The following is a 1,104,030-nucleotide window of genomic DNA, read 5'->3' as shown; positions in this document are numbered from 1 at the left end:
CCTTCCCCTACCCCCTTCCCCTACCCCCTTCCCCTACCCCCTTCCCCTACCCCCTTCCCCTACCCCCTTCCCCCACCCCCTTCCCCCACCCCTTCCACCTTCCCCCACCCCCTTCCCCCACCCCTACCCCCTTCCCCCACCCCTATCCCCTTCCCCCACCCCTATCCCCCTTCCCCCACCCCTACCCCCTTCTCTACCCCCCTTCTCTACCCCCTTCCCCCCCCCTTCCCCCCCCCCTTCCCCCCCCCCTTCCCCCCCCCTTCCCCCCCCCTTCCCTACCCCCTTCCCTACCCCCTTCCCTACCCCCTTCCCTCACCCCCTTCCCTCACCCCCTTCCCCCACCCCCTTCCCCCACCCTTTCCCCTACCCCCACCCTTTCTGTGGCACCATCATGACAATAAAACTCGATCCCGCGGCCAAGATTTTATCATCTTTAGTCCAGAATTCCTTTGTATTCCATAAAGCACACACTGTCTTCTGAATCATACACCTCAGAAGGAGACCGTTCAGCCCATCGTGCCTGTGCCAGCTCTCTGAAAGAGCTTTCCGATTAGTCCCACTCCGCTGCTTTTTCCCCATAGGCCTGGAATCATTTCCCCTTCAAGTATTTATCCAATTCCCTTTTCAAAGTTACGATTGAGTCTGCCTCCACCACCTTTCAGGCAGTGTATTCCAGATCCTAACCACTCATTGCGTAAAACAGATTCTCCTCATCTTCCCCGCCCCCTCGGTTCTTTTGCAAGTTACCTTAAACCTGCCTCCTCTGGTTAGCGGCCCTCCTGCCAGTGCAAACCGTTTCTTCCTATTTCCTCTATCAAAACCCCTCATTATTTTGAACACTTCTGTGAAGTATCCCTTTAAACTCTCTGCTTTAGTTTGAAAGTCTAATCGCTGTATTTAATGTGGGTTTTTTTTGTCTGCAGGCATAAGTAAAGTTACTTACATGTCAGACAAGTATCGTGACACGCCAGAAATGAAGGCCTCCAAGCTTATGTTGGACATGGCTCGTGTAGAATGCAGGTGAGTAGATGGTGTGCAGGATTATAATTGGGGCCCTCCAGCCAACTTAAAAAATCAAATCAAAGAAGAAATATCCACAAGAATAATTCCTCACTCTGCGAATATTATACATACCCGTTTTCCTAATGAAGTGGTGTCAAGTGACAAGGCTTATTACAGTCATAATATGGGTTGCCATTAGTGATTTTGATGTGGTGATGCCCTATTTCATTGGCTCGCAGTGTGCAGGCTGATCACCTGACTCGGTGAGTTATCAGCTGGTGTGGGCCATCTGTCTTCCTCCCTCTCCCCCCTTCACCCCCCGACGATTTCCCCACACTCCTGAGACCACAAAATAAATCGGCTCGTTCACGCAGCTGCCTCGAGGCATTGCATTCCATGCCAAGCGATTGTATCCTTTTAAAAGTGTCTGGGAGCGTTTCTGTCAAATGATCTCTTGACATTAATTTGACCTCATTCCTTTTTGAACCCGTTGCATTTTCTCCATCAAACCACAATTTCCAAATATCTTCCAGCTGTATGACTCATTCTCTATAGAGCTTTCTGCGGCTTCTGAAGTGTTTTGCCTGTGCGCGTCAGGTGCCGTCGTGAGCGGGGGGCAGACGGGGTGGGTGTGGGGGTTGGGGGAGCCGTGCACATTGTACAGCCTGCAGCTCTCCGTGTGAAAATGCAGTGCTTTATCTCCCAGTGACGGCATCAAGCTTTCAGCCTTTGGCCCACTTGCAAAAAAATTCAAAAGTCCTCAAGAATCCATCTTCGTTTAAAAAATTTTAGGAAAACTGTTCCACACCAGCTGGATCGGTTATACTCTCACCGTGTTCTCCGTCGATTATACTCTCACCTGGTTCTACATAAGAAATAGGAGCAGGAGTAGGCCATTTGGCCCCTCGAGCCTGCTCCGTCATTCAATAACATCATGGCTGATCTGATCATGGACTCAGCTCCACTTCCCTGCCCATTCTCCATAACCCTTTATTCCCCTATCGCTCAAAAATCTGTCTATCTCTGCCTTAAATATATTCAATGATCCAGCCTCCACAGCTCTCTAGAGCAGAGAATTCCATAGATTTACAATTCTGAGAAGAAATTCCTCCTCATCTCAGTTTTAAATGGGCGGCCCCTTAATCTGAGACTATGTCCCCTAGTTTCAGTGTCCCCTATGAGTGGAAATATCCTCTCTGCATCCACCTTGTCGAGCCTCCTCATTATCTTCTTTGTTTCGATAAGATCACCTCTCATTTTTCTGAACTCCAATGAGTATAGGCCCAACTTATTCAATCTATCCTCATAAGTCTACCCCCTCATCTCCGGAATCAACATCAACTTATTGAACCTTCTCTGAACAGCCTCCAATGTAAGTATATCCTTATTTCGGAGATGCGGCAAATGAGGGTTCGGGGCCCAGAAGAGCCGAGGGCCCAGGGGCAGCACGGGCCAGCCTACACTGCGATATGTGTGCACACGAGGTCCATGCAGCAGAGCAGGTCGCCAGTCGTCCTGGTTAACCCTTGCTACTGGATAAAGGTCTAGCTCAGTCAAGCCCATGTGGTGCCTGATGTGCAACAGTCACCACACGTTTAAAAAAAAAAATCCACGCACAGGCATCTTCCACCCCTTTAATTGGAGTTCAGACTGGAACATTGGGTTCTCCGTCGGTTACACTCTCGCCGCGTTCTCCGTCGGTTACGCTCTCGCCGCGTTCTCCGTCGGTTACACTCTCGCCGCGTTCTCCGTCGGTTACACTCTCTCCATCGGTTACACTCGCCGTCGGTTATACTCTCGCCGCGTTCTCCGGTTACTCTCGCCGTCGGTTACACTCTCTCGCCGCGTTCTCCGTCGGTTACACTCTCGCCGCGTTCTCCGTCGGTTACACTCTCGCCGCGATCTCCGTCGGTTACACTCTCGCCGCGTTCTCCGTCGGTTACACTCTCTCCATCGGTTACACTCGCCATCGGTTGCACTCTCGCCGCGTTCTCCGGTTACTCTCGCCGTCGGTTACACTCTCGCCGCGTTCTCCGTCGGTTACACTCTCGCCGCGATTTCCGTCGGTTACACTCTCGCCGCGATCTCCGTCGGTTACACTCTCGCCGTGTTCTCCGTCGGTTACACTCTCTCCATCGGTTACACTCGCCATCGGTTATACTCTCGCCGCGTTCTCCGGTTACTCTCGCCGTCGGTTACACTCTCTCGCCGCGTTCTCCGTCGGTTACACTCTCGCCGTCGGTTACACTCTCTCGCCGCGTTCTCCGTCGGTTACACTCTCGCCGCGTTCTCCGTCGGTTACGCTCTCGCCGCGTTCTCCGTCGGTTACGCTCTCGCCGTGTTCTCCGTCGGTTACACTCTCTCCATTGGTTACACTCGCCGTCGGTTATACTCTCGCCGCGTTCTCCGGTTACTCTCGCCGTCAGTTACACTCTCTCGCCGCGTTCTCCGTCGGTTACACTCTCGCCGCGTTCTCCGGTTACTCTCGCCGTCGGTTACACTCTCGCCGCGTTCTCCGTCGGTTACACTCTCGCCGCGTTCTCCGGTTACTCTCGCCGTCGGTTACACTCTCGCCGCGTTCTCCGTCGGTTACACTCTCGCCGCATTCTCCGTCGGTTACACTCTCGCCGCGTTCTCCGTCGGTTACACTCTCGCCGCGTTCTCCGTCGGTTACACTCTCGCCGCGTTCTCCGTCGGTTACACTCTCGCCGCGTTCTCCATCGGTTACACTCTCGCCGTCGGTTACACTCTCGCCGCGTTCTCCGTCGGTTACACTCTCGCCGCGTTCTCCGTCGGTTACACTCTCGCCGCGTTCTCCGGTTACTCTCGCCGTCGGTTACACTCTCGCCGCGTTCTCCGTCGGTTACACTCTCGCCGCGTTCTCCGGTTACTCTCGCCGTCGGTTACACTCTCGCCGCGTTCTCCGTCGGTTACACTCTCGCCGTCGGTTACACTCTCGCCGCGTTCTCCGTCGGTTACACTCTCGCCGTCGGTTACACTCTCGCCGCGTTCTCCGTCGGTTACACTCTCGCCGTCGGTTACACTCTCGCCGCGTTCTCCGTCGGTTACACTCTCGCCGCGTTCTCCGTCGGTTACACTCTCGCCGCGTTCTCCGGTTACTCTCGCCGTCGGTTACACTCTCGCCGCGTTCTCCGTCGGTTACACTCTCGCCGCGTTCTCCGGTTACTCTCGCCGTCGGTTACACTCTCGCCGCGTTCTCCGTCGGTTACACTCTCGCCGTCGGTTACACTCTCGCCGCGTTCTCCGTCGGTTACACTCTCGCCGTCGGTTACACTCTCGCCGCGTTCTCCGTCGGTTACACTCTCGCCGTCGGTTACACTCTCGCCGCGTTCTCCGTCGGTTACACTCTCGCCGTCGGTTACACTCTCGCCGCGTTCTCCGTCGGTTACACTCTCGCCGCGTTCTCCGGTTACTCTCGCCGTCGGTTACACTCTCGCCGCGTTCTCCGTCGGTTACACTCTCGCCGTCGGTTACACTCTCGCCGCGTTCTCCGTCGGTTACACTCTCGCCGCGTTCTCCGTCGGTTACACTCTCGCCGCGTTCTCCGTCGGTTACACTCTCGCCGCGTTCTCCGGTTACTCTCGCCGTCGGTTACACTCTCGCCGCGTTCTCCGTCGGTTACACTCTCGCCGCGTTCTCCGTCGGTTACACTCTCGCCGTCGGTTACACTCTCGCCGCGTTCTCCGTCGGTTACACTCTCGCCGTCGGTTACACTCTCGCCGCGTTCTCCGTCGGTTACACTCTCGCCGTCGGTTACACTCTCGCCGCGTTCTCCGTCGGTTACACTCTCGCCGTCGGTTACACTCTCGCCGCGTTCTCCGTCGGTTACACTCTCGCCGTCGGTTACACTCTCGCCGCGTTCTCCGTCGGTTACACTCTCGGCCGCGTTCTCCGGTTACTCTCGCCGTCGGTTACATTCTCGCCGCGTTCTCCGTCGGTTACACTCTCGCCGCGTTCTCCGGTTACTCTCTCCGTCGGTTACACTCTCGCCGCGTTCTCCGTCGGTTACACTCTCGCCGTCGGTTACACTCTCGCCGCGTTCTCCGTCGGTTACACTCTCGCCGTCGGTTACACTCTCGCCGCGTTCTCCGTCGGTTACACTCTCGCCGTCGGTTACACTCTCGCCGTCGGTTACACTCTCGCCGCGTTCTCCGTCGGTTACACTCTCGCCGTCGGTTACACTCTCGCCGCGTTCTCCGTCGGTTACACTCTCGCCGCATTCTCCGTCGGTTACACTCTCGCCGCGTTCTCCGGTTACTCTCGCCGTCGGTTACACTCTCGCCACGTTCTCCGTCGGTTACACTCTCGCCGCGTTCTCCGTCGGTTACACTCTCGCCGCGTTCTCCGTCGGTTACACTCTCGCCGCGTTCTCCGTCGGTTACACTCTCGCCGCGTTCTCCGGTTACTCTCGCCGTCGGTTACACTCTCGCCGCGTTCTCCGTCGGTTACACTCTCGCCGTCGGTTACACTCTCGCCGCGTTCTCCGTCGGTTACACTCTCGCCGTCGGTTACACTCTCGCCGCGTTCTCCGTCGGTTACACTCTCGCCGTCGGTTACACTCTCGCCGCGTTCTCCGTCGGTTACACTCTCGCCGCGTTCTCCGTCGGTTACACTCTCGCCGCGTTCGCCGGTTACTCTCGCCGTCGGTTACACTCTCGCCGCGTTCTCCGTCGGTTACACTCTCGCCGTCGGTTACACTCTCGCCGCGTTCTCCGTCGGTTACACTCTCGCCGCGTTCTCCGTCGGTTACACTCTCGCCGCGTTCTCCGTCGGTTACACTCTCGCCGCGTTCTCCGGTTACTCTCGCCGTCGGTTACACTCTCGCCGCGTTCTCCGTCGGTTACACTCTCGCCGCGTTCTCCGGTTACTCTCGCCGTCGGTTACACTCTCGCCGCGTTCTCCGTCGGTTACACTCTCGCCGTCGGTTACACTCTCGCCGCGTTCTCCGTCGGTTACACTCTCGCCGTCGGTTACACTCTCGCCGCGTTCTCCGTCGGTTACACTCTCGCCGTCGGTTACACTCTCGCCGCGTTCTCCGTCGGTTACACTCTCGCCGCGTTCTCCGTCGGTTACACTCTCGCCGCGTTCTCCGTCGGTTACACTCTCGCCGCGTTCTCCGGTTACTCTCGCCGTCGGTTACACTCTCGCCACGTTCTCCGTCGGTTACACTCTCGCCGCGTTCTCCGGTTACTCTCGCCGTCGGTTACACTCTCGCCGCGTTCTCCGTCGGTTACACTCTCGCAGTCGGTTACACTCTCGCCGCGTTCTCCGTCGGTTACACTCTCGCCGTCGGTTACACTCTCGCCGCGTTCTCCGTCGGTTACACTCTCGCCGTCGGTTACACTCTCGCCGCGTTCTCCGTCGGTTACACTCTCGCCGTCGGTTACACTCTCGCCGTGTTCTCCGTCGGTTACACTCTCGCCGTCGGTTACACTCTCGCCGCGTTCTCCGTCGGTTACACTCTCGCCGTCGGTTACACTCTCGCCGCGTTCTCCGTCGGTTACACTCTCGCCGTCGGTTACACTCTCGCCGCGTTCTCCGTCGGTTACACTCTCGCCGTCGGTTACACTCTCGCCGTGTTCTCCGTCGGTTACACTCTCGCCGTCGGTTACACTCTCGCCGCGTTCTCCGTCGGTTACACTCTCGCCGTCGGTTACACTCTCGCCGCGTTCTCCGTCGGTTACACTCTCGCCGTCGGTTACACTCTCGCCGCGTTCTCCGTCGGTTACACTCTCGCCGCGTTCTCCGGTTACTCTCGCCGTTGGTTACACTCTCGCCGCGTTCTCCGTCGGTTACACTCTCGCCGCGTTCTCCGGTTACTCTCGCCGTCGGTTACACTCTCGCCGCGTTCTCCGTCGGTTACACTCTCGCCGCGTTCTCCGGTTACTCTCGCCATCGGTTACACTCTCTCGCCGCGTTCTCCGTCGGTTACACTCTCGCCGCGTTCTCCGTCGGTTACACTCTCGCCGCGTTCTCCGTCGGTTACACTCTCGCCGCGATCTCCGTCGGTTACTCTCGCCGCGTTCTCCGTCGCTTACACTCACCGCGTTCTCCGTCGATGAGTCTTTCTCTCAGTACAAGTGGGCTGTGCTGCTTCCCCTGCCTTGAAACTGCACACAGCTTCCTTATGCTCCTTTATCCTTACATCTACACTGTCTCCTCTCGTCCCTATTCTGCTTGAACTGAGCCTCCTAGTGCTTACTCTGAGCCTCTCTGTGTTTGTGCTGTCAATTTGCAATTCAGGAATGCATTATATCAAAATGCATTTACAGCACAGAAATAGGCCATTTGGCCCAACAGGTCTATGCTGGTGTTTAAGCTCCACATGAGCCTCCTTACCCCCCCCACCCCCACCCCCACCCCCACCCCCAATGTTCCCTGTAAGCTGTGTTTAGTTCTGCACGGCCTGTTGCTTTTAATGCACGGTCCCTTTACATTTCTGTGCATGCGCGGTATTTACAATGTAAAAGCCGGTGAGCGGCTTGCATGGCACCTTTCAGATTACGGCACTGCTGCATGCGCGCGCACCTTAGCGGGGACATTGCTCCCACCCTTTTTCATCCAGCCCAATCAGCATATCCTTCTATTCTTTCTCCCCATGTACTTAACTAGCTTCTCCTGAAATGCATCTATGCTGCACCTCGACCACTCCTGAGCCACATTCTAGCCTCTCTCTGGGTAAAGATGTTTCTCCTGAATCCCTTCTTGGGTCTGACGGTGACTATTTTGGATTCTCCCACAAGTGGAAACATCCTCTTTACATCTACCCTATCGAACACCTTCATAATTTTCAAGACCTCCATCAGATCACCCATCAGCCTTCTCTATTCTAGAGAAAAGACCCCCGGCCTGTTCAGTCTTTCAGTGCGTTGTCCTCTCTCCTCCGCTGACAAATGTGCTTATTTTAGCTCTTGACCCAAGTCTCTGGTAGCCCCCGGCATAATTTACAGTAGAACAGGAAGAACTAACGGGCAGAAATTCCCTTCAGGGTTAGAAATCTGTTCCCGCTTTGACATCCAAAGGCCGATTGACGAAATAGGGAGATTTTGTTTATGCCGTGAGTTGTTGCGATCTGGAATGCACTGCCTGTAAGAGTGTAGAAGATGATTCAGTAGCAACTTTCAAAATGGATTTTAGATAAATACTTGACGGGGAGAAATTTGTAGAACTATGGGGAAAGAGCAGGAGAGTGGAACTAGTTACATATCTCTCTCAAAGAACTGACACAGGCACGATGGGCCGAATGGCCTCCTGCATTGTATGATTCTGTGACAGATCATATACACAAATGGTAGCAGATGTTAGACGTAAATTCATTCATACTTGGTTCCTAGCACCTTTCCTTTGACTGATTTATTTTCAGGACAAAACTAGGGGCCTGTTCCCAAAGGTCTAGCCGGCGCGGACTCAGTGGGCCAAATGGCCTCCTTCTGTGCTGTAACCATTCTATGATCTACAGGAGGGACTTCCTAGCAATGTCCTTAGAATCCCAAAAGATTAGCATATCAGCATGGGTTGTTCCTTCAACTACATTCCAGCAAGGATAAATGTGCAAACATCAGAGTGGCCTGAACACCATCCATGTTTCCAAGACCTTTATGTGGGGGAAAATATAAATTCTATGACATTAAATAGGACATAATTCTGATGAGTCACAGTATTAGCCAACAGATGAGCAGAGCAAGGAATATCCATCTTTACAACAGTGCCTACACTCCATAAGTACTTCACTGGCTGTAAAGTGCTTTGAGACGTCCGGTGGTCGTGGAAGGTGCTATATAAATCCAAGCCTTTTCTTATATAAAAACAGAAAATGCTGGAAATCTCAGCGGGTCTTTCTCTCTCTCTCTCTCTTTCTTTCTCTTTCTCTCTCTCTCTCTCTTTTTCTCGCTCTCTCTCTCTCTCTCTCTCTCTCTCTCTCTCTCTCTCTCTCTCTCTTTATATCTTCTGCACTTTCATCCTTTTCAGTGGGAGCAGGAACTTGCAGTGCGTCCCCCTTTAAGAGGTCATTTGAGAAACCTTGTCCTCAACTTTAAATCTCTTTGTGTTCCGACTGACGCCAACCTGAGCCATTTCTTTCTCCCCGCACCCTTCCCTCTTGAACTGCGAATTAGTCGGCATTCTTTGCTCTCTCTCCTCCACTGTCAGAAACTGAGCTCTCAGTCACATTGCTCTGAATATTCTCTTCCCAAACCATTTTGCCTAAGAACCCGATCTCTTCCACCTCGCTTTAGGCTGCCCCTCTAAATTTACACTCTACACTAAGTGTCAGATGTGTTGTGTGAAGAGCTCTATAAATGCCGGTGGTTATTATAATTACATGATAAATAAGGATTCTGCAGATGCCTCAGCTGTACAAATTCTCTCACTGTGTTAGAAAATTTCTGCCAATCAAGGTGTTTTTAAAATTTTGGGCAGATCACAGGAGGATGCATTTGAACCTCCAGGGACACTGATGGCCCTCTGCCTTATAAACAACATTTCCATCAGTGACCTACTGTTTTACATGTAGGATTTTAAATTTGTTTGATGCTACAAGTGTTGTAGAGTTGTTTTGATCTGGGGCATGCGCCAATGATCAGAAGTAATCTGGTGTAACGCAGTGATCTGCATTTGTATATTACTTTTCATTCTTAAAAAAGCAATGCAATACTAAATTGAGCTGCAGTCGTCTTTAAATCGGAGGCAGAGCTCGCGGCATCAGGAAAATGGCGGTAGCGAGCTTGATGATCAGGAAAAAGCGCCGAGAGTTTGCAGACCCACACAAGCCGAGGGAGGTGGTTTTATTTGCTTGCGGGTGAGATGCATCAAACCAGGCCACAATTTCAAATCAAAATGAGCGCGTTCCATTCCAAATGACTGGGAATTGATGGGCTTCTAAATGATTTGGGCAATTTGCTGCTTTGGATAGGAATCACTGACAACGGAAAGATGTAATTCCTCAACGCTGCTCATCCACAACTAGAAACATAGAAGATAGGTGCAGGAGTAGGCCATTTGGCCCTTTGAGCCTGCACCACCATTCAATAAGATCATGGCTGATCATTCACCTCAGTACCCCTTTCCGGCTTTCTCTCCATACCCCTTGATCCCTTTGGCCGTAAGGGCCATAATCTAACTCCCTTTTGAATATATCTAACGAACTGGCCTCAAGGCGTGTGCTTGAAATGTAACTCGGGGAAAACTATCTGTGCATTAGCCGCTTGCCCATTTGATGGTTCCACAAATCTCTGGAACCCGTCCTTTTTGGTGCGTCCAACACTCAATCTGTGCAGCTTGTTGCTGTCTGATGGACTATATAAGTGGTGCTGCACGTAGTCGTGCAGAAAGATAAAGTGCCCCAAGGATTTGCCCCCGCCCCCCGCAGCACCAACACTGATCCCGTTGATGAGATTAAGCACACAAGCTAACTTCTTGTAAGCAATGTCAGGTGCGATGAGGCTTTTGCCAGATCACAGTTCTCTACTTTAAGGTGCTGCTGCAAGATAAGTCTGTAACATAAATAGCTGCACTGCACAGTAAGCTGATGTGGGCATTTCAGTTTGCTCCCGAGGCCCCTCTCTCTGTGGGGAGAAAACAAAGCACCAAGACAAGTGGTCAAAACATTCGACTGTTACCGCTATTTCGCCTCGTAACTGTTGCAGATATTTTTTCCAAGATACAGACCAAACCGTCCACACTTCATCTGACATAGTCACTCCCCTCCAATCCCTGCTCGTTGAATTGGATGAATACATGTCAGCCGGGTATGGCTTTTAATTGCAGTCGGTGAGTTCACAGTCAGCTTTCACTCAGAAATCAATAGGGAATTTACAAACCCAATAGGGAATTCAGAAGAAAAGTTTTTGCCCAGAGAGTGGTGAGAATGTGGAACTCGCTACCACAGGGAGTGATTGAAGCGCATTGTATAGATGCACTTAAGGGGAGGCTGGATAAGCATATGAGGGAGAAGGGAATAGAGGGTTATGCTGATAGATTTAGATGAGGAAAGATGGGAGGAGGCTCGAGTGGAGTTTAAACGCCGGCAAGGACTGGTTAGGCTGAATGGCCTGCTTCTGTGCTGTATATCGATGTAATTTCTCTCAGGAAGAGCTGCTGGCAAATTTGGCGATTTTAAAAATTAATTATTAAAATGGAGTTGTCGGGCTCTTTGTATGCATTTCCACGTAGCATTTGATTTTTTTTTAAAGTAATTTCATGAAGAGAGTTTTTTTGCGTTGATACTTCTACACCTCGGGTCAGATCTTGAAAGTGATAATTGAGTACACATGGGTTCCACGTTCGAAAGCATTAGAGAGCTGTCCAAGTGGTATAACAAGCAACGATCTGATGCTCCATTCATGTTCCAGCCAGTGGTGTACACAGACTGTCGTGGTCTTTTATTGTCAGAGTTGACTTTTCATTCTAGCCGAGGGCTGAGCTGCCCGTATAGACCAGAGAAGACCGTTCCAACGTTGCTGGTTTTTAGGGCCTCCATATTGTAGTCAGAGAATGGTAAAGTCTCACGCAGCTTTAGACAACCACTTGCAGCTTGGCGAAATCTGTCCTGCAGTGTCGATGCGAGTTTGACAGACTGGAGCCGGATCATATTGCGATACTGCTTCCGCTGGAATGAGTCCCGCAGTGCAAATGGGGTATCAATAGATCCGCAACGGCCATCATTGATTTAGCTAGTCTCACTGAATCACATTGTGAATCCAAAGCCGGGGAATTAAACTCGTTTTCTGTTTCAATACAAATGAGCTCCCCTTAGACTGCGGCAAATCCCTTCTACAAATCACACACCAGTTCAGTGTGTAGGCAGTTTTAAGTTAGCTTTGTTAGCAAAATGGAAGAAACGGGGTTTAATAAGTGACTCATATATGTGTGTGTGGTTTAAAATCTAAAAGCATTTTTATATTAAAATAATGCTTTCTTTTTTTTTTGCAGACAATTTACTCCAAAGAATAAAACGATTATCATTGATTTTGATTCAATAAACAAAAGTGGGAGTTGTCTACAAACGGGCCAAGCTACCTCAACTGCATCGCAATGAAACTGCTAATCATCCATCGTGGAGAGTTTCATTTGCTATCCATGCTTTCCAAGTCTTTCTTTAAAACGAGTATTCTGCCAACACTAATCTGCTGCCAACTATTTTAAGTAGAACATTATTCAATGGCCCCTTTTGTCTGAATTCTAACGGTACAGCTGGACCAGTTGATATATTTCAAATACGTTACAAGAGGTGTTTTTTTTTGTGTGTGTGGTTGCGGTTGACGCTGAGCTGCTATTGTTGTTCAGCTTGTTCTATAAACACATATAGTTTCTACACGCTGTGTGCACAAATAAATCTTTGGTAAGGAATCATAGAATGTTACAGTGCAGGAATAGACATTAGTCACTGGGAACAAAGATCTGCGCGTTTCTGGTGGAAGGGCAGCCAATCAGGACGGGGACTGGATAGGCCGAGTCCCAGCCTTGCCTAGGAGTTCCGGTTGGACGCCCACCCAACCCCGTTAAAAGACTGAGGCTCTGTCTGCACTAAATGAGGTCAGCGGATGTCTGAGAGGGTGTGGCCCGGTGTGGGAGCTCCGAGACCAGGAATTGCCACGGGCCTGGTCCTGGCGGGACAGCGGCTAGCTGGTGCACTGGATGCAGGAAGTGAGGCCCACCTGAGGGTCCAGGCTTGGAATTTTACCCGGACTCCCGAACGCTGAAAAACAATTACTTTCTATCCCCTTTTTTTTTAAACGGGTTGGTGGATTCATTCGCATCCTCTTTCCAGAGGGATGGTGGGGGTGGGGGGAGGGGGTGGTGGCTGGGGGTGGGAGAGAGAGAACTGCATCCCGCCCTGCCCCATCTGCAGTTTGGGGCATCCTGAGGCAGGCAGCTGTTCCAGATGGGCATCCACCCGGAACATATAAACTGTGACCTTCTCACACAACCTACAAACTTTGGTGGAGGGTGTCTGTGTGCTAGAGGTCACGGGTGGGCTGTTTATGCTGTTTCCTTGGGAGGGGTTCCACTGGCTTCCCGCCAAAGTAGTGGCAGGAGACCGGAAGATCCCCTGTGGAATTTCAGGGCTGATATGGTTTACCGACCCTCCTGCCAGTGGAAACAGTTTCTCCTTATCTATTCTATCAAAACTCCTCATCATTTTGAACACTTAATCTCCCTCCCACCCCCGCCCAACCTTCTCTGCTCGAAGGAGAACAATCCCAGCTTCTCGACAGAACTTGTGTTTTTAAAATTGGAACCCGTTTAACAAATTGGTGTCTTGGGTTTACTTGGGCCATTTACACATACCATGGCTTGTATCCAGGACCTTCTGCATGAGGGTGCCCATTGTCCCAGCCTTCTATCAGAGGGGTATTGAGATTCATCAAAATAATTAGACCTCAGTTTATGACATTGGGCATGGATATCTGGATCAGTGTTCCTGTTAATTTTTGTTTTGGGTGCGCAGCCCATTACAAATTCCTATTGGCTGCACTGGAGCTGCAGAGCGCTGCACGGCTGTGTAGCTTGAACATTGGTCTGGATGCCGGCTTACATTATTATTGAACATTTCTTACTGTAGTTTTAAAACAAAATTTTTTATTACGTAATATTCTTGCTCAGTCAGTAGGGTTCAAGCGCTCCAGCAAATCAAACTTAGGCTCACTATGGGAGGTTTTTTTTGAGCAATACTATGGGAGTTATTTTTTTAATTCATTCATGGGATGTGGGTGTTACCAGCAAGGCCAGCATTTATTGCCCATCCCTAATTGCCCTTGAGAAGGTGGTGGTGAGCCGCCGTTTCAGAGAGTAGTTAAGAGTCGACCATATTGCTGTGGGTCTGGAGTCACATATATAGGCCAGACCGGTAAGGACGGCAGATTTTCTTCCGTGAAGGACATTAGTGAACCAGTTGGGTTTTTACGACAATCCAGTAGTTTTGTGGTCACCATTACTGATAATAACTTTTTAATTCCAGATTTAAAAAAAAAAATTAACTGAATTTAAATTCCCCAGCTGCCATGGGATTTGAACTCATGTCTCCGGATTATTAGTCTAGACCTCTGGATTATTAGTCTAGTCTAGTGCCGGCGGGTTGGCGTGTTTGAAGTATACTCTCTATCCGCTGTCACTTCCTCGGAATAACTATTCTCACCATTGTCAGATCGCTTCTATCTGCTATGAACCTCGTGAAAAAGCTGGAAAATGTAAGTGCAGGGAAAAATGGTGTTTAATTGGTTCAGGCTGTTAAGAGAAGCAAAAGAGGAAATGGCAGAGGCTCTGACCATAATTTTCCAGTCCTCCCTGGCTACAGGTGTGGTGCTGGAGGACTGCTAATGTTGTACCTTTGTTTAAAAAGGGAGAAAGGGATAGACCGAATAATTACAGGCCAGTCAGCCTAATCTCAGTGGTGGGAAAATTATTTGAAAAAGTCCTGAGGGACAGGATAAATCTTCATTTGGAAAGACATGGATTAATCAAGGATTGTCAGCATGGATTTGTTACGGGAAGGTCGCATCTGACTAACTTACTGAATTTTTCGAGGAGGTAACCAGGAGGGTCGATGAGGGCAGTGCATATGATGTAGTGTATATGGATTTTAGCAAGGCTTTTGATAAGGTCCCACATGGCAGACTGGTCATGAAAGTAAAAGCCCATGGGATCCAGGGGAAAGTGGCAAACTGGATCCAAAATTGGCTGAGAGGCAGCACACAAAGGGTAATGGTTGATGGGTGTTTTTGTGACTGGAAGGGTGTATCCAGTGGGATTCCACATGGTTCAGTGCTGGATCCCTTGCTTTTTGTTGTATATATCAATGATTTGGACTTGAATGTTGGGGGTATGATTAAGACGTTTGCAGATGACACTAATATAGGCTGTGTGGTTGATAATGAAGAAGAAAGCTGCGGACTGCAGGAAGATATCAATGTACTGGTCAGGTGGGCGGAACAATGGCAAATGGAATTCAATCCGGATAAGTGTGACGTAATGCATTTGGGGAGGTCTAACAAGGCAAGTGAATACACATTAAATAGTATGACACTGAAAAGTGTAGGCAACAAAGGGACCTTGGCGTGCGGGTCCACAGATCCCTGAAGGTAGCAGGCCAGGTAGATAAGGTGGTTAAAAAGGCATATGGAATACTTGCCTTTATTAGTCGAGGCAAGGAATATAAGAGCAAAGAGGTTATGCTTGAACTGTATAAAACACTGGTTAGACTGCAGCTGGAGTACTGTGTGCAGTTCTGGTCACCAGATTACAGGAAAGATGTGATTGCACTGGAAAGGGTGCAACGGAAATTTACAAGAATGTTGCCTGGACTGGAGAATTTTGGCTATGAGGAAAGATTGGAGATGCTGGGTCTTTTTTCTTTGGAACAGAGGAGCTGAGGGGAGATTGAGGGGTATAAAATTATGAGCGGCCTGGATAGAGTGGATAGGAAGGACCTGTTTCCCTTGGCCAACAACCAGGGGCATAGATTTAAAAATAATTGGGGGTGGGGGGGATGGTATAGAAGAGATATGAGGGGAAATTTCTTCATCCAGAGGGCGGTGGGGTCTGGAACTCACTGCCTGAAAGGGTGGTAGAGGCAGAAACCCTCATCACATTTTTAAAATACTTGGATGTGCACTTAAAGTGCCGTAACCTACAGGGCTATGGACCAAGAGCTGGAAAGTGGGATTAGGCTGGCTAGCTCTTGGTTAGTCGGCGCGGACACGATGGGCTGAAATGGCCTCCTTCCATGCTGTAAATTTCTATAACCACTATGCTACTATACCCTTATAGTATAGAGCTGTATGGTCAGAGATGCTGTGACAAGTAGTTGAACAGAGTCTGCTTGTTAAAGATGTAAAAGATTCTGTCCTGTAACACTATGCAAAGAAAAGCAGTGGTGCTCTATCAGTGTCTTGGCCAATATTTATCCCTCTACCAACAACACTAAACTCTGATTAACTGGCCATTGCTGTTTGTGGCATCTTGCTGAGTGCAATTCAGCAGTGACTACGCTTCAAAAGTAATTAATTGCTCGGGAAATGCTTTGGAACATCCTGAAGACAAAAAAGGTGCGTCATCAATGTAAGTGCTTTTTACTTTAAAAGTGCCAATTTTTTTGTGTCTGCAAGTTCTTTATCAGCAACAAAGGTGAGGTCTAGAGGTGCTGCTGAGCGCAACATTTTGCACTTAAATCCTTTTTGAGTAATTTTGTTGACCACGCCAGCTAGATAGATACTAGTTCCATTGTAAATACTTACCTGAAATAATGTTTGGAACAGACTTCCAAAGAAGATAGTTGAGTCTGGTCAAATAACTCCTTTTAAAATGGAACTGAATCGATATATGTTCAGAAGGGCTATTGAGAGTTATGAAATAATCAGACATGAAATCTCTGGATCGATTTCTTGCTCTGAACTTTCTTGCTTAAAATCATAGGGACAGGAGAAGGCCTTTCAATTAGATCATGGCTGATCTGTACCTCAACACCATTTACCCGCCTTTGCTCCAGATCCCTTGATATGCTTACCTAATTAAAAATCTCTCGATCTCCGTCTTGAACGTTTCAATTATCCCAGCATCCACAGCCTTTTGAGGGGACGAGAGTTCCAAATTTCTGCTACCCTTTGTGTGAAGAAGTGCTTCCTGATTTCACTCCTGAATGGGCTGGCTCTAATTTTAAAATGATGCCCCCTTGTCCTGGATCCTTCCACCAGTGGAAATAGTTTCCATCTACCCTATCTAATCCTTTTAACATTTTAAACACCTTGATTAGATCACTCCTTCAATCTTCTATACTGAAGGGGAATACCAGTCAAGTTTGTGCAACCTCACTCCATAATTTATCCCTTTTAAGCCACAGTATCATTCAGAATCTAGTTAAGCTCCTTTCTGTCCAGTTGTTTTAGTTTTTCTCTCTCGGGTTCTCTGAAGATGTCTGTACTCGAGGGAATAAACGGGCATTCCTTGCCCATTGGGCAGGAAAATTGGCATTAATTGAGCGATTTAGTGGTTAATCATCGTCCCCTTTTTACTTTTGTTCTGGATTGTTCTTCAAACTAATTCCAGTTTTAAATGTTTTTAGTTCCTAGACATATGTTGATTTTGGTGTTGACACCTAAACTTTGTTGTTTTGATCACACATCATCCTGACGTGGAAATACATCACCGTTCCTTCATCGTCGTTGGGTCAAAATCCCGGAATTCCCTCCCTAACAGCACTGGGGGAGAACCTTCACCACAAGGACTACAACAGTTCAAGATGACGGCTTACCATCACAAGGGCAATTAGGGATGGGCAATGAATGCCAGCCTTGCCAGCGACGCCCACATCCCAGGAATGAATTTGTAAGAAATTAAGATCACCTCAGTGTGAGGTATAGGAAAAGGGAAATTCAAAATCCTTTCACCTTATCTTTAAAAAAAAAAGCATACTTTCAGTGACCTGTGCAATGAGAACCAGTTAAGTGATCCCCAGTCCACCTGCATTTAATGCAAAAAAGGGCAAGTACTGAGCACTGTCTTGGCTGACTCCAAGCAAGCCAAGTATTAACATCCACATTTGCATTTGTCAATGCACTGCTGTGGAAGGTTCTTAAACTGCTGAGTGGAAAAGCAGCAACATTTGAGGTCGTGTGTAAGGATCCCTGTACTTCAATAATGTAGCTGCCTCCTATTTTACAGGGCCGGTCTATATTGCAAAGGCAAAACGAGCAATTATCAATAGAGGAGATCAATTCTAAATAACCCTTTTGTTTCCGATAAGTATTAAAAAAATCCTCTTAAAGCTTGATAAATAAAGCTAATACATTGAAATAGCATGTATCAATCCAGATAGACGTCATAACCTGACACCCTTGGAAAGGCTAAATGACATGATAATCATTTTATCCTCACCATCAAGCCTAGCCATTAAGATCCTGAAGAAGGAAATTAGCTCTCGAGGGAAATAAACATGTTTCAGTTTTAGCTTTTGTTTACCGTTTCATTATAATCTGAGTGATGCGCGACCAGGGCCAAGTCTTTGCAACTTCAGCAATCTGTTAACAGCGCTGGATAATCATCTCCCTTTTTGTTTTCAATGTAATGAGTGTAGGCGAAATGGAAGCTCTTTGCATATTTTGTCAAATCTGCTCAGATTGGCTTCTGGCCTATTGGGGGCTTTCATTATATACGGCAATTGGCATATGAACTGTTGATAATAGCTTTCATATTCCATCTAATCTGTGGATTGGAAAACAGCTTTCAATTCATTTTTCAGTCTTGGTCTCAAGTGCATTTGTTTTGGACCAATGTCAGCTTATTAATGTGTAAGTGCTCCAGTGGCAGGAATAAAATGCCAGCAAGGATTGGGCTCGCGTAGAGTGCATTTGCTTTTCAATATTTCAATGCATGGAAGGTGTGTTTTTTTAATGCGCAAAATCGCGCTTTTCAACTTTAGAATTCCAATAATTATAGTGCGGTTCTCAAATGTTCAGTGAAGCCCTTTTTTCATGTAGTAATTAGTCTGAATTTAACTTGTCAGTGCTTCTTCACTTAGTATTTTACACTGAGAACGATGTTTATCTTTTTGTAGGTTTTTGAAGCATTGGAGATGTTTTGTGGGCTTTTCTGCACCCAAAGATTCTTGCAAACGTTGACAAATGGTACCTTATCCTTTATATGAACTCTTCCCTTGCTTTCATCGAGGAGTTTTGGTTTTGTCAGATTTCCGATTCAAGTCGGGTGGGGTGCTGCTAGAGGTAACAGGCCTTCTCTGTTAAAATGTAAAGAAAGACTTGGATTTATACAGCGCCTTTCACACCGTCCCAAAGCACTTTACAGCCAATGAAGTACTGTTGAAGTGTAGTCACTGTTGTAATGTAGGAAACGTGGCAGCCAATTTGTACACAGCCAGCTCCCACAAGCAGCAATGGTATAATGATCAGATCAGTTTAATGTCTCATCTGAAAGACAGCGCCTCTGACAACAACGAAATCTTGTATTTATATAGCGCCTTAAACATAGTAAAACATCCCAAGGTGCTTCACAGGAGTGTTTTATATGACCAAAAATATTGACACCGAGCCACATGAGAAATTAGGACAGAAAAGAGGGAAGTTTTAAGGAGTATCTTAAAGGAGGAAAAAGAGGCGGAAAAGTTTAGGCAGGGAGTTCCAGAGCTTGGCAGCTGAAGGCACAGCCACCGATGATTGAGCGATTATAATCAGGGATGCTCACGAGAGCAGAATTAGAGGAGCGCGGATATCTCGGGAGGTTGAGGGCCTGGAGGAGATTACAGAGATAGGGTGGGGCAAGGCCATGGAAGGATTTGAAAACAAGATTCAGAGTTTTAAAATCAAGGCATTGCTTAACTGGGAGCCAGTGTAGGTCAGTGAGCACGGGATGATGGGTGAATGGGACTACTGCTCAGAAATAGCCTAGATTTTGTGTTCACGTCTCTGGACTGGGCCCTGAACCCATGACCTTCTGATTCAAGCGAGAATGTTACCCTTCTAGTACATTCCTGTTGGAGTTATGGAACTTGGGCCTAGAGGGATTAGGTGGAGTGGCCAAAAGCTTGGTCAAGGAGATGGGTTTTGTGAAGGTGGATGTAAAAGATCCCATGGTACTATTTGAAGAAGTGTGTGGGAAATCTGCTGGTATTGGTTAACTCCTATCCCTCAAACAACACCACTAAAAAAAACGATTATTTGGTCGTTTATCTCATTGCTGTATGTGGAACCTTGCTATACACAAATTGGCAGGTTTGTGTATAGCAAGGTTACACTTGAAAATTACTTCACTGTGAAGCTGAGGCATTGTGAGGTTGTGAAAAAGCATTGTGTAACTACAAGTTCTTTCTGATGTGCTTTGTTAATTTGTTTTCTGTACCATTTTGAGTGGGCAAAGTAGTGAGAGTCTTTGCCATAGATGTAGTAACTCGCCCTTTAACGCGTCCTTTGGTTTTATTATGCAAATTATTTAAGTTGATGAAAATGACTTTCTTTAAAAACTAATTTGCCTACAGATTACAGTTTACAAGTGTGACAGTTGGAACTTGCGCTTTTTATGTATTTCAGCAATAATGGAGTAATTTTAACTACTTTAATTTCTGTAAAAGCAATTCTGAATAAGGGGAAAGCTGCTAATAAATGCAAGGCTTAATGAAATATTTTACAAAATTTAAATATTTAAAATCTCCTGTTCCATGATTTAAGAAATAATTATAATTTTTTAACTGCTGTCTATTTTTTTCCCTGATTCCTATATTGTTGGATCAGAGCAGACATGAATATTAAAGGACAAACACTAGCTGAAGCCTACATCATAGAGACAACACAATCAAATGGAATGAATTCACTTTTAAAATGTCTTGCGCTCTATTATCCTTTCATTATATCAGCAGAAGATAGAGGATTGGCTAACGAACAGAAAACAGAGAGTAGGGAAAAATGGTTCATTCTTGGGTTGGCAATCAGTAACTAGTGGGGTGCCGCAGGGATCAGTGCTGGGACCCCAACTATTTACAATCTATATTAACGACTTGGAGGAAGGGACTGAGTGTAACGTAGCCAAGTTTGCCGACGATACAAAGATGGGAGGAAAAACAATGCTTGAGGAGGACACACAAAATCTGCAAAAGGACATGGACAGGCTAAGTAAGTGAAAAAAAAATTGTCAGATGGAGTATAATGTTGGAAAGTGTGAGGTCATGCACTTTGGCAGAAAAAAATCAAAGGGCAAGTTATTATTTAAATGGAGAAAGATTGTAAACTGCTCAGTACAGCGGGACCTGGGGGTATTGTGCATGAAACACAAAAGGTTAGTATGCAGATACAGCAAGTGATCAAGAAGGCCAATGGAATCTTGGCCTTTATTGCAAAGGGGGTGGAGTATAAAAGCAGGGAAGTCTTGCTACAGTTATACAGGGTATTGGTGAGGCCACACCTGGAATACTGCGTGCAATTTTGGTTTCCATATTTACAAAAGGATATACTTGCTTTGGAGGCAGTTCAGAGAAGGTTCACAAGGTTGATTCCAGAGATGAGGGGGTTGACTTATGAGGAAAGGTTGAGTAGGTTGGGCCTCTACTCATTGGACTTCAGAAGAATGAGAGGTGATCTTAACGGAACGTATAAGATTATGAGGGGGCTTGACAAGGTGGATGCAGAGAGGATATTTCTACTGATAGGGGAGTCTAGAACTAGAGGGCATAATCTTAGAATTAAGGAGCTGCCCATTAAAAACAGATGAGAAATTTCTTCTCTGCGGTTGTGGATCTGTGGAATTCGCTGCCTCAGAGAGCTGTGGAAGCTGGGACATTCAATAAATTTAAGACAAAAATAGACAGTTTCTTAAACAATAGGGGGATAAGGGGTTAGGGAGAGCGGGCAGGGAAGAGGACCTGAGTCCATGATTGGATCGGCCATGATTGTATTCAGTGGCGGAGCAGGCTCAAGGGGCCGTATGGCCTTCTTACTGCTCCTATTATGTTCTTATCAGCTGTCCAAAATCCAGAGGAAAGAATAACTGTCTCTTGCGTTGCCTGGTATAAAAGCTGAGGGCCTTTGGTGAGCTTCACTGCCATTGATGGTGAATAGCAAGTAGTTGATTCCATGCAGTTCCCTGGAGGCTAGGTGGGGCACCTCAGTCACAGTCTCTGCTCAGACCGAAACTTTTTTACACAATGAGTAGCTAGGATTTGGAATGCACTGCCTGATCGGGCGGTGGATACAGATTCAATAGTAGCCTCCAAAAGGGAATTGGATAAATGCTTGAAGGAGAAACAATTATGGGGAAAGGACGGGGGAGTGGGACTAATTGGATTGCTCTTCGAAAGAGCTGGCGCAGACTCGATGGGCCGAATGTCCTCCTGTGCTGTACTATTCTATGATTCTAACTTTGCGTACTGTTTTTCCGCCTTGCCCAGGTAGCCGACGAGTGCAGCACACCAGCTAGGTGGGGTCATGCCTGATGAAAGCTTTACAACTGATTGTGCCCTTTGTGCTTCCAGACTGCCCTCTCCTTTGCTGACCTGCGATATACCCACCGACCACCCACCTTTCTCATATGGAAAATAACTGGGCACTATTCCTTTATATGGTGTCATCTGTGGCTCAGTGGATAGCACCCTCGCCTCTGAGTCAGATTGTTGTGGATTCAAGTCCCACTCCAGGGACTTGAGCACATAAATCTAGGCTGACTGTCCCGTGCAGTACTGAGGGAGTGCTGCACTGTCGGACGTGCCGTCTTTTGGCTGAAATGTTGAACCGAGACCCCATCTACTCTCTCGGGCGTAAAAGATCCCATGGCACTATTTTGAAGAAGAGCAGAGGAGTTATCCAATGTGTCCTGACCAAAATTTATCCCTCAATCAACATTAAAAAAAACTGATTATCTGGTCATTATCACATTGCTGTTTGTGGGAGCTTGTTGTGTGCAACTTGGCTGCCTCCCACATTACAACAGTGACTATACTCCAAAAGTACTTCATTGGCTGTAAAGCGTGTTGAGACGTCCGGTGGTCGTGAAAGGTTCTATATAAATGCAAGTCTTTCTATCCTCACTGTTGTGCCAATATTTAGACATTTTCCCCTTCATTATGCCGGGGAGGTTTGACTTTGTGCGATAGTGAATTGACAGGCTGTGTTACATCCCTCCCAATTTTCATTGAAGCCAGTCGAATTAAAACTCGGCATTGGAGGGGGATGGTGTGATCAAAGTGCCTAAAAGCTACACAGATCGAGAAGGGTGAGGAGGGATAGTACACCATGGTTACAGTCACGTAGAATATTACTTATAACTTTTATAAAGACTGTTGCAGTGCTGCAGCAGGGGTGGAAACATGCATCGCAAATTTTATATCGTATAAATTGAAATTGTTCTGTGTATTATTAGTGGCAAACATATTGGCACATTCGGAGGGAATTCCTTTGACAATTATTTTACCAAGTTTATTTTAAATGTGTTAAATCAGTGGACAGAGGATTTTTTGTGTAACCTCATTAAAGTGCTTGTTTCGAAAATTGAACAATTTCAACTCCATTGATCGCCCCATCCTCTCTCCACAAGAGCTTTGCAAAGCTTGATTTGAGCTGTAGCCCGATGATTATTTGAAAACAGTCTAAGCCAAAAGATCCGTTTTTGAAAAATGAGCAAGCCGAAATGTGTCCCGAACTGTTCTTGCTGTTGAGAGCAGCCCTTCTCTGCAAGGCTGCTTTTGGAGCATTTGGTGGTGGTTCATCTCGCCCCATGGGACAGCCAGAGCGTTACCGGAGGTTGTGGCAGGTTGGGGAGTGTGACAGTGAGATGTCCTTCTGTGCCGTACTGTTTCGAGTAAACTATTTTTCGCATCATATCTTCTTTCCTATCTAGAGTTGCAGCGACTGCTGGAAGCTGTGCTTCTCTACACTGCATAATGGAATAGGACAAACATACTGTGCCAGTGTGGCACAACACATAGACTCAAGTATGACAAATGGCTGTTATTACAGTAAGCCACGAGTTCCGAAGGAGTTGGGAAAGGTGATAATAAATATCCTGATTATTAAGACAGCGGAGATACTTCATGTCCTTTGTGAACAGAGTTCCTATCGCCATCTACTGTCAATTTCCCACTTGGTGTCATTCCATGCGCCTCATCCCATCATCAGGAGAAATATATAAATAATGTTGCGTTCCCTCACTCTCCATTAGCCCGTGTTGTCAGATCATTCGTACGCCTGATATTCAGTTCCGCCAGCGGCAAGATACCCCGCAGAAAGTGACATAATTGTCTGAGACAACACATCTGTTATTTCCTGTTTATGAACAAATATGCTGCAGAAAACACTAAGATCATGACAGATACATATGGGGCAATAAAATTCTCCCGCTGCAGCTAAGCTAACATCTTTTCAGTTCATAATGGAGTGCACTATTTATATCCATTGCCAGCAATGGATGTCAGGTTTTTGTGGTTGCCATCTTGAATTCAATAATTCCATCCACAATACAATAACATCACAAATGATATCCAGCCCCTTGCGTTTGATCCCCTGCTCATAGACATTCAATGTTACACGGTCTGCGTGCAAGATTCAATTGAGTGTGCATTACAATCTTTTCCTTGGGGTCATCCTTGTTTTCAAATCCCTCCACGGCCTCACCCCTCCCTATCTTTCTGTAATCTTCTCCAGCCCCACAACCCCCCGAGATGTCTGCGCTCCTCTAATTCTGCCCTCTTGAGCATCCCTGATTATAATCGCTCAACCATTGGTGGCCGTGTCTTCTGTTGCCTAGGCCCTAGGCTCTGGGATTCCTTCCCTAAATGTATCCACTTCTCTACCTCGTTTCCTCCTTCAAGATGCGCTTTCCTGCCCTAATTTCTCCTTATGTAGCTTGGTGTCATTACACTCCTGTGAAGCGCCTTGGGACGGTGCTATATAAATACAAGTTGTTGCATGTGGGTCGAGAGCACGAAGATTTGAACTGTGTTCTGCACCGTTTAACATAATGGCCCAATTAAAACAGTCATGTGCGTTTGCCGGCCCAATTAAATGGAGCGGGTCTGATGGAATGAGTGTAAGGATTCAGCACTCTCACTCAAAAGTTCTTTTCTCCTAGAAACAGCAATTTACAGCACGGAAGGAGGCCATTTCGGCCTGTCGTGTGCGCACGGCCGACAAAGAGTTATCCAGCCTAATCCCACTTTCCAGCTCTTGGTCCGTAGCCCTGCAGGTTACAGTCCTTCAAGTGCACATCCAAGTGAAGGTTTCTGCCTCTACCACCCTTTCAGGCAGTCAGTTCCAGAACTCCACCACCCTCTGGATGAAAAAAATTCCCCTCTAAACCTCCCACCAATTACTTTAAATCTATGTCTCCTGATTGTTGACCCCTCTGCTGAGGGAAATAGGAATCCACTCTACCTAGGCCCCTCATAATTTTATACACCTCAATAAGATCTCCCGCAGCCTCCCCTGTTCCAAAGAAAACAAACCCAGCCTATCCAATCTGTCCTCATTGCTAAAATGCTCCAGTCAGGCAACACCCTCATAAATCTCTGCACCCTCTCTAGTGCAATCACATCTTTCCTGTAATGTAGTGACCAGAACTGCATGCAGTACTCTAGCTGTGGCCTAACTAGTGCTTTATACAGTTCAAGCATAACCTCCCTGCTCTTGTATTCTATGCCTCGGCTAATAAAGGCAAGCATTCCGTATGCCTTCTTAACCACTTTATCTACCTGGCCTGCTACCTTCAGGGATGAGTGGACAAGCACTCCTAGGTCCCTTTGTTCCTCTACACTTCTCAGTGTCCTACCATTTAATTTGTATTCCCTTACCTTGTTAGCCTTCCACAAATGCATTACCTCACACTTCTCCAGATTGAATTCCATTTGCCACTGACCAGTTAATTGATATCTTCCTGCAGTCTACAACGTCTTCATTATCAATCAATCACACAGCCAATTTTTGTATCTTCTGCAAACTTCTTAATCATACTCCCTATATTCATTGCTATATACCACAAAAAGCAAAGGACTAGTACTGAGCCCTGCGGAACCCTACTGGAAACAGCCTTCCAGTCACAAAAACACCCATCAATGATTACCTTTTGCTTCCTGCCTCTGAGCCAATTTTGGATCCCACTTGCCACTTTGCCCTGGATCCCATGGGCTTTTACTTTCGTGACCAGTCTGCCATGTGGGACCTTATTAAAGCCTTGCTAAAGTCCATATATACAACATCGTACGCACTGCCCTCATCGACCCTCCTTATTACCTCCTCAAAAAATTCAATTGTTAGGCAGACACGACCTTCCCTTAACAAATCCACGCTGACTGTCATTGATTAATCCATGTGTCTTTCTAAATGAAGATTTATCCTGTCCATCAGAATTTTTTCCAATAATTTTTCCACCACCGAGGTTAGGATGACTGCCTGTAATTACTCGGTCTATTCCTTTCTCCCTTTTTAAACAAGGGTACAACGTTAGTAGTCCTCCAATCCTCCTGTACACACACCTGTAGCCAGAGAGGACTGGAAAATGATGCTATTTCCTCTTTTGCTTCTGTTAACAGCCTGGGGTTCATTTCATCTGGGCCTGGGGATTCATCCACTTTCAAAGCTGCTAAACCCCTTAATACCTCCTCTCTCACTATGTTTATTTCTTACTCCTCCTCCCTGATTGCAATGTCTGCATTGCCCCTCTCTTTTGTGAAAACAGACGCAAAGTATTCATTAAGAACCATACCCACATCTCTCGCCTCCAAACACAGATTACCTTTATGGTCTCTAATAGACCCTAATCTTTCTTTAGCTATCCTCTTGCTCTTAATGTATTTATAAAATATCTTTGAGTTTTCCTTGATTTTACTTGCCAAAAATGTTTCATGCTCTCTTTTTGCTTTCCTAATTTCCTTTTTAATTTCACCCCTCCATTTTCTATACTCCCTCTAGAGATTCTGCAGTATTGAGCCCTCGGTATCTGTCATAAGCCTCCCTTTTTTTCTTTATCCTACCCTGTATGTCCCTTGACACCGAGGGGGGCTTGAGATTTGTTAGTCTTTTTCTTTAAGGGAACATACTTGCTCTGCACCCTCAGGATCTCCACCTTGAATGCCTCCCACTGCTCTGTCACTTCCAGTAGATGTCTCCAGTCCACTTTGGCTAAATCCATCTCACTTTAGCAAAATTGGCTATTCCCCAATTGAGAACCTTTATTCCTGGTCTATCTTTGTCCTTTTCCATAACTACACTAAATCTGACTGAATTATGGTCACTCGCACCAAAATGCTCTCCCACTGATACCCCTTCCACCTGCCCAGCTTCATTCCTTAAAACTAAGTCCAGAATCGCCCCTCCCTTGGTTAAATAAGTTCTCCTGAATGCATTTTAGGAATTCCACACCCTCTATACTTTTCACACTAATTCTATCCCAGTTAATATTAAGGTAGTTGAAATCTCCTACTATTATTGCCCTGAAGTTTTTGCACTTCTCAGAAATTTTCCTCCATATTTGTTCTTCTATAGTCATCTGACTGTTTTGGGGTCTATAGTACACTCCCAGTAATGTGATCACCTCTTTTTTATTCTTCAATTCAACCCATATGGCTTCATTTGATGATCCTTCAACAGATCATCCATCCTCAGAGTTGTAATTGTTTCTTGAATCAATACTGCGAACGCCCCCCTCCTTTTTTATCCCCCTCACTATCCCGTCTGAAAAACCTGTACCCAGGAATATTGAGGTGCCATGCCTGCCTTTCTTTCAGCTATGTCTCAGTAATAGCTACAATATAAACTCCCAAGTGTCTATCTGTACTCTCAGCTCATTTGCCTTATTCCCTATACTCCTTGCATTGAAATACATGTACTATTTAGCACCGCTAAACTCCCTTGTTGTCTATTTTCTAACCTATGTTTCCTCTGCCTTCCAAATTCAATTTCTACTTTTCTGCTTTCAAATTCCAGCTTTGCATCTCTCCCTTCTGAATCTATTCTCTGGTTCCCATCCCTTTTGCCAAGCTATTTTAAACCCTCCCCAACAGCACTAGCAAACCCCTCCACGAGGATATTGGTCCCGGCTCTGTTGAGGTGCAACCCCACTGGCTTATACAGGTCCCACCTCCCCCAGAAATGGTCCCAATGCCTCAGGAATCTAAAGCCTTCCCTGCTGCACTCTGTCTCCAGCCACGCATTCATCTTCTCTATCCTCTGTACTCACTAGCATGTGGCACCAGAAGTAATCCAGAGATTACTACCTTTGAGGTCCTGTTTTTTAATCTCTCCTAGCTCCCTAAAATCTGCCTGCAGGACCTCATCTCTCTTTCTCCCTATATCATTGGTGCCGATATGTACCACGATCTCTGGCTGTTCACCTTCTTCCCCCAGAATGCCCTGCAGCCACACCAGGGAGGTAACATACCATTCTGGAGTCACGTTGCGGCCGCAGAAACACCTGTCTGCTCCTAGAACTATTGAATCCCCTACCACTATTGCTCTTCCACTCTTCCTCCTCCAGTGCAGCTGAGCCACCGGTGGTGCTGTGGACTTGGCTCTGGCTGCACTCTCCAGAGAAACCATTGCCCCCACCAGTACTCAGAACAGAAATAGAGAGCGAGATGCACTCAGGGGATTCCTGCAGTACCTGCCTGGTACTCCTCTTCTGTCTGCCGATCACCCATTCCCTCTCTGCCTGCGCACTCTTAAGCTATGGGGTGACCACCTCTAGAAACGTGCTAGCCACGAAGTTCTCAGCCTCACGGATGCACCGCAGTGACTCCAGCCACTGTTGAAGCTCCGAAGCCTGGAGCTCGAGTTGCTGTAGTTGGCGACACTTTCTGCACACGTAGTCGTCCAGGTTATGCAAAGCGTTCAGGACTCCCCACGTGGCACAAGATGTGCTCTCCACAGGACTGAGCTGCCTTGCCATGCCTCTATTTATTTGATTATGAACTAAACTATGTACTATGAAATAAACTTAAAACTAGAAGTCAAAAACACTCACCAGCTACTCACCAATCAGCTGTTTCCCTTGAGCCGACATCACTCTGAAGTCACACTTTTAATTTTTGCCTCTGTTGAATTGCTCCCATTCACCACGCTCTTTTATCCCGCTCCTCTGATGCTCTGCTCCGCCTCCGCTCGGGTCCGCCACCTCTTTCCCTCCTTGCAGAAGAGAGTGCACAACAATAGCGAGAGGCAGGGAACTGATGGTGGCTCTGCAGTCTTCAGTAATTTGACACCAGCAGAGGAGCACGCCCTCAAAATATCTGGAGTTGCAGAGTGCTGGTGGTGGGAGACGGAGAGAGGGGGCCCTCCCAGCAACCTTGTGACATAATTAAATCTCATAAAGCCACATGGCATACATCCGTTACTCATATGGTGAGTGATGTCAGCAGCCAGTGAAATGTTATCATGTGCATATTAGTCACGTTACCCATTTTTATCATACCACTTCTAACTCATCTCTTTACTCTCCCACTGGTCCATCAAGTATCACCCCTGCCTTTCCTCCCACTGTCCAGCCGCAAGAGGAAGACGACTCCTCTCTGAGGGAGCACTGTAAGCAGATCCATGCACACCCAGCACCAGCACAGATACACACACCTCAGTGGCTCCTATGCAAGATAGAGTAGTGCTGTCACCTAATGTCTCACACATCACAAGTGAGCAAGAGCAGATGGTGTTGATGGGGACAGCAGTGGAGACTCCTCTCCGGAGGGCGCAGGATGCAAGAATCATGACAGCTGCCAGGGAATTTGGCGCACACATGCATGATCTTTTTATAGTTGCAGACTAGCTGCACATTGAGGGAGTGGAAGCCCTTGCAGTTCACAAGCACTGCTCGGTGATATGGGATTACTTTGATGGCCACATCTGCAGACGATGACCCCCAGCACCTGCAGCAAGCTAGCCAGAACTGCATTCATTAACACTGGCTTCATCAGGGGCAAAGTTTACGTAAGTAGATGACTTGTGAAACATGGCATCAGTCACCTGTGTGATGTATCTGTGGGTGGCCGACTGTGAGATCCTGCAAAGGTCTGCTGCAGATCCCAGGAAGGAGCCTAAGGCAAAGCAGTTGAGGGCGGTGTTGACTTTGAGAGCCACTTGTAGGTCATGTCCACCAGGTCCTCCGGGCAGCAGGTTTTCTTTCAGCAAGCTACAAATATGTGCGGTGACATGGCACAATAGCCTGAGCCTCCCAAAGCACTGCTGCTCAGAAATGTCCAGGAAGCTCCTCCTCTGCCTGTATACCCTGTGTTGGGGATATCGCCTCTGGCACGGTGCGGCCCTGCACTGATCCCATCTCTCTGTGGCGCATCAGGCCATTGAGGAGAAAGCTGCTGCTGGTGTAGCTGGTGTTGTTGGTGCTAGGGCTCATCTTGGTCTGATTCTGAGGTCCAAGGTGCGAGAACATGAGCAGCACCCATGCTGATGTAATAGATGGCAGGTAAAGTGGTGATCAGAGGCACAATCCCTCAATGTTCTGAGAGTGACCAGCAATTTGGTGAGAATGGCTTCCGACGTTGCAGAAATGACCTACAAACTCCTAACAGCTAAATCCCTGCACAAAATGGAGTCAGCAGGAGTCTTTCCATTAGGCAAAGAAGGTGTAATTTTTTTTTATTCATTCATGGGATGTGAGCATCGCTGGCAAGGCCAGCATTTATCACCCATCCCTAATTGCTCTTAGAAGGTGGTGGTGAGCCACCTTAATGAAACATTGCAGTCCGTGTGGTAAAGATAGACCCACAGTGCTGTTAGGGAGAGAGCTGCAGGATTTTGACCCAGTGACATTGAATGAATGGCGATGTATTTGCAAGTCAGGCTGGCATGTGACTTGGAGGGGAACTTGGAGATGATGGCATTCCCATACACCTGCCGCCCTTGTTGTTCTAGGCGGTAGAGGTTGCGGGTTTGGGAGGTGCTGCCAAACAAGCCTTGGTGAGTTGCTGCAGTGCATCTTGTAGATGGTATACACTGCAACCATGGTGCGCCAGGAGTGGAGGGAGTGAATGTTTAAGGTGGTGGATGGGATGCCAATCTCGCAAGCTGCATTGTCCTGGATGATGTTGAGTTTCTTAAGTACTATTGGAGCTGCATTCAATCAGGCAAGTGGAGAGTATTCCATTACACTCCAGAATTGTGCCTTGTAGATGGTGGAAAGGCTTTAGGGAATCAAGAGATGAGACACTCGCCGCAGAACACCCAACTTCTTACCTGCTCTTGTTGCCACAGTATTTATGTGACTGGTCCAGTTATATTTCTGGTCAATGGCAACCTCCAGGATATTGATGGTGGGGGATTCGGCGATGGTTAGACTCTCGCTTGTTGGCAAAAGTCAGTGCCTGGCACTTGTGTGGCGCGAATGTTAATTGCCACTTGTCAGGCCAAGCCTGAATGTTTTCCAGGTCTTGCTGCATGCGGGCATGGACTGATTCATTATCTGAGGAGTTGCGAATGGAACTGAACACTGTGCAGTCATCAACAAACATCTCCACTTCTGACCTTATGATGGAAGGAAGGTCATTGATGAAACTGTTGAAGATGGCTGGGCCTATGACACTGCCCTGAGGAACTCTTGCAGCGGTGTCCTGGGGCTGGATTAACAACTACAGCCATCTTTGAGTACGTGTTTTTCCCAGCTGTCACTTAATGGACTCGTACAATGGCCACTGAGCTTCTGCCTGCCCTTCGCAGGTGAGGTTCCCGAGGTGCTCAAGAAGTTAAAGCCACAACATGATGTTAAAAAGCCTCTCAAGGGTCTCTCAGCAAGGGTTCAATGAGGTCGCCTGCCTCTCCCACGCGGGTCTGAGTGAAATGCAGAAGTTGGCGGGTTCCCGACATGCTGGCAATTTCCATGATGTTTACTGCTGACCCACCCCCAAACCCGCACGCTCGGCCCTGGGAAAATTCCAGGAACACCGAAGACTGAAGTGAAATCGACGCCCAATCCTGATCACATTTACATTTCATTGGGAGAAATTATTTTTAAAACACTTCAGTTATTCTGCATAATCATTCACTCCACCTCATGAAATTAATTATTTGGAATTAGTAACCGTAACACTATTTAATTGTTACCATTAGAACGATGAAAAATAACATGTAAAACATTTCTATGTGATCCACGGGATCACCGAGGAAATGTTAAACCTTGTCTTCACAGTATAGCTGCAGTGAAGGTAGGTTAATGACCACCTTCTCACGGAGGTTTTACAGCTCTTGCCCAAGTTTAACTTGCGCAACTGTACACCAAAATAACACTCTAAAACTAAAGGAAAATACTCTGGATGCTAGAAATCTGATAGAATCATAGAATAGAATCATAGAATGGAATCATCGAATGGTTACAACACAGAAGGAGGCCATTCAGCCCGTGCCGACTCTCTGCAAGAGCACTTCAGCTAGTTCCACTCCCCCGCCCTTTCCCCGTAGTCCTGCAATTTTTTTTTTCCTTTAGGCACTTAGCCAATTCCCTTTTGAAAGCCACGATTGAATTTGCCTCCATCACCCTTTCAGGCAGTGCATTGCAGATCCCAACCACTCGCTGCGTAAAAAAGTGTTTCCTCATGTCGCCTTTGGTTCTTCGACCAATCACCTTAAATCCGCATCCTCTGGTTCTCGACCCTTCCGCCAACAGGATCAGTTTCTCTCCATCTACTCTGTCTAGACCCCTAATTTTCTATCTCATTGCCACTCTCTCTTTCTCTGTCTTCTATCTCTGTGTGTTCCTGACAGAGTGTGGACCTGAGCGGGAGCAGCGGCAGTGGCAGCAGCATAAAGGGGGAGGCAGGGAATGCCCAGGATAGAACCCCGACCTGAGCGGAGGCAGTGGCAGTGGCAGCAGCATAAAGGGGGAGGCAGAGAATGCCCAGGATAGAACCCCGACCTGAGTGGAGGCAGCGGCAGCGGTATAAAGGGAGCTGAGCGGCAATTCGTAAAAAATACACAAGGAGTGATGTCACAGGATAGCTGATAACTGATTGGTTGGTAAAGGTCACACCGTTTTATTTTCTCTTCAAGTGAGAGGCCAGAGTTAAATAACTGGTTAGTGATAGAGCAGAACCTTGGAGATTAGTAACTGTTAATACTATATTAAATTAGTAACTGATAATACCAAATTATATTAATAATTTGAATTAGATGCATCGTAGTCTTAAGTTTCTGTAAAGATAGTTAATAGTCGAATAAATAAAGGCATAGCAGGGCAGCTCAGTACCATGGAATGCACATGTGGGAAATCCAGAACACTTCCCCTGTCCTGAACAACCACATGTGCAGGAAGTGTCATCAGGTGGAGAAGCTCGAGCTCCGGGTTTTGGAGCTTGAGTAGCAGCTGGCAACACTGCTATGTATCCATGAGGCTGAGAGCTACTTGGGTAGCACATTTCTAGAGGTGGTCACCCTGCAGCTTAAGAGTGTGCCAGGCAGAGAGGGAATGGGTGACCACCAGACAGAAGAGGAAGGCCAGGCAGATTGTGCCGGGGTCCCCTGCGTGTATCTCTCTCTCCAACAAGTATTCTGTTCTGAGAATAGAACAGGAATAGGAAAAGGACAAGGAGAAATCTAGAGTAAAAATGCTTAATTGGGGGGAGGCCAATTTCAGTGGGATGAGAACGGATCTGACCCGGGGAAACTGGAATCAAAGATTGGCAGGCAAAACTGTAATGGAAAAACGGGCTGCCTTTAAAGAGGAAATAGTTTGGGTATAGTCGAGGTACATTCCCACAAGGGGGAAAAGGAGAGCAACTAAAGTCAGAGCTCCCTGGATGATGAAACAGATAGAGAATATGATGAAGCAGTTGTCAGGTTGCAAATACATCTGAGACTCAGGCTCTATATAGAAAGGTCAGAGCAGAAGTGCATGAGAAAATTAGAGGGGCAAAGAGACTGTATAAGAATAGAATGGCAGCTAACATAAAAGGTAATCCAAAAGTCTTCTATAGGCATATAAATAGTAAACGGGTATCAAGCGGAGGAGTGGGGCCGATTAGGGACCAAAAAGGAGACCTATGTATGGAGGCAGAGGGTATGGCTGAAGTAGGAAATGCATCTGTCTTCACCAAGAAAGTGGATGCTGCCATAAACATAGTGAAGGAGGAGGTAGTGGAGATAAAAATTGATAAAGAGGTATTAGAAAGGCTGGCTGTACTTAAAGTAGATAAATCACCAGGGGCGGATGGGATGCATCCGAGGATGCTGAGGGAATTGAGGGCGGAAATCGCGGAGGTATTGGCCAGAATATTCCAATCCTCTATAGATACAGGGCTGGTGCCAGAGGACTGGAGAATTGCAAATGTTACACCATTGTTCAAAAAAGGGAGTAAAGATAAACCCAGCAAACACAGACCAGTCAGTTTAATCTTGGTAGGGGGAAAGCTATTACAAACAATCATCAAGGACAAACTTAACAGTTACTTGGATAGGGGTGGATTAATTAAGGAAGCACAGATTTGTTAAACCAACTTGATCGAGTTTTTTTATGAGGTAACAGAGAGGATTGTTGAGGGTAATGCGGTTAACGTAGTGTACATGGATTTCCAAAAGACATTCAACAAAGTGCCACAGGATTGAAGCCCATGGAATAAAATGGACAGTGGGAGCCTGGATATGAAATTGACAGGAAACAGAGAGTAGTGGTGAACGGTTGCTTTTCAGACTGGAGGAAGGTATACAGTGGTGTTCCCCAGGGGTCAGTTCTAGGACCACTGCTTTTCTTGATATATATTAATGACTTGGATGTGGGTGTACAGGGCACAATTTCAAAATTTTCAGCTGACACAAATCTTGGAAGTATAGTGAACAGCGAGGATAGTGATAGACTTCAGGAAGACATAGACAGGCTGGTGGAATAGTTGGGCATGTGGCAGATGAAATTTAACGCAGAGAAGTGTGAAGTGATGCATTTTTGTAGAAAGAATGAGGAGAGGACATATAAACGAAATGGTACAGTCCTAAAGGGGGTGCACAAACAGAGACCTGGGGTTATGTGTGCATAAATTGTTGAATGTGGCAGGGCAGGTTGAGAAAGCAGTTAAAAAGGCTTACGAGATCCTGGGCTTCATAAATAGAGGTATAGAGTACAAAAGTGTGGAAAAAATGATGAACCTGCATAAAACCCAATTGGAGTATTCTGTGCAATTCTGGGCACTACATTTTAGGAAGGCTGTGAAGGCCTTAGCGAGGGTGCAGAAAAGATTTACGATAATGGTTCCAGGAATGAGGGACTTCAGTTTCATGGATAGACTGGAGAAGCTGGGGTTGTTCTCCTTGGAGCAGAGAAGGTTGAGAGATGATTTGATAGACGTGTTCAAAATCACAAGGGGTCTGGACAGAGTAGACAGAGAGAAACTGTTCCCATTGGCAGAAGGGTTGAGAACCAGAGGACACGGATTGAAGGTGATTGTCATAAATCGTTGAAGGTGGCAGGGCAGATTGAGAAAGCACCTGTGGATAGAGAACCAGTGTCAACATTTCAAGTTGATGACCTTTCATCAGAACAGCGTGTACTAAATTATACTACAGTCCTTCGATGCTCTGTTTGTCCCTGAGTTGAACTTTAAACCCCATTTCTGGTTTGTCACCAAGAATTGTTTTCTTCTATCGCCAGAGAAGTGTGCCCACTTAGGCCCCTACTTCGCCCCCTGAGCTGCTACACTCAGCCTTCATCCTCTCAAAGACCAATTTCTTAAATACTGTCCTTCCGAGCCACACCTCGTCAAGGCTTTGCAAGGCAAATTTTCAAGTTGCTGCTTGGGTGTAAAAACTGGCATTTCAGATCAGCCACCCTTTGTGCCGAATTCTCATTTCCCCTCAATGGCTGAGAATTGTAAACATTCCTCCCTCGGAAAAATATTCCTCTCTCCCCACGATCCCACGCTTGCTCACCATGCCCCACAAAATTCATTTCCAGGTCTTTGTCCTCAACCTAAAATCTCGCCTTGGCATCACTCCATTTTATCTGAAGCAATCTTCTCCAGCCGTTCGTCCCCAGACTGCATCCTCCATTCTTCTGGAGCGGGATTACATTTGTTTCCTCGTCCCTCCGCTTCACCATCAGTGGCTGATCTTTCAGCCACGACACTCCTGCCCTTCCAGAGCCACTTAACCCTGTTGTTCCAGTGTAAGTGGTCCATCAGATTGATTTGGATTTTATGTAGACACCTGAAATATAGATGATCTCGAGCCTTGGCTGTCAGGGGAATGGATGCCTGAGATAGACAGATAGCTCTCATAGACCACAAAATGGAAGCAAGCTCCTCAGACAATTACTCTGCTCCAACTTCTAATGAATAGACTGAAGAGACACGTATGCAAGACCATCATGGGAACAGATGCATAGCCAGTAGGCCACTATGTAAATCAGACAGATTGGATGCACACATCAACATAAGTGAAAAAGGAAAAGGAAGAAAAAAAAATCGCACATACCGATCAAGATACTGGGAGCCTGCAAAACATCGAGCCGCGGAAACATTTGTCACATTGCTGCATGGTGTCTTCAACGGACAGATGGGGTAACTGGAAAAATGCCCACTGCTTATGTGACAGCTTTTCTTCTTCAGAAAAAAGAACAAACCTGCACAAATCATTGGCGTTGAACCAAATATTGAGGAGGAAATCTGAACCACCCAACCCGCGTTAATCCAGATTGAGCATGGTGTTGGGAGTTACCTGAAAGTTCAGTTGCAAATGCGCTGATCAGGAGAGAACTGGACCACGTGGAACTGGAAGATACACGCAGACAATTTTAAGTTTAATCGAGAGGCGAAAAAAAACGGGTGATTGCGATTGGCGACCGCGGAAAAGAAAAATCGAGTGAGCTGATTCGCTATCACCCGTATTCTTGGCTGGCGCGAAAGGGTGACACCGACACCTGGGAGTCCCTGGCCAAAGACCGTCCTAATTGGAGAAGAGCATCCGGGAGGGTGCTGAGCTCCTCAAGTCTCGTCGCTAAGAGCATGCAGAAAACAAGTTCAGGCAGCGGAAGGTGCGTGCGGCAAACCTGTCCTACCCTCCCTTTCCTCCAATGACTGTCTGTCCCACCTGTGACAGACTGTAATTCCCGTATTGAACTGTACAGTCATCTGAGAACTCACTTTTGGAGTGGAAGCAAGTCTTCCTCGATTTTGAGGGACTGCCTATGATGATGATGAAAGGCTAAAATGACCCTGATGGTTTGTTCCCCAGTTTGTTCTAAGTTAGCTGATCTCAAACAGAATGGCGGTAAGGAACGCTTCAATTGGCCCCAGTGCCCATGAGTGGGTGAGAGGGCAAAAATGAGCCAGGGTTTGTAATGCTGGTTGCTGTACAATGACCCTGTTGGAACCTACACATGTGGACACTGGGTGAGGAAAAGATTGGGCTCAGCTTTGATGAGCACCCAATCAAATAGCACGAGTCTGTATTCATGCTCCCAGCACAGACCATGACTGGGCGCACTTATCGAGAATTCATGCTCAGAGGACAGTGGGCCCCACACCATTTGCCCTCCATTCATTTTAATCAAAGGACAATGCTGAGGGAACGCCCTGACCTCTGTATCAGATTTACTGACAAGGAGTGGGAATTGGTCAAATTTGCCGTCAGTGCCCAGGGTCACACGTAAAAAGTGGTCACTTAAGTGAGGTATTGGAGGACCTTGTGGAACCAACACAACAACAAAAACTTTTATTAATATAGCGCCTTTAACGGAGTGAAACGTCCCAAGGCGCTTCACAGGAGTGTTACAAGACAACAAATTTGACACCGAGCCACATAAGGAGAAATTAGGGCAGATGATCGAAAGCTTGGTTAAAGAGGTAGGTTTTAAGGAGCGTCTTAAAGGAGGAAAGAGAGGCAGAGAGGCAGAGAGGTTTAGACAGGAAATTCCAGAGCTGAGCGCCTAGGTAGCAGAAGGCACGGCCGCCAATTGTGGAGCAAATAAAATCAGGGATGCTCAAGAGGGCAAAATTATAGGAGCGCAACTATCTCAGGGGGTTGTGGGGCTGGAGGAGATTACAGAGATAGTGAATCAACATCTTAAGGAGAGGTGATGGAAAAATTGAAAAAAATAATTTAAATGGAATTCAATCCTAAAACCTCAATTACAGTGGATGGCCAACTTTAGGTGCACAATTGCTTTGCTGCCTCTGGTTCAAGGGTGACATTTGACCTCTGAAACAGTTTTAAACTCCCTTGAACTACATGGGCAGAGGAGGGAGTTGTTTTTAAATATGTGGGAAGTGAAAGCTCAAGAAATAAGTTAGGTTGGAGGCTTTGGAAAGAAGAAATGCAAAATGGTTTGTCTGGAGTTTGTTTACAATTAGTTAGCAATTCACAGTTGGTGAAATCTTACACTGTGTTTATCTTCTCTGCTGAAATAAATCCTCCATTGTTAATGTATCCCTCTCGCTGGGAGTGCTTTTGCTAAAGATGTGCAACATGCCGTTGAGATAATGGGTAACAAACAGCCAGAGACTGCATCACTCTGTGTTTGTAACTGAAGCAAATTCATTTGTTAACAAACCCACTTAATTACTTATAGTGATGTAGCACCTTGTGAGGCTAAGAGGGACATTAGGAAGGTGAAGCGGGATTAGTGGACTGCATACATTTATAACGGCTCCTAATTATGCAAAAATGATTCGAAGTAATTTATCCGTCAGCTGTAACCTGTCGCCGATCTTAGTTGTAACGGTTCCTGCGAAGTAGTGGCCATGAACTGATAAACTCCTCAAAGGACGTGAGGGGTTTGGAGAACATTTGACCGAGCTGCTATCAGACCCAATGGTTCTGGTTCTGGGGATTGGAAAAGCCAGCAGAGTGCGCTGTGCAACAAAAGGCCTTAATCAAGCGATTGCTCAGAGGATCTACACGCCACACTGCGTCGCCTAGCTAATGGGAGGACAACACGTAGAGGTGGTATTTTGTACTCAATTCCTAAAAGGTGCTTTAGTGAGATGGGGAGATAAACACACAAACTGATAAATGAAAGTTAAATGGGACACTACGACAAAAGCACAAAGACGCTGCTAAAATCTAAAGGTGTAAGTGCAGATCTCAAGTTGTTCATAACATCAGCAGAACTCAGATCAAGAACCAGTGATTAGCTAAGCCTGACCTTTTAAAGCTCTATAGTTGCAGGAAGTAGGAAAGACTGAGGCTACATGGGAGGGAAGAAAGAATAACTTGAACTTAGATAGCACCTTTCATGACCTCAGGATGTCTCAAAGCAGTTTACAGCCAATGACGTATTTTTGAAGTGTAGTCACTGTTGCAATGTAGGAAACGCGGCTGCCAATTTGCGCACAGCAAGCTCCCACCAACATAGAAACATAGAAAATAGGTGCAAGAATAGGCCATTCGGCCATTCGAGCCTGCACCACCATTCAATAAGATCATGGCTGAACATTCACCTCAGTACCCCTTTCCTGCTTTCTCTCCATACCCCTTGATCCCCTTAGCCATAAGGGCCACATCTAACTCCCTCTTGAATATATCCAATGAACTGGCATCAACAACTCTCTGCGGCAGGGAACCCCCTCACAGGTCACACCGCCACCCAATTTAGTGTCATCTGCAAATTTGGAGATATTACACTCAATTCCTTCATTCAAATCATTGATGCATATTGTAAAGAGCTGGAGTCCCAGCATTAAGCACTGCCTGCCATTCTGAAAAGGATCCGTTTATCCCGACTCTCTGCTTCCTGTCTGCCAACCAGTTCTCTATCCACGTCAGTATATTATGCCCAATACCATGTGCTTTGATTTTGCACAGCAATCTCTTGTGTGGGACCTTATCAAAAGCCTTTTGAAAGTCCAAATACACCACATCCACTGGTTCTCCCTTGTCCACTCTACTAATTACATAGAAACATAGAAACATAGAAAATAGGTGCCGGAGTAGGCCATTCGGCCCTTCGAGCCTGCACCGCCATTCAACAAGATCATGGCTGATCACCCACCCCAGCACCTCCCCCCCACGCCCCCTCCACACTCCCCGACCCCCACAGCCGCAAGGACCACATCCAACTCCCTGCCGAACACACCCAATGAACTGATATCAACAACTCTCCGCGGCAGGGAACCCCACAGGCCAACAATTCCCCGAGCGAAGAAGTCTCTCCCCATCCCAGCCCCAAACAGCCCACCCCCCATCCCAAGAGCGCGCCCCCCCCCCCCCCGGCTCCGGACCCACCCAATACTGGGAACACTCCCCTCGCACCCAACCTGCCCCGTCCCGTCAGAATCCTTCCCAAATGCCGAACACCCCCGGTCACCCCGGAGTCACGCCCCCGCGACGCCAACCACACCACATCCACCAACCGCCATCTGCGCAGTCAACCCGTCCACCCCACTCTGAACACTCCCCGCACCGAGGCACAGAGCCCCCAGGCCCGCCCCTCCAACACACCGCCCCCCCAGACCTCCGCTGTAATGTGGCCCCTCCTGTCCCCCGCCCGGGGTTTCTCCGCCCCCCACCTCCACCACTCTCCCCTCCATCCCCTGCTCCCGTCTCCCCTCAACATCCCTCTGCCTCCCCGCATAGGCTCCCATCTTGGTGGCGGTAACCTTCTGGGACAGGGAATTTTAGCCCCCAGCGTGGAAGTCCTGCTCCCGCCGCAGAATTGGCCTTACCCCTCCTCAATGGAAGCAGAGTGCAATTTCCCACACTCCACTTCTTTTGGGGGCAGTTACCGGGGCACGACTGGATGCTCCTGTGACAGTTGGAACTGGTGCTCTCCACTCTCTCTCTGTGACAGTTGGAACTGGTGCTCTCCACTCTCTGTCCTGTGACAGTTTGAACTGGTGCTCTCCACTCTCTGTCCTGTGACAGTGGGAACTGGTGCTCTCCACTCTCTGTCCTGTGACAGTGGGAACTGGTGCTCTCCACTCTCTGTCCTGTGACAGTTGGAACTGGTGCTCTCCACTCTCTGTCCTGTGACAGTGGGAACTGGTGCTCTCCACTCTCTGTCCTGTGACAGTGGAAACTGGTGCTCTCCACTCTCTGTCCTGTGACAGTTGGAACTGGTGCTCTCCACTCTCTGTCCTGTGACAGTTTGAACTGGTGCTCTCCACTCTATGTCCTGTGACAGTGGGAACTGGTGCTCTCCACTCTCTGTCCTGTGACAGTTTGAACTGGTGCTCTCCACTCTCTCTCCTGTGACAGTTTGAACTGGTGCTCTCCACTCTCTCTCCTGTGACAGTTTGAACTGGTGCTCTCCACTCTCTGTCCTGTGACAGTTTGAACTGGTGCTCTCCACTCTCTGTCCTGTGACAGTTGGAACTGGTGCTCTCCACTCTCTGTCCTGTGACAGTCTGAACTGGTGCTCTCCACTCTCTGTCCTGTGACAGTGGGAACTGGTGCTCTCCACTCTCTCTCCTGTGACAGTTTGAACTGGTGCTCTCCACTCTCTGTCCTGTGACAGTGGGAACTGGTGCTCTCCACTCTCTCTCCTGTGACAGTTTGAACTGGTGCTCTCCACTCTCTCTCCTGTGACAGTTTGAACTGGTGCTCTCCACTCTCTGTCCTGTGACAGTTTGAACTGGTGCTCTCCACTCTCTGTCCTGTGACAGTTGGAACTGGTGCTCTCCACTCTCTGTCCTGTGACAGTCTGAACTGGTGCTCTCCACTCTCTGTCCTGTGACAGTGGGAACTGGTGCTCTCCACTCTCTCTCCTGTGACAGTTTGAACTGGTGCTCTCCATCTCTCTCCTGTGACAGTTGGAACTGGTGCTCTCCACTCTCCCATCCTGCGACAGTTGGAACTGGTGCTCTCCACTCTCTGTCCTGTGACAGTTTGAACTGGTGCTCTCCACTCTCTCTCCTGTGACAGTTTGAACTGGTGCTCTCCACTCTCTGTCCTGTGACAGTTTGAACTGGTGCTCTCCACTCTCACATCCTCAAAAAATTCCAGAAGATTTGTCAAGCATAATTTCCCCTTCATAAATCCATGCGAACTTGGACCAATCCTGTCACTGCTTTGCAAATGTGCTGCTATTTCATCCTTAATAATTGATTCCAACATTTTCCCCACCACTGATGTCAGGCTAACCAGTCTATAATTACCCACTTTCTCTCTCCCTCCTTTTTTAAAAAGTGGTGTTACATTAGCTACCCTCCAGTCCAGAGGAACTGATCCCGAGTCGATAGATTGTTGGAAAATGATCACCAATGCATCCACTATTTCTAGGGCCACTTCCTTAAGTACTCTGGGATGCAAACGATCAGGCCCCGGGGATTTATCGGCCTTCAATCCCATCAATTTCCCTAACACAATTTCCCGCCTAATAAGGATATCCTTCAGTTCCTCCTTCTCATTAGAACCTCGGTCCCCGAGAACTTTCGGAAGGTTATTTGTGTCTTCCTTCGTGAAAACAGAACCAAAGTATTTGCTCAATTGGTCTGCCATTTCTTTGTTCCCCATTATAAATTCATCTGAATCTGACTGCAAGGGACCTACATTTTTTCTCTTCACATATCTATAGAAGCTTTTGCAGTCAGTTTTTATGTTCCGGGCAAGCTTCTTCTCATAATCTATTTTCCCCCCTTTTAATTAAACCCTTTGTCCTCCTCTGCTGAATTCTAAATTTCTCCCATTTCTCAGGTTTGCTGCTTTTTCTGGAGAATTTATATGCCTCTTCTTTGGATTTAACACTATCCTTAATTTCCCTTGTTAGCCACAGTTAAGCCACCTTCCCTGTTTTATTTTTACTCCAGACAGGGATGTCCAATTGCTGAAGTTCATCCATGGGATCTTTAAATGTTTGCCATTGCCTATCCACCCGCAACCATTTAAGTATCATTTGCCAGTCTACTCGAGCCAATTCACGCCTCAAATCATCGAAGTTACCTTTCCTTAAGTTCAGGACCCTAGTTTCCGAATTAACTGTGTCACTCTCCATCCTAATAAAGAATGGTCACTCTTCCCCAAGGGGTTTCGCACAAAAGATTGCTAATTAGTCCTTTCTCATTAGTCCTTTCTCATTACACATCACCCAGTCTAGGATGGCCAGCTCCCTGGTTGGTTCCTCGACATATTGGTCGAGAAAACCATCCCTAATACACTCCAGGAAATCCTCCTCCACCGCATTGCTACCAGTTTGGTTAGCCCAATCAATATGTAGATTAAAGTCACCCATGATAACTGCTGTACCTTTATTGCATGCATCCCTTGTTTCTTGTTTGGTGCTGTCCCCAACCTCACTCCTACTGTTTGGTGGTCTGTACACAACTCCCACTAGCGTTTTCTGCCCCTTGGTATTCTGCAGCTCCACCCATACCGATTCCACATCATCCAAGCTAATGTCCTTTCTTACTGTTGCATTAATTTCCTCTTCAACCAGCAATGCCACCGTGCTTCCTTTTCCTTTCTGTCTATCCTTCCTAAATGTTGAATACCCCTGGATGTTGAGTTCCCAGCCTTGGTCACCCTGGAGCCATGTCTCCGTGATGCCAATTACATCATACCCGTTAACTGCTATCTGCGCAGTTAATTCGTCCACCTTATTGCGAATACTTCTCGCATTGAGGCACAGAGCCTTCAGGCTTGTCTTTCTAACACACTTTTCTCCTTTAGAATTTTGCTATAATGTGGCCCTTTTTGCTTTTTGCCTTAGATTTCTCTGTCCTCCACTTTTACTTTTCTTCTTTCTATCTTTTGCTTCTGCTCCCATTCTACTTCCCTCTGTCTCCCTGCATTGGTTCCCATCCCCCTGCCATATTAGTTTAACTCCTCCCCACCAGCAATAGTAAACACTCCCCCTAGGGCATTGGTTCCAGTCCTGCCCAGGTGCAGACCGTCCGGTTTGCACTGGTCCCACCTCCCCCAGAACCGGTTCCAATGTCCTAGGAATTGAATCCATCCCTGCTGCACCACACCTCAAGCCACGTATTCATCTGAGCTATCCTGCGATTCCTACTCTGACTAGCACGTGGCTCTGGTAGCAATCCTGAGATTACTACTTTTGAGGTACTACTTTTTAATTTAGCTCCTAGCTCCCTAAATTCGTCTTGTAGGACCTCATCACTTTTTTTACCTATATCGTTGGTACCTATATGCACCACGATAACTGGCTGTTCACCCTCCCTTTTCTGAATGCCCTGCACCCGCTCCGAGACATCCTTGACCCTTGCACCAGGGAGGCAACATACCATCCTGGAGTCTCGGTTGCGGCCGCAGAAATATCTATCTATTTCCCTTACAATTGAATCCCCTATCACTATCGCTCTCCCACTTTTTGTCCTGCCCTCCTGTGCAGCAGGGCCACCAACAGTGCCATAAACTTGGCTGCTGCTGCCCGCCCCTGGTGAGTCATCCCCCTCAACAGTACCCAAAGCGGTGTATCTGTTTTGCAGGGGGATCATCGTAGGGGACCCCTGCACTACCTTCCTTATACTGTTCTTCCTGTTGGTCATCCATTCCCTATCTGTCTGAGTAACCTTTTCCTGCGGTAAGACCAACTCACAAACGTGATATTCACGTCATTCTCAGCATCGTGCATGCTCCAGAATGAATCCACCCGGCTGCAGTTCCAGTGCCGTAATGCGGTCTGTCAGAAGCTGCAGCCGGATATACTTCCCGCACATGTAGTCGTCAGGGACACCGGAAGCATACCCTGACTTCCCACATAGTACAGGCGGAGCATAACATGTGTCTAAGCTCTCCTGCCATGGCTTAACCCCTAGATAAACTTAAATTGGCAACAAGAATGCTAAAGGTTACTTACTGATATAGAAAAGAAAAAGAAAAACTACTTACCAATCACCAGCCAATCACAGCAATATGTTAATCACCACATAATCTATTTTAGTGTTGATTGAGGGATAATTATTGGACAGGACACCGGGGATAACTCCCCTGCTCTTATTTGAAATAGCACTATGGGATGTTTTATATTCACCTGAGAGAGCAGACGGGGCCTCGGTTTAACGTCTCATCTAAAAGACAGCACTCCCAACAGTCAGCTTCAATTTTTTTGCTTGTCTCTGGAGTGAGACTTTGAACCCTCCACCTTCTGACTCAAGGAGGGTGCTACCAACTGAGCCACAGCTGACAGTAAAGGAATTTCCCAGTTCTGAAGGAGGAAATAATTTAGAGTAGAGGACAGCATGATGAGTTTTGCTCACAACAGTGTCGGGATGTCGGAAAGTGTGTGGAATAGTGTATGTACAGCCTTGCTGGAGGACCATTGACTGCAGAAGTATCGCCAAAATAAAAGAGAAATAAAGAAAAGTTGCACTAGTGAGAGTGAGTGACTTTCTCTTGTAACTTGTCCAGCAGTATGGGAACATAACAACTTAAGAACATAAGAATTAGGAACAGGAGTAGGCCATCTAGCCCCTCGAACCTGCTCCGCCATTCAACAAGACCATGGCTAATCTGGCCGTGGACTCAGCTCCACTTACCCGCCCGCTCCCCGTAACCCTTAATTCCCTTATTGATTAAAAATCTATCTATCTGTGATTTGAATACATTCAATGAGCTAGCCTCAACTGCTTCCTTGGGCAGAGAATTCCACAGATTCACAACCCTCTGGGAGAAGAAATTCCTTCTCAACTCGGTTTTAAATTGGCTACCCCGTATTTTGAGTCTGTGCCCCCTAGTTCGAGTCTCCCCGACCAGTGGAAACAACCTCTCTGCCTCGATCTTGTCTATCCCTTTCATTATTTTAAATGTTTCTATAAGATCACCCCTCATCCTTCTGAACTCCGAGTAAAGACCCAGTCTACTCAATCTATCATCATAAGGTAACCCTCTCATCTCCGGAATCAGCCTAGTGAATCGTCTCTGTACCCCCTCCAAAGCTAGTATATCCTTCCTTAAGTAAGGTGACCAAAACTGTACGCAGTCCTCCAGGTGCGGCCTCACCAATACCCTATACAGTTTCAGCAGGACCTCCCTGCTTTTGTACTCCATCCCTCTCGCAATGAAGACCAATATTCCATTCGCCTTCCTGATTACCTGCTGCACCTGCAAACTAACTTTTTGGGATTCATGCACATGACCCCCAGGTCCCTCTGCACCGCAGCATGTTGTAATTTCTCCTCATTCAAATAATATTCCCTTTTACTGTTTTTTTTCCCCAAGGTGGATGACCTCACATTTTCCGACATTGTATTCCATCTGCCAAACCTTAGCCTATTCGCTTAACCTATCTAAATCTCTTTGCAGCCTCTCTGTATCCTCTACACAACCCGCTTTCCCACTAATCTTTGTGTCATCTGCAAATTTTGTTACACTACACTCTGTCCCCTCTTCCAGGTCATCTATGTATATTGTAAACACTTGTGGTCCCAGCACCGATCCCTGTGGCACACCACTAACCACTGATTTCCAACCCGAAAAGGACCCATTTATCCCGACTCTCTGCTTTCTGTTAGCCAGCTAATTCTCTATCCATGCTAATACATTTCCTCTGACTCCACGTACCTTTATCTTCTGTAGTAACCTTTTGTGTGGCTTTCGAATGCCTTTTGGAAATCTAAATACACCACATCCATCAGTATACCTCTATCCACCACGCTCGTTATATCCTCAAAGAATTCCAGTAAATTAGTTAAACATGATTTCCCCTTCATGAATCCATGTTGCGTCTGCTTGATTGCACTATTCCTATCTAGATGTCCTGCTATTTCTTCCTTCATGATAGCTTCAAGCATTTTCCCCACTACAGATGTTAAACTAACCGCCCTATAGTTACCTGCCTTTTGCCTGCCCCCTTTTTTAAACAGAGGCATTACATTAGCTGCTTTCCAATCCGCTGGTACCTCCCCAGAGTCCAGAGAATTTTGGTAGATTATAACGAATGCATCTGCTATAACTTCCGCCATCTCTTTTAATACCCTGGGATGCATTTCATCAGGACCAGGGGACTTGTCTATCTTGAGTCCCATTAGCCTGTCCAGCACTACCCCCCTAGTGATAGTGATCATCTCAAGGTCCTCCCTTCCCACATTCCCGTGACCAGCAATTTTTGGCATGGTGTTTGTGTCTTCCACTGTGAAGACCGAAGCAAATTAATTGTTTAAGGTCTCAGCAATTTCCACATTTCCCATTATTAAATCCCCTTTCTCATCTTCTAAGGGACCAACATTTACTTTAGTCACTCTTTTCCGTTTTATATATCTGTAAAAGCTTTTACTATCTGTTTTTATGTTTTGCGCAAGTTTACTTTCGTAATCTATCTTTCCTTTCTTTATTGCTTTCTTAGTCATTCTTTGCTGTCGTTTAAAATTTTCCCAATCTTCTAGTTTCCCACTAACCTTGGCCACCTTATACGCATTGGTTTTTAATTTGATACTCTCCTTTATTTCCTTGGTTATCCACGGCTGGTTATCCCTTCTCTTACCGCCCTTCTTTTTCACTGGAATATATTTTTGTTGAGCACTATGAAAGACCTCCTTAAATGTCCTCCACTGTTCCTCAATTGTGCCACCGTTTAGTCTGTGTTAGATCTCTTAATTTCCAATGAAGTACGAACTCCGATGGTAGTTTTAACTTTTTAATCTTGGCAGAGAGTAACAAGCGCTGGCTGATTGCCAGTTTCTTTGTCTTACTGAGACACATGGTCAAAATGGCTGTATTTATGCCTGGATCAATTTACAGAAAAGAACTCGCCTTCTTTGACCTTATTGGCTCACTACCCAAGGTCCGAAAATGTCAAGTTGATTGATGACTTAACGCAATGTGGCTGAAATGCATGTAGCATCTCTGACTTGTCTGTGAATTTTCACAGCCTGTCTAAATGCAGCCTGTTTGAATTCTCTATCAATCCCCCCTTTGATTCTTTCACAAACTGAATCATAAAACATCAGGTATCACTGGTTAAACATTCTACAAAATAATTTCATACATGTTAATAGAGTTTCCTTCGAAAATTTGTTGATGTGTTTCGCCACATGTCAGGACTAGTAGCTTCCACACAAATTTACACCAACCTGAGTTCCATCGTGGCCACAATGGAAGTCTGGTTTTAGTAGGTTAATTAACCTTATTCCAATTTAATCCAAATCAATATCTTAATTCAACCAGTAAACAACCTTTCCTTAAGCATAACATACCCCCGTGCCACGTACAGACGGTCTGCTGGGACCTGCAAGATGTCTCACCTGCAGGACAGCAGCTACACCTGCCTGGTCGCAACAACATTTAATCAACATAAACAAACAATATAAAAGTAAAACAATTACAACAAATAGAATTAAACCTTCCACCAATGAAGTTCCTATTGAACCTAGCCATTCAGTGGCTCCACTCCACAAAGTGAATGATGGGGGTTGCTTAAGTTTTTCTACCTCCTTTTGGATATGCTCAGCTAAGTGGGTAATTTCTTCGGAGCTATCTGGGATATATGTGCAACACTCAGCTCCGAGTAGGCCGCAAGTACCTCCCTTTTCAGCCAGGATGTAATCAAGGGCCTGTCGATTCTGTAGGGCTACTGTGCGGATTGCTACAATTTCTGCATTGATTTTAACTAGGGCCTCTGAGGTATCATTGGCTACTCGTTCCACAGCGGATGCCATGTTAATGGATTCCCTTGCCAGTTTGGCGGTCCCATACCCAGGGATCAGAATGGCAAAGAACCTCTCTGTTTCTGTGATAGCTCTCTTAGGACGGTGTAAATGTTCCGACAGTGACTTTATATGATACATATAAGACACAATGTAGGCTAAATAGCAGGATCCCGTCCAATTCTGGGGCAACCAAGAGTAGGCCTTGTGGCCACACATCCAATAGGTGCCATTATATGCAATGAATGTTAGCTGTTTCTTTGGAACATAGGAACATAGGAATTAGGAACAGGAGTAGCCCCTCGAGCCTGCTCCGCCATTCAATAAGATTATGGCTGATCTGGTCGTGGACTCAGCTCCACTTACCCGCCCTCTCCCCATAACCCTTAATTACCTTATTGCTTAAAAATCTATCTTTGACTTGAAAATATTCAATGAGCCAGCCTCAACTGCTTCCTTGGGCAGAGAATTCCACAGATTCACAACCCTCTGGGAGAAGAAATTCTTTCTCAACTTGGTTTTAAATTGGCTCCTCTGTATTTTGAGGCTGTGCCCCCTAGTTCTAGTCTCCCCCACCAATGGAAACAACCTCTCTGCCTCTATCTTGTCTATCCCTTTCATGATTTTAAATGTTTCTATAAGATCACCCCTCATCCTTCTGAACTCCAAGGAGTAAAGACTCAGTCTACTCAACCTATCATCATAAGGTAACCCCCTCATTTCTCGAATCAGCCTAGTGAATCGTCTCTGTACCCCTTCCAAAGCTAGTATATCCTTCCTTAAGTAAGGTGACCAAAACTGCACGCAGTATTCCAGGTGCGGCCTTACCAATACCTTATACAGTTGCAGCAACACCTCCCTGCTTTGGTACTCCATCCCTTTCGCAATGAAGGCCAACATTCCATTCGCCTTCCTGATTACCTGCTGCACCTGTAAACTAACTTTTTGGGATTCATGCACAAGGACCCCCAGGTCCCTCTGCACCACAGCATGTTGTAATTTCTCCCCATTCAAATAATATTCCCTTTTACTGTTTTTTTTCCCAAGGTGGATGACCTCACACTTTCCGACATTGTATTCCATCTGCCAAACCTTAGCCCATTCGCTTAACCTATCCAAATCTCCTTGTAGCCTCTCTGAGTCCTCTACACAACCCGCTTTCCCACTAATCTTAGTGTCATCTGCAAATTTTGTTGCACTACACTCTGTCCCCTCCTCTAGGACCCATTTATCCCGACTCTCTGCTTTCTGTTCGCCAGCCAATTCTCTATCCATGCTAATACATTTCCTCTAACTCCGCGTACCTTTATCTTCTGCAGTAACCTTTTGTGTGGCACCTTATCGAATGCCTTTTGGAAATCTAAATACACCACATCCATCGGTACACCTCTATCCACCATGCTCGTTATATCCTCAAAGAATTCCAGTAAGTTAGTTAAACATGATTTCCCTTTCATGAATCCATGCTGCGTCTGCTTGATTGCACTATTCCTATCCAGATGTCCCGCTATTTCTTCCTTAATGATAGTTTCAAGCATTTTCCCCACTACAGATGTTAAACTAACCGGCCTATAGTTACCTGCCTTTTGCCTGCCCCCTTTTTTAAACAGAGGTGTTACATTAGCTGCTTTCCAATCCGCTGGTACCTCCCCAAAGTCCAGAGAATTTTGGTAGATTATAACAAATGCATCTGCTATAACTTCCGCCATCTCTTTTAATACCTGGGATGCATTTCATCAGGACCAGGGGACTTGTCTACCTTCAATCCCATTAGTCTGTCCAGCACTACCTCCCTAGTGATAGTGATCATCTCAAGGTCCTCCCTTCCCACATTCCTATGACTAGCAATTTTTGGCATGGTTTTTGTGTCTTCCACTGTGAAGACGGAAGCAAAATAATTGTTTAAGGTCTCAGCCATTTCCACATTTCCCATTATTAAATCCCCCTTTTCATCTTCTAAGGAACCAACATTTACTTTAGTCACTCTTTTCCGTTTTATATATCTGTAAAAGCTTTTACTATCTGTTTTTATGTTTTGCGCAAGTTTACCTTCGTAATCTATCTTCCCTTTCTTTATTGCTTTTTTAGTCATTCTTTGCTGTTGCTTAAAATCTTCCCAATCCTCTAGTTTCCCACTAACCTTGGCCACCTTATACGCATTGGTCTTTGATTTGATACTTTCCTTTATTTCTTTGGTTATCCAAGGCTGGTTATCTCTTCTCTTTTTCACTGGAATATATTTTTGTTGCGCATTTTGAAAGAGCTCCTTAAAAGTCCTCCACTGTTCCTCAATTGTGCCACCATTTAGTCCTTGTTTCCAGTCTACTTTAGCCAACTCTGCCCTCATCCCACTGTAGTCCCCTTTGTTTAAGCATAGTACGCTTGTTTCTGACACAACTTCCTCATCCTCAATCTGTATTACAAATTCAACCATATTGTGATCACTCATTTCGAGAGGATCTTTTACGAGGAGATCGTTTATTTTTCCTGTCTCATTGCACAGGACCAGATCCAAAATGGCTTGCTCCCTTGTAGGCTCTGTTACATACTGTTCTAAGAAACAATCCCGTATGCATTCTATGAATTCCTCCTCCAGGCTACCCCCTGCGATTTGATTTGACCAATCGATATGTAGGTTAAAATCCCCCATAACTACTGCCGTTCCTTTTTCACATGCCTCCATTATTCCCTTGATTATTGCCCGCCCCACCATGAAGTTATTATTTGGTGGCCTATAAACTACGCCGACCAGTGACTTTTTCCCCTTACTATCTCTAATCTCCACCCACAATGATTCAACATTTTGTTAATTGGAGCCAATATCATCCCTCACAACTGCCCGGATATCATCCCTTATTAACAGAGCTACCCCCACCTCCCTTCCCTTCCGAATCGTCAGATACCCCTGTACGTTTAATTCCCAGTCCTGGCCACCTTGCAACCATATCTCTGTAATGGCCACCAAATCATACCCATTTGTAATGATTTGTGCCGTCAACTCATTTACTTTATTTCTAATGCTGCGTGCATTTAGGTAGAGTGTTTTCATCCTACTTTTTAAACCCATGATTTTTAGTTTTTACCCCTCCTGCAGCCCTTTTATGTTCAGTGGCCCTTTTTGTTTCTTGCCTTTGGTTTCTTTGCCCTCCACTTTTACTCATCTCTTTTCTGTCTTTTGTTTTTGTCTCCTTTTTGTTTCCCTCTGTCTCCCTGTATTGGTTCCCATCTCCCTGCCATATTAGTTTAACTCCTCACCAACAGCACTAGCAAACACTCCCCCTAGGACATTGGTTCCATTCCTGCCCAAGTGCAGACCGTCCGGTTTGTACTGGTCCCACCTCCCCCAGAACCTGTTCCAATGCCCCACGAATTTGAATCCCTCCTTGCTGCACCACTGCTCAAGCCACGTATTCATCTGTGCTATCCTGCGATTCCTACTCTGACTAGCACGTGGCACTGGTAGCAATCCCGAGATTACTACTTTTGAGGTCCTACTTTTTAATTTAACTCCTAGCTCCTTAAATTCGTCTCGTAGGACCTTATCCCTTTTTTTACCTATGTCGTTGGTACCAATGTGCACCACGACAACTGGCTGTTCTCCCTCCCATTTCAGAATGTCCTGCACTCGCTCGGAGACATCCTTTACCTTTGCACCAGGGAGGCAACATACCATCCTGGAGTCTCGTTGCGGCCGCAGAAACGCCTATCTATTCCCCTTATGATTGAATCCCCTATCACTATCGCTCTCCCACTCTTTTTCCTGCCCTCCTGTACAACAGAGCCAGCCACAGTGCCATGAACTTGGCTGCTGTTGCTCTCCCCTAATGAGTCATCTCCCTCAACAGCATTCAAAACAGTGTATCTGTTTTGCAGGGGAATGACCAGATGGGACCCCTGCACTACCTTCTTTGTACTACTCTTCCTGCTGGTCTTCCATTCCCTAGCTGGCTGTGGATCCTTCTCATGCGGTAAGATCAACTCACTACACATGCCACTTATGTCATTCTCAGCATCGTGGATGCTCCAGAGTGAATCCACCCTCAGCTCCAATTCCGCAACGCGGTCCATCAGGAGATGGAGGCGGATACACTTCTTACACACGTAGTCGTCAGGGACACCGGAAGCGTCCCTGTGTTCCCACATGGCACAGGAGGAGCATATCACGTGACCGATCTCTCCTGCCATGCCTTAACTCTTAGATACCCTTAAATTGGTAATAACAATGTTACAGTTTACTTACTGATATAAAAAGAAAAAGAAAAGCTACTCACCAATCACCAGCCAATCACTTACCACATTGGCTGTGACATCACCTTTTGATTCCTTTCTACTTCTTTTTTGCTTTCTCTCCCGCTGTAACTGCACAAGTACGCCTTTATAGGCCGCTCCGACACTGCTCCCGCCTCTCACCAACTGCCGCTGACTCTCGAGCTCCCGCTGGGCCTTTATAGGCCGCTCCGACACTGCTCCCGCCTCTCACCAACTGCCGCTGACTCTCGAGCTCCCGCTGGGCCTTTATAGGCCGCTCCAACACTGCTCCCACCTCTCGCCAACTGCCGCTGACTCTCGAGCTCCCGCTGGGCCTTTATAGGCCGCTCCGGCGCTGCTCCCGCCTCTCGCCAACTGCCGCTGACTCTCGAGCTCCCGCTGGGCCTTTATAGGCTGCTCCGACGCTGCTCCCGCCTCTCGCCAACTGCCGCTGACTCTCGAGCTCCCGCTGGGCCTTTATAGGCTGCTCCGACGCTGCTCCCGCCTCTCGCCAACTGCCGCTGACTCTCGAGCTCCCGCTGGGCCTTTATAGGCCGCTCCGACGCTGCTCCCACCTCTCACCAACTGCCGCTGACTCTCGAACTCCCGCTGGGCCTTTATAGGCCGCTCCGACACTGCTCCCACCTCTCGCCAACAAACACTTGTCAGCAACACTCCGGGGCCTGTCCAGGCTTTTCCATCTGTTTTATTCAGAATCTCCGTTACATTAAAAATTCCCACATCGGCCCAGTTTGGACGGTTCCGTGGCTTGATTATATTATAATTCCGGGAGCAGTTACTATACCCCATATTTTGGCCTCCTTTGATGTTTCTAATCAGACAGACCGATTCCCCCGGTCTTCCTATTCCCGTTGTATTAGTGACAACAAAAAATGGGGGCCGTTTGGAATTATTGTAGCATGGTTGGTATCCCCCTTCAAAGGTAGTCAGATTGTAACCTGCTGACTTCCATTTACGTGCCCAGTTTTCCGTATCCTGAAACGCATTGCCTGTTTTGTTTTGATTAATTATCCACTCAGCCATTTCCGAGATATTCAAGGGAACTGGCCTCAAGGGAATCCCTCCCTTTGAGTGAATAGGAATATGCGCACACACCCAACAACTAGAAATGTTACCTTGTTTGGCATAAATGTATGACATATATAAAAAGGTATTTACATGTAATTCCCTTGCTACCCTACTATTTCCCTTTGGTGCAGAGGGTCGGCTAGTAAGAAGTAGGCCTATGCCGATAATACCTACAATCAATAATACAGTAAATTTATACATTTTCGCAAAAGTAATTGTCCTTATTAGATTTCAGCTTCTGTTATGGGTGCTCGTTTAACGTGTGAAGCGTGAATCCAGGCTTTCTTTCCTTGGACTTTAACAGCTGCCTGGGTGGTCAATAACACTTGATAAGGTCCCTCCCACTTGGCACCCAAAGGTTCTTTATGCAACTTTTTCACATACACCCAGACTCCCGGGATGATGTCGTGTTCTCCTTCGGGTGGATTACCCCAAGCTGCCGATACCTGTCGGGAAACAGAACTAATAGCATTGGTTAAGTTCTGACAGTATGATAACAAAGTGTCACTCATTAAGTGAACATCAGCTTTCCGTAAATCGATAGTTCCTGGCAGCGACATAGGTCTTCCTGTTATAATTTCAAATGGGCTTAGACCTGTAGTTCTGTTCGGGGTTGCCCTAATGCTACATAGCACTATTGGTAGTGCCTGGGGCCATGGTGTTCCTTCTTGGTGATTTGTGCTTTGTCGATGCTGGCTTTATGTCCTTTCAGCCGAAGGTGATCCAGAAAAGCTCGTAAATCTTGTTCATGCTGTTCTTCCGTGTTTGAAGCTAGCAGGATATCGTCTACATATTGTTGGGGTAAGCATGTTAATTCCGCCCCTGTGTCTAAAAGACAGTCCACATCCTTATCGCTCACCCTCACAGTTATATATAGCCCATCTCCCCTTTGTTGTATTAGTGCGAGGAGGGGGTCCAGGGTGGGCTCTAATCGTTTTTTGCTATCCCAAGTAACTCCTTCTGTTGTTGTATTGTCAGTTGCTTAAATGCTTCTATGAGGTCGTTATCTTGTGACAAGCCTGGTTTGTTGGCTGAATTGTATCCCTGGCGTCCTCTTCCCCGGCCACGACCTTGCTGTTTTGCCCTGCACGTCTTGGCCCAGTGACCTTCTTTCCCACAATAATGACATTTTCCGGGTAATTTTTCTAATAACTGTTTATCGGAATCCTGGGATTTCCATCCCATAGCCTGTACAGCTCGGACTTTAGCTCCCATATCCCGATCTAATTGGTTACATCGATCCACCAATGCTGCAAAGGTAGTTCCTCTACCTTCCCAGTCTGGTAACACTACCTTAAGCATTTTGGACAGTTCTGGCTTTAGACCTGCCATGAAAGCTGCTTTCAGGGGTCCAAACACTTGTTCATCCATTTCCTTATCCGTATTATTCATACCCGAATGTTCTAGCCACGTGCATCTAAACCGCTCGTCATACTCCAGGAACTCCTCTGTTCCTTTCTGTTGGCAGGCTGCAATTTTTCCCCAGTCTGTCTTAGCTGTACTGAAGGCTTGCAGCCAGTGTTTAATCGCCTCCCATCCTGCATCTAATTCTTGCTCATTCTGCCCCAAAGCTTCATCTACCTTGTCGTGCAATTTTCTTCCCTGTGTTTTTGGCACCATGATGGTCAAAATTTGCACTCCGTCCCAGGGATGAAGTTGATATATATTTCTTAAGCGATCCACTTGGTCCCACATTTTTACTCCCGTTTCTTTGGATTGGGCAATTCCTTGGACCATTTATCAATTTTCTCTGGGTCTGCCGGAGCATGAACTAAGTATTCTTCGTACACCCTTCTCTTTGTTTTTTTGGTTCCGCCCTCATCCGCAGTCTCTTCTGATTTGACTAAAACTCGTCTTTTTTTAAACGGGGCAAAGCGCACCCCTAATTCGTCATCCTCCTCCGATCCTGTATTGTCGGAGGATTCAGAAACCGTATCTATTCCTCGGTCGTGTCTTCGGGTTTGCGCTTTTAATTTATCCAAACATGGGTAACCTGGGAATTGATCAATACATTTTCCTTTTCCTATTACTGTCTCTTGACCTAATGATTTTTTCCATTCTTTAATTTCACCTTTAAGATCTTTAACTTTCGCTTCCAGCTTTTCAAGTTCAAGCTTTTTCTGTTGCAGCTGTGCACAAACAGCTTGCAATTGATCCTTTGTACTGGTCAGTTCTCGATCATGTTGGGAACGCATTATAATTTCATTCCGGTTTCGGATCTGGCCCATAACCGCTAGGGACCATCTAGTTCGCTCTTTATTTTTCATATGGGTCGTTTTTCCCCAGACCCTTTTAATCTCGTCCAAGGACCATTGTCCTTTGGAGGTTCCGTACTTTTGTTCGATCTTAATACAGGTTTTAGATAAGTTGAATTGTTGCTCTCTGTATTCTTTCAACTGTTCGAGAATTAAATCTAGCGAAACTTGAGGTGGTGCCTGCCCACCTTTAACAGTTGTAGGCAATTCTTTGTTCTTGTCTCCTGCTGCTATTTCTTTACTAAGTTCTTTACTGGGGTCTCGAGTCGTAGGCCTGCTAGCCGATCAATAGGTCGGTGATTAATTAACTAACACACCGTCGAAGTTTAGACGTCTATGGGACCTCAAGCCGACTACCAAGCGGAGAGTTCGCAAACCGGAGGCTTTCGGAATCGCGTAGAAGGAGAGGCGAATTTAGACTTTTGACCAAGGACTTTTTTTTAAAAAGAGGAGTCCTTACCTCAATATGTAGGTCCGATGTCCAAAATTCAGTTTCTTTCCTCAGCAACCCTGCTCGCAGTGCCAAAATTGTTAGATCTCTTAATTTCCAATGAAATACGAACTCCGATGGTAGTTTTAACTTTTTAATCTTGGCAGAGAGTAACAAGCTGCTGACTGATTGCCAGTTTCTTTGTCTTACTGAGACACATGGTCAAAATGGCTGTATTTATGCCTGGATCAATTTACAGAAAAGAACTCGCCTTCTTTGACCTTATTGGCTCACTACCCAAGGTCCGAAAATGTCAAGTTGATTGATGACTTAACGCAATGTGGCTGAAATGCATGTAGCATCTCTGACTTGTTGTCTGTGAATTTTCACAGCCTGTCTAAATGCAGCCTGTTTGAATTCTCTATCAGTCTGTGTTTCCAGTCTACTTTAGCCAACTCTGCCCTCATCCCACTGTAGTCCCCTTTGTTTAAGCATTGTACGCTCGTTTGAGACACTACTTCCTTACCCTCAATCTGTATTACAAATTCAACCATACTGTGATCATTCATTCCGAGAGGATCTTTTACTAGGTGATCGTTTATTATTCCTGTCTCATTACCCAGGACCAGATCTAAGATAGCTTGCTCCCTTGTAGGTTCTGTAACATACTGTTCCAGAAAACAATCCCGTATGCATTCTATGAATTCCTCCTCAAGGCTACCCGTCCGATTTGATTTGACCAATCGATATGTGGGTTAAAATCCCCCATGATTACTGCCGTTCCTTTTTCACATGCCTCCATTATTCCCTTGATTATTGCCCGCCCAACCGTGAAGTTATTATTTGGGGGCCTATAAACTACGCCCACCAGTGACTTTTTCCCCTTATTATCTCTAATCTCCACCCACAATGATTCAACATTTTGTTCATTAGAGTCAATATCGTCTCTCACAACTGCCCTGATATCATCCTTTATTAACAGAGCTACCCCACCTCCTTTCCATTCTTGTCTATCTTTCCGAATTGTCAGATACCCCTGTATGTTTAATTCCCAGTCTTGGCCCCCCCTGCAACCATGATTCTGTAATGGCCACCAAATCATACCCATTTGTAATGATTTGTGCCGTCAACTCATTTACTTTATTTCGAATGCTGCGTGCGTTTAGGTAGAGTGTTTTAATACTAGTTTTTAAACCATGATGTTGAGTTTTGACCCCTCCTGCAGCCCCTTTATATTCATACATATTGTCCCTTCCTATCACCTTGTGGTTTACACTTACCCCAGTGCTACTCTGCTCTGTTGCCTCCTGCCTTTTGCATTCTTTCTTGGGATCCTGTTCATCTGAGCTCTCACCCACTCTAACTAGCTCAGAGCCCTCTCCTGGGTTCCGAATACTCCTTGCATTGAGGCACCGAGCTTTCATGCTTGCCTTTTTATTACACTTTGACCCTTTAGAATTTTGCTGTACAGTGGCCCTTTTTGTTTTTTGCCTTGGGTTTCTCTGCCCTCCACTTTTACTCATCTCCTTTCTGTCTTTTGCTTTTGTCTCCATTTTGTTTCCCTCTGTCTCCCTGCATTGGTTCCCATCCCCCTGCCATATTAGTTTAACTCCCCCCCCCAACAGCACTAGCAAACACTCCCCCTAGGACATTGGTTCCGGACCTGCCCAGGTGCAGACCATCCGGTTTGTACTGGTCCCACTTCCCCCAGAACCGGTTCCAATGCCCCAGGAATTTGAATCCCTCCCTGCTGCACCACTGCTCAAGCCACGATCATGAGATAATTACAAATGATGAAGGCCATTTGACTGATCTTAATCCATCAACCCAAAGTATCTTACAGTTCTGCCATTGAAACATTGGGCTAGATTTTACACTTTTTTTGCATGCATGACGCCCAGATATCGCCCATTTAGCCATAAAATGGAAACTGCCGCCCATTTTTCAGTCACTTATCAGCGAGCGTTACTTTCCCCATGTACATAACGTCGGGAAAAAATAATACCGCCCGCCCTCTTTTTTTGGAAGGAATCTACAAATTGTCGTAAAGATCACATTTGCCGAAACTAACGGCCAGGAGATCACCTCGCACACATCTCGCCCACAATATCGCTCGCCCAAAACACCGCTCAGAAAAAGTGGAACTGTTCTGAACGAATCAAAGCGGTGTGGGCGCCATTTTTTAAATCGCAGGTCGCTTCATTCAAAAGGCCGCTTCAACTTCGGGAGAGTTTGGATTGACTCTGGAGTTCTTCTCAGGTGAAGTGACTATTGTGTATGTAGGCACTCTTTTAATGACTCCACGAGGCAGGGGTATGGCACTTGAACTGTACAGACTGTAATCCTTTATTGCAGCTCCTAGAGTGAGGACACCAAGAGGTGAGCTCCCTTTTATACTTGGTTACCTGCAGTATACAGATGACCCTTAGGTCTCCAGCAGCAGCACCCTCTGGTGTACAGATATGGTATACACAGGGTGAAGGTACATTCAGGTCTAGTGTTACAATACATCATTAACAGGCATACATAACAGTGACCATCTCAACAGACATATTTATAGACTCTGCACGATTGGGGTTTACTGTAGGTATATTTTCGTGTGGAAATGATTGCTTCTGATCAATCGCTATTATACCTTCATTGGAATGGGGCCAGCCATTTCGCAGTCTGTATCGATTAATACACAGATGCTGCAGAGTGCAAATGGCTCAACGTCTAATGCACATCATTATGTCCCCAATTTAAGATGTGCCAGAATAAGGAGGAGGTCCACACCATACAAACCCCGTATTTACAGGGAGAAGAGGTCTTACCTCGACGTGTCCGAGCACACCTGCCTTCGGAAACTGCACTTCCACAAGGTGGCAATCAATGAAATATGCAAATTTATCAGGCCAGATATGCAGCCTGCCATCAGTGTCGGTCGAGGTCACGATCACTGCTGCACTGTTTTTCTGCGCGGCCGGTTCCTTTCGGGCCTCCGTGGTCGAGATTTCCCCTCTGTCTCACCATGCCGCCCATCGCTGCATTAGTCAGGTCATGGAGGCCCTGTACGCACGTAGGATGGACTTTATCAGCTTCCCCATGACCACAGAGGCTCAGACTGACAGGGCTGGAGCATTCTACCACATTGTTAAGTTCCCCAGGGTGCAGGGAGCAATACAGTGCATTCGCATCGCCATGCGGGTACCTTCTCAGGACCCAGAGCTTTGTCGTATCAGAAAAGGATTTCACTCCCTGAAGGCCCAACTAGTTGTCGACCACAACCAGATCATAATGGCTGCGTGAGAGCTCTGACATGTTTAAGAGTCAGCCACAAGGACAATGCTAGATGCTTGGTGACAACCGATATGGCCCAGCCACCTGGCTGATGACCCCCCTGCGTGACACCCACGTCGCGGACGAGAAGCAATACAACCACAGCCACAGAGACAAACGCAATGTGGTCCAGAAAACAATAGCTGTGCTCAAGCAGTGCTTTAGATACCTGAGGACTCAGGAAGGGAGCTACAATACAGCCTGCTAAATTCGTGGTCGTGTGCTCCATGCTGCAAAGCCTGGCTATCAGAAGGGGACAAGAATTGCCAGAAGGGACTGATGGTCCACCTCAGGAGAGAGAGAAAGAGGAGGACGAGGGGCTGGACGCTGAGCTCGGCCCAGACAATCAGGCTGTCCACGCCCCCCTCCAGACCACAGGAAAGGGCCCGTGGTGGCTACATAGCTGCAAGACTCTTATGTCAGGAGCTCATAACTGAACGATTTGTCTGAAAGAACGTTGCTGTGAGTGACAACACTGACACACTGCTGTGTGTGTGCAGCTCAGACATCAATGGTGGGCATCATCTTGGTGCCAGTTAAAGTTTAAGTTGATTGAAGTTAAGTTTTATTTAACCCTTTCATGTTAAGCAATCACCAGTGTGTAATGGTCCAGCTATCTGAGACAATGCGCAACAAAGTTATGTTGAATAAAAAACATTTTATACGACCATTGGTCTGAAGTATCACGGGCAAAACACCAACACCCCACCCCCACCTCTCTTTTTCCACCATTGGCATCAATCAAATGATTAACATGTCCAGCAACACAGAATACAAATGCAAAGCAGGAGGTTAACCCCCTCCCCCCATACATTACAACAAATTGCATACACCCAGATGGAGATATAACACAGCCATCACCTGCAGACATGCACCTCACTTTCCTTCCACCCTCCCCTTCTTCTCCCCACCTCTACCCCTTCCCCTCCTCGTTCCACACCACCTGGCCGAAGAGCTCCTCAGGAGGTGCCTCATTGGGGGGATGAAGGCAGAGGCGGTGGTTGGACGGGTACGGGAGCAGGAGGGTGCTAAGGTGGGAACATTCTCGGATCCAGAAGCAGGATCTTGGTCCTGCCTCTCATCTGTCGTTGGCAGTGGTGGTGCGGAACCTAGGGGTGGAGTGCCGCGCTCCGGGACCACTGGGAGGCCTGTGCCAGCAGTGTTCCTGGCTATCGCCAGCAGTGTTCCTGGCTATCGCCTCCAGGGCCTCCGCTATCCATGGAATGTACTCAGTCATGGTGGCCAGCTGTCGGGACATGCCCTCCAATGCATCGAGGATCTGGTCACCAAAGTCTACAGTCCTCCTGGACAACTGTACCATCTCTCCGCTCTCATGTGGCGTTTGTGGAACAGACCTGCCATGTCCACGAATCCTCCACGGGTTCGGTGCCGTCCTGGAGACAAATGGGGTGCCCCGTGGCGAGGTGCTTGTGCCCGGTACCTCCAGAGTGGAGGCGGGAATGGCCGGTGGAGCACTCGATGGCCTTGGGGTGGAATGACTTCTGGATTGTGGCGATGCAGGTTCCTCGAAGTCCGTGCTCTCATCCGTAGAGAACAGACCCAACGGATTGACGGGCAAGAATCGGAGCTCCTCAACACCAGATGTAGGATAGTCCGGCGAGTCCGGCCCCGCGTCCCCACCTTCTGGCCTCTGTGGCCTTGCCTTGGGACGCGCTGTTGGTTGAGCTGCAAAACACAAATGAGGTTATTAGAGGAGATGGGGGTGCTGGGGTCACAAGGTGAGTCCAGCGCTACACACAGCATATGCACGACAAAAGCACCACCGCTCTCAAAATCATCGCAGACATCACATTTCATGACCATCAACACATTCTGCATTGCAATGATTTTCATTAGGCCAGCATTATTTTTAGGACAATTTTAGAAATCATCTATCATAAATGATTGTTCGGATATAAGTGGGTGTGGCATCTATTGACTTTACATCATGCAATGGTCTAAACTTTACTCACGTCGCATCACTTTAGGGTCTGCAGAAGCTTCCGTGGCCGCCCGGGGGTGCTTCCCCATAAGTGCGAGCACCCGCTCCTCCATCTCAGTGATGTCACTGGGGACTGATGGTCGCCACCCGTTCGCCTCTGCTCGAACCTCATCGTCGATAACTTCTTCTGTAAAACGTAACAGGACGACATGGCATGAAATCATTGCATCATATCATTGCTCAGTACTGTCACAGAGACTGATAAAACACATAATCAACAGATGTAATCATGATTATTATGATAATTATCACTCTTTACCTAAAGACGTACACCGTGACCGCAGGCTTTGAGTACAACAATCCCGGTAAAAGTGAAAGACCTCACATGATGATAGTCACTCATGACTCTTACAAATCAACTTATGTAAATACATAAGTACATGTAAATAAATGTAATACTTACTCTTGCGGATCCGATAAGGTCATTTCATCGTTTGCGGCATTGGTTGCCCTCACGCACCTCGTTGGTCGCCGACGAGACCACCTCTGCTATCTCGGCCCATATCTTCTGGTATGCCTTTGGGGTGGGCTTCCCATGCTCTCCCTGGGTCAACTCACTCCAGCGTAACTCGACCTCCTGCAGGAAGGAGGCATTTGCCTTGTCTGTGAACCTCCTCGCTCTTTTGCGTCCTCCAATATGCTCCTCTTCCAGCTCATTGCTCTCGCCAGCATCAGTCTCCACAGCGTGCTGTGTCACCTCCTCCTCTCCCTCCATTATAAGCACCAAAATTGGGAAAATATCTGGCTGGTAACAGCTAATTTTTTTTCCCCAATTTGCTCGAAAGCTCGAAACTCTCCCTCCTTCCTCCCAAAGCAGCCACACTGCACCCACACACGCGTTCCCTCCCTCTCAGCTCCCTCTCTCTCTGTCTCCTCTTATGCGCATGTCATTATGACCCTTGACCTCCTGAATCACGACAATCAAACGTTGCCATGCCGTTGCTAAGAACGGCGACACTTTACAGCAGAAGGTCAGAGAGATTTAACGCTAACGCCCATTTCATATTGCTCGCGGTAACGCCCAATTTCAAAAATGGAGAGGAGGGGCTTTGAGAATGGGCGACAAGCCAACGATCTGAAAACCCATTTTCACCACCCACGCCGGAAATAACGCCTATTTTTGGGCGATCTGCACAAAAGTTTAAAATCTAGCCCATTAACTTGCTTCCAAAATGATGCCAGCACTTTTCCCTCCACTATGATATCCGGAGTTGGTCTTTGTGGAAGAAGAATTGCCTGATATTAGTTTTGTATATGTGCAGCCTTGTCTTAGATTTGCAAATAATTTGAAGTAATATTCCAGATGTAGCTTTGTCATACTCTTAACAATCTTATACATCGCTATAAAATCACCTCAGACATCTCCTTTACAGGCTGAAGAGCTCAATTTTTTCCAGTCCTTCCTCATAACTCAGACCTCTAACTCTTGGGATTGAGATTGGCCTCTGTCACTGGAATGTCTTCCTTGTACCTTGTTGTCGAGAACGTGACACAGTTCTGAGCAGAGCACTGTACAGTTTGATCATGATTTCCTCTGACTTGTGTTCGACTGTTTTTAATGATGCAGTTCAACTTTCCGTTGACTTTGTTGATCCCTGCTCTTCCTTGGTCAGACATCTTTAGCGTTGAGTCCACTAAGACTCCTAGATCTCTTTTGGCTTCATCCTTATATATGCACCATTTATATATGTATGTCACTTACTTTTTCTCCTCATGATATTTTGCATTTATCTGCATCAAATGTCATCTGTTATTATTCTGCTGTAGTTTCCACTGCCCCTCCCAGTTTTATACCATCCGCAAATTTGACCATTTTGCATTAAGCTTCTGGACCCAGCTCATTTGTGTAAATGAAAACCAATAATAGTCCCAGCAATGGAGCCTTGGGACTCTCCCTACACAGCACTTCCTCCGATGCTGACAAAACTCGAATGTTATTGAAAGAGCTCATGGCAGTCTTGGACTGACTTTTTCTTTGTAAAGATTTAAGAGTTGGCAAATAAAATAGAAGGATTTGACATGAAAGGGGGAACAGAGCTTCTCTGGGGCCAGCTTTTGCATTAGAGATATAGAAATATAGAAACATAGAAACCTACACCGTAGGAGGAGACAATTTTGGCCTATCGTGTCTGCGCCAGCTGACAAAGAGCCACACGACCCTCGGTCAGCAGCCTTGAAGGTTACATATAAACCTATGAATAATGAAAAATGGCGGAAAGGTAAAGAGTATCCGGTCCAACCAGTCTGCTCCACACAATTGTGTCAGCCCCTGCACCGGAACAGTCTACACTCCAACCCAACCAGAGCCATGTGATCTCCTGGGAAAGGCAAAAAACATATAAAATCGCAGGCCAATTGGGGGAAAGAATCTGGGAAAATTCCTCTCCGATTCATCCAGGCGATCAAAACTAGTCCAGGAGATCACCCTGGCCGTATTCTATTCCCGGCAGTACTTACCATCACATCTGTGCCAGAAGTTATTCAGTCTAATCCCACTTACCAGCTCTACGTCCATAACCCTACAATGTGGTGAGGGTTTCTGCATCCACCACCCTTCCAGGCAGTGAGTTCCAGACCCCCACAACACTCTGCGTGAAGAAAGTTCCCCTCATATATCCTCTAAACCTTCCACCAACCACCTTAAACCTATGCCCCCTCATATTTGACCCTTCCACCAAGGGAAATAGGCCCTTGCTAGCCACTATATCTAGGCCCCTCAAAATGTTATACACCTCAATGAGGTCTCCTCAGTTCCAAGGAGAAAAAACCCAGCCTATCCAATCTGTCCTCATAGCCAAGATTCTCCATTCCAGGCAGCATCCTAGTAAATCTCCTCTGCACCCTCTCTAGTGTTATCACGTCCTTCCTATAATACGGTGACCAGAACTGCACGCAGTACTCCAGCTGTGACCTAACCAGTGTATTATACAATTTAAGCATAACCTCCCTGCTCTGATATTCTATGCCTCGGTCAATAAAGGCAAGCATTCCGTATGTCTTCTTAACCACCTTATCCACCTGGCCTGCTACTTTTAGGGATCTGTGGACAAACACTCCAAGGTCCCTTTGTTCATCTACACTTCTAAGTGGCCTACCGTTTAATGTGTATACCCTTTCCTTATTAGCCTTCCCCAAGTGATTTACCTCACACTTCTCCGAATTAAATTCCATTTGCCACTGCTCTGCCCACCTGACCAGTAGATTGATATCCTCCTGCAGCCCATGACTTTCCTCTTCATTATCAACCACACACCCAATTTTTGTGTCATCTGCAAACTTCTTAATCATACCCCCTATATTCAAATGTAGATCATTGATGTATACCCCAAAATATATGAGGCAATGGAGATCGTGAGGCTGAGATTGAAGACAGATGAAGGACTAAAGCTGGAGGCATCACACAATAGAATCGTGAAAGAAATAAAAAAAAAATATTCCACACGTTTCACAGCTTTTATTTCCAATAATATATGTGTGCACTCTGTCACTAATCTGGGGACAAGAAACGTTTCCTTATTAATACGAGCTGTGATGAGAGTAACCTTTTCTTTCAATTTTTTTTCCTTCCTCCCCTAAAGGCATTAACTTTAGACCAGGTATGGTTCCATAGATGCTGGCAGCCCTCCACTATGTTGCCCAAGTGGCTGTTCTTCATGTGTGATTAGACAGTGAGTGTTGGCAGGCTATCAAGAATATCGCAGCTGAGTCTAACATCCTCACTTGATGTCCAATACACGGGTCACTGGATAACAACTAGGAGTGGAACCTCGCACTGATTTTCCCCCTCTGCAGCTCTGGGGTTACTGAGGTCAATCATCATATCCCAACTTTCTTTGACAGCAACTCCCAAGCCCGCAACTTCTACCGCCGAGAAGGACAAGGGCAGCAGGCGCATAGGAACACTATCACCTCCAAGTTCCCCTCCAAATCACACACCATCCTGATTTGGAAATATATCGCCGTTTCTTCATCGTCGCTGTGTCAAAATCCTGGAACTCCCTCCATAACAGCACTGTGGGAGTACCTTCACCACACGGACTGCAGCGATTCAAGAAGGCAGCTCATCACCACCTTCTCAAGGGAAATTGGGGGTGGGCAATAAATGCTGGCCTTGCCAGTGACATCCGCATCCTACGAACGAATTAAAAAAAACTTTTACAGAGCACTAGTTCTACACCAACTGATGTATTATGTGCAATTGTGGCCTCAGTCTTACAGTGGTGACATTCTAGCTATGGAGAAAGTACAGAGGGGGAAGGGGGCGGGGGGGGTAATTGATGCTGAGCCACAAGGAGAAACTTAGGAAACTAGGAATGGCGGCTTAGAAGACACATGATTGAGAATGTTCACTATTATATGCAGCATAGATAAACTGAACTGAATAAGCTTTTTGACATAACCACAGACTGAAGCTCAGAAGAGGGAGGGTGAACAGGCAGTTTAGATTTACCTACTCCACACACAGGGTGGTGGTGATACTACTTATGAAGAGAGACTGGAAAAACTGGGTCTCTTTGTATAGAAAAAGAGAAAAAAGACTTGTATTTCTATAGCGCCTTTCACATCTCAGGACGTCCCAAAGTGTTTTACAGCCAATGAAGTAGTATATCACTGTTATAATGTATGAACCGCAGCAGTCAATTTGCACACAGCAAGGTCCCACAAACAGCAATGTGTTAATGACCAGAAAGTCTGTTTTAGTCATGTTGGTTGAGGGATAAATATTGACCAGGACACGGGGGATAACTCCCCAGTGCCATGGGGTCTTTTACCGGTGTAACTTTTCATCCGAAAGAAAACACCTCGGACCGTACAGCACTCCCTCAGTACTTGAACAAAGAATATTAAGAGGAGAACTAATAAAAGATTCTAAATTATGATAATGTTTTGATAAGGTAAATAAGGAAAAACAATTTCCACTGGTTAGTGAGTCAGTAAGTAGAGGGAATACATTTAAGATCATCACCAAGAGCCAGAAACAATACTGGTTCTGGGGCACATGTGCAGCCCTTTTTGTGCAGTCAGTGTATTGATGGGACCTCTCCAGATTTTGGGCTGCCCTCTGGTTACCAAATGGGTGCTGCACTGCCCTCAAACTTCACACAGTGGTATGGGTGCAAAGTCTTAGAAGTGCAGGGCAGCAACTTAAAGCTACACTGGGTGTTTACTGTGGGACGTAATAAAGGGATACTTAGCAGCCTTGGTTCAGAACAAGCTGGAATTTTTGGCGAAAGTGCTGGGAATTGGGTACAAAGCCTGAAAATTCGCCGGGTGCTGGCAGGGCTGCTGGCTTTACTGAGAGGACTTTGGAAGTCATGTTGAAGGAGGGTCAAGGAAGCGGGAGTGCCATCTTTGGGTTAGAGGGGCACACTCCCCAGAAAAATACAATGTACGAAAAAGGTGGTAGAGCTGGTGAGGGTATTCTCTGAAGTAAAGGGGACACTACTCCAGATAGGGAAGGTATGTGAGGCCTCGACTTTATGGTGCTCTGCAATGCCACGCTCATAACACAGTCATACACTTCCACCTTCATCAGCTGCATACACACCTGGAAAGCTTTTGAATCTTAGCACAGCGCTTGCCCCTTCACTAATGGTTCACGAACACCCATTAAAGACTCCCTTCCTTACCCTTTTGACAAGGCAACCTGATCCCAAAATGATTCTGAAGAGCTCAATGACCAGTGAAGTGGTTTTGTTCACCTGATGTCACAGGCATGTTGTTACTCATGGGATGCTCGTCTGTGGCCCCCTTCCTCTGTTGCTGATCATTTTGTCCCATTCTCCAGCTCATGAAGGATTGCCGACTGTGTGGGTCAAGTTGGCTCAGTCAGGAAAGGGATCCAAACTGTCATGTATATATACTTGGGTTTACTAGCCACCAGGTGGCGCCACTGTCGGAGGTCATTGGGCTGTGCGCACGTGTGTGCGGCCCAGGTATAAAAGGCCAGCCATCTTGTAATGTGATCACTTCGACCCCGAATAAAGTAGAGCCAGATTTGTACTTGTTCGGAGTTTACAGTATTCAATCTTTTGAGTTATTGCATACACAACACGAACATTTCAGGGTGAGGAGTTAGGTTCCCAAACAAACGACTACAAACAGCTGCTCCGTTCCATATTAAAAAGAAGTACATAGAAATTCCAAGACAAGTAAAAAAAAGAGCCAAACTGACGTAAGGAGTTACAAGGAACAAGCCCACCAGAGTTGAATACGAGGACAATGATTTCGCATTAAAGAGGTTCCATGGCTGTTGTGCTGGTAGGCCCTGCTCTCTGCTCCAACTCTGGCGAATGGCACAAAGTAGTGCAATTTCCGAAGAATTGCATTGAATCTACAGTCCAGAAGAAACAGGCCATTCGGCTCACCTGGTCTATGCCGGTGTTTATGTTACACACGAGCCTCTTCACGCTCTATTTACTTCATCTCTGCCCTATCGACATATTCTTCTATTCCTTTCTCCCTCATGTACTTATCTAGCTTCCCCTTAAATGCATCTTTGCTATTCGCCTCAACCACTCCATTAATCACAAGAAGTATCTTTCCCACAAGGGTGGCGGAAGCAGATTCAATATTAACTTTCAGGAGGAGATTGGATAAATACTTGAAGGGGAAAAATGTGCAGGGCTATGGGGAAAGAGCGGGGGAGTGGGACTAATTGGGTGGCTCTTTCAAAGAGCCGGCACAGGCAGGACGGGCTAAATCTGTGCTGTATCATTCCATAAGTCTGGACACTTTGAATGCCTCTCATCCATATTTTAATACAAATTTGAATATCTTAATGAGGATTGCCCCTGGGGCAAACCCAGGTAACCTAAGACAGGTGCAGGCCCAGTGCTGGGAGGAACTTTCAGCGTTTCCGCCCCCTCTGCACTGAGCCTGTGTCAGTGCCAGCAGAAAAATTCCAGGCCTTCAGTGTACAAAGGGAAAGATTAGGAAAGATGTTCTTAAGCAGAGAGTATCAGGACATAGACTACCCTACCAGAGACAGTGTTGGAAGCAGATCCCAAAATCACATTTCAAAAGACAAGTGGATAAGTATTTGGGGAAAAAACATGTTTTAAAGGTATGAGGAACGAGCAGAGGACCTGGACCTGATGGCCTACATCCTAGGGTTTTGAAAGAGGTGGCCACTGAGATAGTGGATGCATTGGTTGTCATCTTCCAAAACTCCATAGATTCGAGAATGGTTCCCGCAGATGGGAAAGTATCTAATGTAACCCCGCTATTTAAGAAAAGAGGGAGGGAGAGAAAAAACAGAGAACGACAGATCTGACATCAGTCATCAGGAAAATGCTAGAATCTATTATTAAGGATATGGTAACAGAGCATTTAGTAAATAATAATAGGATTGGGCGGAGTCAACATGAATTTTATTGTATTCCTAACACAGAGGAGACTGCACACAGGGAGGTTAGAGTAACAGTGACCTCAGTCTTTATTAAGACACTCCAGAGTGAGGAACAGGCCTTAGGGACCGGTTTATATAAAGTGCTCCCAAGGGATGCTGGGATCCCTTGGGACTCCAGGGGATGCGCTCCCTGGTGGCAGAACATGGGAGTGCATGCTTTACAGATACACAACATCACTCCCCCTCAAAGTCAAAGTGAAAACTATATACCAAGTGAGGCAGTCGGGAGCCTTTCTTTCCCTGGTGGACTACCTCGGTACAAATGTCTGTTCTGGTGTGTTGGCTGTGCCCTCGCTGGCTTGGCATGTTGTTGGCCCTGCAGGGCTGCTGGGTGAGCCTGGCCTTGCTGGGCTGTTGGGCGTGATGGATTCCATTTCCTGGTCCAGGGTGGTGTTGTTGATCCTTTGGGTGTGTGCTGTGGGCTTGAAAAAGGTGGTGTCTGCTGTGGGTTGTTCAGGGCAGTCTGTGAACCGCAGCCTCGTTTGGTCCAGCTGCTTTCTGCAAATTTGTCCATTGTCTAGTTTGACTACAAACACCCTACTCCCTTCTTCAGCTATCACCGTGCCCGCGATCCACTTGGGACCATGTCCATAGTTTAGCGCATACTCAGGGTCATTCAGATCAATTTCCCGTGACACAGTGGCGCGACCATCGTTTACATTTTGTTGCTGCCGCCTGCTCTCTACCTGATCATGCAGGTTGGGGTGAACCAGCGAGAGTCTGGTTTGAAGTGTCCTTTTCATGAGTAGCTCAATTGGGGGCACCCCTGTGAGCGAGTGGGGTCTCGTGCGGTAGCTGAGCAGTACTTGGGACAGGCGGGTTTGGAGTGAGCCTTCTGTGACTCGTTTAAGGCTGTTTGATTGTTTGTACTGCCCGCTGTGCCTGCCCATTGAAGGTTGGCTTAAACGGGGCCGAGGTGACATTTTTGATCCCATTGCGGGTCATGAATTCTTTAAATTTGGCACTGGTGAAACATGGCCCGTTGTCATTGACCAGTATGTCAGGCAGGCCGTGGGTGGCAAACATGGCCCTCAGGCTTTCAATGGTGGCGGTGGCGGTGCTTCCCGACATTATTTCACATTCAATCCATTTTGAAAAAGCATTCACCACCACTAGGAACATTTTACCGAGAAAGGGGCCCGCATAGTCAACATGGATCCTCGACCAAGGTCTGGAGGGCCAGGACCACAAACTTAGTGGTGCCTCTCTGGGCGCGTTGCTGAACTGAGCACACACGCTGCATTGCCGTACATAGGACTCTAAGTCAGAGTCGATACCGGGCCACCACACGTGGGATCTGGCTATCGCTTTCATCATTACTATACCTGGGTGTGTGCTGTGGAGATCCGAGATGAACGTCTCCCTGCCCTTTTTGGGTAGCACTACGCGATTATCCCACAACAGGCAGTCTGCCTGAACGAACAGCTCGTCCTTTCGCCGCTGGGACGGCTTGAATAGCTCTTGCATTTCAACGGGGATGCTGGCCCAGCGCCCATGCAGTACACAGTTTTTTACTGGGGACAGCAGAGGATCTTGGCTGATCCAAATCCTAATCTGGCAGGCCGTGACAGGTGATTTATCATTTTCAAATTCTTCCATGGACATCAACAAGTCTGCGGGCTGTGCCACCATCAACAAGTTTGCAGGCTGCGCCATTTCCATCCCCGTGGTAGGCAGTGGTAGCCGACTGAGAGCATCCGCACAGTTCTCGGTGCCTGGCCTGTGGCGGATGGTATAGTTATATGCTGATAGCGCGAGTGCCCACCTTTATATGCGGGCTGAGGCATTAGGATTTATCCCCTTGTTTTCAGCGAACAGGGATATGAGGGACTTGTGATCGGTTTCCAGCTCAAATTTGAGGCCAAACAGGTACTGATGCTTTTTCTTTACCCCGAACACATACGCTAATGCCTCTTTCTCAATCATGCTGTAGGCCCTCTCGGCCTTAGATACGCTCCTGGAGGCATAGGCGACAGGTTGCAACTTCCCTGCAACGTTAGCTTGTTGTAATACACACCCGACTCTGTACGATGACACGTCACATGCTAGCACAAGTCTTTTACACGGGTTATACAGTACAAGCAGCTTGTTGGAGCATAAAATGTTTCTGGCTTTCTCAAAAGCAATTACTTGTTTCTTTCCCCATACCCAGTTCTCACCTTTACGCAATAACACATGTAGGGGTTCTAAGAGGGTGCTTAACCCCGGAAGGAAGTTACCAAAATAGTTGAGGAGTCCCAGGAACGACCGCAGTTCCGTGACGTTCTGTGGCCTGGGCGTGTTCCTGATATAGCCTCGGTCTTGGTGTCTGTGGGCCGAATGCCGTCTGCCACGATCTTTCTCCCCGGAAATTCCACTTCTGTTGCCATGAAGATGCATGTTGACCTCTTCAGCCGCAGCCCTACGCAATCCAGTCGCTGGAGGACCACCTCCAGGTTTTGTAGGTGCTCGACGGTGTCCCGACCCGTGACCAATATGTCGTCCTGAAAAACCACCGTGCGTGGTACCGACTTGAGTAGGCTTTCCATGTTTCTCTGGAAGACCGCTGCAGCTGACCGACTTCCAAACGGGCATTTGTTGGAGATGAACAGTCCCTTGTGCGTGCTGATGCAAGTGAGGCCCTTCGAAGACTCTTCCAGCTCCTGCATCATGTAGGCCGAAGTCAGGTCGAGCTTGGTGAACGTCTTGCCTCCTGCCAGCGTCACAAATAGGTCATCTGCCTTAGGTAGAAACATAGAAACATAGAAAATAGGTGCAGGTGTAGGCCATTCGGCCCTTCGAGCCTGCACCACCATTCAATGAGTTCATGGCTGAATATGAAACTTCAGTACCTCATTCCTGCTTTCTCGCCATACCCCTTGATCCCCCTAGTAGTAAGGACTACATCTAACTCCTTTTTGAATATATTTTGTGAATTGGCCTCAACAACTTTCTGTGGTAGAGAATTCCACAGGTTCACCACTCTCTGGGTGAAGAAGGTTCTCCTCATCTCGGTCCTAAATGGCTTACCCCTTATCCTTAGACTGTGACCCCTGGTTCTGGACTTCCCCAACATTGGGAACATTCTTCCTGCATCTAACCTGTCCAAACCCGTCAGAATTTTAAACGTTTCTATGAGATCCCCTCTCATTCTTCTGAACTCCAGTGAATACAAGCCCAGTTGATCCAGTCTTTCTTGATATGTCAGTCCCGCTATCCCGGGAATCAGTCTGGTGAACCTTCGCTGCACTTACTCAATAGCAAGAATGTCCTTCCTCAAGTTAGGAGACCAAAACTTGTACACATTACTCCAGGTGTGGCCTCACCAAGGCCCTGTATAACTGTAGTAACACCTCCCTGCCCCTGTACTCAAATCCCCTCGCTATGAAGGCCAACATGCCATTTGCTTTCTTAACCGCCTGCTGTACCTGCATGCCAACCTTCAATGACTGATGTACCATGACACCCAGGTCTTGTTGCACCTCCCCTTTTCCTAATCTGTCACCATTCAGATAATAGTCTGTCTCTCTGTTTTTACCACCAAAGTGGATAACCTCACATTTATCCACATTATACTTCATCTGCCATCCATTTGCCCACTCACCTAACCTATCCAAGTCACTGCAGCCTCATAGCATCCTCCTCGCAGCTCACACTGCCACCCAACTTAGTGTCATCCGCAAATTTGGAGATACTACATTTAATCCCCTCATCTAAATCATTAATGTACAGTGTAAACAGCTGGGGCCCCAGCACAGAACCTTGCGGTACCCCACTAGTCACTGCCTGCCATTATGAAAAGTACCCATTTACTCCTACTCTTTGCTTCCTGTCTGCCAACCAGTTCTCAATCCAAGTCAGCACACTATCCCCAATCCCATGTGCTTTAACTTTGCACATTAATCTCTTGTGTGGGACCTTGTCGAAAGCCTTCTGAAAGTCCAAATACAACACATCAACTGGTTCTCCCCTGTCCACTCTACTGGAAACATCCTCAAAAAATTCCAGAAGATTTGTCAAGCATGATTTCCCTTTCACAAATCCATGCTGACTTGGACCTATCATGTCACCTCTTTCCAAATGCGCTGCTATGACATCCTTAATAATTGATTCCATCATTTTACCCACTACCGATGGCAAGCTGACCGGTCTATAATTCCCTGTTTTCTCTCTCCCTCCTTTTTTTAAAAGTGGGGTTACATTGGCTACCCTCCACTCCATAGGAACTGATCCAGAGTCTATGGAATGTTGGAAAATGACTGTCAATGCATCCGCTATTTCCAAGGCCACCTCCTTAAGTACTCTGGGATGCAGACCATCAGGCCCAGGGGATTTATCGGGCTTCAATCCCATCAATTTCCCTAACACAATTTCCTGACTAATAAGGATTTCCCTCAGTTCCTCCTTCTTTCTAGACCCTCCGACCCCTTTTATATCCGGAAGGTTGTTTGTGTCCTCCTTAGTGAATACTGAACCAAAGTACTTGTTTAATTGGTCTGCCATTTCTTTGTCCCGCATTATGACTTCCCCTGATTCTGACTGCAGGGGGCCTACGTTTGTAGGAGTCAACATGAATTTTATTGTATTCCTAACACAGAGGAGACTGCACACAGGGAGGTTAGAGTAACAGTGACCTCAGTCTTTATTAAGACACTCCAGAGTGAGGAACAGGCCTTAGGGGCCAGCTTATATACAGTGCTCCCAAGGGATGCTGGGATCCCTTGGGACTTCAGGCGATTCGCTCCCTGGTGGCGGAACATGGGAGTGCATGCTTTACAGATACGCAACAGAGTTATCAAAGGGAAACCATGTTTGACAAATCTGTTAGAGTTGTTTGAAGTTGTGACTAGTAAAGTAAATGAGGGGGAACGAGTGGATGTGATATATTTGGATTTTCAGAAGGCATTCTATAAGGTGCCACATGAGAGGTTATTGAACAAAATTAGGGCTCGTGGGGTTGGGGGTAATACACTAGCATGGTTAATGGACAGAAAGCAGAGAGTAGGAATAAACGGGTCATTTTTGGGTTGGCATGCTGTAACTAGTGGGGTTACGCAAGGATCAGTGCTTGGGCCTCAGCTATTCACAATCTATATCAATGATTTGGATGAAGGGACCAAATGTAATATATCCAAGCTGATGATACAAAGCTAGGTGGGAATGTAAGTGGTGAGGAAGATGCAAAGAGACTTCAAGGGGATATAGACAGGCTAAGTGAGTGGGCAAGAACATGGCAAATGGAACATAATGTGGAGAAATGTGGAGTTAACCACTTTGGTAGGAAAAATAGAAAAGCAGATTTTTTTTTAAATGGTGAGAGATTGGGAAATGTTGGTGTCGAGAGGGACCTGGGCGAAAGACACAATCGAGTAATATAAAAGATAAGAACATAAGAATTACGAGCAGGAGCAGGCCATTTAGCCCCTCGAGCCTGCTCCACCATTCAATAAGATCATGGCTGATCTTCTACCTCAACTCCACTTTCCTGCACTATCCCCATATCCCTTGATTCCCTTAATATCCAAAAATCTATCAATCTCTGCCTTGAATACACTCAACGACTGAGCTTCCACAGCCCTTTAGGGTAGAGAATTCCAAAGATGTACCAGCCTCTGAGTGAAGAAATTTCTCCTCATCTCAGTCGTAAATGGCCAACCCTTATTCTGAGACTGTGACTCCTGGTTCGAAACTCCCCTGTAATAATTTTGTATGTTTCAATGAGATCACCTCTCATTCTTCTAAACTCTAGATAATATAGGCCTAGTCTACTCGATCTCTCCTCATAGGACAATCTCCCCATCCCAGGAATCAGTCTGGTGAATTCTTGTTGCACTCCCTCTATGGCAAGTATATCCTTCCTTAGGTAAGGAGACCAAAACTGTACACAATATTCCAGGTGCAGTCTCACTAGGGTCCTGTATAACTGCAGAAGACATCTTTACTCTTATACTCAAATCCTCTTGTAATAAAGGCCAACATAGCATTTGTTTTTTTAATTGCTTGCTGTACCTGCATGTTAACGTTCGATGATTCGTGTACAAGAATACCAAGGTCCCTCTGAACACCAAGGGGCCAAAATTGCCCTCCGCCCTGTTTGGGGTGGATAATTTGAATTAAAAGATGATTCGCCGCCTGAATTGATGGGGCGGAGAATCGATCAAAATTGCCCTCTTTTTTAAAAAAAAGACATCGCATAGCAACGACCCTCCCCTTCAGTTAAAGGGGAGGGCCGCTGAGAGCTCTGCAGCCACTCAAGTGGCGCTCACTGGGCTACCAGGAAGGACTTCGGCCAAGGGGTGCCGGGCTGCCTGGCTGAACCCTTGGCCGGCTCCGCTCCTGCAGGGCCATTTACCCCACGGGTAGAAAGGGGTCGCTGCCGGGTGGTGAGAGGTCAGCACGTGCCTGACGGGGTGGGAACACGGGGCACGGCGGAAACCTGTTTCCTCTGCCACACCCGGCTCGGGAGCAATTTTGGATGGGTCGGACAATCCACCTGCCCCTGATCAGAAAAGCCTTACTGCCCCATTACCACCTCTGAGAGGCGGTAATGGGCCTCAAAGAGAGGGGCAATTTCGGCCCCCAACATTTCACAATCCCTCGCCATTTAAAAAATACTCTGCTTTACCATTTTTCCTACCAAAGTGGATAACTTCAGATTTCTGCAAATTATATTCAATTTGCCGATGGACTTGGGACTGACCAGGTGAACTTCAACTGCATTTCTGGCAAACTTTAAGAACTACAGTTCCAGCAATTTCAGTTTCTACTTTGTGAATCTTGATCTTGTCTTCATTTCTAACTAGTCAGTAGTAACGTCCAACAGAATACATTTAGTTCCAGTGATTAGATGAATTAAAAATAAAAGATAATTCTTCAAATCTACATTCAGTTTGAAATCTGATTAAACTAATGTTAAATCTGAAGACAAATTCCAGAATGGCAAATGACAATTTAAGAAGTTAAAAAGAATAAATAATTTTACAAGTATAGAAATACTTATGATTCTGTGTGAGTACTGAGCAACTGAGATATTGCGTTAGCATAGCATAGACTGGGAATTAAACCAGTCACGTCTGGTCTATATAGCTCAGGCTGTATGAACAGAATGCCTTTACCATCATCATCATCAGCATCATAGGCAGTCCCTCGGAATCGAGGAAGACTTGCTTCCACTCCTGAAGTGAGTTCTTTGGTGGCTGAACAGTCCAATATGAGAGCCACAGACTCTGTCACAGGTGGGACAGATAGTCATTGAGGGAAGGGATGGGAGGGACTGGCTTGCAGCATGCTCTTTCCGCTGCCTCCGCTTGATTTCTGCCTGCTCTCGGTGTTGCGACTCGAGGTGCTCAGCGCCCTCCTGGATGCACTTCCTCCACTTAGGGCGGTCTTGGGCCAGGGACTCCCAGGTGTCAGTGGGGATGTTGCACTTTATCAGGGAGGCTTTCAGGGTGTCCTCGTAATGTTTCTGCTGCCCACCTTTGGCTCGTTTGCCGTGAAGGAGCTCTGAGTAGAGCACTTGCTTTGGGAGTCTCGTGTCTGGTCTGCCCAGCGGAGCTGATCGAGTGTGGTCAGTGCTTTAATGCTGGGGATGTTGGCCTGGACAAGGATGCCGATGTTGGTGTGTCTGCCCTCCCAGGGGATTTGTAGGATCTTGCGGAGACATCGTTGGTGATATTTCTCCAGTGACTTGATGTGTCTACTGTACATGGCCCATGTCTCTGAGCAATGCAGGAGGGTGGGTATTACTACAGCCCTTTAGACCATGAGCTTGGTGGCAGATTTGAGTGCCTGGTCTTCAAACACTCTTTTCCTCAGGCAGCTGAAGACTGCACTGGCGCACTGGAGACGGTGTTGGATCTTGTCGTCGATGCCTGCTCTTGTTGATAGGAGGCTCCCGAGATATGGTCCACGGTGTCCAGGGCCGCATCGTGGATCTTGATGACTGGGGGGGGGGTGGTGGGGGTGGGGGGGGGTGGCGGAGGTGGGGGAGTGCTGTGTGGTGAGGACAGGCTGGTGGAGGACCTTTGTCTTACGGATGTTTAACGGAAGGCCTATGCTTTCGTACGCCTCAGTAAATACGTCGACTATGTCCTGGAGTTCAGTCTCTGTATGTGCACAGATGCAGGCGTCGTCCGCGTATTGTAGCTTGACGACAGAGATTGGGTTGGTCTTGGACCTGGCCTGGAGATGGCGCAGGTTGAACAGGTTCCCACTGGTTCTGTAGTTTAGTTCCACTCCAGCTTGTTGACAGTGAGGTGGAGCATGGCAGCGAGAAAGATTGAGAAGAGGGTTGGGGCGATGACGCAGCCCTGTTTGACCCCAGTCCGGATGTGGATTGGGTCTGTGATGGATCCGTTGGTAAGTGTTATATATGTGGACTTGTATTTACTCTGTACAGCCACCAGAGGGCTCATTCCCCGGAGTCCCAAGGGATCCCATAATCCCTTGGGAGCACAGATATTTAAGAAGGCTTCTGAGGTTGGAGAGGCACTCTGGAGACCTGCAATAAAAGACTACGGTCGCACTTTACTTTGAGCTCACAGTGTTCAGTCTGACTCTCCATACCCAACAACTGGCGACGAGATACAGATAGCGAACCCAAAGATGCAGAGAACAGTGGGCATCCTGGAGAAATTTTCAGAGGGAGATGATTGGGAAACTTTGCCAACGAGCTAGATGGGGAAGAGAGCACTGCCAAACGTAGAGCGATCCTCCTCACTGTCTGTGGGGCACCAATGTATGTAGCACCATGAAGAATCTGCTCACTCCAGCGAAACCCACGGAGAAATCATACGACGATTTGTGCACACTGGTCCGAGAGCATTTGAACCTGAAGGAAAGCGTTCTGATGGCGAGGTACCGGTTCTACACCAACAAAAGGTCTGAAGGCCAGGAAGTGGCAAGTTATGTTGCCGAGCTGAGACGCCTTGCAGGACATTGCGAATTTGAAGGACATTTGGAGCACATGCTCAGAGACATTTTCGTACTTGGCATTGGCCACGAAACCATACTGCGCAAACTTTTGTCTGTAGAGACCCCAACCTTGAGTAAGGCCATAGCGATAGCCCAGGCATTCATTGCAACCAGTGACAATACTAAGCAAATCTCTCAGCACACAAGTGCTGCAACAAGTACCGTGAACAAAGTGATGTTGTTTTCGAATCGTAACATACAGGGCAGGTCACACATACCTGCAGCTACACGTCCGCAGATGTCTCAGAGTCCACCATCAAGGGTGATGAATACAAGACCATTAACACCTTGGTGGCGCTGCGGGGGCGATCATCGTTTCTGATACGTCCTTACTATACAGTATAAATGCACATGAGGCCCATGCTTGAGAGAAGGTCAGTCTGTGACCTGTCCTTTATTCCTTAGCACTCACGTGATAAAGGTGGGCAGAGCTTCCCCTTTTCTACCCGAAGGTCCAGGTTAGGAGTGTCTCCCACAAGTTCACCACCTAGTGGTCATTGTTCTCACAGTGTACAACTTAGGTCAGATTATACATGGGTTACAATGCTGGTTGAATACATGACATCACCTCCCCCCCCAAAGTCTCATTGGGATCACAGGTTCAGTCTCTCTGGTGGTTTACGCTCTCTTGTAGAGCGCCTGAGTTGGGGCTCCGGTTGTTGGGCGCTGGCCTGAGTGTCTGCTGTTTGCAGTGCCTCAGGCCTATCTGGACTGCCCACAGTGACTGGGCTCTCCTCCCTTTGGTTCCGGTGTTCGGTCACCTGTGGTGGAGTGAACTCTATGTCGTGTTCTTCCTCTGCTTCTTCTACGGGGTTGCTGAACCTCCTTTTTGTTTGATCCACATGTTTGCGGCAGATTTGTCCATTGGTAAGTTTAACTACCAGAATCCTATTTCCCTCTTTGGCAATCACAGTGCCTGTGAGCCATTTGGGCCCTGCAATGTAGTTGAGGACAAAAACAGGGTAATTTACATCAATACATCGCGCCCTCGCATTCCTGTCATTGTAGTCATATTGTGACTGGCGCCTGCTCTCGACAATTTCTTTCATGGTGGGGTGTATAAGGGATAACCGGGTTTTGAGCGTCCTTTTCATTAGCAGCTCTGCGGGTGGAACCCCTGTGAGTGAGTGTGGTCGGGATCTGTAGGCCAACAAGAGGCGTGATAAGTGCCTTTGTAGGGAACCCCCTTGGATTCTAAGCATCCCCTGTTTTATTATCTGCACTGCTCGTTCTGCCTGGCCGTTTGAGGCCGGCTTGAACGGTGCCATTCTGACATGGTTAATTCCATTGCCTGCCATGAAGTCCTGGAACTCAATGCTTGTAAAGCACGGGCCATTGTCACTGACCAAGATGTCCGGTTGACCGTGGGCAGCGAACATTGCCCGTAGACTTTCTACCGTGGCAGAGGATGTGCTTGAATTTAAAATTTCACACTCGATCCATTTGGAGTAGGCGTCTACTACAACCAAAAACATTTTTCCCATGAAAGGACCTGCGTAGTCCACATGGATGCGTGACCAAGGCTTGGCGGGCTATGGCCAGGGGCTAAGGGGGGCTTCCCTGGGTGCGTTGCCCAGCTGGGCACAAGTGTTGCACCTGCGAACACAAAGTTCCAGGTCTGCATCTATCCCTGGCCACCAAACGTGTGACCTGGCAATTGCCTTCATCATAACAATGCCCGGGTGCTCATTGTGGAGTTCTCTGATGAACACCTCTCTGCCCATCTGGGGCATGACTACGCGGTTTCCCCACAGTAGGCAATCGGCCTGAATCGAGAGTTCATCCCTACGCCTGTGAAATGGTTTAAATTCCTCAGGGCATGCCCTGTACGTGGCTGCCCAGTCCCCATTCAGGACACATTTCTTGACGAGAGACAATAGCGGGTCTCTATTTATCCAGACTTTAATCTGACGGGCTGACACGGGTGAGCCTTCGTTTCCGAAAGCTTCAACAGCCATGACCATCTCAGCAGCATGCTCAGTAGTCCCCTCAGTGGTGGCTAGTGGGAGCCTGCTGAGTGCATTGGCGCAGTTTTCGGTGCCCGGTCTGTGCTGAATTGTATAGTCATAGGCAGCTAACGTGAGTACCCACCTCTGTATGCGGGCCGATGCGTTTGCATTTATGGCCCTGTTGTCGGCCAAAAGGGACGTTAGGGATTTGTGATCTGTCTCCAGCTCAAATTTCCTGCCAAACAGGTACTGGTGCATTTTCTTTAGCGCATATACACATACAAGCGCCTCCTTTTCTACCATCTCGTAGCCCCTTTCTGCTTGGGACAGACTCCTGGAGGCATAAGCTGCCGGCTGTAACTGACCCTTGGCATTGACATGCAGCAACACACACCCGACACCATAGGACAAATCATCGCACGTTAACACAAGTTTCTTACATGGGTCATATAGCGTTAACAGATTGTTGGAACATAACAAATTGTGTGCTCTATTAAAAGCCCTTTCCTGGCTGTCCCCCCAGACCCATTCGCGACCTTTGCGTAGGAGCACGTGTAGCGGCTCTAGTAGCGTGCTCAATTTGGGAAGAAAGTTACCAAAATAGTTCAGGAGCCCCAGGAACGAACGCAGCTCCGTCGTGTTACGGGGTCTGGGTGCTCTCTGGATCGCTTCTGTCTTGGACGCAGTAGGGCTGATCCCATCTGCTGCTACCCTCATCCCTAGGAATTCTACCTCTGGAGCTAGGAAGACGCACTTCGTCTTTTTCAGTCGTAGCCCTACCCGGTCCAGTCTGCGTAGCACCTCCGCCAGGTTGTGGAGGTGTTCTTCCGTATCGTAACCCGTGATGAGGATGTCATCCTGAAAAACCACCGTCCCTGGAATCGACTTGAGGAGGATTTCCATATTTCGTTGGAAGATCGCGGCGGCCGAGCGAATCTCGAACAGACATGTGTTGTACTCAAACAACTCCTTGGGTGTCGTGATGGTGGTCAGCTTCTTCGACTCACTCACCAGCTCCTGGGTCATGTAAGCTGAGGTCAGGTCCAATTTTGAAAAAAGTTTGCCACCGGATAGCATCACAAAGAGGTCCTCCGCTCTCGGTAGCGGGTACTGGTCTTGGAGTGACACCCGATTGATGGTGGCCTTGTAATCACCACATATCCTGACCGACCTATCCGCCTTGAGCACCGGCACAATCGGGCTCGCCCAGTCACTGAATTTGACTGGCGAGATGATGCCTTCCCTCAGCAGGTGCTCCAATTCGCCTTCTATCTTTTCCCGCATCACGTACGGCACCGCTCTGGCCTTGTGGTGTACTGGCCTGGCGTCCGGGTTTATGTGAATCACGATCTTGGCCCCCATGAAAGTGCCAATGCCGGGTTGAAATAATGAGTCAAATTTGTCCAGGATCTGTGAGCATGATACTCGCTCCACAGAGGAAATTGCATTGACATCGCCCCATTTCCAGTTCATGACAGCAAGCCAACTCCTCCCCAGCAGTGCGGGACCGTCTCCCGGGACAACCCAGAGTGGCAACCTGTTCTCCGAATCTTTGTGGGTCACGACTACCGTGGCGCTGCCTAGCACCGGAATGATCTCCTTTGTGTATGTCCGTAGCTGTGCGTCAATCGGCGATAATTTTGGCCTCCTGGCCTTGGACGTCCACAACTTTTCAAACTGTTTGATACCCATCAGGGACTGGCTGGCCCCCGTGTCTAGCTCCATTGATACTGGGATGCCATTGAGGAGCATTTTCATCATTATCGGTGGCGTCCTGATGTATGAACTGTATACGTGCTCCACATGAACTCGCTGAACTTCAGCTTCGAGCAATTTCCCCCAGTGTTCATTTCTGCAGGTATTTTGATCATCTCTGCAAACTCCGGCTGAGTGTGTGCCTCCACGCCTCCAACATGAGCTGCTGTTGGAAACAAAAGGTCCCTTGCCAGTCGATCGTCCCTGACTGCCTCTGTTATTGTCCTTGACAGGTGTTGATGGCCCCATTACTGGCCGCATTGTCCTTTGCAATGGTGTGAACCACCGTTCAGCTTGCCATTGTCTCTGTCGAACTCCCCCTCTGGGTTCGACTACATGTTGGGGCATGCCCAATTGCCCTTGTCTGCCTGGAGTACTGTGTGCTGCTTTAACAATGTTGAATCTCTGTTCCAACCATTGCTTATCACAGTACCTCTCGTCTGTTCTGCTAGTGGCCATGCTCGCGTGGGTTAAATCCCAGTTTCTCGTCGCCATTGATACATCCTTATTATACAGTATAAATGCACACGAGGCCCATGCTTAGGAGAAGGTCAGTCTGTGACCTGTCCTTTATTCCTTAGCACTCAAGTGATAAAGGTGGGCGGAGCTTCCCCTTTTCTACCCGAAGATCCAGGTTAGGAGTGTCTCCCACAAGTTCACCACCTAGTGGTCATTGTTCTCACAGTGTACAACTTAGGTCAGATTATACATGGGTTACATTGCTGGTTGAATACATGACATCTTCCATTCATGCCGATTCAAAGAGTACGTTTGCAAGGGCTGTAGAACAATGGGACACCTCCAATGAGTGTTCAGGCCAGCTGCTAAGCCTGTTAAACCTGCAAACCACCACATTGCAGAGGAGGACAGATCCACGGAGGATCACTACGAACCAGAGCCTCAGATAGAGGAGGCAGAGGTACATAGGGTGCACACATTCACCACGAATTGTCCTCCGATAATGCTGAATGTTAAACTAAATGGACTCCCGGTGTCAATGGAGCTGGACACTGGCGCGAGCCAGTCCATCATGGGCAAAAAGACTTTCGAATGGTTGTGCTGCAACAAGGCCTCAAGGCCAGTCTTAACTCCAGTTCGCACAAGACTAAGAACTTACACTAAAGAACTGATTCCTGTAATCGGCAGTGCTACCATAAAGGTCTCCTACGATGGAGCGGTGCACAAGCTACCACTCTGGGTGGTACCGGGCGATGGTCCCACGCTGCTCGGTAGGAGCTGGCTGGGAAAGATACGCGAGAACTGGGACGACGTCCGAGCGCCATTGCCCGCTGACGATACTTCCTGTGCCCAGGTCTTAAACAAATTTCCTTCGCTGTTCAAACCACGCATCGGGAAATTCCAAGGAGCAAAAGTGCAGATCCACCTAATTCCGGGGGAGCGACCCATCCATCACAAGGCGAGAGCAGTACCGTACATGATGAGAGAAAGTGTAGAGATCGAGCTAGACCGGCTGCAACGAGAGGGCATCATTTCACCGATTGTGTTCAGCGAGTGGGTCAGTCCTATTGTCCCAGTCCTCAAGGGAGATGGCAGCATCAGAATCTGTGGCGATTACAAAGTAATTATCAATCGTTTCTCCCTGCAGGACCAATACCCACTACTAAAAGCTGATGACCACTTTGCAACGCTGGCGGGAGGAAAGACGTTCACGAAGCTGGATCTGACTTCAGTCTACATGACACATGAACTGGAGGAATCATCGAAAGCCCTCACCTGCATCAACATGCACAAAGGTCTTTTTGTTTATAACAGATGCCCGTTTGGAATATCGGCGCCGCTGATCGGATTCCAGAGAAACATGGAAAGTTTACTGAAGTCGGTCCCGCACACTGTGGTCTTCCAGGATGACATTTTAGTCACAGGTCGGAACACAGTCGAGCACCTGCAGAACCTGGAGGAGGTTCTTAGTTGACTCAACCGTGTGGGGCTCAGGTTAAAACGCTCGAAGTGCATTTTCCTGGCGCCTGAAGTGGAGTTCCTGGGAAGGAGGATTGCAGCAGACGGCATCGGGCCCACCAACGCGAAGACGGAGAACGCACTGAGGCCACAGAACGTGACGGAGCTGCAATCATTTCTGGGACTCTTGAACTACTTTGGTAACTTCTTACCAGGTCTCAGCACACTGCTAGAACCACTGCATGTCTTACTATGAAAAGAGGGTGAATGGGTTTGGGGCAAAAGCCAAGAAAATGCCTTTGTAAAAGCGAGAAAATTGTTATGCTCAAACAAATTGCTTGTGTTCTATGATCCATGTAAGCGTTTGGTACTAGCATGTGATGCATCGTCATATGGCGTCGGGTGTGTATTGCAACAAGCTAATGATTTCGGGAAACTGCAACCGGTTGCTTTTGCATCTAGCAGTCTGTCTAAGAGTCTAAAGTATGATTGAAAAAGAAGCGTTGGCGTGTGCCTATGGGGTAAAGAAAATGCATCAATACCTGTTTGGGCTAAAATTCGAATTGGAAACTGACATAAGCCACTTATATTCCTGTTTTCCGAGAGTAAAGGGATAAATACCATGCATTGGCCCGCATCCAGAAATGGGTGCTCCACGTTGTCCGCATACAGCTATGCCATCCGCCACAGGCCAGGCACAGAAAACTGCGCCGATGCTCTCAGTCGGCTGCCATTGCCCACCACGGGGATGGAAATGGCACAGCCCGCAGATCTAGCCATGGTTATGGAAGCATTTAAGAGTGAGCAATCACCCGTCACTGCCCGGCAGATCAAAACCTGGACAAGCCAGGACCCCTTATTATCTCTAGTCAAAAGCTGTGTGCTTCATGGGACCTGGTCCAGTGTCTCAGTGGAAATGCAGGAAGAGATAAAGCCGTTCCAGCGGCGCAAAGATGAAATGTCTATTCAGGCAGACTGCCTTCTGTGGGGCAATCGAGTAGTGGTCCCCAAGAAGGGCAAGGCACCTTCATTAATGACCTCCACAGTACCCACCCAGGCATCGTAATGATGAAAGCGATAGCCAGATCCCACATGTGGTGGCCCGGTATCGATGCGGATTTAGAGTCCTGCATTCACAGATGTAATACATGCTCGCAGTTAAGCAATGTACCCAGGGAGGCGCCACTAAGTTTATGGTCTTGGCCCTCCAAACTGTGCTCTAGGGTACACGTCGACTATGCAGGCCCATTCTTGGGTAAAATGTTCCTTGTGGTTGTAGACGCGTACTCCAAGTGGATTGAATGTAAGATAATATCGGCTAGCACGTCCGCTGCCACCACTGAAAGCCTGCGGGCCATGTTTGCCACACACGGCCCACCCGATGTTCTGGTGAGCGACAGCGAGTCATGTTTTACCAGTGCTGAGTTCAAAGAATTCATGACCCGTAACGGGATGAAACATGTCACATCTGCCCCGTTTAAACCAGTGTCCAATGGTCAGGCAGAGAGAGCAGTGCAAACCATCAAGCAAGGCTTGAAGAGAGTAACTGAAGGCTCACTGCAGACTCACCTATCCCGAGTCCTGCTTAGCTACCGCATGAGACCCCACTCGCTCACTGGGATCCCACCTACTGAACTGCTCATGAAAAGAGCACTTAAAACAAGGCTCTCATTAGTTCATCCTGATCTACATGAACAGGTAGAGAGCAGGCGGCTTCAACAAAGTGCATACCATGATAGCGCAAATGTGTACCACAAGATTGCAATCAATGATCCTATATTTGTATTAAATTATGGACAAGGTTCCAAGTGGCTTCCCGGCACTGTCGTGGCCAAAGAGGGGAGCAGAGTGTTTCGGGTCAAACTTTCAAATGGACTCATTTACCAGGAACAATTGGACCAAATCAAACTCAGATTCAGGGATTATCCTGAGCAATCCACCTTGGACCCTACCTTTTTTGATCCCCCAACAGACACACCAGTGGCAACCGGCACCACGGTTGACCACGAAGCAGAACCCATCATCCACAGCAGCCCAGCAAGGCCAGCTGCTCAGCAGCCCAGTGAGGGCCCAACAAATGATTCAACAACACCAGCTTTCACACCGAGACGATCAACCAGGGCAAGAAATGCCCCAGATCAACTCACATTGTATATAGTTACACTATTGACTTTGGCGGGGGAGTGTTGTTGTATATGTGTACTTGTATTTACTCTGTACAGCCATCAGAGGGCTTATCCCCTGGAGTCCCAAGGGATCCCATAATCCCTTGGGAGCACAGGTATTTAAGGAGGCCTCACAGGTTGGAGAGGCACTCTGGAGACTTGCAATAAAAGACTAAGATCACACTTTACTTTGAGCTCACAGTGTTCAGTCTGACTTTTTCTCCATACACAACTTATCTGACTCTGACTGGATAGATGAGAACAGAAAGAAAGACAAACTTTCATTTATATAGCACCTTTCACGACCACCGGTCATCCCCCAAAGCGCTTTACAGCCAATGAAGTACTTTTTGAAGTGTAGTCACTGTTGTTATGTAGGAAACGCGGCAGCCAATGTGCACAGCAAGCTCCCACAAACAGCAACGTGATAATGACCAGATAATCTAGTTTTAGTGATGTTGACTGAGGGATAAATATTGGCCAGGACACTGGGGATAGCTCCCCTGCTCTTCTTCAAAACAGTGCCGTGGGATCATTCACATCCACCTGAGAGAGAGCAGACGGGGCCTCAGTTTAATGTCTCATCTGAAAGATGGATGAGAACCCGACATGGATACGGCTTTATTATGGTGCATGTTTCCAGCAAATTCCAGCACCATGCAGGAGCGAGACTGTGTTCATTCAGACAGATTATTTCAATTAGGGAGGAACAGGGAACATGCGTGGGCACAACTAAGTTCAAATTATCCTTTTCCCAGAGGATAATAGACCCATGGAACAAGTTGTCGACTCGTGCGGTCAGTGTGGATTCATTTCATTCCTTCAAAGAGAGCTGGACCAGTTCCAAGGCTGGGGCAGAGGTACAAAAGTTAGATGCGTTACGAAGTGATATAAAGCATGAGCAACACGGTCTTCTGGTTCGGTTTTGATGGCGTTAGGGGTTTGGAGAAGAATTTTTCAGATTTTATTCTCCCTAAATTGGGTATTTTCTATGTTTTTTATTCAGCCCTGGCCCGGAGTTTACATGGCTGCTGATGATTGGGGATATTGTGAATAAGGCAGCATGACTATGTGGGGCCAGGCTCAATGGACCAACTGGTCTTTTCCTGACCAACATTTCCTTATGTTTCTACGAGGACATTGGATGTGCGAAACTTAGATGCAAACAAACAATGAACATCTAATGGCAGGAAGGTGAGATTTACAGAGAAATGGTCTGCATATTGTGGCATAAACGTACAGTTTAGAGCTACCATTGTCAGAAAGCACAGATAGATAATGTATCATGTACCTATTATATAGTGGGAGCATAATAGGGCTTTAAAAGTCGCTTGAGGGGTTCAAGTGATGTCAGAAACTACTAGATCAAAGCTTGAGCACTTTATGATTATAATCTTGGACACACTCCCAGACATGTTTTCATTTTATATATATCTAATATGCAGTCTTTTTTTGCATTAGTAAGCTATCTTCTTTCAGCTTGAACAGTACTGCTCATTTTTTCTGTTAGCATCATCAGTTTTTCCATATTGCCACTTTTTCATTTTTCTTAATGGCAAAAAGAAAGGCTTTATTGCAAAATTATACACTTTTTTTTACTTGGTCAGGATGTTCATATATCTATAGATATATACACACACATATATATATATAATCTTGCGTTAAATAGGAATGAACCATAATAATCGCTTTCAATTTAAAGCAAATCTTTGCTGCTTCTCCAGGCATGCTCTCCTTTTCTCATTATTAAACTGCCACTGGAGAACTGGAGGTTTGCTGTGACTGCCTAATCTTGTTTTGTTTTACGCAAAATTTGAGCTTTCCAACTTACTGGTTTGATATTTTTGACTGGAGCAATCAATGACGAAGAATGAAGGCTAGCTCCCTTCTGTGCACAATGTGTAACAGAATCATAAACCCATTTATAAAGAGTGGAATTACAATTTCATTGCACATACCATACAGAGGCAATATTCCCTCCAGTTGTTTTTGAAGCTGAACTGCAGAGTTTGTCAGCAAGCAAGCATTTCTTGAGATTTAGAATGTTATTTTTCCTGTCACAGGGATAGGATGAGAGTTAAAATGGGTAAAAATGCAACAAGACAAAGGCCAAAGTCATACAAGTCAGGAAGCTTTGATGACAATCTCAACCTCAGCATAATGTAGTGTCAGCTGTGTAGTGTTCTCACCTCTGAATCAGAAGGTTGTGGGATCAAGTCCCACCAGCACCTGGGAGTCCCTGGCTTTTTTGCCAATGTGGTATAAAGGAGAGAAAATGGAGGAAAATTACAAAATACCAATAATGTGATTCAACATGTGCTGGTTTAGCTTGCAGCTGTACACCTCCATCGACGACGAGGTTCAACACCGCCTCCCAGTGCACCGGCGCAGCCTTCGGCCACCTGAGGAAGAGAGTGTTCGAAGATCAGGCCCTCAAATCTGGCACCAAGCTCATGGTCTACAGGGCAGTAGTGATACCTGCCCACCTGTATGGCTCAGAGACCTGGACCATATACAGTAGACACCTCAAATCGCTGGAGAAATACCACCAACGATGTCTCCGCAAGATCCTGCAAATTACCTGGGAGGACAGACACACCAACATTAGTGTCCTCGATCAGGCCAACTTCCCCAGCATCGAAGCACTGACCACACTCGACCAGCTCCGTTGGGCGGACCACATTGTCCGCATGCCCGACACAAGACTCCCAAAGCAAGCGCTCTACTCGGAACTCATATACAGCAGGTGAGCCCCAGGTGGGCAGAGGAAACGTTTCAAGGACACCCTCAAAGCCTCCTTGATAAAATGCAACAGCCCCACCGACATCTGGGAGTCCCTGGCCAAAGGCCGTACTAAGTGGAGGAAGAGCATCCGGGAGGGCGCTGAGCACCTCAAGTCTTGTCGCCGAGAGCATGCAGAAAGCAAGCGCAGGCAGCGGAAAGAACGTGCGGCAAACCGGTCCCAACCACCCTTTCCTTAAACAACTGTCTGTCCCTCCTGTGACAGAGACTGTAATTCCCGTATTGGGCTGTTCAGTCACCTAAGAACTCACTTTTAGAGTGGAAGCAAGTCTTCCTCGATTTCAAGAGATTGCCTATGAATGAATGAATGTACACCTCAATCACCTGACCCAGAACAGTACTTGGTATGTACGAGTGCAGAGCCACTGACAGCCAGTTGTTGGCAAGAAATGCCCCCATTCTGGATCTTTTGTTGGAAGAGCCATGTATCTGCTCTTTCAAGGAACATTGTGGGGAAGGCACATGAAAAATCAGTTCCACTGGTAGAAAAATATGATGCGACCTCTACTTTATAATTCACAAACAGCCGTCATGTCCAAGGGGACAGCAGCAGCGAATACAATTATAAAGGATTGTGTGGCACTTTGAACCAGGTGTGTATCTGAAATAAAATTTTATTGCACAAATATAACGCCTTCCAAGCTAACAGTCCCTCTGCATTTTTCATATCTTCAAAAATGATTGTGAAAACAGTCCAATGGGTGCAATCATTCCAAGGCACCGGAGAGCTATTTGTGAATTAAAAACCAAACTACCACACAGAGGTAGGTTTAAACTTCATTTTCTTTAAGCTATGGGGCTGGCAGATTTTGCAGGAAGGATCACGGATACAATTTTTGCTAACCTTCCCTGGGGTATCACTTTAATTGCCTTGATTGTAGCATAGTATTTGCAGAGTATGAAAACACTATAAAATCTCCACATAATTACTTCTGTACTATTGGGCTCCTTCACAATTACCATTAAGCTACTGCTGCATTACCATTTAATTACCCAGTTTTGACTATTCATGCTCTAGAAAATTGTTGTGGAATCACTACATAATTACTTTTGGTTCATCATTTACTTTCTTCATAATTGCCAGAGTCAATGATGAATATCTATTCAGTCACCACATTTTCCCCATTCAGCTGCCTTGTTTTACGTGCTTAGAATCTGCTCGGGTTTGTGATGAATCCCAACGTTTGTGGTATTTATAGAACTAAAGGTCATCAAGGCATTCATTTTTTTGACAACAGGCATGAAATTGCTACTGCGATACTCGCGACTCGGTTATACTTAACAACAGTCGCATGTTAAGGGCTGTTGTAGGTGGCTCTTGAGATTCTGCGCTAATTCCCAATACACAGACAGAAGACAAGCAGTGAAGCCTTACACATAATTTCTTTTGCCTGTGGAACTCACCCAAGCAGTATCATTTCCTGGAACTCATGTCACCTGTACGCAGAAATACAGACATGGAGTCAACCATCATCTGATGAACCAGACTTGGGACATGCTTTAGGCTAGATTTCAGCCTTGACACTCCAGCAGAAATTCTCCAGCCATTCTGTGCTAGAACCATCACTGCAATTAATTTCGCACTAAATCTGTCCTTGGTGTAGTTAATTCCAACTGCACCACATTGCTGAAAATAAAGACAGCAGTATAAAGATGATATACTTTGATCACTCCATCAGATATAGATTGGTAAGTTAATGTAAATAATAATAGTTGTCTTTATGAAGTAGGAACACTATTCATAAAATACTCGTCACACTGGAGTCTTTAAAGCTTCTTGGTCACAAAACAGACTCGGAAATCACTGTGAATTTTGGATGCTTTGGACTCCTTAGATAAGGAAAGATATACTTGCCTTGGAGACGATGCAACGAAGATTCACTAGATCGATTCCTGGGATGACAGAGTTGCTGTATGAGGAGAGATTGAGTAGAATGCACCTATGTTCTCAGGATTTTATAGGAATGAGAGGTGATCTCATAGAAATGTGTAAAATTCTTACAGGGCTTGAGAGGGTAAATGCTGAGAGGCTGTTTCCCCTGGCTGGAGAGTTCAGAACGAGGAACCAGCCAGACATATGGGCCCGATTTTAACTCCAGGTGGATTCCCTACCCAGGCCTGAGTTAATATTACAGTCGGGTCTCAAAGATGTCATCAGGTGGCAATTTGCATATGTAAAGAAGGGCTCTGTTGGCTCTGGGTGCATGTCCTTGCTGCCTGCTGAGGTGAGCAGGCTAAAATTGCAGATGTTGTGATCATGACAGCTTTTGGACGGGCAAGAGCCAGGGCGATTTTAACGGTCCATCTGCCAGGTTTCCGCTGAGCGAGTAGGGTTAAAATGGGCCCCATAATCTCAGGATAAGGTGTTGGCCATTTAGGACTGAGATGAGGAGAAATGTCATCATTCAGGGAATTGTGAATCTTCGGAATTCTCTACTCCAGAGTTCGGTGGATGCTCAGCCTTAAGTATATACACTAAGAGAATCAAGGGACACGGGTGTAGGGCAGGAAAGTGGAGGGCGAAGATGAGCCATGATCTTATAGAATGGCGGAGTAGGCTCGAGGGGCCGCATGGCCTACTCCTGCTCCTATTTCTTATGTTTATATCTAAGTCAGAGATTATCATGTACAATTAATCAAAGGTGAGGATTCCTTAGTTGTTACTTGAATAGCTAGAAGCTGGTGATTTTTGTGGTGTCAGGAGCAGTGTTGGTGTGTGTCAATCCCAGAGAGACGTGCTTCAAATGGTCAGTCACCAACGCTAAGCTGGGTTGCTCCTTTTTGTTTGCAATTCCTGTTTGCAAGTCCAAAAAAAGTCCCGTTTGTTGTACAAAGGCAAGTAACCGATGCCGTTTTGCATGGCAGAGTGTGCGTGCTTGAATATATTGCGGGGCTTTAGCACAGTCATGCTCAGTGATATATTTCTAGCACATCACCTTGATTCTTTTACATGGAGTAATATGCATGTATGAGAATAACATAGTCCATGCGCAGCTGCAAACAACTGCTTTGTGTGTAAGGTGAAGTAATGTTGGAGGTAGCTCACACTGGTATCATCTTCTCCCATTAAAACAATAAATGGATTGAGTGCTGATGCAGAAGTCACACTGCCCGTGGCAAGATGCACTCTGTTGTTGCTCGAATGTGTAATAAAACATAAATATGTCATGCACTGTGTCTGATTTTGCTGCTATATTGTTGAAAACGTTGCTTCATGTTTATGGAAACCAGATCTCTGGAGCATTATTCTGCCCACCACTGTTAAATCAGTGCAGCGACCACGGTCCAATGAGACGTAACTTTTCAAACCAAATACTAACCCGCAGTTGGCACCAAAAGACATGTTACTCTCCAGCATTAACACCAAGTAATGAAGCCTGTGTCCTCGTTTGTTAACCAAGCAGCTTAAATGTCAAATGATGTAAGATTCTAGAGCGCTTCAGAGCTTACCTTAATTTTTGTGTCCTCATTACAGGCGCGGAATGACTCTCGGGAGGTATGCTTCTGCAAACTCAGAGTGCTTTGCAGACCATAAAGTAGGCTAAAGATAAAGGAAGACTTCCCTGATGGTTTAAAGGGATCATGTAACATTCCAGTTAACTTCCCTTTCTTTTGCCCTGTTAAGGCAATTAGGACCTTACCCTTTTCAGCTTCTAAATGGACTCTGTACACAAGATGATAAGCTTGCCCTCATTGTTTCATACACTTTTTTCAAATGAGTGGATACCTCATATGGTGCTAGTGTTAAATTATTTGTGTCCTGAGAACAAGTGCAACTTGTTAGCAAACTTCCAATAGTTTGTTCTGATGTTTCATGGAATGTTCAGAGCAGACAAAGCAACTGAGGGATTTCTGTACTGTTCTATCCTGTGGTTGTAAATTCAAGGCTTTTTGCATTTCTTATTCCTGTATTCAGAACTGTTTCCTTCTCTTTATTTTATCTGAAGCTCTGTGCTAGCTTGGCTCAGCTAGTAGCATTCTTGCAGTTGAATCAGAATCAGATCAGCCATGATCTTATTAAACGGCAGAGCAAGTTCGTGGGGCCAAATGGCCTACTCATAAGAAACAGGAAATAGGAGCAGGATTAGGCCATTTGGCCCCTCGAGCCTGCTCCGCCATTCAATAAGATCATGGCTGATCTGATCAAGGACTCAGTTCCACATCCCTGCCCGCTCCCCATAACCCTTTATTCGCTTATCGCTCAAACATCTGTCCATCGCTGCCTTACATATATTCAAAGTCACAGCCTCCACAGCTCCCTGGGGCAGAGAATTCCATAGATTTACAACCCTCTGAGAGAAGAAATTTCTCCTCATCTCAGTTTTAAATGTGCGGCCTCTTATTCTGAGACTATGACTCCTAGTTTTAGTTTCCCCTATGAATGGAAACATCCTCTCTGCATCCACCTTGTCGAGCCCCCTCATGATCTTATATGTTTTGATAAGATCACCTCTCATTCTTCTGAACTCCAGTGTGTTTAGGCCGAACCGACTCAACCTATCTTCATAAGTCGACCCTCTCATCTCCGGAATCAACCTAGTGCACCTTCTCTGAACAGCGTCAAATGCAAGTATATCTTTCATTAAATATGGAGATCAAAAATGTACGCAGTACTCTAGGTGTGGCCTTACCAATATCCTGTTCAGTTGCAGCAGAACTTCTCTGCTTTTATACTCTATCCCCCTTGCAATAAAGGCCACCATTCATAAGAACATAAGAAATAGGAGCAGGAGTAGGGCATACGGCCCCTCCAGCCTGCGCTGTCATTTAATACGATCATGGGTGATCCGATCATGGACTCAGGTCCACTTCGCTGCCCGCTCCCCATAACCCCTTATTCCCTTAACGTTTAAGAAACTGTCTATTTCTGTCTTAAATTTATTCAATGTCCCGGCTTCCACAACTTTCTGAGGCAGCGAATTCCACAGATTTACAACTCTCTGAGAGAAGAAATTTCTCCTCATCTCAGTTTTAAATGGGCAGCCCCTTATTCTCAGATTATGCCCTCTAGTTCTAGTCTCCCTCATCAGTGGAAACATCCTCTCTGCATCCACCTTGTCAAGTCTCCTCATAATCGATAAGATCACCTCTCATTCTTCTGAATTCCAATGAGTAGAGGCCCAACCTACTCAACCTTTTCTCATAAGTCAACCCCTTCATCTCCGAAATCAACTGAGTGAACCTTCTCTGAACTGCCTCCAAAGCAAGTATATTCTTTCGTAAATATGGAAACCAAAACTGCACGCAGTATTCCAGGTGTGTCCTCACCAATACCCTGTATAACCGTAGCAAGACTTCCCTGCTTTTATACTCCATCCCCTTTACAATAAAGACCAAGATTCCATTGGTCTTCCTGATCATTTGCTGTACCTGCATACTATCCTTTTGTGTTTCATGCACAAGTCACCCCCAGGTCCCGCTGTACTGCAGCACTTCGCAATCTTTCTCCATTTAAATAATAACTTGCTCTGTGATTTTTTTCTGCCAAAGTGCATGAACTCACACTTTCCAACATACTTCATCTGCCAAATTTTTGCCCACTCACTTAGCCTGTCTATGTCCTTTTGCAGATTATTTTTGTCCTCCTCACACATTGCTTTTCCTCCCATCTTTGTATCATAAGAACATAAGAATTAGGATTAGGAGTAGGCCATCTAGCCCCTCGAGCCTGCTCCACCAGTCAACAAGATCATGGCTGATCTGGCCATGGACTCAGCTCCACTTACCCGCCCACTCCCCGTAACCCTTAATTCCCTTATTGGTTAAAAATCTATCTATCTGTGATTTGAATACATTCAATGAGCTAGCCTCAACTGCTTCCTTGGGCAGAGAATTCTACAGATTCACAACCCTCTGGGAGATGAAATTCCTTCTCAACTCGGTTTTAAATTGTCTCCCCCGTATTTTGAGGCTGTGCCCCCTAGTTCTAGTCTCCCTGACCAGTGGAAACAACCTCTCTGCCTCTATCTTGTCTATCCCTTTCATTATTTTAAATGTTTCTATAACATCACCCCTCATCCTTCTGAACTCCAATGAGTAAAGACCCAGTCTACTCAATCTATCATCACAAGGTAACTCTCTCATCTCCGGAATCAATCTAGTGAATTGTCTCTGTACCCCCTCCAAAGCTAGTATATCCTTCCTTAAGTAAGGTGACCAAAACTGCACGCAGTACTCCAGGTTGGGGCTTCACTAATACCCTATACAGTTGCAGCAGGACTTCCCTGCTTTTCTACTCCATCCCTCACCAGCAAACTTGGCTTCGTTACACTCAGTCCCTTCTTCCAAGTCGTTAATATAGATTGTAAATAGTTGGGGTCACAGCACTTATCCCTGCAGCACCCCACTAGTTACTCATTGCCAACCCCAAGAATGAACCATTTATCCCGACTCTGTTTTCTGTTAGTTAGCCAATCCTCTATCCATGCTAATCTATTACCCCCAACCCAGTGAACTTTTATCTTGTGTAGTAACCTTTTCTGTGGCACCTTATCAAATGCCTTCTGGAAGTCCAAATACATCACATCCACTGGTTCCCCTTTATCCACCCTGCTCGTTACATCCTCAAAGAATTCCAGCAAATTTGTCAAACATGGCTTCTGTTGTGTTCAGAATAACTCCACAAGACTGTATACTGTAAGCTCAAACTGTTGTGACCATGGTCTCTTTAATGTAACTCCAGAGTGAGGAAGCAGCATGGTGAACTGCCTTTCATACTGCTTGTGTGGGGTGTGCAGGTGACCCTTGGGTCTCTCACAGGTGCACCCTCTGGTGGCAAGTCTTACACACTAGTAAAGTTTACATACATAACATAATTCCCGCTCAAAGTCTTAAATACAAGTTATTTACAAGTTGAGGCAATCCGAGGCTCTACGTTCCCCCATTGATCGCCTGAGTTGAAGTCCTGGCATGGGTGAGTTGGTCAGATCATTGCTGCACTGCAGCGCGGCTGGTCTGATTGGACTGTCCGGCATGGTAGGTTCATCCTCGTGGTTGACTGCGAGGTCGACTGCTGGTTGGATGGGTGTTAGTAGATTAATGATGGTAATGTCCTCTTCAAACTGTTCTTGGTTGTCAGTGAATCGCAGTTTGGTCTGATCCAAATGTTTTCTGCACATTTGTCCATTCAAAAGTTTGACAACACTCTATTGCCCTTCTTGGCTAAAACAGTGCCAGCAACCCATTTGGGACCATGACCGTAATTAAGAACAAACACCGGGTCATTAACCTCAATGTCACGCGATACAGCCGCACGATCGTGGTACACGTTATGCCGGTAACGCCGGGTTTCTACATGATCATTGAGATCCGGGTGGACTAAGGAGAGCCTGGTTTTGAGTGCTCTCTTCATTAACAATTCTGCAGGGGGAACACCAGTAAGCGAGTGGGGTTGCGTCCAGTAACTGAGCAGAACCCGAGATAACCGGGTCTGCAGGGAACCGTCCATCACGCGTTTCAAGCTCTGCTTGATAGTTTGGACTGCCTGTTCCGCGTGTTAAATGGGGCAGACCTGACATGGTTGATGCCATTGCGGGTCATGAACTCGTAGAATTCCGAGCTGGTGAAACATGGTCCATTGTCACTAACAAGGACGTCCGGCAAACCATGGGTGGCGAACATGGCCCGGAGGCTTTCAATGGTGATGTACATGCTGACATTATTATACATTCGATCCATTTAGAGTAAGCGTCCATTGCTACTTGGAACATCTTTCCTAGAAAGGGGCCAGCGAAATCTACGTGGACCCTGGACCACGGTTTGGAGGGCCATGACCACACACTCAGTGGGACTTCCCTTGGTGCATTGCTCAACTGTGAGCAAGTGTTACATTGGTGTATGCATGACTCCAAATCTGAGTAAATGCCGGGCCACCAAACATGCGACCTGGCGATAGCCTTCATCATGACTATACCTGGGTATGTACTGTGTAGGTCGCATTTAAATGTTTCCCTGCCTTTTTTTGGCAAAACTACATGATTCCCTCATAGGAGACAATCTGAATAGATGGACATTTCATCCTCGCATCGGTAAAACGGCTTAATTTCGTCTTGCATTTCCCTGGGAACTGCCGACCAGCTCCCATTAAGAACGCAGCTTTTTTACTAGTTATAGCATAGGGGTCCTGGCTAGTCCAGGTCCTGATCTGGCAAGCCATGATGGGTGACCCCTCGCTCTCAAAAAGCATCCATTACAAGAAGCAAGTCTGTGGGTTACGCCATTTCCACCCCGGTGGTGGGCAATGGTAGCCGACTGAGGGCACCAGCACAGTTCTCAGTGCCTGGTCTGTGGCGGATTACATAATCATACACAGACAATGTTAGTGCCCATCTTTGGATGCGAAAAGAAGCATTGGTGTTAATACCTTTGCTTTCTGAGAACAGCGAAATGAGCGGTTTGTGGTTGCTTTCGAGCTTGAACCGGAGTCCAAATAGGTATTGGTGCATTTTCTTAACCCAGCATACACATGCTATTGCTTCTTTCTCAACCATACTGTAGGCTCTTTCAGTCTTGGATAAACTTCTGATACATATGCAACTGGTTGCAGTTTGCCTGACACATTGGCTTGCTGTAACACACAACCGACGCCATATGAAAATGCATCACAAGCTAGTACTAAACGTTTACACGGGTCATACAATCCAAGTAACTTGTTAGAATTAGCAGATTTCTGGCCTTATTCAAGGCTGTCTTTTGAGATTTACCCCAAACTCAGTCGTCACCCTTGAGTAGCAATAAATGCAAGGGTTCCAACAAAGTGCTCAACCTCGGTAGAAAGTTACCAAAATAGTTGAGGAGTCCCAGGAACGAACGCAGCTCCGTCACATTCTGTGGTCTGGGTGCATTCTTGATGGCCTCCGTCTTGGAGTCCGTGGGTCTGATGCCGTCCGCCACAATTTTTCTCCCCAGAAATTTGACCTCTGGCGCCAGGAAAACACACTTGGAGCGTTTCAGCCTGAGTCCCACTCTGTCCAGTCGCTTTAGAACCTCTTCTAGGTTGTGCACGTGTTCGGTAGTGTTGTAACCCGTGATCAGGATGTCGTCTTACAACACCACGGTGCACGGAACCGATTTCAGCAGACTCTCCATGTCCCTCTGGAAGATGGCCGCAGCCGAGCGAATGCTAAAAAGGCATCTGTGGTATATGAACAGTCCTTTGTGCGTGTTGATGCACGTAAATTTTTTCGAAGGTTCAGCCAGCTCCTGTGTCATGTAAACAGAGGTTAGATCCAGCTTGGTGAACGACTTCCCCCCCTTCTAACTTTGCGAACAGATCATCCGCTTTGGGTAGTGGGTATTGGTCCATAACGAGACTCAGTTGATCGTTACCTTGTAGTCCCCGCAGATTCTGACCGTCCTATCGCTTTTCAACATCGGAACAATTGGACTGGCCCACTCGTTGAACTCGACTGGCGATATGATCCCCTCGCGTTGAAGTCTGTCCAGCCCGATCTCGACTTTCTCTCGCATCATATATGGAACCGCTCGGGCCTTGTGATGAACGGGCCGTGCAACAGGGACTAGATGAATCTGCACTTTGGCGCCTATTAAGTTGCCGATGCCTGGCTCAAATTACGGGAATTTGTTTAGCACTTGGGCGCATGAGGCATCATCCACCAAAGACAGTGCTTTGATGTCGTCCCAGTTCCATTGGTTCTTTCCTAGCCAGCTTCTGCTGAACAGCGTTGGGCCATCGCCTGGTTCAATCCATAGTGATAAAACATGTGCAGCTCCATCATATGATACCTTCACTGGCGCACTGCCAATGACTGGTATGAGCTCTTTGGTGTAAGTGTGCAGCTTGATGTGAACCGGGCTTAGTTTTGGCCTTTGTGTCTTGTTGCCCCACAGTTTCTCAAAAGCCTTCTGGCTCATAATTGACTGACTCGCCGCCGTGTCCAATTCCATGGAAATTGGGATGTCATTTAATTTGACTTTCAACATTATCGGAGGGCTTTTGGTGGTGAAGATGTGTACCTCATACACTTCCTCTTCAGCCTCGGGTTGAGTTGCCTCTCTTACTTGTTCAGCGTGATCCGCGCCGGATCGGTCATCTTCTACCGACTCTGCCACGTGGTGAATCGCAGTACGTTTGCACATTCGCTGGAGGTGCCCCATTAATCTGCAGCCTTTGCACAGGTAGTGCTTGAATCGACATTGATGGGCTCTATGATTACCCCCGCAGCGCCAACACAGTGCTAATGGATTTGCATTCGCGCCCCACAGCAGACTCTGAGTCATCCTAGGTCTGGCCTCTGCAGGCGTGAAGACCCTGCCATGTACAGTTCTGCCTGATGAAGGCGTTATTTTATGCACAGTATTTGCCGGTGCGCTTCGATGCTGCAAAGATATCTATTTCGTGTTATTGTTCGTGGACATGAAAGCCTGGGCTATCATGATAACCTTGCTCAGATCTCGGGATTCAGCAGACAGTAGTTTGCGAAGAATGACCTTGTGGCTGATTCCAAGCACCAAAAAGTCCTGCAACATTTCCCCCCAAAATCCAGCAAATACGCACGGTCCTGCAAGGCATCTTAGGTCGGCGACATAGCTCGCCACGTTCTGGCCCTCGGAGCAATGGAGCATGTAAAAGTGATACCTGGCCATTAAGATGCTCTCCTTTGGCTTGAGGTGTTGCCAAACCAGCGTGCACAACTCTGCATATGTCTTCTCCGTTGGTTTCGTCAGTGGGTTTCATGCACAAGGAACCCTAGGTCCCTCTGTACTGCAACATTTTGCAATTTTTCTCCATTTAAATTGTAGTTTGCTTTTCTATTTTATCTGCCAAAGTGCATGACCTCACACTTTCCCACATTATACTCCATCTGCCAAATTTTTGCCCACTCACTTAGCCTGTCTATATCCCTATGTATATTTTTTGTGTCCTCCTCACAATTTGCTTTCCCACCCATCTTTGTATCATCAGCAAACTTGGCTACATTACACTCGGTCCTTTCATCCAAATCATTAATATAGAATGTAAATAGTTGAGGACCCAGCACCGATCCCTGCGGCACCCCACTAGTTACTGTTTGCCAACCGGAAAATGACCCATTTATCCAGACTCTCTGTTTTCTGTTAGTTAGCCAATCCTCTATCCATGCTAATATATTACCCCCAACCCCGTGAACTTTTATTTTGTGCAGTAACCTCCTGCTCCTATTTCTTATGTTCTTAAGGGTGTGGGTTCAAGTCCAACTGTAGGATTTGACTGCAATACCTTATGCTGCTAAAACCCAAGATTGTGCGGCGTCATTGCTGAAACATTAAAACCACAGCACGGCCTGCATGCTTAGGTGAGCACTTGCTGTGCACAAAATGGCTTCTACATTCACCTACACAACCATAGTAAATAAATTCATTATACTAAATTATTGAAAGAGATGTGATAAAGCGTTGTATAACAGCAAGACATGTTTCTTTTTCGATATTCATCGTTAAAAAAAGCCTAAAACAATCAAAGATTTTTTGACTTTTGACATTGCGATGCCATGCTTTATCATCTATATATCACTGAATTCTAAGTCAGCACTTTTGGGTGCAGTGGAAACTATTTTAGCTCATATCAGGCTGATCCTTGAGAAAATGTCTAAAACAAATGTTCTTGGGCCCTGTAGTGGTAGTATCCGAACCATGGCCCTGGTATTGCTCTTTCGCGCCCAGGGAAGGATCTGAGGGCCCCACGAGTGAGCGGCTGCAGGCTGTTCTAAGTTACCCTGGTGGATTGGGGCTCACGATTCCCTGGGCATCCCCCAAAATGCGGGCAGAGTACTTGCAGCCGGAGAAACTGCAGCCCAGGAGCAGCCATGTAAATAAGTTGGGGGGGTGCCTCACAGGGTCTTGCATCTCATTGTCCCGCAGTGGGCACCAAAAGACAGGATTAGCATTAGAGCCTGTGCGTGGTGCCCTCAGGTCAGAGGATCTAAGAGAGGCTGGCAGCAATGCTAGGGAACCCTAAAAGAATTAAGTGGCAACTACTTTCAAGGTCCAAAATGGGCCCTTAGGATTGGAGGCCTTTTAGACATCCATTTTGCTTGAGAAGTATGCTCTAACATGACAGAATGGATCCCCTTAAAGATGTCTTCTGCAAGATCTCAGAGTCCTGACTAGTGTTCTGTTCTACTGTTTCACCAGATACGAGTGAATCTCCCCAACGTTAAACGCAATGAGTTGGAAGATATGGTGAAAGTTACTCATTAAAGTGGTGAGGGATAATGATGTAAGTGAGTCGTGATAAAGTGTTCTTGATCAGGTCATTGGAAATTTAAACCAAGCAAAAAATTGAAACTTAAAGAAAAATATTACAGACACTGTGTGAAGTGTGCTTTATGGGAGAGTTCTAATTAATGGGCAGATCATGCCTAAATTTCCAATATGTAGCCCTGACAGGTGAGGCTCCCCGCTGGCACTGCCATATCAGAAGATTAGCCCTTCAGTATGTGTGGGATTGAATTTTATGATTTGGTCCTCTTAGCACAAAACTTAGTGCATTGGGATATAAAACAATAATAATTTGCGTTTATATCATGCCTTTATGGGGGAAAACATCCCAAGGCACTTGACAGAAGCGTAGTCACACAAAAATTGACACCGAACCACAGAATGAGATAGTAGGAGGGGCGACTAAATACTTGATCAACGAGGTAGATTTTAAGGAGGGTCTTATAGGAGGAAAGAGAGGTACGGAGGGAATTCCAAACTTCATGGACGAGATAGCGGAAGACACGGCCGCCAATTGTGGGGTGAAGTGAGTGGGGGAAATACATTGGGAATTCGCCTATGGAGACCAGTGCAATTTGTATGATTTTCCAGTTCAGAATCTGAAGCATTTGCACCAGTTTCCACTCTATTATTGTTCCTATCATTTTCTCAATATCTGCTCATAAGGTCGCTTTCAAATTAGGTCTTTGTGCATCAGTATACCATCATCTTTGGCAAGTGAGGGTAAGTTTAACCTAATCCACTAGATGGGAAACTACCTGTATCGGAATCAGGCGCCCGTTTACACCTAATTTTACTTCCCATTGATCTCGTCAGTTTCCCACCGGACAGGTTATGTTAATTTACCCCCAGATGTCACTTGCCATTGTTATCTGTGTGCTCTATTTCTTTCTTCATCCTGGCCTAAACTCTGTATCAGATAAGGAAAATTCTGTACGAGTACACTGATATATACTAAATCCGATATCATTGTGCCATCATGTATAAAATTACACACCAAGTTCCTTACCAAAGTTCTAAAATGTACTCAATGTTACACCAACATAGCAAAACATATACAGAAACAGCCATTAGGAGGATGTCAATGGTTCCAGACAGTAAAAAATCCTACCTGCTGATTCCCCAACCCCACATCCTCTCCACTTCTAATTTCTCGTTACCCTTCCTGTGACTCTAGCTGGGGAATAAATGTTGTCCGCAACCTGCCAATACACACCCAAGTGACCATTCTACATATATGAGCCTGGGCAATGAGATGGAGCAGTCCTCTTGACCTTGGAGCCTGACCTTGTTCATACCTGATGTCCAACAAGGGTATTTGTGGGGTGAAGTGAGTGGGGGAAATACATTGGGCATTCGCCTGAGACATTAAACCGCGGCCCCATCTGCTCTCTCGGGTGGACATAAAAGATCCCATGGCACTATTTTGAAGAAGAGCAGGGGAGTTATGCCCGTTGTCCTGGTCAATATTTACCCCTCAATCAACATAACAAAAACAGATTATCTGGTCATTGTCACATTGCTGTTTGTAGGACCTTGCTGCACACAAATTGGCTGCCTCGTTTCCTACATTACAACAGTGACTACACTTCAAAAGTACTTCATTGGTTGTAAAGCACTTTGTGACGTCCAGTGGTCATGAATGGCACTATATAAAAATAAGCCTTTCTTTATTTCCAGCAGGGGCCACCGATTAGTGATCGGGAGCAGAAACCTTGGCTGATGTTTCCTGTTCCATAACCTGGGAACACAGAAATCCATTAAAGTCCTCCCATTGACAGCCAGCTGAGACTAACTCAGTAAGAAACCAGGGTTGAAACTAGGACCTGCCAAGTCTTTCTGGCTCAGACTCTATGATCAGCAGGGCATGCACCAATGGGTTTTTGCAACACTGTGTTCACTCTCGGAATTATTTTGGAAAGCAATCTTTAGATACAGGTGTCAGCTGTGGCTCAGTGGGTAGCACTCTCGTCCTGAGTCAGAAGGTTGCAGGTTCAAGCCCCAATCCAGAGACATGAGCACATAATCTAGGCTGACTCCTCTGTGCAGTACTGAGGGAGTGATACACGGTTGGTGCTATCTTTCGAATGAAACGTTAAACCACCTTGCCCTGTCAAGTGGATGCAAAAGAGCCCACGACACTATACAAAGAAGAGTAGTGGTGTTTTCTTGGGCGTCCTGGCAAACATTTATCCCTCAACCAGCTTCTAAAAACAGATGATCTGGTCATTTGCGTAACTGTTGTTCATGGAACCTTGCTCTGCGCAAATTGGCTATCGCATTATAACAGTAACTGCACTTCAAAGGTACTTCATTGGCTGTAAAGTTCTTTGGGACATCCTGAGGTTGTGAAAGGTGCTATATAAATGCAAGTTCTTTCTGGGTTTCCTTCTAAGGACCAAGGTAGACTCCCTAAACTCATTTCATCAGTATCCTTAGCTATTAAAGAGAAGGGATATACATCCTATCTGCCTCAGATGGATTGGAATCGATGCTTCGATGCTTCAAATCTAAAAAGGACAAGAAATTCCATTTTTGGTCATAGCGGTATTTTTCCGCTATGATTCCAAGGCCGAACATTCGGGAGAAAATGTGCCCAGCGGTAAAAATCACCGTTGCACGAGGATTCGTGGCGCAAACCGCAAATTTTCTCCGAGGCTGATACTATTGCGAGTTGGGCCCAGGGAGGGGGGAAAACAGCAAAAAAAAATTCCAAAAATTAAAAAAAAAATCAAAAATTCACAAGAACCTTTTCTATCGAATCGCTGCAAAAGAATTAAAAAATAAAAACTTTAACTTATCTTTTTTGCAGGTCTTCATACCTCCCGCTGTTCCAAAGGCTGCAACGCAGGTTTTTCCAGAGCGCCTTTTTTCGTCCTATCTACGGGTGCGCTGTGAGCCAAATATCTGGCGAGTGGTGGCTGGTGTGCAAAAATCCAAGCACAGGCATCTTCCACCCTTCAAGATTTAGTTCGGACCTAGAATTTTAGGTCCATCATTGAAACACCTGTGAACTTTTTGACGTGGAAGCAAGTCATCCTTGGTTCGAGGGACTGCCTGTGATGATGATGATGATATGGCGAAAGTGCGTTTTCGAGCCTTGCACGTTGGCAGTTCTCTCCCCAGCGGCACTTCAAAACCGCCACCGCAAGACTTCTCCGAATTTCCCGGTTCACCGTTTTCCGCCAAAAACGGCGAAATACCGCCGAGGTTGTGGAATTTCCAGCCCATAGTACCTTAAATCAATGATTATGATAATGCCTTCATTCAAGCCTACCGATCTTTGATACAAAAACCTCAGACTGGTTAAAAGTTAAAGAGAAATTATATCTTGGAACATTCAAACTATTCACTGTAAAACACTCTTGCCTTTTTACTTGATAAAGGAGAAGCATAGAGTCACAGAATAATACAGCACAGGAGGCGGCCATTCAGCCCATCGAGCCTGCGCGGGCTCTTCAGAACTCTAATCCAGTTAGTCCCACTCCCCCACTCTTTCCCCATAAAGGTGGTTGGTGGAAGGTTTAGAGGGTATTTAAGGGTGGGGGGGGGGGGGGGGCAGCGCTTCTTCACACAGAGGATTATGGGGATCTGGAACGTGCTGCCTGGAAGAGTGGTGGTTGCAGAAACCCTCACCTGCAGGGTTACGGACCTAGAGCTGGTAATTGGGATTAGACTGGATGACCTTTTGCTGGACGGAGCAGATATAAAGGTAAGTACTGCAGAAAATAGAATACGGCCAGGGTGATCTCCTGGACTAGTTTCGATCGCCTGGATGAGTTGGAGAGGAATTTTCCCAGATTTTTTCTCTCGAAATTGGCCTGGGTTTTTATCTGGTTTTTGTCTCTCCCAGGAGGTCACATGGCTCCGGTTGGGGTGGAGTGTAAAATGTTTCAGTATAAGGGGTGTCACAATTGTGTGAGGCGGACTGGTTAGGCTGGGTGCTCTTTGCCTTTCTGTCATTGTTCATAGGTTTATATGTAGCCTTTAGGGCTGCTGACCAAGGGCCGTGCGGCTCTTTGTCGGCCGGCACGAACATGATGGGCCGAAATGGCCTCCTTCTGTGCTGTAAATTTCTATGTTTCTATCCTTGCAATGTTTTCTCTTTCAAGTATTTATCCAATTTCCCTCTGAAGGCTACGATTGAACCTGTATCCACCACGCTATCAGGTAGTGCATTCCAAATCCTGACCACTTGTTTTTCCTCATGTCGCTTCTGGTTCTTTTGTCAGTCACTAAGTCTGTGCCCTCTGGTTATCGACCCATTAGAAAGAGTTTCTGTCCATCTACAGAGAGCTGCTCACTTTCAATCATTCAGCAGGAAACAACTTTTTGCCTGAAAACTGGAAAACTCGGAGAAAAATCATAATTGTCCTGAGCCGTGAGACATTATTTTGCAACCCTGTCTTCTGGTAAATTCTGAGAATTGGAAAATAGAATACATTGGAGTACAATACGTTAACTGTCATGTATTTCACCATCTTGCAATGACAATAGTTATGTAATTGTAACTCATGCACACTGTACCTGTACCCTTGAAATGCAAACCCTGACCACAGGGGGTGAGCTTACGGGAGACACTCCTCACCTGGGTTTCCAGGTATAAAAAGGGGAGGTCCCACCCAGGGTCAGCACTCCTTGGTCCTGGGAATAAAGTGAAGGTCACAGAGTGACCGTGTCTGATATATACATGCCTCGTGTGAGTTTGTAACAAGGTGCAGAGACACTACACTTGGCGACGAGAAACGGGAATCACCGAACCACGAGGATGGCCACCAGTGGCACAGAGGAACGCTACTGTGTGGGTAAGGACTGGAACGACTTTGTGGAAAGACTCCAGCAGAGCTTTGTCACAAAGGACTGGCTGGAAGAGACAGCGGCTGACAAGCGGAGGGCGCATCTACCGACCAACTGTGGACCACAGACGTATGCGCTGATGAAAGACCTGCTCGCACCCCAAAAGCCAGCGGACAAGTCCTTTGAAGAGCTCAGCCAGCTGATCAGTGAGCATCTCAAGCTGGCAAGTAGTGTACACATGGTCCAGCACCGGTTCTACTCTCACCGACGTCAAGAGGGTCAAAACGTCTCGGACTTCGTGGCGGAACTGTGGCGTTTGGCCAGTCTCTGTAAGTTCTCCGATGCCTGCAGGGGAGAGATGTTAAGGGACTTTTTCATCGCCGGCATTTTCACATTTTCAGGAAGCTCATAAAGACCAAGGACCTGACTTTAGAAGGGGCGGTGTTGATAGCTCAGACCTTTATGGCAGGGGAAGAGGAGACCAAGCTAATTTACGCACGCAGCCCTGGTTTTAACATTGCGATGAACCAGGGAGTTAATGTTGTAAAAGTGATACAGAACCCCACAGGCAGGCAAGGGCAATTCGACACCGTCCAGGCAGGCAGGTAAGGGCAATTCGACACTGCCCAGGCAGCAACAAGCTCCAGAGTGGGCCCACAACAGGGACAATGGAAAGGGGATCGGCAATTCATGCCATCTCGAGGAACAATGCGTCCTGCGATGGGACCATTAACACCCATCATCAGAGTGCTTAGAAACAACCAAATGGGCAGAGAGGAATGCCTGGTAATAGTGCTTTTGTTAACAGCTCTCTCAGCTCATGCTGGAGGTGTGGGGGGTAGACACACTGCCAAAATGCAGGTTCCAGCTTTATATCTGTAGGATTTGTAATGTCAGTGGACACTTGGCCAGGATGTGCAAAAAGGCAGTAGCGAGGCTGGTCTGCAAGACAGAGGAACCAGACGAGGGGTCTGAAATGCAGGATGAGGCCTGGGGAACAACCATGGATGATGAAGTTCAGAGAGTTCATGTGGCTGAAGTCCACAGCTCATACACTAAAACGCCACCCATGATGATGAAAGTCTTACGAATGGCATCCTGGTGCACATGGAGCTGGATACGGAAGCTAGCCAGTCACTCATGAGCGCCCAACAATTTGAGAGACTATGGCCACACAGAGCTAACAGACCCAAACTGGAACACATTGAGACGCAGCTATGTATGTACACCAAAGAGATCATCCCAGTGCTGGGCAGTGCAAACTTGGTGGTAACGCATAATGGATTACAGAACCGGCTGCCACTCTGGATTGTTCCGGGAAATGGCCCCATGCTTTGGGGAGGAGTTGGCTAGCTGAGATGAATTGGAAATGGGGGGATATGCAGGCCATTTCATCCGTGGAGCGAAGTTCATGCTCACAGGTATTGCAAAATTTCGAGTCACTCTTTCAACCCGGTGTCGGAACGTTCAAGGGCACTAAAGTAGTGATACGCCAGACCAGTGCACCACAAAGCCAGAGCGGTGCCGTACGTGATGTGTGAGAAAATTGGAAGTGAATTGGACAGGCTGCTCAGAGAGGGCATAATTTCGGCCGTTGAATTCAGCAACTGGGCAAGTCCCATCGTTCCCGTCCTCAGAGCAGATGGCTCGGTCAGGATTTGTGGCGACTACAAAGCCACCATCAACCGAGTGTCGCTGCAAGACCAATACCCGCTTCCGAGAGCGGAGGACCTCTTTGCCATGCTGGCAGGTGGAAAGCTGTTCACGAAGCTGGACCTCACTTCGGCCTACATGACTCAGGAACTGGCGGAAGATTCCAAGCTTCTGACCACCATCACGACGCACAAAGGATTATTTGTCTACAACAGGTGCCCGTTTGACATTCGTTCTGCAGCGGCTATCTTTCAGCAAAACATGGAAAGCTTGTTCAAGTCCATCCCTGGAACGATCGTATTCCAAGACGACATCCTTTTAACGCGTCGAGACACCGAGGAACACCTCCGCAACCTGGAGGAGGTGCTACGCCGATTGGATCAGATAGACTTGCGGCTGAAAAAGGCCAAGTGCGTGTTTTTGGCCCCAGAGGTCAAGAAGGAGGTACTCGCTTGTGTGTACGGTGTGAAAAAGATGCACCAGTACCTTTTCGGTAGACAGTTCGAGCTAGAAACGAACCACAAGCCGTTAACATCCCTGTTGTCCGACAACAAGGCTGTCAACACTAACACGTCAGCTCGCATACAGCGATGGGCCCTCACGCTAGCTGCGTATGATTACACCATACGGCACCGACCAGGCACCGAAAATTGCACTGACGCACTCAGCAGGCTCCCACTGGCCACCACCGAGGGGGCGTCGGAGCAGAGCACCGAGATGGTCATGGCCGTTGAGGCTTTTGACACTGCGGGCTCCCCCATCACAGCCCGACAGATCAAACTCTGGACCAACAGGGACCCCCTCCTATCCACGATAAAGAAATGTGTCCTGAGTGGGGATTGGGCGCCCACACACGGGGCGTGCCCCAAGGAAGTCATGCCGTTTCAGAGACGGATGGACGAGCTCTCCATCCAAGCCGACTGCCTGCTATGGGGCAGCCGGGTAGTCATGCCCTAAGAAAGGAAGGGAAGCGTTCATCAGGGAACTCCACAGCGAGCACCCTGGCATCGTGTTAATGAAGGCCATTGCCCGGTCACATGTATGGTGGCCGGGGATTGACTCAGACCTGGAACACTAGGTTCACAGGTGCATGACGTGTGCCCAGCTGGACAATGCCCCCAGGGAGGCCCCACTCTACCCGTGGCCCTGGCCCACTAGACCATGGTCACGTATTCACGTAAACTATGCGGGCCCATTCATCTGAAAATGTTCCTGATAGCAGTCAATGCATACTCGAAGTGGATCGAGTGCATCATATTGAACTCGTGCATGACATCCATCACAGTGGAGAATCTGCGTACGGTTTACATGACCCACGGCTTGCCGGACATCCTGGTCAGTGACAATAGCCAGTGTTTTACCAGCCATGAATTCCAGGAGTTTATGTCGGGCAATAGGATCAAGCACGTCCGGACAGCGCCGTTCAAGCCGGCTTCCAATGGCCAGGCGGAACGGGCGGTCTAAGTCATAAAGCAGGGCATGCTACGCATCCAAGGACCCTCCCTTCAGTACCGCCTATCGCGCCCCCTGCTGGCCTACAGGTCCTGGCCGTACTTGCTCACGGGAGTCCCACCAGCGGAACTCCTCATGAAACGCACGCTCAAGACACGGTTGTTCGTCATTCACCCAGACCTGGCAGACATTGTTGAGGACAAGCGCCAGTCCCAAACCGAGCTCCATGATCGAAACTCAAGGGGGAGGTGTATAGAAATAGATGACCCGGTATTTGTTCTTAACCATGCTTTGGGACCCAAATGGCTTGAGGGCACCGTAATTGGCAAAGAAGGAAACAGGATCATGGTGGTCCGACTAAACAATGGGCAGATATGCCGCAAACACTTGGACCAAGTAAAGACAAGGTTCAGCATAGACACGGAGGAACCGGAAGAAGAGCATGATGAGATAGCACCCACACCACTGCTAGCGTACGAGGAACAAAGACAGCCCTCAGCTTGCACAGTCCCTGTGGCCAGCACGGACAGGCCGGAATCACCTCAAGTGACAGAGACGCGTGCCGAGGCTCAGCCACCAGAGCCACAACTGCGGCGCTCCACGAGAGAGCACCGACCAACCGATAGACTTAACCTCTGAAACAAAAAGACTCAAGGGGGGAGGTGATGTCATGTATTTCACCATCTTGCAATGACAATAGTTATGCAACTGTAACTCATGCACACTGTACCTGTACCCTTGAAATGCACACGCTGACCACAGGGGGTGAGCTTACGGGAGACACTCCTCACCTGGGTTTCCAGGTATAAAAGGGGAGGTCCCACCCAGGGTCAGCACTCCTTGGTCCTGGGAATAAAGTGAAGGTCACAGGGTGACTGTGTCTGATATATACATGCCTCGTGTGAGTTTGTAACAAGGTGCAGAGACACTACATTAACCTGTTGTAAATGCCGTTTTAAAAAGGTTTTGCACATTGAGTAATACAAAATAACATACATGCTGCGAACAATCAGTTGCCACTGTAAAGGCCTACTTTAACACCTCACCGTATAAGGTCGCTCGAGCCTCGGAATGAGACACCTTTGTGCACCCACCAGTACTCAAATGAGCCACACGGGGCTCATCTCGACAGAAGTGTTGTGAACATTCTTAAAACACAACATGTGCCCATTTCCCCTGTGTGCTACTTAAGTAGTGGTGCAGCAGGCATATCTGTTATTCTCAAATTGATTTACATAAATAAACTTACACAGCTTTAGGCTACTAATTCTCTGTGGAGCCGAAGCATTGGTAAGCATTCTACCAATGAGCAGAATATTATGAAAGGGAAACAGATGCTTCTGATTGGAGCCCAATTTAATTGAAGCATTGCTGAAGAATGCCAGAACACCGCTCAGGATGATGTCTGTTATCCATCCAACAGCAAATCAGAGAGACTGGATTTGGACAGAAGCACCCCCCCACCCCCCGCCCAACATGTTGTATATTGATGTCCTGAAAATTTGCAATCTGGACAGGTAGGTTGTGATTGTACGACTGGGGTCATGTCAGCCACGTGACTCCATAACTGATGCTGCTGACGTTTGCAGGGGTTAGGTGGAGCCTTCATGAGCAGGCCGTTGGCAGTTGTGGAGGTGCATTTGTGGCAATAACCAGTTTCTTCAACTCTCTCTCATCCCTTCAACTGTGGCTCAGTGGGTAGCACTTTTGCCTCTGAGTCAGAAGTTTGTGGGTTCAAGTCCCACTGCAGGAACTTGAGCACGTAACTCGAGGCTGGCAGTGCTACGTAAGAACATTATAGGAGCAGTAGGCGGCCATCTGGCCCCTCGAGCCTGTTCCGCCATTTAATTGTGTGCAATGCGCGTCTGTGTGATTGGTGCGGAGGGGAGGGGGCAGAGTGAGCGGAAGTCACGATTGCCCGTGTGTGTCTGTGATAGTGATGGGGAGAAGGGGCGAGTGAACGGAAGTAACGGACGCCAGTGGATGTGATGCGCGTGTGATTGGTGGGGAGGGTTAAGGGTCAAGTGGAAGTGGCGGCGGCAGCGGCCATTTTGGACAGGCGGCAGCGAAGACATTTTGTTTACCGGGGCAGCGGCAGAGAGATAAAGGAGGGAAGAGAAAAAACGAAAAGAAAAGCGGGCTGCGGTTACCGGGGCAACCAGTAACCAGAGAGAGAGATAGAACTGACAGATGAGAGAGAAGATCCGATCATGGATTCAGGTCCATTTCCCTGCCCGCTCCCCATAACCCTTTATTCCCTTATTGGTTAAGAAACTGTCTATCTCTGTCTTAAATTTATTCAATGACCCAGCTTCCACAGCTCTCTGAGGCAGCGAATTCCACAGATTTACAACCCTGCTGCACTGTCGGAGGTGCTGTCTTTTGGATGAGACATTAAACCGAGGCCCCGTCTGCTCTCTCAAGTGGGTGTAAAAGATCGCATGACACTATTTCAAAGTAGAGCAGGGGAGTTATCCCCAGTGTCCTGGCCAATATTTATCCCTCAACCATCACAACAAAAACAGATTATCTGGTCATTATCACATTGCTGTTTGTGGGAGCTTGCTGTGTGCAAATTGGCTGCCGCGTTTCCCATATTACCACAGTGACTACACTCCAAAAGTACTTCATTGGCTGTAAAGCGCTTTGAGACATCCGGTGGTCGTGAAAGGCGCTGTATAAATCCAAGTCTTTCTTTCTTTTCTTTCTCTCTTGCCCAGTGTCCCATGCCCAGCATAGGGGATTCTCCGAACATGATCGTGGTGGGGCAAGGTGGCGTGAAACCTTGAGCAGGAAAAGCCAAAGGTCTCCTTTTGCTCTTTGAGGCCCACACGGAAACCTTTAAAAAAAAAATGAAGTTAACTTACCTGGGGAGGCTGAGGCTTTAAACTCACAAAAAGACAATTCGGTGGATACATTTAATCATGTTGAAGAATGTGATTTTTGATTTGTTTGAATTTCTTTCTCTTATTTTAGTGAGTAGAAATTTCATTTACTGAGAATAACTGGCAAATGAAATAAAATACAGAAAGCATTTTGAGTCCAGTAGCCAGACTGTGCAATCACAGGGTGATATAACTATATTACAGCAGTATTGCTGTCACACATTGCTATCTACTGGAGCAACAGGTAATCCAGGGACCGAAAATGGGATGGAAAATTCATTTCAGCCCGTGTTCTGGTCTGAAATAGGAGGTGCGTTGGTGGGGCGCACACCACAAGCCAGAAGCCCAATGCTCATCCGCAATTGGGTCACATCAGCCAGTCAGGAATCCAGAGCTAGCTTGCCAGATCCTTGACAACGAAGTTGGGCTACTTGCCTTCCCTGTAGTGTCCCTCAGGTAAGTCCTAAGAGGGAGGGGGAGGTGATCTGGAGGAGGGTGGGCGATCGGGAGGGAGGGGAGGGGGGACAATCGGGATGGGGCCGAGTGAGAGCTGGCAACAGTCATCGGGACTGCTCCACATTCAGATAAGTTTTTTTTTAATTTTTAAAGTTTTTAAAACTTATCTTTTTGGTGGCAGCCGGTAGCGGTCCCTTTAAGGACAGCTGGTTAGGCCTGATGTAGAAATGGTTTTCCTGAATGCAGCTGGCCTGGCGTGGGCTGTATTTAAGACAGCCCAAATTTGGGAAGAGGGCCTCAAGCAAGCGTGAGTCCCCCATTTCTATGTGCAAAGGGCCTCACTCTTGTTTGATGTAGAATGAGTTTAGGGAGTCCACCTTGGTCTCGAGAAGGAAACCCAGAAAGAAAAACAAGAACCAATATGGCGGGTGGCGCAGTTCCAACTTGGAATGTATGCGCGCACGCCGTTCGCTAATCACCATATTCGACACTAATGCCTGCAAAGTGTTGCATCAATGGATTTCTAGCCCAATGAGTCTTCAGTGAATCTCTGACCCTCGTTCCATTATACACAATAGCTACTCCTGTTCCGATTTCTTATGTTCTTATGTTCTTAGAATCCTTCTCGGCACTATAAGAAAATAAACACACATTGCAAAATATGTTTCTGTTTTCCTGTGAAACTCACTTTATCAGAGGCACAAAGTCTACTTTCCAAGAATTGACATTTAATGCTTATGGAAAGCCCATTAAAATGCAGTGAAAGACAGTCACTAATACCACATCAACAAAGCAAAAACAAAAGAAAATACCTGCAATGAATTATTAACCAGCTTGAAACTGAAGGTTTGCCAATATTGATATCTCATGCAATAGTTATCAGCAAGGTGAATAACAGAGCTCAGTGCAGAAATTGGCAAAAAAGAATCTCAGGCATTTTATTTTGTGTTTGAAAGGAACAACATGAATACAAATGTTCCAATGTGGCAATTTTCCAAGTAACAAACAATGCTCTCGAGTGGCAGTGTGCTGATGAACTAAAATGTTCAAAAGCTGCCTTCTTTTCTTTATACAATCAAGGTTAAATGAGTTGGAAAAGTCTGTGCTGATGGAAATTGTACACAGTCTGCTACAAGTAGCAGGCTCTTTGGGCTAAGTACCCTTGCTTCATGTTTTATTTAATTTACTTGGGTTTGCCTGGGATGTGGGTTCCACCAGCTCCTAATTGGCTTCTCTGGCCGTTTTTCTTCTTTCACCTCCTAAGCCCTGCTCCTCCAATGGGCTATCAATATAACAGAATTGCTGAAATCTGTGTGATGAGGTATATGGATGGGCTGGATCTTCCTACCTTCTCAGTGGAAAGTTTTAAATTGATCAAGAGAGATTTATTTTCCATTGGAACAAAGAAAACTGCAGAGTGATTCGATGGGGCCGTTTAACATTGTTGAGGCATGGGACAGAGTAGATGGAAACAAGACCGTTTCCAGTGGTTCAGGGGTCTCGACCGAGAAGACAGAGACATAAGGTTAAATGTAAGATGTTTAGGGCAGGGAGCAGAAACAATATTTCCACACAGAAGTTTGTGAGGCTGCAGAATGCACAAACCGGAGCGAGTGACTGAAGCAGAAACCATGTCATTAAAAATAGGTTAGATAAGCGGCTGATGGAAAGCAGCGGATAAAGGGATATGGGAACTGAGCAGGCTCATGGGATTAGGACTGCTGCTCGTGGAGGATAAAACAACACCACGGACTAGTTGGGCCAAAAGGCTCGTTTCCACGTTGTAGTCTGTATGTTAATTGTATGGTGTAATTTCCGCTTCCAAAAGCAATGACCCACGCTGGGGTACAGTGGCCATGTATTGGCACCTCACCTGTTTGTCTAAGTGTGATACAAGAAAAATGACCAATGAGTGTTGATGGGCTATTCAACTATGTGGGGCATCAAAGCTACATGGAATCCTGCTGTCACACCATGTGCACAAACAAGCACATTCCAATAGGGGTCACCAGAGAGTGAACACGAGCAGCAACCACAGCTAATATTCCCTGTGGGGAACCGGAAGCTAATTTTCAGCGTGCCTCCATTAGTCTGAGATCAGCAAACTCATCACAGATTAGCCATAAGAATATAAGAAATAGGAGCTGGTGTAGGTCATTTGGTCCTTCAAACCTGCTCCGCCATTCAACAAGATCATGGCTGATCTTCTACCTCAACTCCATCTTCCCACATTATTCCCATATGCCTTCATTCCCTTAGTTCCAAAAAATAAAACTGCGGTGAAGAATCCTCGCACGTCATGGCTGTCGGCCAGCTGCTGGACCTCCTGTGCTTTCTCCACCCATCTATTCTTTAGGTCATGGGTTTTTGTTGGACCTCGGCCTTCAGTCGTCTGTAGAGCTGCTTTGCTGCTCCCAAATTGGGTTGCTGCTTTAGGTTCAGAAATGCTTTGCGCTTGCGGTTTATCAGCTCCTGGATCTCCTGGTCGTTCTCGTCAAACCAGTCCTGGTGTTTCCTGGTTGAGTGACCGAGCGTCTCTTCGCAGGCACTGGTTATGGTGGCCTCGAGGACAGACCAGGCGCTGTGGGAACTCTGCGGCTCGGGGTCACTGAGGGTCGCCAGGTTGGCAGTGAGGTGCTGGCTGTATAGGGCTTTCTTAACTGGGTCTTTGAGTGCCCTGGCATTGATTTTTCTGCAGCATTGCTTATGTTGTCATCATCGCTTTGGGCTATATTAATGTTGATGATGGAACGGATTAGGCGGTAATCCGTCCAGCAGTCGTAGGCTCCTGTCATGAGGCGGGGTAATGCGCATGTCCTTGCGGTCCTTCGCTCGGATGATGACATAGTCGAGCAGTCTTCGTAGTCTTCACCGCAGTTAAGTCCAGCTATGGCCCAAGCACTCAAGGCCCCACCCCGCTGCTGGCAAAGAACGGGGAGACACTCATTAAGGATCCCGAGGCAGTCAGGACCCGCTGGAAGGAGCACTTCAAAGAAGTCCTGGAAGAGTAAATGAAGAAGAAACAAAAATGTCCCAGAGAAAACTCAGTTTGTTCGTGAAATAACAACACAAAAAAAAAAGAAAAGACCCAGAAGGTGAATACCTGAAAGATGATATGACACTTCCCAGGCATGGACAGTTGGGAGTGAGTAAAAGGAGAAAGTTCGAATCTGAGGTTTTATCTTCCAATGAAGATGCTGAGTGTAGCAGAAGGTGGAACTAAAGCATCTGAGAGTAGTGGGCTTTTTTTAATTGCTGGTTTTATCTGTGTGCTCGTAGAATAATCTTCGCAAGTACAAGACAAGTACTATATAAATGCAAGTCGTTTCCTTCCTTTACATACAAAGTGACTGTTTTCCTCGGTCCAACCACCTTGTTTTTATGTTTTAAGGAATTGCCATCCAACCTCCAAAACAATATTTAAAGAGGGTCGTCAGTAGCCTTGTATATTTAAAAATATATATATATAATGTTTTCGTTTTCTGTCTTCTTCTGAAGGCTTTGTGAGTCTTTGTCTGATGTGTACGATCCAGCAGATGTCACTAAATAGTGATCAGAAGTTAGAACATTGGATAAATGTCCTCTTCCCAACCCAGGGAGCTAGGGCCAATTGTAATGACCCTACTGCCAACCCAATTCAGCATTGAACAGAAATCGATCTTTGGAACTTCTCATCACTTTCTCTTTACCAACTGAGACATCAGGGGAGCTCAGTATGTCTAATCAATTTTTTAATGGACCTTTTTGGCCATACTGAAGACCAGTGCATCTACCACTCAAATATTTTGACCATTAGCATAAGATTTCTATATTTGGATGGGATTTATTTGTTTTTTAAATTTACTGATTTGAATTTTTTAACCAGTGGTAAGTATTTTGCCTACATTTGGGATTTGGGGGCTATTATTTTGGGGCGTTACTTAATGTGTAAATGAAATCCCAGGCATAACATTTTTCAAATATGTATATTCTACATGTAGATTAGTTATTTTTGCAATACATACCTTTATGCTTAAAAAAAAATGTATTGCATGCAGTGTGTGTGTGTAATATCATTGCAAACTTCATTGCAGCAAACCTGAGTACTGGGAGAAATTTAGAATTCAGCAGAGGAGAACAAAGGGTTTAATTAGGAGGGGAGAAATAGAGTATGAGAGGAAGCTTGCTGGGAACATAAAAACTGACTGCAAAAGCTTATGTGAAGAGAAAAAGATTAGTGAAGACAAACGTAGGTCCCTTGCAGTCAGAATCAGGTGAATTTATAATGGGGAACAAAGAAATGGCAGACCAATTGAACAAATACTTTGGTCCTGTCTTCACAAAGGAAGACACAAATAACCTTCTGGAAATACTAGAGGACCGAGGGTCTAGCGAGAAGGAGGAACTGAAGGAAATCCTTATTACTCAGGAAATTGTGTTAGGGAAATTGATGGGATTGAAGGCCGATAAATCCCCAAGGCCTGATAGTCTGCATCCCAGAGTACTTAAGGAAGTGGCCCTAGAAATAGTGGATGCATTGGTGATCATTTTCCAACAGTCTATCGACTCTTGAGGGTAGCTGATGTAACATCACTTCTTAAAAAAGGAGGGAGAGAGAAAACGGGGAATTATAGACTGGTTAGCCTGACATCGGTAGTGGGGAAAATGTTGGAATCAATTATTAAAGATGAAATAGCAGCGCATTTGGAAAGCAGTGACAGGATCGGTCCAAGTCAGCATGGATTTATGAAAGGTACATCATGCTTGACAAATCTTCTGGACTTCCCCAACATCGGGAACATTCTTCCTGCATCTAACCTGTCCAGTCCCATCAGAATTTTGTATGTTTCTATGAGATCTCCTCTCATTCTTCTAAACTCCAATGAATACAAGCCCAGTCGATCCAGTCTTTCCTCATATGTCAGTTCTGCCATCCTGGGAATCAGTCTGGTGAACCTTCGCTGCACTCCCTCAATAGCAAGAACATCCTTCCTCAGATTAGGAGACCAAAACTGAGCACAATATTCCAGGTGAGGCCCTGTGCAACAGATTTCGTCCACTAAGGGCGACAAAGGACATGATCTTCACCGAGCAACAACTACAAGAGAAATGCATGGAACAACACCAACCCTTGTACATGGCCTTCTTTGACCTCACAAAGGCCTTTGACATGGTCAACCGAGCGGGACTATAGAGCGTCCTCCTCCATTTCGTCTGCCGCAAAAGTTTGTCACCATTCTCAGCCTGCTCTACGATGACATGCAAGCTGTGATCCTGACAGACCCAATCCACGTATGGACTAGGGTCAAGCTGTGCTGCATCATCGCGTCAACACTCTTCTCGATCTTCTCGCTGCAATGCTCCATCTCACTCTCAACAAACTCACCGCTGGAGTGAAACTAATCTACAGAACCAATGGGGACCTGTTCAACCTTCGTTGTCTCCAGGCTACATATAAGGTCGTCCCATCCTCTGGCATTGAACTACAGTACACAGACAACACTTGCGTCTGCGCACATTCAGAGACCGAACTCCAAGCCATCGTCAACATCTTCACCGAGGCGTACAAAAGCATAGGCCTTATACTAAACATCCGTAAGACAAAGGTCCTACACCAACCTGACCCCGCCACACAGCACTGACCCCCGGCCATCAAGATCCATGACGCGGCCTTGAACAATGTGGACCACTTTCCATACCTCGGGAGTCTACTATCAGCAAGGGCAGACATCGACGACGAGGTCCAACACCGCCTCCAGTGCGCCAGCGCAGCCTTCAGTCGCCTGAGGAAGAGAGTGTTTGAAGACCAGGGCCTCAAATCTGGCACCAAGCTTATGGTCTACTGGGCAGTAGTGACACCCGCCCTCCTATATGGCTCAGAGATGTGCAATATATACAGTAGACACCTCAAAGTGCTGAAGAAGTACCACCAGCGCTGTCTCCGCAAAATCCTGCAAATCCACTGGGAAGATAGATGCAACGTCAGTGTTCTCGATCAGTCTAACATCCCGAGCATCGAAGCACTGACCACATTCGACCAGCTCCGTTGGGTGGGCCACATCGTCCGCATGCCCGACACGAGACTCCTGAAGCAAGCGCTCTGCTCGATACTCCTACACGGCAAGCGAGGCTCAGGTCGGCAGAGGAATCGCTTCAAAGACACCCTCAAAGCCTCCTTGATAAAATGCAACATCCCCACCGGCACCTGGGAATCCCTGGCCCAAGACAGCCCAAAGTGGAGGAAGAGCATCCGGGAGGGCGCTGAGCACCTTGTGTTTCGTAGCTGAGAGCACGCAGAAATCAAGCGCAAAGAGCGTGTGGCAAACCAGGCTCTCCACCCACCCTTTCCTTCATCCACTGTCTGTCCCACCTGTGACAGAGACTGTAATTCCCGTATTGGACTGTACAGTCATCTGAGAACTCACTTTTAGAGTGGAAGCAAATCTTCCTTGATTTTGAGGGATTGCCTATAATGAGTTCCCAAAAATAGTAACTGACCAAAGTCTGCCAGCAAGTCTGAATGTTTGAGCTTTAAGAACAAGCACCTTCTGTTGTAATACTCTGCGCCCCAATAAATATGGGGCTCACTATTGATGCAGGGTAGTCTCCCAAAGGATTCCTGTTGATAGGAGCGAATCCACCAGTGACCGATTGCAAAATCCCAGCAGTTCTGCTGCAGACTGCAGTTGCAGTACTGGAAGAGGAGGCTGGCATTTAAAGGGGCAGCAGAGCCTTGTCAGCTTTGGCCGAGACCGAGACCTACACAGGTAAGATTCACCCAACTTAAAGACAGCAAGCTTGCATTTATATTGGCCTTTCACGACCTCCGGGAGTCCCAAAGCACTTTACAACCATTGAGGTAATTTGTGAAATCACTTTTGTAACGTAGGAAACTCAGCAGCCAATTTGTGAACAACAATATGATAACGACCAGATAATCTGTTTTGGTGGTGTTGGTTGAGAGATGAATATTTGCCAGGACACTGGGGAGAACTATCCTGTTCATCTTTGAATAGTGCTATGGAATCTGAGAGGGCAGCAGCTCTGACAGTACTTTATTGGGAGTGTCAACCTACATTTTTGTGTTCCAGTCTTTGGAGTGGGCCTTGAACCCACAACCTTCTGACTCAGAGGCAAGAATGCTACCCACTGAGTCATGGCTATTATATGCTGATTGGCCAAACTCAATCAGAAAATACATCCTCTCTTGTCTCGTCATTGCTCACACTTTAGGGAAGAGATGCTAACTGTCAGTCAGAATAAAGTATTGGACACATGTAGATCTCTGCAACCGTCAGTCTGCTTTTTGCATGCAGTAAACTGTCAGGGGAACATCTTTATCCTTTTACATGATTCATTGTGGAAAGCTAAATATCTTTACTTAATCTTAGCAAACCTGTCTTCATGGTTAAGAAGCAGCATCAACAAGTATTGGATGCTGCCTTCTCATGAAGTTCCATAGTATGTCAGTTAATTCTGGAAAAATTAATGTTGTCCACCATGGGATTCAGAATGGTAACTGGCATCAGGGCCGAGAAAATCAGACGGGTCCATTTTTTGCGCATGTGGGGAGGGGGTGGGCGCTGGGTAAATGCCCTGTACCTGAATGGTAAGGCCTGAGAAGCACCCAATATTGGGCCTCAGGCCACAAAACAATGGAGCCTGTGAGGTGCAGAAGCCAGCCAGCGAAGAGGAGTGTAAGATCGGGCTGCTAGTGTTGATTGAGCAGACCATTGGTCTTCGCAAGCAGAGGTTCAGTTACTGTGACCATTCGGGAAAGGTTCTGTTCTACAGCTTCCAGCCTCCACATTTGCGGTCAGCTGCTGCATCAATCCATAACTTTGCCCTCCAAGGGAGCCAACTCTTGGAACCATCTGGGGAGGAAGAAGTACAGGCGCCTGAGGAAGATAAGGATGACGAGAAAGAGAGGGGGCGACCAATCGAGCCAGCTGCCAGAGTTGTCAGGCAGCAGTTGATGGAGTGGAGGTGCACCGGAATAATCCCTCCTCTCCTCACTGCAGCAACACTTCTTGCTCCCATCTCACCAAAGTCCTTACAACCACCACATTAATGTTCACAACGTGCAAATCTTCTTCAGCCTCTCATCACCATCAGGACGAAAGTTAAATCGGCAGCACAATTAACAGATGAGCAACAACAGCAAGACGAGTCATTCTTTATTTAATTATTCCGTATCATTGACAATAGACAACTAGAAATGATCCTGGTGCAAAGCCTGACTTCTGTGCTACGATTTGTTACTTCTAGACTTGACTATTCCAACGCACTCCTGCTTGGCCTCCCACATTCTACTCTACTTAAACTAGGCACGTGCTTATTTGTACCGCCCGTGTCTCTGGCCCCCTCTCCCTACCCGTGTCTCTCTCTCTCTCTCCCCCACCCCCAGCCTCTCTCTCTCTCTCTCTCTCTCTCTCTCCCCCACCGCCAGCCTCTCTCTCTCTCTCTCTCTGCCCCTCCAGCCTCTATCTCTCTCTCTCCCCCACCCCCAGCCTCTCTCTCTCTCTCACTCTCTCTCCCTCACCCCCAGCCTCTCTCGCTCTCTCTCTCCGCCTCCCCCCCCAACCTCTCTCTCTCCCCGTCCCCCAGGCTCTCTCTCCCCCCAACCACCCCCCAGCCTCTCTCTCCCCCCACCCACCCCCCAGCCTCTCTCTTCCCCCCACCCACCCCCCAGCCTCTCTCTCTTCCCCCCCACCCACCCCCCAGCCTCTCTCTCCCCCCACCCACCCCCCAGCCTCTCTCTCCCCCACCAACCCCCCCCAGCCTCTCTCTCCCCCCCCCCACGCCCCAGCCTCCCTCTCTCCTCCCACCTCAGCCTCTCTCTCTCCCCACCTCAGCCTCTCTCCCTCCGCCCTCCCAGCCTCTCTCTCTCTCTCTACCCCCCCCAGCCTCTCTCTCTCTCTACCCCCCCAGCCTCTCTCTCTCTCTCTACCCTCCCAGCCTCTCTCTCTCTCTACCCCCCCAGCCTCTCTCTCTCTCTACTCCCCAGCCTCTCTCTCTCTCTCTCTCTCGAACCCCCCCAGCCTCTTACTCTCTACCCCCCCACCCCAGCCTCTCACTCACTCTCCCCCAGAGCCGATCACTCACTCCAACCCACCCCCCCCCAGCCTCCCACTCACTCCCCACCCCCCAGCCTCCCACTCACTCCCCACCCCCAGCCTCTCACTCACTCCCTCCCCCAAGCCTCTCACTCACTCTCCCCCCCACCTACTCACTCACTCTCCCCCCACCCAGCCTCTCACTCACTCTCCCCCCACCCAGCCTCTCACTCACTCGCCCCCCACCCAGCCTCTCACTCACTCGCCCCCCACCCAGCCTCTCACTCACTCTCCCCCCACCCAGCCTCTCACTCACTCTCCCCCCCCACCCAGCCTCTCACTCACTCTCCCCCCACCCAGCCTCTCACTCACTCTCCCCCCACCCAGCCTCTCACTCACTCTCCCCCCACCCAGTCTCTCACTCACTCTCCCCCCCACCCCCCAGCCACCCACTCTCTCTCCCCACCCCCAGCCTCTCACTCTCTCTCTCCCCCCCCCCCCAGCCACTCACTCTCCCCCCACCCCCAGCCACTCACTCACTCTCCTCCCAGCCATTCACTCACTTTCCCCCCCGCCCCCCCCCCCCCCAGCCTCTCACTTAGTTTCTCCCCCAGTCTCTCTGGGCCCCGAGGTGTCAGCAGGCTGACAGGCCCTGAGGTGTTCTAGGTTGAGGGGGCTTCTGCTACTGCTGATCACTTTCTTTCTAGTAAGTGTGTGGATTTTCTATTTAGGTGAATGATTTAATTAAATCATAAAGGAAAGGTTATCACCGTTGTGTTTAAAAAGGGAATGGGAAACCTGGGGAGTTTAGGTCGAGGTTCTGCGCATGCGCCATCCGGTGGCTGGGAATGGTCCCAGACGAGGGGTGGTGCCGGATAAGGGAGTCCCAGATGAGAGAGGTTCAACGTGTACAAATAGTTACATTGGTAAACTAGAGGTGATCCAAAACTCAGTTGCCCATGGCCTAACTCGCACCAAGTCCCACTCACCCATCACCCCTGAGCTCGCTGGCCGACATTGGCTTCCAATTAAACAACACCTCGATTTCAAAATTCTCATCCTTATTTTCAAATCCCTCCATGGCCTCGCCCTCCCTATCTCTGTAATCTCCTCCAGCCTCACAACCCCCACTGAGATGTCTGTGCTCCTCTAATTATGCCCTCTGGACAAATTAGATGCAGGAAGAATGTTCCTGATGTTGGGGAAGTCCAGAACCAGGGGTCACAGTCTAAGGATAAGGGGTAAGCCATTTAGGACCAAGATGAGGAGAAACTTCTTCAGTCAGAGAATTGTGAACCTGTGGAATTCTCTACCACAGAAAGTTGTTGAGGCCAGTTCGTTAGATATATTCAAAAGGGAGTTAGATGTGGCCCTTACGGCTAAAGGGATCAAAGGGTATGGAGAGAAAGCAGGAATGGGGTACTGAAGTTGCATGATCGGCCATGATCATATTGAATGGTGGTGCAGGCTCGAAGGGCCGAATGGCCTACTCCTGCACCTACTTTTTATGTTTCTATGTTTGAGCATCCCTGATTATAATCGCTCAACCATCGGTGGCCGTGCCTTCTGTTGCCCAGGCCCCAAGCTCTGGAACTCCCTCCCTAAACATCTCTGCATCTCTATCCTCCTTCAAGACGCTCCTTAAAACCTACCTCTTGGACCAAGCTCTTGGGTCACCTGCGCTAATTTCTACTTATGCGGCTCGATGTCAAATTTATCATCTCATAATACTCCTGCGAAGCATCTTGGGAAGTTTCACTACGTTACAGGCGCTTTATAAATACAAATGATTGGTGGCGTTGTTTTCCCTAGCCTACAAGGTGGTCCCCCTGCAGCTGGAGCTTGGGAGGGGGAAGGCTGCTGAACAGCCACGGACGGTGATGGAGATGGCCGCAGTGGGCGACTGAGGAGCTCTGTGTTCAGAGGGCTCGGCTGCAGACTGCTGCATCTCTGTGGCGGCCAGGGATGTCTGGGCCAGCTGTCTGCTCGACACCAGCAAGGGCCCTGGCTGCGAGGCTGGCAGGAGAGCAGGCCTGAGATGCGGCAGCACCTGCCCCTCCCTGGGTGCCTCAGCACTCCCCGTTGGTCTGCCTTAGAACAAAGTGCCGGAGTGACGTGAGGCTCTTGAAGCCCCTTTCCATTGTGTTGCTCATGGCCCGAGTGGCAGCAGTCTTAACTCCCAGTAAAGGAGCTGCCAGAGGCTCAACAGGTTCGGGCCCCCGTGCAGTGCTCACAGAGCTGACCATTTGCCCCATTTTCGACTCTTGCCCGGGTCAGGAGCCCACACAGGTTGGAGTTGGACTCCTCCATACTCTGTGCCAGTGCGCGGTGGTTTGCTGACAGGCAACCCAAGTTACTGGCGTGCAGCCTTTAGTCTTCTTCTATAGCCTGAACCCTCAGTCATCTTCTGAGCCTTCTGCAGCAGGGACGGGATGCGAGATCCTCCCTTGGGTGAGATACTTCCTGGGCTGTCTGATAAGAACGTAAGAAATAGGAGCAGGAATAGGCCATTTGGCCCCTTGAGCCTGCTCCGCCATTCAATAAGATCATGGATTCTCTTCCCCTTTCTCCAGCGCATTTAGACAGTTAATGTCAAGGGTAAGCAGTGACTAGCTGCTGAACATGCCTGCACTTGGTCATGCAGGGTATGTAGGGTAATAGTAGAGTGGGAAGGGGAAAAAAAAAATCAAGATGCACATAAACCCCGTGGGACACATCCTCCAGCCTCGCCACTTGACCCTGCGCCCACGATGTCCATGAGCTGCTCCTCGAGTGGGGACGGGACATAGATGTAGGCTCACCCTCCTCCTGTGCCCACCTGTGCCCTTGTATTATGTCCCCTATTCTCCCGCCAATAGGGTGTGTGTTACTGATGGCCTTGTGAGATATTCTGGGCATGTGCATACATGGTCATATAGTGTGGATATAGTGTGAAAGGTGGCAGAGGTATGGGGAAGTGAGGAAAGGTACAGTGTTATATATGTAAACCTGTAAATACCATGTCTAACCACCAGAGGGCTTATCCCCTGGAGTCCCAAGGGAATCCACAATCCCTTGGGAGCACCTGTATATAAGGGGGCCTCTGAGGTCTGTAATAAAGGACTACGGTCACACCGTACTTTGAGCTTGTAGTCTCTAGTCTGACTCTATACAAGACATAACAGTCTGTGGTTCAACCGTTCCCCGTGGCAAAGCATTCTCTGCTCTAACAATCCTCTGTGTGAAGAAATTTCTTCTAATCTCTCCAAGTGACTCCTTGTTACTGACGACCCAAACAGAGGAAATTGTCTTTCTCTATTCGCCATCAAAACTCTTCATTGCTTTAAAAGCCTCGATTGACATTCTAATCTCCAGTAGAAATAGTCCCAGGCTGGATTTTCTATTGGAGGATTCTTCGGGCGCTAATGGTGGCGGGGCGGTAAATTTTGCGCCAGGAAATGGTTTGCGATGACAGCCAACAAATTTGGTTGCTGCGACGTGAGAGCGGAGCGTTAAGTGAGGCGTTCCACACCTCTCTTAGGGCGCTAGGCTGGGTGAGCAGCTCAATATCGAGCTCAAGAGCCACTTCGGAGCGCCCTAAGAGAGGCCTCCCTGGAAAAAGAAAATCGGCACAAAAAACATTCCCAATACCTTGCTCACCCCAAATAAAAATAAATCGCGAAAATAAAACAAAACAAAAACCAATCACACTTACCTTGTGCAGTCATTCCTTCCCTCACCGCCACCGGTGCAGTTCTGCCAGCCTTCTCTGGGGTCAGCACAAAACCACTGTTCATATCGGGACGATAGCGGGGGCGTTGCATGCCGGCACAGTACTGCTCAGTGCCACCGCAGAACCGGCACCAAACTTCCCGGCGGGCTGCTGAAAGCTGGCCGCCCGGGTGCTTCACATTTTGAGACCCATTACCGCCCCTCCAGGGCACTAACAGAGGCATAAGCCAAACGGAAATCCAGTCCCCAGTATCTTAAGTCTCTCCTCATGACTGTAGTTTCCCTGGTATTGTCCTGGTGAATCTACGCTGTGAAATCTTTGGGACTTTATTGTTCTTTCTATATGAAGAACCCAAAACTGCACAAAATACTCGAACTGTGGTCTAACCAATGTATTTTAAATAAATGCATCATTACTTTGTTACTCTTATCTACTCAATGCTTATGTTTATAAAACCCATGTTTTTTTATGGCTTTACCTAACTTGTCCTCACACTTTCAATGAATTATGTATTTGAAATCTCTCTGTTCATCCACACCATTCACCATCTTTCCATTAAGTATATACACCAATTTCTTGTCTTCTCCTCCAAAATTTAGTACCTCCTGCTTATCCACACTAAATCACATTTGTCACCGATCTGCCCATTCTGGTCGCCTGTGTCTTTCCAAGTCTTTTACAGTCCTACTCACTGTTTGCCAAATTTCTTGCTTTTGTGCCGTAAACAAATCTCAGGATTACGTTGCCTATGCCGACGTCCAAATCATTTACATATAGCCCAAGAACAAAAGTGGACCCAGCACTAACTGTTGGGGTACATCACTTCCAACCCTTCTCTAGTCGAAGCAATACCCATTTACCCTCTTTGTTTTCTGCCCGTTACCCAACTTTCTATTAGGCTACTCACTGCTTCATTTCCTCTTATACCACACGAGCAAATTTGCTTCAACAAACCTCTTGTGAAGCTCCTTATTAAATACCTTCTGAAAAATCCTCTTGATTAAAGGCCCTGGTTTTGTGCAAGTCATCTGTAGTCCTAATGTAGTCTGAGGAACTACATCACTTTGTTAATCATCTTACAGTCTTACTTGTCTCGCTTCCTCACCCTTTCCTCATAGCCCTGAAATTTATTTTACTTCAGGTACTTTTCCAATTCCCTTTTGAAAGCTACGATTGAATCTGCCTCCACCACCCTCTCAGGCAGTACATTCCAGATCCTAACCACTCGCTGCATAAAATGTTTTTCCTTATGTCGCCTTTGGTTCTTCTGCCAATCACCTTAAATCTGTGTCCTCTGGTTCTCGACCCTTCCGCCAATGGGAACAATTTCTCTCCATCTACTGTCTAGACTCCTCATGATTTTGAACACCTCTATCAAATCTACTCTCAACCTTCTCTGCTCTAAGGAGAACAACCCCAGCTTCACCAGTCTATCCATGTAACTGAAGTCCTTCATCCCTGGAACTATTCTTGTAAATTTTTTCTGCATCCTCTCTAAGGGCTTCACATCCTTCCTAAAGTGTGGTGCCCAGAATTGGACACAATACTCCAGTTGAGGCTGAACCAGTGTTCTTTAAAGGTTCATCATACCCTCCTTGCTTTTGTACACTATACCTCTATTTATGAAGCCCAGGATCCTAAATGCTTTTTTAACCGCTTTCTCAACCTGCCTTGCGTCATCTTCAACGATTTGTGCACATATACCCCTTGGTCTCTCTATTCATGCACCCACTTTAGAATTGTAGCGTTTAGTTCATATTGCCTCTCCTCATTCTTCCTACCGAAATGTATCACTTTGCACTTTTCTGCGTTAAATTTCATCTGCCACGTGTCTGCCCATTCCACCAATCTATGGCCGCTTGAAGTCTATCACTATCCGCCTCACTGTTCATTATACTTCCAAGTTTTGTGCCATGTGCAAGTTTTGAAATTGTGCCCTGTACACCTAAATCAAAGTCATTAATATGTATCAAGAAAAGCAGTGGTCCTAGTACCGACCCCTGGGGAACACCACTGTATACCTTCCTCCAGTTCGAAAAACAACCGTTCACCACTACTCTCCTGTCACTTAGCCAATTTCATATCTGTGCTGCCACTGTCCCTTTTATTCCATGGGCTTCAACTTTGCTGGCAAGCCTGTTATGTGGTATTTATGAAACACCTTTTGGAAGTCCATGGACACATCAACTGCATTGTCCTCATCAACCCTCTCTGTTACCTCATCAAAAAACGTAATCAAGTTAGTTAAACACGATTTGACTTTAACAAATCCATACTGGTTTTCCTTAATTCCACACTTGTCCAAGTGACTGTTAATTTTGTCCCGGATTATTGTTTCTAAAAGCTTCCCGACTATCGGAGCAGGCTCGAGGGGCCGTATGGCCTACTCCTGCTCCTATTTCTTATGTACCGAGGTTAAACTGCCTGGCCTGTAGTCGCTGGGGTTATCCTTAAACCCTTTTTTGAAAAGGGTGTAACATTTGAAATTCCCCAGTCCTCTAACACCATCCCCGTATCTAAGGAGAATTGGAAGATTATGGCCAGTACCGCCACAATTTCAACCTTTACTTCCCTCAGCATCCTAGGATGTGTCCCATCTGGTCCTGGTGACTTATCTACTTTCAAGTACAGCCAGCTTTTTTTAGTAACTCCTCTTCATCAATTTTTATCCCATCCAGTATCTCAACTACCTCCTCTTTCACTGTGACCCTCATTTTGCTCCATGTTATGCTCTGCGATAGGTGGAATCCCAGAGGATTTTCTATCCTGGAAGCTTAATGGCAAATTGTATTACGGATTATTTGATGCAGCTCAAAACCAGTCTAAAATTATGAAAGTTGTCACCTCGTAAACATCAGTTGCAGACTTTGTAGTTATTCCTCCAAAATAAATAGATAAAAGGGAAGAACCATCCAGGCATAAGTGGTCTCTGCCGCTACCCCTACTGAAGGTCATGGGGGGGGGGTGGGGTGTGAAGAGAACAGCCGAGTAGCGGGCCTTTGCAGAGTTTGGGGTGCTTCAGCAGCAGAAATGGCTGGAAAATTTTGTGGAAGTCTTTTTTGGGTGAGTGGACACAATACTCCAGTTGAAGCGGACATAGGTTGGTGGAATGGTGGACACGTGGCAGATGAAATTTAACGCAGAAAAGTGCGAAGTGATACATTTTGGTAGGAAGAACGAGGAGAGGTAATATAAACTAAATGCTACAATTCTAAAGTGGGTGCATGAATTGAGAGACCTAGGGGTATATGTGCACAAATCGTTGAAGATGACGCAAGGCAGATTGAGAAAGCTGTTAAAAAAAAGCATTTGGGATCCCGAGCTTCATAAATAGAGGTATAGTGTACAAAAGCAAGGAGGGTGCAGAAAAGATTTACAAGAATAATGGGTGAGCGGCGTTTTATGAGTTCACCTTGGGAAATGGGAAAAGACTGCTCCAATCAATGTTTAAGCGGGAACTTTTCTTCATTCATCCACATGGTGTTGCATTCGCACCACTTACAAGAAACAGCAGTTCAACGGCCATGGAGAGATTTGAAAACAGGGACGAGAGTTTTAAAATCGAGCCGTTGCTTAACCGGGAGCCAGAGTTAGGACATGTAATATTTTTAAAATATGTATTCCCGACCTTTGGTGTCCAAGGCCCCAATCCTGGACTGGGACGCTCAGGCGGTCAACCACATCTACCCCATTGGTAAGATACACCTGGTGAGAGCAGGGTCAATCCCGAACCCTACTCCAGAGAACCTGACTGAGGACATCCCTGCCCCCGCCCCCCTTCTGTTGAGGGCCTGGTAGTAACGGTAGTAAGACTGCACCCTCACAAGACCATCCTGTAGAAGCCACCTGGTGGTCGGGACATGATGTATCTGGGTCCTGGCGGATTCAACTGTTTTCTTCATTAAAGGCGCGATATAAATGCAAGTTGCAGTTAGCAGTTGTTCTAGACTCCTGCCAGGATACGGTGGGAGTCCATCGGAATAGCTGTGGATTTTCAACCCAAAGAGGTCCATTTCTAAAGCTCATTCAAGGTTGCAGCTGCCATGTGAGAAAGTTTGTTGTGCCATTTGACCTTACCTTTGGTGTTTTAAGCTCTGCTTTAATACCAGGTACATACGTTGTTTTCTCTTTGTTTTGTACAGAAAGTAATAATGGGTTTTATCATCTTCTTCTTCTTCGCCTTCTTAGGCGATCCCTCGAATCGAGGATGACCTGCTTCCACGCCAAAAAGGGATGAATTCAATGAGTTCACAGGTGTTTCAATGAAGGGCCTAATATTCTAGGATCCCGAACTACATGTTGAAGGGTGGAAGATACCTGTGCGTGGATTTTTTTAACGTGTGGTGGCCGTTGCACACCAGCCACCACGCAGGCTTGACAGAGATAAGTCTTGGTCCAGTGGCAAGGATTAACCAAGACGACTGGAGACCAGCTCTGCTGCACGGACCTAATGCGCACACATATCGCAGTGTGGGCTGGCCTGTGCTGCCCCTGGGCTCTCGCCTCTCCTGGGCCCCGAACTTACGCCTCTCCTGGGTCCCGATCACATTCGCTCTGCAATTATAGTGTAGTAGTCGCTGCTACACCGTGGCCAAAGGGACATTTTCTGTGATTGTTTGGAGGAAAAAATCTTCAGGATAATTTGTCTTTGTCAGTCGAGATCTGATGCTCAAGCTTAAAAAAATTCAAAATCCTTTCAATATATTTTATTGTTGTATATGCTACATGGTTTATTGCCCACTAAAGTAATCAAACTTACGACGAAACCGCCATGCATTTAGGCAGAATAGAAATAAAGAACTAGCATCTTTCACAAACTCAGGATGTCCCACAGTGCTTTACAGCTATAGTACTTTTGAACTGTAGTCACTGTTGTAATGTAGGAAACGTAGCAGCCAATTTGTGCACAGCAAGAGTCCACAAACAGCAATGAGGTGAATGATTAAACAATAACTTGCATTTATATAGCGCCTTTAACTGGTTTAGTGGGGCTGATCAACTAATAAGTATTGGCCAGGACACAAGGAGAACTCCCTGCTCGTCTTGAAAAATTGTGGAATCTTTTACACTCACCTGAGATGGCAGATAGGACCTCAGTTTAACGTCTCTTTCGAAAGACAGCACCTCCGACAGTGCTGCACTCATACCCAGGTGACTTGATGTGGGATGATATATAAAAATGAGTCAGTCACATGATCAGTAATGTATTTACACATGACTTAAAACAGTAGCCGCTATAAATGAAACAAAGGTTCATCCCCCCTCCCCCATATTGACAATAGGCCGCAATTTCTCTGCACAGATTGAGGAAAGATTTCTGCGATTTTAGCCACCATTTTCCACTACACAAGTGCTGCATCATTGCAAGTTCTTTCTCTTTTACTCTAAAACTCGCACTAACTTTTTCACTAACATTAGTGAATGGATGAAAATACACCTCAAAGCACCTTTACAATTTAAAAATGGACTTTCCTCATTCTGCTGAATTTTGTAAATAAATCAGGGTATATATTGGTTTAAAGTAATAAAAGGGGACAAATTTGGACAAGTACTGTACTGAAAAGGATGGTGCCGTGGAATCTCTTTCCCCCCAGCCTGCCAGCTGAAAATCAGGTTCCGAGACAGCCACTGTATTTTAAAGATTTTATTTTCAAGTATAAACTTCTTTGAAACACTTTACATAAATTAACATCTTCTGAGACTAGTATCTGATGAACAGTAAATTGGAATTCATATAAAAACTCCATAAGGTACTGGTCTCACACATTTTACAAAAAGTAAAGGGTTTCCTTCGCTTTGCTGTGAGAGTGATCCTGTATGTCGCGTAACTTCCCAAGGCAAATCCGATGGCGTTGTAAAATCGCTAAGAGTAGCTTTCTGTTGGTGTCACAGTCACACTGCTGTGCACAAAGTGTCATTGTATAAAGCAGCACAATTGAAAGCAGAGGAAGTCCCTCCACTCCACAGTACAGTGATGAAGCAGTGTTGTTCCTTTCTCTGCCACGGGTCCAATGTGTTGCATCACTTACTGTGAGTGAGGAAGGATTAAGACTACTTCTGGTAAGCAAAGGTTACTCATGTAATAATACACAGTTAGTTTCTGTATTGGGACACTGATTCTAATGCTTAATACAGTGTTTCTTAAACAACAGAAAACAGTCGACAGGTTTGGCCAAGTACAAAACAGTTAAGCATTTTTTTTTTTACATATGTTAGTCCAACCATGGGTATGTGTGTAGTGGCATTCAACTGTAAACAATTTTCTTTTTGAAGCAGTTGACAATCCTGTATATCAAGGGTGATTTGGAGTTTTTGTTTGCAGTATCCACCTTTCTTCCCCTTTTGTAGGCTCCAGGTGAGTAGAAAAAGTTGTTCCACCAAGTCCAACAGTGCTAGGAAAGAACTTGTGCTACAGATAGATCTGAGCAGAGGCCTAGCTCCAGCTTCAGTAATATTTCAGTCTCTTCAGATTACCCTGTGGTAACTGAGGGCAGCAAAACTAATATCCTGTTCTCCTAGAAACAGGAGACAGTGTTGAGTTTATCTCTTTGGCAGCCACCAACTAGCCAGTGTGTTACCTCTTTCCTATTTCGTTCTGTCTTAAGAACTGAATATTGCTCGCACTGTCCGCTAGCTCTGGGTATTGCTCCACAGAGAGTACATAGTACCCATCGTATCCTTGCACTTTGGCCGCGCTCAGCAGCTGTCGCTTTTCTCCTTCTGTCCATAGCCTGACCCCTTCCTCGCCGTCTCTCACTCTCTGCTGCTCTCGGGCCCAAGCGCTCGCCAGCGCTCTCTGCCTGGCCTGTTCCAGGATTCGAGCCTTCTCCTCGTCCAGGGTCGTCCCGTAGCGAACGTGGAGCGACAAGGCGCTGTACTGCATTTCCACATCGGCAAACCTTCGAGTCCTGCCATTCACCACAGTGGTGGACTGCGAAACAGTGACGTTGATGCCGTTCTCCAGCGCCTTGCGCCCGCTGGTCAGGCGCAGCGTTGCGAGGTCACTTTCGGGCGAGGCGGTTTTGATGAAGTAGTGAGTGTCTTTGCCCTCGATCGTGTAGTGCAGGTTGTCCAGGTAGTACCCACCGTTCAGCACTGCCGCCACCTTTATGCAGTCCTCGTTTGCGATGTTGAGCACGTTGGTCGTCACTTTCCCTTGACTGACTGCGAGCATGACCCCCTTGCCGACCAGAGACTTCACCGTTCCAAACCAGAGCCATGGCTTCTCTCCGTTGGCCTGGTGTCTGCCAATCTGAATCTCTGGCATTTTGCCCAGGCTCATGAAGGCCTTTGCTTGTCTTGCTACTGTTTGTTGCACTCCAGACAGAAACTAGAAACAAGACCAAAAAAACAAATGCATGAGCGACGAGAGTAAAATTCCCTTTGTGTTCTGAAACAAAGCACAATATACAAACTGCGTTTTTATTTACACATGGCGGGGTAGAAATACATCTTGGGCGATAGCACAAACCGGACGCTACTATATTGGCCGCCCATAATACGCCCCGCCTGATATTCAGTTCCATTGTCCTCTATCAGAGAAGGCGCTTAACAGGCGGCAGATGCGGTAATGCACGCTAACACCTAAGACAGAGTTGTAGCCCAATAGTTCCTGTTTAAATGAATAGGAAAGCATAATGCAGAGATACATTTCCGAATACAAAACAGAGCTAAGGAATCTTCCATGCAATTTGCCATGTAAATCAGGGTGGGCAAGTATGAGGTAATTCACTTTGGACCCAAGAAAGATAGATCAGAGTATTTTCTAAACGGCGAGAAGCTAGGAACTGAGGAGGAGCAGAGATTTAGGGGTCCTTGAACAGAAATCACTCGTGGACAGGTACAAAAAAATTAAAAATGCGAAAGGAATGCTGGAATACAAGGGGATCGAAGTTAAGCTACAATCAGCCATGCCTTTGTGCGATCGAGACTTGGCTGTTCCAACGCACTCCCACATTCTACCCTACATAAACTTCAGGTCATCCAAAACTCAGCTGCCCACGTCCTAACTCGCACCAAGGCTTCCGGTTAAGCAATGCCTCGATTTCAAAATTCTCATCCTTGTTTTCAAATCCCTCCATGGCCTCGCCCCTCCCTATCTCTGTAATCTCCTCCAGTCACACAACCGCACCCCCAGCCCCCCCGCCCGCCCCCAAGATGAGCATCCCTGATTATAATCGCTCTACCATTGGCCATGCCTTCTGTTGCCTAAGCTCTGGAATTTCCTGCCTAAACTTCTCCGGCTCTTTGCCTCTCTTTCCTTCTATCAGACGCTCCTTAAAACCCATCTCTTTGATTAAGCATTTGATCATCTGCTCTAATTTCTCCTTATGCGGCTCGGTGTCAAATTTCTGTCTTATAATACTCCCGTGAAGCACCTGGGGGTGTTTTACTATGTTAAAGATGCTATTTAAATACAAGTTGTTGTTGTTGTATAAAGCTCTGGCTAGACCTCATCTGGAGTATTGTGTTCAGTTCTGGACACTGCAGCTCAGGAAGGATCAATGGGCCTTGGAGGGTGCAGCAGAGATTCACCAGGAGGATAGGCTAAAAACGGTTGAATTATAAGAACAGGTTGTGTAGACTAGGGTCGCAGTATAAAAGATTAAGGGGTGATGAGAGTGATGGAGTACAAAAGCAGGGAGGTCCTGTTGCAACTGTATAAGGGTAGAGTTTTGTGCAGTTTTGGTCACCTTACTTAAGGAAGGATATACTAGCTTTGGAGGGGGTACAGAGACGATTCACGAGGCTGATTCCGGAGATGAGAGGGTTACCTTATGATGATAGATTGAGTAGACTGGGTCTTTACTTGTTGGAGTTCAGAAGGATGAGGGGTGATCTTATAGAAACATTTAAAATAATGAAAGAGATAGACAAGATAGAGGCAGAGAGGTTGTTTCCACTGGTCGGGGAGACTAGAACTAGGGGGCACGGCCTCAAAATACGGGGGAGCCAATTTAAAACCGAGTTGAGAAGGAATTTCTTCTCCCAGAGGGTTGTGAACCTGTAGGTTACGGCACTTGAAGTGCACATCCAAGTAGCTTTTAAATGTGGTGAGGGTTCCTGCCTCTACCACCCTTTCAGGCAGTGAGTTCCAGACCCCTACACCCTCTGGGTGAAGAAATTTCCCTCGTATCTCCTCTAAACCTCCCCTCAATTACTTTAAATCTATGTCCCCTGGTTGTTGACCCCTCTGCCAAGGGAAGCAGGTCCTTCCTGTCCACTCTATCCAGGCCCCTCATCATTTTATACACCTCAATCACATCTCCCCTCAGCCTCCTCTTTTCCAAAGAAAACAGACCCAGCATCTTCAATCTTTCCTCATAGCTAAAATTCTCCAGTCCAGGCAAATTTCTTGTAAACCTCCTCTGCACTCTTTACTGTGCAATCACTTCTTTCCTGTGATGTGGTGACCAGAACGGCACACAGTACTCCAGCTGCGGCCTAACCAGTGTTTTATACAGTTCAAGCATAACCTCCTTGCTCTTATATTCCTTGCCTCGACTTATAAAGGCAAGTATTCCGTATGCCTTCTTAACCACTTTATCTTCCTGGCCTGCTACCTTCAGGGATCTGTGGACCTGCACTCCAAGGTCCCTTTGTTCCTCTACACTTTTCAGTGTCGTACCATTTAATGTGTATTCCCTTGCCTTTGTCCAAACCTTCCCTCATTCTGGGTGGGGTTGTGGATGAGAATACCCCCCTAACTCTATGAAAAAGGGACAGGCTTGATTTATCTAATTGCCTTTTTCTGTTTCTAAAACATACTTCATACTAGCATTTAAAGCTGTGTGTTGCTGATAGTGCATTGCACGATTTTAACGCTGTCCTTTTGTAAGGGAAGGTGTTGGATGACTCAGCTTCTCTATGGAGCTGGGTTATTACTCATCACCTCTGTGAAGTCAAATCTGGCTGCAGAGGTCAAAGGTCTGGTTTGCTCTGCAATACTCACTAGTTTGAGTAGGTTCACGAGGTTGATTTCTGAGATGAAGGGTTTGTCTTATGAAGAAAGGTTGAGCAGGTTGGGCCTATATTCATTGGAGTTTAAAAGAATGAGAGGTGATCTTATTGAAACGTATAAGATTATGAGGGGGCTCGACAAGGTAGATGCAGAGAGGATGTTACCCTCGTGGGGGAATCTAGAACGAGGGGGCATACTTTCAGAATAAGCGATCGCCCATTTAAAACGGAGATGAGGAGGAATTTCTTCTCTCGAAGGGTCATGAATCTTTGGACTTCTCTACCCCAGAGAGCTGTGGAGGCTGGGTCATTGAATATATTTAAGATGGAGATCGACAGATTTTTGAACAATAGGGAAGTCAAGGGTTATGGGGAGCAGGCAGGAAAGTGGATTGAGGCCAAGATCAGATCAGCCATTATCTTTATTGGCCTACTCCTGCTCCTATTTCTTTTGTTCTTTTCCTCAGTCATATGGTTGATAGTGTTGATGAATCTTACCGGTACATCATCCCATTCTTGACTCTTTAAAAGTTCATACGAAGGCTCTTCCAGGCCCTGCCTGGGTACAGGGAAACCAGGAATAACATTGTGGAGTTGGAACCCAAATGTCAGTAGCCAGCTGTTAACATCTGTGGAGACAAGGTAATAATGAGACGGGGAGTACAACGAAGGAGCAGTATACACAACAGTTTAAGAGAGAGAGATTGTCCATGCATTACAAACTGAATGCTTATTTTTATTTTGATACACAGCAAATGGTATGTTGGCCTTTATTACAAGAGGATTTGAGTATAAGAGTAAAAACGTCTTACTGCAATTATATAGGGCCCTCGTGACACCACACCTGGAGTATTGTGCACAGTTTTGGTCTCCTTACCTAAGGAAGGATATACTTGCCATAGAGGGAGTGCAACAAAGGTTCACCAGACTGATTCCTGGGAAGGGGGTACTGTTCAATGAGGAGAGACTGAGTAGACTAGGTGGGAGGGGGGCAGGGGTGGCAGTGTTGGAGAAATTTACAGAGCTAGGGAGGGGAGAGGAGAAGCCATGAGGGGCTTTAAACGCAAGGATGAGAATTTTAAATGAGGTATTTGAGGATCGGGTGCCAATGCTGGTTTACAATGTCACGCAATCTGCCTTTTACATTTATCAATGTTGAGCATGACATGGGGTGGGGCAGGAGAGTTTCAGACAAGCTGAAGATTATAGAGGGTGGAAGATGGCAGGCAGGCCAGCAAGGCATTGGAATAGTCAGGTTTGGACATGACAAAGGCATGGCCGAGAGTTTCAGCAGCAGTTGGGCTGAAGCGCGCGATCTGATGGAGCTGAAATGAAGGAGCCTTTGTGATGGAGAGGATGCGGATGGAATCTCAGCTCGGGGTCAAATAGGATGTTGAGGTTGTGAAGTGTGGTTCAGACTGGGGCGTTGGACGCACAGAGGCAGGAATCATGCCTGTGGCATGGTTAGAAAATTATTCGGGTTGGGGTGGGGTGGCTGCAATCTGTCCTTTGCATTTAACTATAATAATAATCTACCTGAATTTTCTATACAATAGTTAAAGAACTCAACTGGCAAAATATTTCTCAATACACATTTTTTATCCCTGCTCCTGCTGAAACGCCAATACGAGCAGAAGGGAAAATCAAACCTTGAACTGCTTTATAGGTCTCCCCAATCAGTAATGAAGAGCTCTTGCACCATTATACAGCCCCAGTCGTATCTAAACTAATCACACAAGCTCTGCCTGGAATGGAATTACCATCATAATAGCGGATTCTTTTTTCTAGTCATCATCAAGGTGAGCAATATACATTGTCTGGCATACAAATATTGATAACTGAAATTGATACTTAAAGGGTTGACGGTGGACAGGCAATGGCAAACATTTAAAGATCACATGGATGAACTTCAACAATTGTACATCCCTGTCTGGAGTAAAAATAAAACGGAGAAGGTGGCTCAACCGTGGCTAACAATGGAAATTAAGGATAATGTTAAATCTAAGGAAGAGGCATATAAAGTGGCCAGAAAAAGCAGCAAACCTGAAGACTGGGAGAAATTTAGAATTCAGCAGAGGAGGACAAAGGGTTTAGTTAAGGAGGGGGAAAATAGAGTACGAGAAGAAGCTTACCAGGGACAAAAAACTGACTGCAAAAGCTTCTATAGATATGTGAAGAGAAAAAGATTAGTGAAGACAAACGTAGGTCCCTTGCAGTCGGATTCAGGTAAATTTATAATGGGGAACAAAAACATGGCAGACCAACTGAATAAATACTTTGGTTCTGTCTTCACGAAGGAAGACACAAATAACCTTCCGGAAGTACGAGTGAGAAAGAGGAACTGAAGGATATCCTTATTAGTCGGGAAATTGTGTTACGGAAATTGATGGGATTGAAGGCCGATAAATCCCTGGGGCCTGATAGTCTGCATCCCAAAGTACTTAAGGAAGTGGCCCGAGAAATAGTGGATGCATTGGTGATCATTTTCCAACAGTCTATCGACTCGGGATCAGTTCCTATGGACTGGAGGGTAGCTAATGTAACACCACTTTTTAAAAAGGGAGGGAGAGAGAAAGCAGGTAATTATAGACCGGTTAGCCTGACATCAGTAGTGGGGAAAATGTTGGAATCAATTATTAAGGATGAAATAGCAGCGCATTTGGAAAACAGTGACAGGATCGGTCCAAGTCAGCATGGATTTATGAAGGGGAAATCATGCTTGTCAAATCTTCTGGAATTTTTTGAGGATGTAACCAGTAGAGTGGACAAGGGAGAATCAGTGGATGTGGTGTATTTGGACTTTCAAAAGGCTTTTGACAAGGTCCCACACAAGAGATAGGTGTGCAAAATCAAAGCACATGGTATTGGGGGTAATATACTGACGTGGATAGAGAACTGGTTGGCAGACAGGAAGCAGAGAGTCGGGATAAACGGGTCCTTTTCAGAATGGCAGGCAGTGACTAGTGGAGTGCCGCAGGGCTCAGTGCTGGGACCCCAGCTCTTTACAATATACATCAATGATTTGGATGAAGGAATTGAGTGTAATATCTCCAAGTTTGCAGATGACACTAAACTGGGTGGCGGTGTGAGCTGTGAGGGGGATGCTAGGAGGCTGCAGGGTGGCTTGGACAGGTTCAGTGATTGGGCAAATACATGGCAGATGCAGTATAATGTGGATAAATGTGAGGTTATTCACTTTGGGGGCAAAAACACGAAGAGAGAATATTATCTGAATGGTGGCAGATTAGGAAAAGGGGAGGTGCAACGAGACCTGGGTGTCATGGTTCATCAGTCATTGAAAGTTGGCATACAGATACAGCAGGCAGTGAAGAAGGCAAATGGTATGTTGGCCTTCATAGCTAGGGGATTTGAATATAGGAGCAGGGAGGTCTTACTGCAATTGTACAGGGCCTTGGTGAGGCCTCACCTGGAATATTGTGTTCGGGTTTGGTCTCCTAATCTGAGGAAGGACGTTCTTGCTATTGAAGGAGTGCAGCGAAGGTTCACCAGAATGATTCCCGGGATGGCAGGACTGACATATGAGGAGAGACTGGATCAACTGGACCTTTATACATTGGAGTTTAGAAGGATGAGAGGGGATCTCATAGAAATAAATAAGATTCTGACGGGACGGGACAGGTTAGATGCGGGTATAATGTTCCCGATGTTGGGGAAGTCCAGAACCAGGGACAAAGTCTAAGGATAAGGGATAGGCCATTTAGGACTGAGATGAGGACAAACTTCTTCACTCAGAGAGATGTTAACCTGTGGAATTCCCTGCGCAGAGAGTTGTTGATGCCAGTTCATTGGATATATTCAAGAGGGAGTTAGATATGGCCCTTACGGCTAAGGGGATCAAGGGGTATGGAGGGAAAGCAGGAAAGGGGTACTGAGGGAATGATCAGCCATGATTTTATTAGATGGTGCTACAGGCTTGAAGGGCCAAATGGCCTACTCCTGTACCTATTTTCTATGTTTCTATGATTCTAAAACTGGATATCAGTAGGGAAAGAGAAAGTTATATGTTATACACCTTAACTTTACTCCAAAGCAGCAGAATGATAATTTCACTTCTTTTAGCAATTCTTAGGAATAAAACTACAGAGCTGCTTGCTGAATTGTGAGCAGTGTTGTCCCATGGTATCACTGTTAGAGAGAGGAGTATTTTTATCGAGTCAAACACTGTCAACCAGTCCCTTGCAGTCAGCATTATTGTTTTCTCTCCAATTGTCTGCTCATTCCTCCTCTCCTGAAGGCATTGAGACTCTCAGTGTAATGCTGTCACATAAGGGTATTTGTCCAAGAGTTCCTCGCCCAAATGGCCATAATCATGTGGGTGTCTCTGCAGCGTGGCTCCCCAGCACAGCTGAGCCCACTCCTTTCCTCATTTGGTGTGTACATATACACACAAACACATGCAGGAGAATAGATATATATGTGCACACGCATATAAACGCGCGCACGCGCACACACACACACACACATGCATGCACACAGACATACATACGCACACATGCATACATGTACCTACACACGTATACCCACAAGTACGCATACACGTGTACACCCGCACGCACACACATGTACACAAGCACGCGTGCATGCACACAGATATACCCACGTACACATGCACACACATGTATACATGCAAGTATGCACACACATGTATGCCCTCAAGTACGCACACATGTACACCCGTACACCTGTAAACACACTTCCAGCAGCAGGGCCCAGTTGGCTTGCAGCCTGGAGCAGGAACACAGACCAATTACCCTTCCATATTCGACGGCTCTTCAGCCAATTGTCGGTATAGAATTATTTTTAATACATTTTTTACGGTGCAACAAACTGCAGTCAATATTTGGACCTTGTGCTGGCTGATCCATGGTATAAATAAATCCACCACTATAAGTGAATCATCAATAAGTGCTTTAATGCAGTCAATGAACTTTTGAAAATTACCATGCCTGGATGCACAGCACTTATTGAGGTTTTTCTTATGAATAAATTAAAAGACATAGTTTAGGGTGCTCAGAGGCAGCACGACGATATGCCTGGTGATGATAAACTGGAAAGAGGTAATATGATAGGTCCAAGTCAGCATGGATTTGTGAAAGGGAAATCATGCTTGACAAATCTTCTGGAATTTTTTGAGGATGTTTCCAGTACAGTGGACAAGAGAGAACCAGTTGATGTGGTATATTTGGACTTTCAGAAGGCTTTCGACAAGGTCCCACACAAGAGATTAATGTGCAAAGTTAAAGCACATGGGATTGGGGGTAGTGTGCTGACATGGATTGAGAACTGGTTGTCAGACAGGAAGCAAAGAGTAGGAGTAAATGGGGACTTTTCAGAATGGCAGGCAGTGACTAGTGGGGTACCGCAAGGTTCTGTGCTGGGGCCCCAGCTGTTTACACTGTACATTAATGATTTAGACGAGGGGATTAAATGTAGTATCTCCAAATTTGCGGATGACACTAAGTTGGGTGGCAGTGTGAGCTGCGAGGAGGATGCTATGAAGCTGCAGAGCGACTTGGATAGGTTAGGTGAGTGGGCAAATGCATGGCAGATGAAGTATAATGTGGATAAATCTGAGGTTATCTACTTTGGTGGTAAAAACAGAGAGACAGACTATTATCTGAATGGTGACAGATTAGGAAAAGGGGAGGTGCAAAGAGACCTGGGTGTCATGGTACATCAGTCATTGAAGGTTGGCATGCAGGTACAGCAGGCGGTTAAGAAAGAAAATGGCATGTTGGCCTTCGTAGCGAGGGGATTTGAGTACAGGGGCAGGGAGGTGTTGCTACAATTGTACAGGGCCTTGGTGAGGCTACACCTGGAGTGTTGTGTACAGTTTTGGTCTCCTAACCTGAGGAAGGACATTCTTGCTATTGAGGGAGTGCAGCGAAGGTTCACCAGACTGATTCCCGGGATGGCGGGACTGACCTATCAAGAAAGACTGGATCAACTGGGCTTGTATTCACTGGAGTTCAGAAGAATGAGAGGGGATCTCATAGAAACGTTTAAAATTCTGACGGGGTTAGACAGGTTAGATGCAGGAAGAATGTTCCCAATGTTGGGGAAGTCCAGAACCAGGGGACACAGTCTAAGGATAAGGGGGAAGCCATTTAGGACCGAGATGAGGAGGAATTTCTTCACCCAGAGAGTGGTGAACCTGTGGAATTCTCTACCACAGAAAGTTGTTGAGGCCAATTCACTAAATATATTCAAAAAGGAGTTAGATGAAGTCCTTACTACTAGGGGAATCAAGGGGTATGGTGAGAAAGCAGGAATGGGGTACTGAAGTTGCATGTTCAGCCATGAACTCATTGAATGGCGGTGCAGGCTAGAAGGGCCGAATGGCCTACTCCTGCACCTATTTTTTATGTTTCTATGGAACTCGGTGTGGAAGAGTTGATAATCCGCTGACTGTGCCAGGCAGGCCTGCACTAACTCCAAGGCACAGTTGGTGATTAATTTGACAGCCTGGCTCACTAGTGGAACCTGTACAGGCTGCCCTGTCACTTCAGCTTCAAATACCACCACCAGCCAATGCTTCAGTGGGTAGAGTGGCCCTGGCTGGACAAATAACAGAAAGCTGTGTGGTTCCAGCAGTACCTCTGTGTCCCTCAGTCTTAGCTGTGACCAACGTGTGTGTCGGAGCTCTCTAGACTTGGGTAAGCAACACCTTGATTTCAAAATTCTCATACTTGTTTACAAATCCCTCCATGGCTTCACCCTCGCTATCTCTGTAATCTCCTCCAGCCTCACAATTGCCCCCCAAAGATAGCTACATTCCTCAAATTCTGCCCTCTTGAGCATCCCTGATTATAATCGCTCAACCATCGGTGGCCGTGCCTTCAGCTGCCTCGGCCCCAAGCTCTGGAACTCCCTCCCTGAACCTCTCTACCTCTCTACCCTCCTTAAATACAGTCCTTAAAACCTACCTCTTTGATCAAGCTTTTGGTCATCTGTCTTAATTTCTTCTTATGTGGCTCAGTGTCAAATATATTAGTTTTGTCTGACAACACTCCTGTGAAGCGCCTTGGGACATTTTACTACATCAAAGACACTATACAAAAACAAGTTGTTGTTGTTGTACACTCCATCTCAGCAAAGCAAAAAGTCTACTTGTGTGACAGGCACACCTGATCAAAACATAAGGAAATTTCCCCTCACTTTGTTAAGATAATAAGGAGTATTTTGGACAGGAGGTATTTCTCCCAGCCCCTGCCTTTCCTGCTCCAAATACACAAACCATTCATTTCTAAACAATGGTCACCTTAATTCCTGTAGAATTTAGTGGTAAAGGTTCTCCTGATGGATCAGTGACTATCTGTGCTGTGTGGTGTGGTACTGAGCTACACAGTCCAGGAAAAGTCCAACGTTCCTGTTGATCTGAGTCAGTGATACAGCAGAGGTACTATGACTGGTCTTGGTGTTTCTCAACTGGGGAAGTGTTAAAATAATCCATCAGCCTGAGTTCCGACGATACTTCGTGTTTGTGGGTGTGTGTGTGCTATGTAGTGTGTAGCGCGCGAGCGTGCGTGTGTGTATAGCATGTGTGCATAGCGTGTGGTGTGTGGGTATGTGTAGCGTGTGCTGTGTGCTGTGTAGCATGTGGTGTGTGGGGATGGGTGCTATGTCGCGTGTGCTGTGTAGTGTGTGCTGTGTAGCTTGAGTGTGTAGCATGTGTGCTGTGTAGCGTGTGTGCTATGTAGCGTGCGTGTTAAGCGTAGCATGCGTGTGCGTGTTTGTGCATTTGAGCTCACAAGTAGCCATATTTGGTGTGATGTAAGTTATGAGTTATGATGTTGATGGACAGCCGACCATAGTCTGCTCACTTTGAGATAAAACAGAATAAATGGAAATAAAAAAGTTGGTAGTAAAGTGCCAGTTTTTCTGGTTTTATAAATATTTATTGTACTGTAACAAGCATTTAAAATGATGTTGCTGGGAACTAATTTGCCTCAATCACTGTCTGTGCATTTTTGTGCTGATTTGTATCGTTATAACGTCAGTGAAGACTATAATGACACCAAGCCTAAATTCACTGCTATAATCATTCAATTTGTTCTCACCACATGGCAGAGATGTCACATCATTGTATGGTGCAGATTTTGATGGTAACCATGGTAATCTATTCCAAATAAACACTTAAGATCAGGCCCAATTTGTGGTCAACAATTTTCCGTGCACAAGTTGATTTTCGTTGGCCGCATTTACATGTATAATATAGCACATCAATCAAATGTCAATTCCTGCTCCAGAACCAGAGCTGCAGACTGTAATCTCAGCGTCCAGCCATTGAACATGCTTCTTTCTATCTCAGTCTTCCATTTGACCTCACTAGTTCCAATTGTGCAGTGCTCTGCTCCCTCACAATTCTGCTGCCTCACATCAGAGGAACAAAAAAAACCCTTCTCAAAATCCCCAAAAAACCCAACAGTACGTACTGGTCTTTGCGATAATGCAAAGTTGATAATAGAGACATTTTAAAATTAAATAAGACTCGTATGGCTTCTGCAAGCCGCCTGGGAGATATCTCTAGCAGCCCATTCCAAGGAAGAAGAGACGAAGGGTGGAATTCTAGCTTTGGAGTTGTGAGACTCTGCTCCCCACACACAGTCTCACGACGAGGATGCGGGTGGCAGAACTGGTGGTCAGCACAGCTGATTCACGCCGCTCCTAACGCTCCAGGATGTAACGCTCCAGGCGAATGAGGCCATGCAATCAGTCATCCCATTTCAGGCCTTTCGTGTCAGCTGTGGCTCAGTCAGTCAGAAGATCGTGGGTTCAAGTCCCACTCCAGGGACTTGAGCACATAAATCTAGGCTGACATTCCAGTGCTGCGCTGAGGGAGTGCTGCACGGTCGGAGGTGCCGTCTTTCGGATGAGACGTTAAACCGAGGCTCTCTCAGGCGGGCGTAAAAGATCCCGTGGCACTATTTCGAAGAAGAGCAGGGGAGTTAACCCCAGTGTCCTGGCCAATATTTGTCTCTCAATCAACATAAAGAAACAGATTATCTGGTCATTATCACATTGCTGTTTGTGGGAGCTTGCTGTGCGCAAATTGGCTGCCGCGCTTCCTACATTACAACAGTGACTACACTCCAAAAGTACTTAAGTAAAGCGCTTTGAGACATCCGGTGGTCGTGAAAGGCGCTATATAAATCCAAGTCTTTCTTTTTTCTTTCTCTTGACCTTTTTATATTCAAGTTCATAAAGTACCTTTAAATGACATAAGTTGCCTCTGTTGTACTAGCAATATATACCAGGAAGATCAGCACTGCGCCTTATTCCTTTTCCTAATCTGTACGACCTGGTGCCTCCAATCATCATTAAACACTGGGCGGTAGGAGAGAAGTAAAATGTAATGTCGGTGACAACAATGAAGTTAGTGGAGGTTCTCTCTCAATGGGTCAGATGATAAATGTATCATCTGCGGCTGAGCTGAGCTACAAAAATCAGGAAAGTTCCAATCGCTGGTCTGGCTGATCTCAACTGGGGTGCCCTAGTGATGGTGCTAAGATTAGCTTCAACATCTTCAGCTCAGGAAACAAAAATCAGTCAAGGTGCCCACTCCAACCAGTCAGGATTATGCAATGGTACCCACTGAAAAACGTGTCTGTGGGCATCAGAACTGGGCTCGGTTACGATCGCCTATGATTTGATAGCGTGCCAACATTCTTTGCAGGGCTCACATGCAAAGCACAGCGCTGGCATTAAGTAGCGCCTTAGAGCTGTACTCACCATGAGTCATCGACCCTGATTACCTGCGGGCTTTTGATTCGAGTGCAGCGGCTGGGATTGGCCCTCCAGTTACCTCTCTGTTGCTGACCCAAGGAGGGTGGTCAGAGGCTTGTGGAGCGCAATTAAGCACATTACACGTGACAGGCACGTCTTGGGCTGGGAATCGTGGTGTGCCCACTACACTGGCAATGGACGTCCTGGCACCCAACTCCTCCACGCACCCGCCCCCCCCCCCCCCACCCCGCCTACTGAAAGATGCCGCCAGTGCGCTGGGAGCTAATAATGATGACTACATTTTAAATATTTCTGAGGGTCCAGACCTGGAGCTCCAGGCGTGGGGTCTCCTCCGCTGGTCCCTTTCCCTCTGTCATGGAGGACCAGGTTTGAGGCAGACAGATACTGCTGAGGTAGACAAAGGCCCAACCTATTTCAGGTCCACCGCTCTTCAGCCCCACTTATTCGCTGGAAAGGCAGTGGATTTTCAGCCCCACCCAGTGTCTCCAAGAAAGGGGAGGGACAAAAACGAGAAGAAAATAAAAACACTGACGCCATATAAACAGGGCTGTCCGCATCAGGGAAATGTACAACAATGTCTGAACCCACTTACATCACACGGAGCAGATTTTTTTATACTTTCAAATTAGGTTTCATGTGTAAATAACAATGAGAATATCTAATTCCAAAATCTGTACAATTTGATAGTGTGCAAACAAATGGAATGATGCCAACACTGCCAAACTGTGCAGTCTGTCTGTAGAGAAAGGTGGAGGAGTTGACATATTCGTAAGCAGTGACAGCAACTTTGTTTGTTTTTTAATTCAGGCTGGATTATAAACAACAGATGCTTTTATTTCCCCTCAGGATTCCAGCGTCAGATTTTCTACAGAGCTGTTACTCTGTCTGGTAAATTACAACTGATCCTTCGTATGAGGGAAGAAATACCTGCCCTTAAAATATACAGCAACCCCATCTCCCCACCTCCTCAACAACAACAACTTGTTCCATCTCTAAAAACACCTTTTACTTAACTCCAGGCTGACACTCCAGTGCAGTGCTGAGGGAGCGCTGCACGGTCGGAGGTGCCGTCTTTTGCATGAGACGCTAAACCCTGTCTGCCCTCTCAGTTGGACATAAAAGATCCTATGGCACTATTTGGAAGAGCAGGGGAGTTATCCCTGGTGTCCTGGCCAATATGTATCCCTCAGCTAACAGCACTAAAAACAGATTATCTGCTCATTATCCCATTGTTGTTTGTGGGAGCTTGCTGTGCGTAAATTAGCTGCCGCATTTCCTACATTACAACAGTGACCACACTTCAAACTGTAATTCATTGGCTGTAAAGCGCTTTGGGATGCCCTGAGGTTGTGAAAGGCGCTATATAAATGCAATTCTTTCTTTCTTTTACCCATCTATAGCACCTGCTTCTATGATCTTCCCTTGATACTTATTTCCAACTCCATTTCCTTTTGGGTCAAAATAATTCTCCCCGACTTTCTTTCTCACCCAAGTCATTATTAACATCTCTTAGCCACACTGAACAATTGGCTTGGAGTAACTTTGTCAACTCTCTTCATAATCTTGGTAAACGGATGCATGCACTTGGCAGATTCATCTGAATGACTTGGCTTGCTTGCCCTTTCTTACCTGTAATGTAATCCTTGACATTCTGGACTTTGCCCACGGGGTTGTTATTTCTGAACATATACAGGTTGAACGGCGCAGGGTCATTGGCAACTTTGGTCCAAACGGTGATGTCAGGTGTTGTCCATCGGCCGGCCAGGATGTCATAGTCCCTCTCGCCGAAGTGAATCAACTTGGTTAAAGGATCGTAGAGGCCTCCGTGGAACCCTACCACGAGCTGAAAGTCAGGGTTGGAGTCCAGGTATATCTCGCCGTAGGCAGTATATTGCATCTGCTTAATCATCAGACCATTGCTGCTGAACACTGCTAGCGGTGTCCCAGTATTGTCGGAAGCAATGTAGAACTCCTCCCCGCTGCTGATCTCCATGGCGAAGAGATGGCCCTGAAGATCATAATAGAGGGAGGTGATCTCAGAGCTGGAGTGATTGTAGACGTGAGTTATTCGGTTTGGGTAGTTCAGGTCAGCGTAGAAGAATTGAAGGTGCTGGCCAACACTGGTCTTGCTAGAGACGCGGCGGCCGAGGCCGTCATAACGGTACTGTATGTTCCAGCCACCAACTTTGCTGTAGACTCTAGTCAGCAGCCCCTTGGAATTGTATTCAAAAATGTCGCCCCCTCGCTGATGCAGGAAGCCATCTTCATCCAGTCTGTACTGGACATCACCTAAGCGAGTAATTCGGTCTCGCAGGTCAAAGCGTAGTGGGGTCAAGCGGGCACTGCTACCCGGGTTTAGCAAGTGCAAGTTGCCATTCAAGTCATAGTTGTATCGCCACATGATTTTGTCGTTCAGATAGACAGTTTGCAGCTGCCCGTCAACATCGTACTCGTAGCCGTATTTGGTGGTGTTGGCAAAGGGACCAATCTTCATCTCCCGCTTCGTCACTCGCCCCATGTTGTCATACTGAATGGTGATCCAGTACATCAGCGACCGGAATATTTCGTACTGAATCTCCTTGATCCGCCCGTGCGCGTCAAAATGTTTGGTGTAGGTCATCACGGCAGTGGAGATGATCTGGTTGATGTCGTAGTAGATCACGCCAAACTTCCCGAACTGCTCGACCTTGCCCGAGATGTCGTCAAACTGGTAGAGGTCAATGGGCAAGGGGGTCTCGTTGATCACGGCCTGCATGCTGGTCACCCGGAAGTTGTTGTCGTAGCTGTAATCAAAGCGGGCGTTGACCATGCCGTCTTCGCTGAAGCGGAAGATCTGACGGTCGATCAGAGGGCCAATCTGGCGGTAGCGGATGGTGCAGATGAAGCCCTCGCTCTGCAGGTTGACCGTCTTCAGCACCCCGGCCGTCTCGTCGTAGGTGAAGCTGACCCGCGTGCTGTCGTACAGCAGCTCGGACAGCTTCGACACGCGCCTGTACTTGTAGAGCACGCGCCGGCCGGCTCCCAGGTAGGCCGTCTGCAGGAGCAGGCCTTCCTCGCTGTAGTCCACAATCATGGAGGCGTTGCTCTCCGGGGGGTTGTAAATGTTGCGGTAGTAGCCGATGGAGCGAATGGTCTGCATGGTGTGACGGGCGACACTGGGCATCGTGACTGCACACAGACGATCCAGTAAGTCGTACTCAAAAATGTACTGGCGCTGGCTGTGGAGCAGCAGGACCATGGACTGTAAAATAGAACAGAATATAATTGCATACTTAGGAATTAAAATGCAAATGACATGACAAAGGAAATTAGCACTGGGCTCTGAATGATGATGCATTTGTGTAATTAAGTTATCCTTGACCTACAAGTCTTTAGCAAAGCTTAGCATAATCTACTTGGACGTGTAAATCCGAAGCTTATTATTAGTTTCAACCGCATAATGTACAACTACATCATGCCAGGCGATGCTTGATTTAGTGTCAGATGCACTTGAGAGCAACGGCGTGCTGTCAAGCCCTTCTGCACATGGTCAGGTGCTTCCTTGGTCCTCACCTTGTCGAGGTACGTGTAGCTCCAGGTTTTTCCGTCAGTCAGCACGCGGGAGACAATTCTCCCTTGCGCGTCGTACTCGATTCTCTCGCCCAGAGGACCCCGTTGGATGCCGGAGATTTGGCCAGTCGAGGAGTAGGTGATGTTGACGGCTGTGAGGCGGCTGCTCGGCAGCCAGAGCGTGGGGTGGCCCGACTGATCATAGAGGATCCTCAGCTGAAATTTACGGTGGTCGTCGTAGATCTTCTCTGTCCGAGTGGTTCGATCGAAGTCAATGGATAGGAGGTTCCTGCCGTTCACCTTGTATAAAAACACACCCAGAACAAATCAATTAGACGTGCTCCTGCCCCCAGTCACTTATTGCTTTTCTGACAACCGAGTTGTTTTCTGAACAGTATTCAGAGTGATTGATTCTTCCTCGGTGCAAATTAGTTGACAAGACTTCTTCATGTAAATGAAGAATGAGTTTAACTGGCTTTCATGATGTTAAAGGCAGCTTGGCTTCTGTTCAAACCCATTCCGCATTCAACTGCTGCAAGCTTACTTGCCCATTATTAGCAAAACGTCCGAGATTGTCCACTTTCAAATCTTCCCAAGACACCAACCAACCTGCGCTCCACTAATATTTATAAGAGGCTTCTGGATTTTAGAAAAAGAAGCAGGCTTAATCCATTACCCACTATAATCTGCAAAAAATAATGAAGTGCTTGTGCACAGAGTAAAGTCGGTCGTTGCCAATCCTAATGAATGGGGGGAGGCGGGGTGCAATTGGTCAAAGACAATTTCGTTATAATGTAGATGTGATGTTAGTGAAAACCCTGCTAAAACAGGGGAATGATGCTGGTCAATCATAATCCTGCTATAATGGTGTTGCGATGCTAGCGACTTAGAATGTCATTAAGATGGAGATGCGATGTTGATCAGTGATAATGTCATTATAACGGGATGGGGAAGGTGGGGTTGATATCAGTCAGTCACAATCTGCCTATGAGAAGGAGTTGATGTTGATCAGTGACAACCGCTTTTTCTCTCGAGGCTGACGTTAGTGAGTGACACTGGCCCGGCCGAAACCCTCCCCGCTGGCCCAGTGGACCTAACTAAAAGAACCGCAGAGCTTGCACCTTTCAAGTGAAGGGGAGAAATGTGGTGATGCACAAGCGTCATGATGTCATCAGTGCTACGCTGATGACTGACAGCGGTGGAGAGTCCGGCCCGCCTCCACTTCCTCCCCTCCAGTGTGCTCGCCGCCGCACTACCGCCCCCATTATGACCGACTTCCGGTCCGCTCAGAAAAAAATGACAAAGAGCTGAATTTTGCGCAAGAGGCCACCTCATCCACAGCGGTGGTGAAAACACATCAACAGCGACCCATTTCGGGAGACGGTGAATTTCTACCCGCAGGAGTTGTCGCCACAGCAGTTTGCATGAAGATATATTCCGCACCAATTGGGCGCAATGAACAGAGAAACATCAGGTAAGGTGGGAGCGCACATTTGTAAGAGAGCTCGCCCTCTTCTCCAGTCATTTAAATAAATGGGCGAAAAATCAGATGGGTTTTGTTAAGGGCCATGTGTTCCTTGACACCCATTTTTCCTGTCTTTCCTCAGCCCAGGCGGTCCAATCGACCTAGGCACAGGAACAGAAAGATTCCCCGTGCTATATGATTCAATTAGTTTACAATACAAAGACTTTTCTGTTGGTAGCGTCCAACTGATTTCAAAACTAACGAAGGTAGCAGCTAATAATTTATTAACAGCAGGCTGTTTACCCTCAGTTTGCGCCCGAAGACACTGATCTTTCCTCGAGCTTGTTCCTTTCTGAACCGCCATTCCACCAGGTTCAGGCTGTTTTCCACAGGGAGCGTGATGTTGCGCCTGGCTATTATTGGATTCACTGTGCCAGCCAGAATGTGGGGCTCTGTCTGGAAGCTGGTATCCATGCCATTGGCATACATTACCCGGAGGGAGCCATCATAACCAACCTGGTAACTGTTTCTCAACTGATCTAAAATATAATGGAAAATTTTCATCAAAATGCACATGGATATATAAACATTAATATTCATATAGTAAAAGCGCTGCAGATTTAATAAGTCTACCCCACCACAGACCTAAATTTTCATTTCTAAACCAGCACAATTTTTAAAGAATGCAGCCAGAAAATTACTTTTGGTGATGTTATAGCTTAATGTCTCCAGTGGAGGAATTGGATAGAAATGCATTAAACATTTCCATGCTAACAATGCATGACAGTAATTTCTATCCTTATATAAATTTTGGTGCCTCAATGAAAAACAATACTGCACCATGTTCAATTCAAGTCTGGCTCCTACACTATCAAACCTATCATGTAAATGCACTGCAATTACTTTCGAAACACAATGGCTAGTTTCTTGCAGATACACATTTGCAAGTTAAACTGGAATCTCAATGACCCTTTACCACTCCTCATGTATCAATATAATGAAGACCGCGGAGGGGGGAAATTCTCCAGTGCCCCGATTGGGGGCGGTAACTGTCTTGGGGATGTCATTGCTGATTGTGCGGTGGCCTGGAGTGCGAATCGTAGGGCGTGGCGCTGCCATTTCAGCGCCTCCACAAACTCCTGGGCAATTTCCCGAGAGGCAGGAGTGTCCCCCTCACCACCAGCCCCCCGCGAAATGTCTCCTCCGTTAGCGCCTCTGAGGGGGAGGGGGACAGGGGGGGATGCTAACGGCCCTATAAAAAGGGGCAATTTCTCCCCCAGAATAACGGAGAAAAAACAGAAAAGACCGTACACAACATCAGACAGATAGAATACTGGTTGGAAATACAGTCCGGGACTATAAAAGTACCTCACACTGCACCCTGTAGCTGTTGAACGTACCATCATTACACCAATATCGAAGCTGCAGGATAGTAAAAAAGATGCTTTTTGAAGCATCTCGTGATTTAAAAAAAATCCTTTCACCAATGTAGACCTTTTCTTTTCCCATTCCCACCTTATCAGTGACCAAACTTGAGCCAGAGAGAGAGAGAGACAGACAGACAACACACAGCCATGCTTGAACCTCTCATATTGACTTTCAGTTTCCAAAGCATTTCCCTATGGTTGAGCTGCCGTGACTGATGCCGAGTTCTATAGATGCCTGAGTATTGTAACAATTGATTAATCACAATGTTCCTGCTTGACTGACATTCAAAAGAAGGTGGAGGTGTCAAGAGGCTTGATTCAGAGCTGCTTGTTGAATGAACTTCACGCTAACCTGAGGAAGAACTAGGGTTGGTATTCCATTGGGCTCTATTAACACTGGTTAAGATGTTAGCATCAAATTCCTGTGTGGGACATTTTAACAAAGTTGTTGATTCGTTTTAGACAGGTTAATGACTTTGTTAAATAGTATGCACAGGGATTTCAATTATAACCCCTAAACTCCAGGATTTGTACTTTGCTCATTTAGAATATACTCAGTAGTGTTTCACTCTCCTTGATTTCCCCTGCACCCTCAGCTGTTTATTCCTTCAGTCTCCGCTGGTAACATAAGTGAGAGGATGGAAAGATCTTGGGAACCATAGAAGTCTTTATACACCTACGCACTGCCCAAAAGAGTGGTGGAGACAAGCTCAATCACTGCTTTCGAAAGGGAGATGGATAAGTACCTGAAACAAAAAAAATTTGCAGAACTATAGGAAAAGGGCGGGGGAGTGGGCCGAGCTGAAGTGCTCTTGCAGAGAGCCGGCATGGGCTCGATGGGCCAAATGGCCTCCTTTCGTGCTGTAACCATTCTATATTTCTATCTGTCGGTCAACTTCTTTTTTGTTACTCAAGAGCTTCTGCTTATTTATGTGTCAGGGACAGTGAATTCCACTTGGCTCTCCCAAAATAACCTTTGAAGAACCCCGGAGGAATGGAGCAGACAACATAGAAACATAGAAAATAGGTGCAGGAGTCGGCCATTCGGCCCTTCGAGCCTGCACCGCCATTCAATGAGTTCATGGCTGAACAACCATTTTCAGCTGTCCACGCTTTTTCTCTGAGGGTTCTGCTGATCTCACACCAGAGCTGCAGTGAGAGCTCAGGAAACTCCCAGCAAAATTGCAGGGCCTGTGTCGAAATTTTGGACTTGTTACCTAAAACTCCCGCCCTTACTCGAATAGCAATACGTTCCTTTCAGCAATGAAACAAAAATGCCTGCCAAATGAGCCTTGAGTTTTGGAGCCCTAACTGCAAACACCATGGGCCCGAGCATGGTGTTTGGTGAAATGAGGTCGCATTGCACTGAGTAAATACTGTACCTTGAACAAGGGTGTAGAAGGCATCCACTGAAGAAAGGTTGGTGGTAATGGTGACGTCATCTTCCCTGCTGGAGGTTTCAATATTCACGGTGATCGCCTTCTCCATCTCCCCGTGGAGATTGGAGACCACACCAGTGGGGAATGTAACATTCGTCAGTCGACCCTCGCTGTCATAGCTGAAGAAAACAATTTAGAGTCGTGCTTTTAACAAGAGATTTGGAAGCTTTTGTTTCTAAACCCTTTACTTTAAGGCAAATGGCTTCACTGAAAAAAAAATTCTCGTTCATTTTTATTAAGACTTACGAATAAAGTGTAATACTCATTTATTTTTCAAAGATAGGAACCCCAATTTAAAATCACTTCTGATAGAAATACTGTTTACTATACTGCACAACACACTCCATGCACAGATTATTTCCACTGACTGTGACCTAGAATATCAGTTAAGATCAATCCAACAGACCGTGTACAATCTATACTGTCATGGATTCTTCCCAATTTCTTTAATCTCTTGAGGGAGGTAAATAACCACAGGCAACACTTCTCAGAAGTTCAAACCAAAATTTCTCACTGACCTTGAATGTAAAGAGTGGAAAAAAAAATCAAGCTAACACTGCTCAGCTTGTTCTGGTAGTGTATAGGTGCTGGGGGATGAAGACCAAAGACCAATTTCTCATCGATCTCTCTACAGTCTGAATAGGGATGGGATGTGAAGTTTCACAGATGATTTGGCCTTCTATGTCTACATGTTAAAACTTTCACTCCCTTTCACAGCCAAGCACTTATCAAGCTTCTTTAAAATCGACTGCATCAATGAGAATCTAAGCTGCCCATGTAACATTCTAGGCGATGAGCATTTCTGGTGAAAACCAGTCTTGCTTCAGATTTGGCAACTTTGTGCTCATGTCCTCCGTGACTGGTCCAATGGGACAAGGCGGTTCTTCAAATTTCCACATGCATTGGTTGCTCTGACAAACATTGAGAACAGTTTGGAGAATGCCATATACGCAGATGGAAGGGAAAAGATGGTTCTTTTCACAGAGAATAGTAGACCTCTGGAACAAGCTGCCCTCTCATGTGGTGGATGCAGATTTACTGAACTCCTTCAAACAAAAGCTGGATTTGTTTCTGGCTGTGGCAGAGATTAACTCTTACAGAAGGTAGGTGCTGCAGGGAATTTAATGGCGAGAGTGATCTCCTGGACTAGTTTTGATTGCCTAGAAACATAGAAACATAGAAAATGGGTGCAGGAGTAGGCCATTTTGGCCTTCGAGCCTGCACCACCATTCAATAAGATCATGGATGATCATCCACCTCAGTACCCCTTTCCTGCTTTCTCTCCATACCCCTTGATCCCTTTAGCAGTAAGGGCCATATCTAACTCCCTCTTGAATATATCCAATGAACTGGCATCAACAACTCTCTGCGGTAGAGAATTCCACAGGTTAACAATTCTCTGAGTGAAGAAGTTTCTCCTCATCTCAGTCCTAAATGGCTTAACCCTTATCCTTAGACTGTGTCCCCTGGTTCTGGACTTCCCCAACATCGGGAACATTCTTCCTGCATCTAACCTGTCCAGTCCCGTCAGAATTTTATTGAGATCCCCTCTCGTCCTTCTCAACTCCAGTGAATACAGGCCCAGTCAATCCAGTCTCTCCTCATATGTCAGACCAGCCATCCCGGGAATTAGTCTGGTGAACCTTCGCTGCACTCCCTCAATAGCAAGCATGTCCTTCCTCAGATTAGGAGACCAAAACTGAACACAATATTCCAGGTGAGGCCTCACCAAGGCCCTGTACAACTGCAGTAAGACCTCCCTGCTCCTATAGTCAAATCCCCTAGCTATGAAGGTCAGCATACCATTTGCCTTCTTCACCGCCTGCTGTACCTGCATGCCAACTTTCAATGACTGATGAACCATGACACCCAGGTCTCATTGCACCTCCTCTTTTCCTAATCTGCCGCCATTCAGATAATATTCTGCCTTCGTGTTTTTGCCCCCAAAGTGGATACCCTCACATTTATCCACATTATACTGCATCTGCCATGCATTTGCCCATTCACCTAACCTGTCCAAGTCACTCTGCAGCCTCTTAGCGTCCTCCTCACAGCTCACACCGCCACCCAGTTTAGTGTCATCTGCAAACTTGGGAGATATTACACTCAATTCCTTCATCCAAATCATTAATGTATATATATGTATATAGACTAGTTGGAGAGGAATTTACCAGATTTTTCTTTCCCAAATTGGCCTGGGTTTTTTTTTAATCTGTTTTTTTGCCTCTCCCAGGAGATCACAGGGTTTCGGGTGGGGTGGAGTGTATATGTTGTGATACACAAGTTATTGCAATTGTGTGGGACAGGCTCAATGGACCAGATGGTCTTTACCTGTCCGTCATTTTTCATTATGTTCGTAAAACTATAACATTCTGGAAAATCTACTGGATAAAGGATGTACATATGTGGCATGTAACTCAGCAAATATCCCCTTTAACTTACAGAAAATGCGAGTGAAAAGCAAACAAGCTGCATTGGTAATGAGTCTTGTAGCTGAGTAGGGAACCTGCATGCGTGAAAACCAGGGACAAAGACTGCCACATGTCACAGTGGCTATGTTTTAGAAAGCAAAGTCTGCCTTACTAAAGGTAGATCCCAAGCCCTTTGTGTGGGAGAATGCGTGTGGGAATTTGATTCCACCACAAGTCCTGGGAGTGCTGAATGAGGGTAAATCCCCACAATTTTGCAGTGGCCCGATTCACGGCTAATCATAAGGCTTGATGGGTGAAATGGCACATCCCTGTTCCTGTGTGTGTTAACGAGCCACATTAACTAGGAAAATCTCTAGTTCAATCCCTGGTTTGAGTCTCAGGCGAGCTAGGAGTTTGGGTGCTATAATTGACCTCAGTATCACTGGAATAGGGAAGGAAAGCCACTGCTGTCTCGTAAGTTCTGCTGTAAAGGAGGCATGTGTTGAGGTTCAGAGGACACGGAATACAGATCAAGTGCGATTTCCCTGTGCTTGAAGCCCGATGATACTCAAGCCAGGACTTCCTGTGCTTGACAGCCTGTGATTTTCCACCCATTAAAGGGGGAAAATTGGGATCTGGTGAGCGTAAAAGTGGAAAACTGTCCACACTCACACATAAGGAAAGGGCAACTTATTGGATGGCTACCTATGGATCGGGAACTGTGCTCCAGCAAGAGGGTCCACTTTCAGGAGTGTAGGAGAGAGAATGGAGAGGAAACGGGGAAGAAAATGATGGGGGGGGGGGAATATCTCTAACAGAAATCAACATCAAAATCCACTTATAACACGTTAAACTTAGTAACCTCAAAAATTCACGCCAAGGACAAACCTTACAATCTACACATTATATAAAAGACATGCTTTTATGAACAAAAAACAATTCCGTCCTCTACTTATTCTTAGCATTACTAGAAGATAAAGAGAGTCTTACTCAAAGAAAGTAGTCCAGCCAGTCTTGTCGCTTTTTGTTGCCAAGAGCCCACTATAGCTGTGGTAGGTGAGTAAAACTAGCTCTTGACCCTGGGCTGTCATGCCCTTCAATCCTCCATTGGTCCCAATGGTCAGCCAGATCACCTGGTTGTCCGGAGACACGATTCGCACCGGCATGCGATTGGGATCCCTTCGGATACGCAGGGTGTTGCCGTTGTTGTCCGTCACGGCCGTGACGTCGTTTTCGTTGCTGTAGCTGAAGTTGTAGAGATAGTCGTTGGTGATCAGGCTCTTGGTGTACTGGTGCGTGCCGTTGATGTCAAAGATGTACAGTTCCTGCTCCGAAGGGGACGCCACCTTGTACAAGTTCACAGATGTCAACACTGGCTTGTTCTTGGAGGCTGCCCGGATCCGAATATTACCCATGTCGGCAATGTACAGCGTGCCGTCGGGGGAGACGGCCAGGGAGGACGGAGAGTTGAGCTTGGCGTCTTTGGCGTAGCCGTCGCCAGTCTGGTAACAGTCGCAGTTGACGTCGTTCTTGCAGTCGCAGTCCGAGGGGGCGCCCGCGAGGAGCGAGATCTCTCCGTCCGTGGTCACCTGCCGCACGCGGTTTATTTTCTTTTCATCCGTTTCCGCGATGTAGAGGACCCCGCTGTAGGACACCGAGATGGCGCTGGCCGATTCGAGTGCGGTGTGGACCGCCCGTTTCCCCAGTGAGTACTCGACGCCCGGTACCTGGCAGTGCATGGGCCGGCCGGCGGCAATGCGTACCTGATGATTCTCGGTGATCTGCAGCACAATGTTGTTGTCCAGCACATACAGGGAGTTGTCCATCGGGTTGATAGCGAGGTCGGTCGGCCATTCCAAACGGACCTGCCATTGCAAACACACTTGTTTTTAAGACTCTAAACTTCACAGAAATGGGAGGGGGGGGGCGGGGGGGTGAAATCAGAATTCCTCCCGTTGTGTGTAGTAACATCATAAATATAATGCTCATGAGATGATAAAGTGTGTTCTTTTAGCAGGGTTATGGTATTGCGACAGAAAATTTCCATCCGTGTCGCTGGAGGAATTTCTTTTTTAAAAATGTATTCATTGGACGTGGGCATTGCCGGCAAGGACAGCATTTATTGCCCATCCCTGATTGCCCTCGAGAAGGTGGTAGGGAGCCGCTTTCCTGAATAAGTGGCTTGCTAGGCCACTTCAGAGGTTAATAGTCAACCACATTGCTGTGGGTCTGGAGTCACAATAAGGCCAGACTGGGTAAGGACAGCAGATTTCCTTCCCTGAAGGACATTAGTGAACCAGATGGGATTTTACGACAATCTGGTAGTGTCATGGCCACCATTACTGATACTAGATTTTTATTCCAGATTTATTTAATTAACTGAATTTAAATTCCCGAGCTGCTGCAGTGGGATTTGAACTCTCGTCTCCAGATCATTAGTCCTTTCCTCTGGATTAATAGTCCAGTAACATAACCACTGTGCTACCGTTCCCGGTGTTACCCCAATTGTTATCCCAAGGACCCACTTTCCTTTTTGCCTCTCCAGCATGTTCCTGTCACTCCTGAGGCGCGGACTCATGCTGCCTGCAGTTTTACAGGTCCCCATCAATCCTCAGTCACTTTGCCTGCAAGACCGCTTCTGGCACACAATCACAGACAGTGAAAGTCAGCATCAGCGAACTGATATAGTTCTGTGAACAATTTCTTGACCCTGCACTGTCATTTTAATCTGCATGATTCGCGGGAACAGAAGGAAGAAAAATGTTTTCGCCCTCTCCTTTCTAATTTGGAAAATCAAGCACATGAAAGCAAGAGTGTAAAGTTAGCAAATCGTTAATGGCACCGTGAGTGATGGCTATTGGACCGAAAGAGGCATCACAGCCATGCCCAATCCTCTCCTACCTGATGACCCACATACACATTGTGCAACATAGGTCAATAGACAGTGCAGGTTTACTTTAACCACAGTAGAACGGCTGATTTTATTTTATAAATCTATAAATGAAAGTTCTGAATGAATCTGAGCATATACTGGTAAACCCATTGAAGTTTATTAATCTTTACAAGAATTTTTTCTCGATACACAAGCGTACATTTCCCGAAGATATTAAGTGCACCTTAAACCGCAAAAGGAACTCACTTCACTTTTGCAATTTATGATGTACAGTAACCTGAAGCACTGTAGTGCTCTCCAAGGCATGGCGTAAACTTATATCTATCATAGGATCTAAGTGATGCCTTCCTGCAACTCCGGTTACAATCTGGCACTAAACGACTTAAAAAAAAACACAACCTCGTGTCCCAATATTTTGCACTATTAAGCAGTTGATGGGAGAGAAACAAAAACCTGCAATTGTGCAACACTGGAAACAAATGTACCAATGTGTTTGCATCAAACTCCTCTGCCTGCTAATGGATGCAGTTTGATGTCATTGTTAACATATCAGCCAAAGGGAATTTCACATGGACCTTAATGTACTTGTTCCAACCAGCAGAGAGGGTGGGCAAGGTGTGCCTGTAGTGGGGCACCATTAGTAAAAAGATTACATGAAAACAGCTCTCTGTGAATTGCAGCAGCATGTTTTTTTTTTTACGGGGGCGGTTGGGGGGGGAATTTACCTCACCACCACTTGGTAAGTTGTCGTGTCCTGAAGTGAGTGACGATGGGAAGATACAACCACTGCCTGGGATTGTCAGGAGAATCCCAACCAATACAATAATTGGCAATGAGCAAGAGTTCATGGTCAATTATTATTTCAGCAGCAGCCCCCTGTCTCATTTTAAAGCCCCTCCCCCATCCCCTTTTAAAACCCCGCTCCCTTGCTCCTTTTACAGTCACCACCACAGCTCATTTTAAAGCTCTTTACGTCCCTTGTTTTCCCTATATTGCTTCCCTGGTGGCAGCTCAAGCATTGTAGGAAGTCGAAACAAAAATGGTGGAAGAAGAAAGAGGAGGAACGTGGAAAGTGAAAAAGAGAGAGAGAGAATAAAACAAGTGAAGCAGAGAGACAGAGAAAAGGAGAAGAGGATCAAAAGTGGAGGAGTCAAGTGGAAAAGTGATCTAAGTGAGGGAAGAAAGAAGGAAAAGTGAGGGAACGAAGGAGGAGATAGGGAAACAGAAATGAAAGCAGAAAGGAACAGTGGAAATGGAGATAAACCTGAACTGAAGGAAGAGAAAGAGATGTGAAGATTAAGAAAGAGACAAACAGAAATGAAGGACAGAGAGATAAACAGAAGTGAACATAAGAACATTAAGAAATAGGAGCAGAAGGACATTTGGCCCCTCGAGCCTGATCAATAAGATCATGGCTGATCTGATCTGGGCCTCAACTCCACTTCCCTGCCCGATCCCCAGAACCCTTGACTCCCTTATCGTTCAAAAATCTGTCTATCTCCACTTTAAATTTATTCAATGACCCAGCCTCCACAGTTCTCTGGGGGTAGAGAATTCCAAAGATTCATGACCCTCAAGAGAAGAAATTCCATCTCATCTCTGTTTTAAATGGGCAACCCCTTATTCTGAAACCATGATCCTTAGTTCTAGATCCCCCACGAGGGGAAACATCCTCTTCATGTCTACCCTGTCAAGTCCCGTCAGAATCTTACACGTTTCAATAGGATCTCCTCTCATTCGTCTAAACTCAAATGAGTATCGGCCCAACCTGCTCAACCTTTCTTCATAAGACAACCCCTTCAATCTCAGGAATCAGCATGGGTGGAAGAGAAAGGAGGAAGTGAGGGGGGGGCGGGGGGAGAGGTGGAAATGAGAGGGAGCATGAAACAGAAGTGAAGGAGAGGAGAGAAAGATAACAGAAGTGATGGAGAGGGAGAATTCTTTTGCAGATATCAATACAGTAAGCAGCTTTGGCTAAAGGAGACTGACATTATTTTGATGGGGCCTGCCTGAAAAAGTTTGAGAATCACTGAATCAGAGAGTTTTATCTCAAATGCACTGTCATGAATCTTTGGAATTCTCTGTTGAGTATATCCAAGACAGAGATCGATAGATTTTTGGATACTAAGGGACTCCAGGGATTTGGGGATAGTGTGGGAAGGTAGATGATCAGCCATGATTTTATTGAATGACAGAACAGGCTCGAAGGGTCCAATAGCCTACTCCTGCTCCTATTTCTTACGTTCTTATGAATGTCAATTGATTTGAGGGAGCTTTGAATGAAGGCATGTAAGCAGAACATTCAGGTGGCCAGGTGCCCAACCTCTGATCAGAAAACGAGTGGTTTGAGAGACCGTGCGCACAAAACCAGCTTCCATTTTCACAACAGAGCAAAACTTTCCTCTTCTAGCAAAGTAGGAGAGAAATTGTTGGGCGAATCGAATGTATGGCAGGAGTTACATGGATTTACCAGAAGATGGGGCTACAGCTATACATTTGTAAATAAAATTTAAAAAAAGCAGAAAATGCTGCCGATACATAGGACCGAGGGCAGTTTATTGGAAGTACACACATAAGTCCATGACCAGACTTTCTCTTTTCAGATGCTTCCAGACCAAAACAGGCATTTCCAGCATCTACTGTTTTCAATGCAGAATGATAGCATTGACATTTAAAAAAAAATATATGTACATGTCGACTTAATTCAAATGATCTAATAATTAATTCTTTTAGCACCAAGATGTTATGGTATTTACATTGCTTAATTCAAATGATTGAATAATTGAAACTTGTTCAGTGCAAAAAGGTCTTTGAGATATCTGATATTTGGAAATCAGAAAGGATTTGAAGTACCACTAAATAAATAACAAATGATGGGATTCTTTCACTATTCACTTTCATCTCTGTGCACTTAGTGGTCACTTCCATTCCTTTCTTTTCTGACAGAGCAGTTTGGCAGCTTACAATCCAATCATATTCTGCTCTCGCTTTTAAAAGATCTCTGAATACTATAAGGACGCTGCCATTTCTCCTGGAGTACGGTTGCTATGGCGTATTTACAATTTATGATAAGTTAACTCTGGGACTGTTCATGTTTCAACAGTCAACCTAGATTCAGGTTGGTCGCATTCTCACCTCAAGTCAAAAGATTGAGGTGGGTTCAAGCAAAACGGTAAATTTTAACTTTGGGGCAGCCGATTGGTGGAGAGCGCCCATTCTGGCAGTGAAGTGGTCGGTGTCATTTTGAGGCCTGGGCCTCATTTATGTAGAAGCGGCGAGCTAATGGCACAGAATGGGTGTCCTGATGCAGCTTGTTAGATTGGGACGGTGCAGTATGGGGTGACCATACTGGGGGGGGGTGAGGGTGAGTGAGGGGTGGGGGAGAAGGTCATCACAAAGTCGAGGTCATGTTTGTGGTGTCTGGAAGATCATTCCTTCTCCTCCTGGCCCAACAATAATTCAAAACTTAATTTATCCAGGGCTTCTTCAGCTCAATTGCGAGTGAAACTGGTTGGAGACTGCATGCCACATACCCGAGCCAGTTCTATCCTAAAATGGCAATGGGCGGGGGAGGAGTCCTATGTATGTCAGAGGACCCCAAATCTGCATATTAATAAGGGACTCCCACCTGAATCAGGCAAGCGTTTCGGCTGCCCAGCAGTTGGCCCCTGTCAAAATGGTAGCCGGTCAATCGGCGGTGTTAATGGGGCAGTAAGTTGACCAATTCCATTTTGAGGCTGTCAATGCTAATATTGCTAAATTAAAATTGACCCCTAGGACTGAGCACATAATCTAAGATGACACTTCGGTGCACTACTAAGGGAGTGGAGTATTGACTTTCGGATGAAAGGTTAAACAGAGACCCTCCTGAGTTGGAATTTAAAAAAAAAAATCATGCCACTATTTGAAGACCACCAGCAGAGATCTCCCAGTATTTTGGCCAAAATTCATTTCTGAACCAACTCCATCACAAACAGCTTAACTGGTCATTCAAGTCATTTGTTGTTTGCAGGATCTTGCTATGTACTAACTGATATTCAAGACACTATATCGATTTTCATTTCCGTGCAGGATCCTGTTCTTTGGGAAAAGCCTCATCAATCCTCGCAGTATTGGTCAAACATGGTTTTCTGTATTTTTTCCTGTTTAAGTGCTGTTTACTGAAGACCGAGTTGAGAAGCATACCTGGCTTATATGCATGGTGGTGTCACAAGTCAAGGGTCGAGCTGAGGTGAGGTCATTGGAACCTAGCAGTGTGGATATTATGCCATTCTGGTCCACCTTTCTGATCATGGTTCCATCCACAAAGTACATCAAACCGTTCTTGTCGATGGCAATTCCTGTTATCGAGGAAGAAAAATCACTGTGACACTGACAGATCTCAAAACAGGGGCACGGACACTCGACTTTTAGCTGGTTCTCTTATAGTCACGATTTCTATGACTGCTACAGCAAGTATTGACACTGCTAAATTAAGCAAGTGCCTAATGGCAACAGATCTACTCAGGCTGGAGGAGGAACCTTCAATTATCCCCCATACAAGATAGATGAATTGCAGACGTACTGACAAACACAAGTGTTCTAATGTACAGGGTTTTCCCTTGAATTTCCCTGTGTATAGTCTGTTCATTGTCCACTGCTTCTCTCAGAGTTTGCTGGCATCGTACTGAAGGTCTGAGTGCTTATATGAAAATAGTATTCCATCCAATTATAAGACTCGCTTGTGACACTGTGGGTCTCAGAGTGCTAATGTGGAAATACGCAGGGCCCTCATTATAAGGCTCTCATTTATCGCACTGTCTTTGCTATAAGGCTACTCCCACTGTGACTCCTGACTCTTTCATGTTATGGGACATTCACTACAGCATGGACCTCATTATAACACAGCAACATGACTGCTTTGTCTGTTTGAGCTTCCTTCAGCGAGCGCATAAAAACTGGCATTATTCATTTTAGGAATTTAATGCCTCAAAACCTGCTTCTGTTTATAACAAAATCTTCCAAGTTCTGTCACGCTCTGAAATCCATTCAAAATTGCCACACATCATGTTTGTACCAAGGACACCACTGCAGGTCGGGAGTATAAGAGCTGGAGCGAGCCACTGCAGCTTCCAGCGTGAGCTGGCACGATTTTGCGACGGCTTTGAGGTGGGTGACATCATCAGAACCCAGGTTGCAGTTTGGAGCTTGGGCAGGAGCATCGGCAGGGCCCTGGTACAGCGGAGGAGCAGGAAGGTCGCGGCGGACTTGCGATGAGTGATCAGGGCGGAGGAGTGACGAGGGATCGTGCCTGATATTTGGTGGGTGATCGTAGCGGAGGATTGGCGAGAGTTCGTGGCGGAGGAGTGGCGAGGGTTCGTGGCGGAGGAGCGGCGAATGAGGGTAAAGGGCCGAGAAGAGCAGAGGGCCTAGGGGCAGCACCGTCCAGTCCACACTGCGATATGTGTGTGCACGAGGTCCGTGCAGCAGAGCAGGTCTCCAGTTGTCCTGGTTAACCCTCGTCACTGGATAAAGGCCTAGCTCTGTCAAGCCCGTGTAGTGGTTGGTGTGCAACGGTCACTACACGTTAAAAAAATCCAAGCACAGGCATCTTCCACCCTTCAATTGGAGTTCAGGACTGGAACATTGGGTCCTTCATTGAAACATCTGTGAACTCATGTGGAAGCAAGTCATCCTCGTTCGAGGGACCGCCTATGATGATGACCAAGTGATCATAACTCTGGTACCTACCTGGGTACAGTTCAGTTTGAAACAACAGATTATTTCAGCTTGGTTTAAGAATACATAACTTCGTTAGCGAAGGAAGATTTTTACGTGTGTGTATATGGGGTGGGATAGTTCTATTGATATGGATGGAATTACTGCAATAGTGAGAAACGATATTGGATCAAAGGATCAAGATGTTGAAACAGTTTTGGTGGAAATAAGGAACAATAAGGGGGAAAAAGTCACTGGTGGGTGCAGTCTATAGGCCCCCTAACAGTCGCAACTCTGTTGGTTGGAGCATAAACCAGGAAATAGTGAGGGCTTGTAAAAAGGGAACAGCAATAATCATGGGTGATTTTAACCTCCATATTAATTGTACAAATCAAATTGGTCTGGGTAGCCTTGAGGAAGAGTTCATAGAGTGCATAAGGGATGGGTTCCTTGAGCAGTATGTAACGGAACCAATCACGGGGCAGGCTATCTTCGATCTGGTCCTGTGTAATGAGACAGGTTTAGTAAACAATCTCCTAGTAAAGGATCCCCTTGGAATGAGTGATCATAGCATGATTGAATTTCAAATTCAGATGGAGGGTGAGAAAGTTGGATCTCTAACCAGCATACTAAGCTTAACTAAAGGAGACTATGACGGTATGAGGGCAGAGTTGGGTAAAGTGGACTGGGAAAATAGATTAAAGTGTAGGACGGTTGATGAACAGTGGTGTACATTTAAGGAGATATTTCACAACTCTCAAGAAAAATATATTCCAGTGAGGAGGAAAGGGTGTAAGAGAAAAGAGAGCCATCGTGGCTAACTAAAGAAATAAAGGACGGTATCCAATTAAAAACAAGGACATACAAAGTGGCCAAAACTAGTGGGAGGACAGAAGTTTGGGAGGCGTTTAAAAGCCAGCAAAGAATGACTAAAAAATAATTAAGAAAGGGAAGATAGACTATGAAAGTAAACTAGCATGAAATATAAAAACAGATAGCAAGAGTTTCTATAGTTATATAAAAATGAAAAGAGTGGCTAGAATAAATGTTGGTCCCTTAGAGGACGAGACCGGGGAATTAGTAATGGGGAACATGGAGATGGCAGAAATTTTGAACAAATATTTTGTATCACTCTTTATGGTAGCGGACACTAACAATATTCCAACAGTGGATAGTCAAGGGGCTCTCGGAGGGGAAGGAACTTAACACAATCACAATCACTAAGAAGGTGGTACTCAGTAAGATAATGGGACTAAAGACAGATAAATCCCCTGGACCTGATGGTTTGCATCCTTGGATCTTAAAGAGAAGTAACGGCAAGGATTGTGGATGCATTGGTTGTAATTTACCAAAATTCCCTGGATTCTGGGGAGGTCCCAGCAGTTTGGAAAACTGCAAATGTCACGTCACTATTTAAAAAAGGAGGCAGGCAAAAAGGAAACTATAGACCAGTTAGTCTAACATCTGTGGTTGGGAAAATGTTGGAGTCCATTATTAACATAGAAACACAGAAATTAGGTGCAGGAGCAGGCCATTCGGCCCTTCGAGTCTGCACCACCATTCAATAAGATCATGGCTGATCATTCAACCTCAGTACCCCTTTCCTGCTTTCTCTCCATACCTCTTGATCCCTTTGGCCGTAAGGGACATATCTAACTCCCTCTTGAATATATCTAACGAACTGGCTTCAACAACTTTCTGCAGTAGAGAATTCCACAGGTTAACAATTCTCTGAGTGAAGAAGTTTCTCCTCATCTCGGTCCTAAATGGCTTACCCCTTAGTCTTAGACTGTGACCCTTGGTTCTGGAACATCCCAGCAACGGGAACACTCTTCCTGTCTCTAACCTATCCAATCCCGTCATAATTTTATGTTTCTATGAGATCCTCTCTCATTCTTCTAAACTCCAGTGGATACAAGCCCAGATGATCCAGTCTCTCCTCATATGTCAATCCTGCTAATCCAGGAATCAATCTGGTGAGCCTTCGCTGTACTCCCTCAATAGCAAGAATATCCTTCCTCAGATTAGGAGACCAATACTGAACACAATATTCCAGGTGTGGCCTCACCAAGGCTCTGTACAACTGCAGTAAGACTTCCCTGCTCCTATACTCAAATCCTCTAGCTATGAAGGCCAACATGGCATTTGCCTTCTTCACCGCCTGCTGTACCTGCATGTCAAACTTCAATGACTGATGCACAATGACACCCAGGTCTCATGCACCTCCCCTTTTCCTAATCTGTCACCATTCACATAATATTCTGTCTTCCTGTTTTTGCCCTCAAAGTGGATAACCTCATATTTATCCACATTATACTGCATCTGCCATGCATTTGCCCACTTGCCTAACCTGTCCAAGTCACCCTGCAGCCTCTTAGCATCCTCCTCACAGCTCACACCGCCACCCAGCTTACTGTCATCTGCAAACTTGGAGATATTACATTCAATTCCTTCATCTAAATCATTGATATATATTGTAAATAGCTGGGGTCCCAGCACTGAGCCCTGCGGCACCCCACTGGTCACTGGCTGCCATTCTGAAAAGGACCCGTTTATTCCGACTCTCTGCTTTCTGTTTGCCAACCAGTTCTCTATCCACGTCAATATATTACCCCCAATACCATGTGATTTAATTTTGCACACCAATCTCTTGTGTGGGACCTTGTCAAAAGCCTTTTGAAAGTCCGAATACACCACATCCACTGGTTCTCCCTTGTCCACTCTACTAGTTACATCTTCAAAAAATTCAAGAAGATTTGTTAAGCATGATTTTTTTTTTTAAAGTGGTGTTACATTAGCTACTCTCCAGTCCATAGGAACTGATCCAGAGTCAATAGATTGTGGGAAAATGATCACCAATGCAGCCACTATTTCTAGGGCCACTTCCTTAAGTACTCTGGGATGCAGCCTATCAGGCCCTGGGGATTTATTGGCCTTCAATCCCATCAATTTCCCTATCACAATTTCCTGACTAATAAGGATTTCCTTCAGTTCCTCCTTTTCGCTTCACCTCGAACTACCAGTATTTCCGGAAGGTTATTTGTGTCTTCTTTAGTGAAGACAAATCCAAAGTATTTGTTCAATTGGTCTGCCATTTCTTTGTTCCCATTATAAATTCACCTGATTCTGTCTGCAAAGGACCTACATTGGTCTTCACTAATCTTTTTCTCTTCACATATCTATAGAAGCTTTGGCAGTCAGTTTTTATGATCCCTGTGAGCTTCCTCTTATACTTTATTTTCCCCTTCCTAATTCGACCAAAAGAAGCAGTAGCAAGACATTTGGAAAAACAAAATTCGGTCAGGCAGAGTCAGCATGGATTTATGAAGGGGAAGTCATGTTTGACAAATTTGCTGGAATTCTTTGAGGGTGTAACGAGCAGAGTGGATAAAGGGGAACCAGTGGATGTGGTGTATTTGGACTTCGAGAAGGCATTTGACAAGGTGCCACATAAAAGGTTACTGCACAAGATAAAAGTTCACGGGGTTGGGGGTAATATATTAACATGGATAGAGGATTGGCATGGATGGAGAATTGGTTAACAAACAGAAAACAGAGAATTGGGATAAATGGTTCATTCTCGGATTGGCAATCAGTAACCAGTGGTGTGCGCAGGGATCAGTGCTGGGATCCGAACTATTTACAATCTATATTAACGACTTGGAAGAAGGGACTGAGTGTAACGTAGCCAAGTTTGCCAACGATACAAAGATGGGAGGAAAAGCAATGTGTGAGGAAGACGCAAAAAATCTGCAAAAGGACATAGACAGGCTAAGTGAGTGGGCAAAAATTTGGCAGATGGAGTATAATGTTGAAAAGTGTGAGGTCATGCACTTTGGCAGAAAAAAAACAAAGAGCAGGTTATTATTTAAATGGAGAGAGATTGCAAAGTGCTGCAGTACAGCGGGACCTGGGGGTATTTGTGCAAGAAACACAAAAGTTTAGTATGCAGATACAGCAAGTGATCAGGAAGGCCAATGGAATCTTGGCCTTCATCACAAAGGGGATGGAGTATAAAAGCAGGGAGGTCTTGCTACAGTTGTACAGGATATTGGTGAGGATACACACACTTGGAATACTGCGTGCAGTTTTGGTTTCCATATTTACGTAAGGATATACTTGCTTTGGAGGCAGTTCAGAGAAGGTTCACAAGGTTCATTCTAGAGATAAGGGGGTTGACTTATGAGGAAAAGTGAGTAGGTTGAGCCTCTACTCATTGGAATTCAGAAGAATGAGAGGTGATCTTATCGAAACGTCTAAGATTATGAGGGGGCTTGACAAGGTGGATGCAGAGAGGATGTTTCCACTGATGGGGGAGACTAGAACTAGAGCGCATGATCATAGAATGAGGCATCGCCCATTTAAAACTGAGATGAGGAGAAATTTCTTCTCCCAGAGGGTTGTGGATCTGTGGAACGCACTGCCTCAGAGAGTTGTGGAAGCTGGGACATTGAATAAATTTAAGACAGAAATAGACAGTTTCTGACACGATAAGGGAATAAGCGGTTATGGGGAGCGGGCACGGAGGTGGACCCGAGTCCATGATCGGATCAGCCATGATCGTATTGAATGGCGGAGCAGGCTCAAGGGGCCGTATGCCCCAAGCCTGCTGCTGCTATTTCTTATGTTCTTTTATATGTGTATGTGTATATTTGTGTATGTGTGTATGTATCTGTGTGTGTGTGTGTGTGTGTGTATATGTGGAGATGTTTTTGCATGTATGTATGTGTTGGTGTGTGTATGTTTTTATGTGTATCCGTATGTCCGCGTGTGTGTGTGCGCAACATACCTTTAGGACTCATCAGTGAAGCTTCAACAGCTTTGCCTCCATCTCCACATCGAGCTTCATCAAATGGCAGACATTGTTCTCCAGTCCCTGCTACCACTTCAGAGTTAGCTGTCAGATCTTTAGCACCAATCAGGGACTTTGGATGATAGATCCTTCGCGTGTTGGTATCTGAGATGTACAGATCTCCAGTCACTGGGTCGGTTGCCAGGAAATATCTGTGTGCTGGGTTATTGCTGTAAATAGAATATATATATATTTTAAATGTATTATGCATGGTATTGAATTCAAACTGAACAACGAGATCCAGACTGGTATTATTTGCAAGGGCTAAAAATAAAACAGTGGAATCCCTCCATACCAGAGAGTGGATGGTATGAAGTGTCCTTTACAATGGTTCTGTTGAACATTTTAGCATGTTTTTTTTTACTGTAATAGAGGACAGTGAACTAATTAAGAGAGAGGCTACAGCCAGGTGCTTTAATCATCTCAACGGCCACTATTCTAACTGAACACACAGCAGAGTGTTCATTATAACCACACATACATAGGATTACAGCAAGAACCCGTTAATAGTAGCGGTTTGAGAACTGCCACAATTGGTACTCCCACTGAGAAAATTCATTCTACAAATCATTATTTGTCTCCAAATCACCCCGTCCTGTAAATCCGCCCACTCACAGCTTATGTAAACCTTATCGCTGGTCTATTCATTGGGATACATGATGCCTCTTTCACATACCCTTGTTCTTTATGGGATTTTGGCAGAAACAGAAGCCTTCTATGGAGTGACAACCAGAGTCGAATGCTGTCAGAGTTTTACCATTCGGTCATGGCTTGAAATAACTGCAGACTCAACCCACTGGAGAAGGCTGCAGTTATAGCTGCTGTTCCCTGTCTTCTCAGCAGTAATGTTACCCCCCAGGAGAAGGTGATTTTATTCTCCCACATAATTCTGGGGAGAAATGCTGCTCCTTCACTCACACTGAGGAGAAAGATAGTGAAGGCTACTTCAATGGTGTATACTGGTTTAAGAGTCAAATAGGCAGAGGGGGTGAAATTGGTCTTCGCCAGTAGTGCAAACCAGGCTCACAGCGTCCAAATTTATTTTACACTGACACCAATTCGCTATGAGCCCATTTTGAGCTACTGGCATAGACTAACTTCACCCCCATAGTATTAAACCTTGCCAGCAGTGTGGGGCCTTATACAATTTACCCTTCACTCATTCCAATCTTCATATCGGAGAACGTGCTCAGAATTATGAAGGGAATCGACAACATTGCTTGGCTCCAACAATTTGCACCTCAGAGTGATGCAACTTTCTCTGCTATGGCAATTCAGCACATAATGAGCTATTGAATTCAGCCAGGCCGGTGTCAGCAGTTGTGGAGTTGAGGTCACTGCCCCACATGAAAGGGGAAAGCCCTCTAGACGTAACAATAGTTCAGATCATTTTAATAAGAGCATTTTCACCTGCCCTGTGAATACTGGGAAAGGCAAAGATCCACATAGCTTCCTGGCCTTGGCGGCAGGAGGAAGAGACGGAACAGAGAGAAATTCAGTTCCGGTAGCGATTCATGGGTGGCTGAGACAAGAAAGGAGGTACAGCGACATAAGAAGCGACGTGGCCTCCAGGTGAAAGAGATGCCCATTGAACTCCAGGCCTTAATATGGAGTAACACCAGTCCACTGTTTCCTATTACTCTCCAACTAAATGTTACAACAGAAGTGAGGCTTTAAAGCACATTGCAAGAGTCAGACATCAAAGTCAGTCAAAACTCACGAGATAGCTGGCACGATAGCACAATAGCTGTCACAACATCAAAACAAATAAATTGTATTAATGTGGAATGATATACATAAGAACATAAGAAATAGGAGCAGGAGTAGGCCATTTGGCCCGTCGAGCATGCTCCACCATTTAATAAGATCATGGCTGATCTGATCAGCTCCACTTCCCTGCCCACTCCCCACAACCCTTCACTCCCTTATCGCTCAAAAATCTGTCTATCTCCATCTTAAATATATTCAATGACCCAGCCGCCACAGCGCTCTGGGGCAGATAATTTCACAGATTTACGACCCTCTGCGAGAAGACATTCCTCCTCATCTCAGTCCTAAATGGGCGACCCCTTATTCGGAAACTATGCCCCTAGTTCTAGATTTCCCCATGAGGGGAAACATCCTCTCTGCATTTACCTTGTCGAGAGCCCTCAGAATCTTGTACGTTTCAATATGATCATCTCTCATTCTTCTAAACTCCAATATAACTTCTGGAACAAGTGATACATTTTTCTTATCGCCTAAAACATAGCATACTGACTTGAGCCACAGGAATCTGCACAATATAAGTAATCCAAAACTCTGCTGCCTGTGTCCTTGCACCGAGTCCCGTTCACCCATCAGCCCTGTGCTCGCTGACCTACACTGGCTCCCGGTTAAGCAACGCCTCGATTCTTATCCTCGTTTTCAAATCCCTCCATGGCTCGCCCCTCCCTATCGCTAATCTCATCCAGCCCCATAACCCCCTGCGATATCTGCACTTCTCCAATTCTGGCCTCGAGCATCCCTGATTTTCATCACTCCACCATTGGTGGTCGTGCCTTCAGCTGCCTCGGCCCCGAGCTCTGGAATTACCTCCCGAAACCTCTGCGCCTCTCTATCTTTTCTTCTTTAAGAGGCTCCTTAAAGCCTACCTATTTGACCAAGCTTTTGGTCATCTGCCCTAATTTCTCATGATGTGGCTTGGCGTCAAATTTTATTTGATAACGCTCCTTACTATGTTAAAGGTGCTATATAAATACAAGTTGTTGTGGTTTTCAAGTTGAAACTTTCACAACATTTAGTGTTGCATATCGCAACACCTATATTCAATATATTTAAAATGAATTTAGTCACATATGATATGAGTGGCATTGTAGAAATCTGCCATGATGTCGAGAAGCAATCTCCAGGAGGGAGTAGGATCCCTTTTTGCTTACCTACACACGAAGTCATAGAAAAATAGAAAGATTCTCAAGGAGGCTGGCATGACACAATTTTGGTGACAAATAGGATGTAAAAAAAAATGATTGAGTAATAATTAAATGTAGGTATACACTGATGATAGATTCAAATTTATTGAATCTCGTTTACTTCAGTCATTTATCTTTCCAATCACTTTAATATCTTTCGTTGACAACCAAGTGTAATGTATAGTTTAATAGCTGATACTTTGACTATGAAGCACCAAGTTGTTCAAAATTTTATTTTAGCTCTTGTCTTGAGAAAATACAGCAAATTGCAGCATCTGGCAATTGTCAGGCACGTTAAAGATTGCGCTATTTGTCAGATCAGGATTTCCGCAAAGACTCAGGAGAAAAAAAAACAATCATGCAGAATGGCCTGTAAACGGAGGTGTCACTGGGTACCAATCATTTACTGATAAGCAATGAGATATAGGTGTCCTAGGACACAAAAAGGCCACTCTGTGGGGAGGCGGGGCGGTGGGTAAAGAAAAGACTGGACTCAAATCAGTTCATCAAATGCAGACCCACCTCTAGGTCATAGGAACATAGGAACAGAGTAGGCCATTTCACCTCTCGAGCCTGTTCTGCCAATCAATGAGATCATGGCTGATCTGTGACCTAATGCCATATACCTGCCTTTGCCCCCATATCCCTTAATACCTTTGGTTGACAAAAATCCATCAATCTCATACTTAAAGTTAACAACTGACCCAGCATCAATTGCCACTGCGGCAGAGAGTTACAAACTTCTGCCACCCTATGGCCCCAAGTTTCCACATGATTTGCTCCTGATTTTTAGGAGCAACTGGTGTACAACGGAGCATCTTAGAAATCGGAATTCTCGGCATTTAGTTTGCTCCAGTTCTAGTCAGTTAGAACAGTTTCACTTTGGAACAGAATTTTTTTTTCAAAAGGGGGCGTGTCTGGCCACTTACGCCTGATTTCAAAGTTTCGTGAGTGAAAACTTACTCCAAACTAACTTAGAATGGAGTAAGAGAAGATTTTTGTACGCTCGAAAAAACCTTGTCTACACTTTAGAAAATCAGGCATAGGTTACAAATCAGGCGTAGGGAATGGTGGAGGGGCGGGGGGGGGGGGTGTTTAAAGAGAAGTTTACAAACATTAAACACTTCAGTTTTACAAATAAAGAGCCATCATCAATAATAAATGATAAATACATCAATAAATCAACCAATAAATCAATCAAAAAAAATTAATAAGAAATAATTTTTTTTTTAAATCAATAAATAAAACATTTTCTACTTACCGACTGCAGTACTGCCCCGAGCCCTCCAACAGCGTGCTGGGATGCCCCCCTCAGTGTGTCTCTGTCAGAGTCTCTATCTCTCTCTCTGTCTGTGTGTCTCTCATTCTCTGTCTGTCAGTGTCTGTGTTTCTAACAGCGAGGGGAGGGGGAGGAGGTGGGTAGAGGGAGAGAGGGGGGGAGCAGAGGGAGGGAAGGGGAAGAAGGGGGAGGAAAGGGGGAGAAGGGGGAGGAAAGGGGGAGAAGGGGGAGGAAAGGGGGAGAAGGGGGAGGAAAGGGGGAGGGATGTGGGAGAAGGGGGAGGGATGGGGAGAAGGGGGAGGGGGAGAAGGGGATAAAGGGGAGAAGGGGAGAAGGGGGAGGGATGGGTAGAAGGGGGAGGGGGAGAAGGGGATAAAGGGGAGAAGGGGGGGAAAGGAGAAGGGGGAAAGGAGATGGGGGGGAAAGGAGATGGGGGAAAGGAGATGAGGGGGAAAGGAGATGGGGGGAAGGAAATGGGGGGGAAAGGAGATGGGGGGGGAAAGGAGATGCGGGAAAGGAGGTGGGGGGGAAAGGAGGTGGGGGGAAAGGAGATGGGGGGAAAGGAGATGGGGGGGAAAGGAGGTGGGGGGGAAAGGAGATGGGGGGGAAAGGAGATGGGGGGGAAAGGAGATGGGGGGGAAAGGAGATGGGGGGAAAGGAGATGGGGGGAAAGGAGATGGGGGGAAAGGAGATGGGGGAAGGAAATGGGGGGGAAAGGAGATGGGGGTAAAGGAGATGGGGGTAAAGGAGATGGGGGTAAAGGAGATGGGGGTAAAGGAGGTGGGGGGGAAAGGAGGTGGGGGGGAAAGGAGGTGGGGGGGAAAGGAGGTGGGGGGGAAAGGAGGTGGGGGGAAAGGAGGTGGGGGGGAAAGGAGATGGGGGGAAAGGAGATGGGGGGAAAGGAGATGGGGGGAAAGGAGATGGGGGAAAGGAGATGGGGGGGGAAAGGAGATGGGGGGGGAAAGGAGATGGGGGGGAAAGGAGATGGGGGGGGAAAGGAGATGGGGGGGAAAGGAGATGGGGGGGAAAGGAGATGGGGGGAAGGAAGGAGATGGGGGAAAGGAAGGAGCTGGGGGAAAGGAAGGAGATGGGGGAAAGGAAGGAGATGGGGGAAAGGAAGGAGATGGGGGGAGGATGGGAAGGAGATGGGGGGAAAGAGATGGGGGGGAAAAGGAGATGGGGGGGAGGAGATTGGGGGGGGAGGAGTTGGGGGGGGAGGAGATTGGGGGGGGAGGAGATTGGGGGGGGGGGAAGGAGATTGGGGGGGAAGGGAAGGAGATTGGGGGGAAGGAGGAGATTGGGGGGGAAGGAAGGAGATTGGGGGGGAAGGGAGGAGATTGTGGGTCAAGGGCCGGAGATGGGGGAAGGAAGGAGATTGGGGGGGAAGGGAAGGAGATTGGGGGAAGGGAAGAGTGGGGGGAAGGAAGGAGATTGGGGGGGGGCGTGCAAGAGATTGGGGGGAAGGGAAGGAGATTGGGGGGGAAAGGGAAAGAGATTGGGGGGGAGGAAGAGATTGAGGGGCAATTTTCCGGTCCGGGAAGGTGGGGGAGCAGGTGTCGTGCCGTGTGGGTCCGGGGGGGGGGGGAAGAGCGGATGTGTGGGGTCCGGTCCGGGGGTGGGGAGGGGGATGGGGGAGAGCGGGTGTCGGGTCGGGTCCGGAGGCAGGAAGCGGGAGTCGAGTCAGGTCGGGAGGAAGCAGGAGCTGGCCGTGGGAGGAGCCTTATTCACGCAGCCCCAGTGAGGCCATTCGGCCAGGGCGAGGGGCTGCATGCTTCGGGTCCCTCCCACACAGTTTCGGGCGCCTGGAGCTACTGCACTTGCATGTGCAGAGGTCCCGGCACTGTTTTCGGTGCAAGGACCTGGCTCCGCCCCCTACAGCTCCTGCTGCGCTGCGCAGAGGGCCAGAGGACCTGCAGGGAGGTGGAGAATACGGAGGTTTTTTTTAGGCGCACTTTGTGGAGCGAAAAACAGGCGTCCAGGTCGGGACTGCGCCGTTCTAGGCGCGGCTTGAAACTTGGGTCCTATATAGGGCCCAAGTTTCGACTGGAATTGCTCCTATGTTTTTGGAGCAACTAGTTTTTTTTTTGGAGTATCCTAGAAATTGCAATTCTCCACATTTAGTTTGCTCCAGTTTCAGTGAGTTAGTTTAGTTTCGTTTTAGTTCAGTTTTTTCCCCAAAAGGGGGCGTGTCTATCCACTTACGCCTGTTTTGCAAGTTTATGCAGCGAAAAGTTACTCCAAACTAACTGAGAACGGAGTAAGTGTTTACTTTTGTACGTTCAGAAAAACCTTGTGTAGAGTTAAGAAATCAGCACAGCTAGCCAGAGATGGTGGGGGGGGGGGGGAAAGAGAGAGCACTAAACACCTTCATTTAAAAAAAAAGAACCATCATCAATAGTAAATGATAAATCAATCAATAAATAAAAAATAAATCAATAAATAAAAAATTTAAAGTTCCTACCTCACCTACTGCAGCACCTACCCGTTCGGGAGCACCGGGAGCCCTCCAGCAGCACACGCAGCCCTGCCTGATTACATTTTCAAGTAGTCAGATGTGCGGGTAAGCAGCGGCCGGCCTGTGTGGCAGGCCACTCGGCCCGGGCTAGGTACGATGAACATCGTGTTGTCCCTTCGGCCAGGGATAGGGTCACCTGGAGACAGGATGCACTGGGAGGATCAGGAGCTACTGCGCATGCGCGCAGCTGCCGGCAGTCTTTTCGGCGCAGGTCTGTAGCTCCGCCCCCCCCCCCCCCCGCTGGATCTGTTGCGCCGCGCCGAGTGGAATGGAGGACTGGAGACTGTCCAGAATACCGAGGTACTTTTTAGGCGCACTTTTAATTCTACAAACTCGCCGCATCTCTTGGAGGTGTGTTGTTCTAACCAACAGTTGAAACTTGGACCCTTTGTGTGAAGAAGTGTTTTCTAACTCCACTCCTCGAAAGCCTGAAGCCTGTCTCGAATTTTTAGACTCTGCCCTCCAGTTCAAGACTCCCCAGCCAGTGATCAGCCAATGTTACTCTGCAACCAACGGCCATGTTCTGGTCACAGATAACGTGGGGAAGAAAAATTGGTATCTCAGACACAGTTCATGATGTTAAATGTAAGGACTGTAGACCCTGCTGTGTTTAGAATTTACAAACACCAACATGATACAATGAAGATGAGAACTGAAATCACGGGTTGATAATCTACGATAAGGCTCCTCATAATCTCCTCGTCCACTGAGCTAACTATGAACAATGACAGCTGTGGCAATGGGGGATAAATCAAGTAGAAAGGTGAACAATGACAGCTGTGGCAATGGGGGATAAATCAAGTAGAAAGGTGGGTGAGAAAAATGTAACAACTTGTAGCTTTGACAAAGATTTCGTGGGAAGTGATGGAACTTATATAAAATTCTACGGTGCTCATGCCGTCAGCTCCAGATAAATGCAGAACTGATCCAATATACTGAGCAACTTCCACTCAGCCTGGTGGGAAAGAACTGTCAATCCGAAATGAATGGATGGATAAAAAAATAAAACCTTCCCACCTATAAAATATTCACCCAATGACGGGTGTTTAATCCTCAGCACAAGAAGTACAGTCAATCTACCCCGAGATCTCACCGTGAAGCAGCAGCAGGTTTGATCAGATGGATCACAATGCCTTGAAATGGGGATCATTGAATATTTGCGATTTCAATGGAGGAATTGATCAAGTTATTTTAGTATTAAAATGAGGTGACAAAAGAATTTCAAGCAAATGCTAATATTCCATTTTCAATGTGTAAGTCTATAATTTTCATTTATTTAGACTGAAATATAAGAATTGAGTGGGCCGGGATGCAAAGATGGCTGTTGTTTCAGCATTGAACAGCACTGTAATTATCGGCTCAGCGGCCCACTTTGAAAATAATTATTAGTGACATCACGCTCCTAACTACGGCTCACAGGAAGTGCAGGCCGCAGAACTGGGCCTACACATCTGTCACCCTATTTCTGACCTGTGCCCCTTTCAATGTGATGGATCCTCCACTGAGAGTGTGGGATCATGGAATCATTCCCAATTGTTTCATCCAACCATCGTGTGAGAACGAGCTAAGAGAGAGGTTGGGGAAGGAGGGAGGGCATGTACACCTCGTGTCTACTGAGTCAGTGTACAGTATAATGTACTGTACTGTACCATGTAAAGTATAATGAAAGTTGATATAAGTCTCCAGCACTGTCTCCTAAACTGGCATTAACCTTCTAACAAAGGCATAAAGGGATAAAGTGAAGGGGAATAGCAGGGACAATTAAAAACTATTTCCAATAGAGCAGATAGTATGTGATTAAACATATTTAAAATCAGCTAATTAAAAGTAATTAAACATTCAATATAAGCATAATGGGTGCAGGTAAAACCTTGATTTAGGTCCACGGAAACTCCTTCCACTTCCCAGTTCTGCACTTTGGCAAATAATTTGAATTGCCAGCTCAAGCTTTAACTATTCCTGCTTCCATTGCTCGGGCCTGACTCCAGCTGTAGCCTTCTCTATTCCCCTGTTCGAACTCCAACAATGCCACTATCCATTTCCCAGCTCGAACTTGAGCACAGAAATCGAGGTTGACATTCCAGTACAGTACTGAGGGAGTGCTGCACGGTCTTTCGGGTGGGACATTAAACGGAGGGCCCATCTGCTCTCAAAGGTGGTGTAAAGTCCTGACTCTACAGCATGAAACAACACGAGGCACATTCTGAAAACAAGGTCACTCTGTGACCGGAACTCTTTATTCACTGGACTCCAAGTGATGACCCTGCGTGGGATCTCCCTTTTTATACCTGTGTGATTAGGTAAGGAGTGTCTCCCACAAGTTCACCCCTTGTGGTCAAGGTGTGCATCTAGATTCAGTGTATACAGTGGTGTTACATTGTGGTTACATACATGAGATCACCTTCCCCCCCCCATCCCCCAAAGTCTTATTGGGATCATAGGTTGAGTCTTTCAGGTGGTCTACGCTCCCTCGTGGAGCGCCGCAGTTGGGGCTCTGGTTGTTGGACACTGACGTGAGTGTCTGTCACCTGCGGTGATTCCGGCCTGTCCGGGCTGACCGCAGGGACTGTGCATTCTTCTGAATGCTCTTGTTGCTCGTTCACTGGCGGTGTTGTGAGCTCCATCTCATGGTCTTCTTCAGGTTCCTCCGTGTCAATGCTCAACCTTTTTTTTTTTTTAAAACTTGGTCCAGATGCTCATGGCATATCTGACCATTGTTGAGTTTTACCACGATGACCCTATTCCCCTCTTTGTCAATTACAGTACTCTCAAGCCATTTGGGCCCCATGGCATGATTGAGGGCAAATACAGGATAATTTATTTCGATACATCACCACTTCGCATTATGGCCATGGTACTCGTTTTGTGACTTGCGCTTGCCCTTAACTATGTCGGTCAGGACTGGGTGAATGAGGGACAACCTTCCCCAAGGAGAGGCTTCAGCAAAGCTTCGTTACAAAAGAATGGCTGGGGGATGCAGCGGCCGACAAGCGAAGGGCTCATCTTTTGACCAGCTGCGGACCAAAGACTTACGCGTTCATGAAGGACTTACTAGCACCCGAAAAGCCGGCGGACAAAACCTTTGAAGAACTAAGCAAATTGATTGGGGAGCACCTCAAACCGGCGAGTAGTATCCATGTGGTCCGACACAGATTCTACACCACTGACGTCAGGAAGGACAGAGCATACCGGACTTTGTAGCGGACCTCCGGTGTTTGGCCAGCCTCTGTAAGTTCACGGACGCCTGCAGTGGGGAGATGCTAAGGGACTTCTTTATTGAGGGCATCGGTCATGCGTGGATTTTCCGCAAGTTAATTGAGACCAAGGATTTGACCTTGGAAGCGGCGGCGTTGCTTGCTCAAACTTTCATGGCCGGGGAGGAAGAGACGAAAATAATATACGGGCGCAATTCTGCTTCCAACGCGGCGAGGAATCAGGGAGTCAACATCATCAATGCGGCTCAGAGCCCCGCAGGCAGGCAGGGGCAGTTCAACATCCCCCAGGCAGCAATAGACCCCAGAGTAGGACTTCAACAGAGACAGTGGCAGGCTGAACGGACATTCACACCATCACAGTGGACAATGCGGCCCGGGATAGGACCATTGACACCCACTAATAGGGTACTTAAGAGCAGTCAAAGGGACAGTCAGCATGGAATGCCTAGCCATCGTCTCTTTGTCCCCAACAATGGAAACTTTAACTCATGCTGGAGGTGTGGGGGAAAACACCCAGCCAGATCTTGCAGATTTCAACAGTTTGTCTGCAGAAACTGCAATCTCAGTGGCCATTTACCTCGAATGTGCAGGAAGCCTGCAACCAGACTAATATATGAGGCGGATGGACCAGAAGAGAGTCCTCTGAGGCAGAATGACTTTTGGGGTGAATCGATGGACGCCGAGGTTCAGCAGGTCCATACTTGCACCAAAACGCCACCCATGATGATGAAGGTTTTGTTAAATGGTACCCCTGTAAGCATGGAGCTGGACACTGGGGCCAGCCAGTCACTCATGGGTGTTCAGCAATTTGAGAAGCTATGGCCATTTAAAGCCAGCAGCGTAGTAGAGGATAAAGACAGAGTCATTGACATCAATACATCGCGCCCTCGCATTCCCGTCATGGTAGTCACATTGTGACCGGCGCCTGCTCTCAACAATTTCTTTCATGGTGGGGTGTATAAGAGATAACCTGGTTTTCAGCGTCCTTTTCATTAGCAGCTCTGCGGGTGGAAGCCCTTTGAGCGAGTGTGGTCGGGATCGATTGGCCAACAGGATAAGCGGCTTTGTAGGAAACCCCCTTGGATTCTGGGCATCCCCAGTTTGATTATCTGCACTGCTCGTTCCGCCTGACCTTTTGAGACCGGCTTGAACGGTGCCGTTCTGACATGGTTGATACCATTTCCTGCCATGAAGTCCTGGAATTCAATGCTTGTAAAGCACGGGCCATTGTCACTGACCAAGACGTCCGGTAGACCATGGGTGGTGAACATTGCCCGTAGACTTTCTATCGTGGCAGAGGATGTGCTTGAATTGAGAATATCGCACTCGATCTATTTGGAGTAGGCGTCTACGACAACCAAAAACATTTCACCCATGAAAGGACCTGCGTAGTCCACATGGATGCGTGACCATGGCTTGGCGGGCCAGGACCAGAGGCTAAGGGGGGCTTCCCTGGGCGCATTGCCCAGCTGGGCACATGTGTTGCACCTGCTAACAGAAAGTTCCAGGTCTGTATCTATCCCTGGCCACCAAACGTGTGACCTGGCAACTGCCTTGATCATGACAATGCCCGGGTGCTCATTGTGGAGTTCTCGGATGAACGCCTCTCTGCCCATCTGGGGCATGACTACTCGGTTTCCCCATAGTAGGCAATCGGCCTGAATCGAGAGCTCATCCTTGCTACTGTGAAATGGTTTAAATTCCTCAGGCCATGTCCTGTATGTGGCTGCCCAGTCCCCATTCAGGACACACTTCTTGACTAAAGACAGTAGCGGGTCTCTATTTGTCCAGACTTTGATCTGACGGGCTATCACGGGTGAGCCTTTGCTTTCGAAAGCTTCAACAGCCATGACCATCTCAGCAGCATGCTCGGTTGCCCCCTCAGTGGTGGCTAGCGGGAGCCTGCTGAGTGCATCAGCGCAGTTTTCAGTGCCCGATCTGTGCCGAAAGGTTTAGTCATAGGCGGCTCAAGTGAGTGCCCACCTCTGTATGTGGGCCGGCGCATTTGCATTTATGGCCTTGTTGTCAGCCAAAAAGGACGTTAGGGGTTTGTGATCTGTCTCCAGCTCAAATTTCCTGCCAAACAGGTACTGGTGCATTTTTTTTTACTGCATATACACATGCAAGCGCTTCCTTTTCTACCATCCCGTAGCCCCTTTCTGCCTGGGACAGACTTCTGGAGGCATAAGCTACCGGCTGTAACTGGCCCTTGGCATTAACATGCTGCAACACACACCCGACACCATAGGACGACGCATCGCACGTTAAAACAAGTTTCTTACATGGGTCATATAGCGTTAACAGATTGTTAGGAGCAAAAAAAATTACGTGCTCTATCAAAAGCCCTTTCCTTTGTGACAGTTTGAACTGGTGCTCTCCACTCTCTCTCCTGCGACAGTTGGAGCTGGTGCTCTCCACTCTCCCGTCCTGTGACAGTTTGAACTGGTGCTCTCCACTCTCTCTCCTGCGACAGTTGGAACTGGTGCTCTCCACTCTCCCGTTGGTGTAGGAGGGAGGGCTTTAGTTTCCTGAACAATTGGGACCGCTTCTGGGGAAGGTGGGACCTGTACAAGTCTGACAGGTTACACCTCAACAAAGACGGGACCAATGTTCTCGCGGGTGGTTTTGATAGTACGGTTGGGAGGGCTTTAAACTAGCTTGGCAGGGGGATGGGAACCCAGGAGAGGGCTCTGAGCAAGTTAGAGTGGGTGAGAGCTCAGATGAACAGAACCCCAAGAAAGAATGCAAAAGGCAGGAGGCAACAGAACAGAGTAGCACTGGGGTAAGTGTAAACCACAAGGTGATAGGAAGGGACAATATGTATGAATATAAAGGGGCTGCAGGAGGGGTCAAAACAAAAAATCATGGTTTAAAAACTAGTATTAAAACACTTTACCTAAATGCACGCAACATTCGAAATAAAGTAAATGAGTTGACGGCACAAATCATTACAAATGGGTATGATTTGGTGGCCATTACAGAAACGTGGTTGCAGGGTGGCCAAGACGAAGAATTAAACATACAGGGGTATCTGACAATTCGGAAAGATAGACAAGAAGGTAAAGGAGGTGGGGTAGCTCTGTTAATAAAGGATGATATCAGGGTGGTTGTGAGAGACGATATTGGCTCTAATGAACAAAATGTTGAATCATTGTGGGTGCAGATTGGAGAAAATAAGGGGAAAAAGTCACTGGTGGGCGTAGTTTATAGGCCCCCAAATAATAACTTCACGGTGGGGCGGGCAATAATCAAGGGAATAATGGAGGCATGTGAAAAAGGAACGGCAGTAATCATGGGGGATTTTAACCGACATATTAATTGGTCAAATCAAATCGCACGGGGTAGCCTTGAGGAGGAATTCATAGCATGCATACGGGATTGTTTCTTAGAACAGTATGTTACAGAACCTACAAGGGAGCAAGCTATCTTCGATTTGATCCTGTGTAATGAGACAGGAATAATAAACGATCTCCTAGTTAAAAAGATCCTCTCGGAATGAGTGATCACAGTATGGTTGAATTTGTAATACAGATTGAGGGTGAGGAAGTAGTGTCTCAAACGAGCGTACGATGCTTAAAACAAAGGGGACTACAGTGGGATGAGGGCAGAGTTGGCTAAAGTAGACTGGGAACGCAGACTAAACGGTGGCACAATTGAGGAACAGTGGAGGACTTTTAAGGAGCTCTTTCATAGTGCTCAACAAAAATATATTCCAGTGAAAAAGAAGGGCGGTAAGAGAAGGGATAACCAGCCGTGGATAACCAAGAAAATAAAGGAGAGTATCAAATTAAAAACCAATGCGTATAAGGTTAGTGGGAAAATAGAAGATTGGGAAAATTTTAAACGACAGCAAAGAATGACTAAGAAAGCAATAAAGAAAGGAAAGATAGATTACGAATGTAAACTTGCGCAAAACATAAAAACAGATAGTAAAAGCTTTTACCGATATACAAAACGGAAAAAAGTGACTAAAGTAAATGTTGGTCCCTTAGAAGATGAGAAAGGGGATTTAATAATGGGAAATGTGGAAATGGCCGAGACCTTAAACAATTATTTTGCTTCGGTCTTCACAGTGGAAGACACAAAAACCATGCCAAAAATTGCTGGTCACAGGAATGTGGGAACGGAGGACCTTGAGACAATCACTATCACTAGGGGGGTAGTGCTGGAGAGGTTAATGGGACTCAAGGTAGACAAGTCCCCTGGTCCTGATGAAATGCATCCCAGGGTATTAAAAGAGATGGCGGAAGTTATAGCAGATGCATTCGTTATAATCTACCAAAATTCTCTGGACTCTGGGGAGGTGCCATCGGATTGGAAAGCAGCTAATGTAACGCCTCTGTTTAAAAAAGGGGGCAGACAAAAGGCAGGTAACTATAGGCCGGTTAGTTTAACATCTGTAGTGGGGAAAATGCTTGAAGTTATCATTAAGGAAGAAATAGCGGGACATCTGGATAGGAATAGTGCAATCAAGCAGACGCAACATTGATTCATGAAGGGGAAAACATGTGTAACTAATTTACTGTAATTCTTTGAGGATATAACGAGCATGGTGGATAGAGATGTACCGATGGATGTGGTGTATTTAGATTTCCAAAAGGCATTCGATAAGGTGCCACACAAAAGGTTACTGCAGAAGATAAAGGTACGCGGAGTCAGAGGAAATGTAATAGCATGGATCGAGAATTGGCTGGCGAACAGAAAACAGAGAGTCGGGTTAAATGGGTCCTTTTCGAGTTGGAAATCGGTTGTTAGTGGTGTGCCACAGGGATCGGTGCTGTGACCACAAGTGTTTACAATATACATAGATGACCTGGAAGAGGGGACAGAGTGTAGTGCAACAAAATTTGCGGATGACACAAAGGTTAGTGGGAAAGCGGGTTGTGTAGAGGACACAGAGAGGCTGCAAAGAGATTTAGATAGGTTAAGCGAATGGGCTAAGGTTTGGCAGATGGAATACAATGTCGGAAAATGTGAGGTCATCCACCTTGGAAAAAAAAACAGTAAAAGGGAATATTATTTGAATGGGGAGAAATTACAACATGCTGCAGTGCAGAGGGACCTGGGGGTCCTTGTGCATGAATCCCAAAAAGTTAGTTTGCAGGTGCAGCAGATAATCAGGAAGGCGAATGGAATGTTGGCCTTCATTGCGAGAGGGATGGAGTACAAAAGCAGGGAGATCCTGCTGCAACTGTACAGGGTATTGGTGAGGCCGCACCTGGAGTACTGCGTGCAGTTTTGGTCACCTTACTTAAGGAAGGATATACTAGCTTTGGAGGGGGTACAGAGACGATTCACTAAGCTGATTCTGGAGATGAGGGGTTTACCTTATGATGATAGATTGAGTAGACTGGGTCTTTACTCGTTGGAGTTCAGAAGGATGAGGGGTGATCTTACAGAAACATTTAAAATAATGAAGGGAATAGACAGGACAGAGGCAGATAGGTTGTTTCCACTGGTTGGGGAGACTAGAACTAGGGGGCACAGCCTCAAAATACAGGGGAGCCAATTTAAAACCGAGTTGAAAAGGAATTTCTTCTCCCAGAGGGTTGTGAATCTGTGGAATTCTCTGCCCAAGGAAGCAGTTGAGGTAGCTCATTGAATATATTCAAATCACAGATCGATAGATTTTTAACCAATAAGTGAATTAAGGGTTACGGGGAGCGGGCGGGTAAGTGGAGCTGAGTCCACGGCCAGATCGAGGGGCTAGATGGCCTACTCCTGTTCCTAATTCTTATGTTCTTATTAATATTGGGGAAGTCCAGAACCAGGGGTCACAGTCTAAGGATAAGGGGTAAGCCATTTGGGACCGAGATGAGGAGAAACTTCTCACCCAGAGAGTAGTGAACCTGTGGAATTCTCTACCACAGAAATTTGTTGAGGCCAATTCACTAAATATATTCAAAAAGGAATTAGATGTTGTCCTTACTACTAGGGGGATCAAGGGGTATGGCGAGAAAGCAGGAATGGGGTACTGAAGTTGCATGTTCAGCCATGAACAGATTGAATGGTGGTGCAGGCTCGAAGGGCCGAATGGCCTACTCCTGCACCTATTTTCTATGTTTCTATGTTTCTATTTTCCTGGCTGTCCCCCCAGACCCATTCGCGACCTTTGCGTAGGAGCTCGTGTAGCGGCTCTAGTAGCGTGCTCAATTTGGGAAGAAAGTTACCAAAATAGTTCAGGAGCCCCAGGAACGAATGCAGCTCTGTCGCGTTACAGGGCCTGGATGCTCTCTGGATCGCTTCCGTTTTGGATGCGGTAGGTCTGATCCCATCCCCAGGAATTCTACCTCTAGAGCTAGGAAGACTCACTTCGCCTTTTTCAGTCGCAGACTTTCCCGGTCCAGCCTGCGCAGCACCTCCTCCAGATTGTGGAGGTGTTCTTCAGTATCGTAACCCGTGATGAGGATGTCGTCTTGAAAAACCACCGTCCTTGGAATCGACTTGAGGAGACGTTCCATGTTTCGTTGAAAGATCATTGCCGCCGAGCGAATCCCGAACGGACATCTGTTGTACTCAAACAACCCCTTGTGTGTCGTGATGGTGGGCAGCTTCTTCGACTCACTCGCCAGCTCCAGGGTCATGTAAGCTGAGGTCACGTTCAATTTTGAAAAAAGTTTTCCACCGGATAGCGTCGCAAAGAGGTCCTCAGTAGCGGGTACGGGTCTTGGAGTGACACCCGATTGATGGTGGCCTTGAAATCACCACATATCCTGACCGACCTATCCGCCTTGAGCACTGGCACAATCGGGCTCGACCAGTCACTGAATTCGACTGGCGAGATGATGCCTTCCCTCAGCAGGCGGTCCAATTCGCCTTCTATCTTTTCCCGCATCAATTAGGGCACTGCTCTGGCCTTGTGGTGTACTGGCCTGGCGTCCGGGTTTATGTGAATCACAACCTTGGTCCCCATGAAAGTGCCAATGACAGGTTGAAATAATGAGTCAAATTTGTCCAGGACCTGTGAACTTCAGCTTCCAGCGAGTTCCTCAAGTGTGCATTTGGCCTCGTAGGGCTGACATCAGGCCCGTCTTCCTCGTACATCAACCTGGCTGCAGGCTTCCTGCACATACGCGCCAAGTGACCGTTGACGTTGCAGTTTCTGCAGGTATCTTGCTGATACCTGCAAGCTCTGGCTGTGTGTTTGCCTTCAAACCTCCAACATGAGCTGTTGTTGGAAACAAAAGGTCCATTGCCAGTCGATCGTCTCTGAATGTCTCTGTAACTGTCAAATGCACCATTGACAGATGTTGATGGTCCCATTACTGGCGCATTGTCCCATGCGATGGCATGAATCGCCATTCAGCTAGCCATTGTCTCTAGTAAATTCCCCCTTTGGGTTCGGCTACATGCTGGGGCATGTCCGATTGCCCCTGTCTGCCTGGAGAACTGTGTGCCGCGTTAACAATTTTGACTCCTGTCGATTTGCTGCATTTGAACCAAGATTTTTGTCAAACATCATTCTGGTCTCTTCCTCCCGAGATAAATGTCTGGGCCATCAAAGCCGCCGTTTCTAGGGTCAAGTCCTTCGTCTCAATCAGTTTCCTGAAAACCCCAGCGTGCCCGATGCTCTCAATGAAAAAGTCTCGCCAGTTGCCGGAGGTCTGCCACGAAGTCTGGAACACTTTACCCTTCTCGCCGCCGGTGCGTGTAAAACCGGTGTCTCACCATGTGCATGCTGCTCGGCGGTTTAAGGTGTTCCCCGATCAACTTACTGAGCTCTTCAAAAGTCTTGTCCGCCGGCTTCTCTGGCGCTAGAAGGTCCTTCATCAGGGAGTACGTCCTGGATCCACAAACCATCAGGAGATGAGCCCTGCGTTTGTCGGCCGAATCCTGTCCCAGCCATTCCTTAGTGACGAAACTTTGCTGTAGTCTCTCAATAAAATCGTCCCAATCATCACCAACACAGTACCTCTCGTCTGTAATGCTAGTGGCCATGCTCGCGTGGTTTAAATCCCAGTTTCTTGTCGCCAATAATATGTCCTTACTATAGAGTACAAATGCACACGAGGCCCATACTAGAGAGAAAGTCACTCTGTGACCAGTCATCTTTATTCCAGCACTGAAATGATGAAGGTGGGTGGAGCTTCCCCTTTTATACATTAAAGTCCAGTTTAGGAGTGTCTCCCACAAGTTCACCACCTAGTGGTCAGTGTTCTCACGGTGTACAACTTAGGTCAGTTTATACATGGATTACAATGACACTAGAATACATGACAGTGGGAGCTTTGCGTGTGCAAATTGACTGCCGCGTTTTCTACATTACAACAGTGACATTTCAAAAGTACTTCATTGGCTGTAAAGCGCTTTGGGACATCCGGTGGTTGTGAAAAGTGCTATATAAATACATACTTTCTTTCTTTGAGATCAAGTGTAAAATCTTCTTTTTGTTCTGTATGCAACTTAAATTTTATTTCTGGTGTTCTTCAATATCAAAGCACATTAACAAAGCACATGACTAGGCTGGACTGCTGAACATAATTAATCTTATGAATATTCTGACTATTTTGGGCTAGAAGCTAGTTTGGGGACAGAATTGGAAGTTGATGATTGGTGTTAGATGGAAATGAACTCATGCCAGTTTATGTTAATGAAAAACTAATTACTGGGATGCAGGATTAAGGAAAATGCCTCAAATAATTAATCAGTCCAATCTTACCCGTCAACCATTCCATTCACAAGTCTAAGATTAAAAATAAAATCATTGCATTGTTCTAAAACTACTTGACAAAATTCAGTGGTGCCTTGTTCTAATATTACAGCCTCACTTTAACTTCAGGCTGTCTCTCCACTGCTTGCAGTTGCAGCAGTAATCTCAGCAGAAATCATTATGCCGTGGGATTGCTTCACTTTGACACAAGTGCTTAAGATACATGCATGGGGTGCTATCACTGGTGAGCTTTCTATTGATTCAAAAGAGGCGGTGGGAGAGTTGTCTGGTTTTGAATTGGTACAGAACACAAAGCATCCCCTTCTATTCCCATAGGTACACTAACAGCAGCCAACTTCAGCAGTGTCATTCAGCATGACTTGTGTCAACACAATGAACATCTCAGCATTGCACTAATGCCAAAAAAGGACAATTGGGAGGAAAAAATAATCACAATTAAATGAGTAGTTGGTGATGAATCTTTCACATTTGAAGGATTTCCCAAAGCAATTCACAGCCAAATCATTATCTTTGAACTGCAGTCTCTGTTGTTATGTGGGCAAATGTGGACAGTCGCTATGGACACAGTGAGGTCCCAGCAACGAGGTGATTGACCAATTAATCTGCTCTCTTGGCACTGCTTGAGGGAGGAATGTTGGCCAGAACACTGGGAGAACTTCCTGCTCTTCTGCAAAAACAGTGTCATGGGATATTTTACGTCCACCTGAATATGCCTGGCTTTAACATCTCATCCATAACATCGTACCTTGGCAATGCATCACTCCCTCAGTATTGCAGTGAAGTGTCAGCTTACATTGTGTGTTCAAGTCTCTAGTGGGGCTTCAACCCACAACTTTTTGATTTGGAGGAGTGAGTGGCATCACTAGCCAAGCTGACATTTAAAAGATGGTATATAATGATCGCAAGAAACAAAATGATGGAAAACCAAGCACAATTTCTGAACCATGTCTGCCATTTTGATTGCACCAGAGGAAAGGATGAGGTAACGAGAGAAATGAGCTTGTGATTGACACCATTCAGTAACTGACTCTACTCTGCGGAGAAGATGCTACCCAAAGATGGAGGAATGAAGAAAGGAAGGTAAGAGCTCGATTGACACGGAGGCCAAAGAGAAGAGGATAAAAGCGCTCACATATAAAGTGGAAAAGCAGAGCGCAATAAAACAAACAATTTGTGATGCAGGAATTTTCAAAATGCTGGCATGCAAGAATTTGAAATGCTATTCTGTTCAGGAGAGACATACAAAACTGGGATTGTTCTCCTTATAGCAGAGAAACTTCGAGGAGATTTAATAGAGGTTGATATTTACATAAGATTATAAAGGATATACGACACAGAAACAGACCATCCGGCCCAACCAGTCAATGTTTATGCTCCACTCGAGCCTCCTCCCATCTTTCCTCATCTAAATCTATCAGCATAACCCTCTATCCCCTTCTCCCTTATATGCTTGTCTAGCCTCCCCTTAAGTGCATCTATATTATTTGCCTCAACCGCTCCCTGTGGTACTGAGTTCCTATTTCCCACCATTCTTTGGGAAAATAACTTATTTCTGAATTCCCTATTTAATTTCTTGGTGACCGTCTTATATTGATGGCCTCTAGTTATGCTGTTCCCCACAAGTGGAAACATTCACTCTGTATCCACTCTATCAAAACCTTTCATAATTTTAAAGAACTCTATTAGATGATCCCTCAGCCTTCTTTTTTCAAGAGAAAAGAGACCCAGCCTGTTCATCCTTTCCTGATATGTATCCCTTGCATTTCTGGTATCATCCTTGTGAATCTTCTCTGCGCCCGTTCCAGTGCCTCTATATCCTTTTCATAATATGGCGACCAGAACTGTACGCAGAACTCTAAGTGTGGTCTAACCAAGGTTCGCTGCAGGTTTAGCATAATTTCCTTACTTTTCAATTCTATACCTCTAGAAATAAGCCCTCGTGCTTGGTTTGCATTTTTATGGCCTTGCTAACCTGTGTCGCAACATTTAGTGATTTGTGTAAATGTACTCTACCCCACCTAGACTTGCAGCCTCCAATAAATATGTGACCTCCCGATTCTTCCAACCAAAATGTAATACTTCACATTTATCTGTGTTGAACTTCATGAGGGTTTTGATAAAGTAAATAAGGAAAAACTGTTTCCAGTGGTTGGAGGGTCAGTAACCAGAGGACACAGATATAAGATAATTGGCAAAAGAACCAGAGGGAAGATGAGGAGACGTTTTTTTTTATGTAGAAGGTTGTCATGGCGGGTAAGTGGAGCTGAGTCCACGGCCAGATCAGCCACGATCTTGTTGAATGGTGGAGCAGGCTCGAGAGGCTAGATGGCCTACTCCTGTTCCTAATTCTTATGTTCTTATGATTGGGAATGCAGAGGCTGAAAAGAAGGTGGACGCAGACTGAATAGTAACTTCCAAAAGGGAATTGGATATATACTTGAAAAGGAAAAAAAATTGCAGGTCAAGTCATATTGGCTGATGGTAGTTAATTCTTCTGTGATCTTTTCCACGCAGAATCTTAAATGTTAATCTTAAATGGGATGGGAACGATTATTTTCATAACAAAATCAATTGAAAGAATTCTACCAAAGTGTGTGTGTGTATCAAATAAATATATAAAAAATCTGTTTCTGTTAATGATTATGTAGAAAGAGCAAGGGAGCAGGATTAATTGGATAACTCAAAGAGCTGGCACAGACACGATGGGACGAATGGCCACTTTCTGTGCTGTACAATTCTATGATGATGTAGTGAAAATGAATATAATAAAAAAAAAACTCAAATTCAATTCTTTAATATTTCTTGTAAGCAGTAAGGTTTTGTCCCGAGTGAAGCTGTTATGGGTGAAGATGTTAATTTTCATAGATGGGTCCTCAATGGTTTGAAAATATCACTTGTACACTCTCGATCTCACCCCACACCCCCTCCCTCTCTTCCCCTCCCCTCCCCACCCTACCCCACACCCTCTCCTCTCTCTTCCCCCACCTCCCCCCCCCCTCACCCCCACCCACCCCCCTGCCGCCATGCAGCCTCCAATTCAGCACTGAAAGCAAATGCAGATCCAGCAGCCCTGCGACAGATTGGTAAATCTGGGAGTCAGACATTATTATGAAAGGACAGCTTATGTATGAGGAGAAAATTAATTGAAACATACAAGCTGATGTAAAAGTAGCAAAGGACACAACAGTTCTCAAACTTACCTGTGTCTAAAATCTTTATTTCTTAGTAGGTAGCAAGAAGAGAAAAAGAGAAGAAAAGTGTGAATTAGGTGTGCAACATAAACTAAGGGTTGCAGTTTGAATAAAGTGCATCTACATCATCGTGTCAATGTGGTTCAAACTAGTTACATTATATTTGAAGAGGAGCCGTCACATCATTTTAATGTCATGCGTCGAGAACACAGTTTCCAGGCAAATCAGCTTTGCTTCACTACAAGCGCGTGCTAATAGCAATCTGCAACACAGATTGACTTTGACATGTTCACCAGCACGCTGACCAGACACTTGCTCATTTTATCCTTCATAACAAGGCAGATAAATATTTTGAATGCGTAGCGCCTTCATAACAACAGCGCTATGCTAATGGTTGCCAGCAGTAACCCACTCTCATGTCCGAGCAGCCGCAACCTAGATTTCTGACTGCACTGCAAAAATGTTCTTATTACGTCAATGAACTTTCACACATTCTGTGAATTCAAGTAGAAACACAAATTAATGGCAATTTGAACAAAGCTGTACTTAATAATAATTAGCAGATGGATTATTTAAGTTGTACAAATTAATTTGACCTCATTAGTTATGTATTCCTAACTATTGAGTTTGGAAGTATCATATCAGTTCTTAAGAGATTGCATGCCCAATTCTGATCCAATGTCTGCAGTTTAGGAAGTTACAAGATCTTCTCTGGAAAGGGGACTTCAAGCTAATTAAAGCATTTGACAATGTCCTTATGCTTTAAATCAACTCTCTCCCTCTCTGCAGCAGTGAACCATTGCGTTCAAATATTCCTGCCAAATTAACAGAGATAGGCAACATTCAGAGACAGCTTAAAACCAAACAGGACCCAATTCTGTTCTAACGGTTTCTTTAAGACCACATTGGCCGATGGTGGGGTAGTTTGTCTTTCTCTTATGTATTTTCCCCCACGGAATTTCAAATGTTAATCTTAAAAGGGACCAGAATGATTGACTGTTCTCATTTTTTGTACTGATCCAAACAAAATCAATTTAAAGATATCCACCAACGTGTGTATCAATGTTAACTTTAGTCTTCCACAATGGTGGGGAGATGGGTCTCGCACAGGTACAAAGTCTTATCATGTATTTTGAATTGCCTTTCAGACTTTGGTGGGAAAGTAGGGAGAGGGGAGGGCTGGAAGGAAGAGCATCTTCTATTATGCCACAGCTCTAACAGTGCGGGACAGATTTTACCTTAGCTCTAGAATGCTTGTCACGTTCCCTGAAGGAAAGATACGACGGATGTAGTTGAAATCACCGACGTACAAGCTGCCATCGATGCCGCATGCCAAAGCCACAGGTGCCAGGAGCTTGTTACCATCTGATTGACCATTGCAGCTTGGGCACGAGATACTGCGTCTTCGCCCGTTGCCCATGATGCTGTTGATCACCGCTGGCTGCTGAGAGATGAACTGGTTTTCGCCATTTCCCTTGTACAGGATTCCTAATAGGAGGATGATAAGACTAACTTTGTCACTGTCACCAGCAATAAGGCATTTTCCTTGATTGCAAAATCATCATCATAAATCATAAAGCACAATTTAAATTTCACATTAGACCACACCAATCAAAACAATTAATTAAGACAGGTTGTGCCTCCAGCAATTCCGGAAAGAGAATACAAATTAAATCACTGTTAAATGTCAAGCCTGCATCAATCTCTAAAGGCGAAAACCGATTGTTTGATCGGCTATAGTATAAACATCAGGATTAGATCTTAGACATGTTGATCAAGCTCATTGGATGAAGTCAGACTTGTTACTCGGGGGAAGAGGTTAGATGAAAACAATTTTTAAATGATGACTGCGAGTTATAAACATTTATTAGGTTATCATTGTAGGGAGTTTTAAAAGCTATTTATAAACAGTTTACTGCTCGTTCCCCGTGGCCCTAAACAATGCTCCAGCTAATTTTATTTTGGATGCACGGCCTCTTTAAGGGGTTGCGGAGCCCATTCAAATTATCATGCATGCACGTTTTTTGCCATGAGAACGGCATTCAGTGGCTTGCACGGGACCTGCAGATTGTGGCGCAGCTCAACAGGAACATCGGTCCTACATCTTCCTCTGCTTCAAATATTTACTTACTCTTCCCTTAAAAGATACAACGGTCTCTGCCTCAACCTCTGGTTCTTTTAAGTGAAGTACTGTACGTCGCAGAACAGATCGCACCAAAATGAGCATGAGCTAGCAATAAAAGAAGGATCTCCCTTCTATGAGTGCTACAAGTACTGTTTGGCAGATTGTGAAAATGGCATATTTTTCCTCCCAATCTTGCCCCGTTCTACCTGAAGGTCGTGATATGCTAGATTACAGTTCCATGGATATTAGCAGTCCTCTTGGACCTCACTCTTCATGCGAAAGCCGAGAGTGAGAGTGCTGACATGGTCATCACAGCCGAGTCTAATCGTAATCATGCCCTCATCGGGCTTCAAGCAATGAGAAGCATGAACAATGGCTGATTCCACCTGCCCCTCAACCCCGTCTAAAGATGAACACACCAAGGCCAGCTACAATTCCCCCACCATTGCTTGAACTGAGATCAGCTGAATCACCACCGACTGGGAATCAAACCCACCTAATACACTGTGGTAACACTAACCCCACAAGTTAAGAACATAAGAAATAAGAGCAGGAATAGACTATTTGGCTCCCTGAGCCTACTCTACCATTCAATGAGATTGTGGCTAATCTTCTACCTCAATTCCACTTTCCTGCACTATCCCCATATCCCTTGATTCCTTTAATATCCAAAAATCTATCGATTTCTGTCTTCAATTTACTCAACGACTGATCTTCCACAGTCCTCTGGGGTAAAGAATTCCAAAGGTTCACCAACATCTGAGTGAAGAAATTTCTCCTCATCTCTGTCCTAAATCCTGAGACTATGGCCCCTGGTTCTAGACTCCCCAGCCAGGTACAGAAACCGCTGTATCTACTCTGTTAAGTCCTGTAAGAATGCTGTTTGTTTCAATGAGATCACCTCTCAGTCTTCTAAACTCGAGAATTTAGGCCTAATCTACTGACTCAGGGGGAAGGCCCACCACCATCTTCTCAGGGCAACTGAGAATGGGCAATAAACTGCCCACATCCCATGAATGAATGATCTGTAAGGTCCGGTATCACACGTCATGGTAACTTTATCCACTGCAGCTTCAGTGTAACATTGCAGTACGCTCTGAAAAGCTGTTTTACTGCAACAGAGCACCTGGAATGATATACTAATAAGCTATTTCAAAATAGCACTCATTTTATCAGATATCAACCGAGTTAATGGAAATCCAGTACATCATTTTTTTTTTTACAATGCTGAAATACTTCTTAAGGGTCTGTTGAATAAGTCTGCTGTTTATAATTAAAGAATGATGTCTAGAAAACTCTGTTAGTCAGTATTCATTTTGGATCTTAATTTTTGCTCCCATCTTGGGCTTTTGACATTTTAGCAACAATTACAAAACTGATGCTTCATTACACACCTCAGATGAGTTCACGGGTTTGATTCGAAAGAAATAAGTTGTTAATAACAGGTTTCCACTTCTTGTGGTGAATGTGTTTGCGTCTGCGGCTGTGGGCTGCAGCATGCAGCAGGTGTGAGGTACCACACACAGCACTGTACAACCAGCATTCCAGGATTCAAATCAAGTAGGAGTTTTAAACATAAACATATAGGTTAAGATGGAGGATGGGGAAGAACCGAGGGTCACAAGAGACTAAACAGCAATGTTGAAAGTGCGAGCTATTAACTAAAACCAGTATTGAAATATAAACAGTACTTTATGGAAATATTTACTTGGAAATTCTTCTCACAGGGCTTCAGTGTTTCTCAGTGCAAAACATTTTCCAATTATTTCTATATGTATTCATATGAAAAGCATTAAAAAATCTCCTGTGTCTGGAAAGTTAGTTCACCTCCACAGCTGACTTCAGGTGGCCCTTATAAACAAATAGTCTCCTTAAACAGATTGGAATTATTGAGTGACTGAAGGAGGAGTAGGTGGGTTGGAGCACCATTGAGAAAATAGTAATGTGGTGCCATAGGAATCTGCATTCCTGACCTGAAGCAAATCTCAAAATGTTTAAACGGAAGCTGAGAAGGTTTACAGTTCAGTGCATTCACATCTATTAGCTTCCCTAGTGGAAGCAGCTGAGCGTCTGTTTTTTTTTCAGGGGGACGGGGGAGGTTAATGGGGAGTGACAGTGTTCAAGCAAGAAAAGCTCTAACTCGGGAGTTGCAGCCAACTACATCAGCGGCCAAATGTGGGAAGACGTAAGTGAACTGTTCTGGGAGGTGGGAAAAAGAAATCTGAAGGTTGCACCTTGTTCTCATCTTCAAAGGGGAACTTCAAAGTCAGAAATACGCTCCTCACACTGTTAAATAATTCACAGCGAACACGATGTTTGTCTCTCGAACCTGTTTGATATTAGCACCACTTTTTAAAATTACCTACTCTGATCAGGGACTGCACATAGAGTCCTGCTGGGTGGCTGGTCAGTTTAGAATTTAGCACAGTTCGTAGAGAGATGAAAAAAGCCTTTGAGGACAAACCATATAAAGCTAGGGAAAAGAACAGAGTTGCAGCCTGGAGCCTGCACTATACCGCAACCGATAAGAGGAAAAAGAGAGCATATAGAATCACTATCTATATTATGTTATATATAAAAGTCTTCTGTTTGGCACAGGGCAGTCACTCTTGAGATGGTACATTCTGGTCACACTTTAAAAGAGTTGTTATAGATGCAAAGTATTCTTAAAGCACAAATGGACCGTATGGGCCCACTTCCGGACCTATTTCTTACGTTCTTATCGTTGACCAGGAATCCAAAATGAACAAGCACCGTCCCAATTTGCAATTACACCTGCAACCGGCCTCGCCTTCCACTTACCCGACAACCATTAGACATTGTGGCAGGAGGAGGACACTGCTCTGCCTCCGCAGCACACCAATACATTGTGGATTATGTGGACTAAAACCCCTGCTCTTATATATTATCGGATTTACCGGGAGCAATGCCGGGGGAGGTCCGCGAGTTATTTATATATGAAAACATAAATACTGCACATGGAGTAAGGGGAACGGGAACATAGCACTAATGTTACTGGACGAGTAATCTAGAGGTCTGGACTAATGATCCGGAGACGTGAGTTTCAAATCTCATCACAGCAGCTGGGAAATTTAAATTCAGTTAATTAAATAAAACTGGAATGAAAAAAAAAAGCCAGTATCAGTAATGAAGACCATAAAACGATCAGATTATCGTTAAAAACCCATTTGGTTCACTAATGTCCTTTAAGGAAGGGAATCTGCCATCCTTACCCAGTCTGGCCTATATATGGTTCCAGACCCACAGCAATGTGGTTGACTCTGAACTGCCCTCTGAAATAGCAGCTCACCACCAACTTCTCAAGGGCAATTAGGGATGGGCAATAAATGCCAGCCTTACCAGTGACGCCCACATCTCATGAAAAAATAAATTAAAAAAAAAATCTCTTCATCTAATTAAATCAAATTTTTTTAAATTGCATAGTTTCTCAACATGGCAGATAGAGGGTGAACAGTCCAATACGGGAATTATAGTCTCTGTCACAGGTGGGACAGACAGTCATTGAAGGAAAGGGTGGGGAGTCTGGTTTGCCGCACGCTCTTTCCACTGCCTGCACTTGGTTTCTGCATGCTCTCGGCGACGAGACTCGAGGTGCTCAGCGCCCTCCCGGATGCTCTTCCTCCACTTAGGGCGGTCTTTGGCCAGGGATTCCCAGGTGTCAGTGGGGATGTTGCACTTTAACAGAGAGGCTTTGAGGGAACCTCAACAGGAATCCTGGTAAAGTGGCTCAATGCCTGTTTTAGGACGCCTTTCCCAAATTGGTCAAGAACCAAAGAACTACTGTTGCACATGGGATCGTGGGTCAGTGACTTCAGCAGAGAAAACTAAGGGATAAAATCTATAAGCACACCATCAACAGGAAAATCATTGTTGGGTTTTGACTGTTTCACAAAATCATAACTCAAGAATATCTGAAATTTCCATGCTTCACTCAAATCAGGCTTCATAGATTAATCTAGCCCACAAAACAGCTTTAAAACAAGCTATAACAGCTTTAGTGTACATTTACATCACCCAACTGTGACAATTACTTTCCCCAAATAGCTGAGTTCTGTAATTTTCATCAAAGAATCTTTCCGTGTCAGCATGCTTTGTTATTATACCCGATTCATTCAGTCATTAGGATGAAAAATTACTACTTTACAATTCCCCTCCATAAAACACAAAGGGGACGATGAACAATATTTTATCTTCATTAAAATATTTATCGCCGTTTTTCGCGGTGTCCTTACAAACATCTGCCATTGCGCTCCAGAATGAATCTCTCCGGCTTATTCAGCTTGTCGTAACAACTAATCACTGTGTTTATTCAATTAGACACAATTCACTTCAGAAAGTTATTGCCTGTCACCGCACATCCCAGAATAATTTAAAGAATCGATTCGCCTGAACAATGCATTTCTGAGAATCGACTTGTCCAAATTTTCTTCTTTAAATGCACCGTTCCGAATGTTCACTCGGCGACAGTTCACTTAGTCCTTGATTGCAGCAGAACCACCTCTGATGTCTTGCCATAAAAGCTTCAATGTAGGGACATTGGTTGACTTTTAAAAGAAGTGGTTCTACCATGGATTTAATCCACAATAGAATGGAAAGAAATGGATGAATTTTCCATGCTTCACTCAGCTGTGGCTCAGTGGGTAGCACATTCGCCTCTGAGTCAGAAGGTTGTGGGTTCAAATCTCACTCCAGGGACTTGAGCACAAAAATCTAGGCTGACACTCCAGTGCTGCACTGTCGGAAGTGCCGTCTTTTGGATGAGACATTAAACCGAGTGGAAATAAAAGATCCCACGCCGCTATTTCGAAGAAGAGCAGGGGAATTATCCCCGGTGTCCTGGCCAATATTTATCCCTCAATCAGCATGATTAAAACAGAGTATCTGGTCATTATCACATTGCTGTTTGTTGGAGCTTGCTATGCGCAAATTGGCTGTTGCATTTCCCACATAACAGTGACTACACTTCAAAAAGTACTTCATTGGCTGTAAAGCACTATGGGACGTCCGGTGGTCATGAAAGACGCTATATAAATGCAAGTCTTTCTTTTTGTTCCATTCAGGCCATGTTGCATTAATCTATCCCACTAAACAGCTTTAAAAGAAGCTATAACTATGCGACTGTGCATTGGCAGTATCGAACTGTGACAATTACTTCCATTTTTAAGTGTTCAATGTAAACTGTCCAAAAGGTATGATTAGTAAATATAAATCTATATTTTCTCTTTGTTTGCCCTCCAACTTTCTCCCCTCTGCTCTTGGAGACCTGAGTGTCTGGTAGTGCGGGATTCTGCATGTGCCCAACTTGAGGTCCACTGAACCCAGCTGTGTTTCCAGGTTCAGCTAATTGAAATGTCCAAGGTGAGTGCTGGATGGAAACTACCATCGTGCATTCTGTGTGGGGTGTCACCTTTCATGATTTTTGTTAACTTGGCTCAGGAGGAATTTGAGGTTAATTTCTAGTAAGATGTTGCTATTAAGTTAAATTCAGTCTGCAGATATAAGAGTGGGGAGCGAAGCTATTCCTAGAAGTGCTCTGGCTACAATCCTACTCAACTGGACAACAGAGGTCAAGGCAAATGTTGAGCAAAACTCTGCATCGTTTATCCATCTTCATAGCGACACTTTCCAACCTTGGCCTGCTGTCCATTAGAGAATATTTCTCTCTGCCTCAGCTTTGCAGGAGCCATTCTGTTCTGTGCAGTATTTGAACACCTCAATCCATATTTGTCACTGTAGTTAATCAGCCCTGTTCCTATTCCGATAATTTTATCCAGTTGCTTTTAAAGTTAATTGCGTCAGCTTCAAATGATTTCACTGGGAATTTGTCCCACATATCAAAGACTCAGTAGGGGAATGAATAGTTTCTTATAACCTCTAGCCTCACTTGAACGACGCTAATTTTAAACCCGAGTTCTCTAGTTTTGCTCTTATAATCCAAGTTAAATAGCCTCTGCATCAATATCTGCATTAAATTCTGCATCAATCTACTCCTCAACCAACACCACCAAATACAAATTAACCAGTCACTCATCTCATTTACTGTTTGTGGGAACTTCTGCATAAATTGGTTGCTGCAATTCCTTGCATAACAACACTGACCGCACTTGGAAAAAGACAGTTATTGGCTGTGAAGCTCTTTGGTAAATCCTGAGGACATGATAAGGCTATATGTAAATGCATGTTCTTGCTTTCTTCCCATGTATTTTAAAAACCTGGATCGCATCCCTCTTCAAACATTTCAAGAGTGTTACTACTATGGTCAGGCATGGATCAAAAGAGGATGTATTTCAGTAAAATGTTCAGACAAAAATTGTCATACTTGCTATCTAGAACAGTTCATAGGAACATCAACACCTTCAAGTTCCTCTCCAAGTCACACACCATTCTGACTTGGACATATATCGCTGTTCCTTCATCGTGTCCAAGTAAAATTCCCTACCTAACAGCATTGTGGGAATGCTAACACCACAAGGACTGCAGTGTTTCAAGGAGTCCCACCATCACCACCTTCTCAGGACAACGCAGGATGGCCAATAAATACAGCCATTGTCGGCCACATCTCGAGATAAAAGGTAATAGTTTAAAAACTAGGTTTAAAAATCATGGTTTAAAAACTAGTATTAAAACACTCTACCTAAACGCACGCAGCATTCGAAATAAAGTAAATGAGTTGACGGCACAAATCATTACAAATGGGTATGATTTGGTGGCCATTACAGAAACGTGGTTGCAGGGTGGCCAAGACTGGGAATTAAACATACAGTGGTATCTGACGATTTGGAAAGATAGACAAGAAGGGAAAGGAGGTGGGGTAGCTCTGTTAATAAAGGATGATATCAGGGCAGTTGTGAGAGACGATATTGGCTCTAATGAACAAAATGTTGAATCATTGTGGGTGGAGATTAGAGATAGTAAGGGGAAAAAGTCACTGGTGGGCGTAGTTTATAGGCCCCCAAATAATAACTTCACGGTGGGGCGGGCAATAATCAAGGGAATAATGGAGGCATGTGAAAAAGGAACGCAGTAGTCATGGGGGGTTTTAACCTACATATCGATTGGTCAAATCAAATCGCACGGGGTAGCCTGGAGAAGGAATTCATGGAATGCATACAGAATTGTTTTTTAGAACAGTATGTTACAGAACCTACAAGGGAGCAAGCGATCTTAGATCTGGTCCTGTGTAATGAAAGAGGAAAAATAAACGATCTCCTTGTAAAAGATCCTCTCGGAATGAGTGATCACAGTATGGTTGAATTTGTAATACAGATTGAGGGTGAGGAAGTTGTGTCTCAAACGAGCGTACTATGCTTAAACAAAGGGGACTACAGTGGGATGAGGGCAGAGTTGGCTAAAGTAGACTAGAAACACAGACTAAACGGTGGCACAATTGAGGAACAGTGGAGGACTTTTAAGGAGCTCTTTCATAGTGCTCAACAAAAATATATTCCAGTGAAAAAGAAGGGCGGGAAGAGAAGGGATAACCAGCCGTGGATAACCAAGGAAATAAAGGAGAGTATCAAACTAAAGACCAATGAGTATAAGGTGGCCAAGGTTAGTGGGAAACTAGAAGATTGGGAAAATTTTAAACAACAGCAAAGAATGACTAAGAAAGCAATAAAGAAAGGAAAGATAGATTACGAAGGTAAACTTGCGCAAAACATAAAAACAGATAGTAAATGCTTTTACAGATATATAAAACGGAAAAGAGTGACTAAAGTAAATGTTGGTCCCTTAGATGATGAGAAGGGGGATTTAATAATGGGAAATGTGGAAATGGCTGAGACCTTAAACAATTATTTTGCTTCCGTCTTCACAGTGGAAGACACAAAAACCATGCCATAAATTGCTGGTCACAGGAATGTGGGAAGGGAGGACCTTGAGACAATCAGTATCACTAGCGGGGTAGTGCTGGACAGGCTAATGGGACTCAAGGTAGACAAGTCCCCTGGTCCTGATGAAATGCATCCCAGGGTATTAAAAGAGATGGCGGAAGCTATAGCAGATGCATTCGTTATAATCTACCAAAATTCTCTGGACTCTGGGGAGGTACCAGCGGATTGGAAAGCAGCTAATGTAACGCCTCTGTTTAAAAAAGGGGGCAGACAAAAGGCAGGTAACTATAGGCCGGTTAGTTTAACATCTGTAGTGAGGAAAATGCTTGAAGCTATCATTAAGGAAGAAATAGCGGGACACCTAGATAGGGAATAGTGCAATCAAGCAGACGCAGCATGGATTCATGAAGGGGAAATCATGTTTAAATAATTTACTGGAATTCTTTGAGGATATAACGAGCATGGTGGATAGAGGTGTACCGATGGATGTGGTGTATTTAGATTTCCAAAAGGCATTCGATAAGTTGCCACACAAAAGGTTACAGCAGAAGATAAAGGTACGCGGAGTCAGAGGAAATGTATTAGCATGGATAGAGAATTGGCTGGCTAACAGAAAGCAGAGAGTCGGGATAAATGGATCCTTTTCAGGTTGGAAATCGGTGGTTAGTGGTGTGCCACAGGGATCGGTGCTGGGACCACAACTGTTTACAATATACATAGATGACCTGGAAGAGGGGACAGAGTGTAGTGTAACAAAATTTGCAGATGACACAAAGATTAGTGGGAAAGCGGGATGTGTCGAGGACACAGAGAGGCTGCAAAGAGATTTGGATAGGTTAAGCGAATGGGCTAAGGTTTGGCAGATGGAATACAATGTCGGAAAGTGTGAGGTCATCCACCTTGGGAAAAAAAACAGTAAAAGGGAATATTATTTGAATGGGGAGAAATTACAACATGCTGAGGTGCAGAGGGATCTGGGGGTCCTTGTGCATGAATCCCAAAAAGTTAGTTTGCAGGTGCAGCAGGTAATCAGGAAGGCGAATGGAATGTTGACCTTCATTGCGAGAGGGATAGAGTATAAAAGCAGGGAGGTCCTGCTGCAACTGTATAGGGTATTGGTGAGGCCGCACCTGGAGTACTGCGTGCAGTTTTGGTCACTTTACTTAAGGAAGGATATACTGGCTTTGGAAGGGGTACAGAGACGATTCACTCGGCTGATTTCAGAGATGAGGGGGTTACCTTATGATGATAGATTGAGTAGACTGGGTCTTTACTCGTTGGGAGTTCAGAAGGATGAGGGGTGATCTTATAGAAACATTTAAAATAATGAAAGGGATAGACAAGATCGAGGCAGAGAGGTTGTTTCCACTGGTTGGGGAGACTAGAACTAGGGGGCACAGCCTCAAAATACGGGGAGCCAATTTAAAACCGAGTTGAGAAGGAATTTCTTCTCCCAGAGGGTTGTGAATCTGTGGAATTCTCTGCCCAAGGAAGCAGTTGAGGCTAGCTCATCAAATGTATTCAAGTCACAGATAGATTTTTAACCAATAAGGGAATTAAGGGTTATGGGGAGCGGGCGGGTAAGTGGAGCTGAGTCCACGGCCAGATCAGCCATGATCTTGTTGAATGGCGGAGCAGGCTCGAGGGGCTAGATGGCCTACTCCTGTTCCTAATTCTTATGTAATAGATAAAAAGCTGACCAATACAGGGGCGTTCTGGCCAACATCCCCCCCTCAACTAATGGCACCAAAAAAACCCTGATCAACAGGTCCTGCATCCCTTTGCTGTTTGTGAACATTTCCTGCAGCATTCGCGTAAAAAATATTTGTTCAAAAGGAGTGATAAGGTACGACATACACACAATTATGTACAGAAGAAATAGGAGCATTCGGCCATATGGTCCCTCGAGCCTGCTCCGCCATTTAATACGATCATGGCTATCCGATCATGGACTCAGCTCCACTTCCCTGCCCGCTCCCCATAACCCCCAAATCCCTTATCGGTTCAGAAGCTGTCTATCTCTGTCTTAAATTTATTCAATGTCCAGGCTTCCACAGCTCTCTGAGGCAGCGAATTCCACAGATTTACAACCTCAGCGAAGAAATTCCTCCTCATCTCAGTTTTAAATGGGCGGACCCTTATTCCAAGATTATGCCCATGAGTTCTAATCTCCCCCATCACTGCATCCACCTTGTCAAGCCCCCTCATAATCTAATACGTTTCGATAAGATCATCTATCTTTCTTCTGAATTCCAATGAGTAGCGGCCCAACCTCCTCAACCTTTCCTCATAAGTCAACCCCCTCATCTCCGGAATCAACCTACTGAACCTTCTCTGAACTGCCTCCAAAGCAAGTATATCCTTTTGTAAATATGGAAACCAAAAACTGTACGCAGTATTCCAGGTGTGGCCTCACCAATACCCTGTACTGTTACCCATTGATCATTCCTGGTGTTGCTCACACATAAAATGTACAGGCTAATAAAAACGGACCTGAAAAGTTATAAATGAATTATTTCTGACAGAAATAACATTTGTACTTGTTATGAAGAACTGATGTGGAGTTCCAGAATGCATTTAATATAGTGTTTTCAAATTTAGTGAGCAATTTAATTCATTATTTAATTAAATGCAGTCAATAAGTCAATTATTAAATTCAGTGCGTAGCTTCATATCAATTATTAAATGCAGTCTCAGTCATTGATCAATTATTAAATGTAGTTAGTAAATGAATGAATTATGCTAAAATCTGTAGATTTTAAAATGAAGATGATTCACTTTACTGTAGGAAGTCACTGAAGTTTGGATATTTACGGTTTTCAGCATTTACAATGAAATATCACTGAGTTTGAGAGAAATCTAATCACCTAGCTTCTGAGAGATAATAAAAATGTGAAAACACTTGATATAGGCCCTGAATTTTGGTGGCGTTGTTGCAATCTCCTGCTACAACTTTGATGAGGGATCGCTGGAAACCACTGGAAAAGTGCCATAAATACCAGCTTACACCCTTTCTCTGGGAGTTGTACCAATCTCTCAGTGCAGTTATGGCGCAAGACCATGACAACCCCGACAGAAATCCAGAGTAATTGCGTCTTCCCATTAATTAATCAATAATAATAATAGTGTGGTTTACATGGGACAGCAAATAAGCTTGTGCTGACTCTCCAACCATGGTCACACACCAATTCAACTTACTATGCACTTTATTCCATTGGCATAACATTCTGACATATCTTATTGCTTATTTTCTGTTGTCATGCGCTGCAGGAGTAACATTATGAAAAACTACTTGACCCAGAGTGGTGAGAATGTGGAACTTGCTACCACAGGGAGTGGTTGACACAAATAGTATAGATGCATTTAAGGGCAGGCTGGATAAGCATATGAGGGAGAAGGGAATAGAGGGTTATGCTGACAGATTTAGTTGATGAAAGACGGGACGAGGCTCGAGTGCAGCATAAACGCCGGCATGGACTGGTTGGGCCGAATGTCCTGTTTCTGTGCCGTACATCCTATGTACGCTCCACTGCAGCGAATGGGGTCAGAGACAAGGCTGTAACATTATAGCCCCGATTTTCCGACCCATGCTTCGAGAATTAGGTGGGAAGTGAAACCACTGTGCCTCTACACAGAAGTAGATCGATGCTGGGTTTTCCTGAGGCCTGGAGTGGACAGAAATTCCAATCTTTCCATACAAAGCAAGGCTGGCTTAAAGGCTTACCCCATTGGATTTTCTGTAGTTTCTGCCTTCTTAGGGCCCTGTGATTTGGATGTCTGGAAGAAACCAGCATCCAGATCCTTGTCGGAGTGGAAGTAGAGCCTGATGGGGTCTCCAGGCCAGGATCATGGGTCGAGAACCAGAGGATACAGATTTAAGGTGATTGGCAAAAGAACCAAAGGCGACACGAGGAAAAACTTTTTTACGCAGCGACTGGTTAGGATCGGGAATACATTGCCTGAAAGGGCGGTGGAGGCAGATTCAATTGTGGCTTTCAAAAGGCAATTGGAGGGAAAAAATTTGCAGGACTACGAGGAAAGGACTAGCAGAAGCGCAGTTGCAAATAGCCGGCATGGACTCGACGGGCCGAATGGCTTCCTTTAGTGCTGTAACATTTCTGTGATTTTACTGCGTACTTTTCACCATCCAAATTACTTACCATTTTGAACATCTAAAACGTGGTGTTTGTTCAGTGACCAGCCACCCATGTTTGAAGAGTCCAATTCATAGCCCTGCAGAACAGCCGTTCTCTTCTCCCAGAGGATAAGATCCAGACAGGACTCGTACTCATAACCAACAGAAACTGGACGAAGAGAAAACCATCATTACTGACCGGTAGGGATAATTATTTTCCATCCATGTTCATTAGGATGGAAGCCAAACAAGAAGCACTTCTTCACACAAAAGATTGTAGAAATCTGGAATTCTCTCCTCCAAAAGGCAGTGGATGTTAGGTCAACTGAAACTTTAAAGACAGAGATTTTGTTAGGTATTAAGAGATTATGGATCAAAGGCAGGTAAAGAGGGCTGAGATACAGATCAGCCATGATCTAAGTGAATGGTGGAATGGGCTCGAGGGACTGAATGGCCGATTCCTGTGTTCCAATGAGGGAAATTGGACCTAAGTTTCTCCGAACTGGGCAACAGTGCATTTTTAGCCCCTGGTTCTATGGAAAATCAAAAAGAAAAGATGATTTTTCTCAATCTTTTATCTGCCACTGAGCAGCCTTAGTTAAATAAATTATAACGATGCAAATTGTGGCTGTAGACATTTATAACATAGAAGGAGACCATGAGGTACTTTGCATCAAAATCTTGCTGGAACAATCTAAATTTAACTTCACTGCCATACTCTCTCCATGTTGCTCGGCATTTTTCTCTGCTTGCCATATTTATCTACTCTTTCCTTAAAATTTGCAATGGTGTCTAACATAACTACTCCTTGTGTAAAGCACTCTATGCCCCTGTTAGCAAAATTGAAGCCCATGGGATTAAAGGGGTACTAGCTGCATGGAAATGAAATTGGTAAGTGACAGAAAGCAGAAAATAGTGGTGAACGGTTAGTTTTCCGACTGGAGGGAAGTTTACAGTGGTGCTCCCCAGGGGTCAGTACTAGAACCACTGCTCTTTTTGATATATATTAATGACCTGGACTTGGGTATAAAGGGCATCATTTCAAAGTTTGCAGATGACTCAAAGCTCAGAAATGCAATAAATAATGAGGAAGACAGACAAACCTGTGAAATGGGCAGGCACATGGCAGATGCAATTTAAAGCAGAGAAATGTGAAATGAAGAATTTTGGGAGGAAGAATGAGATTTTAATAGGTGTGCAGGAACTAAGGGACCTGGAAATGTATACACACAAATCTTTGAAGGGGGCAGGACAAGTTGAGAAGGCTATTGAAAAAGCGTTAAGCATAAAGAATAGAGTAAAAAAGCAAAGAATTTATGCTAAACCTTTATAAATCACTGGTTAGGCCTCAGCTGGAGTAAAGACACCAAGGCCTTAGAGAGGGTGCAGAAGAGATTTATTAGAATCGTACCAGGCTTGCAGGAATTCTGTTATGTGAGAGACTAGAGAAGCTGGGATGTTCTCCTTAGAGCAGAGATGGTTAAGTGGAGATTTAATAGAGGTGTTCAAAAGCATGAAGGATTTTGATAGTTAACAAGGAGAAACTGTTTCCAGTGGTAGAAGGGTCGGTAACCAGAGGACACAGATTTAAGGAGATTGGCAAAAGAACCAGAAGCGAGATGAGGAGAATAAATTTTTACGCAGAGTTGTTGTGATCTGGAATACGCTTCCTGAAAGCGTGGTGGAAGCAGATTCAATAATAATGTTCAAAAGGGAATTGGATAAATACTTGAAGAGGAAAAATTTGCAGGGCTATGGGGACTAATTGGATAGCTCTATCGAAGAGCTGGCACAGGCACAATAGGCCAAATGGCTTCCTTCTGTGTTGTATCATTCTACGAGTCTAAAAACTCTTTATAAAGAAACTTCTTCTAAGCTCTCACATCAATCTCTTACAGAGACAATTTTAAATTGATGGCTTCTTTTCATTGACCAAAGGTTGGGCCGATTTGGGAAATATTCATGAAGAGGCAGAGGACATGGTTAAACTATTAAATGAGTACTTTGCATTTGTCTTCACAAAGGAAGCGGATGATCGGAAGGTTACACTAACGGAGGAGAGGGATGTTATGGACAGGGTAGTAGATGTTGTATATATGGACTTTAGGAAGGTATTCGACAAAGTGCCACATAGAAGGCTTATAAAGAAGATGGAAGCCATTGGAATTAAGGGGTATGGTTACAAGATTGGCCCAGTGACAAGAAGCAAAGAGTGGTGGTGGGTGGATATTTTTTCAGACTGGGAGGTGGTGTTCTCCTCGGGTCTATTATTCTTTTCAATCTTTATGAACGACCTAGACTCGGGTGTAGGGAGCAGCATTATTTGCATCATTCTGCAAATAAAGTTTGCAGAAACTTGGCAAAGTAGTAGCTAGTGATGAGAATAATTACAGGCTTCAAGATGACATGGACAGAATGGTGTAATGAGCAGAAGCATGTCAGATGGAGTTCAATGCAGACAAGTGTGAAGTGTAATAAACTTTAGGACTAATAGGGAAAGACAGTGTACTATAAATGGCATGATTCTGAAAAGTGCAGATGAACATAGAGATCTTGATGTCCATATACACAAATCCTTATAGGTGGGCAGGGCAGGTTAAAAATACATATCGCTACTTGGATTTATAAATAAAGCTAGAATATTATAAATCATTGGTTAGGCCTCAGCTGGAGTACTGTGGACAATTCTGGGCACCACACTTCAAGAAAGATGTAAAAGGCCTTAGAAAGGGTACAGAGGAGGTTTTCCAGGATGTTATCAGGGACGAGGAACTGCGGTTATGAGGAGAGGTTGGAAAAGTTAGGACCGTTCTCCTTGGAACAGAGAAGGTTAAGAGGTGACCTAATAGAGGTTTTCAAGATGATGGGAGGTTTTGATAGAGTAGCTCGAGAAAAATTATTCCCTTTGGCAAGTGGGTCAGTAACAAGAGGTCATAGATTTAAAATCACTGGCAAAAGAGCTAGAGGGGCGATGAGGAGAAATGTTTTCACTCAGAGAGTTGTTGGGGTCTGGAGTGCTCTACCTGGACAGGTGGTGGAAGCTGATTCTATAAATAGTTTTAAAAGGTGCTTGAGGATGAGGAACCTACAGGGTTACCGACAAAATGCGGGGATGTGAGACTAAGCTCGATTGTTCTTTCAAAGAGCCAGCACAGGCACGACGGGCCAAATGGCCTCATTTTGTGCTAGAAGTTTCTACGATTCTATGACTCCTGAAACAGAGAAAACAGTCTTTTCCGATTCATCCGAGCAAAATCCTGTATGATTTTAAATCTTCAATTGAATCTCCTCTTAGATTTTTCTGGTGCAGTGGAAATAGTCTAATTATCTCACATCACTCCACATAACTATAAATACCACTTAGCATCTCTCCTGGTGAAGAATATGTGGCAAACACGCAGGAAATCATCTTCTCAACACTTTGTGGCGCCCTCCATTGTCAGTTATTAAATCATGATGAACCCACTTACTACTTCATCAAACAAATAAAACCATTAGTGGCCAGTGATCTCCAATAGCCTTCATATTACTTACTACGGCAGAGATACAAAGCAGCCTCCAGCGAACCAATTTCTGTCCTTTGTATTGTACAGCAATATTGGGAGTGGGATTTAACTGGACACTTCCTGTGGCTGATAGTACGAAGCCAAGGAAAATGGCAGCCCTGTGACAAGACTGCTAAAGTGGCAGAAAACTGGACAGGGCATCACATCACAGCAGAGACTTTGAGAAAATATATATTTTTTATATTGGCGTGAGTTCTTTTATGCCGAACTGGACCGTGTGTTTGTTTTTGGAATCTCTGTATATTCTTGCACTCTGTAGTTTAAAATCACTTAATTTGAAAAGACTTACTCGGTTTAAAAATATAAAAATCTCCTTAGAGATCCTGTGTTCTCATTTCATGTAGTTCATGCCATTAATTAATATGAATGATAAAATCAACCTTTTTACTTAGAATTGGGTATTGCTGCAGGGATCTGGGGGCCCTGATTAAAAAAAATGTCTAGTTTGGGCTCCCCTGGCTGTTCTAAGTGGAACTGAGCCAGGCAAACCAAGAGAGGGCAAGCTTTTATTTTCAATCTGTGCTAACTTCGTTGGTTTTTGCCAAGATGCCAGTAGGTGCACTGCAGGTAGGCCCCCGAACTGGTGGGGAGGGGAAATGAGGTGCAGTTAGAATGTGTTCAGTACAAGAGGCCATGGGGATAGTACAGTGATGCTTCGCTAAGATTACATCAGGGGACGATAGGCTTTAGTTATAAGGAGAGATTAGAGAAACTACAAGAGGGTGGGGGCTTGTTTCATTAGAGAATTGGACTCTCGGGGAATCAAGAGATACAGGGATCGGGTGTGAAAGTTGCGCTGAGGTTGAAAATCAGCCATGATCTTATTGAATGGTAGAGCAGGCTCGAGGGGCCATTATGGTCTACACCTGCTCCTATTTCTGATGTTCTGAGAAGGCTAACAGGAGGTGTTCCAAATTATGGGAGGTTTTGATAAGGTGAATAGGGAAAAAATCTTTTCACTGGCCAATGAGTTGGTAACCATCAAAGGACCAACGTGAAAGCTCCGGAGAATTTTTTTTTAAGCATTGCGCTGTTAGGCTGTGGAATGCCTCACCAGGTGGAAGCAGCTTTTAACAAAGAAGCGGATAAGTATTTGAAAAATATAAAAAATTTAAAGGATTAAGGGAAAAAGGCTGGTGTAGTGGATAGTTCGTTCAGTCACAATGGACCAAATGGCCTCCTTCGGTGCTATAAGATTTTATGATAATAGGTTCTTAACTTCCCATTGTTATGAAGGTGATCTCTACTGAAAGGTCATAAGCAGGGATATTGGGTGAGGGCAGAATTGTACAAACTACTACAGTCGAATAATTTGCCAGAAATCACTGGCAACGGGGCCAGACATGAAGAGCAACGACTTGGCTGAGGTACCGTAGTGTGGCTGGGCCCAATGCTTCAGGGACAGAGGAGAGAAAACCGGAGAGACACAAGGGAAGCAAATACGCAAAGGCGAAAGTTCTCTCTTCGACTTACCGACCGCCTCGGACAAGCCGGAGACCTTTTGATTGTAGGCATCGGTTTTGTCCCATATGAAGGTGTACGACAGGTTGGGCGACGCCGGGAACCATTTCTGGAAGAGCCGGCCCACCACTGCCACCATCAGGTGAACCTTCATCAAGTTGAACGGCACTGCGCTCTGGGTCATGGTGATTTTCAGAACCGGCTTGTACCCAGCAGCACGTGAGCTTAGGTAGGTGAGCTTCAGATCAGTGCCAGGGATCTTGGTCTCTTCATGAAGCACCTGGAGGATATATGAGAGAGAGAGAGAGAGAGAGAGAGAGAGAGAATCAGAGACAGAGAGAAGATCGGCATGAGAGAGAGAACGAGAGACTTTGTTTACAGCTGAAGTAAAGGCCATGACAATGCATACAACCACGAGGGAGATTTTAAGCTAAAACCAAAAAAAAAATCTCACTTATTTCATTTTAACTGTGATTTCTCTTGGGCAAGCAGTGCCAACACTCCATTAGACAGTACAGATGGGGCCATCAATATGGAACAGGAAATTTGATTGAAGAATGCAATTACGTCTGTACACAGTGCCATGAAGTTTATATTATCACAGACCCCAGGTGTGTGAACATAAACCTTGCAATAAGATCTTACAATGCTAAGGTGATGCGGTGAAGCTGCATGTTGGAAAATGAACGTGTGGCACCACCGAGCAGAGGCATTTAGCTGGAACCCTCCCTCCATCCCGCTGGCTTCCCCAATCTCCATCGTGTTGGCGAAGGCAGATGGTGAGAGCAGAGGTCAAGTACCTCCCTCGTGCGGGGTTGGTGAGAGAAAGAACAGGAGAGGTAAAAAAAAAAACTCAGAATGGTACGGAGTTTTACAGATTAGGAATCTCCTCAGTTTGATTCCTGGTCTGTGATGAGTTCGCTAATTTCAGCTGGGCAGAATGTTTCCACTTGTTGGGGGTGTCCGAAACCAGGGACCATAAATGTAAATATAATATAAATATAAATCCAAGAAAGAATTCAGGGGAAAGCTTCCACACCCAGAGATTGGTGAGAATGCGGTACCGGTTGGGCTGAATGGCCTGTTTCTGTGCTGTACAACAGTGTCAGCTGTGGCTCAGTGGGAGCACTCTCGCCTCTGAGTCAGTCGGATGAGGGTTCAAGTCCCACTCCAGGGACTTGAGCAGATAAATCTAGGCTGACATCCAGTGCTGCACTGTCGGAGGTGCCGTCTTTCGGATGAGAAGTTAAACCGAGGCCTGACCTACTCTCTCAGGTCAATGTAAAAGATCCCATGGCATTTTTTCAAAAAAGAGCAAGGGAGTTATCCCCTATGTCCTGGCCAATATTTATCCCTCAAATCAACATAACAAAAAAAAAACAGATTATCTGGTCATTATCACATTGCTATTTGTGGGAGCTTGTTGTGCGCAAATTGGCTGCCGTGTTTCCCACATTACACTCCAAAAGTACTTCATTGTCTGTAAAGTGCTGAGAGACATCCAGTGGTCGAGAATAGTGCTACATAAATGCAAGTTTTTCTTTTCTTTGCTGTAATTCTATGTAAACGATTGGGAATGAAATTAGCTACAGGTTTTTTTGTTCCCCATTTTTTGACTCCTCTCCGGTAGTTAGTATTACTAGCGGCGGGGAGCACGATGCATCAGATTGCACTGTTGAGTGCACAGCATGAGTTTCAACGGCCTTTCCTCACCCATCTTTTCACGTGCTCGTAAATCTAATGACCCCATGTGTGACTGTCGGGTGAGGACGGGATCAGGACCTCTGCACCGACTCCCATGGTTCAACAATCCGCGTAAGAAGGTGATCTTACATTTGGGTGTGGTGCCAGGCAGCAGCTGTCACATGTGGCAATGCCTTGAGGAGAGCATATGAAAAAGAACGGACAAAAGGGGGGGGAAATATAACGGCAGACACTCCCGGAGAGGCTGCTGGGAAGCAATGACCGACACCCTGAACGTTCGTCGACGTGCACAGGAAGAATGAGGTGCCAGGCACCATTTACCTGTGTCTCAGGAATAATGGGGCTTTCCGAAGGAGATGACCGGTAAAAGGTGGACAGAGGAGAAGCCAAGATGATGGGATTGGGCCTCACAAATCCACTCAGATCGCAGCTGGGTATCTCGTTCTCTTCCTTCTTCATGACCATGGTGTCCATCACATAAAAAACATTCCAGGGAATCCACACGGTGTGATACTGGGTGATGAAGGGAACACGTTCAAAGCATAGGGTGAGAGAGGCCCCACCGTTTGCCACGAGGTCAAACCTGATCAAAAGAATTACAACAGGAAAATCTATATCAGTCAAGGCATCAAATTACATTATAGAACGAGGTTTTATCTTTAGCATTATTGAGCACAACACTATGCGCCACTCAATCACATTAAATTCATTCACAATTGTTACTGTGGCTTCTAGAATAGTACAACTGAATAGAAAGTGTTACTTTTCTTGATGATAGAATAGATTTCCGGCCTGCAAGCCAGAAAATGCAATTTACAGAAACTATTTATATGATTATGCTACTAATAACAACAGGTAGCACCAAAGAAATTGGGCCTAATGTAATCATTGCATTGCAAAATGGTGTAATTGCTCAGTTCGCAAATGCATCGCTTGGTGTGGAGCTGCACCATGGATACCAAAGGCTCAAGATTCCTTTGCTGGCTTCTGTTGCATTATGCACCTTCAGCAGCATGCTGGTAGGGTAACTAACATTGGCCTCAGCTCCCTTGGGTTAGCAGCGGCGGTGGGGGAGGGGCGGGGCAATCAGCCAAGGTTCCTGGTGACTCCTGCTTGAAAGGCAGTGTCGAGTGAGGACAGTATTGGGCTCAGTGGGTAATGCTCAAGGTCAAAAAGCCTGCCGACACTCACGGTCTCAGCTCTCACATGTACAGTGGCACAGCCTCAAAATACGGGGGAGCCAATTTAAAACCGAGTCGAGAAGGAATTTCTTCTCCCAGAGGGTTGTGAATCTGTGGAATTCTCTGCCCAAGGAAGCAGTTGAGGCTAGCTCATTGAGCGTATTCAAATCACAGACAGATAGATTTTTAACCAATAAGGGAATTACGGGTTATGGGGAGCGGGCGGGTAAGTGGAACTGAGTCCACGGCCAGATCAGCCATGATCTTGTTGAATGGCGGAGCAGGCTCGAGGGGCTAGATGGCCTACTCCTGTTCCTAATTCTTATGTTCTTATGTGTCGAGCGGCTGGGGAACCATATCCATCTCAGAAATGCAACGTTAGGAGAAATGGGGAGAAAATTGAAGGGGGAGGTGGGGTGGGAAGACTGATTTTGCACTATACTGTTCTTTATCCCCCTCATGATCTTGAAAATCACAATTAGTTCAACTTGAGGATTCTTTTTTGAACAGAACAGATCGTGACTGTAACCATCTCATATAATTTAGGCAACCGATGCTTAGAATCATCATGACTGCTCACTTCTGTAACTTCTGAAGGGCAGTAGTTTTCTTTCTGTGATTATAGGTGACCAGAGCTGCGCCTTCTGCAAACGGAACCCAGTACCTATTTTCCCTTTTACTCAAGTTGTAATGTCACAGCTGTGGTACTCTCTATCTTTGACCTTCCTGACCTGGCTGCTGTGTCAGCAGCAAAATTGTTGTGTGTCAACTGACTACCTGGCGGACATTCTGGCTTACAAGCTGAAAATTCCAGATGACACCTGAAGGGTGTGCAGCACTCCAGGCAGGGAGCCACATCTACAGGGAGCCTCACTAGCATACCCTACACTTCGAGTGCACTCCCTGTGAGCACAGTTCCTATGTGGGAACATGGGATCGCAGAATCACCCCTGTAATCTTTACATAATAAGAAATTTTTGTTTTAAATGCATATTAATTTTTGACCTTTTTTCTGCCAACTGTTATACTTTCCCCCCCCCCCCCCCACCCCTTATTTTAAAAAAAATTGCCTTCCAAGATCATCGACAGAACCTCCAGCCCTGCGACCTTAACCATCAAGAAGGACAAAATCTTGGGAACATCATCACCTCCAAATTCCTTTCAAACTCACACAGCTTGGACATATATGACCATTCCTTCAACATCACTAGGTAGGAATTCCAGGAATTGACCGATCATCATACTGGGAGCATCTTCAACACAAGGAATAGAGTGGTTCAAGGAGAAGGCCCGCTGCCACCTTGTCAGCGCAATGAATGCGGCTTTATGATTAACTACCTCACAGCAAAGAGCAGTAAGATCCAGAATCTTGCCCGTCTCCACGGGGCGATAAATAATGGCATGAGCTCACTACGACATCAGGGAAAATTGTATTGGGCATTGGTGAGACCACAGTTCTGGTCTCCTTATTGGAGGCAGTTCAGAGCAGGTTCACTAGGTTGATTCCTGAGATGAAGGGGTTGTCTTATGAAAAAAGGTCGAGCAGGTTGTGCCTCTACTCATTGGAGTTTAGAAGAATGAGAGGTGATCTTATTGAAATATATAAGATTGTGAGGGGGCATTGACAGGGTAGATGCAGAGAGGATGTTCCCCCTCGTGGGGGAATCTAGAACAAGGGGCCATAGTTGCAGAAGAAGGGGCCGCCCATTTAAAACGGAGAAGAGGAGGAATTTCTTCTCTGAGGGGCGGGAATCTTTGGAATTCTCTACCCCAGAGAGCTGTGGAGGCTGGGTCATTGACTATATTTAAGGTGTAGACAGATTTTTGAACTAAATGGGAGTCAAGGGTTATGGGGAACAGGCAGGAAAGCGGAGTTGAGGCCAAGATCAGATCAGCCAAGATCTTATTGAATGGCGGAACAGGCTCGAGAAGCCAAATGGCCTACTCCTGCTCCTATTTCATTTGTTCTTATGCTCTTGAAACCCGATTTTCTTCCTTCTCCAGAAGGCAACCACATCGGTGATCTTTGTTTGGCCATCAAATGTTGTGCAACTGGATCGCGACCCCATTGGGTCTCTCTCCCATTCTCCAGTTAACTGAAAACCCTGTCAGTGGGGAATTCTGAGTACCACTCAGTGTGAGGGACATGAACTGGAATATTTTTTGTTAAGTGTGTCTGATCCTTTGTCCTAACATTTACTTCAGCTACATAAGACACAATTGGGATAAAATCAATACTTCGAGATGAAAAGGAAGCATAACAAATGGGGGAAATCAGAAATAAAAAGAAAACTTCTTGATGAGTTAACATTTCAGGCAGAGACTCTGCTAGAACTCACTAGTTTTCCACCTAAAGTCTTAACTTTTCCTTTTTCTATTCAGAGGCAGATGGACGTTTTCATATGGGCTCAGCACAATTAAAGCACTGTCTGCAATGATAAATGCAATTTTTTTTTAGAAAAAGTAAATAAATTACGCTTTAATATGATTAATGGATTTGATAGGGGAGTCCAGAACAAGGAGGCATAACCTTAAAATTAGAGCTAGACCATTCAGGGGTGATGTCAGGATGCACTTCTTCACACAAAGGGTAGTGGAGATCTGGAGCTCTCTCCCTCAAAAGATGCTGAGACCAGGTCAATTAGATAGATGGATTTCCTTTCGGTAAGGGTATTCAAGGATATGCAGCATAGGGGGGTAAATAACAGGTCAGCCATGATCTAAATGAAGGGCAGAACAGGCTCAAGGGACTGAATGGCCTACTCCTGTTCATATGTTCCAATGTGTAATTACTGGATGTTGCATCAGTGGCCTACCGGTGGACATATTTTGACCATTGTTGGGAACGGAATGGCTGCAGTCTGTATACTATCGAGTCGATTTCCACCGCCTCTGTTAGACAGGAGTGCGGTGAAAATCACGGAGCTGAACTCACTGCCCTGTTCCCACTCGCAGATGAAACACTTGCTCAAACCGTCATCCAAATAACAGTCGGTGGAGTCGCACAATTGGACACAGGAAAGCAGACTTTAAAACACGTCTGGACTATGGAATTAGTCCAAACTGATATTTGAATACGCACGTGAAAGAATTTTTGCAGTTTTGTTTGGGTTAAAACGTTTGATTCCCTGCTGCCACCTCATGGGGTTAAGTCACGCACAAGGTGCATTTTATTTCTATCATCAAAAACTCACATTCCGTCCTGGCGGGTGATGCTGTGGCCATATTGTGGGTAGTGCAGAAAGGACACGTTTACTCCGATGAGGGGCGTCCCATCTGCGGTAAGCACTTGTCCTCTGATAACGGAGCTCAGGCTGTAGATGGGGGGCAGGGGGGAGAAGAGAAAAAAAGAAAAGAAAGGAATCAATTACCGTTTGACAGAATCATTTGTGAGTAGGCTTGTTCTATCGAAATACTGTTGGAAAACACCATTAAAACAAATCTGATCAAATAATACAGGCAAGGACATTCCAAGCTAATTTATCTTGGTGCAACACTAATATTTTCTCAGATATTCTGATTTAATGCAGGCGTTCCCCTGACAGCTTATCCAGATCAATACAATCCATGTCTTACAGTTAGAACATATACAGCTCCTTTTTCCTGTGTTCTTTGATTGCATATGCTATATTTCAACTTAGCATGTAAATGAAGAATGAATTTATTATTAAAACTGACTGGGAGCTGCAAATGGGGTTGGGGAGAGGGTGGGTCATGGAGAGGCAATAGGAAACAGTCATTCAACAAGCTTTCATTAACTGCAGTGGCTAAACTGCATCAGGTCGGTCAGGATAACTGGTGGTATCCAACGTTCTGCCAGACATCAGGAGCTTGTGTATGAGAAGGCACCGGCTTGTTTTGTTCCCACTTTATTTCCAGAACATTACAAATTCATAAAAAGCCCATTAAAAAAATTTGTGCCCCGTTATTGCACTTCGTTGGGGCCTTTATTAAATTTGCGCCTCAACTCATTAGTCTGCTTTGAATTCCTTAACAGACTTTTAAAGAGTTACCCATTTAGCCTGAACCAAGGGAATCTACTGGAGAATTTGTGGATTAGCAAAGGCTTTGCTCCCATCAGCAATATGAATATGACACCAATTTCTCACACAAGGTACTTGTGCAGCTTGCAAGTCAATGCATTAGGGCACTGTTCCTGTAATTCTAACTCTTTAGTTCATTCTGAGGCTATTTATATTTCCTTTCTATTCATTATATCTGGTCTTCATGGAACATATCTTATACTCTGTTACTCTGAGTGCAACCTGCTCGCAGGCCTTTATCATTCTAGCTAAAGACAGTTTCTCAACGTGCATTCTGGATGACTTGCTCCCTTATTTTGCTTCTCACTGTTCTTTGGTAGGGAAGTATCTGACCTCCACATGGTACCTTTCCTTCTGCCGGGGCACACAACATCTTCAAAAGTCAGTCGGAGTGCAAAAATAATGCTTTCTCCCAAAATGGCATAGTTGTGAATAAGCCCTTGTCATCGCGATTTGTTTCATGCAATGTGTGGCCAAGAAAATACATGGCTCTCTCATCTCTCCCTCCAATTACAACCGAGGGGGAACTAGGTTTAAATGTCCGTAGTCACCATGAGATATCTGACCTGATCATCGCATGGTAACAGCAGGTAACAGACAGGATACAAGACTGAAGAAAACAAACTCCATTTTTGTCCACAGCTACAGTGAGATGCGTGACCTGCAAATCGCAGTGAAATGCCAACGTACACAGACCTAGGAGGTGGCCCCTCCTCTCTTCTGAATTCATGAGATGTAAATAAGCAGTTAATTTTTTTTCCATGTGCACACATCACAGGAGAAGCCCAAATCAAATTCAAGTAGGGAACTTACTGAAACGTCTTTCTTAAAGCTGTAAAATGTTGATTTTGGAAAGTGCCTCAATTTAAACTAACCTTTTAAGCTAATTCTAAACTCATTCCTTTGACCTGCACTGATGATGTTTCATGCTATTTAGTAGTTATTATTAAGCAGTTTGCAGATCACTCAATCTATTTTTCAAACGTTGCAATGATCGCCATTCTCTTTCTCCGCCCCCCCCACTCCAGTAATTTTTCCAACCGTACTGAAATACTTGCTTATCTTTTAGTCTTCAGTTCTGATGAAGGGCACACAACTGTCTTTTTCTTCAGAGCTGTTGATGGACCTTATCTGTACTTGCAGTATTTTCTGTTTCTATTTCAGATTTCTAGGATCTGCAGTTTTCTTTGAGCTCATCGTGTGTTTGCCCCTATTAGCTGAGAAATAGCTGGTAAAGGAAATCAGTGCAGCATTGGATATCCTATGTGCATTTGGTGATCAGCTCACTTGATATTGTGCACAGTGTGACACTGAACGTAGAGTAAACCAGAGGTCGGGATTCACAATCATCAATCCCACTCAGGTACTACTTGCCTTTATGTTCGCCATTTTGCCTAAACTCTGTTCATAACCAGTTATAATGTGTGCACCTGAGAGTATGCTCACAGGTTTGTAGAGCTGGCGCGATTCCATCTGAACTGACCCCTGTCCGGACGGAATTCCTCATCGGTGCCAAGCCCCGAAACCTCCCTCAGGAGCCGGTGCCTCACAACTTGAGCCTCCTCTGGGAAATCCCCTCCGGGACTTTCAGTTCTGCGCGGAGGGGATTCCTGTACGGGCTGCTCTTGCACACTCTCCACTTTGCCATCCTTGTCTGCCATCCGGACATGCCATGGCGCACCATCTTGCCGTCTGGAGGTTGCGGGGGTCCCCAATGGAGTGCTCTCTATGCGGGAGCCCTCCCTTTATTTATTGGGGACTTGACCTGGAGGGTGTTGCACGGAGCAGTCCCTCACAATAGGTTTTTAAGTCAGTTCATGGACTCCCAGGCCACCTGCAATTTCTGCGGTCTGGAGTAGTCCATGTTCCATGTCTATGTCAAATGTGCGAGGTTGCAGCCCCTATTCCATTATTTGAAGGGGCTGCTCCTCAAATTCTGGTTGCACTTCAGTCCCACGCTCCTGATCTTTGGGCACCCTGTGCGGAGGGGAGCGGGCAAGTCGGAAGGCCTCCTCGTGGGACTGCTCCTGAGCATGGCCAAGGTGGCCATTAATCGGTCCAGGCAGCGGGCGGTCGTTCAGCCCGACTGCCTGCCTCTCTTCCGCGGTTACATCCGAGCCAGGGTGTCCCTGGAGATGGAGCACGCGGTGTCCATCGGTACGCTCGCAGCCTTCCGCGAGAGGTGGGCGCCGGAGGGACTGGAGTGCATCATCACCCCCTTCAACCAAATTTTCATTTGATTTAAGTTCATGGTAAAAAGTTAATTTGTTTATTTGTCGGTTTTCATGCCCCTCGTTAATAAGGGGACACTTGATTTATAGTTTTGCACTAAAATAGTTGTAGAGCTGGCGCGTTGTGAGTGGCTTAGCCAGTCACGTGATGTCCTCAAGACTCAATAAAACCCCAGTCAGTTGGGTCGCGGTCATCCACGATGAGACATGCAGTTATGAGCCTAGTGGATGAACTGGCTCCATGTCTAGTGTGATTATTAAACCTTTGTTAATAAACCAACGAGGTCTCAATAGCAAAAGCAAAATACTGTGGATGCTGGAATCTGAAATTAAAACAGAAAATGTTTCATTCACTGCCAGTTCTCTTCCAGGAATGTCCACCTTGAAGAAGTTCTGCTTTTCCCTCTGATGGGATTTCCATTTGTCTCTTTTACCTTGTTCATCTTCTTTGCTTTCTGTTTATCTAGAGTAACCTTTTTCTAACTTCTGCCATTACCATCTCAAGTCAACCCATCATCCTTTTTGTCTCTTTAATCTCTCCTGTCTTCCACCCTATCACAGACCTTCCCTTTTGTTCTTTGCTTCCCTCCCACTTTCAGAGCTCCTTAAGAATCTGTTCATTTCGAACACTCTCCAGTTCTGACGAAGGGTCATCGACCTGAAACGTTAACTCTGTTTTTCTCTCCACAGATGCTGCCTGACCCACTGAGATTTTCAGCATTTTCTGTTTTTAGTTCTTAATAGCAATGTGTTGCTATGAATTCTTAAGCAAAGCACCCGCTAAGCAAATACATTACACCATCATCATCATAGGCAGTCCCTCGAAATCGAGGAAGGCTTGCTTCCGCTCTAAAAGTGAGTTCTTAGGTGACTGAACAGTCCAATACGGGAATTAAAGTCTCTGTCACAGGTGGGACAGACAGTGGTTGAAGGAAAGGGTGGGTGGGGAATCTGGTTTGCCGCACGCTCCTTCCACTGCCTGCGCTTGGTTTCTGCATGCTCTTGGCGACGAGACTCGAGGTGCTCCGTGTACATTACACCAGTGTATTGTGGGAACACCCCTCCTCCGACCTCAGAATTTTCAGACAACACAACTGCAACTTAATTAAGTCTGAATCCAGACAGACTGGATTCCAACAGCCGGTTTGGTCTTTGCAAATCTGCAATCAGCAGTAAAACATGTTTTATTTCTGTAAAATGTTTGCACAGAGATTTCCTCCGCACACTGAATTATTTAACAATATCTCTCTTAGGCGGTCTCTCGTATCGAGGATGACTTGCTTCCACACCAAAAAGGGATGAGTTCACAGGTGTTTCAGCGTGGAGGCCCCGACCTGGGAGAAACCACCAACCGCAGTTCTGGGCCATAAAAGGAGCAGAGGCTTGGGAGCAGCATGGAGGCCACTTCAGGGATCAGCGTGAGCTGGTGCAAGAGGGTGATGACCGAGAGAAGGGCGGCTGGATTGGATATCACCAAAATCCAAATCGCTAATTGGATTAACAATATATCGATGCAGCTACACTGAAATCTTTTTGTCTGCACCTGCCCAGCAAACTAAACATTACTTGCCATCAATGTGAATGTGTATTCAACCAGGTGAGGTGCTGCAAGCCATTTAAGGACAGCGTGCGTGAAAAAAAATCGTAATATTAAATAAAAAGGACGACTGATTATCACAATGCTATAGCACAAATTATTCATACTTTTGTTTCTTCTAAAAACCTGGTAATTCTAAACCCAAGTTAGGAGGCGGAAAATCTGTCAGTTCTATTTAAAGCTAGTATTTGTGACCCCATTTTTACAGATCATTAAAACCATTTTTCTCAGATTTAAGCAGACATTAGTTAGCAATTGCATAGTAAATCTTGTTCTGCACCGTGCCTATCCCCAAGAATTTCCAAACAGACTCGGATCAAAACTGACTGAAATGCTTTGGAAATGAGGAAGAAAATCCAGAGTTTTAAAGGAGTATTAATAGGTTTTGGACAGATCTGACTTGCTCCAAATCTAATATATTTTAGCTGCTGTGGTTACTTATTTACCAACAGTGACTGCACCTCAACAATAATTCATTGGCTGCGAAGCGCTTTGGGACGCCCCGAGAATGCGAAAGGCGCTTTATAATGCAAGTTTTTTTCTTTCTCACTGTGAATGAACCTTCTGTGAGATATATTCGGCTGATAGTTCTCCCAATGTCTTGGTGCAGGGGTTAGATCTATGTGACACAACCACTGGGTGGGCCGCAACCAATTAAAACACTTTGGGGTCAGGCAGAATCGTGATTGAACACCATGGCCGATGTAACCACTTCCTTCACAATGAAACATTAGCACACTTAACCAACAAACATAAGAAACAGGAGCCAGACTGGCCATGCGGCCCCTCAAACCTGCTCCGCCATTCAATAAGATCATGGCTGATCTTCTACCCCAATTCCATATCCCTTGATTCCCTTAAATGTCCAAAAATCTATTAATCTCAGTCTTGAATATACTCAACATCTGTAAATTCGAAGCACCTATCCGTAAAAATGTGAGCCCCCCCCCAATTTTCTAAAAATCCCAACACTTTTATTTGTTAAAATTCAGTCACCCCACAACCCCCTCATTATGTACACTAAAACTCTGCACATCATCTACATTTTTGCTCTTCATAGAATCATACAGCACCAGTCATTCAGCCCATCGTGCCCGTGCGGGCTCTTTGAAAGAGCTATCCAATTAATCCCACTTCCCTTCTCTTACCCTATAGCCCAGCATGTGCTTTTCTTTTCAAGTACACATCCAATTCCCTTTTGAAAGATACTATTGAATCTGCTTCGATCATCACCTTTTCAGGCAGTGCATTCCAGATCATAACAATTACGTAAAAAAACATTTCTCCTCATCTTGCCTTGGGTCCTTTTGTCAATTACCTTAAATCTGTGTCCTGTGGTTATCCACCTTCCTGCCAGTGGAAACAATTTCTTATTTATTCTATTAAAACGCTTTGCAATTTTGAACATCGCTATCAAATCTCCTCTTAACCATCTCTGTTCTAAAGAGAACAACCCCAGCTTCTCCAGTGTCAGCTGTGGCTCAGTGGGTAGCACTCTTGCCTCTTCTGAGTCAGAAGGTTGTGGATTCAAGTCCCACTCCAGGGACTTGAGCACAAAAATCCAGGCTGACACACCAGTGCGTTGCTGAGGGAGTGCTGCACCGTCGGAGGTGCCATCTTTCGGGTGAGACGTTAAACCGAGGCCCCGCCTGCTCTCTCAAGTGGACGTAAAAGATCCCATGGCACTATTTTGAAAAAGAGCAGGGGAGTTATCCCCAGTGTCCTGACCACTATTTATCCCTCAATCAACATAATAGATTATCTGGTCATTATCACATTGCTGTTTGTGGGAGCTTGCTTATGCGCAAATTGGCTGCCGCATTTCCCACATTACAACAGTGACTACACTCCAAAAGTACTTCATCGGCTGTAAAGAGCTTTGAGATGTCCGATGGTTGTGAAAGGCGCTATATAAATCCAAGCCTTTTCTTACCTTTCTCTCTACACAACTGACGTCGCTCATCCCAGGTATTCCGTGGCCTGGCCTGTTCTGCTTCCCTGCCACCCAGTATCCTGAACTACTGCCTGCCATGGCTCGCCACCAATTGGTCCCTGTCACTCTCATTGCTGCATTTGGAGGATTTATTTCAGTGCATTGTTTTAGGTTCAATCCCTGGTCTATGCTGAGTTAGTTGATCTTAACCAGAGTAACATTGGGCAGTTTGAATTAGCCTCGGTGCTCTTGGATAGCAAGGTGGGGGGGGGCGCATTGAAATCAGTATCCAAAGATTCCAGCTGAAAAGTAAGGAGACTGAGTGAGCAATGGCTTTGGCTCGGAAGTGATGCTCCTCAGCTCATATTCACTGTCCAGTTTGACATGTGAAGATTGACCACTTACGGGACGTATCAGTGGGTTACTGACTGCATCCCAGCAAGGAGTCAGCGTAAGACTGGAGAATTTTAGCTATGAGCAAAGATTGGATAGGCTGGGTTTTTTATTTCTTTGGAACAGAAGAGGCTGAGGGGAGACCTTGTTGAGCTGTATAAAAGATCCTGCAAATCCATTGGCAGGATAGACGCACCAATGTCAGTGTTCTCGCTCAGGCCAACATCCCCAGCATCGGCTACAATCGATCAGCTCCGCTGGGCGGGCCACATCGGTCCACATACCTGACACGAGACTCCCAAAGCAAGCGCTATACTCGGAGCTTTGACATTGCAAGCGAGCCCCAGGTGGGCCGAGGAAACACTTCAAGGACACCCTCAAAGCCTCCTTGAAAAAGTGCAACATCCCCACCAGCACCTGGGAATCCCTGGCCCAGGACCACCCAAAGTGGAGGAAAAGCATCCGGGAAGGCACTGAACACCTCGAGTCTTCGCCAAGAGCAAGCTGAAGCCAAGCATAAACAGCGGAAGGAGCGCACGGCACCCTACCCACCCGTTCTTTCAACCACCGTCTGCCCCACCTGTGACAGAGACTGTAGGTCCCACATTGGACTCTTCAGTCTCCCGAGAACTCATTTCTAGTGTGGAAGCAAGTCATCCTCGACCCCGAGGGACTGCCTATGATGGTGATGATGATGATGTGTAAAATTATAAGGGGCCTAGATAAGTTGAATAGGAAGAACCTATTTCCCTTAGTAGATAGGTCAATAACTGGTGGAAGGATCAGAAGGGAGTTGAGGAGTGGTGGTGGGGGGTCTGAAAGGATGGTTAAGACAGAAAGTGTCATCGTATTTAAAAGGAACCTGAAGTGCCATAACCTGCAGGGCTACGGACCAAGAGCTGGAAAGTGGGATTCGGTTGGATCGCTCTTCTTCAGCCGGCACAGACACGATGGGCTGAGTGGCCTAATTCTGAGCCGTAAATTTCTATGATTAGTGGAGTATCTGTGGCCTTCTGACACATGTGTGACTGCACCCAGCAATGAGGCAGCATCAGTGGGATAGGAGGCGCGAACAGGGCAGAAAATAATGAACTGCAAAACAAATACAAGAAATACGCTGCCCTGGGCTGCTTCAGTTGAAATGATATCAATACAGGAATGGAATAACTTACGTTTACACTTAACACTTGGAAATCCCAAAGAGCTTAATAGCCAATTGAAGTGTAGTCATGCAGGGTCAGTACGATCGTGCAAACAATGAGATAAATAACCAGTTCGCTTGCTTTTGGTGGTATTGGCTGGAGCGACAAACCTTTCAATGTTTTACACCCACCTGGACAGAGCCTCAGTTTAATGTCTCATCTGAAAGACAGCCCCTCCAATTATTCTGGACCCCCTCTGCACTGCATTGAAGTGTCAACCTAGATTACATGCTCAGGTCCTGGAGTGGGACCCATGGCCGTCTGACTCAGAGACAGGAGTGCCAGCACTGAGCCAATCTGACAGTCTTGCTGAGGGAGCCGGAGGTGTTTCTACGGCTTACAGTCACAATCCGAAATGTGCTTGAGGGATGAAAAATAGTGTGGACAAACTCTCTTATTACATTTTAACAAAGTAGACAACATACTACATCAGTGTGTGATCGGATTTATCTGCGCTCATTTCAGCACTGACAGACTAACCTCCTGTCAAAAGGATTTTCCCCGGCTACGATATGACTGCTGTCTGGTCCAATAAGGAACTTGATTCGATCATGGAAGGACCTGGCAGCTTGCTGAGAGGGTGGTTGCTGGCTTTGACCAATAATGTCCAGTGGGTCAGGCGATCCGCGGCAGTAGGGCTGGTTCTGGCAGGAGCTGTGTAAACAGCAGTCGGGATCCATGCAATCGATCAGACCATCTACGGAATGGAAAAGCAGTCAAGTGAAAAACTGGTTCTTGCCGTTCTTCAACCACGTTTGTAGAGCTTGGACAGTCGTCCTCCTATCTTAACTCAGCAAGTCCCAAAACAGCAGCATACATGGGAACGCATACCGTTATATCAATATTCATTCACAACTTCGGTGTGCGAATGTTAGTGTATGTACATTTAATATTTCAAGAAATTCCTTTGTTTGCTATTTGAACAGCGGCGCAAACGCATTTCGGGTTAACGCCTTGGTTAAGATAACGGAAAAAGGAAAGCATTGCGGACAATAATATTCACATAAAGTAATTGCGAGGTTTTTTGCAGAGGAAGCCAGTCTCTCATTAACATCACTGCGGGATGCAGTCAAGCACACTCCAGAATGTGCAGCACTCCTGAAATATTAATTTGTCTTTTGCTTTCAGAAGCTCATCACCATGGGGGGATTGGGATGGGTGCTTAAATTCCTCCTGTTGATAATTTGGCAAAAAGCAAAAGTCAGGGCGATTACAAAAGAGGAAATCACATTTTGTATTCACGTCAACTCTTTTGTCAAAATGATCACCAATTTCAATCCTCCGCAATGTATTTCTCGCGCCTTCTGTTTTGAACACCAGATTTTGAGCAATTGTGGTTTAACTTTTTACTTTGTTGAAGGTGTGAATCAAGACAGCCTTCAGTTCAAGTGAGGTTGATGCTATGCTCAGCTTTTCTCCCAATTAATCCAGTGGCTTTTGTACAAATTTAAAAAAGTACTACTGACTGAAGTTTGTGTAGTTACAATGGAGTGCCAGATAAAAAGTTCTGCGTCAATTCAATGCAACAGTTTAAATCATTTTCATACAATATGGAGTGAGCTGTGCCTCATCAGGAAGCCTGAAGCCTTTGTAATATTGAGAGTGGAAAATGATATTTGCTTTCTCTGGCCCAGATTCAGATTTGTAACCATTCAACTGTCTTATTCCACGCACAACCTGTATGTCAGTATGGGGGACTTGCTTACCTGGGAAAATACATTAGGTGAGGAGAAAAAGGGGAAATAATGTCAAAATGATCACAGGTTTCCTCAGGGATGATCTGAAGCTGGAACAGGAGCCTTTATCCATGCCGTATTATTTCCTTTTGATGAACTCTTGCATGATGAAGTAGATTTTTAGGTGGTAATTTTCTGAGAAATGCGCTGATGGTAGGGAACCTCATTCTCCCGAGTGCACGCTCGGAAAATTACTCCCGTAGCTTCCCTTTTGTCTCGAGGAATATTTTATTAACTGAATGCTTAATATCACATCAGTGTGGTTATTAAGAAAAATGCCCCCGGTTATTGCTATTTTTTTCTCCAAAGGGAGAAGATGTATGCTGCTGTCAGTTGGCTGCAGAGTAAATCCAATTGCAGCACGGAGAGAGTTAAAGCTCTTTTGCAGTAGCGCTGCTGCACAGCCCTTTCCCTCAGGAAATACAGAAGAGAAGTAGAGAAAGAGGCACTTTCAAATTTAGTCATTCATCTTTGTTAGTTTATGTAAAGCAAATGTACATCTGGCACGTAGTCTGCAGGTCATAAAACAGCAAGAGATTGACACCCGCAGAACTAATCAGCTGGAAATGCATTTTTACAAGCTCCTCCGAAAACATCAATCAGAAACAAGAATCTCATTTTCAGTTACTGGGAAGGAGCCTGAAGAGCTTGGTTATTTTTCGAGGGAGTTTATCAACTACTTGCCCGAGTGAGTGACGGATGACTGTGGAACTGTTTTCCCATGACTTGAGAAGTTATTCTTCATTATTTGATGTGCTCACACAGCCAGCGTTATTTACTGTTGTTTACTTGATTGCACCATTGTTCATTGGAAAGGCTGGCCTCTCCAGCATAACATAGCTCGGGCTCTCCTGGTCTTTGCAAGGCGCACCATGTACTGGATCTGTTTTGAACGATGGGGTCACCCCTGTACCACCACACTGCCACAACCAACAAGACACCTTCACCCCTGAAGCATGTAACCGATATTCTCTTTAAGCTGCGTGGCTGCGCAGTGCTCCGCAGCTCCTGTGCAGCCAGCTCACCAGCTTTTAAGTAGGAGAAACTGCGCGCCATTTTTAATGGGTTGCGCAGTCCCTGAAAGGGGCCATGCAGCCCCCCCCAAAATTAAAGGGAACATTGAATGTAACCCTATGTTACCAATATGTACACCTGTGCCTACCGACTTACTGCATCGCTGTGTCCGCCTACAAATACCGTGCCAGTGTGCAACTGCACCAAGACGTAAAGGCGTTGGTTCACAGCAGAGATGTCCACATCACAGAGCACATTGCGTTGGCAGTAGTGTGTATTCCATTGATTTCAAATGAAACCTATGGCATAAAAGTCATTCTCACGCAGAATTGCACGTAGTTGGTGCCGATTTTGACTTTTGGGCGACCGACCAGTGTTGGCTGGTCAGCAGTTCCTGTGGCGAAGAGGCTGCTGCGATTTAGAGGCCCCAGCCTCGGCCTCATTTGAATTTGTCAGGCGAGCTGCGGACCCCAGACAGGGGTCCTGATGTAATTTGCCGCTCTTCAGCCTCTGGAATGTTGTCCGGCTGGGACAGATAGCTGCTCAGGAAAGGGGCGCATGATGCCAAGGCGGGACAAGGCCGGGCTGACAGCGACCTGCAGTATCTTTGTGGAGCTAGGAGCAGCACTTCTGTTCCTCATGGCTCCACAAAGAAATGTTTTCAATCTTTCTTGCCATTTCCTGATCTCCAGTGCACATGGACGGAGTGTTTGCATCGCAAGCTCCAGCCACGTGCCTGTTAAAATTGCATACGGGGTCGAAACTACATTAGGACCTCGATTTTCATGGGAAAGAGGACAGATGGATTGTTTCAGGAAGGCACTTTGACAGCCCAATGGTAGGCTTCTCTGAAGGACACAGTGGGACGATTGTAGGGGTTGAATAGCAACACCGACAGACCAATATGAGGCACTTCCGGCCCCCTTAACGGCGATTTTCCCCGAGTTAAAATTGGTGCCAGTAAGCCGAGACCAAGTGTTATCTGCAGTTGAAGTGGGGTTAGAGGGCGGGGGAATAATTGAAACAGTGTGTCCAGACATAATTCGGTCCCCATTTTAGAGTTGCATATTTTGTGCTTACTTTGTATAAGACTTTAGTTTTATAGTACCATTTATTGGGAAGTAGAAAAACATATGGTAATTTGGGAAGCAGAACAAAGTTTCCCTGCAGCAGAGATTGAAGAGTTCCGGAGCGGCAAAACTGAGGCACTCCAGCACTCGTGTTGGTGGGAGGGTGTAATTACACCATCGCTAACTTACATGCATGATTTACAGAAATTTATAATAGACAAAGCTGATACAGGAAGTGCACACAGGTGTTAAGTTTCTTTTTAATATAAGCACAGATGTTTGTGTGAAAAGTAACAGACATGGAGATGATTCTTTGAAAAAAAAATTACTCTGCATAAATGTGAATGGTTTTCATTTGAGACGCTGTTTTTTTTGATAACTAAAAGAAACTAGAGAACATTGTCACTATTATCACACAGTTACAATATTACACATTTGTGATATAGTCATTATTGTACTACACTGAAAAAAATATAGCGACTATTACAACCTCAGGATATCTTGACATGCTTTACAACCAATGAAGTACTTTTGAAGTGTAGTTACTGTTGTAATGTAGGAAATGCAGTAGGCAATTTGTGCACAGCAAGGTCCCACAAACAGCAATGTGATAATGATCAGATAATCTATTTTAGTGATGTTGGTTGAGGGATAAATATTGGCCAGGACACCAGGGAGCTCTCTACAGCTCTTCTTCAAAATAGTGCCATGGGATCTTTTACATTCAATTGAGTCGGCCTCAGTTTAATGTCTAATCGGAGATATGACACCTCTGACAGTCCAGCACTCTATCAGTCCTGCACTAGTGTCAGCCTAGATTTTATGCTCAAGTCTCTGGAGTGGGGCTTGAACCGACAACTTTCTGACGCAGAGATGAGAGTGCTACCCACTGAGCCACAGCTAGCAACAATACTTGGCCCATAATAACAAAGGTCAACTAAATTTCAGGCACGTGTCACAAGGCTGCAACACATCAAGAGTGCAACCTGCAACCTTGAAATGCGCTGGAATATTCAAAAGGAACTAAAAACAAGGAGAAAAAAAAAGTTTTTTTGTTAAATGTCATTGACAGCCCCAGCAGTGGGAATCTGGCCGAGAAGCTGAGCTGAGCAGGAATTGACTGGAGGGAGCAAATGCATCAGCTGTCACTGTGTTGTGATAATCCAAGTGAATTGATATGATGTTACTTGACTCCCACTGGGTTAGGATGCATTTTTATTCAAGACCATATCTTGTACACTATTTATAAATGCAACATTTTTTATTTACACAAGTCCTTTTTTTTCTTCGTGCACCTGCTCCTCTCCTCAAGGTGGTTGATTCCTTCATGGGGTATGGTAATAGAGGTCCCATTCACCCTCCAGTACTTTGCTCAATTGGCCATCATTCAGATGCGAGCCTTGACAATCAGTCTCAACAATGAGTGGTGGCAGGTTATTTGACTTGCCCTGATATCTGCACATTTCCAGCACAGGCCACAGGATAGTGATCATAAGAAAGGAAAACTGGGTGATTTTTTTTCCCCTCTCCAAAACCAAGGGGCGAAGTAACCCCCTACGCACCTGCCCTGGCTGAGGTCAGCAAACTCAGCACAGATCGTGAATAAACTTGGGACTTTCCTGGTCTATAGTGCTTGGCTACTCGCTGTATAAGCCCATGAGGTCATCGGGGACGCTTTTTACTTTCATTTAATTAAAATATCAGCATTGAGAGGCTGCCAACATGGAAATAATACTTGTAGAATAAATGCAGCTCCCTCAATTTTTTGTGCATCATTTTCATTCCTAGGCTTCAAAAAAAATCAGGACAGCGGTATTTATGAAGGAAGTTATCAATCATCATAGGGTTCAAAGACCATGGTAGAACTTTTTTGGCATTCCCAGAATTGCAAGATATTTTACAGGAATTAATAGCTATAATGAAAATCGACAAATACCTTGGTGGTGCAGTGAGTATGCACTGTGATTTACCTCAGGACTTTTAGTTCAAATTCAGCCCAGACTAATGAGATCGAAGGCCATTCTCCGACTGCTCTGCTCTGAAGGAAGCCACAAGGATGGTTGATATGGAAAATAGTGATGTTACACTGGTGCAGTACAGGATGCTCCTTTGATTTTGCGATAAAGGCACACTGTTGGGTAATGTACAGGTCGCTTTACTCTGACACCTAACCTGGCATCGATCTACACCTGACCTCGATTGAGGACAGTGGGTGGCAAAAGTGGAAAAATATTCCATTGATCAGCACTGATATTAACTCACTTAGTAAAGTAAAAATTTAGGAAAAAAGCACAAAAAGAACTTGAAAGAAAGACTTGGATTTATATAGCGCCTATCATTACAACCAGACGTCTCAAAGCGCTTTACAGCCAATTAAGTACTTTTGAAGTGTAGTCACTGTTGTAATGTAGGAAACGCGGCAGCCAATTTGCGCTCAGCAAGCTCTCACAAACAGCAATGTGATAATGACCAGATAATCTATTTTTTGGATATGTTGATTGAGGAGTAAATATTAGCCAGGGCACCAGAAATATCTTCTTCGAAATAGTGCCATGGGATTTTTTATGTCCACCTGAGAGATCAGGCAGGGCCTCGGTTTAACGTCTCATCCGAAAGACAGCAGCTCGGATGGTGCAGCACTCCCTCAGCACTGCACTGGAGTGTTAGCCTAGATTTTTTTGTGCTCAAGTACCTGAAGTGGGACTTGAACCCACAACCTTCTGACTCAGAGGTGAGAGTACTACCCACTGAGTCACAGCTGACACTATCCTGAGTAAAAGACTGTGACGATTAATGAAGCTGTTGTTAATGGCGTATTAAATTGTTTGTTTCTTTCTTTCTTGTTACGACACGCATGGGGCGAAAAGCAGATTCAATTGAAGAAATTGCCTAGTCTGGCAGTCTACACAGCTACAGTGACTGCACAATGAAACAAAGAGTGTTTTTAATGGAGTAATGCTTTCGTACAAAGTCAACAATGGCGTTCTGTCTAAAATCATTACGAATATAAATTTGCAGGGTAGTGGGGAAAGAGTGAGGAGGTGGGTGGGATCGGACTAATTGGATAGCTTTGTCTAAGAGTTGTCACAGGCACGATGGGCAGAATGGCCTCCTTCTGTGCTGTAAGATTCGTTATCGCTCTGTTTAGGTGTCGGTGTCCGACATCACAGGTATGAACTTCAGAAGGTAGATAAGTTTACCCTAATCAGAAAGCAGCCTTTGTATTTGGCATCCTGTGGATATTTGTCAGCCTGATGCAATCATAAAAGATAAATAATTGATATGTTTTGTTCCAGGTGGAACTTCAAAGCCATCCTGAAGTATAACTCGGGTAGACGTGCCCTGAGTCAGCAAAGGGAGACAACAGGAGGCTTCGTAGCAGGTTAGCAGTGAATACACACACAAAGTTATGGCCTGGCACCTTGTTCTACTCGGAATTTGAGAGACCATTTCTTTTCTAGATTCTGTTGTTGTAAATAGCTGTCCTACATTACAACAGTGACTACATTTCAAAAAGTACCTCACTAGCTGTAAAGCGCTTTGGGACACCCAGAGGGTATGAAAGGCGTGAAATAAATACAAGTTCTTTATTTCTTTATCTGCTGTTTCCCTTTGTTACTGTTTTGTTTAAAATCAGGACAGTTTGTTTGGTTGGTTTATTCTACAGTCATCTAAGTCAAGGAGAATCATGTGTGGGCACATCCTGGTATGGCAGAGATTACAAAACAAAGGTTCTATTCGCAAACCTTTCACAAAACTGTGAAGGAAACACTGATGGAGAATTGGAAATCCATTCCAATATTACAGATACAAATATGATTCTTAAACTTATGAAAGGGGAAACAGAAATAGTCAGGTGATGCTGACTCAGTGACAGTGAGTCATCGCTGATTCAAACCCACAAATACCTAATTCCTCTAAAGTTGGCAGTTGTATTAATTGTCAGCTGCGAGGAGGATGCTATGAGGCTTCAGAGTGACTTGGATAGGTTAGGTGAGTGGGCAAATGCATGGCAGATGAAGTATAATGTGGATAAATGTGAGGTTATCCACTTTGGTTGTAAAAACAGAGAGACAGATGATTATCTGAATGGTGACAGATGAGGAAAAGGGGAGGTGCAACGAGACCTGGGTGTCATGGTACATCAGTCATTGAAGGTTGGCATGCAGGTACAGCAGGCGGTTAAGAAAGCAAATGGCATGTTGGCCTTCATAGCGAGGGGATTTGAGTACAGGGGCAGGGAGGTGTTACTACAGTTGTACAGGGCCTTGGTGAGGTCACACCTAGAGTATTGTGTACAGTTTTGGTCTCCTAACTTGAGGAAGGACATTCTTGCTATTAAGGGAGTGCAGCAAAGGTTCACCAGACTTATTCCCGGGATGGCGGGACTGACCTATCAAGAAAGACTGAATCAACTGGGCTTGTATTCACTGGAGCTCAGAAGAATGAGAGGGGATCTCATAGAAACGTTTAAAATTCTGAATAGATGCAGGAAGAATGTTCCCAATGTTGGGGAAGTCCAGAAACAGGGGTCACCATCTAAGGATAAGGGGTAAGCCATTTAGGACTGAGATTAGGAGAAACTTCTTCACCCAGAGAGTGGTGAACCTGAGGAATTCTCTACCACAGAAAGTTGTTGAGGCCAATTCACTAAATATATTCAAAAAGGAGTTAGAAACATAGACATAGAAAATAGGTGCAGGAGTAGGCCATTTGGTCCTTCTAGCCTGCACCGCCATTCAATGAGTTCATGGCTGAACATGCAACTTCAGTACCCCATTCCTGCTTTCTCGCCATACCCCTTGATCCCCCTAGTAGATATAGTCCTTACTACTAGGGGGATCAAGGGGTATGGCGAGAAAGCAGGAATGGGGTACTGAAGTTGCATGTTCGGCCATGAACTCATTGAATGGCGGTGCAGGCTCGAAGGGCTGAATGGCCTACTCCTGCACCTATTTTCTATGTTTCTATGTTTCCGCTCAAGCGGAACACTAACCACGTACTAACGGTGGATAAAGTTTGAAATGGTAAACAAACTGCAACCTTTTTTTTCTAAACCTACTTATTAGTGACATATTTAATACTCAATAACACTACATGTGGGCAGCTACGATTAATGTTAATTGCTCGCTCTGGCAGGGAAGAGAACGATTAATGTACAGTACATTCATCATTGTCCGTAACACTGTTATCGACAATGGATTAGGAAGTCAAGATTACCACCCCAACGGGCAAACTGTTCATCTGCTTCTCATTAGTGAAGTACTATTGAACTACTTCTAGAGGTCTTGGCTTGGAAAGTGTGGCGGCACATTGCTGCACTGCAGAATTTGGAATGAAATGATTCCCTGCGTCGACAACAGTGACCTAACTCACTGAACAGAAACAAATGACTAAGGGCACAGGCAGCCCAGGGACTTTTACACAGCTTTATCGTTGGGGGTAGAACACATGTGACTGAGTTACAAGGAGTCTAAGACTGAGTTGTAATGAGTAGGGTGGATAAGGGGGAACCAATGGATGTGGTTTGTTTGGATTTCCAGAAGGCATTCGATATGGTGCCACATAAAAGGTTACTGCACAAGATAAACATTCACGGGGTTGGGGGTAATATATTAGCATGGATAGAGGATTGGCTAACAGAGTGTCGGGATAAACGGGTCATTTTTCGGTTGGTAAACAATAACTAGTGGGGTGCCATAGGGTTCGGTGATTGGGCCGCAACTATTTACAATCTACATTAATGACTTAGATGAAAGGACCAAGTGTAATGTAGCCAAGTGCTGATGATAGAAAGATGGGTGGGAAAACAAATTGAGAGGGGGACACAAAGAATCTGCAAAGAAATATAGTGAGTGGGCTAAAATTTGGCAGATGGAGTAAAATACAGGAAAATGTGAGGTTATCCACTTGGGCAGAAAAAAAAAGCAGATTATAATTTAAATGGAGAAAAATTGCAAAGTGCTTCAGTACAGAGGGACCTGGGGGCCCTTATGCATGAAACACAAAAAGTTAGTATGCAGGTACAGCAAGTAATGAGGAAGGCAAGTGGAATGTTGACCTTTATTGCAAGGGGGATAGAGTATAAAAGCAGAGAAGTCCTGCTACAACTGCGCAGGGTATTGGTGAGGCCACACCTGGAGAACTGCGTGCAGATTTGGTCTCCGTATTTAGGAAAGGATATATTTACATTGGAGGCTGTTCAGAGAAGGTTCACTAGGTTGATTCCAGAGATGAGGGGGTTGACTTATGAAGATAGGTTGAGTCTATACTCATTGGAGTTCAGAAGAATGAGAGGTGATCTTATTGAAACATACAAGATAATGAGAGGGCTCGACAAGGTGGATGCAGAGAGGATATTTCCACTCATCGGGGAAACAAAAACTCGGGGGCATAGTCTCAGAATAAGGGGCCGCCCATTTAAAACTGAGATGAGGAAGAATTTCTTCTCTCAGAGGGTTGTAAATCTGTGGACTTCTGGGTCATTGGGTCAATGGGTCAATGGGTCACTGAATATATTTAAGGCAGAGATAGACAGATTTTTGAGCGATAAGGGAATAAAGGGTGATGGGGAACGGGCAAGGAAGTGGAGCTGAGTCCATGATCAGATCAGCCATGATCTTATTAAATGGCGGAGCAGACTCGAGGGGTCAAATGGCCTACTCCTGCTCCTATTTCTTGTGTTCTTGTGAGTCAATTGGGTCTCCACATTTTACAGTTATCTGAATGCACTATTAAATCTTCGGCACACATGCACACAGATTTCTATGACCTGGATACTTAGGGGGGTATGATTTAGACACAGGTCTTTACCAACTAAGGACTCAGGTGTGACTTTTATAGAAGTGCAACCATTCCTATGATATTTAATGAGTGCACTTATTCTCTCACGTATCACATTTCTCAGTAAATGAGGATGTTTTAAGAGAAAATTTGTCATGGTCAACACCAACAGCCAATTCCCTCCCCACTGCCCCGCCGATTCTAGAGTAGCGAGTTGCTTCCATTTTGCATGGCCCAATGTTTACAAATTGTTCAGTCTGGGATGAGAGGGTTGTCCTATGAGGAGAGATTGAGTAGATTGGGCCTATACCCTCTGGAGTTCAGAAGATTGAGAGATGATCGCATTGAAACATATAAGAATCTGAGAGGGCATGACAGGGTAAATGCTGAGAGACTGTTTCCCCAAGCTGGAGAGTCTAGGAGGCATAGTCGCAGGATAAGGAGTCGGCCATTTAGGACGGGCATGGGGCTAAATTTGTTCACTCAGTGAGTTGTGAATCTGTGGAATTCTCTACCCCAGAAGGCTGTGGATACTCAGTCATTGAGCATATTCAAGGCTGGGATCGATTTTTGGACTCGAGGGGAATCAAGGTATATGGGGATCGGCCGGGAAAGTGGAGTTGAGGTCAAAGATCAGCATGATCTTATTGAGTGACGGAGCAGGTTCGAGGGGCAGTAGGGCCTACTCCTGCTCCTATTTCTTATGCTCTTAGGTTCAATTTTCTTCAGTGATGTTCCTCCACTAGCACCCTTCAGGAATCATGCCATTATTCTATGGGCGGGCAGCTAATGGGAAGAAGGGAGGGTGTGGCGGAATTCCTCTTTTCACAAAAAAGATGGGAGAGTGTCTGTTTTGCTCCATAGTTAAAAATTTGCTGACAAAAATCACTCTCTCAAAAAGTGTACTTTTCAAAGCCTTGCAATGCTGCAGTCTCATTAGTGGGTCGTCAATTTTATGGGAAAAAACAACGACTCTCCCATCTATCGCTATGGTTACAACTCTTTGGGGGGAATTATTCCGAGCACGTTTTGGGAATGGAGGAAGCACGACCTGATAACATCATGTACTGACAAAAGGAGCAAGGTCCCTCCCCGCCCCTAAAACATAGAAAATAGCAGTAGTAGGCCATTCGAGCCTGCACCGCCATTCAATATGATCATGGCTGATCCTCTATCTCAACACCATATTCCCGCTTTCTCCCCATACCCCTTGATGCCTTTTGTGTTTAGAAATCTATCTAGCTCCTTCTTAAACATAGTCAGTGACTTGGCCTCCATAGCCTTCTGTGGTAGAGAATTCCACAGGTTCACCACTCTCTGAGTGAAGAAATTTTTCCGACCCCGTTTCCTGAGACTGTGACCTCTTGTTCCAGACTTCCCAGCCAAGGGAAACATCCTCCCCACATCCAGTCTGTCCAACCCAGTCAGAATTTTATCCGTTTCAGTGAGATCCCCTCTCATTCTTCTAAACTCTAGTGAATACAGGCCTAGTCAACCCAATCTCTCCTCATACGACAATCCTGCCATCCCAGGAGTCAGTCTGGTGAACCTTCGCTGCACTCCCTCAATAGCAAGTATATCCTTTCTGAGATAAGGAGACCAAAACTGCACACAATGCTCCAGGTGTGGTCTCACCAAGGCCCTGTATAGCTGTAGTAAGACATCCTTGCTTCTGGACTCAAATCCTCTTGCAATGAAGGCCAACATACCATTTGCCTTCCTAACTGCTTGCTGGCACCTGCATGTTTGCTTTCAACAACTGGTGTACAAGGACACCTAGGTCCCTCTGTACATCGACATTTCCCAAGCCATCACCATTTAAATAATATGTTGTCTTTATGTTTTTCCTACCAAAGTGGATAACTTCACATTTATCCACGTTATACTGCATCTGCCGTGTGGTTGCCCATTCACTCAACCTATCTAAATTGCCTTGCAGCATCTTTGCATCCTCCTTACAACTCACAATCCCATCTATGTTGTGTCGTCAACAAACTTGGAAATATTACATTTGGTTCCCTCATCCAAATCATTTATATATATAGCTGGGGCCCAAGCACTGATCCCTGTGTTACCCCACTAGTCACTGCCCGCAACCCCAAAAAAGACCCATTTATTCCTACTCTCTGTTTCCTGTCAGTTAACTAATTTTCAATCCATGCCAGTATATTATCCCCAATCCTATGTGCTTTAATTTTGCACACTAACCTCTTATGTGGGACTTCATCAAAGACCTTCTGAAAATCCAAATACACTACATCCACTGGTTCTCCCTTATCTATTCTATCAGTTACATCCTTCAAAAAATTCCAGCAGGTTTGTCAAACACGATCTTCCTTTCATAAATCCATGTTGACTTTGTCTAATCCTGTTGATATTATCTAAGTGTCCCGTTATCACATCCTTTATAATGGACTCCAGCATTTTCCCTACTACTGATGTTAGGCTAACCGGTCTGTCGTTCTTCGTTTTCTCTCTCCCTCCTTTTTTTAAATAGTGGGGTTACATTTGCCACCCTCCAATCAGCAGGAACTGTTCCATAATCTATAGAATTTTGGAAGATGGCAACCAATGCATCCACTATTTCCATGACTACCTCTTTTAGTACTCTGGAATACAGATCATCAGGCCCTGGGGATTTATCTGCCTTCAGTCCCATTAGTTTCTCCCGCACTATTATCTTACTAATAATCATTTCCTTTAACTCCCCTTGCTCAAGAGACACTTGGTTCCCTTGCATTTGTGCGACGTTATTTGTGTTTTCTTCCATGAAGACAGAACCAAAGTATTTATTTAATTGTTCTGCCATTTCCTTGCACCCCATTATAAATTCTCCTGTTTCTGACTGTAAATTGTGCACCACATTTAACACTTAGAACATAAGAACATAAGAAATAGGAGCAGGAGTAGGCCATATAGCCCCTTGAGTCTGCTCCGCCATTTAACGTGATCATGGCTGATCCAATCATGGATTCAGGTCCACTTCCCTGCCTGCTTCCCATAACCCCTTATTCCCTTATCGATTAACACTTGCTGATTAAACATCTGTCGGAGACATTTGCCTGTCTATTTGCTCCCCATCCCTGTTTGGGAGGGCTTTGCCCTTGCCTTCCTCTCATGCCACAGCTGAGGTTGAGAACACAGTGAGGACACGGGGTGCATTTAACCCAAAATATGAACATAATGAGGTTGTCATTGGCTGGAGAGGGGGGTGGGGAAATAATGGGATTTTTAAAGAATGTGACATTGCAGCCTTTCATTCATTTTCGGTTGTTTTATCATCCTTTACCCCTCACTCCTATATTCATCTATACTTTGGGTTGTTCAGTATATTAAATTGCATCTGATGTATTTCCAAAGTAACTGCTATTTCTACTTTTCTTCATGTTTCCCATCAAAGCGCTGAATGCTATATATCAACCCAGTTTAATCACTCCACTAGCACATTGTGTTTAATGAAAAACTCTCAGCATGATACTAAGTTCTGACTGATGTGGAGCTGCGTTTGAAGTTTGTTTTTCCTTATTCATTTTTGAAGGCTTCATTCACTGTGTCTGTTTCATGCGTTCTCTATTCCCAGTCTGCCACGCAGATTCGAAGATTTATTGATTGCACAAAGAAGGAGACTCGCACTGCAAGCCTAAATATAGATTAACACCATCGCGGAGCCAATTTATTAGAGTATATATCTGCTCCATTCACAAAGCCATAAGAGGAAATTGGAATAATGTTGGAGGCTCGGTGCTAAAGGAATGCTAAGGATATTATGAATAATACAGTTTGTTCCACTGTTCATGACACCACTAATATTCTTTCATCTTGCAACCTCCAGAACTATTCTAACCTTCTGTTAGGATGTTGCATCTGGGAATGGAAAATAAATTGGCTGAAAGGTAGGAAGCAGTGGGTACTTGTTAGAGGAGTAATATCAAGGCAGGAATTGCGTTGAGATCTCTACAGTTGTTAATTTGCATCAACGGCTTGGATTTAGAAAACTCAGTGAAAACTGGTCAAATTCGGAGACTATACCAAACTTGGAGAATCAGTTGAAGCTAAAGAGGCAGCAATGGATCTACAAAATAAAAGATGGAATTTATTGTGGACAAGTGTAATATATTCCATGTTGGAAGAAAAAATGGGCAACACATTCACCTCATGAATGGGTTGAAATAACTAAGCGTGAAGTTGAATGAGATCGAGGCATGTTCATTGACTTGGCCCTTAAACATGTCCAGTCACTATGGAGCAGCAATCAAGAAAGCAAATAGAATGCAGAATTTTACAGTCAAGATAGTCAAGAACAAGTTGTAGGATGCCATGTTAAACTGTTATGTTGCTCTGGTCAGGCGATACATTCACCACTGAGTCCAGTTTTGGTCAGGGAAAGGGAAACATTTGAGCAGAGCTGGTGCAGAGGACAGCTAAGGACTGATACCTTTTTAAAAATTCATTTTCAGGATGTGGGCGTCGCTGGCAAGGCCAGCATTTATTGTCCATCCCCAATTGCCCTCGAGAAGGTGGTGGTGAACCGCCTACTGAACCGCTGCAGTCCGTGTGGTGAAGGTACTCCCACAGTGCTGTTAGGAAGGGAGTTCCATGATTTTGATCCAGTGACAAGGAAGGAACGGTGATATATTTCCAAGTCAGAATGTTGTGTGACTTAGAGGGGAACTTGCACATGATGGTGTTCCCATGGGCCTGCTGCCCTTCTCCTCCTATGTAGTAGAGATCACGGGTTTGAGATGTACTGTTGAAGAAGCCTTGGTGAGTTGCTGCAGTGCACCGTATAGACGGTATACACTGTGGGTGGAGATTAGAGATAGTAAGGGGGAAAATTCACTGGTGGGCGTAGTTTATAGGCCCCCAAATAATAACTTCACGGTGGGGCGGGCAATAATCAAGGGAATAATGGAGGCATGTGAAAAAGGAACGGCAGTAATCATGGGGGATTTTAACCTACATATCGATTGGTCAAATCAAATCGCACGGGGTAGCCTTGAGGAGGAATTCATAGAATGCATTCGGGATTGTTTCTTAGAACAGTATGTTACAGAACCTACAAGGGAGCAAGCGATCTTAGATCTGGTCCTGTGTAATGAGACAGGAATAATAAACGATCACCTAGTAAAAGATCCTCTCGGAATGAGTGATCACAGTATGGTTGAATTTGTAATACAGATTGAGGGTGAGGGTGAGGAAGTAGTGTCTCAAACGAGCGTACTATGCTTAAACAAAGGGGACTACAGTGGGATGAGGGCAGAGTTGGCTAAAGTAAACTGGAAACACAGACTAAATGGTGGCACAATTGAGGAACAGTGGAGGACTTTTAAGGAGCTCTTTCATAGTGCTCAACAAAAATATATTCCAGTGAAAAAGAAGGGTGGTAAGAGAAGGGATAACCAGCCGTGGATAACCAAGGAAATAAAGGAGAGTATCAAATTAAAAACCAATGCGTATAAGGTGGCCAAGGTTAGTGGGAAACTAGAAGATTGGGAAAATTTTAAACGACAGCAAAGAATGACTAAGAAAGCAATAAAGAAAAGAAAGATAGATTATGAAAGTAAACTTGCGCAAAACATAAAAACAGATCGCAAAAGCTTTTACAGATATATAAAACGAAAAAGAGTGACTAAAGTAAATGTTGGTCCCTTAAAAGATGAGAAGGGGGATTTAATAATGGGAAATGTGGAAATGGCTGAGACCTTAAACAATTATTTTGCTTCGGTCTTCATAGTGGAAGACACAAAAACCATGCCAAAAATTGCTGGTCACAGGAATGTGGGAAGGGAGGACCTTGAGACAATCACTATCACTAGAGGGGTAGTGCTGGACAGGCTAATGGGACTCAAGGTAGACAAGTCCCCTGGTCCTGATGAAATGCATCCCAGGGTATTAAAAGAGATGGCGGAAGTTATAGCAGATGCATTCGTTATAATCTACCAAAATTCTCTCGACTCTGGGGAGTACCAGCGGATTGGAAAGCAGCTAATGTATCGCCTCTGTGTAAAAAAGGGGGCAGACAAAAGGCAGGTAACTATAGGCCGGTTAGTTTAACATCTGTAGTGGGGAAAATGCTTGAAGCTATCATTAAGGAAGAAATAGCGGGACATCTAGATAGGAATAGTGCAATCAAGCAGACGCAACATGGATTCATGAAGGGGAAATCATGTTTAACTAATTTACTGGAATTCTTTGAGGATATAACGAGCATGGTGGATAGAGGTGTACCAATGGATGTGGTGTATTTAGATTTCCAAAAGGCATTTGATAAGGTGCCACACAAAAGGTTACTGCAGAAGATAAAGGTACGCGGAGTCAGAGGAAATGTATTGGCATGAATAGAGAATTGGCTGGCTAACAGAAAGCAGAGAGTCGGGATAAATGGGTCCTTTTCGGGTTGGAAATCGGTGGTTAGTGGTGTGCCACAGGGATCGGTGCTGAGACCACAACTGTTTCCAATATACATAGATGACCTGGAAGAGGGGACAGAGTGTAATGTAACAAAATTTGCAGATGACACAAAGATTAGTGGGAAAGCGGGTTGTGTAGAGGACACAGAGAGGCTGCAAAGAGATTTAAATAGGTTAAGCGAATGGGCTAAGGTTTGGCAGATGGAATACAATGTCGGAAAGTGTGAGGTCATCCACCTTGGAAAAAAAACACAGTAAAATGGATTATTATTTGAATGGGGAGAAATTACAACATGCTGCGGTGCAGAGGGACCTGGGGGTCCTTGTGCATGAAACCCAAAAAGTTAGTTTGCAGGTGCAGCAGGCAATCTGGAAGGCGAATGGAATGTTGGCCTTCATTGCGAGAGGGATGGAGTACAAAAGCAGGGAGGTCCTGCTGCAACTGTACAGGGTATTGATGAGGCCGCACCTGGAGTACTGCGTGCAGTTTTGGTCACCTTACTTAAGGAAGGATAGACTAAGCTTTGGAAGGGGTACAGAGACGATTCACGAGGCTGATTCCGGAGATGAGGGGGTTACCTTATGATAATAGATTGAGTAGACTGGGTCTTTACTCGTTGGAGTTCAGAAGGATGAGGGGTGATCTTATAGAAACATTTAAAATAATGAAAGGGATAGAGAAGATAGAGGCAGAGAGGTTGTTTCCACTGGTCGGGGAGACTAGAACTAGGGGGCACAGCCTCAAAATACGGGGGAGCCGATTTAAAACCGAGTTGAGAAGGAATTTCTTCTCCCAGAGGGTTGTGAATCTGTGGAATTCTCTGCCCAAGGAAGCAGTTGAGGCTAGCTCATTGAATGTATTCAAATCACAGATAGATAGATTTTTAACCAATAAGGGAATTAAGGGTTACGGGGAGCGGGCGGGTAAGCGGAGCTGAGTCCACGGCCAGATCAGCCGTGATTTTGTTGAATGGCGGAGCAGGCTCGAGGGGCTAGATGGCCTACTCCTGTTCCTAATTCTTATGTTCTTATGTGCCAATCAAGAGGTCTGCTTTGTCCTGGATGGTGTCGAGATTGTCAAGTGTCAGTGCATTGAGTTGTGAGGAAACTGGTGAAACTTGAAAGGAGATGATGTAAAACAGCCTCATATATATCTAAAAGATAGTCAGGAATGAATAAAAGATAAACGAGGAACACTATTTCAAAGTAAACCATGATAGTGAGACAAGAGGACGTGCAAGCTAGTTTCGCTCTCCCCCACACAAAGAGTGATCAAAGCATTGAATGACCTCTCAGTTGCATCGTGGAGACAGTGGGGGTGAGGGGGGGGGGGGCGGGGGGCGGAAAGAAGAGAGAATTTTAACCCCCAAAAACGGATGGGTTGGGGTCGAGTGAAATATTAAAATTAAATCAATCTCAAACCTAACCCCAGGCGGGACAGGGGGCAGGCGGGTTGCCCATTTAAAATATTACAATGAGGCCGGGAGCCTCACATTTAACCTGCTTTGCAGGTTTAACCCTGGCCGCCGGGTTTTCCAAGCCTCGGGAAATCCAGCAGCTGAAGGGAGGCGAGGACAGCCTCGAGAAAAAGCTAAGTGTGCCAGGAGGAGCAGGAGTCCTTTCCCCCCGCCAGGCCCTCCATGCTTACCTCCTTCACTGGGATCAGACCCCTTCGCCCCCGCCACCAGGATCAGGGCTCAGAACCCCCCATCCCCACGCTCCCACTATCAGCTACACACTCCTTCCTGTGGCTGTGACCGGAGTGCTCCATGCCCAACTGGACACCCAGCCGATCACTCAGGCCGACTTCTGGGTGGGAAACCTGTTTTAAAAAAAAATAGTCGCATGTTGTGGAGTTAAAATTCCACAGCACGCGGGGAAACTTGGACTTCTGGGTTTCCCGATCGAAGCTCCACCCCCACCTCCCGCTTACCAAACCCACCCTCGTCAATATCGGGGACAGAAACTGCAGAATCATATAATGAACCGTTTCTACATCAACAACCGCCTTTAGCTCTACAATGACGCCGCCCTCCCGAACCCCCAAATTCTATTTCTCTGACCTTGTCCTCGTGTTCATCTAGTTCTCCCTTTACCCAGCATTCCTAGCCGTGCCTTCAGCCACCTAGGTCCCACTCTCTGGAAATCGCTTCTTAAATTCCTCTGCCTCGCCACCTCCCTCTCTCCCTTGAAGACCTTCCTCAAAACCCACCTGTCTGATCAAGCTTCCTAATCTCTTTTTCTTTAGCCTGACATCCCTTTTACTCGTGCCTCTGTGAAACTCCTGAAGATATTTCTCTATGTTAAAGGTGCTTATGTTACCAGTTGTTTAATACTTATGGGTGAAGGAGCTAGCAGGCTGCATGTCTTTCCTCATCTGTATGAACCTTGTGAACTAGGGTTAGATATATTAGAGAATCTGTGCCAAGTTAGCAGCACCTATATGTTCTGGACATCTAACTACTAGCAAATGGCCTGAGGCTGCCTAAACACACAAGAACCTCAGGAGCGTTTGGCTGGCAGAGACACAGGCCAGCAATTTCCTCAAGGATTCTCCCAATCAGACACCGTTTATCCAAAGCGCCCGTCGACCTTCTGCCGCAGTTATGGTCGAGGGAACCTCTGAGGAAATCCCGGCAGTACTTTCTTTCCATTGGTCTGGTCTTATCTCAAACACAACCTCCAGAAACTTTAGGCGAAATATTTTTCTACAATGCAACAGTGACTGCACTTTAAAAGTACTTCATTGGCTGTGATGCACTTTGGGGATGTCCTGAGGTTGTGAATGGCGCTATATAAATACTATACAAGTTCTTTCCTTCATTCATTCTTTCTTTAACATATAGATCAGGCTTTCAAGAGTATATCCAATATTTGTAAAAAAGAAATGCTTCAGAGTGCAATAATTCTAACAAAACTGCAAAAAAGAATGACCAACTTAGCAGCAACTCAAACCAGCTATTACGGAAACCTGCATTAATAATTGGGAGTCGGGCAGTTGTTGACACACGTCACAAGTACAGATTGCATTTGTTGGGTTCCAAATTAACGTTGCAGTCAAGTGCATTACTTTAAACAATGTGTACCACCTGGGATCATCTGTGCTGGAAAACCCGTCCACAACGAAGCCAGCAGGGGAACCACAAAATGACACAACTCGTGTGGAGAAAAGAAATGCAATAACACAAGTCTAATTTCTTCACATCAGAGAGGTCGAGCTCATTTTCCAGTAGATTGAGTTTGTGAAAACTCTTGAGATTGACTAATTTTAAAGAGAGTAAATCGGATAGAATGATTCAACATTTCTACTCTATTGAACAGTTGACATTATTAAGACATCATCTTATTTGAAAAGTTAATCTTAAATGCTTTGGTGTCTTCAAATACTAATGTATTCGCTTATGCAATTTCTTCCAAGCCGAGTTAAGAACATAAGAGGAGCAGGAGTAGGCAATTTCGAGCCTTCTCCACCATTTAATAAGATCATGGATAATCTGATTCTGGGCTCAGCTCCACTTCCCTGCCCACTCCCCATAACCCTTTATTTCCATAATCGCTCAAAAATCTGTCTATATCTGCCTTAAATATATTCAATGACCCAGCCTCCACAGCTCTCTGGGGCAGAGAATTTCATAGATTTACAACCCTCTGAGAGAAGAAATTCCTCCTCATCTCAGTTTTAAATGTGCGGCCCCTTATTCTGAGACTATGCCCCCTCGTTTTAGTTTCCCCTATGAGGGGAAATATCCTCTCTGAGTTATGCTGACACATTAAAAAGTATATTATTAGAGCTCCCCCAAGACTCAGAAAATTTCCCAGTCAGCAGGTGGGCAATGGTGAACGGGGGTGGGGTGATCCCAACTTACGTGAGTCAGTCATGGCTCAGTGGGTAGCACCCTCATCTCTGAATCAGAAGACTGAGAATTCAAGTCCCACTCCAGGGTCTTGAACACAAAAATCTAGACTGACTCTCCAGTGCAGAGCTGAGGGAGTGCTGCACTGTCGGAGGTGCCGTCTTTCGGATGCAACGTTAAACCGAGATCCCGTCTGTTCTCTCGGGCCAATGGCACTATTTCGAAGAAGAGCACGGGAGTTATCCCTGGTGTCCTGGCCAATATTTATCCCTCAATCGACATCACTAAAACAGATTATCTGGTCATGATCACATTGCTGTTTGTGGGAGCTTGCTGTACGTAAATTCGCTGCTACGTTTCCTGCATTTCAACAGTGACTACACTTCAAAAAGTACTTCATTGGCTGTAAAGCCCTTTGCGGCAGCTAGTTGTCGTGAAAGGCGCTATATAAATGCAAGTCTTTCTTGTTTTTTTCAATTCCTGTTTTGAGCTGATCTCAGCCATGCTGGTGGTTCGGGTATTATATGTGGCTTCAGTATATCTGAGTGAGGGAATCAGACGTCCCCGCTCCTCATCGTTGTTGAGCGAATGTATTGGAAACACATGTGTGGATGGCAGATGAGGACAGGATGAGGCTTGAACTGCCTCCTAATACCCAATGTCAATTGATACAAGAATAATGGCCACTTGGGTACAGTATTGATTGGTGACCAGTGCTATGGGAACTGAACCTAACGAAGGATATGCCTGCTGGAATAAAGAGATTTTTTTTTTTACATGAAGTACGTTTTCACATGAAATTAAGCATTTAAATACAGCTGCTCACTGGAAAGTGATGACTGGGTGGAACAAGAAGGGGAGGACTGGATTGGATTAGACGGGACCAGAATAGGACTGGATTCGATGGGGAGGTCTGGAATAAACAGCGAGAACTGCATTCGACTCGAAGTTTGGGACTGAACATGACTTGAAAGTGTAAACTGGACTGCAGTGGAAGGCAAGGCCGACATCTTCGATTCATTTGATCCTTACCCTCAACATAACATATCTACAAGTCCAAAAGATTTTGCTGCATTTCTGCAAAACCCGTTATTCACTTTTTGCTGTGAAATTGTTTTTGCATTGCAATTTGCTTAACTCACTGATTGATTTTATTCACATCTGTTTAACACGCATGGTATTAGCAAGTCTCCAAAGAATAATAAACATTATACCAAAGAATGAATCAGTCGGCAGTAAATCTGTATAAATGTTTTATGTCATTCATGTTAACCTGTGCTCAGGTACGTGCAGCTGCAAAGGTTGAATATCTGTGCTCCTACCTCCTTCGTTGTCCTTGCTATCCGAGCACGCAGTCTCCATGGCAACGTCACACCCTGCTCCTCTCCACCCCATTTGGCAAACGCAGTGCCAGCCATTTTGGTCAAGGGTACACCTTCCATTACTATTGCAAAGACCAGGGCAACCCTCTGAGAAAAGAATACAGATAATAAATACTAAATACGACGCTCTGTTGCTTTGCTATGCAAATAAACACTAATGAAAGACCACGAGCTACAAGCCTTTGTTGAAGCACAGATACCATAATTTCACTTGGATAAACTGTACCCTTCTGCAGTAGAAACTGAATATTTGTTGCTCTTTGAAAGGGACAACTAACTTGCCGTTCCAAAGAAAAGCAGAATCATTGATTTTGAGTGGTAATTGCAATATTATATCCAAATGTGTAATATATACATATATAATTGGTTGAAGGAGTATGGCGAAGTCAGATCTTGATAAAAAATGATGTTACAAATAGGGAACTTATAAGGAATTTCAAATTATCCATAATTCTTACGAATAATATTGTGGTTACCAAGGAAACCAGATATGTGAATATGGAGTACCCTGGTTAAGAATGGAGATATAATAGAGAAACAGCACAGGAAATAATGGAAAGATGTCTGAATTATGCATGAAAAGGCATTAGTCTGTCCTTTTACAATCGTCTCACCCTGCTGAACTTTCATGTTAGGTTTAGTAAAGACCAGTTCGGAGAAAGTGATCCACTGAATTAAAATTCATTGGGATTTCCTCAGAATTTCCCCGCTCTGTGGCCATAACTTTGGCAAAAGGGCATCTGTTGCTCTTCCAGCGAAGTTATGGCGGTTGTGATGTACAGGTTGTCCCTCTCCAGTCCGGCACCCTTGGGACCTGACCGGTGCCGGACCAGAGAATTTCCTGGACCACGGGAGGTCATGCCGACCCTAGCATTGTCAGCAGTACCCGAGACTTACCGGGTACTACTGACAATGAGCCGGCCGTGTTCTGCGCATGCGCAGAAGCCTACTGCACAGCATTTCTCAGGCCCAGCTTTGGCACCTCAAGTCAGCCGCCATGCTCCTTTGCTCCCTCTCCGCGCCGACCCGACCTTGGAGGGAACACCGGAGGCAGCGGGGAGAAGAGGAGCAGCCAACCCCAGGACACAGCACGGGTCGCTACACCCACCGCCGGGAATAATGACAGACCAGGAATGTTGCCGGACCAAAGAGTCCCGGACTGGAGAGGTGCAACTGTATTTGCTTCATGGGTTCTTTGCTTAAGAATTCACATTGCTATTAAGAAATAGTTGGTTTATTAACAAAGGTTTAGCAATCATATTACCAGTTCATCCACTAGGCTCACAAACTTACACCTCATCGTGGATGACCTAGACTCAACTGACTGGGGTTTTATTGAGTCTTATGAACATCATGTGATTGGCTAAGCCACTCACAATGCAACAGCTCTACAAAGCTGTGAGCATACTCACAGGTGCATACATTACAGCGGTGGAGCGGGAGCAGCTCCGAGGAAATTCCGAGACAGGGTGCCTCTGGGCTACTCTGTGCTAGTACTCAGTACTATCCCTTTTTAACCTTTCAGAACTGGATTCAAGTATAGCCAAGGCAGAGGAGATGGAGATTCATTCACTCTGTTGTGTTAAGAAAGGCGAAGCAGATTGCGGTTCAATGCACTTCCCAGTTCACAGTAAAGAGATGACCCAAATTCACCATGACTCTCTGGTTCTGAGGCATTGCAAGGGCAGACAGACCAACTACTGGGGTGAGTCGTGACCTGCTGGGGCTGATGATATGGTACTGTGTTCAGGTCATGTGTGTAGTGCACCGGATGCATGATGCACTTGGCCTGGGAATTTTGGCTGCTGCTGAGGAGAGGGAAGACATTCTGTTCTTTTACTAATTCTAACATGGAAGCCCTGCCTGTCTACTGAACATGATCACTTATGCATTTTAAAATTTGGTTGCTCCAACTTTAGCTATCAAATTTTGAAAAAGGCATTAAAAGCCTTGTGACACAGTCAATCGCACATATTAGTGTAGGGATCTGTATCAGAGGAACTGAACATTGGCTCCAGCCTAAAGATTCCCTAGTGAGCGAGTTTCTTGAGTTTGATCTCATCTGAGGGCATCTGGGGAGGCTAAATCGAGGGAAATTTGTTTGACTTGTCCTGCATCTCTGTTGGAGGCATGGGAACAGGTTCTCATTGTCAGGGATGTGCAATGTGGCATCAGAGGATCACAGAGCAGGGGAAGAAAATAAAGAGTGGTTCGGGCGTGGGAGTTGGGGGTGGGGAGGAAGAGGAGAAGAATCAAGTAGGAGCAAAAAATAACGAAGAACAACAAATGGTTGATCAATGGTGTCGAATGTGCTTGTCCAACCTTCTCAAGCTAGACACACGATCGGTTTGTGTAGCTACAGGCTTTGTATGTGATCTGCTTCAGTTGGACTTAACCTGAAGGATCCTGTAAGTAAATACAGGGTGAATACTTATAACTTCAAAATATTTCCAATGTGTTTGGATGTTCTTGCTTTCCTCATGTACCGGGAATATATAGCCTTGGGTAAGCAACTTTTGAACGTTCATACAGCAGCAGTACAACTTGCTGAACATTATTTCCCATTCCCTCCCACCAATTTTCTCTCTTCCTCTTCTGAAGGCACTTTTCTCCAGCTGGGATGTGGTTCCACAGGTAGTGCCAGTCACCCACTAATGCCTTACTCGGGCCATTCTTCATGTGTAAGGCTAGACAGTTAACCCTGACTTGAAGGGCATCACATTGGAGCCCTAGTCTCACCAAAATGCATTTTGCAGGAAGAATCACTGGATTGTAACATAATCCCTCGAGTATAGACGAATAAGGGATGATCTAATTGTTTTTTTTAAGATGACTAATGGATTTGATAGGCTAGATAGAGAGAAACTATTTCCTCTGGCAGTGGGTCCAGAAAAAGGGGACATAACCTTAAAATTAGAGCTAGGCCATTCAGGGGTGCTGTCAAGAAGCACTTCTTCACACAAAGTGTAGTGGAAATCAGGAACTCTGTCCAGCCAAAAAGCAATCGAGGCGAGGTTGACTGAAAATTTCAAAACTGAGATGGGTAAGATTTTTGTCAGGCAAGTGTATTAAGGGTTAAGGAACTGAGGCAGGTAGATGGGAGTTAAGATACAGATAAGCCATGATCTAACTGAATGGCTGAACAGGCTCCAGGGCCAAAGGGCCTACTCCTGTTTCTATGTGCCTATAGCAATCAGAAACGAGAACCACAGCTGATTTTCCCTTTGGGATGCTGAGGCCATTTGCAGCCTCCAATTGGTGGTCTTGCCAAGATCAGGGAATGGAGAACAGATTTGGAATTCAATCTGGCTCCATGTGGATTAGAATACACAAGGTGGCACTTTTACTCATCAGCACCATCAGGCTAAGCGTCTGAAGTAATTTAATTTTAAGATTTGTGTTCAAAGAACTAGTAGATCTTGCATGCATTGTCTAAGATTTTCTCTCCATTTTCCTGTGTTTCTCCTCTTGTAGGTAGTTCCTCAGCACAGGAGACTGGGACAATGTGGCTTGACACACATCCCCCGCATATGAAGAACAGCACACCAATTTCGGCATGAGTCACGCAAGGGCAAGAACTCTGTTTGTTTCTGTCTCCTGCCCCCATCCCACCCACCAAACTGCAGATAGGATCTCTCACCATCGTGGGGCTTTCAAGTTGATGCTTATTCATGTGAAATTATGGCAACTGGAATAGATGAACAAAGTATAGGTAAGGTATTTATAACTATACTTTATTAATAAAGAAAAAAAAACTTGTAAGCTTTAAAAACTCTCATTCCTTTCAAAGGGTAAGCAAAGGCCAGGAAACAAGTGAGAGAGCTGAGCACCTAATCAAGACTGCAGATGGACTGTCCCGTCGGGCAAGATTTTCAACAGAACAGCAGCTTGGCATGTTGAACGACTTAAGACGGACAGAACGTAATAACCATAAGAACCACAATGAACACAGACCAAAAGCCTGAACAGAAAAAAATAAAAGAACAAAAAAAAACGTAAAAATAAAAAATCACGCTAAATGACGTGCTTGAAGACAGAGAGCAGAGAGGGATTGTTCGTAACAATCTCCCTGGGGCTTTTGTCTTTACCTTTATATCCTATCTTGTCTGCTATTATGGACAAGGAGGGAAATTGTGGAAACATAATTAAAAGTAATGGCATATTCAGAATCTGTATTTATACAAACGGAAGAAAAAATGATGCTTGCAATTACAAAAATGTGAGTGAGTTGAACAAAAGCTCCTACTGCTGCTCTTAATAATGAAGACTCGTTTTACTGTCGAAGCTATCAGCTTAAATAAGGCACGTCTGGCAGTGCAGCTACAGAAACATTTCTGCAAACTAAATAACATATTTCAGAAACGCTGTTAAAATACATAAATACTATTAATGAAAGATGAGGTGCCTTGATCATTAAATCTACTCCAAGCCATTTAACAATTTCACAAATGCTCAACATTGTTACAATTGATTTCTTCTTGCATGATGAAATTACTCTTCAAAAATTCTGCATTGGGCGACTCATTTTTTTTTTCCTGCATCAACTATTAACACATAACAGGAATGAACTGTTCTACGTTACATTTGAGCAATTTTGCTGTGCCACAGTAGGTGAGTTAGCCACCAGCTACAATGTGCAAGAGAGTACAAATAAATCTGAAGTAAATCTATTCCAGCTATCGAGATTTTCAGGTACTAATTGCTGTAAAAATATTGTAGACATGACTCAATATAAATGCTTCATTTATGCATTAACTGTCAAAAGCTTGAATAATGAAACCATGATGCAAATAAGGTGGTAAAAGAGTCAGTTGCTTAGTTACTGTACATACAGAGACAGCAAAACACAAAAAAAACATGCAGTACCTTTAACTATCTTATCCAGAAAGTGTGCTTGAGAAATAAAACATACAAACGTTTAAGAATCATGCAGAACAGGGAAATCTCTGCATTCTTGGCTTTCACATGCAAATTCCCAGAGCTGTTATCGTTTTTTGAATAGCAATTGTTTCTTAGGTACAACACATTGCCATACATTGCACACAGTGTACAAGATTCTCGAGGCATGAATCCCTTTAAGGGCATAACCTTAAAATGAGAACTACGCTGCTCAGATGATGATGTCAGGAAGCACATCTTCACACAAAGGGTAGTGGAGATCTGGAACTCTCTCCCCCAAAAAGGGAGGCTGGGGGTCAGTTGAAAATTTCAAACAGACGACTGATTAAGATTCTTGTTAAGCAAGTGTTTTAAGCGTTGCGGAACCAAGGCGGGTAGATGGAGTTAAGGTACAGATCATGAGCTGATTGAATGGTGGAACAGGCTCGATGGACTAAATGGCTTACCCCTGCTCCTATAGCATTCAGGAAAGAGAACCGGGGCTGATTTTTCCTTCCCTAATGGAGGGACGCTGAAGCCAACTGCAGCCTCCAATTGGTGGTCTTGCTGAGATCAGAGAATGGAGAATAGTTCGTTTCTATGTTCCTGAGAGTGAGTCTTTGAAAGTGACCCTGGTGGCTTATTCTGGGGAGTGACAGCAACAGAGCTGGCTTGTTCATCAGGACCAGTTGACAAGAGGTAATACAGATGTGACCCACGACAGGAAGAACTCAATCTCAAATCAAATGCAACATGGCTTTTTGATTTTGTATTGTTTTATGGGTTTAATTTAGGTACAAACAACCTGTTTTCATGAAGCAGGAGGGAGTAAGCGACTGTCAGCTGTAAAAGACTTGGCAGGTACATCAAATAATTGCATTGGAAAAAAACCTGGGAGTTGAGAACAGTCTGTGGAAGGTTTCCTCTGATTGCCAAGTGTTCGTGGCATCATTAACATAGCTGGAAGATTCCCTCCAGTCACCAATTCTAGCAAAATGTATTTTAAATCGCAGGGGAAGAACTGCTCTGGTCACCATGTATAAAATCATCATAAATACATTCAAAAAGAACATGTTTAAATAACAATGATTAACCTTCAAACGGAATTCAATATATGTGAAGCAGGTTGGGATCTGATAAGGCACTATATAAAATGCAAGTTCTTTGCCTATGATGCTGCTGCACATCACAATCAATTCATTCTCACATTATGTTATTACAGAGCAACTGGAGAAGAAATGCTCCTAATTTCTCAATACTCAGCTGGAGTATTGTGGACAATTTCGAGAACCACACTTCAGAGAAGATGAAAGATGCCGTAGAAAGGGTGCTGAGAAGGTTTATCACGATGTTACCAGGGATGAGGGACTTGGGTTATGAGGAGAGGTTGGAAAAGTTAGGACTGTTCTCCGTGGAACAGAGAAGTTGAAGAGGTGACCTAATAAGAGTTTTCAGGATGATGAGCGTTTTTGATGGAGCAGAGAGAGAAAAACAACCCCCTCTGGCAAGTGGGCCAATAACCAGAAGTACACAGATTCAAAATCATTGGCAAAAGATCTAGAGGGCAGATGAGGAGAAATGTTTTCACTCAGAAAGTTATCGGGATGTGGAACGCTCGACCTGAAAAAGTGGTGGAAGTTGATTCCAGAAATAGTTTTAAAATGGAGTTGGGCAGGTACTTGACCATGAGGAACTTGCAGGGTTATGGACAAAGAGTGGGGATGTGGGACTAAACGTGACTGATCTTTCAAAGAGCCAGCACAGGCCCGACAGGCCGAATGGCCTCCTTCTGTGCTATAAGTTTCTATGATTCTATGATTCTTTATCGAGCACATCACCAAAAAAATGTCTTGCTTGTTTTGATATAAAAGTAGCATAATCTTTGCATTTCTTTTTCAAATGTAATCGAAACCTACTTATTATTTTGTAACAAAATTAGAATGGGTCAATGCAACTGTGACCTTTGGACTCATACACATTTTACTCCGTTCTTCTTTTTAAATTGCACGGAGACTATAATGTACCAAATCGTAGAATTTGACTGCACAAATCCCCGCTTGCGGGAGACCAGTGCTAGGGGCCGTAAGTATAAGATTGTCACTAATGAATCCAATGGGGGATTCAGGAGAAACTTCTTTACCCAGAGAGTGGTTAGAATGTGGAACTCACTGCCACAAGGAATAGTTGAGGCAACTAGCATAGTTGCATTTAAGGGAAGCTAGATAAGCATATGAGGGAGAAAGGAATAGAAGGATATGTTTGATGGGGTTCGATGAAGAGGGTGGGAAAAGGCTTGTGTGGAGCATAAACCCGGCATAAACCTTTTGAGCCAAGTGGCCCGTTTCTGTGCTATAAATACTATGCAATACTATGTACTACTGTGTAAAAGGAGGCCATTCAGCTCATCATACCTGTGCTGACTCCCTGAAAGAGCCATTCACTCTCTTCGATTCACCTGCTCTTGCCCCAACCCTTGAAAAAAATGTTTTTTTCACATATTTATCCACTTCCCTTTAACACCGGTTATAAATTCTGCCTCCACCACTGTTTCTTGTCAGGCATTTGTGTCCCAGCAACCGTTTGTGTAAAACATTTTTTTTTACAATTTGTTGCTGACAACAGAATTCATTTTTTATGATGGTGCACTTTTCATAACTATTGTACTGTGTACTACAGCATGTAGAATTCGAATACTGATGGGATTCATATTAAAAAAGGAATTATGGTTACTGCTACCCAAACCTCACAAAACACCAAGTGTCTTCAGTGGCTATTCATCGCCATGGTCTTCAGCCCCCTCACTGAGCACTGTCTCAGTGTTGGAAACCTGGGGGTCTGACTCAATGCCCGGCTGAACTTCTGACCTCACATGCCCTCAGTCACAAAGACTGCCTACTTCTGCCTCTGTAACATCGCTCGGCTCCACCACAACTGCAGTCCACCTGCCACTCAAACCCTCCTCTACGCACCATCTCTGTTGTTTATGGGAAGTGTTCATACCTTTGCCAGCGTCACTGCCCAACAGATTCAGGCTTTCCCACCTTCATTGCTATGAAAGATCTGATGGAGCAATATTCAGGGAGAGGCCATTTGTTCCAAATCTGGGACAGGTTGACTCGACAAGGGCCTATCAAGTGATTTCCTTATAAGAACATAAGAAATAGGAGCAGGAGTAGGCCATTTGGCCCCTCGCGCCTGCTCCGCCATTTAATAAGAGAATGGCTGATCTGATCATGGACTCAGCTCCACTTCCCTGCCCGGTCCCCATAACCCTTTATTCCCATCGCTCAAAAATCTGTCTCTATCCACCTTAAATATATTTAATATAAGAGAGGTATTATTTGTGGTAACACCCACCCCCACAACCAAAGTCAGTATTTCTTTTTAACCCTAACCCAGTTCCTTAGTTCCGACATTATATTTGTTTATTTTAATCCTGAACTTTGTAATTCACTCCAGTGGTTTGTTTATTAGGACGATCTCTTAGATTACAAACTGCACATGCAATCAGTTGAATAATAATGGAATTAAAAACCTGTTCATGAGGTGGAAATTAAGATCCTGTTCAGCAGGCTTACCTCAGTGACTCTTAAGATCCTTAACTAACTTTGACAGCCCCTCCCTGAATCAACAAAATGGCCAAACTGGTGTAAGAGCATTGTTGTCTCAATCTTAAGAAATATTCCCGGGAAGGCTCGCAAAAAACCAGGAGTGAAGCCCTCAGTAGAAGGTCCTTAGAGATTAAAAACTCAAGGTGAATCTTACACCTATAGTCCAACAGTCATCCCATCAATGAGGATCAGCCATTACAATATTCAAATGACGTGGCAGAGCAAGATACTGAGTCCCCTGGCTTCAGTACCAAGTCAAGTGCTGAAGTATAGGAAAATGTTAAGAATGCACTCCCCTCCAGCAGATGATTCCCTTCAGGAGGGTAGTATATCATTATAAGAGCATTTTATTTTCGTTCAGCTCCAAAGTCGGGGGATCTCAGTATCTATCACTCCAGTGTCAATATTCTAGCACCTGGTGTAAGAATAAAAAAAAATAAAACAACAAACAGTGTTAAGACTTGAATTCGGGTTTTACTTAAGGATCTTAAGAGTCACTGAGGTAAGCCTGCTGAACAGGATCTTAATTTCCACCTCATGAACAGGTTTTTAATTCCATTATTATTTAACTGATTGCATGTGCAGTTTGCAATCTAAGAGTTCGTCCCAATAAATGCATCAAACAAACCACTGGAATGAATTACAAATTTTGTGCGCTTTCCCTGGAGTATTCCATTGTCATTTCAAGGCATTTTTCGCAGCACTGCAGTTTTGCATCTACATACAAATCAGGGTGCAGCAGATCTAAACTCAAAATTTATTGCCATGCTATTTTTAGTGTGTAGTCACTGTGAATTACGGAGAAATTACAACATGGAAATAGCCTGTTCGGTCCAAACCAGTCTATGTTGTCATTTCTCCGCCACACGAGAAGCAGTCTGAATCCCATTCCCATATCCCCTTACTTTTAACAACCTATCAAGTCTATTTGTAAATGTTGACATGACTTCTATCAGTAACTGTGCTAATGCATTCCACAGCCTCACAATCTTCAGCTTCCCCTGCTTTCTGGTTTAAATCTCTTGCACTTGATCTTATATATATGTCTGTCCTTTTGTTCCAGAGGACAATCAATGAAAACAGTCTCTTCCTATCCACTCTGTTCCAACCCTTCATCATTTTAAACCATTCTATCAAATCACACTGTAATCTCCGAGATTCTAACCAAACAGCCCTCATTTTTCAAGTCTTTCCTGGTATTACCTCAAAACAGGCAGCATCCTCGTGAATCAGTACTGCATCTTTTCTATTGTGCGAGATCAATTGTTAGTTTTAAATTGGAGATTGATAGCTTTCTGTTAACCAAAGTTATTAAGGGATATGGCCAAAGGCGGGTATATAGAGTTAGGTCGCAGATCAACCACGATGTAATTGAATGGCGGAGCAGGCTTGAGGGGCTGAATAGCCTCCTCCTGGTCCTAAGTTCCTATGGCCTCAACATTTTTCCTATAGTTTGTAGTTCCAAACTGCACACTGTACTCCAACTGTGGTTTTAGAAAGGTTTTATATAGATTCTCCATTGCATCTCAAATTTCAGATTCTACCCTGCTTGCCATAAAACTAGTATTTCAGTAGATGTTTTTATGGCCTTAATCACTTGGGATGCAGCAATCAATATCTTGTGAACCTAAACCATCAAAACCCTTGCTCTTCCACATTCCCCAGCTTTCCCTCATTCAAAGTATAATTTTGACATTTCTTTAACCAAAATGTACCACCTCCCATTTATTGACATTGATTTTCATTGGCCACTTTTATGCTCATTCTACCAGCTTATTGTTATTCCCTTGCAGCTTCCTTTGGTCCTCAGTATTATTTACTGGACCACCTATTTTAGTATTGCCTGCAAATCTGGACACCAGTCCCTCAAGCACTATATCCAAATCACTGATGTACAGTGAATAGAGGCAGTCCCATAAAAAATGTTCCCTTTCAATTTTTTTTGGGTGCATGGCCCCTTTAATGGGCTGTGCAGCCCATTCAAATTTCATATTGTAAAGCCGGCAAGCAGCCTGTGCGGGACCTCCAGACAGCTGCGTGACCACAGGAACATTGCCCAAAACAAAACCCTGTGGGACCTCACTCTCAGAAACTGACCTTAACTCTTAATCTTTCCTTTCTCCTAACCAGTTTTTAATTCAATGTTCTACCCTACACCTATAGCTCTATTCCTTATTATCCAATAGTCTCCTGTATGGTAGCTTGCCAAAGGCTTTTTGAAAGTCCATGTGCAACGCATCCACTGCATTTCTCTTCCATCCACCATGTCTGTCACCTCCTTAAAAAACTGACAGGTTTGTCAAACATGACCTTCCTTTCTGAAATCACTGTTGGCTGCATCTAATTATTTTCTCTTCATCTAGCTGTTTAGTAATTTCCCCTTTAAAGATTCCAGACTTTTGGCTAACAGTAACTAGCCTATAATTACCTTTTAGAGAAGGGCTTTACAGCAGCCACTTTCCAGTTCTTTGGCAAATATCCAACAGAACCCTGAAATTTGAGCTAGACTTTTACCTTACTACCTATGTGTAAAACCATATGGATTAGAAATTAAGGATTTTAGAAACCATCCAATATTCTTTTATATTGATATCAATGATTGCCAGGCAACATAGTGAAGATTAGTAGCAATGTTCAAAATGCATGTGGGGCTAAAAAGGGAAACTTCAGATATTCGGGGGATACAGTTCAATGGATGGAATGGTCCTTTCTCAATCTTGACATTTTTATTCTTTTTGGTCATACTTGAAGTAAAGAAAGCGTTCTTCTGATTTATTTACATTAAATTTCTATTCATTCATTTCCATTTCTCTGTTCCTACATGTCTAACTTACTTTTAAGTAATGATCGGAGTGTGCCTTCTCTATAACATTTATTAATAATAATATTTGATGTACCTCACTGAAACCGCTCCACCGTAACGACCTTCTTTCTAGATTGTGGAGCCCAAATGCCTCTGATCTCTTCCCTCAGGTTTAATCACTTTCACATGGGAGCAGTCTAGCGATTCTTTTCTGTACCCTTTCCAATGTATGTATGTTTGTTTTGTGGTGTGGAGATCGACAGTGAATAAAATAGAGGCAACTTACCACTTGGAATTTTTACCAGTGATTTATCAAATATTGTTTCCCGTTCAAATATGCACAGTCTCTGAAAGCCAGCCTCTAGTTAATTATCGTCTTGAATAGCCAGTAAAGGCTCTTCATTAACAATTAACCTCACTTTTACAGCAATCTTTGCAATGAATAGTAACCACTGTCATTAATGCTCCATTAAGGAAATAAATAGACGGAACTCATCATCAGACCCAGATTATTCACTGTCAGATATTAATAGGTATGATGAAACGGTAATAATGTGCAAGTGGGTATATATTAACTGTGTTCACTTCAATCATTGAGCCCTAAATCTGACTAAATTGTTTCTTCATTACTCAATTGTTATTCATCACACATTTTTGCCACTTCATATAACCAGATACATTGTAATAAATGATTTTTATTTGGCATATATTGGTCAATTTTGTTACCTGAAAATTATCAGCTAATCTTATTAGACTTCTTTTCAAGTTCAGCTCTTTCCAGTATATATACATGGTTGTACCCTGCGTTATGACCAACATCAGCCCAGATTCATCTATGACAATCATGTTATCTGAATCTTTTTATCACCGTCCCAGCACCAGTTCTGGCTTACTGCTTGAAGCCTACAATGTTGTTTTCCCTCATTTAAAAAAATGACACCAATAATCAAATGCTGAATTGCTGCTTTAGTATGACAGATGCTGCAATATTTTAAGATATAACAGGTTCTTTAATATGAAAGACACTGTAACGTAATAAGTTCTATACTATGAATGATACTGTAATAAGACAGGCACTAGAATACTATTGTGTAATAGATGCTGTACTATGAAAGGTACTGTAATGTGTAATAGATTCTGTACTATGAGAGATATTGTAGTATGTAATATAAAGTAAATGGCAGATGCTGGAATACTGTAATAGATACTGCTATATGTAATAAATTCGGCAAAGGGAGTGACGCTTTAGTGAGTTCAAATCCCATTGTGGCAGTTTGACCATTTGAATTCAGTTTTTAAAAATCTGGAAATAAAAAACACTCATATCAGTAAAAACTGACCATGAAGCTGTCGCATTGTCGTTAAAAAGCCAACTAGTTCACTAATGTCTTTTAGGGAAAGAATCCAGTCTGGCCTGTATGTGGCTCCAGCCCATGCGTGGCTAACTCTAATCTGCCCGCTGGTGGCCTAGTGAGCAGAGCCCACCACAACCTCCACAAGGCAACTAGGGATGGGCAAGCAACTTCCACATCATAACAATACATCTTTAAAACCTGTAAAAGTTTATATATACTATAAATGATACAATAGACATATGTAATAAATATGAGATAATGCATAATATGCTACAGTATGCAAGATAATTCAGTATCTGTAGTATAGCAAATACTGTAAAACTAAAACTAACACAGTAACATGTCTGTGGAGAGAGAAAGAGTTAACGTTTCAGGTCGATCACCTTTTGTCACAACCTGAAACGTTAACTCCCATTTCTTTCTCCACGGACGCTGCCTGACCTGCTGAGCATTCCCAGCATTTTCTGTTTTTATTTCTGATTTTCAGCATCCGTAGTATTTTGCTTTTGTACTATAACATATCTGTTCCATATTACCAGCCAGATTAAAATATTTTGTATTTATACAGGTGCAGAATCCCGAATCCGAGGCCTTTCCAGATTTTGCCTTTTTCCGGACTTTGGAACGTCTGTCTGACGTCACGAATCCGGAAACACCCGAGCCCAGGTTCGGGTATTTCCGGATTTCAGAACATCAGAAAGGGAGGTGGGGGCGGGGGGGGTTGGTCGCCGAGGAGCTGTTCAGGCCGTCGGGTGGACCTCTCCGCCGAGGAAGTGTTCGGGCGAGCCCCACCACCAAGGAGCTGGTCGGGCGGCCCCGTCGCGGAAGTGGTGTTTGGACGGGCCGGCGAGGAGGCCTCGAGGTAAGGGCAGCGGTAGTGAGGTGAGGCCCGAGGTCGGGCAGCAGCGTGGCGAGGGGCGGTGAGGCGAGGCCCGGGGTCGGGCAGCAGCGGCGATGAGGCGAGGTCGGGCAGCGGCGAGGCGCAGTGAGGTGAGGCCCGAGATTCGGGCAGCAGCGTGGCGAGGGGCGGTGAGGCGAGGCCCGGGGTCGGGCAGCGGCGATGAGGCGAGGTCGGGCAGCGGCGAGGCGCAGTGAGGTGAGGCCCGAGGTCGGGCAGCGGCGAGGCGCAGTGAGGTGAGGCCCGAGGTCGGGCAGCGGCGAGGCGCAGTGAGGTGAGGCCCGAGATTCGGGCAGCAGCGTGGCGAGGGGCGGTGAGGCGAGGCCCGGGGTCGGGCAGCGGCGATGAGGCGAGGTCGGGCAGCGGCGAGGCGCAGTGAGGTGAGGCCCGAGGTCGGGCAGCGGCGAGGCGCAGTGAGGTGAGGCCCGAGATTCGGGCAGCGGCGTGGCGAGGGGCGGTGAGGCGAGGCCTGAGGTCGGGCAGCAGTGAGGCGAAGTCCGAGGTTGGGCAGCGGCGGGACCTCGAGGTCGACGGGTCTGGATTCCGGAACATTTTACAGATTCCGGACAATCCTACCACCAATCGGTCCGGAGTCCGGAACATTCCGGAACTCCGGATTTTGGATGCTGCACCTGTACGTTTATCTCCAATGTAATATCTCCAAGTTTGCAGATGACACTAAGCTGGGTGGCAGTGTGAGCTGTGAGGAAGACGCTAAGAGGCTGCAGGGTGACTTGGACAGGCTAGTTGCGTGGTCAAATGCATGACAGATGCAGTATACTGTAGATAAATGTGAGGTTATCCACTTTGGTGGCAAAAACTGGAAGCCATATTATTATCGGAATGGTGACAGATTAGTAAATGGGGAGGTGCAACGAGACTTGGGTGTCATGGTACATCAGTCACTGAAAGCTGGCATACAGGTACAGCAGGCGGTGAAGGCGGCAAATGGCATGTTGGCCTTCATAGCGAGAGGATTTGAGTATAGCAGCGGGGAGGTCTTACTACAGATGTACAGGGTCTTGATGAAGCCACACCTTGAATATTGTGTACAGTTTTGGTCTCCTAATCTGAGGAAGGACATTTTTGCTGTTGAGGGAGTGAAGCGAAGGTTCACCAGACTGATGCCCGGGATGACAGGACTGACATATGAAGAAAGACTCGATCGATTGGGCTGAAATTTACTGGAATTTAGATGAATGAGAGGGGATCTCATAGAAACATATAAAATTCTGACGGGATTTGACAGGTTAGATGCAGGAAGAATGTTCCCGATGTTGGGGAAGTCCAGAACCAGGGGTCACAGTCTAAGGATAAGGGACCGAGATGAGGCGAAACTTCTTCACTCAGAGTTGTGAGCATGTAGAATTCTCTACCACAGAAAGTTGTTGAGGCCAGTTCGTCAGCTAAATTCAAAAGGGAGTGAGATGTGGCCCTTACGGCTAAAGGGATTGAGGGGTATGGAGAGAAAGCAGGAATGGGGTACAAAAGTTGCATGATTAGCCATGATCATATTGAATGGTGGTGCAAGCTCGAAGGGCCGAATGGCCTACTCCTGCACCTATTTTCTATGTTACTTGCCTAAACCATCTGAGGAGGAGGAGCATCTAGCCGATGGCACAAGAAGTTTCTTTCCTGTGTTACTCAAGTGCAGCTCCTCAGAGATCAACCAAGGAACGCAATCGACAGTCCCAGGCATCTCCAGAGACTGGTCTATCCTGACCACTGATCCTGGCAGCAGCGAGATTAAAATACATAGAAATACACAGAAAGCCAACTCGGAAACAGGCCAGTTGTCCAACCAGTCCATGCATGGACTGCTTGGGCCAAATAGCCTGTTTCTGTGCCGTATACCCTTTGTAATCCAATGTAATTCACAAGATCACAGGATACATACAGATAAGGAAGGTCATTCATAGACTCATAAAATGGTTCCAGCACAGGAGGCAGCCATTCAGCCCGTCCCGGTTCTTTGCAAGAGCACTTCAGCTAGTCTCACTCTGTCGCCCTTTCCCTGTAGCCCGACAAATTGTTTTTCTTCAGGTACTTATCCAACTCCCTTTTGAAAGCCATGTAACAGTCTGCCTCCATTACCCTTTCAGGCAGTGCATTCCAGATCCTAACCACTTGCCACATAAAATAGTTTTTCCTCATGACATCTTTGGTTCTTCTGCCTATCACCTTAAATCTGTGTAATCTGATTCTCACCCCTTCCGCCAACTGGAACAGTCTCTCTCTATCTGCTCTGTCCAAACCACTCATGATTTTGAACACCTTTATCACATCTCCTCACAATCTTATCTGCCCCAAGGAGAACAACCTCATCTTCTCCAGTCCATACACGTAAAAATTCGCTCATCCCTGGAACCATTGTAGTAAATCGTTTCTGCACTCTCTCCTATCTTAATTTATCCATCCTGAACAACCCTACATTCCCCCGCTCCCAAACCCCACCGCCATCACAGCATCAAATTGTTTCTTAAACTGTTCTGGGGTTTTCACTTCCATCCCTGCCTTTCACGTATATTTCCACCCCTACCTTAGAGAATCTGCTGCTGAAACCCTCATCCACGCCTTTGTGACCTCCAGATTATTCCAATGCTTTCTTGGCTGGCCTACCATTCTCTACCCTCGATAATCTTCACCTCATCCAAAACTCTGCTGACTGTAGCCTATCTGGCTCATCCATCACCTCTGTGCTCGCTGACCTACAATGGCTCCCTGAACTCCAACACGTCAAATTTAGAATTCTCATCCTTACACTTAACTTCTTTAATGGCTTCATCGCTCCCCAACTCTTCAACTTCCTCCAACCCGATAACTTCGCCCTCCATGATCTCTCTCTGTTGCTCTGACTTTGGCATCTTGTGCATGCCCTCTTCCTTTGTCCCACCACTGGCGGCCAGCTGCCGAGGCCCCATACTCTGGAATACCCTCCCTAAATCCCGTTGCCTCTCCGCATTCCTCTCCTCCTTTAAGACCCCCCCCTTAAATCCCACCTCTTTGACTAAACATTTGATCATTACTCCTAATAGTTCCTTCTTTGGCTTGGCATCCATATTTTTTTGATTACGTCTCTTGTTTAGTGCTCGAGGACGTTTTTGGACACCAGGTGCTATAGAAATTCAAATTGTTGTTAAAAATGGGGCAGGGAGGAGCACATTCGATTTTCAGATGGAAAAATAAATGGGCTTCTTGCCAGCCAATTTTCCTCTATTCAGTGTCCCCTGTTTGACCTCATATGCCCAGGCAAAGAAACAAGAAAATCTACCTCCATAAATTTTAATCTCCAGCACTTTGACAACCGCCTGAGAAAATAAAAGGGCGTAGGAATGATCATGTGTTTCAACAGCTTTAATTACAGTTAATCTAACAAGCTGAGAATGATGGCAAAATCTTACAAGTACCAGATCTGAGGGAGCCATTGTCAGTACCGATGTTTCTACACTGAGAAAGTTCTCTTTTAATCCAGCAATAAATTCAAAAAGCAGGTGTTGTAACTCGGCTTGGCTCTCTCCGAACAGCTGCAACAACTGCGAAGTGCCAGGCCAATTTGCGTGGACTGGAGCCAGCAATCTTTTCCCTTTCCCATGTCGTTGCTACCTTGAAGGTGATGCTGAGGGAATTTCTTGTAAGTTCTGGGCTCGGTGAAACTACTTGTGGGATCTGCTGTTGACATCTTTTTGAAAATTTCCTAAACAGATATTTAAGCTTGTGCTGAATTGCAGGCTCCTCTCTGAGGGCAGTAACGCTCACGTTAAATTCATGGCTTAAAAAGGAAGAGATCCCCACTGGTGCAGTCCTGTTTCATCGCTATCATCTAGTAACTATTTTGTTCAAACCAAAGTGCTTTCTGAAGCAACAACTGAACTGAAGCTGACACAAGCTCAAACCAATAAGCATCTTCGGGGGATGTAACATAAATTGCAGCAAATCTTCTATTAGTGCTCAGAATATAGAGGAAAATGAGAAGTTTAAACACTGCTAAACTTTTGCCTCCATTTGCCATAGGGGGATTAATTAATAAACACAAGACTGACATTTATCTACAGTTATGGGTTTCGTATTTAACAATCATTTTTATATGCACATATACATGTGTGGGTCTAAATATTAATTCTAGTCATGGCCACTTTTTTTCTGAAGACTAACAATTAAAGAGTCGCAGTTTGTATCTCACAGCATGAGTAAAAAGCTCCAGGCAAATAATACAAACAGATGGTATCAACCACCCATGTTTGATGTTAAAGACTTTTATTTTAAAGCAACGTTGACAGGCCAGAACAGAAATGCATAGACTTCATGCAAATTGACCAATTTACATGAAAAATTAGTCTAAGATATGTTGACACTCAGGCAAAGAATGTTACGCCATACTGGAGAATAGATTAATTTTAGTAGTCAATTAGGCCAAATCATTGGAACATAGTGATTAATATTGACATCACTCCACCCCCCACCCCCCCCCTCCCCTACAATCACTGAAATTCCCGTTCCATTAGAAATCAGCAAAGGAAAAAAGAGTCAAGGAAACAGCAGGGATTTTATTATCTACAGCTCCTTATGACGTCTGTTTCCTATGCGATTTCAAAAACATGTCTCAAAGATTCGTGCGTGAAAAAAGGATGATCTGTCAACCCAGAAAAATACAAGCCAGTTGTTTGTTTCTCCATTTGGAGAAGTGCTGTGCACAAAAGCAGGAAATTTAATAACAATTTACACAAGGCACTTACTTGGAGGTCATGATTTGCAGCAAGAACTGAAGGATTTGAGGTACACAGCAACAAATTGCAATTCCCCTCAACAGCTATCATAAATTGGGTTGAAGGCTAACAGACAATGGCTGTTCCCTTTGCAACATCCTGGTCCCCCTCCCCTTCCTATGGCATCTTCCCCTGCAAGCGCAGGAGATGTAACACCTGCCCTTTTACCTCCTCTCCTCCCTCTGTCCAGGGCCCCAAACATTCCTTCCAGCTGAAATAGCGATTTACTTGTACTTCTTTCAATTTACTTGTACTTCTTTCAATTTAGTATATTGTATCCGCTGCTCATGATGCAGTCTCCTTGAAGAGACCAAATGCAGACTGGGTGACTGCTTTGCAGAACACCTCTGTTCAGTCCGCTTGCATGACCCTGAGCTTCTGGTCGCTTGCCATTTGAATTTGCTGCCCCACTCCCACTCTGACCTCTGGGTCCTCGGCCTCCTACACTATTCCAATGAAGCTCAAGCTCGAAGAACAGCACCTCATCTTTTGATTGGGCACTTCACAATCTTCTGGACTCATTGAGTTCAGCAATTTCAGATCATAAACACTGCTCCCATTTTTTTGGACACCAGGTGCTGGTAATGATTCTGCTCTTTATTAAATCACTCCTGCCTTCTGCCCTATCACAGTCTTTCTCTTCTCTTCTTTCCTCCCCTTCCACCTTTCCCTGCACTTGTGCTTGCTTGAAACCTGTTACAGGTGTAACGTCTTCGAGTTCGGACGAAAGGTCACGTGAAACGTTTACTCGGTTCCTCGCTCCACAGATGCTGCCTGGCCTGTTGAGTATTTCCAGCATTTTCTGTTTATATTATTAGACAATGTAAAGTTTTGGAAAGTTGGGACTTCCAATGACAAAATCGAGCCGTTGTTGCTTTCCTGTGTTTGGGTAAATCCTATGGATCCACCTGAAAATGTTGAACAAAAGTTGCTGGTGGCACGACGCGAGTCCCAGTCTGACTTTTAATCCAAAGTCAATCTGAAATGGATTTACCCAAAAATGTATTATCAATATTTTGGAGGAGGACTTGTGGAATATCTCTGTTCCACGGATTCTTGTTAGATTCAGGTAAATGTTCTGAGAAATACCACTAAAATCTTCTGGCGTTATTTTCCAAACAATTGTTGGGGAACTATCTGATTCTTACAAGAAAATATCAAATATTTTTGAGAACAGAATATTCATCATCAATGATCAACTATATGTTTTTAAATTCTCCTTCCCTGAATGCTGTGGCCATGAAGCTTGCCAATATCATTTATAATCGTTGTTCCAATACCATTTCTGTTAATGTAATAAAAAATAGCCCCAACTCTGATGGCACAGTGGATTTGCTGAGTCTTATGGACTTCAGTCTGTCCTGCGTTAGGTGATCTCAGTTGACCAGCTGTAGGAGTGCTACCATTGACCTCAGCATCCCTGGGTTAATGAGATGAAAAGTGGCTGGGATTCCCCTGTCTCAATCACGGTCAAACACCCCAGCTGGAAATATGCGTGGGGGAGTTTGAGTGAGAACTGCATCTAGCTTGGTGAACAGCCTATGAACAAATGAATAATGGCCTTTCGGTGGGCAATTGGTGCCTGTGGAACTTTTCTTCCACAGAATGCAGTCAATGCCTCCAGGAGAGGAGGGAAGGGGAAGGGAAAAAATTGCTATGAAAATTGCCCATTTTTCCATCACTTCACAATATGCACAGCAGATAGCCCATCTCCAGGATGAACTCACCAACTGTCAAGTGAAAAATCAACCAGCAGTGAATGAAAGCTCCAATAGCAGTCATTCCTCGCCCTTGTGAGTTATACACTATGTGTTTCAAAATCATTCAGTAAACATCCAATAAAAACAAAGAGTCCAAACCATACCTTCGACTCAACTGCCTGTGCACAACATTAATGTCACTGATTGAGTACTAATTGAGAGAAGGCAAGCGATGCTTCAAGGAGACAGTTTCTCATTGACCAATTGACTCAATCATACTTCAACTGGTGTGGAGGGGATCTGCTTCATGAGAGTCTCTGTTAAATGAGGAAATTCATCCAAACCAGGATATCCCAATTAAGGGCTTTTGACTACACTGTCAGCTTCTCCTGGTGACATAGGAAATGTCAAGGTAACCGAACAGCAATCTCAAGCGTTGAAGAGAAATAAGGAGACAATGCGACAATTAAAGAAAAATTAAGTACACCTCCGGCAGATCATTTTAAAACATGCGGGATGCAGCATCTCTGTGAATGCTAATGTGTTACTGATGGATCATTCAGCACTGCCGGCTGTATTTTGGTGGATGAAAACAAATCACCCCTTTGCATTTGATAATGATTCCGTTCCCCACTGTATCGCAGCAGTAGAATGAAAACAGATTGCTGCTTGTATTCCCTGTCCCCTCCCCCACTTCCAGCCATCCCAGCATCACCTTTGGGCACAGTTTAAAGGAATTAGAATTTCCCTGAGGCAAGTGCCTGTTTGAATTGCCTAAATGCACGTACATGAAAATCAATGTCGTTCGATAAACATGCCAGTGTTGAAGGCATTACGGGAAGTGAACTCTAGAACAAGATTATTAAATCAAAACATCATTTTTTTTTAAAAAAGCATCGATGGTATGTTGGTTGGCTTTCCCAACATTCAATTGGCTTAAGTACAGGACATGCTGCTCACCAGAGGAGTTGATAGGTAATGCAAGAGCACATACGCATTCAGAGGTCATTCAGGTATACTTGCCTGTTTCCTGCGACACAGCAATATGGATTGGATTGTACTGCTCAGAAACTGATAGTACTTTCAGTAGTCTTACAACTGAAATTTCAATTTCCATTCATTCTTTCAGTAACCTTCTAATGTTTTGGGTAGGAGCGGACCATTGGTCCATCTGGTCTACTCCTCTAAATCTCCCATTAGTTTCCTTACCATGATTCTGGAACTAATAGCCTTGCATTCCCTTCCCCAATAGGAATTCCATGAAATTGAAACATCCATTTTCTTTCTTTCACAACTAACCCAGCAAAGTGATCTTCTACAAATGTTATATTATTGAGATTTTCCCCAATGGGTAATGGCTATCCAGTAGCACAAGAGGGTCCTAGGTTTGATCACCTGTCCTATGCAGACATCAGCTGATCTCAGTACAACTGACTTGAGCGTCCCCTGGATTTGCGAGAGGAAATTTGATCCGGGTACCTGCTCTTGCTCAGTATCCAACCTCTGAAAGTGTGCATATGTGGACATCAAGTGAAGACAAGACCTGGCTCAGATTTGTGTCCTTCCTCCCCCGAATCAAACAATCTGACAATATTTAGCCTCAAGGCTCACACATGAACAATGGCTGGTAAGGCATGCATCAGGAAGCACCAGTACCCGTGAAACAATACCCAACAACTTGCATTTATATAGTGCCTTTAATGTAGTTAAACATCACAAGGTGCATCACAGGAGAGTTATCAAACAAAATTTGACACTGAGCCACATAAGGAGATATTAAGGCAGAGCTTGGGCAAAGAGGTAGGTTTGAAGGAGCGTTTTAAAGTTAGAAAAAGAGGTAGGGAGCGGAGGGGTTTAGGGAGGGAATTCCAGAGCTTAGGGCCTCGGCAGCTGAAGGCTGCAGCCAATGGTGGAATGACAAAAATCAGGGATACATTAGAGCCCAGAATGGAGGAGCACAGATATCTCAGAGGGTTGTAAGGCTGGAGGAGGTTACAGAGATAGGGAGGGGCGGGGCCATGGAGGGATTTGAAATCAATGATGAGAATTTTGAAATTGAGGCGTAGCTGAACCAGGAGACAATGTAGGTCAGTGAGCACAGGGGTGATGGATGAATGGGACTTTGTGCGAATTTGGATATGGGCAGAGTTTTGGATGAGCTTAAGTTTATGGAAGATGGAAGATGGGAGGCCATCCAAGCTCGGAGTGAACATCTTTAGCAGGTAGTGGGTGGGGCGGGGGGGGGGCGCGCGGAGGAGAAAAATAAAATGTTACTCTTATATGTGATGGTATCAAATAGGCAGTGGGATGATACAGTGGTGTTGCATGTTGGACTTTCAATATGTAGAGCAGGGGATTCAAACAGCTGAAAGTCATGGAGTGGTAGGACACAGATGGTTTGAGTGCCAGCAACCCACACAGGGCAAGTGGCATAGGGAAATTAATTTAGGGGCTTAAAAAGCAATATATATGAAGATTGGCACAAAATGCAAACTTAAGAGAATACAAAGTGTTTGTCTGTACATAACATAAGAAATAGGAACAGGAGTAGGCCATATGGCCCCTCGAGCCTGCTCCCCCATTCAATAAGATCATGGCTGATCTGATCATGGACTCAGCTCCACTTCCTGCCTGCTCCTTCTAACCCCTGATCCCCTTATCGTTTAAGAAACTGTCGATTTCTGTTTTAAATTTATTCACTATCCCAGCTTCCACAGCTCTCTGAGGCAGTGAATTCCACAGATTTACAACCCTCAGAGAAGAAATTTCTCCTCATCTCTGTTTTAAATGGGCGGCCCCTTATTCTAAGATCATGTCCTCGAGTTCTAGTCTCTCCTATCAGTGGAAACATCCTCTCTGCATCCACCTTGTCAAGCCCCCTCATAATCTTATACGTTTCGATAAGATCGTCTCTCATTCTTCTGAACTCCAATGAGTAGAGGCCCAACCTACTCAAACTTTCCTTGTAAGTCAACCCCCTCATCTCCGGAATCAACCTAGTGAACCTTCTCTGAACTGCCTCCAAAGCAAGTATATCCTTTCGTAAATATGGAAACCAAAACTGCACGCAGTATTCCAGGTGTGGCCTCACCAATACCTTGTATAGCTGTAGCAAGACTTCCCTGCTTTTATACTCCATCCCCTTTGCAATAAAGGCCAAGATATCATTGGCCTTCCTTATCACTTGCTGTATCTGCATACTATCCTTTTGTGTTTCATGCACAAGTGCCCCCAGGTCCCGCTGTACTGCGGCACTTTGCAATCTTTCTCCATTTAAATAATAACTTGCTCTTTGATTTTTTTTCTGCCAAAGTGCATGCCCTCCCACTTCCCAACATTATACTCCATCTGCCAATTTTTTGCCCACTCACTTAGCCTGTCTATGTCCTTTTGCAGATTGTTTGTGTCCTCCTCACACACTGCTTTTCCTCCCATCTTTGTATCAGCAGCAAACTTGGCTAGGATACACTCAGTTCCTTCGTGAATATAGATTGTAAATAGTTGGGGTCCCAGCACTAATCCCTGCGGCACTCCACTAGTTACTGGTTGCCAACCAGAGCTTGAACCATTTATCCCGACTCTCTGTTCTCTGTTAGTTAGCCAATCCTCTATCCATGCTAATATATTACCCCCAACCCAGTGAACTTTTATCTTGTGCAGTAACCTTTTATGTGGCACCTTGCCAAATGCCTTCTGGAAGTCCAAATACACCACATCCACTGGTTCCCCTTTATCCACCCTGTTCGTTACATCCTCAAAGAACTCCAGCAAATTTGTCAAACATGACTTCCCCTTCATAAATCTACGCTGACTCTGCCTGACCGAATTTTGCTTATCCAAATGTCCTGCTACTGCTTCTTTAATAATGGACTCCAACATTTTCCCAACCACAGATGTTAGACTAACTGGTCTATAGTTTCCTGCTTTTTGTCTGCCTCCTTTTTTAAATAGGGGCATTACATTTGTAGTTTTCCAGTCTGCTGGGACCTCCCCAGAATCCAGGGAATTTTGGTAAATTACAACCAATGCATCCACAATCCCTGCTGCTACTTCTCTTAAGAGCCTAGGATGTCGATGTTGAGTGCAATTGGGCTCAGCTACTCAATGAACAACATTTCTGGGCTATTGTGTGAGCTGAAATGGAAGATTTAACCATCTTGATTGAATCACAATTCTCTAGCACTCTTTGCCAAGGATTTTTCCCATTATTCACAGACTCAAAAATGAATAACTTTTCAAAGAATGTGTGCAATTTGAAGAAAACATTCCAGTGCAAGCTTCTCAGGACATAACCGTCTCAAAAGGCATTAACAGGTATAATTTTCAGCACCTTTACAAAATTATTAAAACCGTCACTCTTTGAATTCCCTTTGACATAACCTGTCAGCCATCACATTTTCCCTTTATTTTTGTTTTTGCTACTTACCTTACTAGTTTATTGAAAGATTGCCTGCTTAAAAAAAAAATGATGAATAATGCTGGGGCAATGGAAACGAATATCAAGTCAGTGAGACAAAAATACCCAAGTTTTCTTTCGCTCCTGGGATGTGGGCGTCGCTGGCAAGTCCAGCATTTATTGCCCGTCCCTAATTGCCCCCGAGAAAGTGATGGTGAGCCGCCTTCTTGAACCGCTGCAGTCCGTGTGGTGAAGGTATTGCCACAGTGCTGTTAGGGAGTACCAGGATTTTGACCCAGTGACGGTGAAGGAACGGCCGATATATTTCCAAGTCAGAATGGTGTGTGACTTGGGGGAACTTGCAGGTGGTGGTGCTCCCATGCGCCTGCTGCCCTTGTCCTTCTAGGTGGCAGAGGTCATTATTTTGGGAGGTGCTGTCAAAGAAGTCTTGATATAGCGAGTTCCAAGGAGGACTGGCTAAAAGTTTGACGTGTCAAGACTTCCAATATATGGAGATTTCTGCTCGAGATCCAGTCCCACCCTCCTGGACCTTCCACCACTGGTCTCATACTCCCTCAGCCTGCCTTTATTTACTCCAGGTACACCACAAAACCTATACTACCAAACCTGTCCTGGCATCAATGTTGTGGTAGCCTCCTACAATACTCTGTCTTCCGTGCTAGCCTCCTCTTTCTGCCTTCTGGTTAATAAGTGCAACAGGCAGCATTACCTCAACACTGCCAGGTTTGTCTGCATTTGGCAGGTCCAGTGGCACAAGAAAAATCTATTTTCAGCTTAGTCCAAACATTGATCACCCTTTGAATAAAGAAACGTTTGCTTATATAGCTATTGAATTTACTTACCACTCGTTTTTATTTATTTTGTGAGCACTGACCTTCTTTGAATAATAATCCGAACGTACCTTCTCAGAGGTTAAAGGTCACTTTCACAACCAAAGGAAGAATTACTGAGAGTCTATCGTGTAGAATACAGATACTATATGCAGATTAGACATCTGAATACCTGATTTTACAGGAACACGGGGAGAAAATCCACCCAGCAATAGTCTTACTTAAATTCCATCTTGTAGCTTTGATGAGTTTTTCCATGAAAATTAGCAAGAAAAATGTCACCTTGCCCCCCCCCCTCCCCGAGCCCGACCCCACCATCCAATTCTCTTAGAAAACAAATCACATTATGTACACGTATCAGAAACCGTATGAGTGTTACCACTAGGTATTCTCATTACTGCACCACAGGCATCTCTGCAGTACAAGACGCATCATTCATATTATCTTCTGCCTAGGGCCTACCTATGGTGCAGTGTTCACCGAACCAGCCCTGGTTGCATTCGCATTTGCCCTCTTTGCAGGTTCCATGCTCCAAGCAGCGCGGGTGGCATGCTCGCTGGTCACAAGCTGCGCCCGACCAGCCTTCCTCACAGCGGCAGGCGCCCGCAAGGCATACGCCGTGTGTTCCGCACTCCACGGCACAGATTTCTGTGGAACAGAAACAGACCCAGCATAGTCAGCAACACGCTCAAATTTCCTCAACGCACAATTACAATTTGTGCAAGTATGATGATCAAAGTACTGCATTAGAACAGTGTCAGCTTCCCTAAATCAGGCTTTTAATAACCTACTATTCAAGCTCGTGTGGCACGACTGAACGTGTATGAGTAAACTGCACTCAATGTTCTTCTGTCAACAGCACCCAATTATTTCACTGTAAAAATACTCCTGTTTCATAATAGACACGGTAATTGTTTCGTACCAATTATAAGCTTACATTTACAGATTTTGTAAATAACAGGCATAAACGCACAGCAGGTTCTACGACTACTTTCTACGCACCAGCGACTGTTCGAGGCACTGGATAGCCTGCCTGGGAGCTGCCGCACTATGTCTGAGAGTACGGAGAAGTCCGCGATGCGCAAGGCACTTAGCACTCTACCATGGAGCGGGTAGTCGCCGCTATGGACGCTGCAGGTAGGCCAATTGTACGGCAATCAGTCCCACCATCTCTTGCACGAAGCTTAAATTGACACGACTCAGGCTCTGAGCTCAACCTCATCCACTACCTTCATAAGGCCGGGGAAGCACACTGACGGGTCCTTCAATCGCATCACAGATCTCCCACAGACTGCCCTCCTGTGGATCAGTGGGAATGCTGAGCCGCAGCTCCGTGGAGTCAGAGTAGCACACATGGCGTAAAAATAAAAAAGGGAAGGTGGCTCAACCGTGGCTATCTAGGGAAATCAGGGATAGTATTAAAGCCAAGGAAGTGGCATACAAATTGGCCAGAAATAGCAGCGAACCTGGGGACTGGGAGAAATTTAGAACTCAGCAGAGGAGGACAAAGGGTTTGATTAGGGCAGGGAAAATGGAGTACGAGAAGAAGCTTGCAGGGAACATCAAGGCGGATTGCAAAAGTTTCTATAGGTATGTAAAGAGAAAAAGTTAGTAAAGACAAACGTAGGTCCCCTGCAGTCAGAATCAGGGGAAGTCATAACGGGGAACAAAGAAATGGCAGACCAATTGAACAAGTACTTTGGTTCAGTATTCACTAAGGAGGACACAAACAACCTTCCGGATATAAAAGGGGTCAGAGGGTCTAGTAGGGAGGAGGAACTGAGGGAAATCTTTATTAGTCGGGAAATTGTGTTGGGGAAATTGATGGGATTGAAGGCCGATAAATCCCCAGGGCCTGATGGACTGCATCCCAGAGTACTTAAGGAGGTGGCCTTGGAAATAGCGGATGCATTGACAGTCATTTTCCAACATTCCATTGACTCTGGATCAGTTCCTATCGAGTGGAGGGTAGCCAATGTAACCCCACTTTTTAAAAAAGGAGGGAGAGAGAAAACAGGGAATTATAGACCAGTCAGCCTGACCTCAGTAGTGGGTAAAATGATGGAATCAATTATTAAGGATGTCATAGCAGCGCATTTGGAAAATGGTGACATGATAGGTCCAAGTCAGCATGGATTTGTGAAGGGGAAATCATGCTTGACAAATCTTCTGGAATTTTTTGAGGATGTTTCCAGTAAAGTGGACAAAGGAGAACCAGTTGATGTGGTATATTTGGACTTTCAGAAGGCTTTCGACAAGGTCCCACACAAGAGATTAATGTGCAAAGTTAAAGCACATGGGATTGGGGGTAGTGTGCTGACGTGGATTGAGAACTGGTTGTCAGACAGGAAGCAAAGAGTAGGAGTAAATGGGGACTTTTCAGAATGGCAGGCAGTGACTAGTGGGGTACCGCAAGGTTCTGTGCTGGGGCCCCAGCTGTTTACATTGTACATTAATGATTTAGACGAGGGGATTAAATGTAGTATCTCCAAATTTGCGGATGACACTAAGTTGGGTGGCAGTGTGAGCTGCGAGGAGGATGCTATGAGGCTGCAGAGTGACTTGGATAGGTTAGGTGAGTGGACAAATGCATGGCAGATGAAGTATAATGTGGATAAATGTGAGGTTATCCACTTTGGTGGTAAAAACAGAGAGACAGACTATTATCTGATTGGTGACAGATTAGGAAAAGGGAAGGTGCAACGAGACCTGGGTGTCATGGTACATCAGTCATTGAAGGTTGACATGCAGGTACAGCAGGCGGTTAAGAAAGCAAATGGCATGTTGGCCTTCATAGCGAGGGGATTTGAGTACAGGGGCAGGGAGGTGTTGCTACAGTTGTACAGGGCCTTGGTGAGGCCACACCTGGAGTATTGTGTACAATTTTGGTCTCCTAACTTGAGGAAGGACATTCTTGCTATTGAGGGAGTGCAGCGAAGATTCACCAGACTGATTCCCGGGATGGTGGGACTGACCTATCAAGAAAGACTGGATCAACTGAGCTTGTATTCACTGGAGTTCAGAAGAATGAGAGGGGACCTCATAGAAACGTTTAAAATTCTGACGGGTTTAGACAGGTTAGATGCAGGAAGAATGTTCCCAATGTTGGGGAAGTCCAGAACCAGGGGTCACAGTCTGAGGATAAGGGGTAAGCCATTTAGGACCGAGATGAGGAGAGACTTCTTCACCCAGAGAGTGGTGAACCTGTGGAATTCTCTGCCACAGAAAGTGGTTGGGGCCAATTCACTAAATATATTCAAAAGGGAGTTAGATGAAGTCCTTACTACTCGGGGGATGGCGAGAAAGCAGGAAGGGGGTACTGAAGTTTCATGTTCAGCCGTGAACTCATTGAATGGCGGTGCAGGCTAGAAGGGCTGAATGGCCTGCTCCTGCAACTATTTTCTATGTTTCTATGTTGCTCTCTCTCTCAGGATGACAGCACGTCTTCGCCCTCGCCACTCCCTTCAACCAGCGCCCATCAGGTTGCCAGGAAGCCAGCAGGGCCAGACTGCCCCGGCTGAAATGCTGCGGTCTGTAGCCGGGCCCTCTGTAGTTCGCCGACCATGAGCGTGTAAATGCCCCATTACCTGAGCATTAGTAGCTTTCCATCACCCACGATGAAGCCACTGGACGAGCACTGCAGCAGCAAAAAGGTCACTTAAGAAAGGCATTATGGGCCAACATAGTGGATAATAATGTTGTTTTATGGTCGATATCTAAGCCATTAAAAAGTTACACTGTTGGAAATTGTGACTTTGTCTGCAAGGTGGTTCTGCTGAACCTTGCAATGTCAGGAGTTTTGAATATCAATGTTAGTCGGTGATTGGAAGCACTTGATTGCAGGTAAGACTGACTGGTAAGAGATGGTGCTCAGGACTGCTAATGCAATGAGCGGGGAAGAGGTACTTCAGTTGAAGCGACAGTTGATCGACTGTTACCAAAGAGATATGGCTGCAGGTTTGCCGTTGCTGCTCCATCCTCACCATCAATGGGGTCTTTCTCATCAAATGGAGGAGGGTCTTCTTGCTGTGCAGGCTTCATTTGCTGTCCTCGTTGCACTGCGAAGTTGTGTAGAATGCAGTAGCTGACCACAATGTGTGACACTATGGCTGTACTGCAGGTAGCCCCCAGGTCAGTCCTGGCAGCGGAGGTGTTGTTTGAGCAGTCCAGTGATCTGCTTGTTGATGGCGCGAGTGGTCCAATGTCTCTGGTGGTTTTTCCTTGCACCTGGCGAGCTTGCGATTGGGAGAAGTGTTCACGAGCCATGTATAAAGAGGGTACATCAGCATCAGCAACCTCCCTCTGATTGCTGGGCTGGATCAAAGAGTAAGGGGGTGGAGGACTGGTGCAGTACATGGGCGTCTGGGCATCTACCAGGAAAACGGGCATGAACCTGCATGATGTGCTGATGATGGTTAGTCTCCAGCTGAACATTAAGCAAGTGGAAGCCTTTGCAGTTCATAAAGGCTGCTGGCTCATTGAGAGGTGCACTGACAGCTGCACGGGTGCAGTCAATGACACCCTGATCGGTCATCAAGGATGCCAACTGAAAACAGGCATTAGGCCCCTTAAGTATGGGTAACGAGGTCCGAGGCCGCTTGCAGGAGGCTGAGTGCAAAATTCAAGAGCAAATGGGCGGAGCTAGTGCGGCGCACGCAACACCTGACCAACAAGCCTTTCAGGGTTCGCTGGAGACCGTTCAGGAAATGGACAGCTTTTATTTTTGTGCAGCCAGAGGAACCAGGAACATTCCTCCAGGGCCCACAAAAAAAAACTGCGGCTCACAGCCAATCGCATTGGAGGCCTCCCCCCACCACAAGACCCGGCCACCTGAGTGTTTAAGCTGGATGATTTCCCGCCCTCCCCAGCAGCTCGCAGCTCAACACTGGCACTTAACCGTGAGCCGAAGCCGAGGGGCCGTGTGGCCTAACTCCTGCTCCCAATACTTGTGTTCTCCTAATTCTTATGTATTTTCCGAGGGCCGACATGAAGCTGTTTTGGGGCGCTAGTCAATTTTCTTGGCATGTGTTTGAAAACACAGCTTTAGTGCTACCATTTTTTTAAAGATAAAACCCATACTTTGTGCAGCTGCCTACTGCTTCTTACCATGTCTGAACTCTTGAACCTAAACCTAACCTAGTGCCCCTCCCAGGTGTTGCCTGAATGACAGAAGTATGTAGGTGGCTGGTGGCCGTGCCAGTACTACTAGGTGGGCCCAGCAATCCGCGTTACTTCCGCTTTTTGGTACAACAATTACACCAGGGTCCTACTGAGGGCATAGGAACCCGACTTGAATACCACAATGAGGCTCCTGTCTGGGTTGCTCTTCTGAAGGCCCACAAAAATGGTGGTGGGTAGATTGGAGCGCTAGTTACTGCCCTATTCCCACCTGGTGGAGACAGTTAAAATCGTTCCAGGTCTCTCCACTACAATCTTTTTCAGAGAGAAGTCTTGGGGAGCATTTGAATAGTTTGGCCTTCTAGATTTTGGAGTGCCTGTTGGATGCTTTGTTTGTGATCGGAGGGCTGGTATTTTTTCAATCTGCAAAAGAATGTGTAATCTTCTGCGAGAGCCTTTCATTATTGTGTAGGCCTCTTACCCTATTACGGGACGTTAAACTCGCGGATTTGGGGATCCTACTGTAAACGGACACTGAGCTGTGTGCAAACCAATGACACTACAGTCATTTGGAAGTTGCTGGGTGAAAAGCACAGCACAATAACCAGATCAGCTCCACCGTGCTGGATAAAGTGTAGTATAACATGCAGCAGTCAGGGGGCAATAAAAGCAAAGTCAAGTGTCTAACTGAATGATTAAAAAAATAGTTTCAATATAAACTGGCTGCATTCCCTTACTGCTGCAAACAATGACCAGAAAAATCTATCCAACACAAGTGGGATTAGTCACAGCTTCATCAGTTGCTGTCTGCTGCGGAGCTCAGGGAACACACTGCCTGTTCAGTGTACTCCTTTCAATGATTTCTTTATACATACACTCCCCTCTCTTCTGAATCAAGCTTTCAATTAAAGTACCTTGGATAGGCTGATTAACCTCAGTATAGCAAAATATTAACTCGGCTTTGCTAGGGAAAGTTTTTTTTTTTAAATATCCTGAGCCTTGTTTCTCCTGTGAATCAATCTAATCAATTTTTCATTAGCACCAAGGTGTTTATCAGCCTTTAGCACACCATCTTAAAGCACGGTTGTGTCAATCTTTGCTGCAAACTTATTAATTGAAGTTCATTTAATTCAAGTGAAACTGTGCAACTAATTAATAGCCAGCTTTTTGTGCAAAGATCAAATAATGTTTTGGCAGCTTCAATTGCATCACGGAAGACTGAAGCGTCACACAAGTGCCAGAGTGGAGCTACTGACGGAACTGGTCTGCGCCGAACTGGTGGGCTTAAATAGACAATCATTTGTTGTCTGAGGTGCGCAGAGTCCAACAAGCACTCGAATACCAAATGCACAGACTTAACACAAACCAGCGACTCCTCCCGTGGCAACAGCACATTCTCTTTTAAACTGTAACGTGAAAAATGGGATTGAAGATAATTGATGGCTATATTGGTTCAGAATAATGCATCCATTAACTTGCTCCCGTCATTGCTTTCCTGGTGCATTCAAAAAGGAGCCTCAATGAAGATATTACTGGCAAAATGACTGTCAATTAGTCAAGTGCTTGTAATTGTTCACATTTGATTGGTGGTGTAATCTCCAGGAGTGCATCTGTCCTTTCATTTTACTACCATTACTGTTGCATTGTCACTAAATACTGTGCTAACATCTATTGGTCCGTTTGTTGGGTTTTTCACTCGCTAAGTGAATAGTTTCTAATTCCAACCTTGGAATATAACTATGTCAAAGCCCAAGAAAAGCCCATTCGGCCCATCTCTGGTCATTCGGGTGCACATCCAGGGCTCTGCTCAGTTTACTTCCCTCCTGCCTTGGCACTCAGCTCTCACAGACTGTGTTGACTCAGGGCCCTGTCCTTTTGTTTTCTCCATCCAATGTCTCATTTATAAATCAATGTTAAGTTACTCTTTAAATTGATCCATACCTCATGACACACTTCACCCCATTCAGCTCATTAGATAAAGCTGGGAAAAGAAAGCCAACAAACTTAGTTGACATTTAAGCAAATCATGTGATGGGAACTCAGTAACCAACTCAGCACAAATTTACCTTTCAGAGTAGGTTTGCTTTTGGCTGATGTATTTAATTCAGAATCTTACCTGACATTAAATTATGTCAGCGGTTCTCAGACTTTTTTGGTTGAAGGATCCCTTTTCAATAGGATTAATAATCATGCACCCTCATCTAAATTATACTATCTAATACTCAATCATATATACTCAATTCCTATATTACAACAGTGACCACACTCCAAAAGTACTTCATTGGCTGGAAAGCGCTTTGAGACGTCCGGTGGTCGTGACAGGCGCTATATAAATCCAAGACTTTCTTCATAATAGGAAAGAGGTGCATGTACAGTGTGTTTTAATAATGCTTTTAAGAAAATGGATATTTACGTACAGATATCAGTGAGATGGGTGTTCCTGCTTCTCACACCAATTCTGCGTACTCCGCAACAATAGATGGCCACTATTAGCCACTTAGTGTTGGACAATTTTTAAAGCCGTCAGCATGCTGGTCAAGAAGAGTGAGTGCACGAGCACCCCTGCACCTGCTGGGATGCTGCTGGAAGCGCGACTCACCACCATCCTGTCCCACTGGCATGTTCTGTAACAACTGCGCCGTGGGATGGTACGTGATTTGGGTGAACACCAGTTTGAAGGGCCCTGCAAGCGCTCTGATCATGTGTCGGGAGGATGGTGCAGGGTCGCGGCGCCATGGAGAGGAATTGGCTCGACTGGCAGGGGAGTGTTCGTTGCAATTGAGCGAGAGCTGTGGGATCTCTGTGAGGAGCAGGCCCAGCAGTTGAGAATTATTTGCAAGTACTGAAACAGGCTTGAAATGACCTCTGCTTGTAGACCCCCTAGAAAGTCTCTACTGACACCCAGGGGTCTGCAGACCTCAGTTTGAGAACCACTTAATTATGTCACCTAATTTACCAACTCCTAAACTTCTATTTACTATCAGTGCACACAGGAAACTCTGTAAATTGGACAGTTAAAACCTGGAATTAAGCAACAACCAATTCGATACAAAGAGAAACATTGGGGTCAAGTTTCGGCCTGAGTTGCTCCTATTTTTTTGGAGCAACTAGTTTAGAATGGAGCATCTTAGAAATTGCAATTCTCGGCCTTTAGTTTGCTCCAGTTCTAGTGAGTTAGAACAGTTTCATTATAGAACAGATTTTTTTTTTCAAAAGGGGGCGTGTCTGGCCACTTCCACCTGTTTTGCAAGCTTAGGCAGCGAAAACTTACTCCAAACTAACTTAGAATGGAATAAGTGTAGATTTTTGTACACTCAGAAAAACCTTGCCAACACTTGGAAATCAGGCGTAGGGAACAAGAGATGGGGGGGGGGGGGGGTTTTACAAACATTAAACACTTCACTTTTACAAATAAAGAGCCATCATCCATAATAAGTGATAAATAAATCAATCCAAATAAATTAAAAAATTAAAAATTAAAGAACAATTAAAAATCAGTCAATAAATAAAAAATTATTTCTACTCACCTACTGCAGCACCAGGGAGAAGAGGGGGGCAGGAGGAGATGATGATGAGGGGGGGGGGGGGAAGAAGAGAAGAAGATGGGGGGGGGGTGAGAAGTGAAGAAGATGGGGGGGGAAGAGAAGAGATGATGATGGGGGGAAGAGAAGAGAAGAAGATGGGGGGAGAAGAGAAGAAGATGGGGGGAAAAGAGAAGAAGATGGGGGGAGAAGAGAAGAAGATGGGGGGAGAAGAGAAGAAGATGGGGGCAGAAGAGAAGAAGATGGGGGCAGAAGAGAAGAAGATGGGGGGAGAAGAGAAGAAGATGGGGGGAGAAGAGAAGAAGATGGGGGGAGAAGAGAAGAAGATGGGGGGAGAAGAGAAGAAGATGGGGGGAGAAGAGAAGAAGATGGGGGGAGAAGAGAAGAAGATGGGGGGAGAAGAGAAGAAGATGGGGGGAGAAGAGAAGAAGATGGGGGGAGAAGAGAAGAAGATGGGGGGAGAAGAGAAGAAGATGGGGGGAGAAGAGAAGAAGATGGGGGGAGAAGAGAAGAAGATGGGGGGAGAAGAGAAGAAGATGGGGGGAGAAGAGAAGAAGATGGGGGGAGAAGAGAAGAAGATGGGGGGAGAAGAGAAGAAGATGGGGGGAGAAGAGAAGAAGATGGGGGGAGAAGAGAAGAAGATGGGGGGAGAAGAGAAGAAGATGGGGGGAGAAGAGAAGAAGATGGGGGGAGAAGAGAAGAAGATGGGGGGGGGAGAAGAGAAGAGAAGATGGGGGGGAGAAAAGAAGAAGATGGGGGAGGAGAAGAGAAGAAGATGGAGGGGGAAGAAGAGAAGATGGGGGGGGGGAAGAAGAGAAGAGAAGATGGGGGGGAGGGGAGAGGGAAAGATGATGGCGGGGGGGGGAAAGAAGAGAAGAAGATGGGGGGGAGAGGAGAAGAGAAGAAGATGGGGGGGGAGAAGAGAAGAGAAGAAGATGGGGGGTGAGAAGAGAAGAGAAGAAGATGGGGGGGGGAGAAGAGAAGAAGATGGGGGGGGGGAAGAAGAAAAGAGAAGATGATGGGGGGGAGAGGAGAAGAGAAGAAGATGGGGGGTGAGAAGAGAAGAGAAGAAGATGGGGGGGGAGAAGAGAAGAAGATGGGGGGGGGAAAGAAGAGAAGAGAAGATGATGGGGGGGAGAAGAGAAGAGAAGATGGGGGGGAGAAGAGAAGAGAAGAAGGTGGGGGGGAGAAGAGAAGAGAAGAAGATGGGGGGGGAGAAGAGAAGAAGATGGGGGGGGAGAAGAGAAGAGAAGATGATGGGGGGGGGAGAAGAGAAGAGAAGATCGGGGGGAGAAGAGAAGAGAAGAAGATGGGGGGGGGGGAAGAAGAGAAGAGAAGATGATGGGGAGGAGAAGAGAAGAGAAAATGGGGGGGGGGGGAGAAGAGAAGAGAAAATGGGGGGGAGAAGAGAAGAGAAGAAGATGGGGGGGGGAAGAAGAGAAGATGGGGGGAGGGGGTGGGAAGGGAGGAGAGAGGAAGATGGAGGAGGGAGAGAGAAGACGACGAAAAAGAAGCCGGGCCCCGTCAAGGACTTCGGGCAGGGCCTGCCCCCAGCGAGAGGCCGGGCGGGCGGGCCCCACCGCCGAGCTAGGATGCGCAGACCACTCGACAGGGGATAGGGATGACGTCCCTTCGGCCTGGGATAGCGTCGTCGCCCTGGAGACAGGACGCCGGCAGCCACTGCGTACGCGCCCAGCTGCCGGCACTGTTTTTGGCGCAGGGCTGTAGCTCCACCCCCAGCAGCTCCTGCTGCACAGCGCCCAGGTGGAAATGGGCCTACAGCTATCGGAGAATCGCGAGGTAAGTATTCGGCGCAATTTTTCTTCTATAAATTAGGCGGGCCTCTCCGATGTGCACCGTTCTAGCGGCCGGCCGAAACTTGACCCCAAGATGTGAGCAGGAACCAGCATGAAGAATACCATGGCAACCATAGAAATCACCAATCACAATCCATGTTGCTCAGAGGTTCTTCCAAAATTCCACTGCACAAAGGGATGTGAAAGTTTCATATTTTATATTATAACTGAGGATCACTTATTTTACATGTTTACTTTTTGCCTTTCATTCAAACCCCCACTTAATTTCCTCACAGCTGAAGCCTCATCATGTAGACACCTGCATGAGCACCATGATGATTAATTGATATTTCTTCCATTAATTAAGTGTGTTGGGATCAACTAAACTTTCTTGCGCCCAGTAATTGGCTTTTGTTGTACTGGTTTCCCTTCACCATTTTTTTTTGTGTCTGTGTGTTTTTTTTTAAAAAGGTTCATATCTGACAGTGGAGATAAATTTTTAAAGCATATTATTTTAAAATTCAGCGCATTTCAAAGCAGCTGTTTTTTTTTTCTGTTGCTTCTACTGACTAGTAAAGATTCCAGCAGCAAGCATGACCTGAAAGCAGATTCCTTCCAGTACGATTAGCAAACAGCTTCGAGGGAGGCAGGGTTATTCCGTTTTATCTTGCAAATGGCTGTGAGGAATTTTACTGGATGTCTTTCTCTAGAAAATGTCATATCTACATTGTGGTACGTGGGAACGTGTTGAGTATGTTATGGTGAAATGCAGGCGCAGAAATGAAGGAAAGGCGACATCAGGACATCCCAAAGCGCTTTACAGCCAATGAAGTACTTTTGAAGTGCAGTCACTGTTGTAATGTAGGAAACGTGGCAGCCAATTTGCACACAGCAAGGCTCCACAAACAGCAATGTGATAATGACCAGATAAACTGTTTTAATGATGATGGTTGAGGGATGAATGTTGGTCCAGGACATTGGGGAGAATTCCCCTTCTCTTCTTCGAAATAGGGCCATGGGCAGACGGGGGCTTGGTTTGACGTTCCTTTCAAAAGACTGTACACCCCCGATACTGCAATGATGCAGTGCTGAGGGAGTGCTGCACTATCAGCCTATGTGCTGAAGTCTCTGGAGTGGGGCTTGAACCCACAACCTTCTGACTCGGAGGCAAGAATGCTACTCACTGAGCCATGGCTGACAATTAACATGACACAGCACCTTTGAAGAATGCATCTAAATGGAAACTTTATGAAGCATGTTGAACAAAAAGGAATTGCTGGTAAAAATAAATATTCCAGTCGCCTCTTAGTTTACCGGCATCTACTGAAATTGAATGAGAGAAAGCTGCTTTGAAATAACACAGAATTGGGGTTAGACTCAAGATTTTTTTTCCTGTAATGGCATTTTGATAGATTCAGCGGCATGAGGAGACTTGAAAACAGTGGCTCCGAAGTAACTTAAGGTGACATTGTCAGGGACACCTAGTTTGCAAGCCAGAAATCTCTACATACAAGAAGTTGCCAGAATAGAGGATTAATGTTAATAAGGAGAAAAGAACCAGTGTTGTTTTCACAATAAAGACTCCCCCCTCCGCCCAAAGAATCATGCTGGTGTACAGTTCCATGGGCAGGAGCTATTCTTCAGTATCATGGCAAATAGTCATTTGTAAAGTACGGACCTTGACCCCGAGTAACAGGAGAATGTTCAACCACAGAGGGTATTGCACCTGAGGTCAGTCCTTTCCAAAATTCCCTTTAAGCTGCAAACCTGTCCGCCCGCCTCTCTGGACATCCCACGCAGCCAACTTTCCAATAGTAAAAACCGTGCATCAGCGGTATTTTGAATGGGCGGTGTAGCCCCTTAAAGGGGCAGCGCACCCCCCAAAAAAAAATTAATGGGAACATTGCTTTTGTCCTCATCCCGTCTCTCTCACATCCATTTCAGCAAGGCTGGACAGTGATTAGGAACAGGAAACCAAGCTGAATAATTTCTCTCTCTCACTAACCCAGAGACACGAGGCCAATTGTCCCAGCTAAGATCTGTAGGCTTAACAGAAGAGAGCTGTGTCGTCTGCGTGATTCAGTCGCACATCAGGTGGTGAATTTACCCACGAAGCCACAGGATTTTGGAAGGCTGTGTGACCATTTTCCAAAAGGTGTGTTATTATTATCACAACAAAAAATTACACAGTTGAAAAAATCCAAAGGTCTTTATCGTGAGCCCCACACTTTGAAAGAATATCAATTGTACTGTTTACAGGCTGCTGTTTCTATTAAAAAGATTCTCCCCTGCATTGCCTAGCAAAAGGCAGAATTTCCTCATCAGCTCAGACCGTTAAAATTAAAGCTAGATTTTCTGAGGTAACTATCCATTGATGATAGACATCACCAGATTATCGTGTAACTCAGTAAGTATGCTGCTGTTACTGCGGCATTTGACCCTTGGGGAATAAGGCTCTCAACATTTCACCACTTAGGGGATGATTTGCAAGGTATCCTCTGTCTACTAACCCACTGAGCAGTCTGTGCCTGTCCAATTTGGATCACAAGTGCAGGAACCACTCTCCTGAAGGTAGGTCCCATGGCCAGAGCACTGATCGGGGCACATGGTTTTCGAATTCTCACACTTTGCACCGCCCCATCCCGGAGTGCAGTGGCATTCCCCGTGGATACAGACTCCATGGTTCGAACAGGTCGGGTCGAAACAGTCCGCTGGAAGAAAAAAAGAAATCATCCTTTGGCCTAAGAGATGAGAAATAACAGAACCTGGTCCTCTAATTCACTTTAATGTGCTTTAGATGATGAGATCTAATTTAACAATTTGACTCGATAAAAGTTTACACTTTTAGGGTCAATGACCTGAAAATTTAATCTCTTCAGCCCTAATTGCGTTACTGTATGAACAAAGATCAATAAAATCAATATATCTGAGGTAGGGAAATTGGATTTTGCACTTGAAAAATGAACTGATCTTTCATAACATCCTCCTCAATACCATGATTATGACAGAAGAACTAAAAAAGAGTGACCATTTGTCATCACAATCTACCAGAATCAGCTACCTTGTCAGTTCTTCCTCCTGACTGAGTGACTACAGTCCATGATAGTAGAGTATCAATATACTTGACTGACGCAATTCTTTACTCTGTGAGCTGGAAAAACATCGATGTATTCTCATTGTTTTATTATCTCAAAGTGACGATCATTACTCAGCGAGTGCAGACTTCCTTCAGTACCTGTTTTAGCAGCCAGGGCAGTGAGGCAAACCTTTTCTATTATTTGGAAACCTTACATTTTGAAAGAAATAAGCACAATGTCACAACAGCAGCTTTCATGACAACTGTCGTTCCATGCCCATTTAGTTCAGGCAAATCACTGTGAGCCAAATCTGAGTCTGACTTCTGGAAATCAACGATTTGAAGCAAATTCTTGCTCTTGATTATGAAATTGCTCCGTACCATTGTAAAAAAGCACCTCTTACGGGGGAGATTTTCAACTTACTGCCCAGGGGTAAAACTGCTGTTGCGGATCGGTGACCCGTTCGAGAAACCGCTCGACTTTCAGTTTCAAGCTATCCAGCATCCATCAATTTTACTGTGCACAGAACTGCTGGAGAGTCTAGAACCAGAGGTCACAGTCTTAGAATATGGGGGTCGGCCATTTAGGACTGAGATGAGGAAACATTTCTTCACTCAGAAGGCCGTGAACCTTTGGAATTCTCGACCTCAGAGGGCTGTGGGTGCTCAGTCGATGAATATATTCAAGGCTGAGAGACAGATCTTTGGACTCCAAGGGATATGGGGATCGGGCGGGAAAGTGGAGCGGAGGTTGAAGATCAGCCATGATCTTACAGAATGGCAGAGCAGGCTCGAGGGGCCGTCTCACCTACTGCTCCCAATTCTTATTTCTTATGGTTTGTGAATACCCATTCATTCCAATTACCCATCGCTCTCCATTCCCAACCCCTGTTCACACAGATATCTCTACCCTCTCAATTTTTGAATGACATCCTACCGCTTACAAGAGCGACATTTTAGGGCAAAGCTGTCTTTTGGTTGCTTTCATTGATAAAAACATAACTCCGACAGTCAATTGGTCATGTCGTTTCTTCCTCCAGGGAGTCACGCTCGACATGGCCACTAAATCGGAGTAGAAGCTCTATTCTGCCTCATTCAAGTTAAGTAAAATACCAGCAAGTGTTTGGGCGGGATTGGTGTGTTGCACTCAAGCACGAATTAGCCTCTCTTATGGAGAGCATTAACTACCTCAACATGGATAACGGAGCACTCCATAGAGGAACTGAGTCTACTGACTGAAGACTAAAAGGAAGAAGCACCACTCCAGTTATTGAACATAAAATCTGCAAATTCTGGAAACACACCGCATGGTCTGTCAGCACCAGTAAAGGGAAAGGTTCACCTTTTAGGTATAAACCCGATGTCTGCATCAAAAATGTTAACTTGTCTTTTCTCTTTGCAGATAAGAACATAAGAAATAAGAGCAGGAGTAGGCCATTTGACCCCTCGAGCCTTCTCCCCCATTTAATAAGATCATGGCTGATCTAATCCTGGACTCAGCTCCACTTCCCTGCCCACTCCCCAAAACCCTTTACTCCCTTAAAAATCTGTCCATCTCTGCCTTAAATATATTTAATGACCAAGCCTCTACAGCTCTCTAGGCAGAGAATTCCACAGATTTACAACCGTTGGAGAAGAAATTCCTCCTCATCTCAGTTTCAAATGGGCGGCCCCTGATTCTGAGACGATGTCCTCGAGTTTTAGTTTCCCTTCTGTGGAAAAATCCTCCCTGCATCCACCTTGTCGAGCCCCCTCATTATCTTATATGTTTCAATAAGATGCTGGTGGACCTTCTGTCTACTGCCAGCATTTCAGGTTGTCACCATTTCCAGTTTCTTTATCTTCACTGTAGCTGCTGTTAATCCATTAGTTTGCCTGTTCATTACTGACGCCAAGCTGCAGAGTTTCAATGGTTTCCAACCTCATCCAGCTGGAAGTTTCGGCTGAAATCTCTAGTAATCAGGAAGGCCACTGCCTATTCTTACAATTTTTGCAAACATTTAATCGGAATTTTCTTTTTATTTAAAAGGCTAATTGCTTTTTTAATTCTGATTATTAACAGTGCTGCTACCGGGAGAGATATAGAGATATGTGTATATAAGAGATCACCGAATGGTTTACTTTGAACTTATCAAAATGACAAGCAGCAAAGATTAAAATGGCTGGCATTTTCTGGCTGATGCATGATCTTAAACATGATTCACCCTCATTATCAGGACTGCAGAACCTTACATGTTACATTTCTTCACAAAATTGCAGCCGCTGTGTGTGTTCATAACCATAACCGTCGAGCAAAATTTTGGAAAGCCAAATTGAGAGGAGGAAATTTTTCACATCACTAAACAAACGATTGGAAAAGGGATATTCTTTACTTTAGACTTCAAACCCAGTGCTCATTATATCTTGGATATTAGTCACAGAATTTCCCAGTAATCAACTGTAAGTTATTGTTCGACAAATTAGTAGCTATAATGTTACACTTGTTAACCATTGCTTTGGTATTTGATCAATGACACAGTTTAGCAGCAGTCTGCAGCTTTACTGACGGTCACAGTTGCAAAGAAATGGACATCACAGAGAGAAAAAAAAAATAGCTGCTCTATAAAATTTACAGTGTGCCATGCAAGAAAATAACCAGGACCCTGGAGTAATCACAAGGCAGGAATCCTGAGGTTCAGACAACAATTAAAAAATCGCTTGAGCTTTGGTTTATGACAATATCTGAACTTCCTGATTACATTACTGCGTTGTAATCACTCTCTGCTAGCTACCCATTAATCTTTCTATAATAATCAGCCCAATAATTCATATATACGAGTGCCTGGACTAAACAGGTGAACACGTAGCTTTGGAATGAAAGAAACACTGAACACATGATTTTGGAGAAAGGCTAAAAGATTTCTGCTCAGCAATCAGTCCTGGGGACATTATTTTCCAGCTTTTAGCAAACTGGAAACAAAAGCAGCTTAGTTAGCTAAGGTTAGGATGCTTGTCCATCAATCTTCAACCCTTCATTGTCTTCTGCTTTCATGCTAACACTGAACCTTTGAGACCTGCTGTAGTTTTTCTACTCCACTGACGTGCTCCTCAGTCGAAATAATGGCGCGTCTCATTTCTTAATGGGATTAGTTGTGTTGAGGATGAAGAGACGGTGGAAATGTCCGACTCATCTATCTGTGAGTGATGTTAAATAATCTGCCTTACAGATGGGTTTTCCTCATTCCTTGAATGTGGCCCGTCATCCACATGCAAATAACTCAAAGTCATCGGCCTGAAACGTTAACCCTAATTCCTTCTCTCCACAGATGCTGCCTTAACCTGCCGAGTATTTCCGGCATCTTCTGCTTTCTGTTGCGATCTCCAGCATCTGCAGTATTTGGCTTTTTTTTGTACCTTTTTGACTTCTCACTTGCAGCAGTCCAAAAGCCACAATAATCTCACTGGCGAGCACTGATTGTACGGCCTCACCGCGAGTTCCCTCCTTAGCTCTTCTGATAGAAGTAGCAGGCACTAAGTGAATACACTGATGGTAATTACACACATAATAATGAGACACAAAGTGCTAAGTGGGAAGGAGCTTTGCAGGTGGAGGATGAATTACGTTCAAAGAATGAGGAAGCCGATACTCAATATTGGGAATCTAACTCTGTTCCTTATTTAGTCATCCTCGTCCTGCAGTTGAATTATACCTAATTGGTACAACAACAGGTTTGAATAACTACAAAGTCATTCTCAGGCCAGCCTGCACACAGAAACACCAACGTGTGCATCAGCCGCAGCACACAGATCAAGAAAATAACAATTTGTAAATTCACGCTGTCGTTTACCGCAGCTGAATGTCTTCCCAATTAGGGAGCTGCCAAAAAAAACACAGCACAGACCAGAAATGCTGATAGTAAACGCCGATTTGATCTTTGTCTTGCCTGGAGGTTAATGGTCAGCTGTGGGATAACACCAAGAATTTTAGCACCTGCTGCATGGTGATGGGTTTACCTCAGCTTTGTTACTGAGTGAAACAAATGCTTCCACTGGGGAACATTCATGGTGATGCCTGTGCAGAAAGCCAAGCTGTACAAACGTCAATTAATATTTCCTTTCCAGACAGGAAGAGCATGATAGTGGTAGACCAGTCAAACTTTGGCACCATAGTTTCTGGAGACCGATAAAGCAATTTCTGGAGGAAATCCTCGAAGCTCAGGACTGCACCAACAGTGCCAGCGCCCAAAAAGGCACTCTATTCACCAGGTGCAAGACTTTGCCAGCCTCTTTCCTTGAAAAAGTGACCAACAATCTATCTCTGGGAGGCCCCAGGAAACTTGTTTGGCATTTGGAAATAAGAGTGACAATTATACAAGTGAAAACTTCTAGGCATCTCTGACAAGCCTGGAAACCATTAAATGTTTGTCCTCGAGGCAATAATAATTTTCCATCCGGCAGCAATTGCACTTTAACAAATTAAGTGACAGACCTCGAAAAAGCGAGGGTTACTAATAAAGACCAGCTGAAATATCTCAATCTGCCACCAAAACATGAAGCTTGTCTGTTTGAGGATGAAGGTTTGTCTGCATGTTCTCAGTGTATTCATTACCAAAAAGTGTTAAGAAGGCATTGCTCTCAAGAGCTAAGCTAATTAAATGGAGATTCTAAGGGCAGTTGGACACATTTGACCTTTCTGGTCCAACAACAGATTCTGTCTATTGAGGACATTTACGGCCAGTTGGTGCACATCTGCAGCAGTTTTGAGAACTTGCTCTCCTTTGGCCAGGAGGGATTTACACCTGGATCATGGTTGCTCCCTCCAATAGGATCTCGTAGATGAACATTGAGATGAAGGGAACAAGTTAAGTGTTTTTCTTTTTAAACTTATCTTGATGTGGATAACAGGGGAATTGAGAGTATTCCTCATGGCTCTGTGAGTCTCTTGTCAGCCTAAATTCACCCTGATGTCCCCCACCACCCCCAGGATCTACCAGAGAATCACTACCGGCAATAAATTGGTCCAGGAAGACAGACCTGCACCCACAGCTCGCCAGAATTATCCTGATGGGACCCAAGGCCCAACTTCGGTTAAGTATTGGGCCTCTGAATTATGATGTGTGTTGACCATTTCAGGTTTGAAAGGAAAATTTCCTCACCGACACCGCTGGATCAGAGCAGATGAAGTACCAACCAGCTAGGAGGATATTACCTCGGTTGTTAGATTGGATTTGTAAAGCTTTGTCATCCATTTGGGTTCCTGCCAGATTGTCTTGTATGATGTGCCTTTAAGCTTCCACTTAAAACCCTTAAAAACTTTCACCAAAAGCTCCTCTTTAAAATGAATCATTCGAAGCTTATCCCATAGGTCAAAGAGAAACCGCAGTGCATGCAGAGCAAGATAGACAGACCACACCCCTACCTCTCGGGTTTTCATGATGGGTTGTCCCAATGGCCTAAGAGTGCATCTCACATTATTAACGTTTGAAAGTAAGTTGCCCCTGACTCAGTGGATGAACTCAGTCCAACAGGCTGGGTGAACCAACATCCTCGTTTGTAGGTTAACCTACAAATATCCTACACAAGTGTCCAATCTTGTGGACTCTTCCTCAAGGGCAATATATGTCTCAGGTGATCAACAGCACCCAAGAGAGTCAATAGCTGTGAGTATATGGGCCGATCAACCTTGATATCAAAGTCCATGACCAAACCCACAGAGGAACAGGGTCAACTTTAGGCCGGTGCTGCATACACATCCATAATGGACATCGTGGTCGCTATGGTAGTTTCTTCATAGCTCAATCCATAAGAAGCTGCAGCTGTTTGGCACTGGCAGATGCCGTGAGTTAAGTCAATGGACTCACACACAAAGTGTGTTTAATAAAGTTTATTGCAGGAGATTGCCTCAGGTAGAACAGTGGATGGGCAGGAGTTGCAATGGATCAGTCAGAGTGGCTGGCTGAGCCTGGAGAGCTGGACAGCAGCCGAGCGCATCCTACCTATTGACCAACAGAATACTTAGCCAACAGAGAGCCAATGAATACTCAACAACAGGAAGCACAGCCCCTTCAGTAAGTAAGCAGCCAAGAGGCCATGAAGTGTGAACTCCAATAACTGTGGTATTGGGAAGCTGTGTGAGGCAGCCTGGGTTATGGTATGGTCATGGTACAGGTACTGAACAATTGGTTCTGGAAAACTTCAACCACCGTTTCTAATTTGAGTTCAAGTGCACTGAGGACGTACGAGGTGGTGAGTGAATTGAGATCAAGGGAGGTGTCCATTATCGGTTAAATAATGTCTTAATGCGACAGCAATATACAATTATTGAGTTCAAAATTATATAATATAGGTTTCAGATCCGAATAATTTGTCCAAAAAGTTGTGGCAATTACACATGAAGATATTATAATTACCGATCGATGTTTAAGGGGCCCCAAAACATCTGTGCTTAAAGCCTCAAAGTGCAAGCCAAGGTTGAGCTAAATCCTTTATCACTGCAGTGACTAATTTAGCCCGAGTATCTTAGTCTCAGATTAGATCAGTGTTGATCAAGCTCGCTCTGGCAAGTTGCAGGATTCACCACTGTGAACGGACTTAGAGTCTGACTGCCAGTACTTTAAACCAGCATGATCCAAAATGCTATTCTAGACGCTTTATGGCCTAGAGTGCCTGCGCTTGAACTAGACTTAGGCATGAAGGACTGAGAATTGCCATCATTCTTCCAGGATCATTTTACAGTGTTTCAGATGTTAGTGTGGAGTCCTGTTCAAAAGCTGAGAATAGGCATCACGGCACAAGAAGTTGATATACGTGGAAAGATAATGCGGACAACATTGGCGACCATTAGTTTCTGGAAAGACCCAATGGCAGGCTGTGCAGTATTTGAATCCAACCACCTCCTTGGTCTTTGAGACAAGCCAAGTAATACCAGAGATGGACACACATTTTCACCAAAGAACAGAAACTGGTAAAAATAAAAACAGAGTAAGAACTTTGCAGGAATTTGCAAAGTTGAAATCAGATTATTTTAATGACCGAAAATAGGACTAATCGAGGAAAGAACGACAGTAGGATATTGCTGTTGGGCAAAAAGAGGAACTAAATGGGAGTGGACAGTAAGTAAAGTTCACAGGGTTTGTGAGGTTGCTGCTAGAGTAATGCTGTAAAGGGGCTGCACCTCATTTGTGCCATGGCCTGTTCAGGAAGGTTTTCTCTAGCATTGTATTCTGGTGCACACAAAGCAGACATTCACTGATGGATGAGCAGAAACAGATATATGATGTATGGGTCAATGAAACAATGGAAAAAGATCAAATGTTGGATATGCAGAATGCATGAGATGCAGAATGCAGGACAACAAAATAGAGAATCTGAAGTTAGAACATGCAAATAAACATACGAAAGTGACGGGCAGGAAAAGACCAGCTGGTCCATTAAGCCTGCCCCACATTCATGATGGCTGGAGCATCAGGACTAAACACTTCCTACCCACTCATGGTCATGTAATCTCCTGAGAGAGGCAAAACAGAGAAAGATCCAGGACAAATAAAGGAAATAATACATTGGAAAATACCTCTCCAACTCCCTCTGATGATGGAAACCAGTCCAGGTTATCATGTTTCTGTCAATCCACTTACCTTCCATAAGATGTAAAATTTAACTGTTCCACCTCTGACAATGGAAAGGGTGAAATCCCCATGTATTTCATTGTGTTAAATCATAGAATGATACAGCACAGAAAGAGGCCATTCGGCCCATCGTCCCTGTGCCGGCTCTTGGGTAGTGCCATCCAATTAATCCCACTCCCCTGCTCTTTCTCCATAGCCCAATAATTGTTTTCCCTTCAAGTATTGATCCAGTTCTCTTTTGAATGTTACTATTGAATCTGCTTCCACCACCCTTTCAGGCAGTGCATTCCAGTTCATAACTCGCTATGTAAAGAAAAATGTTTCCTCATGTCGCCCCTGGTACTTTTGTTAATTCTCTTAAATCTGTGTCCATTGGTTGCTGACCCTTCTGCAACTGGAAACAGTTTCTCCCTGTTTACTCTATCAAAACCATTCGTGATTCTGAACACCTCTATCAAATCTCCTCTTAACTTTCTTTGCTCTGAGAACAACTCCATCTTCTCCAGTCTCTCCACTTAATTGAAGTCCCTCACCCCTCGTACCATTCGAGTAAATGTCTCGTCTAGTTCTAGTACTAGAACTGTCTAGTTCTAGACATCCTTCCTAAAGTGTGGTGCCCAGAATTGAACACAATACTCCAGCTGAGGCCTAACTGGTGTTTTATAAAGATTTAGCATAGCTTCCTTGCTTTTGTACTCTATTAATTAAGCCAAGGATTCCATATGCCTTTTTAACAGCCTTCTCAATGTACCCTGCCACCTTCAAAGATTTGTGTACGAACACCCTCAGGTCTCCCTGTTCCTGAATCTCCTTTAAAATAATACCATTTAGTTCATATTGCCTCTCCTCAATTTTCCTACCAAAATTGACTTGATACTTCTCTATGTGAAATTTCATCTGCCATCTGTCTGTCTATGTCCTCCTAAAGTTACTGACTCTCGTATCATCGGCAAACTTTGAAATTATGGCCTGTATATCCAAGTCCAGGTCATTAATGTATATCAAAAAGAGCAGTGGTCCTAACACTGACTCCTGGGAACACCACTGTATACTTCCCTCCAGTCTGAAAAATAACCATTCACTACTGCTCTCTGCCTTCTACCCGTAGCCAATTTTGTATCCATGCTGCCACTGTCCCTTTAATCCCATGAGCTTTAACTTTGCTAACAATTCCACGATGTGGTACTTAATCAAACACCTTTTCAATGTCAATATACATATCAACCACACTACCCTCATCAAGGAAAGACTTAAAAAATAATTCTTGCATTTATATAGCACCTATCACGACCACCAGATGTTCCAAAGCACTTTACAGCCAATTAAGTACTTTTTGAAGTGTAGTCACTGTTGTAATGTAGGAAACGCAGCAGCCAATTTGCACACAGCAAGCTCCCACAAACAGCAATGTGTTAATGACCAGATCATCTGTTTTTAGCAATGTTGATTGAGGGATAAATATTGGCCAGAACACTGGGGATAACCCCTGCTCTTCTTCAAAAGAGTGCCACAGGATCTTTTATGTCCACCTGAGAGAGTAGATAGGGCCTCAGATTAACGTCTCATCCAACAATGCAGCACTCCCTGAGTATTGCACTGGAATGCCAACCTAGACTTTTGTGCTCAAGTCCCTGGAGTGGCATTTGAACCCACAACCTTCTGACTCAGAGGTGCGTGTGTTACCATCTGAGCCACTGGCTGACAGACCCTCTCTGTTACTTCATCAAAGAACGCGATCAATTAGTCAAACACAATTTGCCATTAATAGATCCATGCTGACTTTCATTTATTAGCCCATACTTTTCCAAATGCCAATTAATTTTGTCCCAGATTATTGTCTCAAGGTTTCCCCAACACTGACCTTTGGCTGACTGGCTTGTAGTTTCCAGGTTTATATCTCTCCCCTTTGTGAAACAAGGTTGTAACATTTGCAGTCCTCCAGTTTTCTGGCACCAGCCCCATATCTAAGGAAGATTGGAAGATTGTGGCCAGGGACTCTGCAATTTCCACCCTTACTTCCCTCAGTAATCGAAGATGCATTTCATTCCAACCCTTGAAGTACCTCCTCTTTATTTATTTTTATCCTATCCAATATCACCACAGCCTACTCTGTTACTGCTACATTAGTAGCATCCTCTTCTCTAGTAAAGCCAGATGCAAACTATTCATTTAGTACCTCAGCCATGCCCTCTGCCTCCACAAGATGACCTTGCACATTCAAGTAATGTGCGAGAAGGACACAAAAAATCTACAAAAGGGCATAGACAGGCTAAGCGAGTGGGCAAAAATTTAGCAGATGGAGCACAATGTTGGAAAGTGTAAGGTCATGCACTTTGGCAGAAAAACTCAAAGAGCAAGTTGTTACTTAAATAGAGAAAGATTGCAAAGTGCCGCAGTACAGCGGGATCTGGGGATATTGTGCATGAAACGCAAAAGGATCGTATGCAGGTACAGCAAGTGATCAGGAAGGCCAATGGTATCTTGGCCTTTATTGCAAAGGGGATGGAGTATAAAAGCAGGGAAGTCTTGCGACAGCTATATAATGTATTGGTGAGGCCACACCTGGAATACTACGTGCAGTTTTGGTTTCCATATTTACGAAAGGATATACTTGCTTTGGAGGCAGTTCAGAGAAGGTTCACGAAGTTGATTCCGGGGATGAGGGGGTGACGTATGAGGAAAGGTTGAGTAGGTTGGGCCTCTACTCATTCGAATTCAGAAGAATGAGAGGTGATCTTATCGAAACGTATAAGATTATGAGGGGGCTTGACAAGGTGGATGTTTCCACTGGTGGGGGAGACTAGAACTAGAGGGCACGATCTTCGAATAAGGGGCCGCCCATTTAAAACAGAGATGAGGAGAAATTTCTTCTGTGTTACATAAGAACATAAGAATTAGGAACAGGAGTAGGCCATCAAGCCTCTCAAGCCTGCTCCGCCATTCAACAAGATCATGGCTGATCTGGCCGTGGACTCAGCTCCACTTACCCGCCCGCTACCCTTAATTCCCTTTTTGGTTAAAAATCTATCTGTGATTTGAATACATTCAATGAGCTAGCCTCAACTGCTTCCTTGGGCAGAGAATTCCACAGATTCACAACCCTCTGGGAGAAGAAATTCCTTCACAACTCGGTTTTAAATTGGCTCCCCCGTATTTTGAGGCTGTGCCCCCTAGTTCTAGTCTCCTCGACCAGTAGAAACAACCTCTCTGCCTCTATCTTGTCTATCCCTTTCATTATTTTAAATGTTTAAATAAGATCACCCCTCATCCTTCTGAACTCCCATGAGTAAAGACCCAGTCTACTCAATCTATCATCATAAGGTAACCCTCTCATCTCCGGAATCAGCCTAGTGAATCGTCTCTGTACCCCCTCCAAAGCTAGTATATCCTTCCTTAAGTAAGGTGACTAAAACTGTATGCAGTACTCCAGGTGCGGCCTCACCAATACCCTGTACAGTTGCAGCAGGACCTCCCTGCTTTTGTACTCCATCCCTCTCACAATGAAGGCCAACATTCCATTCGCCTTCCTGATTACCTGCTGCACCTGCAAACTAACTTTTTGGGATTCATGCACAAGGACCCCCAGGTCCCTCTGCAGCGCAGCATGTTGTAATTTCTCCCCATTCAAATAATATTCCCTTTTACTGTTTTCTTTCCCCAAGGTGGATGATCTCACATTTTCCGACATTGTTTTCCATCTGCTTAATCTCAGACCATTCGCTTAACCTATCTAAATCTCTTTGCAGCCTCTCTGTGTCCTCGACACAACCCGCTTTCCCACTAATCTTTGTGTCATCTGCAAATTTTGTTACAATACACTCTGTCCCCTCTTCCAGGTCATCTATGTATATTGTAAACAGTTGTGGTCCCAGCACCGATCCCTGTGGCACACCACTAACCACCAATTTCCAACCCGAAAAGGACCCATTTATCCCGACTCTCTGCTTTCTGTTAACCAGCCAATTCTCTATCCATGCTAATACATTTCCTCTGACTCTGCGTATCTTTATCTTCTGCAGTAACCTTTTGTGTGGCACCTTATCGAATGCCTTTTGGAAATCTAAATACACCACATCCATCGGTACACCTCTATCCACCATGCTCGTTATAACCTCAAAGAATTCCAGTAAATTAGTTAGAGAATAACTGAAGTCCCCATTATCTCTACTCTGTAGTTCCTGCATCTTTCTGTAATTTGCCTGCAAATTTGCTCCTGTCATCTCCTTCCCACTATTTGGTGGCCTACAGTATACATCCAGCAGTGCAATAGCCCCTCTACTGTTCTGATGCAGTATAGACTTCTTAAAGGGAAAATCCAGTCATTGTATAAAACTAGCCTGTCATTTATTATGTGAGATCGCACTGTCTTTGTGCCACAAATTAAAAAATCGACTTTATTTAGCCAAACTCAACTATGTCATCACCGACAAAAACCAGAGGCTAATTATAAAATGGCTGCTTCCATTATGGGGCCAAGAAATTGCTTGTGACAACTGTAAATAATGAGGTTTGCATTAAAATATGTGAGCGGACTTTCATTTTACTCTCAGAATTGCAGAGGATTGTCGGTGAACTTTAGTCAGGTTTTTATTGCGGCGGGGGGGGGAAAGTTAATTTATGCAGCTTCCCTTTAAAAAAACAAGCTCGCTTGTTTGCCAAAATGCAACATCCCCACGTGCTCAAGTAAACATCTCAGTGACAATGCCTATGAACCTTCTGCAGTCGATATACAGACAAATATATATTATTTTGGGGTGGCTCAGACAAGATCTTCATTGGCTGCAATCTAGCACACTATACAAGTTATTTAAATACAGCAGGGTAGAACTTACAAATCAGAGAAGTCCATATTTGACCACAACACACTTGTACTACCTTGTGGTGTGCACTATTGTTAGAAAGGTGTTCAAATGAAACAGGTTAACGCCTGCATAAAAATAGCATGCACAGGAATGCAATATTAACGTATTAAGCAGTCATTCATGAATTTTACTGATCAGAGGCTCTACCGTAGTATGTACCTCAGTGTTTCATTTCCACTTCTACACTTTGAATTCATTTCCAACAGGACAGTGCCTGTGACTTTACTGCACTTCAATTTTGCCGTACCTTGCTCACATATTTCTCCTTTGTAGCCCGAGTTGCAAACACAGGAGCCCATGATGCAGATGCCGTGTGCTCCGCACAGAGGGTCGACACACTGGGTCGAGGGCACGTCGCACTCGGTTCCCTTCCAGCCACTGTAACAAAGGCAGCGTCCCTTGGAATACTGGCCATTGCCGCTACATAATATTGGACATGTTGCTGTACAATAGAAATGAGAGAAGGTTTGCACCAGGATGGGAATAACACAACAATGACATGTGCAAATAAACAGATTTCAAATCTTCTTTCAATCAAATGACTCCACAATGTTTTTTCTGTAACACTGCAGCATCTCTCAATGAACTTCAATTGGTTGGAGCCTCAAAAATGAAGATCGTTACCAACAAGCCAAAAAAAATAAGGATTACTGTTGCTATGTGGGCTAGTACCATAATTAATAGCAATATCTCAGGTTATCCTACACCATTCCCAGAATCGCTCCACTTCCCAGTGTGTGCATAATCTCCTGTTCTTGTGGATAACAAACAAAAGGTTTGGAATTCTAAACAGCTCATTCTACGTACCTCTCGCACAATCAGGTCCAAAAAATCCAGGAAAACAGTGACAAGCTCCAGAAACGCATTCTCCATTTCCATGACAATTTCGTGGACATTCCACCACAGACTCTGCAAACAACCCAACCGTCACAATTACACCAGATTTTCATTTTGAGAACGCACATTGTTAGGTCAGGTAAACCTTACTTTGGTGGAAACTTCATTATGGAAGGGATTGCCCCTCTGGGATAGTAGAAATTGGCAGGTCATGAAAGCTCACCAGATTTTGGTATAGTGGAGCTGAAGGTATAAAAACGTAGACAAGCACTGCACAAATAACAAACAGAATTCAATCTTTAAAGAAAGAAAGAACTTGCATTTATATCACAGCCTTCCTGACCTCAGGACATCCCAAAACACTTTACAGTCAATGAAGTATTTTTGCAGTGTAGTCACTGTTGTAATGTAGGAAACGCAGCAGCCAATTTGCACACAGCAAGGTCCCACAACAGCAATGAGACAATGACCAGATCATCTGTTTTAGTCATGTTGATTGAGGGATAAATGCTGGCCAGGACACCAGGGAACTGCCCTGCTCTTCTACATACAGTGCTTGAACGTAATTTGTTTTATATAACTTATTTAAAGAAGTTGTGTAGCTTGATTAACACTTTTGGGAGCAGAATTGACATTATTGCGACTTTATCTCTAATATTTTTAAGAACATTCTTTAAATTTGTTTAAAGCAGAATATTATCCCTCCTCCCATCCATCACTCCTACTCCAGGTGTGGGGTTATGAATGTGAATCAATTAACCAGGCTTATTATCCGCCCCTTGACCGTTGCTTGTCACTCACGGCAACAGGGAAGAGATGACTAACTGCTCCATCTTACAATCTGGCCAATTTAGAAGGAGGCAGGATTGGCTGGATAATGGGTGTTCTTTTTAAATCTAAAGATGAAAGGGATGAAAGTACTTTATCTTTTTATTTTAAATGAAGACCTAACAAGTGGTGCAATGACACACTGCATTGAATTGGCAGGATGCAACTTTGACGCCACAGTCCCCAAGTGCAACGCATTCCCAATCTCAGCTGTGCTTCTGTGAGGAAGTGCCGAGTGGAAGCCAGATCTCGGCACAGGAAGGAAATAAATATGGAAGGAGAGTCACGGGAGACCTTTAGCCTGGTACTTCCTATTGTCCTCTCACAGTAACATTGGAAAAGGCCTGAGGGAGAATCACCTGCAATCTCTATCATAGGAAGGAAGAACCTTGTGTTTATAATACCTCATCGCGTCTCTCAGAAACATCCCATACAATGAATTACTTCGAAATACAATAGCTGTTGTAATGTAAGTAAAACATGGCAGACATTTTTGGCACAGGAAGGCTGCACAAAAAGCACCAGGATGAATGACCAACAATGCCCAGTACCCAGTCTTTCTGGGTACTGGGCATAGTGAAACTGAAAGGAAGCTACGCTAACACCTTCAAGGATGGATTGGTCTCGTCTAAATGAGTGCGACTGAATTGGAACATACCAGTAATTGCTAGAAGACATAATTATAATCATTGTGACGTTCATAAAATATATCAAATGTCTAGTGGTTCTCTGCACGCTCAATACACGAAACTGATTATGGCCAAATTTATCAGAAAATTCTTAACAGTATAAAATATCGTTCGTGGCTTGAGGATGAAAGCGTGTGTTAGTCAGTCACCACTCGAGTCAGAAGCCTTCTTCAATCAAGCCACATGCACGAGGGTCAATGCCTACCTATGACAATGGTATTAAAGGACACGTGCTCAGCCGTTTTCCCGTCATTGTAAAATGCCAGGTGCCAGACTCCGGAATCAAGGTACTGGACGAAACCGGCTTCCTGGAGGCTCACCGCCCTGATGTGCCGTCTTCCATGCTCCGAACCAGCCAGGCTGCGCTTTTCTCTGGTGATCAATCTGCTGCCATCGAGTAGCTCCACAAAATCATACTGAGGGGCAGAGGCACAAAAGAGCGAATCAGACATGGCTGTGGAGGCAATGCCACAGGCACGCTTCAGGTACAGTCAGGCCCCCCAAGTCTCAAATGCTTGAAAGTAAACGTAGCTCATTTACAGGCTGCCCATAAAAAAATTAAAACAATTTGTACAGATCTGTCAGCCTAAAAATGATGGTCAGGTTATGGTTATATTTTTCATCAGTTAGCTTTACTTTTGTTTTTGCAAGTGCATCATAAAGTCATATAAAGAAAACAGATTTATTTAGAGCTGCATTCGCCAGCCGACATGCACTGAAACATATAAAAAGGAAGCATACACTTGTTGCACAAAATTCCCTTTGTTCACTGCGTCTAGCATTAAAATGAACATGAATGCAACGGATACGACCGAAAGCGGTGAAGATTGAGATTTTAAAAAATTTCCCCACAGACCAAATTCCACAGTTTGCTGAGACTTCTGGAGATGGACCAGCACTGACTGATACAAATTATATGATATGAATGGTATGAATCATAACTTCCTTGACTTTATAAATAGATGCAAAAGCCAGGACGATATGCTTAAATCTATATAAAACACTAGTTCGGCCCCAGCTAGAGTCTTGTGTCCAATTCTGGGCAGTACACTTTAGGAAGGATGTGAAGGCTTTGGAGAGGGTACAGAAGAGATTTACTAGAATGGTTCCAGGGATGAGGGATTACAGTTACATGGAGAGACTGGAGAAGCTGAGGTTGTTCTCTTTCAGGCAGAGAAAGTTAAGAATTGATTTGATAGAGGTGTTAAAATCATGAAGGGTTTAGATGGACTAAATAGAGAGAAGCAGTTTCCAATGGATGAAGGGTTGTTAAGCAGAGGGCATGGATTTAAGGTGATTGGCAAAAGAACCAGAGGCATTATGAGGAAAAATATTTTTACCCAACAAGTAGTTAAGATTTGGAATGCGCTGTCTGATAGGGTGGTGGATACATATACAATTGTTGCTTTAAATAGTTGAAGGAGATAAAATTGCAGGGGTAGTGGGACTAACTGGATTGTCCTTCGAAAGATTCGGCACAGACTCGATGGGCCAAATGGCTTGCATTGGTGTTGTACTATTCTATGATTCTGTAATGCAAAGAAGTCTATTTTTATACATCAGTCAAGACTAATATTTTCAACAGCTAATAAAGTGGAGGCGGTTTCATTTTTTTAGTTTTTCAAACGTAGTCCTTTACGATATTAATTTTGAATAGAATTTCTCTTTGATCGGAATTAAAAGTGCAATATGTTTAGTGTTGACGGAAAATGGAAGAAAAAATTGAAAGATCCAAAAGGACTCTTGGGCTCTGAATAAGATCACAACCAAAAATGGGCAAACATTTCTCACTGAGCTCCAATTAGCCACACCCCAGGGATTAAAATCACTATCGGGCTGCAGATCTAACACACGGAAAACAGGCATGATGTGGCAGAAGAGCAGGGTTGTTATCAAGCACATCAAGTAGTGCGTATCAACAGGATTCAAAAAGAGATCAGTCAAACTGAGGATTGACGTGTGTTGAGGTACAGCTGATGCCGCGAGTCTCTGGCTGAGTTTTTTGTTTTTCTTCCAATTGTCTCCCTTTCTCCATTGATAAACCAGACTTTTGCTGAGGCGCAGCTCCATTGGTACGAGCTGCCCTCCAGTAGTCTGTCCAAATGGCCACTCTTTTTGTGAATGGCCCTGACAGTGACTGTCTACGGGAGGCATTGCAGCCGAGTTTGATCCCACCCTCGATCATTATCCGCAAGGCTTTCCAGCCTGTGCCGCTAGACAGCGGGAGCGGGAATCCCCGGTTGATATTTCCTGCAGGACTTGGCCATTAATATGGTGGCCCAGATGCCTCCCTCCCTCCCCATCTCCAATTTTCAATTGCCGGTCTCCCGTTGCTCAAACAAGAATCAGGTGACTGACTGGTCGTTGAAAATCACCTCTGAGATTTCCACAGCAGCAAAATGCACTTGGATCGTACTGAGAGGGGCAATGCTTTGCTGCTGCTAAAGAATTTTTGATGATAACGCTCCCTCAATGTGAACTTTGAAATGGCGAGAGGTTCAGTTATCTTCTCTCTCTTACCCTTCAAAATGTAAAAACAGAGTGACTTAACTAATCTTACTATCGTAAACATACACAAGCACATAGTTTTAAAGCTATTACCCCCAAACTCTTATGTTCATGGTTAAGATTCACTTCTGGTCCTAATGAAAATACAAGACAGTTCAATTTTTAATTTTCATTGTGAATTGCCAGTGGAAATGTGTGGATCCTTGCACAATATTGTTCAGACGGCAAGAGCAGTAACAGCTACAACATAAATAAATCAGAATTTCAGCAACACAGCTTTTCCGCTATACTATATAATTGGAACCCTCTGCTTGCACAGTGTTTAATGTAACAGTGTATTAAAGATACATGAAGGCGACAGAACGCTACCTGATGATCAGTGACACAGCACAGCTAGGGTTTGATGGAACATATGCAAAGTACTCTAAACTGCTCCCTTCCTCCCCCTACATCATGCTCATCACTGCAGCCTGCCGCAGACTTTCGACAAATTGTTTCTTACCTCCTCACTCTTGACTGGGATTTTTCATCCAAAGACAAATTTCAGATTGAGCTATGATTTACCCAAATCTCTCAAAGCAACAGATAATTGTATAGTTTTAATACGATGCTTTTGTCCAAAGCAATTGAATTCAGACAGATTTTCCCAATGGCTCAATATATTGAGAAGGACATTGCCCAGTGTGGACCTTTCTTCATAACTATAACTACTCATTCCTGCAACCATTCTAGTGAGTCTTTGTTATAGAAGAACCATAGACATTTACAACTCAGAAGGGGGCCATTTGACCCATTGTGTCAGTGCTGAACAATCCAAAACTAACCGCACGCTCGCACTTAGTCTTGTATTTTCCTCTGCTTCAAATATTGATCTAGTTTTCTTTTAAAAGATGCAATGAACTCTTCTTATCTTTTCACAAAACTCTACTAAATTTGTCAGACATGACTTACCTTTAATAAAGTCATGCTGGTTGCCCTTAATGACATAGAATTTACAGCACTGAAACAGGTTTTATGGACCTCGTGGTCAATGTCGATGTTTATGCTCCACACAAGCCTCCTCCCACTCCAACAGCATATCCTTCTATTCCTTTATCCGTTGTGTACTCATCCAGCTTCCCCATAAATGCATCTATGCTATTTGCTTCAACAACTTGTGGTAGCAAGTTCCAGATTCTAACCACTCTCTGGGTAAAGAAGTTGCTCCTGAACTCCTTATTGGATTTATTAGTGACTAACATATATGTATGGCCCCTAGTTTTGGACTTCCCATAAGTGGAAACAACATCTCTATGTCTATTCTATAAAACCCTTTCATAACTTTAAAGAGCTCTATTAGGTTGTCCCCAGCTTTCTCATTTCTCGAGAAAAGAGTCCCAGTCTGTTCAATCTTTCCTGATTAACCCATGCAGCTCGAAGTGCTCACTTATTTTATCCCCAATTGTTGTTTGGCCACAACTGACGTTGACGAACTGGTCTATAGTTACCCAGTTACCAACAACTTGTATTTATATAGAAGTAAAACATCCTAAGGCGCTTCACAGGTATGTTATAACACAAAAATTTGACACCGTCAAGTTTGACACATAAGAAGAAATTACAGCAGATGACCAAAAGCTTGGTCAAAGAGGTAGGTTTTAAGGAGTGTCTTAAAGGAGGAAAGAGAAGTAGTGAGGCGTGTTTAGGGAGGAAGTTCCAGTTAATCCTATAGTTACATAGTTTAACATTCTCTCCCTTCTTCTAACAAAGATGCGACATTGGTCACTCATCAGTTCCATGGCACATTCTGCAAATTTAATATTTATTATAGAATCATAGAATGGTTACAGTATAGGAGGAGGCCTTTTGGTAAAAGCAGTTCAGCTAGTCCCACTCCGCTGCCCTTTCCCCGTAGCTCTGCAAATGTTTTTCCTTCAGGTACTTATCCAACTCCCTTTTGAAAGGCACAATTGAATCTGCCTCCATCAACCTCTCAGGCAGTGCATTCCAGATCCAAACCACTTGCTGCGGCAAAAAGTTTCTCCTCATGTCACCTTTGGTCTTTCTGCCAATCATCTTAAACATCTTAACTCTGTGTCCTCTGGTCCTCAGTCATTCTGCCAATGGGAACAGTTATATGAGCTCACGCATGAAATATAGTCCCTGGGGCAAGTTAGTGGGCAACAGTCCACACCTGTAGATCCATAACCCTGCGGGAGTTCGCACTTTCAGGAAAGGAAGATAACTTAGATTATTTTTGGTGCTTTTTTTTTTACATTGTGGCATTCATTTCCAGGCATTGAAAAAGGCAACACTTTATTGGGTGACCATGATGGAAAACAAATTGGTCAAATAAAGTGCACGCTGGTACATGTTGCAAGTGTGACCTTTATATCATTGAGGAATGTATTGAGTTGGCTCTGATAAAAACAGATCAAATCATACCACATGGTACAAGTAGCCAGCATGGATTCTCATTAAGAATTTAGGTAAGTTCTCAATAGTTTGTGTTGCTCCTTTTACTCTAAACAAAGGGATGTATTGATCTGCTGGTTACAATCAAACAGACATTTTCAGAAAGTGGTGTGCAACAGTTTCAGGCAGCTATTGATCCTCCTTATATCAGCCTTCATTACCAGCTACATTGACCTAATTTATTTAACAAAGCTTAAAGCAATCCCAGGTGACAAGGGAGTGGTGTTTTCTCGAAAGTGTAAATGAGATATTCTCATTTCCTGAATTAATTAAGTGGGGCAATCGAAAGTTTGGAGATGTGCATTTGGCACTCAGGTTGGAGGTAGGCATCCAGCATTCTGCAGCCCTGAGGAGGGCAGGTGGATCATGGGGTTTAGCACTGGACATGGTTCTTCGGTTTGTCAGAGAAGGAACAGAGTGCTGACATTTGAAGGGACTGGTGAGGGTGTCATCTTTAGGTTTTACTGAACTGGCGGGAGAACCTGTGGTTTGGCAACATTGCCGAGAGGAGTGCTCTGAAGTCTAGACGGTACTTGAAGGAGATTCCCAGGATCTGACAGCACTGGGGTTAGGGTCTGGGGTTTAACAGCACTAACAGGTTGTTCCTGTTGCTTTGGCAGCATTGGGGTGGTGGGGTCCTGGGGTTTGACAAATTTGTGGATGGGGTAATTGAGGCTGGTAGCAATGGGGCACTGATGGTCTTGGGGCTGGCAGTAATAGAAAGTCTTGAAGAAAGGAGGATTTATATAGCGCCTTTCACGACCATCGGACGTCTCAAAGCGTTTTACAGCCAATGAAGTACTTTTGGAGTGTAGTCACTGTTGTAATGCGGGAAGCGCAGCAGCCAATTTGTGCAATAGTAATGTGATAATGATCAGATAATGTGTTTTTTTGTTATGTTGATTGATGGATAAATATTGACCAGGACACCAGGGATAACTCCCCTGCTCTTTTTCGGAATAGTGCCATGGGATATTTTACGTTCACTTGAGAGAGCAGTCGGGGCCTCGGTTTAATGTCTCATCAAGAGGTGTAAAAGTAATAAGGGTACAATGTGGGGGTTTGACCTCACGGGGGAAATTCTGTGGGTGGGGGAACCTGGGTCTGGCAGGCCTGTGGGTGAGGCAACCTGGGTGTGGCAGCAATGGGATGATGGTCACAGGGTCTGATAGCAATGGAGGAAAGGCTCCAGGGACAAGCGTTGATGGGTGGGGATCCTGGGGACTGACAGGATGAAAAGGGGAGGGGAGCAAAGCAATTTGATCAAAGATGTAATCTCATCTTTATGGAAATAAAATGAGCAATTTAAATACTGCCAGAGGCTTGATACCCCTTTTCAGCTCCTAAATATCTTTAGGTTTTTATCATTAATTTATTTAGGAGTTCTATTTCAAAATAGATAGAGAATTGTGTTCTTTTTAAAGTAAAGGTACTCTGCCCTGTATAATTCTGATGCAAGCAGGAACGCTTGTTGAATTCATTATGCGTTTATCAGGATTCGACTGCAATGCTGATTAATAAAATGAGAATAAAGTCCAATAATTTTCTTGTCACACAGATCTGAGAAACCGAGAAAATGATCTTTTATTACTATGACTAGGTGACGCAGGGACACTCTTGCAATCCTCAGGGGTTTATAGTGTGTGAAACAAATATTTTACAGAATCCAAAGCAGGGCTTTTAAAGCAGACTGCTCAATAATATTCGGAATGGGTTGGAGAATTTCAATCAGTTCAGTTCGGCGGTCAATTTTTGAGAACTGCAAATAAAATCTAGAGAATGGAAAACAAACAAATCTTTCTCTAAATAAAGGAAGTGTGAAGATCAACCAAAAAAGAATAAAACACAGGCCCCCCTTCTCACAGTTAATGACTGGCAGGGTGCGAATAGTGATGCGCAATCCTCTGAGAGAGCTTCATGTGTTCTCAACTGAGCATTCAGAAACAAAAGTGAAGACGACAATTCCTGCAACTGGCAAATACCATGCTGTATTTAATCAGCGAGGCTACGAAAAATAGTCGAGGCACTGAGGTTTTTTTTTTAAATGGGTTGCGTGAGGCGGTTCTTTCAATGGAGTTCGACATTGGGGGGTTGTTGGTGGAGGACAGGCTGGACAGAAGTGAAAATGAAATGGGATTGAGGGAACAGAGGTAATTGTCATGTCCATTGTGAAGATGGCAATAACTAGTTATGGAGAGACTAGTATATAGTGGCTGCAAAAAATGGTGGGGTTCAAAAAGGAGAGAGAGATGAATGTGAGCAAGCATGGAGACAGTATAAAGCATGTCATAGAACTTGTACCTCACAGATTCACCAGGCTACTATAGGGATGGGGAGTTATAGTTATGAGGAGAGACATGAGCCACTGGCATTATATCCAATGGAGCAGAGAAGGTTAATTGGACATTTAACAGAGGTTATTTTTTCAAATTATGAAGTGTTTTGATCGAGTGATTAGGGAAAGAATATTTCCTGTTTGGGGACTCAGTGGTTGAGGGAGTGCCCATCACATCCTTTAACGGAAGACAGGATAAATATTTGAAGCAGAAGCTAAATCAGGACAATAGGACAGATCAGGGAAATGGGATTAGTTCTGGGTTAGCAAGGACCCGGCACAGGAAGGATGGACTGAATGGCATCCTTCTGTGTCCTAAATTTGCATCGTTCGTTGGCCGCGGAGGCTTCAGAAATTGCACAGGGCTCTGCCGACAGTCGAAAGAGCTACAATGGAGCAAGGACAGGAGGTTTGAGCAGAGAATGGGAGACAGGGAAATAAAAATGGCAGATAATGGCGAGTTAATCTATATTTCAGGGCATAGCTTTGATGCACACAGACACTAAAGGCGTCAGAAAATACAAAATTCAGGACTTAGTTGAGGAGCAACCTGGGGAAGGAACAAATGTATGAAATGGTTTATTCAGTCTGCGAAAAAACTCCAGTAGTTTAACTGTTCAGTTGATGGAAAACACGATACTCTGCAGCCACGTTCAAATGCAAGACACCTTTCTTACGAGACATACCTGAGTGTGTGAAGGAGGTAGCCCTTTCCTGCCATATACTCCAATCAGCGCATCCTTCGGAAGGGATATGTTGAACTTCAGGAACTGGGGCTGATCAATAAAAAGTTGAGCTCTCCAGAAGACCCCAGGAGGCACCTCCTGTATCGTCCGCCGGCCCAGGTCAACCTCACCTGAATCTATGGTGTTGTTTTCTTGATAACTGATGCCCAATTTGCCTTGAAATAAAGAAAAGACTTTCAGAATGCAAGACTCCAAGTCACGGGCTCCCTGCAGTTGATATCCGTGGCATTCTTTAGGTCACGAGTCCGGAGGTGAGGTTTCACTCATGACTATCCTCCTCCAGGCTTCTTCCCCTTCAGTAACAGCCATATTGATACAAGCAATGCACTTATGGGTACGGTAATGCAATGCGGATGGTACTGGACGATGAATCCTAAGTCATGAGGTCAAATCCCACCACAAAATTAAATTCACTTGTAATATGTGGATTAGCACCAGGAAAAATGATGATGAAAGCGGTTAGATTGTTTCAAATCCCAACCAGTGCACTAATGTGACTCAGGGAAGGGAATCTTTCTGATCTGCAGATGACTCCAGTCTTACACTATGTGGTTAACTTACAATGCCTTGTGAAGTGACCTAGCAAGTCGCTCGGTTGAGCAAACAATTGCTTTAGAAAGGTGACCCACGACCACCTTTCTCAAGGCAACTTGGACAGACAATAAATGGAGGTCTTGCCACCATCACCGACATCCCAAGAACAAACGAAAAACAAACAACACAGCGGCTTGGACTGTACCGCTAATGAATCTTGACTTCTTAAGATGCTTTCTGATGTTGTTGGGTTTGCAATTTCAATCATGCTGCTAGAACGTGACAGCAAGTGAAGGTGATATTTACCATTCTTGGCCGAGTCATCGAAAGTAGGAAAATTGTCCCGGATACTGTCTTTTCTAAAGGCAATGACTGGAATGAAAAGACCATTTCCCCTGCACCCCCCCCCACCACCAGCCTACTCGTTCCATAGGCTATGTTCAGTCTTGCCAATCATGGACTCTACCTCATATATTTAAGGGTAAATTCACCCAGCCCATGCTCCTGGTGGGGAGCTAAGTTTGAAGGGAACCCGGGTTTAAGAGAGGATGCGGCACTGAAGCCCGGATGCCCCGAGGCACATTCCTTCCAGCATCGGCTCAGTGAATTTACCCTTTAATCTCTGGAGGGCTAATTCTGCACCAATAACTCCTCATTCCCACAGGCTGTGAACTAGAATGTATCCTACTATTCAAGCCTGGCCGTCTATCCTCCAGACAACATTCCACACTCCCCTCAACAGAACGGGTCTCATCATACATTGGGAATGGCCATCACGTTGCGTTGCTCTTTTACTTATATTACGCAGATAACCTGAAGCACTTACCCGTGAACATAGCTGTTTTACAAACTAATGATAGGGCATCTACTGCTAGGTCTCTTGAGGGATGCTGGATTAGGTTTTAATACCATTATATGATTAGAATAGAGTAGCAGACATTTCCAAACAGTGTGAGAGATTCATTTCGCACAGTAACTATAATATTTACAGTGGAATTCCAGTGATTATTCATTGCGCCAATAATCAGTCAACCATCAGGGCCCAAACAGCATAACATTAAACATGGAATTTTAGGGTAAACATGGCAGGAGATTTGTTTAGTTTAAAGTCAATTGACTGAAACTTTTGTCTGAATTGTTGTAAAATTAAATGTGTACTTTTTACTAGATTTCACTGGCATGGCTCTAAAACAAGCAAACATGGAATGATCGTATAATCTGATATCTTTGTGAAAGCGAGAGTGTAGTAAATTCCTATGATCCCTTTTCCAGACACTGTTTCCATTATAGAAAATTGGAAAAAAAAATCTTGTGTAAAATCCTTAAATATTGAGGTCACTTCAATTTCACCAGCTTTATTTTCTTACCTTTGCTCGAGGTACTTCCTAGCCTGGCAGACATACGCTCTGGGACCAGTGTGTGTGGTGTCGATAATGCACACAATCAGCTCTCATTCATGCATGTATCCGTCACCTCTGACTCAACAAATGTTGTAAATTATATTCCACAATATGGAATAAATGAGCAACATGTGGGACATCTTGATTATGTGAAATGTAATATTATTTCTCGGCCAAGCACAGTTTGAAAAACTTGAATCCCATAATGCTCTCAGCTATGCTTTTTGTGCCTTACTCTCCAATCCCAAAACAGACCTTTTTTTCCCCCAGACGCTTTGCCGTGACTGTTGTCTGGCACACTACATACATTTGTTGGGTGTCATTTTCTCCTGGATCACCTGCTTCTGCCCAGAATCAGAATCCGGAGCAAGAGACAATTAATTTATAAATGTTTGCCTCGGCCACAGTGACACTTGCAATGGGCCAGGAGGCAGGACTATATTTTGGAATGGCTTGGGGTATACTCTTCGGGCTTACCTCATCAAGCAACAACCTGCTACTTTCCTCTTCCTGGCTGAGGATTTTGTCTATGATTATTATTGCACCCCACAACACATCCGTGAATGAGAAGTCAGGAGTTGGAAAGTCTAAAGGGCCGACTGGAATACTGTGGCAGCCTCGACTGGTGTCATGCGCTCTTCCCTCTCCAATCCCTGTACATTTACTGCACCTGGGCAATCGAATAGCCCGAGGTGCAGAAGTGGGAAAATTTGCGCCCCCTGTAGTTCAGGACAGCACGCGAGAAAGGTGGTGCATTCTCTGCAATTCTGCCAGAGGCAAACTAACACTGCCGAACTTCGCCCATGCAATAAAAAGCAACCAAAAATTTCTGATTAATGATTTCAGTGTTAATAATGAAATATTCAGGGTAAGATTCCCCTAAATCAAAAAAAAACATTTTAAATGCTGATCTGAAAACTAGTGAGGCTGAAGGGTTTTTCACTGACTCCAAGTGATTTGAGCGTTTTAAATGTTAGCACGATAAGTGACACTAATTAACATGCCAGGAAGCAGAATAAGCATTCTTCTACTTAATCAATATAAATGGAACTTCACATTCAATGGAATAGGAGTACCTCTGACCCACCCACTGTGAGCTGACAGCAGAAATTGTTACCCATAAAAAAATGCCGTCCAGTAAAATCTCACAAAGCTTGCTAATCAATCATTCACAACCTTAAGTTTCGCTATATTTCCCCCCCAATTGACCTTTAATCGAACCATGCTTGACCTCGCCACCTAAGGTTTTATGATGATACTAATATAAAGGACAATCTTAACTGCACTTATTAATAGCACTTAATTATGAAAATCCACAGGATGTCTGCAAAACTCTGCCATTTTGCTGATTTTAAACAGTATTTAAAATGAAATTAGATTCCTTTCTGCACTTATGATTATAATGAAATGGACTATTACTTTCAATAAAGGTTCAAATGACAAAGAAAATGACAACTGAAGTTGATTTGCTCATGGAATAAAGGCCTGGAATTTCCTGGAGTGCTTCCATGTAACTATGGCGTAACGCCAACTTTGTTTTCCCGATGTAATTCGTATGTCACTGTTTTTTTAACTTGAAACATCGTTAAGTACAAATTTCCTCGACCGTTCACCACTTCCGAGACACATTTGTCGGAAGCCTCTGCCCACTCCCTATTAGCCCAATTGGTGGCATTACATTTGCACTTGTTTTATCCTGGTTTTTAAGTTTCACAGGAAATTTAAGCATAAGTTTCCGTCAGCAACATTGATGCAGAAACTAGCATAGATTTTGGTGTCACTTCTGCGCAAGTCTGACCCAGGAACTTTCGATCCCAAGTATCGTCCCCTTAAACCGAGTGCTGTAAGAACCAGAGATATGGGTAAGTGCACCAGGTGCGAATAAATGAGATACAATGTCTTATTGGCTTCCAATAAGCAAGATGGGACAACCTCTGATGGCTCAGTTGGCAATGCCACCTCACAGTGTGCAACACTTTAAGTTTGTTTTTTGGGATGTAGGAGACACTGGTACGGCAGTATTTATTGCCCATCCACAGATGTCCTGAGGGTCAACCAGATAGTCATCATCATAGGCGGTCCCTCGAACGAGGATGACGTGCTTCCACGAGTTCACAAGTGTTTCGATGAAGGACCCGATGTTCCAGTCCTGAACTCCAATTGAGGGGGTGGAAGATGCCTGTGCATGAATTTTTTTTAACGTGTGACCGTTGCACACCAACCACCACACAGACTCGTCAGAGCTAGGCCTTTTTTCAGCGGCAAGGGTTAACCAGGACGACTGGAGACCTGCTCTGCTGCACGGACCTAGCGCACACATATCGCAGTGTGGGCTGGCCCGTGCTGCCCCTGGGCCCTCAGCTCTTCTGGGCCCAGTACCCTCATCTGTCGCACCTCCGCCATGATCTCTCACTGCTCCTCCGCCAGAAACATTCACCGCATCTCGCCACAAACACTCGCCGCTCATCCTCCCCGACCTTCCCAGTCCTCTGTACCGGGGCCCTGCCGATGTTCCTGCCCACGCTCCAAAACGGCGACCAGGGTTTTGATCCAGTCACCCATCTCAAACTCATCGCACACTTGGAGCAGCTCACGCTGGAGGTTGAAGTGGTCCGCCGCTCCAGGTCTTTTATAGCCTGACCTGCGGAGCTGTTCTCTCGCAGGTTGGAGGGCTACGATGTCCCAGGCCCACTGCTCCAGCTCTTTCAATACAGTGTGGAACTAGTCACATACAAGCCAGATCAGACAGGAGTGGCAGTTCCCTCCTCTGAAGGACATTTGTGAACCACTTGGATTTTGACAACAATCCAACAGTTCGTATAATAATTTCTTTGCTGTGAGCCCACAATATACCAGATTTATTGAATTCAAACTTCCAACTTGCTATGGTGGGAATTTAAACTCATGACTTCGCTAGTCCAACAACTAGGCACCCCCTAGGTCATATAAACATTCAAAGTTCCAGCTTTGATTCACAGACCTAGAAACTGGTTGATACCATCACCATCAGCTCATGAAGGTGACTCCTCCCGCAGACCATGTACTTTCATGGATTCTATATCAACCTTTTTAATTCCCGAGGAATTTATCTTACCCATTTGTCACTCCCCGATCCCAAAAGGTGATCAAACAAAAGAGCAATTATCCATCCCCACATGTCTACCATTTAACCTTTTCTCCTTTACAAACAAAACAGCCCATCACCTGGCCCAGTATCAATTCCTTTGCAGCATTTGTTTATCACACAGAATCACAGAATAGTACAGCACAGGAAGCCACCAATTGGCCCATCGAGTCTGTGCCGGCTCTTTCATGATCATGTTGAATGGTGGTGCAGGCTCGAAGGGCCGAATGGCCTGCTCCTGCACCTATTTTCTATATTTCTATGTTTCGAAGAACAATCCAGTTAGTTCCGCTCTCCTGCTCCTTTCCCATACTTTGCAATTTTTTTCAAGTATTTATTCAATTCCCTTTTGAAGGCCACTATTGATTCCTTTTCCACCACCCTATGAGGCAGTGCATTCCAAATCCTAACCACTCGTTGTGCATAAAAGGTTTTCCTCATGTCACCTCTGGTTCTTCTGCCAATCACCTTATTGTAACTGAATTGATACTAATCCAGTTAATAGGCTGTTGTGTTTGTAGAGGGTAAACGGTTAAATGGTAGACATGTGGGGATGGATAATCATAATCTATATCTTTCCCTATAATCTCCAGCTCTGTTCCCAGCTAGATATTTAGCCAACTTCTTTTTAAAAAGGGTTTACCTGACATGACATGAATTGCTTTTGTGCAGCGTCTGCTTATTGGCCCTGAAATTCCGACCTTGCTGGGTCCGTACGGAGTGTGTACTGACCCGGGAAGGCATCGGAAAAGCCGGTTTTCAGCGCACAATGCACATGTGCTGAAAACCGACTTCTCTGATCTGTCAAGTTTCAGGCTTGACAGATCGCACGGATATCGGGAGCTATTTGCCCATCTCTTGCCCAGCGAATGTCCTTAAAACTCTTGCACCTGGTAAAAGCAGGCGCATAGCCTACTTTTACCAGCGAAAGACTTTAAAACATATCAAACACATAAAAATAAAATTTAAAAATATGCATGTTAAAAACCCTGCCCCCACAGGTAATTTAATTTTAAACCATAAGTAAATCTTTAAAAAAAAAGCAAATATATATTTTTTCAAAAACATTTCTATCAACTTTAATTTCTATAGCGTATTTACGTGAGTTTTTTTTAATGTTTTATGCAGTGTTTGGTGGTGTTTCTCATTCATAGTAATAGGAGTTTCAGACTTGCGAAAGTCCTATTACTATGAATGAGAAAATACTTTACCGTGATTGGGTATCCAGGCCCACATGACTCCTACGGACGTCCCAACGTGCATGCGCTCCGTTGCGCAAGAAGAGGCGGCCTCAGGACCGGGATCTCTGGCGCGCGTTCGACCAAAAGGTAAGTGTGCATCTTCTGTCCTATTTTTAGTCGAACGCCCGTGGGAAGAAGAAACCGGGATTTCAAGGCCATTATTTTATCAAGTGTTAGATTTTGACAAAGGCAGAAGCCTGGTCATCTCCAGCTTGTGCTATTATAACGTGTAGTTAATAACAACAGTGATCTTTCCACAAATCTGAGGTTGATAGCTGGAACTGTTACTTATTATTTTTTGGTGAAGCCCAAATTCTTTGGAGTGTTTCACACGACAGCAACGTAACACAAGTGAGCGGTGATGGTATCTTTCCCAGAATGCACTGTAATCGATGGGGCGAGGAAATAATGGTAGCTCTTCAGTACTGAATAAATGCAGAGCGAGAAGCTGCACTGCTTCACAACCCAGAGCTGAGAATACATCACAGCAGTTGATGGTTTTGCTCACGGGTTAGCTACCATCCCGATCCTGACATTTCCAACTCGTACATAATATTGTGATTGCGATGGTTTTGCTGTTTCACAAACGCTGTTCATGTCAACTCTAATGGCCAGAATACTCTTGGCCACCTAAGAATGTTGTTCATGCTGAACGAGCGATGACGGTCACTGCAAACTAACCCAGAAAAAATCTGCAGCTAATTAGTAGGAATTTCTACGGTGAGTAAAATATCAAAACAGTAAATCAAAAATAATTCTTTACTTTCAAACCCCTAAAATAATTTGATAAAAATAATTAAAAGGGAAGTACTTTTTGCTCCAAATGCTCAATCCTTTAACAAAATAAAATATGTCTCATCATATAATTTCTTGGGATCTTTTCTAATTATCGTCAATTTTTGTGCCAATAAAGAGCCCCTCGTGTCAGGTTTCCCCCTCCCTTATCGGCCCAGTGTTGTATATCTGAGCATCCTGGAATGGCGCCATGGGAACCAGCAAGAATCATGGCTTGAAACCACTCTGAGGTTTGGCTGTTCTGGAGTAGCCCAACCCTGGGAAACCACATCTCAAACTGAGATCTGGTTTACTGTTGGGAGCCAGGCAGCTCGGACATAACTCATCGGGGTGGGGGGAGGGGGAAGAGATCGACTTGAGACTCTCCAAATTTAAAATAAAATGTCAGAGGAAATTAACGGATTATTTTCTCCCATAAATTGGAGAAGCACTTTTAACAAAAAATTGCTGCCCTGCATTTCCTTTCTTATATGTTTGCAAATGTTCAGACAGGAGGTTTTGAGTGACGGTGAAAGCATCATTTGAAAGTCATTATCTCCGCCAACGATCAGGGCAAAGCTGGATTGAAGTTTGTAAGTGTGGAGACAGGGCAGAACTGCGAGAACTGCGAGGAAATCCTTGTGCAAGGAGCCATAAAACATACCTAACAGCTCGCAAAATGACGGTCTTGAATGACTGCACAAAAGACCCGTTCTAAATCGAATGACCTGGCAGACAAAACATCTCTGTTGACTTCTGTGTCATAAGGACCTTGGAATTCAGAGATACTTAAATCACCACCAGATACAGCACAGTTACTGTCTCAGACTAAAAAGGATTCATTTTTATTAATGAGTCTCAAGTGAAGTCTGTTTCGAAATTTAAACAACAACAGGGCTCGCTTTCGTTCTCTCGCTTTTATACTTTCAACACTTTGAAGAGCAGGGCTGGATTTCCTTCTTTCCAACATGGGCTTTTGCCCTAGCCATAACGCGACCTAGTTTCCTGGGTTGGGGTTACTTCGTCGTGGGAGGCGGGCAACAGGGTGCTGCAAATAAGGGAAATCGGGATAGGACAAAAATGGCTGCCGTTTTTATAGGCTTCAGCCAAAACTGAGATCTACAAAGGGCAAGTTCTGCGGGCCACTTTCATGGACAGGAAGTTTCTATTTGGCCCACTCCCCTCCGTCAGGAAACTTCTGGGCCTCGGCCACTGCCACCCCGGCCTAAGCACACCTTTCACCAGGCAGTCGAGTGAGCAGAGGTTAGGAGATGGCTGGGAGGGGAATCTGTCGGGAAGCCTCTCAGTCAGCATTTGCATGCGGCAGCAGAGGAAAGGACAGACAGTGGCATTCCCAGGAGGCGGCAGTGGGTGAAAGGACGCGGCAGGTGCTACTGTCCCATTTGCCCGCCAAATGTGTCCCTATCAAGATTCCCTCTATCAATCCAGAGGTCCCGCGCAGGCTGCTCACAAGCTGCGGCGGTTGAAAGAGGTACCCTGCACAGCAAATTTAAAGGGTCTGCACACGGGGAAAAAAAAATTACATGCAACATTGGTTGTCATTCCACCCAATTTAGAGCAGAATGGCAGAGAAAAATGCAGCCTGTGCTGTCTGAAGTGGCATGGTTGTACTTTAGAATAAGATTTTTATACACACATACATGTGCGTCAAGCTGCCTTAATTTTTGATGTACAATTATTTTACAATTCTTCATAAAATACAACCAACTGAGCATCAAATTTTACATTCGCTATTAGTGCAAATAACATTCCATTACACAGTAGGCTTTTAGCATAATAAAATGTCAACAAGGCGAATACTTCAGACTGATGAGCAAAATATCACTGATGTCAAAGTGTTCAGCTTAACAGCAGTTAATTTAGAGCTACCGCCATTTTTTTGACTCAGATGAACTGGTTTGTTTTGGGCCAGTTTGCTGAGTTCAAAATGTATTCAGGCTGATTTATAAATGTGGGGTTAGACAATTGACACCATTCATAAAAACTAACAGATGGAGGAAAATACCAAGGATCAAATGGAACAATGAAGCAGAGTAATCAGAGATTGATTTTAAGATGGAATCTCACAAATCACTCTTACAACGGTCATAAACAGAGGAGGAGATGATGATGACACGTCCCGCGAGCCAAATGCCTTATTTACATTCCTGGCTTTAATTTCTAAATTTAAAAAGCATCAAAACCATTCATGCTACAGCAAATATAGCACCGATTGACATTTCAACTTTCCCTGGCCTCCAAAATGGTGGCTTTGCAGCACAGTTTGTGCAGTCGACAAATCCAGAGTCATATTGCGCAGAAGGAGGCCATTCAGTCCACCATGGCTGTGCCAGCTCTTTGCCAGAGCTATCCAATTAGTCCTACTCCCCTGCTCTTTCTCTATAGCCCTGCAGATTGAGCACCTGAATACTACCCAATATGATAATATCCACTTAAAGTAACTGCTGGAAAATCTCACTGCCATTCCTCTCCTCCCCAATAAAAAGAACATCAGTCACAAAGTTGTATGTAGCGTATTGTGGTCTGAGCCTGCAGCCAGTTCTTTCCCTTCCCCTTCCAGAAGTGCTGGCTGACACTGTGTAGAGTGCCATGGATGCTAGTCATCCTCACCCAAGGAAACGGTCTTTATGGGTGAGCCGAGACAGCAGGTTCAATTGTGTTTGGAATCACTGTCAATAATGTCCCCACCTAACTTCCACATGCATCCAAGAGGACTCAGTCGATCATGATCAGGAGTGGAATGCTTAGCTATTTATTCCCTTTCCTTAACCCAGAGGAACTAGATAAAACTGGCGCAGTTGGTAGCATTCTTGCCATGAGGCGGCAAAAGTTGTGGGTTCAAGCTCCATCAGAGCTTGAGTACGTCGTCAAGACTGGGACTCTAGTGCAGTACTAAGAGAGTGCTGCATTACCAGAGGTGCAGTCCTTTGGATGGGTTATCGAAACTAGGCTACGCCAGCCTGTGCAAGGGGATGTTAAAAGTGGAATGGGAATATGGTGGGGGTTGGTATTCTGGGGAGATGAAATCAGATGGGCTGTAAGTTTTTTCTGAGAAAATCTTTTCAGAGCCGGACATAGGCTGACTAATCTACCCCTGTTCCTATGTACTGATCTCCCATCCACTGTGATCATCCAACTCAGTATAGATTGGAAATCAATAATGGGTCATTCCTGGGTTGCATGATTCACCATCACAATGGACAATACCAACTGAGCCACGAGGGGAGCAGGAAGTACATGTTTCTAAATATCTATTGTATTCTATCCAATTATTCTTTTACGAGTTAGTTTCGCCTCCCTCTCAATGCAGCTGAAATGTATATATTTTTTCTATCCTTTACATTTTGCTTATTATGGACCTTGCTTACCACTATCGCCTGAAGTTGATATCACTGCGTTGGTCGGTGAGGTCTCTGCCTTCACTTTCCCATTTTCAAACGTGTAATTTTCGATCTGCTGCAGCTGCCAGTTCAGGCCGAGTAGGTGCATTGCTGATTCAGAAGAAAAAGTGCAAATCAAAACAAAAAGGTCAGGGTCCGGCACGATCTCACAAAGCAAAAAATCATTTGGCTTGGACAAAATCGACATTGTGTGAAATCTGTGTGATTTTCTGCCAGGGACAAAAGCGCTCCCGACAAGACTCCCAAATGAGTAACAAACCTGCAGCAGCAAAAGAAAAGTTCAGCTGTCTCTGCCATTGCCTCCCTGGCCACACCTCAAGAAAATGAACCGTCCCAAGGTTTTCCCAATAGATCAGGAATATTCGACCGCACTGATTCAGCCCAGGCACAGCTGAATAGGGAAAAATGTCTCTTTTCCGCTTCATCAAGCATATATGGTCTTCCTGAGAGGTGTCAAATATATCTACCTATCCTGAGAGAAGCATTTGGTCATAATACTGTAATGTAAGTCCATGAGGGAAAGAACATTCTGCAACTAAAGAAATGTATTGTGTATCTGAAGTACAGTAATGGCTTTATCATTAAATGTATACTTCACATTTCACATTCCCATGATTTCAAGAACAATGCCATTAAAATTTCTCATATGGCACTCTGTTTTGTTTGGACATAAACAAATAAGAAAATGAAGCATTTTCTAGGATTCAGAATGGTAAATTCCACATAAGCTATTCTTAACGGGCAAATTTAGATCTGTTTTAATCGCCCGGTGACTTACCCGCCCACACCCCGCTTTCTTCCTGCAGTCTTCCATTTTACCCTGAGCAGGCAGGAGGGAAGACCGCTGGAAACTGCCGAGGGTCCTTCTTTAAATCACCGGGGCTCAACTGCTTTTTTGACTGAGGGCCTGACCGAGGAAGCAGTTGTGGGACTCCCGCCGGGGGTCAACCGAGCGGGAAGAGGAGCCCGGGCCACAAGCGGCCGAGAGGCGCAAGCCTTTTAAACTGTGCTCCTCCGGGCCCCACACGGAAAGTTTAGACCTCCCCTGCACCTTGGGCTTCACCCCTCTTCCCCCATAGTGATCGCAAAGCTTTCCTAAAACCTCATGCCTGCAACTTACCGGAGTGCCAGGGACCGATCCTTCGGCCCCCAGTAGCGGCCTCCTGCCACCCAACACTTGCCCTCCCAACTGCTGGCTACTTCCCACTGGTTTCAGTTGGCAACTGGACCAGGGCATGGGTGTGAGGCCCGGGAGTTAAAATGGCCGGGGCCTCAAGCTGCCGCAGTCAGCATGGTTTGCCTTCTCCTCAGCCCTGTCCACCCAATTCCCGCCTTGAGTTGAAAACAGGGGCTTTACTCTTTAGTTCGGTTACAACACAAGAAAAAAAACTTTTTTTACTTTGTTAATACCTGATTGCTGATCACAAACAATATTGAGTTGGTTCCACCTTGTGCTGTAATGTCCTTGTGCAACAATGAGTTCTGACTGACCTTGTTTGAACATACTGATTATTGGAGAAAGAATCCAAAGCAATCACTAATTCACACCAAACCCTTTTAAATATGACTTATTCTGACCAGCACGGAACTTTATTGAAGAAGTAAAGAATAACTGATTGTGTTGGGACTGTGAAGAAGTCTACTTCGGTTAAGGCCACAACTGGTTAATCAAAAATGAAAAGGCCTTGATTTCACGATGGTTTATATAGCCATTGTCTCATTATTCAAGCATTCACAAAATCACAAGACGGGTTTGGATGAAGCAGCCCATTTGATCTGATTCCACCAGAGTATCAGCTCCTTCTCACGACAGCAGCTCGCTGTATCTGAAATAAGCCCTGGGCTCCAGCACCCTTCCTAGCAACCCATTCCAGGTCGCGAACTCCACTTATGTAAAGGACATACTTTCTGACAGCGAGGTATTCTTGAGGGTGGTGATTTTCATCTTGTTCTCTCAAAATAAAATATCAGCCACCTTCTGACCTTTCCTAACCACAAACAGCCAATTATAGACACGTCATAGGTAAAAAAAAGGGATGAGGTCCTACGAAACGAATTTAAGGAGCTAAATTAAAAAGTAGGACCTCAAAAGTAGTAATCTCGGGATTGCTACCAGTGCCACGTGCTAGTCAGAGTAGGAATCGTAGGATAGCGCAGATGAATACGTGGCTTGAGCAGTGGTGCAGCAGGGAGGGATTCAAATTCCTGGGGCATTGGAACCGGTTCTGGGGGAGGTGAGATGGTCTGCACCTGGGCAGGACCGGAACCAATGTCCTCGGGGGAGTGTTTGCTAGTGCTGTTGGGGAGGAGTTAAACTAATATGGCAGGGGGATGGGAACCAATGCAGAGAGACAGAGGGAAACAAAAAGGAGGCAAAAGCAAAAGACAGAAAGGAGATGAGGAAAAGTGGAGGGCAGAGAAACTCAAGGCAAAGAACAAAAATGGCCATTGTACAGCAAAATTCTACAAGGACAAAGGGTGTTAAAAAAAACAAGCCTGAAGGCTTTGTGTCTTAATGCAAGGAGTATCCGCAATAAGGTGGATGAATTAATTGTGCAAATAGATGTTAACAAATATGATGTGATTGGGATTACGGAGACGTGGCTCCAGGATGATCAGGGCTGGGAACTCAACATCCAGGGGTATTCAACATTCAGGAAGGATAGAATAAAAGGAAAAGGAGGCGGGGTAGTATTGCTGGTTAAGGAGGAGATTAAGGCAATAGTTAGGAAGGACATTAAGCTTGGATGATGTGGAATCTATATGGGTAGAGCTGCAGAACACCAAAGGGCAAAAAACGTTAGTGGGAGTTGTGTACAGACCTCCAAACAGTAGTAGTGATGTTGGGGAGGGCATCAAACAGGAAATTAGGGGTGCATGCAATAAAGGTGCAGCAGTTATAATGGGTGACTTTAATATGAACATAGATTGGGCTAACCAAACTGGAAGCAATACGGTGGAGGAGGATTTCCTGGAGTGCATAAGGGATGGTTTTTTAGACCAATATGTCGAGGAACCAACTAGGGGGGAGGCCATCTTAGACTGGGTGTTGTGTAATGAGAGAAGATTAATTAGCAATCTCGTTGTGCGAGGCCCCTTGGGGAAGAGTGACCATAATATGGTGGAATTCTGCATTAGGGTGGAGAATGAAACAGTTAATTCAGAGACCATGGTCCAGAACTTAAAGGCGGCTAACTTTGAAGGTATGAGGCGTGAATTGGCTAGAATAGATTGGCGAATGATACTTAAGGGGTTGACTGTGGATGGGCAATGGTAGACATTTAGAGACCGCATGGATGAACTACAACAATTGTACATTCCTGTCTGGCGTAAAAATAAAAAAGGGAAGGTGGCTCAACCGTGGCTATCAAGGGAAATAAGGGATAGTATTAAAGCCAAGGAAGTGGCATACAAATTGGCCAGAAATAGCAGCGAACCCGGGGACTGGGAGAAATTTAGAACTCAGCAGAGGAGGACAAAGGGTTTGATTAGGGCAGGGAAAATGGAGTACGAGAAGAAGCTTGCAGGGAACGTTAAGACGGATTGCAAAAGTTTCTATAGATATCTAAAGAGAAAAAGGTTAGTAAAGACAAATGTAGGTCCCCTGCAGTCAGAATCAGGGGAAGTCATAACGGGGAACAAAGAAATGGCGGACCAATTGAACAAGTACTTTGGTTCGGTATTCACTAAGGAGGACACAAACAACCTTCCGGATATAAAAGGGGTCGGAGGATCTAGTAAGGAGGAGGAACTGAGGGAAATCCTTATTAGTCAGGAAATTGTGTTGGGGAAATTGATGGGATTGAAGGCCGATAAATCCCCAGGGCCTGATGGACTGCATCCCAGAGTACTTAAGGAGGTGACCTTGGAAATAGTGGATGCATTGACAGTCATTTTCCAACATTCCATTGACTCTGGATCAGTTCCTATGGAGTGGAGGGTAACCAATGTAACCCCACTTTTTAAAAAAGGAGGGAGAGAGATAACAGGGAATTATAGACCGGTCAGCCTGACATCGGTCGTGGGTAAAATGATGGAATCAATTATTAAGGATGTCATAGCAGTGCATTTGGAAAGAGGTGGCATGATAGGTCCAAGTCAGCATGGATTTGTGAAAGGGAAATCATGCTTGACAAATCTTCTGGAATTTTTTGAGGATGTTTCCAGTAGAGTGGACAAGGGAGAACCAGTTGATGTGGTATATTTGGACTTTCAGAAGGCTTTCGACAAGGTCCCACACAAGAGATTAATGTGCAAAGTTAAAGCACATGGGATTGGGGGTAGTGTGCTGACGTGGATTGAGAACTGGTTGTCAGACAGGAAGCAAAGAGTAGGAGTAAATGGATACTATTCAGAATGGCAGGCAGTGACTAGTGGGGTACCGCAAGGTTCTGTGCTGGGGCCCCAGCTGTTTACACTGTACATTAATGATTTAGACGAGGGGATTAAATGTAGTATCTCCAAATTTGCGGATGACACTAAGTTGGGTGGCAGTGTGAGCTGCGAGGAGGATGCTATGAGGCTGCAGAGTGACTTGGATAGGTTAGGTGAGTGGGCAAATGCATGGCAGATGAAGTATAATGTGGATAAATGTGAGTTTATCCACTTTGGTGGTAAAAACAGAGAGACAGACTATTATCTGAATGGTGACAGATTAGGAAAAGGGGAGGTGCAAAGAGACCTGGGTGTCATGGTACATCAGTCATTGAAGGTTTGCATGCAGGTACAGCAGGCGGTTAAGAAAGCAAATGGCATGTTGGCCTTCATAGCGAGGGGATTTGAGTACAGGGGCAGGGAGGTGTTGCTACAGTTGTACAGGGCCTTGGTGAGGCCACACCTGGAGTATTGTGTACAGTTTTGGTCTCCTAACCTGAGGAAGGACATTCTTGCTATTGAGGGAGTGCAGCGAAGGTTCACCAGACTGATTCCCGGGATGGCGGGACTGACCTATCAAGAAAGACTGGATCAACTGGGCTTGTATTCACTGGAGTTCAGAAGAATGAGAGGGGACCTCATAGAAACATTTAAAATTCTGACGGGGTTAGACAGGTTAGATGCAGGAAGTCCAGAACCAGGGGACACAGTCTAAGGATAAGGGGTAAGCCATTTAGGACCGAGATGAGGAGGAACTTCTTCACCCAGAGAGTGGTGAACTTGTGGAATTCTCTACCCCAGAAAGTTGTTGAGGTCAATTCACTAAATATATTCAAAAAGGAGTTAGATGTAGTCCTTACTACTAGGGGGATCAAGGGGTATGGCAAGAAAGCAGGAATGGGGTACTGAAGTTGCATGTTCAGCCATGAACTCATTGAATGGCGGTGCAGGCTCATTATATTTCTCTGCATAAAAAAATATCTTGGGGAGGGGGGAAAAGATGTAAATCAATCACATTCCAGTGTCTGAAAAAGACAGACAACGCGCAGCCAGAGTAAACGCGCCAAATGGCGCATTGCCAAGTGATCTTCAGCCAAGTCATTTGCATGTTGATGACAGATAAACGCGGCATCTGATGAAAAGATTTAATATCAAGCACAAAAGGGTCAAATTAATTGAATGCTAAATGACACACTAGGCTGTTGATTTCTTTTTTTGTTGTCGTACAACAGTCTGTGTGCATATTTGGAGCTCATGCATAACTAACATACAGTTACTGGTTTACTTTCATGTCCCATATTAAATCTGACAGGATTTCATACAAAGCACAACGTGTGGCTTATAAAGCTTTGAGCAAAGCAGGAAGCGAGATTTCAAAATACTCGGAATACTATAATCAAAACAAGAAATGAAGATGAAGCACACAGAAGGGAAGATGCATAGTCATGTTCGGCCCTTCTGGGGTTTCTGTGTGATTATGCATGCATAATTCTCCATAAATTAGCCTTTATCTCAAGCCTCCTGCTGAGTTCATATGCTTCCTGACTGATAGCAAGTGAGTCGTGGAGTAAGTTTTTAAGATTATTGCTTGTTGTGCTGTTTCCAATAACAGGGACCTCGCACGAACCAACTGAGTTTGAACCACAAATAAAGGGGCTTCTTTGCTATGTGCAGTGCATTATGGATCTGCTTTGAATATATTGTCTTCGAAAAATGTGGCACAAGAGATTTCAAGTTAAAAAAAATCTTTACCTTATTCGTATTGCACCCTGAGGAAATTTAAACTCAGAGAAACGTTAGAGATCTTTAAACCAGTCCAGAGAATAGGAAGAAAAAGACAAAGATTGAGAGCTGTCAGTTCTGTCACAATGATTGTTATTAATGCTGCACTATCAATTAGTGCAGTTGGGAGCAAGAAAAAAACCATCACTCGGCTTGCAAGGAAAAATGCTCTCTTAACCTAGGGCCTGGGCAGTTACCAAGCTTCGTGTGTCCCGGGAATAATCGTGGGCAGTAAGTTACCCACTTCAGTTAATCAGCATCATTCTCAGGCTCTGCCGCCAAGTGGCAAGATTCATCAAAATACTCAGTGAGAGAAACAGCCGAGAGGTTTCAAAAAGCAGCAACTTTCTGCTCCCAGCTGTTTCATTTAGAAATGTTTTTCATTATCAATCCACATCAACTCCCCCCACCCCCCCCGCTTCAATTTAAGTTCCCTGCTGCTCGCTTCCTCATTCCAGGCAGGAATATTTATAGCATTCAATCTTTTGACAATTTCAGCCCGTTTGTGCATTTCGATGTTCAAACCATAAGACATTTCATAACACATGGTGGGTATGGGCACTGCTCTTCCTTGTTGGGTATTCTCTCAGATCCCTCCCCCACCCCTACCCCCACGGTGCAATTCATGACCAAGCATTGCTCCCCCTACTGGCTGGGAGGAGAACGGCCATTTGACAGCAGGCAAATTCAAACACTGGTCAAGACTTGGGATTTCAAATTGGCAATGCCGTGGTAGAGAGTGGCTTTAACATACCGGTGTACATAGATGCTGTCATTGGTTTATGAACGAATCGTTCCCCAATTGAAGTCAGACCCAGAAACAAACGTGAGCAGCTTCCTCTCTGGGCACCTGAACAAACCAAGGTTCACTTGGATAAAGAGAAATAATGGAGGCCGAAATTGCCCTCCGACCAAAATGGGGCACACTTACCTGTACTCATCGGGGCGGTGTCTGGAGCGATTTTGTCTCTTTTATTTTTCTTTTGGCGGGGCGGTGAAACCGGGCTGCGGCGGGCGGATGTTGGTGGGGAGCGGGGCGGAAGGCAGGAGAATTAATGAACGCCGTGCTGACCATGTCAGCATGATGCTTCTGACATCAGCGTGACACGGACATGCCGCATTGCACTGACGCATCACAACGTCCCTCCCCCTTCAGTTAAAGGAGAGGGCCGCTGCGAGCTCTGCATAAACTTTAGTGGCACCCACTGGGCCACCATAAGAACATAAGAATTGGGAACAGGAGTAGGCCATTTAGCCCCTCGAGCCTGCTCCACCATTCAAAAAGATCATGGCTGATCTGGCCGTGGACTCAGCTCCACTTACCCGCCCGCTCCCCGTAACCCTTAATTCCCTTATTGGTTAAAAATCTGTCCATCTGTGATTTGAATACATTCAGTGAGCTAGCCTCAACTGCTTCCTTGGGCAGAGAATTCCACAGATTCACAACCCCAAGGGAGCTTTTGGCCGGGCCAATGGTCCGGTTCTCATGAGGGGGTGTCGGGTTCTCTGTTGGCGGCCCGGCTGAACCCGTGGTCGCCATCGCAGGGCCGACTTTGGAGTCGGCCGACTATTAAAATAAAACAGGCGGCAGCAGCAGTGCGCAGTTTCCCATGAGGGAAAGCTGTTGGGAGCACCGAACGGCGGCCAATCCGCTCCCATGGGGCAATTTCCCACACGGGGCGGAAAGGGGGTCACCACCAATTGGTAAGGTGTCGCCGTTTGTCCGATGGGTGGGAACGTGGGTGGAGCAGTAGCGTGCACAGCCACAAGCATAAAGAAGGGCAATTTCTCCAATGTTGGCATCTCCGCCCCGACCCGTTACCGCTGGCTCTTAAAAAATGGGCAATTAATTTCAGCCCATCGAATCTTAGAAAAATTACGACACAGAAGGAGGCCATTCGGCCCACAGTGTCAGTGTCAATCGAAAAAGAGCAACCCAGTCTAATCCCACCTTCCAGCACAAAGTCCGTAGCCCTGTAAATTGCAGCTCTTCGGGCTAAAATTTGGCCCTTCGGTTAAAACGGCGCCGAAAATGTAGCTCCGTATTCTCCCCGCTCTGTGGACTGTCGTCAGCCTTGGCATAGTGTGGCAAAAGCAGAGGGGGGCGGAGCCAGGTCCCTGCGCTGAAAACAGTGCCGGGACCTCTGCACAAGCGTGCTCGAGTGTGCGCGCATGCGTAGTGGCTCCTCGCCCCCAGAATCCTAGAGTGTGCTCTGCAGGCTGTGTGGGAGGGGCCCGAAGCACGCTGCCCCGATCCATGGCCAAAGGGACTTCCGCACCGGCTGGGGCGGGCCCGCTGTGGATCTCTCTCCCCGCCCCCACCCCCTTCACCGATGCCGCATTCAGCCTCTCCCTTCCTCCCCTGTTCACAGATATCGCGTTGAGCCTCGCCTCCCGGTGTGCATCTTACCTCCCCTATCCCAGGCCAAACAGCATCCCGCACAGGCCGGCCGCTGCAGAGTTTAGTTGAAGGTAGCATTTATTTCAGTTCTTTATTTGTTAATTGAATTATTTACTTCATTTCTTCATTTTTTATTGAATGCTTATTACTTTTTGTACTTTGTTTAGAGCTTTGTCAGTCTTGGTGCTCGGTGCTTGGTGTTCTCCGCTTCCTTCTATTTTTTATTTGTTATTGAATGCTTATTTTTGTGCTTTGTTTAGTGCTTGGTGCTTTAAATGTACTTACCTGCGCTGATTTCTTAACTCTCCGCAAGGGTTTTATGTGTGGGCCACAAGTGGCCACATACGCTGGCCTAAGTTAGTTTGAAGCAACTATTAGCTTTCCAAACTGGCTTACATGGCCAAAACAGGCGTAGGTGGCTGATAACACCCCCTTTTGAAAAAAAAAACGAAATGAAAAAAAATCCTAACTAACTCACTTACACTGGCGCAAATTAAATGTGCAGAATGGGGATTTTTAAGATACTCCAAAAAAATCAAGTTGCTCAAAAAATAATGGAGCAACTCCTGGGCAAATTTGGGCCCTTTAAGTGCACATCCAAGTACTTTTTAAATGTGGTGAGGGTTTCTGCCTCTACCACCCTTTCAGGCAGTGAATTCCAGACTCCCACCACCCTCTGGGGGAAGAAATGTTTCTTTCTCTTCCTTCTAAACCTTCTACCAACTACTTTAAATCTATGCCCCCTGGTTATTGACCCCTCTGCAAAGGAAAATAGGTCCTTCCTGTCCATTCTATCTCGGCCCCTCATAATTTTATACACCTCAATTAAATCTTCCCTCAGCTTCCCCGGTTCCAAGGAAAACAACCCAGCCTATCCAATCTTTCCTCATCGATGAAGTTTTCCAGTTCTGTCAACATCCTCGTAAATCTCCTCTGCATCCGCTACAATGCAATCACATCCTTCCGATAATGTGGTGACCAGAACTGCAATCAGTACTCAAGCTGTACCTAGCTAGTTTTGTATGCAGTTCTAGCAATACTCCCTGCTCTTGTATTGGGATGTTGGGCACAAGAGTAAATAAAAATTGGAGTGGGCAAAGAACAATCTACACCAGGCACAGTAAAGCAGCCTCCATTATATTGCTATCAGGGAGAAGGAGTGTGAAATATTAGATGAAATAAACATAGTGAGATAGGAAGTATTAAGGGGTTTAGCAGTTTTGAAAGTGGATAAATCCTCAGGCTCGGATGAAATGTATCCCAGTCTGTTAAGTGAAGCAAAAGAGGAAATAGCAGCGGCCCTGACCACCATTTTCTAATCCTTTCTGGCTTCAGGTGTGGTGCCGGAGGACTGGAGGATTGCTAACATTCTACCTTTGTTTAAAAAAGGAGAAAAGGATTGACTACAGGTCAGTCAGCCTAACCTCAGTAGTGGGAAAATTATTGGAAAGAATTCTGAGGAACAGGGTAAATCTTAATTTAGAAGATTAATCAAGGATAGCCAGCACGGATTTGTTAAGAGAAGGTTGTGTCTAACAAACTTGATTGAATTTTTTGAGGAGGTAATAAGGAGGGTAGTACGTTTGATGTAGTGCAAATGGATTTTAGCAAAGGTTTTGATAAGGTCCCACATGGCAGACTGGTCACGAAAGTAGAAGCCCATGGGATCCAGGGCAAAGTGGCAAGTTGAATCCAAAATTGGCTCAGGAAGCAGAAGGTAATGGTTGATGGGTGTTTTTGTGACTAGAAGGCTGTTTCCAGTGGGGTTCCACAGGGCTCAGTACTAGATCCCTTGCTTTTTGTGGTGTACATCAATGATCTAGACTTAAATATAGAGGGTATAATTAAGAAGTTTGCAGATGATACTAAAATCAGCTGCGTGGTTAATAATGAAGAAGAAAGCTGTAGACTGCAGGAAGATATCAATAAACTAACTGGTCAGGTGGGCAGAACAGTGGCAAATGGAATTCAATCCAGAGAAGTGAGAGGTAATGTATTTGGGGAGGGCTAACAAAGCAAGGGAATAGACATTAAATAGTAGGACACTGAAAAGAGTAGAGGAACAATGGGATCTTGGAGTGCAGGTCCACAGATCCCTGAAGATAGTCCACGTAGATAAGAAGGCTTGCCTTTATTAGCCGAGGCATAGAATACAAGAGTAGGGGGGTTATGCTTGAACTGTATAAAACACTAGTTAGGCCACAGCTAGAGTACTGCGTGCAGTTCTGGTCATCACATTACAGGAAAGATGTGATTGCACGAGAGAGGGTACAGAGGAGATTTACGAGATGTTGCTGGGAGTAGAGAATCTTAGCTATGAGGAAAGATTGGACAGGCTGGGTTTGTTTTCCTTGGAACAGAGGAGGCTGAAGGAAGACCGTATAAGAACATAAGAAATAGGAGCAGGAGTAGGCCATTTGGCCCCTCGAGCCTGCTCCGCCATTCAATAAGATCATGGCTATCTGATCATGGACTCAGCTCCACTTCCCTGCCTGCTCCCCAGAACCCTTTACTCCCTTATCACTCAAATATCTGTCTATCTCCGCATTAAATATATCCAGCCTCCACAGCTCTCTGGGGCAGAGAATTCCATAGATTTACAACCCTGCAATGAAATTCCTTCTTTCAGTTTTAAATGGGCGGCTGCTTATTCTGAGAGTATGACCCTTAGTTTTAGTTTCCCCTAGGAATGGAAATAACCTCTCTGCATCCACTTTGTTGAGCCCCCTCATTATCTTATATGTTTCGAAAAGATCACCTCTCATTCTTCTGATCTTCAATGTATATAGGCCCAACCTACTCAACCTAGCTTCATAAGTCAACCCCGTCATCTCTGGAATCAACCTAGTGAACCTTCTCTGAACAACCTCCAATGCAAGTATAACCTTCCTTAAATACATAGACCAAAACTGTATGCAGTACTCCAGGTGTGGCCTCACCAATACCCTATACAGTTCTGGCAGGACTTCTCTGCTTTTATACTCTATCCCCCTTGCAATAAAGGACAACATTCCATTTGCCTTCCTGATTACTTGCTGTACCTGCATACTAACATTTTGTGTTTCATGCACAAGGACCCCCAGGTCCCTCTGTACTGCAGCACTTTGCAATTTTTCTCCATTTAAATTATAATTTGCTTTTACATTTTTCCTGCCAAAGTGGATAACGTCACATTTACCCACATTAGGTCTTACTGCAGTTGCACAGGGCCTTGGTGAGGCCTCACCTGGAATATTGTGTTCATTTTTGGTCTCCCAATCTGAGGAAGGACGTTCTTGCTATTGAGGGAGTGCAGCGAGGGTTCACCAGACTGATTCCCGGGATGGCAGGACTGACATACGAGGAGAGACTGGATTGACTGGGCCTGTATTCACTGGAGTTTAGAAGAATGAGAGGGGATCTCATAGAAACATATAAAATTCTGACGGGACAGGACAGGTTAGATGCAGGAAGAATGTTCCCGATGTTGGGGAAGTCCAGAACCAGGGATCACAGTCTAAGGATAAGGGGTAAGCCATTTAGGACCGAGATGAGGAGAAACTTCTTCACTCAGAGTTGTTAACCTGTGGAATTCCCTGCCGCAGAGAGTTGTTGATGCCAGCTCGTTAGATATATTCAAGAGGGAGTTAGATATGGCCCTTACAGCTAAAGGGATCAAGGGGTATGGAGAGAAAGCAGGAAAGCCTGGATGGGTCGGAGAGGAATTTTCCCAGATTTTTTCTCCCTAAATTGGCCTGGGTTTTTAATCTGGTTTTCACCTCTCCCAGAAGATCACATGGCTCCGGTTGGGGTGGAGTGTAGAATGTTTTAGTATAAGGGATGACGCAGTTGTGGTGAGGCGGATTGGTTGGGCTGGGTGCTCTTTGCCTTTCCGTCATTGTTCATAGGTTTATATGTAACTTTTAGGGCTGCTGACCAAGGGCCGTGTGGCTCTTTGCCGACCGGCGCGGACACGATGGTTCGGAAGGCTTTCCTTCTGCGCTGTAAATTTCTATGTTTCTATACTCCATCTGCCAAATTTTTGCCCACTGACTCAGCCTGTCTATATCCCTTTGTAGATTTTTTGCGTCCTCCTCACAATTTGCTTTCCCACCCATCTTTGCATCATCAGCAAACTTGCCTACATTACACTCGGCCCCTTCATCCAAGTCATTAATATAGATTGTAAATAGTTGAGGACTCAGCACCGATCCTTGCGGCACCCGACTAGTCACTGTTTGCCAACCAGAAAATGACCCATTTCTCCCAACTCTCTGTTTTCTGTTAGTTAGCCAATCTTGAGGTGTATAAAATTATGAGGGGCCTAAATAAAGTGGATAGAAAGGAATATTTCCCTTAGCAGAGGGGACAAAAACCAGGGGGCATAGATTTAAAGTCATTGGTAGAAGGTTTAAAGGGGAAATTTCTTCACCCAGAGGGTTGTCAGAGTCTGGAACGCACTGCCTAAAAGGATGGTGGAGGCAGATACCCTCACCACATTTTAAAAGTACTTAGATGTGCACTTGAAGTGCCGTAACCGACAGGGCTATGGACCAAGAGCTGGAAAGTGGGATTAGGCTGGATAGCTCTTTTTTTGGCCAGCACGGACACGATGGGCCGAAATGGCCTCCTTCCGTGCTGTAAATTTCTATGATTCTATGATTTCCAGTTAAGCAATGACAGTTGGGGTATCTGGACATTTTCAACACTGCAGCTTAGACAGAGTGCAGGGCTGCACCTGATTGTTGCAGACCAGTTATACTGCACGTCTGACAGGTACCAAGATGCAGTTATACATGCGCAATACTGCATTCTCCAAGCAGCTCATTGTAAAAGTAAAAGAAGAAAAAATAAAGAACTTGCATTTCTATAGCGCCTTTGATACACTCAGGACGTTCCAAAGTAATTTGCAGCCAATGAAGTACTTTTGAAATGTAGTTGCTGTTGCCATGTAGAGTTGGAAAGAGTGGGGGAATTGTGAAGCTTGCCCCAACTTTAAAAATATTTGAAAGTTCTTGGGGAGGGGGACCAACATTTGAAATGCAGGCTCGCATTGGACTGAAGTTATACCACAGTCAGTGCAAACTAGAAGTGATGTGAGGCATCCTCATGGAAAGCATCTAACGCGGCTTATGCTTAGTGCACTTGGGTGTTAAGTCAGAACTTGACACCCAAGTTATGCCGCTACTTTTTGCATCAAAGCACAGCGGAAATCGTTTCACATTGACATGATCATGGAATGTTTCAAAGTCTCAGAATCTCCAGATGAATGGATTTGGCAGGCAGCTTGAGCACTGCTTTGAAACCCTCCGATAATGAGGTATCCTGGATGATCTGCTAACTTCCAGCATATTGCACTGATGCCGCTGCGAATCTACTGCCCACCTGTACCACATCTGACTAGGTACTTTTCTTCTAAAATCCACTCGGCCTCATTACACACAAAGGGGTAGATTTTGACTTTGTGCGATTGTGTAAAACGGATGATAGCAAATCAGCAGCCCGCTTTACATCTCGCCAGATTTGAGAAGTCAATGGAAATCACGAGAGATTTACAAGCTCAAATGAGAATAAACATAAGAACATAAGAATTAGGAGCAGTAGGCCATTGGGTCCCTCGAGCCTGATCCACCATTCAAAGAGATCATGGCTGATCTTCTACCTCAACTCCACTTTCCTGCACTGTCCCCATATCCTGTGATTCCCTTAAAATCCAAAAATCTATCGATCTCGGTCTTGAATATACTCAAAGACTGAGCTGCCACAGCCCTCTGGGGTAGAGCATTCCAAAGATTCACCACCCTCGGTGTTGTGTATAGAAGAAATCCACGAGGCTGAGTACTGTGAGCTAAACTTAGTGTGACCGTAGTCTTCTTTATTACAATTCCAGAGCGCCTAACAGCCAACCTTTTATACTGGCCCTGAAAGTGTGCGCAGGTGACCATTAGGACTCCACCAGTCGCGCCCTCTGGTGGCAAGTATTACATAGTTACATACATAACATCACTCCCCACCCCACCCCCCCAAAGTCTTCGCTACAAATTATTAACAAGTTGAGGCGATCCGGAGCCCTTCGCTCCCTGGTTGATCGTCGAAATTCAAACCCTGGCTTGTGTGAGTTGGCCAGACTATTGCTGCACTGCACTGGGGCTGGTCTGACCGGACTGTCAGGAACGGTGGGTTCATCCTCGTGATTGACAGCGAAGTCGATTGCTGTTTGGGTGTGTGTTGGTGGATCATCAATGGTGAAATCCTCTTCAAGTCGTTCCTGGTTGTCAGTAAATCGCAATTTGGTCTGATCTAAATGCTTTCTGCACATCTGGCCATTTAACAGATTGATTATAAACACCCAATTCCCTTCCTTGGCCAAAACCGTGCCAGCAACCCACTTAGAACCATGACCATACTTCAGGACAAACACAGGGCCGTTAACATCAATGCCACGTGAAACAGCCACGCGGTCGTGGTACATGTTCTGCTGGTGCCGCCGTGTTTTTACGTGATCCTTAAGATCATGGTGGACTAAGGAGAGCCTAGTTTTGAGGGCTCTCTTCATTAACAATTCTGTCGGGGGCACCTCGGTGAGCGAGTGGGGTCGCGTCCGGTAACTGAGCAGAATGCGAGACAAGCGGGTCTGCAGGGAGCCTTCCGTCACGCGTTTCATGCTCTGCTTGATTGTTTGGACTGCCCACTCTGCTTGACCGCTAGACACGGGCTTAAACGGAGCAGACCTGACATGCTTGATGCCATTGCGGGTCATAAACTCGTTGAATTCCGAGCTGGTGAAACATGGTCCGTTGTCGCTGACAAGGATGTCAGACAAGCCATGGGTGGCGAACATGGCCAGGAGGCTTTTAATGGTGGCTGGATGGACATGCTGGATGACATGATTATGCATTCAATCCATTTGGAGTAAGCATCCACAACTACTAAAAACACGTTTCCTATAAAGGGGACGGCAAAATCTACGTGGATCCTGGACCACGGTTTGGAGGGCCATGACCACAGACTCAGTGGAGCCTCCCTTGGTGCATTGCTCAGTTGCAAGCAAATGTGCACTGATGCATGCATGGTTCCAAGTCCGAGTCAATGACGGGCCACCAAACATGCAACCTGGCAATTGCCTTCATCATGACAATGCCTGGGTGGGTACTGTGTAGGTCGCGCATAAACGTTTCCCTGCCTTTTTTTTTGGCAAAACCACACGTTTACCCCATAAGAGATAATCCGACTGGATGGACATTTCATCTTTTTGTCAGTGAAACGGCTTAATTTCATCTTGCATTTCCCCAGGTACGGCCGACTAGTTCCCATTTAGGACGCAACTCTTTACGAATGATAGCACAGGATCCTGGTTGGTACAGGTCCTGATCTGGTGAGCTGTAAGAGGTGACCCCTCGCTCTCAAAAGCATCCATGACCAGTAGCAAGTCTGCGGACTGTGCCATTTCAACCCCAGTGGTGGGTAATGGTAGCCAGCTGAGAGCACTGGCACAGTTTTCTGTGCCTGGTCTGTGGTGGATAACATAGTCATAAGCGAATAATGTTAGCGCCCATCTTTGGATGCGGGACAAAGCACTGGTATTTATAACGTTGCTCTCTGAAAACAGCGAAATGAGCAGCTTGTGGTCAGTTTCAAGCTCAAACCGAAGTCCAAATAGGTATTGGTGCATTTTCTTAATCCCATATACACATGCTAATGCCTCTTTCTTGACCATACTATAGGCGCTCTCAGCCTTAGACAGACTTCTAGAGGTGTATGCAACTGGTTGGAGGTTGCCCGATACATTGGTTTGCTGTAACACACATCCGACCACGTACGATAAGGTGTCACAAGCTAGCACGAAACATTTACATGGGTCATAGTGTACAAGTAACTTATTTGAACATAACAGGTTCCTGGCCTTCTCAAAGGCTGTGTTTTGAGGTTTGCCCCAAACCCAGTCGTCACCCTTCCGGAGCAACATGTGCAAAGGCTAACAACGTGCTCAACCCAGGTAGAAAGTTACTGAAATTGTTGAGGAGTCCCAGGATCGAACGCAACTCCATCACATTCTGTGGTCTGGGTGCATTCTTGATGGCCTCTGTCTTTGAGTCCATGGACCAGATGCCATCTGCTGCAATCTTTCTCTCCAAAAATTCGACTTCTGGCGCCAGGAAAACACACTTGGAGCGTTTCAGCCTGAGTCCCACTCTGTGTCGGCAACTTAGAACCTCTTCCAGGTTGTGTAGATCTTCGATGGTGTCACAACCAGTGATCAGGATGTCGTCTTGAAATACAACGGTGCACGGAACAGATTTCAGCAAACTCTCCATGTTTCTCTGGAAAATGGCTGCAGCCAAGCGAATCCCGAAAGAGCACCTGTGGTATATAAACAGCCCTTTGTGCATGTTGATGCACATCAGTCTTTTCGAAGATTCAGCCAGCTCCTGTGTCATGTAGGCGGAGGTTAAGTCCAACTTGGTGAACCACTTCCCCCCCGCTAACGTTGCGAACAGTTCATCCGCCTTAGGCAGCAGGTACTGGTCCTGTAGTGAGACTCGGTTAATCGTTGCCTTGTAGTCTCCGCAGATTCTGACCGTGTCATCGCTTTTCAACACCGGAACAACAGGACTGGCCCGCTCGTTGAACTCGATTGGTGACATGATTCCTTCGCGGTGGAGTCTGTCCAGTTCGATCTCAACTTTCTCCCTCATCATGTACGGAACCGCCCGAGCCTTGTGATGGAAGGGCCGTGCATCGGGGCCAAGATGGACCTGTACCTTGACGCCTGTGTTGCCGATGCCTGGTTTGAATAGCGAGGGAAACTTGCTCAGCACTTGAGCACACAAGGTCTCATCCGCTGAAGATAGTGCTTTGATGTCGTTCCAATTCCATCTAACCTTTTCTAGCCAGCTTCTGCCGAGTAGAAATTCACAATGATAGGCCATGCACAGCTCCATCATACGATACCTTCACTGCCGGACTTCCAATGACTGGTATGAGCTCCTTGGTGTAGGTATGCAGCTTTGCATTAATCGGGCTCAGTTTGGGCCTTTGTACCTTATTGCCCCACAGTTTCTCGAAAGCTTTCTGGCTCATAATTTTCTGACTCGCACCTGTGTCCAACTCCATGGATACTGGAACTCCATTTAATTTGACTTTCAGGATTACAGGAGGGCTCTTGGTGGTGAAGGTATGTACCCCATACACTTCTTCCTCAGGTTGAGTAGCCTGTGCTGCGTGATCCACGCCAGATCGATCATCCTCTGCCACGTGGTATGTCGCAGCACTTTTGCACATTTCCTGGAGGTGCCCCATCATTGCGCAGCCTTTGCACACGTTGTGCTTGAATCGATATTGATGGCCCAATGATTACCCCCGCAGTGCCAACACGATGCTAATGGATTCACATTCACCCCCAATGGCAGACTCTGAGTCATCACAAGTCTTGCAGCCGCGGACGTAGAGGCCCTGCCATATGCAGTTTGGCCTGCTAGCGACGTTCTTTTATGCACAGTACTTGCCGGTGAGCTTCGATGTTGAGAAGATAGCTGTTTGATGTTATCGTCCGTGGCCTTGCATGCCTGGGTGATCGCAATGGCCCTGCTCAGGTTTAGGATTTCGGCAGCCAGCAGCTTTCGAAGAATGACCTCGTGGCTGATGCCCAGCACGAAAATGTCCCGCAGCATTTGCCCCAACGCAGCTCGAAAATCACAAGGTCCCACGAGGCATCTCAGGTCGGCGACATAATCCGCCACATCCTGGTCCCCGGAGCGATGTTGTGTGTAAAAACATCTGGCCGTGAGGATACTCGCCTTCGGCTTGAGGTGGTCCCGAACCAGGGTGCACAACTCTGTATATTCCTTCTCCGTTGGTTTTGTCGGTGCGAGCAGATTTTTGATGAGGCCGTATATTTTAGGTCCACAGACGGTGAGGAGAACTGCCCTGAGCTTGGCCACGTTAGTGTCTCCTTCCAGCTTGTTGGCCACGAAGTACTGGTCGAGACGCTCGACGAAGGCTTCCCCATCATCATCCTCTACGAATCTCTCTAATATTCCGATGGCAGCCATGGTTGCGTGAAAGTTCCTATTCTGTTACTCGTCGCCAATTGTTGTGTATCGAAGAACTCCACAAGGCTGAGTACTGTGAGCTAAACTTAGTGTGATCTTAGTTTTCTTTATTACAACTCCAGAGTGCCTAAACAACATGGCAGGCAACCTTTTATACTGGCCCTGCACGTGTGTGCAGATGACCATTAGCACTCCAACAGTCACGCCCTCTGATGGCAAGTATTACATAGTTACAAACATAAAACTCAGTGAAAATGTTTCTCCTCATCTTCTTCTCAAAACGAATGACTATGTCCGGAGTGCTTCCTTGAAGCTGCTCCCACTCCGTTGCTATAACTATGTGCATCAACATGGTTCCTGCCGCACTTCCGGTGAAGTCACGGTGCGGATGCAGCTCCCAGAAAATTCCCAGACAATGTCTGCTTTGCAAATGTTTAAGCACTATTGCTGCAAAAACGCTGCGTTTTAACACACAACAAAAGAAATAACATTAAGCAAGCCAACACCGAAAAATTCAGAGCGCTAAGTTTCTCAGGACATTGAGTACAGTGCTCCCTCTGTCGTTCCTTCTGCCCTTCAGTCTGAAAACCTGCGGCCTGTAACATTAAGTAGCGACAGAAGTGCAAGAAATACCTTGTGCAATATACCGGAAGCTGGAACTTCACAGAGAGGTTAAATGAGGCACCGCAGCCCAAGTTCAAACAAAGTTCAACACCTCATCGTCAGTCTTAGGTTGTATTTTTGGGTGTGGGGGGCAAAGAATTGACAGAATAAATACAAACACGATTAGTTTTGCCATGTGGTGTAATCCAATGAAGCTGAGGATGTCAAAGTAGACGCAGCATGGCAACATTCTCAAAATGCAAATAGGCCCAGACATGACAGTTTTTTCCTGAGAAATAATAATTGGTTAGATGTCTAACGCTCGCTTGTTAGAGGTAGGTTCAGCTGGGTCATGTTCCTGGGTAACTGAACGATGTTTTTATGCTAATGGCGAGCCATTTTGCAAATGTCAAACATGACATAAATGGCAGAAGATGAGGCACTGGAGATCTGAGAGGCAACTGCAGGTTGCGCTCGGCAGAGCAGTAAAGTGAACAGTCCCATTTAGAGGGAGAAAAACGACCATGTATCCAAGACCAGCAGTTCAGCCAAGTACACTGCAGCGGAGATAATGCAAGCACAGATTGCAGATTATGGCGAGCAGTCACTGAATTGCACCCCCTGCTCCTCTCTCAAAATTGAAATTGTGAGCACAATGAAAGAATTAATGCGTGTTCCGATCGCCCCCTTGCATCCTGGCTCCATTAAGGAGTGAGCTGGACCACCTCCGTTGCCATTTGCTGCTTCAGTTTGAAGATTACTTTGCAAGTTGTTGCAAGCAGCGAGTAAAAAAAGCTCTGAGAGATGAATCTGACTCACCGGCTGAGTTGTGGTCCCTCTGGCTGCTTTCTGTTAACAAGCAGAAGATGGCTTTCCCAATGCTTTTGCTGGCAGTAATAAGCTGGCACCACCAAGGGGGAGAACGCAGATCAGGAATGGCTGGTTTGAGTTAGAAGTTCGGGCGGCTACAGAAAAAGGTTTCAATGACCTTGATCTAAATGTAGGGTGGGGAAAGGAATCAACAAGATTTCCCACTCCATTTAGGTGCTCGGTGGGTAGCACTCTCGCCTCCGAGTCAGAAGGCTGCGGGTTCATGTCCCATTCCAGAGACAACAATCTAAGCTGACACTCCTAGAATCATAGAATGGTTACAGCGTGGAAGGCGGCCATTCGGTGCAGTACTGAGGGAGTGCTACACTGTCGGAGGTGCTGTCCTTTGGATCAGACATTAAATCAAGGCCAAATCTGCCCTCTCAGGTGGACCTAAAAGATCCTATGGAACTATTCCAAAGAAGAACAGGAGAATTCTTCGCTGAGTTCGGGCTGATATTCATTCCTCAACCAACATCACTCAAACAGATTATCTGGTCATTAACGCATTGCAGTTTGTGGGACCTTGCTGTGCGCTAATTGACTTCTGCATTTCCGACCACAGTTTACGTCCTGGAAACTTTCAGAAAGTTCTGGCCCAAATGCAAATAAGTGGTAACCATAGATCTTCCTCCCCCACCACTGTCAACAGTGACTACATCTCAAAAGTATTTAACTGACTTTAAAGTGCTTTGGGATGCCTGAGGTTGGGAAAGTTTCTATATAAATGCAAGTTCTTTCTTTTTTCCATTCAGCACACTGGAAACTATACACGCGTGGGGATCAGCGGAGGATAGCAGTGATGCTGCTATAGATGACTCCTCTTTCCAAGTCCAAATCTGGATCGGAGGTGGAATATGGACAGAGGAGGTGTGGGTTTGTGGCTTGAGTTTTTATATTTGCATTGTTGATTATTTAAAAAAATCAAGAAACACTAATAACTAATAGTAAGTAATGGCTTCATATCCTGAGACACAGAAATAAGTGGAACATGTGGGTTTATCTTCTAAACACTAAACTTTCTTGCTTGGTTTACCTTCTGGAAACTTTTAGAATGCCTGATCCAAACCCAAAACAAGTGGTAACATTAGATGTTCCACCGCTCCGCCCCCCCCTCCAACCTGCCCATTCCCACCACCACCCCCTCCGCCCCACTCCCCCACCACTCTGTCAAACTGCTTGCCAACATTCAATGCCTAGCGTTTGCACATTGCCACTTTGGTACCGAAGAGCATCCAATGACTTTGGAACCATTCTCCAGAACGGGGAGGGGGTGGGGTCAGGGGGGAGTCGGGAAGAAGACGATAACGGCGGTGAAAGAAGGCTAAACCGCAAGCCTGACTTTAAAAGTGATCTCGGGGTGAAACGGCAGCGCTTTTGTGACTCGGGAGGAATGTTCAAAGGATTTTAGAAAGTTCACATACAATCAGTTTCCAGGATGTGTTGTGACTCTTGCTTCTTTTGACCACACTCCAGTGGAACACATGCCCTTTGAAGAGCGAGGAGTGCAAGCATCAAGGAGAGCTGACACACAGCCAGAGGCGCGCAATTAAAATCAGCATCACATTTTCCATCACCTCGTCAGCTCCCTGGCACCATTACAAAATTTGAAGTCTCAGTTTTTAACGGAGGGATTTTGACTCCCAGGCCTGTTAAATATTCAGGCTCAGACTCCCGCCTAAACCCGACTGGAATCACTGCAAGGCTGGAGCGGGAATTTGAACGGCAGTAGGCTGCAGCCAAGGACCTGCGGGAAAGGCCCTGGCATTCAGATGCAGAGGTCATCGCATTGGGGGAAGGTGGAGTGGGGCAAGGCGGAGGAGGCCCAAGGTTTCCTTATGGGGTCCGGAGGAAAACTTTTTGGAGAAAAATGTTAAAACATATCTTGCTGGCCCTCGATCCAGCTCATGGCTGCTTTGGTTTGGTGAGGAAGCTGCGATTGCGCTCCCGCTCAGATCACAGGTTGAAAAGATAGAGCAGGCCCAATGGCATTATCGGAGCCTGACCTTGATATTTAAAGAGGACCCAGCTCGAGGGCGGCTGTCCTTGCCGCCTGCAATTTTAAATTGCAACCAGTCATTTTGGGTCAGGAAGAGAGAGGTTAAATCCCCCCCACTCCATTTTAACAGCATCCCGGCTTGGGGAGAGAGAGTTAAACTTGTGGCCTTACTCAAACTCCATTTTTCAAATTTCTGTGCCTTTCTAGAAAAAAGATTTCCCCTGTTCTCCAATTGCAGCAAAAGTGTAAATGAGAAAAAAGAAATGCACGTGTGATTTTGGCAGTGAAGAGATGAAACCTGCCCTCCCACTCTGCTGAATGATTCAGAAAACGCACAAGCAACTTCCTAAGTGACACTGGGCAGTGAACAAGCACTGAAGCTGGTAGCCTGCTCTAAAGAAGCAGTACAGCACTGTATTCCAGTCGGACTACTGGTTAATGAGCAGGTACCTGATGCACACCTGACAACCGTCCAATATTAGGACTTCATTCTGCTTAATTCTGCCCAATCTCAACAGAAATTGGAGCTGAAGCTGACTGTGACTCGAATAACATTTTACCCGACCTACGTGACGCAGAGAGGAAATAAACCAGTACTTAAGCGACATGACGTTAGTTAAATATGCCTAAAAACAGCAAGCTACTGTATTGAGGCAGATGGTTAGAGAGTGTACATTTTAGCCTCTTTTGGCCATGTTGATCAAACTGACCAGGTGCAGGAAGGCACCTAATACAAATCTAAAGGACCACCTTCCGATGCCTTTCAGCAGCAACACGAGCCACTGGGCAAGACTGCACTTCTACAAATCACTTTGGCACCAACACTGAGGTTAATGCCAAGCTCCAGTAACGCTATTATTTTTCTTGGCAACAATAAGCATTTTAAAAAATTTAAATGAACTTCCCTCACTCAATATACAAGTGCCGGCTTGGCTCAGTGGTCGCACTATTTCCTCGGAGTCAGAAGGTCATAGGTTCAAGCCTCACTACAGGAGTTGAGCATGTAATCAAGACCGACCCTTCAGTGCAATGCTGACCACGGGGGCTGCATTGTTGGACGGTTGGGATGAGCTTTTAAACTGAGGCCCTGCCTGCCCTCTCAGATGGATGCAAGAGATCCCATGGCACTATGTGAAGAGTAGGGATGGTGCCTTGCCCAACATTTATTCTCCAGCAAAATAGATTAGCTGGTCACTTAGCTCATTGCCCTTTGTGGGACCTTGCTGTGCACAGATTGACTGCTATGTTGGGCCATATAGCAACCGTGACTGCACTTCAAAACTAGTTCCATGTCTGAGCATATGAAAGATGCGATATAACTGCAATTGTTTTTGTTTACATGTTAAAAGACTTACTAAAATATCTGCAATAAGACTTGCATTTATATAGCAACTTTCACAACCACCGGACGTCCCAAATCACCTTACAGCCAATGAAGTACTTTTTGAACTGTAGTCGCTGTTGTGATCGACGAAACGTGGTAGCCAATTTTCTCACAGCAAGCTCCCACAAACAGCAAAGTGATAATGACCAGATAATCGTTGTTTGGCGATGCCGATTGAGGAATAAGTATTGGCCAGGACACCGGGGATAACCCCCTGCTCGTCTTTGAAATAGTGTCACGGGATCTTTTATGTCCACCTGAGAAAGCAGAGGGGGCCTCGGTTTAAGGTCTCATCCGAAAGACAGCACCTCTGACAGTGCAGCACTCCCTCAGCACTGCACTGGAGTGTCAGCCTAGATTTTTGTGCCCAAGTGTCTGGAGTGGGACTTGAACCTTCTGATTCAGAGGTGTGGGTGCTACCCACTGAGCCATGGCTGACACTATATTAATTCAAAATAAAATTGAAAAGATATAAAATCAATTCAACTAGTGCAAAGCAAAACATGGTAACCTACAAACGTAGGTCCCCTGTAGTCAGAATCAGGGGAAGTCATAACGGGGAATAAAGAAATGGCAGACCAATTGAACAAGTACTTTGGTTTGGTATTCACTAAGGAGGACACAAACAACCTTCCGGATATAAAAGGGGTCAGAGGGTCTAGTAAGGAGAAGGAACTGAGGGAAATCCTTATTAGTCGGGAAATTGTGTTGGGGAAATTGATGGGATTGAAGGCCGATAAATCCCCAGGGCCTGATGGACTGCATCCCAGAGTACTTAAGGAGGTGGCCTTGGAAATAGCGGATGCATTGACAGTCATTTTCCAACATTCCTTAGACTCTGGATCAGTTCCTATCGAGTGGAGGGTAGCCAATGTAACACCACTTTTTAAAAAAGGAGGGAGAGAGAAAACAGGGAATTATAGACCGGTCAACCTGACCTCAATAGTGGGTAAAATGATGGAATCAATTATTAAGGATGTCATAGCAGCGCATTTGGAAAGAGGTGACATGATAGGTCCAAGTCAGCATGGATTTGTGAAAGGGAAATCATGCTTGACAAATCTTCTGGAATTCTTTGAGGATGTTTCCAGTAGAGTGGACAAGGGAGAACCAGTTGATGTGGTATATTTGGACTTTCAGAAGGCTTTCGACAAGGTCCCACACAAGAGATTAATGTGCAAAGTTAAAGCACATGGGATTGGGGGTAGTGTGCTGACATGGATTGAGAACTGGTTGTCAGACAGAAAGCAAGGAGTAGGAGTAAATGTGTACTTTTCAGAATGGCAGGCAGTGACTAGTGGGGTACCGCAAGGTTCTGTGCTGGGGCCCCAGCTGTTTACACTGTACATTAATGATTTAGACGAGGGGATTAAATGTAGTATCTCCAAATTTGCAGATGACACTAAGTTGGGTGGCAGTGTGAGCTGCGAGGAGGATGCTATGAGGCTGCAGAGTGACTTGGATAGGTTAGGTGAGTGGGCAAATGCATGGCAGATGAAGTATAATGTGGATAAATGTGAGGTTATCCACTTTGGTGGTAAAAACAGAGAGACAGACTATTACCTGAATGGTGACAGATTAGGAAAAGGGGAGGTGCAACGAGACCTGGGTGTCATGGTACATCAGTCATTGAAGGTTGGCATGCAGGTACAGCAGGCGGTTAAGAAAGCAAATGGCATGTTGGCCTTCATAGTGAGGGGATTTGAGTACAGGAGCAGGGAGGTGTTGCTACAGTTGTACAGGGCCTTGCTGAGGCCACACCTGGAGTATTGTGTACAGTTTTGGTCTCCTAACTTGAGGAAGGACATTCTTGCTATTGAGGGAGTGCAGCGAAGGTTCACCAGACTGATTCCCGGGATGGCGGGATTGACATATCAAGAAAGACTGGATCAACTGGGCTTGTATTCACTGGAGTTCAGAAGAATGAGAGGGGACCTCATAGAAACGTTTAAAATTCTGATGGGTTCAGACAGGTTAGATGCAGGAAGAATGTTCCCAATGTTGGGGAAGTCCAGAACCAGGGGTCACAGTCTAAGGATAAGGGTAAGCCATTTAGGACCGAGATGAGGAGAAACTTCTTCACCCAGAGAGTGGTGAACCTGTGGAATTCTCTACCACAGAAAGTTGTTGAGGCCAGTTCATTGGAGATATTCAAGAGTGAGTTAGATATGGCCCTTACGGCTAAAGGGATCAAGGGGTATGGAGAGAAAGCAGGAAAGAGGTACTGAGGGACTGATCAGCCATGATCTTATTGAATGGTGGTGCAGGCTCGAAGGGCCGAATGGCCTACTCCTGCATCTATTTTCTATGTTTCTATGTTGCTGTAAATTTTACAGAAGTGGGATGAAAAGCCCACATTTCTGGTGAAATTACGGCAGCGGAGTTGGAGCAATTCTGAGGAAACTCCTGGCCCGTAGTATTCCCACCGTTAAGGCCCTCCATAATGTAAAGCACTTGCCTTCCAGAGAAAGGCACTGTGGGATCGGAGACCCACATTTTGGTGGGTCTTAAAATTGCCAAGGCTTAAGAGTTGAATCCTCAGGTCAGGATTCACTCTCTTTCAGTTATGGACACCAAGGGGTCTCTGGCCTGGGATTATGGCTGTTCGGATCAGCGAAAACAAATGGGGAAGGGTGGCGCACGGACAAGGTGAATCTCTGCTAAATATTGGGACTCAAGTGACCCAAGTGACAATAGGTAAATGCCATGATGGATGATAACTCCATGGCTACTAATGAAATGCGGCCAGCTATAAAATACATTCATCAGTGGAATGTGGTGTCTGCCACTCTTTGCAGACCGTGGGGGAGGTGCTGTACCCCACTTGGAAAATGCTAAAACCAAGTGTTCAAATCACTTACGTCAAATCTCTACAAACATTAACACAGACATAAATAGTGCTTGAAACAGGGAGTATAAATGTGAAATCAAGGCCATAAGTGGATGTAAAAAATCCTATAGCCTAATTTGATGAAGAGCAGTGGAGCTCTCAGTGTCCGGGCCAACATTCATCTCTCGATCAACAACACCAAAAAGGGAGGAATTGTTCATTTATCTGAATGCCGTTTGTGGGACCCATCTGTGCTTTGTGTTTGCCTGGACAACAGCGCCTATGCATTAAAAGCATTTTTCTAGTGTTTTATAAATGAAAATTCATTTTTTGTTATCCCTTTAGATCTTTACACAAACTCGTTTAACCAAAGCTGGCTTCACAAATGTCAGCCAAATCACATGGTAATTACTTACAAAATGTCTCTTTCCACTGGGGAGCTGGGCAGTGCTTGCAAAGATGGAAGAAAATTGATTTTTCTATTTCACATGTTCATGGATTTTTATTTCACACTCGGGGTGGCAGACTGTCAGCTTTAGTAATGGGTTTCTGGGGATATTTTCCTCTTTAATAACATCTTGTAATTGAACTAAATCTGTGAATCTGCATCCTGAGAGAATGTGTTCAGGCCAGAATAACCAACTGGAATTGAATATGATCCCTCAGTGGGGAGGAGGGGGAAAAAAAAGTGAGGCTGTAATATAAACTGGGCATATAACAGGAGTTTGACAAGGAATACTTAAGAATTTACCTCCTGAAATATCCACTCCTCCCGTTCTGAAGGGGCTGACTAATCTTGGAGTGTGATCCACGGGAGCCAGCTGTTCTCTGGTACCCCACCCAAGTGGCCATTCTGGATGTGTGAGATGAGACCGTAAGTGGAGGGCATTCATCCATGGGGGTCATGAGCTAAGCTTGATCTGTTCTTCACTGGATGGCCACATATGAACATTGTCCAGCATGCATCACTGGCCAGCAATCAGGAGCAAGAACGTGGCCTTGTTTTGGCCAACCCGAGTTAGAGGCGGTGAGGCCATTTGTTGCTACCATACTGCCCGAGTTGTAAAGCAAACACTGTATTGTCCTTATATAACAACTTGTATTTATATAGCGCCTTCAACGCAGCGAAACGTCCCCAAGAGCTTCACAGGAGTATTATGAGATTTTAAAAATTGACACCGAGTCAAAAAGTATAAATTAGCGCAGGTGAAAGAGGTAGGTTTTAAGGAGCGTCTCGAAGGAGGAAAGAGAGGTAGAGAAGTGGGGAGGTTTAGGCAGGGAGTTCCACAGCGTGGGGCCGAGGCAACAGAAGGCACGGCCACCAATGGTTGAGCGATTATAATCAGGGATGCTCAAGAGGGCAGAATAAGAGGAGCACAGATATCTCGGGAGGTTGTGGGGCTGGAGGAGATTACAGAGATAGGGAGAGTGAGGCCATGGAGGGATGTGAAAACAAGGATGAGAATTTTGAAATCGAGGCGCTGCTTAACCGGGAGCCAGAGTAGGTCAGCAAGCACTGGGGTGATGGGTGAGCGGGACTTACGACACGGGCAGCCGAGTTTTGGATCACCTCTAGCTTATGTATGGTAGAATGTGGGAAGCCAGCCAGGAGTGCATTGGAATCGTCAAATCTAGAGGTAACAAAGCCATGGATGAGGGCTTCAGCAGCGGATGTGCTGAGGCAGGGGCGGAGATGCATATAAAATGCACATTGTTAAAGCTTTTACACATGGATGGGGTTATCAGTGCAAGAATATATCCACCATTTCCATTTCAAATGCTTTTTTTTCTTTAAAAATGTACAACAATAGCAACAAATATATTTTGATCTGGCCATGATTTATTTATTTGGTATTCTCGTTGGGATTTGTACTGCAGCCAGTTTATTTTGATGTAAAATTTCAAATTCTTCAGAGAGCTAGAGATCGAAAATTCGGTTCATTCCAGCATCAAATGTTAAACTACACTGGGACTCCTTTTGTTTCAAAACATGAGAAAACTTTTTCTCCCTTTTCTATCAGAGCTGCTATAAGTTCACCAACTCACTAAGTGACTGGGTCTTGCACTTATAAAAACAAACTTCAAAAACATCTAAAGTTCATGAGGGACCCCAACAAAATGAAACAGCAGCAGTGAGCAACCTCCCCAAACAGGGAAAGAGGCTTCCCATCAGATCGCTGATGTCAAACCATTTGGAAACAAAGCATCTTCTTCTCCCTTATTATCGTGACCTTTAGCTATTACCAGCGCAATAAATCATTCAGAGATCACGGGCGCATCCAACAGAGGCAATGGAAAAACATAGCCGAGCTAATGATGTGCGGCTAAACACCTACCAATGAAATAAGACAGCAGTACTGCCAGTATGACTGACACGCCGACTGCACACAGGGCTGTGCACTTCCAGCTGCAGTATTTGGATGACTTCTTGAACTTAAAAGCACTTCTGGAAAGAGTGTTCCGAGGCAGCGGGCGTGGCGGCGGTGAATAGACGGCACTCGAGGCCATCGTGTAACCAGGCGAGGCTGTGCTGAATAATGGCGTCGTCCCTGTGCCGGTCTTGAAGAGGAAATGCCTGAAAAGAAAGGGAGAACAAAATTGGGAAGGTGTGCGAGTGAGCCCGGATGAGGCGAGACACATAGCAACAGACACGGGGCTTGGAGATAAATGCACAAACATCAGGGTTTCCCACAATCGGTTTGAGCGCACAGACATGCTGCAGTGCATGGGATGAATAAGGCAGCTCAAGATGGTTGAAGGCAATTGGAAATGGCATCGAAAAATAATTCCAGGTTTATGGGGCTATTGCAGTAAAAACCATGTGATTCGACAGACTGAAATACTCCATAAAGCATCTCCTGGGCTGAGTTAAAGGAAATATTTTCTCAACACATTGACTGTGCTTAAGGATGGTGGGAAAAGCAATCGTGCATTACCCAGGGGCTGATCCCTTTGAAGCTCTTGTACTGTATTAAGAGTCCGTAACCATTTACTTCACTTCTACACAATAGTTCCAAGTAATTGTTTAACTGCTCATATTTTATAGGTTTAAAAAAAAAAAGAAAATTCCTACAGGCTATGACTAACTTTCGTGAAAAAGTTAAAGCAGAGTCCTGATGAGATTAACTATTTTTGTTAAATTAGTTTGCAAGAATTATCAATTTACAACTATTTCATTCTGAGATTACAAAATGTTCAGGGTTGAAGCTACAGAGAAAAGTTCAGTCCTGAGTGAAACTACTCAATTCGCAAGGGCTCGATGTCATTTGCAACAGGATTCAGGTGCACAGCCATGCACCATCAGCGCCAGGCTGATGTCCCCATAGCGCAGCATGGGTCTGCAACTGAGACAAGCGCTCGCTTAGTCAGCCTAAAATCAAAGGCCAACTTAGAGATAATATCAACCTCTATCATCAGCCTGGGGCAGGAGAGTGCAATTCCTGCAGACTTGGTTAGGGGGTCATGTTGGTCTTTTCGCACTGGATTTCCCAACAATGCTGAGTGACATTTAGCAGTTGATATACTGGAGCCTTTCTAAGGTGAGTCAGCTGCTGAAGATTGCACACGTTGAGGCATTTTGAAGCTATGAGGATTCAAACTCAGGTGCTGGTTGAAAACCCAATATTAAACCACTGGGCCACACACAACCTCAGTTACTATCTAGACTCATCTTTTGTTTCCTAACTTGCTCCATTATCATCTCCTTTTATCGCTTATTCTCTTCTGCCTCCCACCCTATCACATAAGAACATAAGAAATAGGAGCAGGTGTAGTCCATTAGGCCCATCGAGCCTGCTCCGCCATAGAAACATACAAAATAGGTGCAGGAGTAGGCCATTCGGCCCTTCGAGCCTGCACCACCATTCAATATGATCATGGCTGATCATGCAACTTCAGTACCCCATTCCTGATTTCTCTCCATACCCCTTGATCCCTTTAGTAGTAAGGGCCACATCTAACTCCCTTTTGAATATATCTAATGAACTGGCTTCCAACAACTTTCTGTGGTAGAGAATTCCACAGATTCACAATTCTCTGAGTGAAGAAGTTTCTCCTCATCTCGGTCCTAAATGGCTTACCCCTTATCCTTCGACTGTGACCCCTAGTTCTAGTCTTCCCCAACATCGGGAAAATTCTTCCTGCATCTAACCTGTCCAATCCCATCAGGATTTTATATATTTCTATGAGATCCCCTCTCATTCTTCTAAATTCCAGTGAATATAAGCCTAGTAGATCCAGTCTTTCTTCATATGTCAGTCCTGCCATCCCGGGAATCAGTCTGGTGAACCTTTGCTGCACTCCCTCAATAGCAAGAATGTCATTCCTCAGAACTGTATGCAATATTCAAGGTGTGCCCTCACCAAGGCCCTGTACAACTGCAGTAAGACCTCCCTGCTCCGAAACTCAAATCCTCTCGTTATGAAGGCCAATTTGCCATTTGCCTTCTTCACTGCCTGCTGTACCTGCATGCCAACTTTCAATGACTGATGTATCATGACACCCAGGTCTTGTTGCACCTCCCCTTTTCCTAATCTGTCACCATTCAGATAATATTCTGCCTTCCTGTTTTTGCCACCAAAGTGGATGACCTCACATTTATCCACATTATACTGCATCTGCCATGCATTTGCCCACTCACTTAACCTGTCCAAGTCACCCTGCAGCCTCTTAGCATTCTCCTCACAGCTCACACTGCCACCCAGCTTAGTGTCATCTGCAAACTTGAAGATATTACATTCAATTCCTTTGTCTAAATCATTAATGTATATTGTAAATAGCTGGGATTCCAGCACTGAACCTTGCTGTACCCCACGAATCACTGCCTGCCATTCTGAAAAGGACCCATTTATTCCTACTCTTGGCTTCCTGTCTGTCAACCAGTTCTCTATCCATGACAATACATTACACCCAATACCATGTGCTTTAATTTTGCACACTAATCTCTTGTGTGGGACCTTTTCAAAAGCCTTTTCAAAATCCAAATACACCACATCCACTGGTTCTCACTTGTCCACTGTACTAGTTACATCCTCAAAAAATTCCAGAAGTTTTGTCAAGCATGATTTCCCTTTCATAAATCCATGCTGACTTGGACCGATCCCGTCACTGCTTTCCAAATGTGCTGCTATTACATCTTTAATAACTGATTCCAACATTTTTCCACTATCGATGTCAGGCTAACCGGTCTATAATTCCCTGTTTTCTCTCTCCCTCTTTTTTTTTTTTAAATTGGGGTTACATAAACTACCCTCCAATCCATAGGAATTGATCCAGAGTCTATAGAATGTTGTAAAATGACCACCAATGCATCCACTATTTCCAGGGCCACTTCCTTAAGCACTCTGGGATGCAGACCATCAGGCCCTGGGGATTTATCAGCCTTCAATCCCAATAATTTCCCTCACACAATTTCCTGACTAATAAGGATTTCCTTCAGTTTCTCCTTCTGGCTTGACCCTCGGTCCCCTAGTATTTCCGGAAGGTTATTTGTGTATTCCTTAGTGAAGACAGATCCAAAGTATTTGTTCAATTGGTCTGCCATTTCTTTGTTCCCCATTATAAATTCACCTGATTCTAACTGCAAGGGACCTACATTTGTCTTCACTAATCTTTTTCTCTTCACATATCTATAGAAGCTTTTGCAGTCAGTTTTGAATGTTCCCTGCAAGCTTACTCTCATACTCTATTTTCCCCCTGCTAATTTATCCCTTTGTCCTCCTCTGCTGAATTCTAAATTTCTCCCAGTCCTCAGGTTTGCTACTTTTTCTGGCCAATTTATATGCCTCTTCCTTGGATTTAACACTCTCCCTAATTTCCCTTGTTAGCCACGGTTGAGCCACCTTCCCCGTTTTATTTTTACACCAGACACAGATGTACAATTGTTGAAGTTCACTCATGTGATCTTTAAATGTCTGCCATTGCCTATCTACCGTCAACCTTTTAAGTATCATTTGCCAGTATATCCTAGCCAATTCACGTCTCATACCATCGAAGTTACCTTTCCTTAAGTTGAGGACCCTAGTCTCTGAATAAACTGTGTCATTCTCCATCTTAATGAAGAATTCTACCATATTATGGCCACTGTTCCCCAAGAGGCCTCGCACAACAAGATTGCTCATTAAATCCTCTCTCATTACACAACACTCAGTCTAGGATGGCCAGCTCTCGAGTGGATTCCTCGACATATTGGTCTAGAAAACCATCCATTATCCACTCCAGGAAATCCTCCTCCACCATATTGCTACCAGTTTGGTTAGCCCAATCTATATGTAGATTAAAGTCACCCATGATAATTGCTGTACCTTTATTGAAAGCATCCCTAATTTCCTGTTTGATGCCATCCCCAACCTCACTACTACTGTTTGGTGGTCTGTACGCACCTCCCACTAGCGTTTTCCGCCCTTTGGTGTTCCGCAGCTCTACCCATACCGATTCCACATCATCCAAGTTAATGTCCTTCCTTATTCCTCGTTAATCTCCTCTTTAACCAGCAACACTACCCTCACCTCCTTTTTCTTTCTGAATATTGAATACCCCTGGATGTTGAGTTCCCAGCCTTGGTCACCCTGGAGCCATGTCTCCGTAATCCCAATTACTTCATATCCCGTTAACAGCTATCTGCGCAGTTAATTCATCCACCTTATTATGAATGCTCCTCGCATTGAGACACAGAACCCTCAGGCTTGTTTTTTTAACACTCTTTGTTCTTTTAGAATTATGTTGTAATGTGGCCCTTTTTGATTTTTGCCTTTGATTTCTCTGCCCTCCACTTTTCCTCATCTCCTTCCTACCTTTTGCTTCTGCCCCTATTTTACTTCCCTCTGTCTCCCTGCATAGATTCCCAACCCCCTGCCATATTAGTTTAAACCCTCCCCAACAGCACTAGCAAACACTAGGACACCGGTTCCGGTCCTGCCCAGGTACAGGCCGTCCGGTTTGTACTGGTCCCACCTCCCCCAGAACAGGTTCCAATGTCCCAGGAATTTGAATCCCTCCCTCCCTTGAATTCCTCAAGCCAGGTATTCATCTTAACTATCCTGGCTATTTCTTCTCTGACTAGCACGTGGCACTGGTATCAATCCTGAGATTACTACCTTTGAGGTCCTACTTTTTAAATTTAACTCCTAGCTCCCTAAATTCAGCTTGCAGGACCTCATCCTGTTTTTTTACTTATATTGTTGGTACCTATATGCACCATGACAACTGGCTGTTCACCCTCCCCCTCCAGAATGCCCTGCAGCCGCTCCGAGACATCCTTGACCCTTGTACCAGGGAGGCAATATATCATCCTGGAGTCTCGATTGCGGCTGCAGAAACACCTATCTATTCACCTTACAATAGAACCCCCTACCATTATAGTTCTCCCACTCTTTTTCCTGCCCTCTAGTGCAGCAGAGCCACCACGGTGCCATGAACTTGGCTGCTGCTGCCTTCCCCTGATGAGCCATCTCTCCCAACAGTATCCAAAGTGGTATATCTGTTTTGGAGGGAGATGACCGCAGGGGACTCCTGCACTGCCTCATGGTCACCCATTCCCTATCTGCCTTTGTAACCTTTACCTGCGGTGTGACTAACTCACTAAATGTGCTATTCACGACATCCTCAGCATCGCGGATGCTCCAGAGTGAATCCATGCGCAGCGCCAGTGGTTGATCTGAATATGGGCTCAGCTCCATTTCCCTGCTCGCTCCCCATAACCCTTCACCTGTCTTATCATTCAAAATCTGTCTATCTCCATCTGAAATATATTCAATGACCCAGCCTCCACAGCTCTCTGGAGCAGAAAATTCCACAGATTTACCATTCAGAGAGAAGAAATTCTTCTTCATTTCCTTTTTATATGGGCGACCCCTTATTCTTAAACTATGCCCCTTGGTCTAGATTCCCCGACGAGTGGAAATATCCTCTTTGCATCTATCTTGTTGAGCCCCCTCAGTTCTTTCCTCCCCTCCGCCATTTTCCTGCCCTACACTTGCCACAGAACTCTGTTTCTCTCTCCACAGATGCTGCCTGACCTGAGTATTTCCAACGTTTTCTGTTTTTTTTTAAACCTCAGTTACTATCCATTCTCAAATCTGCTTTTCACACACAAACCTTTTTGTTTCCCGCTCTCGCCTGTCCTATTTCGCCAGGTCATTCTTCAACAGTATTTCCCGTGACAATTAACATTTTAAGGCCGTGTATGCAGTAGAATTAAAACTTTTTTTAATAACATCAGTGCGTGGCACATTTTATTAGCAATGACATGGGTACAGACTTGACAGTGGGCTAATATTAATGAAGGAATATACTGAATGATAAAACGTCTGAGACAAGCACCAGTTCTCACACCGCTGCAATCCATGCCCAGGAAATCGTGATGAGTGAACCGTGCCAAAAATTCTTGTCCGGAAAAGTGTTGGACAACGCCAAACTACACTATGCTTCACTCATTGACATTTCCTCATTGCACCCACCAATGTTCCCCCTAAGGTGCACCAATTGGGAGGTCCCATGCAGGCCGCTTACAAGCTGCTGCCGCTGGAAGAGATACCGCGTATGGGAGGCCACTGCAGCAAGTTAAATGGCCCGCTCGGTCAAAAAAAATTAAAGTGAACAGTGGCACTCACCCTCCCCTTCCCCCAGTAGATAAATGCACTGCCCACTGTGTTGACCAAATGTTTCCCGCTCAATCCTTTGTCCCTTCTGTGTTCCTGTATCTCAGCCAGGTAGCGGTGGGAACACTTTAATTAACCTCTCGGTGCACCCGGGTTAGGGATGAGAGGTAGAATCATTCAGTCTCCTCTGTATCGCTATCATAAAAACATAAGAAATATGAGCAGGAGTAGGCTATATGGCCCCACGAGCCTGCTCCTATCCAGTGACCCAGGGCTAGAAAATGTGCATGTTGGGTGAGAACGAGATTGAACTCGGGTGTGCTGTTTCCACAGTCAAATATTCTGCCAGAACTCACTGCCTTTGTTTAGACATGTATAGGGAGAAATTCAACTATGGCAAGGGCGCAAAATGGGCGGTAGTAGATCAGCTACACACCGTCTGATTTTCTTTTCCAATTAAGTAAATGGAAAGGAAAACCAGGCGGGGTGTAAAATGGCGGTCAAAAAGCTACTGGCTGTTTTGTGCCCCCAGCGTAGTTTTTATCTCCTACAGAATGGTCACTTGGATGAGGTGAAAATTGGTGCTCATGCCAGTGGAACCACGGCCCAGAAAGAGTCACTAAATTTGAGTAGTGGAGAGAAACCAGGGGATGAGGAAGAGTGAAGGAACCAAAAGCTTTCATTACACAGGAGGAAATTATTTTTGGTGACAGCTAACAGTTTCTTGTGGTGTAGTGAGACCGTCAGCATTCTAAAAGGTTACTGCTGACTGGTAAAGTGCCTGGTCAGACATTTGATCAGATTTGGAAGCGGGACAGCCCATACTATGGCAAAGGAAATAATCTCATCAGGTCATGAATTGCGTCTGCCTCTAAAACATGTTACATCCGTATACAATGTGCAGCTAAAGACTGGAACAGAAATCCGAAAAAGCACAGAATGCGGGGCTCATTCCGTGATTGCACATTTGAGCAGAGTTAATTTTATGGTACCCTGTTACTGGAACGGAAACTGCTTACGACACTTGGGCATTCTGTGCAGAGTTCTGGTCTCCACACTACTAAAAAGGATAAAGAAGCACGAGAGAAGGTGCAAAGCAGATTTACAAGGGTGATACCAGGACTGAGGGGTTATAACCAGCAGTAAATATTAAACAGGCTGGGGCTGTTTTCTCTAGGAAAGAGAAGTTTGAGAAGGGACCTGATAGGGTTCGACAGGGTAGAAGAAGAGAAGATGGGGCCAAAATTCACCGTCCCCGAAGGGACGGCGACCGCGGAGTTTCGGCGGTCGACCGAAAAAAATCGATGGGTCGCCGCGGTCGGGTACTTTTCTCTCCCAGAGCCATATTCAGCTCAGGGGGCGGGAGGGGGGGATTTGAGCAGTGTTCACTTCCGCCGAAAACGGCGCGGTGAAGTCGTTGTAAAGGGAGGTTTCCAGCAGTGAGCTTTGCAGTGTGCAGGCCGCTGGAAAGGGACTACCACAGCAAAATTCACCGAGGAAAAGGCAGAACTTTTCCCGGCAGTGTCCCCGGGAGGTTTTCAATGCGGTGCTTGAACGCGACACTGCTGGAGCCCTTCGGTAGGTAAAAAGTTTTATGACTTATTATTGTTATTTCATTTTTCAGCATGCATCCGCAGTATTTATCTTTCAATATAGTTTTATTCATTGTTAGTGTTTTTATTTCATTTTCCATGGTCCGCAGTCTTTATCTCTTGATATAGTTTTAATTGTTTTGGCTGCATTAAACCTGCTGAGTGCTGCTCAGAGGTTTGCACATACCCCTGTACTTTTGTACAACGTTCAGGTCTGACTCTTTAGTGGAGGCCTTTGGGCTGCAGAGACCTGCTTGGCAGGGTTCACCCTGAGGATGGGAGGAGTGTTGGGAGAACAACACCTGGTCAGAAGTAGAGCAGCACCAAGGAGAAGGCATCGTCGTCAGCACCGTGCAGACAGGCAGCGGGCAAGGGAGGCAGCAGCCATGAGTTGTTCATTCTGTGCCAGACCAGTATGCCCGCCGTCTTCACCGGCCCGAATCAGGATTGCGGTTGGCTGCTTGGGGACAAGGGATCTCCCCTGTCCACTTGGCTGCTCACTCCACTGCGGAAACCCCAGAACAAAGCATGCATACAATGATGCTGATTGTGCCACCAGGTACATCATTGAGCAGTTCATAGGCATCCTTAAGCAGAGATTCCGGTGCCTGGATCATTCTGGTGGCACCCTGAAGTACTCTTCTCAACGGGTCTCCATAATCGTTGTGGTCTGCTGCTTGGCCATCATGAGGGGACAGCCGCTGGAGGTCGAGCCAGCAGTACCACAGGAGAAGGAGGAGGAGGAGGTAGATCCCTGTCGCCCCACAGCTAGGAGGCGTCGACCCATCGCCACAATGGAAGGGCCGGGTGCAGACTGGCCAGCACCCTCCTGGGAGGGTGCGTCCTCACATTTATGGAGGTGCCCGACACCTCCTCTGCAATCTCTCTCCATGCATTTACTGCCTGTCTGCAGGTATCCCCACGTCAGGAAACAATATTCTTCTTCTGTCCTCCACACCGGCCATCAGTGTCTCCAGCTCCATATCAGTGAACCAGTTGGCTCTCTCTGCACCCACCCCCCCCCTCAGGGCCTTGCCTTTAAAAAGGCCAGGGAGCAGCTGGCTCGTTCGAAACCCTGACCTGCATGTTGAATTTCTCAGTGGTGATAACGCTCAAATTAAGACAACCTCACCGCTGAAAAATCCACTTTGGAAGGGTTCATTGGCACTGGAACTCATTTGTTCACTTTTGGAGCTGAATATGGGGTGGCCCAGCTACTCAAAAATGTCAGCGCTAATGGCCACAAAAAGGTGGGGGGAGCACCCGCTTTCCAGCGGCACTGAACTTCGGGACCGATGTTTCCACTTATTGGACAGACCAAAACGATAAGATTGTCACCAATACATCCAATTGGGAATTCAGGCAAAACTTCTTTACTCAAGAGTGGTTAGAATGTGGAATTACATCGGATATATAGTACAGAAACAGGCCATTCGGCCCAACCAGTCCATGCCAGTGTTTATGCTCCACTCGAGCCTCCTTCCATCTTTCCTCATCGAAAGCTATCAGCATAACCTATTCCCTTCTCCCTCATATGCTTGTCCAGCCTCCCCTTTAATACTATTCGCTTCAACCACTCCCTGTGGTAGCGAGCCCCACATTCTCACTAATCTTTCGGTAAAGAAGTTTCTTCTGAATTCCCTATTGGATTTCTTGGCCACTATCTTATTTGAGGGCCTTTAGTTATGCTCTTCCCCACAAGTAGAAACATTCTCTCTGTGTCCACTCTATCAAAACCTTTCATGATTTTAAACACTTCTATTAGGTCACCCCTCAAGAGAAAAAAGACCCAGCCTGTTCATCCTTTCCTGATATGTATACCCTCGCATTTCTGGAACTTGCGACCACAGGGAGTAGTTGCAGTGAAGAGCATAGATGAATTTAAGGGGAAGCTAGGTCAGTACGTGAGGGTGAAAGGAATAGAAGGATGTGTTGACAGGGTGAGATGAAGGAAGGCACGAGACGAGGCTTGCATGGAGCATAAACACAGGCATAGATCTGTTGGGTCGAATGGCCTATTTCAGTGCTGTAAATTCTATGTATATGTAAAAATCTCCCTAATGCAGCAACATCTTCTGAAATTATTGGTTTCATCCTCTTGATATGCAGGTTGATGTCAGTAATATCATCTCACTGACGAGAATACCTGTCCAACCTCCATTCAAGAGGTCTTGTCATTAACCATAAACGATTACAATATTTATGCCACAGCAGTGCCTGGGGACTGAGGAGCTATTACTCACATCGCCAAGCTTGTGATGCCATCAAAACAAATTTGCTTAAAAATGATTGCATTATATTTGTGCGGCTTAAACAGAACGCTTGATGGACAGTGGTGAAGTATGATAAATATCTCTACTCATGAGGCAGTCCAGAGCTCACTTGTTACCTCCGTGCTTGTGAACAATCCAGACAGCTTCACATTAAGATATTTATGAGGTCCCACAGCTTACCCAAGCAGGTTCTCTCTATACCTTCCTCTTTCAAATTTCCTGGCTTCCAGATTTCTCCTCGCTAATCCTGAAGATGCTTTCATCCATGGGTGCCTTACTCAAGCCTCCATTCTTCAAGTGTAAACACAGACAGTGAGTGTCCGTGGGCACGCTGTATCCCGTCAGCGAGAATCCAAACAGAAAGCCACGAGAATACCTTTTCCCCTTCGTAGCCCATGGGCACTGAGGCCTATTCCAGCTCCTCGACCGCCATCATTACTGGGATTGATCCCTTGGAGGAGAGGGTTGTCCTATGAGGAAAGATTGAATGGACTGGGCCTGTACTCTCTGCAGTTTAGAAGAATGAAAGGTGATCTCATTGAAACATGTAAGATTCTGAGGGGGATTGACAGGGTAGATGCTGAGAGGTTATTTTCCCTGGCTGGGGAGTCTAGAACTAGGGGGATAGTCTCAGGATAAGGGGTTGGCCATTTAAGACTGAGATGAGAAGGAATTTCTTCACTCAGAGGGCTTTGAATCTTTGGAATTCTCTACTCAAAAGGGCTGTGGATGCTGAGTCATTGAGTATATTCAAAGCGGAGATTGATAGATTTTTGGACTCTAGGGATATATGGATCGGGCTGGAAGGTGGAGTTGAGATCAAAGATCAGTCATGATCGTAATGAATGGTGGAGCAGACTCGCAGGGTTCTTCTGTGCTTATCACCGAGGCCAATGAACATAACAAACCTAAGTGGGATGGGGTCAAATCTGCAACTTCCTGATCTATGGCTCATTTTTATTCTAAGTTGTGCAGCTATTAACTCAATTACGAGGGGAGCTCCATTTTAAGCAAGTGCTACATAGAAGCTGACAGATTTTCTCAATATAAAGTTAACAATTTATATGAATAATGAGATTTAAAACACAAGGCACAGCAATTATATCTGAGACAGCAGCAGAGAAGATAACCACGAAAAGCATTTATAACCTTCATGCAGATGGTACATGAGAGAGTACAACATATAATGTCAGGGTTCATTTGCGGCCTCATCTGCAAATTAACTAATCTTAAGGCCAGCTTGCTGTTGCAAATTAAAAGTAACAGACGAAAGAACAAAAAAATTAGCAAAGTTAAGCAATTCTCAACTGCACTTTTCTTTAAGACATTAATGCAAACAAATATTACATTCAGGACAGGGAATTAAAAAGAAACAGATAGAACATGATGCAAGCTGTGACACGAGCTATCAGCAAGGTAAAGATCAAATCCACTTCAGGGCAAAATCAGGCTGCAATTTAACAAATTGTATTCATTTCTAAAGGAAGTGCGTTGGTATATATTCCAATTAATTTTTTACTGCAACCTCCAATGTAATCAGTCTATGTCCTTGAAATTGCTTTGCCATTATAATGCTAATGTCTGGGCACTTTTAATGAATACACCATCCGAGTCCCAAAATCACTTGTCTGCTAGCCTAGGTAATGGGATTTTAGGTAAATATGTGATTCTGGCAACTTCGGGCTCTTTGGTGTGTGGGTTTCTGAGGTCATTATAAGTTACTGTTGCTTTTTCCTGTTAGGACCTGCACTCAGTAGGCTGAGTTTTAAATAGTGGCATTGCATAAACACTGCTTTGCCATCGGGGGCAGATCTTTCCGTTCCCGTACCCTCGAATTCTGTTCCCAAACCCCCTTTTTTCTTGTCCCCTTTCAAAAGCCTCTTCGATTATGCCTACAGTCACCTCTGCCATCCCTTCTACCTCCTCCTATAACAATAACCACTTGCATTTTATAGTGGCTTTAACACAGAAAAGCATCCACTGGTTAGTCACAGTGGCATGAGGAACATGGATGATGAGCCAAAAAAAACAATGAGTTAGGTGGGGGAATGATTAAAAATGTAGTTAGAGATGTGTTTTAAAGGGGGTCTTAAAGGAGGAGAGGGAGTTGAAGAAGTGGATGGGTTTAGTAAGTGTTTTATCCGAGCCTGGCCTCCCATTCAGAGATGCACCTTGAGATGTTTTCTATGTTAAAAGTGCTTTTATTATGTGCTTAGCACGCAGTGACATATTAAGAACAGTGGCACTATTTTCTGTGAAGCTATGTTAGTAAATGCCTCAGAATATTCATCTGGTTGGATGAGTGGCCAAAAGAAAAAGACTAGTTTCAGCTTGGTTCAGCACTCTTAGCCCTGAATTAGAAAACTGTGGGTTCAAGCTCCATTCCAGGACTTGTGTGCATAATCTAGGTTAAGACCAGTGCAGAACTGAGGGATTGCCACATTGTCCCAGCTGTCCTTCACATGAAACATTAAAATGAGGACTCTTTGGCCTGTTCAGGTGGATGTAAAGAAACTCATGGAGAAAGGACAGAAGAGTGTTCTTTTGATGTCCTATCCAACATTTTCATCCAGAGAATTGTGAACCTGTGGAATTCTCTACCACAGAAAGTTGTTGAGTCCAGTTCATTGGATATATTCAAAAGGGAGTTAGATATGGCCCTTACGGCCAAAGAGATCAGGGGGTATGGAGAGAATGCAGGAGTGGGGTAGTGAAGTTGCATGACCAGCCATCATCATATTGAGTGGTGGTGCAGGCTCGAAGGGCCGAATGGCCTGCTCCTCACCTATTTTCTATGCCTCCTCTAAGCCATTCACCTCAATTTCTGCTTGTGAGACCTCAAATTGGCTGCCATATTTGTTTACGCAACAACAATGACTGCACCTCAGTGTGTTGACTTGTCCTGAGGTCATAAAAAGCACTACATAAATGTAAGTTTCTTTCACCTTTTCCCATCAGGAGATACAAAAATATTCTGATGCCACAGTTTGCTGACGAGACAGGCAAAAAAGAGCAGCTTCCGCAATGGCTCACTGCACTGCCTATTGTGAAACTGGGACATATATAGATCAGGAAAATTGCAGGTTCTATGTTCAGCGAACTGATCTAAATTGGGCCAGCCATAGGGACAAAATAATTCGGCTTCAGTGGTTCTAAACTATGGAGAGAAAAATCAGCAAAGGGTTCTGCTTCCGGTCACTGTACAGACTTGTGTTGGAAGATGTGTGTCTGAACCTCAGGTACGGGCAGGGTCAGACTTGGCTGTGATGCAGGAGATGTAATAACATTTCATTACCTCTTCAATAAACTCAGGGCCATCAGTGTCTAATCAGTGCAGATGCAGAACATGTTTCAGCTGGAACTCCAGCTAACTTCTCAGCGCTATTCCGTTGACTGCAGCCCACTTTTGGTGAGCCCATTGCCCAAGGGAATCATTCACCCGAGAACTTAATGATGGGGAGGAGAATTTGAACCATGATCCCTTGGTTGAAAACCCTATAATTTAACACGGGACCAGACAAGCCCTCCCAAATATAGAACCAGCAAGTGGACTTTTGAAATTCCCTCTCTGTTGGGAGCTTCGAACATCCCCTCATTTTCTTTCAGATTGTTTGGTTGTTACTGGAAATTAGCAGTGAAGTAGCACCAATATGACCCCACCATTTAAATTCAGTTAATTAAATAAATCTGGAACTGAAAGTTACTGTCAGTAATGGTGACCATGAAACTACCGGATCATCATAAAAACCCACCTGGTTCACTAATGTCCTTCAGGGAAGAAAATCTGCCGTCCTTACCCGATCTGGCCTATCTGTGACTCCAGACCCACAGCAATGTGGTTGACTCTTAACTGCCCTGTGACATGGCCTAGCAAGCCACTCAGATGTACCAAATCGCTCGAAAGTGTACAGCAGTATGGGAGTAGCTTCACTACATGGACTGCAGCAGTTCAAGAAGACGGCTTACCTCCACCTTCTCAAGGGCAATTGGGGATGGGCAATCAATGCCGGCCTTGCCAGTGACAACCACATCCCATGAACGAATAAAAAAAACCTCAGACACATGAAAAAATTCCTCCACTAATGATGGTTGTGCTTCTTCCACCAAAAGAATGTCGTTTTGGAGAATCAATCCCAATTGTGTTAGGACTGAATGTGAATGCAACATGGATACTTACAAAAGCTGGGGCCTGCCCTACTTAGCTGGTTTTAAAAAGATCTATTCACAGAAAAAAATCCAAGGACGACTTCATTTTGCAGACTGAACATTTACCAAATAAATCACAAACAGAAAAAAAAGCATTTCAGTTGGAAATTAGATGCTTTGAAAGCTAATGATAATAATTAAAATGAAAAGACTTATCTAAACAGCTTCAATTATTATTGCACAATAGCAGACTGGCTGGTCTGAATGGAAAATGCGTTGTTGCTAGGCTGTCAGGCGAGTGATTTTGCTTTATTGCCACATAAGAGAGTGTTGCTCCGTTTAGAAATTTAGCTTGGTTGTAAAGAGAAATCAGAGAAAGAGTCGCTGGCCTCGAAATGTCATCAAAAAGAAAATGAAAAGGTGGTTTGACAGAGAATGATTGTTTGTACTCTCCTTACAGTGCAGGATTCTATGCTGCCAGCTCGCATCACTTTTTGCTTTAGTTTTTCAGAATGACATACCCGTCCCCGTAACTCCCATCGTGACACGGTGGAGTAAAAACATCCATCTCTATAAGGTTGTCATGCCCATTTTCAAGAACTGCCTGCTTTGCTAATTTTCTATGTGCAGAAATGAGATATAAAAACGTTAAAGGAGTCAGGGGAAGCATTTACCATCAGCATCGTAAACAGCAATCAGGGAACATTATATATGTATATACACAAAAAACCAGAAACACATAGTGCATTTGAATGATGTGCTTTCTATTTTTTTTTAATGCCAGTAAAGGTGTAACCTTGTGTAACTCAAGTAAAAAAAAAAAATACAAGCACCCTATTGCAACACTCTGTGCGGTTCGAGAGGAACAGAGAGACCTGGGTATTGAAGGAGGTGACAGGACAATTTGAGAAGACTATTAAAAAAACATACGGGATCCTTGACTTTATAAACAGAGGCATAGAGTACAAAAGCAAGGGAGTTGTGCTAAACCTTTATAAATCACCGGTCAGGCCCTAGCAGGAGTATTGTGTCCAATTCTGCTCACCACACTTTAGGAAGGATGTCAAGCCCTGAGACAAGGTGCAGAGGAGATTCACCAGAATGGTACGGTACCAAGGATGTGGGACATCAGCTACGTGGAGAGACAAGAGAAGCTGTGGTTGTTCACTTTCGAGGAGAGGTGGTTAAGGGGGGGAACTTAATAGAGATGTTCAAAATCCCATGAAGGATCTTAATAGAGTTAATAAGGAGAAACTGTTTCCAATAGCTGAAGGGTTGGCAACCAGAGGACACAGATTTAAGGTAGTTGGCAAAAGAATCAGAGGAGAGGGGGAAACATTTTTTTTTAAACGCACCGAGTTGTTATGAACTGGAATGCATGGCCTGAAAGAATAGTGTAAGCAGATTCAAAACTAACTTTCAGAAGTGAATTGAATACAAAATTCAAGGAGAAAAAAATGACAGGGCTACGGGACTAATTGGATGGATCTTTCAGAGAGCCGGCACAAGCACGATGGGCTGAAAGGCCTCCTTCTGTGCTGTATCATTCGGTGATAATTAATGACTTCACTGACTTTCCCCTTCTTTCTCAGAGCTTACTCACATGCCGAGTGAGAGTAAACACAATGGGGTAGAGTTTCCGCTTTAGGCACAATCAAGAAATGACACCCAAATGTGCTTGAATTTGCTGTTCCCATGTCTAGGTACATCATCTGGGTGTGGTACAGAGAAGAAAACATAGGAACAGGAGTAGGCCATTCAGCTCCTTAAGCCTGTTGCATATTTCTATTAAATCATGGCTGATCTGTATCTTCACTCATTTCATCCATCTTGGATCCGAACCTTTAATATCCTCACATAACAAAATCTATCAATCTAATTTTCCAATTGACTCAGCTGCAACAACTTTTTGGGGAAGAGAGTACCAGATTCCCACTACCCTTTGTGGGAAGAAGTACTCCCTGACAGCAACTCTGAATGCCCTAGCGCTAATTTTAAGGTAATTCCCCCCCTCCCCCCTATTCTGAACTCCCCCACCAGAGGAAATAGTTTCTATCTAGTCTATCAGATCCTTTAATCATCTTAAACCCCCTCATTAGATCACTCCTTAATCTTCCATACTCAAGGGAATACAAGCCTAGTCTAGTCAACCTGTCCTCATAATTTTACCCCTTTAGCCCCAGCATCATTCTGGTGAATCTGCGCTGCACCCGCTTCCCAAGGCCAATGTATCTTTCCTGACGTGCAATACCCAGTTCATGTTCATGATCTGGACCACTTGATCAAATCATGACCTTCTAATGTCCCTTGGGCATCCACTTTCCCCTTTAAAATGTAACCAAGTGTATTTTAATACGACCCGAGGTGATTTTTCAGGTGACCAAGAGTTCTTTTGCAATGAATAGTCTTTATAGATCAGCTAAAAAATGGAACTGCACTTTTAATGGCTGCTTGCAATGCTTGATCAGGTTTGTGTTTAAGCACTACACTATGTGTGTGTGTGGTTCATGCTTCATGAGTTTTATGACGCTTTATGAAAACAAGCCACTGTCATTTTTATAAAGCTATTGGTTAGAGGTGACCCTATCAAATTCATTCATTATATTAAACACCTCAATTAGATCACCCCTTAATTTTCTATTTGAAGGGAATACCAGCCTAGTCTATGCAACTTGTCCTCATAATTTAACCCTTTTAGCCCTCTATCATTCTGGTGAATCTGCACTGCCAAGACCAGTATAGCCATGTTCAGGTGCCGTGTCCAGAACTGAACGCAGTTCTCCAGATGCAGTGTAACCAGAGTTTCATACAACTTTAGCATAACTTCTGTCCCTTTGTAGTCCAGCATCCTTGGGATAAAGGCGAACAGTCCATTCGTTATTTTCTGTGCCCATCCGCTAGCTTTGACTGATTTCTGTACATGAATGCCTAAAGCTCTCTACTCCCCTACAGATCCTAAAGTTTTACCATTTACAATATACTCCGATCTGATCTTTCTTCGGCCCAAAGTGGATGACCTCACAATTCCCCACATTGAACACCCTCTGCCACAGTGTTGGCCATCGAATGAACACCCCTTCATTATTCTTGCTTGCTGCTACCACTTAAGTTGGGCAAGGACAATCGCCCATCCCCAAGGGAACAGCCCGATTTTAGGTTAATTAATTTATGTTAGCCTCTCTTCTTTCTCTTTGAACATCAACAAAACTTTACTTGTGTCTCATCGCTGTGAAGAAGCAGAAATGGAGAAGTTTCCAAGTAACACTTTCATTCATTATTCTTGCGTGCTGCCGCCATTTAAATTGCACCATAGATAACTGTGAGGAACAACACATTGCTGGGAATTCCAAATGTACTGTGTGATTTAGCTGGGGAAGGGGAGTTCACGAGGTGGGGCTGCCAAAGAAAGATGCAATGACATCGAAATTTTTATTACACAGAAGGAGCCCATGTGACCCATCATGTCTGAGCCAGCTCCCTGAAAGAGCTAAACACTTTGAAAAAGAAACATTTTAATGGTGTGAGGAAAGCGCAGGGAAATGGTTCTGCTCTTAACCTTCTCTATTCCAGTGAAAAAAGCTAACTGGAGCTTTTTGTGCCTGCTATAATGTGAGTCATTCTCTTTTACGGCCTCTTCATGGTTTTAGCATCCTTTGTAAAGTGGATGATCAAAACCAGACACCACAGATTCAAAATTCTGGGGGTGCAATTGTGCCATGATCTCATCCCAAATCTGGGTAATGGGTCCATTAATAAATATGGGTAGGTGCCTATGCCAGTAGCAGTGCTACAGAGAAACTAACAAATGGAAGTGGTGGGAATTTGGAGTGGCAACTTGCTGCTCTATGGGAGGGATCCACAAGTAAGTCTGACCAATCATTTTTAACAATTTAAATGACCATCTTAACTGATCCTTTAGGCGGGCCCTTGTAATCGAGTTGCTTCATGAGTTCTTTGCTTAAGAATTCATAGCAACACATGGACCCATTCCCCAGATTTGGGATGAGAGGTCCTTCTGCAACTGTATAGGGTATTGGTGAGGCCGCACCTGGAGTATTGCGTGCAGTTTTGGTCACCTTACTTAAGGAAGGATATACTAGCTTTGGAGGGGGTACAGAGACGATTCACGAGGCTGATTCCGGAGATGAGGGGGTTACCTTATGATGATAGATTAAGTAGACTGGGTCTTTACTCGTTGGAGTTCAGAAGGATGAGGGGTGATCTTACAGAAACATTTAAAATAATGAAAGGGATAGACAAGATAGAGGCAGAGAGGTTGTTTCCACTGGTCGGGGAGACTAGAACTAGAGGGCACAACCTCAAAATATAGGGGAGCCAATTTAAAACTGAGTTGAGAAGGAATTTCTTCTCCCAGAGGGTTGTGAATCTGTGGAATTCTCTGCCCAAGGAAGCAGTTGAGGCTAGCTCATTGAATGTATTCAAGTCACAGATAGATAGATTTTTAACCAATAAGGGAATTAAGGGTTACGGGGAGCAGGCGGGTAAGTGGAGCTGAGTCCACGGCCAGATCAGCCATGATCTTGTTGAATGGCGGAGCAGGCTCGAGGGGCTCCTGTTCCTAATTCTTATGTTCTTATGTTCTTAACACATTGCCGTTAAGAACTAGTTGGTTTATTAGCAAAGGTTTAACAATCAGACTACACATTACCAGTTCATCCACCAGGCTCACAACCACCTACCTCATCGTGGATCCCCTGAATGAACCCAACTGACTGTCGTTTTATTGAGTCTTGTGAACATCTTGTGAACTGGCTAAGCCACTCCTAACTCAACAGCTCTACAACTATTTTGTGTAGGAACATTAATACAAGTGCCCCTAATTAAAGGGAGGTCACACTCCAGAAACTTTCAATCAAGTGCCCCCTTGTTTTTTTTTTAGGGTACCAAAAACACAAATTAACAATTCAACATTAAGGGAACCTTTGTCAAATCAAATAAAATTAAATCAAATTAAAATTCTATTCCCGGTTGAAATGATGCACTCCAGTCCCTCGGTGCCCACCTCTTGCGGAAGGCCGCGAGTGTACCGATGGACACCGCGTGCTCCATCTCCAGGGGCATCCTGGCTCAGATGTAACCGTGGAAGGGAGGCAGGCAGTTGGGCTGAACGACCCCCTCGACCGCCCGCTGCCTGGACCGGTTGATGCCAAGGAGCAGTCCTATGAGGAGGCCTTCCAACCTGCCCGCTCCCCTCCGCACAGGGTGCCCAAAGATCAGGAGTGTGGGACTGAAGTGCAACCAGAATTTGAGGAGCAGCCCCTTCAGATATTGGAAGAGGGGCTGCAACCTCGCACATTACACATAAATGTGGAACACGGACTCCTCTAGAGCGCAGAAATTACAGGTGGCCCTGAAGCCCGTGAACTGACTTAAAAACTTATTGCTTGGGACTGCTCCGTGCAACACCCTTCAAACCTGTGAGCATACTCATAGGTGCATACAGTACAGCCCTAGATTCAAACACAGAACTACATAGTAATTACAATATTGAAACAGGCCATTAGGCCCAACCAGTCTATGTTGGCGTTCATCCTCCACACAAGCAGTAGTCCCAATCCCAATCTAGTCCTAATGTCTCTCATCTGGAGGGAGGAGAGCATGCCGGGTGATTTCAGAGCTGCAGTAATCGTGACCATCTTTAAAAAAGGGGACAAGTCTGACTGCGGCAACTACAGAGGAATCTCCCTATCAGCCACTGGGAAAGTCGTTGCTCGAGTCCTCCTCAACCGTCTTCTTCCCATGGCCGAGGAGCTCCTCCCAGAGTCACAGAGTGGAATTCGTCCCCTTCAGGATACAACGGACATGATCTTTGCAGCGCGACAGCTACAGGAAAAATGCAGGGAACAGCGCCAGCCCTGATACATGGCCTTCTTCGACCTTACAAAGGCCTTCGACACTGTCAACCTCACGGGTCCATGGAGTGTCCTCCTCCATTTCGGATGCCCCCAAAACTTCGTCACCATCCTCCGCCTGCTCCACGACGACATGCAGGCCGTGATCCTTACCAATGGATCCATTACAGACCCAATCCACGTCCGTCCGGGGTCAAACAGGGCTGCGTCATCGCCCCAGCCCTCTTCTCAATCTTTCTCGCTGCCATGTTCTACCTCACAGTCAACAAGCTCCCCACTGGAGTGGAACTAAACTACAGAACCAGTGGGAACCTGTTCAACCTGCCCCGTCTCCAGGCCAGATCCAAGACCACCCCAACCTCTGTCGTCGAGCTACAGTACACGGATGACGCCTGCGTCTGCGCACATACAGAGGCTGCACTCCTAGTAAGTCGATGTATTTACTAGGGCGTACGAAAGCATGGGCCTTACACTAAACATCCGTAAGACAAAGGTCCTCCCCACCAGCCTGTCCTCACCGCAAAGCACTGCTCCCCAGTCATCAAGATCCACGGCATGGCCCTGGACACTGTGGACCACTTCCCATATCTCAGGAGCCTCCTATCAACAAGAGCACGCATCAACGACAAGATCCAACAACGCCTTCAGTGCGCCAGTGCAGCCTTCGGTCGCCTGAGGAAAAGTGTGTTGAAGGCCAGGCCCATCTATCCTGCCACCACTGTCTATAGGGCTGTAGTAATACCTGCCCTCCTGTATGGCTCAGAGACAAGGACCATGTACAGTAGACACCTCAAGTTGCTGGAGAAATACCACCAACGATGTCTTCGCAAGATCCTACAAATCCCCTGGGAGGACAGACGCACCAACATCAGCGTTCTCATTCAGGCTAACATCCCCAGCATTAAAACACTGACCACACTCGATCAGCTCCGCTAGCAAGGCCACATAGTCCGCATGCCAGACACGAGACTCCCAAAGCAAGTGCTCTACTCGGAACTCCTTCATGGCAAACGAGCCAAAGGTGGGCAGCAGAAATGCTACAAGGACACCCTCAAAGCCTCCCTGATAAAGTGCAACATCCCCACTGACATCTAGGAGTCCCTGGCACAAGACCGCCCTACGTGGAGGAAGTGCATCCGAGAGAGTGCTGAGCACCTCGAGTCTCAACGCTGAGAGCATGCAGAAATCAAGCGCAGGCAATGGAAAGAGCGTGCGGCAAACCTGTCCCACCCACCCCTTCCCTCAGTGACTATCTGTCCCATCTGTGACAGAGTCTGTGGCTCTCGTATTGGACTGTTCAGCCACCAAAGAACTCACTTTAGGAGTGGAAGCAAGTGTTCCTCGATTCCGAGGGACTGCCTATGATGATGAGTCCTAATCCCATTTACTTGTCTTGTTCCCATATCCCTTTACCTTCCTTTCCTTCAACCACTTATCTAACCTATTTTTAAATGTTGACACTGTCTCTGCTTCAATCACTAACTCCGGTAGTGCATTCCACCTCACAACCTATGTGGCACCTTATCAAATTCCTTTTGAAAATCTACACACAACATTCATTGTGCTGGATTTATTTCCTTTCTTATTCAGTGTTAATGTTAGTAGATTGAGTTGGTACATTCTGCCAACTTTTAAATATGTGACAGCAAAATCACTCCACCTAAATGATTCCCTTGTGAAACAAGGAAGTGGCCGCAATGTTTTAGTGATTAAGTAGCCCTCAACTTCCTTGCACTGTGTATGAGTGCTCTAAACAATATCCATTGCATTTCCCATTATTTCCTCAAAAACGATTACATTTGTCAAATCATGTTGAAACATAGAAATTTACAGCGCAGAAGGAGGCCATTTCGGCCCATCGTGTCCGCGCCGGCCAACAAAGAGCCACATGGCCCTCGGTCAGCAGCCCTGAAGGTTGCATATAAACCAGTGAACAATGAACAATGGCGGACAAGTAAAGAGCACCCAGCCCAACCAGTCCGCCCCACACAACTGTGACACCCCTTACACTGAAACATTCTACATTCCACCCCAACCGGAGCCATGTGATCTCCTGGGAGAGGCAAAACCCAGATAAAAACCCAGGCCAATTGGGGGGAAAAAAAAGTGAAAATTCCTCTCCGACCCATCCAGGCGATCGGAACTAGTCCAGATCATCACCCTGGCCGTAATCGATTCCGTGCAATATTTATCATTGTATCTGCGCCGGCCAACAAGAGGTTATCCAGTCTAATCCCAATTACCAGCTCTAGGTCCGTAACCCTGCAGGTCACAACACTTTAAAGTGCCCATCCAAGCACCTTTTAAATGTGATGAGGGCTTCTACATTCACCACCCTTCCAGGCAGCGAGTTCCAGATCCCCACAACCCTCTGCATGAAGAAGCCGCCCCCCCTCAAATCCTCTCTAAACCTTCCACCAACCACCTTAAAACTATGCCCCCCTCGTAATTGACCCCTCCACCAATGGAAATAGGCCCTTGCTATCGACTATATCCAGGCACCTCAAAATTTTGTACACCTCAATGAGGTCTCCTCTCAACCTCCTCTGTTCCAATGAGAACAAAGCCAGCCTATCCAATCAATCCTCATAGCTAAGATTTTCCATTCCAGGCAACATTCTAATAAATCTCCTCTGCACCCTCTCTAGTGCAATCACGTCCTTCCAATAATATGGTGAGCAGAATTGCACGCAGTACTCCAGCTGTGGCCTAACGAGAGTATTATACAATTTAAGCATAACCTCCCTGCTCTTGTATTCTATGCCTCGGCCAATAAAGGCAAGCATTCCGTATGCCTTCTTAACCACCTTATCCACCTGGCCTGCTACTTTCAAGGATCTGTGGACAAGCACTCCAAGAGTCCTTTGTTCATCTACACTATTAAGTGGCCTACCGCTTAATGTGTATACCCTTTCCTTATTAGCCCTCCCAAAGCATTACCTCACACGTCTCCGAATTAAATTCCATTTGCCACTGCTCTGCCCACCTAACCAGTGGATTGATATCCTCCTGCAGTCCATGACTTTATTCTTCATTATTAACCACACAGCCAATTTTAGTGTCATCGACAAACTTCTTAATCATACTCCCTATATTCAAATCTAAATCATTGCTATATACCACAAAAAGCAAGGGACCCAGTACTGAGCCCTGCGGAAGCCCACTGGAAACATCGTTCCACTCACAAAAACATCCATCAACCATTATCCTTTGCTTCCTACCTCTAAGCCAATTTTGGATCCAACTTGCCACTTTGCCCTGGATCCCATGGGCCTTAACCTTCTTTACGAGTTTACCATGTGGGACCTTATCAAAAGCTTTGCTATAGTCCATATGCACAACCCTCGTCCTACCCTCTTAGTTACCTCCTCAAAAAATTCAATCAGGTTAGTCAAACACGATCTTCCCTTAACAAATGCGTGCTGACTGTCCCCAATTAATCCTTGCCTTTCCAAATGTAGATTTATCCTGTCTTTCAGGATTTCTTCCAATAATTTTCCCACCACTGAGGTTAGGTTGTCAGGCCTGTAATTACTCGGCCTATCCCTTTCTCCCTTCTTAAACAAGGGTACCACACTCCAGCACCATGCCAAAATCCAAAGAGGACTGGAAAATGATGGTCAATGCCTCTGCTATTTCCTCTTTTACTCTGTTCAACAGTCTAGGATGTATTTCATCCTTAATAAATCTATTTGTGGACTCAGCTTTTGCTCATTGGGTAGCGTTGTCGCCTGTGAGTCAGAAGGTCGTGGGTTCAAGTCCTACCCTGGAGACTTGAGCACAATAATCTAAACCGACACTATAGTGCACTACTGCGGGAGTGCTGCACTGTCAGAGTCCTGTCTTCAAGATGAGATGTTAAACCAAAGCCCATTCTGCCCTCTCAGGTGGACACAAAACATGCCGTGGGAAGCAGGTGAATTCTCCTCGGTGTCCTGGCCAATATTTATCCCTCAACTAATATCACTAAAACAGATCATCTGGTAATTTTCACATTGTTGTTCGTGGGATCTTGCGTTATAAATGCAAGCCTTTCTTTCTTTATGTCTAAGTTGAGCATTAATTTTATCACATTTATGGCCTCTAGAAGCTTACCCGCTATTGATTTTAGGCTAATTGGTCTACAGTCTACAGATACCCAATTTATCCTATTCTCCCCCTCTGAACAGAGATGTTAAAATGTTTGCCCTCTAGTTTTCTCAAACAACTTCCATATACAAGAATTATTTAAAGCACTTCACGTGATTCTTCAGAGAAAGACCTTAATTCCTCAACTCTGGACTATATTTAACCCAGGTACCAAAACTATGAAGCATTTTTCCAACATAACAATAACTCACTTTTTTCTTAATATGCAAAGCTAAAAAGATTAAATCCTTCAGTGTCGTCATTTCTTCAGCTTCACTTCAGAAGGGAGGAAAAAAAATCTAATAGTCTTATGTCAGAATTTATAATTATATCGGTCAAGAGCAATTTTGTAGGACTCTTGAGAAACTTCAGTCGGAACCCGCTGTAAAATGTAACATTTCCATCTTCAGACACCTTAAATTCTGCATATCTGACTCTGAAATAGGTACAGTCAAATAACAGGACGGGATAGGAGAAAGGGGGGAGGGGGAGGGGGGAGGCGAGGGTGATTCTAACCCTACCCATTCCGAGATACTTACCCATCCTGGGCCATCAGGATTCCACTGTCTCAGTGCCCACAGGTTGGAAAGCGAAAGATGAGCCACGGTTCAGCTATCCACTGAACCCTGCTGGAAATGGTCAGGAGTGGACATCAAGTGAAGAGACGTCAGTTTAGATGTGATGCCCTCCATGGGGAGGAGCGGGGGGGGGGGGAATTAGTCTGCCGACATGCATTATAAAGGCTCACAAATGTGTAATGGCCACTTGTCTGATGCAAACAAGGTTGGCTGATGCTGTGGGATTGTACCCCAACAGAAACTCAATAAGCTCAGGAGAGGAGAAATGGGGAGGCGATAAAATGGAAATAAATGTAGAACAAGAAAGTTCCATGTTTTAAAATCTCAAATTAGATCACCTCGGATACAAAATATGTGCAAGAACAATTGATGTCCTTCAATTCAGCGAAGCTATATAACTGTTGACTGACAACGAGCAACAGGAGTGGTCATAAATAGAAGGCAATTATCTTCCTTCATTGAACTAAACTTGGACTGAAGTTTCCACAGATGAAAGCCAGAGGCTATGTGCAATGATAAGCCATGCTACCTAGAATCTGGTGGTGCTCCCAGGGTATACATCTTATAAGTCATGCAGTAACTGCTCTGTAAAACACTACATACAGTCGCCTTTGTGGGACATGTGATCAAACAGCTCAGTCACTTGCTGAGCTTGAATGTCTTGTCACATGCAAACTGGGGAGTGGAAAACATAGTGTCTGGATTTCAAATAGCCAATTTGAACTGGATTTTACTTGAATATTCAATGGTGCACACTGCATATTGACCTACGGAGCAGTAGAGTATGGAGCTTACCTCCTAATACACTTGTACAATGTATATTGTGTGGCAGGGAGGGGAGTACAGGTACAATGCCTCAAATCCGGCTGGCCGAAAATCAGAATTGTCCAAAAACTGGACATTTTTGAGGGGGCCAAGATGGTGACATCGGGCGGCAAGGGACAAGGAAACCGGTAAAAAAACGCAGGCGGGGTGGGGGGCCATGTACGGCGAGGATCGGTGGATCGGCGAGGAGCGCCAACAGCAAGTTCCGAAATCCGGAAAAATCCAAAAAGTGGCCCGGTCTCGGTCCCAAAGTTTTCAGATTTCAGACATTGTACCTGTATGTGCTTTGTGCTTATCAAAAGGATGTCAAATTTTTGCTGAAAGAGTTAAATTATTTGAGGGTCGAAGAGCATTTTCTCACCATTGACTGTTCTTATGTTCAGTAGGTCTTAGGGAATGGAACCCTTTTGTACTTTGTACCAGCCTCGAGCACTCTGATACAGTTCAGGAAGAGATTCCTTCAACTTCCCCCAACTGTGCCCTAACCCCAAAGTCAAACAAACAACTTTGCCCATTTTCATTTGTCACACCAAACCCTCTCTGTTGCCCATCTCAGTGAGACTGCCAACTTAGTGCCAAATTATGGTGAGATTGACACTGGACTCATCTCCACTAGGTTGTGTCAAACTCTTATCATTGGTAAAGAGAAGATTTTCAATCAAGCCTGGTCATGGTAGTTAAAAAAAAAACTATGATAAACTCCATTGTACCACACAGCTCCCATGCATTCCTAGGCATACAGTAAACCTGGCGTCAAGCTACTAAAGATTGCCGCAGAACAGAAAGGTGCAATTTCCTGGTTACAAACCACCAAAAGACAAACCAATGCAATTGCTCTACGACAAAGTAAAGCACATTTAAGTGCCTCAAGTATGTTAGCATCCATCCCGTAAAGAAGATTTCCGAATAAGTGCTGTCAAAATAAGTTTGAACCTTGGCTCAGAAAGATCTGTCAACTGAGGAACTTGAATACAACAGCAAGTTCCGAAACAGAAAAAGAAATCAATGATAATTGAGGCTGTCTCACCACCCACAGGAACCTCCAGCCAACTGCGGCGATTACAGCAGTAACTAAACAGCAAGAGCTTTGTGTGATGTCTTCTTCAATACAGGAGTACTGTAAAACAGCTCATATTAACAAGTATTTGAAAACAGATCAGTTGCCCTGTGCAGTCAATCTGTCAAAAATACTAAAAGAAAAATTGTGGCTGAATAATTTCCCCTTTAAAACTGCAGTCGGTGTCCAATCATCTACCTGTCAAGTTCATCAAAGATGAAGTAGATGGAAACCTCGGTGAACTCGGGCTGATTTAGAAGCAGGAATGATTAGTGAAGCATGAAAAAAAACCGCAAGCTTGTTTATTGAAAGGGATTCGCTTCATTTCCTTTTACTCCTTCCCAGCATGGAAAAAGCTAGTTTAGATTCTGGTCTCAGGATGCATTTATTTATTGCCCATCTCGAGTTGCCCTGAGAAGGTGGTGGTGAGAAGAAAGTTAAAGTTTGTTTAAATACATGGTCCAGGTCTGCAATGTGGTGGCACATTGATGTGAAAGGACAAGGGTCTGTCTGGCGGATGTCACATGAATTATTCAGAATTGGTCACGCTGACAGGAGGAAGCAGACGGGAAAATACCTATAGACAGGCATCAAGGGAAGAATCAGAAGGGCTCCACTTGGGCATGACTCATACCAACAAGAAAGCCTTGTATTTATATAGCGTTTTTCACGAATGCAGGGGATATCGTTAAGTGCTTTACAGCCAATTTTGTACTTTAAAAAAAAAAAGTGTAGTCACTGTTGTAATGTCAGAAACACGGCAGCCAAATTGCACGCAGCAATGTCCCACAAACAACAATAAGGTAAATGACCAGGATCATCTGTGGTGTTGGCTGAGGGATAAATATTGGCCAGGACACTGGGGAGAGCTTGCCTGCTCCTCTTCAAATTAATGCCATGGGATCTTCTCTGCCCACATAAGAGGATAGACTTGGTTTAACATTTGATCCAAAAGACAGATTATAGATTGGCACTGGAATTGTTGAAATGTTGGCCACCTGCTTACCCCCATAACAATAACCTACATTAAATTGCATTTATATGGCGCTTTTAAAGTAGTGAAATGTCCCGAGGTGCTTCACAGGAGTGTTATCAAATAAATTTGCCATCGAGCCACATATTGGGACAGAAGAGAGGTAGATTTTAAAGGAGCGTCTTAAAGGAGGAGAGGTAGGAAGGCCGAGAGGCTGCGGGAGGGAATTCCAAAGTTTAGGGCCTCAGTAGCTGAAGGCACGGCCGCCAATGGTGGACGACTAAAAGTGGGGATGTACAAATGGGCAAAATTTTAGGAGCCGAGAAATCTGAGAGTTGCAGGATGTTACAGCGATAGTAGGGGGGGGTGAAATTGCCCTGCACCCCAATTGGGGTCAGTAACCATCTGGGGCCGAGAATTGCCCTCATCACCCCTCAAAGGAAGCAGAGCGCAATCTCGTATGCTCCACTTCCTTTGGAGGCAGTTACTGGGGTGCTGAGGGAAGCGTTACGCGGATGCTCTGTGTCGTGCTGACGCAACTCAACACCCCTCCCCTTCACTTAAAGGGGAGGGACCCGGCTCTCTGCAAGGCCTCTGATGGCCTTCATGAGGGGAGCGTGCGACCAGGCCAAAATGAAGTGCCTGGCTTCACAATGGTGGCCGGGACCACGCTTGGGCGCCATCGTAGAGCTGACCCACGAGTCGGCAGGCAAAAAAATATGGCGGCCTGGGACGCTGGCGCCTTCCCCTTTAAGGAGCGCCCCGAGAACAGAGGGCGGCCAGCTTCTCTACCCGTGAAGGTAGTGGTGACATTCCCTCGCGCCAGCTTGCGGCCCATGGGGCAATTTGCCCCGCGGTGCGTTAAGGGGATGGCACGGGGCAGTGAAGTGTCGGCGTGCATGACGATAACATCATCGGCGGTTGTGCGGCGTCCCGGGGCGCTAACGCGAACTTCCGGGCAATATCCCAGGAGGCGGTAGTGGCCCCCTCCCCCGGGTGTAAAGTCTCCTCTGCCCCGTTAATGCCCCCGGAGGCGCTAAGTGGGCTATAAAAAGGGGCAATTTCGCCCCCAAGGAGCGGTGAGGCCAGGGATTCAAAAACAAAAATTCGATTTTTTAAATTTTGAAAGGCAGGGAATGGTTGCAAGAACGACAAGAGAACAACTTGCTCTGTAATATCTTTTAAATTCCAAGAGTAGCATGGGTATGGGACAATGAGGAAGCGCAATCTCGCGTGCTCCACTTCCTTTGGAGGCAGTTATTGGGGTGCTGAGGGAAGCGTTACGCGGATGCTCTGTGTAGTGCTGATGCACTTCAACACCCCTCCCCTTCACTTAAAGGGGAGGGACCCAGCGCCCTCTGCAAGGCCTCTGATGGAAGATAAAATGAGTGACCATACTGCCCATTCATCTCTGGCGCTTAGCTTCAAAGTTGCTCAGAACTAAGGATCCTCTCTGAAGACATGAGTTTGTTGGACAAAACTACTCATGATTTGGCAGTGAATTGTCAATTTTAAAATCCAAGAGACCATAAGGATAACTAGTAAATTACCATAATGACAAGGTAGTGGCTACAGACAGCAGCTAGGATCCATCAGGTTTTTGACGAGACAGTCCGGTTTGCAAGTGGATTTCCCGCACATTTCTAAAATGTAAACCTGTCGTCGATTGTGTGTCTCATAATTTGGAAGCATCAATAATTTAAGGTAATTAGTAGATAAACTATCATACACAAAGTTAATCTCATTAGTCAAGCAATGACCCCCATCCCATCATGCTCCCATGTGGGACTGGTCTAAAGTCAATATCTCTGACAGCAGCTCAAAATAAAATATACTCCCCTCCCTGTTTCTTTATGTGAAGGGATCACTAATAAAAACAGCAGGAGGGTCAGATATTACAACTTGAATCCCATATCCTTGACACTTTTCTCGCAACATATGGATGACCAGCATAGCAATGGATACTGCTGCAACAACCAGTTCCCCAAAGTTACAAAAACATCCCAGGATAATGAGATTTACTGTTTAATACAAAATTTGCTTTGTGATATTACCACATGGACATTAGGTGCTTGCATTTGTAAAACAAAATATTTTCAACGTCCCAAAACTAGACATTCACTATTCTAGACTGAAAAGCTTTTGTCGCTGATTCTCCTTGCTGGTCACCTCTAACCAATGGCTTTATAAAAATGAAAGTGGCTTACTTTCATAAAGCTTCATATAACTCATGAAGCATGACCCACAAAAAAGACACACACATACAATGCGGTGCTTAAACAAAAAATTGGTCAAGCACTGTAAGCAGCCATTAAAAGTTTAGCTGACTTATAAAGATTTTTCATTGCACAAGAATTCTTGGTCATCTGAACAGTGCCCAAAGATCATTGTGTTAAAAAAACACTTGAGCGTGGAAAGTGAATATCCGAGAGAGATTGTAAGAGACTGATCAATTAGTTCAGATGATGAACGTGAATTTTTTTAATGATTATATACTGTGGAGTTGCTTGATTAATTATACTTGGCTTTTATCCTGGGCTTTTATTTTGCAGACCCTGAAGGATTAATAATTGCAATTTAAGTTTAGAGTTGATAAAGGGAGAATAGTTAGTAAAAACGATGACAATTTTCGCTCCCCTTTTGGGGATCGATGCACTCTGCTCTGTAGCCCAGATTACTTGTTATCAGGTTACTGTGAATTCAGGTGTTTGAAAGGTAAGCTGAAGGTATAGGAAAACGACCGAGACTGATTTGCGCTTTCGCTCGCCTTCTTTTAGAGGAAGTGCTCTCAGAAACCTTCCCCAGACATCCGTGTGATAATCAGTAGCTCTTCCTGTTGTGATTCAAGATTGAGAAACTAAGGCCGACCCCATCTTGGTGGCCCTACCACCAGCCTTTCTTTATGTTCATTGTCCTCCCCCGCTCCGCCCCCCTGATTGTCTACCGATGTCTGTTGAAACTAATGAATTACACTGGAATGCAGTCCCACAACTGCCAATTGACTATCCTTCGTGTGGGAGTCTTATTCGTGCTGACACGTTATTAGATTTTAGGAGGTTTTCCTTCTCCAATGATCACAGAGGCACACTTTCCAACAGGTGAGATGAGGAGAAATGTTTTTATAGCAAGTTGCGGTGATCTGGAATACATTACCTAAATAGGAGGGGGGAGCAGATTCAATAATAATGTTCAAAAGGGAATTGGATGAAGGAAAAACATTTGCAGGGATTTGGGGGCAAGAGCAGGCGAGTGACACTAATTGTAGAGCTCTTTCCAAGAGCTGGCACAGGCACGATGGGCCGAATGGCCTCCTTCTGTGCTGTATTATTCTATGCGTGGAGAGAGTCGGGAGGTGCGTCGCGGAGGCCTATAAAAAGGCCCAACGCGTCAGAGAGGCTCGGGAGTTCCAGGTGCGTGGAGCGAGTCGGGAGATGCGCCGCTGAGGCGTGCTTGTGCAGCTACAAGGAGAAGGCAAAAAAGTAGAAAGAAATCGAAAGGTGATGTCACAGCCAAGGGGGTAAGTGATTGGTGAGTAGCTTTTCTTTTTCCTTCTTTATCAGTAAGTAACATTTAGCATTGTTGTTGCCAATTTAAGTGTATCTAAGGGTTATGTCATGGCAGGAGAGCTCGGACACGTGTTATGCTCCTCCTGTACTATGTGAGAAGTCAGGGACGCTTCCGGTGTCCTTGACGACTACGTGTGCGGGAAGTGTATCCACCTCCAGCTCCTGACAGACCGCATTGCGGCGCTGGAGCTGCAGGTGGATTCACTCTGGAGCATCCACGATGCTGAGAATGACGTGAATAGCACGTTTAGCGAGTTGCTCTCACCGCAGGTCAAGGATACTCAGCCAGATAGTAAATGGGTGACCAACAGGAAGAGCAGTGTAAGGAAGGTAGTGCAGGGGTCCCCTGCGGTGATCCCCTTGCAAAACAGATACACCGCTTTGGGTACTGTTGAGGGGGATGACTCATCAGGGAAGGGCAGCAGCAGCCAAGTTCATGGCACCGTGGGTGGCTCTGCTGCACAGGAGGGCAGGAAAAAGAGTGGGAGAGCAATAGTGATAGGGGATTCGATTGTAAGGGGAATAGATAGGCGTTTCTGCGACCGCAACCGAGACTCCAGGATGGTATGTTGCCTCCCTGGTGCAATGTCAAGGATGTCTTGGAGCGGGTGCAGGAAATTCTAAGGAAATTCTAAAAAGGGAGGGTGAACAGCCAGTTGTCGTGGTACACATTGGTACCAACGATATAAGTAGAAAACGGGATGAGGTCCTCCGAGACGAATTTTGGGAGCTAGGAGCGAAATTAAAAAGTAGGACTTCAAAAGTAGTAATCTCAGGATTGCTACCAGTGCCACGTGCTAGGCAGAGTAGGAATCGCAGGATAGCTCAGATGAATACGTGGCTTGAGGAGTGGTGCAGAAGGGAGCAATTCAAATTCCTGGGCCATTGGAACCGGTTCTGGGGGAGGTGGGACCAGTACAAACCGGATGGTCTACACCTGGGCAGGGCCGGAACCAATGTCCTAGAGGGAGTGTTTGCTAGTGCTGTTGGGGAGGAGTTAAGCTAATATGGCAGAGGGATGGGAACCTATGCAGGGAGGAAGAAGGAAATAAAAGAGAGACAGAGGCAAAAGATAGAAAGGAGAATAGTAAAAGTGGAGGGCTGAGAATCCCAAGGCAAATAACAAAAAGGGACACATTACAGCAAAATTCTAAAGGGGCAAAGTGTGTTAAAAAGACAAGCCTGAAGGCTCTGTGCCTCAATGCGATAAGTATTCGGAATAAGATGGACGAATTAACTGCGCAGATAGCAGTTAACAGATACGATGTAATTGGCATCACAGAAACAGGCTCCAAGGTGATCAAGGCTGGGAACTCAACATCCAGGGGTATTCAGGAAGGATAGACAGAAAGGAAAATGAGACGGGGTGGCGTTGCTGGTCAAAGAAGAAATTCATGCAATTGTAAGCAAGGACATTAGCCTGGATGATGTGGAATCGGTATGGGTGGAGCTACGGAATACCAAAGGGCAGAAAACACTGGTGGGAGTTGTGTACAGGCCACCAAACAGTAGTAGTGAGGTTGGGGAAAGCATAAAACAAGAAATAAGGGATGTGTGCAATAAAGGTACAGCAGTTATCATGAGCGACTTTAATTTACATATAGATTGGGTAAACCAAACTGGCAGCAATGTGGTAGAGGAGGATTTCCTGGAGTGTATTAGGGATGGTTATCTTGACCAATATGTGGAGGAACTGACTAGAGAGCTGGCCATCCTAGACTGGGTGATGTGTAATGAGAAGGGACTAATTAACAATCTTGTTGTGCGAGGCCCCTTGGGGAAGAGTGACCATAATATGGTAGAATTCTTTATTAAGATTGAGAGCGACATTTAATTCAGAAACTAGGGTCCTAAACTTAAGGAAAGCTAACTTCGATGGCATGAGGCGTGAATTGGCTAGAATAGACTGGCAAATGATATTTAAAGGGTTGATGGTGGATAGGCAATGGCAAACATTTATTGATCACATGGATGAACTTCAACAGTTGTACCTGTCTGGAGTAAAAATAAAACAGTGAAAGTGGTTCAACCATGGCTGACAAGGGAAAATAAGGATAGTGTTAGATCCAAGGAAGAGGCATATAAATTGGCCAGAAAAAGTAGCAAACCTGAGGACTGGGAGAAATTTAGAATTCAGCAGAGGAGGACAAAGGGTTTAATTAGGAGGGGGAAAATAGAGTACGTGAGGAAGCTTGCCGGGAATATAAAAACTGTTTGCAAAAGCTTCTATAGATATGTGAAGAGAAAAAGATTGGTGAAAACAAACATAGGTCCCTTGCAGTCGGACGCAGGTGAATTAATAATGGGGAACAAAGAAATGGCAGACCAATTGAACAAATACTTTGGTTCTGTCTTCACGAAGGAAGACACAGATGACCTTCCGGATGTACTAGGGGACCGAGGGTCTCGTAGAAGGAGGATCAGAAGGATATCCTTATTAGGCGGGAAATTGTGTTGGGGAAATTGATGGGATTGAAGGCCGCTAAATCCCCAGGGCCTGATAGTCTGCATCCCAGAGTACTTAAGGAGCTGGCCCGAGAAATAGTGGATGCATTGGTAATCATTTTCCAACAGTCTATCGACGCTGGATCAGTTCCTATGGACTGGAGGGTAGCTAATGTAACACCACTTTTTAAAAAAGGAGGGAGAGAGAAAATGGGTAATTATAGACTGGTTAGCCTGACATCAGTAGTGGGGAAAATGTTGGAGTCTATTATTAAGGATGAAATTGCAGCGCATTTGGAAAGCGGTGACAGGATCGGTCCAAGTCAGCATGGATTTATGAAAGGGAAATCATGCTTGACCAATCTTCTGGAATTTTTTGAGGATGTAATTAGTAGAGTGTCAAGGGAGAACCAGTGGATGTGGTGTATTTGGACTTTCAAAAGGCCTTTGACAAGGTACCACATAAGAGATTGGTGTACAAGATCAAGGCACATGGTATGGGGGGTAATGTACTGGCGTGGCTGGAGAACTGGTTGGAAGGCAGGAAGCAGAGAGTCGGGATAAACGGGTCCTTTTCGGAATGGGAGGCAGTAACTAGTGGAGTACCGCAGGGCTCAGTGCTAGGACCCCAGCTCTTCACAATATACATTAATGATTTGGATGAAGGAATTGAGGGTAATATCTCCAAGTTTGCAGATGATACTAAACTGGGTGGTGGTGTGAGCTGTGAGGAGGATGCTAAGAGGCTGCAGGGTGATTTGGACAGATTAGGAAAGTGGGCAAATGCATGGCAGATGCAGTATAATGTGGATAAATGTGAGGTTATCCACTTTGGTGGGAAAAACACAAATACAGAATATTATCTGAATGGTGGCAAGTTAGGAAAAGGGGAGGTGCAACGAGACCTGGGTGTTATGGTTCATCAGATATTGAAAGTTGGCATGCGGGTACAGCAGGCGGTGAAGAAGGCAAATGGCATGTTGGCCTTCATAGCTAGGGGATTTGAGTTTTGGAGCAGGGAGGTATTACTGCAATTATACAGGGCCTTGGTGAGGCCTCAACTGGAATATTGTGTTCGGTTTTGGTCTCCTAATCTGAGGAAGGACGTTCTTGCTGTTGAGGGAGTGCAGCGAAGGTTCAGGACTGATTCCAGGGATGGCTGGACTGACATATGAGGAGAGACTGGATCAACTGGGCCTTTATACACTGGAGTTTAGAAGGATGAGAAGGGATCTCATAGAAACGTATAAGATTCTGACGGGACTGGACAGGTTAGATGTGGGAAGAATGTTCCCGATGTTGGGGAAGTCCAGAACCAGGGGACACAATCTTAGGATAAGGGTAGGCCATTTAGGACTGAGATGAGGAGAAACTTCTTCACTCAGAGAGTTGTTAACCTGTGGAATTCCCTGCCGCAGAGAGTTGTTGATGCCAGTTCATTGGATATATTCAAGAGGGAGTTAGATGTGGCCCTTACGGCTAAAGGGATCAAGGGGTATGGAGAGAAAGCAGGAAAGGGGTACTGAGGTGAATGATCAGCCATGATCTTATTGAATGATGGTGCAGGCTCGAAGGGCCGAATGGCCTACTCCTGCACCTATTTTTTATGTTTCTATGATAACAATCAGTGCACCCCAGCTGATTTTTTTTTGTTTGCCCTTCCCTAATGCAAGGTTATTATAGAATATTCAGCATTTCCCCAACTTTGGTCAGATGGGCAACAATGATTTCCTCCAGTCCTGTACATTTCCCAGTTCCAAATGTGTCCCAGGGTTCACCCAGGTCAATTATTGCACAACCCCTCCTGCTCCAGCCGAGACTGACGTAACTCAAGGGCGAATTAATCTGGGATCGCCCTTATCTGAATAGCTCAGTACCCACACCACATGACAGGAATAGATGCCAGGATTTCAGAGGGAGATTTCATGGAAGGTGAAACAATTTTTGAAAGTGATGAAAATCGAGTTTATGAAAGCAGTGTGCCAATGCAATGGAAGGCCATGGATTTGCCTCTGCGATTTTCTAGAGTATATTTTCTAATTGTTGAATTCACATATGAATGCTTGTTGACATATTTCATTCCTCTGTCTTATTTTTAAGAGGCATTAACCTCTGCCGAAAACTAGCATATAGATGAATGTACCACAAGCACTTTGGGGTAAATTTTAGCTTTTACTGCCCGGGCTGTAATCTGGGTTCAGTGGATCGCCGACCACTGTAGAATTCGTCTGCTATTCGGAATGAAAGTCGAATAGGTTCTATCAAGATCCGCCGCCAGACCAACGCCCAAGCAGTGAGGAGGAGGATTTACCGGAGTAAATGTTCATACGTGAACTTTGCCAATCTGAAAATATACCCCTCTCTGTGATAAGTCAGAGATGACTTCTTAATTCAGAGAGTGGTGAGAATATGGAACTCGCTACCACAGGGAGTAGTTGAGGTGAATAGCATAGATGCATTTAAGGGGAAGCGAGATAAGTACATGAGGGAGAAGGGAATAGAAGGATATGCTGATCGAGTGAGATGAAGTAAGGTGGGAGGAGCCTTGTGTGCAGCATAATCACCGGCACAGACCAGTTGGGATGAGTGGCCTGTTTCTGTGCTGTAAAATTCCATGTAATTCTTTCATGTTAGTCACTTGCAGAGTGAAGGAGCCTCCAGTATTTCATTTCATCTCGTAATGATCATTTTCAGTTGCACTGAAAGAGTCTTTGGAACAGGGCAGCAGGTCTGACTGAGCATGACGTGGTCTGTTCACGGAGGGGGAATGGAATCAAAAGGTAGAGACTAATTTAAAATAGGAGTGAAAAATAAAACAAAACAAAATCTCTTCCGCGAAATGATAGGATACCTGCAGGAATAAACTCTGTTGGCTCGACTGGCTTCTTCATTGGCTACTGTATGAAAATTCCAGCTAATTGCTTTTTTAATGCACACGGCAAAGAAACAATATGTACATATGATATATTTTAATTTCCCTGTAATTTTGTTTTGGAACTGCTAAATAATTACCTTACAATAAATGCAAGGCTCTTAATTCCCCTATAATCGTCCTTGAGAACTGCTAAATAATTCTACTATTCCCTCCTGTGAATCCTATTAAGCCGTAATGTCATCACAAAAGACTCTAAATAGTCTGCAATCAATGTAATTTTGGCCATATTAATGTGGGTTTGCTTTCATCGAGCGCAAAGCATATATTTAAATATGCATCTTTAAAACAAATTGACATGAGAGATAGACAACCCTGCCATTTAATCCTGGGGTTCGGGTGATGCCCATAAACCAGGCGACCTTTGCTCTCACTGTTTAGAATGCCGTCGAAAGCTCAGAGATTGAATTACCCCCATACTGCTCACTCCCAGCCACTCATAATTACATGTGTCAAATGTGATGGGTGCAGCCAGCATGGGACTGTTTGAACAAGCGATCCACTGGAAGAGGAATGCAGCAGCTTTGTGCACAAGCACTGTGCACCGCAGTCTGCTCGCCAGCTCCTTTGTAAATTTGAGAAGCTGAGGTGAAGGGTCAAAGCCCATAGTGTAGGAGACCAGCGAGTCGAAAAGTGTGGAAGAGATGGGGTAGAAGCAGCAGTGGTTCAGTGAGGGTGCAGGTTTGTAGGAAGTAGAAGACCCTGGGTGGGTTGGGTGCGGGGTGGGGAGGGGGGGAGAAGAGGGGGAAGCAAGGAAGCTTTGTAGCATTGGAGGTCTGGAAAAAATTGAATGAGACTCAGAGACTCAGTGAATTGTGATTTTAACACAGAGAGACTGCCAGGTGTTGGAGGAATGTGCAGGATACCATATTTGGAGTTTAGGACGAACAAAACTCCAGTGGAGCACTGAGTACTGATAAAATAGAGAGACAGTAACAAAGAGGTTGGAGGCTAGAGGTGAATGAAGGATCACCAATCAGAGGCCAAGCTTTAATGAATGCTAGCAACAAGCAAAAGGATGAAAAGTGGAAGCTTGCTTTAAAGGCATTCACTGCCTCCATCATCGCTCTTATGTCTTGTGCATTCCACGTGTCAGGGCAGATTTTTCCCTTTTTATACTTGGCCATTAAATAATCACCTGGGTGGAGCACACAGGGGAAAATTGGATGGGGACGATTGCATGCTCTTAAATTAATGGACAGCTAATCAAGTGGGTTCAGCTGTAGATTCAAAATCCTCCCCGAATGATTTTGCTCTCTGTGTTCAGCCCTGGGGATTATTTAATGGTGAGGCAATAAATTGAAAAATCTGCTCTGACATTTATCTTTAAGGCCTTTTACAGGAAATCAATTATTCTCACATTAACTCATTAGTGTTCAAAATGTACCTTCAGAAAAACAAATAGCAGAGGCTACCCAAAGGATCAGCAGGTAAGCCTTGTACCTGCTGTGGTCCTCGATTGCCCCCGGGGTATGTTGTGAATTGGCTGATCTTAAATGGGTGGCAGTAGGAATGCCACAATTGGTGACGGGGTGCCCTGGGCAGACAGCGGGGAAAATCAATGTATCGAGGTTTGCGTGACCGATTGCTTCCCCTTGACTTGTACTGGAAAGTGCACGAGTGTGTGCGCACGTGCTTGTGTATGTGTGCGCATGCATGAGTGTGTGCTCGCTTGTCTGTGATGTCCCTTCCACGGGTAACAAGTCCTGTTGACATACACTGGCTGGGGACAGTGTGCGAGGTACCCAAATCTGTTGAATCCTGGAGAGCAGTATCCCATCATGAGCCACTTCGGGAAGTGGGAGAGCAGAAAAGGAGGGGGGGGGGGGGGGGGAGGGAGAACATGAACCAAAAAATAATCTTTTAGCAACGTAAAAAGCAATGCATCCCATAATTTTAGCTCTTGTACTGGAATATTAAATGAGATCACCTTCATCCTGTCAGCCAAATAACAACACTCCATTGTGAGAAATGTATTTATAAAGATTTCCATGCCTTAATTGTTTTGTATTCATTCATGGGATGTGGGCATCTCTGGCAAGGCCAGCATTTATTGTCCATCCTTGATTGCCCTCAAGAAGGTTCAACTGAGTGGCTTGCGAGGCCATTTCAGAGGGCAGTTAAGAGTGAACCACATTGCTGTGGGTCTGGAGTCACATACAGGCCAGACTGGGACAGGCAGATTTCCTTCCCTAAAACACATTAGTGAACAAGATGGGTTTTTACGACAATTCGATAGTTACATGGCCACCAACACTGTCATTGTGGGATGTGAGCGCATGTCTCCGGATTATTAGTCCAGATTATAACCACAATGCTACCATCCCCATAGGACGGGAATTAAATGGCTTTACTCTTATCGTCAGCTGGGCAGAACTTCAGCCACCCGGACTGATGGCAGTCAGTCAGGTTGGTAGGGTAAGGGGCCTTATTTACTGCTCAAAATTACATCCAGCCCAATATTCACTGGTGGCCCAGAGAATTATGCGCTGAAACCCAGATAAAATCAGTGAGAAACTAGATTATTCAAAACAGCTCCTTTTGTGCAGATGCTGAGTAGGCCGTGACTGAATTCTGCCGTTGCTAAGAAGCCCTGCTCTATGGCAATTTCACTGTTAAGTGCCTCAACTTCCAAAAAAATAGAAGGGATTACCACCAGCTTTAGAGACACTTGAAAATCAGAACGGTTCGTTGCAGATTGACCTTCCCATCTCCTTGTTTTTCATGACCTATCTCAATGTGTGTAATCAGTAAGATACGTCTTGCAAAGACTGATGAGATAGGACAAGCAACCAAGAATATGTAATTGTTGAACAGTACTCAGCAGAATTGAAATTATAAAAAAATCCCAACCTTGTCATTTTCTGTGTAATTATGTGACTATAATGTTCACTGAGGTCCATAAATGGCTATAATACAAATGAGTGCCGTTGCTGGAATCTATCCCTTGTGCCATGAGAGAATAATGCCATGATACAAACTTAATCAAAGCAGCAATGACATTTTTGTTAGGCAAGTGTATTAAGGGCTCTTGGAACCAAAGCAGATAAATGGAGTTAAGATACAGATCAGCCGCGATCTAACTGAATGGTGGAACAGACTTGAGGGGCTGAATGGCCTACCCCTGTTCCTATGTATTTTCTACACTGTAGAAAAGTGTAAATAGTACATCATTTCACAAAGATGTCGATTCTTTTAACAAAGCCGTGTTGCCCTTATGCTGGCACTTGTTTAATTTTGAGAGATCGGAGCCTGTGAGCAGCCCGCCAACCCCACCATGTTAACAAATTAAATCCAATTCTCCCGGCCCAGCAGCAAAATTGCAATCAAGTAAAGAAACTGGATCTGCCATCCTGCCACTGTGACGAAGGGGAGCTAGGTCAGGTTAACAGCAGAAGAACCTGGTGGCACCCCTGGAATCCCAGATAAATGTGTGCCGGCATTGAAAAAAGTGTTGGCTTGTGCACGTCGATCCATGGATTCAGCGCTCATCAGAATGTTACATTTTTGCCGCCTTTAACCCAGTTCGAAATGGCAGGCTCCCTTGTCTGGTAGCGAGGGAGTGCAACAAAGGTTCACCAGACTGATTCCTGGGATGGGGGGATTGTCCAATGAGGAAAGATTGAGTAGACTAGGCCTATATTCTCTCGAGTTTAGAAGAATGAGAGATGATCTCAGTGAAACATACAAAATTCTTCCAGGGCTTGACAGGGTAGATGCAGGGAGGATATTTCCCCTGGTTGGGGAGTGTAGAACCAGGGGTCACAGTCTCAGAATAAGGGGTCGGCCATTTAGAAACCTCTTTGCACGGAGGATGGTGAATCTTTGGAATTCTCTACCCCATAGGGCTGTGGATGCTCAGTCTTTGAGTATATTCAAGACAGAGATCAATAGATTTTTGGATTATTAAGGGAATCAAGGGATAGGGGGATTGTGCAGGAGGTAGACGATCAGGCCACGATCTTATTGAATGGCGACGGAGGCTCAAGGGGCCGAATGGCCTACTCTTAATTCTTATGTCCGTATGTCCTTTCCGCTGGGTTTGCGCGGTTACCTGGTCTCCAGTGGCACATTGCTGCCAAGAACCCAGCTGTCCTGCAGCTGAACAGATTCCGGCGTGGTGGGCAGCTCGCTGGGCAGGACGGCCGCAGGGGCTGGGCTCTGGTTCCTCCGGTGACTCAGCGAGTTCCTGTTGAGCGAGGTGATGGAAGGGTGCTGCTGGTTCAGGTGCGGCTTGTGCACAGGGGGGAGCGGCTGTAACGTCGACTGGCTCTGGTGGTTGGGCGGTTGCTCTAAAAAGGGAGGGGAAGGCAAAGAAATCGTCAGTTTGTTTCAAGCATCTGTCTGCTGGAATCTTGGGATGAACGAGGGAGCACAACCCAGATCGACTCACTTGTTCATCCCCAGTTGCACCCGGGTGAGCATACATTCTAGTTAGGAGCCGTAAAGATATGTCAAGAGTCAACTTGATCTGTTGAACTGCACTGGTTAATGAATGAATGGTGGCATATTTACAGTATGAGACAATTGAATGCAAAGTTAGCTCACTTTTCGAATAATATAGCACAGGAGGCCATTCGGCCCATCGTGACTTTGCCAGCTCTTTGAAACAGTTGTCCAATTAATCCCACCTCTCTTTCCCCATAACCCTGCAAATGTTTCCTTTTCGAGTATATATCCAATAGCCTTTTGAAAGTTGCTATTGAATCTGCTTCCACCAGCCGTTCAGGCTTGTTGTACAGAGCCAGTGACCCTACTTGTTGCAGAGAGCACATACGATCTTTCTGTCTGAATGCAGTGTCATCGCATGGGACAAAGTAAATAACACTTCAAAGCGGCTAGTCCTCGCTCCATTCGGGAAGACCTCCCTACCAAAGGTAAGAATCTCCAAGTCAAGTGACTCTGTAGCTTTAAAACATAAGAAGAATATTCCAGATCTTAACAACTCACTACATAAAAAACATTCTCAGCTCTTCCTGGTTCTCTTAAATTTGTGACCTCTCTGGTATCCACTTAGATGGCCTCTGTGATATCCACCATGATGTGCTGTGCTGTATCGGCTCCATTCTCTGGTTCTCCTGTCTTTGGCTACACTTAGTAAGGTGAAAGGCCCAAATCACCTCATTCTAATGACTGCAGAGACCCATTGTTTGTGTTTGTGTGCGTGTGCGTGTGCGTGTGCGCGTGCGCGTGTTTGTGCGCGCGGGGGGCGGTCTGGGAGAAAGGCTGTCGGGCTCACCGGCTGTGATTCTCCCCAGCACGGAGAATGGAAATGGAAACAGGAGAACGCAGTGGCACAAGACTTGCACAGCTACAGCGCTTTTTGGAGGAGATGTAGAGCCCCGGCCTTTGGGGTGGTGACTGAACTCACAACTGCAATGAAAGACTCTGCGTCTTTACCCTGATCTTAATTAAATTCTTTGGCACAGTTGGGCTTTACATCGCTTGTCAGCCACTTCCCTCAAATCTGGTTCATTAGGTGTGACTGTTGGGAAAAAAAAGTAAAAAAGGGATATTAAAACTTAAAATCATGGACCCTGATGGCTCAATGGGTAAACTCACTACCTGGTGTGGTACTGAGCCAAGCACAGGAACATAAAAATGGGAGCAGCCCTTCGAGCCTACTCTGCCATTCAATAAGATCATGGCTGAACTTCTACCTCAACTCCAGCTTCCTGCACTATTCCCATACCCCTTGGTACCCTTAGTATCCAAAACACTATCGATCTCTGCCTTGAATATATTCATCGACCAAGCATCCACAGCATTCTGGGGTAGAGAATTCCAAAGATTCACAACCCTTTCAGCGATGTTTCTCCTCATCTCAGTCCTAAATGACCGGTCCCTTATTCTGAGATTGTGACCCCTGGTTCTAGACTCTCCAGCTGGGGAAACATTTTTTCGGCATTAATCCTTATACCTGTACATTTCAATTAGATCACCTCTCATTCTAAACTCTAGGAAATATAGGCCTAGTCTACTCAATCTCTCTTCATATGGCAATATCCCAATCCTCGGAACCAATCTCGTGAACCTTCGTTCCACTCCCTTCAAGGCAAGTATATGTTAAAAAGCCCAACAAGGGAGGTCTTGCTATTGGATCGAGTAATGGGGAATGAACCAGAGCAGATAAGAGAAATAAAAGTAGGGGAACATCTAGGCAATAGTGACCATAATATAATACACTTTAAGATGATAATTGATAAAGGACATATGTATGATGAAAACCAGGATAATAGATTGGAGAAAAGCTTATTTTAAGGGGCTAAGAGTAAAACTTGGGAAAATAAAATGGGCAACAATATTGGCAAAAAATGATGGAGAACAACAATGGGAAACATTTAAAATGATGTTCAATAGAGTGCAGGAACAATACATTCCACTAAAAGGAAAGAACAAACTAAACACTAATGAAACTCCATAGATGAATAAAGCCATAAAGAAATAATTGAAGGTAAGGAAAGAGGAATGCATGAAGTACATAGACAGCAGGGAAGTGCATGATATGGAAGAATACAAAAAAATTAGAAGAGAAGTCAAAGAGGAACTAGGAAATTAAATTATCAAGGAACATAAAATAAAATAGTAGGGATGTTACGCTAAACCTGTATTGAACCTTGGTTAGACCACACGTAGGGGCTGAAATTGGCTCTTTTTGAAAGAGCTGAGGCGGTAACGGGGCAGAAAGGAGTTACCGCTCAGTCTGGATGGAATGGCCGACATTCGGAACATTGCCCTCATCCCTTGTTCTGGCAAAGAAGATTACCGCCCTGTCCATGTACCAGCCACGTCGGCCACGCGCCGACCGCTTACTGCCTGGCGGCAACTCCTTTCCGCCCCGCGAGGGAAATTGCCTCGCAGCAGCAGAGCCGCCGCTGCTCAGTGGCCCCCGACAGCTTTTCCCTGCGGGAAGCTGCCTGCGGTTGCGTGGCGCGTCTGTCATTAAAGGGGAGGCCGCTCTGCCTCGGCCGCCATTTTATTTTATTTGTTGGTCAACTCTGAAGTCGGCTGACAATGGTGGCCACAGGTTCGGCCGGGCCGCCAACAAGCAGCCCAGCACCCCTTCTTGTGTGATGGACCGCTGGCCTGGCCAAAGCCCTCCCTGGTGGCCCAGTGGGCGCCGCTAAAGTGGACGCAGAGCCCGCAGTGGCCCTCCCTTTTAACTGAAGGGGAGGGACATTGGTACGTGTCAGCACGACGCGGCACTTAATCAGCGCACACGGATGACACCGCCTGCCTTCCGCCCCGCTCCCGGCCCACTTCTGCCCGAAACACCGCCCCGATGGAATCACTCAGAGAAAGAGGGCAAAATCCCTCTAATCAGTGCCCCATCAATAAATCAACAATAAAATCGGTAGGTGCTCCCTGTTTGGGGTGGAGGGCAATAACGGCCCCTTCGAGCACTGCGCACAGTTCTGTTCGCCATATTATAAAAAGGATATCGAGGCACTGGAGAGGATGCAGAGAAGATTTACAAGCATGATATCTGAAATGCGAGGGCACACATAGCACAAAAGGATGAACAGGATGGGTCTCTTTTCCCTTGAAAACAAAAGGCTGAGGGATGACCTTAAAGAGGTCCTTAAAATTATGAAAAGTTTTGGCAGAGCGCATAGAGAGAGAATGTTTCTACTTGTGGGGAAGAGCATAACTGGAGGCTATCAATAAAAGATAGTCACCAAGAAATCCAATAGGGAATTCAGGAGAAACTTCTTTACCCAGAGAGTGGTGAGAATGTGGAACTCGCTGCCACAAAGAGAGGTTGAAGTGAATAGTATAGATGCATTTAAGGGGAGGACTCCATCGTCGCACCAACGCTTTTCTCGATCTTCCTCGCTGCAATGCTCCATCTCCCTCTCAACACACTGCCCACTGGAGTGGAACTAAACTATAGAACCAATGGGAACCTCTTCAACCTTCGCCGCCTCCAGACTAGATTCCCGGTCATCCCATTCTCTGTCATCGAACTACAGTATGTGGACGATGCTTGCGTCTGCGCACAGAGGCCGAACTCCAAGCCATCGTCAACATCTTCACCGAGGCGTACGAAAGCATAGGCCTTACGCTAAACATCCACAAGACAAAGGTCCTCCACCAACCTGACCCCACCACACAGCACTGCCCCCTGGTCATCAAAATCTATGATGCGGCCTTGGACAACATGGACCATTTTCCATACCACAGGAGCCTACCATCAGCAAGGGCAGACATCGATGACGCGGTCCAACACCGCCTCCAATGTGCCAGCGCAGCCTTTGGTAGCCTGAGGAAAAGTGTTCGAAGACCAGGACCTCAAATCTGGCACCAGGCTTATGGTCTACAGGGCAGTAGTGATACCTAGCCTCCTCTATTGCTCAGAGACGTGGACCATATACAGCAGACATCTCAAAGTGCTGGAGAAGTACCACCAACACTGCCTCCGCAAGATCCTGCAAATCCACTGGGAGGATAGACGCACCAACGTTCTTGCTCAGGCCAACATCGACGCACTAACCATGCTCAACCAGCTCCGTTGGGCAGGCTACATCATCCACATGCCCGACACGAGACTCCCGAAGCAAGCGCTCTACTCGGAACTCCTACACAGCAAGCGAGCTGCAGGTGGGCAGAGGAAACGTTTCAAGAACACTCTCAAAGACTCCTTGATAAAGTGCAACATCCCCACCGCCACCTGGGAATCCCTGGCCCAAGACCACCCAAAATGGATTAAGAGCATCCAGGAGGGCGTTGAGCACCTCGAGTCTCATCGCCGAGAGCATCCAGAAATCAAGCATAGACAGCGGAAGGAGCGTGCGGCAAACCAGGCTCCCCACCTACACTTGCCTTCAATCACTGTCTGTCCCACCTGTGACAGAGACTGTAATTCCCGTATTGGACTGTACAGTCACCTGAGAACTCACTTTTAGAGTGGAAGCAAGTCTTCCTCGATTTCGAGGGACTGCCTGTGATGATGATGAAACAAGCATATGAGGGAGAAGGGAATAGAGGGTTATGCTGATAGATTTAGATGAGGAAAGATGGGAAGAGGCTCGAGTGGATCATAAATGCTGGCATGGACTGGTTGGGCCAAATGGCCTGTTTGTGTGCCATATATCCTATGTAATCTTCCCTTAGGTACGGAGACCAAAACTCGACAGGTTTGGTTTCACCAAGGCCCTATACAATTGCAGGAAGACGTCTTTACTCTTGTACGCCAATCCTGTTGTAATAAAAGCTAAAATACCAGTTACTTAGCTAAATGCTTGCTGTACCTGAATGTTAACTTTCTGTTAACAGGCAGGGCAGGAAGGCCACAGATTTGATTCTCTAATATGTGCTGAGTAAAAAGAAAGTCTTGCATTTATATAGCGTTGGCAACTTGTGGGACACTCACTTGTTGAGTGCATGAGCATGCTCCCTGCAGTATGTCGATAATGCGACATGTTCCACTGAGCAAGCGGAAGTATTCCACACACACACACACACACTCTGCTTGGCAGATACCCATTCTGTGGAGCAGATGTTCCTTCGTGCCCATTTTACAGATTGTAGCACAGCTGATTATAGCATGCGAAACATTATGTACCTAATGACCATTAAATCCATTAGGCTGCCCATTTCCTCGACTCACGCTGCACATTTTTCCGACTTTACAGGAGGCACACGCTGGGACACCCGTCCTGGAGCTGGGGAACCTCCTCTGAGCAGTTGGTACCGGCTCCATTACTCACACGGCTGACTCCTGATTAATATGCTACCAGCCTGCCAAGAGAGGCTGCACGTGGGCTCTGATTTCTGCACATACAGCTTCAAAGGGCATTACCACCTCAATTAGGGAGCTTGTACATTGGCTCACATCCTGAAATAGCTGACTCTGAACCTTCCGTTGCCACGCTAAGTTTGCCATGCATTACAAACTGTTTCCGCCTGCAGTAGCAGCCTTGTACAATCCAAACATTCTCAGCTTTACTCATAGTTTAACAAATGCCAAGGCCAAAATAACAGATCTCCAGCACCAGAAATTACTGCATTATTTTATCTTATAATACAATATACATAATTGCATTTATACAGTGAGGGTGAATCCATATTAGGCAGCGGTACAGAACGGGCGATTACGAGTAGGCAGCCTGTATTACACCCCGCCTAGAGGGGGGAGGAGTGTGAAAGGGGCGGTCAATCCGCCAACACTCGATTTGCATTACCGCCTGGAATGTGTGCACTTGAGTATAATCACAGGTTTGTAGAGCTGTTGCATTGTGAGTGGCTTAGCCAGTCGCGTGATGGTCACAAGACTCAATAAAACCCCAGTCAGCTGGGTCTCGGTCATGCACAATGAGGTATGCAGTTGTGAGCCGAGTAGATGAACTGGTAATGTGTAGTGTGATTGTTAAACCTTTGTTAATAAACCAACTAGTTCTGAATAGCAATGAGTTGCTATTAATTCTTAAGCAAAGAACACATGGAGCAAATACATTACACCACCCAAGACAAATGACACCCTCTCGGTGTCTTGCCATGACACACAATAGAGCACAGTCACTGCTGATATGTAGACTACAACTAACCTGGTAAAATTGTCTAAAGATAAATTTACCAGATCTGAAGATCTGTTTAAGAAAAGATCAGCTTTTGGATAATAAACATGCTGCATAAACACAAGTTGTTGAGTGCATTTTGATTCCTTGCCAGCACGTTTTAAAGGTGCCAGTGGGGTTCACCATGCCCCATCGATACTGTACACCGAACTTGTTGAAGCAGAAATCTGTAGGATGTACAGTGAAGATCATTGCAACCAGTTCAAATGCCTTGGGGACTCGTAGGTAAACAGTCCACCAATACATTGCGGCACATTAAGTCCTTTACACCCACAGATGGAGCCATATGCATGTTCAGGCTGCTAACGCAAATCTGAAAATGATCCTTTTTCTATAACTAATTAGTTTTACACAGTAACAGTCCATAATTTGCTGGAGCAGGTTATGCTAACTGTTCTCTCTGTGAGCTGGTAACGTCACAGCGAGGGGGACAGGGCATCTGGGACCTGAGTGAATGGGACAAGCAACTGTGTATGCCCTTAACCAAGTAGATTAAAGGATTGTGAAATAAACAGCGCAAGGACTGAGAAGGAAATGCATGTTAGAGTGGGTGAAGTCAATGTCAAATCAGGTACAGAAAGAGAAAGAGAGGGGGAAAAGGTTACATTAAGAGCAGAGAAGAGAAACAGAAAAGACATAAAAATATATATATCTTTTACATTTTAAAATCTCCAATAACGATTAAAACCTGAAGGAACGAGACTCCATACTTGCAAGTGATAATTTTCAGTGCCAGAAAGGTTGACTGGCAGTAATTAACACTTCTCACTTCGTTAAAATTGCATTTAGACTGAAATGGACAGGACTTCATTTTCTGTGGCAAGTTTAGTTTGCATCTACCACACAAATACAGCAACTTCACGCCATATGATGCATTTCAATATGTTGAATGCTTCTTGATCCTAGAACCCAATCCCTCTGTACTGTAATGGCTGCTGGGTGGAAGTATATGATCAGAGCATGATTCGTATCATGGAGGACCAAAACAATGAGTTCGATGGACACAAAGGTCCTGTCACAGATGTCCTGTCATCGAGGCGGCACTCACTATAAACTTTCCTTGTGGGGCGGAGAGCAACTTTTCACTGAAAATTGGGCAAATGCCCCCTTTGACCTGCTATGAGCATAATCTTCAAATGTTTCTTTTTCAAACTTATGAATCAAGAAGTAGGAATAACAAAAGATATTTTTGGAGACAAGGTCATGAGTGGGAGGTGCGAAATGCAAGGACATTGAGAGTACATTCCCCCAACATATTGACAACAGGTTATATCATTCAATGCTATCACTTGGCATCCTGGTGAGAAGCAGCAAAAGCATGCTATTACTTTGTGTCCTGCGGTAAGCCCTGGGGAGAGACAGCTAAAGTTCAGAGGAGGTAAGAGGCATGTCAACCACATAAAAAGAGCAATTTATTAGGTAGAGAAGAGCTGCTTTTTTAACTGCGCAATCCTGCACAATCTCAGCATGGAGTTCAATGACCACAGCTAAGGGGAGGACTGGGAACGAGCGGGTCTGCGATTGATTATGTTCTACTCGGCTACTTAATGCATTAGGTACAGATGCCAAAATATAGAGCAAACCATAGCACGAGCCGTAAGGATTACAAAGTAAAATTTATGGAGCAGCTAACAGATTTCAGCTTTCCATGGACAGCAGAACTCTGATTACAAAGCATGCATTTTGCTCGCTATTTTTCAATGTCACAGTGTCGTGCGGTGCCCATCGGTGGCCTGTTACTTCGAACGCTTTTGATTAATATTGCATGGAAGAACTGAAATTACATCCTTTATAGTTTGCTCCTTTAATGTGGCTGAGTGATATCTAGCAAATATCTTTTACTAGATATGCCTGGTTTAATTTGAGGCTATTTCCACAAATGGCACTTGGTTTATGGAAGGGCTGTTCAAGCTTTGCTGTAAACATGACAGATGCTGTAAAGGTGAGTTGGTGCATGGCAAAAAGGTTTAACAATCACACTACACATTATCAGTTCATCCACTAGGCTCGCAATTACATACCTCATCGTGGATGACCTAGACCCAACTGACTGGGGTTTTATTGAGTCTTGTGAACAACACATGACTGGCTAAGCCACTCAATGCAATAGCTCTACAAACCTGTAAGCATGTTCACATGTGCATACATTACAGTAACCTAAATCCAGCTTCTAAAATGAATAAAAATTAAAATTTCTTTGGCTTATTCTCATGACCAGCAATCGACAAGAGAAACATGAAGTATAGTGTGTGACCATATCACATCTTAGGGGCAATTTTAATCCTGCCCACCTGGCAGAAGCTTGGTGGGCCAGCAGTTAAAATCGGCCATGAATGGAGCTGCCAATGTCCCACTCTGATCCCACTATCTGGAATTTCAACCTGCTCTTCTGAGCAGGCGACAATGTCACGCTCCTGAAAATATGCAGATCGATGTCATCGGGCCTCGGCTGTAATTTTAACCGGTGGCCTGAGCGGAGAAGCCATTGTAGCTTTTCCACCAGGAGAAGGAAGCGGGCAGAGGAGCCAGAGCCAGAAGTACATTCTTTTAAAAAATGCTTTGAAACTTTCCTTGTGGGGCCAGAAGGAGCAGGAATGGTGTTCCAAACCCAATGAGGAAGGTTCAAGCCTCCCATGCTACATATACCTCCCATTCGCGAACGCGAGACCCTCCTGAAGCCCCTCCCCGAGACTTTCCCGCGGGCCGCCGACTGTTCAGTTGGTCCTGGGCGGCAAAGTCCTGCCGCCTGACGTCATGATCCAGCTTGCCGGCCAGTTTCCACTTCCCACCTGTCCCAGGCGGGCAGTTGATAGGTGGCATGCATATCAGGCCCGGAGTTAAAATGGTCCACGCCTCATGCTGCCAAGGTCAGGGGGCTTTGCCGTTTACCGCGGCCCCTCCACCTGCCCGATTCCCGCTCCAGGTTATAATCAAGGCTCTTGATTATTCTAATTGAATCGAATTGTAGCTTGAAAGTGTCTTGCAGAGTTTTGGGACAAGTTAAAAAAACATGGCCAGGGATCAGGAAAGAACAATAGTGTAAATGTACTGCTGGGTCCACTCTAGGCATTGGAGCTTCAGCCACTAACAGCGCATATCAGGAAATTATGGGTGCACAGTCCATCATTTTCTGCCTATTAAAATGAAGAGTGTGAAATTCATGGGTCGTGTGCGTGCAATGTTTCCAATTTGCTCTACTGGCCGGGAGGCTCAGCATGAAGTGGAAGATTGAACCCAGGAATTAGCGGATGAACTGATAGCTTGTGCGACATTTCTCTGTCTGCTATTTCACCGACTGCTTTGATCCCTGTATTAAAACAGATATAGAGAAATGGGGTTTAAACATGTTGGGGGTAATTTTGACTTTGGACGACTGTATAAAACATCTGGAAATAAAACTGGGGGGGGGGGGGGAGCGGGTGGAGAATGTATAACGGGTTGATCCAAAATCGTCCGTTTTACACTATCAGCCAAAGTCACAATTACCCTCGTTAAGTGAGCATCATTAATGGCAGCTTCAGAAATTTCTAAGTTCCTAAGACCAGGAAAGTCCACCTGACTTCAAGTGGGGCAGCTTTAGGATTACTTTCTTTAACCTCAGTGTCACTTGAGGTGGTGGTGGGAGGGGGGGCGGATGTGGGGGGGCAGGGGGGGGGGGGGGAACAAAGTCAGCCAGGGTACCATTCCTGAATGCTGTCTGGTTACGTGTGGTTGGAAAGCCTGTGGTGTATGTGTGTGGTGGAGGACAGGATCAGGCTCGACTGTTATGCCCCGGCTGATTGAATAGACTCACTGAACCAGGGTCAACATTTTTGGAAGAGGAGAGAGAAATGGGGAGAAAAATTGAACGCGGCTGGGGAAAGAGGAAGAGTTTTGATTTTATTATGAAGAAAGAAATGCTTCCTGTTACAAAAAGAAGACAATGTTTGGATTAATGTCTCCATTAAGATGGTGGAGAGAGGTATTTGATACAAGCATTTTCAGGATTTGTAGCTCATTGCCCTGTTTTCAAAATGAATCAAGTTTTCTGAGTGTTAGTAGACCACACCCTTTGCATTAACCCAGTAAAGATTCTCTGCAGATATTACCACAGGCACACTTAACCCCTCTTTGACCAAGCTTTTGGTCACCTGCTTTAATTTCTACTTACGTGGCTCAGTATCAATTTAAAAAAAATCTAAAATCTTATAATACTCCTGTGAAGCGCCTTGGGACGTTTCACTATTTTAAAGGCACTATATAAATACAAAATGTTGTTGTTGTTCAAAGGAAATGGATTAACAATTTATGTTGAAGTAGGAAGCAAAGAGAATAGCATGGAAAAAATGTTAAGCATTTTCATGGTAATGTTTACATTGGACTAACATCTCCGTTCAAACAGAGCACTTATATGCTTGTATTCACAGAGTAATTGAAGGTCGTGGTGCATTCATAAGTTGTCAGGAGAATTTGGTGCCTAAAGGGTTAATGTTCCTCAATGCTGTTGTTGAAGTTGCCAGCTGCTCTGATTTCAGTTCCCGCTATATTAAATTCTCCCAGTTTGATGTAAAATGCAGTGTTTCTCCATGTTGTGGTTATACTGCGTAACTCCAAGATGAAAAATCTCTGCGTATCTCCTCACACGGCGGTGACTTTGCAGTCAATTGGTGGCATTAGCAGCTTTATAGGTTAACTTTCCTTTTTTGGGGGTGGTGGGGGCAAGAAGGGTGTCTGTTGATTTATCACTTTAAGCAAGTACTTGAGAGACATTTAGTTAACGTCAGTGTGCGCTACATCAGTGTTACAATCTGAAAAATCCACCTTGACTGAGTTAATCTGCAGAAGAAGTTTGTAAGCGAGCACAAGTGCTCGATGTAACATAGTTTTAAACTTTAAGAATAAATCTATTCCTTTCATCATTCAGTCCGGGCTTATAATGAACACTAAAACAAGTACACCACAGGGATGGGCTTTACAAGTTCACAGAGTTTGGTGTGGTGTGACTGCGCATCAGGAACTTGGTACAGAGGTGTGTATACATCACAGGATTTAGAACCTATTAGTTTGTAAAATCTAGTTACACACGGTGCAAAATAAGAAATATTTATGTTTCCCTCCAGCAATTCAGAAGTGCAGAGTTTCCTCTTTTATATTAATTGTGCTTCGCTCAGATACAGACTCCTCCCTTCTTCATCTCATATGTTTCTATCGTGTCTGAAAGGAAAGTACACCGCTGTGTCAAATGCATAATTAAACGGAACAAGGTGAGTGGAATAAATCACTTCGAAACCACGGCAGGATTGCAGGAGAAATGTGCCACTGGAATTTGACCTCAATTCACTAAAAACAACTTCAAAAGCATCACTGCACATTCTGATAGGGCTGATCTGTGCGCTGTGCCAACGCCATTTCCTGAGAGATAATGCCCATTTATTGTCTGGACCCTCAAAGTCTTTCAATAATTCTCTATTTATTATTCCTCCTTAATTTTCTGCCCTTTTTCTCCTCTCCTGTCCTAAAGGCACAGGTGTACCTTTCCCCAAAGACTTGCATTTATATAGAGTCTTTCACGACCACCGGACATCTCAAAGCACTTTACAGCCAATGAAGTACTTTTGGAGTGTAGTCACTGTTGTAATGTGGGAAATGCAGCAGCCAATTTGCAGACAGAAAGCTCCCACAAACAGCAATGTGATGATGGCCAGATAATCTGTTTTTGTTATGTTAATTGTGGGATAAATATTGGCCAGGACAACTCCCCTATTCTTCTTCGAAATAGTGAATAGTGCCATGGAATCTTTTACGTCCACTTGAAAGAGCAGACGGGCCTCGGTTTATCATCTCATCCGAAAGACGGCACCTCCGACAGTGCAGCACTAGATTTTTGTCAGTCTAGATTTTTGTACTCAAGTCTCTGGAGTGGGACTTGAACCCACAACCTTCTGACTCAGAGGCGAGTGCCACCCACTGAGCCCCAGGTGCAAGCCACTCAGCAACATCGCATCCCAATGGCTATTCCTCATGTGACAGACAGCATTAGTGGGCACCGTGACCACGGAGGGCAGCACAGTCACGTCAATCCTGCCGTCAACTGATGTCTATGCATATTGACACACTTTGCAGTAGCGGTCAGTGGAAAGCTATCAAGGTTAAGGACACTTGCTGGGCCTCCCTAGCCTAGGCTAATTCTGAGGCCAATTGTATATATATTCCACTGGCACCCTCATTGAGATAAGCCAATTTGGCACAAATAAGGAACTACTGATCTACAAGGTTCAGTGCACTTGGTGCATTGAGCAATCAGGTGAGCTGATAGTTGCATATTTCACGCAACCCAATGCTAACAAAGTTCTCAGTTTATGTTTAGGATTCATCCTTTCCGAGAACAACAACAAGGCTAACCTGTTTTTCTTACCTGAACAACTCTGCTGATGACCTTCAAAGGTTTACACATACACACGAGGCAGGCAAAGAATGAGCTGCCCCAAAGTGCTAAGCATCAATCCTCACATCTACTAACCAGGTTACTGGAGACTAGGTCAAGGCAAAATGCATTTAAGGACAATTGCTCCATAAAATATTCTTGCAATTCTGGGAATTGCTTCGTGCCAAAAGATGAGCACCGTGATCGAACGGCAAACGTCCAGATGCGCAGCCTTGGAACAGGGTCCAACAGACTTTCTGCTGTTGTGCTGCCATAACTTCATCGAGAGTGCGGTGTAAACAGGGTTTCCGGGAGAGCAGCGGCAGGAAGTCTGGGCAAGTTTAGTCCATTTATAGACAGCATTTGTTTCTCTCCTTTAAGAACTCCCAACAGATCTTTGCTCAAGCCATATTTAAAAACACAATGCAACAAAGCTGTTCTTCAAATTCCCCAACACGCAAGTCTCAGCAAATTCTTCACAGGCGTTCTGCTTGTTACTAAGAATTCTAACAATTAAAGAAAAAGACATGGCCATGGCCCTTCTCCGACCCTTCACGCATCTAGGATTTCTGCAACTTAATCAGACAGGGAGCAAAAAATGTTAACAATACTATTAATGGATTATTTGTCTGCATAAATGTGCATAGAAAATCTGCCCGACATTTAAGAAACTTGTATAGCGCCTTTCACATCCTCAGGGCACGCCAGAGTCAATGAAGTACTTGTTTTGAAGTGTAATCACTTTTATAATGCAGGATAACACTGCTATTTTGGGAAAACGGGTTTGAAATGGCAGAACAGACCCAAAATGGAATCTCGGCCATGGCTGAGCTGATTACCCAGCCATTTTCAGATTGTGTTTTTTTGCTCTCACCTGGGTTGGCAGTTGTGGTTATTTAACAGAGGGACGGCACAGGGCCTCATGAGGGAAGAATAGACAAATCGCCTCAGGGCCCACAAATAGAAGCCTGATCTCTTTGTGCTTCCACTTTAGAAACGGTGCAAGTCTCATGTCTGCATTTTTGACCATCCAAATTCAGAAATATATGAATTAGGTTGTCTTTGGATCAACTAACCTCAATGAAGAAAGTGACCCATTTGCTCTGGATGAGCATTTACGGCTCATCATTCACCCTCCTAGTCAAAGAGGAATGTTGAATCTGGGAGGGGCAGTGTGAGGAAGGGGAGATGTTAAAATAAAGTAACGGGAACACTTATGAATACGAGTGAGCCTTTGTTGTGCACACCTGGTGGAAGACTGTCCGAGTGCGTGGAGGAAGGCCCGCGATTAGGCTGGGGCCTGGACTTGCTGGGATTGCAGACTTGCGAATGTTGAGGCCCATAATAAACATAGCAACATAGAAACATACAATACTGCAATGTGAAGAGGACTTTTCCTGAGCAGATCCTCACTTCCTCTCCAAGGATCTCCCCATCTGATCCAAAGCCTTTGAATGAGCCGTCACAACCTAGCTCATTGTTCACCTCTCCCATAATTCTTGTCTTGAATTTCTCCAGCCTTGCTTCCATTCTTCCAACAGCCCTGGTCAAACTCACCAAACAGAGCCGCTTTGTCCCCCTCAACCTCTCTCTGAATTTTGACACACTTGACCACTAACTTTCTTCAGCCCCCTCTGCTTCTGGGTCCTCCTCAACATGTTCACTTCTACCTACAACAACTTGCAGTTATATAGAGCATTTAACGCAGCACCAGTCCCACCAATAATGGCATATCTCTAATAATGGTTTCTCTTCCAGTACCTCAAGGTTCTATCCTTGGCTCCTCCTTTTCCTCGATAGGCATGGGGTCAGCTTTTATTAGCCTTATGGATACTGATGATACCCAGCTCTATCACTCCTCCAACATCCTCAACTCTATGTCCATCATATAATCGTAGAAACTTGCAGCACAGAAGGAGGCCATTCGACCCATCGTGCCTGTGCTGGCTCTGAGAAAGAGCAGTCGGGCCTGGTCCCACATCCCCGTTTCTTGTCCATAACTTATCAAGTACCTGCCCAAATCTCGTTTAAAATTATTTATGGAATCAGCTTCCGCCACCTTTTCAAGTAGTGTTCAAGATCCCGACAACTCTCGAGTGGAAAAAATGTCTCCTCTCTCGATAATTTGCCAATGATTTCGAATCTATGACCTCTGGTTATTGGGCCACTTGCCAGAGGGACTAGTTTTTCTCGATCTATTCCATCAAAACCTCTCATCACCTTGAAACCCTCTATTTGGTCACCCTTCCCTGTTCCAAGGAAAACAGTCCTAACTTTTCCAAGTTCTCCTCATAACTGAAGTCTCTCATCCCTGGAAACATCAATAAACTCCTCTGTACCCTTTCTAAGGCCTTTCCATCTTTCCTGAAATGTGGTGCCCAGAACTGTCCACAATATTCCAGCAGAGGCCAAACCAGTGATTTATAAAGTTCCAGCATGATTTCTTGACCAGCTCTGCATTGTCAAACTGCCTGGTCAAGTTATGGATGAACCACAACTTCTTTCACTTGAACATCACAAAGACCAAGGCCATGCCATTGAGTGGTCCCGTCAAAAAAAATCCATACAATTAACCCTAATTCAATCCCACATCCCAGCTATTCTCTCAGGCTGAGCCAGATGGTTCAAAATCTTGGTGTCGTATTCGATCCTCAGCTGAGCTTCAAATTCGAATTCCAATCATCAAGACCCCACACTGCAACCTCGACAACATGACCTGTCTCTTCTGTTGCTGAGGCCATCATCTACCATCCTGCTACTTTCAGACCTGATATATCCATTGGTCCTCCTCCTTGGCTTTGCAAGATCCGTCCTTCACAAATGTCAACCTATGCAAAGCCCTGCCAGTGCCAATGCTTGCCAACATTCATTGGCTTCTTGTTTCTCACCTCATCAAATTAAAAATCCTCACCTTCATTAATAAATCTCTTTATTGACTTGCTGCTCCTCCAACAATAGTCTCCTGTGTAGTCAATCATCCTGTGTAGTCAGGATAGGTTGAGTAGGTTGGGTCAAGACACACTTGGAGTTCAGAAGAATGAGAGGTGATCTTATTGAAACTTATAAGGTAATGAGGGGGCTTGACAAGGTGGATGGAGAGGATATTTCCACTTTTCGGGGAAACTAAAACTAGGGGACATAGTCTTAGAATAAGGGGCCGCTCATTTAAAACTGAGATGAGGAGAAATTTATTCTCTCAGAGGGTGTAAATCTATGGAATTCTTTGCCCCAGAGAGCTGTGGAGGCTGGGTCATTGAATATATTTAAGGCGGATAGATTTTTGAGTGATAAGGGGGTCAAGGATTCTGGGGAGCGGACAGGGAAGTGGAGCTGAGTCCATGATCAGATCAGTCATGATCTTATTAAATGGGGGAGCAGGCTCAAAGGGCTAAATGGCCTACTCCTGCTTCTATTTCTTCTGTTCTTATGTATGTTCTCTCAACCCCACCGCTGGTGGTACAGCGTTCAGGCCAGCTTGGCCTTCCTCCCTAGACCTCTCCACCTTACCACCTCTGTGCTTTTAGAAGAGTCCTAAAAATCTACCTTCTCAACCACATTTTCAGACACCATTTCTGACTTCACTTTTACTGCATGGCCCTCATTCCTCTACGAAGCACCTTAAGACATGTAATTACAGTAACGGTGTTCTATAATCTTAAGTTGCAGCAATTTTCTTTTAATTTATGAACATTTGTCAAACCTACATTGAACTCAAATTATCTAGGTGTCTGTCTTTGATTCCAAAGCTCAAGTACAATTCAATCTACAATAGAAATCCCTGAATGCAATGTTTTCTGAAAACTTGCTCTTTAACTAACAGTCTGCACTATTAATAAAGGGTTAACATCAGCATACACACATTAAAGTCAAATTTTCTTTGTGATATTAAGTAATCTCCGAACAATACCCTGAACCTTGTACAGTACACACTCTCACACACACACACAATCAACGTTGAGATATTCAGAAGGATTCCACTGATTTAAAAAAAAAATTGCATTTATAAAGCACCTTTCGCAAAATCAGGTCGTTCCGAAGCACTTTACAACCAATGAAGTCTTTGTGGGAGCTCGCTGTGCACAAATTGGCTGCTGTGTTTCCAACATTACAACAGTGACTAATGTAGGAAACACAGCAGCCAATTTGCGCTCAGCAAGCTCCCACGAAGAGCAATGTGATCATGACCAGATCATCTGTTTTTAGGTGTGGGTTGAAGGATAAATGTTGGCCAAAACATTGGGGAGAACTGACAATCCCTTTATTGTTACCAGACTGATTCCCGGGATGGCGGGACTGACCTATCAAGAAAGACTGGATCAACTGGGCTTGTATTCACTGGAGTTCAGAAGAATGAGAGGGGACCTCATAGAAACGTTTAAAATTCTGACGGGGTTAGACAGGTTAGATGCAGGAAGAATGTTCCCAATGTTGGGGAAGTCCAAAACCAGGGGACACAGTCTAAGGATAAGGGGGAAGCCATTTAGGACCGAGATGAGGAGGAATTTCTTCACCCAGAGAGTGGTGAACCTGTGGAATTCTCTACCACAGAAAGTTGTTGAGGCCAATTCACTAAATATATTCAAAAAGGAGTTAGATGAAGTCCTTACTACTAGGGGAATCAAGGGGTATGGTGAGAAAGCAGGAATGGGGTACTGAAGTTGCATGTTCAGCCATGAACTCATTGAATGGCGGTGCAGGCTGGAAGGGCAGAATGGCCTACTCCTGCACCTATTTTCTATGTTTCTATGTTTCTATGTTACTGCCTTCAGACAGTTGCTTATTTTCCTCTGAAGTCTTGCCTTATTTCAATAGATTCTCATTTTACTTTCTGCTTTTGCCAGTTGCTGTGTGACTGAGTGGCCAGAAATACTCAAACCTGAATGCGAAGAAGAACACAGCTATTGCGAATGCAGCCCTCCACGGTTATAGCGCACTTCCTTTGGAAAACAATACTGCTCTGTTGGCACATTTTATTGAAACTAATTTTAACACTGGAGGATAAATGTGACAATACATTTAGAGCAGAAATGTCGAAATAGGCTCGCTGCCTACAATAGTTGAAAGGGCATCAAATGCCTGAGTGAGGAGTTTTCAGGCAGGCTTAATAAACTTTATAGTGATGTGGACATTTTGACCATTGGAGACAGCTGACAATGCAAGCTCTGCAGGGGAAGATCTCAACTGTTTAATATGAGCAGCAAAACTGTGCAGTTGATAATGAAGAAGAAAGCTGTAGATTGCAGGAAGATACCAATGAACTGGACAGGTGGGCAGAACAGTGGCAAATGGAATTCAATTCGAAGAAGTGTGAGGTAATGCTAACAAGGCATGGGGATACACTATAAATGGTAGGACACTGAGAAGTGTAAAGGAACAAAGGGACCTTGGAGTGCATGTCCACAGATCCCTGAAGGTAGACAAGGCGGTTAAGAAGGCACACAGAATACTTGCCTTTATTAGCTGAGGCATAGAAAATAAGAGTCGGGAGGTTATGCTTGAACTGTATAAAACGTTAGTTAGGTCACAGCTAGAGTACTGCGTGCAGTTCTGGTTATCACTTTACAGGAAAGATGTGATTGCACGAGAGATGATAGAGATTTACGAGAATGTTGCCTGGACTGGAGAATTTTAGCTATGAGGAAAGATTGGATAGGCCGAGTTTGTTTTCTTTGGAACAGAGGAAGCTGAGGGAAGATCTTATTGAGGTGCATTCAATTTTGAGGGGTCTAGATAGAGTGGATAGGAAGGATATATTTCCCTTAGCAGAAGGGTCAACAACCAGGGGGCATAGATTTAAAGTAATTGGTAGGAGGTTTAGAGGGGATTTGAGGGGAAATGCTTTTGCTTAGAGGGTGGTGGTGGTCTGGAACTCACTGCCTGAAAGCGGGGTAGAGGCAGAAACCCTCACATTGAAAAAGTACTTGGATGTGCACTTGACGCACTGAAACCCACAGGACGACAGACCAAAGAGCTGGAAAGTGGAATTAGGCTGGATGGCTCTTTGTCGGCTGGCGCGGACACGATGAACCGAAATGGCCTCCTTCCGTGCTGTAAATTTCAATGATTTTATGAATTGCGCATTTGAGGTCATACTACAAATAATATGTATTTGCTGCAATTCAAATTTTCATTTCCGTTATGTACATGTTACTAGGGCTGGTTTTAATATAAATGACAGCCGTTATTGGAAGCTGACACGGCTGTCAGTGCAATGATGACATTCTGTCGCCAACTGCATTTCCCTGCTTTGCTCTATTAACCTATTAATTGTCTTTCAGAACCAGCTATCAGACAATGAGGCCCTTTCAAGTGTGACGCTTCTGTACGAAGCAAATCTTGCTGGCTGCTCAGTCACAGTAACGGAGCGAGCACTCGGACTACCTGATGACTTTGTTCCTGAAGTGAACAGAAGCAGCTGGTGACAGTCATTTCCTTTTTCTTTTTAATATTTCATCTTGTCCCTTCCTTTTCTGAAAGTGGCAATCAGGGCCATCGGCAGCAAATTGAGAACCGCACCCATTCCTCCCAAACACTTTGGCGCTTAAAAATGGTGCATTCGTGTTCAATTTCAACACTTTTTACTTCATTATCTTTTTAATCTAAAAAAAAAAATCGTAAAATTAATTGCCATTTGGGTTCATCTATATTCAACAGGCCAACTGAACCATAATTTCCCAAAAATCCCACCAAGGTAAGTGCATCTGAGAGTCACCATTTGGCTCATCTTTCCATAGAAACGTATGATTCCCCCATCACAGTAGTTAATTGCTGCTTGAATGACGAACAGTCACTCTCCCCTTCACAGAGGAATCCGCCCCCTGCCACCGCCACACGCCGTTATCACTCCAATTCACAGAGGCACTCTTCTCTACCAACACCTCCATCTGTTCAGAGGTGTTTTCCCCCCTCGAATCCTTCCAATTTCTCTGATACAGTGCTCGCTTGTGTCTTGCTCTCTTGGGAGAGGGATCTGTGCTGTGGGTGCTAATTCCTGACCTATCGGAAGGCCAGAAGTGCCAACTTGCAGCCCAGAGTGGCAGAGCCATCTCAGGAGTCAGGACCAGCTATGAGAAGATGGACGAGGAGAGGGGCAGCCATGATTGCCTGGTCACTTCCCCTGGTACAATACGTCAGCTGATGCACAAGCTCAATGACATGGGGATAAAAAGTATGCACAGACTCCACAAGCCTAGCTTCATCCTGCTGATGTGTCCTCGCTGGTACTTCGATGAGTGGCAGGCGCCCTGCAGCATCTCACTCATGTGGCATTCCTCAACAGGGAGCTCAGACAGTCAAGTGTCGGTAGGGTATTTGGAAGTGGTGGATATCAAAGCTGAGCTCCGCGTATCCGGTCCTCACCGGACATCCAGACCTATGAACATTCCAGCAGGGGTCAGTGGATAGTGTTCAGTAACAGAACCATAGCTGGTTTTCCCCTCCCTTAGCCCAGACCAGTTTCAACTATCCCTAGCACTATCCTGATTGAAATTACATAGGATACAGGCACAAAAACAGGCCATTCGGCCCAACCAGTCTATGCCGCCATTTATGCTCCACTCGAACCTCCTCCCGTCTTTTCTCATCTAAATCTATCAGCATAATATATCTATTCCCTTCTCCCTCATATTCTTGTCTGGCCTCCCCTTAAATGCATCTATACTATTGGCCTCAACCACTCCCTGTGGTAGCGAGTTCCACATCTTCACCACAGATCAGTGATCAAACTTGGGATCTTCTGAGTCAATAAGGTTCAAGAGGCGCAATGCGATACATTTACTCATTGAGTCACCAAAGCAGCTGATAGCTATTTATTGCAGAGTCCTTTCACCCTGTACATTATGTCCTGGGAGGGAAGATGCATTAGACTGCAGTAATTCCTTGCTGATATTCTCTGGGGGCTGCCAAGCTGAAAGGACAACAGAATTTCCCACTTTATTCATCGCCGCAACCTGGCATTGCAGGGTGTGGAGAAGGGAAGACTGGCAAACTGACTCAGGGGATCCTTCGAGCCAGTCTGCAGAATATATAAACGAGAGTACCATGGGAACGAAGTGCAGCTGAATGCTATGAGCAGCTTCTGAGTAGTGCACGTCATTCATCATCAAACAGCTGCAAAAATTATAATTTTGTAAATAAACATTACAACAACGCATCTCCCTCGCTGCTTTAGCTGCTGGCGTTAGTTGAGTTCAGATTCAAGAAGACTGGCATCCGTGAACCAACTCCCAAAGGCTACAATGCTAAATCATTTTATCTCAATGTTACAATCGGTTTGAATTTTATGGGCCGATGATTCTGCCACTGGGAGGGAGCACCAGCCCTTATTCATGGCCGCCTTCAACCTTACAAAGGCCTTTGACACGGTCAACCACGAGGGTCTATGGAGAGTCCTCCTCCGTTTCGGATGACCCCAAAAGTACGTCGCCATCCTCCGCGATGACATGCAGGCCGTGATCCTTACCAACGGATCCATTACAGACCCAATCCACGTCCGGACCGGGGTCAAACAGGGCTGAGTCATCGCCCCAACCCTCTTCTCAATCTTCCTCGCTGCCATGCTCCACCTCACAGTTGACAAGCTCCCCGCTGGAGTGGAACTAAACTACAGAACCAGTGGGAACCTGTTCAACCTTCGCCATCTTCAGGCCAGGTCTAAGACCACCCCAACCTCTGTTATCGAGCTACAGTACGCGGACGGCGCCTGCGTCTGTGCACATACAGAGGCTGCACTCCAGGACAGAGTTGAAGTATTTACTGAGGCATATGAAAGCATGGGCCTTACTCTAAACATCAGTAAGACTAAGGTCCTCCACCAGCCTGTCTTCGCCGCACAGCACTGTCCCCCAGTTATCAAGATCTACGGCGCGGCCCTGGACACCGTGGACCACTTCCCTTATCTCATGAACCTCAGCCTCCAACACCGCCTCCAGTGTGCCAGTGCAACCTTTGGCCGCCTGAGGAAAAGTGTATTTGAAGACTGGGACCTCAAAACTGTCACCAAGCTCACGGTCGACAGGGCTGCAGTAATACCAGCCCCCTTGTATGGCTCAGAAAATTGGACCATGTACAGCAGACACCTCAAGTTGCTGGAGAAATACCACCAACGATGTCTTCGCAAGATCCTACAAATCCCCTGGGAGGACAGACGCACCAACGTCGGCGTCCTCATCCAGGCCAACATCTCCAGCATTGAAGCACTGACCACACTTGATCAGCTCCACTGGGCAGGCCATATCGTTTGAGACTCCCAAAGCAAGCGCTCTGCTCGGAACTCCTTCACGGCAAAAGAGCCAAAGGTGGGCAGCGGAAATGCTACAAGGACACCCTCAAAGCCTCCCTGATAAAGTGCGACATCCCCACTGACACCTGGGAGTCCCTGGCCAAAGACCACCCTAAGTGGAGGAAATGCATCCGGGAGGGCGCTGAGCTACTCGAGTCTCGTCGTAGAGAGCATGCAGAAATCAAGCGCAGGCAACGGAAAGAGCGTGCGGCAAACCAGTCCCACCCAGCCCTTCTCTCAATGACTATCTGTCCCATCTGTGAGAGAGACTGTGGTTCTCGTATTGGACTGTTCAGCCACCCAAAGACTCATTTTAAGAGTGGAAGCAAGTCTTCCTCGATTCCGAGGGACTGCCTATGATGATAATAGGAGGGAGCCTGGTGTAGCAGTGTAAACACAGAGAATTGACTCACATGTCGAACTTTCGGAATCCAAACAACGGGGGGGCGGGGGCGCCAGTTTAAATGCAGTTTTAGATGTTACTGATGTCCCCTCTTTTCGTCATTACTGCTCAATATCAAAATATATATATTTTTTATAATTGTGATTCTTGTTTGTGCTCATCCTGCTAAGCTTTTAAAAGACAATTCGCATTCCCTGGGTCAGGCACATCATGGGTCAAAAATACAGTGAGGCTTCTTCTCCTCCACTGACCCTGCCTCTGGTAGGGACATTATAAATGTGCTCATGAAGGTTTCCTTTGGCTGGTATTATTAGTGAAGTTTTGACCATTCACTAGAAATACTTAGAAATACTAGAAATAGAAGCAGAAATCTTAATGAATGCACTCATGGTATCATTCCGGAGATGAGGGGGCTGACTTATGAAGATAGGTTGAGTAGGTTGGGCCTATACTCATTGGCGTTCAGAAGAATGAGAGGTGATCTTATCGAAACATATAAGATAATGAGGGGGCTTGACAAGGTGGATGCAGAGAGGATATTTCCACTCATCGGGGAAACTAAAACAAGGGGGCATCGTCTCAGAATAAGGGGCCAGCAATTTAAAACTGAGAGGAGGAGGAATTTCTTCTCCCTGAGGGTTTTAAATCTGAGGAATTCTCTGCCCCAGAGAGCTGTGAAGGCTGGGTCATTGAATATCTTTAAGGCGGAGATCGACAGTTTTTTGAGGAGCGGGCAGGGAAGTGGAGCTGAGTCCATGATCAGATCAGCTATGATCTTATTAAATGGCAGAGCACGTTTGAGCAGCCACGTGGCCAACTCCTGCTCCTATTTCTTGTGTTCTTATGCTCTTTGAGTTTAGAAATTTCTCCTCCTCTTAGTCCTTTAATGGCCTAGCCCTTTTCCTGTGACTGTGACCTTGTGTTCTAGATTCCTCAGCCTCAAGCTGTCGCTATCACTCTACTAGGGGTAGAATTTCCTTTTTGGGTGCAAACAGCAATCCAGTTGCAAATTGTGCCAGTTTTGAACAATGTCTTCTGCTCTTCCTTGAGTTTCTGCTCACTCATTTGCATATCGTCAAACACAATTATCGGTTATGGACCAGCCAATCGGGCAGCGTATTAAAACACAACTTTAAAAAAAAAATGTTGCTTTAAAAAAAAGTCTGCAATATATTTATTGATTTTCGGCAGGTTTTGGCTGCAATTTGACCCTCCGCGACAAAAACCCGGTCGGCGGGATCCTCGGGATACCTGCTTGCAGCGGCGCTTCCACATACTGCCGGGGAGAGGTGCGCCGACGCAGATTGCATTTGTGTCCTACTTTCGGCACTCTCCCGACCCGGAGGCCGCGCCCAGAATACCAACAAAGTCAAACCTGTAGTGCCGCCCTGCCAGCAGCAATAAGTGTGAAGACCTGCGAAAAGGTCAGTTAGTTTTTATTTTTAAATTATTTTTCAGCGATTTAGTAGGCAAGGGTTTTTTGAATGTTTTTTCAATTTTTTTTTTTGGTTTGTTTTTCCCCGATCCCAAAGCCTCTCTCGCAGCGCTGCCGGCCCCGGACTAAAGTTGCCGAAACTCGCGGTTTGTGCCGCGAATCCTCGTGCAGCGCAACTTTACAGACGGAAATGCTGAAAGTTAGGCTTAAAAACGGTAACGTAGCAACAATGGTAATTTTGCCGTAAAACTACTGTTTTTGCCAAAAACCGAAAATCTAGCCCAAATAGTACCTAGGTGCAGTTTAATGAATACAGCCGAAAATGGGTTTATCACAAAAAAATAAGCAATTTTAATCAGTGTCAATTCACCACTTCTGAGGAACCTGCTTTTAAATGACTGAAAATGACTTAAAAATATACAGAACCATTTGCTAGTTATATTGGGGTACAGTAATTTCTTAGTCAATTAAAAAAGTATATATTCAAAAGCTTTTAAAATGTGCCTGTTAGTGTCTTTACACCCAAAAGTTCCAGCTTAATTTTTAGAGCCTTCACGAAAGCCCACAAACGAGCGCAATTAGTGGAAACTCGCCAAGGCGGTTAATTTACCTTGGGGCGTGGCCAGTTTTGTGGGTGGGACTTGCTTATATCGCGATGTCTTTTTAAACTCGCGCAAAGTTTGCGGAAACTTGAGTTGCACTGAATGTAATTTGCCCTTAAAATTCCGCGATCGCTGACACGGATTACACCGAATCCGGCCAAATTACGTCAAAAAAACAGCAGAACCGAGCAGAAACTCCAGGCCTCAGTGTCTTTTTTTTCCTGTCAAATCGAAGGTGCTGTTGACTCACGATTATTAGTACTGGATTAGGACTGTTCAAACATTTAATTTAGCACTTTCACAACTAATGGACCCAAGATGATTTCACTCAATTAGTTTAGATTGGATTCTAACCCAAGAGGATCGGGCTTGACTAGTCCAATGCTCTCTCCTGGCCAGCCTCCCATCATCCACCCTCAGCTCATACAAATCTTTTTAGACTGTACCCTATCCCGCACTACGTCCCCTCACCCATCACCCTGTCCTTGCTGATTGACATTGGCTCCTGGTCATCCAATGTTTCAAATTCAAAATTTGCGTCTTTGTGTTTAAACCCTTTGTGGCCTCGCTCCTCTCTATCGCTGTAACCTACTCCAGCCCTACAATCCCACCGCGCCCCACCCAACTCTTCTTTCCTGACTCTGGCCCACTGACGCTGCATTGGGTTCCCTCCACGTGCGCCCCCACCACCCCCCCGCCTGCCCCGGCAAGATTGGACTCGCCCCAACTTAGCTGTTCGCAGGCCTGCAGTGCCCCCAATTGCAGTGTCCGGAGCCTGCTGGTGGTCCCGAGGAGCTTGCTTGATGCCCGCCGGCTGTATGTTAACGAGGCCCATGCCTCGTGATGGGCCAGACACTCTGCCGGTCTGCCACTCGAATACCGCATGGAGGGAAGGTCTCCCATGCAGTGGGCTAACCCACTGTACCACCTAATGCCCCAGATTACTACTTCCTGACTGTTGCCAAAATTCCAGCATTCTCCAAGTCAAATGCCAAGCACATGGTGTCAGAAGAGCATGCTCTGCCACTTAATAAGATCATGACTGATCTGATCATGGACACTTCCTTGCCCGCTCCCCAGTTGATTGGCGTTTGCAAAGAAATCGGATCTCAATACAAAAAGGGGATCATAACCATAGAAACAAAGCACGATCCACTTGGGGTCGGCATGACAACTTTTCAGACAATCTCTTAAGAGGCTTTAGTAGAAGCAGCCTAAAGGATTACAAGCCCGTTGTAATCCTGCTTGGCTGATTTTTATTTTGGTGCTGAAATGTGATTCAGGGTTTAAAGACCATGCTAATTAATTTTTAAATATCACCGCCGCATAAATTTATAATTGTTTAGACACCGCTTCAAACTGGCACTCGTATATAGTTATGTTTAGATGATGTTACATTGCAGATTGCAACAATTGGCCATCCCATTATCAGGCACAGGGTTCCTATTGCTTTACTGCAATACCAATTTGCAGGAAGCAGTACTTATACAGTCCATATCACATTTAAAGCTGGAGTATGCCACCGACTTCACCTTTCCTTTCCCTTAACTGCAAACAGTATGTGAAGTTTTAAAGCTTTATTTGCCAAAGATCTTGGGCGAGAGATTTGGTTGGAGGGTTCCTGAAGCGCTAATCTCAGGCTGCCGCTAAATGTAGCGGCGGGAAATTTTCTGCAACGTGGACAGGAAAATTCAGTGGTTGCGCACTGAGAATGGAGCGGTAAGGGAAGTGTTCTACACTCCTGAGGGCGCTAGGCTGGATACGCAACTGAATATCCCATGCTAATGAGCCGGCTTCGTAGCAACCGAAGAGAGGCCTCCCTGCAACAAAAAAATTCCAAACAAAAAACATTCCTGATACATAACTCACCCCAAATAAAGTTAAATCGCAAAAAATATATATATACACATCAATCACACTTACCTCATGCAGCCGTTCCTTTGCTAAGCACCTGGGACCGCTCTGCAGGCCAGCTTTCTCTGACGGTGCCACTACGTGGCGATGCCTCTGTGTCGTTACCGGGACCTGTCCACCCCGGCGCTATGCTCCTCAGCACCACAGGTACACTGAAGCTGCTGAGCGGCGCGGAATGTCGACACTCGCAGCTGCAAACCCTTTGGCGACCCTGTAGCGCTCCTCGTGAGGGGCGCTATCCAAACAAATTTCTCCCCCCAAGGCTTTAGCAGTGTTAGTGTGCAAGGTAATTTGGTTTTCCTTTTCTAGACTGCTGGCTTGGGCTAGGAATGAAGAACATTGGGATGCATTTAGACTTCAAATTGTGCCCACCTAAAATTTAGTGTGTCTAAATCCATATAAATACCCAGATTCATTTTCCTGGTACATTGAAGAGCCTGACAGCCCTTGAACCCTTTCAGGCTAGTTAGTAGAGAACCATGCATAAAAACCTCTCATATTACTAACCTCCGACATTACTGCCACAGAATGGCAACACAGTCTCATTTCTAGAGTGAGCGATCAAGAACACAGACCTCCATGAGGTAATGGGAATTTAGACTCGTGCCAGGTGTATGAACACAGGCTAGTCCCAGGAAGCAGGCCCACAGACCAATGGCAGGAAGCAGACCCACAGACCAACGCCAGCAAACAGGCCCACAGACCAATGCTAGAGAACACAAGCTAAGGGCAAGGAACAGGAACCATGAACACAGATCAACGCCAGGGAACAAGAACTTAGATCAATGCCAGGGAACATGAAGGCAAACCAATGTTAGGGAGACAGACCAATGCCAGGGAACAGGAATACAGACCAACTGTGAATGGGGAAAGTGTACGTTTCATGCAAACTAACAGAGATAGACAGGCAAATGTAGTTGCCCAATATGCCCCATCAGCCTTGCTGTGCGCAAATTGGCTGCTGTGTTTACCTAAATAACTATTAATTGGCTGTCTTTGGGATGTCTTGAGGACATTGAAGGAACTTTATAAATGCAGGCTCTTCCTTCCTTTACTTCATGGCTACCAGTCAGTTCCCCGAGTGATCTGGGAATGGCACTGTGCTTTGGGTTTTCCTGCTCACCCGTTATACCTTGTATGACCTCCCAATAGCTTGGGAAGACTAAAATCTTTAAGTTCTTGCTTGGCTCCATTATGCAATCATCAGGCAGACATATTCAGCTCATGAGTGTGTCAGTCACTGCAGCTGATCTGCAGGGAGCTTGAACCAGCTGGGTTACAGGTGCACCAAAACAAATCCAGCAAAAAACAAATAATGATAATGGCTTGAAACGGTATTCTCCAGAGGGATCAGGGTACAACATACCCTCATTAAAAAATCAATGTAAAGTAAAGCTCCTTTCACATCATTAATTCCCCTTTTTCAACACTGAATTTAATATTGAAGGAAACAACTTGTACTCATAGTGTCTTCAGGTCATTCCAAAGTACCTCACGGGCAATGGAGTACTTTTGAAGAGCAGTCACCTAGACAAACTTGGCAGCCAATTTGTGTCCAACAAAGTCCTACAAATGACAGAAGCAATGGAAAGAGAAATGCTGGCCAGGACATTGGGAGAACTCCCCGGTCGTCTTTGAAAAGTGCCACGGTATCCTGTATGGTCTCTTAAGCCAGAAGATTGGGCTAGAGGTTAACATCTCATGTGAAAGACATCACCTCCAAAAATGCAGCACTGCCAGCCTAGATTATGTACTCAAGTCTGTCACAAAACTTGAATCTACAACCTGAAATAAATCAGCATTTTGACTGTGGTGTCCACTTGTCGATGTGGAAGATCACTGGAGCAGGTATGCCATTCTAGAGACCAATGAAATATGGGTTTCGTTTTAAAGAGTGAAATTGGGGATGGTGAAAGAAAAAGTAGGAAGGCTGGACCTGAACCAGAAAGGACAGGGAAGGGTAGGTTTGATCTAAACCATTGAAGGTCAAGGCAGGGTGAAGCAGCTATGTTTGTGCAGAAAGCATGGGCTGGTGCTGGTGCAAATTAGCCATTCACAGGAGCCAGGACGCAGGCTTGAGCAGGACCTAATAGAGGTAAATGATGTTTATAATTTAACCATTCCAGCTGACACAGCAGACATAATCTTAAATGGTTGTTTCGTATTGTAGTGTGTGGAAATACATGCGTCTTTCTCCCACAAAGACATAGCATGATATTTTCAATGCGGAGTACTTTCCATTACAGTATTTTCCCATGGTAGGGATTGCAGTGAGTGCTCATTCAATACGTAAACAATGCATGGAGTTTTATTATAAACAACTTAGTGGGTCTCTTGTGGCATTTCTCAGGGTGACTTGAAGGATAGAGTTCTGATGAAAGATCATCGCCCTGAAATGTTAACCCACGGTTTCTCCCCCCGCCAATACTGCTTGATCTGGCTCAGTAGTAGCAGTCTCGTCTGAGTCAGAAGATTGTGGGTTCAAGTCCCACTCCAGCGACTTGAGCATGTAATCTAGGCCGACACTCCAGTGACTCTTCCGATCAAAATCACCAAACGCAAGGATTCGAAAGTTGCGATTTCTCGGATGTAATTTTGTTAGTGGGTCTGCTATGGAAAATCAATCAGCTTTTCAGATTGGCTCAGTGGTAACACATGCACCTCTGCATCAGGGAGCTGTGGTTTCTTGCCCCACTGCAGGACTTTTGCTTATAATCTACACTGACATTTCAGTGCAGTAGTGAGGACTTCTTTTGGTTAAAGTGTGGCCCTGCCTGTCTCCTCAGGGGGATGTACGATGGCATCATGTGAAGAGCAAGGGAATTCTCCTGGTGTGCTGGCCAGTATTTATCCCTCGACCAATACCACCAATAACAGATGACCTGGTCATTTAATTCATTTGCTGTTTATGGGATTTTGCTGAGTGCAAATTTAGCTGCTGTGATTGCCGACACAACACCAGTGACTACACTTCAATGGCTCTAAAGCAGTTTAGCACGGCCAGGGCACATAAAAGGAGCTATATAAATGCATATTATTTTTTTCTTTTATTCTTCCTTTTTTTAAAATGAAAGGGTCATTACAAGCTCGAGTGAAGAGGCAGAGGGACTGAAATCATATTAGTACCAAACACATTAACACATTTGTATAAGATTCTTAAAGCATTTCTTTTAAATAGGTTAATGCTGTCATTAGAATACCAGACAATGCACTTCCTAAGAAAGCAGTAACACGTGACAAATTTTACATCTTGCGATTTCAATCCCAGAGAATTTAATAATACAAGAGAGAGGCTAACCATACTACAATTATAACTACAAGTACTATTACAATTACAACCATTACAAGTACTGCAACCACTATGATGGCAAGTACTACTGTAACTTTTTTTTAAATATTCGTTCATAAGATGTGGGCGCCACTGGCAAGACCAACATTTATTGCCCATCAGTAACTGCCCTCGAGAAGGTGGTAGTGAGCCATCTGCTCGAACCGATGCAGTCTGTGTGGTGAAGGTACTCACACAGTGCTGTTAGGGAGGGAGTTCCAAGATTTTGACCCAGTGACAATGAAGGAATGGCGATATTTTTCCAAATCAGGATGGTGTGTGACTTGGAGGGAAACTTGGAGGTGATGATGTTCCCATGTACCTGCTACCCTTGTCCTTCTAGGTGGTAGAGGTCGCGGGTTTGGGAGGTGCTGTCGAAGAAGCCTAGGCAAGTTGCTGCAGTGCATCTTGTAGATGATACACGCTGCAGCCACGGTGCGCCGGTGGCGGAGGGAGTGAATGTTGAAGGTACTACAACTACAACTATTACCACTACTATTAACTTATGCTATGCTATGTTGTGAGGATTCACACCACAAGCCTCCACACTGTGAGCTCCAAGAGTTGTAATGTGCTCTCAGGGGAAGCAGGCACTAGGCACTACCCTCACAGTAGGAGAAAGAGACTAAATTTATGAGTGAGTCATCGTGCTGCAGCAAGTCAAAGTGGATACATCCCATCCCGCAAGGTTGAACAATTTGTGCAGCTGAAGCAGAGAAACCTGTAAAACACGAGTCCCTTTCTGACCTGAAAAGAAAACTGTTACTTGCTGGCTGACAGTTAGACACCTCATTTAGAAAATGACAATCTACATGACTGAAGTTAGAGGACATATTATCTTGTTCTCACCTTGAATCAATTGACTATTAACACATCCGTAGACATTTTTATGTAACCATAATGGTTGTGTAATGGTGCAACCTTCATGACTAAAAATATCCAAGGTTACTAGGTGTCAACACATAAGGAAGGCCATTAGAAATCTGTGGAAATCTCAGTCAAAATCCTTGCAAACTTTGTCACAAACTCCGCAACAATCGATAGAACTGCAGAGATGCTTGGGGCGAGGGAAAGCATCAATGATTCCTCCCCTGCACTCGGCACTTTTGCACAAGCTTTGCTCCCTCTGTCCTCTCCTCCCCACTGATATGATGACACTGTCCCAAGTTGTAACACGGGCAGTGGGTTTGAAAGTGCATCCAGCACCACTTCCCAAACCCCAATGGGTGTAGTTGCTTCAGTCAGGGCACACCTTCAGGCTCTCTCAAACCCTCCACATTTACCTCAGTGTTGCTGCTTCTCTCCAGTGTTGCTTTACTCATAGCACCCAGCTCTTGACAGGGAAGCATGTGGGCTTTGTGGGAATTTGCTATCAGCGTGCGTCATTCCCCTCCCTCCCGTGGCGTGCTGCTGAGTTGTGACTCCTCGGAACTCTCATTGGGGTAGAAAATGGCATGCGTTGTGCCAGTTCTTCAGACATACAATGGGTGCAAAGGAAACCAAGTTGTGCCCAATCAGAGCAAGCCCACTGCTAAATTTACAGGGCCCATTTTTTACATAAGCGTTCGATGCCTTGAATATGTAAATTAGGAGTCTAACACATGTGAAAGGATCCTTTTACAAAAGTAATTATCAAAGAACGGGGCAGGAACCAGGCTCAGAATTCTTCTGTGGCTGCCATTTTCGACTCTACCCCGAGCCCGCTCCAAGCCCCCTTCCCTCCACTGGCCTGAATGCTGCTGCTGAGGCAGGAGGCCCTAAATTGTTTTTCCTTATCGGGTGAGCTGGATGTGGAGTGGAAACCAGCACCAGCAGTCCGCCCCAAGAATGTAGCTGACGACTGATTTTTATTAATCCTCAGGCCTCGTCTAAACTATTTCATTCCCACTTACCAAAAAGGGCATTAAACCTCATCATCATTGGCAGTCCCTTGGAATCAAGGAAGACTTGCTTCCACTCTAAAAATGAGTCCTGAGGTGACTGAACAGTCCAATACGAGAGCCACTGTCCCTGGTGGGATATAGAGTCATTGAGGAAAAGAGTGGTGGTACTGGTTAGCCGCACACTCTCTCCGCTGCCTGCGCTTGGTTTCTGCATGCTCTCGGTGACGAGATTCAAGGAGCTCAGCGCCCTCCCAGATGCACTTCTTCCATTGAGGGTGGTCTTTGGCCAGGGGCTCCCAGGTATCAGTGAGGGTGTTGCATTTTATCAGGGAGGCTTTGAGGGTGTCCTTGTAATGTTTCCTCTGCCCACCTTTGGCTCGTTTGCCATGAAGGAGTTCTGAGTAGAGCGTTTGCTTTGGGAGTCTTGTGTCTGGCATGCGGACAATGTGGCCTGCCCAGCGGAGCTGATCAAGTGAAGTCAGTGCATCAATGCTGGGGATGTTGGCCTGGTCGATACTGAGATTGCATGGGTGCCCGAAGTCCTCCAGCTTAAGACAACGGGCAGGCTATTGAACTCTGGAGAACATCACAGCTGAGCTCGAGACTGATGCTGACCTCACTTAATGTCCACACATGTCCACTTGTTGGTAGGAGCCGGGAAGGGGTGGGTGGAGGGTGCATTATCTTTGGATAGCAATCAGTAATCTCCAACTTCTGTATTGCACCCAAGATCTTTTGAGCATTTTGAAATCAGTGCAGCAGAGGTAGTTGAGAGATTAAGGATCTGACGGAGACAAAGGGTTAGGGTTAGGGTTCGGGAGGATATTTTATTTCTTTAAGGAATAACCAGGCACTGATGAGGTTCCGGAGGAATGAAAGGAAACAAATGGAAGGGGAGATTTTCTGCCTTTGGTGCTCTCGGTGTTTTGCAGAAAGTGGAAACTTGCGCATCCGTAGCTCATGATTTTCCCTTTGTTTTATTGGGTGGGCTGGGAGTGTGCAATTGCCCGGTATATGCATGTGACAAGGTGGAAAATCTCCCCTGTAGTGTCTATGTCCGAAAAGGACAACAAACCTACCCAGGTAACTACCGCCTTGCAAACCTCACATCAAAACAGGTAAGCTGCAAGAGTGCCTCAGTTGTGCAGCAATACCACAACAACAAACAGATGCATGGAATGAATAGGGAAAGAACCTGATTAACAAGCTTCTTTTGACCTCATCACAGACATGGAATTTCCTTGTTGATGCACATTTGGACTTTCAGAAAATGTTTGGCAACACTATTCATCAAAGAATTCGAATGAAATAAAAGTGTGCTTGTAAATTGTTTGTTGGGTCCTGGGAGATTGATCCAAGTGCACACTTTGCTGTGTTAGCATTTCAACAGTGCAGCACAACAGGTCCGAGTGTAAAATGGCTGCCGACTTGCTCCTAATATTCAGTGCATGTGCAGACTTGCTGTGGCTGTTCGGTCAGTGCATGTGCGATGTGCTGACATCATCATTTCGACCAATGATGAGCCAAGAAAACAGCGCATTCGACTGGATACATAAGCTTGCACCATCTTGAACATCCAGGCTAGAACATGGGATTGGTTAGGAGGTTGATAGAATATGAGGCTGGATAGAAAGTGGGCTACAATAATGGGAAACGGAGCACTCACCAGAGGTGAAAGATCAGAGTGCGGTGAGGTGTTGAGAATGGAATTGGAGCATAGAATTTTGTTGTTTCTAATCTACATTAATGAGCTGGATACCAAAAGTAAATGCAGCTTGCCTGGTTTCCTAACAACATTAAACTAGGGAAACCAGCAGAGACAGGATGTAACACAAACATCTGCAGATGGGTTTAGATCATTTATGCAATTGGTCAAGTGGCAAATTAAATTTCACATTGTAAAACGTAAAGCACTGCACAAAGGTTACAAAATGAGGAACACAAGTAGACAATAATCAGTACTGAATTAACACAAGGAAATTTGAAAAGGGAATAATCACCAAGATACGTCACTTTCAATCTCTCAACAATGAGATAATGTGATTAAAAATGCTAATAGAATGCTGAAATATATGGCTAGAACAGTACAGTGCAAGCATACGCTGGCCATGCTAAAACTTCACAATACACGGGAACGATCACGTTATGGTGTCCAGTTCTCACCATACGCGACAAAAAAGATTTACCTACATTGAGAAGTGTTCAAATAAGGCCGAGTCTAAAGGGGATAAGCTGTGAGGAAAGATCAGAGATACTTGAGCTCTCGACTTTAGGGAGAAGATGGATAAGGGGATGGGATCTTGCTGAGGTACCTATAAATATTAAATGGCATATAGTTGGATAAGGTAAATTTAAAAGATTATTTCTAAGTAAATGAAGAAAGCAGAAGCAGGGGACTTTGTTGAGATGTATAAAATATTAAATAGTGTCGAAAGACGACATATACTCAGAATATTACTTCAAAGTATATCAGGAAAATAGATTCAGGGGACATTAAATCAAATTAGTGAAGAGTAAATTTAAAGCACACACGAGAGAAAACTTCGTACGGTCAATTTTCTTCAATCCCCACCATCCCCGCTCCCCACCCCTCCTCCACTCTATGCTATTCAGAAGGAGCACGTCCTAAGTGACATGTCATGAACCTGGCTGTATTTCCACATTTTGAATCAGTACTCCTCCATGTTGAACATGCTTAGCGGAAGCACTGAGGGCAGCCAGGGAGCAAATGCACTCTTGAGTAGGTGACTTACAGAAGTACAGAAGTAGGTGCAGGAGTATGCCATTTGGCTCCTCGAGCCTGCTCCACCATTCAATAAGATCATGGCTGATCTGATCTGATCTTGGCCTCAATTCCACTTTCCCGCCTGCTCCCCATAACCCTTGTCTCTCTTATCATTCAAAAATCTGTCTATCTCCATCTTAAATATATTCTAAGACCAGCCAGATTTCAATGTTCATCACCAAGAGGGGCTCAGCAGCATCACCACGATCAAAGTGGCTGGGTCCCGATGGACTTAACTAACAAACTGGGCTCAGGGCAAATGGTGAGAAAACCAACATGAGGGAATAGTCTATCGGACCTCGTCCTCACCTCGAACTCAAAGGTTGACTGCTGCAGTGATCGTGACCTTAATAGTACCATTCCTGTGGAGGAGGCCGTCTGCAGGTCAGATTGGAGTAGACAGCCTCCCTCGTGAATGTAGCATGTAAAGGCAGTTTTGCCCAAGCAGGTGTACCTACGACTGTAGGTATAGCGAAGACTTGGTGCAAACAAACCTCTGTCTCGTAAGGCTCTTTCCATTACCTCCACTTTCAAATGACATGAAAGTAGAGAAATGCCAAAAGGGATTTCCAGATCCAGATTTTTCATAGTAGCAATGAAAAGTCTTGCTGCGGAATATCTGGGACAAATACCTCCAAAAATAAACAAGCTGTACAAATTGAGCCCTCATAAACCCAAAAGGTAAAATTAATTTTCATAAATGCGCCAAATCAAAATAGAGCTGCACCCTCTTTAACCTCTGACTTTCTGTCACCTCAGATTGACCTCGAGACTCACTGCCTGTTTGATATGGGTGTTCTGAGTGCACAGCACATCACCCATGAGAACATTGGGGAATCATGCCGACATTCATTTACATTCAATTGCACCACATTATAATATTAAACCGTTCAATTTGCTGGAATTCTTTGAGGATGTAACGAGCACGGTGGATAAGGGAGAACCAGTGGATGTGGTGTATTTGGATTTCCAGAAGGACATTCGATACAGTGCCACATAAAAGGTTACTGCACAAGATAAAAGTTCACGGGGTTGAGGGTAATATATTTGTTGTGTATCTGTAAAGCATGCACTCCCATGTTCCACCACCAGGGAGCTCATCCCCTCAAGTCCCAAGGGAGCACTGTATATAAGCCGGCCCCTAAGGCCTGTTCCTTACTCTGAAGTGTCTTTTTAAGGACTGAGGTCACTGTTATTTAACCTCCCCTGTGTGCAGCCTCATCTGTGTTAGGAACACAATAACTGGCGATGAGAATACGAATCCAAAGCAAAGATGCAGCAAACTGTGGGCATCCTGGAGAAGTTCTCGGAGGGTAAGGACTGGGAAGCCTATGTCAAACGGCTAGACCAGTACTTTGTAGCCAACGAGCTGGACGGAGAAGGAAGCGCTGCAAAAAGGAGAGCGGTCCTCCTCACAGTCTGCGGGGCACCGACCTACAGCCTCATGAAGAATCTTCTGGCTCCGGTGAAACCCACAGATAAGTCGTATGTGGAGCTGTGTACACTGGTTCGGGAGTATTTTAACCCGAGGGAGAGCGTGCTGATGGCGAGGTATCGGCTCAACACGTGCCAGCGATCTGAAGGTCAAGAAGTGGCGAGCTACGTCGCCGAGCTAAGGCGACTTGCAGGACAATGTGAGTTTGATGGCTACCTGGAGCAAATGCTCAGAGACTTTTTTGTACTGAGCATTGGCCACGAGACCATCCTATGAAAACTTCTGACTGTAGAGACACCGACCCTCAGTAAGGCCATTGCGATAGCACAGGCGCTTATGTCCACCAGTGATAACACCAAACAAATCTCTCAGCACACAAGTGCTAGCAATGTTCACAAATTAACTGGAACTGTGTTTGCGAGCAGAAATGTACAGGGCAGAACCCACAAGTCTGCAACTGCCAGCGGGCCTCAGGTGACCCAGGTGACTCAGAGTCCGCAACAAAAGATGAATGTAAGGCAATTCACACCTTGTTGGCGTTGTGGAGGCTTCCATTCAGCCTATTCATGCCGCTTCAAAGGGTGTTTGCAAGACCTGTGGAACAATGGGGCACCTGCAACAAGCTTGCAGATGAGCTGCAAGCCCTGCAAAACCTGCTAACCACCACGTGGCAGAGGAAGATCAGTCCATGGTGGGTGAAACAAATTTCGAGCCTCAGAGAGAGGAGGCAGATGCTGAAGTTCACGGGGTGCACACATTTTCAATGAAATGTCCACCTATAATGCTAAACGTAAATATGAATGGCTTATCCATAGCCATGGAACTGGACACTGGCGCTAGCCAATCCATCATGAGTAAAAAGATGTTTGAGAGACTGTGCTGCAACAAGGCATTCAGACCAGCCCTGAGCCCCATCCACACGAAACTGAGAATGTACACCCAAGAGCTTATCAGTGTCCTGGGCAGCGCCATGGTCAAGGTCACCTATGAGGGCACGGTGCACGAACTGCCACTCTGGATTGTCCTGGTAGATGGCCCAACACTGCTTGGAAGGAGCTGGCTGGGCAAAATCTACTGGATTCCCAGCACTATCACATGTCGATGAGGCCTCGTGTACACAGGTTTTTAACAAATTTCCTTCCCTTTTTGAGCCAGGCATTGGAAACTTTTCCGAGGCGAAGGTCCGGATCCACTTGGTCCCAGAGGCATGACCCATTCACCACAAAGCACGAGCGTTACCTCACATGATGAGGGAGAGAGTAGAAATCGAGCTGGACAGGCTGCAACACGAGGGCATCATCTCCTCAGTGGAATTCAGCGAGTGGGCCAGCCCGATTGTTCCAGTACTCAAAAGTGATGGCACAGTCAGGATTTGCGGCGATTATAAAGTAACGTATTAATCGTTTCTCGCTACAGGACCAATACCCGCTACCTAAGGCAGACGACCTATTTGCGACGCTGGCAGGAGGCAAGACGTTCACCAAGCTCGACCTGACTTTGGCGTACATGACACAGGAGCTGGAGGAGTCTTCGAAGAGCCTCACCTGCATCAACACGCACACGGGACTGCTCATCTACAACAGATGCCCGTTTAGAATTCGGTCGGCTGCAGCGATCTTCCAAGAAACATGGAGAGCCTACTCAAGTCAGTACCACACACGGTGGTCTTTCAGAACGACATATTGGTCACGGGTCGGGACACTGCCGAGCACCTACAAAACCTGGAGGAAGTCCTCCAGCGACTGGATCGCGTAGGGCTGCGGCTGAAGAGGTCGAAATGAGTCTTCATGGCAACAGAAGTGGAGTTTTTGGGGAGAAAGATCACGGCGGACGGCATTTGGCCCACAGACGCCAAGACAGAGGCTATTAGGAACATGCCCAGGCCACAGAACGTCATGGAGCTGCGGTCGTTCCTGGGACTCCTCAACTATTTTGGTAACTTCCTACCGGGGTTAAGCACCCTTTTACAGCCCCTACATGTGTTATTGCACAAAGGTGAGAACTAGGTATGGGGGAAAAAAACAAGTAATTGCTTTTGAGAAAGCCAGAAACATTTTATGTTCCAACAAGCTGCTTGTATTGTATAACCCGTGTAAAAGACTTGTGCTCGCATGTGACGCATCGTCGTAAGGAGTCGGGTGTGTATTACAACAAGCTAACGTTGCGGGGAAGTTGCAACCTGTCGCCTATGCTTCCAGGAGCTTGTCTAAGGCCGAGATGGCCTACAGCATGATTGAGAAAGAGGCATTAGCGTGTGTGTTCGGGGTAAAGAAAATGCATCACGGTCTGTTTGGCCTCAAATTTGAGCTGGAAACCGATCACAAGCCCCTCATATCCCTGTTCGCTGAAAACAAGGGGATAAATACTAATGCCTCAGCCCGCATACAAAGGTGGGCACTCGTGCTATCAATGTATGACTATACCATCCGCCACAGGCCAAGCACCGAGAACTGTGCAAATGCTCTCAGTCGGCTACCATTGCCCACCACGGGGGTGGAAATGGCACAGCATGCAAACTTGTTGATGGTGGCGCAGCCCGCAGACTTGTTGATGGTCATGGAAGCGTTTGAAATTGATAAATCACCTGTCACGCCCGCAAGATTAGGACTTGGACCAGCCAAGATCCTCTGCTGTCCCTAGTAAAAATCTGTGTACTGCATGGGAGCTGGGCCAGCATCCCCATTGAAATGCAAGAGCCAATCAAGCCGTTCCAGCGGCGAAAGGACGAGCTGTCCATTCAGGCAGACTGCCTGTTGTGGGGTAACCGCGTAGTGCTACCAAAAAAAGGGCAGGGAGACGTTCATCTCGGATCTCCACAGCACACACCTGGGTATAGTAATGATGAAAGCGATAGCCAGATCCCATGTGTGGTGGCCCGGTATCGACTCTAAGTCAGAGTCCTGTGTACGGCAATGCAGCGTATGTGCTCAGTTGAGCAACGCACCCAAAGAGGCACCACGAAGTTTGTGGTCCTGGCCCTCCAGACCATGGTCGAGGATCCATGTCGATTATGCGGGCCCGTTTCTCGGTAAAATGTTCCTGGATGCTTTTTCAAAATGGATTGAATGTGAAATAATCTCGGGAAGCACCGCCACCGCCACCATTGAAAGCCTGAAAACCATGTTTGCCACCCACGGCCTGCCTGACATACTGGTCAGTGACAACGGGCCATGTTTCACCAGTGCCGAATTTAAAGAATTCATGACCCGCAATGGGATCAAACATGTCACCTCGGCCCCGTTTAAACCAGCCTCCAATGGGCAGGCACAGCGGGCAGTACAATCAAATAGAGCCTTAAACGAGTCACAGAAGGCTCACTCCAAACCCGCCTGTCCCGAGTACTGCTCAGCTACCTCTTGAGACCCCAGTCGCTCACAGGGGTGCCTCTGGTTGAGCTACTCATGAAAAGGACACTTAAAACCAGGCTCTCGCTGGTTCACCCCAACCTGCATAATCAGGTGGAGAGCAGGTGGCAGCAACAAAATGTAAACGATGGTCACGCCACTGTGTCACGGGAAATTGATTTCAATGACCCTGTGTATGTGCTAAACTATGGATATGGTCCCAAGCGGATCACGGGCACGGTGATAGCTAAAGAAGGGAGTAGGGTGTTTGTAGTCAAACTAGACAATGGAAAAATTTGCAGAAAGAGCCTGGACCAAACGAGGCTGCGGTTCACAGACTGCCCTGAACAACCCACAGCAGACACCACCTTTTTCGAGCCCACAAAACACACCCAAAGGATCAACGACACCACGCCGGACCAGGAAATCGAACCCATCACGCCCAACAGCCCAGCAAGGCCAGGCTCACCCAGCAGCCCTGTAGGGCCAACAACATGCCAGCCCAGCGAGGGTACAGCCAACACACCAGAACAGACATCTGTGAGGCGGTCCACCAGGGAAAGAAAGGCTCCCAACCGCCTCACCTTGTAAATAGTTTTCACTTTGAATTTGGCGAGGCAAGGGGGGGGGGGGCAGGGGAGTGATGTTGTGTATCTGTAAAGCATGCACTCCTATATTGCACTACCAGGGAGCTCATCCCCTGAAGTTCCAAGGGATCCCAGCATCCCTTGGAAGCACTGTATATTAGCCGACCCCAAAGGCCTGTTCCTCACTCTGGAGTGTCTTATTAAAGACTGAGGTCGCTGTTACTTTAACCTCCCTGTGCGCAGCCTCATCTGTGTTAGGAACACAATAATATTAGCATGGATAGAGGATTGGCTAACAGAGTCGGGATAAATGGGTCATTTTCCGGTTGGCAAACAGTGCCGCAGGGATCAGTGCTGAGTCCTCAACTATTTACAATCTATATTAATGACTTGGATGAAGGGACAGAGTGTAATGTAGCCAAGTTTGCTGATGATACAAAGATAGGTGGGGGAAAGCAAATTGTGAGGAGGACACAAAAAATCTGCAAAGGGATATAGACAGATGGAGTATAATGTGGTAAAATGTGAGGTTATCCACTTTGGCAGAAATCACAAAAGCAAATTATAATTTAAATGGATAAAAATTGTAAAGTGCTGCAGTACAGAGGGATCTGAGGGTCCTTGTGCATGAAACACAAAAAGTTAGTAAGCAGGTACAGCTCGTGATGAGGAAAGCAAATGGAATGTTGTCCTTTATTGCAAGGGGGATAGAGTATAACAGCAGAGAAGTCCTGCTACAACTGTACAGGGTGTTGGTGAGACCACATCTGGAGTACTGCGAATAGTTTTGGTCTCCGTATTTAAGGAAGGATACATTCGCATTGGAGGCTGCTCAGAGAAGGTTCACAAGGTTGATTCCGGAGGTGAGGGGGTTGACTTATGAAGATAGGTTGAGTAGGTTGGACCTATACTCATTGGAGTTCAGAAGAATCAGATAATCTTATCGAAACATATAAGATAATAAGGGGGCTCAACAAAGTGGATGCAGAGAGGATATTTCCACTCATAGGGGAAACAAAATCTAGAGGACATAGTCTCAGAATAAGGGACTACCCATTTAAAACTGAGATGAGGAGGAATTTCTTCTTCTCAGAGGGTTATAAATCGATGGAATGCTCTGCCCCTGAAAGCTGTGGAGGCTCGGTCATTGAATATATTTAAGGTGCAAATAGACAAGATTTTTGAGCAATAAAGGAATAAAGGGTTCTGGGGAGCGGGCAGGAAAGTGGAGCTGAGTCCATGATCTTATTGAATGGCGGAACAGGCTCGAGGAGCCAAGTGGCCTACTCCTGCTCTTATTTCTTATGTTCTGATGTGGTGATCTGCTGAGAACGATTTCAGCCCCTTTTGCCCATTCCATACCGGTGACATCTACCATGCAGAACAGGAGACCTGCCCTCTTTATACTCCCTACTAAAAAAAAAATCTTTGATATTACAGTACAGGTGCAGCGCCTAAAATCCAGAACACTCGGGACCGAGGCTATTCCAGATTACGGGCTTTTCCGGACTTTCGATTTGTTTTCCGATGTCACAAATCCTGATACACCCGAACCCAGGTTCGAGTATTTTGAGTACTTCGGAACATCAGGAAGGGGGCGGGCGGGGGGGCGATTCCCGCTGAAGAGCTCTTCGGGGCGTCTGGCCCCGCCAAGGAAGATATCGTCGGGTGGGCTCCGTCAAGGAGGTCATCCGGCCGACCCTGCCGAGGATGTTGTCGGGCGGGCCGGCGCGGAGGCTCCGAGGTAAGGGCAGCGGCGGTGGGGTGAGGCGAGCGCCGGCGAGGAGATGCCTGAGGTCGGGCAGCGGCAGGGCCCCGAGGTCAGCAGGGTTGTCGGGTCCGGACGACCCTGCCACCGATTGGTCCGGAGTCCGGAACTCCGGATTTTCGACGCTGCTAGCACTTACCATTTGGAAAGTAATCCACCCTCAGCCTCAAGGACAAAGTTCTCAGAGACATTCTTGTTAAATTGCCAACGGTAGCACTCTCGCCTCGAAGTCAGAAGGTTGTGGGTTCAAGTCCCACCCGAGACTTGAGCACATAATCCAGCCTGACACTTAAGTGTAATACTGAGGGACAGCTGCACTGAGAGGTGCCATCTTTCAGATGAGACATTAAACCAAGGCCCTGTCTGCCCTCTCAGGTGGATGTAAAAGATACCATGGTACTATTTGAAGAGGAGCGCAAGCTCCTCCAATGTTCTGGCCAATATTTATCTTGCTGTGCGACACTTGACTATCGCGCTTCCCGACATTAAAACAGTGATTACACTGCAAAAGTTCTGATGAAGGGTCATCGACCTGAAACGTTAACTCTGCTTTTTCTCCACAGATGCTGCCTGACCCGCTGAGATTTCCAACATTTTCTGTTTTTATTCAGATTCTAGCATCCGCAGTATTTTGCTTCTACAAAAGTACTTAATTGGCTGTAAAAGCACTTTGAAACATCCTGAGGACATGAAAGACGTTATGTAAATGCACATTATTTCTTTCGGTCTATATTATGGGACACATGTATAGCCATCACTGATTCCCAATATTAGCCCTGTGTCCTAATTGGTATATCTGTGCATGGAGGAATTTCCGGCTTGCAAGCAGCAATTTCTAATGGCAATGTCCCGTGAAATCATATCTTACAAATGGAAATGAAAAGACAGGCAGGATAAAAGGAATGTGCCGGGCAAGACCTTCCCAACTCCCAACAGCGTCAGGCTCAGGGTCTCTTCATGATTTTAGATTTGAAACTGGCTGCCGACGGTAAACGCACAAGTTGCCGCACTGCCAGCTGCAGTTAATAGAGTCAGGGAAGATCCGGTCATCAGAAACAGAAAGGAACATACTTAAACAACACCAACAAAGTATCGAGAACCAATGTTCACCGTAGGCTGACCTTTGTTCTGCACAACCTGTTGCTTTTCATGCGCGGTCCCTTTAAATTTCTGCGCATGCGGAGTGTAAAAATCGGTGAGTGGCCTGCGCGGGGCCTTGCAGATTACTGCACGGCCGTGCGCACCTTAGCGGGAATAATGCATGTAACATTTCCCTGTAGTCCAACAGCAAAGTAAGCTAACCCAAAGGTATAGTCAAAACATTGAATCGTCTGCAGCAAGTGAAGCAAAACCCGAAGAAAAGTACAAAGCTCTTCATTTGTTAGTGTGCCTTTCGCTTTCTTTCCAAACAACTGAGAAAAATAATACAGAACCAAAATCCCGCCGAGCTCCCAGCGCTGTGGTTAAACAAAATAATCATACACTAAAATATGTAATCACTGCCTTCCCGGAAGAGAAAACAACCAAGAGAGCCCCGACTGGGGTTATTATTGTGTGCTCCATTCAGATCGAATACATCCTACAAGTGACGCATTAAAGCATGCTTCGATGGTTTGTTTCCCCAAACAGCAAGCCAATAGCCGTATAAGAACTTCTTGATTTTTGAAGCACGTTGTTTAAATGCAATAGCTGGCAAACTGCCAATGGAGCTGCTGCTTTAGCACAAGGCTCCGATCGAACAATCCCAGCATGTGTTCCCATCGCCACCCGCTGAGGGAATGTTATTGGAATTCCTATTGCATGCCGGAGAATTGCCGCTTCAGCGCCCACTGTATCCGACAGCGGCAATCCTCAGTCAAACAGCAAGCCAAGAGGGTGACTTGACTTGCCTGCAACTCGGATCTGAATGTGCTTTTACAAAATGGGGTTAGTACTTGACTCAGCTCTTAATGGCTAAGTGACAAAAAGTTGTTTGTCAGTCGCGCACTCAAGAGAGAGAAAAGAGGCGTGCCGTGCAATAAAGCTTCTTGTTAGGAGCAAGTGCAGAGAAGAGCGGTTTAGTAAGAGGCTGGGAAGTAACCTGTCATGTAGACCGACACTCCCAAACCTCTTCCAGCGAAAGGAATTGCTCAGAAGTTAGAAAATGCCAAGAGACAGGAGGAGTTGATAGATGCAGGCAATTTCTTACCATTACTGGGCACACAAGCTGTGCCTGAACTGGCCTGAGCTAGATATGAATTTGCACTGTATTCCTCATCATCTGTGTCAGAATCATGAACTGGCTGCGTGCCGCTGTTGCCAAGCAACCGCCTTTGGTTGCCATTGGCATTGGGCGATGAAAGCGGGGAACCGGCCTGCTCAATGGCTGATGGACTGGACGAGGAGGAGGAGGATGGCATGGGAGGACCTGAGGAAAGATAAAATGAGGGTTTTGGTGTGTGATGGTAAAATCAAAGCATTATTTTCCACTGTCAAAAAAAAAGCTGCACAAGTGAAGACATTCAAAAGCAAAATGGATAGAAATAGATTCAAGCGTGGCCAGACAAAGAAACCAATTTGCTGCTATTGTCTTGAGTCATGTAGAGTAAAATTAAGAGTTGAGCAGATTGATGCTTTCTGCATGTTAATCCTTTCCACAAAGTGTGTTTGGATTCCTTAATACTATGAGCAAAACATTAGCTAACTTCAATATCAGTACGTGGCTGCTAACGAGCACAGGAAGAGACCACAATATTCTCTACAGCCTCTCTGGACACGGTCATGCTCAAGCTAGTTAAAGAATGTCATAGGAGCTTTAAGGTTTTTTTTTCCCTTTTTGCTTTTTGTTCCCAGTTCAGGAGTGTGATTGCTGTAAGCTTCTCTTTACATTAGTCTTTGGGGCTCTGTCTCCATGCACTGTGGGGCTCTGATGCTGAATGCAGAGACCTGATCGCCAAACAGCGCAGACACACAGGCTAATCCCATGCATGCAACTTGCTGCCACAGCCCTCTTAATCCGACAGCAGGTGAACCGTCCAGCTTTCCCGTGGGTATATGATGCAGTCAGTTCCCCTACTGGTCGAGCCATTTACACTATGGAATAATGCAGCCGACAGCGGCTGTACCTCTGCTAGGTAAAGGCATTTAGATGCTGCATTATCAGGGAGCAATCCTTCACTGCATCATTTCGGAACCCAATACTTCGGAGTGTTACTGAGGCTGCGATTGAGCATCCTTTCCCTGCTCACTTCCTGGCATCAGGACTAATTAGTGCAAATCAATAAGTTATTAAAAACCAACAAATATTGCCTCCGTCAACTGTGTAAGGTGGTTATACTTCTGTAGGCTGCTTGGATGTGATACTTTCTTTCAAAGGGAGCTTTCATTCGTAATTCTTTCCATAAACATCTTTTAAATCGTTGCCCCGTTCCCAGCTCTCGCACAACGGTGTCAGAACCCAACGGCTGTTTCAGCCACATTTGCTTGCAGATATCCCTTTCGGAGCCCAGTGTCTTCACACTTCTCTCTGTTCGGCTGCCCACATATTCATAACATTTAAATTATATGTAACATTTAACCCAAGATGACAACTGTAGAAATCTGCCACGGTCTAAAGCAGCATCAAAGCTAAAATAACAGAAGCTGCGCTGTGCTAATAGAGAAGACAAGGTTTGGTAAAAAAGGATTTTGACAGGTTTGATTCAGATCCATTCAAAAGGGATCTTGTCCCTGGAGTAACCAGCAGTCAGTACGGATGAACACGAAATCCAAACATGTCACTCCCCTTTAACCCAGTCAGTTTGGCATTTTCACACCAAGAGCAATCTTTTCAGCTTCATAAATAATATTCAAACAGAAGTAAATTTATAAATAAATTTAAATGTAAATAGTGCAATTCGAGCTAAAATGACACAACCGACACATCCACAACACAAAAGGGCTCACTGACTGCCCTTTATATATGAAGTGAAAAATGAAGTACTTTGGCTTTGTCCCATTCGTCAAACCCTTCATCAGCTACTTTTCCCAAAACAATAGACTAAAAGGGATTTTTGTTTTTTATCCCTACAGACAGTGGGTTCAGTGGGAGTTTTACAGATGCAGTAAAAGGCTTTCCATTTGTTTTGCGAATTAATTATTTCCGAGTTGGAATTGATTACCCCTGTGGCTAATTATTGCGTCACCTCACTCTGTGATGTTAAACTGTGGATTTGCCACGTATGCGGTGTCGTCCGCTGTTCCACCTGGAGCACCTAAAAATCAGCTCGGATTTCTGAGGGACCCTCCAATCGTCTCTGATTACCTCTGTGGGAACGATTCCTACGGGTGGTGGAAAACCTTCTGATAGCTTGTTCACGTGACCATTTATTAAAATGTGAGAGCGCTGAGACTGAAGCCCTGATTTTAACCTCCTCCCCCACCCCACGGAGAATTCAGAGTTCGGCTATTTTAACTCCTGGGTGGGCCGCATTTAAATAGCGCTGAACTGTCTCCCACCTGAAGCTAGCAGGAATGACGTCAATGCCGGCAGTCAGGAGCGGGAATCAGGGCGGGAGCGTGATGCCGTTGGTGACCATGGAAACGGACTCAGGCAAGGCAAGTCAACAAGGAGGAGCTAGTCTGGACTGATCACGGCCAGAAATGGGGGGGGGCGGGGGAAGAGAAGAGCGGGGAATAGGAGACCCAAGGTTTTCCTGTTGGGTCAGGAGGAGTATGAAAAGTAGTCACAAGCCGTAACGCGCCAGATGAAGCTCAGGTGAGTATTCATTTTTTTCAAATTTTGCTAAGGTTCCTTGTGGCCCAGTCGCATTCCTGCTCCCCACTCCCAGGCCACAAGGAAGCCTGCCAAAATTTGAAAAAAAATGACTACTCGCCTGAGACTCTTCTGGTGTGCTGATGCTCACGACTACCTTTCGGTGGTGGTGACCCCGAGTGAATCGCACATTTCATAGTTAAAATTAAATTCTGGCCTGACATTTCACTATTTCTGAGGCCCCTGCCTCTATGCTCCTGAACACCCAGGACGGTAAAATAGGTAACGCCATGGGAAACAGAGTGGGTTGCACCAGGCCACTATTTTAACGCATCGTTTCCGCCGGGTAGGCGGGGTTTTAAAAAAAAAAAAATCGGGGCTTCCGCAGTGCCGGCGTGCAATTCAACAGCAGGTGGCATTACAGCAAAGTCCAACGCTTTTCTGGCCTGATATTCACACAGGAGTACTTTGCAGCAGAAGTCAGTGGATAATGATTCGGTCTGCGAACGTCGGCTGATTTCTCGCCGCTCCTCACCAACCTCCCCCACCACGGCGGCTAACTGTAGCGCCAACCCCCCCAGCATGACCCACGCCAACGCCAACCCCATCAGCACAGGCCGCAGATTGCAGCTGCGTCCATCTCCTGGCTTGCTTCCCCAATAACCTGGGCCATTATCTACTGACACATCTGATTTTAACTTCAGGTGAACTCCCCGCTCAGGCCAGAGTTAAAATTACAGTCGGGTCTCTATGACGTCATCGGGCCGCAACATGCATATGTAAAGAAGGGGCCTGTTGGCTCCGGGCTCAGGAGAGCAGGTTAAAATTTCAGCTGTTGTGATCATGCCGGTTTTTAGACAGGCAAGAGCCGGGGCAATTTTAACTGCCCACCCACCAATTCTGCTGAGCGAGTAGAGTTAAAATCACTGCTGCTTTAGAAATCCTATTTTTTTTTTAAATAACTACTAGAAAGGGAAGAGTTAAAAACAAAATCCAGCTACAAGTCTGATGTGATCGTCTGTACGGCAAGTGATTAGTCATGGTGCAATATCCTGTGAATTGTCACACCTTTTTCTGAGAATTCGTTCTCGGGCCGTGGGCCAAACTAGTACGGCTGCATTTATTGCCCGCCCCTCATTGCCCCTCTGAGAAGGCGCCGTGATTTTCCGCCTGTATCCCCGCAGTGTTACATTAAGAAGTGGTGAGCATACTGTTTCCAGAACAGATGGCAATGGTAACAAATCATTTGCCATAATCATCTGCCATTCTCATTTTTACAAGTACTTCCTTTGCAAAAAGTGATTTTTGTTTAGCATTACATTTTACGCCACAGTTTATTGCCCCTGACGGCAGTATTTAAATAGTATTATTTTAATCGAAATATATTCAGCTGTCAAACTGACTGCCATTTCATCATATAACCTGAGCTGTCATTTCTCATCCACAATTAGTGTACAGAATTATAGCAGTCAATCCAGGATGATTGTTTTTTCCCTTTGATTTCGTAAATACTATCCCAAGTTATAATAATTACTTCTTCCCATATGAAATTCAACACTGATGTAACACAGACAAAAGGGGCCAGAGACAAACTGCCATTCTGCTTTAATTAATTTGCATTTTTATTAATTACTGAAATAGGTTTTTGTTCCAACTGCGGAAAACTAAAATGGTTTGAAAAGAAAAAAAAAGCACAAAAATGGCAGTCTGCCTAAAAAATAAAGCAATTTATCTGGCATTAATCCGCAATAATGAATGCACAGTGAAAGACACACAGGAAAAAGAAGTGCTTAATCTCTTCATAATGAATACTTCATGAGTGTACTTCAATCGAACAATATTCAGACGCAAATAATGCCGAGGTGATTTTACACCTGTTTCTTATTCTGAGCCAGTGAGTGTACAGCTGTAATTCTCCACCTCTGCTTGAAGGGGCAAACAGTGGATCTTGAGTGCATGTCCCTAAAATGAGGGAGAGTGTGTCATAGAATCATAGAAATTTAAGGCATAGAAGGCGGCCATTCGTGTCTGTGCTGAACACTGCCCAGCTGCAGTCACTGGATAGTGATCGGAAGCAAGAACCCTGGATGACTATTTATTCATAGAATCATAGAAGTTTACAGCACAGGAGGCGGCCATTTGGCCCATTGTTTTCTGTACCGGCTGAAAAACAGCTATTCAGCCTAATGCCACTTTCCAGCTCTTGGCCCGTAGCTTTACAGGGCACTTCAAGTGTGTCACATATGTGGACTTGTATTTACCCTGTACAGCCACTGGAGGACTCATCCCCCGGAGTCACAAGGGATCCCATAATCCCTTGGGAGCACAGGTACTGAAGAAGGCTTCAGAGGTTGGGGAGGCTCCCTGGAGACCTGCAATAAAAGACTAAGATCACTTTACTTTGAGCTCAGTCTGACTCTTTCTCTATACACAACTGGCGACGAGATACAGATAGCGAACCCAAAGATGCAGAGAACAGTGGGCATCCTGGAGAAATTTTCGGAGGGAGATGATTGGGAAACTTTTGTGCAGCGACTTGACCAATACTTCGTGGCCAACGAGCTAGGTGGGGAAGAGAGCGCTGCCAAACGAAGGGTGATCCTCCTCACCATCTGTCGGGCACCAACGTATGGCCTCATGAAGAATCTGCTCACTCCAGCGAAACCCATGGAGAAATCGGACGATGATTTGTGCACACTGGTCCAAGAGCATTTGAACCCGAAGAAAAGCATTCTGATGGCAAGGTACCGGTTCTACACCTACAAAAGGTTTGAAGCTTTGAAGGTCAGGAAGTGGCGAGTTATGTCACTGAGCTAAGACGCCTTGCAGGACATTGCAAATTTGAAGGACATTTGGAGCACATGCTCAGAGACTTTTTCGTACTTGGCATTGGCCACAAAACCATACTTCGCAAACTTTTGACTGTAGAGACCCCAACCTTGAGTAAGGCCATAGCGATAGCCCAGGCATTCATAGTCACCAGTGCCAATATGAAGCAAATCTCTCAGCCCACAAGTGCTGCTACAAGTACTGTGAACAAAGTGACGTTGTTTTCGAATCGTAACGTACAGGGCAAGTCACACATACCTGCAGCTGCACGTCCACAGATGTCTCAGAGTCCACCATCAAGGGTGATGAATGCAAGGCCATTAACACCTTGTTGGCGCTGCGGGGGTGATCATCATTTCCATTCATGCCGATTCAAAGGGTATGTTTGCAAGGGCTGTGGAACAATGGGACACCTCCAACGAGTGTGCAAGCTGCTAAGCCTGTTAAACCTGAAAACCACCATGTTGCAGAGGAGGATCACGACGAAACAGAGCCTCAGATCGAGGAGGCAGAGGTACATGGGATACACACATTCACCACGAATTGTCCCCCGATAATACTGAATGTTGAACTAAATGGACTCCTGGTGTCAATGGAGCTGGACACGGACGCGAGCCAGTCCATCATGGGCAAAAAGACCTTTGAAAGGTTGTGGTGCAACAAGGCCTCAAGGCCAGTCTTAACTCCAATTCGCATGAAACTAAGAACTTGCACAAAAGAACTGATTCCTGTAATCGGCAGTGCTACCGTAAAGGTTTCCTACGATGCAGCATTGTACAAGCTACCACTCTGGGTGGTACCGGGCGATGGTCCCACGCTGCTCGGCAGGAGCTGGCTGGGAAAGATACGCTGGAACTGGGGCGACATCCGAGCGCCATCACCCGCTGACGACACTTCGTGTACCCAGGTCTTAAACAAATTTCCTTCGCTGTTCGAACCAGGCATCGGGAAATTCCAAGGAGTAAAAGTGCAGATCCACCTAATTCCGGGGGCGCGACCCATCCATCACAAGGTGAGAGCAGTACCGTACATGATGAGAGAAAGGGTGGAGATCAAGCTAGACCGGCTACAAAGAGAGGGCATCATGTCACCGATCGAGTTCAGCGAGTGGGCCAGTCCTATTGTCCCAGTCCTCAAGGGAGACGGCACCGTCAGAATCTGTGGCAATTACAAAGTAACTATCAATCATTTCTCCCTGCAGGACCAAAAGCCGACAACCTCTTTGCAATGCTGGCAGGTGGACAGACGTTCACGAAGCTGGATCTGACTTCAGCCTACATGACGCAGGAACTGGAGGAATCATCGAAGGCCCTCATCCACATCAACACGCACAAGGGTCTTTTTGTTTATAACAGATGCCTGTTTGGAATCCGATCAGCGGCGGCGATATTCCAGAGAAACATGGAAAGTTTACTGAAGTCGGTCCCGCACACCGTGGTCTTCCAGGACGACATCATGGTCACAGGTCGGAACACAGTCGAGCACCTGCAGAACCTGGAGGAGGTTCTGAGTCGACTCAACCGTGTGGGGCTTCGGTTAAAACGCTCGAAGTGCGTTTTCCTGTTGCCTGAAGTGGAGTTCCTGGGAAGGAGGGTTGCAGCAGACGGCATCAGGCCCAACAACGCGAAGACGGAGGCAATCGAGAACGCACTGAGGTCACAAACGTGACGGAGCTGCGGTCGTTTCTGGGACTCTTGAACTACTTTGGTAACTTTTTACCAGGTCTCTCAGCACACTGTTAGAACCACTACATGTCTTACTATGAAAAGGAGGTGAATGGGTTTGGGGCAAAAGCCAAGAAAATGCCTTTGTAAAAGCGAGAAAATTGTTATGCTCAAACAAATTGCTTGTGTTGTATGATCCATGTAAGCGTTTGGTACTAGCATGTGATACATCGTCATATGGCGTCGGGTGTGTATTGCAACAAGCTAATGATTTCAGGAAACTGCAACCGGTTGCTTATGCATCCAAGAGTCTGTCTAAGGCCGAGAGAGCCGACAGCATGATTGAAAAAGAAGCGTTTGGGTGTGTCTATGGGGTAAAGAAAATGCATCAATACCTGTTTGGGCTAAAATTAAAATTGGAAACTGACCATAAGCCACTTATATCCCTGTTTTCCAAGAGTAAAGGGATGAATACCAAAGCATCAGACCCGCATCCAGAGATGGGCACTCACGTTGTCCGCATACAACTATGCCATTCGCCACAGGTCAGGCACAAAACTGCACCAAAGCTCTCAGTAGGCTGCCATTTCCCACCACGGGGGTGGAAATGGCGCAGCCCGCAAATCTAGCCATGGTTATGGAAGCATTTGAGAGTGAGCAATCACCCGTCACTGCCCGGCAGATCAAAACCTGGACAAGCCAAGACCCCTTATTATCTCTAGGCAAAAGCTGTGTGCTTCACGGGAACTGGTCCAGTGTCCCATTGGAAATGCAGGAAGAGATAAAGCCATTCCAGCGGCGCAAAGATGAAATGTCTATACAGGCAGACTGCCTTCTGTGGGGCAATCGAGTAGTGGTCCCCAAGAAGGGCAAAGACATCTTCATCAATGATCTCCACGCTACCCACCCAGGCATCGTAATGATGAAAGCGATAGCCAGATCCCACGTGTGGTGGCCCGGTATCGATGCGGAATTAAAGTCCTGCATTCACAGATGTAATACATGCTCGCTGTTAAGCAATGTACCTAGGGAAGCACCGCTAAGTTTATGGTCTTGTCCCTCCAACCATGGTCTAGGGTGCACGTCGACTATGCAGGCCCATTCTTGGCTAAAATGTTCCTTGTGGTTGTAGACACGTACTCCAAATGGATTGAATATGAGATAATGTCAGCTAGCACGTCCGCTGCCACGACTGAAAGACTGCAGGCCATGTTTGCAACTCACGGCTTACCCGATGTCCTGGTGAGCGACAACGGGCCATGTTTTACCAGTGCCCCGTTTAAACCAGCATCCAATGGTCAGGCAGAGAGAGCAGTGCAAACCATCAAGCAAGGCTTGAAGAGGGTAACTGCAGACTCGCCTATCCCGAGTCCGACTTAGCCACCGCACGAGACCCCACTCACTCACTGGGATCCCACCTGCTGAACTTCTCATGAAAAGAGCATTTAAGACAAGGCTCTCGTTAGTTCACCCTGATCTACGTGAAAGGTAGAGAGCAGTGGCTTCAATAAAGTGCATACTATGATAGTGCAAATGTATCACGCGAGATTGAAGTCAATGATCCTGTATTTGTATTAAGTTATGGACAAGGTCCCAAGTGGCTTCCCGGCACTGTCGTGGCCAAAGAGGGGAGTAGGGTGTTTCGGGTCAAACTTTCAAATGGACTCATTCACCAGAAACACTTGGACCAAATCAAACTCAGATTTACGGACCATTCTGAGCAACCCACCTCCTTCGGACTATCCTGAGCAACCCACCTTGGACCCCACCTTTTCTGATCCCCCAACATACACACCAGTGGCACCACGGTTGACCACGAAGCAGAACCCATCATCCACAGTAGCCCTGCAGGGCCCAACACACCAGGCAGCCCAGCAAGGCCAGCTGCACAGCAGCCCAGCGAGGGCCCAATAAATGATTCAACAACACCAGCTTTCACACTGAGACGATCAACTAGTGCAAGAAGGGCCGCAGATCGACTCACATTGTAAATAGTTACACTGTTGACTTTGGGGGGGGGAATGTTGTTATATATGTGGACTTGTATTTACTCTGTACAGCCACCAGAGGGCTAATTCCCCAGAGTCCCAAGGGATCCCATAATCCCTTGGGAGCACAGCTACTTAAGAAGGCATCACAGGTTGGAGAGGCACTCTGGAGACCTGCAATAAAAGACTGCGGTCACACTTTACTTTGAGCTCACAGTGTTCAGTCTGACTCTTTCTCTATACACAACAAAGTGCATATCCTCGTACTTTGTAAATGCAATGAGTGTTTCTGCCTCTACTGCCATCTCAGGTAATGAGTTGCAGACCTCCACCACCCTCAGAGTAAAAAAATTTCTCCTCAACTCCCCTCTAATCCTTCTACCGGATACTTTAAATCTATGCATCCCGGTTATTGACCTTCCTAGGCCCTCCTGTCCACTCTATCTAAGCCCCTCATAATTTTATACACCTCAATTGTGTCTCCCCTCAGCCTCCTCGGTTCCAAAGAAAACAATCTCAGCATATCCAATCTTTGCTCATGGGTAAAATTCTCCAGTCCTGGCAACATCCTCGTAAATCTCTTCTGTACCCTCTCTAGTGCAATCACATCATTTCTGTAATGTGGTGATCGGAACTGTACACAGTACTCTAGCTGTGGCCTAACCAGTGTTTTATAAAGTTCTAGCATAACCTCCTGCTCTTACATTCTATGCCTTGGCTAATAAAGGAAATATCCCTTGTGCCTTCTTACTTGCCTTATCTACCTTCAGGGATCTGTGGACCTGCACTCCAAGGTCCCTTTGTTCCTCTACACTTCTCAGTATCCTACCACTTAATGTGTATAAAAGAAGGGAAAGAGTGTCTGTGAATTGTGCTGATGGGGGAAAAGCATGGGTGTCGCAAAATTATCTTATTACCAATATGAAAAGGCTTGTGAAGCCCTGATGTATGGAAACCAACAATATTTCACAAATCAAGTTAAATTATACAGTGTTGTCATCAACCTAATTTTATGGGTTGGTACAATAGACAAGATGAAAATTCACTCAAGAATGCACACTTGAAACCTGGACCAATACACTGCTTGTGCGATCACTTCAAGTTACTCCCATCACCAGTGACAGACTCGGAACCAACAATACTTCACCCTGACTCAAAATTCTCTCAACCCATGATTGGAAGGATATGGACCGCAGTTTAACAGTAGAACTTGGTGCTTTTTCCGTAGCCTCAGTATGAATACGTCACCCATCCACCATTGCACTTTGCTAAAACCCTGTAATAGTAAACAAAGTTAACTCATTCAGCCTCACCAGATAAGGCAGCAGCTTTAAAGGGGAAGAGGTGCTTTGCAAGGGGATGCGCAGCCAGGTTCGGGATTGCAGAAAGCTTCCATGTTCAAGCCTCCATGCCAGTCACTGGGGAATTGTTTTTCTTGTTGGAAAGCAACCTTCTGCGGCACAAGCTTTTCCCCGGTGGTTTCATCACACAAACATCTGCATTTTATTTATAGTTTCAAAAGGGACAAGCCGAACTGTGCAGTGAGCATGTCATTCTGTGCTCAACAATCGGTAAACATCGTGAAGTGCCTCAAGACTCTCCTGCTGTGGGTTTATCGCCAACAGCGTGCTTTACTGTTGATGGTCAGCCCGCTATGTAACAGAAGCTGATGGCAGAGATGGTGAGCTCCAACAAAAACAGATTAGAGGGTACAGTAGCACAGTGGTTATGTTACCGGACTAGTGATCCAGAGGCCTGGACTCATAATCCTGAGACTGGAGTTCAAATCCCACCTCAGCAGCTGGGGGAATTTAAATTCAGTTAATTAAATAAATCTGGAATTAAAAAGCTAGTGCCAGTAATGGTGGCCATGAAACTGTCAGGTTGTTGTAAAAACCCAACTGGGAAGGAAATACATAAGAAATAGGAGCAGGAGTCGGCCATACGGTCCCTCGAGCCTGCTCCGCCATTTAATATGATCATAGCTGATCCGATCATGGACTCGGGTTCACTTCCCTGCCTGCTCCCCATAAACCCCTTATTCCCTTACCCGGTCTGGCCTGTATGTGACTTCAGACCCACAGCGATGTGGTTGACTCTTAACTGCCCGAGCAAGCCACTCAGTTGCACCAAACCGCTACGACAAAGTCAGCACTGTAGGAGTACTTTCAATACCACCTTCTCAAGGGAAATTAGGGATGGGCAATAAATGCTGGCCTTGCCAGCACCACCACATCCCACGAATGAATACATTGAATATACAAGGAGGCGGGGGAGTGATGAGTGCCTATTAATTGCTGACGGCAGACTGATGCAGAGAACTGAACCCCAACAAAACAAATTACATACACCTCAACCACTTCCTGCAGTAGCGAACTCCAAATTCTAACCACTCTGACCAAATTTCTCCTTATTTTCCTATTGGACTTATTAATGACGATATTGTATTTATGGCCAAAAGGAAAATACTGCAGATGCTGGAAATCCGAAATAAAAATATAAAATGCTGAAAATATTCAGCAGTCAGGCAGTATCTGTGGAGAGAGAAAGTGAGTTAACGTTTCACGTTGATAATCTTTCATCAGCCGAAAGGTCATCGACCTGAAACGTCAACTCTGTTTCTCTTTCCAGATACTGCCCAGCCTGCTGAGTATTTCCAGCATTTTCTGTTTTTACTTTGTATTTATGGCCCCTAGTTTTGGAGCCACTTTTGACTTGTATTTATATAGCACCTTTCATAACCACCAGATGTCTCAAAGCACTTTCCAACCAATGAAGTACTATTGGAGTGTAATCACTGTTGTAATGTGGGAAACGCAGCAGCCAATTTGCACACAAGCTCTCAAAACAGCAAAATGATAATGACCAGATTCATCTGTTTTTTGTTATGTTGGTTGAGGGATAAATATTGGCCAGGATACCAGGGATAACTCTCCTGCACTTCTTTGAAATAGTGCCCTGGGATTTTTTTACATCCACCTGAGGGAGCAAACGGGGCCTCGGTTTAACATCTCATCTGAAAGACGGCACCTGCGACAGTGCAGCAATCCCTCAGTTCTGCACTGGAGTGTCAGCCTAGATATATGTGCTGAAGTCCCTGGAGTGAAAATTTAACCCACAACCTTCTGACTCAGAGGCGACAGTGCTACCCACTGAGACACAGCTGACACATGCCACATAAAGACCAAAGTCATTGTCTTCTGTCCCCGCTACAAACTCCATTCCCTAGCCACTGACTCCATTTGTCTACCTGCCAACTGTCTGAGGCCGAACCAGTCTGCTTGCAACCATGGTGCCGTATTTGACACCGAGATGAGTTTCCGACCACATATTCGCACCATCACTAAGACTGTCTATTTCCACCTCCGTAACATCGCCCAACTCTGCCCCTGCCTCAGCTCATCTGCTGCTGAAATCCTCATCCATGTCTATGTTACCTTAGACTCTTGTCCGGCCTCCCATCTTCCACCCTCTGTGAACCTGAGGTCCTCCAAATCTCTGCTGCCCGTGTCCTAACTTGCACCAAGTCCCGTTCACCCATCACCCTGTCCTCACTAACCTACAGTGACTCCTGGTTAATCAACGCCCCGATTTTAAAATTATCATCCTTGTTTTCAAATCCCTCCATTTCCTCACCCCTCCTTATCTTTGTAATCTCTTCCAGCCCTGCAATCCCCTCAGATCTCAGTTTTCTGCCAATTCCGGCCTCTTGAACAACCCCGATTTTAATCGCTCCACAATTGGTAGCTGCGCCTTCAGCTAGCAAGGCCTAAGATCAGAAATGCCCTCCTTAAACCTCCTCACCTCTCTACCTCTCTCCCCTTCTTAAAACCGACTTCTTTGATCAAGTATCTGCCCCAATATCTCCTATGTGGCTCGGTGTCAAATTTGGATTGAACGTGAATGTCTGAGATTTAAAAGGTTATTCTCGCAGCACATTTTAATGGCATCATTCGGCGTTCTAAATACATTAATATTTTTTTTAAATATGCAAAGCTGAAGTGCTTCCTCTATATTAAAAGTAGGGGTTGTTCACAATACAGTAGTTATTCCAAAGCTTTGAGCAAGGAAATAATTAAGTTGCCGCATACAATTTATCTGCGGCAGGAGACCCCTTTAGCTGTCACATCCGAGTCTTGACCCAGTCAGTTAACTGCACAATTTGCCTCAGTGTGTGGCGAGTTCTGCCTCACGCTCACTGTACCTCAGATAAAAAGTTACCTGAAATGAACAGCATGAACCAGCTGCTGGAAGCAAGGCATCACGACAGTACAGAAGCTCCATGAGGAACATAAGAACATAACTCCATTAGAAAGGGCTACTTTATAAATGCGATTTTTAGTTACCTATCGAAAAGAGCATTGCAATTAAAACTCAAATTGAACCCTCTACTTGTTAAAAGCTCATAGATACTAACCCATACCAACAAGACTGATCTCACAAACTCCAGTTTTCTTCAATTACAGTGAGGAGCAGGTCAGAAGTCGCCACTATTTCTAATCACTTTGGGTAACAGTATAAGATGTCGGAAATGGTAGCATAGTGGCAATGTTACTGGACTAGTAATTGGACTAATGATCCAGAGACATGAGTTCAAATCCCACCACGGCAGCTGGTGAATTTAAATTCAGTTAATTAAATAAATCTGGAATAAAAGGCTAATACCATCATCATCATCATAGGCAGTCCCTCGGAATCGAGTTCTTTGGTGGCTGAATAGTCCAATACAAGAGCCACAGACCCTGTCACAGGTGGGACAGGCATTCGTCGGGGGAAGGAGGGGGTGGGACTGAATTGTTGCATGCTCCTTCTGCTGCCTGCACCTGACCTCTTCACGCTCGCAGCGTTGAGATTCGAAGAGCTCAACGCCCTCCCGGATGCACTTTCTCCACCAAGGGCGGTCTTCATCCAGGAACTCCCAGGTGTCAGTGGTGATGTCGCACTTTACCAGGGAGGCCTGGAGGGTGTCCTTGTAACATTTTCGCTGCTCACCTTTGGCTCGTTTGCCGTGAAGGAGCTCCGCATAGAGCAATTGCTTAGGGAATCTCATGTCTGGCATGCGAACTATGTGGACTGCCCAGCGAAGTTGATCGAGTGTGGTCAATGCTTCAATGCTGAAGATGTTAGCCTGGGTGAGGACACTGATGTTGCGCCTGTCCTCCCAGGGGATTTGCAGGATCTTGCGGACACATCATTGGTGATATATCTCCAGCGACTTGAGGTGTCTTCTGTACATCATCCATGCCTCTGATCCATACAGGAGGGTAGGTATTATTACAGCCCTGTTAACCAGGAGCTTGGTGGTAGATTTGAGGGCCTGATCTTCGAACACTCTTTTCTTCAGGCGGCCAAAGGCTGCACTGGAGGCGGTGTTGAATCTCCGCATCAATGTCTGCCTTTGTTGATAAGAGGCTTCCGAGGTATGGGAAATGGTCCACGTTATCATTAACGATGACCATGAAACTACCAGATTGTTGGAAAAACCCAATTGGTTCACTACTGTCCTTTAGGGAAGAAAATCTGCCATCTTTACCTGGTCTGACCTATATGATTGACTCTTAACAGCCCTCTGAAATGGCCGAGCAAGCCACTCAGTTGTAAGAAACGCCTACGAGAACTGCAGCGGTTCAAGACGGCGGCTCACCACCATCTTCTCAAAGGCAATTAGGGATGGGCAATAAATGCTGGCCTGAGCAGCAACGCCCAAATCCCAAGAACGAATTTAAAAAAAATATATTGATTTAATTTCATTCATAAGTGCTTGAATTCAATTTCAAATCAGAATAGACTTGTTCCCTTTCATATATTTCCCCCATCTATATATACACTTTTTAAATAGTGTTTGAATTTTCCTGACTTTGAACAGCACGTCTCCATGTCACGTGACTCACAGCTAGAAATTTAAATCCAACCTGCCGCTGTACGAAAATGCTGCGAGCATCCCAAAAATGTAGTCCCATTCAATCGCGGTGTTGCTTTGCACCAAGTTGGATAAGTTTGCAGTTCACCACTGACTGCATCTACCGGGCACTGCTCTGGGTTCAGTGGCACCCTTGGACACTGCGATGCTGTTTGCTTGTTAGGTTTGTTCTTTATTTCTATCGCGCTCTTGCTTGCTTGACCTGCATGTAGCAGACCCTGCCAGGCACTCAAGGGGAGGCGAACGCACAGCCTGTGGCGACAGCCAAGCCGAAAGCAGCCAATCCGGATTCCAGCTCTGCTCTCAGTGCATGTTAACCACTCATGTTCCAAGGCTCAGATTATGGGGAACGATATCTCAATATTACAGGATAACCAAACTCCTGACTGATCTTTCGGGGATTCAGTTACAAAATACTCCGGAATCCTCTTTAAAATGTTGTGGGAAGCTCAGTACTCAAAAAAAAACTAGTTGAGAAACATGCCATTTTCCTCTCTCCTTTTTCGAGCATAACCAAAAAAAAAATCATAATTTCCACAACATTGAGGGGATAATTTCATTTCACTTGCTTACCGGACGGAGGGACAGAGTTCATGGTTGTCACACTTGCCCCTATCTAACGCCGACTTAACCAGCCACTGAATTCCACATCACAACTTTGTGTTTTATTCGTTCAATCTCTTTTCATTGCCATCCTCAAAGTGAGTGTTTATGACGGGTCATAAACAACTCGCATCAGTTCTTTCGGTGAAAAGAGGAAAGCTATTTTCATAAAAGACAAAGCACGGGGGAGCAACAGCCGGATCTGCTGCGGGGAAGTACCGCTGAACAAAAGGTCTGCAACAAGCCACGGAAAGTCAAAACAAATAAATGCCTGGATTTGATGAGCTATCACAAAAGCGGGAGCATCCCATTCCCAATTCAGAGTTTTCGTCCCCTGAAAAATTACTCGGAGACCCCTATTTTTCAGCTGAGTTAAAACACAACAGGGCAATGTGTGTATTTTTACTTCTGTCATTTGTGATGGAAAGCAATTGCGCTCATCTGCAAACACAATCCCCTTTTGCAATATTCTGTTGGTCGTGACACAAATTAAAAGGACCCCAGCCTCCCTATCTTAGCACGGAACTGAGATGGTTATAACCGTCACTGCGGGGTTATAAACGATCACTCTAGCTCAGGACCATTTAGCTGAAGTTAACAGTCCAACTTGGGACTGAGCAATCAGAGGCAGTCCCTGGAATCAAGAATGACTTGCTTCCACGCTAAAAAGTTCACAGGTGTTTCAATGAAGGACCCAACATTCCCGGTCCCAAACTACATGTTGAAGGGTGGAGGATGCCCGTGCATGGATTTTTTCTTTTTAAAACATGTGGTGGCCGTTGAACACCAGCCACCACACGGGTTTGACAGAGCTAGGTCTTGATCCAGTGGCAAGGATTGACCAAGTCGACTGGAGACCAGCTCTGCTGCACGGACCTAGTGCACACACATATTGCATATGATAGTCAGTACCGGTGGAATGGCACACAATTTCACACACACACAGTTCAATCCCACACCCTGACCCCTCCATCCCAATTGTGGGAATGTCCAATTTTTGCTGAAACTGCGCTAACGCAGGACGCTGCCACAGTGCAAAGAGCGTGCAGAAATCAAGCGCAAGCAGCGGAAAGAGCGTACAGCAAATCTGACCCTTGCTCCCTTACCCTCAACGACTATCTGTCCCACCTGTGACAGGGACTGTGGCTCTCGTATTGGACTGTTCAGCCAGGTTAGATGCAGGAAGAATGTTCCCGATGTTGGGGAAGTCAAGGACCAGGGATCACAGTCTGAGGATAAGGGGTAAGCCATTTAAGACTGCGATGAGGAGGAACTTCTTCACTCAGAGTTGTGAACCTGTGGAATTCTCTACCACAGAAAATTGTTGAGGCCAGTTCGTCAGATATATTCAAAAAGGGAGTTAGATGTGACCCTTACAGCTAAAAGGGATCAAGGGGTATGGAGAGAAAGCAGGAAAGGGGTACTGAGGTGAATGATCAGCCATGATCTTATTGAATGGTGGTGCAGGGCTCGAAGGGCCGAATGGCCTACTCCTGCACCTATTTTCTATGTTTCTAAGGACTTATTTTAAGCAAGTCTTCCTCGATTCTGAGGGACTGCCTATGATGATGATGCAAAGGGAGAGAGTCAGAGGGGAAAAGAAGGGAAGCTCTTATAGAGCGGCTTGTATGTCGAAGTTTCAGAGGGGCTGAGTCGCGGCAAAATTGACAGTCGCGGAAGAAATAATTCAAATGAAACCAGCGCGGAAGTAGGCGCAGCGTTGGAATGGGCGGCGCAGCAGCTGGTGGAGATGAGAATGACGGGCAACTTGCAGCGTGGACAGGGCAGCAGAGCCGCGCGGGTTAGCGCGGAGATCGGCGGCTGGGAGAGACAGGGGGGCACATCAACAACTGAGAGAGCGGGAGGGGAACAGTCTCCGCAACTCACCGGGCTGACAGTCCATTGCCTCGTCACCGCCGACATCCGTGGAGAAAATGAGAGAGAAAGTTTGGTGCGTGGAGTTTGTTGCTCGTCTGTCCCCGTCATGCCTCCAGGGGACTGTTGCCGAGAAGTATTCAGAGTTTGACTCCCCGCCGCCTGATACCGAGCTCTCTCTCTCTCCCCTCCCTGTCCCTTCTCTCAGTGAACCTACAGGCGACTGCAATACTCAGCCCCTTCTCTCTGTGAACCTACAGGCGACTGCAATACTCAGCCCCTTCTCTCTGTGAACCTACAGGCGACTGCAATACTCAACCCCTTCTCTCTGTGAACCTACAGGCGACTGCAATACTCAACCCCTTCTCTCTGTGAACCTACAGGCGACTGCAATACTCAACCCCTTCTCTCTGTGAACCTACAGGCGACTGCAATACTCAGCCCCTTCTCTCTGTGAACCTACAGGCGACTGCAATACTCAGCCCCTTCTCTCTGTGAACCTACAGGCGACTGCAATACTCAGCCCCTTCAGTGAACCTACAGGCGACTGCAATACTCAGCCCCTTCAGTGAACCTACAGGCGACTGCAATACTCAACCCCTTCAGTGAACCTACAGGCGACTGCAATACTCAGCCCCTTCAGTGAACCTACAGGCGACTGCAATACTCAGCCCCTTCAGTGAACCTACAGGCGACTGCAATACTCAGCCCCTTCAGTGAACCTACAGGCGACTGCAATACTCAGCCCCTTCTCTCTGTGAACCTACAGGCGACTGCAATACTCAGCCCCTTCTCTCTGTGAACCTACAGGCGACTGCAATACTCAACCCCTTCTCTCTGTGAACCTACAGGCGACTGCAATACTCAACCCCTTCTCTCTGTGAACCTACAGGCGACTGCAATACTCAACCCCTTCAGTGAACCTACAGGCGACTGCAATACTCAGCCCCTTCCCCAAACTCGCACCACACCTCGAGCCGGCTCGGCATCGCACCGGCAAGGCAAGGGCCAAGGTGAGGAGCAGCCCAGTGACAGCGGGAGCGGCGGCTGCGAGAGATCATTGTCTGCAAAACCATCCGGCCATTACAATGGGCTTTAAACACTGCCACTTGCAGCCAGCCACATACCCTTCGGCGATCTGAAAAGTGCGCACTTTAAAAAAAAAAGAGCGCTTTTTTTTTCATCTTTCGCCTTCGTCAATTAAGTTGTGTCCTTAAAAAGAGAGAGAGCGAGCGAGAGCTGAAACCGCTCTGCCCCTGCCGACTACAAGGCCTGTCATAATTCATTAATAACAGTGCTTCGCTCAGGCTTCCATTCAAGCGAGCAGCTTCCCCAACAAAACTGCTGAGTGGAACAGCAGCCTCTCCCGAGACATTGGGAGCGCTCTGCTGTGACTTAGCAGCATCTGTGCAGCCAATTGTGACTGGATGGACAGCATCAGTGACCTCTGACACAAGCCTGAAGTGGTGGTTGGTGGGTGGGTGACAATAACAAGAGGAGGAGATAAAGAAGAATGCTGCACACTGCTTTTGCCCACAAAACCCACTGCTGTACCTGATTTGCTGCCTCGACTGCCTGCTAGAGGTTGCAGTGACAAGTTGTATCCCATTCCCCCTCCCATGCTTCCATGAAGCCAACTTCTTAAAAAAAAATTGTTGACACTGAAGCCCACTTTCAGCAGTAAACAGTTCGGAGAGACAGCAAGTGGCTTAGATTCCGAGACCTGTCCAAATATCACTGCTATTACTTCACTTGAGATTCAGACTTCACAGTCAGATGAATAGACGGTGATACATGCTCATAGTTGTTTAAACTGCTGCCAACTGAGTCACAATCTCAGACTGCCGAGAATACCCAACACACAGTGTTGATCAAGTGTCTCCAGGACGGCATTTTATTCTCCCTATAAAAGGGGTAATAGCTGTCCTACAGGGCAGGTGAGTAATTACAGTAATATCCAGAAGGTGGTGGGGGTCTGGAACTCAAAGGGTGGTAGAATCTCGTCGCCGAGAGCATGCAGAAAGCAAACGCAGGCAGCGGAAGGAGTGTGCAGCAAACCAGACTCCCCACCCACCCTTTCCTTCAACGACTGTCTGTCCCACCTGTGACAGAGACTAATTCCTGTATTGGACTGTTCAGTCATCTAAGAACTCACTTTTAGAGTGGAAGCCAGTCTTCCTCGATTTTGAGGGACTACCTATGATGATGAGAGGCAGAAACCCTCACCACATTTAAAAAGGTACTTACATGTGCACTTAGAGCTGTAAGCTACAAGGCTACAGATCTAGTGCTGGAAGGTGTGATTAGACTGGGTAGCTCTTTTTCAACCACCACGGACACGCTGGGCCGAATGGCCTCCTCCTGTGTCGTTATTTTTCTATGATCTGAAACTTGCCTAGGCTGTTACCAGTAGCGATCGAGGCCTGTAAGCCTCTCTCGTTGCTTTCAAGGAAGCTATTTCAAGAGTTGTGCTGTTTTTTCTTTCCCTCCCCCTCCAACCCTGAAGGCCCAACCTCTTGTGTGGTACAGTTCAATGACTTCCACTATTCTTTCCTTTCCCCAGCAGGATGGCCAATTCTGTCCTTAATCGATGCTTACACGCTTAAAACTTCCCAGCGCAGTCACTGGATAGCGATCAGAAGCAGGAACCCTGGATGAGTATTTAGTCATAGAAATTTTCAGCACAGAAGGAGGCTATTCGGCCCATCGTGTCTGTGCCGGCTAAAGAAGTGCTATCCAGCCTAATCCCACTTTCCAGCTCTTGGTCCGTAGCCTTGTATATTACGGCACAAAGTGCATATCCAGGCACTTTTTAAATACGATGAGGATTTCTGCCTCTACCATTCTTACAGGTAGTGTGTTCCAGACCCCCAATGCCCTCTGGGTGAAAAAGGTTCTCCTCAACTTCCCTCTAATTCTTCTACCAATTACTTTAAATCTATGCCCCCTGGTTATTGACCCCTCTGCTAAGGGAAATAGGTCCTTCCTATCCACTCTAAGCTCCTCATAATTTTATACACCTCATAAGTCTACCTTCAACCTCCCCTGTTCCATTACTCCCTCACCCCCTGCCTCCCACTAGCACGGAGATGCTAAAGCCAGTTATAGCACCTTTTACAAGCACCAGGGATGAGGTCAGCTACCTCAGCACAGGCCAACTTTTCTAACCTGGAACCTTCTCGATTTGTATGGCCTTCCTGGGACCATATTGGACTGTGGCTATACTCACAGAGCCATCGAAGGAGTGGGTTCTGATTTTCTGGTTTAAACTGGTTGAAACTCTTGGCGAACAGCATTAATTAAAAGGTGACAAGACGAGCGGCCTGCAGGCATTGTGGAGCCTGCTGAACGAGCAGCTTATTTATAGCAAGAATTTCTATCCTGCAACCCAGAAATTGGTGACCTTTGCCCTCTGAACTTGCCCCTCAATTTCTGATGCATCATTGCCAGAGCATCTCGTGCACATAGAGCTCTTTGAGTGAACTACTTCCGAAACTGAATACATTTAATTAAAAATATATATTTTCTTTAAGTATAAATGCTAGTGTATCTGCTGCAGTGTTGCTCGTAGCTCGGCAGGCGATGTCCTATTTTACATCACTAGGCTATGTGAGGTACTGCTGCAGTGGGGGAGGGAGTCTTCAAATGAAATATCTACAACACACTTCAAATAAATTCTGATTTTTCAAATGAAACTGAACTGCATGGTATATAATCCCAAAGGCCAACCTCCACATATCACTAATGAATATTCAAACTCTAGTTCTGAATTGATGCTCCAAGTTCAGGAATTCCCTGCATAAACCTCCCCGCCTCTCTACTTCTCGTTCCTCCTTCCAAGACACTCCTTAAAACCTACCTCTTTGACCAAGCTTTTGGTCACCTGCACTAATTTCTACTTATGCGACTCATGTCAATTTTTTAATCTCCTAATACTCTTGTGAAGCGCCTTGGGACGTTTCACTATGTTAAAGGCGCTATATAAATACAAGTTATTGTATGATGATGTATGTTGTTGATGATGCTAGGACAACAAGATTAACTTTAGGTGCAAATTTCATTCCAGGGCTCATCAAAATGGCTTGGCAATATCCACCACTACACTGCGCATCGCACTTTCAACCTATCGGTCTCAAAACACTATTAAAACTCTCCCTTCCTCACTTGTCAAAACACCCAGTTTGCATCGTTTGAGAAGGATGGTTCAGAGAAGAACATTAGAAATAATTGACAGAGAGAGTAGATAGAAGAAGAGAACAGGAAGTTTCTGCCAGAGAAGCAATTTCTCTATAAACTAAAAAGATTGTCATTGAGTAAGCTACAAAAAAGTACAATGTTCTCACTGTCATCCAGAAAGAATTAAAGCTGAGATGTTTCATAAATAAATGCATCCAAGTGTGTAGAAAATTACCATTAAGTATTTTTGAAAGGGAAAGAAACCTCCAGGACTCTGGAACTGTGAATCACTTTCCTTTCATCAGCCCCATGGATTTAACCCTTCCCAAAAAGTTTCTCTGAAAAGAATCACAACTTAAAAGGACAAGAAAATGCATTCCTCTCAACCTTCCTTTAAAGAAAAGATATCACCTTGATACCTCTAACTTCTGAGGAAACAACATAATTTAAACAATATTTTAATTATTGGCACGGCCTGTATATTGTTGCCCATCCCTAATCGCCCTGAGATAGCGGTTTGATAGATGAGTGGCTTCCACATTGGACCCAGGATTCTTTCCCCAGAGGATACGAGTGAACCTGATGAGTATTTACAACAATCCAACAGCTTAATGGCCACTTATTCCTAAATTTCTTTGAACTGAATTCAAATTGTCAAATTGCTGTAGTGGGATTTGAACTCCGATTCCCTGGATTATTCGACCAGGCCCCTGGTTTACTGGTCCACTAATGTAACCAAATACACTATTGTGCCCAGTTACCTCTGGTGCCCCCAAAGATCTATCTTTGGCCCCCTCCTATTTCTCATCTACATGTTGCCCCTTGGCGACATCATCCGAAAACACGTCAGTTTCGACATGTACGCTGAGGACATCCAGCTCTAACTCGCCACTACTTTTCTCGACCCCTTCTCGGTCTCTAAATTGTCAGACTGCTTGTCCGACATCCAGTTCTGGATGAGCAGAAATTTTCTCCAATTCAATATTGGGAAGACCAAAGCCATTATTTTCGATCGCCGCCACAAACTCCGTTCCCCAGCCACTGACGACATCCCTCTCTCCAACTTCAGCCTGAGACTGAACCAGACTGTTCACAACCTTGATGTCATACTTGACCCTGAAATGACCTTTTGGCCACATATCCACAGCATAACTAAGACCGCCTATTTCCACCTCCGTAACATCGCCCGTCTCTGCCTCTGCCTCAGCTCATCTGCTGCTGAAGCCCTCATCCATGCCTTTGTTACCTCTAGACTGGACTATTCCAACACACTCCTGGCTGGCCTCCTACATAAGCTAAAGGTGATCCAAAACTCGTCTGCCCGTGTCTTAACTCGCACCAAGTCCTGCTCACCCATCATCCCTGGACTCACTGACCTACATTGGCTCCCGGTTAAGCAACATCTCGATTTCAAAATTTTCAACCTTGTTTTCAAATCCCTCCCGATCGCTGTAATCTCCTCCAGCCCCACAACATCACCCCCACCCCCCTCCCCACCTGTGATGTCTGCGCTCCTCTAATTCTGTCTGCTTGAGTATCCCTGATTATAATCGCTCAACGATTGGTGGCCGTGCCTTCTGTTGCCTCGGCCCCCAAGTTCTGTAACTCCCTGCCTAAACCTCTCCGCCTCTCTTTCCTTCTTTAAGACGCTCCTTAAAATATACCTCTTTGACCAAACTTTTGGTCACCTGCCCTAATTTCTCCTTATGCAGCTCGGTGTCAAATTTTTTATCTCATAATACTCCTGTGAAGTGCCTTGGGATGTTTCACTACGTTAAAGATGTTATATAAATACAAGTTGTTGTTGAGTTTACTTGTGGGTTCCCAAGCCACCCTGGTGATGTCGGTTACAGATTGGCCTGTAATGGTGCCATTAATGCTAGTCAAAGGGAGTCAAGGGTTATGGGGAGCGGGCAGGATCAGATCAGCCATGATCTTAGTGAATGGCGGAGGAGGCTCGAGGGGTCAAATGACCTCTCCTGTTCCTATTTCTTATGTATGTTAGTCAGAGCAAGTACTTCAGAGCAGTCTAAGGATTGAAGCAAAGGTGCTCCACCTGGAGAAACTATGACCAACTGAACGTGAAGCGATACCCAGGTGGTTAATGATTAATCCCCAGTCTGTGGGCCGACCTCAGCCAGGGTTATCAGTTGGACAGTTACAAACTAGCCTGAGCACCTCTGGGCTAGGGAGAGAAAAAGTCTTGCTTGCATTCCAGTAACCCTTGCTGCAAACTGCCTGTGTGTGGTTTATGTGCAGATGAGGATTATGTGTCTACATACATATTATTTATTTATACATTATATAGAAGAAAGACTTGCATATATACAGTGGCTTTCACAACCCCGGGACATCGCAAAGCGCTTTGCAGCCACTGAAGTGCAGTCACTGTTGTAAACAGTGCAGCATTTCCTCAGTACTGCTCGAGTCAGCCGAGATTTTATTTTACACTCAAGTCTCTGGGGTGGGACTTGAACCCACAACTTTCTGACTCAGAGGCAAGAGTGCTAGCCACTGAGCCATGGTTGACAAATATATACATGTGTGTGCGTATACACATTCGGTTGCCAGTATTCCGGCTCAAGTGCAAAGCCCTCCACAGTTAAATAGTCTGCTCCTGTGCTCACGTTAAGAGTGGACAGCAACTGTAAAATCATGCCCCAGCTTGACTCGACAGTGTCACTGTGATTGTAAAAAATACACAGACTCCAGGTAAAGAGATATCGGATCGTATAACACAGTTCCAAAGCACCGCGCCAGAATCAATTCACTCCCATTTTCTGGAATTCTTAATCCGCGTATAACTGTTATATACAGCGGAAACCCTGACCCAAGCAGAAAATCCTCCCCAATTATCTGCTTTTCAATGCTCAGCACACCAACAATGAATCTGCTGCCAAATCTCACCTAGAGACATTATTGCATTTTAAAAGTCTAATCACTTTTTGTGTTAAATGTTTTTTTTTTAAAGTGATCTCTGCAGACCCTGTGCTGACTGACTTGCTGAATGAATGATTAAATGGGCCGCACTACAAAGCTTTTCCAAACCGGTTTTTAAAAGATTATTCTGTTAATTTTCTTCCCTCTCCTGGTCAGCTCATCCTTGCTGGAATAAGGCCAACGGGTGCCAGTTGCTCTTCAGTTACTTATTGTCCGCTTATCTCTGTAACCTCGTACAGCCCCACATCCCTCCGAGATACCGGCGCTCCTCCAATTCTGGCCTCCTGAGCATCCCCGATTTTAATCGCTCAACCACTGGCAGCCGTGCCTTCAGCTGCCAAGCTCTGGAATTCCCTCCCGAAACCTCTCTGCAAATCTTTCCTCCTTTAAGATGCTCCTTAAAACCTACCCTTTGGTCATCTGTCCCAGTATCTCCTGATGTGACTCGGTGTCAAATGTTGTTTGAGAATGCTCTGGTGAAGCGCCTTGGGATGGTTTACTACATTAAAGGCGCTATATAAATACAGTTTGTTGTTGTGGCTCAGTGGTAGCGCTCTCGCCTCTAAGCCAGAAGGTTCAAGCCCCACTTCAAGACTTCCTCACACAATCTAGGCCAACAATTTAGAGTCTATTTCTGTCTTAAATTTATTCAATGTCCCAGCTTCCACAGCTCACTGGGGCAGCGAATTCCACAGATTTACAACCCTCAAAGAAATTTCTCCTCATCTCTCTTTTAAATGGGCGGCCCCTTATTCTAAGATTATGCCCCCTAGTTCTAGTCTCCCCCATCAGTGGAAACATCCTCTCTGCATCCATCTTGTCAAGCCCCCTCGAGCCTGCTCCGCCATTCAATATGATCATGGCTGATCCGATCATGGACTCAGGTCCACCTCCGTGCCCGCTCCCCATAACCCCTTATCCCCTTATTGTTTAAGAAACTGAATAAATTTAAGACAGAAATAGACAATGTCCCAGCTTCCACAGCTCTCTGAGGCAGCGAATTCCACAGATCCACAACCCTCAGAGAAGAAATTTCTCCTCATCTCAGTTTTAAATGGGCGGCTCCTTATTCTAAGATCATGCCCGCTAGTTCTAGTCTCCCCCATCAGTGGAAACATCCTCTCTGCATCCACCTTGTCAAGCCCCCTCATAATCTTATACGTTTCGATAAGATCATCTCTCATTCTTCTGAATTCCAATGAGGAGAGGCCCAACCTACTCAACCTTTCCTTATAAGTCAACCCCCTTATCCCCGGAATCAACCTAGTGAACCTTCGCTGAACTGCCTCCAAAGCAAGTATATCCTTTCGTAAATATGGAAACCAAAACTGCACGCAGTATTCCAGGTGCGGCCCCGCCAATACCCTGTACAACTGTAGCAAGATTTCCCTGCTTTTATACTCCATCCCCTTTGCAATAAAGGCCAAGATACCATTGGCCTTCCTGATCACTTGCTGTAGCTGCAATGCATAGAAACATAGAAAATAGGTGCAGGAGTAGGCCATTCGGCCCTTCGAGCCTGCACCATCATTCAATAAGATCGTGGCTGATCATTTACCTCAGTACCCCTTTCCTGCTTTCTCCCCATACCCCTTGATCCCTTAATGCATTTATTAAATCTCCCCTTAAACCTTTTCTGCTCTAGGGAGAACAACCCAGCTTCTCTTGGCTCTCCACATAAAAATCTTTCTGGTCCTATAAAAATCTTAAAAGGAAACGTGCCTTTTAGGAATTGACCCCTTAAGACCTGTCAACACCTGGAGAAAGTGGGACCGATATGCACCATAGCTCCTTTGCCTACTTCTCTGTGAAAGCTGTAATCGGTGTCATACAACAAGTGTAAGACCATGATTTGCATATTTAAACGGCCTCCTGCCAAAGTTTCCCCTCATTTTTTGGGGGATGTGCGACCCTTTTAAGGGGCTTTGCGGCCCATTCACAGTTTCGCATTGTGCGAAATTTAACACTGGAAAAGCCAGTCCTGGGTTGAGCCGGACCAGCCGCACAGCTTAGAGGGAACGTTGCCTCTTCCCTGTTTTGGGCGGGAGTGCTGGCCGCCCAGTTAAAGGCCTGCCTGAAAGTTGATTCAGACGGACAAATGGGGGCACAAAGACTTCACCAGATTTTTAACTCCAGTCATCCATTTTTCAGGAGAGAAGCAAGCAAACATCAGTCGAGAGTCTCTTCCTTTGTTGACGAAGATCAATGGGAAATTGATCCACACACAAATAAACTCTCAGTAGTTAAGAGAAAGTATTTAAGTATTAGTGCAGCTAAGACTGACAATCCAATAAATCACTCTTGCTTTCTCATTCAGGCCAACTTCATTCAGATGGCCAAAATAATAAGAGGGTTAAAGCCCGGCTTACACCAGGAAATGATCCTCGTAGCAAAGGTCTCACGATGCATTCCAATGAAGGAGTGTACAGGGCAGTTTACCATTAACCTTTCAGCCCAAGCTGGTCATTGTCTGCATCGCAGATACCAATACACTTGTACGGCTAAAGAAGTCAGAATGATCGGAAGGATGAGTCAGCAGTTTATCCCCTTTTAAGGAAAGAAGACCTTTGATCCGATTCCTTTCTTTTCTTCGGTTTTGAATTTGTTAGAAGCTCTGCAGGACAGATGCGCTACTTTCTTTCTCGGGGATGACTTGCCTTCACGTGAACAACAAATCCAGAAGAAACATATTGCAGGACGCTTTCTTTGGGGCCGCAAGCAATTATTTCCACTTTAAAGAAAGAAACAGAAAAAGAACCCAGCTCCATTCACGAACATCCTTTAAAGGGCTGCGTCGAAAGCAAACTCGTCAATTGATCAAATGCTTCTTTTTCTCCCCCCACCAATTCCGCCTCCTCCAGCCCTCAATCCGGCTCCTGTTCTGATCTGTTGCAAACACCTCTGAAAGGAATCCATCCGTGGCAATTTCTCCTCCCTACGTCAGCCGCATAGAATGGATGTATTTAAGGGACAGCTCGTTGAGGGAGAAAGCAACAGAAGGATATGCCAATAGGGTTGAAGTGAGGAGAAAGGAGACTCATGTGGAGCATAAACACCGGCATGGACGCCCTGTTGGGACGAATGGCCTGTTTCTGTGCTGTAATTTCCATACAACTCAAAGCAACATTAGCAAATGTGTTCACTGCTCCCTCGCCCTTGAATATTGATTTATTAACTCACGATCTCGTTAATCTCGATTCCTCCTCTGTGCAATGGCGCCAGATCTTAGCTGAGGCTGTAATTGGGGTGCTAGAACTGGCCTAAGACCTTCAGGGTTAGGGAGGGATGTGGGAGGTAAGACTCAAGTCAGTGTCTCCTGCTCCTCAGTGCTACCCGGCGACAACTGCTGTAATTAGGATTGTCAACCTTCCCACGGAGGCTCCAGGGATTGAAGATTGATCTCCCGCACACTGCCAGGAAGAACCCAAGAGAAACATCATATGGACATTTAAAAACATTGTATTATCTGTTTTCATTTACTGTGAACCCTTTTTTTTTTTAGATAAGTTGTAAGGATATTGGAGAAGGAAAAGGGCTGTTTGATTGACAGTCAATAATCAGTCAATTGGGTATTGAAGAATTTGATCGCTTTCCAACTGGCATGGGAAGGCATGTTGGCCGGCCAATGGGAAATAGCGTGGAGGAGCGGGCAGTTGACGGTGGGAGGTCATGTGATGAAACCTCCAGGAACACATCCAAGGCGTGTTGGCTGGAGTACAGGGTTGGGCTTTTCTGTGCTACCTTCAGGGGCCAGCACTTTCATCTCGGCTTCCAAATGCAGATACCAGTGAGCTGCGACCATCTATGGAATACACTCCAGCACAGACCGAGAGAAGAGGAGGGGAGAAACAAGAGCGAAAATTGTCGAAGTAAACCACCTTCTCCACTAACATCACTTTCTTTTAATACTGCGCTCTCTCAGGCTCCCAAAGTCTGTAATTACTGCTGTGCTCTACAAATTGCAGTCTTTGTCTTATCATCTCCTCCAATTTGCTTCCAATCTCCTTTTTTTGCCTCCTTTCTTGGAGAAACCAATTCATGCTGGATTGTGACTGCACATGTGGCATAATTGCACCCAGACAGTTAGAGGTCAATTTGATGAAATTCTGCCCCCAGGAGCGAAGGTCTCCCATGATACAATATCATAAAATACGCCCTTTAGTGTCAGTAGGTTGGTTGACTGTAGGAAGGCCATTACAGTTGAGCTTGATACTGCCCTCGCCCTCTAGGATGAGACTCCCTAGGCTGATACTCCAGTGCACTACTGAGGGAGCACTGCACTGTCCAAAGTGCTGTCTTTCGGATGAGATGTTAAACTGAGGCCCTGTCTGTTCTCTCTCAGGTGGATGTAAAAGATCCCATGGCACTATTTTGAAGGAGAGCAGGGGAGTTATCCCCGGTATCCTGGCCAATATTTATCCCTCAATCAACATAATAAAAACAGTTAATCTGGTCATTATCACATTGCTGTTTGTGGGAGCTTGCTGTGCACAAGTTGGCTGCCACGTTTCCCACATTACAACAGTGACTACACTCCAAAAGTACTTAATTGGCTGTAAAGTGCTTTGAGGCGTCTGGTGGTCGTGAAAGGCGGTATATAAATGCAAGTCTTTCTTTCCACCCAATTTCCACACACACGCCTTCCCATGAGGACTGCTGGATGATAATCAAGAATAGGAAATTTGGCTGATTTGTTTTCACTCCGAGCCAACTGTGTGCCATGCTAGCTAAGTGACATGTAACACACTTATTGGGAGAGCTAAGCTGGAAGGATCTATCAACATCCCAAATGTCTCTGTAAAACCAGAATGCAGAGTCAGTGAAATGTGTAGAGCTCTCTTGACTTGATAGTCGGAATAAATAAGTAATGAGGTTAACTTCCATTAAAGCGTGCTGTAATTATGTTGCAGTGTAGCCACTGGATGCAGCCCCGATTCTCGCGCCGTGCTATTATTTAAAGCAGGTGACTCCAGTGTCTCCAATGGCCTAGAGGTCCACATTACTGTTGAATGCCATCTCTTTGTTCGAAGCTATCAGTCCCCCTGTACAGCAATGGGGTTCTTCCAGTGTAGGAAGAGTAACTATTGGGACAGGCTCCTTGCACTGGCACTATGACTTGCTTGTACAATCCATGCTTGCTGTTAGACCAGATTTCCAGCAAGTGCTCTGCAAGTGTCAGCTGGGGCTCAGTTGGTAGCACACACATCTCTGATTTAGAGATTGTGGGTTAGAGTCACACTCCAGAGACTTGAGTACAAAAAAATCTAGTGTGACACTCCGGTGCAGTACTGAGGGAGTGCTGCACTGTCAGAGGTGCCGTCTTTCGGATGAGATGATAAACCGAGGCCCTGTCTGCTCTCTCAGATGGATGTAAAAGATCCTATTCGTACTATTTCGAAGAAGAGCAGGGAAGTTGTCCAGCCAATATTTATTCAACATCACTAATTAACATAATTGATTATCTGATCATTATAACATTGCTGTTTGTGGGAGCTTGCTGTGTGTAAATTGGCTGCCACGTTTCCCACATTACAACAGTGACTCAAAAACACTTAATTGGTTCTAAAGCACTTTGGGGCGTCCAGTGGTCGTAAACGGTGCTAGATAAATGCAAGTCTTTCTTTATCTTGTATGAAATCAGCTGACTCAAGAAAATTAACTTGGGAGATATTGCTGGCAAATAATTCAGCTGAGAAAAATTAGCACTTCGAAAATGAAAACCTGGCAAATTACTGATGGCAATGTTATGCTAAGAATGCTTAATGTGCTCATATTGAATTCCTGTCTCTGCTATTTCATAAGGGGCACTAACCTGTTGATATGATTGCGTTGACAGGATTTCATTCAAATGTTCACCCTGAGTGTGCAAGTTAAATAGATACCCAAGATAGATAAACGTGAGCAAAATCAACAGTCTCCAAAATGGATGAGAAGGGCAATTAAATTGGTAGCAAAAAAGGAAGACACATTGTGCAAAGTCTCCAGGGGAGAAGTGTAGGAGTTTACAAAAGCATATTAAAAGAAGTAAAAGGACCCTATGGATGGATAAGTATAGCAAAAGATGCTTAGCACAATACTAAAATAAAGGAGCAATTCGAGAGGAAGTTAAAACTCTAAAAATAATTAGAGCGCCATTGGAGAAGATGTATTTGAATATTTTCTAGATGTATTGACGAGAAACGATAATGCAATACTCTCTCATTTCAGTGTCCTTCAGGATTTTAATTCAATGTAGCAGTGCTGTTGGATACATTAAAAGGGACTTAAAACTAAAAGATCTCCGGGGCATGTTGGGAGATCTATTAAGGCTCTAAAAGAAACCGGGCGGGGGGAATTTGTGGGTCACTGGCTGCTATCATGAGGAAATCCTTGGAGCGTTGATGTGATTACACAGGACTGGAACCAAGCAAACATAAGGCCCACATTGAACAAACCTGACCGAGGTAATGACAGGGCCTTGAGCCGAGAATCAGAAACAGATCCTGGAATTGAAGCTATTCAAAGGGGATAGGTTGGAGGAGCAGCTGTACGGCAATAACTTAATAAGAAACAGGTTAGATGGGAAATAACCTGCCCGACAAACCTTTTTAATTGCTTTCAGGATACAGGTTGAACCTCCCTTATCCAGAACTCCCTAATCCAGAACCATCCCTCGTCCAGAACCATTCCCGGCCACCGGGTGGCTCATGCGCAGAACTCCGACATGAACAAATTGAAGTCCTTCCTCGCTGCTGACTCCCGCAATCGCTGGCCTGACCCCGCGATCCACCGCAACCCGCCACCCACCCCCCCATGATCTCTCTGCCACATTCCCAGCCCCAAGCCAGCCAGCCCCGATATCCCCTTGCTCAGTACCTGTACCATCCAATTTAATGTGACCACCCCTCGTCTGGCAAAATCCCTTATCCAGAACAGGCCAGGTCCCGAGGGTTCCGGATAAAGGAGGTTCAACTGCATTACAGTTATAAAGTAGGTGGTGGAACTCCGTGATATATTTTTTTTAAACTATTAGAAAGCTTTGAATAAAGTTCCACAAGACTTCAAATTAAACCTGCCCTCCTCCCCCCCACCAGTCTCCCTTTCTTGGTGACAGACTCACAGATCTGTCATCTGGATTTCACAGCAGAAGTGACGCAAGCCAGCACAATGGTACCCGTCTCCCAGAATATGAACTAAAGCAGGAATAAACAACAGCAGGCGCATCGAAAAACATTCCGGCAAATTTTACAGTGAAGGAGTCAAATAGTAAATTAAATACTGACAATTGTAAATGGCTTTTAGTGGCTGGACATTGGAGTAAATGAACTGTTGCAACCTCCCTCACTCCCCTGGAACTATACCGTTTGCCAGATTGGAAGCCTGTCACCGGCATTAGGCGTCTTTCATATTCAAATTGGGGTCCCAGCGCCTGTTGTGGGACCACTGTGAAAATTGGCCAAGAAATGGGCGGAGCAAGTGCCACAGCTGCTCAGCCCAGTTGTTGCAGTTTTCGAGTAATCTAACCAGCATAACCCTCTATTCCCTTCTCCCTCATGTGCTTGTCGAGCCTCCCCTTAAATGCATCGATACTATTCGCTTCAACCACTCCATGTGGTAACGAATTCCACATTCTCACTACTCTTTAGGTGAAGAAGTTTCTTCTGAATTCCCTACTGGATTTCTTGGTGACAATCTTATATCGATGGCCTCTGTGCTCTTCCCCACAAGTAGAAACATTCTATCTGTATTCACCCAATCAAAAGCTTTCATAATTTTAAAGACCTCCAATAGGTGATCCCTCAGTAGCCTTCTATTTTCAAGAGGAAAGAGACCCAACCTGTTCATCCTTTCCTGATATATATATCCTCGCATTTCAGATATCATCCTTGAAAACCTTCTCTGCACCTTCTCCAGTGCCTCTATATCCTTTTTATAATATGGCGACCAAAACTGTACGCACTAACTCTAAGTGTGGTCTAATCAAGGTTCGAGACAGGTTTAGCAAAACTTCCCTACTTTTCAATTCTATCCCTCTAGAAATAAACCCGAGTGCTTGGTTTGCCTTTTTTATGTCCTTGCTAACCTGTGTCACAACTTTTAGCGATTTGTGTATTTGTACTCCTAGATCTCTTTGTTCCTCTATCCCACCTAGACTCGCACCCACCAAGTAATATGTGACCTCCCCACTCATCCTACCAATATGTAAGACCTCGACCGGCTCCCTGCGTCAGGTTGCCCGATTGGCATCTGCAGCTTGCTGCTTTCATGCAGATGAGGCCTGAAGCCCCAGTTCAATGGGGCCTCAGGCTGACGACAGATTCTCTATGGAAACTGGCATAAGTTGAACAACTTAAGAGGAACTACCCATTTCGCAATGGAAACTGACGAGAGTTGAAATTCTTCCTCAAAAAAATCGTAGAATATGCTATGCAGTGTAGCCGACACAGTTGAGCAGGGGGTAGATTTTCATCTTTACTGCCAGGCCGGTAATCTGGCGGAGCAAATGTCCCACCCGTTATTGAATCTGCTCGGTTCCCAATCCATTTTGGTGAAGGCAAAAAATCTACCCCGACAAGTCTTCAGAATTTGTGGCATGGCTTCACAGTGCACTGGCCAGTTGACATTTGGAGAACTGGGTTCAGTTACGGTCATCACACCACACCACAAAACACAGACACATACATTGGAGTGTATGTAGAGCAGAGTAAGACATTTCATCCCAAGAGTAATGGGAAGGGATGAACAATGAGCAAAGATGAGATAAACTCGAGCTGCAGTCTAGAAAGAAAGCACTTCAGGGAGGGATAAGAAACATCAAGAACATTACTTCAAAGTTAGACCAGAAGACATAAAAATTAAATGGGTGAAAAGTAATTTAAAACACATATTAGAAAGAATGTATTTGTTGAAAAACAGCTAAATGTTCAGGATAATCTGTCAGACAGCGTAGTGAAGATAAAAACATTGGAAATGTTTAAAATATAGTTTGATACGATAATTGGAGAGTCGGGACACCAGAGGGATGAGCTTCAATGCATCAAATAGCTTTTTCTTAATCTTTACTTTTCCTACATATATTTATGTTCAAATGTCTGACACTGAGATCTGTAAACAAAAAAACCCCAAAAGGCACCCTTTGATTTTCATAAACCAAGAAAGGAGTGAGCAAGTAAATATTCACTTTTCTTTCTCACCAGCTCCAGAGTTCACTCACTTCATCGCATTAGCAATGTCTTGGTCATTGTTAAAAACATTATTATGACACATTTAAAATTCAGATTCCATTAGAGATCTAAAAATGATGGGTTTGATTTTCCGAGCATTTGCAGAGTTCCATCCCCACATTTGTGTCGCAGCTCCAATCTGCAACAGAGATCTATCTGGCTGTGACCCATTTTCAGTGGAAATGTTTCACAGTCACTAGGGACACATCAAAAAAAACAAGTCTCTCAAGTTTAGACGTGTTCCCTTACAAAACGTTCCTAAACCTACCTTTGTGTTTATTTTCAGAATAATTGCCTGCTTCAAAGCACATCTCAAAATATGATGAATTCCACGTATTTGAAAATGTTCTGTCAGAGGGGACTCAGGAGTCTTAGACCAGGCTGTGCAGTAGGACAACACAGGTTCGGTACGATGACACAGAAGTCTCCCTGAATGCCTAATATCTGCAGAAACTGCAGCAGAGGAAAGGAAGATGATGTTGAGGAGTGTGAAATTGGAGAAGGACAAGTGAGTGAAAGATAAGAAGTGCGATGAGGAGTCCTCAGTCGAACGAAAGGGATCTATCATTCAAATAACCAACCAGACTTGGCCCCAAGACAGGTACCACCTCAAACAATCAACCATATCTGACTACGTTAATAGCCACATCAAGGGCCATGATGGCAACTGATGCCCACACCATCTTCGGCATTGGGACCCTGTTGAGATTATCGGTCTGCAGTGCCCGAATCTATTAGCCAGACATCTGCAGCAATAACAGAACAAGTAGCAGTTGACTATGCTGAACAAGGTTTCTTAACGCCCGGGGACCAATATACTGCATGCACAAATGCATTCACGCATGATCAGAGATGGATTATATCTCTTGGAATTGAAAACACTTTCCAACCGGCCAGGTTGTTTGCATTACCAAGGGCAGGATCACTAGTGCTTAAAGTAACAAGCCAGTGTATTTCTGGCCTGCGAGTCAGCAATCAACTTTCTCTATTATGCTCTGCGACAACTTACACCCTCACAATTCTTCCCAAACTCAGCACATGGTTTATCAGCTCCACAGATAAAATCATGTGTGCAGATCAAAGTGCAAGCCGGACCTTTACATCACTCAGAGGCCCGCGCTTTTGCAAGACAGACAGTCAACATCCGTGCGAGGAATGCTTGGCTGCCTGAGCCCAGCTGGTCCACAGTGCCCAATTTTGCTGGGTTAGCTAGTTTGAATCATTGGCGCAAGCTCTCTGCACACTTTTGATCTTGCACTGGAAATAACCTAACGGGGAATATGAGAAATCTGGGATGCAGCTCAAATTTAAAGGCAAGTGACTGCATATGGAGGCAAATATAATTGGAGCCTTTAGAAAGATTCAAAATGAACTTTGTCAACCTTTGCCAAAAGCTGTGGGGAGGCAAAAAAGTGAAGTGAAAAGAAACTCAATGTAAAAGGCACAAAATGGAGTCTGCAGAAAAGTAGCAGAGGGGATCACAATGGAAAGGAAAGTCAGATCAGGTGTAGAGTGGGTAGCCGAACTGCTCTCACTAGTTTTCCATCCAAAGTGAAAGGGGAAGTGTAGCTGCACGTGACCCCCTCTCTGATGGCTGGTGAAGTAGATGTGCTGCCACGTGAGGTGGGCGTGAGGAAGCTTTCCCTGAAGTGACCCGGGGGCCACAGTGCATCTTGCCAGTCAGCAAGTGGCGGGGGATGGTTCTAAATTTTAAAATGGCTTGCAATCATATTGGTGGGTGAGAATTATAGATGGAACTGTGATCCCACTATCCAAACAAAACAAGTAACAAATAAAAACAAAGAAATAGGAGCAGGAGTAGGCCATTCGGCCCCTCGAGCCTGCTCCGCCATTCAATAAGATCATAGCTGATCTTCTACATCAACTCCACCTTCCAGCACTATCTGCATATCCCTTGATTCCCTTAATATCAAAAATCTATCCATATCTCTGCCTTGAATATACTCAACGAGTGAGCATTCACAGCCTAGGGTAGAGCATTCCAAAGATTCACCACCATCTGAGTGAAGAAATTTCTCCTCAACTCAGTCCGAAATGGCCGACCCATTCTGAGACTGTAACCCCTGGTTCTAGACTCCCTAGATATATACCCTATCAAGCCCTTTAAGAATGTTGTATGTTTCAATGAGATCACCTCTCATTCTTCTAAACTGTAGAGAATATAGGTCTAATCTACTCAATCTCTCCTCATAGGACAATCACCCCATCTCAGGAATCAGTCTGGTGAACCTTCGTTGTCCTCCCTCTATGGCAAATATATCCTTCCTTAGGTAAGGAGACCAAAACTGTACACAATACTCCAGGTGTGGTGTCACCAGGGCCGCTATTTAATTGCAGGAAGATGTCTTTACTCTTATACTCAAATCCTCTTGTAATAAAAGCCAACATACCATTTGCTTTCTTAATTGCTTGCTGTACCTGCATATTAACTTTCAGTGATTCATATACAAGGACACCCAGGTCAACAATTGTATTTGGCCAACTTGCCAAAATTTATAATTTCCAAAAAAAGGGCTGCCTTGTTCGGCTTCCTTGAGCCAACTGGTCGCATGTCATAGCCACAGACATGCAAGGCCGATGATTTCATTTGAGAGTTATTTTTCTCTTGCCTCCTTGTGGTTTTTTTCTCTCTCTCGCTCTCTTATTCCCCTCTCCCCAATGCTATACAGATCAAACTGCTGAGAGATACATGAGACAAGACTTTGTCAGGATCAGGATTGTCTCACCCTTACCATTCCACCAGCATATTTACACAAATACATGCCTGTGCAGGCAAATGTAAAAGATCATATTCAAAGAGGTAGAAGGGAGTGTCCTGAGCACCTGAATTTTAAAGTTGCCATCAGCATATTAACTGGTCAATCATTCACTTGGTGTTTGTGTGTGAACTGACTGCCACATTTGTCCCTATAACAACGACAATATTTCAAAATGAATTCACTGGCTGTGAAACACCTTCCGAGTCCATGAAAGGTGCTATATGAATGCAAGTTCTTTTGGTTATGTGTGTCCTCAATCATCTACTTCAAGAAGTTGGTGCAATGACATCCCCACCGACTCATGGGAATCCTTGGTCCAAGACCGTTCAAAGTGGAGGAGAAGCATTCACGAAGGCGTCGAACACTGCGAGTCTCTTCGTCAGGAGCACACGGAAGCCAAGTACAAACAGCGGAAGGAGCGTACGACAACGCACCTGTCTCTTCAACCATGCCCCATCTGTGACAGACTGTCTAGATCCCACATAGGACTCATGAGTCACCTTAGAACTCATATTAGTGTGGAAACAAGTCATCCTCGACTCCAGGGGACTGCCTAAGACAACGACTTCAAGAAGTCACCGATATAGGGAAAATTCCTAAGATTTTTGAAACTGATTTCCAAGCTCTTAATCTTTTTTTCTGAAAAAAACCCATTTCACAGTATTTCAGACTCTGTCCCAAAGCACAATCAATTCACTAAGAAAACATAAAGTTTTCTTTGCTTTGCTCTATTGATCACACTAATGATCCAAATAGGTTTAATGCCAGGACATCGTGTAGCAGGGTCTGTGTATCAAATTCCAATTTGTACATTTTCTCCTTTTGAGTCCATAACAATCATTACTAGAAGGTGGATTAAATTTCAAACAGTTTCGCAATTGATCATAAATTGGTCAGATTTAAATGTCCTGTTGCTGTTCAATGACTGACCAGGCAATTGGATTTCAGTAACTCATAGCTTGATGGTTACAGGCCTTTCAATGGCGGCTGACAACCACCACTTAGTCACGATGACTGATGTGTATCCCATTTCTCCTCAGTTCCTGTTATCATCCAAAGCTTTTTCCTCATCTACACTGATTCTGCGAGTGCGTCATTCAGAGGAAATGGAGTTGTCTCCTGCCTCCAGTTACAGAAGTGATTAAGCTTCACTCTCCGCACAATCTGGTTCACGTTGGCTCGGACAGCATGGACACATGGGCCACTGCAATGCATGATGGGAAGGATGTGGATGGACTGACCACAGCTACACCACCGATCATTATATATTACCACAAAATGAAGAAGGACAGGAAGTGAAGAAAGCAAACTTTTCTACTGTCCATTAAACACTGATCGCCCTGGAAACGGCAAATGTTCCAGTTAACAAAGGATTGTATAAGTGAAGATTAAACCTCTTACCCCCCTTTCCCTCCCATTGTTCCCCAGTCTCCACACCCGTGTCTTTCATAACACTGCATGATCTCTAAATGTTCCCCCTTTTGATAGTAATTTCTACAAATCCCTGCACTTGGTTGTCATTTTCAAAGGACTTTGTGCTATTATCCATTGCCTCTCAGCCGTGAGGGCAGGATCTTTTCATGTTTTCTGCAATCAGTCAGCAGCCAGAGGCAATACAATTCCTCTCTCTCTCTCTCTCCCTCCCCCACAACACAACACAGATGGAATGCCATGCTCCAGTGGCCCTGGAGCAAAGTGCTGAAAATGAGCCACCCAAAAATCAAAGCAACTTCAAGTGACAAACAGCCCTGGGAGTCAGTCCCGCATCCCAACCTTCCGCTCTCTGCGCTTCCAAGGGTGCGATGTGCAACTTTGCTTGGGAAACAGCACACACAAATTCCTTTGGATTTGGACAGCTGAGAGGAGAATAGCGCAAACTGATAGCAAGATTTCTGCTGACCTACCTCTTTAACCAAGCTTTTGGTCATCTGCCGTAAGTTCATCTTATGTGGCTTGGTGTTGAATTTATCTGTTTTGTCTTGTAACACTCCGGTGAAGCGCCGTGGGACGTTTTACTATGTTAAAGACGCCATATAAATAAAAGTTGTTGTTGTTGGGGAGCTAAATAGAGGCTGGCAGCAAAAGACACACCACCTCAACCAAATCAACGTGCTTTTCATCTTCCAGAACAGCGTCCACAGCATCACACATTTCCGTGCTTCTTGTTTACATTGTTCCCGATATTCCACTATTGTATAAATTCCTGGAAAGCTTGCCATGCTGGTTGCATTATTGATTTTCAGAGCAAATTGAGAAACAATGGCTAAAATGTGACTAATTGAATAATAATCGATTTGATCTCAAAACCAATCAATCAGTGAAATAAATAACCTTCACACCCTTAATGGATTACACTGTGCTCTGAGGAACACAACAGCAGATAATGCTGACGGTAAGTCTCTTGCATTGGTTTCAGGTTTCATGTAAGTGCCTGCTAATATGTTTTTTCGGGAAAAATTATTCTCAAATGATATTTCAGAAGATGTCATACTCGTGAGAGGAAATAAAAAAAGCCATCAAATACATTTCTATTTCTCGGGTGGATCGAGCAGAAAAATGAATCAACAGGTGCCCACTGTGTAAAAGAGAGGCATGCAGTTGATTACATAAGCCTGAAAACGCTTTACACACATTCTGCGATACTTTTAATCGTAATGATTGCTATTATGTAGGCAAAAAGTGGCAGCCATTTTGCACGAAGCAGGATTCCACAAATAACATTGAGATGAATGACCAGTTGAACTGTTTCTGGTTGAGGGAGGAATGTTGACCAAGGCACTTGGAAAGCTACCTGGTCTTCTGCAAACACACCATGGGTCCTTCGATAGCCTCATCTGAACAGGCAGATGGAGGTCAGCTTAACATCTCATCTTAAGAACGGCACATCTGACAACGCCAAGTACTGCATCAGAGCGCTTAGATTATAGTAGTGAATCAGCGACTCTGTGCTCCCAGCGGGGAAGACGTACTCAAAGGAAACATGGGTCGGAGAGCAAAAGATTCCAGCGCACAATTCTCCGACCGTACTCAATGGTAGCACAGTTCTCTGCTGGGAGCACAGGATCATGAGAGCATGAAAATCACAAGCTCAGGTACTGAAGTGCAGCTTGAACCCACAACCTTCTCATTTAAGTGAGTGCTGTTCAACATAACAATGCTGCATTCTGTTAACTGCTAAAGCCACAAATATATATATTTTTAAAAGCAATGCAAAATGCATTTAAAAAAAATTATTTGGCATTGAGCTTTAAAAGCATAACTGTGCAGATGAGGTGACGTATTGTGCTAAAGCACAGTGTGATATAATGATAAAACACGGCTTCATTCTTCCTAAAACACGTCTCCCCCAGATCACTGTGGATACATGCTGCACAGATGATAAGATGCTCCCCATGAGGTAGGATGGAGAGTCACAGATAGGGTCTTTTTTAATGAGTTACACAGATTGTGAAAAGTTGAGCAATATCTATGAAAATCATGTTTAAAAAATATCAATAGAAAGTAAGCAGAAATTCACTGCTAAAATTGCCTGCAAAAAACCACCCAATTCCATACCAGCAGTATCTACACTGTGCAGATAGCTGTTAACGGGTATGATGTAATTGGGATTATGGAGACATGGCTCCAGAGTAACCAAGACTGGGAACTCAACATCCAGGGGTATTCAATATTCAGGAAGGACAGACAGGAAGGAAAAGGAGGTGGGGTAGCGTTGCTGGTTAAAGAGGAGATTAACGCAATAGTAAGGAAGGTCATTAGCGTGGAGGATGTGGAATCTATTGATAGTCATTTTCCAACATTCCATTGACTCTGGATCAGTTCCTATAGAGTGGAGGGTAGCCAATGTAACCCCACTTTTTAAAAAAGGAGGGAGAGAGAAAACAGGGAATTATAGACCGGTCAGCCTGACATCGGTAGTGGGTAAAATGATGGGATCAATTATTAAGGATGTCATAGCAGTGCATTTGGAAAGAGGTGACATGATAGGTCCAAGTCAGCATGGATTTGTGAAAGGGAAATCATGCTTGACAAATCTTCTGGAATTTTTTGAGGATGTTTCCAGTAGAGTGGACAAGGGAGAACCAGTTGATGTGGTATATTTGGACTTTCAGAAGGCGTTCGACAAGGTCCCACACGAGAGATTGATGTGCAAAGTTAGAGCACATGGGATTGGGGGTAGTGTGCTGACGTGGATTGAGAACTGGTTGTCAGACAGGAAGCAAAGAGTAGGAGTAAATGGGTACTTTTCAGAATGGCAGGCAGTGACTAGTGAGGTACTGCAAGGTTCTGTGCTGGGGCCCCAGCTGTTTACATTGTACATTAATGATTTAGATGAGGGGATTAAATGTAGTATCTCCAAATTTGCGGATGACACTAAGTTGGGTGGCAGTGTGAGCTGCGAGGAGGATGCTGTGAGGCTGCAGAGCGACTTGGATAGGTTAGGTGAGTGGGCAAATGCATGGCAGATGAAGTATAATGTGGATAAATGTGAGGTTATCCACTTTGGTGGTAAAAACAGAGAGACAGACTATTATCTGAATGGTGACAGATTAGGAAAAGGGGAGGTGCAAAGAGACCTGGGTGTCGTGGTACATCAGTCATTGAAGGTTGGCATGCAGGTGCAGCAGGCGGTTAAGAAAGCAAATGGCATGTTGGCCTTCATAGCGAGGGGATTTGAGTACAGGGGCAGGGAGGTGTTGCTACAGTTGTACAGGGCATTGGTGAGGCCACACCTGGAGTATTGTGTACAGTTTTGGTCTCCTAACCTGAGGAAGGACATTCTTGCTATTGAGGGAGTGCAGCGAAGGTTCACCAGACTGATTCCCGGGATGGCGGGACTGACCTATCAAGAAAGACTGGATCAACTGGGCTTGTATTCACTGGAGTTCAGAAGAATGAGAGGGGACCTCATAGAAACATTTAAAATTCTGACGGGGTTAGACAGGTTAGATGCAGGAAGAATGTTCCCAATGTTGGGGAAGTCCAGAACCAGAGGTCACAGTCTAAGGATAAGGGGTAAGCCATTTAGGACCGAGATGCGGAGGAACTTCTTCACCCAGAGAGTGGTGAACCTGTGGAATCCTCTACCACAGAAAATTGTTGAGGCCAATTCACTAAATATATTCAAAAAGGAGTTAGATGAGGTCCTTACTACTAGGGGGATCAAGGGGTATGGCGAGAAAGCAGGAATGGGGTACTGAAGTTGAATGTTCAGCCATGAACTCATTGAATGGCGGTGCAGGCTAGAAGGGCCGAATGGCCTACTCCTACACCTATTTTCTATGTTTCTATGTTTCTATATGGGTAGAGCTGCAAAACACCAAATGGCAGAAAACGTTAGTGGGAGTTGTGTACAGACTATCAAACAGTAGTAGGGAGGTTGGGGATGGCATCAAACAAGAAAGTAGGGACGCATGCAAGAAGGGTACAGCAGTTATCATGGGTGACTTAAATGTACATATTGATTGGGCTAACCAAACTGGTAGCAATACTTTGGAGGAGGATTTCCTGGAGTGTATAAGGGATGGTTTTCTAGACCATCATGTCGAGAAACCAACTAGAGAGTAGGCCATCCTAGACTGGGTCTTGTGTAACGAGAGAGAATTAATTAGCAATCTGGTCGTGCGGGGTCCCTTTGGGAAGAGTGACCACAATATAGTAGAATTCTTCATTAAGATGGAGAGTGACACAATTAATTCAGAGACTAGAGTCCTGAACTTAAAGAAAGGAAACTTCGATGGTATGAGACGTGAATTGGATAGGATAGACTGGCGAATAATACTTGAAGGGTTGACGATAGATAGGCAATGGCAGACATTTAAATATCACATGGATGAACTACAACAATTGTACATCCCTGTCTGGCATAAAAATAAAACGGGGAAGGTGGCTTAACTGTGGCTAACAAGGGAAATTAGGGAAATCCAAGGAAGAGGCATATAAATTGGACAGAAAAAGCAGCAAACCTGAGGACTGGGAGAAATTTAGAATTCAGCAGAGGAGGATTAAGGGTTTAATTAGGAGGGGGAAAATACGAGCATGAGAGGAAGCTTGCTGGGAACATAAAATCTGACTGCAAAAGTTTCTATCGATATGTGAAGAGAAAAAGATTAGTGAAATATAGGTCCCTTGCAGTCAGAATCAGGTGAATTCACTAAGGAAGACACGAATAACCTCCCAAAAATACTAGGGGACTGAGGGTCTAGCAAGAAGGGGGAACTGAGGGAAATCCTTATCAGTCAGGAAATGGTGTTAGGGAAATTGAAGGGACTGAAGGCCGATAAATCCCCAGGGCCTGATAGTCTGCATCCCAAAGTACTTAAGGAAATGGCCCTAGAAATAGTAGATGCATTGGTGGTCATTTTCCAACATTCTATGGACTCTAGATCAGTTCCTATGGATTGGAGGGTAGCTAATGTAACACCACTTTTCAAAAAAAGGGAGAGAGAAAACAGGGAATTACAGACCGGTTAGCCCGACATCGGTGGTGGGGAAAATGCTGGAATCAATTATTAAAGGTGTAATAGCAGCGCATCTGGAAAGCAGTGACATGATCGGTCCAAGTCAGCATGGATTTATGAAAGGGAAATCATGCTTGACAAATCTAGAGTTTTTTGAGGATGTAACTAGTAGAGTGGATAAGGGAGAACCAGTAGATGTGGTGTATTTGGACTTTCAAAAGGCTTTTGTTAAGGTCCCACACAAGAGATTAGTGTGCAAAATTAAAGCACATGGTATTGGGGGTAATGTATTGACGTGGATAGAGAATGGGTTGGCAGACAGTAAGCAAAGAGTGGGAATAAAGGGATCCTTTTCAGAATGGCAGGCTGTGCCGCAGGGGTCAGTGCTGGGACCCCAGCTATTTACAATATACATTAATGATTTAGACGAAGGAATTGAAGCTAATAGCTCCAAGTTTGCCGATGACACTAAGCTGGGTGGCAGTGCAAGCTGCGAGGAGGATGCTAAGAGGCTGCAGGGTGACTTGGACAGGTTAGGTGAATGGGCAAATGCATGGCAGATGCAGTATAATGTGGATAAATGTGAGGTTATCCACTTTGGTGGCAAAAACAGGAAGGCAGATTATTATCCGAATGGTGACAGATTAGTAAAAGGGGAGATGCAAAGAGATCTGGGTGTCATGGTACATCAGTCATTGAAGGTAGGCATGCAGGTACAGCAGGCAGTAAAGAAAGCAAATGGCATGTTGGGCTTCATAGCAAGGGATTCAAATATAGGAGCAGGGAGGTCTTACTGCAGTTGTACAAGGCCTTGGTGAGGTCACACCTTGAGTATTGTGTGCAGTTTTGTCCTAATCTGAGGAAGGTAGTGCTTGCTATTGAGGGAGTGCAGTGAAGGTTTACCAGACTGATTCCCGGGATGGCAGGACTGACATATGAGGAAAGACTGGATTGACTAGGCTTACACTCACTGGAATTTAGAAGAATGAGGGGATCTCATAGAAACTTATAAAATTCTGACAGGACTGGACAGGTTAGATGCAGGTGGAATGTTCCCGATGTTGGGGAAGTCTAGAACCAGGGGTCACAGTCTAAAGATAAGGGTTAAGTCATATAGGACCGAGATGAGGAAAAACTTTAACACCCAGAGAGTTGTGAACCTGTGGAATTCTCTGCCACAGAAAGCTGTTGAGTCCAGTTCGTTGGACATATTCAAAATGGCTAAAGGGATCAGGGGATATAGAGAGAAGGCAGAGGTGGGGTACTGAGGTTGCATGATCAGCCAAAGGGCCGAATGGCCTGCTCCTGCACCTATTTTCTATGTTTCTATGTAAACACCAAGGTGTGTGTGCTCTTGTGTTACATGTCATTCAGATTTTGCATTTCATTTTAGATGTTAAATTTTAATTTTCTATCCGTGTGGGTAAATGTCTGGCTCCATTCTTGCAATTCTTTGATCATCTTATTACAAAAATCAAATCGTAACAATTTAAGAATGTGAATGGTGAAATGTTGCTAATTTAAAAGTGGAGTCTGCCATACTTTTGTACTTTATTTCCCTTTCTTCATGAATAAAACAACCTCATGATTCTTATATTATGTGTAGTATTATGGGAAATTATAGACTAGTTAGCCTAACATCTGTGGTTGGAAAAATGTTGGAGTACATTATTAAAGAACCAGTAGGAGGACATTTGGAAAAGCAAAATTCGGTTAGGCAGAGTCAGCATGGATTTATGAAGGGGAAGTCATGTTTGGTAAATTTGCTGGAGTTCTTTGAGGATGTAACGAACAGGGTGGATAAAGGGGAACCAATGGATGTGGTGTATTTGGACTTCCAGAAGGCATTTGACAAGGTGCCACATAAAAGGTTACTGCACAAGATAAAAGTTCACGGGGGTAATATATTAGCATGGATAGAGGATTGGCAAACTAACAGAGAACAGAGAGTCGGGATAAATGGTTCATTCTCTGGTTGGCAACCAGAAACTAGTGGGGTGCCGCAGGGATCAGTGCTGGGACCCCAACTATTTACAATCTATATTAACGACTTGGAAGAAGGGACCGAGTGTAATGTAGCCAAGTCTGCTGACGATACAAAGATGGGAGGAAAACAACGTGTGAGGAGGACACAAAAAATCTGCAAAAGGACATTGACAGGCTAAGTGAGTGGGCAAAAATTTGGCAGATGGAGTATAATGTTGTAAAGTGTGAGGTCATGCACTTTGGCAGTAAAAAAACCAAAGAGCAAGTTATTATTTAAATGGAGAAAGATTGCAAAGTGCCGCAGTACAGCGGGACCTGGGGTAATTGTGCATGAAACACAAAAGGATATTATGCAGGTATAGCAAGTGATCAGGAAGGCTAATGGTATCTTGGTCTTTATTGCAAAGGGGCTGGAGTATAAAAACAGGGAAGTCTTGCTACAGCTATACAAGGTATTGGTGAGGCCGTACCTGGAATATGCGTGCAACTTTGGTTTCCATATTTACGAAAGGATATACTTGCTTTGGAGGTAGTTCAGTGAAGGTTCACTAGGTTGATTCCGGGGATGACAGGGTTGACTTATGAGGAAAGGTTGAGTAGTTTGGGCCTGTACTCATTGGAGTTCAGAAGAATGAGAGGTGATCTTATCGAATCTTATAAGATTATGAGGGGGCTTGACAAGGTGGATGCAGAGAGGATGTTTCCACTGATGGGGGAAACTAGAACTAGAGGGCATGATCTTAGAATAAGGGGCCGCCCATTTAAAACAGAGATGAGGAGGAATTTCTGCTCTCAGAGGATTGTAAATATGTGGAATTTGCTGCTTTGGAGAGCTGTGGAAGCTGGGACATTGAATACATTTAAGACAGAAATAGACAGTTTCTTGAGCGATAAGGGGATAAAGGGTTATGGGGAGTGGGCAGGGAAGTGGAGCTGAGTCCATGATCAGATCAGCAGGCTCAAGGGGCCGTATAGCCTACTCCTGCTCCTATTATGTTCTTATGTAAAGTGTTTGTCTTTAAAACTGTGGAGTTGGGCCTCACGTAACCTGTGAAATTTGTCCTTTTGGATCATGAAATCTGTCCAAAAATTCCATGGGACAAAGAATAACATAGTCAAAGCCAGACCGGTCTGGCACATCCAGTTCAGAGTGGCAGTAGTGAAGGCCCCAGGATCAGTCCTCAACCCATCGCCACGTGACCTAGAGAGCAAAATAGCTTACTCCAAAATTTAAATGAAAAAGAATGTACAGTGCAACCTCCATTATCCACGTTCCTGTTGCAGGATGAAACCTGTGAGAGACACTGGGGCCGAAATTCAGGGTCTCAAAGAGACCCGTTAATGCCAGTTTGCGGCGGCCATTCCTAAAAATCGAATGGCTGCCGCTTTGGGGTCAACAGGCCCACGCGATCAAAATTCAGGTTGGGGATTTTTCAGCCTGGACCCCATCCCTCCCAAGTAGATGCACCGCAAAATTAAAAGAATAAAATACTTATCAGCCATTTTCAGCTCCATCTGTCGACCCCGCCCCCCCCCCCCCCCCCCCGTCGCGCAGTGCCCCCTTCAGGTTTTTCTGCCGGTGCACCCTCTGAAGACTGTGTGCGGCCGCCAAGAGTTCCAGCAGCTAAAAACTCACAAGTGCGGCAGCTTTCTGGTGCACCTGAATTTTGGCCCCACTGCCTCATTGCACAGCTTCTTTGATTATGTCGAATACAGTTCCTTTTCTTTAAAAATTAAACAAAATCATATTCCTTTAGTTTGTGTGTATTGTACTCGTCTTCATCCCTGGGCTCACACAGAACGCAAACACATGGGGACGTTACTGGGGAAGGAGGAAGGGGGAAGGAGCAGTGCCCTCCATTATGCCAGAGTGGGGGAATTTCCACTGCAGTTAGGCTTGTGCCAGTAGACATCAGCTCATCACAAAGCATTACTATGAACAGTGCAATTGTGTTGCTCCTAATTCTATCTTTTCACTCATGCCATCCATGTCGGAGGTGACATCTTTTGGATGAGATGTTAAACCGAGGCCCCATCTGCTCTGTCAGGTGGACGTAAAAAAATCCTGTGGGGAGTTTTCCCTGGTGTCCTGGCCAATATTTATCCCACAATCAACATGACAAAAACAGAATTTCTGACCACTATCACACAGCTGTTGGTGGGATCTTGCTGTGCGCAATTTGGCTGCCGCGTTTCCCACGTGACAACAGTGACTACACTCCAAAAGTACTTCGTTGGCTGTATATAAATGCAAGTCTTTCTTTTTTAACAAACGTCGGCAAGAAAAATCATTTTATACACTACTCCAAAACCCTGACAACGGGAAAGCAAATCATACAAAACTGACAAGACACTGGTTAAATTATTCGGCGTATGATGTTAAGATTGGTTTGGTTAATGCAAGCTGGACTGATTTACTTATTGACAGTTATTGAACACCGAAACAGCGTAAAACTGCTGCAGTCATTTGGTTCCTAAAATTAAGTTATGCATTGCAGTTTAATCCGAGCATGCTTCACAGAGATGACTCAGTAGATTATTAAACAGATGAAAATAAAAACCCTGTGAATAAAAAAAGTTCTGATCACATAACAGCGACTGCACTTCAAAAAGTCATTCAATGGATGTGAGGTACTTTGGAGTGGCCAAAGAGATGTGATAAGACCCTCTTTAAATGCGAGTGCTTTCTGTTTTTCCCTTTATTTAGTCAGTGACTTCTAAGGGATCGTGAATAACTGCTTCACTGTCCTCAGCTTGCAGAATATGCACACAGAAATATGTGTGCGTTGGGCGGGAGGGCGAGGAAGAATGGAGGGGGGGGGGAGGAAGAATGGAGGGGGGGAGGAAGAATGGAGGGGGGGAGGAAGAATGGAGGGGGGGGGGAGGAAGAATGGAGGGGGGGAGGAAGAATGGAGGGGGGGAGGAAGAATGGAGGGGGGGAGAGGAAGAATGGAGGAGGAGGGAGGAAGAATGGAGGGGGGGAGGAAGAATGGAGGGGGGGAGGAAGAATGGAGGGGGGGAGGAAGAATGGAGGGGGGGAGGAAGAATGGAGGGGGGGGAGGAAGAATGGAGGGGGGGGAGGAAGAATGGAGGGGGGGGAGGAAGAATGGAGGGGGGAGGAAGAATGGAGGAGGAGGGAGGAAGAATGGAGGGGGAGGGAGGAAGAATGGAGGGGGAGGGAGGAAGAATGGAGGGGGGGGAAGAAGAATGGAGGGGGGGAGGAAGAATGGAGGGGGAGGGAGGAAGAATGGAGGGGGGAGGAAGAATGGAGGGGGGGAGGAAGAATGGAGGGGGGGAGGAAGAATGGAGGGGGGGAGGAAGAATGGAGGGGGGGAGGAAGAATGGAGGGGGGGAGGAAGAATGGAGGGGGGGAGGAAGAATGGAGGGGGAGGGAGGAAGAATGGAGGGGGAGGGAGGAAGAATGGAGGGGGAGGGAGGAAGAATGGAGGAGGAGGGAGGAAGAATGGAGGGGGAGGGAGGAAGAATGGAGGGGGAGGGAGGAAGAATGGAGGGGGGGAGGAAGAATGGAGGGGAGGAGGAAGAATGGAGGGGGGGAGGAAGAATGGAGGGGGGAGGAAGAATGGAGGGGGGGAGGAAGAATGGAGGGGGGGAGGAAGAATGGAGGGGGGGAGGAAGAATGGAGGGGGGGAGGAAGAATGGAGGGGGGGAGGAAGAATGGAGGGGGGGGAGGAAGAATGGAGGGGGGGGAGGAAGAATGGAGGGGGGGGAGGAAGAATGGAGGGGGGGGAAGAATGGAGGGGGGGAGGAAGAATGGAGGGGGGGAGGAAGAATGGAGGGGGGGAGGAAGAATGGTGGGGGGGAAGAAGAATGGAGGGGGAGGGAGGAAGAATGGAGGGGGAGGGAGGAAGAATGGAGGAGGAGGGAGGAAGAATGGAGGGGGAGGGAGGAAGAATGGAGGGGGAGGGAGGAAGAATGGAGGGGGGGAAGAAGAATGGAGGGGGGGAGGAAGAATGGAGGGGGAGGGAGGAAGAATGGAGGGGGGAGGAAGAATGGAGGGGGGGAGGAAGAATGGAGGGGGGGAGGAAGAATGGAGGGGGGGAGGAAGAATGGAGGGGGAGGGAGGAAGAATGGAGGGGGAGGGAGGAAGAATGGAGGGGGAGGGAGGAAGAATGGAGGAGGAGGGAGGAAGAATGGAGGAGGAGGGAGGAAGAATGGAGGGGGAGGGAGGAAGAATGGAGGGGGAGGGAGGAAGAATGGAGGGGGGGAGGAAGAATGGAGGGGGGGAGGAAGAATGGAGGGGGGGAGGAAGAATGGAGGGGGGAGGAAGAATGGAGGGGGGGAGGAAGAATGGAGGGGGGGAGGAAGAATTGAGGGGGGGAGGAAGAATTGAGGGGGGGAGGAAGAATTGAGGGGGGGAGGAAGAATTGAGGGGGGGGGGAGGTAGAATGGAGGGGGAGGGAGGAAGAATGGAGGGGGGGGGGAGGTAGAATGGAGGGGGAGGGAGGAAGAATGGAGGGGGAGGGAGGAAGAATGGAGGGGGGGGGAAGAAGAATGGAGGGGGAGGGAGGAAGAATGGAGGGGGGGGAGGAAGAATGGAGGGAGGGAGGAAGAATGGAGGGGGGGAGGAAGAATGGAGGGGGGAGGAAGAAGAATGGAGGGGGGAGGAAGAAGAATGGAGGGGGGAGGAAGAAGAATGGAAGGGGGGAGGAAGAATGGAGGGGGGGGAGGAAGAATGGAGGGGGGGAGGAAGAATGGAGGGGGTGGCCCACCAGCCAGGGGATAGATGGTGACAGGAATATAAATTCCAACAGGAATACAGAAACCAGCAATGTCATTCTAAACAATATGCCAAGGCATTTACATCGAGCAAAATACTTGAGTGCCTTTCTTACACAGCGCCCATTATTGTAGTTTGCTGTACCTCATTCTGGTCACTGAACCAAGAGAGACATTCAAGCCCGGGAGGCAGTGAAGAGAGAGGCAGGAGGAGTTTGGGCTTTTCAGCCTCGATGAGGTGACGGAGAGGTGAACTCATATAGGCATATCTAAGATATTCAACGGTATGCAAAATGTAAGAATGGAACACTACTTCATACGAAACCTTGACAGTAAGACAAGAGGGCACAAGTTCAAACCAGCAAAAGGAAAATTTAGGACTGATGTCAGAAAGTTCATCTTCACATAAGTAACTGGAATGGATTCCGGGAGGTCAGGCATTGGAGGCAAAAACCCTGGAATCTTTCAAGGAGCAGTTGAGAGGCTGTAGTGAGGGCAAGTGTAGTTTCTTTCGAGATGGATAAGTGAAAGTGGGCTCTCTCATCTCTATCTATCTTGTGATATGTGAACAATAAAGTTATTATCTTGCAACTGATTGCTGATGTCCCATTTACATTACAGCATTGCATCTGACGGCAACCTGACTGCTTCTGGAGACTCCAAGAGAGATGTTTTTTTTGCTGGTGTTTAAGGAGGAGGCACTGCCAATCTGCTGGCTGGTATAAATGTTGCCACGGGGAGGCAGAAGCTATCATCTTTTCTTGCCAATGGCAGTCTCAGGGTAGCGATACCAGTGTTGTAATTCTGGGCCTGCATGTACCTTCTAGATAACCCGCTGGCCAAAAACAAAGGCTCAAATAATTTCTCCACAGTATTGGCTACCACTAGTACTGGGAGCTGGCGGTACTAATGCAGAACTGTTTCCAGAAGTTTTTGGGCAATACAAATAGGGGTCCAGTTGTGAGGGTAAACTGTGCAAACCCACACACTGACCAAAAAGTTGGAAATCAATATTTATTCATTCAGAGCGGAAAAAAACTAAAACTCTGTCCATGAGTTTTGACATAGTCTTATCATAGTTTGGTACAGTTCCTCCACCTCCCCGTCCCCACCACTCCCACCACCACTACCTCTCACTGTTTCTTAAATGATTCCAGGGTTTTGGTATGTGAAGGGTCAGTAGAACAAAAGTTAAGTTCTCAACTCAGAAATAAAGTTAAGAGCTTCCGCCTGACTCTCTGCTCTACCGTCTTCCCCGATGTCTTGCTCCCTTCTTGTCCTCAGCTCTCTAGTCCATGATCTTCACGGCCTTTCCTAACTTTGTTCCTCGGCCTTTCCTGGTTTCAATGTTTGCTCTGTATGGCTGATAATTAAGACTGAAAGTGTGCAGTGCAAAACCAAAGTACATGAGTTTAAAGGGGTAATATCTCGGAAATTCCTTGAAACCCATTTAATTTTGTATTTCTCAGTAATTCTTCGCTCCAATATTTTAGCAGAAAAAAACGGCACGGATTTGCAAGAAATATCCCTTGGGCATCATTTCTGTTTTGTTTTTACTCTGAATTTTGCTTTTCTTTTTCCAACAGCCTGATGACTAGTACCTAAAATCATTACTTTTTTAGATGCAAGCTGATAGAGAGGTAAAATTAGATGACAGAACTAGTCAACAGAAAATAAAATTGGTTCTGTTCACATGTAATGAAGATTCAGTGGCATACCAACAGAGGCTGTGTGAAGCACCGTGTGGGGTGAGATTGCAATGTTCTGTGCATTATTATTTGCTAGCAGCCCTAAGCTTCCTGTCTCAGCTTGATGTTGGAAAATATCCAGATTACAAACAAACTCGAGCCAAATCATAAGAACATAAGAAATAGGAGCAGGATTAGGTCATTAAGGCCCTTTGATAAGATCATGGTTGATCTTCAACCTCAACTCCATGTTCCCGCCCGATCTTCATAACACTCGGTTCCCTTAGTGTCCAAAAATCTGTCGACCTCTGTCTTGAATATATTTAACAACTGAGCATCCACAGCCCTTTGGGATAGAGAATTCCAAAGATTCACATCCATTGAGTGAAGAAATTGCTCCTCATCTCAGTCCTATATGGCCGACCCCTTATTCTGAGACTGTGACCCGCTAGTTCGGGACTGTCCAACCAGGGGAAACCTTCTCTCAGCATCTATCCTGTCAAGCACTTAAGAATATTATATGTTTCAATGAGATCACCTCTCATTCTTCTAAACTCCAGGGAATATAGGTCTAGTCTACTCAATCTCTCCTCATGGGACCATCCCTTCATCCCAAGAATCAGAAGTGAATCTTTGTTGCACTCCCTGTAAGACAAGCATACCTTCCTTAGGTTCAGAGACCAAAACTGTGCAGAGTAATCACAGACTGAGGTTTTTGCCGGTCAATTGGTCAATAAATGTAAATGAGCTGAACAAGAGCAAATTTCACTCAAAGAGGCTCAACTTGACAAATTAGATACCTGTGATGTGTCTATGAGGAGTGTTCACCGACAATCCACTATTAATTTCCATGGGAAGGAGGGTGGGGGAGGGGGAAATTATCCTGATCCTTCGCCATCGCGGCGTTTCCACCAATCTTCTGCTGACGCTATAGTGGACGATCGGGAGAATCCCCGTGGAAATTCTACCCCATCGCCCTGTGACACGATCAAATATAAATGCTCCACAGCAGAGATTTTCCTGTGCTTACACCCTGTGGTGTAAACCATAGAACTCTGCACCATGTCAGCAAAATGCACGCATCTTCATTGCTCGGGCTGGATCACTTCAGTCAGCCAATTATATGATGGCCTGTTGAGGACCTAGTAAACGATTTTACTGCTCGTTAAAATTGCCGCAGGAACCTATCTTGCAAATGAATGTGTGCTTTGTAGATTTGAGTAGAAAATGGATGAACCGAGGAAAACAGAACCGTCCGTGTAAATTCCCAAAGAAACCCTGAATGGACAGGTGTGGAACATTCATCTATCAACACTCCAGATTTACCCAAGAATTCTTCAATCCCTGGTGTAGATGTTGCAGAATCTATACATAGTCTGTCAAGCAGACTAGAAAGACGAGACACAACATGTTGTACAAAATGAGGATGGAAACCAACTTCAGTTTCGGCAAAAAGGAGTTTTATATTGAAGAATTTAAACAAATCACATTTCATATATTTTTTTTTAAGTCAAATGGCAAATTGCTGTTGTTTCTTCTGTATTTGTAATGCACTCTGTAATCAGATATTGCTTACATGTGGTGACGGTTAGGTAAGTCCCCCCCACCCCCACCCCCATCCCATCACTCACAATATGAGGTAGGTCAGGGCCTGACGGATTTGGTTTCTTTCAGTATCATGGGGAAATATACTTTTCTTTCCCCCCCGCCCCCATCCCATCATCAACTGGAGATGGTGTCTTGAGCTGGGATCTAGTTCCATAAGTTAACAGCCCTCCAGTAACTCTTCGGGTCTGAAGCTGGACAATGAGTGCCAGAGGGCATTAATACCAAAAGTAAAAAAGCGAGCAATGAGGAGAAATGACTTTATGCAGAGCAACAAAGGAAGGCTCAGGACTGGAAACGATCATTTCAGTCCATCTGGCCAGCCCCAGAGTTCAAAAATAGAATGCACAGTTCACTAACTGCATCCATCAATTGATCTTATTGCCAAATACCTGTCCGACTCGACTGTCTTCAAATTACTGATGTTATCAGTCGCGACCGCATCCCTAGCATTCCATTTCAAACGTGCAGCATCCCATGAGTGAAATTGTTGTATCTGATCTGTCCGTTCACCTTCCCTCTTCCAACCTTTGTCCCAGGGTACACCTTGCTGAGACCCCGAAGGATCTTCAAAACGAGAATAAGATCCGCGTCCAAGCTTTCTCTGCTTTAATTTCTGTACTCTCCAGCTCGGGTGCCTGATTCTAGGTATCAGATTGGTCGCCCTTTGTGGCACCTTTAGCTGTACTATCGAGTCCATCCTGTAATGTAGTCACCAAAACTGCATACAGAACTCCAGCTGGAGATAAACCAATGCTCTGAATACGTTCAGTATCTCACCCTGTAGTTAGCATTCATAGAATCATAGAAATTTACAGCACGGAAAGAGGCCATTTTGGCCCAGTGTGGCCGTGCCGGCCAACAAAGAGCTAGCCAGCCTAATCCCACTTCCAAGCTCTTAGGCCGTAGCGCTGTAGGTTACGGCACTTCATGTGCATATTCAAGTAATTTTTAAATGTGGTGAGGCTTTCAGAGAGTGAGTTCCAGAACCCCACCATCTTCTGGATGAAGAATTCTCCTCTAAACCTTCTACCAATTACTTTAAATCTATGCCCCCTCTGTTGACCCTTTTGCTAAAGGAAATAGGTGCTTCCTATCCAATCTATCTAGGCCCCTTATAATTTTATACACCTCAATAAGTTCTCCCCTCAGCCTCCTCTGTTCCAAAGAAAACAAACCCAGCCAATCCAATCTTTCCTCATAGCTAAAATTCTCCAGTCCTGGCAACACCCTCGTAAATCTCCTCTGTATCCTCTTTAGTGCAATCATATCTTTCCTGTAATGTTTTACTCCATGAGCTATGCAACTTGAGACCAATAGTGCTGCACACTAAAGATGGTTTCAACAAACTATATAGTGCTCTGGTTAGATCACACCTGGTGCTTTGCATCCAGTTCTGATCACCAAGAAACAAGGGGAAGACATTCATGCCTAAAAACAATACGGAGCAGAACTATGAGGTTGATCGCTAGAGCCAGGGATCTAAGGTATGAGGGAATGACTGGGCTTTTCAGCCTGGAAAGGAGATGTCTGGTAGGAGATCTTCGAGGTGTACAAGAGAGATAAGGTGATTCCCAGAATATTACTTTAGGTATAATCGTGAGAGTAGGACAAGGGGATGTTAATTCAAATGGTTAGAAGGTAAATTTAGATCTGCTATCAGGAAATCACTATATTTACAGAAAGAGTAATCAATGTATGGAAGACTTCCAGGAAGTGTGGTGGAGCTGGAAACTCTGGAATCTTGCAGGAAACAGTTGGATGTTGATAAGAGGGACTTTAGGACCTTTCAGTGTGGATGAACGAAGATGGGTCGAATGGCCTTCCTCATCCAAAACGATCTTGTCATGTGCTCACTAATACCCACAAATCTTTTTCTTGTGTTGTATCCTGTGACTTGGCACCATTTGGCTAAGAGTACCTGTTGTGTATCTGTAAAGCATGCACTCCCATATTCCGCCACCAGAGAGCGCATCCCCTGAAGTCCCAAGGGATCCCTTGGGAGCACTGTATATAAGCCGGCCCCCTAAGGCCTGTTCCTCACTCTGGAGTGTCTTATTAAAGACTGAGGTCACTGTTACTTTAACCTCCCTGTGTGCAGTCTCATCTGTGTTCCGAATACAATAGTTTCCACAACTGATGGCTTTGCATTTATCGATGCAGAGCTGGGCTTTTTTCAACCAAACTTGATCTAAATCTCTTGTCCCGGCATATGTGCCCGACCACCTGGGAGAAATCGGCAAGTTTTGATAGTTTTGTTGAGGACATGGAATGCCCTACCAGAAACCGTGCTGGAAGCAGAATCGACAATGGCTTTGAAAAGGGGAATAGATGATTATTTGGAAAAGAACATTTTGAAAGAATGTGGAGAAAAAAAAATGAGGGAAGGGGACTGGATGGCAGCACTTTCAGAGAGCTGGCACAATTGTGAAGAACTGAATGACCTTCTGTGCTAGAAATAGATTTAAACATGGAGAGAATCACAGATTTGCTGAATATTATGCTCAGATAACGTCCACAAATACATACTTTCCAGCAGAGGCTACTGGATAATGATCAGGAGCAGGAATCCTAGCTGATTTATTTCTCATTTCTTCCTGTTGCAGTTGTACTGCGGCCACAGCATCCCTACTGAGATTATGAGATCAGTTAACTCAACAAAATATGGGAGCATCCTGGTCCGTACGGTTCTGCAACGCTCCATGCTACACCTCATTGCACAGGAGAGATTTTCTTCTTCCCTCTGTGCCTGGGGACACGCCATTCCCCAGATGTAGGGAAGAGGAGACAGGACAGAGTCCCACTGAATCATATCCCCCCCCACTCCCCCTCATTGAGTAGTCCTGGCATCTCCTGGGGCTTCCCACTTCACGTAACTAGGCCTGCAGCTGATATAGGTGCAGGCGCAACATTGCCATTATAATTAAGCACGAAAGGCATTCCAGGGAGCCCACTTCAGTTTTGTGCAACAGCCGTAGCTCAATAGGTAGCACTCTCGCCTCCGTCTGCTCTCTCAGGTAGACGTGAAAGATCCCATGGCACTATTTTGAAGAACAGGAGAATTATCCCCGGTGTCCTGACCAACATTTAGCCCTCAAACAACATCACTAAAAAAAAAACACAGATTATCTGGCCATTACCACATTGCTGTTTGTGGGAGCTTGCTGTGTGCAAATTAGATGTCGCGTTTCCTGCATTACGACAGTGACTACACTTCAAAAACAAATTCATTGGCTGCGAAGTGTGTTGGAACATCCTGAGGTCGTGAAAGGCGCGATATAAATGCCAAGTCTTTCTTTTCTTTCCTCCAGGCACTCACATTGGGCACCCTAGTAGAGGGGAGCCTGAAGAACACTGGCACAATGCCCTGCCCTGGAGCCCCTGCAAGGAGCAGGCGGATCACTGGGGGTCCTGCGAGAGGGGAATGTTAATTGCCACCCCTTCCCGCAGGATGGTCTCACCGGCTCGAAGCCTCCGACTGGCTGCTCTCCAGACAGCCAGCTGCATTTTATCTTCACCGCCGATACTTCGGTGCTAGGCCTAGACAGAGAATGCCTAAGATTGCACCTGGGCCCTGCAAATGGCTTGGGGAGCAAGAACATGGACTGCTGTCTCATTTCAGATTCCAATAGAGGAACCTAAATCCATTGATCCCTCACAAAAATACTCATCAGAACATCTTCGGAATTGTAGACCATATCTACTCAAATATTATTCTCAGCAGAAATGTAGCAAGGCCACTGATCTGAGGGGAAGGAATGTCTCCATGCCATCTCAGTTAAGCAAGGCTATCATATTGTAGAACAGAATTTCACACACTGAACCCAGTGAAGCAGCTATCCAGACACTTCACCATCTGTGAAGGAGAGCTAGTGGAATAAATGGTAACTTTACCCATAGCAAAACAATAGATCAAAATGATTTGAAATGAGGCTTTTGGAAGCTACCCCCCTAATTCTGAGAGTTCTGTTCTTCTTTACAAGAATATACTAAAAAAAAATTTATTTGGTCCGGGATGTGGGCGTCGCTGGCAAGGCCAGCATTTATTGCCCATCCCTAATTGCTCTTGAGAAGGTGATGGTAAGCCGCCTTCTTGAACCGCTGCAATCCGTGTGGTGAAGGTACTCCCACAGTGCTGTTAGCGAGGGAATTCCAGGATTTTGACCCAGCGACAATGAAGGATGGTATGTAACTTGGAAGGGAACTTGCAAGTGATGGTGCTCCCATGTGCCTGCTGCCCTTGTCCTTCGAGGTTGTAGAGGTCGCAGATTTGGGAGATACTGCCGAAGAAGCCCTTGCAAGTTGCTGCAGTGTATCTTGTAGATGGTACACGTTGCAGCCACGGTGCGCCGGTGGTGGAGGGAGTGAATGTTGAAGGTGGTGGATTGTGGCAATCAAGCGTACTACTTTGTTCTGGATAGTGTCGAGCTTCTTGAGTGTCGTTGGATCTGCACACATCCAGGCAAGTGGAGAGTATTCCATCACACTCCTGACCTGTGTCTTGCAGATGATGGAAAGGCTTTTAAGAGTCAGGAGGTGAGACACTCGCCGCAGAATACCCAGCCTCTGACCTGCTCTTGTTGCCACAGAATTCAACTTTGCAAACCCTGCTTCGGAGGTATGCTGCTGGAAACTGTGGAAATGTATTTTTATCTAGCCAACTGGACAGGGTCCTGTTACTTAGGATATGTGGTACCCCTTATCAGATCAGTAAAGACTCTAAGGGAGGCCTATGGAAGTCACAGATTTAAACGGGATTTGAAATGGCTAAACGGAATATTCAAGGTAATGGTGCCACCCTATGGAATAGCATCGACCGAATGGCAGTTATGGGAACTGGCTAACTTAGTCGAATCAGTAGCCACCGCAACTTCCCAAGCCTTTGAAGGGATAAATGACGAAATGGTAGCTATTTGAACAGTGGCTCTCCAAAATCGTATGGCCTTAGATTATCTCCTAGCCAAGGAGGGAGGGACGTGCGCATTAATAGGTGAAGAATGCTGTACGAATATCCCAGATAAATCAGAAGATATCGTCAGTCTAGCTGAAAACATCAGGAAAAAGGTAATAGAGTATAAACAGACAGTTGGCCAGGACGGTATCACCTTGTGGGGTTGGGCATCAGGATGGTTGGGAGCCCTGGGGAAATCTGTGGTACAGGGTTTGATCATATTCCTGCTGATAGCCTTCGCCCTGTATCTATTATTTGTCGTCATTAAGTGTTGCTGTGCCAGGGTGGGAGAAACTATGTTACCTACCGAGACCACGGCTAGAGTTATGGTAGCAACAACTGCTGAAGGCTCTTGTGTGGAAATGGAAATGGAGAGACTGCACAAGATCAGAATGGATTGAGTTGTCCTTGTGAAGGATAAAATGGGGGAATGTGGAAATGTATTTTTATCTAAGCTGATACCATACAGTATTTGTGTGCCCTTTGCAATATATATATATCAAAATGGAGTCCTGGTCTTTCCAGAACTTTCTGCATTTTAGCAGTCAGCTTGCATAAACAGCTAAACCTGGTTTGAGATGGCTGATAGCCAATAGACAGCTAGGAGACAAGTCATGCTAAGACAAGTACCCCCCATGGTGCTCTCCTATTGTCTACACGACACCAGTTCCATGTCACCCCACCCTTTCCTATGTACTCCATTCCACCAGCCACTATCTCTTGTAGAGACCTCATCCTTTTGATGTAAACGATAAACTGACCAGGAAATTGAACAATCCTGACACAATACAAGACAGGTGATAGCCCATTACCTATGACTCATGGAGTAATGGCCGGCTGGCCAATTGATATCCCTGACAAAAGGAAATATCTGTAAACCATGTCAGGACCAGGATATAGTAATTAACTCTTTATCTGTATTCACTGACTGTGAGACAGAGCAATACACAGGGAGAGGCCATAACTTGGGTTTTACTGTATAAATATCTTGTGAAACTGTACCATTGCGAAGGTGTTCACTTAGCCCTTGACTGAGAGTGACCTACCCCTTGCTAGCAAGTAAATTAAAGAAACTTCTGCCGGAGCTGAAAGTGTCGGAATCATTCTTTTCGGAGGTCGAGATTTCGACAAAACCTTGTTCAAAATACTTGAAGTTAGCTCTCCATCCATCAAGGTCAGGCTGAATCAGAAACAAAATCTTTGTTTACCACAATGTACGATTTATAAAATTGTTGTGAGCTAGAGCGCTAGACATTTGGGGAAACTCAAGGAGAAACCTTGAGGGTTAAAGCAAGATTTGGGATACAAGAATGAGTGAAGTAAGAAGTATGCGGCATGTGCATGAGCCTGAATACCTTTTCCTATCACAACATAACATAGGAATTTCATATACTCGACTGCTGAACAGCAGCACATTCAGAGCCATCGTTAAGACCTTCACCAAGGTGTAGGAAAGCATGGACCTTTCACTAAACATCGGTAAGACAAAGGTCTTCCACCAACCTGACCCTGCCACACAGCACTGCCCCCCAGTCATCAAAATCCACGGCGCAGCCTTAGACAACGTGGACCATTTTCCATACCTCGTGAGCCTATTATCAGCAAGGGCAGACATCGAAGATGAGGTCCAACTATGCCTCCAGTACGCCAGCGTAGCCTTCGGCTGCCTGAGGAAGAGAGTGTTCGAAGACCAGGACCTCAAATCTGGCACCAAACTAATGGTCTGCAGGGCTGTTGTGATACCCGCCCTTCTATATCGCTCAGAGACGTGGACCAGATACAGTAGTCACTTCAAAGCGCTGGAGAAATACAAAATACTGCAAATCCACTGGGAAGATAAGACGTACCAACGTCAGTGTTCTTGCTCAGGCCCACATCCCCAGCATCGAAGCACTGACCACACTCGACCAGCTCCGTTGGGCGGGCCACATCGTCTGTATGCCCAACACGAGACTCCCAAAGCAAGCGCTCTATTCAGAACTCCTACATGGCAAGCAAGCCCCAGGTGGGCAGAGGAAACGTTTCAAGGACACCCTCAAAGTCTCCTTAATAAAGTGCAATATCGCCACCGTCACCTGGGAATCCCTGGCCCAAGACCGCCCGAAGTGGAGGAAGAGCATCCGGGAGGGCGTTGAGCACCTCGAGTCTCGTCGCCGAGAGCACGCAGAAATCAAGCGGAGACAGCAGAAGGAGCGTGCAGCAACCCAGACTCCCCACTCACCCTTTCCTTCAACGACTGTCTGTCCCACCTGCGACAGAGACTGTAATTCCCGTATTGGACTGTACAGCCACCTGAGAACTCACTTTTAGAATGGGCCTTACGCTAAACATCTGTAAGACAAAGGTCCTCCACCAGCCTGTCCTCGCCGCACAGCACTGCCCCCCAGCCATCAAGATCCACGGCGCGGCCCTGGACAACGTGGACCATTTCCCATACCTCGGGAGCCTCTTATCAACAAAGCAGACATTGATGAGGAGATTCAACACCACCTCCAGTGCGCCAGCGCAGCCTTCGGCCGCCTGAGGAAAAGAGTGTTCGAAGACCAGGCCCTCCAAACTCATGGTCTACAGGGCTGTAGTAATACCCGCCCTCCTGTATAGCTCAGAGACATGGACCATGTACAGTAGACACCTCAAGTCTCTGGAGAAATACCATCAACGATGCCTCCGCAAGATCCTACAAAGCCCCTGGGAGGACAGACGCACCAACATTAGCGTCCTCGACCAGGCCAACATCCCCAGCATTGAAGTACTGACCACACTTGAGCAGCTCCGCTGGGCAGGCCTCATTGTCCGCATGCCAGACACAACACTCTACTCGGAGCTCCTACATGGCAAACGAGCCAAAGGTGGGCAGAGGAAACGTTACAAGGACACCCTCAAAGCCTCCCTGATAAAGTGCGGCATCCCCACCGACACCTGGAAGTCCCTGGCCAAAGACCGCCCGAAGTGGAGGAAGTGCACCCGGGAGGGCACGGAGCGCCTCGAGTCTCATCATCGAGTGCATGCAGAAAACAAGCGCAGGCAGCGGAAGGAGCGTGCGGCAAACCCGTCCCACCCACCCTTTCCCTCAACAACTATCTGACCCACCTGTGGCAGAGACTGTGGATCTCGTATTGAATTGTTCAGCCACCTAAGGACTCATTCTAAGAGTGGAAGCAAGTCTTCCTCGATTCCGAGGGACTACCTATGATGATGATGATGATGACGATGATGACGAAGTATTTCCAACATAATATATCCAACAAATCAGACTATTTTATTTGTTCATTTGCTGGTCAATGGCTCAATGCTATGTGCAGACTATCTGACAGATCAGCCGCCTGTTATACAACCTGCCTGATTTTCATTTCCATTAAAGTCAGTAGAAAGGAAAATAGGGTGAGGTATATCATGGGTGGTCCGAGAATTTGTTAACCATCTTGCGCCTTCACCGAGGCTGACTTCTACCTCGAAAAAGACCTGTGCATTACTGTACAGTCAAGCACCTGACTCAAAAGCATAAGCATGGGTAAAATCTGCTCAGGTGTTTGGAAACTTAGGTTTGAGCTTTCAGTCGACTAATTACGACCTTAATCTCGATTATTTGATTGGATGATTTAAATCTCTAAACAGAGGGACCTGACCACCTCCATTGCACAGTGGAATATTCTTGGCTGTTTTAATGGGGGTCTCCAAGAACACATTGGTGCGCTGGTCATCACATTTCAAAGGAAAATCGTCTGACTTTGAAAAGGTTGGTTGACTGTAACTGATAGTCTGTCCACAACACATTCATATTCCTGATCCTTTAAGACCAGACCTTTTCTCTTCTGTTGGATGACACACTCCGTGCAATCACCATGTATTTGCTGTAAGTTACTCTTCGGCTCACTTTTTCCTTGTTAATGCACAGGGGGCAGCTCACTCAAGATGCTCAAGTGCAGTGGTTGTTGCCCAAGAGGCTGAGCAGAATACACGAACGCTGCAAGGCCAAGTTAATGTTGCTGGTCCTTTGTGTAAGTGAAAGAAGACTGCACTCAACCACCGAGGGTGAAGTCTCGTTGTTGTGCAGACCATTCTGACGGAGTGCATTAGGGGTAAAAATAGCCTCAGAGTTGGTGTTTGGAGTTCCACATCTTAAGTGCAATGAGCTTGTTTGGACAATCACTTGTGCCCTCAGACAACAATTTGCCTTCATGCAGGACTTTTAATATAGAAAGACCCATTGCACTACACAAAGGATGAAAACAAGCCATGATACTCTGTCAGAGAGGTAATTCCGGGCACAATTGAATACATAGGTTTTTAAAAAGGTATGGAGAGAGGAAGTCAGGCCATGATGTTTAGAGAGAGAGCTTCAGAAGCTTTCCCCTCAAGACTACACAAAAGATTTTTTAAAAATAAGCTTTGAAGCAAAGGGCAAGACAACCTCAAAATGATCGTATCTGTCACAAACCATTAATGCTAAATCTGATAATATTTCCAATTAATTTGGCAATTAATCAAAAGTATACTATGAGTAGGCAGGAGCCATTAAAATGAGATTGAAAAGTCTCCAGTGTTGCTTGATGGAAAAGCATTTTCTTTGATTAATAATAGAAACACGTATATAAAATGAATAATTTCGTTTCAGTTCTTTTGACCTCAGATAATAATCCTGTCTTATATTTAAATAATGTTGGTTCATGCTTTGCCAGTCTGACTTAATTCAGATCATGTTTTATGAATATGTTTTTTGCCCTGTCATTCCTGCACTTTGGGATCTTGGTTGAACAATATGGGAGCGAAATTGGCGCTTTTTATAGTCTCTGGGGGCGCTAATGGGGCACAAGGCAGTATTCGTCCGGGGGAGGGGGGGTGCTACCCCCTCCCGGGAAATTGCCCCAGGAGGTTTGGGGAAGTACTGTCCCGGGTCGGCGTGCAACCAGTGATGACGTCATCGCCGTGCCTGGCAAACCCTCGCCGACCCCTTAATGCCCCAAGGGCCGCGAGGCTGGCGGACATCCGCTCCCGGGGCGCTGTTTAAAGGGGAGGTCTGCAGCATCCCGGGCCGCCATCTTTGTTAGTTGTCGACTCTCTGGTCAGCCCAATCACGGCGGCCCTAGCATTGACAGGGCCGCCATCGTGCAGCCCGGCACTCTGTCTTGGGTGGAGTCTCACGTGTCCCTGGTGGCGCAGTGCCAGCCACCAAAGGGCCATGGAGAGTGCGCAGCGGCCCTGCCCTTTAATGGGACGGGAGGGGCGTTGCAGCACGTCAGCGCTATACGGTGCATCCGCATAGAGCTCGACTCAGCGCCCCGCGACCACTCTGTCACCGCCCCCAAAGGAAGCGGAGCACCGCAGATAGCGCTCCACTTCCTTTGGGGGTCATAAGACTCAATTCCACGTCAAGGAACGGGACATCCTGGTCGGGCGATAAAACCCCCAGCAGGTTACCGCCCCAATCGGGGCGCGGGGCAATTTCACCCCTCTGTATTTTGTCTATCTGGCTGAGTGTCAATAAAGAGAAACTCTTTCAATAGAGATAGATCTTCTGCTTTGTGTCACAGAGTTTAAAAAAGTCAGGAATGAACAGAGTATCGTCGGTTTCATTTTTAGTTTAATTAAGCAAAAACGTCCAACCCCTCCCCGCTCCCACCATCAAATGTAAAGGTGGCCAGGAGCACTGAGGTTCTTGTGTAAAATAAATGCTCGAGGTAAAACTGCTCAGCTTCAAGTCATTTGAAGACTTCCCAGTTGTAATGTCCTGAAAACAGTCAAAACTGTCCAACAGGCCGCTGTGTGGGGCTTTCACAGCAAGGCCACAGGGTGTGATTCTCCCGATTCTGATTCCGTACCTACAGTGCAAGAGGTCGAGGACATGAGGTCAGAGTGGAAGTGGAGTGGAGAATTGAAGTGACAACTGAAGTTCAATCCTGGCTTTCAAAAGGGAATTGGATAAGTAGCCGAAGGAATAAAACGATGCAAGGCTCCGGGGAAAGGGCGGGCGAGTGGGACGAGCTCTTGCAGCGAGCTGACACCAGCTCAATGGGCCGAATGGCCTCCTTCTGTGCTGTTACCATGCTATGATTCTATGATTGGCTATGTAATGCCAAACTGGGGGAAGGGCGATGGGAATTGGGAGACTTCAATCTGGGTCAAATGCACGAATACTGTAAGGGCCAATAATGGGGTGCCACCGCAGAACCAGTGCTCATTGTGGTGGCAGTGGTGCTGCCTGCGGTCCATTCAGCTGGCCTTGTGTGACAGTGGGAGGTCAATTAATTTGTTCAGTATTGCTCTTGGCACGCAGTGTATGACCCACTGGGAGCCCCACGCCTCCAGGATCAGTGCACTGGGCGGCAGCAGCCAGTGAAGGTGCTGCTGGCCATCTGTGAAGCATCACTATATGTTGCCGTGTCTAGCCGCGGGGCACCCCACCCCCATTGACGGATTGGCCAGTGGAAGCCTTCTCAGAGCTGAGTAACACAATAAGGATAGGCCCTCCAACAAGGCCTGAGCCCAGCCCAGAGTGAAATGTACTATTTTTGAGGCGATCTGACCTGAAGTGCCCAGCCGGATTCTGCAAACAACAACTTGCATTTACACAGTGCTTCTGATGTAGTCAAATCTCGAAAGACGCTTCATTTCATTAAATTTGCAGGCCTGAGTGAGTCAATGCACAGGCCTCTAGCATGCCAGGTGCTCCCTGCCCACAGTTCCCCGAACTCCGTAAATCAGACACATAGTTAGCCATAGGCCACCATGCCCAACAATATGGGGTCCCAGTGCCTGACGTGCTTTGGCCACCGCTGGCCATACTTTCAGCCTCATAGTGGTCGCAGGCAGCGGGCTGCAATTTGCAGCTTCTATGAAAAATCCAAGAGATGCAAACTACTTAATGCTGCGATCCTAAATAAAATGTCAACAAATCAACACAAGTGGTTTACAGTGAGATTTGGAGTGTGTTTGAGAGCACAACAGCGATTTAAAATATCTAAGTCTTACACTTAAAAGCATGAGACTTGACAGGCCTGCATCAACTCTTCAGTTTTGGTATGAATTATCAGGGATACAGCTGATTTAATGCGAAAGCTCACAGCAGGGTTCTTAACAATTATAAGATGAAACATTCATTGCTGGTTTTGTTACATACACTTGGCCGACAGTCCACGCTGGAATATAATTTCTGAAACTTTGGTCACAACACAGAACACAAGTGAATGGAAAGGCTAACAGATAGCATCAGAAGTCCCAGCGGGACTTTGCAAAGCTCCTTGTCACCAAATCATCAAATCTCACTGGATCTTCTCCAGCTCAAGAAGTCAATTTCAGCTGTGCCATTATGGGCATGATTTCCCACTTCACTGGTCCCTCAAATCTTCATTCACAGAGGCATGCTCTGTGGGGCATATTTTCTTGTTTTCAATTCTGGCCCCTTGCACATCCTCTATTTCCTTCGTTCCTCTATTGATAGCTATGCCTCCAGCTGCATAGTTCCTAAATTCTGGAATTACCTCCCTAAACCTCTCAGCCTCTCTCTCCTTTAAGTCACTTCTTAAAACATACCTCGCTGACCAAGCTTTTGGATACCTGTCCTAATATCACTTTATGTGGCTCGGTGTCAAATTGTTTCTGCTAACACTCCACTGAAGCGTCTTGGGACGTTTTACTACATTAAAAGGTGCGATATAAATGCAAATAATTGTTGTAGTTCTTGCACCTGGGTAAACTAGATCGGCTGAGCACAGCACATACAGGAAGATTGGACAGGGAGGAGTACAGTCTTGTAGGGGAACCCACTCAACTTCCCATCCATTTAATGTGTGTGAGATCCTCTCCACCCAATTTCTCTCTATTTGCTGCTTCCAACCATAGCTGGCTATATTTCTCTTGATGTGAGTGCCATTTGTAAACATGATCTGCATAGAATTTATTCTCTAACAAAAAGAAAACCCATTTTAAAAAAATGGCCCTCAGTGATATTTTGTAATTGAATTAATTTGCTACTTTGTCAAAACTGCAAAAAGCATTGATGAGGCAATGAGATAAAGCAGATACAAAGAGTACAGTCTGGAGTTCCATATAAAAGTACTAAAGGGCCTTTTGCTTTCAAGCAAATCTATTAGAAACCTTTCTCACTCCCTAATGGATCAGGTGATTACAAAGCAAATTGCCCTACAGTTCAAACACGGGTTCCCAACTTCTTTCATTTCAAATGATCAAACTTCTGAGACAGAAGTCCTCAAAGAATTGATGGTTCTTTTTGCAACAGCTTATTATCCAGCCTTTTCTGAGGACTCCCATCTTTGTCGCAGAATTGATCATCCACCCTGTGGTGCACCATTTTGCTCCAAATGTCACCATGAGGATTGGCTGGGAAATAACATGTCGACCATACTCCGACATGGTGTCATTTTCAATCTTGAAACTGATGTCCAATTAGATCTAACAGCTCAATAGCTGGTCAGGGGACTGATTCTCAGATCACCTGAAAGCACTCAACAAAGCATCGGTTGTTACATCAGACCATCACTTAGTCCCTATCAAAGCAGCCTTTTGTTGGTATCTTGAAAGGATCACCACCATGGTTTGGTCTGTAAGAAGGATAAGTGGAATGGTCTCAAGCAGAAAATTACAACTTCCCATCTGCCAGTCAAGTCCCAAGTGTATCTATCTGTTGCTGTACAGTGTAACATCTCATCCAAGCAGTGTATACATTGACTCATGACCCTTGCTCAGTGAAAGATCCGCTTCAGTTCTGTTCTCCTAATTAAAATATTTGATAAAATAGACAAGTAAAAAGACTTGTATCTCTGCACCAAAGCTCTTGGACATTGAGAAGATTTATTAGCTTGACTGAAGTATGTTTCAGATCGAATTCCAACTGCGATTGTCAAACAAGATCCAACAGCTGGCGAATAACAAAACTGGTTGCTGCACCTGACTGAATTACATCATCACTCTTTGTGAGACGGTCAGAGCTATGTGTTAATCCTCTGTAGATACAGCAAGAGTTATGGAACACCGTTGCGGAGAGGGGGGAGGGGCTGGGGAGCTTTCTCCTGTGTTAAATGCAGTGAAATTGTTCTTTTAGATGAATCTGTCACGCATAGCACACAGAGGAAATCTTTCCATCATATTTGGTAGACAAATATTCATCTGAAACTAAGTTCAATCTCAAACGATTCACTCGTGCAACAACCCAATCAACACAATCAAGATCTGACACAAGAAAGTTGAATCTATAAACTTGATCCCCCCCCACAAACAAATTGGCCTTGATAGCACAGGTACACAGATTTTTCAAAACAAGCAGCCTCCCAAGCTCATCTCTTCTAATTGTCCCCATCAATCTGGTGTTGTACCAGTTTACTAGATTGCAGTGAATGCTAAAAGAAGCAAGCTGGCATCAAAGTCAAATCCAGACATCGACAGGCCAGCAGTTACAGCCTATGATGTAAAAGTTCTTGGAAGTCACAGTAACTCAGAAATTGTTACAACATGTGAGCTTCAGCAGCTTACAACCTGGTTTCCAATTTAGCTTAAGAGTGGTTCTCTCAATGCCCAATCATGAGCGCCTATATTTAACCGCCTGACTGAGTGAAAAGCTGTGCTACATCTGGTGAGCTGTTGAACTGGTTGGCTATTTGTTTTTCAAAGGCGGCACAAACACTGGTTTATGTTCAAAGCCCATTCATCTCCTTATCACAAGATCTGCAAAGGAGCCCCCTGGACCACCATACTTGTCCCAACTTTGTTCCTTCTCTTCACCAGTAGGATGATGGGGGTCATCAGCAGTGATATTGGCCCAAATTTTGCTGGAGCAGAGCATCCACCGGCAGTTAGACTTGCCCCTGCATGTTTGGGTTTTTATATTTGTTGCGCGGCAAGTTTCTGAATGTGTGAACTGATAACGTCGCAGTGAGGGGGACAAGGCATCTGGGATCTGAGTGAATAGGCCAAGTAACTTCGTATCTCCTTAACCAATCAGATTGAAAGTTTGTGAAATTACAGCTCAAGGACGGAGAAGAAAGTGTGAATTTGAGTGGGTGAATTCAATGTCAAATTAGCTACAGAAAGTGAGAGAGAGAGAGAGAGGGAAAGAAAGATTGCATTAGGAGAGAGAGAGAAAGAAAAGAGACAGAATGAACATTTAAAAAACAATAAAACTTGACGGAATGAGACTCCACACTTGTCATGGTTAATTTTCAGTGAAGAGTGGTTGATTGGCAGTAATTAACACTTATTATGTTGTTAAAAGGCTTGAAATTATTTTACTTAACTTTGGTGATTTTAGTTTGTATCCATCACGCAAATACAGCAACTTCACGCCATTCAGTGTTGAGGCATACAGAGATGCCCTTTTCCCAAAGCTAACAATGAAATGGCGAAACTTAGTGAGCAACTTTTGGATATCCTCATTTACTCTCACATCTGCCCCTCGCCCGAAGGTGCTGGACCATTTGAGCATAAATAACGGTGAGCGCTCTTAGCCTCTACAGCAGATCAATATTCTGTGTAAAAGAAAAAGCACAAGCCAATCACTGCAGACAGACATAGAAGAATTGGACAATTGGTGAGAATACGATGAATCATCTCCAAGCGGACAACCTGGACTAAAAAGATGGACGACCAACACTTGCTCACTTGTCTCTGTCCTACGGGCAGATCAATCTTTTGAATTCTAAACTTTTTGCTCCTAGTCTTACTAGTTACATCTGAAGTATATGCAGGATAAACAAGTGACAGACATGGTGGGGAAAGCTGGTAGCAGAATGCTAATTCTGGAGAAAGCTTGCCTTACTTGTTGCTGTCAGCAACCCGAATTGGCTGGTGATTGGTGAGTAGTTTTTCTTTTTCTTTTCTATTTCAGTAAGTAACATTTAGCATTGTTGTTTCCAAATTAAGTTAATCTAGGGGTTAAGTCATGGCAGGACAGCTCGGACACGTGTTATGCTCCTCCTGTACTATGTGGGAAATCAGAGATGCTTCCGGTGTCCCTGACGACTACGTGTGCGGGAAGTGTGTCCGCCTCCAGCTCCTGACGGACCGCATTGCGGCACTGGAGCGGAGGGTGAATTCACTCTGGAGCATCCACGATGCTGACAATGACGTAAATAGCAGGTTTAGCGAGTTTGTCTTACCGCAGGTAAAGGGTACACAGCCAAATAGGGAATGGAAGACCAACAGGAAGAGCAGTGCAAGGAAGATAGTGCAAGGGTCCCCTGAGGTCACCCCCCTGCAAGACAGATACACCGCTTTGGGTACTGTTGAGGGGGATGACTCATCAGGGGAGAGCAGCAGCAGCCAAGTTCATGGCACCGTGGGTGGCTCTGCTGCATAGGAGGGCAGGAAAAAGTGTGGGAGAGCTATAGTGATAGGGGATTCGATTGTAAGGGGAATAGATAGGCGTTTCTGCGGCCGCAACCGAGACTCCAGGATGGTATGTTGCCTCCCTGGTGCAAGGGTCAAGGATGTCTCGGAGTGGGTGCAGGACATTCTGAAAAGGGAGGGTGAACAGCCAGTTGTCGTGGTGCATATAGGTACCAACGATATAGGTAAAAAACGGGATGAGGTCCTACGAGACGAATTTAAGGAGCTGGGAGCTAAATTAAAAAGTAGTAATCTCGGGATAGCTACCAGTGCCACGTGCTAGTCAGAGTAGGAATCGCAGGATAGCTCAGATGAATATGTAGCTTGAGCAGTGGTGCAGTAGGGAGAGATTCAAATTCCTGGGGCATTGGAACCGGTTCTGGGGGAGGTGGGACCGGTACAAACCGGACGGTCTGCACCTGAGCAGGACCGGAACCAATGTCCGAGGGGGAGTGTTTGCTCGTGCTGTTGGGGAGGAGTTAAACTAACATGGCAGGGGGATGGGAACCAATGCAGGGAGACAGAGGGAAACAAAAAGGAGACAAAAGCAAAAGACAGAAAGGAGAGGAGTAAAAGTGGAGGGCAGAGAAACCCAAGGCAAAAAACAAAAAGGGCCACTGTACAGCAAAATTCTAAAGGGTCAAAGTGTAATAAAAAGGCAAGCCTCAATGCGAGGAGTAGTCGGAACCCAGGAGAGGGCTCTGAGCTAGTAAGAGTGGGTGAGAGCTCAAATGAACAGGACCCCAAGAAAGAATGCAAAAGGCAGGAGGCAACAGGGCAGAGGTAGCACTGGGGTAAGGGTAAACCACAAGGTGATAGGTAGGGACAATATGTATGAATATAAGGGGGCTGCAGGAGGGGTCAAAACTAAAAATCATGGTTTCAAAACTAGAATTAAAACACTCTACCTAAACGCACGCAGCATTCGAAATAAAGTAAATGAGTTGACGGCACAAATCATTACAAATGGGTATGATTTGGTGGCCATTACAGAAACATGGTTGCAGGGTGGCCAAGACTGGGAATTAAACATACAGGGGTATCTGACAATTCGGAAGGATAGACAAGAAGGGAAAGGAGGTGGGGTAGCTCTATTAATAAAGGATGATATCAGGGTAGTTGTGAGAGATGATATTGGCTCTAATGAACAAAATGTTGAATCATTGTGGGTGGAGATTAGAGATAGTAAGGGGAAAAAGTCACTGGTGGGGCGTAGATTATAGGCCCCCAAATAATAACTTTATTGTGGGGCAGACAATAATCAAGGGAATAATGGAGGCATGTAAAAAAGGAACGGCAGTAATCATGGGGGATTTTAACCTACATAGCGATTGGTCAAATCAAATCGCACGGGGTAGCCTGGAGGAGGAATTCATAGAATGCATACGGGATTGTTTCTTAGAACAGTATGTTACAGAACCTACAAGGGAGCAAGCTATCTTAGATCTGGTCCTGTGTAATGAGTCAGGAATAATAAACGATCTCCTAGTAAAAGATCCTCTCAGAATGAGTGATCACAGTATGGTTGAATTTGTAATACAGATTGAGAGTGAGGAAGTAGTGTCTCAAACGAGCATACTATGCTTAAACAAAGGGGACTACAGTGGGATGAGGGCAGAGTTGGCTAAAGTAGACTGGGAACACAGACTAAACAGTGGCACAATTGAGGAACAGTGGAGGACATTTAAGGAGCTCTTTCATAGTGCTCAACAAAAATATATTCCAGTGAAAAAGAAGGGTTGTAACAGAAGGGATAACCAGCCGTGAATAACCAAGGAAATAAAGGAGAGTATCAAATTAAAAACCGTATAAGGTGGCCAAGGTTAGTGGGAAACTAGAAGATTGGGAAAATTTTAAACGACAGCAAAGAATGACTAAAAAAGCAATAAAGAAAGGAAAGATAGATGACGAAAGTAAACTTGCGCAAAACATAAAAACACATAGTAAAAGCTTTTACCGATATATAAAACGGAAAAGAGTGACTAAAGTAATTGCTGGTCCCTTAGAAGATGAGAAGGGGGATTTAATAATGGGAAATGTGGAAATGGCTGAGACCTTAAACAATTATTTTGCTTCCGTCTTCACAGTGGAAGACACAAAAACCATGCCAAAAATTGCTGGTCAAGGGAATGTGGGAAGGGAGGACCTTGAGACAATCACTATCACTGGGGAGGTAGTGCTGGACAAGCTAAAGGGACTCAAGATAGACAAGTCCCCTGGTCCTGATGAAATGCATCCCAGGGTATTAAAAGAGATGGCGGAAGTTAAAGCAGATGCATTCGTTATAATCTACCAAAATTCTCTGGACTCTGCGGAGGTACCAGCGGATTGGAAAGCAGCTAATGTAACGCCTCTGTTTAAAAAAGGGGGCAGACAAAAGGCAGGTAACTATAGGCCGGTTAGTTTAACATCTGTAGTGGGGAAAATGCTTGAAGCTATCATTAAGGAAGAAATAGTGGGACATCGAGATAGGAATAGTGCAATCAAGCAGACGCAACATGGATTCATGAAGGGGAAATCATGTTTAACTAATTTACTGGAATTCTTTGAGGATATAACGAGCATGGTGGATAGAGGTGTACCGATGGATGTGGTGTATTTAGATTTCCAAAAGGCATTCGATAAGGTGCCACACAAAAGGTTACTGCAGAAGATAAAGGTACGCGGAGTCAGAGGAAATATATTAGCATGGATAGAGAATTGGCTGGCTAACAGAAAGCAGAGAGTCGGGATAAATGGGTGCTTTTCGGGTTGGAAATTGGTGGTTAGTGGTGTGCCACAGGGATCGGTGCTGGAACCATAACTGTTTACAATATACATAGATGACCTGGAAGAGGGGGCAGAGTGTAGTGTAACAAAATTTGCAGATGACACAAAGATTAGTGGGAAAGCGGGTTGTGTAGAGGACACAGAGAGGCTGCAATGAGATTTGGATAGGTTAAGCAAATGGGCTAAGGTTTGGCAGATGGAATACAATGTCAGAAAATGTGAGGTCATCCACCTTGGAGAAAAAAAAAACAGTAAAAGGGAATATTATTTGAATGGGGAGAAATTGCAATATGCTGCGGTGCAGAGGGACCTGGGGGTCCTTGTGCATGAAACCCAAAAAGTTAGTTTGCAGGTGCAGCAGGTAATCAGGAAGGCGAATGGAATGTTGGCCTTCATTGCGAGAGGGATGGAGTACAAAAGCAGGGAGGTCCTGCTGCAACTGTACAGGGTATTGGTGAGGCCGCACCTGGAGTACTGCGTGCAGTTTTGGTCACCTTACTTAAGGAAGGATATACTGGCTTTGGAGGGGGTACAGAGACGATTCACTAGGCTGATTCCGGAGATGAGGGGGCTAACTTATGATGACAGATTGAGTAGACTGGGTCTTTACTCGTTGGAGTTCAGAAGGATGAGGGGTGATCTTATAGAAACGTTTAAAATAATGAAAGAGATAGACAAGATAGAAGCAGAGAGATTGTTTCCACTGGTCGGGGAGACTAGAACTAGGGGGCACAGCCTCAAAATACGGGGGAGCCAATTTAAAACCGAGTTGAGAAGGAATTTCTTCTCCCAGAGGGTTGTGAATCTGTGGAATTCTCTGCCCAAGGAAGCAGTTGAGGCTAGCTCATTGAATGTATTTAACCAATAAGGCAATTAAGGGTTATGGGGAGCGGGCGGGTAAGTGGAGCTGAACCCACGGCTAGATCAGCCATGGTCTTGTTGAATGGCGGAGCTGGCTCGAGGGGCTAGATGGCCTACTCCTGTTCCTAATTCTTATGTTCTTATGAACAAGTCTCCACCTGCCAGGAATATGGTGTTAAGATAGAGGATCAGCCATGATCATATTGAATGGCGGTGCAGGCTTGAAGGGCCCAATGGCCTACTACTGCTCCTATTTTCTATGCCCGATGATGAAATATTGTAACCCTGTCATGCAGGTTAAAGGGCAGTGTTATCCAATAGAAATTGGTTGCTAGCCAAAGCTGTGACGAAGGTGACACTATTTTAGCCATATGCCCTAATATTAGTAGAAAGCACCTTCTAAACACTCAAAGTTGCACAAACATCTATCTCCAAATTTGCGGATGACACTAAGTTGGGTGGCAGTGTGAGCTGCAAGGAGGATTCTATGAGGCTGCAGAGCGACTTGGATAGGTTAGGTGAGTGGGCAAATGCATGGCAGATGAAGTATAATGTGGATAAATGTGAGGTTATCCACTTTGGTGGTAAAAACAGAGAGACAGACTATTATCTGAATGGTGACAGATTAGGAAAAGGGCAGGTGCAAAGAGACCTGGGTATCATGGTACATCAGTCATTGAAGGTTGGCATGCAGGTACAGCAGGCGGTTAAGAAAGCAAATGGCATGTTGGCCTTCATAGCGAGGGGATTTGAGTACAAGGGCAGGGAGGTGTTGCTACAATTGTACAGGGCCTTGGTGAGGCCACACCTGGAGTATTGTGTACAGTTTTGGTCTCCTAACCTGAGGAAGGACATTCTTGCTATTGAGGGAGTGCAGCGAAGGTTCACCAGACTGATTCCCGGGATGGTGGGACTGACCTATCAAGAAAGACTGGATCAACTGGGCTTGTATTCACTGGAGTTCAGAAGAATGAGAGGGGACCTCATAGAAACGTTTAAAATTCTGACGGGGTTAGACAGGTTAGATGCAGGAAGAATGTTCCCAATGTTGGGGAAGTCCAGAACCAGGGGACACAGTCTAAGGATAAGGGGGAAGCCATTTAGGACCGAGATGAGGAGGAATTTCTTCACCCAGAGAGTGGTGAACCTGTGGAATTCTCTACCACAGAAAGTTGTTGAGGCCAATTCACTAAATATATTCAAAAAGGAGTTAGATGAAGTCCTTACTACTAGGGGAATCAAGGGGTATGGTGAGAAAGCAGGAATGGGGTACTGAAGTTGCATGTTCAGCCATGAACTCATTGAATGGCAGTGCAGGCTAGAAGGGCCGAATGGCCTACTCCTGCACCTATTTTCTATGTTTCTATGTTTCTATTCAGTAAGCAAGGAACTAAAGCATTCAACAATTACAAAACACTTGCACAATCCGCTTTCCATCTTATCATTTTACCAACAAAAGCATTAAAGTACACGTGCATACACTGTGTGAATATGTGTATTGTGATCACATGCTTAATGACAGTGTCCATGACTCATTTTTTATTTACTCATCAGAAATGTAATTAGCCACATTTGGATTCTCAATTATCCACATGTGGCTTGTGGCTAACGTACTGGACAACACGGTTATAGAGCAAACCAAACTCTTTCCCCTGGTCTCAATATAGTCTAGAACCAATTAAACCCCTGAACTGGATGGAGACAACCCGCTCTATGTTAAGGTTCATCACCCAAAAAGTGGAGACATGCAGCTTTGCTGATAGTGTCAGGTTCTCCTGTGAAAGTCAGGCTTATAAGATCAAAAGCTGTGTAAACTCACCTCCACATTCATGTCAGGAAAACACGAGTTACTTCAATCCCAAACATCGAAATTGAATACTTATTGCCAAAGACTCACAAACTAATTCTGCCTGTGACACTCTCACCCAGACAGTGCCACTGCCTGTCACTAGTTGAGATGCAATTCTATATACACTTAGTGCGACACAAAATCTCTGACATCCTTGCTAACATTTTAGCACCATTTTCGGTGTTCTGAAGAACTGTCAGGAACAAATTTGTGAGATGTCAGTCTGGCTCTGGATACCTCCACGGCACCTTGTTGTAATGCTTCTTAGACAAAGGGAGAAATTCAAAATTCCTGCCACTGGCTTACTTAAAAGGTAAACATGATTTAGCCCAAGTTATCACGCAGAAGTAATAGTGATGAGTAGCCTCCACTTTGATACAAGGCACTATCTGATGATTAAAGCACTCAAGTTGGCAAATACGAAGGTTGACCAAGCCTAGGATTTAAATTCATAAACCTTAGCCAGAGCTATGAGGCTTCCTTTGCAGAGTGTCAGCTGTGGCTCAGTTGGTAGCACATGCGTCTCTGAGCCAGAAGGTTGTGGGTTCAAGCAGGGACTTGAGCACGAAAAAAAATCTAGGCTGACACTCGAGTGCAGTGCTGAGGGAGCGCTGTACTGTCAGAGGTGCTGTCTTTTGGATGAGACGTTAAACCGAGGTCCTGTCTGCTCTCTCAAGTGGACGTAAAAGATCCCACGGCACTATTTCGGTGTCCCCGGTGTCCTTGCCAATATTTATCCCTCAATCAACAAAACAAAAAACAGATTATTTGGTCATTATCACATTGCTGTTTGTGGGAGCTTGCTGTGCGCAAATTGGCTGCCGCGTTTCCCACATTACAACAGTGACTACACTCCAAAAGTACTGCATTGGCTGTAAAGCACATTGAGACATCCGGTGGTCATGAAAGGCGCTATGTAAGTCTTTCTTTTTCTTCTGCTTTAAAGCATTGAGCCACTGTTATCACTGAAGTTAACAGCCCACGTTGTTCTAAGTAGATTATACTTTCTCACCATTCCCCAACCCCCCAACTCCGCAACTCTTCCAGCAGGATGACATTGCACCTTTAATGAACAGAATTCCAAATTGTTAGCATGTCAAATGCTTTAAGGGTTACTAATACACTGGCCAAAGTGACCACAAATTCCCAGACTCATTAAATGGTAATGTCAGCCCGGCTTGTGGACCCCAGGGCCTTTCAGCTGAGGAAGTAATCGGTAAACTAAACTGCAAATAGCTGCCTGTCCGTGTGCCTGAAACCTCATTCTGAGAACCATCTTGGGGCTTGAAAGCATCAAAGCCATAGTATCATTTTAAATGAACTAGTTGTCAATTACAGGTCAATTTTGTGCATTCAGTATCCCGCACCCCCCCCCCCCTGCCCCCCCCTGCCCCCCCCCCGCCCCTTCCCACCCATCCCATTCCATCGCCTGTGCAGCATCACAGGAGTAGAAATGGAACCATCAATAAAAATAAAGATGCAACTTCAACAATGAAATAACCCTTCCAGGGGGATCTGCAAGCTGTAGAATTGAATCATTTCGGCAATTTAATGGACACACGCGCTGTGATATTTTTTATGGAATTCAGTTCAAGAGTCCCAAGAAAAAGAAAGATTCTGAAACTCTTAATTTTCAGCACAGAATGTTTGTCTCACAGTAGAACAAAACAATTTTAATTTGTTGAGATCAATCATCTTGATTTGTCTTATACTGTGAGCAAGAGAGTTTTGTCAATTTCAAAGGGAAAGATACCACTTTGGGAACTGCCTGGAACTCGACACAGCAGGAAATGTCTGTCCCAATTGTTTTTTATTTATACAGGAGTCCCTGCTCAATGACTGATGGACTTTCTTCAGGGATTCAGCTGTTCCGAAACATAATTTGTTCCCCTGGGAATGCTTTAAGCAGGATTTTAAATGTTTCACTGCTGCAGTTAAAGAAGCCTCTTGTTAAAAGCCATCAGCTCTTTACCTAGGGTTGGTAATCACTGCTCAAAAGAAAGGCATTTTCTTTTTCCAATCAAAATGCAATGGTTCTTAAAGCCTGCACCATCTGTTTATTATAGTCAGGTCGGGCATCAGATGGGGTAGTTTACTTCAGAGCTCATTCTTGACTGCTTTAACCCCAGCCCTATACTTCAATACATTCCATTTCCTCCACCAGCTATCCTCAAGAGTCTCCCTTGAGCAAGATTGCCCAATTAGTGCTGAATCACAGATAGATTGGTGCAGTCGCACACTTGTCCACCCAGCAATTTGCTGAGGCCGACCAACATCATTTCACCGAATAGCCATCAAGAGAGAAGTTTATCATCCCATTAGTCTGGACTGGATTCAACTCAGATCCACGACTTGAAAGTTTCATTCCAGCCCATAATAACACCTAGATTCTGCTCTTCACCCCTACGTAGATGAATAAAAGTATTTCATCTTTGAGAAATGGTATAAAATGTTTAGCAAATTGACTCTTAAATGACATCATGAATGAGGATACGAGATACTTCCAATTCATGTCATGACTCGATAGGGCTGTGAGGAGTGTCTGACCAGTACAACAAAAGCACAGAACACAGAATGCAGGACTGAAAGGCAGGGTGAAGGTTGCAGTGGTCATGATTAATGACACCTAATAGTAATTCACACAGTTGAGTGTCCTCCTTAAGAGAGCACATATTGAACATCTAACTTAATATTTATAAAGTGTTTCAAAACAACTCTCTTTAGGATTGACCCAAGGATCAAGGATAGATGAAGTTACAATGGGGCCGAAATTGCCCACCGCTGGAAACTTGGTGCACCTACCGTGTTTTGAGTGATTTTACCAGCGCGGTAGATGAGGTGGCCTCGAGTGAAATTCCTTGTTTTTCCTTTTTTTTTTGCAGCGGACCAGAAGTCGATCATAATGGGGGCGATGTGCGACAGTAAGCAGACGTTCACAGTCTCGAGGGGCGAAAGTTGGGGGCAGGTGTCGTGTCCGCCGCTGTTGGTCATCAGCGCTGATGATGTCATCACGGCACCACGACTCTCTCCTTCACTTAAAAGGGGAGAGCCTGCCATTCTTTACGTTCGGTCCACTGGGCCACCAGGGAGGGTTTCGGCCAGGCCGGGCCGACATAGCAGTCAGCTAACAAAAAGAAACATGGCGGCAGGAGCAGTAGGTCCTTCCCTTTAATGGGAGCCACACCGCCATTTTAGAAGGACTCCCAGCACAGTGCACCGTCAGAAAAAGCTGATTTCAGCACCGCGAGGCGGGAGCCAGATCTTTTGGGTGGAATTGCGCCATCGGCGGGGGGGTGGGGTGCAGAACATTGGCGGTGCGCGCTCTGATGACGCACTTAGCATGCATTGGCAGCAGCGGAGGGCAGCGGGTCACCGCTGGAATACCACAGGAGTTGAATATTCAAAATGGCGGCCATTCCACGAAAAATCGGCGGTCATTGCACTCCGCAGCGAGGCCGCCGATTTCCGGCGGCAACAGGTCTTAAGGGAAGGGGCAATTTTTAATGTTCCCTCGGGTTTTCGCAGTAATGCCTTTTCTCCATTTTAGCTAGCGATTGCTCACGTCTTTTAAGCTCCCATTCCTATCCCACATAAAGCCCCACTGCCATTCAAAAGAATTGCAAGATGACCTACAAAGAAGCAAGAAGCCCACAAAGAGCTGTGAAAAAATAACATGGGCTACCATAGTGTCTAACTTTCCCTTCTATCCTGCAGAGAGATACCCAACCTCAGCTCACTACTTCCTCCAGTCGGGGAAACAATGAGCCAAATAAAGTCTCCGAGCGCCTTGTGTTACAGTGCATTAATTCCTCCCCTTCCACTAATTGACAAATGTAATGTTGAGCAACTGACAGCCAGCGATTCATTCAGTTGGGAGGTGTTTGCACTGAATGGCAGAGTTTAATATTAATTAATTTGCTTGAGTGAGTTTTGAAATTTATTTCTGGGTGGTATTGGCCCAGTTGTTTTATTAATAATTTATATTGACTAAGCATGTTTCCAATAGATGCGGTCCAATAAAATGAAAGGTAATATCATTAGATTTTCTGAAACCAAAAAGGTCTCGGGGAGATTCAAGCAAAATCTAGGACTACTTAACATAACTCAGATGAATTCAAATAGCTGGTGAAACCAAAATAATGTGAATGCCCAATGGGAAACCAAGCAGGAACTCAGCCTCTGTGGGTGTGATTTGATTTGGCAGCATTCCTTCTCACGAGACCAACAAGGACAACAGACTCAAAGCTGCTAAAAAATCAACAATGAATGTGAAAACTTGGCTCAATTCTCAAGGTTCCCTCAACATTCTACAATTCCTTCTTTTACTCAAAATCTTAAGTCTTGAATGAATAAAGAGTGGTTTTAGGCGCATCAAGCTGACCATCTCTTCATCCCTGGCAGAAACTTTCAATGTAATGCCCCAAATCCCATCACGTTAAATAACTGACCTGAAACGAGTCCAAATTGAAGTCCGACCATTCTTGCCATTTGATAGCAAATCTAAAATCTTGATTCAGTTTTTTTTGATCACTTTCGGTTCAGATTTATGGGGGATTGGAGAAGTCAAAATATTTTTGCAGAAGTTAAAATCCAAAGAAAGCAAATCAAACAAAGTAGTTTGGGTTTAAGTTAACAATGTTGTCTTTAAACTGCGCGGTCGGGCGACCAGTCCCGCGCTGCCGGTGAACCGGCTATAAAATAGAAAAACCGCGCAAGTGCCAAATTTTAAAATGGCCCACGCAAGCCCTTAAAGAGCAAAAAAAAGAGAAGGTTGGTTGCCAACCCACCCAGATTTCCTGGAAATCTCCCAGAAGAGACCATCAGTGAGTTATTCTATTACTGTTGCTTATGAGGGGAATTTGAGTGTTACCAGCATTAGGTATTGGTGCAATTGCAGTGAGTTACTATTAGTTACTGGTAGAATCCAAAGTTTCTCCCACCTCTGGCTTCCCCCTCCCCTGCAAATCCCACCCCACCTTCCCTGCCCCTGGTTTTTCATCTTCGCCTCCTGGTTCTCGGAACCTCTCGCACCACAGGTGCTGGCGCGAAACCCCAAGCAAAGATACTCAACTACAAGGAACCCAACCTTTAGAAGGAATTCCCTGCTTAAACCTCTCTTTCCCCTTTAAGGCACTCCTTAAAACCTACCTCTTTGACCAAGCTTTTGATCACCTGCTCTAATTCCTCCTTCGGTCGCTTGGTGTCAAATTTTGCGTCTTACAACACTCCTGTGAAGCACCTTGGGACATTTAACTACGTTAAAGGCGCTATATAAATACAAGTTGTTCTTACTGTTGTTGTAAATATAACATTTGCAGATGTCACGTGATCATACATCGCATGGTTAGACATCACTGGATCGGAGGTCACATGGTCAGAAACTGCACGATCAAATCAGAGGAACACCTCCAACCAGATTTGGCAACTCTAAGTTTAAACGGACTGTCTCAGTGTCACTCAGCCGAACAACACTTTCATTGTACAGTTTCGGTTTTCACAATATTACTTTCTCCAAATTTACATCTTTAACATTTTTCCGATGGCTTTTCCCGTGAAGGGCTCTTGCTCCTATTAGGCAGGGGAAGGAGTAAGCTGTGGCCTTCTCGGTGACACTGGCAAATGAACATTATGGCAGGACTGGATGACATAAAAATACTCGTGGTACGTGTTCTCAAGGGAGACCGAGATCATTTAAACATTCTGGAAAACAACATTGTTCCAGGCCTCGGGATTTTTGGAAAATATCATCGGTGGAGAACAAGTGTTCAAGGCCGGGTAGTGTGAAATGGCACGTTGACTTGTTAGCCGAGAGTTTTCATTTGATTACCAGTGGTAACCAGTGAGGGAGTTGAAAGTTTCACCTTCAACAGTTTACCTATAGTTACGCAGTCCCTCATGAGATTAAGGAAAGTTGCGAGGAATCCATGAGAGACTGTGCATGGGCTAATTTAAAGGAGTTGGCTTGATGGTCTTAATGGCCTTCTGTTTCATTCCATACTTTCCTATGATTATCTTGCTTTTTCACTTGAACGTTCAGATATATACCAACCAAGCAGACTTTATAATTTTCAATGACAGCAGAACAATTACACCAGTTTGGCAACTCAATTAGCTCAGCTCGTCAAATACACAGAAAGAAAGCAATAATTGACATTTTAGTTGACAAGATAAAAATCCCTAAAGTATATGACGTTGAAACTGTTCTCCACAACCTTTTAACTGCATCAAAGTGCATGGAAATTCACGTTGTGACAAAACTGTACAGACAAATAAGACACTATAGTCCAGCACCCAAAGCAATTATGTTCATACTGAAACCCCTGTCAGTCTCTCCTAGGAGAGACATTTCTGCAATCTATCTCTGTGCGGTTATATACTAGGACTAAACCAATCAAACAGCAACCACGGACCAGAACTCAAGTGCTTCAGTGCACTGTTAGTGAGATTTGGGAATATATTACTCATGAATCAGCCTATTGTGTGTGTAAACACACCCCAGGTCATGTTAAAATAAATGAAAGAACAGAATAAACTCTTGTGTTTTATTTTACATCGGTGCTCTTCTTTCACTGTTAGTCCAACAGTAATATTGGCACGACTGATGTTTTTCAAAGCACAATTCATCTATTGTGACTTTCCAGTCACGCTTGTGATAAACAAACTTGTGGAAAAATATTGCTGTCAATTTCGTGTAATTCTTCCTTTTTCTCTTGCTCGGTCTCTTAGAGATGGATATTTTCAAGGTTTTCTTTTCACTGTAACCCATTTTGCTCTCTTTCTGATAATAATGTCCAGCTCTCAGCACAGCAAGTAATGCAAAATTTTCCTTTATCCAATTCATTTTTCCTCTTAGATAAGAACATAAGAAATAAGAAATATCCATACGGCCCTTTGAGCCTGCTCCGCCATTCAATAAGATCACGGCTGATCTGATCATGGACTCAGCTCCACTTCCCTGCCCGCTCCCCATCACCCCTTATCACTCAAGAAACTGTTTATTTCTGTCTTAAATTTATTCAATGTCCCAGTTTCCACAGCTCTCCGAGATAGCAAATTCCATAGATTTACAACTCAGAGAAGAAATTCCTCCTCATCTCTGTTTTAAATGGGCGGCCCCTGATTCTAAGATCATGCCCTCTAGTTCTAGTCTGTTCCATCAGTGGAAACATCCTCTCTGCATCCACCTTGTCAAGCCCCCTCATAATCTTATACGTTTCAAGAAGATCACCTCTCATTCTTCTGAACTCCAATGAGGAGAGGCCCAACCTACTCTGGAATAATGAGTGCAGTTTTGGTTTCCATATTTACGAAAGGATATACTTGCTTTGGAGGCAGTTCAGAGAAGGTTCACTAGGTTGATTCCGGGTGTGAGGGGGTTGACATATGTTCATTCTACATCTCCCTGCAAAGTTTTAAAGGCTAACCTGGGCATCACTGAATCATTACTGATATACCACCCTTTCCATTCTTACCAGAAAGAAGACTTAAGAACATAAGAATTAGGAGCACGACTAAGCCATACGGTCCTTCAAGCCTGCTCCACCATTCAATAGGATCATGGCTGATCGTCGACCTCAATTCCACTTTCCCACCCAATCCCCATATTCCTTGATATCATGAGAGTCCAGAAATTTATTTACCTATCTCAGCCTTGAAGATACTCAATGGGCACATGATTCGGCTGGGGTTGCTCCTATTTTTTTGGAGCAACTAGTTTAGTTTGGAGTATCTTAGAAATCGCAATTCTCAGCATTTAGTTTGCTCCAGTTCTAGTGAGTTAGTCTAGTTTAGTTTTAGTTCAGTTTTTTTTTTCAAAAGGGGACGTTACCAGCCACTTACGCCTGTTTTGCAAGTTTAGGCAGTGAAAAGTTACTCCAAACTAACTTACAATGGAGTAAGTGTCAACTTTTGTACGCTCAGAAAAACCTTGCATACACTTTAGAAATTAGGCGCAGGTAGCCAGAGATGGGGGCGGGCGGGGGGAAGGGAAGTTAGAGGGAAGTTAGGAGATTTTCCACAGCATTAAACACTTCACTATTAGCAATAAAGAGCCATCATCAATAATAAATGATAAATAAATCAATAAATCAATCAAAAAATTAAAAACATTAAAAAAAATCAATATATCAATAAATAAAAAATTTAAAGTTTCTACTCACCTACTGCAGCACCTATCCGTTCGGGAGCCCTCCAACAGCACACGCAGCTCTGCCTGCCGAAGAGCTGGTCGTGCGGGCCCCGCTGCCGAGGTGGTGTTCGGGCGGGCCCCGTCGCCGAGGAGGTAAGGGCAGTGGCGACGAGGCGAGGTGAGGGATAGTGAGGCAGGCAGGCCACTTGGCCCGGGATAGGGGCGGCGAACATCGCGACGTCCCTTCGGCCAGGGATAGGGTCGCCCGGAGACAGGACGTGCTGGGAGGGCCAGGAGCTACTGCGCACGCGCGCAGCTGCCGGCAGTCTTTTCGGCGCAGGGCTGTGGCTCCTTCCCCAGCTGCTTGTGGTGAGCCAAGCCGACTGCGAAACAGGCCTGCTAAACACCCAGAATTGCGAGGCAAGTTTTAGGAGCACTTTTAATTCTACAAAATAGGCGGGCCTCTCGGAAGTGCACGACAGCCGAAACTTGGGCCCAATGATTCAGCATCCACAGCCCTTTGGGGTCGAGAAGTTCAAAGATTCACAACCCTGTGAGTGAAGAAATTCCTCTTCATCTCAGACTTGCATTTATACAGTGCCTTTCAGGACGTCCCAAAGGACTTTGCGGCCAATGAAATACTTTTGAAGTGCAGTCACTATCAAAATGTAAGAATAGCATCAAAGTTGTTGCTGTACTGCATAATGGGATTGGGCTTGTACATGGTTTTCTCAATTTAAAAAAAATTGCTATCAATCATCCCCAGTTAAAAAAAAACACATTTCTTCTCCTGTCCCTCTTCATCTCAAACATAGGGAGGCCTAAACTTTCCCTTTTGTGCCTGGAGGGAGACTGCTGCTCCTACTGGCCACACAAGGGAAGCCAAATAAAGTTAAAAAAAGATCTTGCCTTTTAGGGTCTCTTCTGTCCCAACTCGCGAGTCTGACCTGCCGGGAAAGCCACAACGCCTTCCCCGTGTCGGCCTCTGGTTAAAAGAGGAGTCGGGGCCCGAAGGTGTCATTGGAGCCTGATCTGCATATTTAAACAAGGATCATAGAAATCATAGAAGTTTACAGCACGGAAGGAGGCCATTTCAGCCCATCATGTCCATGCCGGCCAACAAGAGACTATCCAGCCTAATGCCACTTTCCAGCTCTAGGTCCGTAGCCTTGTAAGTTACGCCACTTCAAGTGCACACCCAAGTACTCTTTAAAATGTGGTGAGGGTTTCTGCCTCATCCTGCTGGTTTCTGGCAGGTATCCCTCTCGCTGGCGCAGAAGAGCAGGTCTAAGTCAGAACCCGAGGGATCGGTGTCGGACGTTGACGGGCGAGTCCCACGGGGGATTTTAACTACCTGCCCACCTGGGTTCTGCTGAGAGGGCAAGGTTAAAATTGCCCCTCGAGTGTCAGCAGGATACTTGATTCTGGGGATGTCACAGTCAAGTCTGACCCTGGCCTCATGTGACATGAAGACCTGCAAATTGTTGTTGTTGTTTAAATTTATTGTTGGGTGAGGGGGGGGGGGGTGGGGGGGCGGGGGGTGTGCGGATGTTACAGTTCCAAAAAAGTTACATTGTTAAATTAATAAAACATTTTATTGAATTTTACAATTTTTGTGCAGTCTCTTCTAATAACATACGGTAAGGTAAAACATGAATACAATTGTTGGAAAACAATGGCCAGGTCAGGCAAGGATGAAACATTACGCAACTGCAAGTGTTGTCTTTCCATAACTGTAACTGTCAGCAATGTAAGTTCATGCATAGCGTTCATTTATGAGCTGCTGACACACGAGTTTTGTGGCTGCGTAGCTCCCACGGAGTTTTTCCAGTCTTCGGGGGGGGGGAAAGAGGGGTGGCATGGGTTCATCGTCTTCATGGGCTGATTGTCTTCCCCAAGATCCTCATCCTCCTCCTCCTCATCATCTGCCTCTTCTGCCTCCACTCTTTCATGGACCAGCAGCCCCATCTGGCAATTGTTGTCCTCTCCTTATAGCTAGGTTATGCAACATGCAGCACACCACAATAAACTCAGCAACCTGGTCAGGGTGATATTGTAGGCTGCCTCCAGAGTGGTCCAGGCATCTGAAGCGCTGCTTCAGCACTCCAATTGTCTTTTTGCCGATATTGCGTGTAGCTATATGGCTTTCGTTGTAACGCTTCTCGGCTTCCGTCTAGGGATTACGCAGGGGGGGTCATGAGCCAGCTGGGAAGGCCATATCTTTTATCCCTCAGCATCCAACCGTGACCTTGTGGGTGACTGGTAAACAGGTCAGATACAGTGCTCTCACGCAGGATGTGCGCATTATGGACGCTGCCTGGAAAATTAGCATTTACTGCCATGATTATTTGGTTGTGGTCGACAACGAGCTGCACATTCAGGGAGTGGAATCCCTTTTGGTTCCGAAACTCCTTCGCATCCTGTAAAGGTGCTCTCATGGCGATGTACATACAGTCGATTGCTTCCTGCACCTTGGAGAAATTTGCTATTCTCGAGAAACCCAAAGCCCTCAATGTCTATGCCCCCCTGGTCATAGGGAAGTTTAGAAAGTCCATCCTGCGTGCGTAAAGGGCTTTAGTTACCTGTCGAATGGAGCAATGTGTGGTGAGCTGAGAGATACCACAGGTGTCGCCAGCTGAGGCCTGAAAGGAGCCCAATGCGTAGAAGGATAGTGCCGCAGTAACCTTTATCTCAACGGGCAGTGCGGTCATGATGGTGCTGGTAGGCTGCAGATCCCTCTTGATGAACTGGCATATCTCAGCGATGACCTCCTTTCAGAAGCGCAGCCTCCTAAAACACGTTATCAGACAAGTTCAGGTATGTTTGCTTTTCCCTGTATGTTCGTCGGGTGTACGGTCTCCTCCACCGCATTAGTCTGCCACCTTTTTGATTGGGCTCGTCACTAAATCCAGCTTTAGTCTCCAGCATGTGAGCTTTTACAAATAATGGTAGAGAAGTTACAGACCCCATAACTGTTGCTTTAAATGCCTTTTGTCCTCAATAAATATAAATATAAATGTGAGGTCAGTAAATAAGGCCTCTCACTTCCTCCGATGTTCAAAATGGCGTCCGTAGTGCCGAGTCCTGTGGATCAGGAAGCTCCTAGGTTCAAGGTGGGAGCAGCTTTTCTCCAGCGATCTTCTCGGTGAACAATCAGCCCGGCGATGTGTGGGCGATGTGGCGAAAGTTGTGGTGAGCGATCACCTCGGCGATGTAAAATTCTTGTGTGCCGAAAATTGGGCCGGCGATCTTTGGGCGATGTCCCGGCCCAACTTTCCACTTTTCAGGTAAAATGGCCGATAGCCTGCCTATTTGGGCGATAGATGGGCAATAGATGGGCGATAGCCCAGCGATCATCAGTGGAAAGTCCAGCCCAAGGAACCTTGAGTCTTTCTATTCCTAGCCTGGGAGATACAAAGCCTTGTTATAGACCCCATTGCTGAACAGTTAACTTGGGTGCAGACTGTAGTTTGAACCTGGGAGCTTCCTGATCCACAGGTGCATTTATCCACTGAGAGTCACAAATAGTCATGTTTAAACCTTCAAATGATGCTGAGTGAGTTGAAAAGTGGGCAGTAATTCAAATGTTAGCAGTGTAGGCAGAAAACTCTTCTCCAAATCTCATGAGCAAGTCAGAATTGTGCTGTAAAGCTTTGTTCAGTACAGAGAGCCGGCCTGAAGCCATAATGTCTTTATGACTATGACCTTTTAACAATTCCACACACAAAATGACCACATCAAGAGTTTATTGTACTGAGACCAAAAGAATTAGCAGGAGTTGACCATACCGCCCCTCGAGCCTGCTCCGCCATTCAATATCATGGCTTAACTTCACCCTCAATTCCACGTTCCTGTCCGATCTCCATATCACTTGATTGCCCTGGAGTCTAAAAATCTATCCATCTCAGCCTTGAATGTACTCAACGATTGAGCATCTACAGCCCTTTGGGGTAAAGAATTCCAACGATTCACAGCCCTTTGAGTGAAGAAATTCCTCCTCATCTCAGTCCTAAATGGCTGACCCCTTATCCCGAGACTGTGCCCCCTATGGCTGATTGACAATAACAGTGAAAACCCTTTGACAAAACAGAGAAAAGCAAGAAGTTGGGATTCTTGAAACGGATTGTCTACAGATAGTGTAACCATTCACCCTGGAGCTGTCCTGAACTACGACTGAAATTGGGTCTGGCAGACTCACGACTTTATTGGGTTGTGAGACTGTCCAGACGTTGATCATGTACTTAAAACACAAATGTGTTTCCGAGACAGACATTCCTGCAGTTACAAAGGTACAGAAGCTTTTAAAAGTTGCAATTAACCGATTCAAGCACTGACCAGATTCCAATTGGGATCTGGCATTGGTTTCCACACAGCACAGCTAAAAAATACAAGTTGGTGCTTTCTCTCTTCTTCGTCAAGCAGCAGCCAGGTGCTGGCCGCATTCAGATCTCCCGTGTAAGTGGGTAGTAATGTTACCACAACAGGAGCGCCACCCTATTTTGTTACATGCCAAATTGAAACTTTTCCCATTGTAATAAGCAGCTCTGCTGTATCGAGTGCACTGCAAACAGGCTCCTCTTCTGCTCAAACCCTATTCAAACGTGCACGTTGCTTTATACAGAAGTCCGTCAGTCTAATGAATGATCCACTCCAAAATCGCCAAATACAGCACCAAGTATTGGATGTTGCAAAGTCAGGTTTGAATTTTACTGCAGTTACTCAAAGAAGAAATATTAATTGCTACTGGCTGAGGTCCATGGGAAATTAGGATTTGTGTACAGTACTTTTAAACTGATGAATGTGTTTCCCAGCAGAGTTCAGGACACCATTACTATCCAGGATTCAGAAAGAAAGAAAGGGATTTATAGGGCCCTGCTATGCAGATATTCCTAGTATTTCATGCGGTTATTAGTAGCAGTTGCCAGCTCAATATCTTGTGACACAAAATGATACTAATGACCTTTCTGTATTCATTGCTTTCTTTTCTTGTTTTAACTTGTCAATACCACTGAGATGTGGCTCTGCATCGGTTCCCCCCCAGCCCACACACTGGCCTTCCACATTCACTGTCATGACCCTAACGCTCATTGCTGGCACCAGGCTAATGTTGGCCCAACAGCTCCAGACCCGTCCATATGATTTGGCAGGTGAGTTTACACACCCGTCTACATGGATCACCATGTGGGTAAATATTGTCCCTGTTTCAAGGACACCCTCAAAGTGCAACATCCCTACAGATACCTGGGAGTCCCCGGCCAAAGACCGCCCGAAGTGGAGGAAGTGCATCCAGGAGGGCGCTGAGCACCTCGAGTCTCGTCGCTGAGAGCATGCAGAAAACAAGTGCAGGCAGCGGAAGGAGCGTGCGGGAAACCTGTCCCACCCACCCTTTCCTTCAACCACTGTCTGCCCCACCTGTGACAGAGACTGTTCAGTCACCTGAGAACTCACTTTTAGAGTGGAAGCAAGTCTTCCTCGATTTTGAGGGACTGCCTATGATGATGATTGTCCCTGCGCAAGTGAAAAAGGAATTGGTTGGTGCTGCAATGGCTTGGGTTAGTGACTGGGTCTGCTGCAAAAGTGCTTGGGGGGGGCAGGGGGGAAAATCAGGTAGGATTCTCACCCACCCCACCCCAATTGCTGCCCAACAGCCTACTGCCTGTGTGCAGATAGCAGGCAGGGATAGTGGGGATGTGATGACAAGCCCTGACAACGCCACCGGCCTCACAGTCCCCCTGCCACGCTCCCCCAGCACCCCCCTCCCCACACTGCACAAGAGGAGAGAAAATGATACGGTGTGAAGAGTGACGAGAGGAGAAATCTGGGCTACTCTTGCCAATTCAACGTTACTTTTTGCACTGAAAGATTCAAATTATCCAGTTAGTTTAAAAAAAAAGCAAAGTAAACAACAGAGCAAAGGAGGAATTAAGTTCCAATAAAAAAAATTCAAATGATCAGAGAATTCGCATCAAGTGACTTTGAATTGAGAGTAGATTGTTTCTCGGCGTTCTCTGTGAATTCAGTTTGCGCAGTGCCGAGACCGGACCTTGTCGGTTCACTTCAGTCCAGACAGCGATGCTGCTGGAGCAGAAGTCAATGTATTATTAATAAGCTTGTGTAGTTTTCATAATTGCTGCGAATAAAGTGATATCCAAGCACTGCACAAACATTCAGTACGAAATCCGCATCTCATTACCACTTCAACAAGGTACCCGATCCTGGAAGACTTAAAAAAAAAATGATTGAAGAAAAACTGTTTTCAGACCAGGCACCATCATAAGTGCCATTTTAGAGGCACTGTGTTAATGGGTGCATTCAGTTTGAGGGGGGGGTGGTAGGGCGAGGTGGAGGGGCAGTGGAAGAGGTCGGGTAAGGATCCTGAGGCAGCTCAGTGGGGGACCCAGGCAGTAATGTGAGATGGCTATGTTTATTGATGCTGCCGGGAACTCTTGCTGTTGCCAATTGTTTCAGAAATCCTAACAGATTATGAATAAAAGAAGTGTAACTGAAGTAGTGCGGCTCGCATTTCACACGGCTGCTTGAGATCCCACAGGGGCCCTCAGACAGCAGGGAAAAGAAAGGAGGAGAAAAAGGAGCATTACAAAATATTAAAACAATCCTTTCAAAAATAATATAACTGAATACCTGTATCAATATTGAACATTCCAGTTATACAATATGTCGTAAGAGAGGACAAAGTACTTTCATTTAAGAGACTGCATTCTAGCATAAAAAGTCTCGCTTTAACATGGTATTTTAATATGCCTCTCAGAAATGTCTCAAAGCACTTCACCAAACCATGAATTTACTGTGGAGTGACCGCTGCTAAAGAGACAAATGAGGCAGTCATTCTGTGCACAGTGCAGAACAGCAAGAAAGATAGACAGACTTGCATTTATATAGTGTCTTTCACGACCTAGGGATGTCGCAACGTCCTTTACAGCCAATGAAGTATTTTTGAGATGTAGCCACTGGTGTAGTATCCGCTGTGGCTCAGTGGTAGCACTCTCGCCGCTGAGTCAGAACGTTGTGGGGGGGGGGTCCCACTTCAAGATCTTGAGCACAAAATATAGGCTGGCACGCCAGTGCAGTACTGAGGGAGCGCTTCACTGTGGGAGGTGCTGTCTTTCAAATAATATGTTAAACTGAGGCCCCCCCTGGCGCTTTTTTGAAGAACAGCAGACAAGTTCTTCCCTGGACAATATTTATCCCTCATCCAACATCACTAAAACAAAATAATATTGGCTGCTGCTACATTACAACAATGACTACACTTCAAAAACACCTCGTCGGCTGGGGAGATCTTCTGCTTCAGACAGGGTCTTGGTTTAATGTCTCATCCAAAAGACGGCAACTCCAACAGTGCAGTCCTCCTGCAGAGAGCAGAGAGAAGGGGGGGCAGTTCAAACTGTTTTTGGTGGAGGGAGGAATGTTCCCCAGGACTCCCTGATCTTTGAATAATGTCATGGATTCTTTTAATGTCAAGAGGAACAGGAAATCTCTGCTTTACATGCCATCTGAAGGACAATCCAACACTGCAGCAATGCCTCAGTACTGCACTGGAGTGCCAGCCTTCATTTGACCTGCGAGAGACCATCAGCAGCATGTCTGGGCTATAAAAGGAGCGGCGAGCAGCGGCCTGGAGCAGCGTGGCGGCAAGGTAAAGCGTGAGCTGGTGCAGGAAGGTGCCGGCAGTGAAGAGGACGACTGGACTGGACGACATCAAGGTCCAGGTTGGTGATTGGAGTGTGGGCAGGTACAGCAGGAGCGGCGAGATTGGGGGCACAGGAGCGGCAAGTGATCGTGGAGCGACGTGATCGGGGCCCAGGAGAGGCGTGAGTTTGGGGCCAGAAGAGGCGTGGGCCCAGGGGCAGCATGGGCCAGCCCACACTGTGATATGTGTGCGCACTAGGTCTGTGCAGCAGTGGTGGTCTCCAGTCGTCTTGGTTAATCCTTGCCACTGGGCCAATACCTCGCTCTGTCAAGCCCGTGTGGTGGCTGGTGTGCAACGGCCACCCCGCGTTATAAAAATCCACGCACAGGCATCTTCCACCCTTCAGGGTGTAGTTCAGGACGTGGAATATTAGGTCCTTCACTGAAACACCTGTGAACTCATCCCTTGAAGCAAGTCATCCTCGATACGAGGGACCGCCGATGATGATGATGATGATGATGATAATGTACAAATCGCGAAACATTCATTCTCTGCTTTTGATCCTTGGGGCTAAATATATTTCTCCAGGCAAAGAGCTATTAGAATATGCAATGCATCATCACAAGTGGCTATTGAGGCCAAGTCAGTCATGGCATCTCAAAGAGAATTAGATAAATATTTAAAGAGAGAAAAATATTAAAGCGTAGAGGAAAAGCACAGGGAAATTAAATTGTGAGTAGATAGCTCCGATGTGGAATTGGCCCTGGAAGTGGCATGCTGGGTCAAATGGCAGAAGGTTCGGTGGTTCTAAAAATAAGTGGAATGAATAACTTGTGATTATTATAAAATAAATTGCAACAATACCATACTTGGCAATGCAGTACTTTATCAGCCTCTGCTCTCCTTCTAGATAAGAATTTAAACCATTTTTTCACAATACAAATGGATAAGTTCCAGAAACTGGGAATTTCCATTTTGCCAAGTACATTTAGCAGGGACTTGTAGGGCGAGATTTTCAGTCTCCTGCCACCCATGATGGCGTTCCGGAAGGGTGGCAATGGCGGCGGGAAGCACTTCCAGGTGAGTGACCAGCTTCTAGTGTGCTGCCGGGACTTTCGTGCTAGTTTCGATGGCATTAACACCCGGAAGAGGCGAGACGGTGTCCAACGACCCTGGTTACGACACCGGCTCGATTTTCGGCTGCTGCCCAATCTGCAGCACTCCGTCGAGCCCGTGAAAGCGGGTGGTCATAGAAACATAGAAAATAGGTGCAGGAGTAGGCCATTCGGCCCTTCGAGCCTGCACCGCCATTCAACGAGTTCATGGCTGAACGTGAACATGGTCCAAGCTGTAGCGGCTGCAGTGAGGTAAGTAATGTCCACCTTCGGTAAGTGTGATTGTTTTTTTATAATTTATGTTGTGGTGGCGTGAGTTATTTATTGGGAATGTTTTTGATCGTTTCTTTTCAGTTTTTTCCCCCCAGGTCTCTCAGAATGCTCTCAGGCCGGCTCTTTAGCTCGGGATATTCAGTTGCTCAGCCAGCCTAGTGCCCCAAGAAATGAATGAAATGCCTCCCTTGGCGCTCCGCCCCACACTCCGAGCCCAGCTGATGAATTTTGATAACTGAGGCGCAAACTGTTCCTGGGAGCAAACTTTACCGCCCGACCGCCATTACCGACCATGCAGGACAAAGCAGCCCGCTTGATTAGCACCCCATCCACCACCAGCGTACCGTGGCTGCAGTGTGTACCATCCACAAGACGCACTGCAGCAACTCGCCAAAGCTTCTTCAACAGCCCCTCCCAAACCCGCGACCTCTACCACCTCGAAGGACGTGGGCAGCAGGCGCAAGGAAACACCATCACCTCCAAGTGACACATCATCCTGACTTGGAAAGATAGCGCCGTTCTTTCATCGTCGCTGGGTCAAAATCCTGGAATTCCCTCCCTAAGAGCACTGTGGGAGTACCTTCACCACAGGGGCTGCAGCGGTTCAAAAAGCCTGCTCACCACCACCTTCTCAAGGGCAGTCAATGATGAGCAATAAAATCTGGCCTTGCCAGCGACACCCGCATCTCAGGAATAAAATATATAAATACGTTATTTTTCTTGTTATTCACGAAGCATAGATTTTTCAAAAGCTTTTTTTATTTTTTTGCATGCAAGAAAACAATTGGTTCTTAGACTGCATTTTGTCTGGAGGCCTACAGTAACTAATGGCTAGGAGTTCCTATATATATTACATTTAACCCACAGATAAAGTCATAGTGACTATTTGCCTATAGGGTGAATGTAACTCATGCAGGCATTTTTACCCGTAAACCTTTAAAAGTTAGCCTTTTATTTTCTATAGAGAAACATTTCAGAAAACAGCTAAGGATGTCAAAGCAATAAAATGGATGCAGGTCCTTTTCATCTGTTTTTTTTCCGGTAACAGTATAAATTGTTACGAGTCTGTTGTCTGCATAGCCCAAGCAGTGTCGCCAGTATTCAGGCACACTTACGCAGCACATTCCACTCATAACAGTTGGTTGTTTACAATATATATTGTACAAGGACTAGTATGGTATGAAGCTTATTGCCCGAGATGTAAACAATTAAAAAAATCATTAAATCAAAGGGTGGGATACAAGCAGTGGGTTCGCACACGACCCTTTTAGCCCGAGGCTTTGGGATTTGTCCACTTTGTTGACTGTAAGAGTCCTGCGCAAAATATAGTAGGGTAGGCCTTGTGGCTCTGGGACTGGGCTTGCAACCTAGAGCTCCTGGGTTCAAATCCCACCACGGCAAGATGTAAAACTGAATTCAATAAATCTGATCATTTGTGGGATTGAACCAGATAGGCACCCTATAAGTACACGTTGTTGTTCTGAAGATTATGGAGGCTGACACTGATGCCAATCTAAATAAGCTACAGGAGTCAGATGAGCTTGTTTACTCTGCTATCCTGGTTTCCCTTGATATGATCATCTGGAGGCACCTTCTCTGCAGCATTTAATATACTTCACGGGAACTGATCCGGTAACCTGCTACAGCACAAGGGGAAATCGTGAAGATGACTGGGAATTCACTTCCGCTGCAAGTGCTTTGGGAGAACCCTGCGGCCTAAAGGTTGAGGGAATTGGCAATCTTCACTACCACTGGTTGTCCATACCAGCCCCAGTAGCTCTCCTTGGACCAGATGGTACACCTCGGTCACTGCCCCACCGCCCCACCCACCCGCCTCCACAAGCTTCAATCTGAGGAGCCCCACTCTCTTCAGCCCTCCCTCATAACTCAGTTATTTGAAACTAGGGATAAGCCATGCGGCTCTTCTCTGCACAGCCTCAATGGCTTGAATATTTCTCATTTCCAGAGAGTCTGAATTGCATTGCCACACCGACTGAAGTGTTATCAGATATAACATTGGTAACCAAATAGTGGTCAGGGCCGTTTTAGCATGGCATCTACAGACTAACAATTAAGTGACTCAGACAAGGAGGCCAGGCAAAAATTGGAAATAATTTGCGGAACAGTTGGATCCTTCAAAGAAGGATGGTAGGGTCTTGTTGGGTCGATTTTATTTTATTCGTTCCTGTGATGTGGGCATCGCTGGCAAGGCCAGCATTTATTGCCCATCCCTTATTGCCCTCGCGAGGGTGGTGGTGAGCAGCCGCCTTGAACTGCTGAAGTCCGTGTGGTGAAGGTACTCCCACAGTGCTATTCGGGAGGGAGTTCCAGGATTTTGACCCAGTGACGATAAAGGAACGGCAATATATTTCAAAGTCAGGGTGGTGCGTAACTTGGAGGAGAACTTGCAGGTGATGGTGTTCCCATGCGCCTGCTGCCCTTGTCCTCCTAGGTGGTAAAGTACCTAACATAACCTGGTATTTACAGCACAGAAACAAGCCAACAGGCCTTTGTCAGTGTTTATGCTCCACACGCACCTCCTCCCAACTTTACTTCATCTCATATATCATTTAAGATTATTCAACTATATCTATCTTTTAAAGAGCCATCTGACTTGCTATGCTTGAGTTGTACCCGTTAGTGGGGTGGCGAGATCTGGGCAGTGGTGCAGCTGTCTGCGACCCAGGCTTCCGCTGCTGTCCTCCCACAAGGGGTTAAAAATAAAATAAAAGCTAAGTCGAGGAGAAACAGACCACGATTACATTTCAGTGCACTCCACTCCAAAGTATCCACAGAGATAAAAATCACCGGCTAATAGAAAACAAAGGGCACCTGTGCTACGGACTGACACCAGAAAATTGATCTCTGACACAACCAGCATTATTTAGTCAGCAAATGTTTCCAAGCTGTCTCAAAGCCTGCTGGGATAGAGATCTCAGCTTCAGACTGGCATTTCAAAAGCCCATCGAGCCTCCACAAAGACACAAGTCTTGACATGAACCAAGAGTGAAAAGATCTGACACCATTTACAACACCAATGTCATTCTGGAGTGAAGTCATACTGGACCCAGTCTCGTATGAAACATAAAGTATACACACTGATACTGGCATCAAAAGGACAGTAATGAATATCAGCACACAAACTCAAAGCGGTACATCCAAATTCGGTATCGCCCGCTGAGGCCCCACCTTTAGTGCCAGGTGATGTCTACCGCCTCAAAGTGTGATATTCAGTTGTATTGCCCCAAGAGGAAAGTGGAGCACTGAGAGAAGCGTTCCACACTACTCTTAGGGCATTAACTGAGCGATAGCGCAGGAGGCCTACTCAATTTTGTTGCCGCAAGGATGTCGGCATCCTAGCGCCTGAAGATGGAACTAAAACCCCGTTGAAAAATTCAATAAACCTTACCCACACTTCCTCACTGCTGCAACAAATAAATAAAAGTTGAAAGAGTGAAATTTCCACACTTGCCTTGCACTTTGAATGATATCGCCCCAGGATCGTCGTTGGAATGACTGCTTTCCCCTGCCGGTCTCTGCGCCAGGCGCTAGTCAATTAGCAGGCGAAAGTCAATTTTGGCAACACGGGGCTACGGAGGCATTGCACAGTGACCGCCTAGCGAACACCACGGCAAACTGTCAGTGCTGCTGCTAAACCTTCTGAAGTTCGCGGCAGGCACCGACAGCGCGGCGCTTAGCGCCCCGTTAACAGGTGGCGCTAACCAACCGAATTTCTCTCCCTTTGTCGATACTCTTAGAGGTGGCATTAACCCATGCTCATTTGCAGTTATTTTGTTTGGTAGTTTGAGGTTCAGGCTTCCACAAAAATAGCGGGCAAAGCAATTGCATTTGCAGGCTAATATTGGCACAGCATAACTTCAAGGCCACTGTGCTTTGGACACTTGTCCTGTCAGCACTTACCAAACGAATGTTTGGAATGTATCCAGACTTGGCTCCCTCAGAATATTTCAGAAAATTCCTGCCCTTACAAATTGTGTTTTTTTTGTTCAAATTTGCTGCTAATTCAGATTCATTCTGAATTACTAGTTTCTGTACAAATAAGACCTTTGGATCCTCCATTTCATTTTCAAGAGCATCAAGAGTGGCATGCAGCCCCAGAAGACTTTCTATTCTTTCCCTTAGATTTAGGACACATCAAAGTCAAGCTCTCAAGCATGGATTTGACTCTTTAAGGAAGGTTTTCTCCAATAACTTGCTGTCCTGGCATCTTTCTTTTCGTGCCTCCACTGAGTTAATTGTTGCATGCCTGAATGTCACTGTCTCCTTTTTAAAATAATGAATTACAATGTTAAAAACGGTCTTGTGTTATGTCTCATATACCACATCATGGAGCTGGAGAATGCTGAAGGGTGCCCAGGGTTTATGGTGAACTGAACTCCCAATCCCAGCCAGATTAATAGACAGGAACATAGGAACAGGAGAAGGCCATTCAGCCCCTCGATCCTGTTCTGCCATTCAATTAGATTATGGCTGATCTGTACCTTAACTCCATCTACCCGGCTTGGTTCCGTAACCCTTAATATCTTTGCCTAACAAAAATATATCAATCTCAGTTTTGAAATTTTCAATTGAGCTAGTCTCTTAGCTTTTTATGGGAGAGCGTTTAGTTTTCCACTACTCTTTGCATAAAGAGTCGGATGTTTTATGGGAGGCTCAAGGGGGTACGGTAGCACAGTGGTTATGTTACTGGACTGGTGAACCAGGCGCCTGGACTAATAATCTGGAGTCGCAAGTTCAGATCCTATCATGGAAGCTGGGGAATTTAAAATTCAATGAATTAAATAAATCTAGAATAAAAGGCTTGCATCAGTAATATTCACTATGAAACTACCGGCTTGTCGTAAAAACCCATCTGGTTCACTAATGTCCTTTCGCGAAGGAAATCTGCTGTCCTTATCTGGTCTGGCCTATATGTGACTCCTGACCAACAGCAATGTGGTTGACTCTAAACTGCCTCTGAAATGGCCTAGCAAGCCACTCAGTTGTATTCAAGAAGGCAGCTCATCACCACCTTCCAAAGGGCAATTAGAGATGGGCAATAAATGCTGGCCTTGCCAGCAACGTCCACAACCCGTGAATGAATTTTTAAAAAGTGTTTCCTGCAATTACCCCTGAATGGACTAGCTCTAAATTTAAGATGGAGGGAAAACTTTGGTAATCAGCTCAAGAGTGGTTACAGTGACAGATATGGACTGAGATGGTTAAAATCCTCCATTAGACATCATGGTTCCTGTGGTGTTGTATACAAGCCGATTGTCAACATTCAATGCGAGCAGTCGGATGTTCTATGGGAGCCTCAACAGCGTGTCAGCATTTACTGTCAAAAGCCTTGCAACCAGGCCCCCTCCATCAACAGTGACACTTTGCACAAGTCCGGTGTCTAATTTACTGGATGGGACTGGCTTCTCCTCTGACTGTTTCCACATACCGATAACCAGAGGCAGCAAACTTTTATTAGCGCTTGATGCACCGACAGAGAGGCAGAACCTGCCTGATGCAGTAGCTACTGGACTCAGGTACGAGCACATGGAGGGGGGGGGGGGGGGGGGGGGGGGGGGTGGTGGAATGCATGATGGGGGGTGGGGGGGAAATGGATGAGGAGGAGCGAGGGGACAGGGGAAACTTAATTGGAAAGAGCGAGGGGAGAGGAGACATGCATGGCGGTGAGAGAGAGGGGGAAAATGAAGGGGAGAAAGGGGAATCAATGTCAAGGAAGGAGACAGTAAATGAATGGCGACAAAGGGAAATGGAAGGCAATATGGTGGCAAGGTCAAGAGCCATAAGCTGTTAGCAGAGCTTTAAGGAAGAAGAGGGGAAAGTTCTCATGGAAAGTGCGAGCATGAACTGGGAGGGAGCAAAAAGAGCCAGCATGAACTCAGGGGGTTGGGGGAAAGTACCATCTTGAGCTGGGATGAGTGGGAAAAGAGTTCCAGCTTAACTGGGTTGGAGCGGGAGATGCGTGTCAGGCTGAATTGACGAGGGAGAGAAGAGTGACAGGATGGACTGGGAGGGTTAGGGAAGAAAGTGCCTCAGTGGATGGAAGGGGATTTGGGTGGGGTACAGCATCGCTGTGATCTGGATCTAGCGGGGATACAGTAACTTCAGACTGGTATTCATCATTTCATTAAAGGCTGCCAGTGTCGTGGGATGACTTCAGGATCGGCTTCAGCACTACAGTGCCACATAACCCTTGTGCTTGAACTGTCAGCTTGGCTCAGTGAATGCATTCTCACCTCTGCTCAGCCCACAGAAGGTCGTGGGTTCAAGTCCTCCTGCAGGACATGATCACATAATTGAGACTGACACTTTATTGCAGTACTGAGGGAGTTGCTGCATTGTCAGAGGTGCCACCTTTCTGACAGCACATTGAGCCAAAGTGCCTCATCTGTCGGTTCAGATGAATGTGAAAGATCGCGTTGTGTTATTCGGAAAAAGCGCAAAGAATTGTCCTGGTCGCCATTTAGCCCTCAACCAACACCACCGAAGAAGATTATTAGAAGAAGATTAGCTCGTCATTCATTTCACTGCTGTTTATTTCTTGTAATAACTGAGTGTGTTCTGGAACGCAAAGATAAAACGTCTCTACCAAGTATATCTGCATGCTGCAATTGCAGCCGATTCCCCATAGACAGTAAAAGCTGGTCAAAAGTCACCGATGGCTACATCAGACAGTCTCTGACAGACAAAACCCTGGTGTACACATCAGTCCATTATAAATGGCTAACACTGCACTTTCAAATTGGAAAAAAAACTTGCAGCAGATGTATCATCAAAGTAAACGACCCAGCCTGATCATTAATGAAACTGAAGAACAAATAATTCAAACATTAAGACTAACACTTCCTCTCCTCGCTGACTCCAATTGTTCTTCGTGCCTCGCTTGACCGACGGGTCACATTTTCCGCAGATAGATGTGACCCAATAACCACGGATCCCTTCAATTACTGGACCTCAAACTTCCTGCCAGTATCCTTCAGGGAACCTTTGTCGATATTAGAAGACGTTTAAGAATTACTGTCGCGCGCCACCACAAATCTTTTGCCATAATTCCAGAAACGGAGCGTAGCAGTCAGAAAGACAAGAGCCGACGGGGGGATTAAGGTCGGCAAACAAGTTCTGCACCAAACAGAAAAATGTTCCAGAGGCGATTTAAACTGCAACATTTTATTTTCACAAGGCGGGGTGCAGTGACAAACAAAATGTCAATCAGAAGATGCAACACTAATGGGATCACTGAGCAGAGAGAGATTGCACCACTGCCCCGCCCGCACTCTGATTGCTACACTAAATACATTTGAAGTCTCTTCATGGGCCCTGCCCCATGGTATCCTCTTTAGTTTCACTCGACAATTTAGTGAGATAGATCGATTCTTCAGTAAATCTAGCCCCCTTGAAACAAATGCTCCTATCGGCTGTTATGTTCAACCCTGGACAGTTATGTACTTGTGTGTGTGACCCAGCCTTATCGCGGGTATAGAATTTAGCATTACACGTACGCTTAAGATATACAAAGCCAATGGAACACATCTCACCTGAAGCCATTGGAAATGTTTTCTAATAATTCACTCACAGGGGCTAGGTATTTTCAGCCAGCCTGTTGCAAACGTTGATAGATAGAATGATTGAGACATCAGAGCTTTTTTTCCCACTGCAACAGACGAGCATTCTTTTGCAACCTTATTTTCATCTTTTTGATCCATTAAGCACTATTGATGGATGGCCTGACCTTTTAAGCTCTTTGAAGGCCGCAAGCGTGAGCTACCCCCACCCCGGCCACCGGCCAAAAATAAGGCGACTGGAATATTTCATTTTCTTTTGGCATCTAAGGTAGGTGCCCTCAATCACTTCTGTGCCAACGGTCAGGGAAAGCATTTAAATCCAATATATTGCTTCTTCACCCTCCTCTCTTGAAGGCACTGACCTGTGCTGACCTTGGATTCCACAGGCAGAACTCCAGTGACTCATCCAAGAGGCCATTCTTCATGTGTGTTCCTGGACTGTCCCAGGACAGGGCTGGGCTGCGACACCTGCTGCAGTTCAACAGCCTGCCCAAACTGACTGTATAGGTTCATACTTGAAGAATAGCCACCATGGGCAAGTTAAAGGATGTCTCAATATTCCCAACAGGTGTTGACACCTATAGATGGCGGCGAAAACATAAAATAAAAAAATAAAAAAATAAATAAATGCACGTGTAAATAAACAAATTTAACAGCAGACATAATCGACAGTACGCTGGCATTATTCCATTACTAATATTGTTGTGCATTGGTTCACCTGATTTAGTGCCAGGCTGGCTTAGTTGGCAGCACTCTCACCAACGAGTCATAAGATTGTGGATTCAAATCCTCCTTCAGGACTTAAGCATATAAACTAGGCTCGACTCTTCAGTGCAGTACTGAAAGAGTGCTCCTTCGCTGGAGGTGCAGTCTTTCAGATAACATGTTAAACCAAGACTCTGGCTGCTTGTTTATCTGGAACATAAAAGATCCCATGGCACTCTCAACAATCAGGGTTTTTCTTCTGGTGTTTCCTGGCCATCATTTCTGACTCAAAATATCATAATTACAAACAGGTTTAAGTGGTGAACTACCTCGTCTGCTGCTTCTGGGACCTTGCTGTGTGAGCCGAAATAACAACAGTGACTGCACTTCAAAAGTAGTCAATTGGCAGTGAAATGCTTCAAGACATCCTGAGAACTTAGAGGATATTTAATTGCAAGTTTGTTTTTTCCAATATGATTTACAAGACAGAAAATGCCACATTCAAGAATTAAGTGACAACATTTTACCAAATGACAACAATTATGTGCATTGTGTAAATGTTGCACAAAATGATCTTCCTCGGTGTTCCAGTTAAACATCGTAGGTAATGCAACAAACACACGGTGTTACCACATACCCCCTTCTCTGCTCTCCCATTAACCACAGGCAGACATTGGCTAGTTTTACCGAGCTATTCTTCCTGCCTTTACTCAGCCGCATTCATTCCACGGGACAGCTTTGCTTGGCTCAATTTTTGCTTGGGGATTTGATTGTTGAACAAATCCCACAAAATCAAGTAAGACGTGTTGTTTCATAGGTTCCAATGTAATCCCCTACCACAGCTTTGAAACCCTATAGGAATTCTGGCAAGGGGCCGGCCCAGCAAATGCAACTTTGCTCAATAGTTTTCTGTATTGATCCTTGAAATTATCGAGATTCATCAATGCTTGGGGAATTCCTCAATTTGGCAAGTGCAAGCTGGCTTTAAAAGTGGTAGTGATGACACTTTGGGTAGGTACGTAAGACGAGTTGTGTTTTTGAGTCCAAATCGGAATTCTTTCAGATTTAAGGACTGAATTTCAAATGATCCATTGAGTTATCCTCCACCAGCCCACACATGTCAGCCGTAGATATTGGGCCTCATTCATCTCATCCCCTCCAGAGACTGGGCTGGACCACTGGTGATGGAACCTGAGCTTCAGCATCAAACTGGACCAGCCCGAGATCAGATTGGCACAAACTGGACGACCAGAGAAAGGGCCAGCCATGTCTTCCCATTAGGAACAACAACAACAACAACTTGCATTAGTGCAGCAGCTTTAACATCGAAAAACAGCACAAGGTGCTTCGCAAGAGGCTCTCAAAACCGATTGCCTCACTCCCGAAAGAGGCCACAGTATTCCCTCCTGAAGGTTATCATCCCCATCCGAAATAATATACTGTCAGAATTTGGCTGCTATTCCCCTGACTGCCTCATTCGCGGAAACTGCCAAGTATTAGATCCTATTCCCATGACCACCGTTACTGCTCGATGTTATTCTCTCCTTCAGCGAGATGATTCAGGTTAGGAGAGCACACCTTTCATTCTACACAAGGCACAATCTACATAAATAACCTACAGACAACTTAATCACCGACAGCAAGAAAAAAAAAACGCATACGCACCAAGAAATGCATAAAAAAATATTGTGACGAACCCAACCCCAAATAAAACGCCCTTCAAATGACTGAAGGAGCAGCCACAAAAACAATTAAACCATGCAAAGAATACTGGCAGGCTGCTAAATCATCAAAGGACACATTGGCGAACTGCCAATTGATGCACAAAAATGTTTTTCTTTTAAAATGTTACAAAGGGCCACAGGACAGTGACCCACCTTTGAAAGGTGAAGCCCACTGGTGGCAGAAATAATGGCACTGCTTGCTGTTGAACAGACATTTCATCCGTTGTTTCATGAAGGCCATCATTTTATTTGTGGACAGGCTGGCCATTCCAAGTCCATCTGAATCAAAATGAATCCGAGCTATCGCAACTTTGGGTCTAAGTTTGAATCGGTACCTCAAGGTACAGTGCTCAGCCCCCATCATTGGATCCTCTTGTTTCGTCAAATCAGGAGCATGTGCGAGCCATTATCAGCAACAAACTCAAAGACACCTTTATTCTGCACTTTCTGCATGTTCTGTACCACCCGGTCCAGATGTGAAAGAGTCAATGCTGATTGAGAAAGCTCCCCTGCCTCAACAGTCCCAATACAGTACACACCTTCTGAATAAAGGATTCAGGGGAAATGTTAAAGGCTGGAGAGTATGCTGTAAAACACTTGCAGTACCCAGAGGAGTACCGACATAAAACAGATCACATTGCACTGCAATATCTACTTGTGACTAGAGACACGAATAGACATGTTCTCCACGGCAGTGGCTGCAGCTCAAAGCTCCAAGGCGGTATCGGTGCGTTATTATTCTATAACAGCTACATTTAATTCTATTACATTGTGCGCAGATTCTGAACAATAAATCAGTGAATTGATGCAGTAATTAGTTAGCCCATGTAAAACTAGACTGCATTCTTGAATTCATTTCCCCGCCCTCAACTTTCACACCTCTCCTAAAGGTGTTGATTCCCTCCACTGTGTACAGCTCCACAGGCTGCAGTCACCATTCGCTACTTTGACATTTTTCTTGTGCGAGTCTCAACAGCGAGTGTCGGCAGGCTATGTGACTGCAGAGAGCACCACATGCCGTGAGAAAATACTATGCTCACCTGGTGTCCACACACCTTTCCTGTAAGGGGCGCTGGATAGGGATCGGGAATGGGAGCGCTTATCTCATTTTGTTCCCTAAGCCAGAGGTTGTTGCGGCCCTACCATTACATGTACACAGGTCAACTTCAAAGTAATACATAGAAATTGCAAGACGGAAACAGGCTGGTCAGCCCAACCAGTCCATCTTGGTGCTTATCCTCCACATGAGCAGCAGTCCCAAATCCATTTCACCACCCCGGTTCCCATATCCCTTTATCCTCCTTTCCTGCAACCTATCTCACCTATTCTTAGAGGTCTCTGCTTCAATCATTAACTCCAGTAGTGCAATCCACAGCCTCACAACCCTGTGTAAAAAAGTTTCTCCTTACATTTAATTGTATATCTATGCCCCCTCATTCTAGACCGCTTAATCACGGCACACAGGCTGTTTCTATCTGCTCTGTCCCATCCTTTCATAATTAAAAAATACCTCAACAGATCACTGCTTAATTGTGTCAGCTGTAGCTCAGTGGGTAGAAATCTCGCCTCTGAATCAGCAGGTTGTGGGTTTAAGTCCCACTCCAGAGATTTGAGCACAAAAATCTAGGCTGACACTCCAGTGCAGTGCTGAGGGAGCGCTGCACTGTCGGAGGTGCTGTCTTTTGGATGAGTTGTTAAACCGAGGCCCCGACTGCTCTCTCAGGTGGATGTAAAATATCCCGTGGCACTATTTTGAAGAGCAGGGGAGTTATCCCCGGTATCCTGGCCAATATTTATCTCTCAATCAACATCACTAAAATTGTTTATCTGGTCATCATCACAGTGCTGTTTGTGGGAGCTTGCTGTGTGCAAATTGGCTGCCACGTTTCCTACATTACAACAGTACCTACACTTCAAAAAGTACTTCATTTGCTGTAAAGCGCTTTGAGATGTCCAGTGGTTGTGAAAGGTGCTATATAAATGCAAGTCTTTGTTTTTTCCTCTGGTCTAACAATCCCTGCTCCAATTTGACTTTGTATTTCCTCATACCAGGCGAAATCCCAGTGAACTAAGGAGTCAATTCTTGCAGGGTCTTTGCTGCACTTTGGGAACATTTATATTTAAGGAGTTCCACTGAAGGCAGATACAGTTCTCCCGCCATCAACTGCTTTCAACAATGGGAATCTCCAGAGACCCGCTCGCATTGGAAGCTGTCCGATGAGCTGCCATAGAGTCAAGTTAATTCTAAATGTGCGGAGCTGGGTGCTGCTTGGTGCGCAAGGGCATTCATGCCACGATGCAAAAAAAATGCACAGCGATTGACACAATTCTGCAATTGAATCTTCCTCATTACATCTTAACATGAGCATTCTCCGTGCTTCACGACGAAGTGGTTTAGATGAAGGAATTGAGTGCAATATCTCCAAGTTTGCAGACGACACTAAGCTGGGTGGCAGAGTGAGCTGTGAGGAGGATGCTAAGAGGCTGCAGGGTGACTTGGAGAGGTTAGGTGGGTGGGCAAATGCATGGCAGATGCAGTATAATGTGGATAAATGTGAGGTTATCCACTTTGGGAGCAAAAACACGATGGCAGAATATTATCTGAATTTGGAAAAGGGGAGGTGCAACGAGACCTGGGTGTCATAGTTCATCAGTCATTGAAAGTTGGCATGCAGGTACAGCAGGTGGTGAAGGCGGCAAATGGTATGTTGGCCTTCATAGCTAGGGGATTTGAGTATAGGAGCAGGGAGGTCTTACTGCAGTTGTACAGGGCCTTAGTAAGGCCTCACCTGGAATATTGTGTACAGTTTTGGTCTCCTAATCTGAGGAAGGACATTCTTGGTATTGAGGGAGTGCAGCGAAGGTTCGCCAGACTGATTCCCGGGATGGCAGGACTGACATATGAGGAGAGACTGGATCGACTGGGACTGTATTCACTGGAGTTTAGAAGAATGAAAGGGGATCTCATAGAAACATAAAATTCTGATGGAACTGGACAGGTTAGATGCAGGAAGAATGTTCCCCATGTTAGGGAAATCCAGAACCAGGGGACACAGTCTTAGGATAAGGGGTAGGCCATTTAGGACTGAGATGAGGGGAAGTTTCTTCTCTCAGAGTTGTTAACCTGTGGAATTCCCTGCCGCAGAGAGTTGTTGATGCCAGTTCATTGGATATATTCAAAAGGGAGTTAGATATGACCCTTACGGATCAAGGGGTATGGAGAGAAAGCAGGAAAGGGGTACTGAGGTGAATGATCAGCCATGATCTTATTGAATGGTGGTGCAGGCTCGAAGGGGCGAATAGCCTACTCCTGCACCTATTTTCTATGTTTCTGCTGTGCTGTGAAATGTGACATATTTTTAAACGTCTCTCAAATGTGTCATGATCCTCGATTGCACGCGAGCAGCTGCGAAAAGCATGGGCCGGCACAAAATGCGGGGCTCAGTGGAAAAATAAACAGCCTCCAACCGGCCTTAATTAGGAGTGGCGGGACAGCATTAACCTGAGCTAAACAACGGAGAGTGGCACACAAAGGTCACGGGCCTCTGACTGGGCAACATTCTTTCAACCCTCCGTTAAATATAAAACTACCTTTTGTCCAGTCCCAAACCCGAAGTACCAGCTTCCGCCGCCCCCCCCCCTCCTGCCCCTCCCCCACCCAGTCAGTGCCAGCTCTGACAGATCACAAAATCTTGGGTCACTAAAATCAGCAGCCTTCTCTCAACACCACCTCTGCAATACCACTGAGTGCAATGTGCAAACCTCAGTGATTATCTGGCGTCAGGCAAACTCCAGCTGATCTATTCATGTATGCTGTTCAAATGGAAAAAAATAGGATTTGGCAAATCTGGTTTAAAAAACATAAGGTAAACCGCATTGATGCAGCACCACATCACTTGCATGTGGTATCAATCTATCAAAAATAACAGGATTACTTTCCTTCTCCAAAATATAATTGCATTACATTTACTGCAACAACATAATATGTCTGTGCATTTTTGATGCATATGTATAAACACAGCTACGCGCGCACATTTTATATATACGTATATGTAATGCACGCAAACTTTTAAGCACTTCTCAAAAGTAGAGTGCAGGTCCCTTCACACGAGCTAATTGGCTCCAGCTTGGATCAGGCCGGTGGGATCTAAATGTAACCTTGCAGCCTCTGTCGCTCAGCTGGACAGTATCAAATGACTGCCCTGACCCACGTGTCACCAACCAGAGCTCTGAATCATGACTGCCAACACTATCAGGACACCAATTCTTATTACTTTGCAGAGAGCTCTCGGGATGGAGCAGAGCTTCCGTTGAAGACGGAGCAGTGCAACAAACTGCACCATTTCCCAAATGCTCATTTCCAGCTACACTATCCACACATCTGTGGCCGGCCACGGAGGGTTAACAAGTGAAAGGAAGCCTTGCCCCTTCCCAAAGCCCAGTGGTGGGCAACCTCCGAGATAGCCCTTCCCATTATTATTCAAAAATAATGTGCTCACTGCTCGTTCAGCACTAATAGAATAATGACAGAATGAAAATGCAGTGACTGCGAGTGAATACATACAGCAGTGTGAAATCTCTACGCTCAATAAGGTGCAATATTTACATTTATACCTTTCATTATTTTCACCAAATTAAAAAAAAGAGTTCTGGGTGTGGTTTACCGTGAGTATGAATAATGTGACATACAGAATGAGAAGACACTATTGGTACAGGTATGGTTTCAGCTCTAATTATAGTCTGTAATAAGATGACAATGTATGAATGTGAGGAGTCCGGGGCCATGAATACACAATTCTTTTACATGACAAGTTAAAAGCACGGCCTCTTCATCACCTAAAGAATGGATAAAAAGAGATAACGTTTAAAGGTTGGGCATCTGGTAACCTGACATCGCATCAAACATCCAGCAAACTCTTTGTGCAAGCTACAACACACAACCTAAAGCTCCTTTTGATTCCGGAAATCATAACTCGCGACCAGACACAATCTGCTCCTGCTCTGATATGATTCTTTTCTATAATTACCTGAGAATTTACTGGCTGGGGCTTTAGCTCCTGAAATCATGCTTTTGTTGCCGAGAAGCAGGGGAGCAAAAATTCATTGTGCTGCGAAAAGACTCCTGCACTGTCTCCTGTTCAAAACCGAGCTGGCGGAGGTCCTTGCGAGAATATTCCCATAATTTGCTTCTTCCACTTAAAAGTAAAATGAAGAGAACCACAGAAAAGCTGAGGAATGGCCAATCGACTGGCAAGCAGAAATACTCTGCTACCAAGAGATTTTCCACTGCAGTATTATAAGGGCTGAAGCACGTGATCACAGCTACTGGATGTGAAGCTATTAACTTTCAAGTTTTTGTTTCAGTAAGATTGTTTTTTTAAAAAAGCCTGACAGAAACGAACTGCAGATATCCTTATTGATCGTGCCGGCACAGTTTCCAGATGTTTCTGACTCGGGGGTTACTACTTGTTCCGACACTTCTCTCACACTGACCGGAGCAGCGGAAAAACTGTCAATTCAGCTGCTTCATTCAAAGATACAACCCCTGCTGTGCTATCAGGAGACCTCACAAATAATTAACACTACCTTCTGCCTGCTCAGACCGAGCCACAATGGCACACCAGCACTCCTTCATTTAAATCTGCACAGACAATTTAACCTCCCTTCATTTTATGATTGGAGGCATTTAAAGAAAGAATGTGAAAGGAAGACTCAAAGCGTTGACATCTATCTTCTGAGAAATATTAACTTCGGTCTAATTTCTCGAGCGGAGTAGTGGTGCTTCTTTCAATATAAAATTTCAAATGCTTCCAGCCGTTTTTAAAATTCCAGTAATTGTACAATTCTACTCAAGTTTATATAATCTCATTTTTTTTCAAAAAGCCCAGCATGGAGAATATCACACTAGTTTTAAATTGCGGTATTTAACCCTCTGAGTGCCAAAATTCCTGCCAAATTTTCAAAACACGCTTTGCGTGGGTAGTGGTGGCTGTCATTTTAACTTTGTACTGTAGTGTAAAATGACCGTATTATACTTTTTCTCCCATTTTCATTTAGACATAGAAACATAGAAAATAGGTGCAGGAGTAGGCCATTCGGCCCTTCTAGCCTGCACCGCCATTCAATGAGTTCATGGCTGAACATGCAACTTCAGTACCCCATTCCTGCTTTCTCACCATACCCCTTGATTCCCCGAGTAGTAAGGACTTCATCTAACTCCTTTTTGAATATATTTAGTGAATTGGCCTCAACAACTTTCTGTAGTAGAGAATTCCACAGGTTCACCACTCTCTGGGTGAAGAAATTCCTCCTCATCTCGGTCCTAAATGGCTTCCCCCTTATCCTTAGACTGTGTCCCCTGGTTCTGGACTTCCCCAACATTGGGAACATTCTTCCTGCATCTAACCTGTCTAACCCCGTCAGAATTTTAAACGTTTCTATAAGTTTACGAAAGTGAAAATGGGGAGATACGTTAGACAGACTGCCAATTCACTGTCGCCAGTTTGGCACTATTGCACAAAGTCAAAATGACCCCCTCTAGTTTTTACACAAATCATGCTCGATAAATCGTGAATACTGTAAGGAATCATTCGGAAGCCAAGCACTTGTAAAGATACCACCAGGGATTATTTGGAGCAGAATTTCCATGTCATCGCCTCATGGACATGTCTGTTTTTTGAATTGAATTTCCATGTTATCCTATTAGCCCTGCAGTGAACTGGCAATTTGACTTGGGAAAATCGGCAAAGGAAAGAGCAGGGGTTCATGCAGGGGCTGAGGTGAAAAGACAAAATAAAGAGTGAATTTATCATAAGAAATCCACTTCAGATCAATATGGATTTTGGTGGTCATAGAATAGCACAGAACGAGACCATTTAACCCACCAAGTCTGCGTCAGCTCTTGCGAAGAGCAATCCAGTTAGTCCCACTCCTCCGCTCTTGCACCAAATCCCTGCAATTTTTTCTCCTTCGAGTATGTATCCAACTCTCTTTTGAAAGCCACTGTCGAATCTGTAACCATCAACCGACCATCAACATTCCAAATCCTAACCACTCGCTGTGTAAAAAGGTTTTCCCTCATATCACCTCTGGTTCTTTTGCCTATCACCTTAAATCTGTGCCCTCTGGTTATCGACCTTTCAGTAATTGGAGACAGTTCCTCTTTATTTACTCTATCTAAACCCTTCATGATTTTAAACACCTCGATCAAACCCCCCTCGAAGGAGAATAACCCCAGCTTAGAATCATAGAACCATGGAAACTTCCGGCACGGAAGGAGGCCATTGCAGCCCATTGTGTCTGCGCCGGCCGACCAAGAGCTATCCAGCCTAATCCCACTTTCCAGCTCTTGGTCCGTAGCCCTGTAGGTTACGGCACTTTAAGCTTCTCCAGTCTATCCATGCAACTATAATCCGTCATCCCTGGAACCATTCTAGTAAATCTCTTGTGTACCCGCTCCAAAGCCTTCACATCCTTCCTATCCTTCCTAAAATGTGGTGCATAATACTTCAGTTTGGGGCTGAACTAGTATTTTAACTCGTACTTCATTGGCTGGAAAGCGCTTTGAGATGTCTGGTGGTCGTGAAAGGCGCTATATAAATCCAAGTCTTTCTTTCTTATAGCTTTAGTATAACTTCCTGGCTTTTGTACTCTATGCCTCTATTTATAAAGTCCAGGATCCCATCTGCTTTATTAATTGCTTTGTTAACCTATCCGACCACCTTGAAAGATTTGTACAAAAACCCTCAGGTCTCTCTCTTCTTACATCCCCTTTAAAGTCAGGCCATTTAGCATGTATTGTCTCGCCTCATTCTTCCTACCAAAACATATCACCTCACACTATTCTGTGTTGAATTTCATCTGCCATATGTCCAAGCTTCTGACATCTCTCGACTGCTGACCTGCTTGTACAGCCTTGGCAGATTAACCGGGGGCTTTTGTCCAATCTGTGTTTTTACATTCCAGTGTTCCATAACAAGTTCAAACATCGTACCATCAAAAACGCATTTACATCAGGAAACTCTTGATTGTTTACGTGGTCTATCAGTTTGATTCCACCAGTTCAAGATGTTAAATCTATAACATTTCTAATTTTAATAAGGCATTAATACTTGAGAATTTTTAAAATTCCTATTAGTAACAGGTTGAGGATACAATGTCCGCCATGGCTCAGTGGTAGGTGGCACTCTCGCCGCTGAGTCACAAGGCTGTGGGTTGCAGGTCCCGTCTTTTGGATGGGATGTAGAACTGAGGCCTTTCTGCCCTCTCACGGGGATGTAAACGAGCCCATGGCATTATTTGAAGAAGAGCAGGGCTGTTCCCCCAGCGATGAAGCCAACAGTTATCTCTCAACCAATCACAGTAAAACAGATTGTCTGGTCATTTATCTCATTGCTATTTGTGGGTGCTGGCTGTGCACAAATTGGTCGCTACAGCTACCCATGTTACAACGCTTCAAACGTACTTTATTGGCTGTGAAGTGCTTTGAGAGGTCCTGATGTTATGAAAGGTGCTTTCTTCCTGACATATTTTAGGAGCTAATACAAAAGCAAAATACTGCAGATGCTGGAATCTGAAATGAAAAAAGGAAATGCTGGAAATCTCAGCGGGTCAGACAGCTTCTGTGGAGAGAGAAACAGATCGATGACCCTTTGTCAGATGACCCAGTTCTGACGAAGGGTCATCGACCTGATACGTTAACAGTTTCTCTCTTCACAGCTGCTGCCTGACCCAGAGATTGCCTGCCGTTTTCTGTTTTCATTTTATATTTTAGCAGCTGTTGATTTTGGAATGGGGTAGGACGATAATCTTACTCAACAGATAAATGCAATCCAGGAGGCACTTTGTTACGTTTTAAAAGTATAAAGGTTTCTGCTGAGAAAGACTTAGAGATACAGGGAAGTGGGATAGCATGTTGAGAGTTCTGAACTCTCAATGAGGCCCCTCATTCTCCAGGAATAAGTTACCAAGGAAGCCCATTGAAATGGGCAGCATAAATGGGTGCATGAAGTAATTAGATGTTTCTGGAGAGAGAGAGAGATTTGGTGAAAAGGTTGCTAAATTGTCAAAACGAATTGGGCTCATTAGTCCGAATGCTCTTTTTGTGTTCCTATTAGTTTTTTTAGCTATTATTATTTTCACTCAGTTTTCCCACTGGGATGAGCTGGGCTGTTTCAGTGCATTGCTTTTGGGGGACTGCGGGACTGAGGATGTAAGTCGAGGACAGAGAGCACAAACTTTGGGACGTACTCTGGTTGACATCTCTGGGAGGCACTAAAGAGCAGCATTTTTGGCATTTGTCTCCCTGTGGCAGATGTCGAAAGTGGTCGTCATATCCTGCTGGTAAACGTGAAGTTAGAACTTGAGGCGAGGAAGTGAAAAAATATCGCAGAAGTGAAAAGAGTGCAATGTGCTTCGATGGGTTTTGAGGGCATCAAATCAAGGGGCAGGCTAGAAGAAATACCGTTGTGCAGAGAGCTATTAGAATATGGAGTGTTTGCATGAGTGGCTGTTGAAACGGAGTCCTTCAGGATGCCCGAGAGAGAATTAGAGCATTTAAAGAAGAAAAATCTTAAAAGGGTTTGAGGAATGATCAGGGAAATGGGATTAGAATAGATTGCTCTGCTATGGAGCAAGCACCAGAACAAGCAAGATGGCCTGAATGACCTCCTTCTCTGCTGAAAGTTCGATGATTGACCATTTGAGAACTGCAGTAAATTTTCAGTCAAAGGGACAAGAAGTTTGTTTGCCAAGAACTATTCATTGTGGGTCAGAATTTCTATAAACTCCAGCTAACAACAGCCACTTGGCAACTGTTCCTACCACAGGGCACTGAAGCATCAATGTAGCAACTCAGTCATAACACAAACAAGACAAACATTGACCTGACTCGGATAATTTTACACCGCTGATTATGTCTCTGGTGCTGAGGTGCTGGTGGGGACTGTATCCAGTCGAAAGAGGGCTGTAAGAGAGATATTTTGGCAGACACTTTATCTGTAATCAAACGTGTGCTACTGCTCCACATGGGCAACAACGCACTACATCAATAGAAGCACACAAACAACAGAACACATCAGGCTAGCCCGAAGTTATGGCAGTATACTGGCCAGGACAGTGCCAATGGGGCCATTCTGTACTGTACTTTACACGCCAGGGGATATGAAGCTGGTGAACAAATGGGTCGAGTGTGATCCTTCAATCGAGTAAAATATCCTGCAGAGCTATAATGTCACACACTAATTTTATACCATTCTTTAATTGCAAAAAAAAAATCAATGCCATACAGTGCCTCAAACCTTTTTTTTTCCAAAATTAGATGAATTCAGAAATACTCAAATGTGATTCCTCCAACTGTTCTTCCAAATTAACCGTTCAAATTGAAGCTAGTTTCTGTAGCAGTTAAAGGCTGAGATTTTAAAATATCAAGGACATTCATATTTCACATCAATGGATTTTTAGATTATTCACGAATTAGACCATTTGTTTTAATATTTATTTAAACCTCATTCAATCCCTTTATTGAGCAATGCTAAAGTCTCCTTCTCACAGAGGCTTGGCAAAATGATGTGGGAGAGAACCAGAGGTTTATCGCAAAGGAGATCATTTTCCTGTGCCAGCTCTTTGCTAGAGCATTCAAAAACTCATCCCACGGCTTTGCTTTCTCCCCATAGGCTTGAGTCATCCTCTGCTTCAAAAGGGTAACCAATTGTCCCTTTAAAAGAGGCAATGGTCTCTGCCTCCATCACTCCTTGCAAGAAAAGCATTTCACGCACCCAACAGACATTTCTCCCAACTTCTTTCCTCACTCTCATAGTGGTATTTTTAAATTGATGACAACCAGAGGAAATAGTTCCCCCACTCACTCTATCAAAACCATTCATCATTTTAAAAACCTCTATTAAATCTGAGTGATACCAGGAAGGCCCGACATTTGATCCACTGGCTGCCTTGAGTTAGCTGATCTGACCCAGGCGGCAGAAGCGGTCGACAACTTGCTTCGACAACCCTGGGCTCAGGATGTGAAAAATAAGTAATGATTTACATCCCCCCTCCCCCCGCCCCTTCTAATGGGTTATCAATAACTTGTCGGGAAGGATGTGTGTGTATATGTGCGCATATGTGAAGACAGGATATGCCTGAGCCACAGTTCTCCCAAGTTGGCTAACCTTCTTGTCAAAAGATCACACATGACGAATGACTACTTGAGCAAGGAATGGGAAGGCCGCAAGCATCTGTGGAATTGTAAGCCCAGCGAGAGTCAGTGGCCTAGGTTTTCCAGATGTAACCCTGACAGTAAGCCATTAAAGTGAATGAGTTACCATTGGAATGATGATCAGAAATCCTGGGCTATCGTCTTTGAGAACAAGGGGAGAACATTTTGGGTGCTGGTGCTGGGGGGGGGGGGGGGGGGGGGAGGGGGAGAGAAAGAGAGCAAATAAGAAAAAGATCTTCTGGATGTCATGTGCACTAATATAAAACCCAGCTCTTAATAAGCAGCTACAACAATTCCATTTCATTTATAATGAAATGTTTATTTTAAAAATCTTGTACTCTAACTCTGCAGATCATTAACTGAAGATGGATACAATAAAAAGGGCACTGACTGACGCCAAGCAAGAGTGATTCTCAGGCTGGGCAGATCTTGTCCCCCAAGAGAATGTTTTGGAGCAGTGCCCAAAGTCTTACACACACAGCACTTAGAGAAACAGGATCCCTTTCGGCAGCACCGACAAGAGCACAGACCGCACCGGCTAACACTTAACAACAGCAATTCCAGTCACAAACACCGCAACACTCAAGCTTGCACACAGGGTTGTTTTAACAAACTCATGCTGCCTTTTCTGTCAATTTATAAAAGTCAGAGTAAACAAAGGCTGGCAGCGCCGTTACAGACAGACATATCGATTATGAGGCCCACGTAACGCTTTCGCATCCTGCCTTTTTTTCGGGTTTTATTTCTGATTTTTTTTTTTGCGTTCAAAATCATTTTTGTTCCAACGGTGATTGGTGGTGGTATCACTCGGAGAACATTCTTGGAAGTTATTGAGCTCAACACTGTGCCAGAGGTGAATTTAAGTGGCCGAAGCCATTGAGGTTAATCTAGCTCCCTTTTAGTCAGACTCACTGACTCCTCCAAGCCGGTTCTCCACAGTCAGAGCCAGTTCTTATAGTTATGAATGTAACATAATGAGCAAGACATTTAGGAACGATCTATGAGGTGGCTTTGTGATTCTGACGACAAAGACTTTACCTGGTGTCAGCTGTGACTCAGAGTCTCTGAGTCAAAAGATTGCGAGTTCAAGTCCCACTCCAGAGTCCAAAGCACAAAATTTAGGCTGACTCTTCCCTTAGTGCAGTACTGACAGAGATGCCATCTTTTGGATGAGACCTTGTCTGCCCTCTCAGGTGGATACAAAAGATTCCATGGCTTCTTCTTCTTCGGCAGTCTCTCGAAGTCGAGGATGACGTACTTCGACACTAAAGACAAGTCCTCAGGTGACTGAAGAGTCCAATGCGGGACCTACAGGCTCTGTCACAGGTGGGCAGACGGCGGTTGGAGGAACGGGAGGTTGAGGTGCCTGGGTTGCCGTGCGCTCCTTCCACTGTCGACGCTTGGCTTCAGCTTGCTCTTGGCGAAGAGACTAGAGAGGTTTCCCAGATGCTTGTCCTCCACTTTGGACGGTCTTGGGCCAGGGATTCCCAGGTGTCGATGGGGATGTTGCAATTTTTCAAGGATGCTTTGAGGGTGTCCTTGAAGCGTTTCCTCTGCCCACCTGGGGCTCGCTTGCCATGTTGGAGCTCTGAGTAGAGAGCTTGCTTTGGGAGTCTCGTGTCAGGCATGCGGACAATATAGCAGAGCTGATCGAGCGTGGTCAGTGCTTCGATGCTAGGGATGTTGGGCTGAGCGAAAATACTGATGTTGGTGCGCCTATCCTGCCAATGGATTTGCAGGAACTTGAGGCAACTTTGGTGGTACTTTGCCAGTGTTTTGAAGTGCCTGCTGTACATGGTCCAAGTCTCTGAGCCATATAGGAGGGCGGGTATCACTACTACTCTGTAGACCATGAGTTTGGTGCCCGGTTTGAGGTCCTGGTTTTCAAACACCCTCTTCCTCAGGTGACTGAAGGCTGCACTGGCACACTGAAGGTGGCGTTGGACCTCATCGTTGATGGCTGCCCTTGCTGATTGTAGGCTCTCGAGGTATGGAAAATGGTCCACGTTGTCCAAGGCCTCGTCATGGATTTTAATAACCGGGGGGCAGTACTGTGTGGTGGGGTCAGGTTAGTGGAGGATCTTTGTTTTACAGATGTTTAGCGCAAGGCCCATGCTCTCCTACACCTCGGTGAAGGTGTTGATGATGGCATGTAGTTCGGCTATTTTGAAGAAGGGCAGGGGAGTTCTCCTCGGGGTCCTCGTCAATATTTATCCCTCAACCAACAACATGAAAACAGATTATCTAGTCATTATTACATTGCTGTTTGTGGGATCTTGCTGTGCACAAATTGGCTACTGCATTTCCTACATTACAAGTGACTACACTTCAAAAGTACTTTATTGGCTGTAAAGCGCTTTTGGACAACCTGAGGCCATGAAAGGCCCTTTATAAATGCAAGTACTTTCTTTTCTTCTTGCTGCTTCTGATACCATCTGCAGACCTGCCAATAATGTATTTGGACGGGCAGGTATTGGGGGGGGGCGGGGCAGGAGATCAGACCAGGTTGATTTATGATGGGAGTCTGGGCAAGAAATGAATGGAATGGAATGGAGCAGGATTATGATCGGCAAGGTCAGGGGGTTACGGAGGGTGTGACATGATGCCAAGGAAAGATTCCTCCGGGGGGGGGGGGCGGGTGCGGTGGAGGGGGGAGAATGACCAAGGCCCATTGGCTCAGCAGTGAATTGTTGCAGCCTATCGGGACTCGTCAGAGTGAAATCGGGACTCATGACAAGAATAAAAAAATCAAGACTGTCAGGGGAAATTAAATCATGTCAGTTGACAAGTATGTATCTGAACGGCTCAGTGAGTCACTGCCTTGAAGCGCACTCCTACCAACATGGAGCCGAGAAGATTTGAGGCTCAATGTGACAGGTGTGCAAAGTGGATCAGCAATTGCGAAGGGGCAGCCCGCAGCACAGGAGAGAACTTGCTTAAAATGCTGCTGACGAGAAAGAGAACTCGACTTATTGAAGAGCTAGTTCAGCCACATTTTTACAGGCACACGTTAAAGTAACATTAATATCACAACGCGAATGCAAGGGACGCAATCATTACGAGTAGAGTGGCAGCAGAGTAAAACATCCCAAGGCGTTTCACAACAATGTTATAAGACAACAACAAAAAAAATTGATACCGAGCCACACAAGAAAAAATTACGGCAGGTGAACAAAAGCTTGGACAGAGAGGTAGGTTTTAAGGAGCGTCTTAAAAGGAGAAAAGAGAGGTGGAGAGGTTTCGGCAGGAAATTCCAGAGCTTAGGGCCAAGGCAACAGAAGGCACGGCCACCAATGGTTGAGCAATTAAAATCAGGGATGCTCAAGAGGGCAGAATTTAAGGAGCGCAGTCATCTCAGGGGTGATGGGTTAAGAGGCTGAAGGAGAGAAAGGGATGGGTGAGGCCATCATTAACACTTGCATAATAAGTTAATGAAACTCCTCAGGTTACATGGCCCTCTACATTCAGGCAGATTCTCTCTGTATTCGTTTACATATGTATTTGTAAGAATTGTTTATTATTTTAAAATTACCTCAAAAAAAGAGCAATAGCTATCTGAGACGGGACCGGCTAAGGGAAGACTAACTGGTACTATGAGCATAGTCATGAAGAGCATGAGAAATTAAACTTGTGCAGAGAAGCAGATGGGTACTCCTCAAGGACCGTCAGCATCTTGGAACTTGCAGTGGGCTAAGGACAATCCAGCTGTGCAGCCCCGTCTCCTACCAGCTGAGATGCATTTACCAACTGAAGCAGTGGGGGAGTAGATCCTGTCGACGTGTTGCAAGTGGCTCAAGAGACTTGAAATGGGCAACGCCATCAGAATGTTCTGCCTTGAGAAAAAAGCAGTGACACAACTGAAGATTGTGTGTCTGCAATTTCGGAAAAGATACCAGCCTAGAAATGATTGTTGACTGTTGTGTATGTATAATATACAAACATAGAAAATAAGTGCAGGAGTAGGCCATTCGGCCCTTCGAGCCTGCACCACCATTCAATAAGATCATGGCTGATCATCACCTCAGTACCCCTTTCCTGCTTTCTCTCCATACTCCTTGATCCCTTTAGTCGTAAGGGCCATATCTAACTCGCTCTTGAATATATCCAACGGACTGGCATCAACAGCTCTCTGCGGCAGAGAATTCCACAGGTTCACAACTCTCTGGGTGAAAACGTTTCTCCTCAACTCGGTCCTAAATGGCTTACCTCTCATCCTTAGACTGTTTCTCCTGGTTCTGGACTTCCCAAACATCGGGAACATTCCTCCTGCATCTAGCCTGTCCAGTCCCGTCAGTATTTTATATGTTTCTATGTCCCGTCAGTATTTTATATGTCTTCTAAACTCCAGTGAATACAGGCCCAGTCGATCCAGTCTCTCCTCATATGTCAGTCCTGCCATCCCGGGAATCAGTCTGGTGAACCTTCGCTGCAAGAAGCAAGAACGTCCTTCCTCAGATTAGGAGACCAAAACTGAACACAATATTCCAGGTGAGACCTCACCAAGGCCCTGTACAACTGCAGTAAGACCTCCCTGCTCCTTTACTCAAATCCCCTAGCTATGAAGGCCAACATGTCATTTGTTTTCTTCACCGCCTGCTGTACCTGCATGCCAAATTTCAACGACTGATGTACCATGACACCTCATTGCAGCTCCCCTTTTCCTAGTCTGCCGCCATTCAGATAATATTCTGCCTTGTTTTTGCCACCAAAATGGATAACCTCACATTTATCTACATTATACTGCATCTGCCATGCATTTGCCCACTCACCTAACCTGTCCAAGTCACCCTGCAGCCTCTTAGCATCCTCCTTGCAGCTCACACCACCACCCAGCTTATTGTCATCTGCAAACTTGGAAATATTACATTCAATTCCTCATCTAAATTATTGATGTAAATTGTAAAGAGCTGGGCTCCCAGCACTGAGCCCTGCGGCACCCCACTAGTCACTGCCTGTCATTCTGAAAAAGGACCCGTTTATCCCGACTCTCTGCTTCCTGTCTGCCAACCAGTTCTCTATCCACTTCAATACATTACCCCCAATTCCATGTGCTTTAATTTTGCACACCAATCTCTTGTGTGGGACCTTGTCAAAAGCCTTTTGAAAGTCCAAATACACACATCTACTGGTTCTCCCCTGTCCATTCTATTCGTTATATCCTCAAAAAATTCGAAGATTTGTCAAGCATGATTTCCCTTTCATAAATCCATGCTGACTTGGACCAATCCTGTCACTGCTTTCCAAATGCACTGTTATTTCATCTTTAATAATTGATTCCAACATTTTCTCCACCACTGATGTCAGGCTAACCGGTCTATAATGCCATGTTTTCCCTCTCTCTCCTTTTTTGAAAAGTGGTGTTACATTAGCTACCCTCCAGTCCATAGGAACTGATCCAGAGTCGATAGACTGTTGGAAAATGATTACCAATGCATCCACCATTTCTAGGGCCACTTCCTTAAGTACTCAGGGATTCAGACTATCAGGCCCTGGGGATTTATCGGCCTTCAATCCCATCAATTTCCCTAACACAATTTCCTGACTAATAAGGATTTCCTTCGGTTCCTCCTTCTCCCTGGACCCTCTATCCCCTAATATTTCCGGAAGGTTATTTGTATCTTCCTTCGTGAAGGAATTTGTTCAATTGGTCTGCCATTTCTTTGTTCTCCATTATAAATTCATCTGATTCTGACTGCAAGGGATCTATGTTTGTCTTCACAAATCTTTTTCTCTTCATATATCTATAGAAGTTTTTGCAGTCAGTTTTTATGTTCCCAGCAAGCTTCCTCTCATACTTTATTTTCCCCCTCCTAATTAAACCCTTTGTCCTCCTCTGCTGAATTCTAAATTTCTCCCAGTCGTCAGGTTTGCTGCTTTTTCTGGCCAATTTATATCCCTCTTCCTTGGATTTAACATGATCCTTAATTTCCCTTGTTAGCCACGGTTGAGCCACCTGCCTAGTTTTATTTTTACTCCAGACCGGAATGTACAATTGTTGAAGTTCATCCATGTGATCCTTAAATGGTTGCCATTGCCTTTCCACCGTCAACCCTTTCAAGTATCACTCGGCAGTCCATTCTAGCCAATTCACGTCTCATACCATCGAAGTTAACTTTCCCTAAGTTCAGGACCCAAGTCTCTGAATTAACTGTGTCACTTTCCATCTTAATAAAAATTTTTACCATATTATGGTCACTCTTTCCCAAGGGGCCTCGCACAACAAGATTGCTAATTAGTCCTTTTGCATTATAATAAGTATATACCCTGTACACTCAATGTACAGTTACATAAGACTACTGGATGTATCTTCACACTGTATACACTATGCTTCTATCACCAGAGGGTGCAACTGCTGGAGACCGAGGGGTCACCTGTACACGACAGGTAACCAGGTATAAAAGGGAGCTCACTATGCTGTACTAAATGGACTACAGTCACCACAGTTCAAGTACAATACCTTGCCTCATGGAGTCATTACTAGAGTGCTTACAGACACAACAACTGGCGACGAGATTACAAATTTCCATGTGAAAAATGGCTAACCTTGGCACCTTTCAACAATTTACCGATGGGAAGATTGGGAGGCTTTTGTGGAAAGGCTCAAACACAGTTTCATTGCCAACGACTTGGCGGGAGACACACTGACCTCGCTGGCTGATAAGCGCAGAGCTATCCTGCTCAGAAGTTGTGGGCCCACCGTCTATGGCCTCATCAGGGATTTGCTAGCCCCAGAGAAAACAACCACCAAACATGTGGGGAGCTCGTAACGATGATACAGGAACAGCTCAAACCTAACATCCTCACAGCCAGACACTGGTTCGACACCCACCGGTGGCCCGAAGGCCAAGAAATCGCAAAATATGCTGCAGACCTCAGACGATTGGCTGCACCACCTCACCGAAGCACTGCGGGACACCTTCTTTATTGCAATCAGCCACGAGGGCCTTCTCCACAGGCTGCTTTCTGCGGACACCATGGCCACCCAGCAAAAGGCAATTCACGTGAGCCAGGAATTCATGGCCTTGGCCTGCGATTCCAAGCGGATGACTCACCCCCAGGACTCTAAGCCGGCAAATACTGTGAACTGACTGGCACCTTTGAGAGGCAAGGCTGCTGCAAGCAGTCTCTCTCAGGTTAGAGAGAACAGAACCCAGAGTCCCGCAACCCTGAGTCCTCTACATGGGGCCAATCGGCCAACCCCATGCTGGCGCTGTGGATGAAATCACAGAGCCCACCAGTGCCGCTACAAAGACTATACATGCAAAGGCTGTAACACGAAGGGCCGCCTCCAGCGAACGTGCAAGAGAAATTTTACTCACTGAGTCGATGAAGAGTTGGCCGATCATCCAGACTCCAGTGACGATGAAGAGAGAGTCCATGAGGCAGCTCAGCCCCACGCTGAGGTGTACGGTGTGTTTACCTGCTCCACCGAGAGTTCTCCGTTGAAAATGGAAGTCGAAATCAACGATGTCCCAGTCACGATGGAGGTGGACACAGGGGCGAGCCAGTCACTGATGAATCAAGTGGCCTTTGAGAAACTCTGGGACAACCCAATCGAATGACCTACAATGATCCCGATTCAAGTGAAGCTGCTCACCTACACAAACACCACCATCCCAGTCGTTGGCAGCGTGGATGTCCAGGTGTCCCATGGCGGCGCGATGCACAAGTTACCTTTGTGGATCATTGCAGTTGATGGCCCAACGCTGCTAGGAAGAAGATGGATGAAACAAATCCGTTGGAGCTGGGAAAACCTCCAGCCTCCGGTGATCGACGTCCTATGCGGTCCCAAATTTGGATCCAGCACAACACCTGAGAAATCAGCCGCTCAACTCGACTGCGTGGAGACGACCCAGACCGCTCAACCCAACAGCGAGACGATCCAGCCCAAATGACCCAACCTCACCATCCAGGCGCCAGTGGCAGGACTCCGGAGGAAGAAAATCGGTGCAGAGGTAACTTCCCTGCTTCCGTGGCAGAACCTGGAGAGAAAAGGATCACCGCAGCCTACCTCATGGAGAGAAAGGAGATGGGCCCGCACTACGAGGTGAAGCGCTGAAGTAAAGATGGCGATGGCCAGACCATGAGGGGCAGTGTTGAGGGAGCAACACGTGATGCCGAGCAGCGAACCGGATTGGGGTAAAGATTGCAAGGCCCTCTTAAAGGAAACCAGCAACCCATCATAATTAAAGGGACAGTTCCACTCTTTGTACTGCGATGCCGGTAATACACATGTAAAAGATGTAATTGACAAATGCATGTAAGTGTGTAAATGTAACTAAACGTGTTGAGTCGGGCAATTGCAGTCAGAGCTAATGTATTATAACAGTAAATGAGAAATGATGTGCGATGCCGGGTTCTACATGTACGCCGACAAAACCAAGGGCAACCTCCCGTCGGAAGCACCCAGGTCCAGCGGGCTACCCGATCACATAGGCTGTGCCTCCGGGACCAATGTGATGCCCCAGGGAGCGTGGCCACACACAGAGAGAGCATACCAGCTGCAGGGCCAGTAATCAGCGGACGGCAAAGGCACCACTACTGGTACCCTGCCCCAGATCGGCTCTACCTCTCTGGCCACCATGCCAGTACTGGGAGCAAGAGGCGAGCACCCTCCAGCCCTCCCAACGGGACCTAGGATGACCAGGCTTCCACTACCGCTGAAGGGCAGCAGGGAGACACTGCAGCCATGAAAGGAGGACAGGGAGGCCACATACTCCTGTAGCTTTGCCCACCACTACGCAACAGCAAAGGCCGAGACTCAGCCAGGTGAGCAATCCGAGCCCACCCAGCTGGCAGGGGGCGCAGTGCCGCCATCAGACAACCTGGACACAGTCCGGTCACTCTGGAACTAGCATCCTCACCTACACAATCCAGGGGCAAGACTGTGGTACCACGTATATACCTTACCTGTAAAATGTACGTGTTCCACTACTGCAGAACCCAAACAGTGATGTAATTAATCCTATGTTTCTTTTTTGTTCTTTCCTTCTGTACATGTATGCATATGCAGGTGTTGAGCCACACACATGATCTATGTATGGAGGGGGGGGGGCGGAAATGGATCTATGTAGCCATGGACACACATGGATCACACCCAGAACCCACTCAACCCCCCACTGCAACCTCAAACTGTCCACTGCTGACCATTTCCCAATGTTGTGGCAATAAGGACTTGGGGGTCAACAGGGAGAGAGCCAAGCCAAAGCATAGACAAGGTGCAAGGGCTTTGGGCACTCAAGTCGAGGGCCAGAGAACACAATACAAAGGCCAGTGACTTCGGGGAGAGTAATGTTGTGTATATATAATATAAGTATATACCCTGTACACTCAATGTACAGTTACATAATACTATTAGATGTATCTTCACTGTATATACTATGCTTGTACCACCAGAGGAGGCAACTGGTGGAGACCTAGGGGTCACCTGCACACGACAGGTAACCAGATATAAAAGGGAGCTCACCATGCTGTACCCTCATTCAGCAGCTGCAATAGAAACATAGAAAATAGGTGGAGGAGTAAGCCATTCGGCCCGTCGAGCCTGTACCGCCATTCAATAAGATCATGGCTGATCATTCCCTCAGTCCCCCTTTCCTGCTTTCCCTCCATACCCCTTGATCCCCTTAGCCATAAAGGGCCAGATCTAACTCCCTCTTGAATATATCCAATGAATTAGCATCAACAACTCTCTGTGGCAGGGAATTCCACAGGTTAACAACTCTCTGAGTGAAGAAGCTTCTCCTCATCTCAGTCCTAAACGGCTTACCCCTTATCCTAAGACTATGTCCCCTGGTTCTGGACTTCCTCAACATGGGGAACATTCTTCCCGCATCTAACCTGTCCAGTCCCGTCAGAATCTTATACGTTTCTATGAGATCCCCTCTCATCCTTCTAAACGCCAGTGAATAAAGGTCCAGTTGATCTAGTCTCTCCTCATATGACACTCCAGCCATCCCTGGAATTAGTCTGGTGAACCATTGCTGCACTCCCTCAATAGCAAGAATGTACTTCCTCAGATTAGGAGATCAAAACTGAACACAATATTCCAGGTGAGGCCTCACTAAGGCCCTGTACAACTGCAGTAAGACTCCTGCTCCTATACTCAAATCCTCTTGCTATGAAGGCCAACATACCATTTGCCTTCTTCACCGCCTGCTGTACCTGCATGCCAATTTTCAATGACTGATGTACCATGACTCCCAGGTCTCGTAGCACCTCCCCTTTTCCTAATCTGCCGCCATTCAGATAATATTCTGCCTTCGTGTTTTTGCCCCCAAAATGGATAACCTCACATTCATCCACATTATACTGCATCTGCCCACTCACCTAAACTGTCCAAGTCACCCTGCAGCCTCTTAGCATCCCCCTCACAGCTCACACCGCCACCCAGTTTAGTGTCATCTGCAAACTTGGAGACATTACACTCAATTCCTTCATCCAAATCGTTAATGTATATATAATAAATGGACTAAGGTCACCACAGTTCAAGTACAATACCTTGCCTCATGGAGTCATCACTAGAGTGGTTACAGACACAACAGTTGACAATATCAGTGCCATCAACAACCCACCCCACCACGGGTTAATGCCTCAGTTAAAACAGCAGACAGAGACTCCTGATCCAAATTCATTAAAACACCCATGTGCTACGGTCGCAAACGGTAATTACTAGCGATACAGAAATACGCGTGAAATACATGATGTTTAACCAAATTAAAAACAGAATATACTGGAACGGCAGGTTAGCGATTCAGAGCTGCAAACCTTGCCTCTTTTTTCTCGTTCTTGTACTTCCGACGTGATGTTGAAGTTCAGCCATGATCTTATTGAATGGCGGCGCAGACTTGTGGGACTGAATGGCCTACTCCTGCTCCTATTCACTCAGAGGCTGGTGAACCTTTGGAATTCTCTACCTCAGTGGGCTATGGAGGTGCATTCATTGCGTATATTCAAGACGGAGATCGCTAGATTTTTGTATATTAAGGGAAACAAGGGATATGGGGATAGTGCAGAAAAGTGGAGTTGAGGTAGAGGATCAGCCATCATCATTGGCAGTCCCTCGGAATCGAGGAAGACTTGCTTCCAGTCCTGAAGGGAGTTCTTTGGTGGCTGAACAGTCCAATACGAGAGCCACAGACTCTGTCACAGGTGGGACAGATAGTCGTTGAGGGAAGGGGTGGGCGGGACTGGTTTGCCGCACGCTCTTTCCGCTGTCTGCGCTTGATTTCTGCATGCTCTCGGCGTTGAGACGCGAGGTGCTCAGCGCCCTCTCGGATGCACCTCCTCCACTTAGGGCAGTCCTGGGCCTGATCTCATTGAATGGCGGAGCAGGCTCGAAGGGCTGAATGGCCTACTCCTGCTCCTAATTCTTATGTTCTTATTTCTTATGTTGACTGTTATTTCTGAAGGTGCACAACGGGCATGTTTTCACCACAAGCTGCTTCACCAAGGAAATAAATCTTCAGCCACAGCGGAAAGCTGGCCAGGCCTGGTCTGCCAATGTTGCCGAAGTTGTTGGATGACGTTACAGCCACTTGACTCAGTCACCAGTACAGCAATCCCCGTTTAAAACCCACAAACACCCAGGGAAAAAAAACAATGATCGATTTCAAGCAGACAATCAGATCTTACGATCAAAAAAATCCTGACAAGTGGTGCTTGTAGAACCCAAGAACCATCTTTCTTCATCACTAGCTCCAAATACCGAGCCTTGCTGCTGATGCGAGATGAACGCGCCCCCTTAGCTGTCCGGCTAGAAAATGCGTGCATGTATGGACATTGGGTAAGGATTGCATCAGGATCTACGGTCAGGCTGTGAGGCCACTTGTAGTCAAATAGCCTGCCATTACTCAAGTGTGGATGGTCAGACATGAAGGATGGTCACTTTGGCGAGTGGATGATTGGCCCCCGTTGAACTTGGCTATGACGCCATCTCCTCCCCGCTGCGGTCAAACAGTTTTCTAACACTGTGTGAGCTCAGCTGCGAGAGAAACGGAGTCTCGGCCGAAGCAGCACAAGGGCAGCTAATGGCCGTGAAACCCAGGCTGCAGCACCAGCCGCTGTCTGCAGGAGATATGGGAGACAAGTGAGAGTGAAAAACACACACACACACACAAACACAACACCCACAGGAGCTCAACGCTTCGTTTGCTTTCAACATCCCTGCGCCGCACACACACACGGACAAATTACAGGGCACTTTGTGACTGGCAGCATTTGCTAAGTACCTGCAATAGATTTTCAGATGGGGCCTGAAAACTCCCTGTTCTGGTGTCGGGACTTCTCCTCAGCTCTTGATTAATGGCAATTATGCAGAAGTTAGTGGAAGAAAGCTGCTAGGGAGACTGCAATCAGTAATGTTTGACAGTCCCTCTCCTGTGATAAAGAAGAGAGCTTTGCGCTGTCATAAAGTAACCAAATGGCTTTTCCCACCCAAAGCAAGGTCAGGTCCCACTTCTGATGATTGCGCTCAACAGGAACGAAACATTTAAATGCTTTCCCAGCTCCAGCCCTCAACCTTATCATTAATCCAAATGGTCTTGTTTAAATAAGCCTGCCTTTTAGTACATCCCTAAACAAAGATTGTAGTTATTGTTATTGTTATTGTTAGAGACTTGCCCCCTCCCTGCTGCCCCCACCCGCCATCAGCACAACACTCCCTCAAGGTCAATAAACTGCTGATTAAAACAGCACCAGAATGCCCCCCACCCCCTCCCATTGGATGGTGAATTGTGATAATATATTCGAGTCGGGGGGAGAGGGGGGCGGTGGACATCTGGGATGTAACTGTTAACACATCATTCCTGCACTATCAACGCCTAATGAATCATTTGGCTGGCATTTGGGATGAGAATGGGAAAGGTCACCGAGTTGCAGTTTCAAGGGAAAATGGATGGAATAATTGAATTCAAACCCCTTTCTTCCAAATCGCTGCTACAACTCTTACATAATAATAATTTGGGGGGGCTCATTCAGTTATGGCAAATCAGTGGCTCTGAATATGGTGTAAAACACACATCCATCAAAATCAGGGCAAATGCTCTGCACAAACCCAGCACAGGTGCACCGCCTAGGTTAATGCTCGCTGAACCACTGAGAGTGATTTACACTATTCGCGCTAAACTGGTTTTCACCAACTTCTGCTTAGTTCTTATAATATCTCGTCCCAGTCATTAAACATCACAAGTGAAGTTGCATGGAATGACCCACTCTCAACTGTTTTGCCTGTTCTGAAGACAATGAATCATAGTCTTACAGCACTGAAGGAGGTCATTAAGCCCATCGTCTCTGAGCAAGAGCTAGCCAATTAGTCCCACTCCACTGCTCGTTCCCCATAGACCTGCAAATTTCTCTTTTTTTAGTATTTATCCAATTCCCTTTAGAAAGTTACTATTGAATCTGCAATCTCTGCAGGTCAAAAGTTATTAGAAAGCAATTATATATACAGGAACTGCATGGCAGGCCAGCCATATTAATGAAGATAGACTTGCATTTATATAGCGCCTTTCTCAACCTCAGGATGTCACAAAATGCTTCACAATTAATTAAGTAATTACTTTTTGAAGTGTAGTCACTGTTGTAATATAGGAAAGACAGCAGCCAGGTCCCACAAACAGCAACGAGATGGTCATTTTTTAGGTGCTGGTTGAGGGATAAATATTATCCAGGCACCACGGAGAACTCCACGACTCTGCTTCAAATAGTGCCATGGAATCTTTTACATCCACCTGAGAGAGCGCTTGGTTTAACATCTCATCTGAGAGACGGCATCTCCAACAGCGCAGCACTCCCTCAGCACTGCACTGGAGTGTCAGGTTACATTTTGTGCCCAAGTCACTGGAGTGGGACTTGAACCCACAATCTCCTCAAACCAGGAGGCCAGAGTGCTACTCACCGAGCCACGGCTGACACAAAGCTTGATGTAGGTCCAAAGTGTCACACCCGAAAAATCAATCCTTCTTTTCCGGTAACAGATCGAATCGCTGCGCATTTCTGCAGTTTCCTCTTTTCATCTGTAATCCGGCGCGGGTTGTCCAGATTCAGAGAGGCATCAAAAGGTAGCCAGCCGCCTTTAGCATTCTGACTCGCTGCTGCTGAGAGATACGATCAATTTTCTGGTGACCTTTTCCTGAACAGTATATTTCTTTTTGAAATTTCTGATCCCAGTGCAGCTATTTCCTGCAGTGGTGAGGAGTTGGATTGATCCTAAGAAATGAGTACCACAGAGCCTCGGGGGGATCTTTGCGGGCATGTTGCTAGCAGTTTCAAAAAGAAAATGAGTGAAGAAAATGATCAACTGTGGAACCCGATAAGGTCTATTTCTGCTACCCAACTCCCACTGCACTGAAACTAGCCCTGGACTCCATATCAAGTGCTGGAACAGAGGAACAGAGGAATACTGACACAGGCACCGACTTCCAGGAAGATATGGTGCCCTGCAAAATGCTGCCTTGTATATTTAAATGGGTTATTATGGTCTGAAGCCTCTTGCATCTCCAGGCTGACTATGGTCAGGTGAGCTGATCTTCCATCTTTAGCTTGGAGCTGGTCGCTAAGTAATGCAATGCACTTCATCAGTTTAAAGAAAGACTTACATTTATATGGCGCCTTTCACAACCTCAGGACGTCCAAAAGCATTTTAAACCTAATGAAGTACAGTCACTGGGTTGTAATGTCAGAATCATGGCAGCCAATTTGCACACAGCAAGGTCCCACAAACAGCAATGTGTCCATGACCAGATAATATGTTTCTCAGGTGAGGGATAAATATTGGCCAGAGCACAGAAGATAACTCCTCTGCTTTCCTTCAAGTAGTGTCACTGGGTAACTGTGGGGAGGTGGCCAAAGTACGTCACTTTCCCGTGACCACGGGTATGGAAGCACCTTGTGCTCTCTGATTGCATCTCGATCTTCCATGGTGTTGGCACTCTTTGCAGTCATGTAAACGCAAGAGAAAGTAGCCAGCCTTGCTCGGAGTCTCACCTGCTGACAGTTGTGCTGATGCCTGGTTAGCGGAGAATGACTTTGATCTGAATAATTCATCCCGAGTTAGGAAATGCACAAATAATGCAGGTAATGTTTTCCAGAATAATCGAAGTCTCAGTCCATGTAATCACAAGCTGCCAGGTTGCCTTTCTTCAGATGGAATGGCAGCCAGACAAGAAACCAGCTGCTGACCCTAGAATAATCTCAGAGGGTGACGGGTCACCATCACCATCACATCTCTTCATTTTCACCCGTGATCATACTGGAGTACATTTTCACAGAGGTTACCAGGTCCCTGGTACCTCACCCAATGGCCATCTATAGTTACGGCCTTAAGACAGTGACTGTGGGCACATTATTCAGCCATAATGGCCATCAGAGCCAAGTCTGACGTTGCCCAACATTGACGCACATGCAGCCCCCGCCAGAAGTAACTGGTTTCCCGAAAGCATCTCCTCAGAACTGTCAGCCCGCCTTTCTGAAGCTCTACCTGCATCTCAGCCCTGTGGAGAACGCAGGCTCCCAGGGGGGAAGCTGACTGAGCCACTTAGCGTGCTGAAATATTAAATAACTAGTCCCATGTGTGGGTCCCGCTCAGCTTTGATTCCCAATGGAAAGTCACAGGGGATTGACACAGTGCATTTGTGCTAGGCAGCTGCCAATCCCTTGGTGGGAGATTAGGACTCTCGGGTAAAATAACACCATCTAAATAACTCACTATCAGTTGCATCAACGGCTGAAATGGCAAATTGCACAAGCAGAGTTGCTACCTTATGTCTCGGACAACGACTGAGAAGGGCGCATGCATCAAAAAATAATCCAAGCTTCCCAATTCCATGGACAGGTCAGGTAATCCTGCCCCTTATCCTCAGTGGGTAAGTAGGTCATGCACTGCATTACTGAGCAACACAGGGCTGACATGTAAATGGTTTGCTGCTTGGTCTGTGCTGATTCAGACGATCACAGCCAGGTTGCTACTTTTTGTCATGGTGGTGAGGCGTGGGGAACTGGCCACTTATGCCAAAGTCAGAGAAGGACAGAATCTTCTTCAGCCGTGGTTGCCCCCATAAGTGAATAGCCCGACTCTCACTGTTCAGGATCACCCATGATGAATGGCCACCTGGGCGAGTTATTGGGAGGTAGGGTTGCCCATGGAGCCGTACCCCAGTAGGAACCACCAACTTCAGGCGACCAGGGCCATGGACAAAGGGACCAACTGGAGAAGAAATATTGGCCTTAGTAATGTGAAGGGGTGGCTGAAACAGAGAAAGGAAAATCTGACATCAAAACAGAAAAGGCTGGAAACGCTCAGTACCTCAAGCAGCATCTGTGATGAGGTAGGTAGGGTTCGCGTTTCAGGTCAATGAACTTTCGTCAGATGGGATAGCAGGCTGGTGTGCAACGGCCACCACACGTTAAAAAAATCCACGCACAGGCATCTTCCACCCTTCAACATGTAATTCGGGATCTGGAATATTAGGTCCTTCATTGAAACACCTGTGAACTCATCCCTTTTCGGCGTGGAAGCAAGTCATACTCGATGCGAGGGATCGCCTAAGTAGTAGTAGTGCAGATAACTAGTCTTAATACCCTGTTGGGTAGGGGGATAGATCAGCCAGAATCACTGCTCCTGACTGCAAGTGCAAGATGACAAATTGATTCGGCTTGCCCGTGATTCCCCTCCTGGCCAAATGGCCGACTCCTGCACCTATTTTCTATATTCCTTCCCTAAAGGACATTAGTGAACCAGATAGGTTTTTACAACAATCTGGTAGTTACATGATTACTGATGCTAGCTTTTTATTCCAACTTTAATTAACTGTATTTAAATTCCATGTTGGGATTTGAACTAATGTCTTAGTCCAGGCCTCTGGATTACTAGACCAGTAACATAACCACTATGCTACGTAGCCACAATTTAATCTGAATAGCCATCTGCACTATAACTGCCCACTTCGCCACACGCTGTAACGTAAATGAAAAGCTTCTCCTCCAACAGGATGTCTTGTCACTTTTGTTGATGTATCTGCCGTGTTCCCCTTCACACACAATTATTATTCTTTGGAGTTAGCACGTGTTGAGCCACAGAGACTCCTGCATCTCAGTGTTGGGGATCTGTACAATGCAGCCCACGCAATTTGTCTTACTGACAGAAACCACAATAACGAAGTCCTGCCAAGAGCAGTTGCACAGCTGATGAAACATTGGTCTTGGTAAGAGTGCACTCGTTCATAATTAAACATGTGGGGGGAAGATTTTCCGTCAGTTACATCAGTGCAATCCGGGCGGATTCGGCCGAACCAGCGCAAACGATTGAGGGATTTTAAAGGCAAGCGGGTTACGCCGAAACCCACGAAGGCTCATGTTTTCCGTGAACTTTTGCGCTGGTTCAAAATTCAATTCCCGGCCATAGAACTGGCCACGCAACCAGGCCGGAATTGCCAGATTGCGCTGGTTCGGGAGCGCTCTTCAAATTGCGCTCATTTGCTTAGGCGCACAGGCACTAGTCGACACGTTTTAAAAGACTTTTCATATCAAAAAATATTTAATCTACGAAGAAACTGACGAGTGCACGCTAAATGAAACTATTAAATGGTTCAGTATAGATTTTTAAAGTCATTTGCAGTGATTTAAAATCTGGTTACTCACAGTTGAAGGATTGGATACTGTTATTAAAAATGCTTATTTTTGGAGATAACCTCATTTTCAGCTTACATTAACAGGCTACCACTCTTAAATACACCAAGGAATGCCTTTCAATGGAAAAGAGAAACAATCACTGTATTACGCAGCCCGATTGCTCTGGTTGATGGAAGATTTTACATCTGTGATCGTGCAAATAATTCTTATCGGAAACTTGAACCGCAACAACTTTCAGGCGCAATTTCAAGCACATTTGGGGCGCAATTACCCGATTGTGCCCAAAGCAGAAACTCTACCATGTGGTCTTTTTTAAAAAAATTCACCGGCATTATTAATCATCTGCTTCCTGGCTGAGCCACTCGGGCTGGAAGGACAAGCAGACATCTATCTCCATGACCTCCGCCACTCCGACCTGCCAGCAGGGGGAGCTGAAGTACAACAGCCGGGAGACACAAACACAACCCAATTTCTGTCCCCCCTCAGCTGAACAATAATTCTCTCTGTACCCCGGGGGCTGCACCCCGGACACCGTTGCCAACTTCCCCACCTGGAATCAAAGCAGGATCTGCAGTACTTCAAGCCCTTGATATTGCAGCTCCCAGCAGTGAGCGAGGTATATTTATTAAGTGGCAGATTATGAGCAGCACATGTTTTTATTTAATGTACTATGCACTGTCTGGATACTGATTCAGGAGAGAGGTGGACCAATAGGCAGTCAGGCCAGCTCACTCATCCGCTAAGTGGTAGCAACAACTTAAAAATACTCTTACATAGAGAATATAAAAAATATCAAAGTATAAAATTACAGTGAGTCAGCATTGCCTTTAAGCAGCACAGCTTTTACAAGGGATATTGCCAGCAGTAGTCTCTAACAGTCTTATTTGGCAGCTGATATATTTCCCTTGCTTGCTAACTTGGGCAGAAAAGTAGATTAATAAAATAAACAAAGCCGCTTTCACTTTAAGTCCACTTATTTGCCAAACATATCAAAATATACTGGTGATTCTGCTACCAAGTTCTGAGAACAGACCCCTCATGAATTCCACGACCATACCTTCAAGCAGGTACCACCGATTACAACACAACTTAACTGCACACACAAGTCAACAAGCAGCCACAGATATTAAGCTTCATTTCCTACTTTATCAGCAAGTTGAGCTGTTCCAAAAAGAAATAGATAAAGTCATTAAACTTCAACTCAGGTTTAAAAATGATTTTTTTTGCTCCAAATCGTGTTGTGACACAGACTGCATGTCTCGCTATGATTTTTTTTTAATGTCCAATTTCTTTCCAGATCAACTCTAACGCCAAAGATCACTTTGCGCCAATATATTTGATCTTAGGCCAAAAGGCCGAGAGGCGAAGTTGCACCGTTCCTGGAAATATTGCAATACCAGGTCGGTGCATGGAGTGGACGGGGCAAGCCCCGGTTCCAGCTCCCTGTCCAAAAAACAATTTAATATCAGGTCCCCATAGGGGATATTAAACTGATAACAGATACTACACTTGATATTAGCCAAAAGGCCGAGAATCATGTCTCCCTCCCGCCCCAGGGGCTCCCATTACCAAAACGTTAAGTCCTGGTGCAAGGTTGTAGGGATCTTGGACTCGACTTTTCTTTCAGGTTATGCTGGTTCTGGAACTTACATCAGAGTAGCCGCTTAGTTACAATAAGCAAAAAAAAATGAATCTCCCTTAGCTGCATATTCTAATGAGGGCGCTGTCCAATACCTACAGCTGCTAAACCACTTTATAACTACATTTAATCAATCACTTCATAACATACACTTATGTAAAGGCAAAAGAAAATCACACACACTGCTCCAACTTCTCTGGAAATAATTAGGAAGCGATCACAAGCTGAACACGAGTCTTTATATTGTACCGTCTTGAAAGCTTTGTGTGTTAAATTTATGCAAACAACTTCACATGTAACATGTGCCCAATCTTTAATTTATTCCAAATGGGTTAAAGCAATAGAAAACCTCCTTGTACTTTACATGATAATATAAAAGTCGATTCTGATTCAGATTACTTTTGCACTCCTCCTCCTCCCCCCACCCGCCCACCAACACACACACACCACACACACTCCCTCCCTGCAAAGCACTCCCCGGGCGGGATAACATGCGCTGGCAACAAGAGATATTAATGACTCTACACACTGCCAAGAATCACTGTTTATCCTGGCCTGCCTACCGGGTCAAACCGCTAAGCAGCTGGTCACCCACCTTTCTCCGCCGATTCTTCTCTCACTGTGTGAGCAGAACAGAGAGGCTCGCACACTGTCTGTGGCTTTGCCCAACACTATCCTGGATCACATTACACAGGCCGGCTCCGGGGGAGCGGGGGGACCTGCAGTCAGTCAGGATAGGCTGAAGCTCCCAGCTGTTTATCCCAGTCACGAAGAGAGAGAGAGAGAGGGTTGGGCTAAACTACCTTTAACCTTTTTTTAAAAAAAAGACGAGGTTAAAATAATATCAAGGAGCAGGCAATTCACAATCTCCTTTAACCCCGGTGACTATTGTGGGATGGTGGCGAGGAGGGAGGGGGAGGATCCGCAGCAGGAGTGAAAGATCAGCAGTGGATCACTTTGTGCTGGAGGGGGATAGGGTGACAGTTTGCTTGGGACGAGCTGCATGCGTGCCTGGACTGCTCTGGATCAGTCCCCCGCCCCGTTTATTCAAGACAGTTGGGTTTTCCAACAGGTCCATTTCAATTTTGTTCTACATGTCTGAATCCAACTAAATTAGTTTTGTCTGCACGCTCAAGCAGTAGATCAATTGCATCTGTTTGCTCTCTGGGACTGAATTAATAAAATATGAGACAGAATTAGACTGTAGGTACAGTATGCTCAAATCTGTCTCCATCAGTCTATAATAAACCAGTTTATATTCAAAACTCTTCTCTGTGATCCAGCATTTTCTCAATCTGACTGCTGAGAATTAGATTTCAGCTTCAGATGCTACATTGAAAACAATCTCGCTGATTATTTTCTCCCCGTTCCCTCATAATGTGCATTGTTACTGGCCATTCCACTTACATTCCAGCTTTAACGTGAGGCATTGTGCAACCCTACTTTTTGCTCTCGCACCATGTTTAAATTGACCTCACAGGATACACTTCAGTGTGAAGTGGTGGATCCTGCTCCATGTTTTGGAAAGAATGGGGCTGCCATCATATAGATTTGAACTTGGGACTGTCCAGCTTTTGAAGCAAACTGCGTGGAAATTGTCACCAGATGCCCAGTTTTTAAATTGGAAGTCTGTCGTTCTAATTCCTTCTGGGTCTCGCGATGTAGGCCAGGGTATCCAAACTGGACCATTTCTGGGCTGCACGCCCCAACAATCTGGCACACTCAACAAAAACAACAGCTACTTGCATTTATATAGAATCACAGAACGACACAGCACAGAAGGCAGGCATTCGGCCCATCGTGCCCGTGCCACCCTTTTGGTAGAGCTCTCCAATTAATCCCACTCTCCTGCCCTTTCCCCATAACCCTGTAAATGTTTCCCTTCAAGTATTTATCCCATTCCCTTCTGAAAGTTATGATTGAATCTGCTTCCTCCACCCTTTCAGGCAGTGCACTCCAGATCATCACAACTCACTGTGTGAATAAAAATCCTCATGTCACCTCTGGTTCTTTTGTCAATCATCTTAAATCTGTGTCCTCTGGTTACTGATCCTTCTGCCACAGGAAACAGTTTTCCTTCTCAAAACCATTCAAGATTTTGAACAGTTATCAAGTCTCCTCTTAACCTTCTCTGCTCGAAGGAGAACAGCCCCAGCTTCTCCAGTCTATCCACATAACTTTGCTCCCTCATCATTGGTACAATTCTAGTAAATCTTTTCTCCACCCTGTCTAAGGTCTTGACAGCTTTTAAAATGTGCTGCCCAGAATTGAACACAATATTCCAGCTGAGGCCTAACCAGTGTTTTATAAAGGTTTAGCATCATTTCCTTGATTTTGTACTCTATTCCTCTATTAATAAAGCCAAGGATCCTATCTGCTTTTTTTAAATACCGCCTTCTCAACTTGTCCTGCCCTTTCAAAGGTTTGTGTACATACACCTCCAGGTTTCTCTGTTCCTGCATACCCTTTAAAACTGTACCATTTAGTTCATATTGCCTCTCCTCATTCTTCCGATCAAAGCGTTTCACTTCAAACATCTCTGCGTTAAATTTCATCTGCCACGTGTCTGCCCATTTTTACCAGTCTGTGTCCTCCTGCTCAATTCCTTATTGTTTATGACATTTCCAAGTTTTGTATTATCTGCAAACTTTGAAATGATGCCCTGTATACTCAAGTCCACGTCATTAATATATATCAAAATGAGCAGTGGTCCCAACACCGACCCCTGGATACCTCCCTCTAGTCTGAAAAACAAGCGTTCACCACTGCTCTCTGCTCTCTGTCCATTGGCTAATTTTTTATCCATGCTGCGATTGTCCCTTTAACCCTATGAGCCTCAATTTTGCTAACAAATCTATTATGTGGTACTTTGTCAAATGCCTTTTTAAAGTCCAACTGGACTACCCACTGTCAAGTGTTATGGGGAGCGGGCAGGGAAATGGAGCTGAGGCCAAGATCAGATCAGCCATGATCTTATTGAATGGCAGAGCAGGCTCGAGGGGCCAAATGGCCTACTCCAGATCCTATTTCTTATGTTCTTATGTTCCCATCAACCCACTCGGTTACTTCATCAAAGAACTCAATCAAGTTAGTCAAACACTATTTGCCTTTAATAAATCCGGGTTGACTTATTTATTAGCCCATACTTTTCCAAATCCCAATTAATTTTGTCCCGGATTATTGTCTCTAAAAGTTTTCCCGCCACTGATGTTAGGCTGACTGGCCTGTAATTACCAGGTTTATCCGTCTCTCCTTTTTGAACACGGGAGTAATATTTGTAATCCTCCAGTCCTTTGGCACCACCCCCATATCTAAAGAGGATTGTAAGATTGTGGCCAGAGCCTCCGCAATTTCCACCCTTACTTCCCTCAGTGACCGAGGATGCATCTCATCTGCGCCAGGCGACTTTTCTACTTTGAGGACTGTCAACCAGTTAAGTACCTCCACTTTATGTATTTTTATCCTATCCAATATCACTACTGCCTCCTCCTTTACTGCTGCATTAGTAGCATCCTCTTCTCTCGTGAAGATGGATGCAAAATACTCATTTAGTGCCTCAGCCATGCCCTCTGACTCCACAAGATGATTTCTTTTTTGATTCCTAATTGACCCCAGCCTTCCTTTGACTACCCTTTTACTATTTATGTGATTATAAAAGACTTTTCGGTTCCCTTTTATGTTAGCTGCTAATCTATTCTCACTCTCCCTCTTTGGCCCACTTATTCCCTTTTTTAGATCTTCTCTGTACTTGTTATATTCAGCTTGGTTCTCGACTGTATTATTAACCATACAATTTTCATAAGCCTCCTTTTTCTGTTGCTGATGGGCTAGAATTTCCAAACAACCCGCCAGCGCCTGATTGCCGCCCAAAAGACCACTGATTATCACTGAAAAATTCCCCCCAAAAAAGAAAAAAATTCGCCCAGCGAACAAAATGGGCGTTGCACCCCAATTCTTGGTGAAAAAATGGAATCTTGGGCCGATTGGACGATTCTTAAAGAAAATGGGCGATAATTAATAAATTTACTAAAAATGTACACCGAGGCTGCGAGTTGGAGGAGAAAAACACAAAAAATATTTTTTCAAAAAACATAAAATAAAAAAATAAAAATCATAAAAACATTCTCAGGACCCTTTTCACTTAAATCGCTACAAGAGAACTTTAAAATGATGAGTAAAAAAACAATTATTTACCTTTTTCTTGCAGGGCTACTCACCTGCCGCCCAGCTCCGCTGATCCTTGTGGGCGTTTAACAAAAATATTTACCTACGGGTTACCGCTGAGCCCAAAATCGCACCATGACAATCTGTGGACGGTGCACGCCGGCGGTTCGCTCCCCAGCGACACTTCAAAACCGCCGGCGTAACTCAGCTGGGCAATTTCTTGCCAACCCGGTTATCGCCCAAAACGGCCAATACCGCCGAGAAACCGGGCGGTGAACCAATGTAAATTCGAGCCCCATATCATCCAGAGAACTCTAGCTATGGATGCCTTTCTTTTCCCCCTCCTGGTAATGTGTGCACTCTATACCCGAACCATCTCCTCTTTGAAGGCCTCCCATTGTACAATTACTGTTTTGCCTCCCAACTTTTGATTCCAATCCACCTGGGCCAGATCCCTTTTCAACTCGCTGAAGTTAACCCTCCTCCAGTTAACAATTTTTATACTTGATTGTGTCATGTCCTTTTCCATAACTATTCTAAACCTGATGATATTACAGCTCGTTTAATGTAGTCAAATATCCCAAGGCACTTCACTGGAGCGTTATCAGACAAGATTTGACACTGAGCCACATAGGGAGATATTTGGACAGGTAGGTTGTAAGAAGGGTTTTAAAGGAGGACGGAGAGGGTAGAGAGACAGAGAGAATTAGAGAGGGAATTCCAGAAATCAGTTCTATTTGTCTTTATATTTCTCACTGGCTGGCCTAGCCGGTTCTAATGTCAAGAGCCTGGGGTTTGGACAGGGCTGTTCTTCGTACTTCTCATTTGTTCTGATGATAGGTCATCGACCTGAAACGTTAACTATGTCTCTCTCTCCGCAGAGGCTGCCTGACTCGCGCAGCTTTCCAGCATTTTCTGTTTTTATTTCCGATTCCAGCATCCGCAGTATCCTGTATTTTGCTTTTGTGTTCTGAGTACTGTTGCCTCCTGAGTGGATGCATCCTAAATCACAACACCGAGACCTGTAAGAATCATCAGCTTGTGATATATGCAAACGAATGGGAACGTTCACTTAAACTTTAAAAGGGCTGACTGTCCCAATGCATACTGGAGCGCGAGATACACATTTGGAGAATGGATATGCACCGAAGTGATCCGTAAAGATAGGTGCATCTGATGTGCCTATGATAGCATTTTCCGAATGTGTACCTCGGATAGAGACATCAGTAAGTTAAGGTTTTCAATTAAAACATTAGGCTTCAGTGCCTTGAGCGTATACTCTACCATCTCAGGCTTGTAGAGAACATAAGGTGGCAACCTGAGTGGCCAAGAGTGGGGCTGAACTTGTGGGATCACAGACGGACTCCCTGGCCATCCTGAATATCCTCCCATACAATGATTGCGGATCTATCATTCCATTGTAATCCTCGGTGATACATTCCTACCAAACCCAATCAAACTTTTCAAAAATCCCTAAAATTCCACATACTTTTAAAAAAGAACCTGTGCGTTCAACACTTTTGTTACTTAAGAAATAATTGTGTGAGGCTCCACTGCTGTGGGGAAGTCTCACTAAACAGAAGCGTTCATCAGAGCTGAGACCATAGCAACCACTGGGCCCGATTCTGACTGTACTATGAAATCCGCTGTGCCCATGAATGCATATGGATGTACAATAGATGGCATGTGAAAGGCCTGTTGCCCTGGTTACACCATTTTGTAATGCTGCCTTATTACTTCCTTCTTCCTTTTTTTTTGAACGATGGTTGACAGTAGTTCAACACTATTGAATGAAACAAGGCCAGCAAGGTGATGAGCATAACTAAATGGGTTTTTCACTTGGTTGAGTGCAGCCAACGGAGGGAGGCCTGTTGGAAGACGATTTTAATCAAGTAATTGCAGTGATCAAGTCTTTCTTTCTGTGGGATCCTGTATAACACATAGAAATTTACAACGCAGAAGGAGGCCATTCTGGCCCATTGTGTCCGCGCCGGCCAACAAAGAGCCACACATATAAACCTATGAACAATGACGGAAAGGCAAAAAGTACCCAGCCCAACCAGTCCGCCTCACACAACTGCGACACCCCTGATACTGAAACATTCTACACACCATCCCAACCGGAGCCACGTGATCTCCTGGGAGAGGCAAAAGTCAGATAAAAACCCAGGCCAAGTTAGGGAGAAAAAAATCTGGGAAAATTCTTCTCCGACCCATCCAGGCGATCGAAACTAGTCCAGGAGATTAGCCTGGCCATATTCTATTCCCTGCAGTACTTAGCATTATATCTGCTTTGTCCAACAAAAGTTCATCCAGTCTAATCCCAATTACCAGCTCTAGGTCCGTTTCACCCGGGGCCAGGGCGCCTGGAAACCAGTACCCCAGTTCACATCGGAAAGCTGCAGGTGGAGGGCACTGTCCCAAAACTAATACAGTTCTACTTGTAAATTTAAAAAAATGCCTCGACGTTTCGACACCTTTACATCTCACAAGTGTTAATGGGGCCGAAATTGCCCTCCACGGAAAATTGGGGAAGGCAATTCGAATAATCCCAAAATTTTCCGTCCGGCGGGAGTCACAGAGAAGAGCCGGCAAATTCAGCTCTTTAACTCTAACACCGCCTCCCAGCGCTTTAGGGCGTTATTTGAGGCGCTGTAGGGGCGGGTTCTGGTCAGGAGCGGGGCGTTGTCCATCAGCACGGTGCTGACTGTGTCAGTACGCACGGTAATGACGTCAGGCAATGTGGACGTGCCGCGTTGCGCTGACGCATCGCAACATCCCTCCCCTTCACTTAAAGGGGAGGGACGCAGTGAGGCCTACGTCAAGCCCACTGGGCCACCAGGGAGGGTTTCGGCCAGTCCAGTGGCCCGGCACCCAAGTGGGTGTGCCGAGCTGCCTGCTGGCCGCCCGGCCAAACCAGCAGCCACCATTGTTGGGCCGGTAAGGCCTTTCCGCTCGGGGGCAGGCGGCGGGGCCAACCCATCCGGAATTGCCCCTGGGCCGGGGGCGCTGGGAACAGGTTTCTGCTGCACCCCATGTTTCTGCCCCGCCCAGCGCTCTGACCCCTTACTGGCTGCGCGCCATCCCCTTACTACCCGGCGGCAACCCCTTATCTGCCCTGTGGGGGAAATTGCCTCGCGGTAGCACCAAGGCCGCCGGTTGGTGCCCCCAACAGCTTCAAGATTCAGGAAGCTGCCACTGGCTGGGCGGTGTGGCCGCCCGTAAAGGGTAGGTAACGCACCGCTGGGCCGCCATTTTGTTTCATTTGTTAATGTAGAGGGCAATTTCCCCCACCCATATATGTTAACAAATTCTACTGCAATCCACCTGCATTTAAATGCTGTATAATGTTCCAGTCAGACAACAGCGACTATTTAGATACGCGACCATTTAGCTATGCCAGCCCCCTAAAACAAATGTGTAGCTGATTCAGCCGTGAATATAAAACACAGTTTTCACTATGCGCTTAAAATATATTTTGGCCCCACATGTCATAGATAACATTTTACACGGCCCAAATGTGCTGTTATTACCTGCCTCTTTCCTGCTACTGTAATACATCAAGATAATACATCAATTTCATTCCAATTGCTGTGGAATTTACCCATGCTCCTTAGCTACAGAGAAACTGCTCCATAATCATTGGGGATTATGGAGTTTTTTCACTCTTCGCAAAATTGGTCAGCTGTGCCTCCAATTAGTATGAAACATCAAAGGTGGGTGAGGAATTTCAGTGAAAGAAAATAAAGATTTGCATTTATATAGCACCTTTCACGACCACCGGATATTCCAACGTGCTTTACAGCCAATGAAGAACTTTTGAAGTGTAGTCACTGTTGTAATGTAGGAAACACGGCAGCCAATTTGCGCACAGCAAGCTCCCACAAACAGCAATGTGATGATAACCAAATAGTCTGTTTTAATGATGCTGATTGAGGGATAAATATTGGTCGGAACACAAGGGATAATTCCTCTACTTTTCTACGAATAGTGCAATGGGTTCTTTTACGTACACCCGAGAGAGCAGAGCTGGCCTCGGTTTAACGTCTCATCCAAAAGACGGCATCTCTGAAAGTGAAGGACTCCCTCAGTGTTGCGCTGGTGTGTAAGACTACATATTTGTGCTCAAGTCTCTGGAGAGGGTCTTGAATCCACAACCTTCTGACTCAGAGGCAAGGATGCTGCCAACTGAGCCACAGCTGACACTCAAAAAGAACTGAGAAGGCAAAAGTGAAAACTCTGGAATTATTTGCAAAACAATTAGATGCCACAATGGGAGACTTTGAGTCATTCTGGATGGATAAACTAAAATGAGCTGAGTTGTCTTTCTCATCCGTTTGTAACAAAATCATGACCCCCTCGTGCTCGTGCTGACTGCCAGCACTTTGCCAAACTCATAGTGGCAACGGTGGATTCCAGCAGAGCTGCTGATTGTTTACAGATGGATACAAATCATTGGTCAGGCTGCAGTTCGACTGTGGTGGCCAATTTCCAGTTCCCGACTTGAGAAAAGATGCAAAAGTGCAGAGTTTTGAGTTATAAGCAGAGAAGAGAGAAACTGACTTTCTTTGCATTTGATCAAAGGTTAAGAGTAGATTTGATAGAGGCATTCAAAATTATGGCGCTGTGAATCAGGAAAAACAACTTTCACTGGTTGGAGAATTAGTAACTGAAGGCCATCAATTTAAGATCATCGCCGAAAGAACAAAGGAACAAGTTCGAAGACAAAGAGGGTTATTAGGCCGTGGAATCTCCTACCAGAATAGCGTTGAAGAGGAAAGTGGATAAATATTTGAGAAATAAGTAAGGGGGAAAGGGACTAAGTAGCTCTGACTTTCAAAGAAAGATGGGAACACATGCACCACCATCTGCAAGTTCCCGTCCAAGTCACACAGCATCCTGACTTGGAAATATATTGCCGTTCCTTCATCGTCGCTGGGTCAAAATCCTGAAATTCCCCCCTTAACAGCACGATGGGGGTACATTCACCACACGGACTGCACCGGTTCAAGAAGGTGACTTGAGGAAGGACATTCTTGCTATTGAGGGAGTGCAGCGAAGGTTCACCAGACTGATTCCCGGGATGGTGGAACTGACATATCAAGAAAGATTGGATCAACTGAGCTTGTATTCACTGGAGTTCAGAAGAATGAGAGGGGACCTCATAGAAACGTTTAAAATTCTGATGGGTTCAGACAGTTTAGATGCAGGAAGAATGTTCCCAATGTTGGGGAAGTCCAGAACCAGAGGTCACAGTCTAAGGATAAGGGGTAAGCCATTTAGGACCGAGATGAGGAAAAACGTCTTCACCCAGAGAGTGGTGAATCTGTGGAATTCTCTACCACAGAAAGTTGTTAAGGCCAATTCACTAAACATATACAAAAAGGAGTTAGATGTAGTTCTTACTACTAGGGGGATCAAGGGGTATGGCGAGAAAGCATGAATGGGGTACTGAAGTTGCATGTTCAGCCATGAACTCATTGAATGGCGGTGCAGGCTCGAAGGGCCGAATGGCCTACTCCTGCACCTATTTTCTATGTTTCTATGTTCTATGTTTCTCATGGGCAATTTGGGATGGGCAATAAATGCTGGCTTTGCAAGCGACACCCACATCCAGTGAATGAATAAAACATAGAGCTAGCACAGGGTTGGTGGACTGAATGGCCTCCTGTGCTGCAAAGTATTATGATTCTATAAAACTAGATGGCCATTCGAGTCTACCTGATTTAATTAAGCACAGCTTGCCTGAGTTGCTAGTATTTCCACCTGAGTCAAATGGTTATGGGTTCAGGCCCCAATCCACGTCTTGAGGACACAATCTAACCGGACACAGCAGTGCTATGCTGAGTGAGTGCTACATTTTTGGAGCTGCCATCTTTCAGATGGGAGATGAAATCTCGGTGTCAGCCGTGGAACAGTGGGTAGCACTCTCACTTCTTGAGCACATAAATCTAGGCTGACACTCCAGTGCAGTGCTGAGGGAGCGCTGCAATGTCAGAGGTGCTGTCTTTCGGATGAGATCTTAAACCGAGGCCTGTCTGCCCTCTCAGGTGGATGTTGAAGATCCCGTAACACAATTTTGAAGAAGAGCAGGGGAGTTCTCCCCGGTGTCCGATTTATCCCTCAATCAACATAATGAAAACAGATTATCTGGTCATTATCACATTGCTGTTTGTGGGAGCTTGCTGTGCGCAAATTGGTTGCCGCGTTTCCCACATTACAACAGTGACTAACACTTCAAAAAGTACTTCATTGGCTGTGAAGCGCTTTGTGTCATCATGAGTCATGAAAGGCGTTATATAAATGTAAGTCTACTGATCTTATTGAATGGCGGAGCAGGCTGTAGTGGGGAAAATGCTTGAAACTATCATTAAGGAAGAAATAGCGGGACATCTAGATAGGAATAGTGCAATCAAGCAGACGCAGCATGGATTCATGAAGGGGAAATCATGTTTAACTAATTTACTGGAATTCTTTGAGGATATAACGAGCATGGTGGATAGAGGTGTACCGATGGATGTGGTGTATTTAGATTTCCAAAAGGCATTCAATAAGGTGTCACACAAAAGGTTACTGCAGAAGATAGAGGTACGCGGAGTCAGAGGAAATGTATTAGCATGGATAGAGAATTGGCTGGCGAACAGAAAGCAGAGAGTCGGGATAAATGGGTCCTTTTCGGGTTGGAAATCGGTGGTTAGTGGTGTGCCACAGGGATCGGTGCTGGGACCACAACTGTTTACAATATACATAGATGACCTGGAAGAGGGGACAGAGTGTAGTGCAACAAAATTTTCAGATGACACAAAGATTAGTGCAAAAGTGGGTTGTGTAGAGGACTCAGAGAGGCTGCAAAGAGATTTAGATAGGTGAAGCGAATGGGCTACGGTTTGGCAGATGGAATACAATGTCGGAAAGTGTGAGGTCATCCACCTTGGGGAAAAAAAAACAGTAAAAGGGAATATTATTTGAATGGGGAGAAATTACAACATGCTGAGGTGCAGAGGGACTTGGGGGTCCTTGTGCATGAATCCCAAAAAGTTAGTTTGCAGGTGCAGCAGGTAATCAGGAAGGCGAATGGAATGTTGGCCTTCATTGCGAGAGGGATGGAGTACAAAAGCAGGGAGGTCCTGCTGCAACTGTATAAGGTATTGGTGAGGCCGCACCTGGAGTACTGCGTGCAGTTTTGGTCACCTTACTTAAGGAAGGATATACTGGCTTTGGAGGGGGTACAGAGACGATTCACTAGGCTGATTCCGGAGATGAGGGGGTTACCTTATGATGATAGATTAAGTAGACTGGGTCTTTACTCGTTGGAGTTCAGAAGGATGAGAGGTGATCTTATAGAAACATTTAAAATAATGAAAGGGATAGACAAGATAGAGGCAGAGAGGTTGTTTCCACTGGTAGGGGAGACTAGAACTAGGGGGCACAGCCTCAAAATACGGGGGAGCCAATTTAAAACCGAGTTGAGAAGGAATTTCTTCTCCCAGAGGGTTGTGAATCTGTGGAATTCTCTGCCCAAGGAAGCAGTTGAGGCTAGCTCATTGAATGTATTCAAGTCACAGATAGATAGATTTTTAACCAATAAGGGAATTAAGGGTACGGGTAAGTGGAGCTGAGTCCACGGCCAGATCAGCCATGATCTTATTGAATGGCGGAGCAGGCTCAAGGGGTTAGATGGCCTATTCCTGTTCTGAATTCTTATGTTCTTATGTTCTTATGTAGGTGGCCAAATGGCCTACTCCTGCTCCTATTTCTCATGTTCTTAAGTCCTTTCTTTCTCTATTCCAGTGGCTCAGGTGGGTGTCATGGCACTGCCTTCTGGCATCCTCGTTAACACTGCAACAAAACAAATGGATTGGTCTTTATTTAGGCAATCTCCTGTATGAAGTGGCTGCCGATACACAAAGAAGTTATTGCACTTCAAAGCAATTCATTGCATACGAGGAGTTTTGGGTGTTTCCGAGAGATGCGGCGAAGGAGCTGTACAAACATAAATCTTTTATTGCTGCACATTGCGAGGTGATGTTGCAGACCTGCTGCTTTCATGTTTCTCTTGTGCGAGCCAAGGTTTGGCTGACGAGACCAAGGTATGACCGTGAATGACGTGGAGACAGGGTTATGACTTCGGCTCGGTCTGCCTTGGCGCCCCTAGCCCCACTGCGACACCCACCCACCCTTTCCTTCTGCGCCGAGCACTCAGAGAGAAGGTTGATCCAAATTAATTAGACGCTCACTCGAATTGGACAAGGTAGTCACACATGAAAGTCTCCCGAGAACATAAACAATAGCTTTATTCAGCAAAATTCCCTTCTGCTCTGCTGCTCCCCTCATGGAAAGCTTGGATAATTGTCATCTCTGTGCCTGGCCATCAAACACATTTTTTTTTAATAAAAAAAGGCTGCATTTTGATCGCTGTCAAACTTCCAGCCAGCCTAAACAATAATAAGATTTTTTTTTAAAAAGAGGGCTAGCAGTAATCAAGCCCAATTGAAGTTAATAAGAGGCGCTGCTGTTTTATGCAAAGGTCTAACAGTGGGGAGCCAGGGCCTGTTAGAGAGCCTTTTAGCAACACATATACAGAGCAGGTGCTCTTGCCTGTCCTACGCTGGCCTAAACAGAAAATGCAATTGATAAAAGCAGGTAAAGAGCGGCATGTGGAACAGCAACCCCATTCATTTTTGCCACCTTTCTCCTGATGGACCGCAGCTAATACAACTGCCGGCTTCTTGGTGCTGTCGGCGGCACTTAGAAATACAGCTAACGTGGTGGAGAGACCCGCTTACAACCCGTGACTGGAAGTGACAGCTTCGCGTTTGCCTGGGACCGTTTGACTGACACTCGGTGGAAACCATCATCATAAGCAGTCCCTCGAAATCGAGGAAGACTTGCTTCCACTCTAAAAGTGAATTCTCAGCTGGCTGTACAGTGCAATATGAGAATTACAGTCTCTGTCACAGGTGGGGCAGACAGTAGTTGGAGGAAAGGGTGGGTGGGGAGCCTGGTTTGCCGCATGCTCCTTCCGCGGCCTGCGCTTGTTTTCTGCATGCTCTCGGCGACGGAACCTCTGGTGCAAACAGACTGCTGTTCGGCTCGCTCTCCTCAAACCAGCCCTGCGATGGAAAAGGGGCTTAAACCTTCCACCAGAGCCTCAGGTTTACTAAAAAGCTGATTTTCATTTTAAACAATATAATTTTTGTACTGGTCATTTAGCACAAAGCATTGCACCTCACACCTCAATTTACTACATTCAGATTAGTAACCAGGCCAGTCAATCTGTGCATTAACTGCATACGCACCTCTGATCACCTCTAAAAAAATAAGCACATTGGTCTGGATAATTGGCTGGGCGTTAACAGCACACAATGTGCTCGGCTGGAATTGCTTTGTCCGTTATTTGAGTGGAAATGTGTTAACTCACTTAACAATAAATGAACAGTTCAGCATGTTCACCAGGAGAGTGGATAACAGGGATGACACGGTTAACTGTTCAACATTCTGGGCTGTGCTTTTCAACAACAACAATAATAGTTTGCATTTACATAGCAAGTGCCTTTAAGTGATTACCTCACTAAAATGTTTTAATATTTGTTCTGCACGGGTTCGGTACAATTTCCTACGGAGAAGTCGCGAACCCCGAAACACATTTAGTTCCATTCGCTTGCTTCTCGGATCGATTGCTGGAAGCTGTTCTTCCGGGCAGAATCACTTCCGTGGACTTCGACCGCTGATCTCCCGCTGTAACATTTGGCGGAAGATCGGCGGAACCCTCGGCGAAACCGGAGTGAAGACCCATTTGCTTGGAGGTTGCCACGGGAGATCGAGAGGACCCTGGTGGAAATTCTATCCCCCACCCCCAAAAAAAATCTCCCAGTCACAACAGTCCTGAAGCAGAAAATAAACCATCAAAAATAGTTTTAGATCGATCATTTCTTTTTAAATGTACTCTTAGTTTCTCCCACAGTGCTTCACGTGTGGATAAAATCAATGGGCAACTCCGACTCAGATTTTCTCCCTTTTACACGTCTCTTCTGTGGGCTTCCTATTCACAAAGTTCCAATGGTAACTTGTGAGTCTGGACAATGTCAGTAGCTAATTCTTTTACCCCCTCTCTTCGCCCGGTGATCTGCAACACATCTCGCTGCCAACATACAGAGAATAGCTGACTCAGGAGAACCTGGGGATTGAACCCATCTCCTTCCTAGTCTGCACTGCTCAATGTCACACTGTACAGTACATCTACTCATTAACCACTGCTGGAGAGGGCTGCTTCAAGCTGTGTTATGCTCAGTAGGTGGGCTGCAATAATATGATAGGTTTTAGTCCCTTTTCCCTGCAGTCTCTACCTGGTTGTTAATGTGATGACTTCAAGATTTTTGACCCCGAGGACACCCCGGCCCCTTCTCGAATTTGGTGCAAACACTTTTTATCTGCATGAAATATTTATAGAACAAGCTGACTTGCATCAGATAGTCGGGGTCAGGACAAGGCTAAATATATTTCATAAATATTAAAGAGTTCGGCTCCATTCAGTTCCATTATTGTTGACTGTATCCTCCTGCTGTTCGGCCCTCTGTTTTCTGTTCTTAGAAGCATCTCAGAGCTAGAAATCACTTTCTTGCAACATTTTTTATTGAAAAACAAGTGCAGCAGCAAATTGAGTCTCAATCACCTCAATGCCAAATATTTGTTGAAATGAAATAAAAACAAAATTCTCAGGAGGTGATAACTGATGGGTGACCTTACGGTTAACAATGTCGAAGAAGTAAATGCAGAACACTGTCTCATATTAAGTAAGCCATGACAGGATGACAAGGAACATGGGTTGAAACTGATGAAAGGCAAATTTAGGACGGATGTCAGGAAATTCTTCACACAGCATGATCGGTATATGGAATGGTCTTTCAGGAAACCTGGTCGAGACAGAAACCCTGGAAATGTTTAAGAAGAAGCTGGATGCTGTGATGGGAGGTGGGGGGTCGTGGGGAGGCTGTAGGGGCTTTCTTGATGGATGAGATAGGGACAGTCATTCCTTGATCTTATGGCAAGAGTCTGACGATAACTGTTCATTCTTTTTAAACCCTTGGGTCGATCAATAGCTTAAGTGTTTTGGTGTACTAGGAATGGTTCTGATAGTTTCTGATTCTGGTTCAGGTGATTGTGAGAGGCAACAGGCAGAGGTTGGGCATCACAACAGGGTGGGTAGAAGGAGTGTGAGGATTTGAGGGAAGGGCAGAAAGAAAGAGGATGGAGAGAGAGAGAGAGGAAAGGGAGATGGAAATGGAGAGAGAGAAAGAGGAGGGAGAGAGTGGAAAGGGAGATGGAAAGAGAGAAAGGGGAGGGAGAGAGAGGGAGGGGAGATGGAGAGAGGTAGGGAGGAATTCGCGGCGATTTCCCGAATGGCTCAGTGAGTGCACCATTGGCACTCCCCCCCCCCGCCCCCCGCGAGAATCCCATGCCTTTTCAAGGCTGCCCGTCCACGCCTGGAGGGTGGGGAAAGACATGAGAAAGAAAGACTTGCATTTATATAGCACCTTTCACAACCACCGGACATCTCAAAGCGCTTTACAGAAGGGGCAAAGGACAGAGACAGAGTGTGGGAGAACATAACAACTAGGAGCTGGAGTAGGCCATTTGGCCCTTTGAGCCTGCTCCACCATTCAAAAAGATCATGGCTGATCTTCTACCTCAACTCTACCTTCCCGCTCCATTCCCATTTCCCTTAATTCCCTTTGTTCCCAAAAATCTATCGATCTCGGTCTTGAATATCCTCAACGACTGAACATCCACAGCTCTCTGGGGTAGAGAATTCCAAAGATTCAAAACCTTTTCAGTGAAGAAATTTCTCCTCATTTTAGTCCTAAATGGCCGACCCCCTTACATTGAGACTGTGACCTAATGTTCTAGATTCCCCAGCCAGAGGAAACATCTTCTTGGCATTAACCCTGTCAAGCCCCTTAAAAATTTTATATGTTTCAATTAGATGACCTCTCATTCTTCTAAACTCGAGGGAATAGAGGCCTAAAGGGAGGGAGAGACCGAGAAGGAGAGAGTTAGAAAGAGAGGGAGAGTCAACAGAAGAGAGGAGTAAAAGAGTAAGTAGAGAGTGGAAAAGGAGGAGAGAGAGCAATCTCAAACCAGTGATACCGGCTAGAAAGTGTGTGTGTGTGTGTGTGTGTGTGTGAGTGAGAGGGAGAGGGAGAAAGAGTGTGTGTAGCCAGAACATTGCCGAAGGTCAGCACCGAGTTGGCCCTCTACAGTCTAAATATCCTGCTGACACGCACATCGGCTTGAACATTGTTACTTGAGCCAGGTAACAAAGAATTGTGAGGCTTTGCAACCACACTCCAGTGCTTATTATCTTTGAAAATGCAAAATACTGGGGTACAGTTCCATGTGCAACCTCACCCAATTGGCCACAACTGATGTGCAGTGCAAGTGATAGATACACCATTACGTGTAAGTGCTTAAAACACAAATCATTCCTTGCAGCGCTGCTTCCCTCAGCCCTCAAAGGGAGTTAAGCTAAAATCCCTGGTTACTTGTCCATTTAGAAAAGGAAGCGCTGTTTGGTTCAGCTCCTTGCATCTTCTTTTCCTAATTACACGCGGCTTTGCAAATTCTGGCTTGGCTACTTAAAACAAAAATAACTACATAACAGAAAACAATGATGTACTGAAAGCTGGCCATGAGGAATTGTACACGGTACATTTATTACGTGCAGCCCTTAACAAGAGGTACAAATTCAATCTGCTCTGTCCCTTGAAAACCAAGATGAACGTATGTTTTTTAAAAAAAGGGTTCCCACTTTGTGTAATAATTACATTAGCTCCACAGCTATAAACAGGGCCAGATTAAGGGCCTGATGGGCCTGGGGCAAACGGATCCAAATGGGCATATAGTTATGTTTGTTCATGTTCATTACATTATGTATATGATTCTGATTCTGAGTATGAAAACATAGGCCAGTATAATCAACAATGAAAGTGTATATTCTGTATCAAGTAAGTATATATTCTGGTTCTGGTAACATTGCAACACTAGATTCCTATACATATATGCAAATTTCTCTCAATAACATGTGAAATAAAACAGGCTAGTACATATTGTGTTCTGTATATAGGTACATTAGTGTATATAGGTACACATTAGGCCAATAAACAATATTTTCCTCGGTCTTGTTTTCCCTCTATTATTGTCTATTCTATTCAGCCTATTTGGGAGGCCTTATTTTTTTTCCTACATTTATTTGGTGGGCCTCTGTTCTTTGGTGGACCTGGGGCTGCAGCCCCATCTGCCCCATGGTTAATCCACCCTGGCCATAAATTCTCCTCACTCGAGCAGCTAATTCTCTGAAAATCCAGATGGACCAGCCAACTTTAGAGACACTTACTCTAAAGAAAAGGCTCACACAGGACCTCCTCTTTCCTCCCTCCCCCAACCCACTTCACCATTTCCCTGCACCATCAGTCAATCAATCTATGACATTGCTTCTGCACCAGGCCAAAGTGTGTGTGCTGACTTAAAGCGGCCAGCATTGTTTGCACAACAGGCGTTGCCCGCTTCTAAAGAAATCTTAACAGTTACCTACCCAGTACAAGTAATACATTCCTCGAGGTTGCTGCTTTTCTATGGATGTTGATGGCCTTTGGTTCCTGAAGCATGGGGCTGACGCAGCATCAAGCAACCACGCCCCCCACCCACAATGTAAACCCGCTGGGCTCCCGACAAGGGAAGACCAGTTTTTTTCTTTTTAACCTCGCACTGGCCAATCTGACAAGTTTAAATACTGATGTGAGATGTGATGTGAAGCAGGGACCCAACGCCCCACCGACACCAATTCAGTTACTGATTTTAATTTGCTCTCGGCGACGTAGGTTCATTTTGTAATGATAATGGCTGAAAGCAGGTCCTGAGCTTGCACCACAACCCGGAGCAAATGCTGCTTCTGGCAGCTCTCGACATGTTTTCAAGTAATGCTGCGAAAGGGAAATGAAATGTGCAGCCTTGACAACCACGGGCAATTCGCTCCTGAATTCGGTGAGTTGCAGAATCTGATTTTGTGCTGATGATTCACGTGGAAAACCTAAACAGGACTTTCATGAATCAGGAGCAATGGAGTGACCAAACCCCCACAGCAGAGCCTGGTACACTACTTGTAATGAGGTTACAGCGCTGAACATTTCCTTCAGTGCGTAATTAAGCAACCCAAAAACAGCATTTTCTCCACAGCCAAACTCAGAAAAGCTGTTTTCAGTCATTATTACACAAAAGTAAAAATAGCAAGCTGACTGAGGGCTTTTTCTCCAGCTCCAGCCCAGATGCTATTTTCATCTGCCTGGGGAGCTTGAATTTGGAGCTAATGTTTTGGGCTGAATGGTGTGTCTGAAAATTTTATACTAGGCTCCAAGCCTGGTTTTTTTTGTAATAGGTAAGTCCATTTATAAGAATATAAGAATATAAGAATTAGGAACAGGAGTAAGCCATGGCTGATCTACAACTTCAACTCCATTTTCCTGTCCGATCCCCACATCTCTTGATTCCCCCGGAGTCCAAAGATCTATCTATCTCAGCCTTGAATATATTAACGGTTCGGCATCCACAGCCCTCTGGGGTAGAGAATTCCAAAGGTTCACAAGCCTCTGAGTGAAGAAATTCCTCCTCAGCTCAGTCTTAAATGGCCGACCCCTTATCCTGAGACTGTGACCCCTGTTTCTAGACTCTCCAACCAGGGCAAACAGCCTCTCAGCATCAACCCTGTAAATCCACCTCAGAATCTATTGGGCCTGAAATTACGGTGCTTTTGACAGTGCATGCACAGCAGACACTATCAGAAGCCTTCAGAAAGGCCTCGCATATTCCGGGTTCCGTATGCGCTGCTTATGCGCGAAAACCTGGAACTTGCGATCTGTCAAGTTCCGCATTGACAGATCCTTCGTTCTTGCTGCAAAAAACACTTTCGCTGATACAGAGTTAGTCTATTTGCCCAACTACTGCCCATGAAACCCTTACACCTGGTAAAAGTGTACGGCCTGCTTTTACCAGCGTACGGGTTAAAATAAATGCTAAAATAAATTTTTATAAATGATTAAAACACACACGTACTTTTAAAATTAGTTTCGATAAATTTTGGCACATTTAAAAATGTTTAAATTTATTTATCCAAAAAAGTACATTTTAATTTTAAAAGGTGAATTAAAGCGTCTTTTAATTAAATTTTGAACCTGAGATCATTTATTTTGATTTAAGCAGTGTGAATTTTTATTTATTTGGGGATTTTTCATATGCTTATGAATATTCCATACATAAATGGAATCCCCATAAGCATCATAGGTTTTGATTGGTTGGCCTGGCCCATGTGATCCCAGGGATGCTTGCGAACTGCATGCGCCCCTGGTATCTGTGGGCCTTTATGCAGGCGTAGGCCTCAGGCCCAGGACCCGAAGCTCCAGAGACACCAGGTACGTTTTGATTTTGTTTCGGTTCGGAGTCGTATTCTTCTGCTCCCCCTCTGACCGCAAATTCAGGGCTTTTATGTTTCAATGAGATCACCTCTCAATTTTCTAAACTCCAGAGAGTATAGGAACAATCTCTCCTCATAAGACAAACCTCTAATCCCTAATAATTCTTGTTATTCAGATTTTTCAGTGAATTTACATTAGCAGCATAGGAAACATCAGAACTCATAGTCCCCCACCCCGGTCTGGTTTGAAATGTTGCACCGGATCTGAGTGGTGGGTTTTCAACAGCCAACCTTCTGCAAGCATTTTCCCTCGACTTCAACAACCAAAACACTGGCTGCACCCAATAAGAGCGAATATTGGGGAAGCTCAATGACAGAGGAACAAACATTTGACAAAACTCTGACAGAGATTCTGGGTGATTTCTTTTCTTTGGTGGTTTTTGTATACTTTTTTTTTTAAAGTCTCAGAAGGAGCACATCAAACAGCCTAACCTCTCCCTGGAACTGCCTCCAGCATGATCAGGTCCCACTCTACATGTCCGTTGTTATGTTTAGAATAACTCCACAAGACTGTATATCTTAAGCTCAAACTGTTGTGACTTTGGTCTCTTTTTTTTTTGAAATTCGTAGCCAATCGTTCCAATTCTTTGTCAAATCACAAACGCCAGAGGTCACCTTGCACACGCCAAGGATCACTCTGCGCCAATGCTCTTAGCCAAAAGGCCTAGAGCCACTGCACCGTTCCTGGAAGTACTGCAATACCAGGTTCGTGCCATGGAGGTGGATGGGTCAGGTCCCCCACACACCTCCGTGGAGGTGGATGGGTCAAGCCACCCCACCCACCTCCTGTTTCCAAAAAAGCAAGCATATACCTTCCTGATATTGTAACTTCAGAGTGAGGAGGCAGCCTGGTCAACTGCCTTTTATACCTGCTTACCCAGGGTGTGCAGGTGACCCTTGGGTCTCCCACAGGTGCGGCCCCTGGTGGCAAGTCTTACACTTTGGTAATGTTTACATACATAACATCCGTCACATTAGAAAACACTAAAAATGCTGGCCATCACTGGACGAAGGAATAAAACCCTGTTTCTGTGCCACCTCTTTTCCCCAGCAAGGCAAATTTGCACATCGAACCAACCTTTAATACAAAAGCAAAATACTGCGGATGCTGAAATCTGAAATAAAAACAGAAAATGCTGGAAATCTCAGCAGGTCAGGCAGCGTCTGTGGAGAAAAACAGAGTTAATGTTTCAGATCGATGACCCTTCGTCAGAACTGGCAAAAGTTTGAAATGTAAAAGAGACAAACGGAAATCCCGCTTGAGGGAAGAGCAGAACTTCTTCAAGATGGGCATTTCTACCAAACTTTAACCTGGGTGTTAGAGAAGTGAAAAGTTCTGCTCGACCACTTAAAACAATGTCACATGCGAGGATTGGGAACTCTGACTTCAGTGCACTTTGCAATGACATGGCTAACTTTAACTTGCTATTTTCTCCATCAGCATGAACAGGGAACCAGATGTTTGATGCACTCTGATTCAGCAGTAGCACGGTGAATGGACCAAGGATTCATTACCATCAAATCAATCAATTAATTTCACAGCCTGAGTTTCACTCTGACGAGAGTGAGATTTGAACAGGAAGATCCCCATGGTCATGATTATACAGTCTTGAATGATTTTAACATCAATCTCATTGGGTGGTGTCTGACGGTTAATGTGGCCTGTGTGTTATTGAAGGAATACTGCATGGATTCATCCTCAAGAACATTTATGAATAAATAAGATTCATCATCATCATTATCATCATCACAGGCAGTCCCTCAGAATCGAGGAAGGCTTGCTTCCACTCCTAAAGTGAGTTCTTTGGTGGCTAAACAGTCCAACACGAGAGCCACAGACTCTGTCACAGGTGGGACAGATATTCGTTGGGGGGGGGGGGGGGGGGGGGTCTGATTTTACCGCATGCTCCTTCCGCTGCCTGCGCCTGACCTCTTCACGCTGGCAGCGTTGAGATTCAAAGAGCTCAACACCCTCCTGGATTGATATCATTATAATGACAGTTAAAGAAAGACTTGCATTTACATAGCGCCTTGCACGACCCCGAACATCCTAAAGTGCTTCACCGCCGACGAAGTGCAGTCACTCTTTGTAATGTAGGAAACACGGCAGCCAATTTGTGCACAGCATTGTGCCACAAAGAGCAGTACGATAATGACCAGATAATCAGTTTTTAGTTGCTGGTTGAGAGATGGATAATGGCAAGGACACTGGGGAGAACTTCCCTACTCTTTGAAATAGTGCCATGGGATCGTTTACATCCATTCGAGAAGGCAGTCACTTCATCTGAAAGATGGCACTTCCGGCAGTGCAGTGCTCCCTAAGAGCAACACTGGAGTGTTACCTGCCTAGATTTTGTGCTCAAGTCTCTGGAGTGGGATTTAAACCCACAATGCTCTGACTCAAGAGGCAAGAGTGCTACGAACTGAGCCACAGCAGCCCCAACTTTACCAGTGATGTTGTTGTCAAAGGTGCCGAGACCAAACTTGAAATGAGTTTTCACTGTTCTGTCTGGAGGAGAAGCCCCACGCTTCCCCCAGAGTCATATATAGTTGATGCCACCAGACAAAGAGACTGCCATCATCTTCAAGACTGAGCACTTGGTTTTCTCTCTAGCCTGTGCAAACCGCTTCGAGACATCAGGGAAGATCAGGCAACCAGAAAAGAAAATACTAACTGTGTCTTTCGACAAGCGCAGCATATAGACGGGTCGTGCTCTGCAATGTAACTCGTTAAAATATTTGAGCTCTTGGGTACCTTCGAGCGAGATGTGTGAGGATGCTCACAGCTCCACACCTCCTTCTAATGGTCTCACCAGAGAACATTAGAAATAGGAGCAGGAGTAGGCCATATGGCCCCTCGAGCCTGCTCCGCCAATCAATAAGATCATGGCTGATCTGATCATGGACTCAGCTCGACTTCCCCGCCCGCTCCCCATAACCCCTTATCACTCAAGAAACTGTCTATTTCTGTCTTAAATTTATTCAATGTCCCAGCTTCCACAGCTCTCATGTGGCAACGAATTCCACAGATTTACAACCCTCTGAAAGAAGACATTTCTCCTCATCTCTGTTTTAAATGGGTGGCCCCTGATTCTAAGATCATGCCCTCCAGTTCTATTCTCCCCTATCAGTGGAAACATCCTCTCTGCATCCATTTTGTCAAGCTCCCTCATAATCTTATACGTTTCGATAAGATCGCTTCTCATTCTTCTGAAATCCAATGAGTAGAGGCCCAACCTACTCAACCTTTCCTCATAAGTCAACCCCCTCATCCCCGGAATCAACCTAGTGAACCTACTATGAACTGCCTCCAAAGCAAGTATATCCTTTCGTAAATATGTAAACCAAAACTGCACGCAGTATTCTAGGTGTGGCCTCACCAATACCTTGTATAGCTGCAACAAGCCTTCCCTGCTTTTATACTCCATCCACTTTGCAATAAAGACCAAGATACCATTGGTCTTCCTGATCACTTGCTGTACCTACATACTATCTTTTTGTGTTTCATGCACAAGTATCCCTAGGTCCCGCTGTATTGCAGCACTTTGTAATCTTTCTCCATTTAAATAATAACTTGCTCTTTAATTTTTTTCTGCCAAATGCACACTTTCCAACATTATACTCCATCTGCCAAAATTTTGCCCACTCACTTAGCCTGTCTATGTCCTTTTGCAGATTTTTTGTGTCCTCCTCACACATTGCTTTTCCTCCCATCTTTGTATCGTCAGCAAACTTGGCTACATTGCACTCAGTCCCTTCTTCCAAGTCGTTAATATAGATTGTAAATAGTTGGGGTCCCAGCACTGATCCCTGCGGCACCACACTAGTTACTGGTTGCCAACCAGAGAATGAACCATTTATCCCGACACTCTGGTTTCTGTTAGATAGCCAATCCTCTATCCATGCTAATATATTACCCCCAACCCTGTGAACTTTTATCTTGAATAACCTTTTATGTGGCACCTTGTCAAATGCCTTCTGAAAGTCCAAATACACCACATCCACTGGTTCCCCTTTACCCACCCTGTTTGTTACATCCTCAAAGAACTCCAGCAAATTTGTCAAACATGACTTCCCCTTCAAAAAGCCATGCTGACTCTGCCTGACCAAATTTTGCTTATCCAAATGTCCTGCTACTGCTTCTTTAATAATTGACTCCAACATTTCCCCAACCACAGATGTTAGGCTAACTGGTTTATAGTTTCCTGTTTTTTGTCTGCCTCCTTTTTTAAATAGAGAAGGCCGTATTAACAGTCAAAAGGCATCCAGAGCACCTTGAGCAGGAAGTCCCTCAAAGGCTTCAGCTATGGCTGTGAAGTAAGCGGCACACTGCCCACATGGCTGGCTCCTGATGCATCGGGCCCTGCACGGCTGCCCTCCAATGCATAGGGCCCTGCACGGCTGCCCTCCAATGCATAGGGCCCTGCATGTCTGCCCTCCAATGCATGGGACCTTGCATGGTTGGCTGCACACTGAAGGTAAAGCAAACGTATTTGCTGACAGAAAGACCCAGTCAGAAATGGCCTCAATGGCTCCTGGCTGCGTGGGACCTGTGCGTCAGGAACCCGGGGTGTGAGCAGGGTCTCACATGTATAAAAGCAGCCACTAGGCCGAGCGCAGGGAGCAGGATGGTGTGGCCCTGTTGGACTCCATTGTTTAAAATCAAGGCCCCTTATTTACTTCAAATAAACCTTGCTCGCTTTGATCTGATGAAACCTTTGCAGACCCGTGAGCCCAACCGTGGCAGCTTTACACCATAGAATGCAACCAAATGAGGGAGAAATGGCACTCCGAGGGGCATATTTGACTGGGCAATCGCGTTAAACAACCGATATCATATCAGCTGCTCCCGATTTTCGCCTCCATCGATGACTTTACACCATTGGGAACGGTTATGTTACTGGATTAGTAATCCAGAGGTCTGGACTAATGATCCAGGGATATGTGTTCAAATCCCACCACGGCAGCTGGGGAATTTAAATTCAGTTAATTAAATAAATCTGGAATAAAAGCTAATATAAGTAATAGCGAACATGAAACTGCCGGATTAGCGTTAAAAATCCATCTGGCTCACTAATGTCCTGTAGGGAAGGAAATCTGCCATCCTTACTTGGTCTGGCCTATATGTGACTCCAGACCCACAGCGATTTGGTTGACTCTTAACTGCCCTCTGAAATGGCCTCGCAAACCACTCAGTTGTACCAAATCGTTACAAAGAACAACGGTTCAAGAAGGTGGCTCACCACCACCTTCTCAAAGGCAATTAAGGATGGGCAATAAATGCTGGCTTTGCCAGTGACGTCACATCCCATGAACGAATAAATAAAAAAATACTATCACCCAAAGTCAAAATAATCCCCGTATAGTGCAGAAGCACATTTAAAAAGGCATCAAAAATAAACCCATCTTTTATTGTACTGCCCAGATTAATGCCTGTCAGGTTCATTCTCTTCCAATCTGTTTCCCAATTTCAAGCTTTCCGTTTATTTTCTCCATTTCCCAACTCCACTTTCTTCGCTTTCTATGTCTTCAGACTTATATTTATGAATCTTAGTGACCCGTTAATAATTTGAATCAAATAAAACGTCCCAAGCAGATTAATTCCCATCTCCCCCACTCCTTGTCTGAATCGTTTGTCAGTACACCGGTCCGGTTGAATTTTCATCACCCTGGAGGTTAGCCGATGCTAATATCAAAGAGTGTATTTCAAAATGAATTCCTCCCCTCCCTCCATCCCTGGCAGGTCCTCCACTCAGCCTCAGCTGCTGAAGCCATCATCACTCTGCCAGGGACAGCTCACCCTTCCCCTCTCTCCCGCACCGACACATTCTCTCTTACTGATTTGCCAATTACTGAGATTCAGACAGTGGTCGAGGAGTCAGTCACAGCAAATAGTCATGAATGCTCTGAAACTGTCAGGTTAAAGGTTGATATTTCTATCGAAGACAGTGCTTTAAATATTTAATCAATGGCATTTTTGATTCATTTAAGTTGCACGGCAGATTCGGTTTGTGCCCTTTTCACATGTAAGTCAGAAAAATGGTGGACTGAGGCCTGGAGGAGAAACAAGGCATTTCGTGGCCTGGTTATTTCACCTTTACAGACTTCAATGGACGCTTGAAGCTGAATTGGATGAATGTGTAGAATGATTCAATATTTTCCACGGGCGGGTGTCCTCAATCCCTCTGTTAAATAGAAAGTGAATGATGGTTGAACTATCCATTATTTCTGGAAGCTGGTTTTCGATGGTGTCTGGTGTACACAGGCAGACATAGAAACATAGAAACATAGAAAATAGGTGCAGGAGTAGGCCATTCGGCCCTTCGAGCCTGCACCGCCATTCAATGAGTTCATGGCTGAACATGCAACTTCAGTACCCCATTCCTGCTTTCTCACCATACCCCTTGATTCCCCTAGTAGTAAGGACTACATCTAACTCCTTTTTGAATATATTTAGTGAATTGGCCTCAACAACTTTCTGTGGTAGAGAATTCCACAGGTTCACCACTCTCTGGGTGAAGAAATTCCTCCTCATCTCAGTCCTAAATGGCTTCCCCCTTATCCTTAGACTGTGTCCCCTGGTTCTGGACTTCCCCAACATTGGGAACATTCTTCCTGCATCTAACCTGTCTAACCCCGTCAGAATTTTAAACGTTTCTATGAGGTCCCCTCTCATTCTTCTGAACTCCAGTGAATACAAGCCCAGTTGATCCAGTCTTTCTTGATAGGTCAGTCCCGCCATCCCGGGAATCAGTCTGGTGAACCTTTGCTGCACTCCCTCAATAGCAAGAATGTCCTTCCTCAGGTTAGGAGACCAAAACTGTACACAATACTCCAGGTGTGGCCTCACCAAGGCCCTGTACAATTGTAGCAACACATCCCTGCCCCTGTACTCAAATCCCCTCGCTACGAAGGCCAACATGCCATTTGCTTTCTTAACCGCCTGCTGTACCTGCATGCCAACCTTCAATGACTGATGTACCATGACACCCAGGTAGGTCTCTTTGCATCTCCCCTTTTCCTAATCTGTCACCATTCAGATAATAGTCTGTCTCTCTGTTTTTACCACCAAAGTGGATAACCTCACATTTATCCACATTATACTTCATCTGCCATGCATTTGCCCACTCACCTAACCTATCCAAGTCGCTCTGCAGCCTCATAGCATTCTCCTCGCAGCTCACACTGCCACCCAACTTAGTGTCATCCGCAAATTTGGAGATACTACATTTAATCCCCTCGTCTAAATCATTAATGTACAGTGTAAACAGCTGGGGCCCCAGCACAGAACCTTGCGGTACCCCACTTGTCACTGCCTGCCATTCTGAAAAGTCCCCATTTACTCCTACTCTTTGCTTCCTGTCTGACAACCAGTTCTCAATCCATGTCAGCACACTACCCCCAATCCCATGTGCTTTAACTTTGCACATTAATCTCTTGTGTGGGACCTTGTCGAAAGCCTTCTGAAAGTCCAAATATACCACATCAACTGGTTCTCCCTTGTCCACTCTACTGGAAACATCCTCAAAAAATTCCAGAAGATTTGTCAAACATGATTTCCCTTTCACAAATCCATGCTGACTTGGACCTATCATATTACCTCTTTCCAAATGCACTGCTATGACATCCTTAATAATTGATTCCATCATTTTACCCACTACCGATGTCAGGCTGACCGGTCTATAATTCCCTGTTTTCTCTCTCCCTCCTTTTTTAAAAAGTGGGGTTACATTGGCTACCCTCCACTCCATAGGAACTGATCCAGAGTCAATGGAATGTTGGAAAATGACTGTCAATGCATCCTCTATTTCCAAGGCCACCTCCTTAAGTACTCTGGAATGCAGTCCATCAGGCCCTGGGAATTTATCGGCCTTCAATCCCATCAATTTCCCCAACACAATTTCCCGACTAATAAGGATTTCCCTCAGTTCCTCCTCCTTACTAGACCCTCCGACCCCTTTTATATCCGGAAGGTTGTTTGTGTCCTCCTCAGTGAATACCGAACCAAAGTACTTGTTCAATTGGTCCGCCATTTCTTTGTTCCCCGTTATGACTTCCCCTGATTCTGACTGCAGGGGACCTACGTTTGTCTTTACTAACCTTTTTCTCTTTACATATCTATAGAAACTTTTGCAATCCGTCTTAATGTTCCCTGCAAGCTTCTTCTCGTACTCCATTTTCCCTGCCCTAATCAAACCCTTTGTCCTCCTCTGCTGAGTTCTAAATTTCTCCCAGTCCCCGGGTTCGCTGCTATTTCTGGCCAATTTGTATGCAACTTCCTTGGCTTTAATGCTATCCCTGATTTCCCTTGATAGCCACGGTTGAGCCACCTTCCCTTTTTTATTTTTACGCCAGACAGGAATGTACAATTGTTGTAGTTCATCCATGCGGTCTCTAAATGTCTGCCACTGCCCATCCACAGTCAACCCCTTCAGTATCATTCGCCAATCTATCCTAGCCAATTCACGCCTCATACCTTCAAAGTTACCCTTCTTTAAGTTCTGGACCATGGTCTCTGAATTAACTGTTTCATTCTCCATCCTAATGCAGAATTCCACCATATTATGGTCACTCTTCCCCAAGGGGCCTCGCACAACGAGATTGCTAATTAATCCTCTCTCATTACACAACACCCAGTCTAAGATGGCCTCCCCCCTAGTTGGTTCCTCGACATATTGGTCTAAAAAACCATCCCTTATGCACTCCAGGAAATCCTCCTCCACCGTATTGCTTCCAGTTTGGTTAACCCAATCTATGTGCATATTAAAGTCACCCATTATAACTGCTGCACCCTTATTGCACGCACCCCTAATTTCCTGTTTGATGCCCTCCCCAACATCACTACTACTGTTTGGAGGTCTGTACACAACTCCCACTAACGTTTTTTGCCCTTTGGTATTCTGCAGCTCTACCCAGATAGATTCCACATCATCCAAGCTAATGTCCTTCCGAACTATTACCTTAATTTGCTCCTCAACCAGCAATGCTACCCCACCTCCTTTTCCTTTTATTCTATCTTTCCTGAAGCTCCTGACTCTCACTTACTGTTCGCCATCAGTATGCCCACTTCTTTCTCAGTTATGTTTCTCCCCTTATTTAAGTTCACCTCTTTCCTTTGCATACACGCCCCCGCAACAATGTCACCCCCCAGCACTTTCACCCCAATACATTCCCTCCCCAACACTGACCCCCAACACATTCCGTCCCACAACACTGCCCTCCAACACTGCCCCCCCAACAATGTCACCCCCCAACACTTTCAACCCAACATTGTCACCCCCCCCAACACTGTCATCCCCCAACACTGACCCCCAACACTGACCCCCCCCAACAATGTCACCCCCCAACACTGACCCCCCCCAACAATGTCACCCCCCAACACTGCCCCGCAACACTGCCCCCCCAACACTGCCCCGCAACACTGCCCCCCCAACACTGACCCCCAACACATTCCGTCCCACAACACTGCCCCCCCAACACTGACCCCCAACACATTCCATCCCACAACACTGACCCCCAACACTGACCCCCCCAACAATGTCACCCCAACACTGCCCCGCAATACTGCCCCCCCAACACTGACCCCCAACACATTCCGTCCCCCAACACTGCCCCCCCCAACGTCACCCCCCAACACTTTCAACCCAACATTGTAACCCCCCCCAACACTTTCACCCCAACAATGTCACCACCCTAACACTGCCCCCCAACACACTGCCCCCCAACATTGCCCCCTCAACACTGCCCATCCCAACACTGCCCCCCCAAATACTGCCCCCCTCCACAACTGCCCACCCTAACACTGCCCCCAACACTGCCCCACCCAAACACTGCCCCACCCCAACACTGCCCCCCCAACACTGCCCCCTCCACAACTGCCCCCCCAACACTGCCCCACCCAAACACTGCCCCACCCCAACACTGCCCACCCCAACACTGCCCCCCCCAACATTGCCCCAACACTGTCCCCCCCAACACTGCCTCCCGAACACTGCCCTCCCCAACACTGCCCCCCCAAACACTGCCCTCCCCCAACACTGCCCTCCCCCAACACTGCCCCCCCAACACTGCCCTCCAACACCGCCCCCCCAACACTGCTCCCACAACACTGCCACCCCCCTCCCCCCGCCCCCTCACACTGTCACACACCATTCCCCCATCCTCTCCTCACCAAAACAAACCATTCCCCACTCCCCTTTCCAAATTGTGCCTCGGTCTCTGCCACAACTGTTCTAAAGCCAGCCCCTGGGTTTTATGAGAGAGAGGCCAAAAACCTCTAACCCAATGTGTGAGGAATCACCTGGGTTCTCCCGTGAGCCCAACTAATATTTGATGGAGGAGAATTGGGATGCTTACGGGGAAGGGGGAGCGTACTGAGAATCATTGATGAATTATGAGTCAGAAGACACTTCTCGGACCGAGTCCCTGAATAAACAAATAACCTGAGGGTAAGTGCATGTAAATCACAACTGTCCTGGAAGAACCACTGGTACTTAGCAAGGATGCACTTTATAAGGATTCCTCCTGAGAATATACTCCAGGCAGGTGCAGAAAAGAAGGTGGTAGATAATCAGTTGCACACAGCAGAGAGTACTGAGTCCAATGTTGCTGAATAGCAAACCGTGTCCTTGTGCTAATTACAAACTTCCGCAACTCACAGAGCTGCCCGCCGCCCCTTCCCTTTTTTTTGTTGCTGCCTGTTGTGGCTTCACATATTTTCGTGGCTAACAAATCATTGGGCGGATTAACCAGAGTGGTTAAAAAGATTTTCCTTCTCGCTTTCACCAAAGAAATCAATCGGCTCCCAGTGTGTGAAGATGACACGATAATACATTCAAGTTGGAGGCTTAAGATCTCTGAAGCTTTGTGCGTGATTAATCAGCAATCAATGATTAGATCATGGCTAATAAACATCCCTGTTTTGACTGATCTTCAGTTCTGGAGGAAAGCTTTATTACTTGTTTCTGGAATAGCATCAAAAGATTTCAGCTTGCATTGTGCTTACATTTTGGAATCCCATTGCAAGTTAAAAGATCATTATTCCCCATCATTCTCCTCAGTTTCATTATGAAAACGTCTAAAGCTTGTTAATTTCATAATTGTTTTTCCTGCCTCAACCTATGTAACTGTTATGTTCAGTCAGCGAATCACTGGTTAGCAGATTTAACATTTCTCACGTAGAATCTACAACACGGAAATAGGCCATACGGTTTCCTGCCGCTTGAATGGCCTCTTCCCACCCGACCTTCATCTCTTCCCACCCTGCCCTCATCTCTTCCCACCCTGCCCTCATCTCTTCCCACCCTGCCCTCATCTCTCCCTATTTCCTTCTTCCCCATATATGCATGAGACAGCGAGATCCACAATCTCGCCACTCTCTCTGTAAAATAATTCTCCCTATATTCTTTATTTATTCTGTTTGCAGCTCTCTGAAATCTTGCCTCTGTGTTCTGGACTCACCCACAAGTATATGGGTGGTGCTCCGAATGTGATGTGAATTAAAATTTACTGGAAACAATTGCTTTACATAGCTGTTATGTGCATGGCATGCTGGGGTAAAGTACTGGACTCCAGCATCGCTGTTAACATTGTTGATACCTGTGTCCCCATCTTCAAAAATCTGATTGGTAAGAATGTCATGGCGCAAAACATACTTGAGACAATTGGGAATCGGTATGAGGTCATCAGAACCTCGCTTACCAGTTTTGGATCAGTTCGACTCTCTGTCTCTTGTCTTTCCCCCCCATCCACCTCATTATCAACTCAGTTTTGCCTTCTACCTCTTGCCGTGCTCCACCACTGACCCTATTATCGCCTCATGGTTCTTGCTACCCCTTATCCCACCGCTCCATTCCCCTTGTTATCTTCAAAAACAGGGGGCTTCCCACTTTAGTGAGTCAGCCGTCGGCTTGCAACCAGCGGCCAGAGACCCACACTTCCCTGAACCGGGGGCACAAGTGTGGATTGTGAACAATGTCAAGTTTTTTTTGTGTGCCACCTGCCAAGTCTTGGGAGAGTGACCCAAGAGTGCTGCTTTACTGATTTTATGCTGCATTTGGACCGCTGGTTTCCCTCTGACCTGCCAGCAAATTTCATTCTGGGGTTGTGCATCTGCAGAGCGGCCATGTCAGATTGGCCTGTGCGCACTGCAGTGTGATTGTGTCACTACGTCATCAACACATGATACTGGAACATCATAGAATGACAGAGAATTTACAGTACAGGACACGAGCCACCTTACTTCATCTCACACTATCAACATATCCTTCTATTCCTTTCTCCCTTATATATTTATCTCATCATCATCATAGGCAGTCCCTCGGAATCGAGGAAGACTTGCTTCCACTCTTAACATGAGTTCTTAGGTGGCTGTACAGTCCAATACGAGAGCCACAGTCTCTGTCACAGGTGGGACAGATAGTCGTTGAGGGAAAGGGTGGGCAGGGAGCCTGGTTTGCCGCACGTTCCTTCCGTTGCCTGTGCTTGATTTCGGCGACGATACTCGAGGAGCTCAGCGCCCTCCCGAATGCTTCCCTTTGAAATGCTAGTCCTGAATTTCTTATTGGATTTATTTGTGACGATCTTATATTCATGGCTCCTAGTTTTGGGCTCCCGCACAAGTAGAAACGTCTTTTCTACATCTACCCTGTTAAGCCCTTTCATAGTTTTAAAGACCTCTAGCAGGTCACCTACTTTGTGAAAAACCTTGCTGGCTGTGCTGCCACTAGGTCCAGTTCTTTTAGTGGCTGAAGTCAGGCCAAAAACAGCATTACGACCTAGTGAAATATATGCCTTCCTGGCCATGGTACAACAAAATCCAACGGTTGACCTTTATCTGGTCACTCTCTACGGGAGGTCCGACTATCATAGAATCATAGAATGATTACGGCACAGAAGGAGGCCATTTGGCCTGTCAAGCCCGTGCCGGCTCTCTGCAAGAGCACTTCAGCCAGTCCAACACCCCCGTCCTTTCTCCGTAGCCCTGCCAATTTTTTTCCTTCAGGTACTTATCCAATTCCCTTTTGAGAGCCATGATTGCGTCTGCCTCCACCACCCTTTCAGGCAGTGCATTCCAGATCATAACCACTCACTGTGTAAAAAAGTCTTTCCTCATGGTGCCTTTGGTTCATCTGCCAATCACCTTAAATCTGTGTCCTTTGGTTCTTGACCCTACCGCCAATGGGAACAGTTTCTCTCTATCTTCTCTGTCCAAAGCCCTCATGATTTTGAACACCTCTATCAAATCTTCTCTCAACCTTCTCTGCTCGAAGGAGAACAACCCGAGCTTCTCCAGTCCATCCACGGAACTGATGTCCCTCATCCCTGGAACCATTCTTGTAAATCTGTTCTGCATCGTCGCCAAGGCCTTCTTCACATCCTTCCGAAAGTATGGTGCCCAGAATTGAACACAATACTCCAGTTGAGGTCGAACCAATGTTTTATAAAAGGTTCACCATGCCTTCCTTGCTTTTGTACTCTATGCCTCTATTTATGAAACCCAGGATCCCGTATTTTTTTTAACCACTCTCTCACCCTGCCCTGCCACTTTCAAAGATTAGTGCACATATACCCCCAGGTCTCTCTGTTCCCTTTAGAATTGTATCCTTTACTTCATATTGCCTCTCCTTGATCTTCCTACCAAAATGTATCACTTTGCACTTTTCTGCGTTAATTTCATCTGCCACGTGTCCGTCCGTTCCACCAGCCTGTCTGTCTTAAAGTCTATCACTATCCTCATCACTGTTCTGGCAAAACGATCAATACAGAAGCTTTATGGCAACTATTACCTGGGGAAACTCTTTTAAGGTGGGCTGTTTTATTTTTGCCAAGTGAGTTTAGCTTTCAGCTGTAAAAGGGAACACATCACAGGGGTGGAGGGGAGGGGAGCTCTCCAGTGTTAATGACTCCCACTGCTCCGAGCTTATTCACTCACAAGAATGACACATGGAAAGATGAACCTTCCATCGAAAAAAATAAAATCCGTCAGCCTTTTACGGTAACTGACAAGTCAATTTTAAGTCAGTTGCGTCCATTTAAAAGCGACTAACAGGCCATCGCTACATGAAAGGGGTTGACTTTGGACCAGAGAAAGAAAGACTTGCATTTGGAAGGCTTGTAGAAGCAGTCATAAAAAGATTACTTTGAAACCTTCTCCCCCACCCCGCTATCCATTCCATGAAACAACAAACCATCTGAAACAGGCAACACTATCTTTTAAAAGGGAAACTTAAACAAGAATAAATGGGTACTTTTCGGAATGGCAGGCAGTGACTAGTGGGGTACCGCAGGGTTCTGTGCTGGGGCCCCAGCTGTTTACATTATACATTAATGATTTAGACGAAGGGATTAAATGTAGTATCTCCAAATTTGCGGATGACACTAAGTTGGGTGGCAGTGTGAGCTGCGAGGAGGATGCTATGAGGCTACAGAGTGACTTGGATAGGTTAGGTGAGTGGGCAAATGCGTGGCAGATGAAGTATAATGTGGATAAATGTGAGGTTATCCACTTTGGTGGTAAAAACAGAGAGACAGACTATTATCTGAATGGTGACAGATTAGGAAAAGGGAAGGTGCAACGAGACCTGGGTGTCATGGTACATCAGTCATTGAAGGTTGGCATGCAGGTACAGCAGGCGGTTAAGAAAGCAAATGGCATGTTGGCCTTCATAGCGAGGGGATTTGAGTACAGGGGCAGGGAGGTGTTGCTACAGTTGTACAGGGCCTTGGTGAGGCCACACCTGGAGTATTGTGTACAGTTTTGGTCTCCTAACTTGAGGAAGGACATACTTGCTGTTGAGGGAGTGCAGCGAAGATTCACCAGACTGATTCCCGGGATGGTGGGACTGACCTATCAAGAAAGACTGAATCAACTGGGCTTGTATTCACTGGAGTTCAGAAGAGTGAGAGGGGACCTCATAGAAACGTTTAAAATTCTGACGGGTTTGGACAGGTTGGATGCAGGAAGAATGTTCCCAATGTTGGGGAAGTCCAGAACCAGGGGTCACAGTCTAAGGATAAGGGGTAAGCCATTTAGGACCGAGATAAGGAGAAACTTCTTCACCCAGAGAGTGGTGAACCTGTGGAATTCTCTACCACAGGAAGTAGTTGAGGCCAATTCACTAAATATATTCAAAAGGGAGTTAGATGAAGTCCTTAGTACTCGGGGGATCAAGGGGTATGGCGTGAAAGCAGGAAGTGGGTGCTGAAGTTTCATGTTCAGCCATGAACTCGTTGAATGGCGGTGCAGGCTAGAAGGGCTGAATGGCCTGCTCCTGCACCTATTTTCTATGTTTCTATGTTTCTATGAAGCCTAGGTCTAGCCAAATGACCAGATTTTATTAACATTAACATAAGAAATAGGATCCAGGAGTCGTCCATTCGGCCCTTCAAGCCTGCTCTGCCAATCAATAAAACCATGGCTGATCTTCTATCTCAATTCCACCTTCCCACACTATCCTCAGATCCCTTGATTCCAATATCTCTTATTCTGTGACTGAAACGTGCCTCCACTGACCCAGAGCAAACATAACCTGATTTTTTTTTAATTCATTCATGAGATCGAGGTGTCGCTGGTCAGCATTTCTTGTCCATCCCTAATTGCCCTTGTGGTGGTGACAACTGAAAAGCTTGCGGGGCCATTTCAGAGGGCAGTTAAGAGTGAATCACATTGCTGTGGGTCTGGAGTCACAGATAAGCCAGACTGGGTAAGGTCAGCAGATTTCTTTCCCTAAAGTGAACCAGATGGGTTTTTACGACAATCCGGTTGTTTCATAAAATCATCGAAATTTACAGCACGGAAGCAGGTCATTTTGGCCCATTGTGTCCACGCCAGCCGACCAAGAGCTATCCAGCTCAATCCCACTTTCCAACTCTTGGTCCGTAGCCTTGTAGGTTACGGTACTTTAAGTGCACATCCAAGTATCTTTTAAATGTAGTGAGGTTTTCTGCGTCTACCACCCTTTCGGGCAGTGAGCTCCAGACCCACACCTGGGTGAAGAAATGTTCCCTCATATCTCCTCTAAATCTCCTCCCAATTACTTTAAATCTATGCACCTCAGTTGTTGACCCCTCTGCCAAGGGAAGCAGATCCTTCCTATCCACTCTATCTAGGCTCCTCATAATTTTATACACCTCAATCAGGTCTCCCCTCTTCCTCCTCTGTTCCAAAGAAAACAGACCCAGCATCTCCAATCTTTCCTCATAGCCAAAATTCTCCAGCCCTGGCAACATTTTTGTAAATCTCCTCTGCACCCTTTCCAGTGCAATCACGTCCTTCCTGTAATGCAGTGACCAGAGTGGCACACAGTACTCCAGCTGCGGCCTAACCAGTGTTTTATACAGTTCAAGCATAACCTCCCTGCTCTTTTATTCCATGCCTCGATTAATAAAGGCAACTATTCCATGTGCCTCCTCAACCACCTTATCTACCTGGCCTGCTACCTTCAGGGATCTGTGGACCCGCACTCCAAGGTCCCTTTGTTCCTCCTACACTTTTCAATGTCATACCATTTAATGTGTATTCCCTTGCCTTGTTAGACCTCCCCAAATGCATTACCTCACACTTCTCTCTGCCCACCTGACCAGTACATTGATATCTTCCTGCAGTCCGCAGCTTTCTTCTTCATTAGCAACCACACAGTCTAATTTAATCTCATCTGCAAATTTCTTAATCATACCCAAAACATTTAAGTCCAAGTCATTGATAAATGACAAAAAGCAAGGGTCCCAGCACTGAGCCCTGCGGAACCCCACTGGATGCAGCCTCCCGGTCACAAAAACACCAATCAACCATTACCCTTTGCTTCCTGCCTCCGAGCCAATTTTGGATCCAACTTGCCACTTTGCCCTGGATCCCATGGGCTTTTACTTTCGTGACCAGTCTGCCATGTGGGACCTTATCAAAAGGTCACCATTACTGACACTAACTTTTTATTCTAATTTTCTGAAATTGTGTGCAGAAATATTGGGCCCAAGTTTCCACATGAGTTGCGCTGATTTTTAGGAGCAACTGGTGGAGAACGGACTATCTTAGAAATCGCAATTCTCCACATTTTTTTTTCTGCAGTTCTAGTCAGGTAGAACAGTTCTACTTTGGAACAGAATTTTTTCTTCAAAAGGGGGCGTGTCCGGCCACTGACGCCTGATTTGAAAGTTTCCACAGTGAAAATGTACTCCAAACTAAAGTAGAATGGAGCAAGTGAAGATTTTTGTAGAACTGAAAAAACCTGTTCTACACATTAAAAAAATCAGGCGCAGGTTACAAATTAGGCGTCCAGAACGAGGTGGGGGGGTGAAGGGAAGTCATTAAATTCTATAATAAATCCTTATTTATACTTATACAAATAAATCCAACCTGAATAAACATTTATAAGCAAAGAAAAGATTAAATAAACCGTCTTCCTACCTGTGTGAAAGTGCTTCAGGCAGGCCTTTCGGGACCGAAGGCTGAATGGGCCGGCCCGAGACTTCAGGCAGGGCCCGTCCCCAGCACCAGATTTACAGGTAGGTGGCGTTGGGTTGGGTTGGGTCGGGGAGGTTCGGTTCGGTTCGGGTCGGGGGGGGAGAGAGAGGGAGAGGGGGGGGAGAGAGGGGGGGGGAGAGAGAGGGGGGGTAGAGAGAGGGAGGGAGAGAGAGAGGGGGGGGAGAGAGAGGGAGGGAGAGAGAGGGAGGGAGAGAGAGGGGAGAGAGAGAGAGAGGGAGGGAGGTCGGTCAGGTCGGATCCAGTCCGGGAGCGGGAGTCGGGTCGGGTCCAGTGGGGGGGAGGGTCGGGTCGGGTCGGGGGGCGGGAGCGCGGGTTGGGTTGGGTCCAGTCGGGGGGGTGGGGAGCAGGAACAGGAGCGCGGGTAGGGTCGGGTCAGGTCCAGTCGGGGGGGGGAGCGGGTGTCGGGTCTGGTCTGGAGGCGGGGGGGGGGGGGGGGGGGAGCAGGGAGCGAGTGTCGGGTCTGGTCGGGGGGGGGAGCAGGAGCTGGCCGTGGGAGGAGCCTTATTCACGCAGCCCCAGTGAGGCCATTCAGCCAGAGCTAGGGGCTGCGTGCTTCGGGCCCCTCCCACACAGTTCGGCGCCTGGAGCTACTGCACTTGCGTGCCCACTGTAGCGCGCATGTGCAGAGGTCCCGGCACTGTTTTCAGCGCAGGGACCTGGCTCCGCCCCCCCACAGCTCGTGCTGGCTGCGCCGAGGGCCAGAGGACCTGCAAGTAGGTGGAGAATACCGAGGATTTTTTTAGGCGCACTTTGTGGCGCGAAAAACGGGCATCCAGGTCGGGACTGCGCCGTTCTAGGCGCGTGTGGAAACTTGGGCCCATTTCCTCACTTTTCAGCCTTTGTGGCAATTACCTCTTTTATCGAACTCTTTTTCTCCCTTTTATTTTCTGAAGACACTCATTGATGTACAGGTACCTGCTATCTGTCAGACCCTTTCTAGAATGGCCATTCTTCAAGTTGAACCTTTATATCCCATTGTCCTACCCGAGATCAGCAAAGAGATTAGATTGACGATTGACCCTGGGATCATCTTGGTTCTTATGGCTCTGTAATGCTGAGGTGTCCAACCTATAACCCTAGAGGCATGTCCTGGTGATCCAGCTCTTGAAGCCCAGGCACCTCAATCCTGTTTGGTTTATATTTCTTATTTGCTAGTTAATTATGTTTGAAACATGTTGACCATGAGGTTTGGAAAGCGCTGTTAATTAGCCCTGTTGACTCATTAGGATAAATCCTGATCAGAGCACCAAGATATATTAGCATCAGCAACTTGAGATGACTGTAAATGAATCAAAGCATGGATTTAAACTTTACATGTGGCCCTCAGGCTCCTTGGTACAAACCTATGTTGTCGACAGAGGCATAAAAATGGACAGACCTGCAAGGCTCAGGTGCCTGGGCTTCAAAAGTTGGATTACCAGGACCAGCCTCTAGGGTTGCAGGTCAGATACCTCAGTATTACAGTCATACAGACCAGAAGATCCCAGGTTCAATGCCTAATCTAATCTCACTGCTGATCTCGGGTAGGGCAATGGTGTTTAAAGGTTCACACTTGAAGAATGGCAGGTACACAAACACAAAGTTAATACAGTAATTAGCTTTCTTTACCAGCTCCTTCATTCACCCACTGAGCCCCTGGAAGGAGCTTATAAAAAAAAGTCAATCAAAATAAGTAGCTTTTTGTCAGTGTACTTCTGAGTGGTACGGTAGAAACATAGAAACATAAAAACATAGAAAATAGGTGCAGGAGTAGGCCATTCGGCCCTTCTAGCCTGCACCACCATTCAATGAGTTCATGGCTGAACATGCAACTTCAGTACCCCATTTCTGCTTTCTCACCATACCCCTTGATTCCCCGAGTAGTAAGGACTTCATCTAACTCCTTTTTGAATATATTTAGTGAATTGGCCTCAACAACTTTCTGTGGTAGAGAATTCCACAGGTTCACCACTCTCTGGGTGAAGAAATTCCTCCTCATCTCGGTCCTAAATGGCTTCCCCCTTATCCTTAGACTGTGTCCCCTGGTTCTGGACTTCCCCAACATTGGGAACATTCTTCCTGCATCTAACCTGTCTAACCCCGTCAGAATTTTAAACGTAGGGTAGGGTAGCATATTGTATATTTTACTGGCCGAGTAATCCAAAGGCCTGTACAAATGATCCGGATTCAAATCCCACCACGGCAGCTGGGGAATTTAAATTCAGTTAATTAAATAAATCTGACATAAAAAGCTAGTGTCAGTAATGGTGACCATGTAACTACCGAATCGTCATAAAAAAACATCTGGTTCACTAATGTCGTTGAGGGAAGTAAGTCTGCCGTCCTATCCTGGTCTGTCCCAATACTTGACTCCAGACCCACAGCAATATGGTTGACACTTAACTGCCCTCCGAAATGGCTGAGCAAGCCACTCAGTTAAGGGCAATTAGGGATGGGCAATAAATGCTGGCCTTGCCAGCGATGCCCACGTCCCATGAATGAATTAAAAAAATTAATAATTTCCTAACTGCTCTGTGGACAGACACCATCGCAAAACCACAGGCTCTTCAAACAAGGGCTGTTCATGCTGTCGCCACTGCCAAATGTCACTGAATTCAGCGACATTTCTATATATTAAGACCAGAATCTTAAACGATTAGCGACAAATAAAAAAATAATACAAGCCGTTGTGAATCCCACTTGTGCAGCTGTATCACATTGTTTTTTTTCTAATCTGATGCTTTTACTGGTAATTCTTGCAAGTTACTTGGCATCAGCAAAGAAAGTGATCAATGCGCCTGTCAGCAATAAAGCAAGAGGACATGTTTGACTGAAACAATCGTGCTCCAAACAATAGGCATCACTGTACAGTGCTGCAGCCACTCCGATTAAAAAGGATCCTGTATCCGAGAGAGTGTAGCTGATGGTAGATTCTCATGCCTCCCTCAGTTTGTTGCAAACAAAGCACTACTCAGGCAATGGATAAAGCTGTGGCTCTACTTCCTGCATTACAACAGTGATTACACTTCAAAAAGTACTTCATTGGCTGTAAAGCACTTTGGGACGTCCGGTGGTCGTGAAAGTTGTTATATAAATGCAAGTCTTTTTTTTTGTTATGAATCCGCCATCGGGCTAAGCTCTCCTGCTTCAGTAAATGAAGGGAGCCAGTCCCACACTTTGGTTCTCTAACTCTTCATGTTACATGCTGGAGCCCACACCACACCTACAGAGATTTGTTTCAGACACCGAGTGAAAAGATGAGAGAGTGACACACAAAGATCGCATCCCCAAATTGGCTTGACCAGCCCAATCAGAAATCTTGAGATAAAAGTCACTAGAAAAAAGCAGAAACTCCTTGCATTATCAGGAGAGTGTATCTACACAACTAAGTACTTGTAAACTCTATCTAATCGACCTATTGGGCTTTAAACATGGGAGGCATTGAAGATGGATGCTGGGTGATGAAGTTGGAAACTGCCTTCAATTACTATGTTGAAATTTTTATTTAGTATTTATTCCATATACTTAAAAATTGTGGTTGATGAGAGTTCAGCATCCTATTCTGAAACTGCGCAACATTGTTCATTTACACGTACCATGGGATTATCAGTGATCAATTGTGTGGAAACCAGGGCAACCTGATTTTATTAGGTGGAGCCTCAAATGTCTTTGTTATCATTTAGTGATTTATGGCAACTAAAGGTTTAATATTATTGACTTCTTATTAAATAAACCTGCCCGTGTTATTTTATTGCAAAAACTTGAGTATTGAGAGATTCAATAAAACTATTTGGTCCCAAGTTAGTTCCAAGGTGGCACCTTCATGTAAGTAGAAGCCAACCTCAACTGCAGTACTGGGCCTGGATTGAAAAGTCATCATCAGAGGCAGTCCCTCGAATCGAGGATGACTTGCTTCCACTTCAAGAAGTTCACAGGTGTTTCAATGAAGGACATAAAATTCCAGGTCCCGAACTAAATCTTGAAGGGTGGAAAATGCCTGTGCGTGGATTTTTTAACATGTGTTGGCCGTTGCACACCAGCCACCACACGGGCTTGACAGAGCTAAGTCTTGGTCCTTGTATTGAAAAGTATCTGCACAGAGACACCACTTGATTAAGCAGCATGACCCCTGTTTGACAGCTAGAGTAATGGTAGCTCTGGAGATTATAGTCCAGATCATTCAATCCCTCAAGGTGATGCATCAAACTTCTCACAGTAATGATCTTCAGGCCTCTCTAGCTTTGGGAAAGGGGCTAAACTGCTGCTCGAGCAGTCTGTAAATTGAGTGCAAATTGACTTGCATTTATATAGTGCCTTTCATGACCTCAGGACGTCGCAAAACGCTTTTGAAGTGTAGTCACTGTTGTAATGTAGGAACTTCAGCAGCCAATTTGCACACAGCAAGCTCCCACAAACAGAAATGTTGGCCAGGACACCAGGAGAAGCTCCCCTGCTCTTTTTCGAACAGTGCCATAGGAGCTTTTACATACACCTGGGAGGTCAGACAGTACCTCAGTTTAACGTCTCATCCAAAATATGGCCCCCTTGACAGTGCAGTGCTCCCATAGTACTGCACTGGAGTGTCAGCCTAGATTTTGTGCTCAAATTTCTGGTGTGGGACTTGAACTCACAACCTTCTGACTCAGAGGCGAGAGGGCTACCCACTGAGCCAAGGCTAACAATTCGGATCAGCTCCACGTGATTCAGGTTCTTCCCCTGAATTTTGGATTGCCATATCTGCCTCCGTAGACTATAAACTTGTCTAGTCGATACTAGACTCCCAAAACGAGCGCTCTAGTCAGAGTTCCCACACAGCAAGCAAGCCCCAGGTGGGCAGAGGAAACGCTTCGAGGACACCCTCAAAGCCTTCTTGAAAACGTGCAACATCCCCACTGACACCTGGGAATCCCTGGCCCAAGACTGCTCAAATTGGAGGAGAAGCATCCGGGGAAGGCAGCGATCACCGTGAGTCTCTTCGCTGGGAGCAAGCGGAAGCCAAGCGCAAACAACCCAAGCACCCCACCCACCCATCCCTTCAACCACCATCTGCCCCACCTGTGACAGTCACCTGAGAACTCACTTTTAGTGTGGAAGCAAGTCACCGTTGACTCCAAGGAACTGCTGAAGAAGAGAAGGGACTATAAACTCCTCCACTGTGCTACACAGGTTCAGTAGAAAGATGTTATAAATGTCACCATAGAAAGTTTAATATTTTCTGCAGAGGTTATTGTTGTTGTACCTCACCGGGAAGGTACCGGAAGCGGTGTGACTGATGGATGCCATTTACAAACTAATTTGCTTGTTTAAATCAAGTGGTGCCTGATGGACATAAACAACCTGCGTGTGTTTCAGCCAAAGGGATCCTGTCTTACTGAAACCCTCCAAGCATCTTGTTGCATAACAACAAGGTTGCTGCTGCAAAAAGAGTGCAGACGAGTGTGCTGAAAATAAACTCTTTGCAAAAAAAAAAAAGAAACGTCACAGGAATGTACAGGCTGAGCGGGCATTTTTCAACAGAAGGCAAGACAGGCAAAAACTCATTCATGGACTGAGCAGCAGACAGATGCTCCCTCCTCTCCCTTCCACCCCAGCTCAAGGCTTCACAGACGATGCTGCTGAATTCTTGTCAAAGTTGATTAAAAGATTCTGACCATATTTGAAAACATTCTTGACTCAGACCTCTCCATTCTTTGCTACCCGCAGCAGTAACCTCTTTCCCAGCTTCGCAAAGCAGACGGGTCTGTACCATCAGCAAAACCTTTTACTAAATTGGTATTTTATGTTCCCAATGGAATTAATGTTTGCTTTCAGCACATAACAGCAAAGACGGAGTGACAACCATGAAGGTCTGTGCTTTATAACCCTGGTTACTAAGTGGTCATGGTTCCAGTCATAGAACACATGGGCGTTTGATACAATTACGGTGGCACTTTGGCTTCAACACGAATTGAAGACTGCGATCACCGGCTCCCTTGCCATTTGGGAACCAGCAGCTCCTGGGGGTGAGCAATTGGGCTATCTCGTATTCAAATAGCTCAACTCTTTGCAAAGGCTGAAATGAAGCCCCATCGCCTACAGATCGCACCCCACCCACCCACCCCAGCAGCCCCCACACTCCCCGCCCCCACAGTGAATGCCTGCTAACCACAAAAAAAGAGTCAATAGGATTAGCTTAACATATATACAAGGAAACAAAACATTGTTGATCTTTAGACTCATACATTTGCGGATTGAGTAATAGAAGCTAAAAGCAAACAATAAGCAAGGTTAATGGTGGAAACCAGTAAGTCGAATCAAAAGAATGTTTTTCTCAGCTATATTGAATGAAGAAGATGGAGTGTTAAGGATCAGATAGGTCTTTTAATGGCTAAATTTGGCAGGATATGATTAGGAAAATATCAGGAAATGGCAGATGTGTTCAGTTAACTCTTCACAAATGTCAGCGATGGACAAATTCCAGAGACGTTTAAACTGGCTCAGGAATTTATAATATTTGTAGCAGTTAATAAAGCATAAGGGGCATGAAACCTTATCACTTCAAGAAAGAAATCTGGGCTATTTTTCATGTTGTGCAATAACCTTTTCGGTCAAACTCACCACGATTGGGAGTCAAGAATTTCTGCATGAAATCAAGCTTTTGGCCTTTTGGTCATCTCTCTATCCATGCCTTGGCATCCATCCTTTCCTAACACATCTTGGGACATCTTTTTAAATATTAATATGGAAGTTCTTGTGTTGATATTTGTCCCAGTAGGCACTGATTCAATGCGGGGATGCATACTGCATTGATGCTGATGTAATCTTGCATCTGCAGTCAAACACAGGAAGATCGTTGACTGTTCCTTGCAACATATAGGTTTTTGAATGATTGACAGTTGAAAGCATGTTTGTTGCGAAAGGGGGAGCAGCTGAACTGAAATGATCTGAATTGGAACAGATTCAAATCCTGGCGAAATAACTCACATTAGCCCAATTTAGGCCAAATTTGCATTCAGTTGGGTCTGGCATTTATTCATAGCACAGTCAGGCTCTGTGATATGAGATGTATTGTTTATTGCTCTTTCATTAATAGAAAAACTGTATAAAGCCCTCACTGTGTACACCGTCTGATAAACAGAGGCTGCCGTAATTCTGTCAGAGACAGCTTTAAGTGCCGGGATTCATTTTTCATGGGTTACATCTAATTCAAATGGCAGACACTCACGGGGGAAGTCTTTCTGACAGACTTGAGGAGGGGGCGGGGGGCAGTTCTTGGGACTACAACAGATTATGTTAATTTCCCTGGCGGTTAGCTAATGGCAGAAATAAATCTTCAAACAAAACAAGCCATTGTTCTTGCCAGTGTCCCGGCGTTTACCCGGGACACGATGGTGGAAATAAATCTGGAACCGACACCGTGCACTTACTCAGGCACGCTCGGTGCCGTGCACCCGTGGCAGGGACACTCAGCACACATCATGAATCAGGCGGTGTGCAAGTGACGCTGTACCAGCGAAAGACAACATTCATGCAGAGAGCAGTTCAGACGATGCACAGACCGAAACCCTTCAAAGCTGAGAAATACACACGGTGGCTTCGGGTGCTGAGCGATCAGGAAGTTGTAGCAGCAACTCGGATTTCCAATTCAGCGAGAATTAAGAGAGGAGGAAGAACATTGAAAACGTTCTGCATTTCACCGATCAGTCTATCTCCTGCGGAGTTGCACACAAGGCTGTCAAGATTAAGGGCAGCTTTCAGGTGAAGTGGGTTTGAGGTGAAGGGGCAGGGGATAATTGGACCAGGGCGCGCAGAAGTAATTCACTTCAAAATCCTGCATTCTGTCATTATTTTGTACAATACTTCAGATATTATTTGCAGTTGAATGACAACGTTTATGGCAATTTGTGATCAGTGAAGCAGAATTGGCTGCAGCCTAGAGGAGGTTCACTGCAGCACAGCTCAAAGAGTTGGGAGACGCAAAACCGAGGCACGACACCACCGCCAAAAGTGGGAGAATGTAAACGTGACAATTTATATAGGCAGTTTCTATTGTACGTGTGGACATAGACATTTATAATGGGAAAAGTGCACACTGATATCAGACTTTTTAGGTATCTAAAAAAAATGTCTAAAAAATAGCAGGCAGATATAACACAATTTGGTGCAGACACAATCGGGCTAACGTTCCTCTCCCAGGTAAGCTTATTTCCCAGTACAAAGCAGGGACAAAGGGGTGGCGATCTGCCACACTGGGAATTTGCCTATTTTGCATTTCACCTCATTTCTGGAGGTATCCCACAAACAGAGGCAGAGAGCGACCACCCGAAACAGTCAAACGTCATGTTAATGAGGTGGAAGTTAAATCAAAATGCCTCTCGCCTCTTTCTCACGACTTTGTTTTCATCCCCGGTGGACATCGGGATTCCAGCTCTCACAGTGAAAGGCGGCTTAGAGGCTGTCCAGTTTGCTGAGATTGGGGGATCTGCAAAGGTGCGATCAGCAAATTCCACCCACCCCCACACAGGTCGGTCTATCTTTCTCGAGCCAACACGCACCATCAACAGGGCGGGATGTCCTCTGGCCGCTATTTTAGGACCTTGCAGAAGTGGTCAACTTTCCTCCCCCCGATTTTACTGCAGGCCCATTCCAAGGAGCACTCCAACACTGAACGTTGTCAGGGTGAGGCAATGACCTAAACACTGGAATACAGGCCTATTCAGCTCTATTCTCTGTTGTGTTTTCGTGAAGGGTTGCGAGGAAAACCCACCCCAATATAAATTCTGGGAAGGGCGAAACAAAGGGAACTTTTACCTGTAGCACTTGCAATTCAGGTCACAGGAATGTGAAGTACCTGCAACACAAAAATATGGATCTACAATTCTGCCATCCTGATAAGGGAGCTGGCTTGAGCGATGTAAATGCACCGCCTTGGCACAGGGACATCACTGAACTACCAACTGTTAAAGGGCCTACAAATGGCTGTGAACTACTGGAGAGGAGGTCAGGCTTTAGAAGCTTTTTACTTTCCTCCTTCTGAAAGATTTTCCTGAGGCTGGCCGTAAATAGAGACACCAACCGTTCTTTGTCATCAAACATCTAGCTCACATAAGCACAAAATGCTGTTCGGGTAAATAGTGAACTTCAAGTTAAAAAATGACCACTGGTTTTCTGTTGGTTCGCCCACTCCTGTGAAAGGTACTCAGACTCTGCGAGCGTTTTCTCGAACTTAAAAAAATACCTGGAGATACTTAAGCAAGGAGAGCTGGTTGAATTGACATATTTCACTGACACTTGAGCCCTGAGGGAAACATAAACACTCTTTCAAGGGAAAATATTTGCCTTGATGCTGGAGCTATCATTATTCTTTGACAAAGGACAGATGCATGGGACTTGCAATGACATCTCAAAATACATACTGGTCAATGTGACTTCTCAGTGACTAATCACAAAGCTGTGAAACCTCCAGCAAGAACATGGGTACAAGCAGGCATACCCCAAGTACAGTTTGATTCTGCAGTGGGCCCTAGTGGATGCAAATAAATTGTGGACAGACTCAGCAATCCCTTGGCATCTTTTATTTTACTAACCAATCAGTATTGAGTGTCATTAATATTATTAAAATATTATCACATATCAACAACCTCAGCAAATATCTCCAACAGCCAATGTAAGCATAAAAGCAGACCAAAAACTTAAAGCACCTCAAACTTACAGTATAAAACCTACACCAAGATATCAAGGCTGTAGTCCAATCAGGTCTCATCACAACCTGAATCCCAAGCTTAGACAACTCTCGGGTGTCTCCAATGGTTCTCACTGTACTGCGATGTCAAAAGAAAGACTTGCATTTACGTAGCGCCTTTCATTACCACCGAACATCCCAAAGCTTTTCAGCTAATGAAGTACTTTTTGAAGTGTAGGAAACGCAGCAGCCAACTTGTTCACAGCAAGCTCCCACAAACAGCAATGTGATAATTAACAGATAATCTGTTTTAGTGATAAATATTGGCCAGGACTCCAGAGGTAACTCCCCTGCTCTTCTTTAAAATAGTGTAATGTTGGCCTTTATTGCAAGGGGGAAGGATTTAAAAGCAGAAAAGTCCTGCCACAACTGTACAGGGTATTGGTGAGGCCATACCTAGAGTACTGCGTACAGTTTTGGTCTCCGTATTTAAGGAAGAATATACTTGCATTGGAGGCAGTTCAGAGAAGGTTCACTAGGTTGATTCCGGAGACGAGGGGGTTGACTTATGAAAATAGGTTGAGTAGGTTGGGCATATATTCATTGGAGTTCAGAAGAATGAGAGGTGATTTTATCGATAAAAATATAAGATAATGAGGGGGCTCGACAATGTGGATGCAGAGTGGATATTTCCACCAATACCCTATACAGTTGTAGCAGGACTTCTCTGCTTTTATACTCCATCCCCCTTGCAATAAAGGCCAACATTCCATTTGCCTTCCTGATTACTTGCTGTACCTGCATACTAACTTTTTGTGTTTTATGCACAAGGACCCCTAGATCCCTCTGTACTGCAGCATTTTGCAAATTTTCTCCATTTAAATTATAATTTGCTTTTCTATTATTTCTGCCAAAGTGGATAACCTCACATTTGCCCACATTATACTCCATCTGCCAAATGTTTGCCCACTCACTTAGTCTATATCCCTTTGCAGATTTTTTGTGTCTTCACAATTTGCTTTCCCACCCGTCTTTGTATCATCAGCAAACTTGGCTACATTACACTCGGTCCCTTCATCCAAGTCATTAATATAGATTGTAAATAACCACTCTCTGGGTAAATAAATTTCTCCTGAATTCCCTATTGGATTTAGTAATGACTAGCTTATATATATGGCCTCTAGTTTGGTCGCCCCCACAAAAGCAAACATTTTCTCCATATCTCCTTGTTTAAGAAGGGAGAAAGGGATAGGCTGAGTAATTACAGGCCTGTCAGCCTAACCTCAGTGGTGGAAAAATTATTTTTTTAAATCCTGAAGGACAGGATAAATCTATATTTAGAAAGGCAAGGATTAATCAGGGACAGTCAGCATGGATTTGTTAAGGGAAGATGGTGTTTGACTAATCTAATTGAATTTTTCAAGGAGGCAACCAGGAGGGTTGATGAGGGTAGTGCATAGGACGTAGTGTATATGGACTTCAGCAAAGCTTTCAATAAGGTCCCACATGGCAGATTGGTCATGAAGGTAAAAGCGCATAAAATCCAGGGCAAAGTGGCAAGTTGGATCCAAAATTGGCTTTGAGGTAGGAAGCAAAGGGTAATGGTTGATGGATGTTTTTATGACTGGAAGGATGTTTCCAGTGGGGTTCCGCAGGGCTCAGTACTGGGTCCCTTACTTTTTGCGGTATACATTAATGATCTAGATTTGAATATCGGGGGTATGATTAAGAAGTTTGCAGATGACACTAAAATTAGCTGTGAGGTTGATAATGAAGAGGAAAGTCATGGATTGCAGGAGGATATCAATCTACTGGTCAGATGGGTAGAACAGTGGCACATGGAATTTAATTCGGAGTAGTGTGAGATAATGCACTTTGGGAGGGCTAATAAGAAAAGGGTATACACATTAAATGGTAGGCCAAAGTGTAAATGAATAAAGGGACCTTGGAGTGCTTGTCCACAGATCCCTGAAAGTAGCAGGCCAGGTGGATAAGGTGGTTAAGAAAGCATACGGAATGCTTGCCTTTATTGGCCGAGGCATAGAATACAAGAGCAGGGAGGTTATGCTTAAATTGTATAATACACTGGTTAGGCCTCAGCTGGAATACTACATGCAGTTCTGTCGCTGTATTGTAGGAAGGATGTGATTGCACTGGAGAGGGTGCAGAGGAGATTTACGAGGATGCTGCCTGGAATGGAGAATCTTAGCTATGAGGACAGATTGGATGGGCTGGGTTTGTTCTTGGAACAGAGGAGGCTGAGAGGAGACCTCATTAAGGTGTATAAAATTTTGAAGGGCCTGGATATAGTGGTTGGCAAGGGCCTATTTCCCTTGGTGGAAGGGACAATTGAGAGGGGGCATAGGTTAAAGGTGGTTGGTGGAAGGTTTCGAGGGGATTTGCGGGGAAGTTTCTTCACGCAGAGGGTTGTGGGGGTCTGGAATTCACTGCCTGGAAGGGTGGTGGATGCAGAAACCCTCACCACATTTAAAAGGTGCTTGGATGGGCACTTGAAGAGCCGTAACCTGCAGAGTTAAGGACCTAGATCTGGGAAGTGGGATTAGACTGGATAATGTCTTGTTCGCTGGCGCAGATATGATGGTAAGTACTTCAGGGAATCTAATACGACCAGAGTGGTCTCCTGAATTAGTTTTGTTTCCCTGGATGGGTCGGAGAGGAGTTTTCCCAGATTTTTTTCCCCAATTGGCCTGGGTTTTTATCTGTTTTTTTGCCTCTTCCAGGAGATCGCATGGCTCCAGGTGGGGTGGAGTGCAAAATGTTGCAATACATGTGGTATCGCAGTTGTGTGGGGTGGATTGGTTGGGCAGGATGCTCTTTACCTTTCCGCCATTGTTCAATAGTTTATATGTAACCTTCAGGGCTGCTGACCGAGGGCCATGTGGCTCTTTGTCAACCGGCGCGGGCACGAAGGGCCGAAGTGGCCTCCTTCTGCGCTGTAGATTTCTGTGTTTCTTTCTATCCTATCAAACCTTTTGATAAGAAAGAAAGATTTGCATTTTATAGCGCCTTTCTCGACCACCGGATATCTCAAAGCGCTTTACAGCCAATGAAGTACTTTTGGAGTGTAACCACTGTTGTAATGTGGGAAACGTAATCTTAAAGACATCTATTAAGTCACCCTTCAGCCTTCTCTTTTCGAGAGAAAAGAGCCCCAGCCTGATCAATTTTTCCTGGTACTTGTAACCTCTCGCGTGTGTTCTCACTTAAGATTGCTCAACATGACATATTCAAGCGACACAAATGTACAGAATCGTGTTATGTAACTGCAGCTATTAGAGGAAACCTTACACCAACAAAAATGCTGTTATCAGCTCTGCTTCCCATTATTCCTCCTCCTCTGTCTCGGAGTAAAAATAATTTCCTTTGAGTAATGGGATTCAAAGTAGCTCTCGTTCTGAATATGTATGGCCTGCTTAAAGACAATTTGCAGTGTTGAGATTTGTGCAGCGAGTGTCAGTATGCACTATCAATGTGTACTCCAATGTAGTAATACCCGCCCTCCTGTATGGCTCAGAAACATGGACCATGTACAGTAGGCACCTCAAGTCGCTGGAGAAATACCACCAACGATGTCTCCGCAAAATCCTACAAATCTCCTCGGAGGACAGACGCACCAACCTTAGCGTCCTCGACTAGGCCAACATCTCCAGCACTGAAGCACTGACCACATTTGATCAGCTGTGCTGGGCAGGCCACATAGTTCGCATGCCAGACACAAGACTTCCAAAGCAAGCGCTCTACTTGGAACTCCTTCATGGCAAACGAGCCAAAGGTGGGCAATGGAAACGTTACAAAGACACCCTCAAAGCATCCCTGATAAAGTGCAACACCACACTGACACCTGGGAGTCCTTGGCCAAAGACTGCCCTAAGTGGAGGAAGTGCATTTGGGAGGGCGCTGAGCACTTCGAATCTCGTCGCCGAGAGAGTGCAGAAATCAAGTGTAGGCAGCGGAAACAGCATGCGGCAAACCAGTCCCACCCACTCCTTCCCTCAATGACTATCTGTCCCACCTGTGACAGAGACTATGGTTCTCGTATTGGACTGTTCAGCCACCTAAGGACTCATTTTAAGAGTGGAAGCAAGTCTTCCTCGATTCTGAGGGACTGCCGATGATGATGATGTACTCCATGCGCTGTGTGCTAAGTATGTTCATTTTGAAGCAACAGTGTCAATGAGAAACAGGATAATAGTGTGAGCTATGACTGGACAGCAAACCAAGACACAGCAACATAACCCAGATCAAGTTTGGGGCCTGGGACTGAATTACACTGCACTTTTATATTTATATATGGACCTTGGGAGACCTGTGTTCAAACAGAGACCTGCGCTATTACCTGTGCCACTCTCTCCCGTTTACGTTAGCTGGTCCCACCATCTCTTAATCAAGGCTTATTGGAAGCTGTAGACTCCCAATTTCTGCAGCTAAAAGAGATTGTAACGTATCATGTTTACAGTTAAGTGGAGATGTTTTCGCAGTTCACAGGAAAGTGTGCAATCCCAATTCAGTCGGGTCTCCATAGGTCAAGCCCTTAGCATTACAGATGGCAATCGATGCCAGGATCATCACATATTTACTCTTCAGCGCACTGTTTTAATGAAATTGTTTCTTAAAATGCATCCTCTCTATTCCTTGCTGTTGTTTCAGCAAGGGAGGCTTTGATAGCTGGACCTAATGTTGTTCCACAGGCAACTTTTTTTTCTAACTTCCTGCCAGGATATGGGCGACACTGGCAAGTTCACATTTTCTGTCCTGAGAAGGTGATGGTGGGTCATCTTCTTCCTGAACTGCTGAGGTCCTTGTGGTGATGGGGTGCCCGTGTTCCTGTTAGGTCGGGAAATCCTGGAGTTTGAGTCAGCAGCATGAAGGATTGCTGATGTGTGTCCTAATCAGGACAGTGTGCGACTCAGCGTTCCCACAACACTACTGTGTTCAGGATCCCATAGGAAGCTCATTTGTGTAGGGACAGGAATAGCTGCTGTTAGGTAGCAGCGGCCCAATGAAGCCAGGATCAGTGCAGCTCCAACAACACTCGAAGCTCAACATCTTCCAGGACAAAGAAATCAACATAATCGGTACCCCATCCACCACTTTCAACATTCACTCCCTCCACCACCGGCGAACCGTAACTGCAGTGTGTACCATCTACAAGATGCACTGCAGCAACTCGCTATGGTTTCTTCAGCAGCACCTCCCAAACCTGCAACCTCTACCACCTAGAAGGACATGGGCAGCAGACGCAGGGGAATACCATCACCTGCAAGTTCCTCTCCATCCTGACTTGGAAATATATCGGCCATTCCTTCATCGTCGCTGGGTCAAAATCCTGGAACTCCCTCCCTAACAACACTGTGGGAATACCTTCACCACACAGACTGCAGCGGTTCAAGAAGGCGGCTTACCACCACCTTCTCAAGGGCAATTAGGGATGGGCAATAAATGCTGCCCTTGCCCGCGACGTCCATATCCCGGAACAAATAAAAAAAAGCATCTCACAAGGCAGAGAAAAGTCCTCCACACTCAATACATTCTCAGCCGTTTTCCCAAAAATACATGGTAAATTAGAGATATAATTGCAATCACATCACGCCCATGTAAATGCTAATACTTCATAAATGCGCAACAAACCGCTGCACTCAAGATCAGCCGTAGAAATTAGCAAACAGTTTAGATCATTGTTGTCACGGTTAGAACACTATAAATTGGATCTAAAAGGAGAAAACCTGTTTGAATGGGCTGACACTCTGCTCTATGGATCTTGCTGGGCTGAGAAGTGCAATCAGAATATCTACCCCATACAGAGCAGGAACTCCCAGATCTGCTCAGTTGGGACAGCAGTTAGGATGTCACAATTGCCCTCAGTGCACCCAGCAAAGAACCAGGGGAGAGATGAGGAGAATTTACTTTTACGCAGCGACTGGTTATGTCCTGCCTGAAAGGGTGGTGCAAGTCGATTCAATAGTAACTTTCAAAAGGGAATTGGATAAATACTTGAAATGGAAAATTTTGCAGGGCAATTGGGAACGAGCAGGGGAGAGGGACGGGCATGATAGGCCAAATGGCCTTCTTCTGCACAATATGATTCTGATCAATTGCCAGTTATCTGCTGTTGGAATTGTCACATTGGACATCAGATGAGGACAGGGTTGGCTAGGCTGGCCTCCACTGTTTAGGATCACATATCAAGATGGGCCACTTGGACAAAATGCTGGAAGAGCAGCTTTGTGATGGCACAACCTAACCACAGCAAGAGTCAGCGGCTTGAGGAGGGAAAGGTAGCAGATTGAAAGGGAAAGGTCCACCATTCTAACTTCATTGAATTTTTCGAGGACATAACCAGGAGGGTCGATGAAGGCAAAGTATATGATGCAGTGTATATGGATTTTAGCAAAACTTTTGATAAGGTCCCACATGGTAGACTGGTCACAAAAGTAAAAGCCCATGAGATCCAGGGCAAAATGGCAAGTTGGATCCAAAATTGGCTCAGAGGCAGGAAGCAAAGGGTAATGGTTGATGAGTGTTTTTAAACTGGAAGGATGTTTCCAGTGGGGTTCCGCAGGGCTCACTGCTAGGTCCTTTGCTTTTTGTGATATATATCAATGATCTAGACTTGACGATAGCGGGTATGATTAAGAAGTTTGCAGATGATACTAAAATCGGCTGTGTGGTTGATAATGAAGCAGAAAGCTGCGGACTGCAGGAAGATATCAATCAACTGGTCAGGTGGGCAGAACAGTGGCAAATGGAATTTAATCCGGAGAAGTGTGAGGTAATGCATTTTGGGAGGGCTAACAAGGAAAGGGAATACACACTAACATAGAAACATCGGAAATAGGTGCAGGAGTAGGCCATTCGGCCCTTCTAGCCTGCACTGCCATTCAATGAGTTCATGGCTGAACATGCAACTTCAGTACCCCATTCCTGCTTTCTCGCCATACCCCTTGATCCCCCTAGTAGTAAGGACTACATCTAACTCCTTTTTGAATATATTTAGTGAATTGGCCGCAACAACTTTCTGTGGTAGAGAATTCCACAGGTTCACCACTCTCTGGGTGAAGAGGTTTCTCCTCATCTCGGTCCTAAATGGCTTACCCCTTATCCTTAGACTGTGACCCCCGGTTCTGGACTTCCCCAACATTGGGAACATTCTTCCTGCATCTAACCTGTCTAAACCCGTCAGAATTTTAAAAGTTTCTATGAGATCCCCTCTCATTCTTCTGAACTCCAGTGAATACAAGCCCAGTTGATCCAGTCTTTCTTGATATGTCAGTCCCGCCATCCCGGGAATCAGTCTGGTGAATGGTAGAATACTAAGAATTGTAGAGGAACAAAGGGACCATGGAGTGCATGTCCACAGATCCCTGAAGATAGCAGGCCAGGTGGATAAGGTAGTTAAGAAGGCATACGGAATGCTTGTCTTTATTAGCCGAGGCATAGAATACAAGAGCAGGGGGCTATGCTTGAACTGTATAAATCACTGGTTAGGCCACAGCTAGAGTACTGCATGCAGTTCTGGTCACCACATTACAGGAAGGACGTGATTGCATGGAGAGGGTACAGAGGAGATTTACGAGGATGTTGCCGGGAGTGGAGAATTTTAGCTATGAGGAAAGATTAGATAGGCTGGATTTGTTTTCGTTGGAACAGAGGAGGCTGAGGGGAGATCTCATTGAGGTGTATAAAATTATGAGGGGCCTAGATATAGTGGATAGAAAGTGCCTATTTCTCTTAGCAGAGGGGACAACAACCAGGGGGCATAAATTTAAAATTATTGGTAGAAGGTTTAGAGGGGATTTGAGGGAAAATTTCTTCATGCAGAGGGTTGTGGGGGTCTGGAACTCACTACCTGAAAGGGTGGTAGAGGCAGAGACCCTCACCACATTTAAAAATACTTGGATGTGCACCTGAAGTGCCACCTAGAGCTGGAAAGTGGGATTAGGTTGGATAGCCTCTTGTTGGCCGGCGCAGACACGATGGGCTGAAATGGCCTCCTTCCGTGCCATAAATGTCTATGATTCTATGATTCACTCAGCTTTGTAAAGGTGTTTCTGGCTGCAAAGAAGTCAAAGAGATGTTTTGAACGCTGGCAAATGACGGACTGGATGGTAGTTTAAATAATTAATTGTTTTTTAAGGAACAATTCTGTCAGTGAATCTGTGTGGTCAGCGAAGAGAACAATTGTGGTAATTTGATCATTACATTCATATATTATCTCATCAGATTGCAAATCCATTACTGCAAAGTTTCATAGATTTTATGACAATCGCAATGGCCATGTTGGTTGATTGATCCATTAGACATCATGCATTACTGTTACCACTCACTCTGACAATGACAAATGGCTCAAAAATCTGATGGATTCAGGTGACAATCGTGTGAAAATAAGGGTAAGGATCTCCACGGATGTTTCATAAATCTCTCTTTTATTTTACAGCTCAGCATCAGACACACCAAAAATAGGAGTCATTTTCATTTTATCAAGGTAATGTAATCATTTCTTGAGATAGTATGTGGCAGAATTTTCTCTGCTTCTCGGGCGAGACTTATTCCATCCAACAAGACAGGAGCACGACTTAACTGGTGTAAGGCTTCTGCACAACAGATACTACTGTAACGATACAAGAGTGAGCCTTGTTTTCACTGCTTTCACACAAGGACAGCTCTCCCTGATTAGTGTAGTGACTAGATAATGTGATGCCCACAACACTGTTGTATCTTCATCGTGATGAAAATATTTAACATCTTCGGGGAGCTTCCACAAGGCAGAATTCCATTATTGCTTTCACACCACACAAGCCTTCACCTTGGGGATGTAAAATGCGGTGTGCTGTGAAATTTATGGTCCCAGAGAAGTTTCCGAATAGAGTTGTCTGGATAGAGTGCTGACATTGCAAATAGTTGTCAGAGTGGCCTCCACACTGAGGGGGTAGATTTTGACTTTGTGTGATGGTGTAAAATGGGTCATAGCAAAACTGCAGCCTGTTTTATATCTCTCCCCATTCTTATTTCCATTGACTTCAATGGGAATAAAATTCAGGAAAGATGTTGATATATTATCGCCCATTTTACATCATCACACAAAATCAAAGCCTACCCCTGGATGTCTAAAGCTGGATGACGAAATGGTGCTGCACAGTGACTAAATAGTACTATGGTATGTTTATGGCTAGGTGGCACTGCTGAATAACAGACTGCTCCCATTTGCTGCCTCACATGCTGAGACATGGAAATGAACTCGTAAAGTTATGGAGGGGCTTTACGAGTTTTAAAAACAGAAAACATGAAAGGAACAAAAAGGGCTGAAGTTATTCCTTTGATTGCATCACCGGTTCTTCTTTACAGTTAGTTGCTGTGTGGTTGTCTCGGACATTTCTCACTCCAATGCTCACACCACTCTGCGCTCTCTTACTTTGGCCAGCTGGTCGGACAAAAGACATATTTTTCCTGGATGACTGATGAGGATTTCTCTCAAGCATGGATTATTTTGATCAGTTAAACAAAAGGTGTGTGAATTCTTGTCAAATGGGTCGGTTACAGAGTTACTTCACAGCAACTTTGTATGATATGTCTGGCCGAGTCCATTCTTTGGGGCAGCTAGCTGTGAGTTAAGCTTTGTTTTGTTTTTGCTCCTTGCAATTCTGTACAGTATTTTCCCAAGAGACAGAGCTTTGTAAAGTTGTTCTGTCAGCGAAGACAGTTTCTTTTCTGAAAGTGTAATTTGCAAACAATTTTTTTATATAATTGCAGACTACGTTAAATAATTTCTTCTGATTTATTTGCTGCAAGAATGCAATTCCTTAGCATGTTAAAGGGTGATTAATCAACAACTTCAATGTTCACTTTTATTTTGCCCCATTTTTAATGTGTCCTCTTTCCTCGCTGCCCCTGTACCACTGCCCAAACTGTGAGCTGCATTAGTGAAGTTCAAGGGCTCAGGAAGAAATGTTTGAGGGCACACAAAGGTGTATCAAAAACACTGAGGTGATTGCCATTCCAGCTTCCAGCTCAGCCCTGCCCAGCCCTGAATCCTCCGGGGCAGCATACGTTTGGTGTGTACATGCAATCTTGGCTGAATATCAAATGTGAGCTGAGCTGGAAAATATTAGGAGCAATCCAAATGAACTGGGAACTTCATGAAGTAGACAATTCCTTCTGTCTGGTTTGGCGCTTTCCTCCAGCACTTCTGTGGAGTTCATCACAGGGAGATCCCGCTCCTCCTTCAGCCACACCCCCCATCTGTGTTAGTGGCCTTGTGAGGGATGGGCGAAGAAAATCCCAGCGCCGCCTACAACCGGCGTATCTCCAATATACAACGTGGACCATTTCCCATATCTCGGGAACCTCGACGAGATTCAACACCGCCTCCAGTGTGCTAGTGCAGCCTTTGGCTGCCTGAGGAAAAGAGGGTTTGAAGACCAGACCCTCAAATCTGCCACCAAGCTCATGATCTACAGGGCTGTAGTAATACCCGCCCTCCTATATGGCTCAAAGACATGGGCCATGTACAGTAGACACATAGAAACATAGAAACATAGAAAATAGGTGCAGGAGTAGGCCATTCAGCCCTTCTAGCCTGCACCGCCATTCAATGAGTTCATGGCTGAACATGAAACTTCAGTACCCCCTTCCTGCTTTCTCGCCATAACCCTTGATCCCCCGAGTAGTAAGGACTTCATCTAACTCCCTTTTGAATATATTTAGTGAATTGGCCTCAACTACTTTCTGTGGTAGAGAATTCCACAGGTTCACCACTCTCTGGGTGAAGAAGTTTCTCCTCATCTCGGTCCTAAATGGCTTACCCCTTATCCTCAGACTGTGACCCCTGGTTCTGGACTTCCCCAACATTGGGAACATTCTTTCTGCATCTAACCTGTCTAAACCCGTCAGAATTTTAAACGTTTCTATGAGGTCCCCTCTCATTCTTCTGAACTCCAGTGAATACAAGCCCAGTTGATCCAGTCTTTCTTGATAGGTCAGTCCCGCCATCCCGGGAATCAGTCTGGTGAACCTTCGCTGCACTCCCTCAATAGCAAGAATGTCCTTCCTCAAGTTAGGAGACCAAAACTGTACACAATACTCCAGGTGTGGCCTCACCAAGGCCCTGTACAACTGTAGCAACACCTCCCTGCTCCTGTACTCAAATCCCCTCACTATGAAGGCCAACATGCCATTTGCTTTCTTAACCGCCTGCTGTACCTGCATGCTAACCTTCAATGACTGATGTACCATGACACCCAGGTCTCGTTGCACCTTCCCTTTTCCTAATCTGTCACCATTCAGATAATAGTCTGTCTCTCTGTTTTTACCACCAAAGTGGATAACCTCACATTTATCCACATTATACTTCATCTGCCATGCATTTGCCCACTGACCTAACCTATCCAAGTCACTCTGCAGCCTAATAGCATCCTCCTCGCAGCTCACACTGCCACCCAACTTAGTATCATCCGCAAATTTGGAGATACTGCATTTAATCCCCTCGTCTAAATCATTAATGTACAATGTAAACAGCTGGGGCCCCAGCACAGAACCTTGCGGCACTCCACTAGTCACTGCCTGCCATTCTGAAAAGTACCCGTTTACTCCTACTCTTTGCTTCCTGTCTGACAACCAGTTCTCAATCCACGTCAGCACACTACCCCCAATCCCATGTGCTTTAACTTTGCACATTAATCTCTTGTGTGGGACCTTGTCAAAAGCCTTCTGAAAGTCCAAATATACCACATCAACTGGTTCTCCTTTGTCCACTTTACTGGAAACATCCTCAAAAAATTCCAGAAGATTTGTCAAGCATGATTTCCCTTTCACAAATCCATGCTGACTTGGACCTATCATATTACCTCTTTCCAAATGCACTGCTATGACATCCTTAATAATTGATTCCATCATTTTACCCACTACTGAGGTCAGGCTGACCGGTCTATAATTCCCTGTTTTCTCTCTCCCTCCTTTTTTAAAAAGTGGGGTTACATTGGCTACCCTCCACTCCACAGGAACTGATCCAGAGTCAATGGAATGTTGGAAAATGACTGTCAATGCATCCGCTATTTCCAAGGCCACCTCCTTAAGTACTCTAGGATGCAGTCCATCAGGCCCTGGGGATTTATCGGCCTTCAATCCCATCAATTTCCCCAACACAATTTCCCGACTGATAAAGATTTCCCTCAGTTCCCCCTCCTTACTAGACCCTCTGACCCCTTTTATATCCGGAAAGTTGTTTGTATCCTCCTTAGTGAATACCGAACCAAAGTACTTGTTCAATTGGTCTGCCATTTCTTTGTTCCCCGTTATGACTTCCCCTGATTCTGACTGCAGGGGACCTACGTTTGTCTTCACCAACCTTTTTCTCTTTACATACCTATAGAAACTTTTGCAATCCGCCTTCATGTTCCCTGCAAGCTTCTTCTCGTACTCCATTTTCCCTGCCCTAATCAAACCCTTTGTCCTCCTCTGCTGAGTTCTAAATTTCTCCCAGTCCCCAGGTTCGCTGCTATTTCTGGCCAATTTGTATGCCACTTCCTTGGCTTTAATACTATCCCTGATTTCCCTAGATAGCCACGGTTGAGCCACCTTCCCTTTTTTATTTTTACGCCAGACAGGAATGTACAATTGTTGTAATTCATCCATGCGGTCTCTAAATGTCTGCAATTGCCCATCCACAGTCAACCCCCTAAGTATCATTCGCCAATCTATCCTAGCCAATTCACGCCTCATACCTTCAAAGTTACCCTTCTTTAAGTTCTGGACCATGGTCTCTGAAATTACTGTTTCATTCTCCATCCTAATGCAGAATTCCACCATATTATGGTCACTCTTCCCCAAGGGGCCTCGCACAATGAGATTGCTAATTAATCCTCTCTCATTACACAACACCCAGTCTAAGATGGCCTCCCCCCTAGTTGGTTCCTCAACATATTGGTCAAGAAAACCATCCCTTATGCACTCCAGGAAATCCTCCTCCACCGTATTGCTTCCAGTTTGGCTAGCCCAATGTATGTGTATATTAAAGTCACCCATTATAACTGCTGCACCTTTATTGCATGCACTCCTAATTTCCTGTTTGATGCCCTCCCCAACATCACTACTACTGTTTGGAGGTCTGTACACAACTCCCACTAACGTTTTTTGCCCTTTGGTGTTCTGCAGCTCTACCCATATAGATTCCACATCATCCAAGCTAATGTCTTTCCTAACTATTGCATTAATCTCCTCTTTAACCAGCAATGCTACCCCACCTCCTTTTCCTTTTATTCTATCCTTCCTGAATGTTGAATACCCCTGAATGTTGAGTTCCCAGCCCTGATCATCCTGGAGCCACGTCTCCGTAATCCCAATCACATCATATTTGTTAACATCTATTTGCACAATTAATTCATCCACCTTATTGCGGATACTCCTTGCATTAAGACACAAAGCCTTCAGGCTTGTTTTATTAACACCCTTTGTCCTTTTAGAATTTTGCTGTACAGTGGCCCTTTTTGTTCTTTGCCTTGGGTTTCTCTGCCCTCCACTTTTCCTCATCTCCTTTCTGTCTTTTGCTTTTGTCTCCTTTTTGTTTCCCTCTGTCTCCCTGCATTGGTTCCCATCCCCCTGCCATATTAGTTTAAATCCTCCCCAACAGCACTAGCAAACACTCCCCCTAGGACATTGGTTCCGGTCCTGCCCAGGTGCAGACCGTCCGGTTTGTACTGGTCCCACCTCCCCCAGAACCGGTCCCAATGCCCCAGGAATTTGAATCCCTCCCTGCTGCACCACTGCTCAAGCCACGTATTCATCTGCGCTATCCTGCGATTCCTACTCTGACTATCACGTGGCACTGGTAGCAATCCCGAGATTACTACTTTTGAGGTCCTACTTTTTAATTTAGTTCCTAGCTCCTTAAATTCGTTTCGTAGGACCTCATCCCTTTTTTTACCTATGTCGTTGGTACCAATGTGCACCACGACAACTGGCTGTTCTCCCTCCCATTTCAGAATGTCCTGCACCCGCTCCGAGACATCCTTGACCCTTGCACCAGGGAGGCAACATACCATCCTGGAGTCTCGGTTGCGGCCGCAGAAACGCCTATCTATTCCCCTCACAATTGAATCCCCTATCACTATCGCTCTCCCACTCTTTTTCTTGCCCTCCTGTGCAGCAGAGCCAGCCACGGTGCCATGAACTTGGCTGCTGCTGCCCTCCCCTGATGAGTCATTCCCCTCAACAGTACCCAAAGCGGTGTATCTGTTTTGCAGGGGGATGACCACAGGGGACCCCTGCACTACCTTCCTTGCACTACTCTTCCTGCTGGTCTTCCATTCCCTATCTGGCTGTGGACCCTTTCCCTGCGGTAAGACCAACTCACTACACGTGATACTCACGTCATTCTCAGCATCGTGGATGCTCCAGAGTAAATCCACCCTCAGCTCCAATTCCGCAACGCGGACCGTCAGGAGCCGGAGGTGGACACACTTCCCGCACACGTAGTCGTCAGGGACACCGGAAGTGTCCCTGAGTTCCCACATGGTACAGGAGGAGCATAACACCCGACCGAGCTCTCCTGCCATGTCTTAACCCTTAGATACACTTAAACTGGTAATAACAATGTTAAAAGTTACTGATCAATATAAGAAGAAAAAGAAAAACTACTCACCAATCACCAGCCAATCACTTACCCCCTAGGCTGTGACGTCACCTTTGTATCTTTGCTTTCTCCCTGTAGCTGCATCGGTACGCCTCTCGCCGACCCCGGACTCGCGCTGCTCCGAGCTCCCGCCTCCTCGACTGACTGCTCGAACTGCTCGACTCCCGCTGGCCTTTATAGGCCTCTCGCCGACCCCGGACTCGCGCTGCTCCGAGCTCCCGCCTCCTCGACTGACTGCTCGAACTGCTCGACTCCCACTGGCCTTTATAGGCTTCTCGCCGACCCCGGACTCACGCTGCTCCGAGCTCCCTCAAGTCGCTGGAGAAATACCACCAACAATGTCTCCGCAAGATCCTACAAATCCCCTGGGAGGACAGGCGCACCAACATTCGACCAGGCCAACATCCCTCAGCATTGAAGCACTGACCACACTTGATCAGCTCCGCTGGGCAGGCCACATTATCCGCATGCCAGACACGAGACTCCCAAAGCAAGCGCTCTACTCGGAACTCCTTCATGGCAAACGAGCCAAAGGTGGGCAGAAGAAACGTTACAAGGACACACTCAAAGCCTCCCTGATGAAATGCAACATCCCCACTGACACCTGGGAGTCCCTGGCCAAAGACTGCCCTAAATGGAGGAAGTGCATCCGGGAGGGCGCTGAGCACCTCGAGTCTCATCGCCGAGAGCATGCAGGAATCAAGCACAGGCAGCGAAAAGAGCGTGCGGCAAATCTGTCCTACCCTCCCTTATCCTCAACGACTATCTATCCCACCTGTGACAGAGACTGTGGTTCTCGTATTGGACTGTTCAGCCACCTAAGGACTCATTTTAAGAGTGGAAGCAAGTCTTCCTCGATTCCGAGGGACTGCCTATGATGAATATTGCTCATGCCTCATCCTCATTCCATTTGGGATTCTTCTTTGTGTTCTTCTTTGCGCTCTTCCAAGTGAAGGGTGATAATGATCAGAAGTGTACAAAGTACAGCAAGTCTGGTCAACCAAGTGTGCGATCCACCTCGTCAATAGGTTTTCACATTTTTTTCAGATAGGAGGACAGCGGCCAAAAGGGATTCTCCATGTTACAAATATGAAGATTTTAATATTTGCAGGTGACACATTGATGCAGTGTGAATTCCAAATGCTTTGTGATGGATTTTCCCCTTACCCACCCTACAGACTCGGGATGCGACTTCTGCCTACTACTCTGGCCTCGCCGCGATCCCAGGCCTGGCTTCCCGGTCTGCGGTTTGATCATCTCACTGCCTGATTTTCCCCACTGTTACCACAACTCAATTTGAGGCTTGAAAGCAGAGGAAAATCCAGGTCTTTTAACTCACTTTTCCAGTTGTGAATAGCTTTTAATTGCACGCATCGTGCACACCCCAGTCAGTCCGTACATCCAACTGCACTCAAGGCACCTTTCCTCGAGTTCCCCAAATTCAATTCCCACACACACGCTGTGCTAATGAAATGCCGGCAGTTTCTGTTTTACCTTGTATTAATGGCCCAAAGTCCCACTGTTCTAACAGAAGTTAAAGCAATTTATTTTTCCTTGGAAGGAATGTAAGTTTACATCTCATTCAGCCTGTGTAAGTAAGCAATGCAATGTGATTCTCTTTTATTTCTTCTTTTGCACTACCCATCTGATGCTCTTAAAGTGGCACACAATAATTCCTTCAGGCTGTTGGTTTTATTCCAGTTCTAAATTGGTTTTGCATTGGATTCTACCTGTATAAATTGGCGATTCAAAGTGAATTCACTTGCTTTCACACAATTCATCATGTTTGATGCACTAAAGGTCAGCAGACATATGCTTGAGTGTGACACGAGCTGCGGCAAGCATCATGTTCACAATACTTCAATCAAACCTTGTTCTGTCTGGCAGAGTCAGGAAGCAAGCTCTGTCACTTGGGAAAATACTGCGCAGAACTGCAGGAGTGCAAAAAAAAACAAAGCTTAACTCACAACCAGCTACCCAAAGGTTTGCAAAAAAAAACAAAGCTTAACTCACAACCAGCTACCCAAAGGTTTGCAAAAAAAAACAAAGCTTAACTCACAACCAGCTACCCAAAGGTTTGCAAAAAAAAACAAAGCTTAACTCACAACCAGCTACCCAAAGGTTTGGACTCAGCGAAGCTTTTCCAGAAACCGCACTGTTTTTGCTTTTCTCTTTTCAGGTGTTTTACCGTAGTGACCAACTACAAGGGATCTGATGATGCATTCAAGGGGAGGCTGGATAAGTACATAAGGGAGAAAGGAACAGAAGGATATGGTGATAGGGTTAGACATGCTTTAGGGAAGGAAACCTGCCATTCCTACCCAGTCTTGGCTATATGTGACTCCAGACCCACAGCAATGTGGTTGACTCTTAACTGTCCTCTGAAATGGCCCAGCGAACCACTCAGTTATAACAACTCGGCACTGTGGGATTACCTTCACCACACGGACCATAGCGCTTGAAGAAGACGGCTCACCACCACCTTTTCAAGGGCAATTAGGGATGGGCAATAAATGCCGGCCTTGCCAGCGAAGCCCATATGCTGTAAGCAAATAAAAAAAATAAAAATGAAGTCAGGGCAGGTGTGGAGCATCAACACTGAACTGACCTGACTAAAGCCAGGCTATGCTTTGACCAGAGCAAGCAGATCCAGCTGGATTGGGAAAGAAGACTTGCCCACTCGCTGGAGCACTGCATTCATCCTTAAAAAAAAAACTTTGGGATATGCTTAATAATAATTACCAGCAGTGAAATAAAACCTGTTATTTAACTATGCTTGTGTATAATTTGAGGCCATGATTCTACATTACCATTTGGTGATGCCTGTACAAGTACATTTTATTTAAAGTATTATCAAATATAAAGACTAAAATTGATCATTTTATACTGAAGCAGATAGCTGTCCGTTTCAACTCTTCAGCCACAATATACTATCACCAGTTTTTTTCAGGAACAAATTGGCAGGAAGCATGTTAATCTAGCACATCGACTCTATTCTTATGAAAGGTAGGACTTCCTGTGCATTGCAGTAATTGGCAAATGCAGTCCCGCTGATGGCCACTATGTTTCTTTGGCCCACAACCATTTGATTTTTCAGTAGCAACACTTTATAATGGGGCAGGGGCGGGGAGAAATTCAAGTCAATAACATTTCCCTTTACCCCTGAGCTTTCAAAATCATCCAAAAAATGCAAGCTTTATTTAAAGGAAAGGCTTTGTATTTAGACAGAACCTTTCATGACCTCAGGACTTCCCAAAGCACATTACAGCCAATGAAGTATTTTTGAAGCAGAGTCACGGTTGCAATGCAGGAAAACGTAGCAGACAACTTGCAGCAGCAAGGTCCCACAAACAGCAATGGGATATATGGCCAGATAATCGGTTTTTAGTGACGTTAGTTGAGGGATAAATATTAAAAGCTTTTTTTGGTTATTACAGTACATTATGACGCCAAATGCAGGCAAATTAATGGAACAGTTTCATTCACTTAGATACTATTTGCTGCTAATAAGTGTGAGAACCAATTCAGTACCAAAAGAAAACTCAATTCTTGATAATTACGAGTGTATTCTAACAACAAGGCTTTTGATTAAGAACTGCACTCTATCTTAAGATTAACTGACTGCACCATAAGCCATTTAATTATGTAGTAATAAACAAGGGTACTGATATGATTCATGAACAGAATTCATCAAGTAATGTCCAAAGACTTCTGCCATTAAAGCCACATTATTTTTGCATAGGTCTCTTTCCCTAAATTGATTATTTTACCACACATAAACTAGCTTCTTGAGTGCTGCTGTGAAGATAATTCAACTTGCCTGTGCCCACACCTCAAGCCACCCAAGTTACCACGATCAGAATGCCCAAAGTCCCTTGTGAAGACTCAACATAACACTGACCCGATCATCAATGTGGCAAACTACTTCAATTTTAACATCCCGAGACCTGATTGGCTGCAAAACTGCCCTTTGAAGACAGTTTTTGACAAATCAGGGGCCACATTTTGTCAATGTAAGTCCCATCTTGGGGATGGAGGTTGGGTCGATAGATGGGCTGCAAAAATGCCAAAAAATAGATGTGAAAGTAGGTAGAATTATGCAAAAGATGAACAGGGAAAAAGATTAGTAAAGTGAATAAAACAGATGAGGAGCAAAGCAGTTAAGGTTATTTATTTTAGTACAAGGACCTGAATATTATAATAATTAAGCTACAGTTGGCATCGAAGCTTCATTATTACTCTGAATATTTGAAGATTTTACAGTGCCACAAAGCATGCGCTAAAATTTTAAAATCCAGTTGACTGAACATAAAACCCAGCACATCGAATTCCCTGGAACTGTCGGCCGTCTAAATGGAGAAATTAAAAAAAAATACTCTATGTAATTCTTTATTGCCGCAGGGTCAAGTGACACCATTACCCTTCCCTTCGTGAGGCTTCATTTCCACAGCGTTCTATTTTTAGCCCACTACTTGATACGTTTCTGTCAAATCCCTCTGTGCACTTTTAACACAACCAAACAGTACAAGCAGCAATTTGACAGAAAGGCACAGAGCAGTCTGTTAAAAGCAGCACAGAGGCAAGGACTGCCTGGCACTGTACGTGCATTCAGGAGCATACCTCTGTTCGATTTCTCGATGACATCAATAAAAGGGTTTAAGATTTTGCTTGAAAAATCAGAGGGAACCTTCACCACTCACTGGGCTGGATTTTGGGCTGTGCCGTTTTCGTGGCAAAAACGGAGGCGGGGTGGGAAAGTTACCACCCGATTAACGTCTGCGCTGTGTGGAGTAATTTTTGTCATCTGGGCCCTGCGCCAGGCCGCAGCACAAAGGGAGGCGCTGTACGACTTTCGTGGCACAAAAACGGGAACCTCGCCACTAAGGTGCGGGGCCGGGAGCGCTCTGAGAGAACCCTTGGGAGGGGAAAGCTCGTCCCCACAAAGACAAATCACAAAAACATTCAAACAACATTTCCCACACCATTACAACACAAATCACTACTAAAAAAATAAAAGAATAAACACTGGAACTTATCTTTAGTGTAGCTTATCTACCTCACCATCGCCGGCAGGGCTGGACCACTGTGTTTTCCCTGGCGGTCATCGCGGGGCGCGTTTTGGGGCGTACAGGTCAGGCGCGAGTCGAAACTTCTGCCGGTGTCGCAAGGACAGGCGTTGCACACCCGTGGCAGTGCTTCTAAGCGTCACCGCAAAACCCGACCAGAGGATCGCGCCCGGACACAAAAGAGCTCACCGCCCCATTTTCCGCCGCAGAGCGTCAAAACCTGGCAAAACCCGGAGTGCAAACGACCCGAGAATCCAGCCCAGTACTTTGCCCCTGCACACAGTGACTAGAGGAATCCTCACCTCCTTCCCACAACCCCATCCCATGTCACAAAATTAATCAGCAAGCATTTCCCCATCACTCGGGACATGAAGTGTGATTTAAATCCACACACTGGGGCAATAAGTTGCAGCCGGTACACTGTAGTTCAGCCTGTGATGTTAATCGAGCGTGATTCGGAGTAGAAAGGGCAACCTCTGATGTCTATACACTGCCCGGCTAAATTGCCAGTAAAGAACATCAGCTGAGAAGCCAGGCAGGTGCTGCAAGCTGACACCTCGCTTGCTTGTGCGCGCTCTCAGTTTTTGTTGATCATTAACCCAGCGATCCATCCATGTCTGGCCCTTATGCCTGTCTGCAAGGTGAGAACTCCAGCTCCCCCGGGAGCACAACCCAGCCACATAAATTAACCTGGTTTCTGTGAATAAGGCTGTCAGTCAATGGAAAAACAAGTTGCCCGCTGCTGTCACACTCTTTCTAGATGTAAAAACCGCGTGTTATACCCTTTTGAATGGCCTCAGCACTGCTACCAGAGCTGGATTAAGAAACCTCAGGGCCCTGGGCACCAAGGACATTCAGGGGACCCCACCAAATGAAGCTTTGCAGGAATACAGTGTTCCTTTCTGACGCAAATATCTGCACCACCACAACTGAATAGGTACATAAGAACATAAGAAATAGGAGCAGGGTGAGGACATATGACCCCTTAAGCCTGTTCCACCATTCCATAAGTTCATGGCTGATATTCTATCGTGTCAGCTGTGGCTCAGTGAGTAGCACACGTGCCTCTGAGTCAGAAGGTTGTGGGTTCAAGTCTCGCTCCAGATACTTGAACACAGAAATCTAGGCCGACACTCCAGTGCAGTGCTGAGGGAGTGCTGCATTATCGGAGGTGCTGCCTTTTGGATGAGACATTAAACTGAGGCCCCGTCTGCTCCCTCAAGTGGATGTAAATGATCCCATGGCACTATTTCGAAGAAGAGCAACACAGTTATTCCTGGTGTCCTGGCCACTATTTATCCCTCAATCAACATAACAAAAACAAATGATCTGGTCATTGTACGATTGCTATTCGTGAGAGTTTGCTGTGTGCAAGTTGGCTGCCGTGTTTCCCACATTACAACAGTGACTACATGCCAAAAGTACTTCATTGGCTGTAAAACGCTTTGAGATGTCCGGTGAACGTGAAAGACGCTATCGAAATGCAAGTCTTTCTTTTCTTTTTTTTTCAAATCCATTTTCCCGTCCTCTCCCCATATTCCTTGATTCTATATGGTGTCCTATGTTCATTTTAGGGATATAACCATTCCCCTAGTTTGCAAAAGGGATGCTTGGTTCCCTGTATTCACCCATCACCCTTGTGCATGCTGACCTACATTGGCTCCCGGTCCGGCAATGCCTTGATTTTACAATTCTCATCTTGGTTTTCAAATCCCTCCATGGCCTCACCCCTCTCTATCTCTCTAACCTACTTCAGCCCTACAACCCCCTGCGATCTCTGCACTCCTTCAATTCTGGCCCTATGCGCATCCCCAATTTAGTCGCTCCACCATTGACAGCTGTGCCTTCAGCTGTCTGGGTCCGAAGCTCAGAAATTCCCTCTCTAAACCTCTCCTCCACGCTTTTCTTCTTTAAGACGCTCATTAAAACCTATCTCTCACAAGTCTCCTCACTTAGCTCGGCATCAAATTTTGTTTGATAACCCTCCCTTGAGGCACCTTGGGACATTTGAACATGTTATAGGTGCTATATAAATGCAAGTTGTTGTTGTATCTGTCTTAGGATTGTACGGCCAGCGGTGAACAGTTACTCACGGCTCATCTGTCAACATCTCTTCAGTCCATGTCAGGAATGCATGGCTACGTTGGGAGGGATTCTATTTTAGGGAATCATTGCTCATTCATTTATCGATTTGTTTTATGGATGCGTGGTCCCAGCTACATATGTTGGGATTGCACTGCTCTCGTGTCAGAATGCACACAGAAGATACCCCTGTACATGCTTGTGATGCACAGATTCCTTCTATTCATATTAAGGACGCACTGTATGTGATTTATTTTAGAGATGCACCGTTTGGAGATCATTTTAACTTTGTGCACCGGTATAAAATGTGTGATAGTGAATCGGCAGCCATTTTACATCTACTATGATTTTTATTTCCATAGACTTCAATTGGAAAAGATACCAGTTGGGCTGCCAATTCGTCATCACCCGGTATACACCCTCGCACAGCTCCTTCTATATGTATTAGGGACGCGCTGTTTGTTTGATTTATTGATGCATTGCTCCCTTTGGTTTATGTTAAGAATGCATGCTTCCCTCTTGTCCTGTCAGCATTGTACAACTCTCTCCATTCACGTTAGAGGCACCGTGTGCGAGCAGAGAAGCGAGTTTTCCTTATTTATGATTTGATTTGTTTCACAAGAGAGGTAAATGTAGATGAGGAGCATTTGGTTCTTCAATCTAGAAAAACCGACAGCATCCAACTGCCTTTCAGAAGATTCCAAGGTTTTCACCTTCATTGTCCAATTCAAGTGTTCAGGCTTTCATAAAATGGGACTTCCTGACATCAGTCCTACATTTCAAAAACAAAAATTCTATTCTTTATTCCAGCATCAAGAACTCCGAGTTCAAGTACACTGCTGATTAGATGAGACACTGAGACAAAGAGGCCAAGCTAACCTAACTCGCCGGGCAGGGAACACAAGGGATCCTAACCTTAATCGCCTTAAACCTGTGCCCTTTGGTTTTCGACCCTTCTGCCAATGGGAACAGTTTCTCTCTAGCTACTCTGTCCAGACACCTCATGATTTTGAACACCTCCATCAAATCTCCTCTCAATCTTCTCTGCTCAAAGGAGAACAATCCCAACATCTCCAATCTATTCACATAACTGGCATCCCTCATCTCTGGAGCCGTTCTTGCAAATCCATTCTGCACCCTCTCTCAGGCCTTCACATCCTTGCTACTGAAATACTTGTGAAGTGTAGTCTCAGCTTTTCAGCAATAGTAGCAATCTTAACCACTTTCCCTGCAAAAGTCAATTCTTATATTTGATTTCTTATATGCTTAGCAACATTACTGTGGATTTGTGACACTCCTATGACATTTGTGCTGAGCACATTATTCTCGTAACATGAAACAGAAAATTTGTTGAAACTTAATTATATTGTGAACTTATATCTCCTGGGGTCAATTAACATATTTCTGAACAAGGAACAACTTTCCTTTGGAGTGGAACTAAAATCTTTGGAAACGATTTAACAATATTCCAATACCTGTACTTCATTTCTACCGGTACATTAATCCAGGGTCATTATTCAAATTGGTATTAAGGGGGTTCATGTGGAGGTTTCACAGTTATGCTGCAATTAGAATATTGTGTTCATTTGGTCACGGCATTACAAAAAAAGATATATTAGAAATGAGACCGGGAAAAAGCAACAAAACCTGTCTCACGTGTAAAGGGAATGTTCTGTGAGATAAGATTGTAGAAGCTTAAGTTCTATAAACCAGGGGAAAAAACTAGAAATCAGAGAGGGATCTTGCTGTAGTACATCAAATAATATATGGTGTAGGTAGGGCCAGAATTTTACATCAAAGTAAATCAAGAAAGTAAGACGAGAGGAATTAAATTGAAACTAGTGGAGAGTAAATTTAGAGCAGATTATAGGACAAACTTCTTTACTCAAACAGTGATAAATATTTGGAATGAGCTACCAAGCAAGGGAAGAGAGTAAAAGTATTAGGGCTATTTAAAACATAACTAGAAGTGTGGTGGGATAGTTAATGGAGGGATGAGATTCGATGTGATAAAAGGCCTTTTCTCAGTCCTGACTTTCTTCCCGTTCTTATGTTGCATGGCTGTCCCTCGGCAGAACATTGTGCCACAAGCATTGTTTTTATCTCCACTTTTCAAATGGAGATACTGTCAAAATTCACAGCCTCAGTTATCGGATTTGCTGACGCCAAGATGTCAGACACCATGTGGGCGTGTTCACTCAGCGGTTGCCCCGACATTGGCGTTCTGCCATCCCCGTTTCCCAAAACAGAGGCAGCACAAAACCCATCGGTGATTTTAGTTTACGCCAGGGCTTGTTTCTGGAGTGCAGTGTTTAGCACTGAGACGTGGAACTGAAAGTTCGGATTCATGTGCAGTCTTAACTCCAACGTTTAAAAAAAAAAATCAGTCTCGGGATGTGGGCGCCTCTGGCAAGGCCGGCATTTATTGCCCATCACTAGTTGCCCTTGAGAAGGTGATGGTGGTGGGCCTCATTCGTGAACGGCTGCAGTCTGGGTGGTGATGGTGCTCCCATGATACTGTTAGGCAAGGTATTCCAGGAGTTTGACCCAGCAGCAGGAAGGAATTGCGACATGTGTCCTAATCAGGGATAGAGTGTGACTCGGTGTTCCCACAACACTACTGCGTTTGGGAGCCCGCAGCACTGTGAGGGAGGGAGTTACAGGATTTTGACCCAGCAACGATGAAGGAGCAGCGATATATCAACTTGCAGCGTGATTGTGCTACCAGACACCATACTGCCGGTGCACCGTACAGATCACAACTTGCAAATACCGTTCATTACAAATGTGCCTTTGGATCAGACCACAATTTTCAACTACTCTGAATATGAACTGCGACATTTAGAATTTGGAATTTAAGTCTTGCCATTGAAGGAGGAGATCTGCATTGGCCTAAATATCTTGATATATTTCATCCTGGAATAATACAGCACAGAAGGAGGCCATTCGGCCCATCGTGCCTGTGCCGGCTCTTTGAAAGAGCTATGCAATTTGTCCAACTCTCCAGCCCTTTCCCAATAGCCTGCTAAATTTTCCCCTTCAAGTATTTATCCAATTCCCTTTTGAAAGTTACTATTGAATCTGCTTCAACAACAACAACTTTTATTTATATAGCGCCTTTAACATAGCAAAACATCCCAAGGTGCTTCACAGCAGTGTTACAAGGCAGATAAATTTGACACATAAATTTCTACCATCCTATCAGGCTGCGCATTTCAGATCATCACAACTTGGTGCATACATACATTTCCGTTTTCTCCTGTCGCCTCTGGTTCTTTTGCTAATTTTAGCTCTTTATTGCAAGAAAAGTATCAATCCATGTGATGGACTAATAATTTGATAGCACCGGTCCTTCTGAATGCCAGCCACAGCACAGCAGGCAAACTGTCTTTAGCAACCCGAGGTTTACCGCTGAAATTAATGCAATCTCTGCAGTCACTACACACTAGGCGGTGTGCGTACCAAATAAGCCGGCCAACTGAGCCACTGAGAACATCTATGTTCCCTGTATGCTCTGAATAAAATACAATCTGCAAACATCTTACATTTTTATTTCTATAGTTGAAATGTGACTGTCGTCTTCAAATGGACAAGAGTTGTTTTAAAATCTCTGTCCTTGTCAGATCAGCTATGGCTCAGTGGGTAGCACTCTGGGCTCTGAGTCAGAGGTAGTGGGGTCGGTTCCCACTTCCGAGACTTGACCACAAGCATCTCGGCTGCCACTCCAGTGCAGTGCTGAGGGTGGACTGCACTGTCGGAGGTGCCATCTTTTGGATGAGGTGTTAAACCGAGGCCCCGTCTTCCCTCTCAGGTAGACTGAAAAGATCCCATGCATGGCATCCTATTTCGAAGAAGAGCAGGGGAGTTCTCCCCGGTGTCCTGTCCAGTATTTGTCCCTCAATCAACATTACTAAAACAAATTAACTGGTCATTATCACATTGCTGTTTGTGGGAGCTTGCTGTGTGCAAATTGGCTGCCACTTTTCCTATGTTACAACAGTGACTACACACCAAAAGTACTTCATTGGCTCTAAAGCGGTTTGGGATGTCCTGAGGTTGTGAAAGGCACTATATAAATGCAATGCGAGTCTTTCTAGTACACAGAGGATTTTGTATATCTTCTATTTCTCCTAATTAACAGCTCCAAACAGGGGCCTGAAATCCCCTTTGCACCTTCTGCCGTTGCACTGCAGTATGATGGAATCTCTGCATAAATGGCATTTCTGTCCGATGCACTGCAAAGTTACGCTGGCACCACGGCAGAAATTCCAAGGCATTTCAGGGCCAGTATTTTTGAACACTGTCTGAGTCAAAATTTCAGAAGCAAAATATCTCAGTGGAGCACAATGTCTAATTTGACACCATGGCACCAAAGTTATATATATTTTAAATAATCATTTCAATTCCATAAATGCACGCACTTTGAGTTGTCTTGGCTTTTGTTGCAGCAAGCTGTTGCAATCAAACTAAACCATGATTGAGCATTTACACTGTAATTGCAGAATTAATGAAGCATTACATTGTAGATTGCTTGTATTCTGCCCATCTTCCATACCGTCTGCTTAACTTTACTGCCTGAATATAAGGCCTTCAAAGCAACAAGCAGCTGATCGCACATTCATTTAGTCACATTATGCTGCACTGTACATCGTCCACAATTTGTGTTAATTAGCGGGGGGAGAATTATCGGCAAGGTTAATGGCAAATCGCATTTCTTCAGTCAAGTACAAGTTGCACATTTGAAGAGAGCATCTGTCATACATCAAGCAGGATACTTACATTTTTTTTGATTAACTCTTCCAAGTACTGAATTTCTCCTCGGAGATTGCTATTACAATTGCACATCACAAAAAATCCACAAGCTTGGAATTCTGAACACTGGAGTGTGAAGGCCAATTGTCATGCCCCTACCGTCACTTGATTCAGCTCAGCGAACTCAGCACGCTCAGGGGATTGAACCTGTACCTCCTTGGTTTGTAAGGCTCAGCTACACACTGGGCAGTGGCCCTACCAAATAAACCTTCAGAGCAACTGAGCCACTGAGCACTTCTATGCTCCCTGTATGCTCCAAATAAAATACAATCCACAATCATGTGACAATTTTATTGTGGCTTATCATCTTCAAATGGACGCGTTGTTGTTAAATCGAGTTGAGGCAGGATATATCGAGCCTTTAAGGATATCAGTTGCCGGCTTCAATCCTTACTTTCTTGATTTGGCATTTACACTTGCAGCTGGAATGAAATTACTGTGGCTGTCTCTAGATGCTAAGGTCGACACTAAACTAACAGAGTCTGAAGAATAATAATAATCATTTTAAAAAAGCAAATGGTTCAACTTGCGCTTGTTCTGAAAATAGATGAATGCGTTGACAGCATTGCTGGGAAGCTAACGCACTCCTAGGGGATGATTTTAACAAACATCCCTGGAGCACATTCTCTTTTGCTACTCATACACTATACAATGCACCAGAAAAGGAAACAAAGAGAATGCAATAGTTCCCATTCTCTAGTACCCACAATTGGCAACACGTCCAAACCATTCTCAATAATTACCATTCACAATATCTCCCCCTCACAACAAAATACACCCATTCAAATTAATTATCATTCACATACAACTAGCACAAAATATAAAAACAGATAGCAAGAGTTTCTACAGGTATATAAAAAGGAAAAGAACGGCTAAAGTAAATGGTGGTCCCTTAGAGGACGAGACCAGGAAATTAGTGATGGGAAACGTGGAGATGGCAGAAACTCTGAACAAATATTTTGTATCAGTCTTTACGGTAGAGGACACTAAAAATATCCCAACAGTGGATAGACAAGGAGCTATGGCGGGGGAGGAACTTAACACAATCACAATCACTAAGGAGGTGGTACTCAGTAAGATAATGGGACTAAAGGCAGATAAATCCCCTGGACCTGACGGCTTGCATCCTAGGGTCTTAAGAGAAGTAGCGGCAGGGATTGTGGATGCATTGGTTGTAATTTACCAAAATTGCCTGGATTCTGGGGAGGCCCCAGCAGATTGGAAAACTGCAAACGTAATGCCCCTATTTAAAAAAGGAGGCAGACAAAAAGCAGGAAACTATAGACCAGTTAGCCTAACATCTGTGGTTGGGAAAATGTTGGAGTCCATTATTAAAGAAACAATAGCAGGACATTTGGAAAAACATAATTCAGTCAGGCAGAGTCAGCATGGATTTATGAAGGGGAAGTCATGTTTGACAAACTTGCTGGAATTCTTTGAGGATGTAACGAACAGAGTGGATAAAGGGGAACCAGTGGATCTGGTGTATTTGGACTTCCACAAGGCATCTGACAAGGTGCTATATAAAAGGTTACTGCACAAGATAAAAGTTCACGGGGTTAGGGGTAATATATTAGCATGGACAAAGGATTGGCTAACTAACAGAAAAGAGAGTCAGGATAAATGGTTCATCCTCATGTTGGCAATCAGTAACTAGTGGGGTGCCACAGGGATCAGTGCTGGGACCCCAACTATTTACAATCTATATTAATGGCTTGGAAGAAGGGACTGAGTGTAACATAGCCAAGTTTGCTGATGATACAAAGATGGGAGGAAAAGCATTGTGTGAGGAGGACACAAAAAACCTGCAAAAGGACACAGACAGGCTAAGTGAGTGGCCAGAAATTTGGCAGATGGAGTATAATAAGATCATAAGGAATAGGAGCAGGAGTAGACCATATGGCCCCTCAAGCCTGCTCCGCCATTTAATACGATCATGGCTGATCTGATCATGGACTCAGGGTCCACTTCCCTGCCTGCTCCCCATAACCCCTGAATCCCTTGTTGGAAAGTGTGAGGTTATGCACTTTGGCAGAAAAAAAATCAAAGAGCAAGTTATTATTTAAATGGCGAAAAATTGAAAAGTGCTGCAAGTACAGCGTGACCTGGGGGTCCTGGTGCATGAAACACAAAAGGTTAGTATGCAGGTACAGCAAGTAATCAGGAAGGCCAATGGAATCTTGGCCTTTATTGCAAGGGGATGGAGTATAAAAGCAGTAAAGTCTTGCTGCAGTTATACAGGGTATTGGTGAGGCCACACCTGGAATACTGCGTGCAGTTTTGGTTTCCATATTTACGAAAGGATATACTTGCTTTGGAGGCAGTTCAGGGAAGGTTCACTGGGTTGATTCCGGAGATAAGAGGTTGACTTATGAAGAAAGGTTGAGTAGGTTGGGCCTCTACTCATTGGATTTCAGAAGAATGAGAGGTGATCTTATCAAAACGTATAAGATTATGAGGGGGCTTGACAAGGTGGTTGCAGAGAGGATGTTTCCACTGATAGGGGAGACTAGAACTAGGGAGCATAATCTTAGAATAAGGGACTACCCATTTAAAACTGAGATGAGGAGGAATTTATTTGCTCAGAGGGTTGTAAATCTGTGGAATTAGCTGCCTCAGAGAGCTGTGGAAGCTGGGACATTGAATAAATTTAAGACAGAGATAGACAGTTTCTTAACCGATAAGGGAATAAGGGATTATGGGGAGCGGGCAGGAGTGGAGCTGAGTCCAGGATCGGATCAGCCAATGTCGTATTAAATGGCCGAGCAGGCTCGGGGGGCCCTATGGCTGACTCCTGCTCCTATTTCTTATGTTCTTATGTTCATATATTTCCAAACCGTTCACAATATTTACCATTACTGGCTCTTCAAAGCACTTCCCACTCATAAACTTACCCACTATTCATAGTATCCATCACTAATAAACCTTCATAATGCTCATTGCTCACAAGCCATTTATGGTAACTCACTAACTATCCCCAGCACCTCCCAACCAGAGCCTATCGATCATTCATTCTTACCTTTGAATCACAGGGTCATGGGTTCAAGTCCCACCCCAAGCCTGAAAATAGGCCCGGATATTGCAGACAGCGGCGAACAAATAGCGCCCGACGTTCATTCTACTTGCCCACAGACTTTCGATGGGCTTTTGCACTGGAACTTGCAGTAATTTAAGAGGCAAAACAGTGCGGCGCCCTCTAGAGGGGATCTGGGACCTCTGTGCGCAGAAAAAGCAACAGTGTGTTCCCTTAACCAACCAGACTGAAGAATCCTTACTGAGACATGCAGTCTAAACCAGGAAGTCTAAGCTGGGACAGAAAGCAAAATAAAGAGAGGGAAAGAAAAAGAGAGAGAGATAAAAGAGAAAGAAAGAAAAAGTAAAAGTAAAATTTAGTTTTGTTTGTATCTCCAATAATTAAAATCTGAAGGAATAAGGATCCACTTGTAAAAGTTATTTTTCATTACCAGAGATGTTTGGCTGTAATTAAGATTTACCGTGCCATTAAAAATTCCTTTACACTTTGCCTGGCGTGTTTAGTGGGTATCTATCATTGCAACTTGACGTCATTCCATGTGCTTCAATGCTGAGTCTCCCGGCCAGGTAGTGGTGTAGCGAAGCTTCAGGAGAAGCACGGCAACTTGGACAGCAACTTCCTGATTTGCGCCTTTAACAAGCCATGTATGAATGCTGGCAGTTGCTGTCTGATTTACTCCTGAATCAGGTAAGTGCTGATAGCCTCACTGTTATTCCTACTGCAAAAATCTGAGCCATAATCTAGGCTGTCACTTCAGTGCAGTATTGAGAGTGTTGCATTGTCAGTGGTGCTATCTTTCAGATGAGACGTTAAACAAAGACAATGTCTGCCTCTTTAAGTGGATGAAAAAGATTCCATGGTATTATCTGAAGAAGTCGGTGAGTTTTCTTGTGTCCTGACCAATGTTTATCCCTCAACAACACCAACAAACGAGATGAACTGGTCATTTATCTCTCTTGCTGTTGGTGGGACTGCTTAAATTGTCACATACAACAGTGACTACACACTTCTATCAGTAATTCATTGGTCGACGGGCTGAATAGCCGATTCCTGGTCCTATGTTGTGAAGCACTTGGGAATGACACGTTGTAAATGCAAGGCTTTTCATTCTTTGCAATACCGACCGAGCATTCAGTCAATGCTGTTCAGAGCTTCTACCTTTATAGTTACTTCATTTAAGCAGATCAATCCTCAAATTGGAAACTCACCATCAGGCCTTCATTTAAAAATCAAATCACAGTTGTACATCACAGAAAATGTATAAAGCTTTCAATTCTGAATACTGAGGGGGGGGGGGAGGATCTTAAATGGGAGCAGTATCAAGAGTGTGGGGGGGGAGGCAAGGAGTCAAACCTGGCGACATCATCAGTTTGAAGCCCATGGGGGCTATTTTAACTTCTGGTCTTCTTTTACATTTTGCTTGAGTCACCGAACCGAAAAGAGCAGAAAGAGACAGCTGGCCAGTGGCCGGATGGTTAAAATCACGTAGCTCAGTGGCTGCCCGTTGACTTGAAGGTAAGTGGTGGGGAGGGGGAGTCAGCAGGGTCTTATGGTTGAGAAGGTGTGGGGAGACCTCGGGGCACTCCTGCTCCTCCTGGTCTCAATAAGGTAAGTTTAAGACTTACCTTTTGTGGCCTCTTCGGTCTTCAGCGCAGATTTTGCTAAAAATGGAGGAAGATACTGGGAGCCTCACTCATACTGGTTAAAAAGGCTTTAGGGTCGTGTTGAAGTAATAGGACCCCTATTTCCATACATGGGGCGGGGAAAATGGACTTGCCCCCTGTGCCAAGTAGCCATGAGTTCGGTTTTAGGCCTCGATTAAATGGCGCTGGCAAGTTGCAGGCGCCAAAAAGCATCCTGCTGCAGCTCACCATTTGGGAAGGCTGGGAAATCAATTGGCTTTCACGTAGGGCTGGCTGACAGATCTGGTCTCAGGGAAAAGGTCAGTCCCGGGGCAGGAGTGGGTGGGGGGGGGGGAAATGAGGGGAGGCCTCTAATTAACCGACTCCAAAGCATCACTGGATATTTTCTGTGATCATCTCCTTCCTTCCCATCTCTGTTGCCTGCATCCAATTCCACAAGATGTTGATCTGCTCAAGTGTGAAGTTCCTTGACGAATGATTATTTTTCAAAGGAAGGAGTCTGTTCATCCTGGAGTACTCGTCGCCACTGAAAAGATTTCCCGACATCAAACACCCAGTTAATTTGAAATGGCTTTAATGGTTTTTCTTTGCTCTGAAGGAGATAGTTTTCAATACATCTAAACACAGCAATTATTCCCATCAGAGAGCCCGGCAGTTTCTGTCTCAGTAATCCACTGATGCAGAATGGATACAAATGGGAAATAATTGATGTATCTTGCACAATTTGGAACCATGTTATACAAACTGTGTTTCTACAGATTAACATTTTCAATATTCTCACTCAATATTTCACATTAATGATAATACTTGTCAACTCAATACCGTCAGCCACACGCAGTGATGCTCTGACAACCAATAGCTCAATTATTCCAAAAGGCGTAACATGAAAATATCTTACATTGAGCGTCAAAATGATCAGTTTGCTTCATGAGCAATTATTCTAAATCATTACAGTAGTCCTAAATTTGCCAAATTTTGCAACGCAAAACAATCCCTTTTCTCTCAACCGAGAGACAGAAATATTGCTTAATAACAGAAACATCATAATCCACAATCATGACAATGATATGCCTCAGATGTGATCATTTACCGCATTAAATTAATAACTGATCACTTAACCGTCTGACTGCCCACGCTGATCCAGAATCTGATCAAGCTCAGTGGGAGCTCTGTTAAAGGCCAACGCCCTTCGGGATTTTTGGCTTGCTATAAATAGTTTCTGTTCGGGAGTTTCCAAGATGGTGGCTAACACTGCACGATGTACAGTAAAGATGAAATAAAGGAAGATTTTCAATGTCTGTACTTTGAATATCTTGTCACACATTGGGATGTCCACGGATAGTGATGTCGGGAAATCTTTTCCATGGCGACGAGTACTCCAGGATGAACAGACTCCTTCCTTTGAAAAATAATAATTCGTCAAGAAACTTCACACCTGAGCAGATCAACATCTTGTGGAATTGGATACAGGGACTGGAGGCTTGCAAGCCAGCAATGTTTGATGACCATGCTCATTTTAGCCATTTTCTTGCAAGCACGGCCAAGTGGTGTATTCTTTTCTTGGAATCGCTCTCCTCAGTTGAAGGAAGTGACTCATGCTGACCTGCAGCTTGCAAGTGCCAGTAGCCCTGTGATACTGTGCCAAGCAGCCATTACGGAATCCTAGATTGAAAATCAGCAGGCCGTGGAAGACCATCACGGGTGAGCCGGTCCTCGCATCGTCCAACATCCCCACACATGCCATTCCCGCAAGGGTCACTGATGGTGATCAGGAAAAGGAGCTCTGCCTCCTAACTCAGGGAAGATATTGAGAGTACTACCGCCTCCTCCTCCTATAATGGACTGCATCCCAGAGTACTTAAGGAGGTGGCCTTGGAAATAGTGGATGCGTTGACAGTCATTTTCCAACATTCCATTGACTCTGGATCAGTTCCTATGGAGTGGAGGGTAGCCAATGTAACCCCACTTTTTAAAAAAGGAGGGAGAGAGAAAACAGGGAATTATAGACCGGTCAGCCTGACATCGGTAGTGGGTAAAATGATGGAATCAATTATTAAGGATGTCATAGCAGTGCATTTGGAAAGAGGTGACATGATAGGTCCAAGTCAGCATGGATTTGTGAAAGGGAAATCGTGCTTGACAAATCTTCTGGAATTTTTTGAGGATGTTTCCAGTAGAGTGGATAAGGGAGAACCAGTTGATGTGGTATATTTGGACTTTCAGAAGGCGTTCGACAAGGTCCCACACAAGAGATTGATGTGCAAAGTTAGAGCACATGGGATTGGGGGTAGTGTACTGACATGGATTGAGAACTGGTTGTCAGACAGGAAGCAAAGAGTAGGAGTAAATGGGTACTTTTCAGAATGGCAGGCAGTGACTAGTGGGGTACCGCAAGGTTCTGTGCTGGGGCCCCAGCTGTTTACACTGTACATTAATGATTTAGATGAGGGGATTAAATGTAGTATCTCCAAATTTGCGGATGACACTAAGTTGGGTGGCAGTGTGAGCTGCGAGGAGGATGTTGTGAGGCTGCAGAGCGACTTGGATAGGTTAGGTGAGTGGGCAAATGCATGGCAGATGAAGTATAATGTGGATAAATGTGAGGTTATCCACTTTGGTGGTAAAAACAGAGAGACAGACTATTATCTGAATGGTGACAGATTAGGAAAAGGGGAGGTGCAAAGAGACCTGGGTGTCATGGTACATCAGTCATTGAAGGTTGGCATGCAGGTGCAGCAGGCGGTTAAGAAAGCAAATGGCATGTTGGCCTTCATAGCAAGGGGATTTGAGTACAGGGGCAGGGAGGTGTTGCTACAGTTGTACAGGGCATTGGTGAGGCCACACCTGGAGTATTGTGTACAGTTTTGGTCTCCTAACCTGAGGAAGGACATTCTTGCTATTGAGGGAGTGCAGCGAAGGTTCACCAGACTGATTCCCGGGATGGCGGGACTGACCTATCAAGAAAGACTGGATCAACTGGGCTTGTATTCACTGGAGTTCAGAAGAATGAGAGGGGACCTCATAGAAACATATAAAATTCTGACGGGGTTAGACAGGTTAGATGCAGGAAGAATGTTCCCAATGTTGGGGAAGTCCAGAACCAGGGGTCACAGTCTAAGGATAAGGGGTAAGCCATTTAGGACCGAGATGCGGAGGAACTTCTTCACCCAGAGAGTGGTGAACCTGTGGAATTCTCTACCACAGAAAGTTGTTGAGGCCAATTCACTAAATATATTCAAAAAGGAGTTAGATGAGGTCCTTACTGCTAGGGGGATCAAGGGGTATGGCGAGAAAGCAGGAATGGGGTACTGAAGTTGAATGTTCAGCCATGAACTCATTGAATGGCGGTGCAGGCTAGAAGGGCCGAATGGCCTACTCCTGCACCTATTTTCTATGTTTCTATGTTTCTATAACCACCAGCAAACTCAGCAGATGTCAACGATTAAAGCTGGGCCTTTCTTGGTCCAGAACACAGAGGCATAACCTTAAAATTAGAGCAAGGCCATTCAGGGATGATGGCAGGAAGCACTTCTTCACTAAAAGGGTAATGGAAATCTCAAACTCTCTCCCCCAAAAAGCTGTTGAGGCTGGAGGTCAATTGAAAATGTCAAGATTGAGAATGATAGATTTTTCTTAAGTAAGGGTATCAAGGTTTAGAGAACCAAGGCAGGTAAATGGAAGAGAGGTACAGATCAGCCATGATCTAATCGAGTGGCGGAGCAGGCTCGTGAGGCTGAATAGCCTCCTCCTGTTCCGACAGTCTATAACAACTCAACCTGAATAACTTTATTTTTTATGGAAAGAAGAACAGGTTGTTGAGAGGCAGAAGACGCTGACGAACCTGGTACTGAAGAAAACAGGTTTCTCAATGGAACGCATACCCTGGGAAACCTGGCTTAGCAAGTGATAGTTAAACTCTGAATTTGTGTGTACAAGGGGCAGGCTTGCAGGCAACACGATTGTCTGCGAGAGTGTTCCACAGGCAGGAGGCAGCAGCGTGTGAAGATTGCCCCTGGTATCTTGTGCAGACCTTTTGGATTGATACAAAATGAAGTGCAGCTGCAGCAGCTCTCGGGTTCCTGGCAGAGATGGAAGTCTGCCTTTTAAGCATTAGCAACTCCTGTGGTGCTGCCCCAGTCATGATCCTGCAGAGGACTGACAGCCTAGCTACAGCTCTCCGCTACAAAATTAAATTCAAGATGTGCAAACATGCAAAGAGGATCTATGTTTATCTGTTTCTGTGTAACACGCTGCAGTCTAGGAATGGAAAAAGTAGCATTACTGTAACCATTTGCACATTTTCATCAATAATGAATGCAAGAAAAACTCCCAAAGCGCTTCACAGAAGTGTAATCAGACAAAAACTGACACCGGGCCAAAGATAGAAATATTCGGAGGGGGGAATTAAACGCTTGGTCAAAGAGGTAGGTTTCAAGGAAGATCTTAAAGGAGGAGAGTTGCAGAAGTTTAGAGAGTGAATTCCAGAGATTAGGATCGAGACAGCTGAAGGCCCAGCCGTCAATGGTGGGGCAAAGGGAGTGGGGGAAGCCCAAGAGGCCAGAGTTGGAGGTATGCAGAGTTCTCGGAGGTTTATCGGGCTGGAGGAGGTTACAGAGTTAGGGAGGGGGCAAGGCCATGGAGGGATTTGAACATGAAGAAGAGAGTTTTAAATCTGAGGCTTTGGTGGACCGATAGCCAATGTTGGTCAGCGAGGGGTGATAGTGAGCAGAACTTGGTGGGAATAATATGTTTGACACATACACTTACAAATTACAAAAAGACAGGCTTTTCCTTGTAGCTCAACATTTGTAAGCCTTCTCTTTATGGAAAACATATTATTACACTATGCTGATTAGCCATAATTTTCATATACAACTGATCAACTTGTTATGGTCTCATATATAACTGGAAGAGGGAAAAAATCCTTTAATAAAAAAATGAAATTTATGGTTAAGTCAGAGCATAAACTTGCCCGATGGCTAAGAGGGGAAAGGGACTATGTGTGGATGTATTAACCCATGCAGACCCTTGGTCTGTGCTGATTTTGACAACGTAAAGTGCTACAATTGGCCTCAGTGCCACCATGCAAGGGGTGGGAGGACATCAGCCTGGATTCCTACTCCTGACAGCGAGCAAGGACCACTGCTGGGAAGTGCTTGTGTGTGAGGGTCAGGTGAGGCATAATCAGGGTCAACTGTGATGCTTCCCCCAAACCTCCCTTCTATGGTTGAACAGCCCGTTGACACTTTGTCGAGGTCTACACACAAAAATGGCTACTTGGTTGAGATACTGGGGATTCATACCCATATGGAACCATACCCCAGCTTGAGATATTGCCTCCAAGTTAAGCCTCATTGAACTCTTTAATGTGCAGACCAGACTAATTACTTATCAGTTTCCCAATGCTGTGAATGGCAACTATGCAAACCTTGTTGCAGAAAGAAATGGCATTGGATCCGCCAAGTGTGTATGAACCAAAGATGATAAACAGGTCCCCATGGAAATCATTGTCAACTATACCCATACTGTTCTACGATTGTACGTTCTTCCTTTCCAAGAAAGAAAGATCAATAATGTCCTCATTGCTGTGTTATACGGTAGTCAAGTCACAAACCTCTGGTACTCAACATATGGGGCGTCAGAGAAATAAGCAACATTTTGTTGGACTTCACCAGCAAAATAATTCCCCCATACATAAGACTTGAATGTTGGGGGTATGATTAAGACGTTCGCTTGGACTTGAATGTTGGGGGTATGATTAAAAAGTTTGCAGATGATACTAAAATCGGCTATGTGGTTGATAATGAAGAGGAAAGCTGCGGACTGCAGGAAGATATCAATGTACTGGTCAGGTGGGCGGAAGAGTGGCAAATGGAATTAAATGTGAGATAATGCATTTGGGGAGGTCCAATAAGGCAAGAGAGTACACATTAAATGGGCCATTTGGATGAGAGTGGTTACCATTTAAGAACATTATAAATAGGAGCAGGAGTAGGCCATACGGCCCCTCGAGCTCGCTCCGTCATTCCCCGAGAGTCCGGAAATCTATCAATCTCTGCCTTGGGTACGCTCGGCGACTGAGCGTCCACAACCTTTTGGGGGTAGAGAATTCCAAAGATTCACATTGTGGAGTTACACCCCAGCATGAGTTAACACCTTGAGGGCTGGAGCTGGACAGATATGTACAGATCTCATCTCAAATACTCGGGTATATGGAGTTAGGTCGCAGATCAGCCTCACTGAATGACAGAACAGGCTCGAGTGGCTAAATGGCCCGTTCCACTGACCACTGCTCAATGTTGCTCAGTAGGGCAACGTCGTGGGCCGCCACGACCTGTGTGAGAACACCACTGCACCACCGCAGGTCGGGGCGAAAGAGCTGGAACGCCGGGCCCTGGAACATCGTGGGCGAAGGTGCGGCAAATGAGGATATGGGGCCCAGAAGATCCGAGGGCCCAGGGGTAGCACGGGCCAGCCCACATTGCAATATGTGTGCGCACTAGGTCCATGCAGCAGAGCAGGTCTCCAGTTGTCCTGGTTAACCCTTCCCACTGGATAAAGACCTAGCTCTGTCGAGCCCGTGTGATGGCTGACGTGCAATGGTCACCACATGTTAAAAACATCCACCCACAGGCATCTTCCACCCCCTCAATTGGAGTTCAGGACTGGAACATTGGGTCCTTCAATGAAACACCTGTGAATTTTTGTGGAAGCAAGTTATCCTCGTTCGAGGGACCGCCGATGATGTTGATGAGAGGAACAAAGGCACCTTGGAGTGCAGGCCCACAGATCCCTAAAGGTAGCAGGCAGGGTAGATAAGGTGGTTAAGAAGGCTTTATTAGTCGAGGCATGGAATACATGGAATAAAGAGGTTATGCTTGAACTGTATAAAACACTAGTTCGGCTGCAGCTGGAGTACTGATTGCAGTTCTGGTGACCACATTACAGGAAAGATGTGATTGCACTAGAAAGGGTGCAGAGGGGATTTACAAGAATGTTGCCTGGACTGGAGAATTTTGGCTTTGCGGAAAGATTGGAGATGCTGGGTCTGTTTTCTATGGAACAGAGGAGGCTGAGAGGAGACCTGATTGAGGTGTATAAAGTAATGAGGAGCCTGGATAGAGTGGATAGGAAGGACCTGTTTCCCTTGCTAGAGGGGTCAACAACCAGGGACCATAGATTTAAAGTAACTGGGGGGAGATTAAGAGGAGATATGAGGGGAAATTTCTTCACGCAGATGATAGTGGGGATCTGGAACTCACTGCCAGAAAGGATGGTAGAGGCAGAAACCCTCACCACATCTAAAAAGTACTCGGATGTTCACTTAAAGTGCCGTAACTTACAGGGCTATGGAATTAGAGCTGGAAAGTGGGATTAGGCTGGATAGCTCTTGGTCGGCCATCGCGGACACGATGGGCCAAAATGGCCTCCTTCCGTGCTGTAAATTTCTGTGATTCTATGATAAGAGTTGCCACATGCTCAGGTTCCCCACCCTCCCCCCAGAATTTGGCAATCAGGCCCTCAAAGCCCATGCAACTCAGGCCTGCTTGCATTTGTTTTTCTTACTCACTGATTCGGGCTGTTTGAATTTTGTGGATGTGATGGAGTTTGGAAAGGGCTATTTTTCGCATTGGTGGATAAATCTCAAAAATAAGAACTCTAAGGTCGGTTAGTATTACAACTTGAGCAAACACAGGTTTGAAATTTTATTAAGTGAAGACAAAACCTGAAGCACATCTGAACCAGGACATCGCCATCTTTTGAAACCCACCATCCTTTCACAAACTATACGCACTCTGAGGTTTTGTGACCACTGATGCAGCACATCTCTGGATCCCTGACGAATAAAAAAAATGAGTAAACCCCCCCTCTATAATGCATCAGATTACTTGTTTTTCCCAGCTTACAAAGATAGCATGATCGGAAGAGGTTGCCGTGCACTGCGCTATATGCCTTGCTAATAGGTATGCCATGACCCCCGATTTCACTTTTGCTCTTAAAATATTATTTGTCTGTAAGAAGGAGAATTCATTAAAATGCAGGCCTTCTGGCTCATCTTGGGAACTTGTCCTTAAAAGCAATTCTTGTTTATGGATACCTATGGCATGCATTGATTGACACACTTTGTGTCATGCTGTCAAAACTGTATCACAGTAAAATGTTACGCTGACATTTCAAATTCAAGCTGAGGAAAATGACGGCTGGACCTAATAAAGAGATAGAGTTGAACAAAAAAAAAGGCTGAACTGGAGTTGTGCATTCACAAATGACCTTTATATTCATGGAAAGCTCAAGTCTCCGCAGAGCTCCCCCGCAAGTTACATCTGAACATATCTCTAATTTATCATGAGAGGCAAACTAACCTGACAGCATAAGCCAGTAATCTATTTTAAGTTCTCGGCAACAGAAAGTGCCAAGTGCAATAATGGTCCCCATCACAGAAGCGGGCTGGCTGTCTTGAGACACAAACAGTACTTAGCACTCACTCTGTCTAACTCTTCATTGATATTGGTCAACACTTTGGACTTAGTATCAACAAAGGCAAGTCATACGAAACAGGGATAAAAAAAGATGATGAGCAATGTAACTCGGTTTCCTGGGCAATAACAACATTTGCTTCGTGTTATGAAGGCCACAGCGCAAGACGGCAGGCCGCTCCCATAGGTGAAGGAAACGGCACTTAACGTTCTACCGAAAATCAGCTTTTCCAGTTTCGATTCCTGGCACTCCCCAGCAGGTGTGGGCCCGTGGCACTAAATTACACACAACAAATTCTGAAGCAGAGAGGCTGTTCGAATGCTGGTAGAACAGCAGTTTATCTGTATATTTGTATATCTGTATATCCACGGACAGGAGGGTCGGTAACCAGAAGTCACAGATTTAAGATACTTGGCAAAAGAACCAAGGAGGAGATAGAATTATTTTTATGCAGCGAGTTGCTATGATCTTTAATGCTCTGTCTGAAAGGGCAGTGGAAGCTGATTCAATAGTAATGTTCAAAAGGAAATTGGATAAATACTTGAAAAAGAAACATTTGCAGGGCTATGAGGAAAGAGCGTGGTGGAGGTGGGGGGGGGGTGGGGGGGACTAATAGGACAGATCTAGCACAGGCACAATAGACTGAGTGGCCTCCCTCCGTGCTGTATTATTCTATGATTTGATTGTATATAACTCATCTGACATTCTCTCACTTGGGGTGAAATTCGCCACATTTAGAAATAGGAGGATGATCATCGTTTTGAAGGCCAAAAATGAGTAAATGATCCATTCCTCAACAATAACACCCCTCGCCTTGAAGAACATCACTGGATAACTGACTTTCCAGGAATAAACTCCAAAATCTTGGAACTGATTGATGTTTGATGAGGTTGGATTTATCCTATAAGTGGCATCTCTCCAGTTTGGATCAAGTTCAACTTCAGACTCTGCTGTTGCCAACTCTGTTTATGTACGGTAATCGGTGTTGGGGCTGAGAATCAAAAAGCTACAATATGGAACCGATCTCAATATTTGGAAACCGGGAGAGAACCGCTGCTTGCATTCTGTAATGTATGCACCTCTGAGCATGCTCACAGGTTTGTCGAGCTGTTGCATTGTGAGTGGCTTAGCCAGTCACGTGATGTTCACAAGACTCAATAAAATCCCAGTCAGTTGCATTTAGGTCATCCTCAATGAGGTATGCAGTTGTGAGCCTCGTGGATGAACTGGTAATGTGTCGTGTGATTGTTAAACCTTTGTTATTAAACCCAACTAGTTCTTAATAGCAATGTGTTGCAATGAATTCTTAAGCAAAGAACCCATGAAGCAAATACATCACACAATCCAAATCTCAAATTGCCTGAATTCTGGTGGTTTAAAAATCTGCAACTGTACCCCTGACACACACCAGGTTCCCATATTTTGAAATTGCCCATCATTTTCCATCCATTGAAATGAATGGGCAGAAAACTACGTGACAGGAGTTGGGAGTGTAGAAGTGGAATTCTTGCCATCCTTATCACTAAGGCAATTAGCATTACATTAGCGTTTATATCCTTTGTGGATGAACATGGTGAAGATTGCACGCAAGAATGGATGGCCTTTAGGAGATCAATGGACGGAAAGTCCTGAGGATGTGCCCACCTCCATGCAAAGCACTGCGCCAGGAGTGCACAGCTGTAAAGTTGACCCATTTCCTTTACTACAACAATCCTCAGGGAGAAGATCATTAGCAGTCCGATAAAGCAATTATAAATCCAAGGGTTTTGCCTTTTAAAGAGGGTCATGGAAACAATTCATGGAGACAGTTTTTACTTCCTGCTTTAAATTTAAACATTAAAAGTGACAGACTAATGTAATTTTATTATGCTGTTTTGATTAACTTCTTCAAAAAGAGACAAGTAGAATCACAGAAATTACTGCAGAGATAGGCCCATTATGGCCCATTACGCCAATACTGGTGACAGCTCTTCAACTGTCAGCCCAATTTTCTACCATTCATTTAGGAATGGGATTGCTGGTTGTAGGTAAGATTATTTTGTGCCTTTCATGGAAAAATAACCTTGACATAATAACGAGAGAATTGTATTTATTCAGTCACCCCAATTAGTGGACTTGATTAAAGACAATCACAGCTTTGAATATTACAGATAAAGCCACAAATCTGCCATTTGCATGGAAAGATGCAGAAACTCAGAATCCAATTGCCAAAACACCAATAAAAATCCAGGAATTCCATAAAACTGAACTGGATATATTCATTCGCTGTAAACCAGTGCCCTTGGTTATAAGAAATTTATGAAGTTAAGTCATCAAGATGATGATGATGATGAACTTAGGTACGCCACAGACCGTGATCACTGTGCTGCTGCACCTTGGAAGACAGTACCCGTGCAAAGCAGCTGGTCATATGTGAATAATGGAGGTGCAAGTGTAAATAAGGTGTTTTTGAGTTTTGCTCAACAATCTGTGAGGATAAAATTTAGCAGAACAATTTTACTGGAGATTAATTAAGGAATCCAGTTTCATGATAGTGTTGATTTTATACATTCTGTGGAGGGAACAGGCTTCAGGCTTGATGGGCTGAATGGCCTATTCACTCACATTCAACGTCCTGGCCAATATTTATCCCTCAACCAGCATCACTAAAAATGGATTATCAGGTCATTATGACATTGCTGTTTGTGGGATCTTGCTGTGCGCAAATTGGCTGCTGTGTTTCCTACATTACAACAGTGGCTACACTTCAAAAGTAATTAATTGGCTGTAAAGTACTTTGGGACATTCTGAGGGAATGAAAGGTGCTATATAAATGCAAGTCGTTCTTTCATGCTTTCTAATACCCACATCTGGTTCTAGTTGATAAGTGGTAGGGCACAGTAGTTAGTAGCCACTCTCCTGCTTGAGGGCACAGGTCACAATTACCTAGGAGCACTTGAAGAGTGAAAGAAAGAGAGAAAGAGAGAAAGAAAGAGAGAAAGAGAGAAAAAAGAGAGAAAGAGAGAGAGAGAGAAAGAAGGAGAGAAAGAGAGAGAGAGAGAAAGGAGAGAAAAAGAGAGAGAGAAAAAGAGAGAAAAAGAAAGAAAGAGAGAAAGAGAGAGAGAAAGAGAGAGAGAGAGAGAAAGAGAGAAAGAAAGAAAGAAAGTAAGAAAGAAAGAAAGGCTTGCATTTATATAATGCCTTTCACAGCCACCAGACGTCTCAAAGCGCTTTACAGCCAATGAAGTACTTTCGGATTGTCATCGCTGTTGTAATGCGGGAACGTGCAGTTATATAGTGCCTTTCAACGCCTCAGGCTGCCCCAAAGACTTTCACAACCACTTGGGAAGAGTTGTCACTGCTGTAATGTAGGGAAACGCGATAGCCAAAGTGTGCACAGCAAGGTCCTGCAAACAGCATCGAGAAAAATGACCAGATAATCTGTTTTGATGATTGGTGTTATTGATTGAGAGATAAATGATGGCCAGAACTCGGGCAGAATTCATCTGCTCTTCTTCAAATAGTATCATGGGATCTTTGATGTCCGCCTGTGCTAGCGGACGGGGCTTCGCTTTAACGCCTCAGCCAAAAGACGGCACCCTCCAGCAGTGTACTGAACTAAACTGACAGTCTGGGTCATGTGCTCAAATCCTTCTGACTCAGAAGCGACAGTGCTACCACTGAGCCACGTCTGACACCGAAAGAGTAACAAATCTGTTGCACATTAGTAAGTGCAAGAAGATTGGAAGAGACTGATTAGATTGGTTGATTGCAATATTTCAGGACATGATCTTAAGTAAAAGTATGACAGAGCAGCGAGATTATTCTGCAGCTACACATATCACACAAAGGTCATTGGGCTGGAATTTGATCACCATTTCCGCCCGGTTTCTCGGTGGATTTCTGTTTTTTGCTTGAAAAGCACCCGGTGCAAGTTTGGTCACAGTCTTTCGCCGGCGGTTTCGAAATACCGCTGGGGAGCTGCCCCCCGGCGTAGAAAACTGAAAAATCTGCTACCGCCCGAGTTTGGTGGTCGCGGTGTAACGTAGCTGAGGGAAAAAATACCTCCCACGAGAAACGAGCCGGAGGATCCCTTTGATCAGCGGGAGGTAAGAAACACTGTAAAAAAGGGAACGTTTTTTAAAAATTCTTTTGCAGCAATTCAGTGCAGAAGGGTCCTGTGAAGGTTTTCTGATTTTTGTTTTTTTGAAAAATATTTTTTGTGTCTCTCCCCCCTCCCAACTCGCAGCCTCGGATGGAATTTTGAGTAAGTACCACCCAGTTTGACCAGGATCGCGTTTTCTGCCGAGAATACGGGTGTACCACCGATCTTTCCTGCCGGGTGGACTTTTTTCCATTTTTTGATCAATTTTCCGCCGACCTTAATTGAATGATCTTAATGTTTTTTTGGGTGGCAATCCGGCGGTGGCGGTTTGGATCAAATTCTATCCTATCTTCCCGAGAAGTGATATTTTCGTTCTTGTCTGTCCTCATCCTGTGCTTATTTTTTCTGTTTTATAATTCACAACGACTAGGATAACATTGCTGAATCAATCACTTAGCACAGACCTGTACACTGGCATTGCTGAGCTGTCTAAATTGGCCCCTAAATATTCTTAAATTATTACATAATACTTCTAAATGTTATAGTGGGATACTTTTTAATATCATTATTGAAATGATCTGCTTGCATTTTCCTGACTCTGTGATGGAAAAAAAAACTCCTAATGCGGCAGTTTAGATAAATTAGGCCAGTGAAAAATTGCCCGATAACTTTGTTGTGAGATTAATTCTGCAGGATATATTAGCAACACGATTACCTTTGGCATCCCTTGTGCCGAGAACTCATTTCTGTACATGCAGAGCCTACTAATGCTACAGTATCAGGGGCCAGATATTGAATGATCTGTCACTATTCGATATTTAATCCAGCAATTGATGCCACTAAAAGGATGCAGGAACGCATCAAGATGAATGAATTTTGACCTCAAAACTCACGAAAAGACAACATGAACAATTTATCTCTCTGACCTTTGCTTCAGCTGCCTGTACGCTGTTGCAACTGGTGGCAGATATTAAAATTAGTCTTCCTTAAATTTGGATTTGTAGATTGATCAATGCCACATTAGCAAAATACCAAGGACACAGCCTGGGGACTCGTGCAACCTACCGCATATGCTTAAGACCCGCTCTTGAGATAATTCTGCTTAATCCACATTGAGAGATAAATTGCTCTCACTTGCTATTAAGTGGAAAATTCATCTGTTTTTAATATCAAGAAACAGGAGCCCATATTTCCTGAACTTCAACGAATTGTGAAAAGACAGGAAAATCAGACGAGCGCCCCCCCCCCCCCCCACCCCCGCACCCACTCCTACCCAAGCTGCAAACAATACAATACCGTGCATTGTCCTCTGGGGTGATGATGCTGAGCACCATCACTCTCTGATCTGATGTGCATTCACTGAAGTGCTAAATACCACGTGGGCCCACAGACCATATTTGCAAATGTCAATCTGACAGAGCAGGAATCCCTTAAAATCAGGATCATGTACATTAAGCCTCATCTAGATGAACCAACAGAGAACCTCAGAGGACTAGAAGGTAGCTTGTGTACAAAGGGACCATTAAAAGTTTCTGTAGATGACTACCTGCGTGAACATCATGCATTTTACAACTTGGCGATTCACTGTGGCATTGCAGATAACGCCCGTAGGGACCGTAGCAGATAATAAATTATTAAACAGCTCTTCCCAAGTACATCAGCATTGGGCACTACAAAGGCTTGGCATGTTCTGTCAAATGCAAAAGCATCTGTGATTCTTGGAAGAGTCACTAGAGCTGAGGAACAGCTGGCTGTGCACTTTCCAGTGTCACCTGGGATACGCTCAGCACTGTCTGTCATTTGCAAGTACGATGCCAATGTTGTCTGTAAAACAGTTGAGGGACATAGTTCATCGTCCTCCTTGGAGATCTTTCAGCTGTTTTATAAACTGACCTCTCAGGCTCAGGAAATTTACATGCGGGGGAAAAACACGAACAGCCGTCAAAAAACAGCCAACTTCAGCAATCGAAAAGGTCCCTTTATTCATTTGGGCTTTCTGTCCAGTTAGGTTTTCACTAGTTTTAGAATGACACAGAACTACAATTTTATTACTCCGAGCTTTGTGATAAGTGGATATTGTGTAAAACCAAAGGAGTTTTTTTTTTATCTTCAAAGGGATTGACCTGCACAGTGATTTGGTGACAAATGACCCTATCCCATGAAATACTTCATTTTTTTTTCTCTTTTTGAAGTTTTTCTTACTGGTGTGCATCCATGCATAAAAAACAGCTTCAGCACCAATCAGTCCACACCAACTTGGGATCAACTGCAGTGTCTTTGAGCAATAAATACAACCCTCCCTCTCGCCAAATCAGAAGAAGAGGCCATTTGAGAATTAGTGGATCAATCCCATTGACCGGGCATGATCAATGACCAGCATCTCACAAAAGGCAGAGTTCTCTCTGTAATGTACACCGGTACTTAACAGTAAAACAATGCTGTAAATCTACCTGGGGTGGTTGGGGGGCTCCTTAATAGGAAATATTGGGCCCAAGTTTGCGCCCCCGCCCCCCCCCCCCCCCCCCGCCCGCTTAGAACGGTGCACCTCTGTGAGGTGTGCTGATTTTGTAGAAGAAAAACCACGTCTAAAACTTACCGAGGAATTTTCCCTGCTTCTCAGGATATTTTCGGCCTCGGCGTAGTGCACCACATCCAGTGGGGGGGGGGAGGGGACGGAGACAAATCTTGGCGCTGAAAAGTGCCGGGACCTCTGCACATGCGCGCTAGAGTGTGCGCGCATGTGCAGTAGCTCCTGGCAGCCCGAATCTCTGCGACGCTCTGCAGGCTGTGTGGGAGGGGCCCAAAGCACGCTGCCCCTAGCCCTGGCCGAATGAGCTCCCTCATCGGCGGCCCGCTGCGTTGCCTAAGGTAGGACTTCTATTTTTTATTTGTTATTTATTGATTTATTGATTGCTTATTACTTTGGTCTTGGTGCTTTAGGTGCAGGGTTCCTTCTATTTTTTTATTTGTTAATTAATTGCTTATTACTTTTTGTGCTTTGTTTAGTGCTTTGTAAATCTTGGTGCTCGGTGTAGGTCCTCTCAGCTTCCTTGTATTTTTTATTTGTTATTGAATGCTTATTTTTGTGCTTTGTTTAGAGTTTGGTGCTTTCAATGTATTTATGCTTCTTTAATGTTGTTGTGTTTGGTGCTTTGCAAGGTCCTCTCACATCCCTCCCCACCCCCCGCGCCCCCCACCCCCGCCTATCTCTGGCTACCTGCGCTGATTTCTTAGCTCACTGCAAAGCTTTTCTGTGTGGACACAAGTGGCCACATACATTGGCCCAAGTTTGTTTGGAGTAACTTTTAGCTGTCTAAACTTGCTTAAATGGCCAAAACAGGCATAAGTGGCAGGTAACGCCCCCTTTTGAAAAAAAAACTAAACTTAAAAAAAACCCTAACTAACTCACTTATAATGGGCAGAATTGCGATTTATAAGATACTCTAAAAAAATCGAGTTGCTCCAAAAAAATGGGAGCAACTCCTGGGCAAACTTGGGCCCATTGTATGTGTAGGAAGCTCATACAATGAATTAAAGTGAAGGTAAAAGACATTTTGCTATACTGTGGAGAGAAAAATATATCAATAACAACTATGATTGGTAATTCCTCAGTAATATTTCTGAACGACTGACAGGGAAATTGTGATGTGTGAAAAATGAAAATATAATATGGGCCTTGGCGGGACTACCATTGTCTGAGACTCCACCAGTGCTGTAAACAAATTCTTTTCACTTTCGTCTGAATCAAACTTGGGTTACATTTCGGATAGCTAACGCTGTGTTTAGCCTGCCTTACACTTCATCAGGTCGAGTGAGCTGGTCGGTCCGAGTCTGAGGAAAAATTATTGGTAATAACAGGGCAGCATTTGATGCTCATTTGGAGGAACCCAGATTTGAACTGCAGACTCAAACTTGACAGTGCTAAATAAGGACAAGTCTGGCAAGTTCTCAGCTGAGCTAATGGGGCAGTTGTCCATTTTGCTGAGGGCACATGGAGTAAGGGGAGGGGAAGAACAAGACATCAGAGAAGATCTATTCTCCTTTATTGGCTAAACTAGGAGAAGTACTTGCAGCAAGGTAGCAATTATTGCTTGATTATCATTAAGACCAAAAGGCTCCACAATGTGAGTAATTGCTTTGTGAACTTTGCTGGTGCAGTGCTTTGAGGTCCACACTACATCGATCTCAGGACAATGTGATGCTGACTCAATTCTGACAGCTATTCCTTTTTGTTATGTCAGTGTTGTTCACTCTGTCAATCCAACTGACACCCACGAGCTGCCTTTGCATGAACTTTTCCAGAAATGTCTACCCTCTGCTTTTGTGACTTTAGTCAACTCGGCACTACACATCTTTCCTCCTGTGGAATAACCTGCATAACCATCAAAATTATTTTCAGCAAAAAAATGCATCTCTTTGTCCATTTTTCCTAATCTTCTCCAGCTGATGTACAACTGCTGTAAAGAACACACCAGATATACATCCTGGGAAAGTCCAACACACCATAGGCTTAACCTTCATTCCTCCAGCACCCAGCATGGTGCAAGTATGGTAATTCTGATCATTTCAAACTATATTTTAACTCATAAGGCAGTGATCACATCTATGAATTCCATTTTTGACAATGCAAACCTCTCTAATTTTTCTCTCCTCCCCTCCTTTCCTGAAGGCTCTGACTCCATAGGTACCGAGGTGCCTCTTTGGTAATTCACCCAAATTGCTGTTATTCACATGACCTCTGACTGGAAGCCTACTGAACTTAGAATCATATGAATCATAGAATGGTTACAGCACAGAAGGAAGCCATTCGACCAGTCAAGCCTGAGCCAGCTCTCTGCAAAAGCACTTCAGCTAGTCCATCTCCCCCGCCATCAACATCCTAGGGTCACCATTGACCAGAAACTTAACTGGACCAGCCACATTACTGTGGTAACAAGAGCAGGTCAGAGGCTGGGTATTCTGTGACGACTGTCTCACCTCCTGATTCCCCAAAGTCTTTCCACCATCTGCAGGGCACAAGTCAGGAGTTCGGCTGGGCCGCCAACAGGCAGCCTTGCACTAGGCCTTTAAGTGAAGGGGAGGGATGTTGCAACGCGTCAGCGCGAAGCGGCATGTCCGCATCGTGCTGATGTCATCACCGCCGCACTGACATGGTCAGCGGTGCACTGATGGACACCTCCCTGCTCCTGACCCATTCCCGATACCGCCTCCAACAGCGCTCCAAAGCGCTGGGAGGCAGTGTCAGAGTTAATGAGCCAAATTGTCTGGCTCATCCTTCCGATTCCCGCAGGGTGGTAATAATTCGCAAAAAGGGGCAGAGGGCAATTTCCCCCCCTCTAAATCTCAAAGACCTAAGGCTAGACTTTCCACTTTGCTGGCTTGGGCGATGTTCCAGCGATGTACGATTTCTCAGCCTTACTGATCGCTGGAACATCGCCCATTTTTTTGGAGCGATTTTCCACTCGGTGATAGTCCAGCGATGTGAAATGGGCGATCCGAAATGTCGGCGGTGTGACATTCGCAAACCGAACAGCCAGTGATGTAGAAGGCAAAGGCTTCCCTAGCAACGGGCTTCTGTGCAGGTGTGGGTTTTTTTTCAGCCGATTGTTTTTTCCCGCGTTTCGGGAGGCCAGGGGTCATCCACACATGCGCAGAAGGCACAGGGAGGGGCAGAGAGAGAGAGAGAGAGCGAGAGGAGGAAGGCAGAGACAGAGAGGAGAGAAGAGAGATCATTGTTCATTGTATGTTAAATTGTTTAAAACGTTCGTTCATAGTTGGGGGGGAGGGGGTGAGGGTGAGGGGGTGGGGAAGAGGGTGTTTGAAAAGAATTCTGTTGGCAAGACATTTTGTTAATGACTTTAACAATTGTTGTGCATTCTCTGATAAGGTTAGTTAACTGAGGCATTTTGAATAATTTATCGTTTTTATTCTCTTGTAACAACATTACTTAAGTTAAGCATTAATGCAAATGCTGCACTACAAAGGCCAGGCCAGTGCAGGCAAGGCTAAAACGTAACTCAACGCAAATGCAACTTTTGTATAAACGGAATTGTTCATCTGAATGTAAATGTGACCATCCCCAATGTAAGTTCATGCAAAGCGTTCCTTTATCAGCTGCTGACGCAACAGTTTTGCAGCCACATAACTCCCACGGGGTACTATTCTTCTGGGGGTGGCTGGTAGGACCATGGCTACATCGCCAGGCTGGTCCTCCCGAGGTCCTCACCAGCCTCCTCTTACTCCTGCACTTCCTCCTCCTCCTCTTGCTCCTGGTCGCTGGCTCTCCCCTCCTTCTGGAAGTGGACCTGCAGCCCCATCAGGCATTTGCTGTCCTCTCCTTATTGCTAGGTTATGTGGCATGCAACACACCACAATAAACTCAGCGATCTTGTCAGGGTGGTACTGCAAGCTGCCACCAGAGTGGTACAGGCATCTGAAGCGCTGCTATAGGACTCCAATTGTCTTCTCGACAATGCTCCATGTCGCAATGTGGCTTTCGTTGTAATGTTTCTCTGCTTCAGTGACGGGATTACGCAGTGGGGTCATCAGACAGCTGACAAGGCCATATCCTTTATCCCCCAGCATCCAACCGTGACCATCTGGCTGATTGACAAACTAGTCAGGAATAGCACTCTCACGTGGGAAGTGCGCATCATGGATGCTGCCAGGAAATATAGCATTAACATCGAAGCATAGAAAATAGGTGCAGGAGTAGGCCATTCGGCCCTTTGAGCCTGCACCACCATTCGATAAGATCATGGCTGATCATTCCCTCAGTACCCCTTTCCTGCTTTCTCTCCATACCCCTTGATCCCTTTAGTCGTAAGGGCCATATCTAACTCCCTCTTGAATATATCCAATGAACTGGCATCAACAACTCTCTGCGGCAGGGAATTCCACAGGTGAACAACTCTCCGAGTGAAGAAATTTCTCCTCATCTCAGTCCTAAATGGCCGACCCCTTATCCTAAGACTGTGTCCCCTGGTTCTGGACTTCCCCAACATCGGGAACAATCTACTCGCATCTAACCTGACCCATCCCGTCAGAATCTTGTATGTTTCTGAGATCCCCTCTCATCCTTCTAAACTCCAATGTATAAAGGCCCAGTTGATCCAGTCTCTCCTCATATGTCAGTACGACCATCCTGGGAATCAGTCTGGTGAACCTTCGCTGCACTCCCTCAATAGCAAGAAGGTCCTTTTCCTAATCTGCCACTATTCAGATAATATTTTGTCTTTGCATTTTTGCCCCCAAAGTGGATAACCTCACATTTATCCACATTATACTGCATCTGCCATGCATTTGCCCACTCACCTAACCTGTCTAAGTCACCCTGCAGCCTCTTAGCGTCTGCCTCACGGCTCACACCGCCAGCCAGTTTAGTGTCATCTGCAAACTTGGAGATATTACACTCAATTACTTCATTCAAATCATTGATGTATATTGTAAAGAGCTGGGGTCCCAGCACTGAGCCCTGCGGCACTCCACTAGTCATTGCCTGCCATTCTGAAAAGGACCCATTTATCCCGACTCTCTGCTTCCTGTCTGCCAACCAGTTCTCGATCCATGTCAGTATATTATCCCCAATACCATGTGCTTTGATTTTGCACACCAATCTCTTGTGTGGGACCTTGTCAAAAGCCTTTTGAAAGTCCAAATACACCACATCAACTGGTTCTCCCTTGTCCATTCTACTTGTTACATCCTCAAAAAATTCCAGAAGATTTGTCAAGCATGATTTCCCCATCATAAATCCATGCTGACTTGGACCGATCCTGTCACTGCTTTCCAAATGCGCTGCTATTTCATCCTTAATAATTGATTCCAACATTTTCTCCACCACTGATGTCAGGCTAACCAGTCTATAATTACCCGCTTTCTCTCTCCCTCCCTTTTTAAAAAGTGGTGTTACATTAGCTACCCTCCAGTTCATAGGAACTGATCCCGAGTCGATAGACTGTTGGAAAATGATCATCAATGCATCCACCATTTCTAGGGCCACTTCCATAAGTACTCCGGGATGCAGACTATTAGGCCCCGGGGTTAACTGTCAGAATGAATTGGCTGTGGTCAACAACAAGCTGCACATTTAGGGAGTGGAATCCCTTTCTATTACGAAACACCTCCACTTTCTGTAAAGACGCTTTCAGGGTAATGTGCGTGCAGTCTATTGCTCCTTGTACTTTGGGGAAGTTTGCTATACTGGAGAAACCCAAAGCTCTCCCGGTCTGTGCCTCCCTGGTCATAGGGAAGCTTAGAAAGTTCATTCTGTGAGCATAATGGCTTCAGTCAGCTGCTGAATGCAGCAGTGTGTGGCGTGCTGAGAGATACGACCGATGTCACCAGCTGAAGTCTGAAAGGACCCCGATGCGTAGAAGCCTAGTGCTGCAGTAACCTTTACCTCAACGGACAGTGTGGTTCTGATGGTGCTGGAAGGCTGCAAATCCCCCTTGATGAGCGCAAATCTCATCGATGACCTCCTTCCAGAAGCGCAGCCTTCTAAGACACGTGTTTTCAGACAAGTTGAGGTAAGATTGCTTTTCCAAGTACCTTCGTTGGCTGTATGCTCGTCTCCTTTGTCTCCTCTGTCTTTGTCTATGCATTAGTCTGCCACCTCTTCGATTGATCCTTTCAGAAACCAGCGTGTGAGCAGTTAACAGTAATGGCACAGAAAGCATAAGCCCCATCACTCACAATAATTTTTTTCACTTGTTATAAATGCACTTTGCAGTTAAAAAATGCCTAATGTACTAAGCTACAATTGTACAATGAAATATAAGTATAAATCTGAGTTGATCTATCTGTAAAATAGCCTTAAGTAACTAACAAACATCTCAGCTGCAGTTTTTTTGCTGCCACCTCCCTTCCACCGAAATTCAAAATAGCATCCATAGTGCCCATTTCGATGAGGAAGGCCTGGGAAAAGCAACTATTATCCAGCGATGTTCTCGGCGAGTGATCAGCCCGGCGAAATGCTGGTGATGTGCCGAAAGTTGGGATGGGCGATGTGCGGGCAATCACCTCAGCGATCAGTTTGACGAAGTGACCTGAAACTTGGGGGCTTAATTTTCTGCCGATGTTTCCACTTTTTGGTCAAAATGGGCGATAGAGGTCAGTTTTGGGCTGCATATGGGCGATGTGAAGTGGAAGGTCTAGCCATTGTGAAATCTCCTGCATGGATACTAAACATGACATCAGGATTCAGACTTTGTTAATGTCTCCAGCTGAATTCAAACTGAGGTTGACACTTGACACACATTGCACACCCATCACCATGGTCACCCGTGACTATAAAAATAGCTACGCCTGGCATGACTCCGTGATGCCCAGAGAACACGCGCAAATCCTTTAGAATAAAAGGAAAAGGAGGTGGGGTAGCATTTCGGGTTAAAGAGGAGATTAATGCAATAGTTAGGAAGGACATTAGCTTGGATGATGTGGAATCTATATGGGTAGAGCTGCAGGACACCAAAGGGCAAAAAACGTTAGTGGAAGTTGTGTACACACCTCCAAACAGCAGTAGTGATGTTGGGGAGGACATCAAACAGGAAATTAGGGGTGCATGCAATAAAGGTGCAGCAGTTATCATGGATGACTTTAATATGCATATAGATTGGACGAACCAAACTGGAAGCAATACGGTGGAGGAGGATTTCCTGGAGTGCATAAGGGATGGTTTTCGAGACCAATATGTCGAGGAACCAACTAGGGGGGAGGCCATTTTAGACTGGGTGTTGTGTAATGGGAGAGGATTAATTAGCAATCTCGTTGAGCGAGGCCCCTTGGGGAAGAGTGACCATAATATGGTGGAATTCTACACTAGGATGGAGAATGAAACAGTTAATTCAGAGACCATGGTCCAGAACTTAAAGAAGGGTAACTTTGAAGGTATGAGGCGTGAATTGGCTAGGATAGATTGGCGAATGATACTTAAGGGGTTGACTGTGGATGGGCAATGGCAGACATTTAGAGACCGTATGAATGAACTACAACAATTGTACATCCCTGTCTGGCATAAAAATAAAAAAGGGAAGGTGGCTCAACCGTGGCTATCAAGGGAAATCAGGGATAGTATTAAAGCCAAGGAAGTGGCATACAAATTGGTCAGAAATAGCAACGAACCCGGGGACTGGGAGAAATTTAGAACTCAGCAGAGGAGGACAAAGGGTTTGATTAGGGCAGGGAAAATAGAGTACGAGAGGAAGCTTGCATCGAACATTAAGACGGACTGCAAAAGCTTCGATAGATATGTAAAAAGAAAAAGGTTAGTAAAGACAAACGTAGGTCCCCTGCAGTCAGAATCAGGGGAAGCCATAACGGGGAACAAAGAAATGGCAGACCAATTGAACAAGTACTTTGGTTCGGTATTCGCTAAGGAGGACACAAACAACCTTCCGGATATAAAAGGGGTCAGAGGGTCTAGTCAGAAGGAGGAACTGAGGGAAATCCTTATTAGTCGGGAAATTGTATTGGAGAAATTGATGGGATTGAAAGTCGATAAATCCCCAGGGCCTGATGGACTGCATCCCAGGGTACTTAAAGAGGTGGTCCTGGAAATAGCGGATGCATTGACAGTCATTTTCCAACATTCCATAGACTCTGGATCAGTTCCTATGGAGTGGAGGGTATGGATTTCCCTTGTGAAAGGGAAATCATGCTTGACAAATCTTCTAGAATTTTTTGAGGATGTTTCCAGTCGAGTGGACAATGGAGAACCAGTTGATGTGGTGTATTTGGACTTTCAGAAGGCTTTCAACAAGGTCCCACACAAGAGATTAATGTTCAAAGTTAAAGCACATGGGATTGGGGGTAGTGTGCTGACGTGGATAGAGAACTGGTTGGCAGACAGGAAGCAAAGAGTGGGGGTAAATGGGTACTTTTCAGAATGGCAGGCAGTGACTAGTGGGGTACCACAAGGTTCTGTGCTGGGGCCCCAGCTGTTTACATTGTACATTAATGATTTAGACGAGGGGATTAAATGTAGTATCTCCAAATTTGCGGATGACACTAAGTTGGGTGGCAGTGTGAGCTGCGAGGAGGATGCTATGAGGCTGCAGAGTGACTTGGACAGGTTAGGTGAGTGGGCAAATGCATGGCAGATGAAGTATAATGTGGAATAATGTGAGGTTATCCACTTTGGTGGTAAAAACAGAGAGACAGACTATTAGCTGAATGGTGACAGATTAGGAAAAGGGGAGGTGCAATGAGACCTGGGTGTCATGGTACATCAGTCATTGAAGGTTGGCATGCAGGTACAGCAGGTGGTTAAGAAAGCAAATGGTATGTTGGCCTTCATAGCGAGGGGATTTGAGTACAGGATAAGGGAGGTGTTACTACAGTTGTACAGGGCCTTGGTGAGGCCACACCTGGAGTATTGTGTACAGTTTTGGTCTCCTAACTTGAGGAAGGACATTCTTGCTCTTGAGGGAGTGCAGCGAAGGTTCACCAGACTGATTCCCGGTATGATGGGACTGACATATCAAGAAAGACTGGATCAACTGGGCTTGTATTCACTGGAGTTCAGAAGAATGAGAGGGGACCTCATAGAAACGTTTAAAATTCTGACGGGTCTAGACAGGTTAGATGCAGGAAGAATGTTCCCAATGTTGGGGAAGTCCAGAACCAGGGGTCACAGTCTAAGGATAAAGGGTAAGCCATTTAGGACCGAGATGAGGAGTAACTTCTTCACCCAGAGAGTGGTGAACCTGTGGAATTCTCTACCACAGAAAGTTGTTGAGGCCAATTCACTAAATATATTCAAAAAGGAGTTAGATGTAGTCCTTACTACTCGGGGGATCAAGGGGTATGTCAAGAAAGCAGGAATGGGGTACTGAAGTTGCATGTTCAGCCATGAACTCATTGAATGGCGGTGCAGGCACGAAGGGCCGAATGGCCTACTCCTGCACCTATTTTCTATGTTTCTATGTTTCCTGCTCAGTCTGTCGGCATTCGCAAGGTTCATGACAGGAAGCCGAGTGATCGAGTTAAGATTCAGCGGGTCCAAATCTATTGGACTAAGGCTGCGAAACATTCTGTTATATATATAAAAAAAAATAAATTGCAGTGAAGAGAAAAAGAATCTGAAAAGCTGAATAGCTTCTGAGTAAATATTTGTAGTAATATAATGATCTCAACCTATTGCACTGTACTAAGGGAAACCGATTTTCAAGTGAGGAAATGATTTTCAGCAATGTTGAAATGAGACATATTTTAGCTTTCCAGGAAAACGCTGACTTTTGAAAAAAGAACTCTGCTGCTGTGACAAAAGCTGTAAGCATATGGTAAATATTGCTGGAAGTTTATTTGTCAATGAGCAAAATGAAAGCAATGTAAACAGTCTAATTTTTATTGAGTGCACAAAATGTAGCTTTCAGCAAAATTGAGGAAGTGTCAATATATTTTTCAAAAGTAAAACAGTTCAGTATGATTCTCTCTAAATTGCTAATCATGGTGCATTATATTTCCATAACTATCACCTTTCTGCAGTCCCAGAGTCAACTCTTGACAGACACCAGCCAGACAGACATCAAACAATCTCCCAGCTTTGTTCTTGTTTCCGATGATGTTAAGTAGGGTTGCTACTCTAGTTGGCCGTATTTCGTACAGCGCAGAAACCTCTTCAAACCTCCACCACCGAGAAGGACAAGGGCAGCAGATGCATGGGAACCCCACCACCTCCAAGTCACCCACCTTCCAGATTTGGACATATATTGCCGTTCTGTCATCGTCGCTGGGTCAAAATCCTCAAACTCTCTCCCTAACAGCACACGACTGCAGAAGCGGCTCACCACCACCTTCTCAAGATTAACGAGTGATGGGCAACAAATGCTGACCTTGCCAGTGACCTCCACATTCCGGTCATTTTTTATAAAAAAAGAGGCCATTTGGCCAATCATGCCTGTGCTGGCTTTTTCAAACAGCTATCCAATTAGATCCACTCCCCCGCTCCTTCCCCATAGCCCTGGAAATGTTTCCTTTCAAGTATATCCAATTCCTCATCACCTCCCATCTCCAACTATTACATCCAGTCACAACAGGCTTTCCTCATCATCTCCAATATTTTTATTACTAATAAACAAAAGTATTCAACAAATCTTTTTAAAAAACATTGTTTTTTTAATACCTCGATAATCTTTCACAGCTGTATCGACGAGATTAATCTTTAATTCCTACAGATTCCAGCGCAATCCAGGGTACGGTAGTATAGTGGTTATGTTACTGAACCAATAATCCAGAGATGTGAGTTGAAATCCCACCATGGCAGCTGGAGGAATTAAATCCAGTGAATTAAATACATTTAGAATTAAAAAGCTACTATCAGTAATGGTGAATATGAAACGGATTGTCGGAAAAACCCAACTAATTCCCCTCAGGCAAGGAAATCTGCCGCCCTTACCCGATCTGGTCTATATGTAACTCCAGACTCACAGCAATGTGGTTGACTCTAAACTACCCTCTGAAATAGCCCAGCAAGTCACTCAAGTTGTACCAAACCGCTACTCCGAAGTCAGCACTGTGGGAGTACCTTCAGCACATGGACTGCGGCGGTTGAAGAAAGTGGCTCAGTACCATCTTCTCAAGGGCAATTAGAAATGGGCAATAAATGCCGACCTTGCCAGCAACGTCCACATCCCTTGAGCGAATAAATTCAAAATTAAATAATCCTCGAGGGTTGGTAATCCTCGATGCAAGGGAACAGTCTACAGCTGAGGACAGTGCACCCAAGCTGCATTATAGTATTGCTTTTTCCTCTGGTCTTTCTATCCCACGTGAAGAAGAGCCACCGAACAATCATGAAGGCAATCCTCTCATGAAGGCCAGTACCTCATCCAGGTGGCTGTTTTTCTTGTGCGAGCTGAGGTAACAAGTGGTTGCAAGATGTCTGTGGCGGGTGGCTATCACATTTATACTCCAATCTTGTCCTCGTCCAACATTCACACAAGCACTTTCCTTTCAGCAGCCTCACTGGGTACAGCAATCAGGATTGGCAAGACAGTTTCTTCACTCCCTCGTCTAAGGATACTGTGACACAGTTTAGTGCCCCATTCCTACCCTGCTAAGATCAGCTAATTCGGCACAGAATTTGTCTCCATTCAGGGCAGACCAATTTCATATGGGGTGGGGATGGCGGCCTCAAACAAGCGTTGAGCCCCCTGTTTACATATGCAATGGGCCTAATCCCTGTTTCTGGTATGGCCTCTGGATGTTTCATTTTCTGCCATTACCAATATGGGGGATGGCAAACGTCTGGCGTGTAATGAGCCCCAGCCGCCCTATTAGATGTTTTGGTGCCTCCCAGAAGAATGAGAGGTGATCTTATCGAAACGTATAAGATTATGAGGGGGCTTGACAAGGTGGATGCAGAGATGACGTACCCGCTGATAGGGGAGACTAGAACTAGAGGACATGATCTTCGAATAAGGGGCCGCCCATTTAAAACTGAGATGAGAAGGAATTTCTTCTCTCAGATTCCACAGTGAATCTGTGGAATTCGCTGCCTCAGAGAGCTGTGGAAGCTGGGACATTGAATAAATTTAAGACAGAGATAGATAGTTTCTTAACCAATAAGGGAATAAGAGGTTATGGGGAGCAGGCAGGGAAGTGGACCTGAGTCCATGATTGGATCAGCCATGATCGTATTGAATGGTGGAACAGGCTCAAGGAGCTGTATGGCCTACTCCTGTTCCTATTTCTTATGTTCTTCTGTTTTAGTCTTGAAAAATGGGTGCAATGCCTTCGATGTGCTTGGCCAAAAGCCAGATCATCAGACCTTCAGCTGGGCAGCTGTTTTCAAGAGGACTGAAATGTACTGGCACATGGGAGCGATAAGCGGTTTCATAAAGCTAATTTCAGACGAAATCCATTCTTTGCCAAAAGTAAGCTGATTAACTTTTGCACAAAATCGATGAGTTTGATAGAGCCAGAAAGAATAATTAACTATGAGAAAATATCCTGTTTGTTTTCACTGGAAGTTCAATGAAAGCTGTGAGGATGGAGATAAAGGATTGATTCCAATACCGATTCAGCACCAATCAATGAGCCCACAGCAGGTACCAACTACACTAAGAACAAAGGAACCTCAACAGGAGTTTGGAAACCCATCCCACATTCGGGTTTATGATGAGCCGTGCAGTTGAAAATGACACCTTAAAGTTACATAATATCTTTCAATATGTGCTGCTCTTCGGTTCATCTTATATATTAGATCACTCTCATATGTAAATCATAACTCCCCATATCTTCCAAAGCATTTATCCTTGCTTGTAAAATGAGCAGCAAATCCTATAGATTTTTACAAGGTTTTCAAACGATCTCAATCCACTCTTTGAAAGTGGTAGAGCCTCACCGCAGACCTGCTTTTAAGTTTAACATTTTAGATGTAATATTTTACAAAAGATGAACAAGCCATTGCGTAACACTCATATAATATAGTTAGATATTTACAATTGACATCCTTCCGCCTAACTCCTCAAGAGGACAAAATAATAGCAAAAAGTGATCTCTACTTTCAGCACTAAACTAGCCCTTTGTAAATAACTTACAAACAATACGCCGGGCTTTGTTTCGAACTTCTTGTCCCTGTGGGGTGCCAGAATCATCCAAGCTGCTTATTGGAAATTTCAAACCAATTTTTCTCTCAAATGAACTGGCTCCTTCTTTCAATGAAATTCCACGTCGAATCCCAACTTAAACAGAATATCCCTTTCTTGTAGCCCAAAAAAGAGAGTTACCAAGGTTTTGAATATCTGAACACTCAAATTTGAAAAGGAACTTTCAGTCATATACAACCTGAGCCAATCACACGGCACTCTTCAATTTTTAATTATTCCTCCCACCATTCTGTAATGATGGGAACTTGCGACACTGCAGTAGGGTCGGGTTGGGACAGAAATCTGAACAGCAGTCTTTTTTAAAGCTACAAATGGATTATGACTATATTTGAAGGTACAGGTACCAGATCAAAAGTGGACAAAAGTACTATTTTGTCACACTTACTCTTCAGGAAGTATAGACCTACAATGGCAGCAATGAAGACTGATAAACGAATGCCCATGTAATCCCTTTGACCACATTCAGTTTGGAGGAACCTTTTTCTAAATCAAACTGAATGCAATCTCTCTGATATGTGGTGATGGCTCGGGGTCAGTTCACATGTGGGTAGTAATAAGTTTCCTGTCTCACGCTGGCACTATTTCCTTCGTTTACATCCAGTTGGCAATTCCTATGAATTCATTTAGTTGTCAATTTGCAGAAGGCAAGATGCCACAAGCTTCAGATGAGATAAAAGACCAGTTAGCCTGTTTTTGGTGGTGTTGGTTGGAGTCAGGAATGTTGGGTTTTGCGACTTTGGCGTTATTAGTACCACACTCTAACCAACAAAGCTAACTGGCCTTAAAGACTTATCTGGAGCGGGTTCGAGTCCGTGTTGGGTGGTGTGTACTTTAAAACCTGGCTAGCTCAGTCAGTAGAACATCAGACTTTTAACCTGAGTGCCCAGGGTTCAAGTCCCTGTTTGGGCACTGCTTTCCTGGCACAGACTTGATGAGCTGAATGGCCTCCTGTAAATTTCTGTGATTGTATGACACCAATGAGAATTCCTTGGCTTTGAACAACAACATAGGAAGTCGATTAAAGAGTGCTGTGTGATTGGCTCAGGTTGTAAATTGCTGAAAGTTCCTTTTCAAATTTGAAGGTTCAGATATTCAAAACCTTGATAACTCTCTTTGGGATACAAGAAAGGGGTATTCTTCACAACTGGGCGGAAATTTGGTGGAGTGAATCATCCGTCAGTTATTGTGCCCGCCCGACTTTCGTTCCAAAGATTTTTTATATCCACTTCAATAGGCAGGCGGTCCATCGCTTTAAGGCTCATCCAAACGATACGGCAGTGCTTCCTCAATAGTGCACTAAAGTGTCAGGAGTGGAAATTCGGTGCTGCCCGCATAGAGCGCCAGCCTCAAAGTACAAAATTCAGTTGTTTTGCTCAAAGAAACATAGTAACACAGACATAGAAAATAGGTGCAGGAGTAGGCCATTCGACCCTTCGAGCCTGCACCGCCATTCAATGAGTTCATGGCTGAACATGCAACTTCAGTACCCCATTCCTGCTTTCTCGCCATACCCCTTGATCCCCTTCCCCCTCTCCCCTGTAATTAAAGTCCCTCTCTCGCTCCCTCCCCAGGGAGGGTCCCTCCCTCCCCTCCCCAGACCCACCCCCGGGGAGGGTAAGAGAAAGTGTTCCAAACCTCCTCCTCGGGCGCTAACGGAGTGGTAGCGCAGGACGCCTACTCAATTTGTTGCCGCTAGGATGCTGGCATCCCGGCGCCTAAAGATGAGAAAAAAATCTTGCTGAAAATTTCCATAACCTGCATCCACACTTCCCCACTACTGCCGGAAAAAAATAGAAGTTAAATAAATTAAATATCACCACTTACCTTGCTCTCCGGTCGATACTGCCCCGGGATCACCGATGTACCCACTGCTTTCCCTGTCGGAGGAAGCGCCAGGCACTACGGCACGCGAGAGCAATCAAGTTCGCGACCGGAGCACTACGGGGGTGTTGCACACTCGGTGACGTCACCACATGGATGGCGCAAACTGTCAGCCCCGCCGCTAAACCTTCACTGCAGGAAGAATGTTCCCAATGTTGGGGAAGTCCAGAACTAGGGGACATAGTCTAAGGATAAGGGGTCGGCCATTTAGGGCTGAGATGAGGGGAAACTTCTTCACTCAGAGAGTTGTTAACCTGTGGAATTCCCTACCGCAGAGAGTTGTTGATACCAGTTCACTGGATATATTCAAAAGGGAGTTAGATATGGCCCTTACGGCTAAAGGGATCAAGGGATATGGAGAGAAAGCAGGAAAGGGGTACTGAGGTGAATGATCAGCCATGATCTTATTGAATGGCGGTGCAGGTTCGAAGGGCCAAATGGCCTACTCCTGCACCTATTTTCTATGTTTCTATGTTTCTATGTTCGTGGCAGTCACTGACAGTGCAGCACTCAGGTGGGAGGTGCTTAGCGTCCCATTAGCACCCCTCTGGGGCACTAACAGGTGGTGCTAACCCAACAAATTTCGACCCCTCAGCCTAGATTAACTGACCAAGTCCAGAAGGGGAGCTTGAACTTACAATCCTTCTTCTGCGAGCGAACACACCACTTAATGGGATTTTGAACACGGAATGGACTGGTTATTTCAAACTGTTCCCCAGTTTCACTAAAACCTGGCAACTATTTGAGCAAAGCAGGCAGACTAATCACCGGCATGACCAAAAATCCAACAATGCTTTGTTATTCGATAGTAAGGGAGGAGAAAAGTTTAAAGGAGAACTTCAGCCACACTTTCCAATTGCAACAAATAGCACTGAGAGGCATTTCGGAATCGCCTGCCACATCATCTTTCGTGGGGCTCTCTGCGTCTCAGTGCAAAGCATGACTTTGTAATGTGGACCGTGTTTTAATCGCGGATGAGCTGAAGGCTGCCATTAATTGTTTCTTCTGGCAGCTCCCCCAATGGCTTTCAACAAAACTGTGCTGTCTGGGTTTGGAACTGAGCCGTGCACACAAGGGAGGGCCTTCCCGGTTCAAACCTCGCTGAGTTAACTAGCCTCTTTTCATCTTCCTCCCCTGAAGGCAGTGACTGATCTTGGGGGGATAGCCGGACAGCCTGCAGCAATTGTCCCGTACCTTGCCCAAGTGACCATTATTTATTTTGGAGCGCTGACAGTGCCTCTGAACTAATTCACCACAGGGAGCCATCTCCAAGAAGCCTGCTGACATGTGGGGCACTTGCTGCAAGGTGCAATGAATAGTAATCAGCAGTGGGAACATAAGAACGTAAGAAATAGGAGCAGGAGTAGGCCATTTGGCCTCGAGCCTGCTCCGCCATTCAATAAGATCATGGCTGATCTGATCATGGACTCAGCTCCACTTCCATGCCTGTTCCCCATAACCCTTTACTCCCTTATCGCTCAAATATCTGTCTATCTCTGCCTTAAATGTATTCAATGACCCAGCCTCCACAGCTCTCTGGGGCAGAGAATTCCATAGATTTACAACCCTCGAAGAGAAGAAATGCCTCCTCATCTCGGTTTTAAATGGGCGGCCCCTTATTCTGAGACTATGTCCCCTATTTTCAGTTTCCCCTCTGAGTGGAAATATCCTCTCTGTATCCACCTTGTCGAGCCCCCTCATTATCTTACATGTTTCAATAAGATCACCTCTCATTCTTCTGAACTCCAATGAGTAGAGGCCCAACCTACTCAACTTCTCCTCATAAGTCAACCCCTTTATCTCCGGAATCAACCTCATGAACCTTCTCTGAACAGCCTCCAATGCAAGTATATCCTTCCTTAAATACGGAGACCAAAACTGTGCGCAGTACTCTAGGTAGCTTGGCCAATCTTGCCCTTTGCTGCGCAGGAGCCCTGAGACAATTGTAACATCTTCAATGCCGCCCAGACTGAGATCGACTCGCTCGGCATTAGGAACCAGGGATTAAGTCTGCTTGATCTACATTGCTCAGTTCGACAAATGATGAGTCACTCGGCCATCAGGGGAGTTCAACAATCAACAATTCTGTAACCATTGCCGATCACACAGCTGCATGCCCTCTGTGCAGGAACACGGTGATGTGGGGAGCGCTACCCATACCGCGCGTGAGTGTGACTATGCTGCAAATTACCAGTCCGCTGTAGATATTCACTTTCAGGGGGATTAAGGGGTGATCTCATTGAGGTACTTAAGATGATTAAAGGGGTTCATAGGTAGATGGAGAGAAACTATTTCCTCTGGTAGTGGGAGTCCAGAACAAAGGGGCATCACCTTAAAATTAGAGCTAGCCCGTTCAGGAGTGATGTAAGGAAGCACTAAAGAAAGACTTACATTAGTATAATGCCTTTCACAACCACTGTATGTCTCAAAGTGCTTTACGTCCAATGAAGCATTTTTGGAGTGCAGTCAACTGTTGTGCTGTGGGAAGCACAGCAGCCAACTCCCAAAATGCAGCTCCCACAAACGGCAATGTGATAATGACCAGATAATCTGTTTTTGTTATGTTGATTGAGGGATAAATATTGGCCAGGACACTGGGGATAACTCCCCTGCTCTTCTTCAAAATAGTGCCATGGGATCTTTTACATCTAGCTGAGGGAGCAGACAGGGCCTCAGTTTAATGACGACACCTCCAACAGTGCAGCACTCCCTCAGCACTGCACTGGAGAGTCAGCCTAGCCAAAGGGCAATATTCCCTTTAAGCTGCGCAGCCACAGTCGAGATCCTGTGCAGCTGGTCAGCCAGCTCTTAAATAGGAAAACAGCGGATGCTTGGAATTTTGAATGTTAAAGGGACTGCGCGGGCCAAAATAAAATTAGAGGGAACATTGACAAAGGGTAGTGCAAATCTTGAACTTTCTTCCCCAAAAAGCTGTTGAGGCTGGAGTCAACTGAATATTTCAAAAGTGAGATTGATAGATTTTCGTTCGGTAAGGGCATTAAGGGTTATGGAGCAAAGGTGGGTTAATGGAGTTGAGCTGCAGACCAGCCTTGATCTAACTGAATGGTGGAACAGGCTCGAGGGGCTGAATGGCCTGTGCCTATTCCTGTGGGCACAGTGGCACTGGCCACTACTGTAAGCAGTCTGGGCATCAGACTGGGAAAAATAATCAGCAGGAAAGAAATCAAAGTGAGACTCAACCGTGAGTATTTGTGGAATGATAAATACAGATTGCCATTAAAGGTTTAAAAGCAATATAGATAATGAAGACTCCAAAAACACGGGCTAAGGGCTTGACTTGCCTTCCTCTTTTATTTTGTACGTTAAGAGGGAAATAAAATGTCTGCATCAGCACACTTGTCCCTCTTCAAATCATTAATTAAAGATTTTACAGGTGCTGGAAGCATCATCAAGGATTGCAAAGTGGCATTTGAAATCGAAAGAGCAACCTCATCACTTTGAGAGATTTGCAACACACTTCAATCCCGATAAACCTAGGTACGCCTTTCAAGTATGCCTCAAGAAACAAGAAAAGTGTTCACTGTTTCCAAAAAGAGACTCTCTTTCCCTTAACGGAGAACTGGGGATATTTGAACTGGATAAATAAAATGGAGCATATAGATCTTTGGCAGCGAAGCATGGCCAATCAAAAGCGGGGCTTGTAACCTTAGAAACATAGAAACATAGAAATTAGGTGCAGGAGCAGGCCATTCAGCCCTTCAAGCCTGCACCGCCATTCAATAAGATCATGGCTGATCATTCAACCTCAGTACCCCTTTCCTGCTTTCTCTCCATACCCCTTGATCCCTTTGGCCATAAAGGCCATATCTAACTCCCTTTTGAATATATCTAACGAACTGGCCTCAACAACTTTCTGCAGTAGAGAATTCCACAGGTTAACCACTCTCTGAGTGAAGAAGTTTCTCCTCATCTTGGTCCAAAATGGCTTACCCCTTACTCTTGGACTGTGACCCCTGGTTCTGGAATTCCCCAGCAATGGGAACATTCTTCCTGCCTCTAACCTGTCCAATCCCGTCAGAATTTTATATGTTTCTATGAGATCCCCTCTCATTCTTCTAAACTCCAGTGGATACAAGCCCAGTTGATCCAGTCTCTCCTCATATGTCAGTCCTGCCATCCCGGGAATCAATCTGGTGAACCTTTGCTGTACTCCCTCAATAGCAAGAATGTCCTTCCTCAGATTAGGACACCAAAACTGAACACAATATTCCAGGTGTGACCTCACCAAGGCTCTGTACAACTGCAGTAAAACCTCCCTGCTCCTATACTCAAATCCTCTAGCTATGAAGGCCAAAATGCCATTTGCCTTCTTCACCGCCTGCTGTAACTGCATGCCAAACTTCAATGACTGATGTACTGTGACACCCAGGTCTCGTTGCACCTCCCCTTTTCCTAATCTGTCACCATTCAGATAATATTCTGACTTTGCGTTTTTGCCACCAAAGTGGATAACCTCACATTTATCCACATTATACTGCATCTGCCATGCATTTGCCCACTCACCTAACCTGTCCAAGTCACCCTGCAGCCTGTTAGCATCCTCCTCACAGCCACCCAGCTTAGTGTCATCTGCAAACTTGGAGATATTACATTCAATTCCTTCATCTAAATCATTGATGAATATTGTAAATAGCTGGGGTCCCAGCACTGAACCCTGCGGCACCCCACTGGTCACTGTTTGCCATTCTGAAAAGGACCCGTTTATTCCGACTCTCTGTTTCCTGTCTGCCAACCAGTTCTCTATCCACATCAGTGCATTACCCCCAATACCATGTGCTTTAATTTTGCAACTAATCTCTTGTGTGGGACCTTGTCAAAAGCCATTTGAAAGGCCAAATACACCGCATCTACTGGTTCTCCCTTGTCCACCCTATTAGTTATATCCTCAAAAAATTCGAGAAGATTTGTCAAGCATGATTTCCCTTTCATAAATCCATGCTGGCTTGGACCGATCCTGTCACTGCTTTCCAAATGCGCTGCTATTTCAACTTTAATAATTGATTCCAACATTTTCCCCACCACCGATGTCAGGCTAACCGGTCTATAATTACCCGCTTTCTCTCGCCCTCCTTTTTTAATAAGTGGTGTTACATTAGCTACCCTCCAGTCCATAGGAACTGATCCAGAGTCAATAGAATGTTGGAAAATGATCACCAATGCATCCACTATTTCTAGGGCCACTTCCTTAAGTACTCTGGGATGCAGCATATCAGGCCCTGGGGATTTATTGGCCTTCGATCCCATCATTTTCCCGAACACAATTTCCTGACTAATAAGGATTTCCTTCAGTTCCTCCTTTTCGGTAGACCCGCGAACCCTGAGTATTTTCGGAAGGTCATTTGTGTCTTCCTTAGTGAAGACAGATCCGAAGTATTTGTTCAATTGGTCTGCCATTTCTTTGTTCCACATTATAAATTCACCTGATTCTGACTGCAACGGACCTTCATTGGTCTTCACTAATCTTTTTCTCTTCACATATCTCCACATAACCTTCTCCTCACTTTACACAAAACTGGAGCGTTACAGGAAGATTGCTTCTCACAGCAAATGATCAGTTATCTTCTGTAAACTATGTATTTTCTATTACTACTGACTTCGTCCACAGCAATACCTCTGATTTCACACAAGATTATACTGTCAGACACTGATTATAGTAAGTGGTTTGAAAATAGGACCCTCACTCCACGCCCCGTCATTGGTGTTCTTCAAAAAGACATAGATTTTTGGTTGATTGCTGGATTCGTGCTGTTACAAGGCTGTGAAATCTTATATGAGGAAGTAGAAAGAAATAACATGGTAAGAAAAAAATATAGTGGGGCCTATTTTTCCCCAGAACAGATGTGTATGAATGTGATTAGTACCAGGGGGGCAAACAAAGGCCTTTGGCTATTCAGAGTGCGAGGTACACCATTTAAGGCCCCTTGCAGTTTTACTTTACATTATATTCAGGGGCAAGGTTGAGAATAAAAAGCAAAAATAAAATAATGCAGTAAGTACTGGAAATCTGACAGAGAAACAGAAAATGGGGGAAACACACAAGCTGTCCGTCAGCATTGGTGGGGAGAGCAGGTGGGGCAATGTTTCGAGCCAGGCCTCTCGTCAGAACCTAGGCCCGAAGGATCACTGGCTCATCTGTTCATTGTCGTCGGAGCTGCTATGCGGTTCCAATAATAAAAGGTTACGGTTCAAATGGTTTTTTCAAAGTAAAGGAATAATGGATTTTAAAAAAATGTTAAATCGAGGCCAACATTCAGGAGCAATTTCCATGTCCTGGTGTGCGACAATCCAGCCGAATGCTGGAAAAGATTTTTAATAAAGAAGCCACCTCTGGATCAGTGCAGGCTTGGAACCTGTTGGGTGCAAGTAGAACCCTGAGAAAAGGGGAAAGAAACATTGAGGCAGGGAGCTAGAAATTCAAGTGGCAGATTTTAGTTTAAAAATTCAAGCAACACAGAATAGCATAGCAGATACGCCACAATTTAAATTCAATTCCATGAAAGCAGCAGATGAAGCAGTGCCTCCAGACACGACCAAATTGCCCTGGGCCGGGGGATGGGGGGTGGGGGGGGCGGGTGTGGGGGTCGGACGGGGTTGAGGGGATCAAAAGGCGTCCAAATGCAAAACGTGCACGAGGAGAGAGGCCCAGCATTACAGCATTGATCGAAAGCCATTATTGTCCATTTGAAATGTCTGCTCTGTATTACTCAGTCCCAGACAATGTTAATTCTACGCAGAGAGCGGCTGTTCGGGGTGGCTGAAACTAATAGCATTTATTACAACAGGTTCGGGTGTGAGAAATGCTTCAGAGCATTGTAGTGACACGTTCAGATACAGAGAAATACTTCCACCACCTGTTTTAAGCACTCTGAACTGCTGCTCTCGACGTAGAGTGAGAATGTCTGGGATTGAGTAATGCACAGCACATTGGATACCTGGGAGCAATTACAGAACTGTACTCTAATCAAGGGGGTTAAAATGAAGTGTAAAAATCACAAAAATTCAATTTATAACTAGCATCTGAATGCTGAGATTCGATGGTTTTTAACATTATATACATAGTCCTGGAACTAACTATCCCGTAATTACCACACAGAATCATAGAATCATAGATGGTTACAGCAGGGAAGAAGGCCATTCGGCCCGTCGAGCCCGTGCCTGCTCTCTGCAAAAGCACTTCAGCTAGTCCCACTCCCCCACCCTTTTCCCGTAGCCCTGCAAAAATGTTTTCTTTCAGGTACATATCCCCATCATAGGCGGTGGCCAACTCCCGTTTGAAAGCAGTGATTGAGTCTGCCTCCCCCACCCTTTCAGGCAGTGCATTCCAGATCCTAACCGCTCGCTGTGTGAAAGTTCTTTTCTTATGTTGTCTTTGGTTCATTTGCCAATTACTTTGAATCAGTGTCCTCTGGTTCTCTACCCTTCCGCCAATGGGAACAGTTTCTCTCTATCTACTCTGTCCAGACCCCTCATGATTTTGAATATCTCGATCAAATCTTGTCTCACTCTTCTCTGCTTTAGGAGAACAACCCCAGCTTCTTCAGTTTATCCATGTGATTGAAGTCCCTCATCCCTGGAATCATTCTCGTAAATCTTTTCTGCACCCTCTCTCAGGAATTCGCATCCTTCCCAATACTCCAATTGAGGCCGAACCAATGTTTTATACAGGTTCATCATAATCTCCACGCTTTTGTACTCTATATCACTATTCATGAAGCCCAGAATCCCATAAGCTTTTTTAACTGCTTTCTCAACCTGTCCTGCCCACCTTCAACGGTTTGTGCACACATACCCCCAGGTCTCTCTGTTCATGCACCCACTTTAGACATTTACCCTTCAGTTTATATTGCCTCTCCTCATTCTTTCTACCAAAATTTATCACTTAATACTTTCCTGTGTTAAATTTCATCTGCCACGTGTCCTGCCATTCCACCAGCCTGTCTATGTCTTCTTGAAGTTGATCACTACTCTCCTCTCTGTTCACTATACTTCCAAGTTCTGTGTCATTTGCAAATTTTGAAATTGTGCCCCTTACACCCACATTCAAGCCAATGACTGACATTTTTTGTTTTTCCCCTTTACTTGCATTTTGTCAACACGGACTCTTGCTGTGCAGTTCCACGGGTGCCACTGACAACCCTCTGGTATCTTGTCAAAGATGCAATTCTTCATGTGCGCATCAAAATGAAGGGATGTGGGGCCCACATACAGTCTCTGAGCGCTGCTAATTCCAGCCCTCAAAATCCAGGCAATGCATTCCTATTTGCACTTATATTTAGTCTCAGCCATAGCTCAGTGGGTAGCACCCTTGCCTCTGAGTCAGAAGGTTGTGGATTCAAGTTCCACTCCAGAGACTTGAGCACATAAAATCTAGGCTGACACTCCAGTGCAGTGCTGAGGGAGTGCTGCACTGTCGGAGGTGCCGTCTTTCGGATGAGACATTGAACGAAGGTCTACTCTCTCAGGTGGGTGTAAAAGATACCCTAGCACTATTTCGAAGAAAAGCAGGGGGGGTTATCCCTGATGTCCTGCCCAATATTTATCCCTCAGTCAGCATCACTAAAACAGATTATCTGGCCATTATCACAGTGATGTTTGTGGGAGTTTGTTGTGCGCAAATTGGCTGCTGCGTGTCCCACATTACAACAGTCTCTATTGGCTGTAAAAGGCTTTGGGTCGTGAAAGGCGCTATATAAATCCAAGTCCTTCCTTCTTATATTTCTAACTGTTGGGTTGTCCCGCTTGCACCTTGAGAGTTAGAAAGGACTCTTCTTAGTGCAACTGTCTCATTGGTGGATAAATCCTAAATCACAATATGTGTTCTGTCAAGGAGAGCAGCTTGAGATTATATACATATTAACAGGAATGCAGATTTAGGCCGGAATTTTCCAAGCTGTGCTCCGTCAGATTTTTCAGGTGGGCAGGGGTGGAGAGTTGATTGGTTACCTGTTTGGCTGGGTTCCCACCCACTCTTATGGCTGTCTGATTTCCTGCCAGAACAGACGGGGTGATGTTTCTGTCGTCTACTCGAATATGGGCGGGCATATTGTAAAGATATACAAAGGATGGATATATGTAACTGCAAATGTAATGCCGCTATTTAAAAAAGGAGGCAGACAAAAAGCAGGAAACTATAGACCAGTTAGCCTAGCATCTATGGTTGGGAAAATGTTGGAGTCCATTATTAAAGAAGCAGTAGCAGGACATTTGGAAAAGCAAAATTCGGTCGGGCAGAGTCAGCATGGATTTATGAAGGGAAAGTCATGTTTGACAAATTTGCTGGAGTTCTTTGAGGATGTAACAAACAGGGTGGATAAAGGGGAACCAGTGGATGAGGTATATTTGGACTTCCAGAAGGCATTGGACAAGGTGCCACATAAAAGGTTACTGCACAAGATAAAAGTTCACGGGTTTGGGGGTAATATATTAGCATGGACAGAGGATTGGCTAACTAACAGAGAACAGAAAGTCGGGATAAATGGTTCATTCTCTGGTTGGCAACCAGTAACTCGTGGGGTGCGCAGGGATCAGTGCTGGGACCTCAACTATTTACAATCTATATTAACGACTTGAAAGAGGGGACTGAGTGTAACGCAGCCAAGTTTGCTGATGATACAAAGATGGGAGGAAAAGCAATATGTGAGGAGGACACAAAAAAATCTGCAAAAGAAAATAGACAGGCTAAGTGAGTGGGCAAAAATTTGGCAGATGGAGTATAATGTGGGAAAGTGTGAGATCATACACTTAGGCAGAAAAAAATCGAAGAGCAAGTTATTATTTAAATGGAGAAAGATTGCAAAGTGCTGCAGTACAGCAGGACCTGGGGGTACTTGTGCATGAAACACGAAAGGATAGTATGCAGGTACAGCAAATGATCAGGAAGGCCAATGGTATCTTGGCCTTTATTGCAAAGGGGATGGAGTATAAAAGCAGGGAAGTCTTGCGACAGTTGTACAGGGTATTGGTGAGGCCACACCTGGAATACTGCGTGCAGTTTTGGTTTCCATATTTAAGAAAGGATATACTTGCTTTGGAGCCAGTTCAGAGAAGGTTCATTAAGTTGATTCCGGGGATGAGGGGGTTTACTTATGAGGAAAGGTTGAGTAGGTTGGGCCTCTACTCATTGGAATTCAGAAGAATGAGAGGTGATTTTATCGAGACATATAAGATTATGAGGGAGCTTGACAGGGTGGATGCAGAGAGGATGTTTCCACTGAATGGGGAGACTAGAACTAGAGAGCACGATCTTAGAATAAGGACCTGCCCATTTAAAACAGATGAGGAGAAATTTCTTCTCTCAAAGGGCTGTGAATCTGTAGAATTCGCTGCCTCAGAGAGCTATGAAAGCTGGGACATTGAATAAATTTAAGACAGAAATAGATGGTTTCTTAATCGATAAGGGGTTAAGGGGTTTTGGGGAGTGGGCAGGGAAGTGGAGCTGAGTCCATGATCAGATCAGCCATGATCTTATTGAATGGCGGAGCAGGCTCGAGGGGTCGTATGGCGTACTCCTGCTCCTATTTCTTATGTTCTTATGTGCTCACTCTTGAGACCTGAGCACGTAATGTAGGCTTCAGTGCAACACTGAGGGACTACCACATGGTAGGAGGTGCTGTCTTTCGGATGAGATGTTAAACTGAGACCCACATTACTGTTTGTGGGACAGAGCTGGCTATGTGCAGACTACATTACAAAACAGTGACTATACATCAAAAATACGTCGTTCACTGTATGCAGTCTGTTGGGGATCTGTGAAAGGTACTCGAGGAATGCACGTTCTTTCTTGACTGATTCAGCAATTGGGGTAGCTCTTTGTTCAAATATAATCAGCATATAACTACTGTTAACTTTAATGGCCAGGCTGTAAAGCAATTGACTGGTTTGGAATTAGACATAAATTTTGAGAGGGAAAATTAAGTGTGGATATCATCTGAGCTGAGGATTAAAGGACATCCTTTTGATAAAAATGATCAGAGGGAAATCGGTGATCTGCAACTTTCATGTATCACGCACTTTAGATCTTTCTGCCACTGCCTGGGCTGAGATGCATGATTCACACCGCTGAAAGGGAGGGAATCTGGCTCCAAGCTTTTGCATTTAATTGAAGACCCGAAGGCAGCAACCAAGCCCCATGGAAGTCTTGGTCTCTGTAATGTATTTGCTCCATGGGTTCTTTGCTTAAGAATTCATAGCAACACATTGCTTTTAAGAACTAGTTGGTCATGGATGACCTAGACCCAACTGACTGGGGTTTTATTGAGTCTTGTGAACATCACGCGACTGGCTAAGCCACTCACAATGCATACTCACAGGTGCATACATTACTGTTTCCAATCTCACGGCTCCAGTGGCCAGAGGCCAGGTCCTTTCGATGACAGAATGTAATGCACATCTCCCATCAGCAGCTATCCATAAAGTAAAACTTGCCCTGAGAGAAGGGGACAAAGGAGCAAAACTGGGAGAGAGGAAAGAAGTTCAAACAACCCTCCATCCCCGTCTACTCCTTGGGTTTTTTTGAAATTTCAGTTTAAGTGGTGAATATTAATGATAGCAAGGGAACTGGCAGGAATTACATAGCCCAACAGAGTAAGGGAGCTGAATTAATATCAGTAGAGACTCCATCATTAATCTAAGGCACTTTATTGATTCTGTCATTTCAACTGTGTGTGTTATTAATCCAACTCCCTCACCCTGTCATAGATTGTCAGGGGCAGTAACTCCCTCACCAGTTCACCCAATTAAGTCATTAGTATTCAGCAGTTAAACATATTCAACAGAACAGAGAAGAAAAAACTTGTTCAACTGAAACCTAATTTTTATTCATTTTGATCTTCAATTTTGCAATAATCTGTTTTCTCTGTCATAAAATGAAGTGCAGCAGCAGAGAGAAAAGAGAAGAATTTCCTGACCCCCTCCTCGCCCGCCCCCCTTCCCCTTCGCAAGAAAATCATCTTCTCTCCTCTCCTGAAGGTATTGACTGACCTGTTGTACATGTCCACAGGTGTCAGTAGCCTTACCTTACCTGAGTGGCTATTCTTCACTCATGTTGCACTGTTCATGTGCTGCATGTGTGAATCTTTAATGAACTGATGTAAATTAAATAGAGCAGTATTATAATTCTAGGAGGGTTAAAATGCCTCCCCTGGCCATCTGAGAAAAAAATCTTATTCAGATCAACATTATTGGAACCTTAATGAGCCTGGAAGCAGAAAATAGAGGCCTGCTACATTTTCGTGCTTGGGCCTTTTTATAATAGAATCGGCGAGCTGGTTATATTTGAAATAAACAGCTACACCAATTGTTAAGTGCGGAAAGGAAGAACTTGTATTTCTATAGCGTCTTTCACAACTTCAGGATTCTCGAAGCACTACACAATGAATAAAGTACTTTTGAAGTGTATTGTGCATTCCAGATTTCCTTCTCTCCACCATTGGTGGCCGTGCCTTCAGCTGCCTCGGCCCTAAGCTCTGGAATTCCTTCCCTAAAGCTCTCTGCATCTCCATCTGTTTCCTCCTTTAACTTGCACCTCAAAATCTACCTCTTTGACCAAGCTTTTGATCATATGTCCCAATATCTGCTTGTGTGGCTCAGTGTCAAATGTTATCTGATAATGCTCCTGTGAAGTGCCTTGGGATGTTTTACTACGTTAAAGGTGCTACATAAATACAAGTTGTTGTTGTTGTTTTAGGCAATTGGGAAACTGAACCAACCAATATTTTGGCAACGGTATCACAGAAACCTTGGCGTTAACTTTAAACTGAAGACATTGGGGCGATTTTCATCTCAGTAGCAATGGCGCAATAGCGACAGAAAAATAGACTAAAAAACCCACGACCCAATTGCTGTCCAATTTGCTGCGATTTCAGTGTAGGCTTCGATTTCGGCGGGAGTCTTATTAAAATCTTATTTAAATTGGGTCTTGGGGCGCATTTACTCAGGTCAATTTTTCTCTCCTATATGCCAGGGAAACATTCAGTTCACGGGAGTAAGGGAAAAGAAAAGGGCATAGACCTGCAAGACCAGGGGTTCACCCTCATTACATTGCCGAGGTCCCTGGGGAAGGAGGGCGGAGAGCAATATTTTCTTTCATTTTTTATTGGGTGGGTGGTCCCTTTAAGGGGTTGTGTGTGCCATTCAAAATACCAGGCATGCACGTTTTTTCCTATTGAAAAGCCTGCAGCAGTCCCAAGTGAATAGTGAAAATGTTAATGAGGTGGGAGGGGCATAATAGACCCTCAGGCATCACTTTCCTCCCCCGGTGCTGGAAGGACACCAGAAGCGGTCGGATTTTGGTCTCGTTAGCAGCTCCTGACAGTCTGCAAAGCTTTTGGTGCCAGAATAAGGAGATGCGAAGACATTTGTTCTACACAGCGAGTTGTTCCGATCTGAAATGCACTGCCTGAAAGGGTGGTGGAAGCAGATTCAATGACAACTTTCAAAGGGAATTGAGTACTTGAAAAGGAAAAAGTTGCAAGGCTATGGAGGAAGAGCGGAGGTGTGGGACTAATTGCATCGCTCGTTCAAAGACACGATGGGTCGCATGGCCTCTTTCTGTGCTGTAACATTCTGCGCTGTTATTCTTTCAGGAAGAGTGAGCCAGGAATTAGAAGTGGAAACCTTTTACTTTCTGCTTGTGGATAGGCAGCAGCCAGAGGCCATTGCTGCTGCTGCAAGTCTTTCAAGCCTGCAGCAGTGATTTCACTTCCACTGATGGTGTTTCCAAGCACAAGGCCTGGGGTACATCAGGACTAATCATAGAATCATTGAAGTTTATGGCACAGAAGGAGGCCATTTGGCCCATATAGCGCCTTTCATGACCACCAGACGTCTCAAAGCGCTTTAGAACCAATGAAGTACTTTTGGAGTGTAGTCACTGTTGTAATGTGGGAAATGCAGCAGCCAATATGTGCACAAGCAAGCTCCCACAAGCAGTAATGTGATAATGACCAGATGACCAGGTTTCCACTTCTAATTCCTGACTCACTCTTCCTGAAAGAATAACAGCGCAGAATGTTACAGCACAGAAAGAGGCCATGCGACCCATCGTGTCTTTGAACGAGCGATGCAATTAGTTCCACTCCTCTGCTCTTCCTCCATAGCCTTGCAATTTTTTCCTTTTCAAGTACTCAATTCCCTTTGAAAGTTGTCATTGAATCTGCTTCCACCACCCTTTCAGGCAGTGCATTTCAGATCGGAACAACTCGCTGTGTAGAACAAATGTCTTCTCATCTCCTTATTCTGGCACCAAAAGCTTTGCAGACTGTCAGGAGCTGGTTACAAGACCAAAATCGTGTCAAGCTGGATGAAAAAAGCAATCCAGCTTAATCCCATCCCAGCTCTTGGTCCATAACCTTGTAGGTTAGGGCACTTCAAGTGCATATCCAAGTACTTGTTAAATGTGGTGAGCGTTTTTGCTTTGACCACTCTTTCAGGCAGTGAGTTCCTGATGCCCACCATCCTCTGGGTGAAAAATATTCTCCCCAACTCCCCTCTAATCCTTCTACCAATTACTTCATAAATCTATGCCTCCTGGTTATTCACTTTTCTGCAAAAGGAAATAGGTCCTTCCTATCCACTCGATCTCGACCCCTCAATTAAATCTCCTCTCAGCCGCCTCTGTTCCAAAGAAAACAACCCCAGCCAATTTTTCCTCATAGCTAAAATTCTCCAGCCAAGCAACATTCTCATAAATCTCCTCTGTACCCTCTCTCGCGCAATCACATCTTTCCTGTAATGTGGTGACCAGAACTGCATGACCTGAACCCACAAACAACGGCAGGTTCAGGTCAGGTCAAGCTTTAGAAGTTAAGGCTTCAGTGACGGCCTTTGAAGCGACTACTATTAGTGGGAAAGGTTTGCATCTATTCAAGATCTGAGTTGTATTTAAGTTGATTTGGAATGAACTGCAATATCATCTCCCTCAAAAAAAATTAAAATTAAGTTAGTTACTGGAGGGAGGGGAGGGAGAAAAATCAATTTTTGAATAGTTTTATCAGGAACAGAGAGGAATAAAATACAAGCGACCATCTATTATGTCCAATCTCGACATGCCTCAGCAGCGACACAGTACACCTGTTATTAATACCGGATTTATAGTGGCAAATATCCGCTGAACTAACACATGATTTGGCTCCTGTTACCATGATGAACGATACAACCTTCAATAAAAATCCAAATCAAACAAAACCCATGATAGAAATCAGTTGGATAAGATAAGGCTCTTCACTTTTCCCCTCCACTCTCAACTGCGCCAGCAGTGACAGCAAAGCCCCAATGACATGGCTAACTCCATGCTGACTGCCCATGCCTGTCAAAAGCACGACCTTCGATGGAATAGAAGTGGCTTTTGGATCACGCATTGGTATTACAAATCTAACTGGATAAACCAGTGCAACTGAAAATTAATTACAGTGTCTGTCACTGTACTCTAATGCAGAATGCTAATCATTCTTTAACAAAGATATGGATTTTTTTTTACTGTGGGGAGCAGCTCCGCCCCCGCATTGTTAAACAGTTGGGTACATGAGTAGAGGCACTCAAGTGTGGTTCAGAAGTCCTATAATTGTAGTAAAGGCCAGAGAGGTGAGATTTGGGCTGATGGTGGCCATGATTTTGAAGTCATGTTTTCTCCCTCCTGGTAATAAAACTGCCCATTATTATAGGTTTTTATTCCCCACCCCCCACCAACCCCTCACCCCTCCCGTGCATGGCGAGAATGGGGCTTTTGGGGATCACTATCTTGCCTTCCAGCTTGGCACTGCACTCTCAGCGTCGATTGGCTAGATTTTAACGGGCAGTCGTGCTTTTGCCCGGGTGTGGGCCTCGCCAGGGAAGCCGAGCACCAGGTGGCAGCATTCCGCGCGAGGTTGGGCTACGAGTCAGTTCAGGAGCTAAAATGGCCCGGGGCTTCACACCAGCCCCTCACTCGCCTCTCGCCCCAGGCTAAAAGCTGGGCTTATAAAAAGAAGAGAAAGACTTGCATTTCTATAGCGCCTTTCACAAACACCGGACGTCTCAAAGCGCTTTACAACCAATGAAGTACTTTTGGAGTGTAGTCACTGTTGTAATGTGGGAAATGCGGCAGCCAATATGCGCACAAGCAAGCTCCCACAAAGAGCAATGTGATAATGACCAGATAATCTGTTTTTATGTTGATTGAGGATAAATATTGGCCAGGATACCGGGAATAATTCCCTGGATCTTCTTCGAAATAGTATCATGGGATCTTTTACATCCATCTGAGAGGGCAGACAGGGCCTCGGTTTAACATCTCATCCAAAATACTGCACCTCTGACAATGCAGCGCTCCGTCAGCAGTGCACTGGAGTGTCAGCCTAGATTCATATACTCAAAGTTCCTGGAATGGGACTCGAACCAACAACCTTCTGACTCAGACGTGAGTGTGCGACCCACTGAGCCGCTGGCTGATGTTATAAATTGGACCGTTGTCGGCTGGGGGCGGTGAGGCAGTGCAGCTCTGTAAGCGCGGCACTGCTGTTGATGGTGGTTCTGTACTGAACACCCTCTACTGCTGTCGCACTTTGAAAATATATGCCGTTCGCATGGCACACCTGGTGTGAGACTGCAGCCTCTGCATCAAGCACTGCTACAACAAGGCAGAGAGCAAGCCATGCTTAACTGGTCACGGTAAATGCTTCTTCATGTATGCACAAATCTGCATCCGGTTTGTAAAAATGACCAGTCAAACAATTTAACATTGCACTGCACGCTGTGTCTCGAATGTTGAAATGCCTTCAGTGTGTTGGTCACTGCAAAAAGCTGCCAGGAGACTATTGTTGGTTTTGTAACACCTGCCTATGTTACAGGAGCGACAGCATTCCGGCTGGTCTGTAGCTAGAATTGTTCGGTGGGCAGGGGTTTGCTCAGTGAATGTTATGCCAGCGTGGCATCCAAACCCTACTGTTTGTGCGGAGTCAATAAACATGGTGCTATCATCACCGAACAACATCGAATCTCGATTTACCTCAAAGCACCCCCTCCACCTGTTAACATAAGATCAGAAGAAATAGGAGCAGGAGTAGGCCATTTGGTCCCTCGAGTCTGCTCCGCCATTCAATAAGATCATAGCTGATTCTGATCTTGGCCTCAACTCCACTTTCCTGCCCGCTCCCTGTCACCCTCGACTCCCTTATCGTTCAAAAATTAGTTAATTAGCGGCATGGCTTCGAACTTGACCTGGGCGCGGATCTTTGGAAAGTGGACGATGTGTCCCACTCTCATGGTTTTCTGCAGTGAAGTGGACCCGGCTTTGGTCTTGGGTAATTCCCAAAATGAACCCGCCACACACCCTTGCTCCAGTCAATGGCAGCGAGAGCTCCGGAGCTCAAACTCTGGTGCTGAGTGGAGCCCTGTGCGTCTGCATGCTTGTCCCTTTCGGGGCGAAAGCGTGCTGATATCAACAAACTGGCTCAGTGTGTTGACAGGGCTGCCGGTGGGGGGGGGGGTGGGCGCTTGAACAACCAGGAAAGACACTGCTGCCGGTGGACAAATTACACGTTCACTTTGGTGCTGTTGTGAACCGCACACAGGCCCCTACAGCAGAAGATCGCAGCACCACTCTAATGTTAAAGCTCCTTCACAGGTGAAAACACAAGGCTCCTTTTTGTACCTTTGAATCAAAGCACGAACTGCGTTCTATGAACTCCAGAAGCTGATCTAACATCTGCACTTCATCGTCCCCAGGACACATCTTGTAAACTGCTTTCAGTCCCTAATTGAGCACCACTTCAATTGCTTGACTTACCTTTGCTTTTTAAGCATGATAAATTTGCAACTCCAACTTCCAATCACCCTCTCCCGCCCACATCTCCCCCCCCCTCCCCTAGCATCATTAATAAACTATCCTCCGGGGCTACTCATCCATTCACAAGAATCTATACATTGCTGCCGAGTTTCCCTGATGAAAAATGTGCAAAAACACCTTTGATTTGAGGAGGGCCCAGGGGATAATTTTATCACCACGAGCTGCACATCGCTACTGAGAAAACGCAGGTGGCACGGCGGATATAAATCTTTCTTTCTTCTTCCCCCCCAGCCTCCGCCGCCACTCTAACACTGAACCCATCAAATGCTCATTAATCTCCCAACAGTTCCTGCTTGTTCAGCCCAGACTGTCAGCAACTCCATCAGACAACTCGCGAGGCAAATTAATCATGATTTAGACAATGCTCCATCTCAAAGATGTATCCAAGAGCACGACAGAAGTCCCTGGCATCATGCAGCCCGTCCGACGCTACATATTGATTTTGTGCAATTACAGTACTCAAGGACATGACACCTACGAAAAATATGGAAAAGGGGACATTTTCCTGCGATGGTGGCGAAAGAGAGAAAGAGAGAGAGAAAAAGAGAGAAAACTGCGAGCGAGAGTACTCGGAATTGCAAAAGAAGCTTCTCAACTCACCGTTCTCACTGTCTGACTTGTTGTTTTCGTGCTCTGTGTCGGTCAGCGTGAGGGCCGAGTTGGAACGACTGGATAGGCAGGAGCTGCGTCCGGATTTGACCCCCCTGCCCCACAGCCTCATGGCGTGCTCCGGGGACATCACTCCTTCGTTTTCCGTGTCGGCGTCCGACCCTGCGTTCACGGAGTATCCTCGGTGGGGCAGCCCCATCTCCGAGCAGAACGCCAGCCCTCGTCGAGTGGCAGGCTCACAGATTCCCAATTCCCTCAGGGAGAAATTTGCCCCTGTTGTGGGAATAATAGTGGAAGTGAGCTTTGGTTTTTTGTCTCCCCCCCGCCCCACTCCTGTCCTTTTTTTTAAAAAAGCAAGCTAAAGCAAATAAACGCACTCACACACACACACACACACACACACACACACAGAGGTTTTTGATTCAGTCAGGCATCACAGAGAGGTGTCTTGTTAAGCTTCTGGTGTGAGGTGGTCAAGTCCTCTCCTTTTGTCTGCTGCATTCCAGCTCCTCGGCCCTGCTTTGTCATCTCAAGCCCCTGTCACCAACAAAAACAAGCTGGCAGGTATAGGAGAAGTTGGGGGCTGGGAGAATGCCTTCCGGAGAGCTCAGGGACAATGGAGGGAGAATTGGATGGGCACAAAATGTGTGAAAGCCGATAGCAGCCCTTTGTCTCAACTCCTCTAAGCTTGAACGTCCAAACAATGGTTCAGGGCCTTACCCAGACTGCATTACTGGTGACACCTGTCATGAAGGAGCAGGGGAGAGGATTGAAAGCTGAGATTGCTGTCGTCAACATCTGACCATTTTAAAGAATGTTCTGTCCTCATAGCGTTCCAGACCATTACAGTGATGATAAAACAACTAGAAGCAGTTTGTCAGAAACTCTTTTAATTCTGCTTACAGAATTTTTTTACTTAAAAAACAAAGTTTTCTCCTTTCTGGGTCCTTCCTCTCTATTCCAGCACATTGCTCCAGCAGCCTGCATCAAGGCTTCTATCAACGTCGTTTTGTATCTGAACACCTAACATAATGGTGCAGTAGCTGTTCATGGGATCCATGTGCCCGGGCAGGAATGACTCAACCTAGTCCAACAGGACCAGGTCAATAGTTTCAATCATTTTCTCAAGTTCCGATTCTCACCTCTTGCACATCCCCGAATTTCATTGCTCCACCATTGGTGGCCGTGCCTTCAGCTGCCTCGGTCCTAAGTTCTGGAATTGCCTCCCGAAACCTCTCCGCCTCTCTCTACTCCGTTAAGATGCTCCTTAAAATTTACCTCTTTGACCAAACTTTAAGTCACCCATTCTAATTGGTCATATGTCCTAATATCTCCTTAGGTGGCATGGTGTCAAACTGTGTCAGATAACACATCTTGGGACGTTTTACAGCATTAAAGGTATTATTTAAATGCGAGTTATTGCAGTTGTTCTGGGCCCATCACCCATGATGTAATGGGAGCACCAGGCCCAGAATTTTGGACACCAGCAGACAGTGACTGACTGCCCTTTCAGCGCCAGGAGGATTTTCTGGTATGAGGGGAAGGTGAGCTAGGCACTCGGCAGAATAGGTACATGGCAGGAAGTAACCTAGTTTTGGACGTTGGGATATATTTTTAAAATCAGTACATGACTTCCCCTACAGTATGCATTCCAAATGGGCACTGCACAGCTGGAGTGTTGGCTCAAGTGTTGCCCGTCACATTATCGAGCATCCGATAAATCTGAACATTTTTTGGGGGGGGTCTTCCATACCGGACTGGACAACTGCAATCCATCTGACCAATGTGCAAGGTCCCAGTGGCATTCAGGTTGACCACCCACATAGTGGGCACACTGGGCTCCATGGACACAGTGCCTAACAATTTTCATGGACGCCAGTCATCAGTTTGTCAGCATCTAAGAATTGTGCGCATGTGGCCCCACCTGGGCCATCATCTTTCCAAGAGAAATAACAATCACTGTTCCCGCTCACCCATCACCCCTGTGCTCGCTGACCTACACTGGCTTTCAGTTAAGCAACGCCTCGATTTCAAAATTCTCATCCTTGTTTTCAAATCCGCCATTGCCTCGCCCCTCTTTATCTCTGTATTCTCCTCCAGCCCCATAACCCCCCCGCCCTCCAAGATGTCTGCACTCCTCTAATTCTGCCCTCTTGAGCATTCCTGATTATAATCAGGGGAAGTCATAACAGTCAGAATTAGGGGAAGTCATAATGGGGAACAAAGAAACGGCAGACCAATTGAACAAGTACTTTGGTTCGGTATTCACTAAGGAGGACACAAACAACCTTCCGGATATAAAAGGGGTCAGAGGATCTAGTAAGAAGGAGGAACTGAGGGAAATCCTAATTAGTCGGGAAATTGTGTTGGGGAAATTGATGGGATTGAAGGCCGATAAATCCCCAGGGCCTGATGGACTGCATTCCAGAGTACTTAAGGAGGTGGCCTTGGAAATAGCGGATGCATTGACAGTCATTTTCCAACATTCCATTGACTCTGGATCAGTTCCTATGGAGTGGAGGATAGCCAATGTAACCCCACTTTTTAAAAAAGGAGGGAGAGAGAAAACAGGGAATTATAGACCGGTCAACCTGACATCGGTAGTGGGTAAAATGATGGAATCAATTATTAAGGATGTCATAGCAGCGCATTTGGAAAGAGGTGACATGATAGGTCCAAGTCAGCATGGATTTGTGAAAGGGAAATCATGCTTGACAAATCTTATGGAATTTTTTGAGGATGTTTCCAGTAGAGTGGACAAGGGAGAACCAGTTGATGTGGTGTATTTGGAATTTCAGAAGGCTTTCAACAAGGTCCCACACAAGAGATTAATGTGCAAAGTTAAAGCACATGGGATTGCGGGTAGTGTGCTGACGTGGATTGAGAACTGGTTGTCAGACAGGAGGCAAAGAGTAGGAGTAAATGGGTACTTTTCAGAATGGCAGGCAGTGACTAGTGGGGTACTGCAAGGTTCTGTGCTGGGGCCCCAGCTGTTTACATTGTACATTAATGATTTAGACGAGGGGATTAAATGTAGTATCTCCAAATTTGCGGATGACACTAAGTTGGGTGGCAGTGTGAGCTGCGAGGAGGATGCTATGAGGCTGCAGAGTGACTTGGATAGGTTAGGTGAGTGGGCAAATGCATGGCAGATGAAGTATAATGTGGATAAATGTGAGGTTATCCACTTTGGTGGTAAAAACAGAGAGACAGACTATTATCTGAATGGTGACAGATTAGGAAAAGGGGAGGTGCAACGAGACCTGGGTGTCATGGTGCATCAGTCACTGAAGGTTGGCATGCAGATACAGCAGGCGGTTAAGAAAGCAAATGGTATGTTGGCCTTCATAGCGAGGGGATTTGAGTACAGGGGCAGGGAGGTGTTACTACAGTTGTACAGGGCCTTGGTGAGGCCACACCTGGAGTATTGTGTACAGTTTAGGCCTCCTAACTTGAGGAAGGACATTCTTGCTGTTGAAGGAGTGCAGCGAAGGTTCACCAGACTGATTCCTGGGATGGCGGGACTGACATATCAAGAAAGACTGGATCAACTGGGCTTGTATTCACTGGAGTTCAGAAGAATGAGAGGGGATCTCAGAAACGTTTAAAATTCTGACGGGTTTAGACAGGTTAGATGCAGGAAGAATGTTCCCAATGTTGGGGAAGTCCAGAACCAGGGGTCACCTTCTAAGGATAAGGGATAAGCCATTTAGGACCGAGATAAGGAGAAACTTCTTCACCCAGAGAGTGGTGAACCTGTGGAATTCTCTACCACAGAAAGTTGTTGAGTGCAATTCACTAAATATATTCAAAAAGGAGTTAGATGTAGTCCTTACTACTCGGGGGATCAAGGGGTATGGCGAGAAAGCAGGAATGGGGTACTGAAGATGTATGTTCAGCCATGAACTCATTGAATGGTGGTGCAGGCTAGAAGTGCCGAATGGCCTACTCCTGCACCTATTTTCTATGTCTATGTTTCTATAATCGCTCAACCATTGATGGCCGTGCCTTCTGTTGCCCAGGCCCAAGCTCTGGAACTCCCTCCCTAAATCGCTCTACCTCTCTTTCCTCCTTCAAGATGCACTTAAAACCTACTTCTTTGACCAAGCTTTTGGTCACCTGTGCTCATTTCGACTTATGAGGCTCAGTGTCAAATTTAAAAAAAAAATCTCATAACACTCCTTGGGACGTTTCACGACATTAAAGACGCTATATAAATACAAGTTGTTGTTGGCATTGTTGTTTACCCAACTGAGCTCAGCACGGCGGGGTAGGGGGAGGGGGGGTGGTGGTCTTCACAGGTATAAATTCATGAATTGGCACTCCCTCTTGCAGCCCTCTTGGTTGTTAGAGCAACCATTTTCAGTGGCAAATTACATAAAATTTACAGCACAGGAACAGACCATTCAGCCCAACTGGTGTGTGCCAGTGTTTATGCTCCACATGAACCTTCTCCCACCCCACTTCATCTCACCCCTCAGCAGCTCCTTCTATTCCTTTCTCCGTCATATACTTATGTGACTTCCACTTAAATGCATCTGTGCTATTCACCCCAACCACTCCATGTGGTAGCGAGTTCCACATTCAACCCGCTCCCTGGGTCAAGGGGTTTCTCCTGAATTCCCCATTGCATTTACATCATCATGTGTGCAGTCGGTCTTTCAAAATGGATTCGAAGGGTTGTTTAGACATATAATGCTCCAACCAATTTGTTAGAAAAAAGAATCAGCATTCATTCCCTACTTGATTGTCATTAAATTTTCAGGACAGGAATTAATTATTTGGCCCTCAAGTCAATGCCAGTGTTTTTCTCAATAGGAACCATCTTGTCTAATCCCTTTTTCTATTGCTTTTCTATCCTTTCTATAATGCAGTGTCTAAAACTGTACAAAATGCTCCAATTGCAGACTACGGTCTTGAACAAGCTGGCCTACCTCCTAGCTTTTGAATTCTATGCCTCGATATATAAAAGCAAGGATTCCATTTGCCTTTTTATCGCCTTGTGTTGCTACATTTAGTGATCTATGTATCTGCACATCTAGTTCCCTTTGCTACTCTACTCTAGTTAAAAACTTAAGGCTGGATTTTCAGACTTCTGCCACACCTGTTAGCGCCCCAGAGGGGTGGCAATAAGCACTTCTGGGCAGATGGGCAACTTCCAGCGACCCGCCGGGACTTTTGGTGCTGGTTCCGACGGGGCGCGGAGCATTATCGGGCAGAAGAGACGAGCTGGCGTGCAACACCCCTGGTTGTGACACCGGCTCGATTTTTGGCTGCCGCCCGATCCGTAGTGCTCCGTCGAGTGCCGTGCTGGGATCGCTGTGAAAGCGGGTGGTCTGAGCTGTAGTGGCTGCAGTGCGGTAAGTAATGTTCATCTCAGGTAAGTGTGATTGTTTTTTTTTGTGATCTATGTTGTGGTGGTGTGAGTTATTTATTGGAAATGTTGGTGGTTTTTTTGTCCCTCAGACCTCTCACAGCACTCTGAGGCCGGCTGATTAGCTCAGGATTTTTGCTTGCTCAGCCAGCCTAGCGCTCTAAGAGAGGTGTGGAATGCCTCCCTTAGCACTCTGCCCCACACTCAGGGCCCAACCGATGAATTTTGATGACTGAGGCGCAAACTGTTCCTGGGCACAAACTTTACCACCCCACTGCCATTACCGCCCTGAAATGAGCAGAACCGTAAATCCAGCCCTTACTTTGTAGGTTGTATTTACTTCCTCTAATCTTAATATTCAATTTTTAACATTGAACTTGTCCATCAATCCTTGGTAGTCCAGGGGAGGAATAGGTAGGCTATTTCTGGTCTAGTGTGATATGTATCTGTCTCTGACAGAATGTGTTGGGACACCCTGACAGTATGTAGCTCTAGAGTCTCTGATAGCTTGTGCCTGTGGGTCCCTGATAGTATGTTACGAGGTCGATGACAGAGCTTGCTGAATTCCCTGACAGTACACTTCTCTGAGCCCCCACAGTATGTGACCAAATCGCTAAGCAGCATGTGCCTGAGTCCCTGGCAGCGCATGCCCAGCCCTTGGCATTCTCTGCCCAATTCTCCGACGACAGGTTCCCTGACTCTCTGGCGCTATGTGCCCGAGGCACTGCCAGCTGCAAAAGGGGTGGCCCTCAGTGTTCAGAATTAACAATTGAGAGAGAATTCAATTTCTAAACCTCCTGAATCGAAAGTCGATTTAATGCTCGTTAGTTGAGGCCAGTTCTTTAGATATATTCAAAAGGGAGTTAGATGTGGCCCTGACGGCTAAAGGGATCAAGGGGTATGGAGAGAAAGCAGGAATCGGGTACTGAAGTTGCATGATCAGCCATGATCATATTGAATGGTGGTGCAAGCTTGAAGGGCCAAATGGCCTACTCCTGCACCTATTTTCTATGTTTCTATTCCTGGAAATAAGTAAAATGTAGATTTTAGCGATCATGTGCGAGAGTCAGCATCGGAGTTGAGAGAAGGAGGTGGGTGGATGAGAATGTTGGAAACGCCTATAAACTCGTTCAATCTCTCATTCCCACACAGAAATATTCCTCAACAGAACTTGGTTCCAGCAGGCTCTTGGCTGACTTAACATTAACTCTGTTTGTTAATTGGTTCATTGCCCTGGTCATATCACCCTACACCACTCAGCATTATCTGGAGCCTGAATGCTAAATAGGGTCTGATAGCAAGACTCATAAATTATGAAAATCAACTGCTATAATTAACTGCAAATCAAACATCAACTGTCACAGATTTTCAATGCAGGAATACCTTAACTGATTGCTTGGGCGATCTAATGAAGTGAAACAAATAGAAAACAGCCAAATATCAGTCTCCAGCGCAATGTCATGCTTCCAACAATGACGCTGCCCTGCTCAGGGGGGACTTTTAACTGGTATGTTATTTTTCCCTGGGATTTGCTGCAGTTCGGAAATATTTGTCACAGTAAGTTGCGACAGTTTCTGGTTTATTTTGCTAACCATTTCGGCACCAAAACATCTTTTCCTCCAAAAAAAATGTTCTCCTCAATTTTCTTCCATCTCTTCTCTCCTGAATTGCAAATCCGTGATTTTCTTCATTCCACTGTTGGCAGCCGTGCCTTCAGCTGCCGAGGTCCCAAGCTCTGGAATTCCCTTCCTAAACCTCTCCGCATCGCAACCTCTCTCCTCCTCTGAGAGGCTTGTGGCCTGCCCCAATATCTTCTCGGTCTCAGATCTTGCCTGATCACGCTCCTGTGAAGCGACTTGGGACGTTTTACTACGTTCACGGCGCGATATAAATTCAAGTTATTGTTGCATATGTTGACCCCCGCTTTGCTGGGGGGCTTAGCTTCTGTCACTGGGCAGCGTTTGGGTAGCTCACACACGTGTGGGCGTTATTCAAACATGAACCGCAAAAACGAACATCGGCGGGCGAAGTGACCATGGGGAAGGAGGAGGGAGTCATAGTCAAGCGCGGTCCTGTCATGTTGAACAACCTAACACGTGCACTTATAACGCAGCTCACTCAACAGCGATCAGGACTAGCACCTCTGGCTGAGTTCCCTCTGCCATTGCTTTTTGTGGGAGCCTGCTGTGCACAAATTGGCACTTGCTACATTACAACAGTAACTGGTTTCATTGGCTGTGAAATGCTTTGGGACATCCTGAGCTAGTGAAAGGCTCTAAATACATGTGAGTCTTCCTTTCTTTCCTGATCTTAGAGGAAGAAAGACTTTCTATCTTAGAGGCACTGAAGCTGATTGTAGTGGTCCCCTACTGCCGCACTGACTGAGATCAACGAATGCAGCATAGATTGAAGCAACATGAAACATCTTCTTAACTTTTGAAATTGACACGTACGCACATCAGTAGAAATCGATTTTTTGAAAACTGTTAGAAGAAAGATATTCTGGAAGGTCTCAGGGCTGATTCCTGCTCTCTGCTGAGTGTTATCCGGGGCAGCCACTGGGGTGATGCAATTAGCCTTGGTGCCTGTGGACTGCTGAGAGCAAAATCCCTTGATCCCTATTTCATGACCCCTTTACTACAAGGGAGAACAGGAGCTGTCAGCTGTAGCTCAGTTGGTAACACTCCGCTCCTAAATCAGAAGGTTGTGGGTTCAAGTCCCACGCCAGGAACTATAAGCACAAAATCTAAGCCGACACTCTAATGCAGTACTGCAGGAGTGCTGCACTCGTGGAGGTGCCTTCTTACGGATGAGATGTTAATCCAAGGCGGACGTAAAAATCCCATGACACTATTTTGAAGAAGAGCAAGGGAGTTTTCCCCGGCGTCCTGGGTCAATATATTTATCCCTCAACCAACATCACGAAAACAGATTATCTGGTCATTTATCTCACTGCTGTTTGTGGGATCTTGCTGTGTGCATTTGGCTGAAGCATTTACTACATTACAAAAGTGATTACACATCAAAAGTGCTTCACTGGCTGTAAAGCACCGTGGAACATCCCGAGGTCGTGAAAGGCTATATTTATGTCAGGCATCAGGTCAGGTCAGGATCAGGCTTGTCTGTTCTGCCCTTATGGTGGAAGAGTCTGCTGACAATCACGCTCTAGACTCAAAAATGCAGCATTGTATCTTCAGCAATGTGCTATTGTACTGCCAGTCCCCTTCAAAGGTACAGCTCCTTGAAGAGCCGATGAGATGGGAGAAGAGAACATTGACGAAAACAATTATTGCAAGACGTTTCACGATGTTTCAGAGGGCTACTCACAATGGCACATTGCAAACGTTTATACAAGTCTGGACTGTAAACCTACGGCCAAAATTTGGCACTGTTCAGTCGAACATCCACCAGCAACTCTTCACCTGCGGGCTCCTAGGAACCCAGCTGTCATGTATTCAACTATCATTGTAACCCATGTATAAGCTGACCTAAGTCGTACACCTTGAGAACATTGACCACAGGGGGCGAACTTGTGGGAGACACTCCTAACCTGGACTTTCCGGTATAAAAGGAGAAGCTCCACCCACCTTCAGTCTCTTGAGGTCTTGGCAATAAAGGTAACAGGTCCCGTAGTGACTTTCTCTCAAGTATGGGCCAAGTGTGCATTTATACTGTATAGTAAGGACATATTATTGGCAACGAGAAACTGGCATTTAAACTACGCGAGCATGGCCACTAGCAGCACAGAAGAGAGGTACTATGTTGATGATGATTGGGATGACTTTATTGAGAGACTACAGCAAAGTTTTGTCACTAAGGAATGGTTGGGACAGGATTCGGCCGACAAACACAGGACTCATCTCCTGACGGTTTGTGGATCCAGAACGTACTCCCTGATGAAGGACCTTCTAGTGCCAGAGAAGCCGGCGGACAAGACGTTCGAAGAGCTCAGTAAGTTGATTGGAAAACACCTTAAACCTGCGAGCAGCATGCACATGGCGAGACGCCGGTTTTACACGTACCAGCGGCGAGAAGGGCAAAGCGTTCCAGACTTCGTGGCAGATCTCTGGCGACTGATGAGCCTATGTACGTTCCCAGATGCATGCAGAGCGGAGATGCTGCGAGACTTTTTTTATTGAGGGCATTGAGCACGCTGGGGGTTTCACGAAACTGATTGAGAGCAAAGACTTGACCTTGGAAGTGGTGGCTCTGATGGCCCAGACAATTATCTCAGGGGAGGAAGAGACCAGAATGATTTATGGCAAAAATCTTGGCTCAAATGCGGCAAACGACCAGGGAGTCAACATTGTTAACGCGGCACACAGTTCTCTAGGCAGATAAGGGCAATCGGACATGCCCCAGCATGCAGTCGAACCCAAAGGGGAAATTCAACAGAGACAATGGCTAGCTGAACGACGATTCATGCCATCGCAATGGACAATGCGGCCAGTAATGGGGCAATCAACACCTGTTAATGGGTGCGCTTAAGGACAGTTATAGAGACAGTCAGAGACGATCGACTGGTAATGGACCTTTTGTTTCCAACAATGGGGCCTCCAGCTCATGCTGGAGGTGTGGAGGCAAACACCCAGCCAGAGCTTGCAGGTATCAGCAATATACCTACAGAAACTGCAACGTCAGCGGTCACTTGGCGCATATGTGCAGGAAGCCTGCAGCCAGGTTGATGTACGAGGAGGACGGGCCCGATGTAAGCCCGACGAGGCCAAATGAATACTGGGGGAAATCGCTGGAAACTGAAGTTCAGCGAGTTCATGTGGAGCACATATACAGTTCATACACCAGGACGTCACCGATAATGATGAAAGTGCTCCTCAATGGCATCCCAGTATTAATGGAGCTAGACACGGGGGCCAGCCAATCCCTGATGAGTATCAAACAGTTCGAAAGGTTGTGAGTGTCCAAAGCCAGGAGGCCAAAATTATTGCCGATTGACGCACAGCTACGGACATATACAAAAGAGATCATTCCGGTGCTAGGCAGCGCCACGGTAGTCGTGACCTACAAAGATTCGGAGAACAGGTTGCCACTCTGGATTGTCCCGGGGGATGGTCCCGCACTAGGGAGGAGTTGGTTTGCTGTCATGAACTGGAAATGGGGCGATGTCAATGCAATTTCTTCTGTGGAGCGAGTATCATTCTCACAGGTCCTGGACAAATTTGACTCATTATTTCAACCCAGCATCGGCACTTTCATGGGGACCAAGGTAGTGATTCACATAAACCCGGACACCAGGCCAGTACACCACAAGGCCAGAGCGGTGCCGTACGTGATGCATGAAAAGATAGAATGCGAATTGGACCGCCTGCTGAGGGAAGGCATCATCTCGCCAGTCGAATTCAGTGACTGGGCGAGCCCGATCGTGCCGGTGCTCAAGGCGAATGGGTCGGTCAGGATATGCGGCGATTACAAGGCCACCATCAATCGGGTGTCACTCCAAGACCAGTGCCCGCTACCGAGAGCGGAGGACCTCTTTGCGATGCTATCCGGTGGCAAACTTTTTTCAAAATTGGACCCTGACCTCAGCTTATATGACCCAGGAGCTGGCGAGTGAGTCGAAGAAGCGGACCACCATCACGACACACAAGGGGTTGTTTGAGTATAACAGATGTCCGTTCGGGATTCGTTCAGCTGCTGTGATCTTTCAGCGAAATATGGGAAGCCTCCTCAAGTCGATTCCAAGGACGGTGGTTTTTCAAGACGACATCCTCATCACGGGTTACGATACTGAAGAACATCTCCACAACCTGGAGAAGGTGCTACGCAAACTGGACCGGGTAGGGCTGCGACTGAAAAAGGCGAAGTGCTCCAGAGGTCGAATTCCTGGGGAGGAGGGTAGTAGCAGACGGGATCAGACCTACTGCGTCCAAAACGGAAGCGATCCAGAGAGCACCCAGACCCGTAACACGACAGAGCTGCGTTCGTTCCTGGGGCTCCTGAACTATTTTGGTAACTTTCTTCACAAATTGAGCACGGTTAGAGCCGCTACACGTGCTCCTATGCAAATGTCGCAATTGCGGGGGACAGCCAGGAAAGGGCTTTTGATAGAGCGCGCAATTTGTTATGCTCCAACAAACTCTTAACTTTATGTGACCCGTGTAAGAAATTAGTTTTAACGTGCGATGCGTCGTCCTATGGGGTCGGGTGTGTGTTGCAGCATGTGAATGCCAATGGTCAGTTACAGCCGGTAGTTCATGCCTCCAGAAGTCTGTCACAGGCAGAAAGGGGATACGGGACGAAAGAAAAAGAAGCGCTAGCAGTAAAAAAAATGCACCAGTACCTGTTTGGCAGGAAATTTGAGCTGGAAACAGATCACAAACCCCTAACGTCCCTTTTGGCCGACAACAAGGGCCATAAATGCGAATGCATCGGCCCGCATACAGAGGTGGGCATTTACGCTAGCCGCCTATGACTACACAATTCGGCACAGACCGGGCACTGAAAACTGCGTCGATGCACTCAGCAGGCTCCCACTAGCCACCACTGAGGAGGCAGCTGATCATGATGCTGAGATGGTCATGGTTGTTGAAGCTTTCGAAAGCGAAGACTCACCTGTGACAGCCCATCAGATTAAAGTCTGGACAAATAAAGACCCGCTACTGTCTGTAGTTGTGTCCTGAGTGGGGACTGGGCAGCCACATAAGGGGCATGCCCTGAGGAGTTTAAACCGTTTCATGGGCGCAAGGATGAACTCTCGATTCAGGCCAATTGCCTACTGTGGGGAAACCGAGTAGTCATTCCCAGAAGGGCAGAGAGGTGTTTATCAGAGAACTTCACAATGAGCACCCGGACATTGTCATGATGAAGGCAATTGCCAGGTCACACGTTTGGTGGCCAGGGATAGATGCAGACCTAGAACTATGTGTTCGCAGGTGCAACATGTGTGCTCAGCTGGGCAACGCACCCAGGGAAGCCTCCCTTAGCCCCTGGTCCTGGCCCGCCAAGCCATGGTCACGCATCCATGTGGACTACGCAGGTCCTTTCATGGGAAAAATGATTTTTGTTGTAGTAGATGCCTACTCCAAATGGATTGAGTGTGCCATTTTAAATTCAAGCACATCCTCTGCCACGGTAGAAAGTCTACGGGCAATGTTCGCCGCCCATGGTCTACCGGACGTCTTGGTCAGCGACAATGGCCTGTGTTTCACAAGCATTGAATTCCAGGACTTCATGGCAGGCAATGGAATTAACCATGTCAGAACGGCACTGTTCAAGCCGGCCTCAAATGGCCAGGCAGAATGAGCAGTGCAGATAATCAAACAGGGGATACTCAGAATCCAAGGGGGTTCCCTACAAAGCCGCTTATCACGCCTCCTGTTGGCCAATAGATCCCGACCACACTCGCTCACAGGGGTTCCACCCGCAGAGCTGCGAATGAAAAGGATGCTCAAAACCAGGTTATCCCTTATACACCCTACTATGAAAGAAATTGTTGAGAGCAGGCGTCAGTCACAATGTGACGACCATTACAGGAATGCAAGGACGCGATGTATTGATGTCAATTACCCTGTTTTTGTTCTTAATTACGCTGCATGACCCAAATGGCTTGCAGGCACTGTGATTGCCAAAGTGGGGAATAGGGTTTTGGTTGTTAAACTTACCAATGGACAAATCTGCCGCAAACACGTGGATCAAACGAAAAGGAGGTTCATCAACCCCATAGAAGAAGCAGAGCAAGAACACAACGTAGAGTTTACTCCACCACAGGTGACCGAACACTGGAACCAAGTGGAGGAGAGCCAAGTCACTGTGGGCAATCCAGACAGGCCTGAGGCACTGCAAACAGTAGACACTCAGGCCAGTGCCCAACAACCGGAGCCCCACCTCAGGCACTCTACAAGGGAGCGTAAACCACCAGAGAGACTTAACCTGTGATCCCAATAAGACTTTGGGGGGGAAGGTGATGTCATGTATTCAACTATCATTGTAACCCATGTATAAGCTGACCTAAGTTGTACACCTTGAGAACATTGACCACAAGGGGACGAACTTGTGGGAGACGCTCCTAACCTGGACTTTCTGGTATAAAAGGGGAAGCCCCACCCACCTTCATCACTTGAGATCTTGGCAATAAAGATAATGACTTTCTCCCAAGTATGGGCCTCGTGTGCATTTACAGACAGCGTTGTTTTGATCCTGATGCAGAAACGCGACTGCGGGCCTCAAGGGGTTAAGGATCTGACAGCAAGAAGTACAAATCGCCTGCTCAGTTACACATGTGTAACATGGAACTGAAACATCTTTAAAACCAACAGTCAGATCACTGACAGCTTTGTTCTCCTTGTTCGAGCTGCCTGTTTTTCCATGTCCTGAAGCTTATTGAAATATGGCAAGGGTGGGGTGGGGTGGGGGGAAGGGTGTTGGGTCGGGGAGTAGGGCAACATAGTTCACAGAATCATTCTAGATGCTGTGCAAAATATCTGCAGGAAATATATCTGGTCCCCCGACTCCTAGGAAAACATTTGGGGCAGAAATTCTGGCCTCTCTGGGTCCGTACGGAGCGTGTACGGACACGGGAAGGCATCGCAAAAGCCGGTTTTCAGCGCGCAATGCACATGCGCAGAAACTGGCTTTTCTGATCTGTCAAACTCTGGCTTGACAGATCCTCCATATCCCCACAGCCAGGACATTCGCATGGGCAAGATTGCGGTATTTACACATCTCTTGCCCAGCGAGTGTCCTGAAAACTCTTGCACCTGGTAAAAGCAGGTACATAGCCTACCTTTACCAGCGTAAGAGTTTTAAAACATACAAAAACATATAAAAATAAAATTTAAAAAACATTATTTTAATGTTAAAAACCCTGCTCACTAAGGTAAGTTTAGTTTTAACGCCAATTACAAAACTTTTTTAAAAATCGGAAAAATATATATTTTTTCCCATGACATTTATTAACTATAATTTCAATTAATTTTAATTATGTGAGGTGTGTTTTTTTTATTATGCTGTTTAGTGTGTTTTTGTTGAATGGCGGTGCAGGCTCGAAAGGCCGAATGGCCTACTCCTGCAACTATTTTCGGTGTTTCTATGTTTCTCATTAATAGCAATGAGAATTCGTAGATACGGAGTTTTCTCATTGCTATTAATAATACTGTGGAATACTGTACCTGATTGACTGCATCTTCTGCATCCGAACCTTGAGGACGGGAGCGCGCTTCACAGCGCGGGAAGAGAAGGCCTCCCCACCGGGACCACCAGGTACATTCGTAAAAATCCTCCAGTCGGAGGCATTCGTTCAAAAGAAGCCTCCGACTGGAATTTCATGGGCCAATCTAATTTGTAAGAACGTGCAGCCACCAGCCCGCCACCCCGCCACTGTCCCCGCCCCTCCTCCTTGCTGCAGTGAGCAAATCAACAAGTGTAATCGAAGCTGGTTTCAGCCTCTGGGCAGTGTCGCATTTAAAGAGTCTCGTCCCCCGTTTAATCAGCAAACAGCGTCAGCATTGCTTTCAAATCAAACCCACTTTGTGCTTGCTGATTCCGAAACTCACCGCATGGAGTCCCCTGGCCTCCCCAGTTTCGGCTTTCCCCCCCCCCGCGGCCATCGCGGTGGAACTCCTGCCCTCCCCACCTCCGATCATGGCTGTGACCCCCATCACCCTCCCCCACCCGATCGCCTCTAGACCCCTCCCACCACGAACAGCCGGCTGTCAAATTCCCGCCCCTGCTCCCGCCCGCCGGCCAGGTAGTGGATCTGGCTGAGTTTGGACGGTACTCCGGGAACCTTTATGTGAATGAGGACCGGCTATTAAGATCAGCTGAGCCGTCATGCCCTGGAATCTCCACTGCCGGCTTTGGGCCCCCCTCGAAAATCGGGGCCACAGTGTCTGTACTATAGGTGGCTTAAGTGTGAGCAGAGATCACTGCCGCCTCCCCAGGAACTTTCTACCCAGCCCCAGCCCCAGCCCATTTTGCATTCCCATGCCAATGGGTTTTCCTCACTGAAGATAGTTGAAGTTTATTTAAAAGGTTATTTTAAAAACAATCACTGTGCCTTGCTTCAGGATTGTGTGCGCGCATATACAAATGCTGCAAGTTAGCCTAAAGTGACAATCCTGGGCTGGTTCAGATGGTGTATACGGATAACTTGAAAAACACAACTTCAATTGAAAAGCTCCACCCTAAATAATTATTTTGTGACTTGACGAGAACTGAAAACAGTGTTACCACACCGAAGCCAGATTCTTGGGATGTGGTGTCGCTGACAAGGCTGCATTTATTGCCCATCCCTCCTTGCCTTCTCCTTGAACTGCTGCAATTATTCTTTGTAGCAATTTGATACAATAGATTGGCTCGCTTGGCCACAGAGCAGAGCAGTTAAGAGTCAACTACATTGGTGTGGGACTGGAGTCACTGATACAGATGTAAAGAGGGCAGATTTCCTTCCCTAAAAGACGTTAGTTAGCTAGTTACGTTTTTACAACAATCTGACAGTTTCATGCTCACTTTTACTGGTTCCAATTTGTTTTTAGTTCTAGGTTTTTAAAACTGAATGCAAATTCTCAAACTGCCATGATGGGATTTGAACTCGTATTCTCTGGATTACTAGTACAGTAACAGCCATTGTGCCACTATACCCAATAGTATGTTATGATTAACTGAAAGATTTTTGGGAGTTCCAGTGTCAAAGCTAAACACAACTTGCCCAATTTCAACACCGTTCCAACCAGCTCACCCACTCTGGCCACTAGTGACGCATCAGATGGAGGATGTGCAGACTCACCAACTGTATGAGACGGCTCAGTCAGACCCCGCGCACATCCAATGTCCGTCCAAGCAACACACAGTTTCAACACAGGTCCTGGATAGCAATCGGCAACAGAAACCTGTCCAATGACCCTTTCCCTTGGCCAGAGACACTGGGGCAGATCTTGACTTTGTGCGATAGTGGAAAGCGGGTGATAGCGAACTGACTAACGTCTTATATCACTGTAAATGACATCATTGACTTCAATGGAAATAAAAATGGGGAGAAATGTAAGACGGACTGCGACTTGCTGTCGGTTACACTATCGGACAACGTCAGGATCTGCCCACGAGTCAAATTGTAGCACTGTTAATGCTGCCCTGGCTGGGACCAGAGAACTCAGTGGAAACCCAGGGAGCAAAACCTGGAGACTTCCAGATACCACATCCCATATTATATTTACCCACCGAGTCTCCAGTTTCCAATTATTTTCAATGTGTTTCCAACCAATCTCAAAGTGGTAACTCCCTTCCATTTATTTTTCCTCTCATGGAATCACACAGACGCCAATGGCCAGTACAGCAAATGAGGTCGCAGACCTCACTGCACAACCATCTCACAGCAGCAACAAACTAAATCCAGGTTTATTTCAAAAACCCATGCCAAATGCAGTCAACCACTGCTCTATGTCCACTGCCTGAACATACAGCTCAAGAGGCAACCGGGGGCTGAGCGCTCCTCAGTGGATCTGGTGTTTGGCCTGACTTGCTGGTAGATTAAAATCAAAACAAAAGGACTTGAAGTGTTGCCCAAGCCCTCCCACATTCCCATGTTGTAGTTATTTCCCACTTACGTCACCGCTTGGTACCGTGTGGGTGTGATTGGGAAGCAGCCATCAGATTCAGACTCAGCCACAACAGTCATTGAGTATATTCAAGACAGAGATCGATAGGTTTTTGGATATTAAGGGAATCAAGGGATATGGGGATAGTGCCGGAAAGTGGAGATGAGGTAGAAGATCAGCCATGATCTTATTCAATGGCGGAGCAGGCTCGAGGGGCCGAATGGCCTACACCTGCTCCTAATACTTATGTTATGTTCTTATGTTCTTATGTTCAATGTCAGCATTGGCGTCAGCCATGGCTCAGTAGTAGCACTTTCACCTCTGAGCCGGGAAGGTTGTGGGTTCAAGGCCCACTCCAGAGATTTGAGCATATGATCTAGGTTTGCACTTCAGTTGAGGGAGTGCTGACACTCCAGTGCAGTACTGAGGGAGTGCTGCACTATAAGAGGTGCCATCTTTCAGATGAGACGTTAAACCCAGCTCCATCTGCTCCATCGTGTACGGAAAAGATCCCATGGCACCATTTTGAACAAGAGCAGGGGAGTTCTCTCTGGTGCCCTGGCCAATATTTCATCATCATAGGCAGTCCCTCGGAATCGAGGAAGACTTGTTTCCATTCCTGAAGTGAGTTCTTTGGTGGCTGAACAGTCCAATACGAGAGCCACAGACTCTGTCACAGGTGGGACAGATAGTCGTTGAGGGAAGGGGTGGGTGGGACTGGTTTGCCGCACGCTCTTTCCGCTGCCTGCGCTTGATTTCTGCACGCTAGCCTGCAAGCAACATCAGAAACGACAGATTATCTGGACTTTATCACATTGCTGTTTGTGAGAACTTGCTGTGCCCAAATTGGCTGTAGTGTTTCCTACATTACAACAGTGACTACACTTCTAAAAGTACTTCACTGGTTGTAAAGCGCTTTGGGATATCCTGAGGTTGTGATAGACGCTTTGTAAGATGCAAGTTTTTTTTCTTCTTTCTCCTCCCTGTCCCCACCTTGCTGGTGCATTCAAAGCAAGGTAACAGCACTTGGCAGACGTGAGCAGTGAGTGGGAGGGCAGCAATAAGCTCATATTTTTCTGGTCTTTTTACTTATTTAATAAAGAACAGACTTGATTGAATTCATAATGTGTTTTTGACTTGTTTTATATGGTTTAAGTATTTCGAAGTCTTTGGAGAGCAGAATTAGTAAAAGTTAATATTAGTGTGAAACCCTTTAGTTTCAAGGGATTTAAATTTTATGGTTTTAGGAACACCGACACGCTAATTGCATTTTAATTCTCTTGTCTTCAAGCTGAAAGGTGCATTATTAATGGCTGACATTTCATTTCACTGCAATTTCATCTTAATATGTTTCTTCCCCCCTCCATCATTCCCACCCACCCCCCCTCCTCTCATAAAGGAAGGGAACGCTTTGCATGAAAGGCTACACTTTCAGCTCAAAGCAGAGTAAAACCGGGGCTTTGGATAAGAAACTGGCGAAGGGTGGGAAGCCACGGATACTTTGTGACGCTGCTTTAATATGGCTCAAGATCCGCGCTAGGCACAGAAGGTGGCCATTCGGCCCATCGTGCCCGTGCCGGCCGAAAAAGAGCTACCCAGCCGAATCCCACGTTCCAGCTCTAGGCCTGTAGCCTTCGAGGTTATGGCACTTCAAGTGCATATCCGGAAAAAAAAAACAGCCCTGTAACCTCCTCTGGAAATGTGTGATAACCCCCATGGCTGAATAGCTTTCTAACACGAACAAGGTTCACCTATGATGGTTAGTCACTTGGGTCGGAGGCTGGCGGTGTCTGTGGAACAATTCCTAAAATTTAGTCCGTGCACTCAGGAAGTGAGGGGAAGATGGAAAAAACGGAGAAGATTAGGTGGGGAAGCGTGTCTGTTGGGATTTGCTAAGACTGTCTGATCGGAAGGCCTGTTTTGAAGCCTCTTGTTCTTGAAGTGGCTGCTGGGAGGTACACAAGGGCAGTGTGTTTTTTGATATTCCTTTCATCTCTCCCATATGTCGGACGGGGCGCAGAGGGTCTATCTCCCTGACTATATGGCTGAGAAAATTAGGAATATAAACAGATACTAGAATGGTTCCAGAAATGAGGGAAAACAGTTACGTGGATCGACTAGACAAGCTGGGGTTGTTCTCCTTCGAGCAGAGAACACTGAGAGGAGAGGTGTTCAAAATCATGAAGAGTTCAGATAGAGTAGATAAAGAGAAACTGTTTTCAATGGCTGAAGGGTCTAAATGAGAGGGCACAGATTTAAGAACAAGAGACGACATGAGAAAATACTTTTTTACTCAACGATCGGTTAGGATTTGGAATGAACTGCCTGGTAGGCTGGTGGAAACCGATTCAATAATAGCCTTCAAAAGGGAATTGGATAAATATTTGAAAGAGAAAAAATTGCAGTGGTATGGGGAAAGAGCGGGAGCGTGGGATGAACTGGCTTGCTCTTCGAAAGAGCCAGCGCAGACTCGCTGGGCCGAATGGCCTCCTTCTGTGATTCCAGGAGATCGCAAACTTGTGCCAGGACAGGTGTGAGTCTGCCAACTTCCACAACATGCTGCAGCATCGGGGCAGGGCACCACTGTGCCAACCTATGCAACAGATCGTTTACACAACGCTTTTACTGAAAGCAAATCACAATCCCGCTGACTTTCTGCTTGATCTGTGCTTTAATGTGAACGTTCAGTTTCCAGAGCGCCCCTGAGTGCGCAGCGGGTCAGAGTAGTGTTTCATGTGGAACCCTACAGATAAATGAGATGTTATGCCATGCAATATTGAAGAACTTTTTTAGTTGTTGAAAAAACCCAACCCAAGTCTTAGTTCCGAACCATTTCTAAGCGTCAACTTGTCCACGTTCTGGTCAGTTAGAGCATCTTTAAAGGAGCTGGTTTAAAGTTGTCAAAAGTAAAAGTGCAAAGACGCTGATGGAGAGCAGTTACCTGTGGGAAATGGCTCACCAAACAATACCTGCATATTAATTTCAAAGTCTATCGGGCGAATGAGCTGCAAATGTTCCCAGTTTTACACGCAAAATTTACTTGCATATTACTTTTAAAAACACTTAGACCTGTGTGGCACAAAAGATCCCACGGCACTATTTACGAAACAGCAGGGTAATTCTCACCCGTTGTCCTGGACAATATTTATCCTTGTTTGTGGGAGCTTGTTGTGCATAAATTGGCTGCCACATTTCCTATATCACAACGGTGCCCACACTACAAAAGTACTTTGTTGACCGTAAAGCACGTTGAGACACCTTGAGATCGTGTAATGTGCTATATAAGTGGAAGTCTTCGGGGCGAAATTGCCCTTTTTTTGCATCCCGTTAGCACCTCCCGTGGGCACTAACGGAACACAAGGCAGTTTTCACCCAGGGGAGGGAGGCACTAACGCCTCCCAGGAAATTGCCCCGGAGGTTTGGGAGATGCTGTCCTAGCAGCGCCGGCCCCTTACCGTCCCGCAGGGGAAATTGCCCTGCAGGCCAGGCATCCTCTCCCGGGGTGCTGTTTAAAGGGCAGGCCTGCGGCGGCCCGGGCTGCCAACTTTGTTGGTCGGCCGCCTCTTGGGTCTGCCTGACCGTGGTCGCCCTAGAGTGGACGGGGCCGCCATCATGCAGCCCGGCCACCCAGTCTTGGGAGCCGGGCTGCTGGCCCAGTCTTACACATCCCCGGTGGCCCAGTGGTGGCTATCAAAGGGCCTGCAGAATGCGCAGCGGCCCTCCCCTTTAATTGAAGGGGAGGGGCATTGTAGCGCATCAGCGCCATGCAGAGCATCCGCGTAGCGCTGGACTCAGCAGTGTGCTACCTCTCCGGAATTGGCCAGCAAGGAAGCAGAGCACTGGTGACATACATGGCAAGGCCTCATTCTGCGTCGGGGTGGGATTTCCAGGCCGGGCAATAAAAGTCCGGCCCTGGAAAGTTACCGCCCCAATTGCCCAATCACAATTTCGCCCCTTTTCCTTTTAAATAATAGAATGTACAGATGCAATGAAGATAGAGCCATAACTATCTGACCTGGGGTCAAATGGCATCACTGGTTTTACTTCCAGGTTACAAAAGGAAGACTGCCACAGACATCGCATTAAATGTTATTGTCAGTTATTCTGCTGTGGATGACGATGAAAATAAACAAAGATAATTTTGCCCTCTTTCAACTTTCGTTGCTCCTCTTCTGAAGACAGTACCGGTTGCCTGTGTACAGTTCCATGCCTGCTGGCAGCTGCTTCCTCTCCCAAGTATCTATTCTTCGTTTGTGAGCTTAAGACAGTATTAGGACATCACGGCCAATGCAGGTCCTGTCATTCGTTGAAATACACATTTCCAAAGACAGTCACTGGGTAACAGTTCGCAGCAGAAACCGATGGGAGGAAGTAACAGCGGAGGTCCATGCCGAGGAGGAAGGATAGGATAGTGGAAGGCAAGATTGCATAACTAGTTCTGCTGTAGAGGAGTCAGATGTGGACTTTGATGGCCCAGGCTACAGAAGGCGGCTGATGGGTCCACATAATCACATGCTTGGCGCACTGGAAAACCTGCCAGAAAGCATGGTGGACTCCAACTCCAACTTGGCACGGGACCTTGCGCAGAGCTTGGAGCTGATCCTAAGTTGTCTCAGGCACTGGTCTTCGCTGAAGTTAAGGGAAGAGAGTTGCGCTCTGGAGACCACCAGCAGATATGACCTCCTGCTGGCTGCACTGCTCCCCCTTCATCTCCTCCCTCTTCTTGCAGCATGTCCTGCTCTGCATGGCCTCTCTTCATTCTCCAGTCATGTGCAATTCCCAGAGGAAGTCGTAGCAGGACACTCATGTCTGGAATCAACTTGTTTCAGCACAATATTTTAAATTACAGAAAACGTACGCCCAGTAGAGTACTAAGGGCAGGATATTGGTGGCCTGACCGCCCACTGCCGCCTGCTGTCACCGACTGCCACTGAGTTTTGCCTCCGGTTTACTCTCTCTCCCAGTTTTCACTTGGGGCTGCAGCCGGCGGGAAGGGAGTACCGCCAGGAACTGCCCACTGACGTCCTCTGGTGACCAAGTAGCATAAGTGGCCTCCCCCCCGCCAAGCTGCCAGATCGGCACCAGCAGGGGGAAGGACCCCTGCGTGGAGGCTGTTCTAACCCTGACGGTAGGTATGAAGAACGTAAAAAAAAGGTTAGTGAACATAATTTAAAACATTTTTTCACAGCGACTTACCTGGATGGGGTGCCCTGAAGGTGTTCCGTTGTTTTTTTTCTGTAATGCTTTTTATTTCTAGCTCTTCCATCCTCCCTGGGCCCGACTCGATCCTCGGCGGCACTTGGGAGTAAAATTCATTTGCCGCCGAGTTTGAGAGCTCCCGCCCGCTGCCGCCCAGATTGACGGCGTAAGGCATTATTTTGCCGCCAGTCGGTACCGCCACCTCTTTTAGAGGAATCTTACTGGCAAAGTACCGTCCGGTCTCTCAGCGGCCATCGGCGGTACTTTTGGCGACACTTGGGCTGGCCTTGAACTTCCATCAATTTCAGGCCCTAAAACTTAAGCCAAGTATATGAAACCTCCAAAAACACGTACAAATGCACCAGCAGCCAGAAGAAATAATCCAGCAACTAACCTGCATGTACTTCATGATCCCTTTAAATAGAGCTGGTGGTGGGGGGGCAGGGGTCCTTCATGCCATTTAATGTTGTGTTCAGCTGTACGAGGTTAAGACGGGTTGTTGGCAGGAACAGGGAATTGCAAAATAGTGGTGGCTTCAAATCAGCGACGCACACTGATTCACATCATGATCTTGCTGCTCTGCATGCTGCTGGCAGTCTTTAGGCACACATGCGCAAAACCCTTTACCAAGATGGTGTCCTGTGCACTTCCGGTTGGAAGTTGTTGGGCACCATTTTGAAACCTTAGGTGGCTGACTAGTGCCTAAAAAATGGGCACTACACAGTGCAATGTAACCCCCTTGATTTATTTATTCTTATGGGGAGCTATTGACAACTAAGTTGCGATTTACCACTGTTGATACAATTCCCAAATATAAAGGAGGTTACCTCTGGGTTTTATGATGTCATTGCCTGCACAGATATTTAGATCTGACTCCATAATCATCTCCATCACGAAAACCACCTACTTCCACCTCCATACTATCGCCCGCCTCCGCCCCTGCCTCAACGCATCTGCTTCTGAAATTCTCATCCATGTGTTTGTTGTCTCCATACTCGACTATTCCAACGCTCACCTGGCCGGCCTCCCATCTTACACCCTCCATAAACTTAAGCTCATCCAAACCTCTGCCCTCGTAGCTTATCTCCCGTTCACCCTTTACCCCTGTGCTTGCTGACCTACATTGGCTCCTGGTCTACCAATGCCTCCAATTAAAAATGCTCATCCGGATGTTCAGATCCCCCCCAGGGCCTCAGCCATCCCCATTTCTGTAACCTCCGCCAGCCCTACACCTTCCTCTAATTCTGGCCTCTGGTGCATTCTTGACTTCTTTCACCTTACCACTGACAACCGTGCCTTCAGTTGTCTAGGCCCTAAACTCTGGAATTCCTCCCTTAAACATCTCCAGCTCTCTCTCGCTTCCTTTAAAAAGCTCCTTAAAAATGGCCTTTTTGAGCAAGCTTCTGGTCACCGATCCTATTGTCTCCTTCTTTGGCTCGGTGTCAAATTCTTTGTCTGATTGCACTCTTGTGATGGGATATTCTGCTATGTTAAATGCGCTATATAGATGCAAGTTGTTATTGTTATCCAATAAGTAGATGAGCCATGTACACCAAGACGGTCTGAAGTTTGATCCCTGGTCTGTGCTGAATTAGCTGCTATCAGTTTGTGTGGCAATAGGGGTGCGACAATCGACTTCAGTACCTATACGCTGGGAAAGGAAAAGAATGACAACAATTTCTGCTCCTGATCGGTATCTAGCAGCTTCAACTAAAAAAATGCCTGCATGGACATTGGGTGAGGACATGATTGGTTGTGAATAACCCATCATCCCTCTCTGTTAGATCTTGCGCATGCTGTATGGCCACTTGGGAAAAGTACCGAAGGCCATCCAAGTGCACATGAAACAGGAATCAGAAAAAATGCCCTATATCCATAGGAGAGGAAGGGGGAAAATATTGGAAGAATAGAAAGACATTATTAAAAAGACACAAGAAATTAAGATGCAGCACTAGATGTACCTCAGTAACATTAATGCAAGCTATAAATAACACGCCATCTACAGATTAATGCCCCAGCACTCAACTTCCAGGGTACTTAACAAACCAGAAGCTTTTTCAATAATTCAAAAAATGTATTTTCTACAGAATTCTAATACTGAAACAATCAACAGAAAAACTAATTATATTTAAGCACCAAATCCATTTTCCCCATTGTCATTACGATCTTGATTTTTTTTTACAAATGTTCTACCCTTCCCTGGTTCCGATCACTGTTAAACATTGGATCTAGCCATTTTCCATTTTGTCTTGACTTGCTTTAACGGGTTTTTGACCACTTCACACCACAGCGGACCAGATACAACTCACAATTCACCCAAACAGGAGGGCGAATGTGAAAAATTGAACTGTGGACTTGCTTTTTTAATTGGTTAAAAAAACAATTCCAGAAAATAACTAATTTGCACAACCACTGTCCCAGTTCTACTCCTATAGAAGACCAGAAATATAGGTCACAGTATTGGGATTGAAAGTCGAGCAAGTGTGTATGGTGGGGGGACATCACACTATAGGTGAATCACTGTGGTGGATTGTACTGTACTTCACTCTGGGGAGTGCACTTACCCCATACCTCAGCCTGGATCTGCTCTCCGGTCTATTCTGGACTCTTTGGAATCACATGCCTTTTGACAGTTAACAGTCTCCCACTCACCTCCCTCCAGCTTCCAGTCATCCATCACCTTGTTTCCAAACCCCTTTCTCACACTCCCTGCATGTGCATGTGGAACAGTCAGTGCACATTAGAATTATCTCACTTTCTGGGGAGCTGTCGAGACATGGGGTGTTTTATATATAGTTCGTAAATTGTTTTGCTTTTAAATGGCTGGAACGTGTGAGGAGCACCTTAATATTGTGGTTCTTTAAAGGCTGGTATATATAACATTTAGTGATCCATCATCCCCATAAGAAGAAAGTACATCTCATTGGAGTTTAGAAGAATGAGAGGTGATCTTATTGAAACATATAAGATTCTGAGGGGGCTTGACAAGGTAGATGCAGAGAGGATGTTTCCCCTCGTGGGGGAATCTAGAACTAGGGGGCACAGTTTCAGAATAAGGGGTTGCCCATTTAAAATTAAGATGAGGAGGAATTTCTTCACTGGGGGTCGTGAATATTTGGAATTCTCTACCCCAGAGAGCTGTGGGGGCTGGGTCATTGAATATATTTAAGGTGGAGATAGACAGATTTTTGAACTACAGGGAAGTCAAGGGTTATGGGGAGCGGGCAGGAAAGTGGAGTTAAGGCCAAGATCAGATCACCCATGATCTTATTGAATGGCAGAGCAGGTTCGAGGGGCCAAATGGCCTACTCCTGCTTCTATTTCTTATGTTCTTATCAATGGAATACTTTAACATGATCTTTTTTTGCTCTTAGTAAGTGGGTGGCACTCACACCCAGTATTATTGACCATCTCATTGGCCTGAGGACTCGAAGAGTCAATCGCACAGTGTGGCCTTGGAGTCACATATAGGCTGGGCCAGGTAGCAGTGGCAGGTTCCCTTCTCTGAAGATCGTCAGTGAACCAGTTGGATTTTTATGACAATTCTGCAGCTTCCATGCTTCTTTTCTCCAGTGCTCAGTGACAAGTTACCAGTTTGATTCATTACAATTCTCAAAATTGGGATCTAAACTCATGACCGTCTCAAGGTCCCGCGCAGCCAGTGAGCCGACTTCACAACGCAATAAACTCCGCGTGTGCGGAAGTTTGAATGGCCCACGCGGCCCCGCCCAAGAATTAAGAGGAACATTGCTCATGAGCTCTGCCTTGCTCGGCCAGTACCATAACCAGTAGTCGACCATAACATATAGAAATAAACAGTTATGAAATATAAAGTGAAGTGTTTTTTTTTACCTGGTCTTGTGTACTCATCAGCCTCCCTGTGAACCAAGTCTTTAACCCTGTTTCCATACAGGAGTCTTGTGTCGTGATCATAGGCTTTAAGAGTTTCGCTGGAGCTGTAGGATTTCTGAGTGGGCACTCGACACTCGTCGTTGTCGACTGACGAGCTTGTGTAGCGTCGCTCTTTATCGCGCCTGTTTTTCGTGAGGGAGCAGTAAGGCCTACGTTCTTTCACATCCATACTTCAGGCATTATGTGTCCAACCTTCCACTGTCTCACTCTAATCTCCTCTCGAAGCTCGGCTCAGCAGGACCTGGACAAGACAAAAATGAGGAGTGGTCACATAGAGCATGTACCTAATGCCCATGGCCGTCACTCGCTTTCACGTGATTCCTTTTCCATGTTGTGAAGAGCCCACATTTTTTTCCAGCAGACATGTGGAGCAGGAATCATTTCACAAAGTGACTTGTTGAAATGCAAAAAATGTGCATCTACGTTTTTAAACATTTGAATTTCCCCCATGACTGCAGTATCACCTGCAAAGCCCATCCCTCAGGTAGTTAACACATCAACTGACAGTGTCCACTCTCTTCATGTTCACATCGGTAGCAGCTGAGAAAACAATGAAACAAGGGGACCTTGAGGCAGGTAAAAGGATTAACAAATGAGACAGAATGCGTGCATTTATCTGGAGACCGCAATGGAGAGGCAAAGACGGGCCTCAGCTCCCTGTGTTGGCTCGGTTCCAATATGGCAGGTTTAGCACCGTTTCCAGTGACTATCACTAAAGAAGTAGTACTCGGTAAAATAATGGGACTAAAGGTGGACAAGTCCCCTGGACCTGATGGCTTACATCCTAGGGTCTTAAAAGAAGTGGCTGCAGAGATAGTGGATGCATTGGTTGTAATCTACCAAAATTCCTTGGATTCTGGGGAGGATTGGAAAACTGCAAATTTTTTAACGCCCCTATTTAAAAAAGCAGACATCAAAAAGCAGGAAACTATAGACCAGTTATCCTTATATCTGTCATTAGTAAAATGCTGCAGTCCATTATTAAGGAAGCAGAAGCGGGACATTTGGAAAAGCATGATTCAATCAAGCAGCATCAGCATGGTTTTATGAAAGGGAAATAAAGTTTGACAAATTTGTCGGAGTACCTTGAGGATGTAATGAGCAGGGTGGAAAAGGGGGAACCAGTGGATGTGGTGTATTTGGATTTCCAGAAGGCATTCGATAAGGTGCCACATAAAAGGTTACTGCATATGATAAAAGTTCACGGGGTTGGGGGTAATATGGATAAAGGATTGGCTAACTAACAGAAAACAGAGAGTCGGGATAAATGGGTCATTTTCCGGTTGGCAAACAGTAACTAGAGGGCTGCCGCAGGGATCGATGCTGGAGCCTCAACTATTTACAATCTATATTAATGACTTGGATGAAGGGACCAAGTGTAATGTAGCCAAGTTTGCTGATGATACAAAGATGGGTGGGAAAGCAAATTGTGAGGAGGGTACAAAAAATCTGCAAAGGGATATAGACAGGTTAAGTGAGTGGCCAAAAACTTGGCAGATGGAGTATAATGTGGGAAAATGTGAGGTTATCCACTTCGGCAGAAAAAATAGAAAAGCAAATTACAATTTAAATGGAGAAAATTTGCTAAGTGCTGCAGTACAGAGGGACCTGGGGTTAGGGTGAAACACAAAAAGTTAGTATGCAGATACAGCAATAATGAGGAAGGCAAATGGAATGTTGGCCTTTATTGCAAGGGGGGTGGAGTATAAAAGCAGAGAAGTCCTGCTACAACTGTACAGGGTATTGGGTGAGGTCACACCTAGAGTACTGCGTACAGTTTTGGTCTCGTATTTAAGGAAGGATATACTTGTATTAGATGCAGTTCAGAGAAGGTTCACTAGGTTGATTCCAGAGATGAGGGGGTTGACTTATGAAGATAGGTTGAGTAGGTTGGGCCTATACACACTGCAGTTCGGAAAAATGAGAGGTGATCTTATTGAAACATATAAGATAATGAGGGGTCTCGACAAGGTGGATGCAGAGAGTATATTTCCACTCATGGGGAAACTAAAACTAGGGGACATAGTCTCAGAATAAGGAGCCGTCCATTTAAAACTGAGATGAGGAGGAATTTCTTCTCTCAGAAGGTTGTAATTCTGTGGAATTCTCTGTCTCAGAAAGCTGTAGAGGCTGGGTCATTGAATATATTTAAGACGGAGATCGACAGATTTTTGAGCGATAAGGGAATAAAGAGTTATGGGAAGCGGGCAGGGAAGTGGAGCTGAGTCCATGACCAGATCAGCCATGATCTTATTAAATGGCGGAGCAGGCTCGAGGGGCCAAATGTCCTACACTTGCTCCTATTTCTTATGTTCTTATGACAGCGATTGTCAAATTAATTTTGGGTCCACGGTTGTCATTCAAAAAACCAGTACCAATATAAAAGATGTGTTCACCTTTATGCCACCATAACGTATCTATGGTGGCATGAATGTGAACACCCGCTCCCCATAACCCCTTATCCCTTTATCGTTATGGGGAGCGGGCGGGGAAGTGGAGCTGAGTCATTGATCAGATCAGCCATGATCTTATTGAATGGCGGAGCAGGCTCAAGGGGCCATATGGCCTACTCCTGTTCCTATTTCTTGTGTTCTTATGTCTCTGCGATTGTGATTCATGAATTGTGGGGCAGTCTTGGAATTTGATTTACAAAGCCCAGTTCCAATGCAAAGTTGATGTGAATTAATTTAACCGAAATTACCTATTCTCTCCACATTTCAGGTGTCCCACAATTGCAGCTCGAAGTAGCATCCTTTCGGATAATGGAGGGGGGGACGCAGGAGGGGGATTAAACTAGTATGCGAGTCTGTAGATGGGTGTGATGACAGTGCTGGTGACCTGGTGACCTGATGATGTGCATATCTGGATGGTAACCCTACACGTGAAAAGACAAATTGTGTTGGAAACTGCTTGAGCAAGCTTGCTGATATAAGGAACTGATGCCACACATTTAGTGTTCCAGAAAAGACGGCTCCTAATCTGACAGATGATCATATAACCCTTGAAAACCTTGATTGACAGTGCTGTCGTTGTTGGCGATGAAGGCATTCGTTTACCATTGACATCACCGACCTATTGTAAAACGACCCTGTATGGATCACCAGAAATGAGTCCCAGAGGTGGCCACTATCACCAGGATTCACAGCCACTGATCTCTACTTCATTGACCACGTGATGAATAACTACATGCTTTTATGAAATAAATAGAAATTGAAAATTTGAACAATTTTTTATGTAAATTGTTAGCACTGACTTTCATCCACTTGTTTTCTTTGGTCTAATTACATAGTCACTTTCTGTATATCATAACCGTAGTCATATCCATCCAATTAAAATACAGTTGGATTTTCAGAAAACTTTTAGTAAAGTTTCACATTAGCAAATAACAGATAGTCATAGAAAAGCGGGCAGTGCAGATTTGAAAATAATCTGGAAAACAGCTGACAGGAGCCATGAATGGGCACTCATGATAATAATTATTTTGACATTTCAGGTATTGGGCCAATAGATGGCAGATGCAGATCATTATTAATAACTGTAAAGTAATTAGTATGGGAGTGAAGAACCAGACGCGAAAGCAACATGTAGAATTTCCTAAAATGTATTAACATAGGGCTTAAACTGAGTTATAAAAACATTCCATTAGACATACTGCCTTGGAGTTCAATCTCTGGTTGAAAAACATTTGTGCTCAATTTTTCATCCACTGGGCAGCATCAGGATTTCCAGTGGAAACACCAGAGGAAAAATTCTGCTCCCAAGATTTCTTTCATCTGCCTCTTCCCAGTAAAAGCCACCAGATTTGGATGAGAGAGAGATAGCGAGAAAGAGGTGGGAAGAAAGGGAGGAAAGAAGGAAAAGAAGGAAAGATAGCAGAAAGAAGAGGAAAGAAAGAAGAGGAAAGAAAGAAAAGGAAAGAAAGAAAAAAAGAAGAAAAGAAAGAAAGAAAGAAAGAAAGAAAGAAAGAAAGAAAAAAAGAAAGAAAGAAAGAAAGAAAGAAAGAAAGAACTTGGCAGCTGCTGGGAACGGTTAGGCGATGAAAGTTGTAGTTCAAGAACAGTGCCCTACAACAACTGGTAGACTACTGGACAGTGACAATATTCTGCATGGACATGAAGTGAATAGATGAATAGAACTCCACAAAGCCAGTTCTGTTTTAAGTCATTTCGTTGCCAGCATTTCATCTTTCTTGGAGACTTAATTACAGCCAATGCTTGGCGTCTTTGAGAATTAATTATAGCTGTGATGAAGCCTTCAAGTGAGACAAAACATTGATAATAAAATTCACTAAGAAAATGCATAGAGAACAGTTTACTGCACCAGCATGTATGAAAGAGGTCGATTCGCCATTGACTTAAATCTGCATCTAATGACACTTACAAGTGAGCTACCTGCCTTCTCCTGGTATCAGACCGATTGGTTCGATTTACTGAATGAAGTACTCGTACCCCAAAGTGCAAATGGCTCATTTAAATGTCTATTAAAAGCTAAAATGTCTCCTTATTCATTTCTATGTCAGCCTATTCTAACAAGTAATAATGATCAGATGAACAATTAACAGACTTTTATTAATGAAGAACACAGTCAAAACACTGTGGTTTCAGAGCTTATTTCAGTAATATATCCTTGAGGACGCAACTAAGTAAATAGCCTGTGGAGGGAAGTACCGACGAATGGAAGATGGGAGGATATCAGCGCAAACTACTCTCAGAGATGTCTGAAAGCAGATTGTCTCCTGCATTTCTTGTCAAGGAACAGAATTTGATAAAGGGATTGGAATACAAGGGTAGAATAAAGCCGATAGAGGAGCCCAGTTTTTCCTGCTCCCAAACCCAACCCCAGACCCAACTCTAACTCCAGCCCCGGGAACAGCAACATCAGCAACCAATGTTACCCCTAATATTGTTTGGGTGTGCGGCCCTTTAAGAGGCTGCATGGTCCATTCACAGTTTCACGCATGCTCGAAAATTAACATTGAAAAAGCTGGTTCCAGGATGCAGGGAACCGGCATAGAGCTGCGCAGCTTAGAGGGAATGTTGCCAGTAATGTGGTGAATTCGAGCATCCCATCTTGCCCGCCCCTCGGTTTCCCCTCTTCCTCTGCTCACGGATGGTCTTCTGGTTCTCGGAACATCTCCCGTAACAGCCGTTGGTGCAAAACTAGGAACAAAGATACTGAACGACAGGAGACCCAAGCTTTCATCATCATCATCATTATAGGCTGTCCCTCGGAATCGAGGAAGACTTGCTTCCACTTTTAAAATGAGTCCTTAGGTGGCTGAACAGTCCAATACGAGAACCACAGTCTCTGTCACAGGTGGGACTGAGGAAAAGGGTGGGTGGGATAGGTTTGCCGCAAGCTCTTTCCGCTGCCTGCAACATCCCCACCGACACCTGGGAGTCTCTGGCCAAAGATCGCCCTAAGTAGAGGAAGTGCATTCGGGGGGGGGGTGCTGAGCACCTCGAGTCTCATCGCCGAGAGCATGCAGAAATCAAGCGCAAGCTTTAGAAGATAATTTTAATAACATTTACAGACATCACATGATCAGACGTCAAGTGGTCAAACCTCCAGGATTACGTTCAACCAGAATTGGCAAGCCTACCTTGTTGTGAGCAAATTGTTTGCCGTGCTTGTCTACGTAACAGTAACTGCACCAAAGCGTAATTAATTATATGCAACCCGCTTTAAGATGCTTGAGAAATGTGGTAAAGTGCCATATGATGTCTTTCAAGTGTTTAAAATATATTTATAAAAGTTTTGTATTCAGTCATTTTCCAAAGGGTGTGATAAAATCTTCGTTGTACTGTATGGTACAAAACATTACGATTGCTTCCAGGAAACCAATCAAAAAGCAGTTAAATACTGCCTCACGTTCTCTAAGCCCATCACTGATAAAAATTGTTTCCAAGTCCTTGCAGCAGCCATGTTACATTATCACTCCCATCATTAAAGATGGATTTATATAGTGCCTTTCACAACCACCAGATGTCTCAAAGCACTTTACAGCCAATGAAGTATTTTTGGATTGTAGTCACTGTTGTAATGTAAGAAACACGGCAGCCAATTTGCGCACAAGCAAGTTCCCACAAACAGCAATGTGAATATGACCAGATAATCTGTTTTTGTGATGTTGATTGAGAGATAAATATTGGCCAGGACACCGGGGATAACTTTCCTGCTCTTATTCAAAATTGTGCCACGGGATCTTTTACGTCCACTTGAGAGAGCAGACGGGGCCTCAGTTTAACTTGTCCTCCGAAAGACAGCACTCCAACAGTGCAGCACTCCCTCAGCACTGCACCGGAGTGTCAGCCTAGATTTTTCGTGCTCGAGTCCCTGGAGTGGGACTTAAACAGACAACCTTCTGACTCAGAGGTGAGTGTGCTGCCCACTGAGCCACAGCTGACATTAGATAATATACGTATTTGACGATGTGATTCCTGGATCTCCAGTTTTCTACCTTGCTCCTTCCCCAAAGATTTCCTATCTCCGGCACATGCAGGATTTTTGTGTCCCTTGGTGGATGTTTTGGGGCATCTGGGCGCGTGCGGGACTCTACCTCTTCGCACCCCTTTCTGTGTGCGTGTGTGTGTGCCTGGATTCTACAGATGCATCCATCCCTCCCAACCAATTCTCAGTAACTCTTCCGAGAGATCACAAACCCACTGAAGCAGGAGCCTTTGACTGCTCCCGCCCACTGTCATTCTCTGATTGCACTCCCATCCACACAATGAACCATTTTTCCCAATTCCCAGCTTCATCTTAAAGTTGACGGCATTCTCTATTCTTTTCCCGTCTGAGACTCTGATTATCTTGTGCCAGTCCAAACATACTGGAAGTTACCACCTAGTGCTTATGAATCATTGCAAAGATTTTGAACAACAACAGCAACTTGTATTTATATAGTGCCTTTGATGTACAGAATGCCCTTCGGTGCTTTAGAGGGGTCATGGTGGGGAGAACAAAATAAATGTGAATGCATAAGGGAACAAAATCTGAGCCACGGTGGGGGGGAGGGCGACCAAAAAACTTGAAAAAACGTTGGGTTTTGTGAACATTTTTAAAGGAGAAGTGGGGAGATGGAGGACTTTCAGGAGAGCGTTTCAAAATGAGTGGGCTTTTAACAGGCTGGCTCTGTCATGACTGGAGCAATGAAGGGTGGGGATGTGCAGAAATATCCAGAACTGGATGAACGAAGGGCGGAAGTGGGGAGAATGAAAGACTGGATGAAGTTGCAGAGATTGGGTGATGTGAGCCCTAGAAAGGATTTGAAGATAAGGATGAGCATTTAAGTTTTCACATGTTGGAAAACTGGGAGCCAATATAGATCAGGAGGGTGATAGGAGAATGAGACCGAATGTGGGAATGGACACGTGGCTGCATTTTCGATCAGGAGTGAGCTTATGGAGGGTGGAGGATGGGAGGCCAGTAATGAGGGCATTGGAGAAATTGAGTCTAAAGGTGGGTACCAGTTTTAGTGATGGACGAGCTAAAACAAGGATAAAGGCTGGCAGTGACTAATGGAATAGTGAATCTGACATCCAACCCATCTCCCCCTGAAAGTCTCTTGGGCCCTAACTCCTCCCAATTTATACAGAATATCTTGCAGATTATCTGGTCATTGTCACATTGTTGTGAGTGGGAGCTTGCTGTGCACAGACTGGCTGCCGCATTTCCTACATTACAACAGTGACTGCACTTCAAAAGTAATTAATTGGCTGTAAAGCGCTTTGGGACGTCCGGTGGTCGTGAAAGGTGCTATAGAAATGCAAGTCTTTCTTTCTTGCATCCCAGACCACTCTCCTCTGCAACACTGTAACCTCTGTCTCGCTGTCAGAAATGCCACAGTAGATCCACGATATATAAATCAGATCGCTGCACATAAGAAATAGGAGCTGGAGTAGGTCATTTGGCCCTTGGAGCCTGCTGATTAGCCATTAAGTCAGCACTCGATAATCCACTGTCCCCATGTGAAAAGCTCGGAATGATAGCACATAATGATGAAATAGAGCTCATCTGGTCTCAATTGTTTCCCGCTCTTTACACAAACAACACGACACTCGAGCTAACTAGCCATCCGCAAAACCCATTTAAAACCCCAAAACATTGAAACAATGCCAAGAACTCTTGCCTGAAGCAAGCGACAAACAAAGTAAACGCGACATTCGACGGAAAATTTCCACATCAAAAATTGATACTTTGTCAGCAATATCTCTGGAATGAACTCAACCGTAAAATGACACTTGGGGGAAGAATGGTTACCGTGAATTGGCACCCAGATCCGCCATCAGTCATAATAATAAAACCCACCCGCCCGTTGGAAATCCTCAGCGCCTGCATCTCACCGCTCGGAAGAGTCTGACTGACGATCTTTTCAACTCAAGAGCTGTGAATATATGTTAGCGAGTTGCCATTTGCTCATCAACAAACTGACCTGCCAGACGGTTGCTGGAGTAGGGACACTCAATCCTGAACCACTTAAGCCGTCCACTTGCAGCCATTAAGTTCATCCTTCAGGGACAGACAAAGCCCAGAGTGAGAGAACTCAGCGTGGGGTGCCATGAAATCCTTTCAAATGAACAATGCCTCGTGCATCAGGTTACCGTCACAGGTATTGTGCGGCAGAGAGCAGGTTCTTAACTATAGTAATTGTTGCCTTCACAAAACAGTGAAAGAGGAACAGGTAATTGAAAGGTACTGAATAGAATTGCAGCCTGCAATTGTGAAGCTGTTGTATCAACCACTTTTCTATCTGAGAAGCCAAATCAGTGCTGCCTGGACGCTTGCCACAAAAATAATTTCACATTAAATTATAATTCACATTGCATTAACTGATAGTTGTGTTATGGAAACTGGAATTCTTTACAAAGGAACCAGTATTTCCAACTTGCGCTTTGTTTTTCCTTCTTATTATAGTTTACAGCAGCCCTCCTGGGCTTATTTAGTCTTCATCAAGGTTTCATGACTTTTTTTAAATGAAAAATCCCGGCCTCAGTTGCATTCTTTCTATTTGCTGAACGAAGCATCTGTCAAAGAGTTTGTTTGTTTTCTTAATTCAGAAGCATGTAACACTGTTAAAGGGCCAGTCCTGCTCACCTCCGGGATCAAAGGTCAGGTACACATTGCGGACGTGCTCAGCTTTAAGACTCGAAACCATATATTATTTTTGAATCAAATGCGGACATGATTTATACCTTCTGCATTTGTCTCTCCGATTTCATTTCCTCATCACCTTGAGGTAGTGATTCATTCCTCGCACAGTTACACAAGTGATGGCAGCCCTCCAGCATCTCACCATCTGGTCATCATTAAGATGTAGTCCTAAAAGGTGTTGCTCAGCTATTTCCTTGTTGAAGCCATCATAGCTGACCTTGATCCTGTCTCTCACCCCACATCCATACGTGCAAAGCTCCAGCACTCCGCTCGTGGGGCGAATGTTAAAAGGGAGGTGCGCTTCCATTTCTTTATATCTGACTCACCGGGCGGGCCGCTGTCTGCTGATTCCGCGGGTTCCGTGCTGCGCTGGTGCAACCCGGCACCATTTTATTGCCGGGCTGCGACCACCCGCATCCCTGTTGGCCGAGGGAGGCCCATCAAAAGGCCTGCAGAGTTCGCAGCGTCCCTCCCCTTTAACGGAAGGGGAGGGAGGGCCCATGGAATGCGCAGCGCTCCGACCTTCGCCGGGTAGCACTCCCGATTTCGCCTGAGAGAAAATGGAACCCGCGACATTGCGTCCACCTCCTGCCGGGGGGTAAGCCCAATTTCGCTTCCGGGGTGGGACGTCTGCGCCGGGGGCAGAATACCCAACTTCGAAAACGTTACCGCCCCCAACCGGGGCGATACGCAATTTCAGCCCCTTAATCTCTAAGATCGTCCTATTCTGATATTTCACATTCCTCCTCCTTAACTACAATGTCTGCAGCGTCCCTCTCTTTTGTGAAGACAGCAGCAAAGTATTGATGAAGAACCAAACCCACCACATCTTTCACATCAACATGCAAGTTACCTTAAATAATAGAAGCAAAAAATGCTGGAGACACCCAGCAGGTCAGGCAGCATCTGTGGAGAGAGAAACAGGTTAATGTTTCGTCAGAACGGGAAAAAGTGACGAAAGGTCATTGACCTGAAACATTAATCTCGCTCCACAGATGCTCCCTGACCTGCTGATTTTTTCCCCAGCATTTTCTATTTTGATTCCAGCAAGAATGATGGGACAATCATCATGAAATGAGCCAAGACCAATGACCTCCTCCCCATTGGGTTAAGGAAAGGAAAAGATTCCAAGTTCCTGTTCCTCACGGCTATACAGTGACCTCTCGTGCAATTGACCATGTGTGCATGGGTATGTACTTCTGATGAGGAGGCTTGACTGCGATGGCCCCCATGAGAGAACAGCTTGTCGACACTCACTTTCAAGCTTCACACATGAATAATGGCCCATTGGCTGAAATACTGGAGAACAACCTCAGGACGTGGAACACGACTCCAGCAAGGAGCAAAAATCTTCAGGACAGGAGGGAGTGTGGAAAACCAGAGGGAAAATACAACATAAATAAATATTGAAACCCGAGAGTGTGGAAAAAGATAAGAGACTGAAAATTCCTAATGGGAGGTAGGGCGCAAATAGAATGGTTCACCCCTGGAGGATGTAGGATGTGGGATGTGGCGGGGAGGGGGGAGGTTGCTGAGCATCAGGCATGGGGGTGCTGGAATTTGGAGCAGAATTTAGATCGCTTGGGTTAGAATCATGGAATCATAGAAATTTATGGCACAGAAAGAGGCTATTCAGCCTATTTTGTCTGTGCCGGCCGAAAAAGAGCTATCCAAACTAATCCCACTTTCCAGCTATTGGTCCGTAGCCTTGTAGTGCATATCCAAGTACTTTTTAAATGTGATTAGGGTCTCTACCTCTCGGCAGTGAGTTCCAGACCCCCACCACTCTCTAGGTGAAAAAAGTTCTCCTCAACTCCCCTCTAATCCTTCTACCAATTACTTTAAATCTATACCCCCTGGATATTAACCTCTCTGCTAAGGGAAATCCACTCTATCCAGGCCCCTCATAATTTTATACACCTCAATCAAATCTCCGCTCAGCCTCCTCTGTTCCAAAGAAAACAACCTCAGCCTATCCAATCTTTCCCCATCGCTAAAGTCTCCAGTCCTGGCAACATCCTTGTAATCCTGTCAACACCCTCGTAAATCTCCTCTCGACCATCTCTGTGGTTCTACCTCATTTCCCCTGCTTCCAAATCCTGGTGGTGAGTGTGTGCCTATCTTCCTGCATGCCCCTGGAAAACGTTAACGGCTTATCCTGGGTGTTCCGAGGTGACCCCGGGAATTCACTACAACAATCCACTTTGAGACCCAGCAAAGCCCATGCCTGCTGAGTGCAGGTGTGGATTCCAATTTGGGCCCAGACACCGGGGAGAATGTCTCTGCTCTTAGAATCATAGACTGCTCCAGCACAGAAGGAGGCCATTTGGCTCATCGTGCCTGTTGCTGGCACAGAACAGTGCCTCGGGATCTTTTATGGCCACCCGAGCGGCAGACGGTGGCTCGGTTTTAATATCTCATCTGAAAGACAGCACCTCCGACAGTGCAGCACTCCCTCGGTACTGCACTGGAGTGTCTGCCTGGATTGGTGTGCTCAGGTCTCTGGAATGGGGCCTGAACCCACAACCTTCTGATTCAGAGGCAATCCCCACCACTCAGCACTGTATTTAAGAAAATTACAACTGTTCATTTGCAACGCAGACAGGCAGTATGCTAACATTACTGCTGTATTTACTTGGCTTTGCACTGAGACTGTGGCAAGAGGTGGTTGTGGAATGAATAATCAAACTGGTATTACAATGTTGGGGAGGATTCCACTGTAATTTGGATGAGGTCTTTCATTTGCCTCACTGTATCTATTTGTTTCTTCATCCTGACTCTACATTGGAGTTTAGTGCCAACTGCGGTGTGTTGGATCATTATAAATTGGCATAAAATGCCTGCTGAGTGATGCTGGCATTGTGATGGGGAAATAACTGAATATAGAATTATCCTCTGATAAGCTGGCTGGCAGACATTGGAAAGTGAAGGTGGTAGTCTAACAGTTAATAACATGGGAGGAAATCCATTCACAGTTCTGCTTAGGAAGGGATTAGATTTGGTACAAAAGGTTGTCCTGACAATTCCTGTGCTGATCCTGAGGCCTGGAGTAATATAGGCCCCAAGTTTGCACACGCGGTGAAAAAGGCGCACCTCAGAGCTGGGCGCTTGTTTTTCGCGCTGAAAACGGCGCCGGAAAAAAAGTGCGGTATTCTCGAGCTCCTTGGAGCTCGATGTCTGCTTGGCACAGCGCACGGGGGACGGAGCCTACCATTCGCGCTGATTTTGTAAGTAGGAGGGGGCGGGTACAATTGAAATGAGTCTTCTTGGTGCCGGCAACCTTGCGCGTGCACGTTGGAGCGTTCGCGCATGCGCATTGGCACTCGGCCATTTTTAAAAGTACTGCAGAAAAAGTGAAGATTTGTTTCTTGGACCCCTGCAAAGGCTTGTATTTTAATTTTCTTGATATTTCTGTGTGTGAGGGAGTGCTTTTAGCAGCACTGCTGAATAAATCACCTGCTGAAATCAGTGAGTTCAGCTTTTCACTGCTAAACTTGCAGAACCGGTGCCTGCAAATTAAGGACTGCGTGTTTGGAGAAATAAAAGTGGCAATTCAACTTTGCAATGGATCAACATCCACCAAGAACAAAGAATTTCTTGCATGAGGAAGCAAACCATTGCATAATATGTGGTGCATCCATTCTTCAAATTTAAATATAAAGATGTCGATGTGGCTGCCTCTCCCTGTCCAAATGGCCTCAGTCAGTCCCCCTCACAGCTCGAAGGCTGCTGCTGTTCTTTCTTCGGCTCCCGGCCAGCCACTGACGCCGCTGCAATCCCATGGCCGAATGGCATCACGTCCGCTCCTGATTCTTCGGCTGCCTTCGAGCCACTGACGCCGCCCCATAAGCGTGGCCGAACGGCCTAAAGAATTTTAAATCTGCAGCTGCGTGTGTCCTGTGTTCATTCTTCGGCTCCCGGCCAGCCACTGACGCCGCTGCAATCCCATGGCCGAATGGCCTCAAGTCCGTCCGGGTGCTGCATCTTCGCGGGGAATGAAGGCCTGCCTCAAGCACCGCAGCTCAGCTCGAAGGCTGCTTGCTGCCTGCCGCTGCCTTCGAGACGAGACACTGACGCCACACCCCTGCCTGTCTCCAACATGAAAGGCCTGCCTGAAGCACAGCAACTGCTGCTGTTTCACACAGGTAGGAAGATGGTTTATTTAATATTTTCTTTGCTTATACATTTTTATTCAGGTTTGATTTATTTGTATAATATTTGTATAAGTATAACTAAGGATTGATTGTACAATTTAATGACTTCCCTTCCCCCCCTCCCCCCCCACCTCGTTCCCTACGCCTAATTTGTAACCTACGCCTGATTTTCTAAAGTGTAGACAAGGTTGTTTCCAGCGTACAACAATCTTCACTTACTCCATTCTAAGTTAGTTTGGAGTAAGTTTTCACTGTGGAAACTTTGAAAACAGGCGTAAGTGGTCGGACACGTCCCCTTTTGAAAAAAAAATTCTGTTCAAAAGTGAAACTGTTCTAACTGACTAGAACTGGAGCACACTCAATGTGGAGAATACCGATTTCTAAGATACTCCGTTCTACACCAGTTGCTCCTAAAAATCAGGAGCAAATCATGTGGAAACTTGGGGCCAATGAGTTGGGTGACATACCCAGCTCCTTGACATTTTCAGTGAGCTGGAGAACTTGGGACAGATTAGAGCCTGGCAGTCAATGCCAGTGATGTTATCCTGTGAACCCCTAACATGCCTGTATCAAATTTCTCTCTCCGCTATTATAAATCGATTAACTAACACCTCTGTTAAAATAGCGGAGGACTTTGACCTGAGTGCATTAATTCTACATTAATATTGCACATTTTAATTTGCAGGTTCATACAAGCAATACTTCACCATTCCTATCGAGTGGAGGGTAGCCAATGTAACCCCACTTTTTAAAAAAGGAGGGAGAGAGAAAACAGGGAATTATAGACCGGTCAGCCTGACCTCAGTAGTGGGTAAAATGATGGAATCAATTATTAAGGATGTCATAGCAGCGCATTTGGAAAGAGGTGACATGATAGGTCCAAGTCAGCATGGATTTGTGAAAGGGCAATCATGCTTGACAAATCTTCTGGAATTTTTTGAGGATGTTTCCAGTAGAGTGGACAAGGGAGAACCAGTTGATGTGGTATATTTGGACTTTCAGAAGGCTTTCGACAAGGTCCCACACAAGAGATTAATGTGCGAAGTTAAAGCACATGGGATTGGGGGTAGTGTGTTGACGTGGATTGAGAACTGGTTGTCAGACAGGAGGTAAAGAGTAGGAGTAAATGGGTACTTTTCAGAATGGCAGGCAGTGACTAGTGGGGTACCGCAAGGTTCTGTGCTGGGGCCCCAGCTGTTTACACTGTACATTAATGATTTAGACGAGGGGATTAAATGTAGTATCTCCAAATTTGCGGATGACACTAAGTTGGGTGGCAGTGTGAACTGCGAGGAGGATGCTATGAGGCTGCAGAGTGACTTGGATAGGTTAGGTGAGTGGGTAAATGCATGGCAGATGAAGTATAATGTGGATAAATGTGAGGTTATCCACTTTGGTGGTAAAAACAGAGAGACAGACTATTATCTGAATGGTGACAGATTAGGAAAAGGGGAGGTGCAATGAGACCTGGGTGTCATGGTACATCAGTCATTGAAGGTTGGCATGCAGGTACAGCAGGCAGTTAAGAAAGCAAATGGCATGTTGGCCTTCATAGCGAGGGGATTTGAGTACAGGGGCAGGGAGGTGTTGCTACAGTTGTACAGGGCCTTGGTGAGGCCACACCTGGAGTATTGTGTACAGATTTGGTCTCCTAACTTGAGGAAGGACATTCTTGCTATTGAGGGAGTGCAGCGAAGGTTCACCAGACTGATTCCCGGGATGGCGGGACTGACATAACAAAAAAGACTGGATCAACTGGGCTTGTATTCACTGAGTTCAGAAGAATGAGAGAGGACCTCATAAAAACGTTTAAAATTCTGACGGGTTTAGACAGGTTAGATGCAGGAAGAATGTTCCCAATGTTGGGGAAGTCCAGAACCAGGGGTCACAGTCTAAGGATAAGGGGTAAGTCATTTAGGACCGAGATGAGGAGAAACTTCTTCACCCAGAGAGTGGTGAACCTGTGGAATTCTCTACCACAGAAAGTTGTTGAGGCCAATTCACTAAATATATTCAAAAGGGAGTTAGATGAAGTCCTTACTACTAGGGGGATCAAGGGGTATGGCGAGAAAGCAGGAATGGGGTACTGAAGTTGCATGTTCAGCCATGAACTCATTCAATGGCAGTGCAGGCTAGAAGGGCCGGATGGCCTACTCCTGCACCTATTTTCTATGTTTCTATGTTTCTATGTCTTAGATATTCCTGCCAGAAGAACATAGGCATGGGGGTAGGCCATTCAACCCCCTCCAGCCTGTTCTGCCATTGTATTAGATCATGGCTGATCTCTGATTGAACGCCATTTACCCGCCTTTGATCCATATCCCTTACTTGACAAAGATGTATCAATGAAGAAAGAAGACTGGCGTTCTTCTCACTGAGCTGCAGAGGAGTTGGTTGGTCGTAGCTGGACAAGCAGTGAGAAGCTCAGCTCTGGTAGGCTGCTTGGATTTAGCTGGTTAAACTCCAGCAGTATCCCAGCATGCACCTGCGGGAGGGCGGCCGGGCGAGTAGGGTGCCTCTAAACCTTGCCTGGTGCCGACCTGCACCTAAGCTTTCTGGACTGGTGGGGTTGCGTGGAGAGCGTGTGCATTCCCATATTGGGAAAACGGAAGCTGGACCCAAGTGGATTGCCATGTACGAGCAACTTGCATGAGGTGACAGGTTTCTCTGTGCCACAGATAACTGGCTGACCAGAGGAACAAGGAAGAGATTGTTGTCTTTCACCACTGGGTTTTATTGTTTATTTTAGAAAAGGTAGGCATTGGGGCATGAATGTGTAAAAGACAAGCAGTGACAGGACGTGGCTTGCAACTCTTAGGCCCCGAAGTTGCCATGCGCCCCGATTGGGGGCGGCAACCTTCCGGGGGCGGGACTTCTGTGCTCGGCCCAGAAGTTCCACCCCCAACGCGGAATTGGGGCCGTGCGCCCCTCAAAGGAAGCGGATTGCTGTCTCCGGCCTCCAATTGTCGAGCGATTATAACCAAGGATGCTCAAGGGGGCAGAATTAGAGGAGAGCAGACATCTCGGGGGGTTGTGAGGTTGAAGGAGATTACAGAGACAGGGAGGGGCGAAGCCATGGTGGGATTTGAAAACATGCGAATTTTGAAATCGATAAGTTGAAACATCTCGATGTCAACCCTATCAAATTCCTTCATCATTTTAAAGACCTCCATTAGGTCACCCCTCTGCTTCTCTTTTTTAGAGAAAAGAGCCCCAGCCATAGATATATATATGTATATATTTAAAAGAAAGGAAAAAATTAAAGAGAAATATAACTACATTTCCAATAAAGTACAGCGGTAGATATAGTTGCATTCCAGAGGTCAGCAGTCCTGTCTGTTGAGAAGATTTAACCTTCACACTGTAATGAATACAGAAAGCTTTGATTGGTTGCCATTGGGTATTCTGCGAGTCCTTTGCTTGCGTGCTTCAATGAGGCAGTCACAATGAATGTGAACACAGAAGTACAGCTAGCAGGAGAGATTACAATCTAAATCAATCCAATGTTTCTGTAGTCAACAGATATTGTTAGTGAATCAGGACGGCCACTCTGCCTTTGGCATATTATCATTTAATATTCTGATTTTTCAGTATATTTGTTCTACTCCTCCTCTCCTGAAGGCACTAACTCACCCTGTTGTATAGTCCAGGTGCATTGGCAGCTCTCTGGTACCCTGCCGAAGTGTCCATCCTTCACGTGTGATTCTGTAACAATTATCAGCACTCTGTGCAAGGCATCACAACTGGCCATGGTGCCATTCTCATTGGACAGCCATGCACATACACTTCCCACTGGGGGTGGGGGGCGGGGGCAGGCAGCACTGAATAGCAACCAGGGGTGTGAAACCTGGTTGCTGCTCCCGCTCTTTCTGGTTAGGGGCACTGAGCACAATTGTAGAACCTCCTGTCTTTGCCATTGGTTGAGATGAGCTAACTCAGCCCAACCAAGGGTTGAGCCTGGCACCCTTGTTTTGAAACCCTCCATGGCTTTGCCCCTCACTATCTCTGTAATGTCCTCCAGCCCCACAACCTCCCGAGATGTCTGCGCTCCTCTAATTCTGGCCTCTTGCGAATCCCTGATTTTAATCGCTCTACCATTGGCGGCCATTTCTTCAGCTCTAAGCTCTGGAATACACTCCCGAAACCGCACCACCTCTCTTTCCACATTTAAGATGCTCCTTAAAACCTACCTTTTTGACCATGTTTTTGGTCATCTGTCCTAACATCATCTTATGTGGCTCGGTGTCAAATTTTGTTTTAAAATGCTCTTGTGAAGCGCCTTGGGATGTTTTACTATGTTAAAGGCACTATACAAATGCAAGTTGTTCTTCCTGTGGTTCAGTTCCACACTAGGTGGCGGACTGAGCTATTGATGGGAAACTTTTACTTTAAATTGGTAATTTAAGGTACACATTGATCTTCAATCATGCCAGGACCGATTCGTGAACTGGCCTTGCGAAGCAGCCAGAACATCCTCAATTAGGACGTTTTGGCCATGCAGGTTGTCGTGGTGCTGAAGTTGTATTGTGCACAGCAAAAACCTCTAGATAGTAGGTCGGCAAAACATAAGTTCTGTCGGATGGAAATACTCCTTTTGAAAAATGTACTTTTCCCACAGGACCATATGAAAAAGCCAGACAGAAAAAGACCACCTGGTCCTTGCAGTCTGTCTCATTCAGCCGTGTTGCAACTAAGCAACCTCAATGCTTCCCATCCACCAGTGGCCGTGTCAGTTCCTGGGAGAGGCACAAAAGCAGACACAGTGGGTAAAAAATTCAGCGAAATTCCTTCGACCTCCAAAGGCGATCAAAAATGAGTCCTAGGAGATAACAGCAGCCACCTTGCGTGTTTCACAGATACGTTTCAATGTCTTGAGTGAAGGACTCTGCCACAAGCTCCTTGAAAGCAGCCCTTCAACCACCTGATACAACTTTCCAAGCAACCCCTTTTCTATTTGCCTTGGCTCAGGGTAGCACTCTCCCCTCTTGATTTTGAAGGTTGTGGGTTCAAGTCCCACTCCAGAGACTTGACCACCTAATCTAGGCTGGCAATCCAGTGCAGTACTGAGGAAGCGCTGCACTGTTGGAGGTATGTCTTTCAGATGAGACATTAGATCTACTTAAGTAGGCATAAAAAATCCAATGGTACTATTCTACCGAAGGGTGAGGGAGTTCTCCCAAGTATCCTGGCCATGATATATCCCTCAACCAAACTCAGGAAAAACAGTTTGGGGTAGAAATTGCTCTTCATTGCAAATAGTTTTCTCCGAGCCTTTACTAATGAAGGGCCTAACGCCTGCTTTAGGATCCCCTCAGGAAATTTGGGCTGCCTCGAGCGGAGAGCAGGCACCCGGCAACTCCGCTGACGTCTTGCTGGCATAAATGCGGCCCAACAAAGGGCCGCCACCAAAAAGGTAAGTAAAAGATTCTCTTTAGTTTTAATAGGGAGCCAGCAGTGTTCCTCCTGGCTCCACTGCACTTCTGTTGGCCGCAGTCAGCCACCCTCAACACCTGCCCCTCCCCCTGCCCCCATCCCTCACTCCCGGGACTAACCTCAAGCCGGCTGCAGCGAGACAAACAGCCCAAAACTGATTCTTCCGGCAGGGAGATGGGCACCGTCAAATATTTAGATAAGGCCAGATTGCCCAATTTCAGGCCGGGCCTTGTGCCTGTTGGTTCGGGCGCGCGCTACTGCTGTAGCACCGAGTCTGGGCTGGGCCCAAAAACAGACACAAACTAATTTCTACCCATTATCGGGTCGTGTAACCCATCGCTGTTTGTGGGACCTTGCTGTGTGCAGAGTGGCAGCTGCGTTTCCATACATTACAACAGCGTCTACACCAAAAACATACTGAATTGGCTGGAAAGCGCTTGGAACATCCCGAGGTCGTGAAAGGCAGGAGGTAAATGCAAGTCCCTTCCTTCACTCAACACAGGTTCATTTTCTATTCATGGATAATCGCAGCAATTAATTCAACAAACGTGCAGAGCCATGAAACGCTCCATTTACTAAGTTCTCTGAATTTATTTTGGTGTTAGTGCACACAGACTTTCCCCATTCCGACAGCTCGGAGGGTTTGTTTGATTTAACTCCAGCAACACCACAGAGATTTTGCGCTTCGCTCTGAAAATCCAGGCACGTCTCCGAGTCAGGCATAAATTCACAGCTCTGACGGAAAGAGCTGGCAGTGAAGCTATAGGCCGAGGAGAGGGAGATAGTTCTGCGGATGAGGGGAAGATATGGAGATGAGTGAGTGAGTCTCTGATTTAGATAGACAGCACCATTCTTATGTGGAAGTTTGAGTTGCCCCCAGCTGTACATTTCCATTTTTAAAATGATGGGACAAAATATATTTATGACCAGCCATCGTCATCATAGGCAGTCCCTCGAAATCGAGGAAGACCTGCTTCCACTCCAAAAGTGAGTTCTCAGGTGACTGTACAGTCCAATACGGGAATTACAGTCTCCGTCACAGGTGGGACAGACAGTGGTTGAAAGAAAGGGTGGGTGGGGAGTCTGGTTTGCCGCACGCTCTTTCCGCTGCCTGTGCTTGATTTCTGCATGCTCTCGGCGAGGAGACTCGAGGTGCTCAGCGCCCTCCCGGATGCTCTTTCTCCACTTAGGGCAGTCTCTAGCCAGGGATTCGCAGGTGTCAGTGGGGATGTTGCACTTTATCAGGGAGGCTTTGAGGGTGTCCTTGAAACATTTCCTCTGCCCACCTGGGGCTCGCCTGCCGTGTAGGAGTTCCGAGTAGAGCGCTTGCTTTGAGAGTCTTGTGTCGGGCATGTGGACAATGTGGCCCACCCAATGGAGCTGGTTGAGTGTGGTCAGTGCTTCAATGTTGGCCTGATTGAGAACACTAACGTTGGTGTCTGTCCTCCCAGTGGGTTTGCAGGATCTTGCGCAAGCAGCGTTGGGTGGTATTTCTCCAGCACTTTGAGGTGTCTACTGTATATGGTCCATGTCTCTGAGCCATATAGGAGGGTGGCCAACACTACAGTCCTGTAGACCATAGGCTTGGTGCCAGATTTACGGTCCTTGTCTTCGAACACTCTCTTCCTCAGGCAACCGAAGGCTATGCTAGCGCACTGGAGGCAGTGTTGGATCTCGTCCTCGATGTCTGCCCTTGCTGATAGTAGGCTCCCGAGGTATGAATAGTGGTCCACGTTGTCCATGGCCGCGCCGTGGATTTTGATGACCGGGGGGCAGTACTGTGTGGCGGGGTCAGGTTAGTGGAGGATCTTTGTCTTACGGCTGTTTAACGTAAGGCCCATGCTTTGATACACCTCGTTGAACGTGTTGACGATGGCTTGGAGTTCAGCCTCTGATTGTGCACAGATGCAAGCATTGTCCGAGTACTGTAGTTCGATGACAGAGGATGGGACGACCTTGGATCTAGCCTGCCCTCAGTCAGGAGCTGAAACCTGTGAGAGAGAAGCATTACCTCAAATCTCTCACCTCACTTTTCAGGTCTCGGATCTCTCACCACCTCACCGAAGGGCGCTGCTCAGCGCCGAGCTTACGGCTCATATCCCGCCATAGGTAACTGGGCTCATACAGCAGTGCCTGGCCTCCAGTCATCTTGGACCCCAATGCCACTGGACTAAGACCTTGCTCTGCCAAGCCCATGTGGCAATGGCCACCCCACGGTAAAAGAACTCACACACAGGCATTTTCCACTCCTCAAAATGAAGTTCAGGACCTGGAATGTCAGGACCCTCATGGACAACCCCAACAGTGACAGATCGGGAACTCAGACGCTTCGATGTCAACATCGCCGTCCTAAGCGAGACCCAGTGGGCAGGGGAAGGCCAGCTCAAAGAACAAGGTGGAGGTTACACCTTTTTTTGGAAAGGAAGAACGCTACCTCCATGGAGCTGGCTTCGCCATCAAGAACGAGCTGGTCAGCCACCTCAGAGACTCCCCTGCGGAATTAGCGAACGCCTCATGATTCTCTGGTTCACCCTATCCCAGAACCAGTGCGCCACAGTCATCAGTGCGTACACCCCAATACTCGTCACAACAGATGAGGCCTGTTATGTATGCAGCCCTATGTAACCAGTATTTTACCGCCATCAGAGGGCGTACCCATTGGCATCCCAAGGGATCCCAGCATCCCTTGGGAACACTGTATATAAGCAGGCCTCCCATGCTGTACCAGCAATCTGGAGTTAGAATGAAGGAATGAAGGTCACACTTACTCACGTCTGCAGTACTCAGTTACATTACTCTATCATGAACATAACAAGGCCAAAGAGGAATTCTACTCCAGCCTCGAACAATCCCTATCCCGAGTCCCTACGGACGACAACCTGACCCTCCTCGGCAACTTCAATGCCAGAGTCGGTAAGGACACAGGAACTTTGGGGAGACGTGATCGGCAGAGGGGGTAGGGAAGACCAACTCCAGAGGTACCCTGCTCCTGACAAAATGCCTAGAACATGACCTTGTCATCACCAACACCTTGTTCCGCCAGAGGGACAAGTACAAGGCAATATTGGCAACACCCTCGCTCCAAACACTGGCACCTGCTCGACTTGTGACCAGCCATTCGGAGAGCATCACCAGTCAGCCACAGAGTGTGAAATTAGAGTCAGCTGAAGGCCAGGCGAGGAAGAAGTGGCAGATTCCTTTTCTAAATTAAAAAGTAGGACCTCAAAAGTAGTAATCTCGGGATTGCTACCAGTGCCACGTGATAGTCAGAGTAGGAATCGCAGGATAGCGCAGATGAATACGTGGCTTGAGCAGTGGTGCAGCAGGGAGGGATTCAAATTCCTGGGGCATTGGGACCGGTTCTGGGGGAGGTGGGACCAGTACAAACCGGACGGTCTGCACCTGGGCAGGACCGGAACCAATGTCCTAGGGGGAGTGTTTGCTAGTGCTGTTGGGGAGGATTTAAACTAATATGGCAGGGGGATGGGAACCAATGCAGGGAGACAGAGGGAAACAAAAAGGAGACAAAAGCAAAAGACAGAAAGGAGATGAGGAAAAGTGGAGGGCAGAGAAACCCAAGGCAAAGAACAAAAAGGGCCACTGTACAGCAAAATTCTAAAAGGACAAAGGGTGTTAATAAAACAAGCCTGAAGGCTTTGTGTCTTAATGCAAGGAGTATCCGCAATAAGGTGGATGAATTAATTGTGCAAATAGATGTTAACAAATATGATGTGATTGGGATTACGGAGACGTGGCTCCAGGATGATCAGGGCTGGGAACTCAACATTCAGGGGTATTCAACATTCAGGAAGGATAGAATAAAAGGAAAAGGAGGTGGGGTAGCATTGCTGGTTAAAGAGGAGATTAATGCAATAGTTAGGAAAGACATTAGCTTGGATGATGTGGAATCTATATGGGTAGAGCTGCAGAACACCAAAGGGCAAAAAACGTTAGTAGGAATTGTGTACAGACCTCCAAACACTAATAGGGATGTTGGGGAGGGCATCAAACAGGAAATTAGGGGTGCATGCAATAAAGGTGTAGCAGTTATAATGGGTGACTTTAATATGCACATAGATTGGGCTAGCCAAACTGGAAGCAATACGGTGGAGGAGGATTTCCTGGAGTGCATAAGGGATGGTTTTCTAGACCAATATGTTGAGGAACCAACTAGGGGGGAGGCCATCTTAGACTGGGTGTTGTGTAATGAGAGAGGATTAATTAGCAATCTCATTGTGCGAGGCCCCTTGGGGAAGAGTGACCATAATATGGTGGAATTCTGCATTAGGATGGAGAATGAAACAGTAATTTCAAAGACCATGGTCCAGAACTTAAAGAAGGGTAACTTTGAAGGTATGAGGCGTGAATTGGCTAGGATAGATTGGCGAATGATACTTAGGGGGTTGACTGTGGATGGGCAATGGCAGACATTTAGAGACCGCATGGATGAATTACAACAATTGTACATTCCTGTCTGGCGTAAAAATAAAAAAGGGAAGGTGGCTCAACCGTGGCTATCTAGGGAAATCAGGGATAGTATTAAAGCCAAGGAAGTGGCATACAAATTGGCCAGAAATAGCAGCGAACCTGGGGACTGGGAGAAATTTAGAACTCAGCAGAGGAGGACAAAGGGTTTGATTAGGGCAGGGAAAATGGAGTACGAGAAGAAGCTTGCAGGGAACATTAAGGCGGATTGCAAAAGTTTCTATAGGTATGTAAAGAGAAAAAGGTTGGTGAAGACAAACGTAGGTCCCCTGCAGTCAGAATCAGGGGAAGTCATAACGGGGAACAAAGAAATGGCAGACCAATTGAACAAGTACTTTGGTTCGGTATTCACTAAGGAGGATACAAACAACCTTCCGGATATAAAAGGGGTCAGAGGGTCTAGTAAGGAGGGGGAACTGAGGGAAATCTTTATTAGTCGGGAAATTGTGTTGGGGAAATTGATGGGATTGAAGGCCGATAAATCCCCAGGGCCTGATGGACTGCATCCTAGAGTACTTAAGGAGGTGGCCTTGGAAATAGCGGATGCATTGACAGTCATTTTCCAACATTCCATTGACTCTGGATCAGTTCCTATGGAGTGGAGGGTAGCCAATGTAACCCCACTTTTTAAAAAAGGAGGGAGAGAGAAAACAGGGAATTATAGACCGGTCAGCCTGACCTCAGTAGTGGGTAAAATGATGGAATCAATTATTAAGGATGTCATAGCAGTGCATCTGACATGATAGGTCCAAGTCAGCATGGATTTGTGAAAGGGAAATCATGCTTGACAAATCTTCTGGAATCTTTTGAGGATGTTTCCAGTAGAGTGGACAAAGGAGAACCAGTTGATGTGGTATATTTGGATTTTCAGAAGGCTTTCGACAAGGTCCCACACAAGAGATTAATGTGCAAAGTTAAAGCACATGGGATTGGGGGTAGTGTGCTGACGTGGATTGAGAACTGGTTGTCAGACAGGAAGCAAAGAGTAGGAGTAAACGGGTACTTTTCAGAATGGCAGGCAGTGACTAGTGGAGTGCCGCAAGGTTCTGTGCTGGGGCCCCAGCTGTTTACATTGTACATTAATGATTTAGACGAGGGGATTAAATGCAGTATCTCCAAATTTGCGGATGATACTAAGTTGGGTGGCAGTGTGAGCTGCGAGGAGGATGCTATTAGGCTGCAGAGTGACTTGGATAGGTTAGGTGAGTGGGCAAATGCATGGCAGATGAAGTATAATGTGGATAAATGTGAGGTTATCCACTTTGGTGGTAAAAACAGAGAGACAGACTATTATCTGAATGGTGACAGATTAGGAAAAGGGAAGATGCAACGAGACCTGGGTGTCATGGTACATCAGTCATTGAAGGTTAGCATGCAGGTACAGCAGGCGGTTAAGAAAGCAAATGGCATGTTGGCCTTCATAGCGAGGGGATTTGAATACAGGGGCAGGGAGGTGTTGCTACAGTTGTACAGGGCCTTGGTGAGGCCACACCTGGAGTATTGTGTACAGTTTTGGTCTCCTAACTTGAGGAAGGACATTCTTGCTATTGAGGGAGTGCAGCGAAGGTTCACCAGACTGATTCCCGGGATGGCGGGACTGACCTATCAAGAAAGATTGGATCAACTGGGCTTGTATTCACTGGAGTTCAGAAGAATGAGAGGGGACCTCATAGAAACGTTTAAAATTCTGACGGGTTTAGACAGGTTAGATGCAGAAAGAATGTTCCCAATGTTGGGGAAGTCCAGAACCAGGGGTCACAGTCTGAGGATAAGGGGTAAGCCATTTAGGACCGAGATGCGGAGAAACTTCTTCACCCAGAGAGTGGTGAACCTGTGGAATTCTCTACCACAGAAAGTAGTTGAGGCCAATTCACTAAATATATTCAAAAGGGAGTTAGATGAAGTCCTTACTACTCTGGGGATCAAGGGTTATGGCGAGAAAGCAGGAAGCGGGTACTGAAGTTTCATGTTCAGCCATGAACTCATTGAATGGCGGTGCAGGCTAGAAGGGCTGAATGGCCTGCTCCTGCACCTATTTTCTATGTTTCTATGTTTCTATGACATTTACTGATTCTGTTATTCTCCCTCCTCCTGCCCCACCCAACCCCCACCACATTTATTCAAATTCAATGTCATAATTTGAACTCACCGCCTTTGGATTACAGGCCCACAACCACAACCACAACCATCGCCACCCGCGCTGTCCATTAACTGTTTTAATCTGCAGCTCTCTAATTTTACACCAGTTCTCCCTTGGCTGCGTCTCTTGTGTGCCTGTGCAATTGGGTGGCTTCTCCTGTCCAGCTAATGTTTCTCTGCTCTGCCTTGCCTTCCGCTTCGTTCGCTGAAGCGTCTTTCTGTTTTATATCACCATGCTTCAATGGCTGCCGAGCCTTCTTTTGTTTTTGAGGACCGCTCCCTCTTCTCTCATGGCCAGCTTCACAGCCTTCCCCGAGCCGGCAGTCTGTTGGGAAAACTTTTTCCAAAGTCGCAAAATAAGTCTTCTGAAGCCTTTCGTGCACACGGGCCTGGATCATGATAATCAGAAAAGCCCCAGGGTATGATCCATGTTCTAGTGCCATGTTAGCTGATCTGTGTTCTGGGCAATGGTGGATACTTTTTTTTAAATTTCAAAATGTACTTTATTCATAAAAAAATCTGTACAGTACATTCAAAGGCATTTCAATACTTTTAGCTGTGGTCAGCATTCCCATACACTATTATTTGAGTGCTAACAGCAGTTCCGTTCGTTACATTTCCTTGTTTTCCAGTTCAAGTGCAACTCGGTCCAATACGGGATACCTTGCAGTACATGCAAACAAATTACATTTCATGTGTCACTAAACAGTACACGGAATGGGTGACGGTACATTTACATTTTTTTTTCTTTTTCTTTTCAACATGCATTTCGCAACAGACCTTGCATTGTACATGGCACTACATAGGTGTTTACAGATCATGGTGGATACACTACAACCGTGGTCCAGAGCAGGGGGATAAAATAGATTTGCCTCCCTTCATCTCTGTGACAGCTTCCTGAAAAGTTGTGCATGGATCTCAGATTGGACCTGAATCGGGTTCAACTGTGATATCTCGCATTCGAAAGGCTCACACATGAAGAGTGGCCACTTGAGTTACCAGAGGATTGCTGACATTCATGGAACTATATCTGGCATAAATCAGTATCTTCAAGAGAAGAGGAGATGACGAAAAGACCTCCCTTTGCCCTAGTTCCAGAGCTCCCTCATTCTCAGTACTGGATATAGAGTTCTTGCTGTGGCAATCCCTTGGTGCCGCTACTCTTGAGAAACTGGCCTGTGTTTTAAAGTACAGGCAACGGAAATATCATCTCATACGAGTGCAAAAAGATTAAATGGATTCTTTCGGATTATTTTCAGTAGTCACGCTCGAATTAAATATTGGGAAGCCCGCAGCCCATTGTTTTGGTCCCCGCCACAAACTCCATTCCCCAGGCACCAACTCCATCCCTCTTCCTGCCAACGTCTGAGGCTGAACCAGACTGTTCGCAACCTTGGTGCTATATTTGACCCCGAGATGAGCTTCCGACCACATATCTGCGCCATCACTAAGACTGCCTATTTCCACCTCTGACACATCACCCAATCCCACCCCTGCCTCAGCTCATCCGCTGCTGAAACCCTCATCCATGCCTTTGTTACCTCGAGACTTGACTATTCCAATGCACTCCTGGTCAGCCTCCCACATTCTACCCTCCATAAACTTGAGGTCATCCAATATTCTGCTGCCCATGTCCTAACTCGCAGCAAGTGCTGCTCACCCAAGTTTGGACCCCACCTTCTTCATTCAAGGACCGAGGTGGAGAACATGGCTAGAACAAGGCCCTCCTTTACAACTGAAGGACCTTTACTACTACACCAACTTGACTGCTGTATGTTACACTGAGTGTCTGACACAGACCCCCTGAAAGGTCCTTAAGATTCTTTAGTCCTTTTCATCTCATCCTTTAAAAGAAATGCAGGAGTTTTTTTTTATGAAACGGCAGCTTTCCACGAGATTTAATCTAAAGCTGCACAGGCTATTAGCATTTTTACACTGATTGATCTAGAGCAGGCCTTAACGCACACACATACCTGATGCATTAACTGAAGTAGACCAATTTGAAACCAGAGTTCAGGTCAATGGATTGGTTACATTTACCATTTGTGGGAAATAGCAGCGGGCTTCAGTGGTACACAAAAGGTTTTAATTCCGCAGTTTCCAGCTTATCTGGCTCTAAGTTCATTTCGGAGCGCACACTAAATTGGATATGTTCCTTGCCTGACCTTTGACATCTCTGCTCTAATGCTAGGGTTCCAAGTCCCATACTATCAGCTTCAGCAAATCTTTGCAGCAGTGCACACATTTCTATCCCACTTGAGCAGATTATTTAAATTGAAAGCCAAACCAAATTAACTTCTGCTTTTATGCACAGATACAACACAGACAAATCAGGAGGCAAAGCTTGGACTCATTTTTTGAGGGACACGGTAACATCGTTGTATCTGAGAAATAAAACAAGTTCAGTTATATCAATCAAGTGCTCACAGGACCACCAGGTAGATTTAGTAGAGGAAGGCTGTTCAACCTATCTTTTATCATCCATCCGAAAAAACCCGATGGTCTCCCTACAATGCCATCCGACTGCAGGCTTATCCCCTGGGAGGACATACACATGAACATCAGCATCCTCGATCAGGCCAACATCCCCAGCATTGAAGCACTGACCACACTTGATCAGCTTCGCTGGGCAGGCCACATTGTCTGCATGCCAGACACGAGACTCCCAAAGCAAGCACTCTACTCGGAACTCCTTCATGGCAAACGAGGTGGGCAGAGGAAACGTGACAGGACACCCTCAAAGCCTCCCTGATAAAGTGCGACATCCCCACTAACATCTGGGAGTCCCTGGCCAAAGACTGCCCTAAGTGGAGGAAGTGCATCCAGGAGGGCGTTGAGCACCTCGAGTCTCATCGCCGAGAGCATGCAGAAATAAAGTGCAGGCAGCGGAAAGAGCGTGCGGCAAACCAGTCCCACCCACCCTTACCCTTAACGACTATCTGTCCCACCTGTGACAGTGACTGTGGTTCTCGTATTGGACTGTTCAGCCACCTAAGGACTCATTTTAACAGTGGAAGCAAGTCTTCCTCGATTCCGAGGGATTGCCTATGATGATTCTTAGAACATAAGAAATAGGAGCAAGAGTAGGTCATTTGGCTCCTCGGGCCTGCTCCACCATTTAATAAGATCATGGCTGATCTGATCTTGGCCTCAACTCCACTTCCCTGCCCGCTCTCCATAACCCTTGACTCTCTTATCGTTCAAAAATCTGTCTATATCCACCTTAAATATATTCAATGACCCAGCCTCCACAGCTCTCTGGGGCAGAGAATTCCAAAGATTCACAATCCTCTGAGAGAAGAAATTCCTCCTTATTTCTGTTTTAAATGGGCGACCCCTTATTCTGAAACTATGCCCCCTAATCCTAGATTCCCCTACGAGGAGAAACATCCTCTCTGCATCTACCCTGTCATGCCCCCTCAGAATCTTCTTTAGTTTTGAGTCACAGAAGGCAGTTAGAACACATAGAAATCAGGAGGCAAAGCTTACATTAATTTTTGAGGGACACTCGAGCATCTTTGTATCTTTGCATCGGCTACCCCGGGTTCACACTGCTAAAATTGGGCTCCCTCATCCCTGCAGCACAATTACTTTTTTCTTTATTCATTCACGGGATGTGGATGTCGCTGGCGAGGTTAGCATTTATTGCCCATCCCTTTGCCCTTAAATGAGTGGCTTGCGAGGGCATTTCAGAGGTCAATTAAGAGTCAACCACATTGTTGTGGCTCTGGAGCCACATATAGGGCAGACCGGGTAAGGACGGCATATTTCCTTCACTAAAGGACATCAGTGAACCAGATGGGTTTTTAACGACAATAAGTTCATGGTCACCATTACTGATACTAGCTTTTTTTATTCCAGAGTTATTTAATTCACTGAATTTAAATTTCCCAGCTGCCATGGCGAGATTTGAACTCACATCCCCAGTTCGTTTAGCCACAAACTCTGGATTCTTAGTCCTGTGACATAACCACTATGCTGCTGTTCCCGTTAGCAGTCTTGAAATGTGACTTTATCTGCATGGGGTGTGCTTCAGCAGAATTGAACTCAGTCTGAGGTCGAGACTTGCACAGCCTTAGCAGTGGGTTCCAGCGACAAAATCTAAACCTGGAGTGAGACAAGTTTGCACTTTGTCACATCGCTGCCAGTTTTCAAGGATTAGATTTGTCTCAGATTCATCTTGGATTCAACAGCAGTCTTTCCTCAACAACGTGCATTTATATAGCTTCTTTAACATAATGAACCATCTCCAGGCACTTCACAAATAGATGCCAAGTCAGGAAATAAGGGATCATTGTAGACCCACAATTCTGCAGCTGGGATAAGGGAGCTCAATTTACCAGGGAAGGTAACATGGGAAGGTTGTTCACATGCTCCGAAGTGAACAAACACAAGTGCAAAAGCACTTTTCAACGTATTCAAAGCTTATTGTCCCCATCGCCCTACCTAGAAGTCCACTGCATGCGCTGATCATTTTTTAGGGTGAAAAAAATAATCTTCGGCGGTATCACATGGGCTGTCTGATCCACTCCCCACCGCGTACTGAAGTCAATGGAACTGACAATCGAGTGTGGTGTATCACGGGCGTCTGATGCGATACTGCCCATTTTGATTTACTGCCGAACCAAATTTGTACCCCTTTGTTTGAAGAACCTCTTGAGAGAGGTCAGCTCTTCATGAGCTTTTACTAGTTCAAGTCTGCGGTCTTTCTCCAACTGACACAGTTCAGTTTGAAAGAAGTATTCTGAATTTCGATCCAATGCTATTTGAAAAAAGTGAATGGATTTCATAAATAGCAATTTCTTTCACTTTTGAAAGATTTAGCTCTCTGGGCTCACCCTGCCCTGTCCTCATTCCCTCTCACTCACTGCTTGTTTAACCTCTCCAGATTTCCCTCTTGTGGCCACTAATATGAACCAACAGGACGGGTATTATTTTTAAGGTTGGACCTGCCTGAGGCATGAAATTTTAATTGACGCCTTGACTCATCATAAGATAAAAACACCCAAAGCAGAACATCTGGACCACATACCAAGACAGATGATTTAAAAGGATAAGGGGGAGAGGGTATGATTGTGAAGAAAAACACTCGTTGAAATCTAGGACAACATACCCAATAATTAGCTCTAATTAACTGAAGTGTAAAAAGTGCATCAGTTAATTAGACATGTATTTTAAGAATAAGTGTCGCTGCAGGCTTGAAATGTGACTTTATCTGCATGGAGTATGCTTCAGTTGAATTGAACTCAGTCTGAGGTCTCGACTTGCACAGCCTTAACAGTGGGTTCCAGTGACAAAATCTAAACCTGGAGTGAGACTTTGCCACTTGGCTGCCAATTTTCAAGGATTAGATTTGTCTCAGATTCATCCTTGGATTCAACAGCAGTCTTTCCTCAATAACGTGCATTTATATAGCTTGTTTCACACAGTGAAACATCCCCAGGACTTGGTATTGGATAGCAGTTTGACAGAACAAAGGAAATTGAGGGCTTGAGAGCAGTGCTGCAGAGGTAGGACTGAGTGTCATCAACAGAGATGTGAAATCTGACTCCATGTCTGCAGATAATGGTCACTGAGGGGCCGACTGTAGATAAGGAGGACGAGGCCACGGACAGAGGATGTTCGAAGCATTTTGGTCACAGTCACAGAGGATGTCCTTTTACCCTAAGTGTCTCCCCCAACCTATATCTTAAAACAAATATTTCAGTGTAACAGTTAGTGTTTTTACTGGACTTAGTTAACATATTGTTACGAATACACTATATTAAAATATCATAGTTAAGCCAGTAAGTTTCAGTGTTTTTCTCACCTTACACCTCTAAGAGCCTTGGGTCATTTTTCTACATTAAATGCGCGATATAAATTGCTGTTGCTGTTTATAGTTGTTGTGCAAAATTCCAGTTTGGCACTAGCACTTGTAGCTCTGAGTCAAAATCCAGGACATCAACACATAGTCGAAGCTGACCCTTCAGTGCAGTACTGAGGGAGTGCTGCATTGTCTGATGTGCCATCATTTGGATGAAAAGCTAAAATCAAGGCTCCATCTGTCTATCCCAGTGGGAGCACTAGTTGAAGTGGAGCAGGGCTTCTGGACCAACACTTTCCCCCTCAGCCAACTCAATCAAAAACAGACCGTCTGATCATTCGTCGCACTGTGTGCAAAATGGCTGCTGCTTTCTTTCAAGAAACCAACAGTTGCTACCTTCAAAGTATTTCATTGTATATATACACTGCATTTTGAGAAGTTATTGAACAAGGTGATGAGGTGCTGGATGGCTGCAAGATTTTTCACTCTTGTTCCTCCCACTGCCAGAACCAGTGACAAGACTTATAACCCAAGTGCGTCCCAGCTCAAAATGCTGCCTCCAGAATTAAGGCAAGTTTGCGAAGTTAAAAATCTACGCCTGTACCCATGGGTGTTTTTTGTGGTTTAAGCAAACCTAGTATGAAAAGTTCACACGCTCGCCACAGCACCTCATTGAGATCCAAGTAACGACACTGATAATCCATTCCCCCCCGCCACCCCCACCCCCACCTCAAGTAGTTTTTTTGGGTTGGTTTAGAAAGCCAGTCAAGTGTAGAGAGAAACAGATACAGCCTCACTGCGCCGAGGGTTTCACTTTCGGTGGCATTATCAATTTTTTTCGTGAAAATAAATCGCAAGAGACTTAGTGAAGGAAGGAATCCCCCTGCCAGCAACCCCCTCTCAACTTCCCACTGGTCAGAAGGCTTTTGTTCTGGCGGAGGCCGGAGTGGTATTACTAAAAAAAAACAGTAGCTCACTGTGGTCATTCTCTCCGTGAATTAGTCCCACCGGAGAGGTTCCTGTGTCAAGTTTCATCCAGCATGTAATTTAAGCCGCTTGTCCAGTACGCTGTCTAAAGCCTGACCAGCCCCCCCAGAGCGTACTTGCAACTATATATGACTGCTTCTGATTTTCTCTCTGTGCCGCGGAGTATTCAGGGAATGAAACACAAACTCGCTCCAGATGGTCAGAGGAAGGCACGCCCAACAGCTGCGGAGCTGCCAGTTAAACCCATTCTCTCGGCTCACAACAAATGGTTAAGTTTCTATTCTTTTCTTAAACTCCCCTTCGAGCTGGGGAAGCTGAGCCCCCCCGCCGTGTCTGATCGAACCACACTAGCTAGCTCTGTTCGGATTCGGCAGGGGAGGCCAGAGCCAAAGATCAGAGGGCAGGACCAGCAGTAAGGGGTTGCCCTCACTTTTCAGGCGATAACCGACCAAAAAAGAAATATTATTACGCGCATCAAAGCCGTGATGCCTTCACCATTTCGCAGTTTTTGTAAATCTGCTTATGTGGTGTGACGGAAACGCTCAATTCTACTACCAAATCAGTAAGTGGACATTTTAACTGTCCTTTTTTTACAACTTTAATTTAAGGAGAGGAAGCACTTGGTGGGTGGCTGTGAGGAGAACAGGACTAGCTGCATCATGAGTCCCAGTGAGAGACCCTCTCACATCAGAGGAACACAAACTCTGGAAGCATCAGCTTGTTACTTGGTTAACACCCCCACCTTCAAGGTACAATGAAAGAGGGTGTGCAAAAGGGCGCAGGTTGTGCACAGTGCTTCAAATGGCCTCTCTCAGTTGGCGCAAGTGTTCCTCATTGAGGTTGGCGCCTCGGGTTGATGGTGCCACACAAGGAAGGTTTGCAAATGTGAGCAGTGGACTTTGCTTTGCTCTGAATACATGCTGGACAGACATAATCAGAAAAACAATGCAGCGTTGATTGGTTCAGTTTGTACATGACAGCCGGTTCGTTTTTCTAGCTTAGAAAACAATTACAGGCACTGGATTTTGAATATCACACTGTTTGGATTAAAGAAAGAACTGCCAATAATATACAAACTGAACCAATCACACAACATCGTGCAAGCTTGCATTATTTCTCCTTAGCCTGCAAGCAATAAAACATGCAATACTGTATCAAAGTAAGGTTGCTACAAGGATCTGAATTGCAGTTGGTTTATAAGAAAGACTTGCATTTATATAGTGCCTTTCACAACCTCAGGATGTCCCAAAGCACTTTACAGCCAACAAAGTACTTTAAAATTGCAGTTATTGTCATAATGTAGCAGCAAATTTGCAAGGTCCAAGAAACAGATATGAGATAATGACCAAATAATCCGTTTTATTGATGTTGGTTGTGGGATTAATATTGGCTATTACACTGGGAAGAACTCCCTTGCTCTTCTTCAAATAGCAGAATGGAATCTTTTAGGTCCGCCTGAGAGGGCAGGTTAATGTCTCATCTGAAAGGCAGCACCTCTGCCAGTGCAGCACTCCCTCCTCAAGGTTGTACCCAAGTGTCAAAGTGGATTATGCTCTCAAGTCTCTGGGTTGGGATTTGAACCTACAACCTTCTGATTCAGAGACAAGTGTGCAACCCACTGAGCCACAGCTGACACCAGTAAAGTCTGAAACCTATTTATGTGAGTGGAGTGATCATAATCCATTAACAAAACAAGAAGGGCCAGGAAGAGGGCTTTTTAATATTTTGGCTTTTACAGCTATTCCCAAGGTACTAGTTATGCTGCTACAAGGTGCCACAGCTAAATCTGTCCCCTCGCCTCTGAGGTGGGCATCCCATTGGCGTCAATGGCGACCCGCAATATGTAAATTGCCCTGACCTTGGGAGAGAGGTCACAATTAGGAATACATTCATGGTGTGACCCTGAGCCAGATCTATCCCCAAAAGGCCTCCTTCAGAATTTCTGGTTGCCATTTCTTACGGAGTCTTCCTGAGCTTTCTGTGGGTTTATGATAGCCCCCAGGATAAGACAGCCAGATATAGCTGGGTCACGAATGCTCGGACCTGAACTGAACGAGTGCCAATAGAAACGTGAATTGTGACAGTACCTGCTCTCCTCCATACCATCTGTGAACTGCTTGCCATTGCACGCTAAAGCCAGCAAAAGCACCCAGGAGATGACAGATTGCTGACTTCAAAATTTTGCCCCACAATTTCAGGCATGACAATAAGAACATAAGAAATAGGAACAGGAGTAGGCCATACGGCCCCTCAAGCCTGCTCCGCCGTTTAACAAGATCATGGCTGATCTGATCATGGACTCAGCTCCACTTCCCCACCCGCTCTCCATAACCCCTTATCACCTTATCGATTAAGAAACTGTCTATCTCTGTCTTAAATTTATTCAACGTCCCAGCTTCCACAGCTCTCTGAGGCAGCGAATTCCACAGATTTACAACCCTCTGAGAGAAGAAATTCCTGTTTTAAATGGGTGGCCCCTTATTCTAAGATCATGCCCCTTCGTTCTAGTCTCCCCCATCATTGGAAACATCCTCTCTGCATCCACCTTGTCGAGCCCCCTCATAATATACATTTCGATAAGATCACCTCTCATTCTTCTGAATTCCAATGAGTAGAAGATCAACCTACTCAACCTTTCTTCATAAGTCAACCCCGTCATCCCCGGAATCAACCTAGTGAGCCTTCTCTGAACTGCCTCCAAAGTAAGTATATCCTTTCTTAAATATGGAAACCAAAACTGCACGCAGTATTCCAGGTGTGGCCTCACTGATACCTTATATAGTTGTAGTAAGACTTTCCTGCTTTTATACTCCTTTCCTTTTGCAATAAAGGGCAAGATGCCATTGGTCTTCCTGATCACTTGCTGTACCTGCATACTATCCTTTCGTGTTTCATGCACAAGTACCCCCAGGTCCCACTGTACTGCGGCACTTTGCAATCTTTCTCTATTTAAATAATAACTTGCTCTTTGATTTTTTCTTGATTTTGAAAGTGCATGATCTCACACTTTCCAACATTATATTCCATCTGCCAAATCTTTGCCTGTCTATGTCCTTTTGCAGATTGTTTGTGTCCTCCTCACACATTGCTTTTTCTCCCATCTTTGTCTCGTCAGCAAACTTGGCTACGTTACACTCAGTCGCTCTTCCATGTCGTTAATGTAGATTGTAAATAGTTGGGGTGCCAGCACTGATCCCTGCGGAACCCCACTAGTTACTGGTTGCCAACCAGAGAATGAACCATTTATTCCGACTCTCTGTTTTCTGTTAGTTAGCCAATCCTCTATCCATGCTAATATATTACCCCCAACCCCGTGAACTTTTATCATGTGCAGTAACCTTTCATGTGGCACCTTGTCAAATGCCTTCTGGAAGTCCAAATACAGCATATCTACTGGTTCCCCTTTATCCACTCTGTTCGTTACATCCTCAAAGAACTCCAGCAAATTTGTCAAGCATGACTTTCCCTTCATAAATCCATGCTGACTCTGTCTGACTGAATTTTGCTTAAGATGGCACATTTTAAACAGCCTTTAACACTTCAAGTGGTGGACACTCTCGGGTGCTTTCTCACATACTCGCACTTTCTGTGCTGTGTGACTGCTAGATTTTCTAATGCTGAATATTGTAATGTGAAGTTAAGGAGCCACTCCTGATTTTCACAAGACTGCATGGAGCTACCATAACACCTCCAAATGCACTGTTTACACAATCAGTCTACATTATTTTCATACACTGTACTTTTGGGGATTAGGAACATAGGAACAGGAGGAGGCCATTCAGTCCCTCGAGCCTGTTCCGCCAATTCAATGAGATCATGGCTGATCTGTAGCTCAACTCTATTTAGTCGCCTTGGTTCCATATCCCTTGACACCCTTACCTCGCAAAAATTTATCAATCTCAGTGTTGAAAGTTTCAATTGGTCCCCAGCCTCAACAGCTTTTTGGCAGCGGGAGTTCAGATTCCCATTACCCTTTGTGTGAAGAAGTGCTTCCCGACATCAACAATGGCTGAGCAGCTGAATGCCCTGAATGGTGCGGAATGTCCAGGGCAGACCAGGACGGTGCAGGCTCAGCCAGGGCGGTGGAATCGGGCGTCTTCTTGAATTCTTGCGTGTTGTCGAGCCAGATTTATTTTCCTCCAATTACTTTTCCATTTTGATTCTTGTGAAAAAAAAAATCTCTCACAAAATTAAATTCCAAGTGAAAACACATGCAAGGGCACATGTCACTGTCTGGCAAACAAAGGAGAAACATCATTTGCCAATATTTTGAAAACCACAATTTTAAATGCCACAAAATGAAAGGGTTTCAGTGAACAAGGGCAACAGGACAATTTTGTGGCTAGTGTGGGATTCAACAGTTTTAAAATGTGATGTAGTTTACATAGAGGCGCTTCCCTATAATTAACTTTCAAGGATATAAATGAGAAAGCTGGGAAAAGGAACAAGAGGAGGATAAAGACGAACTTCGCACGTCAATTCAGCTATGTATAACAGTGGTTAAACTCCGAGCACAATATGCACACAGAGACTCACTGAAACAATGCTCAGTGTTCATGGTCATCCTTCCTCTGTTAACAGAAAACTGATTATAGTTCTTCTGTGTAATGTTCCCCTCACTAGAAGACGCTCACTGAAACATTCTCTTTGTGTGGCTCCCAAAGACAGTGTTTGCTTATACAATGGTTCCATTGTATAATAAATACTAATAACAAATGTTTTTGCTTGGAAGAACCTCAACTGTAGAAAAAACAACTCGACATTTATAAACTCTCGTTAAAACAACTTGCATTTATATTGCATCTTTAACACTTCACAGGAGCATTATCAATCAAAATTTGTCACTGAGCTACATAGGGAGATATTGGGGGCGGAAGAGATAGGTTTTAAGGAGCGTCTTAAAGGAGGAAAGAGAAGTAGCGAGGTGGCGAGGTTTAGGGAGGGAATTCCAGAGCTTGGGGCCTCAGCAGCTGAAGGAACGGCTGTCAATGGTGGAGCGATTCAAATCGGGAATGTGCAAGGGGTCAGAACTGGAGGAGCAGTAGGGGGGTTGTAGGGCTGGAGGAGGTTACAGAGATAGAGTGGGATTTGAAAACAAGGATGAGAATTTTTAAATCGAGGCGTTGTTCAACTAGGACACTGACACCTGAGAGTCCCTGGCCATAGACCGCCCTAAATGGAGGCAGTGCATTCGAGAGGGCACTGAGCTCCTCGAGTATCGTCGCCGAGAGCATGCAGAAATCAAGAGCAGGCAGCGGAAGGAGTGTGCAGCAAACTAGGCTCCCTGCCCACCCTTTCCCTCAACGACTGTCTGTCCCACCAGTGACAGAGACTGCGGTTCTCGAATTGGACTGTTCAGCCACCGAAGAATTCATGCTAAGAGTGGAAGCAAGTCATCCTCGATTCCGAGGGACTGCCTATGATGATGAATGTAAGTCAGCGAGCACAGGGGTGATGGGTGAACGGGACTTGGTGCGAGTTAGGATACAGGCAGCAGAGTTTTTTATGAGTTTAAGTTTATGGAGGGTGGTAGATGGGAGGTCTGCCAGAAATGTTTTGGAATAGTCAAGTCTCGAGGTCATTATAGGCAGTCACTCGAAATCGAGGAAGACTTGCTTCCACTCTAAAAGTGAGTTCTCAGGTGACTGTACAGTCCAATATGGGAATTACAGTCTCTGTCGCAGGTGGGACAGACAGTGATTGAAGGCAAGTGTAGGTGGGGAGCCTGGTTTGCTGCACACTCCTTCCGCTGTCTGCGCTTGATTTCTGCGTGCTCTCGGCGATGAGACTCGAGGTGCTCAACGCCCTCCCGGATGCTCTTCCTCCACTTAGGGTGGTCTTGGGCCAGGGATTCCCAGGTGCCGGTGGGGATGATGCATTTTATCAAGGAGGTTTTGAGGGTGTCCTTGAAACAATTCCTCTGCCCACTTGGGACTCGCTTGCCGTGTAGGAGTTTCGAGCAGAGCGCTTGCTTTGGGAGTCCCGTGTTGGACATGCGGGCGATGTGGCCCGCCCAACGGAGCTGGTCGAGTGTGGTCAGTGCTTCGAGGCTGGGGATGTTGGCCTGACCGAGAACACTGACATTGGTGTGTCTATCCTTCCAGTGGATTTGCAGGATCTTGAGGAAGCAATGCTGGTGGTACTTCTCCAGCGCTTTGAGGTGTCTACTGTATATGGTCTACATCTCTGAGCCTTATAGGAGGGCAGGTATCACTACAGCCCTGAAGACCATTAGTTTGGTGCCAGATTTGAGGTCCTGATCCTCAAACACTCTCTTCCTCAGGCGACCAAAGGCTGCACTGGCGCACTGGAGGCATTGTTGGACCTCGTCATCAATGTCTGCCCTTGCTGATGGTAGGCTCCACGTTGTCCAAATCCGCGCCGTGGATTTTGATGACTGGGGGGCAGTGCTGTGTGGCGGGGTCAGGTTGGTAGAGGACCTTTGTGTGACAGATGTTTAGTGCAAGGCCCATGCTTTCATATACCTCAGTGAAGATGTTGACGATGGCTTGGAGTTCGGCCTCCGGGTGTGCGCAGATGCAAGCATCATCCACGTACTTTAGTTCGATGACCTTCATCATTGAGCGCCGGACTTACCTTCCAGCTCGACCTTCCTGCTGCCAAGCCTTTCGCTCCCCAATGGATGTGGTCAACTCAGTTGCTTCACCCGATCCTTGATGGCGTCCGGTGAGCCTCCGACCAGCTCCGATTACAGGTTTGGGCCCTACCTTCTCTCTCCGTCCTCACGTTTGGGCCTCCGTCCCTTCGACGACATTCCGGCCTCCATCCCCCCGGCGACGTTCGGGCCTCCATCCCCCCGGCGACGTTCCGGCCTCCTTCCCACCGGCAACGTTCTGGCCTCCATCCCCCTGCGACCTTCCGGCCTCCATCCCTCCGATGACATTCCGGCCTCCATCCCTCCGACGACGTTCAGGCCTCCTTCCCACCAGCAACGTTCCGGCCTCCTTCCCACTGGCGACATTCCGGCCTCCTTCCCCCCGGCGACGTTCAGGCCTCCATCCCTCCGGCAACGTTCCAGCCTCCATCCCTCTGGCAACGTTCCGGCTTCCTTCCCATCGGCAACGTTCGGGCCTCCTTCCCACCGGCAACGTTCCGGCCTCCTTCCCACCGGCAACGTTCCGACCTCCTTCCCACCGGCAACGTTCCGGCCTCCTTCCCCCCAGCGATGTTCGGGCCTCCATCCCTCCGAAAATGTCCTGGCCTTCCTCCCTCCCTCTCTCTGGTGTTGATTGGGCTTCCCCCAAGCCCCTGGCCCCACTCAACTGCAGAGTCCCTGGTGAGCACGTGGTGCACACAATATCTGCTGCTACTCTGACCTCTCAGGCGAGAGGTTACAAAGGCTTGGATGAGTGTTTTACCAGTGAGATGAGACAGGGCAGACTCTGATGATATTATGGAGGTGGAAGAGCTTGGTGATGGAGCAGATATGTGGTCGGAAGCTCGTCTCTGTTTCGAGTACGACAGCAATTTTGCGAACAGTTTGCTTTCGCCTCAGGAGTGGGATGGAGTCAGTGGCTAAGCAACAGAGACTGGCGGCGACAGAACCAATAACTTTGGTTTTCCCGATATTTAGTTGGAGGACATTTCTGCTCATCCAGAACAAGCAGTCAGATAATTTAGAGACAGTGGAGGGGTCGAGTGAAGTGGTGGGTGGTGGTGAGGTCGAGCTGGGTGCCATCAGCGTACATGTGGAACCTGATGTTGTGTTTTGGATGATGTCACCAAGGGGCAACATGTCGATGAGAAATAGGAGGGGGCCAAGGATAGATTAACTCCCAGAATATTAACAGTTTGAAAGCCCACAGTGCAACAGGTTGAATTTATAGTTTTAAGGGTAGAGTTACCGCTTTGGGCGCAATTGGTAATCTGGGTGCAAATTGAGCTAGTTTTCCAAATCGATTTTATGGTTCACGTTTCTGCTCAAGCTCATTTGCATATTGCCAACACAAAATCTTCCAGGAACCAGCACAATTGGATAGTGTTTTAGAATGTTATTGTTTATTTACTATTTCTTCCATTAAAAAATATTCTTTGATATATTTAAGAATGGTAACCTGGCACAGTTTGATTACTACAGCTGAAAATGGGTTTATCACAAAAAAGCATTTTTAATCAGAGTGTCTAGTTCACCACCTGTGAGAGTACTTTCACCACACGGACTGCAGTGGTTCAAGAAGGCGGCTCACCACCACCTTCTCAAGGGCAATTAGGGATGGGCAATAAATGCTGGCCTTGCCAGCGACGCGAATGAATTTTTAAAAAAGTATTCTGATTTTAAATAGCCGAAAATGACTTTAAAAAAACAATATAGGACCATTTACTATTTTCATTGGTGTACAGAAGTCAGTTTCTTAGTAAATTAAATATTTTTGAAATATTTAAAAGCTTTTAAAAGGTTAGTCTCTTTGCGCCTAAAAAAAGCAGCTTAATTTTAAGAGCCTTCTCGAAGGTCCACAAACAGGCACAATTAGCAAAAACTCTCCATGTAAAAATGTCAATAGAGCATTTTAAACAGAATTGATTGTCTATGTGTTTTGTTTCTCCTCTCTCTCAGTTGACTTCACTTTGTGGGACAGCCTGAGTTGCTATTTTTCTGAGTATCCACTGGCTCAACTAAAGTTTTCTTTCCCCTGAGGTTTATAATAAAGATCAGATCAGTGGGCTTCAGTACTGCAAATGGGTCTGAACTTAGAATCGAGGCTCACTCGGTCATCTCAATGAATGTATATTTGTCTTTTTTAGGGACGCAAGCCAACCAAAAATCACTCATCTCCGAAATCTTTTAACAATCAATGTCCGGCACCAGGAGATGGGACATTTTGGTTTCCGCTCAATTTTGTAAAAATTCAACCTCCAGGTACAAATTGTAGCCTCAGTTATGATGTGATCTATTGTGGCAATGGAGAAGTGAACTGCGTTTGAATGATAATACTGACACACTGAAAATAACAATGTATTGATTTTATGAAATGTGTTTGGTGGTCCTGATTTTTGCAGCAAGCAGCAAAAAATGTAAACTAAAAAAGTAGTTAAAAAAAAAACATTCTTATCAGAGAACTAAAGTTGACACAAGATTCTATGGAAGAGATCCTGCTTACGATAATACATGTATTTTATAAGAATATAAGAACATTAGAAATAGGAGCTGGAGTAGGCCACTTGCTCCTCGAGCCTGCTCCGCCATTCAATGAGATCACGGCTGATCTACCCCAACTGTACTTGCCTGTACTCTCCCCATATCCCTTGATTCCCTTAATATCGAAAAATCTATCGATCTCTGTCTTGAATATGCTCTCAACAACTGAGCTTCCACAGCCCTCTGGGGTAGAGAATTCCAAAGACTCACCACCCTCCGAGTGAAAATATTTCTCCTCATCTCAGTCCTAAATGGAAGGATATTGAGAGGTGCGGAGGTGCGGAGGAACAGAGGGACCTTGGAGTATATGTCCACAGATCCTTAAAGGTAGCAGAACAGGTTGATAATATAGTTAGAAGGCATACGGAATGCTTTCCTTTATTAGCCGAGGCACAGAATACAAGATCAGGGAAGTTAAGCTAGAACTGTACACAATACTAGTTTGGCACAGCTGGAGTACTGCGTGCAGTTCTGGTCACCACATTACAGAAAGGATGTGATTGCACTGGAAAGGATGCAGAGGAGATTTATGAGGATGTTGCCAGGACTGGAAAACTTTAGCTATGAGGAAAGATTGGATAGGCTGGAGTTGTTTTCCTTGAAACAGAGGCTGCTGAGGGGAGATTTAATTGAGGTGTATAAAATTAGATAGCGTGGACAGCAAGGGCTTGTTTCCCTGAGCAGAGGGGTCAATAACCAGGGATTTACAGAAGTTGGTAGCAGGATTAGAGGGGAGATGAGGAAACATTTCTTCACCGAGAAGGTGGTGGGAGTCTGGAACTCACTGCCTGAAAGGGTAGTAGAGGCAGAAGCCCTCATCACATTTAAAAGGTACTTGGATGTGCACTTACCAAGTGACGTAACCTACAGGGCTATGGATCTAGGGCTGGATTTTCCAGTCCTTTGCGCTCTGGGTTTCGTCCTGGAGCGAGGTAAAATGGGGCAGCGAGGTCTCCTGCGTCTGGTCACGATCCTCGGGTCGGGTTTTGTGGCGGTGCTGCTGCGTCGGGTGTGCAACGCCTCTCGTTGCGACACCGTCCGAGTTTTGACTTGATCCCGACCCGTACGCCTAGAATCGCGCTTCGCAATGACCGCTTGATAAACTAGAACCGTCCAGCCATGCCGGCGGCGGTGAAGAAGCTAAAGTACTGTAAAGGTAAGCACGAGTGTTTGATCTTTTAATTTTTTTAGCGATTTGTGTTGTGGTGGCGCAGGCATTGTTTTGGGAATGTTTTGTGTTATTTTCAAAGTTTCCCCCCATCTCTCGGTGCGCAAACGGCCCGGCACTTTAGTTTGCGAGTTTCTCGTTTTTGCCCCTCGAAAGTTGTACAACGCCTCCCTGGTGAACCTTTGTTGCACTCCCTCTATGGTAAGTATATCCTTCCTTGGGTAAGGAGACCAAAACTGTACGCAATACGCCAGGTGTGGTCTCACCTGGGCCCTATATAATTGCAGAAGACGTCTTTACTCTGATACTCAAATCCTCTTGTAATAAAGGCCAACATACCATTTTATCTCTTAATTGCTTGCTGAAACTGCAGGTTAATTTTCAGTGATTCTTATGAAGCAGGTAATCTCTTGTGGCACTGCTCATGGCTGGATTGGCAGCATGTTAGCGATGTGAGTGACTTTAGGTGCCTCACTGTCCAATGAAAACCTTGGCTTAGCCTCTACTTGCCATCGCCCTAGATTACCTGCCGAGCACTTGATAGCTGGCAACATGAAACGCATGACAGGTGTCTGACCCCCTCCATGGTACAGCCTTCTGATGCTGGAGCTCAGTGTTTCAAAAGGTTTAGGCTGAAAACACAGTGGCAGCTGTGGCTCAGTGGGTAGCACTTCTGCCTTTGAGTCAGAAGGCTGTAGGTTTAAGTCCCACTCCAGAGATTTGAGCCCAAAAATCTAGGCTGATGCTCCAGTGCAGTGCTGAGAGAGTGCTGCACTCTCGGAGGTGCCGTCCTTCGGATGGGACAATGAACCAAGTTGCTGTCTCAGGCGGATGTAAAAGGTCCCATGGCACTATTCGAAGAAGAGCAGGGACGTTATCCTCATTGTACTGGCCAATATTTATCCTTCAATCGACATCACTAAAAAAGACAGATTATCTGGTCATTATCACATTGCTGTTTGTGGGAGCTTACTGTGCGTAAAATGGCTGCTGCGTTTCCCACATTACAACAGTGACGACACTTCAAAAGGTACCTCATCGGCTGTAAAGCGCATTGGGACGTCCTGATGTCGTGAAAGGCGCTATATAAATGCCAGTCATTTTTCTTTGAAAAAAAAATTTAAATAATTTTCTTTACATTTGGGAGGGGGCATGCAAAAATCAGAAGAACCAGATTGGAGAAAAACAACAAGGTTTAGCCTGAGCACAGAATGTAAGCATGTAGGTAAGAGTAGAAAAATGAGGGAGAGCAAGTTAAGACAGCTCTTCCAAAAGATTGCTGGCAGATGAAGTGTAACTGAACTGCACCAAATGATGGAGATTAAGTGTGTGGGATGGAACCAGCAGAAATGGGCAGATTTCATATCATTAATGACATGACTGAAACAATCATTTTCTTTTTACAACGATTACATTTGGAAAATAAATTCCTGATAACCGTCACTTATACCTGACAAGTAGCATTCAGTCGTAATGTTAGGAGTGCCATCTAATCACTATATTATCAAGTACACCTATTAATTGCTTTGAAATATGCAGTTCAATGTTATGGCATCTTAATGCCTATTGACAGTGAGGAAGTGCAGACATTTACAAAGGGCATATTGATCAGTTCGTGTGCTCCATTTACAAAAATAATAACTGTCTGCAAACTTAAAATCTTGGACATTTTTCCGGCAATAAAAGCGATTCTTTGGAAAAACAATAAAGGAAAACAAGATGGTGTCTCTTTGCTGGGTTGCACCCTGCTACCTAAGTGAATTTAACCCGTGGCTGGCTGGCTGAGCAGTAACCTTGGGGTGCTGCACAAGTCTCTCATTGCTCTTCAGGGGTTATTTGAAGCACTTTACTCAGTGAACTGTGCAGGGCGCAAAGATGAGATCAATGCTGCCGAGCTCAAGGCTACAGTGTTAAAGTGCACTTGGCAATGAAAAGAACAAGTGGTACATAGTGTGCAAAAGTGCTGCGAGACAGTAGCGTGTGTGACAATGGAGGCCCCTTCACAGTGCCTGCCATTCACTCTAATTGCTCCATTATCATGTGCTGCTCACATTAAAAATACAATGGGGTAGATCCTAACTTGCCGATGGTGCAAAACGGCTCACAGCCAATCGGCAGCCTGTTCTCCATGTCCGCTGACTCCGCTGTGGCTGAAAACGGTGAGGTGTGTGACGTGGACAGCCTGCTCGCTTTTACCCGTTTTCCGCACACCCCTAACACTTCCAAGTGCTTTCCAAAATGCTTTAACTCATGTCTCTATAAAGAGAAGTTGCCTTTAAAGCTGACATGCGTTTATGGAAACGTGAGCTTCTGTCACATGCAGGAATTGGAGACATTGAGCGCCACTGAAGCAGGAGGTAGGGGATCCTTATTCTGGTCCTCACTCAGCTCTGAAGATTTCGATGAAAGCCTTTTGTTGGGCTTTCCACTCATGTGCACATTCTTTTTATAAACTCACCACCACCTCAAGCAGCAGAAAACATTACGATTGTTCCTTAAAATGTATTTCCGTCCTTCGACTGATCATTTTGCTGCCTTTAAAACGCTCGCTAATGGATAGTGCAGTAATATTACCGCAAGGTAAAACTACTGTGAACCGTGGACAGACTCAGGAGCCAATAATGCCATGCTTGCCGATGGCAGACCTGCTGTGCCTTTAGATACGGTTGACCTGTATTATTCATGCTGAGGTTTGCTCTACATCGATCATTAAAGCCCCTCAAACAATGCTAATGGAAGTGATAACCCCATTGAAAACCTAAAGAATAAAGCACAGGCAGCTATCAGACTCTTGGTGGAGCAGACCAAGATGAGGTGAACTCCCCACCCTTTGGTACGTTTTATGTGCCTGTTATGTGCAGCTTACTCCTAACAAGGAGATAGAAAGGGACCTATGTTAGAATGGGGCATATATAAAAATGCATGTCAGCCAAGAGCTCAGCCCAGCAGCCACCTGCTGTGAGTCTATGAACGTGCAGTACCTTGCGTTGGTCGAATGCCTGGTATTGGTTGCTTGCAACATTTAAAGGGTCACGGGTCAAAGGCATTGGTATAGCAGCAAAAAAGACTGCCCTGGCATTACCAAGGGTACACCTGTGCATTGAGAAAATTGGAGTACACTGGTGTGCGCTCTTCCTCTGAAATACTCTACCATGCAAAGTGCTGTCAAGGTGCATCGTAAGATGGCATATCAAAACCTGCCGAAGTTTGGATACACCGTCACAAACCTGCAGACATCGTTAATTTCTTCCTCATGTAGTCATTGTGTTCATGCCAGTTTACTCTTTCAGCCAACTCCATTCAGGCTGCTAATCACTGGAGGATAGCCCTCTGCACCAACAGGAATCACTATTGTCTTGCAGTAGGGCCTCCAAGATGGCATCCTGGATGAAGCCGGGCTGCTTTCTCGACTTAATCCAATGCTTTTCCAGCCCCTCAATAGCACACGCTGGGAATTCAAGGAGGGCGGTCGGTCAAAGCCCACATCTTCCATGCCCGAATTTCCAATTTGCATTCCAGTCACACAAATCTCGGCCTAGTGTATGTTTAGTCATAACCGTTACTCCTTCCTGCTTTTCATGAGAGAAATTCTGCTCCCCAATCTGTGTTGTAAATTTAAAAAAAGAAAGTTGATTTTCATGTTAAATAATCAGGTGGCTCCCAGATCTATAAATGCCCCCTATCCCTCTGCCATGAATATTCTGCCCAGGATGATAACAATCACAGGTGGACCCTAAGATGAGTCACACTTGACCTATGTTGGTAATGTATGACTTCTGAGGTCTTAGATGAATGTCCACTTATTCTACACATGTACTTGGCTGGTCTCCCTCATTCTACACTACGTAAACCTGAGGTCATCCAAAACTCGGCTGCCCGTGTCCTAACTCGCACCAAGTTCCACTCACCGATAATCATCATCATAGGCAGTCCCTCGGAGTCGAGGAAGACTTGGTTCCACTCTAAAAGTGAGTTCTTAGGTGACTGAAGAGTCCAACGTGAGAATTACATTCCCTGTCACAGGTGGGACAGACAGTGGTTGAAGGGAAGGGCAGTCGGGGAGCCTGGGTTGCTGTCTATGGCGATGGGACTCAAGGCGCTCAACGCCCTCCTGGATGCTCTTCCTCCAGTTTGGGCGGTCGTGGGCCAGTGATTCCCAGGAGTTGGTGGGGATGTTGCACTTTATTAAGGAGGCGTTGAGGGTATCCTTGAAGCATTTCCTCTGCCCAAACGGGGATCGCTTGCCGTGTCGAAGCTCCACGTACAGCTCTCACTTTGGGAGTCTCGTGTTGGACATGCGGACAATATGGCCCGCCCAACGGAGCTGATTGAGTGTAGTCAATGCTTTGATGCTGGGGATGTTGGCCTGAGCGAGAACACTGACGTTGGTGCATCTATGCAGGATCTTGCAGAAGCAGTGCTGGTGGTACATCTCCAGCGTTTTAAGGTGCCTGCTGTATAAAGTCCACGTCTCTGGGCCATATAGGAGGGCGGGTATCACTACTGCTTGCTGGTGGATTTGAGGTCCTGGTCTTCAAATACTCTCTTTCTCAGGCGACAGAAGGCTGCACTAGTGCACTGAAGGCAGTGTTAGATCTCGTCGTCAATGTCTGTCCTTGTTGACAGTAGACTCCCGAGGTATGCAAAATGGTCCACGTTGTCCAAAGCCTCGTCGTGGATTTTGATAACCGGGGGAGGGGGCAGTGCTGTGTGGCAGGGGCAGGTTGGTAGAGGATTTTTGTCTTATGGATGTTTAGTGTAAGGCCCATGCTCTTGTACACCTCGGTGAAGGTGTTGACGATGGCTTGGAGTTCGGCCTTGGAGTGTGCGCAGACGCAAGCATCATCTGCGTACAGTAGTCCAACGGCAGAGGATGGGACGACCTTGGATCTGGTCTGGAGGTGGCGGAGGTTGAACAGGTTCCCATCTGTTCTATAATTTAGCTCCACTCCAGCGGGGAGCTTGCTAAGGATGAGATGAAGGATTGCAGCAAGGAAGAGCGAAAAGAGCGTTGGTGCGATGACGCAGCCTTGCTTGACCCCGGTCCGGACGTGGATTGGGCCTGTGGTGGATCCATTGGTCAAGATCATGGCTTGCATGTCATCGTGGAGCAGTCGGAGGAAGGTGACAAACATTTGAGGGCAGCCGAAACGCTCCATAATCCCTCACAGTTGACAGTGGCAATGGCCTTTGTGAGGGCCTGTGCTCGCTGACCGACATTGGCTTCCGGTTAAGCAACGCCTCGATTTCAAAATTCTCATCCTTGTTTTCAAATCCCTCCATGCCCTCACCCTCTCTATCGCTGTAATCTCCTCCAAACCCAAAATACTCACTCCCCCCCACCCCACCCCCACCATCCCAAGTTATCTGCGTTCCTCGAATTCTGCCCTCTTGTGCATCCCTGATTATAATTGCTCAACCATCGGTGGCCGTGCCTTCTGTTGCCTAGGCCCTAAGCACCGAAATTCCGTGTCTAAACCTCTCCGTCTCTCTAACCTTCTTTAAGCCGCTCCTTAAAACCTATCTCTTTGACCACGTTTTTGGTCACCTGTCCTAATTTCTCTTTCTGTGGCTCGGTGTCAAATTTTTGTCTTATAATACTCCTGTGAAGCACCTTGGGACATTTTACGACGTTAAAGACGTTATATAAATATGAGTCTCATCGCCGAGAGCATGCAGAAAACAAGTGCAGGCAGCGGAAGGAGCATGCGGAAAACCAGACTCCCCACCCAACCTTTCCTTCAACAACTGTCTGTCTCACCTGTGACAGAGACTGTAATTCCCATATTGGACTGTTCAGTCACCTGAAAACTCACTTTTAGAGTGGAAGCAAGTCTTCCTCGATTTCGAGAGATTGCCTATGATGATGATGATGAAGCACCTTGGGACGTTTTACTATATTAAAGGCGCTATATAAATACAAGTTGTTGTTGTTGTACCCCATCAGGATTGGGCTCACGATTCAGTATATTTTAGCTCTGGTTTATAACCGGTCTAGCTACAGACGAGTGTGCTTCATTCCCTCTCCCTGACCGGCAAGGGCAAGGCAGCTTACAGTACCTTTTGCGAGTGCATACATTACTAAAATTGAGTTTCAGTGCACTGAACAAAGAACAAACACAGCAGAGAGAGTGATATTCTGTCAAGTGGAAGCATTTGTCGGAGCATGTTTCAGCTTTGCAGGCACGCTAGAGAACTCGCCTTTAGGTCTCAGTCCTGCTTTGTCTCTGGGGTTCATCCATTGCACCCTGGTGTATTGGAGCGGCATTAACTGGCATTGTGTGGCACTTGTTGACAACGACAGGAATGTCTCAGCCTAGCTGATCCTGCCACAGTCAAGAGCGATTGAAAATGCAAACTGTGGGCTTGGGATTTGCAATTTGCAGATGCAAATTGAATTCTGATTAAATTTGTCGCAAATAGCAGCAAAGAGCAAATGGGCGAATTAAACTGAAATTAAGTTACTTCACACTGTTTGCAGGATATATTTAATCTGAACACTGGACCAATTTGAATTGGTGTACTTGAGTTCAATGGAAACATGTTACATAGGCAAGTACTTGAGGACGAACCACAAAGGAAGGAGTTCACTGCCCCAGGGCTCCCGCTCACTAATGGTTGGTGTGGGAAATCAACACAAATGCCATTCCAGTGTAGCAGGGGGGCCCCTTTAAGTTAGGACTGAGGCACATTCTGCCAGAGTGAACCTTGCATTTATGAATGACTTGATCTCTGACCAAAACACTTTGACTGACCAAACATAACAGCAAAAATGAACAGATTGCATTGCTGGTATTTGGCATTGACTGTTGGCTGGCAGCAGATTTCAGAACCTTTCAGTCTCATCTTCGGTTATCTCTCCTAACTCTTCTCCCAAACCCTGCTAGTTCATGATGAAGAAATAAAGTGAATGATCAAAGTTCAATGAAAAAAAAAACATGTTTCTTAATTCCAATTAATGAGTACACTCAACAGCTCCGAAGAAGGGATTATTTTGAGAGAAACTAACTGACCTGCTGTGCCTTTCCAGTATTTCATATTTTTGTTTCAGTTATGCAGCTTTTGCTTTTTCTTTATACTCATAACAGCAGTCGACATCAAAAACTGCATCAAAATGTTCTTTTCAAACATGCAGGACTTCAATAACACATTCATTACCCACAGAAATAATTTTGAACCAAGTACCACAGGGGCACAGGGTAATGGAGAGAGAGAGAAATAGGAAAGAAAATAGAGTCAAAGAAAGATCACAGAAACTCGAGAATGTGAGAAAAGACTGTTAATTATACTTCAATATGTTTATAGTCTCCTCATGCTTTGCACCTACCCAGTTAGAGTGTACAATGTATTTGCTCCATGGGGTCTTTGCTTAAGAATTCATAGCAACACATTATTCTTAAGAACTCGTTGGTTTATTAACAAAGGTTTAACAATCATACTACACACTACCAGTTTATCCATTAGGCTCACAACTGCATACCTCACCATGGGTGCTGTAGACCCAACCGACTGGGGTTTTATTGAATCTTGTGAACTGAAGTTGCATGTTCAGCCATGAACTCATTGAATGGCGGTGCAGGCTAGAAAGGCCGAATGGCCTACTCCTGCACCTATTTTCTATGTTTCTATGTTTCTATGTTTCTAACATCACTCACAATGCAACAGCTCTACACTATTTTGAATAGAACTTTTAAATCAAGTACACCTTTTTAGTAAGGGCACTAGAACCCACAAATTTGGTAATTAACTGGGAACTTTACCAAATGAAATTAATAGTCTGTTCCCGGGGGTGATGATGCACTCCAGTCCCTCCGGTGCTCACCTCTCAAGGAAGGCTGCATGCTCCATCTCCAGGGACACCCTGGTGTGAATGTAGCCGCGGAAGAGAGGCAGGCAGTCGTGCTGAAAGACCCCCTCGACCACCCTCTGCCTGGACTTGTTAATGGCTGCCTTGGCCAGGCGCAGGAGCAGTCCGATGAAGAGGCCCCACCGACCTGTCCACTCCCCTCCGCACAGGATGCCCAAAGATCAGGAGTGTGGGACTGAAGTGCAGCCAAAAATTGAGGAGCAGTCCCTTCAAATAATGAAAGAAGCAACAGCTCTGCAAACCTGTGAGCATCCTCTCAGGTGCATACATTACAGAGTGCAGCCAGGTGCCTGCTGTTCTGCTCTATAATAATGGAGAGTCTTGCATTTATCATGTGTATCTGAAACACCCCAAAGAGTTGAACGTACAATGAATTTCTGTGCAGTACAGTTGTTGCTCTATCGACCGCAGCCATTTTGAACACGGTAAGATCTCACAAACGGTAAGGAGATGCGTCATCAGTTAATTTATTTTTTTGGCAGTTTTGGTTGAGGAAGGAACATTGGCCAGGATAGCAGAAGAGGAAAAGAGTCTCCTTTATTTCCATTTTTCCATGGGCTTTGCTTCGTGGTTCTGTGTATTGATCTGGGCTATCCCCTTCTCCTTCCCAGCAATCATCACATCAAACCAGCACTCGCAAAAACGCAGCATTTCTAACTCAGCTCTTCCATTTGGGCAAGTCATACATGTTTTTAAAAAAATTAAATTGAGCAAAAAACTTTTTTTAAAAAACAGAAAGTTAACCTCAAGTAAATGTTATTGGGGTGAGAATTTGTTTGCTTTTCCAAGTTTTAATCCTTCTGTACCTTTCTAAAATCAGGAGCCTTGTACGTTATTATTTTAGGAACACGAGACGAGTTAGAAAGCTTTTAGTTTGCTTTTCAAAAAAATTCTGAACCAAATAAAACAATATTTTTTCTGATTAGAAATTTAAATTGAGAGACTTAAATTTAAAAAACACAGGAAAATGAAACCGAATGCATCTGTAGTACACCAAGCTAAAACTGGTCTGAATTAGACTGAGCTCGATCTAATGTGATGCTCGACGCAGGAGGGGGCTGCAGAACTGTTTCAGACCCAAAAATGCTCGCTAGATTAAGGAAAGACTTGGAAAGGAGAATGTGGAAAGAAATTGACTGCAAGATCAGCAAAAAAGATTGTCCAAAGTACCAAAAAAGATTGAAGACGGAAAAAAAAATTGCATTCATATATATTTTGACACGTTTTGGGAAGAAGAATGATGAGACACAATACATGCTAATTGGCACAATTTTAAAGGGGGTGCAAGAACAGAGAGACCTGGAGGTGTTCATGCACAAATCTTTGAAGGTGGCAGGTCAGGTTAATAAAGCAGTTAATAAAGCACACGAGATCCGGGGCTTTAGAAATAGAGGCACAGAATACAAAAAACAGGAAGTTATGCTAAACCGATATAAAACATGAGTTCGGCCCCAACTGGAGTATTGTGTCCAATTCTGGGCATCATACTTTAGGAAGGATGTGAAGGCTTTGGAGTGGGTACATTAGAGATTTAGGAGACTGTTTCAGGGATGAGGGATTACAGCTATGTGGATAGACTGGAGGAGCTAGGATTGTTCTCCTTGGAACAGAGATGGCTAAGAGCAGATTTAATACGAGGTGTTTAAAATCATGAAGGATTTGGGCAGAGTCAATAAAGAGAAACTATTTCCAGTGGCTGACAGGTCAATAACCAGATTTAAGGTGATTGGCAAAAGAATCAGGGGCGACATGAGGAATAACGTTTTTCGCAACGAGTGGTTAGGATTTGGAATGCACTGCCTGATAGCGTGGTGGATACAGATTCAATCATAGCCTTCAAAAAGGAATTGGATAAATACTTGAAGGAGAAAAAATGTCAGGGCTATGGGGGAAGAGCGGGGGAGTGGGACTAACTGGATTGCTCTACGAAACAGCCGGTGCAGACTCGCTGGGCCGAATGGCTGTAACTATTTTATGATTCTATATAGCGCCTTTAACAAACCCAGGATGTCTCACAGCGCTTTACAGCCAATAAATTACTTTTGCAATGTGGTCGCTGTTGCAATGCAGGAAACGCAGCAGCCAAATTTGCGCACAGCATTTGCTGAGATCAATGAACGATTGTGGAGAGAAAGACTGTGGGGATCTAAGGAAGACCAGTGAGCAAGCATCAGTGCTGGAAAAACAAACTACACATTTGGTTAGAAATAATTTCCCAACAGTTATTTCAAAATAATTTAAAGCTAAACATAATAACAGGGCCTGCACTTACTTGGGTGTCCTTGATACACATGATCACTTATTGAGACCAGATGATTAAAGACCATCCCTGCTGCACGTTGCAGTGCAGAACTAAACCCCAGCTAACATACACCAACGTGCATTTCACAAGCTGTGAGAATGAAATTCTGGACCAGTCTCATGAACACGATCCTGAGCAGGTAATTCTGTCTGTGCATGCCTGGTACGTCCTGTACAGCATCACTCTACCCGGGTGTCTCACTTTGTGCCGGCATGCCAAGAGCCGATGCATCATACTAGATCATTCTGCCCCACTTTAACTCCTGTGTGAGCCTGCAGATTGCTGGCAGCCAAAAGAACTGTGAAAAGCATCACTGTTGAGTCCAATCCTGTCCTTACTTGATGTCCACACTGGTGTCCTTTCCAATATAGTTCGTGGAGAGTTATCTGATAGAAGAGTTTACCCTTCTCAGCCAGAAGTCACTGCAGTTAACTGAGATCGCCTTTTCCCAGCACAGACTGCCAATCAAACATGTGACCTCCTGATCAGTATGGGCTTCGTACAACGCAGAGTAATGATGTCTTTAGCCACTAGGTAATGAAGCTAAATATCAATGTTAAAGAACAAAATTGAAACTCTGCACAGATAACCAACATAGTTTTTCTTCTACCAATTGGCGGTGCAGAGCTTCAGCAGCAGCTGCTTGCTTCTGCATAGCTCATTCATGGCAGCCCCAAGCCCTGGCTATATGATCACGTCTTCTCATACCCGACTTCCAGATAACATCACTCAGCAATTGTTATCCCAGGTCTCAGAATTTCCTGATTTGCTGCATGACAGGCATCTGCCTTCAGCGTGGTGGAACGACCTACACAGGGGCAGCTTGCACTCTGACAGTCACTTTAGTGTTCTACATACCCAAGTCCACCAGACTTACTCATTAATCACTTAATCATGTGAGGGGCTTTGGGAAAGAGCATGCCCAGCGTGATTACATTCCTGTGTCAGTGTAGTCATTGACACGGTCGAGTAGTCCTTCCCTGCAAAAATCCTTTCTTTTTTCATCAATCCACCTCACAAACATAAGAACTTAAGAAATAGGAGCAGGCGTAGGCCATTTGGCCCTTTGTGTCTGCTCCGTCATTCAATAAGATCATGGCTGATCTGATCATGGACTCAGTTCCACTTCCCTGCCCGCTCCCCATAATCCTTTACTCCCTGATCGCTCAAAAATCTGTCTACCTTCCCCTTAAATATATTCAATAACCCAACCTCTGCAGCTCTCTGGGGCAGAGAATTCCATAGATTTACAACCCTCAGAGAAGAAATTCCTCTTCATCTCAGTGTTAAATGGGTGGCCCCCTATTCTAAGACTATGTCCCCTAGTTTTAGTTTCCCCTATGAGTGGAAATATCCTTTCTGCATCCACCTTGTCGAGCCCCCTCATTATCTTATACGTTTCGATAAGATCACCTCTCATTCTTCTGAACTCCAATGTGTATAGGCCCAACCTACTCAACCTATCCTCAAAAGTCAACCCCCTCATCTCCGAAATCAACCTCGTGAACCTTCTCTGAACAGCCACCAATGCAAGTATATCCTTCCTTAAATACGGAGACCAAAACTGCATGCAGTACTCCAGGTGTGGCCTCACCAATACCCTTTACAGTTGAAAGGCTGCATTAGAGGGAGCAGGGTGCGGCGGCCTGGCCCGGCCCGGAAATCGGCACGGTCCTGGCCTGCAAGACCATCAGCAGGCCGGGGCCATCAGAAGGAGCAGCATGCAATGGCATACCACTGCAGGAGGGCGAAGGCTGTGAAGCCAGGTCACTGATTGCAGTGCGGGCAGGCACAGCAGGAGGGGCGAAGGAGTGGCAAGAGTTTCTAGAAGGAAGTGACCGGGGCCCAGGAGAGGCGTGAGTCTGGGGCCCAGAAGAGGTGAGGGCCCAGGGGCAACACGGGCCAGCCCACATGCTATATGTGTGCACGCTCGATCGTGCAGCAGAGCTGGTCTCCAGTCGTCTTGGTTAATCCTTGCCACTGGACCAAGACCTATCTCTGTCAAGCCCGTGTGGTGGCTGGTGTGCAATGGCCATCACACGTTAAAAAAATCCACGCACAGGCATCTTCCACCCTCCAAGATGTAGCTCGGATTCTGGCATATTAGGTCCTTCATTGAAACACCTGTGAACTCATCCTTTTTTGGCGTGGAAGCAAGTCATCCTCGCTTCGAGGGACTGCCTATGATGATGGTACAGTTGTTGCAGCACTTCTTTGCTTTTATACCTGGAGTATTGTGTACAGTTTTGGTCTCCTAACTTGAGGATGGACATTCTTGCTATTGAGGGAGTGCAGCGAAGGTTCACCAGACTGATTCCCAGGATGGCGGGACTGACATATCAAGAAAGACTGGACCAACTGGACTTGTATTCACTGGAGTTCAGAAGAATGAGAGGGGATCTCATAGAAACGTTTAAAATTCTGACGGGTTTAGACAGGGTAGATGCAGGAAGAATGTTCCCAATGTTGGGGAAGTCCAGAACCAGGGGTCACAGTCTCAGGATAAGGGGTAAGCCATTTAGGACCGAGATGAGGAGAAACTTCTTTACCCAGAGAGTGGTGAACCTGTGGAATTGTCTACCACAGAAAGTTGTTGAGGGCAATTCACTAAATATATTCAAAAAGGAGTTAGATGTAGTCCTTACTACTAGGGGGATCAAGGGGTATGACGAGAAAGCAGGAATGGGATACTGAAGTTGCATGTTCAGCCATGAACTCATTGAATGGCGGTGCAGGCTCGAAGGGCCAAATGGCCTACTCCTGCACCTATTTTCTATGTTTCTATGTTTCTATACCCTATCCCCCACACAACTGACCATTCAATCTCTCACAAGGGTGGGAGGAAGACCCTACAGTAAATGTTTAGAATTCCTAAACCTGGTCTCAGTTGAGAACTTACTCCAGGTGAGTGGCCATTTTTTTGTTGATTTTTTTTTTGAGGAAATCAGCATATGGACAAATATTAGAAACGGGCATATATACACAGGGGTGTTTGTGCACGGATCATTGAAGGCAGCAGGACAGGTTAACAACAGGTTAATAAAGCACATGGAATCCTGAGTTTTATAAATAGAGGCAAAGAGTACAAAAGCCAGGAAGTTATGCCAAACCGATACAACACACTAGTTCGGCCCCAACTGGTGTATTGTGTATAATTCTGGGCACCACACTTTAGGAAGGATGTGAAAGCTTTGGAGCAGGTACAGAAGATATTTACTGGAATGGTTCCAGCGATGAGAGATTACAGTTAAGTGGATAGACTGGAGAAGCTGGGGTGGTTCTCCTTACAGCAGAGAAAGCCAAGACGAGATTTGATCGAGGTGTTTAAAATCATGAAAGGTTTAGATAGAATCAATAAAGAGAAACTGTTTCCAATGGATGAAGGGTCCATAACCAGAGGGAAGAGATTGAAGGTATTGGCAAAAGAACAAGAGGCGACATGAGAAAAAACTTTCTCACACAATGCGCGATTAGGATTTGGAATTTACCGCCCGATAGCATGGTGGATAGATTCAATAGTAGCCTTCAAAAAGGAATTGGATAAATACATGTTGAAGAAAAAATTGCAGAGATTTGGGGAAAGAGCAGGGGAGAGGGACTAACTAGATTGCTGTACAAAAGAGCCAGCGCAGACTTGATAGGTTGAATGGCCTCCTCCTACACTGTACTATTCTATGATTCTATTTTTCCGGTTCAATTCATACCATAGTAGTTAAGGTTACTGGGCTAACGACCCTGCGGTTGTCAGTTGAAATACACTAGGGCAAGTTGTATAATGGAATTAAATAAATCTTGTGATTTTTGTTGGCTGGCACCAGAAATATAAATGGCCATGAAAGTTGCTGGATTGTTTTTAAAAACCCAACTGGGGCTCACCAATACAAAAGTTCACTAACATCCTTTATTCCTTCTGTACCTTCCACTCCTATCCAATCTGGCCGAAATGGGACTCCAATCCCACATGATGTGGTTGACTCCGAGCAAGGCTCAGTTGTCAACACAATCACAATACAAAGAAGTCCAGTGCCCTTTCAGGGCAACTTGGGGTGGGCAATAAATCTGGCCTTGTCAGTAGCACCCACCTATTGAGAATGAATGCAAACAGCATCACTATGCTGCACCATAGTGTGGCAGTGTTGGAATTTAGTAGAAACCTAACATGCCTTATTTGCTCCCATCGTTAGTCCTGAATAGCATTTAATTGTTTTCCATTGCTGTTAATTGACAGCGCCACACACCATTTCTTTCAAGTCTCAGCATCTTTGCTACATGTAGGAGACCAGCTGTCTTGCTTCACGTATGCATCAGTCGTCAAGTTTTCCTCTCTGTTTATGCGCCTTAGACGCACTATTGGACAAGATGGAGGTGGTAGGCGGAGACCCATTATGATCGGCCTCCACCCCACTTTCTGCCAGAAGTGACATGAACCCTCGAAGCTCCCGCCCAAATATGGGTACGCATTTTTTTTATTATTCATTCACAGGATGTGGCCGTCGTTGGCAAGGCAGCATTTATTGCCCGTCCTCATCACATGCCTGCGTTTTACTGGCATCTGTTGATGCCCGGGCTGGCAGAGAGGGTTTAAAATTGAAAGATCCCTTCCCAATTGATTGCAGACCAATGGATGCATTCTCCTCCACTGGCAAATTGATTAAATAGGCTCAGGGACCCAAACTTTTTGTTGCCTAAGTGGTTGCCAACTGCTTTAAGATTCCTGCAACAGCAGTACTTTCCTTCCCCCTTCCATATGGTCAGCCATAGGCTGGACAGGTCACTGCAAAGTCAATCCAACTAACTTTACAGCAGCTAGTCCGGCAAAGAGGGGAATTCCATTCAATGAGTGCATTGTCAATTATTTCCATTGGCGCTCTTCCCATTGTGGGCTAATCTTTAGCAGACGACCTGAGGAAACCCAGGAAAATGGCATTAATGGTGCTTTTGACATTTCTGCAGGGGTTTCCAGGGGGGTCCCATCAAAGTTAAGACAGACGATTGGGGGTATCCCCACTGAAATTTAACCCCAGCGTCTTTCATAAAAATATGCTGAGACTGGACCACAGAGGCTGCAAGTTGTAGAAGATTGAACTATTAGTTTGTGCTTCTCCTGATCGTCTACTCCATATAGCCACTAGTCTTATCAGCAAAAAGAAATCAGTGGTAAATTACTACAGGCACCACCACTCCGGCATAGCAATGTGACCAAAAACAAAATAAAAGTTGGAACACAGCAATTCAGAAAAAAGGGGAGTCTTGTACAGTTGACTCCAGCTAATGATAATGTATGACCCTTTGCAATCCCTCAGGAATCAAGTGAGAGATAAATGGGATACGTTTCTTTTATCCAAAGTTGGGTTGCAGGGCTGTCGGGAAATGCTGCCGCCATCCTCAAAAGGGGTAGCCGTGAATTAATTACATTTTTAATTGTTTCTCCGGCTTGACTCTTCTGTCTTGTACGCAACTTGTTTTCAACCACACTGAGAGGAAAGGGCCTGTCGAAACCTGCTCAATGTCTCTAACTCACACCTAACACCGCCAAGGAAGTCAGGGTAGAGTAAAATTAATCAAGTCCTTGTAAGAATTAACTAATCTTTGTTGACAAGCTGTGAATTAACAGGCGGCGAGCAGCTGGCACTTTATGAAGAGCTGGAGGAGCGATACTTAAACCTGTAGTCTTTCATTAGTCTAATAACACAGTAGCTTATTCCTTTTTTTCCCCCTTGACCGAAGGAGCAGGGGAAAAAAAGGGTTTAGAGCATAAGAGTTGCCAAGAAAATGAGACAGCCAATCGGTTCTCTCCTAATAACCGAAGATGTGCAGATGCTGGCAATGTTGCCAACAGATCTGATTATAAGAACATTTCTTATGCTCTTATAACAAAGGGTATTAAGAGATATGGGAATAGTGCGGGAAGGTGGAGTTGAGGTAGAAGATCAGCCATGATCTTGTTGAATGGCGGCGCAGGCTCGAAGGACCAAATGGCCTACTCCTGCCCCTATCTCTTATGTTCTTATGATTGTACAGATAGCGGCAGTGACCTTGTGTTTAATGGTTAGTTCCTCATCTTTGGAAGAGCCTGAAGTTATTTTTTTAGGTTAATCAAAGGGAACCAATAGTTTACAACAAAATAGTAGTTGCTTCCAGTATAACTGGGATAGAAGATGGAACAGCTTGTCAGAGGTGGACAGCGCTGATTAAGGTTTGGATTCAAAGGACAAGAAAGTACCGCTGAAACATTGACGTGTTAAAGGGAGATAGAGTTTAGGGCCAGCTGCGGTGGTTCAATCCTGCAATGCCTCCATTCCTGATTTTGGAGTAGAGGGTGGTACAAGAGCAGTACTCTCCACAAGGGGGTGATTTATTTTTAAATAGGTCGGAAAGTCAATCCCCCCACCCCATGTTACTTTCACATAACCGCCCGCCCCCACCTCCCCGCCCCTGCCTCCGACTCCCTCTATCCCCGAGAGGAATAAAACCAGAAAATACTACAAATACACAGCAAGTCAAATGGTAATCGGATTAATGTTTCAGGTGTCAACTTTGCACTCACAGATCTGACATGCACTTAGAGCAATTCCTACTTTTTATTTCATTTACTAGCTCTTCCAGTTTAAAAAAAACTCTTGCAAAGACTTGCTGGTAGATATCCTGTCCCCTCCCCCCCAGAGCAAGGCAATGACATACGGTAAATGGTGGTGGTGGTGGGGGAGGTAGCAATTAAACAGAAGGGAGTATAATACGTGGAAAATGGGGAAATATTCTGGTAAAAAGCATCAGTTACATTACAAATGAAACAAGAATTCTTTGTACTGATGGCCTGATTACTGCAACCTTACATTATTAATGACAAGACCTTCTGCAGACTTGCTTATGTTACGAATAACGGCAGAAATGACCAAAAGAGATCGGAAAACATTTTTCAAAATGTGAATGTCTAAAATAAATCAAGTGGCACCAAAAATCACATCACTGGTTCTGCATTGAATCAAGAAAAATGCAAACTAATCGAGACTTCTGAGCAATAATCCCTTTAACTGGCTTTCAGTTGGGCACTTTTATTTATAGTACTTCTGCAGTTTGGGTTGCCAACCCTCCAGGATTGTCCTGGCGTCTCTAGGAATTTAAGATGAATCTCCTGGACCCGGCTGCGAGCAACCTGGGAGAAATATGAGAAGGGCAGTAAAGAAAATGTAGATTTGCTTCATTTTCTTTGAACACTTTCATTTGTGGTTAGTTATTAGTTATAGAAATATTGGAGATGGAACAAAAAAGCCTGTTTGACTAGCTGGGGTGGTTGCAGGCGGGACAGCCATGTGATGCAACCTATCGGAATACACCCAACCAGAGTTGGCAACCCTAGTTGCAAGAGATTGATGTCCAGAATTCTGCCTTTAGGACAGGGAAGGTAGCTTAAACACTGTAAACGCAGGGAACTGATGTGCATTCTCCTGCAATCTGAACTACTGAAATTCAGACAGGAAAAGGAGTTTGTCGGCCGGCACTGAAATTGCCAACAATTACCCAATTCCTGAATCCCTTGATGCACTTTATGTTCATTCTGAGGTTACAGCTCTGATTGCCGCCAGCCCTGGTGCACAGTTCACTCTGAATTCATGACTAATGCATGCGGTAGATCGTTTGGATAAGGGAAACGTGGAGACTGTAATGATGCAGGGCTGGAACTGAATTGGGGTCTCGCAGCTGTTCAAGAAGAGAACTTTATGATGCCCCCACTTTCCGTTCTGATTTCAGGAGAAAGAAAGAAATACTTGCATTTATATAGCGCCTTTCACGACCACCGGACTTCTCAAAGCATTTTACAGCCAACAAAGTACTTTTAGAGTGGAGTCATTGTTGTAATGTGGGAAACGTGGCAGCCAATTTGCACATAGCAAACTCCCACAAACAGCAATGTGATAATTACCAGATAATCTGTTTTTGTTATGTTGATTGAGGGATAAATATTGGCCAGGACACCGAGAATAACTCCCCTGCTCTTCTTCAAAATAGTGCCATGGGATCTCTTACGTCCACCTGAGAGAGCAGTTTAACGTCTCATCCGAAAGACAGCACACCTCCGACAGTGCAGTGCTCCCTCAGTACTGCACTGGAGTGTCAGCCTAGATTTATGTGCTCAAGTTCCTGGAGTGGGACTTGAACCCTCAGCTTACTGACTCAGAGGCGAGTGTGCTACCTACTGAGCCACAGCTGAGCAGCATGACACCCAGCCTCTCGGTGCTGCTTTGCCCTACTCATCATAGGCAGTCCCTTGAAACGAGGATGACTTGCTTCCACGCCAAAACAGGATGAGTTCACAGGTGTTTCAATGAAGGACCTAATATTCCAGGTCTTGAACTACATAGTGCAGGGTGGAAGATGTCTGTGCGTGGATTTTTTTAACGTGTGGTGGCCGTTGTACACCAGCCACCACACGGGTTTGACAGAGCTCGGTCTCGGTCCAGTGGCAAGGATTAACCAAAACGACTGGAGACCAGCCAGCTCTGCTGCATGGGCCTTGTGCACACACATATTGCAGTGTGGGCTGGCCCATGCTGCCCCTCGGCCCACGCCTCTTCTGGCCCCGATCACGCCCCTCTACAATCTCTCGCTGCTCCTTCGCTTCACTCTCCTGCGAGAGACCATCAGCGGCAGGCGCCCGACTACAATGCCGCCCATTCTCTATCAGTCGATGCAGCCAGAAGGCCATCTGCTGAACGCAGTCAGAGATCATGAGAAAAAATGGCTCTCTTGGCGGGTTGGCCGTTTCATATTTCAGGCTCGGGCCAATGGCTGGAGAATGGCGCCTGTGCCACTTGCTGAGGTTTCGGCATATGAAAACAACTTCAGCCCAGGGCGGTGTATTGCACATGGTAAGCACTTGTGTTAAATGTTGTTTCTACTCACAGTGACTGGAATCCACTTACTTCAAAAACCTGTTATTTTTGTAAATGCGAACCAGAAATACCGGAATATAAAGGTCACCTGTGACTTTGTATGTCAAGAGATTAACAGGTCCAGGATTTGAGCACATAATCCAGGCTGAGACGTCAATGCAGTACTGGTGGGGGGGGGGGGGGCAGTGGGGAAGCGGCAAAGAACGAAAGAGCTTGCATGGTATTAGGTGGCATCTTTTGAATGAACTGAGACCCCGTCTCCCTGTTCAGGGAGACTTAAAAAATCCCATGGCGCTATTTGAAAAAGGCCAAGGAGTTCTGGCCAACATTTTTCCCTCAACTAACACCACCAATCACTAATGACTGATCATTTATGTCACATGCAAATTAGTTCTGCATTGCATAGTCACTAATAGTAATAGTGCGAAGAGCTCTGGGAGGCACTGAGGTCACGAAAGAGTGTAAGTTGTTTATTTTTGAAACATTGCAGATTAAAAATAAGAAATCTGCAATTATTAGAAATCTGAAAGTATGTGCAAGATCCTATGCTGGGATCCCTTACAAACCAACCGTCCAACAAGGAGGATTTTCAGCAAACATTTTTTTTGAAGAAAAGTTGTAATTTTAACCTATTCGACCATTCTGAAAAATAATTACAGAATGAAAAATGGATGAATGTCGATCTTTGCTCCACAATTAATGAGCTAGAAATGAAATTACATTCTCCCAGACCACAATTCAATGTCATGCACTCCTGTGATCTCAATAGGGGACAGTCAAATACATACAAAATGAGAAATTTTCCATTCAAAGAGGACCCCGATCATCATCATCATTAGAGACAGTCCCTCGAAGCGAGGGTGACTTGCTTCCACGCCAAAAAGGGATGGGTAAAATGATGGAATCAATTATTAAGGATGTCATAGCAGCGCATTTGGAAAGAGGTGACATGATAGGTCCAAGTCAGCATGGATTTGTGAAAGGGAAATCATACTTGACAAATCTTATGGAATTTTTTGAGGATGTTTCTAGTAGAGTGGACAAGGGAGAACCAGTTGATGTGGTATATTTGGACTTTCAGAAGGCTTTCGACAAGGTCCCACACAAGAGATTAATGTGCAAAGTTAAAGCATATGGGATTGGAGGTAGTGTGCTGACGTGGATTGAGAACTGGTTGTCAGACAGGAAGCAAAGAGTAGGAGTAAATGGGTACTTTTCAGAATAGCAGGCAGTGACTAGTGGGGTACCGCAAGGTTCTGTGCTGGGGCCCCAGCTGTTTACACTGTACATTAATGATTTAGACGAGGGGATTAAATGTAGTATCTCCAAATTTGCAGATGACACTAAGTTGGGTGGCAGTGTGAGCTGCGAGGAGGATGCTATGAGGCTGCAGAGTGACTTGGATAGGTTAGGCGAGTGGGCAAATGCATGGCAGATGAAGTATAATGTGGATAAATGTGGGGTTATCCACTTTGGTGGTAAAAACAGAGAGACAGTCTATTATCTGAATGGTGACAGATTCGGAAAAGGGGAAGTGCAACGAGACCTGGGTGTCATGGTACATCCGTCATTGAAGGTTGGCATGCAGGTACAGCAGGCGGTTAAGAAAGCAAATGGCATGTTGGCCTTCATAGCGAGGGGATTTGAGTACAGGGGCAGGGAGGTGTTGCTACAGTTGTCCAGGGCCTTGGTGAGGCCACACCTGTAGTATTGTGTACAGTTTTGGTCTCCTAACCTGAGGAAGGACATTCTTGCTATTGAGGGAGTGCAGCAAAGGTTCACCAGACTGATTCCCGGGATGGCGGGACTGACCTATCAAGAAAGACTGGATCAACTGGGCTTGTATTCACTGGAGTTCAGAAGAATGAGAGGGGACCTCATAGAAACGTTTAAAATTCTGATGGGTTTAGACAGGTTAGATGCAAGAAGAATGTTCCCAATGTTGGGGAAGTCCAGAACCAGGGGTCACAGTCTAAGGATAAGGGGTAAGCCATTTTGGACCGAGATGAGGAGAAACCTCTTCACCCAGAGAGTGGTGAACCTGTGGAATTCTCTACCACAGAAAGTTGTTGAGGCCAATTCACTAAATATATTCAAAAGGGAGTTAGATGAAGTCCTTACTACTAGGGGGATCAAGAGGTATGGCGAGAAAGCGAGAAAGGGGTACTGAAGTTGCATGTTCAGCCATGAACTCATTGAATGGCGGTGCAGGATAGAAGGCCGAATGGCCTACTCCTGCACCTATTTTCTATGTTTCTATGTTTCTATGAGTTCACAGATGTTTCAATGAAGGACCTAATATTCCAGATCCCGAACTACATTGTGAAGCATGGAAGATGCTTGTGCGTGGATTTTTTTAACGTGTGGTGGCCGTTGCACACCAGCCATCACACGGGCTTGACAGAGCGAGGTCTTGGTCCAGTGGCAAGGATTACCCAAAGGCTAACTGGAGACCAGTTCTGCTGCACAGACCGAGCGCGCACACATATCGCAGTGTGGGCTGGTCCGTGCTGCCCCTGGGCCCTCGTCTCTTCTGGGCCCCAGATTCACGCCTCTTTTGGGCCCCGGTCACTTCCCTCTACGGACTCTTGCCGCTCCTTCGCCCCTCCTGCTGTGCCTGCCCGCACTGCAATCAGCGACCTGGTTTCGTAGCCATCGCCCTCCTGCAGCAGCACGCGCTGCTCCCTGCAGTGATATGCCGCTGCAAGCTGCTCCCTCCAATGGCCCCGGCCTGCTGATGGTCTTGCAGGCCGAGACCGCGCCGATTTCTGGGCCGGGCCGCTGCTCCCTCCAATGGCCCCGGCCTGTCCCCTATACCGACATTATACAGATCACACAGACAGGTCTGTGTTATTCATACACCACACTATGGGGATGAATTTCTGTGGGGGGGTTTCTGACCTGTCGTACCTTCGGTGGAGACCCCATTAATGCGAGTGCACGGGGTCTCTGCTGAACCTTTTGCAAATTTACTGTGCTGGATTTTAATCACTCCACCCAATTGATGGCCGTGCCTTCAGCTACCAAGGCCCTAAGCTCTGGGACTCCCTCCCTTAACCTCTCTACCTCTCTTTCCTCCTTTAAGATGCTCCTTAAAACCTACCTCTTTGACCTGCCCATATATCTCCTTATGTGGCTTGGTGTCAAATTTTCCTGTGAAGCTCCCTGGGACATTTTACTGCATTAAAGGCGCTATATAAATACAAGTTGTTGTTGTTGCAGTGGGAGAGAAGCCCCGAGAAAATTTACCATCCATATTTTGGAGAATATTACTGGCAGAGGCATGAACTTTGTAGTTATTGCAGAATATAACAGTCAAACTGTCAACTCCTTGCCTGACAACACTGTGGGAGCATCTTCACCACACGGACTGCAGCAGTTCAAGAAGGCGGCTCACCACCGCCTTTCTCAAGGGCAACTGGGCAATAAATGCTGGCCTTGCCAGCAACATCCAAATCCCGAGAAGGAATAAAAATAAAATAGCAGTATTGTCCCCTGATAGCTTCGTTTGATCCAGTGAGTAGCTGGGCCATTCAGAACAGAGAACTCTTGTAACGTGTTGATACCTGGCCTGTTCTAAGTCAGCTGATATCAGTCAGGGTCGTGGCGAGTGCATTACAATTAGCCACAGCACTCTCGCGATAGAGAGTGAGCAACAAGAAATTTTAATCAGTTAGGGTTTCCTGCCCCTGACTGTAATCCAGTGATTCCTCTATTGAAGTGTGGTTATAAGGACATCAGGTGAGAATGGGATTTTTTTCTATTCGTTCACGGGATGTGGGCATCGCTGGCAAGGCCAGCATTTATTGCCCATCCCTGATTGCCCTTGAGAAGGTGGTGGTGAGCCACCTTCTTGAACCGCTGCAGTCCCTGAGATGAAGGTACTCCCACAGTGGTGTTAAGGAGGGTGTTCCAGGATTTTGACCCAGTGATGATGAAGGAATGGTGATATATTTCCAATTCAGAATGGTGTGTGATTTGGAGGGGAACTTGCAAGTGGTGTTGTTCTCATGCGCCTGCTGCTCTCGTTCTTCTAGGTGGTAGAGGTGCTGGGTTTGGGTGGTGCTATCGAAGAAGCCTTGCCGATTTGCTCAGGCTCAGCTTTGAGGCTTCCCCATTGCCAATAGTCATACGTGGAATAGTTAACACCTTTGCAAGTAAAGGCCAGAGTCTAAGGAACTGGAGCCCAGTAAGAAAGTTAGTGCATTTATGAGAGAATGTGAGGAAATCCCAAACATAAGGGCTTCCATTTGCTCAGTCAATGAGTGTACTACCCCCATTTGCAGAAGCATTATAGATCAGCCAGGTGCCTGTTTCAATCCCGAGCCTGCATTGAATCAGATGATTCAGGTGAGGTAGCATTGCGAGCACTACAATTGGTACTCACTGTTCCTGGACCAGCTGATTGCTCCCCAGTGATCCCTGCACGTATATAGATGTCAGATGAAGACAGGCAGGTTTAGCCGCGAGGCCTTCCACAGTCAAGTAGTCTCACGAGATGGCTATTTGCGAGAGGTTCTAGTGTGCTGCCAGAACCTGCCCAGCATGAGTCATTATCCTCAGGAGAAGCAAGGAGGAGAGTGAATAAAAACAAAAGTGACAGCGCGTTTATGCAGCGTTGAAGCCTTAAAATTTGGCAAGCAATTTATATTCCTTCAGAAAAAATATTAAGCAAAATGCATAATATAGTCTGTGTAATGTCTCACTCCTCCTCAAGGGAGAAGATATGCAGCTCACTTTGATTTTGTTATCTCCGAGTTAACTGTTTCCCACTTAGGGAAGGCTCACAAATGTTTCGCACTATTTACCCGGCTGTGTCTGAGGGAGGCTGGGAGTGCAGATTTGCAAAGTGCTGATAAACTAAGAATGGCTCATGCAGCTGAAGTTCGAGAAATTTCTTTCCCTATTTTTTTTGCAGGGGGAAGCGGGAAGACTTTTTTTCTAAAATGTGCAGCGTTCAAATATTCAGCACGATGTGTGAGAGCCGCAGTTGTTACCGGAAGATAAGCAGAGAAGGATGTGAGGGATGCTCTCTTTATAAGAACCTGGAGAACCTATGTATGAACCTAGATAGGCCAAACGGACTTCTCTCATCCTTTACTGTTTTTAATGTTGTTCTCGCTCCTAATCGACTATCAACAACAACAACTTGCATTTATCTGCCACATTTAACATATTAAAACATCCCAAGGCGCTTCACAGGAGCTGTTAATGATGTGAATGCGATTGTGTGTGGATTGTCTGTAACCCTGTAAATACAGCTGAGTTGAGGAGTCATGCTTGCCAGCTGAAGTTCCTTAGTAAAGGCATGTAATTACTGTAAATCATTTTTATCAGTAGGTCTCATATCCGGGGGAGATGACGGCTGGTACATTATGTTGATAAATGTCACTTTACAGATAGGAGTGGTATTTAAACTCTTTGCATCATTAAAGAAAAATCTGCAGTTTCTTATGGAAAGGAATGACATTACAATTCAATGACCCTGCTCTCCCAGTGGGAGCCACACTTGAAAGGAGTGCGGGTCAGGGAATCAGGCTACAACATCCCTTCAGGCTCTGAATAAACAAGGCAAAGCTGTATACAAGCACAGGCCCTGAAACAATGACAAGCAATATATTAAATTTAATATTGCATGAAACTTGATACCCGCTCTTAAAATATCCAAATATTAAGCTCTTTTCAGTCTGTTAGGAAGGACTGCTGCACTAATCGGCTTTGTCTCTCTGAGATTTGACGTGGTGTTTGTGGTACGCAGTAAGACAATCGAATAATGCCAAAAACATGAAGGACTATGCTCAGAAGGGCCATCACTGACTCCCTCCGTTATGGGGAATGGTCAAGAATCCACTCTTCAAATAACTTCTGTCGTGTGATCCAGTATACCTCCAGGTTCCGACATCAGAAATCCAATAGACTTCAGACATTGGGTCATAAAATCAGCCAGCCATTCTCTTATTCTTACACTCTGTGGCATTACTTTCATCTTCAAACAGTATTGGAAAACCTTCACATTAAACAAATGGACCGCACTGTTACATTAACATGAACCATTTTCAGGCAAAACTCGTGCTGCCCGCGGTATAGTTGGAGGATATGCTGTTCTATAAAGAAAGAAGCATTTTGCCATCTGCTGCACAATGTATTATTTTGATTCTCAAGAGAGGCTGGGTGCATCCTGGCCTGTCCCTTTAAGACTATAAGGTTTGATTGCTGTAAAGAGACACATCTTGAGAGGTCATTTTATTTTTGCTGGGGAAGTTTCTCTAAAGCCAGCATAAAATCACTGGTTTTCTTTTTTTAACCTATGGGACCGAAATTGGTGGAAGTTGCGCCCGCAGCTGCCGAGGTTCTGCCGGAAATGTAGTTTTTCCGGCCGATTCCTCCGGAACTGTCCATCTGCCATCCTGGTTCCGTCCGGCGTTAGATTGGTCACGGAGGGTTCCGCCAGCCCATGCCGGATGCTGCAAATCGGCCATTGTGGTGAGGGATGCTGGCCTCAGATTGACCTGCCGCCCGCCAGAAGGACCGCTCGCAAAAAGCAGGCCGTGAGTCGGGCGACAGGGAGAAGGGCTCCGAGTGCTGCAGCTCTGCACATCGCGGCTATGGTGCAGATGCTGGTCCATTATGAGTGGGACTGCTGGAAAAAAGTTAGATGGATGTTGCTTTACTTTATTGATCGTGCTCATGTTGAATTGGTATGTGATAAAAGTGTTTGAGCTGATGGAAACTATTTTTTCTAACCTTGCTGAAACACCTTCATTTACAACCACAATGGCCAAGGCCAAAAAATTATCAATAACTGAAAAGAATGCAGCATGCTCATTAATGAATTCTGTGAATCAGTCCTGCTAAAAGCTCTCACTGAAACACTAGATGTAACATAGGTCAGAGGCACAGACTTGCTGCCTTGGATGCATTTTTCTTCTGCACAAAGAAATGTTGCAGCCTTTATCCCCATTGCTGATGACCCATCGCCCCCGCCCTCCACACACACAAACATCTGGCGCACAACCCTTTTGGCGTTGGACAGCAGGGGGCACTAAATATTTACTCTCTCTTGCTGCCGCCATCAAATCGTTCCAACTTTTCCGACATTGGTCCCCATCCCGCGCAACATTGCCCATTTCAGACACAATCTCAGCGATCTCCCTCCAAATGCGTCGCCGGTATTGGGGTGGTGTAGGCTCACCACGACCATCTGCGCTCCACCTCCATTACTGGCTCCTCCAATTCCTCTTCATTAAACCAGAGAGCTCACGGCCTGGTTTTGACAGTCTACATTGCAGGTTTCTGGCCACTCATCCTCAATGATTAAAGGAATGGCTAATCAAGACTTTGAGGCTCTCGATTTGCAAGATTCTCCCCTCTCCGACACGGGCTCTCCCCTCTCCGACACGGGCTCTCCCCTCTCCGACATCGAGGCAGAGAGGTTGTTTCCACTGGTCGGGGAGACTAGAACTAGGGGGCACAGCCTCAAAATACGGGGGAGCCAATTTAAAACCGAGTTGAGAAGGAATTTCTTCTCCCAGAGGGTTGTGAATCTGTAGAATTCTCTGCCCAAGGAAGCAGTTGAGGCTAACTCATTGAATGTATTCAAATCACAGCTAGATAGATTTTTAACCAATAAGGGAATTACGGGTTATGGGGAGTGGAGCTGAGTCCACGGCCAGATCATCCATGATCTTGTTGAATGGTGGAGCAGGCTCGAGGGGCTAGATGGCCTACTCCTGTTCCTAATTCTTATGTTCTTATGACACGGACTCTGCCCTCTCCGACACGGACTCTGCCCTCTCCCCTCTCCCACTCAAGAGGGTGGTGCGCAGATGTCCCATCAGTCTCAAACACGGCTGAAATGACGTCAGTTGAGTGAAAAGACTCCAAACCACACCCCCCCACCGCCCACCCCAAATCTTGCGCACTCGCCGTGCAGGGCCTCTGAATTTCTCTGATTGGAGAGGCCTGAACCTGCCGCCCACTGATGCCACCGCCCGCTGACTCCCACTGTCTGTCGCTGCCGCTGCCGCTCACACAAGCTCGCCGAAAATGGCTCCCCACGGGACCTGGTGGCAGCGGGCGCCAAAAAGGCAGGTGTCGCCTGGGGACTGCTGAAAAATGGGTGGGCCTTACCGGACATCAATTTTGGAGCCGATCTTTTTTTTTTTAAATGAGGTGACAGAGTTTGCCAGGTGTAACAAAGTGTGATCTCACAAATCAAGAAGGTTGCAGATTCAGTACTCAGCTTTTCTGAACTACCTGATCTGAGTTGGAGGAGAGCAGAGTTGGAGGAGGAACTGCAGCACGCTGCACTAGGGAGGGGTGGTTCCCCACTCTTGATTGGTGCGTGCGTGTAAATAAGCCATTTTAACTTGGGGGGATAGTTAAAAATGAACGATATCGGTTTGTGCACCCATTATATTCCCTGTTCCATTTTCCCTTCCAGTGACTTCAAAAGCATGGAAAATCAGGCGTGGTGAATAATGAGCAGTTAATTCGAATTCGCCTATTTTACGCCATCAGCCAAAGTTATAATTATCTGCATGTGTGCGTCTGACATGCTACTAGGACTCATCAGTTAAAGTTTCTACAGCTTTTCCTCCATCTCCACAATGAGCTTCATCAAATATATGTTTGTATGTGTGTATGAGACAGGATTAGGCTTGGCTATGTTGAATCGCCTGCCAACCCTCACTTACAACAGCAAAATCGTGCATTTATAGAACGCCTTTAACATAGTAAAACATCCCAAGGCACTTCACAGGAGCGATTGTCAAACAAAATTTGACATCAAGCGATATAAGAAGATATTAGGACAGATGACCAAAAGCTCAGGCAAAGAGGTAGGTGTTAAGGAGCGCCACTGGAAAAGTGGCTAGTTGAGCAAGATTTCAGAAGGTGACAAATGCCTGTAGAACAATACGCTATCATGCATCAACAAGGGCTACGGTAACATAGTGGTTATGTTACTGGATGAGTAATTCAGAGGCCTGGAGTAATAATCCGGAAACACGAGTTCAAATCCCACCACGACAGCTGGGGAATTTAAATTCTGTCAAATAAAAAAAAATCTGGAATTTAAAAGCTAGTATCCGTAATGCTGACCATGAAACTACCGGATTGGTGTAAAAACCCATCTGGTTCACCAATGTACATTAGGGAAGGAAATCTGCTGTCCTTACCCGGTCTGGCCTATACACAGCAATGTGGTTGACTCTTAAATGGCCAAGCAAACCACCCAGTTATCCCAAACCGCTGTGACAAAGTCAGCATAGTGGGAGCACCTTCACCACATGGACAGCAGTGGTTCAAGGTGGCGGCTCACTACCAACTTCTCAAGGGCAATTCAGGATGGGCAATAAATGCCGGACATGCCAGCGACGCCCACATCCTGTAAACGAATAAAAAAATGAAGAGAAAACGGGAGAACATTTGGAAGGGTGGCAAGGGGAGGAAACATACGGCTGCTGATATTCACATGGTGGCAGCGATTCATAGAAACCAATGGCTGAAAAGGCAAATTTGTTATGTGGCAGTCATTAGTTTGCAGCTTGATGTGGGCACCCTCGCATCACTTACATTTTAAATTTACCTCACACAACACAAAATTGGTTAGCAAATAATCAGCTGCTTGTCAACTGGACAAATACTGACTTCTCAACTTTGTGACATGATCTAATTGAGCAGCAGCTTCTATTTTATGTTAACTGGGCCTAATAAACTGTTTGGACAGTTGACCTACCATTTATACAGTAACGCCGAGTGCAGTTGTGTAAATGAGTGTAATATGGTTTGGCAGAATGTCACAGAACGCGAAGCAGCCGTTGTTCTGACAGTGTTTTACAATTTTCTATTCTAAATCTTCCTGAATCTTCCAAAGTTCTCTAGTTTCAGGAACTGTTCCTTCAGATTAGAAAATGTGCATGTCACTCTGTTATTTAAGAATGACGAGAGAGAGAAACCAGGGAATTATGGACCAGTTAGCCGAACATCTGTGGTCGGGAAATTACCGGAATCTATAATTAAGGATCGGGTGACTGAACACCTCAAAATATTTTAGCTGATCAGAGAGAGCCAGCATGTATTTTTGAAAGGTAGGTAATGCCTGACAAACCTGATTGAATTTTTTGAGGAGGTCACTAAAGTAGTTTACAGGGAAATGTCTATGGATGTTGTTTATACGGACTTCCAGAAGGCATTTGATAAAGTCCCTCATAAGCGACTGTTAACTAAGATGGAAGCCTAAGAAATTGAGGGAAAATTATTGACCTGATTAGGAAACTGGCTGATCAGCAGGAGACAGAGAGCAGGGATAATGGGCAGGTACTCTAATTGGCAGGATGTGACTAGTGATGTCCCGCAGGGATCTGTGTTGGGGCCTCAGCTATTCACAATATTTATTAATGACTTAGATGATGGGATAGAAAACCACATATCCAAATTTGCCGATGACACAAAGATATTCAGCATTGTAGGCATTGCAGATTTAAACATAAAATTACAAAGGGATATCGATAGATTAAGTGAATGGGCAAAATTGTGGCAAATGGATTTCAATGTAGGCAAATGTGAGGTCTTCCACTTTGCACCAAAAAAGCATAGAACAGGGTACTTTCTGAATCGAGAAAAGGTAAAAAGAATGGCGGTCCAGAGATACTGGTACATAGATCATTAAAATATCATGAACAGGTACAGAAAATAATCAAAAAGGCTAATGGAATGCTAGCCTTTATATCTAGAGGACTAGACACAAAGCCCTGTTTAGAACCAGGAGTACTGTGAGCAGTTCTGAGCACCACACCTTTGGAAGCATGTATTGATTGGCCTTGGAGGGATTGCAGCGTAGGTTTACCAGAATGACTCGAAGGGTTAAATTATGAGGAGAGATTACACAAATTAGGGTTGTAGTCCCTCGAATTTAGAAGATTAAGTGCTGATTTGATCAAAAGTTTTCAAGGTATTAAGAAGAACAGATAGAGTAGATAGAGAGAGAAACTATTTCCGTTGGTTGTGGAGTATAGGACGAGGGGGCATCGTTTAAAAATTAGAGCCAGACCTTTCAGGAGTGAAATTAGGAAACACTTGTACAGACAAGATGGGTAGAAGTTTGGAACTCTTTTCCACAAATAGCAATTGATGCTGGATCAATTGTTAATTTTAAATCTGAGATTGATAGATTTTTGTTAACCAAAGGTATTAAGGTATATGGGCCAAAGGGATATGTGGAGTTAGATCGCAGATCAGTCATGATCTCATGGAATGGTGGAACAGGCTTGAGGGGCTGAATGGCCTATTCATGTTCCTATGTTATTTTGAAAGTACCCTGCTCTATCCTTTTTAGGTCCAAAGTGGATGACCTCACATTTGCCTGCATTGAAATCATATCACAATATAAAACACTAAAATAAAACTGATTCAGTGGTTGTATTCAGTTTTTCTGTGCTGTGGTGAATTTGACTGGGGCCCCCTATTTAGCGCCCCTCAGCTCACGCGTTAACCCAATTCCTTTGGTCAACTTGCTGCCCCCGTTACTATCGTGATTAACAGATGAAGAACAGCTATTCTGGTGGTCTATCAAAGGTTGCCCGTGAGAGTCAGCTCCTTCAGGAGGGGAGGAAGGAAACATGGAGGACAAGAAAAGGAAATAAAAAGGTTGGAATATATACATTTAACAGAGAGAAAAATATATAATCCAGAAAATTATCATTTACTCGCAGATTTACAAGGATTACAACTAATCACATCCAGTAAACAGAAATAAATACTGCAGGGAGGAAGAGAGAAGGTTTTTGCTTTTTAATTTGGATTTACTTAATTAAAGTGGTAATGCCCCATAATCAATTTACGTGGCATTATAGTAAATAATTAAAATACTCTACTCACCAAAATAAACTGAGCTTGCAGCGAGAGCTGAAGCAGAGACATTGAAATTTTTTCCATGAGCGATGGAGATTACACACATGCAAAGTGTTTACAAATTACATGGATGTCGATACATGCTGTCTTGATTGGCAGGAGTTAATGTCACAGAATCAATGCTGCCATCATTTGCAAACACCAAACTCAGCTCTGAAGAATAAATGAATGGCTGGGATCCGAATATGGACTGGGAGACCACCCGACGTCGCTCCAGCCATACAAACTGCTGAGGTGCCGGCCTCAATCAAACTGCAGACCTGCATTCCTCCCTTTGCACAACATCCTTGTGGGCTCACAATTCAGGCCCATTAGTTTGATCACAGGCTTTCACACGACAAGGTTTCTGAACGCACATTCGTGAAGGCAATCTGGCCGGATTTCGAGATCATCCTCCTGAAAGACGGCTCCAATCCGGACAGAAGATTTCACCAATCACTCCTTCAGCATGTCAGTAACAGTGAAGAGTTGAACATGTGTTTTAGAGCCCTGGCCAGAAATGTTTAAAGTTGCCTAGCACCAAAACCAGCTTGATAACCACTCCAAGAGCAGCAGGCAATAATTGAACAGTCCTCGATTCTCTAGTTCAGGCAATCGTCCAATACTACTGAAATGCTTCCTACATTGCAACAGCGACTACACTTACTTCATTGGCTGTAAAATGCTTTGGGACATGCGGCTCTTGTGAAAGATGCTATATGAATGTAAGTTCTTTCTAACTGACCTACTTTCTCCTCCACACTTGTCAGGGCTATTACCCTGGGAAGGACTGTACGTTGTTATATCAAAATTCATCTTTGGAAACATTTTATGGTGACACAAGTTCAGAATTGTAATATTCAGACTGACGCATAATCAATTACTATTTCCAGAGAGATGGTGGGGTTGGGGTGGAAGGAGGGGGTGGCAGAGATATTAAATTGAATAAAATGAACTTCTGCAGAAAGGAAAAGAGGGAACATCTGGGTTCCAAAATAAGTTTGGCACTCAATCCTGTTGATACTCGATGAGCACTCAGTTTGTAGAAATTAAGAGATGTTAAGTACAGGGACACCCCCCGCCCCCCACACAACAGTTCCATGAAATCTTAGGACCAACGAAAGCTCCAACTTAGAATTACTGGCCCAGAAATTCCGGCCTCCCTGGGTCCGTACGGAGTGTGTATGGACCCGGGAAGGCATCGCAAAAGCCGGTTTTCAGCGCACTATGCGACAGATCCAATGCATCTTGGGAGCGAGGACATTTGCAAGGGTAAAGTTGTGGGATTTACCCATATCTTGCCCAGCAAATGTCCTCAAAACTCTTGCGCCTGATAAAAGCAGGTGCATAGCCTACTTATACAGGCGTAAGAGTCTTAAAATACACATGATACATATTTTATTTTTAAACCATAATTTTAAAAACTTTTTAAAAACTCAGAAAAAATGTTTTCTCTAAGATATTTATTAACTTTAATTTCAATTAATTTTAATTACGTGAGGTGTGTTTTTAATTTTTTATTTGGTGTTATTGTGTTCGTTTTTTTTCTCAATTAATAGCAATTAGAACTCATAGATACGGAGCTCCCATTGCTATTAATTGAGAATACTTTACCTGATTGGTTGAGCGGTCACACGTGACTGCATCTTCTGCATGGGAACCTGGAGGATGGGAGCGCACTTCACAGCGCGGGAAGAGAAGGCCTCCCCAACGGAATCACATGCTCCTCCTGGACCACGAGGTAATTTTGTAGAAATGTTTCAGGTCAGAGGCAATTGCCCACGGGAAGCCTCTGGCTGGAATTTCAGGGCCATTGAGATCAGTAATTCCTCCACATGATGCCAGAAACTGAAAAGTGTTCTGTGCTGTATTATTGATGGCTCTGTTTGTTTTTGCCCAAAGATATCAGAGTTTTACACAAATTATTCCCGGGGTCTAAAGTGTAAATGCAAATGTTTCTACTGGCATAACGTTGACACTGAACCCACTGCCACCTTTGTGACAAATTGCTATTTTCTGTGTCACGGAGCAATCGACATTCTAATGTGACTTCTGGTATCACAGATGGCTACGCTGCCATTGTGTACGGAGTACTGGGGAGGAAATGTTTCTGGCGCACTGGAAAATTTAACAGATCCATTTGGTCCAGAACGGCCCCCAAAAATTACGTGTCATTCTTGAGAGTTAGAAACATCAAGGCTTTAGCCATTTGACATGAATCTTTAATGAACCTTCCCCCGATGAATATCTGTCCCACCTGTGACAGGGTCTGTGGCTCTCGTGTTGGACTGTTCAGCCACCAAAGAACTCACTTTAGTAGTGGAAGCAAGTCTTCCTCGATTCCGAGGGACTGCCTATGATGATGACGATGATGATGATGAATGGATAATAAAATCTTTGCGTTACCTGATTTCAAAAGCATCTACTTCGATGTTCTCCACACATAAGATTGAATGTTTAACTTTCAGGTCCATTCGCACTAAGTATTCATCGACCATGAGCTCCATATCTTAGTGAGCCAGAAGCAGCTAGTTCCGAACCCAGTGCCTCATTGCCGTTCAAACTTCTTCATAAACATAAAGGCTGAAATCGTCTCTGGCCATGGACCCCATGATTCTGTTGTGTGTTGGAACGTTAGCGTATGGCATAATAGAGGGGAGGGGCTTAGACTTGATTCACCATATTCTGCATTCCTGATCTGAGCCTTGCTGCTTGACAAGATGCTGAGTTGAGGCCAGAAGTCCCCTGCTGGGGTAGGAACAGATGGTATGTCTCCACCTGGCTGCTCTAACTCTCCCAATGTTGCCAGCACTCACCATTTCATTGGAGTACCTGTTGTTAGAATGTGTGCGATTCCTGGGGATAGAATTGAGCGATAGAATAACTTTTCTCTCACACCTTAAAATAATAATCCTAAAACTAAATAAATTGTTCACGAGTGACCTCCCGATAACCAGCAGGAAAGCAACTGAGAGCAGCCCTCTCCCCAGCTCCCTGCCGTGACGAGAACGAGGTGCAGGGACAGAGGCAACAGGGGGAGCAAATCCATGCCCTCACAAGAATCGGGCAACAGAATATAAAAAAGAGTTGAAACATATTGAACAATCCCACATCCATTTTATGTACACCAGTGCCATATGCAATGCACTGTGGGATGCAAACACCTCAACTTACTTCGTATTGCAGGCTTAATTTGAATAAGCATTATTGTCAAGTCTAATGGCTCAAGGTGTGATTTTTAAAATCTGGATTCAATCCAAATTTAATCCAAGCTTGGTCAACTTCACCAGGTTCTGAAGCATGGAGGCAAAACCAGGCTTTGCACTCAAGAGCTCTTCTGGAATGCTCATAGAATGGATCAGCCATGATCTTATTGAATGGCGGAGCAGGTTCGAGGGGCCAAATGGCTTACTCCTGCTCCTATTTCTTACGAAAGTAAGACCTGAATACTTTGCCTTTCAATTGTGAAAGGAAATAAGTGACTGAGCTGTGGCTTGGGTTTTAATCAGGCTTGTAATAGGTTTGACGGAGGGAAACCACTCACTCATCCTGACTCCAAAATGACTCTTTCGCCCCCTGTGTTATCAGACTCACACTGACCGCTGACTTGGTTTTGATTTGAATCTCCCGCACCAACGTAAAAAGGCCAAAGTCAACCTTCTGACAGGGACTTTTCAAACCTCTCAGACTCATTGTCAAACGTCAGTAATCACTTTCTCAGCATCATGTAAAATGGCTTCATTACTATTTAGGCGAGTTATGACTGATCTATTTCCTCCTTGGCAATCTGTCATTGTGCCAAGAACCAGCTCTGAAATACAGTTCAAGTGTAAATTGCAAGTGGGTGCTCCAGAGCAACAGGAAGGGACTATCACTAGCACTACCCAGCAGACAATATATTTCTCCCTCCAACAACAGGGAATGCTTCACAACAGTTTTAAACAAACAACATCCCAAGGAAATCTAAACCAAGGTTGTGATAAGCAAAGTCATCCTTTTACTTGTGACAGAACAATGACCTCAGGGTGTTCTTATTGAATTACGTAGGATTACATCGGATATATGGCACAGAAACATATTTGGCCCAACCAGTTTATGCCAGCGTTTATGCTCCACTTGAGCCTCCTCCCATCTTTCTTTATTGAACTCTATCAGCAGAACCCTCTATTCCCTTCTCCCCCATGTGCTTATCTAGCCTCCTCCTAAATGCGTCTATACTATTTGTCTCAACTATTCCCTGCGGTAATGAGTTCCACATTCTCATCACTCTCTATGCAAAGAAGTTTCTTCTGAATTCCTTATTTGATTTCTTGGTGACTATCTTATATTGATGGCCTCTAATTATGCTCTTCCCCACAAGTAGAAACACTCTCTATATCTACTCTATTAAAGCCTTTCACAATCTTAAAGAACTCTATTAGATCACCCCTTAGCCTTATTTTTCAAGAGAAAAGAGACTCAGCCTGTTCATCCTTTCCTGAATATATCTTACTTGTATCTAACTTGAACTCTTGATATGACATGGGTTCTGTATGGGTCCCTAAATCTTGTGGTGATATTGAAGAAAGCAAGAAAGAATTTGCATGGATATAGCACCTTTCATGACCTCAAGACATCCCAAAGTGCTTTACAGCCAATGAAGTACTTTTGAGGTGTAGTCACAGTGGTAATGTAGGAAGTTCCTAATGTAGGGAGCTCCTAATTGCTTCACCTTTATCCTTGGAAATCTGCTGTCATCCTTTGCCCTTTCTCTCCCAAATGTTCTCACTTCGACTGTTCAAGTTTCCCTGGTTCCATTAATTGGTGCCTTTTAGCTCCAACTATAAGTTAGCTGCTAATTTAACCCCCGTTACCCATCCCCCACATCTATGTCTGTTCTCTGCTTTTCTCACGGAGCTGTTGGATTTCTTCTCAAATTTTGTTTCTTAATTCCTGGACTTGTCTGGGCATCAAGACTGCGATTCTGCACCCTAAGAATCCTCTGCTGTGTCTCTGATTTGCTGCTAAAATGTTAAAGTACATTTGGATATGCCGCGATGGGCTAATGCGTAGCAATGTCCATCTCCTTAATTTACAGAGAAGAGATGCTACGAGGCCTAGTGAGGCTTCCTTGGCGCCCACTGGGCTACCAGAGAAGGGTTTGGCTGGGCCAGCAACCCGACACCCAAGAGGGGGCCCGGCTGAACCCATGGTCGCCATTGTCAGACCAACTGCAGAGTCGGCCGACAATTAAAACAAAATGGCGACCGCGGCGAACACGCCGCCCAGCCACTGGCAGCTTCCCGCCATGCGGAACTGTCGGGGGCACCAGCCAGTGGTGGCTGTGCTTCCATGGGGCAATTCCCTTTGCTGGGCGGAAAGGGGTCGCCGCCGGGCGGTAAAGGGTCGGCGCGTGCCCGCCAGGCGAGGCGGAAACACGGGCGGGGAGGAAACCCATTTCCGCCACACCCCCACCCGGGGGCAATTCCGCATGGGACGGACCATCCGCCTGCCATCCGGTCGGAAAGGCCTTACCGCCCCATTACCACTTCTTAGAGGCGGTAATGGGCCTTAACGGGGGCAATTTCTCCCCCATATCTTTCAATGAGATATTACCTTGGAGCAGTCCTATAATATCAGCTCAGGTAAAAAGCACCCCATTTATATTGTGAGCCAGGGACCAGCACTGAACAATATCAAATAACTGCTTTACGTAAATCAGTGATTAATGTCAATCCGGAGGAATCAAAAGCAGTAGTTGCCATGGTGAGGTGCAGTGCTCAGAATCGCATCAATCTACGTTGACTGAACACTTTTCACACCTTCTTCCCTGCCTCCCCACCCTCACTGAAAGGTGAAGCACCATGGAATCGCTGGCTGCATGGTGATGTGCAACGGAAACTGCAAACTCCTCGTTGCCGCTGATTATTTCTTCCAACAAATTTTTAATATGTTGCATCAGAGGGCGTTCTCTCAGTTTTCAGTGAAGTCTAGAATCTAGAATTGCTCAGCATCCGGAGGTGCCACACTCTGACATCTAACAGAGTTCCCTCCAAGGTACGTCAGCGACGTCTATGAAGAAATTTTAGGTGCTGCCACTTCTTAGCATAAACTGTAAAGGTGGCATTTTTCAGCTCCACTGCATGTCAGATGAGCCGATCTTAAAACACTGACTAAAGCAAGTAAGCCAACATGTATATCAGCTGCCTTGAGATAAGGCTGTCAGCAGTGGAGCCTTTCTGCATTTAGAAACTGCACAGCAAAGCACCCGCTACTTTGATCCCAGTGGAGATTTCCTGAACAGTGGGGTCAGTTAATGATATAGCTGTCAGAGGCCTGAACAATTCAACATTCCCTGACTTCAAGCCAGTAAAGTTGTCACTGCTGCTGAAAGGATGTTCTGAGACATCAGTGTCCTGCTTTAGAGATGGTTTTTACCAGTCTACGTTTACCAGTTTCACGGAGGAAGAGACAGTAGAAATACAAGTCACGTTTAACAAAACTCATCACATGAATTGGCAATTACACTTTGTTTTTTTTTATTGCTCTAATAGTCCAATAGATTTAATTGCAATCACGCTAGCTGCCTCTGTTTCTAGTTTACTGCCAACTAGGATGCAGATTGTCATGAGTGTTTGAATTCCAATGTATCTCATCAAAGCCCAAATAAACTAACCCAAAATAATCAAAAAGTATATTGGATCGAACTGTTCTTTAAGTTGGCACGGTAAAGGTTCTGGCGCACGGTGGCATGGAATTAGTGGGCAAGCGGAAGAATTTAGGCTGGTGCCCATATCCAGCAGGTTCCTTTCTTTTCCTACCATTCTTCTCTTGAAACCAATGGGATACAGTCCCATGGACAGCAGCCCGATGGTGCTTCACGCAAGCAACTATTTTGCATGCTTGAGCTTAGAGTTTGAGTACAGCTGGGCAACTGAGCTAGAGGATCATCCCAGCAATGTCAACCCCAAGCCCATCAATAATAGGGAATGCTTCACAACAGTTTAAAACAAACAACATTCCAAGGAAAGAGTGTTGCCCTGGGCCGCCAACAGTAAAACATGGCGGCTCAGGGCACAAAAGCCCTCCCTTTAAGGGGCTGCCTAGGCGGAGGTCAGCGCCCCGCAAAGAGGGTGCGGACATCGGCCCGCTACCGCCTGGCGTCCCGTGGGGCAATTTCCTCCCTCGGGATGCAAAACAGTCGGGGTGGTGAGGGGTCGGTGCGCACAGCGATTATGTCATCACCGTGTGCGCCCTGACCCGAGGGGCAAAATGTGGGGCACAGCGCAAACTGCCAATCGGCCCCAAAATCTCGGGGGCAATTTCTGTCGAGGTGCCACCGCTGCCTGCCCCTGGGCAAAACAGGGTTTGCACCCCATTAGTGCCTACCGGCGGCACTAACAGGGTGCAAGAAAGGGGCAATTTCGGCCCCTTTGGGAAGTCCTGAAGTCATGGAAGGCGCTATAAAAATGCAAGTTCTTTTTTTGCTTTAAAACAGTTTTTCAATCTCAACACAAGATTAGGGACCCATACAGAACCCATGTCAAGAGCTACAGCTAGATACGGCTAAGATATGTTCCAAAGGAACATTCTGAGGTTATTGTTCTGTCAAAGGTAAAACGATGACTTAGCTTATCACAACCTCGCCTTGAGTCAGAAGGTTGTGGGGTTCAAATCCCACTCCAGGGACTTGAGCACATAAATCTAGGCTGACACTCCAGTGCAGTGCTGAGGGAGTGCTGCACTGTCGGAGGTGCCATTTTTCGGATGAGGTGTTAAACCGAAGCCCCGTCTGCTCTCTCAGGTGGACGTAAAAGATCCCATGACACTATTTTGAAGAAGAGCAGGGGAGTTATCCCCAGTGTGCTGGCCAATATTTATCCCTCAATCAACATAAAAAAACAGATTATCAGGCCATTATAACATTGCTGTCTGTGGGAGCTTGCTGTGCGCAAATTGGCTGCCATGTTTCCCACATTACAACAGTGAATACACTCCAAAAGTACTTCATTGGCTGTAAAATGCTTTGAGACATCCAGTGTTCGTGAAAGGCATTATATAAATAGAAACATAGAAATATAGAAAATAGGTGCAGGAGTAGGCCATTCGGCCCTTCGAGCCTGCACCACCATTCAATAAGATCATGGCTGATCATTCACCTCAGTACCCCTTTCCTGCTTTCTCTCCATATCTCTTAATCCCTTTAGCCATAAGGGCCATATCTAACTCCCTCTTGAATATATCCAATGAACTGGCATCAACAACTCTCTGCGGTAGGGAATTCCACAGGTTAACAACTCTCTGAGTGAAGAAGTTTCTCCTCATCTCAGTCCTAAATGGCTTACCCCTTATCCTTAGACTGTGTCCTCTGCTTCTGGACTTCCCCAACATTGGGAACATTCTTCCTGCATCTAACCTGTCCAGTCCGGTCAGAATTTTATATGTTTCTATGAGATCCCCTCTCATCCTTCTAAACTCCAGTGAACACAGGCCCAGTCGATCCAGTCTCTCCTCATATGTCAGTCCTGCCATCCCGGGAATCAGTCCGGTGAACCTTCGCTGCACTCCCTCAATAGCAAGAATGTCCTTCCTCAGATTAGGGGACCAAAACTGAACACAATATTCCAGGTGAGGCCTCACTAAGGCCCTGTACAACTGCAGTAAGACCTCTCTGCTCTTGTACTCAAATCCCCTCACTATGAAGGCTAACATACCATTTGCCTTCTTCACTGCCTGCAGTACCTGCATACTAACTTTCAATGACTGATGACCCATGACACCCAGGTCTCGTTGCAGCTCCCCTTTTCCTAATTTGCTGCCATTCAGATAATATTCTGCCTTTGTGTTTTTGCCTCCAAAATGGATAACCTCACATTTATCCACATTATATTGCATCTGCCATGCATTTGCCCACTCACCTAACCTGTCCAAGTCACCCTGCAGCCTCTTAACGTCCTCCTCACAGCTCACACCACCACCCAGCTTAGTGTCATCTGCAAACGTGGAGATATTACACTCAATTCCTTCATTTAAATTATTAATGTGTATTGAAAAGAGCTGGGGTCCCAGCACTGAGCCTTGTGGCACCCCACTAGTCACTGCCTGCCATTCTGAAAAGGACCCATTTATCCCGACTCTCTGCTTCCTGTCTGCCAACCAGTTCTCTATCCACGTCAGTACATGACCCCCAATACCATGTGCTTTAATTTTGCATACCAATCTCTTGTGCGGGACCTTGTCAAAAGCCTTTTGAAAGTCCAAACACACCACATCCAGGGGCGCTGTGGCGGGTCAGTGCTACGCGGAGCAGCTGTGTATCGCTGACCTGTTCAATGCGGCGATGAACTCAGCACCATACTATCGCTCTGGGAGCTCCCCGGAAATGAGTCGGAGCGCTCGAGACAGTGCTCCGCCTCGTTTCCGGGTCACAAAGGGGTAATGTCACGCGGGAGAGGAACTTCCTCCCCAGGCATTAACTGACCCGGGCCAGGAAGATTAGTCTCCCCGGATGGGCCAAGCGGCAATTTCTAGTGTTTTAGAGCCAATGAAGTACTTTTGAAGTGTAGTCACTGTTGCATCATTAAATCGTGGCAGCGAAATTTTCATACAGCTAGGTCCCACAAACAGCAATCTGATAATGACCATAAGAGCACATGAAATCGAAGCAGGAGTAGGCCACAAAGCCCCTCCAGCCTCCATTAAATAAGATGGCTGAAATTCTACATCAGCTCCACCTTTTGTACACACCCACCCACTCACATATTTTCATCAGGGGATGCTGGAACCCAGGCTGTTCACCAACTCTCCCCACCATCTCCTCCAACCACGCCCCAACCCACCCCACCCCTCCACACGAAGGCCAATTGTAGGTTGCCGACTACTGCAGCTAAGAGCAGCTAATTCACTGCAGAAGAAGGATAGAGCTTCATAGCCTCTATGGGAATTGGTATCGCACCACATTGTGTGTTACATAGCTACAGACTGCTCAGCCCCACTTCTTATTTTAAACTATGGCCCCAGTGAGTTAACAGAGATGTTAAAGCACTCAATTTGCTGTTGTCATATTAAATGATCGAATGAGTGCTTGGAGAATTGTAGTATCAGTGATTCTGATGCTTGAAGAATTGAAATATTAGTAATTCTGTTGCCAAGGGCACCAGTGTAAAATACACAGTTCCTTTTAAATTAAAAGAACCGTTTGAACCCAAATGATGCACCTGGATATCATTGAAGGTCCAAGTTTTTTCCAGTTATTTTAACTGATGGAACAGTAAGACTATCAGATGTTCCCATTAGCAGAACAGAAAGCATTTTTGAGCTCTTCCTGTTCATTTTGCTTTCAAAAGCACAACAAAGGGCGTTACACAGACATCATTGTTCTGACTTCTGATAGTTTAAGTTGGTCGGCGAGAGCCCTGCGTGAAAGGCAAGGCTTGTTCGAATTCTGATGTGTGCTGAACTGAGGAGAGAGAAAGGTGGACCTGCCCATCATTGACTGGAAACCTGGCCGCCCCGCTCCGTTGCCGGTATGGAAATCTTGTCGCTGTGCCCAGTTCCAATGCTGGGTGCAACTGCACTGGCTCACTTCTGAATAACAAAAATTGTCACGGAGCCGTATGGTGGCTAAAATCCACAGGGGTGATGGAATGCCGAGGCAGATGAAAACCGTCATTCTCCTGCAGCTTTCCCGTCACCAGGAGCAGAAGACCACAGACAACAGTGCTCAAAGTTTACTCTCCTTGCCAACACGTGGTGCGTACCTCGAAAGGCACAAAGGTCACAGCCAATAGGATATCCCTGCAGTGCATCGTACAATGCTTGTGTCGCAGCAATGGAACAACTGATAACGTAATTAATTGGCAAACGAGCCAGAGGAGAGAGATGAAGAGGATTTTATTTTACGCAGCGAGCTGTTATGGTCTAGAATGCGCTGCCTGCAAGGGTGGCGGAAACAGATTCAACAGTAACTTTCGAAAGGGAATTGGATAAATACTTGAAAAGGAGAAATTCGTGGGGCTATGGGGAAAGAGCAGGGGAGCAGGACTAATTGGACAGCTCTTTCAAAGAGCCAACACAGGCAGGGTGAGTCAAATGGCCTCCTGTGCTGTATTATTCTATAAGATGATCAAACTTCCTGCTTATTCATGAATTAGGCTTTGGGGAAAAAATGTACAGTTGCAGGAGATCTGTCAGGGGCTGCGTCACAAGTCCTTAGGCCTGAGTGACAAACTGGCTGCCTTTCAATTAAAGAATGGGGGAAATTGGAAAAACAAGTGACACAGTGTGGCATAGTTACATCGTATTTACAGCAGAGAAACAAACAGGTCCATGCTGGTGTTCATGTTCCACATCAGCCTCCTGCTACCCCTCTTCATCTAACCACATCAACACATCCTCTATCGTGTTTATCCAGCTGCCCCTTAAATGCATCTATACTGGTCACCTCAACTCCTCCTTGTGACAGCGAGTTCCACATTCTCACCACTCTCTGGGTGACGAAGTTTCTCCCCAATTCCCTGTTGGATTTATTAGTGACTATTTTATATTTATGGTCCCGAGTTATGGTCTCCCCGCAAATAGAAACATCTTCTTTACGTCTCCCCTTGTCAAACTCTTTCATAATCATATAAGACCTCGATCAGATCACCCCTCTGAGCCTTCTCTTTTCTTGGTGAAAAAGGCCCCCCCCCGCTCAGCCTGTTCAATCTTTCCTGACAGGTACAATCAAAATAAAACCCGTCGGCTCGCACCTCAAAGAGTCAGATTTGTTCATTGGCGTTAAGTCCCAATCCGCTTACCTCGGAAAGTGCTCGCTCCGAGCGCTCCTCCCCAGTGCTGCTGAGCAAACATGCAGAGGCATCAGCTGCATGCATGTGGCTTCGCCGGGCACCTCTCTGCGGTGCCAGCTATGAAAAACCTCATCTTGGTGCCCGGCCACACTGATCGGGAATCAGACCTCCGCTCTGCTGACGCTTTTTGAACTCTTTGTGAACCAGCACTTCCACTCACAGCAGCAGAGCATATTTTGCCAAATGATCCCTTTGTTCAGGTGCCACAGCTCAGTGGGGGTGCCTGGAATGAATCTGCTGATCGTTGTACTGACGACCATGATTGCTTAATGGTGCAGTAGTGTACATACTAATAATAACATTACAGTGGTTTACGCTCACATTTAGAATGGCATCCTATTGTTTAGCATAAGGACTCGATTTGTAATTCGATTTTCTCTGATGTGCAGTGAGCACGTGCACAGGTGTTAGTATTGGTCGTCCATAGGCATTTGATGCACGTCGCTGTTTTTATGCCTCAGAAATGTACTCAGGTTATTACCAACCAGGACTTTTCCATCATATTTTATGGGCAAATTCTGGATGCTGATTAAGCCAGATCCGAAAGGAAAATAATTGCCATTTTTGAAAAGGAAAATTTAAATCGTTAAGTTCAAAAAGAACTGCGCACTGCTTTTAGCATTGCATGTTACTATAACGTCACATAGAGGCAGTATAATGGTGGTTTAGGCCCACATGAACGATGTTTTGTTTCACTGCATGTTTGCATGTAGGCAGTGTTGCTTTATAGGCAATTGCAGCAAACACACGTTCACAGAGCCAGGTCCCACAAACAGGAAATGGCCACTTAATCGGTGTCATGTATTTAACTGTCATTGTATAAACTGACCTAAGTTGTACACTGTGAGAACATTGACCACGAGGTGGTGAACTTGTGGGAGACACTCCTAACTTGGACTTTCAGGTATAAAAGGGGAAGCTCCACCCACTTCCAGCACTTGAGTGCTATGAAATAAAGGACAGGTCACCGACTGACCACCTCTCAAGCATGGGCCTCATGTGCATTTATACTGTATAGTAAGGGCATATTATTGGCGACGAGAAACTGGGATTTAAACCACGCGAGCATGGCCACTAGCAGCACAGACGAGAGGTACTGTGTTGGTGATGATTGGGATGATTTTATTGGGAGACGACAGCAAAGTTTTGTCACTAAGGAATGGCTGGGACAGGATTTGGCTGACAACAAGGCCATAAATGCAAATGCATCGGCCCGCATACAGAGGTGGGCACTCACGTTAGCCGTCTATGACTATTCAATTCGGCAGACCAGGCACTGAAAACTGTGCCGATGCACTCGGCAGGCTCCCACTAGCCACCACCAAGGGGGCAACCGAGCATGCTGCTGAGATGGTCATGGCTGTTGAAGCTTTTGAAAGCGAAGGCTCACCCGTGACAGTCCGTCAGATTAAAGTCTGGACAAATAGAGACCTGCTACTGTCTTTAGTCAAGAAATGTGTCCTGAATGGAGACTGGGCAGCCACGTACGGGGCATGCCCTGAGGAATTCAAACCATTTCACAGGCGCAAGGATGAACTCTCGATTCAGGCCGATTGCCTACTATGGGGTAACCGAGTAGTCATGCCCCAGATCGGCAGAGAGATATTCATCAGAGAACTCCACAAAGAGCACCCAGGCATTGTCACGATGAAGGCAATTGCCAGGTCACGCGTTTGGTGGCCAGGGATAGGTGCAGACCTGAAACTTTGTGTTCGCAGGTGCAACACATGTGCCCAGCTGGGCAATGCGCTCAGGGAAGCCCCCTTTAGCCCCTGGTCCATGGTCACACATCCATGTGGACTACGCAGGTCCTTTCATGTGAAAAATGTTTTTGGTTTAGTAGATGCCTACTCCAAATGGATCGAGTGTGACATTCTCAATTCAAGCACATCCTCTGCCGCGGTAGAAAGTCTACGGGCAATGTTCACCGCCCATGGTCTATCGATATCTTGGTCAGCGACAATGGCCCATGCTTTACAAGCATTGAGTTCCATGACGTCATGGCAGGAAATGGTATCAACCATGTCAGAACGGCTCCGGTCAAGCCCGCCTCAAACGGCCAGGCGGAACGAGCAGTGCAGATAATCAAACAGGGGATGTTCAGAATCCAAGGGGGTTCCCTACAAAGCCGCTCATCACGCCTCCTGTTGGCCAATAGATCCCGACCATACTCGTTCACAGGGGTCCCACCCGCAGAGCTGCTAATAAAAAGGACGCTCAAAACCAGGTTATCCCTTATACACCCCACCATGAAAGAAATTGTTGAGAGCAGGCACCATGAATGGAGTGCGAGGGCGCGATGTATTGATGTCAATGACCCTGTCTTTGTCCTCAACTACGCTGCAGGGCCTAAATGGCTTGCAGGCACTGTGATTGCCAAAGAGGGGAATAGGATTCTGGTAGTTAAACTGGCCAATGGACAAATCTGCCGCAAACACGTGGATCAAACAAAAAGGAGGTTCAGCAACCCCATAGAAGAAGCAGAGGAAGAACACAATGTAGAGTTCACTCCTCCACAGGTGACCGAACACCGGAACCAAGCGGAGGAGAGCCCAGTCACTGTGGGCAGTCCGGACAGGCCTGAGGCACCGCAAACAGCAGACACTCAGGCCAGTGCCCAACAACCGGAGCCCCAACCCAGGAGCTCTACAAGGGAGCGTAAACCACTAGAGAGACTTAACCTGTGATCCCAATAAGACTTTGGGGGGGAGGTAATGTCATGTATTCAACCAGCATTGTAACCCATGTATAAACTGACTTAAGCTGTACACTGGGAGAACATTGACCACGAGGTGGTGAACTTGTGGGAGACACTCCTAACCTGGACTTTCAAGTATAAAAGGGGAAACTCGACCCACCTTCATCACTTCAGTGCTGGAATAAAGGTTGCTGGTCACAGAGTGACCTTCTCTCAAGTATGGGCCTCGTGTGCATTTATACTGCATAGTAAGGGCATATTACTTTGATAGTGTTGGCTGTGGAATGAATGTTGGCCAGGATAGCAGAAACTCCCCACCCCACTCTTCTTCAGAAAGTCATGGGATCTTTCATGGCTCGGTGTGAAATCTTTTCTCTCATAATACTCCTGTGAAGCGCCTTGGGACGTTTCACTACGTTAAAGGCGCTGTCTAAATACAAGTTGTTGTTGTTGTTGAAAAGGCAGACAAGGCCTGGTTTTACTGTCTTGTCAAGACAACACCTCTGGCGACGCAACATAGAATATGGACTGGGTTTTAAGGAGGAAGGCGGGTTGGGGGCGGGAGGCTCCGAGGTGGTCAGGACCAGGTTTCCCGCCCGCAGCCAGCCAGATTGAGAAGCTGGCTGGCTGTGGGTGGGTAGACCTGCGGCACCAGGCTGCACAGAGGAGGGAGAGTGGGTTGGCGTGGGGGCCAGGCTGTGAAAAAGATCAAGTGGGTGTGGTGTCGGGCAGAGGATCGATGGGGAGCGCGGTTGGGCGGAGGGGGGATGGGGAGAAGAGAGGATCGTGGCCGGCCTCAGCCTCATTTGTGGGGGGGGGGGGGCGGGGGGGGTTCTGGGAATGCAATTGGAGACCTTGTGTGAGGGGGGTCTCCGATCACGGGGGGTGGGTCAGGCAGGGGCCTTGGATCCAGGAGCTATGTATAAAGGCATTTATTTCCTGGATCTAGCTGTCTCCACCTTGCTGTCACTGACGGGTTTTGCAAAGTGTGTAAAACTCGTCCGCTTGCGGTTAAAAACAAAATGGAGGTTAAAAACGAGGCTTCCAGCCTCACTGTAATATTTAAATTGATGTCCTGCCTCCTGGGAGTGGGTTGGCGGCCCGCCTGTGTCCTGCTTTCTGCCCCACCCTAGTTAAAATCAGAAGTGGGCGGGTTAGGGGCAGGATCAAGTTGGTCATCCAATTTTTAACAATTTAACTATCCCCATGCTCCAAATCCATTGGGTTTTTAAGGTTAAAATTCTCCCCTTTATGTTCGAGAGATTTGCCTAACAACTTTACAGGGACAAAAAAATGTATTTGATTGATAAGATGCATGGGAAGAAAGACAAAGTAGGACAGGAAGTGTAATATGTGCCGATTTTATACTCCCATTTTGGCTAATGGTTGAATTATATAAAGCAATTCTATCATTACTATATTAAACCTACAGAATCATTTAAAATGAACAATGATTTGTATACATTTAGATCAATCAGGAGTACATGAGCGAACTACCGATATTCATCATAGGGAACCAAGGGAAGAGGAAGCCACTGTGTTAACAATGAAGTATTTGGGCCCAAAATTGCCCAGGCGTTGCTCCGTTTTTTTTGGAACAACTTGATTTTTCTGGAGTATCTTAAAAATCTACATTTTGCACATTCAAGTGAGATGGTTGCGATTTTTTTTTAGTTTAGTTTTGTTCAAAAGGGGGCGTTACCAGCCACCTACGCTAATTTTGGCCATTTAAACCACTTTGGACAGCTAATAATTGCTCCAAACTAACTTAGGCCAATGTATGTGGCACTTGTGGTCGCACAGAAAACCTTTGCGGCGAGTTAAGAAATCAGCGCAGGTAAGTACTTAATGACTTGACTAAAGAATGTGAATAGGATCAAACAGCTATACAGGACACCATATGACAAACTTCGCAAAGTTAATTTACTATACAACAGAAGCATTCATGGAAGCTTAAACTACAAAAATAAAAGAAGTATAGAGACAAAACATATTAACATAATTTTTTTCAAAATATCCAAAATAAAAAATAGAAGTACCTTCTGCTCGTAATTCTTATGTAGGAAAATATTTTCATCAACAGGGTTAAGGAAAGTAATGAGTAAGTTCATTAAAATTACTTGCTGCACAGTTATCACCCACCCCGCCACCCCACCCGGATCAAACCGCCCCCCCTCCCGGGATCAAAATTCCCCCCCGCCTCCCCCCGATCAAACTTTTCAGATGGATTTCAAAATAGACAATGTCCTCAAGTCTTCAAGTTGTGTGTAGAATATAATGCAGGCAGTCAACAAAAGAACCAAGTGCTTTAGAAGAAGGCAGGCTTCTCTCATTACTGTGCGGCAGGCCACTCGGCCCGGGATAAAGGCGGGACGCATCAGGTCCCACATTGCAGCACGCAGCATCATCATCATCATCGGCAGGAGCTACTGCCCATGCGCAAACTCTCGAATGCGCATGCGGACAGCTGCCGGCATTCTTTCGCGCGCAGGGCTCTAGCTCCGCCCCCAATGGAATCGCCACGCTGCGCCAAGCCCCGGGAGAGTCAACAGAACGGCCAGAATCCAGGGACATCTTTTTGGCGCCATTTTGAGCCGAGGAAGTCGGAGCATCTCACGTGAGTGCGCCGAAAAAAACGGGTGGGCCAAATTTGGGCCCTATATGTCTATGATGTATCACAGAATGATTTTCTTTCTTTCTGTCATGGTACATTTGTGGTTAAAAGAGAAGTTCACGCAAAGATAATGGCAGAGCATGTTTTGCTACACAAAAGTACAGAATAGATGTTAGTTCTGATCCAAAGATCTGAGGGAGAGGCCATGCCAATCAATTCAAATACAAGCATCTTGTGAATTTTATTTTATGCTTGATTGGCAGCTCTTCCTTTACACGTCCTTGGGATCTCCCAGAGGACTTCCTAGCCAATGAATTATTTGTTTTTAAAGTGCATTCACTGTTGTTCTGCAGGCAAACATGACAGGAGGAAGGAGAGCTACCACTGAGCCAAGCTGACACTTAGGCAATGCATAATTTAAAGTTACTTTGTCCTGATCAGTTTTTCTCACCTGCCTTTTCAAATTGCTTAGTCATTGTGAAGCAATCGGGGAGAGATGGCCGGGCCAGAGAGACTGTATGGATTATTTTCTGATGAAAGGTCATCGAGCGGAAACGTGAACTCTGCTTCTCTCGCTACAGACGCTGCCTGACCTGCTGAGCATTTCCAGCATTTTCTGTTTTTAGCTCGGAGCTCCAGAAAACAGCAGTATTTTGCTTTTGTGTTGTGCGAATGCTCAAACCACCAGATAAAGGTTTGTATGCAGAGACCCTGGCCGGGAATTTCCCCAGAGACGCTGACCTTCTGTCGTTACATCACCGCACCACAGGCAAAGTGACCCCAAGCAGCTGTAAGAAAATACTGGGCAATTGCGTTCAGTCCAGTTTACATTGCAGTTTAGTACGGCAGATGCGACTGTTTGTTATTTTCCACTTTCCAAACAGAGATAGTTAAGGCAGTAATTACTGAAAACCAACAGTGTGTCATTGCTTTTGTTCGCTCATCCGTTTGCTCTTTAATAAATCGCCTTGGCAGTTTATAGCCTCAGCCATGGTCTAATGGAGTGTTTATAATACCTCCTTCTGAAGTCAAAGAAGATCACGGAGAGCACTAACCTGACCGACAGTAATGAGGCTTTTCTGCTCGAACCCTGGGCTTGCTACCAATGATGTAGAGATTGTGGGTAAAGTAACACTGAATTCAAGAAAAACATCCAGAGTTAAAACCCCCTGAAACAGTCTGCCGCTTGCTCAGAAGGGCAGTTTAAAATAGATTATGAAAGAAAAGAAAATACTTGCCTTTCATGGCCACCAGAGATTTCAAAGCGCTTTATAGCCAATGAAATACTTTTTAAAGTGCAGTCACTGTTGTAATGTAGGAAATGTGGCAGCCAATTTTGTGCACAGCAAGCTCCCACAAACAGCAATGTGATAATGACCAGATAATCTATTTTAGTTATGTTGATTGAGGGACAAATATTGGCCAGTTTACTGGGGATAACTCCCACTGCTCTTCTTCAAAACAGTGCCATGGGATCTTTTACATCCAACTGAAAGAGCAGACTTAGTTTAATGCCTCATCCGAAAGACGGCACCTTCGACAGTGTTGCGCTCCCTCAGCACAGGACTGCACTGCAGTGGCAGGACGCTGGCCGATAAATCACCCGGCCGAATTTAATTTTGCTGTGCTGCAGGGTAGAGAGGTTTTATTTAAAGATTTTTTTCTTCCCTAGTTTACTCCCTTCCTCTTCTTTCCTGAAGACATTACGGCTGATTCGCTCTCGGTCCATCAGGCGGGAAGTGGGACGTGATTAGCCTTAATACTGGAGTGCTGCACTGACTGTCCTGTTCCCATTCCAATTCTGTCCACAGCCATATTCCCCAGGGCCCTTACCATGGCAGCCCAGATGCCCGATTGCAGCATCAAGGTACGAATGGGCAGAGAGTGCGTTGTGTCAACGCCAGCCATTTGTACCAGGTGAGGGACTTAAAGGGACTGCTGCCGGTCTCACAAATCTCTCTCTTTTTTCTGGTAGGGCCTAGAGGAGCAGGAGTGCTTCTTCTGGTCCACAAATAAAGTGTGGCAGCCAGGCAATTTTCCGCCCTCCCAGAGCAGTGGAATGCTTGTTTGGTGCTCGCTGGTGGAACAGAACTGCGGAAATGGCTCGGGCCTCCCACCGACAGGGGCGGGCGGGCGGGCAGTAGCTGTTTTTTCTTCCCCTCCCCCTTTCAGTGCTCGTTAAGAATCTGTTCTTTTTGAACACTCTCCAGTTCTGACGAAGGGGCATCAACCCGAAACATTAACTCTGCTTCCTCTCCACGAATACTGCCTGACCTGCTGAGATTTCCAGCATTTTCTGTTTTTATTCCAGATTCCAGCATCCGCAGTATTTTGCTTTTGTGTTTGTGGTAGTTGCACTCTGCCCATTCTCCACCAGTAGTTAAAATGGAGCCGACTGACTCCTTGCTGGGACACAGTTTTGTGGGTGTAGCTCATCCTCTTGTACCATGCCCACGCAATCCCTGACGGCAAGCTGCTGCAGGCTATTCGACTGGGGGAGAGAGAAAAAACACTGCAACTCATCTTGTCCTCACCCAAAGCCTGTATGCACCAGAGCTTTGAGCAGGAACCTGGTCAACTTTACCTTCCTTAATCCAGGGGAATTAAGGCAATTTATACCATCCCTTTAGACCTGAGTAAAAACACACAGCCAAAATATAGCATCTTGTCTTTGATCTTCATAGATGGTTGCTGACCTGTTGTGTATTTCCAGCATTTTCTGTTTTTGTATCACCGCTAACTTGGGAGATTAAACATAGGAGCATGAGGAGGCCATTCAGCCCCTTGAGCCTGGTCTGCCATTCAACTGCATCATGGCTGATCTGTATCTTAACTCCATTTATCTGTCCAGGTGCCATATCCCAGAATACCCTTTCCTGACACGAGTCAATCGAATTTTTCAACTGACCCAGACTGAACAGCTTTTTGTGTGTGTGTGTGTGTGTGTGTGGGGAGGGGGGGGTGGGTGGCGGGGTTGGAGCAATTCCCAGATTTCCACGACCCTTTGAATGAAGAAATGCTTCCTGACATCACTCCTCAATGGCCTGGCTCGAATTTTAGGCATTAAACCTGGGACTTTGCTGGTCTGTGGCTGAGCTGTTCATCACTGAGCTGTCAAGAGGCAAGAGATATGAAACATTGCTGGAACAAGATCACAGATACTCTTCAGGTTAGTAATGACATCTATTGGCGCTATCTCAACTCCCTCACACAGTGGGAATCAGTAAATGCTGCTTGCCAGCTCTTCGAAGAGATCAGCAAAATTCTTGTGATGCTGGAAGTCTCAAAGAGGAGCTGATAGCAAGACATCCCTTTTTAAAAGAAATTGACTCTACTACAGTAAGTTCTATTAAGCCCCACAAGGCTGAAAGTTTCAAATCACCTGGTGAGAATTCACTGCCTTTCCCCAGAATCATAGAATGGTTACAGTCGGGAAGAAGGCCATTCGGCCCATCAAGCCCATGCCAGCTCTCTGCAAGAGCATTTCAGCTCGCCTCACAACCCCTTTCCCCTTAGCCCTGCAAATGTTTTTCCTTCAGGTAGTTATGAGTGAGGTACTAGAATGGGTAGGCCTTTATCAAAGTAGGAAGCAGGTTCGACACAGTTATATCTGTGCATTGAAATTTCAACATGGCTTTGAGTTCAAATAAATAAGAAATAAAGCTTCATAATTCCTGTTGTGCTGACAACTCAGAGAATGGGACTGAAGGGTCAAAATCACCACTTTCCTTACAGGACTCAAAAAGACTCCGCAGTTCACGTGGCCAGTCCCAATACACTAATGTTCAATCACACACACTTTCTGTTATATATGCAGACTATAGATATACTCTCTGTGTAGTCACTGTATGGTTGCATAAGATGGACTGATCTGTTTATCTGATGTACTATCAATAAGGTTTACACTGTGTATATACTATGCTGGCACCACTAGAGGGTGCAACTGGTGGAGGCCGGGGTTTCCTGCCCTAGTGGCAGGGGCTATTTCAAAGGGGAGCCAACATGCGGCTGCCTCACTCTGGAGTTACGAATAAAGGACCAAGGTCACTACAGTTTGAGTACAACACATTGCCTCGTGAAGTCATTCATAGGTACATTACAGACATAACACTTTCAAATAGCTATCCAATTCTGCTTTAAGTTTCTCTGCGTTAACTGCCTTCCTGGGCAGACTGTTTCAAACCCTCCCCCATGTGCAGTATGTTTTCCTTTAGTGGTCTTGCATACTTCAACAATATCTCCCCTGAAATTTCTCTTCTCTATTGTAAACCATCCCAGACTTTTCAACCTCTCCTCAGAGCTCAGGTGCCTTGAGGTATCAGTTTGGCTGCGTTTTCTGCATTCCCTCCAATGCCTGGCTATCTTTGCTGTATTACAGCAATTAGAATTGCACACAACACTCCGGGTGAGCCCGGCCCATTGCTTTGTACAGACATCATTTATGAGGCCACTCCAACTACATTTCGGCCCTCTGAAGTGGACTAATACTGTACTGTAGTGGACTGCTGTCATTTTGCAAATATTGTCCCTCTTCAGCTTTCTTGGCTTTGCCGTGTGATTTGAGTCTTAATAAATGTTCTGATTTTTCAAGGAAAAATGTGACAGGCATCAATGCATGTGCTGATGGAAGTTTGTTTTAGTATTTATAAACTATTAAAAAAGTAAAATACTGTGGATGCTGGAAATCTGAAAATGAATACAGAAAATGCTGGCGAAAGGTCATCGACCTGAAACGTGAACTCAGTTTCTCTCTCCACAGATGCTGCCTGACCTGCTGAATATTTCCAGCATTTTCTGTTTTTATTATTTATAAACTATGTTGCAACAGTAGCATATTCATACAGTGCAGATTTGGTAATTTGCCAAACTGCATCTCCGAGACTTCATCACATGCAATATTTATAATTGGTGTACATTGGACGATGTCATTATCTAATATTATTACCTTTAGGGGGCGCTATTGTCCATTTCATCAACACAAAATATACCTTGGGGGAGGGCACTGCAGTGGACCTTGAATTTCAACGCATTGCATTTGAAGTTCTGGCAAATGCTTCAAGAAGCAGTATGTTCATGAAAAATTGTTTTGCAAATCTTCTGTCAATTATATGAATGGTGTTAATACGTTTCTTCTTGTTTCTTGTGTGGAATGTCACCTGGAGTAAAATAATGCACCCAGGCTCCACTGATGTCAATGAGTAGCTGAGCTGAGCTGACCAGGAGGGTCCCAGGCTCGGACTCTGGCCCGGGCTGAGTTAGCTGATCACAGCTGGGGCAACAGTTAGTCATAGAGGTTTATGGCACAAAAGGAGGCCATTTGGCCCATCATGTTTGTGCCGGCCGAAAAAGAGCTATCCAGCCTAAGCCCACTTTCCAGCTCTTGGCCCGTAGCCATCTGTGTTATGGCACTTCAAGTGCATATCTGAGAAAAACAGCCCTGTAACCTCCGCTGGAAAATGCGTGAGGGCTTCAGCTGTGATAACCCCCATGGTTGAATAGCTTTCTAACACGAACAAGGTTCACCTATGATGGCTAGTCACTTGGGTCGGAGGCTAGCGGTACCTGTGGAACAATTCCTAAAATTTAGTCCGTGCACTCAGGAAGTGGGGGGAAGATGGGAAAAATAGAGACGATTAGGTGGGGAAGCTTAAAAGAAAATGATGTTTGGCTTCTCTTACATTTTTTCCTCCACTTCTCCAAATAAAACCTTTCCAGGAAGACTCTGCCCCTTTAGTGCAAATAGGAGAATAAAAATTGGACAAACCGGAAACCTAAACATCAATATTTAGGATTTAGTTTTTTTTTACAAATTAGAGCTGCCAGCACAGGAAATAGTGAGAAATCGGGTGTTGAGATCAGTGCGCCCCACAGGGATTTCCATACAATTATTATATTGGAATACCATACAGGATGTGCTAACTTCAGCAATCGAGTTCCAACATGCACTCCAGTTGTGCAAAGCCCGAGATGGGGAGTGTTAAGTTGTGAAATCTGTCCCTTTGTGTATAACCTGACTGGGATGAATAAAACATTGAGTGTGGCTACCTGACATCATTTCTAACGCTGCTACAAAAATACTTGATAACGTACGTTTGAGGCAACTCCAACAGCAATAAGGAAAAAATATCTGAACGCTATCCAGCTGGCAGTTAAATATAAAAAGGGAAGAAAAAAAAGCAGTAAAACTGCAGATGCTGGAAATCTGAAACAAAAGCAGAACATGTGGGAAACACTCAGGCAGCATCTGTGGACGGAGGGTCCACACCCAAATCATTAACTCCTCGCTTCCTCTCCACAGATGCTGCCTGACCTGCTGAGCGGATCCAGCATTTCCCATTTTTGCCTTAGGACATTTATGCGAGTTGTGTTATGAAGTGGTACAACATGGGGCCACAGTTTGAGGAAGGTTTCTGCCCAGCTAAAATTGATCGATAGTCATCACGTTTGTAGGTCTTGGCACAGGCTCTCACTGACCTTTATCTCTGGGCCACAGTTTATTCAATCCTGAGCAGGGAGCCAGAATCGAGAGCAATGATTTGCTTGAATATTGCTCTCACAGGCCGAATATAAACGACCCTATGAGCTCGTTATTTAAAAAAAATAAACATTGTTTTCCTCTCTTTGATCCTGGGTCTAGTAATATCCCAGAACTGGTGGGCTCTAAACTCAGGTCCATAAACACATAGAGTAGAAGGCCTGATGAATACTACAGCTGACAGGGAAGTGGGAGCTGCAAGTGGCCCTGGGCAGAGATATGAGTACTCAGTGCTCTAGGATGCAGTCCCACCTTCTGGCACCACATCTAACACTCAACCAACTATGTGGGTCTCCCCATTAGGTGGGCCACTGAGAGTGGTGGGGTATTCTCTCTCAATGAGTGCAAGTCAAGATCCAACTGCTGCTGTGCCTATTTTAATCACATTAAGTGCCATTGGCAGAAGTCACAGAGAATTCTGAAGGCTAAGTACCCTGCCTTCTCAGCAGGCAGAGGCCAATTGAAGGTTAGGGGGTGGGAAAGGAAAAAAAATATTTGAATTAAAATATTACTATTTTTACAACCAAAACATGTTGTGATTTGTTTTCCTGATTTAACATACTTCCACGTCCATGTTTGGCCTATTCATACATCGATATACAAATGATAAGAACATAAGAATTAGGAACAGGAGTATGCCATTTGGCCCCTCGAGTCTGCTCCGCCATTCAATAAGATCATGGCTGATCTTCTACCTCAACTCCACTTTCCTGCTCGATCCCCATATCCCTTGATTCCCTCAATATCCAAAAATCTAGCGATCTCTGTCCGTAATATACTCAATGACTGAGTATCCACAGCTCTCTGAGGTAGCGAATTCCAACGATTCACCACCCACTGTGTGAAGAAATTGCTCCTCAACTCAGTCCTAAATGGCCGACCCCTTATTCTGAGATTGTGATCCCTGGTTCTAGATTCCCCAGCCAGGGGAAGCATCCTCATCAACCCAACCAAGCCCCTTAAGAATTATTTATGTTTCAATGAGATCACCTCTCATTCTTCTAAACTCTAGAGAATATACGCCGAATCTACTCAATCTCCTGCTTTCCAAATTCAAGGGAACATTTTCCTAGAGTGGGGGTGGAATGGGAGGTGGAAAAGGTGTTTGGGAGAAAAGGTGAATAAAACAGGTGCCATTTTGTATTTGCTCCCAGCTGAGGAAGGGAAATGTGTTTGTAAATCACAACATTTAGATTGGTTTATATATTGATAAATAACTTGCAAGTGGTGAGTTTCAACCATTGAACGATTTCACCATTATTCACAAATAATTTGTTAACTATAGCAACTATTCCATTTAGCATGTGAATTTGTAGGAATGTCCACCTATTCAATTTACCTATAGGGATGAACCTGACCTCTGACATGAACCAACCAATTAGAAGTAAGGTCAGCTTTGAAGAAATGACCTACGTTCTTAAATTATTACTGATTTTATCTTCAAAGATTTCATAAATGCACAGTAAAATATTCTGAAGGGGTTTGGTTTTTGTCTATTGTAATCTGTAAACCTATGGGTTCTTTTCCTATACGAGATTAACAAGTGTAGCCCCAGGTTGGATGTGCTCTGGTCTTATCAGCTGTCCTGGCCTAATTCAATCACAATGGACTCGAGCTGCTCACACATATTTTATTGAGTGTCATTCACAGGGCAAGCAAAGCTCTTTCATGACATTTGTGCTCAAATGTCAACGGCACTGGCCCTAAATCTTTGTCAGTCAAAAAGATTGGCGACTTTCTGAAATAAGACTGTGACAGCCTCGGCCTCTTCAACTACCGCATAGTTGACAGCGGGTTTACAGCAGTCAGAAACGTTCATTTACACCAAAGTACCCCTTTATTGTTTGTGTTGATATCCCAATAAATGCATCATAATGCCACAAGGTCCCTCCACTCTATAATCATAACAAATGGGCCTTGCAGTGCCCTCACTCATCTCTGACAACAATGGCCTTTATGCTTAAGGTCTCTCTCATTTATCGCTTCTTAAGAAGTTCTCCAATGTCCCATGCTGTGTTGAGGAGTTTTCCGTGTGATACGATGGTCAAAGCCAGCTTGAAATGAGGGGCCATGATAAGTACTGTCGCGGACAATTCATCTCAAGGACAATAACTCCATTTGCCACAATTGTGGAGCAACAGTTCTGTTAAATGGATTACAATACAATTTGTAACATAAATCATTGTCTTCAGACAGGAAGTGCCCTGGCAAGTGCACAAACAACAGTAACTTACATAAACTTGACATAATGGAAATGTCTCTGATAATTACATCACAATTCCTACCAATTGGCTTCTTCCAACTTTTGAAAAATAATGGGCCAAAAATGGCGGTCTGTACGGGTGTGTACGATGTGCGCAGGCTCCCGTCGAGGCCCCGCCAGTGCTGGATCTTAGCGCGCGATGCGCATGTGGCAAAATCCAGCACTTGCGAACTGTCAAATTTTCTTTTGTTCCAATGCATCTGTGGGAGAAGTGCCTTTGCGGGCAGAGATTTGGGCTATTTCAGAGGAATCATAGAAATTTACAGCGCGGAAGGAGGCCATTTCGGCTCGTATGTGAAGTGTTTTTCTTATTTATTTAAAATGTTTGTGTTTTGGGGGGGGGGGGGTATCCCCATTCATAGAAATGGCGATCTCCGTACAACTGTGAATGGGAAAATGAAATCTTCATTGGTTGGTCCAGCCCACATGATCCCAGACTGAACATACACTCCTGGAATACATGGGCCACGACGCTGGACTGTGCTGCTAGGCCTCGGATTGCAGGTCCACGTTCCTCCGGGAACACCAGGTACTTTCGTAAAAAAAATTTGGTCAGAGGCATCCGCCCGCAGGAAGCTTCCGACTGCAATTTCTGGGCCAATATGCCAGTGCCGATAGCAGAGGAACATTTTCTTTATCCCATCATTGCCACGAGGAGTAAACAGAGCCCACCTGGAACTACAGAGCTATCAATTAATACTTTTGCAATCCGCCACACTGCCTAGTATGGGAGGAGTGTCCAGTTCCTTGTTGCACAAGCTGCTTGGGCATTAGATCCCTTTTATAACAAATTCACCCATAAGGAATGGATATGTGTTACCACAATTGTAGCTTGAATACCGTGGCCTAAAATTCAACTTGTCACTGAGTGGAAGCCTTTTCTTTCGAGCTTGTTAGAAGGATTCGCTTTGAGCTCACGTCAAAATGGCTCGGCCTCACGGTTCAGTGAAAGTGTCAGCAAGAGTACCGATACATTGTAACATAGTAATGGTCTGAGCAACAGAGACATGTCTTAATCCACCATCTATTTTCTTACTAAGTCTGGAACTAATAGCCCTGTATCCCATATCCTTCACAAGAATTCATCCAGTTCTTTTTTAAAAAGTCACTGCCTGCCATTCTGAAAAGGACCCATTTATCCCGACTCTCTGCTTCCTGTCTGCCAACCAGTTCTCTATCCACGTCAGTACACTACCCCCAATACCATGTGATTGATTTTGCACACCAACCTTTTGTGTGGGACCTTGTCAAAAGCCTTTTGAAAGTCCAAATACACCACATCCACTGGTTTTACCTTGTCCACTCTACAAGTTATATTCTCAAAAATTCCAGAAGATTTGTCAAGCATGATTTCCCTTTCATTAATCCAGGCTGAATTGGACCAATCCTGTCACTACTTTCCAAATGTGCTGCTATTTCATCTTTAATAATTGATTCCAACATTTTCCCCACTACTGATGTCAGGCTAACCGGTCTATAATTACCCGTTTTCTCTCTCCCTCCTTTTTTTACCAGTGGTGTTACATTAGCTACCCTCCAGTCCATAGGAACTGAACCACAGTCGACAGACTGTTGGAAAATGATCACCAATGCATCCACTATTTCTATGGCCACTTCCTTAAGTACTCTGGGATGCAGTCTATCAGGCCCCGGGGATTTATCGGCCTTCAATCCCAACAATTTCCCTAACACAATTTCCCACTTTATAAGGATATCCTTCAGTTCCTCCTTCTCACTAGACCCTCGATCCCCTAGTATTTCCGTAAGGTTATTTGTGTCTTCCTTTGTAAAAACAGAACCAAAGTATTTGTTTAACTGGTCCGCCATTTCTTTGTTCCCCATTATAAATTCACCTGAATCTGACTGCAAGGGACCTACGTTTGTTTTCACTAATCTTTTTCTCTTCACATATCTAAAGAAACTTTTGCAGTCAGTTTTTATGTTCCTAGCAAGCTTCCTCTCATACTCTATTTGCCCCCTCCTAATTAAACCCTTTGTCCTCCTCTGCTGTATTACAAAATTCTCCTAGTCCTCAGGTTTGCTGCTTTTTTCTGGCCAATTTATATGCCTCTTCCTTGGATTTAACACTATCCTTAATTTCCCTTGTTAGCCACAGTTGAGCCACCTTCCCCATTTTATTTTTACTCCAGACAGGGATGTACAATTGTTGAAGTTTATCCATGTGATCTTTAAATGTTTGCCATTGCCTACCCACCGTCAACCCTTCAAGTATCACTCGTCAGTCTATTCTAGCCAAGTCACGTTTCATACCATCGAAGTTACCTTTCCCCAAGTTCAGGACCCTAGTCTCTGAATTAACTTTGTCACTCTCCATCTTAATAAAGAATTCTACCATATTATGGTCACTCTTCTCAAGAGACCTCGCACAACAAGATTGTTAATTAGTCCTTTCTCATTACACATCACCCAGTCTAGGATGACCAGCCCTCGAGTTGGTTCCTCGACATATTGGTCTAGAAAACCATCCCTAATACACTCCAGGAAATCCTCCTCCACCGCACTGCAACCAGTTTGGTTAGTCCAGTCAATATGCAGATTAAAGTCACCCATGATAACTGTTGTACCTTTATTGCACGCATCCCTAATTACTTGTTTGATGCTGTCCCCATCCTCATTACTACTGTTTGGTGGTCTGTACACAACTCCCACTAGCGTTTTCTGCCCTTTGGTATTCCGTAGCTCCACCCATACAGATTTCACATCATCCAAGCTAATATCCTTCCTTACTATTGCATTAATTTCCTCTTTAACTAGCAACGCCACCCCACCTCCTTTTCCTTTCTGTCTATCCTTCCTAAATATTGAATAGCCCTGGATGTTGAGTTCCCAGCCTTGGTCACCCTGGAGCCATGTCTCCAGTTAACATCATATCTATTAACTGCTATCTGCGCAGTTAATTCATCCACCTTATTCCGAATACTCCTCGCACTGAGGCACAGAGCCTTCAGGCTTGTCTTTTTAACACCCTTTGCCCCTTTAGGATTTTGCTATAATGTGGCCCTTTTTGCTTTTTGCCTTGGGTTTCTCTGCCCTCCACTTTTACTTTTCTTCTTTCTATCTTTTGCTTCTACCCCCATTCTTCTTCCCTCTGTCTCCCTGCATTGGTTCCCATCCCCCTGCCATATTAGTTTAAACCCTCCCCAACAGAACTAGCAAACACTCCCCCGAGGACTTTGGTTCCGGTCCTGTCCAGGTGCAGTCCACTGTCCAGACCTGTGGTACTTTTAATATGGCCCTGGTCCAACTTGTAGCCCACTGATTCCTTGCCTATGGCCGCAATATGGGCTGTTATTTCTTGTTTCTGTCGGCCTTCAGTCAGGCCTGCTTTGGAGGGGTCGGTTTTCATCGTCAGCGCACATCAGGAAGTCAGCAGTAAGTAGTTTTTTGGGGTCATTTTTGGTGTCACTAATGTCCCATTTCCCCCTGAAAAATAGGGCAGTAGCGAGCCCAGAATGGTGCCTGTGTGCCGGTATGGGTTGGTAATTTCTGTAACGAAAGTTGTCAAAAACAATCAAAGATGAATTGGTCGTTTACCTACGGCTATTTGTGGGACAGTGCTGGTGCAGAATGGTGGCCATGTTTGCTGAGCTGCATTTGTCAAAAAAAAGTAGCGCATTGTGTGAAACATTTGTCATGAGTGTCATGAGTTATGACAGTGTGTTCCAAAACTGTATCTATTATCTTTCACTTACTATTACTCTATTAATTAGATTTGAATATCCTCGCCCTTGTTTACAAATCTTCCACAACATCTGCAAACTCCTCCATCCTTATGCCCCAGTTCAGCCCTTCCACTCATCGGGCTGTAACTTCTTGTGCATCCCCCAATCTCTTAATTGTGGCTGAGCATTTTGCCACCTCAGCTCTACGCCCGAGAGCTCCCTCCCCAAACCATTCCCTTTGTTGCATCTCCTGCCAAGTTCAACAGCTTCCTCAAGACCTGCCTCTTTGGCCATTCCTTCAGTCATCTACTCAAAGTCTTCACCTACTATTGTACAGTGTCATTTTGTGAAGTGCTTTGGGACGTTGATTATGTTAAAGGCACGGTATAAACGTAAGCTGTGGTCGTAGTTGGACTGGAACCAGCTGACCTTTTCTTGGCCCCAATTTTTCCCAAGCAGAATAAAGGCACGCACTGACCTGTACGCACGTTACCTTGTGTACCGTCTGTGCTGGAAAAAAAAATCCCAAGTTTCCGGCAACCAGAATCATCCTGTTGCGCCGGTGCTACCCGAGTCAATTTCAGGGGGGGCGGTGCTTAGAGTGTGCGCCTAAAACACACAGTGCGTGCACTAAAAAAAAAATGACCAACTCATTGCGCATGCGCACAAAAAAAAATTAAAAAGCACTTCGGCCGGGGAAGTAGTGGGTCGAGTCGGTTGCGTGGAGGATTTGGAGAAGGCTGCCCTTGATGTTTTTCGGTTGAAGACTCCTATTCATCTGATGAGTTTGCCTGCCATGTGGATTTAGAAGGCTTCCCTGGACGTCAGGAACATCTTTGAAAATTTTGGGCCACTTGGGATAAAGGTTGTTCGGATTTATGTTTCATTTGAATGCTTACAGTTCTCTCATTGAAGGAGTAGCATTCATGGTAAGTTTTCTTTTATCAGTTTTATTTTTTAGAGTTTCATAAATTTATGTAAAATAGCCAGGGAGTCCCTTTGACCGGGGATAGGAGCGGGCCAGCGCGGATTTCTTTAACTCCGGTAAGGCGTTTTCCTGTGGTGTTTTGAGTGTCTGTGCGCCGATTTAAAAAATATCGTTAAGGAGGAAAGTTGGTCTGAAAGCCCGAAATGGGGCGTATGCTACTTTTCAACATACACCAGCGCCAGAATGCATGGCAGCAAACATTCTGCCGCTGGTAGTCACCGCCGGCGCTCCAACATTGTGGAATCTTTAAACTAAGCTTCAGCGCCAGAAATATCGCTGGACGCCGGTGTCCAGTGCTCGTCAAAATTGGGGCCCTAGTTTATGCAGCTATTATGAAGTATTTGACAGAATCCCAAACCCTCCACAGCAAAAGTCGAATCAGGCTATCGTCGGACTGGCCTCTATAAATAGCCCATTGGGAGTGTTCGGATTGCCAATGAAGGAAACCAAACACTATTGTGAATTCATTCAGCTGGTGTGTCCACACAAATAAATCCAGGCGAAATGTGCTGGAAGATGGTAAAGCATGAAAATTTCACACCCAGGTCATTGCAATGCACTGCCGCACACGGAGGTAGCCTTCCGTCAGCTTCTGCAACACCAATAGTTATTGACTGTTTCAAAGCAACATTCTTGTTATTCACAGACTTTGCTCCCATCACAATGCAACGTAACATTTACAAGTAACTTGGCGGCGACTCACAGAGCACGGCCTCTGTGGGAAAGAAATGGAGGAAATGACACTTCCTGCAAGTACCTGTAACATGTCTGGAAAGGTGGAAAGCGTGTAACATGAGTTGAAGAGAGGTACTGCTTAATTGAGGTGTTGATTATTTTTGCAAAAAAAAAACATGCAATATAGATAGATGTGGATTACTTCTTTTAAAACTGACAATTTATTTTGCTTTGAAGCGCGTGGAATTTGATCCCTGACCCCCGCTGGTCACACCTTCCTGTATAATGCTATCTGTTGGGCAATTTATCGAGCCGATGCAGACTGGCTCCATGTTAGACTGAGAGAGGCATTCAGTGAAGTAAATATTCCCCGAGTTCTCTGATCGTTTTAGTCCCTAAACAGCACTCAGTGTCAGAAGCAGGGTATCGGAATTGTGACAGAAAATGGTGCGGCTGAAACCAGCTGGACCTTCAAGGCGGGAAGACATGAAGTGAAAACTGATGAGGATGGAAGCCGCATTTCCAGCTGTACTTGACTGCTGCTAGAGCTGAGAAAAAGATGAGAACCTATCATTTTTCCCTGATCTTAAACACTGTTGGACAAGATGTTTTTTGATGTCTTCTTACGGAACGCCCTAAATGCTAACCTGTATTTTCTCTATTCAGCTGCTGATGAACCTGCAGTGTATTGACAATCTATTCTCTTTTTATAGTTGAAGCATTTGCACTTTTCTTTCTTTTTAAAAGGATAAATGTGACATATTTGATTCATGTTTAGGCCACATAAGAAGATGAGGGGCTGAAATTGGGCTCCCTTGTGCTTCCTGTCCGCACCTCCGGGGGCACCAACGGGGCACAAATAGGTTTGCAACCGGGCGCGGCAAGATCAGTGACTCCCGCTGAATTCAGCGGGAATTTTGTGTCGGCGGTACAGCATTGCACTTCAATTTCCTTCGCCCGAAGATCGTAATTTTGTTGCTGTGTGCGTCGCCCCGGACCCAAAATGGTGTTCTGTCCCCTGCAGCATCGCTGGGCGAAAACACCAACAGCTGCAGGAGGCGTGCATCAGGCGGGCGGCCGCTTCGGGGGTGGGGCTTAAAGGCGAGGTGGCCGAGGTAAGTAAAAAAAAACTTACCTTCTCTCTTTCAGGTTTTTTCGCAGGTTCCTGCCCACAATCGATCAGCCCGGCTCTGCTTGAGTGCCGGGCTGATCGGGCGGCATTGCGGCTTCTTTTGCAGAGTCTGCAGCGATGGCCCTTCCCTTTAAGGGAGGGAAGGAGCCTTTCAATGCGACAGCGCTGCACGGCCCAGTGTGCAACGCTGACCCACTCACTGCCCCGCCTGCTGCCGATTGCGCTCCAGGAAGGAAGTGGAGAGCTTGAGTTAGTGCTCTACTTCCTTCTTGGAGCGCAAACACTGAATTTTTTTAAAGTATGAAATCATTAGTGCCTGGCGCTAACCGTTCAAACTTTTAAAAGTTGGCGCCCCATCGGGGCGCTTCCTAATTTCGCCCCCATAATGTTTAAGGATGAGTTCAGTACGAGGGTCCAGTTAAGAGTCAACCACATCAGTGTGGGACTGGACTGGAGTCACGCATAGGCCAGATCAAATAAGGGCATTTATGAACCAGTTGGGTTTTTACAACAATCTTACAGCTTCGTGGTCACTGAAGTTAGGTTTTTATTTCCATTTTATTTCCAGACTTGTTAAATGGAATTTAAGTTCCCAAACTGCCATGGTGGGAATTAAACTCACATTCTCTGGATTATTATTCGAAACCTCTGGTCCATTAACATAACCACTACGCTGTTGTACCCACTGAGTTTGGGTTATTGGCTCCATTAAGATAACACAGGAATGTATACCAATGTGTTAACACTGCAATAAAAATAGTGCGGAGAGGAAATTAAACCTGCAGCTGGTTGAATGAAAAAGGTGAATGTCGTGACAGTAAACTAGACAAGCATGGCTAATGTTTTTATAAACACACTTCCATCCCTGCTGTGCACAAGGAAACAACTGTGAAGAAATGTAGGAAGCATAATGATTTGCCTGTACTTAAACAACCTCCAGTCTCACGAATATTTCAAATCTGCAGAAAGCGATTCAACCTTTTGGTAATGAGGAAGTGCAATATTTTTTCCATGATTACAGTGGATGAAGTTCGCAGCACCACAAATGATTTCTGGAGAGCAAAACTGAGACCCACTTCAATTAAAGTGGGAGCATTTTTTGGCCGTGACCTATCAATAATAAAAAAACACAGGAATGTAATGCATTATTTACTGTTAGCTATACTGGTCTCCAATCTATACTTGGTCTCCAGGAATGGGAATGAATGTGGTGGTGAATTAATTGTTCTCTGCAGATGTCCTTGAGATACTTTGGATGCGAGTGCGGGGTGGGTGGGGCGGGGGGAATGGTTGAGAAACTTTAGCTTCTAGTGATTTGTTTAAAGGTCTTGTTTGTTTTCCTGCAGAGCATAGCATCAAATTTTCAGACCATGCACAGCCAATAGCTGAACCTTGTACATTATTCTTTGCTCTGAGTACTAAACTGGAAACAAAACTCGTACATGGAATCACTTGGCTACAACACGGGTTGTGTTGGTTCTTTGACCAATGCTCACATTTTTCCAATCATATGGTTCAGAATGAAACGGTTTTAATAATTTATTTTCTAAAGTTTGTTTGATATCTCAGCTTCTACCTTAATCCTATGTGTGTGTCCCAATTTTTATTTTGCTCTGTAAAATTTAAAAATGTAAATTAGAATCTGTGCATTTTACTTCCTGGTTTGCTGTCTGTGAGAATTCTTCAATGTGACTGACGGCTCAGCCTGCTTGATGGCATCACTGTTGCTGGATGCTGGATGTTGGCGCCAGATTTAAACCAAGGTTGGAAGAGCTGAAATTCGCGCCACAGAGATCACTAGGGTTGGCAAACTGTAACTAGTTGGGTGCCACAGGGGTCAGTGCTGAGGCCTCAACTATTTACAATTTATATTAATAAGAACATAAGAAATACGAGCAGGAGTAGGTCATATGACCCCTCGAGCCTGCTCCGCCATTCAATAAGATCATGGCTGATCTGATCATGGACTCAGCTCCACATCCCTGCCCACTCCCCAAAACCCTTTATCCACATATCGTTTCAGAAATTGTCTATTTCTGTCTTAAATTTATTCAATGTCCCAGCTTCCACAGCTCTCTAAGGCAGCGAATTCCACAGATTTACAATCATCAGAGAAGCAATTTCTCCTCATCTCTGTTTTAAATGGGCGGCCCCTTATTCTAAGATCATGCCCTCTAGTGGAAACACCCTTTCCACATCCACCTTGTCAAGCCCCCTCATAATCTTATATGTTTCAATAAGATCACCTCTCATTCTTCTGAATTCTAATGAGTAGAGGCCCAACCTACTCAACCTTTCCTCATCCTTGTGAATCAACCTAGTGAACCTTCTCTGAACTGCCTCCAAAGTAAGTACAGCTTTTTGTAAATATGGAAACCAAAACTGCACGCAGTATTCACGGTGTGGCCTCACCAATACCTTACATAGCTGTCGCAAGACTTCCCTGCTTTTATATTCCATCTCCTTTGCAATAAAGGCCAAGATTCCATTGGCCTTTCTGATCACTTGCTGTACCTGCATACTATCCTTTTGTGTTTCACGCACAAGTACACCCAGGTCCCTCTGTACTGCAGCACTTTGCAATGTTTCTCCATTTAAATAATAACTTGCTCTTTGATTTTTTTCTGCCAAAGTGCATGACCTCACACTTTCCAACATTATAATCCATCTCCATCTCCATCTCACTTAGCCTGTCTATGTCCTTTTGCAGATTTTTTGTGTCTTCCTCACACATTGCTTTTCCTACTTGGATGAAGATGTCTTGGACTTGGATGAAGATACAGAGTGTAATGTAGCCAAATTTGCTGGTGATACAAAGATAGGTGGGAAAGCAAGTTGTGAGGAGGACGCAAAGAATCTACAAAGGGATATAGATCGGCTCAATGAGTGGGCAAAAATTTGACAGATGGAGTATAATGCGGGAAAATGTGAGGTTATCCATTTTTGTAGGAAAAATAAAAAAGCAAATTACTATTTAAATGGGGAGAGATTGCAAAATGCTGCAGTACAGAGGGATCTGGGGTTCTTGTACATGAAACACAAATAGTTAGAAAGTAATCATGAAGGCAAATGGAACGTTGGCATTTATTGCAAAGGGGATGGCGTATTAAAGCAGCGAAGTCCTGCTCAAACTGTACAGAGTGTTGGTAAGACCACACTTGGAGTGCTGCATACAATTTTGGTTTCCTTCTTTAAGGAAGAATATACAGGTACTTGCATTGGAGGCAGTTCAGAGAAGGTTCCTGAGATGAAGGGGTCATATGAAGAAAGGTTGAGCAGGTTGGGACTATACTTATTGGAGTTTAGAAGAATGAGAGGTGATCTTATTGAAACATATGATTCTGAGGGAGCTTGACAGGGTAGATGCAGAGAGGATGTTTCCCTCATGGGGGAATCTAGAACTAGGGGGCATAATTTCAGAATAAGGGGTCGCCCATTTAAAACAGAAATGAGGTGGAATTCCTTCTCTCAGAGGGTCATGAATCTTTGGAATTCTCTACCCCAGGGAGCTGTGGAGGTTGGGTCATTGAATATATTCAAGGTGGTGATAGACAGAGTATTGAATGATAAGGCAGTCAAGGGTTATGGGGAGCAAGCGGGGAAGTGGAATTGAGGCCAGGATCAGATCAGCCATGATCTTATTGAATGACGGAGCAGGCTTGCAGGGCCAAATGGCCTTCTCCTGCTCCTATTTCTTATGTTCTTATGTTCTAGATCTTTGTGGGCAGATTTCGCCGCTGACCGCAAGTCTGGACCACGGTTTCAGCACATTGATGGCGTTGACACACAGCATCATGGTTTGGAATCCACTCAGCACTGATTCACACTTGAACGTGTGTGAGAAAGAGTGAGGAAGAACAGTCTGAAGTCCTACAAAGGCATGGGTGTGCCCTGTGTAAACAAGCTTACTTTCACAGAAGACAGCCTCACAGAAACCTGACAGTAAGTTGAGGGAATAATTAACATAGACAGAGCCACCACAAAAAAGATACCACAATGATTTCTTGGAATGGCAAATTACTAAGGAGATACATTCCACACACTCAATAATTATGGAGACGTGAGCAGGAAAAATTATGCTAAAAGTTCAAAGAATTTATATTGCAAGCACCGATGGTTACTGTCTGAAAAAGCATGTGCAAGCCAGGGAGCTGTATAGCTCAAGAAAAATGATGACTGGAAAGCAATAGGGAGTGCATGCATTCAATGACAGACATTGATCACAGCTATCTCTCTCTATAATTATCCTATATATGGCATGCAAGTCCTGTTCACAAACCTTACTTCTTGTGTTACAATTCTCAGTCACGCTTTTTATGTCAACATTTATGATGAAAAATCCTATATCAACATTCACAATTAGAAAACCCTATCGAAACAATTAAGCTTTTCCCATGTAGAGAGTGACCTGTCACAATGTAGTAGCAGGCACCAGCCACTTGGTGGCACTGTGAACATGTCTCTCAACTCCCTCTGCTCCAACCCCAGCAGCCATGTTATTTTTCATTTGATTGTTGGTTGAATGCTTTTATTCACTGTATGTACTAATTCACTTTATTTTTCTTGTTTTTTCAGCCTATTTCCACCACCAGTGATCTATCAAATCGTAGCCACTGAATCGTTACCTCTGGGGTCCCCCAAGGATCTATCTTGGTGGCATCATCTGAAAACACAGCATCAGTTTCCACATGTACGCTGACGACACCCAGCTCTATCTCACCACAACTTCTCTCAACCCCTCCAAGATTTCTAAATTGTCAGACTGATTGCCCAACATCCAGTTCTGAATGAGCAAAATATTCCATCGAATTAAATCATCATTATCATCATCATAGGCAGTCCCTCGTATCGAGGATGACTTGCTTCCATGCCAAAAAGGGATGAGTTCACAGGTGTTTCTATGAAGGACCTAATATTCCCGGTCCCAAACTACATGCTGAAGGATGGAAGATGCCTGTGTGTGGATCTTTTTAAAGTCTGGTGGCCGTTGCACACCAGCCACCACAATTAAATATTGGGAAGACTGAAGCCATTTTTTTTCGGTCCCCAACACAAACTCCGTTTCCCAGCCACAGACTCCATCCCTCTCCCGAACATTTGTCTGAGGCGGAACAGATTGTTCGCAATCTCGCTGTCATATTTGACCCTGAAATGAGCTTTCGACCACTTATCTGCAGCATAACTAAGAGCACCTATTTCCTCCTCCGTAATATCGCCCGTCCCCACCCTGACTCAGCTCATCTGCTGCTGAAACCCTCATCAATGCCTTTCTTACATCTAGACTTGACTATTCCAATGCTCTCCTGGCTAGCCTTCCACATTCTACCCGACGTTACCTTGAGGTCATCCAAAACTAGGCTGCCCATGTCCTAACTCGCATCAAGTCCCGCTCACTCATCACCCCTGTGCTCACTGACCTACATTAGCTTCTGGTTAAGCAAAGCCTCAATTTCAAAATTCAAATCCCTCCATGGCCTTGCCCCACCCTTATCTCTTTAATCTCCTCCAGTCCCGCAATGCTCCCCCCTCTCCCCCCCCACACCAAGATATCTGCGCTCCTCTAATTCTGCCCTCTTGAGCATCCCTGATTATAATCGCTCAACCAGTGATGACTGTGCCTTCTGTTGCCTAGGCCCCATGCTCTGGAATTCCCTGCCTAAACCTCTCCGCCTCTCTATCTCCCATTCTTCCTTTAAGATGCTCCTTAAAACCTACCTCTTTGAGCAAGCTTTTGGTCATCAACCCTAATTTCCCTTTCTGTGGCTCGGGGTCAAGTTTTTTTCTCATAATACTGTGAAGCGCCTTGGGAAGTTTCACTATGTTAAAGGCGCTATATAAATATAAGTTGTTGTTGTGTTACCCACGGCCAGCCCTCCTCAGCCATCTTGCTTCTCTTTCCCCTGCTGACAGTCTGCTCCTGCAACTTTGCTGGGCTGCCTCTTTCTGATCTCAGGCCTGCGCCTTCCAGATCTGTCCAAGGCAGGCCTGCTATGAATCTTACAAGCCTGATAGCCCCTCCATGATGTCTGCTCCCCTTCTTCTGCCTCTTCCTCTCCCAGACTGCAATCAAAAAGCTGGTTTCTGGAAACAAGCTTTCGAATTGCTCAGGATTCCCCAAAGGTCCTACTCAAGACCTTAGGAGACTCCCTGTTACTTAACGCAGTTCCAGTTTTAAATAACAGAGTCTTCCCCAAAATTGTCGGGGAAGTACATTTAGGTAATCTTGCTCCTCCCACGTCAAACACCAGTGTCTGGTCAAGACCAAGAACAGGCTTCGAATTACAAGAGAGACAGTTCTGTCAAGGCTTACCCTTCATTTTGGGGAAAGCCACTCTTGTTTAAAGTAGAAAAGCTTTCGATAGCAGAGGCTTCCCTAAATCTGTGGATGTGAGGGGAACTGCATGTTCCTATTCCTCCTTCCACGCTGAGGGTCTATTTCTTCCGATTACTTTCCCTTTCACTGGCCCCGCTACTGCCTTCTGTCTGAAGCGACTGATCATCACCCTCTCCACTCCAGGGACCTGAGCACAAAAATCTAGGCTGACACCCCAGTGCAGTCCTGAGGGAGTGCTCCACTGTCAGAGTTACAATCTTTCGGATAGGACATTAAACCGAGGCGCCGTCTACTCTCTCAAATGGACGTAAAAGATCCCATGACATTATTTTGAAGAAGAGCAGGGGAGTCATTCCCGATGTCCTGGCCAATATTTATCCCTCAATCAACGTAATAAAAACAGATTATCTGGTCATTGTCATATTGCTGTTTGTGGGAGCTTGCTGCGCGCAAATTGGCTGCCGCGTTACAACAGTGACATACATCCAAAAGTACTTCAGTGGCTGTAAAGGGCTTTGAGACATCCAGTGGTCGTGAAAGGCGCTATATAAATGCAAGTCTTTATTTTTCTTCCTCTGACAAAGCCCCATTTCGTTCCACCCCTTGCTCTTTCCATCTCCTGCCCAAATACTCGGGAGTACCCATTCGTTCCTACCCCTCGTCCTTTCCCGCTCCCGCCTCTTGCCATCTGTCACCTCGTGCTTACCACCAGGATACCACGCCTGCGGCCTTCCAGCTGAGAAGGCACGCATGATCTGCCATCGTGCACCACTGGCTGAATGCCTCCTTCACCTTGCTGCCCTATAATCACTAACACTGACTTCCCTGCCATACCAGCCACTATCTTTCCCCAAAAGGGAATTGGATAAATACTTTAAAGAGAAAGAAAGACTGCAGTGATATGGGGAAAGAGCGGGGGAGTGGGAATAACAGGATTGCTGTATGAATGGCTTCCTTCTGTGCTGTACTATTCTATGACTTCTGGTGATCGTGAAAGGTGCCATATAAATGCGAATCTTTCTTTTTGTATGACACAAGAGAGAGAAGAGCCTGAAAATTACAGATCAGTACAAAAAGAGAAAGAGAGAGAGAGAACTAGAAAGAGAGCGAGAGGGGCAAAAACCAAAAAAACAAATTCAAACTGAAGAGGAGAGAACGAGAGAAGTTGCAGAGCAGCGTTAGGTAAAAGAAAGAATGCATTCTCTGATTTAGTCTGAGCAATGTCACAAGAGATCCCTTGGTGATATAATAAAGTTGCATGTACCATGCATTTCTGTAGCCGTCACACAGAATTTCTGACTCACTCTGAGCAACACGACCGGCATATATCTGGCTCAAAGTCGATCGCAAGTCGCTATTTTTTTTAAAAAATCACTCCACGATTGTTCATAAAGAATAGAAAATTACAGAAATAGGAACTAGATGTGACGTATACTTCTGGAAAATGAATGCATGCAGCTGATAGCTTGGTGAGACCCTGGTAAAGATTGTCAGAATGCCAGTGATGATAAAGTAACAGCATATGTGCACAGCTTGATAGCATCAGTCCCAGTGACTGAACAGAGATTTGAGCAAATTAGGCAGGAGAGTACCGAGGACAAAGTTACGCGGATTCTCCGAGCGACTAAGGAAAATGGATGGCTGGAGTGAAAGCAGTGAAACAGTGGCTGGTTACAAGTACAGAGACGAGCTATCAGGGATCAAATATTTCGCTTTCAGAGGTAGTCGAGCAGTAATTCCTCGCAGCCTGCGTTTTAAGAAAAGTTCCTGTGGGGAGATTTGGCATTGAGACCTGCAAGCAGATCCCAGGAGGTTCAATATTGGCCAGGACTAGATCAGGATATAAGCAATCTAATACTTCATGTCTCATTTATCAACAACGGGAACAGGCCTGTGTCCAGTTAACATCAGACCACGGCAAAATGTTGCTTCAGTTCCCTTGGATTGCAAAAAATTATGAACTCAGTAGTCATGGACTGTTACTCCAATTATCCAGTAGTCTGCTCTTTGACAAATGCCAGTCAGAAACAATTAATTCAAGCAATTAAATCAAAGTTCTGGAAAAAAAATGTCAAAACAGAAATTCTAAGTTCTAAATTGATAACATGACATTTTCTACTTTTGTGGAAGAATTGAAATAGTTTCTCTCTATCTACCCTATCAAATCCTTTAATCATCTTAAACACCTCAATCAGACTACCCTTTAATCTGCTACATTCAAGGGAATACAAGCCTGGTCTGTGCAACCTGTTCTCATAACTTAACCCTGTCAGCCCCAGTATCATTCTGGTGAATCTGCATTGCACCCACTCCAAGGCCAATATATCCTTCCCAAGCTGCGGTGCCTAGAACTGAACCCAGTACTCCAGATGTGGTCTAACCAGAGCTTTATGCAATTGTAGCATAACTTCCACCTCTTTGTATTCCAGTCCCTTTGAGATAAAGGCTAGCATTCCATTAGCCATTTTGATTATTTTATGTACCTGCCCACTAGTTTTTAGTGATTTCTGTACACAGACTCCTAAATCTCTCTGCTCCTCCACAGTTATTAGCTTCTCACAGTTTAGGAAATAGCCTGACCTATAAAGCACAATACAATGACTTCTCATTCACAAAAGTGAAAGGCCTCAGTATGTCACAGTTCAACACTGACAAGAATCCTACCTTTTTTCTGTTTAAAACTTCTGGACGCAACTTATTTTCACCCTGCTGTTGCCAGCATCAGAGGAGTCAGTAAAACCTGGAATGTAAAAGAAAGGATATCAGAACGATATCAACATCAGATACAGCAACTTGAATCCGGACATTTGTGAGAAAATCCCATTTGATAGGCAGTAAAATAAAATCCAGAATTATTGTCCAACAACCAGCGGGCCGGACTAGTTATCAGCTTCGCAGCTATGTTTTAAATGGCGTGCGATTGGTCCAAGCCTTGCTGAGAGCCTTGCCAAATGACCCTCGACACAGCCCAACCTGAACTGACCTACGCCACCATTAGTATGTTGTCTGTCTCGGTAGCTTATGCACGCTCTTGATTTCCTTGTCCGAAATCTGGAAAAATCGAAAAGATTAGCACAGTCTCGGTCCTGAGGTTACTGGATTTGAGACGTTGTACCTGTACACTCCTCACCGTACAAGTCACAGAACACTTTTGAAAGGGATGCAGAAAGCCACATGACCTATTAAACTGATGTTTTTAAAAGTGATATCTTCCATTAAGCATATCTCACTATTCCAACTGTGTAGAATATGCAGTACTTCTTTAACATGATATAAGAACACTTTGTCAGAAGTTTCACGATATTAGAGCCAGGTGACTGAGCCTCTCTGACTGACATGTTGATGGAATGGAGATGGCAGTGAGCACACGTAAAGTTACAACAAAAAGCACGGCTTAGAATATCCCGGCCCTGTCTCTGCAGGTTGTGAGGTGGACCTGAAATGGAGTGGGTATGTTGCGAACAAGACTGCAAGCTCCAGAATCAAAGGAGCGCATTTTAAAAGTGTAGTTTAGGGAGTCAGTCAGTGAGAAGACACAGGTCAAGCACCTTACCAGTGCTGGGTGTACTGTTTCTCGTCGAACATTTGACTCCTGATGGACCAAGCACTGAAAGGTCAGTGCTGGAATATTTCACTGATCTATCGTTGACATGTTCTTTCACATAACAAGAGTGTTCTATTCAGTTACATTACAACTGAAGGGGGAACATGAGAACATGTACGCTGTTGACACCCAGCACTACCTCTCCACCACTTCTCTCGACCCCTGCTTGGTATCTAAATTGTCAGACTGCTTGTCTGACATCCAGTACTGGATGAGCAGAAATTTTCTCCAATTAAATATTGGAGAGACTAAAGCCATTATCTTTGGTCCCCGCCACAAGCTGCGTTCCCTAATTGCCATCCCTCTCCCTAGCATCAACCTGAGGGTGAACAACCTCGGTATCATATTTGACCCTGAAATAAGGTACCGGCCACATATCCGTGGCATAACTAAAACCGCCTTTTTCCACCTCAGTCACATAGCCCGCCTCTGCCCCTGCCTCAGCTCTTCTGCTGCTGAAACCCTCATGCTTGCCTTTGTTACCTCTAGACTTGACTACTCCAACTCACTCCTGGCTGGCCTCCCACATTCTGCACTACGTAAACTTGAGGTTATCCAAAACTCAGCAGCCGTGTCCTAACTCGTACCAAGTCACGATCACCCATCACCCCTGTGCTTTCTAACCTACATTGGCTCCTGGTTAAACAACGCATCGATTTCAAAGTTCTTAACCTCGTTTACAAATCACTTCATGGTCTTGCCCCTTCCTGTCTCTAATCTTTTTCAGCCTCACAACCCCACAAAATGTCTGCACTCCTCAAATTCTGCCCTCTTGAACATCCCTCATTATAACGGTGGCTGCACCTTCAGTTGCCTGGGCCCTAAGCTCAGGAACTCCCTCCGTAAACCTTTCAGCCTCTCTACCTGTCTTTCCACCTTTAAGACGCTCATTAAAACCTCCCTCTTTAAACTAAGCTTTTGATCATGTGCCTTAATTTCTTCTTTTGTGGCTCGGTGTCAAATTTATCTGTTTTGTCTTGTTAACACTGCTGTGAAGCGCCTTGGGACATTTTACTACGTTAAAGGCGCTAAAAAATAAAAGTTATTATTCTTTATTATTATAAGAAAATAAGAAATAGGAGCAGGAGCATGGCTGATCTGATCTTGGCCTCAACTCCACTTTCTTGCCCGTTCCCCATAACCCTTGATTCCCCTATGGTTCAAGAATCTGTCTATCTCAGCCTTGAATATATTCAATGACCCAGCCTCCACAGCTCCCTGGAGTAGAGAATTCCATCGATTCATGACCCTCTGAGAGAAGAAATTCCTTCAATCTCAGTTTTAAATGGACAACCCCTTATTCTGAAACTATGCCCCCTAGTTCTAGATTCTCCCATGAGGGGAAACATCCTCTTAGAATTTGCCCTGTCAAGCCCCCTCAGAATCTTATATGTTTCAATAAGATCACCTCTCATTCTTCTAAACTCCAATGAGTACGGGCCCAACCTGCTCAACCTTTGAAACTGAAATCCTTTCTCTACCTGCAGGCTGTCGACTGTGCTGTTTAAACAATTCCTTGTAATACAAATGCAAATGTAGTGCTGTACCCTGAGGACTCATTTCCTGTTCCAGGTATTGGTCATTATATTGAGAAATAAAATGCACCATCTCTGCGCGTGAGAAATTAGAGCAATTCCCCCATCTCCTAAAGCTCAGTAAAAAGACACAGATGCTTTGCCTTTCTTGCTAGTGACATGCTCTAGGCCAGACATCGCACAGCACAGACTAGCTGGAGCCTCCAATTGCTATTCTGATCCCAGTAAGTGGCGCAAAATATTATTTTTGTGATCCACGAACCCCAGCAGTTGTGGGCACAATGGCCTGTGTTGTTCTGAGCACTGGCATTCTCGTCGTTATTCCAATCGGCAGGGTTAAAAACAATCTAAACAAGCACACTTCTTTCATTGGTAATCGCCCCACGTCTCTAGATTTCTGATCGTTTTGGCTGTGAATTGACACATAAACCTGTCGAAATCGAGAATTAAGTGTCAGGTAAAACACCAACTCCCTCTGAATTGTAATGAGCACAAGTGTCAGCTTGGCTCAGTGGTAGCATTCTCACCTCCGAGTCAGACGAGCACAAGTTCAAGCCGCACCCCCAGGATTTAAGCACATAATCTAGGCTAACAATTCAGTGTGGTACTGAGGCTGTGCAGGACTGTCAAGAGTGCCCGTCTTTTGACTAAACCGAGACTCCATCTGCCTGTTCAGGTGGATGCAAAAGATCCAATGGCACTATTTGAAGAAGAATAGAGGAGTTCTGCCGATGTCCTGGCCAACATTTATCCTTCAACCAACATCACCAAAAAAAACCAGATTAACTGGCAATTTATCTCAATGCTGTTTGTGTGAATTAGCTACTGCATCTGCCTACATAACAGTAACTACACTTCAAAAAGTCATTCATTGGCTGTAAAGTGTCAGGAGATGTCCTGAGGATGTGAAAGGCACTACATAAATACAAGTTCTTCTTGTTCACAAACCATCACCAGGACTGCTATTACAATTAGCCCCGAGGTGTTCAAATCTGTTCCTAACATTTTGACTCAAAGAATTGCATTTATCTGATCAACTATTAAGTAGTTGCACACTGTAAGCCACAACAGCTTAAATTTGCTGATCTTGCTTACCCAGTGGAGTCCCGAGGTAGATTGTAGTGCAAGCTGGAAAATAGTCACTACTGTATTAGAGCCCTATTTCTGATCGGCATGGCCCTTCTGGGAGCACGGGATTGGAGAATTTGTCCTGTAGTTTTATATACAAGGTTAAAATATTGTAATGGAGCTAAATACCGAATCAAAGTGAAAATTCAAACCATGTAGCTCAATATCCTAAAAGACAAAAAAGAAGGAAGGAAGAAAGGAAGAAAGACTTGTATTTATATAGCGGCTTTCACGATCATCGGACGTCACAGAGCGCTTGACAGCCAATGTACTTTTGGAGTGTAGTCACTATTGTAATGTAGGAATGGCGGCAGCCAATTTGCGCACAAGCAAGCTCCCACAAACAGCGATGTGATAATAGAAACATAGAACATAGAAATTTACAGCGCAGGAGGAAGCCATTTTGGCCCATCGTGACCGCGCCGACCGACAAAGGGCCACACGGCCCTCGGTCAGCAGCCCTGAAGGTTACATATTAACCTATGAACAATGAACAAGGGCGGAAAGGTAAAGAGCACCCAGCCCAACCAGTCCGCCCCACACAACTGCGACACCCCATATACTGAAACATTCTAATGACCAGATAATCTGTTTATTTGTTATGTTGATTGAGCGATAAATATTGGCCAGGGCACCGGGGATAACTCCCCTGCTCTTCTTCGAAATAGTGCCATGGGAACTTTTACGCCCACTTGAGAGAGCAGATGGGACCTCAGTTTAAGTTCTCATCCGAAAGACGGCACCTCCGACAGTGCATCATCATAGGCAGTCCCTCGAAATCGAGGAAGGCTTGCTTCCACTCTAAAAGTGAGTTCTTAGGTGACTGAACAGTCCAATACGGGAATTACAGTCTCTGTCACAGGTGGGACAGACAGTGGTTGAAGGAAAGGGTGGGTGGGGAGTCTGGTTTGACCCATTCTCCTTCTGCTGCCTGCACTTGATTTCTGCATGTTCTCGGTGACGAGACTTGAGGTGCTCAGCACCCTCCCGGATGCACTTCCTCCACTTAGGGCAATCTTTGGCCAGGGACTCCCAGCTGTCGGTGGGGATATTGCATTTTATCAAAGAGGCTTTAAAGGTGTCCTTGAAACGTTTCCTCTGCCCACCTTGGACTCGCTTGCCGTGTAGTAGTTCCGAGTAGAGCGCTTGCTTTGGGAGTCTTGTGTCAAGCGAACAATGTGATCCGCCCAACGGAACTGGTGGAATGTGGTCAGTGCTTCGATGCTGCCCTGATCGAGGGTGCTAACGTTGGTGCGTCTGTCCTCCAGGGGAATTGCACTCCCTCAGTACTGCTAGTGTCAGTCTAGATATTTTTGTGCTCAAGTCCCTGGAGTAGAGGACAATTCTATTTTAGTCTTCCAAAGGGCTTTAAGCATTAATGCAAGCAGGTATAAGTGATGAGCTGCAACAGAAGTGACGGATGCAAATACCAGGGTTTTAATGCTGTTCCCTCTGCTCACAGTGCAGTTACGTCTATGCTTCACAAAGCTTCAAGTCACAGTGTACGACTTGAGCATCGATGCACAGCAAAGGGCTTAAATATGGCCTTACATTTCCAATTGTAACATCCTAACAATACTTGAATAAAGTGTATTTAGTGCAGGTTTAATTACCTCAAGCAATCTTGATTGAAGTCATAGACACACCAAATCTTTAGTGTAGTCTATGCCCTTTGGCAAGTGACTAGATTTAGAATAATGAAAGCTCTTACATGCAGGTTCTTCAAATATTTATCCTGCAGCCAAGTCAGTGAAGACAAAACAGACACCACATCCTGCAGGTGTGGCACACTGAGTTCATGATTATGAGCCAGCATTGTTATTTCTTGGGTTACGTGTTCACACGTGTCTTACAAAGCTTTCCTTTGTAATGCAACACAATGACAGCTCTATCTTGAATATTCGACTGCGGAAACAAAGCCAAATACCTGCTAGAAATCATTTTTAGCGTTTAGGGCATGAAAGCAATTGGTGGACAGATGAATGACTTCCATTGTTAATAAGTACTCGCCGGGCAATGTGGGAGCTAAGCAACAGGCCAGGCCTGCATTGCCCTGCCGTTCTGCCATCCACAGAAAGTGAATGCTCATGAAACATTCAACATCCTTCAACACAATGACATATCGGGAGGCTTTGAAGGAATAAAAGGCAGCAATGGGATGCATCGAACAGTCGCACCAATCATTGCCATCTACCACTTTATAGAAACAAGTACAAAAAATAATCTAATTTCTTTAACTGATATAAATAGTTAAACATGTCAAGATTCGGCAGCATATTTATGGATTCGGAGATTAGCACATCTATTTGTTTGGTGGAATGTGTCAATTTGCCCGAATAACAACCTGAAAATCAGCCTTTTCGATAAAATGCATCCACTGACTTATAACTGAAGGTGTCGGAGATTGAGGATACACTCTACTATAGAAGCTGTTACGAATTCAGTGACAGAATAAATATAGTCCCTTACAGAAAATGCACAAGTGATTTCAGTGGAATATGAAGTCAGGCCCTGATTTTTAATATGCTGCTGCCACTAGTTTCTGGGCTAATCTTGTAAATGTAACCTACAAATATTATCACATTATGTGCAGTGAACCACATCATAAATTGCAGGCTTTTTCCTACTTTGATAACACTCAGCTTTAATAAGGGTGCTTAAGACACAATAAACAGATTCAGAAGGCCATAACAAAAAAGCCCTTTTAACCGGGAAGTGACATTACTAAGGAAAATACAGGATTAATATGATTCTTAAAAAGATCACACTAAGATGTCCTTAATCTTGATCCACATAGAGTACTGACCAGATAACAAATTTCTTGTCTATTCAGCTCTGTAATTATCAGGGTATCTCTACAATAGAACTCCTGTATGATCACACTGGAAGCCACATATCAACAGACATTTATCAAAATTGTTACTTTGGATTATCAAGAAGGATGTGAAAATGCAAACCCATTGTGATCTGTACACTGGCTCCCAGTCCAGGAATGCCTCAAATGTAAAATTTTCAACTTTGTGTTTAAAACCCTCCTATCCGTAATCTCCTCCAGCACTACAACCTGCTGAGAACTCTGTGCTCCTCCAATTCTGGCCTCTTATGCACTTTCACCCCACCATTGCTGGCCATGCCTTCAGCCGTCGAGGCCCTAGGCTCTGGAATTTCCTCCATAAACCTCTCCACATTACCTCAAGACATTGCATAAAACCTACCTCTCTGGCCAAGCTTTTGATCACCTGTCCTAAGGTCCCTTTTTTAGTTCTAAACTCACATCAGCTTCTCTCCGATCTCCACCCCTGACCTCTCTGTGCTCAGCTTGTCCATGAGACCCACTTCCTGCTCCCTTGACCCTATTGCCACTAAACTGCTGACCACCGATTTCCTTTTCTGGTTCCCATGTGAGCTGATATTGTTAACGGTTCTCCCTCCTCAGATACTGTACCTTTTCCCTCAAATCTGCTGTCATCAATCCCTCTCCTCAAAAATACCAATCCTTAACCTCCTCCATCCTCGCAAAACTATCGCCCCATCTCCAACCTCCCTTTCCTCTCCAAAGTCCTTGAACACATTGTCGCCTCCCAAATCCGTGCCCATCTTTCATGGAATTCTATGCTTGAATCCATCCAATCAGATTTCCGCCCCTGTCAAAGTATCAAAACAGCTCTTACCAAAGTCACAAATGACATCCGATGTGACTGTGACAAAGGCAAACATCCCACCTGGTCCTTCTCGCCCTGTCTGCAGCCATTGGCACGGTTGACCACTCCATCCATCTCCAACGCCTCTCCACCGTCAACCAGCTGGGTGGGACTGCACTCGCCTGGTTCAATTCTTATATATCTAATCGTAGTCAGAGAATCACCTGCAACAGCTTCCCTTCCCGTTCCCGCATTGTTACCTCTGGTGTCCCCCAAGGATCTATCCTTGGTTCCCTCCTATTTCTTATCTACATGTTGCCCCTTGGCGCCATCATCTAAAAACACAGCGTCAGTTTCCACATGTGCGCTGATGACACCCAGCTCTACCTCACTACCACTTCTCTCGACCCCTCCATTGTCTCTAAATTGTCAGACTGCTTATCTGACATCCAGTTATAGATGAGCAGAAATTTCCTCCAATTAAATATTGGGAAGACTGAAGCCATTGTTTTCGGTCCCCACCACAAACTCCGTTCCCTAGTCACCAACTTCATCCATCTCTCTCTCTCTCGCTCATCTGTCTGAGGCTGACCCAAATTGTTCGCAACCTTGGTGTCATATTTGACACTGAAATAAGTTTTCGACCACATATCAGCAGCATAACTAAGACCGCCTATTTCCACCACAGTAATATTGCCTGTCTCTGCCCCTAACTCAGCTCATCCGCTGCCGAAACCCTCATCCATGCCTTTATTATCGCTAGACTTGACTATTCCAATGCACTCCTGGGTAGTCTCCCCTGTTCTATCCTATGTAAACTTGTCATTCAAAACTGAGCTGCCCGTGTCCTAACTCACACCAAGTCCCGTTCATTCTTCACCACTGTGCTCGCTGACCTACTTTGGCTCCCAGTTCGGCAATGCCTCAATTTTAAAATTCTCATCCTTGTTTCTAAATCCCCCCATGGCCTCGCCCCTCCCTAGCTCTGTAATCTCCTCCAGCCCCACAACCCCCAAGATATCTATGCTCCTCCAATTCCGGCCTCGTGCGCATCCCCAAGTTTTAATTGCTCCATCACTGGTAGCCATGCCTTCAGCTGCCCAGGCCCTAAGCTCTGGAATTCCCTCCCTAAACTCTGCACCTCTCTTTCCTCCTTTAAGACACTCCTTAAAACCTACCTCTTTGATCAACCAATCTGCCCTAATAACTCGGCATCAAATTTGTTTTACGAGACTCCTGTGAAGTGCCATGGGAGGATTAACTATGTTAAAAGCGCTATATAAATACAAGTTGTTGTTATTTGGCTTGGTATGAATTTATTTGCCTGATTATGCTCCTGTGTAGTGCCTTGCGGCATTTCACTGTGTTACAGGTGTTATAAAAATGCAAGATGTTCTTGTTTTTCAGAAATTGCCCCACGCTGGGTTTGGGGCGCATAATTTGAAATATAGGGAAGCGACGTCACTGGTGCAGAATTGGCCTCTTAGCAGCAAAATAATGTTTGGGGCGGTAACCGGGCATTCGCGGTACGCTTGTGGCGCGACTTCCAGTGTGGCGCTGATGTGCCACGTCACACTGATGCGTCACAATGTCTCACCCCTTCTTTTAAAGGAGAGGACCGCTGCGAATTCTGCAGCCTCATTCCTAGTGCCCTCTGTGTCACCAGGGAGGTTGTCGGCTGGGCGAGTGGGCCGGCAACCAAGAGGGGACGGCGGTTTGCATTTTGCCGGCCCGGTGACACCGGTCGCCTCCACTGTCGGGCTGCCTGAAAAGGCGGCTGGCAGAAAAAAAGATGGTGCCCTCGGAGCTACCACCTCCCCTTTAAGGGCAGCCGGGGTGGCCCAACCACCACAGCTTCTCGCCCCGAGGAGTGCAAAGGGGTCGGCGCAGGGCAATAAGTGGTCAACGAGCATGCCGATGATGTCATCGCCGTGTATGCGCCATGCTGCTGCGCTAATCGCGGAGCGCGGTGCAAATCACTTTTTGTCGCTGGAGCCCTGGGGGCAATTCTGGAGGGGGTGGGGGGGCGCGCTCTGGCAGCCGTGCCCGGGCGAAAACCCCTTAACCTCCAAGAGTTGCTAACGGGCCTTTCCCGGAGGGGCAATTTCAGCCCCTAACTCTTTTCCATCACTTAACAGCCCTCCAGTTTTCATATCGGGACCAAAGATACCAGTGCCAAAAAAAATAGATTTATGGTAAGAAAAAGATACGAAGTTTGATTCACATCTCTGCTGTTACCCTTCATTCAACTGAGTCAATGCTGTTGCTATGGTAACAGCAGAAGCTGCTCCAAGCCCTTATTGACCCCATTCGATTCCATCCCTGCAGAATGACTTTGCTCCTTAAGTACCAATATTTTTATTTACTCAACTCCCTTCCCATTTTTTACAGTTCTTTGCCACTGGAGGTCACGGCTGATGCAAAGGTCATTGGGATACAGTAGTCGAGTGGACTAGCCACCCAGAGGTAGGTGAGTTCAGAATCCTACCATGCCAAGTTGTGACATTTAATTCAATTAATGCAGTAATTTGTGAGCTAGCACCAGAAAATGATGGTGAAATGTGTCGGACTGTTGTAAAAACCCAACTGGTTCACTAATGTCCCTCAGGAAAGGGAATCGGCCACCTCTGTCCAGACCTACAAGTCACTCCAGTCCCGCACCATGTGGTTGACTCTTAATCCTCTCAGGGCAACTAGGAACGGGCAAAAAAAACGCCTTGACAGCATCGTGAACACATTTTAAGAAGGTTTTGCATTGACACAATCTATAATAGGCACATACTTACACTAACGAATTGGGTGTTGAGTTATTCCCACCCAAACCGCACCCCACCACCCCTCTCGCCCATTTTGCAAGTTCAGGGAATCTTACGCAGCCCCCTGTAACATCGACCATTCCCTGTCCAAGAGGACAAGCAAGTGACCGTTTTTGCATATTTTAATCATCGTAAACCTGATACTTTTCCATTCGGAGATCTTTTCAATTAAGCTACCGAACAGAAGTTATTCATTTCAATACCATTTGCATTTATGGATACATTTTTTCCAAACATGTTGGGCATCAATATTAATAAAATATTCTCAAAGTTAATAAAAAAATATTTAATAATGAGGAGTCCTGCAGATTTCCTGGACCTTGGGAGCACTGCATTTGCAGCTCAAATAATCATCAACTGTGGAACCATTTAATTTGCCCCACTGCTTTCTTATATTAAAGTGCTTAATGATTTGAACAGCTGGCCTGAACTACACACACACACATCGAGCACTCCATTTATCAGTTGATGTGGCAAATATTTTTCAATTACTGGTCCCACACCTTCAATTTGCAATTGCCCTGGTGACAACCTTGAATTCAAGAGACTATGGGGACTTGTTAACATGCCACCCATAAGTGACCTTTTATGTGCAGCATTCTTGGCTTTCAAGCAGGTTCACAAAGCTGTGTCACTGCAGTAGTCCTGTGAAGCACAGTCACTAACAGCATTGATGTCAGAGGAATGTGTTTAACGATGAAACAATCATCGGTCTCATTTAAAAAAAATGAAATGGTTACTTTTAAAGATGGTCTCACAAAACAACAGGTGCAGGAGGTTTGCTGACGCGATAGTTTTTAAAAAAATGTTCTGTTCATCTGTTAGGTAACAGTTTTGTTTCATAGTATGGTGCTGAAAGTTGTGTTGTTTCAAGAGAGATCAACTCATCCGTTCTCCTGTACCCTGTAGCAGCTTAAGCTGAGGCTGACTTAAATTATCCAATTTAGGTAGAACCACAAATCTAACTTTAAGAATTTGCATTTCGATAGCGCCTTTCACAACCTCAGGACTCCCAAAGAGCTTTGTATCCGATGAAGGACCTGTGAAGTATAGTTGCTGTTGTCGGGAAAGCTGGCAGCCAAATTGGACACAGCAAAGCTCCCACAAACAGCAACAAGTTAATGAACAGATAAGCTGTTTTAGTGATGTTGGTTGAGAGAGAAATATTGGCCAGGAGGGTGATGGGGAAAGAGCGTGAGAGTGGGACTAATTGGATCCCACATGATATGCTGCTTCCTTTCAATTCAGATGTATTCAAAATGAAGAATTTATATTTAATAAAAATTTAAATAAAAACTTTGATTGTATCTGATGAAACAGTGCACTTGAGACAAGTGGCGGGGGTGGGGTGAATTCATGCTGCCTGCTGATTTAAATTATTTCTGCATGCGCTACCCACGCTATTTGTTGACTGCACGCATCAGCAGGGGACCTGATATCATGGGTGGCGAATGCTACTTAAAGGCAGCCTGCACCTCTTAAATGGGAGATGCATTGTGGCTGCAAGAAGTGGAGGGAGTTTTTTGAAAAGTAAATTTGTTCTGTGATACTTTGAGGAATAAATAAAGAAAAACCTGCATTTATACAGCGCCTTTCATGACCACCGGACATCCCCTAGTGCTTTACAGCCAATGAAGTTTTTTTTAAGTGCAGTCACTGTTGTAATGTAGGAAATGTAGAATGACTGAAAATGCGAGAGGACGAATACCAAGGTTTTCAGACAATGCACTTGAGGTTTTGATGGAAGAGGTGGAAAGAAGGAGCGGCATCCTGTATCTGCAGAGGGACAGGAAGCCCTCCAGACATATGCTCAGGAGGCAGTGGGAAAAAGTAGCAGCGGAGGCCAATGCCAGGAGTGTTGCTCCAAGAATATGGACGCAGTGCAGGAAGAAGTTCAATGATCTGACACGTGTCGCCAAGGTGAGTGAGTTCCTCTTCAAATGTCATATGCTACCAACTGCACCACTCGCCTCATCCACTGCTCAATTCACGACACCATTACTCACCTACCAAACAGTATCTATCAATTAGCACTTAACCCTTCAATTAATATGCTTTACCTCATCCTCACACACTTAGTACTGTTGCATGCCTCACACCCACACTCAAAGCTTGCACACACTGGCAGCCACATTCAATGCTGCCCTTGCCCTGCTTCGCGGTTGCAAGCATGGCAGACTTCAGTCACAACCTCATTTGTGAAGCAAATATGCCTCATGCATTAGTCCTCACTGAAGTTCAAGTTAGAGAATTGCTCCCGAAAGACCCTCGGCGGATATGGACTTCTGCTGAGAGCCCTTCTCTTCCCTCTTCTAGCTTTCTCAATCCCCAGAGGAAAGCTTGCCAGCCCACCCATGTCTGGAAGCTACTTGTTTCAGAACAAGCTTTGAACTGAAGAACAGTACTTCAGCACCAGCCAGACCACTCGCTGTAGTCTAGTAAAACTTTAAGCAAGCATAGGAAAGCTCCAAAAACATGTCCAATTGCAAGATGAAATAATCCAGCCACTAATCTGTAAGTAGCTCATGATCACTTTAAGTAGCGCTGGTGTGGGGTCCCTTATTCCATTTAACATGATGTTCAGCAGCATGGAGCTGGAGCATGGAGTTCAAAAATGAAAGTGCTGGCTGACATTGCAATCTGCCTGCACTGCACGCTACCAGCGGTCGTTCAATGTGCGCGCACAAACTCTTGTACTAAGATGGTGTCCAATGCACTGCCCGTTGGAAATGCACGCCACATGTTGGACCCCATTTTCGAGCATTAGCTTGCGGCCTAGCTGCTAAAAAACGGATGCTAGAGAGCCTAGTTTAGCCCCCAGTTGTCAGAAGATTTAAAAAAAAACATCTTTTCACCATCTGAGATTTTTCTCCCCCGAACACTGAATTCAAGTTGTCACGCCCTCTCTTCCCTCATTTCATGCTGCCATCCTATCCCCTCTTCCCAGTTCATGCAGGTATTCTTCTCCTCTCAAGATCTTGATGGCACTATTCCATCACCTCTCAGTTTATGCGGAAAATTCTACCCTACAGATCAGTTCATGCAGGCACGCTTTCCACTACTCCGTTCACAGTGGCATTCTTCTCCCTATCTCTGTAATCTCCTCCAGCCCCCGAGATATCTGTGCTCCTCAAATTCTGCCCTCTTGAGCATCCCTGATTATAACTGTTCAACCATTGGTGGCTGTGCCTTCTTTTGCCTAGGCCCCAAGCTCTGGAGTTCCCTGCCTCAACCTCTCCGCCTCTCTACCTCTTTCCTCCTTCAAGACGCTTCTTAAAACCTACCTCTTTGACCAAGCTTTTGGTCACCTGCTCTAATTTCTACTTATGCAGCTCGGTGTCAACTATTTTATCTCATCACAATCCTGTAAAGCATCTTGGGATGTTTCACTACGTTAAAGGTGTTATATAAATACAAGTTGTTGTTGTTGTTGTTGTAGATAGCAATCAAGATTTGGTACCCTGACTGGTTATTCCTTTCACGAGTGAAACTAAGGTCAACTGCAGTGCTCTCATTTCTGGTCTCGTTGAGGGTGACTAACAGAGCAGAGAATTTAATCTGAGATCTTGTTGATTTTTATGGTTGCGTACCACATATGAAATGTTATTATTTTCATAAAAATGCAAGTAGTAAGTTTTCACCCAGGTTGGTAGCTCCACTGTCATGTCTCTTACACGCATTAAGAAGGTAGAAATTGGGGAGTCTTGTAAAGGCAGCAGACAAACTCTGGACATGGCCCTCTCTGTGCCACCCGCTCCTTCTTTTTTTACCTCAACATCACCTGCAAACAGTGAAGGAGGCCGGAATTCGACATCCCCATCCCTAAACCTAAGCCTCACCCAGCTCCCTGCACTCCCAAAAAACGAAGGACGAACGGCTGAATTACTGCTGCCAGTAATGTTTCTCTCAGCCTGGGCACACATTTAGTTCCAGCTTGGCTGGCCTTATGCCCATTCTTGTGATGGTGCTTGGGTATTGAGGAACTGCACCCATGAGCTTATAACGAAAACATCGAGGGAACGGTTCACACAAGAAATTGAAGCTGATCACATGGTTTATTATGAAAAACCATTAAAAAAAAAAGTCAGTCTGCTGGTTCACAGGAGGTCAAAGGAAATATTTGCAGGGCTCTGAGGGAAGAGCAGGGGAATGGGAGTAATTGGAAAGCTGTTTTTAACGGTGGACCGAATAGCCTCTATGCTGATTCTATGATCATTAAAACAATGAGCTCCACCACTCAATGGAACGGGACTGCCCAAGGAGAAGGACCACTGGGATCAAACATTTCCTGAGGAACTGGGAGTTCGAAGGTAGCATCTCGCTCTCTCTCTCAGGTTTGCCTATAGCTCACATGTTCCAGATCTTAAGAAAGTGCTTGTTACAGTTCAGTTGAAAAGTAATGAGTCCAAAGTTACCAAGTCCCACATCAGTATAAGCACAGAGCAGACTCTGTGCTCTGTCCTCACTTTTCCAAATACACTGGATTACATTCACAATTTTATACTAAACGTTATAGTTGGTTTTTACAGAATTTAAAATAAGCCATTAATCATTCAGCCTGAGTAATCACTTCATCAGAAGCTGTCAAATCCAAGCCTTTCATTGGTTTCTTGTGCTCCATCACTACCCATGTGACGTTTGGCATCTCTCAAGCTCCAACTTAGTCCATGACCACAATGGGTTATGGATTTCATCAGTTGTGTTGTAATAGCGATTTGTAATGGTTCGGTTAGTGACGGCCCCCCCCCTCGACAACTGTAGCTTTCGTGTGAGTAACATTTCTTCCCACCAAGCGATGGCTAACCTTGGACTTCAGACGCAGAGGAGTCCGCAGCCTGCTTAGTGGGGGGGCAATCGTGTGATGGTTGGTGAATAGGTAGTGGAATGAGAGACGACATGAAAGAACACAGAAACTGCTCGCAGAGGCAGAGAATTTTATTTTTACTTCTTAACATAAATTTCAGGATACCTTGGATATTAAGACGTTCCAAAATATCCCAAGGAATAGTCCAGGAAGCCAATTTTTTAAGTAATCATTTCCACTTTATAAAATGTCTAATGGAGGCTGAGACAATGCGAACCTGTATTTTGAAGGATTTTTTTTTTAAACCAGGAACATTTACATGTAATTTGCTGCCCAGCTGGCAAGTCTTCAATATGTCTTTATTGTGATGTGTTTTCGTAAACTTGGCTACACTGTGGGTTTGCAGGTTAGCTATGTGACCCTTCCAGCATGCAGTCTGCATTAAAAGCTGTCACGTTGCTCTCCTCAGACCATATCTCTTTCATGGAACAATTTAGTGATGCATTCCATTCCCTTGTCAGACTACAATCAGACAGAAACATGTCAGTAAAAAGAGACCTTTAACCTTTGTCTTTTCTCTTGTCTAAACCAGGCTCTTCTCCGCCATTTCATACACTTCCAATCACACAAGCAGAAGTTTCATTTGAACCATCATTGAATTTGCAACCACCCCCGCCTCCAACCAAAACAAAATTGCCATCCACATGAAGAAGAATAGCGGATAGTTTGAAAAAATAATTTCACCGCGGAGCTTTATTTCCCTTAATAGCTAGAAAATGCGCTGTTGGTGTTGCAGCTTTTGAAGTAATCATGGAATTATTTTAATAAAAGGGTCAGTTACCCTCATTATTAGGAAAAAGTAAAATCCTGTCAATTACTTAGGGAAAGGAGCAGCGATATAAAGTCAAGACAGGGAAGCAAGCCTATTATGTTTCTCAATGTACCTGACATTATAAAGAAATGGGCTCCGGTTGTTAGATGAAGGCACTATCCTATGATTAGGCGAATAGATGCAGTATTAGACAGATTGTTACAGCCAGCTTTGTGCCATAAAATGAGTCTTTCAAATTGCTAACGTATGAGTTGAGCAATTCAGATCCATTGGAGTACCCGAGTACAATGCTTCTGTCGCTGGTGACCATCACGTGGAATCTCCACCCAACTGCCACCAACTCAACAGTACAAACTTGTCCACATCTTGGCAATATCTGTAAAATCTTACTTCTTCGTGCATGTAGTCCTTTAAGACGCTCCTTAAAACCTACCTCTTTAATCAAGCTTTTGGTCACCTGTCCCAATATCTCCTCATGTGGCTCGGTGTCAAACTTGCTCTGTTAATTGCTCCTGTGAAGAATGTATTACTACGTGAAAAAGTGCTATATAAATGCAAGTTGTTGTTGTTGTGGTTACATGCTTTAAATATCAGGAATGCCCAGTATGATTTTTTTTAAACTGGGTTTTGCAGTAATAAAAATAGATTTGATTCAGAATAGTAACTTTGGAACAAATAAGAATTTTCATTTCAACTGCAGTGCTAGGTTACCAGAGCATCCAGTATAAAGACCCCATCAATAAACCTATATGGAGAAGGAATTGAGAGATGTGTCCAGAATCGTTCTGATAAAATGAGGCCTTCTTTCAGGATTCCAGGATAAAGGAAAAAGAGTTGTACATGTTAAAATTTGGTTTAATATACAATGTAACTCACCAAACTAATTGCTCAGTTTTAAATGTAAAAACCACAGCTGACATAAAATGTTGACAGCTTTGTTCGACTAATGCCATTTACTAGAAAATACATTTACTGAGCATGCATTTGTACAAATAAAGATTTTCTTGTCAAAATGATTTCATGCCATTTGTCAGCTGAACTGAATTTCCTCTGTTGCAGTTTGATGGTAATTGAGAAATATAAAGACTCGATGAAATACTTCACAGATTCATCTATATTCAGCAGTAGAGGGTGAAAGGGAGCTTGGGACTTACTTTGCATCACCAATTTTCTCCCCACTCTTCCTTCCTCTACCTACCCTTATCTCCAGAAGGCGCTGAAACCTTTACTGGGGCACGGCACCCAAGTGGGCAATTTTCATGTGTGAGCTCTGACACTGTGGGGACAGTTTTCTGAATTCATGCTCCAGAACCAGAGCCTCTTCCACCGGCAGTGCCGATCAAAAATTCGGGCAGGACTTGTCCTCGATTTTCCATCCATTAAAATGAATGGGAGTGCACAGCCATCGAGTGGCAGAGTGAGCCAGTGGACGTATCTCTGAATTCTTTCCCCAAGAGTTAGGATGGTTTATTGGAGCTTCATACCCTGATACTTTGAATGCCCAGCACTGCAGCTGGAATAAGAATTTATATTTGTTCCAAAGTTACTCATCAAAATCAAAAGTTAAAAGATGTTAAATGACAAAAGTAGGCCATTTAGCCCCAAGAGCCAGTTCCTCCATTCAGTTAGAACACACCTGATTTGTAACTCAACGCCATTTACCAGTCTTAGTTTCCTGTCCCTTGATAGACAGACAGAGCTAAGTGCATGATACCTTCACTATGCTACTCGGAACTCCTACATGGCAAGCGAGCCCCAGGAGGGCAGAGGAAACATTTCAAGGACACCCTCAAAGCCTCCTTGATAAAATGCAACATCCCCACCGACACCTGGGAGTCCCTGGCCAAAGACCACTCTAAGTGGAGGAAGAGCAGAGGGCGCTGAGCACCTTGAGTCTCGTCGCCGAGAGCATGCAGAAAACAAGCGCAGGCAGCGGAAGGAGCGTGCGGAAAATCAGACACCCCACCCACCCTTTCCCGCAACCATCTGTGACAGAGACTGTAATTCCCGCATTGGACTGTACTTTTACTCACTTTTAGAGTGGAAGCAAGTCTTCCTCGATTTCGAGGGACTGCCTATTATGATGATTCTGAACCATTGGTTTTCATTTTTAAATCTTTTTCCAATGACAAATAACAATTATATCGCTGCAATTAGCACAAACTCCTTTTGGGGATGCATGTTCAGATTAAATTAAGACTTTGGCCTAAAAATTCGCCAACCCTGCGCTCGGTTTTTTAGTGATATTTCGCCATTTTTGGCAAAAGACGGTGCGGCAGGAAATTCGGATAAGTCTTGCGGCGGTGATTTTCAAACACTGCTGGAGAGAGGAGCGCCGCCGTGCAAGATTCGAAATATCGCTTTCGCCAAAAATTTGGCTCTGTGCGCATCCATATTTAGGATGAAAAAAACTGCCAAGGGAAAAGCTGTGTTGCAGCCCTTAGATCAGAGGTAAGTATGATGACCTGCAAAAAAGTAAGTTACATTTTTTATTTTTTAATTCTTTTGCAGCAATTCGCTAGTTAAGTGTCTTGTGAATGTTTTGTGATTTTTAATTTTTTTTTTGTGTTTTCCCACCTCCCTCGGCCCAACTCGCAGCGGTATTGGCCTCGGAGAAAAGTTGCAGACAATTCACGGTTTGCACCCCGAATCCTCGTGCAATGCCGATTTTTACCACTGTGCAAATTAAATCTTGAATTTATGGCCACATAGTGATTGCGTTGCCAAAACAATAATTTGGGCGAAAAAATACAATTATCGCCGAGAGCTGAATTTCTAACCCAAAAGATTTTCTAAAATTCAACGCCTTGACTAGACGTTTCAATTAACATTGGTGCGAGTTGTGGCTCGGTGGGAGCGCACTCACTGCTTTGCCAAAAGATTGTGGGTTCAGCCCCACTCCATGGACTTGACCACAAAATCTAGTCTCTGGATCCAGACTAGGGCGTCGATCTTGGGGAGAGAGAGAGAACAAAGAAGCTTCTCCTGCTATTTTGAGCTTCTTGCAAAGGTACAATTTAATCATGGGGGCAATACTGACAATGCCATACCTTGTGCAAGCCTTTTGCATGATGGTGCTGCAGAGAAGACAATTGATTCAACGTCATCGCATGAGGAACCTCAGAGCACGTAGGATGATGGGCAGGAGGCCTTACCCACGTCAGGTATATCGAGTCAGGCATTCATATCTGCACCTGAGTGATGCAGACTGAGAGAAGGCTGCGTTTACACAGAGATCCTTGAGTTAGTAAAAGCAGACCTGCAACCTAAAAGTGTCAGGAGGACTGCTTTGTCAGTTGAAATGAAGGTTACAGCTGCACTTTCATTCTATGCATCTGGATCATTTTGACACTGCAGTGCAGTGCTGAGAGAGTGCTGCATTGTCACAGAGATGCTGTCTTTCAGAGACTTTGTCTGCCCTCTCAGGTGGATGTAAAAAAATCCCATGGCACTATTTTGAAGAGCAAGAGAGTTATCCTCAGTGCCCTGGCCAATATTTATCTCTCAATCAACATCACTAAAACAGGTTATCTGGTCATTAACACATTGCTGTTTGTGGGAGCTTGCTGAGTGCAAATTGGCTGCTGCTTTTTCTACATTACAACAGTCACTACATTTGAAAAGCACTTCATTGGCTGAAAAGCACTTTTAAACATCTGGTGGTCATGAAAGGTGCCATAGAAATGGTAGTGAAAGGCGTTATGCAAATGTGAATCTTTCTTCTTTCTTTAACATTTGGTGCTTCAGAAAAAAAGAGAGGGAACTGATTGATACTATTGGTTAGAAATGAGCTTTCATTGTCTCCTTTTGTCTTCTGACTGTAAAGGTCCGATGTGAAATAAAGGAAGGAAGGAAGGATAAGGGAGGAAGGGAAAGGGAAGAAGGGAAGAAGGACAGAAGGAAGGAATGAAGGAAGGAAGAAGGAAGGAAAGAAAGAAAGAAAAAAACTTGCATTTATGGCCCTTCATGACCACCGGATGTCTCAAAGCGTTTTACAGCCAATGAAGTACATTTGGCACGTAGTCACTGTTGTAATGTGGGAAACACAGCAGCACATTTGCGCACATCAAGCTCCCACAAACAGCAATGTGATAATGACCAGATAATCTGTTTTTGTTAATAGAGGGATAAATATTTATCAGGACACCGGGGATAACTCCCTTACTCTTCTTCAAAATAGTGCCATGGGATCTTTCCACCTGAGAGGGCAGACGGGGCCTTGGTTTAACATCTTATCTGAAAGACAGCAACCTCTGACAATGCAGCACTCCGTCAGTATCGCACTGGAGTGTCAGCCTAGATTTATGTGCTCAAGTCCCTGGAGTGGGCCTATGAACCCACAACCTTCTGATTCAGAGGCGAGGGTGCTACCCACTGAGTCACAGCTGAAAGTAGGACCCAGGAGGCTGAAGGTATACTACAAATAGTAGGGTGAAGGGAGGGGAGATAAACAAAAGAATAGATTCATAGAAAAGGAGAGTTCAGGGAGATATGGGGTTGCGGGAGCCTGAAGAGATTGCATGGAGCAAAGCCATGGATGAATTTAAAGAGCAGGATGGGGATTTTGAATTTAATATATGGGGAGACGGGGAGCCACTGTAGATCAGCAAGGATATGGGTGATGGGTGAGCGTTACTTTGCTTCGGTCTTCCTAATGTTCAGATGGAGGAAATTATGACTCATCCAAGACTGGATGTCAGACAAACAATGTGACACAACACAGGAATTGGAGTGGTCAATAGAAGTGGTGGAGAGGTAAAGCTGGGCGTCAATGGTATAGAACTAAATGCTGACCCCATATCTGTGGAAGCTCTCTCATCATTAACTGGTAACATCAATCAGGCAAGAGTAAGGGTGGCTTGTGTGGTAAATAGGAAAAATGCCACAATGGTATAATAGGGGGCACTCTTATGAGGATGGAGCTGAGGCATGTTTTTATGAAGAGTGAAGGCTACCTTGCTTGGATTCAACTGTGACAGATCTGATCGATGTGTGCTTGATGCAGACACTTGACGTCTGAAGTGAAACATGCTACATTCACCAGTAATGGCACCGGTCGCCTAATGAGTGCGCACACACAAAAATGGACTCTATGGAAGGCAGATATATTTCATGCTATGCCTTGACAGCAAATGTCACCAAGCTCTTGAAACATGGGAAGTGTTACCGCTCAACTACATCCTCATCCAACTTTCAACCACAGCAGTAATACTGCAAAGTGACCAGAGTAGAGACAGCGGCTAATATCCCTGCAGGTGTCAGCCGTGGCTCAGTTGGTGGCCACCTCTGAGCCAGAAGGTTGTCGGTTCAAGTCCCACTCCAGAGACTTGAGCACAAAAATCTAGGCAGACGCTGCAGTGCACCGTCTTTCGGATGAGCCGTGAATGTAAAAGATCCCATGATGCTATTTCAAAAAAGAGCAGGGGAGCTATCCCCAACCCTAACCCTAACCCTGGCCAATATTTATTCTTCAATCAACATAACAAAACAGATTATCTGGTCATTATCACGTTGCTGTTTGTGGGACCTTGCTGCGTGCAAATTGGCTGCTATTATTCGACATTACAACAGTGACTACACTTTTTTTAAAAAAGTACATCATTGGATGTAAAGCACTTTGAGACATCCTGAAGCCGTGAAAGGCGCTATACAAAATGCATTCTTTTCGCCCAGACCTGAATTGAATCACCGACACCCTATTACGACCACAGCCGAGACCAGTTCACTCAGTGTAGAGCATGGGATGAACAGTGGATGCTTCAAGTCCGCACGGCTCAATAATACACCACATTGTGTAGATAACTACTGGTAGGCAGGGGTTCCACACCTTGCTTTTTGCTGGTGATTTTATGCTTCCGTTCACTTCAGTGAGACTGCTGATTTTACCAAACTGAAACTAATTTGAACAATCAAAACTGCAGAAGATTTCAACTTTTTCAATGATAAATGTTGAGAAGACTCAAACCTCCTTTGAACATGGAATGTTTTTTAAAGCCTTCCAAACATACATCTTGTTGCCAAATACAGCGACAGGAAAAAAAACATTATTCTGCAAATTTCTACCAGTTTGATACCACAAATGTCAGTCAGAAAGAGCTGCACTGGAATAAAGCAGATGGTAATTAATATTTGTGGAACAAACTAACATTCTTAATTTGTTCTTTCTTATCCCCCTTTCGGGCAGAATTATGATTCCAATCCCGGAAGAGTTGTTAAAGTCGGGCTGCGATAAATCTGCCCTTTTAAGCTCCGCAGCTTCAGGTGTTTTTAACGAGCTGCGGCTGGCATTGTGGCTGGCGGGGGGACGTTAAAAGGGCCCCCCCCGCCAAGCGCAGCCTTGATCATGCCAGCTATGGTGGCCAAGATCGTAGAAGTAGAGTCCACGGTCAGCGGGACTGAACTGCAAAAAAGAAAATCTTCAAAGATGCCCTTGATGGCGTCCTGATGCTTCAAATCTCTGAAGCTTCATCACAACCCAAGCTAACTGCTGCAGCCAAATTATTTTTTTTGTTATTGCCGTCTTCAATTTGGCAATCGTCTCGATTCAAAATCAACCAGGCGTTGACCTAAATGAGGCCTAGTAAGAAATAGATATCATTCATGAATCCAAGCACTCACTGAAGGACATGTAAACTCAAATTCAACTCCGCCCACCCCCGCCTCCCTCCTCAATCCCCTCCCCACGCAAAAATTACAATTAATTTGCACTAGTGAGAGGAATGTTGTATATCAATTACAATATTAAGCTGGGCCAAAAGCTCTGGCAATAGCCTTGTGGCTCTTAGTCTAGCAGGTTAGAATCACAGCACAGTTGGAGGCAATTTGGCCCATTGTGACAGTGCCGGCTCTTTGAAAGAGCTGTCCAATTAAGAACATAAGAACACAAGAACTAGGAGCAGGAGTAGGCCATTTGGCCCCTCGAGCCTGCTCTGCCATTCAATAAGATCATGGCTGACCTGATCATGGACTCAGTTGCACTTCCCTGCCCGCTCCCCATAACCCTTTATTCCTTGTCACTCAAAAATCTGTCTATCTCTGCCTTAAATATATTCAATGACCCAGCCTCCACAGCTCTCTGGAGTGGAGAATTCCATAGATTTACAACCCTCAGAGAAGAAATTCCTCCTCATCTCAGTTTTAAATGGGCGGCCCCTTATTCTGAGACTATGTCCTCGAGTTTTAGTTTCCCTCTATGAGTGGAAATATCCTCTCTGCATCCACCTTGTCGAGCCTCCTCATTATCTTACAAGTTTCAGTAAAATCACCTCTCATTCTTCTGAACTCCAATGAGTATAGGCCCAAGTTACTCAACCTATCTTCATAAGTCAACCCCCTCATCTCCGGAATCAACCTAATGAACCTTCTCTGAACAGCCTCCAATGCAAGTATATCCTTCTTTAAATATGGAGACCAAAACTGTACGCAGTACTCGAGGTGTGACATCACCAATACCCTGTACAGTTGTAGCAGGACTTCTCTGCTTTTATACTCTATGCCCCTTGCAATAAAGGCCAACATTCCATTTGCCTTCCTGATTACTTGCTGTACCTGCATACTAACCTTTTGTGTTTTATGCACAAGGACGCCCAGGTCTCTCTGTACTGCAGCACTTTGCAATTTTTCTCCATTTAAATTATAATTTGCTTTTCTATTTTTTCTGCCAACATCCAATTAGTCTCACTCACTTGCCCTTTCCCCAAAGCACAGTAAAATGTTTCTCTTCAACTGTTTAAGAATTTCCCCTTTGAAAGTTACTATTGAATCTCCTTCTTCCAGCCTTTCAGGCAGCGCATTCCAGATAACGTTTCGCTGCATAAATAAAATTCTCCTCTCAGCTCGCTTCTGGTTCCTTTGCCATTCATATTAAATCTGTGTCCTCTGGTTGTGCATAATTCACACTCAACTGCATCATAGTTGGCAGGGAGAGGACAGGGCATTTACAACAAGCTCCCAGGTGGAATACTAAGGAGTGAAGCATTCCAGCTGGCTTTCCTGATGGCCTAAGGTAGGCTGACCATACATCCCCGTTTTCCAGGGACAGTGCCTGGATTAGGTACTGTGTCCCCAGGCAAACAATGTCTCTGGAAGAGTCCCGGTTCTGAAAACTCGTCCCTGCATAGAGCATTTGCTGTTTTAAATGCGAATGTGCAGAAACTCCAGGAAGGGCAGGGGGGAGGGGGGTGGCGGGAGAGCGAGTGGGGAGATTCTTGGCTCATTCCCGCATGGTTTGAGCTCAGGATGGGATTTCAGGAGCTGGTTGAATGGAGGTGACGATGGCGGCTCCGCCTTCCCACAATGCAGAGCGGCGGAGGAAAGACCCCACTGATCACTTGAGCCATACTGCACTGCATGCTGTGCTGGCCATTTTGCTGTACTCCCACCTTGTGTGGATTCGGTTTGGAAAATATGGTCACCCGACCCAAGGGTTGACTGCATTCTGTGCGGTGATGCTAACATGGCAGTTGCCGGCTTCAATCCATAATTTATGGTGCATTAGGTGGTCTAGGCTGGTCACGTGATGGTGGTGACATTGCAATACCCTGAGTTACGAAAGGAAAGACAAATCAGCGATGGTTCCTGTTATATATGTGGACTTGTATTTACTCTGTACAGCCACCAGAGGGCTTATCCCCTGGAGTCCCAAGGGATCCCATAATCCCTTGGGAGCACAAGTATTTAAGGAGGCTTCACATGTTGGAGAGGCACTCTGGAGACCTGCAATAAAAGACTAAGGCCACACTTCACTTTGAGCTCAGTGTTCAGTCTGACTCTTTCTCCATACCCAACAGTTCCCACTTCTCATTGCAAAGTGTTGAGGTCTATGAGCATTAATGGGGATATTTGTGTGAGGACAGGATCTGACTTGGTTGTAATGCTCCCCAGAGTCCACTAGCCTGTTGACATCTATACGTCCAGTCTGATACATGAAAAAATGTCTGTTGAGGTGAGAGATTGAATGGCTGCCATCGTCTACAGGTGGCCTTAAAAGATCCCACGGCACTATTTCAAAGAAGAGCAGGGGAATTCACCCCAGTGTCCTGGTCAATATTTATCCCTCAATCAATATTACTAAAACGGATCATTATTTCATTGCTGTTTGTGGAAGCTTGCTGTGCACAAATTGGCAGCCTCCTTTCCTACAGTACACCAGTAACTGCACTTCAAAAGTACTTCATTGGCTGTAAAACACTTTGGGACTCCCTGAGGTGAGGAAAGGCACTATATAAATGCAAGTTCTTTCTTTAATGTTCTTCAAATTTAAAATTAGGTAGCAGGTTTAGAGGGGATTTGAAGGGAAATGTTTTCACCCCGAGGTTGGTGGGGGTCTGGAACTCACTGCCTGAAAGGGTGGTAGAGGCAGAAACCCTCACCACATTTAAAATGTACTTGGATATGCACTTGAAGTGCTGTAACTTGCAGGGTTATGGACCTAGAGATGGAAAATAGGATTAGGCTGGATAGCCGCTTCTTGGCCGGCACGGTCACGATGGGCCGAAATGGCCTCCTTCCGTGCTGTAAACGTCTCTGATTCTCTGATTCTTTCGATACGCATAGCATGAATCACCAGTACCTTCAGGAGTGAAAGGGGAAAAGCACAGGATATAAAATGAAACCAGACAACTCAATTCTCATGGAAAGGTGCTGCACATACCCTTGTTACCAGCTCCCACTTTGGATTTAGCACTGACATAGCCGTGCTGAGATTTACAGCCTCTTCATCCGTCCCAACCTACTGCAAAGAACAGATTGCACTGTGCTTGCAAGAGCTTTATGGGCATCTGTTAACAATTATGCTTCACAGAGTGAACTGCAAAACGCTAACTCGTCTCATGCACTATTTAAAGACTGGAAACAGATAAGGTGATTTGGATTGCAAATGGTTCACAAAGTGCTACTCACGCTGCAGGAACTTGTTCGGACTTTTATGGGTCAAGAATCAAAACAAAGACGGTGTATCTCTTTAATCAAGCTAACACATCAAGAGTTGGCACCAGCGCTCAGGACATGAATGCGGCTCAAATTCAATCACAATCTGGAGGTCCTGGTGTGTTTATGTGAGAAAAGGATTGTAGCTGTCTGTGTCAGGTCAAATGTGATAACTTCATGGCCTTGAGTACTACCATACGGATTGAACTGAACGGACCTGCAGGAATCAATAGGTGTAAAGATTGTAAAGCAATAGTGGAGGCCACATTCCTGTACCTATTGTCGAAAGGGACTGTCAGCTTGAGCGGTAGAACTGGAACAAAGGTTTCTCTGCTTTGATGCTCTTCAGTATATAATTGGCGCTGGGGAGTAGGATACACAACTGCAAATTCAAGGTTTAATTAAGTCATGGGTCTCAGAAATCTTCCTCCAAGTTTTTCACCCATAGCCTTCACCGTGCATCGGTCTTTTGTAACTAAATACAAAAGTCTTTGTTAAATGCGAAACAAGTGCAAGGCAGCTGCCAGGGAATGAAGTTAGTCTTTGATAGCTGCCATCGAGACCTTGGAATGATCAAATTGTTTCTCTGCACCTGTCAATCGGAGTATAATCTCACACCATGTAAACTAGTGCTGAACAATTGCTCGAGTATGTAAAACTAAATATTCCTGAATGCATGCAGTAAATAATTCTCTTTAAAGTCTTCAGTCTCAGCGGACTAATTGTCACTTCCAATCGGAGTTTGTGTTTAGTAGTTTGAGGAAGAATAAATCAAGACTGCAAGGCGTGCAAATCCACTTCATTTTTGGAGACCATTCTGCTACCTGGAGAACAAAAAAATACTTGTCCCAGGAGCACTTGCACGTATTCGCGTGGATTGGGAGTGAATTCCTCCGGACATGCTGAATCCCATTTTCAGTGTCCCAATGAAACGATATGCATGAGCAGAGGGACTAAATGCCCATCTGTGCGGGCAGAATGGCACTTTTAGTTTCTGTCGCCGTGCCAGCTGGCAGCAAAGTTTCTGTATCTGGAACCACAGCAACAAATGGAGAGGCTGAGTTTGTTTTAAAGCATTTATCCCATTTGATGTGTGTTGTGTGTGTGGTGGGGAAGGAAGAATATCTATCCAGCTACTCACAATAATTTGGGGTGTGTGCCAGTCCTCTTTGGCAATCGAGTCGGGGAAGTGGGTACATCCAGCTGCCTTGTTGGTCTAGGGAGGTTTGTGTGCCAACCGTAGATTTGGGCATCACACTTTGAATGCTTTTCTCCACCAATGACAATGTGTTCATTTTCGACTGAAGCTCTCACTTTGAATGTGGAACAACAGTAAGAGCTTGCATGTTTATGAAGCACTTTTAACAGAATAGTCAGAATGAGAACAGTCAAACTTTCCAAGGTGCTTCACAGGAGTGTAATCAGCCACATTGTGAGTGAAGGATACCCTTTATGTAAAGTTCAAGAAGCCTTCAACAAAAAAAGAGTATATATGCCCTCTACTAGAATAGAGCTATTGAAAAGTGTTTGAGAATAGCTAACAAATCCTAGCCCCAATTGATAATAGAATTCCGTCGTTTGCTCTGGCTTCCTAGGAAAAGCCACAGTTGCAAATTAATTCAAGTGACAGTAACCGCTCCACAATATATAAGCAAGTTGTGCTTTTTTTTTCATCATTAATAACTGACTTAACAAAAACTTGCATTTTGGACTTGAAGGGAATCAAGGGATATCACCATCACTAATGAACTTGCACTAGGTGAAATAATGGGACTAAAGGTGGACAAGTCCCCTAGACCTGATGACTTACAGGGAAGGGAAGGTGGCTCAACCGTGGCTAATAAGGGAAATTAGGGAAAGTGTTAAATCCAAGGAAGAGGCATATAAATTGGCCAGAAAAAGCAGCAAACCTGAGGACTGGGAGAAATTTAGAATTCAGCAGAGGAAGACTAAGGGTTTAATTAGGAGGGGGAAAATAGAGTATAAAAACTGACTGCAAAAGCTTCTATAGATATGTGAAGAGAAAAAGATGAGTGAAGACTAATGTAGGTCTCTTGCAGTCAGAATCAGGGGAATTCATAATGGGGAACAAGGAAATGGCAGACCAATTGAACAAATACTTTGGTTCTGTCTTCACTAAGGAAGACACGAATAACCTCCCGAAAATACTAGGGGACCGAGGGTCTAGCGAGAAGGGGGAACTGAGGGAAATCCTTATTAGTCAGGAAATGGTGTTAAGGAAATTGAAGGGACTAAAGGCCGACAAATCCCCAGGGCCTGATAGTCTGCATCCCAGAGTACTTAAGGAAGTGGCCCTAGAAATAGTAAATGCATTGGTGGTCATTTTCCAACATTCCATGGACTCTGGTTCAGTTCCTATGGATTGGAGGGTAACTAATGTAACCCCACTTTTTAAAAAAGGAGAGAGAAAACAGGGAATTATAGACCGGTTAGCCTGACATCAGTGGTGGGGAAAATGTTGCAATCAATTATTAAAGATGAAATAGCAGCGCATTTGGAAAGCAGTGACAGGATCGGTCCAAGTCAGCATGGATTTATGAAAGGGAAATTATACTTGACAAACCTGCTAGAGTTTTTTTGAGGATGAAACTAGCAGAGTGGATAAGGGAGAACCAGCGGATGTGGTGTATTTGGACTTTTAAAAGGTTTTTGACAAGGTCCCACACAAGAGATTCGTGTGCAAAATTAAGGCACATGGTATTGGGGGTTATGTATTGACGTGAATAGAGAACTGGTTGGCAGACAGGAAGCAAAGAGTGGGAATAAACGGGTCCTTTTCAGAATGTCAGACAGTGACTAGTGGGGTGCCGCAGGGTTCAATGCTGGGACCCCAGCTATTTACAATATACATTGATGATTTAGACGAAGGAATTGAATGTAATATCTTCAAGTTTGCAGATGATATTAAGCTGGGTGGCAGTGCGAACTGCAAGGAGGATGCTTGGAGGCTGCAGGGGACCTGGACAGGTTAGGTGAATGGGCAAATGCATGGCAGATGCAGTAAAATGTTGATAAGTGTGAGGTTATCCACTTTGGTGGCAAAAACAGGAAGGCAGATTATTATCTGAATAGTGACAGATTAGTAAAAGGGGAGGTGCAACGAGACCTGGGTGTCATGGTATATCAGTCATTGAAGGTATGGATGCAGGTACAGCAGGCAGTAAAGAAAGCAAATGGCATGCTGGCCCCATAGCGAGGGGATTTGAGTATAGCAGCAGGGAGGTCTTACTGCAATTGTACAGAGCCTTGGTGAGACCACACCTTGAGTATTATGTGCAGTTTTGGTTTCCTAATCTGAGGATGGACATTCTTGCTATTGAGGGAGTGCAGCGAAGGTTCACCAGACTGATTCCCGGGATGGCAGGACTGACATATGAAGAAAGATTGGATCGACTAGGCTTACATTCACTGGAATTTAGAAGAATGAGAAGGAATCTCAGCGAAACATGTAAAATTCTGATGGGATTGGACAGGTTAGATGCAAGAAGAATATTTCCAATGTTGGGGAAATCCAGAACCAGGGGTCACAGTCTAAGGATAAGGGGTAAGCCATTTAGGACCGAGATGAGAAGAAACTTCTTCACTCAGAGAATTGTGAATCTGTGGAATTCTCTACCATAGAAAGTTGTTGAGGCCAGTTCATTAGATATATTCAAAAGAGAGTTAGATGTGACCCTTACGGCTAAAGGGATCAAGGAGTATGGCGAGAAAGCAGGAATGGGGTACTGAGGTGAATGATCAGCAATGATCATATTGAATGGTGGTGCCGGCTCGAAGGGCCGAATGGCCTACTCCTGCACCTACTTTCTATGTTTCTATGTTTCGATATTTCTAGGGTCTTAAGAGAAGTGGTTGCAGAGACACTGGATGCATTGGCTGTAATCTACCAAAATTACCTGGATTCTGGGGTGGTCCCAACGGATTGGAAAACCGCAAATGTAATGCTCCTATTTAAAACAGGAGGCAGACAGAAAGGAGGAAACTATAGACCAGTTAGCCTAACATCTGTCGTTGGGAAATTGCTGGAGTCCATTATTGAGGAAGCAGTAGCGGGACATTTGGAAAAGCATGATTCAATCAAGCAGAATCAGCATGGTTTTATGAAAGGGAAATCAGGTTTGACAAATTTGCTGGGTTTCCTTTGAGGATGTAACGAGCACGGTGGATAAGAGGGAACCAGTGGTTGTGGTGTATTTGGATTTCCAGAAGGCATTCGATAAGGTGCCACATAAGAGGTTACTGCACAAGATAAAAGTTCACGGGGTTGGGGGTAATATGTTAGCATGGATAGAGGATTGGCAAACTAAAAAAAGAGTCGGGATAAATGGGTCATTTTCCGGTTGGCAAACAGTAACTAGTGGAGTGCCGCAGGGATCAGTGCTGGGATCTCAATTATTTACAATCTATATTAATAACTTGGATGAAGGGACCGAGTGTAATGTAGCCAAGTTTGCTGATGATAGAAAGATGGGTGGGAAAGCAAATTGTGAGGACACAAAAATATCTGCAAATGGATATCGACAGGCTAAGTGAGTGGGCAAAAAATTGGCAGATGGAGTATAATGTGGGAAAATGTGAGGTATCCACTTTGGCAGCAATAATAGAAAAACAAATTATAATTTAAATGGAGAAAAATTGCAAAGTGTTGCAGTATAGAGAGACCTGGGGGTCCTTGTGCATGAAACACAAAAAGTTAGTATGCAGGTACAGCAGGTAATCAGGAAGGCAAATGAAATTTTGGCCTTTATTGCAAAGAGGATGGAGTATAAAAGCAGAGAAGTCCTGCTACAACTGTACAGGGTATTGGTGAGGCCACACCTGGAGTACTGCGTTCAGTTTTGATCTCCATATGTAAGGAAGGATATATTTGCATTGGAGGCTGTTCAGAGAGGATTCACTTGGTTGATTCCGGAGATGAAGGGGTTGACTTATGAGGATAGGTTGAGTAGGTTGGGTCTATGTACATTGGAGTTCAGAAGAATGAGAGGTGATCTTATCGAAACATATAAGATAATAAGGGGGCTCGACAAGGTGGATGCAGAGAGGATATTTCCACTCAAGGGGAAACTCAAACTAGGAGTCATAGTCTTAGAATAAGTGGATGCCCATTTAAAATTAAGATGAGGAGAAATTTCCTCTCAGAGGATTGCAAATCTATGGAATTCTCTGCCTCAGAGAGCTGTGGAGGCTGGTTCATTGAATATATTTATGGCGGATATTGACAGATTTTTGAGTGATAAGGGATTAAAGGGTTATGGGGAGCGGGCAGGGAAGTGGAGCTGAGTCCAGGATCAGATCAGCCATGATCTTATTGAATGGTGAGGCCGTATGGCCTACTCCTGCTCCTATTTCTTATGTTCTTATGTTCTTATTGATACAGAATGTTTACTGTGGAAAAATATCACAACTACTTCACAATGGTATGAGAAATCGATGCTGAGGCAAAGCAGGAAATATTAGGAGGAGTGATCAAAAGCTTGGACAAAGAAATGGGTTTTAAGAAAGTTCGTAATGGAGGTAAGAGCAGTGGAGAGGCAGAGGAGTTCAGCGAGGTAATTCCAGAGTGTGGGAAAATGGTGGCAGAATGCACAAGCCCCCCAATGTTGGAATGAATTATGGGGGCAGGGAGGAGGGGGATGGGGAAAGAACAAGCGGTTAGAGTCAGCAGAACAGGGAGCTTATGGGCAAGGATTGCCAACCCTACAGGATTGTCCTTGAGTTTCCAGGAATTAAAGATTAATCTGCTGGCCAATACTGGGAGCAACCCAGAAGTAAAATGATTGAGTTTTAAAAAATACATTGTGTTGTTTTTTGGGAGTTTTCTTGGAACACTTGGGTTTATTGTAAAAATATCAGAAATGGAAAAGTGTTAATATTGCCTTATTGCCCCCAAATAATTTTAAAATAGAACCAGATTTTTTTGTTTTATCCTGGGGAGGGGGAGGGGTGGAGCTGAGCACCTTGAGGTGCGTTATTCTCCTGACAAATCTGAAAAAGCTTTTTGGCAGACTACTGCAAATTACGGATGGAATTCTCCATTCTCTGCCTTCAACTGAACACTGTGTAATCATTATCTTTTCAATCAATCATATAACTGGGACTCATTCTCCTGTCATTTTAGTAATATACTGTTAGTGTTGTAATGCCATGGGACTACATCACTTAAATCAAACACATGTCTAGCATCAATGAGATTACAATAGTACTGTTGTGCATTTTTTAACAATGTGTAACAAGCATTACAATATTGATTTGACTGATAACGAATTAAGCATTATAATTAATTGCAGGGTTTCCTTTCAAAACCGCATTCGGCCACAATTAATTTCTTTAAATCAATAGCAGTCTCCTAAATCCATAGCTCATTACAAAATTTACATTTTAAACCCATTTGTAGTTCAAACTCTATCCTGCCTGGTAAAGAGTCTTGCAAGAACCATGAATAGTACTTTCAGATGGGCCAGCAAACCAGGACAAGAGGGCAAGGGTTCTGTTTTGAGAAGGGCAAATTTATGATAAGCGTCAGGAAGTATGTCTTAAAGGCAATCAACAACTGGAATGGGTTGCTAGGGACGATGATTGAGGTGAGGACACTGGACTCATTTAAGAAACAACTACATACGGTCATGGGAAGTAACCCTTGTATTCTGAAAGGATAAGATCAGTAGTCTTGGAGGTCTTTATTTTTAACCCAAGTGTCACCTGTGGCTCAGTGGATAGCAAACTCGCCTCTGAATCAGAAGGTTGTGAGCACATAAATTTAGGCTGACACTCCAGTGCCGCGCTGAGGGAGCGCTGCACTGTTGGAGGTGCCATCTTTTGGGTGAGATGTTAAACTGAGGCCCCGTCTGCCTTCTCAGGTGGACGTAAAAGATCCCATGGCACTATTTCAAAGAAGCGCGGGTGAGTTATCCCCGGTGTCCTGGCCAATATTTGTCCCTCAATCAACATAACAAAACAGATTATCTGGTCATTATCACATTACTGTTTGTGGGAGCTTGCTGTGCACAAATTGGCTGTCATGTGTCCCACTTTAAAGTACTGTAAAGCGCTTTGAAACGTCAGGCAGTCGTGAAAGGTGCAATATAAATGCAAGACTTTAATTACCGTTTCCGACATTCTCCACCTGCGATCCTACCCAAAATCAGGCAGAATCACAGTGGAGAATCCCAGCCATCAGATCACATGCCCTTATGCTTCTGGTTAGCGCGTCTCAATTTTATGTTGCCGATTCAAATCTTTCCAAAAAAGGTTATTAAAAATACTGAGCAAATGGCAGATCACTTCGCCTAGATTTCCTCTTTTTTGATCTCAGTTGTGTTGCTGTGGGAAGATGCTAAATAACAGCAAGCCGTGTTCTCCACCCCCTGACTCAGAGGGCAGGGTATCAGACGGAGACTTGTTGCCTGGCTCCTGAAGAGTGGCGTTTACAGAGACCTGGGTGCAGGTGATCTTCTTGGCTGCAGAATGTGGATAGTCCAGGGAGACCAGGGAATAGAAGACAAAACAGTGGGAGTCATACCCTCAAAAATGAAAACAGGATGATTTTAGACATAAAGGACTGTTACTTTAATTGAGTGATACATAGAAATTACAATATGGAAACAAGCCATGCCGTCCAACTAGTCCACGTGGTATTTGTCCTTCACATGAGCAGAAAGTCCTACTCCCATGTCTCCATCCTGATCCCATATCCCTTTATTTCCTTCTCCTCAAACCACCTATCTAACCTAGTCTTAAAAAGTTGACGTGAGCCCTGAGTTTTCTAGGGGCCTGCTCCTACTCCTCCGCCGTAATGCAAGTAAATGGTGTTTCTGCCACGTTTCCGGCGAGGTTAGGGGTCAAAGCGGGAGCAGCTCCAAGGAGATTGCTGACAATGATCTCTGCTTCAATAACTAATTCCAGTAGTGCGTGCCACAGACTTACAGCCCTCTGTGTAAATGAAGGCCCGACCTCCGGCAGTCAAAACTGTTGCCAGATCTCGTATCATTAAACACGTTGAGGTAGTTCCATGCAAAGACTCAGTTCAGGCCGCAAAATAAATCCTTTTAAATGAAGCACACATTTGGATGCAGTCCCGACTAGAAATCAACGCCACTACTCTTTTAACATCAGGTCCCTCGCTTCCAGGCATCTAATGATTTTGGCCCATTCGAATACACAGTTAACTGGTCTTCTTTCACGGCTTCCAGAGCAGACAGAATCATGATGCACCATTGTATTATGATGTGTTGATTCCTCAGCGCAAATCCACACTGCCGCGCCCGCCCTCCCTGCTCCCCAAGCAGTCCCCTAATGGCCTGCAGGGGCAAGTTCTACATCCAAACAGGAGGCTGCTCTCCAAAAATAAAAACGGATGTACAAATGCCTCCAAACAATGAGAAAAGGTTGTGTAGGAATGTGGTTCAGAAATTCTTTGTCGTTCACTTCTAATTATATTTGCATGGATCATTTGCTTCCGGGAAGCTATCCTTTTCCCCGAGAGCTCTTACGGTGTACAATGGTTATACCCTGACAACATGGTTCTAAAGGAACCGAGCGAGACATGGTTAAACCTGATGGGCGGTGTGTCATGGTGCAGTTCTGCTGAAATCACATCCAACAGATGCAACACAAATTTGCTCTCTGCGGTTTAAACGTTTGCCCAAAAAAACTCCGTAATGAGTGAGTGAGTAAATATCTATTGCCGCATATGTTTTCAAAAATAAAAGATCCGAAAACTCTTGCACACCAAGGCTATGGCACTGTTCGACGTTTAATTTTGAGGAAAATAAATGACAGGAACCTATCCTTCACAAAAGTGGCATTTTACATCGTCAAATACATACAGCAAATGCTCTATGCGGAGCTTCTTCACGGCAAACGAGCCAAAGGTGGGCAGCGGAAACGTTACAAGGACACCCTCAAAGCCTCCCTGATAAAGTGCGACATCATCACTGACACCTGGGAGTCCCTGGCCGAAGACCGCCCTAATTGGAGAAAGTGCATCCGGGAGGGCGTTTAGCTCTTCGAATCTCAACACCGAGAGCGTGAAGAGGTCAAGCGCAGGCAGCGGAAGGAGCGTGCGGCAAACCAGTCCCACCCAGCCCTTCCCTCAATGAATGTTTGTTCCACCTGTGACTTTGGTGGCAAAAACAGGAAGGCAGAATATTATCTGAATAGTGACAGATTAGGAAAAGGGAAGGTGCAACGAGACCTGGGTATCATGGTACATCAGTCATTGAAAGTTGGCATGCAGGTATAGCAGGCGGTGAAGAAGGCAAATGGTATGTTGGTCTTCATAGCGAGAAGATTTGAGTATAGGAGCAAGGAGGTCTTATGCAGTTATACAGTGCCTTGGTGAGGCCACACCTTAAATATTGTGTACAGTTTTTGTCTCCTCATCTGAGGAAGGACATTCTTGCTATTGAGGGAGTGCAGCAAAGGTTCACCAGACTGATTCCCGGGATGGCAGGACTGACATATAAAGAAAGACTGGATCGACTAGGCTTATATTCACTGGAATTTAGAAGAATGAGAGGGGATCTTCTCGAAACATATAAAATTCTGACGGGATTGGACAGGTTACATGCAGGAAGAATGTTCCCGATGTTGGGGAAGTCCAGAACCAGGGGTCACAGTCTAAGGATAAGGGGTAAGCCATTTAGGACCGAGATGAGGAGAAACTTCTTCACCCAGAGAGTTGTTAACCTGTGGAATTCTCTACCACAGAAAGTTGTTGAGGTCAGTTCATTAGATATATTCAAAAGGGAGTTAGATGTGCCTCTTATGGCTAAAGGGACCAAGGGGTATGGAGAGAAAGCAAGAATGGGGTACTGAGGTGAATGATCAGCCATGATCATATTGAATGGTGGTGCAGGCTCAAAGGGCCGAATGGCTTACTCCTGCACCACCATTCAATATTCTATTTTCTATGTTTCTATGTGACAGAGTCTGTGGTTCTCATATTGGACTGTTCAGCCACCAAAGAACACACTTCAGGAGTGGAAGCAAGTCTTCCACGATTCCAAGGGACTGCCTATGAGGATATACAGTGCCTTGTAGGCAGCTGACTACTGACAGAGATGTTTTTAGAAACAACTCGGGCTGATAAAATGACAGAAGTAGGCCCAAACAACTAGTGAGGTAACACGGGTACACCCACAGCTCATTAGAATGTTCTCTTCAGAAACAAAGCATTGACAACTTATAACAAGGTACACACACTTGCATTGTTGGGTCTAGAATACAGCAACATGTTGAAAAGTTCAAGTAATCTTGCAACGATATGAGAGCGCCTCATAGATTGTGGGTGTCGGACATGTTTCCATTGTCTTATTAAGTCCAATTGAATATTGGAACCACTGAAGCCATTGTTTTCGGTCCCCGCCACAAACTCTGTTCCCTATCCATTAACTCCATCCCTCTCCCCAACTTCTGTCTGAGGCTGAACCTGACTGTCCGCAACCTTGGTGTCATATTTGATCCTGAAATGAGCTTTCATCCACATATCCGCAGCATAACTAAGACCGCCTATTTCCACCTCCGTAACATCACCCGTCAGCTCATCCGCTGCTGAAGCCCTCATCCATGCCTTTGTTACCTCGAGACTTGACTATTCCAACGCACTCCTGGCTGGCCTCCCACATTCTACCCTATGTAAACTTGAGGTGATCCAAAACTCGGTTGCCCGAGTCCTAACTCGCACCAAGTCCTGCTCGCTGACCTACATTGGCTCCCGGTTAAGCAATGCCTTGATTTCAAAATTCTCAACCTTGTTTTCAAATCCCTCCAAGGCCTCGCCCCTCCCTATCTGTGTAATCTCCTCCAGCTCCACAACCCTCCTCTAATTCTGTCCTCTTGAGCATCCCTGATTAGAATCGCTCAACCATTGATGCCCGTGCCTTCTGTTGCCGAGGCCCTAAGCTCTGGAATTCCCTCCCAAACCTCGCCGCCTCTCTTTCTTCCTTTAAGATGCTCCTTAAAGCCTACCTCTATGACTAAGCTTTTGGTCACCTGTCCTAATTTCTCCTTATGTGGCTTGGTGTCAAATTTTTTGTCTCATAATTCTCCTGTGAAACGCCTTAAAGATGTTATATAATACACATTGTTGTTGTTGTAAATCAAAAAGTTTAAATCTGCATAATTCCTCATTTCTGTGGATCACTGGTCTAGTCATTATTTTTGGCCTTCTCTTTGCTCTTCAAATTTAGACCATGCAGGGTGCAGACAGCATTTTCACAGAGCAAACTCATTCATTAACATGGTTAAACAGTGCTGTGCATCGCAGAATTATACTTCCTGCAGCATTACAACTGAAAGGGATGTTTAAAAAGGATCAGTAGTGAAGATTAAAAGAAAACATGATGAAGGAATTTACGATTCACTGGATCAAACTGCTTTACCTACCCAAACTCAGGATTCAGTTTTATACAAAATGAATCCCAGGAGGACTGAGCTATTGATCGTTTTGGACTGTGAGCTAAGTTTAGTCAATAACATTCCAACCCTCTGCACCATTCTGGGAATTAAACACACAGAAAACAAATGGTATTCAATAGGAAACTTGACTAAACTATTAGAGCTCGCAATAAGCAAAAGAGGAAAGGAACTGTAAGTATCAGAGTGAAAGTTTCTGGTGATTCAGCACCCGCCCATACACAGGGAAGGGAAAACTGCAGAAGACATGGTGTAAATAACACCAGAGTAGAAGAAAGAAAGGAAGACTTGCCTTCACAACCTCAGGATGTCCCAAAGCATTTTCCAGCCAATGATGTACCCTTGAAGTGTAGTCAATGTATTTTCAAAATTTGCCGATGATACCAAACTTGGAGGTGTGGCAAACAGCAAGGATGATACCAATCACTGCAACAGGACATAGATAGGCTAGCAGAATGGGCAGACAAGTGGCAGATGGAATTTAATGCAGAGAAGTGTGAGGTGATGCATTTTGGCAGAAGGGATACGGAGAGGCAATATAGACTTAATGGCACAGTTCTAAAGAGTGTACAGGGACAGAGGGACCCGGGGGGTCATGTGCATAGATCTTTGAAGGTGGCAGGACATATTGATAGAGAAGTTAGCAAAGCATATGGGATCTTGGGCTTCATAAATAGAGGTATTGAGTACAAAAGCAGGGAAGTTATGTTAAACTTTATAAAGCTCTGGTTCGGCCACAGCTAGAATATAGCGTCCAGTTCTGGTCACCACACTTGAGGAAGGATGTGAAGATCCTCAAGAGGGTGCAGAGGAGATTTACCAGAATAGTTCCAGGGATGAGGGATTTTAGGTACAAGGTTAGGTTGTCGAAGCTGGAACACGCTGCCGGCGAGGGTGGTGGAGGCGGAGACGATCAATAATTTCAAGAGGAAATTCAATGGGTACTTGAGGGAGGTAAACTTGCTGGGCTATGGGGATAGAGTGGGGGAGTGGGACTGACTGCTTTGCTCTACAGAGAGCCGGCATGGACTCGATGGGCCTCCTGCTGTGCCTCTAGGACTCTATGAATAGGAAATGTGGAAGCGAACTTGTGCACAGCAAGCTCCCACAAACAGCAATGTGACAATGATCAGATAACCATGTGTTTAGCTATTGGGTGAGGGTTAAAGATTGGCTGTGACACCAGGGAGAACTCCGCTGCTCTTCTTCAAAATAGTGCCCTGGGATGGTTTACATCCACCTGAAAGAGCAGACAGGGTCTCGATTTAACATCTCACCCGAACAGTGGCACCTCCGACTGGAGTGTTGGGATGTTTGTGCTCAAGTTCCTGGAGTTAGACTTGAACCCATAACCTTCTGCTTCAGAGGAGAGAGTGCCACCAACTGAGCCACAGCTGACATTATGCAGGTAGTTACAATTTGAGAAACAGATGATTGTGTACAAATTAATACAATGTATGACTACAAGCCAAATTCTATTTTTGTCTTGCATCAGTGTTGATGCTGCTTTGCCTTGCAGACCTTCCAGGAACTATTTTTGTTTATTCTATTTGGCAGCATGAAGCATCACTTGTGCTGCCAAACAAACAATAAAAATCTCATTCAGTTTATGTCTTGTTTTTTTTGGAGAAACATCCTTGTACACTACAACACAAAGGCTGAGGTCATTTCTTCCTCGACAAACAAATCTGAAATAAAATAACAAAAGGTGCCTTTTTCCAACACCACAGGCACGAGAGCAAGATGCTTTTCTGGTGAGGGTACATGATCCCCTATTTTATTTCTATCTTCTCATTGCTCCGCATCTCACATGTACTTAGAGAGTGCTGCACTATTGGAGATGCGTCCTTTTGGATGAGACATTAAATCTTCTCAGGTGGACCTGCAAGAACCTATGTTACTCGTTCAAAGAAGAGCAGGGGAGTTCTTCTACCCGACACTACCAGCTGGCCACCAAGAGAGATACAAAACTAGACAGGTTGAACCTCCCTTATCCAGAACTCCCTCATCCAGTTGTGTACAGACCTCCAATCAGTAGTAGTGATGTTGGGGAGGGCATCAAACAGGAAATTAGGGGTGCATGCAATAAAGGTGCAGCAGTTATAATGGGTGACTTTAATATGCACATAGATTGGGCTAACCAAACTGGAAGCAATACGGTGGAGGAGGATTTCCTGGTGTGCATAAGGGATGGTTTTCTACGCCAATATGTCGAGGAACTAACTAGGGGGGAGGCCATCTTAGACTGGGTATTGTGTAATGACAGAGGATTAATTAGCACTCTCGTTGTGCGAGGCCCCTTGGGGAAGAGTGACCATAATATGATGGAATTCTACATTAGGATGGAGAATGAAACAGTTAATTCAGAGAGCATGGTCCAGAACTTAAAGAAGGGTAACTTTGAAGGTATGAGGTGTGAATTGGCTAGGATAGATTGGCGAATGATACTTAAGGGGTTGACAGTGGATGGGCAATGGCAGACATTTAGAGACTGCATGGATGAACTACAACAATTGTACATCCCTATCTGGTGTAAAAATAAAAAAGGGAAGGTGGTTCAACCATGGCTACCAAGGGAAATCAGGGATAGTATTAAAGTCAAGGAAGTGGCATACAAATTGGCCAGAAATAGCAAAGAACCTGGGGACTGGGAGAAATTTAGAACTCAGCAGAGGAGGACAAAGGGTTTGATTAGGGCAGGGAAAATAGAGTACGAGAGGAAGCTTGCAAGGAACATTAAAATGGACTACAAAAGTTTCTATAGATATGTAAAGAGAAAATGGTTAGTAAAGACAAATGTAGGAACCCTGCAGTCAGAATCAGGGGAAGTCATAACGGGGAACAAAGAAATGGCAGACCAATTGAACAAGTACTTTGGTTCGGTATTCACTAAGGAGGACACAAACAACCTTCTGGATATAAAAGGGGTCAGAGGGTCTAGTAAGAAGGAGGAACTGAGAGAAATCCTTATTAGTCTGGAAATTGTGTTGGGGAAATTGATGGGATTGAAGGCCGATAAATCCCCAGGGCCTGATGGTCTGCATCCCAGAGTACTTAAGGAGGTGGCCTTGGAAATAGCGGATGCATTGACAGTCATTTTCCAACAATCCATAGACTCTGGATCAGTTCCTATGGAGTGGAGGGTAGCCAATGTAACCCCACTTTTTAAAAAAGGAGGGAGAGAGAAAACAGGGAATTATAGACCGGTCAGCCTGACATCGGTAGTGGGTAAAATGATGGAATCAATTATTAAGGATGTCATAGCAGTGCATTTGGAAAGAGGTGACATGATAGGTCCAAGTCAGCGTGGATTTGTGAAAGGGAAATCATGCTTGACAAATCTTCTGGAATTTTTTGAGGATGTTTCCAGTAGAGCGGACAAGGGAGAACCAGTTGATGTGGTGTATTTGGACTTTCAGAAGGCTTGAGACAAGGTCCCACACAAGAGATTAATGTGCAAAGTTAAAGCACATGGGATTGGGGGTAGTGTGCTGACGTGGATAGAGAACTGGTTGGCAGATAGGAAGCAAAGAGTAGGAGTAAATGGGTACTTTTCAGAATGGCAGGCAGTGACTAGTGGGGTACCGCAAAGTTCTGTGCTGGGGCCCCAGCTGTTTACATTGTACATTAATGATTTAGATGAGGGGATTAAATGTAGTATCTCCAAATTTGCGGATGACACTAAGTTGGGTGGCAGTGTGAGCTGTGAGGAGGATGATATGAGGCTGCAGAGTAAGTTGGATAGGTTAGGTGAGTGGGCAAATGCATGGCAGATGAAGTATAATGTGGATAAATGTGAGGTTATCCACTTTGGTGGTAAAAACAGAGAGACAGACTATTATCTGAATGGTGACAGATTAGGAAAAGGGGAGGTGCAAGGAGACCTGGGTGTCATGGTACATCAGTCATTGAAGGTTGGCATGCAGGTACAGCAGGCAGTTAAGAAAGCAAATGGCATGTTGGCCTTCATAGCGAGGGGATTTGAGTACAGGGGCAGGGAAGTGTTACTACAGTTGTACAGGGCCTTGGTGAGACCACGCCTGGAGTATTGTATACAGTTTTGGTCTCCTAACTTGAGGAAGGACATTCTTGCTATTGAGGGAGTGCAGCGAAGGTTCACCAGACTGATTCCCAGGATGGCGGGACTGACATATCAAGAAAGATTGGATCAACTGGGCTTGTATTCACTGGAGATCAGAAGAATGAGAGGGGATCTCATAGAAACGTTTAAAATTCTGACGGGTTTAGACAGGTTAGATACAGGAAGAATGTTCCCAATGTTGGGGAAGTCCAGAACCAGGGGTTACAGTCTAAGGATAAGGGGTAAGCCATTTAGGTCCGAGATGAGGAGAAACTTCTTCATCCAGAGAGTGGTGAACCTGTGGAATTCTCTACCACAGAAAGTTGTTGAGGCCAATTCACTAAATATATTCAAAAGGGAGTTAGATGTAGTCCTTACTACTTGGGGGATCAAGGGGTGTGGCGAGAAAGCAGGAATGGGGTACTGAAGTTGCATATTCAGCCATGAACTCATTGAATGGCGGTGCAGGCTCGAAGGGCAGAATGGCCTACTCCTGCACCTATTTTCTATGTTTCTATGTTTCTAACCACCCCTTGTCCGGAACCATTCCCGGCCACCGGGTGGCACATGCGCAAAACTCCGACACAAACAAATTGAAGTCCTTCCTTGATGCCGACTCCGCAATCGCTGGCCTGACCCCGTGATTCACCACCCTGTCCCCACCACCCTGCCTTGATCTCTCTGCCGCACTCCTAGCCCCAAGCCAGCCAGCCCCGATATCCCCTTGCTCAGTACCTGTACCATCCAATTGAACGTGACCACCCCTCATCCAGAAAAATCCCTTATCCAGAACAGGCCAGGTCCCGAGGGTTCCGGATAATAATAATAATAACTTTTATTTATATAGCGCCTTTAATGTAGTAAGACATCCCAAGATGCTTCACAACAATTTTACAACACGTTCGATGTTAACCATTGAGGAAAGAGGGAAAAAGCGTGAGAAGGAAGTATAAAAAGAGGTTGAAGGCTTGGGTCCGAAGGATAAGGGAGGTTCAACCTGTATCGATAATGAAGCTCCTTCCAATTGTCCTTCTGCTTGCCGTCTCTCCCACAACTGACATTGCTAGTTCTGCTGAGTGAGGGGTGGCTTGCAAAGAAACTCGCTCTCACTATCCCATTTTATGAGAAGAACATTCTGGCATAGATCACAAGGACATATCATGTCAGGAAAACCGTGGGGAGGTGCATGCATGAATTGTCGTTACATGCTCCCAGGTGCCAGGTGCTGGTTCCTGAATTTCATTCAATTACCCCGATAGTGTCTGTCCATTTGCTCCCCACACAAGAAAAAGCCAATTGTGGAATATTTTGGTGCTGAATATTCTAAATTAAAAAAGTCCTATCTCGATATCATTATTCAAATATTGTTGAAGCTCTCTATTGTTAACGGTATGGTGTGAACAGAAGGATACATTTGAACCAGTTGGCCTTTTGAATACCAGCTCGTTATTGCTGCATTTGATGGTGCACTTATCGCATGATATGGGACGGGGAGGACGGGATATACTTCAAATGATCCAAAGACATGAATTCAACTCTCACCCCACAACAGCTGGGGAATTTCAATTCAGGTCATTGAATAAAATCTGGAATAAAAAGCTCGTATCAGTCATGGTGACCGTAAACTACTGGATTGTTGTAAAAACCCATCTGGTTCACCAACGTCCTTTAGGGAACAAAATCAGCTGTCCCTTACCCGATCTGACCTATATGTGACTCCAGACCCACAGCAATGTGTTTATGACTCTCAGCTGCCCTCTGAAATGGCCTGCTCACCGCCACCATCTCCAGGGCAATTAGGGATGGACAATAAATGCTGGCCTTGCCAGCGACGCCCACATCCCAGAAATGAATAAATAAAAAATGATCAATTGGATTAGGTATGTTGCCATGTTGCTAAAAGGGATTCTAGAATCATCTGAAGAGGGGGGAAGGGTGTTAAGGTCATTCTTCAATGCATCCCTCCCTCCTCAAACACACACTCAAAGAATTGGATTTGTGAGTGCTTCCTTCTTTATCAGCAATCAAACAACAAATACAATTTTGCACACCACTAGTTTAGCAGTTAGATAATCATTACCCTAGTAAAGAACATTATATGAGGGTGGTCAAGGCAATGGTAGAAAGGTCTAGGAAACAATTAACCAGCAGACTTTAACACTGCAATATGATCACGTCTACAGGTTCGGTGGTGGTGAGGCTCCTTGTGCTGATCATGAAGCCAGCAACAAGAAACTCAGAATCAATGTCACACCACTGTGACAACATGATTCACGATACAGCTTGCACTGTCGCGGGGAAAAATTTAAATATTGTAGCAAACAATCACATTGCAAATGTGATTTTTGGTGCATGAAACAGTTTAAACACAATTTTTCAAAACTACTTTAAACGCATTTCTGGAATTTTGCAGTTTTCGTACAAGTGTAATTTATTTTCAATTGTGTAGAATCATTCCACAGATAGGCACTGGAATTTTCTTTTATTTTATATCATACTTAAAGATAAGTGGGGAAGAAAAAATGTCGTCCGATTGGCTCCAGTTTAGTCCACTTCACTCCACACTGACTTCCTTCTTTCCAAGGATGATGCTTCCAGGCATCATCGGACATTAGCAAAGCCATTGCTTGGTGGAGTTGCCAGATGAAAGCTTTCCATGCCCCGTGATGACCTGGCCGAGACCATCAACTTGTCCCTTGGAAGGTAAACTTCAGTGCAAAGATGGCTCATAAAAACATACAAAACTGGCAGACAGGTAAAAGACTGGTTGGTCCATTGACGTAAAAAAAAAGAGAAAATTCCCTTGGTCAATTCAAGGTGGGAAAACATCTGGGAAACTCCTCTCCGACCTCGAAGTTCCAGAAGACCAATGACCATGAGACACATTGCCCAATACCCTATCTGCCTTTTGTAAGCTGCAACATTGTCCATAGTTAGGAACTGGTCCAGTTCCCTTTTGAATACTTGCAACGAATCCGTACTCACTGTATGAGCCAGCAACTTGTTCCCGAGTTTGATAATCCTCTGCAAAAAGTAAAAGCTCCAGATACCTAACCTAATTCTATGCTCATGTAACCTATATGCATGTCCCCTGATCCTCCCGAACCTATATAACTCAAATAGTACACATGTACACAGACTAATCCATTATTTTCTCGCAGTCCATGATTTTCTAAAGTAAAAAGTCCCAAGTCTCTATTGCTTCCTGTGGAAACTAAAGACCTTTAAATTAAGTATCAGTCTTGTGGCCCTCCAATGAACATTTTCCAGGGCTAGTACATCACCTGCCATCTGAGGGGAACAAAACTGGACACAGTAATCTAACCGAAGTTTTATACAAAGACAGGATAGTGTTTTTGTTTTGAATTGGATCACCCCAGCAATGCGTCCTAAATCTCTACTTGCTTTTGCTTTCATCTCATGGCAATGATCATGAACTTTGAGAGATTCATGTACTATAACACCTTGGTCCCTTTCCTGCTCCCCAATCTGAACCCTGCATGGCAAACACTTGTTTGGCATTTGTCCTACCCACGTGCATAACACTACATTTGCCCATATTAAATGACATCTGACAGAGAAGGGCCCATTCCCCCATCGCCTCCCGATCAGATTGTCATTTTTTTCATCAACATTGTGGACATGTTTCCCCAAAGCCTTTGCCTAAATCAAAAACTTGCCTCCTCACTGTGAGCCCGACTTATGTACATTGTATTTACCGGGCCACTTCATGAAACACAGATAGCATTTACTTCCCCATTTCCCATTATTTCAGACCAAATGGATGGAGCCCTTTTACTGCATTCTATTACATTAAAAATGTTAATAGCAAAAGACAGTGGGAGTGAAATTGCCCCTTCTTATAGCTCCACTTGAGCCTCCAGGGGGCGTAATGGCATTTTTGTCTGGGGAGGGAATGCTACCGCCTCATGGGAAATTGCCCTGGAGATTTGGGGCGCGGTGTACCAATAGCGCGGTGGCCCGTGGTTAGTGTCCCGGGCCGGCACGCAATCGCCGATCACGGTATCGCCGTGTGCGGCAACCCTTCGCTGACTCCTTTCCGCCCCGCGGTTAAAATTGCCCCGGGGCGTCCCTTAATGGGAAGGGCTTTAGCGCCCCAGACTGCCATTTTCATTTGTCGGCTGACTCTTGGGTCGGTCCGACAATGACGGCCCTTGCATTGACCAGACCACCATTGTGCAGGCCGGCACTCCAGTTTTGGATGCCAAATTGCTGGCCCGGTCGATTGTGTCCCTGGTGGCAGCCACCAAAGGGCCTGCAGAGTGCACAGTGCACCTCCCCTTTAATGGAAGGGTAGGGGCGTTGTAGCACCGTGCTACCGCTCCGGGAGCGCCCCTCTAAGGGAGCGGAGCACCGGAAACTGCGGTCAGCTTCCTTTGTGGTGTATACGGCCCAATTATGCGTTGGGGGCGGGACTTGTGGTCCGGGTACAGGAAGTCCCGCCCTGGAAGGTTACTGACCTCCAGTATTTTGTTCCTGTCCTCCTCTTCCAGTTTACAATTGATGGCTATTTCAGAAAGTGTGGAGTCCATCATATTACCACAGGTACTGGGAGCCTAATACACCGTGGAGACGTCAAAACGTGCATTGATGGTATTACTACTGACAGAATTATTGTCGCTCATAATTATGAGGAGCATAATCGTGGAATATCCTGCAATAAATGTTAAGAATTCTTTTGCCGTACTAAGAATCCAAGTGTGCGGACTCTTTAAAACCTCCCAGCGTAGATGGAGCTCACCTTCTATAAAGGAGAGACTTTGTGTTTTCACATCCTTTGATCAAGCACATGTCCCAGCTACACAATGAGTTCATTGTAAGAGCTGTTTCTGTTCAAACACAGTAAGTGTTTAGAAAGACTGGCAAGTTTGCTCTTAGATACCACAAACTCAATAAAAATTCATTCAGCTTGTGATCAGATGTCACAGACAGGCACCACTTTAAATAGACAGGACATGCTGGGCGCGGGAACATACAATAAAACAAGACAAAAGTAAGTGTAACCGAGGCAGTCCAGTCCCAGAGATGAAACGCCATCATCTCGTCCAATCTAATAATTCTGACACATTGACTAATAGTTCTTTTGTCAACAAACAACAAAAGTATGCAATGATTAAGATGTAGGGGTTTCCATAAGTATCCAAACGACAATCAATCAGTCTTAGGCAGCCTACACTTTCTATTATTCAAAAGCGTTCTTCTCATAACCTTCATTTTCATTTTTTTACATTTTTTTTGTCTCAATTTCCCCCTCCTGCTCCTCTCCTGAAGGCATCGACTCCTATTTATTATTTGTTGCCAACAGTTTCATAGCTTCTAGCTATGGTTACCTCACCCAAGTGGCCACTGCTCATATATGAGCTTATTGAGTAAAAGTCGGCAGGATATTCGAGTCAGGAGACTGGGCGAGCATCGGAGCTGAACCCGACACTGTCCTCACCCGACATCCACACGCGTGAAAATCACGGAGGAGCGCACGGAGGCCGGCTGTAGTGCCCCTCTAGCCACTCCTGCTGAGGTCAACGAGCACAGCATTCATCAAGGGTAAATCGTGAGATCTTCCTTCGCTGTGTGGCTCAGTTCCTCATTGGATAAACTCACTGAGCCCCATTCTAAGGTTAAATATTATGGAATATAAACAACAGGAGCAATCTACAACAGGCGTCCAATGAAACTAAGCAGATTCGAATTGGAAAGACACAGGCCTAGAAATTTGTCTCGGACTGTGGTGCATAACAGATGGTATCGGATCAGCCGCCTGTTACATGCAGGGCCCAATAGTCAGCACTGACCATTTTACGCCACTGAGCAAGACGAATTTCTCGGCCATGGTGTACTCCAGAGGGCAGTTGAGAATTACAAATGAAGAAAAAGATTCAAAGTGCATGAATCGTTTACAGTCATGGGGATAGAACTTCCTCTCCTTACCGACACTCTGTAATATCATGAAATGGCAATAAAATGGTGGCTGTCGCTCTTTTGCCAGCTGGTGGCGGGCCCCATGGAGGCCGCCATATTGCTCTCCACCTTTGCGCTGCCGGCAGCTGGCAACACACTTGCAAAAAAATGACGGCGTGGTGATGGCAATCAGCGAGCAATGACGACTTAACGTCACCAATACGAACTTCGACCCTAGCGCTGCTGGGTCCTAAGCAAGCCGAGTTAACACATCACTCAGGTAAGTTTCAATTTAAGGGTTGGGACTGGGTTTATCTGATTTTATTTTATTAGATGTGAAAATATTTTTAAGCATGTAGGGAGTGCTGCTGGACCCTTGCAAGGGCTCAAATGGTAAATGAAGGCCTTTGAGAAGACCTAACATGCCGTGAATACTCAGCAGGTCACGCAACATCCGTGGAGAGAAAAGACAGAGTTCACGTCTCAGGTCGACATGTTACCTGACCAACTGAATATTTCCAGCATTTTACGTTGTTATTTCACATTTACAGCATCTGCTTGCAGAGGGAAGAGGAAGATGTAGAAGAGGATGATGCAGAAGAGGAGAAAGCCGAAGGGGAGGAATCAGATGGAAGGATGCATCCAAGTCAGCCACTTTGGGGCTGGGATATCCAGTATGGAATCCTCTGCCTGTGATCCCACTGGCTGGACAGGCTGCATTTCTTGGGAGTGTGAAACGAGGAAGGCACAAGGATGGAGTGTGCTGACGGGGGATGGCGGGAAAGCATGACCTGCATATCAGGAGGAGGATAACGTACGAGGATACCAGTACCTTTGAGTCTGCTGCTGACTAAGGGCTCAACCATGCCTCTGTCAAGAATGGCCTGCACCGTCTCCTCCAAGGGGGTGAGGTGAGGCTAGGAATGGGAGATGTGCCTCGTCATTGGTGCAGATTATTGGTAGGTGAGTGGTTGGGTGTCATGTATTGAGCAGTGTGTGAGGCTAGTGTTGCAGTCGGTAGGATACAGCTTTTGAAGATGCATTCAATGACCTTGACCAGTGGTCTGAGGTCATGAAGCTCCTTTGGGCACTGGAGCCAGATGGTAGGGAGTGACACTGCTGGCAGCGACGGCCTGAGTGATGTACTCTCACATTGTTCTTTCAGGAGGGCCTCCTTGCCCCTGTGGGTAGAGGGCCGTTCTTGCAGTGCTGACCCCCTGCACAAAGCTGGAGTGCTGCATGTGAGACTCTCGGTGCCCATTCCCTGGCTTGCTGTGCCATTTGTGTTGGTGCTGAGGCAGCGTTCCCATTTGTTGGGGTTAGGAAGGTAATTCAGATTTAACAGCTCAATATTCACATTTGGAACTTAGTTTAGATGGTGAATATTTTTTAAAAGGCAGAAATGGCTGAAAAATGAAATGATTCACTGCATTTTATTTAGTATTGCTTCGGTGTGCATGACCTATTTAATTCTCAGACCTCTTTATTGCCCACAATTCCTTGCAAGTTCCACAGTTTTGCTCACAGAGGCTGTGAGAAGCTGCAACTCCCCACCTATCCCGTATCCCTCCAGCAATGCCACCAGGATGGGTTTCATGGAAGGTGTGCGCTGCGCCACCTATCTTCATGCCACCCTACCAATTTGACTCAGTTAGTGTTGCGGCCATTTTCAGTGGCCGTTAACTGCTCGCAGGCAACTTTGCTAGCGAACACGAATTTTTCCCCCCATGATGCTTTATTAAACATGGCTTCTAAACTAATAAATTTGAAGCATGGAATAGAAATAAGCTCAGTGTAAAATATGCTACGTCATACCTGGCACTAGCTCAGCAGTCGGCCAATTCACCAAAATGTTTCCCTTTGATCCTTTTGATCCTGCATACTCTTCGAATGTGTTCCCTTTAATTGAAAAGGTATTTCCCTGACCATCTTTGCAAAGAGTTGAATGAATGAAACCTTTGCCATTGGCAGTTCAGAACTGCTGAGTGGACAAACACCTTCTCCTCATTCATTACATAAGATAAGAACATAAGAAATAAAGAAAGAAAAGAAAGACTTGCATTTATAGAGCGCCTTTCACGGCCAATGGACATCCCAAAGTGCTTTACAGCCAATGAAGTGTACTCACTGTTGTAATGTGGGAAACGTGGCAGCCAATTTGTGCTCAGCAAACTCCCACAAACAGCAATGTGATAATGACCAGATAATCTGCTTTTGTTCGGTTGATTGAGGTATAAATATTTGCACGCTGGGCCACTGCACGCTGCGTGCGGTGGCCCAGCCCGGCCTGGAAATTGGCGCGGTCCCAGCCTGCAAGACCATCAGCAGGCCGGGGCCATCAGAGGGAGCAGCATGCGGCGGCATACCACTGCAGGAGGGCGATGGCTGCGAAGTCAGGTCGCTCATTGCAGTGCGAGCAGGCACAGCAGGAAGGGGGAAGGAGCGGCAAGAGTTGGTCGAAGGAAGTGACTGGGGCCCAGGAGAAGCGTGAGTCTGGGGCCCAGAAGAGGCGAGGGCCCAGGGGCAGCACGGGCCAGCCCACACTGCTATATGCGTGCACGCTCGATCCGTGCAGCAGAGCTGGTTTCCAGTCGCCTTGGGTAATCCTTGCCACTGGACCAAGACCGAGATCTGTCAAGCCCGTGTGGTGGCTGGTGTGCAACGGTCACCATACGTTAAAAAAAATCCAAGCACAGGCATCTTCCACCCTTCCTCCAAGATGTAGTTTGGGATCTGGAATATTAGGTCCTTCATTGAAACACCTGTGAACTCATTCCTTTTTGGCATGGAAGCAAGTCATCCTCGCTTTGAGGGACTGCCTATGATGATGATGAAGAAATATTTGCACACTCTTTTGTACTTTGAATGCTTCTATGCTTCACTGAGAAAATAATTTACATCATCTAACAGTCCCCCTGCTCTTTGACCAAAGAGTTTGCAGGTCATTCAACTCATTAACTTCTTCCATTACAAAAGACAAAATATTGCGAACGCTGGAAATACAGAAAATGCTGGAAATACTGCATGGGACAAGCGGCACCTGTGGAGTGAGAAACAAAGAGTTAACGTTTCAGGCCTGCGACCGTTCTGTGATCACAGCCCTGAAACGTTAACTCTTTCTCTCTCCACAGATACCTGCTGAGTACCGCCAGCATTTTCTGCTCATGACTTCTTCTGTTATTTCAGTATCTGCTGATTCTTTCCAGCTCTAACAAAGAAACTTGCTTATCTTTCAGTTTTCATATCTGACGAAGGGCCCCGCCCAAAACATCAGCTTTTTCCTTTCTGTTTACAGATGCTGATGGCGCTGCTGTGTATTTCCAGCATTTTTATATTGGCATAGAATATCTGTTGGAGGAAGAACCGACAGCCAGAAAAATGTTCTTAAAATGTTGCTTTGTGAGGATTTTCAGACAACAGCAACAACTTGTATCTCTATAGCACCTTTAACGTAGTGAAATGTCCCAAGGCGCTTCACAGGAGTATTATGCGATAAAAATTTGACACCGAGCACAGAAGTAGAAATTAGCACAGGTAACCAAGAGGAGCGTCTTGAAGGAGGAAAGAGAGGTAGAGAGGCGGAGAGGTTTGAGCAGGGAGTTCCAGAGTTTGGAGCCTCGGCAACAGAAGGCACAGCCACCAATGGTTGAGCGATTATAATCAGACGGCCAATGAAATATGATGAGATTTGTTTTGGCGAGTTCATCAGTTGGGGTGAGGGGCTACGAATAATCTTTCAGAAAATTGGCACACCATGAGGACTGCAAAGGTTCAAGGAAGCTCACCATCGCTTTCTATGGGCCACTAAGGATGGACATAAGAACATAAGAATTAGGAACAGGAGCAGGTCATCTAGCCCCTCGAGCCTGCTCCGCCATTCAATAAGATCATGGCTGATCTGGCCATGGACTCAGCTCCACTTACCCGCCCTCTCCCCGTAACCCTTAATTCCCTTATTGGTTAAAAATCTATCTATCTGTGACATTCAATGAGCTCGCCTCAACTGCTTCCTTGGACAACATATGCAGCCCCCTACATTACAACAATGATTGCGCTGTAAAAGTATGTCATTGGCTGTGAAAAAAGACTTACATTTATATAGCGCCTTTCATGACTTCAGAGTCTCCCAAAGCAATTTACAGCCAATGAAGTACTTTTGAAGTGTAGTCACTGATGTATTGTAGGAAAGGCGGCAGCCAATTTGCACACAGCAAGATCCCACAAACAGCAATGTGATAATGAGCAGACACCTGGGACTCCCTGGCCAAAGACCATCCTAAGTGGAGGAAGTGCATCCGGGATGGCGCAGAGCACCTCGAGTCTCGTCGCCGAGAGCATGCAGAAATCAAGCGCAGGCAGTGAAGTGTGCAGCAAACCAGTCCCACCCACCCTTACCCTCAACGACTGTCTGTCCCATCTGTGGCAGGGACTGTGGTTCTTGGATTGGATTGTTCAGCCACCTAAGGACTCATTTTAAGAGTGGAAGCATTTCTTCCTCGATTGCGAGGGACTGCCTAAGATGATGAATGAGCAGATAATATGATTTAGTGATATTGATTAAGGGATAAATATTGACCAGGGTTAAGTCCCTGGCTCCTCTTCAAAATAGTGCCATGGGATCTTTTACGTCCACCTGAGAGGGCAGACAGAGCCTCGGCTTAACGTTTCATCCAAAAGGCAGCCGCTCCAACAGTGCAGCACTCCCTCAGTACTAGATTGTCATCCTAGATTTTTGTGCTCACGTCTCTGGAGTGGGACTTAAACTCAAAATCTTCGGACTCCGAGGCGAGAGTGCTACCCTTTGAACCGCAGTTGACACAATAAGCGCTTTGGGACATCCAGAGATTATGAAAGGTGCTACGTAAATGCAAGTATTTCTTTCTTTCATGCCAGCATCACCCACATTCTGCCACTGATTGCATTAAGCACACAAGGGTCGAGCACTGCACAGGTCAGGTGCAAGGTGATAAATCTTAAGTGTTCTTTAAAGTCAATCTATCCCTCACATAAAAATGGTTACGCGTTCTGATTGCTTCTCTATACATCTGACTTCCCGCTCATTCATGGGATGTGGGCATCGCTGGCAAGGCCGGCATTTATTGCCCATTCCTAATTGCCCTTGAGAAGGTGGTGGTGAGCCGCCTTCTTGAACTGCTGAAGGTACTCCCACAGTGCTGTTAGATCGGGAGGTCCAGGATTTTGGCCCAGTGACGATGATATATGTCCAAGTCAGGATGGTGTGTGGCTTTTGGTTTCCACTTAAATACTCCTCAGCAATTCTGGTGCTCAGTTAAATTAAATCGGCAACTATATTTCGCATACAAATGTTGCCACACGCTCAATCTTATCTATGGCACTGGTCAGAGTTTGCCTCCACTTTACAAAAGTAAGCTAAGGAATGTTGTTTATTATACTATAATGTCATACATAATAAAATCATGTTGTTTATTATGCTCATCATGGCGGGAGTGTTAATCTTTTAGAGAGAAAACACAGTTGATTAATTTATTACCACTATATTTCTGGTTGACTAGGATATCTCTCAAGAGCTTTGATTGTAAGATTCACCAGTTATTCTACCCTTACATATTGTGTGCAGTCTGAGAACCCTATCTTCAAAAGGGCATTGAGTCATTCTATGAAGGTTCAGAGAGGAGTGACAAGGCTGATTCCAGGATTAGCACTAAGTTAGGAGGATAGATTACAGAACTGAATTTATTTTCGGGGAATCAGAGAATGTGATTCAAGTGTTTAAAATGCAGACATTAGCGGAGGCGGTTCCACACTGTGGAGCAGGCCGGCAACAAAACCAGCTGCTGCACGTCTATTAACTCCTTCAAGACCTGAAAAGTTATGGTGTTAAGAATAAATGGAGATGATTAACTACGAATGGACATGGGCCGTCCTGTGCTCTGGGCTATTGGAGGAAGGCGGAGTGCAGAAAGGCATAGAACATAAGAACATAAGAATTGGAACAGGAGTAGGCCATCTAGCCCCTTGAGCCTGCTCCGCCATTCAACAAGATCATGGCTGATCTGGCCGTGGACTCAGCTCCACTTACCCGCCCGCTCCCCATAACCCTTAATTCCCTTATTGGTTAAAAATCTACCTATCTGTGACTTGAATACATTCAATGAGCTAGCCTCAACTGCTTCCTTGGGCAGAGAATTCCACAGATTCACAACCCTCTGGGAGAAGAAATTCCTTCTCAACTCGGTTTTAAATTGGCTCCCCCGTATTTTGAGGCTGTGCCCCCTAGTTCTAGTCTCCCCGACCAGTGGAAACAACCTCTCTGCCTCTAACTTGTCTATCCCTTTCATTATTTTAAATGTTTCTATAAGATCACCCCTCATCCTTCTGAACTCCAACGAGTAACGACCCAGTCTACTCAATCTATCTTCATAAGGTAACCCCCTCATCTCCGGAATCAGCCTAGTGAATCGTCTCTGTACCCCCTCCAAAGCTAGTATATCCTTCCTTAAGTAAGGTGACCAAAACTGCATGCAATACTCCAGGTGCGGCCTTACCAATACCCTATACAGTTGCAGCAGGACCTCCCTGCTTTTGTACTTCATCCCTCTCGCAATGAAGGCCAACATTCCATTCGCCTTCCTGATTACCTGTTGCACCTGCAAACTAACTTTTTGGGATTCATGCACAAGGACTCAAAAAGAGTTTCATGCACAAGGACCCCCAGGTCCCTCTGCACCACAGCATGTTGTAATTTCTCCCCATTCAAATAATATTCCCTTTTACTGTTTTTTTTCCCCAAGGTGGATGACCTCACACTTTCCGACATTGTATTCCATCTGCCAAACCTTAGCCCATTTGCTTAACCTATCTAAATCTCTTTGCAGCCTCTCTGTGTCCTCTACACAACCAGCTTTCCCACTAATCTTTGTGTCATCTGCAAATTTTATTCCACTACACTCTGTCCCCTCTTCCAGGTCATCTATGTATATTGTAAACAGTTGTGGTCCCAGCACCGATCCCTGTGGCACACCACTAACCACCGATTTCCAACCCGAAAAGGACCTATTTATCCCGACTCTCTGCTTTCTGTTAGCCAGCCAATTCTCTATCCAGGCTAATACATTTCCACTGACTCCACGTACCTTTATCTTCTGCAGTAACCTTTTGTGTGGCACCTTATCGAATGCCTTTTGAAAATCTAAATACACCACATCCATCGGTACACCTCTATCCACCATGCTCGTTATATCCTCAAAGAATTCCAGTAAATTAGTTAAACATGATTTCCCCTTCATGAATCCATGTTGCATCTGCTTGATTGCACTATTCCTATCTAGATGTCCCGCTATTTCTTCCTTAATGATAGTTTCAAACATTTTCCCCACTACAGATGTTAAACTAACCGGCCTATAGTTACCTGCCTTTTGTCTGCCCCCTTTTTTAAACAGAGGCGTTACATTAGCTGCTTTCCAATCTGCTGGTATCTCCCCAGAGTCCAGAGAATTTTGGTAGATTATAACGAATGCATCTGCTATAACTTCCCCCATCTCTTTTAATACCCTGGGATGCATTTCATCAGGACCAGGGGACTTGTCTACCTTGAGTCCCATTAGCCTGTCCAAAACTACCCCCCCTCGTGATAGTAATTGTCTCCAGGTCCTCCCTTCCCACATTCCTGTGACCAGCAATTTCCGGCATGGTTTCTGTGTCTTCCACTGTGAAGACCGTAGCAAAATAATTGTTTAAGGTCTCAGCCATTTCCACATTTCCCATTATTAAATCCCTCTTCTCATCTTCGAAGGGACCAACATTTACTTTAGTCACTCTTTTCCGTTTTATATATCTGTAAAAGCTTTTACTATCCGTTTTATGTTTTGCGCAAGTTTACCTTCGTAATCTATCTTTCCTTTCTTTATTGCTTTCTTAGTCATTCTTTGCTGTCGTTTAAAATTTTCCCAATCTTCTAGTTTCCCACGCATTGGTTTTTAATTTGATACTCTCCTTTATTTCCTTGGCTATCCACGGCTGGTTATCCCTTCTCTTACCGTCCTTCTTTTTCACTGGAATATATTTTTGTTGAGCACTATGAAAGAGCTCCTTAAAAGTCCTCCACTCTTCCTCAATTGTGCCACCGTTTAGTCTGTGTTCCCAGTCTACTTTAGCCAATTCTGCCCTCATCCCACTGTAGTCCCCTTTGTTTAAGCATAGTATGCTCGTTTGAGACACTACTTCCTCACCCTCAATCTGTATTACAAATTCAACCATACTGTGATCACTCATTCCGAGAGGATCTTTTACGAGGAGATCGTTTATTATTCCCGTCTCATTACACAGGACCAGATCTAAGATAGCTTGCTCCCTTGTAGATTCTGTAACATACTGTTCTAAGAAACAATCCCGTATGCATTCTATGAATTCCTCCTCCAGGCTACCCTGTGCGATTTGATTTGACCAATCGATATGTAGGTTAAAATCCCCCATGATTACTGCCATTCCTTTTTCACATGCCTCCATTATTCTCTTGATTATTGCCCGCCCCACCGTGAAGTTATTATTTAGGGGCCTATAAACTACGCCCACCAATGACTTTTTCCCCTTACTATCTCTAATCTCCACCCACAATGATTCAACATTTTGTTCATTAGAGCCAATATCTCACAACTGCCCTGATATCATCCTTTATTAACAGAGCTACCCCACCTCCTTTCCCTTCTTGTCTATCTTTCCGAATCGTCAGATACCCCTGTATGTTTAATTCCCAGTCTTGCCCCCGCTGCAACCATGTTTCTGTAACGGCCACCAAATCATACCCATTTGTAATGATTTGTGCCGTCAACTCATTTACTTTATTTCGAATGCTGCGTGCGTTTATGTCGAGTGTTTTAATACTCGTTTTTAAACCATGATTTTTAGTTTTGACACCTCCTGCAGCCCCTTTACATTCAGTGGCCCTTTTTGTGTTTTGCCTTGGGTTTCTCTGTCCTCCACTTTTACTCATCTCCTTTCTGTCTTTTGCTTTTGTCTCCTTTTTGTTTCTCTCTGTCTCCCTGCATTGGTTCCCATCTCCCTGCCGTATTAGTTTAACTCCTCCCCAACAGCACGAGCAAACACTCCCCCTAGGACATTGGTTCCGGTCCTGTTTAGGTGCAGAAATGGATAGTAAAGGTACAGGAACAGACTTGACTACCTTTGGGGATCAAGGAATATTTATCCAGAATTGTCCCTTAAGGAGACTAAATAGATGGGGTAGAGGTGGAATTGGGTGGTACAATACGTTAACGGGCTAGTCTTTTACTCCAGGGATCTGGGTTTGAACCGAGTCGAGAATTAAGAGGTAGAAATCTCCTCTGAATGTTTGTTAATACAGGTGCAGTGTCGAGAGACCGGAACCCTTGGGACCGAGGCTGTTCCGGATTCTGGGCTTTTCCGGACTTTCGATTGTCTTTCTGACGTCATGAATCCGGAAATATCCAAGCCCAGGTTCAGATATTTACAGATTTCGGAACATCAGAAAGGGGTGCGGGGGAGGAGTTGGGAAGAGGTCCCCGCCGAGGAGCTATATGAGGTGCCGACCCCATCGATGAGGTCGTCGGGCGGGCCCCGCCATGGAGCTGTTTGGCCTGCCGGGCCCCGCCGAGGAGGTGCTCAGACGGGCCCTGCCGAGGAGGAGGTGCTCGGGCGGGCCCCGCCATGGAGCTGTTCGGGCCGGCAGGCCCCACCGAGGAGCTGTTCGGGTGGGCCCCGTCGAGGAGGAGCTGCTTGGGCAGTTCCCGCTGATGAGAAGCTGTTTGGATGGGCCAGCGAGGAGGCCCTGAGGTAAGGGCAACGGTGGCGAGCAGGGCCGGATTCCAGAACATTTTACGGATTCCGGACGACCCTGCCACCAATCGGTCCGGAGTCCGGATTACGGAAATTCTGGAACTCCGGATTTTTGACGCTGCACCTGTACTCCATGTGAAATTAATTTGGACAGTCAACAATTTAGAGTGGATGCAGATATAAGGCACAAAGCCAAACCTAAATTGGCAACCTCATTCAGAGAGGCCACAAGGATAAATGTTGCAGGAAACAACATTTATCTTGTAAAGTTGGGGCTGAGGGACATCATTACTGTCGGAGAAGCAGCTTTGATTCCATTTGGAAACTAACTAATTGCCAAAAGTACAAAGGAACTGAAATAGCATTTAAGCTTCAGTTCCAATCTCGCCTCCCGACTTAATGACCATCTCTGCTGAGGTGATTTCAACACTCTCGCACTGTCGCACTTAGTAGCTCTTAGAATGTCGTCAGAGCGCTTTGTGTCAACTTAGATATTTTCCCCCAAAAGTCAAAAGAAAAATAGAAGCAAACAAAAGGATCTCAAAATCAATCAGAAATCAATCAAGTGTTTGATTTTTTTTAAAGGGATGACACATTCATTCTTTCTGGTAAAGAATAGCCAGCATTCGAGATCAGCATGTTAATATCCAGTGATAGCATCTAAGACCCCCTGCGAGAGTACAACACAAACCAGATGCAATGCCAGGATATCTACATTAATTATCTTGACAGCCCCTATTGCCCTGACAGGGCTTCTCCATTTCAAAATGGCTTAACCTTACGAGTGATATTTCTGAATGTGTACCATTTCTGCCACATTTTGATTCACCTGGACTCAGGTAGCACAATCGCTTCACTGAGAACCCTTTGAAGTTGGTGGTGGAAAGATTATTTTACTGAATCAGTCTGGGCGAGATTTAAACCTGTGACCCAAAGATGACATGGACAGCATTCTAAGAGACTGCAGCAACTTGCCAAAGAACAGCTGGGGAGGGGAGGGCAGAAATAAAGCCGACTGTTCAACTCAGCCGATGCATTCCAGCTCACACCACCCATATGCCAAGGCATTTTACGAGTCTCCTTCCCCTTTCTCGGATGAAAAGTTGACAGGCTGGGGCGTGTTGCAATGGGCAGCAGCAGTTCACCAGCATGTATGAGCCTAGGCAGTGAGCGTTAGCCGATTTTTCTACTGTAGGGGCGTCACAGCCTACTCATATCCTGCCTTCCTCAAGCATCCACACACACAGTCCAGCTGAGGTCACTGGAGGAGTGATAAGCAGTGATATTTAGCTGAGACACTGTCTTCGACGCGAGTGTCCTCGACTCCATCCCACAGCATGCTACCCGCCACCATCTCAGCACAACCACAGCCTGGCACGAGGTAGAAAAGGCCATCCGTCAGCTGAAGAATAACAAGACATCAGGAGCAGATGGAATTCCCGCCGAAGCACTAAAGCATGACGGAGAAGCACTTTTGACACGAATACATGACCCCATTTCTCTTATCTGGAAGGAGGAGAACATGCCGGGAGATCTCAGGGACGCTGTAATCGTGACCATCTTCAAAAAAGGGGACAAATCCGACTGCGGTAACTACAGAGGAATCTCCCTGCTGTCGGCTACAGGGAAAGTCATCGCAAGAATCTTCCTCCATCGTCTTCTCCCTGTGGCTGAAGAGCTCCTCCCAGAGTCACAATGCGGATTCCGTCCACGAAGGACATGATCGTCACCGTGCGACAACTACAAGAGAAATGTAGGAAACAGCACCAACCCTTGTACATAGCCTTCTTTGACCTCACAAAGGCCTTTGACACTGTCAATCATGAGGGATTATGGAGCGTCCTCCTCCATTTCGGCTGCCCTCAAATGTTTATCACCATCCTCCATCTGCTCCACAATGATATGCAAGCCGTGATCCTGACCAATGGATCCACCATAGACCCAATCCACGTCCGGATCGGGGTCAAGCAAGGCTGCGTCATCGCACCAACACTCTTTTTGATCTTCCTTGCTGCAATGCTTCATCTCACCCTTAGCAAGCTCCCCGCTGGAGTGGAGCTAAATTATAGAACAGATGGGAATCTGTTCAACCTCTGCCACCTCCAGACCAGATCCAAGGTTGCCCCATCCTTGGTCATCGAACTACAGTACGCGGACAACACTTGCATCTGCACACACTCAGAAGCTGAACTCCAAGCCATCGTCAACACCTTCACCGAGGCGTATGAGAGCATGGGCCTTACGCTAAACATCCGTAAGGCAAAGGTCCTCTACCAACCTGCCCCCGCCACACAGCACTGCCCCCCGGTTACCAAAATCCACGATAAGGCCTTGGACAACGTGGACCATTTTGCCTACCTCGGGAGCCTACCGTCAATAAGATAAGACATCGACGACGAGGTCCAACACCGCCTTCAGTGCACCAGCGCAGCACTTCGGCCACCTGAGGAAGAGAGTGTTTGTAAACTAGGACCTCAAATCCGGCACCAAGCTTACGGCCTACAGGGCAATAGTGATATCTGCCACCCAATGTGGCTCAGAAACGTGGACTATGTACAGCAGACACTTCAAAACACTGGAGAAGTACCACCAGCGATTCCTCTGCAAGATCCTGCAAATCTATTGGCAGGATAGATGCACCAATATCAGTGTTCTCGCTCTGGCCAACATCCCCAGCATCGAAGCCCTGACCATGCTCGATCAGCTCCGTTGGACGGGCCACATCGTCCGCATGCCCGACACGAGACTCCCAAAGCAAGCACTCTATGCGGAGCTTCGACATGGCAAGCGAGTCCCAGGTGGGCAGAGGAAACACTTCAAGGACACCCTCAAAGCCTCCTTGATAAAGTGCAACATCCCCACCGACGCCTGGGAATTCCTGGCCCACGACCACCCAAAGTGGAGGAAGAGCATCCGGGAGGCGCTTAACACCTCGAGTCCCATTGCCAAGAACAAGCAGAAACCAAGGGTAGACAGCGGAAGGAATGTGTGTCAACCCAGGCTCCCCACCCACCCTTTCCTTCAACCACTGTTTGCCCCACCTGTGACAGAGATGGTAGGTCCCGCATTGGAGTCCTGTGTCACCTGAGAACTCACTTTTAGAGTGGAAGCAACTTCGAGGGACTGCCAATGATGATGATGAACAGTGGGAAGCCCGAGCTGATTTGTTTCCCTTCTCCAGCCCCCGAGGCAGTCAGAAAGATTATTCCCCCTGCCCGCCTCCCCCCCGACCCCGAAAATCAGCTAAACATGCGCAAACCAGGCATCGAGCCATGGATATTCCTGATCTGGGTGATCGAATACACAGCGAGCCACAAGCATTAGGATCATTGGGCTGAATGCCAATGTACTTTGTGTAGGCCCAGTGTAGGAAGAGAGGAAATTTGGTGCAGTATCTTTGAATGCTGTCCAGGTCATCGCTGCGTCATCGGTTTGATTGGGGGTGATTTTTGCCTTGGGCAGGAATGGCGGAGTGCATTGCTCACCTGTACAGAACCCGCCCAATTTTAATTTTGATGATCTGCTCTGCCAGTTTACCACCCAAGTAACGAAAGTGAAAACTACCCCCTTTTTTTCACTGTTTTAACAAACTGTTAATGGAATATCTCCATTTATTTTTGGTGCTCCACATCCTGTTATTGTCAGGGAGTAGATGCAGTTTTCAGGAACTCAATATACAGGTTTTGCACCTTCTTATTGCTGAATGCCAATGTACCATTTGATATGGGTGAATGGGGCCCACCTGTGCTGGTCTGACTGACCTCACTGGGGCAATGGTACAGACACTGCGATTGGCTGAAACGGCCCAGTGTAGAGAGAGAAGGGAATAAACACAAGTCAGAATTTCCACCCTCGACCACGATCCAGCACCCCACGCTGCAAAATGCTTATAGGTGGACATGTGGCGAGATGATTGGGCCTTAGCTGTGATGCTCAACGTGACTGAATAGCTGTCAACACTTACTTTCCTACATTACAACAGTGACCACACTTCTAAAGTACTTCGCTGGCTGAAAAGCGCTTGTGACGTCCGGTGATTGTGAAGGGCGCTATATAAAAACATAAGAAATAGGAGCAGGAGTAGGCCATATGGCCCCTCGGGCCTGCTCCACCATTCAATAAGATCACAGCTGATCCGATCATGGACTCAGGTCCACTTCCCTGCCCGCTCCCCATAAACCCTTATTCCCTTATTGGTTAAGAAACTCTGACTTAAATTTATTCGATGGGCTCAAATTTCTCCAACCCCCTTTTCTGGCACCCTCACCCAAGGTGCACCGCTTTTGTCCACCTCCAAGCGCGCAGAAAAGCTGCCTCCCGATTCTGGCCGCTCCCCAGTCTCTCCTCGGTGATGGCGCAGCGTGGCCCAGTGGATTGGGGGTGGAGCCAGGTCCCAGCGCTGAAAACAGTGCCAGGACCTCTGCACATGCACACTAGAGTCTGCGCACATGTGCAGTAGCTCCTGGCAGGCCGAATCTGAGAGTGCGTGCTGCAGGCTGTGTGGGAGGGGCCCGAAGCACGCCGTCCCTAGCCCTGGCCGAATGGGCTCCCTCATCAGCGGCCCGCTGCGTTCCCTAAGGTAAGACTTCTATTTTTTATTTGTTATTTACTGATTGATTGATTGCTTATTACTTTGGACTTGGTGCTTTAGGTGCAGGGTTCCTTCTATTTTTTATTTGTTAATTAATTGCTTATTACTTTTAGTGCTTGGTGCAAATGTACCGCTTTGTTCAGTGCTTGGTGCTTTCAATGTATTTATGCTTCTTGAATGTTGTTGTGAAGGTGTTTAGTGCTTTGCAAGGTTCCCTTCCCCCTCTATCTCTGGCTGCCTGCGCTAATTTCTTAAGTCAACGCAAAGTTTTTCTGAATGTATAAGAGTGCCCACTTACGCTGGCCTAAGTTAGTTTGAAGTAACTTTTAGCTGGCTAAACTTGCTTAAATGGCCAAAACAGGCTTGGAACGCTCCCTGATGAAAAAAAACTAAACGAAAAAAAAACCTAACTAACTCACTTACACTGGCGCAAATTAAATGGCCAGAATTGCAACTTAAAAGATACTCCAAAAAAATCAAGTTGTTCCAAAAAGAACGGAGCAACTCCTGGGGAAATTTGGGCCCAATGTCCCAGCTTCCACAGCTCGCTGAGGCAGCGAATTCCACAGATTTACAACCCTCAGAGAAGAAATTCCTCCTCATCTCAGTTTTAAATGGGAAGCCCTTTATTCTATGCCCCCTAGTTCTAGTCTCCCCTATCAATGGAAACATCCTCTCTGCATCCACCTTGTCAAGCCCCCTAATAATCTTCCACGTTTTGTTAAGATCACCTCTCATTCTTCTGAATTCCAATGAGTAGAGGCCCAACCTTCTCAATCTTTCTTCATATATAAATGCAAGTCTTTTTCTTTCTTGGGCCATACATGAAGAACGGGCACCTAAATCCGATACTTGGGCCAGTGCCCGAAGCTCTGTCACCCAGTAGGAATCAGCACTTTTGGGTAACGGAACAATTGAAGAAAGACAAGACACAGGTTAATGGCTTTTTATTTTAAGCATCGATACAGGACATGTTATCATCAAATAAGATCAATGCTCAACTTCATTTTTATGCAAAGTAAGTGATACTGCCTGATACTGCATTCCCTCTCTCTCTTTCTCTCTCACACACAGACAATGAACAAAAGAGACAAGTTCTTATTAATAAAGGCTGACTGACTGAGCTTCATCTCTCATCTAAACTTACATGTGTAATATGCAGTACACACGACTCTGTGCTGCTCTGTACTCCCCAACCTGAATCCTCTGCTGATGGCTGCCTTTTATTTCCCCTAATTATCATCTAATTATTAAAACTGAAACTCCGCACTCGTGAGATTAGAATGCTCGGCTTAACACATACATACCACTTAAATGATGTAATCATTCTTTAATTGCTGGTAAATTTTTAATGTTGATTTCTCAATGCAAGCTAGTACAGACCTTTAATATTCGAATGTGGGAAGACATCGGCTGAACCAATATTGAGAAAATGAAGTGTTTGCGGTAGCAATAAGCAGATGGTGTTGATTAACAACAAAATTATGCGTGATGTCATCCAAAAAAAAATGTGTGAACATAATTGCTTTAATATCAAAAGGTAGCTTGGTATTTGTACAGGATCGAGAGGCATTGTGACTCGTCATCTGATTTTAATTAAAATCAAGAACCCAAAGAAATGAATCCTCAGGGTCCATATTTAGGAAAAGCTTCTCAGACAATTTTCAAATGTTGAAGTGCAAGAGTCCTGGATAGTCCAGCACATTGCACAATGTTTACTTTTCTATAATATGCTGATGGTGATAATTATCTCCTTTCGGATGAGACGTTAAACCGAGACCCCATCTGCTCTCTCAGGTGGACGTAAAAGATCCCATGGCACTATTTTGAAGAAGGGGAGTTATCCCCGGTATCCTGGCCAATATTTATCCCTCAATCAACATAACAAAACAGATGATCTGGTCATTATCACATTGGTGTTTGTGGGAGATCGTTGTGCGTAAACTGGCTGCCGCGTTTCCAATATTACAACAGTGACTACACTTCAAGAGTGGACTTTGAGAGTGGCCGTGCTTTTTTATATGGTTTTGTGATTAATGAGGGGACCCATAAACAATGTGCACTTCATCAGATTGTGTTGGATCAGAGTGTCAAACTGAGGCTAAGGATGCTGCATTTCCAGGGAGTCATTTAACGCCTCGCTGATAACAGCCACTTTGTCAGTATTTTCATCTAACGTGTCCGGTTTCAAACAGTTTGCCACAAAAACACTTCAGGAAAATCATCAGCTCCTTCACCTACAGTGTTTCCAATTAAACGAACTTCGTTCTTCACACAATTGAATATTGTACTAATTATTCAAACAAATGTTCAGGCACATTAAACCAGCAAAGAAAGCTGTCCCAGTGCCTTGCTGAATAAATGCACTGTTCAGAATAGTACTGAGGCGCAGAGATCAGCTCGATGCAGGCTTCGGTTCACAGTCTGCGTTCAGTTAGCCGCTCTCAATTTTGAGGTAATGCAACAGGCTTCAGCAACCCTGGGTTAGTACGAACAAATCAAAATCAATCATCAGCCAATGCTCCTGGTTCCTGATAACTATCCAGTGATTTCTATTGGACAAGTGCACGTGATATCATCATAAGCAGTCTCTCGAAATGAGGATGATTTGCTTCCACACCAAAAAAGGATGAGTTCACAGGTGTTTCAATGAAGGACCTAATATTCCAGGTCCTGAACTACATCCTGAAGGTGGAAGATGCCTGTGCGTGCAATTTTTTAACGTGTGGTGACCGTTGCACACCAGCCACCACACGGGCTTGACAGAGCTAGGTCTTGGTCCAGTGGCAAAGGTTATCCAAGACGACTGGAAACCTGCTCAGCTGCACGGACCCTAGTGCGCGCACATTTCGCAGTGTGGGCTGGCCCGTGCTGCACTTGGGCCCCTGGCTCCGAACTCACGCCTCTCCTGGGTCCCGATCACATCCCTCCTCAGTCTCTTGCCGCTCCTGCTGTATCTGCTGACGCTCCAATCACCGACCTGGACCATGATGACGTCACTCTTCGCTGCCGTCGCCCTCCTGCACCAGCTCGCGGTGTTCTCCAAAGTGGTACACCTCCACGCTGCTCCCAGGCGCCGCACCTCGGCTCCTTTTATGGCCCCGACCTGCCGCTGGTGTCCTCACGCAGGTCGGGACCTCCATACTGCTCCCGAGCCGCCACACTATGCTCCTTTTATGGCCCCGACCTGCCGCTGGTGTCCTCACGCAGGTCGGGACCTCCATACTGCTCCCGAGCCGCCACACTATGCTCCTTTTATGGCCCCGACCTGCCGCTGGTGTGTGCACATGTGGACTTGTGATGAGGACAGGAACTGACATGGGAGCGAATGCCCTCCACTGGTAAACAAGCCAGTAACACTCACTATCTCGGCTCGCGCAAGATGAGTGGCCACTTGCTTGGGATTCAGGGGCCCGGGGAACAGTCAAATCCTTCAGGATGGGGGGAATGAAGAAAGGAGGGGTGGAAAACTGAAAAAGAAGTTCTAGTTAAAGAGGTATTGGATCTTTTGCACAGTTAACATCACACTGAATGCAGCTCAGTGTCAGCTGTGGCTCAGTGGGTAGCACACTTGCCTCTAGGTCAGAAAGTTGAGGGTTCAAGACTCACTCCAGAGACTTGAACAGAAAAATCTAGGCTGACACTGCAGTGCAGTGCCGAGGGAGTGCTGTATTGTCAGAGGTGCCTGCTTTCGGCCGAGTCATTAAACTGAGGCCCCGTCTGCTCTCTCAGGTGGACGTAAAAGATCCCATGGTACTATTTTGAAGAAGAGCAGGGGAGTTCTCCCTTGTGTACTGGCCAATATTTATCCCTCACCCAACATCACTAAAAGAGATTATCTGGTCATTATCACATTGCTGTTTGTGGGAGCTTGCTGTGCGCAAACTGGCTGCTGCATTTCGTACATTGACTACATTTCAAAAAGTACTTAATTGGCTATAAAGCGCTTTGGCACATCCGGTGGTCATGAAAAGTGCTATATAAATGCAAGTCTTTCTTTCTTTCATTCTAATCACACTATTGAGTCAGTGTATGTCTGTTACCAAGTTAATAAATTGAAACCCCGAAATAAATCGCAGTGGTTGACTTTATTTACAACAATACAGACAGTCCTTTGACGAACAGGATGTCAACAACCGGATCAAAAATGTGTCTGGTTCTGTCACTTTACCATTACCATGCTCAGTGACAAGTCCATTCATCAGCATATCTGTACATGTTAACTCTTTGCTGCAAAGCTGGATTGTCTCTCTCGTTTTTACATTGTCCAGCATTTATTTTCGAGCACAAAGTACAATGTGTGGAACTGATTGCTTTTAATAGAACAAGACACATTCTCACCATTTGCTGTCAAAAAGAAGTAATTCTTAAATAAACACCTCCCAAGTAAATCCATTTTGTCTGCTTTGATAATTGATTGTGCACAGTCAAATATCAATATCTGAAAAGTCCAATTTCAAGGATCTAATGTAAATGTAAATGTAACCAATTTTCATGACCCTTGTAACAGCCCATGCTACTGTCAGATATACCACACTGCCAATATTCAAAATATATGTTACATTAAGAAGGCATCATTTGATAAACACACGACCTCCAGCCAAGTACGACTTGTAGCAGTTGTTTGAGAAAGCCCTGCTGGCAAGACATTTTAGAATCACAAAAATTTGAGCAGAGGAGAAGGCTGTTTCGCTTATCGGGCCTGTGGCAGCAATACTTCTCTAATCCCATTTCCCTGCTCTTTCCCGAAATCCTTCCATTTTTTTTTTTCTTTTAGTGTTTATCCAATTGCCCCTTAAATGCTGTGATACAGCGGTTACTTCTGGAGGTGAAGTAATCCACAGCAGATTTATTTTTGTAGTCATTCAGGACTCCACAACAAACCAAATAAAATAAATCTGGGAGAGCACAGAAATTGGCATCGGCCATCTATCCCATCCAGCCTTTCCCTCGATTTTTGTTAACATTAACAGCACTAACTTTTTAAATCCCAATTCTCCGCCTATTGTTCCTGGCCCTTAATTTACTTCGAAGTAAGTTTCCATCTCTTTTATTAAATACCTTAATTAAATTTGCATCTGTGGCCTTCCGTGGCAGTCATTTCACCTTCTCATCACCTTTTATGTGAAAAGCTTTTTCCTGGAGTTGCTTTTAACTGGTATAATTTGAATTCGAAGATCTTATACTTTGTTCTGGAATACCCTAGTAGACAGGAATAGTCGTTCCCTATCTGCCCTCCTAATGGTTCAGTGAATAAATGTTGTACTGAACCATTTGGCTCAGATTTTGACTCCGAGTCTAATCTGAAATCTGCTAGGTTCCTATTCCTAATCTCAGTCTACTGCTGGGAAGTTGCTGGTCTCAGCGTTTTCTATTTCCACCTCCGCAACATCGCCCAACTCCGACCCAGCCTCAGCTCATCTGCTGCTGAAATCCTCAACGATGCCTTTGTTAAACCGAGACTAGAGTATTCCAATGCTCTCTGGCAGGCCTCCCATCTTCCACCCAACATAAACTTGTGCTCATCCAAAACTTTGCTGCCCGTAGCTTAACTCGCTCCAAGTCTCGTTCGTCCATCACCCCTGCGCTTGCTGATCTACACTGGCTGCCGGTCCACAACGTCTCAATTTTTAAATCCTCATCATTGTTTTCAATTCCCTCCACGGCCTCGCCCCTCCCTATCTCTGTAAACTCTTCCAGCCCGACAAGCCTCCGCGATCTCTGCGTTCCTCCAATTCTGGCCTCGTGCGCAGTCCTGATGTTAATCGCTCCACTAATGGCAGCCGGGCTTTCAACTGCCTTAGCCCTAAGCTCTGAAATTCCCTCCCTCAACCTCTCAGCCTCTTTACCTCTCTCTCCTCCTTTAAGATTCTCCTTAAAACCTACCTCTTTGACAAGCTTTTGGTCATCTGTCCTAATATATCCTTTGGCAGCTCGGTGTCAAAAATATTTTTCTTGATATTGCTATAATAAGCGCCTTAGGACATAGAAATATAGAAACATAGAAAATAGGTGCAGGAGTAGGCCATCCGGCCCTTCAAGCCTGCACCACCATTCAATAAGATCATGGCTGATCATTCCTTCAGTACCCCTTTCCTGCTTTCTCTCCATACGGATTCCGGAGATGAGGGGGTTACCTTATGATGATAGATTGAGTAGACTGGGTCTTTACTCGTTGGAGTTCAGAAGGATGAGGGGGGATCTTATAGAAACATTTAAAATAATGAAAGGGATAGACAAGATAGAGCCAGAGAGGTTGTTTCCACTGTTCGGGGAGACTAGAACTAGGGGGCACAGCCTCAAAATACGGGGGAGCCAATTTAAAACCGAGTTGAGAAGGAATTTCTTCTCCCAGAGGGTCGTGAATCTGTGGAATTTTCTGCCCAAGGAAGCAGTTGAGGCTAGCTCATTGAATGTATTCAATTCACAGATCGATAGATTTTAACCAATAAGGGAATTAAGGGTTACGGGGAGCGGGCGAGTAAGTGGAGCTGAGTCCACGGCCAGATCAGCCATGATCTTGTTGAATGGCGGAGCAGGCTCGAGGGGCTAGATGGCGTACTCCTGTTCTTATGTTCTTATGTTCTTATGTATATCCCTTGATCCCTTTAGCCGCAAGGGCCATATCTAAATCCGTCTTGAATATATCCAATGAACCGGCATCAACAACTCTCTGCAGTAGGAAATTCCACAGGTTAACAACTCTCTGAATGAAGAAGCTCCTCCTTATCTCAGTCCTAACTGGCTTACCCCTTATCCTATGTCCCCTGGTTCTGGACTTCCCCAACATCGGGAACATTCTTCCCGCATCTAACTTGTCCAGTCCCGTCAGAATTTTATATGTTTCAATGAGATCCCCTCTCATCCTTCTAAACTCCAGTGAATACAGGCGCAGTCAATCTAGTCTTTCTTCATATGTCAGTCCTGCCATCCCGGGAATCAGTCTGGTGAACGTCCGCTGCACTCCCTCAATAGCAAGAATGTCCTTCCTCAGATTAGGAGACTAAAACTGAACACAATATTCCAGGTGGGGCCTCACCAAGGCCCTGTACAACTGCAGTAAGACTTCCCTGCTCCGATACTCAAATCCCCTTGCTATGAAGGCCAACATACCATTTGCCTTCTTCACCGCCTGCTGTACCTGCAAGCCAACCTTCAATGACTGATGAATCATGACACCCAGGTCTCGCTGCACCTCCCCTTTTCCTAATCTGCCACCATTCAGGTAATATTCTGCCTTCGTGTTTTTGCCCCCAAAGTGGATAACCTCACATTTATCCACATTATATTGCATCTGCCATGTATTTGCCCACTCGCCTAACCTGTCCAAATCACCCTGCAGCCTCTTAGCTATTTCATCCTTAATGATTGATTCCAACATTTTCCCCACTACTGATGTCAGGCCAACTGGTCTATAATTACCCGTTTACCCGTTTTCTCTCTCCCTCCTTTTTTAAAAAGTGGTGTAACATTAGCAACCCTCCAGTCCATAGGAACTGATCCAGAGTCGATAGACTGTTGGAAAATTATCACCAATGCATCCACTATTTCTAGGGCCACTTCCTTAAGTACTCTGGGAAGTAGACGATCAGGCCCCGGGGATTTATCGGCCTTCAATCCCGTCAATTTCCTGAACACAATTTCCCGCCTAATAAGGATATCCTTCAGTTCCTCCTTCTCACTAGACCTACGGACCCCAAGTACATCGGGAAGGTTATTTGTGTCTTCCTTTGTGAAGACAGAACTAAAGTACTTGTTCAAGGTTCTGCCATTTCTTTGTTCCCCATTATAAAATCACCTGAATCCGACTGCAAGGGACCAACATTTGTCTTCACTAATCTTTTTCTCTTCACATATCTATAGAAGCTTTTTCAGTCAGTTTTTATGTTTCTGGCAAGCTTCCTCTCGTACTCTATTTTCCCCTTCTTAATTAAACCCTTTGTCCTCCTCTGCTGTATTCTAAATTTCTCCCAGTCCTCTGGCTTGCTACTTTTTCTGGCTAATTTGTATGCCTCTTCCTTGGATTTAACACTGTCCTTAATTTCCCTTGTTAGCCACGGTTGAACCATCTTCCCCGTTTTATTTTTACTCCAGGCAGGGATGTACAATTGCTGAAGTTCATCCATGTGATCTTTAAAGGTTTGCCATTGCCTATCCACCGTCAACCCTTTCAGTATCATTTGCCAGTCTACTCTAGCTAATTCGTGCCTCATACCATCAAAGTTACCTTTCCTTAAGTTCGGGACCCTAGTTTCTGAATTAACTTAATAAGGAATTCTACCATATTATGGTCAGTCTTCCCCAAGGGGCCTCGCACAACAAGATTGCTAATTAGTCCCTTCTCATTACACATTACCCAGTCTAGGATGGTCAGCTCTCTGGTTGGTTCCTCGACATATTGGTCTAGAAAACCATCCTTAATACACTCGAGGAAATCCTCCTCCACCGCATTGCTACCAGTTTGGTTAGCCCAATCAATATGTAGAATAAAGTCGCCCATGATTACTGCTGTACCTTTATTGCACGCATCCCTTATTTCTTGTTTGATGCTGTCCCCAACCTCACTACTACTATTTGGTGGCCTGTACACAACTCCCACTAGCGTTTTCTGCCCTTTGGTATTCCGTAGCTCCACCCATACCGATTCCACATCATCCAAGCTAATGTCCTTCCTTAGAATTGCATTAATTTCCTCTTTAACCAGCAACGCCACCCACCTCCTTTTCCTTTCTGTCTATCCTTCCTAAATGCTGAATACCCCTGGATGTAGAGTTCCCAGCCTTGGTCACCCTGGAGCCATGTCTCCGTGATGCCAATCACATCATACACGTTAACTGCTATCTGCGCAGTTAGTTCGTCCACCTAATTCTGAATACTCCTCGCATTGAGGCACAGAGCCTTCAGGCTTGTCTTTTTAACACCCTTTGACCCTTTAGAATTCTGCTGTAAAGTGGCTCTTTTTGTTTTTTGCCTTGGGTTTCTCTGCCCTCCACTTTTACTATTCTCCTTTCTATCTTTTGTTTCTGTCTCCATTTTATTCCCCTCTGTCTCCCTGTATAGGTTCCCATCCCCCTGCAATATTAGTTTAACTCCTCCCAAACAGCACTAGCCACACTCCTCCTAGGATATTGGTTCCAGTCCTGCCCAGGTGCAGACCATCCAGTTTGTACTGGTCTCACCTCCCTCAGAACTGGTTCCAATGTCCCAGGAATTTGAATCCCTCCCCACTGCACCACTGCTCAAGCCACGTATTCATCTGATCTATCCTGCGATTTCTACTCTAGCACGTGGCACTGGTAGCAATCCTGAGATTACTACTTTTGAGATCCTACTTTTTAATTTAACTCCGAGCTCCCTAAATTCGTCTCGTAGGACCTCATCCCCTTTTTTACGTATATCGTTGGTACCTATATGCACCACGACAACTGGCTGTTCACCCTCCCTTTTCAGAATGTCCTGCACCCGCTCTGAGACATCCTTGACCCTTGCACCAGGGAGGCAACATACCATCCTGGAGTCTCGGTTGCGGCCGCAGAAACGCCGATCTATTCCCCTTACAATCGAATCCCCTATCACTATTGCTCTCCCACACTTTTTTTTGCCCTCCTGTGGAGCAGGTCCATCCACGGTGCCATGAACTTGGCTGCTGCTGCCCTCCCCTGATGAGTCATCCCCCTCAACAGTACCCAAAGCAGTGTATCTGTTTTGCAAGGGGATGACCGCAGGGGACCCCTGCACTACCTTCCTTGCACTGTTCTTCCTGTTGGTCTTCCATTCCCTATCTAGCTGTGGACCCTTTACCTGCGGTAAGACCAACTCACTAAATGTGCTATTCACATCATTCTCAGCATCGTGGATGTTCCAGAGTGAATCCACCCGCAGCTCCAGTTCTGCAATGCACTTCGTCAGGAGCTGGAGGTGGATATACTTCCTGCACACGTAGTCGTCAGGGACACCAGAGGTGTCCCTGTTTCCCACATGGTACAGGAGGGGCATAACATGTGTCCGAGCTCTCCTGCCATGACTTAACCCCTAGATTAACCTAATTTGGCAACAACAATGCTAAAGATTCCTTTCTGAAATAGAAGAGAAAAAGAAAAACTACTTACCAATCACCAGCCAATCACTTACCCTCTTGACTGTGACGTCACCTTTCGATTTCTTTCTACTTCTTTTTTGCCTTCTGTCCCTGCTGCAGCTGCACAAGCTGGGCCTTTTATAGGCCGCTCCATGCATCCCGGACTCGCGCTGCTCGAACTGTCGCTCCTGCTCCGACATTGGGCCTTTTATAGGCCTCTCCATGCATCCCGGACTTGCGCTGCTCGAACTGTCGCTCCTCCTCCGACGTTGGGCCTTTTATAGGCCGCTCCATGCATCCCGGACTCGCGCTGCTCGAACTGTCGCTCCTGCTCCGACGTTGGGCCTTTTATAGGCCGCTCCATGCATCCCGGACTCGCGCTGCTCGAACTGTCGCTCCTGCTCCGACGTTAGGCCTTTTATAGGCCGCTCCATGCATCCCGGACTCGCGCTGCTCGAACTGTCGCTCCTGCTCCGACGTTGGGCCTTTTATAGGCCGCTCCACGCACCCCGGACTCGCACTGCTCGATGTTTGGCTATGTTAAAGGCGATATAAGAACATAAGAAATACGAACAGTAGTAGGCCATACGGCCCCTCGAGCCTGCTCCGCCATTCAATAAGATCATGGCTGATCTGATCATGGACTCAGCTCCACTTCCCCGCCCGCTCCCCATAACCCCTGATCGTTTAAGAAACTGTCTATTTCTGTCTTAAATTTATTCACTGTCCCAACTTCCACAGTTCTCTGAGGCAGCGAATTCCATAGACTTACAACCCTCAGAGAAGAAATTTCTCCTCACCTCTGTTTTAAATGGGCGGCCCCTTATTCAAAGATTTACAAATTAGTTCTCGTCTCGTCCAGCAGTGGAAACATCCTCTCTGCATGCACCTTGTCAAGCCCCCTCATAACCTGATACATTTTGATAAGATCACCTCTCATTTTTCTGAATTCCAATGAGTAGAGGCCCAACCTACTCAACCTTTCCTCATAAATCAAACCCCTCATCCCCGGAAACAACCTAGTGAACCTTCTCTGAACTGCCTCCAAAGCAAGTATATTCATTTGTAAATATGGAAACCAAAACTGCACGCAGTATTCCAGGTTTGGCCTCACCAATACCCTATACAACTGTAGCAAGACTTCCCTGCTTTTATACTCCATCCCTTTTGCAATAAAGGCCAAGATACCATTAGCCTTCCTGATCACTTGCTGTACCTGCATACTATCCTTTTGTGTTTCATGCTCAAGTACCTCCAGTACCGCTGTACTGCGGCACTTTGCAATCTTTCTCCATTTAAATAATAACTTGCTCTTGATTTTTTTCTGCTAAAGTGCATGACCTCACACTTTCCGACATTATACCCCATCTGCCAAATATTTGCCCACTCACTTAGCCTGTCTATGTCCTTTTGCAGATTTTGTGTGTCCTCCTCACACATTGCTTTTCCTCCCATTGGCTACGTTACACTCAGTCCCTTCTTCCAAGTCGTTAATGTAGATTGTAAACAGTTGGGGTGCCAGCACTAATCCCTGCGGCACCCCACTAGTTACTTGTTGCCAACCAGAGAATGAACCATTTATCCCGACTCTCTGTTTTCTATTAGTTAGCCAATCCTCTATCCATGCTAATACATTACCCACAACCCCATGAACTTTTATCTTGTGCAGTAACATTTTATGTGGCACCTTGTCAAATGCCTTCTGGAAGTCCAAATACATCACATTCACTGGTTCCACTTTATCCACCCTGTTCATTACATCCTCAAAGAACTCCAGCAAATTTGTCAAACATGACTTCCCCTTCATAAATCCATGCTGACTCTGCTATATAAATGCAAGTTATTGTTGTCGAGTGTGGCCAAAGTCTGGGTTCCCTCCAAAGTTGAATTGTCAAGGCTCATGCATGGATAGATGATATTTGTAAGTTTTAATCAAGCTTGCCTTGAAAAAAAATGAGGTGCTTAATTTAGAAGTAAATCGAGCATGGAGCCAGAAAAACGAGCCGTCACAATCGACAGAAAACTACCAGGCACTTGCCCTGCAAATGAGAACCAGTGTTCGGGCAGTACCCACAAGATAAGCAGACAATCATCCTGTGCTCTGGCTGCCGAATAACATCAACTACTATGTGATGGCAGTTCAAACAGAGGTTCTACATCTGAAATGTTTACGCGTCCATTCTTTCCACACATGCTGACTTACCGTTTGCGTGTTTCGAGCATTTTTATGCTTTTGTTTCAGATTTCCAGCATCTCCAGGTTTTTGTTTTTCGCTTTTTGTTTACAGCATCAGCCATCAATGATTTTCATACAAACCCACGCAGATGTTTGTCGGTTTGTATCTGGAGGGATGTAATGTACATCACTTTTCTGTGTGAAGACTTTCAGAGGGTTACAATCAACCCACGCAGATCGACTTACCTGACTTGAAGAGGTTCTAAAGTAATCTTTCTTCCTGTTCAATCCTGTGTCTTTTGTTGTTCAACTAGCTCACTCCCCTCACAGCTCCTCTGGGTTTGGTTCATCAACCTCAGCCTGCCTGTTGGGTGCATTAAAAATTAAAATTGACTACCAACGCTAAATTGTTAAGTTTCCCTTTTCGGGTATTCTCTTCTTAATAATTCATGTTGTTCAAATTCATAAAGCAGCCAAAATAATTGGGAAGATCATTGTCACTGTATAACTTAAAATTTTACTTATCAGAAATCGAACAACACAGAAGGAAACCTGTGCCACGGCTCCTGAATCTCGTCCCACTTCCCTCCTCTTTCCCCTGTGACTTTTTATATTCTTCTTTTCAATATACTTACACAGTTCCCTTTGAAATACTGCAGCAGTTTCTGCCTCAGTAGCCACTTGTGGTAAAGCATAACTCCGTGTGAAAAGAAAATTATTCACGTTTCCTTGTGGCTCCACTTGCACAAAAACTTGCAAGGTTTTGAGGTTTACTGATCGAAGCAACTTTGAGAAATCTGTACTGTGCTGACTCCATGCAGGGTAAAGCAATGACATTTAATGTGCAGTTATTAACTTTATTTTCTACCAATACCTATGAATTTTTATTTTACAGAAAGGTATCAGAGAATGCCAGATTGCTGAGGCACACTTAATGCCAGGGGATCTGGGAAAATGATGGAGAGAGAGAGAGAAAGAAAGAAAGAGAGAAAGAGAGAAAGAAAGAGAAAAAGAAAGAAAGAGAAAGAGAAAGAGAGAGAAAGAAAAAAAAGAAAAAAAGAAAGGATTATTTTGATAGAAACTAAACTGACCTTCTGTGCCTCTCCAGTATTTTTTATTGTTGTTTCAGTTATGCAGCTTTTTCTTTTTATTTATACTCAACAGCAGCCAACATCAAAAACTGCATCAAAATGTACTTTTCAAACATGCAGGAATTCAATAACACATTCATTACCCACAGAACTAATTTCAAACCAAGTACCACAGAGGCACTGGATAATGGACAGAGAGAAATAGGAAAGAAAATAAGAGTGAAAGAAAGATGACAGAAATACGAGTGTGTGAGAAAAGACTGTTAATTTATATTTCAATATGTTTATAGTCTCCTCATGCTCTAGGAAAGGAAGGAAGGAAAGGGAAGGGAAGGGAAAGGAAGGAAGGAAGTATTTTGCAGACTATAAAGTACTTTTGAAGTGTAGGCACTGTTGCACACATTACAACAGTACTTCATTGGCTGTAAAGCACTTTGGGATGTCCAGTGGTCATGAAATACTTGCTTTCTTTCTTGTAATGGAGGAAACATGGCAGCCAATGTATGCACAGCAAGATACCACAAACAGCAATGAGATAATGACCAGTAAATCGGTTTTGGTGCTGTTGGTTAAGAGTTAAATATTGGCCAGGATATCAAGGCGAACCCCCATAGGAGATCTATTTGATAGGGCAGACAGTTTTATGTCTCATCCAAATCCTCTCCTGTAGGCAACTCTTGACGGTGTATGATTCCAAGGCTTTCAATAATCTCTATATCCATCTCAACCTGGTTTCGAAATCCGTGCTTTTTGTCTGATATTGATGCCGAGTGTCAGTCGGCTATTCAACTCTAGGGGGCATTACAACCGCCGGATAACATTCAGTAGCAGCTGCTAATGCTAGGGGCAGTGCCCCTTCTGCTGTCCTCGCTGAAATCAGTGAAGTCAGCACAAATCAGGGACTCAATCTGGGACCCTCCAGGTCTGCAATGGGGGATGCAATAGTATGAGTAGGAAGCAGTGCGTGATAGGGAAGGAGTCAATCAAAGGACGTATTTTTAACACCGTTGCAGATGTCCCTCCGAACTCTGGTCCATTTACTCACTCAGGGCTACAAATTCGAGGACACCCACTTTGAGGTGGTGATTGCGTGGGGCACTACCTTTAGCGCAGGCAATGTCTACCGCCTTGAAGTGGTATATTTAGTTGTATCACCCCAAGAGAAGATTGGAGCACAAAGGGAAGTGTGGCACAATCCTCTTAGGGTGCGAAAGGCCCTTTGCGGGGCAGCAGCCCTTCTCAACTTGAGATACGAAGATACCGGCATCCTAGCACCGAAAGAGGAGATGAGGTCAACCATGTGAAACCTGCAAAAAAAATGGAAGGGACGCGACCAACTGCCCTCCACAGATAAAATTGTTCAAAATTTGATTCTCGACACTTCCCTTTTCATTCCCTGCGATGTCGCCCCAGGATCCTCTGCGCACTGTCTGCTTCTCCCTGTTGGGAGTAGTGACAAGCGCTACGGCAGGCGAAAGCAGTCAATCTCGGAAACGCGTCGCAAAGGGGGCGTTGCACACTCGGTGACATCACCAAGTGGGCAGCGCTAGAGTGCGCAGCGCTAAATGACAGCGCCGCTAAACCACCAGTGAAGCTCGCGGCAGGCTGACAGAGTGTGGCACTCAGGCAGTAGGTGTTTGTCGGCCCCTTAGCAACCCTCTCTGGCGCTAATCAAAAATATTTCTCCCCCTTAATATTTGGGGAACTCTCTTAGTGTTGGACTCTTCATGGAAAGTGTATTTTTTTTCTCCTATATTTACCTATTAATATAGGAGAAGACCTTCTTATGAAGTGCATCGCATTTTAAATTTGTCCATAGCTTTTCTGTGGTTCAAATATCCCAGCAGTCAATCTATAAAAAAACACGTATTTCAACACCCTTTGCGGTAAAATAAACTTACAAGCTAAGAATTTCCCTATGCTTTAACACACTGTGAATAATGCTGAAAGAGATACATTATACATAATAGTTTGTATATATAAAATAATTATGTATACAGATCATATTTAACCCATTTAAAAATATGATCCAACAAAATCCGTATCTTTTCAACTATCAACTACTTTATATCAACTGTTTACATTATACATTAATGATTTAGACGAAGGGATTAAATGTAGTATCTCCAAATTTGCGGATGACACTAAGTTGGGTGGCAGTGTGAGCTGCGAGGAGGATGCTATGAGGCTACAGAGTGACTTGGATAGGTTAGGTGAGTGGGCAAATGCGTGGCAGATGAAGTATAATGTGGATAAATGTGAGGTTATCCACTTTGGTGGTAAAAACAGAGAGACAGACTATTATCTGAATGGTGACAGATTAGGAAAAGGGAAGGTGCAACGAGACCTGGGTGTCATGGTACATCAGTCATTGAAGGTTGGCATGCAGGTACAGCAGGCGGTTAAGAAAGCAAATGGCATGTTGGCCTTCATAGCGAGGGGATTTGAGTACAGGGGCAGGGAGGTGTTGCTACAGTTGTACAGGGCCTTGGTGAGGCCACACCTGGAGTATTGTGTACAGTTTTGGTCTCCTAACTTGAGGAAGGACATACTTGCTGTTGAGGGAGTGCAGCGAAGATTCACCAGACTGATTCCCGGGATGGTGGGACTGACCTATCAAGAAAGACTGAATCAACTGGGCTTGTATTCACTGGAGTTCAGAAGAGTGAGAGGGGACCTCATAGAAACGTTTAAAATTCTGACGGGTTTGGACAGGTTGGATGCAGGAAGAATGTTCCCAATGTTGGGGAAGTCCAGAACCAGGGGTCACAGTCTAAGGATAAGGGGTAAGCCATTTAGGACCGAGATAAGGAGAAACTTCTTCACCCAGAGAGTGGTGAACCTGTGGAATTCTCTACCACGGGAAGTAGTTGAGGCCAATTCACTAAATATATTCAAAAGGGAGTTAGATGAAGTCCTTACTACTCGGGGGATCAAGGGGTATGGCGTGAAAGCAGGAAGTGGGTACTGAAGTTTCATGTTCAGCCATGAACTCGTTGAATGGCGGTGCAGGCTAGAAGGGCTGAATGGCCTGCTCCTGCACCTATTTTCTATGTTTCTATGTTTCTATAAGCTCTACATCACAGTGAAGCCTTTTTGGTTTTTCAAGCAAAATAGCTTTGTGGCTGAAGACACATTTTACTGGTAATTCAAAATAACCGATGGAAAGTTCAGGAGTAAGAAATAATGTCATCAGCTGCCCACCTTACTGGCACATCCATCATTAGGATTATATCTGCATTTGACAAATATGGGCTGTGCAAGTTTTCTCAGCTGTGGGTTTGAAATTACTATTTGAAATGGTCTGGAACTGGAATTTTCATTGCGAAGGCGATTCTCATTTGCTGTGCCACGGTGCTGACTTTCTGACTAGCTGCTGCCAATTGTGTGGTAACTGCCTTGTGCTCAAACAAAGCTATTTGGTAAAGCTAATGAGCTTCTTGATGCAGAAAACCGAGATTGTTTTTTTCGAACGGATTCAAAAGCTCGGCTCCGAACAATTTCAACTGCCTGTGAAGTTCAGAAAAGCCCCAAGACACCCTTCTTAAAATAAACCTTTTTAAAAAAAATAAATGCAAGGAGTGCGGTGATCTGAGATGATGCTCAGCCGGCACACTGCTGAGGATAGCACTGATTTTCAGGTGAAATTCAAGATGGTCGTTCTGCCCTGTTAATCTAGATCCTTACTTTCACGATTCATCATCAGTTTCCATGCCCAATATAGAAGTTGGGAAGATAGGCTATTGAGGGAGTGCAGCGAAGGTTCACCAGACTGATTCCCGGGATGGCAGGACTGACATATGAGGAGAGACTGGATTGACTGGGCCTGTACTCACTGGAGTTTAGAAGGATGAGAGGGGATCTCATAGAAACATATAAGATTCTGACGGGACTGGGCAGGTTAGATGCAGGAAGAATGTTCCCAATGTTGGGGAAGTCCAGAACCAGGGGTCACAGTCTAAGGATAAAGGGTAAGCTATTTAGGACCGAGATGAGAAGAAACTTCTTCACTCAGAGAGTGGTGAACCTGTGGAATTCTCTACCGCAGAAAGTTGTTGAGGCCAGTTCATTAGATAAATTCAAAAGGGAGTTGGATATGGCCCTTATGGCTAAAGGGATCAAGGGGTATGGAGAGAAAGCAGGAAAGGGGTACTGAGGTGAATGATCAGCCATGATCTTATTGAATGATGATGCAGGTTCGAAGGGCCGAATGGCCTACTCCTGCACCTATTTTCGATGTTTCTATAATAGTGCAGGGAAAAAAAAGACGACAGCAAAAGTTTGTACAGTTAGAAGACGTTTTAACTTGCCCATTTTGAACTTCTGAATTTTCCTGACTGTGATTCCAAAACTATACCTGGTAGATTACTTCAAACATTATCGACCTTTCAGTGAAGACATTTTTTTGGGGGGGAAATCCAGAACAATGGGCCATAATCTTAAAAATAGAGCTGGATCATTTAGGCGTGAAATCAGGAAGCACTTTTTCCACACAAAGGGTAGTGGAAATCTGGAACTCGTTCCCTCGTAAGGCTGTGGTTGCTAGGTCAATTGAAATGTTCAACACTGTGATCAACGGATTTTTATTAGATAATGGTATCAAGGGAAATGGAGCAACGGCAGGCAGAGTTGAGGTACAGATCAGCCATGATCGAACTGAATGGCAAAATAGGCATGAGAGGCTGAATGGTCCACTCCTGTTTCCTAATATGTCTGCTCTAAATTTACTTTTCATTAATTTAAATTTTTGGTCCTGACTTGTTCTGAATTTACCTTATCATAATCATTCAAAACTAAATGAGATCCCTCCTTGCCGCCCCCACCCCCCCCCCACCCCCGCTCCCCCCATCCGCACATCGCGGGTACAACACAAAAACAGGCCCTAACTGGTCTATGCACCACACGCACCTCCTTCCACCCCTCTTCATCTAACCCTATCAGCACATTCTTCTATTACTTTCTCCCTGGTGTGTTTATCTAGCTTCTATGCTATTTGCCTCAAATACTCCTTGTGGTAGTGAATTCCACATTTTTACCACTCTTTTAGGTAAATAAGTTTCTCCTGAATTCCCCACTGGATTTATAAGTGACCACCTTATATTTAGGGCCTCTAGTTGTGGACGTCTCACAAGTGGAAACTTTTTCTCTACATCTAGCCTATCAAACCCTTTCACTATCTTAAAGACCTCTATTTTCTCTACATCGAACCTATCAAACCCTTTTACTATTTTAAACACCTTTATCAGGTCACCCCTCGGCCTTCTCCTTTCTAGAGAAAGGAGCCCCAGCCTGTTCAGCCTTTCCTGAAAAGTGTATCCTCTCAGTTATGGTATCATCCTTGTGAATCGTTTTTTGAACCGTCTCCAATGCCTCTATCCTTTTTATAATATGGAGTCCAGGACTGTGCCCAAGACTCCAAGTGTGATCTAAACAAGATTTGATACAAGTTCGACATAAGTTCTCTGCTTTTCAATTCTATCCCTCTAGAAAAGAACACCAGTGCTTTGTTTGCTTTTTTATGACTTTATTTGACTGGGTCGCTACCTTTAGTGATTTGTGTATCTGTACCCCGAGATCCATTTGTTCCTCTAACCCATTCATGCGCTTATTTTTCAAGGAGTATGTGGCCTCCTTATTCTTCCTGCCAAAATGCTCCAGTTCACGCTCATCTATATTGAAATTCATTTGCTAATTACATGTCCATTCTGCAAGTTTATTAATGCTTTCCTGTATTTTGTTGCATTCTTCCTACACCTCGCAATTTGGAGTCGTCCGCTTATTTTGAAATTGTACTACTGATTCCCGAGTCCAAATCATTAATGTAAATTGTGAACAACAGGGATTGAGCACAATATCTTGGTTGATACTCCAGTGCACTACTGAGCACTGTTGGAGGTGCTGCCTTTTGGATGAGACCTTAAACTGGGGTCACGTCTGCCCACTCAGGTGGATGTAAAAGATCCCATGGCACTATTTTGTAGGAGAGCATGGGAGTTATCCTCAGTGTCCTGGCCAACATTGGTCCCTCTATCAACAGTTAAAATTGATTAATCATTATCACATTGCTGTTCATGGAAGCTTGCTGTGCGCAAATTGGCTGCCACATTTCCCACATTACAACAGTAACTATACTTCAAAAGTACTTCACTGGCTATAAAGCACTTTGGGACATACTGAGGTCACGAAAGGCAGTATATCAATGCAGGTTCTTTCTTTTTTTGGTCGCGGCCTATCAAGAAATTGATAATTAGCAATTCCAGACATTTACATGTTAGACACCTAAGTCTGGACCCAACTTTTACATTTCTTTCTACATATCTCATGCTGAAAATGTATGTCTATGTGGGTAACATAGAAACATAGAAAATAGGTGCAGGAGTAGGCCATTTGGTCCTTCGAGCCTGCACCACCATTCAATATGATCATGGCTGGTAATTTTTGCAACTTTAGTACCCCATTCCTGCTTTCTCTCCATACCCCTTGATCTCTTTAGCCTAAGGGCCACATCCAACTCCCTTTTGAATATATCTAACGAACTGGCCTCGACAACTCTCTGTGGTAGAGAATTCCACAGGTTCACAATTCTCTGAGTGAAGAAGTTTCTCCTCATCTCGGTCCTAAATGGCTTACCCCTTATCCTTAGACTGTGACCCCTGGTTCTGGACTTCCCCAACATCAGGAACATTCTTCCTGCATCGAACCTGTCCAGTCCCGTCAGAATTTTATATGTTTCGATGAGGTCCGCTCTCATCCTTCTAAATTCCAGAGAATATAAGCCCAGTCGATCCAGTCTTTCTTCATATGTCAGTCCTGCCATCCCGGGAATCAGTCTGGTGAACCATCGCTGCATTCCCTCAACAGTAAGAATGTCCTTCCTCAGATTAGGAGACCAAACCTGTACACAATATTCAAGGTGTGGCCTCACCAAGGCCCTGTACAACTGCAGTAAGACCTCACTGCTCCTGTACTCAAATCCTCTCGCTATGAAGGCCAACATGCTATTTGCCTTCTTCACCGCCTGCTGTACCTGCATGCCAACTTTCAATGACTGATGTACCATGACACCCAGGTCTCGTTGCACCTCCCCTTTTCCTAATCTGTCACCATTCAGATAGTATTCTGCCTTCCTGTTTTTGCCACCAAAGTGGATTTATCTACATTATACTGCATCTGCCATGCATTTGCCCACTCACCTCACCTGTCCAAGTCACTCTGCAGCCTCTTAGCATCCTCCTCACAGCTCACACTGCCACCCAGCTTAGTGTCATCTGCAAACTTGGAGATATTACATTCAATTCCTTCGTCTAAATCATTAATGTATATTGTAAATAGCTGGGGTCCCAGCACTGAACCTTGCGGTACCCCACTAGTCACTGCCTGCCTATACAGTACTTACTGAGGGCTAGAATTTCCCCAGCCTAACACATGTTTTAACACGATTTTTTCGCGTTAGAAGTGTTTTTTGTCCTTAAAAGGAAGTGCACAAAATTCCCCAAACTTTAAGAATGCCGTTTTCAAAATATTGCCAAAAAGCGGATTGCCAATGCGCAACACGAGAAAACACCGCACCACCTAAGTTTGGCGATTCGGCGAACCCATTTTGGGATTAAAAAAAACGTACAAGAAAAGCCTGTATTTTTGGCGTTGATAGGCCTCGGGCTAAAGTTGGCGAGATCGCGGTTTTTAATGCCAATAGTCATGCAACGCTGTTTTTTAATGACAGGCGTATTTTACAGCCAAATTTACCCCCTTAAAAAATGGTGACATTTTTATTCTTATTTCTTCACTAAAATGACGTCATTTATCCAATAACGACAAGCCGGGGAATTTCTAGGCCTCAGTCTCCTGCAGTCAAGCCTCTGAAAGAACATGTACCATTGAGTGTGAGGCACACAATGACAAAGGACGCAGCTCCCCGCCTCCCACAAAACCCCAGACCTCCCAAATAGGGCCAAATTAAGCACAGCAAGTTTGTATTGGATGCTTATGCAAAGACAGTGGCACGGCCCTTCCTAAAAGGGTTAATAATGAAGGTATGTTCTAATTTTGATAACGTGCAGTTTCAAAGTATCAGCCGTCAGCCTCACCTTCCCACAAACACTGAGCCCATTGACTGCCGGCTCCTACGGACAGAGCGATGTGGTATAAGATTTCACTGCAGAGTAGAAGAAACATTTTTGTTTTTAAGAGAACCTTTAATGGGTCAAGTTCACGAAGAATGAACTGATCCAGAAATGATTAGGGTGCAGTAAGCCCCATCAATCTTCCCCTCAGTTTTTGCCACACTTTTCAGAGGGTTTTTGTTGTAAAGATGCCAACCGTTATCATCAAATCATTCCATTGTAAAGTGAAACAGTGCTGTATTTAACAGAATAGACGGCGCCTCTAACCTAGATTCCCAAGCATTTTGACTTGTATACCGATGCAGCAATGACAATGAGGCTAATGAGAGCTGATTCTGACCTAGCCGGTCTGCCTCGCCAATGAATCATCCTCGGCAAGCGCCCGCCTTTAATTTGGAAGATCGTTTTTTTTCCCCTTTCATTTTGTTTCACGTCTGGCTCTTGTCTGAAAACTAATTTCTTACTTTTGCGGCACCAGCCTGAGGTCTGCTGCTTTTTGTTGTTAAAAAGAAAGGTTGAACGTTTGTTTCAAAAAAAAATTGGCTTCATTTTCCAGCTCATGAGTGGCAGAATCCCATCATGAGATACTGTTAACATGCAGTGCCCAAGGCATCCTGTTCTTTTTTAAGTGTTTATTGAGGAAGAGTGATTTTTGAGCGTGGCGAGGGAACACACATGTACATTGGGTTCTGGATAGGGTTACACTGAGAATAATTCTGTACTATTATATATGAAAGAAAAAGAACTTGCATTTATATAGCGCTTTTCATGACCAATTAAGTACCTTTGCAGTGTAGTCACTGTTGTAATGTGAGAAACACAGCAGCCAACTTGCGCACAGCAAACTCCGACAAACAGCAATGTGATAATGACCAGATAATCAGTTTTTTGTTGCGTTGATTGAGGGATAATTATTGGCCAGGACACCGGGGATAACTCCTCTGCTCCTCTTCGAAATAGTGCCACGAGATCTACAACGTCCACCTCATCTCATCCAAAAGACGGATATACATACGCACACACACAGGTACATATATGCACCCACACACACACCCCCCACACATTGCATTCCACGCGACATAAACTGGCTTCAATCTTCAGCTGGCCCATTTTACGAGGCAGAAGGTTCTGGTGAACTTCAAGCCAGTTAAACTTCTTTTCACAGCTTGATGATCCTCCTCCATGTATGCAAGCAAGTCTCATCAAAAACACAAACGTCCAATAAACATGCAGCATCTTGATTGTAAAGCTCCCTTCTAATCGCTATTTAATAGAATACCATTTGCTTTGCAGGAGAGTGTTTTCCGAACCGGAAAAAAAAACTTTCAAAGAAAAATGCGCAAGCCAAGTGGGCTGTCATCGGTGAGAATTTTTATACTTTGCACTGACCAATGGCTTGTCCCTTTGAAGACTACGTTAGTTGTTTTCCTTGCATTCCCACACACACTGCCGTTTGCTCTGTTACACCTCATAAAATCCAAAATGAAATTGCAATACTACTTCCTCTTAACCTATTCCCCTTGGCAGAGGGGTCAACAACCAGGGGGCATAGATTTAAAGTAATTGGTCGGAGGTTTAGAGGGGATTTGAGGAGAAATGTTTTCACCCAGAGGGTGGGGGACTGGAACTCACTGCCTGAAAGGATGGTAGAAGCAGAAATCCTCATCATATTTAAAAAATACTTGGACGTGCCGTAACCTACAAGGCTACGGACCAAGAGCTGGAACGTGGGATTAGGCTGGATAGCTCTTTGTTGGCCGGCGCGGACACGATGGGCCGGAATGGCCTCCTGCCGTGCTGTAAATTTCTATGATTTAACTTCTACCCTGGTCATGTTATGAAAGGAAGGTTAGGGCTCTCCCTTCTCCTCCCGCCCACACGCTCACCAGATCTTTGAACAAGAAACAATCAAGATCTAACTACTGTACAAAAGAAATGAATGTGGGTGGAAGTTTAATCTGTTGTGCCATTGTTGGAAAAAACTGCAGCCGCAGGTTGTTGAGTCACTGTGGTAGGGCAGAGTGGTGGATTCTATGTGCTGCTTTTATTTAGTGTCAGTAGGATGTTTGCATGGCCAGCTGCTGAGGAGCAGGTCTTGCCCAGGCAGTGGCCTCCCCAATGTAAAGCTGCTGGATAGGCCTGCTGGCACAACTCGTTTTATATTGCCACCAGCCACTGAAGACTTTTGTCTCAGGAGGCAGTGCAAGCACTCCACTGAAGCCAGTATAGAAGTAGCTTGTAACATGAAGTCTTTATTGGCAGGTTTTTTCCCTACCTTACAACAGTGACGACACTTCAAAAGTACTTTGTTGGCTGTAAAACACTTTGGGACATCCTGAGGTCATGGAAGGTGCTTGATAAATGCAAGTGCTTTCTTCTTCCTTTGCCCAGGAGCCATGTTATTTTGATCAAGTTTTTAGTCAAACTTGAGCTCATCCAAAACTTTGCTGCCTGTATTCTAACTCTCACCAAGTGCCATCCACCCATCACCCCTTTGCTCCCAGTTCAGCAACACCTCAGTTTTAAAATTCTCATCTATGTTTTGAAATCCCTCCATGGCCTCCCTCGTCCCTTCTCCGTAATCTCCTCCAGCCCCACAAACCTCAAAGACCTCTACATTCCTTCAATTCTGGCCTCTTGTGCATCCTCATCTTAGGCTTTTCCCCACCACTGGCGGCCAGGCCTTCAGCTGTCCAAACCTGAAGCTGGACTGCCCGATCTAAACCTCTCCGCCTCTCTCTCTTCCTTAAAACTTACCTCTTTGACCAAGCTTTTGGTCACCTGTTCTAATATCACCTTATGTTGCTCGGTGTCAAATTTTGTTTGATTATCCTCTTGTGAAGGGACGTTTTTGCAACATTATAGGTGCTATTTAAATGCAAGTTGTTGTTATTGTAGTCATCACATTCAAGAAAGGAGAGACAGAAACAAACTTGCGGGACTTTTTTTTGATGCAAATGTCCTTCACATTGTTCAGTGTTGAATGGTGTGGCACCATACTAACTGGGGCAACATTCATTGTAAGTCCAATGAAAGCGGGTTTTAAAAAAAGAATACGTTGTGACTTCAATATTTAGAAGTTGCACTGATGATCAAAGTGACTTTCACACTCGTTCTCTCTTGCAAATCGGGCAGAATATGGGGAGGGAGGGACACATTTTACTCCCGAGTCCTCAAATGGTGACGAGGTGAACTGAACCTCATCGAGAGCTTGATTTGCAAACTAAACTATGCGCACTGCTCTGTGCCCACTTACACAGCTCAGTTTGATTCAAATCAGCTGCAAATGCAGAGGCTGAATTAACCGGCTCAATGCAAATCAGCAGCCTGACAGAGCAACAGTTTGCTGCTAATCCAATGCCTGCAGAGTTTGAAAGAAGGCAAGGAGCAAACTGGAGACAATCCCCAGCACCTGGCTTTCAGGGACCACCGGGGGAATACGTGAGGTCACTGAAAGCAGTCAGAACATTAAACCGGATTTAGGTGCAGGGCCTTATCATAACCATATCTGTGCTCTGAAGCTTTGGGAAAGTTTGTTTTAGTTAAAATCTGATACTGAAGTTAGTGCAGTTCACAGACATGTAAACGTAGACGGTATTCTTTTTAAAAGGATCCTGCAGATTCCTCTGTGCTAAGGTCTCCATTCTGTGCCTCGGGGCTACAAGAAAGCTTCCTAACAACATTTGTTGTCACATTATACCCAATGTACTTCACCTATTTTCTACCGCAGATTCTCCCTTGTTTCTGCAGGCCAGTGAGAGTAACGCTAATGAACAGTGTAATAAAGCTATCCTTAACTGATGGGCCAACTTCAACAAAAAACAGACATTTCCAGAAATAACAGTGTTTCAGGTATGGACCCTTCACCAGAAAAGATCAAGTCAACGGAAGTGACATTCAGGAGAGTTATTACCAGCGGCCGAATCGATATCTCTCGTTTTACTCTATTACCCAGAGCCAAATTACCATCAGTCAGTGTCACTTATTATTTAAATGGAGAAAGATTGCAAAGTGCTGCAGTACAGCGGGACCTGGGGGTACTTGTGCATGAAACACAAAAGGTTAGTATGCAGGTACAGCAAGTGATCAGAAAGGCCAATGGAATCTTGGCCTTTATTGCAAAGGGATTGGAGGACAAAAGCAGGAATATTGGTGATAAAGTGCGACATCCCCACTGACACCTGGGAGTCCCTGGCCAAAGGCCACCCTAAGTGGAGGAATTGCATCTGGGAGGGCGCTGAGTAGCTCGAGTCTCAACGCCGAGAGCATGCAGAAATCAAGCGCAGGCAGCGGAAAGAGCGTGCGGCAAACCGGTCCCACCCACCCCTTCCATCAACGACTATCTGTCCCACCTGTGACAAAGTATGTGGCTCTCGTTTTGGATTGTTCAGCCACCAAAGAACTCACTTCAGGAGTGGAAGCAAGTCTTCCTTGATTCCGAGGGACTGCCTATGATGATGATGATTGGTGAGGCCACACCTGGAATATTGCATATTTCCATATTTCCATATTTACGAAAGGATATACTTACTTTGGAGGCAGTTCAGAGAAGGTTCACTAGGTTGATTCCGGAGATATTAGGCCAGGTCACCAAAAGCTTGGTCAAAGAGGTAGGTTTTAAGGAGCGAATTAAAGGAGGAGAGAGAGGTAGAGAGGGGTTTAGGGAGGGAATTCCAGAACTGTGGGCCTTGGCAGCTGAAGGCACGGCCACCAATGGTGGAGTGAGTAAAATCGGGGATGCACGAGAAATTAGAATTGGAGGAGCGCTGCCATCTCGGAGGGTTGTAAGAGAGGAGATTACAGAGATAGGATAGAACGAGGCCATGCATGGATTTGAAAATGAGGATGAGAATTTTTAAATCGAGGCGTTCCTTAACCGGATGTCACTGGATGGGTGATGGGCGAGCGGGACTTGGTGCCAGTTAGGACATGGGCTGCCGAGTATTCGATGGCCTCAAATTTACACAGTGCATGAAGAGGTTAAATGACCTCAGAAGGATGGACAAAGGAATTGAAAGCAACGTTGGGCCTCCACTCATTGGAATTCAGAAGAATAAGAAGCGATCTTATCAAAACATATAAGATTATGAGGGGGCTTGACAAGGTGGATGCAGAGAGGATGTTTCCACTGATGGGGAAGATTAGAACTAGAGGGCATAATCTTAGAATAAGGGGCTGCCCATTTAAAACTGAGATGAGGAGGAATTTTTTCTCTCAGAGGATTGTGGATCTGTGGAACTCGCTGCCTCAGAGAGCTGTGGAAGCTGGGACATTGAATACATTTTTAAGACAGAAACAGATGGTTTCTTAACCGATAAGGGATTAAGGGGTTATGTGGAGTGGACAGGGAAGTCCATGATCGGATCAGCCATGATTGTATTAAATGGCAGAGCAGGCTCGAGGGGCCGTATGGCCTACTCCTGCTCCTATTTCTTATGTTCTTATGTTCTCCTACACTACACAGTAGTGCTGCTACAACAACAATTTGTATTTATATAGCGCCTTTAGTGTAGTAAAATGTCCCAAAGCGTTACATTGAGCCACATAAGGAGATATTAGGCCAGGTCACCAAAAGCTTGGTCAAAGAGGTAGGTTTTAAGGAGCAAATTAAAGGAGGAGAGAGAGGTAGAGAGGGGTTTAGGGAGGGAATTCCAGAACTGAGGGCCTTGGCAGCTGAAGGCATGGACACCAATGGTGGAGTGAGTAAAATCGGGGATGCGCGAGAAATTAGAATTGGAGGAGCGCAGACATCTCGGAGGGTTGTAAGAGAGGAGATTACAGAGATAGGATAGAGCGAGGCCATGCAGGGATTTGAAAATGAGGATGAGAATTTTAAAATCAAGGCGTTCCTTAACCGGATGTCAATATAGATCAGGGTGATGGGTGAGCGGGACTTGGTGCCAGTTAGGACACACGCGCTGCCGAGTTTTAGATGACCTCAAATTTACACAGTGCATGAAGAGGTTAAATTACCTCAGAAGGATGGACAAAGGAATTGAAAGCAACGTTCCCCATACACAGTCTGTCATACTTTCTCGGGCATGACTCTCCCCCTGACCTCATAGAATCACACAGAAAGTACACTGCAGAAACAGGCCGTTCAGCCCAACCAGTCTGCATTGGTGTTTACCTTTGACATGAAAGAAAGTCTTGCATTTATATAGCACCTTTCACGACAGCAGGATGTCCCAATGACGTTCCTAATCCCGTGTGCCCGTTCAGTTCCCTTTATCTCGTTTTCTTTCAACCATCTAAATGTTGACATGGTCACTACTGCAATTACTAACTCTGATACTGCATTTCACAGCCTGCCTAAAAAGGTTACTGCTGTCCTCAATCGCTTTGATTTACTCTTATATCTATGCCCCCTTGTTCCAGACCTCTGAAAAATGGATGCAATGCCACAATCCAAACACTGAGTACTGATGAGGATGAGCTTATCTCTAGGGTCATTTCATGGGTGAAGGAAACATGCACTCTTCACATGAAATCTCTTTCATCAATACTGCTCCTTGATGACTCCACACCATTGTCTGATCTCACATTGCCCACCATCAGGGGGTAGTGGCATTCTGGAAGGTGGGGTGTTTAAAGGGAGCCACAGGTTCAAGCATTAGAATGCTGGCTATTCAGAGAAGGTACACCAGGTTGATTCTGGAGATGTGGGGGTTGCCTTATGAAGATAAGTTGAGTAAGTTGGGGCCAAATTCATTGGAGTTCAGAAGAATGAGGTGTGATCTTATTGAAACTTATAAGATAATGAGGGGGCTCGACAAGGTGGATGCAGAGAAGATATTTCCACTCATAGGGGGAACTAAAACTAGGGGACATAGGGCTCAAAACTGGCCCACCCCTTTTTACGGTGCACTCACCAGAGATGCATTGACTGTGTGGGCTGAAAATGGTGCCGAAACAATGTCCCCCGATTCTGGCCGCTGTGTTGCCTCTCCCGGGGATTGGCACGGTGTGGCCAGTCGATTGGGGGGCGGAGCTAGGGCCCTGCACGAGAATTAAGGGGCCACCCATTTAAAACTGAGATGAGGAGAAATTTCTTCTCTCAGAGAGTTGTCAATCTATGGAATTCTCTGTTCCAGAGAGCTGTGGAGACTGAGTCATTGAATATCATCATCATAGGCAGTCCCTTGGAATCGAGGAAGACTTGCTTCCACTCTTAAAATGAGTCCTTAGGTGGCTGAACAGTCCAATACACCTGTCACAGGTGGGACAGATAGTCGTTGAGGGTAAGGGAGGGTGGGACAGATTTGCCGCACGCTCTTTCTGCAGCCTGCGATTGATTTCTGTTGCTCTCGGCGATGAGACTCGAGGTGCTCAGCGCCCTCTCGGATGCACTTCCTCCACTTAGGGCGGTCTTTGGCCAGGGACTCCCAGGTGTCAGTGGGAATGTTGCACTTTATCAGGGAGGCTTTGACGGTGTCCTTGTAACGTTTCCTCTGCCCACCTTTGGCTCGTTTGCCATGAAGGATTTCAGAGTAGAGTGCTTGCTTTGGGAGTCTCGTGTCTGGCATGCGGACAATGTGGCCTGCCCAGCAGAGCTGATCAAGTGTGGTCAGTGCTTCAATGCTGCGGATGTTGGCCTGGTCGAGGACGCTAATGTTGGTGCGTCTGTCCTCCCAGGGGATTTGTAGGATCTTGCGGAGACATAGTTGATGGTATTTCTCCAGCGACTTGAGGTGACTACTGTACGTGGTCCATGTCTTAAGGCGGAGATAGGCAGATTTTTGAGCGATAAGGGAATAAAGGGTTATGGGGAGCGGGCAGGGAAGTGGAGCCGAGTCCATGATCAGATCAGCCATGATCTTATTGAATGGGGGAGCAGGCTCGAGGGGCCAAATGGCCTAGTCCTGCTCCTATTTCTTATGTTCTGATGGGATGGAGGCAGACACCGATGCGAAAGGAAGTGTGGGTGGTTATCTAGAGTCCTCTTACACGGTGATCTCTCTTCGCAAAGGCAAGCGTAGCTCGAACCAGCGCCAGCAAACCTGCAACTGGGGGAGGAACAGCAATCTCAAAAACCTTTGAGGACGCAGAAGAATGAAGCATTGCAGCTTGTAGGCAGATGAAGTGGAAAGGCTGCAGGAGTTGAGGAAGTAGAAGGCGAGGTGCTAAGAGTAAATTGGTAAAGACAGTGCGAGGGCAAACGCAGCTTGTTCAGTATGGTGCAGTTGTCCAAGTGCAGCAATGGCCATGCACTCAGCTGTTATTTCTTCCAGGAATCAACAAAGTACTTACACACCTCAAGAAGCTTTTGTGTTTTACGGACATTCTAGGCCAATTTTTGGAGTGGGAATGTGACAGTATTCACATAGGATTAAATAGGATATACGGTACAGAAACAGGCCACTCGGCCAACCAGTCTATGCCGGTGTTTCTGCTCCACTCGAGCCTCCTCCCGTTTTTCCTTATCTAAATCTATCTGAATAACCCTCTATTTCCCTCTCCCTCATATGCTTGTCTAGCCTCCCCTTAAATACGATTCACTTCAACCACTCCCTGTGGTAGCGAGTTCCACATTCTCACCATTCTCTGGGTAAAGAAGTTTTTTCTGAATTCCCGATTGGATTTCTTGATGACTGTCTTATATTGATGGCCTCGAGTTATGCTCTTCCCCCCCAAGTGGAAACATTCTCTGTATCCACTCTATCAAAACCTTTCATAATTTTAAAGACCTCCATTATGTCACCCCTCAGCCTTCTTTTTTCAAGAGAAAAGAGACCCGCCCTGTTCATCCTTTCCAGTACGCCATAGCCCCATGTTTTAAGCCTCAACATGACCCAAAGCCGGGCAATTTTTCACCTGAAAATCCACCCCAGCATGTTGCAGTTCTACCTTCGCTTCCATTCATAAAACAGATGCAATATTGGCTCATTAAGGTTGCACAAGGGAGTTCTTAAACAGCAACTTTAGTTTGCTATGAACAAAATGCAATAGATTTTTGATCCATCGGAGCGGGGATTTGTTATTTGGATGTGCAGATCTGGTACAGTTTACTATCCATGCGGCTATGATATTTTGCTTCATAACAGAAGCTAACACTTGCTGTGTAAGACAAAGTATTCAATTACCCATAAATTTCAATCATGGGGGAATCCCTCCAATACGGTTGAAAATTGAGGTTCCACCTTACTGTTTTTGAATTCTAATCGACGCACTCTTTGTTCGGGACACGCGGGACAGGCACACACCAAGGTTAGAAAAGCCGGAGTAGAGCTTGGCTCTGTGCCATCGTACAACTGGTTTTAACTGCAGCAGTTCAACAGGAGTTTGTTTTTAAATGTAAACCCAACTTTTTTTCTAAGCTCATTCTGAGACAGAAAGAACAACATTGCACGGTTACCGATCTGAGCTCTCGAATGCTTTCTCAATTTGTTGCATTGCTGCCGAGGCTGCTCACCCGCTGGCACTCTCCCGCTAAGCCTGCAGGGGTGAAAAGTATCAAGACTATCCGATGCGGTCCGTGAGCTGCAGACGCACATCCCCAGGGAGGGACGGTGAATAGAAAGCCACTGGAATTCTCCGCATGAGCAGATGCACAACCCGATTGTCACTTTGAACAGGGACCAAGCAAGGAATGTTCTTCAGCCTGAGAGAACGCGGGGGTGAAATTAGAGTTGGAGTTGTGGAAACGAATAACGGGCGGAGTGTAAAGCGGGCTGACAATTTGCGATTGCCCGTTTTGCACCGTCGGCCAAACAATTTCACCCCTTCCGCTTCGCTTCTTTTGGCTGTTTTGATATCATGGGGTAGAAATTCACCCCTGCTGGAAGCCTGATGCACCGACCGTTTTCAAAGTGTTTTTACCGTCGCATCAGACGAGGTCTTGCGTCTTGGTCGATTTGCAGCTCTTTGGCAATTTTTTTTAAAGAGCGGACTGGAAGTCGGTCGCAATGGGGGCGGTAGTGCGGCGGTGAGCACACTGGAGGGGCAGAAGTGGAGGCGGGACAGAGTCTCCGCCACCGTCAGTCAGCGGTGCTGATATCAGTGCGCGTGTGTGTCTCCACGTCTCTCCCCTCATTTAAAGTGGAGAGAACCAGCAATTATTTCGCTTCGGCCCACTGGGCCACTGGGGAGGGCTTCGGTTGGGCCAGTGGCCCGGCACCCAAGAGGGGTCTGAACCCGGGGCCATAATTGTCCGGCCGATCGGGAAGTCGGCCGGTAAAAAAAACTTGCCGGCCGCGGCAATGCGCCCTCCCCTGGAAGGGCTGCTGCGCTGTCGTGGCTCACAGAGTGAAAGGAAGGTGCACCGATATAAAAAGCTGTCAAAGGCACCGCACAGCGGATCTATGATTCTTCCAGCTAAATTTTGCGGGAGGTGCCATGGAGGTGCGGGAGATCGGCAGCGAGTCCTTTGATGACAGTCGGCAGCAGTGGGGTGGAAGTGGGGACCGCCAAAAAAACTCCAGAGCTGAATTTCGCTGGCTGCAGCCATTAGACTGGAAGCCGGCGGCCACTCGACTCCACCGCTGTCTGGTGGTAATGGGCCTTTTTGGGAGGCTGAATTTCGGCCCCCATCAGTTTAGTTTGTTGAATACAGTGTGTAAGAACATCTGTGGTTGATAAATCACTTCCGAGTTTTGTGTTTCGGGGGATGATTTGTTCATCGACAAAAACTAAAGCTCTTTTATTCCAAAAATGATCGGTTTAGCTTGGCAGAAGTTCCTTTTATTCAGCGACTAGTCACAAGCAATTTTAAAACAAACTCAGCTGTAGCCAATAGCTCAGACCAAGCTTAACTTAGTCCAAATGTTGCAATGTGCCACAATATAATGACATTTTTGTCCCTCTTTTTTTTTTCTCGGCCAAATTTCACCCATGCCCTGTGCATGGACTCCTTGCCATTCCATGGGCACAGGGCGCTCTCTGGTACCTTGGCTATCTGGCTGTTAGTCATGTATGAGCCTTGTGTATCACAGATGATTCCACCACCCATGGGTATCATGGCTAATCTCAATCATGTCCACACAAGCGTACGCTTCCAGGAGGGATTGGCAAGGAGTATACCAGAAATGTGAGGGTGTACAATTCAGGAAAGGATGAACAGACTGGGTCTCTTTACTCCTCAAAAGGGGTGACCTAATAGGTCTTTATAAATATGAAAGGTTTTGATAGAGTGGACACAGGGAGAACGCTTCCACTTGTGGGGAAGAGCATAACTAGAGGCCATCAATATAAGATAGTCACCAAGAAATCCAATAGGAAATCCACAAGAAACTTGTTTACCCAAAGAGTGGTGAGACTGTGGAACGCGCCATCACAGGGAGTGGTTGAAGTAAATAGTATAGATGCATTTAAGGGAGGCTAGACAAACGTATGAGGGAGAAGGGAATAGGGGGGTATGCTGATAGATTTCGATGAGGATAGAGGGGAGGAGGCTCGAGTAGAGCATAAACGCCGGCATGGACTGGTTGGGCCGAGTGGCCTGTTTCTGTGCAGTATATACTATGTAATCCGATGTCATTCACAGCCTCACTCCCTAAACAATATTCCCACCAGGCTGCAGGCGCACACGGCCACACAGTCTTCTGCAAGAACGTAACAACATAAGAAATAGGAGCAGGAGTCGGCCTTTTGGCCCCTCGAGCCTGCTCCACCATTCAATGTGATCATGGCTGAACATAGACCTCAATACTTTCCCGCCTGATCCCCATATCCTTTGACTCCCCTAGACTCCAAAATTCTCCGCTCACGAGCTTGTATGTTGTAAATACCACACATGCATAGAAATTTAATGGGACTGTACATTAAAAGAACCATGCCGCGCAGAACCAAGCATAGCTAACAGGGAACATTGCCTGTTACCCAGCGAACTTTGGCGGGGTCAGTGGCACACGCCACCGGGGGGGGGGGGGGGGGGGGCGACCCAACACTTTATGACAAGATGTGTTCCATGCGCTGACGTTTGGGGTCACTTTGGGGCCGAAATTACCCCCCACATCCATAAGTTCCATTACTGCCGCTAGGAGGCAGGAATGAAGCGGAGAAGCCTTCGCGACCGAGGGCGGATGGATGGGCCGATCTGTCCACAATGGCCCCCGGCCCGGAAGCGGTGGGAATGGGTTACTGCCCCGCCCATTTTCCTGCCGCGTCGGGCACACGCCGACCCCTTACCGACCGGTGGCGACCCCTTTCGGTCCCCCTCGGGAAATTGCCCCGCGGGAATTGGCAACGCCGCCGGTCGCTGCCACTGACAGCTTTCCCCTTAAAGGGGAGGTAGCGCTGCCGCCGACTCCATTTTCTTTTTTAGTCGGCCGACTGCCCCCTTGGGTGCCAGGCTGCTGGCCCGGCCGAAACCCTCCCTGGTGGCCCAGTAGACCGAACTAAAAACTTTGCAGAGCTCACAGCGGCCCTCCCCTTTAACTGAAGAGGAGGAGCGTGTGACACATCAGCGTGGCGCTGATGACTGGTCGGGGTGACAGGAAAGGGCACTCCTGCCCCGCAGCCGCCACAACATCCTCCCCGACCAAAAACATTGTTCCACGTACTGAATCTCTCCGGATTCCCTGCCCCATGGATTGGGGCGGAGATTAACATTACAAAACGGTAGGTGCGCCCCCTTTGGGGCAGGGCTCAATTTTGTCCCCTCCCCTTTCTCTTTAGATTATGGTTGCAAATCTTTGAAAAACCCAGTGCTTCTTCATAAATACCAGGAACAGCAAGTCAGAATTTGTACTGCACCACATGTGTTGCATGTGGATTTATGAATTGAACCCTGTTGTCACCGTAGAGGAGACAGGGAGTTCAGCCAAATCACACAACAATCAATAGGATTCCTCCAGCAATTTTAAAACCCTACTGATTTTATTTTGCTAAAAGCGGCGCCGCTGATGAACATGTCCAGGAAACAATCTGAGGTATGGACAGGTGCGTCCCACTTGGGACATCCTTGGCACTGCTTTGGCTTCGACTAGGAGCCCAGCTGGATGCAGCACACCAGGGACTAGCGCTCACAACCACGAAATACAACGCTGGCAAAGCTCACGGCATTCAGCTGCATGAATATTTATTATCTTATGTCTTGCTTGATTAACAAAAAAGGGGGGGTAGCGTTGTTTTTACTCAAAACATGTAAAGAAAGAAATTTCCAAAAGCCGCAAACCAAACCACCAACGTGGAAAATCGGAGATAAACATCATGCCACTTTGTTGAAATGGCGGAAGTGAATACAAGCACTCGTGAACACATTTTTTCATGCGTTAATTGCCAAAGCTATCCCTCTCTCCATTACATTGCTTTCCACAGAATAGAACACACTGTTTTATATCTGAGAATGGATATTAACCCTTCTGCCATCAGGAATGCAATGGTTTCCCCACAGCTCACAGAACACAGGTCTACATGCAGCATCGAAACTCAACGGTTCACCAACAAATCAACCAGGCCGGGTGGTTCCTCTTTGGGCGCAACCCGGAAGTCAGAGTCCAAAATGCAGCCAATGTTATGTCCAAGTATTTTCCCAATCTCACTCGAATATGCCTGACCTTATTCTGGGCACAAATGCGAAGGAAACTCCAAGCTCCAACTTATCTAACTTCAGGTGGAAAACCCCAACGTTTAATTGAAATGATTTCATTGGGCCTGCAACTATTGCAAGCCTGTTGTCTGAGGACCCCTTTTGGTGGCTCAGCCTTCTGAGGAAAACCCCCAGGAATCCCAGAGCAACTAAAACAGGATGGAGCCCTGGCAGCTTCTCCCTGGTCTTTGGACCCAGGAATTAGCTTTTTCTCAGGGCAAAGGTCAAGGAAATCGAACCTTGTGCCAGAAGACCAAAGGAAACCCTTTGCCTTTGTTGCAGAACTTGTTTTATTTGTGTACGTCAACTCGAGTAACAGGCTAATAAGTCAAGAAGTACAGGCAAATAATGACTGACTGTCAGAAATCTGATGATCTCACAGTAGGGTGACCATATTTTTGAAACCGAGCCAGGGACACACAGGGTGCGAGCACAGCAAAGTAGCCAGCAAGCGTTACATGAAAACTGGCATGATGACTTTGTTGCTTGTGCTAATGGAATCATCATCATAGGCAGTCCCTCGAAATCGAGGAAGACTTGCTTCCACTCTAAAAGTGAGTTCTCAGGTGACTGAGCCAGTCCAATATGGGAATTACGGTCTCTGTCACAGGTGGGTCAGACAGTGGTTGAAGGAAAGGGTGGGTGGGGAGTCTGGTTTGCCGCATGCTCCTTCCGCTGTCTGCACTTGGTTTCTGCATGCTCTTGGCGACAAGACTCGAGGTGCTCAGCACCCTCCTGGATGCTCTTCCTCCACTTTGGGTAGTCTTGAGCCAGGGATTTCCAGGTGCCGGTGGGGATGTTGCACTTTATCAAGGAGGCTTTGAGGGTGGACTTGAAATGTTTCTTCTGCCCACCTGGGGCTAGCCTGCCGTGTAGGAGTTCCGAATAGAGTGCTTGCTTTGGGAGTCTCATGTTGGGCATGCAGACAATGTGGCCCGCCCAATGGAGCTGGTCGAGTGTAGTCTGTGCTTCGATGCTGGGGATGTTGGCCTGAGCGAGAACACTGACGTTGGTGCGTCTATCCTCCCAATGGATTTACAGGATCTTGCGGAGGCAGCGTTAGTGGTATTTCTCCAGCACTTTGAGGTGTCTACTGTATATGGTCCACGTCTCTGCGCCATATTGGAGGGCGGGTATCACTACAGCGCTGTAGACCATAAGCTTGGTGTCAGATTTGAGGTCCTGGTCTTCGGACACTCTCTTCCTCAGGCGGCCAAAGGCTGCTCTGGTGCACTGGAGGTGGTGTTGGATCTCGGCGTCGATGTCTGCCCTTGCTGAGAGTAGGCTCCCGAGGTTTGGAAAATGGTCCACGTTGTCCAAGGCCGCGCCGTGGAGTTTGATGACCGGGGGGCAGTGCTGTGTGGCGGGGTCAGGTTTGTCTTACGGATGTTTAGTGTGAGACCCATGTTTCCGTACGCCTCGGTGAAGGTGCTGACGATGGCTTGGAGTTCAGTCTCTGAATGTGTGCAGACTCAAGCGTCGTCCACGTACTGTAGCTCGATGACACTATTGGCTAAAACAAGGGGTCAGGTGACCAAACCTCCCAGAGTGCAGTGCGGCCCAAGCTATTGATGGGGCCTTTTCTCCACCGCAATGCACTGTGGGAAGGCAGGGCCGCCGTCGTCACCTCTGTTCAACCGGCTTGTTGAGTCTGTTCCAGAGCTCAAACTGGGTGGGAACAGGCTGATAATCTCCCCCGGACTTTCTGTACCTTGTGTTTAAAAAAACAATGACTCTATATGGGGATGAGTTTTCTGAACCGGGGCCTCTTCCGAAGACAGTGTTTGCTCGGGGGAGGGTACAGTACCTAATCCGGGGACTGTCCCCGGAAAATGGGGACATATGGCCAGCCTATCCCCTTGGGATCCTTTAGCGCACTTCCCAGTGCTCAGAGACCTCTGCATGAAATCCCGTTGTGTCTGATACTCATGAAGAATGGGCATTTGGGGATGGAGGGATGGGAAGGCGGACCTCTGATGTCTTGAGAAGAGTACCACAGCACAAGTCAGTGCCTTAAGTAAAGGAGGGGGGAGCGGGTTAATGGGATGGGGGTGGGGAAAGGGCGGTGGGAGGGAAGCCAACAAAGGTGGATTACCTTTACCAAACACCAGTTCAGGTAACCACTCTATAACATTGCTTTCCTTTATCAATTAATAACAGCCAAAGCTCAACCGAGCCATCTCTTCTGCAGCCCACAGATTTGTCAACATTATCAATAACTCAATGATAAACCACTGCTGAGGGGCTTTGTAGAACCCGCCGTTCCTTAACATGGATCTCATACAACATCTCCTGCAGATTCTGGAATATCCTGGCTGAAGGCCATTGATGGTATTTTTCCACCCGGAGCGTAGAGCAGAGTAAGCTGGCTGTAATTGCATTTACTCTAAGGGAGACAGATCATATTAAGTTATGATATCTTCAATTTTTAATTTCCTATTTTAGTCCAAGAGATCGACATCAACTTACCCCCCTTAAGCATTCCCAACTCAAACGTGTGTTTAACATCAGCTATGCTGCATTACTTTCTGACAGGGTTGGGGCAGCGGGGGGCGGGTGGGGGGATAAACTTGAACTGCCACAGGAACGCTGAGGGTCTTATACAAGTGAAACCCTGTAACCAGGACTGCCAATAAAAAGAAAGACTTGCATTTCGATAGCGCTTTTCATGAAAACCGGATGTCCCAAAGCGCTTTACAGCCAATGAAGTATATTTTGGAGTGGAGTCATTGTTGTAATGTAGGAAACGCCGCAGCCAATTTGCACACAGCAAGCTCCCACAAACAACAATGTGATAATAACCAGATAATCTGTTTCTGTGATGCTGTTTGAGGGATAAATATTGGCCAGGACACCGGGGATAACTCCCCTGCTCTTCTTCGAAATAGTAGGATCTTTTACGGCCACCTGAGAGAGCAGACGGGGCCTCGGTTTAACGCCTCAGCCGAAAGATGGCACCTCCGACAGTGAAGTGCTCCCTTAGCACTGCACTGGAGTGTCAGCGCAGAGCTGGTCTCCAGTCGTCTTGATTAATCCTTGCCACTGGACCAAGACCCAGCTCTGTCAAGCCCGTGTGGTGGCTGGTGTGCAACGGCCACCATAGCTTAAAAAAAAAACCACTCTCGGGCATCTTCCACCCTTCAATATATAGTTCACGACCTGGAATATCAGGTCATTCATTGAAGCACCTGTGAACTCATCCCTTTTTGGTGTGGAAGCAAGTCATCCTCGATACGAGGGACCGCCGAAGAAGAAGGAGGAATGTCAGCCTAGATTTTTGTGCTCATGTCTCTGTAGTGGGACTTGAACCCACAAACTTCTGACTCAGAGGTGAGCCACAGCAGATACTACCTACTCACAATTTCATGGAATTACATATAATGTACAGCACCGAAACAGGCCATTCGGCCCCACAGGTTGACGCTAGTATTTATGCTCAACACTCGCTTCCTCCCACCTGACTGCACCTAACCTGATTAGCATATCTTTCTATTCCTTTCTCCTCCTTGTACCGATCAAGCTTCCACTTTGTCCTCGTTATGTTTCAGGATTTGAGATTCTCCCTCCTTTCTCTAAATTTTAAAATGACTGGTGCCAAACATGGATAGACGGACTTTCGATCATCTGCTCTCCAATCTTTCTCCTCTCCCCATCTCTACTTGGGCGCCTGCATTTCAACATCAGGAGCTCATCATGATTGATCCAATTGGATTAATAACCAGAGGTCATAAGATTTAAAATCATTGGCAGAAGGTCTATTGGGGCCGATGAGGTGAAATGTTATCACACAGTGAGTTGTTGGGATTTGGGAAGCTCCAACTGAAAAGTTGGTGGAAGCTAATTTCATAAATAATTTTAAAGAGAGTTGTGCGGATGAGGAACTTACAGGCTCACGGACAAAAAGTGGGGATGTGGGACTAAGCACAACTGCTCTTGCAAAGAGCCAGCACAGGCCCGACGGGCCGAATGGCCTTCTTCTGTGCAGTAAGTTTCTATGATTCTATGAGCCATGACAGCAAGAAACTATGGATGAAATTCCCCAGGTTGTGGGGTGGGCAACGCAGCCAAACTTATCCTGCCTTGGCCCGGTGCTCACAGACGTACTTGGTGCTTGCTGGATAGCGACCGGGAGCAAGGATCTGCAGCTGACTTGCATCTCTGCCGTGGTAAATTTGTCCTCTTTCAATTAAAAATAAAATCAAACATATTACCGATGTTTCAGTTTTGTAAGCACAGTGCTTCCTGCGGAACTGGGCCAAATGGACCATGACGGTCTCGAGTGCAATCTCGGGTCTGTTTGGAGTTAACTTGATTTCAGCCGGAGGAACAGCAGGGGCACGACAATTGGCCTCAGTTTGCCTGAAGCTAACGAGGACCCGTTTCAGCTTGGGCTCCTGACTGCTGTCAGGCCAGACAATGTGTATGTGGACCAAGTGAGGCCACGATTGGGGTTGGCCGAGATGCAAACCGCCTCTCACACACACCCCACCCCATTGTTAAATAATCTGCCAATATTTACAGTTTAGGCTCACACGTGATTTACTGAGCCCGTAGCATCTCAGTCGTAATATGAGCTAATGCCTTAAAGGGGGGCGGGGGGGGAGGAATGATGGATAATTTAGAAACAGAAGGGGAAAGCAAACATAAAAACATGAGGCTAAAAAACGGCACACATTGGCGTACACACTTTATCCCACTACTTGTTCCAAGCTTTTGGAACCTGCTCTTTCATTGACTTAATATGCCTGCGAAACCCCCCAGTATCACGGCAGAAACACCTTTTAGATACATTCAATTATTAGTCGGAATTACATAAACTCTAATCAAGGAAACATAGGTCTTAAAGATAGACTTCCCAATACCCTCACAATCACCATTAAAAGATAGTAAACGCATCCAAAAATCCCTATTTGCGTACAGTTTATCTCATTTAATTTCACCCTTCGGAAGGTAGGATCTGAAGTGTAAAGTCAAGACGAAATGAGTCATATCAGTCGTTTAAACTGGCAGGTTGCAGGGAGTCAGAAGTGCAGTCTGAGCACTGGATGGGCCCTCAGGTCCAGTCTCGTCTCCGAGAGCATGCAGAAAACAAGCGCAGGCAGCGGAAGGAGCATGCGGCAAACCAGACTCCCCATCCTTCATCCACTGCCTGTCCCACCTGTAACAAGAGCCTGCAATTCCAGTATTGGATTGTACAGTCACCTGAGACTCAGTCACTCACTTTTAGAGTGGAAGCAAGTCTTCCTCGATTTCGAGGGACTGCCTAGGATAATGATGATGGACCCTCAGGTCCAGTATCTGGGTTAAAGTGAAGCTGGCGAACCCTATCAATGCATCATCCATCAGCTTCTGTTTGCTAGAAATTGCGCAATCTTCCACGGTGCGAGATTTCGATGGGATTCGAAGAGCTGGAGATGGGAATACAAGATCTGGACTTTCCAAACACCGCCAAAATTAGCAGCGCCAGAAGCAAACGACAGCGGTATCCAAAACATATTCCCCCCTCCTTCCCCAAGGTATAAGGTCCACGAATTCTCTTCCTTTTTCCTCCTAATGTTCATTCTTCTCCTGAAGACAGAAGCCCCCAAAAATTCCTCAGCATTGGAGGTCCAAAGCCACCATTACCTGGGCTGGACGGGGTGGAACTTACATAGAATTTGAAGCAGAGTAACAGGCCATTCAGCCGGTGTTTATGCTCCACACGAGCCTCCTCCCAAGTCTATTTACAGCATCTCGCCCCATCGACAAATCAATTTGCGGCAAGACCCAGTTACATGGAGTCCCAGCCCCTTTTTGCCTCTGATTATAGAGCGGGTGCATAATGCCCAGCCATGAATGGGAGGACACATAACAATGCTATGCAAATAAGAGAGGTGCATCATTTCCTGCATTTGCACCTTTAGCGATGATGGCTGCAAGGAATGTTATTGTTGAATGCCTTTGCGCCCATGGTGTCTCATGTCACTAGGGCAGCAGAGACACTTGCATGTTAAAAAGGCCAAGGTTTCCGAGACTGCAAAACCGGCCTTAAAAATCTGGGTCATCTACTTTTTGACATTTCTTCAGGAAGGTGCTATTTAAAATCCCAAAATCTTCTTTCGAATGGGAATGATATGGACAAAGCCGACATTTATTGCCCTTCCCTAATTGCCCCGAGATGGTGATGGTGGGCCTTGTCCTTGAAAAAAACACCATAGTATTGGCAGTGCTGGTGCTCCCAAATTGGTCTCAGGTAGGGTCAAGTCCCATGATGCATTTCCTGAGGCTGGTCCCCCACAGAGATGGGTGCAGGCACCTGCCCAAACGTTTCATACGGCCGAGAGCCGAGAAAGAGGGACCATGTCAAGGGTGCAACGCGCGACCAGGTGGACGGATGCTCTGCCCTCCCCAGATCCACCTCCAAAAGCTCTCCCAGAGATTTTCAGGGCTGCTAACTCTTGCTGCGTTAGAGTTCCTTGCATGCCAGTAACCTTCTAATGCCTTGCCCGAGGGCCGTTGCTCAGTTATTGAGCATCTGCAGCGTATCCGAACCAAGCCAGATTCCCCATAGCAGAGTCAAGTTTGATCCACATATTGACAATAGTGGTTTGGTCTCCCCTCCACGCCCACCAGGGCGGTTCTTCTTTGGTGATTGGAGAATTTTTTGGAAGAGGGGCTTCAAAAAGAGCGCGGACATGGAGCTTGCACAGCATCTTTGGTATGTGAAGGATTGCCATTGCTTCTTATTTCTGCAGAACATTTCCCTTCTTGAAGTACAGTGCTGTTGAGAGCGAACAAAACTGCTGGAGTCAGTTCGTGGGAGTGGAAGGGGTTTGGCCAGTCAGACTGGCAGTGTTTTGCCGACCACTTCCAACTTCCTGCTGATAAAAAACCATGCCGTTTCTAACCCTGGAAGAAAGAGTGAAGCAACTTCAGGAACAGGACAGACCAGAATCTTTCTGTTGTGAATGGCTCAGTAGAGAACATCTCACTGAACCATTCGAGAGGGCTAACAATTTTTCGTAAATGGTTAATTGACCTGCGCGTGCTCGTTTGTTGCCTCCCGGTCCCCAGTATTCTCCAAGTAATTCCCTGCTCAAAGGTTCCCCCCACTTTCCCTAATTGCTCAGCTTCTTCCCCCCCCCCCCACCCTGACCAATGTCAGCTGTGGCTCAGTGGGTAGCAGGCTTCTGAGTCAGAAGGTTGTGGGTTCAAGTCCCACTCCAGAGACTCAAGCACATAAATCTAGGCTGACAATCCTGTTTAGTACTGAGGGAGTGCTGCACTGTCAGCGGTGCTGTCTTATGGATGAGCCATTAAACCAAGGTACTGTTTGCTCCTATAGCACTATTTCAAAGAAGAGCAGGGGAGTTAGCCCTGGTGTCCTAGCCAACATCCTTCAAACAACATCGCTAAAGCAGATTATCTGGTCATTATCACATTGATGTTTGTGGAAGCTTGCTGTGCACAAATTGGCTCCTGCAATCTCCTACATTACAACAGTGACTACACTTCAAAAAGTACTTCGTTGGCTGTAAAGCGGTTTGGGAGGTCTGGTGATTGTGAAAGGTGCTATATAAATGCAAGTCTTTCCTTCTTTTACCCTTGAGAGTCACTGCACCCATCTTTCACAGCAGATTGTAATGCTCTTCAGCCACAGTCAAATCTTGGTTTGTACCGAGTCAAAAAAGTAATATAATCCAGTGTTCTTTAATAAATGCTGCATAATATTGTTTTGCTTTGCCTCAGTAAAAGCTTGACCTCAGCAACAACCCAGCCTGGGGCCTTCCTGATGTGTACAGCTCAGAGCCGTGCCACACCATTCACTCACACACCGAGGTTCCGGGGAACCTTTCACTTTTCTAATTTAAAAAACAGAGTGTCTTGATGCATTTCATTTTCAGAGAGGAAAAAAAGGACGCAAATCCGGCCTTAAATCAGCCCTGAAAGTAATTACAAATCACTCCTTTGAATGAAAACAGCCAACACACTCGGAACATAATACTGAATGGCAGCCGCTGTAACACTATTTTTCTATGCACCTGTGAGTCGGGTCATAACTCATTTGTCAAGGGTGAGACCATTTAACATCGGCTGCCATTCTGTACCAGCCCTCCATCTTCTACAGTGTGCTGATTAACAAAGGGCTCTTTTTGTGTGCTCAGTCTGCTCCCTTCGTCTCCTTCAAACATCAGCCCTCCAGTGTGTTGCAAAAGGAGCCAGTTTTCGTCTGTGAGCCCACGCACCACGTTATTTGACTGTGGGGGGCATCACAGCAGCATCCAATCTGATCCTCGCCTGGCCTTCAGACCTCCAGCAGGTATCACTGGCTACTGACCGAGGAGCCCCGGAAACAGCTCATTCAGCACAGCCCAGGCATTGATCCAGGGACCTAACTCAGTACCAGGCCGGAGAGTGGCTCCCTTGCATCTGGCAAGGGAGCCATTGAGCTCCTAATAAAAGCTCTCATGTTCCACTAATACAGTTCAGTTCCCTTGGACACCCACCTCCTTCTCAATTCCAGTCCCTGAGTCACCTTACAAATCCCACACACCTGCGTGTCAGAGTGCAGATCATCGGACGGAGTAATGCCCATTAATCTGAAGCATTGGTAGAAGCTTTCGTCTTAAATAAAGCTCGACTCACAAACATTAAGTCTTCTGCTTTCCCAGTCTCGGGACTATTGTTTATTTTCATCCAGATGGCAAGATCGAATTACACAGACCGTCAGGAGCTGAAATCCTCTGCCGTATTACCTTTCCCCCACCCCGCTAAAGAAGCTCCTGAACAGAAACGATACTTTCGCCACTGATGTGCTGCAACAGCTGGATGCAACCTGACTGGGAGAGCAAGTGCTGTATTTAAGGCATGAAGTACTTGTAACCTACTGACTGCCTGTGCCAGGGACTTTCGCTGATGCTCAGCTGAGGTTGTGTACACCAGAAATTAGTGATAATAGAGGAAGGCGTCTCATTATAGTGCTGCCAGCTAAATAAACCTTCAAAACAATTAATCCCTTTCAAGAATCTGACAAAAACAATGATGGATGAAGGTGGGTACCACATGAAACACACCAGAGTAACAAGGCAAATCCAAATGCTGGAGAAAGGAGTTGTTTGTTCAGAACAGTGCCTACCCTTTCTCTCTTTGCCACACGCAGACAGCCAGACTGGATGACGGCAAAACAGCTACAATAATTTTACTTCAATGTCAACCTCGTCTGAGCGTACTACTTTTAAGTATCATTCCAACACTCAGTGTTGTTTCTGGAGACATTACCTCCAATTAATACTGGGGTATGGTGGCACAGAGGTAGCTATGGTTACTGGACCAATTACCCAGAAGCCATAGAGTCATACAGCGCAGAAGGCAGCCGTTTGGCCCATCTTTGAAAAAGCTGTCCAAGTCATGAGTTCAAATCCCACCATGACATGTTCTTAAGTTGAATTCAGTTAAATCCGCCAATTTGTGGATAGGTAGCTGCTGGATTGCCACGTAAAAAAAATACTGATTCACTAATGTGCAGAGAAAATACCCTACCCTAGTCTGGCCGACATGGCCACCAGTCTCTCTTGACATGGTTAGCTTTGAATGCCCCCTGAGGTGGCCCATCAATTCACTGAGTAAAAATGGTTAGAGAGCAAAAAGGCTGACCACCACTCTCTGGGCAATCAGGGTATGCAATAAATGCAGCATTGCCCGAACAAATTCTTCAGAAACAAATTAGACAAGGCAGCACCTTTAGGTTCCTCCAGGGCACCGAGACCAGCCATATAGTTTTTTTCAAGGAGACTCCAGAAGCACAGGGCCGATGGTCATCCAAAGAGATCGACAGTCTGGCTTTTACACTGCTGGCACGTGCCGACCTTCCTTGCTCCCGGCACTTTCAGAAACAGTGTGTGCATAATCTGGCACGCTCACAAGCGCTTCAATACTGGCACTGGAGCTGGGAATCCGTCCCACAGTGTAAAAAGGGATCATTCACAGCAGTACCGGTTTTCCCGCAGATTCTAAAGCTGGTTTCACATAATATAAATGGGGTAGAGCAAACTTCTGTGTGGGCAGTTATACTCCTCAGCTTTATCCTGTTTGGCCTATTGCAATACTCTCTTCCCACCTACTTACATAAAGAGTCATTCAGACAGACGGAATGAAATGCCTTGCTTTGCGCACACAGATACAGTCTGAGACTTCTGCTGCCGAGACCCTAAGCTCTGGAATTCCCTCCCTAAACCTCTCTTCTTTTAAGACGCTCCTTAAAATCTGCTTCTTTGACCAAACTTTTGCTCACCTGCGCTAATTTCTCCTTATGTGGCTCGGTGTCAAATTTTTGGTCTCATAACACTCCTGTGAAGAGCCTTGGGATGTTTTGCTACATTAAAGGCGCTATATAAATATAAATTGTTGTTGTTGAGACAATGGTGGTTTGGTGAGCTCGGCCCAACCCAGAAACAAAGAGATTTCCCTGCCATAGAGGTTTCCATCTCAGGTGAATGCACGGCTCGCTGAGGTACTGAGCTACACGCTGATCTCCAAGATGATGGCTCCAGTATCCCGAGACTAGCAAAGAGCAAAATATAACCAGCCAAGATTCCCACTGCTAATGGGCAAGTGCAGGTTTGTTTGTCAGCTGAGGTCGGTGGGGTGCTGGACAACCTGCCAACATTCACTGTCCACTTTCACCAGCAGCCTGGCCTGGGCCTGACTCAAACCCAGCTTGGTAAACCTGGAGTGGTATTTTCACCCAAGAGGTAAAAGAAAAAAAAGACTTGCATTTATATAGCACCTTTCACAACCTCAGAAGGCCCCAAAGAGCTTTACAGCCAATGAAGTACTTTTGAAGTGCAGTCTCTGTTGTAATGTGGGAAGCCAACATCCCCAGCATCGAAGCACTGACCACGCTCAGCCAGCTCCGTTGGGCGGGCCACGTTGTTCGCATTCCTGACACAAGACTCCGAAAGCAAGCGCTCTACTCGGAACTCCTATGCGACAAGTGATCCCCAGGTGGGCAGAGGAAATGTTTCAAGGACACCCTCAAAGCCTCCTTGATAAAGTGCAACATCCCCACTGACACCTGGGGATCCCTGGCCAAAGACCGCCCTAAGTGGAGGAAGAGCATCCGGGAGGGTGCTGAGTACCTCGAGTCTCGTCGCCGAGAGCATGCAGAAACCAAGTGCAGACAGCAGAAGGAGCGTGCGGCAAACCAGGCTCCCCACCCACCCTTTCCTCCAACCACTGTCTGTCCCAGCTGTGACAGAGACTGTAATTCCCTATTGGACTGTACAGTCACCCGAGAACTCACTTTGAGAGTGGAAGCAAGTCTTCCTTGATTTCGAGGGACTTGCCTATGATGATGAATGTAGGAAACGTGGCAGCCCATTTTGCACAGCAGGCTCCCACAAACAGCAATGTGATAATGACTAGGTAATCTGTTTTAGTGATGTTGGTTGAGGGATAAATACTGGGAGAACTCCCCCGCTCTTCGAAATCATGCCGTGGGAAGTTTTATGTCCACCTGAGAGAGCAGTCATACCATTATTTTGCAGTACAAACATCGTACCATCCCATTGTGAAGGGAGCTTTTGCGCCCTCTTGGTTTATGTTTCAATGCATATGTTCCCCTCCTTCCCCAATTACTGCAAAACTCAGAGATTCCAATGTGACATGTTCGCTACGACTCTTTCAGTGTGGCTTTTGCCGTTTCTATGCCCTTGATGCTGTACCAATCTTTTACATCTGGTTCACCAGCTTCGGGGCTGTGTAAAACTGTTTCCTCCAACCATTCAAAGTGTTCAGCTGTAAAACTAGACTGTGAATAGGGAGCACCTGAACTCTCAAACAGATTGTTCTAAATCTACAGGATGGATTTCTTTGAGTGTAAGTTGCCGGCAGCAATTTCCCTCATTAAGGCAAACATTGAAAGGTTCTAATAGATAAGAAGACAAAGGCTTTGTTCTGACGTGTCAAAGAAACGCACAGAATAAGTCAGGAGAAATTGTTTGAGACCTCAGCGTTTCTTTATTGGCTTTTAATGATGTATCACAAATTAAAATGTTCGCATAACATGGGCTTAAGGTTTCTGCTCATCACAAAAGGCGAAGAATGAATTTCTTCACTATGTATAGTAACATCATTAATGCATTCAAAGAGAATAGGCAGACTATGAATTCACACCCCAGACTTGGTGCTTCACCCACGCAATGCAGAGCCCTTTGAATTAAGGCATGGAATTCAATGGGCTCCACAGGATTTTGTGTCCAAATAGATGGAAGGGCCTGGAGGAACCCTCGTGATGTTTTCATCATCATAGGCAGTCCTTTGAAATCGAGGAAGACTTGCTTCCACTCCAAAAGTGAGTTCTCAGCTGGCTGTACAGTCCAATACAGGAATTACAGTCTCTGTCACAGGTGGGACAGACAGTCCAGTCGTTGGAGGAAAGGGTGGGTGGAGAGTCTGGTTTGCCGCACGCTCCGTCCACTGCCTGCGCTTGTTTTCTGCATGCTCTCGGCGACGAGACTCGAGGTGTTCAGCGCCCTCCCGGATGCTCTTCCTCCACTTAGGGCAGTCTTTGGCCAGGGATTCCCAGGCGTCAGTGGGGATGTTGCACTTTATTAAGGAGGCTTTGAGGGTGTCCTTGAAACATTTCCTCTGCCCACCTGGGGCTCGCTTGCCGTGTAGGAGTTCCGAGTAGAGCTCTTGCTTTGGGAGTCTTGTGTCAGGCATGCGAAAAATGTGGCCTACCCAACGGAGCTGGTCGAGTGTGGTCAGTGCTTTGATGTTGGCCTGATCGAGAACACTAACGTTGGTACGTTTGTCCTCCCGGGGGATTTGCAGGATCTTGTGGAGACATTGTTGGTGGTATTTCTGGCAAACCTGGCACCAAGCTTTTGGTCTACAGGGCTGTAGTGATACCCGCCCTCCTGTATGGCTCAGAGACGTGGACCATATACGGCAGACATACTCGGTTAATGACGCTATATTAAGGCAAGTTGTTGTCCAGCCTACTGATCTCCAGACTTGAATTCCTGACAAGTACTTCTATTGGAGCAGGGCCTGACTTTATGTAGATAGTGTAAAGCGGGTGTTAGCCAGGTGGCTGCATTTTTATATCTCTCCTAAAATCCGGCGGGCGTAAAAGATCCCGTGGCATTATTTTGAAGAGCAGGCTAGTTCTCCCTGGTGACCTGGCCGATATTGATCCATCAACCAACATCACTAAAACAGATTGGGGCCAAAATTGAGCCCTGCCCCAAACGGGGCTCACCGACCAGATGTGGACGTTTTTCTCTGCCCCAGTCCATGGGGCGAAAATACCGGAGAGATTTAGGACTCAGAAATGTTTTTTGTCTCGGTGCCGTGTTCTGGTTGGGTGCGAGGCGGAAGTGCCCTTGTAGCGGGGCCACCACCCCGACCAGTCGTCAGCGCCGCACTGATGACGTCAGTGCACAACGGATATGCCGCAACGCGCTGACGCGTTCCAACGTCTCACCCCTGCAATTAAAGGGGAGAACCGCTGCGAGCTTGGCGTACGTTTAAGTTAGGTCCACTGGGCCACCGGGGAGGGTTTCGGCCGGGCCAGTGGCCTGGCACCCAAGAAGGGGACCTATGCTGCCTGTTGGCGGCCCGGCCGACCCCGGGGGCAGTATTGTCGGGCTGACCTGGCCGTCGGCCGACAAAAAAAAATTAAGATGCGGCTGTAGCAGTGCGCCCTCCCCTTCAAGGGCGGCCAGGCAGCCATGCTACAGAGTATGTACTGACAGCAAAAGTTGTCGGGGGCACCGACCTGCAGCGGGACCACTCCCGCGGGGCAACTTTGGAAACGGACAATTTCGTGAGGGGATCCCCGTCAGTCGGTAAGGGGTCGGCGCGTGCATGCCGTGGCGGGAGAACGGGCGGAGCAGTCCCAGGCACTGCTCCACACCTGAGGTAGGGCAATGTACAAAATGGTGGCCCCTTCACGGAGAGTCAGCGGTCATTCCGCGCTGCCCCGTGGCCGCTGCTTTGAGGCAGTCAGAGGCCTTCTCGGGGGGGGGGCAATTTTGACCCCATTTTCTGGTCATTACCACATTGTTGTTTGTGGGAGCTGGCTGTGTGCAAATCGACTGCTGTGTTTCCTACATTACAGCAGTGACTACACTTCAGAAAGTACGTCATTGGCTGCAAAACACTTTGGGTCATCCTGAGGCCGTGAAAGGCGCTGTATAAATGCAAGTTCATTCTTCTGTGAATCTGTGGTACATTTTTTTTAAATATGATACACACAAGAGTGGTAGCAGAGGGTCAAGAATGCTGCTTCAGGAAGAAAAGGAAAACTGCTGTAACAAACATTATACCGGGGCTTCCAATGAAAATACTTTGCCATTATTAAAACTTAGAAGGAGGTGAATGAAACCATGATATTTATTGAAGCCAGATGTAGACTTTGTGCCGGATGCTGCAACATGTCAAAATTAATACAGAAAAATGCAAAGAGAACAAACTGGAATGTGGAGTTGTAACCTCCAAGATATAACTCACTGCTACAGAGCGACCTGAAGAGCTAACGCTCACAGGAAGTGACAGAGTGGGTGCTGGAGAGCTGCTCGAGATTGCTTTGTGCTCGCAGTTTCCCATACACAGAGGATTTAAAAAATATATATATATGTATCTCGGCCCTGGCAAGAACGGGCACTGATGCCAGGGGTGCCCCACGGGGTGGTGGCGCCCTCAGTGACTCGCACGTGCCTCCTGGTAGCTGAAGTGGCAAAGACAGAATGGTGACAGAACGGGCTGCTCCTTGGGTGGAACGTGATCCAAAATTAGAGACAGGATGAATTCAACGACATAGACAGATAAATATTAACCAATAGATAATGATCAAATGAACAGCAATCCATGTGGTTGTTTTTTTTAAATGAGGAAGGGCCTTGGTATACTGTCAAAAAATATGGGAAAGTCCTAAACTACTGTGAAACAGGAATATTTTGATATTCTTTATTCTGTGACACTGGGAATTTTGACATGTAAAGAAATGCTTGCGTTACAGGTTCAGAACTCGTAGGACTCAGTCCCGATGATGCTGCCTGCTTCTGCCCCAAGTCCCAGGATTGCCACCTCTGACTGCTGACTGTTGAAGTCATCGGCTTAGTTATAGTTTCAGCTTTCTGAAAGAGTACCTATTCCCAGTCCTCTGCTGTTGCTGTTCCTGAATCGGGAAGATGGACAGGGAAAGTAGATTGACTTGTCCTTCACAATGACCACCCTCTATCTCTCAGTCAATCTGCTAAGACTGGATAGATACAATTTGAGGAATTTCACTTTCAGAGCCGTTGCACTCTATTATTGAAAGACACAAGGTGCTGGATATCAGCCCGAACTACTGACCCATACTCTAAACATCATTGATTTTTTATCATCACGAATGCATTCCATTCACCAGTTTGAAAATAACGAGCTTAAGATATTTATGAGGTAGGCATAGTTCTGGTGTGACATTCGTCCAACTTGGTCGAACCTGGCGAGGTGGAGTCCAGCATAATTGACTGACAGCTCATCCCATTTTCTGCATGATGGTGCCTGTGTATCCATGAGCAATGGACGTAAATGAGTTGAAATCACTGTGCTGCACTTGTGTTGCTGCTGGCGTACATTGAAATTGGGAGATACCATTCCCCAAAATCCAGGCTACAGTCTCCAATGCTGTAACATGCGGTGGAGCTGAGTGACTACGTGGTCAGAACAGAATGAAGTACCTCAAGGGTTACAAGCAATTTCGAACTTAACTTTTACGAATGATCCAATAAGCTAACTGCATTGTGACAGTATGACAGTGTGTATTAATACCTGTTGGCACCCAGCTTCCAATAGATCAGCCCACTACCAATGGTACCTCTGGAGCTGAACATGGGCATATTATCTAAATCCGCTACTGATGACCTGCAGTTCAGGAGCTCCATTAAGGTCACCATTAAAACAGCCCTAAGCACTGACTGGAGCATTTAAACTTCATGTAAACAGCCAGACCTGTCCCCTTTTTCTCATAGTGGAATAGGACTCCAGGGTTGTACCCTTCCCATAATCATTGACTATTATAGGGGCGATTGTAACCTAACCCACCCATCAGCAAAAGAGTGGGATTGGGTGCAATGATGGTTTTGCACCTGCCTGATATGACTCTCCATGTGGGACGGGGTGTGAAACCAGCGTTGCACCCAAACTAATCATTCCCCCGACAAGTAGTTCAAGTTAAAATTGCCCTCACCATATATATTAAATGGAGCCTCCGTTTATTTCTCCAGCCATTCAGCCCAGCCTGCAACTCCCTGGTCAAGTGGCTCCAACTTGCTGAGCATACCCCATTTCAGCACTGGAGGCCAATCCTTAGGTCACTATGCCCATGGGCGTCTCACCCGAAGCCACTTTGCCTGTCATCAAAAGTCGAATAACAGCCTTTCACTTTGATCATACATTTGCCCCCATCGTATTTCCCTACATGTTGGGAACTTTACAAATGAAAATAGCTGCTTTTGTTGTTAAATACCTGGGCTGATCCTCACCATTCCCCTTCACTATCAGCAGCAATGGCAAATGCAAACTTGAGATCAACCTAATGATGCCAACAGTAAATTAAAATATTTAAATCAAGATTTAATGCCTGAACCAGAAAATAATTGGTTTCACAAGCTTGTTTCTATGGCAATAACGCCTATACTTCTCAAATCAAGCTCATCTCGGGGTCAAATATGACACCAAGATTACGACTAGCCTGGTTCAGCCTCAGACAGTTGCCAGGGAGATGGATGGAGTCAGTAGCTAGGGAACGGAGTTTGTGACATAGAAACATAGAAACAGAGAAAATAGGTGCAGGAGTAGGCCATTCGGCCCTTCGAGCCTGCACTGCCATTCAATGAGTTCATGGCTGAACATGCAACTTCAGTACCCCATTCCTGCCGGGGACCGAAAACAATGGCTTCGGCCTTCCCAATGTTTCGTTGGAAGAAATTTCTGCTCATCCAGTACTGGATGTCGGACAAGCAGTCTGACAATTTAGAGACAGTGGAGGGGTCGAGAGAAGTGGTGGTAAGGTAGAGTTAGGTGTCGTCAGAATACATGTGGGGCCTGATGTTCCCCTGTTCATCGCTCCACAGTACATTAAAGGCAGATCCCACTGTGGTTGGGAAAATGTTGGAGTCCATTATTAAAGAAGCAGTAGCAGGACATTTGGAAAAGCAAAATTCGGTCAGGCAGAGTCAGCATGGATTTATGAAGGGGAAGTCATGTTTGACAAATTTGCTGGAATTTTTTGAGGGTGTAACGAACAGGGTGGATAAAGGGGAACCAGTGGATGTGGTGCATTTGGACTTCCAGAAGGCATTTGACAAGGTGCCATATAAAAGGTTACTGCACAAGATAAAAGTTCACGGGATTGGGGATAATATATTAGCATGGATATGGGGATGTTGCAAAGGGGATGGAGTATAACTAACAGAAAACAGAGAGTCGGGATAAATGGTTCAATCTCTGGTTGGCAATCAGTAATTCATGCAGGGATCAGTGCTGGGATCCCAACTATTTGCAAGCTACATTAACGACTTGTAAGGAGGGACTGAGTGTAACGTAGCCAAGTTTTGCTGATGATACAAAGATGGGAGGAAAAGCAATGTGTGAGGAGGACACAAAAAATCTGCAAAAGGTCATAGACAGGCTCAGTGAGTGGGCAAAAATTTGGCAGATGGAGTATAATGTTGGAAAGTGTGAGGTCATGTACTTTGGCAGAAAAAAAATCAAAGAGCAAGTTATTATTTAAATGGAGAAAGATTGCAAAGTGCTGCAGTACAGCGGGACCTGGGGGAACTTGTGCATGAAACACAAAAAGATAGTATGCAGGTACAGCAAGTGATCAGGAAAGCTAATGGAATCTTGGCCTTTATTACAAAGGGGATGGAGTATAAAAGCAGGGAAGTCTTGCTATAGTTATACAGGGTATTGGTGAGGCCACACTTGGAATACTGCATGCAGTTTTGGTTTCCATATTTATGAAAGGATATACTTGCTTTGGAGGCAGTTCAGAGAAGGTTCACTAGGTTGATTCCGGAGATGAGTGGGTTGACTTATGAGGAAAGATTGAATAGGTTGGGCCTCTACTCACTGGAATTCAGAAGAATGAGAGGTAATCTTATCGAAACGTATAAGATTATGAGGGGGCTTGACAAGGTGGATGCAGAGAGGATGTTTCCACTGATAGGGGAGACAAGAACTAGAGGGCATAATCTCAGAATAAGGGGCCGCCCATTTAAAACTGAGATGAGGAGAAATTTCTTCTCTCAGAGGGTTGTAAAACTGTAGAATTTGCTGCCTGAGAGAGCTGTAGAAGCTGGGACATTACATAAATTTAAGACAGAAATAGACAGTTTCTTAAACGATAAGGGAATACAGGGTTATGGGGAGCGGGCAGGGAAGTGGACCTGAGTCCATGATCGGATCAGACCTGATCGTATTAAATGGCGGAGCAGGCTCAAGTGGCCGTATGGCCTACTCCTGCTCCTATTTCTTATGTTCTTTCTTATGTTCTAAAGGTTATTAGTGCCACTCCATCGAGCTCCTTGCTGACAAATCCTGTTTACCCATCGCTGACATACATTGGCTCCCAGTTCACCCATGCCTCAATATTAACATTCTCATCCTCTTGTTCGAATTCCCCCCATGGCTTCACTGCAACCTATCCCTGTAACCTCCTCCAGCAGTACAACTCTCTGAGAACTTTGCATTCCTCCAACACTGGCCACTTGTGCATTCCCCACTTCCTGCGCCCCGCCATTGGCGGCCGTTTCTTAAGTCGACTTGGCCCCAAGGACTTACCTCCCCAAACCGCTCCGCCTCTCTTTGTTCCTTCAAGAAGCTACCACTTTGACCAAGCTTTTGGTCACCTGTTCTAATGTTCCCATTGGTTCGGTGTCAATTGTGGTCTGATCACGCTGCCGTGAAGTGCCTTGGAATGTTTTACTGCATGGTATGCACTATATAAATGAATGTTGTTGTTGTACATCACTGCACCTAAACAAACAGGTATGGACAACTCTCAGCTGCCAGTGTCACTCCAAAAGCCCATGATTGTTGAAACACGGATATGTGTTTGAGCACCTGATGCGGGGGTGGGAGGGGGTGGGGCGGGGTAGGCACCTTCAATGGGGGCATAACCACCATGGGGGACTTGGGGTATGAGGAGATCGATACAACATGTCAGAAAAATAAACTGTGAGCAGCTATCACAACTGAGCATTATCTCAACAATGGAAATTCACAGTGCTTGAAAAGCAAAGTATTATTTTATTTGGCTTTGATTCGTTTTCAGCTAACTTTTATTACATTTTTCACAAACCATGGTGGTGGGCAGAGGGCTCATGTTCCAGTTGGCCTGAATTACTGGAATGCTCACCACGCCCAGTATGTTTTATGTCCCCCCACCTCGACTTCCTTCTGTATTTCAATCAAATGCATTTTCTTTCTCTCCACAGACCCTCGCTGCATGGCTCTTCAGAGGAATGCCAATTACTGAAAATAAATAGCACTTTTAGATTAACTAAATTGCTGGTAAATGGGATGTTTCGAGATGGATCATAACTTTTCACTTCAAGCCCAGTGCAGATGGACAGAGCGTGCTGCAGCCATATGTGCACTGAATTGGCCCATGGATTTTGGTCAGGGAACGAAACCCTTCCCTTCCCTGCTGCTAGGTCCCTCATTTGTCATGCCATGTTGAACCCCTTTGAAACAAAATGAGAGCCATTTTCCTTCAGGAAACAGATGTTTACACGAAATGTGGCAACAGAATGGAAGCTCAGCTGGAATGGTTCAGTTTTAAAACTCGGGCTGCCTACAGCGGCGAATCTACAATTTTAAACACCAACGCCATCCCATGTGTGTCTGGAATTACCTTCAGCCAAATTGCTATTGTGCGGGCCCCACTGACTTCAGTGCTGCATGTTTCTGTCACTACAAAATGATTATTTGAACTTGTCTGTCTGATTTAATCAGTGTAGAATTCATATGATATGTATCTAAATGTAAAAAAAAACCCGACAGAAGTGGGAAGCTGTCGATATAATAGCTGATAACCTGAGCATGGGGTTCTGTCAAATCTCCGTCCCCTCTCCTGGATCATGGCTTAAACTTGCTTGGCTTCTGCAGAAGGTTATGGAAACTAAAGGTTGTAAAAGTGTTGAATTCATACCTAACAGCATATTCTTTCCACTTTCTCCCCACATGGCAGTCGTTTATCCCGAAGATATTGGAGAAACATTGTATTATTTAACCATTTCTTTCTTTGTGTCAGCTGCGGCTCAGTGGGTAGCACACTCGCCTGAGTCATGGTGGTTGTGGGGTTCAAATCCCACTCCAGGGACTTGAGCACATAAATCTAGGCTGACACTCCAGTGCAGTGCTGAGGGAGTGCTGCACTGTCGGAGGTGCTGTTTTTCGGATGAGACATTAAACTGAGGCCCCGTTTGCTCTCTTAGGTGGATGTAAAAGATCCCATGGCACTGTTTCGAAGAAGGGCAGGGGAATTATCCCCGGTGTCCTGGCCAATATTTATCCCTCAATCAACATGACAAGAATAAATTATCTGGTCATTATCATATTGCTGTTTGTGGGGAGCTGCCGCGTTTCCCACATTACAACAGTGACGACACTTCAAAAGTACTTCCTTGGCTGTAAAGCGCGTTGAGACATTCGGTGGTCGTGAAAGGCGCTATATAAATGCAAGTCTTTCCTTTCTTTTTTCATTCCATCTCTCGGTTCCTCTCCTCCTGCCCTGAAGGTGGTGACCCATGCTCGGGTATGGTTCCAAGTGGCTCAGCCTGACATGTGATTTTTGGCAATTTATTCAACTGGAAGAAGGCACCACCACGGAGTCTAATCCTGCCTTCATTCTCATGGTAAGATCTGCACACTTTCCCTCAAGCCTCACTGAAAGAGTTATCAAGAGCTGGAAACCTTGCAGTTATTGCCATCCCCTTTCCCCAAGAGCATTGGGACCAAATCTGACTGCCTATCTGTTGCACCCATGGAGATCAGCTAACTTGGCCCAGGCCAATGGATGAACTTGGACTGAGATCAATAGATTTTTGGACACTAAGAGAATCAAGAGGTATGGGGAATAGGGTGGAGTTGAGGGAGAAGATCAGCCATGATCTTATTGAATGGTGGAGCAGGCTCGAGGGACAGTATGGCTTACTGCTGCTCCTATTTCTTCTGTTCTTATTGTGATTTTCTGGTCTGTATGATTCAATATGCATTTGTCCACTAAGCTGCAGCACTTCCCCAGAAGTTTTTCTTCCCCCATCCCACCTCCAATTACATTTAATTATGTATGGCCTCCTCCTCTGCTGTACCCGTCTATGATTCTATGTCTTTCACTTCTTGACCCCCCTCTCTCTCACCATCCTCAGCATACGGATGCCCAACTCCCATCAGCCAGCTAATGGGCTCATGGATAATATGAAAATAGGCTGATTGCTTGTGTGGTGCACAGGCACAGCCTGGGTTCCCACTCCCTTTCTTTATCTAGCGACCCTGCTGACTGGTTGGCTGGGCAGATTCAGGTGGGATGATCCGTTCGGTCCAATAACCTCCTGACATCTCCCACATGAAGGATAGTCACCCTGACTTACTGAATGAAGGACCACTGGCACTCACAGGATCATGCACCTACAGGAGAGGCAGGGAGAACATTGGAGGGAAAAGAAAAGCGTATTAAGAACAATTTTGTGTCTACATTTCTCCAATCTCAGGGCACCAGTCGCAGAGACAAGCATTAGCAGGTTCCAGACTTTTCGATATGACTCTTCCCCTTTATTGATGGACCCTGGCCATTCCAGACTCAAGTCTGAAAAGTAATTATGTAATGGCACACAAATCTCACAACCACCGGACCACATGTGGAGCCACGATTTGTTCGAACATGATTTACAGATGTCAAGGGTAACTTTTTGAGGCTTGTTTTCGGTCAGTGTAAATCAGTAAAATCACTGCGACGGTTAAAAGGTACGAGGGCAATGTGCCTGCCTGATCCAATCTGCCACCAGTCAGAACCTGCCATCAAGGTTTCAGACATCCCTCCCCCGAACCCTATTTTACTGCAAACACAATAATATTGATTTGAGATATTTTTGTACTGTATCTGAGTATAGCTCAGTGGGGAGATCTGGTTCCACCCCCTCCACCACTTGGGCACATAGTAGTCATCCTCATTCTATCCTGAGTGGTTGAAGTGAATAGCATAGATGCATTTAAGGGGAGGCGAGACAAGCATATGAGGAAGAAGGGAATAGAGGGTTATGGTGATAGATTTAGATGAGGAAAGACGGGAGGAGGCTCGAGTGGAGCATAAACACCGGCATGGACTAGTTGGGCCGAATGGCCTGCTTCTGTGCTGTATTTCTTATGTAAGTCCTGCTCTCCCATCACTTCTATCATTGCTAGGTTCGTCTTCCAATGCGCTGAATTCAAAAAAACCTTGATCTCATTCACAAATCCCTTCACAGTCTCCCCCATTCTATCTCTGCAATCTCCACAATCCAATGGAATACACGGTCCATTCCATCCAATATCATGTAGTATGTTTTCATACATTATGGGCCCGATAAAATGCAAGTGGTAGTCGTAAACAAGCATGGCTCCCTTATCCTGACACCATCATTGGCCCACAAAAATAAGGGTCTATGATTCTGCCATCATACTAAGGGAGCGGGGTTTAATAAAGTACTTGTGGAGAGCCTGTCACATGTGTATAAGAGAAGAGCTTCCCAGTCCAAATATAAAAGTGAGAGATTAGCCATCTTGTTCACAAACACCTTTCCACCTGTTTTTAAAAAGTTAATTGAAAGGAAGCCTGTGAGAAAAAAGCATTTCTGAAGCTTGCCTCAGCTATCTTGATTAAACCACCAACCAAGACTCATCAGAAGAACGCACTAGCTGGTGTGCTATTGAGCATGAAGATTAGGAAGGTCCCAGGTTAGGTCGCGAACTCAGCAGATCTTAGTCAGGATGATGGTGTGTGGACTGAAATTATCTTCATTGCTGCTTAGCGAGAGTTGAAGGAAAGCAAAGCGACAAGAGTTCCCATTCCTGATCATTAGCCAGTGACCCCGTTCACAGAAACACTGGGTGACAACAGAACAGTTGCCATGTCTCTCCATGGTCAAATGTGGACACGAACTGCTTAAGCTCACGTGAATCATCATCATCATAGGCAGTCCCTCGGAATCGAGGAAGACTTGCTTCCACTCTAAAAATGAGTCCTTAGGTGGCTGAACAGTCCAATACGAGAGCCACAGTCCCTGTCACAAGTGGGACAGATAGACATTGAGGGAAAGTGTGGGGGTGGGACTGCTTTGTCGCACGCTCTTTCCGCTGCCTGCGCTTGATTTCTGCGTGCTCTCGGCGATGAGACTCGAGGTGCTCAGCGCCCTCTCGGATGCACTTCCTCCACTTAGGGCGGTCTTTGGCCAGGGACTCCCAGGTGTCAGTGGGGATGTTGCACTTTATCAGGAAGGCTTTGAGTGTATCCTTGTAACCTTTCCTCTGCCCACCTTTGGCTTGTTTGCCGTGAAGGAGTTCAGAGTAGAGTGCTTGCTTTGGGAGTCTCGTGTCTGGCATGCGAACAATGTGGCCTGCCCAGCGGAGCTGATTGAGTGTGGTCAATGCTTCAATGCTGGGGATGTTGGCCTGGTCGAGGACATTAATATTGGTGCGTCTGTCCTCCCAGGATCTTGCGGAGACAACGTTGGTGGTATTTCTCCAGCGACTTGAGGTGTCAACTGTACATGGTCCGTGCCTCTGAGCCATACAGGAGGGCAGGTATTACTACAGCCCTGTAGACCATGAGCTTGGTAGCAGATTTGAGGGCCTGGTCTTCGAACACTCTTTTCCTCAGACGGCCAAAGACTGCACTGGCGCATTGGAGGTGGTGTTGAATCTCATCATCAATGTCTGCTCTTGTTGATATGAGGCTCCCGAGGTATGGGAAATGGTCCACGTTGTCCAGGGCCGTGCTGTGGATCTGGATGATTGGGGGGCAGTGCTGTGTGGTGGGGACAGGTTGGTGGAGGACCTTTGTCTTACGGATGTTTAGCATAAGGCCTATGCTTTCATTCGTCTCAGTAAACACGTTGACTATGACTTGGAGTTCAGCCTCTGTATGTGCGCAGTCTCAGGCGTCGTCCGCGTACTGTAGCTCGACGACAGAAGTTCGGGTGGTCTTGGACCTGGCCTGGAGATGACGAAGGTTGAACAGGCCTCTTGGATGAGGTACCAGAAGGCCAAAAACAGCCATAGAACCATACCTCTGAACTGTTTTCAAAAAGAAAGACTTGCATTCATATAGCGCTTTTCACGACCACTGTACATCTCAAAGTGGTTGCAGCCAATTAAGTACTTTATGAGTTTAATCACTGTTGTAATGTAAAAACGCAGCAGCCAATTTGCACACAGCAAGCTCCACAAACAAAAATGTGACCAGATAAACTGTTTTTGTTATGTTGGATTGAGGAATAGATATTGGCCAGGACACCAGGGAAAACTCCCCTGCTCTTCTTCAAAATAGTGCCATGGGATTTTTACATCCACCTGAGAGAACAGACGACTCTCAGTGTTAAAAAGCAAATTCTTTTGTCGTACAAAAGTTTAACAACTAATTTGAAAGACGGCACCTCTGACAGTGCAGCACTCCCTCAGTACTGCACTGGAGTGTTAGCCGAGGTTTTTGTACTCAAGTGCCTGGAGTGGGACTTGAACCAACAACCTACTAACTCAGAGGCGAATGTGCTACCCACTGAGCCATGGCTGACAGGATAGGAGTACAGGAGAAAAATTGGCAGGGGAGGAAAAAAAGGATCAATATTTTAAATAGAAGAATGAGATTTTCCACTTACTGACAATGTCTTTTGAATAAATTAAAATGACTAGTGTTATGCACTAGTTTTTTCCATTATTTAAAAAATATATATATATAGGTTGAACCTCCCTTATCTGGAACCCTCGTGACCTGGCCTGTGCCGGATAAGGGATTTTTTCCGGACGAGGGGTGGTTACATTAAATTGGATGGTACAGGTACTGAGCATGAGGATATTGGGGCTGGCTGGCTTGGGGCTGGGTGTGCGGCAGAGAGATCATGGGGCGCTGGGGTTGCGGTAGATCGCGGGGTCAGGCCAGTGATTGCGGGAGTCGGCAGCGAGGAAGGACTTCAATTTGTTCATGTCGGAGTTTTGCACATGCGCCACCTGGTGGCTGGGAATGGTTCTGGACGAGGGATGGTTCCAGATAAGGGAGTTCTGGATAAGGGAGGTTCAACCTGTAGTAGCACCAGAACAGTGGAAAGTATCTATTTTAAACAGAGCCAATACTGATGAGTATACTGGGAGGTGTGACGCTGCTGAGATGTGACTGATCACTCAGATATGATACGAGATAGAAGTCAATAGACTGGAATTTTCTTTCCATCACTACAGGCGACGAATCATGCACAGCACTGAATGCACAGGTCACCAGGGGCAAGAATGATGAGGAAAAAATCCTCTCATTTCTCCTCAGTGTACTGTGCAGTTGCGTTGTTTGTATTACAATCATGATATTTTGACATAAAAAAAGATTGCTTCTGGACAGTGAGCTCTCTTTCCTGACTTGGGATTGCGCTGTTGAAAATCAATTCAGATTACTATTAGATAAAAATCAGACGAAACAGGATGTATAATGAGGCCTCAACTGACATGGACTTGATTTTGAAAACTATCCACTGCCGAACCCATACTTAAAATATGTATTCGCACATAGGGCACAGGAATACACTGCAACAGAAACTCTACTTCCTAGAAGATCCGTCTTTTGGATGAGACACTAAATCGAGGCCCTGTATGCACTCTCAGGAGGCCGTAAAAGATCCCAAGGCATTATTCGGAAGAAGAGCAGGCGAGTTCTTCCCGGCGTCCTGACCGATATTTATCCTCCAACCAAGATCCCATGGCACTATTTTGGAGAAGAGCAGGGGAGTTATCCCCGGTGTCTTGGCCAATATTTATTCCTCAATCAACATCGAAACAGTTTATCTGGGCATAATTACATTGCTGTTTGTGGGAGCTTGCTCTGCGCAAATTGGCTGCCACATTTCCCACATTACAACAGTGACTACATTCCAAAAGCACTTCATTTGTTGTAAAGCACGTCGGTGCATCCAGAGGTCATGAAAGGCGCTCTATACATGCAAGTCTTTTTTTCTTTCCTTTTGCAACAATGGACATTTCTTTGTCTGCTATTTCAGTGAAGGGGTTAATCCATTCAAAATAAACCAGGTTAATGCCCAAGTCAAAATAATGGGGAGAGGAGTATCCAATGTTCCTGTCAAGCTGCGCAGCCGGGCTCTGGAGGTACCGCGCAGGCCACTTGCCGACTTTACAATGGAGAAACCACCTTTGAAATTTGAATAGGCTGCACAGCCCGCTAAAGGGGTCGCGCACCCCAAAATAAAGTAGGGGAACATTGGTAGTGTCGTACAAACGCAGTAAGCCTCCATCCATTAATATCATTAACAGTCGTTTCTAGGCTCGTCACATTGCAGATCAAATCGAAAGAGCAGTGCAACTCAGCCCGATGCCTGTCCGGAAACCCTGTCAAAAGGAAATAGATTAAGACCAAATCCCACAAACTCCCCCTGTTCGTTCATTCACATCCAATACACACCAACAAGATGAACGTTTTCTTTACCTATTTCTGCAACGTTCCTAAGTAAAATGAATTGTGGCAGGTGTATCAAATAACACAGACCAGAACATGTCTCAAGGGATAGAGATAATGCGGATTTGCCCGCTTTGCTCTTGCAGTTTTATCATTTGAACCCCTCGGTGGCTTATGACCTTGTCACATTGGGACCGGTGCGATATACTTCAGGTTGTATGCTATCCCATACATCCCACATAAATGTTGCAGTTACGACTGAGAAAATAAATGTTGATGGCATCTGTCCCATGAAAATCAGCTGCTACTTTTGATGGCTCAAACACATTTCCATTGCCATGACAAGATTTGATGAGAGCAGCACGAGTCTGCCTGAAATCAATAGTATGTACGTGAGTGCCCATCAATGTGAGAAATAGAAGGGCGAGGGAATAGAACACTTTTCTACTTTTGGAAACCCACAAGGAAGAATTGGTTTAGTCACTCGGTGTAATGGAGTCATAAACATCTTAATTCTGAATGCATTTACAATTCTGCAACATGTAGAAAACAGATCAATTCCTTAACCGCCCTCGCCCCTCCACCCACTCCCCAACAAAGTTTGTCTGGAACAGATCATGTCGATCTTAACACAGAACGGGAGTGCGATGTGCGAGGGCCTGGTGAGAAGTTCCCATGAAGTTTGTCAGCGCGAGGCCCAGGCCATTTTAACTTCCGGGCTTCATTACCGTCTTCCGGGATAGACTTCCGTCCAAACCCGGCTGGAATGACGAGGAGGCCAGCAGTCTGGAGCAGGAGTTTGGATGGCAGGAGGCCACGACTGGGGTCCAATGGAATGGTTCGGAGTTGGGGTAGGGGGGTTTCCAGAAGCGATAGCAATTGGAGGAGGCAGGGGCGGCCCATAGTTTCCTTGTGGGGCCCAGAGGAGCAACCCTGCCCTCCCTGGTCCGCCCATAACATGTAGAAATCATAGAAGTTGACAGCACGGAAGGAGGCCATTTCAGCCTATTGTGTCCGCGTCAGCCAACAAAGAGCTATCCAGCCTAATCCCACTTTCCAGCTCTTGGTCCGTAGCCCTGTAAGTTACAGCACTCCAAGTGCACATCCAAGTGCCCTTTAAATGTGGTAAGGGTTTCTGCCTCTACCACCCTTTCAGGCAGTGAGTTCCAGATCCCCACCACCCTCTGGGTGAAGAAATTTTCCTTAAATCCCCTCTAAACCTACTACCAATTACTTTAAATCTATGCCTCTGGTTGTTGACCCCTCTGCCAAGGAAAACAGGTCCTTCCGATCCATTCTATCCAAGCCCCTCGTAATTTTATACACCTCAATAAGGTTCCCCCTCAGCCTCCGCTGTTCCAAAGAAAACAAACCCAGCCTATACAATCTTTCCTCATCGCTAAAATTCTCCATTTAAGCATTTAAATTGACCTGAATCCAGCATTGGATGTCACTACTGTGATCGACAATTAAAATCACATCAGGGCCCAAATGTTGTCATCAAACCCCCAACCGTTTAATATTAGTTACACCCTTGCCTGCCAGCTGACACTGCTCAAAACCTGGCAGTTAAAATGGCGGCAGGCGGGAACGCAGTGGGAAATGTCTGACCGTCATTATTACTACCGACCAGCCGCGTTCTGGACTGGCAAGGTTTAAAGAGGGAATCGAGGAGATGCCGGACTGGAAGCCAATGTAGGTCAGCGAGCACAGGGGTGATGGGTGAATGGGACTTGGCGCGAGTTAGGATATGGGCAGCAGCATTTTGGAAGAGCTCAAGTTTACGGAGGGTGGAAGGTGGAAAGCAGACCAGGAGAGCTTTGGAGTAATCAAGACTAGAGGCAACAAAGGCACGGGTAAGTGTTTCAGCAGCAGATGAGCTGAGGCAGGGCCGGAATCAGAAGATGTTATACTAGGGAGCACAAGTTGTCCTTTGTGTCCAGCATGCTTACAGGTGAAATGATGGAAAATATGCAGTACTAGATGAAGAAATAGGAGCAAGAGTAGGCCATTCGGGCCCTCAAGCCTGGAACTAAATGTCAGCAGTAGGATGACCTGGGAGTATTAATGAACTCAGCCCTACGTATACAGAGGAGATTCAGGACCTTAGGAATCAAGTATTGTGGGGATGTTGCACTTTATCAGGGAGACTTTGAGGGTGTCCTTGTAACATTTCCTCTGCCCACCTTTGGCTCGTTTGCCGTGAAGGAGTTCCGAGTAGAGTGCTTGACCAAAGACCGCCCTAAATGGAGGAAGTGTATCCGGGAGGACGCTGAGCACCTCGAGTCTCATCGCCGAGTGCATGCAGAAATCAAGCGCAGGCAGCGGAAAGAGCATGCAGTAAACCAGTCCCACCCACCCCTTCCTTGAACGACTATCTGTCCCACTTGTGACAGGGACTGTGGTTCTCGCATTGGACTGCACAGCCACCTAAGAATTCATGTTAAGAGTGGAAGCAAGTCTTCCTCGATTCTGAGGGACTGCCGATGATGATGAATCAAGTATTATAATATTCATTCATATAGTTTACAGTTTAACACTGCTTTTATGTAGGTCAGCAGACTGAGTTTGTACAGTTTCAGGTTTGATCTTTGACTACTGTTTCCAAAGCCCCACTGTTATATTAAATGCCAGTGTATGACACATGGTGGGAACGACAGTGCGGGGTTTAGCTCTGTACACGACCCTCGTTTCAGTCTGTGCGATATCAAACAATGCCATTCTCTGATCTCTAAAACTGGGATCAATTTGCCCTCCATTTGACAAAACAACGCTGTTCCTGTGAACATTAGCTTCCTGCCAATGCAGCAAGTTGAATCAGATCCTATTATTTTTACTGTCTCTGAGGTAAGCTATCGGGGAACAAAGAACCAATAATTCTCATCACCAACAGTCATTTTCGTTTTTTGGCTCTAAAACACGGCCAAGGTTCCTGCAGTTCTGCAAACTTGTTTCTAAAAACAAATTAAAGTTTACCAGCAGGGGGTACAGACTCTTCTAAAAGTACATTTTCATGGAACACAGAAGTCAATTTAGATATGAATTAATAGCAACTATCTTTGCAGTTCAGTCCCACATTTATTTTCTTGAAGCTGCCAATGTTTTCCATTTCAAACACATTTCTGGCTGATCAAACCCAAATCAACTGCTTCACTGCACGTTACTGTGGCGAGGCACAAATGAGATCAATTTTGCCACAATATCCATGTAAGATTTGGACCATTTATATTCTGTAAGTGAGCCAGAATGAGGGGTGTGGGTGGGTGGGGGGGGGGGGGTTTGCATAACAACGTCTTTTACTGATATCTGAGGTATCAAAACTGAATTAACATGGCGGACAGTTCATTCCCCAATGGCTTAGTTGATAACAACAACAACTTGTATTTATATAGTGCCTTTAATGTAGTAAAACGTCCCAAAGCGCTTCACAGGAGCGTTATTAAACAAAATTTGACACCGAGCCACATAAGATGATGTTAGGGCAGACTTGCTCAAACAGGTAGATTTTAAGGAACATCTTAAAGGAGGAAAGACAGACAGAGAGGTTTAGGGAGTGAATTCCAGAGCTTAGGGCCTTCGCATCTGAAGATGTTATGTATGCAACAATGTAATACTTGCCACTAGAGGGCACGACTGTGGGAGTCCTAATGGTCACCTGCACACACATGCAAGGCCAGTATAAAAGGTTGGCTGCCATGTTGTTTAGGCACTCTGGAATTGTAATAAAACAGACTAAGATCACACTAAGTTTAGCTCACAGTACTCAGCCTCGTGGAGTCCTTGTATACACAATAATTGCCGACTAGTAACAGAATATGAATCTTCACGCAACCAGAGCTGTCATTGGAATATTAGAGAGATTCGTAGAGGTTGATGATTGGGAAGCCTTAATCGAGTGTCTCGACCAGTACTTCGTGGCCAACGAGCTGGAAGGCGACACTAATACGGTCAAGCGCAGGGCGGTTCTCTTCACCGTCTGTGGGTCTAAAATATATGGCCTCATCAAGAATCTGCTCGCACCGATAAAACTAACGGAGAAGGAATATACAGAGTTGTGCACACTGGTTCGGGACCACCTCAAGCCGAAGGAGAGTATCCTCATGGTATCGTTTTTACACGCACCATCGTTCCGGGGGCCAGCACGTGGCGAATTATGTCGCCGACCTGAGACGCCTCGCGGGACCTTGCGATTTTGGAGCTGCGTTGGGGGAAATGCTGCGGGACTTTTTTGTGCTGGGCATCAGCCACGAGGTCATTCTTCGAAAGCTGTTGGCTGCTGAAACCCTAGACCTGAGCAGGGCCATCGCGAACGCCTGGGCATGCATGGTCACGGACAATAACACCAAACAGATATCTTCTCAACATTGAAGTTCATCAGCAAGTACTGTGCATAAAATGATGTCGTTAGCAGGCCGAACTATATATGGCAGGGCCTACACATCTGCGGCTGCAAGACCTGTGATGACTCAGAATCCGCCATCGGAGGTGAATGTGAATCCGTTAGCACCGTGTTGGCACTGCAGGGGTAATCATCGGGCCCATCAATGTCGATTCAAGCACTACGTGTGCAAAGGCTGTGCGACAATGGGGCACCTCCAGCGAATGTGCAAACGTGTTGCGACATACCACGTGGCAGAGGATGATTGATCCGGCGCGGATTACACAGCACAGGCAACTCAACCTGGGGAAGAAGTGTATGGGGTACATACCTTCACCACCAAGAGCCCTCCTATAATACTGAAAGTCAAATTAAATGGAGTTCCAGTATCCAGGGAGTTGGACACGGGTGCAAGTCAGTCAGTAATGAGCCAGAAGGTTTGAGAAACTGTGGGGCAATAAGGCACAAAGGTCCAAACTGAACCCGATCAATGCAAAGCTGCGTACCGACACCAAGGAGCTCATACCAGTCACTGGCAGTGCGGCAGTGAAGGTATCGTATGATGGAGCTGTGCATGACCTATCATTGTGGATTGTTTCAGGCAATGGTCGGCAGAAGCTGGCTCGAAAAGATGAGATGGAATTGAAACGACATCAAAGTACTATCTTCAGTGGATGACGCCTCATGTGCTCAAGTGCTGAGCAAGTTTCCCTCGCTATTCGAACCAGGCATCGGCAACTTCACAGGCGCCAAAGTAGATCCATCTCGGCCCCGATGCACGGCCCGTACATTACAAGGTTTGGGTCGTTCTGTACACGGTGAGGGAGAAAGTCGAGATCGAACTGGACAGACTCCAACATGAAGGAATCATATCGCCAGTCGAGTTCAATGAGTGGGCCAGTCCAATTGTTCCAGTGTTGAAAAGCAATGGTACGGTCAGAATCTGCGGAGACTACAACGTAACGATTAACCGAGTCTCGCTACAGGACCAGTACCCGCTGCCCAAGGTGGGTGACCTGTTCGCAACGTGAGCGGGGGGGAGAAGTCGTTCACCAAGTTGGACCTAACCTCCGTCTACATGACACTAGAGCTGGCTGAATCTTCGAAAAGACTGATGTGCTTCAACACACACAAAGGGCTGTTTAGATACCACAGATGTCTTTTCGGGATTCGCTCGGCTGCAGCCATTTTCCAGAGAAACATGGAGAGTTTGCTGAAATCTGTTCCGCGCACCGTTGTGTTTCAAGACGACATCCTGATCACTGGTCGTGACACCATCGAACACCAACACAACCTGGAAGAGGTTCGAAGTCGCCGAAACTGAGTGGGACTCAGGCTGAAACGATCCAAGTGTGATTTCCTGGCACCAGTAGTCGAATTTTTGGGGAGAAAGGTTGCAGCAGACGGCATCAGGCCCACAGACTCAAAAACAGGGGCCATCAAGATTGCACCCAGACCACAGAATGTGATGGAGCTGCATTCGTTCCTGAGACTCCTCAACTATTTCGGTAACTTTCTACCCGGGTTGAGCACGTTGTTAGAGCCTTTGAACATGTTGCTACGTAAGGATGATGACTGGGTTTGGGGCAAATCTCAAGACACAGCCTTTGAGAAGTCCAGGAACCTGCTATGTTCAAATAAGTTACTTGTACACTATGACCCATGTAAACATTTAGTGCTAGCTTGTGACGCCTCATCATACGGGGTCAGCTGTGTGTTACAGCAAGTCTTTGTATCGGGCAATCTCCAACCGGTTGCATACACATCTAGAAGTCTGTCTAAGACTGAGAGAGCCGAAAGTATGGTCGAGAAAGAGGCGTTAGCATGTGTATATGGGGTTAAGAAAATGAACCAATACCTATTTGGACTTCGGTTTGAGCTTGAAACTGACCTCAAGCCGCTCATTTCGCAGTTTTCAGAGAGCAAAGGTATAAACACCAATGCTTCGTTCCGCATCCAAAGATGGGCACTAACATTATCCGCTTATGACTATGTTATCCGCCACAGACCAGGCACTGAAGAAAACTGTGCCGATGCTCTCAGCCGGCTACTATTACCCACCACTGGGGTTGAAATGGCGCAGCCCGCAGACTGGTCATGGATGCTTTTGAGAGCGAGGGGATCACCTGTCACGGCTCGCCAGATCAGAACCTGGACCAGCCAGGATCCTGTGCTATCATTAGTATAAAGTTGTGTCTTAAATGGGAACTGGTCGGCCGTTCCCGGAGAAATGCAAGATGAAATTAAGCTGTTTCATCGACGCAAAGATGAAATGTCCATCCAGTCGGATTGTCTCTGATGGTGTAATCGCGTGATTTTGCCAAAAAAAGGCAGGGAAACGTTTATACGCGACCGACACAGTACCCACCCAGGCATTGTCATGATGAAGGAAATTGCCAGGTCGCATGTTTGGTGGCCTGGCATTGATTCGGACTTGGGAGTCATGCGTGCATCAGTGCACACTTGCTCGCAACTGAGCAATGCACCAAGGGAGGCTCCACTGAGTCTGTGGTCATGGCCCTCCAAACCGTGGTCCAGGATCCACATAGATTTTGCCGGCCCTTTTCTAGGAAAGATGTTTTTAGTAGTAGTGGACGCTTACTCCAAATGGATTGAATGCGTAATCATGTCATCCAGCACGTCCACAGCCACCATTGAAAGCCTCCATGTTCGCCACCCATGGTTTGCCCAACATCCTTGTCAGTGACAATGGACCGTGTTTCACCAGCTCGGAATTCAACGAGTTTATGACCCGCAATGGCATCAAGCATGTCAGGTCTGCTCCGTTTAAGCCCGCGTCTAACAATCAAGTGGAGTGGGCAGTCCAAACAATCAAGCAGAGCATGAAACGCGTGACGGACGGCTCCCTGCAGACCCGCTTGTCTCGCATTCTGCTCAGTTACTGGACGCGGCCTCACTCACTCACCAGGGTTCCCCCGGCAGAATTGTAAATGAAGAGAGCCCTCAAAACCAGGCTCTCCCTTGTCCACCCGGATCTTAATGATCACGTGAAAACCCGCTGACACCGGCAGAACATATACCACGATCGCGTGGCTGTTTCACGTGACATTGATGTTAACGACCCTGTATTTGTCCTGAATTACGGTCATGGTCCCAAGTGGGTTACTGTCACTGTTTTGGCCAAGGAAGGGAATAGGGTGTTTATAATCAAACGTGCAGAAAGCAGTTCGATCAGACCAAATTGCGACTTACTGAAACTAGGAACGACTTGAAGAGGACATCACCATCGACGATCCACCAACACACACCCAACCAGCAATCAACCTCACTGGCAATCACAAGGATGAACCCATTGTTCCTGACAGTCCTGTCAGACCAGCCGCAGTGCATTGCAGCAATGGTCCGACCAACTCACACACGTCAGGGTTTGAACTTAGACGATCAACCAGGGAGCGAAGGGCTCCGGATCACCTCAACTTGTACCGAAGACTATGGGTGGGTTGGGGGGGGGGGGGGGGCGCGGTGGGGGGAGTGATGTTATGTATGCAGCTATGTAATATTTGCCACCAGAGGGCGCGACTGTGGGAGTCCTAATGGTCACCTGCACACACGTGCAGGGCCAGTATAAAAGGTTGGCTGCCACGTTGTTTAGGCACTCTGCAATTGTAATAAAAGACTAAGGTCACACTAAGTTTAACTCACAGTACTCAGCCTCGTGGAGTTCTTGTATATATAATAGAAGTCAAGGCCACTAATGGTGGAGCGATTAAAATCGGGGATGCGCTAGAGGCCAGAATTGGAGGAGCGCACATATCTCCGAGAGTTGTAGGGCTGGAGGAGAATGCAGAGATAGGCAGAAGCAAGGCCATGGAGTGCTTTGAAAACAAGGATTAATGTTTTACAATCGAGCCGTTGCTTAACCGGGAGCCAAAGTAGGTCAGCGAGCACAGGGATGATGGGTGAACGGGACTTGGTGCAAGCTCGGACACGTACAGTCGAGTTTTGGATGACCTCAAGTTTATGGAGGGTAACCGCACCATGCGATATGCTTCACTGTGCCATGCAGTCTAGGAAAGACCCAGTTATGATCCTTGGATATCCAGCCATGGGAGTGCTGCAATTGTGTACATAGAATCTGACAGCACAGAAACAGGTCATTCAGTCCAACAGGTCTGTGCCGCTGTTGATGCTCCACACGAGCCTCCTCCCACCTTACTTCATCTCAGCCTATCAACAAATCCTATTCTTTTCTCCCTCATGTACTTATCAAGCTTCCCCTTAAATATGTGCACATAAAAAGGGATCATACATCAAAAGCAATTCATTGAATGTGAAACAGACTGGGACACCTTGAGGCCATGAAAAGGTGTTATACAAATGCAAGTTCTTTCTTTACTTTGTAATTGGTCTTAGCATTGCTAGGCACAGGAACTCTGGCCAGTGTTTCTCCTCCCTAGGGTGAGAGATGTAAAATTGTCCTGGCCAAGATCAATTCAGCTCAGATGAGGGATTGAACAGGGAATCTTCATGGTCTGTGTGCCTCAGTGTGCAAGATAACAAAGACATTTGAAATAAGAACATAAGAACAGAAGAAATAGGAGCAGGAATAGGCCATCTAGCCCCTCGAGCCTGCTCCGCCATTCAACAAGATCATGGCTGATCTGGCCGTGGACTCAGCTCCACTTACCCGCCCGCTCCCCGTAACCCTTAATTCCCTCATTGGTTAAAAATCTATCTATCTGTGATTTGAATACATTCAATGAGCTAGCCTCAACTGCTTCCTTGGGCAGAGAATTCCACAGATTCACAACCCTCTGGGAGAAGAAATTCCTTCTCAACTCGGTTTTAAATTGGCTCCCTCGTATTTTGAGGCTGTGCCCCCTCGTTCTAGTCTTCCCAACCGGTGGAAACAACCTCTCTGCCTCGATCTTGTCTATCCCTTTCATTATTTTAAATGTTTCTATAAGATCACCCCTCATCCTTCTGAACTCCAACGAGTAAAGACCCAGTCTGCTCAATCTATCATCATAGATGAGGTAACCCCCTCATCTCCAGAATCAGCCTAGTGAATCGTCTCTGTACCTCCTCCAAAGCTAGTATATCCTTCCTTAAGTAAGGTGACCAAAACTGCACGCAGTACTCCAGGTGCGGCCTCACTAATACCTTATACAGTTGCAGCAGGACCTCCCTGCTTTTGTACTCCATCCCTCTCGCAAATTGGGAGTTTGTTGCCAAGAGAAGTCTTGCCAGTGGCAAATTCCTAAATATGGTATTTGTGTTTAGCTTGCAGGTCACCTGCGATGACAAGTACATTGTTGAAGACATCCGATAAATATGCCACAGTGCTGACAAAGGAGCAAGACTCTCCTCAGGAGGCCATTTCAGAGTCACCTCTATAGTCAAGGTGGCAATTGGGTCAATAACTCCAACCATAAAGTGTTCATTATTCGGGCCCCAAACGACCAACTAAACCCTCAATATGGCGGGCAGGAAACATGTGGTCATTTCTGGCCAGAAGTGCACTGCGCCAATTTGGTGAAAGAAAAAAATATATTGTAAGGGACCTACGGAAACAGGCATTAAGTGCTTTGCATATGCAAATAAGGGGCCTGTTTGAGGGGCCCAACATGCAAGATTGGTTTGTCCTGAGGCAGCTGCCGGTAGGCTGAGCTACAGCCTTGACTTTAACATTGTCGGCTGATATGGAGCTGCCCCTAACACGGGGAAAGGTCTGTTCAGAGAAGGTTCACTCGGTTGATTCCAGAGATGAGGGGGTTGACTTATGAGGATAGGTTGAGTAGGTTGGGCCTCTACGCACTGGAGTTCAGAAGAATGAGAGGTGATCTTATTAAAACATAGAAAATAATGAGGGGACTCGACAACGTGGATGCAGAGAGGATACTTCCACATAGGGGGAACTAAACTAATCTTAAAATATGGGGCCGCCTATTTAAAACTGAGATGAGGAGGAATTTCTTCTCTCAGAGGGTTGGAAATCTGTGGAATTTTCTGCCTTAGGGAGCTGTGGAAGCTGGGTCATTGAGTATATTTAAAACGGAGATAGACAGATTTTTGAGCGATAAGGGAGTAAAGGGTTATGGGGAGCGGGCGGGGAAGTGGAGCTGATTCCATGATCAGATCAGCCATGATCTTATTGAATGGCGGAGCAGGCTCGAGGGGCCGTATGGCCTACTCCGGTTTGTATTTCTTTATTTCTTATGTTCTTTTGATCGAGTCCTGGACCTGAATTTGTGGCTGTGATAACTGCACGTGTGCCAGATTGCAGTCCTGCTGTCGCCAAATTCGGCACCATAATACCCGTATCGCAGATCTGTAAAATATACAGCGAATAAATGTATCACTTTAGACCTGACAAGAGCAAGTGGCTTTACTTGAATCTTTTTTTTTTAGCTGGAGTTTACTCTTCGGTGATCTTTGGTGACCTTGCAGTTTTGTTCTGTCATCTGCTAATTACTCAACCGTGAGCTCATAAGTTTTAAAACATGTTAGTAGCCTCTTTACATCAAGGAAGATTATGCTGAGGTGGCGATTTCTAACAGCACATGTGGCAAAGACAATAGGATTTTCCTCCCGTAGGGGTCAAGTTTCGGCCTGAGTTGCTCCTATTTTCTTGGAGCAACTAGTCTAGAATGGAGTATCTTAGAAATTGCAATTCTTGGCATTTAGTTTGCTCCAGTTCTCGTCAGTCAGAACGGTTTCATTTTAGAACAGATTTTTTTTTTCAAAGGGGGCGTGTCCGGCCACTTACGCCTGTTTTGCAAGTTTAGGCAGCGAAAACTTACTTCAAACTAACTTAGAATGGAGTAAGTGTAGATTTTTGTACGCCCAGAAAAACCTTGACTACACTGAGAAAATCAGGCGTAAGGAAGAGAGATTGTGGGGGGGGGCGCGAAGGGAAGTTTACAAACATGAAACACTTCACTTTTATAAATAAAGAGCCATCATCAATAATAAATGTTAAATACATCAATAAATCAACCAATAAATCAATCAAAATAAATAAAAAATAAATAAAAACAAATTAAAAATCAATAAATAAAAAATTCAGTTTCTACTCACTGACTGCAGCACCAGGAGCCCTCCAATAGTGTGCTGGGACAGCCCCCCCACAGTGTGTCTCTCTGTCTCTGTCAGTGCCTCTCTCTCTCTGTCTGTCTGTGTGCTCTCTCTCTCTCTCTCTGTCAGTATCTCTGTGTTTCTGACAGCGAGGGGAGGGGAGGAGTGGGGGGGAGAGGAGAAGGAAGGGGGGGAGGGGGGAGAGGTGGGGGAGAGTGAGGGAGAAAAAGGGGAGGGAATGAGAGGAGAGGGGGGAGGAGAGGGGGGAGGAGGGGGGGGAAGAGAGGGGGGGCTGAGAGAGGGGGAGAGAAGTGGGGGAGAGAGAGGGAGGGAGAGAGAGGGAGAGGGGGGAGAGAGAGAGGGAGGGAGGGAGATGGAGGGGAGGGGAGGGAAGAGGGGGGGGAGTGGAGAGAGGTGGGGGAGAGGGAGGGAGAGAGAAGGAGAGAGAAGGAGAGGAGAGAGGGGGCGAGAGAGGGGGGAGAGAGGGAAACAAGAGCGCGAGGGAGAGAGGGGAGGGAGAGAGGTGGGAAAGAGAGAGAGGGAGGGTGGGGAGGGGGAGAGGAGAGGGAGGGAAAGAAGGAGGAGGGAGGGAGGGAGGAGTGAGAGGGATGGGGAGGGAGAGAGGGAGGGGGGAGAGGAGAGGGAGGGGGAAGAGGAGAGGAGAGGGAGGGGAGAGGAGAGGGAGGGCAGAGGAAAGGGAGGGAGGGGGAGGGGAGGGGGGAGAGAGGAGAGGGAGGGAGGGGGGAGAGAGGAGAGGGAGGGAGGAGAGGAGAGGGAGGAGAGGAGAGGGGGGGGAGAGGGAGGAGAGGAGAGGGAGGGAGGGAGAGGGAGGGGGGGAGAGGGAGGGAGGGGGGGAGAGGGAGGAGACGGGGGAGGCTGAACGGGCTCGCCGACGAGAAGAAGCTGTGCCGAAGACTTCGGGTGGGGCTCGCCCCCAGCAAGATGTCGGGCAGGCAGGCCCCGCCGAAGATGTGAAGAGGGAGCGGACCGGACCTGAAGGGGTGGGGGGGGTGGAGCCGGAGCGGAGCGGGAGCTGGAGCTTGGGGGGGGCGGGCAGCAGGCAGTGCAGCGGGAGCTGGGGGTAGGTGGGGAGAGCGGGAGCTCGGGGGGGGGGTGGGGGGGAGCGGTGGAGTGGACGCGGGAGAGAGCCAGAGGGAGCGTGAGCTGAATGGGGGGGGAGCCGGAGCCAGAGCCAGAGCAGGAGCTGGAGGAGGGAGGTGCAGTCTGATGTTCACCGCCCCAGTAAGCCCACTCGGCCAGGGCTGGGGCGGCGGGCTTCGGGCCCCTTCCACACAGTTTCGGGCGCCTGGAGCGACTGCACATGCGTGCCCACTGTAGCGCGCATGTGCAGAGGTCCCGGCACTGTTTTCAGCGCAGGGACCTGGCTCCGCCCCCCCCCCCACAGCTTGTGCTGCGCTGCGCCGAGGGCCTGGATCGACCTGAGGGAGGGGAGAATACCGAGGTAAATTTTCGGCGTGGTTTTGAGCACGGAAATCAGGCGCGGCTCGCGGGGCTGTGCCGTTCTAGGCACGGCCCGAAACTTGACCCCGCAGTGTCTCAGTTGAATAATAAAAGTTTGGTTTGTTTAAACAAACAGACCACTTCGCACTTCAGCGTTTCTGAAAATGGCAAGCTTCCCACATAGAATCATCAAATGGTTAGAGCACGGAAGGCGGCCATTTGGCCCGTCAAATTTCAGATGTTCAGATTTCCTCCAGTCTTTTATATTGGATTTTTCTCAAATCAGATTCCAAGAGTCCATGTCTGTGGCCAGTCGACAGAAACCAGATTCAGCAACAAGAAGCTGACTCTCAGACGCTGGGTTACGAGAACCCAACTGAAAACAAGACCAATATAAAAAACAGCTAAAATCACACAGAGGAGCTGTTTTTTTGTTATAGCAGGGGTATATTTCCCGTTCCAGAGCATGGATAATACCGTGGCACCTTTCAACACGATTTATACCAACATGCAAGCAACAAAATTTATCAACCATGTTTTCACTTACAAACACAGTGCATCTTTAAAACAAGCTCTGATTACGGTCTTACATAAGAACATAATAAATAGGAGCAGGAGCAGGCCATTTGGCCGCTCGAGCCTGCTCCACCATTGAATAAGATCATGGTTGATCTTTTAACTGAAGGGGACAGGCGGTAGCTCACCTTGCGGCAGACTGCCTGCTTGATGCTCTGAAAAAAACACTAAATTTAAAAGCAAAACTTGAGGTTTGAAACTAGTTAAATTGCAAAACCCGCCTCCAATATCTAAATCCCAACATGAATTAATTGATTTATGCAATTGATTTACAAAATTGAAAAGTTTCCAAGTGGATAATTTTACCATTCAAAGAAAATCTAATGATGGACATGGATGGACTGCAATCAGACTTTAAACTGCTTTCATATTGTTCTCTGGCCAACAGCTTGGATCACCGGGATCTCTCCTGGGCAATGAGCAAGATATGCATAGGTGTCAGCCATGGCTCAGTCGGCAGTATTCTTACTTCCAAGTCAGAAGGTTGTGGGTTCAAATCTCACTCCGCATTACCTGGTCATTTATCTCAATGCAGTTTGTAGGACCTTGCTGTCTGCAAATTAGCTGCTGCATTTCCTACATTACAACAATGACTGGACTTCAAAAAGAAGCAGTTCGTCATTGTTTACAAAGCCCTTTGACACCCTGAGGTTGTAAAAGGCGCTAAAAAAATGCAAGTTCTTCCTTCCTTTATGAAACTATCGGATTTTGTTGGATCAGTAGCCAGGAAGACCCTTCACTCACTGGGCATGAGACGTGAATTGGCTAGAATAGACTGGCAAATGATATTTGAAAGGTTGACAGTGGATAGGCAATGGCAAACATTTAAAGATCACATGGATGAACTTTAACAATTGTACATCCCTGTCTGGAGTAAAAATAAAACGGGGAAGATGGCTCAACCGTGGCTAACAAGGGAAATTAAGGATAGTGTTAAATCCAAGGAAGAGGCATATAAATTGGCCAGATAAAGCAGTAAACCTGAGGACTGGGAGAAATTTAGAATTCAGCAGAGGAGGACAAAAGGCTTAATTAGAAGGGGAGAAATAGAGTATGAGAGGAAGCTTGCTGGGAACATAAAAACTGACTGCAAAAGCTTCTATAGATATGGGAAGAGAAAAAGATTAGTGAAGACAAATGTAGGTCCCTTGCAGTCAGATTCAGGTGAATTTATAATGGGGAACAAAGAAATGGCAGACCAGTTGAACAAATACTTTGGTTCTGTCTTCACGAAGGAAGACACAAATAACCTTCCGGATGTACTAGGGGACCGAGGGTCTAGTGAGAAGGAGGAACTGAAGGATATCCTTATTAGGTGGGAAATTGTGTGAGGGAAATTGATGGGATTGAAGGCCGATAAATCCCCGGGGCCTGATAGTCTGCATCCCAAGTACTTAAGGAAGTGACCTTAGAAATAGTGGATGCATTGGTGATCATTTTCCAACAATCTATCAACTCTGGATCAGTTCCTATGGATTGGAGGGGAGCTAATGTAACACCACTTTTTAAAAAAGGAGGGAGAGAGAAAACAGGGAATTATAAACTGGTTAGCCTGACATCAGTCGTGGGGAAAATCGTGACATCAATTATTAAAGATGAAATAGAAGCGCATTTGGAAAGCAGTGTCAGGATCGGTCCAACTAAGCATGGATTTATGAAAGGGAAATCATGCTTGACAAATCTTCTGGAATTTTTTGAGGATGTATCTAGTAGAGTGGACAAGGGAGAACCAGTGGATGTGGTGTATTTTGACTTTCAAAAGGGTTTTGACAAGGTCCTACACAAGAGATTGGTGTGTAAAATTAAAGCACTTGGTAATGGGGGTAATATCCTGACGTGGATAGAGAACTGGTTGGCAGACAGGCAGCAGAGAGTCGGGATAAACGGGTCCTTTTCAGAATGACAGGCAGTGACTAGTGGGTTGCCACAGGGCTCAGTGCTGGGACCCCAGCTAATTACAATATACATTAATGATTTAGATGAAAGGATTGAGTGTAATATCTCCAAGTTTGCAGATGACACTAAGCTGGGTGGTGGTGTGTGCTGTGAGGAGGACGCAAAGAGGCTGCAGAGTGACTTGGACAGGTTAGGTGAGTGGGCAAATGCATGGCAGATGCAGTATAATGTGGATAAATGTGAGGTTATCCACTTTGGGGGCAAAAACTCGAAGGCAAACTATTATCTGAATGGCGGCAGATTAGGAAAAGGGGAGGTGCAACGAGACCTGGGTGTCATGGTTCATCAGTCATTGAAAGTTGGCATGCAGGTACAGCAAGCGGTGAAGGCGGCAAATGGTATGTTGGCCTTTTTGTATATTGAGTTTGGATTTGAGTATAGGAGCAGGGAGGTCTTACTGCAGTTGTACAGGGCCTTGGTGAGGTCTCACCTGGAATATTGTGTTCACTTTTGGTCTCCTAATCTGAGAAAGGACATTCTTGCTATTAAGGGAGTGCAGCGAACGTTCACCAGACTGATTCCTGGGATGGCAGGACTGACATATGAGGCAAGACTGGATTGACTGGGCCTGTGTTCACTGGAGTTCAGAAGGATGAGAGGGAATCTCATAGTAACATATAAAATTATGACGGGACTGGACAGGTTAGATGCAGGAAGAAAGTTCCCGATGTTGGGGAAGTCCAGAACCAGGGGACACAGTCTAAGGATAAGGGGTAAGCCATTTCGGACTGAGATGAGGAGAAACTTCTTCACTCAGAGTTGTTAACCTGTGGAATTCCCTACTGCAGAGAGTTGTTGATGCCAGTTCATTGGATATATTCAAGAGGGAGTTAGATATGGCCCTTCCGGCTAAAGGGATCAAGGGTGTCATGTTTGTAACCTTTATGTAACAACACTGTACACTGTATACACATGAGAAATGCGCACCTTGACCACAGGGGGTGAACTTGTGGGAGACACTCCTCACCTGGTCCTCCAGGTATATAAAGGGAGGTCCCACGCAGGGTCATCACTCTTTGGTCCTGTGAATAAAGGTACAGGTCAGAGAGTGACCTTGTCTCCAGTATGTGCCTCGTGTTGATTTGCTGTAGTGTGTAAGCACACAACAAAGGGGTATGGAGAGAAAGCAGGAAAGGGGTACTGAGGCGAATGATCAGCCATGATCTTATTGAATGGTGGTGCAGGCTCAAAAGGCCGAATGGCCTACTCCTGCACCTATTTTCTATGTTTCGATGTTTCTATGTCACAGCGTAGTAACATTTCCTACATTACAACAGTGACTACACTTCGAAAGTACTTCATTGGCTATAAAGCATTTTGAGAAGTCCTGAAGACGTGAAAGGTCCTATACAAATACAAGCCTTTCTTTAGTAAGCTGCAAGTGTACAGTAGCTGGTTTGTCACAGCCTCTAAGTGTAATCCCTTAAAACACAATTTCTCCCATTCAGAGGAAGACCAGTGGTACCCCAACTGAGATGTGACTTCAGTGGCACCGCACTGTCAGTCTGCTGCCTAAAGACCCAGTTTGTGATATAAAAGTGCTTCAATCAACATCTCTAAAAACAGATTATCTGGTCATTATCACATTGCAGTTTGTGGAATCTTACTGTGCATAAATTGGCTGCTGCGTTTCCCACATTACAACAGTGAATGCACTTCAAAAGTATTTCATTGGCTCTGAGCGCTTTGAGACGTCCGGAAGGCACTATATAATTGCAAGTCTTTCTTTCTTTGAATTGCCTGCCCCTGATATCATCATCATCATAGGCAGTCCTTCGAAATCGAGGAGGACTTGCTTCCACTCCCAAAGTGAGTTCTTTGATGGCTGAACAGTCCGATACAAGAGTCACAGACCCTGTTACAGGTGGGACAGACATTCGTCAAGGGAAGGGGTCGGTGGGGCTGGTTTGCCACGCGCTCCTTCCGCTGCCTGCGTTTGGCCTCTTCATGCTCTTTGCATTGAGACTCGAAAAGCTTAACGCCCTCCCCGATGGACTTTCTCCACCTCGGGCAGTCTGCGGCCAGGGATTCCCAGGTGTCAGTAGTGATGCCGCACTTTACCAGGGAGGCTTTGAGGGTGTCCTTATAACGATTCCGCTGTCCTCCTTTGGCTCGTTTACCATAAAGGAGCTCCGCATAAAGCATTTGCTTCGGGAGTCTCGTATCTGGCATGCGTACTATGTGGCCTGCCCAGCGAAGCTGATCGAGTGTGGTCAGTGGTTCAATAATGAGGATGTTAGCTTGGTCGAGGACACTGATGTCGGTGTGCCTGTCCTCCCTGGAGATTTGCAGGATCTTACGGAGGCATCGTTGGTGATATATTTCCAGCGACTTGAGGTGCCTTCCATACATCGTCCATGCCTCTGAGCCATACAGGAGGGCAGGTATTACTACAGCCCTGTAGACCATGAGTTTGGTGGTAGATTTGAGGGCCTGGTCTTCAAACACTCTTTTCCTCAGACGGCCGAAGGCTGCACTGGCGCACTGGAGGTGATGCTGAATCTCCGCATCAATGTTTGCCTTTGTTGATAGGAGGCTCCCGAGATATGGGAAATAGTCCACGTTGTCGAGGTCCACGCCGTGGATCTTGATGATTGGAAGGCAGTGCTGTGCGGCGGTGACAGGCTGGTGGAGGACCTTTGTCTTATGGATATTTAGCGTAAGACCCATGCTTTACTATGCCTCAGTAAATACATTGACTACACGCTGGAGTTCAGCCTCTGAATGTGCACAGAGGCAGGCGTCGTCCGCATACTGCAGCTCAACGACAGAGGTTGCAGTGATCTTGGACCTGGCCTGGAGGCGGCGTAGGTTAAACAGCTTCCCACTGGTTCTGTAGTTTAATTCCACTCCAGCGGGGAGCTTGTTGATTGTGAGGTGGAGCATGGCGGTGAGGAAGATTGAGAAGAGGGTTGGAGCGATAACGCAGCCGTGTTTGACCCTGGTCCAGACGTGGATTGGGTCCGTAATGGATCCATTGGTAAGGATCACAGCCTGCATGTCATCGTGAAGCAGGCGAAGGATGTTGACAAACTTTTGAGGGCATTCAAAACGGAGGAGGACGCTCCATAGACCCTCACGGTTGACAGTGTCAAATGCCTTTGTAACATCGAAAAAGGCCATGTATAAGGGCTGGCGCTGCTCCCTGCATTTTTCCTGCAACTGGCGCGCTGCAAAGGTCATGTCTGTTTGCCCCAGAGGGGACAAAATCCACATTGTGATTCCGGGAGGAGCTCTTCGGCCACAGGGAGAAGACGATTGAGGAGAACTCGAGCGGCAACTTTCCCACTGGCTGAAAGCAGGGAGATTCCCCTGTAGTTGCCGCAGTCGGACTTGCCACCTTTATAAAAATGATCACAATCACTGCATCTCTCAGGTCTCCCAGCATGCTCTCCTCCCTCCAGATGAGTGAGATGAGGTCATGTATCCGTGCCAACAGCGCCGCTCCGCCATATTTTAGCACCTCAGCAGGGATTCCATCCGCACCCATAGCCTTGTTATCACTCTGATATCACTCCCCTTACAGCTAACTGAAACTACAATGACATTTTGAGAGCTGTCGTTATATCTATTATTTTTTCATCAGATTACAAGGCAGCCATTAACACACAAATTAGTCTTTTCTCTTAATTAAGCAGCATTTTAAAAAAAAATGTTGCCGCAGTCTCTCAGTTTTAAAATAAAACTTTCATTCAGCGACTGCTGCAGTTTTTCTCGGTATTTAAACCATCAATGGGACATCATAAAGTGGTGAGAAAAGGCCACTAATGAACTCCCCTCAGCAATCAGTGCCTGCAATCACTCAGCCACTTGGAATATTGTTTCCGGTGTGTCAATAGAACGGTAAAAATGAATTGGTGCAGGAGATCATATTCCGTGAGCTGATCGGCTGTTGACCAAGGCCAGTAGTGAGCAATAAGCCACTAAAGTTTCCATTGAGCAAGCTGTGGGAGACACGTCAATAGATTTCCAGTATCCCCGCATCTAGAAGTGAAGCACGAGCAATAGGCTGTTATTCAGGATCTGTGGCCAACATCAGCGTAAAAAAGCTGTAAAATACCACCAACGAAGTCTCCGCAATATCCTGCAAATCCCCTGGGAGGACAGACGCATCAACGTCAGTGTTCTCGATCATGCCAACATCCCCAGCATCGAAGCACTGACCACACTCGACCAGCTCCGTTGAGCGGGCCACATTGTTCGCATGCCGGACACAAGACTCCCAAAGCAAGCACTCCACTCGGAACTCCTACACGGCAAGCGAGCCCCAGGTGGGCAGAGGAAACGTTTCAAGAACACTCCCAAAGCCTCCTTGATAAAGTGCAACATCCCCACCGACACCTCGGAATCCCTGGCCAAAGACCGCCCTAAGTGGAGGAAGAGCATCTAGGAGGGCGCTGAGCACCTCGAGTCTCGTCGCCGAAAACATGCAGAAAACAAGCGCAGGCAGCAGAAGGAGCGTGAGGCAAACCAGGCTCTGCACCCTCCCTTTCCTTCAACAACTGTCTATCCCACCTGAGACAGAGACTGTAATTCCCGTATTGGACTGTTCAGTCACCTGAGAACTCACTTTTAGAGTGGAAGCAAGTCTTCCTTGATTTCGAGGGACTGCCTATGATGACGATCATGATGATGAAGAAAAAAACACCCGAGGAGAAAATCCGGTGTTGTCCACTTTCTATGATGTGTAATGAGATAATGTCCCTTGACAAACAGCCTGCCATGAATTTCAAACTGGGGCCATTGCCTGCTCAGGTTGGGCGCAGGCTGTCCCACTGCTAAATTAGTACACTTTGCGTCCGTCTTATGCCCAAAAAAACAACACATTTGTGCAGCACATTCCAATTTCTAACCCGGTGTAATAAAAACCAAAGTGAACTCAATGCCTCTGACAGCACGTGGGACTTAACTTCCTCTCAAGATCCGTAGAAAAGCAAGAGTTGGAAAACAGATCCCTCACCCAATTGGGATTCCAAAAGGGATGATGGCACACTGGTGCACTAAAAAAAGAGGAAACATTGCTTGGGTGCTGCAGGTCTACTGCTGTCCCAGAGTCCCAGCACTCGCACAAAAGTGCATAGCACATCAACTGGTGCATCATCAGGGGAATATAACCCATCAGGATAAACATAGGGACCAACAGTGGAGGCTGGGTCATTGAATACATTTAAGGCGGAGATCGTCAGATTTTTGAGCGATAAGGATTATGGGGAGCGGGTAGGGAAGTGGAGCTGAGTCCATGATCAGATCAACCATGATCTTATTAGACGTGAGGGGCCAAATGGCCTACTCCTATTTCTTATGTTCAGAGCTGCTAAGCCTCGTTTAACGCCAGAGATTAACAGTTCTTTCACTGAGAGAAAAATAACCTCTTTTCAGCCGCTTTCGTACGGACAATCGTTCACATCGTACTCTGGGAGACCGACCAGTGTGTGTGAGCTGGCCCCCACTGATGGCACTCTTAAATCAGTCCCTGCCATCCACCAGCAGGATCATAGGTGCAGAACAAGTCTATTGGCTGGATGAGGAAGCTGGATATTGTATTTGCCGGGAGCTGGCTCGTGGACACCAGTCTCCTAGAATGGGAACTAAATCAGTGCCAGGATAAAAGTGGCTATTGTTAGCCTCACTGTATCAGAAGATAACCCCAGCTCCACTCATCTCAATGGGTTCGTAATCTGTATCTCAGATTTTTTCCCCTTATGAAAATTGCAGTCGATACAACCGTCTGACCTTGAGAATATTATTAGTAATGGAGTAATGCACTCCTAGTATTATTGAAAAAATCATTGTGATGTGATCGTGACCATCTTTAAAAAAGGGGACAAGTCCGACTGCGGCAACTACAAGGGAATCTCCCTGCTGTCAGCCACTGGGAAAGTTGTCGCTAGAGTTCTCCTCAACCGTCTTCTCCCTGTGGCCGAGGAGCTTCTCCCGGAGTCACAGTGCGGATTTCGTCCCCTACGGGGCACAACGGACATGATCTTTGCAGTGCGACAGCTGCAGGAGAAATGAAGGGAGCAGCGCCAGCCTTACACATGGCCTTTTTCGACCTTACAAAGGCCTTTGACACTGTCAACCTCGAGGGTCTATGGAGCGTCCTCCTCCGTTTCGGATGCCCCTAGAAGTTCGTCAACATCCTTCGCCTGCTCCACGACGACATGCAGGCTGTGATTCTGACCAACGGATCCATTACAGATCCAATCCACATCCGGATCGGGGTCAAACAGGGCTGCGTCATTGCCCCAACCCTCTTCTCAATCTTCCTCGCTGCCATGCTCCACCTTGCAGTCAACAAGCTCCCCACTGGAGTGGAACTAAACTACAAAACCAGTGGGAAGCTGTTTAACCTACGCCGCCTCCAGGCCAGGTCCAAAATCACCCCAATCTCTGTCGTTGAGCTACAGTACGCGGACGACGCCTGCGTCTGCGCACATTCTGAGGCTGAACTCCAGGACATAGTCAATGTGTTTACTGAGACATATGAAAGCATGGGCCTTATGCTAAATATCCGTAAGTCAAAGGTCCTCCACCAGCCTGTCCACGCCGTAGAGCACTGCCCCCACAGTCATCAAGATCCATGGCGTGGCCCTGGACAAAGTGAACCATTTCCCATATCTCGGGAGCCTCTTATCAACAAAAGCCAACATTGATGCGGAGATTCAGCACCGCCTCCAGTGCGCCAGTGCAGCCTTCAACCGCCTGAGGAAAAGAGTGTTCGAATACCAGGCCCTCAAATCTACCACCAAGCTCATGGTCTACAGAGCTGCAGTAATATCCGCCCTCCTGTATGGCTCAGAGGCATGGATGACGTACAGAAGACAACTCAAGTCGTTGGAGACAGATCACCAATGATGTCCCCGCACAATCCTGTAAATCCCCTGAGAGGACAGATGCACCAACATCAGTGTCCTTGTCCAGGTTAACATCCCCAGCATTGAAGCACGAACCACACTCGATCAGCTTCGCTGGGCAGGCGACATAGTTTGCATGCCAGACATGAGACTCCCAAAGCAAGTGCTCTATCCGGAGCTCCTTCATGGAAACGAGCCAAAGATGGGCAATGGAAATGTTACAAGGATACCCTCAAAGCCTCTCTGATAAAGTGCGACATCACCACTGACACCTGGGAGTCCTTGGCCAAAGACCGCCCTAAATGGAGAAAGTGCATCCGGGAGGGCGTTGAGCTCTTCGAGTCTCAACGCCGAGAGCGTGAAGAGGTCAAGCGAAGACAGCGGAAGGAATATGTGGCAAACCAGTCCCACCCATTCCTTCCCTCGGCGACTGTCTGCCCCACCTGTGACAGAGTCTGTGGCTCTCGTATTGGACTGTTCAGCCATCAAAGAACTCACTTCAGGAGTGGAAGCAAGTCTTCCTTGATTTCGAGGGACTGCCTACGATGATGATGATTCCCCAGTTATTACATTTTGAGCAAAGCTGGAACAGGGAGCTTTTGATTTCAAAGGCGTCTATCAAGATACCTGAGGATATTGAAGTGACACTCTTCTCTTCTTGTTACAGAATCTTCCAAATCAGCTCTTTACAGATGCCAACACATCATTTCAAATTAACAGCTTTGCTGATGCAAAACATGTATTCTTCCTTTGTGTGTCACTCTTTCAGATCACAGAAAATACTCTGACAAAATGTAGTGTTACCACAACAAAGCTAACGTTAATGGAACACCAGGGCAAATCCCGTAAGGCTCTGTTCCTGGTGCGGGATCTCACTGAACAGGAACGCAGGTAGCAGAATCGTCCCTCTTGTATGAAGTGGGCTATCGACGACCCCCACCCTAATCCTGCAAGGTTCTGCGCTGATAGCAAAGCCTCTCAAAATTCATCCCGATATTTTATGGACATATGAAATTGACAGGGCAGGAAAAGGCCAGCTGGTCCATCAAGCCTGCCCCACTCCATGACGGCTGATGCATCATGACTAGACACGTCCCCACTGCACTCCCCCCACCCTCCAACCCTTCCCTCTGGTCACCCTCCACACCCAACCCTTCCTTCTGGTCACCCTCCCCACACCCCAACCCTTCCTTCTGGCCACACCCCAACCCTTCCCTCTGGTCACCCTCCACACCCAACCCTTCCTTCTGGCCACACCCCAACCCTTCCCTCTGGTCACCCTCTCCACACCCCAACCCTTCCTTCTGGCCACACCCCAACCTTTCCCTCTGGTCACCCTCCACACCCCAACCCTTCCCTCTGGTCACCCTCCACACCCCAACCCTTCCCTCTGGCCACCCTCCACACCCCAACCCTTCCCTCTGGTCACCCTCTCCACACCCCAACCCTTCCTTCTGGCCACACCCCAACCCTTCCCTCTGGTCACCCTCCACACCCCAACCCTTCCTTCTGGTCACCCTCCACACCCCAACCCTTCCCTCTGGTCACCCTCCACACCCCAACCCTTCCCTCTGGTCACCCTCTCCACACCCCAACCCTTCCTTCTGGCCACACCCCAACCCTTCCCTCTGGTCACCCTCCACACCCCAACCCTTCCTTCTGGTCACCCTCCACACCCCAACCCTTCCCTCTGGTCACCCTCCACACCCCAACCCTTCCTTCTGGTCACCCTCCCCACACCCCAACCCTTCCTTCTGGCCACACCCCAACCCTTCCCTCTGGTCACCCTCCACACCCCAACCCTTCATTCTGGCCACCCTCCACATCCCAACCCTTCCCTTCTGGCTACCCTCCACACCCCAACCCTCCACATCCCAACCCTTCCCTCTGGCCACCCCGCACACCCCAATCCTTCCCTTCTGGCCAACCCTCCACACCACAACCATGTAATCTCCTGGGAGAGGCAAAAAATCCCAGAGCGAATAAGTTAAAAATTCTCTGTTGAATTCCACTCTGAACTCCTCAGGTGATCAGAACCAATCCGGGAAGTCACGTGGATTAAGTTTCAATGGAAGAATTCTTCCCGATGGTTCTATCTTTTTTTTTTAAAGTTCACTGATGTCCAGATGGATTGAGGCAGTCCTCCATCAATCTAGCACTGTTTCCTCTCCACACCCATTCAGTTCTTCCAGGCAGGCACGGAGAGACATGCAGCAAGTGATCCGACTGTGTCGGTCCCTGCACCATATCTCCGATGCCTGGGCTCAGGCTGCTGCAGGTAGGTGGGACCATAGACACAGTCACAGACATTGCCAGAACTGTCAACACTGGGGAAATGTTAGGAATGAGATTTATGATCAGCAAGAGGAAGACAGATTGCAGATCCTTTTGAACATATGAAGCCCTGTTTGTTTTTCAGTGACATATGTTAAAATAGGATACACATTTAAATCAAAATAAGTAATTGTCACTGTCAGTGACTGACACTTTTGCGGAGTTACCCTCTATGTTAAAAAGGAGAAAGATTTATTTTCTATTTTCTCCCCTTTTTTCCCGACAATGTTGACATGCTAGTAGAGGGAGCTTTACGTGCTGGTTGTCCTGTGTTATTGCACACAAGTGCTCATCCGTCATGTGTGGCCCTGGATCACAGCGAGTGCCATTAGGCTGTTTAAACCAAGGAGGCAAGGCATTGCATGGAGCCTTGATCCATTCCTCAGACAATCTCCGCCCATTCACCTACTTGAGGGGTAACTGTACAGATTTCAAGAGCAACAAGCCTGGCTGATTTTTTTTGTATCCTTCCCACTCGCTAGCTCAGAGGCTTGGAGACAAACTGCCTAGTTCCAACTGGGATAAACTAACTCAGCACAAACTGAGGATCAAACCCAGTCTATCTGTTCCATTGCCACACTGGGCAGTGCATTTACCCACCACTCCATTGGGACAACAGACAACAGCATTTTAAAGTTTTCTATTTGAAATACTGTAATTAAAATATATCGTCGCTGCTTTAATGCTGCGGGTCTGTATATTTATATTTTAACACATTGGGCCGCTGGAGCATTACAATTTAGTTTGCTTCCACTTAAAAAAATATATTTTTTAGGTTGTCCCCTGCGCCATTCAAAGAAAGAAGGAACTTACAATTTAAAAAATGCCTTTCATGACCTCGGGTTGTTCCAAGGTACTTCACAGCCAATTAAGTACATTTGAAATGTGTTCTAGTGATGTTAGTTGAAGAATAAATATTGGCCAGAACACCAGGAGCACTCCCCTGATCTTCAAATCTTCTTCAAAGATCTATGCGATCTTTTGTATCAGGCTTGGTTTAACATCTCATTCGAAAGAAAGCACCTCTGACAATGTCGCACTTCCTCAGTGCTGCACTTGAGACTCAGCTTAGATTATGTGCACAATCTGGAGTGGGGTTTAAACCCACAATCTAAGAGCAATACCACTGACTTGCCAAGGCTTACACCTAATCATTCCGTAACCAAAAGGATGGGCAAGTGAGCTGTTCCCATGTAGTTGACACTTTAACCAGTTATTCAGAGGTTGTGTGAATCAGGAACACATTCACACTCCTTCACTCCATCCCTCCCCCCACCCCAGGAAAACCCATTCTTCACTCAGCATCTACCTCCCATCAGTGCAGTTGAGATCAGGAAATTGAACTGTGTGAATCATGGAGAAGAACCTTGTGCAGAGCAGCTGCCACATTTGCCTATGTACCAACAGTCACTGTACATCACAACATTAATGCATTGCCTAGTGCACTTTGAGATGTTTTGACGTGGAAAGTTCTATATTTATTTATTTATTCGTTCACGGAATGTGGGTGTTGCTGGCAAGGTCAGCATTTATTGCCTATCCCTAATTGCCCGTGAGAAGGCGGTGGTGAGCTGCCTTCTTGAACCACTGCAGTCCATGTTTCTTTGTAGCGGTTTGTATAGCTGAGTGGCTTGCGAGGTCATTTCAGAGGGCAGTTGAGAGTCAACCACATTGCTGTGGGTCTGGAGTCACATATAGGCCAGACCGGGTAAGAATGGCAGATTTCCTTCCCTAATGGCCATTAGTGAACCAGATGGGTTTTTAATGATAATCCGGCAGTTTCATGGTCACCATTGCAGATACTAGCTTTTTATTTCAGATTTATTTAATTAACTGAATTTAAATTCCCCAGCTGCCGGATCTCTGGATTACCACTATGCTACCATACCCCCATATATAAATATAACTGCCCTGAACACCAACATGCATTCATCTGAAACTTCTCTCTAGGCCATATTAATGGGGGCCATAATCTGTTTATTGCAGTGGGGTTAAAGCTCCACTGAAATAACAGAGTGGAATTTCAGATGATCATGTCAAGCCCCCATGTATTAGAATCCCCTGGAGTAACTTTGGAGTTACTTTCCCATCTCATTTCAGAGCACTGCTTTGAAAAATGTGACTGCAAACTGTAAGGAGCTCCAGTTCTTATTGGAACCTTCCCACCCTCAAGCAGCTGTCACCCCATGGACCAATTCCTGACTGACAGAAAGCTGGAACCCACTCTCAGTTTTCATCAACGCTGCGATGTAACCAGCTATGGGCAGGAATGTGGAGGAGATGCTTATTGATTAATGCTTTTGTTTTTCTTCGCCTTCCTGTGAGGAGACTTCCCTCAGCTCAGGTCTCAGGAACCCTCTATGGCGGGGGTTGGGTGGCGGGGGGGTGATAAGATTCGCTGTCGTCACAATGTAGAACCAACAACACGAATGCATTAAAAAAAACAAGTTTATGATTGTGTGTTATACACAGTAAATAGAACAATTCTTCCCCCACACAATACCCTCCTCAGGTAAAGTTACATTTTACAAGACTTATTAAGAAAGAGAGTAAGGAGGAAGTAAAACGGTAAAGATACAGCCTATAAATATATTGTTTCTCAGTCTCCCTGACAATAAATGTTCAATTAGCCAAGCCAAGATTTTATTTTTCTATTTTGTTTCTTCCTCTTCAGTTTCTCCTCTCGTCTCTACAAGTGAGCGTGTGCTGGGATCATTCCACAAGCACCTTCCAGAACCTTGCCCAAGTAGTCACTTTTCATATGTGAGTCTGAACAGCCAAAGTCTGATCCAGTGCTCATCCAAAGTTCTCTCTCACACACAGACCAGGTTGGCGATGGTGGGGAAAGGCCGGGGGCAGTTGGAGTTCACTGGATTGCAGCAAGGGTATTGAGTCACCTGTAGCTCCCTGGTTGACATCAGCTAAAGCTACTTTGACACCGTTATAACGTAAGTTTAAACTTGGAGAGGTTAATGTCGATAAGCTGATGACCAGTGTTTAAAGAAAGAACTTGCATTTATACAGAGTCTTACACAACATTAGGACACCCCAAAGCACGCTACAGTACTTTTGAAGTGTAGTCACTGTTGTAATGTAAGAAACACAGACAATTTGCACACAGCAAGCTCCCACAAATGGCAATGTGATAATTTTTTAAAAATGTATTCATTTACGGGATGTGGGTGGCGTTGGCAAGACTGGCATTTATTGCCCATCATTAATTGCCGTTGAGAAGGTGGTGGTGAGCCGCCTTCTTGATCTGCTGCAGTCCTTGTGGTGAAGGTACTCCCACAGTGCTGACTTTGTCCTAGTGGTTTTTTTACAACTGAATGGCTTGCAAGGGCACTTCAGAGGGCAGTTAAGAATCAACCACATTGATGTGGGTCTGGAGTCAGATGTCGGCCAGACCGAGTAAGGACAGCAGGTTTACTTCTCTAAAGGACATTAGTGAACCAGATGGGTTTTTAATGGTGCCAGTAGTTTTCATGGTCTGATTTACTTGATACTAGATTTATTTAATTAACTGAATTTAAATTCCCCAGCTGTTGTGGTGGGATTTGAACTCACGTCTCTGGATTTTTAGTCCCGGCCTCTGGATTACTAGTCCAGTAACATAACCACTATGTCTTAGTGATATTGGTTGAGGGATAAATATTGGCCAGGACACCAGGGATAACGCCTCTGCTCTTCCTTGATGTAGTGAAATAGGATTTTTCTGAAAGGAAAGACGAGGCCTCGGTTTGACATCTCATCTAAAAGATGGCACCTCCAACAGTGCAGCACTCCCTCAGTATATTCACCTATATTCGGGCTCAAATCATTTGAGTGAGATGAGAACTCACGACCTTTTGATTCAGAGGCAAGAGTGCTACTTACTGAGCCATGGCTGACATTCTGCTAAATGTATCTCCTTTATCCAGGTGATAGGTAGGATTACCAGTTCTGGTCAGACCGTATTCCAGAAAGCTTTATCATATGGCCTCCAACCACCCCACCCCCACACCACTGGTTGCTCAATAGGTCAATCGGTTAATAATGGCAGCTACAATACCCACAATCCTATGTGCTCCAGAAACCGCTCAGCCATCACATGGTTTTAGCAGAGTGTGCCAGGTTCGCTTTGCACCCAGTGCATTTTGCAGCCCTGCTCTTTGTTGCGAGTCTGGGCGGAACAAAACAGCACAAAAAAATGTCCCTATAATTTTTTTCCTGGTAATTTTCAATTACTCCAAACCTAACACGAACTAGGAAGATAATTAGCTTGAAGACGACAAAGGAAGGTCCAAACATTAATTATCAAGCAAGCAAAATTTACTAGATTCTTTTTATAATTCAGTGTGCTCATTATTAGTTGTTATATTGGGCCCAAGTTTCCACACGATAAAAAACGGGCGCCCCTCCGAGCTGGGCGCCCGTTTTTCGCGCCTAAAACGGCGCCTAAAAAAAAACTTGCGATTCTGGAGCACCCTGCAGCTCCTTGTCTGACTGGCCCGGCGCCCAGGGGGGCGGAGCCTACACTCGCACTGATTTTGTAAGTGGGAGGGGGCGGGTACTATTTAAATTAGTTTTTTCCTGCCGGCAACGCTGCGCGTGCGCGTTGGAGCGTTCGCGCATGCGCAGTGTGAAAAGAACATTGGCACTCGGCTATTTTTGTAGTTCTTTGTAGCTGTTTAATTTTTGAACATTTTTTTAATAAAAGCACATTGTCATCAGCACATCAGCACTTGCAGCCTTCTCACTGTCTCCTTCCCGCCCCCCCCGCAGGAAGAACGGGCGCCTCTTCCCCCCCCCCCGCGGGAAGAACGGGCGCCTCCCCCCCCCGCCCCGCGGGAAAGAACGGGCACCTCCTCCCCCCCCCCCCGCGGGAAGAACGGGCGCCTCAGGCTGACTGCAGCATTCTCCGTGCCTTCACACAGGTAGGGAGATGGTTTATTTAATCTTTTCTTTGCTTATAAATGTTTATTCAGGTTGGATTTATTTGTATAATATTTGTAGAAGTATAAATAAGGATTTATTGTAGAATTTAATGACTTCCCTTCCGCCCCCCCCTCCCCCCCCACCTCGTTCTGGACGCCTAATTTGTAACCTGCGCCTGAATTTTTAATGTGTAGAACATGTTTTTTCAGTTCTACAAAAATCTTCACTTGCTCCATTCTAAGTTAGTTTGGAGTACGTTTTCACTGTGGAAACTTTGAAATCAGGCGTCAGTGGCTGGATACGCCCCCTTTTGAAGAAAAAATTCTGTTCCAAAGTAGAACTGTTCTACCTGACTAGAACTGCAGAAAAAAAAATGTGGAGAATTGCGATTTCTAAGATAGTCCGTTCTCCACCAGTTGCTCCTAAAAATCAGGCGCAAATCATGTGGAAACTTGGGCCCATTGTGTGCAAGCCATGCTTGTGGGGTCGGCTAAAGCACAAGACTTGTACATCAGGAGCTGATGCCACTAGCACTGGTCCTAAGGAGCATAAAGCAACTATTAATCCGGCCTGCTGGGCTGGATACTAACCCTCAATCAAACCATAAATAAAAGAATCTATTGAATAAGGTACCCAAGTGTTTTTATACAGCAGTATAGGCTACTACAATTCAACTTCTCTGACAACAGATTTCTATTAATTAGCAGTGTAATTATTCAATTATTCATTCCACAGCAAGATATTATCCTATTCCAATTATATACTGTAATAGTTTAATTATCACCTGATTGCAGAAATGTTCCACAAAACCATTCTCTCTTGGTGCAAAATAAATTCTGTTCGCGTTGCTCCATTACCTTTCATGTCAGCTGTGACTCAGTGGGTAGCATCCTCACCTCTGAGTCATAGAAACAGAGAAAATAGGTGCAGGAGTAGGCCATTCGCCCGTTGAGCCTGCACCATCATTCAATATGATCATGGCTGATCATGCAACTTCAGTACCCCATTCCTGCTTTCTCTCAGAAGGTTGTGTGGTCCAGGGACTTGAGCACAAAAAGAAAACTAGGCTGGCACTCTAGTGCAGTGCTGAGGGAGCGCTGCACTGTCGGACGTGTTGTCTTTCGGATGAGATGTTAAACCGAGGCCCTGTCTGCTCTCAAGTAAAAGATCCCATGGCACTATTTTGAAAAAGAGCAGGGGTGTTATCCCCGGTGTCTTGGCCAATATTTAGACCTCAATCAACATAACAAAAAAACAGATTATCTGGTCATTATCACATTGCTGTTTGTGGGACCTTGCTTGTGCGCAAATTGGCTGCCACGTTTCTGACATTACAACAGTGACTACACTCCAAAAGTACTTAATTGGCTGTAAAGCGCTTTGGGGCGTCCGGTGGTTGTGATAAAATGAAACATCCCCACCGACACCTGGGAGTCCCTGGCCAAAGACCGCCCGAAGTGGAGGAAGTGCATTCGGGATGGCGCTGAACACCTTGAGTCTCGTCACCGAGAGCATGCAGAAACCAAGCGCAGGCAGCGGAAGGAGCGTGCAGCAAACCAATCCCACCCACCCTTTCCTTCAACGACTGTCTCTCCCACTTGTGACAGAGACTGTAATTCCCATGTTGGACTGTACAGTCACCTAAGAACTCACTTTTAGAGTGGAAGCAAGTCTTCCTCGATTTTGAGGGACTGCCTATGATGATGATGGTTGTGAAAAGCACTATATAAATCCAAGTCTTTCTTTCTTTCAAGGTTGCAGCACCTGAGGCTAGCCACATCTAAGCTCAGTTTATACCACACAGATAAGGTTCTTCACACCTAATGCAGGTGTCAGCGATCATTCAATTAGCCCCACGTGTCTCACTTTGTGACAGGCTGACCTTTGAACTGCTCGCTTAATCCCTTCACATCTGGTTTGTGACACTTCTAATCCCTCTCGTCTCTTGCACCCCATTTTGTCTGATTGCGGTGCACTCGCGTGGTTTCTCTTCTCAGTTTCTGTGACTGCTTTCCAATTTCCATTCATTTCATTCTTGCTTCTGCCTTGAACCTTTCGTTCACTTCTGGGAATCAGCAGATTTGGCTGGAGAAGTATGCCAATAAAAACTGCGCGCTGTCCTTACGGGGCTGATAACATGAAGGAGTGCCGCATTCTTGTCCCAATAAGTGTAAGAAACGGGGAGATGATTCACTGGGCCTCACAGTGGCAGGGGGCAGGTTTGTTTCTCCAATCCTGCAAAAGGACATAGAAACATAGAAAATAGGTGCAGGAATAGGCCATTCGGCCCTTCGAGCCTGCACCACCATTCAATATGGTCATGGCTGATCATCAGGATGATTATTCCACCCAGCTGTAGCATTGTGGGGAAGTTCTGGAGCCTAACCTTGTTCCCAAAGGTCACTGCAAGCTGTTCTCATGCACCTTCGAAAGCAATTTTATACAGGCAGATTGCTATCGATAGCACCGTGTAAAGGAACTGACTTTTGAAGACCCAAAAATGGAGACCCAGTTTCATGACCTGCCATTGCCAACTCTGGTTAGACGTAATCCTGGAGGCTCCATCACCATAACCACCCACCTCCAACCACCCCATCCAGCCAAATAGACTTTTTGCCCATCTCCAATAATTTTATTGCTACAATAAATGAAAGAAAATGAAATAAAAAACAATTAAAAAAAATTCCCCCATGATATTTACCTGGCTGTTCATTACTCTTTCATTCCTGGAATCTCCAGGAAAATCCTGGAGGGTTGGCAACCCCAACTGTCATCAAGTCTCCATTTAAAACTGAATTCACAAACCTCTCTTTCTGTTCAGGCCATCGGGGACCTCCAGCCTCCAACAGAACCGAATTAGGAATCAAGGGATATAGAGACAGTGCAGGAAAGTAGAGTTGAGGTCGAAGATCAGCCATGATCTCATTGAATGGAAGAGCAGGCTCGAGGGGCCGAATGGCCTACTCCTGCTCATAATTCTTATATTGTTATTAAGAGCAGGGGCACCAGTTAGAAGTACACAAGGTACAGAGATTACGACCTTGATATTAAGCAACCCACGGCGGGTGGGGGTTGGGTCGGGGGTTAAAAACGGAAAAAACAGGGAACATGTCCGCAGCCACCATTTCACAGCGTCGTGTTTCGTGGCCTGTGATTGTCCTGCCACAACGTCACGTTAAAATATTTGAATAAGGCTCCCACCGTGCAATTTATATTGAACAATGGCCAGCCGGGTGTCCCAGGGCTCGGGAAACCCGGCAGCAAAAAGGGAGGTGGGAACGGCTGCTTCAAGAAGGTGCCTTTCACAGCGCTCTTTGTGGGCGTGGAGGAGCAGGAATGCCTCCCTGGCCCCTCAAGGAAGCCTTCAGCCTCCCCACTGATGATCGTGGACTATCTTTACCCTCCGTTCCCAGGCACCGATCTCTGGCCTGCCCGCCGCCCCCCCCCCCCCCCCCCGCCTCCCGATTGCCGGGGACCGTTCCCAAGGCTGTGGTTCCCTCTTGGTTGTCCCACCCGGCAGCCAGTTAAATTCAGCAGGACCTCCGCATCCCCGGCATTGACACGTTCGCTGGCCGTTCCTGTCCACTCCCACACCCTTCCCGCCTCCCCCCAAATATTGGGGCCTCTGCTTCTTTAAGTGCCGCTCGCACACATTAATCAAGTAATTGACTCCAGTGGCTGGAGGTTGCTCATCCTCTCGGACTGACAATGATCAACAGAGGTCAAGCAAAGGATGAAGGGAAAGAACGCTAGCTCTGAACAACAGATTCAATAGTATTTTTGCCAATGTGCAGGTAACTGTTATATACATGACAATGGTTCATTGTCGAGCTCTCAGGTCAAGTGTAGCATAGAGGTACAGAGCAAAGATCAGTTCATCTCATTTAACCTCAGAAGAAAGCCTCCCACTGCTCCCAGTGTGAAATCACTATTTCTCACGTCAGTTATCTTTCCTGAAAGTGAGCACCAATTTCGTGACAACCATGGGCTCAATCACACAAGAACTGAAGAGAATATATTGTCAAAACAGTTGCACGTGGAGAAGCAGTTCAACAAAGTGCCACATAATAGGCTTGCCAGCAAAATTGAAGCTCATGGAATAAAAGGGACAGTGGCAGCCTGGTTACGAAATTGGTTAAGTTACAGGAAACAGAGAGTAGTGGTGAACGGTTGTTTTTCGGACTGGAGGAAGGTAGATAGAGTGGTGTTCCCCTCGATACTAGGACCACTGCTTTTCTTGATATATATTAATGACGTGAATGTGGGTGTACAGGGCACAATTTCAAAATTTACAGATGACACAAAACTTATATAGTGAACAGTGAGGAGAGTGATAGACTTCAGGAAGACATGGACACATGGCAGATGACATTTAATGCAAAAAAGTGTGAACTGATGCATTTTAGTAGAAAGAATAAGGAGAGGACATATAAACAAAATGGTGCAATCCTAAAGGGGATGCATGAACAGAGAGACCTGGGGGTATATGTGCATAAATCATTGAAGGTGGCAAGGCAGGTTGAGAAAGCAGTTAAATAGGCTTACGAGATCCTGGGCTTCATAAACAGAGGTATAGAGTAGAAAAGTGTGGAAATTATGATGAACCTGTATAAAACACTGGTTCGGCCCCAACTGGAGTACTGTGTCCAATTCTGGAAGGATGTGAAGGCCTTAAAGAAGGTGCAGAAAAGATATTCGAGAATTATTCCAGGAATGAGGGATTTTGATAGACTGGAGAAGCTGGGGTTGTTCTCCCTGAAGCAGAGTTTGAGAGGAGATTTGATAGAGGTGTTCAAAATCACGAGGGTTCTGGACAGAGTAGATAGAGAGAAACTGTTCCCATTGGCAGAAGGGTCTAGAGCCAGAGGACACAGATTTAAGGTGATTGGCAAAAGAACCAAAGGCGACGTAAGAAAAGAACATTTTACACAGCGAGTGATTAAGATCTGGAATGCACTGCCTGAAAGGGTGGCAGAGGCAGACTGAATCTTATCTTTCAAAAAGGAGTTCGATAAGTATTTGAAGGAAAGAAAATTGCAGGTCTACGAGGAAAGGGCAGGGGAGTGGGACTAGCTGAGAGTAGGTGTGAGCTCAACAGGCCGAATGGCCTCCTTCCCTGCTGTAACCATTCTATGATTCTACGATTCTAAGCAACTCATCAATTGTCGACATTGCTATATAAATCATGCAGAAACCTCACGTTCCATGTTAAAGACCATTTCACATTCTGTTTTCCCCCGCCATGTGTAAGCAGGAAGAAGTTTCACCTTGTGCATTTTTCCCAATGCAAGCACCTTGTGCATAAGTTAGAGAATATCTGAAAAATTCCCATCCTCACCCAGAGTGTTATTGCTTCCCATTTTGGTTGGCTGATTAATTGTCATTCCCTTTTCATTTGCAGTTTGTGTGTTTAAGAAAAAAACTAAACCTGGAGTTAAGGTCGAGCTCTAAGGTCAAGTATAGTGTAGTGGGAGAGAATCAAGCTCCCTTTATTGAATTCAACCTCAGAAGATAACTCTTGTGACATTACTATTTCTCACATCAGCTCTTCTTAGACTGAGAATGATAGATCTTTGTTAGGTCAGGGTATTAAGGGGTATGGAGCTAAGGCGGGTAAATGGAGCTTAGGGATAGATCGGCCATGATCTAACTGAATGGCAGAGCAGGCTCGAAGGGCTTGCTCCTGTTCCCATCAGTTATCCTCTCTGAAGGTGAGTGCCAATTTACGTTTTGTACTGTGGGCTCAATCTCACAAGAACAGGAATGGAGCAGTCCAAAGATACTTCACAAAGTAGCCTTGCAGCTGACCAAGAAAGACAAGTCTCATCCTATTTGCCTGGGTTACATTTAAACCCAGGCTCTACCAACAAAAGGGCCGTGTTTGAATCTGCTGCACTCTCCTGTTCTCGAACAGGTCTCGAGTCATATCTGGTGAAATAAAAGCATCAGTGATAGGAATCTATACAAGGTAATTTTTTAAAACTTCAATGATAGGAGTGCTGGCAAGGATTTATTTATTGCCCCTAGTAGCAACTGTTTTTACAACCTAGCATGGGATGGGAGTCACAATTAGGCCAGAGGAAGCGGGGTGGTACGTTCCCTCCCCTGCACCAGCCGAGTTCTTAAAACAATCCAGTCATTTTATCCAATGCCAGCTCATAAATTAGCCAATTAATTAAAATCAATTTTACAACTTCTCATGGTGAGATTTAGAACTCATCACCTCTGGGTTGCCACTGCAGTATTACAACTATCCTACCATACTAGCAAGTAAATGACACTCACTTCATTATGTATACTGTGGATTTGCTGTATCGGTATTTGTGTTTTTGGCATTTTGTTACAAGAAGACACCGTGAACAATAATTTTAAAATGGGTTACTTACTACATAAGTAAGGTGCTACTGATAGGAGATCACAATCAGATCAAACAAGATTAAAAAAAAAACATAATTATCAGATCCAGGGTTGACAAATTTGTGCCAGATAATCCAGGACTTGACACGGGAAACATCCTCCTTGTAGATGCAAGGAGGATGTTTCCCCTGGCTGGAGAGTCTAGAACCAAGGATTCAGTCGCAGAATAAGGGGTTGGCCATTTTGGACTGAGGAGATGAGAAGAAATGTCTGCACTCAAAGGGTTATGAATTTTTGAAATTCTCCACTTCAGAGGGCTGTGGAGGCTCAATTGTTGAGTATATTCAATACAGAGATTGATAGACTTTTTTTTTGATATTAAGAGAATCAAGGGCTATGGGGATAGTGTGGGAAGGTGGAGTTGATGTAGAAGTTCAGCCATGATCTTGTTGCACAGAACAGGCTCGAAGGGCTAAATGGCCGACTCTTGCTCCTATTTCTTATATTCATGTGTTCGAGTTTCTAAGAAAATCAGACACAAAAAGTCTTGCTTCTGGCGTAAAAGTTTATTCATTCCTCGTTTGTGTCTCACGCTCTGCTCTTCTTAATCTTCTTCCCATCCCTTGTACTCATCTATGTTGCCATCGATGGCAGAGCCTTCACCCATCATGCCCCTATACGGCAGACATGTTCCTAACCCTCTTCACCTTCCTTCCTCTCTCGCATCAAAAGCCTCCTCAAAACTTATCTTGTTGACCGCTAGAAGCTTACTCATCTGCTTCCTGTTCACAATGCATCACTCTCGCCTGCAAGCTACCTGGGGACATTTTGTCATGTGACGGACACAGGGTTGATTTTTAACTGTTCACAACAGGCAGGGCCACAAGTGGCAACAGGCCAACTGCTTGATTTAAATCTGCTGATTTTACTTTCCATTGAAGTCCGTGGAAGGAAAATTCGGGTGGTGTGTAAAACGAGCAGCCACTCAGCCGATAGGAACAGTTAAAATCGACCTCGCTGTATAACTGTAAGCGGCCGTTTATAATTTTGTATTATAAACAATAGTTATTGAGACGAAAATGATTTTCAAATGCATTTTCATCAGCAACCAAGCAAATCTCAGAACATAAGTCATGATAATAACCCCAATCCTCCTGCAGGTCCACTCCTATCCAATTACAGACTTAACAACAGGAAGCTGCATTTGGGACGGGATTGAGAACTGTTGAGATGCTCTTCTCAACTCTTGCACAAGATGCTTGCAATGTTGCAATGGGGGAAGTGCAGCTTTCTGTAACATGTACTGAAACTATCCAAGTAGAGGTGATGTTAGGTTTACACTAATAGAGAAATGAATATGGTTTGAATAATGTAATAAAATTACTTTTTAGATGCTGCAATTCTAAGTGTATGCATGTTTAATTTGTAGGCTGCTGCATGAACACGTTCTTCACATCCACTCAAGCCACACGGAGACGAGCTACCAATTACCTGTAATCCTTTTCTTTCCCACTAGATCCCAGTGGGCCACACAAACAGCTCTTTATCTGACATTGCAATAGGTCAGCAGAAACCATTCGGAATTAGGGACGTTAACAATGTTTGGTTATCAAAATGTAAAGTGTATGCTGCAGATTTCCGACACCCATGAAAAACACATTTCCAAATCTTAAACCGAATTATCCATTAACACATACACACTGTTCATTTTGAAGGCAAAACAGACTGTGGTTGTTGAAAAGTAAACCAGACATTTCCAAATTATTCAGAGCAAAGATGTAGGATGGTGAATATGTTCTTCAGCCACTCACATTTTTTTAAAAATATGTGAAACCAAGGCAAAAGGCCGAAGGCCTATCGTACAGGATGAAAAGAACATAAGAATTAGGAGCAGGAGAAGGCCACACAGCCCCTCGAGCCTGTTCCGTCATTCACTAAGATCTCAGCTGATCTTTGACCTCAAATCCATTTTCCCACTCGATTCCCATATCCCTTGATTCCCTTAGGGGATTGAAATTGGCCTGGTTTGCGCCACCCGTTAGCGTCCGGGAGCGATAACGGGGCGCGAAGGGGTGACTGACCGGGCGTGGCGAATTCACTGATGCCCGCGAACTTACCTGCCGGTTTTGCGCTGGTGTTAACGCTCACCGCTTCGCTTTGCAGCGGCCCCGTAGATCATGATGCCATCCGGTGCGCGGCGTCTAATTGCCGCCCCGGATGCGATATTCGCTTCCGCCCCCTGCCACATTGCCGGGCGTCGACAATGGCAGCTGCAGGAGGCGTTGTCACCTCGGCCGGCTGCTTGGGGAGCGATATTTAAAGGCAGTGAATGGTCAGGTAGGGCAAAAATTAATCATCTTCCCAGTCTGGAGTCTTCTGTTTTTTTTGGATCCTGCGATGCGTCAGCCCTGCAATCTCTTCGAGTGCTTGGGCTATTGTGCACCTAGCGCAGGCCCCGTTGCCCCACAGAGGTATGAAAAAGATTGAATGAAATCAACATTAGCACTTCCCTTTAAGGAACATCGTTCAGCGCTCTACCACTACCGCTCCTCTCACTCCCTTTAGCGCTTTAAGCGAAGTGATTGTGCTCGATTTAGTGCTCCATTGCCCTCTTGGAGCACTGAAGTAGAAGTTTCTGGTAGCTGCAAATCTATTTCGTCTGGCGATACTTTAGCGCTCACACAAAAGTTATCGCTCCAAACGGGACGCTACGCAATTTCTAGCCCAAGAGTCCAAAAATTTATCTCTCTCAGCCTTGAAAAAACTCAATGATTCAGCACCCAAAGCCCCTTTGGGATAGAGAATTCCAAAGATTCACAACCTTCTGAGTGAAGAAATTTCTCCTCATTTCAGTTTTAAATGGCCGACCCTTTATCCTGAGTAAAAGAGAAGCGGTACATTAGGAAAGAATGATCATGTGTTGCCAAGCTTGCCTTTAGAAGTCTGAAGAATGTGAGAGGGAGGAAAGATTGAGGGAGTTGTCTCACCTCATCCCTCATTCACCCACAAGCTGATCCATTCCTGTGGGATATCTAGACCCATGCCTTTCTGGATCATCAATTTGGACAGTACTCCTCTGTACTCAGTGGTGAATTCTTTCTCTGTTTCAATTTTCTTCCCCTTGGACCTGGGAATGGGGGGAACTACATTTTGAGATGCCGATCTGAAGTCACAAAGGAATGACAAATGGAGATACAGAAGATGTACGAATGCTTGTTTTGTGGCCAACTGTTCGAACAGCATGTGTGTCAAAGGTCAGTCTCACCAGCACTGGGCATGTCAGTGAACTCATTGCACTATGGCACTCCAAAGAAATAGGGTCATTTGGCTGGGAGGTTTGAACTCAGAGGCATTTGTCACTCCACTTCCAAGACTACACTATAGGGACAAATGGCACTCACCATTTCTGGGCAAATGTAAACTTTTTTTTTCCACCTGAGTGAGGTAAGCAAGTGTTTTTGTAGTGTGTAGTTTTGTAAATGGTTTCCAACAGAAACCATCTTGGAATCAGTAATGGAATCTGAGGAATTTTTCCTGGGATACCAACCGACAAGTGCAACACTTTAAATATCACCACACAATTTACCACTCCTTTTTGTATTCTTCCCGCATAATCACCTGTCATCACACATCGCTGACCGACCGACATTGACTCCCGTTTATGCAACGCCTCAATTTTAAAATTCTCATCCTCATTTTCAAATCGCTCCAAGGCCTCACTCCTCCCCATCTCTGTAATCTCCTCCAGCCCCACAACCCGCCCGAGATATCTGCGCTCCGACAATTCCAGCCTCTTAAGCATCTCCGATTTTAATTGCTCAACCATTTGGCTGCCAAGGCCCTAAGCTCTGGAATTCCCTCCCTAAATCTCTGCGCCTCTCTTTCTTCCTGTCAAATGCTCCTTAAAACCTACCTCCTTGACCAAGCTTTTGGTCATCTGCTCCAATTTCTCCTTATTTGGCTCAGTGTCAAATTTTGTTGTGTAACACTCCTGTGAAGTGCCTTGGGACATTTTATTACGTTAAAGGTAAAACCACGTTGTTGTAGTAATTAAATTATTTAGCTGCAAGGCTGACTTAAACTGCTCATCGATCAGTTCAAAAAATATGTATTTATTTGTCCATATAACTCCCTTTCTTGGACTAAGATTTATATTTCTTTAAACAGAATACAACCCTTTCTTAATAAAAGAACATAAGAACACAAGAAATAGGAGCAGGAATAGGCCATACAGCCCCTCGAGCCTGCTCCACCATTCAATACGATCATGCTGATCATTAACCTCAACTCCACTTTCCTGCCCAATCTCCATATCCCGTGATTCCCCTTGACAACAAAAATCTATCTCAGCCGCAAATATATTCAGGGACTCAGTGTGACTCAGAGAAAAGCTCTCAGTTGCAGCACTATCCTTGCTGTGAGACCATTGGGCCCACCTCCCAATTTTCTCATTAGATTGTATACTGTGCTGTGGGACGTTCACAATAGCAAGCACCTTGTTGTAACACACCAAATACTTGGCTCTCAAAGCCTGCACTATAATGAGGGTGGCGAGCATGTTAGCATTTTAATTATGATGCTATATATCCATGGTGATTACGCAAGTCACTTTAAAGATCAGCGTATTATCTAAATTGCTAACCAAATAACGGAGAAACAACCCATTAATTAAAACATGTAACTGTAACAGCTTGGATGAATTTGGCTGAGGAATTCCTTTAAAGCATTTCTTTTATTACTGGAAGGCAAAGTTGAACTCCTGCCCAGGAAAATCAAATGAGGGCCTGCTCACAGTGATGACTGCAGAGGGTAATGGAGGATTTCCAGTGGTCTAACACATGAACTCTGTACATGAATCCATGACAACAAGCAAAGACACTTCTTCCATTGATATTGTGCCTTTGATACAACAGCAACTTGCATTTGTACAATGCCTTTAACATAGTAAAAAGTCCCAAGGCGCTTCACAGGAGTGTTATCAAACAAAATTTGACACCGAGCCACATAAGGAGATATTAGGACAGATGGTAGGTTTTAAGGAGCGTCTTAAAGGAGGAAAACGAAGTGGAGAGTTGGAGAGATTTAGGGAGGGAATTCCAGAGAGCCTTGGCAGCTGAAAGCACGTCGGCCAATGGTGGAGCAATTAAAATCGGAGATGCTCAAGAGGCCAGAACTGCTTTGTACAATCATACCTTTTGTTACTTAACTACTCCTGCCTTCCACCCTATGACAGACCTTCCCTTTTTGTTTTGGCTCCCCTCCACACATTCCCTCCCCCTGCACTTGCTTAACATCTGCTACAGCTCTAACTTTTTCCAGTTCTGATGAAAGGTTATCGACAGATGCTGCCTGACCTGCTGATAATTTCCAGCATTTTCTATTTTTAATTTCAGAATTAGAGGAGCACAGATATCAAGGAGGAGATTACAGAGATACGGAGGGGTGAGGCTATGGAGGGATTTGGAAACAAGGATGAGAATTTTAAAATCAAGGCGTTGCTTAATCGGGAGCCAATGTAGGTCAGGGAACACAAGAGTGATGGGTGAGTGGGACTTGATTCGAGTAAGGGCACGGGCAGCCGAGTTTTGGATGACCTCAAGTTTACGGAGGGTAGAACGTGGGAGGCCAGCCAGAAGTGCGTTGGAATTGTCAAGTCTAGAGTTAACAAAGGTACAAGGAGCAAGTTACTCTCATCGGTGGCCAATGACATAATATAACATCTACAAATTCTATGCCACAGACAGTGACTGGGCCTCAAATGTTCAGAGGTCCCGAGAGCGAAGGTCAGAAAAAGAAAATAATCAACCTCTCCAACAAGCGGGAGAGGATCACAACACAGGAACAAATGGGAGTGTGGAGTTCAGAGGTCAGATGTCCCTGCCCCAACGCCACTTCCCCAGAGCCTCAGTAGCAATGCGAAATGTTAGAATCGTAGAATGGTTACAGCACGCAAGAAGGCCATTCGGCCCGTCGAGCCTGTACCGATTTTCAGCGAATCCTACTCCCCTGCCCTTTCCCCGTAGCTCTGCAGTTTTTTTCCTTCAGGTACTTATCCAACTCGCTTTTGAAAGATAAGATTGAGTCTGCCTCCACCACCCTTTCTGACAGTGCATTCCAGATCTTAACCACTCGCTGCGTAAAAAGTTTTTTCTGACGTCGCCTTTGGTTCTTTTGCCAATCACCTCAAATCTGTGTCCTCTGGATCTCGACCCTTCTGCCAATGGGAACAGTTTCTCTCTATCGACAGTGTCCAAATCCCTCATGATCCTCCCAATCTTTCTGCTCAAAGGAGAACAACCCCAGCTTATCCAGTCTATCAACGTAACTGAAGTTCCTCATTCCTGGAATCATCCTCGTAATCTTTTCTGCACCTCGTCTAAGGCCGTCACATCCTTCCTAAAGTGCGGTGCCCAGAATTGAACATAATATTTCAGTTGGAGCCAAACCAGTGTTTTATACAGGTTTATCATAATTTCCACACTTTTGTAATCTATACCTCTATTTATGAAGCACAGGATCGCGTAAGCCTTTTTAACTGCTTTCTCAACCTGCCCTGCCACCTTCAATGATTGATGCACACATACCCACTAGTCTCTCTGTTCATGCACCCCCTTTAGGATTGTACCATTTAGTTTATATGCACTCTCCGAATTCTTTCGACAAAATGCATCACTTCACACTTTTCTGCATTAGATTTCATTTGCCATGTGCCTGCCCATTTCACCAGCCTGTCCATGTTTTCCTGAAGTCTATCACTCTCCTCCTCGCTGTTCACTATACTTCCAAGTTTTGTGTCATCTGCCAATTTTGAAATTGTGCCCTGTACACCCACATCCAAGTCATTAATATATATCAAGAAAAGCAGTGAACCCAGAACCAACCCCTGGGGAACACCACGGTATACCTTCCTCCAGTCTGACCAACAACCGTTCACCACTAAAGGAAAACATAGAGACATAGAAAATAGGTGCAGGAGTGGGCCATTCGGCCCTTCAAGCCTGCACCGCCATTCAATAAGATCATGTCTGATCATTCCCACAGTACCCCTTTCCTGCTTTCTCCCTTTAGCCGTAAGGGCTATATCTAACTCCCTCTTGAATATATCCAATGAACTGGCATCAACAACTCTCTGCGGCAGGGAATTCCATAGGTTAACAACTCTCTGAGTAAAGAAGTTTCTGCTCATTTAAGTCCTAAATGGCTTACTCCTTATACTTAGATATGTCCCCTGGACTTTCCCAACATCGGGAACATGCTTCCTTCATCTAACCTGTCCAGTCCCGTTAGAATCTTGTAAGTTTCCATGAGATCCCCTCTCATCCTTCTAAACTACAGTGTATAAAGGCCCAGTTGATCCAGTCTCTCCTCATATGTCAGTCCCGCCATCCTGGGAATCAGTCTGTTGAATCTTTGCTGCACTCCCTCAATAGCAATAACATCCTTCCTCAGATTAAGAGACCAAAACTGAACACAATATTCCAGGTGAGGCCTCACTAAGGCCCTGTACAACTGCATTAAGATGTCCCTGCTCCTATACTCAAATCCCCTAGCTATGAAGGCCAACATACCATTTGCCGCCTTCACCGCCTGCTGTACCTGCATACCAACTTTCAATGACTGATGAACATGACACCCAGGTCTCGCTGCACCTCCCCATTTCCTAATCTGCTGCCATTCAGATAATATTCTGCCTTCGTGTTTTTGCCCCCAAAGTGGATAACCTCACATTTATCTACATTATACTGCATCTGCCACGCATTTACCCACTCACCTAACCTGTCCAAGTCACCCTGCAGCGTTTTAGCGTCCTCCTCACAGCTCACACCACCACCTAGTTTAGTGTCATCTGGAAACTTGGAGATATTATACTCAATTCCTTCATCTAAATCATTAATGTATATTGTAAATAACTGGGGTCCCAGCACTGAGCCCTGTGGCACCCCACTAGTCACTGCCTGCCATTCGGAAAAGGACCCGTTTATCCCGACTCTCTGCTTCCCGTCTGCCAACCAGTTCTCTATTCACGTCAGTACATTGCCCCCAATACCATGTGCTTTGATTTTGCACACTAATCTCTTGTGTGGGACCTTGTCAAAAGCCTTTTGAAAGTCCAAATACACCACATCCACTGGTTCTCCCTTGTCCACTCGACTAGTTACATCCTCAAAAAATTCCAGAAGATTTGTCAAGCATGATTTCACTTTCATAAATCCATGCTGACTTGGACCGATCCTGTCACCGCTTTCCAAATGCGCTGCTATTTCATCTTTAATAATTGATTCTAACATTTTCGTCACTACTGATGTCAGGCTAACCGGTCTATAATTCCCTGTTTGCTCTCTCCCTCCTTTTTTAAACAGTAGTGTTAGATTAGCTACCCTCCAATCCATAGGAACTGATCCAGAGTCGATAGATTGTTGGAAAATGATCACCAATGCATCCACTATTTCTAGGGTCACTTCCTTAATTACTCTGAGATGCAGACTATCAGGCCCTGGGGATTTATCGGCCTTCAATCCCATCAATTTCCCTTACACAATTTCCGGCTTTATAAGGATATCCTTCAGTTCCTCCTTCTCACGAGACCTTCGGTCCCCTAGTATTTTCGGAAGGTTATTTGTGTCTTCCTTCGTGAAAGCAGAACCAAATTATTTGTTTAACTGGTCTGCCATTTCTTTGTTCCCCATTATAAATTCACCTGAATCTGACTGCAAGGGACCTACATCTGTTTTCCCTAATTTTTTTCTCTTCACATATGTACAGAAGCTTTTGCAGTTAGTTTTTATGTTCCCAGCAAGCTTCCTCTCATACTCTATTTTCCCCCTCCAAATTAAACCCTTTGCCCTCCTCTGCTGTATTACAAAATTCTCCCAGTCCTCAGGTTTGCGGCTTTTTCTGGCCAATTTATATGCCTCTTCCTTGGATTTAACACTATCCTTAATTTTCCTTGTTAGCCACGGTTGAGCCACCTTTCCCGTTTTATTTTTACTCCAGACAGGGATGTACAATTGTTGAAGTTCATACATGTGATCTTTAAATGTTTGCCATTGGCTATCCACCATCAACCCTTTGTGGCCATCCGTGGCTAACTAAAGAAGTAAAGGACGGTATCAAATTTAAAACAAGGGCATACAGAATGGCCAAAACTAGTGGGAGGACAGAAGATTGGGACGCGTTTAAAAGTCAACAAAGAATGACTAAAAAAATGATTAAGAAAGGGGAGATAGACTATGAAAGTATACGAGCACAAAATATAAAAACAGATAGCAAGAGTTTCTATAGGTATATAAGAAGGAAAAGAGTGGCTCGAGGATATGTTGGTCCCTTGGAGGACGAGACCGGGGAATTAGCAATGGGGAACATGGAGATAGCAGAAACTCTGAACAAATATTTTGTATCAGTCTTTACGGTAGAGGACACTCACAATATTCCAACAGTGCATAGTCAAGGGGCTGGAGGGGGTGGGCGGGGGGGGGGAGGGGGGGGGGGCGGGGGGGGGGCGGGGAAGAACTTAACACAATCACAATCACTAAGGAGGTGGTACTCAGTAAGATAATGGGACTAAAGGCAGATAAATCCCCTGAACCTGAGGCTTGCATCCTCGGGTCTTGAGAAGTAACGAGAGAGATAGTGGATGCATTGGTTGTAAATTACCAAAATTCCCTGGATTCTGAGGAGGTCCCAGCAGATTGTAAAACTGCAAATGTGATGCTCCTATTTAAAAAAGGAGGCAGACAAAAAGCAGGAAAGTATAGACCAGTTCGCCTAACATCTGTGGTTCGGAAAATGTTGGAGTCCATTATTAAAGAAGCAGTAGCAGGGCATTTGGAAAAGCAACATTTGGTCAGGCAGAGCCAGCATGGATTTAAGAAGGGGAAGTCATGTTTGACAAATTTGCGAGAATTCTTTGAGGATGTCATGAACAGAGTGGATGAAGGGAAACCAGTGGATGTGGTGTATTTGGACTTCCAGAAGGCATTTGACAATGTGCCACATAAAAGGTTACTGCACAAGATAAAGGGGTTGGGGGTAATATATTAGCATGGATACAGATTGGCTAATGAACAGAAAACAGAGAGTAGGGATAAATGGTTCATTCGCTGGTTGGCAATCAGTAACCAGTGGGGTGCCGCAGGGATCAGTGCTGGGACCCCAACTATTTACAATCTATATTAACGACTTGGAAGAAGGGACCGAGTGTAACGTAGCCAAGTTTGCTGACGATACAAAGATGGGAGGAAAAACAAAGTGTGAGGAGGACACAAAAAATCTGCAAAGGGACATAGACAGGCTAAGTGAATGGGCAAATATTTGGCAGATGGAGTATAATGTTGGAAAGTGGGAAGTCATGCACTTTGGCAGAAAAAAATCAAAGAGCAAGTTATTATTTAAATGGAGAAAGATTGCAAAGTGCTGCAGTACAGCGGGACCTGGGGGGTACTTGTGCATGAAACACAAAAGGATAGTATGCAGGTACAGCAAGTGCTCAGGAAGGCCAATGGAATCTTGGCCTTTGTTGCAAAGGGGATGGAGGATAAAAGCAGGGAAGTCTTGCTACAGTTGTACAGGGTATTGGTGAGGCCACACCTGGAATACTGCGTGCAGTTTTGGTTTCCATATTTCCGAAAGGATATACTTGCTTTGGAGGCAGTTCAGAGAAGGTTCACTAGGTTGATTCCGAAGAGGAGGGGGTTGACTTATGAGGAAAGGATGAGTAGGTTGGGCCTCTACTCATTGGAATTCAGAAGAATGAGAGGTAATCTTATCGAAACGTATAAGATTATGAGGGGGCTTGACAAGGTGGATGCAGAGAGGATGTTTCCACTGATAGGGGAGAATAGAACTAAAGGGCATGATCTTAGAATAAGGGGCCACCCATTTAAAACAGAGATGAGAAATTTCTTCTCTCTGAGGGTTGTAAATCTGTGGAATTCGCTGCCTCAGAGAGCTGTGGAAGCTGGGACATTGAATAAATTTAAGACAGAAATGGACAGTTTGTTAAACGATAAGGGAATAAGGAGTTATGGAGAGCGGGCGGGGAAGTGGACCTGAGTCCACGATCAGATCAGCCATGATCATATTAAATGGCGGAGCAGGCTCGAGGGGCCGTATGGCCTACTCCTGCTCCTATTTCTTATGTTCTTATGTACTCTGTTTCTCGTCACTTACCCACTGGCCCTTTTATTCCATAGGCTTCAATTTTACTGACAAGCCGATTATGTGGCACTTTGTTGAATGCCTTTTGGAAATCCACGTACACCACATCAACTGCATTGACCTCATCAACCCTCTCTGTTACCTCATCAAAAAACTCGATCAAGTTGGTTAAACACGATTTGCTTTTAATTTATTTTATATGCCTTAATTAATCCACCCCTATCCAAGTGACTGTTAATTTTGTCCCTGATTACTGTTTCTAAAAGCTTCCCCACAGCTGAGGCTAAACTGACTGGTCTGTAGTTGCTGGGTTTATCTTTACTCCCTTTTTTGAACAAAGGGTGCAATTTTGGCAATTCTCCAGTCCTCCATTACCACTCCTGTATCTATGGAGGATTGGAATATTATGGCCAGTACCTCAGAGATTTCTGCCCACAATTCCCTCAGCATCCTAGGATGCATCCCATCCGCTTCTGGTGATTTACTTACTTGAAGTATAGCCAGCCTTTCTAACACCGCTTCGTGATCAATTTCTATCCAATCAAATGTATCCCCCTCCTTCACTATTGTAGCAGCATCCTCTTGTTGAAGACAGATGCAAAGTACTAATTTACTACCTCAGCCATACCCTCTGCCTCCATGTATAGTCTCCTAATCGGCCATCATCATCATCATAGGCCGTCCCTCGGAATCGAGGAAGACTTGCTTCCACTCTTAACATGAGTTCTTATGTGGCTGTACAGACCAATATGAGAACCACAGTCTCTGTCACAGGTGGGGCAGATAGTCATTGAGGGAAGGGATGGGTGGGACTGGTTTGCCGCACGCTCTTTCCGCTGCCTGTGCTTGATTTCTGTACGTTCTCGGCGACAAGACTCGAGGTGCTCAGCGCCCTCCCAGATGCGCTTCCTCCACTTAGGGCGGTCTTTGGCCAGGGTCTCCCAGGTATCAGTGCGGATGCTGCACTTTATCAGGCAGGCTTTGAAGGTGTCCTTGTAGCGTTTCCGCTGCCCACCTTTGGCTCGTTTTATATGAAGGAGTTCCGAGTAGAGCGCTTGCTTTGGGAGTTTCGTGTCTGGCATGCGAACTATGTGGCCTGCCCAGCGGAGCTGATCAAGTGTGGTCAGTGCTTTGATGCTGGGAATGTTGGTCTGGTCGAGGACACTAATGTTGGTGCGCCTGTCCTCCCAAGGGATTTGCGGAGTCACCGTTGGTGTTATTTCTCCAGCGACGAGGAGAAGAAAAAAATCGGCCATACCCATCCTCTTACTACCTTTTTACTATTTTATATGCCTATAGAATATTTTGGGATTACCTTTTATGTTCTATTCTCATAGCCTCTATTTGACCCTCTTAATTACTTCTTCACTTCTCCTCTGACCCTTCTCTATATAGCCTGATTCTCAGATGCATTTGCAACCTGACATCTGTCATACGTGTTCCTCCATATCTTTCCAACTATTTGGTGGTCTATAGAAGACACCTAGTAGTGTAATGGCGCCTCTATTATTTCTTAACTCTAGCCATATAGATTCTGTCCTTAACCCCTCCAGGACATCCTCCTTCTCCGGCAGTGTAACCTTCTCCTTAACCAATACTGCCACACCTAATCCTATCTTTCCTTCCCTATCTTTCCTCAACACCTTATAACCAAGACTATTTCATACCCATTCCTGCACTTTGTTGAGCCAGGTCTCAGTTATTACCACAACATCATATTCCCATGTGGCTATTTGTGCCTGCAGCTCACATACATCCATTCTCTCTTAGTTGGACCCCACCTAATACCTCACTATTTCTTACTTTAATGCTCTCTGGCTCTCCCAATCCTTTGTGCACTTTATTTCCCCTTTCTAATGTTACATCCTGGTGCCCATCCCCCTGCCAAATTAGTTTAAACCCTCCCCAACAGCACACGCAAACCTCCCCATGAGCATATTGGTTCCAGCCCTGTTGAAGTGCAACCCATCTCCCAGAAGTGGTTCCAATGCCCCAGGAATCTGAAGCCCTCCCTCATGCACCATCTCTTCAGCCATGCATTCATCTGCTCTATTCTCCTAGTTCTATACTCACTTGCACATGGCACCGGGAGTAATCCAGAGATGGCTACCTTTGAGGTCCTGCTTTTTAATCTCTTTCCGAGCTCCCTAAAATCTACCTGCAGGACCTCATCCGTCTTTCTACCTATGTCGTTGGTACCAATACGGACCACGACCTCTGGCTATTCCCTCTCCCCCCTCAGAATGTTCTGCAGCCGCTCAGTGATACCCTTGACCCTGGCACCAGTCAGGTAACATACCATCGTGGAGTCACGCCTGTGGCTGCAGAAATGCCTAACTGCTCCCTTAACTATCGAATTCCCTCTTCTTCCTTCCCCCCTGTACAGCTGAGCCACCTGTGGTGCCACAGACTTGGCTCTGGCTGTACTCCCCAGGGGAACCATTGCCCTCACCAGTACTCAGAACGGAATACTGGTTGGAGAGTGGGATGCACTCTGGGGACTCCTGCACTCCCTGCCTGGTCCTCCTTTACTGTCTGGCGGCCATTCCCCCTCTGCCTGCATACTCCTTATCTGGGAGGTGACCACCTCCTGAAACGTGCTATCTACGAAGTTCTCAAGTGTTGCGGATGTACCGCAGTGACTGCTGTTCAAGCTCCAAAACCCGGAGCCTGAGCTCCTCCAGCTGATGACACTTCCTGCACAAGTGGTTGTCCAGGACACAGGAAGGGTCCTGGATTTCCCACATGGCACAGGAAGTGCACTCCGCTGGACCGAGCTGCCCTGCAATGCCTTTATTTATTCGACTAATAACTAACTTTATAGAAACTTAAGACCATGATGTATCGAATTCAAGTTATTAATAATATAGTATTAGTTACTAATTCAATATAGTATTAAGTTATTAATATAATTTAGTGTTAACAGTTATTAATTGAATATAGTATTGAGTTGCTTATCTCCAAGTGTGTGCTTTATTGCTAACCAGCTATTTAACCCCGGCCCCTAACTAAGTAAAAATCAACGGTGTGACCTTTACCAACCAACCAGTTACCAGCTATCCTGTGACATCACTGCTTGTGCATTTTTTTCGAATCGCTGCTCAGCACTCTTTATGCTGCTGCTGCTGCCGCTGCCTCTGCTCCTGCTCAGTTCCGGGCTCCTTTCTGAAATAGTTGTCATTCAAAATCCACAGATTTAAAAAAAACACTTGACGACATCAATTGGGGTGATCTTTTATGATGAATTGCAGCAATGTAATGTGTAATGTGGGTTTTGCACAGCACTTTTAATGGCCCACATCAGTCTGTGGCTACATAAAGAAAAATGGGCGGGTCGCCAACATTAATACTCCATTTTAATGTACACCAGGAGCATTCTATGTACACAGAACAACACACCCGTATTACATAAGTACTCAAGATTCCCACCCAAATGGATATAATGCACTGGAATTCTGTCAAGTGAAGAAGAGGCTATCTTGGGAATATTCCCTGTGAATTTGTTAAGAATGTAATCCTGGAACTGGATGTTCAAGAATATGTTGGAAGATACATCCATCTGTTCCAATTGAGAACTGCTGTTCCATTAGTTTTCACAAAGTTCCCTTAAACATATTATCTACCTCAACCCTACAGACAAAGACATAATGTTAAGGGTAAGGTAGCACAGTGGTTATGTTACTGGACTACTAATCCAGAGGTATGGATTAATAATCCCGAAACATGAGTTCAAATCCCATCATGGCTACTGGGGAATTTATATTCAGTTAATTAAATAAATCTGGAATAACGAAACTATCGGATTGTCGTAAAAACCCATCTGTTTCACACATGTCCTTTAGGTAAGGAAATTTGCTGGCCTATATGTAACTCCAGACCCATGTGGTTGACTATTAACTGCCCTCTGTGGTTCATGAAGGCGGCTCACCACCACCTTCTTAAGAGATAGGCAATAAATGGGAGCCTTGCCAGCGACGCCCACATCCCATGAACTAATTTTTTTTTAAATCAGACAAAGAGCCATGCCAAAATTGTAATACATAGAAAAACAATCCACATTGACCCAATGGAAATAAATTCAGATCCTGATATGGCCAATCCTTAAAAAATACATGAAACATGTAGAACACCTATGATGACAGCATAAGCATGCACGACTGAACCTTATTGGCCAACAAAAGACTGAAAAATGGTTTTACAGTATTCTCTCAGGACATATCAATGGCGTTACTTTTTGAAGTGCAATCACTGGCCTAGAAATTGGTTGATGCCAGTGCAAAGCGAGTGCCAAAGCCTCCAATCTGGCGTGCACACGCATTCTGCGCCCTCTCCGATATTGGTGAAGGCAGGAAGAGGCGACCAGGGCCCTTGGGGGAAGTCCTATCGAGGGGCCATAAAAATGACAGGCACAAATAAATCCAATGAAGAATTCAGGATAAACTAATCCATCCAGAAAGTGGTTACAATGTGGAACATGCTACCGCATGGAATAGTTGAGGAGCATAGATGCATTTAAGAGGAAGGTAGGTAAGTGCATGAGGGAGTAAGGAATAGAAGGATATGCAGATAGGATTAGTTAGATGAAATAGGGTGGGAGGAGGCTCATGTAGAGTATTAGCACCAGCATCGACCAGTTGAGCCGAATGACCGGTTTCTTTGATGTAAATTTTATATAATTCTATGCAACTCAATATTTCCACACATCGTGGTGAGGGAGAGGAAGGGAAGCATCTGTGCTCCCTGATGGTGGTGTGAGTGAGGGATTGGAACGGAATGTGCCTGATGGTCCATGGCGAAGGGAACAATGGATACAAGTTCTGTCCCAGTCTAGGGAGGACCTCCTCACCCACAGAATCTCACTTATCTTAATTTTGAGAGCGAAAATTTCTGTAAATCCACATTCCTAACCTTCTGCTATTTTTTTTCAATGTGAAAACATTTATTCTACACGTCTGAGCCAAGAAAATAAATGATCACAAAATTCCAGCGAAACTTGGATCAGAACACAATGACATCTGTGCCAAGGACATAAAGCAGCAAAGTGGCCAGTTCGACATTTAATCTGGGCTCAACGCAAGTGGGATGTCTGACAAGCTAAAATGAATAACGAGTATATCAGGATTGTTATGATAAAACTTGATGGTTTGGGCACAAACATGCAAGCTCCAAACGTCTAAACTTTTCACTGACACCGAGGGGCAATTTCATGGACTAATCCCACGTCTAAAGGACAGCTGAAAGTCTTCTGACCCAATATTGGGTAGGGCGATTTTTCAAGCGTCCCTGAGGATCACAGGCATAAGGATGTAAATGAGGAGCTTCACACCTGTTTTAGGCCCACTGCCAATATTCGATGTCACAGGCCTGCTCAAAAATGCAGGAAAAAAAACCATTGCTCTGGAGCTCCCCATACTCCACAGTATACAGATTGCTGCCCCCCACCTCCCCACCCGTCTCCCACCACTTTTCCGCTCTATCCCTGCTCCAGGGACTTACCTTTTGGCCGCTGCTGGAGAGTCAAGCAGCCTGAAATTCGTTCCTTCAAATGGGTGAACTGGCTTGCCCAATAAATAATAATGAAGCTCGAGGCCCAATCTTGGGCCAGCCTCCGGTCTCCCGGTTCGGGTACTCATTGTAGTTGCCTCCACTCCCTTCATGCCCCAAAACCAGGCGCCATCAAATTTATACCCCTATAATCGTTTGCGTCATTCAAGGTTTTTTGAAGAATGATCAGAGGCATGCAGTGAGTACAGATTTAATAAAAGGAGGCGCTCAGGGAGGAAATGTGGCAGAGGGTGGTGGCCCCGTTTGGCAATGCAGTGCACCGTCCACAGAGGAGAGTGGGTCAAAGTGCATGGGAGGAGGTGGCACTTTATGCAAGTGTTATTTCAAACACCCAGAGCAAATAGCTGAAAATGAGGAAACAATTCAGAGACCTCACCGATACAGGAAATAACTTGTATTCATATAGTGCCTTTCACTACGTCAGGATGTCCCAAAGTGCTTTACAGCCAATGAAGTACTTTTGAAGTGCAGTCACTGTTGTAATGTAGGGTTCACGTCTAAAAATCAGTGACTACACTTCAAAAGACTTTCACTGGATATGAAGCTCTTTGAGATGAACATCACAAGGCAGTATAGACATGCAAGTTTTTTTCTTTCTCACACCTGACACCAAATAGCTCGCAAAAAATATGCATGTCATAAAGTGAGGTTGAATCTGGAGATGAAGGGGTTGTCTTATAAAGAAAAGTTGAGCATGGTGGGCCGATACTCATTGGAGTTTAGAAGAATGAGAGCTAATCTCATTGAAACATAAGATTCTGAGGGGGCTTGACAAGGTAGATGCAGAGAGGATGTTTCCCCTCATGGGGGAATCTAGAACTAGGGGGCATAGTTTCAGAATAAGGGGTCACCCATTTAAAATGGAAATGAGGAGGAATTTCTTCTCTCAGAGCGTCGTGAATCTTTGGGATTCTCTACCCCAGAGAGCTGTGGAGGCTGGGTCATTGGATATATTTAAGGTGGAGATAGACAGATTTTTGAACGACACGGGTCTCAAGGGTTATGGGGGGCGGGGAGGGAAGTGGAGTTGAGGCCAAGTTCAGATCTTATTAAATGGCGGAGCAGGCTCGAGGGGCCAAATGGCCTACTCCTGCTTCTATTTCTTATGCTCTTATGTTCCATATCTTCAGAGTATCCTGGAGCCTTTTTGAATGCTTACTTGTGCATACCCATTCTGTAGCAGGCTACATTTTGGAGCAACAACTTATAGCTGTAACTCTTTCCACACGTTTATTCTCACAGGGCTTCATCCAAAAATTCTCCGAACCGAATCCTAACAGCTGCATGGTGCATGCACATGTCCTTACACCCATGATTGGCTGCAGGATGTGTCACTCTATGCGCTTCTGACACTTGTAATCTGTCGACTCGTATTCTCTACTTGCAGGACAAGGCAACACACAACAGAAGAAAAAGAGACAAAGAGGCAGCCCATGCTCTGAAGCCCTTGGGTTTCAATGAAGAGGTCACAGTGAAAATCACAGGCACAGAGGGAAGAGAGAGAGTGGAGGAAGAATCTTTCCAGGCAAAGTAGTGAAAAATTAAACTCTGTTTATTCCCCCACGAGTGCTTAATGGATCAGTGTGCGCCTAATGAATGTGAGAAAGATGATGCCACCCATTAAAATTAATGGCCACAAAACCGTGACGAATGCATTCATAAAAGTGTTTCTCTGCTCTTCTTCATGGAATTTCCTCTTGAACTAAACTTTTGGGAAGCGAGTTTATTGCAATGATTTCTTGGTGTTATTGCAACTATTACTGCCTCTTAACAGAACAATTCCTCCAAGGTCTGCTCTGGAAAGCCCAGGACAAATCTATGTGAAACAAAATGTAAGTAAGAAAGTAACTTTGGCTTATCCTTGCAATTTATCTTGAATTGGCAGAAGTAACATAAGATGTTTTTTCTGCTCAACTTTAAAGAGATTCACTGAGAAATCCAAGGTCCTTCATTGTCATGCAACAGACACACTAAATGAGCCTATCGCTCAGAATGAGTGGGAGTAAATAATGCGGGCGGACAGTCAGTCAGGAAAACTTAACTGGGGGTGTGTGGGGGGGTGGGGGAGGCGGGGGGAGAAGTGGGTGTGTTCAACTGCTTCCTTTCATGTTTTTCAGACCGGGAGGCCGCTTTCGGGCATTGGGCCATCTTCGTGATGACATGAGCTTCAAGTTCTCTGTGAACTAGCATGCACAGGGAGACCACGTATTAGTAAGCATCAACTGCCACAGGTGTCAGTGCATGCACTGACCTTGCCTCACGACTACGTGTGCGGGAAGTGTATCCGCCTCCAACTCCTGACGGTCCGCATTGTGGAATTGGAGCTGAGGGTGGATTTACTCTGGAGCATCCACGATGCTGAGAATGATGTGAGTAGCATGTGCAGCGAGTTAAGATAGGGAATGGAAGACCAGTAGGAAGAGCAGTGCAAAGAAGGTAGTGCAGGGGTCCCCTATGGTCAAATACACCGCTTTGAGTACTGTTGAGGGGGATGACTCATCAGGAGAGGGCAGCAGCAGCCAAGTTCATGGCACCGTGGCTAGCTCTGCTGCACAGGAGGGCAGGAAAAAGAATGGGAGAGCGATAGTGATAGGGGATTCAATGGTAAGGGGAATAGATAGGCGTTTCTGCGGCAGCAACCGAGACTCCAGGATGGTATGTTGCCTCCCTGGTGCAAGGGTCAAGGATGTCTCGGAGCGGGTGCAGGACATTCTGAAAAGGGAGGGTGAACAGCCAGTTGTCGTGGTGCACATTGGCACCAAAGATATAGGTAAAAAAAGGGATGAGGTCCTATGAGACGAATTTAAGGAGCTAGGAGCTAAATTAAAACGTCGGACCTCAAAATTAGTAATCTCAGGATTGCGACCAATCCAACAAGCTAGTCAGAGTAGGAATCGCAGGATAGCTCAGATGAATACGTGGCTTGAGCAGTGGTGCAGCAGGGAGGGATTCAAATTCCTGGGGCATTGGAACCGGTTCTGGGGGAGATGGGACCAGTACAGGACCGGATGGTCTGCACCTGGGCAGGACCGGAACCAATGTCCTCGGGGGGAGTGTTTGCTCGTGCTGTTGGGGAGGAGTTAAACTAATATGGCAGGGGGATGGGAACCAATGCAGGGAGACAGAGGGAAACAAAATGGAGACAAAAGCAAAAGACAGAAAGGAGATGAGTAAAAGTGGAGGGCAGAGAAACCCAAGGCAAAAAACAAAAAGGGCCACTGTACAGCAAAATTCTAAAGGGTCAAAGTGCAATAAAAAGGCAAGCATGAAAGCTCGGTGCCTCAATGCAAGGAGTATTCGAAACCCAGGAGAGGGCTCTGAGCTAGTTAGAGTGGGTGAGAGCTCAGATGAACATGACCCCAATAAAGAATGCAAAAGGCAGGAGGCAACAGAGCAGAGTAGCACTGGGGTAAGTGTAAACCACAAGGTGATAGGAAGGGACAATATGTATGAATATAAAGGGGCTACAGGAGGGGTCAAATCTAAAAATCATGGTTTAAAAACTAGTATTAAAACACTCGACATAAACGCACGCAGCATTCGAAATAAAGTAAATGAGTTGACGGAACATCATTACAAATGGGTATGATTTGGTGGCCATTACAAAAACATGGTTGCAGGGGGGAGGCCAAGATTGGGAATTAAACATACAGGGGTATCTGACAATTCGGAAAGATAGACAAGAAGGGAAAGGAGGTGGGGTAGCTCTATTAATAAAGGATGATATCAGGGCAGTTGTGAGAGACGATATTGGCTCTAATGAACAAAATGTTGAATCATTGTGGGTGGAGATTAGAGATAGTAAGGGGAAAATGTCACTGGTGGGCGTAGTTTATAGGCTCCCAAATAATAACTTCATGGTGGGGCGGGCAATAATCAAGGGAATAATGGAGGCATGTGAAAAAGGAACGGCAGTAAGCATGGGAGATTTTAACCTACATATCGATTGGTCAAATCAAATCGCACGGGGTAGCCTTGAGGAGGAATTCATAGAATGCATACGGGATTGTTTCTTAGAACAGTATGTTACAGAACCTACAAGGGAGCAAGCGATCTTAGATCTGGTCCTGTGTAATGAGACAGGAAAAATAAACGATCTCCTAGTAAAAGATGCTCTCGGAATGAGTGATCACAGTATGGTTGAATTTGTAATACAGATAGAGAGTGAGGAAGTAGTGTCTCAAACAAGCGTACTATGCTTAAACAAAGGGGACTACAGTGGGATGAGGGCAGAATTGGCTAAAGTAGACTGGAAACACAGACTAAACGGTGGCACAATTGAGGAACAGTGGAGGACTTTTAAGGAGCTCTTTCATAGTGCTCAACAAAAATATATTCCAGTGAAAAAGGGCGGGAAGAGAAGGGATAACCAGCCGTGGATAACCAAGGAAATAAAGGAGTATCAAATTAAAAACCAATGCGTATAAGGTGGCCAAGGTTAGTGGGAAACTAGAAGATTGGGAAAATTTTAAACGACAGCAAAGAATGACTAAGAAAGCAATAAAGAAAGGAAAGATAGATTATGAAAGTAAACTTGCGCAAAACATAAAAACAGATAGTAAAAGCTTCTACAGATATATAAAACGGAAAAGAGTGACTAAAGTAAATGTTGGTCCCTTAGAAGATGAGAAGGGGGATTGAATAATGGGAAATGTGGAAATGGCTGAGACCTTAAACAATTATTTTGCTTCAGTCTTCACAGTGGAAGACACAAAAACCATGCCAAAAATTGCTGGTCACGGGAATGTGGGAAGGGAGGACCTTGAGATAATCACTATCACTAGCGGGGTAGTGCTGGACAGGCTAATGGGACTCAAGGTAGACAAGTCCCCTGGTCCGGATGAAATGCATCCCAGGGTATTAAAAGAGATGGCGGAAGTTATAGCAGATGCATTCGTTATAATCTACCAAAAGTCTCTGGACTCTGGGGAGGTACCAGCGGATTGGAAAGCAACTAATGCAACGCCTCTGTTTAAAAAAGGGGGCAGACAAAAGGCAGGTAACTATAGGCCGGTTAGTTTAACATCTGTAGTGGGGAAAATGCTTGAAGTATCATTAAGGAAGAAATAGCGGGACATCTAGATAGGAATAATGCAATCAAGCAAACGCAACATGGATTCATGAAGGGGAAATCATGTTTAACTAATTTACTGGAATTCTTTGAGGATATAACGAGCATGGTGGATACAGGTGTACCGATGGATGTGGTGTATTTAGATTTCCAAAAGGCATTCGATAAGGTGCCACACAAAAGGTTACTGCAGAACATGAAGGTACGCGGAGTCAGAGGCATGGATAGAGAATTGGCTGGCTTACAGAAAGCAGAGAATCGGGATAAATGGGTCCTTTTCGGGTTGGAAATCGGTGGTTAGTGGTGTGCCACAGGGATCGGTGCTGGGACCACAACTGTTTACAATATACATAGATGACCTGGAAGAGGGGACAGAGTGTAGTGTAACAAAATTTGCAGATGACACAAAGATTAGTGGAAAAGTGGGTTGTGTAGAGGACACAGAGAGGCTGCAAAGAGATTTGGATAGGTTAAGCGAATGGGCTAAGGTTTGGCAGATGGAACACAATGTCGGAAAATGTGAGGTCATCCACCTTGGAAAAAAAAACAGTAAAAGGGAATATTATTTGAATGGGAAGAAATTACAACATGCTGCGGTGCAGAGGGACCTGGGGGTCCTTGTGCACGAATCCCAAAAAGTTAGTTTGCAGGTGCAGCAGGTAATCAGGAAGGCGAATGGAATGTTGGCCTTCATTGCGAGAGGAATGGAGTACAAAAGCAGGGAGGTCCTGCTGCAACTGTATAGGGTATTGGTGAGGCCGCATCTGGAGTACTGCGTGCAGTTTTGGTCACCTTACTTAAGGAAGGATATACTAGCTTTGGAGGGGGTACAGAGACAATTCACTCGGCTGATTCCGGAGATGAGGGGATTACCTTATGATGATAGATTGAGTAGACTGGGTCTTTACTCATTGGAGTTCAGAAGGATGAGGGGTGATCTTATAGAAACATTTAAAATAATGAAAGGGATAGGCAAGATAGAGGCAGAGAGGTTGTTTCCACTGGTCGAGGAGACTAGAACTAAAGGGCACAGCCTCAAAATACAGGGGAGCCAATTTAAAACCGAGTTGAGAAGGAATTTCTTCTCCCAGAGGGTTGTGAATCTGTGGAATTCTCTGCCTAAGGAAGCAGTTGAGGCTAGCTCATTGAATGTATTCAAATCACAGATAGATAGATTTTTAACCAATAAGGGAATTAAGGGTTACGGGGAGCGGGCGGGTAAGTGGAGCTGAGTCCACGGCCAGATCAGCCATGATCTTGTTGAATGGCGGAGCAGGCTCGAGGGGCTAGATGGCCTACTCCTGTTCCTAATTCTTATGTTCTTATGTTCTTATAACATCTATTCAGCGGACATGCCCTGCACCAAACCGTGGACGTTCACATATGCCGCTGATATGAAATGGAGACCATGAAACTACTGAATTCTCGTAAACGAACCCACCTGGTGCACGAATGTCCTTTCTAAAAGAAAATCTACCACCCTTCCCTGGTCTGGCCTGGCTCCAGGCCCACAGCAATGTGGTTGACTCTTAACTGCCCTCTGAAATGGGAAGCCATTCAGTTAAGGGCAATTCGGGATGGGCAATAAATGCTGGCCTTGCCAGCGATGCCCACATCCCGTGAATGAATTAAAAAAAAACAGAGCACTGTTGACACAGGCACCAATGCTACAAGAAGCAAGGAGGAAGTCAACAAGTGACTTGTGCCAACTGGAATGCTACTTTCGGACCTGGTGCCTCCGTCTCAATCCAGAGAAAACAGTTGTGTACCGGTGCTCCATCTGAACAACAACGCCGCTGGGAATGAACTCAATGTTTCATTCTGCAGAAGGCAACTTACCCATGGACCACACCCAAAATACCTGGGCGTCACCTGGGACAGGCTTCTCACCTATCGGCCTCATCTCAGCGACACCGGGCAAAAGGCTAAAAACCAGGTTGAACCGAGCCTGGAAACTCGCTGGAACATCTGGGGGGGAGGCACAGCTATAACACTTCGCACCCCAACAGTGGCCCTCGTCTACTCTGCTGCAGAATACTGCTCTGCCTCATGGTCCTGCAGTCACCACACACACAGATTGTGGACGTGCAGCTAAACGGCGCCATGACGACGGTTTCAGGGACACTTATGTCCACTCCAACCGAGTGGCTCCCAGTGCTGTCCCACATTGCCCTGTCTGCCATTCGCCACGACGCCACCGTGTTCCGTGAGATGGAAAAAATCAAGAGCAACATCGACCTCCCCATTCTCGAAGACTTACGAAAGCCCACCACTAAAGTGCTTAAAATGGCACCGGCCATTCTGGGAATCAGCTGGTTTCGACCCACTGTCCAGGTGGACGGAATGTTGAGACGCATGCAACATAAAGAACCAACACCTCATCGCTGACCCAGCAGCAGTGGTCCCTGGCTCCGACCTCCCTCGAAGACAGTGGACAGTCCCTGAACCGAAGCTGCACAGGGCACGGACGATGTGGCCACCTCCTCCACAAGTGGAAGGTGAGGGACGACCCGAAGTGCGACTGTGGCTATGAGTCCCAGACCATGGAACACGTCACCTCAGCCTGCCCACTGAGATCTGTCACGGGAGGCACCTCATTTCTCCACTCGGCATCAAATGGAGGCCATCGCACGGACAGCCAAACTAGACATTCCATTGTAAGCTTTTCCTCCGTCATATGAAACGACAACCGCTTAACTCCGCATATACCCAATATTGCTGGGTTGGAACGTTTTGTTTGAGGTTTTTCAAATGGCTGATTGTCTCCCTCCCAGCACCTGCACCCCTCCCCCGCAATAACAGAACTTGAAGGCAAATAACAGAACACCACAGGAGAAAAGCGTTCAAAATGGCCGAGGCTATCTCTATGTAGCAGAATGGGAGAAAAGGATGAGATTATTTTATGGAAACGGTAGGTGGTCCTGTGAAATGCCTCGAGACACTGCTGAGAGACGTGATAAGGCATTTTTTTCCTTTCATACATCAGGAATGGCAAACACACCCATTTTGCGGAGCCATCGCCAGCTGCCTAATCCACCCAGACTGCAATAAATGGTCACAAGTGACAACTGGGAAGAATATGAAACAGTAATCATGTTCAAAGTCGTCCTTTTACATGGAGTTTTAAGAAAACAGCTTAAAACCGACAGACAACAAGACTTTGAAAGATAGTTTGTTCATTAAGACGCAGGAAACTTTTGCTGCTGTTGTCGTTGCTTTTCAAACATTTATAGCATTCGCGTCAGCTGATGCTGCCAATCTCACGTAGAATTAAGGAGAATTCTAATTGCGTTTAAGGAGAGATGCACGACATCGCTGTTAATAAGGATTTAGAACAAGAACATAACCGTTAACCCCTTTGAGGGTTCTGACGCTACTTTGAACTCTGTGAAAATGCAAAATGGTGACCGTGCAAATAAAAAAAAATTGTCGTTTCAGATATCTTTAACTGTTTGCAAGCCTGTCCCAACAATATACGGCCTACTGTGTGTGTGTGTTTATCAGTCAGTTACCAAATACTAGGTCGGATGCTAAACACCTTTTTATACTCATTTACCCCTCCATCCTGCGATGTGGAACAGCAAACATTTGTTTTTACTCCTTAACTTTACATTTGGTCCTGGAAATGCAAATTCACTGTGGCCAATTACCCCCGGCGACCAGCTCTATCCACACAAATGTCAGCAATCACTCGGATGTTTTTTTTTGCTGAAGCAGTGTCATCTTGGTGAACCGCGACGTTAAATGCTCGTTTTATTGCCACAGCAAGTACACTGACCTCCAGAGGATTGCAACAGCATCAGGACACCATGTCCAAAATGCATTACACTGTTTAAAAGGTTCCAGTTTGTTAAGCTTGTACAGAGGAACTTGTGCTAATGGTCGGTTGCACTGAACTGCAACCTGTCATGAATGAGCCAGCTCTATCGGCAGAGATGGGCTGTCACCCTAAAGCCTGGGGCCTAGAAATTCAATTGCGCCCGAAAGCATGCGTGGAAGGGGCCGGATGCGCACTGGACTTGGGCGCAGGGTCAAATCCATGATGGCAGCTCATTATAATGAGTCAGGCGAGCAGGCTTCCATTGACACGAATAATCCCTTCAAGTACCCTCAATTGTCAACCAAACATTCAACTGAGTGCACCAGAAGAGCCGTGCTGATAGGACACCATACAAAATAAATGCTGGGGACCAATTAAATAGTCACTGGGGCTGTTCAACGTCTGCGTTGCTGTAAGTCACCCCTGGAGATAACATAGAAATACCAAACAATAAAGTGCGTGAAGAAATGTAACAAAAGATAGGAAGAACAAACGTCATAAAATGACGTGCCCTGTAGCCCAATGCGATGTGAACAAGACTACCACACACAGGGCAGCTGTGCGTTGTGGCTGTGGAGATACACTCTTGAGCTGACAGCTTCTGCAACTTGGCCAATAGGATTTTCGCAGAAGATGTCCCCTGCAGGCTAGCTGAATTGCTCCAAACCACAAAGATGGTCTTTGTGGACATTGTTGGTAACTATAGACCATGAATGTACTTGCACATCCACAAAGCTTCATGGAGATTAGCTTTCTAGTCATGTCATACAGGTGCAACGTCCCAAATCCGGAACTCCGAAAACCGGAATTCTCCAAAAACCGGACATTTTTGAGGCAAAACCCAAAATCCAGCACGGATGTGCTGGAGGATTCCAGATTTCAGACAAGAAAAATAAAGTCTGAAATCCGGAATCCTCACTAAATCCGTGCCAGATTTCACATTTTGCCAGAATGCGGACCTGAAAACCCGGATTTGGTCGAGAATTTCTATTAATTTTCTTGTCTGAAATCCGGAAAAATCCAAAAACCGGAACGGGCTCAGTCCTGAGAATTCCGGTAGTTGTACCTGTACTCTGTCATGCAAAAGAGGAATGGCAATTGTGGCTGATTCCTTACCTGGTGGCAGGACCTGAACTCCAAGGGCCCGAAATTAGTGGACATGCCACCGCATATCGCCCGCGGACTACCGACATACCCCCAAAATCGCAAAATTGATCGAAAAATACCAACATACTGCCCACATACCGCCCGGCGGGAAATTCATCAGCGACATACCGACGGGTGAAATGCATACCGTCCGCCCATGCATACTGCCGACATACCACCCAAAATTGCCAAATTGATGACTTACCACCGACATACCGCCGACCCTGCGGACCGCCCTGGAAAAGGTGGTTTTAAGTCGATCTTCAGTCGGCGGAATGCATCTTCACCTGTGAAATAATTTTATCTGTCACCCCCCCCAGTCTCTCTCATCCCCCAGTCTCTCCCACTGTCCCCTTCACAGTGATCTGTTACCCCCCCCCCCCCCCCCCAAGTAGCGATCACGCCCCCAAGTAGCAATCTCAAGCCAAAGAGCAATTGCTCCTCCAGAAGCAATCTCCCTCACAAATAGCTATTTCCCCCCAAGAAGCAATCTACCCCCCCAAGAAGCGACCCCCTCCCCACCACTTACCTGCACAGCGCTCTCAGGCGGCCAGTCTCTGTGGATTCTGGTCTGTGTCTCTCGGGGGGGCGGAGCCACGCAGCAGCATGCGCGTGCGCAGAACTCGGGACCTGAAGATTCCCGAGTGAAAAGGACTCACCGCCCGCACACAGCCGGCTGCACTCCGCTCCGTCTGCTGCACTCCGCTCGGCATACCGCCGAGAAAAAACTGATCAAAATCACGCACACTCCGCCCCAGCAGTACCCGGCATACTGCTGAGAAACTGGCGGACAAGAAGTTTCGGCCCCCAAGACAGCACAGGTAACATTTACTGAATGTCAATTGGATTAGCAAATTCTGGTTTCTCCAAATTAAAGTGAGCTTGGTGAAACTCTTGTTAATCATTTTTATTAATGGCTTGGTGAAATGAAAGATTGACGTGTCTGCAGATAACAATACTATTACATCGAATTTACAGCACAGAAACAGACCATTCGGTCCAATTGGTCTGTGCTGGGGTTTATGCTTCAAAGAGCCTCCTCCACCCCAATTGCATATCCTTCTATTCCTTTTGCCCTCATATACTTGTCCAGCTGCCCCATGAAGGCAACAATGATACTTGTCTCAACTGCTCTCTGTGGTCGCAAGTTCTACATTCCAATCGCTTTCTGGATAAAGACATTTCTCCTAAATTATTTATTGGATTTATACTATACACCAATATGTCCCAAGCCAAGTACAACATTTACAAGTTTTGAGCAACTTTAGAGATGAGAAAAAACTTGTTTAGTCCACAAGCTACAAACTCCCAAAGTGGATGGTCCATCCAATGATAATTGACACCTTTAAAAAGGAGCTGGATTGATATTTGTTGAGAAGGGGGGTTATAGGCTATTAAGATTATTATTAGCACTCTTGTTTATTCAGGGAACAAACTTGCTGCTCCTTCAAGTAGGAGTTCTACAGGTAGTGATGTAGGAGCTGGTAGTGCTAGTGGTTGTAGGGGTGGAAAGTCCCTGGTAATATATCCAGATGAAGAGGACTTGATGGGCTGAATGACCTAATCTCAAGTAAACTTTATGTTCTTATGAATGAGTTAATGTCACCCTACAATTCATTCCTAGTCCAGAGGTATTGTATGTTGGTCATTAAAATCACCAACTGGCTAGGCGTCCGGCTCCCCTGCTGCACAAAATATTTACATAGGATTACACAGGATATAAGGCACAGAAACAGGCCATTCAGCCCAAACAGTCCATGCCAGAGTTTATGCTCCACTCGAGCCCGGAGATGAGGGGGTTGACTTATGAAGATGGGTTGAGCAGGTTGGGCCTCGACACATTGGCGTTCAGAAGAATGAGAGGTGATCTTATTGAAATATATAAGATAATGAGGGGGCTCAACAAGATGGATGCAGAAAGGATATTTCCACTGATAGGGGAAACTAAAACGAGGGGATACAGTCTCAAAATAAGGGGCCACCCATTTAAAACTGAGATAAGGAGGAATTTCTTCTCTCAGAGGGTTGTAAATCTATGGAATTCTCTGCTCCAGAGCTGTGGAGGCTGGGTCACTTAAGGTGGAGATGGACAGATTTGAGCGATAAGGGAGTCAAGGGTTATGGGGAGCGGGCAGGGAAGTGGAACTGAGTCCATGATCATATGAGCCATGATCATATTGAAAGGCGGAGCAGGCTCGATGGGCCGAATGGCCTAATCCTGCTACTATTTCTTATGTTCTTATGAGCCTTCTCCCGTCTTTCCTCATCTAAATCTATCCACATAACCCTCTATTCCCTTCTCCCTCATATGCTTATCCAGCCTCCCCTTAAATGTATCTATGCTATTCACTTCAACCACTCCCTGTGGTAGCGAGTTCCACATTCTCACCACTCTTTGGATGAAGAATTTTCTTCTGAATTCCGTATTAGATTTCTTGGTGACTGTCTCACATTGCTGGCCTCTAGTTATGCTCTTCCCCACAAGTGGAAACATTCTCTCTTTATCCACTCTGTCACAACCTTTCATAATTTTAAAGACCTCAATTCGTTCACCCCTCAACCTTAAATCAGTGGCGGTAAGGTTCATTGGGTTCCTGAGCATTAAACACAAGCTCATGCGGTGGCCAATTCTCTGTGACTAAGTGGGTAGACCCTTGCAGCAGTCATGGCGTGCGACAGGCCACAATCTTCAACGGTCGGAACATCGTTGGCGCATCTCAGCTGCACGAGGCAGTATTGGTGAACCCATTTCAACAGCAGCGTTGGGCGCTCCATTATATCAAGCCAACAATGGTTCTGCCACGATGACACTGACACAATGTGACATCTCTGAGTGTGCTCCAGTGGATGGTTAGTGGAGCAGCAGCAGAGTCTCTGGCAGAGGTTGCACCCTGACTGAATACATTTGGCAGATCAACAAGGCAGGGAACAGATTTCACGTGGAAGAACCAGGCTCATGAACTGTCCATCATGCACACTGTTTATACCACAGACTGTATTCCTGCGAAATGCTTTACCAGCTGAGTGCCTTATGACTAATGATTATCTGTAAGAAATACAAGTCTTCAATGTTGCAGTACAGTGAATATAACCACTGTCTCATCTCTTAATGTATCAAGGCACTCACTTGCTGTGCTTTCAATCGGTTTGCAATGTATGCATTGTGGATTTGGTGCACGATATTAGTTAAAAATAATCCTCAAAAATATGCAGTCAAGGCACAGTTAGTCACACTCGGAGGATTTTTCACAGCTAAAAAGGATTTACCTGTGGCAAAATTTTGTATTTGTTTTTACCTTAATTACATCCTAGGATTTAATGATTTACATATAAACTTCATTTTAAAACTAGTCATCAAAAACATCACGTTCTTAACTTCCCATGCATAAATTTCATGCCTTTAGGCCTCAAAAGGGACCTCCTGCCACCAGCGAAATACTGCCTACATCCCTGACTGCTTGCGCACAAATTAGAGCAGAATCAACGCAATCCGACAGAAACCATCAGCTTATGGAAACTGCCAGTCAAGAATAATAAACACCTACGACAATAAAGAACCATCCCGAGACAATAAAATGGGCAATGCACAGGCACGATCATACAGACTGAGAGACAAGAGTGCAGCAGCTATTATTATGACCTTGTGGACAAGCAGGTGATAACTGCCAGTACGAGCATCTAATTATTGTCATCGTTTAGTGCAGTCCTAAGTTTTCTCTGCATGTATCTGATGGTATTATATTCATGGGTCTTGCGAAAGAGCACAGCTGTAGTGCTGTGCGACTGAATGCTGTGGGAATGCCCAGATAAGGACAATTGTGAAAAGATGATCCTGTATAGTTCATTTGCTAAAATTCCTAGAGGTCAATTTTGAGAGCACTCATCTGGTGTTAAAGGGCCTGTAATGGCCAAAGTGGGGTCGGCAACCTTACCGGCCCATTAGCACCGGTGTTAAAAGAGGCCTATTGCCGTGTGTCAAAAGCGCCCGGCTGATTCAGGTGACCCCGCCTTCCATATTAAAAGGATGTCAATAGGGACCTGATTGCCATTTTAGGTAAGAAGCTGTTCCATGGACGAATCAAAAATAATCTGGACAGCTGCCGCCCGGGAACCCTATCCTCCGCAATCGCTGTCACCGCCCCCCCACCGTGTTGGGGCATGCGATTAGCGCGCTGCAGCTAACCTGCTAAATTTAAATGACGGGGGGGGGGGGGCCTGTGCTGTAGTAGTGGTCTGTGGTTTGTAGATACATACACACACATGTATAGTTATGGCACACTTTTGTTTCACAAGTGGCCATTCTTTACATGCAAGATTGGATAGGCTGGGTTTGTTCTCATTGGACCAGAGGAGGTTTGGAGGAGTCTTCATTGAAATGTACAAAGTATTGAGGGGCCTGGACATCGTGGATAGTAAGGGTCTATTTCCATTGGTGGAGGGGTTTATTACGAGGGGGCATAGTTTTAAGTGGTTGGTGGAAGGTTTAGAGGGGGGGCTTCTTTCCGCAGAGGGTTGTGGGGATCTGGAACTCGCTGCCTGGAAGAGTGGTGGATGCAGAAACCCTCAGCACTTTTAAGAGATGGTTGGACAGGCACTTAAAAGTGCAGCAACCTGCAGGGTTGCGGACCTAGAGCTCGTAATTGGGATTAGACTAGATGACCTATTGTTGGATGGAGCAGATATAATGCTAAGTACTGCAGGGAATAGAATACGGCTAGGGTGATCTACTGGACTAGTTTCGATCGCCTGGATGGGTGAGAGAGGAATTTTCTCAGATTTTTTTCTCCCTAAATTGGCCTGGGTTTTTATCTGGTTTTTGCCTCTCCCAGGAGATCACATGGCTCCGGTTGGGGTGGAGTGTAGAATATTTCAGTATAAGGGGTGTTGCAGTTGTGGTGAGACGGATTGGTTGGGCTGGGTGCTCTTTGCCTTTCAGTCATTGTTCATAGGTTTATATGTAACCTTTAGGGCTGCTGACCAAGGGCCGTGCGGCTCTTTGTCGGCCGGCGCGGACACGATGGGCTGGAATGGCCTCCTTCCGCGCTGTAAATTTCTATGTTTCTAAACCCAGCCAGCGAGCGCAGGCCCAACTGTGGGAGCTGTCACAGCCAAAGCCTAATCCCGCTCTTACCCAGTGTCCATACATGCACAAATATGTGAGCCATTGCACACTTAAGGTCACTAGGTGAGCCTTGCACGACCTTTTTCCGGCTTCGTCTAGGGGCACATTGGTAGCACACTTGCCTCTGAGGCAGAAGGTTGTAGGTTCAAGTTCTCCTCCAGAGACTTCAGCACATAAATCTAGGCTGACACTTCCATGCAGTGCTGAGGGGTGCTGCACTATCGGAGGTGCCATCTTTCGGTTGAGATTTAAATCGAGGCCGCATCTGCTCTCTCAGGTGCACGTAAAAGTACCCATGGCATGATTTGGAAGAACAGGGGAGTTCTTCCCAGCATCCTGGCCAATATTTATCCCTCAACCAACATCACTAAAACAGATTATCTAGTCATTATCAAGTACTGTTTGTGGGAGCTTGCTGTGCGCAAATTGGCTGCCGCGTTTCCTACATTAGAAACATAGACATAGAAACATAGAAAATAGGTGCAGGAGTAGGCCATTCAGCCCTTCTAGCCTGCACCGCCATTCAATGAGTTCATGGCTGAACATGCAACTTCAGTACCCCTTTCTCGCCATACCCCTTGATCCCCCTAGTAGCAAGGACTTCATCTAACCCTTTTTTGAATATATTTAGTGAATTGGCCTCAACAACTTTCTGTGGCAGTCAATTCCACAGGTTCACCACTCTCTGGGTGAAGAAGTTTCTCCTCATCTCGGTCCTAAATGGCTTACCCCTTATCCTTAGACTGTGACCCCTGGTTCTGGACTTCCCCAACATTGGGAACATTCTTCCTGCATCTAACCTGTCTAAACCCATCAGAATTTTAAACGTTTCCATGAGGTCCCCTCTCATTCTTCTGAACTCCAGTAAATACAAGCCCAGTTGATCCAGTCTTTCTTGATAGGTCAGTCCCACAATCCCGGGAATCAGTCTGGTGAACCTTCGCTGCACTCCCTCAATCGCAAGAATGTCCTTCCTCAGGTTAGGAGACCAAAACTGTACACAATACTCCAGGTGTGGCCTCACCAAGGCCCTGTACAACTGTAGCAACACCTCCCTGCCCCTGTACTCAAATCCCCTTGCTATGAAGGCCAACATGCCATTTACTTTCTTAACCGCCTGCTGTACCTGCATGCCAACCTTCAATGACTGATGTACCATGACACCCAGGTCTCGTTGCACCTCCCCTTTTCCTAATCTGTCACCATTCAGATAATAGTCTGTCTCTCTGTTTTTACCACCAAAGTGGATAACCTCACATTTATCCACATTATACTTCATCTGTCATGCATTTGCCCACTCACCTAACCTATCCAAGTCACTCTGCAGCCTCATAGCATCCTCCTTGCAGCTCACACTGCCACCCAACTTAGTGTCATCCACAAATTTGGAGATACTACATTTAATCCCCTCGTCTAAATCATTAATGTACAGTGTAAACAGCTGGGGCCCCAGCACAGAACCTTGCGGTACCCCACTTGTCACTGCCCGCCATTCTGAAAAGTCCCCATTTACTCCTACTCTTTGCTTCCTGTCTGACAACCAGTTCTCAATCCACGTCAGCACACTACCCCCAATCCCATGTGCTTTAACTTTGCACATTAATCTCTTGTGTGGGACCTTGTCGAAAGCTTTCTGAAAGTCCAAATACACCACATCAACTGGTTCTCCCTTGTCCACTCTACTAGAAACATCCTCAAAAAATTCCAGAAGATTTGTCAAGCATGATTTCCCTTTCACAAATCCATGCTAACTTGGACCTATCATATCACCTCTTTCCAAATGCGCTGCTATGACATCCTTAATAATTGATTCCATCATTTTACCCACTACTGATGTCAGGCTGACCGGTCTATAATTCCCTGTTTTCTCTCTCCCTCCTTTTTTTAAAAGTGGGGTTACATTGGCTACCCTCTACTCAATAGGAACTGATCCAGACCCTACGGAATGTTGGAAAATGACTGTCAATGCATTCGCTATTTCCAAGGCCACCTCCTTAAGTACTCTGGGATGCAGTCCATCAGGCCCTGGGGATTTATCGGCCTTCAATCCCATCAATTTCCCCAACACAATTTCCCGACTAATAAGGAATTCCCTCAGTTCCTCCTCCTTACTAGACCCTCTGACCCCTTTTATATCCGGAAGGTTGTTTGTGTCCTCCTTAGTGAATACCGAACCAAAGTACTTGTTCAATTGGTCCGCCATTTCTTTGTTCCCCGTTATGACTTCCCCTGATTCTGACTGCAGGGGGCCTACGTTTGTCTTTACTAACCTTTTTCTCTTTACATAGCGATAGAAACTTTTGCAGTCCGTCTTAATGTTCCCTGCAAGCTTCTTCTCGTACTCCATTTTCCCTGCCCTAATCAAACCCTATGTCCTCCTCTGCTGAGTTCTAAATTTCTCCCAGTCCCCAGGCCAATTTGTATGCCACTTCCTTGGCTTTAATACTATCCCTTGATAGCCACGGCTGAGCCACCTTCCCTTTTTTATTTTTACGCCAGACAGGAATGTACAATTGTTGTAGTTCATCCATGCGGTCTCTAAATGTCTGCCATTGCCCATCCACAGTCAACCCCTTAAGTATCATTCGCCAATCTATCCTAGCCAATTCACGCCCCATACCTTCAAAGTTAGCCTTCTTTAAGTTCTGGACCATGGTCTCTGAATTAACTGTTTCATTCTCCATCCTAATGCAGAATTCCACCATATTGTGGTCACTCTTCCCCAAGGGGCCTCGCACAACGAGAATGCTAATTAATCCTCTCTCATTAAACAACACCCAGTCTAAGATGGCCTCCCCCCTAGTTGGTTCCTCGACATATTGGCCTCGAAAACCATCCAGGAAATCCTCCTCCACCGTATTGCTTCCAGTTTGGTTAGCCCAATCTATGTGCATATTAAAGTCACCCATTATAACTGCTGCACCTTTATTGCATGCACCCCTAATTTCCTGTTTGATGCCCTCCCCAACATCACTACTACTGTTTGGAGGTCTGTAAACAACTCCCACTAACGTTTTTTGCCCTTTGGTGTTCTGCAGCTCTACCCATATAGATTCCACATCATCCAAGCTCATGTCCTTCCTAACTATTGCATTAATCTCCTCCTTAACCAGCAATGCTACCCCACCTCCTTTTCCTTTTATTCTATCCTTCCTGAATGTTGAATAGCCCTGGATGTCGAGTTCCCAGCCCAGATCATCCTGGAACCACGTCTCTGTAATCCCAATCACATCATATTTGTTAACATCTATTTGCACAGTTAATTCATCCACCTTATTACGGATACTCCTTGCATTAAGACACAAAGCCTTCAGGCTTGTTTTTTTAACACCCTTTGTCCTTTTAGAATTTTGCTGTACATTGGCCCTTTTTGTTCTTTGCCTTGGGTTTCTCTGCCCTCCACTTTTCCTCATCTCCTTTCTGTCGTTTGCTTTTGTCTCCTTTTTGTTTCCCTCTGTCTCCCTGCATTGGTGCCCATCCCCCTGCCATATTAGTTTAACTCCTCCCCAACAGCACTAGCAAACACTCCCCCTAGGACATTGGTTCTGGTCCTGCCCAGGTGCAGACCGTCCGGTTTGTTCTGGTCCCACCTCCCCCAGAACCGGTTCCAATGCTCCAGGAATTTGAATCCCTCCCTGCTGCACCACTGCTCAAGCCACGTATTCATCTGCGCTATCCTGCGATTCCTACTCTGACTAGCACGTGGCACTGGTAGCAATCCTGAGATTACTACTTTTGGGGTCCTACTTTTTAATTAGAACAGTGATTACACTTCAAAAGTACTTAATTGGCTGTAAAGCGCTTTGGGTTGTGAAAAGCGCTATATAAATGCAAGTCTTTATTTTCTTTCACGGAGACCAATGTTACTCCTTCCATTGCTGAATCAGCATAAATCAAGAATTGAAGATGGGAATCTGTCTGGTTTATCCAATTCAGTTCTACACTGGGCAGCACATATATCAAGGTAGCTAAGACAATTCCTAACTTTGAAGGGACAACAAAAAAAGCAAGCCACACAACAACGCAGGTCACAACAAAGTGGCTAGGACTTTGCTGTCTAATTAATACCACTACCACTAGAAGGACAAGGTCAGCAGGTGCATGGGAACACCATCACCTGCAAGTTCCCCTCCAAGTTACACACCATCCTGACTTGGAAGTATATCGCTGTTCCTTTATCGTCACTGGGTCAAAATCCTGGAACTCCCTCCCGAACAGCACTGTGGGAGTACCTTCACCACACTGACTGCAGCGGTTCAACGCGGCGGCTCACCACCACCTTCTCAAGGGCAATTAGGAATTGGCAATAAATGATGGCCTTGCCAGCGACACCCACATCCCGGGAACTAATAAAAAAAACACACTGCAAATCCTTTCTGTTACTTAGAATAGTGGGGGCAAGACTGGTTGGCACCCAGCCACCTCCATTTCTGTTCTGCTTCCTCACTGCTCTCTCCTGCCTGAGTTCTGTTCCTAGTCGTGCTCGCAGCATTACCGGATAGATCGTTGTGTTATGCGTCCCTCTCAAGCTGCAGACCAGTGGCGGGAATATCGCACGTCTCCAACAGCGTACGTCTCAATCCAACAGGATTGGGATCAGCCGAACGTGTGGCTCAGTGACTTCTGCTTATGTGCGGGGCCATGAAGTGCTGTAGAAATGAGTTTTTTTTACATTCTGCACGGCGGATGAACTTGAGCGCAATTAACTGGAATTGCAGGCTGATATTTTCAAGAATGGGTTATTTTGGGAAGTACTTCACAACTGAATAAAGAAAATGATGGGGTCGTGCAGCTTTAATGAGCCATCAATTTTGTTGCTCATGCTACAGCTGCAGCAGACTAAATACATGTAAACAATTTCTCTGCAACGTGAAATTTGTTTAAATTTAATTCTAGTTAAAGCTGCAATGCACCATGAATTTGTTCATGCAGTTTTGAACCTCAGAATTAAATTACTGTCCTTAATTCACCAAAAATCAATCTGAATGCGATCTGCTTCTGAGATTTATTTTCAAGGCGAGACCAAGACTAAGATCGCACGTACACACCATACTGATCAAAAGCGTTTGCACATTGATCCCCAGCTCTGCTAGTTTTCCCCATTAAAAGAACCACGCATGTACATTTACCTTATATTTTATTGCCAAAATAATGGTGGTCCTGTATTTCTATGTGAATTTCTGCAACAACCTGCTTTTATATATAGCACCTTTCACCGAGTAAAACGGCATTTCACAGGAGAGTTATCAGACAAATTTTGACACTGAGCCAAAGAAGAAGACATTAGGACGAGCTGCATTCTTGTGAAACTCGAAGTAGGTTTTAAGGAGCTTCTGAAAGGAGAGACTGCCCCTGTCCTAACTCGCACCAAGTCCCATTCAACCATTACCCCTGTGCTCGCTGATCTACATTGGCTACCGGTTAAGCAATGCCTCGATTTCAAAATTCTCATCCTGGTTTTCAAATCCCTCCGTGGCCTCGCCCCTCCCTATCTCTGTAATCTCCTCCAACCCCCACAACCTCCCTGAGTTGTCTGTGCTTCTCAAATTCTGCCCTCTTGAGCATCCCTGATTTTAATCGCTCAACCATCAGTGATCGTGCCTTCAGCTGCCTGGGCCCTAAGCTCTGGAATTCCCTCCCTAAACCTCTCCGCTTCTTTCTTCCTTTCAGAAGCTCCTTAAAATTATCTGCCCGAATTTCTGATATGACTTGGTGTCAATTTTTGTGTCTTACAACACTGCTGTGAATGAAGCACCTTGGGGCGTTTTACTATGTTAAAGGCGCTTTATGAATACAAGTTGTTGTTGTTGAAAGAGGTGAAGAGGCAGAGAGATTTAGAGAGGCAATTCCAGAGCTTAGGTCTGAGACAGCTGAAGGCAGGGTCACCAATGGTAGCGTGAAGCAAGACGGGGAAGCACAAGATGCACAGTCACAGCTGAAGCCGATCCTATCGCCACCAAATGTCTACAAGCATATCCCAGCATCAGTCAACACATAGCATCAAGGACAGACAAATTTAACCCCTCGTTATGAAGGCCTTACTTCTGCAACAACTATGGTCAGCTAATTTAATACAGACAGGGACTGAACATGAAAACATTGTGGTCTGTATGGACCAGCTCCACATCAGACAGTGCAATTTGCCACTGAGCCATTGGAGAGATCTGGCAGTGCAGTTTTAATGCACATCCACAATATCAGACGTGGCACTGTCAATTCTTTTGAAATGTTGGCGAATTTCTCTGAAGAACTGATAGCATCAAATCACAGAATAGGACAGCACAGAAGGAGGCCATTCTGTCCATCGAGTCTGCTCTTTCAAAGAGCAATCCAATTAGTCCCAAGCCCCGGCTCTTTCCCCATATCCCTGTAATTCTGTCTCCTTTAAATTTTTATCCAATTCCTTTTTGAAGGCTACTATTGAATCTGTCTCCAACAACCGACAAGGCAGTGCATTCCAAATCCTAACCACTCATTACTTTAAAAAGTTTCCTTCATGTCACCTCTGGTTCTTTTGCCAATCACCTTAAATCATAGAAATAGAATCATAGAAATTTACAACATGTAAGGAGACCATTTCAGCCGATCGTGTCCGCGCCGGCCAACCAAGAGCTATCCAGCCTAATCCCAGTTTCCAGCGCTTGGTCCGTATCCCTGTAGGTTACGGCACTTTAAGCGCACATCCACGTATTTTTAAAAATGTGGTGAGGCTTTCTGCCTCGACCACGCTTTCAGGCAGTGAGTTCCAGATCCCTACCACCCTCTGTGTGAAGAAATTTCCCCACATCTCCTCTAAACGTCCCCCCAATGACTTTAAATCTATGTCCCCTGGCTGTTGACCCCTGTGCTAAGGGAAACAGGTCCTTCCTATCCACTCTATCCAGGCCTCTCAATTTTATATACCTCAATCAGGTCTCCCCTCAACCTCCTCTGTTCCAAATTATGTGCCCTCTCAGTATCGACCGTTCAGCCATTGGAAACAGTTTCTTTTTATTTACTGTAACTAAACCCTTCATGATTTTAAACACCTCTATTAAATCTCCTCTTTGCTTTCTCCACTCCAAGGCATGTCACAAACAACAAAAAAAAGTCAGATCTGGTGACAGTGGCATTGGCAAGAATAGATTGAATCAAATACCATTGTCTTAGCACTCTCATCTACTGGGTCTTTGATGCAACATACTTTCTCACCAAGCCAGTCATTCATGGAAAGATAACATTTAAAAACACTCTTGAAATCAGTGTTGTCCAATACATTAGCCACTAGACACATGTGGTGAATTGGGAATCCAGAAGTGACGAATTGCATTTCTGATTAGTAAATAAAAAATGAGCAATGGATATCATCGTCAGGTTTGTGATCACATAAGAACACAAAATAAGAGTAGGCCATTTGGCCCTTTGAGCCTGCTCCGCCATTCAACAAAATCATGGCTGATCTTCTACCTCAACTCCACCTTCCCGCACTATCCCCAGATGCCTTCATTCCCTTCGTTCCCAAAATGTTATTGACCTCTGTCTTGAATATACTTAATGACTGAGCATCCACAGGTCTCTGGGGTAGAGAATTCCAAAGATTCACAAACCTTTGTGAGTGAAGAAATTTCTCCTTGTCTTAGTCCTAAATGACCGACCCTTTATTTTGAGACTGACCCCGTATTCTAGATTCTTCAGCCAGGGGAAACATCTTCTCAGCATTAACCCTGTCAAGCCCTGTAAGAATTTTATTTGTTTCAATTAGATCACCTCTCAGTCTTCGAAACTCAAGGGAATATAGGCCTGCTCAATCTCTCCTCATAGGGCAATCCCCTCATCCCAGGAACCAGTCTAGTGAACCTTTGTTGCACACCCTCTAAGGCAAATATGTCTTTCCTTAGGTCAGGAGACCAGAACTGTACACATAACCCAACTTTCCACGGTGCATACATGGGTAATTTAACCCTTTCATGCGCTTGTTGGTAAAATGGTAAGATGGTAAGCAGAATGTGCGAGTGTTTTGAGTGTTGTGATTGCTTTCATTCCTTGGTTACCGAATGATGGGCGATGTTCAAGTAAATAGGCACAAGTGAAGTACATTTACCTGAATTCTGAGTGTATGTCAAGGGATTTATCCTAAAATCAATGCGGGTAGCTAATATGGTGTTGCCATACCCACATCGGTGGCTAGTCAGAGCTTTCTATTAGATGACAGTGCTTTATATAACACCATGTGGAGTATTGCTGCAGAGCTCTGGCAACATGCTAATGGAAAGACACTGGAGAGCGTCATTCTCACACAACACAGGATTACATAGGATATACTGCACAGAAACAGGCCATTCGGCCCAAACAGTCCATGCTGGGGTTTATGTTCCACTCGAGCCTCCTCCCCTCTTTACTCATCTAAATCTATCAGCATAACCCTCTATTCCCTTCTCCCTCATATGCTTGCCGAGCCTCCCTTAAATGCATCTATACTATTCACTTCAACCACTCTCTGTGGTAGCGAGTTCCATATTCTCAACACTCTTTGGATAAAGAAGTTTCTTCTGAATTCTCTATTGGATTTCTTGGTAACTATCTTATATTGATGGCCTCTAGTTATGCGATTCCCCACAAGTGGAAACTGTTTAACCGTCCACAGTTACTGTAATAGTTATTTATTTGCAACTTTCTAAATTGTAATTCTCATTTTGACACAATCTCTACAGGCTTATATTTTCCCTCTATTCTTCCTATTGTGAAATGTTTGTTTTACTGTGATTTAATTTGTTGGAATCACAATTCTCTGCAAACGTGGCACTCAAAAATCCCGCTTTAATTAGACTTTTCACCTTTGATTCCCGAGGCGTTCACCTTTCAATCTGATTGGGTTAATTAGTCAATGTGCATTAACAACCACGTGGATCAGGTTTCCAGTCATCGCTAATGTGTGTTAGTGTTGTGTGGATGTTTTTCAAGATGCCTCCGCATAAAAAGGCGCCATGACTTGTAGTTGCGTGAGCAAGTGGATGTCTGGAACAGGGTAAAGGATTTGAAGATAGTGCCTCCCAACAGCACCAGTAACTGCATTAGAAACTGCGGGTTAGATTCTAGCGAAGAAAATAATGACCCAGGTGAAGTTGAGGGGGTTGATGAAGGGATTCCCGACGGTTTGAGTGAGGCAGAGTTCAATCTTCTTGTTTCGAAGGATGACGAGCTGGAAATTTGCAAAGAGATGACTGATGCAAACATCTCTCATTCTCTGAAAGACTCAAATGCTGGCTGGAGAGGATGTAATTGTAAATGCAAAGTGTGATAGTCGATAACTTCTGATTCCACCAAACAAAACAAATCACAGAATTCTGCACAGCATAAAAAAATCACTTGAGAAGCAAGCATTTTTTTCCTTTTTAAAATGCCATACTATATTCAGCTTTTTGAGATGTAAAAATATTAGAAGGTAAAGGTTTTTATACACCAGACCTGCATTGATTTTAGTTGCTTCCTATTCTCTAGCCATACCCATTTTATTGCAATCTGCGAAGTTGTCCTGAGTGGTTGCAATTAAGCAGGTTTGCGCTTTTTTATGGACATGTTAATTTTCAACACCTAAAGCTCTGATTGGGCCCCCTTGATGACAAGTCCTGAATGCTGATTGGTCACCTTGGAAGACAAAACACACCCAGCAGTTTCTCAGGAATGTGTAATTAGATCCTCCCTGCCCATGTCGTTAGTGACTTTGCAAAGTGTAAGAACATAATGGCCCCGAAATTCTTGCCTCTCGGGTTCGTACGGACAGTATACGGACCCGGGAAGGCATCGCAAAAGCCGGTTATCAGCGCACAATACACATGTGCTGAAAACCGGCTTTTCCGATCTGTCAAGCTGGAACAAGACAATTCCTCCACAACTCCACATCCGGGACATTCGCATAGGAAAGACTACGGTATTTACCCATATCTTGCCCAGCGGATGTCCTGATAACTCTTGCGCCTGATAAAAGCAGGCACATAGCCTACTTTTACAGGTGTAAGAGTTTTAAAATACACAAAAACATTATAAAATAAATTTAAAAAAACAAATGTTATTGTTTAAAACCCTCCCCACTACAGTAAGTTTATTTTAAACCATAATTTTAAAAACTTTTTTAAAAATCGGAATATATTTTTTATAATACATAAATAACTAATTTAAATGAATAAAAATATGTGGTGTATTTGGGGGGGGGGGATTCTCATTCATAATAACTGGAACTCCAACTTACGGAGTTCCCATTATTATGAATGAGAACATATTTTACCTGGATTGGCTGCCCAGAGTCATGTGACTGCAGCTCCAGCCCTGCGCACATCCAGACATGCACGCGTTCCGATGCGCAATCAGTGGAGGCCTCAGGAGCAGGAACTCATGTGGGCACAGAAGGAGCAGGTGTGTGCGCATCTTTTTTAACTTTTTCCCCTCAATCGCCCACGGGAAGCAGCCAATCGGGATTTCTGGGCCAATCAAATTAGCCAAGGTAGCCTTGAGGGAGAGTTCATAGAGTGTATCTGGGATAGTTTCCTTGAACAGTATGTTGCAGAACCAAAAAGGGAGCAGGCTATCTTAGATCTGATACTGTGTAATGAGACAGGATGAATAAATAATCTCCTAGTAAAGGATCCTCTAGGAAAGAGTGATCATAGCATGGTTGAATTTCAAATTCAATTAGAGGGTGAGAAAGTTAGATCTCAAACCAGTGTCCTAAGCTTGAACAGAGGAGACTACAAAGGCATAAAGGCAGAGCTGGCTAAAGTGGACTGGGAAAATAGATTAAAGTGTGGGACAGTTGATGAGCAGTGGCGGACATTTAAGGAGATATTTCCTAACTCTCAACAAAAATATATTCCAATGAGAAGGAAAGGCTTTAAGAGAAGGGATAAACATCCGTGGTTAACTAAGGAAATAAAGGATGGTGTCAAATTGAAAACAATGGCATACAAAGTGGCCAAGATTAGTGAGAGGCCAGAGGATTGGGAAACTCAACAAAGAATGATTAAAAAAATAATAAAGGGAGGGAAGATAAGATTATGAAAGTAAACTAGCAATAAATATAAAAATAGATAGTAAGAGTTTCTATAGGCATATAAAAAGGAAGAGAGTGGCTAAAGTAAATGTTGATCCCTTAGAGGGCGAGACTGGGGAAGTAATAATGGGGAACAGGGAAATGGCAAAGACTTTGAACAAATATTTTGTATCAGTCTTCATGGTAGAAGACACTAAAAACATCCCAATAACGGATAATCAAGGGGCTATAGGGAGGGAGGAACTTAAAACAATCACTATCACTAAAGAAATAGTACTCGGTAAAATAATAGGACTAAAAGCAGACAAGTCCCCTGGACCTGATGGCTTACATCCTAGGGTCTTAAAAGAAGTGGCTGCAGAGATAATGGATGCATTGGCTGTAATCTACCAAAATTCCCTGAATTCTGAGGAGGTCTCAGCCGATTGGAAAACCGCAAATATAACGCCCCTACTTAAAAAGGAGGCAGCCAGAAAGCAGGAAACTATAGACCAGTTAGCCTAACTTCTGTGATTGGGAAAATGCTGGAGTCCATTATTAAGGAAGCAGTAGCAGGACATTTGGAAAAGCATTATTTAGTCAAGCAGAGTCAATGTGGTTTAAAGAAAGGGAAATCATGTTTGACAAATTTGCTGGCGTTCTTTAAGGATGTAACGAACAGGGTGGATAAGGGGGAACCAGTGGATGTGGTATATTTAGATTTCCAGAAGGCATTCGATAAGATGCCACATAAAAGATTACTGCACAAGATAAAAGGTCATGGGGTTGAGTGTAATATATTAGCATGGATAGAGGACTGGCTAACTAACAGAAAACAGAGAGTTGGGATAAATGGGTAATTTTCCGGTTGGCAAACAGTAACTCGTGGGGAGGGAGAGAGAAAACAGGGAATTATAGACCGGTCAGCCTGACATCGGTAGTGGGTAAAATGATGGAATCAATTATTAAGGATGTCATAGCAGTGCATTTGGAAAGAGGTGACATGATAGGTCCAAGTCAGCATGGATTTGTGAAAGGGAAATCATGCTTGACAAATCTTCTGGAATTTTTTGAGGATGTTTCCAGTAGAGTGGATAAGGGAGAACCAGTTGATGTGGTATATTTGGACTTTCAGAAGGCGTTCGACAAGGTCCCACACAAGAGATTGATGTGCAAAGTTAGAGCACATGGGATTGGGGGTAGTGTACTGACATGGATTGAGAACTGGTTGTCAGACAGGAAGCAAAGAGTAGGAGTAAATGGGTACTTTTCAGAATGGCAGGCAGTGACTAGTGGGGTACCGCAAGGTTCTGTGCTGGGGCCCCAGCTGTTTACACTGTACATTAATGATTTAGATGAGGGGATTAAATGTAGTATCTCCAAATTTGCGGATGACACTAAGTTGGGTGGCAGTGTGAGCTGCGAGGAGGATGCTGTGAGGCTGCAGAGCGACTTGGATAGGTTAGGTGAGTGGGCAAATGCATGGCAGATGAAGTATAATGTGGATAAATGTGAGGTTATCCACTTTGGTGGTAAAAACAGAGAGACAGACTATTATCTGAATGGTGACAGATTAGGAAAAGGGGAGGTGCAAAGAGACCTGGGTGTCATGGTACATCAGTCATTGAAGGTTGGCATGCAGGTGCAGCAGGCGGTTAAGAAAGCAAATGGCATGTTGGCCTTCATAGCAAGGGGATTTGAGTACAGGGGCAGGGAGGTGTTGCTACAGTTGTACAGGGCATTGGTGAGGCCACACCTGGAGTATTGTGTACAGTTTTGGTCTCCTAACCTGAGGAAGGACATTCTTGCTATTGAGGGAGTGCAGCGAAGGTTCACCAGACTGATTCCCGGGATGGCGGGACTGACCTATCAAGAAAGACTGGATCAACTGGGCTTGTATTCACTGGAGTTCAGAAGAATGAGAGGGGACCTCATAGAAACATATAAAATTCTGACGGGGTTAGACAGGTTAGATGCAGGAAGAATGTTCCCAATGTTGGGGAAGTCCAGAACCAGGGGTCACAGTCTAAGGATAAGGGGTAAGCCATTTAGGACCGAGATGCGGAGGAACTTCTTCACCCAGAGAGTGGTGAACCTGTGGAATTCTCTACCACAGAAAGTTGTTGAGGCCAATTCACTAAATATATTCAAAAAGGAGTTAGATGAGGTCCTTACTGCTAGGGGGATCAAGGGGTATGGCGAGAAAGCAGGAATGGGGTACTGAAGTTGAATGTTCAGCCATGAACTCATTGAATGGCGGTGCAGGCTAGAAGGGCCGAATGGCCTACTCCTGCACCTATTTTCTATGTTTCTATGTTTCTATGGATCGGTGCTGGGGCCTCAACTATTTACAATCTATATTAATGATCTGGGTGAAGGGACCAAACGTAATGTAGCCAAGTTTGCTGGTGATACAAAGATGGGTGGGAAAGCAAGCTGTCAGGAGGACACAAAAAATCTGCAAACGGATACAGACAGACGAAGTGAATGGACAAAAAATTGGCAGATAGAGTATAATGTGGGAAAGTGTGAGGTTATCCACTTAGATAGAAAAAAATTAAAAAGCATATGATTATTTAATGGAGAAAAATTACAAAATGCTGCAGTACAGAGGGTCCTGGGGGTCCTTGTGCATGAAATACAAAACGTTAGTATGTAGATACAACAAGTAATCAGGAAGACAAATGGAATGTTGGGCTTTATTGCAAGGGGGATGGAGCATAAAAGCAGAGAAGTCCTGCTACTACTGTACAGGGTATTGGTGAGGCCACAGCTAGATTACAGCATACAGTTTTGGTCTCCTTATTTAAAGAGGGACATACTTGCATTGGAGGCAGTTCAGACACGGTTCACTAGGTTGATTCCTGAGATGAAGTGTTTGACTTATAAAGTAGGTTGGGACTATACTCATTGTAGTTTAGAAGAATGAGAGGTGATCTTATTGAGACATACAAAGTAATGAGCGGGCTCGACAGGGTAGATGCAGAGAGGATGTTTTCCCTCATGGGCGAATCTAGAACGAGGGGCATAGTTTCAAAATAAGGGGTCACCCATTTAAAACAGAAATGAGGAGGAATTTCTTCTCTCAGAGGGTTGCAAATCTGTGCAATTCTCTGCCCCAGAGAGCTGTGGAGGCTGGGTCATTAAATATATTTAAAGTGGAGATAGATAGATTTTTGAACAATAAGGGCATAAAGGGTTATGGGAAGTGGGCAGGGAAGTGGAGCTGAGCCCATGATCAGATCAGCCATGATCTTATTGAATGGCGAAGCAGGCTCGAGGGGCCAAAGGCCTGCTCCTATTTCTTATGTTCTTCGAGCCTGCTCTGCCATTCAGCAAGTTCATGGCTGATCTTCTACCTCATGTCCACCTTCCCGCACTAGCCCTATATCCCTTAATTCCTTTGTTCAAAAATGTATCGACCTCGGTCTTGAATATACTTAACATCTGTACATTCCAGCAATCCTGGGGCCCAGTGAAAACCAGAACGATCCTGGATGAATTAATAATGTTCAGTTTTGCAGTAGTTAACCTATTCTGTAAAGAATGCAGAAAGCTCTAGGTGAAAACCAAAGTAGGAGTATCAGGTGTTCCATATGCTCAAAAAGATATGTGGCCAAACTGACAAGATTCAACAGCTAGTTTCTAACAGTAGGAGATCTTATTTTTTTTAGACTTTCCCGCAGAGACTAACTGATGCTGAATTTGTACATGGAGGTAATTTGCTCTTTTCATCTCGTACTTTAAAAAAAAGCCTGCTACACTGGAATGGATGTTCTATTTTTGAAGCTAACTTTATCATCGCAGGCAGCTGGCAATGTGACATCATGCAAAGAAAATCCTGGAGCCTTAACCATTTTTGCTACTGAAGGAGGGACAACTACATCTTCTTGGCTTTAATGACCATGCTCCCAGAACATCCAATGTTTTTCATTCTGAGACAAATTGGTAGTGAAGGTCTAATGGGAGCATAGGAGACAAGAAGGTGCACTTCAACAATAAGTAATATTCATCGACAAAACCACACACCATAAAGGCTCAGTGAGTTCACCCAGTTCATAGCTCATCCTTACAGGCTAAGCAGTTCCCAGATTTGATCCCTGGTCTTTGCTGAGGCTGTTGATTTCAATAAGGGTGATGGTAGGGATAGCACAATTGGCCTCCGTGTCTTTAGTTAAAAGGAAGAGGGAAAGGAACTGGTTTAAGAGTTCCTAATCCTGATCATTATCCAACTGCTGGAAGTATGTGTGATAGAGAATTCAAGCTCTGCAGCCCGGCTGCAGTTTTGAAAAAACACAGACCACATTGCATTAAGTCATCAATCAACTTGACATTTTAGGACCTTGGGTAGCGAGCCAATTAAAGGTGAACAGACTATCAAATGAGCCAATAAGGTCAAAGAAGGCGAGTTCTTTTCTGTAAATTGAACCAGGTATATAAACAGCCATTTTGGCCATGTGATCTCAGAAGGACAAAGGCCTGGCTTAAAGCCAGGAGCTTGTTGCTGCTGCCAGAATAAAGTTACATTAAAACTACAATCGGAGTTCGTATTTCATTGGAAATTAAGAGATCTAACAATTTTGGCGTCACGAACAGGATCGCTGAGGGAAGAAACTGAATTTTGGACATCGGACCGACATACTGAGGTAAGGACTCCTCTTTATAAAAGCCCTCGATCAAAAGTCTAAATTCGCCTCTCCTTCTACGCGATTCCGAAAGCCTCCGGTTTGCGAACCCTCCGGTTGGTAGTCGGCTCGAGATCCCATGGACGTCTAACTTCGGCGGTGTGTTAATTAATTAATCACCGACCCACTGATTGGCTGGAAAGCCGACGACTCGAGACCCCAGTAAAGAAATCAGTATTAAGGCAGCAGAAGATAAGAGCAAAGAATTGTCTACAACTGTTAAAGGCGGGCGGGCACCACCTGAGGTTTCGATAGATGAAATCCTCCAACAGTTGAAAGAATACATAGAGCAACAATTCAACTTATCTAAAACCTGTATTAAGATCGAACAAAAGTACAGAACCTCCAAAGGGCAATGGTCCTTGGACGAGATTAAAAGGGTCTGGGGAAAAACGACCCGTATGAAAAATAAAGAGTGAACTAGATGGTCCCTAGCCGTTATGGGACAGATCCGAAAGCGGAATGAAATTACAATGCGTTCCCAACATGATCGAGAACTGACCAGTACAAAGGTCCAATTGCAAGCTGTTTGTGCACAGCTGTGACAGAAAAGACTTGAACTTGAAAAGTCGGAAGCGGAAGTTAAAGATCTTAAAGGTGAAATTAAAGAATGGAAAAAATCATTAGGTCAAGAGACAGTAATAGGAAAAGGAAAATGTATCGGTCAATTCCCAGGGTACCCATGTTTGGATAAATTAAAGGCGCAAACCCAAAGACACGACTGAGGAATAGATACAGATTCTGAATCCTCAAACAATACAGGATCGGAGGAGGATGACGAATTAGGGGTGCGCTTTGTCCCGTTTAAAAAAAGACGCGTTGTAGTCAAATCAGAAGAGACTGCGGATGAGGGCGGAACCAAAAAAAACGAGGAAAAGGGTGTATGCAGAATATTTAGTTTATGATCCGGCAGACCTAGAGAAAATTGATAAATGGTCCAAGGAATTGCCCAATCCAAAGAAAGGGGGAGTAAAAACGTGGGACCAATTGGACCGCTTAAGAAATATATATCAACTTCATCCCTGGGATGGAGTGCAAATTTTGACCATCATGGTGCCAAAAACACAAGGAAGAAAATTGCACGACAAGGTAGAAGAAGCTTTGGGGCAGGATGAGCAAGAATTAAACGCAGGATGGGAGGCGATTAAACACTGGCTGCAAGCCTTCAGTCCAGCTAAGACAGACTGGGGAAAAATTGCAGCCTGCCAACAGAAAGGAACAGAGGAGTTCCTGGAGTATGACGAGCGGTTTAGATGCACGTGGCCAGAACATTCGGGTATGAATAATACGGATAAGGAAATGGATAAACAAGTGTTTGGTCCCCTGAAAGCAGCTTTCGTGGCAGGTCTAAAGCCAGAACTGTCCAAAATGCTTAAGGTAGTGTTACCGGACTGGGAAGGTAGAGGAACTACCTTTGTAGCATTGGTGGATCGATGTCACCAATTAGATCGGGACATGGGAGCTAAAGTCCGAGCTGTACAGGCTATGGGATGAAAATCCCAGGATTCCGATAAACAGTTATTAGGAAAATTACCCGGAAAATGTCATTATTGTGGAAAAGAAGGTCACTGGGCCAAGACGTGCAGGGCAAAACAGAAAGGTCGAGGCTGGGGAAGAGGACGCAGCCAGGGATACAATTCAGCCAACAAACCAGGCTTGTCACAAGATAACGACCTCATAGAAGCATTTAAGCGACTGACAATACAACAACAGAAGGAGTTACTTGAGATAGCAAAAAACGATTCGAGCCCACCCTGGCCCCCCTCCTCGCACTAATATAACTGTCAGGGTGGGCAATAAGGATGTGGACTGTCTTTTAGACACAGGGGCAGAATTAACATGCTTACCCCTACAATATGGAGATTTTTTGCCGTTTGATGGTAGTTCACGTACAGCCTATGGAGTTGGGGGCCATAAAATGGAAATTAAAAGGACAACACCGGTACTTATAGGGCTGGGTCCACATGAACTAACCATGCCGGTGTGGATAGGCCCAGTAGATCAGCCCCTTTTGGGAATGGACGTTCTAATCCAAGTAGATTCATCGTTGCATTTTGAGGATGGTCGGGTGACATGGTCAATTAGAACTTTGAAGAAAGAAGAATTGAAGGAACACCCAATATGGGCTAAAGGTAAGAATGATTGTGGCCTACTCCAGATGGAGCCTGCGTCATTTACCGGGACCAAACCTCCATGCACTAAACAGTATCCTATCAGTCCAACTGCCATCGCGGGAATCTTACCGGTTATTCAGCAATTGGAGAAACAAGGGGTGCTTATTAAAACGCATAGCTCCTCCAATAGCCCCGTGTGGCCAGTACAGAAATCTAATGAGACTTGCCGTTTGACTGTCAATTATAGGAAAGCTAACCAGTGTATTGATCAAAATGCTCCTTTGGTCGCAGATCCCTCCACCATTTTTAATGCCCTCAAACCGGAACATAAATATTTCTCGGTTATAGATATGGCCAACGGATTTTGGTCGGTGCCTCTGGCACTGGAGGTTCGACAGTGGTTTGCTTTCACGGTCCAAGGACAACAGTATACTTGGACCCGGTTACCGCAGGGTTTCCACAACAGCCCTACGGTATTCCACATGGCTTTACAAAGCCATTTGCGAGAATTACCTCCCCTGTCATCCACAGTCATCCAATATGTAGACGATATCCTGCTAGCTTCAAACACGGAAGAACAGCATGAACAAGATTTACGAGCTTTGCTGGACCACCTTTGGCTGAAAGGACATAAAGCCAGCATCGACAAAACACAAATATCCCAAGAAGAGTTTGCATAACTGGGACAAAAGATTTCACAAGGAAAGAGAGAACTTACCCAGGATTGAACTGCAGCCATTCGAGCTGCTAAAAAACCCACCACTATTCAGGAACTAAGGTCTTTTCTGGGATTGTGTAACTTTAACAGAAATTGGATTGACTCCTTCACACAGCTTGCTCAGCCATTGAATGATATTTTAAAGGGGAAACGTGCCTATAAAGAAGCCATCACCCTCACTAAGGAACAGCGAGAGGCCTTCCTGAGTTTGAAAAAGGCTTTGTGTTCGGCACCGGCTCTGGGAATCCCTGACAGTGGTAAGCCATTTACCCTGTTTGTCCATGAGAAAGAAGGATACATGACAGCTATACTGACACAAGAACATGGGGATCGGCAAAGACCTATTGGCTATTATTCGGCAAAACTGGATGCGGTAGCCCTCGGATGGGGAAGTTGCCTAAGGGCCATGCAAGCTACATGTCGAGCGGTAATGATCACTGCGGGTCTAGTCCTCGACCAAAAGCTGATTGTCAAGTGTCCCCACACCTTATACGCTTTGCTGTCGATGAACAGAATGTCTCAGGTGATAGCAGCTGGATGGATCCGCTGGACAGCAGTTTTGGACGCTCCTAATCTCCATATCGTCCGGGACAGCCCGGTTAATCCCGCAACTATGCTCCCGATGCCAGAATCGAGGGAGAAAGAGGGGGGAGAATGTGAAGAGCATGACTGCATGGAGATTTTAAAAGAAACAGAAGAAGCAGCCTTAGCAGCAGAGGAGCTTCTGCACAACCCAGACCTCATCCTGTTTACAGATGGTTCCTCCTTTGTTGACAATGGTACCAGAAAAGCAGGATGGGCAGTTACAACCTTATATGAGGTAGTGGCAAAAGGATGTTTACCCTCAGGAACGTCAGCACAACAGGCCGAGTTACAGGCCCTGTCAAAAGCATGTCGAATAGCAGAAGGACAGACAGCTAATGTCTACACAGATTCGCGTTATGCTTTTGGAGTCGCTCATGACTTTGGTCTGTTATGGCGGAAAAGAGAATTCCTCACTGCTGCTGGTACACCTATCCGAAATGGAAAAGAAGTCAGAGATTTACTAGAGGCCATACAATTACCTCAGGAAGTGTCCATCCTGAAGTGTAAGGCCCATACCAAGGAAAATACCACAGAAGCACAGGGAAATGCCCTAGTCGACCAGGCAGCTAAAGATGCCGCCTCACAGGGCGTTCCCCCAGAAGAACCACCACAGGTGTGCAGATTGAAAGCACTCAGGACTCTGACATGAGACCTTCAAACAATGCAAGGCGAGTGCTCCCGAGAGGAAAAATGGACATGGATTGAGGCAGGAATTAAGCTATGTGAAGATGGTGTCTGGAGACAAAGAGTTACCGACAAGCCAGTCACGCCACAAGCGCTTATGCCTTTTTAGCCCAACAGATCCACTCGTGGGGACACTTGACCTCACAACAGATGACGGCACGGTTCCAGAAAAGCTGGTGGGGTCGGGGATTTAAAAAACATGCCCAGCTGGTAGCAGACCGCTGTGTGGTCTGCCAGAAAAATAATTCTGGACCCATCACGGTAATGCCCCAACTGAGGCCCCCTGCCCCTGTCGGACCATTCCAACATCTGCAGGTTGATTATATATCTCTTCCTTCATGCCAAGGATACACTAACATTCTTGTCATGGTCGACAGATTCTCTAGATGGGTAGAAGCTGTCCCAACTAAAAGAGCCACAGCTAATCACACTGCAAAGGTCTTGTGTAAGGATTACATTCCCCTATGGGGAGTCCCGAGGAGCACTGACTCAGATCAGGGAACACACTTCACAGGTGCTGTCTGCCAAGAAGTCTGTAGGTTACTGAACATTATGTGGGATTTACACTGTCCTTATCATCCACAATCATCAGAACAAGTAGAGCGAATGAATCGAACTCTGAAACAACAGCTTGCCAAATATCACCAAGAAGGAACACCATGGCCCCAGGCACTACCAATAGTGCTATGTAGCATTAGGGCAACCCCGAACAGAACTACAGGTCTTAGCCCATTTGAAATTATAACAGGAAGACCCATGTCACTGCCAGGAACTATCGATTTACGGAAAGCTGATGTTCACTTAATGAATGACACTTTGTTATCATACTGTCAGAACCTAACCAATGCTATTAGTTCTATTTCCCGACAGGTATCGGCAGCTTGGGGTAATCCACCCGAAGGAGGACACAACATCATCCCGGGAGTCTTGGTGTATGTGAAAAAGTTGCATAAAGAACCTTTGGGTGCCAAGTGGGAGGGACCTTTTCAAGTGTTATTGACCACCCAGGCAGCTGTTAAAGTCCAAGGAAAGAAAGCCTGGATCCGTGTGCTTCACAAGTTAAACGAGCACCCGTAACTGAAGCTGAAATCTAATAAGGACAATTATTTTTTTGCCAAAATGTATAAATTTACTGTATTACTGACTGTAGGTATTCTAGGCATAGGCCTACTTCTTACTAGCCGACCCTCTGCACCAAAGGGAAATAGTAGGGTAGCAAGGGAATTACATGTAAATACCTTTTTATATATGTCATACATTTATGCCAAACAAGGTAACATTTCTAGTTGTTGGGTGTGTGAGCATATTCCTATTCACTCAAAGGGAGGGATTCCCTTGAGGCCAGTTCCCTTGAATATCTCGGAAATGGCTGAGTGGATAATTAATCAAAACAAAACAGGCAAGGCGTTTCAGGATACGGAAAACTGGGCACGTAAATGGAAGTCAGCAGGTTACAATCTGACTACCTTTGAAGGGGGATACCAACCGTGCTACAATAATTCCAAACGGCCCCCATTTTTTGTTATCACTAATACAACGGGAATAGGAAGACCGGGGGAATCAGTCTGTCTGATTAGAAACATCAAAGGAGGCCAAAATATGGGGTGTAGTAACTGCTCCCGGAATTATAATATAATCAAGCTACGGAACCTTCCAAACTGGGCCGATGTGGGAATTTTTAACCTAACAGGGATTCTGAATAAAACAGATGGAAAAGCCTGGACAGGCCCCGGAGTGTTGCTGACAAAGAAACAGCTAACCTTCATTGCCTATAATGGCACCTATTGGGTGTGTGGCCACAAGGCCTACCCTTGGCTGCCCCAGAATTGGATGGGATCCTGCTATCTAGCCTACATTGTGCCTTATATGTATCATATAAAGTCACTGTCGGAACATTTACACCGTTCTAAGAGAGCTATCACAGAAACAGAGAGGTTCTTTGCCATTCTGATCCCTAGATATGGGACCGCCAGACTGGCAAGGGAATCCATTAACATGGCATCCGTTGTGGAACGAGTCGCCAATGATACCTCAGAGGCTCTAGTTTAAATCAATGCAGAAATGGTAGCAATCTGCACAGTAGCCCTACAGAATAGACTGGCCCTTGACTACATCCTTGCTGAAAAGGGAGGTACTTGCGCCCTACTCGGAGCTGAGTGTTGCACATATATCCCAGATAGCTCCGAAGAAATTACCCACTTAGCGGAGCATATCCAAAAAGGAGGTAGAAAAACTTAAGCAACCCCCATCATTCACTTTGTGGAGCGGAGCCACTGAATGGCTAGGTTCAATAGGAACTTCATTGGTGGAAGGTTTAATTCTATTCATTGTAATTATTTTACTTTTATATTGTTCGTTTATGTTGATTAAATGTTGTTGCAACCAGGCGGCTGTAACTGCTGTCCCGCAGGTGAGACACCTTGCAGGTCCCAGCAGACCGTCTGTACGTGGCACAGGGGTATGTTATGCTTAAGGGAAGGTTGTTTACTGGTTGAATTAAGATATTGATTTGTATTAAATTGGAATAAGGTTAATTAACCTACTAAAACCAGACTTCCATTGTGGCCACGATGGAGCTAGGGTTGGTGTAAATTTGTGTGGAAGTTACTAGTCCAGACATGTGGCGAAACACATCAACAAATTATAGAAGGAAACTCTATTAACATGTGCGAAATTATTTTTTCGAATGTTTAGTGATACCTGATGTTTTATGATTCAGTTTGTGAAAGAATCAAAGGGGGGATTGATAGAGAATTCAAGCTCTGCAGCCCGGCTGCAGTTTTGAAAAAACACAGACCACATTGCATTAAGTCATCAATCAACTTGACATTTTAGGACTTTGGGTAGCGAGCCAATAAGGTCAAAGAAGGCGAGTTCTTTTCTGTTAAATTGAACCAGGTATATAAACAGCCATTTTGGCCATGTGGTCTCAGAAGGACAAAGGCCTGGCTTAAAGTCAGGAGCTTGTTGCTGCTGCCAGAATAAAGTTACATTAAAACTACAATCGGAGTTCATATTTCATTGGAAATTAAGAGATTAACAATGTGTGTCAACCTTAGATGAGAAGATTGGGCTTGTGTCTGGTGGCTCCCCCACACCTGCAAGATGGAAGCGACTACTGTCACTCACTGTTAAGGCTTACACGTGAATAATGGCCACTTGTACGAGATGCCAGAGGGCAACTGGTGCCCTTGGAACAGTCTTCAGAAGAGGGCAGAACAATTGGCAGAGAAAATGGTGAGAGGCCAAATAGAAACAAAATCATTTGCTTTTCTTGGAAGTTTGGTATCAGCAAAAATGAGTGAGTATAACTTTGGATCGAACAATAGTTGACTGGGTACCTGAATCAAAGTTTCCCTTAATAAAAGAAGAAGAACTTGCATTTCATGACCTCAGTGTAAAAGTCGGATAGCCAGGTGGCATAGGATAGAACACTAGAGTCTGTATTTCCAGAGACATACTTTATGCACGGTACACCCACAAGATAAGTTTCCCCTTCCTTGGCCTGCTCCCATATATATGAACACAAGAGAGTCCCCAATTAACAGCCACCACCAATGTTCCCCGTAATGTGTTTTGGTGTGCAGCCCATTGACAGTTCTTTAACATTGAAAAAGCTGGTCCAGGCTGCACCGAACCGGCAGCGAGGGGGAGCGTTGCCCATCACCTGAATACAATTAACATTCAAGCCATCGAAAAGCATTTTACAGTCAATGAATAATAACAACTTGTATTTATACAGCACCTTTAATGTAGTAAAATGTCCCAAGGTGCTTGGTAGGAGCGCTATCAAACAAAATTTGACACCGAGCCGCATAAGAGGATATTCAGGCAGATGGCCAAAAGCTTGGTCAAAAAGGTAGGTTTGGGAACATGAGAAGATAAGAAATAGAAGCAGGAGTAAACCATTCGGCCTCTCGAGTCTGCTCCGCCATTCAATAAGATCATGGCTGATTATCTACCTCAACTCCACTTTCCTGCACTATCCCCATATTCCTCGATTCCCTTAATATCCAGAAATCCATCTCTGGATGGATCTCTGCCTTGAATATACTCAACGACTGAACCTCCACAGCCCTCCGGGGTAGAGCATTCCAAAGATTCAACACCATCTGAGTGAAGATGTTTCTCCTCATCTCAGTCCTAAATGGCCAACCCCTTATTCTGAGACTGTGACCCCTGGTTCTAGACTCCCCAGCCAGAGAAACATCCTCCCTGCATCTGCCCAGTCAAGCCCTGTAAGAATTTTGTATGTTTCAATGAGATCACCTCTCATTTTTCTAAACTCTGGAGAATATAGGCCTGGTCTACACAATCTCTCCTCATTGGACAATCTCCCCATCCCAGGAATCAGTCTGGTGAACCTTTGTTGCCGTCCCTCAATGGCAAGTATATCCTTCTTTTGGTAAGGAGACCAAAACAGTGCACAATACTCCAGGTGTGGTCTCACCAGGGCCACTATATAATTGCAGGAAGACGTTTTTACTCATACTCAAATCCACTTGTAATAAAAAGAAAGAAAGACTTGCATTTATATAGTGCCTTTCACGACCACCGGACGTCTCAAAGCGCTTTACAGCCAATGAAGTACTTTTGGAGTGTCATCGCTGTTGTAATGCAAAGGCCAGCATACCATTTGCTTTCTTAATTGCTTGCTGTACCTGCACGTTAACTTTCAGTGATTCATATACAAGGACACAATCTCTCACCATTTAAAAAGTATTCTGCTTTTCTATTTTTCCTACCAAACTGGATAACTTCACATTTATCACATTATGTTCCATTTGCCATGTTCTTGCCCACTCACTTAGCCTGTCTATATTCCCTTGAAGCCTCTTTGCATCCTCTTCACAACTTACATTCCCACCTCGCTTTGTGTCAACAGTAAACTTGGATATACTGCATTACATTTGGTCCCCTCATCTAAATCATTGATATAGATTGTGAATAGCTGAGGCCCAAGCTCTGATCCTTGCGGTACCCCACTAGTTACAGTCTGCCAACCCGACAATGACCTGTTTATTCCTACTCTCTGTTTTCTGTCCGTTAACTAATCGTCATTCCATGCGAGTACATTACCCCCAATCCCTTGGGTCCTTACTTTGGTTAATAACCTCTTGTGTGGCACTTTATCGAATGCCTTCTGAAAATACAAATACACCACATCCACTGGTTCCCCCTTATCTATTCTATGAGTTACAATCTCAAAAAACTCTTAACAGGTTTGTCAAACATGATTTCTCTTTCATAAGGTTTTTCCTAGGTTTGGGAAAGGCGTGTGAGCGGAGTGTCAGTCTAACCACGTGGCCAAGGTGCACGATGAGACTTAAGAAAGATAAAGGAGAGAAAATATAGAAAAGAAATATAGAGGAAGTCTCACCCTCAGGAAGAAGAAATAAAATCACAATCACCAGTAGAAACCTGGGTGACTGTACCTATTATTAGAATTTGTCAGTGTGAATTCTCCAATGTCAGGCAAAATCACTGAGGTTTTACTGACATCCATTTTATTGACACTTCTTGCTGTAATGTGCAGTAAAATTACTGTAATGTGAATGAGGCTTATAAAACAATTGCTCTGCATAAGTAAATACCTAGATACTAGAAATTAATTAATTTCAAAACTCAGTTATCGCTGTAGTACTTTGCGAAGTTAATTAAACTGCTGAGGTAGAAAGGACATCAAAAGCATTTCACCGTTCCCCTCTCACGGAAGAGTTATTCTCTCTGAAACACCCACTAAGCAACACAAGAATAACACAGTTCCTTCAGATAATGTCGAAAACTCCTATAGACAACGTCAAGAAAAACTGAGGGTCAAGCCAGTCATCAATAACACATTTTATTTTGGCATTTTCTTCATTTTAGATTTGAGAAATATTTTTTCAGCAGGCACAGTAAAGAGATTTTATTTCCTTCAGTGGAAAAAAATACGATTTTTTTCCCTTCTATAAAAGTGCTAAATCAGATACAACAGATTAATTCACTGCAGCTGGCAAAATACAGACCAACAAAATATTGTAAAATGTTCCAAAAGAAACAGAGACACTGGGGCTGCTCACCTTCATTTTAACTGCTGCCCTGTGGCTGTTGCTCCACTTTCCTTGTACTAGCCGATGTGTGGATGATTTAAGAATTGAATGTCTAACAGTGTACTGGGAAAAGATCCCAAATAAATGTAAGTAATTGTAAAAAAGCAAAGCCTGTTTCGATAAAAAATATATATGGTGCTTAAATGAAGTCGGAGACATACGCTGCGAGAGATTGTGTTGGTGTATCCCAAAGGCATATAGTTAAAGGTATATAATGGAACACTGGCTCGAACTATTCAGGAACAAGTTTTACTGATTGGACATGGTGCTCCATTTGGTGATTTCTATGGCAGAGTGATTTGCTCAGGAATGGGCAAACTGAGATTCAGTGGCATGAATTAACTCTTATGGTGCTGAACAAACAGCTGCAATATTCAGTACAGCTGTCAGAACAAATGCTGCACCTCAGGCTTTCAGGGGTAAAACTAAGGCTTTGCTACTGACCTTCAGTCACTCTTTTTAATACAAGTTTCCCTTTGAAACATACTGTGAAAATAATGGATATTTTACACACTGATTACACTTCTAGACGGCAATTTCCAACTAAACCCCAGGTAGGATTGATTAGTGTAATGAAACTGCAGAGATAAGGTTGGAGCATTATCCTGGATAAAAATGGCATTTTATGCTTTTGGGGCAGAGGATAAAGCATGTTTTGTGTCAATGGTGGTGACAAAGGTTAATCCTGGGAAATTGGAAACATGGTCAACCTCTCGCTCAGTTTCAGCATCAAGTATCCCTCGGTGAGATACCACGCACAAAGTTACAGAGTTAAGCTCCCTGTACTTCCTCGGTCATGTGACCTTAAAAGCACAGGAGTCCATGGCCTCTGGTGCATTTTCCACACCAGCCATCTTTATGCCCCTCTAAAGCGGTTTTATATCGGTACTACTTTAATTCTGCATCCGAATGGAAAACTGGGTGATCAAGTCTGTGGAAATAAGGTAGCTGGATTTATCAGCGTGACAGTGGGGACTGACTCATGGGTGTCAGTCACCCTGCAGCAAAAGTAAACCGGTGACAAAACAAAAGCAGCTTAAACGAAACTGTCAAACTTAGCGACAAATTCGAGGGCGATTCCGTGCCTTGCGGCCAATAGAACCACGAGTGGAACCACTCAAATTAAATTCAGGTAGGATTCTTCTTCTCAGTGAGAAGACTTTATCCCTTCAATTGCTTCAATTTGAATCCAGGTCCCAGAGGTGAAAGGGCAGTATTCTAACCCTTTGCTCCATCCATTCCCTGTCAGTTTCCTTTTTAATAGCCGAATTCATTCTGCTGCCATTAGTTGCCATTACAAGAACCAGCTGCTTGCATCAAGACACCACTCAGGATTCAAAATAAACCTTTCACAAAGGCTCAGTGCAGTCCTTATCTCATCCCCATTTACTCTGAATTGAAAAAAACTTTCAGGAACGAACAAGCTAAAAACAATGGCAAGTAACTGCAAGCATTGAAAATCCTCATCGGCATCTCCTGTCCTTCTCCGCCAACAAATGGCATCTTAACATCCAGAAGTGCTTCAATCAATCACCAACAAGATTAATACAGCCGAATTACACAGATTTGGATAGAGACTGACGAGACTGACGAATAACAGAGGAGCTCATTTGAAATTGATTACAAGTCCAGCACTCAGCATTCACAATGAACACAGCCCTCCAAAGCATTTCTGTGCTCAAAAGCATTAATCTTCATTATAAGCAAGGATACATAATAAAGCTGCTCAGAATGAAAGAGTGGGAGGGGTTGGGGTGGGGGGTGGTGTGGTTGGGAATCAGATTTCTATTAATGTGCAGGTAAAAGCGAAATTACAGGGATAACATTGTAAATGGGTGAAATATCAAACAAAGCATCTTTACTGGTCTATCAAAACTGAAATGGAAACCACAATTAAAATTCACATGGCAATAATAACACGACGTGAGGACGGCAAGGTTTTGGAAGAATTTTGCATGTTCCTCTGATATATTAGGCATTAACGGTAAAATTTAGGCACATGCACAGGGAAGGAGACTAGGAAATTTACAAGAAACATTGTTTACGAAAAGGTCATAAATCAAAGGACTGCTACGTAATTATGTTAAGTTCAAGGCTGATTTTGGATGGTTTCAATTTTTTTTGAACAAGCATTTCAGGGTAGAAACTCCTTTTTCATATGACGCTGTTTCTGCATTCTGTCAGAATCTAACACACCACGAACTGTTTAAGTGTTTTCCCCTGGTGCAACACGAGCATTTATTTTCATGTTGCAATAATGAAATATAAAGAGATTTAAATGTGCTGCGAGATGCAAAGAAATTTCATTACTCTAAGAGTTAAGAAGCCAGTGCACAATCCTACTACATATTATCTGAGTAATGATGTGGAAACCTTTCCCCTTTTAATTGAAATCTCTATTCTCCTGGCTCACTGTGCAATGGAGAGAGACTTTACAGCTGCAGCACTGCTTTGTACATGGATCAATTACTAGTCTATCAGAAACGCAATGTACCAACATTTCACACAAAAAATAACCACCAATTTTTTTTCCAATTTTATTTCTTCCTCAAGTCAGCAATTCATCCTGGGGTTATGGTTCCACAGGCACAGCAGTCCGCTTGCACTTTTCCCGAGTTGCTGTGCTCGAGTGTAGATACTGAGTATTGGCAGGTTAATCGGCAATGGGGGGGGGGGGGCGGGAACAGTATAGTCAGCTGATCCTACCCTTGCCTGATGCCCACAAACACAAGGACAGCTCACTGGCAAGCAGTCACAAACAGGACTTCTGGGAGACTCTCCCCCACCACCCCAGTCTGGATAATCGAAGCTAACTGTTGCTCTCCCATCCCTGTGCTAGTTGAGGTTAGCTTACTCAGCATAGAGAGGGGGTGGGTCAAGCCTGGAGACGCTGAAGATCTGTATTGCTTGGTAACAAAATATATAGATGCTATGTACCCACTAAGACATGAGGTGAAATTAAAATCTACTCAAAAAATTTGACAGATCAGTCGATCCCTAGATTCTCACTTACCTTGCCTGCACTGCATACTTCTACATCTTGCCTACATTTACACAATAAAAGGAGTGTTTGCAGATCCAATTATTTTCCCCAAAGATCTCGGGAAAGGCAGGAGCATTTTATATATTCCTTGTATTAATGCGCACAGTACAAAAGAAATATTGGCTTATCCCCATGATCCATGAAAAATAAATGATAGCAGCAGCACATCCAATCGAGTAATTGGGGACAAACAGACTGCCTCTCCTGTCGCTTTGTCTACATTTCGGTCATGAAGCAATCTTGACTCACTACTCACCATTACTCACAACAGTCCAGATTCCTCTGACGGCCAGTAAATTCAGACCTCATCGGCATACAGGTCACCAGCAAACATTATTAACTTGGGGAGTCCTGGCTGCCTTCAGCATCAAAGCTGAATGCTTTATGCTCAAAAGTAACTTCACTTACAAAGGCACCCCCTCCCCCCGTCCTGCCTTCCCTGCAGAGCACCTTGCTGGCCAGACCTGCAATTGGATGTTATCTAGAGTTTGGAGAATGCACCGACTTACTGTCCCTGGCTGTTCCCGTGACTTTGCACTGGCATATCCGAAGTATTATCTCTATACCTTCTGCCTTTTACCTTACCCTCTCATGCCAGGAAGAGCAATGTTGCGCAAAATTATTCACCTCCACCCCACTCCAACAAATGTGGCAGAAAATCTGTCCCCAGCATACTGTGAGAGAATTTACTCACTTAAAACATATTCCTGCTTTATTATGTTCAGCTATATATCTAAAATCCATTTATAGATATTGTATCCCACTGTTTACAGTCTGTGATGCTGATAAGCACTTAAAATGCCCTAAAACTCTATCACTGGTACAAATTCTTTCTTGGGAGATAAAAACAGGGTCAACTTTTTCACAGACAAACTTTGCACCCCACTTCCAGTTCCCGTTTCCCCTGCTGTCTGGTATTAGCATAGCTGTCTGGCACAGGGTGAGGCTAAAATCTCCTTTTGGGGCTGCCCCAAATCACCTAAAGCAGCGACATTGTCAAACTTACTTCGGAAACTACAATCCTGCCCTGATTTTGAGTAAAAACAGAAAGCTCAGATTGCACTTAGCTGTATTGCGACTGGAAAATGACTACAACAAGCACCAAAACCGGAGAAAATAAAGACTGATAAACAGAAATCCTATGGTACATAACAGAAACTCTTAAGTTTCACGTCAATAGCATGCATAGAAAAGAAGAAAAATCCTTCAATCATTTTCTTCCAGCCAAGTTCACCAGTTGCGATCACCTAGATTTATCTCCCAATTATTTCAGTCATAAATTTTCACCTAGTTCCAGTTAAGGAAAATGGAAGTGACAGTTATAAAAAAGTCATTCCCAACTCTCTTTTCAAAATGAACAAGAGTTATTTAAATATACATCATGGTTTGCCTTTCATGAAACTACAATATTGTCTTATCACCTGCAAAACATCAAGTTGCTTGTGGATTCGAAAGGGATCTGTACTAACATTAACAAACTTAATTTCCACAGTGCTCCTCACCTACAGAAAAATATCTGTAGGTTAATCTAGGAGGGACAAGAAAAACAAATCTCTTATCTCATCTTTTTTTTCTTTCCAGGTGCTGACTCGTTGTTCATTTCCAATATTTTCTGTCTCTGCCTTTTCAGCATTTGCTCCCTTTATCGCGACTATATTTCAGGATTTTAAACGTTTTAAATGTCCATCTGATTTCTTACTGCAGTTAAAAAGGAATGGCACTGCATTAAAGTTCGATTCTTAAAAGAGTATTTAAATCTTATTACAGCAAACCGTTCATTAACAGCACCATCACAAAGAAGGTTGCTGGCTGAGTGACTTTCAATAATTGAAACGATCACGCAGATTCTTTGTAAATTGCAAGTGGTGAGCAAATCAGTTTCGTGAAATTGAATGAACTCAGGGCGGTTAAACTCCCTGTTATTGTTGATGCGCAGTCCGCAAGCATGTTGCACTTTACCAAGAATCTCATCCCAGCAATGACCCTTAACCAAAAAAAGCGAAACTTCGTCTGGCCACTCTCTATCTCCCAAAGTTTGAACTCTCTTCCCACTGCTGCTTTTCAATGGAGTAATTTAATCTCGCTTCTCTCACCCACCAAACTTCGGGGCTTTGGCCCCACACTGGAAATCTCACTAATCTGATGGGCGATTATTTCAGATTTGCAGAATTGGAGAGAGTTTTCTCCTTACGGATTACGCCCGCTTCCAGCCATGGACGTGAAGCCAGGCTCTTTGGACACATATATATGTATTTAAAAACAAATCTGATTGAAAAGCTTGGATTCAACAATCCTGTTTCACTTTTAAGACCGGTATTCTCATCCAATGAATGAATCTTATTTATGGGGAGTGAGATGGGGAGAAGTTACACGCGAATTGTGGTGGCTTTATTTATTGGCCTGGGTTATCTGCACCAGGAGCAACTTGGGGCGTGCAAGTCACGTCGCGCAGTCTTCTAAGGAACACAAGATATTCAGATGGAAATGTAGCCTTCGCGTGAAATAAGAGGAATTTAAAAAGGAGGATATTTCAAATGTAGGCAGAGTGGAATCGCGCAGGTCCTGAGAGGTTGGCGGGGGGCGGGGGCTAAAGCTGTTCAGGGTATTTTTTTAAAAGCGCGACGATATCGTCTCCATCTTAAAGCGCTGAAGGAGCAACGTGTAGAGAGCGGGTACTGACTGCAGTTACACGAGGGACGCTGGTAACATTGAGTCCAAGCAGACCCAGAGCCCAGTGCCCCGCACAGTATTCAGCTCACAGCCAGAGGATCAGAATCAGTAATACTTTCACCCACTCCTCAAGTTAATCACCAAAGCCTCTGGGGCTGGGGGAACATTGTGCACGCTTATTAAAGATAATGAGAAGAAGATTATCAAGGATCGGATCGGAGCTGCCTTTTCCTATATACACACACACACACACACACACAAATCCTTTCAATTGCAACGACTGTCTCGCTTGACTGGCTGTTTCAGCCGACACTAAGTACAAAGAGAAGCAACCCCAGTGAGGGGCATGTACAAACTGCAACAGTTCGCAATCGGCACCGGCACATTTGGCTGGCAAACTTCTGCCAACCTGTGTCAGAGAGAGGGTAGCAGGCGTTACAAATCCCGAAAGATGAAAGCAACCCGCACAAATACCGTCCCCGCCAGCAACTGTGGGCAAACTTGCTCCTGATCCGCTTGGGTTTTTTTTAAATTTGCATTGTTGCAAAGGGGTCGGTGAATGTAATCAGAAACATTGCATGAAATGACTCTTTTTCTCGCCCTCCCCCGCCCCCCCGAAAACCACTTTATACCCACGCTACAGCTCATGAAAGCGACCCGAGACACCGGTCAAAATAATCGGATTGTTTTCCAAAAGAGCTTTGTGCGGGGGCTCTGCTGGGGATTGTTTTAAAAGCCAAGTCACTGAATCACAAATGAGTAATCAGGTAGATGGCATAACATGTGTCTTGAGAGAATACATCGCAACTTCCGGAAACAACTAACTAGAGAGGCGAACAGAAATAAATCACGATAAACCCCGCAGTGAGCTGGGGGAGCGAGAGATAAACCCCAAGCTAATTCTTCAATGCAAACTCCACTATCACAGCAGCCTCCCTCGCTGTGAAACACTCCTCTCCCACTCTCACTGTTTGGACCCGGCAACCCTACATACACAACCAGACACAAATACAAAGTTTGCAAATGCGATTAAAAGTCTCACAACTTCATTCAGCAAGTAGACCTTGCCCATCCCAGGCTCGTTCTGTTTGGAGAAAATGCTCATTAACATTTTGCACATATCAAAGCTACTTTTAAGAAAAATATTTTGATATATATATATAAAATAAAAACCCATGTATTCCCTTTTCTTGTCTGTTGCATGCAGTTGAAGGATGCACACACACATACTCACAGCCGATGCAGAGAGAGAGAGAGAGAGAGAGAATGTCCAGGACCGCGATGTGCTTGAACAGCTCACAGTGCTGTGTGAATGGAGCAGCGCTCCCGCGGCTGATCCCTATGTATGGAGTTCGCCGCCAAGCGCGCAGACACACACACACAGGCACAAACGCCGCCACGGGAACCTTACCTCGCAGCTGGGGCAAGCGGGATTCCCCCGCAGCCTCACCAAGCTCATCGCCCCCCCCCCAAAAAAAATGCGCCCCCCAAACAGCGCCGCCAATCCGCTGCCCTCGGTACGAGAAAAAAAAGCCTTCTTTTTGGCGGCTGTGGGTTTTGTCGGGAGGTGCTTGGCGATTTACTGTGTGAGTGGGCTGCGAGCGTACACACACACACACACCCCTCTGTCTGGCTAAGCTGATGCAGAGCGCCCGTCCTCTCATGCTGTGTCCAATCACTGCATCTACCATGCAATGATTTAAGGGGTCAGCCATAAATAAACTTGCTGGTGAATAATGGCTTTCTACTTGTTTTCTGAAGCTGCCATGCGACGGGATGCAGCTAATTTCGACCAACAACAGCAATATATGTATATGTACATATGTGTGCTGGTTTAAGGCTTTGCAATCCCTCTGTGTCAGCGCCCAGTAAAGGTCAAATTAACATCGTCTGCTCTTTATTCATCTTATGATTGGGGGTTGCCTTTGAGGCTGGGGTCCGTTTTAAATTATTTGCCGTGACAATCTCCCCCATCAACAATCTCTTCACGCCATCACAGTGTCAGCGCTGGAAATGCTACCGCTTTCACAGCCCAACTGTTGAAAGTTATGAGGTAAATTTTATGGGTTAGCACTCCCAGTGGAATGCTTGTTTAATTTTTGGGGCATCCCATGTCCAAGTTTTCTTTCTGTGCTCCTCCCCACCCCTTGTAAGCAGCTCCGTGCCAAGGAATGCTAACCCGATGTTATTCATGTAGTTGTGGCTCAGTGAGAAACACCCTTGCCTCTGGGTCAGAAGGTTATGTCAGTGGGTTCAAATCTCAGTGCAGAGAGCAAAAAAAATCTAGGCTAACACTCCAGTGCTGTGCTGAGGGAGTGCTGCATTGTTGGAGGTGCTGTCTTTATGTTAAACCGGGGCCCTTCGCTCTCTCAGGTGGCTGTAAATGATCCCACTAAACTATTTAGAAGAACAGAGGAGTTATCCCCGATATCCTGGCCAATATTTATCCCCCAATCAACACACCAAAAAAAAGATTATCTGGTCATCATCACATTTCTGCCTGTGGGAGCTTGCTGTGCGCAAAACTGGCTGCTGCATTCCAACAGTGACTACACTTCCAAAAGTACTTCATTGGCTGTAAAGCACTTTGGGATGTCTGGTGGTCGTGAAAGGCACTATATAAATGCAAGTCTCTAGTGTATGTTTAACTCCTAATGCCCTCAGGCAATGAAGACAACCTTGCCAGCAGCACCTGCATCCCAGGAACAAAGAACTATAGAATATAAGCAAACTGTCACGTGATTATTTATCATAACCTACTGTGATCCCAATATAATAATGTGTGTGTATATATAGATACCTATATGTATATAATTATATATAATTTTTGTGCATAATGGGGGGGGGAGCGGAATATATGATTGTGCAATAAGGACATGCTCCCTCTTTTGCGCTATTATTCTTTCATCCCTCACAGGTCCTTTTTGTGCATTGCTTTAGTTGAGCAGTGGGAGGACTGAACAGCCTGCCTACAGGCTACTGGTACCTCTGTCCCTGCTCACTGCCTCTCTGATTCCTTTCCCCCAGCTTCCAGCAAACATCTGGTCTTTACTTGGTAGTTCTTTGTGCAGGATGTTTGAGATTGAGAATTCAGGAAAGCAGGCAATCAACTATATTCCCAACACTCGATGACACTGCACCGAGGTGTTCCAATTCATAGTGATACCATTAACACGGATTTTGTTTGTAACATACATCTGGTAGATGCAGAACGACCAACTCCCACTCACTTAGAGTGAGAATCATTCAATTTAGTTTAAAAATGTGACTTTTGTTGATGTATCAAAAACAAGTCAACGCCAAATTCTTACATTACATTTCCTACATTACAACAGTGACTACACTCCAAAAGTATGTCATTGGTTGTAAAGCGCTTTGAGACATCTGGTGGTTCTCTCAAAACGCTGTATAAATCTAAGTTTTTCTTTCAAATATTTATCTGGGTTGGCGATCAATTTCAATTTATTTGTATTTTAAGTCTCATTCCTGAAAAACCCGTGATGTCAACACGCTTTTTTATTTAAGAAAAGAAATGCACATGTTAAGTGAGGTGGAATCAAGGAGTGAGAAATTGATCCCCATTGCACCCATTTTGTTGTGTAAAATTTTGCATAGTGGGACCAATTTCCCACGCCCAATCTCTCCCAGAAGTGCGCCAGCTGCCAAATTGGAAGTTGTCAACTTTCATGTGCCCAGAGCACCAGCCTGAAACAGATGTTAAGCCCCTTAAATATGCTAATCAGAGTTCCTAACACCTATTTTAGGACCCTGCTCCCAAATTGGCATAAACTGGGCCTTGCATGCTCCACTCAGTTTTTTCTGGTCGAGAGCGGCCCAGCCAACGGTTCTTAAAGAGACCACTGGAGGCCACTGACGAAAAGGTAAGTACCTCCTCTATACTTACGTTAGTGCTCCGCCTGCCTCCAGAACAGTACTGCGGGCCACTGCCAGCTTGGGCTCACCATCCACCCCACCTCCCTCTGGACATACCTACGGGCGCGGCTTGGCATCGAAGCCAACTGATTTTCCTGCGGCTCTGACTGGCGAGCTATATCAAAACACCTGATTGTCGCCTGCAGCTTACCAGTTTTATGCAGATGAGGCCCAAGCCCCAATTTCCAGCGAGCCTTCGGCCGACGTCTTCAGATGTGCAGTCTCTTTGCTATGCCTATTTTGCTACCTTTTCCAGCACTACTCCAATTTCTTGGCCAAGAGAACAACAAGATGCAGCGAAACGTAAAAGAAGGACGCGCATCTCACAGACTTCACACCAGTGTCTCCAGAGAGCATCTTAAAGGCATTTTACCTTATTTCATGTGACACTGAAAGTGAGTAGCTCTAATCCAACATAGCAGACTAAACAGAGTAGAATCCAGTTTAGGCTCAGTTGTACACCAACACATATGATGTAACTACTGTACATTTATTTTAAAGGTGAACTTCAGTGTAAAGTAAATATAAGTATTGTGTGTAGTTAGCCGTGCATCATTTTTGGCCGCTCAGTATTTATTTTTTCCAATAATTCTATTTCGAGGGGCTTCCTGATACAGCCATATGTTCATCCATTTTAGAGGAATTAATCTGCAGGAGGAACACACAGCTGAGAGAATACTATTAAGCCACCTTTACTTGTAGTTTGGATTATGGGAGACAAAATCTTGTGTGATGGTGGCTCATGTTTATATTGTTCAACCTATGAAAATGAGGGGTTTACAATTCTGCTGTCAGAATAAGTGAGGTAGAGTTAGCAATGTAAGTATGGGGGTGAGGGAGGTGACTCACAGCTGTCAAACTCCCTCAGTCCAAACTATAGAAGGGCTAAGGTTTAAAGCATGACAAGCCATATTACTGATGGCCAATGGGATGGGAAATTTGTGTCAGTTTAAGTCTGGTTTATTTTAATTCCCATAATTTTCTTTTCTCTTGGAAGAGCAAATACTCATCCAAGAGAGAAAAGGAGCCACAAGTGATTTCAGTCTGTGAAGAGACTCACTAGTCCGAGCCCGCTCTTCTGAAATAGATATATGTTCGACTCCACTTGGATGGTCAATCATTGAGATTATTGAGCAGAGAGTAAAAAACACCAATTTCTCTGTCCTGAAGTGGATAATGGATCATAACAGCTTTACGCAATAGGAATTTGGAGTCAAGTCATTATTTGTATTATAAATAGAGTCCAGAAAAGGTGTAGTCCATTTAACTAGCTGCCTGACATATTCCAGAAATCAGACGCAAGCCATTTTTGTAAATTACTAGGGCAGTTACATGAATTAGAAGCAATGTTTGGGTGAAGCAAACCATTTGACCCATTTGATCTCAACCTTCCAGAATACCAACCCAACCTTATTTTCATCACAGCATCTCACTGCTTCTTAATTGAGTTCAGTGTTCTGGCCTCAACCATTCTCCCTAGCAAACCATTCCAGCTATTCATTAGATCCTGTGTAAAGAAATACTTCCTGACATCTATACTAAATCTTGCCCTTCATAACCCTGAACCAGTGTTTCTTTCTCTGCTGTATTGAAGTATTGTTCCAGGTTTACTTTCTCTGTCCTTTTTACATGAATAATGGATCATTATCCTGTTCTGAACAGGAATTTTAGAAGAATCGTTTGTACATTTATGATCTGTATTTATGAAGTACATGGACAATCTATTTGTTATCCAGAAGGGTGACTCAAAGAGATTTTGTCCAAGCGCTTGCAAATGTATGTCCTTGGTCTTTACAAGCCAAGCCCAATATGCATTGGCAAGTGCTTACTGGAGTAAATCCAATGCAGAATCTGTGCTGGCACAAACTTAACAAGAGTATAAACCCTTCATTACTGGTCTGAAGCCAAGGTGCAAATGTACCCTGCCGACTGTGGGTTTCAAACAGGTAGAATCAGTGGGAGCTTCGTCTGATACAGATAGTATCTTTGATGTAAACAATGTATATCTGAGAACCAAAGGAAGACTGATGTGATGCCAACCCATGGCCATCTGTACCTGTCGGCATGTTTGGACTTAAAGGGCAGTGTATTAAGAAGTTTCTGACATGGCTCATTTTTGACAAGAGCCATCTCCCCCTGAAAGCTGTCCTGCAACTGTGTGATGTTGCCCAAAGGAGAGGGTTCACACTGCAGCAGATGCTATCACTGCCATATCTTTCTGAAGTGGTTCTTTTTGTGTGTGGTTTTAAAATGTATAAAATTAATAAATGATCAACCCTATCCCCCCCCTCCACCCCCGCCGCCCCCGCTCGCAGCCCCCCACCGAGTTATCGATGAAGTTGATTCTTCCAGTAAAATCTGACCTTGTTTTTCTCGCCAACATTCTCCCCTCCCCTCATCTCCTAACCTGAAAGCGCTGACTTCATCATCAGGATACAAATTATTACTCATGTGCGAGTCTTGATAATGAGTGTCAACGTGTTTTGTTGACAATTTGGAGGTGAATTGCAACCATGCCTGATCCTTTTCTCCCTTGTCACCCAAACTTATGATGTCAGTCAGCAGCAGAGCAGTCAATGCCAGTAGTCACAAAGCACTATTGTAACCTGTGCAAAACAAATGAAAAGCTTTACTTTGAAATGCATCACCCATTGGGTGTCAGATAGTGTCACTATCTCAGGGTAAGGAATTTGTGGGTTTATGCTCCATGCCAGGATCTGACAGCATCAAGTAGTCTGACACTGTCGTGCAGTACTGAAGGAATGCTGCATTGTTTGAGGTGCAGCCTTTCGGATGAAATGTTAAAGCATATTTGAACAGGCACTATCAGTCTGTTCTAGTGATTTAGATTGATATTAAAGATTCCATGCACAAACAGATTAACAGATCATTCATCTCAATATTGTTTATGGGATCTTGCTGTGTGCAAAACAGCTTCTGTGTTTTTTCTGCATAACAGTCAGTACATTTCAGAGTTACTCATTGTATGTAAAGCACTTTGAGATGTTTCTGAAAGATGTGATAAGAGACTGTATAAATACAATTCTAAGTCATATAGACCAAAGGTTTCTTGCTGCTATGTTCATAGAATCATAGCAACTTATAGCACAGAAGGGGGCCATTCGGCCCATTGACCCTGTACTGGCTCTTTGAAAGAGTAGTCGTGCTTAGTCCCACAGCCCCGCTTCTTGCCGTAACCTTGTAAGTTCCTCATCGTCAAGTACATGTCCAATTCCCTTTCAAAATTATTTATGGAATCAGCTTCCACCACCTTTTCAGATGGAGCATTCCAGACACTGACAACCCTGAGCGAAAAAACTTCTCCTCATCGTCCCTCTAGATCTTTTGCCAATGATTTTGAATCTATGACGTTTGGTTATTGACCCGCTCGCCAGAGGGAATAATTTTTCTCGATCTACTCTATCAAAAACACTCATCATCCTGAAAACCTCTATTAGGTCACCTCTTACCCTTCTCTGTTCCAAGGAGAACAGTCCTAACTTTTCCAACCTCTCCTCATAACTGAAGTATCTCATCCCTGGTAACATCTTGATATACCTTCTCTATACCCTATCTAAGGCCTTTGCATGTTTCCTGAGGTGTGGTGCCCAGAATTGCTCACAATACTCCAGCTGAGTTCGAACCAATGATTTATAAAGTTCTAGCTTGATCTCTTTGCTTTTGTGATCCCATAATTTTTTATCTCATAACACTCCTGTGAAGCGCCTTGGGACATTGCACTACGTTAAAGGCGCTATATAAATACAAGTTGTTGTTGTGTTTATATTAGCAGGGGGAGCAACTGGGACATTGCAGTTGAGCTCAGTTTTACTCGTCTAAAGAGGGAAAAATGCCCTCCACAGTTAAATAGTTTGCCATTTTGATCACATCTTTTTTAGAATCTCTCCTGTTTACCAAATCTGCGCGGCAACATACAAGCAGTGCTGTAGCATGGGAGGGACCCAAAAGAATACATTCTCAAAGTGGAAGAGGGCAAGGGAAATCATGCTTGACAAATCTTCTGGAATTTTTTGAGGATGTTTCCAGTAGAGTGGACAAGGGAGAACCAGTTGATGTGGTGTATTTGGGCTTTCAGAAGGCTTTTGACAAGGTCCCACACAAGAGATTAATGTGCAAAGTTAAAGCACATGGGATTGGCGGTAGTGTGCTGACGTGGATTGAAAACTGGTTGGCAGACAGGAAGCAAAAAGTAGGAGTAAATGGGTACTTTTCAGAATGGCAGGCAGTGACTAGTGGGGTACCGCAAGGTTCTGTGCTGGGGCTCCAGCCGTTTACATTGTACATTAATGATTTAGACGAGGGAATTAATTGTAGTATCTCCAAATTTGCGGATGACACTAAGTTGAGCAGGCAGTGTGAGCTGCGAGGAGGATGCTATGAGGCTGCAGAGTGACTTGGATAGGTTAGGTGAGTGGGCAAATGCATGGCAGATGAAGTATAATGTGGATAAATGTGAGGTTATCCACTTTGGTGGTAAAAACAGAGAGACATACTATTATCTGAATGGTGACAGATTAGGAAAAGGGGAGGTGCAACGAGACCTGGGTGTCATGGTACATCAGTCATTGAAAGTTGGCATGCAGGTACAGCTGGCAGTTTAGAAAGCAAATGGCATGTTGGCATTCATAGCGAGGGGATTTGAGCACAGGGGCAGGGAGGTGTTACTACAGTTGTACAGGGCCTTGGTGAGGCCACACCTGGAGTATTGTGTACAGTTTTGGTCTCCTAACTTGAGGAAGGACATTCTTGCTATTGAGGGAGTGCAGCAAACGTTCACCAGACTGATTCCCGGGATGACGGGACTGACATATCAAGAAAGACTGGATCAACTGGGCATGTATTCACTGGAGTTCAGAAGAATGAGAGGGGAGCTCATAGAAATGTTTAAAATTCTGACGGGTTTAGACAGGTTAGATGCAAGAAGAATGTTCCCAATGTTGGGGAAGTCCAGAACCAGGGGTCACAGTCTAAGGATAAGGGGTAAGCCATTTAGGACCGAGATGAGGAGAAACTTCTTCACCCAAAGAGTGGTGAACCTGTGGAATTCTCTACCACAGAAAGTTGTAGAGGCCAATTCACTAAATATATTCAAAAAGGAGTTAGATGTAGTCCTTACTACTAGGGGGATCAAGAGGTATGGCGAGAAAGCAGGAATGGTGCACTGAAGTTGTATGTTCAGCCATGAACTCATTGAATGGCGGTGCAGGCTCGAAGGGCCGAATGGCCTACTCCTGCACCTATTTTCTATGTTTCTATGTTTCTTATGGGTCTTTTAAAAAATTCATTCATGGGATGTGGGCGTCGCTGGCAAGGCCAGTTTTTATTGACTATGCGCAGGCTGCCGTTGTTCCTCTCGGTGGTGGAGGTCATGGGTTTGGGAGGTGCTGTCGAAGAAGCCTTGGCAAGTTGCTGCTGTGCATTTTGTAGATGGTACACATTGCGATCACAGTGCGCCGGTGGTGGAGGTAGTGAATGTTTAAGGTGGTGAATGGAGTACCGATCCAGAAAGCTGCTTTGTTCTTAATGGTGTCGAGCTTCTTGGAGCTCCACTCATCCAGGCAACTGGAGTGTATTCCATCACACTCCGGTTTGTGCCTTGTAGACTTGTGCCTTGTGCCTAGATGGTGGAAAGGCATTGGGTAGTCAGGAGGTGAGTCCCTTGCCACAGAATACCCAGCCTCTGACCTGCCCTTGTAGCCACAGTATTTATGTGGCTGGTCGAGTTAGTCTCTGGTCAATGGTGACCCCCCCAGGATGTTAATGGTGGGGGATTCAACGATGATAATGCCATTGAGTGTCAGGAGGAGGTGGTTAGACTTTCTCTTGTTGGACATGGCCATTGCCTGGCACTTGTGAGGCACGCATGCTACTTGCCACTTATCAGCCCAAGCCTGAATGTCGTCCAGGTCTTGCTGCATGCGGGCACGCACTGCTTCATTATCTGAAGATTTGCAAATGGAACTGAACACTGTGCAATCATCAGATCATCACTAGATCTGTAATTGGATTATGTTCCCTGTGATCCAAATGGGCTGCAGACAACAGTCACTGCAGATTCTGTTGCATAGGTCCCAAGCTCTGGAACTCACTGCCTAAATCTCTCCACCTCTCTACCTCCTTCAAAACGCTCCTTAAAACATATCTCAACTTTTGGTCACCTGCGCTAATTTCTACTTATGCGGTTCGGTGTCAAATTTTGTAGGTCATAATACTCCTGTGAAGCGCCGTGGAATGTTTCACTACGTTAAAGGCGCTATATAAATACAAGTTGTTGTTGATTTTTAATGTAAAAACAGGAAATGGAGGTGGTTTTGTGTTGACCGCTCTACCTGGGATTGAACCAAGCCACAACATAAAAGTGCCTTGAGTTGACTGTTCACAGAAGTTGCTAACTAAATAGGTAAAATGCGATACCCTGAACATGTACATAGAAACATCCAAAACTGATCCAGGCCTGTGTTTATGTTCCACACAAGCCTGCTCCCTCCTTACTTCATTTAGCCCCATCAATATATCCTTCTATTCCCTTATCCCTCATCTACAGTGTGCATTGCGGCAGCTCGCGAAGGCTTCTTCGGCAGCACCTTCCAAACGCGTGACTTGTACCACCTAGAAGGACAAGGGCAGCAGGAGCATGCGAACACCATCACCTCCAAGTTCCCATCCAAGTCACACACCATCCTGACTTGGAATTATATCGCCGTTCCTTCATTGTCACTGGGGCACAATCCTGGAACCCCCTCCTTAACTGCACTGTGGGAGTACCTTCACCACACGGACTGCAGTGGTTCAAGAAGGCGGCTCACCACCACCTTCTCGAGGGCAATAAATGCTGGCCTTGCCATCGATGCCCACGTCCCATGAATGAATTAAAATAAAAATGATTTGGCTTCCCCTTAAATGCATCTATGCGATTCACCTCAACCATTCCAGGTGGTAGAGAGTTCCACATTCTCACCACTCTGAACAAAGAAGTTTTTCTTTAATTCCTTATTTGAATTTATTCGGGACTATCGTATATTTATGGACCCGAGTTTTGGACTCCCCCACATATATAGTCAATATTTGACAAGGAACTGCTAATTGCTAGTATTTACGTACAGAGATACAATGCCTAGCAACTGATCTTTAGGAGCTTTTAAACTTGGTTCTACTGTAGCTTAGCTGTTCGGAGAGCAACGCCTGTATTTACACCGGTGAAACCAGCTCCCGAATCCCAACAGCAGAATCATTGACTGGCTCTACAGTTCATCGGGTTAAGGAAGCTGCTTTTTTCAATAAAAGATGAAGCTGGCACACAACAATGCTCTCCCAGAACCCAAATTACAAAAGCTCCAGATATAAAGATGCCTTTTTTTTTTAAAATCGCTCTTTATATTAATTTTGTAAATCTCATTTTCCTTGTTCCCATCTTCTAATTTGCTGACAGAAAAGCTCTTGGTAAAGCTCGAGGTTTTAATCATTGTGTCAGGCTGTTAGAAATTTTTGTTTCATTTATCATTTTAATTCTCAAAGATGTTGGGTGTGATGTCTCCCACAACTGTTATGTATTTTTGTCAGCTTTTATGTAATGAATGTAAAAGGGCAGCAATATAAACTGAAATGTTTATGTTATTCAACAGGTGGCGCTCATATTTTTTTACCACGATATAACTAAAAATGAGTACATAATTAATAAAGTATGTGTAATTTTTTCAGAATTAAAGAGTGAAATGTTTTATTACCGTTGCTAGCTATTGTAATAGAAGCTTTGTGTCACCAATTCTGCTATGTATGTTAATCCTCTATAGACTTGAGCTTATCCAAAACTCTGCTGCCTGTATCCTAACTCGTACCAAGTCCCGTTCATTCATTCCCTCTGTGCTTGCTGACCGACATTTTTATTCCAGTCCATCAACTCCTCAATTTTAAAATTCTCATCCTCGGATTCAAATCCCTCCCTGTCCTCGCCCCTCCCCATCTATGTAACCTCCTCCAGTCCTACAACCCTCTTTGAACTCTGCATTCCTCCAACTCTGGCCACTCGTGCATCCCCCACTTCCTTCGCCCCACCACTGGCGGCTGTGCCTTCAGCTATCTAGGCTCTCAGCTCTGAAATTCCCTCCTCAAACCTCTGGAACTCCCTGCCTAAATCTTTACCTCTCTTCCCTCCTTCAAGACCTCCTGAATGAGGGGGCTCGACAAGGTGGATGAAGAGAGGATATTTCCACTCATAGGGGAAATTAAAACTAGGGGACATAGTCTTAGAATAAGGGGCAGCCCATTTAAAACTGAGATGAGGAGAATTTCTTTTTCTCAGAGTGTTGTAAATCTATGGAATTCTCTGCCCCAGAGAGCTATGGAGGCTGGGTCATTGAATATATTTAAGGCAGAGATAGACAGATTCTTGAGCTATAAGGGAGCAAAGGGTTATGGGGAGCGGGCAGTGAAGTGGAGCTGAGTCTATGATCAGATCAGCCATGATCTTATTGAATGGTGGAGCATGCTCGAGGGGCCAAATGGCCTACTCCTGCTCCTATTTCTTATGTTCCTATGTTCCATCTCTCTCTCTCCTGTTTTAAGATGCTACTTAAAACCAACTTATTTGACCAAGCAGTTGATCATCTGACCTAATGTCTCCTTCTTTGGCCGATTTCAATTTTCCTCTGACTATGCTTTTGTGAAGCGCCTTGTGACATTTCACTACGGTAACGCCGTGATATAAATGTTATTGTTATATCTTCTCTTCATGTCACATGCTATAAATACCATTCCTTTGGTAACTGCAAACTCCACAATCTCAGTGCACATTGACTGTGCTCTATACCAGACACACACAAGTGAGCTGGTGTAATATGTTGTGTATGTATAATGTAAAGGAACGAGTGAGTTAGAAACTGTGACATCCCATCTCTGAGTTCTGACAATTGCTCCTGCTTCACTCTCATGGTGTCTGACACCATCAAAACCCCATGATTACATTGCAGCCGTGTAACACAATCCAGGGCAATCTCCATTCCCCTGTGTATCACACAAACAGCACAAGCTGCTGCTTGCCCAATCACACAGATCACCATTGTAATGTATACACCTGTGAGTCTGCTCATAGGTTTGTAGAGCTGTTGTCCATGGGTACACTCGCGGCCTTCCGCGAGAGGTGGGCGCCGGAGGGACTGGAGTTCATTGTCACCCCCGGCAACCAAATTTTAATCTGATTTTATATGTTTTAAAGTTTAATTTATTTTAGATGCTGGTTTTAGTGTCCCCCTCCCCTTTTATAGGGGGCACTTGAAAAAATATGATTTAATGCCCAAAAAAAACACAAAAAAACCCCCCCAAAAAAATACAAAAACCCCCCCAAAAAACACACAAAAAAGGGCCTCGAAAAATGTTTGGAGTGCCCCCAGATCGGGGGGCACTTGATTTAATGTTTAATGTTTACTTTTTCTCCCAAAAAGAGTTGTAGAGCTGTTGTCCATGGGTACACTCACCGCCTTCCGCGAGAGGTGGGCACCGGAGGGACTGAAGTGCATCATCACCCCCGGCAACCAAATTTCAATTTGATTTTACATGTTTTAAAGTTTAATTTGCTTTAATTGCCGGGTTTTTAGTGTCCCCCTCCCCTTTTATAGGGGGCACTTGTAAAATATATAATTTTAATGCCCCCCAAAAAAATCACAAAAAACCCCACAAAAACCCCCCCCCAAAAAACAAAAAATATAAAAAAAGAGGGCAGTTAAAAGTGTCTGGAGTGTCCACCAGATTAGGGGGGGGGGGCACTTGATCTAATGTTTATTTTGTTCCCCCCAAAAAGAGTTGTAGAGCTGTTAGTCTGGAGTGTCCCCCAGATCGGGGGGGCACTTGATCTAATGTTTATTTTATTCCCCCCCAAAAGAGTTGTAGAGCTGTTGTCCATGGGTACACTCGCCGCCTTCCGCGAGAGGTGGGCGACAAAGGGACTGGAGTGCATCATCACCCCCGGCAACCAAATTTTAATTTGATTTTACCTATGTTTTAAAATTTAATTTGTTTTATTGTGCCGGGTTTTAGTGTCCCCTCCCTCTTAGCCAGGGGGCCCTTGTATAATTTGTGGTTTTCATGCCCAAAAAAACCCCACCAAAAAACCACAAAAAACCCCCCAATAAAACAAAAAAGGACATTTGAAAAGTGCTTGGAGTATCCCCCCACTTTAATCAGGGGGCACTTGATTTAACTGATTCATTGTTTTACAGCGAAAAGAGTTGGAGAGCTGTTGTCCACCGGTACGCTCGCGGCCTTCCGCGAGAGGTGGGCGTCGGAGGGACTGGAGTGCATCATCACCCCCGGCAACCAAATTTTAATTTGATTTAATGTCTAAAGTTTTAATTTGTTTAAGTTATCAGTTTTAGTGCCCCCCCGCCCCTCTTTAAGCCAGGGGGCACTTGCATAATTTGTGTTCTTAGTGCCCCCAAAAACCCCCCCAAAAAAAAAAAAAAACGCACTTGAAAAGTGTTTGGAGTGTCCCCCAACTCCCCCTTTAATCAGGGGGCATTTGATTTAATTGTTTATTTTGTCTTCTACTGAAAGAGTTATAGAGCTGTTGTCCACCGGTACGCCCGCCGCCTTCCACGAGAGGTGGGCGCCGGAGGGACTGGAGTGCATCGTCACCCCGGCAACCAAATTTTAATTTGATTTTAATGTCTAAAGTTTAATTTGTTTAAGTTGTCGGTTTTAGTGCCCATTCTCTTTTAGCCAGGGGGCACTTGTATAATTTGTGTTTTAGTGCCCTCAAAAAAAAGGGGAAAAAAAGGGCACTTGAAAAGTCTTTGGAATGTGCCCCCTCCCCCCCCCGCCTTTAATAAGGAGGCATTTGCTTATTGGTATCTACAAAATAGTTGTAGAGCTGTTTCTCAATATTTGAAGGGGCTGCTCCTCAAATTCTGATTGTACTTCAATCCCACGCTCTTGATCTTTGGGCACCCTGTTTGGAGGGGAGCGGGCAGGTCAGAAGCCCACCTCATAGGACGTCTCCTGGGCATGGCCAAGGTGACCATTAACCGGTCCAGGCAGCGGGCGGTGGAGGGGGTCGTTCAGCCCGACTGCCTGCCTCGCTTCCGCGGTTACATCCAAGCCAGGGTGTCATTGGAAATGGAGCACGCGGTGTCCACCAGTACACTCGCGGCCTTCTGCGAGAGGTGGGCACCGGAGGGACTGGAGTGCATCATCACCCCCGGGAACCAAATTTAAATTTGATGTTTTGTCTAAAGTTTAATTTGTTTATTGTGCCGGTATTAGTGCCCCCCCACCCCGCCCCTCGCCTTTTAGCCAGGGGGCACTTGTATAATTTGTGTTTTAGTGCCCTAAAAATAACCCAAAGGGGCACTTGTTTGAAAGTCTTTGGTGAGTCCCCCTCCTTTAATCAGGGGGCATTTTGATTTATTGTTTTCTTCAAAAATAGTTGTAGAGCTGTTGTCCACCGGTATGCTCGTGGCCTTTTGTGAGAGATGGGCGCCGGAGGGACTGGAGTGCATCATCAACCCCGGAAACCAAATTTTAATTTAATTTTAATATCTAAAGTTTAATTTCTTTAATTTGCCGGTGTTAGTGCCCCTCCCCTTTTAGCCAGGGGGCACTTGTATAATTTGTGTTTTAGTTCCCTGAAAAAAACAAAAAAAAAGGCACTTAAAAAGTCTTTGGAATGTGTCCCCCCGCCCTTAATAAGGGGGCACTTGCTTATTGATGTCTACAAAATAGTTGTAGAGCTGTTGCTCAATATTTGAAGGGGCTGCTCCTCAAATTCTGATTGTACTTCAGTCCCACGCTCCTGATCTTTGGGCATCCTGTGCGGAGGGGAGCGGGCAGGTCAGAAGGCCTCCTCATAGGATGTCTCCTGGGAATGGCAAAGGTGACCATTTAGTGGTCCAGGCAGCGGGCGATCAAGGGGATCATTCAGCCCGACTGCCTGCCTCTCTTCCACAGTTATGTTCAAGCCAGGTTGTCCCTGGAGATGGAGCACGTGGTGTCCACCGGTACACTCGTGGCCTTCCTCGAGAGGTGGGCACCGTAGCGACTGGAGTGCATCATCATCCGCCGGCAACCAAATTTTAATTTGATTTGTTTAACGGTCCAAAGTTTAATTTATTAATTTGTCAGTTCTAGTGCCCCTTTGGGGGACATTTGATTTATAGTTTTGCACCAAAATAGTTGCAGAGTTGTTGCATTGTGAGTGGCTTAGCCAGTCACGTGATGTTCACAAGAGTCAATAAAACCCCAATCAGTTGGGTCTAGGTCATCCACGATGAGGTATGTAGTTGTGAGCCCAGTGAATAAATTGGTAATGTGCAGTGTGATTGTTGAACTGTTGTTAATAAACCAACTAGTTCTTAATAGCAATATGTTGCTATGAATTTTTACGCTCAGAACCCATGAAGCAAATACATTACAACTAATGTTGCCAACTTGGAGGAGGGCTAGTTACGGTGGTTCTAGCGGAGATCCTCACTGACTCCTGTACGACCATTCTCGCACTGATTCCTTTCACATTTGAAATTTTCGCCATGCACTTGATGCCATGCTGAAATTTTAGACAGAGGAATTTCATTTCAAACATTCCCACAGCATGATTTCATCCCATTTATAAAATGTCAATATCATTGCTTAGACATCTCATCGATCGATACTCTTCATCATTCCTGTGCTTTATTTGCCTTTGGAATTGCTAGCCTCAAAACTTTTTTTTTTAATGACCTCCTTTGTTTAATAGTGAATTTTAGGATGACGATGCTAAACTGCTTTTTGCAGTTTCTAGCATTGAATTAGGCATGAAGTTAGATGAATGGTTGCAATCACTCCTAGCCATCCATTATTCCCTCTATAATTTTATTTTATTTGTTCATGGGATGTGGGCGTCGCAGGCAAAGCCAGCATTTATTGCCCATTCCTAATTGCGCTCAAGAAGGTGATGGTGAGCCGCCTTCTTGAACTGCTGCAGTCCTTTGGGGTGAAGGTACTCCCACAGTGCTGTTAGGGAGGGAGTTCACAATTTTGACCCAGTGATGATGAAGGAATGGCGATACATTTCCAAGTCAGGATGGTGTGTAACTTGGAAGGGAATGTTGTGTGAATGGAGAAAGAGTCAGACTGAACATTGTGAGCTCAAATAAAGTATGACTGTAGTCTTTTATTGCAGGTCTCCAGAGTGCCTCTCCAACCTGTGAAGCCTCCTTAAATACCTGTGCTCCCAAGGGATTATGGGATCCCTTGGGACTCCAGGGGATGCACCCTCTTGTGGCTGTACAGAGTAAATACAAGTTTACATATATAACAACACTCCCTCCCAAAGTCAGTATGTAACTATTTACAATGTGAGTCAATCTCGGGCCCTTCTTGCCCTGGTTGATCATCTCGGTGTGAAAGCTGGTGTTGTTGAATCATTTGTTGGGCCCTCACTGTGGTGCTGTGCAGCTGGCCTTGCTGGGCTGCCTGGTGTGTTGGCCCTGCTGGGCTGTTGTGGATGATGGGTTCTGCTTCGTGGTCAACCGTCGTGCCGGTTGCCACTGGTATGTATGTTGGGGGATCAAAAAAGGTAGCGTCCAAAGTGGGTTGCTCAGGATAGTCCGTGAATCTGAGTTTGATTTGGTCCAAATGTTTCCGGTGAATGAGTCCACTTGAAAGTTTAACCCGAAACACGCTGCTCCCCTCTTTGGCCACGACAGTGCCGGGAAGTCACTTGGGACCTTGTCCATAATTCAATACAAATACAGGATCATTGATTTCAATTTCACTTGACACATTTGCGCTATCATGGTATGTACTTTGTTGAAGATGCCTGCTCTCTACCTGTTCATGTAGATTAGGGTGAACTAACAAGAGCCTTGTCTTAAGTGCTCTTTTCATGAGTTCAGCAGGTGGAATCCCAGTGAGTGAGTGGGGTCACGTGCGGTAGGTAAGCAGGACTCAGGATAGGCAAGTCTGCAGTGAGCCTTCAGTTACCCTCTTCAAGCCTTGCTTGATGGTTTGCACTGCTCTCTCTGCCTGACCATTGGACGTTGGTTTAAGCGGGGCAGATGTGACATGTTTGATCCCGTTACGGGTCATGAATTCTTTGAACTCAGCACTGGTAAAACATGGCCCGTTGTCGCTCACCAGGACATCGGGTAAGCCGTGAGTGGCAAACATGGCCCGCAGGTTTTCAGTAGTTGCAGCGGACATGCTAGCCGATATTATCTCACCTTCAAGTCACTTGGAGTACGCCTCTACAACCACAAGGAACATTTTATCCAAGAACGGGCCTGCATAGTCGACGTGTACCCGAGACCATGGTTTGGAGGGCCAACACCATAAACTTAGCGACGCCTCCCTGGGTACATTGCTTAACTGCGAGCATGTATTATATCTGTGAACGCAGGACTCTAAGTCCGCATCGATACCGGGCCACCACACGTGGGATCTGGCTATCGCTTTCATCATTACGATGCCTGGGTGAGTACTGTGGGGGTCATTGATGAAGGTGTCTCTGCCCTTCTTGGGGACCACTACTCGATTGCCCCACAGAAGGGAGTCTGCCTGTATAGACATTTCATCTTTGCGCCGCTGGAATGGCTTTATCTTTTCCTGCATTTCCACTGGGACACTGGACCAGCTCCCGTGAAGCACACAGCTTTTGACTAGAGATAATAAGGGGTCCCGGCTTGTCCAAGTTTTGATCTGCCGGGCAGTGACGGGTGATTGGTCACTCTCAAATGCTTCCATAACCATGGCTAGATCTACGGGTGGCGCCATTTCCACCCCCGTGGTGGGCAATGGCAGTCGACTGAGAGCATCGGCGCAGTTTTCTGTGCCTGGCCTGTGGCGGATGGCGTAGTTGTATGCGGACAACGTGAGCACCCATCTCTGGATGCAGGCCGATGCATTGGTATTTATCCCTTTACTCTCAGAAAACAGTGATATAAGTGGCTTATGGTCAGTTTCCAATTCGAATTTTAGCCCAAACAGGTATTGATGCATTTTCTTTACCCCATAGACACACGCTAACGCTTCTTTCTCAATCATGCTGTAGGCTCGCTCAGCCTTAGAAGCTCCTGGATGCATAAGCAACCGCTTGCAGTTTCCCGAAATCATTAGTTTGTTGCAATACACACCCGACGCCACATGACGACGCATCACATGCTAGTACCAAACGCTTGCATGGCTCATACAACACAAGCAATTTGTTTGAGCATAACAATTTTATCGCTTTTACAAAGGCATTTTCTTGGCTTTTGCCCCAAACCCATTCGTCTCCTTTTCGTAGTAATACATGCAGTGGTTCGACAAGTGTGCTGATACCCGGTAGAAGTTACCAAAGTAGTTCAGGAGTCCCAGAAACGACCGTAGCTCCGTCACGTTCTGTGGCCTTGGTGCGTTCTTGATTGCCTCCGTCTTCGCGTTGGTGGGCCTGATGATATCTGCTACAATCCTCCTTCCCAGGAACTCCACTTCAGGTGCCAGGAAAACGCACGTCGAGTGTTTTAACCTGAGCCCCACGTGGTTGAGTCGACTAAGAACCTCCTCCAGGTTCTGCAGATGCTCGACTGTGTTCCGACCTGTGACCAAGATGTAGTCCTGGAAGATCACAGTGTGGGGGACTGACTTCAGTAAGCTTTCCATGTTTCTCTGGAATATCGCCGCCGCTGATCGGATTCCAAATGGGCATCTGTTATAAACAAAAAGACCTTTGTTCGTGTTGATGCAGGTGAGGGCCTTCGATGATTCTTCCAGTTCCTGCGTCATGTAGGCTGAAGTCAGATCCAGCTTCGTGAATGTCTTTCCTCCCGCCAGTGTTGCAAAGAGGTCGTCGGCCTTTGATAGTGGGTATTGGTCCTCCAGGGAGAAACAATTGATAGTTACTTTGTAATCGCCACAGATTCTGATGGTGCTGACTCCTTTGAGGACTGGGACGATAGGACTGGTCCACTCGTTGAACTCGATCGGTGAAATGATGCCCTCTCTTTGCAGCCGGTCTCGCTCAATCTCTATCTTTTCTCTCATCATGTACAATACTGCTCTCGCCTTGTGATGGATGGGTCGTGCCCCCGGAATTAGGTGGATCTGCACTTTTGCTCCTTGGAATTTCCCGATACCTGATTCGAACAGCGAAGGAAATTTGTTTAAGACCTGGGCACATGAAGTGTCGTCAGCGGGCGATAGTGCTCAGACATCGTCCGAGTTCCAGCGTATCTTTCCCAGCCAGCTCCTGTCAAGCAGCATGGGACCATCGCCCGGTACCACCCAGAATGGTAGTTTGTGCACCGCTCCATCATAGGAGACCGTCACGGTAGCACTGCCGATTACAGGAATCAGTTCTTTTGTGTAAGTTCATAGTTTAGTGCGAACTGGAGTTAAGACTGGCCTTGAGGCCTTGTTGCACCACAACCTTTCGAAAGTCTTTTTGCCCATGATGGACTGGCTCGGGCCCGTGTCCAGCTCCATTTAGTTCAACATTCAGCATTATCGGGGGACAATTCATGGTGAATGTGTGCACCCCATGTACCTCTGCCTCCTCGATCTGAGGATCTGGTTTGTCGTGATTCTCCTTGGATCTGTCCTCCTGTGCAACATGGTGTTTTTCAGTTTTAACAGGCTTTGCAGTGCGCCTGCACACTCGTTGGAGGTGTCCCATTGTTCCACAGCCCTTGCAAACATACCCTTTGAATTGACATGAATGGAAATGTTGATCACCCCGCAGCGCCAACAAGGTGTTAATGGCCTTGCATTCATCAACCTTGATGATGGACTCTGAGACATCTGCTGACGTGCAGCTGCAGACATGTGTAACCTGTCCTGTAGGTTATGATTCAAAAACAATATCACTTTGTTCACAGTACTTGTAGCAGCACTTGTGTGCTGAGAGATTTGCTTCGTCTTGACACTGGTGGCAATGAATGCCTGGGCTATCGCTATGGCCTTACTCAAGGTTGGGGTCTCTACATTCAAAAGTTTCCGAAGTATGGTTTCATGGCTAATGCCAAGTAAGAAAAAGTCTCTGAGCATGTGCTCCAAATGTCCTTCAAATTTGCAATGTCCTGCAAGGTGTCTTAGCTCGGCGACATAACTCGCCACTTCCTGGCCTTTAGACCTTTTGTAGGTGTAGAACCGGTACCTCGCCATCAGAATGCTTTCCTTCGGGTTGAAATGCTCTTGTGCACAAATCGTCGTACAATTTCTCCATGGATTTCATTGGAGTGAGCAGATTCTTCATGAGGCCATACGTTGGTGCCCCACAGACGGTGAGGAGGATCGCCCGTTGTTTGGCAGCGCTCTCTTTCCCATCTTGCTCATTGGCCACGAAGTATTGGTTGAGTCGCTCCACAAAAGTTTCCCAATCATCTCCCTCCGAGAATTTCTCCAGGATGCCCACTGTTCTCTGCATCTTTGGGTTCGCTATCTGTATCTCGCCGCCAGTTGTTGTGTATGGAGAGTCAGGCTGAACACTGTGAGCTCAAAGTAAAGTGTGACCGTAGTCTTTTATTGCAGGTCTCCAGAGTGCCTCTCCAACCTGAAGCCTCCTTAAATACCTGTGCTCCCAAGGGATTATGGGATCCCTTGGGACACCAGGGGATGAGCCCTCTGGTGGCTGTACAGAGTAAATACAAGCTTACATATATAACAGGGAATATGCAGGTGTGCCTATGTGCTTTCTGCCCTTGTCCTAGGTGGCGGAGGCCGTGGGTTTGTGAGGTGCTGCCGAAGAAGCCTTGGCGAGTTGCTGCAATACATCATGGAGATGGTGCACACTACAGCCACGATGCACCAGCGTTGGAGGGAGTGAATGTTTTAAGGTAGTGGATGGGGTGCCAATCAAGCAGGCTGCTTTGTCCTGGATAGTGTTGAGCTTTGTGAGTGTTGTTGGAGCTGCACTCATCCAGGCAAGTGGAGAGTATTCCATCACATTCCCGACTTATGCCTTGTCGATGGTGGAAAGGCTTTGGGGAGTCAGGAGGTGAAACACTCGCCATAGAATGCCTAGCCTCTGCCCTGCTCTTGTAGCCACAGTATTTATGTGGCTAGTCCAGTTAAGGTTCTGGTCAATGGTAACCCCTGGGATATTGATGGTGGGGAATTCAGTAAAAGTAATGCCGTTGAATATCAAGGGGAGGTGGTTAGACCCCTTGGTTGTTAGAGATAGTCATTGCCTGGCACTTGTGTGGTGCAAATGTTATTTGCCACTTATCAGCCCAAGCCTGAATGTCGTCCAGGTTTTGCTGCCTGTGGGCATGGACTGCTTCATTATCTGAGGCGTTGCGAATGGCACTGAACACTGTGCAATCATCAACAAACATCCCCACTTCTGACCTTATGATGGAAGGAAGATCATTGATGAAGCAGCTGAAGATGGCTGGGCCTCGGACATTGCCCTGAGGAACTCCTGCAGCGATATCCTGCGGCTGTGATGATTGACCTCCAACTACCACAACCATCTTCCTTTGTGCTAGGTATGATTCCAGCCAGCGAAGAGTTTTCCCCCTCATTCCTATTGACTTTAATTTTACCAGGGCTCCTTGATGCTACACTCGGTCAAATGCTGCCTTGATCTCAAGTGAAGTCACTCTCACCTCACCTCTGGAGTTCAGCTCTTTTGTCCATGTTTGGACCAAGGCTGCAATGAGGTCTGGAGCTGAGTGGTCCTGGCGGAACTCAAACTGGGCATTGGTGAGCAAGTTGTTGATGAGTAAGTTTCGTTTGATAGCACTGTCGACAACACCTTCCATCATTTTGCTCATGATTGAGAGTAGACTGATAAGACGGTAATTGGCCGGATTGGATTTGTCTTGCTTTTTGTAGACAGGACGTACCTGGGCAGTGTTTCACATTGTCGGATCGATGCCAGTGTTTTAGCTGTACTGGAACAGCTTGGCTAGAGACATGGCTAGTTCTGAACCACACATCTTCAGCACAACAGTTGGGATGTTGTTAGGCCCCTTTGCTTTATTCAATGCGCTCAGCCATTTCTTGATATCATGTGAAGTGAATGAAATTGACTGAAGACTGATTTCTGTGATGGTCGGGACCTCAGGAAGAGGCCGATATGGATCATCCACTCGACACTTCTGGCCGAAGATGGTTGCAAACGCTTCAGAAGTGCAGGAGTGATTTTAAGGCTATAAGATAATTTGGAATTTCTAATGGCTTTGCTCACAGGCAAAGGCAAGCTTACTTTGAAGAGATAATCACTGCAGAAATATTCTTGCATATCTCCTGGTGGCTGGGTACAGGGCTGCACTTGCAGAGGAGCAGGTCATATGTTTGCCTTTTCAAGTGAAGAGAGGAGTTCAAAAAATCTAATAAAAGGAAGCGTTAGAAAAAAAAATGAACAAATCAAATCATGATTTGATTTGAAACTTTCAAAGCGACTCTTTATCGAGCTTACAAATTTCTGTATTAAAACTCCCTATCACGAAAAACTGATTTATCTTACAACTCCTGGAATAAGTGTTCAGGGATCATTGCTGGGGAAATAATGTTTCCATTTCAATGTACAGCTGCAGAACTCTCCCACCAGAACTGCGTAAGCAGGAAGGTTGGTTGGAAACAGCTACCATTGGGACTGTTCTAATGATTTGATCAGTTCCACTGACTATTGGAATAGGGTGACTCGTTGGGCTGGATTTTTGGGTTGTTTACGACCTGAGATTTGACCCTCCACAGCGACAAAAGGGGTGGCAAGGTCTTTTTCTCCGGGTCACGATCCTCCGGTTGGGTTTTGTGGCAGCGCCTTAGACGCACCGCCGGGGAGAGCTGCGGCGGGTGAGCAACGGACCTCCTTGCGACACCACTGCGAGTTTCGACTCGCGCCTGACCCATACGCCGCGAAATGTGCCCCGCGATGACCGCCAGGGAAAACACAGCGGTCCAGCCATGCTGGTGGTGGTGAGATGGATAAACTGCAAAAAAGGTAAGTGCCAGTGTTTGCTCTTTTATTTTTTTTGTAGCAATTTGTGTTGTAAGGGTGTAGGCAATGTTTTTTGAATGTTTTTGTGAAATTTTTTTTCCCCTCCCAAGTCCTCTCTTGGAGCACTCCCGGCCCTGCACTTTAGTTGCCGAGGTTCCCGTTTTTGTGCCGTGAACGTTGTACAACTCCTCCCTTTGTGCTGCCCCGCGCAGGACCCAAATGACAAAAATGACTCCATTAAGCGCAAACGTTAATCGGGTGGTAAATTTCCCGCCCCTCGTCTCCATTTTCGCCCTGAAAACGGCAAAGTAAAAAATCCTGCCCAAAATATCCACTCACCAAAGTGCAAACAGTAAGATTGATTTGAGCTTGCTGACTTAAATGTGTTGCTTTTTGCTTTAAGAATATTCTCAATGGCACAGCGATGACAGTCTTCCTTCAGTAATCTGATACTGACTTGCACGTGTTTTGAGAAATCATTTGAGTTCGGGGTATGGCCCATGTACCGAACATTTTTTTTCCCCCTGAGGAGGGCCCGTGTATGAAAGGTGGGCCTATATGCAAGGTCGTGTCAATGCACTACACGTTGGCAGCCAGCAAAAATTCCACAGCAGAGGGCAAATAGCATAATTTTATTTCAACCACTTTAACTGTCATCTTTTTCTTCTTCTTGACAGAAAAATTGTGGTCCTGAAGGAATAACACGAGTTAAAATATCACAAGGTAATACTATAAAAATATGACCTTTGCAGTTGAAAAGTCCTTTCACCTCTGGCATCTGGGTTTGAACCTGGCGGGATGAAAGCCTATTTTTTTCTGCTGGCTGTGAAATGACTTTGGAGTGTCTCACTGTAATTCCAAGTGGATGTGCCCGAAAGCACAAATCTGCTCCTAAATTGGGACTTAGATAATCTACCAGGATATTTGGCGGACAAGTGAAAAAAAAGATGCATTTAGGGGGAAACGAGATTAGCACATGAGGGAGAAAGGAATAGAAGGGTCTGCTGATCGGGTTAGATAAAGAGGAGTGGGAGGAGGCTTGTGTGGAGCATAAACACCATCATAGACCAGTTGGGCCAAATGGATTGTTTCTGTGCTGTACATTCTATGAATTAGTGGCTATTTTTCGAAGTCTAAAGCCAAGCAGACTGTCAAGTCAATCCTCTTTTTCTCCTCCCGTATAAACCAGCCCAGACCCACATGGTGCTCTCAGCACTTTAGGTGCTACTCGCCATAAACATCACAAAAATGCTTCAATGAATTCACCTTGCAGTATCATTCAAGGTCAGATCATTTGGGAACAGGAATAAGTAGTGCCTCAGGAGCAATGGTTCCATCATCTGCTGGGACATTATTGTCTATATATATATCTTGTTTCCAGTGCATGTCCATCACACACTATATATCACACTTTGCCATAGATTCAATCTTAAAAATGAAAGCCTTGCATTTATGTAGCGCCTTTCACGACCACCGAACATCTCAAAGCGCTTTACAGCCAATTAATTTCTTTTGAAGCGTAGTCATTGTTGTAATGTGGGAAGCACGGCAGCCATTTTGTGCACAGCAAGCTCCCACAAACAGCAATGACCAGTTCATCTTTTTTTGTTATTTTGATTGAGGGATAAATATTGGCCAGGACACCGGGATAACTCACATGCTCTTCTTCAAAATTGTGCCATGGGATCTTTTACATTCACCTGAGAGAGCAGACAGGGCCTCGGTTTAATGTCTCATCTGAAAGACGGCACCTCCGACAATGCAGCACTCCCTCAGCACTGCACTGGAGTGTCAGCCAAAATTTATATTATGCTCAAGTCCCTAGAATGGAATTTGGAACCCACAACCTTCTGACTCAGAGGGAAGAGTGCTACCCACTGAGCTACAGCAGAGTTTGAGGTTTTTTTAAATTATGAAGAGTTTTGACAGAACAAATGGTTCCTCTCTTGATGGAATCAGTGATAAGGGTTCATCAATTTCAATTTATGCAAGAGAGTGAGGAGAAAGGTGAGAACTGTTTTCACACAGAGGCCTTTGCGTCTTTTATGGGAAAATTAGATAAATGTTTGAAGAAGGGCAACATATAAGGTTATGATTTAAACGGAGAGCAAGGGGAGAAGCTTTGGATTGCTTTAGCTAAGAGATGGCATGAACATGATGAGCCAAATGGCCTCCTTCTGTGTTGTAAACGTGGTTTTATGGTTGTGTCCTCAGTGCTGCTGAAACCCTTATCCAATGTTCACCTTGCCAGCTTTCCATCAATAAATGGGGTACAGCCATATCGTGGTTATGGCAATAGACAAAGAACCCAGAGGTCGTGAGATCGAATTCCACGATGGGCCTTCATCAAATCTGGTCATTTGTTTGCGAGCGGCAGAAACAAGATGACCATAAATAGTCTTGAGAACACATTTTAAAATATTCTTCACCTTCTATAAAATGCTGCCTTTCTCCTGTCTCATATACAAGTCCTACTTTCCCATCGTTCCAATCCTCGCTGACATTACATTAGCTCCCTGACGCTATCATTAACTGAAATGTTAACTCTGTTTCTTGTTCCACAGATGCTGCCGGACCTGCTGAGTATTGCCAGGAGTTTCTGTTTGTATTTTGGTGTAAATAGAGTTGGGGTATAGATCAATGATCTAATTGAATGGTGGAACAGGCTCGAGGTCCTGAGTGGCCTACTCCTATTCCTAAGTAAATGTAAATTGTTGTATGGCTCAGCTACTCACTACATAATGAGTAGAGTCGTTGCAGGAGCCTGGGAACAGTTGACGCCATTAGACCTGATACTGACAACAATATGAAAAAGGTAGAGAAATATTCCATTCCCCAGCACTAATATTCCACATAATGATCAGCATAGAAATACACGCAAAAAATGAAAATTTGCACAAACACATTAATGCGATCCTCAAAGAATTAGCTTGAGCCGTAATACCACAAGGTGCTATTTCAGAAATATTAATATTTAGACTCTTCAGAATACAGGTGCTTCAAGCGAAGACAATTAACAGGACACTGTCTTAAAAAAATGGCAATTATTTTTCTTCACTAACAAGTCCAATTCTGACTTCTTGCACATCCCCTATTTTAATCACTCCCCCATTGGTGGTCGTGGCTTCAGTTGCCTACGCCAAAAGCTCTGGAATTCCCTCCCTAAACCTCTACCTCTCTCTCTTCCTTTAAGATGCTCCTTAAAACTTACCTGTATATCTGTCCTAATATCTCTTTATGTGGTTCATGTCAACTTTTGTTCAATAATGTTCCTGTGAAGCACCTTGGGATGCTTTACTACATTAAAATGTTTTATGAATGCAAGTTATTATTGCTGTAAATGACATGACACCACGGCATTGCGGCATTCGACCTCATCCTGAAGCATGGCCCTTCTGTCTCATCTTCCATCCCACACAAAATGAAAATATTAAATTGCCAGCCCATTTTCCCTGAACGCAGTGCTTCTTTAAATGACTAATTCTGGCCATGTGATGATTGGAATAAAAGATTTAAAAGCTCTCTTCAGTCGGGAGACCTTATTTTTCGCAGATTATAAATGTATTCTTTATGGACCTGTTACGCAGAGTGAACCAGCTCTTTTTTAAAGATCGCATTAATGCATCTTTTATGCAACTCATTTAAAGCAGAGAGTTGTATCAAGTCTGAGGCCCACATTCTTTCAGACACACACACACACATACACACAGAAGGAGGCTGTTACCCTGGGCAAATTTTCATACTAACCTGGGAAACAAAAAGAGTCACAGTTTTGAAACCCAGTCTGTAAATACACTACAATCCTAGTTAATCTCCCCATTGTGCATAGCCCAACAATCGCCATTTCTCGCACCAACAGTGCAGTCAGTGTAAAAGAAATTATTTGATACAGGTGTAACTTTGTTTCCATAACATTCAGAGGCTCGGAAAAAAAAAAGCTGGAGCTGGTTTTAATTGTGCACCAGAATTTATCCCACCAGGAAGAAAGAATGTCTTGCCAAGCCTTTTCTCTGACAGAGAATGACACACAATGCCATAACAGTTCAGAATTTCAGCTAGAAGCAGCGGCAATGAACACAGTGGGGTTCTGAATGCTGCTCTGACTGTGTCATTTTTTAATCCCCTCCTGGTTTTCTCCTGTGCCTGACTTCATGCTGTGATGAAGTTATCATAGAAGACAGCTTTACTTTCACCAATTAATTCATATCCTAGTCTGCATTATCCTCCGCAGATCAAAACTCCGCTTTCATCGAATGGCATTATCTGCATAGAGAAAAGCATGCAATTGCTCAATAATTTCACACAAACTAAACAGACCATTCAAGGTTCTGTAGAGAAATGTAATTCACCAGGGCACACAATTCCAACCAGCACATGGGGATTTCTGAAGAGAAGGCTCTTTGTTGTGGCTCAGGGAGGGTATCATTCAAAACTTTTTTCTCTCTCTCTCTCGCCCCCTCCAACCCCCCTCTCATCTTGATCTGAGTGAGTTTCAAGTGCTGGGAAATAAAGTCTAATTGTTCAAATACCTCTGAGGAGTTTGAGTGACAAAAAAAGCACTAGTTCTGTGCAAAAAATTGGCAGCGAAAATTCAAAGTGCAGGTTGGGAGCCGTGCCACTGACTCTGTTAGCCATGCTTCCGTGAAGCCCAACAAAGCAGCTGTCATTTAAATGACTGCACAGCATAGCATTGAAGCTAAATATGTCCTATATAAAAATACCAGGGAATATGTGTTCGTATCTCTTGATTCTAAAATTATAGGGATAAATATATGAATGCAGTACTTCAGTTACGGCTGAGATCATGTCAATTTAATTTGTCATCTTTTTCTTCAAATTCCTGCTTTTGAAATGCTTGGCACATATATTACAATGTGACGACACTTGTCATGAAACAAGGTTTCTTCTTGCTAATCTCGAGCTGTGACCAGTTGCTGTCGAAACAGAAAATGCAGCAAAGGTACCTCATGCCTTGCTTGAATTTATGCGATCATTTGATTAACTTAATTTCTTCCAATTTCTTTACCCCTTCATTTTTTTTTTTAGCAGTAACATCATTTCTGACTCACCCTGAATGTACAGGAGGTAATTGGCTTTGTTCGAAATGCGTGAAAATGGCATGTAATTGACATGGCATTCAGACCCACCGTTGTAGCCATAGAATGTTTCCTACGAAAGTGAATTGATTCACAGACATAATTGTTCCTTTTGAAGAATTCATGTGGAACCATCATGTAGAAACATGATATTTTAGGGGTGAAATTTAAACCTGCCCGCTCAGCCGGAAACCTGGTGGGCATTTACAATTGACCGTGGGACACGCAGCAGATTCCAACTTTTAAGGGTCACCCGTGGCAAACCAGGCAGGGTCTTTCTTTAAATATATATATTTTTTATTCATTCATGGGATGTGGGCGTCACTGGCAAGACTGGCATTTATTGCCCATCCCTAATTGCCCTTGAGAAGATGGTGGTGAGCCACCTTCGTGAACCGCTGCAGTCCGTGAGGTGTTTCCCTAGCGGTTTGATACAACTTGCTAGGCCATTTCAAAAGGCAGTTCAGATTCAACCACATTGTTGTGGGTCTGGAAGCACATATCAGCCAGACTGGACATTCGTGAACCAGATGGGTTTTTACAACAATCCAATACTTTTATGGTCACCATTTCACTTTCTATTCCAGATTTATTTAGTTAACTGAATATAAATTCCCCAGCTGCCATAGTGGGATTTGGACTCGTGTCTCGGGATCATTAATGCAGGCCTATGGATTACTAGTCCAGTAACATAACCCATCATCATCATCATCATCATCATAGGCAGTCCCTTGAAACGAGGATGACTTGCTTCCACGCCAAAAAAGGTATTTCAATGAAGGATCTAATATTCCAGGTCCTGAACTACATCCTGAAGGGTGGAAAATGCCTGTGCGTGGATTTTTTTTAACGTGTGCTGGCCGTTGCACACCAGCCACCACACAGGCTTGTCAGAGCTAGGTCTTGGTCCAGTGGCAAGGGTTAACCAAGACGATTGGGGACCTGCTCTGCTGCACGGACCTAGTGCGCACACATATCGCAGTGTCAGCTGGCTCGTGCTGCCTCTGGGCCCCTGGCCCCGAACTCAAGCCTCTCCTGTACCCCGATCCCTCCACAGTCTCTCGCCGCTCCTGCTGTATCTGCCCACACTCCAATCATCGACCTGGACCTTGATGGGGTCACTCCTCGCTGCTGTCCCCCTCTTGCACCAGCTCGCGCTGCTCCCTGAAATGGTATGCCTCCATTAGCATTTTCCCTTGCACAGGATGAATCCTGCCACTTTTGCGGCACTGCCCAATTAATGTTCTGGGTACAATTTGTTAAGCAAGACTTTGAGCTGACAAAGGAGCTGTTGGCGCTTACAGGACTGAAAGACTGTACACATGGTTCGATTTCAGCATGGAGGCCCCGATCTATATGAGAACACCAGCGGCAGGTCGGGGCAATAAAAGGGGTGGAGGTGCAGCGGCCCGGAAGCAGTAACATAAGCACCGTGCTTGTGTACCCGTTACATATGCAGACTCCGATGATGTCATCGGGCCCAACTACTATTGTAAATGAGTGGTGGCTGGTGTGCAACGGCCACCACACATTAAAAAAATCCACGCACAGGCATCTTCCACCCTTCAGGATGTAGTTCGGGACCTGGAATATTAGGTCCTTCATTGAAACACCTGGGAACTCATCCTTTTTTGGTGTGGAAGCAAGTCATCCTCGCTTCGAGGGACTGCCTATGATGATGATGATATTGTAAATGATGGCCTGGGTAGGGAAGCCGCTGTTGCCTTCCTGCGGGAAGAGGAGCTGGGGTCAGAAGAGACACAAAAGGAACGTTTTTTAAATAACAATTTTTGACCATGAGTGCACCTCTGGGTCTTAGAAGTAAAGTTTGGGCCTCCCCTGTCCCGGACTCCCCCTCACTCACTCTAGAACCTTCTCTCCATCACTTACTTGAGTGACGGCGACTATTCCCTTGGTGCCCAGCTGCCACTTCCTGCTGGTTTCGGGTGGGAGCCGAACTAACACTATGCAGATGAGGTCCAAGAGTCCAAATCTGCTGGGCGTCAAAGAAGGCCGCGGTCAGGATGGTTTGCCGTCCGCCTCGGCCCCTGCCTGACTGGTCTCAAGCCCCGAGTCCACATCAGGGCTCTGGTATTTTCTCCACTTCCCTTTTAGCTGTTCGGGTGCTGTGCATCGTTCTCCACACAAGGGACTAACGGCAAGTTGTTGTGATGCTGCGCTGTGACAATCCATTGAGACATGCGTAGAATGGCTGGTCTTTTGATTGCCCTTCTGCTTGGTGTTTGCTCCTGATGGCCCGGATGCGATCAAGAACTCACCATGTGGGGATGTGTGGCACTGCCATTCCATGTGGTGCACCGGGGCTCCAGTCAGCTCCAGTGTCATTCACAGTTTGTTTCAGAGCCAATGAGTGTGAGTGAGTGCAAACATAGTTTTGAAGTACATGTGCGCTGAGTCCTTTTATGACACCATTTGTTTAAATTAAAGGAGAGCATCAGCATTGACATAAGAAGGAATTCTTATTGGCTTCGTGTGAAACAGAAAGCTGGGAAGGTGATATCAGCATGGAGAGGTTCACCGGGAAGCACTGAGTTATGATATCCCATGCCAGTCCAAACCTGTGCCTCAGCTTTTGAAATAAGTCGCACGCAAGTTTTGCTCTTTGTAGCAATGAAACTGGAGCAATGTAGCAGTGTTCCTCTGAAAACTTAAGTGTAACAATGGAGACTTCATCACTGAATGTTCATCTGAGGCCAGGTAACCATCAATGTATTTTCCTGATGAGCGTGGAGCAGCTGTTTCTAATGAGAGTTTACTTGATTTTAAAAGACACGATATATGTTGTATAATAAGGTAAGTATTTTATATTGGGAACACAGGAGCAAGAGTAAACTAGTTCAGGCCCTCAAGCCTGTTCCACCATTCAATTTGATCACAGCTGATCTGTATCTCAACTTCATTTATCCGACTTGGCTCCATGTCCCTTGATACCCTTACCTAACAAAAAAATCTGTCAATCTCAGTCTTGAAATTTTGAATTGAACCATTGCAGTGGTTTTTCCTACACAGTGCCAATCGTGTCAGGGCATCCAGTTTCTGATTAGACTTGTACTAAAACGCATTACTCTGTGGATTTCAACGTACTCCTGGGTCCTATCAAAAAATTAAACACAGCCTAAATTAAGAATTTAAACATCACAATTGTGAAGCTACTTTGCTAGGTAACAAATATATATTGTCCAGCCCAATGAGTTTCCACCCCACTCCCCAAGTCCATTTAAAAAAAAGTAATTTCTCATCTAATTCTGATTCCCTTTTCTCTCCTTTCTTGAGCATGTCAGCTTAGGTTTTACGATTGAGTTTGCAAAATTTACAGGTGTGAATTGGACTATTCCAACTGGAAAACTGCGTGGATTTCTGTAATGGCCCGCTTTGTGAATCTCTGAGGAGAGAGAAAGGAAGGTCACAAAGCACCTGGCTGAAAAAGGCAGGGATTTTGCGAAAGTATTTGGTCGAGGCACCGAGCATGTTTTCCAAAGTTGGTGCGAGCAGTATGCTCAACAGTGCTCACAACCATGAATAAATAATGAGCGCTACGGTTGTTAGGAAATCAGCTGTAAGCAGCAGTTCATGTAAAAAGGCACAATACGTAAATTGATTCTGTAGTTTCAAAGCCATTCGCCTCGTTTATTTTGTTCTGTTTTACTGCTGGTGCATAGATGCCTTTGTGTCAAATGTTCTTATTTTTATTTCATCCTGGTATTATTACTGCTACTGATGTGATTCTCAATGGGCTGTTCTCTGAGCTGTTTTGAAGGTGATAATGGGGGCCAATGGAGGACAGCTGGTCAGGTCGGGCTGCAGCATGTCCATGCACCTGCAGACAGTGGTGAACATACTTTGCTTCAGCAGAAGATTCAATTCCCCAACAAAGCTGAGACTCAGTGGTACCACTAAGACATGTAAATACCTGACTAAACAATGCTGGATGCTTCCCACAAAACATTCCATTTACACTGTGTCACTTCTTAACACAAAGAACGATCTTCTGACACTTTCACTGACAATAGCGCATGAAAGCAGCCATATCAGGTTGATCAGCAGCCAGCATACTCTGATTGGCTACACCCATCAAGGGGCAACCAAGCATATCTTTTTTTAAATTAGTTCACGGGATGTGGGCATCACTGGCAAGGCCAGCATTTATTGCCCACCCATCCCCGATTACACTTGAGAAGGTGGTGCTGAGCCACCTTCTTGAACCATCAAGTCAACCACTTTGCTGTGGGTCTGGAGTCACATATAGGCCAGATCAGGTAAGGAAGGCAGATTTCCTACCTTAAAGGACATGAGTGAACCAGATGGGTTTTTAGAGCAATCCAATAGTTTCATGGTCACCATTACTGATAATAGCTTTTTTATTCCAGATGTATTTAATTAACTGAATTTAAGTTCCCCAGCTGCCATGGTGGGATTTGAATTCACATCTCCAGATCATTAACCCAGGTCTCTGAGTCTGGTAACATAACCACTATGCTACCGTACCTTCAATGGTCAGTTTGCCCATGGCTTGCCTACCTGGTTATGACCACTGGAAGCACTCTTCGCAGGTTCTGGGTCACATACACCATCTGCTGCAAAGGCCTTCAGCAAAAACAACTTGCATTTAGATGGCACCTTTTAACTTAGTAAAATGTTTCAAGACGCTTCACAAGAGCGTTATCAAACAGAATTTGATACCGAGCCACATACGGAAATATTAGGACAGCCGAGGTCACAGAGGTAGATTTAAGGAGTATCTTAAAGGAGGAAAGAGAGGTAGAGAGATGGAGAGATTTGGGGAGGGACTTCCAGAGCCAAGGACCGAGGCAGCTGAAGGCAGGCCACCAAAGGTGGAGCAAAGAAAATCTGGGATGCACCAGAGGCCAGAATTGGAGCAACATAGAGTTCTTGGAGTGTTGTACGGCTGGAGGAGGTTAGAGAGCCCTGATGGGGCGAGGCCATGGAGGGATTTGAAAACCAGGATGAGAATTTTAAAATTGAGGCAGCACAGGACTGGCACATCCAGTGACAGAACTGGTCACTTTAGTTCCCTCTCGTTGAAGGCATGCTGACCTATGGGAATGGTGCCATGGGGCCCAAATTTGCCCAGGAGTTGCTCCGTTTTTTTTGGAGCAACTTGATTTTTCTGGAGTATCTTAAAAATCCCCATTCTGCACATTGAATTTGCACCAGTGTAAGTGAGTTAGTTAGGATTTTTTGTTTTTTTTCCAAAAGAGGGCGTTACCAGCCACCTACGCCTGTTTTGGCAATTTAAGCCAGTTTGGACAGCTAATAGTTGCTCCAAACTATCTTCGGCCAGCGTATGTGGCCACTTGTGGCTGCACAGAAAACTGTTGCGGAGAGTTAAGAAATCAGTGCAGGTAGCCAGAGATGGGGTTGGGGAGTGGGGTGGGGGGGGGCGGCGGGGAAGCGGAGAGGACCTTGTAAAGCACTAAACACCATCTCAATATCATTCATGAAGTATAAAAACCATCAATAATAAATAAAAAATAAAACTTAAGTCCTACCTTCATACTTGGCCCGGGAAGTCAGCTGGCCTGCCGGTGCGAGAGGCCACTTGGTCGGGGATAGGTGCGTTGGATGGGTAGCCCAGGCGGGAGAGCAGTGAACTGGCCACACATGAGACGCAGCAGGTTGGGCTCGCAGAAGGAGGCTGCAGGAGGGAACTTAAAGGGGGTCTGGCAGGAGGGAGGGGGGCTGGGAACACACAGGCTGCAGGAGGGAACTTAAAGGAGGGCTGGCAGGAGGGAAGGGGCTGGGAACACAGGCTGCAGGAGGGAACTTAAAGGAGGGCTGGCAGGAGGGAGGGAGGCTGGGAACACACAGGCTGCAGGAGGGAACTTAAAGGGGGGCTGGAAGGAGGGAGGGGGGTTGGGAACACACAGGCTGCAGGAGCCTTAATGTGTTAAGTGTTAAAGTCTATTATGTACTTATTGTAAGTTTTGATAGTTGCCATGGCACCTCAAAATAAATCATAAATAATGCTGACAAAAAGGCTATGAAACAATCCAAAACATCTGTGCTAGACTAAAAAAGTACATTTTAAAAATGAAAGATCATCTGAGGCAACTAAATATACTCCCAACAGCATGTACCATTTGTATGGACTTCAGAAATGATTATAAATTTAGATGGTAGTGTTGTAATTCATAGAATTAAAATCAGGTTGCATGAGATTTGCTTGAATTGAATCCAGTGATTAAGATTGAAGGAGCTTGATTGAATCTTTACTTCTGTCATGTATTTAACCATCTTGCAATGACATAGTCATGTAACTATAACTCATGTACATTGTACCTGTACTCTAGAAATGCATACCCTGACCACAGGGGGTGAACTTGCGGAAGACACTCCTCACCTGGGTTTCCAGGTATAAAAGGGGAGGTCCCACCCAGGGTCAGCACTCCTTGGTCCTGGCAATAAAGGTGAAGGTCACAGAGTGACTGTGTCTGATATATCTATGCCTCGTGTGAGTTTGTAGTAAGGTGCAGGGACACCACATTTGGCGACGAGAAACGGGAATCACCGAACCACGAGGATGGCCGCTGGAGGAACGTTACTGTGTGGGTGAGGACTGGGACGACTTTGTGGAAAGACTCCAGCAGAGCTTTGTCACAAAAGACTGGTTGGAAGAGGCAGCGGCTGACAAGCGGAGGGCGCATCTACTGACCAGCTGCGGACCACAGACATATGCGCTGATGAAAGACCTGCTCGCACCCCAAAAGCCGGTGGACAAGTCCTTTGAAGAGCTCAGCCAGCTGATCAGTGATTATCTCAAGCCAGCGAGTAGCGTACACATGGCCCGGCACAGGTTCTACTCTCACCGGCGTCGGGAGGGTCAAAACATCTCGGACTGTGTCTCGAAACTGCGGCGCTTAGCCAGTCTCTGTAAGTTCTCCGATGCCTGCAGGGGGAGATGTTAATTGCATCCATATCATAAAATTCATGCTATTGATTCTTGCTGGGGTACAGTTCCATGGATACCAGCAATGAGGGACTTCAGTTACGTGGATAGACTGGAGAAGCTGGGGTTGTTCTCCTTGTAGTGAAGATTGAGAGGGGTCTGGACAGAGCAGATAGAGAGAAACTGTTCCCAGTGGCAGAAGGGTTAAGAACCAGAGGACACAGATTTAAGGTGATTGGCAAAACCAAAGTCGACATGAGGAAAAACCTTTTTACACTGCAAGTGCTTAGGATCTGGAACCTAAAAGGGTGGTGGAAACACACTCAAAAGGGAGTTGGATAAGTATCTGAAGGAAAACAAAATTGCAGGGCTACGAAGAAAAGGCAGGGGAGTGGGACTAGCTGAGAGTTGGCATGGGCTCAACGGGCCAGATAGCCTTCTTCCGTGCTGTAACCATTCTATGATTCTGCGATTCTACCCTATATGGATGGCACTGAAGCGGTTATTCTTTATGTCTGAACCTAGACAATAAGAGTTGGCAAGCTATTCAATCAGGAGGGGCAGAATGGCCAAGCTCAATATTGTACTCGACCTTCACCCATCCATGCTCACACTTCCCATCAGAGCCACTGGTTAGGGATCAGAAACACTGGCTGATTTTGTTCTCCCAGCAGTCGAGCGAGCACTGAGACCAATTCCAATGCCTGCCTTCAAGCACGGCACTAATTGAGATCAACCAATTCAGCACAGCCCCAGAATCCTTCTGCTCTGTAGGGCTCAGTACCATATTGGATTATGTATTTACCCAGCAAGGTATGTTTTTTTTAAAAAAAGATGCTGCATACAAATATCTCATTATGTATTCAGTAGCCAATCAGTGAACCTGGCAAGTTTCCTGCTCTTTATTTTTCATTTTCTGTCATTCTCTGGCACACTTCAGGCTACAATTTTCAACTACAGCATCAAACACTTAGTGGTTTTTTGATTGTATCTCTGCCATCGACCACCCAAGTGCAAAACTCCACTCACTGCCAAAATACTGGCCTTTGTTACCTGCTGGTGGTAATATCCCACCCAGCATGATTTCAGAAATATTGTGACACTCAAGGTGCCAAGATGAATAGCAGTAACCATAAGGCTGGTGTACCACAACACTAATAAAGCAGGTGGCTTTCACCCAACCACATCAATGTAAATTATACACATACACAGGATCAGTCACTTCTTATGGGTGTGGAACAGGGAGAGGTGGAGCTTGCTGTGGAATGGAGGCCTACTAATGTTGGACGCTTTTAGTGAGGAGGGTGCCTGGATTGGACGTCACCATAACCCAGATCGGTGATTGGAGCGTGGGCAGGTACAGCAGGAGCGGCGAGGTTGGGGTGAAGGAGTGGTGAGAGATTGCAGAGCGATGTGATCGGGGCCCAGGAAAGGCGTGAGTTCGGGGCCCAGCTGAAGCGAGGACCCTGGGGCAGCATGGGCAAGCCCATCCTGTGATATGTGTGCGCACTAGGTCTGTGCAGCAGAGCTGGTCTTCAGTCATCTTGGTTAATCTTTGCCACTGGACCAAGACCTAGCTCTGTCGAGCCTGTGTGGTGGCTGGTGTGCATCGGCCACCACACATTAAAAAAATCCACGCACAGGCATCTTCCACCCTTCAACATGTATTTCGGGACCTGGAATATCAGGTCCTTCATTGAAACACCTGTGAACTCATCGCTTTTTGGTGTAGAAGCAAGTCATCCTCGACACGAAGGACCGCCTAAGAAGAGAAGACTAATGTTGGGTCAGTTGTTTCTTGATTCAGTTGCAGAGCACAATGTAAACTTGATTTGATACAGTTACTATTCAGTCAGTCAATGTTGTACAGCAAGGGTTCCCAGTCCTGCAGAATGAGATTTCATGACCAGCTTTTATGTCCATCCCTAGTTGGCCTAGAGAAGGTGGTGGTGAGCCATTTTCTTGAACCGCTGCAGTCCATGTGATGAAAATGCTCCCACAATGCTGTTAGGTAGGGAGTTCCAGGATTTTGACCCAGCAACAATGAAGGAATGGCAATAGATGTCTTAAGTCAAGATGATGTTTGACTTGGAGGGGAATTGAAGGTGATGATGTTCCCATGCGCTTGCTGCCCCTCTAAGTGGTGCAGGTTGCGGGTTTGGGAAGTACTTCCGAAGCCTTGGTGACTTGCTGCAGTGTATCTTGTAGATGGTACACACTGCAGCCACCATACACCGGTGCTGGAAGGAGTGGATGTTTAAGCTAGTGGAGAGGTGCCAATCAAGCAGACTGCTTTGTCCTGGATGGTGTTGAGCTACTTGAGTGGTATTGCAGTTGCAGCCATTCAGACAAGTGGAAAGTACTCCATAACACTTCTGACTTGTGCCTTGTAGATGGTGTTGAGGCTTTGGGGAGTCTGGAGATGAGGCCCTCATCATAGAATACCCAGTCATTGACATGCCAGTTGAGTTTCTGGACATTAGGACCCCCAGAATGTTGATGGTAGGGGTCTCGGCAATGCCAATGAATGTCAAGAGGAGGTCGTCAGGTTCATTCTTGTTGAAGATGGTCATTGTCTGGCACTTGTGTGGTGGAAATGTTACTTGCTGCATGTGGGCATGGACTGCTTCATTATCTGAAGAATTGTGAATGGAGCTGAACACTGTGCAATCATCAGCAAACAGCCTCACTTCTGACCTTATGATGAAGGGAGGTCATTGATGAAATAGCTGAAGATAGTTGGGCCTAGGATGCTGCCTGGAAGAAGTCCTGTTGTGATGTCCTGGGGCTGAGTTGATTAGCCTTTAACGACAACTTTCTTCCTTTGTGCCAGGAATAACTGAAGCCACTGAAGAGATTTCCGCCTCAATGCCATTGTGAAGCGAGCTCTATCTGTGTCCCTAGTTGTAAAAGGCTCTAAATAAATGCAAGTTCTTCTTATTATTATTCTTTTGAAAGATAGACAGCAACCTGACCCTAAGGAATTACTCACAATTACTCCTTCCAGCCATACATCAAATAGAAGTACAGTAGAAAAAAAGACTACACAGTAGAACATATACCACAAGGGGGAGGCATAGGGCACATCACATTAAACACAAAATACAACGTTATCATCTTTAATAAAGGCACAAGGCTTCACCTTCAACTTCAAATTCCTTGCATAGTTATATTATTCGCATAAACCGGTAATCAAGAAAGAAAAACAAAAGATCCAATAAAACAAGAAGACAGGCCTCAGGGAAGGAACTCCTCAGTCATAGCCTGTCGAACCAAAGGTGATTTCTGCAATGAACTGCTCTAGTTTTGCTTGCTCCTCATCAGCCTCCTCCTCAATCTACCGTCCTCAACTATAGGCAGATCTGTTGTTAGATTGTCGTAAAAGCCCGACTGATCCACGAATGTCCTTTCGGGAAGGAAGCCAGCCACCCTTACCCAGTCTGGCCTAACTGTGATTCATAACTGCTCTCTGAAGTGGCCTAGCAAGCCAGTCAGTTGAAGTAAATGGCTGGGCAACTAGGGATTGGCAATAATTGCTGAATTGCCAGCGATGCCCACATCCCAAGGAATGCAGCATAGCATTACCATTCTGACAACTTCTTTGTAATATCTCCAAGTTTGCAGATGACACTAAGCTGGGTGCCAGTGTGAGCTGTGAGGAGAATGCTAAGAGGCTGCAGAGTGACTTGGACAGGTTAGGTGAATGGGCAAATACATGGCAGATGCAGTATAATGTAGATAAATGTGAGGTTATCCACTTTGGTGGCAAAAACAGGAAGGCAGAATATTATCTGAATGATGACAGATTTTGAAAAGGGGAGGTGCAACGAGACCTGGGTGTCATGGTACATCAGTCATTGAAAGTAGGCATGCAGGTACAGCAGGTGGTGAAGAAGGCAAATAGTATGTTGGCCTTCATAGCGAGAGGATTTGAGTATCGGAGCAGGGAGGTCTTACTACAGTTGTACAGGGCCTTTGTGAGACCACACCTTGAATATTGTGTACAGTTTTGGTCTCCTAATCTGAGGAAGGACATTCTTGCTATTGAGGGAGTGCAGCGAAGCTTCACCAGACTGATGCCCGGGATGACAGGACTGACATATGAAGAAAGACTGGATCGGCTAGGCTTATATTCAATGGAATTTAGAAGAATGAGAGGGGATCTCATTGAAACATATAAAAGGGATTGGACAGGTTAGATGCAGGAAGAATTTTCCCGATGTTGGGGAATTCCAGAACCAGGGGTCGCAGTCTAAGGATAAGGGGTAAGCCATTTAGGACCGAGATGAGGAGAAACTTCTTCACTCAGAGAATTGTGAACCTGTGGAATTCTCAATCACAGAAAGTTGAGGCCAACTCGTTAGATATATTCAAAAAGGAGTTAGATGTGGCCCTTACGGCTAAAGGGATCAAGGGTTATGGAGAGAAAGAAAGCAGGAATGGGGTACTAAAGTTGCAAAAATGATCAGCCATGATCATATTGAATGGTGGTGCAGGCTCGAAGGGCCGAATAGCCGGCTCCTGCACCTATTTTCTATGTTTCATGTTTCGATGTTTCAGTGTATACTGTAATGTAATGTAGCCTGGTTTGATGCAAATGTTCGAATTACTATTTCAAGTCCGGGGAGTAAAGAGGCAGGTGGTTGTCATAGGGGACAGTATGATTAGGGAGATAGATAGGGTTCTCTGCAGCTGAGAGCGTGAGTCCAGAAGGCTGTGTTGCTTACCCAGTGCCAGGGTAAAGGACATCTCCTCCGGGCTGGAGAAGAACTTGGAGTGGGAGGGGAAGGAGCCAGTTGTCGTAGTACACATAGGTACCAATGACATAGGTAGGACTAAGAAAGAGGTTCTGCTTAGAGCGTTTGAACAGCTAGGGACTAAATTGAAAAGCTGAACCACAAAGGTAATAATCTCTGCATTATTACCTGAGCCACGAGCAAATTGGTATAGGGTCAATAGAATCAGGGAGATGAATGCAAGGCTCAGAGGTTGGTGTGGGAGAAGTGGGTTTCGATTCGTTGGGCACTGGCACCAATACTCGGGAGAGAGAGCTGTTCCGTGGGGACGAACTACACCTGAACTATGCTGGGACCAGAGTTCTAGCGAATTGAATAACTAGGGAGGTAGACAGGGCTTTAAATTAAATAAAGGAAGTGGGGGGGGAGGAGGACTGTCGCAGCAGAGAGCAATCTAGAATGCTAAAGAGAAAAGAAAAGGAAGCAATGCAGGAAAGTGATTGTGGTAAGGATAACCAGATTATGTCAGGAAGGGACAAAACATACAAACTCAAGGGTGCACTAACAAATAGGTTCCAGGTAAGAAAAAAATAGCAATAAGACAAATAGGGCTATAGTACAAAATAATTTTAAGATGTCTAATAATGTTAAAAAGACAAATTTAAAAGCATTGTATCTGAATGCATGAAGCATCTGTAATAAGGTAGACGAATTAACAGCGCAAATAGATGTAAACGGATACGATATAGTTGCAATTATGGAGACATGGTTTCAGGATGACCAGGGTTGGGAACTGAATATCCAAGGATACTTGATATTTGAAGGACAGGCAAAAAGGAAGAGGGGGTGGTGTGACGTTGTTAGTAAAGGATGAAATCAGAGCAATTGTAAGAAAGGATATTGGCTCAGAAAATCAAGATGTAGAATCAGTCTGGGTGGAGCTAAGGAGCACCAAAGGGCAGAAAACATTAATGGGAGTTGTCTATAGGCCTCAAAACAGTAGTGGTAGTGTAGGGGAAGGCACCAAACAGGAAATTAGAGATGCATGTAGCAAGGATACTACAGTAATCATAGCTGACTTTAATCTACATATAGACCGTCCAAACCAAATTAGTAATAATACTGTGGCAGATGAATTTCTGGAGTGTGTACGAGATGGTTTTTTAGACCAGTATGTTGAGGAGCCTACTCGGGAACAGGCTATCCTAGATTGGGTATTGTGTAATGAGAAGGGGTTAATTAACAGTCTTGTTGTGCAGGGTCCTTTAGGAAGAGTAATTGAATTCTTTATTAAGATGGAAAGTGAAGTAGTCCAATCCGAAACTAGGGTCCTAAATCTAAATAAAGGAAACTACGAAGGTATGAGGAATGAATTAACTATGATAGATTGGGAATATTCATTAAAAGGCATGACGGTGGATAGGCAATGGCTAATATTTAAGGAACGAATGCATGAATTGCAACAGTTATAAATTCCTTTCTGGCGTAAAAACACGAAGAAAAGTGGCCCAACCATGGTTAACAAAAGAAATTAAGGATAGTATTAGATTCAAAGAGGAGTTATACAAAGTTGTCAGAAAAAGTAGCAAGCCTGAAGATTGGGAGCTCTTTAGAATTCAACAAAAAAGGACCAAGAGATTGATTAAGAGGGAAAAAATAGAGTATGAGAGTAAACTTGCAAGGAACATAAAAACCGATTGCAAAAGTTTCTACAAGTACGTAAAAAGAAAACGATTAGTGAAGACAAATGTAGGTCCTTTACAGACAGACACGGGAGAATTTGTAATGGGGAGCAAGGAAATGGCAGAACAATTAAATAAATACTTCAGTTCTGTCTTCACAGAAGAGGACACAAATAATGTCCCAGAAATGCAAGGGAACCAAGGGTCTAGTGAGCAAGAGGAATTAAAGGAAATGATTATTAGTAAGAAAATAGTGCTGGAGAAACTAATGGGACTGAAGGCAGATACATCCCCAGGGCCTGATGATCTGTATCCCAGAGTACTAAAAGAGGTAGTCATGGAAATAGTAGATGCATTGGTTGTCATCTTTCAAAATTCTATAGATTATGGAACAGTTCCTGCTGATTGGAGGGTGGCAAATGTAACCCTACTATTTAAAAAAGGAGGGAGAGAGAAAAGGGGGAACTAAAGACCGGTTAGCCTGACATCAGTAGTAGGGAACATGCTGGAATCTATTATAGAAACATAGAAACATAGAAAATAGGTGCAGGAGTAGGCCATTCGGCCCTTCAATGAGTTCATGGCTGAACATGCAACTTCAGTACGCCATTCCTGCTTTCTCGCCATACCCCTTGATCCCCCTAGTAGTAAGGACTACATCTAACTCCTTTTTGAATATATTTAGTGAATTGGCCTCAGCAACTTTCTGTGGTGGAGAATTCCACAGGTTCACCACTCTCTGGGTGAAGAAGTTTCTCATCATCTCGGTCCTAAATGGCTTACCCCTTATCCTTAGACTGTGACCCCTGGTTCTGTACTTCCCCAACATTGGGAACATTCTTCCTGCATCTAACCTGTCTAAACCCATCAGAATTTTAAACGTTGCTATGAGATCCCCTCTCATTCTTCTGAACTCCAGTGAATACAAGCCCAGTTGATCTAATCTTTCTTGATATGTCAGTCCCGCCATCCCGGGAATCAGTCTGGTGAACGTTCGCTGCACTCCCTCAATAGTAAGAATGTCCTTCCTCAAGTTAGGAGACCAAAACTGTACACAATACTCCAGGTGTGGCCTCACCATTATAAAGTATGTGATAATGGCACACTTCGATAATATCAACGGGATTAAACAAAGTCAACATGGATTTATGAAAGGAAAATCATGTTTGACAAACCTACTGGAGTTTTTTGAGGATGTAACTGATAGAATAGATAAGGGAGAACCAGTGGATGTAGTGTATTTGGATTTTCAGAAGGCCTTTGATAAAGTCCCACATAAGAGGTTAGTGTGCAAAATTAAAGCACATAAGATTGGGGATAATGTATTGGCATGGATTGAAAATTGGTTAACTGACAGGAAACAGAGAGTAGGAATAAACGGGTCTTTTTCGGGGTAGCAGGCAGTGATGAGCGGGGTACCACAGGGATCAGTGCTTGGGCCCCAGCTATATATATATAGAAATTATTTGGATGAGGGAACCAAATGTAATATTTCCAAGTTTGCTGACAACAAAAAACTAGGTGGGATTGTAATTTGTGAGGAAGATGCAAAGACGCTGCAAGGCGATTTAGATAGATTGAGTGAATGGGCAAACACATGGCAGATGCAGTATAAAGTGGTTAAATGTGAAGTTATCCACTTTGGTAGGAAAAGTATTATTTAAATGGTGATAGTTTAGGAAGTGTCGATGTACAGAGGGACCTGGGTGTCCTTGTACACCAGTTATTGAAAGCAAACAAGCAGGTGCAGCAAGCAGTTAGGAAGGCAAATGGTATGTTGGCCTTCATTGCAATAGGATTTGAATACAGGAGCAAGGATGTCTTACTACATTATACAAGGCCTTGGTGAACCCACACCTGGAGTATTGTGTGCAGTTTTGGTCTCCTTACCTAAGAAAGGATGTAATTGCCATCGAGGGCGTGCAGCGAAAGTTCACCAGACTGATTCCTGGGATGGCAGGACTGTCGTATGAGGAGAGATTGGGTCGATTAGGCCTGTATTCAATAGAGTTTAGAAGAATGAGAGGGGATCTCATTGAAATGTATAACATTCTGACTTGGTTGGATAGACTCGATGCGGGGAGGATGTTTCCCCTGGCTGGGAAGTCTAGAACAAGGGGTCACAGTCTCAGGATACGGAGTAGGAAATTTAAGACTGCGATGAAGAGAAAGTTTTTCACTCAGAAGGTGGTGAATCTGTGGAATTCTCTACCACAGAAGGCTGTGGAGGCCAAGTCACTGAATATATTTAAGAGGAAGATAGATTTCTAGAAACAAAAAGCATCAAGGGGTATAGGGAAAAAGCGGGAATATGATGTTGAGATAGAGGACCAGCCATGATCATATTGAATAGCGGTGCAGACTCGAAGGGCCGAATGGCCTACTACTGCTCCTATTTTCTCTGTTTCTATGTTTCGAATACAACAAATGTATGCTCAAATGAGATCCCTGCCTCTCGAACAAAATGGTACGTACCTTTTGATCTCCTACGTGATCTCTGCCCCATCCAGCTCCCTCTTGAAAGTATACAATGAATCAACACTCACTGCACATATGGAAACTTGTTCAAAATGCTTCTATTCTCTGGGAAAGAAAGAACTGCCGAACATCACCACGAGTAACCAGTCTCCAAGCAGATCCACAGCCACTGATAACAACTTTTCGCCTACGGGCATACAGCCTAGTCTTTATCCACTGTGGCAGCTTCCCACTATTTCCAAAAGGATATATCTTGTGAAGTAACCTGTTGTGAGTTACCTTATCAAATCCTTTCTGAAAATCCAGGCAGACAATATCGACCGGGGTACCGTCATCAACCTGGTGACTTCAATTCAATCAAATTCAATCAAATTAGTAAGACACGACCTTCTTTTCCAGAATCCATGTTGGGCATCATCAATGACTCCTTCTATGTCTAGGTGATCATATAGAGCAGCTTTTATGATTTCTTTGAGTATCTTACCTATAACTAATGGATCTACATTTCCCTGGTTCTGCCTCATCCCACTTAAAAAAAAAAGAACAGTACATGGCATTCTTCCAGTCTCTGACAATAGCGATCTGTTAAAGATGTGAGCAAGGAGCTTACAAAGCACACGCCCCATCTCTGTAAGAACCCTCGGCTGAATGTCATCTGGGCTGGCAGCTGATCTATTTTAATGGTTGTAATTCTACCTAAGGTGATATCCTCATCCATTTTAACATTTGCAATTTTTCAGTTAACAGTGCAACCTCCTGCTGGTTGTTGAGCATCATCTTTGGGATTAAAGACCAATGCAAAGTAATCATTTAATATTTCTGCCAATCCCTGGCAGTCCATTCGAATCTGTTCCTGGGAATCGTTCAGTTACCCTGCACAGTCTGTAATGGTTCTCTCATTCCGAATGTAGCTTAAAAATAATGTTTACCATTTCTGTCACAATTGTCTAAGCTCTTCTTTCCAGGGACATTTTAGCCACCCTGATGGCAGCTTCTGTTTCCCTCAACTATACCTGATATATATCTTCAGTTTCTCGAGAGTTACATTCCTTGAATCGATGAAAACATTTTTGTTTAAGTCTAATTTGCATCCATACATGACCACCTTGACTTAGTGCCCTTCTTGTGATTTTAGGAATCTACGTGGTTTATTTGTGGTTTAATAAACTCTTAAAGATTTGACATTGTCTCAAGTAACAGTAGAATCCCCACCGAGTTGAGTTAACCAGCTCATGCGATTTAAATCTTCTGCCATTTCAGTAAAAATTACCCTTTTAAAATCTGTAATACTCTGTCGCTTTGGTTCTACTGACCAACTGAAATCTAATAATATTGTGGTAGCTATTGGTTGGGTGTTCCCTTACATGGAGATCTGATACTGTTAGTCTTACTACTAAAAACTAAGGGCGAAATTTAAACCCTTCCATGACGAGTGGGAGAGAGTCGGCGGCAGGGGTTAAAAATTTTAAATTGCATAATGCGACCCCAACCTGCCACATAGGCACCCGCTGCCACATCTGTGCCAGCGGGTTGCATGGCATGTCTGTGTCCTGCTCTTGAGAGGCAGGACACCTCATTATATTATTTAAATCAGGCTCCCATAGTGCAGTTGGGCCACTGACCCGCCGGTTTTCCCAGGTCTTGGCAAACCTGGCAGCTAAATGGAGACGGGAGCAGCCAGTTCAGTTAGTTAAGTGCTTTTTATAGCACTGCGTGTGAGCCAAGAGGAGCTGGAGTGCTCCCACCAGCCCATCAAGCAAATCTTCTGCCGAAATGGGCCGACCCCACCCGCCCCCTACTCCAAACCTGAGCTTTCTGCCCCTCGAACTCTCCCTCCCAAATACAAGTCCGACCAACCCCCACTTCTGCCCCGCGATCTTTCCCAGTCCAAGTTGCTTCATGGTTCTGGGTCTGGCCAATGGCTTCTTAGTGCATGTAACCCACTCACATATTTCTCCTCCTACAGTCTCTGATCTCCTTCACTATCCTCTGTTGTTGCTTTTCCTCCTCTTCCTCCTCCTCCTCCTCTTCAACCAATGAGTCCAGCATAATGAAATTTAATGATGCGCTCATGGTGCTGGGTGAATGAAAACTGTTGAACCACCCCGCAGAATATGTTCTGGACAGCTCTGCACCAGACCTCTCTACTAATTAATTCCACCTTCATGGCAGGTTTCTTTAATGCAACGTGGGCTGGAAAGGCAATGCTGAGCAAAGTTGCAAGTTCATCTTTAATTGGGGCTTAACAAGCCCTCGACACAAAAAAAATTGTTTACACACGAGTTGCAGACTGATGTATGTTGATCTGGATTTGACGCTTGAGGAACCTTTGTGGGCTGAGTAAAAATGTGCCAATATTGCACAAGTGTGATTGCATCAAGTTATTACATATTAATACACATTTAATGCATGTGCTAGCTCTAACAGGAGAATTTTGCGAATGAAGAAGGATAGGAATATATATATATATATATATATAGATAAACTTTTATTCTTGGGCAACACCATGGGAGATATAAGTGTTTGTGGGCCGGTTTGTTGACAATAAAGGCAGCTCGGTAAAGTCTTCTAAGTAATTTCTGTTCCCGCCAAGAACTCAGCTTGATCTCCCAGCAGCTCCATAATACGCTGACCATTCCAAACATTACAGTCCTCAGGCAATTCTGCTACCTTATCGATGAAGTAGCTGAGTTTTATGAAGGCCCAAGTTCAAACCCAGGTTTCTGCTGAGCTAGCTCATTTCAGTTGGGTTTTGCCAGTATGGGTGTTACAATCAGCGTCAGCACCCTGGGTTAGTCAGGAGAGAATCAACTCGCATTTCCAATCACCTTCTCCTGTGACCCATACTGGAGCTGCATGTGTTTGGACAGAAGAAAGAAAGGCTTGCATTCATATAGTGCCTTTGACAACCACCGGATGTCCCAAAGCGCTTTACAGCCAATTCTGTACTTTTAAAGTGTAGTCACTGTTGTAATGTAGAAAACACAGCAGCCAATATGCGCACAGCAAAGTCCAACAAACAGCAATGTGATAATGACTAGATCATCTGTTTCAGTGATATTATTTGAGGAATAAATATTGGCCAGGTCACTGGGGAGAACGTCCCTGCTCTTCTTTGAAATAGAGCCAAGGGATATTTTGCATCGGATGTCAGAGGTGAACAGAATTAGACTTGGCTATGATACACGTTGCTGTTGAATAGCATGATGACATGCACAGTCTCGGCTCACAATTGAACTATGGGCACTTGGCTGTGATCCAGAGGGCCTCGGGCATCCACACAATCATAGAGCAGTCAGTCAATACCTTCAGCATTGAAGAGAAGGGAAGAAGAGAAAGTCGCTCGCAAAATAAAACAATTGGTGTTCTGTGTAACTCAAAATCCAGTGTTTTAAAGGAAGTTGGGGCAAGTTGGTCCAAATAATTTATGCCGATTGTGAAAGTTGTTTTTTGTTGCTAACCGGAGCACTGGCAATATGTCTCAGATTCTGTGTTGTGATGGAATAATCCAATCAAAGATAACGCCTGTTGAAATTTAAATGGTTGTGTTTCTGACACATTCACATCACAAAAGCATCCTACATCTGCCATGGGTAGATAATAGCCTCAATGAGTGAATTCCTCACACAATCTTTCAGAACATACCATCTTTAATAGGTTAAAGTGTTATGACCTTTTATTAAATGAAAGTAAATTCAGACTCAGCTGTACCTCATTTCTTTCTTGGCTGGGTCTCATTCTTTTTTCTTCAATCCATTGGTAGCCCTTGCAATTTAAAATGTATTTAAAATGATTGGGTGGTCCATTACTGAAAGTATACCGCAGCTTAATGCTTTTAACGCAGCCTAAAAATAGGGAAACAATGCAGGATGCCAAAGATAATCACGATTCTTTACAATGGTTTGATTTTTAAGAGAGGTCCTGAAGGGTAGATTTCCCTTTTCAAACAGTCTTTGGCCCAATCAGTTCCCACTGAGACATTTTAATCAACACTTGGCACAGGCATAAAATGGCCTCATTTATTTAGTAAAGTGGAAAATATTATAGGGCACTGACAAAGAACCATGTGGTTAAAGCAAGCTCCTTGCAAGATGATGAAAATAAATGCTGGCCATTGAAGAATGGTAAAATTATTGCCCAGTCATTGTAATAAACTCAGCATCACGCTGATGGACATTTTACAAAGGGATTAGTGATATTGGGGTCATGAAAGGAGATCAACAAATCCGATGACATCACACTAGGAGACAATATTGTTTAATGGTATGAAGCTGTTCGCAGCCTGATATTATTCGGCAGACATGTCAAGGACACAGCGTGACTGCTGTAAAGCTTCAGAGTTAGGGTCACCAGCTCTGATTGGATATATTCATGGAGGTTCCATCACATGACCAACCTCCAACCAGCGAAACAGCCTTTTTCCCATCGTCAATACTTTTATAACTAATAACCAGAAGCATTCAAAGAAAATGAAAAAAAACCTCTTTGTTTTTTAAATACCGTTATGATTTTTCTCCCAGGGTGCTCGCGACAGTGTCCTGGAGATTAATGTTCAATTCCTGGAGACTCCAGGGCAATCCTGGAGGGTTGGCAACCCTAATCAGGCTTGCCTCTGTTGCTACGGTAACAATGGGAAACAAACTGTAAATCAACAGCAATAGAATTTGTGAGTCTGTGGAATTATTTTCCGAGAAGGCTAGTTAGGCCCAAAGAGCGAATTACTGCAGTTGCAACATTGCATGTAGTGGATCTTTTTGTTTTCAAGGGTGTAGGTTGAAACTCGACTTACCCAGAATGAATTTTCTGTACCCCTGCTGGTACATAGGAACACGGACCCAGACTCGGCGCTGCGTGAGCAGCACGCACCTTAGACAGAGAGGCCTGAGGCTGTCCCAAAATTGGGCCTTGGGCCTCATCTGCATCTGCCGGCACCAGTTGCATCTCCTCAGGGAGCTCGTCCCATGAGAGAAATCAACTTTGAGCTGTCAGCTGCGACCCTTAGTTAAGTTTCAGGCAGGGTGGGGGCTGATCGGGCAATGGGCAACATTTTTCTAAAAACCTTCCCTGGAGTTGGCGGCCACGAGGCTGCTGAAAATCCTGAGCGGTCCTTCAACAGGGGATAGGCTCCTCATTAACCTATTTAGGGGGCCGTACGCTTGTTTGAGGAGTTTGCCTGAGATAGCTAAAAAATCGGCACCCACAAATTTAGCAGTGAGACCAGTGCCTGTGCAGATTGGGGGCAGGATGCCCCATTGCGAAATGGATATAATTTCTTACATCATTTCTTACATCAAAAAATGGGTGCAACACATACTAATTTCTGCACCATAGCTGTATGCCGGACCTCAGAAACACGGACCAGAAAAGACCATGGCAGCTCTACTGAGCAGCCCTGAAAAGACCGAAATGTTCAATAGATATGGCCCGAAAATTTCGGTCTCTCCGGTTGCGTACAAAGTGTGCACGCACCCGAAGAGGCCTCGCAATTGATGGTTCTCGGCGCGCGGTGTGCATGTGCCAAGAAACAATTTTTGCAATCTGTCAAAATGTCTTTTGACAGTTCCAACACATTCCTGGGAGAAGGATATTTGTAGGCAGAGATTTGGGCTATTTGCTCAACGAATGTCCTTCAAACTCTTACACCTGGTAAATGCAAGCGTATGGCCTGCTTTTACCAGCATAAGAGTTTTAATAGACAGAAAAAAATAAATGTTATTCCTTATTTTTATATTAAAAACCCCGTCTAAGCTTATTTTTAACACTAGTGAAACATTTTAATTAAAATGTCAAAAAAATAAAATTTTCTCCAAAACATTTAATTTATTGTAATTTCTATTAATTTTAAAAAAGTGAAGTGTTTTTTATTTGATTTTAGGGGTATTCGCATTGATAGCAATGGGAGTTCGGAGCTCCCATTACAATAAATCAGAATACTACATAGTGATTGGTAGTCCAGACCCATGTGATCCCAGGATACATATATACACCTGGAAGACGTGGGCCTGTACTCTGGACTGCACATCTAGGCTCAGAGCACAATTCTACGTCCCTCCGGGACCACAGGTATTTTTGTAAAACATTTTTCAGTCGGAGAGGTCCGCCCGCAAGATGTCTCCGACCGCAATTTTCAAGCCAGT

General features: G+C 45.4%; 2 protein-coding genes and 1 pseudogene across 8 annotated transcripts in view; 1 reads left to right on the top strand and 2 right to left on the bottom strand.

Annotated features, from left to right (window-relative positions):
• LOC139278580 (deoxycytidylate deaminase-like) overlaps positions 1–12,385 on the top strand; it is a 68,984-nt gene extending 56,599 nt beyond the window's left edge. Inside the window, exons 5-6 of the mRNA XM_070897550.1 lie at positions 924–1,020; positions 11,953–12,385. Coding sequence (XP_070753651.1) covers positions 924–1,020; positions 11,953–12,058 — 203 coding nt within the window. The 3' untranslated portion in view covers positions 12,059–12,385. The remainder of the gene's footprint in view (positions 1–923; positions 1,021–11,952) is intronic.
• Positions 12,386–130,136: 117,751 nt separating this feature from the next.
• Positions 130,137–1,054,592, bottom strand: LOC139262996 (teneurin-3-like). Of its 7 annotated transcripts, XM_070878430.1 has the most exons (32): positions 1,054,543–1,054,592; positions 904,605–904,722; positions 830,661–830,736; positions 715,753–716,053; positions 689,770–690,051; positions 430,760–430,978; positions 386,882–387,119; positions 360,972–361,070; positions 346,179–346,417; positions 317,536–317,658; positions 307,014–307,228; positions 299,236–299,446; positions 297,484–297,585; positions 296,924–297,118; positions 283,645–283,845; positions 271,141–271,326; positions 245,364–245,510; positions 223,655–223,871; positions 214,970–215,089; positions 210,916–211,177; positions 208,903–209,170; positions 203,889–204,032; positions 190,989–191,238; positions 167,866–168,098; positions 161,565–161,719; positions 155,477–156,351; positions 152,019–152,194; positions 149,513–149,748; positions 147,748–148,044; positions 145,825–147,436; positions 134,926–135,056; positions 130,137–131,797 (listed from the first exon to the last, which is right to left on the bottom strand). In XM_070878430.1, the coding sequence occupies exons 4-32, from the start codon at positions 715,979–715,981 to the stop codon at positions 131,042–131,044; spliced, it is 8,418 nt and encodes a 2,805-aa protein (XP_070734531.1). In that variant the 5' UTR covers positions 715,982–716,053; positions 830,661–830,736; positions 904,605–904,722; positions 1,054,543–1,054,592; the 3' UTR covers positions 130,137–131,041. The 7 variants fall into 7 exon arrangements, with proteins under 7 accessions (XP_070734531.1, XP_070734538.1, XP_070734547.1 ...); XM_070878437.1 differs by lacking the exon at positions 360,972–361,070; XM_070878446.1 differs by lacking the exon at positions 689,770–690,051.
• LOC139278749 (U2 spliceosomal RNA) lies at positions 562,908–563,083 on the bottom strand (annotated as a pseudogene).
• Positions 1,054,593–1,104,030: the final 49,438 nt, after the last annotated feature.

This window comes from Pristiophorus japonicus, chromosome 1 (assembly GCF_044704955.1).
Source record: "Pristiophorus japonicus isolate sPriJap1 chromosome 1, sPriJap1.hap1, whole genome shotgun sequence".
NCBI classification, from domain to species: domain Eukaryota; kingdom Metazoa; phylum Chordata; class Chondrichthyes; family Pristiophoridae; genus Pristiophorus; species Pristiophorus japonicus.
The sequence above is the reverse complement of the archived record's forward strand: the minus strand, read 5'-3'. Positions and strand labels throughout refer to the sequence as shown.

What these genes read in the sequence shown, in the direction of transcription:
- LOC139262996 (XM_070878430.1), bottom strand. Translation starts at nt 715,981, where the DNA reads ATGGATGTGAAAGAACGTAGGCCTTACTGCTCCCTCACGAAAAACAGG. An exon ending in CGGCTTGTCCGAGGCGGTCG is followed by an intron (nt 204,033 to 208,902) that starts GTAAGTCGAAGA and finishes CTCTTCGTCCAG; the next exon opens with TTTCTGTTGGTTATGAGTAC. An exon ending in TCTTCGGGCGCAAACTGAGG is followed by an intron (nt 148,045 to 149,512) that starts GTAAACAGCCTG and finishes TTTTTATACAAG; the next exon opens with GTGAACGGCAGGAACCTCCT.